Below are 1,153,433 nucleotides of genomic sequence, written 5' to 3' on the forward strand. Positions count from 1 at the left end.
ACATCATTCTTTCATACCAACTCTCATTGGCTTCGCTATAATGACCTTAGAGTCATTCTGAGCTCTATTCAAAACTCTAGAGCACATTTGGCTTCAACATATGCAATCAGTGCCTGCCATGGGAACTGGCTCCCTTTAAACTCAAAATTAATTATAGGCATTTCTATTTCCAATAACCAAAATGGGTAATCAGACCTGATTAACTGGTATTTAATCAATGCTTCTTTTTTTCCGCTCTTCCTTCCCTATGTACAGTGGTAAGTAAGTGAAGATAATTTTGAATCTGAGAAGATTAGAAACCCTTGGGAGTCTGGTGAGAACCATTCTGACATCATGCCTGGGGATTTGATCTGTGGTTTCTACTGCTGGTAATGATGCATGGTGGATATGTACCCATCACTCTCACTGTGCTCCAAACCCATTCCCGCCTGGCTTGGTGGTTTTCATGTATTCTATGCCAGAGGCTGTACTAAAACATGCAAATCCTTTTTCTCAAGTGGTTACGCACGGGATGAGTCTTGATTCTTGCTGTCTGCTTTGTTTAGGCTTCAGTTGAGTTGCATTTAGTTTAGTTTACACATTGTCTATGATTGGTTAAAAGATCCTTTCCATCTAAGCTGAATTTTCACCACTACTCGCTGGTAGGTAAAGTTTAGTTTGTTCAGTTGTGGTGATAGAAGGGGAAAAACAGGAGCTTATGCCATACCACCTCAAAAGCAATATCAAAATGTTGCTACGTTGGCCCCCAGGGATGGAGATGATCCTGTGAAGAAAGTTATTATATTGTAGCTGCCATCTAAAACGTTAGTTACAGTTTTCTTTATGAGGAGAGATATTAGTTTTCCTCTTATCCACCCCTGAGTCAATCTGGGTCCTCTAGCGTCTTCATGGTGTACCAGGTCTTCCCAATGTCCCCAAAGTAAACAGGACATAGGAGTAGCGTCTGTGCACAGATAGACCACTCTGTATCTCCAGTGGCTCCCAAGAGCCCATCTTTTTTCGCAATATCATGGAACTCCATGGAGTAGGAAACCTGATGGGGTTAAGGAATATATTGGTTACAGAAAACAGGTCACCTTTTTATGACTGGTAATAGTAGTGCTGCACATTCAAGGTACTTCTGGTCAAGTTTGAGGCACTCCTCAATGTGACAACATAATGTAGCATATTTTTAATCTGGCACTCTTTCTGTGATCATCCTGTCCCTCCTTTCATCACCTTGATAGAAGTCTTCAAGTGCTCGGAAGTTCTAAAGAAGTGTCCTTTTTTTTTTTGATAACTTATTTATTTATTTTTGGCTGCGTTGGGTCTTCATTGCTGCACGTGGGCTTTCTCTAGTTGCGGCGAGCGGGCCCTACTCTTTGTTGCGTGGGCTTCTCATTGCGGTGGCTTCTCGTTGCAGAGCACGGGCTCTAGGCATGTGGGCTTCAGTAGTTGTGGCACGTGGGCTCAGTAGTTGTGGCTCATGGGCTCTAGAGTGCAGGCTCAGTAGTTGTGGCGCACGGGCTTAGTTGCTCCGCGGCATGTGGGCTCTTCCGGGACCAGGGCTTGAACCAATGTCCCCTGCATTGGCAGGCGGATTCTTAACCACTGCGCCACCAGGGAAGCCCTAAAGAAGTGTCCTTTGTAAGAGCAGAGCTATCACTGAAATGATGCCACCAGGTTTGGTTATGATATTTCCTTTTTTAAAAAAATTAATTAATTATTGAGGTATAGTTGGTTTATAATATATTAATTACAGGTGTACAACATAGTGATTCAAGACTTTTATAACTGGAATATACGCCATTTATAGTTATTATAAAATATTGGCTATGTTCCCTGTGCTGTACAATATATCCTTGTAGCTTGTTATTTTATACACAGTAAATTTGTACCTCTTAGTCCTCTACTCCTATCCTGCCCCTTCCCCCTTCTCTCTCCTCACTGGTAACCACTAGTTTGTTCTCTATATGTGTGACTCTGTTTCTTTATTGCTATTTTCACTAGTTTGTTTTTTGTTTTTGTTTTTTTTTTGTGGTACGCGGGCCTCTCACTGTTGTGGCCTCTCCCGTTGCAGAGCACAGGCTCCGGACGTGCAGGCTCAGTGGCCGTGGCTCACGGGCCCAGCTGCTCCGTGGCATGTGGGATCTTCCCAGACCGGGGCACGAACCCATGTCCCCTGCATCAGCAGGCGGACTCTCAACCACTGCGCCACCAGGGAAGCCCTGTTTTGTTTTTTCAGATTCAACATGTGAGTGATAACATATAGTATTTGCCTTTCTCTGTCTGACTTATTTCAGTAAGTGTAATACCCTCCAAGTCCATCCATGTTACTGCAAAATTTCATTCTTTTTATGATATTTCTTATGCCATTGTTAGAGCCACTGCAGGTATGGTTTCTTATGTGGTTCAGGTTGAGTAAAGCTCTCCCCTAATATAAATTTCCCAATTTGTAGGGTTTCTGCAGTGAATATTAGAACCTAGTTTTTTCCTTCTCATACAGTATGCTTTTGAACCACTTTCTTGTACCATAGGTTTTGATTTAGAAAATGCAGGCAAAATTTTAATACTAGCACAAGTAAGATAGAAATGAAAAAGTGTATGTTTTTGCTACCAAATCCTCCAAAACATATTACTGCGATCCAAGCTTGTGAATCAAGGTACTGGTGCTTCTTGATGATATTTTATGGCATTTATATTGTATATGGTAACCCTGGCCACTGTACAACAGATGAAGTTGAAAATCTCAAGGGCTGAACACAACAGAAGTTTATTTCTTGGTCATATAATGTGTGTTTCTGATTAGTGGGTGGTACCCCTCCAGGCAATGATTTGGAAACTCAGCTTTCTTTCATCTTGTGGCTTTGCCGTTTCTGATACAAGGCTTCCAAGTTACCATGAATGGAGAAGGGGCATGAAGGATTGATGATGTTTAAGGACCATGGCACACATCACTGACTCACATTTCCTTGGGCAGAATTCAGTCACATGTGAGAAAACTGAGACTGGGGTCCAACTGTGTGCCCAGATGAAAGAGGACACAGCTGTGGTCCATGGCTAGCTCATTTCTGTCACAATTGTTTCCTCTTCTCCTTTACAGCCTTTCCATTCCTTTGCAATTTGCCTTTTTCACTTCTGCAATGTGAAATTTTGCGGTATAGCCCACGTGTTGGAAATTTATGAAAGCAGCTAAAAATACACAACCCTGTCAAATTTTATGAATTTTAAACTATGTGAATTTTTAAAGTGTGACTTAGTAAATATTAGCAGAATCTCATTTAATGTGTAAAATTTGAAAAAAGAAAATATACCAAATTTTAAAATCATCTGAATTATGTAATTTCAAAGCTGGCTGGCCAAGCAAATTATAAAGTATTTATGCCCTTGACAGTAGGAGGTTCCACCTTACCTGATACCAGAAATACCCACCATCCCTAGTAGGTATAACGTGAATCATAAAATTCCTTCTGTGCGTTAGAATCTCTGATGATGGTTTTAATGACTGATGTGCTGGCCTTAAACTTGGGTTATAGGCTCCTTGTTCTGGCTCCTGCACCTTGGGGAGTGTCACTCTGGCAAGAGGTCCTTAGGGCCCAGGGTACCTGCCAATCTGGAGCCCATGCCCCCTGTGCTCCAGGTCCTGGGGACCTTGGCATGCCTGCTCAGATGACCCCCAAGTTCACTTCCAAGGTCTGTGCACACCTGCACTGGCAGTTCCCTTGAGGGTTGGGAAGCCTGGTGGATGTAGGCATCCCTAAACCTGAGGTTGGCCCAAGGGGTGGCTGTTTGCAGAGGAGTGTGGTTGAGCTCTGACATCAGCCAGGGCTGTCCACAGCCTGCCCACCATACTGTTCATGGCCGGAACCCAGGAATAGAAGAAAAGGGGAGTGGGGGTACAGGCTGGGGGCCCGGAGTCTTCCTATGCTGCTGTTTCCCATGTGAGACTCTGAGTAGCCCAAGAATTTTAAATTCACCCCAAGCCTCCAAGTCTGTTACGCAGTTATGTTTGTTAAGATAGGAAGCTTGAGCATAGTTAACAGTTTATGAGCTTGATTTATTTATAAGTTTTTGTCTTCATGCATGTGGGCCTCCATTTCTATTCACGTCTGGGCCCCATAGGTGTGAAGGGTCGACGTCATGCAGCACATGGCGCTGATGAGATAGGTCACAGTCAAATGATGAAGATCTTGACACGTCATGCCAAGTAGCAACAGGGAGCTAACAGACATTTTCAAGAGGCACACGACGAGATGAGTTTTTATAAAAGACAACGCGGAGGGCAAGGTGAGGCATGAGCTGCGCCAGCCTTCAGGGTTAGGGTTAAGGACTGTTGCAGACAATTAGGTCACAGAACAAGGCAGTGAACGTACAGGTGGAATGATGAGGAGAATCTGGATTTTTATGAGGTGGAATCAGGGAGCTTTGCTGATTAATAGGCTAATGGGTAGAACGGCAGAACGGGAGATGGAGAGTTAGAAAAACTCAGAGGAGGAACTGAGAGAGACGTAACTCTGCTGTCTGGGAAACTGTAAGGATGGTGATGCCATTGATGGAGATTGGAAGGCAGAGAGCGTTTTGGGGGAGAGTCAAGTTCAGGTTCAGGTACCGTACGTTGCAGTGGTGGGTGTGCAGCAGGCAGTGGAGCCACACTGGGCAGAGAGGCCAGAGCTGCACCTAGACCTTTGTCCTTCACCCTCCAAGCCAGACATGTGTTATAGCGTGAGAGTTGATCAACATGTCATACAAAACGAATGACCATCCTGATGACCTAGAGGGGTGGGATAGGGAGGGTGGGAGGGAGACGCAAGTGGGAGGAGATATGGGGATGTATGTATATGTATGACTGATTCACTTTGTTATACGCAGAAGCTAACACACCATTGCAAAGCAATTATACTCCAATAAAGATATTAAAAAAAAAAGACCAACATTAATTCTCCCTTAAACGAAACAGACTAAATGTTCGGCTTAAGAATTTAAACTTAGTTTATGATACACTCAACATTTTAGGTCATTCTAGTACTTCATATCACATGGAACTTCAGGGTGATTAAATTACCTGTCTAGACATGTTGCATTAAAATGGGATAAATCTGCATTTTCTTCCTTTGATATGACTGATTTGTAGAGCAAGACCTTTTCATCACAGACTTTTCCCCAGTGGTCAGTGACTTCTCTCTGCATTTTATTTATTCTTAATTTAAACCATTTTGTGTTGTAACCCTGTGAACTTCTATAACTATAAACCGTAATTGTCCCTCAGACATAACAGATAATGTTATGAAAGTAACATTGAATCAAAATGACTTTCACTGAGTCAGGTAAAGAACTCTAATGATTTCTTTTAAAATTATAGGGCAGGTCATGTTCAGGAAAGAATCAAATATTAAGCAGAGGAATGACATTGGATCAGTGCCCAGATTCTTGAGAGACCATTGAAGCTGGTAACCTGGTTTCCCCTGAGCTTGAATAAACATCGTGTCTGCTTAATATAGCATCCCTCACAGTAAGCTTAGTTCTTCAGACGCCTCCCTAAAGGACATTGGCAACACTGTAGTTTATAACTTATTCTTTAGGGAATTTAGTCAGTGTTAACTATGTGAACCTTGGGGAACTATTGGGAAATATATATATATATATATATATATATATATATATATATATATATATATTTAAATTTTTTCATCTAGAAAAATATAGATGATGATACTCTTGTGCCTAACTTATTATTGCTTTATTCACACATTTATTTCATGCATTTATTCATAGTATTCTTCTATGTAAACCTCTTCTCCCAGGTTACAGTTGTTTACACCATAAGGGGCATTTTTTGCTATAGGTATTATTACCTGAGGTTAGTATCTCAGTGAAATATTTATTAATACTAATTAAAAATCTAAAGACATTATTTTAAGACATATAGACAAAATTACTGGAAAAAATACATTGGAATTACTAGTATGTGTACTGAATGGTGTGAATATGGATACTTTTTCTTTCTTTACACATATCCTGTATTTTCCAAAATTTCTTCAATGAACACATAATTCTTATATTTGGAACCAGGAAATATGTCTTGTTTTTTATAAGGAAAAAGATGCATGAGGGTCATATATGGCTGAGGAACAGAGTGATGAGGTCATAAGAGGCCATATGAAGGCTCACGTGTGTGCACACTCATACATTCAGTAAAAGGAAATAAGAAAGCCAAGAAAAAGGAAAAAAAGAGAGCAGCTGTCAATATCTTGCCATCCCTCTGAAATGGAAAGGAAGTTGGACTACGGAAAATACTTGCTTTCTGTCTCTCTCTTTAAAATGTCACTGTCTAGCAGTCTTAACTAAGGATGTATTTGTGGCAGGTAGAGGCATCCATTGCTGCATAAGATACATCTTTTCTTTATAACTGGAAGAGTTACCATTACCACTTCTTTTTAGTATCATTAACGATTTAAGCATAGAGAAAAATGAAATGGCCATGAGCCTACAGTCCAGCTTTGTCCAAACCTGGCATTTTGCTCGATCGCTTCAGATATTGTGTTGGTCTTGTCAAGTAGAATATTTACATCTTTATTGTGGGAAACGAGGGAAGACTTCAGGTGTGCCCTGATTGGAGGCTGTTGGCATGGGGACATTGTGGGCAGGCTAACCGGAAGTAGGGCCTCCTCTGATTGGTTAGGAGTGCATATTCGGCTTTCTTTGATTGATCCTAAGTTGAAAATGGGACAAAAATTAGGGAAACTGTCAATTATTAATCAAGTCCTGGCCATTTAGGGCTGATTGTTACAGAAGTTGTTGTGTGGCCTCCTGGATTGTCACTAAAGAAAGCTGTCCGGCTTCCTGCAAATCTGACTTAAAGCAGGCTGGCTTCCTGGGCTGTTTATTGGAGAGAAGGGGTTAGTTTCCTGGGCAGGTGGCTGTAGGTTGTGGGTAAGAGTTCTGTTTTTACATAAGGGCTGGCCATTGTCTGTTTGTATATTCAGTCTTTCATGATACTCGAACCTCAAATTTATTCATGTTTACCCGGTGAATGGTATTTCATTGTATAACTATGCAACAATTTACTTATCCATTCTTTGGCTGATAGACTTGGACCCAGCTTTTTACAACATCACGAACTGTGCTGCAATTAATATTCATGTCTGCTTGTAGAAGAAATACTTTTATTCAGTGCTTCATACCATGACTCTCCTGGTATTTATCTGCTTTCTGTTTGGGGGCCAGAAAGAAATGATGTTTTATAACTCGTGTCTTTCCCTTTGGTCAAATCTAATGTGCTGTATACTTTAAGAGCTGAATCAAGGATTGCTAGAATTAGTAAACTTTGTCCATGACTTCCAGGGCGTACAGAGGTAGGCCAGCAAATCACATTTGCCTGGTGTTTAAATGTTTATGATTGAAAAAAAAAATCACTTTTGCTCCTCTTCTTCCTCTCTCTCTCTCCTCTTCATCTGGAATTAGTCAGTGGCAACTTCACCTCTTCACCAGGATGGGAACCTCTTGAAGCTAGCCATTATAAATAGCCTCCGGTGTTGCGTATTCGGGACATTATATCACATAAAGCTCACTCACTGGGAATGTTTACGGTCAAGGCCAGGTGACTAATAGATACTTAACTAGAAGTGAAATTAACCCCAAGTTCTAAGATGAGCCCCTGCAGTTGAGTACTTGTCAGCGTTGTTATTTTGTGTTTACCTTCTCCTTTAAAAGCTCTACTGTGTATTGAATATTAATAGGACCTTTTACATGTATATGTTTTGTAGGATTTTTATAGCTTTTCTATTCACTCCAGGTGATCACTTAGTGGGCACTCATGTGAATAGTATTTATTTTAAAGAAATTGTAAAAAAAATTTTTTAAACATACCTGATAGAAAAAATATGACGTTTGATCCTTCCTTTTGTGATCAAGTTTTAAAAAGCCAATCTCTTAATTCACAAGCCTGTTCCCTTTGGTATATCCCACTGCCTCCCTTATTTTTTGCCTGGATTTAAAAACAAAAAGACACTTTCCAACAAGTCTTGCTGTCTCTGGGCTTACCCCCTTCAGTTTATTTTTCCAACTGTGATCAGAGTGATCTTTCTAAAATGAAAATTTAATTACCCCCTGTGTAAAATCCATTAAGGCTTCTTATCATCTGTAGGATAAAGTAACACCTGCTTAGTCTGATATGAAAGGCACTGAATGCATCCTCTCTAAGCCCCACACTGGCACTTTGCAGCACAGCTACACACCAGGCAGCCCTATTCTTCACCTACACCCTGAGGTTCCCAGAGTTGCTGCAGGGTCCTAGACCCTTTGCCAGGAATAGCCCTCCTTCCCCTATTTATCTGACTAACTCACCCTTTAGGACTCAGAGTGCCTTGCTCTATGAAGCTGCTCCCTTGCCCACAGAATCAGGTCCCCTCCCCTCTCTTTTGTAATTAAGAACATGTTTGCCTCTCCCATTAGACTGTGTGCTCTTTGAGGGCAGGTACTGTCTTGCAATGCTAATCTCTTTCACTTTTTCAGTTGTGAATTAAGATTAAAAAAATGTGTACACATATATACGTGCGTACACACATATATATGCAGACATATACCTCCTCTCTGCCACTTGCTTTCTGAACTTGGACATGTGACTGAACCTCAAGCCTTCAGGTTCCTCATGAGGAAGTTGAGCTTAGTTAGGTGTGGGGATTTTGGAAGAGTCATTAGAAATCTCAACCAAAGATTCACCAAGAAAAGACTATTTCTCTTAACTCCCTTTTCTATCATTAGCACACCCAAAATACCTAACTTGGTAACAGTTGAGTAACTGGAGGGAAGAAAGGAGTGAAAGAGGAAGAACAGTGGGCAGGGAGGGAGGAAGGAAGGAAAAAGGGTGAAGGGAGGCAGCATGTGATGATGTGAGATGTTTCTTGAGATCTGCATGGGCGAGGGGTTACCTAAACAATACGGAGTTCTATTGGAAAAGAGGGAAAAGGAGGAAACTCATACTGGGCAAGCAACTAATAGTATCCACACCAAAAATGTCTTGTGGGATACAAATGAATCCGATGTGCAACCTGCCTCCAAGGAGCTTTCTCTCTAGCAAGGGAAATTAAAACGTGTGTCTACACAAAATCACAGAGCAAGGGGCGAGCATTGTCTGGGGCAGTGGGCCTTCGGTAAAAGTCCATTGAGTGAACACATAAATGAACAAATAGGTGTATGGATAAAGTTCTTAGGGAGGATGGGGAGAGGAACATTCTAGGTAGAGTGACGAGTGAAGAGGAATGCACGGAAGCTGAGATTAATCCAGTTTGGCCAAACAATTCAGTTTTGATGACTCACAGTGAGGATGGCTATGCCTCTATCGTTCCAAATTTTAACAAATTTAGGTACACATTATTTACTCATCTTGGCTTTTCTACTGTTAATGGTAGCCATCGAATACTATTGCTACCTCTCTAAAAGCTTAAAAATATATTCAGAGGTAGCCAAAAGAACATTAGTGACAGATAAGTATTATAACTCCAGTCTTGCTACATGCAATGTTGGGGGTAGGAGGAGAGCTCCCTAGTGTGGTGGTGGCAGAGTTGTCATAGCCTCGTTCCCTAATTAGGAGTGCAAGTTCCTCGACCAAAATAAACCAAAGGCTAAAGGAGGTGCTGAGATCAGCAGGCACAGCGAACCCTGAAACGTGACTGTGCCTGGCCCTGTGTGGAACTGCACCTTCTGCTTGTGCTGCTTAGAAGTCTAAATTCCTGTGGAGAAGGAACATTTTGCAGTCCTCAAACCCTAATGTTTAATGGTCACGACAGCTATCTTTGTGTGCTGCTCACAGGTCCTCGACAGAGGAGATAGAGTATGGCAGTGAGAAAGGGAAAAAATGTTTTCTGTTTTATAGACATTTCAAAAATGTTAAAGTGTAATAGCATCTTTTTCTTTCTAGTAACATTTTAAAATTTAAAGTAGATCTGTGAATCATTTTTTTGTGTGTATTATAAGCAATCATATAAAAGATAGTAAAAGGGGAAGTTCAATATATTTTTTAAATAGTATAAAAAAAACAATTTCCTGATCTTTATGAATTATCTCCTATTTCCAAATGTTCACCATTCACGTGGATTCTCTGGGATAATTTAAATATAGAGTTTGATAAATGGAAAATACTCTTGTTAGACAATAGAATGAGAATCTATGAGATTCTAAGAGATTTATGTTGTCAGCTTTCAGTAACTACTGGTTACCTGCTGCTACATCCGGAATGAGGCTGTGTAATGGAGATAAAATAGTGCATAAACTTCCCTGACAGTGTCATTGGAGGGTCAGGAGAAGCAAGCAGGGTCTCACAGTTCTGGGCCATGTAGGTAAAGAGAGTGGTAAACACCCGTGTCTTCAGGATCTTGCAGGAGTGCACTTAACCCAGTCTTCAGGGTCAAGGAAGGACCCTAGAAGGCCATTGAGTTAGAGTAAATCAAAGGGAAGGGCTGGAGGTCATGTTCTGGGACAGAAGAAACAGCATATGTGGAGGGTCAGAGGTGAGAGAAAACAATATTGCAAGGGAGATGGCCAGGAGCTGTGAGAAAACGAAAGCAAACCAAACCAAAGTCCATCATGCACCCCACTTCCATATTCAATGTGCCAAACACACATGGAATTTCTGAAACAGAAATAGTCTTCCTTGACTGATATTTCTTTTCTAAACCCATTGGTGAAACAAATAATTTTATTTTTTTTGTTTTCATTTTTTACAATCGTGAACAGTGTTATGATGAGCAGCCCTGTATATATATCTCAGTACCTCTGTCCCATCATTTCTTCACAGTAAGTTCTTAGAAGCAGAATTACCAGGTGAAACGCAAGCACGTCATAAGACTTTTGACGAATTTTGCCGCACAGTTTTATTTATACTCCTGCTAATATGGCAGAGTGGGCCTTTATCTGGATTTGATTCTCAGGTGTTTACTGCAGCTCTGTCTGCTTACTCAAACACATACTTTTAAAAATGTTAACCCACTGGAATTCCTTTTGGAGTATATTCTTTAGGACAAATTTTTTTAATAGTTTAAAAAAATATTTTATTATTTTATTTATTTTTGGCCGCGTTGGGTCTTAGTTGCGGGGCGAGGGCTCATTGTTGCGGCTTCTCTCTAGTTGTGGCGTGTGGGTTTTCTCTTCTCTAGTTGTGGCGCGCAGGCTCCAGGGCGTGTGGGCTCTGTAGTTTGCGGCACACGGGCTCTCTAGTTGAGGCGTGTGAGCTCAGTAGTTGTGGCGCGCAGGCTTAGTTGCCCCACAGCATGTGGGATCTTAGTTCCCCCACCAGGGATCGAACCCGTGTCCCCTGCATTGCAAGGTGGATTCTTTACCACTGGACCCCCAGGGAAGTCCCTTGGTCAGAAATTTGTGAGAAGTGTGTTATCTCATGTTTGTGGTTTTGTCACTGGCAAATCTTTTTTAAAAATGTAATTGGTTATTGCAGAGTTAAGATCCCTTTCCATGCCATTTGTAGGTAGCCTGTTGGGAGAAGCATGGAATGTCTGTGCTGGAATTCCTCAGGGAATTCAAAAGCCTCGGTCCACCAAGGAGGCCACCTGGTTCATGATGGAGGAAGCCACCTTGCCCAGGGTCACTCAGCCTCCAGGGCAAGAGTGAATTCTGTCTACAGTTCAGGTTTCTAAATCTCCATTCTGTGCAGCTCCCCTAAACACCTGAAGTTTTGTCCTACATTTTCCAGCAAAGCCTTTGTAGGGATTTGCTAGTTCTTTTGTAAAGTGTCCACTGTGACATTATCCTTTGCTTTGCCCTCCCTCCTTCCCGTGTGGAGCTTTCAATTAATTAATGAAAGGTCAGGTGACAAATGATTCGCCTTCTGATGCGATTGTGCTGTGAGTTGTTGAGCGTGATTATGTGTGCACATTTTGGGGACAGCAGTTTCCTTACAGTGCTCATTTCCATGGCTAATTACTGCGTGTGGCACTTGTGAGGCAGCTCTGTCAGGTAGGGGCAGGACAGGAACAGGGAGATGCCACCAAGGACATAACACAAAACACCCAAATTAGGCTCTTTTATGACTAAACAATTAGAGGCTAATTTTAGATAAAGCCAAGTGACTTGTTATTACAATTCTCAAGGTCCTTTTGCTTGAAGCTTCCGATGGCCAGAGAACTCAGTGACATTAAAGAGATGAGCTGCGGGTCACAGGGGACGATTTTTGATAAATTTCTTTACAGTGTGAGGAAGTAAATGAACTCTCAATTACGAATAAAATGCAAAGCTCTTTTTTTCATCTAATTCTTAATGAGGCTGTTACTGAGACCAAAGGAGAAAACTTTTCTGTTTCCCTTCCTTTGATTGCCAAATAAGTGTATAAGAGAAAAGAGGAATAACTTCTATTTTATTGATATTTTTTTTGTATTTTTATTACACTGGACCTTGTTAAGTCATCAGTATTAGAAGCTTGTGATTCTTCTCAGTGTTGGTGATCTTTGTTTTTAATCTTGGTGATTCAACTTTTGTGTCTTGATTTCTGAAACAGACCACTGTGTGAGTAATCTGGGATTACACAAGTTCACTAGTCACCTGTAACCCAAAACAGCCATTTCTACGTTCTCCTTTTTCTGTAGTTCAGAACCTCCTTTGATGCAGGTTCTGGAATCAGACATTTTTGGGTTCTTATCCCAGCTTAGCCTCTTAGCATCTGAAAGACACTGGGTAAGTTAACATAAACCTTCTAAGACTTAGTTTTCTCACCTATACAATTGGACGACAGTAATGTCCACATCAAAACATAAGAAAGATTCCCTAGCATCTTTGCCAAGCTGTCATATGAACACTTGCATGTTGTTATATAGATACACGTATTTTAAATGAATCTTAGTACCTTTCTTCATGAAGAATGTATATATTTTTTTAAATGTTGGGCTTTTCTTTTTTAATTTGAGAGAACTACATTGTGCTTAATTGCTATTTAAATCACTGCAGCATAATATTGATGACAGAATTAGAGTTTGCTTTTTAATTAACTGTCAAAGAAATAAAATAGAACTTTGTTTTCTTCTTCGGATAAAAAACATGTCCACATCACAGGGTTTTGCTGAGGATTCAATGGGATAAAAAGGATAAAGCTCTTAGCAAGGTACCAAGCCTATCATAAGAGTTCAGTAAATACTATCAAAATATAATGTGACTGGTTATGTAAAATTTTTTAGATTTTCTGGATTGCATTTGCCATTTTAAACTTTTGTCCCTGTGCTTTGAGTTCCATTACTGAGAAGTGGCCAACTTCAGTCACTGAAGCATGTGTTTCTTTAACACTTACTAAGTTGTCGATGAGTGATCATACTGGTGATATTTGTAGTAAATGCCACGCAGAAATTTTCTTTGGTGAAAATAGCTCATTTTAAAAGAAAAATGGATGTCTCCTCATTGTACTATCAAGTAAAATGAGGGAGAAAGGACTATTTGTGAGATCTCAAATCTCTAGATGGGTAGCTTTCTTTCAAAGGTCCTTTAGTTTGGTGTATTGATGTAGATATTCTTAAGCTAATAGTAATATGACTTCTGGCAATAATAATAGTTGAATATTTGAATGCTGTTTTTAAGAACTTTGCATCATGAAAAATTTCAAACATGTACGAAAATAGAATAGTATAATAAGCCTCCAATGTGCATATCACCTAACTTCAACAATTAACAATACATAGCCAGTCCTTTTTAATGTTTTATTCTTCCTTTCCCAGATTTATTGAGATATAGTTAACATACAACATTGTAAGTTTAAGGTGAACAATGGCATGATTTGATCCATGTATATATTGTGAGTGATTACCAGAATAAGTTTAGTTATTCCTTTCTAATCTGGTTGCCCTTTATTTCTTTTTCTTGCCTAAGTGCTCTGTCTAGGACTTCCAGTACTGTGTTGAATAAAAGAGGCAAGAGTGAGCATTCTTGTCTTCTTCCTGATCTTAGAGGAAAACCTTTTCACTGCTAGGTATGATGTTAGCTAGGGGCTTGTAATATATGGCCTTTATTATGTTGAGGTTTGTTCCTTCTATACCTAATTTGTTAAGAGTTTTTATCATGAACAGATGTTGAATTTTGTCAAATGCTTTTCTGTTTCTATTGATACGATCAGATGATTTCTTCTTTCATTCTGTTAATGTGATGTGTTGCATTTATTGATTTGCACATGTTGAATCATCCTTGCATCCCAGAGATAAATCCCACTTGATCATGGTGAATAATCTTTAAAATTTGCTACTGAATTTGGTTTGCTAATATTTTAGTTTGCATCTCTATTCATCAGGGATATGTTTTCTTTCTTGTAGTGTCCTTATCTGGCTCTGGTATTGGAGTATTGCTGGCTGTAAAATGAGTTTGGGAGTGTTCCCTCTTTTCCATTTTTTTGGAAGAGTTGGAGAAGAATTGGTGTTAATTCTTCAAATGTTTGATAGGATTCACCCATGAAGCCAACTGGTCCTGAGGTTATCTTTGTTGAGAGGTTTTTGATTACTGATTCAGTCTCCTTACTCATTATTGTTCTGTTCAGATATTTTATTTCCTCATGATTCAGTATTTGTAGGTTGTATGTTTTTAGGAATTTATCCATTTTTCCTAGGTCATCCAATTTGTTGGCATCTGTTCATAGTAGTTCCTCTTTTTTTTAATATAAATTTATTTATATTTATTTTTGGCTGCATTGGGTCTTCATTGCTGCACACGGGCTTTCTCTAGTTGTGATGAGCGGGGGCTACTCCTCATTGCGGTGCACAGGCTTCTCATTGCAGTGGCTTCTCTTGTTGTGGAGCGTGGGCTCTAGGCACGTGGGCTTCAGTAGTTGTGGCACACAGGCTCAGTAGTTGTGGCTCATGGGCTCTAGAGTGCAGGCTCAGTAGTTGTGGCACACGGTCTTAGTTGCTCTGTGGCATGTGGGATCTTCCCGGACCAGGGCTCAAACCTGTGTGTCCTGCGTTGGCAGGCGGATTCTTAACCACTGTGCCACCAGGGAAGTCCCAGTGCATGGTGCACTCTTATGATCCTTTGTATTTCTGTGGTATCAGTTACAATGTCTCTTCTTTCATTTCCAATTTTATTTATTTGAGTCTTGTCTTTTTTGTTAGTCTAACTAAAGGTTTGTCAATTTTGTTTATTTTAAAAAGAAGAGCTTTTAGGTTCATTGATCTTTTTGATTGTTTTTCTGGTCTTTAATTCTTTTATTTTTTTCTAGGTCCTTAAGGTGTAAAGTTAGGCCGTTTATTTGAGATCTTTCTGTTTTTCTGATGCAGGCATTCATAACAATAAACTTTCCTTTTAGAACTACTTTTGCTGCATCCTGTTAAGTTTTGGTGTGATGTTTTCATTTTCATTTGTTTCAAGATATTTTTTGATTTCCCTTTTGATTTCTTCTTTGACCTATTGATTATTCATGACTGTGTTGTTCAATTTCCACATATTTGTGAAATTTCCAGTTTTCCTACTGTTATTGATTTCTAGTTTTATTCTTGGAAAATATACTTGGTATGATTTTTTATCTTTTTAAATTCTCTAAGACTTGTTTTGTGACCTAATGTATTATCTATCCTGAAGAAGTTCCTTGTGTGTTTGAGAAGAATGTGTATTCTGCTGCTGTTGGATGGAATGTTCTATAAATGTCTGTTAGGTCCATTTGGTGCAAAATTTCCAGTTGTATGTTCTGGAAGCCTATTGTAAACTTTTCCTTTGTTTTGCAATTTGAGCTCCTTCTGTACCACATTCTATCTGGAAAAATATTGGTGTCTATGGAAGGTTTCATGACCTTCATCCTTAAAAGCGATGAGTACCCTAGAAATGAGTTAAATAGAAACTCTCTCTTTTGGGTGATCGTTTTATGATACATTTTATCTTTGTAAACTAGGACACTAGAAGGCAAAGGAAACATTTAGTCTGTCCAGTAGGGTTAGCAAAAGGACAAGCCTTTTCACTTCTAGCTATTCTAAAATGGTTGCTGGTAAATCATATTGAATGCTTTCAGAACCCAGCAATGTTGTTGATGCCTATAGAAGCTGGGCTATTTAAGGAGAATTACAGAGAATCCTTTTGCAAGGTGAGGAATGCATTATTCTGAACCTTGAACAAACAGTATCAATTTAGTTCTCTTATCATAAGCTTTCATATATTAGCCTTTTTCAAATGGATCATGTTTGAATGTCACTACTATTAAAATATTATCCTATTCTTACTCTTTTTTTCTTAAAGTGAGAATGGATGTGGGTAAAAATTCTAAGCTTCTCTGGCCTTACAACTGCTCTGTTTTACAGAATTACATTTCCCTGAGACCCACTTACTTTCCTTCTCTGAGCCAGTGTTAGGTTGAAATGGAGCCAATGATATTCTTTATCCTTGTTTCATTGTCCCTTAGAGAGTGTTAGACCAGACCAGTGGGTTGAGTGATTATCCAGAAACTACCACCTCCCATGTGGGAGAAGGGGTGGCACTAAGTCTGCAAGGTCACTGAAGCTCTGGGTCATGTCATGGAAGAAATGAGTGAAGTTTTGTGCATAGTTCTCTTCTATTGATTAATCATTGTGGGCATTTTATTCTCATTACTCTGCATATTATACCATCAGGATGAGACCCCAACCTCTTCAGTTGTCCCACTGTGGTCACAAGCATGGTGACCCAGAGAACCCACTTCCACTCATGGAAAAACAGCTCACAGGGTGTCCTAATCAGGCATTGGCATCGCCTAGAACCCCTTCCTACGCCACTCCAGAGAGCATGTGTCCAATATCTGCTTGGTGCCTTGTTCACTTGGTTAACTTAGGTACTGACTCTCTGGCTAAGGATTAGATGTCTGTGTGAGGAAACCACATTCTCGTTCGTGCCTTCCTTCATCTTTCTCCCCTCTTCTTCCTACTGTAGTACTGTTTTCTTCCTGGACAGTTTGCACTGCATCCAGGAGAGTATTCCGTCATTCAGTGAATATTTAGCATTATTACATATACTTCTACTGAGCACATTCTTGGAAAGGGAACAAAATGCCTTGGCCGGTAATCCGTTGCCTAAAACACGCTGATAGTTCCTAACCATACACGCTTTTGCACATAAAGTGTGTAGTGTGGAAGCATCTGCTGTTTGGGCCTGGGCTCTTTGCTGTCCGTGGTGCTGGAGCTACGCCGCCTCCCTGTGCCCTAGGGCACAGGCTGGCTGCGGGCAAGTCCATTTGAGCTGTGAGCTCCAAGCCCACGGAGGTCATTTAGGCTTCTATCAGTAAAAGCACTTAAAACGAAAAGGAGATGATTTCATTTTGACCTTTTCTCCCCATGTTTCAAAAGGTGAACTTAACAGTCACTCATCAAAGGCATTTTGGCTATTATTATAAAAGCATCGCTTTTAAAAGTAAGCAAATGCTTATTAAGAGGAAATTATGGGCTTTCAGATAGTCTTCAATGTAAAAAACATCCTTAAACAATCATAGACTTTCTAGAGCTTTTTTTTTTAACATCTTTATTGGAGTATAATTGCTTTACAATGTTGTGTTAGTTTTTGCTGTGTAACAAAGTGAATCAGCTATACGTCTAGAGCTTCTTAAACTTTGCTTTCCAAGTTGCTTTCAAGTCATTTATTTATAGACCAAACTGCACAGAGGAATACATCATTCCTTCCCACCTGTTTGGGAAGTTGGTTTTTTAAGTGGATGCTTGTTCAATGTCCAGTCCTGCTGAGATGGTCGTTTCTCACTGATGTCCACTATCGCTGATCGGAAAGTGCTTAAATATTTTTGGGAATATTCTAACACGTATTAAATAAATGTTTGGGGGAATAAAAGTTTTCATACAATAAGTTGACTTGGGGGTAAGTTGAGTAGTAAGGAAGCCACCCCAGCTGGTTCTGCTTTGTACTTCCTTCTGATTATAAGGGACCAAGCAGAGCTCAACTTTTTGCTAAAAAAGAAACATTTTTTTCACCATGCTTTTGCTTACAAGAGCGGTAAAAGCTGTTGTTCCTGTTTTCATTTAGCTGATGAAATTGCAGCTGTTTTTCCCGTTGCGGAGCACAGGCTCCGGACGCACAGGCTCAGCGGCCATGGCTCATGGGCCCAGCCGCTCCGCGGCATGTGGGATCTTCCCGGACCGGGGCACGAACACGTGTCCCCTGCATCGGCAGGCGGACTCTCAACCACTGCGCCACCAGGGAAGCCCGCAGCTATCTGTTTTAAGGGAGTATTTGATTTTTGTTAACAACTGTGAGTCATTTCATATATAATACATGCTTTGGGTTGTATTCTGGCAAATTTCAGAACAAAATTTTGGATTTCTTGAAGTAAACATGGGATATATGCTTTACCCAATGTAGAATAAACCTGACCCATAAATTAATTTACACAACATAAACAAAACAAATGCATAATTAATAACCTTAACCTGGGAACCTGGGATCCCTAGAAGATCTGAAAATACCCTGAAAAATGTGGCTGATTTTTTTTAAACATCTTTATTAGAGTATAAATGCTTTACAATGGTGTGTTACTTTCTGCTTTATAGCAAAGTGAATCAGTTATACGTATACATATGTCCCCATATCTCTTCCCTCTTGCATCTCCCTCCCTCCCACCCTCCCTATCCCACCCCTCTAGGTGGTCACAAAGCACCAAGCTGATCTCCCTGTGCTATGCGGCTGCTTCCCACTAGCTATCTATTTTACGTTTGGTAGTGTATATATGTCCATGCCACTCTCTCACTTTGTCGCAGCTTATCTTTCCCCCTTCCCGTATCCTCAAGTCCATTCTTTAGTAAGTCTGTGTCTTTATTCCCGTCTTGCCCCTAGGTTCTTCTGGCCAGTTTTTTTTTCTTTTTTTTGGATTCCATATATATGTGTTAGCATATGGTATTTGTGTTTCTCTTTCTGACTTGCTTCACTCTGTAAGCCAGTCTCTGGGTCCATCCACCTCACTACAAATAATTCAGTTTCGTTCCTTTTTATGGCTGAGTAATATTCCATTGTATATATGTGCCAATGTGGCTGATTTTAATGTATATGTGCAAGTTTCTCTTTTTAAAAATTTTTTTTACTGGAGTATAGTTGATTTACAATGTTGTGTTACTCTCTGCTGTACAGCAAAGCGAATCTGTTATACATGTACACATATCCCCTCTTTTTATTTGGCCGTGCTGCGTGGCATGTGGGATCTTATTTCCCTGACCAGGGATTGGACCTGCACCTCCTGCATTGGAAGCGTGGAGTCTTAACCAGTGGACCACCAGGGAAGTCCCACAAATCTCTTTTGAGAAGAAAAATATAAAGATACATTCTTTTACCTGATTGTCAGAGATCACTTGTCAATCAAGTGGTTTTACCACTTGTAACACAAATGTCAGGAGGGTTTCCTCCTCTTTGAAGAGCTGCTTACCCTTGGCCTGACCAGTTTCCCAGCTCACGACACCTCAGTAGAGTCCTCTGTGGGAGGGGCTGGGAAGCTCTGGGGCTTCCTTCCTCAGGGGACCCTCAGCCTCGGTGCTTTCAGGTCTGTGCAGGTCTTCTGCTACACCCCAACCTGGCAGTCAAACACAGCCTCTTCTGTAGTCGGTTTTCACAAGAAAAGCCCCACTGGTAACATTTCCTGATTTGGGCAGCCTTTGTTGACAATCCTGGGGCAGTTGGGGAGGGCTCACTCAGGAAGTGGCCCTCCTCTGATATCTCACTCTCTCCTGACCCCTCCCACAATTCTTTACCCCTCTTCCCCTCACTAGTCCTGTTGGAGGTCTCACCTTCTACCCCTGGTGCTTCACTAGATATTTCCCAAAGGAAATCTGGCGTATAAAACGACCTCCATCTTGTTACATGCTGTGCAAAGATTTTAGCTTTGGTTCCCAAGAGGCACCACGTGTGTTAGGGAAGAGCGCCCGCCGGGAAAGCCGGGACACCTGCATTCCGCTAGGCCTGCCTCTTACTCTCTGTGTGACCTGGTCTAAATCACGTGGCCTCTCTGATCCTCAGTTTCCCCATTTGTACAATAGAGACAACAACCCGTGTCCCCTTCCTCAGAGGCTGCCACGTTTGTCTCCCACGTCCCCCTGACATCCTGGAGGGCTCAGCGGCTCCAGAGTCCCTGCCTTCAGCAAAACGCCCACGAGATTACAAATTGGGTGTTATGCACCCACGAGGGCCTCACACAAGAGACCTTCGGAGGAGCAGAGTACTTTGCGTGCAATGACTTACGCACTTTGTCAAATGCATATTTTGATGCAAATATTGGCCATGCTGTCATGTATGTCTGGAATATGCCAGCCACGTCACCCTTCCGCATGGGGGGCCTGAGTAGACATAAGGGTATTCTCAGGCCTGAAGACTTGCAAGGGGGGGAACCCTGGCCCCCTGGATGCTGGTAGGGGTGTCTTCATTGAACATTCTCATACCTGGTGCCACCGGCCCGTTATATAAACTCATTATCCCCTTTCTGCCTACAACCACCGTGAAGATAAGATATTTTTATCTCTAGTTCAGAAAGAAGGAAACTGAATTTCTGAGAGATCAAGCAACTTGCTCGAGGCCCCTGTTAGTAAGTGTGTCTGATTCCAAACTTATGAATGCCTGACTCCAAAACTCATTATTATATTATTATAAGCGAGGGTAGAGGTGGTTGTTCATCTTAGCAGATGAGCAGCATCTATGCTTTTTTGCTCCCACCTGTTCTCTTGGACCACAGCAGGAGGTGTAAACTTGGAGGAGTGATGTATTAGAAGACCTTTAGGGTCACTGCCAGCATTTTGAGAGGTTATGAATCCAGTTCTTCAGCCACAAGTTAAACTGAGTGCTCACGAAAGGAGTTTCTTTATTCCTTGCATTGCTTCTTCCTTTATTTAGAACAGCAGTCTCTGGAGTGTGACGTCCATGATCACACTCCATCAGGTGTGAGGATAAAATACTAGACAGGAAGATGACGTTGCCAGTGTCTTAAGGCCTGGTCTGGAAGCCAGCATTCTGGATTCTGTAGGTCGGGTGATCACAGCGTCCATCCAGACTCAAGAGGAGGACAGAGACCCCGCCTCTAATGGAAGCAGCGCCACAGAATGTCTGGAAGAGGACATTTATAGGAGCTACTTGCTGAGTTCCTTTCGCCACCACCTCCATCCATGAGCTGGAGGGACTGACCCTCTGAATACTGCATACGCTCCAGGGTGTTTAAAAAAAAATCCTAAATCGTTAGAGCTAAAGACATAGGCAATCACTTGAATTTAGCATTTTTCTTCTGCTACGAACCAAGCTGAAAACTTAATGGTAGAGTGAATGTAGGCTCCCTAGAGTTTGTTGTCTATCTCATGAAACTAGAGAGAAAGGGTAGATTATTATATCCCCACATATTCTGAAATGTGTAGGTGAGCCCTGCCGGGCAAGGTGTTCTACTTCTGTCAGTTAACATAACAATAGCTGGCAGCTTCTCTGCACACAGGGTCCTGACTAGGATGCTCAGTTTAGCTAAAGTGTAGAGTCTGTGGGAAGGAGGGATGGGAGGTGATGCCGGAGAGAAAAGAGGGCAGATCATGAAGAACCTTTGTATTGTTTGTTCGGGCTGCCCTAACAAAGTACCACAGTGGAGCAGCTTAAACAACAGAAATCTATTGTCTCACAGTTCTGGAGGCTAGAAGTCCAAGATCAAGGTGTCGGCAGGGTTGGTTCCTTCCGAGGACTCTGAGGTCAGCCTGTCCCCTGCCTCTCCCCTAGCTGCTGGTGGTCTGCTGGCAGTCTTTGGTGTTCCCTGACCTCTGCTCTCATCCTCATCTCAGCATTCTCCTTGTGTACATGTCTGTGTCCAGATTTCTTCTTTTTGTCAGGTCACCAGTCATACTGGATTAGAGCCCACCCTGATGACCTCATTTTAACTGGATTCCCTCTGTAAAGACCCTACCTCCAAATAAGGTCACATTGTGAGGTACTGGGGGTTAGGACTTCAGCATATGAATTTTGCGGGAAACAGTTCAACTTCTAACAGCCTTGTAAAGCAGCAAAGGAAAGTTGAGACTTTGTCAGAGTTTTTATTAAGATCATGTAAGATATGTTTATGAAAGCACTTCACAAACTGTGAAGTACAACACAGATGTGAGCTATTGCCGTTTTAATTGCTATGTATTTTACAGTTTTTCAGCCTATTTCTTCCCATTTTCCTCTGATGTTTGGACATTGCAGAGTAGGCTGTGTAGAAAGTATGAAGAAGGCAAAATGTTTCTGCTACCACAGGATTATGAAACGAGAGAGAATAATTCTTCTAAATCATTAGGATCTACTAATTAATATCTGGTTTTCTGAGGGAAGCCAAGAAACTTCCTCCAGAATATTTGTTGGACTTATCAAGACTACTGTACTCAAGGCCACTGGGCTTACTATGTATGAAATTGAAATGTTCTGTTACGGGAAACCTAGCAGCTTCCATTCTACACTTGAATGAAAAAGCCTGAGGACCACTCTCTTTGGAATGTCACCTTTAAAATATAAAAAAGGGTTTATATTCAGAGAGGCAGAAAACAGGGTAGAGTTCTATTAGACTAAGAATTAAGATTAGCCCTATAAGAAATGCCTTTTGGGCTTCCCTGTTGGCGCAGTGGTTGAGAGTCCGCCTGCCGATGCAGGGGACACAGGTTCATGCCCCGATCCGGGAAGATCTCACATGCCGCGGAGCGGCTGGGCCCGTGAGCCATGGCCACTGAGCCTGCGCGTCCGGAGCCTGTGCTCCGCAACGGGAGAGGCCACAACAGTGAGAGGCCCGCGTACTGCAAAAAAAAAAAAAAAAAAAAAAAAAAAGAAATGCCTTTCTAAGATGTAAACAAGATTAATTTTCAAGTGATTTCTTTTTTCTTTGCCTGTATGATATTTTTCGGGGAGCAATTTTGTTTGCTTTGAAAACTATCACCACCGGGTGTCTAAGAAATCCCTTGGTTGCTTTTTCATCTGGTTACAACCCACCCATCCCCCTTCCATCCCCAGCCTCTTATATTTTCACAACAATAAAAGGTCAAAATTCATTTAAACAGGATGGAAAACACCCATAAAACAGAGCAAATAACGTTATAGGAAACAAGCCACTCATCCATTCTGAATGGATTTGTTGCTCTGCCTAGGTATAGAATGACTTTATTCCTCAGTGGATTTGCTGTGGTTCATAAAACCACATAAATTACAATAGGATTAAGTAACAATAGAGGGAATGGGGGTCCAGGAGAGAACATGAGTGATAAAATTAGAAAACTAGAACTAGGGGTAGGTTTAATACAGTGAAACGCATATCACCTGGTCCCGTGTCCTTGTCGGAGGTGGACTTCAGATGGATGGTACCCATCTCCTCCGTGGCCAAGGCACTCATCACAGGTGTCTGGGCTCCCTAAGATTATACAGCTAACGATCTCCTTACCTGAGCAGCTTCCTCGAGTCTTTGTCTGCAGGGAGATTTACTCCTTGGAGCCTCATAAAGAGGATACTGGGATGACGGGCAGGGCTGGTAGATGAGCAGTGGGTACCAATGTGCTGGGCTTCTTGTGTCATCCCTCAGTGAGGCCAGTGGTATAACACTAAGAACTAATTTTTAAAAAGCCAAGTCCAAGAAACATGGTTCAAGTCAAACTTTCTGATGGTCTGACTCCATCTAAGGGTTTAACTGAGAATTACCAGAGCAGCATTTCTGAATCTTTTGGGGGTTATGGGCTCTTTTAGTAAGAAGAATACTGGAAGATATAAACTGAGCAGCTGCTGTGGACATGCATTGTTCAAAGTGCGTTACCCAGACACCTGAGATGATCTGGTTTACTCTGCACGGCAACACCTGGCATAGGTACTGTTATTATCCCCCTGTTACAGATAAGGAACTTGAGGCCCCCAAAGATAAGCAACTCACCTGAGGTCATACACTTATGGAAGTAGGTATGATTCAGGCAGTCTGAGTCCAGCCTGCCCTTAAACACCATTCAGAACTGCCCAGGGCAGCCCTTTGATAACCTGATTAAAGTCATTAAGCTGTCTCTCCAGAAAAATATTCACATGGGCATACACACAAAAATCAGCATATCATCTTCACGGTGTTCTGAGAGTTTCTGAGATTCTTCCAAATAGATTAAGAGCTCCTGCTTCTGAAGACTGAATGATGGAATATCATTCAGGACATTCTTGGAAATATTTCTCTCATCAGGACTTTGTGAGACTGGAGAGCAGAGAGCCGAGGGCCCCAGTCGATGGCAGCACCCGGGGTATAGACGGGCTAGGTTGCAGGTGAAGGACACGGGTCCATGAGCTTTCACAGTCAGGTAAGACGAGGGTAAGGTGAGAGTCCTCTCATGAAAGCTGTCCTTCTCATAAAGTCTAGAAGACGGTCACTGAATGGGTGGCTCCCTCCCTGCACAAGCAGAGAAGTTGGCCAGGGAATCCCTGCAGAAAACTGCTCAGGGATGTCCCAACACATGGATGAATGAGTGATTGAGGCTCCAGTGGTTTTGCCTACAATAACCATTTTAGCCAGGACGTAATTGTTCCAGTAACACCACGTTGGCCATACGAAAATTTCAGTAAAGCAGCTGCAGTGTACACTGTATCTTCCTTTTAAATGGTGTGGTTTACTGACAACCTCCCTAGATGAACTCTGCAAAATGTGCCCCCAGATATCTGATTGACTTGACCCGTTGCATAGAATTGGTGCATCCGAGCAACTAAAGGTTGGAGGATCTCTGAGATTGATGATGGGATTTTGATTTTAGAAGAGTTGACCTAACGCTATTCTTTTTGCTCTTCTCAATTGTCTATTGAAGTAATATCTCCTGACAATAAAACCAAGAACAGAAGAGAAACTTGCCTTTTTTCTTATCAATCACATGGAAGTCAACCAGAGGGTGAAGTCATTGGTCTACCACCTGAAAAGAGGGTCCTGACATTGACCCTTGAAGTGGTTTACGAAGCAGTTCTGAGTAAGCCTTAGTAACCATGGAGTGATATTGAGTTCATAGAGCTTTCCAAAAATAATAATGCTCGTTATAGCTGATGGTGTGACAGTACTCTTCTAAGACCTTTGCATGGGTAATTTAATTTATTCTCCACACCCCATGAGTTTATTACTATTATTACCATCCTTATTGTACAGGTAAAGGAACTGAAGCCCTTTCCACAAAGTGCGCAAGCATTTTATGCCAGTCAGATTTCTCTACAAGGTGATCGAAGGTACTTTTCCATGTGGAAAATCTGGACTACAGCTGACTCAAAGACCTAAAAAGACAGAATATCAGAATATTTTAAAATTATAAAGTTTAGAAGGGATCTCTGATAGAACAGTGGACTTATAATTTGGAGTAACAAGTAATAGCCGTCATTAAAAAAATGCTATGGACTGGGAATTCCCTGGTAGTTCAGTGGTTAGGACTCGGTGCTTTCACTGCAGTAGCCTGGGTTCAGTCCCTGTTTGGGGAACTAAGATCTCACAAGCTGCACAGCACGGCCACACACACAAAAAAGGTTATGGACTCACAAATGCCTTGCGGTGATGCTGAGGTGCACCACCCAGGCCCGGCTGCAGGCCAAAGGCTGCGTTTCCCCAGCTGCTGGGTGTGTCACTGCTGACGCCTCGCAGCTGAGCCCCTCTTACACCAGGGGCAGCCAACATCCTATGGCTGGTCAGGTCTGAGGTGTAAAGACCCAGCCCCCTGCCTCACCCTTGGATGTCTCTGAAAGGCCACCCCAGCTCCAGAGCTTCCTCCGGGATCAACTGAGGCTTCTTTGGTTCCTAAGGAGCAGTTCAGCTCCTGCCTCTCCTCTGTCCTGCTGCCCTCGCACCCTAGAACAGCACTCCTCCTAAGGGCACACTTTAATAAACATCGTGCAAGCACATTTTGATCTCAGAATCTGTTTCTTGGGGAACCTGACCTATGATTTCTATCTTCGTTTACGATTTTCCTTTCTTCAATTTTATTTTATTTTTTAATTTTTAAATTTTATTGAAGTATAGTTGATTTACAATGTGTCAATTTCTGCTGTACAGCAAAGTGATTCAGTTATACATGTAGATACACATTCTTTTTTAATATTCTTTTCCATTATGATTTATCATAAGATATTTAATATAGTTCTCTGTGCTATACAGTAGGACCTTTTTGTTTATCCATTCTATACATAAAAGTTTACATCTGCTGACCCCAACCTCTCACTCCATCCCTCCCCCAACCCCCTCCCCCTTCTCAGCCACCAGTCTGTTCTCTGTGTCCATGATTCTGTTTCTGTTTCATGTAGGTTTATTTGTGTCATATTTTAGATTCCACATATAAGTGATATCATATGGTTTTTGTCTTTCTGTTTTTGACTTACTTCACTTAGTATGACAATGTCTAGATCCATCCATGTTGCTGCAAATGGCATGATTTTGTTCTTTTTATGGCTGAGTAGTATTCCACTATATATATGTACCACATCTTCTTTATCCATTCATCTGTTGATAGACATTTAGGGTGTTTCCATGTCTTGCCTATTGTGAATAGTGCTGCTGTGAACATAGGGGTGCATGTATCTTTTTGAATTATAGTTTTGTCTGGATGTATGCCCAGGAATGGGATTGCTGGATCACACAGCAACTCTATTTTTAGTTTTCTGAGGAATCTCCATACTGTTTTCCACCATGGCTGCATCAGCTTACATTCCCACCAACAGTGTAAGAGGGTTCCCTTTTCTCCCCACCCTCTCCAGCATTTGTTATTGTAAACTTTTTAATGATGGCCATTCTGACCGGTGTGAGGTGTTACCTCTTTGTAGTTTTGATTTGCATTTCTCTAATAATTGGCGATGTTGAGCATCTTTTCATGTGCCTATCGGCCATCTGTATGTCTTCTTTGGAGAAATGTCTAGGTCTTCTGCCCATTTTTCGATTGGGTTGTTTATTTTTTTGTTGTTGAGTTGTATGAGCTGTTGGTATATTTTGGAAATTAATCCTTTGTTGGTCACATCGTTTGCAAATATTTTCTCCCATTCTGTAAGTTGTCTTTTTGTTTTGTTTATGGTTTCATTTGCTGTGCAAAAGCTTGTAAGTTTGATTAGGTCCCATTTGTTTATTTTTGTTTTTATTTTTATTACCTTGGGAGACTGACCTAAGAAAATTGGTTCGATTTGTGTCAGAGAATGTTTTGCCTATGATCTCTTCTAGGAGTTTTATGGTGTCATGTCTTAGGTTTAAGTCTTTAAGCCATTTTGAGTTCATTTTTGTGCATGGTGAGAGTGTGTGTTCTAACTTCATTGATTTACATGTGGCTGTCCACCTTTCTTCAATTTAAAATCAATGAAAGATTGCTTTCTCATTTCACACAAGATATCTATTAAATTAGTTTTTTATGAATAGATCTATTCTTCTTATATTCCACTGCTTTATGGAAGAAATACATCTGTAATTGCATCTTGATAAAACTACTATGAGAATGCCATGATTTTACTTTGTGGCTTTGTATGCACACAACACCACACACACACACACACACACACACACACACACACACACACTGACCAAGAAATTAATATATGTGCATTTATACAAAATTAAAATCATATGTAACTTCATAAAATATTGATATAAATTTGAACAAAAATATAGACATAAAGGTAAAAATGTTTTGCATGCATAAAATCATTCTGTGGAACTCTGTAGACATATAGACTAAATATAAACAAACTATAGACACACAGACAAGAACACAGCCGTGGGCATAGATATGCATTTTCGCTGTTGGATCGTGTTTTCAGAATAACACTTCTTTTTTCTGCACTGCGGGCACTTCACCTTTCTCAGGAGGATAGGTGAAGTGAAGCTGTTTACTTACGGCTGAAATCAGCTGCTGGGGTAGTTCAGGGAAGGTTATAACTATGTGCTGCAGATATGCTGCAGAATATTGCAGGGCGGTGAGTACATCTTTCTTTCTGAGTCTTTTGTCAAGGGCTTGCTTTCTGTAGAGGCGAGCATGCTACAGAGTTGGGTGAGAGGCCCCTTTGAACGTTCTGAATTTCTTCTCTTCGTCTGAGTGTGGGCCAGAAGAGCCACTCACTCAGATGCTTTGTATCTAACATGATACACAACCAGATTTTTTGAAACATATGAATAAATGTTGGTCTCTTCCTTGGGCAAACTTTTTTTTCCCATTTTTTAAAAAGAGACTATATGTGTGGGCAATATGAACATGAGTCTTGTCCTTGGTACTCCTATCAGTCTGTATCTTGCCCTGAGTTGCTTTTTCAGTGCAGCATTAGAGAGATCCGCACTCCCTTGCCAGTGGCTCTTACACCAGTGGTGTGTACTGATGAGAGAGCTGGCGGAATGAAAGTGTGTAGTCTGAGACAGCATTGTTCCTGTTAGTCCTGTAGTCAACTAAGCCAGTCTCATGTGTTGAATGAAACCTAATTTGAACTCAGGACCAGGACCCTGGAAGAGGACAGTGAAAGGTAAATTCTTTTAGTTAAGGTCTCTGATCATCTGATCAGATGGAATTCTCATCTTGGGAATTCCCATGACATTCAACCTAGAGATGCTTGACAGCTAATTGAGGGGTGTGTGAGTGTGTGTGTGTGTGTGTGTGTGTGTGTGTGTGTGTGTGTGTGTCTATGAGAGAAGAGTGAGAAGGCGTAGAATGGGAAAGGGGTGTTGAAAAGAATGTTGTCATTGATGAGTCATGTGACAATATCCCCCAGGTAAAAAGGATGCATATCTATGTGCAAATTAAAAGCGACGATAAAAAAGCCCAAATTGAAAAATAAACAAGAAATGAATGATAAATTGTGAATAATTTTTTTTACATTAAACTGGCTGTACTTTTGGATACTAGCATAAACTGGAGGCTCAGATGGTAATTTTCCATTTCTTCAGATCCTACCCTGATTACTAAAACTCTATTTACCTTGGTGATGACCTTCTAATTTTATATTCATCAGCCTTCCTAAGGATACCATTTTACATTCTCATGAATTATGCTGTGAGAAAAAAATTCTCAAAACAAACATCTGGGTGGGGTTTTTTTTTGGGTATTCACATTTCATATTCTATTACTTGCCTCTGTCATCTCTTCTAGGAATAATGATTTTTTGCTAACCTAGTTGAATCTTCTTAGGTTTGAACCAACTGCCTTTACTCTTTTGAATGAGTTTAATTTGCACTGCAACTTTTTCTTTTTGCCGACTCTTCGAAGATTGCAATCAACTCCTTTTTGGCCTTCACTGTACATTTTCAAGTTATTGATTCACTTGCTATGTGGTATATAAATGAAGCTTACAAATGCAGTTTCTTTGGTTCTTTGGGGATTTTTTTTTTCCCTTCAGCTCTCTGATGTCCCAGCAGTTCTAACTCTACATTCACAATATCTCGGCCCATTAGCAGCTAGGATTTGTTTGAGCACAGTGAACTATATTTCCTTGCTCTAATGAAGCACACAAAATATAACTGCTATCCCCACAGCAGGCTACCCTTTCTAAAGAGGGCAGAGCAAATGTGCTCTGAGAGCAGAGAATGCTCTTAATGAACTCAAAGGGTATGAAACTCAACAGTTCATGTTCACTGGGTCAGCTGCTCCTGTCTTCACAGAGCCCTACCGGCCTTTTGAATGGACACATTCACTCTCTTCTTTGAGTTTTGGTTAGTTTTGTGCATTGGTGACCTGGATAACACAGTCAGCTATGGTTTCAAACCCCATTTTCTGAGATGGAAGATTCAGAGATTTTGAAGAGTTCACAGCCTGAATGAAGGTCACAAAATATCGTGATTCGATACATACAATGGAATATTATTCAGCCATTAAAAAGAGTGAAATAATGCCATTTGCAGCAACATGGATGGACCTGGAGATTGTCATACTGAGTGAAGTAAGTCAGGCAGAGAAAGAGAAGTATCATATGATATAGCTTATATGCAGAAGCTAAAAAAAAATGGTACAAATAAACTTATTTACAAAACAGCAACAGATTCACAGAGAGCGAACTTATGGTTACCATCGGGGAAGGGTTGGGGAGAGGGATAGTTAGGGAGTTTGGGATTGACATGTACACACTACTGTGTTTAAAATGGATAACCAGGACTTCCCTGGTGGCGCAGTAGTTAAGAATCCGCCTGCCAATGCAGGGGACACGGGTTCGAGCCCTGGTCCAGGAAGATCCCACATGCCGTGAAGCAACTAAGCTCATGCACCACAGCTACTGAGCCCGAACACCACAGCTACTGAAGCCCGTGCGGCTAGAGCCCCTGCTCCGCAACCAGAGGAGCCACCATAATGAGAAGCCCGTGCACTGCAATGAAGAGTAGCCTCTGCTCACCACAACTAGAGAAAGCCCATGCACAGCAATGAAGACCCAATGCAGCCAAAAATAAACAAATAAATGAGTAAACAATTTTTAAAAAGGTGTCTTAAAAAAATAAAATGGATAACCAACGAGGACCTACTGTATAGCACAGGGAGCTCTGCTCAGTATTATGTAACAACCTAACTGGGAAAAGAATTTGAAAAAGAATAGATGTATATGTATAACTGAATCACTTTGTTTTACACCTGAAACTAACATAACATTGTTAATCAACTGTAGTCCAATATAAAATAAAAAGTTAAAAAAAAAAGAAAAATTGGATGTAGAAGCCACATCCAAGTGAAGTTTCTTAAAATAACGATGTGCTGTTACATGGAATGTTGGGGGACGAAGCCGGGGCTGTTATTGCCGGAGCATGGGGGAGGGGAATGGATTAGGGATATATTGCAGGTGAAGTCTGGGAGCCAGAATCCCACCTGGATGGGGCGTTTTAAAAATAGCCAGATAAGGAGATTGACATGATCCTTCAAGAAGATACGTGCCCATCAAAGGCAATGCGATCATATTTGTGTTTGGAAGTATCGGATGAATATGTCTGAGTTGATGTGAAAGAGCTTCATTGCCTTTCACTTCAACACACAGGAATGTCAGAAAATTATGAAAATGTAATATCTGGGCCAAGTTCAAAATCAAGAAATGGGACTCCTCAGCTGTCAAGAATAAAGAAGAACTCAAAGTCAGATCAGTGAGCAGGAACTGAAGCTTAAATGGACCATGAGAGAAAGCAAGAAGGATGCAGGCCTTAACTGCGGCAACTGAAGTTTTAAGTCCCGCTGGAGAGGGAGTTTAAGCCACAATCTCAGATCTGAGCTACATGCACCAAACCAGGAGTCACAGTGGGCTGCCTAGCTCATTAAAAACAGGACAAGAAAACTGTGCACTGGCTCAGAGACTTGGTGACAAAGCTCTAGGGCAATAGGGGAAAATCACCGAAGAGAAATGAGAACTCCAGGCTATTGTCACTGCAGAGTTATACTATCTAGCTGACAGGGAACTCAGTATTGAGAGATTAACTTGAAAAATGGTTCTGGAAGAGAAGGAAGTAGTAAACCTCTAGCAGAAGCATCTACAGCCATCACATTGATACTCATCCCAATAGGACTCTAATGGAAGACAACCCCACTGAAAATGAGGTCACCCTCAAAAAGTATAAACCATAAGGATAATGAAGTACCATTGAGAGAATTAGAAGATCCAACAAATGGTAGAAAGTAGGTTCCAAGAACTAGAAATGATAGAATAACCAGAAACATCAACATATGTATATTTAGAATGTTCAAAGAACTAAAGAAAATAAGAAACACCACAGGGCAAGTACAGAACTGTATAGAAGTAGGTGTATTTGAAAATAACCAACAGACTTTCTAAAATTAGAACTGTAGTCATTTAAATAAAAAAGGTAATTGGTGGAATAATAGACCAAACAGATACAAATGAATTGGAATATTAATCTGAGGAAATAATGGAGAATTTAGTGCAGAAAGGTAGAGATGGAAAATATGTAAGTGAAGTTAGGTTCTATCAAACTCTCAAAAGCCAGAGACAAAGAGAGAAAGACAAAGAGAGTATCACAAGGCATGTGTAAGAATATTTATGGCAGGATTATTCATCATAGTTCCAACTGGGGACAACCCAAATGTCCATTATGTAGTGTATACATACAATGGAGTACTATACAGCGATGAAAAAAATACCAACTACTAAATGCAACAACATGGATGAACCCCATAGATATAATGCTGAGTGCAAGAAGTCAGATACAAAAGAGATCTTTCTTTCTTTCTTTCTTTTCTTTCTTTCTTTCTTTCTCTCTCTCTCTCTTTCTCTCTCCCTCTCTCTCTCTTTCTCCCTCTCTCTCTCTCTCTCTCTCTCTCTTCAGCTAGCATTCAAACATAGGCAAAATTAATCTATGGTGATAGAGGTCAAAATGGTGATGGAGGGCAATGACTAGGAGGGGGCAGGTGCAAAGGAGGTTCTGACAATGCCTGTATCTTTTTTTTTTTTTTTTTTGGTGGTACGCGGGCCTCTCACTGTTGTGGCCTCTCCTGTTATGGAGCACAGGCTCCGGACTCGCAGGCTCAGAGGCCATGACTCACCAGCCCAGCTGCTCCGCAGCATGTGGGATCTTCCCACACCGGGGCACGAACCCATGTCCCCTGCATCGGCAGGCAGACTCTAAATCACTGCGCCACCAGGGAAGCCCTGACAATGCCTATATCTTGATCTAAGGGGTAGTGACACAAATGTGTTCAGTTTGTAAATATTTCATCAAGACATACCTTTAAGATAAGTGCCATTTATTGTATTTATCTTATACCTCAGTGATAAAGTTAGCAAGCAAACAAATAAATATAAAACACAAAGCAATACTATATATTGTTTATGGATACATAGTATATATACATATATCTGTAGTCGTGTGTGTGTGTGTGTGTGTGTGTATGTGTATTGACATATGCGTGTAGGTGTGTCTTAAAAGTATAGATACTGGAATTATACACCCAAATTCGTAAAATTGTCTTTGGGACAGGAGGGAAAGGAGTAGGGCTGGAAAGGGAACAAAGGTGAATTCAGTTTTGTCTGAAATGCTTCATTTCTTCTTAGAAGAAAATTATATTTACAGCAAAAGCTGCATTGTGTTAATTCTTTGTTTTTTTCTTACGTGATTTTCTGTATGAGTGTTTTAAACTTTTTAAAACACACAGTTAAAATGAGAGGAGAGTTCATCCTTACTGCGACATGGAGATGGGAATTGGAGGGCGAAGACTGGAATTAGAGGCGTGATTTAGGAAATGGTTGTACTATTGTACATGAAAGATGGTGAAGGCATGAACCAGGGCGATAGTAGAGGGGAGAGAGTAGAACATTAATCCCAGAGGCTTTTTTTTTTCTTTTTTTTTTTGGTTGAGTCACGTGGCATGCAGGATCTTAGTTCCCCAACCGGGGATCAGACCCGTGCCCCCTGCGGTGGAAGTGCAGAGTCTTAACCCCTGGACCACCAGGGAAGTCCCAATCCCAGAGATAATTAAGAGGTTGGACTATAAGACCTTTGCAGTGGCCTGAGTTGGGAGACAAGGCAGCGAGCAGACCACAGGAAATTCTGAGGTTTCTAACCTGCTTTCTGAGAGTACGCCGTGCATGTGCTATCTGAGAGGTGGTAACAGGAAGAGTGTGCATTTGGTAGAGCCACAGGGGGAGTGGTAGATTAATAGGAGTGGAGGATTAAAATACTGTTTGAAACTTAAGTTTGAGATGCTAACTGGACACCCAGGTGGATATTTACATAAGGCGATTGGAAATATAGATCTGATTTGGTAGATAAATATATATATAATATATATAATATAATATATAAATAATGACTACTTCGAGTCATTATTTTGACTCGAAGTATATATGACTACTTCGAGAAAGGCAGTGGAGGAATGTCAGTCCCTATTTCTTGTTCTTCGTAATGTTGTGAGAGAATATATTTATAATTTAGATAATTAGGTGTATGTACACGGTAACTATTACTAATAGCATATATTAGTGTCAGTTCATGTGAACTTGGAAACAAGGGGTTCCCTTTATTTGTGTCTTCCATTGTGCTTCACACAAGCGGTTGTAGGAGCTTAGTATAAGGTTGATGGATGAAATAATGAGAATAATTAATCTTGCTCCTTTGGTTTTTTAAAATCAGCTTCATTGGGATATAGTTCACATATCATACAATTCACTCAAAGTGCACAATTCAGTGGCTTTTAGTATATTCACGGAATTGTGCAACCATCACCACAGTCTTAGAACTTTATCCTTATCCCAGAAAGAAGCCCCATGCCTAGTAGCTGTCACCCCCTTCAACACCCCTCCCCCAATCCACTTCCCACCCTAGCCTTACTTAACTACCAATCTATTTCCTGTCTCTCTCTCTAGATTCGCCTATTCTGCATATTTCATATAACTGGAATCATGCAATATGTAGTTCTTTATGACTGACTGCTTTCCCTTTCAAGATTCATCCATGTTGCAACACAGATCAGCACTTTATTTCTTTTTATTGCTGAATAGTAGTCCATTATATGGGTATATCACATTTTATTTATCTATTTATTGGTTGATGGACAATTGGGTTGTTTTCACTTTGGCTATTATGAATAATACGGTTATGAACATTCATGTACAAATTTTTGTGTGGACATATGTTTTCATTTCTCTTGGGTATGTACCTAGGAGTGGAATAGCTGGGCCATATGGTAACTTACTGCTTAACCATTTGAGGAACCACTAGATTATTTCCAAAGTAGCTGCACCACCAGCAGTGTATGAGGGTTCCAGTTTCTCTGCATACTCTCCAGTACTTACTATTATTTGATGTTTTGACTATAGCCATCCTAGCGGGTGTGAAGTGGTATTTCACTGTGGTTTGGGTTTGCATTTCCTTGGTGGCTAATCACGTGACCATCTTTTCCTGTGTCTATTGGGCATCTGTATGTCTTCTCTGGACGACTGTATCAGTTCCTTTGACCATTTTTCAAAATGGGTTGTCTTTTTATTAATGCGTTGTAGTAGCTCTTTATATATCCTAGATGCAATTCCCTTAGAAGACAAAAATTTCTTCCTAATCTGTGAGTTGTCTTTTCACTTCCTTGATGGTAACCCTTGAAGCACAAAATGTTGATGATGTTCAGCTTATTTATTTGTTTGTTTGTTTGTTACTGGTGTGATTTGATGTCATATCTAAGAAACCATTGCCTAATCCAAGGCCACTCTCCCTTGGTTTTTAAAAAATAACTTCTATTACTGTTTGGTTACCTTGAGAAACTTTGTTTTGTTTCATGACAGCCCTTTTTTAATGTATATATACCTTGTACAGTCTTTGCTTCTCTTTCTCTCCGTAATTATCTATCTTTGAAGAAGATCCTCATGTATATAATGATTTGATCCTGTTTTTCTCACTTAACATTTTGTAGTGATATTTTCCAATATCATTCAAAATGTTTGGAAAAGATCACATAAAATGGCAGTAAATCCCACTGTGTAATTTATGTACCATAATGTATTTAGTCATTTCCGTACTCTTGCACATTTATAACTTGCTTTCAATATTGTGGTGTTACTGTTAAAGGCTAGTGAATATAAATATACCATGGTCCAACCGCCTAGTTCCTACCTAGGATAGATTCTAGTTAACAGGTGGAGTTACTGGACCAAAGGGCATGAACATCTTTCTAGACTAATGCAACTTGCTTTTCAGAAAGATGTGCCAATTCACGCTCTCCTAGTTAGTGCCTGTTTCATTGTATCCTTATCAGTGTGAATATTATTTTAAAAAGTCAGGTAGCAACTGTAGGACCCTTCTCTTCGATGCCCTAATCCACTCATTCACTTAAAGCTTGAGAATGTAGCTGCCAATTCCATTATGATGGAATAATGGAAGGAAGCCAGACATTCTACCAAACCTTTCACAGTAAATACTGTGACTTTTCAGTGACTTCACACTTCATTTAAAAAATGCACAGAACATTTACTAGCTCATTAGCAAGCATTTTTTTAAGGAGCTGGAGAAAACTCTCTCATAGAGATAATTTCTGAGCTATGTTGTCTTATTTTGGGGGGAGGGGGTGGGATAGGAATTATTGACACAAATGAACAATTTAGAGGCAAGCATCGATTTATGGGAAGAATTAGCAAATCATCTTGCTCACTAGATTTCCAGGACTCCGGCTTACACTTAAACTGAGAGGCACTTAACATCATAGCGTCCAGGCAGGCAGATCAGTGTTAGAACCCAGGTGCTACCACTTTCCCGCAGTGTAGCCTTAGGTTGGCTTTAACTGCACATGAAGCATTTAGCATAGCTAAGCACGTACTAGGTACTCAATAAATGTTAGCTATTTTCCATTCTTATTCATCTTTATATCCCCCAAAGGGCAGGAGGCACTGGGGAGAGCTGGTAACAAGTACTCAGTACAATTATTAAATGAGTATATAAATGAATTATGGAAAAACTAAAAGGGATGTATATGGAAGGAATCTCCCCGTTTTTCCTATTATCAACCTCTCATAACCCTCCATCTCACATTTGAAACTATGCTTCCTTGGTGAGATTTTACTCTGAAATAAACCATTATTTGTTGCCTGTCGTGTTTATACCTTTTCTTGCAGGGATATACATTGTGTTTTAGTTTTGCTATTTTAAATCATTTAGCAGATTAAAAAAAACAGGAAAAAAAATCTCTTAGAGTCTGATTTAATCAAGAGGCACAGGATGAAGGGTGAAAAATCCAGTGTTGTTCTGCCCCTTGGCTTTAGTGAAGGCTGCCAAAAGGTATAAATTAAGAGACCTTTCCTTTCAGGTAAGACCTTTCCTTACCTTTTATCAGATTTTATGGATCTGATAAATTTCCCAGGCTAAGCGGTGGTCAGAGAAAAACATGTGAGTGAGAATCTGAGGATCCTTTCTCCCCAACTGCATTTTTCCATTGAGTAGATGAGGTAATGGATTGAAAAGTGCCTCGAGAAAAGTTAAATTTTATAAATCTAAAGCATTATTATTATAATGTAGGGGATATAAGCGCAGCAAAAATATGAGAAAGTTAAAATTGAGCCGGTTTCTTTTTTTGTCATTTCATAAGGTCTTAACAGCCAGAGGGATTGTTAGAGGTTTTACGGTCTAAATATCTCACTTTTATATATGAAAGAAGAGTCAAGTGACTTTATCAAGATCACATTGTTTAAAACCAAAGTTCTTTTGCTCTCGATAAAAATAATGGATAGTAAAAATTAAAATTTAAAGTGTTCATGAAAGACTGTATTCTTTATCTTCACAATGCAAGAAAATATAAACTTATATAGTTCATTTCTAATGAGTTTGAATGCATTTTAAATGTCATTGTCCTAAGGTGAATTAAAAAATCTGAAATGAGAAATTTCAATTATGGAGGCTTCATTGGAATTGATCAGTTTAGTGTTTTGAAAATGTTTTTGCTGCATAAGCAGTGCAAAGTTTAAATTCCCAGTCTCCACACTTACTGTAAGTTAGCCAAACAGCCTTGTCCTTTGGAAAACTGCTTTGAAGATCGCAAGCAGGGTGTGATCTTCTCTGGAGGTTAATTTATGTTGAAATTAATAAAGGTTAATGAAGTCTTTTAGGAACGTCCTTTTTTTCCTGTGGGGCCCCATACTTACAGTTAAGCCCTTCCCTTAAGCAAAACCTTAAGAAAGTTGTTTCGTGGTAGCCAGCATTAATTTTACTTGGAGCTACAAAAGTTCTGCATGCAAGATAGTGAGTGACATTTTTGAATACACAAAAACAAACACTAGGTTGCAATTTTTTTTGCAAATATTACTTTGGGAGGTGTACTTTCCCACACCCACATTTGGATGATACTGTATTTAAAGTACAATTCTCCTTTATCCAACCCTATCTGGAAAGGCTGAAGAGTGGAGGAGTGAGAAACCTAAACCACTTTAGAGAGAAAATACTAAATTTTACATTACAACTTGAAGGGCAAATGGATGAGTGGTTGGAGAGTAAAGCTGTTGTATCGTTTATCACTAACTAGAGAGACCTAGTCAGGAGGTGAGCATCAGAAATTGTCACTATTCTTTATGCAATAGAGTAGGACACACAGAAATTCTGGAAAGCAAGCAAAGACAAGGAGAGGGAAATGGACAAGAAGATGACTCTGCTCTTCTCAGGCTACAGCATATACTGCTGTCCCTGCTGCTTTGAACTTGAAATTGCAATGAGCACTGCAGAATATGTGTTGCAGAAGTACTTGACCTCGGATAATCCTGCGGAGCTGGGAAGCAAGATGATCCTTTCCCCTTGCAAAAAGACAAAGTCCTAGTTCTTCCAAGAGCAGTGACTATTACATAACACTCATTTTTAATGATTTGAAATCGTTTTAATTGGTACTTACCTGGGAAGCTATATCACTTTTCATTTCGCCAACTCTCTCAAAAAGCCACAGTGTATTACCACTCATCGGCAGCTGTGAAAGTATGATAAGACGGGATGATGTATACAAACGATTTATTCTTCAGAAGAATTCATCCAGAAGAATTGTCAAATTATTTTTAAATGGCTGTAGTTCTTAATGAAACATTGCAGGAGACGTTTAAAGCTTCACTTGCATGAGGTGGCCTTGCTCTTCGGTAGTTCTATCATAGAATCGTGGGATGTATCTGAGCTGCGTCAGGCTTTAGGGACTGTCTTTTCAAAAGTGCTCCTTTTTCTAATGAGATAACAGAGATCCAGAGAGGTTAGTTAGCTTGAAGGCTATAAAGTAAATTTGAGGGTAAACGGAGCCTTCGGCAATCCAAAAGCTCACAGTCCCTCATATAATTACTTGAGGAGGAGGCTGAAGATGTCCAAAATTTCCTCAATATTGACAATAGGACATTGGAGATGGAGCAAAGAAGAGCAGGGAACAGGCTGCTAGGAGGAGTACTTCATTAACTTTGGCTACATGTTGGCATAGGACCAGTCTCATTTTGAGATAGTACTGACATTTCAGAAGAGCTTTTGGCTGATAGCCATGTAGGTTTTCTATGTGAAATATAGGGGCCAGGCGCTCATTCTGAACAGCTTTCTGGGAAGGGCTTAAAGGGACTGGAGAAATCCAAAGTGAAACTCTTGTGCATTTATTCAAAACCTCAATTTTGAGTCACTCATATTTTCCAGACCGCCTCATGGTAGTCTCTCCCACATGAGGAATAAGAAGGAAGAATCAGCAATCTTTTTTTTTTTTTGCGATACACGGGCGGTCTCAGTGTTGTGGCCTCTCCCGTTGCGGAGCACAGGCTCCGGACGCGCAGGCTCAGCGGCCATGGCTCACGGGCCCAGCCGCTCCGCGGCACGTGGGATCTTCCCGGACCGGGGCACGAACCCACGTCCCCTGCATCGGCAGGCAGACTCTCAACCACTGCGCCACCAGGGAAGCCCAAGAATCAGCAATCTTAATCTCTGTACTTGAGTCCAGAGACCACGACACAGGGCATTCTGTGACAGAGGCAAAAACCGAACCTCTGTCTGCTCTAGAGCATCTCTTGCTTTTTAGTGCTTGTCTGATCATGATACAGATGACCAGAATCAGTTGGAGAGAGTGAAGAGCCTTGGTTGCCTTGATGATGATTTGGCCTTTGGCAGGGTCTAAGAAAGTAGGAAAGAGGCAGGTGAGGTGGGTGGAAGGGGCTGGCCAGACTCTTGAAGAAATCACCCACTCTTGTGAGCTCTCTTGACAAATGTCATGACCTGGTGACTAATGTCTTGCCCTATGAGGGATTATCTGATAGCCCTAGGATTATTTCATTACTCTTAGTATCAATAAGGCAAAGATGTAAGCTTATAATAATTGCATTCTAATAAAATATTCCTTAGATACCAAATGGGTTTGAAATGATTGTCATTATTCATATTACTTTACCCATATAAATCATAGCATTCCATTTAATACCTCCATTTTAATATTATTTGCATAATATTAAAGTATTATTTGAATTTATTAAGAAAGAGATTGTTGAGCAGAAATTCTATGGAAAAGGATGCCAGTAGCCCCTCATATTTTTCCCTTCTTCTTGCCTGGTAGCAGAACCCTAATATTAGTGCAGCACATGCTACCATGATAAAAGACTTACATGGTCCAGGTCCCTTGCAGCCAGGTAGGGTCACATGACTAGGTTCTATTTAAGATGATGTAAACAGAATTATTGTTTGGGACCTTTCAAGAGGTCTTCTAAAAGAGAGGGGTGTGCCCTTTCTCTGCCCCTTCTCCTTCTTGTTGGCTGAATTTAGAGGAGATGGATGGAGCTCTAGGAGGACGTTGAACCTAAAAGTAATATGGGAAAGGTATGGAACAGCAGAGATATGGGCTCATAGCTGCCTTGAATCCCCTGCTGCTAGACTTCTTTAGGTGACCAAAAAATTAATGTCATTCTCATTTAAGGCACTACTATCTGGGGATCTCTGGATATATTCAGCCACATATAATCCTAAACAATACAAGTCTTAAAATATTATGAAAAATGTTTAGCCCATATAGAAAAATCGACAGGCAAAAAGTTTGCCAGTAGACACACAAAAATATGATGTCATTGCAAATGGTAGTTTGTCGTAGTAGTTGGAAACTTTTCACGTCATAATGTTGTGTTTTTGAACCAGATTTCCCCTTAAATGCTTTAAAGGGGGGATCTTGAGAGAGGAATGCTGGACCAATAGCTCAGAACACTCAGTTCTGTACCCCCTGAGTCACTTACTGGTGCTGTGCTCTTGAATAAGCCATCGTAACCTTGGTTTGCCTCTCTGTAAAATACAGATTCTGGGGCTTCCCTGGTGGAGCAGTGGTTGAGAGTCCACCTGCCGATGCAGGGGACGCGGGTTCGTGCCCCGGTCCGGGAAGATCCCACATGCCGCGGAGCGGCTGGGCCCGTGAGCCATGGCCGCTGAGCCTGCGTGTCCGGAGCCTGTGCTCTGCAACGGGAGAGGCCACAGCAGTGAGAGGCCCGCGTACCGCAAAAAAAAAAAAAAATTACAGATTCTGGACTAAGTTGTCTCCATAATTCTTCTAAGCTCTGTGGGCTATAAATTTATAAAAATCGCCTGTATCCTTTTAAAACCACTAGAACTGTTTCTGGCCCTAGTAAATACAGGTTAACAAAAATACTTATGGAGTGACTTGTGTATGTAGATGTCACCCAATTTTGCATTATAGGGGAAACCTGTGTGTTGGGGAGAAGAGGACACAGCAAGTCATAAGATTTTGAATGACCCATGTCTCCTGACTCCTAGTTGAATGCTATCTCTTCTATCCCATATCTGGGATATCTCTTCTATCTCTTCTGTTCCTTCTCTTACAGAGCTCCACATATTAAATTGACAGAGGTCTCCTGGCTATGTGGTCTATAGAGCTCTCATTAAATTCCAAAAATTTCATTTATTACCACAAACTACAATTCTACTCTATTATGACTCATCTAAGGCTAATCTGCTTGCTATGATAACAGTCATTCGACTTGCAATTAACATTAGCTCTGCTTTATCTCACTTATAAAGCTACATGTCAACGAGGGCAAAATAGCCTATTAGTAACTGAATGATCATGTGTCGAAAGAGTTGATGGAACAATTAAATCAGAAAGGACTTTCTGATAGAGACACAGACGTAGGGAACAAATGTATGGATACCAAGGGGGAAAGGGGGGAGATGGGATGAGTTTGGAGATTGGGATTGACATATATACACTGCTATGTATAAAATAGATAACTATGAGAACCTACTGTATAGCACAGGGAACTCTACTCAATGCTCTGTGGTGACCTCAATGGGAAGGAAATCCATAAAAAGGGGATATATGTATACGTACAGCTGATTCACTTTGCTGTACAGTAGAAAGTAACACAACATTGTAAAGCAACTATACTCTAATTTAAAAGAAAAAAGAAAAGACTTTCTGGAGGAGGTGAGCTTTCATCCGGAGTTCTAGGGAGGTGACAAATAGGGGTGGTCAGAGAAGTTGGGAAGTCGTGTTAATGGGGCGGGGGGTTAGTGAGTGGTGTTTGCAAAGGGGCTGAGTTGGGAATGATCAAGGGCATGTGACAGATGGCAGCCAGGCTGGCTGTGGGGAGTGGGACCTGAGACCTTTTCTTTCATTCTCTTTGGGCTCTGACTCTCTTACTAGCATGAAATATACCTTTCAAGCCCAGTGTTTGTTTTGAGTATGGAAGGAGCTCATGGAGAAGAGAGATGGGTGAGAAGCCGACTCTGGTGGAAGTCGTTTTAAAGATACAGAGCAAGGAACGGCAAAATCATCACTGCAAGAATGTGTCCCTTTGTGCAAAGATATTCCATTTGCATATTTAGGTTTAATGCTTCACTGTGTGCTTATGTGGTGGTGATGAGATAAAGTTGCAGAAGGAACTTCGAATTGCCTGACTTTTGAAAGTTAAGTCAGCTGTGACTTTCCAGTAATAAGGTATCTTCATGGGCTTAATTTTCTGGCAGCTGTGTGTGTGTGTGTGTGTGTGTGTGTGTGTGTGAGAGAGAGAGAGAGAGAGAGAGAGAGAGAGAGATTTAATGCAAAGGGAATAAGTAGGTAGCTGATTTATTGCAAGCAGTATATTTACCACAGTGTATCATCACTGAAATTATCATGGATATTAGAAGTGGAAAGATGTCCTGGTGTTTAGTGTTGGCTCCTGTCTCTTCCTTTTGCAGCACAAATCTGCCCGACAGAGTCATGATAGTTCCTAAGCACTGATTTGGACTTTGTCACAGGAATAAAGCACAAAGCCACATGTTCAGATAACACACTGAACAGCTGTCTGCAGCAAACTGGATTGGCCAACCCAAAAGGAATGCATGCACATTACAAACCAATGGGATACTGGTTTGTGTTTTCAGTCAGAGGCGTGGAAGCAGTTCTCCCTCCCGAGTCCTCTTCCAAGCTTCTCTGCCATCTTGCTTGTGCCTGGTAAACACTTGTGCACATCAACAAGCACCAATGACCAAAAAAACCTTGAGAAGAAGGGAGCAGGGCCCTTTTCACTTTCCTTCCTTTTTATAGCTAATTTCTTGGATTCCTTTCACCTACTTTCTCCATGTACCCATCCACACATACACATATAGCTGCATGAATTTGCTCCACAACAATTGTGTACAAAAACATCACATTGCTGTATGTTTCTATATCAGACTAAATCTCTGTTTTAGCCTCTGTTGACTAGTGTCGCCTGCTACCCAATATCACTCATTACTGGAGGCTTCTGTCCCTGATCGTGGTATTCTGTGGCTTAGAGGAATTGGGGAAGGACCTCCAACTCTGTAGGCCTTTGTGGTCACTGCTGAAATGTGTATTGTGGTCTTTTGCAAGGCAGGAGGCTCATTTCCCGCTCTGCCGGATGTGGGTGTGGGCATCACTCTTCACATCAACAAGGCTCCTTGTGTTCGGGCTCCAGCATCCCAGACCATCCCATCAGACATCCTGGACAGTCAGTAGAACGGGATGGGGGGGCAGGTTCTGCAGCACCTCTCCAGTCCCTTTTAATTTCCACTCCAATCTCTTAATTTTCAGGTCTTTTTTAAAAATAAATTTATTTTATTTATTTATTTTTGGCTGTGTTGGGTGTTCGTTTCTGTGCGCGGGCTTTCTCTAGTTGCGGCGAGTGGGGGCTACTCTTCCTTGTGGTGCGCGGGTTTCTCATTGCGGTGGTTTCTCTTGTTGCGGAGCACAGGCTCTAGGTGCACGGGCTTCAGTAGTTGTGGCACGTGGGCTTAGTAGTTGTGGCTCGCAGGCTCTAGAGCGCAGGTTCAGTACTTGTGGCGCATGGGCTTTGTTGCTCCGCAGCATGTGCGATCTTCCTGGACCAGGACTCGAACCTGTGTCCCCTGCACTGGCAGGCGGATTCTTAACCACTGTGCCACCAGGGAAGCTCTTCCAGATCATTTTAACCATCTAAGCTCAAAGCCACATCCATCTCTTTGTCTAGTAACAGACTCCAAAGCCTGGGTAGGGTTATTTTTTAAGTTTCTGGAAATTTCTGTTTTCAACTCCTAAACGTACTATTTCTGGGAGCCCTGAACTCGGAACTCAAGACTTTGTCTTATTTGGAAGAAAGGGGGCAAAATTTGCCTTACTTTTCCTGGATCCTATTGCAGTGTCAGGAACAAGAATATAAATTCATATCTTAATAGATTATCTTTCCACATACTTATTACAGGAATTTGTGGCAGGTGGGAAGAAAAACAGGATTTTTTGATCAGTGGAAAATTGGCAAAATTTTTCTTCGTTTTTATTATTGGTGTTGTTTGGTGTTATAAAGTGCAAGAGTTTTCTAAAGGTCAATGTGACTGATAAATTGAGTCACTAACCAGAATTCACTGCCTATTTATGCATCAAAGACCTACAAACTTGTTCCATTTATGAATCCAGGTTAATTATTCTTCCATTCCGGTGGTGTAGTGCAGGATCGTATGTCCCTTGAACGCTTCAAGAAGCAAAATGTTTTGCTTAAGCCTCTTACAAGGATGGAGAGGTATTTACAAAAAGCCAAATGAGGAAGTTTTTCCCAGAGAGGTTTGTGAGAATGTGAATGAGCTAAGTGTTGATAGTAATGATGTGTGCTTTGCGAATGAGTCCCTCTAGATTACTAAGTTTATCCTTTCATCTGAAGACATGACAGTGATTGAAAAATCAATTAGCACGTACACCATATGTCCAGACAGCCTAAAATAAAGACGAGGGAGGTGATTTTTAAATTTATTAGAAGCCTCCAACCCATGAACCGCTCCTTCCCAAATTAAGCAGGGTAAACTATAATATATGTATGCTGTATTCATTTTCTCTTGCTGCTGTAACAAACTGCTGCAAATTTAGTGGCTTAAAACACTCGTTTGTTATCTTGCAGTTCTGTAGATCAGGAATCCTGGTACAGCGTGCCTCAACTGGGTCCTCCACTTAAAGTCTCACGAGACAAAATCAGGGTGTTGGCAGGGCTGTGTTCCTTTCTAAAATATTTTATTTATTTGTTTGTTTGTTTGTTTATTTATTTATTTAGGCTGTATCGGGTCTTCATTTCTGCTTTCAAGCACGTTCTGTTGTTGATCAAATCCACTTCCTTGTGGTTGTAGGGCTGTGCTTCCTTGATGGCTGTCAGCTGGGGGCCATCCTTAGCTTCTAGAGGCTCTTTCTGGTCCTGGCACAAGGCCCCTTCCATCACGTGACCCTCTCCATCCCAGAGACAGTAAAAGCTTTGACCTCTTCTCACACTTAGAATCGCTTTGACTTGCTCTTTTGCTGTGTCTCTTGTCTCTAGCTGGAGAAAGTCCTTCACTTTTAAGGGCTCATGTAAGTGAATTGGACCTACCCAGGTAATCCACATAGTTTTTCTTATAACACATAGTTTAAGATGTAATCTTATGCTTTTTGGAAAGAGGAAAATGAAAACTCATTATATTTTAGATATTAAATCATAATATGCTTTCTAGTATTCTAGTTTTTCCACATTAAAATCTCAGCTTTTCCTTATCCTTTGGGTCCCCTTTAGTTTTAAGTTCTTAGAAGTCGTATTCATGTTTGCATGTTAATTAATCTGTATTGGTGAGAACACGTGTAAATAACATGTATAATAAAAGAGCAAGTGACTGACAGGAAAACTAACTCTGGCTTTAATGAGGCTGTATTTCAAGCTGCTTTTGGTTATTTAACCACATATAAAACTATTGCCTTAGTTATTACACTCAGCAGGACTGGTTATTTGATTATGAGATAGTATCAATATTGGTTTAAATAAAATTGATTTTCATGGACTACAGTTTAGTTCTGAACATCTATGTATTATTCTGGATTGTAATGCCTTTAGGAAGTAGTGGGTAAAGGAAATATCCAGTTTGCCATAGATTAAAATGGTGTGCATTGCTCAGATCTGGTAACATGACTGAGTGGTTTAAAAAAAAAAGAAAAGCAAACTTCAGAGTCAGGCAGACAGACCAAATGCTGGCTTCGTTGCTTAGCAGCTGTGTGACCCCAGGCAAGTTGCTTATCCTCTCTGATACTCAGTATCTGCATGTGCACAATGGGGATATCAATATCAACCTGTGGGAGGGGGGTGTTGATGAGGATTAAATGAGATTAATGGGAAATCCCTAGCAGCTTCTGGTACGCAGGCAGAGTTCAAAAATTACGATTTACCATTGCCTTGCCTCTCGGGGTCTCTAGTATGCTAATATGTGAACCTCATCCTCAATAGCCAACCTGAATCTGAACCCTAACTTTGTGATGGAAGAGTTGATCCATTTAGATTTAATATTCTTTTATATTTCTTATTATATTTGAAAAAAATTTTCAGTTACATCCTTAGGGTCTACTAAAATAAGTATTTTATGATCATTTTCTAAAGCAATAATAAAAAAGGCTTTCTAAAAAGGATTATAAATTTGAAGTTTCATAACAGGGCCAGAAACTATAGAATTTTATTATTTATTAGACATCAGATTTGTCATTTCAGTAGCACATGCTCCTAGTTGAAAGGTCTTACCATAAGAGCTTAAAGTTAGTCATTCTTCTCAAGAGCAGCTAAAATCTCCTTTGTGTTGCATGTTTTTTGGAATAAAAGAAAGTAGCTTTGATTGGTGATTTGGATGCAGGGTCACAGTCCCGCTGTGGTTTCTTTGGCGTCTCCTTTATAGCGCCTTCCAGATGCCGCTGTCCGTGGTGCTGACCGCCAGACAGGCCGTGCTCCAGTTTAAGTTATTGTATTTGATGGTTCAGGGTTTCTTCCATGCCAGGTACCTAAAGAGCTCCCTTTGGTTTGTAGCTGCTGTTCTTCTCTGTTGAGTCTGTGTCATTTTAAGCTCTTCTTAAACTTCCCCAGTGCTTAAAGGGCCACCTTGTTCCTGGTTACTATTTTTTAAATGCTCTTATCCTGTGTCTTGTTTCATGCTGCGGTTCAGAGTTTTTTGAAATGTTTCTTGGCCCAACTCACTCGTGGTTGCTGAGATTTCAGTCCACTCCAGTGGTATCCTCATTCCCTCATTCCACAAACTTTTTACTGCTCCCCTCCTTTTTAGAAAAATCTGAGTCTTCCTCCTGTGTTTCTCCTATACTCTCACACTGCAGCCACACTCACAACAATTCAGGGATCAACCACAGGTCGAGGTTGTCACCTGTGCTTCTGACCAATGGGCTGTAGATCCTGGGTTCCAACAATCTCCCTCCATGGATTCCATTAATTTTCTAGAGCGACTCACAGAGCTCAGAGAAACAGTGTACTTATGAGATTACTGGTTTCTAAGAAAAGGATATAACTCAGGAACAGCCAGATGGAGGAGTTATAATAGAGAAAGGTATGGGGAAAGGGCATGAAGCTTCCACGCACTCTCCCAGCACCTCCATGTTTTCACCAATCCAGAAGCTCTCCTAACCTTGCCCTTTGGGGATTTTATCCAGGCTTCCTTACATAGTCATGATTAATTGAATCACTGGCCATTGGTGATTGATTCAACCTCCAGCCTCTCTCCCCTCCCCAGAGGTTGGGGAGTTGGGACTCCAAGTGGTAGGGCCAGTGGTAGGGCCCCCTGGCAATCAGTCGCCAACCTTAGGTGACCTAGAGGCTTTCCAAAAGTCACCACATGAACATAACAAAAGATACCTTTATCACTCTCCTCACTTAGGAAATTCCAAGGGTTTCAGGAGTCTGTACTAGAAACAAGGCATGTTCCATACAAAGAACAGAGATGAAGACCAAATATATATATTTTTTATTATAAATCACAACACTACTCCTCCTAAGTGTAGACTCCTGTCATGAGCACTACAGGGAAATAAAAGGGGAAGATGACTTGCTACCTGACTTCAAGAAGCTTAGAATCTGGTGAGAGGTGAGGGGGGAGATCAGTAAACAGATTTGGGAAATCGAGGCAGGTATAAAGTAAGTATCGTAGGAGAGGTGCGAGTGGTGTGCTGTGTGAGCCCACAGCAGTGCCTCAAGCCTGGCCACAAAGAAGAATCACCTGTGAGGCTTTTAAACATCCTGGTGCACACGATCAACCCCAGATATATTCAGAAGCTCTGGGGACGGAGGTCAAGGTATCCGTATTTTGAAATCCCCAGGTGATTCCAGTGTGCAGATACAGTTGAGAACCACTGGCCTAAAGACAAGCCTGACAAATTCCAGTTCTAACTGGCTCTGTGGCAGGGTAATAGCAAAATCTTGGATACCTTTATTTCCGTTTGATTTCATGTACCTCATGCTCCATATTGGATTTAGACGACTACCCACTTTAGTGTTGGTAGAAACTTGTATAATTAGTATACACTCAGTAAACGCTTGTTTGTTGATAGGTGAATACCCACTTGTCTTAATGCCCCTGCCCCTTTAACAACATTTACTGAGCATCTACTATATTTGGGGATAGAGCAGTAAGTGCAACCATGTCTCTGCCTGGATGCTCTGTTTTCTTCTCCTCCATCAGATCCATCTGGGGAGCTTGTAACAGAGCAGCCTCTTCGATGCTTCCCCAGCCTATTATGGAGTCTCTGGGCATGAAGTCCAGGGATCTTCTTTGTTCACAAGCTGTCCAGATGATTTTGTGCACACGAGAGCCTGAAAGCCCTAACAAGGACTCAGTGCGGGACAGAGCAGGGTGAGGAGCCTTGTGGTGCCCCCTGCAGAGAGACTGCCTTTCAGGGCAGCCAGGAAAGGGTGCTGGGAAGAGGGTGGTGGCCTCTGAGCTGGGTCTTCAAGGATAATTATTGACTCACTTGGAGGAAATGGGAGGGAGAGCATTTCAGGCAAAAGGAAAACTCCTGGTCGAGTCGCAGAGACGAGAATGAACCCAGCACGTTGAGGAGACTGGAGGCCAGCCGTGAGGGGCCATTTGTAATTTTAAGTTAATTAACCTGTATTGATTTCCTGCAACGTTCTGAGCGCTGCGTACAAGGAGCGTAAAGCTGCTCAAGGAAAAGGGTGTTACTGGGTCTGGCTCTGAGCTTTTGTTTGGTCCGGCAGAGCGATGCCCTGTCACTGCCAAGCTCTGGAAGTCTGCCAAGAAGCCAGGTTCATGGGGTTGTAAAGCCACAGCTGGGGGTGGCAGTGTCTCTGTGGGAAAGGCACAGGGCTCTAGCTTGTGTCACCAGGATCACCTCTTTCTGATGCATCTCCAAACCTCTGAAGGCTCTGAAGGAGGAAGAGTCTGGTCTGGGAGGGTAGGCATGGAGGTTGGCTGGCAAGACGCTCGTGCAGGTGGCTGCTGGTGACCTGATGAGATGGGTGGCTTGCTTTATAGCACTGTGAATGCTGGGCTATAAACTTTCTGAGTAAAATAGACTTTGGAAGCCTAACCTGGAATTCTAACCACTGTTTATAACTTTTTATCTCGGGAAAGAGTAAACCATGGTCCAAAAACTAAATTGTTTTTGAGGAACGATAGCTATTTATTGCGTTACGCGCGCCTCCCACTGTTGTGGCCGCTCTCGTTGTGGAGCACAGGCTCCGGACGCGCAGGCTCAGGGGCCATGGCTCACGGGCCCAGCCGCTCCGCGGCATGTGGGATCTTCCCGGACCGGGGCACGAAACCGCGTCCCCTGCATCGGCAGGCGGACTCCCAGCCACTGCGCCACCAGGGAAGCCCGATAGCTATTTATTGATTACTTAGGAGGCACCAGGCCTCCAATGCTCTGAGCTTTACATTTTCATTTTATTACCAGTCGTCGACGTCTCTCCCCAGCCCTCTGAGAGATGTGGTATTGTTCCGTCTGCTTTACAGATGGTGGGGCTTGTGAGTGACAGAGCTGGGATTTGAATCCAGGTACATGTAGCTATTAGAAACTGAGTGCGTAACAACCGTGCCAGGCTGCTTCTGGAATGTGGATTTTTACTAAATTGGTGATTTCTTTTGCCTTCTTAGTTCACATACACATCCCACAGTGTCTGTGGAGGTCTTGGTGAGTAGTTAACCATAAAACAGATTGAAAATAAATAAAATGCCCCAGAATAAGTTGGAAGAAAAATACTGCTTTCTGTCTTTTATCCTTCTACATTACTCACATTTGTACACAAAGTCCTTCTTCCCAAGTACTTTCGCTTAGGAATGCCAGATAAAGGGGTAAGAAAATGTAACATTGTTCAATTTGGCAGGAATTGCAGCTAAAGTGGAATATCAGATCCCTCTGTTCCAAGGAGTGTTTTCAGATACAGTGGCTATAAGACGATTCTGATTCTGTAAAACAAAATTTATAAGGTTAGGATGAATTCAACTGAGTTGTGAAAACAAGTGCTGTGATTTGCTGAGTCTAAGACCTTGATCATCTGTTTTTTTTTCCCCCCTGATACTTAGATAATTGCCTGGGGCTTGAATCATGGTTTACGCTTGGCCATCTGATTGTTTGCAATACCTGAAGGGAAAGGTAAACTGTCAGTTTTGTCAATTCTATTTGTAGGTATCATCTCCATAGGTGAAACATAGAGGCTGCTTAGGTGAGAACTTGCAGCTGAAATATACAAAAGGGGAAAACTGCAGAAACAAAATTCCTTCACAGTGATCTGGCGTTTCAGTAATACTCAGTTATTAAATATTTGCTCTTTTTTACTCGAAAGTTTAATTATATGCACATTTACAATTTTCTGCTTGGCTGGACATTTAATCCAACTGTTTTATATTATTGCATAGTGTAAACATGGTCTCACTTTCTAAACTGTGACTGATCTTTAGAGTCATTTGATATGATTTAATTGTATCATATTATTGAAATAACACTCTCCTAAGTGCCTTCTATGTACCAAGTATTTGTAATGTTCTCGTCCATGTGGTAATTTCAGGTACCAAAGGGTTAACAAAAAGTATTGCACAGTTGTTAGACATTTCAAAATATTTATAGTGAAGATATGAATTTATATGACATCTCAGTAAAAAAGAAATTAATTGAGCTCATGCTGTGAAACTAAATAAATCAGTGGGAAGAAAAATGGTAGGGTTTACTAGCGGAAGTGATTAGATCAAAGGATTCTTCTGTATTGTGCTAAGTTGCCTCTGTTTGTTTCTGAATGTCTGCCTATGTTTAAATTTCTGAGCTGCCAGACTTTTACTATTTTGCCAACAACGTTTTCTCTATTTCAAGTGTTACTGGAAAACTAATCAGGTGCAGTAATTCATTTAACGACAGAATGATTCAATAGTTTCAGTCTTCCGTAAGATCTCCCTTATTCTTCATTCTTAAGGTAAATTATCAATTTATGGGTCTTCGTAGAAAGCATTTATTTCTCTTTGCTCCCTTAAAAAGGAGAGTTCTCTGCACTCAAATTTGTTTTGAGGTAAGATGTTCCACCTGCGGAGCCCTGTGCTGGGATATTACTAATACTTCTTTGACAACCAGCTCTAAGATGGTAGTCCAGCATGATAATTACATGGCTTTGTTTAAAATTGCATGTGATCAAAATAATGCAGTCTTGATAGAAGATGGCCTTGTCCAGGACTGACTGAGAAGAATTCAGTTGTAGAGGTTGTGTGCTTGCCTGTTGCTGTGATAAAGGGTCCAGGGTTTTGCTTTCTGGAACCTTCGCTCTGCCTCACCTACTCACCTAGATCCCAGTCTTCTGATGGGCAACATGCAGATTTGCCCTTACAGGCATGTGTAATATCCATTAAGTATATGTGTATAATCACATATATATGTATATATGCTTAATGACCAGAGGAAGTACTAACCACACATGAAAACTGTGGATTTCACGTCAAGGCTGGACAGCTCCTCCAATGCTCAGAGGTACTGAGTATGGCACAGGGCTTGTGGTTGAGGGGGTGGGATGGGGTGGGCAGGAGACACCACTCTGTAGATCCTTGAACCGAGTTGATCCCCTACTTCTAGAACTTGTCTTCTCTGCTGATTCTTGGATAATTGGCTACTTCCCTCCAAACAGCTGGGGACCCTCTCGATTTCTGCATGCCACCACTGTTGCCCAACTCTCTGCACAGCTGCTTTTCCAAATCCTCACTTGTATACCTAAGGAATTTTTATTATAAATGCAATGTGTGTATTGATAATAAAATTTGAATAGTACAGAGATGATCATATAGAAAATAAATATCTCCTTCCCTAACCAGATCCTCAGTCTCCAATTTTCCTTTTCGGTTCTTGTGGTTACCTCCATAATCATCCCAGATAATGTGCTGATGCTTCCATCTCTTGATTTATCATTAGGTACTATACTATTTAACTTTAAACAACGTATATTGATTCCCCGCCATGAAATATGAGAAATTTAGTATGCTTGTGCTTGTGCTGTTTCTTTTTTTTTTTTTTTTTTTTTTTGCGGTACGCGGGCCTCTCACTGTTGTGGCCTCTCCCTTTGCGGAGCACAGGCTCCAGACGCGCAGGCTCAGCAGCCATGGCTCACGGGCCCAGCCGCTCTGCGGCACATGGGATCTTCCCGGGCCGGGGCACGAACCTGTGTCCCCTGCATCGGCAGGCGGACTCTCAACCACTGCACCACCAGGGAAGCCCGCTTGTGCTATTTCTTAAAAGGTTTTACTCTTATTAATGATCCATTTATTAATTGCTTTTATAACTCTAAGTAATATATGTAAATCTTTTTCTTTTTTCTATACATTTTAAAAAATATTCTTCTCCATTACGGTTTATCACAGGATATTGAGTATAGTTCCCTGCACTTGTTGTTTATCCATTTTAAATGTAATAGTTTGCATCTAGCAACCCCAAGCTCCCAGTCCATCCCTCTCCCTCCCCCGCCTCCTCCTTGGCAACCACAAGTCTGTTCTCTGTGTCTATGAGTCTGTTTCTGTTTTGTAGATAGGTTCATTTGTGCCGTATTTTAGATTCCACATATAAGTGATATCATATGGTATTTGTCTTTCTGGCTTACTTCACTTAGTATAATAATCTCTAGTTGCAACCATGTTGCTGCAAATGGCATTATTTCATTCTTTTTAATGGCTGAGTAGTATTCCATTGTATATATGTACCACATCTTCTTTATCCATTCATCTGTCGATGGACATTTAGGTTGCTCCCGTGTCTTGGCTATTGTGAACAGTGCTGCTGTGAACATAGGGATGCATGTATCTTTTATAGTTTTGTCTGGGTGTATTTCCAGGAGTGGGATTGCTGGATCATATGGTAATTCTGTTTTTAGTTTCTCTGAGGAACCTACGTACTGTTTTCCATAGTGGCTGCACCAGTTTACATTCCCACCAACAGTGTAGGAGGGTTCCCTTTTCTCCACACCCTCTCCAGCATTGGTTATTTGTAGACTTTTTAATAATGGCAATTCTGACCGGTGTGAGGTGATACCTCATTGTAGTTTTGATCTGCATTTCTCTACATAAATTTTTTCTTAATACATCAACTTTAGGCACTGTACCTAGACTCCTCAATATATCTGTAAAATGGAGATAACCAAAACACCTACTTTATAAGGCTGTTACAAGAATTAAATGAAAGAATCCTTTTAAAGTGTTTAGCAAGGGTCTGGCACTTAGTGAACTCTCAGTATTCCATGTGGGCAGCCCCCAACCTGCAGGTCCTCACTACTCTCACTAAACATCCACCTCAGTCAGCTGGAGTGTGACTTGTACATAATCAGTATTTCCGTACATTCTCAGCTGCAGCTTTCAGCATTGACATAAAAGCAATTGCTTGTCTTCACCTGATGACTGGGGTCATCAGCTCTTTCATAGCCCAGTTTGTTACACTTGAAGACATTCTCTTGGGGCCATTTGCTTTTCTCTTCCAGTTTGGACCGATTACTTTCTGGACTGTGGCATAGTCCTCCTGGTTATGTTATATAAAATGATCAGGGAGGGACTTGCTGGAAAAGTGATACTCAAGCAAAGACCTGAACTAGGGAGAGGAGAATTCTCAGCAGAGGAAACAAGGGCAAAGGCCTTGAGGCAGAAGGACCTTTGCCTACTTGGGGCACAGCAAGGGAGCCAGCATGGCTTGAGTGAGTGGAGCGAACAATCTGGGTGGAAGTGATGGAGGTTATAAGTATTTTGAAGATTCAACTAAATGGATTAGATGTGGAATATGGTAGAGAGGAATTAAGAACCACTCCAATAATTGTGTTCTAATCAGTTGGGATGATTGGGTTGCTCTTCACTAAGATGGCGAAGAATTCGGGAAGAGCAGCTTTGGGCCATATGGGGTCGGGGTGGGGTGACAGGAAGCGGCATAGAGCAAGCGTTCAGTTTGGCAAGTGTTTATTTAGAATGCCTACAAGATATCCAAGTGGGGATGTGAAGTGGGAAGTTGGGAATATGCTCTGGGGTTTGGGGCAGACATCTAATCTGGGAGTTGAATATGTGGTCATTAGGCCATAAGATGAGTGAAGTAATGGAGGGAGAGGGTGTGAGCAGAGAAGAGAATAAATAGGGCCAAGGGTCACATTCTTGGTTATGCCCACGTTTGGGTGGGGGTGGGGGGGGAGATGAAGAAGAGACAATAAAGAAGATGAGAAAGAGACCATTGAAATATGAGAAGAAGGACGGAGTACATGAAGCCAGGTGAAGAAAGCGTTTCAAGAGGAAAGAGTAAAAGAATTGCAAAGAGGTTTAAGGAAAAAGTAGAAGAGAGTGATAAAAGACAGAATGTTAACAGTAGGAAAAAGAATATGAGGGTTGAGAGCTGACGTCTGGGTTTAGTAAAGTGCAGCTCATTGGTAAACTTCATAAAAGCGAAGTGATTTTATTTTAGCTTCTCTAAGGAGAGAAGAGGGGCCATCCCCAGTCCTTGAGGCATTTTTATCCCCAGAGATGGTGAACAGTCTACTGCCTGCTAGCATCTGCATTACCGCTCAGCAGGACTGTGCTTTAGCCATGAATGTTTCCGCTCTGCTCTGGTCCAAGGTGATATTTACTTCTTGAAAAGCCTGGCTATGTTATTTTTGTTTCTCTTTTTCTATTTGGTCTCACTGACATGTGTTTAGAGATGTGGGAGTGTGATAAAGTGTGAATCTGTTATACCATTTTGACTGAAATTTTTTTCTGCTAAATTTTTACCTTCTTTACTAAATGTTCCTTTTATCTTCCAGCCTCACCTGCCTCACCATTAAGGATGTAATTTTTGTGGTCACTTTCTCAAACGGAGAGCCTTTTTTTCCCCACTCCATATAGAATTGGGTTGGTAAAGTTGGTGTCTTAACTACATTACACTGCCACTAAAAGTCATTTCTCCCTCATTTATGCTCATCTCATTTGACATATCCCCCTCTGTTTCTTCTAGTTTTTGTTACTTATCGACCTCCTGGCCACTTCCTGTCATGGGCTGAATTGTGTCTCCCTCTCCAAATTCGTACCAAAGTCTTAAGCCCCCAGTACCTTAGAATGCAACTGTATTTGAAGATAAGGTCTTTACTTTTTAAAAGTTTTTATTGGAGTATATTTGATTTACAATGTTGTGTTAGTTTCTGCTATACAGCAGAGTGAATCAGTTATACATATATCTACTCTTTTTTAGATTCTTTTCCCATATAGTTCATTACAGTGTATTGAGTAGACTTCCCTGTGTTATACAGTAGGTCCTTATTAGTTATCTGTTTTATATATAGTAGTGTGTATGTGTCAATCCCAATCTTCCAGTTTATCCCTCCCTCCATTTTCCCTCTGGTAACCATAAGTTTGTTTTCTACATCTGTGACCCTATTTCTGTTTTGTAAATAAGTTCATTTGTACCATTTTTTAGATTCCACAATATAAGCGATATCATGATATTTGTCTTCCTCTGTCTGACTTACTTTACTTAGTATGATAATCTCTAGGTCCATCCATGTTGCTGCAGATGTCATTATTTCATTCTCCTTTATGGCTGAGTAATATTCCATTGTACATATGTACCACATCTTCTTTATCCATTCATCTGTCAATGGACGTTTAGGTTGCTTCCATGTCTTGGCTGTTGTAAACAGTGCTGCATTGAGCATTGGGATGCATGTGTTCTTTCGAATTATGGTTTTCTTTGGGTATATGCCCAGGAGTGGGATTGCTGGAACATATAGTAGTTCTGTTTTTTAAGGAAACTCCATACTGTTCTCCATAGTGGTTGTACCAATTTACATTCCCACCAACAGTGTAGGAGGGTTCCCTTTGGAGATAAGGTCTTTAAAGAGGTGACTAAGGTTAAATAAAGTCATTCAGATGGGCCTTGATCCAGTATGATTGGTGTCCCTATAAGAAAAGGAAATGAGGACACAGACATACAGAGGGAAGATCGTGTGAAGGCATAGGGAGAAACAGCCACCTGCCCTGCCAACACCTTGATCTTAAACTTCTAGGCTCCAGAATTGTGAGGAAATAAATTTCTCTTTTTTAAGCCACCCAGCATATGGTCCTTCATTATGGCACCCCTAGCAAACGAAGAGATACCCCCTCACTCACAGAAGATTCTGGCACTTAGTTCACAGACCTTCGTTCCACCCACTGCCCTGCCCTCCTCCCCACCAACTTCAATGTCAGTAGAAATGGTCCTTTCATCTCCGAGATCCTCTTTTACTCTGCTCAAGCCAAGCACTCCCAGGGCCGTTCATTCTCTGGTTTTCACTCAGAACAGTTTCACCTTTGAAATGACACGTCCCCCTTTCCAGCAATCTCATTCAATTATTTTTTAATATACTGGTTCTTTGGCTACTTTGTCACATAGGATGTTATCTTCTAGATTTCTCCCTGACTAGCAGGCAACTCTTCCTGGCTTCCTCTTCCCTCACCCAGCTTAGACCCCTTCCTTCAACCACACGCTACCAGCAGCCCAAGCCGTCTTGTTGTATTGCCTTCTTGTTACATCTGCTTGGCAAACCCCAAACTGGCATGGATCTTAATGCCTGTCTTCTCCATGTCTGCAACTGGGACACATTATAATTTGTTTAATGATGGCTGGACATATGGAGGTTGTTTCCTTTTTTACTATTAAATAAGACTGTGGTGAATCTCATTCATTGTACATACCTCTTTGTTTCTCTGTGGGTTACTTAAGCTAAATTCCTAGCAGTGTAGTTACAGGACCCAAAGGTTTAAGACTTTCAAAATACAACATCAGGTTGCCTGAATTTCAGTAAACCTGTAATGATTTTTCATCATTGATGTACGAGAATACATATTACACTACAAATTTCCTAGAGTTGGGAAAAATGAGTTCAAAATGTTTAAATCAACTAAACAAATGAAAAATGTCCTTTAAGATATTATTTTCTTTCATTGCTAGGAAGATAATAGATTTATATATTTATTGACAATTTGTTTTCTTGTTTTTTGTTTCATTCTATTTCAGCTGTTTGTTTTGTTTCTTTTTAATTGATTTTGTAAGAGATCTCTTTTTCTCATTAATTATTTGATATATTGTTGACTCAGAACTTTCTTAAACTCATAAATGTTCTACTCTATTATGAGTTTGATTATTGTTTTAATAATCTATTATTTGCTGTTATTGTGTCTCAGGGACAACCAGTTATACATACACAAGGGATTTTTTCCATTTAAAATTTGTCATGCTCTTTATCATTATGTTCATCTCTATCCTTTTCCTCTGTATTCTGGAAGATCATCTCAGTTATTTTCATATTTCTTTGATTTTTCTGTATTTTTGTTTAAGTTTTAAAATAATTTTGCAGGCAGATTTTTAATTCTGCCAGTACATTTGTAGTTTTCTTATAGTATCTTCTTATTTTATCTAGTTCCCTTTTCTTCTCTTCCTCTGTCTTAAGAACCTTCTTGTTAATTTCTTGCTGTCCTACTACTTTCTTTTCTTGTTTCAGAGCCTGCTTACATTTTGGAAACACAAAGCTATATTGCTGACAGTTTTGTGACTCTTGTAGTAGACCTTTTCTTAAGCAGGAAGTTCCTCTTCATTTTAAATATGACACTTTTCTTCTTTTTGGTTGCAGAATTTTTTGCATTTTATCTTTTTCCTCTTTGCCTATCTTTAATGAGAAGGTCACTCTTTGAGTCTGATTTTATCAAGGTATAGGATGAGTGAATTCTCTTTGGTGTCCCTCACTGTTCACGTAGTTGCAGTTAGAATTTCTCTCGCACATAATAATAGCCTGGATTATTTTATACAGAGCCTTTTCTAATCTCCTGAGCCTGGTGGTTATTTACATACAGTATGACTGTGCTGCTCACTCTACATGTCTGATACATCTCAATTTTCTCTTGCCTTTACCTCCCATATATATATTGAGTTCCTACCTGGAGGACAGTTGTTGTCCGCCTTGGAGAATTGCATGGTTCCATAGTATAGACTTTTTGTGAACAAGAAATACACCTTTGTTGTTGCAAGCTTTGAGATGCTGACGTTGTTTGTGGTCACCTCATAATTTAGCTCATCCTGACTAATACAATATATGTCAGTGTGTAGTTATGCATTCCTTTTAGTTATTTGTGTAATGTCATCCTTTAAATTGTTAGATTGAGGAGTGGAGAAATTGTGTCTCTTTTCTGTATCCTCAGAACCTGGTACAGTTCCAGCACATAGAAGGTACTTAACAGCAAGCATGTGTGGGACAAATGAATAAATAAAATGACAGTAGAAAGCTTCATATTATTGTTGATACAGTTCCTCAAGTAGCTTGCTGTAAGTGTTGTTAGAATGAACAAATAAAGGAGTTGAGTTTTGGCTATAATTTATGGCATTTTACCAATGGAAGCCTTGAAATATATAAATCTTCAGCTGAGAAATAGAAACTAATGCTGGAAGTAAGCTAGAAGCTGGCATTGAGTTGTCTTTTCTGGGAACCAGTTATCATTCACACAGGCAGTCACCATCCATCTAAATTCTGATGTATAGGGAGCTTCAATAGAAGTTAGTTCCTGTGCAAAGTTCTTTGCTTACCTTCTGCTCAGGGCAAGGATCCTGGATCTGTGTTGAAATAAGGGGAAGTGAGGCAGTTGCTCTAAAAAGACCTAGAGTAGCACTTGGTTAATAGAGTGATTAATAATAATTACTCCACTCATCCTTCCTTAGGAACGTTCTGAAAGTTCCTATCAGGATAGCGTTCTCCTCAATACAGTTGAGCTTCACACCTCGCTAACTGCTTGACAGTTGCTCTCACTCGATATTTTTTATCCTTCCAGCTCTCTGGCTAACTCAGCTCTTATTCCCTAGATTGGTCAGAAGACGTTTTGTCCAAACCCGTTCTCAGCTGTAATGGCCTAAGGCCTTCCAATGTGACAGTCTCTTGGTTGACCTTCTCTGTTCTCTCAGGAGTCCTCTGCCAACTTCCAGGCACTTATAAACATTCATCTATGCAGCAAACACGTCACAATCTTACCTGCTTTCTAATCTGAATAGCCTATAAATCCATCCTTCAGAGTCTGCTGTGAAGTTTTTATTGTGTGCTCAAACCGGGAGCCTATTTTTAAGCACAGTTTACAAATTGAACTTTGCAGAATGAGGTGGACCAAATTCTAGCATTTACCACAAGTAAATCCCTGAAAGTCCATCCCATTAAAGAGTTTTTAATGAAAAAGAACAACCCACAGGTGCCTCATTGTTCTAGCTTACTGGATCATTCAGCAGCATTTAGAAGAAACAGAGAGTTTACTCCCTGGTTAATGTCCTCTAGACAAAATTAACCCTAGCAAAGAGCTGGGCTGCCTATTAGAGGCTAAGGTAATTTTGTCTGAAGTGCTACCAGCTCCTTACTTTCATTTCTTTTAGTCTCCAAAAATACCAAAGAAAAGAGTAATCATGTGCTCAATTCTTTTATTTCCTCCCAACACCATTTTCATATGAATTTCAAAGAATGCCAGCTGACAATACCACAGTAGGGGAGAAGCCAGATGCAGAAGTGTAAATAGGGATAGGGTCATTTTCCTCTTCACTACTAAGCTGTGGTCTTCATGAAGGACGTTACAAAGAGTAGCACACCTTCATAGGCCTCGTTCCTGATAGAGCACCTCAAGTGTAGTAGCCTTTCAATGAATGTTTTTGAAAGAAATTCACATAAAGATTTTGCAGTGCTTTCAATTAATAAATTGTGATCTCAGAAGAAAAAAGTCCCAACACTTTGTTAATTTGTGATGGACTTCAGAGGTCAGTAGATTCTATTCCTCAGACTACAAGAGTTTCCTCTGTTGCCTCTAGTGAACATATATTGTCCAATAGAGTTGATCAGTTATTTATTAGAGCAAAAAGGACAGGACTGAATAGGAGGCCAGAGATAGAAAGGAGTGAGAATCAAAGGGTCAGTTAAAGAAAGAATTTGCTGGAAGCAAAGCTCTGTCATTCATAATGATGATCTTTAGCTGTAATTAAAACTACTTTGTAGATTTGTTCATGCCTGTGTCTTAGAGTAGATAGAGGTCCCTAAGCCTGTGTCTGCATCAGAATCACCTGGAGAGTGCTGGGTGCAGGTAAAAGGGGTTGAATCAAGAGCTATGGCTGGGACCCAGGAATCTGCATTTCATAAGTGGTTCATGTGTTTCTGATGCACAGCTAGTTAGGAAACCACACTACCTCTAGGAATATCCAATATGAGTGGAGTGCCATGCCTTCCCCTTTAGGGAAGAAGTGGGGAGTCTTTTCTCGGGAACTTCACATTGATGGATGAATGGATAAAGAAAATGTTACAAACACAATGGAATATTATTCAGCCATAAAAAGAAGGAAGGACTTCCCTAGTGGTGCAGTGGATAAGAATCTGCCTGCCAATGCAGGGGACACGGGTTCGAGCCCTGGTCTGGGAAGATCCCACATGCTGTGGAGCAGCTAAGCCCGTGCACCACAACTACTGAGCCTGCGCTCTAGAGCCCACGAGCCACAACTACTGAAGCCCGCATGCCTAGAGCCTGTGCTCCACAACAAAGAGAAGCCACCACAATGAGAAGCCTGCGCACCGCAATGAAGAGTAGCCCCTGCTCGCCGCAACTACAGAAAAGCCTGTGCACAGCAACGAAGACCCAATGCAGCCAAAAATTAATTAATTAATTTGGAAAAAAAGAAGGAAATCTTGTCATTTTTGACAACATGGATGGATCTTGACAGCATTATGCTAAGTGAAATAAGATAGACAAAGACAAATATTGCACATGATCTCACTTGTAGATGGAATCTTTAAAAAAAAAAAGTCCTGGCAATGTAATGTACAACATGGTGACTATAGTTAATAATAATGTACTGTGTATTTCAAAATTGCTAAGAGAGTAGATCTTAAAAGCTCATATCACAAGAAAAAAAATGTGTAAATGTTTGAGGTGATGAATGTTGACTTATTGGGATCATTTTGAAATGATACAGAACCATTATGTCATACCCCTGAAACGAATATAATGTCAATTATATCTGAATAGGATAAAAAGAAGAAATTTACAAAGAATCAGTTGTAATACATTGGAAGACAAAAGCAATTGATTGATGTACAGGGAAAGTCATAGATATGGTAAAAAGCCTTCTGATGTAAAAGTTAAGGACAGGGAAAATCAATTTCATTAAGTATATAGGAAAAAAAATTTTAAGCATTTCAGTCTGGTTCAAAGAAGGGTGTAGATGAAGAGACCTCAAGCAGGAGACAGCAGAGAGAAGGCAGACCCAGAGAACCAGGACAAACAAGCGTGTGCTGCTTGGTAATGTTCTCTCGGATGCAGCAGGAAGAAACCGTCAGAGAAGGATTGCCCTGCCCACTCAAGGAGGGGCAGCCAGTCCAGATCCCCTGATCCCTGGGCTCCTCCTGTGATACAGTGGACCAGCTGGGTTCTGTGACAGCTCAGACACCTTTGCCATGTCTAAAAGTCCTAGTTGTCCGATTGTATATCTTCCCAGACATACCAGACATGCTAGAAGCCTAGGAAAGTCCCTACCTCGTTGATTCTATTGCTCCCTCCAGTCTCCTGTACAATCTCAAAAGACTTTCATATCTTTTTCAGTATGGAAAACCTTCCTTCCTTTGACTTAAAGCTTCCATCTGTCTTCCCTGCTCTTAATTCATCCAAGGAGCTTAGGGTTTCAGAAAATAAAATCCAGGAAGAAATGCAAACTTGTGAGCCAGTGTTGCACAAAGAACTTGACTACTATCCTGGAAAGGAGAAGGGAACATAACTGATTTCAATATAGTTTAAAATGTAACAACTGTGTGCGGATGTGTTTGTGTGTGTGTGTGTGGGTGTGTGCGCGCGCTACATGTGAGGCTGGTGGCATTTATAGATTCATAGTTCCTTTGTTATGATAGCAGCCCGAAGCCCAGGAATTGGGGACCTCTGGATTAGAGGATCTCTAAAATTCTTTCCAGCTCTATTTAGTGCTTCCTGGATCTCTTTGCCCTTTGGTATTGACCTTGACTGATAGGGGCTGTAACCTACAGCTTCCAACAATAGGCACTAAACTCTCTTATGTGTCATGACATGAGTAACTTTGGATGGAATTGTCATTTTTGGTTGGTTGATTGGTTTTCTAACCTGAGGTGAAGTAAGAATATATTCAGAGTCATATTTGGAAAATTAATGCCACAACCTTCCACTTGAGCCCTTCCTTCCCTGGTTGCCCAAGGGAAAACCACTGCCTGCAACAGTCAGACTGTAGCTGTAGTGATATGTGGGGTTCTTCCACACAGAAGCAGCTGTTTTTCAGTATTTCACATTAAAATCTCAACTTTATTACTTTTGGCCATGGCATGTTGCAGAGCTTTCATTCCAAAAAACAAGTACAGCGTGTACTTCCGAAAAGGTTATGTGCTTTCAGAAGTACTTCTAAATATACAAATTTACAGCATTGTAGAGATGGGTTTATTAGCCTCATAAAAGCATTTCTGAGTTTAGACTGAATTGTCTAAAATGACTTTACTGTGATTTTTTTTTTGGCAGACAGTACAAAAACAATTACTCAGGGTCACAGACGTATAAGACTTTCGCTTCTGAATTAGAATATCGTGTAGACTTCTAAAGGCATACGTGCTCACTTCCATTTGCCTAATGGCATTTGCAGCTGTGGTGCTGAATGTCACTTGTCTAAGTATAAGAGGGGTGAGGATGGGCAGCTCTACCTCTTCCATCACTGACCTCCTAAGCCTCCTCTTCTGTCTGGGGAGCAGCTACAGGCCGGACTTCATAGCCCAGGGCAGGGCCCTTCTTGCTTCTTGCTCTGTTTTTTTCTGACTTTCTCTTCCTTCACACAGCTGAGGTAAATGCACAGGTATATATTTTTTACCTTGACACTAAACTCTAACTGACCTTAATGGTGAGATCTTTAAAAATTTATACCTCTGGTTTCCTAGGTGATAATTTAATATCATTCTTTCTTTGCTTCCAACCTACTTGGAAACTACTCCATTTCACTTTTCCATATTCTTTTTCGTGTGATTTGCACTATATAACCCACATCAAAGCTGACAGGATTCCCTTGCCACCTGTAAAAAGTATATCATTTAATGATGTTAATATTACACATAGTAATGGAATATCTATATACAGGACCAGCCATGTTTAAAAATAGATAGATTAAACAAAGAGTTTTGGAGTTAAGAATTGTTATTTTAAGTACTTCCTTTGTTCCTTTATTTATAAGCAATTTAAGCATACCATTTTTAAAAAACTGTTCAAATACATTACTGCTATAGTAATAATAAAGAAAGGAATTTTTAAAGTGCTAACCGTGCAGATCGTAACTATATTTATGGTTTGCTTTTAACTTGCTATGGGCAAAACAGAGGTCAAGAAACATTACATTTTAAAAAATGTTCTTTTGTATCTTTTTGGGGGGAGGGGGAAGGGCTCATTATTCTCTGTTATACAAGGAACCTGACTCTTCAAAGATTTTGTTAGAGGCTATAGACTGAAAGCTTGTGTTCCCCTAAAGTTCATATGTTGAAACCTAATCCCCACTGTGTTGGTATTAGGAAGTGGGGGATTGGGAGGTGATTATGTCATGAGGGTGGAGCCCTCATGAATGGGATTAGTGCTCTTGTAGCAGAGACTCCAGAGGACTTCCTTGTCCTTTTGGCCATGTAAGGACACAGGAAGCAGATGGTCATCTATGAACCAGGAGACGAGCTCTTACTAGACACTAAGTGTGCTGGCACCTTGATCTTGGATTTCCCAGCCTCCAGGAACATGAGAAATAAACATTTGTTGTTTATCCACCCAGTCGGTATTACGTTTGTTTATAGCAACTCCAGTAGACTGACAGTGGAATGTCTCTGGTCTAATAACAGGCATGAAAGCTGCATGAAGAAAGATAGACTTTGTGAAATTTCATGTTAACGTGGATTGAGTGATGAAATACACAGATACAGGGGGTTTATGGTAGCCATTTTATGAGCTGTAAGCAGTGAGGTAGGCAGAATGGACCCCAAAGACCTCCATGCTCTAATCCCTGGAAACTGAATTTGTCACATTACAAGGCAAAGTGGATTTTGCAGATAAAATTAAGGTTACAGACCTTAAAATAGGGATATTATCCTGGATTATCTGGGCGGGCCCAGTCAAATTTCATGAAGCTTTAAGAGCAGAGAACTTTCTCCAGCTAGAGTCAGAGAGATGTGGCAGAAGGGGAAGTTGGAGCGGTTCAGAGTTTGAGAGGACTTCACCTGCCACTGCTGGCTTTCTAAGGAAGTGGAATTTATGAAAGGGGAGGCCATGAGATATGGGACACAGGCTAGAATTGTAACAGATGTGTGATTGCCCCTTGTTTGTGGAAGAGCTCCATTCCAGCAATGTTGACCCCAAAGCACATTCATAAAGCATACGCTATACCCACCACTGTGCCTTACAAAACTGGAGGTGTGTTTCCATGGGGAAAACCTACTAGAACAAGTTGAAACACTGGTTAAAGTGGAGACCAACCACTCTTTTTCTTGGTTATCCTGGAATGCTACCAGCCAAGCCTTTGAAGGATTATATTCTGCACCTAGAAAGTGATGGTTCCTTGATAATATTTTCCAAAGCCATGGTAACTCCTTTGCTGTTGGCTGCTTTCCTCCTATCAGATGCCTGGCCCCTTGCTTCTATTAACGACGGATCTTCGAACATTTCTCCCGTTTTCTTCTATCTGATTATTTGTAATAGTGGCCAGTGGAGACACCAAAGGTAAAATCAAGATGCTTTAGTGAAGACCAGTAACGTACTGAAGAGAGAAAAAAACAGTGTAGACCAGAAAGAACATTAGTGCCTACTGACCTCAGAGTCACATAATTACTCCAGCACAAAAGAAATGGGCAGTCTGTATTTCTAGAACAATTTACCAAACATTTCCATATCCATTAAGGGAAAAAATTTTTGTAACAACATAATGTGTATTTATCCCATTTTATGGCAAGAAACTGAGAGGGTTCTGAGAGCGTAAGGGAATTGCCAAAAGCCACACAGCTAATAAGTGATAGGACTAGGGTCTTTGGACTCCAAGCCCAATGTTCTTTCCAATACCCTACTGTTGCTATAGACAGTCCCTCAAATTGCTACATGTTATAGACATGTCCTCAGATAACCATGAGCGTTTCAAGAAACAAATCTATTATCAACACATTTATTGATGCTTACATAGTAAGCTCTTTTTCTTTCCTCTAGGGAAGCTAACTCTGAAAAATACCTGATTTGTCCTTCCAAAAACAGCAGAATGTGGTAGAGGAGGATGGCGGGGGTGCGGGGGAGGCTTCTGTTAATAAAAGGCAGTATGAGGAGTCTGGTGGTAATGGAGCCGCTCAGTATCTTGAACGTGGTGGTGGATACATGTGTGATAAAATCGTATAGAACTTAATACACCCACAAATGAGTACAAGTAAAAGTGTGCAAGTCTGAGTAAAATCTATGGATTTTATCAATGTCAAAAAAAGTTGTCATTTTGAGCCCTCCAGAGAACGGATTATCTCCACATGACTTTCTCTTTCGTTCTTTCCTCACCCCCTGTCTTCAGATAAAACATTACTCATTCCTCACTTTTACTTCGCTTCTTATGAATCTAAGCTCCTTTCCTCTTCTCAGAATCTCATTTGAACCTCTTCACTTGTACAAACTGTTTTCTGGTTGACCTCAACCCACTGTCTATGCTATGAGGCTTGCGTGCTGTTTTTGCCCTACATTAACTTGTGCTCAATTGAATACTGTGTGTGTGCGTGAACATTATACACACACAATTAAATTATGGGCTTTGTAGGAAGAAGTACACTTCCTTCCAACTTTATTACTTAATTCCTTTAACAAAGCTTTATTGAGCTCCTATCATGTATCAACAACTGTTCTAGTTGCTGGAGGTATTCTAAGGAACAAAAAACCAAGTCCCTCTTCTCATGGAGCTCATTTTGTTGTTAGAAGGCAAACACTAAACAAGTAAATATATGGTGATGGTGATGAGGGTTATGAAGAAAACTAAAGAAAGAAGAGTGGCTGCAAGTGACAGGGGTGGAAGGAATGCTGTTTAGGGTAAGTTGATCAGGGAAGGCCTCTGACCAGAAGACATGATGGAAACCTAAACAAAGAGATGCACACACAGCAGGAGTAGTGGTCCAGGCTGAGGGCACAGTGAAGTGTGACGCCCACAGGCAGGAGAGTGTCTGTGCTGAGAATAGGAAGCAGGCAGGTGAGGCTAGAGCACAGTACGTAGGTCAGGGGGAGATTGGCAGGTGGTACAACCACAATGGTAGCTGGAGGCCAGATCGGATAGGACCTTGAAGGCAAACATAAGGATTTTATTTTATTCTGAGAAAGTGAAGGAGCCTTTGGAGGGTTTCAAGCAGAGATAAGTCATTCTAACCACCTTCCTGACCCCTGCTATTGGCTGTTGCATTTCTTGAAAATATAGTCAGTGTTTACCATTTTCTCTTTGGTATGCTCTTCACTTAAAGCTGTTGAGCTCAGACCCTGTCAAGGATAAGGTTGCCTGTCAATTGCCAAATCCAGTGTCTTTTTTCAGTATTTATCTTTCCAGACTCTTGGCAACCCTTAATGCCTTTGACCATGGCCTCCATTTTGAAATGCTCTTCATGGATTTGTAACCCAGTTCCAGCAATGGTTAGTTCTGTAATCTGGAGCAAGTTGATAAATATCTCTGTTCTTCAGTTTCCTAATCTGTGAAATGGGAAAAGTAATTGTAACAACTGCATAGGGTGTTGTGAGGGTCATAAGAGACAAGTACTCACTAAATGTTAACTACTGTTATGTCCCCAACCAAACTCCTTATCTTACACCCTTCTCCCAAGCCAACTCCTCCTGTTAGCAGCATCGTTATTTAATCCAGAAACTTTAGCCATCCTTGATATCAATAATATTATTAATTATTAATACTAATAACCTTGCAGGTTTTACCTCCAAGATCCCCCCCTCCTCTCATTCCTACTGCCACCACCTCTTCCCTGTAAGGGTGTCATGTACAAATACACACACACACCCCCCTTTCTTTATGTACTCTGGCTGTATTGAACTACCAACCATTGAACTACTCTTTGCACATTTTCCTTGGACTCTTTCAATGGTCTCCTACTTAGCTCTCTGCCTCTATCTCTAATAGTAAGAACAAAAACAACAGTGGGAATAAATGCTACTGTTTACTCTGGGCCAGCAGACAGCATATTCCATCACAATACATTTCTTTATAACTGGCTTTTTCTCACAAACAAAATACCATTGATATCCTCCCATGTCAATGGCTGTAGATCTAACTCATTTTTCTTAATAAGTATGTAACACTTCATATTTTATATATTTTTAGCAATATGATGTTGCATAATTTGTTTAGCCATTGGCAATTGATAGATATTCAGGTTATTTTCAGAGATTTCTTTGTGGGGAAAGGTCACTACAAATAATGCTACATTACAATTATTTTACTAGGTGTTACGGATTACTTCCTTAAACTTAGTACTCATGTTTCCACCAGCAGCATGTGAGAGGCATTTTTCCTTTGTCCTAACCAGCACTGGGGATTAGTGTTCTTTGTAGTTAATGGCAGTGTGATGGATGAAATATGACGCCTCATGGTACATTTAATTTGCGTCTTCCAGACTGTTGGTGAAGTTGAGCATCTTTTCATTTATTTACTTACTAACCATTTGGACTTTCTTCTGTGGATTGTATTTTGAGGTTTGAATCAGATTTCTTGTTCATTTTTGTACTGATTTCTATGCCTTTTCCTTATCAATTTATGTATTAATGAAATTTCACTCTCATTCTCTCATGTGATTGCAAATATTTTTTAGTCTGTTACTTATCTTTTGACATTGTGGTATCACTTATTATTTCAAATGTTTTTCTGGAATTTCTTTTTCTAATCAAAACTGGCCTTTTTATTTATAGTTTTGGAGATTCCTCTGTTGCTTAAGATCTCTAAATTTCATTTTGTTATTAAATTTTTAAACATCTAAACCTTTAATTCATCTAGGATTTATTTTTGTACTTGGCGTGGGATGAGGTCCAAAACTGCTTCCTCAAAATGGTTAGTGAACAATGCCTGCAAAATCTACCAAACCTTATTACATTTTAATTTAGTGGAGAAAGGACTAAATACGCCATCCTTTCTCTTCTAAATTAAATACCATTTTTTCACATGTCAATTTCCCATGGATCCTAGGATCTTTTTCTGGATTCTGTATTGATCTGTCTGTCTGCTCCTGTTGGTTTGATTAAAGAAACTTTAAAATAAGTTTTATAGCTGGTAAGGCAAATCAACGGCCTTCTCAGCCTCAAACACAACATGTTCTACTCGTCTTTCTCATAATTCAAAATGTTCTTGGAGACTAATTCTTTCATGTGAACATCAAATTACTTCACCCAGTTCCAAAAATAAAATACATTAAAATAACCCCTACTGTACCAAACCAACCACACAACCCTCTAGGATTCTACTTACACCTTCATTATATTATACGTTATTTCAGGGAGAAGCATTGCTGTCTTTATGATATTCAGTCTTCCCGTCTCAGTGAAAGTTGCTTATTTGCTGAACTGATATCATAGTGGTTGCTTCAAGTTGATCAAGTCTCTGGGAAAACTTCCCCATTGGGCCTGGATGGTTCTATTTTATTGATTAAAAAGCACTAAAATTGAAGTAGGTAAAATTTAGTAAAATAAATTTTATGTTTTAGCAAGTTTCTATCTTTGCTAGATAAGGACCTAATATTTCCTGTCGGTTTACTCACTCTTTATTATTCCAAAGAGCAAGAAATCCCCTACCTAATGGGAGCCCTGGTGGTCAAGGGGGTTGGTTTCATCTTGCTGATTTCCTAGTGGCTGCTGCCCTCTTAGCCCTAGGCATGTGTTCCTCTAGTGGGAGGGACCCACTCCCCAGGCTTAGGAGGGAGGGGACCATGAGAGCTTCCCTGCTGCTTCTCTCCCAGTTCACCTGGGCCTCCTGGCCTGGCCACTCTGTTTCCAGACCTTTGTGCTCTGTAGGCCGTGAGCCCTCAGGCCACAGTGCAGAGGCAGCATGGGCAAGCCTGGCAGGATGGAACCCTTGTCCTGCAGTCATGGTACGCCCTTCCCCGTGTTTCCTCGTGCCCCTCTGGTTCAGGCTGTTTGTTTTTCTGTTGCTTTTTACCCTTTCTCAACCCCCCAAATGCGTCTGGACCACTTGGCTTTCTTTGCCGCTGGGAGAGCAGTCCAGGTGGCCAGCTGCTCAGTTAATCCAGTCTTGGCATAAAGGATTCAAAGAAAGACCAGCAGACAGGCTGAGGAAAGCCTGGGTGGAAACTGCCCTGACATCAGGGCACGGGGACACTCAATGCACTGCTCAAGGTGTGCCTGGGGCTCTAGGAAGAACGGGCAAGTGTATTTGCCTACATCTCTGTGCTTGTCTGTATATCTCTTTGTATGATATAAAAAAAAAAAAAATTCATCCATCTGTCACCAAGCCGTGACTCTCTTAGCAGTCTGCTTCGGTCAAGATGCAGCGGTTGCTTCATTGTTCCTTCTGATGGTTGACATTTTCCAACATCTGCAGCCTAGATATTGAACAAATAAGTGGCCATCAACTCACTCAGGTGGGGAGGATCCTTCATTTCTCTTGTGACCTATGCCTAGGACACATGGCAGGGCCTGAGCTGTCTGTCCTCTTTATTAGCAACGTCCCATTTCTCAGGCCTGCTGCATGCTTAAGATGTTTGCAAAAACACTTCATTGGCTGTAGCTGCTAATACAAAGTTACTGCTTGATATCACAAGTTGGGGATACACTTCCATGCCTATTTTTGAATAATATTTGAAAAAGTGTCTTCCCTTTGGAAAAACTAGAATGTCTTTTATAAAAATAGACCTGTCCTAATGTCAGTTTTCCACCTGAATAAAAGTGAAGTAATATTAAACATTGCTGCAGGCTGCCTTGTCATTGGAGTTCAAGATTCTGTGCTGCAATAAATAATTCTGTAAAGACACAAAGTTTTGTCTAAACAGTGCTCAGCGCAGTTTTTGTAAATGCATTTTCGGTCCAGGGTACGTCTATTTGCACCTTAATGTGTGACCATGAAATGTCAGTTTTTAGAATAAGTAGCATATATTTTGAAAGAGCGGTATAGTCACCCACCTGGTAAGAGGTGGTCCAGTGGCTAAATGGGGAATAGATGATTTTCCTAGTGAGACAATAGTGTATATCTTGGAGGGAAAGTGAGTCACATCCAGCACTAGGGAACTGATGTGCACTTGAATTACACATTGGGCCTCAGCTGAAGGAAATGTGATGTGAATGAAATGTGATGTGTTGTGTAAAAAGAACATTGGCCTCAAATCAGCAGACTTGGTTTCCAGTGGGTGGCGGCTTTGCTACTTGATGACTGTGTGACCTCAAGCAATTTATTTATGCTTTCTGAGCATTGCTTTTATCAACTCCGAAAGGGAAGTATCAGCCTAGGTGGGAGTTCTAAGCCGTGTTATTTTACACACTGGTGTGTCTCAATCCATTCTGAGGTAAGTAACTTATTGCTGCTAGGAATAAAGTCCTGACATTTGCAAACAGTTTATAGTTGGAGTGCAGATAAGTTTAGCCCTGTGATGTCATTCTCTCCAACTCACCTTCTGAAGGGGTTTCTGAAGAGTGTGAGTTGTGGCCGCCATATTGGTAAGACCAGTGCCACTGCCACCAAGAACCTTTCAAATGACCAGTTTCATTATTGACGTGCCTATAAAACGTTTTCATGGATACCGCTCCCCCAGAGTTTCTGGATATCTGCCTTTCATAAAAATATTTTTTGTCAACATTTCGCCAACATTCTGTCAATATTTTGTCAACTGGGTAAAATATTGTCAGTCAAGATACTGTCTTCTGGGCACAGCCTGGAGAAGACAGTATCTCTTAAATACGGCCCACCTGGTGTGAACTGCTGGCTGGATTTCCCCTAGCATTCCTTCTGGCTAACTACCCTTTTTGCAAATGTAGTTACAGGTGAGGACACATGCGGAGTGGGGTGGCTGAGGGAACTGATGGTGATGCTTTTGACACCTGGGAGTGATTCTGGAGGCAGAAGTGTCTCTGGAATGTCTCCGCTGCTCTTTGATTCCGATTTTTGCTGCTGGCTCGTGGAGGGTGATTTCCTGGGGTTTCAGTACTTTGAGTGTCAAATTCCATATTTTCATATTCTGGAATTTTCTTTGCCCCAAGGCATCTTAACAAAAGTATATGCTGTGAGTCCAGCTATAATGAATAGCTCTCTCTTCCTCCCATTCCCCTCCCCCCCTCCCCGCTACTCCCACCAAACACAGACACTTAAAGAAACACCAGTAAATGGATAACGTCACACCAAGGAGTGGTGATAACAGCCAGGGTAGTGAGAACGCAACCCAACTCTGCCAGGGCTTTTTTATTGCTTACCCTGTAGTAGGCAGGGGCCAAGTTTTACATACATTAATTCTCATAACTCCATGAGGTAGGTAATATTAATATCTGCATTTTATAGGTACAAATGCTGAGGCACAGAGAGATTAAGTAACTCACCCACAGGTAGCAATTGGCTGAGACTCACACTCAGGCAGTTTGGCTCCAAAGTCAAGTCTCTTGCCCCCTCTTCCATGCCCTGTCATCAGTGCTCTAGGCTGACTGAGCTTCTATTAGCTACTTTCACATAACTCTCCTCTGAAGTAGCTCTTCTTATCCCAGTGTTAAATTTGAAGAAGCCAAGGATAAGTGAAGTGAAATAAAGTGGCTAAGTTTCCATGGCTGGAAATATCAATAGGCAGTGAAGGAAATGGGATTTTTTTAAATTGAGGTATAGTTGATGTGCAATATTACACAAGTTACAGGTGTACAGTATAGTGATTCACAGTTTGTAAAGGTTATATTCCATTTATAGTTATTATAAAATATTGGCTATATTTCCTGTGTTGTACAATATCCTTGTAGCTTATTTATTTTATACATAGTGTTTGTACTGTACCATCTTGCCTCTCCTTCCTCCCTCTCCCCACTCGTAACCACTAGTTTGTGCTCTATATCCGTATGTTTCTTTTTTTTGTTATATTCACAAGTTTGTTGTATTTTTTAGATTCCACATATAAGTGATATCATACAGTACTTGTCTTTCTCTGACTTATTGCACTTAGCATAATACCGTCTAAGTCCATCCATATTGCTGCAAATAGCAAAATTTCATTCTTTTTTATGGCTAATATTCCATTATATATATAAACCACATCTTTATGCATTCATCTGTTGATGGACACTTAGGTTGCTTCTATATCTTGGCAATTGTAAATAATGCTGCTGTGAACATTGAGGTGCGTGCATCTTTTCAACTTAGTGTTTTCATTTTTTTCAGACAAATACTCAGGAGTGGAATTGCTGAGTTATATGGTAGTTCTATTTTTAGTTTTTTGAGAAACCAAGGAGTTGGGATTTGAACGTAGGTCTCTTTGTCTATAAAGCCACAGCTTTGACTGTATTTCACATTGTTTTCTGAATAATAAAGTCATCTCATGGAAATGAACATGAAATACCCCCAGAATTTTTTCTGAAGACATTATCTGTCCTAACAGTTTGGAGTTTTCATCTGTAGTATAGCATCTTTTTCTAGTCACTGATTATTATTATTATTATTTTGCCAAGCACCAGGTTTTGAAGATCTGTGGAAGAGTCACTTTCACTACTGCTTGGGACATACATTCCAAATACATGGGACTGCCTATCGATCTCTACCTTCCAAAAGCCACACTCAGGTGCTGATAACATTTTCAGACTCAGCTCCTTCAGTCCTGAGCCAATCAGAACGGGGTTAATCCCTAAATCCCACCCTCTGGTGGGCAAGAAGAGCTAGTAAGCTGTCAGCTTCACAGCCAATCAGAACCAAGCCTGACAATGTACCAGATGTTCCACCTCACCAGCGCTGTTAGGATCTAGAGTTGGTTTTGCTTACCTAAGGCAGCTCTGTGAGCTGCTGCTTCCTTCTTAAATGTCTCAGGTGACCCACCAAAAGATGGATGCCGGGTCCTCATTCTTGACTTTTCAGTCAAGTTCTTTGATGGGAACTTTGACCACTGAAAAGCCATCAGCACAGTTCAGCTCCCCTGCTTTGAAAGTAGACTGTCACTTATCCTCAATCATTGGCTAGGATTAACCCAAGTATCTCCCCCTTCCATCCCCATCCCCCCCAATTGATCAATTACAAGTTTTCTAAGCCTTTCTAAGCATTTGAATTACGTGTCAGTTACCACTCCTTTAGTGGCAAGGTGTTTTCAAGCCTCCACCCTAACCTTGGGTTGTTGGGAGGATTCAATAACTGCCACGAAAACTCAGTAGCAGTCAATCACCATTTGCTAATAGCAGCAAGAGTGATAGTAAGCAGCAGCTCCAATATGTCATTTTCAGTTTCCCGTTCGAAATAACATGCGTAACGTGTTCCCACAGCAGGCACTGTGCTAGGCCCCAGGGATCAGTGACAGTGAGTCTGGATCAGGTCCACAAGCTCTTGCAGACTCATTTGTGCCAGCAGAGCTGCCTTCCACTCCAACTTTATTCTACTTTTCTGAGAAGGTCAAATGACCTGTTTTTTTCAAGATCTTTATTTGATTGCATTTGCCTATTTGGGGGGAAAATTTTTAAAAAACAGCTCCCCAAATTTAATTCAGAAGAGATACTGCAAGTATTTGTGGTCAGAAATTGTAGGAGCCCCAGCGTGAGGCCACGTGGTCTGGGAAACGCAAGAGGAGCATGGGAAAGTGATCAACGGTGCCTTCCAAAAGGTCAAGGCTTCACAGCGCCAGTAAAGGAGGAGGGCACTCCCAGAATGAACCTGGAAAGGATAAATGGATTTTCAAACACTGAGGAGAAATAGATAGAAAGTGAAAGAAGTTGAAACTTTACCTGCGAAGCCTCCTTCTCAAATTGGAGGAGAAAATGTTTGCTGTCAGTTTCTTGAGAGCAGAAGTTGCAAGACTGACTGTGCTGTCTGCCTCGCGGGGCCCGTTCCCCCAAAGACCACCTTGCACCAGCCTTGCCAAGATTGCAAAGAGCTTCATGTACCACCAGTGAAATATCTCCACCAGCTAGCGTTCACAGCTAGGGAAACAATTAGCAAGTTAATTATTTGGATTTTTTTCCCCTCGCTTTTCTATTTTCAAAGCTGCTTTGCCTTGATCAGTAGCCTAAACACTTTTACATGCTCACCGAGCTTGCTTCCATGGTTCTCAAGGCAAGTTTGCAAAAATAGAGCATTTCAGAAAAGCCAGCCAACTAAAGTGAGAGTTTAATTTCTGACTGTACTCAGCGGAAGCTCTTTATATGTTTATATACAATTAATTTTAGAATAGAAATAGATATGAAGATAGATTTCCAGTTGTTTTCCCAGAGTTTATCTTTGACTTTTAGTATTTTGAGGTCAGATTTTCAGCATTTTCATAATGAAACAAACCCAGAATAAGCAACCAAAGAGCCTTCACTTACTGGTAAGTGAAGTAGCAGGAAGTGACAAAAAGGCTATTCCAAAGCCCATGTGTCTTACTCAAGTAGAAACACAGAGGATCTCACTGGCTAAAAATGATGTAAAAAATAAAGAACCAAATGAGAAGCAGGATATTCTAATAGGGGAAATCGGGGTCAGAACAAAACAGTATAAGGACAATAATCTGGGGCCATTAAATGTAGGGAGAAGTAACCTGCCACTTCATAGAATCTTTTCAGAGCACCACAGCTCTTGCGATTCATACTCGCCACAAGAATAAAATCAAGATTATGTTTAGTATACACTGAAAAGAAAAAATGGCATCATGGTTAATGTTCTTTATAAATAATTCAATAAAAGTAAGAACATTTTTCTGAAAGATGCCTCTAAAAGGAATGTAATTTATCTAAAAAATGAATTTATGTGGAATACCTCTTCTGTGAAGATGCTAGATGATGCATTAGGTTATATCATTGATCATGTGGCATCCTCTCTTACTTGTAAGTTAGGTATTATTACTCCCAACTTGAAGAGTCATAGTAAGGTGAATGGAATTAAGCAATATTTGCATATTCCAGGTGTGATCCAAGACACCATCACTTCTTCTCTAGTTACTGACTTCATCCTATGCAGGTTTGGACTGGAAGGTTGGAGGGAAAACAAGCAGAGCCCCATTGCTGTTCTCTTTCCATCCTCCAACTAATCTCTCACTCTCTCTTTCTTTCTCATTGCTCAGAATTGAATTGAAAGTTAAAATATTCTTTGCCTTAGGTAAATGCAGATTACAAAATGCCAATCTTACACCATTGTAAGGCAAGAAAACTTGAGTACACATGCAATACACTAGTCGAACATTCCAGTTATATGAACTAGCACAGTCCATTTCATTTGGACCTTGCGTAGTGGCAGCAGTGGACGGAAACACCACCAGTCATTAAGTGAGCACTTACTATATGCCGAGCACTGCACTTTATATAAGAACATATGTAGTACGTGCTTTACTTACATGGTAATAACATATGCACTATTTATGGAATCATTTCTGTAATTCACCCAAACCTGTTTTCTGTTTGATATTAACCAAGTCCCATTTGGTTTTTACCCTGATTTTTACCCTTCATGGTTAGTTATCATAGCTTGAGCTCCCAGCTTCTCCTAGAAGTCGGCTGTGAGCCAACGTGATCCTTGTTGGTGTTATGACATTTACCTCTTTTTTTTTTAACTTTTAAATTTTATTTTATTTTTGGCTGTGTTGGGTCTTCGTTGCTGCGCACAGGCTTTCTCTAGCTGTGGCGAGTGGGGGCTACTCTTTGTCGTGGCGTGTGGGCTTCTCATTGCGGTGGCTTCTCTGGTTGTGGAGCACAGACTCTAGGCCCGCAGGCTCAGTAGTTGTGGCACACGGGCTTAGCTGCTCCGCGGCATGTGGGATCTTCCTGGACCAGGGATCGAACCCATGTCCCCTGCATTCATAGGCAGATTCTTATCCACTGAGCCACCAGGGAAGTCGCAGCATTTACCTCTTGATCACCATACATTTTGTATTTTCTGAGTAAAGCTGTCACTTCTTTTTATTTATATTCTAAATTCTCTCTTTCAGATGTCAGGAGATGTTCCTTCATTGTTTAGTCAGCTCATGAGTCACGTGGCCAGAGTTCTGGCTCTACCACTAGTTAGTTTTGAGATCCTGATTTATTCACTGAGCATCCCTTGACTTCAGATTCCTCACCACTATGACAAAGTGTGGTCCTTAAGTTTCTACTGTCCCTACACCTCTCAAATTCTGTTATTTTATGATCCAATTAATACCCTTTGTGATTTCATAATCTTTGCTCACATTCCTTTATGTGGAACAGTACTGTAGCAATATATACCATCATTTGGAGATCTTTTTAAAAATATTTGATGCCAGGTCCCCACTCCAGACCAGTTAAAACTGGGGGTGGAGGCCAACAATATATTTTCAATTATGTTTCCAGTTCATTCAAATCTGCAGCCAGAATCAAGAATTCCTAGTTTTCACTAAAGCATCCTGGTTTTATTTGTGGTGTCTCCATTGGTCAGTACTACAAATAATCAGATAGAAAGAAAAGGGAAAAATGTTCTCAGATCCCTCTTTATAGAAGCAAGGGGCCAGGCATCTGATAGGAGGAAAGTAGCCAATAGCAGAAGAGATATCATGATTTTGGAAGATATTATCAAGGAACCATTATTTTCTAGGTGCAGAATATAATCCTTCAAAGGCTTGGCTGGTGAAGTTCCAGGATAACCAAGAAAAAGAGGGATTGGTCTCCATTTTGACTTGTCTTAAAAAGTTTCCCCCATGGAAACACATCTCCAGTTTTATAAGGCACAGTGGTGGGTATAGAGTATGCTCTACGAATATGCTTTGGATGAATGTTGGAATGGAGCTCTTCCACAAACAAGGGGAATCATGCATCTGTTATAGTTCTGGCCTGTGTTCCATCTCTCATGGCCTCCCCTTTCATAAATTTCACTTCCTTGGAAAGCCATCTTGCAACAAGTGTTGCAGTTGAATTGGAATGTGTCATTCAATGCTTTTTTTCTTGGCTTTGAAACATTTACTTCTCTTCCAGTGGAAAAGAAATAGACTCAAAGCAGTATGTGCGCATGGGTTTATCTCTGGGCTTTCTATCCTGTTCCATTGATCTATATTTCTGTTTTTGTGCCAGTACCATACTGTCTTGATTACAGTAGCTTTGTAGTATAGTCTGAAGTCAGGGAGCCTGATTCCTCCAGCTCTGTTTTTCATTCTCAAGATTGCTTTGGCTATTCAGGGTCTTTTGTGTTTCCATATAAATTGTGAAATTTTTTGTTCTAGTTCTGTGAAGAATGCCAGTGGTAGTTTGATAGGGATTGCACTGAATCTGTAGATTGCTTTGGGTAGTTTAGTCATTTTCATAATGTTGATTCTTCCAATCCAAGAACATGGCATATCTCTCCATCTGTTGGTATCATCTTTAATTTCTTTCATCAGTCTTATAGTTTTCTGCATACAGGTCTTTTGTCTCCTTGGGTAGGTTTATTCCCAGGTATTTTATTCTTTTTGTTGCAATGGTAAATGGGAGTGTTTTCTTGATTTCACTTTCAGATTTTTCATCATTAGTGTACAGGAATGCAAGAGATTTCTGTACACTAATTTTGTATCCTGCTGCTCTACCAAATTCATTGATTAGCTCTAGCAGTTTTTTGGTAGCACCTTTAGGATTCTCTATGTACAGTGTCATGTCATCTGCAAACAGTGACAGTTTTACTTCTTCTTTTCCGATCTGGATTCCTTTTATTTCTTTTTCTTCTCTGATTGCTGTGGCTAAAACTTCCAAAATTATGTTGAATAATAGTGGTGAGAGTGGACAACCTTGTCTTGTTCCTGATCTTAGAGGAAATGGTTTCAGTTTTTCACCATTGAGGACGATGTTGGCTGTGAGTTTGTCATATATGGCCTTTATTGTGTTGAGGTAGGTTCCCTCTATGTCCACTTTCTGGAGAGTTTTTATCATAAATGGGTGATGAATTTTGTCAAAAGTTTTTCTGCATCTATTGAGATGATCATATGGTTTTTCTCCTTCAGTTTGTTAATATGGTGTATCACGTTGATTGATTTGCATATACTGAAGAATCCTTGCATTCCTGGGATAAACCCCACTTGATCATGGTGTATGATCCTTTTAATGTGCTGTTGGATTCTGTTTGCTAGTATTTTGTTGAGGATTTTTGCATCTATATTCATCAGTGATATTGGCCTGTAGTTTTCTTTTTTTGAGACATCTTTGTCTGGTTTTGGCATCAGGGTGATGGTGGCCTTGTAGAATGAGATTGGGAGTGTTCCTCCCTCTGCTATATTTTGGAAGAGTATGAGAAAGATAGGTGTTAGCTCTCCTCTAAATGTTTGATAGAATTCACCTGTGAAGCCACCTGGTCCTGGGCTATTGTTTGTGGGAAGATTTTTAATCACAGTTTCAATTTCAGTGCTTGTGATTGGTCTGTTTATATTTTCTATTTTTCCTGGTTCAGTCTCAGAAGGTTGTACTTCTCTAAGAACTTGTCCATTTCCTCCAGGTTGGATCACCTTGTCTGTGATAAAGTAGGCAAGAGTGTACAATGCAGAAAAGACAGCCTCTTCAATACGTGGTGCTGGGAAAACTGGACAGCTACATGTAAAAGAATGAAATTAGAACACTTCCTAACGCCATACACAAAAATAAACTCAAAATGGATTAAAGACCTAAACATAAGGCCAGACACTATAAAACTCTTAGAGGAAAACATAGGCAGAACACTCTATGACATAAATCCCAGCAAGATCCTTTTTGACCCACCTCCTAGAGAAATGGAAATAAAAACAAAAATAAACAAATGGCACCTAATGAAACTTAAAAGCTTTTGCACAGCAAAGGAAACCATAAACAAGACAAAAAGACAACCCTCAGAGTGGGAGAAAATATTTGCAAATGAATCAATGGACAAAGGATTAATCTCCAAAATATATAAGCAGGTCATGCAGCTCAATATCAAAAACACAAACAACCCAATCCAAAAATGGGCAGAAGACCTAAACAGACATTTCTCCAAAGAAGATGTACAGATTGCCAGCAAACACATGAAAGGATGCTCAACATCACTAATCATTAGAGAAATGCAAATCAAAACTACAGTGAGATGTCACCTCACACCGGTCAGAATGTGAGGAGATGAATGCTGGAGAAAAGGGAACCCTCTTGCACTGTTGGTGGGGATGTAAATTGATACAGCCACTATGGAGAACAATAGGGAGATTCCTTAAAAAACTACAAATAGAACTACCATATGACCCAGCAATCCTACTACTGGGCATATACCCTGAGAAAACCATAATTCAAAAAGAGTCATGTACCACAATGTTCATTGGAGCACTATTTACAATAGCCAGGACATGGAAGCAACCTGAGTGTCCATCGACAGATGAATGGATAAAGAAGATGTGGCACATATATACAATGGAATATTACTCAGCCATAAAAAGAAACGAAATTGAGTTATTGTAGTGAGGTGGATGGACCTAGAGTCTGTCATACAGAGTGAAGTAAGTCAGAAAGAGAAAAACCAATGCTGTATACTCAAACATATATATGGAATCTAAAAAAAATGGTTCTGATTAACCTAGGGGCAGGACAGGAATAAAGACACAGATGTAGAGAATGGACTTGAGGACATGGGGAGGGGGAAGGGGAAGCTGGGACAAGGTGAGAGAGTAGCATGGACATATATACACTACCAAATGTAAAATAGATAGCTAGTGGGAAGCGGCCGCATAGCACAGGGAGATCAGCTCGGTGCTTTGTGTCCACCTATAGGGGTGGGATAGAGAGGTGGGAGGGAGACGCAAGAGGGAGGAGATACCAGGATATATGTATATGCATAGCTGATTCACTTTGTTATACAGCAGAAACTAACACACCATTGTAAAGCAATTATACTCCAATAAAGATGTTAAAAAAAAAAAAGCAGTATGTGCTTATGGCGGAGACCACCATGAAATTCTACAACTATATTTGAGGACAACAACAGGGGTGAGTTAGGAAGGGTTGGATTTGGGGTGAGAGGCAGAGCAGTGCAGTACAGACTTTGGTTTATGTGTGCTTCAGCGTGGAAATTATACTAACTCTGCCTCTAAGTGATTTGATCCTGCCAACTTCTTTTTAGCTTTCAAAGCTCTCCATTTCCAAACGGGTAGAATGAAGGTGTATGACAAGATCAAATCTACGGTTCCTTTCAGCATACAGGTGCCATAGTTTGTTTATTTACTTATTTATTTATTTTTACATCTTTATTGGAGTATAATTGCTTTACAATGGTGTGTTAGTTTCTGCTTTATAACAAAGTGAATCAATTATACATATGCATATGTTCCCATATCTCTTCCCTCTTGCGTCTCCCTCCCTCCCTAATCATTAGAGAAATGCAAATCAAAACTACAATGAGATATCATCTCACACCAGTCAGAATGGCCATCATCAAAAAGTCTACAAGCAATAAATGCTGGAGAGGGTGTGGAGAAAAGGGAACCCTCTTGCACTGCTGGTGGGAATGTGAATTGGTACAGCCACTATGGAGAACAGTATGGAGGTTCCTTAAAAAACTACAAATAGAACTACCATATGACCCAGCAATCCCACTACTGGGCATATACCCTGAGAAAACCATAATTCAAAAAGAGTCATGTACCAAAATGTTCATTGCAGCTCTATTTACAATAGCCCGGAGATGGAAACAACCCAGGTCCCATAGTTTTAAGCTTATGTGTCACTAGCTGTACTTTCTTTGGCTGACGAATAGATCGTCTTGTCTAATTTTCCTCTTTAAGTGATACTGAAGTTTCTAAGACTTTTATAAGATGTGGTCACAGGTAAGGCAGAGAGCCCAGGGGCCATCTCCTCCATAGGAGGCATTAGACCAAAGGAGGTAGTAAATCTCAGCCATGTCACTACAGGCTGTTTGATTCTTCACTTTACTTTTATATAAGCTTTTATATCTGCGGGAGAAAGATTTTTTTTAATATGTCCTGATGTGTGAAATGATATTTATTATTTTTAACATTTCTAGGACAGTTCCCTTGCACCCTCAGTCTAATGTTTTCCATCCATGAGCAGAACTCTTTCTATAGCTAGAAATAATGAATACTGGAAAAGTGAGACAACTCCATATTTGACATGTTTGTATTAACAGTGTGTATGCTTTGGTATCTTGAGAAGTTAATATATTTTTGCCTAAAGTAATTACAGTTTTTCTAGGAGTATACAGATAGTTTTCAGTGAGCCATAGATCTTTTGCCCTGTTAGATATGCACAGTGGTCTTTAAAAATTAGGAAGCTAATTCTCTTTGATAGCTTCTGAATAAATGTTCACTATCAAAGGCTTTAACAATAGATATAAATTGACACTTGAATATCAAATAGGCTTTAAAAAATCTCTCTTCTTGCTGTGCTAGCATCCATTTTGTCATATGCCAGATAAACACAGGTGTATAAAAGATTCATATTGTGATGCAATGTTCCTGATAGAGAGGTTCATGGACACAGCGAAATCTTGATTTGCAGTGACATAAAGGCATTGGGTTTCCACTCTTTCTTGTCAAGCTCCTGCAGAGACACCGTGGGAGCCAGATTGCGGGGGGTCGGGGGCAGAAAAGTTACCGGTAACACAGATGCGGACTGTCTCAGCAAGGAGACGCAAGTGCCCTCTGCTCTTTTCCTGGCAGGAAAGCTTCAGAACAAGACCGACTAAGGAGACAGCTTGGCTCCAAGCAGCGCGAGACACTGAGTCAGATCACAGCAAGAAAAATCGCGTCGTGATTTATATTGAAATACGATACGCTTCACATTCAGCTCTTTGAGGAGGAGGCATACTCACATGCCAGAATGTTTTGCCTGTATCACCAAACCAGTGGATAGTGTCCAAAGCTGGTGTTCCAGCTGCTGTTTGGGTCAGCTCTTCCTTCTTGCTTAAAAGGATCGCACTCTTTTTCTCTTGATTCGGTTGTATACTTTTTTTTTTTTTCCCAGAGGAGTTTGTTTGCTACGATATAAAAGATTCAGGGCTTCCCTGGTGGCGCAGTGGTTGAGCGTCCGCCTGCCGATGCAGGGGACACGGGTTCATGCCCCGGTCCGCGAAGATCCCACATGCCCTGGAGCGGCTGGGCCCGTGAGTCATGGCGGCTGAGCCTGCGCGTCCGGAGCCTGTGCTCTGTAACGGGAGAGGCCACAACAGTGAGAGGCCCGCATACCGCAAAAAAAAAAAAAAAAAAAAAAAGATTCAGTCATTGATTCAACAAATATTTACATTCGTGTTTGAGGCTCCGTTTCAGATACTGGGCTCTCTTCAGCCTGTATGCCAAGGGAGAGACAGAATTAACAAATAGGTAAACGATGTGGTGTGCCAGATTGTGATAGGTGCAATGGAGTAAAATAAAGCAGCGAGTTCAGACAGGGCGTGCAGGGTGAGGAGAGGGTGCTGTTTTAAACAGTGTGATCGGGGAAGGCCTCCCTGAGTAGATGATATTTGGGCAGTGAAGTGGAAGGAAGTAGAGAGTAAGCCATGTGCCTGTCTGGGGAAGAGTGATGGGGCTGAGGGGTTACAGACATGAGGAGAGAGCAAAGTAGGAAATACACACAAGGAAAACGAGTAAGTCAGTGGACAAGGGACATGTAGAATTGATGGGCAGTTGAAGGATTACAGGTTTGGGGTAAGACCAGCAGCATGGTGATGTATGTGTTTTCCAGCCACATTCAGCTGCTTGCCTGGTACAGAGGACTTAGAGTGCTGGATTCATCCAGGGTGGAGTTTGCCAGGTGAACAAGGTGGAGGAAGAGGGGTCCACAGAGTTGAAGCTGTATGCAGTGGTGTGATGATAATGATGAACCCTACAAGGCATGCTTGGGGTGAATTGAGAACACCGGCTGGGGGGGTGAAGTATGTGAAAAGGTGGTAGGGTTAATGGATTGACGAGCTATATAAGGTCGTCAGTAATTACTAAAGACATGGTTCTAGTAGTTCATTATGGCATGAAACTATTGTCTATTTTGATGAAAGGTAAGCACATTCATCACTGAAGCTGATTTTACTTTGAATCTACTTAATTAAGTTTTCAGCCATTAAAATTAAATTTACGCAAAGCGGACTATGGCTTTGAACATGAGTATGCATTCTTTTACTTACATTATGAAATGAATATATTAGTGTATAATCTAAAAACAATTAGTGATTGCTGGAATACATTTCAGTAATCTGTCTCTTGTGAAGTAATAAATTGCCAAAGACAGAATTTAACTATCCTGAGAACTTTAGAAATATGTGTACTGCTTCTTTGGAACCCCAGTGGTTTGGGGAAATGATGACAAATGACATAATCTATCTCTCCTCCTATTTTGTAAATCACTTTAATTTTCCTAAATTGCTGAAGAGGGATTTACTGTGGTTAAGGAACACTTTTCAAAAATCTAATTGATAAAATTGTGTTCTATAAGACAGATGCCAGAGCTATAAAATGCTTGACCTTGATACGATTTTGTCCATTACACTTCAGAATTTCTATATGTGAATGGGGGTTTAGCCACGCTACAGTCTAACCCAATGACCTTTCCCTCCACTGACCCAAGGGGCCATCTTGGATACCTTGCTCCATGCCCACTTCCCTGATTGGATGAGAAGTACCATTTTCCTCTAGCATGAGGACCCGGCCTGGTGGGCCCAGGTGCAGCTGTTTCCTCTCACACAGCCTTGTAGCCAGGTCACTTTCCACTGATTCTGTTTTGACTGGTCATGGCTAATGTTCTGATGTCTGATGCTGGAGCCTGCTCACCCACTTACTAAGATGTAATCACAACACAGGTGTGAGGGACAGTATAAACCTGTATTTTTTTATCCCTTTATCTGGGATAAAATACAGACTCCAATTCCGGTAAATGAAGTTGCCTCTTTCTGGTCTCGAAAGTGTTATAACATTCATCAGCATAAAAGTTAGACTAAAATTTTGAATACATTTAAAAACAACCAAAACACATATCTAAAATCCTACAGTTTTGAGGTTACCGAATTCCTGGTTAGCATGAGATGACTCGATGTTTGCTTCTGTTTCTCAATTCGGGAAGCTTGTGGTCTCAGGTGTTTTCTCGCACTCAGTCTCTTGGTCCATACCAGTGACAAATGTTCGAGGCCAAGTTCAAAGTGTTCACTATTGTTCTCAAGATTCTCAAGACTAGATCCACTAGCCATTGTCTTGCCTTCGTATGAGATCTGTCTGGAGCCTGAGTGAACCTACTAAGGTGGCTCTGGGTTCACCTATATATCCAGTCCTCAACTGACTCTACTTAAACTTCTACCTTGAACTGCTATGCTTAGATACAGGTCTTTGACAAAAGTAGTATTATGGTCTCCATACAGCATATCATGCTATATGGGCTGGATGTTTAAAGCTTTTCTATTTGAATCATGACAGAAGAAAACTACAGCAGGTCCTCTATTTTCACATATAATGTGTTTCTGAAGGTGTCAAATGTGGGAAAATTGAAAAATAGACTTATATGTTTCAAGGGATTTCTATTTATATAGAGATTAAAAAAAATTAAGTCCCTAATTACATTTTACCTATAATCTTAAATGATATGGTTTTAATATTTGGGATATATTCTTAAATTTTGTTCTTTCTTCACAATTAAACAGACATCTTCTTAATTCTAATAAGCGTTCAGCTGAGGCTAGAGATATGCTATTTTGTTTAACAATCTGCGTTCCTTATCAGTAGTATCAGAGCTTTCATTGTGTCTTCTCTTCATTCCTGTAAGATAATCATGATAAAATGCAATATCGTATTCACATTCTCAAATAAACTTCACTGAACAGGTGAAGATAGCAATATCCCAAACCTGAGCCATTGTATATCAGACATTGCCATCATGCAATGACTTGGGAGGCTTATCCACCATTATATCAAAGAATGGCTGTTTAGAGGACCAATGATACATAATCAACGGTTTCATGAAAACCAGACTATCACTGCCAAGGAAGGCCTGCTTACTGTTTTCCAAAGCAGATGCCATGAATGAGGGAGAGAAAAGTGTTGAAGGGGAACTAGGACAGAGTGGCTAATGGGGGATGGAGGAAGAGGGTGCAAGGTGCCCCAAATTTGCCTTACCTGTCCATTGATGATGGTTGGGAAACATGATTCAACACTCCCTCACATTTAAAGTATGTTTTATTTTGTGTGGAATAGCATCTGGCAATAATTTTTCTTTTTTTAACATCTTTATTGCTTTACAATGGTGTGTTAATTTCTGCTGTATAACAAAGTGAATCAGTTATGCATTTACATATATCCTGATATCTCCTCCCTCTTGGGTCTCCCTCCCACCCTCTCTATCCCACCCCTATAGGTGGACACAAAGCACCGAGCTGATCTCCCTGTGCTATGCGGCTGCTTCCCACTAGCTATCTATTTTACATTTGGTAGTGTATATATATCAATGCTACTCTCTCACTTCGTCCCAGCTTCCCCTTCCCCCTGCCAAGTCCATTCTCTAGTCTGCATCTTTATTCCTGTCCTGCCCCTAGGTAAATCAGAACCATTTTTTTTTTAGATTCCATATATATGTGTTAGCATACAGTATTGTTTTTCTCTTTCTGACTTACTTCACTCTGTATCACAGTCTCTAGGTCCCTCCACTTTGCTACAAATAACTCAATATTGTTTGTTTTTATGGCTGAGTACTATTCTGTTGTATATATGTGCCACATCTTTTTTATCCATTCATCTGTCGATGGACACTTAGGTTGCTTCCATGTCTTGGCTATTGTAAATAGAGCTGCAGTGAACATTGGGGTACATGACTTTTTTTTTTTTTTTTTTTTGTGGTACGTAGGCCTCTCACTGTGTGGCCTCTCCCGTTGTGGAGCACAGGCTCCGGATGCACAGGCTTAGCGGCCATGGCTCACGGGCGCAGCCGCTTTGTGGCATGTGGGATCTTCCCGGACCGGGGCACGAACCCGTGTCCCCTGAATCGGCAGGCGGACTCTCAGCCACTGCGCCACCAGGGAAGCCCCATGACTCTTTTTGAATTATAGTTTTCTCACGGTATATGCCCAGTAGTGGGATTGCTTGGTCGTATAGTAGTGCTACTTTTAGTTTTTTGAGGAACCTCCATACTGGCTGTATCAACTTACATTCCCACCAACAGTGCAAGAGGGTTCCCGTTCCTCCATACCCTCTCCAGCATTTATTGTTTGTAGACTTTTTGATGATGGCCATTCTGACCGGTGTGAGGTGATACCTGATTGTAGTTTTGATTTGCATTTCTCTAATTGGTGATGTTGAGCATTCTTTCATGTGTTTGTTGGCAATCTGTATATCTTCTTTGGAGAAGTGTCTATTTAGGTCTTCTGCCCAGTTTTGGATTGGGTTGTTTGCTTTTTGATATTGAGCTGCATGAGCTGCTTATATATTTTGGAGATTAATCCTTTGTCAGTTGCTTCATTTGCAAATATTTTCTCCACTCTGCGGGTTGTCATTTCATCTTGTTTATGGTTCCCTTTGCTGTGCAAAAGCTTTTAAGTTTTGTTAGGTGCCATTTGTTTTTTTTTTGTTTTTATTTCCATTTCTCTAGGAGGTGGGTCAAAAAAGATCTTGCTCTGATTTATGTCATAGAGTGTTCTGCCGATGTTTTCCTCTAAATGTTTTATAGTGTCTGGCCTTACAATTAGGTCTTTAATCCATTTTGAGTTTATTTTTGTGTATGGCATTAGGAAGTGTTCTAATTTCATTCTTTTACATGTAGCTGTCCAGTTTTCCCAGTACCACTTATTGAAGAAGCTGTCTCTTCTCTATTGCATATTCTTGCCTCCTTTATCAAAGAAAAGGTGACCGTATATGCATTGCTTTATCTCTGGGCTTTCTATCCTGTTCCATTGATCTATATTTCAGTTTTTGTGCCAATACCATACTGTGTTGCTTACTGTAGCTTTGTAGTATAGTCTGAAGTCAGGGCGCCTGATTCCTCCAGTTCCTTCTTTCGTTCTCAAGATTGCTTTGGCTATTCGGGGTCTTTTGTGTTTCCATACAAATTGTGAAATTTTTTGTTCTAGTTCTGTGAAAAATGCCAGTGATAGTTTGATAGGAATTGCATTGAATCTGTAGATTGCTTTGGGTAGTATAGTCATTTTCACAATGTTGATTCTTCCAATCCAAGAATATGGTGTATCTCTCCACCTGTTTGTATCATCTTTCATCACTGTCTTATAGTTTTCTGCATACAAGTCTTTTGTCTCCTTAGGTAGGTTTATTCCTACGTATTTTATTCATTTTGTTGTAGTGGTAAATGGGAGTGTTTCCTTAATTTCTGTTTCATCATTAGTGTATAGGAATGCAAGAGATTTCTGTGCATTAATTTTGTATCCTGATACTCTACCAAATTCATTACCTCTAATAGTTTTATGGTAGCATCTTTAGTTTTCTCTATGTATAGTATCATGTTTTCTGCAAAGAGTGACAGTTTTACTTCTTCTTTTTCTATTTGGATTCCTTTTATTTCTTCTTCTTCTCTGATTGTTGTGGCCAAAACTTCCAAAACTCTGTTGAATAACAGTGGTGAGAGTGGGCAACCTTGTCTTGTTCCTGATGTTAGTGGAAATGGTTTCAATGTTTCACTGTTGAGAACGATGTTGGCTGTGGGTTTGTTGTATATGGTCTTAATTTTGTTGAGGTCAGATCCCTCTATGCCTACTTTCTGGAGGGTTTTTATCATAAATGGGTGCTGAATTTTGTCGAAAGCTTTTTCTGCATCTACTGAGATGATCATATGGTTTTTCCCATTCAGTTTGTTAATATGGTGTATCACATTGGTTGATTTGTGTATATTGAAGAATCCTTGTATTCCTGGGATAAACCCCACTTGATCATGGTGTATGATCCTTTTAATGTGCTGTTGGATTCTGTTTGTTAGTATTTTGTTGAGGATTTTTGCATCTATGTTCATCAGTGATATTGGCCTGTAGTTTTCTTTTTTCGTGGCAACTTTGTCTGGTTTTGGTATCAGGGTTTGGTGGCCTCGTAGAATGAGTTGGGGAGTGTCCTCCCTCTGCTATATTTTGGAAGAGTTTGAGAAGGATAGGTGTTAGCTCTTCTCTAATTGTTTGATAGCATTTGCCTGTGAAGCCATCTGGTCCTGCGCCATTGTTTGTTGGAAGATTTTTCATCACAGTCTCAATTTCAGTGCTTGTGATTGGTCTGTTTATATTTTCTATTTCTTCCTGGTTCAGGCTTGGAAGGTTGTACTTTTCTAAGAAATTGTCCATTTTATTGGCATATAGTTGCTTGTAGTAATCTCTCATGATCCTTTGTATTTCTGCAGTGTCAGTTGTTACTTCTCCTTTTTTATTTCTAATTCTGTTGATTTGAGTCTTCTCCCTTTTTTTCTTGATGAGTCTGGCTTACGGTTTATCAATTTTGTTTATCTTCTCAAAGAACCAGCTTTTAGTTTTATTCATCTTTGCTATCATTTCCTTCATTTTTTTTCTTTTAATTTTGATCTGATCTTTTTTTTTAATGATTCAAAAGAACATGACTTTTAATTTATTTCTCTTTCAGAAAGAGCACCAGCAAGGAAGTTTCCTTTGCATTCAAAGGTTGACATTAAGATTTATGTAGTAAGGGCTTCCCTGGTGGCGCAGTGGTTGAGAGTCTGCCTGCCAATGCAGGGGGCACCAGTTCGTACCCCAGTCCGGGAAGATCCCACATGCCGCGGAGCGGCTAGACCCATGAGCCATGGCCGCTGAGCCTGCGCATCTGGAGCCTGTGCTCCGCAACGGGAGAGACCACAACAGTGAGAGGCCTGCATACCACAAAAAAAAAAAAAAAAGATTTATGTAGTAAAATCCATATTTATATATTACTAATCGGTATGATTAATGTTTAAGTTCATTTTGGCTTATAGCTATTCAGTTAGTTAATGAAGATGCTACAATGACTAAAGTAAAATTGATCCGAATTATATTTTTAAGCTTCTGATTATCCTTTAAGAAGTTTTTCAAGTCCCACCAGCGCCATTTTCCTTGGCACCTCTAGCTTGAATAATCTCTCTCTTTACAGAACACTAAGGATTTACTGTCTCTACAACTTTTTTGTCAATGAATTGGGTGCTACACTGGGGCCCCTTTTTTTTTTTAAATTTTTGAATTTTATTTAATTTATTTTTTTTATACAGCAGGTTCTTATTAGTCATCCATTTTATACACATCAGTGTATACATATCAATCCAAATCTCCAAATTTATCACACAACCACCACCACTTCCCTTCCTTGGTGTCCATACGTTTGTTCTCTACATCTGTGTCTCAGTTTCTGCCCTGCAAAGTGGTTCATCTCTACCATTTTTCTAGATTCCACATATATGCGTTAATATACAATATTTGTTTTTCTCTTTCTGACTTATTTCACTCTGTATGACCGTCTCTAGATCCATCCATGTCTCTACAAATGGCTCAATTTCCTTCCTTTTTATGGCTGAGTAATATTCCATTGTATATATGTACCACATTTTCTTTATCCATTCATCTGTCGATGGGCATTTAGGTTGCTTCCATGACTTGGCTATTGTAACTAGTGCTGCAGTGAACATTGGGGTGCATGTGTCTTTTTGAATTATGGTTTTCTCTGGGTATATACCCAGTAGTGGGATTGCTGGGTCATATGGTAATTCTATTTTTAGGATTTTAAGGAACCTCCATACTGTTCTCCATAGTGGCTGTATCAATTTACATTCTCATCAACAGTGCAAGAGGGTTCCCTTTTCTCCACACCCTCTCCAGCATTTGTTGTTTGTAGATTTCTGAGGATGCCCATTCTAACTGTTATGAGGTAATACCTCATTGTAATTTTGATTTGCATTTCTCTAATAATTAGTGATGTTGAGCAGCTTTTCATGTGCTTCGTGGCCATCTGTATGTCTTCTTTGGAGAAATGTCTATTTAGGTTTTCTGCCCATTTTTAGATTGCGGTGTTTGTTTTTTTAATATTGAGCTGCATGAGCTGTTTATATATTTGTGAGATTACTCCTTTGTCAGTTGCTTCCTTTGCAAATATTTTCTCCCATTCTGAAGGTTGTCTTTTCGTCTTGTTTATGGTTTCCTTTGCTGTATGAAAACTTTTAAGTTTCATTAGGTCCCATTTGTTTATTTTTGTTTTTATTTCCATTACTTTAGCAAGTAGATCAAAAAGATCTTGCTCTGATTTATGTCAAAGAGTGTTCTTCCTATGTTTTCCTCTAAGAGTTTTATAGTGTCTGGTCTTACATTTAGGTCTCTAATCCATTTTGAGTTTATTTTTGCGTATGGTGTTAGGGAGTGTTCTAATTTCCTTCTTTTACATGTAGCTGTCCAGTTTTCCCAGCATCGCTTATTGAAGAGACTGTCTTTTCTCCATTGTATATCCTTGCCTCCTTTGTCATACATTAGTTGACTACAGGTGCGTGGGTTTATCTCTGGGATTTCTATCCTGTTCCATTGATCTATATTTCAGTTTTTGTGCCAGTACCATACTGTCTTGCTTACTGTAGCTTTGTAGTATAGTCTTAAGTAAGGGAGTCTGATTCTCCCATCTCCATGTTGTTCCCTCAAGACTGTTTTGGCTATTCGAGGTCTTTGGTGTGTCGCTACAAATTAGAAGATTTTTTGTTCCAGTTCCGTTAAAAATGCCATTGGTAATTTGATAGGGATTGGATTGAAACTGTAGATTGCTTTGGGTAGGATAGTCATTTTCACAATATTGATTCTTCCAATCCAGGAACATGGTATATCTCTCCATCTGTTGGTATCATCTTTAATTTCTTTCATTAGTGTCTTATAGTTTTCTGCATACAAGTCTTTTGTCTCCCTAGGTATGTTTATTCCTAGGTATTTTATTCTTTTCGTTGCAGTAGTAAATGGGAGTGTTTCCTTAATTTCTCTTTCAGATTTTTCATCATTACTGTATACGAATGCAAGAGATTTCTGTGCATTAATTTTTTATCCTGCCACTTTACCAAATTCATTGATTAATTCTAGTAGTTTTCTGGTGGCATCTTTAGGATTCTCTGTGTATACTATCATGTTTTCTGCAAACAGTGACAGTTTTACTTCTTCTTTTCCAATTTGTATTCCTTTTTTTTTTTCTTTTTCTTCTCTGATTGCCATGGCTAGGACTTGCAAAACTATGTTGAATAATAGTGATGAGAGTTGACATTCTTGTCTTATTCCTGATCTTGGAGGAAATGCTTTCAGTTTTTCACCATTGAGAATGATGTTTGCTGTGGGTTTGTTGTATATGGCCTGGATTATGTTGAGGCAGGTTCCCTCTATGCCCACTTTTTGGAGAGTTTTTATCATAAATGGCATTGAATTTTGTCAAAAGCTTTCCCTGCATCTTTTGAGATGATCATATGGTGTTTATTCTTCAATTTGTTAATATGGTGTATCACATTGATTAATTTGCGTATATTGAAGAATCCTTGCATTCCTGGGATAAACCCCACTTGATCATGGTGTATGATCCTTTATAGTGCTGTTGGATTCTGTTTGCTAGTATTTTGTTGAGGATTTTTGCATCTATATTCATCAGTGATATTGGTCTATAATTTTCTCTATTTTGTAGTATCTTTGTCTGATTTTGGTATCAGGGTGATGGTGGCCTCGTAGAATGAATTTGGGAGTGTTCCTTCCTCTGCAATTTTTTGGAAGAGTTTGAGAAGGATGTGTGTTAGCTCTTCTCTAAATGTTTGATAGAATTCACCTGTGAAGCCATCTGGTTCTGGACTTTTGTTTGCTGGAAGATTTTTAATCACAGTTTCAATTTCATTACTTGTGATTGGTCTCTTCATATTTTCTATTTTTTCCTGGTTCAGACTTGGAAGTTTATACCTTTCTAAGAATTTGTCCATTTCTTCCAGGTTGTCCATTTTATTGGCATAGAGTTGCTTGTAGTAGTCTCTTAGGATGTTTTGTATTTCTGTGGTGTCTGTTGTAACTTCTCTTTTTTTATTTCCAATTTTATTGATTTTAGTCCTCTCCCTGTGTTTCTTGATGAGTCTGGATAATGGCTTATCAATATTGTTTATCTTCTCAAAGAACCAGATTTTAGTTTTATTGATTCTTGCTATTTTCTTTGTTTCTATTTCATTTATTTCTGCTCTGAACTTGATGATTTCTTTCCTTCTGCTAACTTTGGCTTTTGTTCTTCTTTCTCTAGTTCCTTTAGGTGTAAAGTTAGATTGTTTATTTGAGATTTTTCTTGTTTCTTGAGGTAGGATTGTATTGCTATAAACTTCCTCTTAGAACTGGTTTTGCCGTATCCCATAGGTTTTAGATTGTTGTGTTTTCATTATCATTTGTCTCTAGGTATTTTTTGATTTCCTCTTTGATTTCTTCAGTGATCTCTTGGTTATTTAGTAATGTATTGTTTAACCTCCATGTGTTTGTGTTTTTTACGTTTTTTTCACTGTACTTGATTTCTTATCTCATAGCGTTGTGGCCCGAAAAGATGCTTGGTATGATTTCAGTTTTCTTAAATTTACTGAGGCTTGATTTGTGACCCAAGCTGTATCTATCCTGGAGATTGTTTCTTGCACACTTGAGAAGAAAGTATAATATGCTGTCTTTGGATGGAATGTCCTATAAATATCAATTAAATCTATCTGGTCTATTGTGTCATTTAAAGCTGTGTTTCCTTGTTAATTTTCTGTTTGGATGATCTGTCCATTGGTGTAAGTGAGGTGTTAAAGTCCCCCAGTATTATTGTGTTACTGTCGATTTCCTCTTTTATAGCTGTTAGCAGTTGCCTTATGTATTGCGGTGCTCTTATGTTTGGTGCATATATATTTATAATTGTTATATCTTCTTCTTGGTTTGATCCCTTGATTATTATAGTGTCCTTCCTTGTCTCTTGTAACGTTCTTTATTTTAAAGTCTATTTTATCTGATATAGTATAGCCACTCCAGTTTTCTTTTGATTTCGTTTTGCATGGAATATCTTTTTCCATCCCCTCAATTTCAGTCTGTATGTGTCCCTAGGTCTGAAATGCATCTCTTGTAGATAGCATATATGTGAGTCTTATTTTTGTATACATTCAGCCAGTCTGTGTCTTTCGGTGGGAGCATTTAATCCATTTACATTTAAGGTAATTATCTATATGTATGTTCCTATTACCATTCTTAATTTTGGGGGGTTTGTTTTTGTAGGTCCTTTTCTTCTCTTGTGTTTCCCACTTAGAGAAGTTCCTTTAGAATTTGTTTTGGAGCTGGTTTGGTGGTGCTGTATTCTCTTAGCTTTTGCTTGTCTGTAAAGGTTTTGATTTCTCCATCAAATCTGAATGAGATCCTTGCTGGGTAGAGTAATGTTGGTTGTAGTTTCTTCCCTTTCATCACTTTAAGTATATCATGCCACTCCCTTCTGGCTTGTAGAGTTGCTGCTGAGAAATCAGCTGTTAACCTTATGGGAGTTCCCTTTTATGTTGTTTGTCGTTTTTCCCTTGCTGCTTTGAATAATTTTTCTTTAATTGTTGCCAATTTGATTACTATGTGTCTCAGCATGTTTCTCCTTGGGTTTATCCTGTGTGGGACTCTCTGTGCTTCCTGGGCTTGGGTGGCTATTTCCTTTCCCATGTTAGGGAAGTTTTTGACTATAATCTCTTCAAATATTTTTTTGGGTCTTTTCTCTCTCCCTTCTCCTTCTGGGACCCCTACAATGGAAATGCTGTTGTGTTTAATGTCGTCCCAGAGGTCTCTTGGGCTGTCTTCATTTCTTTTCATTCTTTTTTCTTTATTCTGTTCTGCAGCAGTGAATTTCACCATTCTGTCTTCCAGGTTACTTATTCGTTCTTCTGCCTCAGTTATTCTGCTAGGATTCCTTCTAGTGTGTTTTTAATTTCAGTTATTGTATTGTTCATCTCTGTTTGTTCTTTAATTCTTCTATATCTTTGGTAAACATTTCTTCCATCTTCTCAATCTTTGCCCCCATTCTTTTTCTGAGGTCTTGGATCATCTTCACTATCATTATTCTGAATTCTTTTTCTGGAAAGTTGCCTATCTCCACTTAACTTAGTTGTTTTTCTGGGGTTTTATCTTGTTCCTTTATCTGGTACATAGCCCTCTGCCTTTTCATCTTGTCTATCTTTCTGTGAATGTGGTTTTTGTTCCACTGGCTGCAGCATTGTAGTTCTTGCTTTTGCTGTCTGCCCTCTGGTGGATGAGGCTATCTAAGAGGCTTGTGCAAGTTTCCTGGTGGGAGGGACTGGTGGTGGGTAAAGCTGGCTGTTGCTCTGGCGGGCAGAGTTCAGTAAAACGTTAATCTGCATTTCTGCTGATTGATAGGGCTGGGTCCCCTCCCTGTTGGTTGTTTGGCCAGAGGCGACCCAACACTGGAGCCTACCCGGGCTCTTTGATGGGGCTAGTGGCGGACTCTGGGAGGGTTCATGCCAAGGAGTACTACCCAGAACTTCTGCCAGTGTCCTTGTCCTCACGGTGATAGAGAGCCACCCGCCAACTCTGCAGGATACCCTCCAAAAATAGCAGATAGGTCTGGTTTTGTCTCTATTGGGTCACTGCTCCTTCGCCTGGGTCTCAAGGTGCACACCATTTTCTGTGTGCCCTCCAAGAGTGGAGTCTGTGTTTGCCCCAGTCCTGTCAAAGCCCTGCAATCAAATCCCACCTGCCCTTGAAGTCTGATTCTCTAGGGATTCCTCGTCCCGTTGCCAGACCCCTAGGCTCAGATGCCTGACGTGGGGCTCAGAACCTTCACTCCAGTGGGTGGACTTCTGTCGTATAAGTGTTCTCCAGTTTGTGAGTCACCCACCCAGCAGTTGTGGGATTTGATTTTACTTTGATTGCGCCCCTCCTACCATCTCATTGTGACTTCTCCTTTGTCTTTGGTTGTGGGGTATCTTTTTTGGTGAGTTCCAGTGTCTTCCTGTCAATGACTGTTCAGCAGTTGGTTGTGATTCCTGTGTTCTCGCAAGAGGGAGTGAGAGCACTACCTTCTATTCCACCATCTGGAGCCAGTCTCTCTGATCTGATCTTTATGATTTCTTTCCTTCTGCTAACTTTGGGGTTTTTTTGTTCTTCTTTCTCTCTTTGCTTGAGATGTAAGGTTAGGTTGTTTGAAATGTTTCTTGTTTCTTGAGGTAGGATTGTGTTGCTATAAACTTCCCTCTTAAAACTGCTTTTGCTGCATCCCATAGGTTTTGGGTTGTTGTGTTTTCATTGTCATTTGTTTCTATGTATTTTTTGATTTCCTCTTTGATTTCTTCAGTGATCTCTTGGTTATTAAGTAGTGTACTGTTTAGCTCCATGTGTTTGTATTTTTTTACAGATTTTTTCGTGTAATTGATATCTAGTCTCCAAGCGTTGTGGTCGGAAAAGATACTTGATACGATTTCAATTTTCTTAAATTTACCAAGGCTTTAGTTGTGACCCAAGATATGATCTATCCTGGAGAATGTTCCATGAGCACTTGAGAAGAAAGTGTATTCTGTTGTTTTTGGATGGAATGTCCTATAAATATCAATTAAGTCCATCTTGTTTAATGTATCATTTAAAGCTTGTGTTTCCTTATGTATTTTCATTTTGGATGATCTGTCCATTGGTGAAAATGGAGTGTTAAAGTCCCCTACTATGATTGTGTTACTGTCGATTTCTCCTTTTATGGCTGTTAGCATTTGCCTTATGTATTGAGGTGCTCCTATATTGGGTGCGTAAATATTTACAATTGTTATATCTCCTTCTTGGATTCGTCCCTTGACCGTTATGTAGTGTCCTTGTTTGTCTCTTGTAATAGTCTTTATTTCAAAGTCTGTTTTGTCGGTTATGAGAATTGCTACTCCAGCTTTCTTATGATTTCCATTTGCATGGAATATCTTTTTCCATCTCCTCACTTTCAGTCTGTATTTGTCCCTAGGTCTGAAGTGGGTCTGTTGTAGACAGTGTATGTGCGGGTCTTGTTTTTGCATCCCTTCAACCAGTCTATGCCTTTGGTTGGGGCATTTAATCCATTTACATTTAAGGTAGTTATCGATATGTATGTTCCTATTACCATTTTCTTAATTGTTTTGGGTTTGTTATTGTAAGTCTTTTCCTTCTCTTGTGTTTCCTGCCTAGAGAAGTTCCTTTAGCATTTGTTGTAGAGCTGGTTTGGTGGTGCTGAATTCTCTTAGCTGTAAAGCTTTTAATTTCTCTGTCGAATCTGAATGAGATCCTTCCTGGGTAGAGTCATCTTGGTTGTAGATTTTTCCCTTTCATCACTTTAAATATATCATGCCATGCCCTTCTGGCTTGCAGAGTTTCTGCTGAAAGATCAGCTGTTAACCTTATGGGTATTCCCTTGTATGTTATTTGTTGTTTTTCCCTTGCTGCTTTCAACATTTTTTCTTTGTACTTAATTTTTGATAGTTTTATTAATATGTGTCTTGGCGCGTTTCCCTTGGATTTTTCCTGTATGGGACTATCCATACTTCCTGGACTTCATTGACTATTTCCTTACCCATGTTAGGGAAGTTGTCAACTGTAATCTCTTCAAATATTTTCTCGGTCCCTCTTTTTTTTCTTTTCTTCTTCTGGGACCCCTAGCATTGGAATGTTGGTGCGTTTAATGTTGTCCCAGAGGCCCCTGAGATTGTCCTCAATTCTTTTCATTCTTTTTTCTTTATTCTGCTCTGTGGTAGTTATTTCCACCTTTTTTTTTTTTTTTTTTGCGGTACGCTGGCCTCTCACTATTGTGGCCTCTCCCGTTGTGGAGCACAGGCTCCAGACGCGCGGGCTCAGCGGCCATGGCTCATGGGCCCAGCCGCTCCGCGGCATGTGGGATCTTCCTGGACTGGGGCACGAACCTGTGTTCCCTGCATCGGCAGGCGGACTCTCAACCACTGCGCCACCAGGGAAGCCCTACATTGATTTTTTTAAGACATAATACAGTCACATACTTAAGAGACAGTATAGTGTAAACATAGCTTTTATGTGCACTGGGAAACCAAAAAATTCATGTGACCAGCTTTATTGTGATATTTGCTTTATTGCCGTGGTCTGGAACCGAACCAGCAATATCTCTGAGGTGTGCCTGTGTTCTGAACCTGAAAGTGTGTTCTGTGGACGCCCAGAGATGTCTGACCACTGGAAACATGCCAACATCAGGAAAAGGAGATGTGCTGTCAGTCTCGTGACTGACTACTTGTCCCTTCTTGGAGCAGCAAGTGGGCAAACCATAGCCTGAACTCTTGTCATCTTCACGTTTTACACCAATTCAGTCTGGTAATATGCTGTCAGTTCAATAGTCTCAGAAGCAAATTGATTTTTCAAGGTAGAGGGCCTCTTTTTCACCAGTAGCCAGACTGTAATCCAGGGAAAAGTAAAATTCAGCCACTATATTAGAGAATCTCTTGCTTTTCCAGTTGCCTCTAATTATCCTATCACAGGCACCAATACGTGGTGGAATTAGAGGAATTATTCCAGCAGATTTGCCCTTCGCTGCGGGCTTCAGGTTTGTTCCAAGGAACTCATATGTCTGCATCCTGTTCTTGGGAATAGCAGAGGGTCTGGCACCTGCTGGTTTCCCCCAGATGCTAATGCTCGTGGGGAGCCACAGTCACTAATTAACTCATTAGTCCTTAACTCACTGCCTGGAAATTCAACTGGAAAAAGAACTCTTTGGGATGGTTCACCCGCGCCACCCTTCCTTCTCTTCTCTCTCTCTTATCATCCCACACTATCATCTCCTATTTGCTTAAGTTGCTGTTTTTGGAAGGAAGCATTTCTACTTCCTTCAACCAAGGAAACTGGGTGTTCTTTGAGTTCTGTACTTCACATTGCACAGTTATAAAGCCCCTAATCTGAAATCGTTAGATGAAGATAGTGATGGAGAGTAGATTTGAAGATGAGGGACTTCACCAAGGGGGAGTCTCAGAAGCAATATAGGGGGCAAAGTAGAATGAGAACTGCTTCTCTCAGACTCCTCAGCTCGTTTATAGACTTGACCTCCATACATTCAGGAAAAGCGTCTTGTTCATCTTTGTATCTTCAGCACGTAGTCCTCTGTTTGGCACTTAGGAGATACTTGATGAACATTTGATGCACTGAACGGAACTCCGACACACAGCTGAGCCAGGAATGGTGGTCAATTAGTGACTGACTATGTCTGATGAAGGAGCAATGAGAGAAGGAAGGAAATGAACTTCTCACCCCTGGTTTTATCCCGGAATATCTCTCCACTGTATCCCTGTTTGAAGCTGTGTGCTTATGTAGCTCATTTGTGCAATCAGCTCAAAATGGAGCTGCCTTTCAAATCGCTGAAATATTAGCAGTTTTTATACCCCTGGGTAGTGGATTATTTGTGTAATTTGGGTGCCCAGACAAAATAGTTATTTCCCATAATCACTTCAACAAACGTGAAGCGTTGCCTGTTATTTGAAATGTAATGACTTGTATTTCTGATTCCATTCTGGATATGATAGCGTCGGTCATGCCTTTACTGCCAAGGGTAGTTGTAAAGTCTACAGCTGTTAGTAGATAAATCATTATCCTGAGGTTGGCCCCTGTTATCACCTGCCTAGTCTTTACAAAGAGTGGAAAAAAAGAAAAAAAAACATCTGACACTCCAGTGACACAGTAGTAAGCTTCCCTGATTTCCAGCAGCCTTGAGTACCCAGTGTCACTCTTATTGCTAACTTCGTGGGTGTCATCATGGGTGTCTTCGTATTTGGATCAGAAAACAAGATCTTCTAAAACACACTTCTTTGAAAATCTGATGTCTTATTCATTCATTCAAAAGGATTGTCACCAGTGGACACGTTTGCCTGACCCTACCAATCAGTTGCTTTTTCCTCAAAGCCCTTTCTGAAACACACCAGCTCTGTGTTCAGCACGCCTGGGGAGAGTGATTGTGGAAGCAGCCAGATCAGTCAGAGGCCAACATGTGCTTGCAGACTAGAGGGTCAGAAGGAGGTTATCTGCTGGGCTTTGATCCATTTGTTTCATTTATAACATGTTCACTAGAGGGCAGTAGTGAGAAGTTGTGTGTGTTCTCTGAGGTTGAAGCTATCAACCACTTGAAAACCAAACAGTGGACTTACACTGGGGACAGCTGAACCAACAGGAGAGACGCAGAGTTCAGATTCAGGTTCTTTTTACGTGTTTATTATCTGAAAAGACAGGTCTTCTGTTACTAATGTAGCCTCTTTGAGGCTGTGGGTGGTTAGGATCTTTATTATAATTTAAATGTTTTTCTTTTCCTTAAAAATGCGATTTAATAACAGATTAGTAATTATTAAGGTGCTAGGAGCTAGGAAACCTTTTAACTTAAAAAAAGTTTTTTAAAGGAATACCTAACATGTTACAAATTTTGAATTTTGGGCTCAAATTCATCAACTGCTCTACCAGTAGAGAACACATGCTCCCAGTCTTATCTTGTAAGTGTACCAGCAAGGTAAGGGATTTGAGGCCCTTCCTAATTTCATATTTACCATTAAAATATGTTGGGCTATATTTGATAGAGAAACAGATTGAGTCAGGAATCCTAGAGTTTAGACTTGGCATTGCCATTGTCTGGCTTTCTTACCCTGGGGATATCATTTAAACCCTCGGAGCCTCAGTTTCCCCAATTGTAAAAAATAAAAGGATAATAATATCTTACACCATTATTTGATAGTCATATCTAATAAAGTATGTCAGAGTATTTCTAAAAAATGTAAAGTATTATGTAAGTGTTTATGTTTGGACAAGATACGGTTGCAAAGAAAATGGACTGTTTATTTGCTGGGGGGGGTGGTTGTTTTTAATCTCAAAATCAGATTCCTTTGAAATTTTTCCATTAGTGATGTAAAAATCTTATAACAGAGTTGTAAAAAAAAGAAAAGTAAAGAAAGAAAGAAACACAGCTATAGGCAACCATTAGGATGAGCTAGAATCTGTGTCTAAAGAATGTGAATCTTTTCACATCTCTGTCCTGAGGGGTCAATATCTATGGTCACACAAGAGAAACAAAATTATATCTGTGAATACAAGCCAGCCCTGAAATCAGGCTATAACAGTACTCATTTTTAGTTATCTCTTTTATATCATATTTTCTTGGCTTCTTTTAAATAATAATCTGCCTTGTTGGGTTTCTATGAAGATCCAGATATGACTGGCCTATAAGAACCTGAAATATAAAAACAACTAAGAAATTTTCCAGTGACTCAGATTCCTTTGGCTTTGCGGAAACACGAAGTAAATAGTATCCAGTGAACATTTATTATATATCTCCCTTACGAAGTAGGGAGATGTGTAATGTTGTATAAGTCACATTAATTTTCGTAAATTTTTGGTACATTTTTTAGGATTTCTTCATAGGTAAGATTGTTCTCTGTAGATAGAGAAATACTTGCAATATCTTTAGCAGAATTTTACATCTTCAAAACAGAATACAATCAAGTTTGAAGCTGGTTTTGTGTAGCTTTCCAGACATTTCCACCTCTCACATAGGATGTTCAAGACACGTTTGGGAAACAGGTTACTAAACTATCTGTTATTCATTGTACCAGGCTACCACCTTTGGGTGTTAAACCTTGGGACCAAGTTGAAGAACTTGAACTAACACTAATTTGACCTCATTCAGTAACCATCAAAAGGATACCAAGACTGAAGTTAGGATAGACATTTGCCTGAACTGCTTTTTTTCCCTCTTATTCTCTCTCTCTCTCTCTCCCTCCCCCCACTCCCCGCCCCTCCCTCCCTATGTCTCTTTCTAGGCGGAAATAAGTGGGATGTTGAATAGATAGTTGTATATGTGATCAGGCATATGAAATCATCTGTCTGAATTATGGAAATTTGAGTGGTTTACAGTTTGGAACTATTATGCTTAAAGCTATTCTGAATTTTCAGCAGAGGCTATGGTGTTGACATGTGTTTTCATTTCTTTTGGGTGAATGTTCTTGGTCATAGAGTAAGTGCATATATAACTTTACAAAAAATTGCTTAATTGTTTCTAAAGTGATGGTACCATTTTATACTCCTATAATGTGTGAGAGTTCAGTTGCTCTGCATTCTTGTCAGTACTTGGTATTGTTGGGTTTTTTGATTATGGACATTCTAATGAGTATGTATTAGTATCTCGCGGTTTTTACGTCACATTTCCTGATTGACTAATGATGATAAGCACCTTTCATGGGTCGTTATCCATTTACATACCTTCTTTTGTGCAATGTCTGTTCTGATCTTCTACCCATTTATTAGATTGTCTTCAAGTGTTTGTGTCAGATTGATACTGCTTTTTTCTTAAGTGGTTGATGGAATCCACCAGGGGAATTATCTGGGCATAAAGTTTTCTTTGTGGAAAGCTTTTTGATTATAGATTCAAATTCTTTAATAGATGCAGAGTCATTCAGATTTTCTGTTTCCTCTTGAGGGAATTTTTTGGTAATTCTGATATCAGTAATTTATGTTTTCATTTTTCCATAATTAGTCTTGCTAGGAGTTTATCATTTTTAATAATCTTTTCAAAGACAAAAATGTTTGTTAATATTCTGTTTTCTATGTGTTGATCTGTGCTCTTATACTTATTATTTCCTTCTTTCTATTCACTTTGGGATTAATTTGATTCTCCTTTCCTCAATTCTTAAGGTAGACACTTAGATAACAGATTTAAAATCTTCCTCTTTTTAAAATTTAGTCATTTAGAGTTATAAACTTTCCTCTAAGCATTACACTTACCTTTTGCACATTCTGATGTGTTCTGTTTCATTATCATTTATTTTGAAATGTTTTCTGATTTATATTGACTCCTTTAATCCGTGGATTATTTAAAAGCATATTTGTTTAATTTTCAAACATTTGAGAATTTTTAAATATCTTAGTGTTGCTGATTTCTAATTTAACTCTTTTATCATCGGAACACACATTTTGTCAGTTGCCAAATTTTTGCAATTTATTGAACTTATTTTATGGTTAAGCATTATGGTCTTATCTCTATGTTCATGTGCTATCAAAACAAATATGTATAATACAGTTGAATAAAATGATCTGTAGCTGTCAGTTAGGTGAAGTTGGTGGGTAGTCTTCTTTCAGATCTTCTATATCCTTACTGATTTTTTGCCTACTTGATCTCTTTACTGATAGAGCAGTAATAAAAATCCCCAGCTTTGTCTGCTAATTCCAACATATAGTTGGCCCCAGGATCTATTTGTATTGACTATTTTTCCTCTTGATAACAGACTTTTTTTTTTTTTTTTTTTTCTGTTTCTTCACATGTACAGTAAGGTCTGACTGATATTGGAAATTGTAGGTGATATGCTGTAGAAACTGGATTCTGTTTTCTTCCTCTAAAATGTATGGATGTCTGGTCTTGTATGAAGTTCAGTTTCTGAATGATCATACGAAATTTGTATTAAGCTTTTCCATACTTTGTTAGATTGGATCTGTGGAAAGCCCAAGGTGTTTCCTAAGCTCTTCAAATTGACAAATCTTCAAACTCTGTCTCCCCTTTGGATGTTGACGAGGTGTAGTTTTACAGTTGGTAAAGACAGGTATAGTGGAAGTCGTACTTTATGTTATGGTCCTTTCTCCTAAGACACAGCCCTTCTGGTGTTTCAGCAGTGTCAATATTGGATGCTGGGATATTACCAAGGTCTCTCTCGTCTGTTTGAGCCAGAATTCAAAAATTACCTAACACTGCTTGATCTCAATATCTCTGGTTCTCAGCCTGGTCACAGTAGCCCTCTGGTAAGCCTTGCATATTGCTCTGTGCATGCACAGCCGAACCCTTAGCAAAGGGCTTGTGGGGAACACACACTGAGACTTCCAGGTCTGTTTCTCCCACACCGTGGCAGCTGTCTATGCTCTAGGACCCAGCCACTCAGGTTTCAGCAGCTTCAACTTTGATAGAATTTTGATAGAACTGGGGTGAAAATAAACCCGCAATGTAAAATAAGTAATGCCATCATCAACTAACCATGACTTGATGGTAAAAGAAATAGGTGTCTAATTCCTCCTGGCTGCTTTATGGTATAGAAAACACAACTTGGCATTAAAGTCTCTTTGGAAAGTAGAAGAATGACCAAAGGCAAATAGCTCCATATTTCCTTACTCTATTTACAGGATCATTTTTGTCCACTTTCCAATTTATTTTTCTTTGTTTTTGTTAATTCTGTCACCATTATCATGCCCAATTTACATTAGATGCATCTTTAGATTTTGCCAAGTAAAAAAATTCTTCTGAATGAAATTGTCACTCTTTATTAACACTCACTCCACATACTGCAAGGAGTTCTTGCTGTATATTTCTGTCCTCTTCCTCCCCTCACCCTAATCTCACCCCAAGGAAGTCATCACCTGATTATAATGTCTTTGATTCAGGCTGTGGATAGAGATCTTGCTGGTGACCTCTACAAAGCTATTGCACGCTTAGGTAAATCATGTCTGATTTCATTTTGGCCTCTTGAAATCTCTGGCCTTTCATACAGTTGGGTAATGTGTGATGAGGAGGACTTATGAAAAATAATTTTTTAAAAAAAACTCATGTCTCAGTAGGTTATCTTGGAGGTGGCATCCCAAAGATTGGGTTTATCTCTTACAGGAAGTCTTGAGCACCAGAACCTGGATGACACTTGCTTTCTCTGCAAAAACATCCTTAAACTTGAGATGTTTTCCATTATCAGATATATTTTTAAATTCTTGGTGTTTTATGAGACCTGCATTTATTTTGACAAAATTGAATCAAGTGAAAATAGTTTTTGTACATTGAAGCGTTGATTGAGGTGGGTGGTGACTCGTACGTTCTGAAGGTTAGAAGCTCTTAAGTGGACACTTAGGACTTTTGCTGCTTTAAGTTGTTGGCTGGCCTGTCTCCATTTTGATGGAAACAACTGTGGTCAGTCTAATACTATAAAGAGACATTCCTACATTTCCTTAATAACATTTTTTTTTGGAAATTAGTGGAGAATTTTTGAAAGATAGGACTGTGGACCTCCCTAGATGTTCATGTAGTTAAACTTGTTCATCAGGATCTATTTTAACCACCTCCATTGGTAGAAATAAAGTTCTGATGTAAGCAGTGCTACTCTGTATAAACAGATACCATAGATTGAGAATGACCCTTTCAGCTTACCAAATGAGGCATGTGGTCTGGGGGTCTTCATCAACTTCCTTATTCTCATTTTATTTATAAATCAAAATAAAATTTTTTTCTTGCTCCTTCATCTGCAACAGTGGCCCAAGTTGTCTGACATGATTAAATTGTCTCAACGGCACCCTCTTGGTTTGAATTTTCCCTTTGTGTATCCACTGCCGGTCATTCTGCTCTTGGCTTCAGTCTGAACCATCGCCATGCTTTGTAGCGCTCATTGACCTAAGAGGAACAATGGACTCAAGGCCTCAGCTGGTGAATTTCTCTGATGGTGGCCAGGGCTGTGGGTGGGAGCTGCAAACACCCATGGACTTCACCAGCTGTGGAGCCAGGGTGTAGGGGTGGATCACAGTCCTTCCCATGTTGAAGATTTTTCTAGTTAGCTCCTGGGAGGAAGGAACACTAACGGGCAGCTTGGAGCCCATCCATTATCTTCAACCTTCGCTGAACTCCGAATAATAATAGGACAACAATTTTTAGTTTTATTTGACATGAGGACAAATCACTGTTCCTTGTTGAACTAAAAAGGTCATTCTTTTCTTAAATATCCAAAAAAACTCTTTAAATTTCTGCAGTGTATTATACAAATTTAATATCTTGGTCTGACATGACATGATACTTTATTTAATGGTAAACGATTTTAAAATTGCTTTAAGTTCTCTCCTGTATCCTCAATATCCCTTCTCTTATAAGTAGAATTCTATTTTGGGTAAGGCTAATGGTGAAAGTTTAGAGAGACACTGCCAGAGCATCTGTGATGTGGCTGTGTTCTCCTATGCCAGTGCTTAGCTGTTGCTAAGGGGATATACGAAAACAGTGACTACTCATATTTTATTGAACAGGCTGCACCTAAATTCTGACTCTAACCAGATCGGTTGCTTTATTACAGCAGAATTATTTTCTAACCTGGAACTTGGTTTCATATACACTCCATCATGCTGATCTCAATTCTGACATTCAGAGCGCAACCTTTTGGCTTGGAAAAAAGAAGTTTATATATTTATAAGACATATGCATTATACATGTACAGCCATCAAACTGTATCCAAAGCCCAATTTAAGGGTTAGAACACAACTAGCATCATTGAGAACCCCTACGTGCTCTTTCCTATTTCATGGCATCACCTTACTCTCTGTAATAGCTTTACCATGAATGCTTGTATCTCTAAGAATTATATGGTAAGTTTGCAGGTGTTTGAGATCTATAAAAGTTGAATTATACTCTGTATTCTTCTGCAACTTTCTTTTTAAAAATTTTTAAAAGTTTTCATTGTGGTAAAATACACTTAAAACTTAGTATCCTGTCAAGTGTACAGATGAGTATTAATAAGTATATTTGTATTATTGAGTAACCAATCTCCAAAACATTATGTTGCAAAACTGAAACCCTATACCCATTAAACAACAGTTCCCCTTCTTCCTACCCCCAGCTCCTAGCAATGACCATTCTACTTTCTTTCTCTATGAATTTGACTATGTTGGATACCTCATGTAAGTGGAATCAAATATTATTTGCCTTTTTGAGACTGGCTTGTTTCACTTAGCATAATATCCTCAGGGTTCATCCATATTGTAGCATGTGTTAGAATTTCCTTCCTTTTTGTTTTTTTGCGTTACGCGGGCCTCTCTCTGTCGTGGCCTCTCCCATTGCGGAGCACAGGCTCCGAACGCGCAGGCTCAGCAGCCATGGCTCACGGGCCCAGCTGCTCCGCGGCATGTGGGATCTTCCCGGACCGGGGCATGAACCCGTGTCTCCTGCATCGGCAGGCGGACTCGCAACCACTGCGCCACCAGGGAAGTCCTAGAATTTCCATCCTTTTGAAGGCTTAATGCCACTTTCTCTTCATCCACTCAACGTTAAACTTGTGGGCTGAACCATGTTGATATACATAGCTATTGTTTGTTTAATTTCTACTGCGATATATTAGTCCATTATATAACCATTCCATAACTTATTTACCCATTCTTTTTTTTCTGGACTTCCGGTTGTTGCCAGGGTTGGTTTGCTTGTTTACTTTACAACCAATTTCTCTGGAGCAGTCTTGCCCACAGCATCTTACTCATGTTGTATGTACCTGTGCAAGCGTTTTTTTAGTGTATAAACCCAGGGAAGTGCTGAGTGATACAGTATACGCATGCTAACTTTACTCAATAAGGCCAAATTGATGCCTAAAATATTTATACTGATTTACATTTTTGCATGAGAGTTCTTGTTGCTTCATATCATTGCCAGTGATTGATATGGTCAGAATTTTTAATGTCTACCAATCTGGTGAGTGTGAAGGGATATCTTGTCGTGGTTTTATTTTGCATTTGCTAATGAAATTGGAGCATCTTTTTGTATGTATGACTTGCATTTTTACTTTTTGGACTAACAGAGAAGAAATATATGTCTAGGGAGAAAGAGAGTAAGTGCTCTGTATCTAAATCGTAACTCTGTAATTGACTATAACTCTGGCAGCTTTTTCCCCCGGTGGAGCAATTTAAATATATAAAACGAACACTGCCCTTAAATCCCCTATTGAATGACTTCTGTCCTTCTGATGCTGCTCATAACATTTGAATGAAAGAGGTCACATAGTCTACTAGCCAGGCCATGAGAAAGCTCATAGGACCAGAGTCTAGCTTTTTTGACCGAGAGACGCCTGTGAATATTTATGTGTGTGCATGTGTGTGTGTGAAGCACATTCTTTTTTACAAAAGAACAAATCCACACTTTTATTTACTTACTTTTCAATAAGTTTAAATCCTTAAGGGGTACAGCATCACACGGATTCTGTTTCCAGTGGCCTTAGCAGGAAGGTTGCTTCACAATTTTGGCAGAAACCATGCCATTGTTTCCATAAGCACGTGTTACCTTTCCCCAGATTACTCTGGTTTTGTTCGTTTTGCCACCAGGAGTTACTGTAAAACACACACATGCACCTGCACATAAAAATACCACATACCGCAGTAAAACAAAAATTAAATTTACTAGGTACACGATATAGTTTGATATTTTTACTCCAATTTGTTCTAGTCTCCTTTCTTCTTTCTTTCTCTCTTTTTCTTTCTTTCTTTCTTTTTTCTTTCTCTTTCTTTCTTTCTTTTCTTTTCTTTCTTTCTTTCTTTCTTTCTTTTTCTTCTCTTCTCTTTCCTTCCTTCCTTCCTTTGTTCCCTCCCTCCTTCCTGATTGGCACCAACTAAGTGGATTTCACGATATACAAATTGTGAGATTTGTGGTGGTTCTCAGTGGGGACAATATTGCTTCCAGGGAATATTTTGGATATTTGTGAGGGAGTTCATGGCATTTATTGGCTGGGAACCAAAGATGTACGTATGGCTTAGTCTCCAACAATGAAACATTATTCCCTGTATCTCAGAACTTTAGATATTGCTACAGGTGATCGTTGGCTATTCATGTAGGTTTACAAAAATTATTAACCTAAAAAGAACTTCCTTTCACCAAGTACATTTTGCATAGGCTGAGTCTACAATATGCACTTCTGTTATAAGACTAATGTCAGTCTGTCCTATAAAATAGTGGTCTGTCACCTGCTGGAATGGAAGATCCTTGAAGGCCCAAGTGGTGTAGCATTCATCAGGGTAACATCTACAGATGCTTGGCAAAGGGCCTTGTGCCTAGGAGGTTGGGAGGAAGTATAGTAAAGGAGTAAGTGCACAATCTTTAGTTAGGGAAACACTTGATTTAAATTCCAGCCATATCCTGTCTATTTGTTGTGGACAAGGGTAAATTATGAAGCTCCTCTAACCATCCATCAATCATCTGCAAAATGAATCAATAATACAAAAATCATAAAGTTTCTGTGGAGGTTAAGTAAAATAATGTTTGTAGAAGTGCATATAGTAGTTGCTCAAACTATCATAACTATTATGACTGGTAACAGTTACTTTCCTTTAATAAATGTTTGTTCCATTGACTTTGACCCATCTTGTTTGAGTATGTTTATTTAACCTTAATAATAAGCACTAACATTTATTGAATGCTTGCTTTGTGTCAGACATAAAAGCTTCACACGGCTGCTTTCCTTACAGTTGCTACAATCCTCCTGTAAGGTAAAATTTACAGAAAAAGAAGCTAGGTAACCTGTTTAGGATCTCACTGTAGGAAGGAAGGAAGACAGGGTTTGACCAAGGAAGTCTCATGTCATCATCTATGTCTTAACCATTTTTCTGTTGTTTGCTAATATAAAGAGCTTAAAAAAAAAATTTTCAGGGGCTTCCCTGGTGGCGCAGTGGTTGAGAGTCCGCCTGCCAATGCAGGGGACACGGGTTCGTGCCCTGGTCCAGGAAGATCCCACATGCCGCGGAGTGGCTGGGCCCGTGAGCCATGGCCACTGAGCCTGCGCATCTGGAGCCTGTGCTCCACAACGGGAGAGGCCACAACAGTGAGAGGCCCACGTACTGCAAAATAATAATAATAATAAAAATTCAAAATACAGTCTTCCACTTCAACTGGTTTCAAGTTCGACAACTCTTTGATACTATCCTTCAGAAAATAAAGTTTACTGATATAAAGCAGGACGTGAAGCCTGGGCCCAAGGATACAAACATGAGAAAGTGTGTAAAAATGTTGCAAAGTAACTTATGTTGGAAATCAAACATCTAGCTCCACAATTTAATTTATGACTTAGGACTGAATGTGTTATGGAATCTTGTTTCTCTAATCATGCCTTTTCATTACTTAACTAAGAACTGAAATATTAAAGAGCTAGCTTACTTGAGTGTGAATCCAGATGATGTGATAGACTCAACCAGGAAGGTAAACTTTCAGCAAATATAGGAACTTCTCTATTGAGTCCAACGTGAAGGACAGTGCTGGTCGACCCAGCATTTGTCTCAGTTCTCTGTGTGCTGGTCAACAGCCCTCTGACCCATGGCTGTGAAGGAGCTGTATTTTTAACCACAGCTAAGTATCAAATGCAACCCTCTAATCTCATGGAGATGGAGTGAGAAGTCTGGATGGATGGACGTGAACACGTCAACACTACTGGAAACACAGCTCAAAGTACCTTGCCGTCCTGAGGCGGGGTCAGGTGAAATGTTTTGTTTACCATATACTCTTTTTTTTTTTTTTTTTTGGTATGCGGGCCTCTCGCTGCCGTGGCCTCTCCCGTTGCGGAGCACAGGCTCCGGACGCGCAGGCTCAGCGGCCATGGCTCACGGGCCCAGCCGCTCCGCGGCATGTGGGATCCTCCTGGACCAGGACACAAACCCACGTTCCCTGCATCGGCAGGCGGACTCTCAACCATTGCGCCACCAGGGAAGCCCTACCATATACTCTTTATATATGATGAATCATGCAAGAGTGTGAGAAGGAGGGCACAGGAGCCATGCTGAGCTGCTGAATCAGTTCATAGCGGTACTTCAGAGGCAGCATCAGACGGCAGGCAAGGCCGTGCATGGCATGATCCCATATGAGTCAGATCACCAATCTCACAGAAGTGCTCATGACACTTTAGTTGTGCTGAGAATGACACGTGACGGGCTGATGAAGTGCAGTAAAGTTAAGACAGGAGAAACCCTCAGCAGAGCTGAGGTCTGGGTATAGCCGCCCGACTGCCGCATTGATTTGACAAAAGGGTCTTTGAGCTCAGTTCATCAGAAGGTTCAAGAGGTCCATAGATTGGAGGATATTGTGGAAGAAAAATAGTAGCAGAACGGCCAAGGGAAAGACTGAAGTGGTGCAAGAAATAGAAAACTTTGAGGGGTGGGGGGGCAGGGTGGAGATGTTAATGACAGGAAGGGTCCTAAAGGAAGGTGGAACAGTTGAGATGGTGCCAATTTCAAGGAAAGCTTTTCAGCTCGTTTGCACTGTTTTGAAAGAATATACAGTATCTCAGTATTATCCACAGAGAATATGTCCCAAGACCCCCAGTGGATGAAACCACTGATAGCACTGAACCCTATATATACTATGTTTTTTCCTACACATACATACCTATGATAAAGTTTAATTTGTAAATTAGACACAGTAAGAGATTAACAACAGTAACTAATAATAAAATAGTACAGTTATGACCATGTACTGTAATAAAAGTTATGTGAATGTGGTCTCTCTCTCAGAATATCTTACTGCATAGATTTAATGCCTTTTCCATCTTAACTAAGGTTAAGCACTTACCACGCACCATGGCCGTAACTTTTGCAGTTTGAGGTGCGACAGCAAATCTAGCACAAATTTCTTCACAAACAGAAGATTTCTTCTTACCGTAGATCTCAGCAGCCTCAGCATACTATCTTTTTCCTTTTCCTTATTAAGTGGAGAACTTTCACCTTCTCACCTAAAGGAAGCACTTTCCAGCTTCTCTTTGGCACAATCCAAATTGCCAGCATCACTGCTCTTGTGCTTTGGGGCCTTTATTAAGTGAAATGAGGGTCACTTAAACATAAGCACTGTGGTACCATGACAGTGGGGCTGATAACTGAAGTGGCTACTAAGTGCCTAATGGGCAGGATATACAGGACAAAGGGATGATTTGCATCCTGGGCTGGACGGAGCCGGATGGAGTGAGATTTCATCACCATATTCAGAAGAGTGTGTGGTTTAAAATTTATGAATTGTTTCTTTCTGGAACTTTTTATTTAATGTTTTTGGACGGTGGTTGACCTGGGTAACTGAAACCACAGAAAGCAAAACCATAGATGAGGGAGGAATACTATTTGTGGATAGGAAAATGAAGCCTTCCAGTTTCTTCCTGTAAGGTGATTTTTGTTACTAGTCCACACAAATATCAGAAATGGGGATGAAGATAAAGAAGTTGCTCTTTCATCCTATTAGTTTGTTATTGTTGTTAATTTATAAAATTGAGTGAATTAAATTTTTGGTATTTCCTTAAAACTTGCACGCAGTGAACTTAACTAGTTTCTGTCAGGTATGGGTGAGTCTTTGATGGATATTAGAAAAAAAAATCTGAAAAGTCTTTCTAGCCCTGGGGTTTGGGGACAGGTATATGGTTTCTTTCTTTTTGTTTTTTAAATGTTGGGGGTAGGAGTTTATTAATTAATTTATTTACTTTTGCTGTGTTGGGTCTTCGTTTCTCTGCGAGGGCTTTCTCTAGTTGTGGCAAGCGGGGGCCACTCTTCATCGCGGTACGCGGGCCTCTCACTGTCGCGGCCTCTCTTGTCGCAGAGCACAGGCTCCAGACGAGCAGGCTCAGTAGTTGTGGCTCACGGGCCTAGTTGCTCCACGGCCTGTGGGATCCTCCCAGACCAGGGCTCAAATCTGTGTCTCCTGCATTAGCAGGCAGATTCTTAACCACTGCGCCACCAGGGAAGCCCTGCCATGTAGCTTTTGGAGGAGAGGGTTTCTGTGTAGGGGAGCAAAGTTTGCCACCCTAAAATGTGTCTCTTTGGCATGATGATTAATTTAGATTGATTATTTTTAAGAAACAGGAGACTCAGGAAGTCTTTCTTGTTACCCACCTCCCCCCGTTAGCTGCCTAAAGAATTTAGATAAAGGGCCTGTTCCCAGAATGGAGCTCTCACCTGAGATATCTGTAAAGAACATGGGCTCAGTGTGCTGGGGGAAACTTGGCAGGGCCTAGAGGTCAGGGTGCACTGTGAGTCCCATAATCTGTGCAGGCCCAGCAAGCATTTGTTTACCAAACGTTTGCTTTTCCATCTCCGTGCACATTACCCTCCTCCCCTTTAACATCCCAAACTGCTCTGCCCGACATCCTCTTTTGTCTTTAGCTAAAGATGGCGTTTAAAGTGAGGGTTTTGGCCATTTGGGGGAGTTGTTCAGTTCTTTTGCATCTCTCCACGTTACTAAACTTGTGTTTGATTTTCTGCTGCTACCCTGTCTCATCTCAATTTAATTCTTAGACCAGTTAGAAGAACTTAGAAGGGTAGAAGAAAATTTCTTCCTCCCTGACACTGTATATACTTAAATATTTTTGTTCAGCTCCTCTCTACCCGTGACTAACAGTAAGCTAGAGAGTTCTACAAAGTGGAAGACTTACTTGTATGAGTCTCTGGTCTGATGATGAGTCATCATTATGTTTTCAAAGGGCACGCCAACTGTAAATGCAAGTGGTGTTTAAAAGATTTTAACATCACAAAGAAAATACTGCATGTGGATTGCCTGGAATGATATCAGAAACACAGTGGGTTCTCTTTAGACATTTGATGACGGCAGTGAAATGATAAGAACGGGTTACCTTAGCAGTAGATATATTATAATGCTACCATGTTAGGTATTAATCACATGATCTGAATAGATAGCTGAAATAACCATAATTAGTATTTATAGAGCCTGTTATATTTGGCAGAACTTTTCTTGTATGTATTTGTCAGGATAGGCTGAGTTTTGCCATCCTTCCAACAGTCTCCAAAGGTTCATGCCTCGTTCTTTCCAAGTCAGCTGCAGGGCGAAGTGGCCCTCCAGACTATGGGTCAGGACTGCTTTCGCTCGGGGCACTTGTACTACCAGAGTCATCACAGCAAGCAAAGGAAGCACATGGAAAATGATGTATCGGCTCTCGACTGCCTCCACCTGGAAGTGACACGTCCCTTCTGCTCAGATTTCACTGGTCTGAACAAGTCACGTGGCCATGTTCCACGGGCAGCTAGTGCTCAAAAGACCCAAACTCCCCCGTGGCTCTCAGGCAGGGGTTTTTAAAGGCAACGTTAGGGGTGAGGACTGCAGGGTGTGTGATCAGCCCATGGACGTTTTTCTGACTGGTTGGTGGTGAGGTAACAGGGTAGTGTTTCAGGCATCTTAAACATCAGCCTTCCGGTTCCAGCCAATCTGGGGTCTACGTGCTTGTGGTCAGCATGTTGTGACCATCCTCCACCTGCATGGGGGTCTTAGTTTCTGCAGAACAACTCAAAGATAGGCATCAGATTGTTATATGTATCCCTGGAGGAGGGACGAGGAGTCCTGTGACTCTGTTTTGTTACTGAACTTCTCGAATCATTAAGTGTTTGAATCTGCTCTTTGTAACTCAGGGAAGGCCAGGCAAGAAGCGGGGGACACAGAGGGGCTTGTACCAGGAGGGCCCTGCAGAGTCCTACTCAGTTTCAGGGCCCCCTTTTCTTTGATGCTTCTCAATCCTGAGGGGAACAGGTGCGGGACAAGAAAGGGAATAAAGTTTTGGATAGAGAGGTTAATCGTGAACTTGGCAGAGGAACTCGGTTTTAGGGGGACTCGGTTTCACTGTGACCAGAAGGAAATGAGGAAATGAAATATTGGTGAGCAGAGTAGAGTCACTATACCTACATTATCTTATTTATCATTGAGTCTGTCAAAGAGCTCGCTGAGGGTGCAAGTTCTAGTACTCTTGTTTGGCATGTGAAAGATAAAAGAGCCAGAAAGGTTAAAAAACTTGCCCCCAGTCACTCAGCTAGTACAAGATGGGCCAGGCTTTGACCCCGGCCCTGGAACTCCAAATGTCTTACTCCTTCCATCCATCACTGGGATGAGTCCATCGCTGAGAGTGTGTTTTTAGGAACAGACTTCACATCGACGTGGTTTATCTCGCAGAGAAGTCACTCTGTTGCCAAGCATGGACCTAAAGTACCAGTATGTGACCTGACCTCTGACTCTGATGTTGGGAAGGAGCTGCTTATTATGTTGCTGCCGGGAAAGTTCCCAGGTGGGTGGGGGAAATCCGCCCAGGACCCTGGAACACATGCGCTGTCTGCCGAGCGAGCCCAGAGGGTCTGAGCAGAATGAGTAATCAGAGCTTATCTCTTCGGGCCTCTCCACTTAGGGACCGGCCTTTTGTGTGTCCCATGCCGTGACCTGCCCTACCCACAGACACCAGCCTGGAGACGAAGGAGTTCAGCCATCAGCTGGTCTTCCTTTGGGCGCCTAAAGCGTGGTTTCTACTTTACAGAGGAGGACAGCAGGCCCTCAGAAAGGTTCAGTCACCTGCCCAAGGTCATGGAGATAAGGGGGTAGGGGAGGGGAAGCCCTGGACACCATGATCCTCAGGGAGACTCCTTTGATTATACCAGATGGCCTTAAAGTGGCCCCACAAAATGCTTTGCCTGGACTTCTGAGAGCAGATTCGAGGAGGGAGAGGGGGTGTCATTTGCACCCATCAGCTGGCAAGAGCCCATTCTTTAATAAAAAGGGAAAAGAGTTCATGACTATCTCATTCATCAGACAGTGTATCATTGTCATCCCCCCCAAAAATGGAAACCTTGAACAATGAATGTGAACCATTCCTCCCAAATCCAAGATTAAGGTTGTCATGGCAGAGAAGTGGGAACATAAATAGACACTGGCACACACACCCCAAACATACAACCAAGGCTTTTCTCATGAGCTTATGTTCCTAATCTCTTCATTACTCGCTACTTTCTTAGAATAACCAGTTGTAAAATGGAAAGTATTTAAGCAACAAATAAGAAGTGGAAAAAGAAATTATTTCTGTAGATGTTAGGGGTTTGGGGTTATGAGTGATTTTAGTTTTTTTTAAACTCTGGAGTAAAGCTATAATTAGGGTCAATTTTTATTTTGATTTATATAAAATAGTCTTAGTACCAAAAATATTTCACAAGCTCCCAATTTGCAATTTCTTGTAGAATTGTATCTGGGAAAATAGTTCTGGGTGGACTGCTTAAGAAAGTTGATCAGGGAATTCCCTGGTGGTGCGGTGGTTAGGACACTGTGCTCTCATTGCCGAGGGCCTGGGTTCAATCCCTGGTCAGGGAACTAAGGTCCCACAAGCTGCGTGATGCGGCAAGAAAAAAAGAAAGAAAGGGCTGGGGGGAGAGAGAGAGAGAAAGAGAGAAAAAGGAAGGAAGGGAGAGAGGAAGAAAGCTGATCATCTCCAGGACTAAGTTCCCAGCATGCAATAGGTTCATGATTGCTATGAGGTCGTCTGGAACGTATGAGAAACGTCCATAGGGTAAGACAAGCAAAGCTGTGGTTCTTGTTCCTGGAGCCCAGCAGGTGTGTGGACATCAGAAAACAGAGAAGTCTCGCTGTAGACCTGATGTAAAATCTACCCCCCCACCATCCTGGCTTAATTTCTTTGTAGTTAATGATCAGACAAGACCACTGCCACCCACCATGACTGAGTTCCTTTACATTTAATGAATGCCTTTTTTGAGAATGTGTGTAATTTAATGGGCTGAATGCCATCACAGGAAGAATGTTTATGAGAAAAGTAACTGCCTTCCCCAATGACTCAAATATTTATACACTGAGATACTAAGAACACCAGGGTATATGAAGTGGTCTGAGGCAGCTTAAAGGCCCTGATGAATTTCTGTACATAAATAATTGACATGAAAACTGAACACTTCTCCCATGTATGTTAAAGCAAACGGCCGAAGGACAAGTATTGGGCTGCTGCGTTGCTTGAGTTATTCAACAAGTAGGCTGTGTCTATTTTCTTTTCTCCCTCTTTTCTTCTCCCCTACTGCCTTCCTCCTTCCTTCTTTTCTTTTCTTCAACTAATAATTATTGAGGGGTAACTATGTGCCTGCCCCTTATCTAGGCTCTGGAGAAACAGCCGTGAACATGGCATAACTCTCTTCTCACAGAGTCGGCATTTGAGAGTAAAGGGGAAACCTGGCAGCAAATAGAGGAAGATCGTTTCAGGGAGGGATGGGTGCTGTGGGGTTAATGGGATGGACTTGGCATTGATGCGGGATTGGGTAATCAGGGAAGGAGTTTGCATTTGAAATGTCAGCAAATGACACATTTGGGAAAACGGTGGGGAGAGAATCCCAGGAGGAGGGAAGAGCTGAAGCAAACGCAGAAGGCAGGGGGCACGTTTGGTTCTGAGAGCTTTTCTGTGTGGCTGGAGCAGGTGATGATGACACGCACAGGATGAGAACGTGGGCAGGACCCAGACTGCGTACAGGTTGTCTGCTGCTGAGGAATTCAGATTTAAGATGCTACTGGTGTATTGCTTTGTTTCAAAGTTTTTTCGCAATTTGGATTTCATCTTCTGAGTTATACTTCCTCCAATTCCAAGGCTAATCCTTCCCCTTCAGAACCGGTGCCCCTACTGCCCCAGTGGTGGTGACAATGCTCTCTTCTCGTTTTCTTCCCACTTCTCTGACTGCTCTGTCTCTACCCCTCCACTAGCTCTTCCCTGGTAAACCCCTCAGCTGTTGCTGTGTCCAGATGTGACCCTCGACTGTCTTCTTTCTCTAGAAATCCTCTCTGGGTGACCTCTTTTGGACCATAGTTTCTGTTAGGACTAGTTCTCCAACCGGACCCTGACTTCTCAGCTGAACTTATGGACAAGCTGGATATCCAGTGGGAGATGTCCAGTCTTTTCAGTGTCAACCTTCCTAATGTCTCCGTTTCCCTGAAGGATGGGTGACCGTTATGCTCTGCCCCTACTCCATCTTCAACCCTATAATGGTATCTTCCTCCCAAGGCTGTGAGACACCAGTAGGGAGGTTGTAGGTTACTGTCATCACCCCCAACTCTTTCCCCAAGTGCACTTCACTGAAAAGCTTGTTCCATGTACCTCTGGCCACCGAATGGCTATCAAGTTATACCCTGGGGGCCCAGCACAGAAAGATGAACAGGACTGCCTAGATTCATAGGTGAGACAGGAGGTCAAAGATGAGGATGGTGGAGTTCAGGGCAACCAATAAGGACTCAGAGGACGTAACTGAAAGCGAAGAATGTGCTTACAATTTTTAAAGAGCCTGTCAATTTTTAAAAAGGAAATTGAGCCAAAGCATGATTTGGGGAAAAGGAAGAAGGGATAGAAAAATGGTTAGAAAATGGAAGTTATGTAGGAAAGAAAAGCTGAGGAAAAAGTGGACAAACTGTTTCTGAACCTTAGGTGAAAATGCCTTCTGAAGAAACAGGGAAGAGTGGGGATTTCTAGATAGGAAGAAGAGAATAGACAGACTCCCAGGGAAATCTCCACACTTCCGCAATTAGATCGTGGACAGTGGGTCCAGCTGCACCCCTGACTGCTGAAGCAGCCTTTGCAACCCTCCTCTTCCCTAAGCTAGGGGATACCTCCTATAGAGCCAGGCTCTAGTTTAAGTAAAAGGAAATGAAATACTCTGAAGAAGAAAATTAAATCCTGGGTAAAGAAACCTTAGGTGTGAAAGATGTCAAGGCAGATAAAGACAACCTGAAGCTGTTCAATTCAGTAGGACATTAGCTGTAAGCTGGTCTGTCCACACCACTGCCATGAATAGCCACAGGCCTGAGGGCTGGTCCATGGTGGTGATGTCTGGCTCTGAGCAGCATAAAGGGGGCTGGCCAAGACAGAAATCAAACCTCTGGTCCAGGCCTTATCAGCAAGATGCTCACACCTGTTGGGTCCAGCAGCATGGAATTGCAGATGGTGGACGTCAGGGCTCCTCCAAGGATCTACTGGTCTGTACTAGTCAGGATTGGAGTCAGTAATGTACACACTAAAGAAAACATTATTTGTGACACTTGTGAAAAATTGTAAAGAAAACTTTATTCAAGGGGGACAACTATAATGGGATTTTACAGTAGGGGAGAGACCAGCCTCAACTCCTAATACAATAAGGAGAAGTAGAGCAGGTTTAGGAGCAGGGTTAGGAGTTGGTGAATAGAAAATTACTTGTCATAGGTAACCTGTAATTTCAGAGATATGGATGACCAATCCTGGTCCCCAGCACAATTTAGATTCAACCAGCACTTAAAGAATATCTACAATGTACAAGTTGCTGTCAAGTGCTTATATATATATATTTTTTTCTTTTTTTTAATAGTACTGAAGTAAAAGAAGATTTTTCCCTCATGATAGGGAGAAGGTGGCAACAAATGCCTACACAAGGGTTTATCAGGGTTTGATAACCACAGCACGTAGAGTCGTTCCAACTTCCTTTCCCCATGTCTACTTTCTTGGTTAGGAGACGTTGGGGATGGAGGCTTCCCTGCCTGAGATGGAATCCCAGATTCCAATCCATTTATTATTCATTTCATCCATACCAGTATCCCTTGATGTAGGTATCAGTAACCCAATGTTAAAGGTGAGAATATTGAAAGTAGTGGAATTGACCCACCCAATGTCACATCTCTGATAATTGAAAAGCCAGGATTCAAGTCATCTGGCTCCAAGGTCAGAGGTATTTCCATAGCTATACAACTGTCTACAAGGTTCTAGACTGACCTTATTATCTGACTGCCTGTGGACCCTTAATCATTTGACTTAATCAAGAAGTCACCCCAAACAATCTCAGTTCTCCACACATGGCCTGTGTGTATTTCCAATTAGAATGGTTTTAATCATTGGCAGCTATAAAACTTCTACCATTGAAATGCAAACATGGGGGAGACCTTCAAGATGGTGGAGGAGTAAGACATGGAGATCACCATCCTCCCCATAAATATATCAGAAATACATCTACATCTGGAACAGCTCCTACAGAACACCTACTGAACGCTGGCAGAAGACCTCAGACTTCCCAAAAGGCAAGAAACTCCCCATGTACCTGGCTGTGTGGCAAACAGGGTCTTGGAGCTCTGGCCGGGTGTCAGGCCTGTGCCTCTGAGGTGGGAGAGCCGAGTTTAGGACATTGGTCCACCAGAGACCTCCCAGCTCCACATAATATCAAACAGCGAAAGCTCTCCCAGAGATCTCGATCTCAATGCTAAGACCCAGCTCCACTCAACCATCAGCAAGCTACACTGCTAGACACCCTATGCCAAGCAGCTAGCAAGACAGGAACACAACCCCACCCATTAGCAGAGGGGCTGCCTAAAATTATACTAAGGTCACAGACACCCCCAGAACACACCACCAGACGTGGTCCTGCCCACCAGAAAGACAAGATCCAGCTTCATCCAACAGAACAGAGGCACTAGTCCCCTCCACCAGGAAGCCTACACAACCCACTGAACCAACCTTAGCCATTGGGGGTGGACACTAAAAACGACGGGAACTACGAACCTGTAGCCTGTGAAAAGGAGACCCCAAACACAGTAAATGAAGCAAAATGAAAACACAGAGAAACGCACAGCAGATGAAGGAGCAAGGTAAAAACCCACCAGACAAAACAAACGAAGAAGTCCACCTGAAAAAGAATTCAGAGTAATGAAAGTAAAGATGATCCAAAATCTTGGAAATAGAATGGAGAAAATACAAGAAACGTTTAACAAGGACCTGGAAGAACTGAAGAGCAAAAAACCAATGACGAACAACACAATAAATGAAATTAAAAACTCTCTAGAAGGAATCAGTAGCAGAATAACTGAGGCAAAAGAACAGATAAGATGTAAAGTGGAAGATGAAATAGTGGAAATAACTACAGTAGAGCAGAATAAAGAAAAAAGAATGAAAGAATTGAGGACAGTATTAGAGACCTCTGGGACAACATTAAATGCACCAACATTCGAATTATAGGGGTCCCAGAAAAGAAGAGAAAAAGAAAGGGACTGAGAAAATATTTGAAGAGATTATAGTTGACAACTTCCCTAACATGGGAAAGAAAATAGTCAACTCCAGGATGCAAGGAGAGTCCCATACAGGATAAATCCAAGGAGAAACACGCCAAGACACATATTCATCAGACTGTCAAAAATTAAATACAAAGAAAAAATATAAAAGCAGCAAGGGGGATCAGGAAACTTCCACAAGCCTCTTAGATAGCCTCATCCACCAGAGGGCAGATAGCAGAAGCAAGAAGAACTACAATCCTTCAGCCTGTGGAACAAAAACCACATTCACAGAAAGATAGACAAGATGAAAAGGCAGAGGGCTATGTACCAGATGAAGGAACAAGATAAAACCCCAGAAAAACAACTAAATGAAACGGAGGTAGGCAATCTTCCAGAAAGACAATTCAGAATAATGATAGTGAAGATGATCCAGGACCTCGGAAAAAGAATGGAGGCAAAGATCGAGCAGATGCAAGAAACCTTTAACAAAGACCTAGAAGAATTTAAAGAACAAATAACAGAGATGAACGATACAATAACTGAAATGAAAAATACACTAGAAGGAATCAATGGCAGATTAACTGAGGCAGAAGAACCAATAAGTGACCTGGAAGACAGAATGGTGGAATTCACTGCTGTGGAACAGAATAAGAAAAAAGAATGAAAAGAAATGAAGACAGCCTAAGAGACCTCTAGGATAACATTAAACACAGCAACATTCACATTATAGGGGTCCCAGAAGGAGAAGAGAGAGAGAAAGGACCCGAGAAAATATTTGAATAGATTACAGTCAGAAACTTCCCTAACATGGGAAAGGAAATAGCCATGCAAGTCCAGGAAGCACAGAGAGTCCCATACAGGATAAACCCAAGGAGAAACACGCCGAGACACATAGTAATCAAATTGACAAAAATTAAAGACTAAGAAAAATTATTGAAAGCAGCAAGGGAAAAACGACAAACAACATAAAAGGGAACTCCCATAAGGTTAACAGCTGATTTCTCAGCAGAAACTCTACAAGCCAGAAGTGAGTGGCATGATATACTTAAAGTGATGAAAGGGAAGAACCTACAACCGAGATTACTCTACCCAGCAAGAATCTCATAAAGACTTGAAGGAGAAATCAAAAGCTTTACAGACAAGCAAAAGCTAAGAGAATTCAGCACCACCAAACCACCTCTACAACAAATGCTAAAGGAGCTTCTCTAAGTGGGAAACACAAGAGAAGAAAAGGACCTACAAAATAAAAACCCCAAACAATTAAGAAAATGGTCGTAGGAACATACATATCAATAATTACCTTAAACGTGAATGGATTAAATGCTCTAACCAAAAGACACAGGCTTGCTGAATGGATACAAAAACAAGACCCATATATATGCTGTCTACAAGAGACCCACTTCAGACCTAGGGACACATACAGACTGAAAGTGAGGGGATGGAAAAAGATACTCCATGCAAATGGAAATCCAAAGAAAGCTGGAGTAGCAATAGTCATATCAGATAATATACACTTTAAAATAAAGAATGTTACAGGAGACAAGGAAGGACACTACATAATGATCAAGGGATCAATCCAAGAAGAAGATATAACAATTGTAAATATTAATGCACCCAACAAAGGAGCACCTCAATACATAAGGCAAATGCTAACAGCCATAAAAGGGGAAGTCAACAGTAACACAATAATAGTAGGGAACTTCAACACTGCACTTTCACCAATGGACAAATCATCCAAAATGAAAATAAATACGGAAGCACTAGCTCTAAATGACACATTAAACAAGATGGACTTAATTGATATTTATAGGACATTCCATCCAAAAACAATAGAATACACTTTCTTCTCAAGTTCTCATGGAACATTCTCCAGGATAGATCATATCTTGGGTCACAGATCAAGCCTTGGTAAATTTAAGAAAATTGAACTTGTATCAAGTATCTTTTCCAACCACAATGCTATGAGACTAAATATCAATTACAGGGAAAAATCTGTAAAAAATACAAACACATAGACTAAACAATACACTGCTTAATAACCAAGAGATCACTGAAGAAATCAAAGAGGAAATTAAAAAATACCTAGAAACAAATGACAATATAAACACGGCAACCCAAAACCGATGGTATGCAGCAAAAGCAGTTCTAAGAGAGAAGTTTATAGCATTACAATCCTACCTCAAGAAACAAGAAACATCTCAAATAAACAACGTAACCTTACACCTAAAGCAATTAGAGAAAGAAGAACAAAAAAACCCCAAAGTTAGCAGAAGGAAAGAAATCATAAATTTCAGATAGAAATAAATGAAAAAGAAATGAAGGAAATGATAGCAAAGATGAATAAAACTAAAAGCTGGTTCTTTGAGCAGATAAACAAAATTGATAAACCATTAGCCAGACTCATCAAGAAAAAAAGGGAGATGACTCAAATCAGTAGAATTAGAAATGAAAAAGGAGAAGTAACAACTGACACTGCAGAAATACAAAGGATCATGAGAGATTACTACAAGCAACTCTATGCCAGTAAAATGGACAACCTGGAAGAAATGGACAAATTCTTATAAAAGCACAACCTTCCAGGACTGAACCAGGAAGAAATAGAAAATATGAACAGACCAATCCCAAGCACTGAAATTGAGACTGTGATTAAAAATCTTCCAACAAACAAAAACCCAGGACCAGATGGCTTCACAGGCTAATTCTGTCAAACATTTAGAGACGAGCTAATGCCTTTCCTTCTCAGGCTCTTCCAAAATATAGCAGACGGTGGAACACTCCCAGCTCATTCTACGGGGCCACCATCACCTTGATCCCAAAACCAGACAAAGATGTCACAAAGAGAGAAAACTGCAGACCAATATCACTGTTGAACATAGATGCAAAACTCCTGAACAAAATACCAGCAAAAAGAATCGAACAGCACATTAAAAGGATTATACACCATGATCAAGTGGGATTTATCCCAGGAATGCAAGGATTCTTCAGTTTACGCAAATCAATCAATGTGCTAAACCATGTTAACAAATGGAAGGAAAAAAAACATATGATAATCTCAATAAATGCAGCAAAAGCTTTCGACAAATTTGACACCCGTTTCTGATAAAAACCCTCCAGAATTTAGGCATAGACATATGCCTCAACATAATAAAGGCCATATATGACAGACTCACAGCCAACATCATTCCCAATTGTGAAAAACTGAAGCCATTTCCTTTAAGATCAGGAACAAGAAAAGATTGCCCACTCTCAGGATTATTATTCAGCATAGTTTGGGAAGTTTTAGCCACGGCAATCAGAGAAGAAAAAGAAATTAAAGGAATCCAAATTTGAAAAGAAGAAGTAAACTGTCCCTTGTTGCAGATGACATGATACTATATATAGAGAATCCTAATGATGCTACCAGAAAACTACTAGAGCTAATCAATGAACTTGGTAAAGTAGCAGGATACAAAATGAAAGCACAGAAATCTCTTGCATTCCTATACACTAATGTTGAAAAATCTGAAAGAGAAATTAAGGAAACACTCCCATTTACCACTGCAACAAAAAAGAATAAAGTACCTAGGATTAAACCTACTTAAGGAGACAAAAGACCTGTGTGCAGAAAACTATAAGACACTGATGAAAGAAATGAAAGATGGAACAAACAGCTGGAGAGATATACCATGTTCTTGGGTTGGAATAATCAATATTGTGGAAATGACTATACTACCCAAAGGAATATACAGATTCATTGGAATCCCTATTAAACTACCAATGGCATTTTTCACAGAACTAGAACAAAAAATTTCACAATTTGTATGGAAACACAAACGACCCCGAATAGCCAAAGCAATCTTGAGAAAGAAAAGCATAGCTGGAGGAATCAGGCTTCCTGATTTCAGACTGTACTACAAAGCTACAGTAATCAAGACAGTATGGTACTGGCACAAAAACAGAAATATAGATCAATGGAATAGGATAGAAAGCCCAGAGATAAACCCATGCATATATGGTCATCGTATCTTTGATAAAGGAGGCAAGAATATACAATGGAGAAAAGACAGCCTCTTCAATAAGTGGTGCTGGCAAAACTGGACAGCTACATGTAAAAGAATGAAATTAGAACACTCCCTAACACCGTACAAAAAAATAAACTCAAAATGGATTAAAGACCTAAATGTTAGGCCAGACACTGTAAAACTCTTAGAGGAAAACATAGGCAGAACACTCTATGACATAAATCACAGCAAGGTCCTTTTTGACCCACATCCTAGAGAAATGGAAATAAAAATAAACAAATGGGACCTAATGAAACCTAAAAGCTTTTGCACAGCAAGGGAAACTATAAACAAGAAGAAAAGACAACCCTCAGAATGGGAGAAAATATTTGCGAATGAAGCAACTGACAAAGGATTAATCTCCAAAATTTACAAGCAGCTCACGCAGCTCAATATCAAAAAAACAAACAACCCAATCCAAAAATGGGCAGAAAACCTAAATAGACATTTCTCCAAAGAAGATATACAGATTGCCAACAAACACATGAAAGGATGGTCAACATCATTAATCATTAGGGAAATGCAAATCCAAACTACAATGAGGTACCACGTCACACCAGTCAGAATGGCCATCATCAAAATATCTACAAACTGTAAATGCTGGAGAGGGTTTGGAGAAAAGGGAACACTCCTGTACTGTTGGTGGGAATGTAAACTGATACAGCCCCTGTGGAGAACAGTATGGAGGTTCATAACAAACTAAAAATAGAACTACCATACGACCCAGCAATCCCACTACTGGACATATACCCTGAGAAAACCATAATTCAAATAGAGTCATGTACCACAATGTTCAGTGCAGCTCTGTTTACAATAGCCAGGACATGGAAGCAACCTGAGTGTCCATCGACAGATGAATGGATAAAGAAGATGTGGCACATATATACAATGGAATATTACTCAGCCATAAAAAGAAAGGAAATTGAGTTATTTCTAATGAGGTGAATGGACCTAGAGACTGTGATACCGAGTGAAGTAAGTCAGAAAGAGAAAATGAATACCGTATGCTAACACATATGTATGGAATCTAAAAAAAAAAAAAGGTTCTGATGAACCTAGGGGCAGGACAGGAATAAAGACGCAGACATAGAGAATGGAGTTGAGGACATGGGGAGGGGGGAGGGTAAGCTGGGACGAAGTGAGAGAGCGGCATGGACATATATCCACTACCACATGTAAAATAAATAGCTAGTGGGAAGCAGCTGCATAGCACAGGGAGATCAGCTCGGTGCTTTGTGACCACCTAGAGGGGTGGGATAGGGAGGGTGGGAGGGAGGCTCAAGAGGGAGGAGATATGGGGATATATGTATATGTATAGCTGACTCACTTTGTTATAAAGCAGAAACTAACACACCATTGTAAAGCAATTATACTCCAATAAAGATGTTAAAAAAAAAAGAAATGCAAAGAAGTTCACCCTTTTCATTTTACCATCACACATAAGAACGGTTGCTATAAGAAGCAAAGTTTTTTTTTAAAATGTATTTGAGAGTGTGAGTGTGTGTGCGTTTAGTGTGTGTGTGCATTTAGGAGTTCTGTTTCTCTGACTAACCATTCTCTTCCCCACCCAAATTCCAAGTTAAAATACATAAATAATAGGTTTGAGAAGGAGATTGTATTTATTATGGGTGTGGCCAAATGGACCAGCATGACTCATTGTTTCAGTAAGGCATTTGATGTAGCTAGTTTTGTCTTCCGTGGTGAGGGTGACTGTCCAGTTAATGGTTATTCAGTTAAGACAGTGGAGGCTGTGCAGTTCCTTCAGCTCTTACTTCTAGGTAGAGCCACTCTTTGTAGTTGGTAGAAGCTGGGATGAGACTCCCTTGTCAATCATTACCTGGCTCTGTGTGGTTTTAAGTTGAGTTGTGACCGCATCGAGTGCTTTAGGTAATGAGGAACGAAAGGCAGGATGGGCACTCCTAACACCCTCCCCTCTGCCACTTCTTTGTCGCTAGGGGGCGTAGTTCCTCGACAGGCATCCCTTCCCTCCTCTCTCATTTACCCGCTCACTGATGCTGTGATTCTATTAGCAAGGAATAAAGCCCCCTCAGTTCTCAGTTTTAAGGGGAACTTTAAGTGCAAATTCCCTTGAGGGAGGTAGTGCACTGACTGAAATTGACATGGAGGTATTCGTTCCCAGTGGGTCAGGTCTTAGGTTGTGAGCCTTCGGCAGCTGTTGTCCACCTGTCTGCACTCAGATTTAAATTTAAGATAGTCTTTTAGAGAAGGTCTGGGAGCCCCAGGATGACCTGTTGAACTCTCGTGTAAAATTGAAGACATTACGTAATAAAATAAAGAAGTTGCCTGCCTTTTCATGTGATTGGAATAATGTAATAAAACGTTCCCCTGGAAAGAATTTGAGAAGCAGGGTCAGAGCAGCAGAAATACAGAGCAGGCATTTAGGCTCGGGTAGCAAGAGGAAGCGTGGATTGCTACTTGTCTTAGTGCCACTTCACTGTCCATAAATGCAGTGACTCAGCTGCTTCGGCCAATCTGTCAGTGGTGTTTTCCTTAGAATGTCATTCTGTCTCCTGAGTTGTCTGTACAGCACCCAACATAGCACGGCCAGCTATGGAGCAAACCAAAGCAATGTGATTGCCACCCATTTACCCTCAGGAGCAAAGATCACGCTTGGTAACTGTCCTTTCCTGAGATGGCCTTTGAGTTCACAGTGATTTGTGACAGCCAGCCAGAGTCTTAATGGAGACTTCCTTTTACTGGGAAGAACTCCCCCGTAGGCTCTGGATTCGCCTACTTCACTGCAGGGCAGATAAAGGAGCTGTCAGACCAAATCACGCCCGGAGAAGAGGCATCCTCCCAAGTGCATGAGTTTATACTGTCAAGGAAGACTAGCCGAACTCCGCCGTACTAGCTTTTTACCCAGTGCTTTTCTGTTCCTAAAAAAAGAAAAAGGGTTTTTGTTGCTCCTTTATTAGCCTTGCCACCACAGTATGCCTTACACATGTGCGTGGGGGGCTGGAGGTGCTTTTTGGATGGAAGCTGGGGGGTGAGGAGGGTGGGAAGATGATTTAATTAGAGGATCAAGGGCTGGATTGGAGAGATAAGTGAGGCGGGGGGGTGCCCAGGGGCCACTGCAAAGTCCTGGGATGGTGGAGTGTGAGGCAGGCTGCCAGGGAAATTCCTGCGTCCAAAATAGTGTTGGCATTCTTAGTTGGTGTACACTCCAAGAGAGAAGAAAATTCAGCCAGATTCTTTAAATAGACTAATAAAAATATTACTTCTGTTCCTTTTCTAATTCTGCCTTTATGCCCTGGAGAGGCGGATGGTCAAACGGAGAAGCATCTTCAGGAGGATGAGGGGGTGGAAGTAACTGCCTTGTGCTCGTTCCATCTGTGGTCCTCACGCATGTGAGGCAAGGCGGCCGATCTGTACTCACGCTTTCAACCCTTCATTCACCCAACCCACATTCACCACAGCCTCCTCGAAGCCGGCGCTTCCTAGATTCTGGAGAAGCAGCAGTTAACACCGACGACATTTCCTGCACAAGTGGAGGGCTAGACACAATGCTAAAGCAGGGGCGCAAAGTCAGAAGAGGGACCCAGACCAGTCTGAGGGCTCAAGTAAGACAACCCTATGAAGGGGACACTGGGGCCAAAGTTTGAAGGTTGGGTGGGCCTTGGCCAGGCTCCAGGTAGGAAGAGCCTTCCAGATGGAAGAAAACTTCTTCTTAGTGGCAGAATGCAACTTAACAAAGGGTCTTGCCTGAGATGTGTTGGGGACACATCTGAGGCCAGTCACGAGGGCACACACTTCCATCTTTTTCCTCCATTATGCCCAGGCCCGGTTCCATGGGCATAATTGGAGGCCACAGCAAGTCATCTTCCCTCACCCTGCATCACCCCAGCCCAGGCTTGGGGACAGCATGAATGCCTGTCAACCCTCGGTGTCTAGGTCCAGGACGATTCTCCTTTGCACTCAAACCCATTCAAAAAGAGAGGAAATAATTGGCGAGCTTCCTGTTTTGTGATGTTTGACAACCACTCTGTATCCAACCCAACTGAATCCACACTCCCAACCCAGTGCCCGGAAAGGGTGTGGCCAGTGCCTTCAAGATTGGGGCAGTGAGGCCTGGACCCAGGAATGGAGTAGGGAGGTGACACAGCAGAGCTGGGCTCCAGCTGCCTGGGGAGTTGGCTTGCAGGGGGGGGTGGGGACATTCGTAGTTATGTTCTGATCCTGTCATGCTCAAGCGAGATTTGGAGTGTAGATGTAAGTGTGAGTCATTTGATCTATTTATTAATTGAAGAATTGAGCAAGATATCTCAGCGAGAATGCCTTGAGTGAGAAGAAAAGAAATTATAGATCAGACCTGAAATAACCAACACTGGAGGGAGGGCAGAGAAAAGAGAAGGGACGGGGAGGGGAGGAGAGGAGGGAGGAAGAATGAGAAATAGCTGGAAGGAAGGATGGAAATTAGGAAAGCGAAATTGCACAGAAACTAGGGGCAGTGGTCAATGCAGCAGAGCAGTCATATAGCTAAGAAAAAACAAGTGGACTTGGAAACAGGTGGGTCATAAACAACCTGGGCACACACTGGTAGTGATTACAATGGATTGAGGTGCAAACAGTTTACTTGTGAGGAAGAAGAGAGAGAGAGGGCGGTAACCGTAGGAGGTCGTGGATTTGTGACAGATGCTTTTTGGTTTGGTTTTAATATTGTACAGACATGGGTATGTTAAAATGCTATTAGGAACAGAAAAAAAGGAGGTGAGGGGAAAATACATCCATGCTGGTCCTTAATTTTGTCACATGTACCATGGCAATTAATGTGAGATGCTAACATTAGGGAAAACTGGACGCAGGGTAGATGGGAACTTGCTGTACTAGTCTTATAACTTTTCTGGAAATCTAAAACTATTTCAAAACAAAGGGTTTATTTTAATATGAGCTATTGGGAAGATGCCTCTAAGGAGAGACCAGGGAGAGAGAAAGGAGCAAGTCTGGGAGGAAGACAGGGCCAGTGACCAGACCTAGGAGGGAGGTTTGGGCAGAGAGAAAAGTACATTTGTAGATGTGATGGTAGGAAGTCCAAGGCCTCCTGGAGGGGATATGTTTTCTATGTCAGAGAGAAGGGTCTATCGTTGGCTAATTTGAGGGGGGGAAGAAATAGAAGATTAAGGGCATGGAGATTCTTAAAAAGCCACAGTGTATAAATGGGACAGGAAGAGCGCGGAGGGCAATGTAGAATATCTAAGCTCTGTGGGCGTGTTGTAGGCACAGTACTGTATGCTGGTTTTCAGTGTTCTACTGTGTCATTTAATAATACTCAGCCTCTGGTTGCGTATACCACAGTCCAGGTTACTTCTTGCTGCATTCTAAGGAAAACATTCATCTAAAGGTAGCTTTACAGATTGACTGATTTAGTGTTCAGTGAGGGTGGCTGACACGGGATGCGTCTACTCAACTTATCAGCTGTGGGTCTGCAGGGCGGTAAATTAATGCCTCTTCATCCTTGGCCTCCCTCCTTGGCCCTGAGCAGTTCCAACCCAACCACGGTCCGACAGTCCTCCTCTAAACTCTCTAACATCCCTATTGCTGCGCGCCAACACCACTTCGTATATGCTTCAGCAGGAGGTAGCCTTATCTCATTGTACTGCAATCACTTATTTGTTCCTTTAATGCTCTGGAGCTAGATTAAAATAAGCACGTCGTATCTTTCAAATGCGCAATATGAAAGCATTTCCTTGTAAAGGTAATTAGAGAATTAGAGGTGGTGACCAGAGGGTTTCTTACCCATGTAACTTAGAAACATATCCTGACACCCTGGTAAACTGGAATTGGAAACTTCAGCTCATTGCTTCTTTTTTCTCTCTCCCTTCTTATAGAATAGAATATATGTACCCCAGGGGGGACCCACATTTTAATGTTGTAACATTTTAGGCCATGCTTCATAGTTCATTTTAGTGTGTTGACAACACCTTAGTGGCTATTATGCCCAAATTAAACAGGAAGTAGTGGAGGAAAACTCAGAGAAGGACAGCATTGCCCAGAGATGCTAAATTGATTCATTATGCAGAATGGAAGCCTTGCTGAATTTCAGTTTCCAAAACCACTCTTATTCACCAAAAAAAAAAAAACCCCTCTCTGATTTCAGTTGCCAGGGCAGTCGGGCTTCCTACTACAGGGGGACATGGGGCTACTTAGGATGAAATTCTCAGAGTGCCTGACCAGCAAGCCTGCAGTCTGATCAAAAGAGGTCAGTGGAAGAAAGAGGGGGAGATTCTGGACTGCCATGGGCAGCGGCAGGGAGCTTGTCTGTTACAGTCAATATGCAAGAAAGGTCAGTGAGAAGCGCCAGCGGGAGGGTTCCAAGGAGGTGACACAGGACTCTCCCCAGCTGTCCAAACAGCTGTCGCTGACAAATGACACCTGCTTCCCGTTCCCACTGCTCATTCTAAATATGATCATCAGGGGAGGATAGCGAGAGTGATTCTGTCACCTGGACCTGGGAGTGGCCTGTGTCTCCAGGTTGCCTTGGTGAGATTTGATCACCCGGCTCTGTTTTGAGGTTCACGCTATATATTATGTGTATCTGTACAGACACACGTGTGTATATAATGAGCTAGACTGGTTTTAGCTTAAAAGTTTTTAAATAGGATTCATTTTTTCAATTGAGAATCAACACATTTTTTTATCCCACTATTCTTAGAGGGGGAAAAAAACCCAAGAGGCTAAGGACAGATTGGCTTGTCTCATCCACCATGTGAAAAGCAAGTGGAAAAACAAGCAGTCACAAATGGCTCTTGTTATGATAATGTAGCATAACTGACCCTTGGCCAGTCCTTTCGGGCCACTGTTTTTAGCCAGGATAACCTTTGCATGAGGCCTGCTCCAAGTGCAGGGTCACGGCTGAGACCCCTTGGGAATGTCACCGTTCCCACAGATGCTTCAGTGGGAAGGCATCTGTGAGCCTTTGCGCCATGGCAGAGCTGCTGCCATCCGCAGGCTGCCACCAAGTCCTGTTCAGGGCAAAAACAGCCAAGTCCAGAGTGTTCCCAGCCTTGGATGGGATAGGAATGATTTTACATCCCATGTATCGTGGTAGTTTTGTGATCTTTAAGAATTTAAAGAAGAATGTATAGTCAGTGTCAATACACCAGCAAAAAAAAAACCTGCCCCCAGAGAGCAAACTTGCTGAGAGCAGATGTTGGGATGTTTGTCTTTGCACCAGTGGTGCTGCTACCAAGTGGGAGCTGGATGTCCCTGACGCATGCATGCCCTCAAGAAGCGCACGGTGGTTGAGAGCAGGTTTCTGAGGAATAAGGGGCAGGGCATGCGGCATCAGTAACTGAGGCAAAGGTCTCATTGTCAGTCTGTGATGTTGAGAGAAATAGAAATGACACGCCCCTCCATCAGTCAGTGTTTATTGTCTTTGGTTTGGGGTCATCTGGATGAAGGTTTATTGCATGGAAATAGTCATCTGGGAGTCCCTAACCAGAAAGGTGTCAAATGCGAAATGTTAGCTCTGTATGTTTGAAGCTAGTCACAGTCTTTGAATAATTTATTCACTTACCTTGGCTACAACCCCCCCCCAATAAATTGCTAATAAGCTATGACTATGCAGATTCATTCATTCATTCAACAAATATTTATTCATACTTATGAAGTGCTCAGACACTGTCTTAGGCTCTGGGAGCAAATGACAATGTTAATTACCCACGGCTTTGCTCTCAAAGCCCATTCTGCGAGTGCTGACCCAAGGAGAGCTGACGTGAATCTCGAGGGGTCTCTGTGACAAGACTTGGAAGACCCCAAAATTCTTCCCCAGGCCTTCTTTCTCCTCCACGGCCTAGTTCTTATGTGGCTTCTGCAGGGCAGAGCACTGTCTAGAGTTTACTGGCTTCTAGAACTAAGGAGTTTTACAGATACATCCAGAATGAAAGGGCTTCCAAGAAAGACCAATCCAAGGGGCAGTCCTCCAAGAGAAGACTCCAGATAGGGTGACATTAAAGAGGTCTTGCCCCATGAACAGGAAGGTCATTAACCCTGCACTCCACGCCCAGCAGGACTGCCACCAAAGGGGTGACTCTCAGCCTTTTTCTGCCCTGAAGCACTCTCGGGAGGACTCAGGTGGAGGCGAGAGGTCCTGGATGTCCTTTTCCAGGATCCTGTTTGGGGCCAGCCATGGGGATGCAGATTCAGAGGTGGCAGTTGGACAGTTTCTTTTTTAGTCCCTAATCATCCCATCCTGGCCTGTCCTCTCCTTTCCTTTGAGAAGGTCTCTGGATGTATTGATTAAAGTGTATTTGATTCTGGACTGATAAAATTTTGTTCTGAACGCACCTTGAGCTTTTCGGGTGGCCACAGAATTCCGTGGTCTCTCTGGGGTCTTTCAGGTTGATCCTTAAGACGAGTCATCAGAACACGTGAGACTTGGCCTCAGGATGATTAAACACCACATTTGCAAGCACCTTTGAGGACATTAAGGCTAATCCCCTCCTGTATCCCCTTTTGCCATTCAAATCAGTCTGCCACATTCTGACGGGTGATTTTCTGGCTTCGTTTTTAAGACAGCCAATGTCAGAACTTCTCTACCTCAAAGTAGTCCAGTCCACTGGTGGCTCTAATGGGCAGAAAGTTCTCCTGCTATGTGAACCTAGTTTCAGTTTATATGAAACTTGTTTCCATTTTAAAGACAAAGCGTTACTTTCATGTTTATATGGGACTATTTCAACAACTGACACATTGGTTTCTGGTGAAATGCACGTGTTGGGATTCCTGTACCCAACAGGGAATGAATGATTTCTCTACGAGATTGGGTCAGAGGGACAGAACTTCCCTTCCCTGCAGCTGGAGCCCAAAACAGACAACTGCAGGCTCCTTGCAGCCCTGTTTTCTGATCCAGTAAACAGGTTCCATTAGAAAGAGCCCTTTGGGCTCTCCTGGTTCCATATGATTGAAAGATTAGTTTGAGATTCAAGCATATGGTTGTCACTTCCTTCTCTTATGGTGTTATTGATTCGGGGGTCCCGCTGCTCGCCGCTTAACAAAAATCAATACTCGCAAATGTTGGTAGCAAAAGAAAGGCGCCTGTAATCAGAATGCTGGCAGTCTGGGGAGATGGTGGAGTCAACCTTCCCCAGAAACCACCTTTGAAGATTCTGCTCAACTGTGAAACTTTCAAAGGGAAGGAGCGAAGTAGTATCAGTTAGTCACTGAGATGGGGTACAGAGTCATTGCCGTCCCCTGCTGTGTACAGGCTCATCGACTCTTTGTGATCTTCCTCTAGACTTTATCTTGTTCACCCAGTTTGGTTACACAATGTGTTTGCGAGATTACTAAAGGGGACTTGAGGGAAGAGATCTGGTCATCTATTAATTACTTATTCTTCATTTCTACTTCTTCAATCTATGGATAGAACCGACAAGTTAGACAAGGTATGGTGTGATGAAAAGATTTGAAAGGTGTGCTTGGGCCTGAGATGAGCAGAGCATGGGGGTGCCTGGTTTAAAAGTTAGTTACAATATAGCTTTGCTAAAGTGACAGGAAAGGAGGCTTCCTGCTCAGGGTGGTTTCCTGCAAAGCACTGCGTACAGTGGTAGATATAGTACTGCCTATCTGCTCTTACACAGATATTTCAGGTGCAGTGCAAGGATTCTGCTTAAACTTTTCAGGGAAACACCTATCCTTCTCAAACTCTTCCAAAATATAGCAGAGGGAGGAACACTCCCAAACTCATTCTACGAGGCCACCATCACCTTGATACCGAAACCAGGCAAGGATGTCACAAAGAAAGAAAACTACAGACCAATATCACTGATGAACATAGATGCAAAAATCCTCAACAAAATACTAGCAAACAGAATCCAACAGCACATTAAAAGGATCATACACCATGATCAGGTGGGGTTTGTTCCAGGAATGCAAGGATTCTTCAATATACGCAAATCTATCAATGTGATAAACCATATTAACAAACTGAAGGAGAAAAACCATATGATCATCTCAATAGATGCAGAGAAAGCTTTTGACAAAATTCAACACCCATTTATGATAAAAACCCTGCAGAAAGTAGGCATAGAGGGAACTTTCCTCAACATAATAAAGGCCATATACGACAAGCCCACAGCAAACATCATCCTCAATGGTGAAAAACTGAAAGCATTTCCACTAAGATCAGGAACAAGACAAGGGTGCCCACTCTCACCACTCTTATTCAACATAGTTTTGGAAGTTTTAGCCACAGCAATCAGAGAAGAGAAGGAAATAAAAGGAATACAAATCGGAAAAGAAGAAGTAAAGCTGTCACTGTTTGCAGATGACATGATCCTATACATAGAGAAGCCTAAAGATGCTACCAGAAAACTACTAGAGCTAATCAATGAATTTGGTAAAGTAGCAGGATACAAAATTAATGCACAGAAATCTCTGGCATTCCTATATACTAATGATGAAAAATCTGAAAGTGAAATCAAGAAAACACTCCCATTTACCATTGCAACAAAAAGAATAAAATATCTAGGAATAAACCTACCTAAGGAGACAAAAGACCTGTATGCAGAAAACTATAAGACACTGATGAAAGAAATTAAAGATGATACAAATAGATGGAGACATATACCATGTTCTTGGATTGGAAGAATCAACATTGTGAAAATGACTCTACTACCCAAAGCAATCTATAGATTCAATGCAATCCCTATCAAACTACCACTGGCATTTTTCACAGAACTAGAACAAAAAATTTCGCAATTTGTATGGAAACACAAAAGACCCCGAATAGCCAAAGCAATCTTGAGAACAAAAAAAGGAACTGGAGGAATCAGGCTCCCTGACTTCAGACTATACTACAAAGCTACAGTTATCAAGACAGTATGGTACTGGCACAAAAACAGAAAGATAGATCAATGGAACAGGATAGAAAGCCCAGAGATAAACCCATGCACATATGGACACCTTATCTTTGATAAAGGTGGCAGGAATGTACAGTGGAAAAAGGACAGCCTCTTCAATAAATGGTGCTGGGAAAACTGGACAGGTACATGTAAAAGAATGAAATTAGAACACTCCCTAACACCATACACAAAAATAAGCTCAAAATGGATTAAAGACCTAAATATAAGGCCAGAAACTATCAAACTATTAGAGGAAAACATAGGCAGAACACTCTATGACATAAATCACAGCAAGATTCTTTCTGACCCACCCCCTAGAGTAATGGAAATAAAAACAAAAATAAACAAATGGGACCTAATGAAACTTCAAAGCTTTTGCACAGCAAAGGAAACCATAAACAAGACCAAAAGACAACCCTCAGAATGGGAGAAAATATTTGCAAATGAAGCAACTGACAAAGGATTAATCTCCAAAATTTACAAGCAGCTCATGCAGCTCAACAACAAAAAAACAAACAACCCAATCCAAAAATGGGCAGAAGACCTAAATAGACATTTCTCCAAAGAAGATATACAGACTGCCAACAAACACATGAAAGAATGCTCAACATCATTAATCATTAGAGAAATGCAAATCAAAACTACAATGAGATATCATCTCACACCAGTCAGAATGGCCATCATCAATAAATCTAGAAACAATAAATGCTGGAGAGGGTGTGGAGAAAAGGGAACCCTCTTGCACTGCTGGTGGGAATGTGAATTGGTTCAGCCACTATGGAGAACAGTATGGAGGTTCCTTAAAAAACTACAAATAGAACTACCATATGACCCAGCAATCCCACTACTGGGCATATACCCTGAGAAAACTGAAATTCAAAAAGAGTCATGTACCAAAATGTTCATCGCAGCTCTATTTACAATAGCCCGGAGATGGAAACAACCTAAGTGTCCATCATCAGATGAATGGATAAAGAAGATGTGGCACATATATACAATGGAATATTACTCAGCCATAAAAAGAAACGAAATTGAGCTATTTGTAATGAGGTGGATAGACCTAGAGTCTGTCATACACAGTGAAGTAAGTCAGAACGAAAAAGACAAATACAGTATGCTAACACATATATATGGAATTTAAGAAAAAAAAAAAAAATGTCATGAAGAACCTAGGGGTAAGGCAGGAATAAAGACGCAGACCTCCTAGAGAACGGACTTGAGGTTATGGGGAGGGGGAAGGGTGAGCTGTGACGGGGCGAGAGAGAGTCATGGACATATACACACTAACAAACGTAGTAAGGTAGATAGCTAGAGGGAAGCAGCCGCATGGCACGGGGATATTGGCTCGGTGCTCTGTGACAGCCTGGAGGGGTGGGATAGGGAGGGTGGGAGGGAGGGAGACGCAAGAGGGAAGAGATATGGGAACATATGTATATGTATAACTGATTCACTTTGTTATAAAGCAGAAACTAACACACCATTGTAAAGTAATTATACCCCAATAAAGATGTTAATTAAAAAAAAAAAAAAAAAAAAAAAAAAAAAATAAAAGACCCACTATTGCTCCAAAAAAAAAAAAAAAAAAAAAAAAAAAACTTTTCAGGGAAATCAGAACCCAGTCACCAGAAGGCTCCAACAGCCCCTACTCAAGGTGACTTCCCTGGTGGCACAGTGGTTAAGGATCCTCCTGCCAATGCTGGGGACACGGGTTCGAGCCCTGGTCCGGGAAGATCCCACATGCCGTGGAGCAACTAAGCTCGTGTGCCACAACTACTGAGCCCGAACACCATAACTACTGAAGCCCACGCGCCTAGAGCCCGTGCTCTGCAACAAGAGAAGCCACCGCAGTGAGAAGCCCATGCACCGCAACGAAGAGTAGCCCCCCGCTCACCACAACTAGAGAAAGTCCACGTGCAGCAAAAAAGACGCAATGCAGCCAAAAATTAAGTAATTAATTAATTAATTAAAAAATGTGTGGTGTTTTGAGATAGATGATCAGCATGGTCTTTGCAGAGTCTGGTGATTTTCTCCTGGGAGAGTGCTTGAGGGTGAGCAGATTCTCCCAGTTGGCTATTTGGTTGGAGATAATTGTCTGTTCCTTTGCAGAACAGGTGCGGATGTATTTGGTTCATAGCACTGCTCCTAGCATTATTAGCAAAACATTGTTGTTTGCCAGGTTGTGACTATGTGTATCCTTGACTCAAGGACTGAGAGCATCAGAGTTCAACAGATAATAAAGGCTGTGAGGGGGTTATCTTAATGACAGAAAATGTTGCTGAGGATTACATCAGCATGGGACAAAGTAAAGGAAAGCTTAGCCAGAACTGAGGGCATTGAAAAGAAGGTGTTGGGCTTCCCTGGTGGCGCAGTGGTTGGGAGTCCGCCTGCTGATGCAGGGGACACGGGTTCGTGCCCCGGTCCGGGAAGATCCCACATGCTGCGGAGTGGCTGGGCCCGTGAGCCATGGCCGCTGAGCCTGCGTGTCCGGAGCCTGTGCTCTGCAACGGGAGAGGCCACGGCAGTGAGAGGCCCGCGTACCGCAAAAAAAAATAAATAAAAAAAAAAATAATAAAAAGAAGGTTTCTTAGTCCATCTGGGCTGCTATAAGAAAAATATCATAAACTAGGTGTCTTATAAAGAGCAGGCATTTATTGCTCAGCGTTCTGAGACCCCTCTTCTGGTTGCTGACTTCTGGTTGTATCCTCACGTGGCGGAAGGGGCAGGGAAGCTTTCTCAGGCCTCTTCTGTAAGGGCACCAGTCCTATTTATGAAGGCTCTGCCCTCAAGACTTCGTCACAAAGGCTCCACCACCTAATACCATCACCTTGGGGGTTAGGATTCCAACATATGAATTTTAGGGGGACACAAAAACATTTAGACCATAGCAGAAGGGGTAACATTATAAAGAGTACAGTAAAAACTTAGTTTTGATGCAGTTTATAAGGTAAACCAAGTAGGACTTTTAAAAATAATATTCTGTGCTCAGAATGGTAAGAAAAGCATACTGTAGTAAGCTGAATGATGGCCCCTAAAGATGTCTACATCCTCATCCTGGAAGCTGTGAGTGTTACTTTTTATGGCAAAAGGGACTTTGCAGCTGTGTTTAAGTGAGGGATTTGAGATGGGGAGATTATCTCAACGTGTAACCTCAAGGGACCTATAGGTGGAAGGCAGAGGGAGACGGGTGTAACGATAGAGGTAGAGGTGGGGTGATATGCTTTGAAGCTGGACGAAGGGGTTAGAAGCCGAAGAATACAGGTGACCACTAAAAGCAAGAAAAGGCCAAGAAACAGTTTCTCCTCCCCAGAAGAACCAAGCCTGCTGACACCTCAACTTAAGCCCAGTGAAAGTGATCTCAGACTTCTGACCTCCCCAGCTGCAAGGGAATAATCTTGTGTCTTTGTAAGCCACTAAAGCTTGTGGTAGTTTGTTACAACAGCAGCAGGAAACCAGTACTCCTATCTGTATGTTCTTTCTGAAGTGATTAGAGGGAAGTCAAAAATCTCAGAGATGATGGAAGGAAACTATAATTACTGGCATGCCCCAAGAACAAGTGGAGAGTTCCAATCATGAACGTAAGGTGCACAAGTGAGTTGGGAAACTTCTGCATGAGAAGAAAATGTAAGGTTGTTTAATACCTGTGTATCGTCAGAGGAAGATGGAAAGGTTATACAAATTTTGTGACGAAAGGAGAACAGAGGACAGCAGTAGGATCAGAGTATTTTGGAAGGAAAGTGCCCTTAAAGGTCATCTTATCCATCCTCCCGTATTGTAGCTGAAGGAATTTGGACATGGAGAGCTTCGGGTAGTAGTCCAAAGTCACACAGCAGGGCCACAGCGAGCTGGGTCCATACCCTTTGCCTCTTGATTCCAAATTCCTCCAGGGATTTTTCTCCCACTCCATTATATTTAAAAGTTTGCAAATAATCTGTAATGAAAAAAAGAAGTGAAATGCTGTAGATAAAATCCAGCGCACAGGGCCTCAGTAATAGGTGTTAAGCTCATTCTTCATTATGACTTTATCATCGGGTTTGAAAGACGGAGTGGAAAACATTATTGCTGTTTGCAAATGCTAGTAAATCAGGGTATGGAGTTTACTGTTACTGGGGGAAAGAGAGATAACAAAGAATTTCAATGTAGACATTTGAAAATATAGATTAACTGAGAGAAAACATTTTTGTTAATCTGGTAGGCAGAATCGCATTCTTCTGAGAGACCCAGAAACTGACATGTTTTTCCCACTCTCCTGACCTGAAAATGTCTTTGAGGTGAAATACCTCTTTTTTTTTTTTTTGGTCCCCAAAGTCTTAAAATTGCCTAGAAATGTAGGAGAAGGAGAGGGAGAGGGAGGGGCAGACCAAGAAGAGGAGGAAAGAGAGGAGGAAGGAGAGGGGAAACAGCAGCAGTGGCAGCAGAAGTGGAAGGAAAAGAAGGGGAAGGAAAGAATCTATGAAGGATGGGGATTGCCCACTTCCCTTCTTCTCCTCCAGCACGCTTAGACCTGCAGCCATTCAACAAAGAGTTATGAAGCCAGAGCCAGGCCCTGGGAGGCATCCAGGAAGGAAACTGCTGGGGCTTCTCCCTAGTGGGGATACGTACAGTAACTTAGAGACCTGTTAAGAGAAGGACCATGCTAAGTACCTCTCTCCTGTCCCAACCACCTCCACGCTGCGTTGTGCCAGGGTCAGCATCTTCTGACTGTCTCTGGCCTTTCCCAGTTTGCTTAATAATTTCCTGAGTTTTTGAAAGAATTTCTTGACCTGAGTGAATTGTCACTGCACAGTCAGCTTTGATGCTGTTTCATGTTTCACTGGCACAAGCATCATTTTCTCATGAATCCTTAACGATCTTCCAGAATTTGCCACCTCTGATTGAGATGCTGCCCATTCATCGTCCTGGAGTGAAAAAAGTGGATGGAACCCTGGGCGAGTGTGGACAGGCTGGATTAATTTCTGATCCCTGTCTCTTTCTCGCTCTGTGACAAGTTACTGAACAAGTAAACTTGGGGTCTGGGATTCAAGGAGGCCCCCAATAAAAACAGCACTTCTCTTTTCTGCCTGCATTTTGGTCAGTTGAGAATTGAAACAAAGTAGTAAGGCAGATGGGTTTCAAAATGACACCTACATTCTGGACAGAGATGATGCCAGAGAATTTGGCTTATATCTGCGGGCCGGTAGACTTTCTCCCATTAAATCTCAGGTTGTGCATACTTACCCATCCTCCATCACCGCGATGCTGGGTCCAGGCAGACCTCCTCCCACTGGGGCAGAGAGTGTTCCTAAAGAACCGGGGTAAAAACTCTGCTTGGGCACATTGGTCCTCAGAAAAGAGAAGGAAGAGGGGCTGATTTAGACAGGCCTGGTATCTCCTCCCTGCTCCAGTTAGATTGAGTCACTTCCCCTCCTGAGGGGAAGGTGGGATAAGGGGGCTTAACAAACCAGGAGCGTACCCATTGGTGCTCCCTGCACATAAAAGGAAGCATCAGAAGTCAAATACTTGAGCTTCTCATCTTTAAAATGGGGTTAATACTCATTTCATGTTAATCTGATGACTATGATGAGGTGTATAGGGAAGACCCTGTATCCCAGTGCCTGGAAAATTGTGACCTGCCTGTCTCCCCCGCTCCCTCCCCTTTTCCTCCCTCTTGCCGACTTTCAATCCCTATCTCCCTCCCTCTCCGTTTAGAGGAAGTTATTTGAGAAACAAATCTACCCTATTTGTTTTAACTGCCTGAAAATGTTTCCCACAAGTGGATTTCTGCTCTGGCAACAGTACCATTTTCTCTCACCTGTCTTTCCCTAGCAAATAACAAGAAAGGGGTGTGTGTGTGTGTGTGTGTGTGTGTGTGTGTGTGTGTGTGTGTGTGTGTGTGTGTGTGTGTGTGTGTGTGTGTGTGTGTATGTATGTAGCCAGATGTTATCTGTAAGTTGAGGTTCTCTTGCAATACTACTGATAATTACTCTATTTAAAGTGTAACATGGAAGTGATACGAAAATTAGGGCTACATAAAACTTCCAATAAATTTAAGATGGTGCATTGAGGCATCAAAATCGTATTTTATTTTACTCTACAAGAAGGCTGGTATCCTACAGTGAGATGCTCATATATGATTCGCATGAGGATGTGTGTTCATGAAAGTAGAATCTTAAGGAAGATAAAATGGTTATGCATTCACCCTTTTGGGCATATATTTTGGAGATGGGATGTATCAACCCTCTGCCATTTACCAGAATAAATGCTTCTGAATGTTTTCTTGCTTTGTGTCCCCTGAATGTCACCTGTTTCTGGTGCCGTGGGTTCTGTAGCACAGGTGCAGGTATAAACAGATATGCTGTTCTGGCCTTCAGAGACGGTGAGTTTCTTTTCCAGGCTTAGTTGTGAAACTATTGTGCGATAAACCAAACGTCACATTGAACACAAGACAGGGAACTCACATATAAAAATAAGTATCACGGTAATCACTAATAAATTCACCAGAAACCTGCATCATCCAGTCACTGAGGACTACTGCTGCTAGATTTAAGGTCAGATGCAGCAGCTAGTGCCCAGGAAACCAGCCAACGTGAGTTCCTGAGATGATAGCTTGCTCGCTGTTTAAATGTGTAACTTCAAAGAAGAACCAGTGACACTCTACCTCTGTAAGCTTAGCTGGGTTTTGCATAATCATCAAACCATTCAGTCCCTCCCTGAGACACTGTGCTCTTACATTTCACAAGCAAGCCCCATCCTGGAAGCTCTTGCTGAGCAGCACAAGGTCCCTTGAGAGAAGGTTCGACTTGGTAGGGCTGTGATCTAGATCTACATGGTTTCTACCTCTTCATTTTCGAAGCAGATAGCACATTCTAGTTGAAAACGTTGCCTTTAACAGCTCCCCGAGAAAGTAGCTTCCCAGAAATTCCAGATGTCCATCAATTGATGAATGGATAAACAAAATGTGGTATATCCCTACAATGGAATAATATTTGGCCATAAAAAGGAATGAAGTAATGATACGTGCTACAACATGGATGAACTTCGAAAACCTTATGCTGAGTGGAAGAAGTCAGACACAAAAGGCCACACGTATAATTTCATTTTATATGAAATGTCCAGAATAGGCAAATTCACAGATGGAATGTATGGTTACCGGGGGACAGAGTGGCGGTAGGCGATGGGAAGTGACTGCTAAAGGGTGTCCTCTTGGGGTGATGAAAACGCTCTGGAATTAGACAGTGGTGATGGTTGCACAATTTTGTGAATATATTAAAATCACTGAATTACATACTCTAAAAATGAAAAAAAAATTGCGGTGTTAACATTTTCTTTTTTAGTACCATAATAGACCTTTCTCTTTGCTGATGATTATGTATTTAATGGTCGGTTTGTTCATTTTTTTATATAAGTGTCGTTATTTAGTAAGTAGTTATTGAGTGCCTATTGCGAGCCAGGTGTTATTCTGGGCCCCAGAGATAGAGGATTGAATAGGGCATTTTTCTCATAGAACTTGGAGCCTTCGGATGTGGAAAAGAGTAAATGAACCAGGAATTATATGCACATGTGCTTACATAGTGCTTGCTGTGTGTCGTGCTCCCAGCAATCCTATGAGGTAGATACTATGATCATCTGCATTTTACAGATGAGGAAATCGAGGTCCTTACAGCTCAGGGGTTCACAGAGGTCGTAAGGAACTTGAACACAGGTGGTATGGCTCCAGAGTGTATTTTCTTCACCTCCAGGTGGAAAATTAAAATACGGTGAAGCCAAAACCATGGAGTGGTTACTTTCAATAGAGAGGTATCAGCAGACTTCTCCACCTGAAGTCTGAATAACAAGGAAAAGTCAGCTGTGCAAAGACGGGAGCAAGGAACAGCATGTTCTAAGGCTCTGAGGCACAAGTAAGTTCGGCACTATAGAGCATCCACAGAAAGACCAGTGTGGCTGGCAAGTCAGAGGAAGAAAGTCCACGATGAGGTGGTGATGCAGAAGCCAGGTAGGGCTTTGTCAGCCGAGAAAAGGAGTGAGTGTGAACATTGATGATTTTGTAAAATATCGCAATGCCAAAACACATAAAATAAAATTTACAACACAAAACCTTTCATTTACTGTTGATTATTCATACAGTTTTTCTTCTTGGCTAACGACCATGAAGTCAGCACCAGTTAGAAAGAAAAGGAAATATGGACACGCCAAAATAAGGGATTTTAAAATCAACCCCTGGCTCGATACAGAAAAATGTCAGGCTTCAGTAATGTCTGCTTCTGTGTCATCTTACGTAGTTATTATCTAAACATTCAAACTAGAAAATGGTTGGAATTCCCAGGGAATGGCAGTAGGGCTTCAACAAGACCGATGTCCACATTTGTTCTATATCATCCACTTTTTTTTTCTTTTTTTTAGCATCTTTATTACAGTATAATTGCTTAACAATGGTGTGTCAGTTTCTGCTTTATAACAAAGTGAATCAGTTATACACATACATATGTTCCCATATCTCTTCCCTCTTGCATCTCCCTCCCTCCCACCCTCCCTATCCCACCCCTCTAGGTGGTCGCAAAGCACCGAGCTAATCTCCCCGTGCTATGCGGCTGCTTCCCGTCATCCACTTTTTGTTCTCAATTCTACAGCACACGTTTTCTCACATCTGGATGTTTTCAGAATTGGTTTGCATCTTACAATCAAAATGTGCATGTATATGCTACCAAAATAACTGGTAGGGTCTTTCAGAAGTTGCAATTTCTGCATCTTGCTGGAAAAGGACATTTTGGAAATTGAGCTATTTACCATTTCAACAAAAGCCAGAATCAGTGAAATAGAGCTTTCCAGTGTGTCTGTGACTCCTTGGGCAGAAGTTAGACATTTGAGGATGCTCTAGCTCCCTCTCACTCATGGAAGTTAACTCAGTGTGAAGATGGTGTTCCTGAAGTTAAGGCCTACAATACCATGCCTTCAAGTGTCACTTGACCTTGTATGTTTCACAACCATAGACAGCCCCTCGGTATTGGCCCTGCCCTTCCTCAGATGTGTCCCTCACATTGGTCTCCTGAAAGATCCGTCAATTATATGGAACTTCAGTTCAACTACCTCACTGTCTTTTTCAAAATTGAAAGATACATAACACGTCATTAAGTCTGGCGGCAGTATCATCATCAAATGGAATGTAGCAACAGAATATTATGTTAAATGCTTTTCTGTAGTTTTCTGCAGTCCCTATTTTTAGGCTGTGAACTAACTCAGCCTGTCTGTCTCTAGTAGGTGTCACTTACAGCAGCACTAACATTTGCTGAGCGCTTCCTGAGTCAAACACCATGTTAAATTCTTTACCTGGATGCCTTGAACAATTCCCATAACACCCCTGGATGGCAGGTATTGACGTTAGCCTCTCCAGTTTATAGATGAACAAACTGAGTCTCAGAGAGGATGAGTAACTTGTGCTCGGTCATGTAACCAGTAAATGGCAAAGCTAGGATTTGAGTCAACGATCCTACTCACTTGCCTATGCCCTTGTCTTTTACCCCTGTACCTAGATACTAAGAGAAAGGAGATTCACTGTGTCCGGGTCACTCCATCAACACTTAACCTAGACTAGACTATAAACTCCTGGAGGCACGAATTAATGTCTTTCAGTTCTCCTGTCCCCAGCCCAGTACCTGACACAGAATCTGCATGATAATTATTGGTGGATGGTTTATCCCTGTTCGAGTGTAGGAAACTGCATCAGACTGACCTGAAGGTATTAGCTCGCCAACAACAAATCAGTGCCCTTTTCCTTTCTCTTTCGTGGTATTAGATTTACCTTCTAATATTTTGTTTTAATAGATGGCAAATATGCAATTTCTTGGAACTCTTAAGTATGAGAGTCCTGGCAGGAAACAGATGATTCACTCAAGCAGAGTAATTGAAAAGTGTGGTAAAGAGGCTGTTTGCAGAGCAGTGGACAGGGTTTCAAGGAACACAGCAAAGGACAGTGCAGTCCTTCAAGGCTAGTGGCTTCAGGGGTGTCGTCACCCCTCCACTTGAAAAGGCAAGGCTTGGGGGACCATACTAAAGCTGCCCTAGCAGCCCAGCAGGAAGAAGCAAGAGAGTAGTAAACCTCGGCTTTTCCATTCTCCCACCTCTATCTCCTGCCCGTGCCGCCCTCTTGGCTGAAGGTAACCGGAAGCCAAGGTGCAAGGGAGCCCTAACTGCAGTCCTGACGTCAGTCTCCTGGGCACAGATAAAGTGCAGAAGGCTGAGAATGTGACTGGTGGAGCAGGCAGACGATATTCACCACAACTTGTGAGAAAAACCAAGAGCATAGTGATGGAAAAAGTTTTCACATATTGAGGTATGGGGAAGTCATTCTGGCTTACGCGTGATTTGGCTTGAACTTTGTGCTAACTAGAACAGCCTGTCTTACGGCCTCTCACACGTGCATTGTACATCTGCTTTAACCATTAATGAAAAGAATGCATTTGAAAATCAAAATGGAGTAACTGCAGTTCAGGCATTCGGATCGAGCCAGTGGCCATTGTGGACGTGGTTTCAGACAAGTTCCTGCATCGCAGAGAACTTGAATTCTCCGAACTGTATCGAACTCAAGGACACCACCAGTCATTCTCAAAACAGTGTCTGCTAGCAGTTGCCAGCTGCAATTTTATGGTCTTAAGGTCTCCCGTTGTAACTATGCAACCATTTCAGATCCCAACCAGTTCTTGCTTAATAAGCACCCTTTTATCTTGGCAGCTGCAATCCTAATTCTCAACAAACAACGTGTGTAATTTTGCGGGTTTTACCGTTACAGGCCTTTCCCATTTTGTAGTCCAGCAGAACACAATTCAAGTGCTTCTTGAATCTATGTCTCCCAGGCTATCATCCTCAGTTTGGATCGAGTAAAATTCTTTTCTATGCCTATTATAAATTGTTTATTGATTATTTGTACCAACAGTAGCCTGTATGGTTCAAAAGTATATTGATGACCTAGTTTAGCTCTCACTTGTTCCATACAGTATTCATTCATTCAACAACTAGTTGTTGATGGTCTCATACATGCTAGTCAAAGTAGATAAATTAAGCCAGATTCTTCCGGTCTTTAAAGTGCAACTTTAGAGAATCTAGAAAATGTTAACTCTTCAAAGACGCTTGAGCAATATAATAGATCATCAACTCCAGGAGCCTAATACACAACTATGAAGAAATTTATACATGGGGAGTGTGGAATAACTACATTTTTCACACACAGAATTTCCTCAGAGACTATTGAGCCTTGCCCTCATGGAGAATTTTCTTTATGGTTTTTTAGATAGTAATATTTAACATCATTTTTACTTCACGCTGTTGGTATAACATTTGTTTTTACACTAAAAAGTATGAGTTCTGAAGTCATTAGGTGTTATCTTTCTTCAAAGTAGCCAAATAGATGGTATTAACCATTACTGTCTGGTTTTCAGATTGCAAGAGAACTGGTTGCACACCAAACTTAATAATTATGATAATGAGGAAGCAAAAATAAATAAATGAATACATTTGCCTGGAAAAATGAGCAAATATTAAGCAAAATTAGGGCCATTTATAAGCAATGCCCTTCGTTCGTCGATGAGCTAGAACTCTAGGCAGTTTATAATGGAAGTGCTGTAGAGACGTTGTATTAGCCTTTCAACACTGCTTATGATAGCTGTTATTTTGCCCATTTTACTTCCTGTATAATAAAATCAGCATATTCTTTGCTGAACATTGTGGAGCTAGGGCATGTATTCCGTGTTTATATCTTCCCTACAAGCTGTTTAATGACACTGAAGGGAGGGCTGATGATAGAAGTTGATAGAACTTCAGACTAAAGATTATTGTTTGAAAAACCTCAAAGGGCAACACTCTTCACCGAAGGCTGAATTGGCTTCTGAGATGAACGTTCTGCTTTGGACTAGGGCTCCGGGGACCCAGGACATGCTCTTTGCTAGGCTACCAACCCTTGCGCCTGGAGCAAGGTCTTGCCTTTCTGAACCTTCATCTATTTAGTTGCGAAATCATTGTGCTAACTTTCAACAGTCACCAAGTCACTCTCCAGCTTTGAAGTTCCATAATTTTCTGCTAACCAGAAATATAAAGTGGTCTTAGAGCATATTTTTTAAGTTCTCTAAATAAAACATATTCAGAACAAATGCATTAATTTCTCTGGCCTCCAAAGATAAATACAATGAATATTGACCAGAGCATGGGATTGATGACTCTAAAATTCCACGGGCTATTCGTATTTTCCTTTGCTACATGGGTGGCCTTTCTCGTTGGGATAAGTAAGGTCTATGTCCTATAAGGAAACGAGTGACAGTGCAGAGAAGGTGGTGGCACCTCCTGTGTGTTGAATTCTTGGCCTGTTTCAAAGCTGCGGAAGCCAAAAAATGAATAGGAGGCGATTAAAGACCGTAGGTTGATTGTTAATTATTAAACTGACTTCAAGTCAATATAAATGGACATGATTATCCAAATATCAGACTTCTGTCAACCCCAGACCACTGAGGAAAAAACATCTGAACATTCACAGTAGTTGCCAGCAAATATCTGCATTAAAGCAACGCACTTTTGTCTGTCCTCACTCAGCAGTTATTGGCTCTAATTTAACCTGGAATTCTCAGTTTAACATGTAGTTTTACCTGAAATCCTACGGACTAGTTTATATGATTCTCAGACTAAGGTATAAATAAACTAGGAGCTAGGTAAAGGGAGACGCTTAGAAATACACATAGTAGGGACTTCCCTGGTGGTCCAGTGGATAAGACTCCGTGCTCCCAATGCAGGGGGCCCGGGTTCAATCCCTGGTCAGGGAGCTAGACCCCATATGCATGCCGCAACTTAGAGTCTGCATCCTGCAACTAAGAAGTCTGCATGCCGCAACAGAGATCCCACACGTGGCAGTGAAGATCCCAGGTGCCACAACTAAGACCCAGCACAGCTAAATAAATAAGTAAATATTAAAAATAAAAATTAAAAAATATTTAAAAGACATACACATAATAAAGGCAAGGGAAATGAAATTTCAGAGCCTAGATTTGAGGCATAGGTAAAGTAAATAAAAAGTAGACAGAAGAGGACTTCCCTGGTGGTCCAGTGGATAAGACTCTGTGCTCCCAGTGCAGGGGGCCTGGGTTCGATCCCTGGTCAGGGAACTAGATCCCACATGCAAGCCGCAACTAAGAGTTCACATGCCACAACTAAGGAGCCCACCTGCTGCAACTAAAGGAGCCTACGTGCTGCAACTAAGGCACCCACGAGCTGCAACTAAAGAGCCTGCCTGCCACAACAAAGACCCGGCACAACCAAATAAATAAATAAAATTTTAAAAACAGGCAGAAAATTGTATTATGGAAACTGTAACTAATATTCATAATAAAGTAATTGTATTATTAATGATATATTGAGTTATTTGCACCAGCATTCATTTAAGAAACAGTGTATAACCTTACCTCTAAAGATTTTCATCAAAATGGTTACTTTTTCTTTTAAGTTTCGGTGCTGAAAGAGGTGAGCTATATATATATATATATATATATATAATTTATTTAGAAGAACGGAAGCCCAGCTGATGGTCGATAAATGTCAGGCTCCCACTGGGAAACAGATGGCACACACAAATTAGGGTAATTCTAGATGGCTTGTTAATACAGGGACTGATTGCAAAGCAGACTGTAAGAGATATGCAAGAGCTAACAGAAGCCAAGCTATCCCCACCCCTTGTTTCAAAGAGCAAGAAGAAGAGTTTACTGGAACCAGGAATGAGATAAAGTCAAGTAGAGCAGGTGGCGTGGTGACCTTCTGTCAAGGGACACAGCAAGGCTGGGCTCACCTCACAGAGATGAACTAGGTAAATAAGTTCTCTGGCCCCACCCTTCTCAGTTCCTCCAGTCTCCTCCTGGGACTTCCCATCTGCTGAATCCAGCTGGAAGCCAGAGGTCATGGGAGTCCATTGATGTAGCCCATTTAGGTCAGCTTCCAGGGGCTGAGAGAATGGTAGAGAATGATAGAGTATAGGTTGAGGGCCAGAGGAAGATACCCGGCACTCTACATATGGTGGGTTAAATTGTGTCCCCCAAAAGATATGTTCAAGTTCTAAACCTGGCACCTATGAATGTGACCTCAATTGGAAATAGGGTCTTTGCAGGTGTAATCAGATTAGAATGAGGTCATATGAGATCAGGGTGGGCCTAACTTCAATGACTGGCATCTTTATTCGACAAAGCAGAGGGATATTTGGACACAGAGATACAGAGACTATACACAGGCTGTGTAACCATGGAGACAGAGATGGGAGTGATGCAGCTACAAGCTAAGGAACAACAAGGATTGCCAGCAACCCCCAGAAGCTAGGAAGAGGCAAGAAAGTATCGTCCCTAGAGCCTTCAATAGGAGCACAGCCCTCCTGACACCTGCATTTCAGCCTTCTGCGCTCCAGAGTATCAATTTCTGGTTTTTTTTAAGAAACCCAGTTAATGGTGATTGGTTATGGCATCCCTAGGAAACTAACATACATAAAGCAGTGTGTTGTGCAGTACCAGTGCAATACAAATACAGCTAAGTTCTCCTTCATCTGATTCTTTTAGTCAAGTGATCACAGCCCCAAAGCTAGGTAACATATGATGTAATCATAGGGATGGAAGTATTTGGGGATGAGGGAGGGGTGTACCTGCTAGGACTAGAAAATGGTGTTCTTAGACTCCTGGGTTGGGTAATAGTATGCTCGCACAAACAAATGCTCTCCTACCTGGCTACTCTGTGGCACATTGACCAGCCTTCCCTAGGTTTCCCTGGGACTCGTTCCTAGAACCTGGCCTCCTGGCTCCCTGAGGATGACCTGCTGGTACTTGTTTTCCTTCCAGACTCCACCCTCTTCACTGTACATGTCAGGCAGTGCTGCCTTAACTCTGTTCACCAGAATCTGTGCCTCTCGCAGCCCCACTAACCAAGATTTCATATGCTGCTTTCAAAAAAAAAAAAAAGCTGGGTTACAAAAGATAGCTGACAGGAAGATCCACAGACCAGAAAGTTAATCCCTTCTTTGCTTCCCTACAGCGTCTTGCTTAATTTGGCATCATCATAAATAAGTAGGAACTTGTGCTTCAGGCCAAATTGGAGTAACAGGTCCCTGGCTTTCTCTTCCTTGTTTCTTAAACAATTAATACACTGGGGGAAATATAAGAAACAGTGGTTTTCAGACATTAGCTGTAGGCAATGTAGGACAGTGATTCCTGAGAGAGAGGAAACAAATGAGATGAGCCTTATCATTGCCCCAGTTTATTTCCTGGAGTGAGTTTCCAGACTCCAGTACTGTGAAAGGAAACCCAGGCAAAGCCCAGAGAAATCCTGGAGTTGGGAGTTCAGGGCAGCCATGATGGCTAGTGTTCACAGGGCAGGGTATCGGAGAGAAGAGAGCTGTTCAGAGGGAGAGCGCTGGAGATCTGGAGAAGGTCCCTCTCAAGTCTTTTGCTGAGTATATTCAGCACATGTGTGTGAAGAAACTTCCTAAGGCTGGAGAGAAAACCACTCAAAAAGAGCGAACAAAAATTTCTTCCGAGCTCACCTAAGGCTTGGAATAGTTGGTGTTTCCACCAGCCAGAGTAAGAGGGTTTGGTAAACATGAAAAATAAATTTCTATTGAAACTTCAGAAGAGCCAAGCCTTAGGAGTCCAGTCTATATCCCAAGACTAAGGATTCATCCTAAGATTAGAGGTGAAAAGTGAAATAGACCTGTCCTAACAAAATGAAAAAGCAGTGCTTCACAATGTTAGAACAGTCAACCAGTAATTTAACTGCCTGCTAGAGCAAAGATCTACACTCTTCAGAGGAAGAAGACAAAATTCGATGCCTCTATAATATGTTATTGACAATGTTCAGTATATAATCAAAATATGTGAAGAAAAAAGAAAGTGTGACCAGAAAAAACAGAAGTAGTACTAAATAGAAGCAGTCACTGAGAAACCAAGGATTTGGGGATTAGCAAAAAGTGGTTTAAACAGCTTTTATAAATATGTTTAAAACATAGAAAAAAAGATGCTAACGATAGGTAGACAAATGAAGAATATCAGGTGAGAAATGGAAACTTTATTGGAGGAATGAGGAAGAGTAACTTTATTCTTTTTTTTTTATACAGCAGGTTTTTATTAGTTATCCATTTTATACATATTAGTGTATACATGTCAATCCCAATCTCCCAATTCACACGCCCCCCTCCCCAGTTTCCCACCTTGGTGTCCACATGTTTGTTCTCTACATTTCTGTCTCCATTTCTGCCTTGCAGACTGGTTCATCTGTACCATTTTTCTAGATTCCACATATATGTATTAATATATGATATTTGTTTTTCTCTTTCTGACTGACTTCAGTTTGTATGACAGTCTCTCGGTCCATCCATGTCTCTACAAATGACCCAATTTCATTCCTTTTTATGGCTGAGTAATATTCCATTGTATATGTATACCACATCTTCTTAATCCATTCGTCTGTCGATGGGCATTTAGGTTGCTTCCATGACCTGGCTATTGTAAATAGTGCTACAGTGAACATTGGGGTGCATGTGTCTTTTTGAATTATGGTTTTCTCGGGGTATATGCCCAGTAGTGGGATTGCTGGATCATATGGTAATTCTATTTTTAGTTTTTTAAGGAAGCTCCATACTGTTCTCCATAGTAGCTGTATCTACATTCCCACCAACAGTGCAAGAGGGTTCCATTTTCTCCACATCCTTTCCAGCATTTGTTGTTTATAGATTTTCTGATGATGGCCATTCTAACTGGTATGAGGTGATACCTCATTGTACTTCAGATTTGCATTTCTCTAATAATTAGTGATGTTGAGCAGCTTTTCATGTGCTTCTTGGCCCTCTGTATGTCTTCTTTGTGGAAATGTCTGTTTAGGTCGTCTGCCCATTTTTGGATTGGGTTGTTTGTTTCTTTAATATTGAGCTGCATGAGCTGTTTATATATCTTGGAGATTAATTCTTTGTCCGTTGACTCGTTTGCAAATATTTCCTCCCATTCTGAAGGTTGTCTTTTCATCTTGTTTACGGTTTCATTTGCTGTGCAAAAGCTTTTAAGTTTCATTAGGTGCCATTTGTTTATTTTTGGTTTTATTTCCATTACGCTAGGAGGTGAATCAAAAAAGATCTTGCTGTGATTTATGTCAAAGAGTGTTCTTCCTACGTCTTCCTCTAGGAGTTTTACAGAGTCCGGTCTTAAATTTAGGTCTCTAATCCATTTTGAGTTTATTTTTGTGTATGGTGTTAGGGAGTGTTCTAATTTCATTCTTTTACATGTAGCTGTCCAGTTTTCCTAGCATCACTTATTGAAGAGACTGTCTTTTCTCCATTGTATATCCTTGTCTCCTTTGCCATATATTAGTTGACCATAGGTGTGTGGGTTTATCTCTGGGCTTTCTATCTTGTTCCACTGATCTATATTTCTGTTTTTGTGCCAGTACCATTTTGTCTTGATTACTGTAGCTTTATAGTATAGTCTGAAGTCAGAGAGTCTGATTCCTCCAGCTCCGTTTTTTTCCCTCAAGACTACATTGGCTATTCGGGATCTTTTGTGTCTCCATACAAATTAAAAATTTTTTTGTTCTAGTTCCGTAAAAAATGCCATTGGTAATTTGATAGGGATTGCATTGAATCTGTAGATTGCCTTGAGTAGTATAGTCATTTTCACAATATTGATTCTTCCAATCCAAGAATATGGTATATCTCTCCATCTGTTGGTATCATCTTTAATTTCTTTCATCAGTGTCTTATAGTTTTCTGTATACAGATCTTTTGTCTGCTTAGGTAGGTTTATTCCTAGGTATTTTATTCTTTTTGTTGTAGTGGTTAATGGGATTGTCTCCTTAATTTCTCTTTCAGATTTTTCATCAGTAGTGTATAGGAATGACAGAGATTTCTGTGCATTAATTTTGTACCCTGTAACTTTGCCAAATTCATTGATTAGCTCTAGTAGTTTTCTGGTGGCATTTTTAGGATTCTCTATGTATGGTATCATGTCATCTGGAAACAGTGACAGTTTTACTTCTGCTTTTCCAATTTGTATTCCTCTTATTTCTTTAGCGTCTCTGATTGCCATGGCTAGTACTTCCAAAACTATGTTGAATAATAGTGGTGGGAGTGGATATCCTTGTCTTGTTCCTGATCTTAGAGGAAATGCTTTCAGTTTTTCACCATTGAGAAAGATGTTTCCTGTGGGTTTGTCATATATGGCCCTTATTTTGTTGAGGTAGGTTCCCTCTATGCCCACTTTCTGGAGAGTTTTTATCATAAATGGGTGTTGAATTTTGTCAAAAGCTTTTTCTGCATCTATTGAGATGATCATATGGTTTTTATTCTTCAACTTGTTAATAATGGTGTATCACATTGATTGATTTGCATATATTGAAAAATCCCTGCATCCCTGGGATAAAGCCCACTTGATCATGGTGTATGATCCTTTTAATGTGTTGTTAGATTCTGTTTGCTAGTATTTTGTTGAGGATTTTTGCATCTGTATTCATCACTGATATTGGCCTGTAATTTTCATTTTTGTAGTATCTTTGTCTGGTTTTGCTATCAGGGTGATGGTGGCCTCATAGAATGTGTTTGGGAGTGTTCCTCCCTCTGCAATTTTTTGGAAGAGTTTGAAAAGGATGGGTGTTAGCTCTTCTCTAAATGTTTGTTAGAATTCACCTGTGAAGCCATCTGGTCCTGGACTTCTGTTTGTTGGAAGATTTTTAATCACAGTTTCAATTTCATCACTTGTGATTGGTCTGTTCGTATTTTCTGTTTCTTCCTGGTTCCGTCTTGGAAGGTTATACCTTTCTAAGAATTTGTCCATTACTTCCAGGTTGTCCATTTTATTGGCATAGAGTTGCTTGTAGTAGTCTCTTAGGATGCTTTGTATTTCTGCAGTGTCTTTTATAACTTCTCCTTTTTTATTTCTAATTTTATTGATTTGAGTCCTCTCCGTCTTTTTCTTCATCAGTCTGGCTAATGGTTTATCAATTTTGTTTATCTTCTCAAAGAACCAGCTTTTAGTTTTATTGATCTTTGCTGTTGTTTTCTTTGTTTCTATTTCATTTATTTCTTCTCTGATCTTTATGATTTCTTTCCTTTTGCTAACTTTGGGTTTTGTTTGTTCTTCTTTCTCTAATTCCTTTAGGTGTAAGGCTAGATTGTTTATCTAGTATTTTTCTTGTTTCTTGAGGTAGGCTTGTATAGCTATAAACTTCCCTCTTAGAACTGCTTTTGCAGCATCCCATAGGTTTTGGATCGTCGTGTTTTCATTGTCATTTGTCTCTAGGTATTTTTTGGTTTCCTCTTTTCAGGGATCTCTTGGTTATTTAGTAACGTACTGTTTACCCTCCATGTGTTTGTGTTTTTTACGTTTTTTCCCCAAAAGTCATTTCTAATCTCATAGTGTTGTGGTCAGAAAAGATGCTTGTTATGATTTCAGTTTTCTTAAATTTACTGAGGCTTGATTTGTGACCAAAGATGTGATCTATCCTGGAGAACGTTCCATGCGCACTTGAGAAGAAAGTGTAATCTGCTGTTTTTGGATGGGATGTCCTATAAATATCAATTAAATCTATCTGGTCTATTGTGTCTTTTAAAGCTTCTGTTTCCTTATTTATTTTCATTTTGGGTGATCTGTCCATTGGTGTAAGTGAGGTATTAAATTCCTCCACTATTATTGTGTTACTGTCGATTTTCTCTTTTATAGCTGTTGGCAGTTGCCTTATGTATTGAGGTGCTCCTATGTTGGGTAAAATATATTTATAATTGTTATATCTTCTTCTTGGATTGATCCTTTTATCATTATGTAGTGTCCTTCATTGTCTCCTGTGACCTGCTTTATTTTAAAGTCTATTTTATCTGATATGAGTATTGCTACTTCAGATTTCTTTTGATTTCCATTTGCATGGAACATCTTTTTCCATCACTTCTCTTTCATTCTGTATGTGTCCCTAGGTCTGAAGTGGGTCTCTTGTAGACAGCATATATATGGGTCTTGTTTTTGTATCCATTCAGCAAGCCTCTGTCTTTTGTTGGAGCATTTAATCCATTCACGTTTAAAGTAGTTATCGATATGTATGTGCCTATGACCATTTCCTTAATTGTTTTGGGTTTGTTTCTGTACGTCCTTTTCTTCTCCTGTATTTCCCATTTAGAGAAGTTCCTTTATCATTTGTTGTAGAGCTGGTTTGGTGGTGCTGAATTCTCTTAGCTTTTGCTTGTCTGTAAAGCTTTTGATTTCTCCATTAAATCTGAATGAGATCCTTGCCAGGTAGAGTAATCTTAGTTGTAGGTTTTTCCCTTTCAACCCTTTAAGTATATCATGCCACTCCCTTCTGGCTTGTAGAGTGTCTGCTGAGAAATCAGCTGTTAACCTTATGGGAGTTCACTTTTATGTTATTTTTCGGTTTTCCCTTGCTGCTTTCACTAATTTTTCTTTGTCTTTAATTTTTGCCAATTTGATTACTATGTGTCTCAGTGTGTTTCTCCTTGGGTTTATCCTGTATGGGACTTGCTGCGCCTCCTGGGCTTGGGTGTCTATTTCCTTTCCCATGTTAGGGAAGTTTTCGACTATAATCTCTTCAAATATTTTTTGGGGTCCTTTCTGTCTCACTTCTCCTTCTGGGACCCCTATAAGCCAATGTTGTTGTGTTTAATGTTGTCCCAGAGGTCTCTTAGGCTGTCTTCATTTCTTTTCATTCTTTTTTCTTTATTCTGTTCCACAGCAGTGAATTCCACCATTCTGTCTTCCGGGTCACTTATTGGTTCTTCTGCCTCAGTTAATCTGCCCTTGATTCCTTCTAGTGTATTTTTCATTTCAGTTATTGTATCGTTCATCTCAGTTTTTTTGTTCTTTAATTCTTCTAGATCTTTCTTAAAGATTTCTTGCATCTTCTCGATCTTTGCCTCCATTCTTTTTCCAAGATCCTGGATCATCTTCACTATCATTATTCTGAATTCTCTTTCTGGAAGATTACCTATCTCTGTTTCATTTAGTTGTTTTTCTGGGGTTTTATCTTGTTCCTTCATCTGGTACATAGCCCTCTGCCTTTTCATCATGTTTATATTTCTGTGAAGGTGGTGTTTTTTCCACAGCCTGCAGTATTGTAGTTCTTCTTGCTTCTGCTGTCTGCCCTCTCAAGTGTTTTTTGAATTATGGTTTTCTCTGGGTATATGTCCAGTAGTGGGATTGCTGGGTTATATGGTAATTTTATTTTTAGTTTTTTAAGGAACCTCCATAGTGGCTGTATCAATTTACGTTCCCACCAACAGTGCAAGAGGGTTCCCTTTTCTCCACACCCTCTCCAGCATTTGTTGTTTGTAGATTTTCTGATGATGCCCATTCTAACTTGTGTGAGGTTGTACTCATTGTAGTTTTGATTTGCATTTCTCTAATCATTAGTGACGTTGAGCAGCTCTTCATGTCTTCTTGGAGAAATGTCTATTTAGGTCTTACGCCCATTTTTTATTTTTTTTCATATTGAGCTGCATGAGCTGTTTATATATTTTGGAGATTAATCCTTTGTCTGTTGATTCGTTTGCAAGTATTGTCTCCCATTCTAAGGGTTGTCTTTTCATCTTGTTTATAGTTTCCTTTGCTGTACAAAAGCTTTCAGGTTTCATTAGGTCCCATTTGTTTTGATTTTATTTCCATTACTCTAGGAGGTGGGTCAAAAAGAATCTTGCTCTGATTTATGTCATAGAGTGTTCTGCCTATGTTTTCCTCTAAGATTTTAATAGTGTCTGGGCTTACATTTAGGTCTTTAATTCATTTTGAGGGTATTTTTGTGTATGGTGGTAGGGAGTATTCTAATTTAATCTTTTACATGTAGCTGTCCAGTTTTCCCAGCACCACTTATTGAAGAGACTGTCTCTTCTCCTTGTATATCCTTGCCTCCTTTGTCATAGATTAGTTGACCATAGGTGCATGGGTTTATTTCTGGGCTTTCTATCCTTTTGCATTGATCTATAGTTCTGTTTTTATGCCAGTACCATATTGTCTTGATTACTGTAGCTTTGTAGTATAGTCTGAAGTCAGGGAATGTGATTCCTCCAGCTCTGTTTTTTTCCCTCAAGATTGCTTTGACTATCAGTGTCTTTTGTGTCTCCATACAAATTTTAAGATTTTTTGTTGCAGTTCTGTAAAAAATGCCATTGGTAATTTGATAGGGATTGGATTGAATCTTTAGATTGCTTTGAGTAGTATAGTTATTTTCACAATATTGATTCTTCCAATCCAAGAACATGGTATATCTCTCCACCTGTTTGTATCACCTTTAATTTCTTTCATCAGTGTCTTATAGTTTTCTGTATACAGGTCTTTTGTCTCCTTAGGTAGGTTTATTCTGAAGTATTTTATTCTTTTTTGCAATGCTAATGGGATTGTCTCCTTAATTTCTCTTTCTGATCTTTCATTGTTAGTATATAGGAATACAAGAGATTTCTGTGCAGTAATTTTGTATCCTGAAACTTTACCAAATTCACTGATTTGCTGTAGTGGTTTCTGGTGGCATCCTTAGGATTCTCTGTGTATAGTATCATGTCATCTGCAAACAGTGACAGTTTTCCTTCTTCTTTTCCAATTTGGATTCCTTTTATTTCTTTTTCTTCTCTGATTGCCTTGGCTAGGACTTCCAAAACTGTGTTGAATGATAGTGGCGGGATGGACATTCTTGTTTTGTTCCTGATCTTAGAGGAAATGCTTTCAGTTTTTCACCATTGAGATTGAGGTTTGCTGTGGGTTTGTCATATATGGCCTTAATTATGTTGAGGTAGGTTCCCTCTATGCCCACTTTCTGGAGAGTTTTTATCATAAATGGGTGTTGAATTTTGTCAAAAGCTTTTTCTGCGTCTAATGAGATGATCATATGGTTTTTATTCTTCAAATTGTTAATATGGGTATCACATTGATTGATTTGCATATATTGAAGAACGCTTGCATCCCTGGGATAATCCCACTTGATCATGGTGTGTGATCCTTTTAATGTGTTGTTGGATTCTGTTTGCTAGTATTTTGTTGAGGATTTTTGCATCTATATTCATCAGTGATATTCATCTGTAATTTTCTTTTTTTTGTAGTATCTTTGTCTGGTTTTGGTATTAGATTGATGGTGGCCGTGTAGAATAAGGTTGGGAGTGTTGCTTCCTCTGTAAGTGTTTGGAAGAGTTTGAGAAGGATAGGTGTTAGCTCTTCTCTAAATGTTTAGTAGAATTCACCTGTGAAGCCATCTGGTCCTGGACTTTTGTTTGTTGGAAGATTTTTAATCACAGTATCAATTTCATTACTTGTGATTGGTCTGTTCATATTTTCTATTTCTTCCTGGTTCAGTCTTAGAAGGTTATACCTTTCTAATAATTTGCTCATTTCTTCCAGGTTGTCCCTTTTATTGGCATGGATATCCTTGTATTAGTCTCTTATGATGCTTTGTAGAGAAATGGAGACTTTAAAAAAGAATCAAATGTAAATTCTAGAGCTGAAAAGTACAATAACATAAATGAAAAAAATCACTGGATAGGCTTAACTGCAGATTGGAGACAGGGTATATTCACTTGATTTCATAGCAACGAAAACTATACATCACAAAGAAGAGAGAGGAAAGAACAAACAAAAATTAAATGAGAGAAACAATGGAGCAGAAAAAGTATTTAATGAAATACGACCTTCTTTTGTAATCCCAGCATTGATTCTAAAACAAATAAAGCTATGTTTTCAAGGCATTAAAAAAAAAAGAAACAGTGGCCCAAAAAATCCCTAAATTTACAAATAATATGAATTTACAGATCAACATATCTCAAGAAAAGAATTTCTGATAAATCAAGACATACACTTAAGTGCATCATAGTAACCATGCTAAATAACAAATATAAAATTCTGAAATCAACTGAAGGTAGATGACACATTATAAACAGGGAAAAAGTATAGACAGGAATGCTTACTTTCACCACTTCTATTCATTGTACTGGAGACCTTGGCCAATGCAACATGCCAAGAATAAAAATATATATAAAAGTATACACACACAAATATATACACAACTGACCCTTGAGTAATGTGGAGGTTAGGGTGCCAGTCCTCTGTGCAGTTGATAATCCACGTATAAAATTTGACTCCCCCAAAACTTAACTACTACTGACATACACCGATAACATAAACAATTGGGAAACAAATATTTTTTATTTTATATGTATTATATACTGTTTTCCTACAATAAAGTAGGCTAGAGAAAGGGAAATGTTATTAAGAAAACCATTAGGAAGAGAAAGTACACTTACAGTGTAGTACTATATTTATCGATACCATAAGTTTACATTTATAAGATAAGTTGTCTGTCAGTACCTACGTCAATATTGTCTTATATGGTAAAAAAACAGTGTAGATGTTATATGTATTACTAACACTAGACATCAAAAATGAAAGATAATGTGAAAATAATTCATATTTACTTACAGATGTAACAATTCACTCATTGAAAATGAAGCAGCAGCAATATGATTGCTTTATGGTCGCCTGCTGTGATTGATACAATCACAGTAGCCTAGCCTATACACTAATGAATGAATCATTATAAAATTTTTATGGCATACAGTATTATGTATTCATAATGCAATATTGGAAACATGGTTACATTTTTAAAAACCAGTTACCTGTAATAATAGCTTCTCCAATTATGAGAGACGCATATTGTATGGGAATGTAATTCTTTGAAAGCAGAGTTATAAAACAGTGAAAAAACTAACACATTATTAATATTATATTAAATATCATTCACCATATGCCTATGTAACGATAGGCTAGCCACTTAAGTACAAGTCTTGCAAGAGATGTTCTACATGTATGTTTTTGTATATTTATTGAAAAAAATCTGTGTGTAAGTGGACCTGTACAGCTTAAACCCGTGTTGTTGAAGAGTCCACTGTATGTGTGTATGTATAAGGCATACGGCACTTCCACAAAATGGAAGTATAAGGAAAATAAGGAAAAAATAAGAGGTAAAAACTGTCTATATTTACAGATGCCATGATTTTTTTAGAAATTCTTGAGCTATCTACAAATTAACTACTACGACAAATAAATTTACCAAGATTTGAGAATTCAAAGAATTCAAAATCAATTGTGTATCCATCTAGTAGAAGCACACAATTGCAATGTGAAATTTATTAAATCAAAAAACATAAGCTAATTAGGAATAAATTAAACAAAAGTGGCGTAATACTTGTACACTGAAAACTATAAATATTGCCAAAATAATTTATAGAAGGTATAAATAAATGGAGAGATATACCACGCTCATAGGTTAAAAAGTCAATATTGTTAAGTTGTTGTTTCTCCCAAAACTCATCCACAGGTTCAGGGCAATTTTGATCAAAACCACAACAGGGGACTTCCCTGGTGGTGCAGTGGTTAAGAATCCACCTGTCAATGCAGGGGACACGGGTTCCATCCCTGGTCCGGGAAGATCCCACATGCTGCAGAGCACCTCAGCCCGTGCACCACAACTACTGAGCCTGTGCACTAGAGCCTGTGTGCCACAACTGCTGAGCTCATATGCCATAACTATTGAAGCCCACGTGCCTAGAGCCTGTGCTCTGTAACAAGAGAAGGGCCCGTTGGCCACAGCTAGAGAAAGCCTGTGTGCAGCAACGAAGACCCAACGCAGCCAAAAATAAATAAATAAATTTATAAACACACACACATACATACACACAGGCCTTTTCTGAGTAGAAATTGAGAAGTTGATTCTAAAATTTATATGGAAAAATGAAGGCCCTAAATTAGTTTAAAACATCTGGAAGAACAAAGTTGGAAGAAACACACTATCTGATTTCAAGACTTCTATAAAACCAAAATAATCAGCATAGTATGGTAGTATGGTAAGAATAGACAAATAGAGACGGAAAAGAATAGTCGAGAAAGAAATAGTCGAGAAAGTCGAAGAAACACACTATCTGATTTCAAGACTTCTATAAAGCCAAAATAATCAGCATAGTATGGTAGTATGGTAAGAATAGACAAATAGAGATGGAAAAGAATAGTCGAGAAATAGACCCATATATATATATATATATATATATGATCGATTTTTTTCTTTTTTACCAAGGCAACAAGGTAGTTCAATAGATAGTCTTTTTTTTTAAACATCTTTATTGGAGAATAATTGCTTTACAATGGTGTGTTAATTTCTGCTTTATAACAAAGTGAATCAGTTATACATATACATATGTTCCCATATCTCTTCCCCCTTGCGTCTCCCTCCCTCTCACCATCCCTATCCCACGCCTCTAGGTAGTCACAGACCACCGAGCTGATCTCCCTGTGCTATGTGGCTGCTTCCCACTAGCTATCTGTTTTACATTTGGGAGTGTATATATGTCCATGCCACTCTCTCACTTTGTCACAGCTTACCCTTCCCCTTCCCCATATCCTCAAGTCCATTCTCTAGTAGGTCTGCGTCTTTATTTCTGTCTTACCCCTAGGTTCTTCATGACCTTTTTGTTTGTTTGTTTTTCTTAGATTCCATATATATGTGTTAGCATACGGTATATGTTTTTCTCTTTCTGACTTACTTCACTCTGTATGACAGACTCTAGGTCCATCCACCTCACTACAAATAACTCAATTTCGTTTCTTTTTATGGCTGAGTAATATTCCATTGTATATATGTGCCACATCTTCTTTATCCATTCATCTGTCGATGGACATTTAGGTTGCTTCCATGACCTGGCTATTGTAAATAGAGCTGCAGTGAACATTGTGGTACATGACTCTTTTGGAATTATGGTTTTCTCAGGGTGTATGCCCAGTAGTGAGATTCCTGGGTCGTATGGTAGTTCTACTGTAGTTTTAAAGGACCTCCATACCGTTCTCCATAGTGGCTGTATCAATTTACATTCCCACCAAAAGTGCAAGAGTGTTCCCTTTTCTCCACACCCTCTCCAGCATTTATTGTTTCTAGATTTTTTGATGATGGCCATTCTGACCGGTGTGAGATGATATCTCATTGTAGTTTTTTTTTTTTTTTTTTTGGTGCGCTACGCGGGCCTCTCACTGTTGTGGCCTCTGCCGTTGCGGAGCACAGGCTCCGGACGCGCAGGCTCAGCAGCCAGGGCTCACAGGCCCAGCCACTCCGCGACATGTGGGATCTTCCCGGACCGGGGCATGAACCCGTGTCCCCTGCATCGGCAGGTGGACTCTCAACCACTGTGCCACCAGGGAAGCCCCTCATTGTAGTTTTGATTTGCATTTCTCTAATGATTAATGATGTTGAGCATTCTTTCATGTGTTTGTTGGCAATCTGTGTATCTTCTTTGGAGAAATGTCTATTTAGGTCTTCTGTCCATTTATGGATTGGTTTTTTGTATTTTTGTTACTGAGCTGTATGAGCTGCTTTTAAATTTAGGAGATTAATCCTTTGTCCGTTGCTTCATTTGCAAATATTTTCTCCTATTCTGAGGGTTGTCTTTTGGTCTTGTTTATGGCTTCCTTTGCTGTGCAAAAGCTTTTAAGTTTCATTAAATTCCATTTGTTTATTTTTGTTTTTATTTCCATTTCTCTAGGAGGTGGGTCAAAAAGGATCTTGCTGTGATTTATGTCATAGAGTGTTCTGTCTATGTTTTCCTCTAAGAGTTTGATAGTGTCTGGCCTTACATTTAGGTCTTTAATCCATTTTGAGTTTATTTTTGTGTATGGTGTTAGGGAGTGTTCCAATTTCATACTTTTACATGTAGCTGTCCAGTTTGCCCAGCACCAGTTATAGAAGAGGCTGTCTTTTCTCCACTGTATATTCTTGCCTCCTTTATCAAAGATAAGGTGACCATAGGTGCGTGGGTTTATCTCTGGGCTTTCTGTCCGGTTCCACTGATCTATATTTCTGTTTTTGTGCCAGTACCATACTGTCTTGATTACTGTAGCTTTGTATTATAGTCTGAAGTCAGGGAGCCTGATTCCTCCAGGTCCATTTTTCATTCTCAAGATTGCTTTGGCTGTTCGGGGTCTTTTGTGTTTCCATACCAATTGTGAAATTTTTTGTTCTAGTTCTGTGAAAAATGCCAGTGGTAGTTTGATAGGGATTGCAGTGAATCTGTAGATTGCTTTGGGTAGTATAGCCATTTTCACAATATTGATTTTTCCAGTGCAAGAATATGGTATATCTCTCCATCTGTTGGTATCATCTTGAATTTCTTTCATCAGTGTCTTATATAGTTTTCTGCATACAGGTCTTTTGTCTCCCTAGGTAGGTTTAATCCTAGGTATTTTATTCTTTTTGTTGCCATGGTAAATGGTCGTGTTTTCTTAATTTCACTTTCAGATTTTTCATCATTAGTGTATACGAATGCCAGAGATTTCTGTGCATTAATTTTGTGTCCTGCTACTTTACGAAATTCATTGATTAGCTCTAGTAGTTTTCTGGTGGCATTTTTAGGACTTGCTATGTACAGTATCATGTCATCTGCAAACAGTGACAGCTTTACTTCTTCTTTTCTGATGCGGATTCCTTTTATTTCTTTTTCTTCTCTGATTGCTGTGGCTAAAACTTCTAAAACTCTGTTGAATAATAGTGGTGAGAGTGGGCAACCTTGTCTTGTTCCTGATCTTAGTGGAAATGGTTTCAGTTTTTCACCATTGAGGATGATGTTGGCTGTGGGTTTGTCATATATGGCCTTTATTACGTTGAGGAAAGTTCCCTCTGTGCTACTTTCTGCAGGGTTTTTATCATAAATGAGTGTTGAATTTTGTCGAAAGTTTTCTATGCATCTATTGAGATGATCATATGGTTTTTCTCCTTCAATTTGTTAATATGGTGTATCACATTGATTGATTTGAGTATATTGAAGAACCCTTGCATTCCTGGAATAAACCCCACTTGATCATGGTGTATGATCCTTTTTATGTGCGGTTGGATTCTGTTTGCCAGTATTTCGTTGAGGTTTTTTGCATCTATGTTCATCTGTGATATTGGCCTGTAGTTTTCTTTCTTTGTGACATCTTTGTCTGGTTTCAGTATCAGGGTGATGGTGGCCTCGTAGAATGAGTTTCGGAGTGTTCATTCCTCTGCAATGTTTTGGAAGAGTTTGAGAAGGATGGGCGTTAGCTCTTCTCTAAATGTTTGATAGAATTCACCTGTGCAGCAATCTGGTCCTGGGCTTTTGTTTGTTGGAAGACTTTTAATCACAGTTTCAATTTCAGTGCTTGTGATTTGTCTGTTCATATTTTCTATTTCTTCCTGGTTCAGTCTCGGAAGGTTGTGCTTTTCAAAGAATTTGTCCATTTCTTCCAGGTTGTCCATTTTATTGGCATAGAGTTGCTTGTAGTAATCTCTCATGATCCTTTGTATTTCTGCAGTGTCAGTTACTTGTCCTTTTTCATTTCTAGTTCTATTGATTTGAGTCCTCTCCCTTTTTTTTTTTTGATGAGTCTGGCTAATGGTTTGTCAATTTTGTTTATCTTCTCATAGAACCAGCTTTTAGTTTTATTGATCTTTGCTATCGTTTCCTTCATTTTTTTTCATTTATTTCTGATCCGATCTTTATGATTTCTTTCCTTCTGCTAACTTTGGGGGTTTTTTGTTCTTCTTTCTCTAATTGCTTTAGGTGCAAGGTTAGGTTGTTTATTTGAGATGTTTCCTGTTTCTTAAGGTAGGATTATATTGCTATAAACTTCCCTCTTAGAACTGCTTTTGCTGCATCCCCTAGGTGTTGCGTCATTGTGTCTCCATTGTCATTTGTTTCTAGGTATTTTTTGAATTCCTCTTTGATTTCTCCAGTGATCACTTCGTTATTAAGTACTGTATTGTTTAGCCTCCATGTGTTTGTATTTTTTACAGATCTTTTCCTGTAATTGATATCTAGTCTCATAGCGTTGTGGTCGGAAATAATACTTGATACAATTTCAATTTTCTTAAATTTACCAAGGCTTGATTTGTGACCCACGATATGATCTATCCTGGAGAATGTTCCATGAGCACTTGAGAAAAATGTGTACTCTGTTGTTTTTGGATGGAATGTCGTATAAATATCAGTTAAGTCCATCTTGTTCAATGTATCATTTAAAGCTTTTGTTTCGTATTTGTTTTCATTTTGGATGATCTGTTCATTGGTGAAAGTGGGGTGTTAAAGTCCCCTACTATGATTGCGTTACTGTCAATTTCCCCTTTTATGGCTGTTAGTATTTGCTTTATGTATTGAGGTCCTCCTATGTTGGGTGCATAAATATTTACAATTGTTATATCTTCTTCTTGGATTGATCCCTTGATCATTATGTATTGTCCTTCTTTTTCTCTCGTAATAGTCTTTATTTTAAAGTCTATTTTGTCTGATATGAGAATTGCTACTCCAGCTTTCTTTTGATTTCCATTTGCATGGAACAACTTTTTCCATCGCCTCACTTTCAGTCTGTATGTGTCCCTAGGTCTGAACTGGGTCTCTTGTAGACAGCATATATATGGGTCTTGTTTTTGTATCCATTCAGCCAGTCTGTGTCTTTTAGTGGGAGCATTTAATCCATTCACATTTAAGGTAATTATCGATATGTATGTTCCTATTCCCATTTTCTTATTGTTTGGATTTGGTATTGTAGGTCTTTTCCTTTTCTTATGTTTCTTGCCTAGAGAGGATCCTTTAGCATTTGTTGTAAAGCTGGTTTGGTAATGCTGAACTCTCTCAGCTTTTGCTTGTCTGTAAAGGTTTTAATTTCTCCATCATATCTGAATGAGATCCTTGCTGGGTAGAGTAATCTTAGTTTTAGGTTTTTCTGATTCATCACTTTAAATATGTCCTGGCAGTCTCTCTGGCTTGCAGAGTTTCTGCTGAAAGATCAGCTCTTAACCTTATGGGGATTCCATTGTGTTTTATTTGTTGTTTTTCCCTTGCTGCTTTTAATATGTTTTCTTTGTATTTAATTTTTGATAGTTTGATTAATAAGTGTCTTGGTGTGTTTCTCCTTGGATTTATCCTGTATAGGACTCTCTGTGCTTCCCGGACTTATTAACTATTTCTTTCCCATATTAGGTAAGTTTTCAACTATAATCTGTTCAAATATTTTCTTAGTCCCTTTCTTTTTCTCTTCTTCTTCTGGGACCCCTATAGGTCGAATGTTGGTGCGTTTAATATTGTCCCAGAGTTCTCTGAGACTGTCCTCAGTTCTTTTCATTCTTTTTTCTTTATTCTGCTCTGCAGTAGTTATTTCCACTATTTTATCTTCCAGGTCACTTATCCGTTCTTCTGCCTCAGTTATTCTGCTATTGATCCCATCTAGAGTATTTTAAATTTCATTTATTGTGTTGTTTATCGTTGCTTGTTTCCTCTTTAGTTCTTCTAGTCCTTGTTAAATGTTTCTTGCATTTTCTGTATTCTGTTTCCAAGATTTTGGATCATCTTTACTATCATAATTCTGAATTCTTTTTCAGGTAGACTGCCTATTTCCTCTTCATTTGTTAGGTCTCGTGGGTTTTTACCTTGCTCTTTCATGTGCTGTGTGGTTTTCTGTCTTCTCATTTTGCTTCTCTTACTGTTTTTGCACAGCCTGCAGGTTCGTAGTTCCTGTTGTATTTGGTGTCTCTCCCCAGTGGCTAAATTTGGTTCAGTGGGTTGTTTAGGCTTCCTCGTGGAGGGGACTAGTGCCTGTGTTCTGGTGGATGAGGCTGGATCTTGTCTTTCTGGCGGGCAGGTCCACGTCTGGTGGTGTGTTTTGGGGTGTCTGTGGCCTTGTTATGATTTTAGGCAGCCTCTATACTAATGGGTGGTGTTGTGTTCCTGCCTTGCTAGTTGTTTGGCATAGGGTGTCCAGCACTGTAGCTTGCTGGTTGTTGAGTGAAGCTGGGTGCTTGGTTGAGATGGAGATCTCTGGGAGATTTTCGCCGTTTGATATTACATGGAGCTGGGAGGTCTCTTGTTGACCAGTGTCCTGAAGTTGGCTCTCCCACCTCAGAGGCACAGCACTGACTCCTGGCTGGAGCACCAAGAGCCTTTCATCCACATGGCTCAGAATAAAAGGGAGAAAAAATAGAAAGAAAGAGGATAAAATAAAATAAAGTTATTAAAATAAAAAATAATAATTATTAAGAAAAAAATTTAAAAAGAAAAAAAAAATGGAGAGACAGAACCTTAGGACAAATGGTGAAAGCAAAACTATACAAAGTCTTACACAGAAGCATACACATACACACTCACAAAAAGAGGAAAAGGGGAAAAAATAATATATGTTGCTCCCAAAGTCCACCTCCTCAATTTGGGATGATTCGTTGTCTATTCAGGTGTTCTGCACATGCAGGTACATCAAGTTGATTTTGGAGATTAAATCCGCTGCTCCTGAGGCTGCTGGGAGAGATTTCCCTTTCTCTTCTTTGTTCTCACAGCTCCCAGGACTCAGCTTTGGATTTGGCCCCGCCTCTGTGTGTAGGTTGCCAGAGGGCATCTCTTCTTCGCTCAGACAGGACGGGGTTAAAAGAGCAGCTGATTCGGGGACTCTGGCTCACTCAGGCTGGGGTGGGGGGGGGGGGCGGGGGGGAGGAGGGAGGGGCACGGAGTGCGGGGAGAGCCTGCAGCGGCAGAGACCAGCGTGACGTTGCACCAGCCTGAGGCGCGCCGTGCGTTCTCCCAGGGAAGTTGTCCGTAGATCACTGGACCCTGGCAGTGGCGGGCTGCACAGGCTCCGGGAGGGGAGGTGTGGATAGTGAACTGTGCTCGCACACAGGCTTCTTGGTGGCGGCAGCAGCAGCCTTAGCGTTTCATGCCCGTTTCTGGGGTTCGCACTGGTAGCCGTGGCTCAAGCGCGTCTCTGGAGCTCCTTTAAGCGGCACTCTTAATCCCCTCTCCTCATGCACCCCAAAACAATGGTCTCTTGCCTCTTAGGCAGCTCAACTTTTTCCCGGTCTCCCTCCCGGCTAGCTGTGGTGCAGTAGCCCCGTTTAGGCTGTGTTCACACCGCCAACCCCAGTCCTCTCCCTGCGCTCCGACCGAAGCCCAAGCCTCAGCTCCCAGCCCCGCCCGCCCCGGCGGGTGAGCAGACAAGCCTCTCGGGCTGGTGAGTGCCGGTCGGCACCGATCCCCTGTGCGGGAATCGCTCCACTTTGCCCTCTGCACCCCTGTTGCTGCGCTCTCCTCCGCGGCTCTGAAGCCTTCCCTCCTCCGCCACCCGCAGTCTCCGCCCGCGAAGGGGCTTCTAGTCTGTGGATACCTTTCCTCCTTCACAGCTCCCTCCCACTGGTGCAGGTCCCGTCCCTATTCTTTTGTCTCTGTTTTTTCTTTTTCTTTTGACCTACCCAGGTACGTGGGGAGTTTCTTGCCTTTTGGGAGTTCTGAGTTCTTCTGCCAGCGTTCAGTGGGTGTTCTGTAGGAGTTGTTCCACGTGTAGATGTATTTCTGGTGTATCTGTGGGGAGGAAGGTGATCTCCGTGTCTTACTCTTCTGCCATCTTCTCAAATCTATACTAGATAAAGTCTTATCCATCTTATCCACATATGATGTAGGGAAACTGGATACACAATGAAAAGCTGAACTTTGGCATCTACTTCATCCTGCACAGAGAAATTAATATTAGATGGATCTAATAATAAAAGCTAAAACTGTAAAGCATCTTAGAAGCCAACATAAGTCAATCTCTTCACTACCTTGTTTGGCAAAGATTTTTTTTCCAGAAAGGATACTAAAAACTCTAAATGTAAAAGAAAACATTGATACATTATACTTTATCAAAATGAAAAACTTCTGCTCATCAAAAGATGACAAGCATTTAGAAATGAAAAACTATATTCTCTGTACATAATAAACTCTACAAAATAATAATAAAAGACAGAAAGACAGTGAAAAAGTTGGAAAATGAGTTGAATACATACTTTATCAAAAAAAGGTATACAAATAACAAATAAACACATAGAGAAGTGGTCAGCAGCCTTGGTCGTCAAGGAAATGTTAAATAATTCCGCAATAAGATATCATTCCACGCTAACTAGAATGGCTGAACCTAAAAAGATAGATGACATCAACTGTTGATGAGAAGATGGAGAAAGTGGAAGAGTCATGTATTGCTGATAGAGATACACATTGGGAAAGTTTGGCAGTTCCTAATGAAGTTAAACATACATCTCCTTTATGATCCATTCAGTCCAGTTCTAAGTAATTAAACAAGAAAAATAAAATATACATCCACAGAAAACACTTCTACAAGAATGTTCATAACAGCTTGCTTCATTATATCCACAAATAATGCAATTTGCATCAGTAGGAGAATGGATAAACAAATTGTGATATGTTCATACAGTAGAACACAACTCAGCAACACAAAGGAATGAAATATTGATACCTACAACCACATGGATGATTTTCAAAACCATTAACGAAAGATGCTGGGGCTTCCCTGGTGGTGCAGTAGTTGAGAGTCCACCTGCCGATGCAGGGGACGCGGGTTCGTGCCCCAGTCCGGGAGGATCCCAAGTGCCGCGGAGCGGCTGGGCCCGTGAGCCATGGCCGCTGAGGCTGCGCATCCAGAGCCTGTGCTCAGCGACGGGAGAGGCCACAACAGTGAGAGGCCCGCATACCGCAAAAAAAAAAAAAAAAAAAAAGCTGGACACAAAAGACTGAATACTATATTAATCCATTAATATGAGGTTCAAAAGGAGCTCAGAACTAATTTGTGATGTAGAAATTTGAACAGTGGCTGCTTTTGGAGAGAGGTGGGGATCGATTGCTAAAGGAGATAAGGAAACTTTCTGCGGTGAGATGGAAATGTTTTGTATTTCAATTGAGAAGGTGGTTATAGACGTGTATATGGTCTTCCCTAGGTATCCATTGGGGGATTGGTTCCAGGGCCCAACCAAGATACCAAAATCTATGGTGCTCAATTCCCTTATATAAAATGGTGAGCATTTGTATCTGACCTACCCATATCCTTCTGTATACTTTAAATCACCTCTGAATTACTTATAGTATGTAATACAATGTAAATGCCATGTAAACAATTGTAAATACAATGTCAATGCTTTGTAAAGAGTTGCCAGCATGCTGCAAATTCAAGTTTAGTTTTTTGCAAATTTCTGCAATTTTTTTTCAAAATTTTGTTTGTATTTTTTACTGAAGTATAGTTGATTTACAGTGTTTCAGGTGTACAGCAAAGTGATTCAGTTATATATATATATATATATATACATATAAAACTGAATCACTATATATTCTTATATGTATATATATTAAAAACTGAATCACTATATATATATTCTTTTTAAGATTTTTTTCCATTATAGATTATTACAAGATATCAAATATAGTTCCCTGTGCTATACAGTAGGTCCTTGTTGGTTATCTGTTTTATATATAGTAGTCTGTATCTGTTAATTCCAAATTTATCCCTCCCCTTCTGTCGCCTTTGGTAACCATAAGTTTGTTTCCTACATCTGTGTGTCTGTTTCTGTTTTGTAAAAGAAGTTCACTTGTATCATTTTTTTAGATTCCACATATAAATAATATTCTATGATATTTGCCTTTTTTCTGTCTGACTTATTTCACTTAGTATGATAATCTCTAGGTCCATCCATGTTGCTGCAAATGGCATTATTTCATTCTTTTTCATGGCTGAGGAGTATTCATTGTCTATATATACCACATCTTCTTTATCCATTCATCTGTCAATGGACACTTAGGTTGCTTCCATGTCTTGGCTATTGTGAATAGTACTGCTGTGAACATTGGGGTGCATGTAAATATCTTTTCAAGTTAGAGTTTTCTCTGGGTATATGCCCAGAAGTGGGATTGCTGGATCATGTGTTAGCTCAATTTTAATTTTTTAAGGAACCTGCATACTGGTCTTCATAGTAGCTGTACCAATTTACATTCCCACCAGCAGTGTAGGAGGGTTCCCTCTTCTCCACACACTCTTCAAATATTTTTGATCCCTGCTTGGTTGGATCTGTGCATGCAGAACCCCCTGATAGGGAGGGCCAACTGCACATTTATCAAAACACAAAAAATTACATTGAAAATCTGTGCAAAGTAAATTTTATCTCAAAAAAAAAAAACCAACCAAAAAAATCCCCTCATCTCAGAACACTAAGGGGCTTTCAAAATTCTTTTATTATACCAGAGAGATTTTTAAAATCAAATATCTCTTCATTTAAAATAAGTGGTGCATTTGCTGGAACTTGTAAATGATTCTTCAGTATATTTAGTTTCTAATACTGGTAATACTTATTAGTTTAAGGGTCCATTTCTGTAGGATTCTGTGCATATGAAATTACAGGACTATTAGCAAGAAAGAAGTAGAAGGTCTGTTCTGATGTATAAAGGCTACCCACAGCTACAGAGGGCTTTTCAAGTCTCTGTACCTGTTTCAGCTCTTGCATAACTGTAAAGTCTGGTTTGTACACCCTGAGAATATTTGGCTGTGGAACTTAGTCTCATGATTAGTAAAGGTCTACATAGATAATAGTTATAAGCCACACAGAATTCTTTCCGGCCATACCCACTTCATGAAACACGGCTAACCCTTCTTCTGCACAGTTTCCCATCCTTCTCCACAGGTTTTTGCCTGAAGAAATGCACACAGGCTGTGTGCATCCAATGTCTGTTCTATTAAAAAGAAAAAAACAAAAAATAGTAAGGGAGCTACTTGGCAGGTAGAAGAAAAGATCATGTAGAAAAGCAACCTGACTAAAATCCCATTAAGGCTTCCTGATTTATTTCAGGGTCTCAGATTGTGTAACTGTTCTTTTAACTATGTATGTATTTATTTTAAATTGAAATTTTACCCATACACACAGCCATGGTTGAGTTTAAATTCACCCTGCCCATAACAACAAATTTTCAGGCCAATGCAATTGACATCTTCACCTTCCAGAGAAATTAAAAAAACTGTAACATAGAACAGCCCTGTGTAGAAATGATCACTGCTAAGTGTTGTTTTCATCTTTCTTTTCCTTTTTTATTATTCTAATACTTAACCTGGCAGGACTTTATGATCACATAACAGTCTACATATAGACTCTTCAAGAGTCCATAAAAACCCATCTTTCTAAGGGGTGAAAGGTTTGTATAATATTCTGGTTTGAAGGGATGGGGGAGGGGGAGGAGAGAGTTTGAAAAGACCACTTTATTTATTCCTAGTAGAATTCAAATGTAAAGATCAAATGTATATACATGTATAATAAAACATTTGAGACTTAAAAAAAATGTAGTTAAAAATATTTCAAAGGAGCCTTTGTTTTAGCTGCCCCAAATCTGTATTATGACTTTTAAGTGGTGAATATTGATCTCATTAGCTAATTCTCCATTTCTATGACTTGTAATTAGAGTAATCACATTATATGCAATCAGTAGATAAACATCCCAAAGTTTTCTTCTGGCCAATCCTATACATTTCATCCCATAACAAAGCTTTTCACCTAATTATTCAAAGCAGTAAAAGTAACATTTTTGCATTTCATAATCTTTCCTCTCCTTCTCTCTTTTTTTCAGCAAGCGATAGTAATAGGTGGTGACTGCAGTAGAGTTAAAATTGTAAAATTACCATTAAATTCCTTCATTCATTCAATAAGGTTTTATTGAGTGCCTTACCATGTGGCTGGCACTGTTCTTGGCAAGGAGATAAGCAGGAAACTAAATAGGTTTAAACTCTAGTATGGTGATACCAACAAAGGTAAGTATATAGGTGACATCATAGGTGGTGATGATTAATAAGGGGGAAAGTTAAGAAGAAACATCTAGATAAGGGGAAATGTACCTAATCCAATTTTGGATAATTGAGAAATTACTGCATTCCCATCAACTCCCAGCCCTAACAGAGAAGAGCATCTTTTTCCTTAAAGCATCAACTCGGATCCTTCCAACACTGGTCATTTACTCAGTTACCTTTCACCCACCGCCATATGGAACAGACAGAGGCTTTGCAACATGTCTGTGACCTAATCTGATAATCTTCTCCGAGTTCTTATATACAAAAATATTACACATTGTCCATTTGTTTGCCTTCATGAGGTTAGTTCATGAGTGTGTGCTGCTGGTACCAGTGGAAACCCAGTAGAAACATGGGAAGTTAGCCTGTCAGTAGATAAGGGCTCAGATTCTAGAGAAAACTGCCTTGGTTCAAATCCCATCTCTCACCAGCTGTGTGACCGCAGCAAGATACTGAATTTCTCAGTGTTTCAGTGTCTTCAGTTATAGAGCGAGGATGATAATACTTCATAGCATTATTGTGCTAATGTGTACACAAAGCACTTAGAACAGTGCCTGACACATTGTTTATTAAATAAAACAATACAGAGAAGACCACTTGGGGTATTTGTTCAGCAGGGTTTCAAATTTAGGTTGGGTTGAACGTTAAGTTCAATACCACAACCAAATGCTATTTTGTTAATACCTTGAAGTAATACTGGATTTAGTGAAGTTTTCTTCTAGACTTAAAGAGGTGAGAGATACTGTATCTCTTAGTTATGTTGTGGTTTTGAAAAGAAAGCTGAGTCCCTGTATATCAGAAAAGCTTTATTTGTTCTTTACTCTTTACTGTCATTTTCCTTCCTCTAAAAGGTAAGCTCCATGAGGGCAAGGATTTTATTTTTGTTCTGTTTCTGTTTTGTTGTTGTCTTGTTTTGTTTATAGATGTATCCCAAGTGTCTAGAATAGTGTTTGGCATGTAGGAGGCATTTAATACATTAAATAAATATATGAACAAAAGAATGAACGAATGATGAATGAATGAATGAGTGAATGAAGTACAATGTGAATAGAAGTCTGAGGAGCTGGGTTTAATTCTGGTTTAGTCACTGATCCTGATAGGGCTTTATTACTTATCTATCTGTAAAATTTACTCATTTTTAGAACTTTTTTGAATGCCAGTCTATACAAGTTAATCTGCTAGACTGTGAGCCCTCAACAGGCTCACAATTTGGGAGCATAGGTATGAAAGGGACATAAATAAGTAACACAAGGTAGAAAGAACTAGGTATTCTTAAAAGAAAAAAAAAAAAGAGAAGTGAATGTAATACAGTGGGAGAGACAAGTGGAGGGATCAGAGAAGATTCTTTACTGGTCTTTTATCTTTTAGGGATAGTTGGGCTGATTTATGTGATCTTCCCATGAAGTCTTCTTAAATAAATCTTTTGAAAATTAAGATATTTGTCAAGTTCACAAACCCTGTGAAAGCCTGACAGAAAATACATGGGGAGTTCTAGTAAAACAAAATACTCTCATGTGCAAAAGCAAATAAGCAGTGAGAGGACAGTTGTTTTCTAGGGGACTCTGATGAGATTTTGTAAGTCTGATTATTTTTCAGTTGGTTCATATATATTTACATCTCCAGTTGTTTCATTACTTCTCAGAGTTATTTATGTTATTTAATTTGTAGAAATACACAAGATTGTATGACATATGCAGAGTGAGAATGTGTTTCTCTGACAATGATTACTTATAATCGTACAGGATAACATTACAAATGCATTAAATCCAGATACCCCCGAAGAAACTGCAGCTATAATTTTCACTTAACAGAAAAGCAGACATCAACTTTCCTTTATTTTTTACTTTTCTTAGATTTAATCTTTATAATATCGAAGAAAAGATTGTCTAGTTTTTTTTTAAAAGCCCCTCTGTTGAAAGTCATTTATGATCTTGACAATGAAGAGGTCCTGTGAATGAAATTTTTATTTTAACCAGTTGAAAAGTGTTCGGTTTTGTGCAGATAAAGCAATTGAGAAATATCAAAATGAGAAAATTGTAACTTCTTTTTTTAAAAAAAGTACCTATCTGTCTATCTATCGGGCTGTGCCAGGTCCCAGCTGCAGCACGTGGGACCTTTGTTGCTGCAGGCGGGATCTTCATTGAGGCGTGAGGGGTCTTCAGTTGCAGTATGCGGGATCCTTTAGCTGCGGTATGCAGAATCTTTAGTCGCAGCATGTGGAATCTTTAGTTGCAGCATGCGAACTCAGTTGCAGCATGCATGCAGGATCTAGTTCCTCAACCAGGGATCAAACCCGGGCCCCCCGCATTGGGAGCATGGAGTCCCAACCACTGGACCACCAGGGAAGTCCCGTAACTTCTTGATAATTAAAATTCTCTGGTTTGTTTGCTAAGCCATCTTCAGTTGCACAGGAAGTGAATGCAGTGGGAGAGCATGACAATCTGGAATCAGAATAACAACAGCTAACATTTACTGAACACCTCTTATATGTCAGACCCTCTTTTAAGACTTTAAATTTTTTTTTTTCTTTTGCAGTACGCCGGCCTCTCACTGTTGTGGCCTCTCCTGTTGTGGAGCACAGGCTCCAGACGCGCAGGCTCAGCGGCCATGGCTCATGGGCCCAGCCGCTCTGCGGCATGTGGGATCTTCCCGGACCGGGGCACGAACCCGCGTCCCCTGCATCGGCAGGCAGACTCTCAACCACTGCCACCAGGGAAGCCCTAAGACTTTAAATTTTTAAACTCATTGGATTCCATGGGAGGCTGATAATTTTATTATCTCAGTCATATAGATTAATAAATCAAATGAGAGGCATTAAGGAAACTGCAGTCTTCCAGGGCCACTAAGTGGCAGAGCAGAAATATAAACCAAGATCGCACTCCCTTTAACTCTTTAATCCCTAAAGACTCTGTATCAAATGTGTTGACCCACCAGGCGAATAGCAGTCATGTAGTAGTTGTTATTATGGCAACTATCTAGGCTCTGTCTACAAAGTTTAGGACATTTTTCTCCATAAGATTATTAGGATGTTTGGGTCATTTTTACACTGAAGTGTTGTGAGAATTCTATGATTGCTTTATGAGAAGACAGCAGTTAAGATCAAGTTGAAGTGCTGAATGGTGGAGTATTTCAACATTATTTCTCGTATGTTTTCATAGTGTTAGCTTTACATTTCATCATTTCTGATCCACGGAAGTTTTAAAGACATAAATGACAAGACTCAGTCGCAGACAGGAGGATGGGGGGAAAGAAACATTTAATGAGCATGTAATTGCGCCAGGCTTGTGCCAGGGCCTTTACTGGTATTATCTCAGACAAAACACAAAAGAATTCTGTTACTCATTTAGTCACTAATTCATTCACTGGGGATGGTGATGGAAATGAATTTTAATTTGGAGAAGTACAGATGAAAGTGGGGTAGGGTTAGAGACTGGGATGGGGCTGCAGTTGGGTCCAAGAATACAGAAAAGGGTAGGATGGAGATGGTTTTGTGTTGGGAATGGGAAGAGGTTGGAGACAGCATATCACCATCCGGCATATTATATGTATTACTTATTTGTTTATTGTCTCTTTCCCCCTACTAGAATATGAGCTCCATGAGGGCTCAGATTATTTTTGTGTTTTCTCTACTGTTGCCTTTCTGTGGTCTAAAACAAGGCCTAAGCTATGGTAGGTGTAAATACTGAATGAATGAATGAATGAGTGAGTGAGTGAGTGAATGAATGAATGAACAATTTTGTAAATATTCATCTTGCTGTGCCAATACTGGAGTGTCCATGATAAAAGAAACTGCCTTGGCTCTTAATAAACTTGCAGTTGAGAGATGAACACAAACGGGATATTACCATTGATGTGAAAGGTATTACTGTGACAGGAGGAATTCAGGAGGCACCTCTGTGATTTCAAGATCAATTAATCTTGAAATACCCATGGGTTAACATACTGTAAGTGTATTGATCTTTTATGTGAACTCTGATGCAGGTCAAGAATGGTTCCCTTCCATCTCCAGTGTCTCAGGAATTCAGGCTCCTTCCAGCTTGAGACATTGCTGTCTCAACATGCAGCTTCCAAATTTGCCAAGAAAAGGGAAAAAGCCGGTATAAAATTGACACACACAGCTCTTGAATGCCTTGGCCTCTACGTGTCAGCCATCACTTCCATCCATGTTTCATTGGCTAGAAAAGTCTAATGGTTTTGCCTGACCACCAGATGTCTGGGTAGCATAGTCCTCCAGTGTTGCCAAGAAGTAGGGGAGAACCAACATGGAGAAGTATTAGGGGTCTCTACTGTACCCAGCTTTATCCCCTTCTTAGCCAAGTGAGTTTTGGCAAGTTAGGTTTCCTTATGTATAAAATAGAAGTAATGATAGTTTCTGCCTCATGTGGCTATCGCACTGATAGATCAGATGAGATAATGAATCTAAAACACTTAGCATAGTACCTGGCACAGAGTAAGTACATAATAAACGTTAGGTATTATTATTGTCATTATAGACGAACTGATTGACCTGAGTTCATTGCATCAGGAGCTGACTTCTGAATTACTTGGTGGAGAGCCTTCAGCACAAGAGTCAGTTTATTTCCAGGAGGCTTTGAGTTTTTTCCCAACAACGATTAAAACATTATGAGTTTCATAATTTCTAAATGAAACTCTTCTCTTGCTACGAAACCAATATTTTCCTGATTTAGGTCAGTTTGATCCAAAGGCCGGATGAAAATGCATTTGTGTGATAAGATGTCAGCTCTTTGAAGGGTTTGTCATTTTCTGCATCCGTTGAACAAGGCCGTGGTGTGGTTTTCTTTTCCGGTGGCTGTTTTGTTTTTATTTAAAACCATCTGGAGCTTTCTTCCTCTAGTAAGTCAAGTGCCAGAAAAATTAGAACAGGTATAATCAGCAGGTAGGAAAACTCTTATGCGTCCTGGCCACTGGTTCACTCCTCAGTGAAAAGGGAGGGAAAATGAACATACACTGATTACCTGCTCTGCACTGAGCACTTGAAGTGTCGTTTCAGTTAATCATCACAGCACATTTGTGAGGTAGGTACCATCCTTCAGTTTACAGATCAGAAAACTGGTTCTCAAGAGGGTCCAGTCACTGGTTCAAGGTCTCAAAGCTAGTAAATGGTGGGGCTTGGATTTGAGCCATGGTTTGAGGGAGGGGGAAGAATAATAGAAAGAATGAACACTTTGCAGTGAGGAAGAGCTGAGTTTGAACCCTGGCTTTGCATTTACCAACACTGTATCTAGACTAAGTTACTTAATCAAGTCTATCCATCTGTATATCATGAAGAGGATAATACTACCAACAGTAACAACCAACACATAGAGGGCTTCTTGGCAAGGATTTTTACATAGGGCTTACTATTCCAAGTCCTTTTCACGTGTATTAACCCACTTAGTCTACACAACTATCTCACTGAGATGGGCAGCATCATTATCCCTATTTTACAGAAGACAAAACTGAAACATTCAAGGATTAAGCAACTTGCCCAAGGTCACGTGGTTAGTAACTAGCAGAGTGTGAATTCAAACCCAAGCATCCTGGCTCCCCTCCGTGTGGGTTCTTAGCTCCTATAACTGTCCTCCACTCAAGGTAATAAAGTTGTGCAGTGCAAATGACAAATGAACAAATGAAGTGCAGTGCCCACCCACAGGAGGGCCTCAGCGAATGCACATCATTATCACCATCACCTTTCCACTCTGCAATTCTGAGATGATATTTCCAACAGATGATATTTCCTCTGAAAAGGGGCGATGTGGTCTGGGGACCACTGACCACTGGCCCAATGATGAATGACTCTTCACTCCCTTTATCCATCCAAAGGCCCCTCTCCTGCCCTTTATAGTGTCTTGGGTGCTGTCCTCCATGGACCAGACATTTACATCGCTCTCATCATAGGGAAATCATGTTTGGGATGTCACTGTCCAGCCTCCATTAGTCCGTATAGGGCAGGTTGTCTGCTCCATGGAAAGGCTGTGGGTGATGAAATGCAAGGAGATTAAGGAAGCAAATCTTGGCATTTGAGACCATCCATCAAATGGCAAGTTAGCTGGAGAGTATAATTGCTTGGAGATTTTATCATGTATTTGGTTTTTGGTAATGGAGAGCCTTAACTATAATACTCTTAAATTGATTCACCGTTACTTGTGTTGTTAGCCTGGTTGGTAAGAATGGTTCCTCATTTCCTTTCAGTCCATTTCATCACAGAAATCTACCAGACGAAGAGAAATTCTGTTTTCAGATGAGCAGTTGAGTGGACAGGAACAATAAGAGAAAATGTGGACGGCCTGAAATCTTTAGATTAGATACGGCATCTGATAAATTTGGAGGAAACACTGAAAGAGGGAACTACTTGCCAGCTGAACAAAAAGCTAATAAGCTATATTGACTACGGAGATCAGTCGTAGTAAGTTACTACGAAAATAGTTTCCAAACCTCCAGGCAAAAGCACAGACTCAGTGAAGACAAATAACTCTCAGAGTCGTTCTGTTAGGTGAATCCATAAGCGAGCTACAACTTATGAACAACTCTAATGGCCCCATTTTATCTTCTTTTCTAACACTGAATAAAAAAAGTAAAAGTTGGGGTTAAGTGAGAGTGTGGCCTTTCATGGTACTTTTGTGCTCCTAGATCTTTTGACATTTTTACCCCACATTTAAGACCTAAAAAATATACAGACACACACACACACACACACACATTAGTCTTAGCATTATTGTATATCCTATGAATGACTGTGTGTCCTTTGTAACTTAGGAGGAACATTACAGTAGTTCAATATACATCATTGCAGACATATTATGTTCAAGGCAGTAGGCTAATTACCTCACTGCATTAAGATGAGGTGTCTTTAGCAGTCACCTTTATGCACCTTCTAATCGGTTACCAAATCCTGTGGACTCTACTGGGAGGACCTTCCCCACCCCACCTCCTCCCTGCCTTCCCTTTACCCTCAGGTCCTGCTTCCCACCCACCTCCCCATGCCTCTTCCCTTCCTTTGATCAGGCATCTGTCCTTTAAAATGTGAATCTCATCATGCCCCTCCCCCACTGAGAACTATACGGTGGTACCCAACTGCCCTCAGCATCACGACCCTATTCACCTTGACCTTACAGGATCTGGTGTGTGCTGCCCTCACGTACCTGGCCAGCATCCGCATGTTCCCGGTCCAGCTGCACTGTTCTCCAGTCTCACTTGCTCTGCACTTGGTCATTTCCTCAAATGAGCCCTGTCCTCTCCTGCCACATCTGCTGCTTCTGCCTGCACAGATTTTCACCCTCACTTCACCTAGCTAGCTCCTATACGCCTTTCAAGCAGTCTGCACTGTCCTCTGTGTACTCTGTACTGTGACGATGTCGCCATCATCACAGTGTGTTTGCATACTTAATTGTATGATTAAGTTGCAAGTCCCACAAAAACAAACTCCCAGACCTTTGTGAGGAGGTGATTGATTGCTGTATCTGCAGCATCTAGCCCACCTCCCCACGCATAGAGATGCTAAATGTTTGTTGAACGAATAAATGAAATAACTTACTATTCTCGGAGAGAAAAAGAATATTTGCAGCTAACCTAACAGAAAGCTGAAAGAAAGCCACCTTGTGGAGTACAGATAAGACAGCCATTCATTCCCAGGGGTGGGACTGAGAAACTCTCCATAGATTAACAGGGACTTGTAAGGATGAGCAGAATTCAGATATGCCAAATAGAGGGAAAGTTCCTCCCATTCAGAGAAAAGCACGTGGCCAAAGGCAGGCAAGCACATGGTACTTTGAGGAATGACAAGTCTAGTAGAGCTCAGATGTAAGGGGCTATATAGTGGCAGGTTGCTGGAAGGGAAGGTGGCATGGGAGGTGGATGCCACACCAGAAAGTTGGGGCAAGTCTATAAATAAAAGGCAGCCTTTACTGTCCTTGTGAGGGAGAACAGCATGACCCCAGATGATTTTAGCAACACTTTCTAGGTGAAAAAAAAAAAAAAGAAAGCCTGAACTTGGCTAACGGTGAGAATAAAGCAGGGAACAGATGCAAGAGAGAGTGCAAAGACTGAGATTTCTTTTCACATTGAAATCAAATGCAAGTTTCACATAAGGATTTCTTGAGAACAACTGTGACTTTTCCCCAGTGAACAATTCATTCATTTGAAACGACTCTTTCTAACTTTTCTAGGAAATGAAAGAAAGAGAGAGATGGAGAAGATTGGTTGATTGTTTCGGTTGCAAGAGAGATGAACTTAACCTCACTAGTTTAGGCAAAATGGAGAATGTATTGGCAGCCTGTCGTGCTGTAGAAAGGCTAACTTGCTGCTGGAGACTCTTTTTACTTCTTGTCATTTTTCATCTTTGTTTTACTTTGGGTATCAGTTTTGCTCTCTCAGCTACTTTCTGAGCTTTTTCATGCAAAAGTCGTTACCACGCTTTCTTTCTTTCTTTCTTTCTTTCTTTCTTTCTTTCTTTTGGCCGTGCAGCTTGTGGGATTTTATAGTTCCCTGACCAGGGATCGAACCTGGGCCCTCGGCAGTGAAAGCGCAGAGTCCCAACCACTGGACCACCAGGGAATTCCCCACCATACTTTCTTTAGATGTTATTCGAAAATTCCTAGAGAAGGGCTCTCAGTGACCTAGCTGGGAGCTGTACATGCACTCCTGGGGCCTAGAAGAGGTGTTCTATGACAGCCCCTCTCTAGAACCATAAGCTTGACATTGTCTGGTGGAAAGGATCTCTAAACGAAGAGGAGTTCCATTAAGGAAAGAAGAAAAAGGTCTGGTGAGACAAAACAGTACATGTCTCCTACATACACTGTGGCATACAGCATCTGAAGTGCTGGATATTGTCACATATTAAGGTGCCAGAAATGAGCACAGCTATTCACATGTCTCTTCCTGGCATTCATTCACTTGTCTTATAATAATCCAAAATACCTTCTCCAGTGGGCCCTGCTTGCAATTTGAAGAAAACAGAAAAGCTTTTTTAATTTTCCCCTCTTACGGATCTTGGGTTTGGTTAACTGAAAGATTAGGCGCTTCTTTTAATGAAGTTGGAGAGCCCTCTTTTCATTCCAGAGATAAAAGAATATTTGTGAAGAAAAGGAAATAACTGAACATAATATTTCTGCTGCTTCTGATTCTACTTTGTTTCATAGTTGAATAATGTGCTAGAGGGCCAAGGGGAAATAAATCAATGGAACCAATATTTCACTTAAGAAATTTAAACAAAGCAAAACAAATACCCATGAAAGCTCCAGGAATCTAAGCCCGTTTGACCCATCCTAATGGGTTCATTAAGGCTTTATTCCCCTATCTGTGTTCAAAACAATTCATTTTACAAAGAACAGATGAATATGGGCTAATTGCTCAATAGCTCATCTTATATTTCATGTAATCACTCTTACATTATTTATTTTATAATAGCAAAATAAGATTTGACAGATGTGGATTTGAATAACTACATCTGAGGGCAGATAATTTAAAGCACGTTATACTTAAAAGAGATACCTTGATACTCCTAAGAAGCCCAAACCACTAAAATATGAAATTACAATACATTAAGAATGTTCAAATTATATTTTTATGGATTATAAATTGCAAGATTTTTTTTACAAAGCCTCCAGGGCATTTTAGAATTTGCATTGGAAGCCATTCTGTGGAATTCATAAAACACTTTAAAGATAGGAGTGTTCATGGGTCGCTAAGGGCTTCTGTAGGGCCCCATAAAAGTGCAGTTTCCATAATATATCATATTAATACATTTAAATTTATTTATCTTTGGGCCTTTCCTCCAGCAGTAACCTAACAATCATCCTATCTTTTACTTTTTATGTTATACTTCCTTATGCTTATATTCAGATATAAATCTCTACTTTCATTATATTTCATGTGGCCTTTTCCGGACCACGTTATCCAAAGATAATATTTGAAATGGCACTGAGAAACATTTTTGTGAAGCTCTCAGCCAGCAGTGCTGTGGGTCGGGAGCAGGTTGAAATGAAGACTTTTAAACATTTCCTAATAAGAATATTATACAGCAATAAATTTCATGACAGTTTCTATAATTAAAAAAAAAAATTCAGCAAGCATTGTGTTCAAAGTTGTTCCCTAGTCTCTCTGTGTGTACCATGGGTTGGCTGGTAAAAGGGCACTTTCTCATGTGTTCTCACACCTAGAAACTATCTTAAAAATAATTCCTGTGCTTTTTTTTTTTTTAATGTGGCAAATTGAATGAAACAGATCTAATGAAGTCTAGAAAAATTATTCTTTTTAGAAGCAGCTGAGCAAAGATGGTGTATGAGTTTGCTAAGGCTACTATAACAAAGCATCACTGACTTCCTAGCTTATACAGCAGAAATCTATTGACTCGCAGCTCTGGGGGCAGAAGTGCAAAATTACGGTGTCGACAGGGTTGGATCTTTCTGACGGCTGTGACTGAAGGATCTGTTTCAGGCCTCTCTCCTTGGCTTGCAGATGGCTTTTTTCCTGTGTCTCTTCACATTGTCCTTCCTCTATGACATTGTATTTCCTGACATTGTATTTCCTCTATGAGTATCTGTCTCTGTGTCCAAATTTCCCCTTCTTGTAATAACGTCAGTCATATTGAATTAAGGTCCACCCTAATGGCTTCATTTTAACTTGATTACCCCTGTAAAGACCTTTTCTCCAAAGGCAATCATATTCTAAGATCCTGGAGTTTTAGGACTTAAACAAATGAATTGGGGGGGGCACTCAGTTTAACTCGTAACAGGTCGGTTGGCCTGGCTGTCTGACCACGTTGGCCTGCACTGGCCAAGGAACTTCTTAGGTGTTATTCTTGTGGAGAGTGGTTGAGAGAGTAGGTCCTGGAGTTGGAGGACCTGGATTAGAATATCACTTCTGACACTTGTTATCTGTCTGACTAGGGACGAATACTTAACCTCTCAAGATCTCAGTTTCCACATCTGTAAAATAGGGGTAAAAAAGAACCTGCCTCATTGGTTGTTCTGAGGCTTAAATGACATACTCTACAAAAGTGCTTAGTAACTGGAATAAACTCAAATATGGTACCTCCTCTTATTATTTTTATCATCATTACATTTTCTGTCTAAAGTTACGGTTGCCCTCCGTTATTGGAATGTTTCAATAATAACACCTTTTATAATTATGTTAAAAAAAAAAGGAGGTCCCTTGGTCTATTTGTAGTTTGGATGTGCATCAAGGAACTTGAATGAAGCTACTATGTACCATGCCTGCAATCTGATTATATTTAGAAAACTAGTGGCAGACTGAATGGTCCCCTCCTTCCATTCCAGCGAGTACATATAAAAGTTCTGATTCCATCTGTGACTTACAAAAATTATTTGCACACATAGGACTGGAGTGGAAGTTAACTGGACTAGAATTTCTAGTCCAGATTCTGCTACAGTCTCTCTGTATTTGTTTCCTCTTCCGTACAAAAGAGGATCCCTGACCTGAGGGTAAGGTTTTGTCATTCAAACCTGAGCAGGAAGGGCTTCTCTTCAAACACAGCCACTAGCTGCCTATCATCAGACAGAGCACATGAGGAGGGGGTGCCCAGGCTCAGATCTTGCTTCATTTGTGTTGGGTATTTTACAGACAAAATCTTAAAAAAAATATTAAAAAATTGAAAATCTAGAAAGGAAAAAAAAAAGGGAAAAGATTTTCAGGTCCCAGGTAAGGATCTTCTTTATTTTATTTTATTTTATTTATTTATTTTTGGCTGCATTGGGTCTCCGTTGCTGCGTGTGGGCTTTCTCTAGTTGCGGTGAGTGGGGGCTACTATTCATTGCAGTGCGTGGGCTTCTCATTGCGGTGGCTTCTCTTCTTGCAGAGCACGGGCTCTAGGCACATGGGCTTCAGTAGTTGTGGCACGTGGGCTTCAGTAGTTGTGGCATGTGGGCTTCAGTAGTTGTGGCTCACAGGCTTAGTTGCTCCGCAGCATGTGGGATATTCCCGGACCAGGGCTCGAACCCGTGTCCCCTGCATTGGCAGGCGGATTCTTAACCACTGCACCACCAGGGAAGCCCCAGGTAATGATCTTCTTAACTCAAGTATTGGGTTGAACTACAGTGAAATGGACAATATTTGACCTTTTTTGACCTACAAAAGTAGCAGTTTCATATGGAATGGATGAATTCTCAGAGAAAGGAACCAAGCTGATAGGTATATGCTTAACAGGGAAGGCTCTCCAAGAGGTATGTGTTCTTTCTTTTCACTTCTTTACTCATGAGGTCTGGCTTTATGGAATTTCACTTCTGGAAAGCACCCAGCATGACCTTTTTTGTTGTGGTTTTTAATAGTTTTATTGAGATATAATTCACATACCATACAGTTCACTCATTTAAAGTGTACAGCTCAGCACAACGTACTAAAAAGTATATTCACAGAATTGTGCAATCATCACAATTGATTTTTGGCCCCTGAAAAGAAATTCTGTAGCTCTTAACAGTTAATCCTCATTACCAACCAATTTCCTAGTCCTACACACCACTAATCTACTTCCCATTCTATAGATTCACCTATCCTGGGCATTTTATGTAAATGGAATCATACAGTGTGTGGTCTTTTATGACTGACTTCTTTCACTTAGTATAATGTTTGCAAAATTCATCCATCTTGTAGCATGTGTCAGTACTTCATTCTTTTTGATTGCCAAATAATATTCCATTGCATATATACCACATTTGTGGTATATGTGCATATATTCCACATTATAAAATGTGGATATACCACATTTTATTTATCTATTTACCAGTTGATGAAGATTCGGATTGTTTCTACTTTTTGGTTGTTATGAATAATGACATTACAAATAACTGTGTACAGGCTTTTCTGTGGGTATATCCTTTCATTTCTCTTGGGTGCATATCTTAGAGTGGAATTTGGGGGTCACAAACTACGTTTAACATTTTGAGGAGCTGCCAAACCGTATCCTAAAGTGGCACCGTTTTACATTCCCGTCACAATGCACAAGTGTTCCAATTTCTTCACATCCTTCCCAACACTTAATGTCTAATCTTTATTATAGCCATCCTACTGTGTGTGAAGTGATACCTCATTGTGATTTTGATTTACATTTCCATACTGCAGGTTAAGCATCTTTTCATGTGCTTATAGGCTAATTTGAGATCTCAGTGTCTCATGAGAACCTTTGCCCATTTTTCAATTGGATTATTTATCTTTTTATTATTGAGTTGTAAGGATTATACATTTTTTTTTCTGGATACAAGTCTCTTATCAAATATATGATTTTCAAATATTTACTCCTATTTTTGTGGGTTGTCTTTTCACGTCCTTAATGGAATCATTTGCAGCACAAAAGTCTTTAATTTTGTTGAACTCCAAATTATCTGTTTTTTTTCTTTTGTCATTTTTCCTTTTGGTGTTGTATCAAAGAAGGTTTTATCCATGGTGACAAAGATTTACTGCTGTGTTTTCTTCTTAGAGTTTTATAGTTTTAGCTGTTATATTTAGGTCTATGATCCATTTTAAGTTAAATTTTACTTACGGTATAAGAAAGGGGTCCAACTTCCTTCTTTTGCATGTGAATATCCAGTTAATCCAACACCATTTGTTGAAAAAACTATTCTTTCCCTCATTGAATTGTCTTGCCAGCATCACCTTCTGAATATTCTAGAATCAAATGTTGATCAATGGTTGATGAATTTTTATGGTTATTTTGTTAAACAAGAATTTCCTTTCTTGTGAGAGAATTTACATAGAATTTACATTACACTTCATGGGAAAATTACCACATAACGTTTTTTGTTGCCCTCCAGTCTTCATACACATTTGTCAGTATTAAGATTCTGCTTGAATTGAAAAGCCTCAAGTTTGAAAGGCTCTATATATGTCTTTGAATTTTCTCTATCATTGTAAAATTGTGATACCACTTCGTCAGCTGATGCTGATGAGTTCAAAGTTTTTTATATCCTTGTTATTTAGGTGCAAAGAGAATTAAGTATAGGAGAAAACAACAGCTCTAGAGAAGGAAAAGGGAATTACTAAAGAATGTTATATCCTGATCGTCATAATCATAGCTACCATTTATTGAGCACTTACTCTGCACTATGCATATTGTCTGATTTAATCCTTGAAGCGGCCTATTTTACAGATTAGGATCTAAGACTAGGCAGATTAAGTGATGTCTCCAAAGTCATGCTATTTATAAATGGTAGAGCTGGGATTCAAAGCCAGGTCTGCGTGAATTTAAAGTTCAAAGACAGCTTACTGCCCATTTCTGAAATGGTTTTCAGCCTCACGGAGGCTCATGCTGAAATCCCAGAAAATGGCATCCTATATTAGGGCAACAAATTCATGTATTTGTCCGGATAAAAGACAGTTATTTTGCGCAGATTGAGAAATACCAGTTAGCAAATTCATAACCTGCTAAATATACTTCAAACAAGCACACTGCTCCCTCCTGCAAAAGTTCTTCTTTATCACAGGCAATCAGAGGTAATGCTGAGAAACCGGCTCTTGTTGTGGGTCTGTTTGCTTCTGTCAAGTCTTAGATTTCATACCAATCTTGATCAGCAGGTTTTTTTCCCATGGGATCAACTTCTGATCAAGACAGAAAGTATGACTAGAAGACAACAACAACAGCTCTTATTTCAGCTCAGGAAGGAAATGCGACCACGTTCAGAATGGGCTTGCATGTTCAACACTCTGGAACAATCCTAGAATCAGATGTTAACAAAGTAACCTCCAAATACGTAACCGAGTTTGCCAAAGTTGGAAGTGAAAAAGGATGTGACTGATAGGGAAGAAACTGAGGTTAATTCACTGACCGAAAGAAAGGAGCATTCACGTCGACTGTATATACCCCAGATTGCAAAACACAGCTTAGAAGGCTTAGCCCCTAGCTCTCTGGGGCTCATTATTAATAAGCCGCATAATGAAAGTTTTATACTGGGCAGAGGAGTAAAAGCCTGTGCTGTGAAGGACTGGGCTTGAAGTCTATGTCCAACAATTCCTAAGATGCTAACCTTGGAGAAATTACAGAGCCTCAAATTACAGTTTCCTTGTCCATAAAATGAGGCTGCTATGAACTGTTAAATACGTAGTCTGATATAGAGATCAGGGACCTGGGCTTTGTACTTATTTACACCAGGGTCCAAATCCTAGTTCCTCTTCTTATCAACTGTGTGATGTTGGGTAAATAACTAGCCTCTCTGAACCTCCGTTTTTGCTTCTACAGATGGTGTTATTAATACAGAGGGCTTGTGGAGATTAAGTAAGATAACATGGATAAAGCACATAAAATTGAACTTGGCTCATCTTACATGCTAAAAAATACACGTACCATCTGCTGTTTATTATCTGTTGTTTATTATCATCACTACTACTACTGTTTGTGCTACGTGAAACACCTAGTACAACGCCTACTGTGAAGAGGAACTCAGTATCTATTACTTCTCTCTCCCCACATTATAATTTGTAAGAATCTTCATAAGCTTAATGATTATCCTTCCCTCCTATGGATGGGTATTTCCTCCTTGGCCACCATGTAAACGCAGAAAACTTCTGGCTCCTTTTCATGAGTTCTGGGTGTAGCTGTGTTCTTTCTTTCTCCTTAGCAGTTAACTTGAGAGATTTCGTTTAATTACTCAAAGCGCCTTGCAGAAAGCATGGCTTTCCTGGGTCAGTGGTGCACACAGCTGATACACACAGAATGTGGTATGGGGTGATGGCTTGCGAGTGCCCTTTCTCCTTACATGGAAAATAGGCATTTTCAATTAAGAATCTCTGCGGAAGCCACTGGCTGCAGACGCAGAGACTATTTTTATCCGGAGAAGCTGGTCCCTGAAACTTTCTTTGCCAGCTGATGTTACGGTACCCTCACTCCTCTTGTCTGGCTCCCTGCATTCCTTTAGACTGGAAGTGAGATCGGGTTTCAGGGAAATGCTTGGCAGGCAAGCAGGACACATTTTATAAAAAGCAAGTAGCTGAAATGAAGATTTCAACCTGCTGTCCCCACAGCAGCGTCTTCCAGCTGTTCGTTTCTACTCTGAAACTAAATTAGAAATACCAAAATTCCTTTGAAAATAAAAGGTAAAAAACGAAGCACTTCCTTGGTTCTGATGAAAATGCACAGGCCGGTGCTTCCCTAACTTCCTTGTGTGAGTCACGTCACGAGGAACTTACAAAGAGGGACTCAGATCACTTACCAGGGTAGAAGCGACTCCCCATGGAAGATGCTGTTGGTGGGAGGAAATGTGAGGGTCAACTATTCCGAGCTGACTTTGAGGCCCCAGTGGTTATGCTCAGAGCCTCACAGGTACAAGGGTCCCACCCTGCCACCAAACAGCACATCTCCATGTTGGATTGAGTTCCTGGAGATTTCCGCTACTCTTGCTTCCCTTCACTTGTGAAAATGTCGCAGTGGATCCTTGTAATAGGAGTTATTCATCTGGAAATAGAGATGTTTCCACGTGGCTGTTACCGTCCCATGCCCAATTCCCTTTTTGACCCACTGCACCTATTTTCCAGACACCTTATCTGGGCTAGCCACGCAGATAATGAGGAACTCACCTGTCTGTGTAGGGACTGCTGCTAGTGCAGTTTGTGCCTCTCTCTCTCTTTTTTTTAATGTATTTTTTTAAGTCTTTATTGAATTTGTTACAATATTGCTTCTGTTTTATGTTTTGGTTTTTTGGTGACGAGGCATGGTGGGATCTTAACTCCCCGACCAGGGATCAAACCCTCACCCCGTGCATTGGAAGGTGAAGTGTTAACCACTGGACCGCCAGGGAACTCCCTGTGCCTCTCTTTTGATTCATCCTCCACAGATCCAGAATGAACTCAGAGACTCCCAGTTCAGTGTCAGAACTAACCAGATCAACCAATCACATCCACTCATTTTTAGATGAAGGATTGAATTGAGTCTTAGGGAGATAAAGCAATTAATCTACAACCACCCAAGCAGTTTGTGGCAAAACCGGAACTAGAAATCAAGATCTTTCTTCGTCATTCCAGACTGCCCCTTTTCCTGTTACCAACCAGTGGGGTAACAGGAGTTACCCCACTGAGTAACTGAGTAGCAGCTTAACTGGATGTATTCTTCCTCTACAAGGTTAGAAATGGTCTAGTCACAAATGAACTGCGACTGTTATATTGTTGATAACGACTTAGGCAATATTAAAATATGATAATTTGTGCCCAAAGACACAACTGCTATTTCTAGGCAGATGACACATACATCTCTGCCAGAACTCTCCCTCTTGACTCAGGCTCACATAATATTTTGTACACGAGAAAATTATTCCTTAAGACTCCATCAGCACAGATTTAATGAGTACCTCCAAGAGGTTCAGTACTCTTCTAGGTGCTCTAGAGATGAGAGGAAAAGACAAAATTGTCAATACAGATTTAGAAGGAGTTAACTGTGGAGGAAAGTTAGAAGGAAAATGTCCAAAGACTTTGATTCCCAAAGACATGCTGCATCTGGAAATGTCAACGGCTGCTCGTGGGCAAGTAGGGATCAGAGATTTTATATAAAGTCCCACTGAGGACAGTGTTGTATCGCACTGACCAGGTCAAGGGAAAACTCTTGATGTTTCAAGATGAAATATACTTTACTTTGCTTAAATCAAGACTCTGTGTGTGGGTTTAATTTGTTCTAAAGGGCTATAAGAGCAAAGTCAGTTGCAGCCAGAGAGCTAATAAAACCCCTTGAGACACCACTCTCTTTCTCAGCAGAATAATAGCTAAAAGTTAAAGATGATTGTGACTTTTAGTCTTCAAGCCTTTCTGCTGACACAGGTCTCTTTCCTTATATACGGAACGAGGGGTACCCTTGAAAAAATGTTGCCTCTAGAATTAGGTCCTTCTTGGTTCCATAAGGATGATTTGCAACCCAAGGTTTGAAAAGAATTTTGATTCAGTTGTGAGAAGAAAAGCATGTTTTGAAATGGTTTCAAACTCTGTCAAACTTCTTTTCTTTAACCAGTTATGTACCGTCTTTCAACCCTAGTTTTTAGAATGTTATAAATGTTTATAACTTTGAAGTTTATAAAACACTTTCATTTCCCTGCTTAGAGATGAGGGGAGAGCAAGGATTTTTTTCCCCCCTACTGATCAGTACTATTTATTGAGCATTTACTATGTGTCAGGCACGGGGTTTTGTTTTTAACATGTTTATTGGAGTATAATTGTTTTACAGTGGTGTGTTAGTTTCTGCTTTATAACAAAGTGAATCAGTTATACATATACATATATTCCCGTATCTCTTTCCTCTTGCATCTCCCTCCCTCCTACCCTCCCTATCCCACCCCTCTAGGTGGTCAGAAACCACCGAGCTGATCTCCCTGTGCTATGCGGCTGCTTCCCACTAGCTATCTGTTTTACATTTGGTAGTGTATATATGTCCATGCCACTCTCTCACTTTGTCACAGCTTACCCTTCCCTTTCCCCATATCCTCAAGTCCAATCTCTAGTAGGTCTGCATCTTTATTCCTGTCTTACCCCTAGGTTCTTCATGACCTTTTTTTTTTTTTTTTGATTCCATATATATGTGTTAGCATACAGTATTTGTTTTTCTCTTTCTGACTTACTTCACTCTGTATGACAGACTCTAGGTCCATCCACCTCACTAAAAATAACTCGATTTCGTTTCTTTTTATGGCTGAGTAATATTCCATTGTATATATATGCCACATCTTCTTTATCCACTCATCCGTTGATGGACACTTAGGTTGCTTCCATGTCCTGGCTATTGTAAATAGAGCTGCAATGAATATTTTGGTACATGACTCTTTCTGAATTATGGTTTTCTCAGGGTATATGCCCAGTAGTGGGATTGCTGGGTCGTATGGTAATTCTATTTTTAGTTTTTTAAGGAACCTCTATACTGTTCTCCATAGTGGCTGTATCAATTTGCATTCCCACCGACAGTGCAAGAGTGTTCCCTTTTCTCCACACCCTCTCCAGCACTTATTGTTCCTAGATTTTTTGATGATGGCCATTCTGACCGGTGTGAGATGATATCTCATTGTAGTTTTGACTTGCATTTCTCTAATGATTAATGATGTTGAGCATTCTTTCATGTGTTTGTTGGCAATCTGTATATCTTCTTTGGAGAAATGTCTATTTAATTCTTCTGCCCATTTTTGGATTGGGTTATTTGTTTTTTTGTTACTGAGCTACATGAGCTGCTTGTAAATTTTGGAGATTAATCCTTTGTCAGTTGCTTCATTTGTCAATATTTTCTCCCACTCTGAGGGTTGTCTTTTCATCTTGCTAATGGTTTCCTTTGCTGTGCAAAAGCTTTTAAGTTTCATTAGGTCCCATTTGTTTATTTTTGTTTTTAATTTCCATTTCTCTAGGAGGTGGATCAAAAAGCAACTTGCTGTGATGTATGTCATAGAGTGTTCTGCTTATGTTTTCCTCTAAGAGTTTGATAGTGTCTGGCCTTACATTTAGGTCTTTAATCCATTTTGAGTTTATTTTTGTGTATGGTGTTAGGGAGTGTTCTAATTTCATTCTTTTACATGTAGCTGTCCAGTTTTCCCCGCTCCACTTATTGAAGAGGCTGTCTTTTCTACATTGTATATTCTTTCCTCCTTTATCAAAACTAAGGTGACCATATGTGCATGGGTTTATCTCTGGGCTCCCTATCCTGTTCCATTGATCTATATTTCTGTTTTTATGCCAGTACAATACTGTGTTGCTTACTGTAGCTTTGTAGTATAGTCTGAAGTCAGGGAGCCTGATTCCTCCAGCTCCGTTTTTCTTTCTCAAGATTGCTTTGGCTATTCGGGGGCTTTTGTGTATCCATACGAATTGTGAAATTTTTGTTCTAGTTCTGTGAAAAATGCCTGTGGTAGTTTGATAGGGATTGCATTGAATCTGTAGATTGCTTTGGGTAGTAAAGTCATTTTCTCAATGTTGATTCTTCCAATGCAAGAACATGGTATATCTCTCCAGCTGTTTGTTTCATCTTTAATTTCTTTCATCAGTGTCTTATAGTTTTCTGCATACAGGTCTTTTGTCTCCTTAGGTAGGTTTATTCCTAGGTATTTTATTCTTTTTGTTGCAAAGGTAAATGGGAGTTTTTTCTTAGTTTCCTCTTTCAAATTTTCATCAGTAGTGTATAGGAATGCAAGAGATTTCTGGGCATTAATGTTGTATCCTGCTACTTTACCAGATTCATTGATTAGCTCTAGTAGATTTTTGGTAGCATCTTTAGGATTCTCTATGTATAGTATCATGTCATCTGCAAACAGTGACAGTTTTTCTTCTTCTTTTCTGATTTGCATTCCTTTTATTTCTTTTCTTCTCTGATTAATGTAGCTAAAACTTCCAAAACTATTTTGAATAATAGTGGTAGAGTGGGCAACCTTGTCTTGTTCCTGATCTTAGAGGAAATGGTTTCAGTTTTTCACCATTGAGAATGATATTGGCTGTGGGTTTGTCATATATGGCCTCTATTAAGTTGAGGTAAGTTCCCTCTATGCCTGCTTTCTGGAGGGTTTCTATCATAAGTGAGTGTTGAATTTTGTTGAAAGCTTTTTCTGCATCTGTTGAGATGATCATATGGTTTTTTTCTTCAATTAGTTAATATGGTGTATCACGTTGATTGATTTGCATATATTGAAGAATCCTTCCATTTCTGAGATAAACCCCACTTGATCACGGTGTATGATCCTCTTAATGTGCTGTTGGATTCTGTTTGCTAGTATTTTGTTGAGGATTTTTCCATCTATGTTCATCGGTGTTACTGGCCTGTAGTTTTCTTTTTTTGTGACATCTTTGTCTGTTTTTTGATATCAGGATGATGGTGGCCTCGTAGAATGAGCTTGAGAGTGTTCCTCCCTCTGCAATCTTTTGGAATAGTTTGAGAAGGACAGGTGTTAACTCTTCTCTGAATGTTTGATAGAATTTGCCTGTGAAGCCATCTGGTCCTGGGCTTTTTGTTTGTTGGAAGATTTTTAATCACAGTTTCAATTTCAATGCTTGTGATTGGTCTGTTTATATATTCTGCTTCTCCCTGGTTTAGTCTCAGAAGGCTGTGCTTTTCTAAGAATTTGTCCATTTCTTCCAGGTTGTTCATTTTATTGGCATAGAGTTGCTTGTAGTAATCTCTCATGATCCTTTGTATTTCTGCAGTGTCAGTTGTTACTTCTCCTTTTTCATTTCTAATTCTATTGATCTGAATCTTTTCCGAATTTTTCTTGATGAGTCTGGCTAATGGTTTATCAATTTTGTTTATCTGCTCAAAGAACAAGCTTTTGTTTTCTTGATCTTTGCTATTGTGTCCTTCATTTCTTTTTGATCTGATTTTTATTATTTATTTCCTTCTGCTAACTTTGTGGGGGGGGGTTGTTCTTCTTTCTCTAATTGCTTTAGGTTTAAGGTTAGGTTGTTTATTTGAGATGTTTCATGTTTCTTGAGGGAGGATTGTATTGCTATAAGCAGTTCCCTCTTAGAACTGCTTTTGCTGCATCCCATAATTTTTGGGTCATTGTGCTTTCATTGTCATTTTTTTCTAGGTGTGTTTTCATTTCTTCAGTGATCTCTTGGTTATTTAGTAGTGTGTTGTTTAGCCTCCATGTGTTTGTATTTTTTTTTAATTTCTTTCTTTCTTTGGCTGCATTGGGTCTTCATTGCTGTGTGCGGGCTTTCTCTAGTTGCAGCAAATGGAGGCTACTCTTCGTTGGGGTGCGCGGGCTTCTCACTGTGGTGGCTTCTTTTGTTACAGAGCACGGGTTCTAGGCACACAGGCTTCAGTAGTTGTGGCACACAGGCTCAGTAGTTATGGCTACTGGGCTCTAGAGCGCAGGGTCAGTAGCTGTGGTGCACGGGCTTAGCTGCTCCGTGGCATGTGGGTTCTTCCCAGACCAGGGCTCGAACCTGTGTCCCCTGCATTGGCAGGTGGATTCTTAACCACTGCACCACCAGTGAAGCCCCATGTGTTTGTATTTTTTACAGTTTTTTTTCCTGTAAGTGATATCTAGTGTCATAGTGTGGTGGTCGGAAAAGATACTTGATACAATTTCAATTTTCTTAAATTTACTAAGGCTTGATTTGTGACCCATGATATGATCTATCCTGGAGAATGTTCCATGAGCACTTGAGAAGAAAGTGTATTCTGTTGTTTTTGGATGGAATGTCCTGTAAATATCAATTAAGTCCATCTTGTTTAATGTATCATTTAAAGCTTGTGTTTCCTTATTTATTTTCATTTTGGATGATCTGTCCATTGGTGAAAGTGAGCTGTTAAAGTCCCCTGCTATGATTGTGTTACTGTCGATTTCCCCTTTCATGCCTGTTAGCATTTGCCTTATGTATTGAGGTGCTCCTATGTTGGGTGCATTAATATTTACAATTGTTATATCTTCCTCTTGGATTGATCCCTTCATCATTATACAGTGTCCTTCTTTGTCTCTTGTAATAGTCTTTATTTTAAAGTCTATTTTGTCTGATATGAGAATTGCTACTCCAGCTTTCTTTTGATTTCCATTTGCATGGATTATCTTTTTCCATCCCGGGCAAGCATTATTACCTTCATGTTACAGATGAAGAAACTAAGCTTCAGAGACGTTAGGACACTTGCGCAAGGTTATACAGCTAGTAAGTGTCAGAGTTAGATGAGGAGAGAGGTCTTTTCTGATTTCATCCAGTGTTCCTTCTGTCACACTCCAGTAGCTTAGTGTAGAAGGAAGGAAGGGAGGGAGGGAGGGAGGGAGGAAGGAAGGGAGGGAGGGAGGGAGGAAGGAAGGAAGGAAGTTAGTTGAAGAAAGGCAAGGGTTAGAACTGGTGGATACCTACTAAGGTAATCCAGCTTCCTGAAAAGCAAAACAGTTGGAAATGAAAATCCTCTCCATTTTTATATGTTTTAAAGCCCTCCCCAGTGTCATATAGAATGAAAAATTAATGAACACCTGTAAAAGATTTCATTGCCCAGCTCCCTGTGACCATGATTTAAAGGTAATGTTATTTTCTCTATTAATAGCTGTTCCCAATGATGTTTCCTTTTACATTAATGCAGATGCCAGGTAATTTGGAAGAGACCAAATAGACCAAGGAGCTGCTCAAATTGCTTACTCCGCAGCCCTCTAATTTGAAAAGAGAGCTTCAGGAGCAGTTACTACCACTGGGACCACGTCTGAGGTCATTAGATGCACACAAGCTACTCCTTAAGAATAACATCCCCTATTTCTTATCCTTGGGAAAAACTTGTGGACTCCTAGTAATTGTAGACTAGAATTCCATTATCACAATACTCCCACTGAGTTTCTCTGCCACTGCTCATTTCTCAAACATTTTCCTTAAACATGACTGCTTACCCCAGCACAGATAAGGGAGTAGGATGACACATTGTGCTCATAAAACGGCAATGATCATCATCATGGTGATTTCAGATGAAGAATGGAAACGTCCTGAGTCAGAGATCCAAGCTGAGTTGTCAGAGACATCCTCAAGATTTTGCGAACTCTTAAGCCGTGTCTTTATTCTGGAAGAGCTGAGGCTGCAGCACCTTCCTTTAACCTGCAGCCTGACCTCCCTCAAGGAAAGAGAAACTTCTGAATGTTCCCAGGTTCTTTGCTCCCCCTCTTCTGATCAGAAACGTATTTCTCTGCACAGAAAACAAAGGAAATGTATGGATGTCTTTTCTGACACTGGCTTGAAGTTGCTCTGATAAATTAACCTGAATTAGAGGAGAATTTCTCAAGTCTGGTGAATAGTTCACATTGAATTCATGTTGGAGGTTTGTATATGCCTTTGGCCTTTGAAGCACAATGCTGTGGAGAATTAAGGGACTAGCTGTAGAAATAACAGACTCCAGATATTTCCAGTAATAGATGTACCTCCATCTATGTAGAATGTGCACATGTTACTCTACAAGCATGTACTAATACACAAAATGCTTTTAAACACACACGTAGAAAATGCAGGCTGAAAGATGGCATAACTATAAATAGGAGTTGTATTTTTTTTCTTTACTTTTAAGAATCACCTTAAGTTCTTCCTTAACCAGAGTTTTAAAATCCTCTTATGAGGTCACGGGACTAACCATCATGTTCCACCCGCCATTTGCTCTCCAATTGTCCTGTGAGGATTTGGTAAGGAGAGCGATCTTCATGTACTTTACTTGATTTATTTCTACTTGCTTGTTACCTGGGTAGCAAAATGAGCACGGCACATGGATGGTGGCAGAGTTCCCAAATACCAGGAACATTAGGCAAAGAACAGTGGGGCAGAGACCCAGCTGCATCTTTCCCTCAAAGTCATGTCTCCAATGAATGACTATATGTCTTTTTTTTTTAATTAATTAATTAATTTATGGCTGCGTTGGGTCTTTGTTGCTGCACGTGGCCTTTCTCTAGTTGCGGCGAGCAGGGGCTACTCTTCATTGCGGCGTGCGGGCTTTTCATTGCGGTGGCCTCTCTTACTGCGGAGCACGGGCTCCAGGAACGCAGGCTTCAGTAGTTGTGGCACACGGGTTCAGTAGTTGTGGCTTGCAGCCTCCAGAGCACAGGCTCAGTAGTTGTGGCACATGGGCTTAGTTGCTCCGTGGCATGTGGGATCCTCCCAAACCAGGGATCGAATCCGCATCCCCTGCATTGGCAGGCGGACTCTCAACCACTGCGCCACCAAGGAAGTTCCTGGTTTTTTTTAAAAAACAATTTTTTTTTAGGTGGATCCTTTTTTAAAGTCTTTATTGAATTTGCTACAATATTGCTTCTGTTTTATGTTTTGGTTTTTTGGCCTTGAGGCATGTGGGATCTTAGCTCCCCGACCAGGGATCGAATCCACACCCCCTGCATTGGAAGGTGTAGTCTTAACCACTGGGCCACTGGGGAAGTCCCTATATGTCTTTTTTTTTTTTTTAATTTATTTTTGGATGCATTGGTTCTTCGTTTTTGTACATGGGCTTTCTCTAGTTGCGGTGAACGGGGGCTACTCTTCATTGCGGTGTGCAGGCTTCTCATTGCAGTGGCTTCTCTCGTTGCAGAACACAGGCTCTAGGCATGTGGACTTTAGTAGTTGTGGCACGCGGGCTCAGTAGTTGTGGCTCACAGGCTCTAGAGTGCAGGCTCAGTAGTTGTGGCGCATAGGCTTAGTTGCTCCACAGCATGTGGGATCTTCCTGGACCAGGGCTCGAACCCGTGTCCCCTGCATTGGCAGGAGGATTCTTAACTGCTGCGCCACCAGGTGAGGCCCTCCCTATATGTCTTGATTTAAATGCTCTTATATAAAATCACTTTGAACCACAGAAAATAGAAGAGAAAAAATCTTACTCTTCCCAACATTCACTAGATATATGGACTTGAGATTTCAGTGGAATCTTAGAAGTGATTTTGATGTTCTCACTGAGTTCCAGAGAAGTTGACTGATGTGCCCCAGTTTACGTAGCCAGTCCCAGTGGGTGGCAGGTCTAATGCTCAAATCCTTCTCTGCTCGTTCTCACTTTAGTAGAATTCATATTTTAAGGTGGAAGAGTGTTAATTCCCGGGGCATGTAAAATCCCACATTTTATGCTCCCTTAAAACCTTTTTCTCTTCATGCCTTTCCTAAGGGAAAATATATTGTAAGAAAGTCTCCTATGTGCCCTTCTTTTTTTTCTGATTTAAGATAATTTTTTCCATTTGATTGTAAAATAAAACATAGATACAGAAAACCACACAAAACCCATATTTTTTGTTTGTTTGTTTTCCTTGGGAGGATTTGAGAGCACGGTTGCCCGACCCTCAGCAGGTTAGCTGTGCTGCCTTTCCCAGCTGTGCCCCTCTCCCCACACAGCTGTCCTCTCCCATCCGGTGCTCTAGTGGGGAAGCCAACTTACAGCATCACAGTAAACCCCGCTCCCTCCAGGGCCCGCCCATCCTTGTGTCTCTGGATGGGCTGCTGCAAAGCCCTCAACCTGGGATATTCCTTTGCTGGTATCAACTGATTTTCTATTTTAAAATAGGACTTCCCTAGCTGCCCAGCGGTTAAGACTCCGCTCGTCCACTGCAGGGGGCATGGGTTCGATCCCTGGTTGGGGAAGTTCCGCGTGGTGTGGCCAAAAAGAAAAAAATAAATTATTTGTTTCTTAGTCTTCATCTCTTTGCCCTGCTTTCTGGGGGATTTATTTAACTTTATCTTCCAGCTTGATTATCAATGTTTAAGTTTTTAATGATTAACCTTTTAAAATGTTGGCTATTTTATTTTCCAAGAATTCTTTTTTTATTCACTGATTGTTTCTCTTTTATGGCCTCCTGGCTTTATTTTATGGAGACAATATTTTCTCTGTCTGATGATAGAGTTGAACATATTTCAAGTTTTCCTCTATTCTTTGCAGTTTCTCATTTTCTGACGTGATTTTTCTTCCTGGCGTTCGTCTTTGTCTCTTTCAGGAGGAGGCTTTGTTCAGGGTCTGATGACCTCGGCCGTCTGTCCTGTTTGAGGCGTGGGGGGTCTGAAAGCTAGATGGAGGGTTCATGTGGGGAGGGCTGGCTGTGCTGACAGGTGAGCATCTCAGGTGATCAGGGGACCATGCAAACAGATGACAGATGGTGTTATCTGGAGACTACCTCTCTGAGGTCTTAAGTGTCTGCAGAGCTGAATCATTCGATTAAGTGGCTGGCAGCATTCTGGAAGCAAGACCAGGGAAGGTGTCCAAAGATCCCACCATTCAACCTGTAGAGTTTCACCTCATCTTGTTTTGAGTGCTTCTCTCCCTGGCGGTCTTCACTCCACCTGGTGCTTTGAGTCCTGGGTTCATCCAGAAAGAGTGCGTCAGATTTCCTGTGGGCAGAGTGTGTTGGGTGGGTAGAGAAGGAAGGGGACAGCCATCTTGTAAGGCATTAGAGAAGCCCACTACTCTTTCAACCATCCCCCTACTTTGGCCTTCTTCCCCTTCTAAACCCCCCGCTTCCTGGTACCTGGTGTCTCCAAGAGCTCTGCTTTCATCACTTCTGGAGGGAGAATCGGCTGGCTACTTATTGGCCATAATTCTGCTCTGCACAATCTGTTATCATTCCTCTTTCATTTTCCTTTCCCTAATATTTGTTAAAACTTCTCATCTTTGCTGTTTACTCCATGTTTTCATGTCCATATGGTTAATGCCTTTTTAGGTTTTACAAAAGAGAGGAGATAAATGGATGTGGTTAATTTGCTATTTTAAAATCTGATATTGGGACTTCCCTGACAGTCCAGTGGTTGACTCCGCGCTTCTAGTGCAGGGGGCACGGGTTCGATCCCTAGTTGGGGAACTAAGATCCCGCATGCCACATAGTGTGGCCAAAAATAAAATAAAACAAGATAGAATATCTGATATCACTAGGCTTCATTTGCCTTCTCAATATTAGCCATTATCTCCATAAAGGAACTTCAGTTACATGGTCAATTGCTCAAGGTTACTTAAAAATTTTAAATAAAACTATACTTAGACCGAAGTATAAAATGTCATTTATGTGCCAGGCGATCCTTTAAGACAACAGAAAATTTATCGCCTGCTCACATGGCAGTGATTTTAAACTGGCGAAAACATTTATCGGTAGCGTCTATATGAGATTTGTTTGGGTACTTTTTGAAATTATAAGGAAATTTAGTTTAATTCAGATATTCATTTCAAATTATAGCATTTTAGATTGAGTCTTCATTTTAGAGAAATTTTCCTGAAATAATTTCTTTGAAATTTTAACAACTTCATCTTAAAATTATAACCATAGCTTTCCTCTTTAGAAAGCGTTTGCTAGATTTAGGCAGCCAAAACTTTATCTCATGCTCCTTGTTCAAGAGGAAGAGGTTTAATGCCAAACACATTTGACAGATCAAGAATGGGAGGCAAATAGCAGTCACTAAACACCTGTAATTCTGAAATCGCCCTGTGAAAATGTTGCTTTAGGTCATAAACAAGAGAGCGCTCCTTGATTGGTCCCAGTACCGCTCCCTGGGAGCAGCCCCCAGTACGTGGTTCTCAGTGGCTCTTGGCTCTACCTGCCAGGAGGTCCTTCCTTTTGGATCGTCTTTCGTGGCCACATCTGAAGAAGGTTGTATTGAATATATCCTTCCTGGTAGCTGAGCAGCTTTCTCTGCCACATCCCTGCCTAATTGTTGGCTGCCCTTAGGTCTTTTCACAGCCTAACAGTCATAGGTTCTTTTAACTAAAGCTGGCAGTAATTCTGCCAATATAATTATCTCAAAAGCTTTGCAGGTTTTCCATGTATTTGATTCTGGTCAATTCCTTGTGTTTAAGGCACACCCACCATTCTTTTCCTGAGGCAGGGTCTTACCAACTTCATCTTTGATTTGATAAGAAACAGTTTCATTTCCAACCCTACAAGTCCCCAAAACTTCTGGGCTCTCTATTCTGTTGGCAAACTGGCCTTTTCTGAATTCATCTCTTTCTTACAGTACTTTACCAAAGGAACCAAGTCATTCTGTCAACATTTTGCCTCAAAACTTTCTCACCCAACGCATTATTATGAATATTTTCTGTGCTCTGAATTATCACAGAGGACAGTCTTATCAGTTGGTTTGTCAATTCTATAACATAGGTCACAATTTTTCCGTTCTCCTATAATGATTTCCTTATTTCCTGGTCAGCTGATCTCATAGCCAATGCTGCAGTGATTTCTGTTGCTAGCACTCTACTTCTAGGTATCAATTTCTGTGTTAGTCAGCGTTTGCCATGTAACAACCAAAATCAAAATCTTAAGGGGCAAAACAGCAAGTATGTATTTGTCTTGCTCGTGGTTCTTCAGGTTTGCTTGGCATGGCTCCAGGCTTTAGGTTGGGTTCAGGTTGGCTCCCCAGGTCTCCTCATTCCCTTTGGACTAGTGACTACCTGAAACATGTTCTCATGGTGGATCACAAGAGGGGTGATCAGAGATGCATGATGCCTCGTAGAGTCTTGGGTCAGAAGAAAGTCACTGTCACTTCTGCCCCAGCTCTGTTGTCCAAAGCATGTCACATGGCTAAGCCCCAAATCAATGCCTACTTCACTCCTCTGCAAGTCATGTGGCAAAAAGAGGAAAAGAGTTGAGACAAACCATCAATTTATCTTATTTCATAATGTACCTTTGTTTTAATATAATTGCTTAAATATTTACCCTGAAGACTTTAAGTAAAAGTGATATTCCAGGATTATTCCATGGCTTTGAATACTTCTGACATTCTACCGAATGCCACACCCCCACCTCCCAGTACATTTCGTCCAATTTAGAAGGTGGAGCTTCAGAAAAATTGTGCCTCAAGCGTTGGGATGGACGATGATCTTTCAGGTCCCTTCTGATAAGTATATTCTGATTCTGTGACAGGGATAAGGGAGACACTGAACACTTCATCTAGTTCACAATTTTGCCTTAGGCTGGTTTGAATCAAATTATGTCACTTCTGAAATCTGGCCTCACATGCTCCCTTTTTTCCAGCAACAAAATTATGAGGAGTGAGAATGAATGCGGGAGAAAGTCTTCCTTTGAAAACACGTACAGATTGTTCAGCCTGTGAGCATTGCGAAAGGAGCAATGCAAGAATACAATGTCCTTTTACTCATTAATTCATTTATCAAATACCTTTTACACATCTGTCATGTGTCAGGTGATGATGTTAGTGGCTAAGGATGTGATTTTGCGGTGTTTAACAAGGTGGTCTAGGGATGCTGCGTGTCCCTGAGAAATTTCAGGTGGTCCTCAAAGGCCAAACTATTTCTATAACAATCCTAAAAAGTTATTTGCATTTTCACTCTTGTTCTTAATATCTTAATAGAAGATAGAGAAGCTATCATTTATTATACCAGATACTTAAAAGATTTCCAGAAATATAAAACAATGCCACTCTTCTCACTATTTTTTGTTTTATTTTGGAAAAATATAGCCATTTTTCATAAGGAGTATTATATGTATGTTACTATGTAAAGATTTCATTATTGTTATTTTAAATGAATTGGTAAATTAACACTGTTAAATATACGCAATTTAGTTTTCCATTATGGTAAATATTGGTAGATATAAGCCATATAAACAAATGCTCTTATGGATATCCTCAGGAAGTTTTAACAGTGTAAAGGATCCTGCGACCAAAAAGTTTATGAACTCTCTCAGTAGAGAGAGTACACGAAAGCAGGGTGGATCCTTCCCGTTTGGAGCTTGTATGGAATTATCTGTAGGCAGCCTGGAAACACTCCCTTCTATGTACCGCCCACTATCACGGGAGCTGGAGGCCTGAGAACTCATTTCCCAGAATCCCTTGCCAGGAGGGCTTCAGATTAGATTCTGCCAATGAGACACATTCTCACAAGATGTGGAAAATAGACCCAAGCCACAGCACTACTCCATGGGCGGGTGTCTGGGCTCTAGTAGATGTGAGATTTTCAGCAGCTCTTGGTATTGCTATAATTACTGGTTTTGGTGATTCAGGCAGCTATGATTATCACCAATCATTTCCTGTACTTCCGGAAAGTTCCTGACTCTCTTAAAGCTAGTGACAAACTTTACTTGTCCTCCTCCCGTCATTTCAACATTTTTGTAACCCTAGTTTCCTTATTTTTCTCTCTTTCTGCTTGTCATTACCTGGAGAAGTTTTCTTTTCCTGAACCAGCTTACTTTATAGCTGGAGAGTCAAAGACCAAATGAACAAATAAATTACAAAATGCATGCAGACTATAAGTACCACAAGAGAAATAAAACGAGTGCTGTAATATAGACTAAGAATGGACACTTTAGGTTAAAAAATGTGTACATGAGAACTATATAATCTGTTCAATGGTGCTGATTCTGTATCTGTTTTTTGTTTCCTAAGAAGGCATTCAGTTGTTTTTTTTAAAGTTTCAAAGCGTGAGGAAATAAAAGCATAAAATTATATCAGTAAAATGACATTGACTTTAAGAAATTAATACCAGTGTTCCTTGTCACAGTGATTTGTGAATGTGTTATAAAATTTTACAGATTCTTACCATATGGAAATGTTTTACATAGAAATTCTTGGGAACATAATTTAGAATCTTGTTACAGAATAGCTTGATATAAAACATTGATTTGGTGATGTGATTAATGAAAAGCAAAATTTCCATTAATTTTATTTTCATTTCTGAGAACATTTCTACTTCATTAACTCTTCTAGAAATATCAGCACAAGCTAAGTCCTGTGAAACATAACTTTCAGTAACTGGAGAGAAAACTTAGATTGTAGCAACGAAATATATCATACCTCAGCTTTGCAGAAATAAGTGATGTTCACCGTCAGTAATTTATTTAATTTAAATATTTTACCAAAGTTGGAAGGAAGACAGATGTTGCAATTATATTCATCAGAGAAAATGGATGCAGGGTGTTTGTGTGTGTGTGTGTGTGTGTGTGTGTGTGTGTGTGTGTGTGTGTGTGTGTGTAGTAGAACTAGATTTCCCTGAAATTTAGAGCTGTCTTCTTAGGTCTATAAGACAGAAAATAATGTGGCATGGAGGTACACACGTTTGTCATTATAAACAGTCTTAGAAGTCAAATAGCAAATCAGTTCATTTTCCAGATTTCAAAACCCAACAGGGCTAGTGACTGTTCCAAGGGGACACCCAGAATGCAGCCACTGCCTCGATTCTAGAGCAGTTAGTGGAGCCCAAGATCCACCAGCCACTGACAATTTTCAGAGCCAACTTTCTGGAATTTGTATTATGAAAACAATAGACCTTTAAACCTTTGTCTGAATATAAAATTTACTATAATATTTTAAATACTTTTGAATAACTCTGTCACCCTTCTCATTATGTCATGTATAATGAAGTTTAGAGATATTAAGGAGCTGAGTGTATTGCAAATATATTTATTGGGATTAATTCATTGATGATAAACGATACAAAGAGAAGGGCTCTTTGATTAAGATTATTGTCTCCTAACTTCAAAAGTGAATCATGGTACTTTGTTCCCAACTAAGCAGGTGCTATAAAAAGTCCCACCTGAGTCAAGGGATTGGATTTTCATAGTTTTATTTGTGAATTCTCCTTAAACCTTTCCCTTTTCTACTTCTTTTCATTAAAGCCTTTAAAAATCATTTTTATCTCGTTCCAGTAAATATCAGTATAACTCCATCACTATTGTTAATATCCTTTGAAAAGTGAGGTGGTTTTTTGGTTTATAATTAATTGCAAGAATCCACATTCTTTTCCTAATTTGGTTTCTATAGGTACCTTTCTCTTCTAATGATGAGTCATATCTGTGGGTGCTGAAAAGAAAGGAGGCTATCTAAAATATATTTAAGAAAAGCACACACTTTATTTTTTTTTCTGTGTTTTTTCCCCCAAAGGAGGCATATCTGTTTAAAGTACCACTAGCTTTGTGAAATCTAAATTACTACAGGAGGAATGACAGAACCATGATCAAATGAAAGCTGAGGAATTGTGTTTTAATTATTTTTAAATTGCTGCTCTACATCATTTATGCAAGAGGTCCTGATGAACAGACAAAATGATTTTTTAACCTGGTAGCAATGGGTGTTACAGGTAATAAATTGATGAATAAGGTGAAAGTCAGAGAGAGAAGAAGGGCTAAAGAGAAAAGAAGTAGGTTATAAGGGCGTAGGTGCTGGAGGTAGAAAGAACCTTGCAGAACAATTTAATATTCCAAATCCCTCATTTTATAAATGAGGAAGTTGCAGGCAAGTGAGATAAAGTGACAGTAAAACAGAGAACCTGCCCCTGGAGAATCAAGAGTTATCTGACTTCGTCTGTACATGAAAAGCAAAGTGAGAAATGGAGACGCTTCTCTCTGCTTAAATTACATTTAGAACCAGAATCATCAAGTTGTGCTAAGTTGATTGGGTCATCAAACTACTCGGGTATTTCCCCGATTTCTACTAACAGTTGTGCTTTGCAAACCCAGCCTCTGTCTGTACAGGAAAGGAAAGGTCGGATCCTGGGACCCTGAGGCTACCTGGACAGCATTTAACGTCACATACAGCTCAGCTTTGTGCTGAAAAACGACCTTCCCACAATCCTGTTTACATTGGCTTCTCGGCTATTTTCCATGTACTCCATCATCTTAGCACCCGAGATGGGCACAGCCCTGGGTTCAGTGCTTAATGAGAATATAAAAGTCCAAGGAGCTTGCAATCTAATTAGGGAAGAAATTGATGGGTGCAGAAGTGAAGTGACAGATCACGTGCCTCTGTGTGTGTGAGAGGTTCAGCAAAGGGAGTGACTACTGCACACTGCCCTGGATTTGAGCTGGACCAGGAAAAGTGGATAGGTTCTAGATGTATGAAGTTGATGGGAACTGCATTTGAGGGAAGGAACAACATGTGTACACACTTTACGTTGGTAATAAACACCATGTATATCAGGATCCAAAAGGAAAAGTATCTGTAGGGGGATCAGGGTTTCATAGTGAGGAATAGTTAGGCAGATACATTTTACAAGGACTGGAATACCAAGCTGAAATACTTTATCTAGTTAAATACAACAATCTTACTACCTCTTCATGGTGGAAAGTAGGAGAGAGAAATTGCCTTGCGATCCATTAAAATAATGACATGAAGCCAAGTTGCATGATTTCCCAAAAACCCATCATTTCATGAGCTACTCCTCGGGTAAAATTACTTTTCTGACTGTAACAATATAAAAGAATACTCTCCAAACCACAACATTGAAACAAGCTGGAGTGCTTTGGGTTGTGCTCCCCGGGCGGATTTATAAGTCTTTATTGCTTTTTCATTGTGGAAATTGTTTTGGCAAATATGAATTCAGAAGTGCATTCAAAAAGCAAAAGCTTACGAAGTGGAGAGACTAAAAATATAATGGATCTGACAAAGCAACAGAGAAATAGAAGTGATGGGGCTTGAAGTTCCGGTAAATGTATCAGTATTTTGTGTGACTGAACCAAAAGGAGATGAAACACCCTGCTTACCCCATAATGACCTCTTAAATGTGAAAATGAGACCTGAGAGAAACAGGAAAGTGGTGGGCAGATGGAGGGAGCCTCTAGAAGAAATCACTTGAATGTGCTCCTGGCATGATGTGAGGGTGAGGGTCCACCAGGATAAGGGATGGTCCCCATAAGATATGTTTATTTGGCAGATAACAAACGTCAAGGGAACCAAGTTCCATCATTTTTTCTTGGCTTCCCTCATGCTGGGATGTCTCAGCCAATGGTCTGGAGGGAAGCTTTGAGGTCAGGATATGAGCTGTCACGGGGTCCCCATTGTTCCCTGTCACTGTGAAGCTCAGCGTCCCTGTTGGTTCCTACAAATGGGCCAGAAGAGCCAGTTTGGGGGGTGTGGCTAGGTCACACAGCTTGTCCCACTCCACCGGGCTTGCAACTCCAGAAGGGACGTATATGAAGGGGGATGGCAGATAGGGTAGAGCAAGGGAGGGCAGACCCACTTAACCAGCCAGATCAGCTGAGTCAGCGCTTCAGGATAACAGAATCAGTGATGTCACAGCCAGCTTTCATTTCACCTTTCATTGTACAAACATGTCATTTAAGACACTTGCAGTCACTTCTTCCCATGGACTCTGATAGCTTTATTTTCATCCCCAGCTGCATACGTTGACTGAATAGCAAGCCTCGGGGCTCCTGCTGTGGTCTCCACTCCTTTCTTGTGCTGGGCTATTTGCTCAGCCCCTGATCCCAGCTGGAAGCAGTCAGAACCTTCAGGACCTCCTTGTGAAGCTCTGGTGAGCAGGTCACTGTCCAGTCATCTCAGATGTCTCAGAGTCAGGAGCTTGGCTAAAGACATGCTGGATGGAAGCAGGTCTTCTGAGTCTTCCTGGGGCTCAGCCCAGGCTCCTAGGCATTCAGGAGAACAAAGAAACGTTCCAGAGGTTAAAAGCCCTCCTGCTTCTCCTGGGTGGATGGGGTCCCACTCCAAGTTTAATGACTGCTTCAGCTCATGGTAGATCTGAGGATCCCTAGAGGAAAAGGGAGAGGTGTGAGTGACAGAGCCAGCTCTCTTTGAACTAACCTGGTAATGACTGTGTTGTATTCCTAACCCAGCCTAGCCTAGAGAAAGCCTCATGTGGAAAAGCCTTCCTTGGTTTCTAAACCACAAGTTCACGCTGCTGAAGCCAAACATGACCTCAGTGGTCCCTTAGCTGCCATATCCTATACCTGACTTGGGAGTGTGAGGGTGTGGGCATTTGAGGAACGGGGGGGTCAGGGATGCCGGCAATGCGAAACTTCCTTTAGGGCCTAGGACAGTCCCTCTGTGTAACACCATCTCACACGTGGGCAGTGTTGCTGGGTTCGTTGAAATCCTGAATCTCCTGCACAGGGCAGGCTTTGGATAAGTGGAGCAGAAGAGATGTATGAAAATTGAGGAGGGGCCTGAGACTAAATTTTTATAAGTCTAAACCCGAAGGCTTTCTTGAAGGGGTTGCTGTGGAAGCCAAAGATCTTATCTGGGGTTGACCCCCAATTTGAGGACGTTTCTGAGCATCGTTGAGCATGACACCACCAGGGGGCAGTAAGAAGCTGCGTCCGTTACTCATCATTTCAGTCTTGACCAAAGTCAAATCCAAACCACACAACCCTTTCTGTCCCTGTACAGGAGCTTCGAGAAAGCCCTCAGGTGGCATTTAAACTTTAAAGCTTTGGCAATGATTAGTAAATCTGACAGCATCATTAAGATTATGCTGGATCTTCCCCTTAAAACCAATACCAAATTTAGTTTTACTGGGAGTATGTCGCCGTTCATTTTCTCATCTAAAATGGCCATTTTTCGCTGGTTTCACTGTCTCAAATAAGAATGCAAATTTAAATAAGAATGCATTATGGAATGCTCCTGCCCGAAGTTGTAAAAAAGAAAATTTGCGGGCTTCCCTGGTGGCGCAGTGGTTGAGAGTCCGCCTGCCGATGCGGGGGACGCAGGTTCGTGCCCCGGTCTGGGAAGATCCCACATGCCGCGGAGCGGCTGGGCCCGTGAGCCATGGCCGCTGAGCCTGCGCGTCCGGAACCTGTGCTCCGCAACGGGAAAGGCCACAACAGTGAGAGGCCCGTGTACCGCAAAAAACAAAACAAAAAAACAAAAAGAAAATTTGCTTTCTTATGTAAAGCTTTGCTTCCAGTCCATGTTATTAAAATTTAAAAGTCTCCAAGGTCAGTACAGTATACCTGAGACGGATTCACCCTCAGATTAATGTTCTGTTCAGCTCTTGCCGTGTGTCAAGCATTGCCCTGGGAATGGCATGGAGAACTTATGGCCTCCCAGGGCATCAGACGAAATAAGAGAAGAGCCAGTTCCCTGGTACTCTGTTAGCTTTTAGGGAATAACTGGTCAATTTGGAAAATGAAAGAAGAAACAATAGAATAATTTCTGACACCATCACAGCTTAGGGAACCTGACATGTTCATAATCTCAGATTTTGGGGTAGTACTCCTCAAGTGAATTTTCTACTCTATCAATTCCATCCCAGCCAAATTAGGGTAAACAGCTTTCCCATTATTAAGAGAGCATTTCCCCTTTTCTTAAAGTTTTCATTATTTCCTCACTAGTATTAAGTACTTCCTTAGAGCAGTTTTGCAAATATATGATACTTGGGAATAAACACAGGTTGAGGGGGTGATCCAGGACTGTCTCCTTAAAGCTTTGAGAAGTTTGGAAGAACATTGAGTTTTTCAATTGAAACAGCAATGAAATAATGTCACTGTATTATGAACAGGTGCTGCCTTCTTGCCTAATGTGTCTTAATTCTAATTAGTTAAACAGCAAAACTGAGCCCTGATTTTTGGGCAATGTTATGCGTATGGTTGAGTGCGCTCGGCACAGGATAGCAATTTACAAACTCTGAATCCTGGTCCCAGGTCTATTATTGACTCTGGGAAAGTCATTTAACCTCTTGTTTCTTATTTATCTGGAGTGAAATGGAAGTAATAAAATGGGCCTGGGAGGCCGTGATTAATGTCACAAATGATGGAAATATCCTTTGCAAATTCAAATTGGTATTGCAGTGCTGATGTGAACCCCTAGCAAAGGGGCATGTGTCCTGTTTCATAGACAAGGAGACCCTTTTCCTCCTTCTTTTGCCCACCTCTATCCTCTATGTCCAGACACTCCCAGAACCTTACCCAGCCCTTCTTGCCTTTATGTGAAGCAAACATGCAATAATTTCGAAGACATTTAGAAAGCATCTTATCTTTACAGGAAGCAAGACTGTGAAAGTCAAGTTACTGTAGCTGTGCTTGCACCCTTTCTTGCTTCAGAGTGACGGGGAAGGGGTGGGGTTTGGGGAAGATAGGGACAAAGTGGCTTTATTACGTAGGAAGGAGACAATTTCTCTACCAGGGTATAGCATTGGACCAGTACCTCCTGCAGTGGATTTGCCCTCACTAGACAGTGAGCATACAAACTAGAACCAGGTGATTTTCCTTTTTATTGTGTACCCAGCAGCAGGTACTGTGCTTGACACAAAATAGCCACATGATAAATGTCTGTTGGAGGAAAGATGGGGGAAAAATCAGCTCATTCAGCTGCAGTGCTAATAGTCACACCAAAGTGCTCAGAAGCTGCATTTTCCGTGAAGATCTAAATAATGATATTCTCATGAAATAACGGGAAGTAATACCACTCAATTTTATTTCAATGTGTGCATAAAATAAAAATTTAATACATTCATAAATGAATTTTAACTTCCATCTTTGTCGGTTTTTTGGAGGTTTTTTTAGCTGTCAAAATTTTCTACAAGCCTGAGTGCCAAGAATGAAAAAAAAAAAAAATGAAGAGAGATGCTAGTTTAAACTTATATTGTGGAATTTCCAACTAAACCTAAGTCACTCACGTTGGAAAATGTAATTTCAGTCAGATGGATTTTATTCTTGTTTACTTCTAAGTATCCAAAATATTTTTAAAAGTACAGGTATAAAGAGGAGATGCAAATGCCTTCAAAACCACTGTTATTTCTCAGAAGCCCAGCCTTGCTTGAGAATTGAAAAGCAGCATAGCTTGGTGGTCTAATCTTTTTCAAAAGTCGACGTAATTCCCAGGTCTCACCTACAGATGATTTGTACTGGGACTTCAGCAGTTTGTTCTTTCAGTGTTCTCTTGAAAAGAAGCAGCCACATTTCAAGACTTTCTACCAACTTAGGGAAAGTTCTATCATGAAAGGAAAAGAGAACTAGGTATTATTTCGGGAGAAGAGTTATATTCTCTCAGATTACCGCATGTCCCCAAAAAGCTATTGTTGAAGGGAAAATAGATGACCGCTTGGGAGAAAAGGTAGGCTTAAAGCCATTTTCAAAAGAAATGCTTTATTTTTTTTTTAATGCCTTGGATCCATATTCAATAAAGAGCTTTGCTAATCATTTTTCCTAATTACTTTGGCTAATTCATATTTGATGAAAAAAGTATATTGTGAAGACTGCAGTAAAGTGTAAGTTGCTGTCCCATGTAATTAGTTTGTTCTGGGAGCTCATTTTTATTATGAAAATAATTTGCGGTAGGTAGTTATAAGGGAGGGGGCTCAGGCTGGAGGGCTTCGGGATAATATTTCCTGTATGAAACCTTCTCTACCATGACAGTTCATTTTATTCCCTGGAAGTCAAACATCTACTTTACATCTAATTTCAGATAAACAGGCTCAACAAGCTCAGGCCCTCGACTGTCTGACAGCATTTCTGTGGCATTCCAGTTGTGACGGGAATTAAAGGCTTCAGGCATCAGTGGCCGTGTATTTCCTTCCAGAGTACCTATTTCTGGGGTCCTGTTTCTCTTTCTAGCTTCCCTCTCCCTCCTGGTGCCAAATTGATTGCATGGAATATACAGGGACTGATGGAGGATGGAGGGAGGGGAAAGCCATGCCCATACCTGAGTGACTACCCTTTGGAGACATTGACCACTTTTGTTCATGGTACCCTGAAGCCAGGAGGAAAAGGGGAGGTGCTTTCATTTTCTTTTCTAAAACCAATCTCTCTGCCAGTGCCCCAGATCCTATCCATACCAGCCCCCAGGAACTTTCTCTCAACTATTTTTCTGTTTTATCCTCCACTTGGCTGTTTCTCCTTTGCCTTCAAACACGAGTAAGTTCATTTGTATTAAAAAGAAAAAAGAAAAAAAAGACTTAATCTTACCAGTCTTCAAACAAATGTTCTCTCCCTGGCGCTTCTTTGTGATTCACTTCCTGACTTTTATGTACTTGGCAGTTTTGGCCCTATCCTGAAATACCTTTATTTCTAACACGTTAACTTAATAAAATCAAACCTCAGTACAGAAAAGAACTCCAGGAGACTATCTGATCTCAATCCATAACTTCAGGCATCGGTGGCCATGCATTTTTTCCCCCAGAGAACCTATCTCTAGGACCTTATTTCTTTTTCCTACGTCCTTCTACCTCCCGGTGTCGATTTGACTACATGGGAGATGGGTGGAGAACGATGCTCTGCCTGTATCTGTAGTGATTCCCCATGTTTCAGATAAGGGACTGGGACCAACAGCCAGGGGAGGCTGTGTCTTTGGATAAATCTTAAGGTGGTGTCTCATGCTTTTCAATCTTTTAACTATGTTTGGTACAGTTGAAAGGCTGGTTGGGTTTCCAGGACATGGTGTTTTGAATTTAATTTTGAATAATAGGGGAGAATTGGTTAAGGACCTGGACACTTATAAAAAGTCACAATAATCCTGTGGATCAATAAAGAACTACCATAAACAGAGGGCCTTCTATGAGGAAAACTACCGGCATGATTCTAAAAGAGAAAGATTACTGACTTAAAAACGATTCAGAGCTGAGTCATTGTTTAAAATTAGGGTTCTTTACTTAGACTCTGGAAATATTTCCAAGACAAAAAGGAGGCACTGACTAAGTTACAGTATAAAAGACAGTATGTTTAGATATGTATTCAAATATGCACAATTGAATCTCTTTCACTGGGATAGTTTTATAGTCACCTTTCTGAGAACAGTTCTATCACTGAAATAGCCATATATAATTTTTTCCTTTTTTTTTTTTGACTTTTCTTCTGGCCACTAATATTAAACAGTTGGTAAGAAAACTCTGCATTGCATCTTAAAATGAAAAGATATAGAAGTTAGATTGCCTCGTTGTATGTGTATTTGGTGGTGTTTGTTTTGGTTGGTCTCTTGAGTGATTCAAACAGGAAAATTCAGAAGAACAAGATGAACGCTGTGTATTTGCTCTGGGGACAGTTCCTAATCACAGGAAATTGCAGGAAGCTGACCTGGCCTAGGAGATTGAGGGTTTGCGGACTCTGAGCTGCTAAGGCCCATCTTGGACCCTGGGCAGAGCCAGCTGGGCTCTGACAATCAAAGAGCAGGAGCAATGTGACAAAGGCAAGGCCACTGACATCCTTGCCACTACCATTACGTATAACCATCCCATTGTCTTTGAGTCATTCCCTTGGGGTTTAGAGAGGAGCTCAGGTCTCCTGCCTGGGCCCTGGCTGCCAGGACTGCTAAAAAGTGATGGGGGAAAGGGAAGGAAAAGATCTGAGAAAGATTACTCTTCCAGCTTCCTTAGACTGGAGGATGAGACAGATTCTCTCAACAAGTCTGTACAGTGGAGAGAATTTCTCTAGAAAAGAAAGGGGCCTTGGATTTTGGACAGCTCCGCCTGCTGCCCTCCCCCACCCTCAGTACTCATTATAGAGAGAAAATGTATTAGAAGACTCTGGCTAATAAAAATTCCATCTGCCCTCTGTTGATTTATTAAATTACTATAGAACTCATAACACTGTTCTAAGCGTGGTTAATATTGAATATATTGTAATAATTTCTAGCACTGTATACTTTTGTAATCCAACTCAGTTAAAAGTACATACCTTTACACAATTAGAATCAGGCATTGAGGAATATACCATGCATGTTTTAGGGGGCGACGTCATTTCTTCAGTTTCAGATATCACCCTTGTTTCACATTAAACCAGCAATATCTAGCAAAGAGTTTAAATGCTTTATTTAATAGGAACTAAATTAACAAGATCCTCTGACCTTTATACTCTTCAAATAATTTTTCTTTAACTCTGAATACCATCATTTCACATTTAGGAGAAATTTCATCTTACATTCTCACATTCTATCTAGTGCAACCAGTTTGGATTTCTCAAATGAGAAAATTTCATCGTTAGCCAGTGGACCAGAGGGAGAAATTCAGTTGCAAAGAAGGGCAAGTTTCACAATTGCTTTTCTCACAAAGATTATGCTGGTACAGGATAACCCTCTGATAATTAAAGTGTCACTCTGAATCGTAGAATGTTTTCCATAATTCTGCTACTAATAGTAATTTGTAGTATCAAACAATAACATTTCATTCATTCAGACTCAGTAGTTTCATATTCCTCTTATCTTGAAGTCTCTAAATTCTGAAATAATTTGGAATTCAGCTGGTTTGAAGTCAATATTTACTAAGCAAACTCTGTCTTCCAAAATCTTACAAACTGGGTAGCAATACTCAAAATATTCTAGGGGCCTCTTTATTTTATTCAAAGACAAGATTTTTGGGCAGTACCAAGCATTTTTATTTTTTTAACAACCAAATGATTGCAAATGGCTATTTTAGGGTCAACAATTAAAAATGTGTTTGTGACACATTTTAATTGTGTTCAATGAATTTTTTCATAGTTTCATTCATGATTTTCTTTCCACTTAGCAGTGTGTTTCTCTGGTTATTAAGAAGGATCGATGTAAACAGATTTCCATTTGGGGAAATGTTGGCCTAAAGGGTTGTACTATTTTGTGGACACTCAGTTCACTGACATCAACTAAACTACCAGAACTTCTGGCAGCATAGAAATCTGCTGACTATAGGGAAAGATGGCAAAGTCAAGTTCTATTTTAGAGGGTTCCTCAGTGATCGTGGGATCTTCCTCTGCAGACGAGGTGCCTCTTGATCTCATCCGTAATTTCAGTATCTTTATGTTGGGCAACTCATGTTCTTCGGTGGCCCAGCCTCCTGCTCCCGGTCCTGAATCCCGTGGTTATTTCCCATTTGGTACAGCTGATGGAATCCAGGCATCTCTGTGCAGCAGGCTCTTGAAATAATCCAGCCATCAGAGCTGCCCATCACTCCCAACAAAGGGAGCAGAGAGGCCCATCAGAGGCGACCCAGCTGTTCCTTCAGTCTCTCTGATTCTCAATTGGCCTTCCTGATTTCCTTCCGCCCCCCAACTACACAAGCCTGCCCTTATTTTCATGGTTGATCTAGTTTAATGTGTTTCCATTCTTTGGTAGTGTCTAACTTAGGTTTTGTGAAAAACTGGAAGTTAAAGCCTCTGACTTTGGGTAACTTGTACAAAGGCGTATGTGGGATTACGGGGCATTCTCTGCTACACGTCATACATGTATACATTGTATTCTTTGTTCTTCCTGTGTTTTTTTAATCAGCCTGAATCTCTAATTAGCAGTTGCTGGGTGGAACCATGACATTATTATTTGTACTTTTCAGATGGAGAGACTGAGGTCCTGAATTTGTACTGGTTGTCCTGTGTGCTGTGTGTCCAGAAGACGGAGCTGGAGTCCCAATCCAGAGCCCCTGGGTGTCGCCCCAAAAGACTGTGCTACTTATCGGTGGAGGACGCCGCCTCCTCATTTTCTTTCTAGGTAGGTCTATCTTTTTATTAAATCACAAAGCGAGCATTCATCATCTTGACAGTGAACGAATTATGAGCTAAAGGCCTGTCTCTGAATCTTGGCTTCTGTTAATTCCTCCCTAAGCCCCGAGGAACAAAATGTCTGAGTTGAACCGTTCACTCTTCCTCCAACGTGTATTTATTCTGATATGCAGCTGTTTTATTTTTTTTTATCCATTCTTTCTTTGAGCTTGCAGGCAGTGCCGTCGATATAGGTATTGCTTTTCAGGCTATGTTTTATGTTCACTTATATGCCTGTCTTTGTGTTCAGACTCTGGCTTGAAGCCATCATGATGACTAAAGAATAAGAGAATGTTCAAACATCATGAACTTTTCGCAAACAATTTGTGAACCTCTGTAGGTATCTGATGACTTTGTGTCTACGGAGTGAATAGGATGAATCAAAAATAAGAACCCTTTTAGTCCTACCCCATGATATGATTTTGATCAAATTCAGGGTCCCACAAAAGTAGCAAAATTAATTTGCCAGTTTCCTTGAGGTTCTTTTACTTTGCCCAGATCAGCCTATGGAGGTGGACTTGGGTGTCTGGAATGCTGGGATGACCGGATTGACCTCCAGCTTTAGCTGTACTCGTTTGGCCCAAATTCTGATCATAAATCCACCAGTTCAATAATTTATACGAATAAAAGCAATTTCCATTTCGAGTTTTCTCCCATTGCAGAGGTCCTCATAGAGCCCTTACCATTCCAACACAACGTTGTAAAATTGTGATATTCGATCCCGAGGAAGCTAGGAAAGAGAATAGATAGACACTGTCCCAGTACAGTCCTTAGCAACTTGGACCTGCTCTAGTGAGCAGTGTGAATCAGCACTCAGCCACACTGCTTGTTACCCAAGAACATCATGACTTGAGAGTCACTGGCAAGAAGTCATTGAACTTGGTTTCAGCAACCTCAGAATCGGTAATTCATGGCTTCCATGTTTGTACCAGCTCTGATGCAGGAAGTTCACCGAGTAATACAAGAGTCAGACTTACAGAACAGCTCCCGAATTCAGGGAACCAAAGAGGGCGTTTCCTCCCCTTCTGTAAAGGGACAGTGTTGGTGGAACACCATCAAATAAGAGAGAACCTGTGGATGCCGGACTGTGTACAGCTAGAGAGCTGGTTAGTAGGTCCTAGTGACTCTCAGCCAGAAGCTGAACCTCAGAAAGGGAGTTCAGGAGTCCTCTTAGCTCCCGGAGATTTACTCTGATTTCCCTTCGTAGGCATATGGAGTCAATTTTCTACTGTCTCTATAAATACTGTTGTGTCTGTCTCTCTGCCAAACCAGCTACCTTTCTCACCCCAGGGAGAAGCCAGAGATCAGACATTCCTACACTACAGCCCCATTAGACATCATAAGGGGAGGGAGGCGATTTGGCAGTCAAAATGATGTGTGTATTTGAATCTTGAAAGAGCCAGGCTAAACTTAGAGTCAGTGGGCTCCCATAAATAACCTGTGTTCCTCTCTCTTTGTGTGGTTTGGACTAGAATGCCTTTCTCTTTAGAGTTGTACAAGCAGCCAGGATCAAAGAGTCCCCCGTTTATGGACGCGTAGTTCGTCACCAAGTCATCATACCGTTCGTGCTCAGCGGGGGGGCTTGGGCCCCAGCACTCGTAATTTTCTCCTGTTACTATTTTGTTGCATGGATTGGGTCTGGAGGGCACTCAAAGAACTTGCAACTACTTTAAGTCACTTTTTTAAAAAAGAGTAGAGATGAAAATTCACTTTCAAAGGAGGGTTAAAACTTAACTGGCAACTTTCTGGGCTGTGGAATGTGGTAAGAGGGAAGAGGAAGTAAAGAAATTGACCCATTACCACATGGAATGTGGTTTAAAAAGAATAATAGAAGGCAGAACAGTATCCTGTGTAATTGACTTACCCTTGAGTCAACATTACGGAGAGCCTTTGATAAGCAGAGCAGAACATATACAGGGATTTTTTTGTTTTGTTTTTTTAAAGCCCAAACTAGATAATGTATTTGAAAAACAGACTTTGAACTAGTTTGCTAGAATGTAAAGAATAAACATGTTTCAAAGTATAGCATTGGTGATGTTAACAGTCCCCGGATTGTGGATAATCACAGCGATTCAAACTAATAACTACTATTTGTTCAATGTCTACTGTGTGCCTGTGCTGTGCGGTATACGTGGTATCTTTTAATCCTCCCAGCCACACACAGGGAGGTGTCTTCTCCCCACTTATACACAGGGAAACGAAACTCCACAAAGTTTAAGTGCGTTGCACAAGGTCACTCGGTCATTAAGTGGTGAGCCCAGAATCTCTGGAGTGAATCAGAAGTGACGGCCAGTTAGCCTGTGGGTAGTGTTTCTGAATCCTCACTCCTCCTCTGGCCTCTGTTGCAGGAGTTGTCGGAGCTCCTTTGCTTTCTGAGTTGGGGGGCTTTGCAGTCTTGTGCTTGCAGCCATTCAAGCCAGGGTCCATCATCTCCAAGTCCTGCTTCCCTGACTTACCCATTCCCTCACCCACACGTCCCGCTCTGGCTTCTAGAACTGCCACCGACCACACGCAGGCCTTCTGCAGGGAGCAATCCCTTGAAGGCATGATGAAGAAAGTGCTTAAAGAAAATACTTTGTCAGGTCTGTTGCCCTTGAAAAGGGCAATAAAGGATCCTTATTGGACTTCTTGTTTAATTTGTATACAGTATGTCAAATACTTTCTTTGAAAGGCAACTCAAGATAGTGAATGAGTCTGTGTGTTTGTCCACAGGCGGTCAGGCTTCATCCCTGCCCCTCGTGCATAGCTAAGGTCCTGGTGTTTTTGCGTGAATATCAGGGACTACGTATCTAGTAAAATAACTCCTATCACATGCTTGATCAGTTACAGTGATTGCCGAAGAACATTTCTTCAAACATATTCTTTTAACAGGAATCACGTTCTAGTTCCTTATACTTTGTTACTTAAATCTTAATCGAAGCTGAACTGTGTGAATCTAAAAAAAAAAAAAGTATGTGGTGTAGTGCAAAGAACTCAATGAATAGAGTCAATACAAAGTCTCAGTGGCTATGGAATCTTTGGGAGCCTTTGTCCTTGTCACAGGTAAAACCTGCATCACAGGAATGCCACAAGATCAAATAATTCAGATGATGGGAAAACTACAACCCTCTACAAATGTTACCTTCTTTCTGTTCCTTTCCTGTATTATTACCTTTTGTCCGTCCCATCTCTTTATACTGCTTTAAAAAATAGTTTAAAAGGGTCAGAAATAGAAGCAAAGAATCAATCGATTCTTTTTTTACCAATTTAATTGAAAAGCAATTGAGCGCATCACGCAAAATCCTGAGGCTCTTCCCCCCGCCAAGTTTTCTTGAAAGATTTCACACGTGCAGCGTAAGAAATTGTGAGTCAGCCTTCTCCGATCCTGACTTTAAGAGTTGCAGAAATCATCTGCCAGGCAGCACATATGTTCTTAGTTCCATGAGAGGAAGAAAACACATTTGCTGAAAAGAAATGGAAATTTTAAAACCAGTTGAGTTGTAATACAGACACTTCAAATTTTGCTAGCTTCTTTTTCCCTCTGGTGCCTGACTGCTTTCCTGGCCCTGACACTTTCTCCTGCTCATGAGGCATCTGTCACCCCAAACTCTCTCTCCCTGGGGCGTGGGCTCCAGTTGGCCGTGGAGGGAAGGCACAGGAAGTGCAGAATGACAGAAAGATGGAATGATGATGCAGAAATAATAAGTCGACAGTGACTACTTCTTGAATGCGAGGCACTCAAAGGCTGTAAATCCATTTTCTTATTGAGATCTTGTAACAATTCAATGTGATAATAACCTTTAGTAATAAACTGCACTCTGCAGTTCAGGGAACATGGCCTTAGCAGACGAAGTACTTGGCCAAGGTCACACAGCTAGTGAGCCAGGCAGAGGTGAATCATAACTCCCCCCAGTATAACATTACATACGGGACCTCCAGACGTGGGGGAGGTATTTTCTTATTTTCTCCTGGGCAGTTGTCTCCAAGGAAGCATACTCACGACCCCCTAACATCCTAAGGAACCGACTGCTGGCCAGTACTATTGCCTCTATGTTAACATTGCAGAAACCAGATGCCAACAAGTTGTGGGTTTCTTTTGAAGCAAAAGAAATCAATTGTAGGGGAAATGAAACTCTCAACTCAGTGCTCTACGTAAGAAATTTTAGGGCTTCCCTGGTGGCGCAGTGGTTACAACAGTGAGAGGCCCGCGTACAGCAAAGAAAGAAAGAAAAAAAAAAGAAATTTTAAACTCATTTTATGATGCTTTTCGCCCTTCCTCACATCTCACTGAAGCTGTTCTGTTCCTCGGTAATTGGTCCTTGGTGGTTCTCGTGGACTGTCGGTCAGCATGTTTTTATTCATTAAAATGTGTGAGTAAAAATCGATGCGATGGGAGAACCACGGCAGCCTCGGCCACAGAACAAAGGCTTTTCTAAACCAGCATTTCTCCCATCACATCTGGGTAGATGTTTCATGTGGGTTTTCTTTCCCCAAGTATCCAATGGCATGATTGCATGTTTAGACAGAATCGACAGTGACATTTTCTTCGACCAAATAAAAAAAAAAGTAAAGAAGAAAAAGGAAGAAATTTCTACATTTAACTAGAAAACCTAAAGGCAAGTTGGATAACACTCTGAAAATTTATTTCCATTTTGTGATCTAAAGCAGACCTCAGGTGTTTCTGCAGACAGGTGGTACAGTTGCAGGTCTGCTGTGAGTCCTTGGGTAAAGGATTGTGTTGACTTTCTGAGAATATTTCAGGATTCACCATCACAAAGGACTTTGAAACATGGTGTTAAACTCCCATTGAAACGGGTCACAGTGTAAATGTTAAAGAGGAAACCAAGCCAGGTAAACCCAGGATGTTGGCTCCTTGTCAAACCTCACCATTTGAAACCCCAGCTCAGGGACTTCCCTGGCGGTCCAGTGGTTAAGACTCTGCGCTTCAAATGCAGGGGGCTCAGGTTCCATCCCTGATCCCACGTGCCATGTGGTGTGGCCCAAAATAGTAGAAACCCCAGCTCAGCCTTCCAGAAGTCCTCCAAGGGAGCCTTCTCTAAGCCCATCCTTGTCACAGACACCAGCCCTGATGCTTCCTTGATCCCGCTAAAACTTAGCCAAGAAGCAAAAGCTCAGAGAGTGCCATTTTGCATAAAACTATCAGGCAGGAACTAGCACGACAAGGGAGAAATTCCTTAGTCACAGAAATCCGAGGGTTTCGATGTTAAGACAGCAGTCTCTGTCTTTCAGATGAGTGGGGAAAATTCTCCCTTGTGCCTTTGAATGAGGGATTTCCCTAAAGACAATACTGAACTCTGTGTTTAGTTGCTGAAATTCTGCAGCCCTGGGATTTTTTTTTTTTAAAGTCAGAGCTTTCAGAGGCATGTATAGCCCATTATAATGAACTGTAACTTAGGAGCACCCAGTAGATACAAGAGAATTGAAGGCTTTTTAAATACAGTCAACCAAAATATTTAAACTTTGGCTAGATCAAGCCGACACTGATTTCCACATGCCTCAGTCAGTAGAAAAATGTACCTTTTAAAACTAGAACTTTTTTTGGTCACTGATGGCATCTTAGCCCATAACGTTTTTTATGATTGAAATGCAGTTAATCTTCATTATTCACAGAGTCTGTATATGCAAATTCACCTGCTCACTAAAATATATTAAGTCAATACTTAGGTGCTTTCACAGTCATTCAGGGACAAGTTGCCGAAAACGCGCACACGTTCCTAGCTGAGGTGCGCCCTCTGCCTCCCTGTTTGGCTCGTACTGTAAGAAAGTGTCTTCTTCATGGCCTCAGTGTCACATTTTTCACAGTTTTGTGCTGTGCGTTGATGACATCACCATTTCAAATGGCCCCCAAGCGAAGTGCAGTCGTTCTCCCTAGCGACCCCGAGTACAGGAAGGCTGTGACGTGCCTTACAGAGAAAGCATGCGTTCGATATGCTTCGTTCAGGTGTGAGTTACAGTGCTGTTGGTGGTGAGTCCATGTTCAGGAGTCAACCAGATATGTTAACTAAGATGTCCTTTGACCGAAACACATAAAACGAGGTTATGGATTCATTGTTTGATGAAAAAGTTGTGACCAGAGGCTGTCATGAACCGTACCCTGTATTCTCCCCTAGGAGCAGTGGTTTAGTACCTGCTAACTCAGTATTCCATGGATACTACAGAGCATGAGTCCTGCAAATAATGAGAATTGGCCGTATGTGACTAAAAGCTCTGTACTGTCTGCTCACTTGAGTGGCTCTGTGGTGTGTAGAGAGTCTTCACTTACCATCTCAGGCGGGACTCAGAAATGTCCTGCTGTGTTTGGGACGGGGGTTATGGAGACTGGATGAGAATCCAGTGAATTTTATACATGAGGCAAAGAAAGGGAAGCTGGTACTGGAATGTGGAGAGAGAAGAGAAACGTGGCTATAGGTCATGGCCAGGATTGCCATAAAGGAAGGGAGGTGGAGGTGGAGGAAGAAACTGAAGAGAGAAATCTGAAAGTAGAAGAAAAAATGCATGTGTTCATAGTGAAACTCAGAATCGGTACCCAAGATAATGCCATTAACCATAGGATGTGTCATTGAAAGTGTTCAACATACTCCTCCCACTGGATTATAGAGCAGGAACATTAATATGCATAAGATGTCATCTGTTGTATTTTCTTGAGAAGCAGTAGGTGAGATACGGAGACATTCAGCAGAGCTTAATGACAACATTTTTACATAAACTGAGCTTTGTTTATTTGTTTCGTTTTGTTTTGGTTTTGCCTCGTGTAAGGTCATGACTCATTGTTTCACAGCTACCCAGAAGAGACAATTTTGATTTTGAATAAATAGCATCTGTAGAAATGTTTCTCTTAAGCCAGGGGCACTTGGATGCACTTAAGGTAATGGAATTTTATAACCTATTTAATTCGCGATGGCAAGAGAGAGATTTTTACTAGCTAACTTAGAGAAACGACGTGTTCTCATATTCATGCAAAAGGTAATTTGTTTTATAGGCAGAAAGTAGAGTTTACAGTTTGAAATAAATAAATCATTGCTTTAAACAGTGTAGGAGAAAGCAAACTACTTCAGAAACTATTACTTGTTTACAGGCATTTGCCTGTTGGAAACAAAAGACTGAAATGAGAGCCCCTGTATCATTAGTCTGCTATGTGAGAAATGAGAAAGTATATACAGGGACCCAGAGCAGGAGAGAGAATTTCCCATAATCCCATGTGGACATGATAAATTGTACCATTTGGCCACTTACTGGTATATTAGATCAATACAGCATCTAACTCATGAGCTTCAGTTAGAAATCTCAAGTCTGATGGAAAAGTATATTTTTGTATTTCAGGAAAGATTCTCAAAACTTTAGGAAAAATCAGTGCTGACGAAATATGGCCAAATTATATCTTCACATATGAAAAAGGTACTATTTTTTTCTAGGAGTTTGAAAGTCATTTTGAGCATTAAGATTTTTTTTAAGCAGTGTTAAAATCACATTGAGCTGCTGCTAATGAGTTATATCATACTCATATTTTTTGAAAATTAAACAAAATAAGGTACAAAATATACGAGACAAAAATTAATACAAATTTTTCAGTAACTATTAGCTATTATAATAATATTGTTTTTATAGTGGATGTTGACCCTACAATAGTATGTAATTATCCAAGTGTCCTAAACCGAGTATCATTCTCTTTTGATTATCATGCAAATGGCCTTGTCATTCTTGAAAACCCCTAGAACCAACGAAGTAAAAGATAGTAAATAACGAAGCAAAAGGGAATTTTGAGGCTACTAAAATACTTCGCTGAATCCTCCAAGACATTTCCTATAAAAGACTATGCATTGATTTTGCTGGTCTGCATTCATATCTGCTTTGTTAGGGTAACTAAAACTCACTGCTATAACAAGCAACTTCAAAATCTCAGTAGCTTAAAACACTAAAGATTTATTTATTGCTAATGTCACAGTTATGTAGACTCCAGTGACTCCTCTGGGACTTCTCCTTTAAATGGTTTCTTCCACCTTATAGCTTCCCCAGTCTCAGAGGAAGGGAAAGAGTTTGTACTGTGGTTAGGGAAGTTTAGGGCCAGGCCTGGACATAACAACATACTTCCCACTCACATTCTTTAGACCAGAATCTCATCCTAAGACCACAACATAACTTCAGATTATTCTGGGAAGTGCTGTCTTCCTGTTTGCATGGAGCAAAGAAACAGGATATGCTTTGCTGATTCTTCAGAGATACTAAAGGTTTAAACTTTCCAGTGTGCTCTATTTCTTAGCACGCCATTAAATAGGGTTAATAATTTATTATAAGGACACCATAATTTTTTTTTTTTTTTTTTTTTTGCGGTATGCGGGCCTCTCACTGTTGCGGCCTCTCCCGTTGCGGAGCACAGGCTCCGGACGTGCAGGCTCAGCGGCCATGGCTCACGGGCCCAGCCGCCCCATGGCATGTGGGATCTTCCTCCGGGGCACGAACCCGTGTCCCCTGCATCGGCAGACGGACTCTCAACCACTGCGCCACCAGGGAAGCCTGACACCGTAATTTTTGTGTCTCAGCATGCACAGTTGATGTTGGTCCAGGTCTTTGCTGAAGCTTCCCTGATCATCTCACCATGCCCTATAGTGATCCTCTGATCTATGCTGTTATAGTGACGTTTAGCAAATCATCTTCGTAGTCTTTATTCTTTCTACTTATTATACGTATTATCTTCCTATTAGACTCTAAGCTTCTTACATAGTCTAGTCTAGTCTAGTATGATATAGTACCATATCATATAGTATTGTATGGTAGTTAATGACATGGTCTCTGCAGTCAGACTGCAAAGGTTTGAATCCTGGTTTCATTACTTACTAGCTATTTACCTTACCTAATTATCTAACCTCTTTGTACCCTAGTTTCCTCATTTAAAAATAAGCATAGTCACTAAAGTGCACACCTCATATATTTTTTATGAAATTGCACATGATAAAGTATGTAAAGCACCGAGAATAGTAAGCATTTAAAAAACTCCTAGTGAGTCTTTGAGAAATGTCAAACGTAATTACTTATACAATACAGAACTATCACTTTTTATTCTTGAATCCGCTACTGCAGCTAGCATATACGCCTGCCCACAGGAGGTCACAAGAAATGTTTACTAAGAGAAACAATGAAGATTTTTGATTGATGAAGTAGAGAATCTTCTACTTCCGCATAAGAATCCTTCCTCAATATATTGCCTCCAGTTCCACACAGATACCAACATTAAGGTATAATGGTTTTTCTTTATAATTAGGAATATATAATTAGGAATTAACCTTAAAATGGCTTTTTTTTTCATGTAAACAATGCAACACACTAAACTTTTTTTTTTTTTTTTTTTTTGCGGTACGCGGGCCTCTCACTGCTGTGGCCTCTCCCGTTGCGGAGCACAGGCTCCGGACACGCAGGCTCAGCGGCCATGGCTCACGGGCCCAGTTGCTCCGTGGCATGTGGGATCTTCCCGGACCGGGGCACGAACCCGCGTCCCCTGCATCGGAAGGCAGACTCTCAACCACTGCGCCACCAGGGAAGCCCAACGCACTAAACTTTAAGTGAAACACTTCCTGATATAGCATGTCTAAAATTCGGGATCAAATAAAACATCTAATTAATTTTCATGTATACCTGAGCTGTTAACCATAAACATAAAGGAATACCTGCAAAGGCCACAGATTATACGAAAGTGCAGTTCCACAGAAGTACAGAAATTTATTCTGAGGTGTTTGCCTGTTCCTTGTGACCTGGAACCTGGGTTCCAATGGTTACACACAGCAGATAAGAAACAAAGCCTAGGACGAGAGCAGAGTAAGAAGATAGATCAGAGACATAGATAAAAAGCAAGAAGGGGGATTAGTATAAACAAATCCCACATCTCATAGAGAATTAATAGAGATAATTGCTTGCCTCAGCCTTCATTCACTCTGAGAGGAGCAGGAGAAAGAAAATAGCCATCTTCAAAATGCCTAACCTCAATCCTACCAGGTAACCATTGTAGCCACCAAAAAAGGGCAGAATTTGAGTTCAAAGTGGCATCAAGTTGATAATCTCCCAGGTACTTGACAGGAGAAATGCAAATCTTCTCTAAAAGAATGCATCTTAAACCTAAGCCTCACATTTAGGAAGAAAGTTTCCAAGGAACATGAACTCACACACACAAAAATTACCAAACACAAGGGAATAGAACACTATTAGCAAGAGCCAAGAGAAACAGCAAAGTGAAGAATTTCAAAATTGGAGTTTTTATACCAGGAATATGTAAGTTTTATATCTTTAATACTCTCAAGAAACTAAAAGCATATAGCAAGTGTCAAAGTTACATGACATTAAACTGTGGAATTTGGAAAAAATTAGCTTTCTGGAAATGAGAGATATAATAATTGAAATTAGAAACTGCTTTAAACATCAGGTTAGACTAATTGAAGAAAGAATGTGTAAACTAGAAGATAGATTAATAGTAATAATTAAGAATGCCATGTAGACAAAGAGGAGGTAAGCATGAAAGAGGAGTTTAAAGGTAAAGAAAATATAGAAGGGAAGGTAGAACACATGTCAAATTGGAGGTATAGGACAGGAGGGGGCAAATTGTTCCTGTAAAGGATCAGAGAGTAAGTAATTTAGGGTCAGTGGGCCACAAGGGCTCTATCAACCCTGCCATTGTAGTGCAAAATGACATTCTGAGAAATACTCAACTCTGTCATTGTAGTACAAAGCACCCACAGATAATAACATAAACAAATGCGCCTGGATGTTTACTTACAAGAAGACAACATACTTGATTTGGTGCATGGATCATAGTTCGTCAACTTCTAGCCTAAGAAATAATAGAAAATCAGGGCAGAACAAAATTTGAGAAGATAGTGGATTACATCTCAATCAAGATGCCCTCCCACCAAAAGTAAAACAATTAAATCTCGAAAAAAAAAGAAAAGGTACAATAATGGCTGGGAATTTTCTGGAAATAATAGAACACAACAATTCTCAGATTCATAAGACCAAAAACTCCAAAGCAGGGTAAAGTAAAAATAAATTCACAACTAGATAAATTATTGTGAAACTGCAGGACAAGAATGACAGAGAACGATTTTAAAAGTTGCCTTAAAAATTATTAACTTCAGTCCCCTAAAAAGATGTAGAAACTGGACAAAATTTTCAAAAATATATCAGGGCCCTGGAAATTGACCTAATACAAACAATAATTGTGAAGCATTTATTCATGAAAAACTGCTAGAACTTTGAGTGAGAATGGTAGAAATCTGTGATCTTCATACCTGGAGTTAGTCCAGACACCCCACTACCAGCAGCAGCTTGGCTGATGCTATCTATAGTTTCACATGAGTGGGGTTGGATGTGAAAACCAGAAGTTTAACTGTCAGAGAGGAATGACTTGGAATGAAAGGTGAAAACCCACACTCAAGAGTTTTGTCAGTAAAAGTAGCAAAGTTGATAGGAAATGAATTGGAAAAATCTGTTGCTCTTCACCTTAAACTTGAGGTCCCATTTGAGTGAGCAATGGACAAGCAAGAAATTTAATAATGAGATCTTGGAAGTGAGAAAATCCCAAAGAAATGACAAAAAAATTCTTGGAACTAATAAGCAATTATAGCAAGGTAGGAGGATGCAATATATAAATGTTAAATCATATTAATATAATTATATAAAAACGAATATATTAATATATTGTATAATAATGATATACAAATATTAATTGATGTGTTATTAATAATTAATATTAAATTGATGTTAATCTTGATAATTAGTTATGTGTTATGCATTAGTTACATCAATTAGTATTATTATAAATTAATTAATATTAAAAAGTCAGTTGCTTTCCTATATACCAGCAATGAACAATTGGAATTTGTAATTAAGAACACAGTACCAGTTACATTAGCACCAAAAAAGTGAAATACTTTAGGTATAAATCTAACAAACTATGTACAGGATCTATATGAGCAAAAAACTGTAAACTCTGATGGAAGAAGTCAAATATCTAAATAAATGAAGAGAGATTTCATATTCATGGGTAGGAAGATTCAATTTCCTAACTTGATCTATAGATCTGAAGATTTACATCCAAAATATACAAAGAACTCCTGAAACTCAACAGTGAGAGAATGAACAACCTGATTTTAAAATGAGTGAAGTCTCTGAACAGACACCTCACCAAACATGATACACAGATGACAGATAAGCATATGAAATGATTCTCAACATTATTTGCCACTAGAGAATTGCAAATGAGAGCAATAATAAGATACTATTAAACACCTATTAGAATAGCTAAAATCCAAAAATCCAAAACACTGACAACAGCAAATGCTGACAAGGATGTGGACCAACAGGAACTCTCATTCATTGCCAGAAGAAGTACAAAATGGTATACTCACTTTTCAAGATAATTGGCAATTCGTTACAAAGCTATGCGTGGGCTTACTATAAGATCAGCAAATGCATGCCTAGGTATTTGCCTAATGAGTAGAAAAAATTATGTTTACACAAAAACCTTCACATGAATGTTTATAGCAGCTGTTTTCATAATTGTCAAAAACTGGAAGGAACCAAGTTGTCCTTCAATAAGTGAATGGAGCAACAAATTGTGGTACATCCATACAACAGAATATTACTTGGCAATAAAAAGAAATCAGCTGTCAAGCCATGGAAAGACATGGAGGACACAAAGGCATATTACTAAATGAATTAAGAGTTTGTAAAGGCTACATACTGTATGATTCCAGCTGTACAATATTCTGTACAATGCAAAACTGTAGACATTAAAAAAATCAGTAGTTGCCTGTTAGGAGAAGGAAAAGGGAGGAGAATAGGGATGAATAGGTGGAACATTAGGAAATTTTTAAGGCTGGGAAATTATTCTGTATGATACTCTAAAAATGGACACATGACATTATGCTTTTGGCAAAATCCATAGCATTGCATAACACAAATTGTGAACCATGATCTAAACCATGGACTTTAATCATTTTATACCAGAATTGGTTTATCAATTTTAAATGTACCACATTAATGCAAGATGTTAGTAATAGAGAAAATTTTGTGCAGGGGGATAGAGGGTATATGAGAAGTGTCTGTACTTTCTATGTACTCTCTCTATAGACCTAAAATTGATTTTAAAAAAGAAAGTCTCTTAGATTGTTTTTAAAGGAATCAAATGAAAATTCTAGATTTGAAAAGTAAAATAATCAAAATGTAAAATACTTTGGATGGTTTCAACAGCAGTTTGAGATGCTAGAAAAAATAATCAGTGAACCTGAAAACAGATCAATAGAAATTATCCAATATGAATATTATAGAGAAAAAATATTGTAGAAAAATGAACAAAAGCTCAGAGACCTTTTGGACAACATCAAATATACCAATATGCATACAGTAGAAGTCCCAGGAAGAGAGGAGAGAGTCAAACAGGCAGAAAATTAATGGCCCAATACTTTCCAAATTTGATGAAACCTATTCATATACAGACCCAAGAAGTTCAGTGAACCCCAAGTAGGATAAAGAGAGAATCTAGACACATCACAGTTATTACTCTGCTGAAAAAGCAAAAGGTCAAGAGAAAACCTTGAAAGTAACAAGAGAAAATTAACTTATTATGCACAGAGAATGACAAAATAATTAATATATGACATCTCATGAGAAACAATTGAGACCAGAAGGTCGTGGAATGACATTCATTCAATGTACTGGAATAAAAAATTCTCAACCAGGAATTCTCTATCCAACAAAACTGTCCTTCAAAACTTTGGGGAAATAAAGACATTCCCAGATGATCAAAGACAGAAGAGTCATTACTCACAAATCTACCTTACAAGAAACATTAAAAAAAAAAAAAAAGTCAGTATGAAAGAAATGACACCAGACAGTAATTTAAATTCAAAGGAAGAAATAAAGAGATTAAACACAGTAAACATGTACGTAAATATAAAGACAACTAAATTTTTTTTCTGTTAATTTTTGTAAAAATCATAAAATTATATGAAGCCGTAAATTAACACTGTATTATTGGGCTTATAACAGATACACATGCAATATATATGACAATATTAGCGCAAGGGTGGGGGATAAAGCTATATTGGAGAAAAATTGCTGTATTTTACTAGAATTTAGTCAGTATTAACTTGAAGTAGATCATGATAAATTGGTATGAATCCCTAGAGCAGCCCCTAAGAAAATAAACTAAAAAATAAAGCCTAAAAATAATAAAGGGGGCTTCCCTGGTGGTCCAGCAGTTAAGGATCCATGCTTCCAATGCTGATGACGTGGGTTCGATCCCTGGTTGGGGAACTAATATCCCACATGCTGCATGGCATGGCCAACAAACTAAAAACTAAAAAAAAATTTTTAAATAATAAAAAAATAAAGAAATTAATAATAGTACACTAATATTTCTTAAACACAAAAGGCAGTAAAGGAGGAAAATAGGAAGAAAAAAAGACATGAAACATTTAGAAAACAAATAATGACAAATAATGTATAGGCATCTAACACCAAAATCCCAAAATACATGAAGCGAAAATTGGAAGATTAATAGGAAAAATAGATAATTCAACAATTATAATGACAAATTTCAGAAAGAAATATAGTGGCAGATTTCACAGAGAAAAGATAAATCATCCAAAGGAACAACAATTTGACTATATCTGATATCTCAATAACAATGGGGGGCCATACACAGTAGAAGTATCTATAAGGATATGAGGAAAAATAACTGTCATGCTAGAATTTTATACCTAGCAAATTATCTTTCAAGGATGAGAGTAAAAGGAAGACATATTTTTCAAAATAATAAATAAAAACTGGAGCATATTTTACCAATAGGACCTCACTAAAGAGATGTACTGGGGCTTCCTTGGTGGCGCAGTGGTTGAGAGTCTGTCTGCCGATGCAGGGGACATGGGTTTGTGCCCCGGTCCGGGAAGATCCCACATGCCACGGAGGGGCTGGGCCCGTGGGCCATGGCTGCTGAACCTGCACGTCTGGAGCCTCTGCTCCACAACGGGAGAGGCCACAGCAGTGAGAGACCCACGTACCACTAAAAAAAAAAAAAAGAAAGAAAAAAGAAAAAAAAGAGATGTACTGTACACATCAGGATGATAATTTGAGATACGAGTATTAAGATTTGCCTCTTTTAGTATGTGTAGCATACTTCAGTAATTTTTAAAGTCATTTATGTTTCCATATAACAGGAACAAATAAAAAATAAAACTTGAAAATGATATCATTTTCAATAGTGCAATCAATATAGGCTATCTAGGAATACATGTATCAAAAGGTGCATTATTCATAGGCTATTATAAAAATGATTAAAAGACTTCAACTCTTAAATAAACATGGGAATCAATCTAAACAAGCAACTATAAAACTGTTAAAAAACTGACAATTTTACTGATGATGATGTTTAATTTATACTTTAAAAAAATCAAGGGACAATTAATCTTAGACTCCACTAGCATATAAATAAGGAGGGGGTGATTGAAATAATATTTTCTGGGGCATTGTGATTGTTCTGAAGAATGGGGAAGGGAAAATATTCATTATTTTTAGAGTTATTAAAGATAAATATTTAAACACATAAGGTAAACATTAAAAATAGCATGTATCTTTCAAAACTTATAGAAGAAAAGGTTACAAGAAAGAAGAAGAAAAAGTCTAAACAAAGAAAAAGGATCAAAGAAAAATCAAACTAAATAAAAAGGGCAAAGTATGAGAATACAAATAAATCTAAATGTATCAGAAATCACAATCAATATAAATGAACTATTAATGTAAATCATTACATTAACAGTTTAAAGGAGCAAAACTATGATTATTCCAAAAGATTCAAAATGAAAAATAAATGAAAGTGCATGATAAAATTCAGCAATCATTCATGGTCAAAATTTATAGCAACTAAAAACTAAAGGAAATATATTTAAACTAAAAAAAAGGTCTACAAAAATCCTACAGCAAATCCGACCATATTGAAGTATTAAAATAATTATCTTTATATTCAACAATAAGACCCAAATGCTCACTGTGACCATTTCATTTCAAAATTGTACTAGTCAGCTTAGCCATCACAATAAGAATAGAAAAAGGAAAAAAAGGTGTAAGCATTAGAGATGAAGAAACAAAAATGTAGTTTTTTGCTGATTACCTACCTAGAAAATCCAACTGAATTCATATATTATTAAACTTAATAAAGCAGTTGGTAAAATTGCTATATGTAAGATCAAGCTAAGTTAACTTTGTACTTGAGCATATGAAGAAACTGGAATTCTCCTTCTTTGCTGAGTAAAGAGTAAAATTTTACAACCATTCTGACAAACTATTTCTCTTCATCTACCAAGCTAAATACATATAAACTCTGTAACCCAGTAGTTTCCCTTCAACACATACAGGTATAATTAAGGTACAATTAAGGGAAATAAGTGCTTATGTTCCTCAAAAGATATACTAGAATGTTTTTAGCTGCTTTATTCATAATATAAAAAACTGAAGGAGAGGAACCAAGATGGCGGAATAGAAGGACGTGCTCTCACTCCCTCTTGTGAGAACACCAGAATCACAACTAGCTGCTGGACAGTCATCGACAGGAAGACACTGGAACTCACCAAAGATACCCCACATCCAAAGACAAAGGAGAAGCCACAATGAGGCGGTAGGAGGGGTGCAATCACAGTAAAATCACATCCCATAACTGCTGAGTGGGTGACTCACAGACTGGAGAACACTTATACCACAGAAGTCCACCCACTGGAGTGAGGGTTCTGAGCCCCATGTCAGGCTTCCCAACCTGGGGGTACAGAAACGGGTGGAGGAATTCCTAGAGAATCAGACTTTGAAGCCTAGTGGGATTTCATTGCAAGACTTCGACAGGACTGGGGGAAACAGAGACTCCACTCTTGGAGGGCATACACAGAGTAGTGTGTGCATCGGGGCCCAGGGGAAGGAGCAATGACCCCAGGGGAGACTGAAACAGACCTACCTGCTAGTGTTGGAGGGTCCCCTGCAGAGGCAGGGGGTGGCTGTATCTCACCGTGAGGACAAGGACACTGGCAGCAGAAGTTCTGGGATGTACTCCTTGGCATGAGCCCTCCCAGAGTCTGTCATTAGCCCCACCAAAGAGCCCAGGTAGGCTCCAGGGTTGCGTTGCCTCAGGCCAAACAACCAACAAGGAGGGAACCCAGGCCCACCCATCAACAGTCAAGAGGATTAAAGTTTTACTGAGCTCTGCCCACCAGAGCAACAGTCAGCTCTACGCACCACCAGTCCCTCCCATCAGGCAACTTACACAAGCCTCTTAGGTAGCCTCATCCACAAGAGGGCAGACAGCAGAAGCAAGAACTACAGTCCTGCAGCCTGTGGAACAAAAACCACATTCACAAAAGATAGAAAAGATGAAAAGGCAGAGGGCTATGTACCAGATGAAGGAACAAGATAAAAGCCCAGAAAAACAACTAAGTGAAGTGGAGATGGGCAACCTTCCAGAAAAAGAATTCAAAATAATGATAGTGAAGATGATCCAGGACCTTAGAAAAAGAATGGAGGTAAAGATTGAGAAGATGCAAGATATGTTTAACAAAGACCTAGAAGAACTAAAGAACAAACAAACAGAGATGAACAATACAATAACTGAAATGAAAACTACACTAGAAGGAATCAATAGAATAACTGAGGCAGAAGAACGGATAAGTGACCGGGAAGACAGAATGGTGGAATTCACTGCTGTGGAACAGAATAAAGAAAAAAGAATGAGAAGAAATGAAGACAGCCTAAGAGACCTCTGGGACAACATTAAACACAACAACATTTGCATTATAGGGGTCCCAGAAGGAGAAGAGAGAGAGAAAGGACCCGAGAAAATATTTGAAGAGATTACAGTCAAAAACTTCCATAGGGCTTCCCTGGTGGCGCAGTGCTTGAGAGTCCGCCTGCCGATGCAGGAGACACGGGTTCGTGCCCCAATCTGGGAAGATCCCACATGCCGTGGAGCGGCTGGGCCCGTGAGCCATGGTTGCTGAGCCTACGCATCCGGAGCCTGTACTCCACAACGGGAGAGGCCACAACAGTGAGAGGCCCGTGTACTGCAAAAAAAAAAAAAAAAAAAACTTCCCTAACGTGGGAAAGGAAATAGCCACCCAAGTCCAGGAAGTGCAGCGAGTCCCATACAGGATAAACCCAAAGAGAAACACACCGAGACCCATAGTAATCAAATTGGCAAAAATTAAAGACAAAGAAAAATTAGTGAAAGCAGCAAGGGAAAACCGAAAAATAACACAAAAGGGAACTCCCATAAGGTTAACAGCTGATTTCTCAGCAGAAACTCTACAAGCCAGAAGGGAGTGGAATGATATACTTAAAGTGATGAAAAGGAAGAACCTACAACAAAGATTACTCTACCTGGCAAGGATCTCATTCAGATTCGATGGAGAAATCAAAAGCTTTACGGACAAGCAAAAGCTAAGAGAATTCAGCACCACCAAACCAGCTCTACAACAAGTGCTAAAGGAACTTCTCTAAGTGGGAAACACAAGAGAAGAAAAGGACCTACAAAAAAAAAAAAAAACAATTAAGAAAATGGTCATAGGAACATACATATCGATAACTACTTTAAACGTGAATGGATTAAATGCTCCAACCAAAAGACAGTGGCTTGCTGAATGGATACAAAAACAAGACCCATATACATGCTGTCTACAAAAGACCCACTTCAGACCTAGGGACACATACAGACTGAAAGTGAGGGGATGGAAAAAGATATTCCATGCAAATGGAAATCAAATGAAAGCTGGAGTAGCAATACTCATTATCAGATAAAATAGACTTTAAAATAAAGAATGTTACAAGAGACAAGGAAGGACAGTACATAATGATCAAGGGATCAATCCAAGTAGAAGACATAACAATTATAAGTATTTATGCACCCAACATAGGAGCACCTCAATCCATAAGGCAAATGCTAACAGCTATAAAAGAGAAAATGGACAGTAACACAATAGTAGTGCGGGAGGTTAACACCTCACTTACACCAATGGACAGATCATCCAAAATGAAAATAAATAAGGAAACAGAAGCTTTAAATGACACAGTACACCAGGTAGATTTAATTGATATTTATAGGACATTCCATCCAAAAACAGCAGATTACACTTTCTTCTCAAGTCTGCATGGAACATTCTCCAGGATAGATCACATCTTGGGTCACAAATCAAGCCTCAGTAAATTTAAGAAAATTGAAATCATATCAAGCATCTTTTCTGACAACAGCGCTATGAGATTAGAAATGAATTACAGGGAAAAAAACGTAACAAAACACAAACACATGGAGGCTAAACAATACGTTACTAAATAACCAAGAGATCACTGAAGAAATCAAAGAGGAAATCAAAAAATATCTAGAGACAAATGACAATGAAAACACGACGGTCCAAAACCTATGGGATGCAGCAAAAGCAGTTCTAAGAGGGATGTTTATAGCTATACGAGCCTACCTCAAGAAACAAGAAAAATCTCAAATAAACAATCTAAACTTACACCTAAAGGAATTAGAGAAAGAAGAACAAACAAAACCCAGAGTTAGCAGAAGGAAGGAAATCATAAAGATCAGAGCAAAAATGAATGAAATAGAAACAAGGAAAACAATAGCAAAGATCAATAAAACTAATAGCTGGTTCTTTGGGAATATAAACAAAATTGATAAACCATTAGCCAGACTCATCAAGAAAAAGAGGGAGAGGACTCAAACCAATAAATTTAGAAATGAAAAAGGAGAAGATAAAACAGACACCGCAGAAATACAAAGCATCCTAAGAGACTACTAAAAGGAACTCTATGCCAACAAAATGGACAACCTGGAAGAAATGGATAAATTCTTAGAAAGGTATAACCTTCCAAGACTGAACCAGGAAGAAATAGAAAATATGAACAGACCAATCACAAGGAATGAAATTGAAACTGTGATTAAAAATCTTCCAACAAACAAAAGTCCAGGACCAGATGGCTTCACAGGTGAATTCTATCAAACATTTAGAGAAGAGCTAACACCCATCCTTCTCAAACTCTTCCAAAAAATTGCAAAGGAAGGAACACTCACTTTTCATGTGTTTATTTGCAATTTATAAATCTTGTCCGGTGAATTAAGTGTTCAAATATTTTACTCATTTCTAATGAATTTGTCTTTTTATTATTGATTTGTAAGAGGTCTTTATATATTGTGGATGCAAGTTCCATTATCAGATATATGTTTTGAAAATATTTCTCAATCTTTGGATTACCTATGTAAGTGTCACTTTTAAGGAGGAATTTTTAAAAATTTTGATAAAGTGCAGTTTAAGAGTTTCCTCTTTTGTGGTTCATAGTTTTTGCATCTTACCTAAGAAATCTTAGTCTAACATAAAGTCAGGTTTTCTCCTAGAAGTTTTAAACTTTTCCATTAACATCTGTGATGCATTTTGAGTGGATATTTGTGTTTGGTGTGAGATTTGAGTCTTGTGTTTTGCCTGTGATACCCAGCTACTCTAGTGTGACTTATTGAAAAGACTATCCTTTTCCCCATTAAATTGCCTCAATGCCTTTTCCAAAAATCAATTAACCCGATATTTATGGGTCGATATCTGGAATTTCTATTGTGTTCCATCGATGTGTATGTCTATTCTTATTCTAAACACATTCTTGACAAATGTAGCTGTGTAATAAAGTCTGACACTATGGAGAATAGGTCCTCCACTTTTGCTCTTCCTCTTTGAAATTGTGTTGGCTATCCTAGTTTGTTTGTTTGTTTGTGTGGTACGCGGGCCTCTTACTCTTGTGGCCTCTCCCATCGCAGAGCACAGGCTCTGGACGCACAGGCTCAGCGGCCATGGCTCACGGGCTTACCCGCTCTGTGGCATGTGGGATCTTCCCGGACCAGGGCACGAACCCATGTCCCCTGCATCGGCAGGCAGACTCTCAACCACTGCACCACCAGGGAAGCCCACTTTTTTTTTTTTTTTTTACATTTCTATATATTTTAGAATCATTCTCCAATTTCTACAAAAAAGCTGCCTAGGATTTTGAATGGGGTTGCAATGAATCTACAGATAACTCAAAGCAGAGCAATAGCTGGCCTTGAATCCATGAATATGGTATGTATCTCTATTGATTTATGTCTTCCTTAATATTTCTGAGCAAAATTTTGTAGTCTCTGGCATACAAGTCTTGCACATATCTCGTTAAATTTATCTTGAAGTATTTCACATTTTTGATGCTATTATAAATGGTACTTAAATTTTTTAATTTCCAATAACTCTTTTGCTAAAATACAGACATTCAGTTAATTGTAAATTTTTAATTTTCTTGTTTTTATGTACCTTCACTTATTCCTTTTTTTTTTTTTACATCTTTATTGGAGTATAATTGCTTTAAAATGGTGTGTTAGTTTCTGCTTTATAACAAAGTGAATCAGTTATACATATACATATGTTCCCATATCTCTTCCCTCTTGCGTCTCCCTCCCTGCCACCCTCCCTATCCCATCCCTCTAGGTGGTGACAAAGCACGGAGCTGATATCCCTGTGCTATGCGGCTGCTTCCCTCTAGCTATCTGTTTTACATTTGGTAGTGTATATATGTCCATGCCACTCTCTCGCTTTGTCACAGCTTACCCTTCCCCCTCCCCATACCCTCAAGTCCGTTCTCTAGTAGGTCTGTGTCTTTATTTCTGTCTTACCCCTAGGTTCTTCATGACATTTTTTTTCTTAAATTCCATATATATGTGTTAGCATACGGTATTTGTTTTTCTCTTTCTGACTTACTTCACTCTGTATCACAGACTCTAGGTCCATCAGCCTCATTACAAATAGCTCAATTTCATTTCTTTTTGTGGCTGAGTAATATTCCATGGTATATATGTGCCACATCTTCTTTATCCATTCATCCATCTCCAGGCTATTGTAAATAGAGCTGCAGTGAACATTTTGGTACATGACTCTTTTTGATTTATGGTTTTCTCAGGGTATATGCCCAGTAGTGGGATTGCTGGGTCATATGGTAGTTCTATTTGTAGTTTTTTAAGGAACCTCCATACTGTTCTCCATAGTGGCTGTACCAATTCACATTACCACCAGCAGTGCAAGAGTGTTCCCTTTTCTCCACACCCTCTCCAGCATTTATTGTTTTGAGATTTTTTGATGATGGCCATTCTGACTGGTGTGAGATGATGTCTCATTGTAGTTTTGATTTGCATTTCTCTAATGATTAATGATGTTGAGCATTTTTTCACATGTTTCTGGCAGTCTGTATATCTTCTTGGAGAAATGTCTATTTAGGTCTTCTGCACATTTTTGGATTGGGTTGTTTGTTTTTTTGTAATTGAGCTGCATGAGCTGCTTATAAATTTTATAGATTAGTCCTCTGTCAGTTGCTTCATTTGCAAATATTTTCTCCCATCCTGAGGGTTTTCTTTTGGTCCTGTTTATGGTTTCCTTTGCTGTGCAAAAGCTTTGAAGTTTCATTAGATCCCATTTATTTATTTTTGTTTTTATTTCCATTTCTCTAGGAGGTGGGTCAAAAAGGATCTTGTGATTTATGTCGTAGAGGGTTCTGCCTATGTTCTCCTCTAAGAGTTTGATAGTTTCTGGCCTTACACATAGGTCTTTAATCCATTTTGAGCTTATTTTTGTATATGGTGTTAGTGAGTGATCTAATCTCATACTTTTACATGTAGCTGTCCGGTTTTCCCAGCACCACTTATTGAAGAGGCTGTCCTTTCTCCACTGTACATTCCTGCCTCCCTTGTCAAAGATAACTTGACCAATGTGCGTGGGTTTATCTCTGGGCCTTCTCTCCTGTTCCATTGATCTATCTTTCTGTTTTTGTGCCAGTACCATACTGTCTTGATTACTGTAGCTTTGTAGTATAGTCTGAAGTTAGGGAGCCTGATTCCTCCAGCTCTGTTTTTCGTTCTCAAGATTGCTTTGGCTATTTGGGGTCTTTGGTGTTTCCGTATAAATTGTGAATTTTATTGTTCTAGTTCTGTGAGAAATGCCAGTGGTAGTTTGATAGGAATTGCATTGAATCTGTAGATTGCTTTGGGTAGTAGAGTCATTTTCACAATGTTGATTCTTCCAATCCAAGAACATGGTATATCTCTCCACCTGTTTGTATCATCTTTAGTTTCTTTCATCAGTGTCATAATTTTCTGCATACAGGTCTTTTGTCTCCTTAGGTAGGTTTATTCCTAGATATTTTATTCTTTTTGTTACAATGGTAAATGGGAGTGTTTTCTTGATTTCACTTTCAGATTTTTCATCATTAGTGTATAGGAATGCCAGAAATTTCTGTGCATTAATTTTGTATCCTGCTACTTTACGAAATTCATTGATTAGCTCTAGTAGTTTTCTGGTAGCATCTTTAGGGTTCTCTATGTATAGGATCATGTCATCTGCAAACAGTGACAGCTTTACTTCTTCTTTTCTGATCTGGATTCCTTTTATTTCTTTTTCTTCTTTGATTGCTGTGGCTAAAACTTCCAAAACTATGTTGAATAAGAGTGGTGAGAGTGGACAACTTTGTCTTGTTCCTGATCTTAGTAGAAATACTTTCTGTTTTTCACCACTGAGGACAGTGTTGGCTGTGGGTTTGTCATGTATGGCCTTTATTATGTTGAGGAAAGTTCCCTCTATGCCTACTTTCTGCAGGGTTTTTATCATAAATTGGTGTTGAATTTTGTCGAAAGCTTTCTCTGCATCTATTGAGATGATCATATGGTTTTTCTCCTTCAATTTGTTAATATGGTGTATCACATTGATTGATTTGCGTATATTGAAGAACCCTTGCATTCCTGGAATAAACCCCACTTGATCATGGTGTATGATGCTTTTAATGTGCTGTTGGTTTCTGTTTGCTAGTATTTTGTTGAGGATTTTTGCATCTATGTTCATCAGTGATATGGGCCTGTAGTTTTCTTTCTTTGTGACATCCTTGTCTGGTTTTAGTATCAGAGTGATGGTGGCCTCGTAGGATGAGTTTGGGATTGTCCTCCCTCTGCTATATTTTGGGAGAGTTTGAGAAGCATAGGTGTTAGCTCTTCTCTAAATGTTTGATAGAATACCCCTGTGAAACAGTCTGGTCCTGGGCTTTTGTTTGTTGGAAGATTTTTAATCACAGTTTCAATTTCAGTGTTTGTGATTGGTCTGTTCATATTTTCTATTTCTTCCTGATTCAGTCTTGGCTGGTTGTGCATTTCTAAGAATTTGTCCATTTCTTCCAGGTTTTCCATTTTATTGGCATAAAGTTGCTTGTATTAATCTCTCATGTTCTTTTGTATTTCTGCAGTGTCAGTTGTTACTTCTCCTTTTTCATTTCTAATTCTATTGATTTGAGTCTTCTCCCCTTTTTCTTTGATGAGTCTGGCTAATGGTTTATTAATTTTGTTTATCTTCACAAAGAACCAGTTTTTAGTTTTATTGATCTTTGCTATCGTTTCCTTCATTTCTTTTTCATTTATTTCTGATCTGATTTTTATGATTTCTTTCCTTCTGCTATCTTTGGGGTTTTTTTGTTCTTCTTTCTCTAATTTCTTTAGGTGCAACGTTAGGTTGTTTATTCGAGATGTTTCTTGTTTCTTAAGGTAGGATTGTATTGCTATAAACTTCCCTCTTAGACCTGCTTTTGTTGTATACCATAGGTTTTGGGTCGTCGTGTCTCCACTGTCATTTGTTTCTAGGTATTTTTTGATTTCCTCTTAGATTTTTTCAGTGATCGCTTCGTTATTTAGTGTATTGTTTAGCCTCCATGTGTTTGTATTTTTTACAGATCTTTTCCTGTAATTGATATCTAGTCTCATAGCGTTGTGGTCGGAAAAGATACTTGATACAATTTCAATTTTCTAAAATTTACCAAGACTTGATTTGTGACCCAAGATATGATCTATCCTGGAGAATGTACCATGAGCACTTGAGAAAAATGTGTATTCTGTTGTTTTTGGATGGAATGTCCTATAAATATCAATTAAGTCCATCTTTTTTAATGTATCATTTAAAGCTTGTGTTTCCTTATTTATTTGCATTTTGGATGATCTGTCCATTGGTGAAAGTGGGGTGTTAAAGTCCCCTAGTATGATTGCGTTACTGTCAATTTCCCCTTTTATGGCTGTTAGTATTTGCCTTATGTATTGAGGTGCTCCTATGTTGGGTGCATAAATATTTACAATTGTTATATCTTCTTCTTGGATCGATCCCTTGATCATTATGTAGTGTCCTTCTTTGTCTGTTCTAATAGTCTTTATTTTAAAGTCTATTTTGTCTGATATGAGAAATGCCACTCCAGCTTTCTTTTGGTTTCCATTTGCATGGAATGTCTTTTTCCATCCCCTTACTTTCAGTCTGTATGTGTCTCTAGGTCTGAAGATGGTCTGTTGTCGACAGCATATATATGGGTCTTGCTTTTGTATCCATTCAGCTAATCTGTGTCTTTTGTTGGGAGCATTTAGTCCATTTACATTTAAGGTAATTATCGATATATATGTTCCTATTCCCATTTTCTTAATGGTTTTGGGTTCGTTATTGTAGGTCTTTTCCTTCTCTTGTGTTTGTTGCCTAGAGAATTTCCTTTAGCAGTTGTTGTAAAGCTGGTTTGGTGGTGCTGAACTCTCTCAGCTTTTGCTTGTCTGTAAAGATTTTAACTCCTCCATCAAATCTAAATGAGTTCCTTGCTGGGTAGAGTAATCTTGGTTGCAGGTTTTTCTCCTTCATCACTTTAAATATGTCCTGCCAGTCCCTTCTGGCTTGCAGTTTCTGCTGAAAGATCAGCTGTTAACCTTATGGGGATTCCCTTGTGTGTTATGTGTTGTTTTTCCCTTGCTGCTTTTAATATGTTTTCTTTGTATTTAATTTTTGACAGTTTGATTAATATGTGTCTTCGTGTATTTCTCCTTGGATTTATCCTGTATGGGACTCTCTGTGCTTCCTGGACTTGATTAACTATTTCCTTTCCCATATTAGGGAAGTTTTCAACTATAATCTCTTCAAATATTTTCTCAGTCCCTTTCTTTTTCTCTTCTTCTTCTGGAACCCCTATAATTCAAATGTTGGTGTGTTTAATGTTGTCCAAGAGGTCTCTGAGACTGTCCTCAGTTCTTTTCATTCTTTTTTCTTTATTCTGCTCTGCAGTAGTTATTTCCACTATTTTATCTTCCAGGTCACTTATCCGTTCTTCTGCCTCAGTTATTCTGCTATTGATCCCATCTAGAGTACTGTTAATTTCATTTATTGTGTTGTTCATCATTGCTTGTTTCATCTTTAGTTCTTGTAGGTCCTTGTTAAATATTTCTTGTATTTTGTCTATTCTATTTCCAAGATTTTGGATCATATTTACTATCATAATTCTGAATTCTTTGTCAAGTAGACTGCCTATTTCCTTTCAGTTGTTAGGTCTGGTGGGCTTTTATCTGGCTCCTTCATCTCCTGTGTGTTTTTCTGTCTTCTCATTTTGCTTATCTTACTGTGTTTGGGGTCTCCTTTTTGCAGGCTGCAGGTTTGTAGTTCCCGTTGTTTTCTGTGTCTACCCCCAGTGGCTAACGTTGGTTCAGTGGGTTGTGTAGGCTTCCTGGTGGAGGTGACTAGTGCCTATGTTCTGGTGGATGAGGCTGGATCTTGTCTTTCTGGTGGGCAGGTCCACGTCTGGTGGTGTGTTTTGGGGTGTCTGTGGACTTATTATGATTTTAGGCAGCCTCTCTGCTAATGGGTGGGGTTGTGTTCCTGTCTTGCTAGTTGTCTGGCATAGGGTGTCCAGCACTGTAGCTTGCTGGTTGTTGAGTGAAGCTGGGTGCTGGTGTTGAGATGGAGATCTCTGGGAGATTTTCGCCGTTTGATATTATGTGGAGCTGGGAGGTCTCTTGTGGACCAGTGTCCTGAAGTTGGCTCTCCCACCTCAGAGGCACAGCACTGACTGCTGGCTGCAGCACCAAGATCCTTTCATCCACGTGGCTCAGAATAAAAGGGAGAAAAAGTAGAAAGGAGGAAAGAAAGAAAGAAAGGAAGGAAGGAAGGAAGGAAGGAAGGAAGAAAGAAAGGAGGGAGGCAGGGAGGAAGGAGGGAAGGAAGGAAAGAAAGAAGATAAAATAAAGTTATTAAAATAAAAAATAATTATTAAGAAAAAAATTTCTTTTTAAATGAAAAAACAAAACAAAACAAAACAAAACGGACGGATAAGACCCTATGACAAGTGGTGGAAGCAAAGCTATACAGACAAAGTCTCACACAGAAGCATACACAAACACACTCACAAAAAGAGGAAAAGGGGAAAAAATAATAAATCTTGCTCTCAAAGTCCACCTGCGCAGTTTGGGATGATTCGTTGTCTATTCGTGTATTCCACAGATGCAGGGTACATCAAGTTGATTGTGGAGCTTTAATCCACTGCTTCTGAGGCTGCTGGGAGAGATTTCCCTTTCTCTTCTTTGTTCTCACAGCTCCCAGGGGCTCAGCTTTGGATTTGGCCCCGCCTCTGCGTGTAGGTCGTCGGAGGGTGTCTGTTCTTCACTCAGACAGGATGGGGTTAAACGAGCAGCTGCTTCGGGCACTCCGGCTCACTCAGGCCCGGGGGAGGGAGGGGTACGGATGCGGGGCGAGCCTGCAGTGGCAGAGGCCTGCGGGACGTTGTACCAGCCTGAGGCGCGCCATGCGTTCTCCCCAGGGAAGTTGTCCCTGGATCCCGGGACCCTGGCAGTGGCGGGCTGCACAGGCTCCCCGGAAGGGGGGTGTGGAGAGTGACCTGTGCTCGCACACAGGCTTCTTGGTGGCGGCAGCAGCACCCTTAGCATCTCCTGACCATCTCTGGGGTCTGTGCTTTTTAGCCGCGTCTCGCACCCGTCTCTGGAGCTCCTTTAAGCAGCACTCTTAATCCCCTCTTCTCGCGCACCAGGAAACAAAGAGGGAAGAAAAAGTCTCTTGCCTCTTTGGCAGCTCCAGACTTTTCCTTGGACTCCCTCTCGGCTAGCCGTGGTGCATTAACCCCCTGCAGGCTGTGTTCACGCCGCCAACCCCAGTCCTCTCCCTGGGCTCCGATGGAAGCCCGAGCCTCAGCTCGCAGCCCCGCCCGCCCCAGTGGGTGAGCGGACAAGCCTCTCGGGCTGGTGAGTGCCGGTCGGCCCTGATCCTCTGTGCGGGAATCTCCCCGCTTTGCCCTCCGCACCCCTGTTGCTGTGCTCTCCTCCGCGGCTTCGAAGCTTCCCCCCTCCGCCACCCGCAGTCTCCGTCCGCGAAGGGGCTTCCTAGTGTGTGGAAACCTTTCGTCCTTCACAGCTCCCTCCCACTGGTGCAGGTCCCGTCCCTATTCTTTTGTCTCTGTTTATGCCTTTTTATTTTGCCTTACCCAGGTAGGTGGGGACTTTCTTGCCTTTTGGGAGGTCTGACGTGTTTTCCCAGCGTTCAGTAGGTGTCCTGTAGGAGTTGTTCCACGTGTAGATGTATTTCTGGTGTATCTGTGGAGAGGAAGATGATCTCTGTGTCTTACTCTTCTGCCATCTTCCCTTTTCTTCTCCTTATTCCTTCTTTGATATTCTTCCTTTCCTTATTAAGATTTGAGTTTCTGACCTGTATTATTTTCCTTATCTCTAAAGAACTTCCTTTAACAGTTCTTACAAGACTGGTCTACAGGGAACAAATTCCCTCCATTTTTGTTTGAGAAATTTTTTTTTTTTTTTTTGGCTGATGCCTCACGGCATGCAGATTAACTCCCCAACCAGGAATTGAACCCACGCCCCCTGCAGTGGAAGCACAGAGTCTTAACCACTGGACCACCAGGGAAGTCCTAACATTCAGTTAATTTTATGTATAGATCTTGTCTCCTGTGACCTCGCTAAACTTATTCGTTCCAGTAGCTTTATTGTAGCTTCTTTTGTATTTTCTACATAGAAATCATGTCATCTATAAAGACAGTGTTACTTTTTTCTTTCTAATCTGAATGTATTTTTTTTTTTCTTGTGTTGCTGTACTGGCAAAAATACCTCAGTAAATTGCTGAAAAGAAATAAGAGCAAACATCTAGTCAGAGAGAAAGCAGTCATTCTTTCAGCATTGAAATGTTAGCTGTTAGTGTGGTTTTTTTGTTTTTAATCATTGCCTTTTATCAGATTAACGGTGTTCTCTTTTATTCTTAGTTTGCTAAAAGTTTTTACTGTGAATGAGTGTTGACTTTGTTCAAATGCTTTTTCTGGTTCTACTGAGATGATCATATTTTTTTTCTTTTTTTAATCTGTTAAAATGGTGAATTACATTGATTTTCAAAAGCTAGAGTAACTTTGCATTTCTGGGTTATATCTTTCTTAGCATAATATATTATCCTTTTTATATAGTGCTAGATTCAAATTGCTAAATTTTTCTTAGAGACTGTTACATATATTTTCATAATAAATTTTGGTCAGTAGTGTTCTATCTATTCTGATAATGTCATCTAGTTTTGGTATCATGTTAACTTGGCCTGATAGAATGAGTTAGAAAATATTCCCTTTGCTTCTATTTTTCTGGGAAATTGTGGGTAGAATTTGTGCTGTATTTCCTTAAATTTTTTTTTTTAGAATTAAACGATGAAGTCGTCTCAGTCTGGAGTTTTCATCATGGAAAGGTTTTTAATCACCAGTTCAATTTTCTTTATAGATATAGGAATATTACCTAAATCTTCTTGAGTGAGTTCTGATCGTTTCTATCTTTAAAGCAATTTGTACATTTCGTCTAGGTTGTTAAATTTATTGGTAAAAAGTTACTCATAACAATTTCTGTAGTGATGCCCTCGCCTCCATTCCTGATATTGATAATCTGTGTAATTCTTTTTTCTCAATTAGGCTGTCTTGAGTCTCATAAGTTTTATTGATCTTCTCATAGAATTACCATTTGGTTGCATTGATTTTTCTATTACTTTTCTGTTATCTTTTTCATTGATTTTTGTTCTTCATTGCTTTTTCCTTTTTATTCTTACTTTAGATTTAATTTTTTTCAAGGTTGAAGCTTAAATCATTGTTTGAGACCTTTCTTATTTTCTGGCAAAAATACCCATAATATAAGGCTATATATAATGCCATAACCTTCCTTTTAAGCATGTTTAGCAACGTCATTCAAGTTTTTTATGTCATGTTTTCATTTTCATTCAATTTAAAATATTGTATAATTTTCCTTGCTATTTCTCCTTTAACTCATGGATTATTTAATATTTGGAGGTTTTTAAAATAGCTTTCTGCTACTGATTTCTATTTTAATTCTGTTATGATCAGAGAAAATACTCCATGCATTTCCATATCTCTGTGCAGCACCCTCCTGTGATATGTTGCCCTAAAAAGTGTGCCTTTGCTTCCCTGAACTTTGAACTCTGTCTCCTCAACTCAGAGAGATAGCTGGCCTCAGTTTGAGTGTCCCTTCCCTTCACTGTGGTCTGGAAACTCTCCCAGACAGTAACCACAGACATTTGTTGGGCACACCTCATTTGTTTTTACTCTCTCAGCAATCACTTTCCTGTGTTGTGCATTGTAGAATGTCTGAAAACCATTGTTTCATATATTTTGTCTATTTTCCCAGTTGTTTTAAGAGGAAGGGTAAATCTGGTCTCTTTTATTCTATCATTACCAGAAGCAAGGCATAAACTGTTTAAAGTCAATTGTGTTTCCTCAAAACAGCAACAAACAGAAAATGTAACTTTAAAATGATACCTTTTTCAGTAGCAGAGATAAGGTACCCAGAATATATTTAACAAAAGATGTGCAATTTGTAGAATATTATTAACTATGCTAAAAATAAATTATTTAATACCTAAAAAAATGGATAGAAATATAATGTTAATGGATAGGAAGACTCAATCACATAAATTTATCTGTAGATCAATGTAATACCAATGAAAAAAATTTTCAGCTTTATTGAGGTATGATTGACATATAACGTGTAAGTTTAAGGTGTACAATATGTGCATTTGATATATTGAAAAATGATTACCATGATAGCATTTCCTTTGCTGTGCAGATGCTTTTTAGTTCTGTGTAGTCCCACTTGTTTTTTTGCTTTTGTTGCCTTTGCTTTTGGTTTCAAATCCAAGACCCATGTCAAGGAGCTTACCCTCTTTTCTTCTAGGAGTTTTATGGTTGTAGGTTTTTCATTCAAGCCTTTAATGCATTTGACTTGATCCCTGTGTATGGTGTAAGATAGGGGTCCAGTTTCGTTCTTTTGCATGTGGCTGTCCAGTTTTCCCACCACCATTTATTGAAGAGTTTATCCTTTCCCCATTGTATATTCTTGGCTCCTCTGTCATGAATTAGTTGACATATATGCATGGGTTTATGTCTGGGCTCTCTATTCTGTTTAATTGATCTATGTGTCTGTTTTAATGCCAATACCATTCTCTTTTGATTACTGTAGCTTTGTAATATAGTGTGAAATCAAGAAGTGTGATGCCTTCAGCTTTGTTCTTCTTTCTCAAGATTGCTTTTGCTGTGCAGGGTCTTTTGTGGTTCCATACAAACTTTAGGATTCTATTTCTGTGAAAAATGCTATTGGAATTTTGATAGAGGTTGCATTGGATCTGTAGATGGCTTTGGGGAGTATAGGCATCTTAGCAATTTTAATTCTTCCAATCCATGAGCACAGAATATCTCTCCATTTATTTGTGTCTTCTTCAATTTCTTTTATCAATGTCTTACAGTTTTCTCTTTCTGATAGTTTGTTGTTAGTGTGTAGAAATATAACTGATTTTTATATATTGATTTTGTATACTGCAACTTTACTGAATTTTCAAATTTGTTCTAACCATTTTTTGGTGGAATCTTCAGAGTTTTCTGTATATAATATCATATCATATAAAATAGAGGTAGTTTTACTTCTTTCTTTCCAATTTGGCTGCCTTTTATTTTTCTTGTGTAATTGCTCTGACTAGGACTTCCAATACTATGTTGAATAAAAGTGGGGAGAGTGGGCATCCTTATCTTGTTTTTGATTTCAGAGGAAAAGCTTTGAGCTTTTTACCATTGAGTATGATGATAGTTGTGGGTTTGTCATATATGGCCTTTATTATATTGAGGTATATTCTCTCTATATCCAGTTTGTTGAGTATTTTTATCATGCAAGGATGTTGAATTTTGTCAGATGGTTTTTCTGCATTTATTGAGATGATCATATGATTTTTATTCTTTATTTTGCTAAAGTGATGTATCACAATAATTGATTTGTAGGTGTTGAATCATTCGTACATCTCTAGAATAAATCCCACTTGGTCATGATGTGTGTTCCTTAAAGTACTGCTGAATTCAATTTGCTAATACTTTGTTCAGGATTTTTGCATCTGTGTTCATCAGGGATATTGGCCTGTAATTTTCTCTTCTTGTAGTGCCCTCATCTGGTTTTGGTATCAAGATAATTTTGGCCTTGCAAGATGAGCTTGGGAATGTTCTTTCCTTTTATATTTTTTTGGAAGAGTTTGAGAAGGGTTGGTATTAATTCTTCTTTAAGTGTTTGGTACAACTTACCAGTGAAGCCATCTGGTCCTGGACCTTTCCTTGTTAGAACCAGTGAAATATATGATAGCTTTTGTTTTGTGTGGAACTTAGCAAGATGTTTATAAAATTGCATGAAAGAGCAAAAGACTAGGAATACCCAAGACACTCCTTAAGAAGAACCCTTGCCCAACCAGATATCATGATTTATATGAGTCAGATTTGCACAATCTGTTTAGATAGATTGGGTTTCTAATCCTGCCTAGATACCATTTATTTCTCTGAGCCTCAGTTTCCTCATCCATATAACAACAGTGCCCACTTCACAGGGTAATGATGAGGAATAAATAAGTTACCATGTAAAAAGTACTTGGAACAGTATCTGACATATCATACATGTCAACATGTATTAGCTATTTTATTATTATTTAGTTCTAATCATTAAGACAGCAAAGACAAAAGGATATTTGTCTATTAAGGGATAGACAAAGAGATAAACAAAACATATTCAAGAATTCAGAAAAGACTCACACAAAAATGGAAATGAATAAATGACAGAGCTGACATTGCAGATCCATGGGAAAGGATGTATTGTGGTGTGGTGTAATTGATTGCTTGATTATCTACGTGGAAAAAAATAAAAACGGATCCTTTCCTCACGCTAAAAACAAAAACCAAATGCTCATCAACTGCAGAATGTAATATGCTCCAGTCATGGGCCACTATATAAAGTGAAAATGGATGAATTACAGTTTGTCGTGTACATACATATAGGAATCTCAAGAAACATAGTGCTGAGCTAAAAGTAAATCACAGAAGCACAAATATTATTTGAGGTCATTTATATAAAGTAAAAAAAAAAAAGAAGCAAAGCCAAACAATATAATGTTTATAGATATATGCACATTTGCAAAACTATGAAAAAAAACAAGAGAATCATTAAAACTTAATCCAGCAAAGCTGTCACATCAGGGTCCAAGGGGCATGTGACAATTGGAAGCACTTAGAGGATTTCACGTTCTCCAAAGGTAGTATTTTATATCTAAAGCTTGGCAATAGGTGTGTGGGTGTCCTTGTATTTTCTTTTAATCTTTACATTTTAGTATAGATCCTTTTTATATTTGCTGTATCTCAAAATTTTTAAAAATTATCTGAGTAGTATCTAAAAATCTAAATACCATTTATGTGATATATCAGTAGTTTCCCGCTTCCATAAATAAGTGTTATATTTGGTATTTTAAAATTTTAATACTGTGTAATAAACTCTTCGCCATAACCTAAAAAAAAAACCTCTGTGTTGTAAATATCCCACGAAGAGTTTTTCCAAACAGCAGATTTTCCAGGGGTTAGAATTAGGGGTCTCCTGAGGACATAAACAAAGACGTCAAGGAAACAGAAGTGAAGGAAGCCAAGGGCTGTGAAATGACGTTAAAATATAATGGAAAATGAACTTGTATTTCACAGTTTTCTTAACTGCCCATAAGTGGGTACATTTTTCGTCTATGATATTTTTTTTTAGGGAGGAAAACAATTATCTGAATAATCCTACCTTGGATTGGAGTTGCAAAACAATCCAAAAAGAGACCTTTAGAACTTCATCTGGTTTTGGAAATTAGAAGTGTCTAAAAACTGAGAAACACCAAACCTCTCTTTAAGATACATGCCGCTCTGTTTCTCTGCATAAATACCTACATTGCCTTGTTTGTGAACACGGGGTCTGCAGAGATATGAGGGTTATATGAGGGTTCTTGCACAGCATGGCATAAATTCTTTCTTTCATCCACTCTAAAGAGTATTCAGTGACTGGGCTGAGCTTCTTTTGCTTCATAAAGCAAATGCAGACTGATCAGTGGATCTTTTTTCACTCAGAAAAAAAGTGGGACACTCTGGTATAGGAGCTTCTATAATATAATTCAGGGCAGATTTTGGAAAGTTGAGGCCAAAGCGTTTGCTAGCAAGGATTCTAAAGCCGTGAGGGGAACCTCTCCCTCACTCCGAGGAGGGTGTGCTCTTCCTTTCAAGAAAAAGAGATGCTCTCTAAGGAAAAGAAAGGACAGTGGCAGGGAAGCAGAGATAGGAGACAAGTTGGGAAAGGGTGGTTTTAGAGTCTTTCTGAGGCAAATCCGTCTCTACTTGCTCTTTACCGTTAGAGCAGTCATTTACATTTGTCTTTGTTAAAGTAAGGAAGAGAGAAGGGAATTAAATTCCAATTCCAAGGGCTTTGCATCCTCTGTTTGCAGTGTGGCTGTGTGACAGTGCAAGGGGACTTGTTGGGTCTGCTGGCAGCCATGGTTTGGCCAAACAGAAAAAAATCACATCTCTTTTCTGGTAGCAGAATGACTCTGCACATCTCCTTAGATCCATCTTGCAAAAACAGAATTTGCATCTAGGCATTGCCCAGAGGCTACAGAAAAATGGAGAGAGGGAGAAGGTGGACCATTGTCTAGCCCTAGTTTCACAAGGAGAAATTACGGTGCCAACCGTGTACGAATCTGAATATGAATAATTTTTATTGTGATAAAATATACCACGTTGACCATTTTTAAGTGTCCAGTTCTGTGGTAGTAAGTGCATTCACATTGCTGTGCAGCTGTCACCACCATCCACCTCCAGAACTTTTTTATCTTTCTTAATTGAAACTCTACCCGTTCAACACTATTCCCCATTCAACCCCCTCCACAGCCCGTGGTAGCCAGTGTGCTACTCTCTTTCCCTATGATGTATTTGACACCCTAGGTGCCTTATAAGTGGGATCATACAATATTTGTGCTTTTATGACTGGCTTATTTCATTTAGCCTAATGTTTTCAAGGGTCATTCATGTTACAGCACATGTCAGAATTCCCTTCCTTTTTAAAGCTAATACTCCATTGTACGCATACACCACATTTTGTTCACCTATTCATCTGTCGATGGACAATTAGGTTACTTCCATCTTTTGACTACTGTGAATAATGCTGCTATGAACATGGGTGACAATTATCTGTTCACGTTCCTGCTGTCATTTATTTTGGGTATATATCCAGAAAGAAAATCACTGGAGCATATGGTAATTCTACATTTAATTCTTTGAGGAACCACCAATACCATTTTACACAGTTGGCTGCATCATTTCACATTCCCACCAAAAGTGCACAAAGGTTCCAATTTTTCCACATCCTTCCCAGTCCCTGTTATTTTCTGACTTGGGGGGATTTTTGTTTGTTTATTTGTAACATTCATCCGAATGGGCATGAGGTGATTTCTCACTGTGGTGTGTTTTTTTGTCTGCGTCGGGTCTTCCTTGCTGCACGTGGGCTTTCTCTAGCTGCGGTGCGCGGGCTTCTCATTGCGGTGGCTTCTCTTGTTGCGGCTCTAGGCACGCGGGCTCAGTAGTTGTGGCTCACAGACTCTAGAGCACAGGCTCAGTAGTTGTGGCTCACGGGCTTAGTTGCTCTGCGGCATGTGGGATCTTCCCGGACTAGGGCTCGAACCCGTGTCCCCTGCATTGGCAGACAGATTCTTAACCACCGCGCCACCAAGGGAAGTCCCCTCATTGTGGTTTTGATTTGCGTTTCCCTAATGATTAATGATGTTGAGCATCTTTTCATGTGCCTGCTGGCCTTGAATAAGTTTTAAAGGTGTGCAATCTTATATTCAAAGAGCCGGGTTTTAATTTCACTGTGTCTTGGTGGCTGGTTTCTTTATTACTTTTGTGTAAAATTTACTGTGGTTTGACTAAAGAGAAAAGAGAATTGTAATCGTTAAACATTTAAAAACAACATTTGTGTTGTCTTTGGTGGTGGAGCACATTTCAAAATGTTTCATGGATGCACTTTCTCATCATCTTGCATCAAAAGTTAATTGAATATATAGCACATTGTTAATTCATTCAGTTTTCTTATTCACATCATGATTTCTTGAACCCCTTACCACCATTAAATCAGAGCATTTTAAAGCCTATGGAAACCAGAAAGGATTTCTCTGGTATTTCAGAAAAAACAGCAGGTATCTGTTGAACTAAAGGTCATTCTATATTTCCACAAGTGCCTGGAAGTTCTGAAATAACCTCTTCTTACTTTTTCCTTTTTTAAGATTTGGCTTTTACTAACCTGGAATATTCAACATGTTGGATGTTTTATAATAACTAAGAACATGAGCAAGATAATTTGAAATTATACACATGGAGCCCCATCACCTTTTTAAGTTACTGCAAGAATTAATAAGCTCATGCGCTTGCCAAATAATCATTGTGTGTTGCTTGCCTCCTTCAAGTCTTCATTGGATTTATCTGGGTTTTTTTTGCTTCTCAGAACTATATAGATCTAGTTAGGATTCTTTAAAAGGAAGGTGGGCGGTGTCCTTCATCACCATTGCCTCATGTGCATTTTAGAGTAAAAGGTACTGCCTCTTTGAATTACAAGTATTTTAAAACCTCACAGATGAATCTGAATACACTATTATTACCAGTAAGTCATAAGAATAACTTTTAGGTTACTCAGTGTTTTCAAGCTGTTATATTTTAAGTTATACTTTCAATAATATCACTGAAATCCAGCCTATTAAGAAATAGCTTGTCTTTACTTTAGGATTCTACTGTTAAATATAAAATTTTAACTTGCACTTAGAGCAGATATGATTCTTAAAATGGCACATGGGAAACCAACCGTCTGTAACTACTGAATTCCAGCCTCTATCACAACCTGGCCGTCTAACACATTTTTGGACAACTTTTTCAGACTGCTTCCAAATCTACGCTTGGTTCCGATAAGTTGTTCTGCCTCCTCTGTATGGGAATGTTTTGCAGTAAAAACCAAAAGTTCTTCTTGGCACTGACAATTTTATAACATACCGAAGCATGTCCTAAATAACTTTAAGGTTCTTTTACAATATAGAAGTGCAGATGGGTGACATCATGGTGTAAAGCAACTTTTATTGAGCTCATAAAAAATTGTTTTTTAAAGGATTCTTAGAAATTAGAGCTGTTAAATCAAGAAATCTCTCTGTCACGTTTAACTAGGAAATTGAAGAATCTGAACATACAAGCCTTTTTCTGGAATCTTAAGCATGAAAAATTTTACAAGGTACGTTCAGACCACAGACTCAGTTATTCAGGCATTCAAACTATTCCTCTGTACATCTAGCAACCTATATAAATTAACTATAGGTACAAAATGGCAAAGCATGGTAGAATCCAGCCGACCAAAGTGGTGGGTGTTACTCCTGGTCCTGCTGTGTTTTGTCACTGTTAGAATCAATATTGGCTGTTCATGGAGATCATCATGAGACTTACCTTGAGTCCCTGAATGTGATGTAAGGTCTAACTAGAGGGAGGTAATCTGAGAAATTGTTCACATCTAGATTTGGAACCAGAGCACAGTGTGCTCAGTCAGACGTAGAATGAGACAAGGAATCCATAAAGCAGGTTTTAGTCAAGGAGATAGGAATCAGAACGATATTGTCATTCACAGACGGTTAATTGGCGGCTATAGAACAGAGATCAGCAAATAACAGGTGACTCTGTCACACCTGTTTTTATAAATAAAGTTTTATTGGAACACAGCCTTGCCCAATCACTCACGTTTGGTCAGTGACTGCTTTCACACTCCGATAGCGAAGTTGAATAGTTCCAGCAAGGATCATATGGCTCTCAAAGCTGAACATGTTTACCGTCTGGCCCCTTACAGAAAAAGTTTGCTGACCTGCTGCTATATAAAAGACCCTGCTGGGATACCTAACTAGTCTTCAGGAAGGACAAATAGGAAAATTCGTCATTTACATCCACAAAAATTATTACCTTTAATTCATGTGTTATTTTACAATTGTCAAAGTGCTTTCGTATTCATTATCTTACTTGATCGTTGCAACAACCCTGTGATAGAAACAGAACAGATACTAGGACACCTTTTTCAAGGTGATTTGGCTGTGAGAGGGGAAGTGACTTCTCTGTGGCGACATAGCAGATGGGGGTGTTTCTATAGGCAGGGTGAGCTCCGAAGGCAGACCCATCTTACCAAGTTGTTTTGCTTGACGTGTGGCCAGAGAACAAGAGCAGGAGGCAGGGACAGGAAAGGGCAAGACGCCTGGGAGGTGCTGAGAGCGCGGCCGCCCCCTCAAGTTCCTTCTCCCCCAACCTTCTCCACGGGCTTGTGGGCTCCACCCCAGAAGCTCCTCACTCACACCTTCCAGGCGGCCGCTCTCCCACCTGCTCCCCAGTGCAGGATCTGTGCTTCCAGCCTGGAACTGCTTGACCCCCACGATTCCAGACTCGGGCGCACATTCTCTGCAGGAACCTCTTGCAGCTACGGGCTTGCTGCATTCAGGGGGTTGGCACGACATCTGAGAGGACAGAGGCACTTTTCCCAGGTCACCGCTGTGACTAACAAGCACTGAATGTTCACACTCACTGTGCAGTGTGAATTACAGTCAGACTTTTTTGGTGTCTAGAGCTGAGGGCAGACTCTCAGGCCAGACTGCATTCAAATCTCAGCTTCGGTACCTTCACTCTGTGAGATTTGAGGTGAGTTCCTAGGACTCTGAGTGCCATAGTTTACTCATCTGTACAATGGGGATGAGAGCACACACCAAATCGGCCATAAACACGGTGGTCCAGAGACCAGGGATGTTCATGTTTGTCCGACGAAAGTGTTGCTCAGGAAACCCTAACATCTGTCATCAGTTTTCTTCATGTTCTTCCTCTTAGGGTGACTGTGAGGGATAAATAACTTAGAACAGTGTTGTGTATATAAAAAATGCACAATAAGTATTAACAATCACTATTAATGATCATTACTCTCTCAAAGAGAGCCAGGGTCCTGTAGCAGCCTGTCGTATTTTCCTCTTGGGAGGCATCTCTGTTGTCTTGGGGGACCTGTTGCCTTTAGCCTCTGAAGTGGACATGCATTGTCATCTACAATTTCTCACCTGCCCAAGGGACATCCTGCAGGTTGGGATAACTCAGTCCCTGTCTGCAACTCCAACAACTCCAAGGTGCACTGGGAAGACACTGATCATTCCAACTTCTGAGGCAGTGTGGCTGCCTGGGAAGGTGGCCAGGGCCAATGCAAGTCTCCAGGTCAAGGGGAAAACCCCAGTTAGACAGGACACAGAACTCTCATCACGTGAGACTTCTCTTACGGATCATGAAGCAATGAGGGAGCGTATTCCCTTGTGGATGATCTCAATTTCCATGTCAAAACAAAAGGAAGTTTGTTCAAAACCTATAGGAGGGATTTGGGTGGTTACAAAATCAGAATTCAGGAGCTATAGCACAGGGTCAGAGCCAGGAGGAAGAGAGTTCCTGGGAAGAGCTGGGCGGTTTACCCAAGCCCCGTTCTCCAAACATCATAATGTTGTCTCTTTCGTGAGGAATTATGTCAGCAGAATGTGGATTTTTAGGGGAGTGGGTGGAGCTAGAGGCATCCAGATGTGAAGCTAAATAAAGATATATGTGGGGAGGGGGTCTGGGAAGAGCAAAAGTACAATGAACACTAGTGAGGAACTTTTAGTGATAATACTAAAAATGGGTCAGTAAGATGTTCTAATACTGAAAGAGTGGCTAGTTTAAAATAGGGAATGTTAGAGAAGGAAGAAAATGTCTTTCTGAAGAGGATTATCAGTCAATTCCAGAGGTGCTGACAGTGAGATTGTGAGACTCAGGGAGAAAATCTAGAGTGCCTGGGGGGTCAAGGTCATTATCAGTACATGTAAGAAGTTTGTTACAAAGAGTCTTAAGTAGAAAGCTAACATCAAGGTCCAGAGTGTTGACCAATGCTGTAATTAGGTCATTGTGGAAAACAAGTGGGAATAAAGCCCAAGAATTCAAAGTAAGCCTGAGTCCAAAAACTCAGCTAGGGAATGATCTTAGTCTGGAAGTGTTGTTAGGATCTGGAGTAGATGGACAAGTTGCCTGTTGATCACAGGAGAGGTATTGTCTGAAATTGTCTACCGTAGATTAAAGGAGCTTTCTTGGAACAAGCTGATAGATGTGTACTCTTTCCCAGAGAAAGGGAGGGTTTATTCTGTATGGGCTGGTCTCTACCCTGAGCTCACTCACAATTCAAACAAGAATCCTTGTGATCCAATGGCAGCTTCCTAACTTTGGAATCAAATGATGATAAAGTAACATAGACCACAAATTTTCCTCTTTCCCTTTTCCCTTTTGTGCTGGGAATCTCGGAGCCAAATTTGCTATCTGACTGAAGTGTGGAAATATATTTCCATGTTCTGACTTTTCTTTCTTCTGACTTTTCTGACTTTTCTTCCAGCCTCTATTATTATTTATTTCTTATTTTAACTTCACATTAAGTTCCGTCTAGTAGTGTATATTTTGTAAGTCAACTAAGATCCTTTTCTGAAATGAGGCAAAGAGAGAAAAAAATTCGTAAAACCTCTGCTCTTAATTTCCATCTTCCATTTCTGTAAGGGTTTTGTTGGGCTGGTTTGGGGTTGCAATGGGCAAGCAAACGCTTCCGTGTCAGCTTTCACTTATTTTCTTGGTTTAAAGTAAACATATACCACCATTGTTAACCAGACTTTATGATGGCCTGAGCGTTTGATATACACGAAGTGACAAAGCATCTCAGGATACTTCCAGTGAGTAGAGAGGAAAGATATTGAACCATGTGGTATTCTTCAATGTGCTTTAAAATATTGATCTTGTGGATGAACTAATGTTGTTGATTTTTTAAAATAAATTTATTTATTTTTGGCTGCGTTGGGTCTTCATTGCTGCGTGCGAGCTTTCTCTAGTTGCGGTGAGCAGGGGCTACTCTTTGTTGCCGTACGCAGGCTTCTCATTGCAGTGGCTTTTCTTGTTGCAGAGCACAGGCTCTAGGCACATGGGCTTCAGTAGTTGTGGCACATGGGCTTAGTTGCTCCGCAGCGTGTGTGATCTTCACAGACCAGGGCTTGAATCTGTGTCCCCAGCATTAGCGGTGGATTCTTAACCACTGTGCCACCAGGGAGGCCCCCTAATGCTATTTAAATGGATGCATTTTTCCTGCAGACGTGTAAAGTCTATTGTCTGAGTGACAAGGTAAGACAAGTATTACAGCTGAAACCAAGTATATTTACTGAAACTCTGATTACTTGACAAGTGAAATAGGTTTGGTGTTCTCAGACAGTTTCCCTGGAACCCCCATAAGGGGCCCAACAGGTAACCTGCTCATGACAGGTGGTCTCTAAAACTGGAAGGAGCAAACAGCCCTGTAGGTGGCCCTCCCCCCTTAGGTGCAGCAGCACCTGGAGGGCAGCCAAGAAAAGCCTGGTCTGGGCACAGGGAAGGGAGATGCCCTGGCACGGCTCCAAAGCCTGCGGAGCATCAGAGTCACTTGAGAATCACTTTTTAAAATTTTTTGGAACCCCTCCTGGGTGTTCTCCACCATTTGAATCCACTGGGCCTGAGATGGAGGGAGCCTCAGGGATGTACTTGTATATATATATATATATGTGTGTGTGTGTGTGTGTGTGTGTGTGAGTGTGTGTGAGTGTGTATGAGTGTGTGTGTGTGTATATATATACATATATATATACACACACACATACATATATATTTTTTCTCAGGGGTCTCCAGAGAAACAGAACCAATAGAAAAAGATAGATAAAAAATATATACATAAATAAGATGTTTGTTATATATATACACATATACATACATATATGTGTGTGTATATTTAACAGGATAGATGTAAATATATATATGAATAGGATGTATGTTTTATATATATATATACACACACACATACATACATATGTGTGTGTATATGTTTAACAGGATAGTTAGATACAAATATACATACAAATAGGATGTATGTTATGAATATACAGGTATACATACATATATATGTGTGTGCATATATGTTTAACCAGATAGATGGATAGATAGATCTAAATATATATATAAATAGGATGTATATTTTTTATATATATACACACACATATACGTATGTTTGTGTGTATGTGTAATATGTTTAAAGGATAGATAGATAGATAGATAGATAGATAGATAGATAGATAGATAGATAGATGGGTCCTATTGGTTCTGTTTCTCAGGAGAACCTGACTAATGCAGTCCCTGCCTGTACAAGCAGCCTGCTCCGTAGTCGACCTTGTGTTTTCCCTCTGCTTCATAAAATGTGTCTAATTATACTGGGCTCTCCCAGAGAATGAAAGTGCACTGCAATGAGCCGTAATTCCATTCCTCAGAAATGCTTGTATCCCCGTTACACAGGTAAACCACCTGCTTCCAATGGCGTTAGGATGACGTTACGCTTCTTTCCTCATCCCTATCCTTCCAGCCAGCTGCCCAGGCTACAGTCACTGCCATGCGCCGTAGGTCTTCAGCAGCCATGTGCTTTGCACACCTCGGGGTCCAAGATATGTCGTTGTTGGTCATGGTTCTGAGGCATGATTTAAAATGTGAGCCTGGCCTTGAGAGCGGACACTTGGCTGGTGAGTGAACTTTTCTGACTGCCAGATGCTACGTCTCAACTCCGACGTTCCCCGCTCGACTGTCTGTGATGTGGTCAGAGTCAGTTTCTTTATGAAATCTGTTCTTGAAAAAAGAGCTGACTGCTAGTGCTGATGAAGAAGATGAAGAAACCCACAGAGGCCTAAGAAAGCAGTGGTTCTCAGGCAGAAGTAGAAAATAATGTGGATAAAGTAGAGCGTGGAACTATCCTATTTGGACAGAATTACAAAGAGTAAAGGGGTCACTTAAGTTTGTAGTTATACTTTCTGGTATTTAAAGAGTTGGATTTTGTGACAGCACAGTATTTGCAAATGTCGTGAGTAGTTCATTTTGTTGGCAGGACGCATTTCTCATGTTATCAGGGGTCTTCTCTCACATTGCTTTCTCCCAGATCTACGGGTTGGAAATCAGGAATGTCATCTTACAGTGGTCTCTCTGGTCTGGGTCAAGGATTTGATTTTGTAGCTCTCATATTTTATAAGGCTGTACTAGACCTGTTGGGAATCATTAAAACTGTCAACCTTTAGAAGGACACAACAAGGAAATTCACATTTATTGGGTGCTATCATGTGCCAGACAGACAAGGTGCAGATTTGTCACTTTGGTTAAATTACTATTACACAATTTTATTGATGAAAAAAAAAAAAACTCGCCCAGGGCCAGGCCCACATTTAGAATTTAGAGGTAACTTTAGGTGCAATTGATTCCAAAATTTATACTCTTTCCAGCTCATAATTCTCTCTCTGAAAAGTGCTAAGTAGCTGAGCATTAATCAACGGTACACGGGGAATAGCATGGTATTTACACAGGGAGTGAAGTAGTGTGATCACATATTCCCAGAATCTTTTTATAGTTCATAGAGTTTGTGTAGACTCTCCCTAAGGGAAAACAGAATAATTGAGCTTGGAAACAGCTTAACCCCAGTCATAAAAATCGCTGACATGGGAAACTAAGAGGAAAATGGTTGCCCTTAGTGGGGAAAGGGTTGTGTGCCCCTGATACAGGCTGTGTGTTCAGTTGGTGGAAGGAATGTTTTCAGCCTCAGAAAATATGACCTCTTGAACACACTTTGTTTTTATATCACTACTATTGGTCTTTCAGAAAACATGGTAATTACAAGTATTCATTTGTTCATTAGAATGAAGTCTAAACTCTTTAAAAGGTGAAATCATTTATATCTTTTCCTCAGACGCCCCCCCACCTCGCACATACACACACACACGCACACACACGCACACCACACCACATCTCACTGACACACAGCTCCCCTTTTCATGAATTAGTAGGTATCCCATGGCAGCCAAACAGGTATGGAAATTACATTCTTCTGTTTTCTCTCTATTCCACGGTTCTACACGAGTTCTGTAAACAGCAGAAGTAATTTGTAGGTGGGCATTCATTATATGGTCAGCCCTTGGATTATAATATAGAAATGTGCTAAAGTAAGGAAATATTTGCTTAAACTAATGCCTGGAAACTGAATGTGCTATGCACTTCATCGTAATATAAACTGCATATCTATGGGGATATACGTATGCGTATAGCTGATTCACTTTGTTATAAAGCAGAAACTAACACACCATTGTAAAGCAATTATACTGCAATAAAGATGTTAAAAAAAAAAAAGAAAAAAACCCTGCACATCTGGCTTATTTTCATATATTGTACCTGAGTGGGTGGGGTGATATTTACATTCTTTTTCCACTTTTGAGCTGTCTGGTGTCATCCAGTCTGTGCATTCTAGGAAGTTTTGTGTGTGTGTGTGTGTGTGTGTGTGTGTGTGTGTGTGTGTGTGTGTGTGTGTGTCTATTTTACATTCCCTCTTCCAGCATCTGCCGTTGACTCTGAGTTGGAGCACGTACCATTGCAAAACTGTCACCGGCATCTTCGAAACACACATGTACATTCCACAGGTCAAGTAACTGGGCTATGTGACTGCATGATGGCTTTTTGTTTAAAAGAAATCCAAGTGGCAAGCCCAGCACTTTCTATCCAGCAGCACTTTATACTGTTAACTGTGGCAGCTGAAAAGTGAAGCTCAAAGGATTTTTTAGAAGCTGCTGCCCCAGCAGGTAGCATTCTGGGGTTGGTTCTTTTTATTGTTGTTTGTTTTTTTTTTTCCTTCTGCTGTTTAAAATGTCCAAACCCTCTCGCTTGGCTAGACCTTTCTTTGCTAATGCAGCTTCTAAGCTGCCAACATCTAGAAGGGATGATTTAAACAGCAAACAGAAAAAAAACAGCTTAGGGGAGAAGATTTTGAAAACTGGAAGAGAAGGAAATTTGGTCAAACAGCAGCAGGTGCAAACGGCAGCCACTCCTGCCCAGCGGAAGACTTCGCCACACAAAGGTAATGTTTTAAATCAGCTGCTTTTGTCAGTTTAGGCTTAGAAACTTCTCTCTTAATAATACTGCCACGTAACTTGAATAAGACTCTTTATGGTTTCAAAAACTTATCCGTGTGAGCGTGACATTTCTAAAATCCTAGAGTGCCTTGCTAAAATAACCAATAATTAGGAAGATGGAGGTATTAGAACTTTCTTTCGTGAATTAAGGAATGATGAAAGAAAAACTGATTGCTTTCCCTTCTCTTCGAGAATGAGAGATGTTACTCTTGGTTGTGTTTCACAGTCTTTCTTAATCCAGTTATATACACATATTAAGTTATTAATCCAGTTAATAACACATACTAAGTTTCTTTTTTTATTGCTTATCTATATGAAAAGAAACAAAAAAAGAAATAATATGTTCTAAAAACACATCATTAACTAGCAAAAGAATTTTTGCATGCTTAGTTTTTTGCAGTCTCTTTGAAAAATGAATTTGTGTCTGAAATGATAATCTAACGATATGGTTCCTGGCCAAGCATGACAAAAATCTCTGCTAACGTTGTTACCTGAAGCATTTAAATGAGTCTTCTCAGGTGATTATTAGAATGTTTCACTGAACAAGAATACTGTTGAGTTTTTGACATGGAATTGAGAAATGGAACAACCAAATAAAGCCGTCTATTGTTTTTGTGTATATAATCACAGAGGGCAATGAAATCATAGCTTAAAATATCATCATAATTTCCTTCATTATACCAAGACCCACATATTCAATCACTAAACATTTATAATAGTTATTTTAATACATTTTGAACTCTCTATCAAAAATGTAATATTTTTAGCCCTGTGATTTTGTACTAAAATAAAAAATTGTTTTAATATACTCATTCTTATAAATAGAAGTTTTTATTTTGTAGAAAAAAATAAGTTCATTGTATAATTTTAGTCCTGACCTCTTCTCTATTAAAAACTGTTACCAATGAATATGCAGTTATACCTTTTTGTGCCAGGTGCTATTTTAAGGATGCAAATTTCTGTCTGGAAATTTAAAATTTTTCCCTTAATGTGGCTTATTATTGATTTATCCCCTGTGATCAATGAAGTGTTTGTACAAAAACTATTTCATTAACCAAACTGCTTTATAAAAGACACATACAGTGAGCACTGAAGGACTTTAAAATGCTTAATAGGCTGAGTTTCAGCTGCCTAAAAGGAAAGTTCTCTTTGATGTTATAATAGTCTAAAAAATTCTTCTAAAATGGAATGTCAATCACCTCAATCTGAAGAGTGTCCAAACACTTATATGGTGTGTGTATATATATATATATATATATATATATATCTGTGTCTGTGTCGGGTATACTGGGGAGGGAGTTTTTAAACAAACAATCTAAGGCTAAATGCTTATCCCGAAGATTACTCAAAATACTGACCTTCTTTCAGCAACCTATGGGGTTTGAATGGACTTAGTGCGTGAAAATAGTTTTTCTTTAATAACAAATTTGGTTTGGGGGTTAGTTAAAAGTTATTTGAAACCAAGAATGATTATCAAGGTACAAGGTCCCTATAGATAATGCACGTTTTTGTAAAAAATAAACTGGGGGCAGATTAAAATATGGTGGTATTTCCTTTGCGTCTCCCTGAGAGGAGGATCCAGGCTGTCCAAAAGGAAAACTTCAAGAATTTTGAAATTGGCAGCAGGACTGGATTATTTGGAACGACAATACTCATCAGAATGTATATTTGTTTTTCTTTTTAATCAGAATCCTTTTTTCATGGCCACACGTCATATCATACAGAACCAATAGGAACCTTTAATTGCTGGAGAACAGGGCTAAGGCTCTCTTTATAGGATAGTCATGTTGTATTAGGCTTTTACTTAAAGTGGTTATTATAAGATCAAGAAATCCAAATAATAGTCATGCTATCTTAGATTGCGTTGAGTTGGTATATGCGTTCCTACCCATGGCAATAGGATCTTAGTGTTCGCTCTTTAGAATGTTTATTTCATGTGATCCACAAGGTTTAGTTTAGTCTCTTTATGTAAGTTCTCGTGGACCCGACTTCCTTTTTTCCCTTGTGTAATTTGTTTGGTAATGTATGTGTATTCTGGTACCTTTTTAACTTAAAAAAAAAAGTTAGCCTCTCATTTAGTTTATTCCTTAAATTAGTGCAGTGAGCTTTCCCTTTGCTTCTTTTCTATGCCCCCCTCTCTACCTCTTAAATTTTATCTTCTGTACTTTTGTTTTCTTATTAAAAAGGTTGATAACAGTTATTTTTTCGTTATCATAATTCATGGTTTATCTGTAGGCTAATTCTAAAAGTTGAAAATCAATAAAGTATATAAGTAATAAGAGTTCATAAATATTTTCATTGCTAAGCCAAAAAGTGTGCTGTCATCATTTTGTCTTACAGCCTTAAAACTCTTTTTATTCTTCTCTCCTCAGCATTTCCAATTCTCCCAAGGACAAATGGCTCTGATCCTGTTTATAAAAACTCATTTTCAGATACTTCTCTCTGTATCCCTCAGTCCTTCAAGGCTTTTCTCCATAACCTTTCAGGATCAAGAAGTGTTGACGAGAAGTCCCATGTCGTTCACACATTCCTTTGTAGGTGATTTTTTTCTCTCTCTCTTGAAGCTTTGAGGATATCCTCTTTATCCTTGATGTTCTGAAACTTCTCTGAAGTATTTAAAAGTGTGGGGTTCTTCCCGTTCACTTTTACTGGATATTTGATGAGCCCTTTCAATTTAAAGAGTAATAGTCTTCAGTTCTGGGAATTCTTTTTTATTATTACTTTGATAATGTCTTCCTCTGTATTTGCTCTAATTTTCTCTTTATGGATCTCCTATGAGTTGGCTGTTAACTCCACTGTATCAATTTTCTCATACTTATCTTTCCCTTATATTTTTTATCTCTGTCTTTTTATGTTTCTAGATTGTTTTCGACCTTACCTTTCAACTCCTCTAACTTTGATCATCATCATATTTTTAATTTCTAAGAAGCTTTTCTTCGATTATTTTGAGACCTAAATACATGGGGGTTATTTTCTATATATAAGCAGTAGATCTGTGTTCTTTATTTACCTGATGTAGTTATCTTTGTCTGTTCCAGCTTGAAGGTACAGTTCATCCAAGTTTAATGATGTGAGTAACCACATCACTGTGATGTTGGTGTGCTTTTCATTCTGAGCCAATAGTCCATATTGGCCCCTAGAACAGAAAAGCTTGGCAATCAACAAACTTTAGGACAACAGCATTAATATCTAATTTTCACCATGAAGAACTTTCTTCATGATGAAAACTGTCCACATGGAAGATGAATGTTGAAGTGTATATTGAGATGTACCAACAATTTTATTCAGAATCAGGGTACGAGTCAACATCTGAGAATGTGACATTTCTTCCCAAGTTTTCTGTACTCCCCTGAATTCTGTTTAGGTATATTCCCTCAAATTGTCTTGTCCTGATTTTATTCATTTATGTAGCCTCTTAACTCTTCTAAATAAAGGAAAGCATTTTTTTCAGAAGTGGCAGGAGCGCTGACCACTGTCTTGGTTTGAAAAAATATCTTCTGTCTCCTGTACATGTGTAATGATGATGATGATAGACTTCAACCTTTATTGGGGTCATCCTATGTGGCCAGCACAGTTCTAAGCACATTATCAATATATTATCTCAGATAATCTTTAAAACAATCCTCTGACATCCCTAGTTTGTAGATGATAAAACTGAGACAAAGAGTTTCAGTTATTTTCCCAAGATCGTAAGGTAGACAGAAAAAGGTAGAACCAGAATTCTGCTTCTCGCGCTTTTGACTCATGAACCTACACACTTCGCCACTCTGCTAAAGCACCTTTTTAGACAGAAAAACAATTCTTTCATCAAAGAAGTTATTAAAAATTAATCAAAACCTTGAGATTGGATGGACTGGTCCCTGAAAATAACTGTCTGGTGACACTTTGTAGTTCAGAATATGCTCTTCTGTTTTCAGCCTTTTGATTTGTTGCCCAGGGTTGCTGTTTCTCAGATAAAACGAAGAAATGAAGAGGGAAGAAAACAAATTTCAGAGTTAATAAATATATTACAATACTGTAAATGTTTTTTGAATATTGAGGCATGAAAGGTTGCGTTGAATATAGGACCTTGCAATCCCAACATGTACACTCTTGCCTACAGACTTGAGAACGTATGGGTGTGCGCGCACACACACAGAAACACAAATACTCTGCGTACAATTCTGGGAAGGCTCTTCCATCTCATGTGACCTGGTGGTCCAAGTACAAGCCTGTAGGACACAAATCACTCAAGTCTAATTCTTTTCTAACACAGGCTACCTACGTGGCCTTGAGCAAGGCAATTATCTCTCCTGACTGAGTTTCGTCAACCATTAAAGAATAATCATATGTGGTTTATGGGGTGAAGTCGTGGTGAGGATTAATGACTTAGTTAATGTGTGTCCAGAGCTTTCAAGAGCACATGTGCTGCGTGAATACTCTAAGTCAAGCACAGTGGGGTCTCTGTTTACCTTCAGTTGCTGTGGAACTGTATTTTTTCACAGATATCACACATGTACTCCCACCAGGAAATCTCCATGATCAACCCCTGATTGCATGCCTTACGCTCTTCTGTTTGCACATGGGGTAACCCCACGTGCATCTTATTTGCCAAAGCACATATCGACTGAGACTGTCTCTGGATACCTGGTGTCCAGTATTGTCCACCTCTGTAAGTCAAAAAGATTAATAACCAGAGCACAAGTGTGTTTTCTCTCTAGTAGCCTTCAAATTCATTCTCGATACTGCTGATGACTACAGTGACATTAAGCCCTTGTACATTAGACTTTCCCACAGGGAAGTAATGTGGAAGGTAATCATGTCTATAGGTAGGCAGTGTTGCTAAAGGTGTCCTCAATGGACTGCTTTTACGTGTAACAAGCTGATAATACCAGTGAACAGTCATCAACCACTGGTAGGGCCTGCACTTTGTCTAGTACTTTCCAAAAGCAGCAGTGGTTTTGTACTGATCGTGTATGTCCTTTATCTGGTTGCCTTTGTGACCAACACCTCTCACTTTAGAGGAGAGCTGAGGTCAAGTACACAGTAATTCTTCAACAAGGCAGTGGTAACATGCTCACACAGTTACGGAAATCATACTTTTGGCTCTTTATTGATACCATTCAGTCCAGAGTCATGCATTACACATCTGTATAGCTCTGTATAGCTCTGTCATGCATTACACATCTGTATAGCTCTTACACATCTGTATAGCTCAATAATAGGTTATTATTGAAACTCACGTGGCCTACCTTGGACAGTTGTTTTACAAATAAAATCTAAACATACTTAATGCTGCTTACCAGTATTTAATGGCATTTTTTTCTTCAACTAGAGGCAGTGTGCACTATGACTGTGTGAATATTGAAAATGAACAGTTTCTTCCCGAGTTCGCCTTACTTTCCTTGATTAATCTTATCTATATTTATCTTCTTCTACCTAGTAAGATGAGAAGAAATATAACATGTATTCCCATATTTCGTTTGCTTACTTGATGCTGTTAAAATGTAATATGTCATAGAAGGAGTATGAGACCACCTCTTAAAATTAATCTGGGGTTTTCTTTGAGTACATCTGTGTGTTATTAGTTACTTTGACATAGTCAATTTATTCTAGAGGGGTCAGTAACTCACAAGTCTGATCAAAAATGAAATGCCGAGCTTCCCTGGTGGCTCAGTGGTTAAGAATCTGCCTGCTAATGCAGGGGACACGGGTTCAAGCCCTGGTCTGGGAAGATCCCACATGCCGCGGAGCAACTACGCCCGTGAGCCACAACTGCTGAGCCTGCGCATCTGGAGTCTGTGCTCCGCAACAAGAGAGGCCGCGATAGTGAGAGGCCCGCGTACCACGATGAAGAGTGGCCCCTGCTTGCCACAACTAGAGAAAGCCCTCACACAGAAACAAAGACCCAACACAGCAAAAATAAATAAATTAATTAATAAACTCCTACCCCCAACATCAAAAAAAAAATGAAATGCCCCCGTACCAAAGAAGCATAGGCTACTGAGGAAAAAAAGAATTAACAGTCTCAGAACTTTAGAGTGGGATAAAAACGTTAAAATCATCTAATTTATCTCTCTCTTTTGGTACATATGGAAAAAGCCTAGAGTTGCTTCTTTTGATCAAGACTGAAGGTGCACTCTTTGAGCCAGTGTCTTCCAACTCAGTGCTTTTTTCCCTTTCCTTTAGCCTACACGGAAAAGGCAAAAACTACTAGAACATCATGAAGCTTCCCTTCAAATGTTTGCTTCCTTGACATGGACTCCTTTTGACCTCTGATATGTAACATCTCTTGTGCTATGCAACCTACACTCCTAGTTCTCTGTTACTTGCTTCTTCCAAGTTTAAGATTACTGGGCAACGAATGGCCAATGGTTGTGCTAATTCTTTGTTGGATATTATATACGTAATTAAATTATAATCAGAGCTCATTTAATACTGAAAAGTTGTGAGCACTATCTCTTATTATGTTTATGTTTGGTTGCTTATCTCTAATGAACCTGATAAAGAAATATATTCCTTACCTTGATAAAGGTAGAAAATCATCAAATGATTTTCTGTCTCTCCTTTAGCTAGAGTTGAAACCTAAAGTAACAAACTATTTTTACAAATCTGTTTCTAAAATCTGTATTATTCAGTACCTTCCAAAATTTAGATCTGTGTCCCAGTGAAGTTTTCCTTCTATAAAAAGCTTAAGAGATTGTATACAATCACAAATGAGAAATTTGCCAACCTCAATAGAATATTTTACTACCTGGGCTACTTTTTCACTTTCATTCCCTATACTCAGCTTTTTACTTTGTTGTGTATATTGCTTCTAACTTTGAGTTGTCAGGTCTAATGAGCCAGATTCTCTTCAAAATCCTTCTATTCCATTGGGTTTATTTAAGCAATCAGAATTTGACCATTTGAAAAAAAAATCAGAATTAATATAGATGAAAGAGTTTGTGGTTACCTTGCTATTTGGGGATATAGTTATAAAAATTCTTCCAAGCTAATAAATCATCTCTTTGTATCATTATATGCCACATATGTTCTTAAGAATAGTTTCATTGATTGTGGCCATTTAGGAGCAAACTACCATGAATCTCTACTTGTCTGTCTGCCTACAAGGCACTTATCTCTTCTATAATCACATAATACCAAACATCTTAGCTCATGTCCAGATATGGGTAGGATGACTGTCTGGGAATTTGAGAACCTACACAGAAGAAAGGCCTTCTTGGTGATGCTGCTATACCTGGTTAACTATTATGGCTTCTTGAGTTAATCATCTCTAGGGTCTTAAATTAAGTCAAAAACTCTACCTCTGTGTTTTTTTCCCGCCTTTTTGCAACAGGAAAAAAATCTCAGGTGGGTTCAGGTTCATTTTATTTTCCATGTTTCCAAAGTGTACATTTACATTGCCAAAATAAACTAGAGAAAACCACAAACAAGTAAAGAATCCTTTCTTATAGAAGAAATTTCAGTTGAATGTTATCTGTCAAGAATAGAATTTTTGTTGTATTTTGTACTTCTTGATAGTTCATCTTTACAAATACACAAGTTAGGCTTTAAAGGAAATTAATTTTTTAAACATAAGTATTTATTCAGACCGTGAAATATTATCCTTATATTTGACATGCTTATCATATTATGCTTATATCTACATATGCTTATCATATGCATTATGAATATGTATAATATGCTGGTATATTATATGTATTCATTACTTTGAAATTAATAAACTTAGGAAGTTCCAGTTGAATATGTGTTAGATAGATAGACTTTTTTGAGCCAGTATTTTAATACTTGATCTTGGTAATTAGGTTGTTTTCTGATAATATAATTGCTACAATCCCCTACTCACCTAAAAAAATAACTCACTGACTATCTACTGTATGTCCGACATTGTGCTAAATACTAGAAAATTTAAAAACAAACAAAACAAAACCTAAAACATGGTTATTGACTTTGAGGAAGATCATATTGAGATATCCAGGTTATCTGATCTAAATAGAATTCTCTGAATAGGTTTATATACAACATTGAAATGAGTGCATGGAAAAAGCAGAGCAGGCTACTTCCCCCAGGTAATAGTTTATACCAGGTAGGGAAGAAAGGATTATAAAAGACCACATTGCATTTATAAAATGGCAAAGTAGACCAGTGTTGACAGAGTAAAACAGAACTGGGGGAAAAAGAGATGGAGGGAGGGAGAGGGCTATTTAGAATGATTTCAGAAGAGAAAAAGATGTTCATATTTCCATTCCTTCAGTAAACAATTATTGGGCCCCTACTATTTGTCAGGTGTTCTTCTACGCTCTAACCAACTCGAAGGCCATGACAGATGAAGGCTGTGGTTCCACAGGGCTTACTTTATAAAGTGGGTTCTGTGATAAACAGTAAACAAGGCAAAGTCACAGAGTAATGGGAAGCAAGGCAAGGAACTGAGAAAGTCAGAAGTTCTGTTTGTGATATGAATGTGGACTGGCTAGTCAGTATTCAAGAGACAATGCCAGAAAGGAAATTAGAAATGTGGATCTAGAGATCAAAACAGGGCAGGGGCTGCTGATACAGAAAAGTGGATCACTGATATATAAATATTATTTAAAGCCATGGGACTGGATGAAATCACCTACGGAGGATGTAGAAAAGAGACTGTAGCCCATGTCTGAGAAGAGAAGGTGGCCCAGGACTCCAGAGCACCCCAACGTTCAAGGGTCAACACAGGGACAGGGGTAGGACCAAAATCTTAAGGCTTGTGTACACCAACTTGAGAACGTTCTTTTAAAACTCCAGGCCAGAGTATTCTAAACAATCTCTCTCAACAAAACAAATGCATTCATGCCCCCATCTGTGGATACAAACAAATACCCCAAGTAGGAATTTTCTTTGAAATGTTTTATATTTAAAATTATGCAAGCCTGAACTCTAGACCATGATATATTTTTTTGACGATTTTTTTTTTGATGTGGACCATTTTTAAAGTCTTTATTGAATTTGTTACAGTATTGCTTCTGTTTTATGTTTTGGTTTTTTGGCCACGAGGCATGTGGGATTTTAGCTCCCCGACCAGGGATCGAACCTGCAACCCCTGCATTGGAAGGCAAAGTCGTAACAACTGGACCACCAGGGAATTCCCCCATGTTATATTTGATATAACATCACATTTAACTGAATTACCATCAGAATTAAAATGTTTTTGACTGTGTTTAACTTATACCTTTAGGTATCCACAAAAGCCTATTACATATCATAGGGGTGCCCCTGTTACACTTTAAGAAGAAAGATTCAGCAATGGGGAGCCATTAAGAGACTTTCAACATCATTTCATTCTTATTTACAATTTCATATTTATATCACAGAATTATTTTATATGGCTTATTACTATTTGGCTGGCTATTCTTCACATATCCCTGAGAGTAGTGTTTTCTGTTTTCTGATTATGAACTTCTTTCTCAGAAGGTGAGGGTTCATTTGCTACTTCAATTTCTAGCACAACATAATGTGAATTTTTTTATGGTGAAACGTCTATTTTCATTCTTCGAGATTTTTGAAGACGCATCTTGAATATTTAAAGATAATACACTAGGAAGACTTCAAATCTGTTCTATTTGCACCCTATCTATTAATTTCACAAAGATTTTTAAATAGCTGTAACTAGAAGAATCAACAAAAAATAATAATGGAAATAGTACATAACAGATGTTCAGAGAATGCCCTCCCAGGAGAACAAAGCTAAAAACACCGGATTTTTAAAAAATACCATATATATCTTTTGTAGTGCCTGGTTAATCTGACAGGAAAACAAATGAGTTTCTCAGAGGCCAAAAAACAAGAAAGCTTCAATGCAAAGGAATAACTGAAAGCCAGACCCATCATTTGCTGTAATGGTGTCTGTCCATCGCTTGTGGCCCAGGAGATTTTAACAGACACCTCCAATGGAGAAGAAGGTGTCTTGGAAAGAAGATGCTCTATATCCAGGTATCTAAGAATTCCCACAGGTAAAAGTCCAAAAACATGAGCCCCCAATAAAAATTCACAAAATATGTAGAGGAACAAGTGACCATAAATAAGAGAAAGGGAAAAGAATTGCAGAATTTCAAAATCTACATAAATTGCCAATATTAGAATTATCAGATATAGACTATGAAGTAAGTGTATTATATATATTGAAAGAATAGATTCTAACAATATTGACCTGTAACATTTGAACAATAGATTTTCTAGGAATGAAAAATGTAATAACTAAAGAAAAAACTCAGTGGACTTGTTAAATGGTTCACTAGCTTGATAGACTTTCAAAATTCCTAATAATACAGCACTGAGAGACAAAATGATGGAAAATATGAAATAAGGGTTAAAAACACAAACAATAGAGTGAGGAGGTCCAACGTAAGTCTAATTGGATGTCCAGAAGAAGACCATATGGAGACTAAGAGAGACGCATTACTTGAAAAGATAATGGCTGAGAATATTCCAGAGCTGATCAAAAGTCATTAATATCTGAAGTCAAGAAACCCAACAGTTCTTAAGAAAGGTGCGTTAAGAAGAAAACACTACCACACCTAGACAGAAAAATTATGATAAATAATTATTTAATTTTTATATCTATGGAGGGTTATGATCAAACAGCAGTTGATAGATCGGTATACAGCAGTTCCTTAATTTTAATAAAATGTGTCCTCTGTAGATATGTCTATGGATAATACATTAATATGTCAGTTACTCGTTACTAGTTCTTGTTATAATTGGGCCAAATACATTTGAGAGGTGTGTGTTTTCTGGCCACATCTTGCTTTTTGACCCAAGCAGAAACACAATAGTTAAAACTCAACGTAAAGTGTAAGAGCTACCACCTGTTTTCCCATGGGGGCAGGGGAAGGAACATCAGTGCTAATTTGTTCAAGTTTTGCTGAAAGTGTTTTCAACTCATTTCCATTTGCATACTATCAGATGAGAGAAAGGTTGAAAAAGGGGGAAACTATATAGACAACACTATGCAAATGGGCATTAGAAATTGGAATTCTAGAATGAATATAAATTGTTTTATACTCAGGGCATGTATATGCGTCACTGAAAGCATGTCTCTATGGAATTCAACAAGTAGTCATGTTGCTTGGATGACATTGTAGTCTTGTAAATATTTGTAAGGATATTGCTATAATCATCATGTCTTGAGTATTCGAGAAAGTAGATACTATATCTACTAAATAAATCACTATATGTTTTAGCATACCTATTGAAACCGATTAAAGGGAACACTGTACCGTCACTGAGGGAATTAGAACTTCCCTTAATGTATAATCCCCAATTACTGAGATATTGTTTCTTTTCCAGTTATCCATCTAAACAGCTAGAAATTCTAAAAACTGTGCAGATAATTATGTAATCCTCTTCTCTATTAGTGAATCAGGGGTGCACAAAATATTGCAAGTTTTGTTTGTAAAACCTTCATTGGGTTTGGTTTGATAAGTGCATTTATACTCACTGGTTTATTTATACATATAAAACTCTACCAAGGGACTTCCCTGGTGGCACAGTGGTTAAGAATCCGCCTGCCAGTGCAGGAGACACAGGTTCAATCCGTGGCCTGGGAAGATCCCACATGCCACGGAGCAGCTAAGCCCATGTGCCACAACTACTGAGCCTGTGCTCTAGAGCCTTCGAGCCACAGCTACTGAAGCCTGCGTGCCTAGAGCCCGCGCACCAAGAGAAGATACCACAATGAGAAGCGCGCGCAGCGCAACGAAGTGTGGCCCCTGCTCTCCACAACTGGAGAAAGCCCGCGTGCAGCAACGAAGACCCAATGCAGCGTCAAATAAATAAATTTATTTAAAAAAACAAAAACAAAAAAACTCTACCCAGCTGAACTTCATGCACTAAACATTGGTCGTCCTAAGGCTAACTTTCCTCTTTCCACTTGTACTCAGGTAATCTCAGTGTTTCTCCAGATCTGACCCTTAATTGCTTAGTGAAATCAGCAAAAATAGAGAAGAGGGGGTGTTTTTAAATCTTTCTTTATAACTTAATATTTCGTTAAATAGACACCCTGCTTAATGATTTCTGATTTTGAAGCACATGTTTTGGGAAGTCACGTTTCTGCTTTGTTGATCTTCTAATGCCAAAAAGTGAGTAAAAGATCAAGTATTATACATACAGCCTGGTGTGGATTTACACAAGATGAAGAGCATATCTACACCATGCTGAATGGTTAACTAAATGCCTTCATTTATCAGATGACCAAACGTGAACCATGACTGCTGCAATGACCCTGAAAAGGCATTATTCCCCATCATCGTCAGAATGTAGGGGGGAAATGTGGTGAGCATTGAGGAAGGAATGGGGGAGTATGGCACAGAAGGAGAGAGAGAAGTGAGATAAGGAAAATATATTTGGAAAATGACAAAAATAATAGAATATTATTTTGATTATTATTTCACCATCTTTTAACTCAGCAGACAGAATCCTTGATTCAGAAGTACTTCCTCAGCATTACTTTTTTTTTTTTTTTTTTGCGGCACGCGGGCCTCTCACTGTCGTGGCCTCTCCCGTTGCAGAGCACAGGCTCCGGATGCACAGGCTCAGCGGCCATGGCTCACGGGCCCAGCCGCTCCGCGGCATGTGGGATCTTCCCGGACCGGGACACGAACCCGTGTCCCCTGCATCGGCAGGCGGACTCTCAACCACTGCGCCACCACGGAAGCCCCTTCAGCATTACTTTTTACGAATGTTACTGAAAAGCAAAAAGGGAAAATGTCTACTCTGTTTTAATAATAAAATCCAATTCCAGAGGAGAGATATCTTAGAAGCACTAATTTAGTACAGACATCCTAAGTGGAAGATTGGTCAATTCATCAGGAAAGAAGAAATAAACATTGTTCTTTCCTAAATGTATAAGGTAAACATAAATCATAATAACACGATCATTTGTGTGCTGCTATTGAGATGTTTAATCTGAGTTCTCAGTAACATGTTACGTTTGTAAGATTCATTGAGGGGCAGTGTGTGCTTCCTGACAAATGTGGTCAAATAGCTTCAAGGATCATTAGGTCATTCAAAGGTCAAATGACAAGTGTCATTATTAAGTAGTCACCACCACAGAAGCCTTAGCTGTGCTTCAAACACTGATAATTCAGCAGGACCTGGAAGACTGGTGAGAAGGGGGTGAGTGACATCAAATTTATGATATCAAGGTAACTTTGGAAGCAGTTTGGAGGATTGGGAGTTGGAGATTAAGAACATGGACAGAACTAAAAATAGAATTACTAGATAATCCAGCAATCCCGCTCCTGGGCATATATCCAGACAAAACTATAATTCAGAAAGGTACATGCACCTCTATGTTCATAGCAGCACTATTCACCATAGCTAAGAAATGGAAACAACCTAAATGTCCATCAATAGATGAATGGGTAAAGAAGATGTGGTACATATATACAATGGAATACTACTCAACCATAAAAAAGAACAAAATAATGCCATTTGCAGCAACATGGATGCAACTAGAGATTATCATACTAAGAGAAGTAAGTCAGAAAGAGAAAGACAAATACCATATGATATCACTTATATGTTGAATCTAAAATATGACACAAATGAACTTATCTGTGAAACGGAAACAGACTCACTGACATAGAGAACAGACTGGTGGTTGCCAAGGGGGAGGGGTCTGCGGGAGGGATGGAGTGGGAGGTTGGGATTAGCAGATGTAAACTTATATATATAGAATGGATAAACAACAAGGTCCTACTGTATAAAACAGAGAATTGTATTCAGTATCCTCTGATAAACCATAATAGAAAAGAATATTAAAAAAAAAAAAAAAAGAATGGATAAAGAACACAGACGGAGAGTAAGTAAACCCAACAGAGAGGGACAGGATCCGGGGCAGGTGAATCTTTTCTTTCACTCTCTTGGGGAACTTCTCCTGCCTCTAGGAATCACATTCGCTTTCAAGTGTACAGAGCAGCTCTTTCAACTTCCCTAACAGTCCCCCTTTACAGTGAGGAAACTGAAGCTTAGAAAAGTTAAGTGCCTTAATGAGAGGTCTCAAAAGTTGGAGAGTTGCAACCCAAACTCAGGGTCCTCTCTCCCCTGCTCTCTCCTGTCCTAACCAATAACATACAATAAAAGCCTGTTCTCCTTATTATGCTAAGAGAATACTAGAAAAGAGATAGAGAGACTTGAAATCTCATGAGTTCAGAAATTTTTAAAAGAATGCTATTATACTCTCAGATATAATAAGTTGAAACTACTATTTAAAGGATATTCAGATGTAACGGACTATTTTGGATGTAAAGGAGGGTCAAGGGAAGAAGCATTATTTAGAAAAAATTTGGCCCAAGGAATTGAACTGGGCCTTGGGGTTTGGAGACTGGCCACTATTACAGAGAGGAAGCCCAGATGGAGTGGTCCTCTGGGAACCCTGAGAAGTCATGCCACCTGCAGAAGGGACGTTTTCTTTTTTTTTGGCCGTGCCATGCAGCTTGTGTGATTTTAGTTCCCCAACCAGGGATAGAACCCAGACCACCAGGGAATTCCCTATGCAGCTTTAACATATTAGACTGGCAACTTTCTAGGATTCTCCCCAGCAAAAGCCAAATCTATTTACTTTGAATGAACTACTTTTCTCTCCTGTGAGAATCTTCACATTGGACATTCACCAGCAATGCCAATGTGTGGGCAAGTTCCTGAGCTCTAACATTGGTGTTTCCTGCGACTAGCTGAGTGACCCTCTCTGAACCCCAGTTTTCTCGAGTAGGATGCAGGGCACAGTAGATCGTTGGTTTCTAAGTTTCCTTCCATGGCTCTCTTATTCCATGAGAGTGTGGTCAGTGCCATGGCACTTGGGGTCCTCTTGCCTGTGGAACACACTGGAGGGCTATGTTAACCCCCTTCATCCCTCCTTTGATGGACTGATTCAGGAAAGGATTTGTCATGTCCATTATGTGCAGGGATTGTGGGAAAAGACACCTATGAAAGAGACATGAGTAAAGAAAACAAATACTGAAAGGCAGAGAAGAGGAGATGTCCTGGGATGTGTAACTGTGAGGTTTGGAATAGAGACAGAGTGTAGGGGCAATGGGAGAGCAGCAGTCACTTACACCCCCAAGGAGGGCATTTGAATTTATCGTAGGTCCATGAGGCAACTCTGAGCACCAGAGCTGGGTTTGGGCACTTCCTGTCCACACCATTAAGCTCTCCTGATCCGCTGTTTATCAAATGACCACCTCTTTTAATTTTCTCTCTGTATGAGGAGGGTAACCCTCTCCTTTTCCCATAGAAAATAAATGGCATAATACCATTTTCCCCTTCGTGGCATCATATTGTCATTAAAAGGAAATAAGGTAAGCCTATTGAAATACAAATAAGGTATCTGATTATTCCTATTCCTTTGAAATACTCAAACAGGCTTCCTGTAAAAGATCTGTGGTTGCTCTTGGATAAGAGATGACCCGTTCCTTGATAGAACATTTTCTTGCACCCAGATTGATCTTTTGCAAAGGGGAGTGCCGCTCCTGACGCTGTTCATAGATAACTTCTGGGACGGTGGCACAGCTCACATCTACATCCTTAGCACCCACAGACGTGGCCCCGACGTCTATAGTAATATTCGCATCCCCAATGCCAGACTATAGGTGACACTACTGAAATGAAACACTGATATAACAGATAATCTCTTTTGAAAATTTAGAATTGGATCTGAGAGATGATAGGAAGTTTCTGTTGGTACTTAGACCAAAATACCCTGGCACATCCAAGTTTGGCCCAGTGCATAGAGAATCAGAGAAAAACAGTTTACAGGGAGAAAAAAATAAAGAGACGTGCAGAGAGACAGATGAGAGAGGCAGAGACAGATGAGACTGCTGAGTCCAGACTCTCCTGAGGTCCTTCTGTGCATCTCTGTGTCTTCTATGAAATGTTGCCGCATCCTTTAAATCTTTTCGCTTAAGCTAGCGTCAGTGGGTTTCTGTTGCGTACAACCAAAGGATCCCTAATTAAGTATCCGGATTTCCAAGGCCTTTTCTACCTTTCTTATTTTTGTTTAAGGTTTCTTGTAGGTGTGTCAGTTCTGGCTAGCAGGGTGAGAGATGAAAACAGGCTCATTGTACTGGTATTGGCTGTTGGCTGTGCAGGCTTTTTCAAACTCTGACGATAGTCTAAGCTGTTTGGTTGTTTATCCAGTGCTCCTGGGTCAGTGTTTGTCCTTGGTTTTATTAAAAAGGATGGAGGAATAAGCAGGGATACTCTGTCCTTGGCATGACTAGCATTGCTCAGTGGCACATCTGTTTTCCTAAGTCATTAATGGGTCCTTCCGGAAGCAGCCAATCCTTCCTCAAGCATTAGGTCAGCAATCCTGATTAGAATCGCATCAACCACCCATGAAACTAGAAGCTTCCCTGTGATTTATTGTTACAATAAAACCTCACTAATTAATCATAATTAGGAGGAAAAGCCCATCTCAATTTTAAGGTTCTGAAAGAAACAACATTTTAATTTCTTCCAACTTTACATAGTGATTTAAATTAGGTTAACCAAGCATATTTGACTTAACGTATAAATAAAAATTATTTCTAGATAGCACATCGACTTTATATGTGCATTTTTGGTATGTAAGTGGTCTTTAAGGAACAGATTGTTTTTCCAGGCAATTTAAATATTCTACTTACATTTTTAGAGTATTAATAGTTCAGCAAGTGCTTTTTCCCATTGAGAGCACAATGGCTAACTTAATCTTAGCACGACATGCAGAGAGACAGATGAGAGAGAGACAGATTATTTTTAAAATAATCTGTCAAAATTATTTTTAAACAAGTAGGTCCTGAACTGTAGAGATTATTGTTATTTTTGGATCAATATGACAATGGTTAGGGTAACAAATGGGTTGAGTTCGTGTCATGAAAGCCTGTTTGAAAGCTTTCCTATATTTTTCACCGGGCTTTACATCACAGTCACAAATAAAGCTGATTTATTTAAGTCTAGTGGGATGATTGTGTTGTGGATGTGCTGAAAATTGTTTCTCCTGCCCATTTGATAACTCTTTGATCTTCACACTATGGTTCCAATTTACAGAGGGACAAGGGTACATGCAAATAAGCCTGGGACAGAATGTTTGGCGCCCCGTGTCATTTCCCCTGATTGTTTATTTCCTTTTCTGAAGTCTAAAGAAAATGAGCTAGGAAGCCAAAACTGATGCTGCGAATAGAGCTATCTTAAAAGCTATGCTGATTTCAAGCATGCAGGAATGTCTCCATAGGACACCTGATGTGTGCTGCACTGGGCTGTCATGGCCCAGAGTTTTTATTTTCTGTTTGGGAGACAGATAAAAGCTGGCACGAGGGAGCTGGACACAGCATTTGGATTGACCCTGGGACCACATTTGCTGCGGAGTCCAGAGGACCTGACTTGTGCTGGTTGTTCGCCTCCTGCCGGTGCCCCCCCTCCCCCGCTCCCCCCTCCCCCGCTCCCCCCCTCCTCTTCCTTCCTGTTACATTGGACACTGTCAACTTCCTGCCTCACTTTTCACCCGAGCCCATACAATTATCTGCACAGTCTAGTAGGTTGATGCATGCTTGAAAACTAAGGCAGGGTTTTAGAACTCCTTGGAAACTGCCTACATGCTGGCGTTCCTTCCCCTAGGACGAGAAGCTGCAGCCTAGCCCCGTTGGGCCCAAGAAGAGCATCTTCCGACTTCACAGGGTCCGGTCTGCTAGAGGTGTACCCCCTTGGCAGATCTCCCAGGCAGGTAAAGACAGGGCTAAACACGGCATTAACGTTGCCAGAATTAGTACAGGAAGATGAAAAGAAGCTTTCTGTCATTGAAAGCCATGGGGCTTTGTCCCCACTTGCCTCTGGACAGCAATGACTGAGGAGAGCGGATAACTTATCCTCCAAGGAATTTACTATGCTCGCCCAGGGTGCCAGCTTCCGTCCCAGTTTTGGGGGGCTTCAACATTTTTGAGTATGTCTGTTATTTGTTTGCCACCTTTACTTCCTTTTTACAACTTTTTACTTTATAAAAATAAAGCATGTGTGAGATGCCACGATCGAATTTTCCTAAAGAGGGACAGGAGGGAAGCAGGGCCTATGGCGTGAGCACAGCCTTCCTTCCAGGGCCACACTGCGGTCTCTCTCCCTGCTTTCCTCCAGTCGTGGTTTCCTGATCACAGCGGGCACCTGGCCTAGAGGACGTTGCTGGTACAGAGCACCTGAGCATCACCCTGGCTGGGCTCTAATCCAGACCCTACTATTTGCTATTTGCATAACCTCTGGCAGACTCCTTAGACTCTCCAGGACTTGGTTTTATGAAAAATACAACTGAATGATATAAGAGGATGTGCTCAATGATCGCTAGTTAGCTTCATGACGTAAGAGTTAGGGTAATAGATGGGCCTTCCTATATCCTGGGGGAGCATTGGTCTCCACATCTTCCCAAGCACCTCGACGCAGTAGAGGAATAGCACTTTACGTTTCCGAGTACTTGGACAGACATCTCAATATTTTGTTCATCGACTATTAATTAAATTATGTTTGCTTAATTGGTGAGGTGATAAAGCAAATTTAAAGCCAAATGTAAATCTAAAATTACGTCATTAAGAAATTGCAACTAGTTCCATAGAGGGGAAGGGGGAGGAGGGAGCTGAGGCTGCCCTGGGTTTCAGCCTCAAGTGGTGAGTGATGACAGCTCTGTTCACCGAGGCAGGGATCGCAGGGTGGGGGGTGGGGCCACAAACAGGTTGTTGATCATCAGTCTATCTGAAGACCTGTTGGGTTTCAGGTGCCCCGGGAACATCTAGGGGAGATGTCCAGTTAGAGGCTGGACCTCGGGAGAGAAACCTAAGAGCTAACACGTTATAGTTACTAATGGTTTAGTCTTTGCATCTGCCTTCTTCCTGTCCGGAACACTCTCTTCGGGGAATCGCCACAGTTGGCTTTCTGTCTCCTTCAGATCTTTGCTGAACACATCGTCCTTGCAGTCCGACCCTTCCGGGCACCCAGTTTTAATGGGCAAGTGTTTTCCACCCAAGCACTCCCTGTCCGCCTTCTCTGCATCATACTTCCCCCATAATATGTAGCATTATCTAAACTACTATACATTTTCCTTATCTTTACCTAATTATCTCGCTTACGATATTCTATTTATTAGAATGTAAGCTCCATGCAGGCAGGGATTTTTGTCTGCTTTGCTTGCTTCTGTATCTGCAGCAGCTAGCAGGGGGCCTGGGACATATAAGCCGTCAATAGATAGTTGAGTAAGAGAACGAGCCCTTCCTGTGTGCCTACCAGTAAGTGCTTCGTATGTACTCTCTCCGTCTCGGGGAGAGAAGTTTAGGAGCTACAGCTTAGGGTTAGTAATGAGCGCCATGAAAATGAATGAGATCTGCAGAGAGAAGAGGACCTGGAACAGAAAAATAAAGAACGTCATCCTTTCAGAGACAGGCCAATGTGGAAGTGGACTACACACAGGAACCCAAGAAAAGTCACTCAGAGAGCAGGAGACAAACCAAGCTGCTGTTTTGCTGTCAGACCAACTGGGGGACCATTTCAAGAGGGAGGAAGCACCTGCAGGTGTTGGATGCTGCGGAGAGGTCGGCTTAGATAAGGCACAAGAAGTGATTAAGAGAGGTGAACCTATAGAGCGTCCCCAGCTTGTCCGCTGCATCTGATTCAGATTCCTACTGACAAACCTCTTACCAAAATGGGTGGAGTTGTTTTTACTATCTCCTCTGACAAAGCATACTGCAAGGATATAAATGGCAGAGTTTACTTTTAAGCAAAATGTAAGTAATGATATATAGTTCAGTGGTTCCTAGACTGTGGAATATCAAGAGCTACAAATATTTGAGGAAAAAAAAATGGGTCACTGAAATGTTAGATTGCCTTGCCAGTCATCTCGTTATTCTGCTCAATGCATATCGGGCAGCCTGACCACAGGGAAGGAATAAATTCAGAATCATTTAGGAGACATGACACCCAGACACCAAGATCATCTCTGTTGGCTTGGCTTCTGGTCCTCAGTGTAAGTCAGAAATGCTTTTGGGAAAAGGGTATGACTTCCGGTCCTTTGCCACCAACAACTCACCCTATTGCGGGCGCTCTCATTTGCTCTGCTGCTTCCTTTGCCTTTGCCTTAACTCACATCTGTGAAATTCTGGATTGAATCAGAGAAAACAGTGGTTCCTAGAGGTGCCAAGGAGTAGCCTGCGAAGTCTTTAGCACCTTTGACGAGTAATCTCCATCAGTCTCCCCACCCCAAAAATAAATACATAGCCATGTAATCTCAGTTTTTAAGTGTATTCATTATGTCACTTGAAGGCTAGCCCCCTGGCTGCCCTCAGTGTCCCCCTACACACACACACACACACACACACACACACACTCTCTCTCTCTCTCTCTCTCTCTCTCTCTCTCTCTGTCACACACATACACACATACACACACACACACACACACACCCCTAGCACTGGGCAGGTGAGATTCTATGTGATGTGGTGGTCTGGTGCTGGTTGTTAATAGAGTGAGGCTTTATAAGGAGGAGAATACTGAAAACAGGGTGGAAGTAACTACAAAAAAGAGCCTTGACAGAGGAGGCTTTTTTCCAGAGGCTTTTGGCAGTTGAGCAAATTAGTCATTCCTTTTGCTTCTGACAGTATTTCAAACCAGTATAGCCTCCCTCATTTTTGGAGAGTACACATACTCTTTCATTATCAGATTGACATTAGCCAGAATATTTTAATGTCAACAAAGACACGTGAATGATTGTTCCCCTAATTATTTCTTACTTCCCCTTTGGAAGTTTCCATGTGTACAAGATTTTAAATAAGGAGTATGTCCAGATTAATTTTTTTTTTTTTTTTTTTTTTTGGTTCTTGTAAGAATCCTGAATTTTATCAAGGATGCAGTTTAAGTGAACTTGGAATAAAGCTTTAGTTTCATATTTTCTGGCTAATGTTCCATAAATGTCGTAACTTTGCTGTTTAATGGGGAATGTGTTTTTTTATATAATATGCACCAAACATTAATGGACGGAAGAGAGGGAATGACTGAGAAATGCCATCTCAAGCTCAAGAACATCAAAATTAGCAATAAAAATAGAAGGTTCTTATCACCAGGAATGGGAGGAAAACAGTCACAGACATTGAAACAGATACAGCCCAGTCCATGCTCCCAGTTTCCCATGAGTCCCTCATGGGGTGACCTTGACCCAGCAGTTCAACTATCTCATGCCTGTATTTCCTTCATCTGTTCATCGAGGACTAATTGCCTAAAAGACACGGAGGTTTCCAGCTGGTGCAGGGGGGTTGTTACAGTGCTTCCGTGACATGGACCTAGGTCACCGCACTGTCCTCTAAGGCCCTGGCTAGGGGCACTCATCTAATCTGGAGATTCACGCATGATATCTGTGGTCTCCAAGCTCAGCAAATCCATTAATCCTTAACTGAAAGCCACTCTGCAGGAAAAGGTTTAATACCAACCATGAGTAAGGGCAGCAGAAAAAACGGTCTGATTTATTTGGAAGTATGAATCCTAGAAAAGCTTTAAGAAATGTAGTTTTATTACTCTGACAGATTGATAGTAACTAGGATCAGGTTAAATCTGGCCTAATGGCCATTCTTTAACAAACACTGAGACAAATTTTTAAGAGTCGTCTGTTTTTAATGTGTTTTCTTTGTGTGCTTCTAAAGGCACCTCTAAAGTGGGGGTCCTTGAAAATTACGGTCCTACATAATTTGCGCATTCTTCTGTGACTATATTTATGTTACTCTTTGGCTTAGTAAGTATTTATTTCAGTGTTAAATTTTACATACTTTCCAAATGAGTCTCAAATTGTTAACTAAAGGGGTCCAAATATATGAAGTTTTATTATTGTGATAGTTATGTTTTAGCCCAGATTTTCTCTGCTCGTGCAGTGCTTGGCAAACATAATAAATGTTTGAATAAATGAATTAGTGAATAAATGAATGAATGGCAAAAGGCCATAGATTTAACCCTTATACCCCTTAGTTGGTTTCACGTTATTCCATTCTGCAGAGACAGAATCCTAATTCTGACCATCTATTTAGTGCCATCTGCAAAGTCCATTTGTACAATCTAGGCTTAGTTCAGGCTGCTATAAGAAAGTACCCTATATTGGGTGGCTGATAAACACAGAAATTTATTTATCACAGCCGTGAAGGGTGGAAGTTCAAGATCAGAGTGCAGCATGGTCAGGTTCTCATGAGAGCCTGCTTTCTGGTTCACAGATGGCCATCTTCTCACTCCGTCCTCACATGGAGAAGGGTCAAGGGACTTCTCTGGGGTCCCTTTTATAAGGGCACTAATCCCATTCATGGGGGCTCCACCCTCATGACCTAATAACCTCTCAAAGGCCCCAACCTCCTACAGTCATCACATTCAGGATTAGTGTTTCAACCTATGAATTTGGGGGTGACCCGAACGTTCAGTCTGTAACAGCCACGAAGGAGAGCATATTACAGCCGTGTGACATGGGGTTTGTTCCATCACAGCAGAGTCTTCTCGCTCATGGTGACAGATCTCAGCACGCTTCACATTTACACATTTAAGAGTAGGAGGGATTAATAGGGGTATGCACTTCCTGGATGCACAGGAGTTAGAAAGAGCACATTGTGAGTCATTCCCTCTGTACACCAGACCAAGCTGCATCAGGTTACCCGGGGCTTCCCGGATGGGATGTGAAGGAGCAGGGCATCTGCTGGTTTCCCAAACCATGTGAGTGGACTGTCCGCTATTGACGAGGTAGCCCAAATGTCCCTGCTCTGGACTCCCTGGTCCATTCCCATTCCACATCTCCCAGTGGCCCCAAAACTGTGTTGGCATAGGACAAACTTCAAGGATTAGGATGAGAATGGCTTTTCCCTGGAGAACAGGTTTATGGCTTTGGGACACATGGCTTTGCTTCAGCCAGGCTCAAGGAGTCCTTTCCAAACTCACATTCTCCAAGTCTCTGTATTCTTTTTTTTTTTTTTAAATTGAAGTATAGTTGATTTACAGTGTTGTGTTAATTACTGCTGTACAGCAAAGTGATTCACTTATACATATATATATATATATATATACATTTTTTAATATTCCTTTCCATTATGGTTTATCATAGGATATTGAATATAGTTCTCTGTGCTATAGAGTAGGACCTTGTTGTTTATCCATTCTGTATATAATAGCTTACATCTGCTCACCCCAACCTCCCACTCCACCCCTCCCCCAAACCCCTCCCCCTTGGCAACCACTGGTCTGTTCTCTATGTCCGTGATTCTGTTTCATAGGTTCATTTGTGTCATATTTTAGATAATTCAAAAGATACATGCACCCCTATGTTCATAGCAGCATTATGAACATAGCAGCACATAGCAGAAGCACAATAGCCAGGACATGGAAACAACCTAAATGTCCATCGACAGATGAATGGATAAAGAAGACGTGGTACATATACACAATGGAATATTACTCAGCCATAAAAAAGAATGAAATAATGCCATTTGCAGCAACATGGATGGACCTAGGGGTTATCACACTAAGTGAAGGAAGTCAAATAGAGAAAGACAAATACCATACGATATCGCTCACATGTGGAAAAGTCTCTGTGGTCTAACGCCTCTTGGCCACTCTGCCTTGCTCTCTGCCTTCTCCGCTGGGGACACCTCGACCACTCACTGAGATTCAGTCACTGTAGACATTTTCTTAAACACGTCTTCTCTAGACTTTCCAAACAGAGCTAAGCTTCCCTTTCCTGTGCTCCACAATGACACAAATCACATTGGATTCTAGTCTCTGCTTTCCAAAGGCATTTGTGACAGGGGTGGGGGAGCGGTGGAGAAGTAGGAAGAGGGGCTGTGAGCGTTTTGAGGGGAGGGTCTCTCTCTGTAACCCACACCAGATCCCCAGCCCCCAGCATAGAGTGGCTGCTCTCGAGATTCTGGAGTGATTCAAAATCAAGCGACAACTTCCTAATCACAGAGCTACTTCCTGACATTCTCAGCCCTGCTTTAATGGTGCTAAGTATTTTGGAAGGAATTTCTCAAAGGTATACACAAATGTATTTATAGTATGGCAGGCTTGCAGTATATAACAGCGTAGCTGAGAAAATCAAAACAATAACCAAAAGTCATTAAAGCACTAGTCACCTGTGTAGATTATTTTGGGATTCACAGCCCAAGTTGCCATCTGCAGAAGTCTTCCCTGGTTATATTAGACTTATGACTGTCTTCAAGCCTTTTCCAAAAATAAGAGGTTATGTTTCCTGATGTTAAACCTCTCGTTTTTTCAGGTACATTAAAATGAGATTACTGCAGCAGGTTCTTTTGTACAGAACTATTCCACAAAACGTTTATCGGTCCCTATGAGTTCTGAAGGCATTAAATCGGATATCCAGCAACTGTGTTATTATCAGTCCTGGCTTACAAATTGCTCTGCACCATATCACAGTGAGGCTTTATGGAATCTGAGTGATTGGCTGGAGTCATTCAAATATCCCCTGAAGGTCTTAAATCCATCACTTCATCCACAATCTACCCAACAACGTGCATCATTATCGTTCTGGGGGATAGAATGCTCTTTTTCTGAATGGGTCATTCTTGTTACACTATTTTCTTTTTAAGGGTAGAAATAGATGAGGAAAAAATATAGCCTGCTTTACTCATTAATGAGTCAGAGGAAAAGTCACCATGGCTTCGAATTATCAAGGGTCAATGTCAGGGTCCGTAACAAGGAAACATGTTTATTTTATCAAGAAGCCTGGCTAAGATGCCAGACTGTACAAGGTTAGGGGAATTTCCATGATCATGTCACCTGCCCCCAAGTCCTGTACACACCCAAGTCCTGTGACCTGGGGACTATTTGGTGACTTGGTGGTTATTTGTGACATTGAGATCAAATTTTGAATATCAGAAGAGTATTTTTATAGAAAATGAGGCAAAAACATACCTCTGGGGGTGAATCTGTAGCTTTTCTTCTTTTCCTGGCACCTGCTTCATCACTGCTGGACAAGCAAATGTGACAGACGTCCTCCTCCAGAGATGGTGATTGGCTCTTAGAGAAGAGGGGGAGCATGATGTAATCATGAGACAGTCCGGTTGGGGTCAAGGGTTTACGTGGTTGGGTCATCTGAAAGGTCTGACCTTGTCCTCTACTGTCCCCTGTGAGGTCACTTTAAGGTCAGAGTAGGGCTTTGAAAGGCTTGTGGCTTTCCTGCTCTCCCAGTAAGACGGAGTGGGTACCTTCTTCAAATCAAAACCCAGTCCCTCCCAGCCTCTCAGCAATCCGTGTCAGTTAGAATTCTCCAGAGCCTTGCTTTCACTTACTGTGTCCCCCTCCTCTCTCCTCTTCTACGTCTTAACCCTCTCCAATCCTGTTGTGACCTTACCACCTCCGCAAAACTGCAGAGTCTTTACAGTACTTATGATCATCAAGTTAAACATAGCGGCTTTACCGTAAAACTCAGCAATCACACGCCCAAGAGAAATAAAAACTTATGTTCAGGCAAAACCTGCATGCGAATGTTTACAACAGCTCTACTTGTAGTCAACAAAAACTGAAAATGGCCAGCGTATCCTTCAACCTATGAATGGCTGGACAATTTGTGGTATGTGTATCGCAAGATGGAACCCTACTCAGCAATGAAAAGGAATGAGCTACTGATTCATGTAATAACATGAATGATTCTTAAATATATGTTGCTACATGAAAGAGGCCAGGTCCCAAAGGCTACATATGTATGATGCCATGTGACATTTTGGAAAAAACAAAACTCTAGGAGTGGAAAATAAATCGGTGGTTGCCAGGAGTGGGAAGAAAGGTTGAACTACAAAGGGATAGTGTGAGGAAATCTGGGGGCGAGGGAACTGTTCTGTCTCATGACTGTGGTGCTGGATACATGGTTCTTTGCATTTGTCAAAACCCAGAGAACTCTATAGCACAGTAAATTTTACTGTATATTAATTTTTTTAATATCAACTAGGATATAGGGGACCAACCCAAATGGAATTCAAACTAACAAATGAAAAAACAAAATAACACTAAGGACCCCCGGGGCCCCATGGTGCATCCGGCACCTTGACAGACTTTCTGCCCTTAGCTTTCTGGCATTGCGCCCTCTTACTTTCCAGCTGCGTAATCGGCTTCTCTTTCTGAACCTCCTTTGCAAGCTCTTTCTTCTCTCCTCAGCCTTTCCATGTGGCCGTTTCTTGAGCCTCAGGCCTAGGCTACTCTTTTCTCACTGTACAAGGTCTCCCTAAACAACTTCATCCACCCCCATGGTCTCAATCACCAGATACACCCATGAATTTCCAATTTCTGTCTCACACTGGGACCTCTCTTCTGAGCTCCAGACCGATGTATGCTACTGCCTGCTAGAAGTATCCACTTTGGACTAAACTGTCCCAAGCTCAGCTTCGCACCTAAGGCTCCCCCACACTCATACCTGCTTCTTCTCCCGGGCCCCCAACTCATTAAAGACTAAGAACTTGGACTTCCTGCTTAACTTCCCTCCCCATCTCTTCCTTCTCCTCACTGCTGATCCCGGCATCTCGTTCTCTCTTGAATCCACATGTTTTGTCTGTTTCCACTGACGACCGTGGTACCACCCTGGTCCAACCCACCCCATCTGTTGCCTCCAGTCCCACCCCCCACCCCCATTTGGTCACCCAGCAGCGTCTTCTTCAAACCTTCTCCACTGTGTAGCTGGAGTGATCTTTTTAAAACACAATAAATTGTTACATTTCTCTGCTTGAAACCTGTCTGTGGTTTCCCATTGCTTTTATAATAAAGCCCCAATTCCTCAATGCATCCTCCCAGGAGTTGTGCGGTCTGCCCCCTGGTGACCTTTGGCCTTTCTTCCCCCATCTCTCTGCCCCCTTCCCTCTTCCCACAGATGCATCAGACTCTCTACCCCATCAGGCCCTTTGCGTACACGGTCCCCTTCACCTGCACCTCACTAATTAATCATCATTCCCCCTTCAGGCTTCAGCTTAAATGTCGTTCTAGGGAGGCTTTCCACGACCCAAGAGACCAGCTTTGCTTCCCTCGTTACGTGCTTTCACAGTTTCTCTTTCTGAGCATTTATCTGAAATATCAACCCCCTTCTCTAAAAGGCAAGAAAGAAACGGGTCTGCCTATTCATTTCCCTAGAGCTAAGGATGATGTAGAAGACTCCGCAGGTATGGAACAAATATCTGTTGGAAGGAAATAAATGAGTTTAGTAGTGCACAGCACAGTGCGTTGCATACAGGTAGTGGTGCGCCACTGAATGCGTCGGTGCGTGCGAAGAAAAGAGGAGAATGTGTCCAATGGTATTAATTTGGTAGTCGTGGGCAGGGGCGACGGGGGAAACCTAAAAGCCAGAGATGACCATATGATAGGCAGAGTATGGGGTAGTAAGATTCTGGGTTAGAATGGTGACAGTACGAATGGAGAGGAAAAAAGACATTATAGGATTTGATGACTCATTGTATTTGGAAGTGAGAAGGGAAAACAGAGAATCAGAAATTAGGGTCTGGCGATTTTTAAAAAATAATAAGACATTAAGAAAAGAGAACTAGGTTTCAGAGGAAGCTGATGATGTCAGGTTAGTAAACTGTCCTGGGGACGGTGAGGTTTGCAGAGAAGAATTCCAAGTGGCCTAAAAAAGAGAAGTCAGATTCCAAAGACTGTCTGCGTGCCTTCTCCAAATCAGGACCATCTGCAGGGAACGCTGGAGTGAAATTGTTGTTTATGCAGATCATTTTCTCCGCAAGTGGTCCCCTTCTCTTAGGCCTGGGGGGCGGGGGTTGTGTGAGGCCAGGGCCACAGCAGCGCGGGAGGTACCTGCATTCTCTTCCAGGGAAGCTGCCTGGAACTGGAAGCCGCAGTCTCCTTCCTCTTGCCTTCCCACAAGGTGCCAGCGGCCTTTGGCACAGGGTGACGCAGAGGAAAGGCCACAGAGCTCGACAATAACGCAGTGACCTGTGGGTGTGTGGGTTGTGGACCTGGTGCACTCTGGCTTTCTGAGATAGAGGAAGAGGAGTAGCCATCACTAAGACACGTGGGTTCTACGGAGGCAGCGAGGCTGAGGGGGCCCTGGGCAGGGGGGAACTGGAGGAGAGGTTGCAGAGACCTGTCTCAGTGTAGGGGCCGAGAACTCACCCAAGTGCGGACGGGATGGAACTCTTTTGCCTAACTTAGAGTGAGGGGAGAGGATAGAGAGTGGTTTTAGGCTACACGGGCTAGAGAAAGGAGATGTCTGAATATGGAACTGAAGTTTGCAGAAACCCAGTAGGGAGGGAGCCAGGACTGCTCAGCTGAGCTCTGCAGGGGTGGCTTCTGGCCTGGGAGGGTTTTGCCCAGCTATGTCCTCAGAGACCAGAGGCCCAGGTTAAGGGCTCAGACACTCTAGTGGAGCAAGATCCATGCCAGTCACTCTCCGGCAGCTCTGGAACCAGGGGAAGTTCTCTGAGCTCTGCGGGGAGATGGGAAGTGGGTTTAACTTGGGCTCCATAGTGTCGTTCTTTGTTCAGACTCCAGATGATTTGACTATCTGATGAGAGCAGTTTGTAGTTCTCATCTGTCTGAGTGAGAGAGGGAGAATGTGTGTGTGTGTGTGTGGCTGTGAGATAGAGAGAAAACACTTCTGTCTGAATGTGCCAGTGTCCGTCTTGGCAGGGATTCAAGACCAGACCACACCCACTTGAGTCCACCCATGGCTGAAAAAGCAACAGCAAGAAAAGCTTCAAGGCTCCCTCTCTGATCCCGCTCACGAATCCTACTCTTGTGTCGGCAAATCATTTCCCAGCTCATACGAGGAAGCCTTTTATCAATATTATCCACTGCAGGGGTCAAGTTTCCTAGTTCTGCCCCTGGGGAGATTATTCCCACCTGCAACACAGCCAAGCTTCACCTTCCTGAAAAGGAAGACTTAATTTTATTTACTTGTGTTTTGTTTGGTGGCCAATAACATCCTACCTGGTAGAAGGGTGATGGTAGCTATTGCATCATTAGGACAATCCATTTCTTTATTTGGCCTCCTTTTCTCTCTGGTCCTCACTCTAGCAATCACCCTGCAAGATCTGTGGGTCTTATTGCAGTGGTCTTCAGATCTTTGAGGGTTTTTTCATCACTCCACCAGGAAACAAGGGTATGAGACTGCTGTTAGGAGAGTTATGTTGGTAATGAGCCCAAGTTGTTACTCTACTTGGCCAGTAACTTCTAAGGACACCAGGGTGCACGTCTGTTTCAGGGTCTGAGAATAAAAGGTGTCTCTGCAGATGGCAGCCTTGTGGGTGTATGTTCTAAAGGTCCCCAGAGAGAACTCTCTGTAACTCCTGGTACTGAGTCAGGGGAGCAGCAGTAGTAATCTGGAGAGATTTATCCTCCCCCAAATACTGTATATTCCATACTTTGGGCCCCAAAATTATCAAAAAAAGAATGACAACAAAATAAACATAACTAAAAGTTGCCAGATTATAACATACACTTTCTCGAGTCTATCTACCTATCCTCAGCTTTTACCGTAACTAGGATGCATTTTCACTCTTATATAAGGCTAGCACTCAATACATAAAGTGAATATTGCTTTTAGCAAGACTGTCATTTAGTTTGTGTCCTGGCCCAGTTTAAAGAGTTGCCTTAAAGGCAAGAAATATTATTAACTCTTCTCTTTCCAAACAATTCTAAAAGGATATCAGTTTTTACATTAGAGGATATATTTCTAGTAGAGTGCAATTTGTATTATAAATAATCTAAATTATCCCAGATAGTTTGCTTCTCCATTTTCTTCCTTTTAGTATCAGTTTTAGGGAAATTGTTTGTTGACATGTTTCTTGTAAGATGGGCTACGAAAAAAAAACCTTAGCTATGCAAGCCTGTTATTAACTGCTCTAAGAAAACACATGCAAAGAATATATCCAGGGGACCTAGAGCGGGTATTCAGTAATAGGAACTTCCTGGCCATTTTGCTGGGAATTTTAGCTCTGCTAACAAGCATTTTTTAAGGTTTTATGATTTTTTTCTTTTTCTTAAAAAAAAAAAAAAAAAGTTCCACGTGTTACTATTGTCCAAAAGAACTAAAACAACAAACTGCAATTTGCTCACTCAAATCACAATAACAGTCAAGGTCAAAATATAGTCACAGCTTGGAGAAAGCGGCAACCTGTGTTAATAGCAGACACTCCTGCAAGAACCCAGCTGATGGGACATCGCAGGAGGAGATGCTAGCAGAGGGCACACGGGATTGGCACGAGTTCCATGTTTTTTTTCTCAAATGGGTGTTAATGGAGCTTTGTAATATGTTTATAGATTATTCATGAAATCCCCTAACAAGTTTAAATGCTGTAAAAAAAGATTTCTTTTCATTAACACTAGTTTTAAGTAGTTAAGTCATAGTTAATGGCAACCGCCCAGGGCATCCATTCTTATGGAGATGGCTAGACTGGGGGATGCTTAAATCCAGGATTTGAATGTGATTTGAAAACGTTTGCAGAGTTTTCATGGATTCATGTTTTGGTTACATAATATTATTCCTATGCCTGGGAGCTGATTTTCAGTTAAATTGAAGGGCTAGAGTCATTAAGATTTTCTGAAACAATTCAGTGATCCAGATATCCCGATGTAAATATTAGATCGAGCCGTATGAAATTGCCACCGTTAGGTCATTTTGCCTACAAAAATGACAGTTGCATAGCGTTTAGCCTCGTATTTTTCACTTGGAAATCAGTCGTATTGTGCTTTTTTCCCTTCCAGTTTTATTGGAGGTATAACTGACATACAGCACTGTGTAAGTTGAAGGCGTACAACATAAGGATTTGATTTACGTACCTCGTGAGATGATGATCACAGTACATTTAGTGAGCACCCAGCATCTCACATCAAAATACAAAAGAAAAGAAAAAGAAAACCCACTTTTCCCTTGTGATGAGAACTCTTAGGATTTCCTCTCTTGACGACTTTCATTTATCACACACAGCGGTGTTCATTATATTCATCATATTATACATTACAGCCCTAACACTTGTTTATCTTATAACTGGAAGTTTGTACCTTTTGACCACCTTCATCCAGTTCCCCCTCCCCCCGCCTCTGGTAACCACAAATCTGATCTCTTTTTCTGAGTGTGTTTTTTGAAGTGTAATTGACCTACAACACTATGTTAGTTCCTGGTGCACAACATAGTGATTCGATATTCTATGCATTTCAAAAGGTTCACCACGATAAGTCTAGTTACCATCTGTTACCGTACAAAGATATTATTGACTGTATTCCCCGCGCTGTGCATTTGATCGCCATGACTCATTTATTTTGTGACTGGAAGGTTGTACCTCTTAATTTCCCTCATCTATTTCACTCACCACCCCCCAACCCTCTCCTCTGGCAACCAGCCGTTTGTTCTCTGTATCTACGATTCTGTTTCTGTTTAGTTTTGTTTGTGCATTTGTTTTTTAGATTCAACATATAAGTGAAATCTTATGATGTTTGTCTTTTCTGTCTGACTTATTTCACTTAGCATAATACCTCCCAGGTCCATCCATGTTGCTGTAAGGCAAGAGCTCATTCTTTTTATGGCTGAGTAATGTTCCATTTTATTCATATGAATATATAATTTTATACATATAATTATATATATATCACATCTTCTTTATCCATTCATCTATCAATGAGCTTCATATTTTGGTTATTACGAATAATGCTGCAATGAACATAGGGATGCATATACATTTTCTTTTTAAAAAATTTTATTTATTTATTTATTTTTGACTGTGTTGGGTTTTCGTTGCTATGCACAGGCTTTCTCTAGTTGCGGCGAGCGGGGGCTACTCTTCGTTGCGGTGCATGGGCTTCTTGTCGCGGTGGCTTCCCTTGTTGCGAGCACAGGCTCTAGACACGTGGGCTTCAGTAGTTGTGGTACATGGGCTTAGTAGTTGTGGCTCTTTATATGACAGAATAAAACCCCTGTGTGTTTACGCTTCAGTCATGGGGGTGGGGAAACTCACTTACCTTCAGCTGAATAATAAGCCAGGAAAAAGGTTCTCATTGAATATCTCAGCTTGTCTCGCCTTTCTGTTATCAAGAGTCTATGCCAGATGAACAACAGAATACATCCCAATCTGCTCTGATCGGTTCACATATTTTTCTGCCTAAATGCACAGGATAGAACCAACTCCTCTTGCAAAATCCCCATCAGCTATTTCATAACCCATATAAATATATATAGTATATCTTGGAATGTCTTGGTACACCAAATCTCCTAGCAATCAGAATTTTTTTCCTGATAAAAGGCCCTTGCCCTCACAGAAGGGATGAAGAATATTGCTTAGTGTTGCGAAGGGGAAGAATAGTTCTGGCAAGGTGCTGGCTGTGATATCATTGATAAGTTACTTCCTGTTAGTTGTGGAACTGATAAAGTGGAAGAGAAAAAAATAAATGAAAAATTCGTGGTTTGATCACATTACTCTATGACATGGTTGGTGACTCAGTGGAGTTGCTTGCACAAAAGCAGATCTGGGGGTGAACCTAGGAGAGGGTTCAGAGCACCCAGCAAGAATCCTGTGTCAAGGCAGGGAAGAGGGGGTAGAGAAAGATGCTGTGGGAATTAGCAGCCAGGAAGGTTCTGGAAGCCTCCAGATGTCACATTTGACCTCTTACCCTAAGGCAGGCTATTTTACTTTATCCACTAGTTGTGAGCAACTGTGTAACCATAGGGATCGTTTATAACAGAAGGAAACCACACATCTTCATAAAAATACTAACCTTGATTGAGGCAGGGACAGAAATGCTGGGATTACCTCAGAGCCAAAATTATTTAGGTGGCAAAAATCAGATAAAGCCACCTGATAATCATGTTATTAACTAGAATTCAATGACTGAAGGGCTCTTGAGCTTAAAAAGACATCGTAGGCTGGATAGTAAATAAGAGCTAGAGGGAGTCGAAAAAACGTGGCACTTTAAGTTTTAAAAGATGTTAGCAAAATACATCTTAGAATTTACTACCCTGAAAGCCTAGCTTAAATCTGTTGTGAAACAGTTGAACAAATATTAAGAGAAAAGAAACCTTTAAGCCAACTAAAGGTTAGAAAAACCTGGAGTTAGAAATCATGTTTTTTACTCACTCGATTGCTTTTTCATGGAATGATAAAATTAATGGATAAGGAGAATGCAATAGACATAATATACCTGAACTTCCAAAAAAGCAGTTATTGTGGGCTTCCCTGGTGGCGCAGTGGTTAAGAATTCGCCTGCCAATTCAGGGGACACGGGTTCGAGCCCTGTTCCAGAAAGATCCCACGTGCTGCGGAGCAACTAAGTGTGTGCGCCACAACTACTGAGCCTGCGCTCTAGAGCCTGCGAGCCACAACTACTGAAGCCCACGTGCCACAACTACTGAAGCCTGAGCTCTAGAGCCCGTGAGTCACAACTACTGAGCCCATGAGCCACAACTGCTGAAGCCTGTGCGCCTAGAGCCCGTGCTCTGCAACAAGAGAAGCCACCGCAGTGAGAAGCCCGCACACACAACGGAGAGTAGCCCCCGCTTGCCGCAACTAGAGAAAGCCCATGCACAGCAACAAAGACCCAACACAGCCAGAAGTAAATAAATAAAATAAATAAATAAATATTTTTTAAAAAGCAGTTATTGCCATGTCACTGAATTTTCCTGGATAAGTCAACTCAGACTTGCCAAGATCTAAATATGTCCCCTGGATTAAAAAGTAGATAGAAATCTTGGTAACATCGAATGATGATGATGGGGGCGGGGGGGGGTGGGGTTGAAAAAGCAAAGAGCTCCCCAAACTGGCTGTAGCTTGCCTTTTACTTTATTCATCACTCTTTTCCTTAAAGATCAGAGAAATGGGATCAACACTATGAATTAAAAAAAAAAAAAATGCCACCATGGATGTTTAATTTATTTAATGTCACAAATGGAAAGAAACATAGTAACTCTTTTGTCTACCTTCCCAGTGGCCTTTTTAATTTTTCATTGTGATAATTACCTTGCTTTATGTAGCTAGTTGAGTTCATTAACTTTTCAGTTGAATTGTGGTCTTTTTTTTTTTTTTTGTAACACTGTAGAGTTCACTGGTATATTACTGGGCAGTATTTACATTGATCCACAGCTTTATGGTCTCTGGATGCTTCCCACTTTCTGTCGATAATTCTCTGTGTGCCCGAGAAAACCAGCCAAAAGGAGACTAGGTGGAAATTGGGTGATGGAGTGGAAAGTAAGCTAAAGGGGATCTGAAATGAACAGAAATCCAGATGGACATTCAGGGGGAAATGAAGAATGTTGAAAAGGAGAGAAAGTACGCTTAACAGTTAAAGGATGAATGGAATGCTGGATCCAGAAATAAATATAAAAAGAAACAGAATAAAAAGAAAAAGAATAAAAAGAAAATGATGGAAGATGAAGCTATGATAGAGGGTTTAGAGCAATAGAGGATTTGGTTTGAGAACACTTTGGAATTGGGGGTTATTGAAATAAAAATTCAATTTGATTGTAGCTGACAATTCCTATGTTTTTTTTTTCATTCATCATGTTTTTACATACCCGTCAAGTGCATAATGGCTCTGGTATAACTGTGGTTGAAAACCGGACTTTGGGACAGTCTTACAGACTTGAGTTTGTACAAGAGGATTGTAGTTCATAATTTTCCTTCTCAATATTGGTAAATCAGTTAATCTCTGTCTTCATATGAAGATGGACTAGTTGTATATTTGTATCCATCGTGAAAAAGTGAAGTATCAGCACAGATGTTCCGAGCTCTCCTTTCTCCGTATGTAAAGTAGGACGATCTGTGATTTTATTCATTGGCCTCAGGGAGCAAAAGGAAAACAAAAGCATAAAAACATGAAGATTCATTTTCCAAAAGAGTTTGTGTTCACTATTAGTGATTGCCATGATTGGGCAATAAAAACGTACAAATTTCAGGTTGGCATCCCTTTAACAGTGAAATGAAAGTATGTAATTATGCGTCTGGAGAAGAGAAATACATGTAGATTGGGGCATATGTATGCAAAGTCCTGACCAATAGCTTTTTTCCTGTCTTCCTGTGGCTCCACCTGAAGCAAATACATTACAAACCTTTGTTGCAAAGTGTTACGGGAAATAATTCATTAATAAATGTTAAATGTTCCCAAATGGCACCGGTTTTAAGTGCCTATTATGCCGGTAATGTCTCTGCATTGTAAATTTGAATTTTAAATTATCAGGGGACAAATAGTTCGGTTAGAACAATGCAGGTTTTAGTTTCCTCAAAGTGCACATTAAAGGTCAGGGAATTTGACAGCCATTCACCAAAACCTATTTTCAAATTATGTTTTTCAGACATGACATACTTTTAATACTTTTTTCTTTATGCATTCTATTAGCTTAACTATTCAGACTTTTAATAGCTACGATGGGCATTGTATTGACATTTTTAGTGACACATTAATGTATGCCAAGAATGATTGTGCTATGCGGTTTGTTTTACCAGTAGTTATTTTTGATGTTAGCTGTTTGGTGCAAAATACAATTCTTACGTGTTATGGGAGCATAAACTTTATTGCTGTCTCATTACCATGCAGAGGCCGAATATGAGCAAAAGAATAACATCCTATATTAATCTTCCAAAGGTTGGTTATGGGTAACCCAAGTGATGGTATTATAGTTTAATTAGTGGAATAGGAGGGAATGAATAGGTTCAGTGCTGCCTGATAAATGTAATTCTCTCATGGAAAGATTTGTACAGTGAAAACCAGTAAAGGAGTGCTGAAGGAATGGCTTTTTGTCTAGTTCAGTAATGCAATCATCTCTTCTATGCCCATTAAAAAAAAAAAATCTCCATCCTAAGGCTATATTTTGTAGTGTCATTTTAGGTATTCATTTTGGGGGAAAATAGTTGCTTCTTCAACTTTAAAGAATTAGATCCCATTGAACTAGAAAAAAAAGCATCTAAAATAGCTTAAATTGTTTTTTTTTTTGGAAATGCAAAAAGTCATCACACTGTACATGAGTGAAGTGGTGTTAGTTTCAATGACTGTGTCTGACATTTTTGTGCTCTGCGCAAACACTTGTCCTTTGCTGATGGTCCTGTGGAAATTTCCCCTGGGCAGAACAAAATCAGAGGGGTGCATTCACGGCAGAAAAAATTTAGATGAGGGGGTTGGTAGTTTTGAGGGTTTATTTGGGGTCAATTATGGGCATTTCCCTGTAACTTTAAGATTTTCTGACCACAAATGCATTGGAAGAAAGCCAGGCATTACTATGTATACAGAGTGGTAGGTACCTATACGCATACGATGAGTGTTAGGTTGTGTCTGAAGGTAAAACAAACTGCAGTGTCTTTCTCTTCCTTCCACACCAGTATGCTTACCTGTAAGTCCTTCTAACCTCATGTGTCTGTAGCTGTTTGGTTCAGCTGGCCGGGAACCAATAGCCATGAGGCCAAGATATTTGACTTCTCTGTAGGCCAGATAGCCTTATTTTGTTCCATAGGCTGCAATCTGTACCTTGGTGGAGTGGGTTGAATAGTGTCCCCACAAAATACATCTCCCAGATCCTCAGAATGTGACCTTGCTTGGAAATAGGGTCTTTGCCGAGGTTATTAAGTGACAATGAGGTCATAGTGGATTAGGGTTGGACCTGAATCCAATGACTAGTATAATTATAAGAAGACATGAGAACACAAAGATTAGAGAGGAGAAAGCCATGTGCAGACCCAGGAGGCACAGGTTAGAATAAAGAATGCCAAGGAATGCCAAGGCTTGCCAGCAAGCACCAGCAGCTAGCAGCGAGGCATAGAACAGATCCTCCCTCAGAGCCCCCGGAAGGAACTGATTCAGCCTCACCTGGATCTGGGACTTGTGGACTCCAGAACTGTGAGAGAATAAAGTCCTCTTGTATTAAGGCACCGGGTTTGTGTTATCTTGTTGTGGCAGCCACAGGTCACCGAGACACCTGGACGGACAGCCTGTTCACATTCTACCTGTCACAATGGCATCCCAGTGAGACTGTAGACAGGTATACTTCTAGGTCCACCAGTGGGAGTCAACAGTCTACCAGTCAGGAAAAGAATGCATCTTCACAATGAAAGGGTGTAACTAATGTGCCCTCGTCCATCCCTGCCAAACAGCAGCTCAGGTTCTCTGCCTCAGAAACACCACGTCCAGAACAGGGAATCTCAGTATGACCGCTAAATTCTAACATCTCTCCAGTACAAAGTCTGATGATAAAACACTGAGAAAGCTCTTTCAGAAGCCAGGCTTTTCCTCCAGGTGTGTCCTTAATGAGGGATTCGTCTGGTTGAAGATAATGGAATCCGCTCTATTTTAAACAAAAAGGAAATTTTGCTCAAAAAATTGTTGGAGGGCTTCCCTGGTGGCGCAGTGGTTGAGAGTCCGCCTGCCGATGCAGGGGACATGGGTTCGTGCCCCGGTCCGGGAAGATCCCACATGCCGCGGAGCGGCTGGGCCCGTGAGCCAGTGGCCGCTGAGCCTGCACGTCCGGAGCCTGTGCTCCGCAACAGGAGAGGCCACAACAGTGAGAGGCCCACGGACCGCAAAAAAAAAAAATAATAAAGAATCGAGACAGCAACAAAAAGCATTAAACCAAGTGTGGGCCCCTCTAGACGTGGGCCCTGTGTGACTGCTCTGGTCACAGCCCAGGATGCTGGCCGCGACTCTCGCCATATTGGCCTGCTCATCACACCTGCAAAACAGATGCTTCCTGCACCGTTGCTCCTCCCCACCTACATCAGGACCAAATCCACGTCTGTGAGAGCGCAGAAGCCTGCAGAACCCCGGCTGCAAGGGCATCTGAGAAAAACATCCTTTCCGGCAGTGCAGGCTCTTCCCCAATGGAAGCACTCTAGGAGGAGCTGGGAAAGACGCTGGGCTGCTCTGCTTATCTACCCAAATGCACAGACGCCAGAAGCAAAGATGCCTTTTGCGGAGCGATGTCTTCTCCCTCTGTTGTTTCGAGACCCATCCTGCTCTGTTGTGGCTTTTCACTCACGACACCTGACGCACAGCGGACCGAATGCCATGCGTGCCTTCTCTGTGGGAGGCATGTGTTGGGTGCTGGAGATGCCATGGTGATGAAAGAAGATGAGGTCCCTGCTCACTGGAGTTTCCCTCAAGTGGGTGGAAATGAAACATTAACGCCTGAACAACCAAGTGGGATGATGTCAGGTGACCATTTCTGGGGGGCAGAGTTGCTATATTCCAAAATACATCTCAAAGCCATTCTCTCCCCTTGAGCATCAATGGTACCATTTTATCCCAGCCAACACCATCTCTTAGCTGATCTCCTCATTTTCACTCTTACCTCCCTCCAATCCATCCACCACGGCACGGCTAGGCAAATCCTTTTGAAAACCTAAATCAGATCATGGACATTCCGTTGCTTAAATCCTCCCCCTAGTTTTGGCCTGTCCTTGGAAAAAGTCCATACGTCCTCATGAGTCCTACAAAACCACATGCCAGCTGGTCCCTGTCTGTCTCTAACCATCCCCCACTCGCCCACTATGCCGCACCAGTGTCCTTTCTGCTTCTGGGGACACGCCAAGTTCCTCCTGACCTCTGTCTTTGAACTTAGATCTTATAGTTCACGGGACACGGCAGTCCTTCTCAGCTTGCGGCATTCAGCTGACGGGTCACCTTCTCAGAAAGGTTATCTCTGGCCACCTACCTAGGGCAGAATCTTCACACCACCCCACAGTTACGCTACAGCATGTGTTTCTCCCCAAGCATATCAGAGTCTGAAATTATCCTGTTTATCTGTTTCTGGGTTTCCCCTTCCTCTCTATGAGGTCAGAGACCCTACCTTTGTGATTCAATCCTTCACCCCAAGCTCAGCACAGTGCCTGACACATAGTAGCAGCTCTAGAAATATTTGTTAATGGGCTGACTTTCTGACAGATGGATGAGTGGAAACACAGCTACGCTCACGGGGCTTAGAAAGTTGGATCAGCGTTCCTTATTTAAGGAGAAGGAATTCAACTTAAAACCTGAGCAAGATTTGGGGTGGCTGGAGAGTTTGGGAAAGTTGAAGCAGAGATTTCAAAGTGACAGGCCGTAATCAAATCATGCAAGTCAGCTATTCTGGAAAAAATGCAGGCTGGCTTCGGGGTGAAAAGGCCAGGCCAACAACTGTCCAGTAGGACGGATGATCTCACACTTGTTCAGGGGTTGTTCTGAGGTTATTCTCTTCCTGTTCACGTGGTGCGCGTTGTCACAGTGAAATCGCTGGAACCAGATGGCCTGTTCTTCTCCGGGGGCTCCCCTGGCCCCTGTAGCACTGGAGCGGCTCCCTGCTTCTTATACGAGCCCCCTAAGGACAGAGGGACTAAGTGCTGGAAAGGCCCAGCTACCATGCTTGAGGGTTTTCTTTTCAGGTTGATTTCCCAGCTTTCTGCCCAGCCCCAGATTAAGGCAGACAACTGTCCAGATTCCTTGGGGCTGAGGAGGTCCCCGGATGGCAGGACCTTCAATTTTAAAGCTAGGAAAGTCCAGATTGGGACAACGGAGTCACCCTTCCACCAGGCCACCGAAGGAAGGTGTCCAGCATCCTTATTTTTTTCCTCAAGGTCTTAGTCCTGGCAGCTTGCTGTAGCCGCTTCCCACCCCACATCCTGACTTGTGATTAATGTTCATTGTTTTTCCCTCCACCTGTGGCTTTACGTACTTCTCCCTCTCAGCCCTGCTTCTTTGGCTTCCCTCCTTGATGGTGTCCGGATTCTGCCTCCAAGTGTGTCATCCTACACCACCCTTATATGGTCTGATCCATTTTGTATCCCGGGAGCTCAGGGTTTCACCTCCTCCTTGTAACCCCAAGAAGCCCTCCTGCCATGTCTACTCTGGGAGGAGTAGGAGAACGTTTAGGGACATTCCTTAAATACAATTATAATGATACCTCTGACGATACAACTCAGGGGAAAATAATGCCTAAGTATTCATAGTAGTGACCCTCTGTCATATTGAAGATGGGTCTGCAAGCTTTTTCTCTAAAGCTTGCAGTAATCTTTTCGGCTAGACGGTAATCTTTTAGGTTGTGTGGACCATACAGTCTCTCATAACTACCGAGCTTTGCCACTGTAGCATGAAAGCAGCCAAAACAGTATGTGAACAAATGGGCCTGGCTGTTCCAATAAAACTTTATTTACAAATACTGGCAGTGAGCCTGATTCAGCCCCTGGGCCATAGTTTGTGGATCTCTTATGTAGAGCATGCTTCCAGATAATTAAAACATTTCTTTTCTTAAGTCCACAGAAGCTTTCTTTGTCCCCACCACACAGATAGGCCATAGCTCCACGTACACCTTACACACCTTCTTCTGTATTCCTGTCTTTACCTCCTTTAATCATTCATGCCATCACTCAGCTGGGCTTATGGAAACATCTGCCCCACAAAGTGAATTCTTGCACAACGACATTGACATGGAAAGAAAGATCACGTGGAACTTACTTTTAGAGGATGTTTAATGCCAGTTTGTAATATAAAAGCTGGACATGGAGTCTGAGCCAATAACTAGGATAATTGAGATGAATACCTAGTTGATGCTTTGTCAATGGGATTGCTAGATTAATAGGGTAAAACTCCTCTGATGAGGAGGATCACCGTCACCCCAAATAGTGGCTTTAAAGGGAGGTTTTGAGATGTTCGCTGTTTCTGGTTTTGTTTTTCAAACTAAAGAGTATTAATCTGTGGGATCGGGGGCAGGCCTCTGTAGGCGTGAGTGGCTTACTAGAGCGCTGCTTTCATCCTATGTGCAATTTAATATTCCTGAGCCAACCAGCATCTTCGTAGCATATTTTGAGTTGTGCTGTCCTTAGAAGTATACTTTGTTTTCATGTGCCCCTTGGCCATCTGTATGTCTTCTTTGGAGAAATGTCTGTTTAGGTCTTCCACCCATTTGTTGATTGGGTTGTCTGTTTCTTTGATATTGAGCTGCATGAGCTGTTTGTATATTTTGGAGATTAATCCTTTGTCAGTTGCTTCGTTTGCAAATATTTTCTCCTATTCTGAGGGTTGTCTTTTCATCTTGTTTCATCACGAATTATTAGAGAAACGCAAATCAAAACCACAATGAGGTATCACCTCACACCAGTCAGAATGGCCATCATCAAAAAGTCTACAAACAGTAAATGCTAGAGAGGGTGTGGAGAAAAGGGAACCCTCCTGCACTGTTGGTGGGAATGTAAACTGATACAGCCACTATGGAGAACAGTATGGACATTCATTAAAAATAGACCTACCATATGACCCAGCAAGCCCACTACTGGGCATATACCCTGAGAAAACCATAATTCAAAAAGACACATGTACCCCAATGTTCATTGTAGCACTATTTACAATAGCCAGTATATGGAAACAACCTAAATGTCCATTGACAGAGGAATGGATAAAGAAGATGCGGTACATGTATACAACGGAATATTACTCAGCCATAAAAAGGAACGAAATTGGGTCATTTGTAGAGATGTGGATGGAACTAGATTCTGTCATACAGAGTGAAATAAGTCAGAAAGAGAAAAACAAATATCATATATTAACGCATATATGTGGAATCTAGAAAAATGGTACAGATGAACCTATTTGCAGGGTAGGAATAGAGACGCAGATGTAGAGAACGGACATGTGGATGGGGTGGGGAGGAAGGGGATGGTGGGACGAATTGGGAGGTTAAGATTGACATATATATACACTACCGTGTGTAAAGTGGATAACTAGTAGGAACCTGCTGTATAGCACAGGGAGTTCAGCTCGGTGCTCTGTGGTGACCCAGATGGGTGGGATCAGGGGTGGGAGGGTGGGAGGGAGGTCCAAGAGGGAGGGGATATATGTATACACATAGCTGATTCACTTTGCTGTACAGCAGAAACTAACACAACACTGTAAAGCAACTATACTCCAATAAAACAGAAAAAGCGTGACAAAAAAAGTATACTTTTTAAAATTGAAGTATAGTTGAATTACAATGTTGTGTTAATTACTGCTGTACAGCAAAGTGACTCAGTTATACATGCATATATCTATATACACATTTTTTTCATATTCTTTTCCATTATGGTTTATCACAAGATATTGAATATAGTTCCCTGTGCTATAAGAAGCATACTTTCAAATGGAGAAGGGGTAGAAGGGGAAAGAAAACACTGGTAACATTTTAAATTAATTTTCAGAATACGATCCATCAATCGTGCACGTACATGGAAACTGTTTATCTCAGGTGAGAAGTCAGGAGGTGAATGTGAAGAGACAGGGAGAAAAAAAAGGGGGAAAGAAGCTTGTATTTCAGCAGAACGGGCTTATGTGCATTTACCTGGCCCAGAGGTTGGATGTGATTGGAACAGGGACGATGACGAACAGGGCACTAACATTCTGTTGACCCTCTTCCTCCAAGTCCTCTCGGCTGGTGGGGTTATTGCAGAAGAAGAGAGTTCTCTGCAGAGCAGCAGCAGCCCATGTGGGCTCATTGCTGAGCAGATACTGCTGAGTCTAGAAAACGGAGAGCCTTAACAAGTAAATTCCACACCCCCTCGAATTTGTGCCTCGGTAGGGAAGCCTCAGCAGGAAATCCTCCATATGTTTTCCTTTACTACAAGGAACTTCAGAGAATGAGTTCATTCTCTTCAAACATCCTCTCACTGCTGTAAAACGGCACTGGCTGGATGATGAGAAATGTCACCAGGAACACGAGAGGACGCCTACAAACGGAGATAGGGGAGCAGTTACTCTTCTGAATCAGATATTAGTTTGGGAGAAGTTTTATTTTTCCTTTGCTGCTTACATTCTGGACTTCGTGGGCTTTTTTCATTTTGGTTTTCTTTTTTTAAGGACAGTCTTTTGTTTTTGACTGCTTCCTAGTAGAGCTTGGATACTTGGAGAAATAAATATCAAAAGAAGATTTCTCAAAGATTTGTCCTATGGAGGAATGGAGCTCATACCCTGAGTACCAAAGAATTATAGCTCAGATTAGCCTTTGCTCTTAAACAAAAAAGCCAAATTTAAATTCAGGATTACTGGAAAAATATCACTGCAAGTAAGTACTTTGTCTTTATTGTTTTCTTTCTTCCTTTTTAATCTCCTAATAAGCATCTTTTTGGCCTATTGTAATCTCAGTGAAGTTAACAGTTGGATTCTAAATATAAGTAAAATGATTTTGCTAGCTCGTAAATTAATTGCAAGATGAGATATGAAGTGTTCTGCTCTTAACAGTTTAGCAGGTAATATTTATAGAAATGTTTATGTTATCATGCCAAGAATCACTTAATTTCATTAATGTCTCAAGGGAATATCTTTTGCCTCATTTCCTCCAGTAATATAAACTCTATTTTAGATTGGAAAATAAGCCAGTAAAAATGTCTTCTGAAAAGAGCATGGCTGCCCTAGCAAGCAATCAACTTTTGTTGACTTCTCTGGAATATTAAGGGAGATTTGCTGAAGGACCTGTAAATCTACAAAGTAAAATTTGCTACAACGCTGACTCTTGTGAACCCCTTTTGAAAATATGATGAAATCAATGTAGCAAATGTGAAAAAAATCTTAGTAGCAAAAGGGCATTGAAACATCAAAATATTTCAGCTGCTATTACCTTTTCTTAATTACACTATTAAACTGAGCTCCAGCTGTGCATACGTTGTTACCTGCTCAGGACTCCAGGAGTCAAGAGCTGTCAAGCTGATCTAGCAGGATGTGGTAGACGGTGCACAAGTCATCAGGGAGGAAACTAGAAGTGGCCAAGATGTCTTGTTTCCCTCCAGATTCCTAATTTCCACCACCCGTCCCTCTGCCCTCCCTTCCTGATGTGGTAACTGCATCAATTTGTTAGGAGGCGTCCTGCTCCCTCCCTGGCAATCGTAAATAAAGAACTGGCTGCTTTCAAAGTCAAGCCACGTCTGATTGATCTTTGGACAAGAATGAACATAGGAATGATCTGTGCTTTCTCTGCACTCCAGTTCCCCCACTGTACCGCTAGAGCCATCCTCCGGGACCCAGCTTTCCGTACACCAGCTGGTCTGAAACGATGTATTCCAAAGAAAGATAATGGTGAAAGTCCCTTCCATGAATGGAGCGTGTTGCACTCCTTCCTCCCTCCAATTTCCCCTAGTCTGTAGAGACTGTCTGCCTTGTCCTCTAAGAAACATGATTCCTGTTCATCACTGGTTGCAAAGCCAAATTCTCCCAGCACTGGCCTCATGACTGTGCAGCCTGTCAGTTAAAGATCATTATCTGCCAAGCCATCTGTTATTCTCCCTTAGGAGAGGGTGTTATTTCAGTTCTATAGGTATCCTTTAAATGTTCCCTACATGTTGTATAGCAGTTAAATGTAGTCTGAGGGTTAAGTCCTGTTGATAGCAATGGGAGTCTGTGTCCCACTTTTGAAAGTGTTAGTGGTAATGGTGTAATCTTGGATGGCCCAAAAGAGAGAGGTGAGCTGGGGACTGTGAAAAATGCAGCCAGATGAGAGGCTGGTCTTTGCCATCCTGGAAGGTTGTTGCTTTCATTTTATTTATTTATTTATTTATTAGAAAATTAGCTATAGGTAGAATTGTTTGTTTGTTTGTTTGTTTATTTATGGCTGCGTTGGGCCTTCGTTGCTGCCTGCGGACTTTCTCTAGTTGTGGCGAGCTGGGGCTACTCTTCGTTGTGGTGCCTGGACTTTTCATTGCGGTGGCTTCTCTTGTTGCGGAGCGTGGGCTCTAGGTGCATGGGCTTCAGTAGTTGTGGCACACGGGCTCAGCAGTTGTGGCTCACGGGCTCTAGAGCGCAGGCTCAGTAGTTGTGGCGCACGGGCTTAGTTGCTCCGCAGCATGTGGGATCTTCCCAGACCAGGGCTTGAACCCATGTCCCCTGCATTGACAGGCGGATTCTTAATCACTGCGCCACCAGGGAAGTCCCAGTTGTTGCTTTTAGAGGAATAACTTGCTTCCTGATTTAGTTGTGCCTAAGGGCTTGTGCTTCTTTTATGGGGCATCGTGTTGTCCTAACAGCCCCTGTTACGGATGCTGGCTACCCATCAGCGATGGCAGTTTGGAGGCTTGACCCTTACAAAGGAGACCCATGAAGAATGTGAGCTTTCCTACTTGTCACACTCCTCCTTCACTAGTTAGGAAAAAGATTTTGCCTTCTTTAAGTGGTCTATGCTCTATCTGCTAAGTGAGAGTGGACCTCTATAACTTCTCGCCCTCAGTAATGGAACTTACATTGCTGAATTTCAAAAGCCATCAGGTCATCTCTGCAACCTTGGAGAACTTTCCTTTTGTAAAGAGAATGTTTCCTTTGCTTTGAGCAGCTCTTTTATAAACTTATGTCCTGGACAAATCTGAACTACCCTGTCCTGTGGTACTAGCAGGTGATGACGATGACGATGATGATAATGACATCTAACGAGTATTGACTGCCATCTTTTGCCAGGTGTGATACTAAATATCTATGACACTTATGACATTAAATCTTCCCTGCCTTACCTGTAATGCAGATAATGTAGACAGCCTCCTTCACACATTTCAATGGAGGAGGAACAAAAGAGATATAAGAACGTTCCTATCAACTGGCATCCTGTCTTCTTTTTGTTTGTTGTCTTTGTATCTTTCATTCAGCTGTCTAATGACCAAGGTTATGGATTGTCCAGGTTCCTTTCTGTATGACTTTAATTCATGGATAACATTCCTGGCGGAACCTAGGCAGTGGGCTGGGGTGGAGTGGCAGGTGAAATTGGAACTTCAGCAGTGAGCTTTAGGGCATGTATTGGAAATGGATTTCATTTCTTTCTGCTCTGCATTAGACTCTATGTAGAGTGTGGCTTCACCCCACATCATGCTTCTCTATGGTTCACTTTCTTCAGGGTTATGGGGATAATTAAACTTTGTTGGCTTAAAAGCATCAAAATCCTGGGGAGAAAACAGCACATTCGTGAGCAAACGTGTTTTAACTGTTCATGTTGGGCCAGGTTCTCATTGGGAGCAAATAATACACTTAGAAGATAGAACAAAGTCTTTCAAATTACCAGAAGGTGGGTAATATGGAGGGAGAGGGTTCAGATTTTTTTTTGCAATCATAAAACGTATATTTTAAGTAAGGTTTACTATTAATATCTACTGTTATTAAGATTTTATTAACATATGACAAATTGGGATAAGCTGGTTTGTAGATGATGATTCAGGACAAATGACATATGAAATAATGAGTAAATGAATAAAGAAATAATACATTTATTAATTGGGAGATGGAAGTCATTGGGGATTTAATAACACTTTTTTTGCTTTTTGATATTGTTTCTAATCTGGGTCATGGAAACATTTTAAGATAATTTGCTGCCTTGATTATATCTTTGATTCAATGATTATTTATTGAGTATCATTTAGGGCATCACTCTCTGGAATAATCCATGATTACATTTGGGAACAAATGTAGGGCTCTAGGGTGAGTGAGTATATTAGATGAGGAGAGAGAACAATTGAATTCAGAAATACTAACCTCTCACAACTTCAGATTCACAGAAATTTGAAACTAGGATAGATTTTGGATCATCTTATCCAACTCCTTTACATTATATAAGAGGAAACCGAAGTCAAAAACTGATTTACACATCACTAATTAGCTACAGAACTAGGATGAGAATTCTAGCCTCTGGCCTGCAAATCCAATAGCTTTTTGTTTACTTTTCAGTTCTATGTTTTTAATATATTATTTTTTTAATCATTCAAAAATAAAGATGTGCTCCATGATCATGCCAATTGCATTGCTTTCGCCTTTTAAATATCTTAATGTAAAATATCTCAAACACACAAAAATAGTATCATGATTATCTGCAAACACACCACCAAGATTAAATATGTTATTTTGCTATCTTTAGTTCAGATAATGTGTAAAATAAAAGGAAGCACATTACAAATACAGTCAAAGCACTATCCCCACCTTTCTCCCCTCTTCCCTCCCAAGAGATAGTCATCCTTAAATTGCTATATATGACTCCTATGTACTATACTTTAGTACTTTTACTGTGTGTGGGGGTTTGTATATGTGTGAGGGGGTGGTGGGTTTTTAGGTCCAGACGTGGATGTATCTATGTGAGGTTATGTCTAACATCTATTTGTGGTTATACTATTGCTTTGTGTTCAAATTTTAAGATATATAAAGCATTGTCTTTATATATTTATATATTCTCTAACTTTTTTATTCAAAGTTGTTTTGGAGATGTATCCATGTTGATACATAGGTATCTAGTTGATTTTGTTATAACTGCGGGATAGTATCACATTGCATAAATCATCGAAGGTTGATTTATCCGTTTTCTTACTGAGGGAAATTTGCATCGTCTCTGCAGTTTTGCTGTCTGAACAGTACAGCAATGGTCTTTGTATATATCTTCTTACACTTGTGCTAGGATTTCTCAAGAAGAGTTCAACCTAGAAGTTGAACTGTCAGGTCATAAGGGTACACATTTTCCCTAGAGATTGTTAAGCTCTTCTGCAAACTCTACTGGTTTATTTGACCACCAACAATGTTGAGCAGTAGTTCTAAACTCTGCCTGCAGAAAGAATCAGCTAAGGAGCACTTTAAAATGACCAATGCCTAAGTCCCACCCCAGACCAATTAAACCAGAATCTCTGGGGATGGGAGCCAAGACAGTTTTCAAGTTCCCTGGGTGATTCTAATGTACAACTAGGGTTAAGAACCACTGATTTAGCATTTTTCTGTTTCCCCACATGTTTTCCAACATTTGGTATTATCAGACATTCTGTTCTGCTAATCTCTGGGTGCAAGGACTTTGTAATTACTGGTGAAGCTGAGTATATTTGTACAGTGTTACTGAGCATTCCAATGACTTCCATTGAGAATTACGTGTGGCATATTTCACCCATTTTTTCCTCTTTAATTGTCTTTTATTATTGATTTGTAGGCACTTTCTTTACATTCTGGACAGTAATTGTGAAAGGGGGGCATATAATTGCCAAATATCTACCCTAGTCAATAACTTATCTTTTCACTTATTTGTGCTACCTATCATATATAGAAGTTTAAAAATTTTTAATATACTTAAATCTGTCAATATTTTCCTTTATGCTTTGTATGATGAGAAATCTTACATATTTTCTATATGATTTTGTAAATCGATGTTTCTGTCTTTTCTTCAAAAAGTTTTACAGTTATACTTTTTCCCAATGAAGTTTTTAATCTGTCTAGAATTTATATTTCTGTATGGTGTAATGTATTGATCAAATTTTATCTTTGCTTTTTTTTCTTCTTTTTTTTGGTTCTAGTACAGTTTTCTAACTAGTCCATCTTTTCCCAGTGACATTTAGTGCTATTGAGACCTCATATGTCTTTTTTCCATTCCATCCTTGTACCAATACCATGTTTTAATTATTACAATCTTATAATAAATGAACCATTTTAAACTATTTTTCCAAAAGTGTGCATTGCCTATTCTTGAATATTTACTATACCATATGAATGTATGTGTAACACCGTTTCAGGTTACGTGAAAGACAGTGCTGTGAGTTGGCTTACAGTTGCTTTGAATTTAGAGATTATTGGGGGGTGATTTCTCTATATAAATTCGAGTCTCCCCATTCAAGGGCATAATTTAGCTCTCCATTTATTTAAGCTTACTTTCATGTCTTTCAATATATTTTATAATTTTCCCTACAAATATTTTCCAGATTTTTGTTAGATTCATGATTGTTGTTGAAGTGAATTATTTTTATTGTAAATTTTATTTTTTCCTGAAATGTTCTAACTACTGGCTGACGGTTCATAGAAACATACTAGATTTTTGTTTAACTCTTGTTTCCAACCATGTTGAACTCATTTGTTTTAAAAGTTTATCAATTACTTAGATTTTCTAAATAATCATATATACAAATAATAACAATCCTGTTCATTCTTGTAACATTGATGCGTTTTATTTTAATTTAACTGAGTATAAAGATTTAATTAATTGATTAATTAATTTATATTCTCTATATATTTTTTTCTACTTGCTATCATGATTAGGCACTCCTGCACAAGGTTAAATAGAAGCATTGACAGCAAGCATCCTGTCTTGTCCTGAGTTTTATATAAAATCCCTTTGACTTTTTCACCATTAAGTATATTTTCTTGAGTTTTTACTGGATATTTTTTATCAGGTTAAGAAAAAGTTTCCTTCTAATTCTTCTTTGCTGAAATGTTTTATTAGGAAAGTATTTTGAGTTTCAAATATTTTCTGCATCTGTAGAGATGAATTTATGGTGTTCCCCTTTTAATATGTTAACTGGTAAATTATATTAATAAGTTTTCTAAAATTGAACCAACCCTGTATTCTGGGATAACGCCTTGATCATAATTTTTAAAATATTCATTCTAAGTTTGGTTTGCTAATATTCTGCCTAGGATTTTTATATTTATAGATGAAACTGGCCTGTAATTTTTCTTACTCGTTTGACATCAGTTTATCTTCTTATGGGTTAAAAAATGATTATCAGCTTATTCTATTCTATGGAAACATTTAAATAAGATTAGGATTACTTTTAATTTGAAACTTGATAGAACGTATCTGAAAAAATCCTAAGTCTGTGTGTGTGTGTGTGTGTGTGTGTGTGTATACAGACTTTAGTGATTCCATTTCTCTTAATATTGGTCAATTAAGGTTTTCACTTCCTTCCTGAGTAATTGTTAGTTACATTTATAGTGAATTTACCATTTTGGCTAGATTTTCAAATGCATTGACATAAAATTGTTCCTGATATTCTCTTTTTTAACAATTTCTACCTTATCTGTAGTTGTTCCTTTTTTTCATACTAATATAGTCATTTGTGTTGTCCCTTTCTCTCTTTTTAAATCAGTATTGCAAGAATGTTATCAGTTTATTAGTTTTTTTCAACTAATAAACAATTTTTGGTTTTCTAGGATATCTCTGTCATTAATTGGCAAATACCTTTGGCGGTCAAACCATAATTTAGTTGGGTATATTATTCTAGATCAGCAGGTATTTTCTCTAATTCATTTTATTGGGTTGGCCAAAAAGTTCATTCAGGATTTTCCGTAACAACTTACAGAAGAACTCAAATGAACTTTTTGGCCAACCCAATAAAATATTCTATTGATTTCTGTTACTTATCTTTGGTTTTGGAAGTCTACTGTGCCTATTGTTATCCCTTGGTGCAACTTATCTTTTCTCTCTGGATACTTTTAAAATCTCTTTTAAGATCTCTTTGTAGTTCTGCTGTTTCACTACAATGTATCTCATTGTGGATTTGTCCTTTATTTATCTTGATTACTTCTTAACTCATAGGAATCATATATTTAATCTATTCTGGGACATATACAGGCCTATATCTTTGAATATTGATGCTTTGATAATTCTGTTCACTCTCTGAAATTAATATTAGACATGAATGTTTTGTTCATTTCATGCTCTCTGTCTCTTAATTTTATATTTATCCCTTTATCTCACTGTGCTGCATTCTGAGTTGTTTCCTTAAACCTGTCTTTCAGACCACTGATTATATCTTCAGCTGTGTCTATTCAGCTGTTTCACCTCTCCATTGAATTTCTCATTCCATAGCTATAGTTTTCATTTCTAGATAGTCTACCTACCATTATTTTAATACCGTGTTTTTCTTTTCATATGGCTTGTATTCCTTTTAGTGTTAGTCATTTAAAATTTATGTGAAATAATCTCTTATTTTGTTCATTTATCCAAAGTCCTTAGGGTTCAGAGTCTTCTATTTGTTGTGTCTGGTGGTATGATTCTTCTGATGGATTGTTTCTTCGTGTGATGAGTAATTTAGGACAATGGGCTCATCCTCAGTAGGGAATACTGTATAAAAACATGCAACCAGTGTCCCCTTCAGACATTTTGCATTTGTTTTTGCTTTTTGTGTCCTAGGATGAATCCTTAGGCTAATTTCTTGACTCACAAATTCCTGGACCACACAAACAATCCTGATTATAAATTCTGGCACTATCTTTTCCCTTCACTTGGTATCTAGATAGAGACAGACAGGCATCTTTACCGTGTCCATTTGCTGGGACTCTATCACCTGTCCGTACCCTTACATTGGAATTTAAACCCAACCTTCTGGGTTACTGAGACATGTAAGTTTCCCTGATGCAGACCACAATCTGTTTGTGCCCTTACCATACTGCTTTTTAGATCCACATATCTTACCCCTGGCCTTCTCTCTTGCATGCTCTTTCTCTCACTCTTGCTTTCTTTTTTTGCAAACGTAGTAATGCATTTAAAAGAATAGCATCTTGGGCTTCCCAGGTGGCGCAGTGGTTGAGAGTCTGCCTGCCGATGCAGGGGACACGGGTTTGTGCCTCGGTCCAGGAAGATCCCACATGCCGCGGAGCAGCTGGGCTTGTGAGCCACGGCCGCTGAGGCTGCGTGTCCGGAGCCTGTGCTCTGCAACGGGAGAGGCCACAACAGTGAGAGGCCTGCGTACCGCAAAAAAAAAAAAAAAAAAAAAAGCATAGTGTCTTTTTATCTGTTTTTTCTAAGTGGGAAAGTTTTCAAATTTTCTTGAGAAAAAAATTCAGAACAAGAAGTCCTAGTTTGGCCTTTTGGACAATAAAAAAGAAGCCTAAGAATTTCACAAATCATATTCTCCATGCAAACTTTTCTTGCTAGTTTCTGTAGAAATGTAGTTTATCCAAAAATCAGCGTGAAAATTATTAATGTAACTCTGAATGTTTTGCTGTGTAACTGCTGACGAATTGCATTCCTTTGAACTTCTACGATAAACTCAGCCACAGCCTGGTGTGTTGAGAATAACGGGGTGAGGAGGGGCTATATCCTACTTTGAGAAATTTTTCAGGGAGTGTTCTGTAGAGGAACAAATACTGTTTTCTGAAAAAGTGCAAGCATCATTTGCTTTTTCTTAGTGAGAGACCAGAAGGATATATATTTTTAAAGGTTATAATGAAACCCCAAAGCCCTTTCTGGCTCTATAATTCTGTGATTTTTTTACTATCTTGAGAAAATTTCCCAAAAAATCTTATAGCCTGTGTGCAGCTTTGTAACCAAATCCTAGGAATCAAAGTTCCTTAATCTTCCTAAGATGCTCTCCTTTTCTCTCTGTCATTCACCCTAGCGTCTTAGCAAGTCCATAGATATGAAAGGGACTGTATTCAACCTTTTTTTGCCGTTAATATTTTTTGATCTGATTTTTCCACGGGATGTCAAAGAATACATTGCCAAACAAAACAATTATTTGACTAAAGAGAACGTTAATGATTGAATACTATCTAAACATGACATATTTCAAAGTATACACTGTTGGAAGTTTTCAAAACTTCCGCTGAACATGCTATAATTTTGAGATATTTTGCCCCAAAATTCTCTTTGGAAGCAACAACTTAATAATAAGACACAGTTGAAATAAAAACAAAGGATTCTTTTAAAAAAATATCAAATGTTCTTTCAACACTTGATACCCAAAGTTATTTCTGAGGCCTCACCGTATTATTTTAGATTAAATATCTAAAACAAATTATTACAAAAATAAACCCATCCCTTCGCTGGATTTCATTCTGTGTTTGGATTGGGGTGGAGTCAGTTGTTAGGTGCATGACCAGAGCACAGGCGCTGAGTCTTTTTATTTTCTTAATTATGAATTATCGTTTCAAGCCCTCATTGGCGGTTTACCATGGCAGTAATCCCTACCAAAACAGTTGTTCGTCTAGATCCTAAGTGGTTTGCTAGAACATTAACCTTGACTTGACCCCTGATGGTCACAGGGTCAATAATTACAACTTCTAGAAAAACTATCAGTAGGGACTGTACCCTGAATTATGTTACTTGCCTTTAAAAATAATTATAGTATGTTTGTCATTCAGAAGGACTAGATCAGCAAGGCTAATGAAAATGTTTAAATCCTTATCAGTTGGAATGAAAAGGGCTGGCTCCAGAAAGTGCTGACCTTGGAATTTTTGTGCCGCTTGTGTTGATCCTGTTTGCTGATGCACATGACCTACTGATGTGTGGCTTGGCAAGCCATAGAGGCTTATTCACCCATGCTGGATGGGAAAGGGGCTTCCGGGCCGCTCCCTGGGCTGTGGCATTCCTCTGGTTCTCTAACAAAGCTTTCAACTGGCGTCTGGGACTAATGAGCATACAGTCCCAGGAGCAATGGAGCACAGTTTTCCGTCACCCATTAAGACGAGCTCTAAGCCCCAAGCTTATCAAGCCTGAACCAGGAGAAGCTAGGGCCAAAGGCCGAAGATAAAACAGTCACTAATAGTTTCATAAACTGCGTGAATAATTCCACGTTAACAATAAATACTGCATGTTTAGTGATATTACCTAAGCCCTAATAGCCAAGGTGCTCACTGACCCTGGCCATTAAAGGCAACATAGCTCTTTTCAGGAGAATCTGAATTAAGCCTACTTTACATAAAGTTTAGTCTGAGGACATTTCTCCAAGTAATCTTCCCCCTCTTTGTGTAGACAAGCGACCTCATTCTGCTAGGGTCACAAGGGATGAAGTAAGTGCTAGAGGTGGGCCATCCTGAGCTGGTGGGAGATGTACAGAAAATCCTGGTGCAGATGATTCTGCCTTAGGATGTCGGTTATTTTTGCATTTTAATTTAAGCTTTCAATTATGTGCCTTGCTGCAGTATAATCGGGGAATAAATAGATTAGAGGAAAACAGGGCGAAAAACTACTCATAGTCGTTACATATTATTTATTCTATTTTGTCAAGGATGTCAGAAATATAAGGTCATTAAAAATCAGTAAGTTGCTGGAAATGGGGATGATGGGAAGGGGGAGTCATACCCCTTCCCTGAGACCTTAGCATTGATGTTTGAAAGGACACTTGAAGATCCTATTCGGCCACTGGTATATTGTAGACTTCATACATGTAAGTGGCATAAGTGAATATGGAGACCTACTCAGTAAAAATATTTTAAAAGTCTTTAAAGTACATAATCATTAATTTGTAATTCTAAAGCTGTTATATTCTTCCCCACTCGCATTGGTGATCTTGATTTTACACAGCCATCCCTGTACTATATGGCTCTACTATTTTTTGTCCTATATATTTGCATCCTACCATTTCTACTTCTCTGTCTCGTTTATTTCACAATGCTGTTTGAGAATCCCTGGAGACCTGGCTTAAACTTCCTTTCATCCTGTCCAGATTGGCCATCTCATTCCAGTTTTTCATTGAGCTCTTCTTTCTTTCCTCTATCGTGGCATTCCATCGTTGCTCTTAATCAGGTCTGATTCACGGTCACAGGTCTCATGGGTCTCTGCCCATGTACACTGTTCCACGTTACCTTTGATGCCCCTTGCCTCCTTCTTCCTTTCTAATAGGACCTGCATCCTTAACATCTACAGACTAGTTGAGAAACTTGTTGATCATTCTCTCATGCCATCTCTCACACAAAATGTTTCTTTGCACATCCCCTCTGCCCTCAGTATATAAATTAGAACTCAACCTTTCAATGTAAACTTACTTGATTTGGGACTATTGGGTATTTGAAGTATAACTTGAGCAACACTCCTTTCCTATGTTAAAATATGTGTGATTGACATGCATTGGGAAGGCCGGATATGACTGGATACCAGATTATAGGCAATTGTAAGGCAGTTACTAGGTTTCATGTTCTGTGGCATCTCGTGTGAATCCATGAACTCTTAATTTGCAGAATCAGTATCACAGAAGCTGATGGTGGTGGTATCGAACCCCCTAAATGAACTTCTAGCAAATATATAGAGTTGGCAGAGTGCCGTGGAGTTCTAGCATTATTTAAATTATTCTAAAAAAATATCCAGGAACCACCCCAAACAGATAAATCATCCATATGCTTATAAACATCAGAACAGTATCCATTGGAATTACCTTTTCATGCACCTAGCGACTGGCATATACAGGTTCTCAAGAAGTATTAAATCTATCATCATTGGAATATGTTTTCAATACCGTATGATTGATCACCATCATCAACTCTTCCAGCAATTTTTCTGTAAAATCCGTAGCTAGTTTATGGTTACGTCAAGAGTCCCAAAGCCACTGTGAAATCAGTGCAGCAGTTGGTGGTCACAGCTCCTTAAACTGAAGTTCTTTAACCTAAGGGTACAAGCTTCCATCTTCCCTTGGTATGCCTAAAAGATAAAAAGTTAACATTTTTCAAGATTGATGAAACAGTGATAACAGTTCTTCCTCATGGAAGAATGAAAATATACATCTTTAGATTACTACATGAATGATTTAATTCACACATAAAGAATTATCACAGTTCAGTATTATTAAATATTGAAGCAGAAGTAGAAGATATACGATCACCTTTCTTATATTTTATTAAAAGTAGGGTAACACATTGAGATCCAAGGTGGATTTGGAGACTAATTTAAGCTCTGCAGCCCTTGGATTTTATACTTATCAATAATGGTTCCCCTGTTCTTTGATTACATGTGTTTCTTTCGAGGTGTTTTTAACTTTAGAACGCTGAAGCAAAGATATTCAAATTCAACCTTGGAATTTAATACATCATCTCTTTCGCCAGAGACATTTCACTGATCCTGTGTTATTTAAAGGCCAAATGGAACTGTTATGGTGAAAATCTGAAAAGAATGTCAGAACTAACACAGTATGGAGATCACATTTTCACAGAAATAATGATTCCAAGTCTTGTCATTTAATTTGCATGGTTGAATGAACTTGTCTTTCTCCTACTCCAGAAATACAGCCTACCACGTCCCGAACTGCAGCCCTTTCGAAAAGAGGTCAAGTCCCTAGGTTAGCATTCCACGATCGTGCCCACTCCACAACTTCAAACCCAGTAACAATTTTTTAATTAAAAATGAATTCTAAGCCTACAAGCTTATCCTTTCTGAGAAAATGATGGGAGGAGGATGGAATTGCTCTATATTTCTTTTAACTAAAAATGAAGTCACTTAACCTAGAAATTTGTATCTCAGGTGGGGGCATGTGAACTATCACAGAAAGGAATAGATCGTGTTACCCAGAACCCAAGGACCACTGATGGTACCTTCTCAGGACAGCTGACAAAATTCTTCCTAGGAGAATTTCCCTGGGTCACTTTCATGAGTATATTATTAGCATCCTCTGTGTTAGTGGGCATAGTTCTATAATAAACAATGTCCACATTTCAGTGGCTCATCACTAAAATGTGTGTTTATTACTCACAACATAGTCCATTGGTGTGAGGATGAACAAAGCGTGAGGGTTCTGCTCTAAGCAGTCACTCAGGGACCCAAGCTACTTCAACATGTGACTTTGCTATTTCTAGGACCCCTGCCTTCTCTGCATTCAGCCCACCAGAGGGAGCCAATCACAGAGGACTTCCTGGGAGGTTACCTGGGGCCAGATCTGAAAGTAGTGTATGGCCCTTCTGTCCTCATCCCATTGGCTGGAACTCAATCATACAACCCCATTTAACTGCAAGGGAGACTGAAAAATGAAGCCTAAACGGGTGCCAAGAGGGAAAAAAAATAGGATCTGATGAACACTGAGCAATGTCTGTCGCACCTTTAGTAGTTTTGAGTTGGGGTTGATTAACAGGGTATGTGAAGATAGCCCCATGGTTGGTCTTGAACACTAGTAGCTATAAGAAAATATTGGACCAAGGGTGCCCATCCCAGGAAGCTGTAACTATATGTTCCCTACTGGGGAGGGTGCTCAATTTTAATGTTGTGAGAAATATAAGATGAATCAGATATTGTTTCTGCCCTCAGGCAGTACATAGTCTCCTAAAGGAGTAGGCTCTCTATATAACTAGCTATGTTCTAGCTCATATAACAGGCTATTAAATTGGAAGTTTTTACTGAGACTCCTAGATCTAATAGACAGGAAATGCCAAAGTTAAATACCAGATCAAGGTTCAGATTTTCAAAGGGCTACCAAAAATGTGTTCCATAACCTAAAATTTTCTTAGCTACAAAGGGGATATAAATATAAAAGGTCTCTGAGACTGAAAGTTGAGAGAGGATATCCTGAGGAGGATTTCTGCTTAAAAAATAAATTAAAAAAAAAATTTTAAACATGCTATGTTTTCATCCACATCCCTGAGGATGAGGGCTGGGGGCTGTCTGCCACCCCACCTCAACTCTAGTAAGACTGACTTCTACAGAACCATCTAGAGAAGTTGACCTCTACCTCCTGAGGTTGGGAGAGGGGACACAGTAGACTGATGTCTCCCTCAATTCTGAGAAAGCTGTAGGGGGATACACCATGACTGGTTAGCTGTTCTGATGGCAGGAGCAAAGGGAAGTTGTTGCTGGGTTGAAATCAACCTGCATAGTGGCATCTTAGATTCTGTCCAATATGGCGGCCCAGGGGTGATGAGACCTCAACAGAGAAATGCTGGAGGTGGACCGCTAGATGCCCAGGGGCTAAGAAAGGAGCAGCAGGCTGGACTAGAGCTGCAGTGATTGAGTCAGCAAGTCAGGAGAAGACCTTAGAGTGGGAGAGTGAAGAACCCACAAAAGTGATCTTAGAGAAAAAGAGTCAGCTTTCAATATTGGCCACACTCTCTTATGATCCTGTCAGTCAAAGAGATCTTTCCTGTCCCTCTTATCTATCTTCCATACTTCAACTGTGGGGATGGAGGTTGGTCACAAAAAGTAATTAGCGGATGAAGAAAGATGGAAATGAGGGACTTCCCTGGTGGCGCAGTGGTTAAGAATCCACCTGCCAATGCAGGGACACGAGTTGATCCCTGGTCTGGGAAGATTCCACATGCTGCAGAACAACTAAGCCCGTGCGCCACAACTACTGAGCCTGCGCTCTAGAGCCTGCGAGCCACAGCTGCTGAAGCCTGAGCACCTAGAGCCCGTGCTCCACAACGAGAGAAGCCACCGCAATGAGAAGCCTGCGCACCACAACGAAGAGTAGCCCCTGCTCACCGCAACTAGAGAGAAAGCCCGTGTATGGTAATGAAGACCCAGTGCAGCCAATAGATAAATAAATAAATAAAATTTAAAAAAAAAAGAAAGAAAGATGGAAATGAGACAGATGGAGGAAACCAAATGCACTCTTTATGTTGAAGACACCAGTTTGCCTGCAGGCAGCCTTGGATGGGAGATGATGATGGTTCAGCTTTGAGTGATGGTTCAGGGCTGATGAATCCCGAGCTGGGCATTCTCATTTCTGAATTGAGACTGTGTTTTGTAACCGGCAGAGAACGTAGAACTTTTCCTTAACTAGGGATGAAAAGTCATAGCTCTGCAGGAATTTTCATCAGGGACAGTGAAAGAGCTAACTTCTTTGATTAGGCTTAAAGGGACAGTGACAGGCGAAAACAATGCTCTTTTTAAAAAAATTTATTTATTTTATTTTTGGCTGCGTTGGGTCGTTGTTGCTGCGCACAGGCTTTCTCCAGTTGCGGCGAGCGGGGGCTACTCTTCATTGTGGTGCGTGGGCTTCTCATCATGGTGGCTTCTCTTGTTGTGGCTCGAGGGCTCTAGAGCGCAGGCTCAGTAGCTGTGGCCCACGGACTTAGTTGCTCCATTGCATGTGGAATCTTCCCAGACCAGGGCTCGAACCCGTGTACCCTGCATTGGCAGGTGGATTCTTAACCACTGCGCCACCAGGGAAGCCCAACAGTGGTCTTTTATGACTACAGCTGGCATAGCTGATTTGTTCATTGTGCCATTCATGTTTGAATTCTGGTGAAGTGCCCTAGGAGAAGTACAAGTAGAGTGCTCTGGGAGGCCGTATAGACAGTGCTTGCTTCTAGCTGGAGTGGAAGTGTGCCTAAGGTAGGGATGCGTGGAGAAGAAGGCACATGCAGCAGACCTGAAAGGTAGATTTAAATGTGCAGAGATTTGGGATGGGCTAGGGAGGGTAGGTGGCTGTTGGAGCTTTGTTACAGGCATTTCTAGCAGAGCAAACAATAGAAAAAGCAAAGGATGTGTCAGTGTACATTCATCCTTGGGGAAAAAACAAAACAAAACAGAAAATTGCCATTCTCATGAGGGATATTGGTAACGGAGAAGGCTATGCATGGGTGGCACAGAGGTAGATGGGAAATCTCCTTACCTCTCCCTCAATTTATTGTAAACCTAAAATGCTCTTTTAAAACTGTCTTTTTTAAAACAGGTAGGGAGACAGAAAAACATAACAGATGCCTATAGAATAGCAATTAGTTCCATCTGGCTGAAGCCAAGCATGGGGCAATAATGGAAAATAAGGTGGAAAGTGTTGGCCTACAGTTTAGGTAAAAAGCATTAGGCAAGCTTGAAACCTCAGCAAGGAGTCTGCAGAAAAGGCAAGGAATCAAGGACGAGGCAGGCTACCAGGGCAAAAAGAGAAGCCTTGTAGTCGGGCTGACCTTCATGGCAGGCGGCCAGACGTCTACCTCACAGTGTCCAGCAAGGTACAGGGCATTAGTTTCTATCTAGATAGACCAGGTTGATGTCCAAGGGGGGATAATGTGGTAAGTAGGGTGTGAAAACAAGAACCTGTAGGCAATGAAGATGATAAATTCAGTAAGTTGTACCTGAAGGTAGGAATTTCACCTTGGATTAGGTTTGGGAGTCAAATCTATACAGATAGGAAAGGCTTCTTTTCAGAAAGGCAGCTCCACCACACCAGTTCTATGACCTCTGACCAGTAATCTAACTCCTCTAAGCCTCAGTTTCCTCATCTATGAAGTGGTAATAATAATAATATATGATAATTCAGGGCTTCCCTGGTGGCGCAGTGGTTGAGAGTCCACCTGCCGATGCAGGGGACACGGGTTCGTGCCCCGGTCCGGGAAGATCCCACATGCCGCGGAGTGGCTGGGCCCGTGAGCCATGGCCACTGAGCCTGCGCGTCCGGAGCCTGTGCTCCGCAACGGGAGAGGCCACAACAGTGAGAGGCCCGCGTACTGCAAAAACAAAAAAAAAATAAATAATAATAATAATATATGATAATTCAGTCCACACACAGATTACCCAGCATGGTGCCTGGCACATTTTTGGTGACCAGGAAAAGCCTCTTCTCTCTCCTTCAAGAGGAGGAGGCTGGAGATTCCTAATAAGCAGACTGCAAATCAGGTTATGGTCCCTGTCTTGGTGAGGGAACTAGAGAAAAAACTCTGTAAGCCACAGCAGATGCTCTGTTTCATGGACCAAGCCAGTGGGGGGCGGGGGTAGGGGTGGGAGGGGGCTTGAGAACAGTGGGTCTCTAGATGCCCTTCATACTGAAGTTAGAGCAAAGAGCACCCACCTTGTGGCAGTTCTCAGCCTGCTGGCCTTGCCTGGGATTGGCTGAGGGACTGGGTAGGGCTGAGTTTGCAAGTCTCAAGCTCTCAGTGTTTTAAGCCTGTCTGGGAGGCAGGAGAAGAATGGAGAGTGGAGAGCAGGTGGGCAGGCCAGGAAGTTTGAACATGATTCCAGTGCGATCTCCAGCTTTCAAGGAGGGCAGAGCTGGAAGAGGGGAAAGACCTGAGACTTCACGTGTCCATGCAGCCGGGGAGATGGCAGGGTGAGCTGGTGGGGCAGCCCCAAGAGTGAAAACAGCATGGACCGTGGCCTGGAGGCAGAAAGAACAGTAAGAGTCCAGGGATGGGCTCTAGTCATTGTTCTGCCGCTAAGCTTTCTGAGCCTCGGTTTCTCCAGCCATCAAATGCGCTTACGGTGACACTTTCCTTACCCATAGGCTGTGATCTGAAACTTCATCTATGCAGAACTTAGCCAAAACAGAAAAGTAAATTAAGATGGTCTTTGGGCAGTCAGTGTAGGCGTGATTACAACCTTCATGCTGAAAGCATGAGACAGTCCTCCTCTCCAGTTTATTCATCAAGGACTATGTACTTAATTTGGACACAATTTTAATATGCTTGACATCCTAGTTACTCTTCCCAGGAAACTGAAGATGCAAACAGAGAGGGGGCGTGAGAGTAGGAGACGAGCAGAGGAACAAGCAGGGCCGGAGAGCCCACTGCAAACAGGAGATAAAAGGAAGTAAAGGAATTATTTTAGAAATAGCAACGTGGATCCACTCAGTACAGGGACAGAAAACGTGTGTATCTCCGTGGGCTCTGGGGACTATGCAGATTTGTGCTCTAGTTTCTGGAATCTGCAAAAAACATGACTAGTCTATGTTTGATAATTGAGTCCTCAAAAAATGGATAAATTATAGAAGAGACAGAGCAGGGAAGTAGAATATATTTTTAAAGTACTATTGAAAAGTATAGAATTTAAAAAATGTGGGCCTTCCAAGGCCCAAGTCTTCATTATATGGACATATTCATTTATCCAATATTTGTCTCTTATAGATCACAGTATTCTTATACAGACCCACTGTGACTATAAGATGTTCAGACTGCTTAAAAAAAAAAAAAAGAGGAAACAGGTATACCAGAACATAGTTAAACGAATGGTCATATCGGAAGGCTATAAACTTATATTGATAATCCTACCATTAGGTAGGATTTTTTGTGTGTCATTTGTATTTATTGAGTATATATAGCCTTTTTAATAAGTTTATAATAATATAAGGCAACATCTTCCTTACTTTAGAATCTCAAGTTATTATTTACAAAGAAAACCACCAATGACAACATATTTTAAGCCTGGTTCTTCTAGAAAACACTGGCTGAGCACTTTATTCCATAAGGACACACTGGCTGGCCCTTGAAATTAGCTCAGAGTGAGGCTGAATTATTCGTATTGTTCACTTTTTGATGACTTTCAAGACATTAGGCCTACCGTAAAGGTCAAAACCCTGGCACCACTGAAAAGATTAGTTTAAAGGTACCATAAACCCTGGGGTCAGGATCCAAAGTGGAGTGTCAAAGATGGTTTGAATGATGGTGGCATCATTAAAATAAGGTGACTCCTTTGAAGGGGACAGTGGTCATTTAGTGTGTAAGTTCTGGCATATATGTTTTAAAAATGCATCCCATGGAATCCCATTGGAGAAGGCATTGATCATTATTAGTACCTTTACAAAAGTAAAAAGATTGTTGCCATAGTGGATGCTACCTTGGAGCCTGCAGGTTGCAGAGGCTCAAGTTCACCCTCACTGCTGCCGGCAGGATTAGAGTTCTCTGTCGGCCCCCGGCAGCTGGGCAGGTTGATGACTGAATCCTGCCAAGACCCAATGACTACAGATGCCCGGGCTTGTAGCAAAGCATCCCTGGGCCCTCAGGAAAGTGCTTTTCCAGTGGTGATTGAGAACAGAGACCGACACCTGGCAAAGAGCCTGGTGCTCCACCCACACCTGCTTTGAAAGGCCACACCGCATTTGAACGAACCTGCTTTTCCTGAAATGTCTAGCACCAGGAAGGTGGGCCGAGAGCCAGCACTTTTTGCTGGCTTGTTTCAAACTGTTTCTTTCAAACTGTTATGAACTGAGTTCATTTTTTAAGCATGTCGTTTTAAAACATAGAGGAAGATCATATTATTACGTAAAGTATCGTAAGCCATTTATAACTCTACCAGGATGTGCCAAGCCTGAACCTGAAAACTGTGAAGATGGTATGTTGTATTTGGAAGGTTTTAGCATAAAAAAATACCTTGTTCACCCTAATGACTAGGAAGCATTAAGGTTTAATTATCTATGTATTCTCTGATTAAACTGATGTCATGACATCTTATTAAAAACACTTCTTGGGACTTCCCTGGTGGTGCAGTGGTTAAGAATCCACCTGCCAATGCAGGGGACATGGGTTTGAGCCCTGGTCCAGGGAGATCCCACATGCTGCGGAGCAACTAAGCCCATGTGCCACAACTACTGAGCTCACGTGCCACGCTCTAGAGCCTGCGAGCCACAATTACTGAAGCCCTCGTGCCTAGAGTCCATGCTCCACAACAAGAGAAGCAACCGCGATGAGAAGCCTGCGCACTGCAACGAAGAGTAGCCCCTGCTCACCACAACTAGAGAGAGCCCGTGCACAGCAACGAAGACCCAATGCAACCAAAAATAAATAAATAAAAATAAAATTTAAAAAAGAAACACTTCTTTTCTACTCATGGTCTTAAAAAGCCAGGTTTAAGTAGCCATGTCAGTTCATATTTAGCAATTCTTTCAAAAGCACAAATGAATTCTGCTGGGATTTTTTTTAATTGCAAAGGGCATTTGTTTTGCTTTAAATAACATAACTTAAAATATAAAACTAATATATTCTTAATGTAGATTTGAAAAATAGAAATTTAAAAAATCTGTAGATAATGACTATTAAAAATTGGACTTGATCAAAAATTAAAACTTACTTTGCAAAAGACACTGTTGAATGAATAAAAAGGCAAACTATGGACTGGGAGAAAACATCTGAAAATCAGACAGTTGACAGAAGACTTGAATAATGAACAGAAGACAAGAATAATGAACACTTAAAACTCAACAGTTAGAAAACAACCCAATTAAAAAGCAGCTTGTGACCACCTAGAGGGGTATTGTGACCACCTAGAGGGGTGGGAGGGAGATGCAAGAGGGAGGGGATACCGGGGATATATGTATATGTATAGCTGATTCACTTTGTTATAAAGCGGAAACTAACACACCATTGTAAAACAATTATACTCCATTAAAGATGTTTAAAAGAAAAAAAGCAGCAAATGACTTGAACAAACACTTAACCATAAAGAAACATTTATGGCTGGAACATAAGCACATGAAAAGGTGTTCAACTTCATTAGTCATTAGGAAAAGGCAAGTTAAACCATGATAAGATGCTACTATTAACCTATTAGAATAGATAAAATGTAAAAGATTGACAATGCCGCATGTTGGTGAGAACTTTCACATACTGCTGGTGGGAATGCAAAATGCTGAAAAACAGCTCGGCGGTTTCTTGTAAGGTGAAACACACTCTTACAATATGATCCAGCAATCCCACTTCTAGGTATTTCCCCTAGAGAAATGAAAACTTGTGTTCACACAAAAACTACACAAATATTTATAGAAGCTTTATTTATAATCTCCAAAAACTGGTAACAACCCAAATCTTCTTCAGAGGATGAGTGGGTTAAACATACTGTGATAAATACTGCTGACCTGAAACAAATAGACTGCCAAGTGTTTCTCCAGCAAAGATGGGTTTATTTGGGATCAGCAGAGAACTGCAATCTTGAGTCTGCAAGGCAAGTGCAAGTCCTGGAAGGGCAAGGCTTTTACAGAGGGGAAAAGGAAGTCGGGAGGACTGCAGTAAACAGAGTCCACGGCTTGTCATTGGCTGAACCTTGCCAGGTCTTTCTTCTTCCTGTTGGGCTATGGACACAGGGTATGAGAGCTCCCCCTTCTGGTCTCCCTATTTATTTAATTGAGGTTTCTGTTTATAAATTGTTTTGCAATACATATAGGGGAATAGTCCTCAACAATAAAATGGAATGAAATTTCTTTTTTTTTTTTTTGCGGTACGCGGGCCTCTCACTGTTGTGGCCTCTCCCGCCGCGGAACACAGGCTCCAGACGTGCAGGCTCAGCGGCCATGGCCCACGGGCCCAGCCGCTCCGCGACATGTGGGATCCTCCCAGACCCGGGCACGAACCCACGTGCCCTGCATCGGCAGGCGGACTCTCAACCACTGCGCCACCAGGGAAGCCCATGGAATGAAATTTTGACACGTGTAAATCAAACAACTTGTATAAATCATAAAATAGTTATGCTGATTGAAAGAAGCCAGACAAAAAAGTTTACCTAATATATGATTCCATTTGTATGACATTCTCAAAAACCGAAAGTATAGTAACAGAAGATCAGTGGTTAGGTATTAGGGGATTGTGACTGCAACTGGATTATAAGAGGGAATTTTGATGGGTCATAGAACTTTTAGGTATCCTGATGGTGGTAGCAGTTACATGAAACTATATATGTGTTTAAATTCATAGAACTGTTAAATTCATAGAACACACATGCACAAAAGTCAATTTTATTGTATATCAATTAAAAAGTAAAATAAAATAGGGTTTCCCTGCTGGTGCAGGGGTTGAGAGTCCGCCTGCCAATGCAGGGGACGCGGGTTCGTGCCCCGGTCTGGGAAGATCCCACATGCTGCGGAGCGGCTGGGACTGTGAGCCATGGCCGCTGAGCCTGCGCGTCCGGAGCCTGTGCTCCGCAACAGGAGAGGCCACAATGGTGAGAGGCCCGCGTACCGCAAAAAAAAAAAATAAATAATAAAATAAAATAAATAGTATCATGAGTAGGCATAGGTACTAGGATTCCTGTGAGAAAAATTAATTTTACTATTAAATTATCACAGCATAAATAATTTTAAAGTAGTTCCAGAATTTTAGTTCTCTTCATACTATAGGCTACAGCATATTTGAGAGCAACAGCCACAATTTTGCAGAGAAAACTGTCCTCCCCCGCTTTTCCAACTTCGAAATCTTTATTTCGTAACGTTCAGGAGATCACAGAATTTTTCCAGCCATCCAGACTAATCTTTTCCGTGCAGTCACTGAGCAGTGCTGGCGTGTTAAATTTGATAATGGAAAGAGTTACTTGATTAAGAAATTGAATCGTTCTTCAAGGGTCTCCTGAGGGTTTACTCAGTGATGGGAACAAAACGGTCCAATGCACAAACAGGTAGAATACTTGCCTTCCCAGACTGTAAGTGGACAGGAGAGAGTGTGGAAGAAGTAAAAGACAGCCCCTTGGAAACAGGAGGAATGATTTCTGGGTCAAAGAATATCCTCTTCAAGGTCCAGAGAGTTCCATTGTATTGAAGAATAATCCTGCCTGCTTGGTACAAAATTGCACAAAAGGAAGTGGGGTTGTTTTTGGTGGGGGGATGGGGGGTGGCAGGGAGGACTGCCAGCTCAGGACTTAGTGAAATGCGAATTCTTAAATTGAAATGAGATCGTTTTCCTGCCCTGACTGTGGATTCAAGCCCCCAGGTGTTCAGTGGGAGAAGGTGTTGTAATCTCTGCCGGTGTGTTCTAGCTGGAAGACTTGCTTGGAGGAGGCATCTGGGCTCCTTTCAGTCGTGGCTCTGGCACAGGTGACTCCACGCTCACACCTCTGTGATCTGTGTTGAGGCTCTTGGGGTTTTGTGACTTCATGGCAGCCACTCTGAGAAATAAGAACTGGGTGATTTCCTTAAGGGGATGTTGAACCTTTGGGTATGTGATTTTCGCAACACTTTAAAACAACAGATATCTCCATGAGAAATAACCTTTAGGTGTATTGTGGACAAGAATGAAAAGGACTCTTCCTTCCAGAACAAATGGGTGGAGGAAAAAGAATGGGGAGAGTTAGTGTTGATCTTGCAACAGCATTTAAATATTTGGGTTGGTTGGGTAAAGAATTTATGAGCAATATTCTTCACCCTCAGATGGTTATTAGCACTGTAAATTAGCTTTGTTCTTAACCCTCAGATGATTCCATTGGAGAGGGTCAGATCATGACTCCAGAGAATTTCCTCCGAATTCTGAGTCCAGTCACTGGATTGAACAGCTGTGGTCTAGTGATATTCAGCCACTGTTCTCTAACAAATACATATCTGGGGCCCGTCGAACCTCTGATGCCAAAAAGACATAGATGATAAAAGCAAATTGAATCTGATCTCTACTTTTGATCATTCAGAATGAGCCAAGATCAACATATACATATAGTACAAGCTTACGGAGCTGTTATATTTATTTTTTAAATGTTATTTTAATTGACTTATTAAAACTTAGAACCAAGTAACCCATAACAACGATGTTAATATAAATAATGATTCGATTCTTAGGCTATCCTTTGAGGATCTATTTAATCTATGACAGAGATGGACCATGGAAACTTGTCACACACAACCTTCCTTCTCTTGGAAAATGAATTCCAATTTGAGACACAAAATAGACGGTGCACATTGTTCCATCCAGGCAGCTAGAGAAGGACCCCTTTACCCTCTCAGTGGATTCTCTGGTGGGCACACTACACATTTTCTTAGGGTAGAAACAAAGCAGAAACACTAAACCCCTTGCTATGGGGTGAATATCTGTGTCCCCCCCAAATTCACATGTTGAAATCCTAATTCCCCAAGGTGATGGGACCTTTGGGAGGTACATAGGTCATGAGGGCAGAGCCCTAATGATTGAGATTAGTGCCCTTCTGAAAGTACTGTTCTCAATACTAAAAAAACAGCATATATACAGGAAGAGAAAAAGAATTTATTACTAACGTCAAAGACCAAAACTACCATAATTCCACAGCAGGAGAAAGACATGAATCTACACCATACTGAAACTGTTTTCTTACACCGTTAAGAAGTAGGACACAGAGGAGAAATAGTAAGGAGCAGTTCTCTGGTTGTTTCAGGTAGATTCTTTAGGGTTGCAAAGGGCACAGTGATATGCACTTTACCTTAGTTGAAGAACATTTAAAGTTAAATAAAGAAATAAGGAGGGAAGTGTCTCCATAGCTGCGTGGAAACCTGGTGGAACAGGAAAGCGGTGCAGGATGCAGCTGGAGTCTTGCTGCCCTCTGGTCACAGCAGCTGTAACGACCCGGTTATCTTGTCAGCTTGTAAACCTGTGCCCCACCGTGTTAGGGGCTCACTTACCTTCTGTTTCTACTTCTACTTATTTTGCTGCTGTAACCTACTAGTGAACCTTCCCTCTGTGCCCCATACTCAGTCTCACTAAGAACCAGGGTTTGAATGGTTCAGCCAGTCAGCACTGAGATGTGCGGCCTTCTTCACACCCTGGCCTCCTATGTGAGCAGGGAGCCTTTGGATGAGTAAAAAGTAATGCACATGTTGGCTCTCTGCATCATTAGACTTGAACCTACACAATCTAGACAGAGAAGTGAAAAAACAAAGGATCCAGAAATAAATAGGAAACTATAATAGAATTTTTAAAACTAAAAATAGAGTTATCATATGATCCAGCAATCCCACTCTTGGGCATATATCTGGAAAAGACAAAAACTCTAATTTGAAAAGATCCATGCACCCCAATGTTCATAGCAGCACTGTTTACAATAGCCAGGACATGGAAGCAACCTAAGGGTCCATCAACAGAGGAATGGACAAAGAAGATGTGACATATATATATATATGTATATATATGTATATGTATATATATATAATAGAATATTACTCAGCCATCAAAAACAATGAAATAATGTCATTTGTAGCAACATAGTTGGACCTAGAAATTATCATGCTAAGTGAAGTAAGTCAGACAAAGACAAATATTATATGATATCACTTATATGTGGAATCTGAAATAGTACAAATGAACTTATTTACAAAACAGAAACAGACCCACAGACATAGAAAACAAACCTATGGATACCAAAGGGGAAGGGTGGGGAGAGATAAATTAGGAATATGGGATTAACACATATAAACTATGACATATAAAATATTCAATAGATAAACAACAAGGATATACTATATAGCACAGGGAACTATATTCAATATCTTGTAATAACCTATAGTGGAAATAGTCTGATACATATATATGTGTGTGTGTGTGTGTGTGTGTGTGTGTATACATAAAACTGAATCACTTTGCTGTACACCTGAAACTAACACAATTATAAAGCAGCTATACTTGTTTTTTAAAAATCTAAAATTTAAAGGATCAGAAAAATTGTATTAAATAAAGAATTTTATTTTTATTCATGCATACACTCAAACTCTGAAGTATGGTACTTTTCAGTCTTCAGTAAGGGACTACATTTTCAAAGTATGTATCTCACTTTATCAGTCATCTATGACATATTGGTAATTCAGAAGCCTTTCATTGATTAATGTTAGGAAAACCGAACAAAAGAATATTTATGTAGCATCTCTTGTAAAGCAAAGGCAAAAGGAAATAAAAGGAAAGATACGAAGCAAAAATAAATGTAGAGTGAGCCCTGGTAAGAGTAGGAGGGGTGCAGATTTTAAAACGTGTTTGGAAGCCTCGCATCTGCTCCACCCTCGTGCTTCCAAGGTTGGTTACAAGGATGAGAGGGGAAAATGTTATTGACTCAGTTTTGTGATTCATGTAAATTCACAAAGAGAAAGCAATGTAAATGAGACTGACTTTTTAAAGTAAGAAATTCAGAAATCCGGGCGTTAAGGGCCACCAGTACAAAACAGGATACGTAATCAGTATCTTTACTGAATAGATAGGAAGGAGGTGATGTATTTTTAAAAGACGTCTTTTTATAGGTCCAAACTGAAATGGCAGGATTTGAGTACAATGGCAGATCGAATTCCCCTGGGACGATTTCCTACAGTTCTGCTATATTTAGATGTTTTGTGCTTACTTCTTCCTTAGGTCCTACCGTAGCCTGTCTCCAAGTTAGTGTCCTCCAAGTTACTCGTGCATCTGCTTTTCCCTCTTAACCCCACCTCTCACATCCTTTATAATTTATATATCCTGCTTCTCTGTGAGTTTTCCAATCCTGGACAAAGAGTTATTTACAACTGCCAAGTGGGCACAATGGTTTTGTAAACAGGGAACTCATTTGAGTTAATGATTATCATCTTATTTGGGTTTTCGCTGCAGGTCAAAGAACACTTTGGAACTTGCTTTAGTATGAGATTGAACATTGTAGAGGGTCTCTTTTGGAGTTGCACAGAGAGAACACAAGCAAAAGTCTCCCTCCACGTGAACTGTCTGGTGTTCACAAAACCTACCTCTGCAGTTCCTATTAATTTGATCTCTGCCCCATCAGCAGCAGCTACATAAACAGGTCTTGAATTGTTAGAAAATCGGGATAACAACCTTAAATGATTGGGTCAAGGTTAACTCTGTCCTATTCTTCCTTGTCTGTTTCACTGGAGTTCCGGGCCTTGCCCACAAACACATCCGGTGTTGATAATCTGAGATTACTCAAGAGCTTAAATTATAATTATTTTACACACCTATACAGGTGGACAGGTAGCTCTTTTATAAGAGGTAAAAGGTAGCTCTTTTATAAGAGCTATTCTGGCCATTAATTCTTATAAAAGAATCATATAAACAAGACTTCAAGAAAAGCAAAGCCAGAAAATAATCGTTGACTGAGTAACCAGCATATGTTTATGCTTTTTTTTTTTTCTTTTTTTTTTTGCCTTTGTAAGAAATTCAAGGTACTTCCCTGGCAGTCCAGTGGTTGGGACTCTGCGCCTCCACTGCGGGGGCGTGGGGCGTGGCTTCAATCGCTGGTTGGGGAACTAGGATTCCGCATTCCAAGCAGCTCGGCCAAAAAAAAAAGAAAGAAATTGAAAGGAGACAAGCATCTACCTGTGATAAGAATCAACCACTAAGTTTTGCATTTGTAACATTTGGTCAGGAAAGATACAATGATTGAGCTCCCCCTGCACATTTTTCTGTTTTTTCAGCACATCTTTAAAAGTATTTGGTGTGAATACCCTTCGACGTTTGAAGAAAATTCCAAAGTTGCCTGTTATCATTTATAGACTAAGTTTCTAAGTTGTATAAGGTTTATAGAGAAATACTCTCTGTTTAGAAATTATCTCAAAGAGAATCTAGGCACTGTTGCAGGAACTGTCAACTTGATGTATAGAGGACCTGGGTCACTAATTTCACACAATCTGATCACTATCAAGAATATATTTATTACCTGATTGAAATATCAAACAAGGTGAATACATCCTTTGCCTGCTAAGCTCTGATGGGAGAAGATAGGCCAGGACGACCCACCTTTCTACCTCCCAAATATGGAGGAAGAAAGGTGCTTCTTTAGGGATCTGAGGTTGCTCTGTCTTCAACATCCTATGCTTTGGCTTACAAACTTCAGTGCACCTAAGAATCACTTACGCATCTTGTTTAAAAAAAAAAAAATTCGTGGAGATTCTGACTCCAATACAAAAAGATTCGGTGAGGTCCCAGGATCTGCAGTTTTAATTAGCCTTTCTCAGCAGTTCTGGAAGAGTCTGGGTAATAGCTTCTGCTGGTTGACAAATGTAGGACATCTTGTTCTGTTCTACCACTGTTTTCATTGCAGAGATCAAATAAGCACCCTGTTTCCTTTTGAAAGTTTGCAAACTTAGTTTTTTATTTTTGTAATTCAGTGAGGCTAGGGTGAGAGTGAAGAGAAGATAATCTTTATTTCTCTAAATACATTTTGTTTTCTAGGAAAAGAAAAACGTTTCAAAGTGATCTATATTGTCAGTTCTTAGAGAGCCTCCCTAAACCTTGAAAGCACCACTTTGGGAATTCTTGGAGGGGTCCAGTTAATATGAGAGTTTTAGAGAGTAAGTTGTCCAGCAGATGTGCTGGGTCTAAACAGGGGTAAAATCATCGTAATGTCAGAGATGTACATTGAACAAAGTCATTTAGTCATCTGCAAAATGAACTTTCTACTCTGTGACTAGATTCACTTTGCAATGACGTATTTTAGAAAATACAAAATAAAAGCTATTAAACTTAATGTATGTGTTATTGAAACACTGGTTTTTAAGAATATAAGGTTAGGGGGCTTCCCTGGTGGTGCAGTGGTTGAGAGTCCGCCTGCCGATGCAGGGTACACGGGGCGAGGATCCCACGTGCCGCAGAGCGGCTGGGCCCGTGAGCCATGGCCGCTGAGCCTGCGCGTCCGGAGCCTGTGCTCCGCAACGGGAGAGGCCACAGCAGTGAGAGGCCCGCATACAGCAAAAAATAAATAAATAAAATAAAATAATAAAAATATAAGGTTAAAATATTGTCTTAAATATAAATAGTCACTTTTGAGCATATAAGTCCAAAAGAGCTAAGGAGTTGTGTTTTTTTTTCTCCAGCTTCCTAAAAATAAGTTGCCTTTGAATAAAAACCATATATGGAATATTTATCCCTAAAGGAGATTTTTTTTTCTTTGTTTTAAATGACTAAAACTATTTTGCATTCTTAACTACAGCATTCATTCCTATGAATAGATTTGAATTTTTTCTTGCACACATTTGAACTGAGCTTTCTAGAACACTATGTAGTGTTATGTGGAAGAACTGCTACTTCTGATGCTAATCTTTTACATCTAAATAGAAAGACACCGGTTTCTAAAGCTAAAAATAAAGTTAAACTAAGTATTTTTCCTACTTACTGATATTTAATTGTACTAAGAAAAGATGTATACTTTTAAAATCTGAATATATATTTTCATTTCTATAAACTGTTTATTCCTGACCCTCAGACCTTAATCTCTTTTGTGTGTCAAAAAAATAATATGAAAACTGCAGTGAGTTCTTATTGTTGTTGACACAGATAACCTCATTCTGTCCTAAAGTGAGAACCTTTGGGTTTTGTAAAGCCCCTGCTTACTGCCTGGCATTGGGTTTCCCTATGACATCGTTCTTAAGGCCTCCTGGATTTTATAGATGCCCGATGTGAATGATTTGATAGAACTGACCGTTTATAAAAGGGTATAATATCAGCAACAAATATTTGCTCCTCAAGAATAGTTGTGTGTGTGTGTGTGTTTTCATGTAAGAAAATAGAGGTGGTTTGTTTATAAACGGGTACTGGATTTCATGTGCGAGCTTGCAGTGTCTGGAGGTAAGAAGAAAAAAATAAAGACAGATTTTCTTTTTCAGTAGGACTGCAAGAAATTCTGTATTTTTCTTAAGCATATCTTTAGAAGGCAGGAAGACCTTGTTCACCAATGTGTACCTAATTGGGAGAAGAGAGCCAACACTGAGAATTTGTTTAAGAGGATGGGCAGGTCTTGCTTCCATATCTTCAGGGACTGGTCTGATTCTGCGTCCACTGGAGAGTGTGGGCCCGACTGGGGAAGATCTATGGGAACGGAAGGGCTTGTTTAGAAGCAATCCTGGAGGTTCCACTGATTTTCAGGTCTACGTTTCCCTCCCTCCTTCTACTCTTTCATGCATTCTTTCAGTTGTCTGGGTGGAGTTCAGCTATCAGATCTCTCTCACTTGCCATGAGCAGAAATCAGCATAAATTGGCCTGGGGGTGGTATGAGGTAAAGATAATAATCAATTGATTACGCAACAAAATGATGCGGATATGTCAGCATCAGGCATGTCTGCCTCCAAGGTCACTGTCATGGGGAATCTCTTCCCCTCCCTCCTTCTCTAGGCTCTTCGTGTCTTCCCGGTGACTTATTCTCAATAAGTGGATGATCTCACAGAGCTGACATCTTAAAAAAGGGCATCATTTTCCCATGAGGATTTCAGTAGTTGGAACTGGAGAGTGTTATCCCTCCTGGGAGACACAGAGGCAAGACTGGCCTGGTCAGCAGCCTTGAGAATTCTGGATTCCAGCTCACACCTGAAATGGACAAGCATGTTATCCGTAGGGGCCAGGAGTAAGATGAGCCAGGGGATGAGGCTTGGAAGACCGGAGAAGCTGAGATCAGACCTCCAGATCCTGGAGATGAAGCCAGATATTCAGAAGCCCATTGTGCCCGGAGCTGAACAGAGAGAGGTGATAAGTCAGAAGGAGGGAGGCACACTTGAGGCAATTGCTAGAACTAAGTCCTAGAGAAATGTCCCAGTTCTTGTATTTGTGAGAGCTTTGTAAAGACAGACATCACATACTTTGCAATTCCACAGTAGTTTGTGCTGCTCAGATCACATTGGGCTTATTTTACCTGGTTGAATAAAAACCTCATGTTAAGAGTCAGGAGACGGAAGCTTTGAGAGACTAAGAAAGTGACTTGCCCAAGGTCACTCTCCCCAGGCAGGGCTAGAATCTGGCCAGAGGAGGGATCTTCCTGGAGTTCATTCATTGAGCATGTAGCATGTGCCAGGCATGCTTTGAGATTCCATGCTACAAGCTGGAAGAGAGGTGTCCCAACAATTCAATGCTGTGACATGTTTAAGAGAGGGATGGACCCAGTGCTGTAGGGAGTGGTGTCATCTGGGTGTGAGTGCTTCATGAGGACGTAAAAGCTCCCTGGAGAGAGAACGCTGTCTTATCCCAGGAAAGAATACATCTGTCTTCCTCTCTACTTAATTTCCTCCCTAAATTTTGCTGAATGTCCCGTTGAGGGTCCTTTGCTAGATGCACTATTAGCTTTTTATGTGGCTTTACCAGAGAACCATGGGACTTCCCTGGCAGTCCAGTGGTTAAGACTCCAAGCTTCCAATGCAGGGGTTGAGGGTTCGACCCCTGGTTGGGGAACTAAGATCCCACATGCCGCACGGCCAAAAAATAAATAAATAAAAATAATGCTATATAGACCCAAGGGAAGGATTTAATCCAGTCCCCTCATTTTACAGGCTCAGGAACTGAGGGCCAGAAGGGATGGGTGGATCACTTGAGGTCACACAATGGGTTAGTGGCAGTGCTAAGACGTGAATCCAATTCCAAATTTGGTGTTTTTGGTGTTTTTTCCATACTAACCCCAATCATGTAAGTTTTCAGATAAAAGTTAAGTCCCTTGCTGTTAACCAAAGTAGTGAAGTTTTGTGACCATAGGCCAGACCTGACATTTTAGGTTAGAACAGGCTTTCTCTCTTGTTCTGCCTCCTTCTTTCCTCGCTCTTACTTCTTAACTTCCACTGTCGCAAGAACGCTTTGGTTCTTGGCTACAGATAATAAACTCTCTCTGTCTCTCCCTCTCTCAGCACTGAATATATCATGCAATGAGTGTATGATTTTCTTCTGATGTGCTTTTATGTATTTTAAACTCTGGTTTGACTAGTGTGCCTTTGCTGTAAATGCCCAGATTGCAAATGGTAGCGGGGCGCTGTAAAAACAAAACGCTATTATTCTGGTAGATATCTACAGCTAGAGACAGAGCACCCGTTCCCATTTCCTTTCCTTCTCATTTACTGGATAAGTACTTAGCCTTTTCAAAACCCTTCCTGTTGAATAAGTATGTAAAATATTTGCTGTATGTGTCAAAACTGGAAGTTAATGAATTACAAAAAAATTCTTATTTTGTGAAATAGCATTTTCTAGCTCTTTCAGCATGAAGGATACAGAAATAGGCAGTGGCTTTCAGTGTAATGATGGTCTTTACAAAGGGGAGATTATGTTACTTCTGTGAGACTTCACAGTCCCCCTCAACATCCAGTAAATCTCCTTTTGGACTAAATAAGGCAGAACATATTATGCCTTTTTCATTTATTGTCTAACACTTAAAACAAACAAACAAACTTTACCTTGTACTTCCTATTAAAAAGTACAAGTTCTCTTTGTCAGGAAAGATTGTATTGCTTTATTTTAAAAGCAATGCCAAATGTTTTAGCAAGAAGGGAAGACTCCAAGTTTGGATTTTTTTTTTTTTCTCATTAAAAACAATCTCTTCCTAGAAACTGTGGCATGCTCTCAAGGTTCTTTATTAATGAATAAATAAGTTTCATAAGACCCGTAGAGAAAAGGAAAGAAATTCATGCATGCTGGAGTTAAGAATAAACCTAAGAACAGTTTTGTTTGAAAAAACAATAAATTCTTGAATGTCAACAAAGCTGACTTACTCAATAGGGTGCCTGCTGGGTGCAAATCCAGTGTTCTTGGGCCTTAGGGCCTATTGTCACCTTCATGAACTGTTACCCCAAAGTCAGTAGGCCCATCACAGGCAGGCCCTTTATCCTTTCCACCATGAGGTCTGGCTGTGGGACTGTCTGGTTCACTCTGGGGTTGATTGACTACAGCTGGTCTTGGAAGCAAATGTTCCTTCATGTAACATTAAGGATTGCAATCCTGCACCCTAGGATCCACCAACAGCTGAAGCAGCAGCCGGGAAAGGGTTCGTTTACACTTTTGAGGGTAAGGACACCACTTGTGGTTATGTCTGTCTGGAATCTTATTCTGTGTTTTCTAGAGACATTTCACTCTAAACATGGGAAGTAATAAAAACATAGACAGTGGTTACACGACATTATGCTTGTTTCAGGAAGAGCTTGGAGCTTTACACATTTTCTCTAACTCATTTTTGTTTCACCTTGGTTTTAGGAATAAACCTAAGTAATAGAAATAAACACACACACACATAATTGATAGAGATACGGAGACTGAGCCACTAAGGTCTCAGAGGCCTATTGTAGTCTAATCAGGACTGGCAGTAATTCCACTGACCTATATACTGTTTTCCGTCTTCTGTCCCCACTTTGCTAGATCACTGCCTTTTCACTGACTGTGTTATTATCTGATTACAGTAATGGAAGGATTAGGACTTTGGAACTAGCTGACCTATGTTTCAATCCTGGCTCACTGATGTGGTAGTTGTGTGATATAGAGCTCCCCACTCAAAGTCTTAGTTTGTTCACCATTTTTTAAAAAAAGGATGAGTTCTACTTTTTGGAAGGATTAAAGGAGATAATATAAGAGCACTTGGTACTGTATGATTCGACTTATATGAGGCACCAAGATAGTCAGATCTATAGAGACAGAAAGTAGAATGGTGGTTTGCCGGAGACTCGGGGGAGGAGAATTCGGAGTTATTGTTTAACGGGTTCAGAGTCTAAGTTTTGCAAGATGAAAGGAGTTCTGGGGGTGGATGGTGGTGACGGTTGCCTGACAATGTGAATGCACGTAGTGCCACTGATCTGCACACCTAACATTGGTTTAGGTGGTATATTTCACGTGAAATGTGTTTTCCACATATAATACTCCGTGCGTTGCCAGGCCACTTTTGTTAAGCTGCCACTCCTGCACCCTTTCCTTGTCTTCCTTTTTGCCCCTGGCAGATGGCTGACCTCACTGGACATCTGATCAGGGGTTATCTGGAACTCTCTCAGCAGGGCAACTTGGGCAGATCCACGTAACCCTAAGTCGCAATGCTGAGTCCACTGCTCAGAAGCTCAGAATCACAGATTGTCCGAGATGACAAACTCAGAGAATATCTAAGTCCCACGTTAAACACAAGAAAACTGAGGTGCATAGAAACGGAGTTTTTTGCCTAAAATGACATGGAAAATCAGTGGTGGAGCTGGATCTAAAACCCAAGCGTATAAATTCCTAGTCCAGTCTTGGGAATCCTTTGCTTCCCAAGAGATCATGGATCTGTGGACATATCTAGACATCATTTGGGCCCCTCTGGTACCTCAAGTCAGGGTAAGGGTCTTCTGTACTCTGATAAGATAACCTCAGAGACTAGGATGTAAAACATTACCTTGAAAGGCAGTTGTTCTAAATAGCTTTATGGAGGTATCAATGAGCTACAGAACTATACACATTTAAATTGCACTATTTGAGGACATATGGAATATTCAACTCTTTATAAAGCCAAACCCATCTATCTTTTCCTTAGTGATATGTTCTCCCACTTTGAAATTCAGAAAGTCTTTGTCTACTGGAGTTTATTAAAGATTCATTTCATCTTCAAAAAATACTAAATTGTATGATCTGATAAGACTTGTTGTATGTATATACCGTGAAGCCATCACCACCATCAAGATAATGGCATGTCCATCGCCGCCACAGTTTTCTTGTTCCCATTTTTTTTTTTTTTTTTTGCGGTACGCGGGCCTCTCACTGTTGTGGCCTCTTCCGTTGCGGAGCACAGGCTCCGGACGCGCAGGCTCAGCGGCCATGGCTCACGGGCCCAGCCGCTCCGCGGCATGTGGGATCTTCCCGGACCGGGGCAGGAACCCGTGTCCCCTGCATCGGCAGGCGGACTCTCAACCACCGCGCCACCAGGGAAGCCCCTCTTATTCCCATTTTTAATGTTGCTCCCTATCCTACCTTGTCACCAGACAACCACTGATCTGTGTTCTGTCACCATAAATTGGTTGGCGTTTTCTAGAATGAATGGAATCATACATACTCTGTTTTTCCTCCGTCTTTTACCCAGCATAATTATTTTGAGATTCATCTATGCTGTTGCATTTATCAGTAGTTTATTCCTTTTGTTGCTGAGTAGTAGTCCATTGTTTGGATATACCACAATCTGTTTATCCATCTAGCTGTTAACACGTATTTAGGTTGTTTTCAGTTTGAGGCTATTACATATAAAGCTGATATGGACATTCACGTACAGTCTTTGCATGGACGTCTGATTTCTGTATTAACCATGTGTTTCTGATGTGACGACATCTGGTGATCTTGGAGAGGCTGCCCCCCAGTCAAGTGTGCATTTCATGTGCAAGCTTACTCCCCAGTGCCTCTTTTTTGGTGCTCTTACAATCTGGGCCACTATCCCCCTGCACTAACTACCCCCAGGCCAGGTATCAGACAACAGCTAGGAGCAACCTCCACACTTTGGAGACTGTTGAAATCATTCATACTAGCCAGTCCGCCTTACCCTGACTCGCTCATTCCTTCTCGAAAACACCACAGTAAAAGCTCTTGCCTTTATCTTCGCCTCGCTCCTTTTGCCTCCTGATTGAGCCAAGTGCTTCCTGGTGCGGTACCCCTGCATGGTGTGCCATGCCTCCAGTTTCTAGGCAACTGTGAGTAAACCATCTTCCTTCCTGACAGTCATTTCTACATCTGCATGTCTTACCAGACCTGATTAAAACAAATCCCAGTTGCATTTTTAAACACTTTCATTGCTCTTGAGCAAATCCTAGGAGTGGAATGGCTGGATCACATGGCAGGTATATGTTTAAGTTCTTAAGAAACTATCAAACTGCTTTCCACATTGCTTGTACCATTTTACATTCTCAACAGCAGTGTAGGAGAGCTCTAGCACCTCCATTTCCTCACCAGCCCATGGTATTATCAGTCTTTTTAATTTTAACCATTCTAAAAGCTGTGTATCTCATTGTGGTTTTAATCTGCATACCCTTAATGAATAATTCTGTTGAATATTTTTGTGTGCTAATTTGCCATCCTTATATCTTCTTTGGAGATGTATCTGTTCAAATCCTTTGTTCACTTTTTTATTGTTTTTTTTTTATGGTTGAGTTTTGAGAGTTCTTTATATATTCTAGATACAAATTCTTTGTCAGATACATGATTTGCAAAGATCTTCCCCCAGCCCCTGACTTATCTTTTTGTTCTATTAGCAGTGTCTTTTGAAGAGCAGACGTTTTCAATTTTAATGAGTCCATTTTGTCAATTTGTTTTTTTATGGATTTTGGTTTTGGTGTCAGATCTAAGGAATCTTTGCCTGACCCAAGATCACAAAGATTTTTCTCTTCTGTTTTCTTTTAGAGGTTTTATAGTTTTAGGTTTCACAGTTAGGTCTATCATTTACATAGTACTACTTTTTTATCTGGTGCAAGATACCAATTGAAGTTTTTGTTTGCTTTTTTTGCATATAGATATCCAATTGTTACAGCACCATTTGTTGAAAAGTCTGTTCTTTCCCATAGACCTGCCTTTGTATCTTTTTCAAAAATCGGTTGTGCATATACATGTAGGTCTGTTTCTCAATTCTCTACTCTGAGATCTGTCAGTCTTTCTGCTAATTCCACACTGTCTTGATTACTATAATTTTACAATAAGTCATGAAATCAGATAGTATTAGTCCTCCAACTTTGTTCTTCTTTTTCAAAGTTGTTTTGGTGACTCTAGGTCCTCTCCGTTGGATATACACGTAGAATCATTTTGTCAATTTCTACACAAAAACCTTCTGGGATGTCAATCAGAATACATCAATTTGGGGAAAACTGACATCTTAACAACATTAAATCTTCCAACCCACGAACACAATATATGTCTCTCCATTTACGTAGGTCTTTTTAACCTTTCGAGCAATATTTTGTTGTTTTCAGTGTACATGTATTGCACATCTTTTGTGAAATTTATCTTTAAGTATTTCACATTTTTGATGCTATGTGAATGGTATTCTTAATTTCAACTTCCAATTAGAAAAAAACTTATGTCAAACTTGAATGCTCTCTTTCCATAGAGAAAAGTAAAACAATGGTTTCCCTGTTCTATTTTGGCCCCTATCTCTCTTCGTTCTATTTTGGCCCCTATGTCTCTCAAGAAGTTCTACAAATGGATTTTCCTCTCTGCCTTTCAAACTAAATGCCATGAGTCCTATCGTGGGGCTGAAAATGTAGCCATGTTGCCCAGAAGGAGCTAACTGTGCTGTCCTCTTTTGCCAAAGGAGCTCAGCAAACTGAGTATATCAGAAACACAAATTTCTAGGGCTTGTAAGAATTCTGTGAAGAGTGCGTAATAAGGATAAATTACTCTTGCCGTGAGAACTTCCACTTTTGCACTTCCTGGCTTTACTATGGTTAAAATTGAAATACCAACATGGTAGTACCCAAAGTGCTTGAACTTAATACCATTAATTCCCAAGTCCCCACAAGTCTATAAATTCTTATTCTAAAATTCAACTTTTCTATTTGTAATTCCTAAGAGTGCTTAACTTTCAGTTCCTTACCTGTAAACTTTACAAAAAGTAAACAACCTCGCATCTGATATCAGGTCTTTATAAGAAATGAGTGAGCAATTCTGTCTCCCCAGCAAAGCAGTTGCCCTCACAAGCTATCTCTTGGTCAAAGTTTGGCTGACTCTTACCTCTTTCTTTTCCATAAAAGTCTTACTGTTCAGTAAACCTGTTCAGCATAAAATATTAAGAACAGAGAGCTGGTTAATACTTCTAAGAGTATCTGCATTTCAAAAGACTATCACTGTAATGCAGACAGGTATTGTAATCGTGGATTTCAGGCATTGTGGGAGGGAAGGCTACAGAGGGGCAAGAAAGCTTCCAAGATTCCCTCATATCTCACTGTTGTCCTACCTTTGCGTAGTTCTGACCCAGCCTTCACCTCTGACTGTGTGACGGTTGGGTTTTAACTCTTGAAAGACGTTACTGATGCACACAAGACTTTTGTGTCCCTATGTCCCCATCTATGTAACTAGTAGATCATGGATCTTCCTTCCTTCCCTCCCTTCCTCCTTCCCTCCTTCCCTCTTTCCTTTTCCCTTTCTTCCTCCTTTCCTTCCTTCCTTCTTTTCTTCCTTCCTTTCTTCCTTCCTTCCCTCCTTCCTTTTCTCTCTCTCTCTCTCTTTCCCTCACAGGAAAGTTGAGAGGTAGCACACGATATTCAAAGGCACCCTAAAGAAAGTTCAGACCCAAGTTGAATTGCCATGATTACCATGATTCAACTCCTTCCCTACATGCCAGCCTCTCAGGCACTGGCACTATTTGGTGACATTTATTAAGCCCCCACTGTTCAAAGTCTTGAATGTCCTTCAATTCAGAGAATTAATGTGGGGAGCTGGAAAAGACACCCCCAGAGACAAACAGGATGTTGAACCAAGCTCAGATCTACTCAAGCGTGAGGACTAGTGATAAGAAGGAGAAGGGTAAGAAATGATACTAACTAGATAGCATCTCTTTAGAAAAACTTTATGAATCTAGTGCACTCCAACTGATATCTGAAGAAAGAAAGAGACATAGTCTAGCAGAGGAACAAGGGTAGGGCGACTCAGGTGCCAGGTGCTGCCTTTAAGACCCAAGGCACACCAGCATAAGTATATTCCATGCCCTAAATTGCAATTTTTAAGAAAGTATCCACATACCTGGAACAGGTTAAGAAGGTATGAAATTTGAGTTCATTGACATCTTCAAAAATCTTTTCCACCAAATCCAGGGCAGGGAAAGAGCAGCCTCTGGGAATTTGCAGTTCTCTGAAAGTGTGAAAATAGCAGCAGGACTGTTCGTGTTTAAAGGAAGTCTGCCTAAAGCCATGCTTTATATTCACGCTTCTCTGTGAACATCAAACTACTGCCAGGCCTTTGTTCCAGGTTTTCCAAGGAAAGTTGAACACAGGCTGCCACCTGCCATGAGTTGTCCTTAAGGAGGTGATGTTGGTGTTCGGCAGGACCCCACTCTCCCCTCTACATCCCAGTTGGCAGAGACTGAGCTGAGGCAGGTCCTTGAACAGAGCAAGTGTGTCTGTCTCTGTCCTGTGTGAGGAGGGCCAAGAAGATGGAGTTATCCCTGAGTAACACAGCCCATCACATGGTACTGAGGAGGATTTAGAAGAATTGAAGCACTCTGCCTGTATCTGTTACCTTTAGTGGCACAAAAAGTGACCCCTCAAGATGTCAGCCTAAAGAGCAAATATTTATTATCTCACAGGTTTTTGCGTGTTTTTTGTGTTAGGAATCTGGGAGCACTTCAGCTGGGTGGTTCAGGCTCAGGATTTCCTATGAGGTTGCAGTCAACCTGTTGGCCGGGACTGTAGTCACATGAGGCTGGAGGACGTGCTTCCAAGCTCATTCATGTGTTGCTGGCTATTGGTTGAGTATCTCGCTTACTCACCATGTGGGTCTTTCCATAGGCTGTCTCAGCATCCTCACACCATGGCAGCTGGTACTCCCCAGAGTAAGTGAACCGAGAGAGAGACCAAGATGGCAGCCACAGTCTTTTATAACCAATCTTGAAAGTGGCATACCATCACTTCTGCCATATTCTGTTGGTCATCTAGACCAACCTTGGTATAATATAGGAGGGGATTCTAGAAGGGTGTGAATATTAGGAGGTGGGAATCATTGGGGGCCATCTTGAAGGCTGCCTCCACCATAGTCTAACTGTGCTGAGAACACAGTTGGTCCTGGTGTTTGATATAGTGTATATCACGTAACATGTCTTAGCTTAGAGGTCCTGCAGTGTAGTGGCAAGACTAGTGGACTTGGAGTAGAGGAGTTGGAATTCAAGTTCAACTCTGGCAATTATGAATGCTATGTGAATTTGGAATGCTGCTTAACCTTTCTGAATATCTGTTATCTCATCCGACATCTCAGGGTTTTCCTTAATAAGGTCAAAGATATCTTTCAGCTTCAAAATTCCATGCCGCTAAGAAATAGGCTATTTGGGGCATGAATGTTATGAAGGCAATTTTAACAAAATGGGCAATTCTAGTGAGAGTTCTCTTACTTCAGAGTAATAAACCAACTGGAGAATTGGCACCTCAGAGCTTCCTTGGACCTTATTTCTTTTTCATTCATGATCCATATTTTATTCTAGTAAGGACGCCTCACAATCGCATATTTTTATTTGATAATGCTTTAAGATGTAACGTACACATTTTACCGTGCAAGTAAACTCATCTGTAAGCCCCATTAGGAAGATGTTAGGCATGGGAAGTCTTACAGCTCTGGTTTTCTGGTTCCTGGTGGCTGATGTCTACATGGGTGACAGTTTGGCCAGAGCTACTGATAAGGATGCTTCCTGGCACGTGACCCAAATAAGTGGATGGAATGCTCATTTATGAAGAAAAGTAGAATTTCGAAGTCTAAAGAGACAGCTGTTAACGGCCTCACGTGTACAGGTGCACTAAGACGAGATGAACAGTGGAGTTCTTTATCTCATGTACTAGCCTGGAGCGAGCAGAGGGCGGGGAGAAGCATCCTGGGATGTGTAAGTCTAAGATGAGACTGGGAAGACCACCACTTGCTTATCTTAAATTCCTTCAACGTGCCAAACAAACTCTCCTTTCAGGGCCTTTGCGTTTGCCCCGCTCTGGAATCCTTTAGGTCCAGTTCGGTGATCTCCCCTTCAGAGAAGCCTTCTCCGGCCACCAATCTTCAATGGCACCCTTCTCCTGGTAACCATTCTACCCGCATTTTACTATCGCAGAGTGCTTAGCGCTATCTGAAGTCATCTCGTGGGCATACCTGTCTAAGGTGTTCACCTCCAGTAGACTGTAAGCTGAGAGAGGTCACCCGTCCATCCCGCTGCTGCCGTATCCCTGGTGCTTTCAACAGTTCCCAGAGCAGGGTAGGCACTCGAGATATTTGTTAAATGGGTGAATGAACTGGGCAGTCTGGAAAGGTTTGTGGTTTGATGGAGGTCAGTTTCAGGAGATGTCTGGATGGGGATATGAGAGAATATTAACTGGGCCTTTTTCCTCTTCCCTTGGAATCCATAACTAGGGACTGAATCTGAGAACACAGGCTTCAAGCATCCCACACACCAAAGATAACCCCCAACAAGTGGAAGCAGACACCTTCCCCAAGGCTTCAGGAAGAACAGGCCCAGCTACTAGAAGCAACAACTGTGTTCCAGGAAGGGGAGAAGAGGAGAGAAGGGTTTCCTGTAGTATCAGGGACTATGCCATGAATGCATTGTGACAGGGCAGCCTCTCCCCTGGAGACAGGAGGGATGCTTTTCCCTTCTTAAAAGCCAAGGGAAGATTGACTTTGAAGAGAAGGGTACTGGCAAGAGGGGAAGACTGGCACCCCTCTCGCTTGCCACCTCTGCTTAGGTGACGGGCCAGCCAATCAGCTTCTGTGCCTGGTTGACCTGGGGAGAGGGAACAGGAGAAAGATGGCAGAGCAAAGCAGAGAAAAGAACTGGCCATGAAGCCAGCGGTCCTTGCAGTGTGTGGGTGGCAAGGATGGGTGAGTTTCTTGCGTGGACCATGGGGGAGGGCAGGCTGGGGCCATCTTGAAAGTTCTCCACCAGCAGACAAGGCTCCCAAGTTTCTAAGAGGATGCACGTGTGGGGCTGGGGGTGGGGACGGGGACAGAGGCAGGGGAACGCTGCTGGTAGTGGGAGCTGGGGGTGGGTGGGTGGAAGAGGCTGAACAAGGGCCTGTTCTCCCATCTCCAGAAACTGTGTAGACCCTGCAAAATTAGCCAGAAGATTCAGTCAGGTGTTCGAGAGTCACATTTACACAGTAGATGCTAAGAGCTTGCCCGTGTGAGCCCAAGAAGCAAAGAACGCTACCCAGAGCGATTTCATCTGATCCCTTCTCACTGCCCCGCACCCACTGAGGAGTCAGATTTTGGAGGAGGGTGGGGTAGAGGGGCCCAGAGGCAGACCGTGTCCCGTCCCCATGGGGTGTCCTTAGAGCCACAGCCCAGCCTGTGCTGGGGGACAGAAGACATGAGATTTTGATTGGATACGAGATTGGCGTTTTAAACCAACCTGGATTTTTTATAGGGGAAAGCGACCAGCAGTCTATAGCATCTAGCAGAGTTGTCATTAAGGGACAGGCGAAAGGTATCTGACAGAGCATGGTGGAAGGCAGGAGAAGAGGAAAAAAGTAATATTGAATATTAAATTAAATATTAAATTTTCAACACTGAGTTCAAACTATCCAGTCGCCTAGTTACAGCAGGAAAAGGCAGTTCGAGGGACCTTTATTAAGCGAGTTTCTCAAGCCTTTGCTTTTTCTTTGTGTGAACTATTGCTGCTTTTTGTCAGAGGCTAAGGTGACAAGCCAGTTTATAAAATCCATGATTCCAGACACACCCTTTAGTACTGCAAATTCAGTTACCTTTCCTTCTTGCACGCACCCTCCCCAGCAGAAGACTAAATGCTAATTTTGTGAAAATCATTTTCCTACAGCTTCAAAAGATTTGTTTTAGATCTTTGGGAAAATCATTTTTAAAATTTCAAAGATACTTTTTACTAAAATGGAGTGGCTAGGTTGAGAGAAAAGCACCTCCCTCGTTCCCTCCTTGCTTGATAAATAAATCACCAGGAAAACCCATCAGACTATTCCCAAAAGGGGGGATGTCCTGGGAAGGCATTTCCTGTTGCTGGTGAAAGCTAGTTCAAGGGAGGACCTACTGAAATCCATGTTCGGAACATCCTGGGTCAGAGGCAGCAGTTTGGTTGTTGTCAGCTGAAAGAGAAAGTTTTCTGGAAAGGAATGATAGTTGAAGAAGTTAAAAGTTAACTGTATAGCTTTGGGTTTTACATAATCTGTTTTCAAAAGGAAAATACATTTCTTGAATGGTAAAAAAAAAAAAAAAATCAGAAAACACACTTACTTTTATCTGATGACAGTAAACTGGTAAAACTGTCTTGCGTGGACCTCTCTAATCTCTGCTGCCAAGAACCCCTTTCATCTTCCTGATAAAAAGCACTGAATAACGCCTACACCTACGAGAGACATTGGAAAGGTTGTGTGTGTGTGTGTGTGTGTGTGTGTGTGTGTGTGTGTGTTACTTTAGATGTAACAAAAATGTAAAGCAAAGCAATGCCGTGTGTGTGTCCTTTTCAGAATTTTGTGGAATTCGAAGACTTTGTCATGGTATTTGTGCAGTCGTTCATTGGTTAACAGCCAAAAGTCAAGGTGTCTTTATTTTTCCTGCAGTTTATACACGAAAAACCCAGCTTGCGATGGAGAGGTCCCTCTCTGCCGGGCATGGGATGGTGATCTGGTAAGGGGCCAGGTACCCTGGCCCTCCCGCCTCCGAGAGCCCGGAGCTCTTTCCACTCTGCCCAACGCTGAAAGCTGTGAACTACTCATTGGCCTTCCATTATATGATTATATCCATCAATAAACCCCTCTCCTCACTGACCCTACTCCCCTCCCTCACACAAAACCAATATTTTCTTTTTTTTAAGTGTTTTACTTCTTTTTATTTTTATTTTAATTTTATATTGAAGCATAGTTGACTAAGAATGTTGTGTTAGTTTCAGGTGTACAGCAAAGTGATTCAGTTATACATATACATGTACCTATTCTTTTTTCATATTCTTTTCCCATTTAGGTCATTACAGAATATTGAGCAGTGTTCCCTGTGCTATACAGTAGGTCCTTGTTGGTTATCTATTTTAAATATAGTAGTGTGCACATGTCAATCCCAAACTCCCTAACTGTCCTTCCCCCCAACCCTTCCCCCCTGGTGACCATAAATTTGTTCTCTAAGTCTCTGAGTCTGTTTCTGTTTTATAAATAAGTTCACTTGTATCATTTTTTTTTTAGATTCTGCATGTAAGTGACATCATAGATATTTGTCTTTCTCTGTGTGACATACTTCACTTAGTACGATAACCTCCAGGTCCATCCACGTTGCTGCAAACGGCATTATTTCATTCTTTTTCATGGCTGAGTAATATTCCATTGTATATATGTACCACATCTTCTTTATTCGTTCATCTGCTGATGGACATTTAGGTTGCTTCCATATCTTGGCTATTATAAACAGCACTGCAGTGAACATTGGGGTGCATGTATTCTTTTGAACCATGTTTTTCTCCAGATGTATACCCAGAAGTAAAACCAATATTTTCTAGTCGTCATTTAGACCCAGGATAGGAATTAGGTTTTATCTCCTTTGATGGTTGCCATCTGTTGTTAGAGGATGCTGCGGGTACTGAGCTGAGAAGGATTCTGAGCAGATTCTGGACAGGACTCTGTGGTAAAGAAAAATGTGATGGATGGAAGAAGTCCTGGAGCAGAGGGTGGTAACAGGTTTATGAAACATTTGTCTTCCCTCATCTAGGCGTTGTGTCTTCCCTTAAAACCTCAGGCTTTGCTAATGGAGAGACCATTAGGATCCTGATTCTGGAAGACTTTTCTTTCTCAGACTGCTGCTGAAATCGAACCCTGGGAGTCTCTAGGGACATGTACCATAGGGACCTCAAAATTATAAGATTTGAACTGTTATTAGTAATAATAATAAACATGTTAGATTATTATTAATAATAGTAATAAAATGAATTCTTATTAATAGTAATAAAAATTATGCCCATCAAGAATTAATTTTCTACTAGACGCTAGGTAATATGTAGATACGGATGTAGGTAAGGCTGCAGGTATATAACTTCCAGTCCCTAAAGCCTACATATAAGGAGGGAATTATTATTTTTACAGATGAAGAGACCGAGGCTTGCAGAAAGTATGTAATTTGCCCAAGGACACACGCGAGTAGGTAGATAAGCAGGAATTCAGTGCTGAGTTTTTCTGACTAGAGCGCGGCCTCCTTCCAAAGAAAACTTTTCAGCAGGAGCTGAAGTACTGCAGGCCGTTTCATCTGGGCTGTGGAGACCTTTTGTGGAGGGGTGGACATGTCGAGAAGTCTCTCCCTCTATGGGATCCCTGCATTTTCTTTTTTAAGAGAAACATGGCAGAGTGAAGAGCTGATTACTAAAGAATGAGGTTCCTTTCTGAATGATAAAGGGAGGTGGGAAGAAGGAACCGGCTAGCCCAATATATCAGGGTTTCCTGACTCCCCCGCAGAAGCAGAGGGGGCTGCCCCCATTCAGCCCGTTCACTAGGCCAGTCTCGGGCTCTCCCTGGCCGCTGCCTGACACTATCAGCGTTCACATGTGTTGGCATCCAAGGACACCCTGCATTCCAGAGCATCCCACCTCTCAGTTGCTGGAGAAATCATTCTTCTTTTAAGCAAAGAAAAACCCCACAGTCTAAAGAGGCCGTTTTTCATCTGGACCATCAAACAGCAGCTCTGAAGGTATATATAAGTCCTCTCTTGGCTGTGCTTGCGAAGCTCGCGATCCAGGGGCTGAAGGGGCATAATTCACGGGATTCCGGCCGCCAGCAGGGCCTGGAACCCGGCAGGAAGGTTGGCCGCTCTAATGAGCTTAGTTAACTCTTCAGAAGCCTGAGGTACAGCAACACTTCCAAAGATCCTCCGCATATTGAAGTTTTGTGCTGTGGCCGCTTTTATTTTTAGGTACCTTTAAATTAGCAAGGGCATTAAAACTCAGAGCTTTGGGGCAAGAAGGCTCTTGATGAATACACTACCACTTCTCATCAGCGCTCGGCACGAAATTAACGAGACCCTTCCGGTTTGGGCGGGGCTGGACCTTCCTGACCGCGTTCTACCACTCTCCTCTCTATTCTGTCTTTTCTGGTCACTCCTACAGAGTTCCATGGTGCTCTCTGTGTTTATCAGATATGCTTTGCCTCCAGACGTTTGAGTGTGTTTGCTCTTCCTTCTACCTGGAACGTTTTTCCTCTAGGTGCCAGCATGGCTCCTTCTGCCACCTCATTTAGGTCCCCAGAGCATCAGTGTTACCTCATCAGAGACATCTTCCCTAATCTCCAGCCCCTGCCCCCCAAGGCCCACTGCCATCACTCTTTACCCTTTATCCTGCCTTGTTTTGCTTTGCTGCATTTATCAGTCCTTGTTTACTGTTGTCTGCGTGACCAGAAGGCTAACTCCATGAGGACAGGGAATTTATTTTGTTCCCTACTATGTCCCAAAGCCTAGCCATTATTTAATAAATTTAAAAAAAAATCATGGTAAATGGGGGCTTCCCTGGTGGCGCAGTGGTTGAGAGTCCGCCTGCCGATGCAGGGGACACGGGTTCGTGCCCCGGTCCGGGAAGATCCCACATGCCGCGGAGCGGCTGGGCCCATGAGCCACGGCCGCTGAGCCTGCGCGTCCAGAGCCTGTGCTCCGCAACGGGAGAGGCCACAACGGTGAGAGGCCCGTGTACCTCAAAAAAAAATCATGGTACATGAAGGAACGAAATACTGATCTGGAAAAGATGTTGGTACACAATCAGTCAGCAAGTCAGTCAAATTTTACTGAGGACTTAACCTACCCTGGGTTCACTGGGCCAGGGTCAGGCATCCTAGATTGCCAGGACTCTTCCAAGGGAGAGGGTGCTTCTCTTAGAAAAATGGGATTAAGTTTCTGTTCTCATTTTGGTTGCCATCTTATTTTCGTGGCAGCCTGTACGTGGCGCTTCTAACGCTGAGCCATTTATAGGCAATAAAGCACCCAACGCTCGTAAAACAGGGAAAAATCCAAGCTCACTGCATTACTATTTTGCAAGGTAATTTACTAATATTCAAAAGGCTTTAAGGGATTTTATTCCCCAGAAACAAGCTATACTTAATAGCAATAGTTGAATATATTATGCCAGTTCATCTCTGCTAACCATGGAAAATGTACAGATTTTGTCCTACTATAGAGGCTATTGGGTCTGGTTATCTGCACGTGTTCATGCATTATACAAAATCCCAAACTAAATTTAGAATAACATTTTCCAGTGCTAGTTTGTTTTTGTCCTAAATACAGCAGCGTTGGAAAGACTTTATTTCATTTGCTGCCCTTTGCCTGGCGGCAAGTTGAGACTTCAGAACAGAGAAATGGAGTTGCTTCCGAAAGCAGAGAGGAAGGTGGGAGTCCCACGGGGAACTGGCCTCTGTGTTTGGATGAGCAAGTCTTTTTCAGGTATCTCTGTTCTTTGGGGGTTTTTTTTGTTTTTTTGTTTTTTTTGCGGTACACGGGCCTCTCACCGTTGTGGCCTCTCCCGTTGCGGAGCACAGGCTCCGGACACACAGGCTCAGCGGCCATGGCTCATGGGCCCAGCCGCTCCACGGCATGTGGGATCTTCCCGGACCAGGGCACGAACCCGTGTCCCCCGCATCGGCAGGCGGACTCTCAACCACTGCGCCACCAGGGAAGCCCCTGTTCTTTGGTTTTTAAAGGAAACAGAGACACTCTCCCATCTGTCCCCAAGTCCATTGTGTGAAATTTGCCTCGTTTGGGGACTCCGTTATTTTCCTGGCTGTGAAATGGAGAGTCCCTGGGATTTGCAGGAATGTGCTGTCTGGAGACGTTCCCAGGGGAGATTCTTTTTGGCAGCCTTCCTCATACTACAGTCTGGGGACGAGCGCTCAGTAAATAAGCCCAAATTCCATGGCAGAGAGAGGACAAAGGCAATGGTGAATGGTTACAACGGTCAAAAGACACTCTCCACTTCAGACTTTTTGTTCATATTCTTGCCACCTCTACTGCTATAGGTAACAAGAGGTTGAAGTTGTCACCATCCATTTCTATTCTGACTTGACTAAAGTTGTGTTCATCTAAAAGGCACCATAAAAACTTGAAGAAAAGTCTGCAAGGTTTGAAAGTTAGAAAAATTTTTTAAAATAGTATGGTTTATAGTTTCATGTCCTCTGGTTGCTCTGACTATAAAACTGCCTTGAAGGGGGGGGTCCCCGATGGACCTGCTTTTTTCAGGGTAATATCCTTGGAAAAGCGAAGTTCCATTGTTTTCTGAACATCCTCTTTTCTCTCACCTGCATCAGCAAAACTGAGCCTTACCAGCCCATTTAGGAGAGCTAGAAGCTTAGATTGACGGGACCAATTTGCCAAACAAGGCGTAATGCAGTTCATTCACTCAGAGACTTCTCTTCGTACCATTGGAATTTCAGAATTATCCTCAGCTGAATTAGGTACCGTTGCAGTGTGAGAACTCAGAGAGAAAAGGCTTGTTACTGTCATCCTCATCACCATCATCATCACCTTCATCATCATTTTGTAGTGAACTTGTAACACCAAAATATACCGCCCTGACGAGAAAAGTTCCAAGACACATTTTTGTTGAAAAGATCTCATGAGTAGGGGGTATAGTGTGCCTGGAAGGGACTTTGCTAGGCTAGGTATTTACAAAAAGCTCAGAAATTCTTTTTAAATAAACAATCTTATTAAAATTTTTAATAAAAAGCATTTGAACTATTTAAAATAAAATACTGTTTTCCCTTCAGTAATGATGATCAACATCATAGTCCAAATCATAGCAAATAGCTAAGAGTTATTGAAATCTTCCTACCTACCAGGAGCTGTGGGGAGCAGTTTACATGCATTGTTTTAATTTAATCCTCACAACATCCTCTGAGGTTGGTGCTATTTTTATCCCTATTTTACCAAAGAGAAAACTGAGGCTTAGAGAGGGCAAGTGACTTGACAGAAGTCCTATTGTTGGTTTGTGATGGAATCAAAATTTAAACCCAGAAGTGTTGGCTACTGTACTGAGTGTGTAATTCACACAGGCTGGTACAGAAAAGAATTGAATAAATTTGACATTCTGGGTTTTTATTGAGAGAGCAGCCATTTGAATGCGATATAAAGGTTTGTTGTGACTTGCCGTGAAGTGGTGAACAAGGAGAAAAGTTTTAAAGGAAAAGCTGTCCAATAATTTGTCTTTCCTAGAGGAGCTGTTTTCCTACTACTGCTATACCAAGAAGGTATTCTTTCATGTCCAGATTCACAGAGACAGGATAAATAGCCCACTCCAGGATTCTGGAAGGCAACAGCTCAGTCACGATTCTGAGAAGCCTGTGTAGTTCTTAGAAGAGCACAAACCCTGGAGCCAAACTCTCTGGGTTCAGGTTCTGGACCCAATATGTACTGGCTGTGTGACTTCGGGAAAGTTAGTCAGTCTTTCTGGGCCTCCATTTTCTCATCTGTAGAACTGAGACAATAACAGCACCTATTTCAATGAGCTTTTGAGAGGATTTAATGAGTCAACATTTGTCCAGTGGTTAGAGCATACAAGGCACATAGTAAGTACTTAATAAAGGTTGGCTATTACTAGTGCCTCCACGAGAATAACCCTTGTTTAAGGCCCGACAGTTGACCAAAGATTTCAGTGCTGTGCATGATTCCCTATCTGTCCACAAGTTCAAACTCAGAATCTCTGTGCATCTTGTTCTTCAAGGTGTTTAGGGTCTATTTATTTGCTACTATTTTCTCCCTTTGACATGATGCTTCAGACCTGCTTTCACCTTCCTGGCTCATTCTTAAATGAACGTGGACTTTTCCTTTGTTCTGCCCCCAAATTAATGTGTCAATGAAGTTAATTAACAAGATCATTCACAGAAGCATAAGACTCAGAAGTTACCGAGACTACTTGGATGCCATCATAGGAGTTACAGAGACTAAGGATTCCACGTCTAAACTGATCTGGTTTAATCCTCTATCTAAATGGGTGGTTCAACTTTGTCACATTAAAAGGTTCTGTAAGAGGTTAACCTCAAAGGAAGCAGGAGACAATTTTGGGTGGTTGAGACTGTTTCGCATATTGATTTTGGTGTTGAACTGTATACATGTATCCAAACTGTCACTAATGAACACCCTAACATAAATTTTACTTTATAGAAATTGCCTTTAAAAAATAAAGGAGAGGGCTTCCCTGGTGGCTCAGTGGTTGGGAGTCCGCCTGCTGATGCGGGGGACACGGGTTCGTGCCCCGGTCCGGGAGGGTCCCGCATGCCGCGGAGCGGCTGGGCCCGTGAGCCATGGCCGCTGAGCCTGCGCGTCCGTAGCCTGTGCTCCGCAGCGGGAGAGGCCGCAACGGTGAGAGGCCCGTGTACCGAAAAAAAAAAAGTCCCCAGACCCACGCGTTTCCAGGTCTGCTAGCTCCAGGCTTGCTGCCGTGTGACCTGGCTAGATCTACGCTCATCACAGGGTGTGCGCCAGGCATCTCCATGTCTCAGAGTGCACACCAAACCACCACCAGAGCCTAGGAGAGAGGAGGACACCCCCATTCCCCCCAGCACCCCTCCATCACACGCCTGCAGCCTCATGCACGCCCACACACCCGATTTCCTGTCACAGAAAATGATTCTTCCAGAAGATTGAAGAGCAAGGATTCCACTTCCTACTTAGTAAAACCACATCCTCCTAAGAAGAGGGTGTTCTTGCCTCCCCCAAGCAAATAATTTACATCAGAACATACTGTTTCAAACTAGTACATTTGGGTTACAGCTCTGCTAAAATATTTAAGTTGCGCAATCAGACCACTTAATATTCACCCTGAAATATCTGCATTTGGGCACTTCTTTAGTACTACTTTTCTGTCTTTCCCTTGCTTACATTTCATTGGTTAAAAAGCCCATTGTCTGTCCCAAGGTTAAATTCAAGTCTCTAAGACTCTATAAACTGCTTATAACTTGAATTGATCAAATCGATTTTAAAGCTTAGAGTACAATCTCAGGGAATCCCTTGAGAAGGGACAAATAGGTACGTACCCACCCACAAACGCACATACGCATGCAGAATAATTAAAAGCAGGGAGAGAATATTGAGGATTTGATGTGCTGTCCCTTAAAAGGAGTCACTACAAGCTTCTTCACAGGGCGATGGGTTAGCGGGCTCTTCCAACAGTTTATTTGGGAGGAGATGGTGACTTTGACAAGGTGGGAGCAGTGGAGGAGGGGGAAGGGGTCACATTTCGGATATATGTTCAAGATAGTGTTAAAAGACGTTACTGTGTAAATTGGATATGGGATGTTAGGAGGTGAAAAGTGATTTTGATTTTGTGGAATATTATTCAGCTATAAAAAAGAAGGAAATTCGGCAACAGTAACAGTATTGGGAGAAAAGGCTCACACGTGCCTTATAGGATCATCTCATAAGATCAGATCTGTTTGGAACTGTTATGGAAGATGTCGAGTTATGTGCCACAAGCCAAGATGGGCTTGGGGCTACCAGAAGCTGGAAGAGGTAAGGAAAGATTCTTCCTTAGAAGCTTTGGAGAGATCACGGCCTTGCCGACAACTTGATTTCAGACTTCTAGCCTCCAGAATTGGAAAAAACAAATTTATCTTGTTCTAAGCCACCCAGTTCGCTATAATTTGTTACAGCAGCCCTAGGAAACTAATACAGGAGCTATAGACATTTTTGACATATTACACATATATGTGTAAATCTGTGTAATAAAGGTATTCTACTACTTTTACAAATATCTCAAAGGATGGCATTTAAAAACATCTCAACTCAGGGCTTCCCTGGTGGCGCAGTGGTTGAGAGTCCGCCTGCCGATGCAGGGGACATGGGTTCGTGCCCCGGTCCGGGAGGATCCCACGTGCCGCGGAGCGGCTGGGCCCATGAGCCATGGCCGCTGAGCCTGCGCATCCGGAGCCTGTGCTCCGCAATGGGAGAGGCCACAACAGTGAGATGCAATCTCAACTCAGAAAAAAAAATGCACAAAATCCAAATCAATGCCCATATTTATTTTTTTCCCCAAGTAATTAAATTTAAGGTGGTGGCAGAGGCTAGCTTCCCTTGACTTCCAGTGAATAGTGTTGATGAGTCAGGACCATTATCTCTCAGAAAATGCTCTGTAAAGCAAAATCTGAGTGTTGTGTTTACTGAAGTGATAGCATATGTCAGCTGATTAACAAGTTGTCAGAATATTAGAAATTCTTGTCTGATTGCAAGAAGGAGCATCTGTTTGCTAAATCTTTTATCTAATATGTGTACAGATAAGTACAGGTTTGGCACTTTTCCTAAATATCAGATATAAATTTTTGCAGTGTTTAGCCTTCAGAGAGTGACACTGATGTACTGCTGGGGTTTAAGATATTTATTCTCAGGAAAGCAAATGGAGTAAGGCCAGTGAGACAAAGTGTACACTTAAGAGTATTATGAGTCATTCATAATTGTGTCACCATTTTATCTCACATCATCTCCTACAACTAATGTTTCCTTGAGTGTCACTTGCATAGTAATTAAGGAAAAAATAAAGATTACATCTCCTTTAGAACTATTTATTGCTTTATGTATTGATAGAATTTAATAATGCCTTCTATTTACAAAGCAACTTACAGTTTACAAATGCTTCGGGAAGGTTGCTCCCAACCCTGTAAGGATGACAATTAATCGTATCCGCATTTCACAGATAAAGAATCTGCAGTTGAAATGAGGTAAATCAAGCCATCTGGCTTGGAAGTGATAGAACCAGGACATGCAGCCTGGTCTTTTGAGCTCCACCTCTGCACCACCTGCAAATTCCATATGTAGAAGTTCAGGAGCAGGTTGTGGGTACAATAACAGGATCTAGTTAGGGTGAAATTCTGGGGTTTTCCTTTGCACCTTTTTACACGCCCTCCCCCCTTGATTCAATCAGCCACCATATAATAGATTGTTCCATTCTAATTCTAGCAAGTAGATTCTGTTGAGGAGGAAAAAAAGACTTTTCCTCTACCCTCTTAGGTTCAGTGTTTGGGGTATGCAAATTTAATTGACAGAAAAAAGACAGATTAAGAGGAAAAAGGAATATAAATTTTATTAATATTTTACATGCATGAGATTTCTCAGAAAAGAAGTGAAATTCAAAGAAGTGGTGAGACTCAGGGACTTATATACCATTTTAACAAACGCTCTCTTTCCTTTGTTTGGGCTTCGAGGGTTGATAAATTGTGGGAAAGTGACTAGAAAATACATGGGGGAAACTAATGGAAGATAAGGGTTATTTTAGTAAGGTTTGTTTATGCAGACTCACCTCAGTGCTGACTGTCTCCAGTGATGAGAGTTGCTCTCCTCTTCCTGGTACAGGAATGGGGGACCCCTTCACAAAGGGAAGTTTATGCCCTGCTTTTAGGTCGAAAGGGGGAGGGCGGAGAGTTCCTCCTGCAGCTATTTCTCAATTGCCTTCAACTCAAAATAGTCCTTACGGCAAAGTGGCATATTTGGAGGTGGCATGTTCTGACTCCCTTCGTGAACTTCAAGGACCTCTACAGTCGGGCCCTTCCCTATATTTCCAGTCATATCCCCAACCACTCAATTTCTGAACCTTCTTTTCAGCAAAGTGCTTCACTTCTTGCCCTAGACTTCCCTTCCTCTGAACTCGTGCTCCTCCTTGTGTATCTGTCTACAATGCCATTTTCCCTCCTCCCCTTCTTTCCAACATTACCCATCCTTCAGCACAAGATCAAAGTAATTTTCCTATTTTAATACCTCCTCTGACCTCCAGCCACGTCAGGTAGCTGCCTCTTCGAACCATTTTGGGCTCTCGTTGTCTGAGGAATACATCTGACAGTCTGTCATTTAGTCCTTCAGATTTTCCGTGGTTGTTTGAACAGTTACATAAATCATCTCTTGTTATTTAACTTCTCACACTTTGCTCCCTTTTGTCTCTTTAACCTCAATTCTGGTTCTCTCCCCTTGCTCTCTGTATCCTGGAGTATTGCTTTGCAAAGTGTGAGCCAGAAACAGTCTGCATCAAAATCTCCGGAGTTCTTGTTGAAAGGTAGATTCTGGGACTGATCATAGATCTGCCAGTTCACTTCCCAGGTGATTCTTCTGCACGGTGAAGTTTATGAATCACTGATTGAGAGAGCACGTCATTCATTAATGCATTCATTCAACAACTATTTGAGCACAAAGTAGATGGTAGGTACCTGGGATGCAACAGTGGTTGAGGCAGACAGGGTCTTTGTTATCTTGGAATTTGTAACCTAGTTTGGGAAACAGACAACGAACAAGGACATAAAAGTATGATGTGGGTTACAAAGGAGAGCTGTAAAGACCTGTGAGACTATCTAAGAGGGGACTTGCAGGGGCAAGGGTCAGGGACTACTTACCTGAGGATGTGGAGTTGATATCTGAAGGAAGAGGAGGATCTGGCTAGAAGAAGAAAGAGAGGGAGAAAGGAAGAGGCAGAAGGAATAGCACGTATGAAGCTCTGAGATGCGTAAGAGTGTGGCCTCCTCTTTGGAGGGACGGGGAGTGTCATGACTTGAGTTCTCGAGCACAAGGGGGGAGTGACAGGAGAGACAGCCCGAGAGGTACCAAGTGGCCAGATCATGCAGGACCTTAAGACTAAGGAGTTTGGAACTTATCCTAAGGGCAGAAGGAAGCCATCAGAGATAAGTTTTGTCTTTCAGATCGTTTTGGTTCTAGAATGGAGCAAGCGTGTACCTGCAGAGGCTGATGGGGAGGCTTCTGCAAATGTCTAAGACAGAGAAGATGATGCGTTTGTCCAGGGTGGTAGCGGTAGGGTGGATTCAAATGGTACTTAGGAGATGGATAAAGTAGAATTTAGTTATTAATAGTATACTGGGGTGAAAGAAAGGGAAATGTAAGGGATGTCCTTCATTTTTGTTTTGGTAACAGTTGTCGAAGCCTTGTATCACTAGAGAGGACCAGGGCATGAGGATAAAATTACAAGTTCAATTCCAGGTATACAGATTTTGAAATACTAGTGAAATATTCAGGTGGTCCCAGTCATGTACTTTTTCATATTTCTCATGGAAGAGGTGGAATTTAAGTGGGCTTTGAGAGAATCATGGAAATAATTAGTACCAATGGGGATCCAGTTAGAAGACCACAAATATGTTTTTCCATCAAAGGGGTTTCTTTGGGCTTCCCTGGTGGCACAGTGGTTGAGAGTCCGCCTGCCGATGCAGGGGACACGGGTTCGTGCCCTGGTCCGGGAAGATCCCACATGCCGCGGAGCGGCTGGGCCCGTGAGCCATGGCCGCTGAGCCTGCACGTCCGGAGCCTGTGCTCCGCAACGGGAGAAGCCACAACAGTGAGAGGCCCGCGTACCGCAAAAAAAAAAAAAGGGGGGGGGGGTTCTTTGTGTCTTTTTTCTTACTTGGTATTTGGTGTTGAGCTGAGTTCTATATTTTTTCAGTTCGTCTTCAGAAGTGACTCATTTCTCCAAGGAGATTATGATGGCTTTGTTTATTTAATTTTGTTTTGTTTAGGAAGTGGTTTGGCTCTTTGCATGTATTTGTTGGTTCCTTTGGTTGAGGACAAGCTTAATAAAGATGTGCATGTTCTCTAAAGTTAATCTGTAAATACAGCCTGTATTTTTCTTAAGGTAGCATATTAACTAGTTACAGATGAGCTCAAATATACTGGAAGATCTGAGAGAACTTCCGTGAAGAGAACAAATGAAAACAAGGGGTCTGTCATTTTGTACCAACATTGTAGTGCTGCTGGTGAAAATTCAGGTCCTGTGAGAGATTTTAGGAGACTGTTTGTAAGAGAGAGCTGGTCTTTGATGTACTTCAGTTGTGCAATGCTTTAAATTTGATATGATTATTCAAATATAGCCTAATTTCCAAGAAAGAGAGGATAATGGAAGGCTGTGGATTCTCCTTCTACCCTCTAATCTTCCTCCCCTTTTTCTGTTCATCATTGGCTTCTCATTTATCTTCACAAAGAGAATAAGGAATAAAGAAGCAATGGGGCTAAATTACTCTCTTTGTCTTAAAAATAATAACCCCCAAATCATTATTCTCTGAGTTTCAAAAATTACACAAAAGGCTTTAAACTAAGCATGCATGTAAAAATAGGTCATTTGGTTGGTCCTGCATTCCAGGATGAGAAATCTCTACCCACAATTCCTGAGCAATGCTCATCTGGCCTCTATTTGGTTATTCTTAGTGGCAGGGAGCTCCCCCTCTATTTTAGGAATCAACAAACTTTGTTACTAAATCCAATTAGACAGAGGATCTTTCCTAGAATGAATCAAAATGAGCCCACTTGCTGACACTGGTTCTGCACCCCACAGCAACACAGAGTAAATCTATTCTGTGTTTCGCGTGACAGCCTTTCAACGTGTTAACACAACTGCCGTGTCTCCACAAGCCTTCTCTTCCGCAAACAAAATAGCTCCAATTCTCTCAAATACATTTCTTGCAAGGCTCAGTTTCTACATCATTCACATTCTTTATAACAATGTCTCTCCTCTGGGCCCTCTCCAAGGGCATTCACCCCCTTCTAAGTGAGAGCCACACTGACCAGGGAGGGACATGTCTGGCAGGACGGCTGCCACTTACTTGTTCTTGTGCTTATGTTCAATGACAGACACTTCCGTTTTAAACAGAGGACAATTAGTAGAGACCCAGGGCTGCGTGGGATGCATGTTGTTTTTAGAACTCTGAGGCATTCCACAGGTAGGTGGAATATTTATGTTTGGTTTATAACAGAGTGGTTTTTCACTTGTGGGACTTGAAATGTGCTGATGAATTCCAGTGGAATGACTCGGTAATAAATGGGAGGGATTTTAAATTCTGTCAGAGTAAAATGGGAAGATATTTGCCTTTTTCACTTTTTATGTAGCAGTTGTACCTTAATCTGCTTTTAGGCACAGCTGTTATGACAGATGTTCGTTTTAGATGCTATCTTTTTTTTTTTTCTTAGTATACCTAGCAAAATCCTTTTCATGAAGAGATGTTTCTGAAAGCCCAGATCTTTTTTCTAATGCAAATAAGCTTCCATTTGTATAGCATATTCAGTCTGTCACCCACACTGACTAAGCACCCTCCAACCTTCCAATGACACAGTCTGCTACTCCAAGTCATGGAGGCCTCACATGGAACCAGCGCTTCTTCCTGGCTTCAGGAAACTTGCAATGTCCTGACTGCTGTCCGCGCAGGCTTCCAGCTGATGGGGACGTCACTGGCCAAAAGAGTAGATTTGATGGGAACAGGAAAGTTGGTCCCATAGCTGGGAGTATTAGGCTCAGAGCCAGGAGCGGCATAACATTGTTCTTTTTCCTAATTAGACTCATTTTTAGATTTGGGGCCCTAGCCCCACAGATAGTCATTAAAACAAGAAGTAAATCACAGATGTGCTGGTACAGCCTTCTCTTGGTTGGTGGAGGGACAAAAACTATATTACCTCAGAGAAAAAAGTATTTCTCTCATTACCTACTGTATATAATATAGATACATGTACCATTTATAAAACAGGCGTTTCTATATGCAAAAAGAGAAAGAGACACGTGCTGTATAGTATTTTTCAAATCACTGACCTAAAATGAAACAGGAGACCCTCAAGAAGAGGTTTCCCTTCCAACCTCTGGTCTCCATTTATTTATGATCTAAAAGGGGACATTCTTGGCTCAAGAGTAGGCTCCTGGGATCACCATTTACCCAACTGTCACTAATGTGAAAGTCTTCACACTTGCACTGTGCGCCCATAAAACCACAGGTAAGATCCCAATTTTGAGTAATATCGATGCCCCCAGAAGATATGCCATGTGTTAACCCTACAGTATAAGGAATTCCAGTTGAAGTAACTTACAAGTGCATATGCCAGGACACTACTCAGTTCTGCTCTTTGGTTGGTAAAATTTTAGTTAGAATCCCCTCCAGGACATTCTCTCTTTAGCATTCTCCTTGGAAGTCCTGAAGCTCTTCCTTGTAACTGTTATTTTATTATTTTTTATTTATCTTAAGAAGGAACCTGTAGTAATGTTATTCAGCCATGATAAAGAAAGAAATCCTGCCTCTTGCAACTACATGTATGGATCGTGAGGGCTTTATGCTAAGTGGAATAAGCTAAACAGAGAAAGGCAAATACTGTATGATCTCACTTATATGTGGAACCTAAGAAAGCCACACTCAAAGGAACAGAGAGTAGAATGGTGGTTACCAGGCACTGGGATGAGGGAAATGAGGAGGTGGTGTTAAAGGTACAAACTTACGACTAGAAGATGAGTAAGTCCTGGAGATCTAATGCACAGCACAGTGATTACAGTCAACAATACCGTATCATAAACTGCCAAGTTGCTAAGAGACTAGATCCTTAAATGTTCTCACCACAAAAAAAGTAGTGATAATTATGTGAGGGTAGTGCAATGGTGGTAATCATATTGCAATATATAAATATTATCAACTCAGCATGGTGTACACCTTATATCTTACACAATGTTATATGTCAATTACATCTCAATTAAAAAATTAAAGAAAAAACCTGTACACATGATTTTAAAAAATCAGAATACTAATCTGTACATCTATTACCTGATTTACTAGCTTTAAGGAATGCCTTTTGACCCTCGATGTGAAAAACAAAGAAATCAACATATGTGCTCTAACTTCTATTCTCTCTCCCCTCCGCTTTCCAATACATGTTAGCAATATTGTTAAATTCAGTGGCCGTTGTTCATAAATTTATGTTCTGAAATTGTAATTTTTAGTACCAGATGGACTCTGTCCTCAAGGCAGCTGTTTGACTCCAGTTCTTTCAATCTTCTCTTAGATGACTGGGGTTTGCTCTTCCAATATTTCTGCAAAAGGGCTTACAGAAGTTATTTACCTGAATTCTTAAAATTGAAAATCCTTTGCCTTTCTACTTGAATGACAGTGCTGAGTGTAAAATTCTCGAGTCACACTTGACATTTCTGAATCCTTTGTGCTATCACCCTCTGCCTTCCAGAGTTGACTTCCTCTCATGATTTATTTGATATGCATCCATTTTTTCCTTACTCTACCTTTCAATCTGTACATACAAGTCTTATTTCAGAAAAGCTTCTTGAATGATGTCTGGATAGAATTATACCTTTTTCCCTTCCTTGGTCTTCTCCAGAGATACCTATTATTTACAAGTTGGATCTCTTTGGTTTTCCTCAGCTACGATTTTTTTGTCTAATCACTTTTACCCTTTTTTCCCCAGTTCATTTTACTCTGTTTTCTCAACTCTACACTATGACTCAGATTGTGTTTCCAGCATCATAACCTCCTCCTCTTTTCTTCTTCCAGCGTTGTCTCAGTTCTAGGATAGCTTTATTTATGTGCCTTTGAAACTTTCCTCACAACCCTGACCTCTGCCCACTGTCTTTAGGATCTGTTCCTAAACAGTTTCTGTTTTCTTTTTTAAAGAATAAGAAGTGGATTTTATTTTATTTTTTTAATATTTATTCATTTATTTGGTTGCACCGGGTCTTAGTTGCAGCAGGCAGCCTCCTTAGTTGTGTCTCGCCAGCTCCTTAGTTGCAGCACGTGGGCTCTTTAATTGTGGCATGGGTGTGGGATCTAGTTCCCTGACCAGGGATCGAACCCAGGCCCCCTGCATTGGGAGCACAGAGTCCTATCCACTGAGCCACCAGGGAAGTCCCCATAAACAGTTTCTGAAAACTTGATTATGGATCCAATTTTTCACTCAGTTTTTCCTAACCTGAGCTTCCTCCATAGTCACAGCATTGTGTGTTCACTAAGCCTCTTTCTCTCATTCTTTTCTCTTTTATATTTGCTCACGCAACTTTTGTAGCTGACTGAGCTAGTCAAAATTAACCTCTTCACAGTTTTTCCCGCACCCCAAACCTCACCTCCCAGGTCATCTATTTCCAGCTTCTAGAAGATATCACTGTCTCTATGTGTCTGTCTCCTTTCACTAATTAATACATTCTTTGCCTTTTAGCTGTCCCTTCCCTAATTAATACATTCTGTACTTTTTAACTGTTTCCACCCAGTTATGAAGGAAACCCTATCAGAGAGAAAAGAGAAGTACCACCCTTGGGAACTCAAGGGTGTAACCCTGAGGGAGGTGACCTCATGAATGCAGTTTCTTTGAAGTCCAGCGTTTTATCTTAAAAATAAGGCAATATTTTTATTCAACTCCATAATATCTGCGTTTGTTTTCAATGTTTGTTTGAAGTGTTGTAAATTACTTTGCTATTAAATTACTTAATTCCCCTACCCCACCTCTAATCTGAGTAAAATTGAAGCCTCAAAGAGACAAGCCATAATGATAATAATGAGGTTTCAAGAACTTTCTAGGATGCCACTGCGGGATCCCCAGGAGTATGAGGATCACAGCCATGAATAAATAACATGTTTAAAAGGATCCCTCATTTGCATCTTTCAGTCCCCGGCCTCTGGCACAGTACCAGGTGCAGATTTGGCAGTCAGTAATCGTTTGTGGAATTGACTGGCATTGAAGTTGCAAGATTTCTTCACTCCATTCGGTAGCTGCTGCCTGTGCTGGCTGGTTCTTGGTGCTTTTCTAACTAAAATGCAATCCTCCTTCGTCCTGAAGGAAAGATGGAGGTGGGGCCTTAAAGAATCAATTGTAACATGTGTTTATACTTTGATTATCAGGCGTCAGCTATTGAAGTAGGTGTTTTCTGGTGGCTCCTTCCGGCCTCAAGGAGACCAGACACTGTCTTGAGTACAGTGTCTTGAGGGCTTGAAGGAGTACAGTGGACCGTTTGGGAGCCTGGGCTCTGCAGTCAAACTGCCTGATTGCGAACCCTGGCATTACCCTGGTATCTGTGGGTTTCCTAGTTGACCTGTCAAGGCTTCATTTTCCTCATGTGTAGTACGGGGCTGATAATGAGACCTACCTCATCAGGTTGTTGAAAGGGATAAATGATGCCACCTATGAAAACGTTCAACATAAATCCTGAGACAAAGTCTGCACTCATTAAAAGGCAGATGTTCTTACTACTAGTTGACTGAAGGGGTAGAGAAATCACAGGATGAGCCCAAAACAGTTCATCTAAAAATACTTTGAAAATGTGACCCAGAGACTAGGAAGCAGCTCTGGACAATAATCAATTGCCTTGGTGTAAAATTCCAAAATTCCCACGATGAATATAATAATTTAAAGTATTTTGGCACTCTCCACCCGTCTGCCATACACACATGCACATACACTCTTAACCAGCAATAGTAAAATAGTAGGGGAAGGTTTTGCCTAATAGAGAAAGGTCTTACGCTGCAGCCATTTTTCATCCTTTTCTTCTAAAGCCAGAACTTCCCAGAACAGCTTGGTGTGCATGGGATGCTGAACCACCTAGCTCATGGTAGAGTGGTGAGCAGCCTTGGACTCCCGCCGAGCTTTAGAAGTTAGCTTTAGAGCTTTCCTGCAGCAGGATTGCCCTGGCTGACAGACATAAGGAGCCCCAAAGTTTCTTCTACCCACAGATTTCCCCATTCCCCCATATGTCCTGGGAAAGCCCAGCGCTATCTAGGAATTCCAGAATTAGAATGCGCTACTGAAGGTGTCATATTTAAGGGTAGGAAGGCTGCTGACTAGTTATTTTTTTTAACATCTTCCCATCCTTTGGCATCTACTCCAGGAAACGCCAGCCAGAACTCTCTGATTAGGTACCATATGGATAGAATTCTATAAGAAAACACTGTATAATCTGTATCATTTAAGTGCTGTGGTGAACAGGTGATTTCATGGTAAGGGAAGGATCACAAGCACATTGGTTTGGCCTGCTGTCTTATTAAAAAGTTATCAGGCAACCTTGAACCACTATTTTTTTCCTAGCACAGTTTTATTCTGTTGAATGTGATTTAAAGACCTGCATTTTTACCTGATTGATTTGGTCAGGAGTAAGAAACATTTAGTGCACAGAATAGAAAAGTTTTTCATTCAAGAGAGGTATTTATGGTTTTGAAATTCCTGCAAAAGAAATCCAGATGGTGATCAAAGACCAAAGCAGTGAGATAGTCATTGTGACCTCATTTTCCAAAGACATCTCCACAAGGTGAAGTGCTTCACATTCCCCTGTTCATGGCCCAGGCTTCTAAGAGAAGCATATTGGAGACAGGTGACATGAGGCCATGCTAGGGTCCTCCCACCAGAGCTAAAGGTCACACCCAGATGAGGATTAGCAAGATCCCTAAAGGCCTGGAGAAAACCACAGGGTCTAATGAATTCATTCTGTGTTTGTGACCAGAAGTGATGTAACAATGGCTCGGGTAGTGCCTTCCTCAAGACTTTGGGAAGCTTACCCTGATAATGGCTAAAAAGCTCTAGCTGCAAAAATCCCTCAGGTAACTTTCCCTTAGTCTCAAACAAAGCTTACAGCTCTGGTTTTATTGAAATCCTGTGGATTTACCTTGTTACCAAATCAGACTTAGGTCTGCTCATCCACCATGCAGTAAAGCCAATTTACTGACACCACATTGTGGTGAAAGTACAGCATTTATTGCAGGGCCAGCAAGGAGTCTGGGCAGCTCATGCTCAAAAGACCTAAACTCCCCAATGGTTTTCAGGGAGGCATTTTTAAAGGCAATATTTGGGGTGAGGGCTGCAGGGTGCCTTCTGATTGGTTGGTGGTGAAGTAACAGGGTGATGTTTCAGGAATGTTAATCATCAGCCTTCTGGTGTCAGCAGTCTGGGGTGTAAGTGCTTGTGCTCAGCTTGTAGTCAGCATCCTCTACCTGGAGTGGGCCGGGAGGTGTCTTTGGTTCCTACAGAACAACTCAAAGATATCCTTCAGATTGTTATGTGTATCCCTTGAGGAGGAACTAGGACTTTTTTTTTTTTTTTGCGGTACGCGGGCCTCTCACTGTTGTGGCCTCTCCCGTTGTGGAGCACAGGCTCCTGACGCGCAGGCTCAGCGGCCACGGCTCACAGGCCCAGCCGCTCCGCGGCATGCGGGATCCTCCCAGACCGGGGCACAAACCCGCGTCCCCTGTATCGGCAGGCAGACTCTCAACCACTGCGCCACCAGGGAAGCCCTAGGACTCTCTTTTATTGCTGAAGTGTTGTTATTACTTTTCTTGTTTAAACTGATTTTCCTTTGTTTCTGCATTCCCTCACTTCCCTAATTAGTTACTGACTGTGCCTGCTCTTTGGAACTCAGGAAGGGCCTAGGAGACTAAAGCCTTTTTCTACAAACAAGAAATGGGGATATATTGCAGGAAGGTAGACCCCTTCCAGGGCCTGAGAGTGGGCTCTTGTCTAATACTCGGAAATGAATTGTCAGAGGAGACACACGTGCTGGCCAAGCAAGAGACTTTATTGGGAAGAGGCGCCCAAGTGGAGAGCAGCAGGGTGAGGGAACCCAGGAGGACTGCTCTGCCACATGGCTCGCAGTCTCGGGTTTTATGGTGATGGGGTTAGTTTCCGGGTTGCCTCTGGCCAGTCATGTTGCTTGGCACATGGTCTGACTCAGGGTCCTTCCTGGTGGTACGTGCGTCGCTCAGCCAAGATGGATTCCAGCAAGGATTCTGGGAGGTTGGACATATGGACTGGCACCTTCTCTCTCCTTTTGACCTTTCCCAAATTCTTCCAGTGGGTGGTAGCTTGTGAGTTCCGCATTACTTACCAGGACCTCCTGTTGTAAGATAACTCATGCAAGTGGTTACTATCGGGCCTGGCCAGGGCCAGCAGTTTTGGTCAGTGGTCCCCCTAAAAGATAAGGATGGACTTTTGTACCCGGAGGGCCCTGCGGGGTCCTGCTTGTTTTCCATCTGGAGAGAGTATTGGCTATGAAGCAGTAGAGGTCTGTTACAAGATTTTGTGCCAGTGACCAGTTTAAACAGCCCCTTGGCAGTGTCCCTCCAGGATCTAAATGCTGAGCCCTATGTAGACAGGAGGGTCTTGGCTGTCGTAAGGATCGCCTTCTGTCCTGCTGGGTTATAAATACAGCATGAGAAACTCCTTCCTCATCTTCTCCACCATCAGGTCACATAATATTTGTCTTCCTTTAGCTACAGGGGAGGATTCTCTAAATCGTTGCCATATAACCTGAACAAGAACGATGGTTTAAGTTGTCTCTCCTTGAGGAAATAAGTATGCTGCTAGCTGCCCTAATCCAAAGAGCTCTGTCTGCGTCAACAGTAGATGAGAAAAAATGTTCTGTCCTTAACATTGGAAGGGTGAGAGCAGATCTCAGCTCGCAAGAAAGGGCATTTCTTTTGTCTTGGTGGTTTCTCCCTCTTCTGTGTTTTCTTCACGAAAAGAATAGTCACATATGTGCACTTTGGTTTGTTGATGTAAAGAGAATTTTTACACTTGGTTAGAAAAAAAATGAGAGGCTTATACCACAAAAGAAATTCGAGCAGAGGCAGCGTCGCCTGGAAGTAGTTTTGGGGCTCTACAGGTGGAAGTGAGCTTGAACGCCAGCTCCTCCTCTTCCTAAGGATGGGAGGTTGGTCGAGCTAATGAATATCTTGTTTCCTCATTTGCAAAATAATAATAATAGTAATACCTTCTTCCTAGGACTGTAGGGAGGATTAAATATGAAAGCACATTTAAAGAGTTTACAACAATGACTAACACATGCTAAGGGATAGTTTGTGATTTTAAAAAGGCCCCACTTGGGGCTTCCCTGGTGGCGCAGTGGTTGAGAGTCCGCCTGCCGATGTGGGGGACATGGGTTCATGCCCCAGCATGCCGCGGAGCGGCTGGGCCCGTGAGCCATGGCCACTGAGCCTGCGCATCTGGAGACTGTGCTCCGCAATGGGAGAGGCCACGTCAGTGAGAGGCCCGTGTACCGCAAAAAAAAAAAAAAAAAAAAAAAGGCCCCACTTTCCTTACCCAAGTTCTGAACAAATTAAGCGTAAGCCCCACTTTCCTTACCCAAGTTCTGAACAAATTAAGCGTAAGACAAAAGGAGACGAAAATACTGGGAACTTCCCCGGTGGTGCAGTTGTTAAGAATCCTCCTGCCAATACAGGGGACAACAGTTCCATCTCTGGTCTGGGAAGATCCCACATGCTGCGGAGCAACTAAGCCCATGCACCACAACTACTGAGCACTCATTCTGCAACTGCTGAAGCCCGCGTGCCTAGAGCCCATGCTCCGCAACAAGAGACGCCACCGCAATGAGAAGCCCGCGCACCGCAACGAAGAGTAGCCTCCGGCTCGCCGCAACTAGAGAAAGCCCGCGTGCAGCAACGAAGACCCAGTGCAGCCAAAAATAAATAAAAATTAAAAAAAGAAAGGAGACTAAAATATTAACTTGGTTCCTTGATAAAGTCAATGATGAAATATAGCTGAGGGTTAGGGCAGCAGTGGGCTGTACCCCAGAATGAGGCTAACATCCTCACCAGTTCCATTCTCACCAGACACATGTGGACCATCTCAAGCCTTCCCACATGGGGGCCCAGAGAGAGACTGGGAGACACAGTGTTAGACTAGAGAAGCCCCATTGCTTTTGGGAGAGAGGGAGGAGCGGGGAGAGGGCTTGGGGGAAAATCACACTTTCTGGAACGTCAGGGAGTGGAAGAAGCGCCTCCCTGCCAATGTGGCCATTGTGAGCCGTTATAATGGCTGTGTCGTGTCTTTTGCTGTTTGTTTTTATTAAAAATCTCCAAGGAGACTATAAATAATTTGCCATCCCTTCTAGGAGACCTTCCCCACCAATCCTGGCCTTTATTTTCACCCTCTTCTCAATTTCCAACCCAGGAGTCTGTAGAGCTCGCTTGGGCCTTAGCACAGGTGAGCTGTATTTGCATCGATTTCGTATACCTGTTCTCTCTCTCCACCCACCTCATCCCTCCATGTTCCTCAGCGCCCTGGGCATTATGGGTGTTGCACCATTTCCCCAGATTTCATGACATTTCCCGCTCCACGCAGAGGCCAGAGGGAGACCCTGGACATGTATCAGAGGAGACCAGAGCAGAAGCGAGGGCTGATCCATGGACCTTTCTGGACCACAGGGTCTCTACTCTTCACACTGTTTCTACCCCCAAATTGGTGAATTTGCTCTTTAATTTAATTCAACAACCACTTAATAAAAACTGGTGGTCAAGGAGAATGAGACGGGCCCTCCCCTCCCCCCCCGCCCCCTTCAGGGTCACATTCTGGGGAGACCACACTCAACCAGGCAGCCCCTGTGGAGCTTTCTCTCTCCAGGCTGCACGACGTGCTCCCTCCTCTTGCCTTTTCAGGCCTAGAGAAGGTAAGCATCCCCGTGCTGACTGCAGCATCCCTTGTGGGCGTGTGTCGGACCCTTCCCACCCCTATGGAAACACTGAGGTCCCTTTACTAAGCTCTCCTCAGTTACCAGTTCCGGGTGCTATCTATTCTCACTCCAGACCCTGCCTGAACAAGACATTAGGCAGATGGCCCAGGAGCACGTGTCCTTGTTTAAACTGAAACCCGAGTCGTCCTTGGATGGTGGCTCTGAGCCTGCCCGCTGCCCGCTGCCGGGGACACGGCGCCAGGAGCAGCAGACTCTCGGGCAGGAGGTGGCTGTATGCCTCTGCCCCGTCCTGAAGGCTCTCTGGGTGTCAGTTGTTGGTAAAGGGTCTTTTCCAGGGTATCCACCCACAGAAAGGCGGGTAAAAACAGAGGGGAGGGAGGGATCAGGGGGCAGCAGAGCCAGTAAGGTGATGTGTGAAAGTGTTCCCGGGAAGGTAAGGATGTTGGGAAGTCTGATGATTCCAAGGTGGGTGAGGAAGTGGCAGAGTGGGGAGAACAAATGAGGAGGAGAGGCGGCTAAGAGATAAAATGGGCCCAAAAGGGAGCCGTGGGAGATATCTATCTATCTATCTATCTATCTATCTATCTATCTATCTATCTATATAAAGAACTAGGGCTTTGCTATTATATTATTTTAAGAATATGTAACTGTGTTGAGTTTCTGCGAGGAGCTGGTCTCTGTGCTAGACACAGAGGACACAAAGATGAGCTTCGGACATGATAGAGGCCTTGCCTCCAGAGGGCTGGGAAGCCCATGCAGTGGTTTCCAACCTTGCTTTTGCTTCCATATATAGGAACTTCCATACATTTATCCCCTCCCTTCTGGCCCCCACTGAGAATCACTGATGCCCTGGCGCACACACACACCTACCTGAAATGCTAGGCAGGCGCGATAAGCTACACCGCGTAGGTAAGCGTCACCCTAACAGCACTGAAGAGGAAGCAAGAGGTAACATCCAAGCCGGCCCTTGAGTAAGGAGTGTGATACGGGTGGTGAAGCGAGCAGAGCATCCCACACGGGGGAGGTGGTGTGAGCAGCGGCAGAAGAGTGAAGTACCCAGTAGGTCCAGGAAGAGCAGGCATCCTTGCGCCCCACGCAGGAAGGGTTGCTGGATTCAGTAAATGAAAACGGCAGATTGTCCCCCCATTAGGGCAGATTGATATTTTAAAAGTATTCATTGTTTATCTGAAACTCCAATTTGACTGGGCATCCTGTATTTTACCTGTTGGCATCCCTACCTGACCCATAGGGCCTCTGGGCACACCTCCTGGCCAGTCTGAGGAGCATGTCCGGCCCCAGGGCTTCCGGGCAGTTTGCACGGGAAGCCGCTCAAAGCAGTGGCCTTACTGAGACTTGCTTGGTCAGCGGTGGAAAATGTTCCTGACTGTGTTCTGGTTTCGTCTTTAAATTATGATTAGCACAAGAGGAAAGCATTGCCAAAGGTGGCTATTTCAAATATCTCGGCGGTGAAATCATACGACTGTTCCTGCTGTACCAAGTATTGGGGGCTATCAGTGAAAAGAAATGCTGCGTGGGAAGCATGGACGTTTCCACCCTGCAAAGGGCAACAACGCTGACACCCAGACGCAGGCTTTTGACTCTCTTGCCCTCTGGTGGCCGAATATCTACACAGGAATTTGAGTTCCTGCTCCTCTCGTGCCCTTGGACTAACTGCTCTATCTCTGCAGTAAGTGACATAATTAAGGAAGATGCAAACAGCTGCAGGTCCAGGCAGATCCTAAGCCCCAAAGCCAGCCCGAGAGGTGCTTGGATCCAGGGAAGAGGCGTAGAAGGCTATGTTTCTCTTCTGTAGCCTCTTTGTACTTCATGAAGCTCCTGGGCCAGGTTTCAGGCCCTGGGGATTGAATCTGCCCACCGCTGCCTTTACTTTCATTCATTCATCTGACAGGTATTTCCAGAGTCCCTGTGATGAGCCAGGCACTGTGCTGGGTGCTGGACGTAACATCTGGCGTATTTCATTTTGATGTGGAGTTAAACCAGAGGGTTGGCACACAGCTCTAGAAATCACACTCAAGGCAAATTGAACAAATCACTAGGCACAGGAATTTTAAAATTGTGAAAGCACCTACATGACTAATACATTTTTCGTTGACTCCAATTTTCCTGCCACATCCTTCCTTTATAACTCATACCTACAGCGTCTTTTTGATAAACGGTCCTGAGACTTCTTGGTAACCGTTCATAATTTGGCACACAGTAATCAATCAGATTGCACATAATGCAAAATTAATGCCATGTGACGTGCCCAGAGCTATTCCTAACTTTATGAAAAAAGAGGGTCTTGGCAGAATGTTGGATTTTTCCTCCTTTCATAGAACATGCGATGCTGAGTTGCTGACAGTGAAAGAATGTACCAACAGAAAGCTATTAGAACGGTGAAGTTGTTTTGGAAAGAGTTGGGTCTGTTTGTGGTCGTACTGACCCAAATATATCAGTGTAAAATCGTAGGTGGGATGTTGCTATGTCACCTGAGTTTGTTCAGCTCTACAGGGTCACTTTCCCAACTTCTGCCACCCCACATGCAGTTCATCTTTACACCATGCCTATTTCACTTCCTAGGTAGTTCTCAAACCTACCTGCTCTTGATGCAGATTAGTATATATAGGCTGGATAAACAACAAGGTCCTACTGTCTAGCACGGGGAACTATATTCAATATCTTGTGATAAACCATAATGGAAAAGAATATGAAAAAGAATGTATATACACGTGTGTGTATATATCTGAATCACTTTGCTTTATGCCAGAAATTAACACAGCATTGTAAATCAACTATACTTCAACTAAAAAAAAGTTTTTTTAATGAAAATTTGCCTTCAGCTTTCCCTTGAAATTTAAAGCACTCATGTTTCAAATCAATAAATACTTTCTTAAATGATCAAAAAAAAATCTACTTGCTCTTTTAATCCTTACTTCCTCCTTAGGTCAGATTCTTGCATCTTTTCCCCTGAACTGTTATAACAGACACTTTAGTGTGGTCCCTTTTTCTGCTTCTCTGAAATACATTCTCCACACACATTGGTCTAAAACACAGATCATGTCTCTGCAGCACTTACAGGATAAAGCAGACTCCTTGTGCATGGAACGCATGGGACCACCACCTGTCCAGCCGCATCTAACATCACTCCCGTGTCCTTCCCATTACGTCCCTGCTTGTAGCTGCTCTGAAGTGGTTTGTGGACCTGTTAAATGAATATCCAAACATAGATACTACTTCTGTGCTATATTGCTTAAGGGTTTTCTCCCTTATATAACCAGATAGCCCTGAGGTGACCAAATCCCATTCTAACCATACTATGAATCCCTGACTGTGTTTTCAGAGTGCTGTCATCCATGAGTACTGTGTTTATCAGATTCCAGGCTTCCTGCCTCCCCCGCCACCCGCCCCCAGCTGTGTAGGATTCTCTGGCTAATTCTCTTTGCGTCCCCAGGGTTGCGTGAAATGGATTTTGACCTCAACATGGAGTAAAAATGCTTCGGTTATAAAGGCCTACAACCTTTTTTTTGGAAAGGTTACTGGTGGGGCAAGGGTGGGGACTCCCAGTCTCTCTAACTGGGGAACAAGTTTGTTCCTGGCAGGTGCTTCCTACACTAAATTTCAACGTGTTCTCATTTTCCCAATCAGTCTTGCAAACGTAATGTCACTGGGCGTGCCTCATCCGAATCTATTCTTGTTATTTCCATTATGTTTAGATTACTGAGGTCACTGCATTTTATTTTTGTTGAGAGCTCTACAGACTTTGAAGAAAAATGCCAAAATAAATTCCCTGAATTTAGTAGAGGGGGAATAGCTATGCGTATCACCGTGTGGGAATGACCTGATGAATACCAACGGATCTCGGGGTTCTGCCCAGCAACGTCACTTTCTACTTTGACCCACCAGACTTAGTCACCTGTCTGGCTCTCTTAGGGATCATGACCCACATGGGGATGATAAAGGATGGTTTATCATGTTATCACTGAGATTGATAGCACTGCCTATCAGGTTCTATTTATTCATTGACCACACTAAAATGGCACTTACGAGGGGCCGGGTACCGTCCTTCTTTTATCCTCATAACAACCCTATGAGGTAGGTACTACTATTATGTCCATCTTATTGGTAGGAAAACTGAAGTCACTTGCCCATGTTGGCATAGCAAGTAAGGGATGGAGCAGAGACTCACGCTTGGACTCAGAGTCTCCATGCTGACACTCCTGGAGAAATATGAGCAGCTCAAGGTGACGAAAGCCACGTGCTTCTCCTCACCTTAGAGCTCAGTGTGTGCCCCGCTCAGCCTCTGTGTAAAGACGAGGCCTCAAGAGCTAGGCTGTAGCTTGTATGTGCAGACAGCATTGGTACTCAAGGTAGAACGCTGGGAATAAAGCATAAGCAACTCTCTGCTCCCTCCCGTTAGTACAGCTGGGGCCCCGGATGGAAGAACTGCTTAAGAACAAAGACGCTCCAGCCTGAGTTGTTATCCTTCCTCCTGACATGAGCCTGGGTTGTCTGCAAAAGCTGTACTAGAAGAACTGAGATATTAGGTTATCATGGCGAGGGGTCTCAGAATTTATCCAGCCTAAAGCCTTCATTCTACAGGTGAGAAACCCCAGGGCCCAGAGAGGTTAAATAACCACTCATCCAGGCTTCCCTGGTGGCTCAGTGGTTAAGAATCCACCTGACAATGCAGGGGACACGGGTTCGAGCCCTGGTCCGGGAAGATCCCACATGCTGCGGAGCAACTAGGCCCATGTGCCACAACTGCTGAGCCTCTGCTCCACAACAAGAGAAGCCAAAACAATGAGAAGCCAGCACATCGCGACGAAGAGCAGCCCCCACTCGCCGCAACTGGAGGAAGCCCATGCACAGCAACGAAGACCCAATGCAGCCAAAAACCAAAACAAAGCAAAAGAAAAACAAATAAATAAATTTAGGCAAAACAATTATTTAAAAGAGGCAAATCAGCTTTATTAAAAACAAACAAAACCACTCCTCCAAGATCACACAGCTCAAGAGTGAGCAGGAATTTGCTTCTGTGTAAACTGAGAACCTGAATGAAACAGCACTTTGTTAATTACTAGTTTACTGCCTCTGTTTTGTTATCTTTGGATTTTTTGTTCACCAGGCCACACTTATTGTTGTTGATTTTTTTTTTCTTATTGGATAAACATAGATGCTGGTCTACGTAACTTCTGTGTCATAGTGACTCAGACTGGTGTGAAATCGATGAGCTTTTCCTTGGGAGAATATTTAAACCAGAGTGGGCAGATCGCAGAGCATGTGCTCTTGTGAACAAATACGCAGAGAAGGCGGGAAGGGGTAACAGAGAGACATTGCCCATGACCCCAGCAGATACACCGTGAAACGGTTCGTTTATTATAGCTCCAAACTAACTGCCCTGCTGCTCATCTGCCCCCTCCCCGCCACTCCATGCAATAAAGCCCCCACTGTGCGAACAGAATCACTTTCTAAAGCACGGATTTGGTCCATTCACCCCTCATGGCCTACAGATGACAAGTTAAACTTCTCCTTTGAAATGCAAGAACCCTCGAAATGGCCCTTACTTGTTTTAACAATCTGCCAATCCCCATCCCCATCATCAATTTTTTATTTTTTTTTTAAAAATTAGAAAATAATTGAACTAGAGTTGATTTACAATGTTATATTAGTTTCAGGTGTACAACATAATGATTGGATATTTTTATAGATTATACTCCATTTAAAATTATTATAAAATATTGACTATATTCCCTGTGCTGTAGATTACATCCTGTGCTGTGTCTTATTTATTTTATACCTAGCAGTTTGTACCCCTTAATCCCCTTCTGCTATCTTGCCCCTCCCCCTTCCTCCCCATGGGTAACCACTAGTTTATTCTCTGTATCTGTGAATCTGTGAATCTGCTTCTGTTTTGTTATATTCATTCGTTTGTTTTATTTTTTAGATTCCACATATAAGTGAAAATGTACAGTATTTGTCTTTCTCTGTCTGACTTACTTGACTAAGAGTAATACCCTCCAGGTCCATCCATGTTGCTGCAAATGGCATTATTTCATTCTTTTTTATAGCTGAGTAACATTCCATTGTGTATATACCACATCTTCTTTATCCCTACATGTAATGATGGACACTTTGGTTGCTTCCATGTCTTGGCTATTATAAATAATGCTGCTATGAACATCGGGGTGCATATATCTTTTCGAATTACTGTTTTCGTCTTCTTCGGATATATACCCAGGAGTGGAATTGCTGGATCACATGGTGGTTCTATATTTAGTTTCTTGAGGAACAGCCATGCTGTTTTCCACAGTGGCTGCACCAATTTATATTCCCAGCAACAGTGCACAGGGGTTCCTTCCTCACCAACGTTTATTATTTGTTGTCTTTTTGATGATAGCCATTCTGACAGGTGTGAGAGATCTCATTGTGATTTTGGTTTGCATTTCCCTGATGATTAGTGATGCTGAGCATCTTTTCATGTACCTGTTGGCCATCTTTATATCTTCTTTGAAAAAAATGTCTATTCGGGTCTTCTGCCCACCATTAATTTTTAAAAATGTCTTCATTTTCGGCCATTATTTGTCACCATCCCCTACTCCCCACACTCCCCAACACATACCCCACAACTCATGCTCTCAAGGCATTGGCTATTGCACTCGGGTTCCCTGAGTTGAAATGCTCGTTCCCCAGAGATTCGCCTGGTGACACTCTATTTATTCTTTGAGACCACATGGCACCCTCGCTCCCGTCTTTCCTGTTCTTGATAAATATGGTTGCTCCTCCTTCCATGCCCCTGCTTTATACCTTTACTAGAAATCTTCTCATCATTCTCTAATTAAGTCAACATAGATATTATCTTCTTAGTCTACATGGTACCATCATTCCTTCATTGATCCCACCATGCAAAACATTTTCTCAGTGTCTCAGTGGGCCAAGGGCTGTGGTACGAGCTGGGGATTCAAAAATGATCTAAAGCTATTCTCACTCCTTTGAGACCTTACAATCTCATGACAGAGGCTCACATATGAGCAAATAAATACTGTGCAGTATGATAAACATTCACAAATCTATGGCTTGTCTCATCACTTCCTCCATCCTTAACATCCGCCAATGGCAAGGGAGTGCTCGATAACTTCTTGAACAAGTGATGGTAGGAATGAATGATGCCATGGTTGGATGGGTCACCTTTAACCTAAACCAGTACTCCACACGGCAGTGTCTTATGAGGCACTTTTAAGAGTTACACCAACAAAACATTTTACTTTTAAAAACCAGTTATGTGTCTACTCTACTATATGTAAGAAAATATATAATTATCAAACCCATACTTTTAACAATATTATAGATGAGAAAAAGCTTAATCTTTTTAAGTGAGTCAATATAAAGTCCATACTAATATAATATGAAAATTTGGTTGCAGAATATAAATGGCTGAACTTTTAGAAATACTGCCTTAAACAAGGTAACTTTCAGTTTCCTTTCCTTTTTCTTTTTTTCATAAATTTATTTATTTATCTCTGGCTGCGTTGGGTCTTTGTTGCTGCGTGTGGGCTTTCTCTAGTTGTGGAGAGCGGGGGCTACTCTTCGTTGCAGTGCGTGGGCTTCTCACTGCGGTGGCTTCTCTTGTTGCAGAGCACGGGCTCTAAGTGCGTGGGCCTCAGTAGTTGCAGCATGCGGGCTCAGGAGTTGTGGCTTGTGGGCTCTAGGCGTGTGGGCTTCAGTAGTTGTGGTACACGAGCTTAGTTGCTCCGCAGCATGTGGGATCTTCCTGGACCAGAGCTTGAACCCGTGTCCCCTGCATTGTCAGGCAGATTCTTAACCACTGCACCACCAGGGAAGTGCCCACCATTTGCTTTTCGTAGGTTTTGTTCTTTTCCTCAATCCAGCCTGTATAAATTTACCTGTAGAATTTGGGGAACCTCTTGAAATAAATCTTTTAGTGTAAAAACTTGCAGCCAAGGGCAATTTAAATCTTTAAAAAGATAGGACAAAGAAAGTGTGTGTTGAAGATGTACCAAACCATATTTATATTATTTTATTTCAGAAGTGATTCTGTAAACTCTTCACTTGGATGTCCTGATTTTCACAGGTGAGACCTGTTCAGGTGACAGGGGATAGAACTGCACATAGGCTGGGTTGAGGAGGGAGGAAGATTAGGGAATGGCTTTGCCAGGCATCCTGAGCAGTTGGACATGGTTCTTTGACATTTATTAGGTACAGCAGTAGCTACATGAGGACGGGGATGACAGCAACTCTGGGAAACCAACAGGGATCTGTCCTTGTCCTCGTACAGCTGTTTCGTGCCTACCTGGTCTTTTTTTCCTGTGGCTGCCGCTTACTCTTTTTTTTTTTGGCTGCGTGGCATGCGGGATCTTAGTTCCCTGACCAGGAATCAAACCCGCTCCTCCTGCAATGGAAGCGCAGAGTCTTAACCACTGGACCACCAGGGGAGTCCCTGCTTACTCTTTATTTCTCCCTTCTCTCTTCTCTATCTCTCTCTCTCTCTCTCTCTCTCTCTCTCCCATGGCTTTTGCCTGCTAACGTCTCTGTTTGTGGGTCTCAGCTTTTTGCCCACCATATGCTTGCATCTGGGGTGACTAACCCAACCCAAGTTCCCTGGGACTTCCCAGGTTTTAAGCCCAGAATTTCCACATCCTGGGAACACCCAAAGTCCTGGGCAAACCATCTCTTTTCTATATGGCTCGTATGCAAATGCTGTAAGAAAGAAGAGGGAAGACCTGACTGGGTCTCTTAACCCCTCCCCAGCCCAGAGCATCAGAGCTCTCCCACCAGGCTCTCCCATCAGGGTGCTAATCCCTAGTGGCTGGACCAAGGTCAGGCTTGGGGGTGGCATAGAGAAGCTTCCCCAGTGCCTTCCTCAGAAGGTGCTTGTGAGCTGGGCAAGCCTGGAATTTGCTTTGCTGGTCCCCTTTTCACTGTACACACCAGTTTGTCGTTTATCAGGGTCCTGGGGTTCTTATGCATATTGGCTGTGGGTGTGTTGAATGGCGGATGTATATATGTGAGGGACCAGGTAGAAACTACCTGTTATCATTTCATTCCTTTCATTTTTATGAAATCAATCATGGTACACAGATTAGACTCCTAATATAGTGTTATGGAAACCCTGGCCCAGCTTCTAATTATGATCCCAACCTTGTCCACTCCAGAGAACATGAAGTTTGCAAAAAGCTATGTTTCAATAGCAAAACAGCATAACCTGGGAAACGTCGAATTTTAAGCACATGGGGATGAACACAAAATTCCCTCCCACCCCCCTCCGGCTGGAAGGCAGAGAAGCTGAGCTGCAGAGTGGTTGGTAAAGGCCGGAGGTCTTCATCTCCCTCCCCAAGTTCAGCACCCCACCCACCCACTTGGCCCCAGAAATTAGGTCCTTCATTATTAAAACTGTTTCTCCCATCTGCAAGAAACAGAAATTCTCCCCACCTCTTAAATTCTAGGGGCCGGGTTGGGGGAGAGAAAAATGAAATCGCTGTAAAAATACTTAAGTTCTGAAGCACATGATTGGTTTTCAGGAATTGACCGTAAAACTAGAGGGTGAAGAAGCTGGAGGGCTGAGGCTCGGGGCGGGGCTGCTGCAGCATCCCGTACCCCACTGCACTCCCGGGGCACCCCGCGTCCTAGGAGCATCGGCAGCGCCGTACTCCACGTGCGGGGTGAACTCGGCCAGCTCCGCGCCATCCCGCTGTCACTGCGTACCCCTGTTGCCCCCCACCCCCTCCCCTCCCTCCCCCTCCCCTCCCCCACCCCTCCCCTCTCCCCCCACCTCGCGGGAACCGAAGGGCCGTGTATTTGCACTGACCTTTCCATTCTCTGCTGTCGGTGGCTCTCTTACAAATAAAGTTTGTCGCTGTTACTCACCAAAGCTAAGAACTGCTGAGAAAACTGAAAAAACAAGTCTAGATGCATTATTGAAACGAAGTCTAGTTCAGCGTTTACTTGGCACTGAAGCATAGGGAGACCATCAGTCCAGTTTGAAATGGGTTCCCCTGCCCTGGTAGGAAAGGTGAGGAGCTCTGAGTTCTAGAGGTAGGGGGGGAGGAGAGCAGAGGCTCAGGGGAGGGAGCAGTAAGGACCATCCCCTCCCCTTAGGGCCCCAAGACGCACGTCTGTAGACCTGGTTTCTGCTGAATCAAGGTCACCTCCAGGGCAGGCTCTCAGGGCCCCACACCCCACCCCTGTACTGTACAGGTGTGCCTTCCCGGCCACGCCTCCCCCAGCTCATCTCACGGGCTCTTTCCCCTACTGACCATGTCCAGGCTCCTCTCCAGCATCTCTGATGGCTGGTCCCAGCCTCACCTCCTCAGGGAAGTCCTGCCCACCTGGGATGGTCCATGGTGGTACAGAACCAGCACACACCAGGTCTCAGTGAGCAGAGAGGGTGCTATGCCTGGTGCCTCGTGGCTTGTACAGCAGTGCTCCCCGAATAATACCAGACCCAATTCTATAGTCGAGGGGAGAGGGATTTTAGAAGCTGGGTATAACCTCCTCCTTTACCAACCCTGACTTGATTCTTCATTTCAGTAGAGCAAAAGGAATTAGAATAATTGAGAGACCCCCTAAGGTGGTCGTGAGAAAAGAGGATAAAAGATCCTAAGTAGGGGGGAGGGATTAATTGGGAGATTGGGATTGACATGTACACACTACTATGTATAGAGTAGATGACTAATAAGGACCTACTGTCTAGCACAGGGAACTCTACTCAATACTCTGTAATGCCCTGTGTGGGAAAAGAACCTAAAAAAGAGTGGATATATGTATAACTGACTCACTTCACTGTACACCTGAAACTAACACAACGATGTAAATCAACTATACTCCAATAAAAATTAAAACAAACAAAAAAAAGTTCCTAAGTATTCAGCAAGTTTAACAGGGTGAAGGCTGACCAGGATACAGGAGGGACAGGACCCTGACTGGCATTAACGCTCCGGGCCTCAGTTTGCTCATCTGCAGAATGGAGGAGGCCAGTGGGGAGAAGGGAACCACAGGATCCCAGTCTTCTGGCTCTGTGATTGGCTCCCCTTAGTTCTTGTTCCCCCACGACCCCCGATGGCTCACCGCAGCTTTTGAGGGAGGCCATGTGGAGAAGCCCCAAAGCAGAAATAGGCCAGCGAAGTCCCTTTCCAGTGAGGCCTCACCAAATACTCCATACTGAAAGGGTTCATAATGGTATCACTGGGAAAGGCGAGGAAGCCAGCAGGGCACTAACGTCTGTGGAAGTTCTCACATTGCCGTGGATTCCATCCTGGGCCTTTAGGAATTCTGTGGACTATGTCATGGTTTAGTTCACTCTGGGAGAAAAGGCATGAGCATATACAAGTTGCAGTTTTCACTTAAAAGCTGCCACCTGGGATCCAGACCGGCTCTGCGGTGACCCCGCATGAGCTCCACCCTGACGTACTGCACACATGGCAGCTTAGCTGCAGTGTGTTGCAGAGGAGGTCTGTGCTCTCCTGTATCTAGCAACTTAAAAGAGATAAAAAGAAACCCCAATAAAAACTAACATCAATGGATTCTTTTGAAAAGAAAGCAAATCTGCTTAAAGCATTAACACATTGGATCTAAGTGTGGCTCATGAGGAATTTGTTATGACGTCGGGGAGGAAAGTTCCAGGACATCGGAATAGAGAGACTTGAGTGGAGCGGGGGGCTCTTGGCCACCTCCCTTCTCCTTGGCCAGCAGGGTCTCTTTGGAGCAATGGGGATTTTAAGAACTGTGAGGAAGATTGGTTATTCTGTGGAGAGATGCTGGAGCTATAAATGCTTACCTGGTCCCATCTGTGAGATCTTCGCCCTAAACACAGAAAGGAAAATTCTGTTTTGGTGGATGAATCATACAGAATATCATATTGTAGAATTTGTGTTTCTTGATGTGAAATTGGTGGGGCTTGTAATACAGAGATGAGGTTCACACCTTTAACTAATGCTTAAGTTTCTCTTTTGAGGTCTGTGTTGGGAAACTCAAGCAGCATTATTATGTTCATTTTGCATTTGGAAACCAGAGGAGTACGTAGGGCTTATCTTGGACTACACGTAAGTGACCATCTGTGCTGGTTTGCCAGGGACAGTCATACTTTCTGCATCTTGTCCTGTTGTCATTATTAATGGTGTCCCCTTTCCCTATCACAAGTGCTCTGGTTTATATTTAAGTATACAGTCGCCCTACCCAGCTGACACACAGCTGGCAACAGTAGGATTGAAGATCCTGCATTTCATTCACCAGATCACCCATTTAAGCAAATGTTTTCCCAGTTGTCAAAAGTCCTTTATTTCTGACTTACAGAGTGACACACAACAGTGTGTCCTTTAGAAAAGGAGGTGGGTGACACGTCAGACATGAGGTCTCTGATTGAAACATTGTTGCTCGTTTTTCACTTCGTTTTGTTTGACTTTCACAGTTATCAAGGTCTTGGAAAATTATATTTTATGACTTGGCCCAGCAATAATTATTTCTTTTGTGTCCCAATGTCATACCATTTTAAGCTCTCGTGTTCTTAATAGGGTTTAAAGTTAAAAAAAAAAGGAAAGAAAAGAAAACAAAAATTGAAACATAGCAGCACAATTCCACAAATGCTTGATTCCAGCCATGATTTCTCTCTTGAAAAACTTACACAAAGGCAGTTGACATGCTTTCCTCAGCCCTGTAATTAAATAGGCCTGCCGAGAAGTCATACACAACAGTTTATGATTTTTGTGATTAATGCCCAGCATGGCGATGCCTGTTGAAGTTCTATTATCACAACCAGTAATGGCCCAGTCCAGTCATAGGTTTGCTCTGAGTGCAAAATCACCATTTGCCCTTACATCACTCTTTTATCTCATCAGTTGTCTTTCCTTTTATTTATTTTTACATTGTCTTTATTCAGATGATATGTTTTTCTTTTTTTTTTTTTTTTTGGCCACACCACGCTGTATGTGGGATCTTACTTCCCCAACCAGGGATCGAACCCACATCCCCTGCGTTGGAAGCGTGGAGCCTTAAACACTAGACTGCCAGGGAAGTCCCGTCTTTCCTTCTAAATGACACGTCTCTGTGTCTTAGCTCACTTTGAGTCACAAATTGCCAACATATGGAGCCATTAACCAAGAAATCGTCTTGCACCCTTGCTGGTTAACTGAAATGGAGTTGAAAATGTAGCCTGCTGGTAACCTCTTGTAGTTCTCTGTGTGACTGTGGGAGAATCACATGTCAAGTTCTTCCCGCTTTCCTTACGCCTTTCACAGCAAATTTCAAAGTCTGGCAGTAGGCAGATTGGTTTGTCCTAGCAATTTTTTAATCCAGAAATTAAATTAAACTGAAAAGCCTTGTATACATCCAGTTCAAATAGTGTTTCTTCCAGAAGGAACATCTCCACAGTAACGGCAATGACAATAATAGTGTGTTTCATGAAGATATGAGTTACTAAGCTAATGTAGATTGTAGAATACAGTTACTGTTTTCCAGAGACCCCTTTCAGAGAAACTGACAATCAGCGAAAAGTTCTTAGTAAAGGGCTGTGTGTTTTGGGGAGAGATGTATAGAATAGTGCCATGGCATTAACACAGAGCCTCTCAAAGTGTTGCCAGTTCCTGTGCTCAAGGAGGAGGAACAAAGGGCCAGTAATGAGTAGAGAAGAAGCTTTCCCCCATATTGTGGTCAGAAAGTTTGACTTCAGGAGAACATGTTTTACTGTAAATATGTCTAAATTTCATGGTCCTTAACGATTTATGTTAATGATCTTCACTGCTAATGCCTTTTTCTTTTGTGCATTCCCCAGAGAATTCTGCTTCGAGGAATGTCTACAGAGGCAGCAGTCTGCTTTGCTTTGGGGGAGGGGAGGGTTCGATCAGCTAAGACACGTGGTCCCCCAAGGGGGTTCCTTGGGCTGCCAGGAAACTAAGCAGAGTTCAGGATGCTTGGAGAGCTGCCCCCATCTTGCTTACCCGGGCGTCATAAAGAGGAGCTCTTCTGCTCTCACACTTTCCAAACAGCCCCAGGCAGGCAAAATCTGCATCTCAAAATGGACCTTTTCTTCCTGGATTGAGCTAGTCTGGAAGGGCCCAGGTAGGGCGGGGTGCTGTTGCTTGTTGAGGACTGCCCTTGGAGGTGCCTTGCTACCTCCTTCATCCTGGGACCCTGCACTCTCCTGGGCCTCTGTACTGTGTCAGGTGACAGGTGGAAACTGCCAGAAGCAGGCTCTTCACACACCACATCGAGTCAGGTTGGTGTCAGAGCCCAAAGCCCAGGGACATCTGGTTTAGGCTGATGACCTGGTGCTGCAGGGTTGCTCTCTCTCTCCGTCTGCCCTGCCCCCATCCTTTCTGGCATGAATCATCTGAAGACAAATACACAACATCTATACAAGGATCCGGATAATCTGGACCTGGGGGCCTGAACACAGATCCCTCCTTCATAAGCACTTTGTACCCAAGGAAATAGTCAGGTTGAAAGGAGATTCGGCTGGCTTTTGCCGCAGGCTACCAGTACAGAAACTGTGTAAAATTAGCTCCTCCTTAAAGCAAGATTACCAGGTCCTTCTGTTGCAAAGTCACGGAGTCCTTGAGTTACCTGCGCCTTCAAACCCAACTGCCTGCCTTCCTGCTACCAGGCTTGGCTTTAACTTTCTAGATGATCTACCACTTCTTGGGTTTCAAGAAAAATTCTTTTAGGAGTTGAGGGGTCTCTTCTTCCCTTCCTGATGTGAGTTGAGCTCACCTCCTGGCAGGATGACTTTTCTTTGTCCTTTACAGCCTTCCGAATCTTTCTTCTCCTAAGTGGCCAAAATATGTCCCCCAGGCGGCCAAAGCACACAGGTGACTCAAGGTCAGAATCAGGAGCATAGGCCAGCCATTGTTCTGCACACGTTCTTCATCTAAATTAATCTAAAACCTTGCCTGAATGACCTGTAAACTGGCTCAAGTTATGCGCAGCGGCCTAACCTCTGTGTTCCCCACCCCCCAAAATGATGGGGCTCCTACAGATTAAAATATCACGCTGTCCCTACCAGGGAGCGTGTTACTTGTCTGTATCTGAAACAGCAGCACCCACGTTGCTCAGATTAGTTTCCCGTTTTGTTGTTGTTGTTTTTTTTTTGTGGACACTGTGCCTCCTCTTTTCACTTTCTGGGAAATTTGCCAGTGTTTCAAGGACTGGGTAAAGAACAAAATAAATATTTGTAGGTAGTTTAAAGGGAGAATGAGTAAGTTGGATGTAACCCTGTCCCTTCCAAAGAAAAGCATTGAATCCATTCAAATATTTTAAAGTCATTAACTGGAGAGATTCAAAAGGTTGATTTTACTAGTTTGCTTTTCAGATTTGTGATCAACGTGTGTGTGTGTGTGTGTGTGTGTGTGTGTGTGTGTGTGTGTGTGTGTGTGTGTGTGTGTGTGTGTGTGTGTGTATGTTGGGGAGAGGAAGAAGAGTCGAGAAAGTGTAGGGAAAGGAGTACAGACTTTTTAAGTCCAGCTGAAGAGATTGAAGTTGATTGCGTGAAAAGTCAGCTGCCTCTTTGTGTCTGTTAATCAAGTTCTAAACAGTTGGTGCCGGGAAGTGTTTACTCAAGAACCTTCAGCATATACCCTGTCTTTCTCACTGTCCTTTTAAAATGGGATTTCACTGAAATTTGGGACGTTCCGCAGTCGGCTGTTTATTTCTCTGGATATCAGCCTATTGGGAAGGCTGATTCTGTGTCTGAGATTAAAGAGACGGGAGAAGCGGCTTCCAGCAAAGGCTCCTGCCGGCGATCCTGGGAAATGTTTTCCTTCCTAGGCTGCGGAGTCGCCGCAGTTGGTGGCAGGGGCCACAGGCCGTGCGGGTCCCGGGCAGGAGAGCGCATCACCTGTTGGGGCCTACGGGAGCGCGCGGCGCGGGACTGGCCTGGGCACAGCCCGCGTTCCTCGGGGGCCCGGCCCGCGGGCGGGCGGACAGACGGACGGACGCGGGGACGCGCGCGCGGGGGGACGCGGGAGGCCCGGCGCTGGAATGCAGTTTTCCCCGGCGAGAGAGACTTTGTACCGGAGTGGAGAGTAGTTTGGGGTGGGGTTTCGCACCGTTCCCTCCTCCCCACCCCCGGGCCCCCTTCCAGGCGCTTTCTGGGAGCTTTTTCAGAACTGCGCTCTGAAGTTTAAAGACCAGCGAAGGGCCTGGGCCGTAGGCAGGGACAATGGAAGAAAATGAAAGCCAGAAATGTGAGCCGTGCCTTCCTTACTCAGCAGACAGCAGACAGATGCAGGGTAAGTAACAGGCTCATTCAAAGATGGAGTTACGGTTCCGCGTGTCCCTCGCCGCTGGAGGCTGCTTTTTAGAACTGCAGACCGGGCGCCTGGCACAGAAAAGGCGTATTTCTTGGGGTGGTGCGTTTCCCAAACTGAGTGGAGAGCTGTGAGCTGGACTTTATCTCTGGAAGGATTTGCTTAGTTAGTAAAAGAAGTGGCGGGGTGATGTCACGTTTGTAGCCCCGTAAGCCGTCAGTACGTGCTAGATCTCTAGGCAATGACAAATATATCGCTAAAAGCAGCTTTTCATACTCACGGCTCCAGCCGTGGGAGAGAGGAGCTCTTTCTGGAAAGCTCTTTCTGGGACGGCAACACTTCCATTCATTGGTTGGGGGATTCCATGAGGCAAAGGCACGTTGGATGCAAGTTTTGTCGTATTTGAGAGTTAAATCGCAGAGTTTGGGCTGTTTTCTTTTCCAGATCGGAACAGCAGGGGAGCACTTGTCCAAGTGGGGGAGAGATGGAAAACTCGGTGAATTTTCTGTATGCTTTCATTCAAAAGTTGGGAGCTGTTAGATAATTTTCTCCGAGCAGTTTCCCTTTGTGTTTATAATAGACTTGTCTTTTCTGTAGGGAATTTCCAGAAGCCTATGTTGTTCCAAAGAAATTTTGCAGTGGGGTTGGGTTGCAGTGGAGAAAGGACTCCTTTGCTGTGCAGTGTCTGACGTCTGTGATTCCAGAGCCTACCCTGCAGTATCATACAGGCAGCATGTTCAGACACCAAACAATTGAGAAGCCCCCAGCCCCCAGCCTATCCCAGGTTCATCCGGGGGCCAGTTAGTAACGGTGTTTGCCGGGCTGCTGTGATGTGCGTGGGAGAAGCAACTGCACAGGGGGAAAGGTGTGTGTTTTTTAAAAAGGCAAAAGGGAAGTAACGAATGACTCATCCGCACCGAAAATGCAAAACTAAGCCAGACAGAAGAAAATGCAATTAGAAGAGATAGACGCACACACACTCCCACCCACCCACCAGTGAAATGCAGGAAACCTTAAGACCAGTAAATCCTGGAGAATCCCAGTCGCATAGCCATCAACTAGCCAGCTGTGTTTGTGCTTCCAAAGCACCACGCTCTCCTCAGTGGGGCTCCCTCACCTCCCTTTCTCTCCCCATGTTGATAGACAGGATCCTCCAGCAGGAATTCAACCTCTGGGCTTCTGTTGAAATAAAAATACTCAGAATCTAGAGGGGCAACAAGAGTGGGACCGATTTAAGAAACGACTTTCAAACAACCGTAGCAATTCGAAGATACTTCACAGGCTGGAGACCGTCAGACTGAGTGTGATCACTTTCTTTCTTCATTCATTCAACGAATATTGAGCATCTGTTACTTGGGAGTTACTGTTTTAGCTGCTGGGGATCCAGCAATGACCAAAATAGACTAAAAACACTTGCCTTCATTGAATTTTTATTCTGAGGGCCAAGTTTGGGGGGAAGGGGAGTGGTGGAGCTAGACAATGAACAAATAAGGAAAAGAGATGGCATATTAGGTGGCAGGGTTACCAGATTTGGCAAAGAAAAATACAGAATGCTTAGTTAAATTTGAATTTCAGATAAACGGCAAATAATTTTTTAGTATAAGTATATCCCATGCAATATTCAGGACATACTTATGCTAAAAATTATTCGTTATTTATCTGAAATTCAAATTTAACTGGGCATCTTTTATTTTAGCTAGTAACTCTGTTAGGTGGAAATAAGGCCGTGGGGAAAAATAAGGCAGGGAAAGGGAGGATTGAGTGTGGGGAGGGGGCAGGGGGTGAACCCGTAGTAAGGTCATTAGGGAGAACGTCACTGCTGTGATATTTGAACAAACATCCGAAAGAAGGAAGAGCATTTTCAAAGAACAGAGTGGGGAAAGGACGGGAAGAAAAGAGGTTAAGAGATAATTCTAGGCCATATCGGGTAGGGCCTGTGAGAGTGTAGTAAGGACTTGGGCATCTGTTTCAAGGGAGGTGGGAGCTGCTGGCAGGTCTGAGTGGTCTCATAAAGGGTGGATCCTGGGTGCTGTACTGAGAATCACCCCAGTGGGAGTGGGGGAGGGCAGGGAGCCCAGTTGGGAGGCTTCCACAGTAAACCAGGCCCTCGCTTGGGCCAGCGGGTAGGGTAGTAGAGTATTGAGGATGAAGCCAGATTTGCCAAGGTATTGGATATGGGGGTGTACGAGAGACAGAGGAGTCAGAGATGAGTTCAAAAATTTTGGTCTGCGCCTTTGGGGAGTTGCCATTTACCTGAATGGGAAAGTGTTTGAGAGGAGTAGCTGAGAGGGTGTTTAATGGCTTGGAAGTGGGTGGAGAGCAGAAAATCTTTTGCATATGGTGGGATCGAGAGGCTTATCAGGCGTCCAAGTGGAGATGATGTTGATTGCGATTTGGATATTCATGGCTGGAATTGAGGAGAGGGGGACCGGGGATTGTGAACGATGGGCTAGGATTGGGTCCATGTGCAGAAGAAAAGGTCCCAGAGATGCGCCCCGGGGCACACCAGCATTTAGAGGTCAGGGAGGCTGGAGAGACTGTGAAAGGGAGCTAAGAATCCCAGTTAGATTTCTAAGATCCGGTTGAGTCCTGGGTGAAAATGGTGCTGTGAAGGAGTGTGGCCTCCTCTCCAGTTCTTTGATGCGCGAGAGGCCCACGCAGGGAGGCCAGGCCTCTGATACCGGCATCACCCGAGATGCCACACGCCCACTCCTATCCTTGCACACTCGATCGCATTTGGCATTGTAATGCCGGTGGCAGTGTGGTGTTCGGGGGCAGAGAACATACCTTCTTTGTCTTCACATCCCCAGCACCTAACTGAGCACCAGGCATGAGACAGCGATCAAGAAATTCGCGCTGAACAGAAGGCTAATTATACCACCCCAGGGCTTTGAGTTTATCAATCTACAATAGATAAGGATCCCTTGGGTGATCATGTAACTTGTTCAAACCGAGACAGTTTTGAGAGTGAAAGGGGGGAATGCTATAAATAATTTCGCTGGGACGACAGTTGTAACCCAGAACTGTTTGGCAAACTGGGCGCATATGGTCACCTCGAGAATAGCTCTTATAAATGAGGCTCCCAGGGCTAAATCGTCAGCTAGTGAGTAATAACAGTGTGAAAGGGTACTCGCAAGTGCACAGAGGTGCTTAGTAATTAGCGGTTGAATTTGAATCTAACCATATCACGCTTCTTTTGAAGGCCCTGGACTCCTCAGAGGGGTCCTGGGGGTTCCTGGGGATGCCTGTCCACCCACAGCAGCCCTGAGGCGACTGCTTTTGCTCTGGCCCCAAAGGTCTTGAAACCCCTGTGCAAGTGAAGTGCAGTCAGCCACCTGCTTACCTCTGCCACCCCTGATTCTCCCGTGTCTTAAGATACTAGTATTTACTGTGGTGGTAATCATTTCACAATATATAAGTGTATCAATTCAATACATTGTACACCTCAAACTCAGACAAGGTTACATGTCAATTATATCTCAATGAAGCTGGAAAAAAGAATAGTATTGGCAGCCCCACAGAATGCAAGCTCGGGGAGTCCCAGACATTTTGGTCTCTGCTCCCGGTCTCCTCTAAAATTGCCCCATCGGTTTCTGTCTCTTATCCTGCTTTACTCTTCAGAGCACTGATCACTGTGTGACATTTATATGCACATTATCTGTTCGTTGTCTGTCCCCCTAATTATAATGTGGATCCTCTTTGAGGGAAGGGAATTAAGTCTATCTAGATCGCCATTCCACTACACTTCCTAACTCCTTTCAGTGTTTGGAGCAGTCACTCAATAAATATTTGCAAAAAAATGAATCAATCAATTAATCAGCAAACCAACCTTTGAGACAACAATGCTCTCCTGGGTAGGGGAGGGGCTGTTGCTATTTTGTCTAAAATCTCTTCCAGAAACCTCTTTTTTTAAATTTTGTAAGGTTTTTAGAGCATTGTACATAATGATCTGGTTTCAGCTGTAATTTCTGTGCCCGTTTGTCTCTGGTGGTGATCTTTATGATATTAACAAGAGGGCTGGCAAACTGAGGAACCCTGTGGGCCCCCAACAGAATGTGTGATAGATACGTAGGAGTCAGATAACCTGATCGCCGTAATGTCTGTGGCTTAGCATAATCAAGGTTCATTCTTTTGAATGCACTGGAATGTGGACATTCTTGGCCGAGTGGAACTGCTGGGTGGTTTACCTCCAGACCACCCCGGGGCCTAGGTTCCTTCTGTCTAGTTATGACGCCATTCCCCAGGCTCTGGGAGGCTTCTGCTGGAGCTTTTGCATTTAACCGGCCAAAGGGGAAAGGGAAAGGGCACGGAAGATTATTCAGGAGGTCAGGGGCCAGGACTACAGGTGGCCCACATCACTTCTGCCCACATGGCATTGCCCGGGATTAGAACAAGACCCCAGCTAGATGAAGGGGACTGGAAAATGCACTTGTCTTTTGTGTGCACAGGAGGATGTTATGGTTTGAATACACAGACAGACAAAATGTGGCTGCTGCCGTGGTAGATCCAGGTAGATTGTACAGCGAGTCAAAGCTGCAACTCCCCGCGATGTTCCGATGCAAGAGAGCATCCCGGCACAATTGAAAAAGCGACACCTTAGAGACAGCTGACCAGCAGCCACTAGGAAGCAGTGGGGGACTCCTTCCCTAGGAGGCCAGGGCCTGCCTAATCTGACCCAGGAATACAATGTCAGAAAAGCCATCAGCCCTGTTCCTGGCTCTCGGGTAGCAGGCAGGCGTGGGATGCCTAAATGATGCCAGGTCCGGATCCCATTCTGCAGGTCAGCCGACCCAGCCCAGGCAACCCGAGAGGGGGCCAAGAAGCCAGTCTCGGCAGCTCCCGCGGCTCCCGCCTGCAGGATGATTTGCTGTGTGGGTGTCTACCTTTGGATGACCCATCTTCCATAATCCTCTGCCTCCCCGGCATACCTGGTACATACCTGCCCCTCCCCATGTCCCCACTTTCTACTTTTCCTTTCCAGAAGCCTCCATCCCAGCCAGGAGGCCCTTTGAAACTCAGAAGAGTCTCTCCCTGGCACTTCTGCTCTCTTGATCCCCACCCACTCCTGCTTGGGAAGGGTTGGAGGGGCCATTCTCCCCTGGAAGCTCCCAGCTGGAAACGAGCTGCCGGAGGGATGGCTCTGGGCTGGGGAGGGGTAGGGAGGGAAAACTGGAAGCCTTGTCTCCAGGCTCCAGCTTCATTATTTGTTTGACCCCGATTCCCAGAATAGCAAACAGCTCGACACACCCAGACTTAAATGTTAGCACCAAAGTGCCCTCCAGGCAAGGGTTAGCACTGTGTTTCTGTTTGCACGCCTGGGACAGCATGTCCATGTGGATGGTGAGGAATTGGTGGGACTTGAGATCTCTGACTCCGCGCTGTGGAATTGTGACTACGCGTCCTCTGCTGCTCCCCTTTGTTTGTTTCCTCCTCGGCTGAAAGATCCCATTCTCCCCAGATGACCGGAATGGGAGAGCAGTCTCCTCTCCCTCGGGCATGGGAGTCGGTGGCTTCCAAGAACTGAGTCTCATGGTGGGAGAGGCTCCAGTGACCGGGAGGCTTCGTGTGGGAACAGTTGGGTTGTTATGGGTGCCGTGAAAGTGGAGCAGGGGCCTGGTGGGGACCCGTGAGCAGATGGGGCCCAGAGCTGAGTGAGGGGCAGGCAGGTGAGGCCGGGGAGGGAGTGGGCGCCCAGGGCAGTTAGGTGTCTGCCAGGGGCAGTGCACTGGTGCCATTCGCTGCTGCCCTCCACCTCGCCTTAAACCTCCGTAAGCACCTGGAGACATTTTAGAAGAATCCACACGACAGAAAAAATGGAGAAGTAACCTAAGATTGACGTGACCTTCTTAGTGGGCAGTGTTAGGAAGGGTGGGGCTCGGAGGGTCGCAGAGTTGGGGGCTGCTCAAAAGTGGATGTTGACAGATGGACTCTGAACTCCCAGCTCTGCCCCTCCCCGCTCCTTTCCCAATTTATCTCAAAGAACGTGCAAAACTCTTTTCAGTCTCCAAGGGATTGCTGTTCTGGCGGTTTTGACCCCTTCTGAGGATCCTGAGATGAAACAGAATGGTTCTTGTGAGTCTGTGTGGCAAAGCAAGGCCGAATGGAACTTTCTGCCCTTGTTGGTAGTTGAAGAACAGGAGTGTTTATCCTTATGGGTGTATGTGGATGCTTGTGTTATGTCCAGGTGAAGAAATCACCTTCCCAGCGATTCCATCCTGCTAATTAATCTAGCTATCCTGGATGACTTTTCAAATATATTATTTTCATGATGTCAGAAGTAATCAAGGGCATTTCCTGGCGGTCCAGTGGTTAGGACTCCGTGCTTCCAATGCAGGGGGCACAGGTTCAATCCCTGGTTGGGGAACTAAGATCCCACAAGCCGTGCGGTATGGTCAAAAAAAAAAAGAAAAAAAAGTAATCGTAAAAATCCACTTGGAAGTCAGCTGTGTTATATCACATATATAACAAATTTGGCTAATACAAAACTCACATGCACACACTCACTCAAGAAGATAAGGCTGAACCTCTTCAGATTGCCCACATATTTACCAACCTGAGATACGGCATTTTCTGTACCTGGCTTTATCCCGTAGATCCTATTACCTCTGTGTCGTTAGAGAAGAAACCACAAATAAGGTAGCCATCGCGTGAGCCCATATAACGAGAAGGTAAACTAAGTGAATGGAATTATAGTTAATCTCCCAATATCTTTTTTTTTTTTCCAACCCAAAGGTCTTTATTGGATGCTTACTAATGATTAGCACGGGCTGAGTGCTAAGGGAAATTCCAAAGAAACACGTGCATGAAAGCTCATAATACACAGTCGCGTTCTCTTCTCACAATTTTCTTATTGATCCTGCAGTATCGATAGCACAGGTAATGTTATCGCACTCTCCACTTTGTAGGTAGGAAATCAAGACAGACACACCAGACGGCTTGGCTAAAACCACATGTAGAGTTGGCAGTGGAGCAGGGCCTAGTGCTCAGGGCTTCTGTGTGATTCCTACCGCCATCCCCTTCCCTGTTGAAAAAATACTTCACTCAATAATTGCGTAACATGAGGTGCTCCCATGTTCAAGGTGATTTTCAGTGGAAGACTCTTCTTCTCATCATTTGAAGAAAAAGGGAACCATTTCCACCCATTCTTCCAGATTTCAATTCCGTTATTTCAGGAGTGATTTGAGCCTCCCTGGTTTCATACTGAGTCCCAGAGCCTTTTTATTTATTTGTTTTTTTCAATGTCTTTTAATCCAATAGTTCTGTCTTCTCCTCCTTCTACACGTACTGCTGAAACTAATGAAAAGGAGAATGAACTAATTGGGCTCTTTTTTTTCCCTTCCCTTTCCTCATCAGTATCTGATGGAGAAGCTGTAATTAGCCATGTAATGAGAAGTGAAGGGTAAACGAGAAGAATTATTACCAGAACACACACCTAGGGGTGAAAAACTGGAGCAGGACAAAGAGCCAGAGATTACAGTATTTTCTGTGCCTAAGCAAGGCTGTTGTACCTACAGTTCTAGACACGAGCATTTCTAGGTAAAGAAGAGGGAAACTGTATTGGTGTCATTGCCTCTGGAGGAGCTAGTTTACGTGTAAACTCTGGACACGTGTTGGTTTATATCACTGGTGTCAAGATTTAGTTCTCTGAGACTCTATCCTAAAACTCTTAAATATTGGGTGTATTTTCTGTACTTAATTTTTTAAGATAATTAGCAAATACACTCTTAAATTGGAAACTTATTTTTTTTAAAATAATTTAGAGTATATTTATAATAAAAAATTTTTAAAAATTAAAAAAATGGGACTTCCTTGGCAGTCCGGTGGTTAAGACCCCGTGCTTCAAAGGCAGGGGGCGCGAGTTCAGTCCCTGGTCGGGGACCTGGGATCCCACATGCTGCGTGGCACAGCACAGCCAAAAAATAATTAAAAAATTAACAAATAGAGAGTATTTAAAAGATTTAAATTTGCATATCTAATAGCAGTTCAACCATGCTTATTTTATTAATGAAGACAGTGAGGCTGAGAGGGGTCCCATCGTTTGTCCTGAGTCTAGGATTAAAGGCAGGACTCCTGAGACCCAGCCCTGTGCTTTTCCAGGGAATGCAGTGGACGAGGATACCTTACTCTGCCTGCGTCTGCGTTACTGTATATGAGCTGCTCTCCATGAAGAGAACTTGCAAGCTTCTCAAGTACTTCAGAATGCTTATTACTTTCTCTTCCTATTCTGTTTTTTGTTCTGTTTTGTTTTGGTGTTTTTTTTTTAAGAAGTAACTCCTGGGACTTCCCTGGTGGCGCAGTGGTTAAGAATCCGCCTGCCATTGTAGGGAACATGGGTTCGAGCCCTGGTCCAGGAAGATCCCACATGCCGTGGAGCAACTAGGCCTGTGCGCCACAACTACTGAGCCTGTGCTCTAGAGCCTGTGAGCCACAGCTACTGAGCCTGTGTGCCACAACTACTGAAGCCCACATGCCTAGAGCCTGTGCTCCGCAACAAGAGAAGCCACCGCAATGAAAAGCCTGCGCACTGCAACGAAGAGTAGCCCCCACTCGCCGCAACTACAGAAAGCCCGCATGCAGCAACGAAGACCCAACGCAGCCAAAAATAAATAAATTCATTTTTAAAAAAAAGGAAGTAACTCCTCTTTCTCAGTTAACTGGAATAGTCAAACCTGACACTCCATTTGCCACCCATTGAGAATGAGTGGGGATTCGCTATGCGTGGTCGTTGCCAGCCTCAGTTGCTCAGTTCTAAGTAGGAATCACTTGTTCCTACCTGGCCAGCTCAGAGGCCAGGTGTCTGGGTCAGGACCTTCAAAATGCACCATCTCTCTTCCCTTTTCATTGAGTATTTCAGATAAAGTCTGTTTCAAGTAAAACATGTCTAAGCCTTTACATCCCCTCGATTATTACCTGTAATAATATTCTTCGGCTTGCTTGGTTTGTGATAATACGGAGAAATTGAATTTTCAAGTGGTTCACGTGTCCATGATTATAACGGCTATTTTTGGTCTTGGAGATAAAACAGATGTTTCAGAAACCACCTTCAGATTATAAAAATATACAAAATCCTGTTACCAGGATGAAACTGTGTTTAAAAATAAAGAAATAATCAGAATCACGGAAGTTAACTTTTCTGTAATTACAGATGAAGGTGAAGGGTAACCCAAATTGCCTGCAAACTAGTCCGACCAGGGGTTCTTGTTTTGAATAACCTCAGGGAAGGAGTCAGAAATGGTAGAGTTTTTGCCTCAACATCTTGATTTCTAAAGTGCAGTTTTGCATATTTCTTCGATTGTTGATTTGCTCCCCTTCTTGCCACACACACACACACACACACACACGCACAAATGTGCTAAGTTGCATTCATGTTTTAACAGCTGCTCCAAATGCTCTTGGTGCCCTGTAGATGAGATTTCTAGTGTGAAATCATTAATTGTGAGCTGTATCTTTTTTGTTTTTCAGAGCAAGGAAAGAGCAATTTGCAGGTAGCATCCTTAGAAGATGCAGAATGTCGCAGAACCAAGGAACGCCTTTCTAATGGAAACAGTCGCGTTTCAGCTTCCAAATCTTCCCGAAACATCCCAAGGAGACACACTCTAGGTGGACCTCGAAGTTCCAAAGAAATACTGGGAATGCAAACATCAGAGATGGATCGTAAGAGAGAAGCTTTCCTAGAACATCTGAAGCAGAAATACCCCCATCATGCCACAGCCATCATGGGCCACCAAGAGAGGCTGAGAGACCAGGTACAGATATATGCTGCCGTTTCACTCTGCGGAGCTCATTCTTTTTTTTGTTTGTTTCTTCTTCTTCTTCCACTTTTATTGAGATATAATTGGTCTGTGGCACTGTACATTTCAAGTATACAGCATAATGATTTGACTTACATTCATCACGAAATGATTATCACAGAAAATTGAGTGAACATCTATCATCTCATTTAGATACAAAATGAAAGAAATAGAAAAACAATTTTCTTCCTTGTGATGAGAGCTCTTAGGGTTACTCTCTAAACAGCTTTCATATATAACCTACGACAGTATTATTACATTTATCATGTTTACTTTACATCCCGAGTACTTATTTATTTTATGACTGGAAGTGTGTACCTTTTGACCACCTTCATCCGATTCCCCCTCCCCGTGCAAAGCTCATTCTTCAATGAACATGAGGGAAAGTAAAGACCTTCAGTTTAAAGGGGAAACAAATAGTTGAGTGGGTTGTGCCCACTGTTGCATTGTCCCAGATCTCTTTGGGGGGTTATGGGAAGGAGGCAGATTGGTTTGACCTGACGGCTTAGCCCTTTTTATCAGCAACAGTCAGAGAACCGGAGGTGAGAGAAGAGAGACCCGGAGAATATGCAGTTCCCCTAAAAGAGCATCCCACCTTCAGCCACAAATACATGTAAAGTGCAGGCAACGCACGGGTATCACTTGACTGAGTAAAGCACGGGACCAACTAATGTGAACCCCGATAGCACTGAGTGCTGGGCACAGTGAATGAATGAATACATGCATACGTACGTACATAGATTTTTCAGGCTAAAACAGAGCATGCAAAGGGGTAGACTTGTGATGAACCCCTTTTCCTTAAAAAGCTGACATTAGGGTTTTGTTTTCTGCTCTTTTCTCTTTTCTAATCGGAGATGTTTTCCTTTTGCGCTCTTGGCTTTCTGCTGTCATCAGCTACCTGTTTTCTCAGGTTATCTTGACAACCATACAGATACCACCACCCGACTGTGGCTCGGGATGCTTTTGTTTCTTGGCTGTGTGTATAGTTACTTGTTAGCAGACAGCGTGGGTTTGGGGTTACAGGAGTTGGGGGGGCCACCCTCCTCTGTACCCCTCACAGATAGGCGTCTCCATCTGCGGATGGAGACCATGGTAACGGAAGCAGAGCACACTTAGCCATAGGACTGGTCGGGACAAGGGCAGGCTGTTATTGATTTCGACACTAATCGAAATTAGTAGAGAGACAGGTAGAGAGACAAGCTCTGTGTCTTAAGTCTGCTCTCTCGCCAGTTAGTTACAAAAGCGATGTCTAACTCGCCTTTTGATCGTCCGTGGAAGCGGAGATTGGCACCAGCCTGAGTAATTTAAATCTATACTTTATCCGCAGTCTCCTGTGCCCCTTTAAATGGAAGCTTCTCTTCTATGAATCTTCATCAGAGTGCCTAAAAATGTGAAATATGCCTCATGAACTGTATGTTGAAAAGTTCACATTCCCAAGAGGCAGTAGGCCCAGAAGAAGAGAAACAAGAGAAGAATCCGGGTTGATGTAGTAGAGATGAGCAGATTAATTCTTCAGTAAATAAGAAAAGGATGGCCATCTTCACTTCAAGCATATATAGAAAATACCCCTATTTGCTTTTATTTCTATTTATTTATTTTTTAAATTTATCTCCCCATCCCAGTTTGATTGAGATATAGTTGACATATAACAAAAATACCTCTATTTTCTATTGATAGTTGGACACTATCCATTTAATTAATGGAGTTTGTGCCTCTCTCTGTGTCATAATATATGAGGCATCATACTTTATCCAGTGCTCTTCAGATCGAGGAAACTCAGGACAGTTACGATTATACAATTTGGTAAAGAAAAGTTGGAATTTGAATCCAGTTAAATCTAAATCCTTGTTTATTCCACTGTTCTATTAGTTGAAAATCATTGCGTATAGAGTAGATAGTATGGTCTGTGTATGAGGGATAAGGGACATGGTGTGTGTGTGTGTGTGTGTGTGTGTGAGAGAGAGAGAGAGAGAGAGAGAGAGAGAAAGAGAGAGAGAGAAAGAGGCTATAGGGACAGCGATCTGGGTGAAGGAGGCTAGAGAGTTGATTTGTGTTGAGTGAGGAAGGCAAATGTATATTTTTGAAGTTAAAATGTATTATTTTGCAGAGAAATATAGAAATTAGTCTGTCAAAAATGTTAACTTTTCCATTTAAAAATTTTTTCAATTGCTGTAACTGTTATTATTTGTGATGTCATAATTGTTGCTACTACCATGATGATGATGGCTTTGGATAAAGTTATTATATGGGGAGCCTAAAAATAACCAGAAGGTTGTAAAGGGCGATGGTGTCAAAAGACAGAGAGTAATGAATGTGGCTGAGTGGCCTCAAGCTCCAATCTCCTGTCACTTGCATCTCCGCCATAATGTAGTCTGGCCACGGCTGGTCAGCTGCCCCTTCGTTGGGTAATTTGAGATGAATTCTTGTGTATTTCAAGCTGACTATCCAAAAGGGGAAAGGTTGTGATGCGTGGATCTGTGTGTACGTTTTTCCTTCTGCTGCTGTGTTGCAAAGGAACCTTAATCAGCACTGTAAACATGAGAGATAAGCTTAGGTGAGGACTTAGGAAATTCCTATAGACAGCACTTCACCTTCTGTCTTTTTCATTCTTTTTCTCCTACCGCCCATTTCATCTTTCCTGTCCTCTTCTCCACAACACGCTTTGCTCCTCCCTGACCTTCTGACAATGGATGACTCCAGGCTTCCTTTACAGGAAGATCACGTGACCCGCCGTAAGGAGGAATGCACATATCACAGGTCTGATGCACTTTCCAGATAGGGAGTTTCTAAACACCGCAGACTCTTCTGGTGGCTGTTTTCTTGGTTGCTTCCCAGAAAAGTGGCCTTAGTGAGAAGAGCGCCAGTGAGAGAAGTCAAGGATAACGTGACAAAAATGCTGTATCCAGTTACTATACATGAAATATCTTGGTGCTGAGGGAATCCAGGTTCTAATTCCTTGGTATCAAACATCAGGAGAATCAGAGCACGCCTTATGTTTTGAAATATGAATTCAAACACTTGGAAGATTCCTGGTTGAAAACTTATACTGGAGACTTTGAAAATAAGTCAGTCAAGAATTTTCTTCTGTCTAAATTATTGAAAAGCACAAAGGTTTCCTTTACTCTCTTCTACTATCTTTAAAAAATGCAGGTGACAGTATTGCGGAATAGGGCTTATCTGCATAATAGTAGACGGGATCTTTATTGACTCCCCAGCAGACTCCTGTGAGGCAGGCGGGCTGTGAAGCTGCATCATCTGGCAGCGGAAAGGCTTGGCTCTGGGGTCAGGCAGGACTGGGTTGGAATCCAGTCTCCACCATATGCTCGTTGCATGATTTGGAGCTAATGACTTAATCTTTCTGTTTCAGTTACCTCATTTGTCAAGGGAAGATAATACCTATATCACAGAGTATTGAGAAAGAGAATGATGGATTCTCTTCCTGTTTCAGTGGCAGCTCTTAGCATGACAGTATTCTGATTTGTGATGTCCAAAAGGAGAGCCTCGGAGGCTCTTATTTTCAAATTAGTGTTTAAAGTCATTTCACTTTTTTATCAACACATATTTGGGTACCTGAAGGAGTTAATTTTTACCATTATCAGAGCACAATTTTGTTATAGTTCTGAAATTCGCTTGTATTTTTCCTTCATTAAAAGCTTCCAGTTTGGATTTCTTTCACTTATTCATCCCATATATATTTATTTGGCACCTACCATGGAAAACGCACTGTGAGAAATACAGACAAAGAGACATGGCCCCTGCCTTCAAGTCAGTAAAAGAAATGAGGCATTCACATGCAGAGACTAATCTTTCCAGATCCAGCCTAAATGTCACACCTGCTGAGCTGGTCATAGCATCTTGCAGTACCTGTATCGTAGCATCTAATCGTGCCTTTATTGTGCTTTTACTTATGTTTCTTCTCTCATCTAAAATATGCTTTTGGAGCAAGAACTTTGTCTGAATCACCTTTGTAAAGTCAGCATTTATGGGAGCACACAACCGAAATTAGGCATGATTAATTTTTGTTGAATGAATAAATGAATGAGTGAATATTTCTAATACAATTAGAATGTGACAGGTACCATTTGTTTGGTCCAGATAGCGGTGGGGAATCCAGGGGTAAAGAGATTGATGACAGTTTGGTCAGTCAGAAGGGACTGAGGCTAAGAAGCTAAGGAAGGCTAAACAATTTCCCTCAAGTCAAGAAACCAGCAGGTCAGCCAGGGTCTGAATTTCCCAAGTCTGTGGTCTCTCCATTTGTTTTTGACCTTGGTGTTTGCTTCCTCTGCCTTTCATTTTTATAAAGTTTTGATAACAAATTATGTAGCTCACAGTGGGTCAGGCAATAGAGACATTCATTCCATTGCCATTTCTTTAAAAAGAGAAATCTTATTCAATTCCCGAGCATATGAGATAACCATAGAAAATAGATTCCAGTATATATTTTGCCTTGACAGAAAGTTACTTTTTTGAAATAGCTCTGAGTTCAGAAAGGTCTGTAGTTCAGCCATCTCTCTCGGTCATCGTCACTGTGTCACTCTACAGTTTGGAAGTGCTCTTCTTTCATGTCTTTTCTAGTGAAGAAACAGATGTCCAACTGGCCTCTCTCCTACAGAAGCCAGCTGTCCACTCCTAGTCTCAATAATTTTTCAGTCCTGATTCAGTCCTTATTCCTAGTTACACACAGAATTTCTATTTAACTAACTAGGTATATAGTATTCTACAGAGTATTAGTTTATGTGTATTCTTGTATCTAACGTGGTCAAATCTTTGGAGGAAAGAGGAACACAGTCGGACCTCCGTATCTGCGGGTTTCACATGCTTGGATTCAACCAACCACAGATAGAAAATATTGGGAAAGAAAAATTCCAGAAAGTTCCAAAAAGCAAAACTTGAATTTGCTGAGCTCTGGCAACTACTTCTATAGCCTTTGCATTATACTTAGAACTATTTATATAACATTCTACTGTATTAGGTATTATGTGACCTAGATGAGTCATAGTATATGGGAGGGTGTACATAGGTTATATGCTAACACTATGTCATTTTGTGAAAGGGACTTGAGCATCTTTGGATTTTGTTATCCGAAGTGGGTACTGGATCCAATCCCCCGTGGCTCCCAGGGACCACTGTACATTTTAACTTAAAAGTCTAATGTGTTCTTCCATTTAGTACAAAGAGTGAGAGAGCTATAAAGGTTATTTTCCTTTAACGTGAACATTGTGGAGGGTTAAAATAAGGAGATAAGCACATGAACAATGACAGTATCTGAAATGGGGTCCATAAGTCCAGGAGGCATTTTGTCCGACCTGTTGCTGTCTCTGAGGGCCCCTCAGGTCTCCCTAGCGTCTCTCTTGTGTGTCCATGTGGAAATGACACTAGAGCTGTTTTCTCAGTGCCTGGTGAGTTGGGCACCACTTCCGCTGTCTACTGTATGTAGTCCAGCATATCTGGAGCCTGCATGTAATTATGCTGCCAACTGTGGAAGTGAAGAGAAGGAAGATATCTATCAGTCTGTTTAGTCAGAACCATCTCAAGTTCTAGTTCATGCTAGTCTTTTAAACAGCCTCTAAAGAACTTTATCCATTAGTGAAGAGCTGTACTATGGAACTTGGAACTAGAGTTTCAAGTTCAAGCTCAACATTATCCCTTCCTCCAGTATGGAAGACAGTATGGAGTTTCCTTAAAAAACTGAAAATAGAGCTACCATATGATCTAGCAATCCCACTCCTGGGCATACATAGGAAAAGACAAAAACTCTAATGTGAAAAGATAAATGCACCCCAATGTTCATAGCAGCACTATTTACAATAGCTAAGGCATGGAAACAACCAGAGTGGCCATCAACAGTCAGTTGGTTTAAGATGTGGTATATATATGCAATGGAATATTACTCAGCCATAAAGAAGAATGAAATAATGCCATCTGCAGCAATATGGATGGACCTAGAGATTATCATACTAAGTGAAGTAAGTCAGAGAGAGAAAGGCAAATATCATGTGATATCACTTATATGTGGAATCTAAAAAATAATACAAATGAATCTGTATACAAAACAGAAACAGACTTACAGACATAGAAAACAAACTTTTGTTTACCAGAGGAGAAAGGGAGGAGAGGAGGGATAAGTTAGGAGTATGGGATTAGCAGATACAAGCTACTGTACGTAAAATAGATAAGCAACAAGGATTTACTGGATAGCACAGGGAACTATATTCAATATCTTGTAATAACCTATAATGGAAAATAATCTGAAAAAACATATATATATAACTGAATCACTTTGCTGTACACCGGATACTAACACAATATTGTAAATCAACTCTACATCAGTTAAAAAATAAACATCCATTCCTTTGACTGACATCTCCTTTTCGGATGGTATATAACTGATTTTGTCAAGAATCATGAAAATCACACAGTTAAAGACAGAAGACAAGAGAAGTCTTAACTGCATTTGAATCAGAAGAGCAGGTATTAAGAAATGAGCACTGTTGGGGCTTCCCTGGTGGCACAGTGGTTGAGAGTCCGCCTGCCGATGCAGGGGACACGGGTTCGTGCCCCGGTCCGGGAAGATCCCACATGCCGCGGAGCGTCTGGGCCCGTGAGCCATGGTGGCTGAGCCTGCGCGTCCAGAGCCTGTGCTCCACAATGGGAGAGGCCACAACGGTGAGAAGCCCGTGTACCGCAGGAAAAAAAAAAAAAAAGTGAGCACCATTTCCAGGTGGTAGAATGAAGGCATTCTTACTCCTGTTCCTTAGTAACTCACTGAGAACAATCAAGAGTATCAACAATGGAAAGAAAGAGGGGGTAAAAAAAAACCCCAAAAAACCTCCGTCTTGCAAAAAACAAGGAAATTATAAGGATCTATGGAATGTTTCTGTGAAGTATACACAGAATGTAGAAAGTGAAATAGTTTTTAAAAAGGAAAGTGTTCTCCCAACAATTTATATGATCTTGACCTTACCTTCAGTAGAGGAAGCTTTCTGGATGAAAAGCCAAGTTCATAGATGAGAGGAGGCAGTGTTACCAGATCAAAATACTGCCAGTCGCAGAGAGCCTGTGATTTCAAGGGCTGTGCTGTGTGCCTCCCAGACGAAGAATGAGGGTAACACGATTTTAGGGCAAAGCAAGTAACATATTATTGTGGGGAAGGCGTTTGATGTCACAAATCACAGACGATGGTGCAGGTTACCTCTGCTGACTTCTCTCCCTTGCATGCTAGCTTTCGGTAGCTGGCTGGCCCCATTCAAATGGGAGTTAGAAAGAGAAAGGAGCCAAGAGGAGAGGTATATCTTACAACTGACGTGTTAATCAGGATGGTCTTGATTATGCTGCATAACAAGTAAACCCGGTAGGTTTTTTGTGGTATGACACAAGGACGTTTTATTTCTCATGCACACAAAGTCAGTTATTTGCACACCTCTCCAGAGAAGCTGTCCTTGCAGTGACTTTGTGATTCAGGCTATATCCATGGTGTGGTGATGCCATCTTAACACATGGATTCCAAGTCACCGTGACAGGGAAAGAGGGAGCCAGTGGTTCCGCACAGACTCTTAAATATGTTGGCCCAGAAGTGGCACCTGTCACTTCCCTTCACCACAGCATCTTGGTTCTGGCACCTACAGGGATATTCGGTTTATGCAGATTTTGGCCGTGGAATTTAGTTTAAGAAAGAAATCCTCCCCCACCCCCATTTCCTTACATTAGCTTTCCCAAATGTAATGAATGGTTTTATCTACTTTGTTGTACATAACACTTGATGCCTATCTGTACGCTAGCATCAATCACATTTATATGTAATATAAATATATTAACATAGATTTACATCTGCATGTAATGGCACCTTTTTCATTCAAGTATAGTTGATGTACTATATATATATATATATATATATATATATATATATATATATTTGTTTTTTGGTTTTTTTTAATACATTTATTTATTTTATTTATTTATTTTTGGCTGCATTGGGTCTTCGTTGCTGCACACGGGCTTTCTCTAGTTGCAGCGAGTGGGGGCTAACTCTTCATTGCAGTGCATGGGCTTCTCATTGTGGTGGCTTCTCTTGTTGCGGAGCACAGGCTCTAGGCGCGTGGGCTTCAGTAGTTGTGGCACGTGGGCTCTAGAGTGCAGGCTCAGTAGTTGTGGCGCACGGGCCCAGTTGCTCTGCGGCATGTGGGATCTTCCCACACCAGGGATTGAACCCGTGTCCCCTGCATTGGCAGGTGGATTCTTAACCACTGCGCCACTGGGGAAGTCCCCTATATATATATTTTTGGCCACACTGCATGGCTTTCGGAATCTTAGTTCCCTGACCCAGGGATCCAACCTGTGCCCCCTGCAGTGGAAGCATGGAGTCCTAACCACTGGACTGCCAGGGAAGTCCCGATGTACAGTATTATATGTTACAGGTGTACAAGATAGTGAGTCACAATTTTTAAAGGCTATACTCCATTTATAGTTATTATAAAATATTATATTCCCTGTGTTGTACAGTATATCCTCGTAGCTTTTTTTATCCATAATGGTTTGTCTCTCTTAATCCCCATGTAATGACATCTTTAGACTTATTTTTGATGGATTTAATTATGTGATAGCAGAACTTCCATCACAGTGGATCACGCCTCATGCCATGGATTTCAGACTCTCAGTTTATACCTTGGGGATAGATGTAGTCCCTCTGTCATGTATGAAAAGCTCCAAATTAATCACATTTTTGTCTATCCCGTTTGTCTTAACCCTGATCAACCCAGATATGTGAAGTGTTCAAAATTCACAAATATGCACTGATATTCATGGATCAATGTATCAGCAAAGCCTGGAAAGGAAGGCTAATGGGAACTAAAGATACACTAAGACCGTAGATGTAGTGGAGGGCTTGGGATCTGGTAAAAGGCTAACATTGTAGGGGGATAGGTTTTATACAATTATACATATTTTGTAAATAAATTAATAAACAACTGAAAAGCTTATAAGTTATAGTAAAGGAGATAGACCCCCAGCTAAGAATTTCCTCTTTAGAGCTATTACTTTATCCTAATCCAAAGTGGAAGATGACGGTAGAATAACATATTTAGCTCATATTTAGCTGTTTAAACTAATGACTGAATTGGGGTTTACAGACCAATTTCTTGCCTAAATCTTAAGCGAAAAGGAAACAGCTTCTTGGCAGTTAAGAAATCTAATACAGTGTATGCAGAGCAAATAATAATACCAAGTCACAACAGGAAGAGGGAAGAAGCACCCTTACACAGACTGCCGTGCACACAGAGTATCTTAGTTCAACGTTCAGGTTTTCTTTAGCACTGTTTTCTCAGCTGTTATTTATCGTGGTGGAAAAGTGGAGAAGACCTACAAGGACTACATATTATCGGCAGCCGCCAAAACTGTGACACTGTTGCTCTTTACACATATAAGTATAGTCCATCCTCCCCCAAACCCAGTGGGGTAGACACTATTTATTATGAACTTTACTTAACAGAATGGCACAGAGCAGTTAGATCTTGCCCAAAGTGACACAGCAGGTAGGTAGCAGCACCAGGACTTAGTCTTATTACCTGGGTTTGGGAGCCTTGCTCTTACCCTCCAGATTATCCCATCTTTCTGATCAGTGACAGAATCCAAAAATACTCCAAAACATTGAAGAAATAAGGAAGGACTGGAATGGGAGAGCAGTTTGCCCAGCATCAATATGTAAGAAATTTAGTGGTGATCCCAGAATGGCTGAAGTACCAGCCTCCTGATTAGCTCAGCCTTTAATCAGTTTGGGGATGAAAAGGAATTTGGCACAAGAGAAGCAATGGCATCAATCGTGGTGTGTATCTGAGAAAGGCAAAAATTGAGAAAATGTTTCTACTGCCAGAGCAGTGCCTCCAGAGGAAAGGAGCACATGTCATAACGGGATGACACAGTGTATTTGGAGAATGTATATTAGTGTATGTGTGAGTATGTATTTAATGAACTACCAAAGGCTTGTGAATAAAGAATATGATAGGACTGAAAGAATCAGTATAAAAAAATTTCTTGTTCTCAGAAATTTCAAATACTATTAGATATGTCAAAGGGAAACAATAGTCATCTAAAGTTGGATGTGATGAAAAACAACAGTAAAAAAAAACAAGCAGAAAGAGCATTATGATACTTAACAGATGATGCTACTCAAGGAATCAGATGAAAGAGCTGCCCTGGAGATATTTCCCAGAAGACTGATAGTTTGCACTGTGGCTTAGAGGGTGGGGGAGGTGTATTTCAGCAGATTTGGAATATTACGTAGTACGATGTGTGGTGGGGACTCAGTTAAAAAAAAGACTAAATTCAAGGGGGGGTAGTTTTTACTTGTAAACTTGACATCGAGTTTACATTACTCATACAGGATACAGAAAAAGAGAGAAAGAATACTGAATGGGGATCATTCATAGCGCATGGCTTTTGATCCATGTTTAATTGGGTACCACCAACCCCCGCGTTAGCTTTCATTTTAATTAGTGTTGAGGAAGAGCAGGAGAACACATTCTGAGAGCAGTGCTATATTAAGAAGGGCTCTGCAAAAAAAAAAAAAAAAAAAAAAAGAATCAAAATAAGATTCGACTGGAAAATCTGCTGAAGGGTGCCTGGGAGTAGGTGGGAAAGTTGGGGGAAGTCAAAAACCCAAGTAGAGCTGCGCCGTGGCAGGAGACACCTGGAAAGTGATCATCAGTAAAACCTAGAGAAAATTGCCACCGAATTAGATGGAAATTTTGGTATTGAGGAATCCAGAAAAGACCGGCAGGATGCAGTCCACACATTGATGCAGAAGTTATATTGCAAACGTCTGAATTGTCCTAACTCTCCTCACTCATCAAGCTCACTTCTTCGCCATTGTTCATCCTTCCCCCTGCAGTGTTTTCTTGGATTAATTCAGTCAAATGGTTACTTATCATGGTCCTACACTATGACCTTGGCATTGGGCAGTATATAGAAAATACAAAACACAATACCTGCCCTGCCAAGTGTACATCGCTTTAGCGGAAAGAGTACCAACTTTTGGATCCAGTATGAGTGAGTTGATATATGCTGAGATACTCAGCCGTGTGATTGCAGGCCAGTCAGACCATTTCCCTGAGGCTTTTTCTTAACCATAGAAATGAGATAATAGCGTTGGGGTGCTGATTACATGAGATAATATATCTCTACTGTAACAGGTGTTGAATGCATGTCAAAACTCTTCTCATCAAGGAGAGCATTCTCCTGGGGAAGTCAAGGCCAGTGCCATTAGGGCAGCACGAAACAGTGTACGTTCTCAATGGCAATGATCGAGACCAGCATTTTGTAAAAGTACGTTCTACAGAATCCTAGATCCCTGGGCTGTTAATAGCAGTTTCGGGAATGGGGAGAAAGTTTCTAATTTGGGGACATTCTTGGTTAACCAAAGTTAAATGAATTTCTACATTGCAGGGCTGGTCAGATCTTTTAATGAGCCAGAAGGCATTGTGAATCCCAGGTGGGAGATTTGGGAGCGGGTGGGTGAGGAATGAAATAGGTAGTGTTTCCCAAACCTATTTGCTGAAGAATTATTGTTGGGTACTCTTGTTTTATGGGACACGTTAGAAAGTGGTGGAATGTTATGAGAAAGCTTGTATTCAGAGCAGTGGGAGATTTCAGAGAGGGAAGATTTCATACAGGAGATCAGAAGTCGAATGGAGTCTCATGGAATGATTGAGGGTCTTGGTGACAGGAGACTGTCCTAATTATCTATTTCGTCAACGCCCAGTATATAGTAGGTATTCAGCAAATATCTATGGCAAGGTTATTGACAGATTATGGTCTGAATGATATGATGAAGGTGTGGAGACATTATGACGGAGAGGAGTGGCCAGGAGAGGCAGTGATGTGACAAGAATGGAGGTGGCTCCCTGGTGAGTCAATGAGTAGGCCAGTCTGAGGGAGGTGGGAGTGCCATTTGGACAAGTCGGGGGAGGTCAGTGGAGTTAAGTAAAGGGAAGTCAGATTGTACTGGACCTTGAATGTCCGGCAGAAAGCTCAGAATGGCAGACACAGGGTACCGCTATAGCCTTGAACCCGGAACTGGAATAAAAGCCAAGTTTGAAGGTTAGCTTTCCAGTGCTACGCAGGAGGGACCATGTGAAAAGCCTGGGTGCTGGCTGGAAGCGGATGGAGTGTCCAGGTGGCTGTGATAAGGTCCAAGGTAGTGGCAGTAGGCATGGTGCTCAGCCGGAATAGAAGGATGATGACACATCAGATATTCGAATGAAAAAATGAGAATGGGGACTTCCCTGGTGGCGTGGTGATTAAGAATCTGCCTGCCAATTCAAGGGACATGGGTTTGAGCCCTGGTCTGGGAGGATCCCACATGCCATGGAGCAACTGAGCCTGTGCACAACTACTGAGCCTGCACTCTAGAGCCACAACTTCTGAGCCTGTGTGCTGCAGTTACTGAAGCCCTTGTGCCTAGAGCCCACGCTCTGCAATGAGAGAAGCCACCGCAATGAGAAGCCCGTGGACCACAACGAAGTGTAACCCCCGCTCGCCACAACTAGAGAAAGTCCACGTGCAGCAACAAAGACCCAACGCAGCCAAAAATAAATAAATTTTTAAAAAAAAGAAAAGAAAAAATGAGAATGACTTGGCGACTCATTAGAGAAGGATGAAGGTACGAAGAGCTGCAGCGGTGTAGCAGAAAGGCAGGAACACCCAGGGAGGCCCCCCAAAACCTGGTTTCTTGTTCCCACTCTTCTCCCACCTGTGCCATCTCCTTGTGCAAGTCACTAAGCTGTCTGCATCCATCCATATTGTGTGACCCACTGAAGATCTAGAGGAGTACCATTGAAGTTTACAGCCACTATCACAAGAGGAATGGGGAGAAAAGGACACCAGTGTTAACACTTGGGATCTGATGTTGGAGGTGGAATATGGGGGGAAGATCTGGTCTGAAGCTCAGTGGAATTTTCGACACAATTCTATAGTGTCTTCCTTTTGAAAGGCTCTCAGATTTGCCCTCGCAGGGCCCTGCTTTGCGCCAGCCTCATTTTGCATTCCCATCTCGGCATCTTTGTCGTGTCTGGCCTTTTCTTTCTCCTTCCCTTGCCCTAATCTGAGGTTTTCAGACCCTGCGCAGGTGTGAAGGTGAATCGTGAAGAGTGAGTTAATGTTATGGGCTGTCAGATGGAGCTTAGAACCGAGGTGTTGATTTTGACAAAGTGTGGAGGGAGGTGCAACTTACTGCACTTAAGTAAGAGGCTTCGCTCCATCTCCTGCTTGCACCTAAGAGGTACTTAGGGGTTAATGAATGTGTGAGGACTTTGTTTCATGAGTACTTACTGAGACCACCACTGGGCCAGTCAACAGTTCTACTCGGACAGCACCAAGATGCTGAGGGGAGAGCAGGTGGTTGGTGTAATACTTTAGGTAGCGATGTACCTGAGAAAGGAACAGGTGTATGCACTGTAATTATTGCGGGTGGATTCCATCTTTTGGGTCCTTCTGCCTCCCTCTATCCCTCCTTTCCCCTTCCTTTTTTCCTTCTTTCTTTCCTTTTAGCTTTTAAACATTTAAGTTAGACCGGAACATTCTCATATACGAAAGAGTGCTGAATATTAAAAGTGTGAGAAACGTCACTCTTCCAAGTCAGCCGTGTACTTGTCCCATCTCTGTGATTCTTTCTCCAGCTGCTCTGTACAACATCTGTTTTACTTCTGGTTAAGTACCAGGCAGCTTAGTGCCCATACAGGCTTCTAGAGAACAAATGTCATTTGTGTACTCTAGGGTTTACCTGCTTTATTTGTTATTTCAAAGAATCAGTTTGGGCCACAACAGTGAGAGGCCCACATACCGGAAAAAAAAAAAGAATCAGTTTGCATTTATTTTTCTTTTCCATATTATTGTTTGCTATCTTGTTACTCTCAGCTTTTATTATAGTTTAGTCGCCTTTTCCTAGTTTTTTAAGTTATCATTGTCTTTTATACTGTCTTAGAATGTGTATTGAGTTCACTTATTTTTAGTATTTCTTATTTAATAATGAAGACATTTAAGGGCAAATATTTCCTGACGCCAGCTTGGGCCATGTCCCGCAGGGGGGTATTTTTGGTTTTGTTTTTCTTTTTGTTTTTGGCTGTGCCGTGCAGCTTTCAGGATCTTAGTTCTCTGACCAGGAATTGAATCCTGGCCCTGGCAGTCAGAGTGTGGAGTCCTACCCGCTGGACCACTCCTGGCCCTGGCAGTCAGAGTGTGGAGTCCTACCCGCTGGACTACCCGCTGAATTCCCTGTCCCACAGTTTTATATGAAATATTTTCTGTTTCATTGTTTAAAGAAAGGTGAAAATTACAGTTTTGATTTTTCTCTTTTATTTAAGGATTGCCCAGGAATATTTCATTTCCAAGTAGTTGAGGTTATCATTATTTATTTATAATTTCACTGGATGTGATCAGAGAATGCAGTCTGTAAAGTTCCTACCTTTAAATTTGTTTAAGGATTTGTTAAAAAAACATTTTTTTGAAAAGTCAAATATGCAGTCAATGTAAGTGTGCCATAAATATTCACGGAAAATTACCTATTTTGTGTTTTTTATATATGCCCATGCATGCACATATATATGTCAGGTTTCTTGTTGTTGTTTTGTTTGTTTGTTTGTTTTTTAGGTTTGTTGTTTTTATCACTCATTGCTTCTCAGTCCTTATTTTGTTATTCTACTGCTATTCAGTTTTAAACAAAGTATAATAAAACCACTCACTATACTTGTATTTTTATCCTGTTTTTGCATTCTTAAGAATTTTTGCTTTATAATTTTTTAGTTGTTTTATTTGTTGCAAACGAATTTGCGATGATTAGTCCTTCTTCCTAAATTATGTCTTTTTACATTCTGTTTAGTGTGTGGTTAACTTTTCTTAATATTAACATTGTCACTCTTGCTTTAAACTTGTTTGCATTTGTCTGGTATGTTTTACCCATCTATTTTCAAATTTTATTAATGAGTATGTATTAGAAATGACATATAACTTGGCTTGCTTTTTTAGCCTAATGTATCAGTCTTTGTCTTTAATAGGAAAATTCAGTCCTTTGATATCTAGTGTAATAACCAATGGACTTGATTATATTCCTTCATCTTAATTTGATAGCAAATATGTTTATTCTTTATTAAATACCATTCACACTCGCTAATACTAAACAGTTACTCGAGTTTTAGTCTTGGGACTTCTCTGGTGGCGCAGTGGTTAAGAATCCGCCTGCCAATGCAGGGAACACGGGTTCGAGCCCTGGTCCGGGAAGATCCCACATGCTGCGGAGCAACTAAGCCCATGCACCACAACTACTGAGCCTGCACTCTAGAGCCCACGAGCCACAACTACTGAGCTTGCGTGCCACAACTACTGAAGCCCATGCGCCTCTAGGCGCATGTGCTCCACAACAAGAGAAGCCACCGCAATGAGAAGCCCACGCACCACAATGAAGAGTCACTCCCGCTCACCACAACTAGAGAAAGCCCGCATGCAGCAATGAAGACCCAACGCAGCCAAAAATAAATTAAAAAAAAAGAAGTTTTAGTCTCGACAAACCTCACTTGACATGACGGTAGGAGCTCCAAGTGAAAATGACTGTTACACAGTCAGAGATAGAAGAGGACCAGGACCTGAGCCAGGAAACAAGACTGGACAGAAGCGTATTGGCAGTATCTGCTCTATTACGGTTCTCCAGAGAAACAGAACCATAGGTTAGAGATAGAACAAGAGTGAGCATGAGAGAAAGTGACTGATTCAGTTTAAGGACTTGGCTGCCACAGTCGCAGGGAGTGATAAGTTTGAAATCTGTAGAGCAAGCTGGGAGGTTGGAAATTCAGGTACGAGTTGATGTTGCTGCCTTGAGTCCAAGATTGGCAGGCCGGAAACTCAGGCAGGGTATCTGTGTTACAGTGTTGAGGCAGAATTCCTTTTTTGGAAACTCTAAGTCTTTGCTCTTAAGGCAAAGGCTTTGATTGGATGAGGCCCACCCACACTATGGAGGGCAATCTGCTTGACTCAAAAGTGTGCTGACTTAAATGTTAATCACATCTAAAAATACCATCACAGCAGCATCTAGACAGTTGTGTGACCGAACAACTGAGCACCATAGTCTAGCCAAGTTGGCACATAAAATTAATCATCACCTCAGTACCGTAGAAAAAGCTGACTAAATGTGAATGGGTAATTTCTAAAGCAAATGACATCTAAAAACAAAAACAGAGCCACAGATCAAGGACTTAGCATTAGGGAAGTACCACAGCTGGTTTCCATTGTTTCATTAAAAAATCCAAGTGTTCTTATGCTTTTGGTGATGCTCTGTAGTGTGCTCTTGATTTACAAAATGTATCGTTGTTTTATTCTTTTGAATGTTGGTCAGTTTTTCTTTACACCAGAACTTCAGGTTGAAGGTGCTTTTTGAGAGCCTGCTGTTTTGTTAACCGTATCTGTTTCGTAGTGGTTCTGTGTGTCCCAGGGTTATGAGCTGTAACATGTTAATCCTGTTCCATGAAGCCCTTGCAGGCCTCCACACAGCCCAAAGCTGAACAAATGCCACCGCTCCGCCGATGCTGCTGTGCTGGTGGAACATCTCGGTCTGGACTGTTCCAGCCCCCATACCAGCTGCTGACTTGGTATATATGAGAGTCTGTGTTGCCCTTTACAATCCAGTATAGTCAACATTCCTTATCTGCGGGTGTTGCATCCATGGATACGGAGGGCTGACTGTACTGCACCACTTTGAATAAGGCACTTGAGCATCTGCAGATTTTGGTACCTGCGGAGGTCCTGGAACCAGTCACTGGTGGATAACAAGGGACGGCTGTATATATTTTCAGATTAGTCTGCTAAATAAATCTTTTCAGCATAGCTTAGTTTAGTTACTATTTAGTATCTCCAATTATAAGCAAATTATTTTATTGGAGCATAGTTGATTTACAATATTGTGTTAGTTTCAGGTGTACAGCAAAGGGATTCAGTTATAAATATGTGTATATATATTTTTCAGACTCTTTTTTTTCAGACTCTTACATTATAGGTTATTATAAGATAATGAATATAGTTCCCTGGGCTATACAGTAGGGCCTTGTTGTTTATTTTATATATAGTAGAGTGTATCTGTTAATCTCATACTCCTAATTTATCCCTCTCCGCTTCCTCTTTGGGAGCCATAAGTTTGTTTTCTATGTCTGTGAGTCTGTTTCTGTTTTGTAAATAAGTTCATTTGTGTTACTTTTTAGATTCCACATTTAAGTGATATCATATATTTGTCTTTCTCTGTCTGACTGACTTAGTATGATAATCTCAAGGTCAATCCATGCTATTGCAGATGGCAAAATTTTCATTCTTTTTCACAGCTGAGTAATATTCCATTGTGTGTATGTCTGTGTGTGTGTGTGCCACATCTTCTTTATCCTTCATCTGTTGATGGACATTTATGTGGCTTCCATGTTTTGACTATTGTAAATAGAGCTGTTTATGAACACTGGGGTGCATGGATCTTTTCAAATTAGAGTTTTCACATTTTCCAGATATATGCCCAGGAGTGGGATTGCTGGATCATAAGGCAGCTCTCTTTTTAGTTTTTTAAGGAACCTCCACTGTTTTCCACAGTGACTGTACCAATTTACATTCCCACCAACAGTGTAGGAGGGTTGCCTTTTCTCCACACCCTCTGCAGCATTTATTGTTTATAGACTTCTTAATGATGGCCATTCTGACCAGTGTGAGGTGACGTCTCATTGTAGTTTTGATTTGCATTTCTCGAATAATTAGCGATGTTGAGCATCTTTTCATGTGCCTGTTGGCCATCCGTATGTCTTCTTTGGAGAAATGTCTGTTTTGGTCTTCTGCCCATTTTTTGATTGGATTATTTGGGTTTTTTGACATTGAGTTGTATGAGCTGTTTGTATATTTTGGAAATTAAACCCTTGATGGTCACATCATTTACAAATATTTTCTCCACATCTGTAGGTTGTCTTTTTGTTTTGTTTATGGTTTCCTTTGCTATGCAAAAGCTTATAAGTTTGACTGGATCCCATTTGTTTATTTTTGCTTTTACTTATTTTGCCTTGGGAGACTGATCTGAGAAAATATTGCTACAATTTTTGCCAGAATGTTTTGCCTGTCTTCTCTTCTAGAAGTTTTATGATGTCATGTCAATTACAAGGAATTTTATTAAACTAGGGATAGCAGTGCCTGGTGGTTAAGCACATGCGTTTTGGTGGGGTTTTTTTATTTTATTTTATTTTATTTTTTTGTCTGTGCCACACAGCCTGTGGGATCTTAGTTCCCCGACCAGGGATCAAGCCCGTGTCCCCTGCCTTGGAAGCGTGGATTCGTAACCACTGGACCGCCAGGCCATTACCAAGCACATGAGTTTTGGATTCAAATCTTGGATCTGCCTGGATTCAAACCGAGATTCCAACCCTTAGTAGCCATCACTCAAATTACCTAACCTCTCTTAGGCTCACTTTCCCTTTCTCAACATGGGGATATCCATCATTCTTGCATCATACTACTGTTATGAGGCTTAAATGACATAAAGATTGGTTATTTTCATTATGAAAGTACTGTTTTTTTTCTACTCAAAGTGGTATTCCTTTTCTACGTGACACTTGTAACTCATGTTTTTAAGAAACAAAACTTCAGGCCATCAGTGGTGAAAGCCAGTGTCTTTCCCCAGTTATTTGTGTTCCTATCTTTCCATGGACTTTTTCAGTGAGCAGCTTTCTATGTCTGTTATAAAATAGGTTTGATGAAACAAATTCAAGAGAAAGAATGTATATGCCACCCAAGTCCATCATGGCTACCTAAAATGTTGCTAAATTTAGAAACAAAACAGCCCAGGAGTATGCGTATATTGAGCTTTGACTGGGTTACCGTGGTGCTAAGTTGCTGTTAGGCAAATCGCAATGCTGCAGCGCTGTTAAAGCTTCATCCTACTGGATGGTTTCCTCATTTGGGGGATGGTAGGAAAAATCAGAAATGGACTGGTCACCTTTCAGCAAATCTTGGCCTTCTGCACAGCCCTCACATGTGTTGTCCTTACTGCCGAGATTACTGCTCAAAACTTTCCCCACTCTAAATAGTTCAAGATTGTCACGTATCATAATGATGTCATTGTTTTGGTTACAGAGTCTTCGGTCAGTGATGCATGAATGGGTTAATCTAAAGTGGCTTTCACATCTGAGTTATTTGTGGGACTGTCTCCACTTGCCTGACTCTCAGATTCTGACTCTTCTCCCTCTCTTTTCCAAGCTTGAATTCAGCAAGTAAAAGCTGAGATATTGTCATTTCCTAAATAACCCAAAGGGAAGATCTGGCATAATTTATAAGCACTCTGATGGTTGCATCAACTCTCCCACGCTCCTCTCCCTAATGGAACTTTGAGGAATAACCCTAAAATTGAATAGAGCCTCCACTCCATCTTTTATTTTCATTCATTTATTTATTTTTGCGGTACGCGGGCCTCTCACTGTTGTGGCCTCTTCCGTTGCGGAGCACAGGCTCCGGACGCGCAGGCTCAGCGGCCATGGCTCACGGGCCCAGCCGCTCCGCGGCATGTGGGATCTTCCCAGACCGGGGCACGAACCCGTGTCCCCTGCATCGGCAGGCGGACTCTCAACCACTGCGCCACCAGGGAAGCCCTCCACTCCATCTTTGAATTTCACCTAACAAAGCCTAGATCTGGTTATTGCTTGTTTTTGTTTGTTTCACACTGTCTGTGCCCCACTGGGTAAAGCACGAGCATGGCCTTCATCTGGATGTGTTTCCATCTCACAGAAGCAGTAATTGAATCTCTGACGTAGCCTTGTCTCCGAGGAGTGTTCCAACTCAGGCTGCTATCTTAAACCCGTGTAGTTCTCGGTTCCCTTAGAAGGTAATGTCCCATCTGTGGACTGTGAAGGATGGTGATGCAAAACTCTCAGAAGCGTCAAGGTTGGGGATCCAAACCATCTACTGTTGCTTCCATGCAAAGAGCCATCCTGAGTTTGTGAACATGGTGCTTTTACCTATGACCCTCTCTGCAAATACCTAGGCAGCTTCAGCGCGGGGCCCGGTAGTGGGGGGGTTAGTATCTGCTCTCTGACCTTTGAGGACAGAGCTGTTGAGCCTGTCGCAGTTTGCAGCAGGAGCTATGGCAAATGAGATCAGGCTGCACCCTCAGCCCCTGCTGCTCCCAGAATCCTGCAATGTTATAGTAGATGCTACTGGAAGCTGCCTTCAGGTGCTCCCCAGCTCCCTGCTCAGCCCCACTGAAGAATTTTCCATGATGGCATTTGACAACCATTTGACAATATTATTATAAATTCTCACAGATTTGGAGGAAGTCCCATTCAAACCTTTCTGGCACCTCGACATCATGGATCTTGGACTTGGGGGGTATGCGGTGTGTCTGGGGTGAATTTAGAGGTGAGAAGAAAAGGTGCTGAGCCCAGTGTCACCAAGAGGGATTGGGCACAAATCTGGGGACTCCATAAAATTTGGGATAGTGAAAAGTGAATGAATGAAAGAAGGATTGAATATCTTACAGCCTATTGACCCTTCCCAAGAAAAGTCAAGAACATGGATTTCAGTGCTATTGTGGTAACATATATAAACTAGGACAAACGTACAAAAGATGTGAGTACGTTAGGAAAGAGTTAAAAAAATTCTCAGCACCTTCTCCTACCACCTCTGCAAACACAGAGGCCAAGAGAAAATGCACACCACACACACACACACACACACACACACTCTCTCTCTCTCTCTCTCTCTCTCTCTCTCTCTCTCTCTCTCTCTCTCTCTCTCTCTCTCTCTCTCTCTCTCACATTCCAGCAAAGAACCCGTTTTGCAAGTTTTGCTGGTAAAAAGCAGGAAGGGGGTTGCTGGAGAGTGGAGTAGAAAAGCCTTAGAAGTATTCATAGAAGGTTTTTCAAAACCCAAGTTTTCAACGTAACTTTATCCTGCAGAGAGAGGCACATGGCCCACTGTAGGTTTTTCTTCAACCGATTAAGCGCATTGTTGGACAGGGAGGGGCAGATTAACGAATGCCTATAATTTTGATCATTGTTTTCTGCAAAACAGCTCAGGCTTTGAAAATGAAACCATCGTTCTTGGCAGAGTTTCTGCCAACAGCACAAATTATACTGTACAGAGATCCAAAGCCCCTAAAAAGGTTTCATTAATGAACAGTTTCAGATGATTGTTTAAGTCTTCGCCCGACAGGTAACGTTGGCATGTAAGCAGGTGGGGTTAGGGTTTCCGTGGAGATTTATGATGTCATGCTTGAAAGAGCATGTCAAGACAGCCAATTTAACAAGTAGCTACTCAAAAAGTCCTATAGGCTGGAAGTAGCTTTTATGCAAATGACAAAAGAGTTTCACTGGGAAAAACTGCAAAAGAAAACAGTAGAGACATGGAGGGGGGTTTACCTGACAGCTCGGAAGGATGACCCCGGAGTCCATTAGAGACAAAAACTTCCAGGAGCCGAATTAGATTTTTCTGCTTCAACGGCCGCTTCACCTGTGGAGCTCCAGGTATGGGTAAATATGGTTTTTTTTTTTCTTCTGAGTTATTGCCAGAAATTATTTGGAAACATGGAGGTCTCTTTCTCTGCATTGTTCTCTTGGCAGGAAGCATTGAATCAATAAGCATGGCTTTCCCACACTGAATATTCGAGCGCTCACGCTTCAGGGCTGTTTTTTCAGGGCTTTTTTTTATTGAATGAACTGAGATTTTTGAATAGAGTTGAAAAACAAGTGATGCATTATGCGTTCTGCTGATTCTGCCCTGTGAATAATGCTGTAATAATGCGTAGGTAAGGATTAGAAGGATGACCTGAGAATTGAGATACTATATGTATTTGTGGATTATTCCCAGATGTTGGTTTCTTTCTCTCTTTTTAATTTTTTTCTTTAAACTCTTCGAACAGAACTGAAATTGGGACTATGTGTATTGCTGTATTTTCAAGTTGCAAACTACAACCCGTGGAATATTACAGAAACAGGTTTATGAACATTGCACTTATTTTTTAAGTGTGTCTGTATTTTTTTTCTCACAGAGGCATTTTATAAGACTAGAAAAATATCCTGTTTGAGATATCAGAGTTTCTGGACTTGAGGGAAGCAGGAATTGTAAATCCTAAGACAGATAAAGGCTTCTAGGGTGGGGGAATGCTTGATAAAAGTAGTTTTTAAAGCGCGCTTTCAGAAGGAAACCTTACTTTGGTGGTACGAGGTTTTCTGTTTGCATCAGTTACTAGCAAGACTGCGTAAACAGTCTTGCCTGCGGTATGGATGTGATAACAATCGCCGAAGGTAGCTGTGTGTCTGCAAAGTTGACTTAAAGGGGTTAGTTTGGGGACATCAGGGTGCGATATGAGTAGTTAGGTCCACCAAGCTTAAAAGGCAATGAAAATCACATTTTTTTTTTTCTCTTTCATACACTGCATAAGGTGAAAGCACAGAGTTAAGAATAAAGATAACCTGTGCAATGGGAATTTGGGCTTTTGAAAGCAAAACTATTTAGGAGCACGTGGACAGGATTTAAACTATTTTAAAAACTGACTAATGTCTGAGAATGAGAGCCTCCTGAAATTTGGCCATCAGCTAATGTAGGTTAGCGTCTGCATTGATATTCATGTTAAATGGTTGGGTTACCACAGTTATTGCAGAAAATTCGAGGGGCAGAGAATTCTGCCCCTAACATCAGAATGCCTGGGTGTTGAATCCACCTCCTACCTGTGCAACCTTAGCAAAGTAAATTCACGTCCTTAAGCCTCAGTGTTCTCCTCCGTAGGATGGGAGTGATAATTGTGGCGTGGTGAGGATTAAATGACAAAATATATATTGCACAGTTCTCAGAATACAGGCTCCACGTGTTGACGATTGTTTTTGTTTACTACGTTTGTGGTCCTGGACCGTTTGTAAAGTGTTTTCATCTTTTCCTTCATCTTATCATTGTAACAGCCCAGTGGGATTAGCAGAATCTTTTCATTCCCACTTTACAGATCAAGAAACCCTGGTTCAGAGAGATACTGAAATATACAACACGATAAGCCATCCTTCTACATTTCCTGCTATTTTTTCCTCCTTTTAGGGGTCTCTAAAAAAAATTAATGTGTTCCTGAAATAACTCCCAGTGGCAACTATTATTTCTATAAAGTAATTAAAATACAAAATGCTAAGTGTGTCAAAGGAGCTAGGGTATTCACGTTTTTACATTAATTATATGCGACATTTTTTTCTTGACGGGCCAGAGAAGTGATATTAATTTACTTTTTACTGGCACCTACTGATAGGAGCTTATCACTGCAGAGGCTTATGTGGTTAACTCTTACCTGCCTGCGATTTTTCTGGGCCCTGCAAGAAGAGTCAGGTTTTGCTGTTACCTGAGCAGGAAACCAAGTCACCAGGAGGCCGTGGGAATGGCCACAGAGAGCTCGGGGTCGGACACACTGTCTTTTCTCCTTTGTCTTCTAGACCTTGGCAACTCCCTCCCTTGTCTACCTCCCAGACCAAAACAGCCCATAATTGTATTCTACATCCATTGTGTGTCAGAGACAAATATGTTTTTCTTTGTGTTATTTTTAACAGCAGGGTTTCCAGCCAGAGAAAACACTCTGTTAGTTCCAGGGTTTTCCTAATGACTTGTCCGATGTTACCAAGTTGTCCACATCAGACTGTTCAGAATTGTTCGGGTTCCCCACTCCTAGAAGAAGGCTCTTAGCAGGAGTGGTGGGTAGATTCATCGAGTGGAATCCTGAAGGCGTTCTGATCTCTGAGCTGCTGAGGGCGAACTCATTCTGTCCCAGGTAATTCATTAAATGTGGTCATCTGAACGGCAGCAGGCTGTATGGTACCGAGTGCTGTTTGGGGACCCTGGGAAAAGCTCTGATTATCTCAAGGGCAGATCTCTGAGTCTGAAAGCAAAGGTTGATTTCATTCAGAGTTTCAGTTCCAAATATGAACCACCACGCTGCAAGTTGAAAGTAGAAACCAGTCATGAAATCAAACAGCCACAGGGTGCTGAATTCCACATTGGTTCGGAGTCACTCATGTATATTCTTATAATTTTTTTCCCCACAGACTCTGTTTTAGAAGTCCATTAAGCTTTTTATTACACTTAATTGTTGTATTGCTCAGAGATTATCTGCTGACTCATAAGCAGTGATTGCATCTAGAAGCAGGTTTTGCACCCGGTGGGGTTGAATAAAGATTTATTGAATCACAGGGACTGTGCACACAAGGGTTCAAAAGCCTCTTAGCACAGGGATTAGTGATCTTTAAATACAGTTGACCCTTGAACAATGCGAGTATAAAATCCACGTATAACTTTTGACTCTCCCCAAATTTAACCACTGATAATAGCCTACGGCTGACCGGAAGCCGTACCGATAGCATGAACAGCCGGTTAACACCTATTTTGTATGTTATATGTATAATATACTGTATTCTCACAATAAAATAAACCGGAGAAAAGCAAAAGTTAAAAAACCGTAAGGAGGAGAAAATACATTTACAGTATACATACGTATTTATTGAAAAAAGTGGACTGACCTAGTTCAAACCCATGTTGTTCAAAGGTCAACTGTATTATACTTTTCTCTTTTAAAAACGTTTTGGAGATTTCTTCTTCAGAAAGAAAGGCACTGAAATCTCACAGTTCAGGAAGTGGAACCAGGACTTGCTCTGGGGGATGTGTGCGTAAAGCTCTTCCGAGTGGGGGTGAGGCTAGAAGCTGCTTAAGGCTCAGGCCCTTGTCCTTGCTATTCATCAATTTAACTTTGTCAGAAACACTGCGATATGGATGTGATAACAATTGCCGAAGGTAGCTGTGTGTCTGCAAAGTTGACTTAAAGGGGTTAGTTTAAGTTAAATTTAAATTTGTCAGAAACACTCCTGTTTAGAAGCTGATGGGGAGTTGTTTCCAAAAATCTATTTATTAAAAAAAAAACACGTCATCCTGGAAAATGGTGGCATCCCAGTTGATGTTGCTTTTCTCTTCAGTGTGAAGCCCTGAAGGGACCAGCAGGTGGACTGAGAAGGGCCTTCCCTCCTCCTGTCGGTTTTCTTTCCTTAACTTTTTCTTAAGCAGGAGAAACATAATTCACTGGAAGCAAAAATTCCTCAGGGACCTGAGTTTGGGATTTGTTTCTATGATGAATTGTGAAACACCATGGCCAGGCTCTGAGTATGAATTTTGGCCACTGCGTATTTCAGGGTGAAATTTTCTTTTTTTTTTTTTTACATCTTTATTGGAGTATAATTGCTTTACAATGGTGTGTTAGTTTCTGCTTTATAACAAAGTGAATCAGTTATACGTATACATATGTTCCCATATCTCTTCCCTCTTGCGATTCCCTCCCTCCCACCCTCCCTATCCCATTCAGGGTGAAATTTCCTCAGAAATCATTCCGATATGGATTGCTTTCTTGTAAACTTCCCGTCCTGTGCATTGAACTTGTAACCTGATGAGAGAAAATATGGGAGAGAAGCCTTTTTTTGTTGTTTTCTGGAAGCATAGTATCAAGGTAGACAGGGTTCTGATGTTACCAAATCTGCTCTCTCCTGTGCAACCAAAACAAGTCCTCCTTGGCTTGTGCAGACGGTTGTGTAACATCTGTGCACCTGGAGGTCTTGGGGCCCGTGGGTTGTGGTGGAAAGGATGGAATTCCGGGCAACCTTAGGGAGGGAGGGACCAGAGGGGGGCAAAGGTTGGAGACTGGGGTGAGCTTTATACCAATGACAGGAAGTTCAGCTGCTTTTGTGTCCAGACTTACAGGCAGCGGGAAGAATTTTGAACTACTCCTTTGTACGAATGGCAAGAGTGAATGTAAAGTATTACGCGTTTGGAGAAATCCCTTCTCTAGAGATCTTCCAGAGAGGAGCGTACAACTGATTTTATGTGATGACCTGAGGACAGTCAGTCCAAGGTAAAGGCAGGTGATAGCTTTTCTGGCCTCTTACAGCCCTAGGATTCTAGCCGGTGGTCTCCCCTCACACATGGTTCACTTCACTTCCACCCCTGCCTGTTTGCTCAAGACTAAGCAACAGAAGTGATGGTGGGTTTCCCATCAGCATTTTCACCAGGGTTCACCAATGCAGGTGGTCACATCAGTCCCCGTAAACCCGACAGTGGCACCGTCCTCCAAGCTGTTTGGATGGCACAAGGCAGAAAGCAAAGACCCCATCGGGGGTGTTTTTGATCGATCCCTAGTGCGCACTGTGAACTTTTCGGAAGGGACGTTCTTGGGCCTTACGACTTGCCACTCAGAAGGAAAGCAGTCTGCTGCCACACACGCTTTTCGGAATAGCTGACAAAACAGATTCGGATGGACCCTTGGTCATTTTCAGTCTTTGACATTAAGAATGTTTGTAAACACCCCTGAGAATGTCACATGGATGTCAAGTCACAATAGGCATTAGTCGGGTACATGTGTCACCATCACGCAGCCTCCTGGTGCAGAGGGACAATTTTTAAAAATCGTCCTGTTTGCATTTTGCACCAGGAAAGGTTGCATGGGTCCCCTTCAACTTCAACTCTACCTCTATTCGAATCCTTTTTCAGGGTAAATTTTAAGACTGCAGAAGAGGGCAGCTCCAGCCCATTGACTCATAAAGGACCATTTTCAGTCTCTTCTTTGGGGAGTGTGTGCGTGTGCTTCTGTGTGTAACTGTGTGTGTTTACAATGGTGAGAAGAGCCCGAACTGATTTAGAGCTATTCTGTCTTCAGAGCAATGAAAGTAGTACCCTATCATCTATTAACTTGACCCTTCTTAATTGCTGTTTCGATTGCTTCTTTTTTCTCCCCCTGTTATGAACAGCACTGCGGTGACCTTCTATGTGGCTGTGCACATGTCAGTAAATCCGAAGCACAAGTTCCTAGACGTCAGATTACTAGGTTTTTACTGTTCATTTACAGGGCTTACTCACATTGAAAGGTATTGCCCAGTTTTCTCTCAAAAAGACTTACCAGTTTATTCTGTCAGTATGAGTGCTTGAGAATCAGTTATGGTATGTTCAGATAATACAGCTCTGATAATACAGTCATGACAGTAGACGACGTAGACTGGTTGTGCAGGTGTGGACATGTAACCAAGCTATATTAAATAAGCAGTATTATTCATGGAGCAATGTAGGTAGTGGGATCCCATTTATTTTTAAAAGGCTGGGTCCTGTGTGTATGGAAAAACATATCTATTTTCTGGGTACTTATTTTTCCGTTAAACATTTCTAGAATGACGCCTAGAAATCAGAAAGAGGGACCAGTGGGCTGGTGAGGACGGAAGCTTTTTTTTTAACTTCTAGACTTCTCTACTATTTCTATTTTTATCTTGTGCATAATACTTCCCTGGAGGCCGGCCGTTTCCAGGTGGACTGAGAGAGTGACTTTCTCATGCACCAGCCCATGAGCAGATTTGTGCTTTGATGTAGTTGTCCCTTGAAGAAGGAGGTGATTCTCTTTTTTTTCCTTCTTCTTGGGAGCAGTTGCTTCTGATGGCACTAGTAACCTTATTCCCAGCAGAATTTTCCCTAAACCATTTTATTCCGGTCACGACCCCATTTATTTATTTATTTCTAAATAAATGCTCTTTGGGGTTCTGAGCCTTAGGTGTGTGTGGATTCAATATGTTTAAGCTGCCTGAGCTTGTCAACAAAAGCACTAACTTCACCTTCCCTTGGTCAAGTCATCCTCTGACCAATGGTATAAAACATTCACTTCACGTCCACATGAAAATACTTTACAACCAAACTTCACCCCTTGCCCGTTAGTGGGGATCCGTTTGGGATAAAGGGTACTTAGGCTTTTATGTTAAGTCTGTAACTATATAACTATGATTCGGTTTCCTCGGTGAAAAAAGAAAAAGCCCTGTTTTAACATACAGAATATCTAGATTTGAAAAGACTTTTCTTTTACAAGTCAAGAATAGAAAGCATCATGTCAGAGGCTACCTTTTAAAAGAAAAGAAACATTTTTTTTATGCTCCCAAATCAGTGAAGAAAGCTTTAGACGTTATTTTAAACTCCAGCTCCTTTTTAATTCAGGTGCCCGGAATTCATTAAAACTGCAAGTGATGTCTACGTTCCCTTCACACAAATCAGTACAGATCTCCACTGTAATTAGACTTTTCTTCCTTTCTCCTTCTCCAAAGCTACTTCTGAAACTTCACATTCTTTCCCGGATATCTATTTTTTTGCTTCATAAAATATCACAGTTCTTCTGCTAAACGCAAATATTTGCAAAAGAGAACCAATATAAAATAAATGCCTCTTAATGTGGTAGTTTGTGAATAAGTGTATGCCTGGCATTAGTTGGTTAACCAAAGAAATAATGAGGAATAACTATGCTTAGAGAGAAAAGGGTAGGATAGTGGCTGTGATGTGCAAAACGAGGAGAGCTATAATTTAAGCAATTCCATTAAAGAGAATATAATTACTGTAGCCCCAGGGTGGTGGCAGGTCACTCTTAAGCCTACCTGAACTTTTTCTGTATCATTAGAAAAATGGACCAAACTTCGGTATCATGGGGTAAATACAATATTTTCTTCCTCCAGGTTTTAGATACCACTGGCTTTTTAAGACATATACATCCAAATCTCAAATGCCTTTATGCATGCCAAGATAATACATTAAAAAATTTCCCTGTATGTGTTCAAACCACTGCAAATAAATACATTCTAATGCCCATAATTATTACTATATGCTAAGACTTTCACACAAGTTATCTCATAAGCCTCTAAATGTAAATTAGGAAACCAAGGCTTAGAAAAATCTAGAGAGTTGATTCTTTTTTTTTAATTTAATTTTATATTGGAGTATAGTTGATTTACAGTGTTGTGTTCGTTTCAGGTGTACAGCATAGTGATTCAGTTATACATATACATATAGCCATTCTTTTTCAGATTCTTTTCCCATGGAGGTTATTACAGAATATTGAGTAGAGTTCCTGTGCTAGACACTAGGTCCCTGCTGGTTATCTGTTTTAGATATAGTAGTGTGTGTATGTCAGTCCCAAACTCCTAGTTGATTCTTTAGGCGACCGAGCTGGGATATGAACCCAGCAGTTCTGCTGCAAACCTACAGCATCTTCCTGGGACCCTGGAGGTTATGAAAAGCATTGTTGCTTTCACGAGGGTGGATTTCCAAACAGGGAACGATAATCACGCAGGGGATGGTTTACCTCTTGCCTCTGTAGTCTCACATTCTTTTGCACCTCCTACCTTTTTTGCCATTTCAGCATTACTCCAAAGGGTGGTCTTGGAGAATCTGAGGGCTTGGAACAGCAGTTCATTTTGTTACTTGTTAGCAGGTTTTCTGAAGTCAAGCCTGGAGCTGGCGCGTCAGGAATGCACTCACGAAGCAACCTTCCTCTTGGCGTTAGAGGAAGAAGGCCTCCTGCATGCATCAAATCCCTTCCTTTAGAAACCTGCACTCTGTGTACAGACCTTTAGAATTCACTCTAGAGGAAGAATAGTACCTGGTGGTTCTTAGAAAATGAAAATTTACAAAATGGCGTGGCTCACACCCTTTGCATAATAACCTGCAAACACTCTCTCTCCCATTGCCAATATTTTTACGAGAGATTGCAAAAGTTCTTACTGGAATTGAAGGGACAAATTGGGCAACTTTCATAGGTAAATTCCTGGTGCAGGCCAGAATAAGTATGGGTCCCAGGCACCAGGCCTGGGGCCAGGTTCTCCAGACAGGCCTGGGCAAGGGCTTCTACAAATTTTTTTTTTTTTTTTTTTTTTTGCGGTACACGGGCCTCTCACTGTTGTGGCCTCTCCCGTTGTGGAGCACAGGCTCCGGATGCACAGACTCAGCGGCCATGGCTCACGGGCCCAGCCGCTCCGCGGCATGTGGGATCTTCCCAGGCCGGGGCACGAACCCGTGTCCCCTGCATCGGCAGGCGGACTCTCAACCACTGCGCCACCAGGGAAGCCCGAGAATCAGGAGTTTTTACATGCAAATCAAATTTCTTACATTAGGAGGGGAAAAAGAAATCAGACGATCAGTAAACACTGGGCTCAAATTCCTTTGTTAAAATTTCTAGAACTACGTTGCAGCTGTCCTGTTAAGATGGGGGGGGAGGGTAACAGATCCTTGGGGTCATCACAGCCCCGTACTTTCTATTTATTTTTTTTAATTTTTATTTTTAATGTTTGTTTATTTGGCTGTACTGGATCTTAGTTGCAGCACACGGGATCTTTAGTTGCGGCACGCAGGATCTTTAGTTGTAGCATGCATGTGGGATCTGGTTCCCTCACCAGGGATCGAACCTGGGTCCCTTGCATTGGGAGTGTGGAGTCTTAGCCACTGGACCACCAGGGAAGTCCCAGCAGCCCCCTACTTTCCATCCCACACCTGTCTCCCTTACCTGCCTGACTCACATCGCACCGTTTTTGTTCTATGTAGGCTTGCTCCATGGGGCACTGTTGGTGGGAGGAATCTGGCCTTTGTTGTTGGACAGAGTTAGGTTTGGGAACTGGTTCTGCCAGTTATTCTTTGTGTGGTCTTGGGCAAGTCCCTTAATCTAAGGAAGCTTCCATTGCTGCATCTGCAAAAAAAAAAAGGCTAAGACCTCCTACCCAGCCAGGTGGTTTGCAGATCAGAGACAGTGTGAGAAGTACTTACCCCCGTCCCTGGCATGTAGTAGATGCTCAATTCACAGAAACAACATAATGGAAACATCTCATAAAGCATTTTATAAGAGAGGATCAGTGTCTACCCATCCAAGTCTTAAATACTCATAGGTTGTTCAAGGTGGGAGGGAGCACAGAGATGCCTCACAACACATCCTGGCTTTATGGAGAAGGACTCAAAGCTGGGAGTGGACTTGTCCCAGATTACTCTGTTACTTCAAGGCAAACAGGTGCAGAGCCAGTGACTTGCCACTGACCCACACAGAGGCCTTAGAGAGTGGCTTTGAGGATTAGGAATGTGAACGTGCTTCTTGAATTATTGAGTGTGAGAAGAATAAGGTAGTTTTGATTAGCATGGAGATGCACAGTGACTCAGGACTGTCGGATTTAGGAAGAATGGACTGTCACCCTGTCGTTCATTCATTCATTCATTCATCAGCATGGATTGAGTCTCTCGGTTGGACTGGTGCTCTGATTACAGCAAGCCTGACAAGGCCATTGCCTTCAGAGAGCTTTGACTCTAAAGAGCGGGTGGGAGGGGGAGGCAGAGGAGAAAACAGATACAGGGATGACTTCAGATTGAGAAAAAATGTGAAGGAAACGAGGAGGACTGTGTAAGGAGGAGCCCGTCATGCAAACAGTGGGGTAAGGCCCCAAGGAGGAGCCGTGAGCACAGGGGCCCCGAGGCAGGAAGCCCTGTGTGTCTGAAGAACCAGGTGACCTGGGAGAGGCAGCTGGAGTCCTAGTTCAGAGTTTGGGCTTTATTCTTACTACAGTGCAAAGGGTTGTAATCAGAAGAATACAGAATAATTTTAGCTTTTGTTCAGATGCTGTTTTAGGCAGAAGTCCCTTTGGGGGGACAGAACTTTGAACTAAGCCAGTCTCCCCTCACTCCGTCTCTGGGACTGTCTCCAAATGGGCTTTTTGGCTCTCCAGAGCCCCTCATCCCCTCACAACACATGGTAGAGTCCCCAGTGCAGGCAGGTTACAGAATCCTGAGGGTCTGTGACTTGCCCACCCAGGAGCCCTTGCCTGGTGTCCAGAAACAGGATTCAGTGTTCAGTTCTTGTCATTAACCCAAAGGCTGAAGGCTGGTGCTTCTGTTCTTTTTCTTGTTTGAATTTTTCGTAATTCTCAGCACTTCTGTCAGTCTCACTCTTAGGTCACTAAAATGTTTCCCCCTTGACCACAAAAAAGGCATTAAGTCGATGAAGGACTGCCTGAAACAGGATACGTGAGTCACGCGTCCCTGAGTTTGGGTTTTTCCAGTGACATTGTGATACATCAAACTTTTGCCTTTTCATCTGCTTTCAACTACAAAAAAGAAATCATTAATTTGTATTTCAGTCCAAGTCAGCTTTTTTGTTTTGTGATAGTTGATGTGAGGTCAGACAGACATTATCAACAGCAGAAGCCACCGGCTTCCCCACGGAGCCCACCAGACGGCGCCCAGGGAAGGCTGGCTGATCCGTGCGGTGTAGACAGAGCGAATCCCACTGGCACCTGTAATACTGGCCGTTGTTCACTTTGTTTGTAAAAATTATGGAAATGCCGGAAAGGTGAGTAGATAGCATTCAACGCCCTCATTTTACAAGTAAAGAAATACTTAGAAAAGTGATGTGAATCGGGTTAACCTCACGCTTTGTGGGATCCAGGCTTCTGATGCCGAGTGACCCCTGCACACCGGCTCATGTGCTTTGGAGACCACATTCTCAGAATGGTCAGGTGGGGTGGAGGGCCTAGCACAGGTCCTGCCATCAGGAAATCGGGGGCGTGTCCTTTGGGTGGTTCTCAACCCGTGGGCATCATAGCCTCCCCACCTCTTGGTTCTGTCCTGGAAGTTCCAGCCTGGTGGGGTTTGAGGCAGATATGGCCAAAGATGAAGCATATTCACCATGACTGCACTGCCTCTGAGGATGAAGCAATTTGATCAGACGCTGCTGTGGAGGCAGTTGGCAGTTTGAGATCTGGCTCATGAAGCTATAAATACGTTTCCATGGGAACTGAGATCTGCAACTGCATCTGAACTTGCACTGCCCAATTGTGCTCATGAACTTGATTTATTTTGAAGTGGATCATCTTTTTTTTTTTTTTTTTAAGTCTTTATTGAATTTGTTACAGTATTGCTTCTGTTTTATGTTTGGGTTTTTTGACTGCAAGGCATGTGGGATCTTAGCTCCCCTACCAGGGATCGAACCCACACCTGCTGCATTGGAAGGTGGTCCACTGCCTTAACCACTGGTCCACCAGGGAAGTCCCATGTGCTGATGAACTTGAGATGCTGCCTTCCCACTCCGTTCGACTCGAATCTTTTTTAATGAGCGGTGGGCAGGCCGAGCCCATTTGGCCAAGTGAAATTTATGGAAAAGAGGCCCATCTTGCCTTACTTTTTGGCATCCACATCCAGATTTATCTAAACCCCACCCAGGTTGCATTTGCGTAGCTATGAAAAACCGGTATTTTCTATCCGTGAATCACACTCCAAATCCTCTGTCTGTCAGGCCTCTGTCTGACAGAGGTGCGGCAGCCCAGCTTCCGGGAAGGGGGGGCACGGCCGAAGGTGAGCGGAGTGTGGAGCGGGCAGGTCCCGCTGCCCGGGGATCGGGCAGGTAACTGCTGATTTCTGCTTTCGGATCTGGACATGGAGCCGTCCGTGTGCCCTCCTGTAAAAAGGCCAAGCAAGGAAGGAGGCGTCCTGAGTTTCTGCTGCCAGGGGCCCTGCAGTGCAGTGGACAAGAGCGAGGTACAGAAGTGGCCTGATTCTGGGGGTTGCCACCCCTCCCGGGGTCTCTTCTCTGCTGTGTAATGCATTCCTGACCACCTGGGCATCTCACCTGGGACTGAGCTCTTCCTGGCCACTTAGTGCTGGGAGAGAGCCAGAGAGGGTCATGGGTCACTGTGGTTTCTTTTAAGTTAAATTACGCTTCGGTGCCGAGGATGATTGCCCACAGCAGTTAAACCTTATTTCGTGGTAATTAAATTTCTTTTCTTTACTCTGAAAAATCTCTTCATTTTCTGTACAAAGGCAGGAAGCGTTTTTCTTTGATTATTACAGAACGTCTCCAGGTCAGGTGTAATCCATCTTACCACACTGGACTCTGAAAATACTGAGTCTGTGGAATCCTGATTTGGAAATGCCACAAAGAATAGAACCCTGAGTGCTTCCGGTTAAGAATTTTCTCAGAAACCAGAAACGCTGCTTTTTCCTCCTTCCTCCTCCCCTTTTGGTTCAGAGTTGTTAGGAGACTCTCAAAACATGCACGGCTGCTTCTAAGCCGGTCTGGATCACCTTTTCGAAGCACAGGGGAGTTTTGGCGTGTGTCATCTCGTTCCCTCCTGACTTAACCCCTACGCACAGGCAGTGCTGAGCTACTGGGGGAACCTGCACAGCGTGGACAGTAGAAACTTCACCTCTTCCCACTGCTCCAGAGGTTGACCAGCTCTCTTCCCAGGAGGAAAACGCTTTCAGGCCGCAGGGGCAGCAAAGAGACTTTGGCTGAAGCCCACATTTAAAAAAAGAAAAGACAAAGAAAAATGTCAAGAATGAAAAGCCCTAAAACAGGAATTCATTGGATGAGTTCTATCATTTCATGTGCCTGGCTTCCCACTGCCAGAATCAAGGTGTTCTGAAAAGAAGCTTTAGGAAATGGGTCACGGTTACCAAGTTTGACGGAGGGAAAAACTGACTTTTCATGAAGGAACTGAACCAGCTGTACTCTCAGAAACCCGAGTTTTAAGTTTTATTGGAAACGTTTGGCAGTATGAGGATTTGGGGGCCGTGCGTGTGTGTTGCCTTGTGTTTGAGCACGGGAACACTTCGGTTCAGACTCATGTCGCCCTCTCAGTCTTGGAGGTTGGTTCCCTGGCCCAGTGTGCCTTGTTCAGACGTTTTGAGCTGCTGGCAGCAGAAGAGCTGGGGATCGAGGTATGGGATGTCGGGCCTGCAGGGAATAATTACAGAATAAGACGCACAAGGTCATGGGCAGGAGAAAGAAGATGCTAGTCGTTGATGTGGAGAAGAAAGAAAGGCCCAGGGACCAAGGACTGTACAATTTGGACCGGGCAGAGCAAAGGAGTTTGAGTACATATAAATGTATTTAACCTAGATGGTCAGAAAAATCTTTTTTCAAAGAGGGTACGAGTGGAGTGAGGTCAGGGAATTCACAGTCATGTATTGGTGGAATGATAAGGAAAGGTGATGACTTGAGTTCTGCCCTCTTCCAGAACAGAGGATTCAGAGCCTCCCGTTCTAGAGAGGACGCTTCTATTTCTACCTGGTTTTCTTTTGGCTGCACCTCGCGCAGCTTGTGGGATCTTGGTTCCCCGACCATGGATCGAAGCGGCGCTCTCGGCAGTGAAAGCGCTGAGTCCTAACCACTGGACCGCCAGGGAAGTCCCCTACCTGGTTTTCTAATGGCTTTTAAAACTTGGGCCTATGAGGAAATGCAGAGGAAGCTATCATTAGAATTGGTTGGCCAGAAGTGCCAAGCATATTACTGAGGGAGGATGGAGTGGCCTTCGGGGGGCGGGCTTGGAACCACACTCCAAATTCCCCAAGACCGATCAGAACCTGGATCCAGCTGGACCCCTGATTCCCTCACACAGCTCCAAGACCCTTTTCTTTTCTAAAACTAACTCAGAGCAGGGCTTTCCTGGTGGCGCAGTGGTTGAAAGTCCACCTGCCGATGCAGGGAACGCGGGTTCGTGCCCCGGTCCGGGAAGATCCCACATGCCGCGGAGCGGCTGGGCCCGTGAGCCATGGCCGCTGAGCCTGTGCGTCCGGAGCCTGTGCTCCGCAACGGGAGAGGCCACAACAGTGAGAGGCCCGCGTACCGCAAAAAAAAAAACCCCAAAAAACCTAACTCAGAGCAAACTCTAACTCAGAGAATCAGAGAACACAGGAGCAGGAAGTTGTATCCAGCCATTCCCCAAGTGACAGATGAGGTCACAGGAGCCAGAAAGCTTAGGTGACTTGTTCAGGCTAACAGCTCAGCCTTCCTGAGAGTCCTGTGAGAATTTTACCCAGCTTATGACCCTTCTTGAGGAAGGACAGACGGATATGGAGAAGGCAGGATAACGTAGGAGTCCCAGGTGGCTTGGGCACACGCCCTGCTGGCTCCCCTGTGCCCCAGCGTCCTGCCTTCCGATGCTCCTTGGCCTGATTCAGGCCGTGCCTCCTGACTCTGCTTCTGGCTCTTCCTTCAGTGGACCACACAGGGTACCACAAGAAGCTGAATGCTGGTCCCGCCCAGGCAGCGCCTGTCCCTGGGCTCATGCCTCTCTCTGTGAAACACTCTGGTGACGAGCACTGTCTGTGACATGTGTTATATGCCACACAGTTTCTGGATGGGGAAAGGAGAGTGATTGTAGGTAAAAGGGGAAACTATCACATAGTTACTTTTTTTATGGTGTTATCCAGACCTCAGATGCAGACGTGCACGCACACACACGTAATGGGATGGGATGTTTGAAATGCTGACTGGCTTTGAAAGCCTGAGGCTAACAGTTGTAGTAAGTGAAAGGTGACTGTAAAAAGGCACATTTGCAAGGACCTCTCAGTTTAGTCCTAAACAGGTTTTTCCTCCAATTGTCCCTCTACTTGTGCTACTCAGTGTGTAAAGGTATATAGTTATACCAGCCCCTCGATTTCCTCTAATTGTTTCATCTGTTGTGCAGTGTTTAATACATTACACCCTTATTAAAGCTGTCTGCCCATTTATCTTTATTTCAGAAGTCCGAACGTAGGGCCAGCATACACTTATGTTCAGTGTTGGTGAAATGTAAATGTAAGTAAAATAAAAATAGTATACCCATGTTAAACAAACAAGGGGCAAATCTGTGAAAGATCCAGGCTGAGAATGGGGACCTGTGACTCGGCCTACAGTCTTGTTATTGAAGATGAGCATTATGGTGACTAAAACCAGAGCCAGCCAGGTGCAAACAGCGCTCAGAAAATTCCTGTCATCCGGGGGCTTACGGTTTAATGAGCCTGCAGATACCTATCAGCATTGTGTCATCACAAAGGTGATAGCTTTTTCCAGCAAGCGATTTTTCCCTCAAAGCCCAGGGCTCAGGGGCAGCTCTTCAAAGATAAAGCCCTGTCTGATTCTAACAGACGCATGTGGGCAGAAGTTAAGCTGCTTCTGCCCTGTTCAACTGTGATGAGATTCCAGCTCAAGTCAGTCATCAGGGGATTGTGTTTGCAGAGGACTCTGCTATTTTTTTAAAAAAATAGAGGTATCTATCTGTGTGTCTGTGTTTGTGAGCGTTTCTTTTCTTTTCTTTTTTGTTTTTGACCGCACCGCATCTTAGTTCCCCAACCAGGCATCGAACCTGTGCCCCTGCAGTGGAAGCACAGAGTCTTAACCACGGGACCGCCAGGGAAGTCCCAGCGTTTCTTTCAGTAGGAAAATGCAAGCACAGATTTTTCACAAATTAAGTTGGGAGATTTCTCATAGTCTTTCCTAACTAAACGCATGCTTGCCAGATCACTTGGAATTACCCTAATAAGAACTTTGTCAAAATACTTGGCGCTAAAAATGAGCCCTATTTGGGGGTCCCTTCCGGCAAGTCCTGAAATCTGTAAGTGAGCCCTGTGTTTCCCCTCCTCACCCCTTCCAAGAGTCCAAGCACCCCTGAAGATGCCATACTCACAGGGTAACCTGGGGATGGCTCCCTTGCTCGGGTCCCACCTCCACCTGCCCTGCAGAGGGGTCACCCCCAGGCGTGATGGAAAATGTCCTGTCTCAGTGCTTCCCACCCGCCTCATTCTTTCTCCCCTAGATAGAGGAAGGGGGATGTGAGAGGAAACGCAACAGACTTCTGTTTCCTTCCCTGCACCCAGGCCCAACCCCCAACACACACACCACACACCACACACACACACACACACACACACACACACACACACACACACACACACACACACACACACACACACACACACACACACACACACACACACACACACACACACACACACACACACACACACACACACACACACACACACACACACACACACACACACACACACCCTCTCCCAGGGTTGAGATTCTTTCTCCTGTGTGACTGCATTGTGACGGGCCAGACCATTCCATCTGGGTTTTGGCTCAGTTGCTCAAACGAGCTCCGGTCTCTGAATCCAGAATTTTTCCATGGTTTTAAAATTTGGTCCTGCAGATCTGTCCCCACCACGGAAAACCGAGGGGCCTTCCTTGGATTTGTTTTTCTCACCCTGTAAAGAAAACAGAAAGCTTTAGACCTCGTTGGAAGAGCCTAAGTAGGAAGGAAAGATCGTTTGAATCAAAGCAGTCTCATTGTAGAGTCATAAACCTGGATTTCGTGTGTGTGCGGTGCTAGCCGGAGGAAGGAACACAGGGGTCGGACCTCTTGGATGGATTAGAAAGGGGATGCAACAAATGAGCAGTTACGCTTCAGGCAGCGTGTTTTCACACATATGCCTTAGAAGGGCTCTCTCCAGGTGGATGGGGAACCTCTGACTAGGGAGATACCAGGAAAACCAAAACAAAGTGTTTGCCACAGTCAACATCTGAATTGCAAAAGGCACAAGCATATGTAAAAAGACAATTTTGAGATGTAAAACAGTCCACTCTCAGCTTTATTTAGACTACCCCCTCTTCTCTAGACTTGATAGAAATTGTTAAATACTGGGATGTGACACTCTCTCGCCTCACCTGTTCTGTCAGTGAACAGAGGTGTCTGTTTGTTACCTTAGTCTGCCGGACTTCCGTGAGGAAAAGTGAAGTCACAATAGATTCACAGTATTGGAGGTGGAGGCTCAAAATGCCTCTTCATAGAAGAGACCTCGTTACCGAGCTGTATGACGAAGTCACCGTTCAGTGTGTCAGTTATGGGTAGTGGTTCTCGATGCCACAGAAACAATGTACCAAGACCTCTCTGCCCTTATACTGTACGTATGTCATTCCCCATAGGACTGTTTATGGCTATAAGAGTGTATCTTCTGAGCTGGTTGTACGGTACCCGCCTTTCACATAGTGCTATAGAAGTGCTTTTAGTCTACAGGTTAGCTGATCTCCAGTGCTCTGGGTTTTCTGTTGTTTCTGTGGGAAGTGGGTCCTGAGTTCTAATTCTGTACTGGGACTAGTAAGTGCTGCTTTCCCTGGCTGGGAGGTGGAGGGTGGGCGATGGAGGGGTGGGTATGTGAGATGGGAGCCGTTCCCCTGTGCTGGGGGTCGAGGGGCTGTGTTATGGTGGTTGTTTTTTTTCTATGACTGATTTTTTTTTATTGGAGTATAGTTGCTTTACAATACTGTGTTAATTTATACTGTACAGCAAAGTGAATCAGCTATACGTATACATATATCCCCTCTTTTTTGGATTTCCTTCCCATTTAGGTCACCACAGAGCACTGAGTAGAGGTCCCTGTGCTCTACAGTAGGGTCTCATTAGTTATCTATTTTATACATAGTATCAATAGTGTATATATGTCAGTCCCAATCTCCCAATTCATCCTATCCCCCTCCCTTCCCCTTGGTGTCCATACATTTGTCCTCTACGTCTGTGTCTCTGTTTCTGCTTTGTAAATAAGATCATCTATACGAAATTTTTCAGTTTCCACATACGTGCGTTAATATACGATATTTGTTTTTCTTTCTGACTTACTTCACTCTGTGTGACAGTCTCTAGGTCCATCCGTGTCTCCATGAATGACCCAATTTCGTTCCTTTTTATGGCTGAGTAATATTCCATTGTATACATGTACCACATCTTCTTTATCCAATCTGAGGGGCTGTGTTGTTGGTGAGGGCCTTCCTGGGTTGTATGCCAGGCTGGGAAGACGAAGCTTCTGCAGTGGTTCTGTCTCAGGAGGGATATGGGAGGGGGAGCGGACTCCACCTGTGAAGAGGGATGGGTGGGGCTGCTGGAGGTTGGGGCACAGTGTAAGCTTGGTTACCTGGAGCCAGGGCCCTGAGGAGAGACTGGGGCCAGCTGACGGCCAGAGAGAGTTACAGGGCCTGCTGCCATTCACGGTGCATGGAAAGGACATTTGTCTGAGCTAAGCCATGGGAAAGATCTAAATTTAGAGACCTTAGTTCTTTCCAGCAACTGAGCCAAGACACAGTAGACAAAATGATTTGGCCTTTGAAAATCTAGTTTTTGACCTACAAGGATCCAATTTCATAGGAGAGTGAAGCTCCTCAATGCTGTGTGCATATGGAAAAAGCAGACATGCAAAGATCATCGCAATGTATGGGGTCCACATCACAGTGCTCAGCCCATTTGAGTTATCACAGAGGAGTCAGGGAGGGAAGGGTGACAAAGGGATGGGGCTGTTTTTGAAGAGAAGGCTGCCAGTGATGTGTTTGTTGTCTGGGAGCATCAGAGGGACTGCTCTGGAGAGGATTCAGACATCATTTCAAACGTCCAGAGAGTGCCGCACAAGGAGGAAAAGACTTTAAGGCCAAATGTTCGTTGACCCAGTTGGACAAGTTGCCGTGACAAAACATTGGCCTCTGTTACCAATTAGGTAGGTGGGCTGTTGCTGTTTCAGAGGCTGGATGACTGTCTTTTTTTTTTTTTTTTTTTTTAATTTTCTTGGAGTATAGTTGGTTTACAATGTTGTGTTAGTTTCAGGTGTACAGCAAAGTGATTCAGTGACACATATACATATATCCGTTCTTTTTCAGATTTTTTTCCCATAGAAGTTATTACAGAGTATTGAGTAGAGTTCCCTGTGCTCTACACTAGGTCCTTGTTGGTTATCTATCTTATATAGAGTAGTGTGTGTATGTTCATCCCAACCTCCTGATTTATCCCTCCCGCCCCGCCCTCACCTTTCCCCCCTGGTAACCATAAGTTTGTTTTCGATATCTGTGTGTCTGTTTCTGTTTTGTAAATAAGTTCATTTGTATCATTTTTTAAAATTAGATTCCACATATGAGTGGTATCATATGATATTTGTCTTTCTCTGTCTGACTTTCTTCACTCAGGATGACAATCTCTAGGTCCATCCATGTTGCTGCAAATGGCATGATTTCGTTCTTTTTTATGGCTGAATAATATTCCATTCTGTATATGTGCCACATCTTCTTTATGCATTCGCCTGTCAATGGGCATTTAGGTTGCTTCCATGACCTGGCTATTGTAAATAGTGCTGCTATGAATAGGGGGGTGCCTGTGTCTTTTTGAATTATGGTTCTCTCCGGATCCATCTTAAAGAGTAAATATTCATGGGAGTCTCAATGTAAGGGGCTAGGGAAAACGGGAGTTCTTCCTGGGGTACCTTCTAAAGCACTCGTAACTTTATCATGGAGGGGGGTCAAGGTCCACCTGTGAAGTGGCCCCACGAGGAAGGCTCCTCTCTCTGTGCCTCAGCACCTCCTTGAGCTGAAGTCACATCAGTCTTCCTGCTTCTCCATCTCAGACACTTGTGATACGTGAGTGTGTGCCTGTGTGTGCTGGGGCCTCACCCAGAGCCTGGCACGCTCACTCGCTCTCTCCCTCTCCCTCTTTCCCACTCCATCCTTCCTCTTCTCCCCTCTCTCTCTGTCTGTGTAAACGTCCATAGAAGATTAGCATCTATTTATACATTTTCCAACTGTAGAGATTCACTGCTACTCCTGTTCGTTGGTGGCTGGGAGGCAGGTGTCTGTCTGCATGAAGGTGGCTTCGAACTGAAAAGGTGCAAAATGTTAGGCCAATTTGGGGAAGGAAAAAAGGCTTGAGAAGAAAGGCTTGGGTCCTTCGGCTGTGCTGAGCTTTTGTGGGGAAGCCTTGCCACGCTGCTGCGTTGTCCCCGCCTGGGTTTCAGCCCATGTGAACGGTGTCTTTAATGTCTTACGGAAGGGACTTGGGCTCTTCAAGGCCAAAACGGGCTTCCCCTTCCACCGCTTCTGCCACTACTGACTCCTCTTGACTCGCAAAAGACATCAGAACCTCTGAATATCTTGTTTTCCAGCCAGAGATGAGTTAGCTGTCTCCCCTGTGCGTCTGGAAGACTGACCACTAAGCATGAAGTTTTTTAGGTTTGAGGAGCTGTTTCTTTCTTGGACGCATTGTTCTTGGCTGGCCTTAGTACCCAATTGAGTGGAGTTATGTTTACAATTCTGTGGAGAGCCTCTAACATTTTTTATTTTAAAACTAATTTTTTAATCTATTGAAGAGTAGGTTTGGGAGGAGTATTTAAGGTTGTGTAGGGTAATCATAGATTTCGTGGCAGATATACCCTGTCCATCATACACACACCTGAAATCCATAGAGGTGCAGGGTGATTTTTCTTTCTCTGCTCTGAGGCTAGCAGGCTGAGTAAAACATATATAATAAAGGTCAGAGCTGTGTCAGGCTACTCGAAATTCAGTCTTTCCCTGTTTTTGTCATATTTTCCAGGCATAGAGAGGGAGAGGATAAAGATGCCTTATCAAAGGGTCTGCTAGTGAACATATAACCAAATGGTAATTTGGGAAAGGGGTGGGCAAAATGAAACAAAAGCATACAGGTTCTGATTTTATCAGGTTGACACAGTTATGTAAGGAGATGGAAGATAACGTTTGTGATAATGTGTTGAGCTAGTTATACCAGGTTTAGAGTTAAAAAAAGAAGAAGAAAAAGGAAAGCACAGACAGGACATTCCACGAAATCACTGAACTGTGGGTGATAACATGCTTCCTTCTTTTCCTTCAAAGACTTGTTTCAGAGGTTAGCTGGGGTAAGGACCAGTACTGTAAAAACAACACAGGGGATCTGTAAAGAACAGGGGAAGGAACTGTCTGACACAACATTGATTACCAGCAAAGTTTTAAAAAATTGAATCTGAATTTCGTACAGCATTGGTCTTGATATCTCAAAGACATTGGCCATGCCTTCCTAATTTTCTGGACCTGAAGACTTGCTTGTCTTCAACCACAAGTAATGCTTCAATTGGCCCCACCCATGGTCTCAGATCCACCAGTGTTTCATTCAGGTCAAATAACAATCATCTTGGTAATGCCAGTGTGGATGAACGTGGTCCTTTAGAAAATATTAAAACGTGAATTCCCTGGTGGTCCAGTGGTTAGGACTCCGCCCTGCCACTGCAAGGAACACAGGGTCCATCCCTGGTCAGGGAACTAAGATCCCGCATGCCGTGCCGTGTGGCCAGAAGAAAAGAAAAGAAAAGATTAAAACATCTTTTGTAACTGACAACACTTTCGCCCTCATGTTAGTTCACACTCCTTAATCCCACGACAGCATGCACCGTCCTGTATTCAGCCTTCCTCTTAGCTTTCTTTCCTAAGCTCATTTTCATCCTGAGACAGTGTCTGAACAAAGACTCTTCTTTCCTGAAGCAGCTCAGAGTGGGAAGAGTAGAGGGTGAAGAGACACTGGCCATCCCACCATCGCTGTCTTAATGTCATTGTCTTGCAGCCGTCTTCCTGTGAAAGTTCTCCTTTCCCTTTCCTCCCTTTTATCCTCCATTCACTGAATAAAGAGATTGGGTATCTGTTTTGTATTGGGCACTGTGCTAGGCAGTGGTCATAACTCAGTGAGCAAGATGAACAAAATTTCCATCTTCATAGCAGGGATTAAAGTATTAAGTAATTACAAGGATGGTGAGTGTTTAAAAATAAGATAAGAAATGTCGAATGAGGGACTGACATAGTCTGTGGGTAGGATTGAGGAGTCAGGGAAGTGTGAATAGGTAGAACCAGAGAGGAAATCAAAGACCTCTAAAATTTATCTTTCGAGGAGAGGAAGGAGAAAGCAATAGAATTCCAAAAGAAAAGGGCCAAAGATGCTTTTTTTTTTTTTTTTTTTTTGGCCTCGCCGCACAGCTCATGGGATTTTAGTTCCCCCATCAGGGATCGAACCTGGCCCTCGGCAGTGGGAGCACAGAGTCCTAACCATGGGACCGCTAGGGAATTCCCCAAAGATGCTTTTTTTATACAGAACATTGGAGGCGACATTACATTCAATTCCAAGTCTGTGCAACTGTGAAGACTGATCATTTTTTATTGGTTTTCCAGATACTTCATCTTTTCTCTTTCTCAGCTAACAGTACTTTTGACCATTATGCTACTCAACAAACAGTGTCCTCTGTGACTAGATGACAGGAATCCCCCCGCCCCCCCCCAAATCTGCCAGTGTGCTACTGTGATCATGTGAGTAGCTGTCATTGGAGGTAAAAAGTTTGGAGTAGAAATTTGTCAGCCTTGATTACAGAGAGACTGAGTTATTTATTTATTTATAATTTTTAAAAAAATTATTTTTGTTTGTTTTTATTTTTGGCTGCATTGGGTCTTCATTGCTGCACGTGTTTCTTCTGGTTGCAGCGAGTGGAAGCTGTTCTTCGTTGCAGAACACGGACTCAATAGTTGTGGCACGCGGGCTCAGTAGTTGTGGCTCGCGGGCTCTAGAGCGCAGACTCAGTAGTTATGGTGCACAGGCTTAATCGCTCCATGGCATGTGGGACCTTCCCGGACCAAGGCTTGAACCCGTGTCTCCTGCATTGGCAGGCAGATTCGTAACCACTGTGTCACCAGGGAAGCCCGAGACTGAGTTATTTATAACTTTTTGTTTTTCCTCTTCTCCATAAATATAACAAAATAAATTTTCATCAAGCATCCACCAAGAGCGAAGAATTCATGTAGCTGGTGGGAACATAAAGATTAATAAAGATAATTTGTGTCCTCAAGGACCTTCAGTCTGGTGGCAGAGACTCATATCTATAGAACTGACAGAATAAATCTTCTGCAGGGAATATGAATAAGGCATTATAGGGACCCAGAGGAGGAAAGAGTTCTCCCCAAGTACGGGAACCTGGAAGGACTTCAGAGAGAAGGAGGTGCTTGAATTGGTCTTAAAAGAATGATAGCCTGCTAATACAGCTAGCCAGGCTTTTTTAAACAGTCAAATTATTTTTGTAGTTCAGGCTTAATATGAGTAATAATGCGAGTAGTAATGCTATAAAGGGAGAAAAAGCACCAGTTGAAGCAGATCTGTTTTCTTTTCATCTAGGTGTCACACTTGGCATATGTTGGTCTAGAAACAACGTGATGTTTTGCTCACTGCCACAGGGTTTGCCTGTCGTTGCACAGTAAATGGAGTCTTGAAATCTGGGTGTCGGTTGAACTTTCATAAATCAAAGCGCATTTCCCATTATCTTACGTTTAATTAAAGAGGTGATGTGCTTTCTGATTACCCTGTAATTGGCTGGTAGTTGTCTCTTTAACTCTATTTTCCTGCCCTAAAGCTCTCTTCGCCAGCAGTTAAACATCACTGCCCTTAGACTAAGAGCAGGTTACTAGGGGTGATGCTGTTAAAAAAAAAAAAAAACAACTGTCAGTGATTCTGGTGCAAATCATCTGCTCCCTAGTTCTTTTGGGTAGAAAGGTCAGTTTTCTTATACTGGATTTTCATAAAACTGAGCAAACTAACAGTCCCCTATATCCAATATGTCAACAACATGTTATATTTGAAATTACTCTTTAAAATGAGATGTAAAACTGCACTACACTTTCTCCCTGTCCGTTAATTGACTTGCTAACCTCCTGCCAAGATTTGTCCATTTTAAACATAGCTTTAAACATTCATCAGAAAAAGCGTAGAGCAAATTATACTCTGGCAGAAACACGAAGGCTAATATTTGCATCCGACCAGCCACTCACTCAGGGTTTACAACACTGAAGGCAGAACGAGTGGGGTCGGTTTTCTCTTGAAGGAATGTTGCTTTGGGACAGAGAGTTGTTGGTCTTTGTTCTGTGCAGTCCGCCACCATAGAATAGGTTTGGTTCTGTGATATGTTCAAACAATGCAGATATTATCAAGGGGCACTTTCAAAAATAGCAGAGTATCAAATGGTCCCCCTCAGCTAAAGACTGGGGCCCCGTGCTGTATAAAACCCGAAATAAACCTCAATTCTGTGGTTGTAAGAGACCGGGAGAGGGCCCCTCATCTCTTTCCAACATGTCACCACCTGCCGTAGGCTCAGGCCTAAATCAGCACAGGTAGGGAGGGGTCTCCCCCACCGTGGGAGAGAGCAGTGGGTGATGGAACCAGAACCCAAGTCAGATTGCTGAGTTCTGGGGTCAACCCAAGTCACTGATCTGGTCTGTTTCCCTAACTTGCCTAGGTGTTGGCAATGGAAAATGCTCAATACTTTCTTTGATTTCCAAAAGAGAACAATCAGTTTTCATCATCTCTCTTAGTAACTCTTTCATGTTTACGATGATCCTGGACTGATACCCAAGATTGTTGTTGATGTAGAGTAAGTTTGGGGGCTTCCCTGGTGGCGCAGTGGTTGAGAGTCCGCCTGCCGATGCAGGGGACACGGGTTCGTGCCCCGGTCTGGGAGGATCCCACATGCCGCGGAGAGGCTGGGCCCGTGAGCCATGGCCGCTGAGCCTGCGTGTCCGGAGCCTGTGCTCCGCAACGGGAGAGGCCGCAGCAGTGAGAGGCCCGCGTACCGCAAAAAAAAAAAAAGAGTAAGTTTGGTCACTGAGCACTGTTCCTTCCAGCTCTGTGACACTCACATGCATTCTGTCCTGGGCGGCTCACGCTCATCCCCTTATCAGGCTCTGATGACTTTTTTGTTACAAGCAGGATGTTAGATGAAATACTTACAAACCATCCCTCCATCGTTATAAAGGCAGTTCATGTGCACACACTCCGATGAAGTACAGCACACTGTCATTAAATTACATGAAGTGTGACATCTTTGTTCTTTTCATCTTTTTGCCAATTAGCAAGCATGAAAAATAAAGGTGATGGGTTAAGCTACTACGTGGTAGAGAAGTGTAGTTTAGGTTTCTTCTTTTTGATGATACACAAGAGTAATCCTGGCATGTGCCCCCCTTCCCATTTGCATTGTAGAGTAATATTTCCTTGAACTAAAACCCACAACATATAGTTCTCTATTTATTCTGCTGAAGGGAAATGGGTGAGATTGCCAGATTTCTCTGAGAATTATAGGGTTTTCAAATCATTGTGAAGAAAATTACTGAGGTTCAGTGTCAATGGAAAAAGCATATTCTTAATTTGCCTGTAATTTTTCTTTTAATTGGTACTTTTGTTCCACTTTCAAAGCACTTTTGAAGCTTTCTTTTCCAATTTGGCAGCAACATTATTTTTTAAAACACCATTTCACTTCAGGATTATTTTGTGTTTTGATTGACATAGAATATATCATTCTGAAGGGAAAAATATTAACGCATTTTGGGGTAAGGAACTCAGATAAATTGAGGTTTGTAATCACTTTCCTAGGAATGCAGTTTCGTGGTTATAGATATTGGAAAAACCTCACAATATAACCAACAAGCTGTTGGAATCTTGGTTGAGATTCCAGACCATAAGTGCTCATTTCCATTCTAAAAATAAACATTTCACTAGTGAACACTGGCCTTTTACTAAGAGAGTAAAGAATAGGGATAATGAAATTGTACACACACAGGCCTTTTAACAAACTTTTCCCTTGTGCATAGCTCATTCTAAATATATATATATTTCTTGCCCCACCTCCCCGCCTCTTCACATGAAAATCGTTTCATTCAAAAATATGACCTGGCCCCATACAAGATAAAGTAGCACTCATTGTCAGGTGCGTGCAGAACTCACCTCTGTTTTAGGCTGGTCACGAGAAGCACAGAGGGAGCAAGACCAGTGGAGATGCTCAGAAGATTGAGAAATAGGGGCCGGAGCTCTGGGCTGGGGAGGCAACCTGGCATTGCTCTACCCTCTGTCGTATGTCTACTAGCAATGGCATTAGAAGGTCCCTCAGGCCTCTCTCTCCCTTCTCTCCACACGATCAGGGTCCCATTCCTGTAACAGATGGCAATGTGTTTAGGCAGTAAAATTAGATAAGAGGGAACCATCAGGAGAATCACTATTCACTTAGGGACGGCAGTGATGCTCTCACTACAGACCCCAGTTAGTGATGGAGCCGCAACCAGGAGGGCTCCGATCCAGCCTTGTCCTATTTCGAACGCACTGTGTGACATCGGTCACTTAATTTCTTAGGCCTCGGTAATCTCATCTATTGGAAAAAGTGTTCAAATTGCGTAGGTGATGAAATGATGTCTGAGGCTTCTTTCAACTCTAGAAGTCTTCAGGGAGAGACCACTGAAAAGAGTGTAAATTCCTGACGTCACACTCTCGGGAGCCCTACCTTCACCAAGCCACTCTGTCATTTTTGAGAATAAAATGCGGAGGTTGCCTGTCAAATTCTAGTCAAATTGAATGTACATACACAAATTTTAGCCACCTTCTGGTGAAATTGAGATAGCTGTTAAAATAGTAACAGATTTATTTAATAACTGTCTTTGAAATTTCTCACTTATTTCTTTCAAGGTAACCATTAACAGCCATCCTGGAATTTTAGCAGAGATCTGTTTTCACATACTCTTTAATGATCCCTGTGAAATAAATCATATTGAAGGGTTTTTTTCTCCTTATGAGTTATTTGCCTGGAGGAAAAATTCTTAACTTTCTTTTTCATTTAAATGCATGCTAGAATAAAGTATCCTTTGAAAAGTCTTAATGAAAAGGGCAAACATGGGAATATCTTCCACCCCAGTTCTTTCTGTGGACTCTGGGCTCTGAGAATGAGGTCTCTGACTGCAGGAGGAATGTCAGGGGACTTCCACTATGTAAAAGTCCACACCCTTCTGCCCCTTAGACAGCTGGCCTGTTGACTACTTATGGAGAGCAGCCTTTGGGAAGAAAAAATATTAAAAATTGGTTCATTTTCTATGAGTTATTTTAGCCACACTAAATATATAAGAGAGAGAAGCTGGCATTTTCTATGTGAGATGCCTCTCCTCTTTGCCCAGCTCAGGGGAGAGAGTAAGAATTATGTTTAGAGACTGATAAAGTTTCCCGTGGTTACTATCAAGAGATCAGAGTCTTATTAACTTTTGCCAAATGGGAACAGGGAAAAACATTTGAAAAATAAACATTAAGTTATTACTCTCTCCTTCGTCCCCCTTTCTCTAGAGATATTCTTAGGGAGTCCATGCTATGCATTAACAGTCTTCTTTGAAGCAAAATATACCCTTGCTACTTTCATGTTATGTTTTTTTTTTTTTTTACCAGTTCCCCCTTTGGCAGAATCTCTCACGTGCAGCTCACTATCCCAACCCAGTGAGGATCCCACAGAAAGGCCTTTTGCTTTCTTCTGTGTACAACTGTCCCACACCACACGCTTAATTAGAACCCCAGGTTATCTTTGAGAGGGTCATGGTGCGTCCCTTCCCTATGTCGATTTGAGAACATGGATAGTACTCCCAAACTTAAACATTGAAGATCTGGAGCCTGACTAGAGCAGACATTTAGTGCCGCAAATTTTCCAGTACAGTACCAATGAGTTAGAACTACATACGTTAAACAAGCAAACAAAAAACAACTGAAATCTCATAAATAATAAGACAATGGTTTCCGTTCCACATCCTGCCAGAGTCGCTCTAACAGCACACATATATATGAACTGATTTTATGCAAATTACTAGAAACATTTGTGTCAGGGGAAGACCTGAGGTGACTGATACTTATTTTCAGGTTGGTTCAAGGGTAGTGGATAACTTGGGGGGAATATCGTATGTGTTCTAGGATTTGGTGGTAAGGAAATTCAACTATTGCTTACTTTAAAAAATTTGGTCATAGATTTAACAGTGTGATACCCAAGTCAGATGACAGTGGTTAGTTAAAACTGAGGTAAATAACTTTTACTTTGTCTCTGTTAAGAGGATTTTCTGTTTTTATTCTAAGAATCACGCTGTTGAAGCTGAGCTTTCCATAAAAACTAGGTCTTGGAGAGCAGTGGCGATGTGATGTAGGCTGCATAAGCACTCCGTTCCTGAGTGGAAGCAGTGGCCTAACATTTCATATTGCTTTTGTTAAAGATCACCTTTGCAGAGTGAGCACATATTAGTCTTAGTTTGCAGAATAGGTTAAGATTAGACTTGAGGTCCTGAAGTCTTAACTCTCCAATGAATATGAATCATACACCTGTGAAATCCTCATTTCGAGGAAGCCCATTTTGCAGGTGGTTAAGAAGTGTAACCTTCTCTTTTTTAAGCTGAAAAATATACATTATGTTGAGCAGTTAATCATAATAATTATGATTAATTGCTAATAAAACTTCACAATTTATAGAGGACAACGTAAGTAGTAGCTGGCTATGTTCTCCCAACGCAAGCCAGTGATCAGAAATTGACAAATTCTTAAAGCTGCAAAAAGTAAAAAAGGACCTACTACAGATGAATACCCTTTGCTTTTTTCCTCCAAGTCGTGTTTTATGTACTTATGGCATTTTTGCTGTAATTTGAAAACACAGTTGATTCTTGTTATTCGCAGTAGTTACGTTCTATAAAGTTGCTACAGACACTGAATTAGTAAAAACTGAATTCATGAATATTGAATTTTCTAGGGGAAATTCAGGTTAGGTTCCTGTGAGCCTCTGGTCTCAGCATTTTTTTTTTTTGCGGTACGCGGGCCTCTCACTGTTGTGGCCTCTCGCGTTGCAGAGCACAGGCTCCGGACGCGCAGGCTCAGCGGCCATGGCTCACGGGCCCAGCCGCTCTGCGGCATGTGGGATCTTCGCAGACCAGGGCATGAGCCTGTGTCCCCTGCATCGGCAGACGGACTCTCAACCACTGCGCCACCAGGGAAGCCCTCAACATTTTTTGTCAACTCGTCGACACAAAGCCTTGTGTGTGTGTTTCTGTCTAAAAACACCTCATGTAGGATATATTGTTGATTCACTAACATTGAACCCATGGCCACTGGCACTATAGTTCATGCCTGAAGGAAGCTTATCTAAGACACATCATTTTGTCCATAAAGCATGTCATAGCCTTCTTGCACTCAGGACGCCAGACACTTCAGCAGACATGGGGGCCTTTTTTTTTTGGCCGCACTGCTTGTGGGTCTTAGTTCCCCGACCAGGGATCGAACCTGGGCCCTGGCAGTGAAAGCACTGAGTCCCAACCCCTGGACCGCCAGGGAATTCCCTCGGGGGCCATTTTAAATAGTGCAATCACACACCAAAAAAAGGCAAAAAAAAGCGCAGAAATTGTGGCCCTACATAGCCTGCAGAAAAGGACACTTTTTTACAGTATGAGCTGGAACAAGAAAGCAGAGTGTAGCCTTGTTAGCCTCCAGCTGGGACCATGCTCTACCTGCAACTCAAACTGTTCCCTGCTCTGTGAATGTTGGCAAATGACAGCAAAAGTGCTGGGAGTATTATTGGGGGTTGCAAATAAATTTGAGCAGGTAGGTGAGTTTGTAAATATAGAATCTGAGAATAATGAGGATTGATTGTATAATAATACAGTGGTTTCTAGTATCTTTTTTTTCCCATTAAGCTTCTGCTTGAGATGCAGGTGAATGAAGTACACTTTAAATATCTTACAATTTTATTGGTCCGTTATACCTCAGTGAAAAAAAATTTTTTGACCAGAAAAAAACACTGCAGGTGAAATTGATGCTACTGGCTTGGTTAACTTTAGCACCAGTGTAACTGGCTCCTGATAGAATTTTCCAAAGTTGAGTTTACTCGCTATTATGGCAGCGGGAGTCCCAGCCATCACTTCTACTTTCTTGGCTTCTTTGATAGATATTCTTTTCTAACCTGTCCTTTTCAACTCCACCCTCCAGTGAACTTGGCAGTGTTGTCCTAAACGATGCAGGAGAGGCAGCCTGCCGCCCCAGTCCCGACCGTTTCTCTTTGTGCCCAGACCTGCTCAGAATGTGGAAGAGAAGTTGAGTTTAATTGATAAATTCAACAGCTTGAGTACTGTTGCTTTTGCTCTTATGTAGTGAAACTGTCAGTGAATTGGGCCTCAAGGTCATTGGAATCAGTGCTGTTTCATTTCAGATCATTTTACATGTTATTATTCTAATAATAGTGCAAACGGCGTTCAGTGCCATTTGCTGATCCTCCGTCTTTTTTTTTTTTTAAAGAAGATGTTGGGGGTAGGAGTTGATTAATTAATTAATTTATTTTTGCTGTGTTGGGTCTTCGTTTCTGTGCGAGGGCTTTCTCTAGTTGCGGCGAGTGGGGGCCACTCTTCATCGCGGTACGCAGGCCTCTCGCTATCGCAGCCTCTCTTGTTGCGGAGCACAGGCTCCAGACGCGCAGGCTCAGTAGTTGTGGCTCATGGGCCTAGTTGCTCCGCGGCATGTGGGATCCTCCCAGACCAGGGCTCGAACCCGTGTCCCCTGCATTAGCAGGTAGATTCTCAACCACTGTGCCACCAGGGGAGCCCCTCCATCCTCTTGATGTCATTAGGCAGAACCCAGAAACACAAAGGGCATTTCAGCTTTGATGTCCTTTGAATAAGGAAGATCTTTTCAGAAATGTCCAATTCCATCTAGTTCTGCCTAGCTTGTGAGCCTCCTTTCCTATTCCTGAGATACCTACTAAATCCTGTGGAAACCTGGGTGTGAGTTTTTCAAAAACTTTCCAATCTGTAGTCAAATGTTTTGACTCTACAGTCCCATCCCTAGTTATGTAGATTGGAGATTCTCACTTTGTTCAAACCAAGTCTTAACTCTAACCTGATTAAAAGGTGGCAACTTTTCAAGTACAGGCTGTGTCAGTTACTCAGCCTGGATTTATTACTTCTAGAGCGTGGCTTTTTCAGAATTGCTGAATTTCCTTCCAATAATTCAGATGTTTCTGAGGCAGGCCCTGGAGGGGCTCTCACACGCAGCAGTGCCGGAAGGTCTGTGGCAGGTCGTCCTTCTAGAGGGAAGCCTCGGAGGTGAAGTGGGGGAGATGCTGCCCTGGGTGGCCTTTGAAGAAGAGGACGGGAGGCTGTACTAGACTAGAGCCAGCAGGCAGGCCTGGAGGCCAGTGGCCCTCGTGGTAAAGCAGTGTGTGCTGGCTTTGCCTGTGATCCTTGTGGAGGGCAGCTGTATGATTTGTGCCTGTTGTCCTGCGGAGGCCTGGTCTTGGCACTTCGAGGGGGGTGTCATGGGTGGGATGCTTTAAAGCGTGGTGACACCGTCTCTTAGGCTCTGCGTGAAAACAGCGAGGAGAAGCAAGCCTTGAGGAGCCACCTGGGAGAGGGCCACAGGTGCCGTGGAGAAGCGCGCTCCAGCCACAGTGAGGGTACCAGGGGTCAACTCAGCCACTAGCTTCTGGCAAGTCTTCATCTTTGAAGGACTGTCCAGTGGAAGATTGATTAGAGTTACCCTGAGAGGCCGATGCCTAGACCTCTGGTCATCGTGCTCCGGCTACCGGGAAAGGCAGTGTTCGCAAGGAGATGAGGACGTTTTGAAGTTACACAGACCTGGTTTTCAGTGCACATGCGAGCTGTGTGACCTAGAGAAAGCTGTTTAATGCCCCTGACCTTCATCTGTAAAATGTCCAAAAATAATACAGAGCTTGCCGAGTTGTGTGGATAAGAGATAATCGAGTCCAAGCATCTGGCAGGTTGCAACCTGTAGTGGGCGTTGGTCAGTGGCAGCCTCCTTATACTGGGTCTCATTTGTTCATTCTCTCAGGGTTTGCATGCTGACTCGGGTCTGGGTGTTCTCTTCAGCACTGGAGAGACAAAAGGGGTAAGAGAGGCAGGGGAACCAGGTGTTCACGGGCCAGCGGGGACAGCCAACAAACAGGAGGTTAAAATAGACTCTGAGAAGTGCTGTGATAACAGAAGTTGGTGACATGAGAGCACAGAGGAGGGGCTCCTAACCCCATACTTGTGGGGCTAGGAAACTTTTCCATGAGGATGAAGCGTCTCCACTGAGCTACAGAAAAGGAGTTGAGTTAGCTGGCCAAGCAGAGAGAGGGCTGGGCTTCCGCAGACCAGCATCTGCAGAGACCTGGCGGGAAAAGAGAGCATCAGTCTGTAGTGGAACTGAATTAAGGTCAAAGCACATGAGCGCAGGTATAACGGGGGGGTTGGAAACGGTAGAGAGAGAATGAACAGAGCCAGGAGGCCGTGTCCAAGAGGCCGTGTCTAGATTTTATGTTGAGGGCAATAGACAGCCATTGAAGATTTGCTTTCAGAAAGGCCACTGACTGCAGGGTGGAGATGGGATGGGAGTCCAGGGCTGTTGGAAGACAGCAGGCTGGTGTAGAAGGCCATACGGGAGAGGAGAGTGCCTGATTCAGGGTCGACTGAGTGGCAGGGAGGATGGAGAGAAACGGATGGATTCAGGGTGTATGAGGGAGCTGCAGTCAGCAGGACTTGGTGAATGGCGGAGAGGGCAGGGGAACGAGAGGGGGGAAGGGCGACTCTTCAGTTTCTAGTGTGGACATCAGGGTGGATGATGGTGTGTTTCTCAAGATGAGGGAGCAGTCTGAGAGCTTGAGGACTTCGGTGCTGGGTGCTGTGTTTGGGATTATAGAGTACATTCAAGGGGAGATACCCATTAGGCAGTTCAATAGCACAGGTGGAAGCCCAGGAGAGATGTGTGAGCTAGAGGGACCGATTTGTGGCTCATTGACATATATCTGTATGTATGGCACATATCCATAGGTCATTTGAAGCCAAGGGAGTGGATGGGATGGCCAAGGGGGGTGGGCAGAGAGAGATGAGGGCAGAGGACCACCCTGCATGCAGTGGTGCCCAACCGGAAAAGTGGCGTGCTCTGCCAGAGACTTCCTTGCATTTTGCCCAATTTGATTGGCTGTAACCATCATCTCATAAGGGTGAACAGAAAGGTTTTAGGGAATGTTCTACACCTTTTGTTGGCCGATGACAGCAAAAACAAAACTATATTTTAATAAAGCACATTTTGAGAAGTTTAGGAAAGTAGTGAGGGGGACTTAATAGAGACAAAATAGTCTAAGAAAGAAAGGGAAATTATTACATAGATCAGGGCCCAGCAGTAGCAAAACTGATGTTGAAATGCTGAAGGGCTTTGCAATTAAATGTTGTTCTTTGTTTTTGTTTTTGTTTTTTTGCGGTACGCGGACCTCTCACTGCTGTGGCCTCTCCCATTGCGGAGCACAGGCTCCGGACGCGCAGGCTCAGCGGCCATGGCTCACGGGCCCAGCCGCTCCGCGGCATGTGGGATCTTCCCGGACCGGGGCACGAACCCGCGTCCCCCGCATCGGCAGGCGGACTCTCAACCACTGCGCCACCAGGGAAGCCCTTAAATGTTGTTCTTTAGGGGATTGTGAATTTTCTCCCTCAGGGTGTAGGATTCAAGCCCTCCTAACCATGCCTCACTTTCACCTCTTACTTTGCAAATAAAATAGAACAAAAAGAGTTCAATTCTGCAGGGAAATACAGTTGTTTATGTTCCCTTCAGTAACACGGAGGATATTGCAACTGAAATTCCCGAAGTTCTCCAGGTTTGCAGAAAGGGTGCTCAATCAAAATGGATGTTTCAGATGCTTGGCATTTATGTTCTGCTTTCAGTCTTGCGAAGATTTCCTGTATAATTCGTAGTGAGGATAAGTTCTCTGTGTGCCAAGAAAGAAGACTCCTTAGCCTTCACTGGTGTCCAGCTTCACCTTCTTAAAAGTCCGTGCTGTGGTCCAGATCAGGAAAGGCTTTACAAATACCATCCAAAATGCATATTGGGAAAAACGATGTTATGTCTTTGAAAAACTTAACTCTGATCTTATTATCTCTAAATTGCATTCCTGTTTGAAGCACTTAAAGTAGTTTCTGCAGAGGAAATGGGCACAGAGTTAATGATCTAGATCTTACAGAAAGTAAGAATATAGAATGAATACATGTCCAACACACACTTTAATTTCTTAGTAAGGTAACTCAGATTACAACGGGCCGCCAGCAATCCCCTCCTGTGCCTCAGGTTACAAGTTAACAGCACCATAACATCAAGGGCTTTAACATCTCAGCTGGTTTACAGTGAGTGTGTTGGTTCTATAATTAGAGGTTAATAAACAGCTTGGAGATGAGGTGGTGTCACACACCCCATTTATGTGTGAGGTTCTGGTGACTAAGAAGAGGCCATGCAAACTCTTTCTTGAGCCTTAGGGAACTTCAGGTTCCCTGCCATGGGATCCTAAGTTGTTTCAGGCAGCTTCTTGGTCATCTCTAAAGAAATTATAGGTGGGAGCAGTTCCCAAATTATGTCTGTTTGGGCAAAATATTGAAATACTATGAACGTTGCTGAAAACTTCTCCAGAAAGCTTTTTTCTTGAAAGTCTTTCCCAGCAACTGCCTGTCAGGTGAACTCAAGTTTTGCATTTCGACCTTCTCCACACTCTCTGTACCTTTTCATGACACATCCTTTCTGTCCCGGCCCATTCCTCCCACCCAATATAATATGCGTTTCAGAGGGAATGATTCTAAACCCCAGATTCAGTTTTGTTAGGAAAGTCATCATAAGTTTTTTTTGGGGGGGTGGCATCAATGCTTGTTAAATTTTTTATTTTATTCGGGGTAAAAATGTTGGAAAAATATGAAAAATACTCCCTCGTAAATCTACCCCCAAGAAGTAATCCCTGTTCACATTTTTGTTGATAATTTTCAATATTTTATTGATGCAAAGATATTTTTAGACAAAAGTAGCATCTTTTGGTACACTCGAATCCTTTAAATTTGTCAACATTTCATAAGCATATTCTCAAGTTGTCAAAATACAGGATATAAAATAGCTTCGCTCACATCCTCTTAAAACTGAAAATTCATCCTATTTCAGCTCTCCGATCCCTGTTCGGCACACCCCATCTTAGAGGCTGTCTTTAAGCAGTAAATGTAAAATTACCTTGTGGCAACACCCTTAGAAATAATTATAATTCTTCTACCTTACTTATACCAAGATGTCAGGTTAACTATGTGAAGGGCAAGTAGAATCCCTTCAGTTGTAGAAAATCATTGCATTCCATCGTAGAAAATCCCAGCCGGATGTGTAGCATGTCATAATTGTTACCCTCTCCATCAGAAAGCATGAATTGATCACGTAATTTACAAAGTATCCCAGGATCAGTAGGAAACTACACTGCATCACCGCAACCTTTAAGGACTTACTACTGTAGGCAAATGAGCTCCCGGTTTCCTTCCCTCACACATGGCTTTGGCATAACAAGGGCCATTATTGCTCCTGGCTCCGTCACACACAGGTTGGCTACTGTAAATCACCGATGCCAGCTCAAGGCACAAGGTATGTTCCAGAAAATCAGAATTGTACCAAAGCACAATGGTTTTTGAGTCCACTAATTCCAACAGCCTGATACTCCTTGCAGAATGAATTGGGGGTTACCACCCCCATGCTTTACAACATGATGCTAGATAGAAATTTGCCTCCATCAAGTGCACTCATCTCTTTGTTTTCAAATAAAAAAGAGATTGAAGTAGAAGTAGAAGAGGTGAGACAGTTGAGTCTGCTGGGGTTGAACTCAAATTAATGGGCATGATTCGGGATAGGGCAGCGTGGGTATAAGGATGTGTGCTTTCTTTCTTTTTTCTTTAAAACAAAGTATGGTTTATTTTGATGCACAAATGCAAAGTGGAAACTCAACAAAATTGAACTTAGTACCATTTAAGCAGATTGCTCTGTAGGGACATATGCTTTTTCTTCTTCTGGTCCTTTATATCTGTGTTTTGTAGGTGTGTCCAAAGAAGAAAAAGATTTCCAGGGTCCATCATATACCACAGTAGCATCCTTGATTTCAAAGTCCTCTAGCATTAATGGCATTTGACTCAGACATAATTGTCTTTAATACATCACTGTAAAATCTACCATATTACACAAGGGAGGTGCTACCGTTTAACTGGGAGATGCTACTGATTAATGATTATATGGAAAATTTATCTAGAAAATGGAGTCTTTGTGAAAAGGAATAACGGATGTTTGCAAAAGAGTGTATGAGAAAGATATTATAAATCAAAGGTTTATGAATTCTGCATATTAAATATAAATAGCTATTAAAATATTTACTGTATTACAATTAAAAAGAGTAATTAAATTAGAGCCTATCATGAAGGATTTGGAATTTATGTGAAAACTTACAAAACTTAAATGTAATAAATCCAAAACAGAAAAAAATTTCACCAACTGACTCCAGTTAAAAAAGTTTCCTGCTTCTTCTTTTTGCAGTACCAGAGGGGAAGAATTATGTGATAAACATGTTATTATGGGAAAAAAGTGAAAATAATATTACCAGTGGACAGAAGAAAGTGAGAGGTAGTGAAAGGGCTCAATTTCATCTGAAGGTTGCAGCTCTGATGTTCTAAGGAAGATCTTGGTCATTTGATTTTCCAGGTTTAATGTGTGACTTTTTGAAAACTAATTTGAAATTTCACTGTGTACAGGGCTCAGGGAACTCCTCTTGTTGAAGAAATGACTCACTAAAATAAATGAACGTGTGGGCCCTTGACCATTTTTAACGCCATGGAGGATAGGTTTGAAGAGGTCAATGTTCATCCTTTGTGCTCAGATTATTGGTGACGCTTCTCTAGAAAAGGAAGGTTGAAGTCTTTCACATGGAACCACAAGAAATTGACACTTAGATATGTCAAAAATAGGCGAATATCTGCAGTTTCATGTAGTTCATGCTAACAAGTTCTAAATGGGACTAAGACCATGACTTGACTGAGTTGAAAAGGAAGGAGGTACATGTTTTAAGGACAAAATAACATTTGCAAAAATGTAATAGAAAATGGAAAGAAGTAAAACAGTTTTGCTTTGCTGGAATTTCTGGAATAATCTGGGGCACTAATGGTGGACTTCGGGTGATTACCATGTGTCAGTGTATGTTCATCAATTGTCACAAACGTACCACTCTTGTGGGGTATTATAAAGTGATAACCTGCTGTCAGGTCAAATGGGAGGGTGCTGAACTTCACCGTTAATTTGAAATTTGCCTAGATTATAAATTGAAAATGACCTTTCCCCATCTGTAAACAAATTATTTCCATTTTTTAAAAATTTATTTATTTAAAAAATTTTTTTTCAAATTATTTCAATTAAAAACCCTAATTTAATTATAATTCTTCAACTTAGGAGAGATCTTTTTTTTTTTTTAAGATTTTTTAAAATTTTTGATGTGGACCATTTTTAGTCTTTATTGAATATCTTACAATATTGCTTCTGTTTTATGTTTTGGTTTTTTGGCCACAAGGCATGTGGGATCTTAGCTCCCTGACCAGGGATCGAACCCGCACCCCCTGCATTGGAAGGTGAAGTCTTAACCACTGGACCGCCAGGGAAGTCCCACGATAATTTTCTATTTAAGAAAACATTAGTTTTTTTTGTTATATGAGATACACGAGAAAAATTTGTTTATTCTTAAATAGTGTGATCTCAACACATGTGAAGGTCAGTGTTCCTTAGATTGGTGTGTTGATAGCTTATTTCAAATCAATATTTTTTATTTATTAAAACTAGACTTCTGGGAATTCCCTGGCAGGTCCAGTGGTTAGGACTTGGCAGTGAAAGCACAAAAAAAAAAAAAAAAGCCTAGACTGCCAAGGCACTATTCGGCAGAAAATAATGTGATTTTCAAAACTTCACTTACATATTTAAAATAAACTTTTTAATTTTCGACCAATTTTAATATCATAAAGATCATTTAAAAGTTCCCATTTACCCCACACACAGTTTCTTCAATTATTAACATCTTAAATGGTACATTTGTCACAATTCATGAACCAGTATTGCTAGATATTATTATTATCTGCAGTCCATAGTTTATTCAGTTTTCCATAGTTTTTACCAAATGTCCTATTTCTATTCCAGGATCCCACAGTACATTGAATTGTCGTGTCTTCTTAGGATTCTCTTGGCTAACAGTTCCTCAAATTTTCCTTGTTTATAATGACCTTGACAATTTGGAGGAGTACTGGTCAGATATTTTGTGGACTTCCCCTCAGATGAGCCTTGTTTGATGTATTTTTAAAATATGTTTTTTATTAAGACAATAGTTTTAGAGCAGTTTTAGGTTCATGACAAAATGAGGGGGAAGTACAGAGATTTCCTATCTACCCCCCGCCCCGCAACAGACTGGTACATATGCTACAACTGACGAACCTATGCTGACACATCGTAATCACCTGAAGTCCATAGTTTACCTTATGGTTTAGTCTTTTTGTTTTTTTGTTTTGTGTGTGTGTGTGTGTGGTACATGGGCCTCTCACTGTTGTGGCCTCTCCCGTTGTGGAGCACAGGCTCCGGACGCGCAGGCTCAGCGGCCATGGCTCACGGGCCCAGCCGCTCTGCGGCATGTGGGATCTTCCCGGACCGGGGCACGAACCCGTGTCCCCTGCATCGGCAGGCAGACTCTCAACCACTGCGCCACCAGGGAAGCCCTACCTCTTTTTTTTTTAGTTGGGTTGTTTGTTTTCTTATGGTTGAGTTTTGAGAGCTCTCTGTATAATTTCACTTACTTTTCACAACCGAAATACTCTACGTATTTTAAGACACCTTAAGTGCTATCATCAACTTTCAATTGTACAGGATTTCTTATTAATTTAGAATAAGGTTTACGCTTCCTCTATTAATACAGGTTAGAAGGTTTATTTATTTAGTTTCAACAGATACATATTTGTACGCATCAAATGAGCCAAGCAAGGACCCTACATTTAGAAGTTTACAATTCAGGAAGAGAGAATCAAAGGGAGGTATTGTTATAGATTTAGTTTGATGGGAAAAGAGGCAGAAAGTTTCAAGGACAATTAGCCCCTTAAGTCTTCCTTATCCTTGTCTGATTCTGGCTTTAGAGACTTCAGAAGTCTTCCCCAGACAGTTCTGTATTCTCTGAAGGAATGTTAAAAATCCTAATTCTGGGTACCTTTGTTTTACTCCAGACTCTTGAGTGCTAAGGTTAGTTTCTCAAGCAAAGCATTCTGTCCCCTCCAGGAATGGAAGCCTGGATGAACAGAAAACATCCACCCTCTCTTGATTCTTCTACTCAGCAGTATTGGAATAACGCCCTGGTCAGCTTTAAATCGTAACGGGGGGGATGTGTAATTATGTTTGATTCAAGCAAATAATTCCAAATTCCCCAGTCCATGCCTGTGAATTTGGTTTTAATAGCATCCTGTACTTTACCTCTCAGAAGCTTTTCTAACTTGTCTTCAATTAGAATGTTAGGTCAGTGAGAACTTGGGTGAGTTAAAAAGGACCACATTGATATTTGAGAAGACCTAGGCTGACAAATCAAGTTTTTAATTACAGGAAATGATCAGAAACTACTGTAGATGCAATTAAAGGCCTTTTTCTTTGGGGGAAGCTTGTTTGTCTTTTATTTTTTTTTTCCTAATCTCAATATAAAAAATACTATACTCTTTCATGCTTACAGCCTGAACTCTATAACTTCCTGCTGTGAATATGGAAATGAATTTTGTCGAAATCAAAGAAATTAGTTAATAGGATTTTTTAAAGCCTGTTAGTAGAAGCGGTTTAACATTTTTTAAGAAAATGTTTGCTTTGTTCATGATTAAACTGAACTAGACATCTGACCTCTGATAATCTCTCAAATCCCATACCTCTCTTTCTGTAACCAATGAATTGCTTTAAATTTTACGAGTTGAGAATTGATTAAATAAAACCATAATTTGATTCTCCAAACTGGTTAAAATTCAAATGTATAAAGTATAGCTCACTTAATAACATGAGAGTTTTTTTGGTTTTCTTTTTTTTAATAACTTTTTTTAAAAGTGAATTTCCTCCCGTGTACTTGCTGTGGTTTTTTTTTAACATTTTATTTTATTTATTTATTTATTTTGCGGTACGCGGGCCTCTCACTGTTGTGGCCTCTCCCGTTGCGGAGCACAGGCTCCGGACGCACAGGCTCAGCGGCCATGGCTCACGGGCCTAGCCGCTCTGTGGCGTGTGGGATCTTCGCGGACCGGGGCACGAACCCGTGTCCCTTGCATCGGCAGGCGGACTCTCAACCACTGCGCCACCAGGGAAGCCCAACATTTTATATTTATTTATTTATGTATGTATTATTTATTTTGGCTGTGCCTGGTCTTAGTTGCGCCACAGGGGATCTTCGTTGTGGCATATGGGCTTCTTAGTTGTGGCATGCAGACTGTTAGTTGTGGCATGCATGTGTGTTCTAGTTCCCGGGCCAGGGATCGAACCTGGGCCCCCTGCATTGGTAGCCTGGAGTCTTACCCACTGGGCCACCAGAGAAGTCCCTTGGTTTTCTTTTTAAATGGTCACTTTGGCATTTGGTAGCTACCAGAGAAACACATGGGTTTAGAAGGGCATCTTAGGTCAATTCAAAAGCCTGGAGAAGAACTGAGTTGGCAGAATATAATATTGCCAGCTGAAGTTCAACCAGCCTTTGAAATTTATTCTCATCTGAAAAGTGCTACAGGATTTCAAAATAATGCAGCAGACATGCTGCTTGGAAGCCCACGTCCTAATATTCCTCTAATTACGCAGTTGCCAACCCAGCTTGTTTATTTGAAAGACATTGGGATGGAGGTTGCACGAAATATATTAGGATTACTTTTCTTCCCGTGTATTATTTTAATTTGAAAATGTTAAAGTATATTACAGAGTATTTTCCTATTTCACAGATTTGTAAAACTAAGATTTTGACGGGCTTATGCTCCCAGGGCTAGATCTTCCTTTAGCTTTTTCTTCTATTATTCATTGCAATCCATACAAGGCAGCCGCCCTGTGAGCATTTTCCCTGCATCCTCCTTGTGTTTACATTCCTACTGCATTTATGTACAGGCGTACTGTACTCCATGTGGGTTTGGTTCCAGACCACTGCAATAAAGCAAACATCGCGGTACAGTGAGTCACACGGATTCTTTGGTTTCCCAGTGCGTATAAAGTTATATTTACACTACACTGTACTCTGTTAAGTGTGCAATAGCATTATGCCTTAAAACAAACAATGTATATACCTTAATTTAAAAATACTTAGTTGCTAAAAATGCTAACCATCATCTGAGCCCCCAGCGGGTTGTAATCTTTTTGCGGTAGTCACATCACAGATCACTGGTCACCCTGACACATATAATAATAATGAAAAAGTTTGAGATATCGTGAGGATTACCAAAATGTGATACAGAGACATGAAAGGAGCAAATGCTGTTGGAAAAATGACCCTGATGCACTTGCTCGACACAGGGTTGCCACAAACCTTCAATTTGTAAAAACAATGCAATAAGGTGAAGCACGATAAAACAAGGTCTGCCTGCATTGGACAGCAAACACGTGGCAGACAGTGGAGCTGCACGTGTGGACAGTGCTCATCTCTTGCCCTCAAGTCTCTTGGTGGAGGTGGCACAGGGTTGCTCTATAGGATGTAGGTGCTGACTCGAGGGACAGAGCATGCAGTGGGACCTGAGCGGGGGACACCTCCCAAGGAGATGAGAGGCGACCAGGGAAGGTTGCCCAGAGACGCTGACCCTGAAGCTGATTCTTAAAGAATGAGTCAGAGTTTGCCAGACACAAAAGAGTCAAGGGGAAACAAAGAGTCACAATGTGTCCAAGAAATGGGCTATAAGTAGTTTAATGAGCCTGCAACTCAGCGTGTATGTGGAGACTCCTGGGAAGTGAGGGAGCTGGGGCCGGATTCATGAAGTGCTTGGACTTGGTCAAAAAGTCTGGATTTCATCCTGTGCACAATGGGAAGCAAGTGAAAGATCATCCTTAGGGAAGCGATGTGATCCAATGTGCATTTTAGGCAAGTCCAATGAGAAGGGTTTGAGTTTCATCTTATAAAAAGCAGCTTCTAGATGCCCTTCACACTTACATAGCTGCCATGTATTAATCCCCTACTGTGTGCCTAGGCATGCCCAAATATCTTTTTTTTCCCCCCCATACTCTTTATCCCTTTCTCTCTACTGGCTTTTGTCTGCCTCATCCCATTCCAAGTTTATAAACATGACTAAGTCCAATGTTATAAATAAAATAATGGTACTAAGGCATTACGGGGAGGGTATTGACATCGCTGTTGGATTCAGCAACGGTGAAGCCAGGCGACCTTGGAAAGAGCCGTTTCAGTTGAGGGATAGGAGCAGTGGGTCAGGAATTGATTGGCAGGTCAGGAAGGTGAAGTGGGGAATAGAGATGCTCTTTCTGGGAAACTTACCATGAAAGGAAGGAGTTAAGCATAGAAGATTGTAAGAAGTGTGTGGTACCCAACAGAGCCTGGAAGGGGAGAGCCCAAAGGCATGAGAAAGTTGGTGGGTGGATTTGTTTCAAGAGGGGAAAGAGGAGGCAGAGGAGGGATGGGAAGTTCTTTTCCATTGTCAGTGGAAGATGACTGGAGGTTGAATGTAGATTGTCTGTGGTGTGTTGGAAGTTGGGGAAGTCTTACCAACTGCCTTCGAGTTTTCCGATGAAGATCTTCTGCTGAGAATGGAGAAGAGGCTGGTGAGAAAAGAATCTGAAGGGAATGGGCAAGGTTTGAGGGAGTGTTTGTGTGAGAAGGAGAGGGACATGTCGAGAAGGATGATCACCAGTGCCCTGTGGGAGCCCAGCGAGGTTGGGGACCAAAGGCAGGATGGGGCACCACACAGCGAGGCTGTGGGGAACTTCCTTCAGCCTCATCAGCAGACCGGTGTGGGAACAGAGAAGGTGTGAGTGGAGGGTGAGGTTTGGTTGTGTGGGTCAGAGGAGATGAAGGGTTTAAGAAAAGTGTGGAGACGTGATAGATAACAGCATCCAGTCCATTTAGGAAGAGATGCTCAACAGGGAGGAGACTGTAAGAAGACAAGACATAGTCAGAGGAGGCAATTGTGAGAACTGAAAGGTTGTGATCAGAAGTGAGGATAAAAGAAAGCTGAACATTTCAGACCCAGAGTAGCAGTTGTGGGCTCAGCTCCAAGCGATGGCCGTTAATGTGGGTGGAGAGCTGGCAAGGATCCTCTAAAGTAGAGACCCAAGGGACTTCCCTGATTGTCCACTGGTTAGGACTCTGTGCTTCCACTACAGCGGGCACGGGTTTGATCCCTGGCCAGGGAACTAAGATCCCGCAAGCTGGGCTGCACGGCCAAAAGAAAAAGAGAGAGAGACCCAAGATCCTGGAGGCAAAGGTGTGCAAGGATGGTCCTCAGGGCACTGGAGCACCCAGGGTGGTGGCGGAAATTAGAGTGAAGACAGGGAGGGGAGGAGAGTTCCAAGCATCGGTGAGCAGTGGAGTCATTATCTGAAGTCATTACATCGGTGAGCAGTGGAGTCATTATCTGAAGTCATTACATATAAGGATTCATGTAACATGGGGTGTGTTCCTCTGTAGAAGAAGGCTTCTTCCTTGCATTCAAAAAAATTAAATATAACTCTTAAAATCGGATTTTCATCACAATTTCTCACAATGGAAACATGACCCAAAGTTAGCATCTATTGGAATTCTGAAAGTATCCTGAAAACCATGCCTGTAAACATCCCCTGTCATTCATCTCTCAGGTGAGGTTTTATAGGTTCCAGAAAAAGAGAGAGAGAAGGGGTAGTTCTCGCTCCTTTGCTGAGTTTCATCTTACTGGCATAATACAACAGGAAGAAGGCTTTTCAAAGCATGATATGAACAGACATTTCTCTTAAGACCTTTTATTTTGAGAGGATTAAAATCTGTCTAGTAGGGATAGCCAACTGTCCTCTCTTTTCAAAGCTTGGTTTCCATCCATCACCTGTATCGGTTGTTCTGTTTTATATTAAGTTGTTCAGTGCCACCACCTCCACCTCGACTGCAGTTGGTGTTGGGATAGGAAGTATAGCCCCTGAGATGGTCAAGGACAAGGGGACCCAGGCTGCCTTTTCTTGCCACATACCCACTGGCAGCCCCAGAGCCCGATCCCCAGTGGGAGGGAAGTTCCTACCAGCTTTTATCTTAAAAACCCTTGACCAACCATCCCACTTCTTCTGTTCCTCCCATTCCTCCTTGGCGCATGGGGACACATATTATTATTATTATTTTTTTAGTTTTTTTTATTTTTGGCTGCGTTGGGTCTTCATTGCTGCATGTGGGTTTTCTCTGGTTGTGGCGAGCGGAGGCTACTCTTCGTTGCAGTGCGTGGGCTTCTCATTGCGGTGGCTTCTCTTGTTGCGGAGCACGGGCTCTAGGCACGCAGACTTCAGTAGTTGTAGCACGTGGGCTCAGTAGTTGTGGCGCATGGGCTCAGTAGTTGTGGCACATGGGCTCAGTAGTTGTGGCACACGGGCTTACTTGCTCCTCAGCATGTGGGATCTTCCTGGACCAGGGATCGAACCTGTGTCCCCTGCGTTGGCAGGAGGATTCTTAGCCACTGGACCACCAGGGAAGTCCCTGCATGGGGACACTTCTAAGGCAGACTTTGCGGACAGTGCATTTATGTTCCTGTCTACTCATGAACTTTTCTCAGAAGTATGTTTTTGGTCAAACTGCAATGTTTATTTCTATGTACTACCACAGAGTTAGTATTAACCCATTTCATCTTGCTTTACTACCCCCATTTGAACAGAATCCTGCAAAGGATCATATATCCCTTGCAGATTTTTAAAATCAGGAGCTACTGTTAAAATGCAAGGGATCCCCAGAGTCTAAGACTGAAGGCTTTAGTTTCATCTACTACATGTGAAATTCTCCCGTATATATACACAGGGCTTTAGGTAAATCATAGTTAATGTGTGTCCCTACTTCTCTGGCAGCATTAGAGGGTTTTTATTTAGTGGCTTAAACATTCAATAATATTTGAAACACTTTGTCCAGGTCTCTAACGGAGATGCTTTGATGAGTCCTCCAGCTCTTGTCTAATCAGGAAAGACTCACGGGAGAATTAAGGAGAGCATGCGTGAGAAAATAAAACAGTCAAAACAATGCATTATTCTGGGTATGAAGTGGATTATTATGATGGTATTAAAAAAAAAAAGGACCCCAAAGGATTACGTTGATGCAGTTTGCAGTGAGGACTAAATTGTCACCACAGTTTGCTGTGGGCATTGGTTAACTGATGGAAAACTCCAGAAGATGGGTCCAAGGGGCACTGAACTGGACCCATGTGGACCAATAACCTGGAGCTCAGTCGCAGACTCTGCCCCTCCAAGTATGCCTTCCTCTGCCCTGGCAGCTTGGGCTGGGCCAGCACACTTTCCCCAAGCCCCTCGTGGTTCTGGTGCTGGAGGGGGCCTGCTTGCCTCCCTGGTCAGAAGGCAAAGGGTTTGTTCCATGAACTGCGACCAGGCTAGAGGGAAGGGTGGGAAGGCTGTGTGTGTCCCGACGGTTCATCTGGAGTTAAACGTACGCCATTAACTTCTTAACAGCCTGGCGGGACTTGCCCCAGACTATCCCTGGTGCGCTGCTTATCTGCAGCGGAATTACATGTGTAGTTAATGTACTGGCTCCAAAAATTGGGAAAAGCGTTGCACTGCTCTGTCTCCCTGATAAGGAAAAACTCCCAGGTCGTGGTTGAGGTGGACCGTCTGAAGAGATCAAAGCCTGAGTCAAGTTAAAATTCAGGACGTTAGCTCCCGAGTGGCAGACACTGCCTATTGCGATGGGGAGGGGATTCAGAGCACATCCTTGAGTTTAAGAAGAAACAAACAAACAAGCAAAAAAGCTGGTTTAAAATATTCTTATGTAAGTAATCTCTAGAAATATACAGACATCTAGGACTTTAGTTGCGGCAGCCTGTGAACCAGAAATCTGACTCCTGCTTGCTGCAAGTTGCACCTCAAAATGCATCTAACTGTAAGCTCGGAAAGTCTTCTTCAACGGCAGTAACTAAATGAACTCTGTCTTGCCCTTTCCGCCTCTGCACTCACCGCCCCGCTCCCTGCCTTCTCCTCTCTTCCCTCCCACTAATCAGAGGAAAGCACCTGGCATTTTGCATCTTTCATTGTACCCCCGGGAAATGACACAAATGCTCAGGGACTTTTCTTCTGCCTTGTCATCAGGTGTGTTTGTTGGGCTTGGCAGCCGTCAGGATTAGAGGAACTCAACTTCAAAGCTTCCAATGTGGATCTCCACCCCCAGCATGTGCGTGGGGCTTAGAGGTCCAGGATGTCTTGTGTGTGGGCTTCAGCCTCTGAAGCCCCCTGTTGTCTGCTCTTCATCAACTGCATCATCAACAGTGTCTTCAATTAATGGCTTCTCTCTACCAGTGGTCACCTTGGTGCCCATGGATGAAGCTAACACGTGGGACAGAGAAGACCATGCAGGGTCTGTTTTATGAGCATTGCTGGCAGCACCTGTCGTGAGAGTCCCCACAGCAGTCCTTGTCATAGTCTGCTTCCCCCAAGGGGAGGTGGGTGGAACAGGCCACCTTGGGGCTTCATCTCTGCCAGGTTGGTCCAGACAGTTTCCTCCTATTTCATGTCCATTTCACTCTTTCCCTCTGCTAGTTTGCATCCATTCAAGTTCTTAATGCAACTGTCTACTCAGATAAATATTTCTTTTAAGAGTCAGTCAGTTAAAGACTCCCATTTTTTCTTTTTGAATTTTATTTTATGTATTTATTTTTTATACAGCAGGTTCTTATTAATCCATTTGATACATATTAGTGTATATATGTCAACCCCAGTCTCCCAATTCATCCCACCACCCCCTTTCCCCCTTGGTGTCCATACGTTTGTTCTCTACATCTGTGTCTCTATTTCTGCCCTGCAAACCACTTCATCTGTACCATTTTTCTAGATTCCATATACATGCATTAATATACGATATTTGTTTTTCTCTTTCTGACTCACTTCACTCTGTATGACAGTCTCTAGGTCCATCCACGTCTCTGCAAATGACCCACTTTCGTTTCTTTTTATGGCTGAGTAATATTGCACTGTATATATGTACCACATCTCCTTTATCTATTCATCCGTCGTTGGGCATTTAGGTTGCTTCCATGGCCTGGCAAGACTCCAATTTTTTTATGTCAATGAGGTGGAGACAGAACACTGACATGAGACATTTTCCGTTCCTCGAGGGGCGTGCCGTTTGCTGCTTCCGTTAGGCAAATTCATGGCTGCTACACACGCTCACACCGAGGAGAAAAGACACTCCTGAATATGTATTTCATAAACAGAAATGCAGTCGGTGTATCTGTTTCCTTAATGTTAGAACATGGTCCTGCTGCCCTGTACAATTCCACAAACTGCTTCAGGGCGAAATTATTCCGTAGAAGAATTTTCACCTAATTGAGATTTGGAAAGGAACATGGATACTTTGCGATCTCCATTCGCTTCGCTGCACATTTCAGCGGCTTCTGCTGTCTCTTGCTGAGAGGGGAAAAGAGTCAGTGTTCTGAAACTTTAAGATCCAAAAGGTAGACACAGTTTGGAAATTGTCCACATTACCGTGGTGTCAAATCACAAGATATCAAGCCTGACAATGCGGAAATTGGGGGATTTAAAGTTATAATAATTTCTGCCTTGGAACACCTTGCATCCTCCCACCCTGTGAACTAATGTTTTGGAGGCAGCCTCTTACTCTTTTTCAAAGCCAGACCCTTTTCTCTGGAAATACATCTCTTTCTAAGGTGACCTAAAACTAACAGAGTGCCCGGCATGGGAGTCAAGGAGAATGTGCTTAATGACACTGAGACCAGCTCTTCTGAGAATGAAAAATGACGGAGTATTTTGTGTTAGATGGGACATGATTCATTCATAACCAACTTAAATTTTAAGTCTCTAGAAAACAAAATGACAGCATTTCTTAGTTATTTCTGATATAGCCCAGGAATGCGTGCTCCATGACCACTATAACTTTTAATTCATGTACTTATCTGTTTTTCCCAGACCTTTTAAGAAATGCTTATAGCTTTGCTTGTCAAATCAGGAGAAGGTAGATCATTATTCAAAGGAAAGCCCAATATAGGAAATTCAGATATAAATGGTTCAGCATTTTTTTTCTTGTCAAAGATTTATGACCGTCTCTATTTCAGACCTTCCTTAGCACTCTCTGGACTATTTCAGTAGCCTCTTCATTGGTCTGGAGCCTCTGTTTCTCATCCTTCATCCCTCTGTCTGTCTCTCCCGCTGCTCTGTGGGTAGTTGTCATGAGCTCGGATCTAGATTTCCTGACTGGGTGTCCTGGGTGCTTCTCAATCTTCTTTCAGCCTGACTTTCCAACGCCGTCTTCCACCATTTTATTCACACCTCTGGTAGTCATTACCTCCCCATGGGGAAGAGACCCCTCCTTCCTCACCTGAGTACACCACACTTTTTGATGCTGTCCCTTGTCAGCCTTGGTCCCTCTGCCAGCCCTAGCCTCTCTGTGGCCACGTGCCCAAGCCGACATCCACTAAGGGGCCAGCCTAAATCCCACCTTCTTCACCATCTCTCCCCAGACACCCAACCACCCCCAAGTCAGGAGTCATTCTTTGACCTTGAATAGTGCCTTATGTGTTGTGTCGCTCTTAGAGCAGGTAGCTCTTCTGTTTACTTGGAAGGTATATATATATCTCCTGACCTAAACCATGAGTTCTTAGAAGGCAGGGTCTGTGTTTGTTTATTTGCTTCCCTGAAGCTCCTTGTTACTCAAAACATGGTCTGCTGACCAGCAGGGTCAACATTACCTGGGAGCTTGTTAGAAATCCAGAATCTTAGTCCCCATCCCTAATCTGACGAATCAGAACCCACGTGTTAGCAAACCCCCTGGGTGATTAGAACACACATGAAATTTCAAGAAGCTCTGCTTTGTTACGTTGCATGGACCCTGGTGTGAAGCAGGTACCCCCTGGATGCTTGTTAATGACTGGGTGGCATTGAAAGCTGAGGTTGTTCTCATTGACTTATGGGAAGATTATCTCATAATCAGACGTCGAAAATATAACTCAGCATACATCATTTTTCTGTGACCACTTTTAGTCTTAAATCATGGAGACTCTTTTCTCCTTTTAAAATCTTTGATTTGTTACTTTCAGGTCACCTCAGTCGTTGTTTGGGTTTTTTTTTTGGGGGGGGGCGGGTTGGGTTTTGTTTTATGTTTTTTTTTTTGTTGTTTTTCATTAAAAAAAAAAAAATCCCCTCACAGGGCAGTACTGTATTGGCCTTAGGTGAATGAGTATAGAAAGAAAGCTTGCTAATTGGGTCTAAATATAGATTATGTGCAAAAAATAATAGCTAACGTCTGAAAATAAGCATTCACATGGCGTGTATTGTGTTGTCATCTTGGTAGCTGTTTCTTTAGTCAGGGACAACTAAAGGCTAAGGGAATGCTCTCTGTCACTGTGTCAAAGGCCGAGTGATCCATTTCACACATGTTTACTAATAACCACGGAAGAAGATAAATGACAATATGATATGCCGAGATTTTTAAAGTGCTGAAGAATTTGATATTAAAGTATCCTTTGCTGCCTGGGAATAAAAGGAGAACTGAGAGAAACTTGTAAAGTAAGGAGGAGTATTGCTACAGCTTAGAGCAGCGGAAAGTACCACCCATTGCAAGGCCATCTCTGCTTATCACAACAGCTAGGGCGGTAGCATTTGCATGGGCGCCACCCAGGGATGCTAGATGCCCTGCAATGCATAGGGTTGTCTCACGCCGTGAAGAATGGTCCCCTGTGAGGCCATGACTTCAGAACACACTGGCCAGATGTTTCGGGGAGGGGGTGTGAAAAAGTGTTTATATCACTAAAATCTAAACCTATTTTGTATATTTTTTGTATTTTTATTTACTTATATTTCATATAAATAAATGTTTTGATGTAAAATGTTTATATACATGTACATATATATATTTGTATATATATATGTACATATTATATATTTGTATACATATGTATACAAAAAGCATTTTAAATACATGCTGAATTTTCCAGGAACGCGACCACCATATTAATTGAGAGGATATTATTTCTTGTTTTATTTAGAACTTTTCTATATGTTTATTTCAGAAAGATCATGTCGCGGCTCCTGTCGGTCTGCATGGGTAGCTGTTAAATTCATACTGGTCTCACGTAGAGGTACCAGCGTCCTCCTATTTTTTCTTTCTTTCTTTCTTATTTTTGGCTGTGCCACGTGGCACGTGGGATCCTAGTTCAGGATTTCCAGTCCAGCAAATTTGTGACTTTCCCGTGGCAGCTTAAGTGCCATTGACACACGTTAGCTGTTGTTGCTGCCGTCGTTTTTGAGAGTCACTACAATTTTATGAAGGAAGAGGAGATGAGAAAAGGTATTTCCTCAGGCACTCTTTTCCTCCAGGTATTCCTCAATCATCCCAGAACCCACTTGATGCTGAGTTCTATCCTGCAGCCACAGGGCTTTTCTCTCTAGATTCCACCTGTCACCTCCTTAGGAGACTTAACTAGAATTAAGTCTCCCTCCCACTCCAACTTCCCTGCCTCCCCCGCCAAGCCATTCCTGGTTTCCTTCTCTTTGAGCCTCCAGAGCCTAGGCAAGCTTGGATCCAGCAACAACTCTGCCTATAGATTTTTTCCTAATTGGTTTAATTTCAGATATAAAAAGGGTGGACTTCCCAAGCGTTCCAGATCTTTCTAAGAGTGGCTTCACTTTTACCTTGGGGAGGCTAAGGCTGTGCCAATAGTGATGCTTTGCTGCCTCTTCCCCTCCCTGCTGGGGGCGTCTGGAGTTGGGGTGGGGATTACTGGAGAAAATGTGAGTTTCTAAGACAATGTGAGTTACTATTTTGCATTAAAATTCCTTTTAAATGATACTAACGAAATGAATCCCCTGCTTTGTAGAGAAAAGAGATGGCTGCTTAGGTCACTTTGGGAAGAATTATTTCAGATTTCTTTTGAAAGTTAAATGCTTATCCTTAGACGTGACACCATGGCCCCTTGAGTCTATTCTGACCTTTCTGTCCGTGTTTTTTTTTCTTCTCCACCTCTTTGTTCACTTGTCACAATGTGTTCACAGGTTCCTTCTGTTCATGTCTTTGGCAAGATTGTCTTCGGTTAAGTGTGGTATAAATATATCCCTCTCCGGTCCCATTACCAAGGCTGCTCTTAGTATTTCAACTCTCGTCTGCGTTTTGCGTGGCATCTACCTTCTTAATGCTGCGTCAAGGCTTTGGCGTCTCAGCCAGTAAAATCCAGCGCATCTGGGGCAGATAACGCCCTCTGCTCTGATATTCTCTTTGGTCTTGGTGTGTTAAAGTTAGACCCAGGTCATTATTTTTGTAACAATGACATTTTCATAATGCACTAAATAATGAAGTGTTAAGAACACCCAGCAAAAGCCTTAAAGATGCCTAGAACATCTCCTGAAGCATTTACTATTAAGGCTATTAACTTTTTACATCTCTTTTTTAATATAAATTGATCATAAAGCATATTGAAAGTGACTTTACACCAAGGTATTCAGTATCAGGAAAAGTGACATTTAATTGCAGTCTGCCCCAGATCATTGCAGTCCCATGCCCAGCTCCGGCCTCCGTGCTCCAAGCACCTTCCACTTCGAATCCCAAATAGTCCTAGGTCTTCTCTCTACCTCTCCCCAAAGCCCAGCCCTCTCCACCTGCTGAAAACCCAGCCAGGTCCACGATCACCCTAGCTGGAAAGTGGTTTGCCCTTTTCCGAATTCCACGAGTCTTTTGCTTGCAAAACTGGCAACAAAGTTTCCACATTCAGTGTTTTATAGTCACACTCTATCTTCCTGAATATAATACAGTGGAGACTCCATGAGGGCAGGCGATGACCAGTTGCTGTTTCACTCTACTGTGTCTAATACTCAGCTTGTCAGTCACTACAGTGTGTTTTGAATGAGGAGTCAAATAGACATCTCCTCTGCACTAGCTATAGAGTAGCATGTGAATTGACTTTTTTAAACGGAATCCTTCAGAGAGAGAAGCTCATTGTTTAAAAGAAACTTTCAGAGAAGGCAAATGATTCTTTCTTTTAGCATAATGAGTCCCTGTCTAAATGAACTACCTTTGATCTGGCATTTCAACTATTATATACGTCTTGCTTCTCTTATACCCTTTAATTTATTCAGCATGTATTTAATAAAAGCATATCACATACCACTGTGCAGGTGTGGGAACACAGTAGTGAACAGGACAAAGGACCCGCCCTCTCGGCACTAACTTCTCAGAGAAGAGGGGCAGGCAATACACAAATCTAAGAAATGCCATGTGGTATAAAGGCTGTGTAGAAAAATAAGGTGGGATAAGGGAAATGGAGAGGCAGGGGATGCTTTTTATAGAGGAGGAATTTCAAATGAAGGGATAGTCTGAGCAGAGACCAGGGAGGACGGAGGGTGGGAGGCCCCCAGGTGGGTGTCCGTCAGAGGAAGAGCCCAGGCTGCAGAGGAAACAGCAAAGGCCGGGGCTGGGCAGTGGGCGTCTGGGGAACAGGGTGCAGGGAGGCCATGTGGCTGATGTGGCTGAGGGACCGGTGTGGGGTGGGTCTTGAGACAGAGCTGGGCAAGGTCAGTAGAGCTAAGGGACCGTGGTAAAGACTTGAGTTTTTAGTTAAGAGAGGCTGTCATTGGACGTCTGGAGGACCTACATACTGCTGTGAAGAGTAGTCTGTAGAAGCAGGAAGACCCACAGGAGCCTCCTGAATAGGAGACAACAGGGACCATGACTAGGGTGGTGACTTGAGGGGTAAGAAGCCATCAGACCCTGGTTCTTAGAGGTGATGGGATTTGCTGCTGGCCAGACTGTGGACCTTCTTCCCATGAGAGGAAGAGGGAAGTCAAGAGTCATCACAAACAAGGTTTGGTTTTAGCAGCTGGAAGATTCCTGTTTTCATTGACTGACGCGGGGCAGATCTGAGGAGGACTGAGTTTGAAGGACACACTCAAGTTGGGTGTTAGACGGATTGTCGAACATCCCAGACTGTTAGCTGTGAGTCTTTCTTCCAAAACTGTGAGTCCTTGAATTCAAGGTCATGTCTTGGTCATCTTTGTGTTCTCCTGTTAATTTGCAGAAGTTCTCACTCACAGGACCCCTAACACTTGCATTTGGGTTCATGCAATTTAGATTTGCATACGTGGGAGTTTCTGAAAGTGGCCTGTGGTTTCACTTGCATTTTCGTATTCCTTTTCATCATAATCTGTAAAAGCAGAGAAGAGAGAGTTGGAAAAAAATGCTGTATGAAACTTGCTGGAAACGGGTAGAACCAGAAATGATGCTGACAAGAGGTTTAGAAGTACAAAATAGATAGTACTCAGACCAAATATAAGTAAATTAGCATAAATCATCAATCTCTGATTTCCATGCCTGTCTTCTCCAAGTTGGCTGACTCAACAGCTGCTTCTGTGACTACAGCTGTGTAATTCCTCCACATTTCCTTTTTGCATGGAAAAAGTATTCCAGTTTGTCATTGCTTCAACATTTGCAATTTTATATTAGGTTCTCGTTTTTTATTTTTTGGGCCTGACCATGTGCTTAAGAAAGTCATGCAACTGTCATCCATTCTGAACTGTTTTGTTTTCACTTGGGGTTTGGTTTTAGGTCCACTTGGGGTTTTATTATTTGCCCTTGGGGTTCTCTAGGCTTGGAAATGCTTCTCTCAGTAAACTTCCCGATCCCTGGTTGAAACTTGCAGGACAGTGGGGATTCCAGGTAGAGAAAGCCCTCACAGTCAGAGGGAAAAGCAAGGTGAGGGCAGGTGCCTAGTTTGTTGTGGTTGCAACATAAGCTTCATAGGGAGTGTGAAGAGAGTGAAGAACACGTGATGAGAAGGTAATAAAGGTCATTACGGGGACTTCCTTAGTGACGCAGTGGTTAAGAGTCGCCTGCCAACGCAGGGGACACAGGTTCGATCCTTGGTCCGGGAAGATCCCACATGCCACGGAGCATGTAAGCCCATGCGCCACAACTACTGAGCCTGCGCTCTAGAGCCCGCGAGCCACAACTACTGAACCCGTGTGCTGCAACTACTGAAGCCCGCGCACCTAGAGCCCTTGCTCCACAACAAGAGAAGCCACCACAATGAGAAACCCGCACACCGCAACAAAGAGTAGACCCCGCTCGCCGCAACTAGAGAAAGCCCGCGTGCAGCAATGAAGACCCAATGTAGCCAAAAATAAATAAATAAACAAATACATTTTTTTTTTAAAAAAAGGTCATTATGGGCTATGCTAAGGAGTATAGAAAACGAGGAGCTTCAGGCACTTAGAGTCTGGAAGTACTGTGATGAGATTTGTATTGTAGGCAAAACTGCTTTGACTGCCATAGGAAGAGCAGACGGGTGGGGGAGACAGGTAAGAGGTTCTGGTGATGAAGGCAAAAGATGGTGAAGGTCTTGTAAAGTTCTTATAGACCAGTGACTGGCACGCATTCAATAATATATCAGTCTTTATAAAATAAAATTAAACAAATGAAAGTAGAACTGCTTGTGATGGGGAGAACACCACATTAGAGAGACATCTTACAGGTAGGATGATTACAGCATCTACTTGGGTGAGTGGTGACATCATTCCAGGGCAAGGAGCAGGTGGGGTCACGGGGAGGTTGACCAGATGCCCTAGTTCTGCCTGGACATGCGTTCTCCTTGTGGAGCCCATGGGGCATCCATTAGACAGCTGGCAGTATAGCTCTGGGACTCAGCTGAGACTTTGGCTTGGACGGACGTGTTTGGGGCATGTTTAGAAGTCTTCAACATCTAGATAGGAAAGAAAGAGATCACTCCAAAAAAGGAAATAAAGCAAGGAGAGTCTCTTATCATAGCAATGAAGTTAAAAATAGTTATCTCCAAATTCTGGTTGATATAACCTCTTATTAAGATCTTCTGGCTAACCTACTGGTACCTGTTCCAGGAAAATAGTACCTTATTATTATTATTTTTTTTTAAAGAATAGAAGCTACTTATTTGATCACCCTTCAGGCAGGGCTAGGTGGTGTCACTGTCAGCAGCTTAATAATGTGCCCTTTCTACTCTGAAGACCCACCACAACTGACCTGGAAGTTCAGTCTCCGTAGAGGATCAATGCTTGAGCCAGCTTCCCCGGAGCACCGGTAAGCTACAGCTTTGGGCATGGCTGTTCCATTTTTGATATTGTACAACCCTCAGTGGTACGTGAGCCTTCTGGCATCTTAAGGAGTTGAAGTAGAGGATCATTTTGCTCCCAACCTAAGTGCCACAATAGATAACCAAACAGCCTCCTCTTAACAGCAGTGTAGATTCCCGAAAGATGTGATGGAAGAAGAATAAGTGCGTATGTACGTGAATTCTCTCCAAAACTCCATGGCATGGTATTTAAAGCTGCCTCTCTGGGCACTGGCGTGTCTTAGTGACTTGCAGGTAGAGTCGGCCTTTAGCAGGAGCGATTCTCTGAAGCCGTAGCGTGCATCAGGGCAGCCTGGACGCATATCACATGCGTGCCTGGGAAGCATTGCATTCAGCAGCAGCATCTTCCAAGTGATAAAAATAACTTTGCTTTGGTCAGTAGCCCTGGAGCCAGGTGTCTCCTTTCACTTCCTGTTCTCTGTTGGGTCCTGCAAAGGGACATCTCGTCTTCCACAGTTTGGAATGTGACATTTCTGGTCTCGCCACTTTAACTGTCTAATATCTAGCTGTCTCGTCTCCTCTTGTTGTGTATTTTGAGGGTCCTCTCCTCTTGAACCTTTGCATTTTACATCCTCATGTCTACTGCTCATTCCTGCAGGGGGAGATTGACAGCTCCCCCCTGCCAGACACTCGATAACCTAGATGTTTATACTTTGATTTCTGTCATGTCCCCACTTTTTAAAGCCTAATCTGTATAATTATGGGGCAACAACTTTCCTGTCCGTGATTCTCTTAAAAGTCTTACTTTATCTTATTCCCCCGTCACAGAAGCTTCTTTCTGGTCCTCTGTTCTGATAATAGATGTATTTCCTGCACAATATCGGATCATCTTTTAGATTCTGAAGTTCTTCACAGTCTCCTTTTTGAAACTGTTGTTGACCCATGAGTCTAATTTCTTCTTTTCCACGAGCTCCAGGTCAGACTCCTTCTCGAGAGTTCTTACGTTCTAAAGCCTTTGTGAGCTCGGAGGGATGGATGGTGGGTGTGATTAATCCCTGAGAGATGTGGCTGCTGGTGGGGTTATTTCTGTGTCAAGCTTCCCACTGTCAGACTTGGAAGAGAGCTGACGCTCTGGGGGGCCGCCTTCGTGTAGACACTGCCCGACCCCATGCTCTCTCTCTCTCCTTCCTTCCCGTTGAGATAGAATCGTGTCCGTCTGCACCCAGCACGCCAGAGCAGGAAGGCTGTCTCACTCCCCGTGGAGAAAAACCTCCCATGGACCTGCTAAAGTAACTGCTGAGTGGTTTTTTATTGCGGGAAACAAAGGATGGTTAAGTCTCCTGAGTCCTAGGTTGCTAGTCTATAGGTTTCTCTGGTGTGAGCCCTAGAAAATTCCTCTTGATTTCAGCAGCCATATTTAACTGACCGTTGACATTTAAAATTGTAAAAGAAAACTATAGCCCTAGATAATTGGATTCAAGAAACCAATTTATCTTATCTGGGAGGACATGTCACAACTGTGGTTTGGGGACTATGTCCTTTATTGCTAGGCAATGTATGGAGCCTTCCTTGTGAACCCCTGGCTCTTCTTCCCCATCTTTTCCTCAGCCGTGTCCCTTCTCAGCCTCCTGTGCTAACTGATAGCACATGTGTTTCAGAATGGAACCTGGAAAAGGAATGTATAGGGCCTCGTATGGAAATGCCATTCCAGATTCCATACGCCAATCGATAATACACTGGCTAGACTGTCGAGAGTCACCCCAGAAAGGAGGAATTTGGATTGGAAGGGAATCAAAGGAATTGTGGACCTAGCATAATTGATTGCAGTGAAGCAGTAACGGGGTGGTCTGGACAACTGGACGCAGGCCAAGTTCAAAATCACAAGCAATTCCCCCTACCCTCTGAGAATGAGGTGAGGTCTACTGAATGGAGAACAGGGCGAGTCATCAACCTTCTTATGGTTTAATTCAAACCTGGGCCCTGAGCTTTGTCTGTTGTTTTTTGAAAGGGACGAAGGTGTTGAATCCAGCCAGAAAAACCTGTGCTTATCCGTCCAGTTACTTCTTTTATCCCCGCTGCCCTTCTCTCTCAGAAACAGGATTCTAAAGTAAGTTCTTGCTTGTGTCTGATAAATGTCAGCTGATATCCAGGGCTCATTTATTTTCTTTGTCCCAGGCATAATGTCTAGCATAACATACTTTATAAATGAATGAATAGCAATCGTGTGAAAAAACAGGGAAAATGTTAGTGGGTGGAAGAAAGAGTGAAAACAAATCCTGGTGTTAAGAAGAAAGAGTTGGCCCTTGATGCCATGGTGGAAGCAAGATGGTATGACTGTGGGGTTACCAAACTCTATTCCATGGAACAGTAGAGCATCTCACACGCACACGCACAGAGGCTTCCATGATGTGACAAATATTGCACACTATATCACACTGTGGGATCCACAGTATAGGTTTGCATGCTGAAGTCTCTGAAAAGACCTGCAATGAAGACAACCTGATTAACCTTTATTTAACTCAGCCTTTCTCCCAACATATTTGGCTGTGGAATTCTCTGCCTTACATCTCCTTACATCCAGACCCACTGAACACACTTTGGCCAACACTGGTAGAAATATACAAAATTGTCATAGACTTGAGTCCAGCTGACCTGGGTTTGAATCATGGCTACCATTTTCTGTGTGATCCTAAGTTGAATTAAGTAAGCTCTAGTCTCCTGTTTCCTCATCTGCAAGATCAGGATAATATCCACTTCCTGAAATAAGAGAATTAAAGCAGGTGATGGAGATAAACCATCTTCTGGGCACCTAGCACAGGCTGACTCCTTTGTGGCTACTTATTCCCACACTGACGCACTGCATTTCTCTGTACCACACTGGTACCCACATACAGGGGCTTCTTAGGATGCAGCCTATTCTCCTCGATCCTTACAACCAGTGGCAGACAAATTGTTGTTTGCGCTTGTAAAATGTGAATAATTAGTCTTTTTTAAGAAACTGCTTTCCCAAAGGAAAACTATGGTAGAGAGCACATAGTTACTTTTACATTTGTTGGTGCCACTGGCTCCTAAGTTCTGCCATCATTATTGCCCAGTTTTTTTCTTGGCTCTCCAGGTTCTTCTAAATTGGATATTAGAAAGGAAAAGTCTTTCTGGAAATGTCTTATTAACCCACCAAATAAATGGCTGTTCAAAAACTATACGTAACAAGAATACCAGCCATGAGCATTTGTTTCGCTTCTACCATGTACCAGGCACTGCTCAGAACTCTTTATGTGTATAACTCATTTAATCCTTACAGCAACCCAGTGAGTATGCACTGTTAATCTGCATTTTGCAGATGAGGAAACTGAAGCTTTCAGAGTAATATGTCCAAGGCCACCAGGTAATAAAAGATGATGATGACTCTGAGTGACTCTAGTCGTGCAGGTTAGCACAGACAAGGACAAGCTGAAGATTGGAAAGCCAACTCGTGGTCAACCTTGAGGTTGTTATTTTCTTGCCTAGTCTAGGTGAAAACTTTTCCTTTTTTTTAGGAAATAAAAGTTATCTATCCTATATTAGGGTTCTCTAGAGGAATGAACCAACAGGAGATATATATATATATATATATATATATATATACACACACACATACATATACACACACACACACATATATATATAAAGAAATTTATTGTAAGGAATTGGCTCACTCAGTTACGGGGGCTAAGATTTCCCAAGATCTAGAGTTAGTAAGCTGGAGACTCAGGAGTGACAATGAGAGAAGTTCCAGTCTGAAAAGGGCAGGTGTAAGGCCCAGGAAGGGCTGATGTTTCAGCTCAGGCAGGAAAAACTGCTGTCCCAGCTTAGGCAGAAATGTAGGAAGAGTTCCCACTTATTCTTGTGAGTGAGAGGTCAACCTTTTTGTTCTCTTCAGGTCTTCAGCTGATTGGTTGAGGCCCACCCACACTAGGGAGGACAGTCTGCTTTACTCAGTCTACCCATTCAAATGTTAATCTCACCCAGAAAACACCCTCGCAGACACACCCAGAATAATATTTAACCAAATATCCAGGCCCCTTGTGGCCCAGTCATACTGACACATAAAATTAACCGTCACACATCCCATGGTTTGAAATCACAAATTAGACATCCTCCTCTCTTGTTTCTGTTTTCAAGCAGACCAGTTGAACCCAGTGGGGTTCTACTGAGTTCAGAGACCTCATTCCAAAGGTTCCTCCAAAACTTTCATAAGACATGCATAATTGAATAATGTCAAATATTCAAATGTAAATTACTAGTAATTTAAATACATAAAGTTTGAGCAGGGGGTCTCCTTAAGTCAAAAGCTACTGTTTCCCATAATGCCAGCAATCATAATAGGGGAGCCCAGGCTCTCTGGGGGGATCCACAGTGACCCCAAATTCAGAGCTTTGTGCTCTGCATGTGTAATGCAGCCCCAGGATCAGATATGCGTTAGGTCATAGCCTGTGCCCCGTGACCATTGGGAGGATGAGTGAGACTGAGTTATGTTGGCAGAGGTGAGGAAGGAAGCTTTCTTTCGCCAGCTGCTCTGCTGTTGTCTACGCATCTTGAAGGCAGTGAACTGACCTTAGTTGGACACGTGTCTGAGCTTCACACCTGGCCTTGTACACAGGAGTCAAGTAGTAAATATTGGCTGAAGGTATCAGTAATTTTGTAGGTATCCACTGTAATCTTCTTTGATATTTGCTTGGGAGACGGTGATGAGAAAAAAAGCCCGCGGGACCAGTACAGAGCTGTTTTCTGAGCGAATCAGTGACGCCAATTATGTTACATTTCTTAGCCCATGGTTGCAGCTGTATGTAACTATTTCTACCTGATTACCTGAAAGAATCACCTTCAAACCCTGATAACTGTTTCCGTACAGGGCAGTACTGCAGCAGGGGCCTCTCAGTTTGAGTTAGGGTTCCTTATATCTCACTAAGAGACACATATTCTTCTGGAGTCAGGGTGTTAAAAATCATTTGTCTCTTTTCTGTCATCTGGGAAAAACAAGGCTCTTCCAGAAAATAAAAATGTCTCCTTTTTTACTTCCTAAAGGTGAAAAAGAAATGCAGTTGGAATGGGTAGGGGCTTTTTTTTTTTTTTTTTTTTTTTTTTTTTTTTTTTTTTGCGGTACGCGGGGCCTCTCACTGTTGTGGCCTCTCCCGTTGCGGAGCACAGGCTCCGGACGCGCAGGCTCAGCGGCCATGGCTCACAGGCCTAGCCGCTCCGCGGCATGTGGGATCTTCCCGGACCGGGGCACGAACCCGTGTCCCCTGCATCGGCAGGCGGACTCTCAACCACCGCGCCACCAGGGAAGCCCAGACAGGGGCTTTTTATAGACAAGAAAAGTGACGGATTCGACAGATGACTCCTGAACTTTGTTCAGCGTCAGAGACAGGGGGAAGAGGGCAGAAACACAGCAACTTTTTTAGACTCACTGACCCTGTGGCCCACTGATAAGAAGCTCTGTGCCCTGCAAGGTGGACTCTTCTTGCAGTGGAATTTTACGTTCCTCCCTGGGCCGGTGTTGGATTCTCTGGATACCTAAGGTGACACAAGGAGGGGCAGATGATGTCAACAGTTTATTTGTGGAACCTGGGCCTCCTCTTCAGGGCCAAAGCTTTTCCTCCAAAGGAGGGAGACTTATGCCCAGGATGTCTGCTCCCACATGGAGGCTTTGGGCACAAAAGCAAGAAGAAGATTCCAGCTAATGGGGGCCAATCCACAAGTCATTTCAGGAAAAATGGATATAAATAGAAGCGCCTGGAAGGCTGAATATGTTTTCTGCTGTGGGAAGGTTAAAGTGGAACTCTAAGTCATAGATTTTCTGCAAACCAACATTTAAGAATATGCCAGGTGTGGAAACTGGTAGGAGAGACTTGGTTTAATAACATGTGAAGGGAAATTTAGCACCACCAGTGTTCTCCTTCCCTCCATCATCTCCTCCGATGAACCTCTTGATGAAGATCAACAGGAAACTGGGACATATTTTGCAGTTAATTTTTTTTAATTAATTAATTTATTTATTTAATTTTGGCTGTGTTGGGTCTTCGTTTCTGTGCGAGGGCTTTCTCTAGTTGCGGCAAGCAGGGGCCACTCTTCATTGCGGTACGCATGCCTCTCACTGTCGCAGCCTCTCTTGTTGCGGAGCACAGGCTCCAGACGCACAGGCTCAGTAGTTGTGGCTCACGGGTCTAGTTGCTCCGTGGCATGTGGCATCTTCCCAGACCAGGGCTCGAACCCATGTCCCCTGCATTGGCAGGCAGATTCTCAACCACTGTGCCACCAGGGAAGCCCTGCAGTTAATTTGCAGGGAACTTGGGAGGGTAGACTTATACATGTTTCTCTGAGGACAGTGCCAGGCGCCCTGGTTGTCAGTAGAGCTGAGAGTGAAGCTGTCGTCCCGTCTGCTGGCAAGCACTGATATTAGCGCAGGATGGAGTGCTCTCGTTGGCAGACGTGGGAAGAGTAGCCTGGTGATTAAATGCTCTTATTACAGAGTGAGCGGTGTGACTGTGTTCAGAAGAGCCCATGAATGTTGAGTGTGAGGCTCATCAACTGTCCAATTAAGAGGAAAGGAAGTGGAAATATCTGTGGGTTGTGTTGCTAAAGCTGCCTGGGTTTAGAGCCAAATGGAACTTTTCAGTATGAAGTCGATACGAATCTCTGGTGTGTTTTCATGTCAGGTGCCCTTCTACAGAGGGGGGTAAGTTTTAGAGAATGATTGTTTTGCTTCTTTGGATACCACCTGCAGAAATGTGTTTATTTTGACTAGTTTGTGGAAACCTGGTGAAGCAGCCTCGTGAGAGGATTCTTTGGATGGGGGTTTTCTCATCAGTTGACAACGCCCAGCTTGGAATTGCCATCGGGCTAAAGGTTATAGGCCATGATATAGGAGCTGAGTGTTGGTTTACAGAACTGCTGTAATGGTTTTGGTGGGCGTCCTTGGGAACGATGGGACCAACCTTATTCGCATCTGAAAGACAATCCTCAGCAAGGGAGCTTCAACAACACCTATTATTCCATACTTTCATTCAGAAAATAAATCCTTATTGCCTTGTTCAGCCTTATGCAACTCCTCCTCTAGTTCTGTTTACATGTTATAAAATGAAGGGAACCCACTGCATGGCTCTGCAGAGGACTAGCCCCATTAATCTGTGCTAACATTTCTGCCTGAAATGTAAGCATCTTGATAACAGGGTGAAGACTCCTGGGGCGGGGCAGTTAAGCAGCAGCTCAGGACCATTTTACAGAGGAATAACCCCTTAGCTCGGCAAAGTTGTGTCATCTGTCCAGAGAGGCAGGTTCACAGGTGCTGCAGGCACAGTTTGTGTGTGGAAGGAGCCCTGCTGCAGTTCCACTTAGCTCCCTTGGTTGTTGACGGAGGTTCAGATGTGTTATTTGATCACGTCTGCTATCTACAAAACAAGCCCATTGTTTACCCAGGAACCCATGTGGGTCTTTTGGGTGGCTCTTCATCTAGCCTTAATGTTGACCATCTCCAGCACTGAGGGTCTTCCGTGGGACCCAGCCATACCCAGAACCATCTCTGAAAGGCTAATGCAGAGAAAGGAATGGGTTAAAGGTGCGGGGAGGGATGCAATGTACAGGAACCTTACAAAGAGGAGAAGGTGGTACAGAGCAGTCAGGAGCAGTTGCCTCAGCTACTGATGTTAAAGATAACTGCAGGGCTTCCCTGGTGGCGCAGTGGTTGAGAGTCCGCCTGCCGATGCAGGGGACGCGGGTTCGTGCCCCGGTCCGGGAAGATCCCACATGCCGCGGAGCGGCTGGACCCGTGAGCCATGGCCGCTGAGCCTGCGCGTCCGGAGCCTGTGCTCCGCAACGGGAGAGGCCACAACAGTGAGAGGCCCCGTGTACCGCAAAAAAAAAAAAAAAAAAAAAAAAAAAAGATAACTGCAGAAAATCAGTGCTGCTATCTTAAAGAAAGGGAGAACCAAATTTGAGGCAGAGAGTGGGTGTTTTTCAAAGGTGAAAACGAGCCCAAGAGTTTCACAGGATTACCAGGGCAAACAGGAATTCTTCTCTGTCTTTGTCAGATCTTCTGCTTCAAAAGAGGAGATCCTGTAGTTAGAGGAGATAGAACACAGGGCAAACTACATGCTTTTCCACCTCGTTTCTAGAGAGTGATCCTGGGTGTTGGAGACTGTTTGAAAGGAAGAGGTGAAGCTGTGGTGAATCCTGAAAGCAGCACTTCTCTGTTTTCACAGGGGGCAGATTTATTCGCATCCTGCCTCGACTCAGCACATCAGCTGGATCTCCTGGCCCTGCGCTCTGAGTCTTAGTGTGTTTTCAACTGAGAGATCCACTGATGGAAACAATTGTCATTTTGTCTGTTGCCAGAATGGGAGTTAAGTATTTTAAAAACATGAACAGTGAAACAGTATCAGGTTATACTAAACACATTTTGTTATTTGCGATGATTTTGACTTTTGATCATTTAAACGGTAACTGCAAAGTTTATCGTGATATTATCTAATAGTGGATAAAAGGAGTTGAGCTAAAAGAGATCTGATGTAATGAGGACAGTAAAGAAGACAGTTATCTACTAAACTGAAAATGCTTTCTTTAAACACTTTGGGTATCCCTTTCTACCTAAAGATGAGGTGGAGTCCAGTCTAGAACATCTTCAGCCAGTGCTTTTCATATGTTCAGTACACATCCTGATGATGTAGGAAATTCCAGGTTTCCTTCATGTGCTTTGGGTAATGCGTCTACTCCAACAGGTAGCCCTCAATCTGGGCTCTTCATCGGTTGCTGGATGGCTGTGGTTGGAGACGCTTCAAAGTGAGGTCAGCTGCCAGCAGGGGCGATTCTATAGTATTATGTGGAGGGTAGAGTATCTAACTGCCCTGTCCCCCTTTGCCAGCAGAGAGGGGGTTCCCGGGACATGGGACTTCCAGTTTTCATACTGGGGAAGTCCTGGGCAAACCAGGATGAGTTGTCACCCTGTGTGAGGTAATGGATTTGACCATAAACTTCAACATTACACTTCAAAATACTAAGCGGTTGGAATTCTGAGTGTTCTTGAACTTACTTTACGGTACAGAGTGGACTTGCTCCCCAAATACCCTGTGTCCATGCCTAGCTGACCCCATCAACTCTTGACGCTCTCCTTCTAGAAAAGACCACCAAAATGGCTTCAGAATGCATCCCATTTCCCTTCAATGACTCTTTGTTCTTACAGACTGGGGCGGAGAGCAGCCTGAGAAGACAGGGAAGCCCCTGACCCCACCCCCTTCTTCAACCAAAATGTCATCGCTTTTACCTACCAAGAGGAAAGCTTCCCAGCTCAGATTTTTAAAAAATAGTACATTTTCAGCAACATGAATGGACCTAGAGATTATCATACTAAGTGAAGTAAATCAGAGAAAGACAAATATCATATGATATCACTTGTGTGTGGAATCTAAAAAAATGGTACAATGATAGATCTGTGAGTCTGTTTCTGTTTTGTAAGACTCATAGGTGTTGAAAACAAACTTACAGTTACCAAAGAGGGAAGGAGGGGGGTGATAAATTAGGAGTTTGGGATTAACATAGACACACTACTATATATAAAATAGATAAACAACAAGGACCTACTATATAGCACAGGGAACTATATTCAATATCTTGTAATAACCTATAATGGAAAAGAATCTGAAATATATATATATATGTATGTATACATATGTATAACTGAATCACTTTGCTGTACACCTGAAACTAACACAACATTGTAAATTTTTTAAAAATAATATATTTCCAAGCCAGTGGCTAGATGCCCGCATATATCCCTTCTCGCACCAGTATTTTGTGGTCTTACATGGAGAATTGCTAATTTTCCAAAGGCTTTGACTGAAATGAATTTAAAGAAAACTGCCTGTTCCAATGGTTCTTCTGCGAGAGATACTGACTGTGTGGTCCTTTTATTTTTAGCAATAGTGTTGGAAAAATCAGGTTATGTTTACTCTGTCTGGGGGGCTGGTGAGATTGTGTAGTCTAGAAAATGCTGCAATTATAAATTATTATAAATGTCGACTGAGTGGAGAAATTCGTATATGAAAAAATATTGTAATATGCAAGTCAGCCTATAGGTTTTCCCCTAGTTCATTGTCCAAAAATGTATACATTGGCCAAGGAGGATAAACCAAGAAAGTACTTTCACAGAGAAACATAAATACGTTTCACTGTGCTGTTCTTTTGTCAGATGCGTTTTTACATCATATTTGTTGCTCATCCCCAAAGCCCCAGGTTTGAGTTTATTTATTTCTTGCTGCCTTCATTGTAAATCTCATAGTGCGAACTTGTTTTGCTATTCGATAAATACATTCAGACTGTCATACTTCCTGGTTTTTAGCATTAATCAAATATTTTATGGACTTAGTCTCTGAGTTATCGTTTATTTTTAGCCTTTTGATGTTTGTTTTCACTAGAATACTGAATTTTTTACAGGGCTGCCTACTTCTCTAGGTATCTTGAGGGCTGGTGATAGCAGCATTCACTCAGCTGGGGCCAGAAGCTCCATTTGAACGGGTTGGCTTCTTTCAGTTTATTTATTTATTTTTAAAAGTTTTTATTGGAGTGTAGCTGACTTACAGTGTTGTGTTAGTCTCAAGTGTACAGCAAAATGAATCAGGTATACATATACATATAGCCACGCTTTTTTAGACTCTTTTCCCATATAGGTCATTACAGAGTACTGTGCTACACAGTAGGTCCTTATTAGTTACCTATTTTATATATAGTAGTGTGTATATGTCAATCCCAATCTCCCAGTTAATCCCTCCCCCCGCCCCCTTACCCCTTGGTAACCGTAAGTTTGTTTTCTACATCTGTAACTCTATTTCTGTTTTACAGATAAGTCCATTTGTACCCTTCTTTTAGATTCCACATATAAGGGTTATCATATGATATTTATCTTTCTCTGTCTGACTTAACTTCACTCAGGATGATAATCTCTAGGTCCATCCATATTGCTGCAAATGGTATGGGCTGGCTTCTTTTAAACGGCAAACCTACTGCCCTCAATGAATAACAAGTTCCCCTCCTTGAGAGGGAAAAATCACATTGCCTTGGTATCTCAGGAGTGCAGCTCCGTAAATGTTATTATGCCTCACGGAACACATCTTTATTCAATAGAGCAGATATTGCCAACAAAAATGAAATAATAGAGGAAATAACTTCTAGTGGTTTCCAGCTTTAATTATGAGAAATAAGTGAAAAAGAGAGTTTTCAATCAAAGTTTTTCGTACAGTGATGGTTTACTATCTTTCGCTCAAAGATACTTATGCTCTCGGGGGAAAACAGATAAAATGAATGTTTTGGGTTTGTTTTTTTCAGCATTTTCTGCCTTTGGTTTTTGCTTTATAAGGTCAAATGTTACACTTGTCTTTTAAGCCACCCACAGACTCAGCTCTTTGGGTGGGGCTGGGCTCATCACTAGAACAGAGGGAGGGCGAGGGCGGGGGGTCAGTAGGGGAGTGCTCAAGTTCGTGAGTGTGGGATGGCCTCATCACATCAAGACTCGCTTTCATGAAATGTCTGCCTTCAGAATGTTTCACTAGAGGCAATATTTTAGAGTGTTGTTATTCTCTAAATCAAGGAGAATTTCCCTTAAAAAGAATCCTTATTTATCACCAGGCCGGGTACTGTCTCTAAGCTATCTTGACTGCTTTTTCTAAATACGAAGACATGGAAGAAGTGAAAAATAAACATTATCCACTAAAAAATTATAAGCCCATAATTTGTGACATAGGTAAAAATCATTGTATTATACTGCTTCAAGAGAGTGCCATGATGCGGGTGGACTGGATAGTTAATGGGGAGGAAGAGTGGTGAGGATTAAAAAATACTTTGTTGGGGGCTTCCCTGGTGGCGCAGTGGTTGAGAGTCCACCTGCCGACGCAGGGACACGGGTTCGTGCCCCGGTCCGGGAAGATCCCACATGCCGCGGAGCAGCTGGGCCCGTGAGCCATGGCCGCTGAGCCTGCGCGTCCGGAGCCTGTGCTCCGCAACGGGAGAGGCCGCAACAGTGAGAGGCCCGTGTACTGCAAAAAAAAAAAAAAAAAACTTTGTTGGGAGTCAGACTGACAGATTTCGTGGAGGAAATAAGAAATTGAGTTTAGGAACATTTGAGGTGAGGTAACTGTGGAAATTCTCCTCCTTGGAATATACATGTATATTGACATGAATTTAGAACCTACATGTATGTATATATATATTTTTTAAATTAATTAATTTGTTTTTGGCTGCGTTGTGTCTTCATTGCTGTGCGTGGGCTTTCACTAGTTGCGGCGAGCAGGGGCTACTCTTCGTTCAGGTGCACGGGCTTCTCATTGCGGTGGCTTCTTGTTGCGGAGCACGGGCTCTAGGTGAGCGGGTTTCAGTAGTTGTGGCAGGCAGGCTCAGTAGTTGTGGCTTGCGGGCTCTAGAGTGCAGGCTCAGTAGTTGTGGTGCATGGGCATAGTTGCTCCGCAGCATGTGGGATCTTCCCGGACCAGGGCTCGAACCCGTGTTCCCTGTGCTGGCAGGCAGATTCTTAACCACTGCGCCACCAGGGAAGTCCCTAGAATCTACCTGTATATTGAAGTGCACTTAGGACACATGTATATCCACAAACATAGAATATGTATGTCAGGATTTGGGGAATACAGGCTGGACTGCAGCCATCAGTGTATAGGTGCGTTGTTTTTTTTTTAAACATCTTTATTGGAGTATAATTGCTTTACAATGGTGTGTTAGTTTCTGCTTTATAACAAAGTGAATCAGCTATACATATACATATATCCCCATATGTCCTCCCTCTTGCATCTCCCTCCCACCCTTCCTATCCCACCCCTCTAGGTGGTCACAAAGCCTATAGGCGCGTTCTTAAGCTTTTTCTGGTCGCGATATTCTCCGTGCCCCTGGGCCAAAAGAAATACCTGACAGCTCTGTTCATTTAGGCAGTGGAGTCCATACAACTTAATTAGAATTTATGTCCTAACAATTTAGTGGCCGATTGAAAATATAATTGTACACACTGAAAGGAAGTACATATATCTTTTTCATTCTTAAGTGATGGTTAATTTCATGTGCCAACTTGGCTTGGCCTAGTATCCATGTATTTATTTGGTCAAGCACCAGTCTGGATGCCGCTGCGAAGGTAATTTTTATATGAGATGAACGTTTGAATCGGTAGACCTTCAGAAAAGCAAGTTACTCTTCATAATGTGGGTGGGCCTCACCCAATCTTCCTGAGGCCTTAAGAGAACAGCCAGGCTCTCTGGAGGAGGAGGGAATTCTGCATCACCAGCTCTTCACGACGTCCCAGCCTGCTGGCCTGCCTTGCAGACTTGGGACTTGCTTGCCCCTACAATGGCATGAACCAATTCCTAAAATCAATCTCTTTCTCTCTGTACACACATACATACACACATGCGTGCACGCACGCGCACTCACACACACACACACACACACTCTCCTGTTTCCGTTTCTCCGGAGAAAACTTAGCAACGGGATGTGTGTACCATTGGATACTGCACAGCTTCTCAAGCATTGGACACAGATGGGACACCATTTCTTGTTCCACCTTGATTTTTGTACAGATCTTGCTTTTTATCACAACTACTTCTCAGGAGCCCACTTTGCAAAGATGACATCATCCAAGGGAATGTGAGTGATCTCATGTTGAAACCGGGAACTACCTCAAGCTTGTATTTTGCACAGTGTTCAACAAGTGTTGAATATGGCTGTGTTTCCCTCCGAAATTTATGCATCCCACAGCGCATCTGTGCACTGGCTGTGACGTCAGGGCAGCTGCGCACGTGGTTTGGGAACTGCAGGTACCAGTGTGGCAGCAGTCATAGGGATGAGATTAGCTCACACAGAGAGCAGAGATGAGCCCCAGAAAACACCTGCAAGGAGGAGGCAGTAGCAGAGGAGCTTTTGAGAGGAGAGTCTAAAGAGAGACTCGAGACGCAAGAAAAACTTCATACGCTCTCTGAACAGAGCAGGGGAAGTATGATACCAGCTAAGAAATGAATCCAGGCGTAGGACGGCAGGCAGGAGGAAATATTCTCTGACTCTTACACAGTTGGGGAGTTAGGGTGATGGGGCTGTGGTAGTGTTTTCACCTTTTTCTCTCTTTTCCAACATTTTTTCACGTCTGTGTCTTCATTGTATAATGAAAAAAGAGATGTTTACAACCATAAAAAAAGTGCTCTCTAGCTTTCCTATTACTCAACATACCCAGTCTTTTTTCCTTTTTTTCTGTCCAGTTCCAGCATTCAGCTGCGTGTGTGTGTGTGTGTGTGTGTGTGTTTGTGTTCAGGGTGAGGAGGTGGGCAGGAATGAGGAGATAGTAAAATAAGGATGTAACAGAAAAAAACTTCGAGGTTTGCTTTCCTTCATGAAACATTCAGTAGAGTTGGGGAGGTAAGATGTGAAGCAGGTTCACAGAAGTCCATACAAGGAAGCCACAGATAGAAGCCAAGGCCGCGTGCACTAGAGCAGGAGGTGGAAGGTGGGCAGGGCTGGAGCAGGCCCTGGGGAGGGCGTGAGAATCGTGCAGGTGAGTAGAGCTGGGAGGAACCCCCCGGGGGAGCCTTAGCACTGCGCTTGGGCAAGACCCCAGCAAGGGGCCTGAACGGGTGGTCTGGGGCCCTGCTTTAATTCAGAGCCGTCGTTTTCCCAAGCCAGCATAAAAGCCGTCAGTCTTTGCCAAAGCACTTTAAGTTTCTTGGCATTTATTGAAATTAATTCACCTGCAAGAAAATTCATATATCTAGCTTTGTGAAGTATACATTCAGGGAAGTGTTTCTTTGCATTAGCTAAAGCCCGTATTACTGATACAATAATGTGATGTGACACAACAGAAAGGCGATATAATCTAAGCATATAAAACTCCAGATTGTTTTGGAATTACTATCATCTTGACACTGGTTGTTTCCTCAGGTAAAAGTAGTGATTCCAAGAGTTATGTGGCTGGAACCAGTGGGCTTATTTTGCATATAATATGAAACTCTATTTGGTATCTATTTTTATTTTGAGGAAAGAATAAAGGACAAGAAAGCATCCTGTTCCAAGTCTCCAAGAAGGTTGTGATTTTAATTACACACCACAGAAAAGGCAAAGAAATTTGTAATTACACTTCATGCATAGAGCTCTGTAGAGGAAAAATAAATGGGTACCCATCTACCCCAAATCCATAAATCAGACATAGAATGGCTAATCACAGACATAAATTGTATAAATTGTATGCTTGGCGCTGATTACCTTCCCCTCAGTCTGTGTGGACAATAAAGGATTTAGATCTTAGGCTGGCTGTGCTGTTTCTGAAGTGTGACTCAAAAGCAAAAGTTCGTTTTAAATTCTCTTAATCCTGGTTTACACTTTTTTTTTTTTTTTTTTGGTTTACACTTTTCATTCCTTTTCGGTTGAAGTATTATCTTCAGGGGGCCCGTATTAATCTGTAAGTACCAACTTGGGCTGTTTTCAGAGTTAATAGAATGGAAATGGTTCTAACAGGCCCAGCACTGGTTTTCCACGTTCTCATTCTCATCACAGACATCCCGGAACATCTTAAAAGCTACAGAATAAATGATGCAGCTGCTAGGAAAACAGTGTGGTCGTTCCTCAAAAAAAAAGTTACAAACAGAATTACCATATGACCCAACAATTCAGCTTCATGGTGTGTACTCAATAGAATTGAAAGCTGGGACGCAAAGAGATTTTTGTACACCCGTGTTCGTGGGAGGATTATTCATGACAGCCAAGAGGTAGAAGCAACCCAGGTGTTTACCAGTGGAAGAATGGATACACAAAAGGTGGTCTGCACATACAATGGAATATTATTCAGCCTTAAAAAGTAAGGAAATCCTGTTACATGCTTCAACATGGATGAACCTTCAGGACACTATGCTAAGTGAACTAACTCAGTCATGAAAGGACAAATAGGATTCCACTTTTATGAGCTACCTAGAGTAGTGAAATGCTTAGAGGCAGAACGTAGAATGATGAGTGATTATTAAATGGGTACAGAGTTTCAGTTTTGCAACATGGAAGGAGCTCTGGAGACGGGTGGTGGTGATGGTTGCACAGCAACGTGAATGTCCTTAATGCCACTGAACATACACTTAAAAATGGTTAAGACGGTAATTTTATATTATGTTTATTTTACCATCATTGAAAAACCAAAACCAAAAACGACAGAGGAGTGGGCTCCACCACAGAAATTCAGTTTCGGTTAGTCTGCAGCAGGGGCCAAGGTGCAGTGATTCTGGTCGAAGGCGTTGCTGGTGTCTGGAGTGGTGAGGCCTGAGTGGTACAGCCAGCAGTGGGAAGCCCGCGCTGCCCTATGATGGGAGGGGACACCAGGCACCGGAAGGAGGGAATGGCAGCGCACAGGGCAGGGAGACCCCTGCAAAGAAGACCCTGCGTTGGCCAAGGAGTTAGTCCATTGAGCAGAATTTCAGGCATTTTGGAATAATTTGTGCACATGAGCCAGAAGGGTCTTTCAGTCACATCTGAGCTACTGTCCTTCAAAGCACGCAGAGTGGGTGGGTGGATGGCTGTCACGCCTCCAAGAAGCATCAGCTCCGCCCTGGGTCTGGCCTCACTGGCTGCTCAGGTGAGAATCTGGAAAATAGTGTACACGCATCTGCTCAGAGTGAAGCAAGGTAGAAGGGAGGCTCGGAATGAACAGACCACGCTACGGACCAGCGATTCGTGACTGAATAAAACAACTTTTTTAGATGCTTCAGAGAGAGACGAGGTGATGTGTCTTACAAGTGATCCTTCCCTCTTTCATTTGTGAGGACATGAACCTGGGTTCAGACCTTTGTTTCCTCATGAGCCTGGCCTTCTCCTGGCGCAGAAGCACTTTACTGAGCATCTGATTAATGGAGTGACATGTGCATCCATTCGATTAATACACGTGCACAGGGAGCTTCACGCGTGCTGCAGTGGCGCACCAAATAAGACGCACCAGAGTTCAACTGAGTCAGTCCTTCCACGCCAGGAGAAATCTCTGACAAGGCTGCATTTCTCCTTTGCCAGAGAATTTTATGGCAATCAATAATAGCTAGCCCTGGTGTCCCTACCGAAGCTCTTTATTGAATGCAATTCATTTTAAGTGACCTTTGCTTTTCTGGAGCAGTTCTTTATTTGTGAAGTGCAGATTGCAAACAGCCTAATCAGCCCTCTGCCTTTTGGTTCTTAGCATTCCATCTGCTTTATAATGCCATTTAAAAACCAGCTGTGCTAGGGAAGAAAAAAGTATTCACTGAATCTTTTTCTCTGGAAGAAAACTTCGTGTGACATTAAGATTGCCAAATGGCAATGTCTTCTTTTGGGGTGTGTGTGTGTGTGTGTGTGTGTGTGTGTGTGTGTGTGTGTGTGTGTATGAGTGACTTAAGGTGTTTGTCATATTTCTTCTTAAAGGACCAGCGTTCATGTGCCCTAGTTAATGTTAGAATTATGAACAAAAATGTTTCTAGAAACCAAAGGAGGAATAATAATTTAAATAATGAAATGTTGTAAGTAATTTTGTTATAAATGATACCATGTTACAAAGTTAAGTATTAGATCTTGGGCTGAGGAGCTGATGTAAACATGGAGAAGAAAATACGGATGAACGGTTGAACGCAGGGTGGGAGTATTATGAAGAATTCTTGGATTTTTCGTCCCAAGGTGTGGCTCATTAGTTGTTTATTTTGTAGTTCTGCTTCTTCGGTACTCTTCGTGTCTTAGACCGTACATTTTTAAAAGGTGATGTTGATACTTGTTTCTATGCTGGTCTTGTCAAGTCTTGCAGACTTGTACTGCTGCTGTGCTAATTGCTTGGATAGAAGCCTAAAATCATCATGTGTGTTCATAATGACGCTTATACCTGCTTTTATTCAGAGACTGCTTGAAAGAGCCTTGCCTTCCTGGATTGATCATGGCTTGACCCTCCCCCCCCCCCCCCGCCCCCGCCCCAGGTACTTGAGTTGGGGAAGGTATAAGCCGGTGGTCATCAAGGTGCTGGTTGGGTACCACCATCTCAACTTGAAATAATCCTAGAAATTCTCATTTCTGTTTATCAAGGAACAATGCCAAGGTCACCTGGAAATAGCAGTAAATTGAGGCTCAGTTTTCTGACTGGTCTTCATTCTCTCAACATTCCCTCATTACAGACGTGTGGGACCCTGATTTGCAAGTTCTCTGAAGGTAGAATCTTGTCTTTGGGATTTTCTTTTCCTTTCCAGGTTTGGAGCTTAGCTCTTTGATTTCAGGGAGGAAAACTCGGACAGGCTATGGCAGTTCAGCTCTGTCCACTGGCATCAGTTCCTGGAGTTATGGATAAATTGGGAATTATTAGGGGGGGAATATGGAAGTGAGATGAGATGAGAAAGAAAGGTGTGTTTGGTCCCTGGGTGAGCATCTAAGAATGAGAGCGGGAGGGTCATCCTGGACTCAGCCCTTCAACTTACAGATGAGACCCCGGAGAGAACACAGGGTTCTCGACCAAGCTCCCAGGTAGTTAATGGCAACTCAGCCACCATGCCCCTTACTGACTACATTTTACACCACAGTGTGGATGGATCCTCTTATACCTCTCAGACAAGACTAATTACAAGCAGCCGGTTGATCCTATAAGGTACCGATTTGTCTGGTCTGGCTCTAAGATGAGAGAAAGTGATGCTCTTGATGCAGAGTGAGGAAAGCAATGACGTAATGGGGCAGCAGTTTTGGTCTGCACGTGGATCTGAGTGGACGCATATGGGCATGTGTGTGCACTTTGGCGTGGTGTTGAAGAAAGTGCAGAAATCTGTTAATTTGCTAGTTTCTCTCCTAAATGCGATTTCAGTATTTTGTAGTCTTTCTATGCCGTGCTGTTTTCTTGTATGGGTTTGTGTTCTTTCAGTTATGTTTTCTGGGACTGGATTTGGGGTCCTTGTTCTTCAAATCCAGGGTTCTAGAATTATTTGAGCTTACAGGTGGGAAGGTATGCACTGGTTAAGTCACTCGTCCACTCTAGTTTGTTGCATTGATGGTTTACCGTTGTGGGTCTGTCGGAGACAAGGGTGGGTTACTGCCACCTCCCTCCTCAATACACTGTTTTAGGTTACTCATGGGTCCATTGCATAACTTGTTAGACAAAGTGTGCATGTTATTGAAGAATTGGCTCAAAATTCTTGTCATCCTTTTGATAACAAAAAGAGTTTATCCTGAACATTATTCCCTACGTTGGAATTCAGAGGAGATGGCATAAGGCTGATTCTAGGATATGCCTTTCTCCCCCTTGCCCCTTGACTGCTGTACCGGTCTTCTGCCTCCTTCTTTCGTAAGTTGTGCGCTGTAGCCTCTAGTCTCCTTTTCATACACACTATGTATGTCAGCATCTTTCAGGATTGTCTCTCTACCAGGCATCCCCCGGAGGGCAGGCAGGTCCAGATCCCAGGCCTGCTCAGAAGGTTTCTAAGAGAACACCACATGGTTGCTTTTTCCTAGACCCATCACCCCAGAATGAACAGAGGGTACCATTCCCAGCCACCTCAGGGACTTATCCTGCCTTCTTCTCAGAGGTTTTACCCACCATGGCGTCCATGCATTTGAGAGAGAAGCCAGTCTCTCTGAATGACCCCTCCGATGAATTTGTAAGGAAAAACCTCCTTTGGGAATGCCAAGGAATTACACTCAGATTTTTGTTTTAAATTTTGTTCATACTGTATGTAGTCTTGTTCCGTTTATGTGTTACATTGTCAATGAAATAGCATATTCTCCAGCTAAGTAATTTCCAGAAAATTGCTAGGTGTTCATGTACTTAGAGCTACTCGGCTAAAGGACAGGTCATCTTCGTAAGAGCTAAAATGTTTTGGTTTCACTTCATCAAATATATATATATAACTATTGAGAATAGTTAGGTTGAACCTGTATTGATTTCCAGGCTGGTGCAGTGGCAGAAGAGAGGGTCAAGGCAGATGAAGATTACTGGCAAGGAACTGATCATAAAGTTGGACCACAGAATCTAAACCGGGTGTGGTGAAGTGGACAGTGGATTGGGATTGAAGGATAAGATCCCTGTGGGTCAAGGAATCGTTGGAAAGTGTTTTCGCTGGTTTAATCATTATGCCTTCAATTTGTTATGACTGTGCATTGTTGAAACTATGCCCTGTGTGGCCAGCTGTCCTGAAGTTGCTTGCTGGGGTAGCTGGTGGGGAGGATGGATGTCCATAGGTCCAATAGCCAAACTCTCATATCAGGAGAAAACTAGGGAGCATGGTTTTTATTTAAACGACTATGTTAGCAATTTGAGAAATGATAAAAGTGGGGGTTTTTTTGTTTATCAGCCTTTATTCAGTTTGAGGTTAGTAATTTTTTTAAAGCTCAGCTATTTTTTAATAGATTTTAAAAAATAGCTGTCCCTTTTTATTTTAATTAATTAATTTATTTATTTATTTATTTTTAGCTGCTTTGGGTCTTTGTTTCTGCACACGGGCTTTCTCTAATTGCGGCGAGCGGGGGTTACTCTTCGTTGCCGTGCGCGGGCTTCTCATTGCAGTGTCTTCTCTTGTGGAGCACGGGCTCTAGGCGCACGGCCCTCAGTAGTTGTGGCACACGGGCTCAGTAGTTGTGGCTCGCGGGCTCTAGGGCGCAGGCTCAGTACTTGTGGTGCACGGGCTTAGTTGCTCCGCGGCATGTGGGATCTTCCCGGACCAGAGCTCGAACCCGTGTCCCGTTCCCTGCATTGGCAGGCAGATTGTTAACCACTGCGCCACCAGGGGAGCCCCTGCCCCTTTTTAAAATTTCATTTTTACTTATTTGAAGAGTAAATCACAAGTAAAGGTGAGAATTAATATTTAGTCCTCTGGAAATAATTTTTTTTTTTTTTTTTTTTTTTTTTTGCGGTACTGGGGGCTCTCACTGTTGCGGCCTCTCCCGTTGCGGAGCACAGGCTCTGGACGCACAGGCTCAGCAGCCATGGCTCACGGGCCCAGCCGCTCCGCGGCATGTGGGATCTTCCCGGACCGGGGCACGAACCCGTGTCCCCTGCATCGGCAGGCGGACTCTCAACCACTGCGCCACCAGGGAAGCCCGGAAATAATTTTTTTTTAAGTAAATCACATCCATTATGGAAATTCAAAAAGTTCAAAAAGCATTTTAAAAAATCCTGTCCTACAGATAGACAGAAATGTCTTTCTATCTTTTTGGCATATTTTTAAAATAGTAGTTATTATTACCTAATGTCTTGTCATTTTATTTTTAATGGCTGTAAGATATTTGTGTTAATTTTTAAAATATATGAAATTATTATTGTTATTAGACATTGAAATCTTTTCACATACATGTATATGATGAATAACTCATCATTGAGCCCCAGAAAGGGACTATCTTAAGTTGTAAATATACAAGTTAAAGGGTCTACGACCTTCCCTGCTAAGGCCTTGCTGGGAGCAGTGTTTCTGTTTCAGCAAGTTCTAGGACTGTCTGGAAGAAAGTACCACTATGAAGACTTTGGATACCTGCGAAAGTAAAGGGACCTCACTTTATACCCAGTTTTCACTTCTTTATCTTTTCCATCAGGCTCTTTCATCACTAGAGTACCTGTTGGTTGATGCTTTTAGATGTTATAAGTTGTAAAGTTTCCTTCCTGTAGGCTGTTGTCTTACATATCTCCAGGATCTTGAAATTAACATCTTATAGGAGAAAACCTTAAATCACAAAAATTCTACTTGTTTCCTCTACCCCGTCCCCCACTCAGAATTAAAAAGAGTGCTATTTTTAAAATTTTGATGGCAGAATACTTTGGTCTAGCTCATGCAATGCAAATATTTGTGATAGCCTAGTTTGAGAAAAACAGATAAAAGCTCTTTATAACACAGGCATTGTACTTATCGAATTCATTTTTTCCAGCGTGCTCTAACATTTCTCAGATGTAAAGGTGTGAAGGGCATGGTTACCCAAAACAAATAGATGTGAACGGTGCTGTGTTATTAAATGTCACGCTTCTTGATTTGTCGGTCTTGTATTATCTCAAACAAAAATGGATTTTCCTACTCACACTTTTGCACTTTCTCAGCTGGGCTATCCACGAACTGGTTTGTGGCATCCTTATTTTGCAATGAGGAATGAAAATATAAATTGCTTTGGTTCCTTTCCCAATTATATGAATTAATAGTGGTTCTCAAAATTCTTATATATAAGAAAGGTACAGTTGAAGTGGAAGGGTGTTTTGTTGGTAACGAGGGAAGAGAGTGGTGGAACAGCTGATGGTTTGTCAATGATGCTAATAATTTAAGCAGAGTAAGGTGGTAAATTCTTGTCCACATAGGAGATGTTTTGTGCATATACCACTCTTAGATTTCCTTTCACTGGATTATACTGGTTTCTTGGCATTTTCAAAAGAGAGCATAAATGTTTGGTTTTTGTTTTCTGGAAGATGAAAAGTGCAAAGTCATTGCATTTATATTAGAAAGGGCGCAAACCAGTAGTAATCTTCTAAATTGGTTTCGCTTCTCCTTTGGTAAGAACTAGACTGAGTATTGTCAGCGTTTTAGAAAACCTTTCCATGGGTGTTGCCTTCACACGGCAAAGTAAGATGCCAGATAACAGATGTTTCAGAAATGTTAGTTCAACAGGCTAGCATCACTGTGGTACCCAATTTTGACGTATCAAGAAAGTGAGATGTTCAGCAGTCTTTCCCAAAATGTGACTACCTCTGTGATTTTTAGTGTATTTCTGCTCTTTTTTTAACTGGTATAAAATCCCCTTTCAGTATAAATTTAAGGGAATTGCTCATTGAGTCCTCCATACTTTCCACATTATTATGTATTGATACCTCTCAAATACCCTTTGTTATTTTTTTTGTTTTTTGTTTTTTGCGGTACGCGGGCCTCTCACTGTTGTGGCCTCTCCCGTTGCGGAGCACAGGCTCCGGACGCGCAGGCTCAGCGGCCATGGCTCACGGGCCCAGCCGCTCCGCGGCATGTGGGATCTTCCCGGACCGGGACACGAACCCGTGTCCCCTGCATCGGCAGGTGGACTCTCAACCACTGCACCACCAGGGAAGCCCCACCCTTTGTTTTTATTCCCATTTCACTGATGAAGAAATAGAGGCAAAGAGGATATATGTAACTTGTCCGGGATCACAGCTAACAAATGGCGGAGCCAGGATTGAAATTCTGCTTGTAGAGAGTGTAATCTTAAATCTATGTATTGTATTTTTCTCAGTTCCAGGATTCTGGGACCTAATGTGCTCTGTCTACTACATGCTATCATGATACACTCTGTTCTGGAATGTTAGTCATCTTTGTGGGTGACCTTGTGACTCTGATTGGGATCCAAACTCGGCCACTGAGCAGTCAAACAGCTCTATTAACAGAGATGTCAATGTCCTTATTTTTTATTTACTAGGAATAAATTAGTAATTGACATGTTGTTTTCAAATTTCCATGACTGTATCCCTCTTCTCTTCTTTATATGTACAAAATGCCCTAGGAACACCATAAATAATATATAGCTTTATCTCTTTATTTTTGAGACCCACACTTATATCTCTATTCATAGCTTGTCTTAGGATCCATGCAATTCTATGCACTGAACTGGTCACCATAGATATCACCGTGTGAGCTGCGATCCCAGTTTTATTAACTGAATTTGCAACATGGGATATGAAATCACTGTCCTTCTGTATGTATCTTTCCAAGTTTCAAAACTAATGGCATTTTTTGATAGGGTTCACTAGTAGCATTGTTATGATTTATACGATATTACATTTATACTGTATTATACGATCTATCCCTTTGTGCCTGTTACTCAGAGGAAAATAAGAATTCTTTTACACTTAAGTAATGAAAAAAATCTCTTTTGTGGGTAAGACCCCAGAGAGTATTCCCCTTGCTCCAGAGCCAAAGGAGAAAGGTAAATTGTCTTACGGTGTAAGTACATCTCTCGTCCTTTTACTGACCTGAGGGGGTAGCGATACAATGTCCCCTCTGATGGAACACAGCAGTGAGAAGTTGAGTGTGAACCCTCCTGTATTTAATAAACCAGGTGTTATTTAACTCCTCTGAGGCTTCATCTTCTCACCTGTTAACTAGGATCAAGAATACTTACCTTGGGACTTCCCTGGCTGTCCAATGGTTAAGACTCCATGCTCCCGATGCAGGGACATGCGTTCGGCCTGTGGTCAGGGAACTAAGATCCATGCTGCATGGTACGGCCAAATAAGAAGAAAAAAAGAATGCTTATCTTACTGGCTTTATTGACATTTAAGTATTTCATATAATGTGCTTAGTACTGTGCCTCTCTCCTAATGTAGACATTTAGTAAGGGGTAGTTACTTGATTTTTAAAAAATATTTATTCATTTATTATTTATTTTGTGGCTGCGCTGGGTGTTAGTCGCGGCACGAAGGATCTTAGTTGCGGCATGCCGACTCTTAGTTGCAGCATGCGTGCAGGATCTAGTTCCCTGACCAGGGATCGAACCCAGGCTCCCTGCATTGGGAGCTCAGAGTCCTACCCACTGGACCACCAGGGAAGTCCCGTTACTTGATTATTGATTATTAGTAGGCTACCAAAAGGAACTAGAGCAGGTTTGGAGAATCAGTCATTAGCAAAGAAATCATAATGGAAAATGCACTTAGGCAAATGCACTAAGCCAGTAAGTAGTGTTTCATGGGTTTGCCTAAAACATAGGAAATATAAAAAATAAGGAAAAATAGGGATAAAGGAATCTCTCCTGTTGACTTAAGGCCTTGTTTGACTTGTCTCATGTGTAATTTATGTGAGACTCCAAAGTGTGGACTGTTTAAGAATAGGTAGGAACTTGAAAAGTAAGACTGTGTTACCCTTTGCACAATTCTTTGGCTGACTTAAGAGGGCATAAAATGAGGTCATCAGACAGAAAGGTTGTAGTTTCCAAAGAAACACTTTAGAAAAAGTAAAGGGAACCCTTTCAAGGAATTTTGATGCCGATCTCTCATTTAAGAGAAGAGGTGGACAGGCTTTCTGAACCTCTGAACAAGTCATAGATCTGGACGGTGTCAGGGATCTCCTTGCCCTCTTCTGCCTTATAGAGCCAAATCAACCCCTAGAGAAACAGGGTGGTCATTCTGGAGAAGAAAGAAGAAAAATCAAACAGGATGACTGGCCTGTTTGAAATTAACTATTACAAATGTAGCAATTAGATGAGCGTCTAATTGTGAAAGATGTTAGTATTTCTTAGGATCTTCAATGGCTAAATGTCAGCAGTATTAGTAAAGTTGAATTTGTGAAAGAGGATTTCAGGTATTTACGAGGAAACTCTCACTTACAGAGATTGAATAGAAAAAGACAGGAGAATCCCAGTGGTCCTGAAGGTGCTTTAATGAAACTCGGTTACAGGAAACAATGAGAGGCCAGTCTAAGGAAGGTAGGGATGGTAGGAGGAAACCCAACAGGGTGAACAAAGAACTGCTTGAATAGCTGAGACTTGATCAGGAATGCTGCCACAAAGCAGGGGGCTGGCTGGCAAAGGGCCAAGGAGGAGTACAAAGAAACAGCAGCAGAGTGAAGCAGGCAAAACTCTAGCAGGAAGTGAGAAGCAACTTTCAGAACACATCAAGGGAAGCCTTCTTTAAGTACATCAGAAGCAGCAAGACAGGGAAATGTCATTTCTCTGTTCGGTGGAGGGAGTTGATTTTAAATGACAGCAATAGGTCAAGTTGTCTACCTTCCCTCCCGCCCCGCCCCCCCCCCCAAAATACCCCAAAACTTCGTTTTAAAAGAGTCCGATAGTATTGACTGGGGGCGGGGGGCAACATTATTAGAAGAGCTGACGGAAGGCTGTTTTAGCAGACTGCTTATATTAAAATCTGTAGGCACCAATGGGTACTGGAATAATTGTTTAGAATGATTGCCTCAGAGAACACCAGTTGTAGAGAGAATATGGAGAAAAAATGCCCCTGAAATAACAAAGCCGGAAGCTTATATGACTTGGAAGAAAAGGGGATCAGGGTTGGGGGACGGAGACGTAGCAGGTATCATCACAACATTGATTTGGAAACACCCTGCAGACTGAAAGGTAGCAGGGGTACTAGTGTGATTTGAAAGAGACCAAGTTCTGTCAGCCTAACGCAGTCTCTCTCTGTGACGCAGTGGCAGCCCGGTAGCTTGAGGGAGAGTGGAAGTGATCCAGTCTGATTTTAGGAAAGCAGATGGTGCCCCTCCACTGGTCACACTTCACGGGACCTCAAAGAAATGATTATTTTTCACTACATCACTTTTGGGCTGAGTGGCCACCACGTTGGAGCATACTGAAAGTGTGTTTAAATACGAACTGATGTTCATGGCGAAATAGGTCAAAGGGTCATAGCAAGACATGTTCTAAAGTGATCAGTACCAGATCCAGTGCTTATTCAAAATGTTCTACAACCTGTAGGATGTGCAAGAAACACAGAAAATGACCAGGCTGTTGGTGGGGATGGGAGGTGGGAGGGATTTAGGTCAGGAGGGTCTTGGCCATTTGGGACGCATGGTTGAAAATGAAGTAGTGGAAGGTGATGTCAGGGCAGAAGGGTAATACTTACATTTTCATATGTAAGGGTCATGATGATCATGATTTTTTTTTTTCTTTTGCGGTACGCGGGCCTCTCACTGTTGTGGCCTCTCCCGTTGCGGAGCACAGGCTCCGGACGTGCAGGCTCAGTGGCCATGGCTCACGGGCCCAGCCGCTCCGTGGCGTGTGGGATCTTCCCAGACAGGGGCACGAACTCGTGTCCCCTGCATCGGCAGGTGTACTCTCAACCACTGTGCCACTAGGGAAGCCCGATGATCATGATTTGAATTCACGCTCAGAAGACATATATTTTGAGGTTATCTGATGGTTTGTTTTTTCCCCAAAGCAGTGTTCAGTTGGTTTCTTTCTGAGCCCTGTAAGTTGTTTTTTTTCTGGGCCAACTACCCTCTAAGAATAGTTCAAGAGAAGGTCTTGTGGGTGTAAAGTTCAAAATCAATAGGCCAACCTTCAAGGTCAGGTAACACAGTACCTTCTACTAAGTTCAGGTCTTAGCCTTGTGTAAGCAAGGATCTAGTCTTAGCTCTACAAGAAAAGGAGTGGTTGAAGACGTTGAAAAGAGTCACAAGGATGGTTAACAAACGTGAATATATTTTAAAAACATTGTGCTGGTCACAGAGGACCACCTATTATATGATTCCATTTATGTGAAAGGTCCAAACTAGGCAAATCCACAGAGATAAAAAGTAAACTGGTGGCTGCCTAGGGCTGAGGCAGTTTGGGGGAGATGGGAAGTGACTGCTAGTGGGCGTGGGGTTTTATCGTAGGATGATGAAAGTGTTCTGAAACTACGTGCCATGGTGGTTGTACAGCCCTGTGAATATACTAAAAACCATTCAATTGTACACCTTTTTTTTTTTTTTGCAATTTTTAAAACTATTTTGAAGTATAGTTGATTTACAATATGATATTTGTTTCAGGTGTACAAGATAGTAATTCAATATTTTTACAGATTATACTCCTTTTAAAGTTATTGTAAAATATTGGCTACATTCCCTGTGCTAAACTGTACCCTTTAAATGGGTGTATTCCTGGGACACCAGGCACCCTGGTAATAGGCCTCTAGCAAGAAAAAGAGCATGAAGAACATATTCAGACAGCACAACATTCCATTTTTTTCTACTGTCCAGTTTTGCCTTTGGCTAAGGGTATTTAAGAATTATGTTTGGCAAACATCTCTTCTACAAAACAAGCATTGTAGAGCATTGCTGTCTTCCCTTAGAATATGTGCAGGCCTCCTAATCTTGCCCTTAGCACAAAAGATCTAACGTGTGGGTTTCTGTGTCCGTCTCACCCTTCACAACATGGACATGGGTATGTGATCCCATCCTGTTCAGCACTCTGTCCTTGTTGGTTTACCCAGGACCTGGCTCAGGGTAGGAGGACCACATCGTTGCATAAATATTAAATATAAAGGCCTGTGTAGATTTTGCCTTAAGATATGGTACAGAGTCTGTTATGAGCTTGAGCTGCTTACTTAGAAAATGCTTTTTAAAAAATTATTATTTAAATGATTTTCAATAAGCATACCAAGACTGTCCAATGAGGAAAGGACAGTCTTTCAACAGATGATGCTGTGAAAACTGAATATCCAAAACTTGGAGCCTTACCTCACACCATATACAAAAATTTACTCAAAGTGGATCAAAGACCTAAATATAAGAGCTAAAGGGCTTCCCTGGTGGCACAGTGGTTCAGAGTCCGCCCGCTGATGCAGGGGACACGGGTTCGTGCCCCGGTCTGGGAAGATCCCACATGCCGCGGAGCGGCTGGGCCCGTGAGCCATGGCCGCAGAGCCTGCATGTCCGGAGCCTGTGCTCCGCAACGCGAGAGGCCACAACAGTGAGAGGCCCAAAAAAGAGCTAAAACTATAAAACTCTTGGAAGAAAACATAAGGGAAAAATTTAATGACATTGAATTTGACAGTGATTTCTTGGATATGACACCAAAAACACAGACCACAAAAGAAAAAATAGATTAAATTGGATTCAAAATTTAAACATTTGTGCAACAAAGGACACTATCAGTAGACTGAAAGGCAAGCCATGGAATGGGAGAAAATATTTGCAAATCATTTATCTCAGAAGGGATTGCTCTCCAGTTTATATAAAGAACTCCTACAACTAAACAGTAACAGCATTTTTTTAAAACCCAGTTCGAAAATGGGCAAAAGACTTGTAAAAGGAAAAACTCTTCCTTCTCAATACTTCACTTCCGACACTAGATATGTGGGTTTTTCCACATCAAACAATTCTCCAATTCTCAGCAGACACCAGTTTCTTATCCTACAATTTAACTCCCCAGAGTTAGTACAGACCCCACAGCTTAAGGGCTCAGTTCCACAAGTCTGCCTCCCATCCTGCTTCAGACTCTAGTCACAAGTAGTGGGTTCCAGGTGACCCGCAACTTCTGCCTGGCCTGGCTACCAGTCGGAGGTTCATCTTCCTCCCTCCTCGGGTTTGATAATTTGCTAGAATGGCTCACAGAATAGAAGGAAACAGCTGAATTACTGTTACCAATTTATTACAAAGGATGTATTACAGGATACAAATGGACAGCCAGGAGAAGGGGTGCGTAGGGTGAGGTCTGGAAGGGTCCTCGGCTTGGGAGCTTCTGTCCCTGTGAAGTCTCGCATGTGCCACCCTTCCAGAACATGAATGCATTCTTGTTCACAGGCCCAGAAGCTCTCCAGATTTCTTTGGTTAGGGTTTTTATGGCGGCTTCTTTGTGTAGCCGTGATTGATTAAATCACTGGCCACTGGCGAGAAATTCAGTCTTCCTTCCCTGAAGGTTGGGGGGTGGGGCTAAAAGTTCCAACTTTCTAATTACAGGGTCGGTGCTCCTGGCACCCAGCACCCTCATCCCACGGGCTTTCCAGAAGTCACCTCATTAACAACTCCAACGTGCTTGAAAGGGGCTTGTTGTTAATAACAAAAGATGCTCCCTTCACCTTTATCATTCTGGAGCTGTTGCAGGAGCTGGGGACAGAACCCAAATATTATAACAAAAGATGCTCCTATGGCTCATATCACTTAGGAAATTACAAGGGTTTTAGGAGCTCTAGCCTGGAGCAGGGAGCAGGGACCACTTTATGTTTCTTATTAGAAGTTGAATAAACATTTCTCCAAAGAAGATATGTGAATGGCCAGTAAGTACATGAAAAGATGGTCAAGTCATTAGAGAAATGCAAATCAAAACCACAATGAAATAATACTTCACACTGTTAGGATGGCTGTTGGAAGGAAGGAAGGGAGAGGGAGGGAGGGAGGGAGGAAGGAAGGAAGGAAGGAAGGAGAGGAGAGACAGGAAAAGAGAGAGAAAGAGACAGTGTTGGTGAAGATGTGGAGACATTGGAACCCTTGTGCATTGCTGATGGACTGAAATGCTGCAGCTGCTCTGGAAAACACGATGACAGTACCTCAAAATAGTAAACATACAATTACCATCGGATCTAGCAAATCTACTTCTGTATGAATACCCAAAATAAGTAAAAGCATGGACTCAAACAGAAATCTGTGCACCCATGTTCATAGCAGCATTATTCCCAAGAGCTAAAAGGTGGAAGCAATCCACCCAGTGTTCCTCATTGGGTGAATGGATAAACTAAGTGTGGTACCTACGTACAATGGAGTGTTATTCAGCCTTAAAAAGGAGGGAAAATTCTGACACAGGCTACAACGCGAAAAACCTTGAAAACATTATGCTAAGTGAAATAAACCAGTCACAAAAAGACAAATATTGCATCATCCCACTCATGTGAGATTTCTAGAATGGTCAGATTCATAGAGACAAGAGTAGCATGGTAGATGCCGGGGACTAGGGGGAGTTACTGATGAATGGGTACAGAGTCTCATTTGGGAAAGCTGCAAAGGATGATGGTGGTGCTTGCACAGCAATGTGTATGTACTTAATGCCAGAACCGCACCCTTCAAAAGGGTTAAATTGGTAAATTCTATGTCATATATTTTACCACAATAAAAAATATTATTTTCAAATGAGGGCCTTTACTTATACAGACAGAAGTCTACCATAAAAGTCCCATGTTGGGCTTCCCTGGTGGCGCAGTGGTTGAGAGTCCACCTGCCGATGCAGGGGACACGGGTTTGTGCCCCGGTCCAGGAAGATCCCACATGCCGCGGAGCGGCTGGGCCCGTGAGCCATGGCCACTGAGCCTGCGCGTCCGGAGCCTGTGCTCCACAACGGGAGAGGCCACAGCAGTGAGAGGCTCACGTACCGCAAAAAAAAAAAAGTCCCATGTCACCTGTCCCAGCATAAGTATCCTCAGTTGCTTCTTCTAGAACATAGCAAGCACAGTAAACATTGCCTCACCCAGATTCTTTCACAGCTTTTACTACAAAATTACCGAGTTAGGGACTTCCCTGGTGGTCCAGTGTTTAAGACTTCACCTTCCAACACAAGGGGTGCAGGTTTGATCCCTGGTCGGGGAGCTAAGATCCCACATGCTTCATGGCCAAAAAGCCAAAAGACAAGCAATATTGTAACAAATTCAATAAAGACTTTAAAAGATCCACATCAAAAAAAAAAAATCTTAAAAAAAAAGAGAAAACAAAATTACTCAGTGAACCAACCAGTAATTGACAACATTTTTAACAGTGCTTCAGAGACTATTGTAAACCCTGGGATTCGTTAGTCATCACCTGGAGCAAACTCTATGAGATTCCATAATGTTGTTTTGTGTTTGTTATAATTTTTCATACTAATTTATTCAATTCAGTAATTTAAAAATATATTTATAAGTAATGCATTTTTGAAAGATATACTGCATCTCATAAGCTATTTCTTACTAGAAACCAAAGACTTCCTGATAATGATGGAATGCAATTTTGAAGCTTGGAAAGGGGTCTGGAAAATGGATGCTGTGCACACATTATTTCTTCCATGACCTATGGCTTATCATCTTGGGCTGGGCTGTTCATGCATACCTCGCCTTGTGGGAGCAGGACGCATAGCAGTTTGTTAATCTGCAGACTTAACATTTTTGCGTTTGCCTTTTTCCTAGACTTTTTGCCAAGTTTCAGCAATGAATTGGACATTGTAATCTCTCAACGTGTTTTCTAAATTTAACTTAAGTGAGTTTGACGTCTAGAAGGCAACCAAGAAATGCTGAATCCGGCATAAGAGTCAGCGGAAGTGAGGAGTAGTCTCTGTCCCACTGTGGGTTATTTTCTAGGTTCTTCTGTCAAAGATTCCTTCAGGAACCTTCCCAGGTGATTCTGGTATCTGAAGTTCAAGGCCTTTGGCTGTACCCTTCAGAATACCTACCATCCCATTATGGAACTTCAGCAACCTTCTTAGCCCGCATCCCCCAGTCCTGGGGGGTCTCACCTAAGTGGCACTGAAACAAATGACTTGAATGGCCCCTTCCTTCTGGAGGACAGACAGACTCTTCAAGTCCTGTAGGATGTGCACATTCTGGAAACAAGCTCATGAACTTATTGCCTTCAAGCTCTGCTGAATTTAATCCTTCAGAGACAGGCAGCTATCACGTTTTTAAGATGTTGAACATATTTATTTTATAATTTTGACCTGGCTGCTCAAGATATTGAGTCTAACCTCAAACTGGTTTGAAATGGCTTTTCTTTTCACATAATATAAATTATATATTTTACATGTTCCTTTTAAACGATTGTCCATTTTTAAGACATTTTATTTCCTTGGTTCTTTTCTTGTGGCTTTGAAATTTAGACAGAATTGATTCTTACAATACACATGACTCTTAAGGAATTGTCATTTCATCTTAACAGAATCATGTGGAAACTCTTTTAGAGCAACATCTAGAAAAATGTAAACTAATGTTTCTAGAATACATTTTATTTTCATGGAGAAGGAAAACTTTGAGTCCAAGTGACACATTTAGATCCAGGTTTATGCCTGAACCAGCTTTTTAAAGCAAGTTTTCAAGCTTGGTTTCCTTATCTATAAATTGAAGAAACATGTTTTTCTCAGGTTTGCGTGAACTGAGTAAAATACTATATGTGAAAGACCCTGATAGGAATCAGGTACACAGAGTAGCTTCTCAAATAATCATTTCTCCTCCCATACCTTCTCCATCTCTTCTTAACTTCTTTTTCTTACATATATTATCCCTTTTTAGACATCTCTTTATTAGCACAGAAAATATGTTTTTTTCTGGGTTGTGACACTGCAATTCAGTCATTGAATATATTCTTCCCCTTTTGGGTATTGCCACCCAATTTTTGGCCTCTCAAAAAAATCTTCAAATATAGTTCATTAGTTATTACCTGAATCTAAAATTCCAACTTAAAGAAAATCAGTCTTCTAAGTGTAAAGAAATCCCGTGCCATCCTTTGTAAAAGATTTGCTTTCTCACTGTCAAAGCAAAGTGTGTTTGGGGCTGGGCCTCAACCTTCCATGGACCTGTTGAATTACTAGGTCCGGAAGCTAGTAAACTCACAGGTAAGCGGATAATCAGGAATTTTGGCACTACTTGTACCAATCACCAGGAACTAGGTCACGTGCGTTATATGTGTTTCAATTCTAATCTCCCCAGCTCTCCAATGGGTATTATTATCACTATTTTATGGAAGAGGAAAGGAAGATCCTTAGAGGTCGGTCAACTCCCTCGGGATGGCACAGTGAGAAAGTTCTAGACCAAGACTGCACCGGGTCTGCCTGAGACTTTTAGTATTTTCCACAATTTGATTACATTTAGGGGGTGTAATTATGGGAGACATAGCCTAGCTTGCAGAACAGCAGTGTCCCATCAAAGCCAGTGTTTGTCTCACAGGACAGAGTCTTTCCTGTCCTCTGACGCCGTCTTCTCTCTGCTGTCCCTTGCTTGCCAGGATAACAGGGTCATGGTTGAGAGTGTGTTCATCAGTCTCGCTAATTCCAAGGATTGATAGTATCATGATGTCCTACTGCAGGCTGTGCAGTTCTACACAGAATGAAAGGAGAATCTAATCAGGACTTGATCTCTAGGCCATTTGGGATCAGGTAGGAAGGAGGACTACCTGGTCTGTTCACTATCCCGGAGGAGCATGAATTCAACCACAATTGCTGTGCTAATTCTCTCCCAACTCGCATCTCTCCCCTCCCATCCCCACGGTGCCCATCATGGGGCCGAAGCCAGGCAAGGCTCCCCGACCCAAACAGACTGATTCATGGTGAAGTCTACTCCTGGGAGCCTTCTTTGGCCTTAAACTGCCATCCAAAGAACTCTCCAGACGGCTTCCTTCTGTCACTGAGTTGACTATCTCACGTTTAGTTGAATGTTCTTTTCTGTGATAGCCACCTCACAAGGAATCATAGGATTTGCTTGGACATTATTTTCAAGTTATTTTCAAGTAAGCAGAAGTAACTCAGCATTCAATCCAGCTTTTTAATGGTGGAAATATTCTCTGTGTGTGTGTGAAAATGTGTCTGGCACATGTTATGTGGAGATAGTTCTCTGTCACATAATCCTCAAAATACACATCCTGTTCTCTGACTGCTTTGCTCTTTCTTTCCTTGTAGATAATTGTGTTATGTTCACTAGGATGCCACGTCCATGCGGATTAGAGCTGCTTGTTATCGTTCTCCTACTCCTGTCAAAATAAGCAGCCATCATTGTGCAAAAGGAAGACCAAGAAATGCATTCTTCCTGGGCTACCGTGGGACTCAGGGTCCCAGCTTGCCAATGAACTTATTCTTTCTTTCTAGAAGCATTCTGTCATCGTATGTAATAGGATTCCCTTTTTCATGTCTTCTGCACATAGGCAAAATCTTTATTAAACCCCTGTTGAGGTGACGGTCAGGAGGTCACTTGGAAGATTGTCATGCCAAGGTGATTCCTACTCCTCTCTTCCTGAAAAGGAGACTTCGCAAAGTTGTTTTTATTTAAATTGTATTTAAGTCACTATGCGGAATTGAGTTCTCCTTTTGCTTTCCTTTTCAGTGGAGACTTGATGTTTATCTCATTACTTCCACTTCTAGATAAGTATAGATTCTCCCTTATCTGAACCCAACACTCCTGGGAAAACTGTAGGAAATTGAATCAGGAAAACAAAGTATATTTCCTTTCATGCTCTATGTCATATCCTGTGGCTCTTTTTTTTTTTTTTTTTTTTTTTTTTTAACCGTGTGCAGGCCTCTCACTGTTGTGGCCTCTCCCGTTGCGGAGCGCAGGCTCAGCGGCCATGGCTCACGGGCCCAGCCACTCCGCAGCATGTGGGATCTTCCCGGACTGGGGCACGAACCTGTGTCCCCTGCATCGGCAGGCGGACTCCCAACCACTGCGCCACGAGGGAAGCCCTCCTGTGGCTCTTTTAATATTTATTTTTATGAACTGAGGCTGTAGTTCAGATTTCCTCAATATGGTTTTTAGAGCAAAAAAGCACAAAACTGGCATTCGGGAGATCAAGGATTTCCCACTGGCTCTGCCAGTTGCTAACTGGTGACTTCAGACGAGGCATTTAACTTTGGTTCCAGTCTCTTCAACGTGTGCGTTGAACTGGATGGCCTCGAAAATTCCTTTTAGTGTCAACATTCTGGGACTCTGAACTAAAGATAGTTGCATGGAGTAAAAATATTCTTCTTTGTTCCTAGAAGATTGCCCTTTATAATAATTAATGTTGCTTGAAAGGAGTGCCGATATACAGATCTTGGACAAATAATTAAAATTTAAGGAAGTCTACCAGACTGTTATTACGAGCATGAAATTATGCCTCAGGGCATAGCCCTGTGGCCTTTGCAGGAAGTCAGCTTGTTTTTGAGAAACACCATCCGCTGTAGACCTGAGGGTAGCCGCTGAGCTCTGTGTTCAGATGTGTACAGGGTCACCAGCGCAGAGAACAGCAGCCACAAACATCTGGAATATAGCCATAAATTCAGATGTGGAGAAAATGATTGTCCCTACACCTAAACATTTCAATTAGAGAGACAGCCACCTACCTTATATACTTGCCCAATTTCGTAGAAGACTATGACAGCAGAAAGAAGGCTAATTTTTTAAATTAAATGTAACATAAGTACATGGTAAAATCTTCAAATCATACCTGAAGCCCATGCATACACCCACAGATTAAAAGCTTCTACCCTCAATTCTCAGTCCCTCTATCCAAAAGTAACCATTGTTAACAATTTCTTGTTGGATCTTTTCTAAAGATGGTACATGTATGTCCCAGTAGATACATGCATAGCTTCTTTTTACATTTATATAAATTATATACAGTTGTTCTATACTTTGCTTCTTAATGGTGCATCTTCGAGATACGACCACATACGACGATCTTCTGTATGACCACATAAGGTTATACAGAATCAACTTATTCTTTAATGTCTAGATTGTTTACTACTGTATAGATTCTCATAATATTAAATCAGTATCCTGTATAGAGTATCGTAATTTTAAATCAATGATCATTTCTCTGTTTCAACCTCTCTCAACCTGCAACACCTGCGTTTTGGTCACTGTTCTCATTCTGTTCATGTATCTAAGTCTTTTCCCCCAGCTGTTCTATAGGGTAAGTTTCTAAAAGTGGAATTGATCAAAACATGTATAGATTTTACCAGAAAGTTTGAACCAACTTAAATATCCCTGCAACATATAAGGGTGCTGCTTTCCCTATTGTTGCCATCCTGGGTATCCAATTTTTTAAAATTCTTCAAATCTAATAAGGGAAAAAAAAAGACACTCGTTTTGATTTAGCTTTTTAAAATAAATGGTTGATTTTCCTATTAATTAGTTGATTTGTGTGTGTGTATAAGGTTTCAGTTTGTGGTTTTGCTCATTTTTAATTGGATGATGACTCTACATTGATTTGCAAGACGGAGTCATAAACTAAGGAATTAACTTTCTATCATACTTGTTGCAAATAGTTTTCCAGTCTGTCTTTGGATTTTGTTGGCGGAAATTTTTTTCCCTAGAAATTTAAAAATTGCGTGTAATCAAATTTAGAGATCTTTTCCTTCCTACGTCTGCCTTTAGAGTTGTGTTTTTAGAAAGGGCACCCCTGTTGAAATATTACATATTAAAAATTGTTTGTGTTTTATTCTAGTACTTCTCTTTAGAGTTTAACTTTCCTAGGTTGTAATATTTGACCCTTCTGAAGTTTGTTTTTGAGGTAAGGAGTTTGATGGGCATCCAGCCTAATTTCTTTTTCCAAGTGGCTAATCAGTGACGCCACTACCACTGGCTGTATAATTAATCTTTTCCCCGCTGATTCGAAATACCACCTTGTGAGAGCCAGATTCTGCTTGTTTCTGAGTCTGTTCCTGAGCTCGGTTTGGTTCCATTGAACTACTTTTTTTTTTCCTTCTCCAATGCCAGTATGTTTGAGTTGCAGTAGTTTCAGATATGAGTCAAGCAAGGGGAAGGTTAGCCACTGTTCTGCTCCACTCATAGGCACCCCGTTTTGAGGCTACTTAATGAAGGGACCTCTGTTTTCAATTGTCTCTAGTAACATCAGAACTAACGTTCATGCCGACATCGTATCATTCAAAAAAGAATTAACTTTTGCCATGATACAAAGCTTGGAAAGACTGGGTGTATGCCAAATTAAAAAAGGTGATTTAAAAAAAAAATAGCATCTAAAAAGATATTTTAAGAATCTTATCTGGAAATCTCACTTCTGTGGCAATGTTCCGTAAATAAGACATTACTGTATCTATTTGCACATTTGTAGATCAGCCAGGAAAGTATTCGTGTTTCTGTGCCATGTCTTTTAGTATGTGGCATATCAAATAGAGTTATGGGTTTCCTTGATCTGATTGATTTCATTTAAAGGTCTTTTTTGGCAACGTTTGGGACCTCTTCACTCTCCGAGGTAAATCTTGCAGAGCAGGAAGTTGAGGTTTTGGGGTAGATTCCAAGAGTCAGTTCTGATCTTATGGTTGGGGAATGTGGAAACCTAACGCTTTCCTTTACTTAATAATGTGAGTAGTGAAGGATCTTTTTCCCCCTGAGCTAATTAAGTATTTTCTAAAAGAGGATGAACTTTTAATAGTAGGAATATAATTTTTCACTTTTTATTTTACACAGATCTGTGCTTAAACGTGGTCAGAGAACAGTCCCTGCTTTAAAATCTCCTTATTTGTACATGTTACAGTTCAAAGGAGAGACCTTACCATTTATGTGGAGAGAAAATAAATGAGATTTCTTTCTATCTGCCTTCCATATGTTTAATGGTAGGATTTGTGTCTTGGATCCTACTTTGAGTTAAAACAGACGGTGGATTCAAAGAGTTGCTACAATAAAGAACTGTTCTTATCTCAGAATCAGCCCTGCAGACGATCTCCGAGAATCCCATATCAACTGTCCAGGCGGTAGATCCATCTTAATCTGAACAGGCAGTTTGATTGCTTCTTTTCGATTAAACAAACATGGGGCCTTATTAGCCCCAGACCCCAGTCAGAGAAGCAGTGTGGGCGAGACACCAAGCATAGTGATTTCTTCACCGACAATTTGCACTGAAAATGAACACCTGTGTCTTCCTTCGGTACATAAGAAGGGTCAGTGAAAAGCTATGGCAGATGGTACTTGAGAGACAGTTGTAGCGCTTGGCTTGAGTTCCCCTCAACCCAGCATGGAACTGCCCACTTGGTACCAATACAACAGTATTTGCCTGCACATCACACTCACCTTGAATAAGAAGGGCCGCATAGACTGAGCACGGTCTTACCTCAGCGAGCCTATCCAAAGGGCATCCGTACATAGTCCAGCATTTGGGGTAAGAGCATGGTTAAATATCTCAAGGAATCAAAAGATTGGGGAAATACCAAAGGGACCATCAGGCCAAATGAAATGTAGCCAAGATCTTCATTCGAACTTGATGGGGTCCAGAGCCATGTCCCTCTGGAGCGAGCCCTTAAGGTAAGACTTAGCTTTCGCTATACGCAGGCAAGGACTTGCTCCCGCATCACAAATGACGTGCTAGGGATAATTTACCATTTCAGCCCTCCTTATATATCTAGATACTTTGTAGAGAACCCTGGCTAGAGGTTACTCTTCCTTGTTCACTTTTTTTCTCTCTCTCATTTTATTTGTTTTGACAGTTGACAGGATTTTATTATTTGTTAAATAGTTAATTGTGGTAAAATACACATAACGCAAAATTTTTACCATCTTAACCGTTTTTAAGTGTACAGTTCAGTAGTGTTAAGTATATTTACAGTGTTATACAGCTAATCTCTGAAACCTTTTCATCTTGTAAAACTGAAACACTATACCTTTTAAACAACAGCTTCCCAGACCCCTTCCCCAGCCCCTGGCAACCACCATTCTACTTTCTTTCTTTCTTTTTTTTTTTTTTTATTGGAGTATAGTTGATCTACACTGTTGCGTTAGTTTCTGCTGTACAGCAAAGTGAATCAGTTATACATATACATATATCTACTCTTTTTTAGATTCTTTTCCCATATAGGCCATTACAGAGTATTGAGTAGAGTTCCCTGTGCTAGACAGTAGGTCCTTATTAGTTATCTACCTTATATATAGTAGTGTGTATATGTCAATCCCAATCTCCCAATTTATCCCCCCCTTCTTCCCCCCCAGTAACCATAAGTTTGTTTTTTACATCTGTGACTATTTCTGTTTTGTAAATAAGTTCATTTGTACCATTTTTTTGGATTCCACATATAAGTGATATCATATATTTGTCTTTGTCTGACTTACGTCACTCAGTATGACAGTCTATAGATCCATCCATTGTTGCTGCAAATGGCATTATTTCATTCCTCTTTATGGCTGAGTAATATTCCACTGTATATATGTACCACACCTTCTTTATCCATTCATTCCTCTGTCGATGGGCATTTAGGTTGCTTCCATGTCCTGGCTATTGTAAATAGTGCTGCAGTGAACATGCAAGTGCATGTATCTTTTCAAATTATGCTTTTCTCCAGATATATGCCCAGGAGTGGGATTGCTGGATCATAAGGTAGCTCTGTTTTTAGGTTTTTAAGGAACCTCCATACTGTTCTCCGTAATGGTTGTACCAATTTACATTCCCACCAACAGTGTAAGAGGGTTCCCTTTCTCCACACCCTCTCCAGCATTTATTATTTGTAGATTGTTTTTAACATCTTTATTGGAGTATAATTGCTTTTCAATGGTGTGTTAGTTTCTGTTGTCTTGTAGATTTTTTGATGATGGCCATTCTGGCTGGTGAGATGATACCTTCATTGTAGTTTTGATTTGCATTTCTCTAATGATTAGCGTTGTTGAGCATCTTTTCAGGTGCCTCTTGGCCATCCATTCTACTTTCTGTCTCTGTGAACTGACTACTCTAAGTACCTTACATAAGTGGAATCATAGAGTGTTTGTCTTTTTTTACTGGCTTTTATTTCACTTGGCATAATGTCCTCAAGGTTCGTCTATATTGTAGCAAGTTTCGGCATTTCCTTCTTTCTAAGGCCGAATAATATTCCATTCTATGTATAGACCACATTTTGTCCATTTATGTGTCAATGGGCATTCAGGTTTTTTTCATTTTTAATTAGTAAAATATACCCACACTACTATTACCCATGTGCATATGTCTGAATTGAAAAGTTTTAGAATCTGAAGGGACTTCCCGGTTAGACTTTTACTGTTGCCAGTAAGTGTGAGATGGCTTAGTAAGTGCTCAGGCACAGAACAGGAGTCCAGATGATTGCTTTAAAAATAAATTACAGCAGGGCTTCCCTGGTGGCGCAGTGGTTGAGAGTCCGCCTGCCGATGCAGGGGACGCGGGTTCGTGTCCGGGTCCGGGAGGATCCCACGTGCCGTGGAGAGGCTGAGCCCGTGAGCCATGGCCGCTGAGCCTGCGCGTCCGGAGCCTGTGCTCCGCAACGGGAGAGGCCACAGCAGTGAGAGGCCCACGTACCGCAAAAAAAAATAATAATAAATAAATAAATAAATTACAGCAATCGCTCACTGGTCTCGAAACTTCAAGTCTCCCCCATTTCAAGTTCAGGCAGCCGCGGGATCCACAAGAGAAGTCGAAGGACAGAAGTGGCAGCCACTTGGTGAGAGATGTTTACTTTCTTAAATTGATTTCCCTCTACCTGGCATCCAGAAAGGTGTGTTTTCCGTGGGCATTTTCAGACCTCGAAGCTTGAGATGTGGAGTCATTTCCTCAAAGACACAGTACGTGGTCTTTCTCACCAGACTCTCTTGAAGGCCCCACCAGATAAACACTCAGAGGTCTGGAAAATGGGAGGAAGGGGAGCCGGTTAGCTTATTTCACATCCTCTGCCCTGGAGTACTTGTCTCACTCAACTCTTTCCTTACATTTCTCAGAGGAAGAAAGACTTGGAAACTTGGTACATTTATTTTTTACATACGTGCCAGCTTTGACCACTCTTGGCACTGGGTGAGCGAGAGATCAATGATCCAGGTTATGCCGTGGAAAAAGCCATAAACTTTTACATCACGATTTTTGTTTTTAAGACATTTTGTTTTCATAGCTGGGTATTCCTCTATTAGCATGGGGGGAGGGAGAATGAAAAAAATGTAATAGGCTAAAAGAGAAAGTACTAATTTTAAAAAAAAGAAACAAAACCCAAAGTACAAAGCACGCACATACGCAAAAAGATACTCAATTTCCTTGTCGGTTTTGTGAAGAAATGCTGAGTTTTGAGGTGAATAAACAGGATAGGATCCCTGTGTATATGCCGTTCACAGATCATTCCTTGACCTGGGGAACACTGCTATACCACTAAGAGGTAATTACTCACCCAGTGAACTTAAGGTATGATTATTCTTATCCTGAAAGGATTACCAATAAAGTTACTTCTAGAAGAGAAGTTACTCTAGTTCATTTCAATATTGACCTACTAGACTCAAGTTATTTTGCAGCCGTATGCTAAATGGTGAAAATTTAACTGATGATAAATTACAAATGAAAATAAAAGCGTTGGTATAGTCCTAATAATTAACTAGTTAAGAAATGAAAACTATAATTCCATTAATATTTGTTTGACTTTTATGCAACTTTGGGGGAACTTCCTGCTATATAACTTGATATACACAAGTAGCTAGAAATGTGTAAGTGCGTGTGCATTGTTATTGCTCGTGGATACAGTGGCTTTAGAATAGTGTAGCAAGTGGACATATATGTTGACCTTGAGTATATGCTCACAACAGATAGCTCTTTGCTTTATATTCTATTTATAAGAGTATAAATACTCATTTATATGAGTATATATTTATTTATATATCTTATTATATGTAAATATATAAGTATTTCTATTTATTTATCTAAGTGTATCTTATTTATATGAGATCTATCTATCTATATATATATACACACACACATATATATGATTTATATAAGGGCATAAGGGACCTTTTAAAATTATTTTGTATTTATTTTTGGTAAAAACTACCTAAGGATAAAGGGAAGTGATTACATTTTTTAAAAAATTAAATATTAGTGAGAGCTTAAGAATTAGATCTTTGGGAAAAAAGAAATATCGTATATGGTCAGGAAAGCCACCTCTTGCACGTTCTGTAGGATCTTGTAGATAAGGAAACCAGAAGATCTAAGTTAAGAGTAGATCTCAAGGGCTTCCCTGGTGGCGCAGTGGTTGAGAGTCCGCCTGCCGATGCAGGGGACACGGGTTCACGCCCCGGTCCGGGAAGATCCCACATGCCGCGGAGAGGCTGGGTCCGTGAGCCATGGCCTCTGAGCCTGCGCGTCCGGAGCCTGTGCTCCGCAACGGGAGAGGCCACAACAGTGAGAGGCCCGCGTACTGCAAAAAATAAAAATTAAAAAAAAAAAAAGAGTAGATCTCAAGAATAAGCAGACCAAAGTCTCATACCCATTCCTTGGGCTGTGGGTTCATGAAAACCAATGACTTTGGGGAGAAACCTGGGGCCCCAGCAAGGGTACATGGTGCTCTGGGCAAGTTCCAGCTCCCGTGGTATAGGCCCAAGCATGCAGAGGAAGCTGGGCTCCAGTATTTCTATAGGTTTACGCTGATTATCAACAGATACATATTCACTTAGAGATTTTGTGAAGAACGTGTAACCTTGGTCATTTGAAAGGAAAAATGACTGCCAGAATGTGTACTATTGAAATGAAAACCACCCCCACAGCCTGGGGATCCCCTAAGATCTGTGTGTATTCTAGCAGGATTGTTTGGAATGAGCAAAGCAAAAGTATTTGTTGCCCATGGAGCATGTGCCAGGCACAGAAGTGATTCCATTTACTCCTCACTGAAACTCTGGATAAGCTACGTGGTGGTTTCCCATTTTGCAGACAAGAAGACTGACGCTCAGTCAAGCTTACTTATTCGGTAGGCAGTGTATATATCCCGGACAGTCTGATTCTAAGCCTGTGCCCTTTCTTAAACACCCTCCTGCGCCACCTGGCCAGCTGGTTCCACCAGACGCACTGACATGGCACCTTCCTCGTATAACCTGAGGCTGTGTCACCTCCTCTGCTTGGAGTAATGGAATTGTAAACGTTGGAAGGGGCATGCCAGTATCTGAAAGCCATTAAGGGAAAATGAGTCACTTGCTGGATGCATTGAACGTCTTTCGATTATGAGAGTTTCATGGTGAAAGAAAGCACCCAATGATTTTTCTTAAAAAGGATTGAATCTCTCTGCTGAACAGAGATCGTTGGCAAGTCCATGTGCAATCATGGTCAGCAGAAAAGAACTTTAAGCAGTAATGAAAAGCTTGTGGGCCCAGACGCCTTTACCTCCTCCCTCCCCCAAAGAGCGCTAAAGAACAGGCCTTTGGGGGGACTGACGTTGAAAAGAATTCTGATCCTGGAGGAAAAAACAAGTAACACAAAATAAGAAGATTAAAAGCAGTCATGATAGGTAGTTACTCATCACCCCTGGGTTATGTGGTGTACATCGCTTTGTCTCACCCCCTATCCTCCAAATATTTTTGTTGTTGTTGTTAAAGAAAGAGAAGAAAATATTTTTGAGGTAACTCATTACCTTTTGGCTTTAGGCCTAGAAGCTTCAGAAGTTGAAAGTAATTTTATATGCTGCAGATGCTTCCTGGTTTTAAAAACTATGACCTGGCCTCTAAACAATGATGACATCAACTCAGAAGGATAATAATCTTCCATATCGTGTAACTCCAGTAGCAGCTGTGGGGTAGTCTTTATGAAATGAGAAGGAGGGGAGGCAGTCTGATTTAGATCATGAAATAACCGAAGCAAAGTTGGTGTGGCTTCTCTTGTATGTAAAGATAATTTTTTACTGCATTTTCGTTCTGAGACAGTTATTTGATAAACCTGTCTTGCCTGTACTTTTAAAAAGTCTTTTTATGGACTACATACTTTCGATGTGTTTTCACGATCCGTTCAGACTACCCAAGACGACCATAAAACACCAGTAATTAAGAAAAACTCTCCTTCAGAGAAGAATCAAGGAAACTCTGTTTCCATTATTTAATTTTTGACGTCTCTGGAGGGACACAGTAAATTTTTTTTTTAACCCATTAAGAGTTGACCTTGAATCAGGATGTGGATTTCCTCTGTAGTGCATTAGTGAGCCTCGGTTATAGCCTTGTTAGCATGAGGTTAATTAAGTGTTAGAACCAAAAGAAATTTCATAAAACAGCTGGTTTCCAAATCCCATCCTCCTACATTCATGGGAGCTAGCTATCAGTAGATATGTGATGTTTATGGTTGATGAGACCTTAATGGGCCATATATTTCAACTGCTGTTTTTTGGAAGAGTGAATATATGGTTTGTAAATAGATTTTTGGAATCTAACCCTTCGAAGGTTTCTAGCTGGCTTCCTTCCTTCCCGTCTAAGCGTCCTCATTTCTTCCCTGCCCTGGGCTGCATTGTTTTCTGGAGCTCCTGCCGGTGTCTGTAACTCTGCCCTTCACAGCACAGTCTGAGGTCAGCATCATTCATGTCTTCGTTTGGTCATTCACCATATGGGGGGTTGAAGCTGTGCTCTGCCACTGCGGGCAGGAGAGGGATACTAACAGTCTCAACCACCGTCTGACCCTGTTGCCCAGTATAAGATGGGGAGAGTCATCCTGTAGGAGACGGGGAGATGGAGAGCCCGTGAGAATAGTGGACTTTTTCCCACCTTGGGTCTAGGCTCGTGAACTCATGACAAACAAACAAGAAAGGAATAGTTGCCTTTGCACACGTGATTTCATTTCTGGATCCCGTTTCCTGCTCCTTACCAAAATCTCCTCTCAAGAAAGGCTCTCCTGAATTACTGATACGAATTCTAACTATCTGATGAGGCTGCTGTCGTTTCTCTCCCAGCAGTATCTTGTGCTTTTAGTGATGGAGTCCAAAGCCCCTGCTTAGCTGTGCTAGGGATCTGCAGGGTTCTGCCGGCAGGTTGGTGGGGCATTCCTGGAACAAGATGATGGTTCCTTAGTGCCCACGAAATCACCCTCCTCCTCTCGCAACCCATCCGCAAGCTACTATCCTGCCTGCTCGTAGGGCAGACCCTACCCTTGTGGTTGATGGACAGGACAAGGGTCCATATACACTGGTGGATGGTGGCACAACGGGGAAGAGCTGTGTTCTCCTGCCTGGGGGTGTAATGCAGCTCTGTGTCAGGAATGACCCTTCCAGACACCCTTGCGATGGCTCACTTGCCCAGCGGGGCTGTTTTCCCTTGTTCCTGGGTGGCAAGGGCTGCCTATCAGCATGACAGCTCTGTATGCCCAATGGAAGCCTGCCTTCCCCCTCTGAGCCAGCTGGAGTAGGGAAGAAGTGAGCAGACAAATCTGCAACAGGGCTGAACATCGGATTCCACTTCATCATAAATCTTTTCGGCTGATCAAAGATCTGCATGATGAATGGGGAGGAGGGTGGCTCACCAAGAGGATCTTTTTTTTTTTTTTTTTTGCGCTACGCGGGCCTCTCACTGTTGTGGCGTCTCCCGTTGTGGAGCACAGGCTCCGGACGCGCAGGCTCAGCGGCCATGGCTCACGGGCCCAGCCACTCCGCGGCATGTGGGATCTTCCCGGACCGGGGCACGAACCCGTGTCCCCTGCATCGGCAGGCGGACTCTCAACCACTGCGCCACCAGGGAAGCCCGAGGATCTTTTTTTTTTAAATAAATTTACTTATTTATTTATTTTTGGCTGCGTTGGGTCTTCGTCGCCGCACGTGGGCTCTCTCCAGTTGCGGCAAGCAGGGGCTACTCTTCGTTGTGGTGCACAGGCTTCTCATTGCTGTGGCTTCTCTTGTTGTGGAGCCTGGGCTTCAGTAGTCGTGGCACACGGGCTCAGTAGTTGTAGCTCACGGGTTTAGTTGCTCCGCGGCACGTGGGATCTTCCCCGACCAGGGCTCAAACCCGTGTCCCATGCGTTGGCAGGCGGATTCTTAACCACTGCGCCACCAGGGAAGTCCCAAGATAATCTTTAAAGAGTGATTGAGTCCATAGAAAGTCTCCCTTCTTTCCAGTGTTCCACATGGAACAATCATGGGTCACATAATAGTTCTGCACTACATGCAATTAATTGCAAGGTGTGGTGTATATTTTAAGTAAAACTTAAGCTTTACGCTTCTCATAAATGGACACTGATCTGCCTCTTGTAGATTATGGTGGCCAGAGCCCCACCATTCCCTTAAAAATATAATCTTCTTTTTTTAAATTGCCAACGAATCAAATGCTTTATCTGCTTAAACTCTGTCCTGTGCTCTGGAGTTTAAAGCTCTTCAGTCGCATTTCGGAATCAGCTCTATGTTGAGAAGGTCAGTGTCAATCGAAGTAAATGGAGAGTCGAGGTTATTCTTGCTCTGCAGTCTTGCCTTCAAAGAGTGAGTAGCTGTACCCAGAGGCAAAGGAACTGCTACCGTGCTTCAGTTGATGCTATGCAAGTGGGATTTATTAACTTCGTGAAGGAAGTAGAAGGCCATCGTGATACTTGGTAAATTATGAGAGAGGCCAGGGGGTCAAAAAGAGGGGGATTCCATGCCAGACATCTTGGGCTAAGAATTGAAATACCATGGAGCAAATAGTCTGAAAATTGTGAGTGACCTTCTCAACTTTATCCTAAGCCAGGATCCTGCCTGGGGGTGCAAACCCATGGAGGGAGTGCAACTTGGCAGGGACTTGGGGGAGGGGAGGATGGTGGCTGGCCAATTTCTTGGGATTCTCCAGGGAGTGCTGGAGGGTGAAAATGATGTTGCGGCCTCCCCGTGAGCCCTAGAATGACCGTGTGTGCCTACACGGTAGCCTAAGACCCACGGCAGCCTCGTGGGTCTTCCTGGCAGAAGAGGAGAGACATTTGCACACAGGAGGTATTCAGACCAGTGAGGAGTACTCATCTCAGTGATGGGGTTTCCTCTTTGCTCCCCGACTGCAGTTCCCCTATCCCCTTTACTGCACCTCAGAGCTGCCAAACCGGACCTCCTTCAGAGGAGGGAAGAGAAGGCCACTTCACCCTGTGGTGTTAACATTCTAGCGTTGCACCTGCCCAGTGTTCTCAAGGACAGGAGGTGGGGCAACCCAAGCAGATGGTCCGCATGGAAATGCCTGTGACCCATTTGGAGCTTATTGATGGTGAAAACCACCTTTACAGTAGCTCTGTAGTTTGTTTGTAAGTCGCAATTTCTGTTTTTCTTTCTCTTAGAACACATTCCTCATTGGGTTTGTTCCAACATATATTTTCAACGTGTTTCTGTGAAGTTTGGATGGGAGGAGGGTCAGAAGAGTTCTGCATGAAGGTTTTTGTGCCCTAGTTCTAGAAGGGTAGCTGGTAATCTTCTTAAATGAGTTTTTTGAAAGCTTTTTAATGGCACTACCCAGTGTCCTGCTGTGAACTGTGGCTCATAAAATTCCATATTTACAATGATAAATAGGAGTTCTACGACTCTTAGTTTTGCTGACAGGCCCTGTCCTCTCTTCTGAGGACAGTCTGTCGGTTTTTCGGTGTAAGGCTGCAGGCTGTTTGTGCACTTAGAGCCTGTTTTCAACTTTTTACTTCTGCTATTTCCAAGCGGTTAGGAAAGCCTGTTTAGAGTTGAATTGTTATGTGCACACATTCTATTTTAATTCATTGTAATTAGAGGAGCGCGTATTAAACTTCCTCAAGAAGAACTGCTAGGATCCAACCTTCTGTTTCAAAAGATTATTTTATGAGAAAAAATTTGACTGGATATTTAAAATGACAGCCAGTAGTATTCATCCACCTAGAAGAATGTGTGAGCTCTACGCCTGTAACCTCAAAATCGTACTAGAGAGCTACAGCTGGGGGTTTTGTTGGTGGTGATGGTGGTGGTGTTTTTGTTTCTCCATGGGTTATTTACCTTAATTGCAATGTTAAAAATACTAATTTGTGGGCTCCCCTGGTGCAGTGGTTGAGAGTCCGCTTGCTGATGCAGGGGACGTGGGTTCGTGACCCGGTCTGGGAAGATCCCACGTGCCGCGGAGCGGCTGGGCCCGTGAGCCATGGCCGCTGAGCCTGCGCGTCCGGAGCCTGTGCTCCGCAACGGGAGAGGCCACAACAGTGAGAGGCCCGCGTACCGCAAAAAAAAAAAAATAACTAATTTGTAATTATGGCCTCGATCATGTCGTATTTACTATAATGAAGACGTTTGATCACACAAACCAGCTATTGATCATAGCCTGTGTTCCTTGTCTATTTAAGTAACAGTAATCCACTTTTGAATTTACGAAATGGCATCACTCTCTTATTCGTTTGCTCTTAGCAGTGAAATGGAACTGTCAAGAAGAGTATTTGTAGAAGAAGGGATTTTTCTCCCAGTAAAGCTTATTTGTTTTCACAATAATTTTCAGCCCCTAAAATGTATTGGGGCTGTTTCTGGAGAATAATAGGCCAGAAGCTGGGAAATGAGGCCGGAGGCCAGCACTGAGCTCTCAGTAATGTGGGCTGGGTTAGGAGCCCCTTCCACAGGGCTCCACACACCCGCGGCAGCAGAGAACAGGAGATCCAGCCAGGAGTTAGGTTGGGGTCGGGAAGGGTTGCAGCTCCACGGGAAGATGGGTCTCGGGACCTCAGGACAGCAAGCCTCACGTCGCGGCCCAGGCCCCCAGCTGGGGATGGGAGTGCTGACATCCGCCGCCTTGAGTTTCATCTGCTCGTGAATTGAAGCTGTGCGTTGAAGGCCTCGTGTCCCTGCTGCAGAGCCAGCTGGGATGGGCATAGGCATAGCTGACCTCGTGCTTGAGCAGCAAAACATTTTAGCAGCCCTTTTCTGTGTGCCTGCCTCAAGCCCCTTCTCTTTAACCGTAACACCGCCGCTTTATTACTTTTAGAGCTTTACAGTTCGCAGTGCTTTTGTCTGCTCTACCTCACTCTTCTTGGTGACCTTGTGAGGTCTGCAGCATGGCTGTTGCCGTTTTGCAGATGTGGAAAGGGAGACTCGGTTGGTTTAATGGGCGCCATACAAAACCTAACGTCGGGTTAAATCACTCCTTCAAAGTAAAAGAGTTAATGAGGGCAGAACCTTGGTCTTGAACCCAGGACCTTCTGACTCCAGGTTCTTCCCACCTGCATGTGGAGCCTTGGAGTTGAGCACTTGCAGCTCTGGCCCAACTTGCCAATAAGCCTTCCTTGGGAATGACTTGTGAGGGGCTCTCTGGTGTGACAAGGGTGTTGCGGGGCAGTTGCGTCTAGAGCTAAGATCTGCCGTAGAGGTTGACTCTGTGCTTTACACGTAAGGCCGTCGAGGACCAGGCTGATGCTACCTTACGTTGCGTGGGCGTCTCCTACCCTCCGCCCAGTGCTTTCTGGACCACTGAGTCATGCCCCCGCCTCACACAGTGTGCAGGACCCCCCTGGGTAGTTCTGCCAGCCATCCTGGAATCTTCCAGAGTAGATGTGTGTGGAAAGGCCAGCCTCTGCTCGCTATAGGTCAAGGAAGACAAGAGCCTCAGGGCGGTGTGGATGCCAGCGCCTGGGGAGGTGTGAATCAGCACACTTCTGACGCTGGTTTGGGGATCTGAGAGATTCCAGACTCTGTGTCTGTTTTCTGTGGGAGAAAAAGTGGAATTAGAATTGCATTCCCAACTGGCCTCAGTAAATGACCCGTTTCTTAACCCACCTCCCCCATTAAAATTAAATTCTCTTACCTCTCCGCCCTGTGAAAATTCTTTTTTTTTAAATTTCAATAAGGTTTTAAAATTTTTTTAATTTTTAAATTTGTCTTGGAGTGTAGTTGATTTACAATGTTGTGTCAGTTTCAGGTGTACAGCAAAGTGATTCAGTTATACATACACATATATTCATTCTTTTTTAGATTCTTTTCTCATATAGGTTATCACAGAGTATGGAGTAGAGTTCCCTGTGCTAGACGGCAGGTCCTCGTTGGTTATCTACCTTAAATAGAGTAGTGTGTGTATGTTCATCCCAAGCTTCTGATTTATCCCTCCCCCCAGCCCCGAAAGTTCTTACCTTCTGTCAGGTCTCGAGCCCGAGAAGGCTACTCCCAAGGCACGGTCCAGTCAGATCAAGTGAGGCAAGTGTTAACTGCCACCTGCCATTCGGGCACAAAGCACAAAGCTGCGGCTTCTGCAGCACTTTCCCGGACTGGCCCCCATTAAAGCAAGGGTGGAATGGATTGCAAAGCCTTTGTATAATGAGGGAGAAATGGAAACTTCCGGTTTGGAAGGCCTTTTTCTTCTTGAGGGGTTTGGAGTATTTTTTGATTAACTTGAGTTTCGTGTTCCAGGGGAAGAGGGTTTTGGTGAAAATGGAAGAGAAACCCTGCCTAACAGAAATTCCGTATCAGATGGAGATTTTCCTCTGTTCGAGAAGGTTGTGAGAGCGACCGAGGAGCACAAGAGCACGGGGTGGCGGGGGGGGGGGGGGTCGGGGTGACGGGCTGGAATGCTCTGGGGGGGCACGAATGCTCTGGTGGGGCACGAAGCAGCGGTGGCTGGAGAGACTGGCGTGAGTACGGCCGAGCTCGCCCACCTGCCGGCTGTAGGCACGGCCCCTCGGGCACGTATCTGAACTCACACCCAGTGAGGTCATTGGGTCCAGGGGGAAGCCCTCAAGTCAGGAGGCTGCAGGAAGCCCAGGCTCCCAGAGGCCACCGCCTCCTCTCCTCCAGCCTTCCATCCATTCATTCTAGAAGGGAAGTCTGAGCCCTGGAGACACCCTGCCTTCGTGGTGGTTACACTCGTGTGTGGGGCAGGGGAGGCACCGGGGAGACAGACAAGAAACCACCAAGTAAGTAAAATATCTCGTGTATCCGGTGGCATTCATGCTGCGGAGGAAAAGTCAGCAGGGTTCTTGAGGAGCCGGTCATCCTGGTGGCCGTAGGCTGCCCCCAGTGGGGGGACACCTCTCACCCTTGTGGAGGTGACCCGGGTTAACTCTTCCCAAACGCTCTGCACCTGGCAGGCATATTTCCAAGTCAGCTGACTTCCGTTTCCCTGTTTGTCATGTGGGAACGTGGAGGGTCAGGAAGGGACCCGGAGATCTGTTCACGAGACACCAGTCAGCTTTATAAATAGCTCCCTGCAGCGTTTGTTATCCTACGGACACCTTTCATTTCCACGGGACTCGACTCTTTCAAATCCCTCATAGATCTATTGCGTCACTTAAGGCTCCTGTTCTAGGAGGTGGGAAGGGTGGAGATTGAGACACCAAACGGAAGATGTACGACCAGGGTTAGTCTTAGGATGACTGAGAGTCGCTGTGGCACAGGCTGTCCTATGGGAGAAGTGACCGTAAACCACGGTGGTAGCTGATTCACTTTGTTATGCAGCAGAAACTAACACACCATTGTAAAGCAATTAGACTCCAATAAAGATGTTAAAAAACAAAAACATGGTGGTGCAGCTCCAGGGAGAACTGGCTGAATGTCTGCCCTGCAGGTGGCAGGTTTGCTTGCTTCCTTCACAGTCTGTTTCTGCAGACAATGGCAAGGTCATAGAAAAAATTGTGCGACCCTGCAAACCCACTACTCTGAAGACTCCATTGTATGCATAAGAATACTAAGTTTATTGGGGTTTTGTTTTTCTTTAAAGCAGACTCCTTCCCACCATTTGACTCATGAGAACACGCGCACAGAGGGGTTGAGACACTTCCCCGGGCCACATACTGGGTAAGAGCCGTGGCAATCCAATTATTTATCAGGCTCTTATTAAGTCAGGTGCTGCCTTATTGTATGCTAGGCCCTGGGGTTAGCATTTTTCATAAGTTATCTTATTTCATACAATAAACTGTAATTTAAGTCTTATTATTAATATTTCTATTATCTCATGGACGAGGAAGCTACACATGACCGCGGAAGGTAGCATTTCCAGGGTACATGGCCCAGAGTCTCACAGATATTAAGTGTCGAAACAGAGGCTCCAGCCCAGTTTTCTTTCCAAAAGAAAATAAAAGTTGCATTCCCAATCACTGTCCAAAATTCACTACAGAATTACTTAGGATTTTTAGTTAATTAGAAATTCTTCAGATTTCTTAAGATTCTTAGTTAATTAGAAATTCTTCAGATTTCTACCCTGAACTCTTTCTGTGACATGCTGCAGCCTTTTTTATTTGTGTGTTTATCCTTCAGAATCCTCAGGCTTCATCCTACATTTTAAGCTTACGGTTGACCCAGGTACAGCATGGGTTTGAACTGCGTGGGTCCACTTATACATGGATTTTTTTCAATAAATAAATTGGAAAAATTTTTTGAGATTTGCAACAGTTTGAAAAAAACTTGCAAATGAACCGCATAGCCTAGCAATATCCCCCCAAATTAAGAAAGAGGTATGTCATGAAGGCATAAAATATATGTAGATAATATATAAGACACACACAGTATGTGTTAATCAACTGTTTATGTTAACAGTGAGGCTTCCTGTCAGCAGTAGGCTATTAGTAGTTAAGTTCTGGGGAGTCAAAAGTTGTACACGGATTTTCAACTATGCAGCGGGTGGGAGGTGGAGTGCCGGTAACTCCCCAAGTTGTTCAAGGGTCAACTGCATTCTTATATCAATTATAAATCTTAGCATGACTTAGAAAGCCTCCCACGTCCACCTAATTTGATTCCATCTCTAATATTTTAAACATTTTTAGAAGAAGAATTATATTACACTTGGGTTTCTCAGTTGAGTAACTTTCTTTTTTCTTTTTACCCCAAATAACCTGAAATTGCTTTGGTCTCCAAGTTACTTATAGAACTCTGTGTCTTTAGGATAGAATTATTTCTAAGACTGTTTCCCCAACATTAGCTTTTGTTGGGCTCTTTAGTTTTGTGTCACAGTGGCTACTAATGTTAAATCAGCTCTCTTTCCCTTCTGTCATTGGTAGCAGTGACACAAGCTGTCAGCCCACTGTGGTTTCTTTCAAAGATTGGTTACGTACCTCCAAAGTGAGTTTGTACAGGGAACTCTGTGAGGTATACTGAACAGGGTGAAGACTGACGAAAAGCAGTCAGTGTGGAGTGCGTCTCGTTTCCTCCTAAGCTTGGGACGTCAGCTGCTTCCTTCCATCATGCTGGCGACTGTATTATCGTACTTGCTAAGTTCAAGGCGCTCCCTTGTGGTGAGACTGATACTAATCAACATGAGAAAGCAAAATGGCGAGATTACAAGTGATATAGAGGCAATGCCTTTGGATATAATCTTATTGCTCTCCTCATTTTTAAGGCTCTCAAAGGAATAAAATATTTTTTCTCCTTTTGTTTTAAATTCATCTGTAGCTCTTCAACTCATATTCAATGCTAAGTGTTTTGGAGGTAGAAGCGAATCAGAAAAGCAAGCGCAAATAATTTGATGCCAAATCCCAGGTGACTTTTAAAAATAATTTCGTATTTTTTATTACAAAAGTAATACTTGTAAATCCTAGAAATGTTAGAAAGAACAGATAAAGAGTAAAAGAATCATTTACCCTCTCACAACCCACGTGGATTAACATTTTGTTATGTATCTTTTTTTTTTTTTTTAGGCATATAGACTCAAAAGAAAACCAAACATGCCATTTTTCAAACATGATTATATGTGTGGACTTCATTCCGTGTTGTTAGAGTCGGCTACTTCATCATTCTTAGTGTTGCTCGATTTGGTCGGTTCCATTGTGTGCACACCTTATGATACACAAACACAACACCATGTGGGGCTTTCTTGTGGGTTATTGTAGATTTCCTTATGATTAATTGCTCGAAATGGAATGGCTGAACCAAAACGGTGTACAAAATTTTAAGACATTTGACATTTATTGCCTGGTTATTTGTTTAAGTAAGGCATCTTTTTGACAACGCAATATTTTTTTTTAAAGTCTCAAATTCCTAGCATTTGCCTTCTTAGTCTGTGCCAAGAATTGTGCACTGTGTTTTACATGCCTCAATCTCAGTTGATCCTCACAACAACCATGAGACTTAAATACTATTAATGTCCCCACTTACAGATAAGGAAGGTCAGGCTTAAGGAAAATAAATCGCTGTCACGTGACTTCAAAAGCAGGAAGACAGTAGTAGGCTTTCAGAAAGGTGATTAAAAATAGCACTTTGCATCCCTCGAATATTGAACTCAGTGGAAACTAAGAGTGATAATTTTCTATTTGTAAAATAAAGACGGTAAGAGAGGAGGAAGAGGAAATGTGCTTCCATAAATTTAGAAACATGAATAAGCATCTAAGTTGATGCTCTGGTAATTAGATCTTCATGTTAGAAGATATGGTGGACAACTCAGTGATTACCGTGGAATTACAAACTCTAGGGAGCTCCTAATATAGACATGTTTTCACTAGATCTTTTCATTTTGTTCCTGAATGCATTTTCTTTAACCACAGTTCATCTTCAGACTGGTTAAACCACTCCCAAGTAGTCAAAAGTTGACTGAAGGGAAAGTGGTATCAGAAAAATCTCCAATTTCTGAATAAAACCAGAACTTTTTTGTGAGTACAAAGAATTTGGCAGTCTCCAACTTTTTTGCAGTTTTTCTCTCATTGTTGCTCGCTAGAGACCTACATTTCACTTTTGTCACCTTTGTCCGTACTCTTTGATTTTTCTATTATTATATAACTCTTTATTATAGAAAACTCAGGCACAGCAAAACAAAGAAAATAAATATCCCCCATCAGTGTTATAAATACTGTGTTTATTGTTCATCTTTGGTTCTCTCTGCCACATCTGGGTATTAGGCATTTACCCAATATTTGCTCTTCCTGATCAGCTCTTCTTGGGCTCATCAGCATTGTTTTTATTCTTAAGGAAAAAAAAAAAAAAACTGTTGAACCTGTTTTCCTTCCAGCTACACTTAGCCTTTCAAAGACATTCCAAGTACCATTCAGTATAAGAGCAACATCTGTAGTTTCTCTGCCATTTTCCTTTTCGGAGAGCCATTGGATTTATTGGAAGTCTTTGAGGTAATTAAAGTGTCCTTCTGTTTCATTTTTACAGCGTTATTATTTTTGCCGCTCCAGCTGTTTCCTTGTGGCGGTGAGCTGTCGCTTTCTTCCAGTTACATTTCCCTCAATCTTGATGCAACGTCACTATATTGATAAAGTACTCGATTATCACTGTAATTCTCTGAAGTGACTTGCAGACGTTCAACTCCTTTCCCACCCAGTCTTTTTTTTTTTTCTTTAAGAACAATTTTCTGGTTTATAGTCAAATCCATAAATCAGGCTTCTGAGTTCTACCCACCTGATTTAATGGGGGTATGTGAGTGGCCTAATAAAATCCAGTTTTCTTTCTCTGCTTTCTTACTGTCGGGCTCAAAACCTGTAGGGCTCAAAATATTTTCCACGCAGATGGAGCCTGGCAAGAAGTGAGAAAGTTTCCCTTGAGTTTCATTTTGTAATCCTGAGAAAATTTCTATCAGTGTAGAGATTAATGTTCCTGTGGCCTCAAGTCCCTTTCTCTGTAGGAGGCATTGCATCTTCTGAGATGGACTCCCCCACCCCAGCACCCCTGGGTCCTTCCTGCTCTGACCCAGGGACACTCTTCCAGCTTCTGCATTTCCTCGACCTTAGTCAACGAAGGCAAGAAAGATGCAGCCACGGTCGGGTTTGCTCCGAGCGTGGAGCGTTTGACCATTTATGTGATTCTCTTGCCCTTTCTTCCTTGGATTTCAGGTGCTCTTCACCTAAGGCAGCTGCTGTAGTGACTTTTTTTGTCCCCTCGTGTCCAGCTTTTCTAAGCTTGGTGCAGGTTCCTCTGCTGAGAGTCGCCTTGCAGAGAGAGGTTGGGGGTCTCCGCCCCTCCTGGCAGCCTCACGGTTGGGGCGCTGGTCTCCTCCAGCCCCTTCCGTTCTCTGTCGCCTGTGTGCAGGGCTGTGTCCCCCCCAGGTCCTCCACCCTCAGCCCATTTTATTCCCCATCTCCTTGAGATGGAAACTGTGATTTTCTGTACCTCTTTCCCCCTTGTCTGTCCACAACAGCTCTTCAAATCTATCATCCTGTTTGCATCTTGCACTTTTATTTATCATGTACCTACAGGGTGTTATTATTTGTGGTCTTCATTGGGGTATTTCTTTCATAGTTGAGGAAACCTATAAACTTGGGAGCAGGAGAATCAGAGGCCCTACAGCAACCCTCACCTTTCAAAGGAGAATATATTCACCTCGAAAAGAGCTTTTATGAGGTCAGTCTAGCTAATAGTTCTTCTAATGGTGTCACTCCCCTATCCTCTTAAAAGTCTCTTTTCCTTTTTTTTTTAACCCCCGAGTGCATTCTGGGTATAATATTTGAGTACTGTTCTTGTCTGGAGACCTGGCTTCTGGCTTTTGGCTTTTGGAGATCGCTCTCTGAACTCAAGTGTGCTTTTTCTTGTGGAGATTTGCGTCTGATATGTGTGAGACTAGGTTCTAAATAATACAGAATTATTCAGAAGTAAAGGAAATACACGCATAGTACATATCTATATCTAAGTCTGTCATGGTGTATGAATCATGGCTATTGTATAATCCAGTTATGATGGTATTTAGGGGCTCTGTGTGTGCTGGTTATCCATGTGGATATATCTGTATGCACACGCCGTAACTTGTGAAGTGAGCTGCCAAACCGTGACACCTCATTGGCTGATTTTTTTCTCTTTTTTACCTTTTTCTTTTGAATTGTGGAAAAATATACATGACTTACAATTTAGCACCTTAACCATTTTTAAGTGTACAGTTCAGTAGCGTTAAGTACGTTCACGTCGTTGTGCTGCCAACCTCCAGAACTCTTTTCGTTTTGCTAAATTGAAACTCTGCATGCATTGAACAGCTCTTCCCCAATCCCCCTTCCCCAGCCCCTGCTGACCACTGTCCTGCTTTCTATTTCTACAAATTGACTACTGTACGTACCTCACGTAAGTGAACTCATGCAGTATGTGTCTTTTTGTGACCGGCTTCTTCCACTTTGTATTATGTTCTAAAGTTTAATCAATGTGGTAGCATGTAACAGAATTCCTCTTTAAGGCTGAATGCCTTTCAGTATGTATAGACCACATTTTGTTTATCTGTTCATCTGTTGATGGACATTTGGGCCGCTTCCACCTTTTGGCTATTGTAAATAATGCCACCATGAACGTGGTGGTAGAGATATCTCTTTGAGACCCTGCCTTTCCTTCTCATGGCTGATTTTGGATGCAAGAGTAAGTCATTCTTCTTGCATGAGGATTATGAAGTTTTCATTTTTTAAAACACAAAACCATCTTTCCATCATGGTTTTTTTTAAAAATTAAGTTATCCGAAAATCAGTGGATCAATAAGAATTGAAATGTTTAAATACTGGTACAGTAAGCATAGTAAGTGGAAGACATCCTCCAGGGTCAGCCAGGTTCAGATGTCAGAATTTGTTCCCTGAACTATAATTCTGATCTGCTGTTCCCGTAAGTATTCACCTGGGATCTTCTCGTGAAGAAGTCTTGTCATCTGGTGTGGCGCAGCCCAGGCACAAAAAGTCCTGCACTCTTGTCTTCACAGAGCAGCCCAGTGGCCAGTGGCCCAGTGGCCAGTGCCAGTCAAGATGGCAGGCTGGGGCTCACCACCAGACTGCATTCTGACTGAGGAAGGTATTTCATTCTGGCTCTGGTCACCGGCCTGCAACCTTGAGACACCCTCAAGGACAACAAGCCAGTGTGACATATTCTCAAATGACCAGGTGAATTTAGAAGGGCCCCGCTGTGAGACATGTCGGGGAAAACTCACTGCTGGTCAGGGCTGGCTTTCACCATATCTCTCTAAATCCTAAGGATGGGACTACCACCTTTCTGTCTTTCTTTGTCAGGGGAGAGGGCTTCACGGTGCTGCACTGTCATCATGAACAAATAGATGATTCCTTTGGGTCAACTGTTCTTTTTCTGTTCGTGTTTTCACCCTTTTTCTTTTCTATTTTTTTTTTCTCTCTTTTTCTCCTGATACACAGGCTTTGCAGCACATGCTGATCTCTCTTCAGGCAGAACTTGACATTCAAAGGTACTTGATGAAAATTGAATCATCTCAGCGAGTTAGTACTTTACCTTTTCTTCTCTGCATTGAGTCTTACCTCGCCGCATGCCTTTTCACTCAGCTGCGTGTGGCATTCTAATCAGTGTCAGCCTGTTCCTGTCCCCGTCTACCCTGAGCCTGGGTTTAAACCTCTCCGAGCCAAATGCTTGCAGCATTCCCAAACTTGTGCATTTTTTTTAAAATCTTGAGAGTGAATATTAAAAATGAACACTAATCGCATGCTTGCTTCGAAATCTGTCATCAACTTTTCCACAGTTGGAGTTGTGGGATCGGCAGTAACGCGACGGCAATTCAGAGATCTCTGCACAGTCCTCTGAAAAGTGGGGCTCTGGCCCCAGCAGCTTTCTCAAGGCAGAAAGGTTCTGGAGCTGAAACAGAAACCTATCCTTCTAACAGCCTCAGAGCTCTGGGACTCTTCTTTCGCTTGGCTCCCAAACACCCAGTATGGGGTCCAGACCATTTCACTGGCATACATCTTAATAATAAACATGATAGGAACAGACATATTTATATAAAGTTTACTAGGCACCAAGCACTGTTCCAAGTGCTTTACAAGCGTTAACCTCTCACGCCAGCCCCATGGGGTAGGCATCCTATGGTCCCCATTTTATAAATGAAGAAACTGAGGCACAGGGAAGTTCAATACCTTGCCCAGGGCCACATAACAGGTAAGTTAGAGTTGGGACTCCAGGCAGTCAGGCCCCAGAGTCAGTTTCAATATATTATTTATTTCCCCATAACCCTCAATGTCCCCTATTTCATAATAGGTCAGTTTAGAATGTTACACCTGGAAGGGGGTGGAGAGTGTCCAGTACTTGGACACCTGGCTTGGCATTGGATACGTGTACCAACTGACCCATTGGCACATGGCCACCCATATCCTTTTTGTCCCCCAGACGTGGCCTGTTTCTTTATTGTGTCCGGAGCTTGCCCAGATGAGAACCATTTGGTCTTTACTGTGAGGCCCAAAACACACTGTGCTCAGGAAGCATCCGGCGGTCTGGCTTTAGTGCATCTGTGACTTCCTGGCCATTCGGTCGGTCTTCAATGACCTCTTCACCTTCCTTTTCTTATAATCATTCTCTTTGATCTTGTCTAAAGTCACAAGCTCAAATTAGAAAGTTCCTGCCCAAACGAATAGACATAGAAGGAAAAGTTGGGGGACACATACGACAGAGACCCATGGTCCTACTCTACACCAGCTCAGTTCTGATGAGGTGTTTACCGTTCATTTTTTCCACGAGTTCTTCATTGTTTTCACAGCTCTGTAATTCATGCAAAATAGAGCTGTCTTTATGATTTCCTTGCGCACATATTGTGCACCAAATAGAAATGCAGAAAAGGAAGCATGGAGAGCTCTTCCCCACAACTTTACATGCTGCCATTAGCTACTCCTTTCTACTTTCAGAACAGAGACTTGACATTGTGATGTAGGGTTTTCTACAGAATTTGGGGTCCCTCTCACTGTTCTTTTTTTCTTAAAGCCTGAAACAAATTCTCATTGCTAACTTCTATTTTTTGACATATCAGCAAATAATGGAATATGTGAGAATTTTTCAAGAGCTTTTTTTTTTTAAGGTTTTAAACACAAGTTACAGTGACAATGGTGTTTTTTGGAGAAGGAGTGGGATGAAAGTTAAGGTGGGAAATTGAAGATTTTCTTTCTTCTCTTTGATAAAGAGTGACTCCCAGAGCCTCTAAGGAGGTCACAATCTCTATCTTGAAGTTGGAAGTAATCATTTACCGACTTCAGGCAAGGTGGTGGCAGTAAGAGGTTGGGTGTATCCTCTCCTCTCACACAGGACCCCACAAACCATGGGACCTTCCGAGCACAGCAGGGAGCCAAGCCATGTAGAACCATCCCTACGAGAATGTACTACCTAGAGCAGCTGAATGCTTCCCATCATTTATTGTTGACAAATTCCTGTGCATTTTTTCCTTAGTGACTCCTCACCACAATCATATCAAGCAGATACTCAGATTTTTTTTTTTTTTTTTTTTTTTTTTTGCGGTACGCGGGCCTCTCACTGTTGCAGCCTCTCCCGTTGCGGAGCACAGGCTCCGGATGCGCGGGCTCAGCGGCCACAGCCCATGGGTCCAGCCGCTCCACGGCATGTGGGATCCTCCCAGACCGGGGCACGAACCCGTGTCCCCTGCATCGGCAGGCGGACTCTCAACCACTGCGCCACCAGGGAAGCCCAGATCTTTTTTTTAATAAAAGTGAGAACTAAGGTTCAAAGAGCTTCCCTATGGGGTCGCACTGCCAGTGCATGGCAGGATTGGAGCCTGTGTTCTGCAAGAACAGCGTGATAAAAAGATTAAAGTCCTCTCATTCTAAATCTTGTTCTCTTTCCATCTCTCCAGACTCTGGTATTCTTTCTTATAGCAGAACTAGAGGGAAAAAGAACCTTTGACCTGAAAAGCTCGTCGGAATTTTCACAAGGTTTTTCTCATTTGAAAATCAATGCAGGGAAATTGGGAGGGCAGTTGGTGGTGGTAATGGGCTGTGTGTGTTTGGAAACGAGAGTTTGAAAACCAGCAGCAGCTTCTACCCAAGAAGTCCGCATAGGGTCTGGCCTCAAGCACTGAAGCTTGGTGACCTCGGGCACCACAGTATCCCCGCTGACACTGAAGGCCAGCTCCTTCTTCACTGTGAGGATGCACATCCTCAAATCTCCCAGGACAGGCTGAGGAAGGGGGGCCTCTGCTATCGGGGAAACCTCTCTGGTTTCACAACAGTGTAGTTAAGCTCTAGGGGCATCACCCCTGGGCCTGGCGTCCCACATCCTCTCCAAACTGAAGTCTGGGCTGCAGAGATGAGCTGAATGATGGCTTTTGAGGAGGCCTTCTAAGGGGCATACTTAGCACTAAGTGTGATGCTGGTGTATTTCACTTGAAATTTCAAAGCCTGCAAGCAGGCCCCTTTCCTTTCATCTCTGTAATAACACATCCTCACGTGGACACCTATTATCCCGAAGCCTTTTAAGTGCATTCCAGGCACTCTGAGTTGCAAAGGCACCTGCTACCTTGCTCAAGCCCCTCCCAATGCAGACGGTAGGAGCCAAAGCCTCGGAAACTGTTTGTTTGTTTATAATGCACACCGTCTTAGTTCACGAGTAAAAGGAAAGAGAAAGAAACGGATTGATTGACTTAAGGCAGCTCACAATAAAGAGACATCTGCCTTCAGGTGGCTAAACTAAAAATCGAAAGGGAAAACCGCATAAGAGGAGGAGACCAAGTTATGAATATGGCCAACTCTGATTAGCTTGAACATTAAATTTAGCTTCGACTTTTCTGATACATGCGGTATTTTATATATATTTGATATACTTCTCATTATAGGACAAAGCAATACTTATGACTCCTTCACAAGGCAGAATTATTTTCTTTGTTTTAAATTCTAAAAGAAACATTGTTTGCTCATGCCTTCAGAAAAGGGACATCCGTCAACGTAACAGACAGGATCAACAGGAAAACAGCAGTATTCTTCATCTGGCCTTTCATTTTACATCAACTCCTTCAAGATGAAGCACAACACTAAATAATAATTGTAGGAACGTGCGTCTGAAGGGGGTGGGGGGGCTGAGTTAATGAGATCCAGTTTTGGAACTTGCTGATGGTGTAAGTTTCTAACTTGATGGAAGGATGCTGAAGAGAGATGATGGCGAGCCAGGACCTCATCATCTTTAAATAGGATTTGTCTCTTTCTGTCTTTGAAGGGAAGTCAGAGAGCAGCCGATTCAAGGTGTTATATCAGAAGCGAGTCTGTGTCACATCCCAGGTAGACCACCAGGCAGGCGGGTGGCAGGTTGACATCCAGACATCCTGGAGGTGGGAGAGGCCACACCTTACCTGTGGGTCAACCCACTTTGGCCTCTTCTCCAGGCACAGCTAAACCTCTTAAAGGAAAAAAGAAGAAGAATCGCATCATCTACACATTATGAAGGGGTTGAAAAGTAGAAAATATCCAGGAGATGGTAGAAAATCGCTGAAGTTCCAAATTTACCTGGAGTCAAATTGTAAAAGCCTTAAAATGCAGTTACTGTCAGGGTGTCAGGGTGTCAGAGCTCTGGATGGGAGAGTCTGTCTCCTTAAAAGGTGAAGTGCGTGATCTGCATGTCCAAAAAATTGCATTGATGGCTTTGGGCTCTTCTTTCTTAATCATTTCTTTCTTGAAAGTGGAAGTCTACGCAGTTTCGGATTCCTGCAAATTTTTGCATGGCATGAACATGGAAATGTGTCTTTGTTCCCGTGTTTTCCCCATGAATTAGTGTCCTCAATTCAGGGGCCATCTGTGAGGACAAACCTTCTACCTGGAATCTAATTGTGGGAAGTAACACATGAGAGGCCCAGGTGGGCATGGGTATCTTCAGGTCACCATAGACAAGAATCCTTCTGGATTCTAAATGTTTTGCGAGAAGGTCTTCCCTTCCCCTGATTCACTCTTTAAAAAGATCATGCTTACGCAGTAAATCTCTGATTTGCAAAAGCAATATTATCCTCGTTTTGGAGAAATAAAGACGAAGGTATATTACTCATAATACTACTGTGTAAAAGAAACCAAGGCTAGTATTTGGGTATATTCCTTCTATTTCTTAGATTATGAAAAAAAAGTTCTTAAAAGCACCTTGATTATGACTGCATAGTGTTCCATAGTGTGGCTCCATTGTGACTTGTTAACCAGCCTTCTAAGTTTCTAGCTTTATGTATTCTATTAAAGATGTAACATGTACAGATTTGTTCCCTGACCCTCAACTATAGTAAGTAACACTCTTCTCCATGTTTGTATATCAAATTAATCTGGCTTGGCTTCAGCAGTTATTGAGAAATGTATTCTCGTCACTCGGGGTCATAAAGAAATCCCAGGGATGGCATCTAGTCTGATAGAACCGGGTAAGGTTCCTGGGTCTCCTGGGACTCAGCAGATGGCCTCCCAGTGGTCTGTTTGCAGGTGGGCTCACGGGGCTGTCTGCCAGGCTAAGCCCTTCAGCCGCTCTGAGCACACCACACACACCTCCTCCACCCGGGGCCACTCCTTGTGAATGGAATCCAGGCCTCCAGAGTCTGAAGAACATCCTCACCATCACCACCACCAACAACAAAGCCAGCATCCTCTTCCCGGCCCTGCAAAGTCACTCAGCACCCCTCTTCCTGCCCAATTAGCAACCTTTCTCCTCTCACACTGGGGGGGCCGGGGGTGGGCAACCCCAGACTCATCTTCCAAACGCCTTTACCCCCTGAGCCCAATCTAGGGAGGGAGTCTTTGGGGTGACCTCTGTAGCACTGAGACACTGATCACAGCCCTTGCACCTGGGAAGACCTTGGAACACAGAGGCTTGGCCGTTTCCCCAGGAACTTGGGGATGGGGGTAGATGTCCCATCATGTTTGTTGCTGACAGCTGTGAGGACAAGATACGTTGATGATACCTCAGAAGAGTCATCTGACGCACAGATACCTCGAGAGAGTGTCTGTGTCATGCGATGCTTCTTGAAATAACGAGGAAGCATCCTTGTCTGAACAGAGGTGTCCTTGTCATGCGTCTCTTGGCATCTGCGGGAGGGGGCTTCGCATGGTGAGAGCGCGTCGGCAGAGGGATCCTGCTCGTCTCGCTCGGCTCTGTGCAGCGCCTGCCTCGCCGCAGGGATGCCTGTGGCCGGCTCTGGCCGGGGAGGCGAGGGGAGCTGACTCCCCAGCCTCACGGCCTTTTCATCTTTCTGATCTGTTAATGAACTAATAGGCACAGTGAAGGAAAAATGGGGACGCAAAAGACACAGCTGTACTTTGCTCAACTGCTGAATCGTCTGATTTGAGTCCAGACCAAACATCTTTTCTGTTTTCACAGGTGAAAATCATGAAAAATGTCTGGGTACCCTTTTGGGGGAAAGAGGGAGGAAGGGGTTGAAATATTACCCTTGAAGAAACAGGGTATAAACTGAGTTTATCAAGGATAATTCATCGAAATAAATCCTAGAGAAAAATGTATCCCCTTTGTCCAAGCTGGGGAAGGGAAATACTGATTTGCAGGGCTAAACCTCAGTCCGTCTTTATGAGAATCTCAGATATGCACAGTTGGAAGTTGGTATTAGAATGGGAGGTGTGTGTGCATGTCCGTCCTTCTTGTGTTAAGACCCAGAAGTACCTGGTTACCGGTGAGCCTGGCACGTGTCCACAAACTACTCCCAAGAAGCACCCAGGTACACATTCAACACTGTATCGTGTGTGTGTGTGTGTGTGTGTGTGTGTGTGTGCGCGCGTTACCAGCAGGACCCTTTTGTGCTTGCACCCAAGCTTTCTATTGAAAACAAAAGCTGATTTCTTGTCCTCTGAGTCATTAGCACCAGGCCCCCCCCCAAAATTACCCATTTGTTACAAAACTAAGTACAGTTCTCGCCTACACTTGTGTTCCAGTTCTCACATCGATCTGTCATGCTCTAGAACCGGGATGTCCTCGGTCTGTTCCCCAGATCGGCCATCAGGCTAAGACCGGCCCCGAGGAGATGTTGGCTCAGGTTTCATCACTGTGGCCATCGGCCACGGAAGTTGTGAGAAGTAGCCAAAGAGCTGTGGGGAGACCCGGTCCCGCTGCTTTAGAAGCACCCCAGGGTGTGGGTCCCTGCATGCACCTGAGAATGGCAGGTCCTCAGCTGCTGCGGCCACCTGGACGGGTTTATGTAAGGGGAAGCCCCTATGGGAGCTCTTGGTCTTCACATCCCCAGACCCAAACCCAGCAGAGGCCGTAGACTTTGGAAACAAGGAGGGCTGGAGAAGGGCGCGGAAGCACTGCGCTGTGGTTCTAAAAAGGACTCTGAGCACATTTCAAAGCTTAAACCTTCCATAGCGGCGATTTGTCCGTTCTCCTGAGGTTAGAGGAGCGCAAAGCAGGGATGGGAAAGAAGACTAACGTCTGGGGATCTTCCAGTGTTCGTGAACTTCAAATATTTTGCTCCTTTTATCTTTCATAAGAGTACATAACACCTAGAAAAATCTCTTCAGTTGACGTCACAATTTTGACTGGATTTTGAGTTGAAAGCTTCCCAAGCGCAAGAAATGGGGTGAAAGTGTCTGAATGTCATGATTAAATTAACCATGTCAATTAGTGAGTATTAGGATAATGAGTCATTCTGAATACATTTGCATTTGCATGTGGGAAGCTTTACTCTATTTCTGAACTCTCTGTGGAAATTGGGCATTCATTAAAATGAAGTAAAATTCCAGTAAGGCAACTTTGGGTTTTCTTTTTAAAATAGCACATAATCTGACGCGAAGTGTGCGCCCTGGCTAATCAGACACCCCACTGTTGCCAACAGTTAGCATCTTACCTAAAGGTACATGTGCAGGCTTTATTTTCTGGACCTTGGCATTTCAAATTAGAGTTTACAGGGTCTGAAAAATGGGAATGACGAAACATCATCAATGCCTCCAGCCCTAATTTTCTTTTCTCTTTGCTTTTAGTCCCCAAATACAACACTGCATATAATAAGAACAATTTGATCTCCTAGCAGAGCATACTCCTCATGGTGAACACTTCAGCCAATATTTGTTCATGACCTTAAAATGCATGTATGGCAGCCTTTTAAAAATTAATGCTCTGCAACTGTGTTGCGTGCGCTTGAGGACATAAATGCAGGAACCTGGATCTTGGTGCTAGCTAGCTACATATTTCTGTAGAGCAGATGCAATAGGGGAAATCATTTGGGGAAAACCATTTGAAGGAATCTCAGTAAGCTGAAGTTTTCTGGGTGACATGATTTTTCTTCTTCTTTGTGGTGTGTATCTTAGAGTGATGAAATTTTAGTCCTGAAAGGACTAGCTACCAACCAGTCAACCTCTGGTCTTACAGAAGAGGAAACTATGACTTAGTGAGATTGTACGTTGCCCAGTTTTGGTGCAAGCTGGCCGACAGACTCCTGGTTAAATGACTTTACCCCTGTCAGCTCTGGAATCCTGCAGACTTGGTCCCAGTTCCTCCACTAGCTAGAATTTTTGGGTAAGTTGCTTCCACGATTTGTCTCCTCAGTGTAGCCAGTATTATGAAGTGGCAGTGAGGGTTCAATGAGATGACCCCACAGTCAATCACAGTGCAGCAGGCACTGAATTTGTGAGTTCCTTTCTCTCTCCCCACGCGCCTTCACTAGGAAGACAGTCTTCCTAGAGAACCGGTCTGCACTTGTTACGGGTGATGCAGAGGAGGGATCTGCCTGAAGCCTCCTACCCCAGCATCCCTTGGTGATTGAAAGCCCTTTTTGAAGAAGTAAAGACAAGAAAGGATCAGTGGGGTTCAGGTGGCCTGGTTACACAGACTGCCCCTTCCTGCATGACCCCAGAGGACTTCCTATTTGAGTGGTAGGTTTGGGATCACCTGATGATTTAGGGAAACATCTAGAAGGTTGTGATGGAAACAGAGGGAGGTGGTCATGGGTGTCCATGAAGCGCTGAAATCCAGCTTTCCAGGCCCTGGAGTCCTGCCCAGGTGGCTCAGGGAGCGTTTCCACCATTCTCTGCTTCCTGAGTCTTCCCAGTTAGGGGCAGCTCTCCTCCCAGAAGCTTGGGGCAGGGGCTCCAAACACCATGCTAGAGATGATGCATGACCAAGAAAAGGCTTCTCCTGAGCCAGAATGAGAACAGTAACTCCCAACAGAAAGACTTTTTTCTTGAGCCAAATCTGAATTGTGTGAGTATCTTGCCTCCCATTTTTTGGTATTAAAATATCTTTCCTTTCTCGTGGCAACATGGTGCCGTACAGAGGGAAAATTTCAAGCAAGAGGGCATGTTTGGATGCCCCTTACTTTGCAAAATAAAATCCTAGTAACCCTGCGTTGTGCCCTCCCCCATAATTTTTAAAAGAATGTTTAATTTGTGAAATACAAAATGAGAACAAATGCTCCAGAGAGTTTAACTTTCTCCACAGTTATTACCAATGTTATAAACCTGTCAGCCTCATAGCTGCCTGGGCAGGGGAGCTGTTAGAATTGGTCTTTGTGATGGTTTGCTTGGAAGACACAGAGTCACCTCAAACTGGTTTAAGTATAAGAATGGAATTAGTTGGAAGGAATAATTTGGAAAGACCTCACAGTGTACTGGACTCAGGAGCTGGCATGCCTAGGGGCCCAGAGAGCTGTTCTGTCTTTTAGGGTCTCCATTGGAGTCATGGGGGTCTCTTGTCTCCCTTTTTCTATACAGATCTGCTTCATCCTTTCTCTGTACTCTTCTCTCTCTGTTTCACATTCCCTTGTGCGTGTCAGCCACAGCTTCAAATGACCTCACATTTTAAGTTCTCAGTGGATACAGACTAAAGAGCTTCATTGTCCCAGGGCTCCATTTCCAGGAAGAGCATGTGATTGGTCCAGCCAGGATCAGGTGGCTACTGCTCGGTCCAGTCAGCTGCGACTGGGCTGGGAGTGGGTGACCATACACTGCATCACTCAAACCAGGATACCTTTGAGAGTGGAAGGGAATTACTACTAATATTTACACTGGGACAACAGATGCAAAGCAGAACGGTCCAAGGATGCTACAATCTGTATTTACCCTGGATGTGGGACATTGGACATCAGGAACTTATCCATATGGGCAGGGAGGAATTCCGCAGAGAGGGGGGCATTGTTTGAGGGCCAGAACCCTTTCGAAGATGGGTAAGTGTCAAGTCAAATAACAAAAGGGGAACTTTGTCATGTATTCACTGTTACTGGAGAGGGGGTTGCCTGTACGAAAAGACGACTTGGTACTCAGCTGCTTCTGGACGGTGCATGTGTTAGCTCCTTTGAGAGAGCAGAGAAGGACCTCAGAGTGTGCACAGGGGGGACAACTCCTTTAGAGGCCGCCAGCTGTCCCACTCCCTCCTCCCATGTGCCCCCGAGTGCACACAGACCTGAGAACCTCAGTGGGTGACTTCGCTCAGACCATCCCTAGCACCTCTCACTTCTGCTCTCCGTCCTCTCCCAACCCATCCTTTAATGTCAGCACTTATCCCCCAAACCCCGTTCTGCCCTGTGCTGTCACAGTGACACATCTCTTAGTGCCTCTTGTCCAACTGTTACACGTATATTATCCTTGGCCCCAAAATATACCTTAAATGCGTTATGAGCTTAAGAACCACACAGCACTTTTAACCTCCCGAGACTCGCACCCGGCTGAGTACCAAGTCCCTGTTTCAAATGCTTTTTGACTTTTTTTTTTTTAATATGTCAAATCATAGGGTATCTGACACCAGTGTCAGCAATTTTCATTGTCTTTTCTCTTCCCTAAATGATGTCTCAGCATCGAGCTGGCATCTGAGGGGAGAGCACGGTGTGAGAAGATTGCTAATATGCAGTGATAGTTTGCAATGAGAAAGTGAATGACATAATAACGAGAGCAGGCGTTTATATTTGGAACTGAATAGCTGTGTTTAGGAAGCTTAAAAAAAAAAAAAAAGGATTGAGCCCTTATATCTTTATTTTTATACATACTTACTCCAACCACGATGACCCTGAACAAGAAATAGAAATTTGATTTTGATTTTCTTCAAGGATTATTGCCTTTTGCAATGGAAAATGACAACTCATCAAATGCATTGTGTCTTCCATGGGCTGCAAAGATGACCAAACACCAGAGGTTGTCATTGTAGCCATGTTGCTTCAAGTAATATTATTTCTTGGCTACTTTGCTAAGCTGAATGTATTTTCTTTCTTTTTTTTTTTAAGTCAGGGATGAGGACATTTGAGTTTGATATTCTGCTGAGAATAGTAACCAGCTATCTACCTCACTGAAGACCATATGAATTTACATAACTCTTGGTGAGCTGGGCAGTGATTTAGGGTTGGTTTTTTTTTTTTTTTTAAGTCTAGCAATACTCTTAAAGAGTGCCAAAGCCAGATCCCAATCTTTGTAATACAAGCAGACTTTATGAAAAATAAACCACTTCGGGGCCTTGCACAGAAACATTAACCCAAAGCAAAGAGACAAGTTAACTGTTCATGGGTGTCCTTTCTGGCTACGATGTGGGCATGTCATCTGAGCGGAGAGTTTCCTGTGGAACACCGAGGCTGGCCACCTCGATGAAGGGGGTACAGGGGGCTATGTTCTGACCTTACTCCTGTTTCCTTCTGTGGAAATGTCCTAAGAGGTGTAGCAGGGGTGGGTGTCTAGATAATACAGTAGTGCGCCTGCCAAGAGGGGTCTCCTGGTACTTTTAGCAAGAAAAGGGAAAGGAACTGACCATCGCATCCTCAAAAGGCTCCCCTAGAACATCAGGCACACCTGGAGCATCCCTGAAAGAGTTCTGTAGCTGAAGCCTTGCGGCAGGACCGGCTATATATAATTCTTAGTGTATCTTGTTCCAAAAAATTATTAAGCGTTTCAAGACAGCCACAGCAGAGCATGAAACCAAGCCCAGAGCACTTTTAAATGCTGGGTCGCTTGTACACCCACAAAGCTGGTCCTACCTTGACAGTTAAGTGCTTTGGTGTTTTTAACTTCAAAATGCATCCTTAGGAAGACTTAAGAGGACGTTAAGGAATGCAAACCCCCCCCCAAAAAAAACCTGGCTCCTGGGGACTGCCTGTGTCCCACGACCAGCCCGTCAGCACCTTCGGCATCTTAGTAAGAGAAAACTCACCTGCTGATTAATTAAGATCAGTTTGCCTGGAATTGTAATGAAAGCAGGGCAGGCTTTGGGAGGGGGAAAGCTGAGATCGTGCATTCATTCATCCTAAGCCCCCCAGTTTCACTGACTCCCTTTCTTTGACCTTCTACACGTATAATCTCCAGCCTCCACACAATAGCCCAAATGATCTTATGAAAAATGTGTCTGATCCTGGCCACCTCCCCCTTCTCCCTGCCTCGAATACCTCAGTGGCATTCTGGTATCTTAGAGTCACATTGAAAATTCTCCCCTTGACACTAAGGCTCCATGAGATCTGGGCTCTTCTGCTCTCCAGTCCCACCCTGTCTCCAGTACTTGCCACTTCTTTCTGCCTCGGGGACTTTGCACATGCTGTCCCTTCCACCTGGAATGCCTTTTACTTTTCACCCCACCCGCTGGCTTTCCCCCCCTCCCAACTTCGCACGTCCTTGAGGTCACAGTTTACTTGCTTTTCCAACTTTCCACCCACATACACCCCCTCCCCAGCCTGGGTTACACACTGTCAATGTCTTCAGTGTCTGTCCCCTGACTCGACTGTAAGCACCATGAGGGCAGGATCATGTCTCTTTTGTCTGTTGTTCTGTTCCCAGTACCTAGCATGTGCTAGCGTGTACCTAGCAGGTGCCTGGAACACAGTAGGCACTCAACAGGTGTCTGTTGAAAGGATGAATGGACGTACCACACAGTTCTTGGTTTAAACTTACTTACACATTATCTTGTGTTATTTGTTGTCCTTCATTCATTTCACCAATTAGTTTTGAAACTCATTCACATCAGGCAACATGACGTCTGTCTGTCTCTGAATCGCCCGCAGTGCTCAGTATATGTTCAAGGAATGTTATTGACCAACATAGATTATGAGTGTTTTACACATTCAGTCCCTTGCCATTACAGTATAGATAACCAAGAGAGAAATTAAATTTTGTATTATGTGTGTTTAAGTTATTATAGATACCGTCTGTTGATTGGCGAGGTAAGTAATAACCAAAACTAGACATAATCCAAATTATGGGATTTCTGCCTCAAAAGAAAAAAATCAACTGTGATAGAAATATCTCCCTCACAATCATATTTTACTGATTTTGGAAACAGTCTTAATAGAAGAGTTTAAAGAACTGGGTGTGTTCAGTTTACTCTGGTGCGGGTGCGTCATCCGTGTTAGGTGATAAAAACGTGCACGGTCCCCTCTGCTGTGATCGTAACAACCACTAGAATTTGTCTGGCCAAAGGAATTGACTTGCCATCGTTCTTTCCTGTGATGCGGCTTGTCCTCCATGCCTTGCTTGAAACGGCATAGGCACAGTAGATGTCCAGTGATAAAAATCTTAATGGAATACTCAGGGACTCTTTTCTCTCACTAACGTTCACAACTGCTACTTTGAACCACTCTGTCTTTATTTTTGTATCTAGTCCTTCCGATGGACTTTTTCTCGTTGCCATGTTGTTTTTCCAGATTCGTAGACCTTGATGGCATTAAAAATATTTTCAGCATAATTAATAATAGGCTCTTTTCCACTTTCTTTCAAATGCCTTTTGCAGACAAGAAGCCCCAAACTGTCTCACAGTCCTCAGCCTCCCAACGTGGGTGACCCGGCAGAGCGTTTATCAGAGGCGTCTGGAGAGTCTCTGGAAGCCATGTCTGAGGGAGAAGCTCCAAGTCCTTTCTCCAGAGGCAGCCGGACTCGAGCGAGCCTTCCGGTGGTGAGGTCGGCCAACCAGACGAAGGAAAGATCTCTGGGTAAGCTTCGAAAGGCAGATTCTAACGTTTATTACTGCATGTGTGTATGTTTATACTTCTGGACACATACCCCTGCATCTGGATGTTAATTTGATCTTGATTTGTAAACACACAAACTACTCAGAAACTCTGTTGATGTAACATCAAGCCTTGAGGAGTTACCTGCTGAAGAAGCAGCAAGTCCGACCGGTCTTTGGGGCTGGGCACATTCAGAACGGGCTGGGGTTAGTCACTCAAGCAAGAGACTAGCAGTGCCTGTGGGTATTCCTGGTATAAGGAATAGCAAGGGCCGGATTACAGAATGAGCCTCATTTCTTAGGGAACCTCCTCCACGGTTTCAGAATTGTGGGCGGATGGGGTGTGAGCCCCACTCCACTGTCTGGCAGTCCAGGGGAAGATATGAATGGCTGCAGGAAGAAGAGGTACAAGGTGGCCAACACCACCGTGACTGGTAAGGAAAGCCAGAAACACAGGGCTGTTTCCTCTACCACCACATGAAAGGGTGGAGGGGTTTGGCAAGAGTTTGGCATAGGCTTGTCTTTCAATAAGCTTTTAGGAAAAGCAGGATCCTCTCCTTCCGCCTTCACTTATCATTCGCTGTTTCATATTGGATATTCACTTTCTATCTTGCTGTGCCTTTTTTCTTCCTCCTAGCCCCTTAACAAAAGGTACAGGCCATAAAGATTCAGACCTTTTTGCAAATTGTGCTGGTGTTTCATATGCTTAACCTGCCATCTCAAGGTTCTGAGTCGGTACCTGTGTTTTTCAGACGTTTGTGGTCAGGAAAAACAGGGGACAGAAACAGGGTCAACCCACAGAAGGCTTCAGGGTCTGGCCTCTGCAGAAGACAGCTGAATTCTGCCTCCTATAACTGAGCAGATGCCTTGCTTGAAGAAGAAAAGAGAGGGATGTGGGGAGGTATACTGATTTTATTTCCTCCGTTGCAGATGATAACCAGAGCAGATTGGGTTCAGACATGGTCCTAGCTCTTCTGAACAAAAACAAAAACAAACAAACAAACAAAAAACCCTGTTATTTACTTGTATTACTCATATCAATTTTTAACGTTAGACTTTGTATACTTCATCTTAGTTTAATAATCCAGGGTCGTCATTTTACAAATGAAAGATGAAAGGCCCAGAAAATCTGGTTTTTGTTCTTTGAGGTTGCATAGTTAATTAAATGGCAGAAGTGGGAAGCCCCTGCAGTTCCTATTAACTCCACTTACCAGTGAAGGCATGGGACTTGCAGGGGTGTGGTGCACTCAGGGAGCACACAGGGCTGGAGCAGTGTCAAGATGACACAGGCTGGGGCTTTCCATCAGGACTACAGAGCTTAGTGTTCTCTTAACCCCACTCATGCTTGAGGCAGGGGCACAGGAGCCTGCCAGGAGTGGAATTTCTCCTCTGTGCCTTGCAGGAAATGAATGAGGTTCAGGTCTCTGTAAAGATAGCCTGTGCTTTGCAAAGTAGAATGAAAGATAAAAACAAACGCCTGTGCGCTTCCCCATACCTGGGGGACAGCGAGCCTGTGGAATAATGGACCCTCTGTCTTGCAGGCAGGAATTTGCCCCACAGCCAAGGGTAGTTGGCAATGCAGGTAGATACCGGCTGCCTTCAGGAAGCAGGTCTCTGGGTGCAGGGGTTGCAGGAGCTGATGGCAGCCTTGCCCTAGGAACTGCTGAGCGTGGCTGCTGTTTTCTCATGGGGTGGCTGCACTTTGGCGAAACGCTGCTTTACGCTGAGCACGCCTTGCTGTGAAGTTCTGGCGAGTCACAGCAGATTCAAAACGCACAGGAGGTACTTATTCTTCCAGCTCCAGGAGAATGTTTTTGGCCAGTGATTTCCACGACTCGTGGATAGAAACAAAGGAACACAGGGAGAGGAGAGGAATGAGAAGTGTGCCCCAGCGAGGGGAGCCCTGGGGTCAGAAAATGAGGCTGCCCCTGGGCCGGCGGCTTGGTGCTGCCCTTCACCGCCGCTCTGTGGCCAATTTGCGAATGTCCTTGCGGCCGCACCTGGCTTTCACAGCATAATTCAGTTGAGCGGGGATGGGAAATAAACAGGAAAGTGTGAGTCAGGGGGAGTCTAAACACAATCTCCTGCCAGGGGCCTTGCTAGCCTTGTGTTCGGGAAAATTCCCATGTGCCTGGCTGTATTTAATGCACAGACGTGGGCTCCTGGAAAGATCAGGCTCCCCAGAGAGCCCCGGACCGGGAGCAGCGGGATCCCCCAGCATCTTGGTGGCGAAGCGCAGCCAGGACCCCAGGCCTCAGAGGCTGCAGATGGAGGCTGAGCTGGGACCTCCTGCAGATCCACTCTTCGTGCCACCTGGAAGGCCAGCGTTTCCTTTGGGATCTGTACAATGTCATTTTATCTTTTATTTAAATTTTAATTTTTTTATACAGCTGTTTCTTATTAGTTATCTACTTTATACATATTAGTGTATATATGTCAATCCCAATCTCCCAATTCATCCCACCACCATCACTCCCCACCCCCCCGCCCCACCACTTTCCCCCCTTAGTGTTTGTTCTCTACATCTGTATCTCTATTTCTGCCTTGAAAACCATTTCATCTGTACCATTTTTCTAGATTCCACATATATGCGTTAATGTACGATATTTGTTTTTCTATTTCTGACTCAGTTCACTCTGTACGACAGTCTCTAGGTCCATCCACGTCTCTACAAATGACCCGATTTCGTTCCTTTTTATGGCTGAGTAATATTCCATTGTATATATGCACCACATCTTCTTTATCCATTCGTCTGTCAATGGGCATTTAGGTTGCTTCCATGACCTGGCTATTGTAAATAGAGCTGCAGTGAACATTGGGGTACATGTGTCCTTTTGAATTATGGTTTTCTCAGGGTATATGCCCAGTAGTGGGATTGCTGGATCACATGGTAATTCTTTTTTTAGTTTTTTAAGGGATCTCCATACTGTTCTCCATAATGGCTATATCACTTTACATTCCCACCAACAGTGCAAGAGGGTTCCCTTTTCTCCACACCCTCTCCAGCATTTGTTTGTAGAATTTCTGATGATGCCCATTCTAACTGGTGTGAGGTGATACCTCATTGTAGTTTTGATTTGCATTTCTCTAATGATTAGTGATGTTGAACAGCTTTTCATGTGCCTCTTGGCCATCTGTATGTCTTCTTTGGAGAAATGTTTATTTAGGTCTTCTGCCCAATTTTTGACTGGGTTTGTTTTGTTAATATCGAGCTGCATGAGCTGTTTAAATATTTTGGAGATTAATCCTTTGTCTGTTGATTCATTTGCAAATATTTTCTCCCATTCTGAGGGTTGTCTTTTCATCTTGTTTATAGTTTGTTTGCTGTGCAAAAGCTTTTAAGTTTCATTAGGACCCATTTGTTTATTTTTACTTTCATTACTCTAGGAGGTGGGTCAAAAAAGATCTTGCTGTGATATATGTCAAAGAGTGTTCTTCCTCTGTTTTCCTCTAAGAGTTTTATAGTGTCTGGTCTTACATTTAGGTCTTTAATCCATTTTGAGTTTATTTTTGTATATGGTATTAGGGAGTGTTCTAATTTCATTCTTTTACATGTAGCTGTCCGTGTAGTTTTCCCAGAACCACTTATTGAAGAGACTGTCTTTTCTCCATTGTATATCCTTGCCTCCTTTGTCACAGATTAGTTGACCATAGGTGCATGGGTTTATCTGGGCTTTCTGTCCTGTTCCATTGATCTGTATTTCTGTTTTTGTGCCAGTACCATATTGTCTTAATTACTGTAGCTTTGTAGTATAGTCTGAAGTCAGGGAGTCTGATTCCTCCAGCTCCGTTGTTTTTTTTTTTTTTTTTTTGCGGTACGCGGGCCTCTCACTCTTGTGGCCTCTCCCGTTGCGGAGCACAGGCTCTGGACGTGCAGGCTCAGCGGCCATGGCTCATGAGCCCAGCCGCTCCGCGGCATGTGGGATCTTCCCAGACTGGGGCACGAACCCGTGTCCCCTGCATCGGCAGGTGGACTCCCAACCACTGCGCCACCAGGGAAGCCCCAGCTCTCTTTTTTTCTCTCAAGATTGCTTTGGCTATTCAGGGTCTTTTGTGTCTCCATACAGATTTTAAGATTTTTTGCTCTAGTTCTGTAAAAAATGCCATTGGTAATTTGATAGGGATTGCACTGAATCTGTAGATTGCTTTGGGTAGTAGAGTCATTTTCATAATATTGATTCTTCCAATCCAAGAACATGGTATATCTCTCCATCTGTTTGTGTCATCTTTGATTTCTTTCCTCAGTGTCTTATAATTTTCTGAGTACAGGTCTTTTACCTCCTTAGGTAGGTTTATTACTAAGCATTTTATTCTTTTTGTTTCAATGGTGAATGGGATTGTTCCTTAATTTCTCTTTCTGATCTTTCATTGTTAGTGTATAGGAATGCAAGAGACTTCTGTGCATTAATTTTGTATCCTGCAACTTTACCAAATTCATTGATTAGCTCTAGTAGTTTTCTGCTGGCATCTTTAGGATTCTCTATATATAATATCATGTCATCTGCAAACAGTGACAGCTTTACTTCTTCTTTTCCGATTTGGATTCCTTTTATTTCTCTTTCTTCTCTGATTGCCATGGCTAGGACTTCCAAAACTATGTTTAATAATAGTGGCGAGAGTGGACATCCTTGTGTTGTTCATGATCTTAGAGGAAATGCTTTCGGTTTTTAACCATTGAGAATGATGTTGGCTATGGGTTTGTCATATATGGCCTTTATTATATTGAGGTAGGTTCCCTCTATGCCCACTTCCTGGAAAATTTTTATCAAGAGTTATCAAGAGTTTTTATCATAATTTGACAAAATTCAGAAGCTTTTTCTGCTTCTATTGAGATGATCATATGGTTTTTATTCTTCAGTTTGTTAGTATGGTGTATCACATTCATTGATTTGCGTATATTGAAGAATCCTTGCATCCCTGGGATAAATCCCACTTAATCATGGTGTATGATCCTTTTCATGTGTTGTTGGATTCTGTTTGCTAGTATTTTTTGAGGATTTTTGCATCTATATTCATCAGTGATATTGAATTTTCTCTTTTTGTAGTAGCTTCGCCTGGTTTTGGTATCAGGGTGATGGTGGCCTCGTAGAATGAGTTTGGGAGTGTTCATTCCTCTGCAATATTTTTCCCTTTTTTTTTTTTTTTTTTTTTTTTTTTGCGGTACGTGGGCCTCTCACTGTTGTGGCCTCTCCCGTTGCGGAGCACAGGCTCCGGACGCGCAGGCTCAGTGTCTATGGCTCACAGGCCCAGCCGCTCCACGACATGTGGGATCTTCCCGGACCGGGGCACGAACCCGTGTCCCCTGCATCAGCAGGCGGACTCTCAACCACTGCGCCACCAGAGAAGCCCCATTCCTTTGCAATTTTTTGGAAGAGTTTGAGAAGGATGGGTGTTAGCTCTTCTCTAAATGTTTGATAGAATTCACCTGTGAAGCCATCTGATCCTGGACTTTTGTTTGTTGGAAGATTTTTAATCACAGTATCAATTTCATTATTTGTGACTGGTCTGTTCATATTTTCTATTCCTCCTGGTTCAGTCTTGGAAGGTTATTCCTTTCTAAGAATTTTTCCATTTCTTCCAAGTTGTCCATTTTATTGGCACAGAGTTAATTGTAGTAGTCTCTTATGATGCTTTGTATTTCTGCAGTGTCCATTGTAACTTCTCCTTTTTCATTTCTAATTTTACTGATTTGAGTCCTCTCTTTTTCTTGAGGAGTCTGGCTAAAGGTTTATCAATTTTGTTTATCTTCTCAAAGAACCAGCTTTTAGTTTTATTGATCTTTGCTATTATTTTCTTTGTTTCTATTTTGCTTATTTCTGCTCTGATCTTTATGATTTCGTTTCTTCTACTAACTGGGTTTTTTGTTTGTTTGTTATTCATTCTCTAGTTCCTTTAGGTGTAAGGTTAGATCGTTTATTTGAGATTTTTCTTGTTTCTTGAGGTACGATTGTACTGATATAAAGTCCCCCACTATTATTGTGTTACTGTCGATTTCCTCTTTTATAGCTGTTAGCATTTGTCTTATGTATTGAGGTGCTCCTATGTTGGGTGCATATATATTTATAATTGTTTTATCTTCTTCTTGGATTGATCCCTTGATCATTATGTAGTGTCCTTCCTTGTCTCCTGTAACATTCTTTATTTTAAAGTCTTTTTATCTGGTATGAGTATAGCTACTCGAGCTTTCTTTTGATTTTCATTTGCATGGAATATCTTTTTCCATCCCCTCACTTTCAGTCTGTATGTGTCCCTAGGTCTGAAGTGAGTCTCTTGTAGGCAGCATATATATGGGTCTTATTTTTGTATCCATTCAGTGAGCCTGTGTCTTTTGGTTGGAGCATTTAATCTATTTACATTTAAGGTAGTTATCAATATGTATATTTCTATTACCATTTTCTTAATTGTTTTGGGTTTGTTATTGTAAGTCCTTTGCTTCTCTTGTGTTTCCTAAATAGAAAAGTTCCTTTAGTATTTGTTGTAGAACTGGTTTGTTGGTGCTAAATTCTCTTAGCTTTTGCTCATCTGTGAAGCTTTTGATTTCTCCATTGAATCTGAATGAGATCCTTGCCAGGTAGAGTAATCTTGGTTGTAGGTTCTTCCCTTTCATCACTTTAAATATATCATGCCACTCCCTTCTGGCTTGTAGAGTTTCTGCTGAGAAATCAGCTGTTAACCGTATGGGAGTTCCCTTGTATGTGATTTGTCATTTTTCCCTTGTTGCTGTTAATAATTTTTCTTTGTCTTTAATTTTTGTCAGTTTGATTACTATGTGTCTCAGCATGTTTCTCCTTGGGTTTATCCTGCCTGGGACTCTGCGCTTCCTGGACTTGGGTGGCTATTTCCTTTCCCATGTTAGGGAAGTTTTCGACTATAATCTCTTCAAACATTTTCTCAGGTCCCTTCTAGCCCTCTTCTCCTTCTGGGACCCCTATAATGCAAATCTTGGTGTGTTTAATGTTGTCCCAGGGGTCTCCTAGGCTGTCTTCATTTCTTTTCACTCTTCTTTCTTTATTCTGTTCTGCGGCAGTGAATTCCACCATTCTGTCTTCCAGATCACTTATCCATTCTTCTCCCTCAGTTATTCTGCTACTGATTCCTTCTAGTGCATTCTTCCCTTCAGTTATTGTATTGTTCTTCTCTGTTTGTTTGTTCTTCAATTCTTCTAGGTGTTTGTTAAACATTTCTTGTGTCTTCTTGATCTTTGCCTCCATCCTTTTGCCAAGGTCCTGGATCATGTTCACTATCATTATTCTGAATTCTTTTTCTGGAAGGTTGCCTATCTCCAGTTCATTTAGTTGTTTTTCTGGGGTTTTATCTTGTTCCTACATCTGGTACCTAGTCCTCTGCCTTTTCATTTTGTGTATCTTTCTGTGAATGTGGTTTTCATTCCATAGGCTGCAGAATTGTAATTCTTCTTGCTTCTGCTGTCTGCCCTCTTTTCTTTTGTCTTAATCCACAGAATTTTAGGATCTCCCTCCCAAGTCCTGTTGATTTTGTGTTTAGTTAAAATGGTCATAGTTGGTTCATCATGGGTTATTGCATTAATTTTGATTTTTAAAATTGTCTCATTAAAATATTATTTTATCTTGATTATTGAGTTCGGTGGGGAGGAGCCTTCAATTTTGCACCCGAGGAGAGTACCTCACTCTCCTCACCCCAGTAGCTGCCTGTGTGTCACCCCAGGGACTTCACATCTCATGGGGTGACCTCCAGCCACAGAGCCCAGAAGAGGCAGAGTTGGGAAAGCCCAGCTCCCAGGCTTCACTTCTGCACATACGCAGTGTGTCACTGGAGCCGTTCCCCAGCTCTGGGAGTCACGTCTGGACCAATCCTCCAACCACTCCTGCTCCCTGGAGGGGATGCAACCTTGCTCTCACTCTAGGCAGCCTGTGCCTGGAGATAAACCTGCCAGCTTAATCATTTTTCCACTTGGATAATCCCTCCTTTCTACTACTTTGGCATAGTAGAAAGCGAGGAGCCGGGGGAGGCTGGGCTTGGTGCATTGCACAGAGGCTTTTAGAAGCCATGCAAGAGAGAGAAGGTTTAGCCCTAAGCTGCTGTTTAGGACAGAGAAGTTAGACATTGCTGGTGTCTATACAATATTCTTTCTCCGTTGCTGTCCTGGATGCAAGATGTGAGCTTCTCATTCTGGCACTTCAGGCAGGACCAAATGACAGCAAAACCCAGAAATCTTTTCTGATGCTGAGGACCAACTAGTCACTCTTGGAGACTGACAAAGCAGAAAGGTAAAGAAAGAATTTGATCAGCAGCTCTGATTTATAACGTGACCGGGTTCCAAAAACCTATCACCTCTAAATCTTCACTTGTACAGAGTGATGGGGTCCCCATGCCCTCCACCCATCCAGAGACCAAATGAAATTCTTCTCAGTGGAATTTATGCCATTTCTGCTTACCTCTCTCTCTCCAGTGAAAAGAGAGACCATTAGGAGAAAGGAAGTCTACAAAAGAAAGTAAAATCAGTTTTGCAGTAGATTTGAGTTTTAGAAATAATTTCCGTGAAGAATTGTCCCGCTGATATTAGGTCTGGGTCTTAATGATGGAGTCGTTTCCTTTTAATCATTGCTGTCTTATAAATGTCTGTCTGGAATGCAACCACGGGCAGGGGCTGCTGTCTGGCTTCTTCGTGGTCGGCCTCGGGGGAAAGGGTAGCCACAAGATGTTCCCACCCTTCTGTGTACCCTCAGGAATTTGAAAATAAAACTCATGTGAAAACAAGAACAGCAACTTCCTTCTCCCTGCAGCCACATGCCTTGGTTGACCGTATCCTGAATGGTTAGCTTTGGAAAAGGCACCTCCCTTACCAGCCCAGCAGCCAGAGATGCTGCCATGTCTGTAACAAATTACCTGTTAAACACTCAGACCCAACACGCAAGAATGATTTGAAAAGGCTCGGGAGGATTTTAGACTAGTTGAGGGAGAACTTTCCCAACGTGTGTCCCTTCTCCGTGGCTGTTCTTTTATTTCAAGGTGGTTACAGTGATGGTGACCATTTGCTAGTGGGGGTATTTAAGGAACAGAAGGTTCTCTGTTGTCACAATCGCCCCTCCTGTGCAGAAGAGTGGGTAGGAGGTTAGAGAAAAAGATGGAAGAAACGTCCGTCTGTAAAGCGGAAAACCAAGAAGGTTTATAGGCAAAGACTGTGAGCCTCGTATTAGATTGAGAGTGAAGAGGTATCCGTAGGATAGTTTAAAAAAGAAATGAGTTTCAGACAAATGGAAAGATATGTATTGCTCTATAGAGTAAGTGAAGCACTTCTGGAATTTGTTTTCCTAAGTGCCAGTAGTGATTGACATGTAATAGTATAAAAACTAAAATTTACAGAAGAGAGTATGATTGCAGGTCAGTAGCTTTGGGGCACATTCCTGACCTTTTTAAAGTGCAATCAAAGAAAAGGTCAGAGGATCGTCTCTAGCTTGGGAACTCAGTGGACAGGGTGGGAGGATTTGGTGACCGGCCGGCGTGGTCCACTCCAGTCTCCTTCTGGCGTGCCTCCCTTTACTTTGGAGCCTGGAAGGCAGACCCATTCTGGAATAGAAGATGCGCTGGGTTCTGGAAGTAGGGACCAAGGCATCTGTGGAGGCTTTGGGTTTTCTTTAGCATCGTTTGCTGAGAGGTCTCTAGGCAGTCACTCGCTGGATAGGGTTGAAAGTCAGGGTACCAGGCATCCATTTTTCTCCTTCTGAGGGCACGGGTGTGGTCTGGTTTTCAGCAGGACCAGCTGCTTCCTGACTTCCAAAGTGGAGTCACAGTGGTCCAGGGCTGTGACCGTGGACCGGAAGCTTCCTCCCCATCAAACGGGTTCTGCAACGTCCCAGTTCTCCAGTGAACATTCAGCTCAGTGATTCCACAAGCCATTTAATAAATCTGTCTGGGTTTTTTTTGTTTGTTTGTTTGTTTGCTTAAAGCCGGAGTTGGTTCAGTTCTCTGCAACTGAACTCTGACAGATACGTGGGGTCTGATTTGCTGTTTTTGTGGAAGTTGTAGTGCCTGCCCCTTCTTCACGTTCTAGAAAATATGGCAAGTAGTGGTAGATCCAGACTGATGACTTTCAGAGACTTGGCAGTGAACTGGAGAATGGACTGGAGGTGTGGTTTCCCAACTGTGTTCCTCAGAGCTCTGGAGTTTTGTGGAGTTTTCTCTACTCTAAATGTTGTACTTTCATAAAAGATTTCATTTGGCAAATGAGCTATGCTGAACTGCTAACACCCACACAGTAAAAAACATTAAGTAGACCAAGGGGCGTTGGAGAATAAGGAAAGAGAGAAGTTATGAAGAAATTTCCTTTCGATAACAGCAGTCCTCGAGTACTTCTATTTGGCTATATCGGGTGAGTCAAAAAGATTGTCTCTTAGGTTTTTTGCACTTGATATCATGAATGTGCTGAAAGGTAATTTTTTAAAAAAGTGAATCAATCTTTAAGCTAAGGGAGAAAAAATGGATTTGGGACAGGGAATTAACCACTGAAAGGAATATTTCAAGAATTCCTCTGGTATAGCAAAACATGTTTTTGTGATAGAAGTAATCACCCCCCAATTTTCCTTTACAAGCTTGGATTTTCATATATGAGGTTTTCTGAAAGAAGGGAGAACTCATCCAAGTTTACCCACTTGGCTCTTAAATTCACCCATATGAAAGAATGTTCTTGCAAAAGATTGTGTAGAGTCATGATTTGTTTGTACTTACTTTAAAAAATAAAGTTAGTCAGATGTCTTTCGAAATCCCTTGCTATTAACATTCCTGGGTTGAAACTTTAGAACAGATTACTCAGACTTTGAGGAAATGATGTAGTTAATGCGGAACCTACAGAGTTCCGTGCCCTTTACCGACATCTCAAGGATTGCTTTGCAGGCAGGGTGCAGGTAGGGAAAGCATCAATGAAGGTGAATAGAAGGTTTGGTGGAATCTAAGGGTCGGAGCCCTCCCCAAGGCACCATTAATTTACAGGGTCTGCCGTCTGTTGGCTGAGTACCAGTGAAAAGACTTGCAGAAGACTTGGGGTGTACTGTGTCTGTTCCCTCCTTTACAACCGGGGTGTTGCTAAACCTGGACCACAGGTCACCTTTTTGTAAACTTAACAGCAAACATGTCTAAACTGCAGGTGGAGCTATAGGGCTAAATAGCTGGAAAGGTGACTTCGGTTTCCTAAGCTATTTCAGAAAATCAGTCTGCCTATAAGCCAGTGTGAAATATTTCTCTCTCTCTGTCACAGCCATGAAACCCCATTCAAACCCAGAGACCTAGATAATGTTTATGCTTTTTTTTCTGATGTTAAAATACCCTTATTCAAAAAAGAACTCTTCATCGAGTTTCATAAGACAACAGAAGAAAGCAAGGCAAGTTTTATCTGTGTAAGGTATAAATATACTTCTCTACATCCAAAATAGATTTGATTTGGCGTAAAACAGTAATGGTATATAAGAACCATTAAAACAAGAATTAATACAAGTAGCAGTTGGGCATCATATGTGTGCCAGGAAAATTAGGATAAGAATAATTGCTGTAATTGCAACCGAGACAAAAAAAGAAGATGAAAGGATTAACGTGTAATGAGCTCCATGAATTTCATGATTTAAGAAGAGGTTTAATGCAGGGGACACGGGTTTGTGCCCCGGTCCGGGAGGATCCCACGTGCCACGGGGCGGCTGGGCCCGTGAGCCATGGCCGCTGAGCCTGCGCGTCCGGAGCCCGTGCTCCGCAACGGGAGAGGCCCCAACAGTGAGAGGCCCGCGTACCGCAAAAAAAAAAAAAAAAAAAAAAAAAGAAGAGGTTTATAGCAGCCCATTTAGAACATTATAGTCCAAGAACCCCTGTATCTTAATGCTGTTGACATCATATTATGTAATAGACAGTTATATTTAACAGTTGTTTTATGGAAAGCTTCTTTGTCTAAAACTTCAAAATCCAAGGACATAGTATGAAACCATCTTTTTAGAGGTTATGTCTTTTGGACTCTGTAGGTTTCTAGTGATCTAATCTGATACATGGAAAGAGTTCATACCGTCTTGATAATTCACCTGGCCCCCAGGTGGTTGGCCCTTGGCAATTAATCATCTCATCAGGGTGGGTAACTTCAGATAGAGAGGAATATTTGAGAAGCATGTCATGGCTGAAGGCTTGAAAGGAAAAAGAGAGTTGAAGAAGAAATCTCTCCCGGAATTCCAAATTCCTAATAATACCAACTGTTACTCTGTACTCTCTCCAGGGATGAGGTTGAAAGTATCTGGATTGAGATGATGTAGTCTGATATACTCCGCTACAGTTTGGTTGGAACAAGAGATGAGACATTGAACTACTTTTGGGGGAAAAAATTTCATTTACCAGTTGCTGTTGTTTTCTTTTGCCTCAAAAACTCTACCTAAAATCTGTTGACTGTGCCTTGCTATTTTTTCTGGTAAGTGCAAAATTCATTGCACCCTTAAGGGTTTCTTGCCAAGTTAGTTTGTTTTTTAAAAGCTGACTTTAAAACATAATCCTTTACATGCATCTAATTCTATAAGAGTTCGCACACATTTTTTGCACCTGCTTTTTAAAGATGATTCTATGGACTGCTAAAAATAATATTAAGATGCAAGCCAGCTTTGTGTCATATACCCAAGTAAAATTCCATCCATGGTGCCCTCATGCTAAACGTGGCCTCCAGAGAGCTGCCTGCTGACATCTGGAAACTGAGATTTGTGGCAGCTTCTTCTATTTCAGGCAGAGTGTAAGAACAGAGGGAACTTCACATCTGTGTTGTTAGAGGGTAGATGTATATCTTCTTAGGCAAAGAAATTGGTGATTTTCCATCGAATTTCTCAAGTAAGCTCTGTGACAGGGGATTGCAGCTAAGTGGCTTCGGGTCTGGAGATGAGGTCCTGTCCACCTCACCTATCTACATGAGGCCCAGTCTCCATTCCAGAAGCTGCTTTTGAGCACGACAGTAGGTGAGTGCCAAGGCGCCACCACAATGCTCTTTAGTTTCTTATCAGTTTGAGCCGCTCTCTGAGGGGCTGTTATTGGCCAAACTGTATCTTCCCCTATTTCCCCCACCTCCAAGTTTGTATGTTGAAGTCCTAACCCCTAGTACCTCAAAATGTGACTGTCTTAGGAGAAAGACCTTTAAAAAGGTAATTAAGTTAGAATGAGGTCACAAGGGTGGGCCCTCATCCGATAGGACTGGTGTCCTTATAAGAAGAGAAGGTTAGGACACAGGCATGTGCAGAGGGAAGGCCATGTGAGGACACAGGGGGAAGACTGCCATCTATGAACCAAGGAGAGAAGCCTCCGAAGAAACCAATCCGGCCGACACCTTGGTCTCAGACTTCTAGCCTTCAGAACAGTGAGAGAACAGATTTCTGTTGTGAAGCCCCCCAGTCTGTGGAGCCTTGTTATGGCGGCCCCAGCACACTAACACAGAGACTCAGGACACTCTTTTCCTCCTACTTCCTTTGTCATATGAGAGGACAGCCAGGTTTATGGCAGTTGTCACAAACTTAAGGTATTTCTTTCTTCAAGACAGTAAAATTCGATTCGTCAAGGTTTCTGTTTATTTTAAGTTGAGTTTTATTCTATCCTCTTCCACCTTTGCTCAGTGCATCAACTTGGTTTCTTCGCATTGCAAGGGGAAATCTTAAACTCCCGGGACAGATTCATCTTCCATGACTGCTTTTCTGTCTGACGTCTCCCCAGCCCCATCTTCAGATTTAGCAAATGAAAGTTGCTTCACATCTAAGTGACTTCACCGGATTCCATCAAGAAAAGCTCCGAATGTCATCATGCTGAGTTTGAGGTCTCAGGAGTTTGGTGATGTCATTAAAAATGATACTCCCACCAACTTTCCACTTTCAGAATTTTTCTAGGGTGTTAATTGGCTTTCAGACGTCTCTGGCTAAATGTCTCCCGGTAATATTAAAACTAAACATGATAAAAATAAATCCTTCATTTTTTTTTTTTTGCTCCACAAGTTTTGCCCATTTCTCAATTTTTTTTCTCCATTCATGTATTTATGCATTTATTAAGAATCTGTTCAGTTCCTGGCACTGTTAAAGGTGTCATGGTGAGTTATTTAAAAAATATATGAAATCTGGTTCTTGTATTCAAGGAATTTTCAGTAAACTAAAGACACATGGTAACCATGTAAGGTCTTTAAAATGTACATAAATCAAAGAGTACACAGATGAAGCTGTGCGTACACCCAGCCATACTGGCCTCTTGGCTGTGCCGCATCAGGAATAGACCCGTGCTGCTCTCTCTGTCTGGATTCAGCCCCCATTCACAGGCCCCCATGTCTGCATGGCCCCTGCTCACTTCATTCAGAGCTAAGCTCAAATGGCCTCATCAGAGAGCCCTCCCCTGAGTAAGATGGGACCCACCCTGCCAATCCTTTTTGCATCCTTTCTCATGACACATCATTTGGGACAGTGGTTCTCAAATTTTAGCCGAGATATTATTAAAACACAGACGTCTGGCTCTGCTTATCGCATTTATGGTTCAGTGGACCTGGGATGAGACCCAAGAATTTGCAGCTCTAGCTAGTTCCTAGGTGATGCTGGCGCTTCTGGTCAGGGGATCGCTGATTCAGGGTAATATTGTGCCCTAGGAAAGATGTTAACGTGTCATTACAATGTAGCACCACATGAGGGCGCTTTCATCGGTTCACAGTAGGGGATGGAAAGTAGTCCTCCTACTTTGGCAGGAAAACGTGGAGGCCTTAAATGTCTGGCCTGGTCCACGTCCTTGAACTAGAGTATTTAATTCCAGCCCACGTGACTGGCAGGACTGTCACAAGAAGTATGGGGGTACACAGCCTCCTGCAGCAAGCCGTGGAGCCAACCTGCTAAGCTAGGACTGTCTTGTCTTCTGCTCTGTGCAGTTCCTGTTTCTGATCCCTACTTGGTCGCTGAACTACCTTTATCTTGCACCTCATCACCCAGCTTGACACACTTGGAAATGTCGGTAGAGCCAACAGTGGAAAGGTAGCTGGACTCTTCACAGGACTTCATGCCTCTCTCTACCATGTCCCAGTTTCCTCAATTCAGGTGTTCCCCCCACCAGCGTCCTGCCCTTGTCTGCCCCAGGGGAACCCTGGCCCCAGTCATGGTCAGTTAACACCCAGGTATTGGTACTGCTTGTTGTACTGACAAGGCAGAGGCAGATGGACGAGGCCAGGGCTGAAGACTTTCCTGGAGGAGAGAGTTCCCTTGGATTTGCATGATTCTAGAGTAGCGTTCTTTCATATGCTTTCATTTGCCTTCATAAAAAGAGTCAAGTAATATAGGAACCTTTTTAAGAGGAAAAGAGTTCAATTTAACATATTAATTGAGTACATTTTAAATACCTGCAATACACATGGTGCTGTATTAGGTAGGAAGAAAGGAAATCATTCTTTTGACAAACACTGACTGAGTTCCTACTAAGACAGCCCTGGGTGCAGTCAACAAGAGTCACAACCCTCTAGAGCTTCTATTCTGTTGGGAGAGGCGGAGGATAAACAAATAAAATAGGGAATAGATGGTATAGATACTAAGGAGAAAAATAAAATAGGGGCAGGGGTATAGGGAGTGCTGAAGAGATGAAGGTGTTAGAGTTGTCATTCTGAAAAGGATGGACAGGGAGAACATCACTGAGAAAGTGGCACGTGAGCCATGATCCAGAGCGCGTGAAGATGTGAGCCGCACAGATGTCTGGGGGAGGAGAATTCCAGGCAGAGGGATCAGCCAGTGCAAAGACTTTGCGCAAGGGCACACCAAGAGCATTCAAGGAACAGCAAGGAGACCACTGTGATTGGAGTCACTCTGTAACAGAGGAGTAGGGAATGAGGTTGGAGAAGCCCCGGGAGCCGAACAGTATAGGGCTTTGACAACGGCAAAGGCTTGGGCTGCACTGTCCTCATCGTGATGGGAATGGCTATATTGCAGAATTATGAGCAGTGGCATCGCTCCCATTTTAAAGATTGTATTGTGGCTGCTGGGTGTGGAATAGACTAAAGGGGGCCTGGGCACATGTTGCGAAGACCAGTTAGGAGTCTTGGCATAATGTGGGGAGATGAGAAGGTTAGCAGTGGAAGCGGTGAGAAGAATTTGGATTCTGTAGGTGTTTTGAAATTAGAGTAAGAAGGATCCCTGCCATACAGGGGGTCTAATGAAGGAGGCTTACATATAAGAAATCACCACAGCAGCTAATACTTACTGAGCGCTGACTCTATGCCAGATATGCGAATCTAACACACGGTACAGCAAAGCCAGGATCTGAACCCTGGCAGTCTGTCTGCAGAGCCCACATGCTAAACCACTATACTGAAAAGAGAAAGCAAGAAGAAGGCAGAAAACAGTGGAATAATATCTTCAAAAGCCTGGGGAAAATATCACTTTGAATGAATATTTCTTTAACTGGCAAAATTATTACTTAAGGGTGAGGGCAAAAAGAAGACATTTTCAGGTAAATGGATTAAGAGTATTTAGCATTCACAGGCTCTGGCTGAAAGAACTAGTAGCATATGTATTTCACACAAAAATCCTCAACAAAATATTAGCAAATCAGATCCAAAAATGTATTAAAAAAATACGTCACCACTGAGTGGGATTTATTCCAGGTATGCAAGGCTGGTTCAGTGTTTGAAATACAATCAGTGTAATCTACCATATCAACAGGCTAAAGAAGAAAAAATCATATGATTATATCAATTGGCACATAAAAAGCATTTGAAAGAAACCGATACCCATACATGATTTTTAAAAACTCCTAACAAACTAGGAATGGAGGGGAACTTTCTCACATCATAAAGGGCATCTACAAAAAAAAACCTACTGCTCACATCATACTTAATAACGAGAGACTGAAAGCTTTCTCTCGAAGTTTGGGAACATGGCAGGAATGTCCAACCTCACCACTCTTATTCAACATAATTCGAGAAGTTCTAGCCAGTTCAGCAGACAAGAAAAAGGAATAAAAAGCATGCCGTTTGGAAAAGAAAATATAAAACTCACTGTTTCCAAGTGATGTTATCTACATAGAAAATCCCAAAGAATGTACCAAAACAACAATAATGACAACAACCCTCTTGGAGAATAAGTGAGTTCAGCAAGGTCACAGGATCCTGGGTTAACATACAAACTCAACTGCATTTCTGTATGCTAACAGCAAACACCTGGAAGCTAAAACAAAAGGCATAATAGCATTCACAGTTGCTCTGAAGAAAATTAAATATTAAGTATAAATCTAACAAAACATGGATAGGATCTGTATGCTGAAAATTACAATATGCTGAGGAAAGTAATCAAAGACCTAATAAGTGAAGAAACACGGTTTTCATCAATTGGAAGCCTCAGCAAAGTAAAGATGTCTGTTTTCCCCAAATTGATCTATAGGATTAAAACAATTCCTGTTAAAATCACAGCAAGATTTTTTTTTGAAACATACACAAGCTTATTCTGAAATTTATATAAAAAGGCAAAGGAGCCTTTTATAGAATATTTAGAATAGCTAAGACAATTTTGAGAAAGAATAGAACGTGAGAACTCAATCTACCTGATTTCAAGCCTTACCACAGAGCTATAGAAATCAAGACTGTACCATATTAGCAGGGGGGTAGACACATAGATCAAGGAAACAGAATAGAGAACCCAGAAATACACCCATAAAATTATGCTGATCTGATTTTTGACAAAATTGCAAAAGCAATTCAATGAAAGAGAGACGGCTTTTTCAACAAGTCATACTGGATCGATTGGACATCCACAGGCAGAAAAGAGAACTTTAACCTAATTCTCACACTAGTACAAAAATTAACTCAAAATAGATCATGGACTTTATTTATTTATTTATTTTTGCGCTACGCGGGCCTCTCACTGTTGTGGCCTCTCCCGTTGCGGAGCACAGGCTCCAGACCCGCAGGCTCAGCGGCCATGGCTCACGGGCCCAGCCGCTCCGCGGCACGTGGGATCTTCCAGGACCGGGGCACGAACCCATGTCCCCTGCAGGCGGACTCTCAACCACTGTGCCACCAGGGAATCCCTAGATCATGGACTTTAATGTAAAATGTAAAACTATAAAAACCTTTAGAAAAAGATAAGAGATGTTATTCTGGACTTGGAGCTTTGTGAAGAGTTCTTAGACAGGACACTGAAAGCACAATCCATAAAAAGAAAAACTAGACCACCTCCAAAAAGTGTCCAAAAACATGGACCTTTTTAAGATGAAAATATAAGCTACAATCTGGGAGAAAAATATTTGTAGTCATGTAACTGACAAAGGACTAATATTTAAAATATACAAAGAACTCAAACTCAACAGTAAAAAATCAAACAATCCAATTAGAAAAATACGGTAAGAGACGTAAGAGACATTTCAACTGGAAAGGATGTACGGATAGTAAATAAGGACATGGAAATATGTTCATCATTAGCTTTTTGGGAAGTGCAGATTTAAATATAGTGCAGAGACATCACTACACATATGTCAGAGTGGTTGAAATTTAAAATAATGATAACAGCAAGTGTTAACAAGGATGCAGATAAACTGGGTCACTCATACATTGCTGGTGGGAATGTAAAATGGTACAGTCACTCTGGAAAACAGTTTTACAGTTTCTTTTAAAACTAAAAATGGGGGCTTCCCTGGTGGCGCAGTGGTTGAGAGTCTGCCTGCCGATGTAGGGGACGTGGGTTCGTGCCCCGGTCCGGGAAGATCCCACATGCCGCGGAGCGGCTGGGCCCGTGAGCCATGGCCGCTGAGCCTGCGCGTCTGGAGCCTGTGCTCCGCAACGGGAGAGGCCACAACGGTGAGAGGCCCGCGTACCGCAAAAACAAACAAAAAAAAAAAAAAAAAAACACTAAAAATGGCTTATAGTATGACCCAGCATTTACAGTATTTGGCTTTTATCTCAGGAAAATGAACACTTATATTCACCAAGAAACTCGTACATGGATGTTAACAGCAGCTTTGTTTGTAATACCAACAGCTGGAAACTATGCACATGTCCTTCAGTGGGCGAATAGTAAGTAAAGTGCAGTACCTCCATACCTTGGAATACTGCTGCCATAAAAAGGGACAAACTGTTGATTCTTGCAATACCTTGGATGTACCTGAAGGGGATTATTCAGTGTCTGTGGGGGGGTGGGGGAAAGCACCAATTTCTAAAGGTACTATTCCATTTACTTAAAACACTATTTAAATAAAATTATACAAATGGGGAACAAATTAGTAGTTGCCAGGGGTTAAGGGGTTTCTACACAGGGGTAGCATGAGGGGGACTTGTTATGATGATACAATTATGTATTGTGATTGGGGTAGTAGTCACACAGGTAAATTTCATAGAATTACACACACATTTAAATCTGAGTAAGCTCTGTGGGTGGTTCCAATGCCAACGGCCTGGTTTTGTTATTATACAAGAGGTCGTCATTGGTGGAAGCAGGGGAAGGGTGCGTGGGACCTCCCTGTATATTTCTTTCCAACTTTCTGTGAATCTGTAATTATTTCAAAATAAAAAAATGAAAAAAAGTTCACTAAGAAGTATAATAAACCTAGGAGGAAGAAGCAGAGTATGTGAAGTGATGGTGAGAAAAATAAATTGGTAGTCGTGTTTTCCAGAAAACTGAAAATAAGTGTCAATCCCAATGAATTCTTTAAGGGAGTTAAAAGCAGAATAAAAGAAAAATACCAGAGAGAAACAAGGTCAGACCAGAGAGCGTGATCAGAGTAAACGCATTCTGAAAGCTTCTTATTACCTAAGAGGACAGAAAACCAAATATTTGAAGTGTCTTTATGATGAAAAGGTAGGACAGCATCTAAACCAACAATGCTATTTTAATTCATACTAAAATCACTTACTGAGTATCTGCTGTATGTCTGGAAACCTACTAACGTCACTAATTCTTATCATAATTTTGAGAGAAGGTCGTTTTATCCCCTTTTCATTGATGAAGCAGAGCCTAAATGGGGGTGAATGACATATACGGAAGGTCATAGCAGGAAGTGGCAAAGCCAGGATTTGAACCCTGGGCTCTCTGATGCGTAAGCCTTTGTTCTTATAACTCCACTATGCCCTCCTGGGCATGATGAATATTGAAATAAGTTAATTTTCTAAAGAGAATGCTTGCAGCGTTTTGAAGGTGAAATATTTTGACTTCTTATGGAATGAAATATGAATCATCTCTAAATTATGGGAAAAACAGAAAGCTTTCAAACTATGGGCAAAAACTTACTGCAAAATGGAAAGCTTTCAGGACTTCCCTGGTGGCACAGTGGTTAAGAATCCGCCTGCCAATGCAGGGGACATAGGTTCAACCCCTGGTCCGGGAAGATCCCACATGCCACGGAGCAACTAAGCCCGTGTGCCACAACTACTGAGCCCACGTGCCACAGCTACTGAAGCCCGTGTGCCTAAAGCCCGTGCTCCGCAACAAGAGAAACCACCGCAATGGGAAGCCCACTCACCGCAACAAAGAGTAGCCCCCGCTCGCCACAACTAGAGAAAGCCCGCGTGTAGCAACGAAGACCCAACACAGCCGGAAGGAAGGAAGGAAGGGAGGGAGGGAGGGAGGGAGGAAGGAAGGAAGGAAGGAAGGAAGGAAGGAAGGAAGGAAGGAAGGAAGGAAAGAAAGAAATGTATTAAAAAAATATTTCTCCCTCCCAAAAAATATAGAAAACTTTCATGTCTTCCCTTCTCCTTTGTCAGTGCTAAACAGTCCTTGTGAAGCTGGGTATCTCAGGAGCCCATACTTCAACTAGTTGTGTTACCTGGAAGAATAAAGAGCATCAATTAACATTCGAATTTAATGTTTTCTCAGTAAAGCTATGAGCATAGAAATATAATTTTTAAATCTTATCCTGTGTGGATGAGATAAAGGTGATTTTTAAAATTTAATTTAATTTTTAATTGAAATATAGTTGATTTACAATGTTGTGTTAATGCTGTACAGCAAAGTGACTCAGTTTTACATATATATACCTTAGTTTTCATATTCTTTTCCATTATGGTTTATCAGAGGATATTGAATATAGTTCCCTGTGCTGTACAGTAGGACCTTGCTGCTTATTCATTCTATATATACCAATTTTCATCTGTTAATCCCAAACTCCCACTCCATCCCTCTCCCTCCCCACTCCCTCTTGACAAGCCCCAGTCTCTTCTCTATGTCCATTCTGTTTCTGTTTCATAGATAGGTTCATTTGTGTCATATTTTAGGTTCCATAAGTGATATCATATGGTATTTGTCTTTCTCTTTCTGACTTAACTTCACTTAGTATGATAGTTTGTAGGTCCATCCATGTTGCTGCACATGGCATTATTTCATTCTTTTTTATGGCTGAGTAATATTCCATTGTATATATGTACCACATCTTCTTTATCCATTCATCTGTTGCTGGGCATTTAGGTTGTTTCCACGTCTTGGCTATTGTGAATAGTGCTGCTATGAACATAGCAGTGTATGTATCTTTTTGAATTATGGTTTTGTCTGGATATATGCCCAGGAGTGGGATTGCTGGATCATATGGCAATTCTAATTTTAGTTTCCTGAGGAACCTCAATACTGTTTTCCATAGTGGCTGTACTAACTTACATTCCTACCAACAGTGTAGGAGTGTTCCCTTTTCTAGGAGGTGGTATTTTGAAGATCAAACAAAACCACACGTCTATCGAACTCTTGGTTAATTTCCCAATTGTAAATCTTATTTCTGTTTCTCCGGATGCTAACATGATCTTGAAGCCCAAGTATTCTAAGATACATTTTCACACACACACATATTCACAGAGCATGTGGTGAGAACACACACACATGCACGAGCACACATACAGACACACACACAGGTTGATAATGGATCCTTAGGAAAGAGGTGTTAGGGCTTAGTTTCTCCTGTTTGTTGACAGGTGTGAATAAAAGAAACCTGAAGATTCATCTTTGATCTGGCAAACTTTTTCTCCTTCTTTTAGTCTGGAGTAAATGGCTAAATAAAGCTCTCCATTTTATAGGACTGAAGAGAAGGAGTACTTTGATCTTACTTGAAACATTGTTCAGCAGAAGCTTCTATTTACTGGCTCATAAAAGATTTTATGCCTCATCTGTCGTACTTCGGATGACTCTAGCAAATGTACTGGGAGAAGATTTGAAATGTGTTGCTTCCTGAAGTTAGAATTATAATCAGGTGTATTATTGAACCATCCAGCTTTCCTTAATGTGTACAGCTTTCTGCGCTGGCAGGAAGTCTTGAAGTTAAACTCAAAGAGAACATTAAGCAAAATGTAGCCTTAGACTCTGAAAACATGGTGATCACCCACCTCTTTGTGCACAGACTTCAGAACGTGTGTGCCCAGCTCTTCCACAACAGTTTTATCTGATGAAATAACAGAAACACCTGTCAAGGGCTGAGCTCACCGCCATCTATGAAAACATCAGGAACATTCTGATCCCGGCTCTGTTATGGAACAACTCAGAGACCTTGGCCAAATCTTGCCTCCTTGTTAGGCTTCAATTTCCTCATCTGCAAAATCTTGACCCACTTCCCAGGAGATCTCAGAAAAAGATTGGCACTAGAGAGATGGTTATGAAAAGCATAAAAATTTCCAGAAATTCTTATTGATAATTTAAAAAAGGGACCATTGGTTTATGTTCTGCCCTTGATACAGGGCACTCTTTCAACAAGGCAAAAACAAAAGGAAAGTACCAGAAAGAATTCCCCAAAAGACAGGCAGCCATGGCCCTAGTGCTCTGATTCTTCATGTCCAGCCCCGTTTTAGAGTCAGTGCTTTTCCAAAGGGTCACCTTCAGTGCAGTCTTAACAGCACTCACCATTCACATGGCCATGGTCATGAAGAGTGACCAGGGAGCTCTGCCTTACCCAAGTGGACCTATGAAAAGTGGCTCCACTGACAATTGGTTTATCTTTTTTTTCTTTCAATTGTTTTTCTTTAGATCTTTATTATTTATTTTTGGCTGCGTTGGGTCTTTGTTGCTGAGTGCGGGCTTTCTCTAGTCATCGTGAGCAGGGCCTACTCTTCATTGCGGTGCACAGGCTTCTCATTGTGGTGGCTTCTCTTGTTGCGGAGCACGGGCTCTAGGACTTCAGTAGTTGTGTCATGCGGGCTTAGTTGCTCGGCAGCATGTGAGATCTTCCCGGACCAGGGCTCGAACCCGTGTCCCCTGCATTGGCAGGTGGATTCTTAACCACTACACCACCAGGGAAGTCCCTGTTTATCTTTTTCTTAACAAAAGATAAAAAGATATTTCTGAAATTTTTGTTTGAGACTCTTAATTTTTTAATAACTGGCCATTAAAATATTTTTTCTCAATTTTTTTATTCAATAAGGTTCACCTGGTCAACATAGTTATTAATTCTCTTATACATTAACCTTGAGAAGTCAGATAGCATATACTAAAAGCACAGACTCTGAAGCCAGATTGCTCGGGTTCACAACCCAGCTCCATCATCTACCACTATGTGATGCTGGTCAAATTACATCACTACACTTTGCCTCAACTTCCTCATCTATAAATGGGAATAGAAGTAAAACCTACTTCACAGTGTTGCTGTAAGGAGCAAATGAGTTTATGTCAATTGCTCAGTGTGATGCCTGAACCATAGTAAGTACTACATAGTTGGGAACATTATTAAGTATCAATATTTCTTAAAACCACTGTGGGCAGGGCTTCCCTGGTGGCGCAGTGGTTGAGAGTCCGCCTGCCGATGCAGGGGACGCGGGTTCATGCCCCGGTCCGGGAAGATCCCACATGCCGCGGAGCGGCTGGGCCCGTGAGCCATGGCCGCTGAGCCTGCGTGTCCAGAGCCTGTGCTCCTCAGCGGGAGAGGCCACAGCAGTGAGAGGCCCGCGTACCGCAAAAAAAACAAAAAAACAAACAAAAAAAAAAACCACTGTGGGCAGATAAATCGTGAGCTATCAGCTCACCTTCAAAATGTACCTGGAACCTGACGACTTTGTACCCCCTCTGCCCCTAGTCCACCACCACTTCTTGCTGGGCCTGTTGCAGTAGCCTCCTAACTGGTTCTCCTGCTTTCATTCTTGCCACCAACAATCTCCATAGAGCAACCTGAGTAGTCATCCCAACCCCTGAGTCACATCACATCACTCCTCTGCTCCATGTGCTTCATGACCCATCATCTGTTCAAAGTACTGGCCATCCACCATCTGGATGAGTTCAGGTTTCTCCACCATCTGGCATCATCTTACGCTACCCTGTTCTCATCCCTCTGCTACAACTACTGACATCTTGGTAGTTCCTTTCTTTGTTTTTTTTTTAAACATCTTTATTGGAGTATAATTGCTTTACAATGGTGTATTAGTTTCTGCTTCATAACAAAGTGAATCAGCTCTATGTATACATATATCCCCATATCTCCTCCCTCTTGCATCTGCCTCCCACCCTCCCTATCCCACCCCTCTAGGTGGTCACAAAGCACTAAGCTGATCTCGCTGTGCTATGCGGCTGCTTCCAACTAGCTATTTTATGTTTCGTAGTATATATAAGTCCATACCACTCTCTCACTTCGTCCCAGCTTACCCTTCCCCCTCCCCATGTCCTCAAGTCCAGTCTCTACGTCTGTGTCTTTATTCCTGTCCTGCCCCTAGGTTCTTCATAACCCCTTTTTTTGTTTTTTTTTTTTAGATTCCTTATATATGTGTTAGCATATGGTATTTGTTTTTCTTTTTCTGACTTACTTCACTCTGTCTGACAGACTCTAGGTCCATCCACCTCACTACAAATAACTCAGTTTTGTTTCTCTTTATGGCTAATATTCCATTGTATATATGTGCCACATCTTCTTTATTCGTTCGTCTGTCGATAGGCACTTGGATTGCTTCCATGTCCTGGCTATTGTAAATAGAGCTGCAATGAACATTGTGGTACATGACTTTTTGAATTATGGTTTTCTCAGGGTATATGCCCAGTAGTGGGATAGCTGGGTCATGTGGTAGTTCTATTTTTAGTTTTTTAAGGAACCTCCTTACTGTTCGCCATAGTGGCTGTATCAATTTACATTCCCACCAACAGTGCAGGAGGGTTCCCTTTTCTCCACACCCTCTCCAGCATTTATTGTTTGTAGATTTTTTGATGATGGCCATACTGACCAGTGTGAGGTGATACCTCATTGTAGTTTTGATTTGCATTTCTCTAATGACTAGTGATGTTGAGCAACCTTTCATGTGTTTGTGGCAATCTGTATGTCTTCTTTGGAGAAATGTCGATTTAGGTCTTCTGCCCATTTTTGGATTGGATTGTTTGTTTTTATGATATTGAGCTGCATGAGCTGCTTGTAAATTTTGGAGATTACTCCTTTGTCAGTTGCTTCATTTGCAAATATTTTCTCCCATTCTGAGGGTTGTCTTTTCATCTTGTTTATGGTCTCCTTTGCTGTGCAAAAGCTTTTAAGTTTCATTAAGTCCCATTTGTTTATTTTGGTTTTTATTTCCATTTCTCTAGGAGGTGGGTCAAAAAGGATCTCGCTGTGATTTATGTCATAGAGTGTTCTGCCTATGTTTTCCTCTGAGAGTTTTATGGTGTCTGACCTTACATTTATGTTTTTAATCCACTTTAAGTTTATTTGTGTGTATGGTGTTAGGGAGTGTTCTAATTTAATTCTTTTACATGTAGCTGTCCAGTTTTCCCAGCACCACTTATTGAAGAGGCTGTCTTTTCTCCATTGTATATTCTTGCCTCCTTTATCAAAAATAAGGTGGCCATATGAGCGTGGGCTTATCTCTGGGCTTTCTATCCTGTTCCAGTGATCTGTATTTCTGTTTTTGTGCCAGTACCATACTGTCTTGATTACTGTAGCTTTGTAGTATAGTCTGAAGTCAGGGAGTCTGATTCCTCCAGCTCTGTTTTTCTTTGTCAAGATTGCTTTGGCTATTCGGAGTCATTTGTGTTTCCATACAAATTGTGAATTTTTTTGTTCTAATTCTGTGAAAAATGCCACTGGCAGTTTGATAGGGATTGCGTTGAATCTGTACATTGCTTTGGGTAGTATAGTCATTTTCACAATGTTGATTCTTCCAATCCAAGAACATGATATATCTCTCCATCTGTTTCTATCATCTTTAATTTCTTTCATCAGTGTCTTATACTTTTCTGCCTACACATCTTTTGTCTCGTTAGGTAGGTTTATTCCTAGATATCTTTTTCTTTTTGTTGCAGTGGTAAATGGGAGTGTATCCTTAATTTCTCTTTCAGATTTTCCATCATTAGTATATAGGAATGCAAGAGATTTCTGTGCATTAATTTTGTATGCTGCTACTTTACCAAATTCATTGATTAGCTCCAGTAGTTTTCTGGTAGAGTATTTAGGATTCTTTATGTGTAGTACCATGTCATCTGCAAACAGTGACAGCTTTACTTCTTCTTTTCTGATTTGGATTCCTTTTATTTCTTTTTCTTCTCTGATTGCTGTGGCTGCAACTTCCAAAACTATGGTGAGTAATAGTGGTGAGAGTAGGCAACCTTGTCTTGTTCCTGATCTTAGTGGAAATGGTTTCAGTTTTTCACCATTGAGAACGATGTTGGCTGTGGGTTTGTCATATACGGCCTTTATTATGTTGAGGTAAGTTCCCTCTATGCCTACTTTCAGGAGGGTTTTTATCATAAATCGGTGTTGAATTTTGTCAAAAGCTTTTTCTGCATCTATTGAGTTGATCATATGGTTTTTCTCCTTCAATTTGTTAATATGGTGTATCACATTCATTGATTTGCATATATTGAAGAATCCTTGCATTCCTGGGATAAACCCCACTTGATCATGGTGTATGATCCTTTTAATGTGCTGTTGCATTCTGTTTGCTAGTATTTTGTTGAGGATTTTTGTATCTATATTCATCAGTGATATTGGCCTGTAGTTTTCTTTCTTTGTGACATCTTTGTCTGGTTTTGGTATCAGGGTGATGCTGGTCTCATAGAATTAGTTTGAGAGTGTTCCTCCCTCTGCTATATCTTGGAAGAGTTTGAGAAGGATAGGTGTTAGCCCTTCTCTAAATGTTTGATAGAATTGGCCTGCAAAGCCATCTGGTCCTAAGCTTTTGTTTGTTGGAAGATTTTTTATCACAGTCTCAATTTCAGTGCTTGTGATTTGTCTGTTTGTATTTTCTATTTCTTCCTGGTTCAGTCTCACAAGGTTGTGCTTTTCTATGAATTTGTCCATTTCTTCCAGGTTGTCCATTTTATTGGCACATAGTTGCTTGTAGTAATCTCTCATGATCCTTTGTATTTCTGCAGTGTCAGTTGTTACTTCTCCTTTTTCATTTCTAATTCTATTGATTTGAGTCTTCTCCCTTTTTTTCTTGGTGACTCTGGCTAATGGTTTATCAATTTTGTTTATCTTCTCAAAGGACCAGCTTTTGCTTTTATTAATCTTTGTTATAGTTTCCTTCATTTCTTTTTCATTTATTTCTGATCTGATCTTTATGATTTCTTTCCTTCTGCTAACTTTGGGGGTTTTTTGGTTCTTCTTTCTCTAATTGCTTTAGGTGTAAGGTTACATTGTTTATTTGAGATGTTTCTTGTTTCTTGAGGTAGGATTGTATTGCTATAATCTTCCCTCTTAAAACTGCTTTTGCTGCATCCCATAGGTTTTTGGGTCATCATGTTTTCATTGTCATTTTTTTCTAGGTGTTTTTTATTTCCTCTTTGATTTCTTCAGTGATCTCTTGGTTATTAAGTAGTGTATTGTTTAGCTTCCATGTGTTTGTATTTTTTACAGATTTTTTTCCTGTAATTGATATCTAGTCTCATAGTGTTGTGGTCAAAAAGGATACTCGATATGATCTCAGTTTTCTTAGATTTACCAAGGCTTGATTTGTGACCCAACATGTGATCTATCCTGGAGAATGTTCCATGAGCACTTGAGAAGAAAGTGTATTCTGTTGTTTTTGGATGGAATGTCCTATAAATATCAATGAAGTCCATCTTTTTTAATGTATCATTTAAAGCTTGTGTTTCCTTATTTATTTTCATTTTGGATGATCTGTCCATTGGTGAAAGTGGGTTGTTAAAGTCCCCTACTATGATTGTGTTACTGTCGATTTCCCCTTTTATGGCTGTTAGCATTTGCCTTATGTATTGAGGTGCTCCTATGTTGGGTCCATAAATATTTACAGTTGTTATATCTTCTTCTTGGATTGATCCCTTGATCATTATGTAGTGTCCTTCTTTGTCTCTTGTAACGCTCTTTATTTTAAAGGCTATTTTGTCTGATATGAGAATTGCTACTCCAGCTTTCTTTTGATTTCCATTTGCATGGAATATCTTTTTCCATCTCCTCACTTTCAGTCTGTATGTGTCCCTAGGTCTGAAGTGGGTCTCTTGTAGATAGCATATATACGGGTCTTGTTTTTGTATCCATTCAGCCAGTCTGTGTCTTTTGGTGGGAGCATTTAATCCATTTACATTTAAGGTAATTATCGATGTATGTTCCTATTACCATTTTCTTAATTGTTTTGGGTTTGTTATTGTAGATCTTTCCCCTCTCTTGTGTTTCCTGCCTAGAGAATTTCATGTAGCGTTTGTTGTAAAGCTGGTTTTGTGGTGCTGAATGCTCTTAGCTTTTGCTTGTCTGTAAGTTTTTTAATATCTCTGTCGAATCTGAATGAGATCCTTGCTGGGTAGAGTAATGTTGGTTGTAGATTTTCCCCTTTCATCACTTTAAATATGTCATGCCACTCCCTTCTGGCTTGCAGAGTTTCTGCTGAAAGATCAGCTGTTAACCTTATGGGGATCCCCTTGTATGTTATTTGTTGTTTTTCCCTTGCTGCTTTTAATATTTTTTCTTTGTGTTTAATTTTTGATAGTTTGATTAATACGTGTCTTGGTATGTTTCTCCTTAGATTTATCCTGTATGGGACTCTCTGCGCTTCCTGGATTTGATTATGTATTTCCTTTCCCATATTAGGGAAGTTTTCAACTATAATCTCTTCAAATATTTTCTCAGTCCCTTTTTATTTCTCTTCTTCTTCTGGGACCCATATAAATCGAATGTTGGTGAGTTTAATGTTGTCCCAGAGGTCTCTGAGACTGTGCTCAATTCTTTTCATTCTTTTTTCTTTATTCTGTTCTGCAGTGGTTATTTCCACTATTTTATCTTTCAGGTCACTTCTCCGTTCTTCTGCCTCAGTTATTCTGCTATTGATTACTTCTAGAGAATTTTTCTTTTCATTTATTGTGTTGTTCATCATTGTTTGTTTGTTCTTTAGTTTTTCTTCATCCTTGTTTAACGGTTCTTATATTTTCTCCATTTCTACTTCTAGGATTTTGGATCATCTTTACTATCATTACTCTGAATTCTTTTTCAGGTAGACTGCCTATTTCCTCTTCATTTGTTTGGTCCAGTGGGTTTTTACCTTGCTCCTTCATCTACTGTGTGTTTCTCTGTCTTACTTTGCTTAACTTACTCTGTTTGGGGTCTCCTTTTCACAGGCTGCAGGTTCATAGTTCCTGTTGTTTTTGGTGTCTGCCCCCAGTGACTAAGGTTTTGGTAGTTCCTTTAACAGCCTAGCTTATTGCTACCCAAGGCTTTATATTTTCTGAAATGTTCTTCGACTAGACATCTGTGACAAGGGTGGCTTCTTCATTCAATCTTTATTTACATGTCATCCTATCTGAAGTGTGTTCTTGGCCACAGTTTCTGAAATACCATTTCCTTTGCTCTTAGGTTTACCCTTACCTGCTTTATTTTCCTTTAGTGAACTACAGATCTTCCCTGGTTTATGATGGGCTTATATCCTGAGAAACCCATAATAACTGCAGAATACCATAAGTTGAGAATGGGTTTAATACACCTAGCCTACCAAACACTGTAGCTTAGCCTAGCTTACGTTACACGTACTCAAAACACTTACATTAGCCTACAGGTGGGCAAAATCATCTAACACCAAGCCTATTTTATAATACAGTGTTGAATAACTCATGTAATTTATTGGATACTGTACTGAAAGTGAAAAACAGAATGGGTGTCTGGTACTGAACGGTTGTAAGTGTCTTGGTCGTTCACCCTGGTGATCACATGGCAGACAGGCAGCTGCAGCTCTGCATCTGTACAGCATCACGAGGGACTATCTACCGCATATCAGTAGCCCAGGAAAAGGTCAGAATTCAAAATCTGACGTATGGTTTCTACTGAATGCATATTACTTTCACACCACCATAAAGTCAAAACATCGTAAGTCAAACCATTTTAATTTGGGGACCATTTGTAATTACCGCCTGACATGGTATATGCTCGTGTGTGTAGTAGCACATCCCTGACTCTCCCCAACTCGCATAAAGGATCCAAGAGAGCAAATGTCTTGTTTCGTTTGCTGCTCTTTTACAAGCTCCTAATATGGCGCCTACGTATAGTTAGATGCTCAGTAAGTACGTGTTGAATGAATTAACGAACTGGCGTAGATAATGTAGTTGTTTATATTTGAAAACACTTTTACGTACACTATTTTATTTGATTCCCCAAAGTTGGAGTCAACAGGGGGGCAAATTTCTTTTCTTGCACGTTACACCTATATACAGTGGGTCCGATCCCAGAATGATTTCCATAGTGACAGAAAGCAGATCAGTGGTTGCTCAGGTGATGACGAGGATCACAAAGGGGACGAGGGAATATTTGGGAGCCATCAGGTATTCATTATCCTCGTTGTGGTGATAGTTTCATTGGTATATGCGTATATCAGAACTTTCCAAGTTTGTACATCTTAAATACGTACAATTTATTGTATGTTATTTTCCCTCAATAAAGCTGTTTTGCAAAAAAACACATTAGATAACTTTCAAGATCATGCAACATTTTAATGGCAAAGTTTGGAGCCACATCGGCAGTGTCCTTGGGTCTTTATTAACAGTAACAGTTTACAATTTTCTTTACATATTCCTCCACGTTGAAAAGGGGACTTTGATTTTAAAGTTTGGAGATGTTCTCCATCACTTACGCTTCATCCCTTAAATTAAGTGAAAATCAAAGAGCCAAAAGTAATTGGATAGTATTTGAAGAATTGCAAGTTTATAGAATTTTCAGATGAGCAAGTTAGAGAATTAAATGATTGGACCGAGGTCACCTAGAACAGCAGGTTGGCACAGGAATTAGAAACTGGATAACCCCGAATTTTGTTTCTCAGCATAAAAGCCACATTTCTCTTCCTTCCATTCTTTATTGACAAATTGTAATTTTTTTCCCCCAAAGTACTGAAAATATCTGTTTCTCAAAGTCCTTTGAGTGTGTTTTCTTTTCCTCTTTGTGAATGAGGCGTTCTAAATGCCTTCTGGCATGTACAAGACTCACTGCGAAGCTCTTTTTTTTTTAATTTACTATTTAAGAGAGGGACCCTCTATTGAAAAAAAAATACCAATAGAACTGGGGTCAGTGAAGATATCAGCAAGATATATGTGTCAGGTCAAGTTAAGGCTGAAATCCCATCTAATGTAGTCAAAGAGCCACCCTTTAATTAATAAATCTGTTCCTGAGAAAGCAATTCTTCTCAAATTGATCAATATTTTTCTATTTAAATGGACCCATTTTTTAAATTTTCTGCTGTATGCTACTGAGTACTTACTGAATGCGGAATATACAGAGGGATACAAAGAGGTCAGCCTAACTCTCAAGGAGATGGAATAGAACAAATGACAGGTATTTTGGAATGCAAGGAGCATACGTTTTTGAGATTCTTAAGACCATTTTGTTTTGTTTTGTTTTGAATTGTTACTGAATCTTTACCTTTTAGCTTTAAATTGATTGGTTTATCCCCTTTATTTCACTAACATTCCCAAGACCCTTGGTCAAATAATTTATAATTGTGATTTTAAGCACATTTGAGTACTAATAACTACTTAAAAGCTATGCTTGGTGAATTCTTTCATAATATTAATAATTACTCCTTGATTACTTATTATGAGAAATTGTGTGTATGCATGTATATGTGCATATGCACATATGTGATTTTCTTAAATTGGGACAAGCTTTTCCATTATATTTGCAAGCATCACTCAGTAATCTTAGGCAACCCTATTTGGGCAGAGAGAAAGAAAACAATGGAAAATTAAAACTCCAATGTGATTATTTTTCCATTTGCATCACATCTCACATCTAAACAGACACTAGGATGTTTCCGTGTGTCTAGCTGTGAACATTGAATATTTTTAGTTTCTCTTTAGAATTGGAGACTAGACATACCAGTAGGAAGTTTCTAATGGAAATTGATGCTTTTGCTTCTGGCCAAGCATACCACAGAGATCATGGAGGTAACATCCAACTCATGCACAGAACATGCCTTATAAACAAGAGAAGTCATCGCCCAGGATCGATTAGTATATCTGTGTAGAAACAAGCTCTAGCTGGATTGCCAGATACCACTGTGACTAAAAGTTGTTTGTGTCTGCAGAATTCTAAAAGAAAGGTCCCTTGCAATTTTTTACATTTGTTATAATTTTCCATTAAGGTTGTAACAATACCACAAAAATGTTTGGTCAAAAAAAAAAAAAAGAAATCCGAATCTTCTAAAAATATTTCTCGTATTACTGATGGCATTTGAGCAGTGTCTCATATGACTTGCTTTGCCAGTCGTCTGCAATCCTTTGGGACTATTTTGAGACTGGATTACCCAATGCTTTAGCTTAAGTTCTCCATATTTTACAAAATCCCCTTCCAGCTATGTGACAGAATGACTAGAAAGTTCTCTATAAGCACTGTCTCCAATTCCCCTCCTGTGGTTTCTCTTGAACCCGTCCATTCAGAACTTTAGTCCCACCACTCCATACAAACAGCTGTAGTCAAGGTCACCAGTGACCGCCCCATGTAAATCAGCCCTCTTTTCATCTGACTTCTGAGCACTCGACATGCTAGGACTTCCTGTCCTTAAGGCATGAACTTCTCCTGGTTTCCTGGACGCCTCTCACTCTCAGCCATCTTCTGACCTCACCACCCGCTCCTCTTAGATCTTCTTTGTTGACTCCTTTTCAATTTCTCACCCTTAAACACTGGCCTCAGCCCCCAGACCACTTCTGTTCTCAGCTATGCTAGTGCCCTCAGTGGTCTGATCAAGCCTCCTGCTGCCAAATGTCACCTATATGATTGTCTTGGTCAGCTCAGGCTGTCATGACAAAATACCATAAGCTTAGTGGCTTAAACAATGGAAATGTATTTCCTCACAGTTTGGAGGCTTGGAAGTCCAAGATCAGGGGCCAGCATGGTCAGGTTCTGGTGAGGCCTCTCTTCCCGGCTTGCAGATGGCCACCTTCTCAGTGTGCCCATCCATGGCCTTTCCTTGGTGCCTATGCATGGAGAGAGAAAGAAGGTAAGCTCTCTGGTGTATTATTTTATAAGGGCACTAATCCCTTCATGAGAGCCCCACCCTCATGCCCTTATCCAGACCTAATCACCTCCCAAAGGCCCCACCTCCAAAAACTGTCACATTAAGGTTTGGGGCTTCAACATATGAATTTGGGGGGGGACACAAACATTCAGTGCATAACAATGATAATGACCCCTCTGGCCCAGACCTCTCCCCTGAAGTTCCCAGATACATATTTCACATCACCTGCTTGACATCTCACCCTTAACAGGTCTAAAAATGAACTTCTAATTCCCCCAACAAAACCTACTTCGCCAACATCAGTCCATTGCAGCCCTCCCCTGCCAGCTGCTCACACCAAAACCCTGTCATTTTCCTTGACTCTTTTTTTTTTTTTTTAATCTCATTTCACATCCAATCTGTCGGGAAATCCTGTTCACTCTCCTTTCGTACTATATCCAGAAATCTGACCACTTTTTACCACCTCTAATACTCTGCCCAGGTCCAAACCACCATAATTCCTGTGGTCTCCTGATGTTAACCCTTGTCCTATTTAGTCAGTTCTTAACAAAGCAGCCCTGGTAAATAAATCACACCTTTACCTTGTCTCACCTCCGCTCATAACCCTCTGTTGTTTTCCTAGCTTATCGAGAGTTAAGGGTCTACACCATCTGACCACTTGCTTCCTTCCTAATCTCATCTCATCCATTCACTACCTCTCACACTGTCCTCCAAACACACTAGTCCTTTACTGTTCCTGGGACGCACCAGGCACACTCCTGCCCTAAGAAAACTTGCTCCTCTCTCTGTCTGGATTGTTCTTCGCCCAGATATCTGCAAGCCTTGCTCCCACCCTTCTTTCAAATATCTTATCAGCAGGACATCCAACTACTGGGAATAAAATAGCAATGCCCCACTCCCGCCCCACTTCTCTCTGCCCCCCACACTCTGTTTTATTTTACTCCCTGTTATTTGACACATTCTCCACTGTCTCATCTATGAGCTTATTGTCTACTGTACATCAGTACAGGGCTTCCCTAGTGGCACAGTGTTTAAAAATCTGCCTGCCAATACAGGGGACCTGGGTTCAAGCCCTGGTCCGGGAAGATCCCACATGCCGTAGAGCAACTAAGCCCGTGCGCCATAACTACTGAGCCTACGCTCTAGAGCCTGTGAGCCACAACTACTGAGCCCACGTGCCACAACTACTGAAGCCCGCACACCCAGAGCCCATGTTCCGCAACAAAGAGAAGCACCACAATGAGAAGCCGGTGCACCGCAACGAAGAGTAACCCCCACTCACCGCAAGTAGAGAAAGCCCGCGCGCAGCAACGAAGACCCAACACAGCCAAAAAAAAGACTGTTAGGAAACTTTTGTACATCAGTAGAAACTCAGATCTCTGAGCTTACCGTTCTACAGCTCACCTGTATTACACCCAGGTACTCAATAAGTATTTCTAGAAGGACCGAAATCTGTCTTTCATGCTAATTCTGCTTAAGTGAATGCAGTGCCGCTGCTCTAAATCTGAAACAGCCCCAAGTTTCACCAACGTTTCTCCCTTCCTAAAGTTTTCATTGTGGGATCAAAATAACGATTCAGTCTCCTTTTGCTCTCAGTTGTTTTAAACGGCACAAACACACTGTGTAGGTTGAAGTACTTGTCCCATGGAAAGGGTACAGAGTCTATGATTCTGCCTTCTGTTATGCTTGTTTTAAAGCATAATGTTTATGTATCAGTTGAACTGCTATTATAGAAGATAAAGCTGGGAGAATGCATAGATGCCCGGATGTGATAGTAATTTGGGTTGGGTCTTGTGTCTCCAGGTTACTTCCAGCCTAGGGGAGGGACTCCACTTGTCCAGTGCCTGTTGTGATGGGGCAGCCCAAGAGGATTGCTTGATAAATTCTTTAGCCTTTAAAGCAAGTAGAGATATTATGGGCTTATCACTTCTTTCCCAGGGCTTTCAGTAGGAATACCAACAATTTTGATCTTGAGGCATTTAGGGGTGGGGTGGGGGGGACTCACCTCTGAAAGCAGGGAGAAAGGTTATTGATGGTAAGTCTGGAAGCAGGGCTTGTACTTTGCTGGCAGTGATGGGAAGACCTGGGGACATGGATCTGGGCAGGACCGCTTTGTCATCACGGTCCCTTCCCGCCCACCACTCCCAGAGCTGCTTTTGCCACCCTCAGGCCATCTGTTCTTTATTGTGATCGTGTGGTGGAGAACAGAAGCTACTTTCAAAAGGCAGCACTGAAACTTCAAAGGGAAATGGGGAGGAAGAGGAAGCAGCCATGTGTCATGTCTCTTAAATGCCTCTTCAGCAAGTACCAGAGGAAACAGAAGGTAAAGGTACGATAAAGTCTCTTGGGGTCTTGTGAGGGCAGACTGGAAAGCTCAGATTGTCAAGCCCAGCCCTGGAAATTCATGTCACGGGAACCAGTGCCCAGAGCCAGCCACTGCGGGCTGGAGGTGGGGCCTTTGGGGGGAGGGACTGTGGCTTCATCTTGTCACCCTCTTGCACCTAGAATTCCACTGGCAGCAACTCTCTCTTTCCACTTGCTTATAAAGCAAGAACTGGCGTACAAGGATACCTCTGTCAGAGATTAGATAAACCTTACAAAAGCTTTGTAAAGCCCCCTTCCAACCAGGACAAGGGCCACCAAGTGACCTAGGTTGGCACACTTGACCGGCAGGTCCATCTCAACCCCATTCTCTCTTCTCTGTGGCTCACACCCTTGAACACACGACTGTGATCCTGAGCGCCCATCCGGGCCTTAGAGAATGCCATGTCTCTTGGGACCCCCTTTAATCCTCTGGCCAGGGCTGAGAGAAGGACATTCCAGATCTCCCCAGAGGGGCAGGGTGTGGAGAGGGCTGAAGACAGGTGACACAGAAGAGGCTTCCAGAAGAGCCACACCCTCTGGCCTGGGCCCAAGGACACAGGAGGAGCGGCAGGAAAGACACAGGGAGAGGGGAGCAGGCAGGCGGCCAGGGACAGGCCTTGGAAGGGCCTCACCCACCTCTCGCTCCGTCACTGCCCGCTCCAGGCTGGAGTCCGGCTAGATTTGTCTGGGAGGGTCCACAGGGCAGCTGTGGCCCGTTGTGGCGGAGGGGAACATGTATTACAGCCTGGGAAAGCCTATTGAAAGGCTCAGAAGAACCCAGTGGTGAACAAACAACAGAATAATTAGCACATAATCATCATGGTAGAAATGTGAAGCTTAGATAGTCACCGAAGCAGTTCATCAGTGTAAACACCGTGGAGACACTAAAAGCAGCTCAGCGTGACTCGGCTTTGCTGCCAACATCCAACCAAAAATAAAGTGAGCGAATCTCTGCAGAGGTAGAGGACACGCAAGTACCCGGGTGCACGAGGACTGCTCAAAACATAAACGTAAATCACCTGTCGCTGGAAGATGCTATTCCTAGCGCTGAGGCTGATGTTCAGGAAACTTTCCTCATCCTTCTGTGTCACAGAGCCTGCCTGGGGCACGATCACAGAGGCTCCCATACTGTGTGTCTGAATATCTTTAAAGCTGTAGATCAAGCCGACAAGCTATTAGATAGAATATGTTCTAGCCTTTCGTGCTTTGACCAGTACACCTTCGTAACAACGTAGAAAGGCACTTTTGCTTTTAGCGTTTTTGAAATTCTCAGAGTCCTCTACTGGATCATGAAGCAAAGGGGGGTCCCCCTCACCCCCTACCTGCAGCAGTGCCCCTTCGTCCTGACTCTCCCTCCGGCTCTTTTCTCATTTCACTCGTGAGTGATGCCCGACTGCAAACAGAAGCTCCCTCAACGCGCCCCGCAGGTGCCCAAGCCTTGATTCCCACCCCCTCAGCACTTGGGGTGCACATGCTGATGTTGGGGTGAGGGGGTGCTCCAAAGTGTAGCCCCCGAGACAGGGCCCCTCTGCCACCTACTCATCCAGCACGTAATTCAATCCTCGTTCCATCAGGACTTAAACACATAAGCCCTGCCCTTCCATCAGATATAGAAGTGTGTAACCGAATCCCTTTGCTGTACAGCAGAAATTAACGCAGCACTGCAAATCAACTATGCTTCAACTAAAAGCAGTCAGATCACAGGCACTGAGGGAAGCTGATCATTCCTATGAGAGCTGGCACCGGATGGGTTAGTTCCTTTATGTTTCTCATGTGACGGAGCAAGTCTCTTGTTTAAGAGCTTTGAAATGAAGGCGGGTGAGATGTGAATTCCCCTAATGGCCCACGCCCTCTTTCTCACCACTCTCCTCCACAGACCTGGGAGCAGAAGAGCAAAGAGTGAGATGTGAGTGTTCTGGAATATTCGTCAGTGGCTACCTATGCTCGGAGTATCACCCTTCGACCAAGGCCCTCCCGGCTTTCCGGCTCCATTACCTGCGTGGGTGCTGCCCCCCACCCAGGCCTGAGGGTGGCAAAGGCCAGCTGCTTGCAGACAGATGGGTTTTATCCCCCAAATATTTCACTGAGGCGCTGGGGAACGGATGAGTCCCATGAGAGTCACAGATGGACAGAGAGTAGAATTACTGGAGCCAAGAGCCCCGGCGGAAGGCTGGGCCTCCAGAGGAGACCAGGATGTGGAGTCCAGGAATGAGAGTGAGGATGGGAAGGATGCAGGAAGAGGTAGCACCAAAGGCTCTTTGGGGTCCAAGCATCCCACAGTTACTGCTTCTAAAACATGAATTTGAAAAAGTGGGGAGTCTGTCTAATGAAATGGAATCCACAGATATCGATCTACTGGAATTTGTTTACAACATTTGTCATCAAAGGATGATTTTTATTTTTTGTCATTTGCGTGACTTAGGGCATAAAAGTATAAGGAAGCAGCACGGTTCCCAGTTACCCTGAAAGTTTCCTCTGGAAATTGTTGACGATCCTGAGGTTTGCTTACCAGAGGAGAAAAGAAGTTTGTCCTATCAACACCTCCCAATGTCTTTCTCCCCCAGTTCAGGGACCGGACAGGTTGTCTCTTTTCAAGTAGAATAATTTTCATATAATAATAGAAAATAAAAGAAATTATGAACAATAAAATTCATAACACTATATATGGGTGGGTATTTTTAAATCTACATGTAATTTATATAAAAACCAGCATTTCATACTGAAAAGTTTTCTAAAGATATATTCATTCATCCATAATAATTACTGGTTATTATTATGTAAGACACTAATAATTTAGTATAGAAGAAAATAAATTTCCGATTAACTCAGATGGTTTCTCACTAATGTCCATAATCTCTGGGCTTAAATCTGCTAATCAGTATGATTGAAGACCATGCACGATGTATAAATCTCCTAGTGGGATGGGTATATATACATTTTGATTTATAGTCAAAGTCTTTCTGATACTTGGAAAACATTCATTGGAAATTCTGTGAAAGTTGCACTTTTCATATCCATAAAAGGCCAATTAATTTTTTTCTGGGACCATGATAATTGTACTTTTATACTTGTGTTCTTCAAGAAAATCTGCTTCCTTCTGTGGCCTTTACTCTTTGGGTCTGTATTATAGAATTTCAACACCCACTTTTTTATCAAAAGCCGAGGAAAACTTGCAAATTTCTATAACTACATCCAGGTTTAAACTCCTAGGTCAGATCTGGGTGCTCTGTGGAAGCAATACTATTTAGATAGTATTATTTTAACATTTAAAAAAATGATTTATTCTTTAATTTTTTTGGTTGGAAAAAGTACAGAAAACCTAACAATATAATAACATAGTAGACATTACCGAAATTAAACAGATACTCGCATCCGTTTAACACCTAAGAGGCAGAGTGGCACAGTGGTTAAGATCATTAGCTGGGTGAGTCATACAGGTTACTTCTCTTTGCCTCAGTGTTCCTCATCTGTAAAATGGGGATAATTACAATAGCAACCTCATAAAGAAGATTAAATGAGTTAATCTGTTTGGAGAAGGTTTAGATCAGTGCCTGGCACACAGCAAATGCTATGTAAGTTGTCAAATTTTATTTTTTTTATTCCCCCCCCGCAAAGCTTATCAAAATATAGTTAGGCTGACCTCTGGTAGCCCTCAAATTTTAAAAAGAAAGGTAATATTTCTATAATAGCTTCAGGCTTCATATGTTTTTAAAGAAGTAAAATGTAAAACCCCATCTTCTCTCCTCCCTCCTTCTTCTTTCCCAGAGCTAACCGACCCCTGCAGTTGGAGAGCATAGCTGCCACGCAAGTTCTGGTGCTTGTGCTGTATTTGGTACACGCATAAACAATATGTATTACTATTTTGTGTTATAAAACTTTACATACATGGGATCGTACTGCATGTATCCTTTTGTAACTTTCTGTGTTCACTCAACTTTACCTTTTGGAGATTCATCCATGTTGGTAGATGTGGTTCTACTTCATTCATTATAACTGTTGTTGGCAGTTCCATTATATGAATGAACCACTGAGAACAGATCAATGAGAAATAGTGCCACAGTGAGCACCATGGGGCCGGTGACCACACATGAGATTTTTATCTGTGATGGATAATTTACAGGAAATAGCGAGCTTACAGGATGCACATCTGACATTTCACCAGGTGTCCTAAAATGATTGTGCAAGTTTTCACTTTCACCAGCAGTGAACAACAGACCCCATTTTCCCATGACTTCACCAGTAATTGAGGTTATTGGATTTACTGACTTTTGCCTATCTGGTGGGTATAAAATAGTACATCATTGTTTCCATTTTTATTTCCATAATTACTAGTGAGATTGAGCATTTTTATATTTATTGGCTGCTGGGGTTTCTTCTGCCATGCGTTGCGTATTTATATCCATTTTTGCATATCCACTATTGCCCATTTTCTATATTCTTATTGATTTATGAGGGTTCTTTAATTATTCGGACTACTAATCCCTGGTAGAGCATGTGAGTTATAAATATCTTCTTTCAGACTCTGGTTTGTCTTCTTTACTTTGTTTTCAGTGTTTTTTGTAGTCCAGAATATTCATTTTAATTAAGCAATACTTTCTGGGAGTTACCTGACTGTCCAGTGGTTAGGACTCTGCACTTTCACTGCCGAAGGCCCAGGTTCAGTCCCTGGTCGGGAAACTAAGACCCAGAAAGCCATGTGGTACAACCGGAAAAAAAAAAAAAAAGGCAATACTTTTCTCTGTGGTTTATAGTTTTTATTTCTTTTAAAAGTCTTTTCCTCTACCAGTATGCAAGGATACAACACCATGTTTCATTTTGTTTCATAGTTTAGCTTCTCACACATAGGTCTTTAGTCCATTAGGAATTTATTTTACTTATGTTGTAAGGAAAGGATCTATTTTTTACTTTTTCCGTATGGTGCACCAAGTTTCCTGACACTGTGTATTGGATAGTTGTTTCTCCATGGACTTGTACCACAACCTCAGTCATACCAAGCTTTCATAAAGCCTGTGTCTTCTTCTAGGCAATCTATTTTGTTCCGTAGTCCTGTTTGTTCTATCCCTGTGCCAAAACCACACTGTCCTAATAGTGTTGATATCTGGTGGGAAAATACTGCCTCTTACTGTTGTTCCTCAAAATTGACATTGTTATAAGTGGTATGTTTTTATCAAACTGTATTCTCTGATTTTTTTCTAGTATTTGGGGTGGCTTTCGAGTCTCTATATTGATCTTATATTATTCGGTCATATTCTAACACTGTGTCTGCAGGTTTCCTTGGATTCTCTGTTATATCATCTAAGAATAATCACAATTTTGGTGATCCCTTCCAATCCATATGCTTTGTATTTCTTTTTCTTGTATTGACTGGAACTTTAGCTGCAAAGATAGCAAAAATTCTGAATTTGAAGAGAATGCCTCTAAGATTTCATCATCGATTGCTATGCTTGTCGGAGGTTTTTGGTGGATGCCTTTCACCACATTAAGAAAGTTCTCTTTAATTCTTTTTTTTATTTTATTATTTTTTAATTTATTTATTTTAATTTATTTTTGGCTGCGTTGGGTCTTTGTTGCTGCACGTGGGCTTTCTCTAGCTGCAGTGAGCTGGGGTTACTCTTCGTTGCAGTGCGAGGGCTTCTCATTGCAGTGGCTTCTCTTGTTGTGGAGCACGGGCTCTAGGTGCACGGGCTTCAATAGTTGTGGCACGCGGGCTCAGTAGTTGTGTCTCATGGGCTCTAGAGCACAGGCTCAGTAGTTGTGGCGCATGGGCTTAGTTGTTCCGCAGCATGTGGGATCTTGCCGGACCAGGGCTCGAAGCCCTGTCCCCTGCATTGGCAGGTGGATTCTTAACCACTGCGCCACCAGGGAAGCCCTTTAATTCTTAAGTTATTGTATTTTTTTTTAAATTATAGATGTGTTTTGGATTTTTCTTAACATTTTTCTGACACTATCAAGATTACTATAGAGTTTCTCTTTACTTATTTATTATTGCAGAACATATTAGTACTAGATTTTCTAGTGTTAAACCATCTTTACACTCCTGAGATAAACTCTTCTTGGTCATGATGTACTTTTTTCATACATTGCTACAGTTGCTTTGCTATTATTTAATCTAGGGGATTGCATTTAAATTTGAAGTCTTTCCTTTTATTACTTTCCTAATATCCAGGTGAATACTAGCCTTATAAAATGAGTTGATATGGCAATGTTTAATTTAACCAGCAGTTCACCCTAAGTGTAAGAAAGAATCCAATTACAGTTGTAGTATACGCACAATCAGTTATGTTTCTCACAGCATTTTCTTATAATATATATATTTTTTATAATTTCTGTTGCTCTTTTTCTTCTAACTTTATTATTTTTTTTGGCTGCATTGGGTCTTCATTGCTGCATGCAGGCTTTTTCTAGTTGTGCCGAGTGGGCTCTTCTCTTGTTGCGGAGCACAGGCTTGTCATTGCAGTGGCTTCTCTTGTTGCAGAGCATAGGCTCTAGGCACATGAGCTTCAGTAGTTGTGGCACACAGGCTCAGTAGTTGTGGCTCGCGGGCTCTAGAGCGCAGGCTCAGTAGTTGTGGCGCACGGGCTTAGTTGCTCCGCAGCATGTGGGATCTTCCCGGACCAGGGCTTGAACCCATGTCCCCTGCATTGGCAGGTGGATTCTCAACCACTGCGCCACCAGGGAAGTCCTTATAATATGTTTTGCCTTAATTGTTGAGTAAGCTTTAAGATTAAATTATTGACCCGGCTGCTGTTTCTCTGAGTGACTTTGCACTGTAACCTCTTCATAGTCAAGTGTCTAACTCTCCATGTAAGAGGGCAGTAAGACCCACTGGGAAGGACTGGCTCATGGCACCAGAAATCAGCATCTTAGATATGCACATCTTTAACACAGCCTGAATTCCAAAAGTTACCAACAGATATCAGTGTTTTTTAGAGAAATGCTTTGGGATGCTCACTTCAACAGTATTATCATTTCACTTGAGTCCCAACTGTACTAATTTGTCTGGAACAAAACCAAGTTAAGTGATTAAGCACTAACGGTGCCATTACTAAGACTCTATGTCAAGAATGAGTACCTCCCAGAAAGATCTCTGTCCACTGACTGCTGTCAGTCAGGTTGTTGGGTGGGCAAGACTCTATCATATTTAACTTTTATACAAACTTATTTTTTAACACACCCTGTCATGATTCTAACACGTCTTGCTCCACAATCATGACTCTTTAAAGCACGTTCTAAATTAGCATTTCGCTTAAAATTGCTGCTGCAATTTTTCAGTCCCTCATGAAGACTTTCCATAGGGTCTTCATCGTTCTCCAGTTATAAGTCATAGAAGATAAATTAGTTAAAAGACTTAACAAAGTCTTGCCTTGTCTTTAAATATCACATGTCTGAAAGAAATAAGAAAATATCTGATTGATATAATCCATTTCAGTTACTGCAGCAAAGATTTGGTATTTACCTAAATCAAAGACACTAAAAGCTGAGAGTAAAGTTATTCCCCACCCCTCCCCCCCCAGAATAAAAGAGCATCCAGACTTCCTGTGGAGAACACATTTTCTATTATCTTTTTCTTCCGTGCAAGGCAACGCTCAACATCTTGCTTTGTCACCTACTTGAAAAGCTATTCCGTAGGAAGGGGCGTGGCAACGTGAGTCCCCTCCCGGATGTGAAATGTTTCCGACATCAGAGGGCATGGTAGCACTTTTCAAGGAACACATGTGGCCAGGTCTTCAAATTGCTGCTGTGTCTGAAACAAAATGTCAGCTGGTGTTGGACCTGAATTGTTAACGTCTACATAACAGTGTCATTTATGGAACCACTGTGTAGGTTAGAACACAGGGTGTGACCCTTGGTTTACCACTGTACCTCCCATTCCTGGCACAGTATAGAGGCTGGTCTCTTGAATGAATAAAGCCATCTCTACAAGTCCGTCCAAGGTACATTTCAGTGCATTACACTTCTTTTTTAAATCATAAGACTCTTAAATTCAGTCTCTTAAGGATAACACCACGACATTAACTATACTAGAATCCTTCGCTTGTATTAAATACCAATGTCTTCCCCATTTCAGATGCCAGTTTACATTCTACCAGCTCCACTCATAGTTTAATATGTTCCCCTCCCTTGGCCCATCACTTCTGGCTTAAAAAATGACCCAATTAACTGAATAGAAGCCCTAATTGGCCAGTCTCTTTAGATCTGTGAGGGTCATCTTTGAAGACGATCGAATCAAAGCATGCTAATTTGAGAAAATATAAAAAATATAGAAAATCATGAAGAAAAGAGCATCGCCCAGGAACTTACCACCCAGAGACAACCTCTCTGGACATTCATCAAATAGGAAGACTAAACCATGAACCTGATGAGACCAAGGTTCAGGCCCCTATAAATGATTTACTTTCATAATGAATTTTATGTTTCTAACTTGGTATTCTTATTCTGAAGGAGGTCCCTCAAAATTGTAATAAGCTTCAGGACCCACAAAACTTGGATCCATCACTGCCATTAAGGTGATTGATTGATTTTTTAATGTCTAATTCCTTTCTGTTTTATAACATACTTTGCCACTTGACAAATTTTTTTCTCATTGCCATTTTCTTTTAGAATCCCTTTTAATAACAGTGTAGTGTTCCAGTGAATGGATTTATTATGTGAACTGATTTATTAAATGAATCCTCTAATTAAATGAATCCTCTAATTAAATGAATCCTCTAGAGAGGAATCCACTCTTCCACCCCCCCACCCCCGCCGCTTATTCTTATAAACGATGATTTATTGAGCATCCTGGTAAGTATATCTTTGTGCATAAATGTGTAGAAGTTGAATTACTGGCTCAAACCATATGTGTATTTTGGGGGCTTTCGACGCATATTGACAAGTAGCTCTTTGGAGAAGTGGGATCAACTTTCTTTCCCAACAGTGGTTTGTGAGGGAACTCATTTTCCCAGCTCCTGTCAGTACTGTTTATTTTATTGTAAAAACTTTTGCTAATTTCATGGGTATAAAAAGCTATCTTATTATTTTTATATTTATGTTTTTCTTATTAAGGTGAAAGTTGTCAGTTTTCCATCAGAAAGTACTCTGAGAGCTCTTTGTATTTTTAGGGCATTAGCCATTTGCCAGTTACAATGTGTATTGATTCGCCTAGTCTTAAACTGGATTTGGAGAAACGGAGGCATTTAGGTCATTTGGAATTGTCACCATCATCTGCCTGCAGAAAATGCCGTTTAGGGGAAATTGTAGAAGGCATTCCAGAAGGCAAGCCTACGTCTGATTAAGTCGTGGCCACGTTACCGGGAGAATTGATTTCAGCTAAAAGATATCTGAGCATCTATTATGTGCCTAACACTTTACTATCTATTACCCTTTGATGAACACAGCTAATTGGGATGCAGAATTTCACAGAAATGCAAAAGTCATGCTTGCAATTTCAATAAGACATATTTGAGAAAAGTTCCTCAATTCTTAATGGAAAAGTGTTGGCGGAAGATGGCTCAGAGATAGAGCACGTGCTAAGCAGAAGTGGTGGGAAAGTCCCCCAAGTGGGTGGCACAGCGTGGAGAGTGAGCGTGCTTCATAAGGTCACAGAGCAGCGCAATGTCCGGTACAACTATGATGTCCTAGGAATGTGGCGTGATTTGGGGTAATAAGGCAGCAATGGGAGGCTGAGGTCTGTTTTAGTTGGTTTGGGCGGCTGTGACAAATTACTGAAGACAGGGTGTCTTAGACAACAATGTATTTCCCACAGTTGCAGAGGCTAGGAAGTCCAAGGTCAAAGTGGCTGGGTAGGACCCACTTCCTGGTTTGCAGTTAGCCATCATCTCATTGTATCCCCACAAGCCAGAGAGCAGAGATAGAAAAGAAACTCTGCCATGTCTGTTCTTATGAGAGTGCTAATCCCATTGGGGAAGGGGCTCCACCCTCATGACCTAATTACCTCCCAGAGGCCCCACCTCCAAATGCCATCACAGTGGGGATTAGGAGTTTAACATGAATTTTGGAGGAACATGAATATTCAGTTCTTAGCAAGGTCACACAGTGAAAATCCTTGCATGCCATATGAAAATAAAGAACATTTTAGAAGATGTCCCGCATTCTGGAATGGATTCTGAGATTCAGAAAATTATGAGGATGTGTAACACGATGTGACCTGCCAAGTGCACTTAATTTTTTGCAGAATGTCACCAAGAGTTCTTGGTGACAAACACACATTCCATTTGCAGAGCCATTGAGATGGAAGAACCCAAGTGTTCAGGCTTCTCAGAAGGTCTGCAAGTGCTATGAGTTTCCTTTCAACACTCTTGCTTTCAGGGCTCTGCGCCTTCCCCTACTCCCCCAGCACGTGCATTATTTCTAACCACGTGTCATCATTTACTTCAGTTGACTTCAAGACAGGAATAGTTTTTCCAAGCTGCCCCCATCATGCTTCCACATCTTCAAGCAGATGGTCAGGCTAAAAGTGTGAGGACAGCTAAGATGGTCCAGAGAGGCCAGCTAGAGGAAATGGATGTGGCTAAATGCAAAATTTTAGAGGCTGTGTGCTTCCAGGGAGAGATTGTGGCTTCTGCGGATTGACAAAGTGGGATATATAAGTTAGTTAAGCCATTTTACCACCTGTAACTTGTGGCAAGTTACTTGGACCTCCTGAGCTACCTTCTCCCTATCTGTGAAATGGGGCCATAACACCGACCTCATCAGAGATGCTGATTCAGTGAAATTACACGCGTACCGTTCCTGACACACAGCAGACATACTATAAATGCATTTCGCATGTCCTCTTCCCTTCTTCACAAAAAGGGAGTTTATCATCTAAAGTCCTTCAGCCTTCCTCTGAATCTGGAACAGCCAGCACTAACTCAGCGCGAGGGAAGAATGCCAGAGCATGCTGAATCTCATCGCCGTGCCAACAACACGCCATCGTAGATTCAGAAAATTCCTTCTGAGTTTAAGCATTTCTAAATACCTTTCCTGAACTGAGAAGGCAGACCGAACCAAGTGTAAAAAGACTCTTCTCCTCTGTTTGTAAAGGCATCTTTTCCGTCTTCTGTGGATTTTCACGATCTGTAACTGGACTTGTGTACCCAGCTGGCAGCTGCGCCACCCAGACCCCGAGGTAACTGTAGTTTAGCCCCAATTGTTTTTTTCACTCAGAGCAGCCTACAAATTCTATTTCAAGCACACACACGTACAGAATGCAGATGTGGGAATGAAAACCAGGCCCTTTTGGGGAATGAGGCCGTGATATTTGACTGTAGTGAGGCCACTAGTGGCCCATGTACAGGGGCCCCACCCAGGCATAGTTGGGGCTCAGACCTCAAGAGTGGTTTTGGCCTTTGGATATGACATTAGCAATCACATGGACAGTCACCACATCTCCCGTTCGGGGCAAAGACGTTGCACAATCTATGATCAGACAGGCTTGCAAGGCTTTTTCTGTATACTGAAAAACGTGTAACAGCATGGAAATTCTAGAAAACTAACTCTCTGAAGGTCTACTCCAATCAAGGAAATGGCCACTTCAGAACGTGCTTCTCATGTGTATCCAAACCAGGAACAAGATTCCTAGGCTGTTCACATCATGCAGCAAAAGCTCTTACAGCTCAGATGGATCCCCAAATGAACATTCCTTTTGGATGACTAATAAATCATTCATTCATTCATTCATTCAACAAATATTTATTAAGAACCTACTATATCATTGGTAGTATCACAGGTACTAAGGATGCCCTGGTGAACATCAACAACAAGAAACATTTTTAAAGAAATCCCTGGCCGAATTCCCTGGCGGTCCAGTGGTTGGGACTCTGCTCTTCCGCTGCCGAGGATGCGGATTCAGTCCCTGGCGGGGAACTAAGATTCCGCCAGCCGTGAGGTGCAGCCAATAAATAAATACATACATCATAAAAAATTAAAAGGAGACAAGAGGAATTGGATGTATTTTTTAAAATCCCTGGCCTCATGAAGCTTCCATTTCGGCAGGAGAGACTGACAATAAACAGTAGTAATAATGAAAATATGAGTTACAGTGTCTAGTGAAAAACACTCAGGAAGAAAATGAAGCAGGGCTGGGGTATGAAATATGAGACAGAGTGGGTGCTGAAATTTTGGAGAAGGTGGTGAGGGGAGGCCTCGCTGGGAAGCTGACTTTAATGAAAGACTTGATGAATGGTTTGGATAAATATAGACTTAGATCAAAAATATTTCCTCCCGGGTTTTCGAGGCTGTGTCTCCATTGTCTTTGGTTTCTGGGCTGCTGTTAAGAAAGCGAATGCCCTTCTGACTTCTCCTTCCTCTGTGACTTTTCTCCACACCCGCTGGGAACTTGTAGGAACCTCTGTGTTTCCCCTGCCATCTGGAACGTCTGAGGGACAAGCCTGAGTGTGTTGAGCATTTCATGAACACTTTCAGTCTCCAAGCTCATGTCCTTCAGTTTGGGGAGAAAAAAAAAAATCTTGTAATACTTTTGGAAAACTGCTCTGCTTTTCCTGACCTCCTTACCCAAATCCCCATTATTAGGAATTGAGAGGCTCTGAAGTCATTCTCTATTGTTCTTACTGGTTCTCACCTTTTCCCCTCTCGTAGTCGTTTTGCTGCCCTTTTTGAGATTTCATCAACTTTTTCTTCTCCACTGAATTTGTCATTTCTGTTCTCATGGTCCCCAGAGCTCGCTCTTGCCCTCCAAATTTCCCCTTTTCTTGGACTGTCTCATCTCTTCTGAGTTTCTGTTTTCTGTTTACTTCTCACATGAAAGAGGCTTTATGAAATGTCTGTTAACCCTTGCTAGTCTGTTCATGCATAAGCGAGGCACGGTTGTACTCACTGGAAGCTTTTATATATGGCCCAGGGTGCTTCACGATGGAGTGACCGGACAGAATCGAAACCTTACCCTCAAAAATCTGTTGGTCTGTTCTTGGAGGACAGTCAGCTTCCCTCCAGTTTCCTGACCAAGACGTCAGCCCTTTGCCAGAATTTTGTCAGAGGGCACCTCATGCACCTTCCCCTGTGCTTCGTGACCCAGAATCCAGTCCGTGGGTTCAACCTCTTCAGTGGTTCTGCTGTGGCTTTGGGGAATCGCCTGGCTGAATGGCGTAGACAGGGGGATGGAGGAAGCGTGTTGCACCATTACAAAGATTCAGCCAGCCCTCATGCGTTCCACTCACTCTGCGTTCTTAGCTTCAGAAGGATCTGGTGCCTCTTTTCCTGAACTTCCCTGGCCCTGCAGTTATGCAGAGTTCTGTGCTTGAAGACCTAGGTGTCAGCTTTCTCTCGTCTGCTGTTGTCTCCTCTCTCCTCCCCTTAATTCTTTGATGTACACTTTTTTAATTCTTCATTGTCATCTGAATGGAATTTCAGAAGGAGATGGACATAAATTGGTTACATCAACTGCCATATTTAAGCACAAGTCACATTCTGTTCTATTTCGAGTCTCTCCTGCCAACAATTACTCTGTTGGTCCTGGTAGAGTGCCTCAGGAGATTCTCACAAGAAGTAGGAGTCAAAACGAAATGTCAGGATCTTCCGTCCCGACGCAGTTATCTATCTCTGAACAACAAGTGACCCTAAACATAGTGACCTAAAGCAACCACAATTGTTTATTTGCTCATGATTCTGCCATTTGGGCAGTGTGTGGAGGGGGCATCTCATTTCTGTTCCACGGGACATCGGCTGGGACAGCTCTCCTGGGACTGAGGGTTCCCCTCTCAAGATGGTGCACCCACATGACTGGCCAGTGGTCCTGGCTGGAGAATGGGTGCTCAGCGGGGGCCGTCAGTCAGGGCTTCCGTTCTTCTTCATGTGGCCTCGGTTGGGCTCCATGGACGCTTGGTTCCGTGAGGGAGCGTCCAAGACCACACTCACCAAGAAGGCAAGCTCTCTTGTGCAAACTCGTATTGAGCTTCCGTTTTGCGTCACACTTGCTAGTGTCCCATTGGCCAAAGCAGGTCACGTGGCCAAGCCCAGACCCCACGTGGGAAGGGACACTCCACAGGGCCGTGACGGCTGGGAGGCATGGTTCATGGGGAACCACATGCCCCCTGGAAGTTTAAAATGCTATGATCCTGTGCTTGTGTTGTTCTTTGTGTAACTGATTTGTTCCATTTTCTTTCTGACACATTGGGGCACCAGGCTCTTGTAGATATTTTCATTTGATATAAACATTCAATATGTCTTAGAGCCACAGAAATGCATTTCCACTTAAAACATTTCTGAATGGACATAAAGACATAACCTATGTCGTTCACCTATGGCTATAATGATTGTGTTCCTGGTCAGTGAAAGATGTGGGAAAAAATTCACCCTATGGGGTCAAATTCCTAAATATACCTTTCAAGGGAATTGAGTATTGTTGTCTTTTGCCTTAGGTTACCAAAGGTTAGCTTCTTGTCCTTTTGGTTTTAAAATAGTTGAAAATGAGCCTCTTTAACACCTGCCCAGACTCCAAAGAATAAAAGTGGGTATTTACATCATAACCAGAGAGTGCATTTCTTGGAAATTCCAAACACATGTCTCTTGTGACGTGCTTTGCAAGCGTGTCCGGAACATTCCTGCCTGTGGTAGGGCAGAAATGGCTTAGCTTGTGCTGTGTGTCGTTGAGTCGTGGTCTGTGACTGATAACTGTGTCCATCTTGTGCGCAGGGGTTCTTTATCTCCAGTATGGAGATGAAACCAAGCAGCTCAGGATGCCGAATGAAATTACAAGTGCAGACACAATCCGTGCTCTCTTCGTAAGTGCCTTTCCACAGCAGCTCACCATGAAAATGCTGGAGTCGCCCAGTGTCGCCATTTACATCAAAGATGAAAGCAGAAATGTCTATTATGAGTTAAATGATGTCAGGTAAGCAGTTACATCATTTGATCGTGTGTGTGTGTCCACCATCTTGCGTTGACGGTTGGTTCCGACTCCTTATCTCTTTGTGTTCCAGTGAAGAAAGCACACCTGTTGCCCTGATGGGCAGGTTTATTTTACCCAGGTGTGAAACCACTATCTGGTTTTCTAGAACTTATTGACAAGGTTTGGTTTACAAAGGTGAGGACAGACTTCTCCCACACAGATCTTTGCATGTTACTTGTGAAAGGAATGGAAGAAATGAGCCAGTCTGCTGTTTATCTAAGAATTAGGGGAACTAAGGCCCAGAAGGATCATATGAGTTGAAGGTTATACTTACAGGTGGAACTTAACCAACTCCTTCTCAAGGGTTCTTGTCATCATAGACAGAGCCTGTAGACATGTTAGGTAATGATCTCACTGGCCTATTCTTTATATGAACAAGTTAGAATAAAAGCAGTGGACTCTATGCTATTGTCCACAAGAAAGGAGGCTAAGAAGCGTTCTCCTTTTCCATTTGTTTCTTAAATAGTTGGCCTTTACTAAAGGATCCCACTTTCTCAGTGAGCTTTCTCCTGGGCTTCTAGTAAAATGTACTCTAAAACGAGGCTAAATGGAGTCATGCTGTGGCAGGTGGCATGGAAAGAGAAACGTCTTTATCAACCGCAGGGGTGTTGTGCATAGAACAGAAGGGACCATCTGAGCTCTTCCAGCCAAACAAGCCTGAGAAACAGGACTTAAATCAACGCAAGTAAGCAGTCGCTAGTATAGCCGCTGAACATTCTAGAGCGGAAAAAAATGATTGAGCGACTCATCCAGCCCTTTCATTTGATGGGACCAGAACCTCAGATGCATAAATGTTAAGACTTACTCAAGATCATGTAGCCGATTAATTTCTAAACCCAGACCCAAACCTGACTGTCCATATTCTGGGCCAAGAATTTTTTATTCCCTCAGAATGTTCTCCCCTCAACTCATCTGGGCCCCAACTTGGACTTGTGGATTCCTTCCCTGTGGGGATAGCAGACTTTCCTGTTTCTTCATCATGGAATTAATAGGAACTACTTTTTTAAAATATGCCTTTAGTGCATAATAAATGTAAACTGATAAATATCTAACAGTGATCTGAAATGACATATTTAGGCATGTACCAAGGCATATGAGTAATTTAGAGCTTTCAAGGTTTGACACATGCCCTCAGGTATAGGTGCTATATCTGTTACCCAACCTTCCTGCTTTTTAAAAACATGTTTCAATATTCATGGGTTTCAGAAAATTCACATTTGTTTTTTGAAATAAATTATGAATCAAGCTGTCACCAAAAAAATCCTGAATTTACAAAGCATAAACTTAAACATGAAGTAATCACGTGACATTTAGAGAGTATGTTCACAGTAATATAATCCCATGTAGTGGTTTAACATGGACAACCATCTTCTTGAATTTCTGCGTTTTGCAGTTAGAGAACTTGAGGGATATGGTAATAATAAATACACATGAAACTACACAAAGCCACTTTTGATTGTGGAGCTCAAGGCTGATGAGATTATTGTAAGCAGTTGGACCCCACTGTCTTGCAGCCCGTACAAGAATTTTTGTATTACAATGAGTCATGATTTTCTAGAGGCTTTCCCAAGCCTCAGAGTATGACTACTAAGACTTTCTGCACACATTCTTTGGGAATGTGTGACGTAGTCACAAAAGGAGAAATGGGAGGGCCGACAAAGAGGAAAAGGTACCCAAAACTTCCAAACTGAGATGATCTTTCTTGATGCAAATTCAGTTGATAAAATATTGGATTGGCCAAAAAGTTCGTTCTGGTTTTTCCATAAGATGTTATGGAAAACCTGAATGAACTTTTTGGCCAACCCAATAAATGAAAGCAGAGCTTGAGAGAAGTGATCACTTTAAACAATAATAATTTTCAGTTAGTTTGTTTCTATTTGCGGAAGTGATGGTCTCCTTGATTCTTAGGCTGCGGTACTGATAGCCTGACTTTTTTTAAATCTCATTTAAAATGTTTAAGTGGAAAGTCCTTGGTTTATAAATTTGTCTATAATTTTACTTTTCAGTGTTTTGATTTACATATAAAAAGTAGATCTCAAAATATTTAAGTGGATAAAATGTGTTTATGTGGTGATGAGTATAATATTTATGTGAGATGATCACATCTATGTCCTTTCCAAAGAATTATTATTCTTTGCTTTTATGCATAAAATGCCCCAAGTATATTTTATTTTATTTTATTTCACCATCAGCATTAAATAGAACCTCGCTCCTTGCAAGAAAAAAAAAAATGTAACGTGTAGATTTTACCTGAAGACACTGGCTTTAGTCTTCTAAACCCAGAGACAAATTTCATTTCACATCCAATATTTTTGAAGTGACGGTATATTTGTTAAACATTTGGTTCTTTCATCATGGTGTTGGGTTCTCCATCTTTTCCTTAGGGAAATGCTACAGAGAGTTTAGGCTGAAATTCTGTGTTGTAAATGTCGCCATGGTAAACGCAAGCTGGGCCTTTACTGTTGGTTCATCTTGGATGAACATGTTTCTAAATTAATAAATCAACCTCCTGTGTTTTAAATACCTTCAGACCCACACTAGTTTTTTTCATGGCTCAAGTAAGGTTTTCAGTTTCTTTACATCGTCCCTTGGGACTTTGCCCCCTCCTCCTCCCAGCCACAGGGTGAGTTCCTGCAGTGAATCCCCACATCCTTTTCTTCCGCAACCTCTTTACCTCCTAGTAACTTAGTCCCTTCTAATAACGAGGACCGCACGCCTCCCCTTGAGCAGACTTCTAATGAGCTGCTTGAAATTTGGCGCAACCGTGCAAGCTGGGGCTAGTCACTGCTTTAAAGCAACCACTGATGGGTATTTGTTGGAGGGAAGCAAGCCTCGTCCAAGGATGCTCCGCTTCGTTGAAAACAGAAGCACAACCCAATAATCCCAATGATTGCGATCAGCCCACAAAACATGTGGCTGCAGCTGGAGGAAAGGAACATGTCTTCCTGCACAGGGTTCCCTGAGCTCACCACGCTGGCACTGGCAGGAATCGCAGTGTAGACGGGGCTAAACGTTCCTGGTGGTGTCCCTTCTGCTGATGAAAGCCTCAGGTGGAGGGCGAAGGACTTTGTAGACATTCCTAAGCTCTTAAATAATTTTGAGGTAGGCTCTTAGCGAATTGTGGTTCTGTCCTTTGCAGCAGTACGAGTGACTCCAGGGTTCTAAGTGTTTTCAGAGGGAGAGACAGACCAGCGGAAGAATTTATCCGCTGCTTTTCCTGTAATTCAGCTTGTATGTAGAACAGTATTTTTAAAAATCCACTATGGAGAGAAGAATCTAGTAAAATTTTTAAATGCCTTCGAAAAAAAAAATCCACTATGGAAGAAAAAAAAGGCATCGTAAAGATACTAGTTTTGATCTTTGTGGTACTTTTTTTTTTCTGGACTGCAAATACATTTTCTTTCCCTTGCTTAAGGTGTTTGAAGGGAAAAAAAGCATTTTTCCTTTGCATGTATTCGTGAGATAAGCAGAAAACCAGGTGTCTGGGCAAAGTAAACAATTAAATATTTAAATATTAACCAAATCCCTTTGAATGTATTGTAAATATGGGAGCTTTATTGTTTCTTAAAGTGTTAGCTTTCATTACCCAGAATCTTGAAAGAAGGTTTATGCTACCCGATGTTTATGGGTGGAGAACTACAGGGAAAGAATAATACTTTGCTGAGGAACCAAAATAAAAAGGAAAGGAAAGGAAAGCTGAAGTCATTTTTCTCCTTTGCCTTATTTATTTTTGCCTATTTTTATGGTAAAAGAACGTTTTGCCTGGTTGATCGCACACAACGGCTAGATTGTCTGTGGATGTCTTTTACCTGATTCTTACGGGCAGACGGAGGAAATGGCCAAAATAAGGCTCCTTTCATCTGCCATAGTTATTGATGTTTCCGATTCCAGGAACATTCAGGACAGATCCCTTCTCAAAGTGTACAACAAGGATCCTGCCCACGCATTCAACCACACGCCGAAAACTGTGAACGGAGACGTGAGGGTAAGTGTCCCTGTTCTATTTTTACTTGAATTCTGTGGGTTGAACCATCCCTCCTTCTGGCATTGGTTCCCTGTGTAATCACACCCAAACACCAGATCTGGGGGGTTCTTACTGCTCTCCTTGTCTGATAACTCATTATTTGTTCATTGGTAGAGAAATCAGATTGCCTGATCATTTGGAGTAAAGGGATTGAAACAGGGCTTCACACATCCTAATTCACCTCTAAGCGTGGAGTTCAGTTATAGCCTTACTCCAGGGGGGTCCTGAAAATCTGTACATGAAAGGGTTCTTGGTCTATAATATATTAACTTACTCAGAGGATCTCTTGCTGTTTTTTCTCCAGTTAAAAACAAGGCTAACATACCAACAACAACAAAGCCCATGCATTGTAGAATCTATTAATATCCTTATATCTGCTGTTCCAAGTCCTAGCAGCCTAATTAAGTTATTCCCCTCCTAATTCAGGACTGTTTGCTGTTATAACAGCAAATAGTGTTAAATATTATCCGATGTCACCTGAATTGTGTTGAGGGCAAAGTACAAAAATCCGCATGCTTTGTGAGCTAAAATTCTCTAGATTTAGATCATCGTAGAAGATTATCCAGACATTCAAAGCACACAGGGATATTTTGAAGAATAAAGAACAGGGAAACTGAAAAGACAGATTGCAAAATCACACTAATGCAAGTCCATTAGACAGGGATTGAGTTTCTAACAGTAGCGCTACATTCCTCTGCAGTAAAAATGAGAAGAAAAAAAGATTAACTTCTCCAGATGTACCTTCCCCCTACCCCAACCCATTGCCCCACACAAATTTAGAAGGTGCCTCGCCATTTTATATCATCCTTTCTGAGGATTAGCACTGGATGCTGAAAAGAGTTTTACTAGAAGGAAAGTAAATGAGGAGGTCCTGTTGCCAAAGAAACCCAGGCACTGTCTGTCCTAGAGTTTCAGTAGTGTTCTTCAAGGTCTGTGCTTCCTGACAGTGGGTATTAGTTTTTGTACTGCTGCTGTAACAAATGATCACGTATTTAGTGGCTTACAATGACACAGATTTACTACCTTACAGTTCTAGAGGTCAGAAGTCCAACATAACTCCAGTGGACTCAAATCAAGAGGTCACTGGCATTCCTTTCCAGAAGCTTGGAGACAATATGTTTCCTTTTTTTTCTCCAGCTTCTAGAAGCCACCCCCATTCTTCATCTTGTAGCCCTTTTCCTCCATCTCTAAACCCAGCCAAATAGCATCTTTCTGACCCTGCTTCCCTCATCACACCTCCAGCCCTCCCTCTTCCTCTGTTAAGGACACTTGTCATAACATTGGGCCCAAGACTCCAGAATGATCTCCCTGTATTAGGGTCAGCTGATTGGCCACCTTCATCCCCTTTTCCGTGTAGTCACAGGTTCTGGGGACTAGGACGAAGACATCGTTGTTCTGCCTACCACACAGGGTCTGTGAGTTTAGGACCAAGAGGCCAGGAGGTAAGATAGAAAGTGCTGGGAGAATTTCCATGTCATTCTGGACTGGAAGATGAGTGATGACATTGTGGGATCAGAGCCTACACATTTTTGGAGGAAGAGGCCTCTTACATTCTCCACGGCTGCTTTTTTATGTCAGAAATAATCTGTGATTTGAAGTGGAGGCTGTGCTGCTACTTGAGGAAAGCTAGGAGTTGGAAGTTTGCTTTTAGGCCTTACAGTTTCAGTATAAACCAGCTCCACGTGAAGGCTGATGGAATCACGCTACTCACAAAGCCTGCGCCGGATTTTATGGTACACTTTGCTTTTCATGACCCCATTCTTCTCTTTCTCAGTGACATTCTTAAGAGTCCTTGCTCCCTTGGAGATCCTTACTTTTTGAGACATCTAGCCTTCAAAGTTTCATGAGTTTCAGAGTTCTGTTTTTGCTACATGCAGTCCGCACAGGGGCCTCAGAATCGCCTCTGAAAATCTTGTTTATGGCTGGAGAGGACACCTGTTTTTAACTCTTGAGCAGATGTGGTACCTCCATAAGGAGCAGCAGTGAGCACGGAGAAAATCAAGTATTAACCATCTGGACAGAGTCTATGAGGATTCAGTACTTTGGCTCTGGGTTTCAGTAGAGTTGTTCAGTTTTTACTTTTAAATGAGACCCTTGTGGGTCACTTTCCGAGTGGCCCACGGCCTGCTTTAGACAGCAGTGTTCTCTGGGGGAAAGTCAGACTGTTCGCCCCAGAGGAGGGGAAACGAATGTTCACCATCCAACCCGCAGAAAAACTTTCAGGTTTCAGTGAAGACGACTTAGAAATGAGAAATAGAACGCAGTTTTAAAACCAACTCAGTGTGATCGTGCCTGCAGTTTGCCACTTGGCCCCTGTTGATGGATTCCAGAAGCTAAAAGACCTGGAATTCCTTCTGCCTCACCTTTTGGCTCTGGGGGTTGGAATTCTGTCTCCTTCTTGATGAAGGTGGCTGCCTTGCTATTAAAGGAAAGGAAGCTTTGTTGAGTCCTGCCAGGGACGCAGCTGCATAAGCCCACTGCTCATGGTAACAGAAATAGAGAACAAGGATCAACTGCCATAGACTAAACCAAGCTGCATGGTGGGTGGAGAGCTCCGTCTTCTCGTGTGTTCGCAATGCTCACGTGGCCGGGAAGGAATTTGATGATAACTGCTCACCTGAAGCAGTTGTGCAGCCCTGCGCCTCATGTCGCTGGTCTTCATCCACCAGCCTCCAGAGGCAGCCTGGGCCAGACCTCCCAGCTGCCCACTCGTTACCAATACACATGCGTGTCTCGGAAAACATGGGTGGGACCAGGCAGAGGTACGACAGCGGCAATGCCAGCACTTTGTGGTGGCCTCGGGGACTTTCCTTAGACAATGAATTTAATATCTTGCCTGTGAGAGAGGAGAAAATGTGAGACTCCGGATCCAAAACGGTCAGTTATCCAGAGCAGTGATGGTAGTGGTGTTAGTCGTGAAGCATGGAAAGCTACAGTATTAACGCCGAGGTTTTGGGCCTTAGGGTGTGCGTGGAATAGATGTTTGGCGGGGAAAACACGTGTCGAGTTTTCATTGAGCATCTAGCTGAGCATTTTTTAAATTGATTTATTTCTTTAATTGAAGTATAGTTGATATACAATATTGTGTTAGTTTCAGGTGTACAGCAAAGGGATTCAGTTATTTTTTTCAGATTATATTCTATTTTAGGCTATTACAAGATATTGAATATAGTTCCCTGTGCTATCCAGTAAATCCTTATTGCTTATCTATCTTATGTATAATAGTTTGTGTCTATTAATCCCATACTCCTAATTTGTCCCTCCCTTCTTCCCTCCCTCTCCCGTTCGGTAAACATGTGTTTGTTTTCTTTGTCTGTGAGTCTGTTTCTGTTTTGTATATAGATTCATTTGTAATATTTTTAGGTTCCACATATAAGTGATATCATATAGTATTTGTCTGTCTGACTTCACTAAGTATAATATTCTCTAGGTCAATCTATGTTGGTGCAAATGACAATATTTCATTCTTTTTATGGAAGAGTAATATTTCATTGTGTGTGTATATACACACATACATACACACACACCCCTCATCTTCTTAAGCCAGTCATCAGTTAATGGGCACTTGGGTTGTTTCGATGTCTTGGCTATTGTAAATAGTGCTGCTGTGAACAATGGGGTGCATGTATCTTTTCAGTTTAGCGTTTTCGTTCCTTCCCGAGCTGAGCATTTTTGAAGCTAGTCTATCCAATGAGACTTGTGGTTCTCTGCTGGGACTGAGCATCCCCTGACTCTTTACCTGTGGGTGCAAATCACCCAGATCTCAATGAATCGCCTGGCTTTTGTTTCATCACATTAGATAGTAGCTTTGATAATTAAGTTCCCAAGGGGCTGAGCTCACCACATGGAACGGGCCCTTTTGCCAAAATTACATATGTACTCATGGGTTTGTAATTCACACATGTACAACTCAGAAGATGAGCTATTCCATTCTGTGGCTCTCAGAGGGTACCAGGGACTTCCAGTTCACCAAACCTAGTGGCTCTTACACAGTTTTCAGGCTTTTCCACAGTTTTCAGGCTTTTCCACCTTCTTGTGTGCTTTGAGATTACTTCCCAAGGTTCTTTGCTCCAGTCCGTCAGTTCTCTCCTTCCTGTATGTCTTAATTTTTACTTGCATGTAAGATAGCTTCCACATTTGCATAGAGAATGCATTCCCCAGAATTGCCCTGCATCTTAAATTACTTCCTAATGGCCAACTCACTGCCCCCCAGACCTCTTCTATCTGACCTCTGCATTTCACTATGACGGGTGGTCTCCTTAGAGACCTTGGTTCCCATTACACTGTCATCTCTAAATCCCTTGCCTACATGCAAACACACCCCAGCCTCCTTCATTTACTGACTCTTCTTCTTTCTCTTTCCTTCTACCTGGTCTTCAGTGCCTTCAGGCAGGCTTCACCTGTGTGTGTGTGTGTGTGTGTGTGTGTGTGTGTGTGTGTGTGTGTGTTTTAATTTGCTTTTTTTCTTTCATCTGCACCTTTTCATTTGTCATTTTTGTCTTACTACTGATTTAACCATTAGGTCAATGTAGGTGACCCTTAAAACTGTCCCTAACTCTGCCATTTCTCTAGAGTTCAAGACCAATGTTCAACTTTCAAGTGGTTGTCTCCACATGGATATTCTTCCAGTGCTTCCAGTGTTTCCAGTGTATCCTGTAGAAGAAAAAAAAATCCTAATCTCTTTTTTTAGCCCCAAGCCTTTTCCTCCTTGTTTTTCTGTCTTTGTGAATGAGTGCATGACTGCACATGGTGTGGATGTGTGTGCATGTGCCTGTGTGTTTTGAAGGGTGAGAGAGAAGAGATTTAAGAAGTCGAGTTATCAGAGAGTCTTCAGCGGCCTAACTCCTGTTTCTCACCGCATCCCACCAGTCCCCAGAGCCCGTCCATTTCACTCTGCAAGGACTCTTACACACCTCCTGCCGCCCTGGCCTGCACCATTACTCTCACGATAGCTAACTTTTTTGTGCATTGATGAAGCACGTTGACGGGTAATTTCATGTAAATCCTTAAGGCGCCATTTTGAGGCAGGTATTGCTACAAGCCCTCGTATTTATAGCTCAGAAAACAGTAGCTTAGGTCTGTTGAAGACACCTGCCCAAGGCCACACAGCAAGAGAGTGCAGAGCTGAGACCTGAATCCAGGCAGCTTGGCTGCAGATCCCAGGCTCTTAGCAGCACCGCTCTGATGCTGTAGTTCTGGCGTTCTTTATTTTTCTATCAGTCGGTTATGCAAGAGCCTTTAACCAGTCTCCCCAGCTCTTTTTACTCCAGTCAATCAGCTATTTGCCAAGTCAGGTCCCTGAGCGCAACTTGCCATTGTGCAAAGAATAGCACAGGCTGATGGTCGATATCATCTCCATCCCAACAGCCAGCCTGAGCCCCCTCAGGTCTTGCTCCGAGTCTCTGAAATGCACTGTCCTTCCCCACATACAGTGAATCCCCTATATACAAATGAGTTCCGTTCTGAGAGCGAGTTCGTTAAGTGCAGTTTGTTCGTTAAGTCCAACTGAGTGAGCCTAAGTACCCAACTAACACAATCAGCTGTGTAGTACTGTACCAGCTACATCGCCACTGCTCTTATGCTTGCTTCCGGACATCCTGGGCTTGAAATAAAGATACTGATTACCGTACTCTATACAGTAGTGCACAGTAAAGTACACAAAAGCACAGCCATTTGTAGGAGATGCACACACCTGACAACGTATGCCAGACACATGAACTAACTTACGTGATTGGACATGCAAACGCACGTTCATATCTTTGAGTTTGCAACTTGAAGGTTCGTATGTAGGGGACTTACTGTCTATACCTTCCGAAATTCCATGCATCAGACATACTCCAAGACAATTGCTCAATTATGTCGACAAGCTGCTGGCATGAAAAAAGGGTGGGAGGGGACACTGTTCTATTTCTCAGGTCTCTTCTACCCCCTAACAGCCAAAGGCCACGTGTGCACCATGGTTGGATCCTGATTGGAACAAACCAACTGTAAAAGACATCTTTGAAGCCATTTGGGAAATTTGAACATGTGTTAGGAATCAGATGATATTAAGGGATAATCAGTGATTCTGTTGGGTAGAATAATGGCTGGGTGGTTATGTTTTTAAAAATGAGACACACTAAGGTATTTACAGGCTAAAACGGCATGACTGCTGGGGGTTGCTCTAAAAGGCTCCGGCAAAACAAGCCCAAGAAGTGGCATTTGATGAAACAAAATTGGTAAAATGTTGAAAAATGTCAGAGCTGAATGATGGGAGTTCATTATATTATTTTCTCTACTTATTTTATGGTGGAAGTGCCCATAATAAAATGCAAAAAAGTAAAAACTTGCTTTTAGAGGCCAAATAAAAGACCGCCTACTCTATGAAGCCTTCCCTGTCAGATTTCATCTTTCCTTTTGGGGGAGGCATGTCGTACATTCTCCTGGTGTTCTAATCCTTTAGGCGCCTGCTAATCTTATCGCACAAGATTGTAAGCTCTCCGAGGGCACACGCCAGCTCATGTTCATTTCCGAAAGCCAGTCCTGGTGCCTCATCCGTGGCGAGTGTAAATGCTTGTTAAGCAGATGCTTTGAGCGCTAGAATCATGGTGCTACGACTGGTTGTTTTATTCATTTTCTGTCATTAATGAGAACCCACTGTAAAAATATCTCTCTGTTCTCATCACCAGAAATAGTTGTGCTCCTCCTGGTTTATTTTTATCATAGGGACACTTTGAATCTTGTAAGTGATCATTTTCCCTCTTTGTGTTGCTACTCTAAAGCTTAGAATTAAATTCATGGCTCACCCACAGCTAGCGTACAGGCATTTACAGCGTGAGTGTTGGTGGTGTGCTGGCTTCGTGCCTGGACTCTATTTTTACTTTTTCCTACTTTCATCTTCTTTCTGTCATACATTCCAATTTGACTTTTTCGGGGGGTGCAAAATTGTAATGATTTCTGTGAACTCTATTAATTTCTTTGTGGAATCAGTCAGGTTACGAGTAGTATTCAGTTGGGACTTCCCTGGCGGTCCAATGGTTAGGACTCGGCGCTTTCATTGCTGAGGGCGCGGGTTCGATCCGTGGTTGGGGAACTAAGATCCTGCAAGCCACGTGGTGCAGGCAAAAATAAATTAATTAATTTAATTTAATTTTCTTTTAAAGAGTAGTATTCATTCTATACCATTGTGTTTCTAGATATGGTAATAGACCTTTTTGTGTCCACGTAGAAGGCAATGTGTTAAATACTTCACATGTTATTTAAATTAGTCAACAACTCTACAAAGCATGTAAACTGACTCAGTTGTTACAGATGATAAAATTGAGGCCAGTGACGTCTTTTCCAGGCCCGAATAGCTGGTATATGTCAGACATGGGATTTGAACCCAGTTCCTTCTGACTCTTTGTACTCAGCCCACAGCCTCCCTTCCTTGACATTCCATTCAGGTTTTGCAAGTTTTGAAATGATGCTCTTAACAAGATTTTAGAACATGTAACATATCCTGTTTAAATATTTGTCTCACTTCTGAATTCTGTTATGTGTCTGTTTCCTGGCATCTTTTTATATTGAACATGCTTCATTCTATTCTATTCTGACTGGGCTGAAAGGATATCCCACCAAAAACAAAAACAAAAAAACGGAGAAAGAATAGAAGAAGGAGAAAGAAGAAGTATGTACCGTTTAGTATGTATGTCTGAAATGGCCCTTCCACAGAGCTCAGAGCCCTCTTTTCTACAGGGCAGTGCTCTGGTTGAGAAGAAGTGTTTGGGATTTGGGGAAGGATAAAGTAATCCTACAGAAATGGAAGACAGGAGAATCCCTTAGAAACAGAAGTTTCAGAAACCACTCCTAACTAATTTTCTTTCATTCACTCAAGGTCCTCCTTGACCCGGCCACCCTGGTGTCCCCTTCACTCACACAATGGCAGTGATATTAATAACTAACAGTCATGAAACACACTGTGCCCAGTACTGTGCTGAGTATTGTGCTCATAATCACTCTCATTTGTTCAAAACAACCCAGTGTGAGAGGAACTCTCATGACCGCCTGTTTCAGATGTGGAAACTGCGGATCAGAGAGGTTAGGGAGCTTGCTCAAAGCCACACAGCTCATCAGAGGTAGAGCTAGATTCGGAGCCAGACAGGCCAGCTCCAGAACTGACCTTCTTACCACTACAGTCACTAATGTCATTCCCCACGCTACTGTCTTCATCATCAATGTCCACGGGCCACCCATTTTTTAACTATGTAAGTTTCAGGTGGGCGGCATCTGTATAGACTCCAGAGCAACCACCACTGCACATCTAGTTTCCATCCATTATCATACAGTTGATCCTCTTCACCCATTTCACCCTTCCCCCAACGTCCTTTCCCCCTAATAACCACCAATCTGTTCTCTGTATCTGTGAGTTTGTTTTTGTTTTATCTTGTTTATTCACTGATTTTGGTGTTTTTGTTTTTGTTTAGATTCCACATATGAGTGAAATCATATGGTATTGGTCTTTCTCTGTCTGACTTATTTCGCTTAGTGTAATACCCTCCTGGTCCATTCATGTTGTTGCAAACGGCAGGATTTCACTCTTTTTTATGGCTGAGTAGTATTCCATTGTATGCATGTATGTGTGTATGTTTATGCATGTGTACATTTCACAGCTTCATCCATTCATCCACTGATGGACACTTAGGTTGTTTCCATATCTTGGCTATTGTAAATAGTGCTGCAGTGAACATGAGGGTGCAGATATCTTTTCAAATTAGTGTTCTTTGTATAAATACCCGTAAGTAGACTAGCTGGGTCATATGGCAGTTCTATTCTTATTTTTTTGAGGAATCTGCGTACTGTCTTCCATAGTGGCTGCACTAATTTACAATCCCACCAGCAGTGTGCGAGGGTTCCCTTTTCTCCACGTCATGTGCTGCCCGTTTCTGAAGACCTAACTCAACAGCCACTGTCTTCTTCAAGCCTTTCCTTACTCCTCTCGTCTCCAAGCCTCACTCGCTACTGTCCCTTCTCTGATTCCGTAGAGCCTCACCTGTCCCCCCGCCTCTGATCACCCTCACCTTTTCCTGTCTGCATTGTAGTTATAGATGTGCACATCTTAAGTTCTGTTCTAAACTCCAGGCTTCAGGGGGCAAAGCCCCTATTCCATTCATCTTCACACTCTCTGTTTCCCTGAGAAAATGTCCTGCTTTGAGGAAATTCTCATTAAACGTCTGGTTGGAAAAGGGGCTCATGTCAGCACTTTTCGTATCACAAACTTTTAGTTAATACCTTCTCTGCTAAGACCAGTACAGTGATTTGCACGTGTAAACATTTGAGATTTACAGCACATCCCCTTGTTTATCCCAGGAATAATTCCTGACCAAAATGAGAACTAAGAATGTCTATTCTAACAAAATTACCCATCCTATAAATATAATTTTATCACAGTTAATTACCCTATAATTTAAGATGAGAGTAACAGATTTGTCAGATTAAACTAAGTGATTGCCAGAAATGCACACATACCTGCATTTTATCTTCAAGAGTTAAATTCACCCGTGGTAGAAAGTAAGCAAATCTCTGGATAACGATTAAATAAGACAGATCTTGGTTTACTGTATTTATAACTCAGCAGGACAGATCTTGCTTTTAGACTGAATGGGAATCAGTATTTCAAATACCTCCAAACTTATCAAGTAGGGGTGATGATTCTGGAACAGTTAACCTACTTCCGTTATCGTGAAGTTTTGCTAATCTACTCACCCAACCATTATGCACTGAGTCCCTCTGGTGGTTCAGGCTCTTGTACAAGTTCCGAAGATATGACAGTGACCAAGTATGGTAACTGCCCTCACAGATCTTCCAATCTAGTAGAAGATCAGAAAGTCAATAATCAGTAATGATACAGACATCTGTAGTTGTCACATCCATTACAGGCTATGTGCCACCTTGCCTTTGCTGGAGTTAACACTATGGAACTGGCATTCGAGGGATGCACCTCATTGTGTCCCTTTTATGACGTGTCTTTCTGACAGGCGAAAAGATGTTTCTGTGGCAGTTGGTAAGGAATTACTCTTACTAAAATGATTAACTGGGCAAACACATTTTAATACAGTGGCTATCCAGAGCAAGGTATTTTCTTCCTTCCTCCCTGCTTCCAGCTATATTTTTTAAGACGCAAGAAAGAGTAATATATGCATATCTGATAGGCAGCTTCCAAGTGTTACAAATCTCATCTTTCCTGCTGTGTGGCTGCTTGCTTTTCCTTGCACTTTTTTTTTTGGTCGTTGAGAGGTTATGACAACATGAGCCATATTGTATTTATAAACATCACGTGTTCCCTTGATATGGCTTGCCGTTTCTGCCAGACGGAACACATGGAAGAAACATTTCTTGTTAACTCAGCATTGGTTTTTAGTTATGCTGATTTCCGGGACGGGAAAAATGCCTTCCTACTCAGATTTAACTTTCACAGAGGAGAAACAAAACCTCTGAATGTCCGTGAAATAGTTTTAACAAGGGTGGATACAGCTCCTTTAAACCACATATTTTGACTAAAACTTCCCTCGGTAAAAAACCCCAGCCTTGCATTTAGTTACCATCAAGACAGGCAGAGCTGGAAGCATTTGAGAGATGGGTGGTTTCAGGGTCTCTGCACGTCTAGAAAGTTTCTTCTAGAAGAGGACGGTTCGTGGAAGATGTAAGGTAAGAACTGTGCCTTTATAACAAAATAGGATTTTCAGAATTTTTTGGTCCTGCTGTAGCACACTTACCTCAATTTGAGTTAACGTTTCTGTAGTCAAGTTCAATGCAATGTGGAATTTAAATGCTAGGTTTTTATTTTAACTTCTTGCACGCTGCTTAGAAGGAAACTTCTTTGTTATTGGCATTAGTCTGTTTTTGAAAATGCACTTAAGTTACATTGGCTGTCTCCAATCTATAATCTCATGATCTAGTTTCTGTTTAACCTTATAATTTAGAAAAGGATTTCAAGTGTCAACCTTGTTTGCTAGTACAGATCTCATTGATGTATGTGTTTTGTGATAATTTTCAGTGTTTTCACAAAGGTATTTGACTTGCCTTTGGTTTCCGAGACAAATGAAAATTTGAAGGCGTGGTACAAATTGGGGGGAGCAGAGGGGGATTAGTGTGCTTCTTTCAACATTCAAGGAAAACATTATTTGTTGTATTTTCCTTGTGAACATCACTTTACATTTTAAAATATAAAGTGTGGGCTTCCCTGGTGGCGCAGTGGTTGAGAGTCCGCCTGCCGATGCAGGGGACACGGGTTCGAGCCCCGGTCCGGGAAGATCCCACATGCCGCGGAGCGGCTGGGCCCGTGAGCCATGGCCTCTGAGCCTGCGCGTCCAGACCCTGTGCTCCACAGCAGGGAGAGGCCCACGTACCGCAAAAAAAAATAATAATAAAATATAAAGTGCTTTTTTATCTGGGTTTTAAAAAATTCTTTAAAAAATATCAATTTAAGCTTTATGTATAACATTAAAAATGTCTGCAATTTTTATATAACAGATATAAGCCTGTTATTATCAGGTTTAATGGAAAAACCTGGAAAAAAACCTTTGGCAGAAATTATATTGACTTGAGATAACTATTCTGTCTTATTCTTGTAATAGTTCAGTCACAATGTTTTGTATTTATTTCTTTTAAAGACATTTAATAAGAGCAATGTCCTTTTAAGGCAGTCTGTTTCCTTTTAAAGGTACATGTGTGCATGGATCTGTTTATCTTTATCTCAATTTATAGATGAGTTAGTATGGATGAGAAGTTGTTAACCAATATGGTCTCAATTAATATATATTATTTCATATAGTCATCATTATAACCCTAAGGCATAGGTACTTTTATACCCATTTTAAGGTTGGAAAACTGAGGCTGAGAGAGATTAAGTGACAAATGACACACTAGCAAGGAGCAAAGCTGGGATTCAGCCCCAGGCTGACTGTGTCTATAGTCCCTGTTTTTAAATCCCACACTGCACACCCTTCCTTACCAGTAGCTAAGAACTCCCAGTCTGTCGTCAGATTCAGATAACTTATCTTGAAAATAACAATTATCAAAGAGCAATGCTTATTCGGCTTCAAGAGAAATTATTTTGTACAGTTTGGGGACTTTTTGGTTCAATCTGTAGCATCCAAAAGCCTAGGATCAGACTGGTTGCTCCTCCGGGGACTTGGTTGCAACTGACTTGGAGTAAGAAGAACACAGTGAAAGTCAGATCGCATGGGGATTGCAAAAAGCACTGTGGATGAACTACCCTCTCCTCCTTCCTGCTTCCTTCTTTGCTTCATGTGCTGCGTCACTCATAAAAACCGTCTTCCCGGGATAGGGCAGGGAGCTGATTCATGAGCCTGATTTGGAAGTGAGAAAGTGTCTTGGAATGGAGATTTGCCTACATGTGCCTGCCTACTGCCCTTTCAGGCTTCTGGCAGAGCTGTTAGGAGAAGGACAGCAAGAAAGTTACAGAACATCAGAGGTGGAGGGCTCTGGAGTCAGGGCAGCTAGCCAAGCCACCCCAGAGGCAGGGACTGTTGCTCTCCTGAACACACCTACCCCCCCCCACTGCCCAGAGATTGAGACATCCACTCGGCTGCAAAAACATCCTGGTGCTTTGCGATGAGAAGTAATTACTGCCAGCAGCATCAACGGGGACGCAGCTGCTCATCACAGCCCTGAACTTGGGCTGCAGGATCAAGGCAACTTGCTTCCAGCTCCATGGCTGCATAAAACCCAGGGCTGGCCAACAACCAGCCAATTGGATCAGAACAGGACTTCCCTCTTCCTTCAGCACGGGCTGGGTTGTTAGCCATTGCTGGGGAGATCCGGAGGGGTTTCGGCCACACCCCTTGCCCTTTGATATCCAAACCGCATCTCCTGGCTTGGCTTTTGTAAATACAGATGTTAGCAGAAATTGCCTCTGACGGGGAGTTTATTGTCCTGGTATTTTCAGGTTGTATTCTTTGCACCCACGTGTTGCTTTCTTCCTGGGGTTTTGTTTTTCTGTCTTCTCCGTGGGTCCCCATCAGGGAAGCCCAGACTATAGGAGATTGCATCCGGCCACCCTCAGCACAGGTTCCCTTGGTCCAAGATCCTAATTTGTAGAGAGCTTCCAGGGGACCATTCTTCTTTTATTTCTTTTTTTAAATTGAAGTATAGTTGATATACAATATTGTGTTAGTTTTGGGTGTACAGCAAAGTGATTCAGTTACATATATTTTTTTTTTCAGGTTCTTTTCCCTTATAGGTTATCATAGGTATTGAATATAGTTCCCTGTTCTATACAGCAAATTCTTGTTGCTTATCTAATTTATGTATAGTAGTGTGTATCTGGGGGCCATTCTTTTCTTTACACTTTTTCTTAAATTTCTCAGCATTTTATATAAATGCTTTTATATAAATCGTGTTACTTTTATATATGTATATATCTCTATTTGTAGGGGGAAAAGCACATGTTGATTTTTCTTAAGAGGGAAGAAAAAGTTTTTAAGCTATAAATCAGCTGGTGCTAAGCCATTTCCTTTCTGTCCTGCTTTTTGCCCATGGGGTCTGCATGTAATTTGCAGGAGCGATCCGTCTGCTCCTGAGACACTTGAACTGCTCCTCCAGACTGGTGGCTGAGGAAATACACCTGATCTGTGTCATTGAACTTACCTCAAGAAACAGGCCTGGCTGACTTGGAATCATAGAGTTTCAGAGGTAGAAATAAGGTCTTACACATCATGTTTTATAACCCTTCACCTGTCAGTTGAGACTCTGCAGGCCTGGCGTGGATGGAGTGACTAGGTCCAGATCACAAAATTAGGAAGTGACAAAAACCTCAGACCAGCTCTTTCTCCATCTCTAGTGCCCCCCTGCTTTAGTTCTCACCCCACTGGGTCCCCCAAGGTGTGTTTTCTTGGTTGATTTAGGAAAAGACTCTACGTCTGACTTCCCTGAGCCGTCCGTGTTGCAGTTAAGTGTAGCCAGGTCCCCGCTTCCTGTTCAGATAGCAGCCCAGCCCTGCAGTGGGACCAGAGCTCATTAATTGGAAATGCATGGGCCTGGCCCAAAAATTAAACGGATTTTGAGCTAACCAGATTTAGATTATCCAATATTTTTATTGAAAGAGAATAGGCCATCAAGTCAACTGAAGAAACAGCAGCTGCTTCAAATTATGAGATGCTTTGAATGAAGCAATCTTGGCTTAAAAGAGTTGGGAAGTATTATAGCATTATTTGCAAAAGTCAGCCTCTTTGCTGAAGCAATGGCTCCTATGATAACCCTGTTGGAAACTCCCGCATATCCCTACTCAGAGTACTTTGAAAGCTGTTCTTCACTTGGAACCAGTGATTTTTGACAGCACATAGAAAAACAGATTCCTACATTTTAATGATTATATAATGTTGTTGTATGGAGTATTGGAAAGATAAGTAGCACAAAGAACCTGAGAGTTGATGAATGTGATCGTTCATCACAACTAGGTAAGAAAGAAAAGGTCAATTTAACACTGACATCAAGAAAAGCATTAAAGGGCTTCCCTGGTGGTGCAGTGGCTGAGAGTCCGCCTGCCGATGCAGGGGACACGGGTTCGTGCCCCGGTCCGGGAGGATCCCACATGCCGCGGAGCGGCTGAGCCCGTGAGCCATGGCCGCTGAACCTGCGCGTCTGGAGCCTGTGCTCCGCAGCGGGAGAGGCCACAACAGTGAGAGGCCCGCGTACCGCAAAAAAATAAAATTAAATTAAAAAAAAAAAGCGTTAAAGAGTAAATAATACAGCTGGTGTGAGGATGTGGGCGAAATGGTGATAGTCTCTTGTAACTGAGCAAAGTGTAGAAACCAAGGCTTTAAGGTAAAGCCCAAATTACGGAGGGGACAGAGCAAAACGTCATTAAAGATTATACAGTTGACAGCCATGAACCGTTCTGATGTCAGAATAAAATCTAATTCGTGTTTAAGCGTCCTCAGGACCTCCGGTGTCTTGTTACTTGGCCCGAAAGAAAAGCTGTTCAGTACATCACTTTTGTGCAGATTTATTTATCTAAGACCTGTCCAGATAAAAGGTGTGAACGCCGAGTGCATCGTTCCAGCTGGAGGGACACTGGTCCTTGCTCAGGCTGCGCTAACTCACCCCATATTCCTGAAATACGAAGACTGTTTCCCTCAGTTGGTTGATCGCCACACGTACTTGATTTCTTTCTTTTTATTTATTTTTTTCTCTCCCTGTGAAATCAAAGGTCATGCTTTTCCCTAGTTCTGATTGAACTCTTTGAACCTGTTCCTTTTCGCTTGCCCTTGGTATGGTATCAAGAGCTGCGAGAGGAAAACCGAAACAAGAAATGGTAATGATGTCAATGATGAGGTAGTTCAGACATAGTGGGGACCTGATCTACAAGGCACTTAAACTTCAAAGCAAACGCCTCTAAAGCGTTGGGTGTCACTGTCAGGGTCTGAAGGCTTCATACAGATGAGCGACTAGGGCTGCTCCTTGTATCCCCTTCCAAGGAGAAGGCAACTGAATGGAACATTCCGTAGGTGGGTCCCTACTCCCTTGCCAGAGGGACTGAGGGAACATTCTGGTTACATATCCACAAAGTGGGTATCATTTTTGCTTGCCTTGAAAAGCAAATCTAAAAATATATTTCCCAGCAGCTGTGTAACTGCAGAACAAAACAAAAAAAATCGGCTCTACTGCAGCGCAAATTACTCACTAGATATCTCCAGGGTTCAGATGTTAATGCTTCAGAAATTTGCCGCAGATTTTACTGTATATATTTAGACCAAGGAACCTATTAGCTTGCGATCCACTAGAACCTCTACATTCTCATGAAAATAAGAAATGTGCCACTGTTGGCAACTTAAGGCTATAATTATGTTAATCTGACCATTCTAAGACTGAAATACGTTGTTTTAAAATGTTTCTGTATTTTTTATTATTCGTAACGATGATCTGAAGAAACTTGGTGAAATGCTAATAAGTTTCTATTCAGTATCACTTTGTGACTAGAGCATAAAAATGAGTCAAACGTGGTATTTGGATATTTTTAATTTGGGCAGAGAATTTTTATCTACAGATATGTACTCATATACACAGTGCATCTTAATAATATGAAAACTACCCAAATGTACTTTTATATTTTAAACGTAGAGACAGTGCATATACATGCAAGGCCGTCTCCACGTATATGCCCAATAACAAAAGTTTCAGCGTTTGCATTGAATCACCACACTTTGCTATACCAAAAAAAAGAAAGGTCAAAAATCATTGTTTGAGCAATACCACAAGGTAAATGTTTTTCTATCAAGAAGTATTCTAAAGCACATGGGTCCCTGTTTTTAATGTGGGACCAGACTAAAGTGGACTGTGTAGGTGAAATTCTGAGCACATTCGAAAGCTTGCCTTTAGCGACTTGGTCCAGCTTCCTCCTCACCAACCAAAACTTTTATTCCAGCCACAGTCAAGTGATGACATAGATTCTCTTTTCATTCCCAAAGAGAGGTTCTCCCGGCTGATAAGATAGGAAGGGAAGGGCTTCCCTGGTGGCGCAGTGGTTGAGAGTCCGCCTGCCGATGCAGGGAACGCGGGTTCGTGCCCCGGTCCGGGAGAATCCCACGTGCCGCGGAGCGGCTGGGCCCGTGAGCCATGGCCGCTGAGCCTGCGCGTCCGGAGCCTGTGCTCCGCAACGGGAGAGGCCACAGCAGTGAGAGGCCCGCGTACCGCAAAAAAAAAAAAAAAAAAAAAAAAAAAAAGGATAGGAAGGGAAGAAGAAGGATCCAAAACAAAGATGTGGGTCATCACCCATCTCACAATTTTTATAAATAATTAATACTTGAATCTGCTAGTTGAACCAGGATCAAGTGGATGGAGAGTCTTATGTCTCCTGATCTGGGGTCAGGATCACCAATTCATGTGGGAATGGGAATGAGGAAAAGCGCCTCCTTGAAACGTTATTTGATTGCATATGAATGGACTTTTTTTCCTCAAGGATGAGATCTTTGGAATATAATACAGCCTGGTGTTCTTGTGTCGGCTGCTTTCAGAATCTTCTTTCTTTCGTGAGCTCTTGTATCTCGAGAAGAGAGTGTATCATTCTCTTTACCCTCCTGTGCATGTGTTAAAGTGGGGATTAGCCATTCTATTCGTGTTGCTGTCACAGTTCATGGGGTGAGCCCGTGAATGTTCATCATACTGTGTGTGGACCGTGCTCTTCTGCGTGCAAAGTCACATAAGGGTAATTCAGCTCATTTGATGTTCACAGCACCAGCAGGGTGAGTACAGAGGGTGTTCCCCAGCTCACTTAGCAGCAGAACCAGTGGCAGGACCACAGTCACCGCCGTGAGACCACAGCCCAGGGAGATCTTCGGGAACAGAAACCAAGTCTCTTCATTCATAATCCAGCACTCTCTCCACCACACCCTGCTGTCCTCCTTCTGTATCATGGTGAAGAAGGGTACTGATCAAAGAGCGAAGATGATTAAATCTTTTTTTAAAAAAAAACATTGGAAACTACTTTGTGGGCTTCAGCACATTGAACAAGTTGAGAGTTGAGGGTCTCTGGAATCCAGACAACGTCTTCTGATTTTAAGAAACTCCCTTTGTCTGTTTATCGACCCATATCTTCCTGTCCTCTTTTGGAGAAATTTTGCCCCAATGTTGCTTTTCAGAGAAAGGAAGAAAAGTGAGAGAAAGGATAATACAAAGAAGAAAAAGAAAGCTGGAGGTTGGCTTGGGCAGTGGGGGAGGATGAGGTGCTTTGGGGTCAGCCTGGAGCCTGTTTCCCTTTGAAGGGAGTTGCAAGCTCTCCCTGATAATCATGAACTTTGGAAGGCATCCCGTAGGTGACAACGCATTTTTGTCACCTGCCTCATCTCCTGTGTGATCGGATTCTTTCCTTTCAGGGGGCAGTGTTTGGAGGTGGGGGGAACACAACTAGATCGGGGCTGCCCTTTTGCCTGATGTGGGCATTTTGTCACATGGCACGCGACTTCCTTACATACTGGGCCGGTAGCTGTCCATTTGGTTCCTCGTGGTTACTACGAGTCAGGAATGCAGGGCGTCACTCGAGGGTAGGAATGCTCAAAGGCTCAGCAGTGTGTCCCTGGATGCAGGGAAGCAGATCTTGTGTCTGGCAGGGAGGCTCCTGGCCTGGTCAGAACCTGGCGGGGAGCAGGGACTGTCAGTGCAGGGTGAGGCCTGGCGGGGCATGGACAGAGAGGCACGCCAAGCCCAGCCTCAGGGTGTGCTCGACTCCCAAACTGGTTGTCTTTGAGCATGTTATTTATCCAAATAAGGAGAGGCAGTGCTTTTGCTGACCATCTCAGATTCCAAGCCTTGTGCACCGGCTGGCTGGTTGGCTGACTTGATATTTGAACTGAAAACACAAAGGTATTCCTTTGAAATGGAGCATTCTCGTGGGGCTCCTGGGTGCCCTGGAGTCAATGTTTGGAAGGCAGTTATCTACCCACATTTGTAGATAACAGTAATATGGTCTGATCTATGTTACTCTCCTCTCATGCCTCTTGCAACATTCAATCCAGATGACTTCGTTCAGGTATTTCTGGACCTGATTTTAGACGGGAATAATACTGACCTTAGTGATTCTTGAACCACTGCCCCCCTTTGAACCTTGAACCATTCAGAGAAAGTCAGGTCTCTATACCGATTTCTTAACCCTAGAGTTTGAGATTGTTCTGGTCCTGGTATTTGACTTTGTTCCTTCATCTGTCAAATGGGGATTATACTGTTTATCTGATGGGAGTGTGCTAGGAATTAAATGGAAATGCATTTGATAAGTAAGAAGTCTCCAAAAATATTAGTTTCCCTTCCCTATCTCCATCTTCTCCTGGCAGATTTAATTGCCAATATTTACAGATGGAGAAACTCTAGGTAATTATGATTATCACCCAAAGTTGAGTAAGGTCAGCTTTCTGAATTAGGATTTAACCAAGCCCACAATAGAATGGAGATTTGGATGTGAGCTTGCCTCTCCCCTTTACTCCCTAGAGCAGTTTTTGTCAAAGAGTGGTCCCTGGACCAGCAGGTCAGCATCATCTGGGAACTTGTTAAAAAGGCAAATTCTCAGGCCCCACCCGAGTCCTATTAAATGGGAAGTGGGACGCGTTAATCTGGGTTTCAGCAAGGCCCCTGTGGGATTCTAATGTTGTTGAATTACGTTGAATTTGGAGAACCACTGCCCTAGAATAATTTGCTGGTCGGATCAGAGGTCTAGTCATTCCCCAGGACACTCGACACTTCCCTACCTCTGGTCTATGACCATGCCTTTCTTCCTGCCTGGAATTCCTAAGAAAGGAAACTCTTTCTTCTCTACTGAAATTCTGCTCATAATTTGTGGACTCACTTAAATCTCACCTCTTCAGAGAAGTGTTCCTCAACTATCCCAGCCAGAAAAATCTTATTCTTCTAGAGATTCCAGAGGGTTTGTCTGTCGCACCTATTTGACACTTGCCACAGTTATTCTTGCTTTTTGTCTTATTTTTATTACTCATGTCCATGCTTCATCTTCTCTACTCTTAAAAGGTAGGAACTGTGGCGTAAAGATTCTTTTGCCATCCTCAGCCTTAACCTTGGGCTTTGCATAGCTTTGCATACATAGTGACTACTCACATATTTCACAGACCCACAAAATGTCGCCTTTGGAATGGGCCTGAGAGACAACAAGAGATCAGACTTCTTGCTTACAGGTAAAGAACCGGATCTTAACACCTGAATCAGAAGTCAGGTTCCGGGGCTTCCCTGGTGGCGCAGTGGTTGGGAGTCCGCCTGCCAATGCAGGGGACACAGGTTCGTGCCCCGGTCCAGGAAGATCCCACATGCCGCGGAGCGGCTGGGCCCGTGAGCCATGGCCTCTGAGCCTGCGCGTCCGGAGCCTGTGCTCCGCAACGGGAGAGGCCACAACAGTGAGAGGCCCGCACACTGCAAAAAAAAAAAAAAGAAGTCAAGTTCCATGATACCCAGTTTGGTGTTCTTCCTTCTCCACGTACTGCATTGACTGGTGAGAGACACCTGACTGGGACACGCGGGGCCACTGGCCTGGTCCAGACTAGCAGATGTCCTTGGTTTGCTGCCACAGACTCCAGCTAAACCCAAGGAAAACAGATGGGTTTTCAAAAGTATATTCATGTAATTTATAAACCTGGAACCTTTTCAGTTCTTCCATAACTAATGAGAACTGGGAAAGTTCACAAGCCTATATAATTATATAACAAATGGCATCTATTCCCAGTCATACGTGAGACAATGTTGCCAGTTCACATACTCAGTATACCTGGGACACCCGTGGAACTTCTTTTAGTTTCAAGAGTTGCTGTTAAGAGTAGAAAGAAAGTGGCTCTTCTGAGCCCAGGAAAAATACGCACAAGGGCTGTTTTGATCGGGATCCGCCATCATTGTTTTTTCATGTTTATTTTGAGGGAAAAATTGAACTTGGTGGATTTATTGAATTATTGTCCCTCAGTGTTATCCTCTGGGGCTCTTTGCTCACACAACCCTTTCTTCTTTTGACACTGGCTAATATTGTGCAGCCGAGGATCAAAAATAATGGCACGGGGCTTCCCTGGTGGTGCAGCGGTAGGGAGTCCGCCTGCCGATGCAGGGGACGCGAGTTCGTGCCCCGGTCCAGGAAGATCCCACATGCCGCGGAGCGGCTGGGCCCGTGAGCCATGGCCGCTGAGCCTGCGCGTCCGGAGCCTGTGCTCCGCAACGGGAGAGGCCACAACAGTGAGAGGCCCGCGTACCGGAAAAAAAAATAATAATAATAATAATAATGGCACGACTAAAACACCTTTCATCAGAAGCCATCCATAAAATTCCCTTTAAAATTGGCTCTGCTGACATAGCTCACCTTATATTGTGTTGTTTGTTCTATCACTTGGTAACAGAACCAGCACATATCCTACCCCGATCAGTATGAAAACAGAGCAGAATGCAGGCAACGGGATGATTCCAATAGAAGGGCCACAGTTATAACCCAGGTACACAGAGTTGATTCCAGAAAAGTTGTGAGGAAAGAAGGGGGAGAGGGGCAGGGGGACAGGAGGCAGGCCTGAAGGGGTTAAATCTACCAGGGAACGCTTGGTGTTAAGAAGCCCTGAGAAAGGGGCTGATGGCGATTTGAGTACTACATTGTGAGAGGGCAGTGGCAGACCGAGAATAAAAGACCATTTGTTTTCCAACTTGGCATCATCCATTCATCAGTTTGTTTACCAGCATTGTCTCCAGTGGTCTCTGAAGAATATCTGTCCGTTAATCTGTAGCTATAGAGCGTAAAATTCTAGGTAGATCGTTGTCAGTTTGCTGTTTAGGTTTGGATATGGGGAGGATATGTTGTATCATCAAACTAAACTTTTTTTTAAAATTCTTACATTGTTGTGAGCATCCTAAAGCTATATAATGTTGTGTCAGCTTTCTTTCACTTACAACATAATCACCTAGATCCATTTCCTGAATGAAAGGTAAGTGGGACGTAGGGCACAGTGACAGAGGTGGAACGCATCTGAGAGATGTGGTCCCAGGAATGTCACCCAGTAGCGGAATCGGGGTCCTAATGGTAAAGAATGTTAATCAGATGAGGCCCAGATATTTTATCCCATAAGCAATCTGGTGTCTGTGACTAATGAAGACATATGTATGTGTGTATACATATACGTATATGTGTATATACACGTATTTACACGTATGTAACTGGTAATGTAATGATACCCATATAGTGATAATCAACTAGTGCTATATATGAGGATATGTAAGTATATATAAGCATAATGTATACTAATATGTATATTAGTTAAGTACAATGTATAATTAATTATATAACTAATTTTGAGGCAGGAAGACAAAAATTAATAGGAAGTCAAGAGAGTACCTGTATCATTATATCCTAAAGCCACTGAGATGTCCTGTTACTCTTTTCCTTTGCCCTGAAAATCTGGACCTGAAAGGCGAGCAAATGAGGTACTTCTCGAGTGGAATTCACCAGACTGCCCACTCATGGTCAAAACTCAAGTGCATTAACCCTCAGTAATTCTGTAGGGAAGACCTTGGGAGCATGAGTCCTCGCAGAGCTGCTCAGCGACCTGAAGGACATGAGATCTCACACTTAAACAGAGAAGGAAGTAGTGACAGTGTTGAGGCTGAAGATGGGGATTCTTGCTGCCTTGCTTCTTAGTCCTGTGTGAAGTTGGACAAGGTTCTCATCTCCTCACACTTCCACTTTCTCACCATTCACATGTGGAGAGAGACACCGGACCTCCTGACCCGTGCATTTCACTTCGTGCTGTGGCTCGTGAAATAAAATCACCACTGAAAGCACTGTCTAAACTGCAAACTGCTGGATGATGACGATGACGATGGTGTGTGTGTGTGTGTAGCCATCTTCCATCGTACCTTCACCCCATGGAGTTATCTAGATTTTTCTTGGCTGTCATCCCAAGATAAGAGAAGTGGAGGAGAGGGGAATTCCCTGGCAGTTAGGACTCCGTGCTTCCACTGCAGGGGGCAGGCGTTCAATCCCTGGTCGGGGAACTAAGATCCCACATGCCTCGTGGTGTGGCCAAAAAAAGGGGAAAAGAAGTAAAATCCTTCGTAGAATAAAAAACATTATAAATAAATAAAACAGTATATTATATATTGTAGGATGTTATGTTGACCAGTGAAATAGGAGTTTAGAGACTTGTCCTAAAAAGAAAAACAAAATCTAAGGCACTGAACGTTTGTATTTGGGTGACGGAGATGACTTATCTCGGAGCACCAAAAGGGGGTTGTGTATAAAAGTAATTGTCTGTGCAGGAAATGGGTGGACGTGCAGAGATGAGATAAATAATGAGGAGTTCTTTGTACCATCCGTTGCAAGTGGTAGCAAGAAAATATCGTTTTACAAACTGTAACTATTTTAGATATAAAAGGAGGTTGTCCTTGCCTGAGTGTCCCAACAGAAGATTGAGTGTCGGTATGAGGACATTGTTCTTTTATCTGTGCTGCAGCTCTGCACAGTTACTGATTGTGGCTTGGAAGTTACATGATTTATTTCATGTTACTTGTTGTGCGTTTCCATCCTGAGATCTTGAGTCACCACTGGGCACAGTATTAAGTCAGCCAGCGGGTCTGGTGCAGGAGGGCTCAGCAGAGTTGGCTGTGTCAAAATATTTGTGGGAATAACACTCATCTTAAATATAGCCAGAAGCTCACCGTGTCTTTCCTGAGAATTAAATAATTTTGGCAACAGTCTGTCTGTCTCGTGTCTGGGAAACATTCCATTTATGACCAAATGAAACATGAATAGACCTTCCAAATGACCATCTCTCCAATTTTAACAGTGTAAGAAAGATGAATTTGAAAGTTTTCCAGCATCAAAATCACTCCCCTTCACAATAACATCTTTGTGTTTATAAGAGTGGTTTAGATTTTCTTTTAGCATATGTACTTTTTTAAAAAGCCAATAAAGCAGCGAATGCGAAAGGGGAAATAGGAATAAATTTCACAAGACCGTTAGCCTTACCAGAGCATAAAAAGTATTTCCTGTTGAGGTAATGCTGACTATTTATTAGCATGTCTTTTCTTAATACTCACTAGAAATAAATTGCTTCCACTTTGCCTATAGTGCCAGTCAGTGAAAGGAACAGGGAGAATGAATAGCAGGACACTTAACACACTGCTGGGAAGCGCAGGTTCACGGAGGCTGTAGCATCCGAGCTAGGCAGCTGAGAACTTGGCCAAGTAACAGAACCAGAGCGGGGGATGTTGGTGATTGGGTCCACCCAGAATGAGCCAAACTTTGCAGTAGGTTGTCCTGTAAGAGCCATTCTCTGGAGGGCATAGGCCACCCAGGTGAAGCTGAGTTCTGTGGCAGCAGAATCCTGCTTAGGAAATTACCTTGCCTGGTCCCCCAGCTGGCACTGGGTTACTGAACTGCCCTCTCTCTTGGGTGAGCTGGGCGCTGAATCCTTACTAGAGAGCATTTAACTCATCCCGATTCACCACGGGATTGGGCCAGCTCTCACGCTCCTGACGGTGGATTACTGCTCTAGTCCTGACCAAGCCATGCCTCTCCTGCCCAGACGGTGCCCTGAAGCATTTTGAGTGTAAAAGAAAATTGCCCTGAACATGGCAGGAAGGAAGGGATGGGAGAGGTGACCAGGACCATGTCTCACCGTGCACCCACCGACTCCCAAGGTAGCAGGGCCCACAGAAGCCACCTGCCACTAAGGCGGCGGACGTGGACTCCCATGCTGAGCTTGGCGGGGTTCACGTGGCCAACGGCAGTGACAGCTCAGTGCTTCTGGGCCGGGGGGCGGGGCCAGCAGAACCCAGACACTCCCGCATTCGTTCACCTCCCTAACGGTCCTACACATACGAAGAGCCAGGTCCATTCGTACCAGAATGCTGCTGGTTAGGACATCTTATGCCCTACAACTGGGGCTTTGGAGAAGCAGTCGGGGTGGGCCCACAGCTTCACCTCCATCCCCCTTCCTGGAAAGCACGCGTTTGACTAAGGGACCAAGACCTGCCAAATGGATACCAGATGTGTCAGGGGCCAAGACTGTGTGCTTCCCATACTCTGGTGAGAGATAACAAACTCTCGCCAATTAGATTAAAAATCAAAACAAGGCTTTTCACGTTCCATCTACTCTTCTCCGACCTCTCAGGTGGCATCTGTTACAACCACTTCATCCAAATATTGTTTCGAATGAGACATCTTAGGAGGAAAGCAATGTCATGGGCTCCGTGTTCTCCTTCCTTTAATCAGAGCTTTTTGATAGCAGTAAACAGTTTTTTTAGAGAGAGAGAGCCTGCGACACTGACTGGATTTGAATTTAAGAAACATCATGGAATTCTTTTGGTCAGCAAGAACGACCTCTAAAGGCCTTAAATGTTTGAAAAATGCACGTGGTCGTGGGGTGTGGCATAAGGCCAGCAGGGCCTCCATCCCAGCCTTCGGAGCTGTTTGTCCCTGGGTTCCCACTGGAATGGCTTTCTGCCCCATTCAGTCCCCGAGGGCTCAGAAAGCACGATGGTGATTACACAGAGCCTACCTGGGAGCTAAGGAAATGCTTCCTCGCTCTCACCTTTTGTTGGTAATATGCTAATACCTGTCTCTTCTGAGGGCTGCACAAGCCACTTCTTGTTGGGAACACAGCCCTCCTAGTGCCTGTTCCCCTGGAAGAAAAGAGCTGTGTTGACAGTGATTGCCCACGGGCGTCTCCGGAGACTGCCCCGGCCTTCCCCTCCTCTGTCTTGTCGAGGGTAAGGCAGAAGGACTCGGGCTCCCTTTCCCAAACACCCTCTTTGCTTAGCCTTGGCTGGTCCTCTGTCTCTTTCCCGCCCCTTTCAGGCATGTTTTCTAGAATGATTGCGCTTGCCTGGTGCTGCCTAGGTCTGATTCATGGCTGCTACTCAAAGTTCAGCTTGGTAAAACCTGGTTAATTAATAGACAGCCTCCTCTGTCACCCTCGTGTTTACCCTCCGGCGTTATAAACCAGGGGGAAAGGCTCCCATTTCTTTCGGCTGTCAGCCCACGGACTTCAGAAGTCTGGCAGCAGAATGGGCATTGGGTGCTGGCCCATCTGGGTTTTCTCAGGAGCCCCCCGTCTCCAGCAGAACACTGAGAGGTGGACCTGGGGAAAATGAGCATGTTGGGTTTTCTGATGATTTTGTTTGTTGGTGGCTGGTCGTTTGCTTGTGTTCGTGACCCTCTTCGCCTTAGTAAGATCTGTCTTGTGATATTTCCTTCGTTGTTACCCCATTTACCTAGGCCTCTCTGAGTTCATTTGTTGGTGTGTGTTTTCCGTGTGAGCCGTTGTTAGAGGACTGAGTCACCCGTGCGGTAGCCTGTGGTTGGATGTGGGCTGAGGTTATTCAGTGACTAATATCCAAGGGGAGGAGAAATTGGCTTATCATGGGGAGGACGTCTTTTTATCCATGCCTGGAGCAGCTTCGCTCAGAAGACCGGGGTAAAACAGAATGGTCTTTCCTGGTCGTGAACACCAGGGAACATTTTAGGATCTGTGTTTGTGTGTGTGTGATTTCCTCTCTGAAAAGAAAGCTGTCTAAAATGTCCACGTGTGGAACCGAGGATTGAGATGAAGCCAGCAAACAAAGGAATCGCGTGATTGAGAGCTCAGCCAATGTGCTTTCTCCCGGCGTTAGCTGCACAGGTGATTTCCTTAAGAGAAAGTAAGTGGCTTTAATTCTTTGAGGATGAAAGAGTCTCCTAAGACCCATTTTCAGTTTTGTCTGGTGACTTCATTGTATGGTCTGATTGAGTGGTGTGTTTACAAATCCTAGACTTGGAAGGGTGGGGTTTGAAATACAATAAACTGTACATGATACTCCCTTCCGCAAAGAATATATATATATATATATTTTTTTTAATGCTCCATAAAGAGACATGATTACAATGAGACAGTTTCCCAAATCATTTGAAAGAAACATTTTTCATCCTGGATTTTTTTTTTCCCAGAAGCCATTGTAAGTTTTTTCTCCTCCTCTTTTATATTCAAGAAACTTGTAAATGAGTAATATTGGATTTAACTTACGGTGTTTGGGGGGAAACGAAATATAGGTATGTTAGGATTCCTACCTCAGACTTCAGGTGATTAATCTGAAACTGCCCCAGATTCATTCTGGTCTTTGAGGAGGGTGAGCCTAGCAGCGTATTGAGCCGGGTGCTATGAGCAGGGCAGCGGCCTCTCAGCTGGGGGCCACGGTGCAGAGGCTCTGGAAGAAACTATGCTGTTTACAAGAATTGGAGGGACTCACTCAACCAAGAGCTGGCCGTAGTTTGGGCAGTAATGGAAGGAGGGAGACAATGCCCAACAAACCGATGAACAATGAGGAACAGCCTCATTCATGCGTTGCCAATTTATCTAGCGCAAATAAATGACTTTTTTCTTTGTCTGGGCCAAGGTGCAGGGAAATAAATATCCATGTTGTGTCCTGGGGAGGTGTTAAAAGAATCTTTACTTTTGTATTTAGGGCATCTCTTTCTTGCTGCAAAATTAAATGCTTTAAAGCTCACATAAGGACGTTAGGGTTGAAATTTTCTGGGCTAAAAGTGTCAGTGAGATAACATGTCAGATATTTTCAACTTTCTAAGAGCGATGAAATGATACAGAAGATTAGTGACCATCAGAAGAACTGGTGGGAGAATAAAGGATTCAGGTATTTTAAGGTGAATAGCAACTGTGGGCATGTGTGTGTATGTTTTGCTTATTTATTTTACATTTAAAGTTGAATATAAGTTTCTCCTAAAAGGTCTGACTGAGTAATAGTACAGGAAAAACCTAGCATGTATTTAAGGTCATTTCTTTACTCGTTAGCCAAAACACAGTTAAAATACAAAACAAAACAAGACCATGCAAGTGCCTGGTTCTAGGAAGATACCTCCATAGAAAGAACACTAATACAAAGGGCTGGGATTATTTTTAAACTATGAATTATAGAATCTTAACTGTCATCCTGGTTCAGTCAGTCAGGCAATGGGTATCTCCTATATATAAAGTCCACTTTTTTTTTTTTTTTTTTTTTGCGGTACGCGGGCCTCTCACTGTTGTGGCCTCTCCCATTGCGGAGCACAGGCTCCAGACGCGCAGGCACAGCGGCCACGGCTCACGGGCCCAGCCACTCCGCGGCATGTGGGATCTTCCCGGACCGGGGCACGAACCGTGTCCCCTGCATCGGCAGGCGGACTCTCAACCACTGCGCCACCAGGGAAGCCCCTAAAGTCCACTTCTTATTGGAATAGCAAGTGGACTCTGGGAGATCACACTGAAAACTTCTTCATCACCGTCTGCCTCATCCTAAGAGTGATTTCCCTTTGGTTGCTCTGTATCCTTTAGTGTACGAACCCAAGTTACCTAATTTTAAGGGTTTATTCAAGCGGTAGGTTTAAAACATTTCCCTACTATATCATGGGAAGATGATGTCATTCTCTACTTGGGCTCCATGTAGAGCCAAGGATGAAATTATCAAGGTTCTTCTCAAAACTCAGTCTTGGAAAGTCAGTCCTGGGTTGGCAAACCAAGAGAAGAATTTTGCCAAAGGCTTCCAACCTCTAGGTCACCCCTATTGATGGAGACATTCAACCTTAGATGACCTGTTTTGGCCTAGCAGAACGCTTGTATTCCCCTCCACTGTGGATAACTCAGGTGGACAGCAATTCATTCAGTGACCCTGTTGGATAATGGCAGGATTATTTTGAAGTGGACAAGGCAGGGCTGACATACAGCATTACCATCAGGTACGTAGTGTTCATTGCTTATGGCTACGATCCAGCCTCGTTGGCTGAGGTCCCATTCTGGCTGGTTGGTACTCATGAGATACAGGCTGTTGGATGTTAAATATTTTTACTATCACCTGCATTTCCCATATGAATGCACAGTGTATCTGAATTATTGGTAATTAATTGTTACATTTCTTTCTGAATTCATCTGCACAAGGCGTCCAGAAAGTCTAATGAGATTTTTCTAATAAGTTTTTTGCATGTGTTTTATTTTAAATTTTACATAACTTCATTTCACTTAGTTATATAATGTGCCTCCTAGCCATTTCTTTTCACATCACCAAACATGTTTTTAAAAGACCTACGCAGGCATCTCTGTTGTTTTAAAAGAAATTTACTCAAATTTTTATTAATTAAACTTAACTTTACATTTTTCTTTCATTAATACTCTTTATTCTTCTAGACAGTTCTGTACTCCTAGGAATGTTGATGTCTCATTTTGCTCTCTTACCAGAAAAGGGGGGGTTCTCTATGTGTTCATTTGGTTCAGGATCCCCCAAATCCAGATGAAGCCGGTTGAGGAGGAAAGAGAGAACAGGGAGTAGTGACTAACCCCGTTAGGATTATTGTTCATCCTAAGTGGGTTCTAGACATTTGAAACCCTATTTTGGGGGGAATGGGGATGAATAACGATAATGACAACAGTACCTACTATTTGTTGCACCTGGTTGACCTTGAGCACCATGTGATGCTTTACACACAGTGGCATGTCTGAATATATCTTTACGTGTGTTTGGGTTGATTATTGCATTGTGTGGTCTGACTGGGTGGGGAATTTGGCCAACTATGCACCGCCGGCTGAGCCAGTCCCTCTTGTATTTTATCACCTGTGAAGCCCTGCCATGCTTACCACTGAGCCTGACCTTTCTTTTCATTGAGCCCTGCATTGAGGAAGACAGGGGGGGAGAGGTATTTATAGAGGATCCGTGTTGATCTACTACAAAACTTTGGTTATATGGTTGCTCCAGCCATTCTGGAATGGGAATCAGGTATATTACCGCACAGTGACCTTGGGAATGCCCTCCTGGTCTATGGCCGTGAGCCCCTGAGCCTTGAGAGTGTGTGGGCTGGAGCATCGGGACTGGGCCGTGTGGTGGAGCGGACACAACTGGAGGCTGACCTTGACCTCACCCTAGGTGTGACTCCCCAGGGGCTAGGAACTGGGGTGAGGGTCCCAGGGGTGAGGACAGCCTGAGGATATCCCAAGTCCGGTTTAGAGGGGGAGAACAGACTAGTCTACTGTGGCGCGTGTGCGTGTGGCGTGTGTGCGTGTGGCGTGCGTGTGGTGTGCGTGCGTGTGTGTGGTGCGTGTGGTGTATGGTGTGTCTGTGTGGTGTGTGTGTGTGTTGGGGAGGCAGGGGTAGTGGAGATAAAATTGTACCGTCGAGTGAGGAGCCTGCATACTCTGGGATCCCCTAGGGGGTCAGGAGCCAGTTCAGTAGTGCTTGGATAATGTACCCCTCAAAGGGCTCCTTTTGGTTGCTAATACTTGCATTTTGCCTGCATTTTTTTGTCAGTCATTTCTATTATGAAATCCACCATAATGTGTAAAACTCCCCGGGTCAGGGACTCTGCATTGCTGGGTCCTTCCAGTGACAAGATGAGGAAGCCTGTGGGAGACCAGCCAGGTCATCCCCTGCATCCTCGTGACCAGGTGTAGGTAAGAATGTATCCTCTCAAGAGCAGGACGTTCCCCTCCAGGGCAGGAACTTACGGGCTTGTTTAGAGCTGTGTCCTAGAATCATGCTTGGTTCTTAGCAAGTGCTTGGTAAATATTGTTTACTAAGTGAATGAATTTATAAGGTAAGGAATCAACATGTCTTCAGGGCATTGGGCTCTGTTTCCTTTTCAGCCTTCTTCTTGTTGCCTCTTCTATGTCTTCTCTCACCCACACTACGGGTCTCTCAGCTGCTTATCTTGATTTTCGTCCATTTGAGCCCATCTCCTCTCTCCTCACGCCCCTACCTCACCCACCCTCCAATCATTTATACCCTCCTTGTCTGTCACATCTCTGAGAAGTCCAAATGGAAATGTGGCTTCTGTGATAGCACAAATCAAACTAGAAGACAGAGCTTGGGAGGTGCCACTGGCTGTCCGTCCCCTCCCTTGTAGCTGTTTGGAGAATCTCAGTGAGCATGACCCTCCTGGGCTTTGATCAAAACAAAAAGTACCACCTATTCACATCCTGAATTCATTTGTATTTTTGATTCTGCCCCTTGCTAAATAAAATAGTGCACTTGCAAATTAGTTTCCTCTTTTGCCATTAACTTGCTTCCTTTTTTTAAAATTAAGATCTAATTGACATATAACATTATATTAGTTTCAGAGGTACAACATAATGGTTCAATAGATGCATATATTGCGAAAAAATGACCACACTAAGTCTAGTTGACATCCATCACCACACAGTTAACGATTGTTTTCTTGTGATGAGAACTTTTAAAATCTACTCTCTTCACTTTCAAATACAATACAGTATTATTAACTATAGTCACCATGCTGGACCGTACATCCGCAGGACTTAAATGTATTTTATAACTGCAAGTTTGTATATTTTGACCATCTTCACCCATTTCACACACATACCCCCAGCCCCCCGGGCACCCACCTCCTGCGTCTGGCAGCCACCGATCTGTTTTCTGTATCTGTGGTTCTTGAGTTATTGATTCTTTAGTCATTGTTTCTTCTAAAGGAGAGCTAGTGGGAGAGTCCTAACTCTCCTGAACTGGGTGGTAATGAAACAGCCCAGAAATCACTGCTGCCTGGGCAAGTACTGCGGGGCTTATGACGACCTCTCCCAGCATGCTCACCATCATCACGTGGCAGCCCCAGAGCGGGTACTGTTAGCATTCTTCCTCCCCGCCATGCCTGGGGTTCCCTTCCCTCTTCTATCTCTTGCCATCCCTACTATGCATTTGCCTCCAATTGCACTCATCTCCTGAATCATTATTTCCTCCTGACCTTTCTCATAGTAAGGCATCAGCAAATGAGTAAAACTTCCCTCCAAACTTTTCCCATGCATCTCCTTTCTCTCTCTGGCCATGTCCCTATATTGTATCAGCTTGAAAAGATGGGAAAGATGCTTACTATCTACTTTCCAGGGCCTCCACTCGAAAAATGTGCCCAAGATGAGCTTTAGGAGACAGTTTAGCCCTTTTGGTACATTAGACCCACATAGTTTCTTAGTGTCTCTAAGAAGCTATGACCTCAGTATTTAAACCACTGCACTGTTTTTTCCCTCAGACCCCACAATGTTGAGCTCTACATCAGGTATATTCATTTCCAGTGATTGCTCTGACAAACTACCACAAACTTAGTAGCTTAAGACACCACAAATTTGTTATTTCCCAGTTGTGGAGATCAGAAATACAGAATGGTTTCACCGGCCAATGCCAAGGTGTTGGCAGTGCCACACTGCCTCCGAAGACTCTATGGGAGAATCCCGTTCTTTGCCTTTTCCAGCTGCTGGGGGCTGCTGCATTCCTTGGCTCATGGCTCTGCTTCATCTTCAGAGTCAGCAGTGTAGCCTTGTAATAGGGAAGAACCTTTTGTGTTCTATTACAAGCTAGCTAATCACTAAAGGAATGTTGCCTATAAGCTTAAATTACACATAATGGCCCATCTCTGGGAACCCTGACTCCCAGGTAATAAGCATTAAGTTAAAATAATTTTTTTTTAGCTCACAAGAAACGTCTTGACCAGACCCACCTGTGAATGACTGCAGGGAGAAAGAAATTAACACCTCCCCTCTGGAGGCTGACCGGAAACAGGAAGTGTTTGACTTTACGCCCTCCCCTTTTAGTATAAAAGGAGCCTGAGTTCTGACTCAGGCAAGATGGTTGTTTGGTGGGTGTGGGTACGTTGTCTTCTCGGGCTGCTGGCTTTCCGAATAAAGTCGCCAGTCCTCGCCCCGACACCTCATCTCTTGATTAATTGGCCTGGCGTGGGGCGAGCAGTATGAGCTTGGATTCAGTAACAAATTTGGGGGAGCCATCCAGCAGCCTTGCTGCTCCTGGCCAGCCGGCCCCGGTTGGGGAATTTTCCGGTAAGGCCCTAGCAGCTGCCGGGCCCACTTGTCCTGAGGGTCTTCCCTTCAGAGTTCCTCGAAGCAGCACCGGCTGCCCCAGCACTTGGCAGTTGGAGCAAGGAATGGACATCTGGGAGCCGACAGTTTGCTTGCAGTAGGGTAAGTCGCTCCGGTGTGTACAGCCGAGAACTGTGCTTCCTCTCTTCGTTTGGGGCGTTTTCTCCGGAATAAGCCAATTTGTTCTGTATTTGAGTGGGATACCCTGTTGGAGAGAGGAAGGAGTTGTTGGGCTTCTACCCTATGTGTCAACTGGTTTGTTTCTTTGGACGCTAGCATGTGTGTGGTGCCGTTTGTGTTTTGTTTGTCTTGAATTTCTATCTTTAAAAATGGGAGGCTTCCCTGGTGGCGCAGTGGTTGAGAGTCCGCCCACGGATGCAGGGGACGCGGGTTCGTGTCCCGGTCTGGGAGGATCCCACGTGCCGCGGAGCGGCTACGCCCGTGAGCCATGGCCGCTGAGCCTGCGCGTCCGGAGCCTGTGCTCTGCAACGGGAGAGGCCACAGCAGTGGGAGGCCCGCGTAGCGCAAAAGAAAAAAAAAAAAAATGGGGAATGTTTCAACTATTCCTGAAGAAAGTTCTCTAAGGTGCATTTATGGGTAAGGGATCTGATTACAGCTCAGAAGCCATGTGTCAGAGGAAGATGATACTTTGTTACAATAGTGCGTAGCCGCAGTACCTGTTAGGATCTCTACAGGGGGGTTAGGCAGGGTTATCTTGGGGCCCTGTGCACCATGTACTGGTACGCTTGCTGTGTTAATTATGTCATTTATGGTCTCCTGTGTCGTTGGTATATGTAAAAACCCAAGACCAAACTTGAGGGTTTATTTAGGATTTTCTGTGTGTTCTTTGGGTTTTGGGTTTCATTTTGTTTGGTACCGTTTACAGCCAAATCAGTTTTGTGATACTTCAAACTTTTACTGATGTCAGATGGAGAAAAGGAACAGGGAAAAAAAACCCTGTCTGCTCTTGTCCAAGAGTGGGACATTCCGAGGAAGAGAACGTTTCCACTTGGTTCTTAAAATCACCAAAAGCTACAAATAGAAATAAGTCTTTTCCATAAATATTACTAAAAAGGGTTTAGCCATCTGTACAGGTGACCTTGATTTGCCCCATCTGCCAGAAACCCCGTCTGCATCCAATCTTTTGTAACTGATGCGTTTTACATTGTTGTACTTGATTCATGGCTAAAATTTTGGAATGGGAACTACGACATCCCTGTGTGTGTTTGTACGTGTGATAGATGTGTGGCATGGCCAGAAATTTGTAAAAGAGCTCTATTTAATTGGCTTAAAGGAAATTAAGTGCTTAAGTGAATACTCAAATATAAAAGAAACTCTCCAGAATGAGTTTCAGGCTCTCGTCATCTAGGAAATTCAGTATTGAATTAATATCTGGTGTTAAAGTTAGCTTAAGCTTGTTGGTTTGATACAGGTATGTCATTAGAGTCATCAACATTAGGTATAATACTTTCATTGTACCTGGATTTACTAGAAATCAAATAAGACCTTATTATTCCTGTTAAAAAGTTTGTCAGCAAGAAAAATAATGTGACAAAGCTTTTAAGTAAATAAAATAAAGGTAAATGAAGTAAAGAGTTTTGGTTAAACTCTATGGGAATAATGTTCTGGAAACGTCTGTCTGGAATAGTCTCTCCAGATTTTCGTACCTTGAAACTAAACTTAGTTCTAAGATAAGATTGAACTTAATTAAGAAAATAAATCTTGGGGCTTCCCTGGTGACGCAGTGGTTGAGAGTCCGCCTGCCGATGCAGGGGATGCGGGTTCGTGCCCCGGTCCGGGAAGATCCCACATGCCGTGGAGCGGCTGGGCTCGTGAGCCATGGCCGCTGAGCCTGCGCGTCCGGAGCCTCTGCTCTGCAACGGGAGAGGCCACAACAGTGACAGGCCCGCGTACCGCTAAATAAATAAATAAATAAATCTTGAAGGTAAAGTGGTACAAAATCTGAATTTGGTTCTCTAAGAGGACAAAGTTCTCTTAAAATATTGAACTCCTGTTGGTAATAGATCATGAGTTTTTGTTTAAGTGACCTGTATTTGCCATTGGGATCGCTTATCTCTGGTTAAAACTTTCGATATTTTTGACAGATGTCCCAAAAATCAAGTTCTAAGTGGGATTCATTTGACCTCTGGCTAACGTTGGGGTTTTCTGGAGAGTCTCTGGAACACCTCAAATTACTTGTTTTCTCTCCATCTCAGAGAGAGGAATATTAAACTAATTGGGCTTATTTGGTGTGAGGAATTGCGTGGGAGGCATTGTCAGATGGGTGGTGATACAACTTCTTAGGTTGTACTGTATGGGTAAATGTTATTAACATATATATTCCAGAAATTATATGGAACTCCTAAAATTCTGGCACATCCTGGTAAATGATATCAGTCATAACTTTAGTAATTACCGTATTGTCATAGCCACAGCAGTAGTCAATTTTCTATTCAGTTGCACTGTAATCCCAGCTGGCTGATGCCAGGGCAAAAAGGCATCCTTTGAACGGCTAGATGATCACTTGCTGTCTATAGTTTTACAGTGGCTTTTGAATGACACTCCAGCTGTTTTGTGAAGAAACAGGCCAGAATAATGAACTCCTTTATGTGCAAGCATTTGTACTATTCCCAGGGAAAATAGGGAAGGGAATGAGAGGACATGTTGCCTCAGACCTTAACTCCTCTGGCTGAGCTGGCTGTCCCAGCCGCTCCGGCCGTTACGCCGGTATATCCAACCCTTACACCACCTTCCATTCCTATCCAGGCCCAGTTCCTGACACTGGGGCCCAGGACTTCCCTCCTTATAGGATCAGTTAGAAAATGCTGGGAATTCCCTGGCGGTCCAGTGGTTAAGGACTCAGCACGTTCACTGCGGTAGCCCGGGTTCAATCCTTGGTCGGGGAACTAAGATCCCACAAGCTGTGCAGCGCGGCCAAAAGAACAAAACAAGAAAATCCTGTGCTAGTTTCTGGGGCACAGGGACTTGGTCTGGAATCGCCATCTAAGACCCAACGGGGCAGCAGATTTGGGCCTGGAGCCACTTCTGGGACGGGTATTTTCCTTACGCCATTATCTCATGGGGGGCCTAAATGGAAATGACCAGTGGCTGGGTTTCTCAAACTTGTTTAGTTGGAAAGATTGCAGCCCTCCTTATAGAGAGGATGCTCTACACCTGAAGCCCACTTGCCAGCACCCACAGCTGAACCAAATGGGGACCCTGGTGAGGGAAGAAGGCCCTTAGGAGAGCACTGCTCATTAGTGCATCTTAGCAGGACCTTGAAAGGGGAAACCAAGGCAAAAGGGTTGGAACGAAATTCAAGAAATTCAGCAAAACAAATGAAGACCTCTCTGAACTTTTGGAAGGGATTTATCAGGCCTACACACATCGTACTAATGCAGATCCCGAGGCCCCTGCAAATATTAGAATGGTAAATTTGACCTTTTGGGGCAAAGTGCCTTGGATTTCAGGAGAACACTGCAAAAATTAGATGGTACATTTGGAATGAACCCATCTCAGTTGGTAGATGTTGCTTTGAAAGTGTTGAGGGAACAACAACAGAAGAAAGATACAAAACGAAATGCCACTTTTTTGGCAGTGGCCTTGGCTTCCTGGAAGGCAGGTAACCCGGAGAGGTAGGCCACGACTGGGGAAGGAACAATACGCTTATTGTGAGGAGTAGCATCGCTGGAAAACAGATTGCCCTCTGCTGAAACAGAACAGTAGAAGCTGAGAGCCTCTCATGGGAGAGAGGATGCTCTGAATGAAGAGACCCAGGGACTCCCTTGGCCTTGAGGTACCCAACTCCCCACAGGAGCCAGGGGTGAAATTGACAGTGGGGGGGTGACCTGATTGACTTTCTGAAAGACAGGCCTCACCCTGAAGTTTTTCAGCACAATAGGGTGACATCTGAGTCCCACCAGAACATGCTTTAAGCCATCCCAGAAAAGGAGACCAAGCCCTTACCCCCAGAGTCTTAAAAATAACCCAGAGACTGCTGTCAGACCTCCCAGGTAGGGACTCAACACAGAGGAACCTGCCCCACCAAGGACTGACAAATATTTACTCAAAGGCCTTGAGCCTCAGGAAATCTCAGATACCTGCTAGTGTTTGTGTGGACACCTTTTCAGGATCGGTGGAAGCATATCCCACCTGGACAGAAACTCTCTGAAGCGGTTAAAGCCCTCCTTAGCGAAATTATCCCCTGACTTGGATGAAGGCATTAAAACTGCATTCATCCTAGAGACGGCAATCAACAGGAAAAACCAAGAAAATGAATCATATATCAGAAAGGAGCGTTGCTAAAACGTCAGGAGACATTTAACTTGGGATAACCTTGCTAGTTGCCATGCTGTGGATCAGTGGCTCCCAGAAGCAGGCTTAAGTTAAACACCTTTAAAATATTGTATGGTACTCCATTCCAGGTGTGTGCCCAGGCAGGAGAATGTATAAACGCTAAAAGACCTAGCGGTTGCCAATTACATTAAAACTTTGGGCTCTATACTGACCTCTGCTCCTGAGTTTGACTCCAACAGGTCTGCCCATCCAACTGAAGTAGATGGGAATTCCATTGCAGCTGGAGAAGGGGCAACCAATTTCTTTAATTGTGTCCAAATAAATAGCACAGGAATTTATATGTATTAGGAACTGGAACCAAAACCCCAAGTTCAATTATGAATTAGACAACAAAGTGCTAATAGGTTTCATCGGGTTCAAATAGTTGTAGATAAACAAAGGCTGACAAAAGATTCTAAGGAATATTCGTCACCTCCGTTCAACAGGAAGTAACCAGCCAGAGTGGTCTTCCTCCCTTTTCCCACAAGATTGTGGAATGGACATTGACAATGGGGAATTATTATAGGGAAGCACCTTTTGTGTTCTATTACAAGTTAGTCACTAAAGGGATATTGCCTATAAGCTTAAAATATACATAATGGCCCATCTCTGGGAACCCTGACTCCCAGGTAGTGAGCATTAAGCGAAAATACCTTTGTTTAGCTCACAGGAAACATCCTGACCAGGCCCACCTGTGATTCCTTTCTGCAGGGAGAAAGAAGTTAACACCTTCCCTCTGGAGGCTGACCGGAAGCAGGAAATGTTTGAGTTCACTCCCTCCCCTTTTAGTATAAAAGAAGCCTGAATTCTAACTCAGGCAGGATGATTCTTTGGGGAATGAGTCCACCGTCTTCTCGGTCTGCTGGCTTTCCAAATAAAGTCACTCTTCGTGCCCCAACACCTCACGCCTCGATTTATTGGCCTGTTGTGGGACGAGCAGTATGAGCTTGGACTCCGTAACAGCATCTTCCCATTCTCTCTCTCTGATTCTGCTTCTGTCATCACATCTCCTTCCATGACGCTGACCCTCCGGCCTCTTTCACATATAAGTGAATGCATTGCATTACTTTCACATGATTGTGATTGCATTGGGTCCACCTGGATAATCTCCCCAACTCAACATCCTTAACAGGGGGTATCTACAAAGGCCCTTTTGCCCTGTAAGGGGACATGGTTACAGGTTCCAGGGATTAAGGTGTGGACATCTTGCAGGGGCCACTCTTCAGCCTGCTTCATCAGGGAAACCACACTGAGATGTCTCTAAAAACATGAATATCAAAGTAGATTTTCTAATTTCTTGCTTTCTTTTCAGATGCAGAGAGAAATCGTTTATGCAAGAGGAGATGGCCCTGGTGCCTCTCGACCTGGACCCGCAGCTCTTCTACCCCACGCCATTCCAAATTCTCCACCGTCCACTCCTGTGCCACATTCCATGCCTCCCTCTCCATCCAGAATCCCTTACGGAGGCACCCGGCCGATGGTCGTTCCTGGTAACGCCACCATCCCCAGGGACAGACTCTCCAGCCTGCCGGTCTCCAGATCCATCTCTCCCAGCCCCAGCGCCATCTTGGAAAGAAGAGACGTGAAGCCAGATGAAGACATGAGCTCCAAGAGCCTCGCGATGTACCGCAACGAGGGTTTCTACGCCGATCCTTATCTCTATCACGAGGGGAGGATGAGCATAGCCTCTTCGCACGGCGGGCACCCCCTGGATCTCCCCGATCACATCATCGGGTATCACCGCGCCGCAGTTCGTTCAGCCAGTGCTTACTGCAACCCTTCTTTGCAAGCGGAAATGCACATGGAGCAGTCACTGTACAGACAGAAGTCAAGGAAGTATCCAGAGAGCCTCTTGCCTACTCTGGGCTCCAAAACGCCCCCGGCCTCTCCTCACCGAGTCAGTGACCTGAGGATGGTGGAGATGCACGGTCTCCATAACGCCCACGGGCCCTCCCACACCATGCAGTCAGACCGGGTCTCACCCAGCCGCCAGGCCTTCAAAAAGGAGCCCGGCACCTTGGTGTACATTGAGAAGCCACGGACGACTCCAGGATTAGCCGGCATTGTGGACCTCGGCCCTCCTCTAGTTGAGAAGCAAGTGTTTGCTTATAGCACGGCTACGATACCCAAAGACAGAGAGACCAGGTAAGGCGGTGAGGGTGGCCAAGGGTGGGCCACGCCCACGTGCTGGTTTTGAGGGCTGCTTTACGGAAGTCGAACCAAGAGAACAGTGGTCAGCTGAGCGCCGGCCTTGAGCACTGTGCCCTGTGGGTACTGGCCGCTGCGGGGTAGGGGAGGAAGAATAGGACCAGAGGGCTGTTGTCAGCAAAGAGTTTCTAAATCCGGTGGTCGAGTGAGGCTGGGCAGTAGCCAGGCTAAAGGCAGGCAGGCACCCCAACAAGAGAGGTCAGAACGGGCCTCCCGAGTGTGGATCTAACGGCAGCATCGTTAATGTAAGTCTGAATACTTGAGAAGAAAATTATGATTTCAGAAACCATTCAGACAAATCATCAAAAGCTGATCATAACTGATCTCCCACGGAAAGTGAGTGAGCGGTTCGAGTGTTAACTGTTTGAAATGGCGGTTTTTGTTCTTCCTTGTGAAGTGCAATTTTGTTTACTCATCTGGTTATGAGAAATGAGAAGGGTGTGTCATCCAGGGTGATAAAAACATGAATTTGCATAAAAATAGGATGGTGTCGATGTAATACTCATTCAGGAGTGGTACAGAGATCAGCAAAACTTTTCTAGTGGATGTGACACTCCAGGAATTTAAATTTCTTTTTAAGTTTACATGTGTTTATAATTTACCAGCCCAGAACCTTCATACTACATCTTGAAAACCCTCAAGTCTGTAGAGTAATAGAAAAGCTAATCTTTTTTTTTTTTAATTTATTTTTGGCCGCGTTGGGTCTTCGTTGCTGCGCGGGCTTTCTCTAGTTGCAGCGAGCGGGGGCTTCTCCGTTGTGGTGCACGGGCTTCTCACTGTGGTGGTTTCTCTTGTTGCGGAGCACGGGCTCTAGGCACGCGGGCTCAGTAGTTGCAGCAAGTGGGCTCTAGAGCGCAGGCTCAGTAGTTGTGGCGCACGGGCTTAGTTGCTCCGCGGCATGTGGGATCTTCCCGGGCCAGGGATCGAACCCATGTCCCCTGCATTGGCAGGCAGATTCTTAACCACTGCACCACCTGGGAAGCCCCAGAAAAGCTACTCTTGATAGAGGGGATTTCTCTACCCTGAACTGGCTGACAGAAGGCAACATAATAATTATAATCATAAAAATCTAGTCAAAGAAACTGAGTCCGAAGGAGGTTAAGCATTTGACCTGTTGTCATATGGGAATTCAGAAGGGGCATGAGAAATAAAATTCAGATATTCAGCCACTCAGTACCTCACTGGAACCACTGTTCCATCCTCCTTACCAAAACCGGTCATGTCACTTTCTACTACATGACCTTGTAAAAAGAAGGCCAAAATTGTGACTGGAATGTGATGGTATATCACTATCTTAATCACACAAATTGGAACGCTCTGTCCTCACTGGCAGAATTTTATCATGAAAGGGCCATCTCTTATCTGGTTCCAGAAGAAAGATTCCAGGAAGATGGAAAGAGCATAAACCTGGAAGTTGGGGGATCATCAATGTACCAAAAAGCTCTAACCCTCTCTACACAGTTTAAAAAAAAAAACACAGCAACAGTGGGCTTCCCTGGTGGCGCAGTGGTTGAGAGTCCATCTGCCGACGCAGGGGACACGGGTTCGTGCCCCGGTCCGGGAAGATCCCACATGCCGCGGAGCGGCTGGGCCTGTGAGCCGTGGCCGCTGAGCCTGCGCGTCCGGGCTCAGCCTGTGCTCCACAACGGGAGAGGCCACAGCAGTGAGAGGCCCACGTATGGTTAAAACAAACAAACAAACAAACAAAAAAACAGCAACAGTGACTGGCTTGAACTAGAGTGAAGTGGTTTATAGACAAGAGCTACCAAATATTCAAGGAACAAGAGGTTACAAATTGTCTTTGCTCCGCTGCTGTAGTACTGGTTGTGAGGGCTACAGGTAACTTGGCTCTTTAGTTAACTGCTTGCAAGGTCAGCAGGAGCCACATCTGATACCGATGGGGCAGACTGCACGTTTCCCAGAGATCCTGTACGTGGCGCTGGATTCCGTGACAGAATGAGACTTTGCATTGTTTCCCTTGTGGAGGGAGGGTATACATTCTTTGTGTGGAAAGAAGGATGAAACAGGTATTTGCTGAGAGAAGAATAGATGATGGCAGAGACAAGGCTATGTGGTTACCAAACCGTATTTTCTTTTCCTCTGGGGCACAAAACTATCTGCATCTCCGAGCCTCCTTTGCAGTTAAGTGTGGCCATGTGAGTGGGTTCTGGCCAATGGCAAGTGGGTAGAGTTGATGTAAACTGTCTCCAAGAATAGTTCCTATTAAAAAATCTGCATGGGAAACAAGACAAAACGATGACAGGCTTGATCATGCAGGACTAAGAAAAATGAAGACTCGGAAAAAGGTATTTATTCTCTCCTTGCCAAAGTCCTTAGGAAGTTAAATTCTAAGAAGCAAAGAAAGGGATGCCTCCCACGACCATAGAAAGCTGAGGGGTGTGGGATAAATACTGAGGCTCTTTGAACAGACCAGTGTCACAACCAGAGGGAAGTCTACCAAGACGTGCCTTAAGGCTGTAGGGAGCTTGCACCCTGTGCTTCTAAGAAAGGGTAACACATCTGCCCCGGTGGGCTGTGAGGCACTGGTTGGGAAATGTGTGTCACTGACAGGAAGGGACTTGGAGTCATAAGAATTTAGTCCAGGAAAAAATAAGAACTGTCCATCTCCAGGGCCAGAATCCGTCCTCCCCCACCACCCTGCTGACCCACCTCGTGGGAATGAGATGATCGTGAGCTTGATTCCACTGTTTATCACATCCAGCCACATGCACCCTGCTGAGCGCCAGGCACGCTCTGGCCAACGATGGCGTCTGGCTTCTCGCTCAGCACCTAGTTCATCGTCACGCATGTGGTTACCACGTGCATATAACTGAACATCACTGAACCCAGTTCCCAGGATTGGGTTATGGGTGGGACCAAAATGAAGGGCCCTCTGCTATGTGGAGTTGCCTCTGTACTGCTCCCTGATCAGAGTCTTGAAGAATTTTAGCCTTCGGTAGCATCGGTATATTTTCAGGGCCTCTGCTTCCTCAGGTTTCTGTTTTTTAAGAAAGCTCAGAAAACGCTATGGGTTTCTGTCTTATGTGTTAGCAACTCCTTTTAGAAAATCCAAGTTCTTATTTCTAGAAAAACAAGGATTAGGAAAGTTGACTAAAGATTAATGTTCACCTAAAATACACTGTCATGATCACTGCCGTATTCTGACATATGGTTGTAATTCAGAATATGATTTCACATTTTTGAATTCATTCCTGTAAATGTGAAATAGCAGAGAAGAAGTTTTATCTCACATCTTGTCTAGGTGATTTCTCACCACAGGCTAGATTCCCTTCTCCTGTAGCCCTACACACGTGCACGCGTGTGCGCACGCACACACACACACACACACACACACATCGTCTACGTTTAGAGTTGGTATTACTGAAACACCTAAACATTCCCACTGACTCAACCCAGGCACATGACAAAAGCATGTAAAGAACGATTCTCGAGCAAACACTTGAGTCTGGACACTGTGCTGCTAACACTGCTGCCCACCCCCCACTGTTACCTGGACAGGTCGGAATGCGCCATACTTCCTCTTTTTCAGCTGCAATTGTAAACTCTTGGAAAGCTGGATGTCTAGGCTGAAATGTAGTCCTGCTGGGTAATATAAGAACACTGATGATAGCTATCATTTATTGAGAGTCTTTTATGGACCAAGCGTGATGTTAAGTAGTTTCCATACATCATCCGATGTAATCGTCATGACGATCCAGTGCGGTATGTACTATCATCATCCCTATTTTACAGATGCAGAAACAGAGCTCAGAGAGGTTAAGTAACTTGCCCAAGGTCACAAAGCCAGTAAGTGGCATAGAATGTCCAGGTACATTAAGGAATCCATACTTTTTACCGCTGTGCAGTATTCTGCCTGCTGGGTGAGAACTGTGAGCCCCACCTTCACCCAGCAGAGAAGTGAATTTGGGAGTGAATTCGAAGCATTTCAACCAGGACAAAATGCTAAGTAGCTGGACTTCCCTGGTGGCGCAGTGGTTGAGAGTCCGCCTGCCGATGCAGGGGATGCGGGTTCGTGCCCCGGTCCGGGAGGATCCCACATGCCGCGGAGCGGGTGGGCCCGTGAGCCGTGGCCTCTGAGCCTGCGCGTCCGAAGCCTGTGCTCTGCAACGGGAGAGGCCACAGCAGTGAGAGGCCCACGTACCGCGAGAAAAAAAAAAAAATGCTAAGTAGCTGCTCTGAAAGGATATTTACAATCATCAACATGGTAGAATTTGCATAATTATGCTGCTAAATATATACATGTCATTTAAAATATAACTGTCCCAGCTAGTATATTAGCAGAATTATGCAGAGATAGGGGAAGAAAGAAGAGAACACTCTTGGTAGATTTTATTTTGAAAAAAATGAATGTGAGTACCATGTCAAAGAAAATTTTAAAAACAAGAACACCAGAAACAATTACTGAAGCACACAATTATAATCCATTGTTACACCTATACAGTGGTGCTATTTTAGGTATATTTAGTCTGTGCAAGTAAATATTTGTAAAGAAGCTTCAACCCCTAAAAGTAACTTCATGAGTACAGGGTCCTATAACGTGTCAAACCAATTTCTGTTGCAATTTCATAATATTAAAAAGCAAATCTGAGTGTTTTTTATATGAAACTCTCAAGTGAAATTTTACTTCTAAGATGTGAAGCTACAAAAACACAGGAGGGAGACTGAGAAATCTGTAGAGATACTTTCTTTTGGGCACTGCTGGATTCATATACTCTTCAGAAGAGCACTTCTATGAAATAGCCCATTAACTGCAGAGTGTTTGAAATTAGAGAAAAATTTTCTTTCTCATCTGTACTCAGGAAACTTCCAACGGTAGCTTTTTTTTTCTTTTGAAGCAATTTTGTAATAGCTCTATTGACTTGAAAATGAGTTAAAGACAAAGTAATTTCCCCTTGATCTTGTACGTAGCTCATGTGCTTTGATTTAATGAATTTGGCATCTCTTATAAAGATGCTTCCACAAAGCATCTAGCGGTGACAAATTATATATAGGAGATCTGGAAAAAATAGTGTAGAACATATATGATGGTAGCATCTTCCTCCCAAGACGGCCATGGACTTTGGGGTAGGAAAGCGGATTACAACTGCTTTGACCTTCAGAATAGTATGGTTGTCTCTCAGTATCTATGGGGATTGGTTCCGGGAGCCCGTGGATACCCAAATCCGCAGATGCTCAAGTCCCTTATTTAAAAGGGCATAGTTCAGTCAGCCCTCCATATCCGTGGTTCCACATCCACGGATTTAACCAATCTGCAAAATTCTTTCTGCGGTTGGTTGAAACTGAGGTCGCAAAGCCTGCGAATATGGAGGGCTGACTGTAATTCTCAAGTCTGAGCTTCTAGAAGGAAAATGACCTTGAGTGCTGAGGTGGTTTTACCCAGATGATTTCCTTTCAGCAAGGCCTCCAGGAAGAGAGTGGGTCCATGTGACTAAGAGGCCCTGTGCAAGGGAGACAGTGTGTGACAGGTGACTGTGGGCGTGAGGCTGTGTCTTGCCAAGGTTATAAAATTACTTCATTAAACAGCATCATCATCCCTATCCATGGCACATAAAACAGCCCTTAAGAACTGTAAAATGCTAGGACATTTATGTTTTGCTATTTTGTATTTATAGCCCGGCTCATATAATGTGAAATATCTCTATCGAAATAACACTCAAAATTCAAGGGTGCTCACTGCAAAGTGACTAATAGCTCTCCTTCCAAATGTATAACAGATTCCTCCTAATAAAGTATTTTTCAAGACATGGTAAACTTGAACTGAGATCATACTTTTTACACTGTTCTGCACCTACAGTAGCTAAATTCAACGGACTAGTCAAGAATTCACTTGGGAGCAGATTCTTGCCTGTCTGGGCACTTGTATGTGGAGGAAAAGAAGCCACATGACAGCTGCTGTGATTTCTAAGGCATCGCAGATTTAGAGAAGTAGAATCCCGTGCCTTAGAATGAAAGGGAAGGAAAATTTCTATGTACAGGAGGAAGCCTGCATGCTAACTGGTAGCTTGGGTCTGTTCTTAATCATTTAACATCACTTTCTCATTTTATGAGCATGAAGTATTATTGTGTTGGTAGCTTTGAGGAATAGGATACATCCTCGGTTTACCAGTTAATTGAAAGTCTGAATTCCTATTTGTGTCATTTAAAATGTTCACAGTGCCTGGCATACCTTTGAAGATTTTCTAAACTATGTTAGATATCCTGCTAGAGAGGTGATTCTGAAAAAGAATGCTTAATTTGTTTCTTTCTCCTGATTGTATAGTCAAAAGGGAGCTATATCAGACGTCTTGTAAGTAGTTAGACTTGGGACCTTCCCAGAGCAAGGTTTCTTAACTTCTGCACGCTTGGTATTTGGGGCCTGTCCTGTGCATTATACGATGTTTAGCAGCATCTCCAGCCTCCCCGCATCCCACTAGATGCCAGTAGCAAACTCCCCTGAAATGCTGCCCCAGTCGCAACAACCGAAGATGTATGTCTCCAGACATTGTGAAATGCTGTCAAATCCAAAACGTGGATCTTGGTGATGATTAGCTCAGTTCTACCCTTTCCCTCGTGGTAAAGCAGCTTCATTATTGTTAGAACTTGCTGTTATCTTTGGTTCAACCAACCTGTGATCAGTCATTCATCGAGAGGCAGTCACGTGCCATGTTTATGAACATGGTCTCCAAAGCCAGATAGCCTGGGTTCAAGTGCCTGTGCTAACACTTGTTAGCAGTTGTAAACTTTGACAGATCACTGAGTCTTGCTCTGCCTCAGCTTGCTCATCTGTAAAGTAGAGATAATAATAGCACCTACCTCATAGGATGGAGCAACTCATTACAGTTAAGTGCCTTGTGCCATGCCTGGCGTAGCATAAGTGCCGAGTTCCTACTTTGAACAAAGCACTCCACTAAATGCTACTAAGCCCAGAGGTGAATACACAGAAATGGTAGGACAAGGACTGTGCCAGAGGAAGCAGGGAGACAAATTGTTAACTATAATGCTAGGAAGAATATAAAGCAGGTGGGCGGGGGATACAGGAGAGAGTAAAAGTAAGTGCGCACAGAGAATGGAATTAGGTGGGATGAAAGATCCAGTTGAGAATGTTTAGGCTCTCAAAGCCACTTTTCAGTCCCTATCAGGAGAATAGTGGGGGTCGTACGTTGTCTTGGGACCAGGTGGCAAGAGACAAGCCAGGATTACAGCATCTTCTTAAAATTGCACCTGAGCTGTATGACGGATGCCAAACCGGGTAGCACTGAAATGATTAGGTTATCTGATGCCTGTTTTGATGCCTAACAGTGCCTGACCGATTCAGTTATTGCCTGAATTGCTTTCCTGGGTAGCTCTAATTAGGGATCAATACATGGTTATTGAGCTCTTTGTGTGCTTAGCTGAGGACTGATTGCTTTGCAGGGTACAAAGAAACTTAGATGTGTCCCCACCTGCAAGGAATATGAACTGGGGAAGACAGTCACAAAACATTAAAAGCATAATACGAACGTGTAAGCTATGCCACGGTTAAGCGCAGGAAGCTTCTGAGCTACGAATGCTTATTAAATAACTGGTTTTTAAGAACAATCCCAACAATAGGATTTCATTCGTAGGTGTTGCCCAGGGATGATCTCGTCACCCTAAGAGCGGCAGTGTCTCCTGGTGAAGTGGAGAGAAGAGAGGAGGCTGTACAAGTCACTAAGGGGGACGGTGTCTTTCCCTGAGGCTGGAGGTGCAGGGGGAGATCTGTTCCCAGCATCTCCCAAGTTCAGCTGGAAAGTCAGGACACGTTTTCCTTGAAAACAATGAGGAACAATGAAAGGACTAATAATACATTGTAGGTTAAAGAGGCTTCCATGGGCCAGCTGGAAGTCCAACCACCATTTTATTCCAAGTTCTAAACAATGAAAGTAGACGAAAACTTTGCAGTTACAAGCCTACCATAATTTGGGGACGGCTTGTACATAATTAATTCCAAAGAAGTGATACAGAGAGTGATTGCTGTGAGTTCAGAAATGGGAGCATTTTCCTGAACTTAGGCTGGGCTGGAAGCCTTCATGAGAATGCCAAGATGGACTCGCATTTAAGGAATTTACATAATGGAATGAAAAGATACCATTTGGAAAGACAGATTGGTCTCTATTCAAAATTTGCTGTATTTCTTCCATTATGCTTCCTATAAAAATGACATCTAGATATGCTGTTTTGGCAGTCTCAGAGCGCATAGGTGCTGATAAATTGAATTATGATTTCATTCACAGGAATATAACTTTATGGTTAAGTCATATTTGCTAGTCATTCCTTAGGCTGCTGAGTTCATTCAAGAGCTGTCTGACAAACGTGATATTCAACCAACTGACAAATGTCTGAAGCTAGCCCTACTCTTATCCAAGGGGTATTCTATCAAAAATACCGGTGGAATGACTGCCACAAGCTCTGTGTTACTTTAAACAAATCAGTTTCTCAAAAGGGAAAGCCATCCTCTGTCACTAATTAGGTGACATTAAAATGCACCCCTGTATCTCCTCTGAATATTCACGAGGTGCTGTCCATCAGACACCTTAGGTCTGAAACCAGAAACTAAGTCAGAGCAACCTAGATTCTGTGAGATTCAGATAAGCCCCTTTCCTTGCCAACTAAAACGTCTTTCTTCAAAGAGAAGAGGAATAAATGTTTAGGTACAGGTTCAGCCTGGCAAGATCAACTCACTGCAGAATTGGTGTGACTATGACCCAACCTGAAGATGGGGCTCATCTAAAAATAGCCTGACGGCCCAGCAGCTGAATAATCCAGGGCTGCCATGATGTCCCAGCCATTTAACCCCTCTTGTGATTAGTTGTCCTGCTCTCTGGTGGAGTTTACAGAGATTACACTTGTCCTTATTTGAGTTTTGGACTTGATTTTTCATGAATGAAGTGATTCAAAAATATAGCCAGGTCTAAGCATTAATTTGAATTTCCAAAAATTTGGGTCTTAAAAAGTCTTTATTGACTCTTACAGGACCATCACGTATTGCCAGTGATACCTACTCTTTCTCCCTGTCCATCTTCAGAGCTGAAGGGATGCAATCTCTTTTTTTTAAGTTTATTTTCTTGAAGTATAGTTATTTACAATGTTGTGTTAATTTCTGCTCTACAGCAAAGTGATTCATATTCTTTTCCATTATGGTTTAATCACAGGATATCGAATATAGTTAGTTCCCTTGTTGTTTATCCATCCTATATATAATAGTTTGCCTCTGCTAATCCCGAACTCCCAATCCATCCTTCCCCCAACCCCCTTTCCCCTTGGCAACCACAAGTCTGTTCTCCGTGAGTCTATTTCTGTTTCATAGATAAATTCATTTGTGTCATATTTTAGATTCCATATGTAAGTGATATCATATGGTATTTGTCTTTGTCTGACTTACTTCACTTAGTGTGATAATCTCTAGGTCCATCCATGTTGCTGCAGATGGCATTTTTTCATTCTTTTTTGTGGCTGAGTAGTATTCCATTGTCTGTATGTAACACATCATCTTTATCCATTCATGTGTCAGTGGACGTTTAGGTTGCTTCCATGTCTTGGCTATTGTGACTAGTACTGCTGTGAACATTGGGGTGCATGTATCTTTTTGAATTAGACTTTTCATCTTTTCTGGATATATGCCCAGGAGTGGGATTGCTGGATCATATGGCAACTCTATTTTTAGTTTTTTAACTGTTTTTCAAAGTGGCTGCACCAATTTACATTCCCACCAACAATGTAGGATAAAGGGGTTCGATCTCTTAATTGCAGACTTTTAGAAGGAGAAACAGGACACTTCCCAAAGGACCAATGATTGCTGCTTCTCTGGTCAAATGATGTTTTCACTGTCATGCAGCCTCAGGTTTTTTGTCTTTGTAATAAAGGCAGTGTGTCCCTACTCCTGCAACAAGCACAGGGATCTAAGAAGACCAAAAAAAAAAAAAAGAGAGAAAGAGAAAGAAAAACCCATGAGAGAGACCAAGTATAGGAAATGCCTTCCTTCTTTTCCCTAGGAATCATTATCTTATCTCTTTGGAGTCCACCCTGAGAATCTGTGGATCAAAAGCAGGTGGGAAGGGCTTCCCTGGTGGCACAGTGGTTAAGAATCCGCCTGCCAATGCAGGGGACATGAGTTCGAGCCCTGGTCCAGGAAGATCCCACATGCTGCAGAGCAACTAAGCCCTTGTGCCACAATTACTGAGCCTGTGCTCTAGAGCCTGTGAGCCACAACTACTGAGCCCATGTGCCACAACTACTGAGCCTGTGCTCTAGAGCCCGCAAGCCACAACCACTGAGCCCGCACGCCTTGAGCCCGTGCTCCGCAACAAAGAGAAGCCACCATAATGAGAAGCCTGCGTGCCGCAACTAGAGGAAGCCCGTGTGCAGCAACGAAGACCCAATGCAGCCAAAAATAAATAAATAAATTTATTATTAAAAAAAAACAGGTGGGAGTGGGGAGCTTCCTTCTGCAGCCCCCGTAGGATCACTCAAGAGACCATAACCCCGTATCCTCTGATACCTTCACTCATTGGAAGGTCAAATACAGGTCTGTATTCAAGTAGCCAGAACGTGAACAAACAGCTACTCATACTGGTTTGTACCTGTACAAAAAAAAAAAAACTGCTCTGTCACTTCCAGAGCAGGAATATTAAAAATTGCCCTCAGGGAAGAGGAAGAAAACGCAAAGCACATGATATCATAAGGCAGGGTGTAGGCTTGCCCTGGGGAGTGAAGGCACTTGTCAACTGGGAAGTGGAGCCTCACCCCAGATGGTGGGTGAGTCACAGGAGGTGGCCCAGAGCCCTGCTGGGAGCCCTGGATGGGGGAGGGGGTACACGTGACCAGCTGTGTTTCCTTAGACCCTGCCTTGCCAGTAAGCCTCGGTGTCCTTGTTGTGACCAGGGGATGGCAACGAGGACCTCCTACGGGTTCTGTTGAAATGGAAACGGGTGTAAAATTGCTTTGTGAACTGGAAAGTTCTCCATAAATAAGAGACTTTATGACATACACCGTGAAGCCATAGCCCCTTTGCCTAAAGGAGCAGTAGCGCACGGGCCGTTTGGAGACTGTGTGTCTGAGGCACTGTGTGTCCAGAGGCTGGCTTAGGTCCGTATTCTGGTCTCAGCCAGAACAGCCCGCCCAGACAGTAGGTTGTGAAATAGATTAAAGGCGACCTGGAGTTTTTCCAGGTGCAGTTGCTATGCTGCGCAGAAGCCTCCCCTCACGGAAGTCAGCCATTGTGCCTGTCAGGAGCGCAGGCCCGGGCGTGGCTGAGCTTTGCCCAGCCTGCTGGGCCTGCCACACTTTTTTTTTTTTTTTTTTGCTTCAGTCAAGATCACCAGACCAGAATGGAAAGAAAACCAGGGGCGTCTAAAATAAGTTCCTTCTAACTAGACAATTGTGTGAGTCTAGAATTCTGCATCTGGCAGGATGCGGTTCTCCTTGGGTTATGGGGGTGAAGAGAAGGGGCGCCTCTATTTAACAAGGGGTGGGAGCCCCTTGGGGGAAGGCGGGCCGTGTTTCCTCTGTGTGCCAAGTTCATTCAGCTGCTTACGTTTCCTGCCGTGACCTCGTTCACTGGCTTCCTGTGTTTGAACTTCCTGGGACTTTTCTTGCCTCTGGCATTTTGCATTTACTCTTCCTTTGCCTTGTGCTTCCTTCCACCTTCATCTACCTGGATGGCTCCTCCCTGATGTCAGGACTTCACCCGAAGGCCATGAGCTCAGCAAGGCACACCTACACACGTACCTGTGCACATACACATAACCGTATGATTAGTATATCGATATTACAAATAATATATTACATTATAAACAAGTAATATCTGTATATATATATATATGTACATACATATATATATAGGCTTGGCTAAAAAGTTCATTCAGGTTTTTCTGTGATATTGTATGGAAAAACCCGAAGGAACTTTTCGGCCAGCGATATATATCTATATATCTATATATATATATCTATATATATATATATATTTTTTTTTTTTTTTTTTTTTTTTTACTATGTTGTACCATTACTTTCAACCCCTAGAATGTAAATTCCACCAGGGTAAGCCCTTTGTTTTATTTATTTATTTTTATTTATTTATTTTATTGGAGTATAATTGCTTTACAGTGTTGTGTTAGTTTCTGCTGTACAATGAAGTGAATCAGCTCTATGTATATATATATCCCCTCCTTCCCACCTCCCCCACCTCCCACCCATCTAGGTCATCACAGTGCACCAAGCTGAGCTTCCTGTGCTTTATAGCATGTTCCCACTTGCTAGCTGTTTTACACATGGTAGTGTATATATGTCAATGCTAATCTCCCAATTCGTCCCACCCTCCCCTTCCCCCCGTGGGTCCACATGTCCCTTCTGTATGCCTGTGTCTCTATATCTGCCCTGCAAATAGGTTCCTCTGTACCATTTTTCTAAATTGCACATAAATGCGTTAATATACAATATTTGTTTTTCTGGCTTCACTCAATATGACAGGCTCCAGGTCCATCCACATCTCTACAAATGACCCAATTTTGTTCCTTTTTATGGCTGAGTAATATTCCATTGTATATATGTACCACATCTTCTTTATCCATTTGTCTGGCAGTGAGCATTTAGGTTGCTTCCATGACCTGGCTACTGTAAATAGTGCTGCAGTGAACATTGGGGTGCATGTGTCCTTTTGAATTATGGTTTTTTCAGGGTATATGCTCAGTAGTGGGATTGCTGGGTCGTATGATAGTTCAATTTTTAGTTTAAGGACCCCCCATATTGTCCTCCGTAGTGGCTGTATCACTTTACATTCCCACCAGCAGTGCAAGAGTGTTCCCTTTTCTCCACACCCTCTCCAGCATTAGTTGTTTGTAGATTTTTTGATGATGGCCATTCTGACCGGTGTGAGGTGATACCTCATTGTAGTTTTGATTTGCATTTCTCTAATAATTAGTGATGTTGAGCATCTTTTCATGTTCCTCTTGGCCATCTGTATGTCTTCTTCGGTGAAACGTCTATTTAGGTTTTCTGCCCATTTTTTAATTGGGTGGTTTGTTTTTTTGATATTGAGCTCCATGAGCTGTTTATATTTTGGCGTTTAATCCTTTGCTGCTTTGCTTGCAAATATTTTCTCCCATTCTGAGGGTTGTCTTTTCGTCTTGTTTATGGTTTCCTTTGCAGTGCAGAAGGTTTTAAGTTTAATTAGGTTCTATTTATTTATTTTTGTTTTATTTTCATTACTCTAGGAGGTGGGTCAAAAAGATCTTGCTGTGGTTTATGTCAAAAAGTGTTTTTCCTGTTTTCCTCTAAGAGTTTTACACTGTTCGGTCTTACAGTTAGGTCTTTAATCCGTTTTAAGTGTATTTTTGCGTATGGTGTTAGGGAGTGTTCTAATTTTCATTCTTTCACATATAGCTGCCCAGTTTTCCCAGCACCACTTACTGAAGAGGCTGTCTTTTCTCCATTGTATGTTCTTGGCTCCTTTGTCATAAATTAAGTGACCATATGTACGTGGGTTTATCTCTGGGCTTTCTAGCCTGTTCCATTGTTCTATATTTCTGTTTTTGTGCCATTACCATATTGTCTTGATTACTGTAGCTTTATAGTATAGTTTGAAGTCGGGGAGCCTGATTCCCCCAGCTCTGTTTTTCTTAAGATTGTTTTGTCTATTTAGGGTCTTTTGTGTTTCCGTACAAATTGTAAAATATTTTGTTCTAATTATGTGAAGAATGCTATTGGTAATTTGATAGGGATTGCATTGAACATGTAGGTTGCTTTGGGTAGTATAGTCATTTTCACAATATTGATTCTTCCAATCCAAGAACATGGTGTATCTCTCCCTCTGTTGGTGTCATCTTTGATTTCTTTCATCAGTGTTTTATAGTTTCTGAGTACAGGTCTTTTGCCTCCTTAGGTAGGTTTATTCCTTGGTATTTTATTCTTTTTGTTGCAGTGGTAAATGGGATTGTTTCCTTAATTTCTCTTGCTGATTTTTCATCATTAGTGTATAGGAATGCCAGAGATTTCTGTGCATTAATTTTGTATCCTGTACCTTACCAAATTCATTGATCAGCTCTAATAGTTTTCTGGTGGCATCTTTAGGATTTTCTATGTATAGTATCATGTCACCTGCGAACAGTGAGAGTTTTGCTTCTTCTTTTCTAATTTGGATTCCTTTTCTTTTTCTTCTCTGATTGTCATGGTTAGGACTTCCGAAACTGTGTTGAATAAGAGTGGCGAGAGGGGACATCCTTGTCTTGTTCCTGATCTTAGTGGAAACACTTTCAGTTTTTCACCATTGAGAATAACGTTTGCTGTGGGTTTGTCATATATGGCCTTTATGTTGAGGTAGGTTTCCTCTATGCCCATTTTCTGGAGAGTTTTTATCATAAATTGGTGTTGAATTTTGTCAAAAGCTTTTTCTCCATCTGTTGAGATGATCATATGGTTTTTATTCCTTAATGGTGTATCACATTGATTGATTTGCGTATATTGAAGAATCCTTGCATTCCTGGGATAAATTCCACTTGATCGTGGTGTATGATCCTTTTAATGTGTTGTTGGATTCTGTTTGCTAGTATTTTGTTGAGGATTTTTGCATCTATGTTCATCAGTGACATTGATCTGTAATTTTTTGGTGTCTTATAATGTCTAGTTTGGTATCAGGGTCATGGTGGCCTCGTTGAACAAATTTGGGAGTGTTCCTCCCTCTGCAATTTTTTGGAAGAGTTTGAGAAGGATAGGTGTTAGCTCTTCTCTAAATGTTTGCTAGAATTTGCCTATGAAGCCATCTGGTCCTAGACTTTTGTTTGTTAAAAAAGATTTTTAATTTCAGTTTCAATTTCATTACTTGTGATAGGTCTGTTTATATTTTCTAATTCTTCCTGGTTCAGTCTTGGAAAATTGTACCTTTCCAAGAATTTCTCCCATTTCTTCCAGGTTGTCCATTTTATTGACATATAGTTGTTTGTAGTAGTCTCTGATAATCCTTTGTATTTCTGCAGTGTCAGTTGTGATTGCTATTTTCATTTCTAATTTTATTGATTTGCATCCTCTTCCTTTTTTTCTTGATGAGTCTGTCTAAAGGTTAATCAATTTTGTTTCTCTTCTCAAAGAACCAACTTTTAGTTTCATTGATCTTTGCTATTGTTTTCTTCATTTCTATTTCATTTATTTCTGCTCTGATCTTTATGATTTCTTTCCTTCTACTGACTTTGGGTTTTCTTTGTTCTTTTTTTCTATAGTTGCTTTAGGTGTAAGGTTAGATTGTTTGTTTGAGATTTTTCTTGTTTCTTTGGTGAGATTGAATTGCTATAAACTTCCCTCTTAGAACTGTTTTTTTTGCATCCCACAGGTTTTGGGTCATCGTGTTTTCATTGTCATATGTGTCTATGTATGTTTTTATTTCCTCTTTGATTTCTTCAGTGATCTCTTGGTTATTTAGTAGTTCACTGTTTAGCCTCCATGTATTCGTGTTTTTTACAGTTTTTTCCCTGTAATTGATTTCTAATCTCACAGCATTATGGTTGGAAAAGATGCTTGATATGTTTTCAGTTTTCTTAAATTTTCCAACGCTTGCTTTGTGACCCAAGATGTGATCTATCCTGGAGAATGTTCTGTGTGCACTTGAGAGGAAAGTGTATTATGCCACTTTCAGGTGGAATGTCCTATAAATATCAATTAAGTCTATCTGGTCTATTGTGTCATTTAAATCTTGTGTTTCCTTATTAATTTTCTGTCTGGATGATCTGTCCATTGGTGTAAGTGGGGTGTTAAAGTCCCCCACTATTATTGTGTTACTGTCAGTTTCCCCTTTTATAGCTGTTAGCATTTGCCTTATGTATTGAGGTGCTCCTATATTGGGTGCATATATATTTATAATTGTTATAGCTTCTTCTTGGATTGATCCCTTGATCATTATGTAGTGTCCTTCCTTGTCTCTTGTTAACATTCTTTATTTTAAAGTCTGTTTTATCTGATATGAGTATTGCTATTCCCGCTTTCTTTTGATTTCCATTTGCATGGAGTATCTTTTTCCATCCCCTCACTTTCAGTCTGTATGTGTCCCTAGGTCTGAAGTGGACTTCTTGTAGACAGCATACATATGGGTCTTGTTTTTATATCCATTCAGCCAGTCTGTGTCTTTTGGTTGGAGCATTTAATCCATTTACAGTCAAGGTAGTTTTCGATATGTATGTTCCTATTACCATTTTCTTAATTGTTTTGGGTTTGTTTTTGTGGGTCCTTTTCTTCTCTTGTGTTCCTGCCTAGGGAAGTTCCTTTAGCATTTGTTGTAAAGCTGGTTTGGTGGTGCTGAATTCTTTTTGCTGAACTTTTGCTTGTATGTAAAGCTTTTGATTTCTCCATCTGAATGAGATCTTTGCCAGGTAGAGTAATCTTGGTTGTAGGTTTTTCTCTTTCATCACTTTAAGTATATCCTGCCACTCCCTTCTGGCCTGCAGAGTTTCTGCTGAAAAATCAGCTGATAACCTTATGGGGAGTCCCATGTATGTTATTTGTTGCTTTTCCCTTGCTGCTTTTAATATTTTTTCTTTGAATTTAACTTTTGTTAGTTTGATTAACATGTGTCTTGGCGTATTTCTCCTTGGTTTTATCCTGTATGGGACTCTCTATGCTCCCTGGACTTGGTTGGGTATTCCCTTTCCCACTTAAGGAAGTTTTTGACTATAATCTCTTCAAATATTTTCTCAGACCCTTTCTTTTTCTCTTCTTCTTCTGGGACCCCTATAATTCAAATGTTGGTACGTTTAATGTTGCCCTAGAGGTCTCTGAGACTGTCCTCAATTCTTTTTTCTTTATTCTGCTCCTTGGCAGTTATTTCCACCTTACTGTCTTCCAGCTCATTATTCGTTCGTCTACCCCAGTTATTCTGTTATTGATTCCTTCTAGTGTATTTTTTAGTTCAGTTATTGTATTGTTCATCTCTGTTTGTTCTTTAATTCTTCTAGATCTTTGTCAAACATTTCTTGTATTTTCTCGATCCGTGCCTCTATCTTTTTCCAAGATTCTGGATCATCTTTACTATCATTACTTTGAATTCTTTTTCAGGTAGGTTGCCTATTTCCCCTTCATTTATTTGGTCTTGTAGGTTTTCACCTTGCTCCTTCATTTGTAACATATTTTTTTGTCATCTCAATTTTTTTTTTTTTAATGGGTGGGATTGTGTTTCTGTCTTCCTGGTTGTTTGGCCTGAGGCTTCCCGCACTGGAGTTTGTAGGCTGTTGGGTAGAGCCGGGTCTTGGTGCTGAGATGAGGACCTATGGGAGATCTCACTCTGATGAATATTCCCTGGGGTCTGAGGTTCTTTGTTAGTCCAGTGGTCCTGACTCAGAGCTCCCACCACAGGAGCTCAGGCCCGACCCCTGGCTTGTGAACCAAGATCCTGCAAGCTGCATGGGGTGGCAAAAAAAAAAAAAAAGGAGCAGAACAATAACAAAGAGTAAAAAATAAAATAAGATGAGAAAACTAACAGCTATGTTAGAAAAAATAAAAATATAGATGAAACAACAGCCAGAAGGTAAAACAGAACCACAGTAGCATACACACAAAAAACAAACAGCTGGAAAAGGCCTTGGCTGTGGGAGGCGGGGCTTTGGTGGGGGCGGGGTTTAGGCTGGGGCGGGGTCTAGGTTTAGAACCCGCATGATTGGGAAAGGCCCTGGGGTGGGGGGCTTAGGGTCAGCACGGCTGGAGGGGCCCAGGAACGCCTCTGGCCTCGAAGGCCAGAGGAGCAGGCCCAGGACCCCAGCAGGCTTTCTGGGCCCGAGTGGGCGGGGGAAACACTAGGTGCATTCCCCCCAGCCTCTGATTCCGGAGGCTCCTTCCCTGTTCGTCTCTCCTCTTCTCACTGTCCGCCCCACCCGCCCCATGACCCGTGCAGCTGGAGGGGGCCCTGAAAGGCAGGGGACCAGGCCTGGAAGCCCAGCAGGGCCCAGGTGGGTGGGGGAAACTAGCCGCATTTCCCCTGATCCTCCGATCCTGGAGGGCCCCTCCCTGTCTGCCCCTCCTCCTCTTCTCCCCCTCCCTACGCCCCTAGGACCAGCATGGCTGGAGAGGGCCCCAGAAGGCAGAGAACCCAGCCTGGGACCCAGCAGGCCTCCCGGGGCCTGATTGGGCAGGGGAAATGCTAGCTGCACTCTCCCCTGATCCTCCGAGCCCCCAAGGGTCCCTCCAGGTGTGGGAACCCCTCCCCTTTCCCAGCCACCCCTCAGGGGCACCGGTCCCATCCGGCCTCCACTTTTCCTCCTACCCAGTCGCTCGGGGGATCCTCCTGTCTCCTTGAGTGTCGAGGTCCCCCACCAGCATCTGGCAGGTGCCCTAGTTGTGGGGAGACGTGAACTCCGTGTCCTCCTACTCCACCACCTTGACTCCACCAAGCCCTTTGTTTTATTCACCACTAATGCCCCAGCAGTTAGAACTGTGTCTGGCATAGTTGATGCCAGAAAAATCGTTGCTGAATGAATGAACTTGAAGGGATAAAAGGAAGCCTTACGTATCCATCAGGTTTTGCCTGTTATAATGTGCTTGTGCATGTATTTTCTCCTTTGCCCTCCTTCCCCATGTCACTGTGGGAGGACAGCCCTGTGGGACAGCTAAGGCAGTTGTTCTCCTAGTTTGATGGTTGAGGAAACTGAGACTCAGAGACGTGAGTGATTTATGAGCACTGATTTGTATCTCCCCTTGAGTGTCTGTTGGCCAACTCAGCATGTCCAAAAACGAACTCCTCTCTTCCCATCTCGGGTATGACTACTTCTTTCATCCATTACTGGGGCCAAAAGCCTTGGTGTCTTATTGATGCTGTCTCTCACATTCCACACGGGACAGCAGAGGATGCTCTCGGAGCTGTATCCCAGATGCCCAGACTCCAGCCCTTGCTCTCGACCTCACTGCCACCACGCCAGTCAGTTTCTTCTCATCTGTTCTGCTCCTCAGTCATTCAGGGGCAAAGTCATACCAGCAGAGGGACAGCAAGGCTGAGAGAGAGGTCAGGACAGTGGAGAGTATGTGAGGGGGTCTCCCAGGTAAGGAGCAGGAAAATTAAAAGGAATTCCCACACAGTATTGATGGCTGGCAGTGAAGGAGGTAAGGCCAGCCTTCAGGCAAAGAGCTGGTTTGTGTGAATGGGAACAGAAGACAACCGAAGATTGCTGTTCTTAAAGGGGATTTTGGAGTTTCAGATCTAGAACGTAAAACTGTATCAAGTAAGAATTTAAGGTCAGAGAATGTCTGAAGAAGACCTTGGGGATCTTAGTGCCAAATTTCTGAAAGGGTTATTGGTGCAAATGTTGAAGCTCTCAAAGGTCATGGCCTGGGGTGTGGCAGCCAGGAGGCCAACTTCCTGTGCTGAGGTCATCCAGGGATGTGTGGGAATTTCCTGGATGCTGGTAGGGAACTTCAGGATGAGTAATTCAGAACCCAGAAACAGGGGAGATGTTGAGGGTTTGGACAGATGACGGATTGAAGTGGCAATGGGAAGATAGAACAGCCCTGGTCTCCTTTCTCCATGAGCAGAGGGCAAGGGGAGAGATAGCAGCCTTCAAGATCAGGGTTTTAGATGATATTTCTTCATGAGCCTCTGTGTGCCCCGTCCTCCTCTAAGGACTGAGGATGCAAGAAAAGGTGCGAGATGTGGTTGTTATCCCCAGGGAGCATGCAGTGGTACCCAGGCAGTACTGTTGCCTATGAAATATTTAGAGGTACGTGTCATTGTAGCCCCGTTGCAATTACCACTAACTCTGTTAATATCTCCTCAATAAATCTAGGTGTTTCCATGAGAAGTTAAATTTATTGGGCATTTTTAGAAGAATGTCCTTAATTATCAGCTCTTTCACCAATAGGTCACCTTTGGGCAGAAATAGAAAGCTCATGGCTCAGAGTCCTCCTTAAAGCTTTACCACAAATTCAGATCATTTGAATTCCAGTACTCTGTTGAATTCATCTAAAAACAGTGTCTTCAATTACTCTGGATTTTTTTCCCTCATAGCAGAGAATCGGGGCATGAACAAACAAGGGCATGGCCTAGCTTTCAACCTGTTCACTATTCAAGTTCTGGGAAAAACGCCTTTGGCACTGCCAAGACGAAAGGGTTTTAAGTCACTTAGATTGCTCCTAGAAAAAAAAATTGACTTTGTGAAAGGCAGGCATTGCTTAAGAATGATGATACTTGCCACGTCCACAGCAGCTCACATGGTACCTAGCACATATTAAGTGCTCAGAAATGTTTGTTGATGACTCATTGACCATTTATCACTTTCTGAAGGGGAGAGAGTTGACAGGGAATGAGCAGGAACCAGAAAAATAATTACAAAATATTAGAACTAGAAGGGAATGATGGACCACCTAGCAAGTACTCTCAGAAAGCCAGCCCTGGTTACTATAGTGGTTGCTGACTATCCTGTACCACTGCGTTCCAAAGTTAGTAACTGGTTACAAAGGTGAATGCGGACTTGGGACCTATCACATCAGCTTGGTTGGCTGGTGTCAGCCAGCTCCCCGCACTTTGGGATATTTAAAAACATTTCCTTAGGGGTTTATTATAGGGGAATTCCATTCTCATACTACTTGTTTTTTAATAGCCATTAATTTACCTAGATACACAATGATAAAGACTTAATTCAGGCTTAAGGAGGCCTCAGTCAGTCCAAAGACAAGTCCGCAGTCAAAAAACATTGAAAGTGAAAACTTAAATCAAAGTCATATGAATGGACTCAACTGGCTAAAAATATCTCCCCAAATGCAGATTTTTTTTTTTTTCCTTCGCTGGACTCTGCAGACAGAGAGCAGACCACGAGCAGACTGGGTTTTGCTTCATCTTCACAGGCAGACGTGGGGCTCGCAGGAAAGCTGGTTGTAGCAACAGGAATTTAATACCGGGATCAGCACGTTCTCTGGATTGGATTTGAATTTTTTATTAATATTATGCTTGGACCCCGAGAAAATTCATTCAGCCAGCCCGACTTATGACACTAAATGACTAGTTAACCATACGTACTAATCACATAAATATGGTTTATGGAATGATATAAAATGGTTTCTGAAATCACTTTTAAACCATCTTTTCAACAGTAATTATACCTGCCCTGGAATACCTTAAACCAAGCGATACTGGCAACAATTAACTTAAGCATCTTTAGTCTTCTGATGATTATCGTACAAAATTGCCACTGCAATAAAATGACAGGGTTGTTTTAATTTCTCTTCTTCCACTGCATTTCTCTTTTTTCCCCTTTCCCATTAAAACATACTTCATAACATTTCATCATGGGAGAAGTCTGCCTAAGTTTCCAGTTGCTGAAATTTAGTTAAACCATAAAATTGTTTCCAGATTACCAACCATGAAATGGAAAGGCAATCTTATTTATGAATTTATAAATCAGATAATCTCCCTCAAATGAATCCTGAAACCAGAAACACTTTGATGATTAAACAGGAGGGGGAAAGTTTTCTCATTACCATGTGTCAAAAGAATTGTATTTCTGTGAAGTGGATTTGGCCAAGACGGTGGAACACGCATGTGCAATCCGTGTGCACAGCGCCTGGGGCATGCACTGTTTCCTGAGCAGGGGGAGAGAATCGCTCTCCCTTGACCGTCAAGCTCAAGTGTACTGAACTCTCAAGGTTCTGACAGATCATGTCTCCTTCCTGGTGACCCCACTGGTGACAGAGCCTGGAGGAGGCCACCCAAGGAGCATCCTGTCCTGTCCTCACAGATACAAAAAGGAGAACAAGCGTGTGGATATCTGGACTAAACGCAGGGCTGTTGCTCTGCAGCATCCAGACCCTCATCCTATGTCAACGTCATCCCTGGGTAGTCAGGAGACTGGGGCGCCGTTTGGGGGTTTTCTTTCTCTGCATCCTAAAACCGTTGTCTAGGGGAAGATGGGAGAGAAGCCAAGTACCTGCTGAGCCAAGGCGGATGCCAAAGGCGTGTACAAAGCCCTGTGGACACCCCTCTGAGAGGACCCACCTGTGCTGAACCATTCGGCAGTTCTCACCGTGGTGATGAATCTGTTGACGGTCAACGTCTTGAATCTGGAATGATTCTAGTGCTTTGTTTCAGTTTTTAATGCTGCTGCCCTCCTTTGTTAGACCAGTTAATGAAAGCTGGTGACCAGAGAGGGACCAGAGAGTACACTGATTTAGCCCTAATCAGGACCGTGCCTAGGCCAGCACTGGAATCCGTCTGCCGTTTCTCTCCCACCAGACTCTTGCTTATTCTCTGCATCTGTGGACTTACCTACTGTTTACATCTCTTAATGTGATTGTCTCTTGAGTGTAGTCAGTCTCCGCACCTTCGTATCCTGCACTACAGCTTCACAGAACCCGTTAAGCCTCTTCCTAACCAAAGCTGTCTAGACCCTAAGAATGTCCTGCCATTTTAAAAGAAATGAAATCCTTTGCATTTGCCTAGGATTGAGTAAGAGCGTTAAACTCGTACATCTCGGGGTAGCTCTCCGCCACTCTTAGGGTCTTGAGTTTGGCTTCCAGCCTTACTGTGGGAAGAATGGGGGTTCTGGACAACTTCTACCTGGAACTCAGCAGGTCCTCCCAGCAGTGGTCCATTTCCCAAGAGCTCATTTGTGTGAGTCTGTACCCCCGACACACGGAGACCAGCCACCACCCCATCGCTTCCGAGCTGCCATGCAACTTGGGTCTGATAAACTTGGGATCTCCCATGGGTATTTACTAACCTGCTTTCGTGAGTGGAATTTCTTACTTATTTTCCTCTTTGGCAATGCACTGCTTAATGGCAGACAGGCCACCAAGAATACACGTATAACTGAAAATGCTCTGCAGCTCAGAGGTTTAGCGTTCTCAGCTGTGCCTGAAAACACTGGGAAAGTCATTCCGGGTGGATGCATATCTCTTCTCACTGTTTGAGATTTCTTCTTTCCACACTATTAGAACAAAGAGATCATGCTATTAATGCTTAATTTTTCCCCCCATTGGTTTGACAACCATTAACTCTCCAGACTGCACGACTTACATCCAAGAAACCCAGTATTGTGACACAACCGTCCATTTTAAACTAAAGAAAACGCATGGAATTCTGAAGTCAGAAGCTTGCGATTGTGAAATGACTCTCAATGGGTTTTTTTACGGCACTAAGAGTTATATTCCAAAGGCAAAACGCAAGACCAAAAAGTTGTGTATGAACAAAATTACCCTTGAAAGTCCTCTTGATTGCCATGAAGTTCAGGATACAGATACAGCATCTCTCGTGAAGTCCAGCATATCAGTTATTTTGTTCTAGTGAAAGAACAGACCGCCATGACTTTTTCTGTTGGGTACCAGGTAAAGTAGTGGGCTTGTACTTAAAAGCCACAGTGTCTGAAAGTGCTGTTTGTAGCCCAGGAATCATCACCATTGCTCATACTACAAGAGGCCCATGGGACTGAGACCCCCCATGAAGAATGGGGTCCCTTTTCTGTCTCAGGCTGGGACTAGACACCTGCTGATGGCAGTCCAGGTGTCCACACTGTTCTAACTCTTCTCCCTTCTCTCTTTTATTGTCTTGAACTACCAAGTAGGTATAACTGAATTCACATGCCAGTGCGTGTGTGATGGCCGTGCTTAGCAGAGGTCACTCTGTGGTGGTGATTTGATAATGTGTTGGGAATACTGGGAATAGTTCCTTGGCACTGCCATTGTCTGACGTACAGAAATGGGAGCCAGTTTCAAACGCTACGTGAATTGTGTGTAGCCCCGGAGAGCCCTGAACAGAGAGGTGTAGTGTCTGTGCATAATATCAAAATTGGGAAGAGTTTTTATTTAGGTCTTGAGATAACCGAGTTGTTAGGGGTATTTGTTTTCCTGCTTGATCCTGTAAAAGCCCCCAGGTTCCTATGACATTGAGTTGAGGAGCCTCTACCCTCAAGGAAGACACTGATGTCAAGCACACTTTTCCGTGTTCGTAAGAGACATTCGCTTTGTGTTGCTCTTGGGCTTTACAACAAGTTTTACTCCAGACACACAACGAACATCTCCATCGTTTACACCAAAGTCAGCCAGCAGCCTCCCAGCTGCGGGGAGGAACACAGCTCAGAAGTGGCCTAGGGTCCCCCTGGTGCAGAGGTCAAATAGTAAAAGAAGGGCAGAAAGGCTCAAACACACGAAGATGCACAAAGAGAATTATTTCCAAGCTTTTCCATTTTCCATGAGGCCTCTGCTGGTCTGTCCAGTGTCTTTTCAGTAAGGTCATCGGGTTAATACTAAACTCTGTCCATCAAATCTTGAGCTCAGTGGGAATTTGCAGGCTCAGTAGCTTCCCCAAGCCAGGTTGGGGTGAACTTTGGAGGCCTGCTAAGTGGAACTTTTATAACCCTCAGATGATCATTCACCTAGACAAACCAGTCTGAAAGTCAACATAAGCTTTAACAAACAATTCTCTTGTTTTACAGAGAGAGGATGCAAGCCATGGAGAAACAGATTGCCAGTTTAACTGGCCTTGTTCAGTCTGCGCTTTTTAAAGGGCCCCTTACAAGTAATAGCAAAGATGCATCTAGGTAAAAAAAAAAAAAAACAAAAAAAAAAACCAATTCAAAGTAATTCAATCTGTTTCTCTTTAATGATTAAGATCATTCATTCATTCCAATCGTTTTCTTGTAATCATTTCAAGGCTGAAAATACCCGCATCTCTATGAATCATGGTTTGTTTGCTTGTCTATTTCTGGTAATTCTTTGGCCCAAGAAGGGTAAATGGGCTTCCCAGTGCATGTGGCTTCATGGACCACTGTGCAGTGCCTGCCGCCACCATCCACATGTATCCACATCCTCCGTCATCTGAGGGCCATGAGCGTGCCTCAGCTGCACACCTGGGAAGCCTTTTCCATCCCGGCCAGTAGTGGTGCTGACGCTGAAATACCTTCATTGCTTAATACCCTCACTAGCTGCTGCTGATTGCTTAGAATAGTGAATGGAAGGGGGGTGGGGAAACACATTTGGGAAACCGGATCGCTGACTCTCTTTTTCTTTCCTTCAGCGAGAAAATGATGAAAACCACAGCCAGTAAGAACCACACAGATGGTGCAGGTGAGTGTCCTCCAGACCTGCAGGAGGCCTGGACGGTGCCTTTGATGAGCCTGGTTTGCTTCCAGACGTATTAACCTCTCCCCAAGTCACCTATCTGATGCAACGTCAGAGGCTCTGGGGTAACTCCCTGCACCACCCCTTCCCTGCTTAATGCTGAAATTCCGGATGAGTCATTAATTTGCAGGGGGCGGTCTTTAGTCCTCCCCCTTCAGTCTTCATTCATTTATTCACTTCCTCATTCATTTATTCATTTATGAGGCCATATATCCAACAAATGCTTATATGCCTGATACTGGACCAGGGCGGTGGACATCACTAGGACAAGGCTCCCTGCTCCCTAATCCGATGCAGAAAGTGGATCTGGGACAGGTCATTATATGTGTGCTGAGTGTTAAGGAAAAGTGCAGGATAAATGTTTACCCAACAGAGCTGGCCTCAAGCAAGGCCGCTTCCCTGAGGAAGTAAAACAAACTGAGGCCGAAAGGATGAGGACAGAAGGAAAGAGCCATTCAAGTAGAGAGCAAAGCATGTACAGATGTTGTGGTGAGGAATTTAGACACTATTCTAAGTGCAGAGGGAAGGCAGTGGAAGGTTCTACAGCGGGGAAGGGCCTCAGCCCAGCTGCAGGATGTGACCGGATGAGAAAGGGGCACGAGCTGATAGGGTGCCCCCATGGGTCAGGGCAGGAGAAAGAGGCGTGCTTGGACCAGGGCCTGCTTTCAAATGCCAGCATCCCCTCAAAGAGGCCCCAGTTATAGCCCCTGTGCCCTTTACTAGTATCCAGGTATATTTGATGTCCATCTTATCCTGCAGACTCAAGGTGGGCCTCTCTCAAGAATATGAAGTCTTCCCTTCCCTTGGGTTAGAAATAGAAATCGTCACCAGGGACATGCTTGGCTACTGAATTACTCAGAAAGCATGTGGCAAGTTGGGTGAAACCCCTGATTTGGAGGAAGCCCCACAGAGTGTAGTGCCACACGGTAGAATGGACAGAACTGGGGACTTCAGTTGAGACGTCTATTGGTCCTGGTTCCGCTCCAGCCAAGTTCAGGCCCTTCAGCCGTAAAGCCAGCAGGGCTGCTCTTCCAGCATTCCAAGTCCTCATGGGATTGGTTGGTTTACTTAGAAATCAGTCAGTGACCTTGGTGGCAGCCAGAGAATCGTTTCATGGAAATTGCTGAGCTTGTCTTCATAGCAACTGCCAGGTTGCTTTGGAGATATTTATTCATCTATTTTCTGATCTATTATGAACCTACAGAAAAAAAGGCACTTACTGAACTCGTAGAAACAGCAGAAGGGTGGTTGCCAGGGGTGGGGGTCATGGGAGATGTTGGTCAAAAAGTACCAATTTCCAGTTAGAAGATGAATAAGTTCTAAGGTACAGCATGGTGATTGTAGATAACAGTGTTGAACTATATACTCGAAAGTTGCCAGGAGAATAGGTCTTAAATGTTCTCACCCCAAGAAAGCCATGGTAATTACGTGACAGGATGGGCGAGTTAGATGATAATCATGTGGCAATGTGTAAGTGTATCCAATCAACACATTGTACACCTTAAAGTTGTACAGTGTTACATGTCAGTTATAACTAATAAAGTTGGGGGGTTGGGAGGGGGCAGCTACCAAACACTAAAACATTTCACTCCTCTGGATTCTATTCTAGAAATTACTCATATCCAATACCATTGTTCTAATCGATATGTACGTGCTGTTTTGTATTCTTCTTTATTCCTTTTCCCTTTTGGTAAAATAATAATTAATAGTAATAATAGGAAGCATTTAGTGAAGTTTCCTATGTACTGGGCACTGTTGTAAGTGCTTTTCTAAGCTGAACTTGTTACCCCCTGACGCAGCCTCGTGGGACAGGTACACTCATGATTCCCATGTTCCAGATGACGACACTGAACACACATCCACACACACATGACACACATCAGCGCGCTCCACCAAGCATGACGTGCTATCTCATGACATCACGATACCTCATCCTTTTGTGTTAAGGTGCCCCAGTCCCTTTAAAGAAATGTAGGTTGCTTCGTTTCTTCGTTTTGAAAGAGTTTGCAAATGTCTTTTTTGAAGCATGGGGGAAGGAGCAGGTGTCATTTCTTTGGGATGCATTTCCCGGAGTGGAGTTAATAAAGCCAAAGGGACAAACAGCTCAGTGGCCCTGGTGGCACATGCCAGTGCTCTCTTCTGAAAGGCTGGGCCAATTTTCGATGCCGCTGGCAACACGCACGTGGGTTTGCTGCCCTGCGTCTCTGCTGAGGTTGGTCTTTCTCATTCTCATCTGTCGGCTACATGTGGTCCACAGGGCTTTCGTTGCCATAGCAGCCTTGTACGGCGTGCAAAATACGTCCTTCCAGAATCCTACGAAGTTAGCGACGAGGAGTATTATCCCTGTTCTGTAGACAAGTACACGGAATTATGTAGTAAGTCAAGGAAGCTCATTTGGCCAAGGGTACATGAAAAAGGGAAACCCAGACTTGCTGTTACTTTAGGAATATTTGGTTGACCGTGGGTATAAGAGAACAGAAGGAACTTCCCATTTCACAGTCATAGCCTGTGTTTTATAGTGTATTATATCATTTAAACACATAACCCTGTAAAGAAGATGTTAACTGTGGAGCTAGTAAGATTCACAGCCAGTCTGGCCAACCCAAACCCATTAAATTCCCATCAAATGTGTACTTAATAAGATTTATATTAAGATATACCTGACTGAAGTAAGTTACCTAAGAGCGGACTTGGTAGGAGGAAGAAGAGGCTGTTGCCTGGAGAGGGTGAGGTGCAGGGAAGGGAGGTTCTGAGGATAAACTGCCTGACTCTCCTCCCTAGACTAGAATGTGACCACCCCACATGTGGGTTCGGAGAGTGGGTCCCAGGTCCCGTGACTAGTCTGAAGCAGAACTCATTTACCACTCGGGGTCCGCACCCACCAGATCAGCTCCATCCATAGATTTTGGGGCACCTGCCTATAGCTCTCAGCCTGTCACCACTGCCACCTGCTGCCACTCCAGGTGGGGCTCCTCCCCCTCACTCTGCTTAGAGAAATAATCACAGCCAGGGCTTCCCTGGTGGCACAGGGCTAAGAATCCGCCTGCCAGTGCAGGGGACCCCGGGTTCGAGCCCTGGTCCAGGAAGATCCCACATGCCGCAGAGCAGCTAAGCCCGTGCACCACAACTACTGAGCCTGTGCCCTAGAGCCCGCGAGCCACAACTACTGAGCCTGCGTGCCACAACTACTGAGGCCCACGTGCCTAGAGACCATGCCCCGCAACAAGAGAAGCCACTGCAGTGAGAAGCCCGTACACCGCAACGAAGAGTAGCCTCCACTCACCGCAACTAGAGAAAGCCCACGTGCAGCAACGAAGACCCAACACAGCCAAAAATAAACTAAATTTTTTAAAATATTAAAAAAAAATAATCACAGCCAATCACAGTGGGGTCCTTCTGTGCCAGACACCAGGCGGAGCAGTTTATGTGTTAATTCCATCATCCTGCACAATCACCCTTACAACCATTTTACAGATGAGGAAACTGAGGGAGAGAGAGAGAGGTTAAGTCAGTTGCCCAAGGTCACACAACTAGGAAGTGGATGCTGAGAATGACTTCCAGGTTTCTGGTTTAAATACTTGAGTGAATAATAGTGCCATTGGCTAAAATGAGTTCAAAAGAGATTTGGGGGAAATAAGTAGAAATAATAAATTCAACCTGCTTGTGGAAAAGTCCTGTAGCAGCATGAAGGTATGGGGACGGGGCTGTAAAGAGAATCGTGTGCTGGAGGCAAAGGTGTGGAGGACGTTGGCGGGTGGCATTGTGGAAGTGACCTCCCCTGAAGTCATGTCCAGTGAGAGAAGAAGCAGGCCAGGATTCAGAAGGTTGGCCGAGGAAGAAATTAGGAAAGAGGCTGGCCAAGATGGGCTGTGGAGAGGGAAGAAGACGAGGGAAAGGAAAGTTTCAGTTACTGAGAAGGAAGGGACTGACTGACGAAGCCCAGCATCACATCAGGGTGCCATGATGGCAACGCAGCGTCTGTTGGATTGACAGCTGACCACTGGCCACCTTCTAAAGGGCCAGTGCAGTGAATGATGGAGTTGGAAACCGGACTCAGTGGATTAAGAGGTTGTAGATGAGGAAATTTTATACATGAGCATAGGTTCCATAAAGAAACTCGGTTGTGAAAGACATATTTTAAACCCGTTATCGGTACTCAATTCTCGCAGATGGTGCGTAAACTTGAGCCCCTCCTCCGTGGAGGATGTCGGCAAGGTGCGACGGTGACCTCAGAATACACGAGGAGAAGCACGATCGTTGAAGGAATATGTGCCTTCATTTGGCTGAGGAATTAGCAGGACGGTTCTCATTCCCGAACAGGAGTAGCTGGTAGCGCAGTGTCATTTTTGTTGGAGAAACACCTTGAGGGTGTCATCGTTTGTACAGATGAAGTTGTGTGGTGAGGGTAGGTGGGTGTGCGTGCACGCGTGCGTGCGTGCACACACGCACCTGTGCCTGAGAATGTGGAGTGATGATAAAGTAACCTGAGTCTTAAAGGAAGACTTCCAGTTCATTGTCATCCCCTCAGAATACTTGTTCTGGAAGGTGCTGTGTTAACTCGGACAGGCTGCTGTTACTGGCAATGTTACTGGATGTTCTTGCACTGAGGACCTTCACAGTTAGGGAACCCTCTTTGGAATAACTACAGAGATGGCAAATCCTGCTCTTTCGAGGGTGACGTTGAACTGGGGGATGGTCAGAAGTCGGTCAGAGTCATGACTGGTGATGACGCAAGTGGCCAGTTGGGCTCATAAAGATAACAAAAAGCTCACCGTCTGGTCTGCTGGGTCTCCTTTGTAAATCCTTCAAATGCTTTCCCATGTGTTCCCCCGACTCTCCAAGGGGGCCACGAGAGCTGGGAGACCAGTTCTGTTGGGACGGGCGCCCAGGGGTGAGGAATTTGGTGCTCCGTCAGCTCTCCGTTGGCACTGCTGAGGCCACGCAAGTCAGAGGACGGTTTCGAGGCACTTCCTTGCTCACTGGCGCACCGTCCGTAGCCGTGGCAGCAGCTTGCGGGGCTGTGCAACCTGGGGAAGGACAGGTTTCCACGGCTGTTGAGCCTAGATGGAAAGAGAGGCTGCTGTGCTCTAAGCTCTCCAGGTCCACAGAGCAGCGAGAGGTTCTGCCGTGCAAGGCCGGCCTGAACTAAGCAAACCTTCCACTTTGTCCCTTACAGGAAAGAGAGCTGAACAGCCCCTTCAGGCGTGAGTGAGTTGTGTGTGTCTGTGTGTTGTGAATTCCTTGTCTTCTCTCTACTTGAAGCTCTTCTACAGTAATTGCATTGTCCTAAAAAGGAACTAGCCTCTCCTTTTGATTCCCACACCTCGCCGATCCTGTGAGCGCTACCTGGGATCCTTTGGGGGACATTTTTAAAACAGACTTGGTGAAATCAGGCGCTTCCCAGATGGACTTAGGAACTACATGAGGATGATTTAAGTTGCACTCGGGGAGCAGAGGTTTATGGCAGCAACAAAACTGTTGAGGAAGAGTTTCTCTCTGCTGCCTTTTTTTTTGATTCTTCTCCTCAAGAATATTCGCGTCATGCCTGATTTTCTCACTAAAGGAGGTGTACGCAGAGGTCCTGCTTCCTTGGGGCTGGAAACCCGAAGGGAGTACCCAGTTCCTATTAGTTTCCCCTTGGTGATCGGCCAGATCTCTGCCCAGAACTAAGTGGGTGTTCTTGGGATACATCTGCCTATAGGGAATAGTCACAGGAAGCAGCCTGTGTTAGGGCCCAGAGTTTTAAGTTATTTTTTCTATTATAAAATTATAGGGAATTCCCTGGTGGTCTAGTGGTTAAGACTCCGTGCTACCGCTGCAGGCGGCATGGGTTTGATCCCTGGTCTGGGAAATAAGATCCCACAAGCCATGCGGTGCAGCCCCCCGCCAAAAAAGTTATAGATACTCGCTATGCAAATTTTAAAATACAAAAAGTGGTGATATCAAAAATAGAAAACTCACAGAATACCACCAGCTAAAGTTACTGTTAACACTTTGTTATATGTACATCTGTCTTTTTTCTGTGCAAACCCGTGTGTTTAAAGAAGACACATGGATAGACAGACAGACAGCTAGGTTCCTTAACATGGCATCATGTTGTACATACCGCTCTGTGATCTCCCTTCCTATAGCACCAAACTTCTAGAACATGACTTCTACAGACTACACCCTATAACATTGCATGCACGTTCCTTAATTTATTTAAATTCGATTCCCTCTTTTTGCCCTTTAGAGAACCAGTGTCATTTTTTACGATTCTTTTCATCATGAAGGAAATGGGCATTTGCAGAGTTCCCGGTAGTCTGTTGGGATGGGACTTGAAGCTTAGACTTTCCTTCCTGGCATTCTCAGGGACTCTGCTGCTCTTTTCTCCTAGGAACTCCCCAGGTTTCCGGCGGGAAGCCTCTTGGCGCCCTGGAGTCCTCGGGGCCACCCAGCCAGCTCCCGCCTGCTGCCACCTCCGCCGCCCACATGAGCCTGCTCGACATGAAGAGGAGTGTGGCCGAACTCAGGCTCCAGCTGCAGCAGATGCGACAGCTCCAGGTACAGACCATGTTCCCTGTGGATGGTGTCCGCTGACTGAATGGCCCACAGTCAGCTTCCTCCTCCTCCCATCGGCCTCCTTCCACATCCCTGGCCCCACGGCACCTTCTCGGGGTTCTTTCCACCATCCTTTCTAGGGATGACTGAGGACCAGGTGCAGGCGCCGTTCCGCAGTGGTCTCCTCTCCCACGCACATAATCTTGGTCTAGAACCTTCCACTGCAGTGGTGGTCTGTAGCCTCTTCTCTAAGCTGGGTATGCTTCTACACACGAAAAAAGCATTAAGCCTGTGCTTTTTGGAGGAGAGCTGAAAGCAGAAGAGCCCGTGGAGCGTTCTAAAGCCAGTTACGACTTCCTGCTTCACAGTGTTTAGCTCTTCCCCACTGAGCATGTGCAAAGGTGCTGCGGGCAGCTCAGGTGTTTTGCAAGGAGCTATGATGTGTTTAGAAATAGGAGTTCAGACCGGAGGGTGAATTCCTAAGGAAGAGGAGCCATCATGGATGGCTTGAGAAGAACATGTGCATTTTATTTGGGTAGGTGTGTGCGCCGCGATATTCTCCTGACTCGCTCCCATTGTTAGGAATCTATGCACTACACAGGAAGCAAAGGGCAGGGGGAAATGACCCTTCGTGTCACGGGTCTTGGTGAACAAATCCCATAAGTCTGACGAGGCAGGGCGGTGAGGACCTGGGAGGAGGGTGTACCTTTGTGAGATCATCTGTCTGCGCCACGGATGAGTCTCCCGTCTCTCTGCCCTTGGTGGCAGGTTGATGAATGTGCACGTGGTGCTGGCTTAGGCTATACCCAGGCATCCTCCTGGACTCCGAGAAGCTCCCAGTGCAAACGTTAGTACAAGGCACCCGTAGCCAGGAGCAGCCACACAGCCGTGGTGCCCTCCGTGGGTTGCAGGCTCCTGTGCTGGTGCGTCCGGGAAGGAAAGGGCTTCAGAGCACAGCTGCTCTCTCCCTTCAGCTCGCCGATGCACGAGTCCTGCATTTTCCACAGCCTGAGTAAAGCTTAGAAGATGATTTCCCCTTGCCCTCTACCTACTGGAGAACAAACAGGAGGGGAAGGTAGCTTGAGAGCCTGCCTTGAGGTCCCATCACCGAGCAGGCTGCTCATGCTTAGGTCTCCAAAGGCTACTCTGCCTCTCAGGCAACGTCCAGACTCTTGGACAGCCCATGCAAATTCACTTAAATCCTCTTCTGAATCGTGTCACCGGGGAAGTTCCCCATCCTTTACGTTCGCTTCTCCTTGCTTTGTGATTTTAAAGACACTTTGCAGTGAAATGAAGTGTACAGGTTGGGCTGAGGGTGTGTGCAGGGTGCCAAAATCCAGTGCCCACCGTGTCTGGCGTTAACTTGAGTGGACGAGGGACAGTGACAAGTTGGCCTCTCTAAAGGACAGTTGCCACTCAGCTCCAGGCAGCTCTTGACCTGGTAGAATGAGAGTCCATTGTTTCTAGATGTTTCAGTATTTCAAGGGAATCTGGAGGTTTTATATAAAATACCTGTACTCATTCTAAAAATGTTGGAAGGTAATTTAAAAATCAGTTCTTTCCTACTCTGCAGGCCAGAGAGGGTCTGTGGGCTCCCAGGTTCTTACCTGGAGGTTGTGGAGGTTAAGCCCCCATCTTGCGCTGCATCTGCCTTTTAGTGCCACCTGCTGGTCATTTGGAAATTGTGCACTCCTGGTTGGACCTTCACAAGAAAAAAACTCCTAAATGTGTCGTGTGTATGGTAGTTCCTACTGCTTTCAAAGGTGAGCATCTGCTGGTTTGGGGCACAGGGGGAATTGCCCTGAGGTGTGGCGAATTTGATACCTAGGCCGTGATGTGTGAGGCTGCAGCATCACCCTGCTGGTGGCCGGCAGTGTTTGGTCCTCTGGCCAGGAGGGAGGGCTCTCCCACTTGCCGCTCCTTGTAACCCATGAACTGGGGAGGCTCAGTTGCAAAATCACAGCTTCTCAAACAAAGAGGTTCTCTAGTCAAGTCCGGGACACTGTCTTAACCACGCAGTTTTCTTTATTGCCCCAGAGCTGCTCAGCTTTCCTGGTTTCTGGGTAAAGGACACCGAGCAGGTGTGCTCTTGAGCTGAGACGTTGGTACAGTTCTAAAGCACAGGCACGTGGGGGAAGAGAAGCACTCTGTTTCCTAACCTGGATGCTCCTATTTCTACCTCGGTCTTGGCATCCTCCGTGCCCCCATCAGCTTTAAGGGGAGTCTATTTGAGACAAAACCAGTTTAGAATAATTAAGCTATCTCAGCGCCAGTCCCCCCTCTGCACATGTATTATACACCAAAAGTAAAGTGCAACCCCCCAAAATGATTATAAGCCCAATAATGGAGCTATGATTAGAGAGCTCCGAAACTCCAGAACAGTCTCAAAAGAACAAAAATTGAATTAGAAATTCAAATGTTCTTTGAACTGTGTTATAAAATAGTGAAAATGAATGAAATCTGTTTGTGCTTGGCAGCCGGCTCCAGTAATTAGATAATTAAATCAATGGGGAAATCCTAGACTGTCAAGCATAGTCTATTTGAGCATTTCATTTGCAGAACTGATGGATTATTCTCCAAAGCAGAAATTTGATGCAGGCATTGTGGGGCGTATAGATTTAAATAGGGCAAAGAGAATGTTGAGGGAGGTGAAGGAGCCTGAGAAAATGATGCAAAAAAACGTGAAAACTTCGCTCCTGTCTTCCTGCTCACCAGTCTCGCGTGAGTTACCAGTCTCAGAGAACGGTTCTTAATCCTGGCTACACATTAGAATCACCTGAGGCCTTTCACAGAAATATTGATAACCCAAACACCCCTGCCAGAGTCTGACTTCATTGGTATGGGTCAAAGGCCAAGCACTGGTGGTTCTAGAACGTTCCAGGGTGAGAACTACTGCTCTCAGATAGTATGAGCTCTCAGTCCATTGAGATGCCTTTTGGAAATTGAGATCTCAGCCAGCTATCACAAGGGGTGAGGCAGAAACACCCTGTAAGCATGAAAAACACACCCAGTGGCTTCAAAGCCCCGATTCTAAACAATGCGCCTCATTCCCAGTGGCTAATCAGACGTATTCTCTGCTCAGTCATAAACGATAAGAGCTATATGGAACTTTTACATTGTGATGGTCCCACTCCCAGGTAGGGGCTGCACCTGCAGTTAGCTGGCAACAACGGAAAAAGAGACAGGGGAAGGTCTGGCACCTAATAAATGTGCCCTTCAAAAGATGATTGTCTACTACCTTTTCTGGTATGATGTAGAAAGAAAACAAAAGTGATGAGCTGCATCTTTTTTCCAAAATGCCACCATACTTGGGTTTTACTAAGGTCGTCCAGTATCCACAGAAGTGGCTGCAGTTCTGCCCCCCTTTGTGCGCTTGAGGGGAGAGAGAAATTTCTGGAAGAGCGGGTTCAAGTTCCTCGGGGGGGGGCAGATGAGACTTGGCCTCCTTCTCCAGTTCCCACAATTTTTTTCTTTGTCCCTTATCTCTTCCTTGTGCTTCCCGATAAACTGAAAATTAGATTATTCTGAACTTGGTGTTCCATTTTTAAGACTACTGAGAATTTACTGTGTGTTCCCAAGAGAGGGAAGAGGTAAGACATCAACATAAAAAAGAAACATAGCAGGACACAGAGGCATTGTACTTGAAATGATATAATTCAGCAGTTATCTTAAGGTGTCTTTTCATAAGATAGCGACTCATAAAAATGTGCCAGAGTCTCATTTATCTTCTGACATTGAAAATAACGGTCATGGGAATGTGTGTCCCTGAGAAAAGCACTCGAGAGGTTGGCCCGTGCTGAGCAGGCCTGTTTCTCCCCACCAGGCAGAAATAATCAATGGGACTAGCACAGGAGTTGACAATCAGGCTGCCATACAATGTATCAAGCCCTAGATAGACCTGCACACAGAGGCTGTCTAAGACGGGGCAACATCTCCCAGATAACACGTGCTTGTGAAAAGGCATCCGATACCTGGTTCCCTACAGCCTGGGGAGCTAAGCTGGGTGGTCAGGAGTCATTCTGGGGTCTGGCTGTTAGGAAGCTTCCTGACCTGTTGTACAGCCACTGTTTACTGTCACTGCTGGACAGCAAAATCAGTTCAATTAAACGACACTGTTGGCAAGACCGACGGCCTTAAATTTTACCTGAGAAATCAAATGAGTATGTGAGGTACGTGTCCATTTTGAGGTGGGTGGAATTAGGTTTAGGCAGTTTCCTAGCTTCTCAGTGAAGCTGATATGGATAACTTGTTTGGGCCACTTAAATTTTTAATAGCGAAGAGCGTTACTTCCGTCTGAGTATTTTTGTAAAAACGTCAAGGCACAGAATAAACTGCAGTTTCCAGAGATGAAGGGATAACTACAGCTGTGCTTGCCTTCCTACTGTTGACATCTAGAACACTGAAAAATAAGTAGATGTGTGAAACGACTCTATTCAGACATTGGACAACAGACAACACAGGAGTGTGATCCTTAGGAGAACGGAAGGAAAGGAGGTGAAACCTGTAACTTCCTCAGCTTTCTGTCTGGGGACACTTTTTAGATTGTGACGCAGGGAGGGATAACCCAAACAGAGCACTGACCATCCAGCTGAGCTGAGGGTGAAGAGCTGAAGCAGCTAGAAGTTGTGGAGCGAAGTACCAAATAAAAGGAAGGTCTGTGGGAAAGAATTACGTACATCTGTGGATCTGTTGTCTACTAGTAATCCGAGCATGTGTATTGTGAAAGACCACTAAGCCAGACACAAAGTGGGAGGCTGTACGCCAGAAATTTCCCAGAGCTCACACAGGGAGATGTTTATGTCTTAACCAGCAGGCACAAAGAGGTTTTATTAATCACCTGGGGCATTCAGTAGCAATCAGAGAAAGGCCATGCTTCGGTCTTAAGACTAAACTAGCCCTAGAGTCAAGGCTGCCCTAGATTCACCCTGACAAAGCTTAAACACAAGCTTCTAAAGAACAAAAATGGTCCACAAGGAGCTAAACTGTCTGCCAAAGGAAGTCTAACATCTGTAAAGGAAAACAGCAAAACCCAGAACTCCATGTCCAGCATTCAATCAAAAGTTACTAGACAGGTGATGATGCTGAGAGATGTGACCCATAAGCTTAAGAAAAATCAGTCAGTGGAAACCAATCAGAAATGACAGGGATAACGAGGTCATCAGCAAGGACTTTAAAACAGCTGTGATAATCATTCTCAAGGATTCAAAGAAAAACATGGACACAATGAGACCAAAAAAATGGAAGATATTTTAAAACTCTAAGTAAAACTTTCAAGAGCTGAAAAACACAATATCTCAACAGACTTAATAGAAGATTAGTCACTGCTGAAACGAAATATCAGTCAGCTTGAAAAGATAGCAATGGACATGTCCAAACTGAAGGATAGAGAAGAAAAAGTCTGAAGAAAATGAACTGAAACTTAATGGTTCTTGGGACAATATTAAGTGGTCAGGGGGAAGAGAAAATTACTAGAAGAAACAATGGCTGAAATTTTTCCAAATTTGATGAAAGCTGTAAATCTACAGACAAAAAAACTTAATAAGCTCCTAAAAGGATAAGCACAAATGTAACCACACCAAAAGCAATTGCTAAAAACCAAGAATAAAGAGAGAAATCTTAAAAGCAGCCGGGGGAGGTGGAGGACACATTACATACAGGGAAACGTAAATAAGAACACTGACTTCTCAGAGACAAAAGTCAAGTCAAAAAACAATGGCATCAACATCCTTAAAGTACTGAAAGTAAAAAACTCCTCCAGAAAATAGAGGACGCTTCCCAACTCATTTTACGAAGGCAGAATTACACTAAGAGCAAAACCAGTCAAAGATGTTGTAAGAAAAGAAAACCACAGACCAATATGCCTCATGGAAATATATGTAACAAATCCTTAACAAAGTAGGGCCAAGTGAATCCAGCAATATATAAAAAGGGTAATATATTATCCTGGATTTTACCCCAGGAGTCCAAGGTGTTTTAATATGAAAAGAATGAGTCAATGTAGTTGACCTTTTTAGCAGAATAAAGAAGACAATCATATCATTTCAGTAAGTGCAGGAAACAACGTGACAAAATTCAATACCGATGATAAAAGCACTCAGCGCTCTTGGGGTAGAAGGAAACTTTCTTAACCTGATAAAGGATGTCTGAAAATCCTACAGAAAACATTATAGTTAGTGGTGAAACACTATCACATTCTCCATAAAATCGGGACCAAGGCCAAAGAAGCCTCCTCTCACTTCTGTTTAACTCTGTACTGAATATCCTAGCAAGTGCAGTAGGGCTGGAAAAAGAAAAAATAGGCACGTGGATGGGAAAGTTAAAACTATAATTGGCATTACTCGCAAATCACAATCATGATTGTGTAATATCAAATCAAAAAAGAGGGCTTCCCTGTTGGCGCAGTGGTTGAGAGTCCACCTGCCAATGCAGGGGACGCGGGTTCATGCCCCGGTCCGGGAAGGTCCCACATGCCGTGGAGCGTCTAGGCCCGTGAGCCATGGCCGCTGAGCCTGCGTGTCTGGAGCCTGTGCTCCGCAACGGGAGAGGCCACAGCAGTGAGAGGCCTGCGTACCACAAAAAAAAAAAAACCTTCCAGGGCCTTCTCTGGTGGTGCAGTGGTTAAGAATCCGCCTGCCAATGCAGGGGACACGGGTTCGAGCCCTGGTCCGGGAAGATCCCACATGCTGCAGAACAACCAAGCCCGTGCACCACAATTACTGAGCCTGTGCTCTAGAGCCTGTGAGCCACAACTACTGAGCCCATGTGCCACAACTACTGAAGCCCGCACGCCTAGAGCCCGTGCTCCACAACAAGAAAAGCCACCACAATGAGAAGCCCACACTGCACAGCAATGAAGAGTAGCCCCTACTCGCCGTAACTAGAGAAAGCCCACGTGCAGCAATGAAGACCCAACACAGCCAAAAATAAATTTTAAAAAAAGATGCTTCCAGAAATAAGTGAATATAAACAAGATCACCAGAATCAAGTCAATATGTAAAAACATTAAAATGTTAGTACATGCAACCTACTAAACGCATACAATAGAATGCCACTCAGCATGAAAAATAACTACTAAAACTCTCAACAGCATGGCTGGATCTCAAGAACAATATCCTGAGGGAAAGAAGCCAGACACAAAACATTTCATAGTGTGCAATTCCATTTGTATGACATTCTAGAACAGGAAAAACTAAGCTAGAGGGACAAAACGCATATCGGTGGTTTCCTTGAGCTGGGGGTTAGGAGATTGCGTGCAGAGTGTCATGAAGGAATTTCCTAGGGTGAGAACAAATGTCTCCCTTTTTAGTGGTGCTTCCATCAGTGTATACATTTGTCAAAACTCATTGACCTGTGCACTTAAAATGGGTATATTTTCTAGTTTGTAAACTATACCTTAAATAGAGTTTTATTAACTGGAATTTAGAATCCCTGCTAAGCAAAACTAATTGTCATGTTTTTTTGTTTGTTTGTTTATTTACATTTTTGCGGTACACGGGCCTCTCACTGCTGTGGCCTCTCCCGTTGTGGAGCACAGGCTCCAGACGCGCAGGCTCAGCGGCCATGGCTCACGGGCCCAGCCGCTCCCTCCACGACGCGTGGGATCTTCCCGGACCGGGGCACGAACCCGCGTCCCCTGCATCGGCAGGCGGACTCTCAACCACTGTGCCACCAGGGAAGCCCTAAATGTCATGTTTTAAAGTGCTGGTGACTAGTTTATCCGAAGCATTTAGTGAGAGATGTTGGCACACTTCAGCACTGCGTTTTACACATGCTGGAAGTCCTAGAGACAGTGGTAAGGACTCCAGGCAGGGAGGGCAGGGGACCAGGGGACAGTGGCAAGAGAACCTGTGTACGTCTTTATTCCTTCATGATTAATTCGTTGTTGCCCATGTGCCAGCCAGTGTGCTATGGGAATTCCCTGTTTAGTCTCTCTCTAGCTGGCTCCAGGAAGCCCCTCTTTCTGGGAAGGAAAATCATACAGCCTGGAACTCGAGGCGAGCCTCTCCTTGCCTCCGCTTTGAGTGGAATAATGTGAGTGTGATCTGACCCTGTTACCAGTTGAATAATTTGAATATTACATGCAGGTGTGTTCTTCTGATATGGCTGTAGACATCTCAGAAATGTTATACATCTGATCCGCAGTTGATTGGACCTGCGGATGCAGAAGCGTGACTATGGAGGGTGGGCTATAAAGTTACACCCGGATTGTTGATTGCGTGGAGGGTAGGCACCCCACGCCTGCGTTGTTCAAGGGTCAACTGTATTGTCGTTCATACCTCAGATATGTGTTGGGTACCTACTGTGTGCCAGAAACTGCTTGTGGCTGGGAAGAAAGCAGACATTGCTATGTCGTACTGTGTCCAGCAGATGGCGATTGGAAAATTACTGGGTCGAATTTGAAAGACCCTTTACTATTACTATCCCTTTTTCTGTTTTGGAGAGACACAGGGAGATTAATACATACGAACGCATTTCGTTCCAAGAGTGCGTTCATAAGTCTCATGCTGATTCTGCCCCCCCCACAACTGCTGAGTGACTCTTAACAAGCATCCTAACTTCTCAGGGCCTCACTTCTCCCATCTTTCAAATTTTAAGAATTTGAAATATTCTAGCAATAATTTCTGGCTTCATAGCCACTGTCAGTATCCACTGCTGATTAGACCATAACTTCATTGGAGCTTGTCTGTGAGACTTGGGCAGGAGGGTTAGGTGCAGAGGGCCGTGCCACACAGCGCATGGCACAGTGACATCATCTGTCCATTCCTGAGCCCTTTTCTTAGACCACAGTGCTCACCCTTAGTGGCACATCAGAATCATCTAAGGGCTTTAAAAAATTCTCAGTGCCAAGGCTGCACCTCAGACCAGTTAGAATCTTTCAGGGATGGACCTCGGCATCAGTCCTTTTTGGACACATTTAATTGTCTTCTTATTTGTACCTTACGTATCCATTACCATTCACCCTCAACCCCCAAAGGAAATAGGTCTGTGGGACCTGACACATGGCATTGAACTTGAGTGTACCATTTTGATAACAGCTGATGTTACTGTGTGTGTTTAACAACTGCAGTCAGAGCAAGCCAGGGCATGCGCACTGAGCTCGAGGCATAGCTGAGCCCATGGGTTTCTACCATCCGGGAAGGAACTTTGGATACTCCATTGTCTGTTATTACCAACATTATTGCTTAACTCAGTTCATGCGTTCAACAAATATTTATCGAATGCCGGCCACGTGCCAGGCACGTGTGTCCTGGAGACTCCGTGGAGAGCAGAAATTAGCCAGGTAGAGGGAGTAGCACATGCGCAGTCCCCGTGGCAGAAAGGAGGTTGGGCAGTCAGAAGAACTGAAAGGATGGTCCTGTGGCTAGAGCAGACAAAGTGCCGGCTGCACACAGTGCAAGGAGGCTGGCGACGCAGGAAAGTGCCCGCCTGCCCGACGCCTTGTGGGCAGAGCTGTAGCTGCAGAGAGCGTGGGGGGAAGCCGCCGTCTGTGCATCGTCTCCAAACGTGTTGCCTTTCAGCAGTAGACTGACTGTTTTTAAGACCTTAATAAAAAGATATTCTTGGCAAGAACAGTGTGAGACCACGGTCGTGAGTCATACAGAGGAGGCAACCCAAGGGCAGCACATTTTAATTTGCTTCCCTCCCAGACAGACCAGCAGGTCCCGCCCCCAGGGTGATGCCCCCTGATAACAACGGGTCATCTGCACCGAGAGCTCGGTTCGTGCCGGGCATGACTGCAAGCACTTTATTGCCTCTCGAAGCTCCATTACCAGTCTGTGAGATAGGAACTATTACTATCCCTTTTTCTGTTTTGGAGAGACACAGGGAGACTGATACATACGAACGCATTTCGTTCCAAGAGTGCGTTCATAAGTCCAATTTGTTTGTAAGTCCAAGAAAGTTAGCCTAGGTACCCAACTAACACAATCGGCTATATAATACTGTACTATAATAGGTTTATAATACATTTCACACAAATAATACATAAAAAACACAAAAAAAATTACTTTTTTTTTTTTTTTTTTTTTTGCGGTACGTGGGCCTCTCACTGTTGTGGCCTCTCCCGTTGCGGAGCACAGGCTCCGGACGCGCAGGCTCAGCGGCCATGGCTCACGGGCCCAGCCGCTCCGCGGCATGTGGGATCTTCCCGGACAGGGGCACGAACCCGTGTCCCCTGCATCGGCAGGTGGACGCTCAACCACTGCTCCACCAGGGAAGCCCAAAGAAAACATTTTTTTTTTTTCAAAGAAAACATTTTTAATCTTACAGTACAGTACCCTGAAAAGTACAGTAGTCCAGTACAACAGTTGGCATACAGGGGCACGTCCGCATCTTTGAAAGTTCACAACTTGAAGATTTGTGTGTAGGGGACTTACCGTAACATAATCACACTGATTTCCCACTAAGTGGGAAAACTCGGAAGTGAACCCAGGCAGCCTCTCTGGATGGCCACTTACCGTGGTGCCATGTTGATGTTCGAACATGAGGTGGTTTCGCTTGAGTGGTTCGCGTTGAAACGTTTTATTTTATTCAGAGAAAATGGAAGCCATGATGAGGTTTCAAGTGGGTAGTAGGTAACACGGTCAGATGGTATTTCCGCTCTGTTTGCACAGATGATGGACAGTTGACAGAGGCATCATTATCCCTACGAGGTGATACACAGTGCATGAAACCAGAAAATGAAGAAAACAATAACAGCTAATTGAAATTTCAGGGGAACTTTAGATAATAGAATAGGTATAATATAATTACTGGTTTTGAGGCTGATTGAATGAACTCACTTGATGCATGTACTGTAGAAAATTGTCCTGCCCCAGGAAAGCACTTAACGCCTTGTTGGAAACAGGACTCAAGTGTTTGGCTAGATTGTTGTGAAGCGTGGATTCAAACTCACACATCCTATAGTCTGGGGTGAGAAACAAGAGTGCTCTGGAAACTACATGGAAAATTATATGGAAATTGTGGTCTTATGTATGCAAGCAAGCTACGTATAATCCAGGGAAATTAGTTAATTGCCAAGAGCCTTGGGCTCGTCTGGAAATTATCATTGCCACCGTCAACATCAAGTTCTGTGTTTTGGGAGTTTTTAATTTTTTTTTTTTATTGAAGTATAGTTGATTTAAAGTGTTGTGCCCATCTCTGCTGTACAGCAAAGCGACTCAGTTATACACACACACATTCTTTTTTTAATATATTCTTTTCCATTATGATTTATCACAGGATATTGAATATAGTTCCCTGTGCTATACAGTAGGACCTTGTTGTTTATCCATCCTCTATATAATATTGAATAGTTTACATCTACTAATCCCAAACCCCCAGTCCTTCCCTCTGCCACATCCTCAAGTACTGTGTTTTGATGGTCTGTGATTACAGGGCATTTGGTCCATGGACCCATTAACAAGAGGGACACAGATTCTCTTTTAACTGATACGCTGAAGTAGTCCACGCTCTAATCAACTTTCGTTGAGTACCTTTCTGTACCAAACAGTATCTCATTTAATTTTCAGAATAGCCCTGGCAAAGGAAGTGAATCCCCATCCTTAGAGATAAGGAATGTGCCCAAAGTCTCTCAGTGCATCCGGGAGAGGGTGTAGGGTTTGATCCAAAGTCAGCTTGGCTCCACAGCTGGTACTCTTGGCTCTCGCTAGGAAAACATGTCAGTGAGACTTTACACCCATTACCAGGATGCACTACCAGCGTACAGAAAGGACCCTGTTTTTTTTTTTGGCAGACAGGGACGTGGAAGTCTGGTTGTCAGTTGACTGCTAAAACTTGGACGTTGGCTGAAGCCGCAAGATTATATACGGTCTGTGCTCCCTTCCCTCTCTCACTGAAATAAAGAGAGATTCAGCTGTGGGGCTCTTTATCCAAACCCGCGCCTGGAGCGTGTCAGGCACCCCCGGCACCCCCGTGGCAGCCCTCAGAGCCAACGGAGGGTGGTTTCTTTTGTCCAACAGCTGCAGAACCAGGAGCTGCTGAGGGCGATGATGAGGAAGGCTGAGCAGGAAATCAACAGCAAAGTGATTGAAACATTGAAGAGACTGGAGGACCCTGTGCAGCGACAGCGGGTCCTGGTGGAACAGGAGAGGCAGAAGTACCTGCACGAGGAGGAAAAGGTTGTCCGGAAGTTGTGGTGAGTGCAGTCCCTTGTTGCGTGCTTAGCTGCTCAACCTGGAAGGCAAGCCTGTCTTTGCCAAGGAGGAGGCCCTTCCTAGACGGTGTTCTGAGCCTCTTTCTTTATTGAGCACCTACTGTGTACAGTTAGAGTTCTGCTGGTTCTGGGTATCCATGGACACTTAGCTAGTGCCCCTCCATCCAGGCCCAGGAAATTCAACAATCCTTGGGAGTCTGAGCTAGTCTCTTTATTTTTCTTTTTAATTATATATATTTTTTGCAGTATGCGGGCCTTTCACTGTTGTGGCCTCTCCCGTTGCGGAGCACAGGCTCCGGACGCGCAGGCTCAGCAGCCATGGCTCACGGGCCCAGCCGCTCTGCGGCATGTGGGATCCTCCCAGACCGGGGCACGAACCCGCGTCCCCTGCATCGGCAGGCAGACTTTCAACCACTGCGCCACCAGGGAAGCCCTGAGCTAGTCTCTTTGAAGCCGGAGCATCACACTGTTCTATAGGGCTTGGCAACGCCTAAAATTAAGAGGAGCCAGTTGCACAATCCAATGATAAATGGGAAGTCTGCATTTAATCTCAATAAATTAAAACTAATAGCCAAAATAACACAGCGCCAAAGTTATCCTCCTATTATTCAACGGTAGTTAAAATCACAAAAGAAGAATTTAAATGTAAAGTATGTCTGATCCAGAATGAAAGATGCTTCCTTGAATGTTACCCATCTTCTGTGAGGTTCTTATTGAAAGCATCTATCAAGTCCCACTATTGAAATGAGCAGAGTTTTATTACGCCCCAGTCACTGGGGCAGGCCCATCTTTTATGTTAATGTATGTTTTGTTATGCAATGAAGATTTATCATAGAATAATTTCACCTTTTAGTATAATGAATAATCATTTGCGTGGGTTCTTCTAGTGTTGGTATTTTTTTTTTTGTTTCATAAAGGCTTTTTTTAAAATTATTTTTTAAATGTTTTATACAGTTTTTAAAGGTTATACTCCATTTATAGTTATTACAAAATATTGGCTTTATTCCCCATGTCGTGCAGTACATCCTTGTACCCTATCTTTCACCCACTAGTTTGTACCTCTGACTCCCCGACCCTTACATTCCCCCCTCCCCGCCTCACTGGTAACCACTAGTTTGTTCTCTGTACCTGTGAGTCTGTTTCTTTTCTGTTATATCCACTAGTTAGTTGTATTTTTTAGATTCCACCTATAAGTGATATCATACAGTACTTGTCTTTCTCTGACTTGTTTCACTTAGCATAATGCCCTCCAAGTCCATCCATGTTGCTGCAAATGGCAAAATTTTCACTCTTTTTTATGGCTGAGTAGTATTCCATTGTATATAGGTAATTCTCTCGTTTCTTGGAAAGCTTAAACCTCCCAAAATGGGACTGTAGGGGAGCAGCTTCCAAATTCTTTTCATGACCAGAATCACCAGAAGCCTACAACACGATGGAGAGTGCTGTGCTCTGTCACCTATTTGATATTTGAGGTGTAGCTTATGTCACCTCATATGCCAACCCAATGTGCCTGATTAGAATTAGAATACCCCTCTCAGTAGCAGTCTAGAGGAAGAAATCACTTTGAGTTATTATTTTCCTGAAGAAGAGAATTTGACGACCATGCATCATCTCAAGAGTAGCCTCTGGGGCTTCCCTGGTGGCACAGTGGTTGAGAGTCCGCCTGCCGATGCAGGGGACATGGGTTCGTGCCCCGGTCTGGGAAGATCCCACATGCCACGGAGTGGCTGGGCCCGTGAGCCATGGCCGCTGGGCCTGCGCGTCTGGACCTGTGCTCCACAACGGGAGAGGCCACAACAGTGAGAGGCCCACGTACCGCAAAAAAAAGAGCAGCCTCTAAATTTTTATTTAGTTCATGCCTTTATAGACAGACAGTTAATCACCCACCATGAGGTAAAAAGGCTATTATTTGTCTGAAACATTTCTGCGACAGCCCGATTGTCTACAACTACATGTCAAGGTTCTTCTTGAAAAGTTCTTTTAAAAAAACATAGCCTTTTAATATTTTTATAGAATTGCCAATTATTTTTCCTTCCAGCTTAATTGAGATGTAATTGTCATACATCACTGTAAGAGTTTAAGTACAGCGTAATGATTTGACTTACACACATCTTGCAACTATGGCCACAGTAAGTTTAGTGAACATCCATCATCTCATAAAGATACAAAATTAAAGAAATAGAAAAAAACATTTTTTCCTTCTGATAAGAACTCAGGATTTCCTCTCTTAACAGCTTTCATATATAACCTACAGCAGTGCTAATTATATTTATCGTGTTGTACATTACACCCCCGAGTACTTATTTATATTATAACTGGAAGTTTGTACTTTTCTCAACCTGCTGCCTACCCGAGCACACTCAAGGCTCTGGCAGTGGACTAGATGTTCGCTTACTGCCACCTAGTGGTTCTTCAAATCAAAGCTCTTTTCCTGTTTCTTTTTCTGTTGTTGGATTTACAGGCAAACTGCAAGGATGCACCCCATCTAGGGCCGAGGCGACAGGATGTTATTATTGGTGTGTTTGTTGAAGTAGGAGACCTTAATTTAGTTCTATTGGAACTGGCAGTACCCTAAGAGGTGTGTGTAAGTGTGTGCACACACCCCCCAGAAATCAGATCTGTGATCATTTCTTCTCTTTGTAGCCTGGAGAGGACACTCAATCCTTATTGACAGGACAATTGGTATAAACCAGAGGTTCTCGGTCAGGGGCAAGTTCGTTCCCCTCCCCTAAGGACATTTAACAGTGCCTGCCGACATTCTTGTTTGTCACAAGTAGGGGAGGTCGCTGCTGGCATCTATCATCAATGGGTGTTGAATTTTGTCAAAAGCTTTTTCTGCATGTATTGAGATGATCATATGTTTTTATTCTTCAATTTGTTCATGTGGTGTATCGCACTGATTGATGTGTGGATATTAAAGAATCCTTGCATCCCTGGGATACTTGATCATGGTGTATGATCCTTTTAATGTGCTGTTGGATTCGGTTGGCTAGTATTTTGTTGAGGATTTTTGCGTCTATGTTCATCAGTGATATTGGCCTGTAATTTTCTTTTTTGTGGTATCTTTGCCTGGATTTGGTAGCAGGGTAATGGTGGCCTCATAGAATGAGTCTGGGAGTGTTCCTTCCTCTGCAATTTTTGGAAATAGTTTCAGGAGGATAGGTGTTAACTCTTCTCTAAATGTTTGATAGAATTCACCTGTGAAGCCATCTGGTCCTGGACTTTTGTTTGTTGGAAGATTTTTAATCACAGATTCAATTTCAGTGCTTGTGACTGGTCTGTTCATATTTTCTGTTTCTTCCTGGTTCAGTCTTGGAAGGTTGTACCTTTGTAAGAATTTGTCCCTCTTCTAGGTTGTCCAATTTGTCGGCATGTAGTTGCTGCTCCCGGCATCTAGTGTGTTGAGGCCAGGGGCGCTGCTAAACATCCTACAGTGCATAGGACAGGCCCCCCACACACAGAAAAGAGTTACCTGAGCCCAAAGGCCAAGTGCCAAGGTTGAGAAGCGGACCTAAAGCCGTCCGGGCTCCTCCTTCTGCCCCCTCCGTCCCTCTTTCTCCTCTGTCACATCGCAGAGTGCACACACCCTCCCTTAGTTGGCATCAGCAACACTGAAAACGAAGAGTGGGTCCTTGGTCAGACAGGTGGCCAACCTGGGCCCCCCCGTGGACAGCCCCGGGAAGACGGCCTCGCACCTGCCTCATACCACAGCAGAGTATCTTAAGCCAAACCAAGCTACTCCTGTACCAGCTGCTTCCGTCGCCTCCGTGGGCGTGGAGGGAGCGGCCAGGACGCGGTGCAGGAGGGGAGGCCAGGCGGTGAGGCTCAGGGGTCCCTCTGCTCCTGCACTGTCCTTATTGAAGGCCCCAGCATTCACTCCATCTGTGGTTTGTGCTCCCCACAGTGACCTGGAAGACTTCGTTGAAGATTTAAAGAAGGACTCTGCCTTGGCCAGCCGCGTGGTTACTCTAAAAGACGTGGAAGACGGGGCTTTCCTCCTGCACCAGGTGGGAGAGGCAGTAGCTTCCCTGAAAGGTGAGTGTCCTCCTTGCGGCGGGGAGGAGTCTGAAGCCTGTTTCCTGGGGTGTTTGAAAACCCATCAGACGGTGAAGGATTCATTCATGCACATGGGCAGGTACTCATCCAACACCTCCGTGTGCCAGGCACTGTTCTGGGCACTTGGGATACATCACTGCCTGTCTTCTGGGAGCTGATACTTTAGTGGTGGCTGTAATATTTAGGACTGAATGACTCTTAAGACTCTTAAGTACGGTGCACCAGGCACCTGTACCAAATTCATTAAACACAACCCAAGGGCCTCCTGAGCTTATCCCAGATATACAGGCAGGAAATGAGGCCTGGGGCTCTGCCTTGGCCCAGGTCACGCTGGGCCCAGCTCGGCCTCAAGGCACGTGAGCTGCCCTGTGGTGGGTGAACCCCGTGCTTCTCAGCCCTGTCCAGAGTTGGGGCTCGGCACAGGGGGCTTGCTGCTCTGGCTTTTTCATACAGCTCACCAGCTGCTCTTGGCCCGCAGGAGAATTTCCAACCTTACAAAACAAGATGCGAGCCATCCTGCGCATAGAAGTGGAGGCCGTGCGGTTTCTGAAGGAGGAGCCGCACAGGCTGGACAGTCTCCTGCAGAGAGTGCGAGGCATGACCGACGCCCTGACCATGCTGCGCAGGTGACCGCAGCTTCCTGGGCTGCGGGTGGGGGCGGCGGGGCTGGGGTGAGAACTGATAGTTTGATGCCAGACTTCTTGTTGGTTCTGATCTCACAGCCAGGCAGTCAGCCGTATTTGGACATTGTCTGCTCCAGCCCTGGTGGTGGTAGGTGTCAAGAATATAATAATAAACAGGACCCCTGCCCTTATAAAACTTCCTTTCCCACGTGGGAAACAGACACGACTACCACACATGAACCACTTCCCAGTCTTCCCAGTAGTGGCAGTCCTGAATTTTCCTTTTTTTTTTTTAAGTAGAACTTGGAAATTACAAAGATGTTACCCCTTAGATCTTGGACCAGATTTGAGAGCAGGTCACAAGCAGAATATAAATTCTTGGGAGAATTTTAATCACTAATAATCTTTAATCACTATAATCTTTTGATCAGGTTTGTAGGAGAAATATGTGAAATGTGCAGTTGACTTTTAGATGAATTATTAACTATATTCTTGTAACAGTGACGTCAAAAAGAACCTCTTTTGAGATGCTAAGACTACAGAGCGCACTATAATCACCTGTGTAAGTTCCAGGATGCCAAAAATAATCTGAATTAGAACAACAAGAGGCCTCTTCCTGCAGAGACCTCGTCTGCCTGGGCACAGGAAGAAGTTGTACCCGAATTGCACTTTCTCACAGGTTCCCTCATTTAAAATTGCCAGAGTGAACTTTTCCTTCCCATAGGATAAAAATATGTTCAAAGAATTCTTAACTAAGCTCTTACCTAAATGTGGTAACCCACCCACAAAGCCTAAAGCAAACCATCCTTATTAAGTGTTTAAAGAGGGAGCAGGCTGGCTGGTAACGTTGCCCACCCTCCCTTCTCTTCCCTGAAAAACAATTTTTAAAAAATTTTAGAGCCAGCACAGATGAAGCTCAGTATTTGTCTTATCTCCATCTAGAAACAGATGGGATTGTGTGTCTTGAATGTTATAGGACTTTGTGTCCCGTAAATGCTCAGTGGTGGGAATGATAGATAAAGCCAGTTAAGTAACTTTAACAATGAAATATTAGCTGCTCATCACAGGCCTTTATACTATTGATCTTTCCTTGGTATCTTCCCGGTGTAACATGCTGTACGCAGCACTGTGGAAGACACAAGAAGGAAGGTAGGAATATGCACGACCCCAAGGACAGGCACATGTCCTCCTGGTGCCTGATAGAGAAGACAGAGCGGGTGACAGTCACAGTTCAGAGCAACTTAGCGGCTTGGGAAGATGCTGAAGGGATTTGGTACATGCTGAATTTGAGGTGCTGGAAGGATAGCAAAACAGAGCTGCCCATGAGGCACTTAGAGTTAAGGGAGTCCCTGCCTAACTCGGAGGGAGGAGAGGTTTAGAGTTGGAAGTCGCCTTCATGAAGGTGATTACTGAAAATGGAAGCGATGCCTATGATAGAATGAGAAGGAAAGGAGGAAAGAGACCCTTAGGGATTTGGGATTGAAGGGACGGGGTAGGTAAAGAGCAAAAGAAACAAGTGAGTAGAAGAGGAGAGTCGTAGAAAGCAATGTCTTCTTTCCAATCAAAAAAAAAAGCATTTTGCTAAGAAGGGAATGAGGGACTAATTAAAAATTATGGGTCGGTGCCATGTGTGACAAAGTCTTACATGTAACTACATTGATCGTAGCACCGAGCCCTGAGGAAGACATTGAACAGCACTGTCACCGTCACTATTATAATCTCCAGAAAAGTATCTGAGGCTCACAGAGGTGAAGTTCCCGGCCTTGCAGAGCTAGAACAGGGCAGAACCGATACTCAAACACAAGCCTGTCTGTCCCCGAAGGTCATGTCTTTGCCGCTGGACCATGGGTGGAGGTGGACAGACAGAATCAATGACCCCGCCCCCCAAGCAGAGGAGGACTAACCCGGCGGTTAGATTCGAAGTCACTCGTGATGTTGCAGAAAGGCTGCCCAAGTCCGGGTGGGGCAGCCAGATGGCACCAGGCTGAGCTGTAGGAAGAGCAAAGCAAAGGGAACTGGCATATAAACCACCTCCCAAGACGTGGAGCAGTGAAAGGAGGAGAGAATGGAGGGTTTAGGAAGCTTTGGGTTAGAACCGAGCATCTAGGAGAGCTGCCCAGGCCTGGATCGGGTGCAGGAGTTACTGTTAGAATCGTGTGTCCACTTGATGTCACCACCCCCCAGTCTGGACACGACAGTGCACGTGGAAAGGGAAAGACAGACCATGTCCTGAGGGAAAAAGTAGGCAAGCAGCTGCCGGAGATAACGAGGAGGCAGTTAGGTTGCTATGGGAACCCTCAACTCTAAGCTGCTACTCCCGGTTTTAGAATCTTAATTTTGCAACACAATCGTGTCTGGCTTTGGGATGACACAGCACTCGAGCATACCATGCGACTAAAATGCACGTTACCTGGTTCACCAGTTCATGCTGCTGTGCGTGGTTTCTCCCAGGCATGTCACTGATGGGCTCTTGAAAGGCACAGATGCAGCCCAGGCCGCACAGTATGTCGTGATGGAAAAGGCCACGGCCGCAGAAGTCCTGAAGGCCCAGGAGGAGGCTCCCCGCGCCTCGGGCCAGCCCCTCCCCGGTGCGGGCGTCCCTGGCGACGTGAAGTCGGAAGTGGTGCCCTTGACGGTTCACCACGCTCAGAGCTCTCCTGTGGTCATCCAGCCGTCCCAGCTCTCCTCCGCGCTGCTGAACCCTGCCCAGCACTTGCCAGGGGGGCCCGGGCCTCACCCGGCCAGCCCTCCCGCTGTCACACAGGAGGTGACCTCAGCTCTGCAGTCCCCGCAGATGCCCGGGAATGGTTCCTCCGTGCAGAACCTGTTCATGGACGAAATCCACAGTGTGAGTGCCAAGAACAGGGCAGTGTCTATCGAGGTAGAGTCCTATTTCCATTTTTCGTAATTCCATAAAGGAGGAAAGGATGTGGTCCTTTCCTTCCAAGAGTGTGTACAGTCTGGTTGTGGAGATAATGCATATATGTATCAAAGATACATTTTTATCAAAAATATATATAACTATTTTATATACATATCGGTTTTTTTAAACTGTGAATGGGTTTCAATGGCCAGGTTGAGAGAGAGGCCATCAGATTTCAGACAAGGCTCAGGCGCCCGACCTGTAGGAAGGTGAGGCAGTAGTGTGCTGCTAAGTGTGGAACAACCGGCATTCTGATGGGAGAAGCCTCATTTGTAGTGTCTGCCAGTTTCTGTGGTGCAAAGGCTCCCACCATTGCTGACATCAGTGACCATGCCGGTGGGAAGAAGGGTGACACTCAGCCCTCCCGAGCCAGTATGAGCTGGGGAGGGTTTGCCAGTGACCTTGAAAATGAAGTAGAATCTGGGTAAGCAGAGGGTGGGAAGAACATTCTAGGATAGCGGGATCCTGGGGCAAAGGCTGGACCTTGGATAAACCAGTTTAAGTGGAACAAGAAGGAGGAGATAAGGCTGGCAGAACAGGCTGGAAGCTGGTTTGGGGCAGCTGACTCACCATTCCCATGGAGCCAAGGTTCATTTCATGGGTATCAGAGAAATGCTGTAGCTTGGACCAGTGATTAAAAAAATGGCATCTTCAGAAAATTAATCTGGAAACAATAGGCAGAATAGATTAAGGTAGTGGGTCTCGAATTAAGGGTGCAGGATAGGAAGTTGTTACAGAAGTCTCAGAAGGAAGGAGAAAGAAGGTCTCAAGGTCACATAATATAGAGAGGAAACTTGCTGTGTTCTTAAATATTCTTTTCAAGAGCTGGTGTAGGTGCTCAGGCAGCACATTGCGTTTCCCTGGCTCTCTCCTTCCTCTTCCCTAAAATGTTTCCTCCACTCATCACTGTGTCCTTAGCCACCTGGTCCTAAGCATTCCTGCCTCTCTTGCAAGTCAGCAGCAGATAACTCTGGTTTCAGGAGGAGATGGACCTCTTAAAACCACTAAGGCCACAGTCACGGCCACTGGGCCTCTGAACACTAGGTAGCTCCCCTCTGCTCCAGAGTCAGTGGCTGTGCCCCCTAATCCAAGTTAGCTGCTTACAAAGTGCATAAGATGGGGTGGAGTGTGATTGGCTGATGATGATTCTGCCTATCAGAGTCAGGGAGAGGACCAAAAACATATTTCCTCCTGAAAATTAGTGGATTTACCACTTCAAACATCTCTACGTTTAAAGGATGTCAGTAGGATGATTCTTCTATTGAAAAAATGTCTATTGAGAACCCACTAGGCATAGTTACCATTGTTACGTGTATATTTTAAGTAAGTTTTGATGGCACACTTACAAGTCATCTCTGAAATGCTCTGATGCACGATAAGGAGGCCTGAGTCTTCCTGACAGCTCTGCTATGGCGCTTCATCCACTCCAAAGATGTTACTGAGTCCTAGTATGTGCCAGGCCTTCATAGGCTCTGGGGTTGGCAGTGAACAGAAGGGACCAAGGCCAGGCTCTGGTGATAATAAGTGCTACGAAGGAAAACTAGAGGAGGATAAGGATGGTGACAGTGGTGGCTGTTACTCATAGAGAATGAATCTCGGGCAGATCCTTCGTCTCACTGGGCCCCAGTGTTCTCGCGTGTAAAATAGATTGATTCCGTGATCTCCTAGGTCTTCTCCGACCCTGACATTATGGGGTTCCACTAATCCTGGTGCTCATTTCCACTCTGTCCTCCTGCAATGATTAATGTGGCATCTCAAAATCACAGGAAAATGCTCTTTAAAAAAATGTACGGGTATTTAAAAAGGCATTTTATATATTTCTCCCTCCTGTAGAACCTGATGGAGCTTAGAGATATCTCAATAGCCCCTCATTTTGTAAACAGGAGAATGTGACCTAGAAGATCATATAGCAATTCTTTGACAGCAGTGGAACTAAGACATAGGATTAGTGAGTGTTTTGGTGTTTGTTTCTGTTTCTTTGAACATCTCCTCAGTGTAGAAAAACAAAACCTTAGTTATGGGATACATGCCTTTGAATGCATATATCCCTGTGTCCCTGCCGTGAGTGCTGGCGAGTATGTAGTAAGTGCTCAGTAATAAGTGAATGAATGAATGGTTGGGTTTCTGAGCGCGCTTCTCTGTGAGCGAATACTACTTGGGCTTCAGTGGCAGCCTGTTTAAAACATGTAGCAGACAGCACAAGGGTCAGGTTTGTCTGATGTGCGGAAGTGTCCCTGGACACAGAAACCAGAGCTTCACTTTACCAACACTTCAACTGTGTTATACTTCCTCCCACCCCGACATGCAATCTCAAAACTTTCTTTACTTGCTGTTGTCCTTCAGAAAGCAGAAAGGAAATGGGAAGAGAAAAGGCAAAATCTGGACCACTATAACGGAAAAGAGTTTGAGAAGCTCCTAGAAGAAGCCCAGGCCAATATTATGAAGTCAATTCCAAACCTGGAGATGCCGCCAGCCTCGGGCCCACAGCCAAAGGGCGATGCTCCAGTGGACAAGCTAGAACCTTCAGGTAAGGCGCTACCAGAGCTTTGTGGGCTGCTCACCCTCGGGTCAGTGCGGTGCCGCCCACATAGGCACAACCTCTCACTTCCTAAAAACCTCATCAATTAAAAGAAGAAAAGTAATTGGAGAAGCAAGCCCCAGGGGTCCCTAGAGCCTCCCTACTAGTTTTTGTTGTTTTATTGACTACTACTTTTTAGTTATAAACATAGTAGGGAAACTGTTCTGCGTTAGGAATCTACAACAATGCTCACTAAGGAAAAATGTAGCTCCCCAGTTTCTGCCTTTCCTACGAATTTATGACCCTTCACAGCACCAGCTGGGAGAATATGAGACCTGCATTTAAATTGAGAGGTTTTCTTAGAAAACGTCAGCTTTTATAGGGATATTAGATCACAAGGAGAAATCGCATTTTTTAAATCAAAATTATTAGATGGTATATTTAACCAACCGAAACTATGGAAATTAAGCATCAGTGTGTCAGTAATAATACAAAAAAGCTGTTAAAAAACTTAACCTGCTAAATCTTCAACCAATTACAAACCGTGTGCCTTATTCTCATCTTAAAATTACGGACAGTGTATCTCAAGTTGGTCAAAGAGGGAGCCTTTGTCATTACACATGAGAGGGAGACCAGAGCCCACCTCCAGAGCCCATTAGCCTGTGCCCGTCCCCAGAGGCAGCCATCCCGAGGCCAAGCTGCTGGCCTAGGACAAGACACATGTCCCAGTGGTGCTGGTGCCCTGTAACCTGGCACCCTCTACATAAGACAGGGACCGCCCACTACAAACAATCACTGGCTTGTCACCCTGATGACTTAGCCAAAGCTTCGTTACAACTTTCAGCAGGAAGTCCTCAAGCACCTCCTCTAAACAGCTCTGTTTCAGTTGCTCAGAAAAGACACACACACTCCTGGGAGGCCAGGCAGGCCTGTGTGTCCCCAGAGTTGGGACAGAGGCCAGCTGGAAGCTCTGTTCCCGAATTTCTTGTTTGACCACTTTTGTGAGCTCTTAGATAGAGTGTTGGTAAAAGGCTGAAGTGAAGAATGTTGGTAAAGGGCAGGAGTGAAGCTCTTTCCGTTTTGAGAGAGAAATGCCTTTTGGGGGGCATTTTTCTGGGGAAAGCTCAGCAGACAGCTTCATCTCCCAACCTTTGGTGTCAATACTGATTTGTAATTCTCTCATTTCTGCATTTGCTGCCTCCTTTTCTTAGCAGAGAACCTTTTCTAACCACATAACCGTGACCAAAACGATCCACTTTCTCCCTGACTTGTCCACTGACACCTTCTGCCTCTGGCTCTTCCTGGGCCAGATTCTACTCTAACCTCCTCTCCATGAATCCTTCCTGCCAACACTGCTTTCCAGACTCAGGGATGAAGGCTCTGCAAGCCATGCAGGGAGCTCTGACCCTTCATCTCTCCAAGTAACACTCAACTTTTTGGGGTAACAAGAGATTTGTTTAATAATAATAGGTAATACTTGCATAGCATTTACTATAAGCCAAGCACTCTTCTAAATGCTTTATGTATATCAAGCCCATTTGATCTTCACAACACCCTGGTGGAGATGATATTATTAGAATACGCGTTTAACAGATGGGAAAACTGAGGCAGAGAGAGGTTAATTAACTTGTGCAGGGCCTTTCTGCTTCAGGGCCTGTATTTTCAGTTATTGCACTATGAAGAGAATAGAGAAATTTTTCAGTCAGATTGCATCAAGTTTCTAGAAACACATTGGACTTTCTGGATGTTATCTCGAAAGATGATTTTGCAATGACACACTGTTTTCCAGAAGACCCTCCAAATTCAGAACAGGACTTGGACAAGCTGGGGGCTAAGTCCCCGCCTCGTCCTCCCCCACCTCCACGGAGGAGCTACCTGCCAGGATCGGGGCTCACCACCACGAGGTCCGGCGATGTGGTCTACACCAGCAGGAAGGAGAGTGCCACCACAAAGGTCTGATGGGTGAAGCCCTGGTAAACTGTCTCTGGGTTCAGATGCTGCCCGTAGACAAAGTCTTCTCTGCTCTCATTTAGAACATAAAAAGTAGTGAGGCAGAGAAGAGAAGTGGAGAATAAACTAGGTCTCCAAGGAAGTGCCATTGGACTAGGCGGCACTGTGTTCCGAGGTGGCACTGAACTAGGCTCTCAGGCACCTTTAAGACATGTGTAAGGAATGACCATTGCACGAAATTGCACAGATGGGAAAATGTCAGCCAGTGCTATAGGACTAGACTGAGCAACAGGAGTTTTATCCTTACTTGACTTTTAACTGTATGTGAAATGCAAATCACCAGCTACTTCCCCAGCAAAGCACACTAAGGTTGAAAACAGGGGCCTGAGGGGCAAGCCAAAGGAAGATCATCTTACAGAGGTAACTGAGATTAGCTAACATAGCTGTGGGAGTCTTCAGAAAGAGATTCAGAGAGCTTTAACTTCCACTTAACCTGGCAAGTTTTGTCATGTATGTTCAATGTAAAATACAATTTCCAAGGAGGGCCTTTCTTAAAGGCACTGAAGTTACAGTCTTATTATAATTCTTCAATCCGTTTGCCAAAATGACACCTTGGGCAAAGAAAAACCCAAACTAAATGCAAGTAGACAAAGCAGCCTTTCAGCTTGATTTGAAGAGCTAGGAAGCCAGTGCACCAGGCAGTGAGAGAACGTGTATTCTTTTGCAATCTGTCCCTCTTTTGCCAGCACCTGGGGGTGTTAAGCCAGTATCTGTGGTTTGACTCTTTCTCAGGCAAGCAGTGAAGATGCTGGACCAAGCCTGCAGGCTAGAGCCACAAAGTGTCCAGCAGAGGAGCCTGCTTCAGCCTGGGCCCCGTCACCACCACCTGTCACTACTTCCTCCTTAAAGGATGAGGAGGAAGAAGAAGGAGACAAAATCATGGCAGAACTCCAGGTATGTGGATGCGGTAACTGACGTGGCCGCCTGCCCTTCCCATCTGGGATTCTGGTTGTGTCTGACACCAGTTCATTAGCTAGAGAGGGCTGGGGAAGAGCCCCATGCCCCTGGGCCATGTAAGCTGCATCTCTGGCCTTGGCCTCCACTTTTCCAAGGTGGCACTGAACTAGGCTCTCAGGCACCTTTAAGACATGTGTAAGGAACGGCCATTGCACAAAACAACTCAGAAAGTTTATACCAAAAAATCAATCCCAAGCTTTCCTAGCGCTGGCTGCTAGGATTGCCTTTCCTTTCCTTTCCTTTCTTTCAGTGTGAAAATAGTCCCTGCTTCATTTTAAAAGCACTTAAGATGGGGATTAGAAATACCAACCATTGTCCTGTCTTCCCAAGGACTGAGTAAAGCCCCCTTCAAGTGGTGTCCCCTTCTTTGGCTTTAATTCTTAGAATGACAGGCCTGGAATCATGTGGCCCGTCTGTCCTCCATACCAAGTTTCCAGTCAGTGTCAATGTCATCTTTTCAGGGATTCCAAAAAGCTTAATAATTTTGTTTCCCATCTTCTTTGTTCTATTTGAGAAATGATACTTTACTTTTAGACTTTTATGTGTTAACTAATTGCCACAGTCTACTCCTAGGACTAAGGAGGGGGTACAGGGCTACACCCGAAGCTCATCCCGCATTCAGATCATGGTGTGAATCTGCCCTAGGTGTACATTCTAAGAACTCGTCTAATCAGTCATAAAACACAATTCCTGGACGACAGTCTGTTCATAAAGTATTTCATTTTGATCCATGAATTAACGTAGGATATTTTGCCGATTTGATGGTCAGGTCACGACCTCCTTCGGGCTCCAGCACATGTTCACTAAGGTACCGATGATTTTGTGCAGGCCCAGGGATCTGCCTTCTTCATTTGGAGGAGGGAGAACATTCTGACCATGTCACTTCCACCTCAACTCTTCTGCTCTGCTTCCCATGGAAGTAATTGCCAACATTAAGCACCTTGGGTTTTCCAGGGAAAACAGGGCTGCTGGTTTACTTGTCACATGCGTGAGCCCTGTCCAGCCCCATTAAAACTCAGACTGGCCTGAGACATCCCCTCCATCACAGTTTGCTTACAGGCTTTTAGATTGGTCAGAGAATTTCATTCATAGGAACCATAGATTTATAAAGTTACTGACTCATGGAACAGTTGAGAGCGTGGAGGCCTCCATCAGTTATCCACTGAGGGCCCTCTGACTAAGACACTGGTATGTCAGGGCTACATGTTGCTGGGCATTGGTGCTTCTCCTAAGATGTGTAGGCAGATGCTGGGGCCATTCATTGTAGCATTTGCCCCTAAATTATGGTATAAGTAACAAATATGGAGGGAGAAAGAACAAGATAGTGGAGTAGAAGGACGTTAGCTCACTTCTCACAAAAACACCAAAGTCACGACTGACTGCTGAACAACCATCAACAAAAAAGACTGGAACCTACCAAAAAAAGATATAGTACATCCAAAAATAAAGAAGAAGCCACAACGAGACGATAGGAGGGACACAATCACAACAAAGTCAAATCCCATACCCACTCAGTGGGCGACACACAAACTGGAAAATAATTATAGTGCAGAGGGTCTCCCACAAAAGTGAGAGTTCTGAGTCCCACATCAGGCTCCCCAGCCTGGGGGTCTAGAATTGGGAGGAGGAGACCCCAGAGCATTTGGCTTTGAAGGCCAGTGGGGCTTGGTCGCAGGAACTCCACAGGACTGGGGGAAATGGAAACTTCATTCTTGGAGGGCGCACACAAGGTCTTGTGCCCTCTGGAACCCAGGGAGAAAGCAGTGACTTCATAGGAGCCTGGGCCAGACCTACCTGCTAGTCTTGGAGGGTCTCCTGGAGAGGTTGGGGGGTGGCTGTGGCTCACTGTGGGGTCAAAGACACTGGTGGGGGCATACTGGGAAGTACTCATTGGTGTGAGCTCCCTGGGAGGCTTCCATTTTTACCTGCCCCACCTGACAGCCTGTAGACTCCAGTGCTGGGACACCTCACGCCAAACAAACAACCAACAGGGTGGGAACACAGCCCTAGCCCAAAGCCACCTCTAAACACACCCCTTCACACGGCCCTGCCCACCAGAGAGACAAGATGCAGCTCCACCTACCAGTGGGCAGGAAGCAGCCCCTCCCACCAGGAAGCCTGCACAAGCCTCTGAGGCCTCATCCACCAGGGGGCAGAGACCAGAAGCAATGGGAAGTACAGCCCTGCAGCCTGTGGAACAGAAACCACAATCACAGAAAGTTAGACAAAATGAGACAGCAGAGGAATATGTTCCAGGCAAAGGAACAAGATAAAACCCCAGAAAAACAACTAAGTGAGGGGAAGATAGGCAATCTACCCAAAAAAGAATTTGGAGTATTGATAGTAAAGATGATCCAAGATCTTGGAAAAAGAATGGAGGTACAGACTGAGAAGATGCAAGAAATGGTTAACAAAGAGCTAGAAGATACAAAGAAGAAACAGAGATGAACAATACAATAACTGAAATGAAAAATACACTAGAAAGAATCAACAACAGAATAAATGAGACAGAAGAATGGATAAGTGAGCTGGAAGACAGAATGGTGGAAATCAGTGCTGCAGAATAGAATAAAGAATGAAATGAGGACAGTTTCAGAGACCTCTGGGACTACATTAGGTGCACCAACATTTGCATCATAGGGGGCCCTGAAGGAGAAGAGAGAGAAAGGGCCCGAGAAAATATTTGAAGAGATAATAGCTAAAAACCTCCCTAACATGGGAAAGGAAACAGTCACCCAAGTCCAGGAAGCACAGAGTCCCAGGCAGGATAAACCCAAGGAGGAGCACACCAAGACACATATTAATCAAACTGACAAAAAGACAAAGAGAAAATACTAAAAGCAACAAGTAACATACAATGGAATCCCCATAAGGTCATAAACTGATTTTTCAGCAGAAACTTAGCAGGCTATAAAGAGGTGGCATGATATATCAATATTTAAAGTGATGAAAGGGAAAAACCTACAACCAAGATTACTCTACCCAGCAAGGCTCTCACTCAGATTTGACAGAGAAATCAAAAACTTTACAGACAAGCAAAAGCTAAGAGAATTCAGCACCACTAGACCAGCTTTGTAACAAATGCTAAATGAACTTCTCTAGGTGAAAAAGAAAAGGCCACAACTAGAAACAAGAAAATTACAAATGGGAAAGCTCACCAGTAAAGGCAGGAAATCATTCACACACAAATGTGATATCAAAACCAGCAGTCGTGAGAAGAGGAGAGTACAAGTGCAGGATACTAGAAATACATTTGAAATTAAAAAACAACTTAAAAACACTCATATATATTATACAGACTGCTACATCAAAACCTCATAGTAACCGCAAACTGAAAATCTACAATACACACAAAAAAGAAAAAGGAATCTAAACACAACACTAAAGTTAGTCATCAAATCACAAGAGAACAAAAGGAAGGGAAGAAAAGAGACCTACAAAAACAAATCCAAAACAATTAACAAAATGACAGTAAGAATATACATATCTATAATGACCTTACATGTAAACAAATTAAATGCTCCAAACAAAAGATACAGACTGGCTGAATGGATACAAAAACAAGACCTTTATATATGTTGTCTGCAAGAGACCCACTTCAGATCTAGGGACACATACAGACTGAGACTGAGGGGATGGAAAAAGGTATTCCATGGAAATGGAAATCAAAAGAAAGCTGGAGTAGCAATTCTCATATCAGACAAAATAGACTTTAAAGGACTGTTATAAGAGACAAAGAAGGACACTACATAATGATCAAGGGATCAATCCAAGAAAATATAACAATTGTAAATATATATGCACCCAACATAGGAGCATCTCAATAGATAAGGCAAATGCTAACAGCCATAAAAGGAGAATTCAGCAGTAACACAATAATAGTGGGGGACTTTAACACCCTACTTACAGCAATGGACAGATCATCAGACAGAAAATCAATAAGGACACACAAGCCTTAAATGACACATTAGAGCAGATGGACTTAATTGGTATTTATAGAGCATTCCATTCAAAAGCAGCAGAATACACATTCTTTTCAAGTGCATGCAGAACATTTTCCAGGATCACACACTGGACCACAAAGCGAGCCTCGGTAAATTTAAGCAAATTGAAATTGTATCAAGCATCTTTTCTGACCACAGTGCTATGAGATTAGAAATCAACTACAAGGAAAAGAAAAAAAAACACAAACATGCGGAGGCCAAACAATATGCTACTAAACAACCAATGGATCACTGAAGAAATCGGAGGAAATCAAAAAATACCTAGAAAAAACAGCCCAATCCAAAAATGGGCAGAAGACCTAAATAGACATTTCTCTGAAGAAGATATACAGACTGCCAACAGACACATGAAAGAATGCTCAACATCATTAATCATTAGAGAAATGCAAATCAAAACTACAATGAGATATCATCTCACACCAGTCAGAATGGCCATCATCAAAAAATCTAGAAACAGTAAATGCTGGAGAGGGTGTGAAGAAAAGGGAACCCTCTTGCACTGTTGGTGGGAATGTAAATTGATACCACCACTATGGAGAACAGTATGGAGATTCCTTAAAAAGCTGAAAATAGAATTACCAACAACCCAGCAATCCCACTACTGGGCATATACCCTGAGAAAACCATAATTCAAAAAGAGTCACATACCACAGTGTTCATTGCAGCTCTATTTACAGTAGCCAGGACATGGAAGCAACCTAAGTGTCCATCGACAGATGACTGGATAAAGATGTGGCACATATATACAATGGAATATTAACTCAGTTATAAAAAGAAACAAAATTGTTATTTGTAGTGAGATTGGTGGACCTAGAGTCTGTCATACAGAGTGTAGTAAGTCATAAAGAGAAAGACAAATACTGTATGCTAACACATACATATGGAATCTAGAAAAAAAAAGGCATGAAGAACCTAGGGGTAGGACAGGAATAAAGACACAGACCTACTAGAGAATGGACTTGAGGACACGGGGAGGGGGAAGGGTAAGCTGGGACAAAGTGAGAGAGTTTCATGGGCATATATACACTACCAAATGTAAAACCTATAGCTAGTGGGAAGCAGCCGCATAGCACAGGGAGATCAGCTAGGTGCTTTGTAACCACCTAGAGGGGTGGGATAGGGAGGGTGAGAGGGAGGGAGATGCAAGAGGGAAGAGATAAGGGGATATATGTATAGCTGATTCACTTTATTATAAAGCAGAAACTAACACCATTGTAAAGCAATTACACTCCAATAAAGATGTTTTAAAAAAAATACCTAGAGACATGAAAATGAAAACAGGACAATGCAAAACCTATGAGACATAGCAAAAGCAGTTCAGAGGGGAAGTATATAGCAATATAATCTTACCTCAGGAAACAAAACTCTCAGACAACATAATCTTACACCTAAAACAACTAGAGAAAGAACAGACAAAACCCAAAGTTAGTAGAAGGAAAAAAATCATAAAGATCAGAGCAGAAATAAATGAAATAGAGACAAAGAAAGCAATAGAAAAGATCAATGAAACTAAAAGTTGGTTCTCTGAAAAGATAAAATTGATAAACCTTTAGCCAGACTCATCAAGAAAAAAAGGGAGAGGGCTCAAACCAACAAAATTAGAAGTGAAAAGGAGAAGTTACAACAGAAACCACAGAAATACAAAGGATAATAAGAGATTACTACAAGCAACTATATGCCAATAAAATGGACAACCTAGAAGAAATGAACAAATTCTTAGAAAGGTACAATCTCCCAAGACTGAACCAGGAAGAAATAGAAAATATGAACAGACCAGTCACAAGTACTGAAATTGAAACTGTGATTTAAAAACTCCCAACACACAAAAATCCAGGACCAGATGGCTTCACAGGCAGATTCTATCAAACATTTAGAGAAGAGTTAACACCTGTCCTTCTCAAACTATTCCAAAAGATTGCAGAGGAAGGAATGTTCCCGAACTCGTTCTTTGTGGCCACTATCACCCTGATACCAAAACCAGACAAAGATATCACAAAAAGAGAAAATTACAGGCCAATATCACTGATGAACATAGACGCAAAAATCCTCAACAGAATACTAGCAGACCAAATACGACAATGCATTAAAAGGATCATACACCATGATCAAGTGGGATTTATCCCAGGGATGCAAGAATTTTTCAATATCTGCAAATCAATCAGTGTGATACACCACATTAACAAATTGAAGAATAAAAACCATGTGATCTCAATAGATGCAGAAAAAGCTTTCAACAAAATTCAACACCGATTTATGATAAAAACTCTCCAGAAAGTGGACATAGAGGGAACCTATCTCAGCATAATAAAGGCCATATATGACAAACCCACAGCTAACATCAACAGTGAAAAGCTGAAAGCATTTCCTCTAAGATCAGGAACAAGACACGGATGTTCACTCTCGCCACTTTTATTCAACGTAGTCTTTGAAGTCCTAGCCATGGCAATCAGAGAAGAAAAAGAAATGAAAGGAATCCAAATTGGAAAAGAAGAAGTAATACTGTCACTGTCTGTAGATGACATGACACTATACACTGAAAATCCTAAAGATGCTGCCTGAAAACTATCGGAGCTCATCGATGAATTCAGTAAAGTTGCAGGACATAAAATTAATACACAGAAATCTGTTGCATTCCTATACACTAACAATGAAAGATCAGAAAAAGAAATGAAGGAAACAATCCCATTTACCATCGCATCAAGAAGAATTAAATACCTAGAAATAAACCTACCCAAGGAGGCAAAAGACCTGTACTCTGAAAACTGTAAGACACTGATGAAAGAAATCGAAGATGATGCAAACAGATGGAAGGATATACCATGTTCTTGGATTGGAAGAATCAGTATTCTCAAAATGACTATACTACCCAAGCCAATCTCCAGATTCAATGCAATCCCTATCCAACTACCAATGGCATTTTTCACAGAACAAAAAAAATTTTTTTAATTTATATGGAAACACAAAAGACCCTGAATAGTCAATGCAAGCTTGAGAAAGAAAAATGGAGCTGGAGGCATCAGGCTCCCTGACTTCAGACAGTACTACAGAGCTACAGTAATCAAAACAGTATGGTGCTGGCACAAAACGAGAAATATATTCAATAGATCAATGGAACAGGATAGAAAGCCCAGAAATAAACCCATGCACCTATGGTCAGTTAATCTTCGACCAAGGAGGCAAGAATATACAATGGAGAAAAGAAAGCCTCTTCAATAAGTGGTGCTGGGAAAACTAGACAGCTACATGTAAGAAAATGAAATTAGAACATTCTCTTACACCACACACAAAAATAAATTTAAAATGGATTAAAGACCTAAATGTAACACTGGATACTATAAAACCCTTAGAGGAGAACATAGGCAGAACACTCTGACACAAATTGTAGCAATATCTTTTTGGATTCACCTCCTAGAGTAATGAAAATAAAAACAAGAATAAACAAATGGGACCTAATTAAACTTAAAAGCTTTTGCACAGCAAAGGAAACCATAAACAAAATGAAAAGACAACCTACAGAATGAGAGAAAATAGTTGCAAACGAAGCAACCAACAAGGGATTAATCTCCAAAATATATAAACAGCTCATGCAGCTCACTATCAAAAAAAAAAAAAGCTCAATCAAAAAATGGGCAGAAACATTAAAAAGAATGAAATAATGCCTTTTGCAGCAACATGGATGGACATAGAGATTATCATATTAAGTGAAGTAAATCAGACAGAGAAAGACAAATATCCTGATATCACACACACACACACAAAAAATTCCAAAATCCCACCAGGGTATTTACTGTTGCTTTCTTTCTCCAACAAGTAGTTATTTTCTTTAATTGATTAATTATTAGTGATGTCTTAATAAAGATTAATGAACACATAATAGTATTTATTGTAAACTCTACATTTATTTAAAAAAAAAAAAAAAAACAATGGGCAGAAGATCTAAATAGACATTTCTCCAAAGAAGACATATAGATGGCCAAAAGCACATGAAAAGATGCTCAACATTCCTAATTATTAGAGAAATGCAAATCAGAATTACAATAAGGTATCACCTCATACCAGTCAGAATGGCCATCATCAAAAAGTCTACAAAACAATAAGTGCTGGAGATGGTGTGGAGAAAAGGGAACCCTCCTACACTGTTGGGGGGAATGTAAATTAGTACAGCCACTATGGAGAACAGTATGGAGGTCCATAAAAAACTAAAAATAGAACTACCATACTACCCAGCAGTCCCACTACTGGGCATATATCTGGAGAAAACCATAATTCAAAAAGATACATGCATCCCAATGTTCATAGCAACACTATTTACAATAGCCAAGTCATGGAAGCAACCTAAATGTCCATGGACATATGAATGGATAAAGAAGATGTGGTACCTATATACAATGGAATATTACTCAGCCATAAAAAAGAATGAAATAATGCCACTTGCAGAACATGAATGGACCTAGAGATTATCATACTAAGTGAAGTAACTCAGACAAAGACAAATACCATATGATACCACTTATATGTGGAATCAAAAAAATAAATGATACAAATGAACTTACTTACAAAACAGCAACAGACTCACAGACTAAGAAAATAAATTTACGGCTGCCAAAGGGAAAAGGTGGCGGCAGGGGAGGGATTAATTAGGAGTTTTGGGTTAACGTATACACACTACTATATATAAAATACACACTACTATATATAAAATACACACTACTATATATAAAATAATCAACAAGGACCTACTGTATAGCATAGGGAACTCTACTCAATATTCTGTAATAACTTAAATGGGAAAAGAATTTGAAAAACAGGTATACGTGTAACTGAGTCACTTTGCTGTACACCTGAAACTAACACAACATTGCAAATCAATTATACTCCAATATTAAAGTGTGGTATAAATAATAAATAAATCATGGTATAAATAAATCATGACCTGGTTTGTTTCAAATGGATGACTAAGCACTAGATAACTTCTCATTTGTGAAGGGTGAGCAACAAGCACTAATGATCAAAGAAGTGAGGCGTTTAAGCTTGTGAATAATCTTGCACTAGCCCCCGAGAGAAGTAACTTTCCTTCTAGCCACTTAGAGCCCATCACTTGAGGATATTTCCCTCCACTGAAAGCTAAATATCTTTGATGCTTCCTTTGACTGAAAGCGTTACAAAGGCAGAGTATCTGGCTTCTTGTTATATTATTGGTGGTCAGGTAACAGTGGTGAGTGAAGTGCTCTGACCCTAAGGCAACCAAACCTCATTAGCCAGCCTGCTGCATCGAAGAGTCGGCCAGCGGCCATGCTGGAGCCTTTGCAGGCTCTCGAGTTAGACGCCTCCCCCACCCGCCAGCCCCTCTGAGGCAGGAAGGAGCAGCTGCAGCACCGCCCCCCCCACCCCGCCCGCCCCGAGTGTAATCGTAGCACAGCTTTCCTGCTCTGCGTCACCAGGCATCAGAAGAAACCACAAGCTCCCGAGTTCAGGGTCTAACAGCCCAACGGAAATGCCGAGTGGCCTTAGCAGGCAGAGCCCCGGGCACCTCCAGGGCCCGCGAGGACCGGGTGGGTGTCTAAGGAGGGAACTGGGAGCCAGCGGAGCGAGGGAAGGTCCCGGGCATCCGCTCCGCTAGTATTTTAAAACCTGTGCTGGAATGTTCACCTGGGGAAGGCGTGAGGTATTCTTTGTGCCTGCAGTTATTTCCAAATGACACTATTTGACATTAAGGAAATACGAGGCGATCAGTTGAAATTATTCACTTCAACAACTGCTCTTTAATCCTGCCTGCGCATTAGAATAATTTGAGTTAAAAAAAAAAATCCTACAGCCCAGAGAGTCTGACTTAATTATGCTCTGGGTGAGGCCTGGGTAACAGTATTTTTTTTCAACTGGGTGTCATGTAGCCTGATTGAGAATCACCGATTTCAGGACATTTCGCTGCTTGGGTTACCGTCTCTCCTGCTCTCGCGATCATATATATTGTCACTTCTTTTCTGCCCTATAGACACAGCAGATGCTTTCTCTCTGAGAACCGACCTCCCTCACTCAGTGTTCACAGGAGTGGCCCTGGGCTCCTATAACTACGATCCATCATTAGTTTTCAGAGACAAGTCTTTGGGGGTCAGGCAGCTCCCAGGCCGCTCAGAATCACTTGCGTGCTAAAGGGGTTGCTTTATTCTACGTGAGTCAGAACTACCCAGGGCACAGGAGTATGTTGCTACTGCAGACAACGAATTGTTAAGGATTACTTTCCTTTTAAGGTTTAATGGTTTGCCATATCTTGTGCCCTTTTATAATGAAGAGGAAGAAAGATAGATAGCTTCTTAATTCATTTACATATTCAGCATTTTTTAAAGGTCAAAGCCCTTTAAAAGAAGCCCTACTAAATGCAAATCAGGTTCACCCGGACAGGAAGAAGGGGCGTTCTTTTCAAAGGCTCTATCCATTTAATCTTAGCCTGGACCAGAAAATAAGGAAGCCTTTGGCCCGGGCTTTGCTGACCTGAGGTCAGATGGGGAGCCGGTTTTCAGGGCGCTGACGCCCTGGCATGACCCGCATGTAGGACCCGGCCGGGGTCTCGACCGGGAGATCCTCTGGATTCCCTGCCTGTTCCCTCTGACCTCCTTGCTGCACTCGGATCCCTATTAACTCAGTGTTTTAATTCCTTAGGCATTCCAGAAGTGTTCCTTTATGGATGTAAATTCAAACAGTCACGCTGAGCAGTCCCGGGCTGACAGTCACGTTAAAGACACTAGGCCGGGGGCCACAGCCCTACCCAAGGAGAAGAAGGTAACGTGGCAATTACACGTTGGCCACCCGGTGGGCCGCCCTTCTTTCCTTGCTCTGACACTAATACCGCTCTGTGCTTGAGCTTCTGTGCCTTCTCTTTTTTCCTCACCCTTCTTTTTTTTAAACTAATGGAGACACAGCTTGGGGTTTCACCAGCGATCTCTGGCTCAGGTTTCCTGAGCGGACGCTGTGTTCCTGTGCACAGCACACAACAGTATATGCAGAATTCAGGCATTATCTTCCCAAACCAAAGATACACATACACCTTCCAAGATTTTCCAGAACAATGCTGGTGGAACAAATGGAAACATCAACCAAGTAGGTAGCAGTTTTTCTAATTTGTATCATGTCTTCTGGACCAAAGACATCTACGTTAAAAGTAGGTGAAAGCTTTAGGGGCTTCCCTGGTGGCGCAGTGGTTGAGAGTCCGCCTGCCGATGCAGGGGACGCGGGTTCGTGCCCCAGTCCGGGAAGATCTCACATGCCGAGGAGCGGCTGGGCCCGTGAGCCATGGCCGCTGAGCCTGCGCGTCCGGAGCCTGTGCTCCGCAACGGGAGAGACCACAACAGTGAGAGGCCCGCGTACCGCAAAAAAAAAAAAAAAAAAAAAGTAGGTGAAAGCTTTAGATTCCAGGAAGAGAATGCATAGCAGAGCTGTCTATCCGCCATCCACAGGCGTATCCATGGAAACATACACACATGTATTTGCACACATGTTCGAGGATGCCAAGCAGAGTTTTTGTTACTCTTAGAAATTCTCAAAGTGTACCTGCCAAGGTAGTAAGTTCAGTATCGTTTTAGTGCTACTAAACTTTGTGGCATTCTCATGGCTTCCAAACAGACATCCAGGCTCTGAAACAGAGGTCACTATCATGACATAGAACTTTAAGGAGAGGAGATTAACCTGCATATTTGAACTTCAACTTTGTAAGTTGAATCTAGAGCTTTTGTGATTTTTGGAAATAGCGCCATCTTATTTAAATGAAGCCTCTGTCTAAACTTCAGGGTAAAAAGCTTATCATGACCAACTCAAGTCTTAACATTTTTTGCCAGGAACTTGTATCTTAGAATTCAAAGGTTCTAGCGTCCTTTAAATAAAGTCAAACAAATCAGCCATAATAGATAGCCCAGTAGTCACTCCGCATAGGTGCCTCAGTGCAGGAATAAGTAAGCTCAGTGAAAGAGATACAGGATCACACAGTCGGAGGGCTATTCTAGCAGAGTCCTTCAAGAGATGCAGTCCTGGGGCTCACAGCTCTCAGCCGTGCAGCCCCCCGCAGAGGCTGACCTGGTCCCCCCCGGCTCCCAGCTTTCCCAGAGCCCTCGTGTAAACTCCGCCAGCCACGGATCTGGCAAGTGGAGCTGTTAACCAGGCGATGGGGATGGGGGCTCTCTAGGCACGGGGGAGATTAGGAGACTATCTGGATAAATCCTTCTTGTGAGGGAAACCTCCTGTTAATGGGAATTGAACCCATAATTATCACACTGGAAATACGTTGCTGCTTCAGTCTGTGGGCTTTCCTTCTGTGGCCTTATTAAAGCCAAGTCACAGAAGGTCCTGGCGGGTCCTGAGTTATGTGCTGTACTTGGGCCAGTGTGACCGTTTCTTTCAAACACTGACCCGGAGCTTCTCGAAGATCCCTCTGGAGACAATCATCATCTCATTGTAGAATTTTGCTAATTTGCTAAAAAGCTGCATGGGGTTTCTTGCCCTGCAATTAGAAATCCATATTCCATTGATCACACTGATCTCAATCAAGGTCCATCAGATACTAAGCAGGTCTGTACTGAATGCCCAACACCAGGGCATTAAACACTAGGTTTAGTTACAGATGCTTTTTCTGGATAATTATACTCAGTAGACTGATGTACTTCACAATAACCGTGACTATCAGACCTGTCCCCAAAGTATTGTCCTTATTAACCTCTTCCTGGGCTATTCATCTACCCTTCTATAACTCAAATGTTTCTTAAAGTTTTTTTCCTCTTATTATGAAGTGCTAGTCTAGTACTTACTTTTATGCAATTTTTCTATAACTTAATGTTTCTAATTTTGGTTTCTTGCCCAAATGCATATGGTCCCTGCTTCACCAGTTGTCTGAACAACCCAAACCTCGGGGCCCCAAAACAGATATTAATGAGGCTTAACTAGCTTTCCTGCAGAGTCCTGACTATCTAAGACTACCTAAGATATCGTTGTGAGATTACATGACGACCGTGAACAAGTTACCCTGGACAAAGCTGAGGCACTTCCTTTGATCCAGGCCTTCATTTTTCTAGCCCACTTCCAAAACTGCTGGGTCATGTGAAACCTACACTTGACATCTTTATCTTACTGACTTTCCATTGGAGGATTCCTGCTAGTAGATCTGTTTTAAAATACGTATATTGCCGGGTGGCATTTGAAATATTTAACAGTGGGTATGACACGGGCCCTGACCAATCAGAACAGATGCCAGCCCTAACCCCCCAATCAATGAGGCCAGCAGAACAGCAGCCCTGCAGATTCCAATTCCTCCTGTGACTCAAGGGTAAAGTCGCACTCAGGTCCTGGCATGATACGCTGACTCCCTGTTTGGAGCTGAAACCTCATTTGTTTTTCTTCTTGCAACGTTTACTTGATGCATTAGTTGTTGATTCTAAATTTAAAATCCCACCAAAGAGATGATATTGTTCCACCGTAGCAGCTGAATCTCGTTGCTCTTGTTTGGGGCCTGATGCGGCCGAGGGGAAGTTGAACAGGAGGTGTTTGGTGGCTCGTGCACCTTGGATCCTGTGCCGTATTTCCATGTGATTAATACTGACTTTGTTGTCTCTGTGCGTGATTGCTTGAATGTGTACGGACATTCTTTCTGGTTTTAACCAGGCAGCAGGATCGCTCTAGGCTGTCATCGGTGGGAGCCTGGGTTCTTGCGCTTCGTTATGTTGTCACTGCTTTAACCCAACAGGCTTCTTGGGATCGTGTCCCATCCTGTTCTAATCACCTCTTCCTCTTGGGCTTCTACAGCCAGAAGAAAGGACAGCAGTGCCTTGGAAGTGACAAGGCACGGCTAGTGGTAGCATGGCGGCAGGGCCCGAGGCTACCGATACACCCGTGCCTGGTGGAGCATTCTCCATACCCGGTTCTCACTGCTGGGCTCTTACCTTCTGAATCTCTTGGCGAGAACCTCAGAAGTGCAGCTTTCCTCGGCATCAGAGCACACAGAGAACCAAAGCTGAATCATGTAGTTAAAATATTGTACCTGATGACCTATTTGGTATAAATACCCAGAAATGAGAATTGAAATTTCTAGGTCAAACAGAAACCATTTTAAAGGGTTTTGATTTGTTTGTACCACCAGAGGGCCAAGCAGAAAAACTGTAGAGTACCCAGATCTTCATGGATGAAAGCCGGAGTCTTTGTTAATGGGTATTATATTAAAAATTCTTGTCTCTTCAAGGAAAAGCTGAGTCATGTTGTCACGGTCACCACTTGAGCCTCAAATATCTGTTTTGTAAATGTTGAGATGACATCTTGGTAGCACTGTCACTCTGAACTGGGATTTGAGCATCTTGGCTACGATTAGTTTGAAGGTTATTTTGACACTTTACTTGGCAAGTTTAAGTACAAACTGCAAGTATGTTTTCAAATCTGTGATTTGACCAGGGAAAACTGGGTTTTTTTCATCTCAAAGTACCATACCCAAGCAATGCAGAGTCGTTATAGGACAATCCCCAAACAAGAAGCAGAGATGAGACTGAAATATGAAATAACTAGTTGGCAGAGACGTGAAAACTTTCCTGGTCTAGTTCCTTGGTTTATAAGCAAGAAAACTGAGGCCCAAGGAAGTGAAATGACTTGCCTAAAATAACACAGTTAAGTGGCAGATCTGGGTTAGAGTCACAATCTGCCTGCTCGTGTATTGTGCTTTCTACGATGCCATGCCACTCTTCTGGTTTTAGAGTCGGCTAAGCTCACAGTCAGATGTTGAAAAGAGGAGGTGTTGGTCCAGAACTGGTCCCTTTATTCTCTTAACTGCTCCTCCCACCAAAATTTGAAATCCTTGTAATATTTTGCTAATTGAGATTTTCATCTTGTGCAAACACAGGGCATTTTTGGAAGTTGGAGAACCAAGCCACCCAAGGTAAACAGAGCTGTAGGCTTTGGACTGGTGTGTGACGAATGTGCTTGGCCCGCATGTTTTGAAGTGTAATTAAAGAAACAATCTAGTTGTAGCCCACTTTGGGGGGGTGTGGTTTTGTGGAGTAACATGTCCTACACTGTTCTACCAGAATTTGGAATTTTTCCACGAAGACGTACGGAAATGTGATGTTGAATATGAAAATGGCCCCCAAATGGAATCCTGGAAGGTGAGTCCACCAGATCTGTGTTCCAACTGATACCATGCAGATTAATTCCCTTCCTTTGCAGATCCATTTCTGATCACTGTGTGTGGTTTCCCTCCTCCACTCTCCCTCCCAGGTTACCGCAGGGGCTTCCATACCTAGTGACCATCCTAAGTGGGAAAGAGGAATGGAGAATAGTATTTCTGGTGCAGCAAGAACATCAGAATACAAAACTGACATCTTAATGAAGGAAAGTTCCATATCCACTAAGAGTTTACTTAGAGACGGTAGAAACTATTCCCAGAAAAATGTGTCCAGGGTCAATTCTAGTTTCTCTGGCGTTAGTTCCTTAGAAGATGAAATCAACAAAGGACCTAAAATCTCAGGGCAGCCGTACCCTGTGTGTGACACTGAGAATCAGAAGATGAATTATGGGAAGACAAAGGGGGTGATCCAGCAAGGACAAGAAAATACAGATAAGTGTCACCTTCCCTCTCCCACTAGATCAACCGAATCGACTATTCGTGATGTCAAAACTCAAGACCAAGAGGTTCCCTTGACAGAGTTTGGCCAAGTTGTCCTGAGACCGAAGGGAGCCAGGCCTGCTAACCTGACGCCTGATGAGGATGGGGAGTCCACAGCAGGCTCTCCCACCGAGGAGAGTGCAACCACCGACAGCATTGCCTTCATGATCACCAAAACCGCGGTCCAAGTTCTCTCCAGCGGGGAGGTCCGCGACATAGTGAGCAAACAGGGGCAAGATGTACAGACGGTCAACATTGACGCCAAAAAAGAGACAACTTCCCAGCAAGAAGGCACTGACAGTGAAGAGCCGGTCGTGTGCCTGGACAAGAAACCCGTGATCATCATTTTTGATGAACCCATGGACATCCGGTCCGCATACAAGAGACTTTCAACCATATTTGAGGAATGCGACGAGGAATTGGAGAGAATGATGACAGAGGAGAAGATAGAGGAAGAGGAGGAGAATGGAGATACTGTGGTCCAGAGTAACACCTCCCAAAAGTTTCCTAAGGAGGGGGCCTCGGGCAACCTCGGAGCAGGGCGGGAGGCTGAGAGTAAATTCCAGCCGCACTTCCTTTCAGCGGAGACCAGGATGTCAGGAGGACAGGACGTGACTAAAACCGAGCAGAGCAAGTTCAACCCAGCCGATTCTCCAAGTTCAGAAAGCCAGGGCGACACGACCGATGACCAGTTTGAAAGCCCCAAGAAAAAGTTCAAATTCAAATTCCCAAAAAAGCAGCTCGCCGCTCTCACGCAAGCCATTCGCACGGGAACCAAGACGGGGAAGAAGACGTTGCAGGTGGTGGTCTATGAAGAGGAGGAAGAGGACGGCACTTTGAAGCAGCACAGAGAAGCCAAGCGCTTCGAGATCAGCGGGTCTCGATCCGAAGACACCCTGAAAAGTATGCTCAGGAGACTAGAGCAGCCCAGTCTGGAGAGCACAGCTCCGATCTCGAGAACTGATGAAATCAGAAAAAATACCTACAGAACGTTGGACAGCCTGGAGCAGACCATCAAACAGCTGGAAAATACGATCAGTGAGATGAGTCCCAAAGCCCTAGTTGAGACCTCGGGTTCCTCCAACAGAGAGTCTGTTGCAAGCTCATCCCACGTGGCCCAGGAGGCCTGTCCCCAGTCCTTGCTAGTCCTGGATGAAGCTCCCACTGCCCTAGAGCCCCCCTCGTCTGTACCTTCGGCTTCACGTAAGGTATCTTGGTCTGACGGAAAATGAAAAGAGCCAGCTGCTTTCTTAAACCTGTCATAATCACCATTAGCGAAAGTGTCTTGTGATTTACTTGCTTCCTTTCAGGTGGCTCGTTTCGTTTGGTTTCGTTGTCTGTTCGCAATGATCCTTTCTCTCACACTTTCTCCCTCGCCTTCAGAACAACAACAACTAGGTGTCTAACAGCTAATCGATTCTGTTTTTACCTCTGTTGCTGACTGGTGTTGGGAAAACCGCAAAGGATGCTGGGTCAGCCATTTGCCGTTGGAGTGATTGCTCTGATACTCACATTAAAATCCGTTTGATCAGTAGTGGAGCAGTGTTATTCTGTTTGATTCTTCAAATTAACCCCAGTAGTGTCTCCTGATGTCCGTCTCCTAGATCTGTCCTGCATGTAGGGCTGTGGCTTCTCACGTTGAGCTTCTCTGCGCACAGTGGGGCAGCCTCGGGGGTAAGCCGCTCACACGCGTCCTCTCTCTCCCCCACTTGCTGCTTCTCCCCACAGGGCTCCACGGGAACCCCTCAGACGAGCAGGATGCCGATCCCCATGAGTTCCAAGAACAGACCCGGAAGCCTGGACAAACCTGGCAAGCAGTCCAAACTGCAGGATCCCCGCCAATATCGTCAGGTAGTTTTACCTTAAACCCAATATTGGATGGACACTCTTGCGCTTAAGAAGCAAGTCACTGACTTAGTTTATACCAAATATTGCATTTTTCTTTGTAAGATACCGTTTACGTACACGTCCTGGATCTGGGGGCATGAAGAGAGTCTCAAAGCCTCTGTTGAATTTCTCACCACTCTTTTGCATGCTCGCAATAAAACAGCTTTTACTTTGTGACTCCAAAGTTGACCTGTTAACATAAGGTGGCGGGCCAGGTGGCTTTCCTTGGGGGAGTGTAGTGGTTCATCAGAACACCTTGGGAAACCGAGACAGACAAAGCCGCCCTGAAAGTCTCCAGCACTAACGTGTACGTGGACGGCATCGCACTAGAGGCCCATTAACACTCCGTCACAATGCCTCAGCCCCGCCCCAGTAACAGCCCTCACGCAACCCTCACGTCTCCACCCAGCACCCGGAGACGGTAGTAGAATGATGTGCCTGTTCTCACAAACACTCTTCTTCCTTCTTCCCTGTTCTGTACACCCTCTGCTCTGCACTTTGGGGGTTTCTCCCAGGTCCAGTACAGCACGACAAGACTTAGCTCAGGCCTTGAACTGGTTTGGTGTGGTGTCTTTGATTTAATGACTCTCAGAAGGGCTGTGTTGCCAGGCCCTGTGGATTGATGGTGTTACCAGCTTTCTGACAAACTGTCTCCTGCCGTCTTTATTTGCAGGCTAATGGAAGTGCTAAGAAAGCTGGTGGGGACTGTAAGCCTACTTTCCCCTCCTTACCTGCTTCTAAGATTCCAGCCCTTTCTCCCAGCTCTGGGAAAAGCAGTTCTCTGCCTTCTTCTAGTGGTGACAGCTCTAACTTCCCTAATCCACCTGCTACTAAACCATCGGTTCCTTCTAACCCTCTCAGCCCCCAAACAGGACGATCTGCTCCCTCTGCCTCCCTCATCCCCTCTGTCTCTAATGGCTCCTTGAAGTTTCAGAGCCCCGCTCACACAGGTAAAGGTCACCATCTCTCATTCTCACTGCAGACTCAGAATGGCCGAGCAGCCCCTCCTTCCTTCTCCTCCTCCCTGCCCCCCCCTGCCTCCCCAGCTTCACTGAATCAAGGTGCCAAGAGCATCAGGACCATCCATACTCCTAGCCTCACCAGCTACAAGGCACAGAGCGGAAGTTCAAGCAAAGCCACCCAGTCCACAGCAAAGGAAACCTCTTAAAGGCCAAATCCTATTAGGCACGAGTCGGAGTTGCATTTAAGAAAAAAAAAATTTTTAACAGTCTTCGACAAGTGTTTTCACAAGAGAATGTAACATATCGCTGTACTGTTTGAGGTTTACTGCTAAGTATGTGCTAAATACTGGATTAATAGATTTCAGTAAAGCTTGTTTGTTTTTTTACTTTGTCGCTGTTCTAATTACATAGTGTTTACTGTCTCTATTCAATACCTGTTAAATGAAGTAAGCATGTGTTACCAGAAGAGAGTATGGCAGGAGAGAAGGGTGTGGTGAGACAAGAAAAAAAATGTATGAAGCATGTAAAACATGTACGATTCCAAAATTTTAGTATGTTTTGTATAAAAATATTTTTCATTACGGAGACTAGACGTGAACAGAGAAATACACAGGTGTGACTATACAAATTGTAAAACAGATACTATAATATTTCCTTTTATTTTAGTGTTATTTAGCTTTATTACAGATTTCTATTTTTGTCAAAACTTCATGGTTCCTTTCGAGATCTTTTTTGCCAAAACATTTTGATACTGTAGCCTTGTACATTTGAAAGTAGCATGCTAGACAATAAGCCAATGAACTTCTGCACAAGCCAACACAGAGGCACATGTGGAAGGCAATGATCAACCCTACTGCACTGCCATGAAAATTATGTATAATAATTTGCCGGCCCAAGCAAGCTAGTTCTGTTCTGTTTCTTTTTTCTCTTTTCTAACATATTGGGATTCGCTAGTTGTTTTCTTTGCAGTATCTAAATCCTTCCTTTGTTTTCTGAGACCTGGTAACCCACACTCTTGCATTGTGGATTTTAGAATGTACACTTCTGTACGGTTCTGTAAACTGATCAATTTTTGTAAATATATAAATAGACACCAAAAATACTGTATGTGACAGCACATAGAGTAGTTTTCCCACACCAAAGTTAATTTTTATGCATGCTTTAAAAATATATCTTGGGATGGGCAGAAATGGAACTTCCTGGACATTTTTAAAAAGCAACAAGTTTGCACAGCTAGAGTGTTTTTGTAAATAAATGTATTTGTATAACACAGTTATGTAATATACAGAACTATAAGCAGAGACTTTGCAAAACTAAATAAAGGGCTGCATGCTTATTATTTTTTGTACCTTGTCCCTATAACTACCTCCTAGTCAAAGAACGCAACCGTTACCAAGTTAAAAGGTTTTGGCTTTGAGGGCATGGTAAGTAAACATGTAACCAGATGCAAACTGCTTTTCTGAAAGTTGTGCTTTTCTTTTTTTCTTTTTAACATCTCTGTTGGAGTATAATTGCTTTACAGTGGTGTGTTAGTTTCTGCTTTATAACAAAGTGAATCAGTTATACATATACATACGTCCCCATATCTCTTCCCTCTTGTGTCTCCCTCCCTCCCACCCTCCCTATCCCACCCCTCTAGATGGTCACAAAGCACCAAGCTGATCTCCCTGTGCTATGCGGCTGCTTCCCACTAGCTAGCTATTTTACGTTTGGTAGTGTATATATGTCCATGCCACTCTCTCACTTTGTCCCAGCTCACCCTTCCCCCTCCCCGTATCCTCAAGTCCATTCTCTAGTAGGTCTGCATCTTTATTCCTGTCCTTCCCCTAGGTTCTTCATGACCATTTTTTCTTTTTTAGATTCAATATATATATATGTGTGTTGGCATATGGTATTTGTTTTTCTCTTTCTGACTTACTTCACTCTGTATGACAGTCTCTAGGTCCATCCACCTCACTACCAATAACTCAGTTTCATTCCTTTTTATGGCTGAGTAATATTCCATTGTATATATGTGCCACATCTTCTTTATCCATTCATCTGTTGATGGAAACCCATGCACATATGGTCACCTTATCTTTGATAAAGGAGGCAAGAATATACAGTGGAGAAAAGACAGCCTCTTCAGTAAGTGGTGCTGGGAAAACTGGACAGCTACATGTAAAAGAATGAAATTAGAAAACTCCCTAACACCATACACAAAAATAAACTCAAAATGGATTAAAGACCTAAATGTAAGGCCAGATACCATCAAACTCTTAGAGGAAAACATAGGCAGAATACTCTATGACATAAATCACAGCAAGATCCTTTTTGACCCACCTCCTAGAGAAATGGAAATAAAAACAAAAATAAACAAATGGGACCTAATGAAACTTAAAAGCTTTTGCACAGCAAGGGAAACCATAAACAAGACAAAAAGACAACCCTCAGAATGGGAGAAAATATTTGCAAACGAAGCAACTGACAAAGGATTAATCTCCAAAATTTACAAGCAGCTCATGCAGCTCAATATCAATAAAACAAACAACCCAATCCAAAAATGGGCAGAAAACCTAAATAGACATTTCTCCAAAGAAGATATGCAGATTGCCAACAAACACATGAAAGAATGCTCACATCATTAATCATTAGAGAAATGTAAATCAAAACTACAGTGAGGTATCACTCACACCGGTCAGAATGGCCATCATCAAAAAATCTACAAACAATAAATGCTGGAGAGGGTGTGGAGAAAAGGGAACCCTCCTGCACTGTTGGTGGGAATGTAAATTGATACAGCCACTGTGGAGAATAGTATGGAGGTTCCTTAAAAAACTAAATGCAGGGGCTTCCCTGGTGGCACAGTGGTTGAGAATCTGCCTGCCAATGCAGGGGACACAGGTTCGAGCCCTGGTCTGGGAACATCCCACGTGCCACGGAGCAACTGGGCCCGTGAGCCACAACTACTGAGCCTGCGCGTCTGGAGCCTGTGCTCCCAACAAGAGAGGGCGCGATAGTGAGAGGCCCACGCACCGCGATGAAGAGTGGCCCCCGCTTGCCACAACTAGAGAAAGCCCTTACACAGAAACAAAGACCCAACACAGCCAAAAATTAATTAATTAAAAAAAAAACTAAATATAGAACTACCATACGACCCAGCAGTCCCACTACTGGGCATATACCCTGAGAAAACCATAATTCAAAAAGAGTCATGTACCAAAATGTTCATTGCAGCTCTATTTACAATCGCCAGGACATGGAAGCAACCTAAGCTCTGCTTTTCTGAAAGCTCTGGGATGATGCCTGGTGAGTTCCTGATAAATTCATTGCAAGTATGGTGCCTTCCCATGTAACCTGCTGACCCTCTTCTCCATGGCTGACAGCAAGCAAACCAGATACAGTTTCCACCACCCTCATTTACCAGACAGGGTCTTATTACTTTCTTTTTTAAATTTCCAGTATTAGTAAATAGAAATAAAATGCCTTTATCACTAGGTTTTCTTGTTTTTTTGAGTTCTCAATTTTAAAAAATATTGTTGGTCTAGAGGGAAATATGCTCGCTAACATTACACCATATGTATTCATTTTAAAAATCAGGAGAAAAGCTAGTGAAAATAATATCAAGATTATGAACTGACTGTAAGAAATGTCAGGAACCTGCTTATCATGATTTTTTGCCCCCTCCCAATATTTAACTTGACTTCATGTAAAGTACAAATATTACTATTACTTTAGCACCTGATTTTTTTAATTTATTTAGTTTATTTTTTGGCTGCATTGGGTCTTTGTTGCTGCAATGTGGGCTTTCTCTAGTTGTGGCGAGCAGGGGCTACTCTTCATTGCGGTGCATGGACTTTTCATTGCGGTGGCTTCTCTTTGTTTCAGAGCATGGGCTCTAGGCACTCAGGCTCAGTAGTTGTGGCACATGGGCTTTAGAGCGCAGGCTCAGTAGTTGTGGTGCACGGGCTTAGTTGCTCCATGGCATGTGGGATCTTCCCGGACCAGGGCTTGAACCCTTGTCCCCTGCACTGGCAGGCGGATTCTCAACCACTGCGCCACCAGGGAAGCCCAGCACCTGATTGTTAATGTTCTCAAACTTCAGGTTTACTGAGCTGGGATGCCTTCACTAGTAATATGTTAGTATGTCTCTACTCATTATATTAATTGTAATCACATATTTCAGGGCACACTCAGGAAAGTCATTATCTTTTTTGCCCCCCTTTTTGTCCAGTTTTATTGGATATAATTGACATATAGTGCTGTATAAGTTTAAGGTGTACAGTGTAACGATCTGACTTACATACATCATGAAATGATGAGAACAACAAGTTTAGTGTCCAAAAAAGACATACAGATGGCCAATAGGCACATGAAAAGATGCTCAACGTCACTAAAAGAGAAACGCAAATCGAAACTACAATGATGTACCACCTCACACCAGTCAGAATGGCCATCATGAAAAAGTCTACAAGTAACAAATGCTGGAGGGGGTGTGGAAAAAAGGGAACTCTTTTACACTGTTGTTGGGAATGTAAATTGGTGCAGCCACTATGGAAAACAGTATGGAGGTTCCTCAAAAAACTAAAAAGAGAGTTGCCATATGATCCAGCAATCCCACTCCTGGGCATATACCCAGACAACACTATAATCTGAAAAGATACGTGCACCCCTACATTCATAGCAACACTATTTACAATAGCCAAGACATCGAAACAACCTAAATGTCCATCGACAGATGAATGATAAAGAAAATGTGGTACATACATACCATGGAGTATTACTCAGCCATCAGAAAAGGATGAAATGATGCCATTTGCAGCAACATGGATAGGCCTAGAGATCATCATACTAAGTGAAGTAAGTCAGAAAGAGAAAAACAAATACCTTATGATATCACTTATATGTGTCATCTAAATATGACACAAACCAACGTATCTATGAAACAAAAACAGACTCACAGACATAGAGAACAGATTTGTGGTTGCCAAGGGGGAGGAGGGCAGGATTGGGAGTTTGGGATTAGTAGAGGCCAACTATTATATGTAGTATGGATAAACAACAAGGTCCTACTGTATAGCACAGGGAACTATATTCAATATCCTATGACAAACCATAATGGAAAAGAATATATATATGTATGTATAACTGAGTCACTTTGCTGTACAGAAGAAATTAACACAATATTGTAAATCAACTATACTTCAATAAAATTTTTTAAAAATTCAAAAAATCAGTTTAGTGAAAATCCACCGTCTCATATAGATACAGAATTAAAGCAATAGGAAGCCATTATTTTATACTTTTTAGGTATAAAAGGTTCCAACATTTCAATCATGTCCCATAATATCAACTATATTATATAAATTATAATGTATATATTACAATGTATACATAAAATATAATATAGCTAAAATATATACACAAGCTAGCTGTTCATGTCAGTTTATTTGCTCCTGTGTGTGGACAAGCTGAGAATCCTTTGTGAGCAGCTATACAAAGTTTTCAGTTGACCTTCAGACTTACCAGAGCTCTGGCCAGGATGATGGTCAGTTTCAGCCAGTGTAATAAAGACTGGAGCATGTTCGCCAGGTAAGGAAAAGCTCAGCATGTCTCCAGCATTACCTTGCCCAAGACCCAGCCAAGCGCTGCCTGCCTCCAACACCATACACAAAAGTAAACTCCAAATGGATTAGAGACCTAAGTGTAAGACCGGACGCTATAAAACCCTTAGAGGAAAACATAGGCAGAACACTCTAGGACATAAATCACAGCAAGATCCTTATTGACCCACCTCCTAGAGTAATGAAAATAAAAACAAAAATAAATAAATGAGACCTAATGAAACTTAAAAGCTTTTGCACAGCAAGGGAAACCATAAACAAGACAAAAAGACAACCCTCAGAATGGGAGAAAATATTTGCAAATGAAGCAACTGACAAAGGATTAATCTCCAAAATATACAAACAGCTCATGCAGCTCAATATCAAAAAAACAACCCAATCAAAAAATGGGTGGAAGACCTACATAGACATTTCTCCAAAGAAGACATACAGATGACTAACAAACACATGAAAGGATATTCAACATCACTAATCATTAGAGAAATGCAAATCAAAACTACAATGAGGTGTCACCTCACACCAGTCAGAGTGGCCATCACCAAAAAATCTACAAACGATAAATGCTGGAGAGGGTGTGGAGAAAAGGGAACCCTCTTGTACTGTTGGTGGGAATGTAAATTGATATAGTCACTATGGAGAACAGTATGGAGGTTCCTTAAAAAACTAAAAATAGAACTACCGTGAGACCCAGCAATCCCACTACTGGGCATATACCCTGAGAAAACCATAATTCAAAAAGACCGCAATGTTCATTGCAGCTCTATTTACAATAGTCAGGACGTGGAAGTAACCTAAATGTCCATCAACAGAGGAATGGATAAAGAAGATGTGGTACGTATATACAATGGACTATTACTCAGCCATAAAAAGGAACGAAATTGGGTCATTTGTAGAGACGTGGATGGACCTAGAGACTCATACAGAGTTAAGTGAGTCCGAAAGAGAAAAATAAATATTAATGCATATATGTGGAATCTAAGAAAAATGGTATAGATGATCTTATTTGCAAAGCAGAAAAAGAGACACAGATGTAGAGAACAAACGTATGGCTACCAAGGGGGAAGGGTGGGGTGGATGAACTGGGAGATGGGGACTGATATATATACACTATTGATACTATGTATAAAATAGATAACTAATGAGAACCTACTGTATAGCACAGGGAACTCTACTCAATGCTCTCTGGTGACCTAAACGGGAAGGAAATCCAAAAACGAGGGGATATATGTATAGGTATAGCTGGTTCACTTTGCTGTACAGTAGAAACTAATACAACATTGTAAAGCAACTATACTGCAATAAACATTTAAAAAATAAAGTGGGTGATGTTAGATCGGGTGAGCTCCTGGATTTTCAGATTTTATTCAACCACCATTAATGGACTCTTGCTACATATTATTTTAAGCTCGTCATTCAACCAACAGATGGTTGCACCTGAAAAAAGATTCTTAGAAATAAACCATGGGGCTTCTCAGATTCATTCACCAATCAATCCATCAACCAGTGCCCCTACTGGCTGTGCAACCTTGGACTTGTCTTGGTTTCCTCATCTATTAATAGAAAATAGTATTGGAGCCTCCCTCACAGGATTGTTGAGAAGATTCAATGTGACGTAGTACAGAAAACTCTTAAGACAGAACCTGACACCTAGCATACTCAATAAAGGTTAGTTAGGGTGGTTGCTGTCACTGCTGCAATTATGACTGGACACTGTCCCTGCCCTTAAAAGGCTTCTGGTCTGCCAGAGGAGGGGGTGGCACAAACACGGACACCCAGGGAGTAAGACAAGTCGAACTGTGGCCGGAGGAGTCCAGGAGAGCGATCATGTCATTGGCAGTGAGGGCATTTGGCCCTCGCAGGTACAATACAGAACTTTTAATAGTGTCACAGCCCTAAAGAGGCTGCTTTTATTTTAATGCTGCTTGGGACTGAATTCTTTCCAACGTAAACAAATATGTACACAGACTAGGAGTCAAGCCAAGCCCCTGGAATTGTGCTTACAGAAAAGGGGTCCTTTGGTGAGATCTGTCTTCCATTTTCAGGCATGGGAGAAGGTGCCCTCAAATCCCCCCACCCAGATGCCATGGGTGGTGAGAGGTGCCGGTGGCCATCCCTGAGCTAAGTCCCATGAGAACAAGTGGACACATACACTGAGGACCGAGAGCAGGTCTGGCCATACCCCTCCTCCAGCCAGATTCATGGCAAACCCAGACCACCTCCACCAGCCGCCTTGTGATTAAAACTAACTTCCCTCTCCGTGGTTCTGTAAATGCAAACGCATTTGAGAGCAACCAGGAAGCTTTTTGGGAGGGAGTCAAGGAATCAAAACGGCTTCAACTCCAAATTCAAAAGTTAATTTTGCACAAGTAACCAGGTGACATCATCCAGGGAAACACACCACTGACCACAGGCAACCACGCACTCTGACCTCTGCTCCTGACAGGAGGCTGTCCAAAAGCAAGAAAGTGATCACAAGAGCGCTTCTGAGGAGAGAATCCCAGACTCTCCCAGGGCTCCTGGCCCTCCAGCTCCAGAGCCAAGCTCACCCTGGAGGCAGGAAGTTCAACTTATACTCCGCACACCCCACCAAGAAGGCGGGGGAGCTTACAGGGCAGACCTTAGATTCACACAAAATGCTTTATTTGTTTAATGGCCATGTCTGTGGACACATCAACAATAACGGCCATCTGTCGCCTATCACCATGGGCCGCGTTGTGGGCTAAAGTGTTCTGCATATATTGCCTTTTAATCCTCACGAAAGCCCTGTGAGAAAGTTCCCGCCGTTATCCTCCGCATCGCGCTGCGGAACACACGGGCTGGGTAAAAGATGTAAAGTGCAGGACGGCCGTCTGGGATGAAGCTTGACCATTTTGCTCAGAGTGGACGGAATGAACCAAACGAATGAGCTTCATTCAGAAAGTCGTCCGTTTAGGGATTATTGGATGGCAAATTGTGGCTGCCTCACCTTCAAAAGAAGGGGTAGGCAGGAAGGCGCCCGGCTCAGGGGACTAATAGTCCCATCCTGCATCCTTGGAGGCAGGTGAAGCTGTGTCGGTAACTCAGATGGTGACTCCTTTCTCCCTGAGCCCCAGGAAGGGCAAGGGGCAAGCGCAGAAATCCAGCCCCCTGACACGAAAGGCCCCGCCCTTCCCGACCAGGCCACGCCCCCTGTTTCCCACGCTCTGCCCAACCCCTGCGGCTGCTCCCTCTAGGCCACGCCTCTCCCGCGGCCCTCGATCCTCCTGGTACCTGGTTGAACTGCCCCTTCTCCAGCCCTGAGGGTAAGAGGCTCCCAAGTGGCCCCTAAAAGACGTTTCTCAGGGATTTGTTTCCTGAGGCTTCCCAGGCACAGATGTGAGTGGGCAGTTCAGTCCCTCAGTGAGAGTCTTTGAAATGCGAGGACGAGGGTCTCAATCCTATCAGATCCTAAGCTTGCTTTTAAATTACAGATGTTTTGCACGAGATAAAATGCTTGATGGCATATCCTACCTACTCTCCTACTGTCCAAAGCAAAACGTAATATAATGCCCTAACGGTAATATAAGGAAGCCGTCACACTCCCGCACGGATAAGCAGAATTCAGCAACAAATGTTTTGCTGCATTTGGAGACAAACCCCGTGTTTGCTGATATGACTTTTCCAAAATAGTGAACGACTCTGTTTAAAGTTTCAAAGAAAGCAAAGTACGATTCTTCCTCATATTACACATTCCTGGAAATGTTACTGCCTATTTGAAGAATGCAAAAAAAAAAAAAAAAAGCTGCTTATTTGTAAAACAGAACTGACCTCTAGACTCAGATCATTATAAACAGGTTTTTTGCTACGTAAATGTCCAGTGGGACATCACACGGTCCTGCTGGAGGGGACAGTTCTTCCTCAGCAGCTCACTGTAGGACATCAAGCATCCCTGGCCTGCCTCCATGAAATGCCGGTTTTGCCTCCATCACTGTGACAAGTGGGGAAAAAAAAAAAAACAACCTCTCACAAATACCCCAGATTTCCTCTAAAGGGCGCTGCTGCTTTGGCTGAGAACCACTGGCACAGAATAAGGAACAGACTCCGCTACTGAAAAAGGCAGGGCAAACCCCAAAGGCACAAGCATCCAGCAGTGAGGCTCCAGCCCGACACACCTCCCCCACAAAGTAACAGCATTTAGGGGCCACGCGCAGAGCTCGGGTCCACTTGAATGTCCTTCTGCCTTTTCTGGACCTTTCCCATGATGCTTCTACCCATATTAGCATTTATGCTCTTTCATTCATGCCTGGAAGAGCAAGTGATTAACAACAAAAGAAACCCAGCCTGAAAGCAACCGTAAGGAGGAGAGGGATAGGAAATCTCGGGAAGGTGGGTGGGAACGGATTTTTCTTTTCTAAGTGCTGAGCCTCTGGGTTTCGCAATGGGCTCTGTCATTTAGAATGAGGGCCCTACCCTGCTACAGATACTATCTCCTCTCTGATTTAATGTGAAAAGATGGGGAACCAGGTGGTGGCCCGTGGACTACACCCCAGCAGCCCAGTCTTGCATTTAGGATAACTCTGACTCATGTTCCAGGTTCTCAAACATGGCTGCAACCTGGGATCACATGGAAGACTTTAATACCGAGGCCAGGACTTCCCTGGTGGCGCAGTGGTTAGGAGTCCGCCTGCCAATGTGGGGGACACGGGTTCGAGCCCTGGTCCGGGAAGATCCCACATGCCGCGGAGCAACTAAGCCTGTGAGCCACAACTACTGAGCCTGCGCTCTAGAGCCCACGAGCCACAACTACTGAGCCCACGTGCCTAGAGCCCATGCTGCGCAACAAAGAGAAGCCACCTCAATGAGAAGGCCACACACCACAGCAAAGAGTAGCCCCTGCTCGCCTCAGCTAGAGAAAGCCCATGCGCAGCAACAAAGACCCAACGCAGCCAAAAAATTAATTATTTATTTATCTTAAAAAATGCTGAGGCCTGGGTCCTACCTGCAAAGATTCTAAATCAGGGATCTGAGGTGTTGCCTGTGCATGGGGATTGTCAAACCTTTCCAGGTGATTCTAAGGGAAAGCCAGGGCTGAGAATCACAGTCTTACACTAGGAAAGAAGCAGCCCCAGGAGTATTGAGAAGATGCTGTCTCTTAAAAATAAAAGGTGACTATTGGGCTTCCCTGGTGGCGCAGTGGTTGAGAGTCCGCCTGCCGATGCAAGGGACACGGGTTCGTGCCCCGGTCCAGGAAGATCCCACATGCCGCAGAGCGGCTGGGCCAGTGAGCCATGGCCGCTGAGCCTGCGCGTCCGGAGCCTGTGCTCCGCAACGGGAGAGGCCACAACAGTGAGAGGCCCACGTACCACAAAAAAGAAAATGTGTAAAAGTGACTATTACCACATGACAGCAGATTCACCCCTGGAAAGTATGATTTTTTTCAAGCTTTCCAACTGTTTAAAAAACAATAACAATTTGAATTTATAGACTTTTTTTCCCCCCACTTCCAGCAGATATTGGCTTCCCCCCACTTCCAGCAGATAGTTTTTCTTAAGTTTTGATGCTTCCAGTGCAGTCAGGGTCTGTCAACACTGGCTGAACTTACAGCTTGTTTGGTTCGCAGGTAGCTGACATGTACAGTATTCAAGTGCCTTTGGAGCTGGAGCCATTTAAGGATCCGACTTCAAGAAAATCCAGATGTAGCTCCCCCGCTTAGCTTCTGGAGATCCTGGAAGTCCCCAAAATTGTTCCCAGGGTTTGGTTAAATGGGACATTTCAAGTGCATTTGTTACAGAGGCCCCACTTGATGGTGGATATCTTTCTAGTGATTATTTCAATTGTTGCATCTGGGTCTCTGTTTGACATATTATGAATGTAGAAAGCCGAAAAGCAGAAGTGGGGAGCTTCTCCTGGGGAGGGGGCCAGTGGGAGAGTGGCTCATGAGGACATGAAAACGATTCAGGTGACGTGGAGTCTGGGGACAGGACGGGGGAGTTCAGAAACAAAGACGTGCACAGCAAGCAGAGGAAGACTGGGCGGGAGAAAGCCTCTCTCCAACCTCACCCTTGCAGGGTAAGAAGGTGGGGGGGTGGGATGGAGGCTCTTCCAAGAGCCCCTCATCCTCCCCTTAGTCCTCAGAGGATTAGCTCTTCCAGCTGGCCCCTGCCCTCGCTCCCACAACACTGCGCCCTGGAATGGATCCCTCCAGTGGTACCCAAGCCTCCATATTGCCACGCCCAGTGCACATCCTTCAGTCCCCATCTGTGGCTTTATTTAAAGGTTTTACCTACTAATACTCCATATTAAACAAAGAGATGAAGTCCCTTTTCTATGATGAAGGGCAGCAGGAACCAATGTGCACCTTTACCAACCCATATAGGGCAGTAGGAACACAGACTAAAAACAGAGCTACCATATGATCCAGCAATCCCACTCCTGGGCATATATCCGGAGGAAACCATAATTTGAAAAGATACATGCACCCTAATGTTCATTGCAGCACTATTTACAATAGCCAAGACATGGAAACAACCTAAATGCCCACTGATAGATGAATGGATAAAGAAGATGTGGGATATATGTATACAATGGAATACTACTCAGCCATAAAAAAGAATAAAAATAATGCCAGTTGCAGCAACATGGATGGACCTAGAGATTATCATACTAAGTCAGAGAAAGACAAATACCATATGATACCACTTGTATGTGGAATCTAAAAATACGATGCAAATGAACTTATTTACAAAACAGAAATGGACTCACAGACTTCAAAAACAAACTTATGGTTACCAAAGGGGAAGGGTGAGGGAGAGGGATAAATTAGGAGTCTGGGATCAACATATACCCACTACTACTATATATGACATATACATACACATACGTACAATATAACACATACATACTATATATGACATATACATATACTATGTATAACATATACATACTACTACTATATATAAAATATAGTCAACAAGGACCTACTGTCTAGCACAGGGAACTGTACTCAATATTCTGTAATAACCTGTGGGAAAGAATCTGAAAAAGAATGGCTATATGTATATGTATGACTGAGTCACTTTGCTGTACACTTGAAACTAACACAACATTGTAAATCAACGACACTCCAATATAAAATACAAATTAAAAAAAAAATGTTGGCCAACACAGTCCTGCATTAGTTAAGTGCTTCTCCACAGCAGTTACTTAATCATATTCTGTTTGAGCCAGTTCTTAAAGTGGTTTTCAGTGCTGCCTCTTAAGGCAGATTAGATCTAAGATTATACACAGATTAGAGGGCTAAGCTTCCTTAGATCTGTAAGGAAGATGAAGTCTGTCTTTGAGCTGTTCAGTCTCCTTGCTTGAGTGTCTTTCCCCCCCTTTTTTTTTTTGCGGTACGCGGGCCTCTCACTGTTGCGGCCTCTCCCGTTGCGGAGCACAGGCTCCAGACGTGCAGGCTCAGCGGCCATGGCTCACGGGCCCAGCCGCTCCGCGGCATGTGGGATCTTCCCGGACCGGGGCACGAACCCGCGTCCCCTGCATCGGCAGGCAGACTCTCAACCACTGCACCACCAGAGAAGCCCTTTCCCCCTTTCTGATTTTGCAACCACTGGACCACACACACCACTGCCAGTGTCTGGGGCCTCGGTGCCGCTCGCCTCCACACCCCTGGCCTCCTCCAAGCCAGAAAAGAGCCGTATGGGCCTGCTCTTTCTGAAACAGAGGGCCCTGAACACCTCCTGTATCTCGAGAAGGGCTTTTTTTTTTTTTTTTACCCCTGCCACCAGCTCGGGTAAACCAAGCCAAGAGAAAATATTTTGCACACGAGAAAGAGCTCACCCCCCTGAAGATGGAGTCAGGGGGTGAGACTTTCAGGAATAAATAGGTCATCGTATGGTGTTTGCAATCAGACAGTCTTCATTTCCGCAAATGAATAGAATCACACAGCGGAAGGGGTCTGGCCAGGTCTGACACACCTTCCAGGTCCCAGAGAAAGAATGTCCTTTCATTGAGTGACCCCAGAGAAAGGGGCTATGCCCTCCTTCTGCCCCGTCTGTCCAAAATTCCTCAAGAGACACTCCCAGGACATTCCTGCCCTAGGGGATCTGGCTGTTACCTGCCCTTCATCTCAGCTCAGAGTATCTGCCACATCACTCCCTCTGCTCCAGCTGCCCTGCCGTAGGTTCTGTCCATCAGACAAGCCTGAGCCACGAGCTGCTCTCTCTGCCTGGAATATTCTCTCCAGGAAGCCTGGGTCAGGACCCCTGCTATGAGCACCCTCTCCTGCATAATCCTTGGGAGAGCTGACAATCCCCCAAGTGGTATGAAGTAGTCGGTAAAAATTTAAGAGGTACAGGGATTAAGGTCCATCCATACACACAGAGACGCCCATAGCAGTGAGGCAGGAGATAGATGGGCCCCAAGCTAAACAAATAAAAGACAGAGACCACATATTTCTCATTCTTGAAGTCAAGGAGACCTTCCTGACTATACATGCACAGAAAAGCTCCTTGGAGGTCAAAAGGGGAGTGATATCAACCTACCCATAGGCCTCTTCGCTGGAGTCCATCTTGGCTAAGAAATGCACGCACACACGGGAGGGTCCTGAGATATACCACGTACAGATCCAGGCAAAGCAAGATGACTGGCCAAGGAAACCTGAAAGAAATGCCCCATATAAGTGATGTGAACGACCACGAGGACACGACTCTGAGTCCGCCCGTGTGTCTATCCTCCTAATAATTTACTTGTTTCACTACTTTCTGTCTTTGTGCGAATTCATTTCTGCAAAGCTGAAGGGCCAGGGCCTTGTCACTGGTCATTAGTCTAGTGGCTAGGATTCACCGCTCTCACCATTATGGCCTGACCTCAGTCTCTGGCCGGGAACCAAAATCCTGCTTCAAACCACTGCAGGCCAAGGCCACCCAAGATCAGCAGGACCCGCTAAAAACCATGAAGGACGATGCTCTTCTGTGAGAACCTGGTGGAAGGGGGCTGGGAGGCTCATATCGTTTCCCCCCTCCATGCCATCCAGAGCTTAAAGACTCCCTCCCAGTTCAGCAGCGTTGCTGCCACCTGGTGGTCATTTCTGGAACTTCCTCCAAGAGACTTGCAAGCCCTGCTCCTCACTAAATCCAACTTCCTTCATCTCAGTTTTGGCAACGGGTGTACAGACGTACAACCCATCAGTGGTACGCAGCCACGGCCTTGGATGAATGTGTGAGGCAGGTGGCATTTGTATTCATTTCAGGGCCTCCCTTTCAGAACTACTCAGTACCTCTCATCATTCCTATTTGGGGGAAAGTGATAAACTAAAGCACTGGAAAACTAATGTTTCCCTCTTATCACCTTAGAGCTATAGGAAGACGGCAATGTTTAATCAAAGGGTCGAGCATCCAGTGGTGGAATTCCAAGTTTCAGAGGCCAGAACTGTTATGGACTGAATATTGGTGTCCCTCCTGAGTCCACGTGTTGAAGCCCAAATGCCTAACATGATGGTATGCGGTGGGGGGAGGGCGCCTTTGGAAGGTAATGAAGGTTAAATGAGGTCATGAGGGTGAGGCCCTCCTGTTAGGATTAATGCCCTTCTAAGAAAAGACACCTGACTCTGAGAAAATATTTGAAGAGATTATAGTTGAAAACTTCCCTAACATGGGAAAGGAAATAGGCAATCAAGTCCAGGAAGCATAGAGAATCCCACACAGGATAAACCCAAGGAGAAACATGCTGAGACACATATTAATCAAACTATCAAAAATTAAATACAGGGACTTCCCTGGTGGCGCAGTGGTTAAGAATCCGCCTGCCAGTGCAGGGGACACGGGTTCAAGCCCTGGTCCGGGAAGATCCCACATGCCGCAGAGCAACTAAGCCCATGCGCCACAACTACCGAGCCCGCACCCTAGAGCCCATGAGCCACAACTACTGCAGCCCGCATGCCACAACTACTGAAGGCTGCGCACCTAGAGCCTGTGCTCCGCAACAAAGAGAAGCCACCACAATGAGAAGCCCACACACTGCAACAAAGAGTAGACCCCACTTGCCACAAGTAGAGAAAGCCCGCATGCAGCAACTAAGACCCAACACAGCCAAAAAATAAATAAATAAATTTATTTTTAAAAATTAAATACAAAGAAAAATTATTAAAAATCAGCAAGGGAAAAGCAACAAATAACATATAAGGGAATCCCCATAATGTTATCAGCTGATTTTTTCAGCAGAAACTCTGCAGGCCAGAAGGGAATGGCAGGATATATTTAAAGTGATGAAAGGGAAAAACCTACAACCAAGATTACTCTACCCAGCAAGGATCTCATTCATATTCAACAGAGAAATCAAAAGCTTTACAGACAAGCAAAAGCTAAGAGAATTCAACACCACCAAACCAGCTCCACAACAAATACTAAAGGAACTTCTCTAAGTGGGAAACACAAAAGAAGAAAAAGACCTACAAAAACAAACCCAAAACAATTAAGAAAATGGTAATAGGAACACACATATCCATAATTACCCTAAATGTGAATGGATTAAATGCTCCAACCAAAAGACACACACTGGCTGAATGTATACAAAAACAAGACCCATATATACACTGTCTACAAGAGACCCACTTCAGACCTAGGGACACATACAGACTAAAAGTGAGGGGATGGAAAAAGACATTCCATGCAAATGGAAATCAAAAGAAAGCTGGAGTAGCAATATTCATATCAGACAAAATAGACTTTAAAATAAAGACTATCATAAGAGACAAAGAAGGACACCACATAATGATCAATGGATCAATCCAAGAAGATATAACAATTATAAATATATATGCACCCAACATAGGAGCACCTCAATACATAAGGCAAATGCTAACAACTGTAAAAGAGGAAATTGACAGTAACACGGTAATACTGGGGGACTTTAACACCCCACTACACCAATGGACAGATCATCCAGACAGAAAATTAATAAGGAAAAACAAGATTTAAATGATACAATAGACCAGATAGATTTAATTGATATTTATAGAACAGTCCAACCGAAAACAGCAGAATACACTTTCTTCTCAAGTGCACATGGAACATTCTTCAGGATAGATCACACCTTGGGTCACAAAGCAAGCCTTGGAAAATTTAAGAAAACTGAAATCGTATCAAGCATCTTTTCTGACCACAACACTGTGAGATTAGAAATCAATTACAGGAAAAAAATGTAAAAAAACACAAACAAATGGAGGCTAAACAGTGTGCTACTAAATAACCAACAGATCACTGAAGAAATCAAAAAATACCTACAGACAAATGACAACAAAAACACCACGACCCAGAACCTATGGGATGCAGCAAAAGCAGTTCTAAGATGGAAGTTTATAGCAATACAATCCTACCTCAAGAAACAAGAAAAATCTCAAATAAACTATCTAACCTTATACCTAAAGGAACTAGAGAAAGCATAACAAACAAAAAAACCCAGTTAGTAGAAGGAAAGAAATCATAAAGATCAGAGCAGAAATAAATGAAATAGAAACAAAGAAAATAATAGCAAATATCAATAAAACTAAAAGCTGGTTCTTTGAGAAGATAAACAAAATTGATAAACTTTTAGCCAGACTCATCAAGAGTGAGAGGACTCAAATCAATAAAATTAGAAATGAAAAAGGAAAAGTTACAACAGACACCGCAGAAATACAAAGCATCATAAGAGACAAGCAACTCTACGCCAATAAAATGGACAACTTGGAAGAGATGGACAAATTCTTAGAAAGGTACAATCTCCCAAGACTGAACCAGGAAGAAATAGAAAATATGAACAGACCAATCACAAGTAATGAAATTGAAACCATGATTAAAAATCTTCCAACAAACAAAAGGCCAGGACCAGAGGGCTTCACAGGTGAATTCTATCAAACATTTAGAGAAGCGCTAACACCCATCCTTCTCAAACTCTTCCAAAAAATTGCAGAGGAAGGAGGCTTCCCTGGTGGTGCAGTGGTTGAGAATCTGTCTGCCAATGCAGGAGATATGGGTTTGAGCCCTGGTCTGGGAAGATACCACATGCCGCGGAGCAACTAAGCCTGTGTGCCACAACTACTGAGCCCACGTGCCACAACTACTGAAGCCGTGCACTGCAATGAAGAGTAGCCCCCGTTCGCCACAACTAGAGAAAAGTCTGCGTGCAGCAATGAAGACCCAATGCAGCCAAAAATTAATTAATTAATTAATTTTTAAAAATTGCAGAGGAAAGATCACTCCCAAACTCATTCCATGAGACCACAATCACCCTGACACCAAAACCAGACAAAGATATCACAAAAAAAGAAAATTACAAACCAATGTCACTGATGAACATAGACACAAAAATCCTCAACAGAATACTAGCAAACCAAATACAACAATGCATTAAAAGGATCATATACCACGATCAAGTGGAATTTGTCCCACTTGACAGAGGAATTCAGGGATGCAAGAATTTTTCAGTGTCCGCAAATCAAATCTCAACAGATTCAGAAAAAGCTTTTGACAAAATTCAATACCCATTTATGATAAAAACTCTCCAAAAAGTGGACACAGAGGCAACCTACCTCAACATAATAAAGGCCATATATGACAAACCCACAGCAAACATCATTGTCAATGGTGAAAAACTGAAAGCATTTCCTCTAATATCAGGAGGAAGACAAGGATGTCCACTCTTGCCACTCTTATTCAACATAGTTTTGGAAGTCCTAGCCACAGTAATCAGAGAAGAAATCTGATTTATAAAAGGAATACAAATTGGAAAAGAAGAAGTAAAATTGTCACTGTTTGCAGATGACATGAAACTGTACATAGAAAATCCTAAATGTGCCACCAGAAAACTACTAGAGCTAATCAATGAATTTGGTATATTTGCAGGATAAAAAATTAATATACAGAAATCTCTCGCATTCCTATAAACTAACAACAAAAGATCAGAAAGAGAAATTAAGGAAACAATCACATTCACCATGCAACAAAAAGAATAAAATACCTAGGAATAAACCTACCCAAGGAGGTAAAAGACCTGTACTCAGAAAACTATAAGACACTGATGAAAGAAATCAAAGATGACAGAAACAGATGGAGAGATATACCATGTTCTTGGATTGGAAGAATCCATATTCTTAAAATGACTATACTATCCAAGCCAATCTACAGATTCAATGGAATCCCTATCAAACTACCAGTGGCATTTTTCACAGAACTAGAAAAAAAAGTCACAATTTTTATGGAAATACAAAAGACCCTGAATAGCCAAAGCAATTGTGAGGGGAAAAAAATGGAGCTGGAGGAATCAGGCTCCCTGACCTCAGACTATACTATAAAGCTACAGTAATCAAGACAGTATGGTACTGGCACAAAAACAGAAATATAGAACAATGGAATCGGATAGAAAGCCCAGAGATAAACTCGTACACCTACGGACATCTCATCTATGACAAAGGAGGCAAGAACACACAATGGAGTAAAGACAGTCTCTTCAATAAGTGGTGCTGGGAAAACTGGACAGCTACATGTAAAAGAATTGAAATTAGAGGGGCTTCCCTGGTGGCGCAGTGGTTGAGAGTCCACCTGCCGATGCAGGGGACACGGGTTCGTGCCCCGGTCCGGGAAGATCCTACATGCCGCGGAGTGGTTAGGCCCGTGAGCCATGGCCACTGAGCCTGTGCGTCCGGAGCCTGTGCTCCGCAATGGGAGAGGCCACAGCAGTGAGAGGCCTGCGTACCGCAAAAAAAAAAAAAAAATTGAAATTAGAATACTCCCTAACACCATACACAAAAATAAACTCAAAATGGATTAAAGACCTAAATGTAAGACCGGACACTATAAAACTCTTAGAGGACACTCTTTGACATAAATCACACCAAGATCTTTTTTGACCCACCTTCTAGAGTAATAGAAATAAAAATAAACAAATGGGACCTAATGACACTTAAAAGCTTTTGCACAGCAAAGGAAACCATAAACAAGATGAAAAGACAACCCTCAGAATGGGAGAAAATATTTGCAAACGAATCAACGGACAAAGGATTAATCTCCAAAATATACAAACAGCTCATGCAGCTCAATATCACAAAAACAAAACAACCCAATCAAAAAATGGGTGGAAGACCTACATAGACATTTCTCCAAAGAAGACATACAGATGGCCAAGAGGCACATGAAAAGATGCTCAACGTCACTAATTATTAGAGAAATGCAAATCAAAACTACAATGAGGTATATCACCTCACACCAGTCAGAATGGCCAGCATCACAAAATCTACAAACAATAAATGCTGGAGAGGGTGTGGAGAAAAGGGAACCCTCCTCCACTGTTGGTGGGAATGTAAATTGTTACAGCCACTATGGAGAACAGTATGGAGGTTCCTTAAAAAACTACAAATAGAACTACCATATGACCCAGCAATCCCACTACTGGGCATATACCCTGAGAAAACCGTAAGACACATGCACCCCAATGTTCATTGCAGCACTATTTACGATAGCCAGGTCATGGAAGCAACCTAAATGCCCATCAACAGACGAAAGGATAAAGAAGATGTGGTACATATATACAATGGAATATTACTCAGCCATAAAAAGCAATGAAACTGGGTCATTTGTAGAGACGTGGATGGACCTAGAGCCTGTCATAGAGAGTGAAGTCAGAAACAGAAAAACAAATATCGTATATTAACGCATATAGGTGGAATCTAGATAAGTGGTACAGATGAACCTGTTTGCAAGGCAGAAATAGAGACACAGGTGTAGAGAACAAACGTATGGACACCAAGAGGGAAAAGGGGGTGGGGTGGGATGAATGGGGAGATTGGGATTGACATATATACACTAATATGTATAAAATAGATAACTGAGAACCTGCTGTATAGCACAGGGAACTCTATCTACTTCACTTCGCTGTACAGTAGAAACCAACACAACACTTTAAAACAACTATATCCCAATTAAAAAAAGACACCTGGGCTTCCCTGGTGGCGCAGTGGTTGAGAGTCCGCCTGCCAATGCAGGGGACACGGGTTCGTGCCCCGGTCCGGGAAGATCCCACATGCCGCGGAGCGGCTGGGCCCGTGAGCCAATGGCCGCTGAGCCTGCGCGTCCGGAGCCTGTGCTCCGCAACGGGAGAGGCCACAGCAGTGAGAGGCCCGCAAAAAAAAAAAAAAAAAAAAAAAAAAAAAAAAAAAAAGACACCTGAGAAGATGGCCATCTGCAAGCCAGGAGGAGAGCCTTCACCAGAACCCAACCACCCTGATCTCCAACTTCCAGCCTCTAGAACTGTGAGGAAATAAATGTCTGCTGTGTAAGCCACCCCGTCTGTAGCATTTGTTGGTTACCAGAACTAAGAACCGAGGTATGGAATCCCCTGGGAACTCAAATCCCACCAGCGGGGCTGTGAATCTGTGCAAGGCAGCCCTGTCTCCCACCTCTGCTCACCATGAACTTGCTGCCCTTTCATTTTTAGTTGTGGGGCTTCTGGAAGCAGTTGTGCTGCGCACAGCAGGGATGAAGGAGCCAGAAGCTGGAGACGCGTGGGTGAGGAAGGAAGCCGGGGAAACCGAGGGCCTGACTCAGGTGTGCTCACCAGAACAGTGGTTTGACCCAGAAAAGGTAGTCAGCGAGCAGGTGACGCGTATTTTAATTGAAATCTGAACAAAAGGCTCCAGGCAGAGCCTAGCGAGAGGGTTCCCGCTCTTAGCCTGAAGATCTGGTTTCTATTCGAGCTCCCCAGGACTGCATTAGATCCTGAGCAACAGGACCTCACAGTTCATTCTCGGGTGTCAGCAGAAGACAAACGTGTGCAAATGCCAAGCCACGCAGCCCCGTTCTAGATTGTGCAATTGATACTTTGTACTCAAGGACGAATTTACATGTATCCCTGTTGCATTTCCACCTGTTACAGTCAACAGATCATTCCAGGTGCATTAAATAAAACACAAACCCTTTACGGGGGCCACGGGGCTCTGCTATGCAGCTCCTACCAACATCTCCAACCTGCTCTGCAGACGCTTGTGCTTGAATGCAAGGAATGCAAAGATATTACCTCTGTCTTTCAGTAGCTCTTAGCTGGTGGGAAACCCTTACTGTGCCCCAGAGCCCTATCAGGATGGCGGGGGAGGTGTGTGGAATTTTCATCTGCAACAAAAGGCCACGTGCTACCAAAAAAGGAGAGATTCTGCCCTGGCGTCTTTTTGAAGTGCCGCTGCCAGCACCTCCCTCGTCCAGGCTCTCGGGTGTCAGCGCACCTGGAGGCCTCATCACTCGGAGTCGGGGTGGGGCTGGGGGAGGCGTTCTCACTGCGCATGCGCTGAGTCCCCGCTCCCTCCGTTGACTCCCCTCCCCCAGTCCCTACCCCCGCCAGCAGAGAGGATCCCCCATCTCCCGGCGACCAATAACTCTGTCTCCCGGGTTCCCAACTAGAGGGGATTTGCCCCCAGGAGACAGCTGGGAATGTCTGGAGACAATTTGGGGGTCTCACCACTGTGGGTCTTGGGGGGTGCCACTGGCGTCTAGTGGGTGGGCGCCAGGGTGCTGCCGACCACCCTACAACCCACAGGGCAGGCCCCCAGAATCAACAGTGACAAGGCTTGTCAACACTCACCTGGGACGGCCTTCCAGTCTCTTCACAGCGGAGGGCCCAGGGAGCATGGCGTCTCGCTTGGACAGATCCGGTTCTCGGCTGTCGGAAGATGCCAGGGAGGGAGTGGGCTGTATCCCACTTTCCAGCCCCAAACCACTCCTTTTCGGGGCAGCCCCTTCACGGGCAGCTGACCGTGCCATTGTGGCCCCCACTGGGGAAGAAGGAAGAGGGCCTCCGGTTCCCCGAGGCACCAGGCCTCCTTCCTCTGGCCTTCACACTCGCCGCTCCCTCTTCTTCGCCACCACCATTTAGCCTTTTCTAACTTTGGCCCCTCCGTGCTGGTTTTAAGCTACGTCGGCGTCACACGCAGGGCGTGGGAGGGAGGAGCCGGGGGGCGTCCCAGGCTGCAGAGCCCGCTCTCCGCAGCCCAGCCCGAGTGGGCGCAGCTGGGCGCGCTGAGCCGTTAACTGCGGGGCGTGGAAAGCCCAGCGGCTGGGAATTTGCTGGAGAAGAGGATCAGCTGGAAGCTCAGCGAGGAGGAAAGGGCTGAGGACCTGGGGGCAGCTCCACGGAGCTGGAGAGGCAGGACCCACCCGGGGAAGCCGGGCCCGGACACCCGCTGTTCGGCTGGCCTGGTGCCTGAGGGAAGGAGCAGAGGCGATGTAGTAAATGTAGGTTGCAGCCAAAATCAGAAAGGCCTTGCACGCAAAGCCACAAAGGCAGTGCTTTTCCTAGTGGGCGAAAGGGAAGAATGAGTGGATTTTAAGCAGAAAAGGGACGCGATTTGCATCCGGAAGAGATGTGGAGAGAGACGAGAGGGAAGCAGAGGCTCAGAGGTGGGAAGGGCCCGTGAGCGTGCGTGGTGCCCGCGCAGAAGCTAAGGGGGCAGATCACGAAGGTGTGACTCCATCTTGTCCTAACTGGAGGCGTGGGTGTGTGTGTTTCCACTCGGCCCAGAGCCTCACTTCTCTTGCCCTTCCATCCACCTCTGCCTTCTGCAAAACTAAAGCATACTGCTCGCCCACGGAGGACATTCACAAGACGGAAATCTGAAGTCCATCAACATTAGCCATTGCTTATGCGGCCAAGCGCGCGCGGCCTGCATTCTGTTGCCATAGCAATACCAGATGCTTCTGGGAAGATGGCGGTACTGAGAAGAACTGACTTTTTTTTTTTTTTAACTGGAGACCAAAGTTTTGAAAAATTAGCTCAATTACTGTGTCAGGTTCAGTCACACCAAAGCCTAAGGAAGGACAGACGTCCCGGCAAGTATCGTGACACTTCCCCAGCTTTTTCAAGGAACCAGTATGATGGGGGCAGCCACACAGTCCACCTACCACCCTGGGCTCTAACCACCCGCTTCTCGGTCAGGGCACAACGGTCCTGCCCTAGCTGCTTCCAAAGAGGACGCCACCCACTTCTGGTTGCCCCTGCAGTGTGAAAGCTGCCAGTTCTGGGAAGAAGAGCACAGTCCCTTCAAGTGAAGACCCGTGTGGCCTGAAGCCTGGCTGACAGCCATGCCCACAGGCGACACAGGTCAGCTCCAGGCCCCCCTGGAGCTCAGGCTGCCCTCCCATAACGAGGGCGCCAGTCGCTGGACCAGGGCATGGAAGTGGCTTTCTGCCACACTGTCTTCCTGCCTCGGAATGAGAAAAGACAGGGTGTTGCTTTGAGTAAGTGACCCCATCCGCTTACCTCTCCCAAGACCTTTCCTCACATCTTTCCCAATGGGAACCAGGGCTGGAAAATGGCACCTGAGGGGAGATGGCCTATTCCAGGGATAAGGGGGAGGAGGGAGGTGACTGAGGGGACAGGCACTCTGGGGTGATGTGATGGGGGTGATTGTGTCTCTGAAGTCAGGAAGAGTGGCACTGATGTCAGTAGGCAGCTTCCAAAAGTTGAGAAGCACCAAAGAGACAAGAGAGGTTAGTCAGGGAAGATTGCAGGTGACGTCTGCAGAGCCAGAGGGTTTGCTGTCCATGAGAAAATAAGAGGAGCTGCCCTAGAATGTGGCGACGGAACGCACGCCCAGGGCTCAGTTCCAGGCCGTACAGAGCTGGTATGTTCTGTCTGTTTCGTTTTTGAGAAAAGAAATTGCATGTACCAAGCTATTGTTTGGATTTCAAATGGGAATTGAGGTTGGTGGTATGGCTCGGTTTGAAAATTTGAAAATATATATTTTATCTAAGAAATGATTTTTGTTCCCAGAAAATAAAAATATTTAAACAAATCAAAGCTTTTTTCTTGAGGGAGTTTTGTTTCTCAGAACTTGACTTTCCTACGGGAAACTGAGATTGCTTATAGAAATGGCCCAGAGTTAGTAACTAAAAGCAAGTTTAAGTTATATATGTAAGAGATATTAAAAGTGCTTAAACCATCGAAAGTCGTGTTCTGATGTCCTCTATTTCTTCCGGATACACCTCCCGAAGTAAATTCTCTCATTTTAGAAAAACCTCTGATCAGTCTAAAATCCTCAAGTGACTAGTAGGTTTTATTCAGATACATAATACTAACCCTATGTTTTTACTTTTGTGTTCTTAGCATATTATAAAGAGAGAGAAATCTCTAAGTTCTAAAATCCTGCCTTACTAAAACAAAAACTGGAACCACTGGAGTCAATTTAATGAATCCTAATGCCACTGCTAGGTATGGGACCACACATGGTACACCTGACCTGGGTGGAAAACCATTTGGCATTCTTAGCTGCAAAATCTTGGTCCAGTGGCTGAAACTCTGCCTCTGTTTCCTCATCTGGAAGAGAGGGATATCATAGGATATTATACTTCTGGAACATCTAGGGCTAGGTTCAGCTACACATGACAGAAAACCCCAAATAATAATGGCCTAAACCAGAGAGAAGTCTATCCCTCTGTCATGCCCAGGCCACCTAGCGGTGGGGTCCACAGCTAGTGTGGCAGGCAGTCCACGGGGTCAGATGTGTAGGCTCCCCCTCGAGGCTCTCTCCTGTTCCCGGTTACCTCATGGTTCAAAAGGGCTGCTGATGCTCCAGGATCCATTGGTGAAAAGAGGAAAGCAGGGAGAACCACATGCCCCTCCCTTTAAGGACACTTGCGGGAAGTTGCATAAACCACTCCTTTTAGCTGGTGGGCACATGGCCACACCTGGCTGGGAGAGAGGCTGAGAAGTGTGATCTTTACACTGGTGAAGAAGCAGGACTCTGCACCACATCTGTTGCACGGTCCATCTGTGCAGTCAGTGTCGTTGCCTAGAAAACACTTAGAACACTGGGTGCCCGGCAGTCGCCGCACCTCGTGTGAGCCGCGGTCATCACACATGCAGTGGTGGAGGCGCTGAGGAAACATCCCTGTCAAGGAATTCCCTTCTCGGCTGTCCTTTTCTGTTCTTTCTTACTCCTGATTTTAGACACTGGGATTGGGGCTGGCGAGAGGCCACAGTTGTACTTTCTTTCATCAAGGACGGCTTATCCACTCTAGGCATCAGGGTGGTAATTTAGGGCTTAAAGCAGAGACTGCAGTGCTCTGTGCAGTGGCCCCAGGCTGGTGGAGGCAGGGGTGGGGGGCCTGGGGGAGCCAGAAAGCTGTAAGGAGTGGCAGCTACCCAGTTTCTGTGGGAATGTGGGTCTAGAGGAACCAGAGCTGCCGGATCTTCCAGTTTTAAGAGAATCTGGATTCTTACGTGACATCTCTTTTTGTTCACTGTGAACACTTTTCTTATTATGGCCACAGGCAAGCAATCCATCCACTAAGACCGCATGAGATGAAAATAATTAGGTAAGGGGCAGGCTGGACGAAGCGATCAGGAGCCACAGCTGGAGGGCGCGCTTGTGAAAAGCACATGTGGAGAGACATGGGGGGAGGTGGGCCCGAGGTCCTTGAGTCCACGGCCCCTTCTTAGCAGGATGAGGAACCCAAGGAAGGAAGTTTGAATGCTTAAGCTATAATTTTATGATTTAAGAGCTTCGTTTGCATGATGTCTATTCCAAGGGGCTGGAGGAACGGGAAGATTACTGTTTCCTAATGTTTAAAATGGTATCAGGGCTTCCCTGGTGGCGCAGTGGTTAAGAATCCGCCTGCCAATGCAGGAGACATGGATTCCAGCCCCGGTCTGGGAAGATCCCACATGCCACGGAGCAACTAAGCCACAACTACTGAGTCTGCGCTCTAGAGCCCGTGAGCCACAACTACTGAGCCCGCGCGCCCTAGAGCCCGTGCTCCACAAGAGAAGCCACTGCAGTGAGAAGCCCCCGCTCGCCACAACTAGAGAAAGCCTGTGCACAGCAACGAAGACCCAATGCAGCCAAAAATAATAAATAATCAAAATAGAATAAACTGTCCATTTTGTAGTTTTAAAATGGTATCTATCCTAGAAATATAATACAGTGGTCACTTAATAAAGAACAAAGTCATATTTCTGCTTTTGTGTTTGATTCATTAGGAAGCTAGAGACATTATTCTCTGAATCTTAAGGGCTCCTCTAAGAAAACTCTCCAGAGGTTCTTGTGTGACCCTATGAGCTACGAGGAATTTTACGTTGACTTTCAAAGCCACAGAGGAGGTGGCATGAAGATGCTTGATTCTTCCTCTCACTTTCTCTTCAAAAAGCAACCTTCCGGTATTCTCAAAAATAGAAAAAGGGAAAATTATCATTTGGGTACATTGAACTATGTACACTGCGACCAAGGTATACTTTTTTGGCACAAAGATGATAATGATAAAATTATAAATCTCTTATTCTGACTTGTATGAGTCAACACTATAAATATATGAGAAAACAGAATCACCATAGGCGCAGATTAAAGAATTAGAGGTTAAAGATGAAAGAAACAGACCTGATAAAACTGAAGCTATGGCAAGCATCAGATCTAAAATGTAATAATAACAGCAAACACATATAACAGTAACTATGAGACTTCTCTGTGCCTTTTCTTCATTCCACGCGTGAGGAAAGGCACAGAGAAGTTACGTAGCTATCAAACTCATCCAGTTTGTAAACGGCAGAGCCTAGATTTGAAGTCAGGCAGTCTGGTTCTAGAATTCATGCTAACATCAATGGGTTTAATATTTTATAGACATAAAAGAAAGCTTAAAATGTGATGCACACAAAAGGGATCTCAAAATTGACTACGCTGTTTTGAAACAACTAAACAGAACGTTTAGAAATGAGACATGTGAAATTTATTTAAAACTGGACAGATTTTTAAAATTTAACAATCTTTAAGTCCCCATTATTTCTAAGAGTATCTTTGATATACATTTTGCAAGTAATGTGTGGCAGGCACTATATTTGGAAGAGTATCTCATTTAAATCTAATAACCCTTATAGCAGATATTATTATCGTCATCGTTTATACAAAGGGAATAAATTCAGAGACGTTAAATAATTTGTCCAAGTTTATGTATCTAGGAAGTATAGAGTTGGTTTGACTTCCAAATGCATGTTCTTTTCACTCATAATCTCCAGAAAAAGGTAAACAGCATATATGACTTCAGCTAGAAAAGTTAAATATTATCTGTGTATACGAGTGAAGTTAGGCCAATGGAAACATTTACAAGAGATCCCTGCCAGACACGGCCAAAAAGAGAGGGGTAATATATAGAGTAGGTAAATTTTTTTTTGGCGGTACGCGGGCCTCTCACTGTTGTGGCCTCTCCCGTTGCGGAGCACAGGCTCCGGACGCGCAGGCTCAGCGGCCATGGCTCACGGGCCCAGCCGCTCTGCGGCATGTGGGATCCTCCCGGACCGGGGCGCGAACCCGTGTCCCCTGCATCGGCAGGCGGACTCTCAACCACCGCGCCACCAGGGAAGCCCTAGAGTAGGTAAATTTTTAGAAGTCAGAACCAGGGACTTCCCCGGCCGTCCAGTGGTTAGGACTCCGCGCTTCCACCGCAGGGGGCACAGGTTCGATCCCTGGTCAGGGAACTAAGATCCTGCGTGCCGCACGGCAGCAAAAAATTAAATAAGTAAATAAATAAATAAATGTCAGAACCAATTAAGCCAGTTATAAATGGATGGCATTTAAATATATATATTAGAATAAGTTTCAAGCCATGCAAAGTTCACCAAAACAATTTTTATTTCCAGTGTTTAATTGGGTATGCACACAGGCATGACACAGGTTTGGATCCATTAAGTCCTCATGCAGAATTATATTCTTCTCCATAAAGAAGCCAGTTCCAGCCAGGTCACTATCTACACACCTATGTTACAACATTTATATCAAATCTGGTATCTGAAGAAAAGATACACATATAATATGTTCATTTAAGTTACGTATTTTACAGAAAGATTAAAAATTCAAGTCACACAAAACTCAAAAACTGTATTAAAAGTTTGAATAGAAAACTCAGAGATCCACCTGGAATGACTAGAGAATGGAAGTTCTGTATCTACCTGTGTTAAAACTGGTAAATGTGATGAAATTTGTTACCAATAAAACGCATTTGTTTACTCAGTGTAAGTTATCTAATTTTAACAACATGGCACCCTAAAAACCAAATGTATTTTTATGATGAGGCACTTTTGTTAGTGATGAAACCAAAAGAACACATTGGCTGCATACTAATGCCAGCTATTTTCTTCAGTAATGTTGGGTGTATGCACTATGGGGTGAGTCGCAACAAATAACCTTGCTCATTTGTATACAACTATCCAATATATTTTTAAATATATATATATGTTCTTCTGGCTGTAGTAATGCACTGTAAAGCTATTTCACAGTGCAAAGTGATGAAACCAGCCCAAATGAAGGCTGCATAATAACAATTCTGGTACAAGAAAATATTTACAGAGTTATGGAACGTGTAACAGTAGCTTTTATTCGCTGGAGTGGACGTGCCCCCAGTTTAAAGACAGGGATGGAACTGTGCTTTGTTGCCTGGGGTTTCGGACAGTTGATGAGGTTGGGCCGTCGCTGCAGAACTGGCGTTTTGGCTCGTGTTCTGGAAGCTTTCTCCATTGATTTGGTCAGGTGGCTGTGGTGGTGTGGAAAGAGGGGGCCTGTTAGTTGAAGCCAGGGTGCTGGGAGAACTGTCTGCATCGGACTGAGAAGACAGGGCTGGGTCCGTGGTGGGTATTTCTAATGTGCTCAGGCTCTGGGGCTGGGGGTCCCCCGCGTCCCCTCTGCTCAGGTCAGCCGTACTGGTGCGTAGCCGCTCCCTGGCCAGCCAGTCTGAGATGGACAGGTCCTGGGCTGAGCATTTGGGCTTCAACCGTGTCACAGCTGAAAGTTCGGATTCTCTGTCCCCACTCTGCTCCTGCGCTTTCCAGAAATTCAAAACACTGATTTCAGTAGCATCCCTGTGCCCTCCCAGCGTGTGTCTGCGCTTGATGTTTTTCCTTTTGGCAGGATCGGCGTTGGTTTTTTGATTTCCTACTCCAAACATGTCATCTGCCGGTGCTCTGGGCCTCAGTTTTAACCGATCAGCTATTTTCGTTTTCCAGGTGGGCTCCTGTTTCTCGGATTCGCTTCTGGCTGGTGGTGTCAGTAAACTCCCCGTCGATTTTCCTTTTTTCATCACCTCGAACACTTTCGTGATGGAAGGGGCTTCTTTCTCATTCTTGGCATCTCCTAGAGCCGCGCTGTCTGACTTGAATCTGGCGGATTTTTTCCTGGACAGAGTGTCACACTCAATCAGCTTATGGGAACTGAAGAGCTGTCTCCGGCTCTCTAAACTCGGTGTTAAACTCCCCTCCGTACAGCTGACTTCACTGCCTTCGGAGTCCCGCCGGCTCGTCTTCGTGGCCTCGTGCAGTTTTCCACGGAGGAGCCTCTCGGAGGCCAGCGCGGCGGGGAAGACGGGGAAGTCGCTCTCGCTGTCCGTCTCCACCGGCCGCCCCTCGCTGACCAGCTCGCTCCTCTCGTCGTCGGCGTCGTCGCCCCTGCTCTCGGCCACCGACTGCACTTCGGGGCTCAGCCGGCTGGAGTCGAGGCCGGTCACGGAGGGGGCGGGCGACGTCGCCGAGCAGTCGGCGGTGATGGTGCCGACACTGACCAGAAACTCGCCGACTCTGGGTTCGGGGCTGGTGGATTTCTTGGTGGAAAACCTCGCCAGAGCGCCGGAATCGGGCCCCGTCTCGTCCGGGTGGGAGGCCTTCTGGGCCGCGAGGGCTCTGGGGCCCTCTTTCAGGATGGCCAGGCGACAGCTCGGGGTGGGCGACCTGCTCTGCTTGGCGCCCTGGGGGGCCGGGGGCTCTGCGCCCTCCCCCCGCAGGGCTCGCTGATCAGCTCTGGCCGCGCTGCCGTCCTTCTTCGCGTGATTTTCTTTGCAAGCCACGGTCCTTTGTTTCCTGCCCGGTGTCTCGCTCTCTTTTTTGGACTCTTCTTTAATATCGTTGTGACCCTGCTCTGCATTTTCTTTCTTAAAAAACACATTGTCCAGTTCGTCTTCCGAGCTGCTGGGCTGTGCTTTTTCTTTTGGTTTCTTCCTCTTGCGACTGGCGGCCGCGAAGATGGACGACACAAGCAGGTCCCTGCTATACTGATCTTTTCCGGATCCCCAAGAACCCTGGGGAGCAGAGACACGAGACTTTGAACATAAGAACGTTATTGAGTTCACTTTCTGAAAAGGTCCCCCCCACCCCGCACCAATATTTCTTTTGCTTTTTGTGTGTGTGATTTCCATTGCTTTGGTGATTATTTTTTATTTCATTTTTTAACTGAAATATAGTTGATTTACAATGTGCCCATCTGTGCTGTACAGCAAAGTGACTCGGTTATGCACATATAGACACTCTTTTTTTTCACATTCTTTTCCATGATGGTTTAGCACAGGAGATTGAATATAGTTCCCTGTGCTGTACAGCAGGACCTTGTTGTTTATCCATCCTCTATATAACATTGAATCGTTTGCATCTGCTCATCCCAAACTCCCACTCCTTCCCTCCCCCTCCCCCAAGTATTTCTTAACCACTAAAGCTAAGTAATAACAGGGTGTAGTTTTTATGCCCCCTTTTAACTTGTACCTAAGATAACTTCTTATTTTTATTTAATCTGTCCCATTTCTTGCCTGGTGGTATTTATCTGCCATGTCACAGCTGACATACACCTGTCTTTCAGGGACACCTTCTGTGCTTGGGGCCCTCTCGCACTCCTATTCTTCTTGACTTCCCTCCATCTACAGACCGTCCCTGCTTCTGCTACCCTCAGAGGGTCCTCAGGTTCCTTCCTCTGGAACACGGGTCTCATAAAGAGTCAATATTCTGACTGAGTAGAATATAATATTCTGACATTGGTTAAAATTTTATGACTAACTTCAATCTTCCAATTACAGCTATCACATGATACAGATACTGTATCAGATAAGCTGATTAAGATAAGGGAGCTCCTGGGTTCTCGTTACTTCAGGCAGGCTCGATCTGCAGAGACTGGCCTTAGGTAAATCAAGTTGGCACTGTCTTCACTGATCTCAAGTAACAACCAAATCATGAAGTTCAAAACACATAAGGTCAATTAAAGACCTGAAATCCTTACCATAGAAACACTGCAGTGCCCTGTATTGAGAAAGTGGCAGTGCGGCCAATTGGCTTTGTCAGCTACGCCTAATAGGTTCTTGATGATGACTGTTTAAGTGTTGGTAATGTACCTACAGGCTAAGTAAATTCGGGTCGGGGAGGGGGCGGTGTCGATAAACACTAGCTGGTGTAACACACACCATTTAAGTCAAGCAGGCAGGCAGGAAGTATGCAGAGTAACAGAAACTGAGTGATAGTTTCTCTGTTGTCATAAAAATCTTAGACAAGCTAGAACTACTATACTGAAGTCTTGAAAATTACAGTAAAAATTCAGGCTTTTGTATTAGAAAGGATTCACCAAAATGAAATCACAGATTGATGGAACTTTGTTTTTATAAGTTATAAAGGATTTTATAATTATACAGGACCTTTCTAAGGGTTATTCACATTTAACACATTCTGTTGAAGACCGTAGGGGATGATGGCTGTGACTGAGCTCTGAATTAGAAGACCTGGTGTTCCTTCCCTAGCTTGCTGGGTATGACACTGAGCAAGTGATTCACTTTTAAACACCTCAACTTCATTGTTGATTTAAGTGAGAAGAAATTCGATTATACTATCTTTAAGATTCCCAACGGTTCCTTTTAAAATTCGATGTTTCTGTGATCACTATGTGTTGGAGCAAATGACTATATTATTTTACAACTGAAAAAAACTGTTACGAAGGATTATATCATTTGGACATCCATTATATTATAGGTGTAATACAAACACCACCATAATTTACTTAAGATGAAGAGACTGCTATAACCACAGGCTAAGAAATATGCATCTAGTAAGAGGAAAGGAGGGAATTGCAAACAGGTATGAAATCTAAAACCTAAAAATCTAAATCTAAAATCTCATATTCTGGCAAAAAGAGGTGGGAAACTGTTCCAAAGTAAAGAAGTCTAAGGAGACATGACAACATAACGCAAGGGGCGATCCTTGAGTGCATCCTATATACAGGAAAAGAAAAAACAACACACATTATTGGGACAACTGGCGAAATTTGTGTAAAAACTGTACGTTAGAAATAATGATGCATTGTACTCATGTGAACTACCAGAATACAATAATTATGCTGGCATTACATAGAAGAATCCCCTTGTTCTCCAGAGATGCACACTGAAGCATTTAGGGGCAACGTGTTACCATGTCTATAAGTTAACTCTCAAAGGACTCAGAAAAAAAAAATTACATATATATCAAGATTTACCAACTGATAAATCTAGGGCAAAAGGTTTGGGTGCTATTTTACACTTTTTCAAAATGAAAAGTTGGGGTAAAAAGATGGTAAAAATCACAATATAAGTGATAGCAAATGACAGATCATTCAATATTTTATGATATTTTCTGCAAGAAATTCAATTCTAATTTAGTCATATGTGATCCCATTATGTTTAGAAATGATATGTAATGATACGTATGTCTCATTTCCAAATAGAACATCTGAACAAATTTATTGACAATTCTACTTGCTACAGTCTCAGAGGAGCAAAGCTGGCACAAACTGAATTAATGAAGGACTTTCGAACTGAATGTCTTAAAAACTACTAAAAAGTGTACTCTGGTGGTGGTGTCAACAGAACACAAATTATGTAAACAAAAATTGATTATAAAAACAAAGTTAGGGACTTCCCCGGTAGTGCGGTGGTTAAGAATCCGCCTGCCAATGCAGGGGAACACGGGTTTGAGCCCTGGTCCAGGAAGATCCCACATGCCGCAGTGCAACTAAGCCCGTGCGCCACAACTACTGAGCCTGCGCTCTAGAGCCCGCGAGCCACAACTACTGAGGCCCGTGTGCCTAGAGGCCGTGCTCTGCAATGAGAAGCCACCACAATGAGAAGCCCGCGCACCGCAACGAAGAGTAGCCCCCGCTCGCAGCAACTAGAGAAAGCCCGCAAGCAGCAACGAAGACCCAGTGCAGCCATAAATAAATAAATAAATTTATTAAAAACAAAACAAAACAAAAAAAACAAAATGAATGATCTTGTTGAAAAGAAGGCAAGAATATATATTTTCATAAAAAATATATAATAATAATAAAGTCTATATTACTACTGAAATGTTTACAGAATGAAATAAAATGTTTGGGATTTGCTTCCAAACAGTCCCGAGGGACTTCCCTAGTGGTCCAGTAGTTAAGACTCTGAGCTTCTACTGTAGGGGACACGGGTCCCATCCCTGGTAGGGGAACTAAGATCCCACCTGCTGCGAGGCCAAAAAAAAGACCAAAAAAACCAAAAGTCACGAAGAGGAGGAAAGTGGGCGGGCGCATATGAGACAAACTTGGTCATGTGTTAATTGTTGAGCGTGGATAATAAGGGCTCATTATATTATTCTCTCTGCTTTTGCATATGTTAGAAAATTTTCACATTAAGAATGAGGGGGTAAATGCCTACTTCTTTGAATTATGCTAAACTACACTGAGATAAATCCAACACCCCACCTCACCATCCAGTATTCCTCTATCATATTCTATTTTAAGCATTCATTTTTCCCTTTATAAGACTCTGCTGGTCTGTCATCAGACACAGACACGGGTGCATCTGCATACCAAGCCACAAAGCAATTCCCCTCTGAAATATTCCAAACTGTACAAAACAATTTACCTTAGATTTTGTTGAGTCACTAGTAGCTGAATCTGTGAGAAGTTAAAGAAAACATGGTCAGTATTGGTCAGATTCTTTACTGCTTTCAACAAACAATGCAAAACTTATGGAAAAGACAGGCACAGAACAAAATGTGAAAGCAAAACTCAAAAACAAGAGAACACAGTGGATAGTCAGAGCTCACAAAGATGCAGGCTGCACCACAGAAAGCCACCGCCATGAAAGGATGCTGTGAATTGTAGGCAGAATCAGCTCAATGATAGGGATGGCAAAGGAGCCCTGTACTAAACGAAACAGAAACACTAGTGTTTATTAAATGTGCTAAGCGTTCAATCTAGCAATAAAGCAGCTTGAAGACCTTTGGAAGAACTGCACTATGTACCACATCCTGTATCTGAAACTGATACACAATGTAGAACGTTTAGGATTGTTGGCTGCCCTCGCTACAAATTGAGATGCTCAGACTCAGTGTATTTATGTTGATTTTTGTCAGACTGTCAATGTTAAATTTTAGAAGCATATACTGTGTGCGTAAGGATGCATTAGGATAACCCTGCTTCTAGGTCACTTTGACGTTACGTTAAATCATGCTGATCTCTGTACTTTGGACCCCGGTTTCACATCTGTGCAGTCAGGGATCCTTTAGACTAGTTAAATTGCTACCAGTTTTCCAATTATTTATTAACAAATGCTATTATGGAAATGGAAAAATGGAGAGCATCATTTTACTGTCTGGCAAAAAACTCAGATTATACAAGTATAAAGAGGGTAGGAAGGGGCTAGCACTCTTCAGGACAACACCAATTTGGAAATTTTCTCTTTCAACTTCAGGGAAATGGATTTTCAGAATTAATGAGCTGAGCCCCATGCCACGCCCCTTTCAACACATGGCTCAATGCTTTATGACTTTAAGAACTGGTAGACCATACCATGCTATTTCTCCTCACGGTCTGCTTCAGAAATAACAAGAAACAGCAGAAAAACCTTTAAGAAAGTAGTAGTGATCTGTTTACAATAATCGTAAGCGAAAATGTACACCACAGATCAACTCGGTTTGCATTTACAGGAATCGGGGGTTTCTGCAGACAAGGCAGCTACAGTGTGGACAGCAGTCCTCCTTCTTCCTACAGTTCCAGCTGTCCATCAGGGACACCACGGAATCCACTAGCGACATGACCGTGTGATAGACTCCTCCCATCTCGCCTGTGCAACATCAGTATAGATTTGCCTGTGTCAGTAAGTGCTGGAAAGAAAACCCTTTAGGACTAAAACAAGAACTAGAGACAAAGGGAGAACATGGTGTAAAACATGCTAGGTTAGTGCAACAGTTTGGCAGGAGAAAATTTGCATCGAAAGAGCCTATTAGAACTGATACTTCACCGAACATGAGGGTGGCAATAGAAGACAGAAGAAAATGTCAAAGAAATTGACTTTTACGGTGACCTCTGTAGTGACAAGATAATATACTGCATTTATGGGAATGGTGCCCATGAGCATTTTACGTATTTAATTGGCTGCCTTTTCAACAGAACGTCCAGCTCAAGAGTAAGAACTACTCATACAGTCTAGACCATACTTTCTGCCATCACAGCAACCACATACTCAGTAGCGTGTATCTGTTTTACCTTGTGATGACTATTACATGGAAACTGTGAATTAAAAAAAAAAGAACAAAACAGTGGTTTGCATGCTCATTTTCCCTCGTATTTCCTTTCTGACAAGCATTACAACTCCATGCACTGCCAATGGCATTACAGTCACTGGAAGATAATTCAGATCAATCAGAAGAGGAAGATTACATTATTTTTATTAGTGGAAAGGGAAAAAAAGAAGAGGAAAAGGAAAAAAAATCATAGTGAATTGTTACTTATGATTGATTTGCTCTTTCATGTTATAAGAATTTAGCTTTTAACCTAGAGATCAATACTGCCCAGGCAAGAGTTACCTGATACATCTCCAGGGGAGACGCCTGTCCTTCCAATGTTGGTGAGTAAATGATCTATGTTTGGCACTGGCTGGGAGTCTACTGTGTTTTCCTCCTGCACTGTTGTCTATGGTTAATAAACAAAGATCTCTTCATCATCTCTTCAAAGATACTTTCTTTAAAATTCAAACAACATTTAGTAAAAGACACATTACTGAGTGGAGGACATATGCTTAATTTTTTACATTATTTGCATATAATTAATTACCAAATAAGTATCATACTTGGATTTTCATTAGATCAGAAACTGAGGCGCTATAGACCTGCTTTCGGGGTGCAAAGCAGACAATAGCATACAAAGCAGGAAGGTGACACAGTTGTAGGATCAGGATCTTGTGTGTCCCAAATGAGAAGAACAGAGTACAAACGCTGACGGACAATACTTACAAGAGGTTCTTCAGCACCTTCTTCTGTGAAAAACCAGTCATGCTAAAATTTAAAATAAAAAAGGTGAAAAAGAGAAATTAAATAACCCCCTACAGAGATCTATATTTTGGAGGATAGCACAGAAAAAAAGGTAATTCTCTTAGGAAAAAAAAAAAAAAAGTATAACCAAATTCTGCCCTACCAACTATCAGCTGCTCATGAAAAAGAATGTTCTCGATGAGCCGAAGCCTGGACTTACGTGCTGGATAAGCGTCTCTACGATCTTGTACTGGTCTGGCATGTGAGTGACCATGTGCGTCATGTTATCTTCAGAGGTCCTCACAAGAGTTGGACCAAACACTATGGCTAGGTTTCTGGGTTCCATCTGCAACAGAGGATGATATTAGAAAATATCACAACTTTTCTTAAGAAAGTAGGCTTAAATTCCCATTGCATGTTTGGCATTTTACTTCTGAAAGACTCTTTTGATGAAAAATAATTCAAAGAATGGTTGACTGATGTGTGTAAAAAAAAAATAATGCTTTTTCTTGCTTTAATGACAACATACAATACTTAATTGGCATTTGTTTTTTCCAGGAAGTCTTTGATTGAAAACAATTGATCTGGTTCAAAACTAGTATTACGGGAATTCCCTGGCAGTCCAGTGGTTAGGGCTCCACACTTCCACGGCAGGGGGTACAGGTTCCATCCCTGGTCAGGGAACTAAGATCCCACAAGCCGTGCACCTCAGCCAAAAATAAGTATTAATAAAGCTGGATCAACTGACAAAAATATTAAAATCAAAGGGAATAAAACTTGCAAAAGAATAGGGAAAACCTCTCCCCTCAAAAACTAAACAAATGGAAAGAGATACATAAAAATTTCCAAATTTGCCTGAGTAGTACATTAAGATCATGAATATGTAAAAACTAATGTCTGAAAATATTCTTTTGATAAAAATTTTACTTCAACCAAGACTTCCAAAGCTTGTTGCTTATCCTTGTACCAATGAACACCTCAGTATTACATGCCTATATGTTTTTATGTTTCCTTCCATGATAGTTTGTACTCCTGTTTAAGTACCTGATTGTCAAAGGTGCGAACCTTTTGTTTTTCTTTGTTATATCTTATAAGTATCTGGTGTAATTTTTTGACCTTAGGATTTGATTAGAATATTAAATAACCAATCCCAAAAACATACTAGAGGGTAAAAAACCATTGTGGAACTCAAAAAAAAAAAAAAAAAAATCAAACTGGTCTTGGGATCCACACCAAAAATTTAGTTTCCATCCATCACCAGACAGTTGATCCCCCTTACCCTTTCACCCTCCCCTGCACCCCTGCCCCTTCCCCTCTGGCAACCACTACTCTGTTCTCTGTATCTATGTGTTGTTTTTGTTTGGTTTGTTCATTTATTTTGTGTGTGTGTGTTTTTTTTTTACTCCATGTGAGTAAAATCATACAATATTCATCCAAAAGATATTTCTTTAAACCAATCAGGAAAAGCTACACGTGAACAGACTACTAGATAATACGATGGAATAATAAATTTTGTTGTGTTTGATAAAGGTAATATGGTGGTATGAAAACAAAACCAAAACAATTTATCTGCTAAATCTAAATGAAACAAAACAAAAAAAGAAAATGTCTGTTGTTTTTCACTGTATACCATTTGATACATTTTTACTGTTGTTTGTGCAAATATTGCCCATTCAAAATATTAATATACAGCTGAAAAATAAAAGAAGTAAAATTTCTGACTTTTTCATTTTTCTTGCTGGATAAACATGAAAGAAAATGTCTTGAAAAAACAACAATTCATATTTTGGGGATCTTTTGCTTTTAAGAGTGATCTTTAGCGGGACGTGGTCACCAGTATGATGTATTTTAGAGCTTCTGTTTAATTATAACCTATTTTTGACTATTTCGCATGAAGCAGTGAAGTACATCTTTTCAACTAAAGCCACTGAAAGTACATCTCTTCAATAAACAGTTTACACACCTTATTTTTTTCTGAATTTTCTGCCACTGTCTTCAGATGAGCCGAAAGAAACTTGAGTGTTTCATAATGATGTTCGGGCAAATCATGAATCTGAAACATATTATTTTCATGATGGATTTAAATGCTGAACTTTTGTTGTACCTCCAAAAATATAAAATAATACCTACTAGTCTTTTTAATGTTTTCAGACGATCTAGAGGATCTTCCTTACGATTGGCTTCAATAAAGTCGGCATATTTATCTGACAACAGTAAGAACAAAAAAAAAACAAATTCATCTTAAATTGTTTAGGTGAGCTGTAATCTAGTTTCCCTTTAAGGTTCAATTTCAAACCACAATTAAAAAGAAAAAAATAGTAGGGAAGACCCCAAATAGCCTTTGAAATGTTGTCCTAAAACTACTATAGGGGCTTCCCTGGTGGCACAGTGGTTAAGAATCCACCTGCCAATGCAGGGGACACGGGTTCGAGCCCTGGTCCAGGAAGATCCCACAGGCCACGGAGCAACCAAGCCCGTGGGCCACAGCTACTGAGTCTGCGCTCTAGAGCCCATGAACCACAACTACTAAGCCCGTGTGCCACAACTACTGAAGCCCGCGTGCCTAGAGCCCGTGCTCTGCAACAAGAGAAGCCACCACAATGAGAAGCCCGCGCACCGCAACGAAGAGTAGCCCCTGCTCGCTGCAACTAGAGAAAGCCTGCGCAGCAATGAAGACCCAACGCAGCCAAAAATAAATTTATAAAAAATAAAATAAAATAAAACTACTATAGTTTTTAATGATTCCTCTAGGCCTTATCAAACAAAGGAAATTCCCTAAAATGTGAGTTCTCTGAGGGTACAGCCTGTATTTACACAGTCTGTCCACTTTCTCTCCCCGCACTGCAACATCTACTACAAGGTCTTATCTAAGTCAAATAGTTGGCTTGGCTGAAAAAATGCTTTTCTACTAATTGTACCTTATTATGCCTGAAGGCTTTTCACTGAGAACAATAATAACATATTTTCAACTCAGCTGTAAACGTGAATGAGCAGGATAATATATATTTTTATTGAACTTTAACAACGTTTTATAAACTGTTTTTCACTGAAATGTATCAGGAGGAAAAAAAAAATCCAAATGACAAAGAATAGGACATGATTGTGCTTTGTATACAAGTAAGAACTAAACAAAACCTCCTGTTTCTTTTGACAAAAATATTTTCCCCTGGTTCCATTTAATATGCTGTGGTTTCCCAACAATGTAATGTTCAACTGTTGCATCAGTGTCTTTGGTGGGGTTAACTCACCATTTGTGAAAAGTGGTTCAGGGAGTTTTCTGAAGAAGGATTTTAGTAAACTGCTTATCACATTCAAATCTCGCCATTTCTAGGTATGCAAAATAAAAATACCGTATTTTTGTAGTCAATACCACAAAGGAAAAAAACACAGACCAGTTATTCAAATAGAAATACACAAACTTACATCGTCTTGTATATCAATATCAGACATTCCCTTGTTGAGTTCCTCTTGCATACTTGAGATGGCTGCATTGTTTCCAGGAACTCTATAAATACCTGTATATTCAAGACCTCTTTCTTCAACTAATTTGCAACATATGTCAACTATTAATGGAATATACTGCAAAACAAGAAATAAACATTTTATTTAACACAGCATGAATGTTTATCTTCAGTTAGTAGATACATATCGTAGCTACAAGGCCCTTTTCATCCAAAAGGAAACAGTATATAAATTGTTGTTATTTGATACAGAGAAAATAAAGAATAGAAACACTGGAGAACTGGGAAGAGACAAAACCAGCAAGAGATAGTTGAGTCAGTGGAAAGAGAATGAATAGGTCAAGACTGAAAGAGGAGGCCCCACAGGGAGATAACAGTGTAAAGAAGAAACAAGAGCTAGTAGGGAGAATGTGGCAACAGTTCAGTTGAATAAAAGAAGGGGGACGGGGAAGAGGAGGGGGAAAGAATAACATCCATCCACTCATGATATGAATCCTAACGTGGGCATTGTAAACACACACACACACGCGCACGCACACACACGCACACGCACACACACGCACACGCGCACACACGCACACGCGCACACACACACGCACACGCACGCACACGCACACGCACATTTACATTTATCACACTTTCTTAATCAGATTCTTGTTCCCATCCTTCTTTTAAAATGCTGAAAACAGAAACACACACGACTTGAAAATGACTTCTTACCGATAGTTTCAGATACATTCTGAGCCGTTGAATAATTATTCTATTTCAGAGTCAACACATTAGAAAAAAGCATTATAGATAAAATTACTCCATACACCCGTACAGGTCAGACATGCTTAGAGAAACTAAGGTCTGTTAAGAAGAGGAAAATACTCAACAGATGGACAGATACCCCCTGTGACCTGCACGGCTGTGTACTCGGGTCCTGTTATGACGACGGCTGAATTAATGGCTTTAGGAAATCTGGCGGGCTGGTGTCTTACCCGATTAGTATGAGCTGGTGGGCAGTCATCCAGTCTGACCCCGAACGTTCCTGTAGCAGTAGGCTTTTTTTCAAATGTCTTTCTCATAATACTTGGAATGCCTTTTCTCCATGTGCCTTTGTCTTTTGGGGGACTAGTGTCATCTTTTGATCGTTATTCAAAAGAAAATGACATGAAAAGAAAATAGAAACAAGAGTGTTTAAATCATGACTTTAAAGATCCTTTATCAATATTTATATAAATCAGAGCCCTGTACTATAAATAACATATCCTTTATGTATCAAACATATTCTATTCTATTCTATTCTCTTCCTGATATAGCACTCCTTTCAACCCTCCATATAATTTAGTACAAATCAATTCTGCTTCTTCACCCTTTGACAATCTGTACCATGATTTTCTTTAAAACAGTCAAGACAATAGAATTAATGTGACATCTTTACAGTGAGATTTTAGCAAAAGGAAACATAATGGTTTTATTTCAAAACGAAAGCATCTGGAGCCTCTGCATTTATCAAATTGGTACTTTTTGACATAGATGTATGTGTTGTATTTTCCTTCACTTGATCTTTATTATAAGAACTGGTGTGTTGGGCTTCCCTGGTGGCGCAGTGGTTGAGAGTCCACCTGCCGCTGCAGGGGACACGGGTTCGTGCCCTGGTCCGGCAAGATCCCACATGCCGTGGAGCAGCTGGGCCCGTGAGCCATGGCCGCTGAGCCTGCGCGTCCGGAGCCTGTGCTCCGCGACTGGAGAGGCCGCAACAGTGAGAGGTCCGCGTACCGCAAAAAAAAAAAAAGAACTGGTGTCTTGGACCCCAGCTTAAGGGAAAGGCCCCACCAGCCTGGACCAGGCCCCCAGTGATCTCTGGGTTAGCTCACCCTGAGCTGAGGTCCGCAGAAAAGGCACAGAAAAACATGAAAACACCTTTAAAATCTCAATTTTATTTAAAAAAAAAAAAAAATTTTTTTTTTTTTTACTTAAGTATAGTTGATTTACTACAAACCCAATTTTAAATCCTAAATTTATCTAGGAATGCGGATATCAGTACCTTTACTGAGAAGCTTCCTTTCTGACTCCTCCTTGGGGGAGTGTGGACTCTGAGTCCGGGGCTCCGCTTTAGCACCAAGCAGGGTCTGCCGGATGCTGAGACTCTGGCGAGGGGTCTTTGGCAACTGCTCTGCCTTGCTGCTGAAAGAAAGGAACGTTTCTGACCAAGCACGGATTTTACGTCCCAGTTAACCTGCAGGCATGGTGGGATTCTCACCTCATCAGACTGTTGTATTCTTTTATTCTTCGACTAATCAGATCCCTGTTAGTAACTCCAGTGTCCTACAGAATAAATAGAAGGTAAAATTAGAAAGTCAATTCTAAACTCCCTAAATAAGGATCCTACTCTTTCTGGGGGGCAGGGGGGAGCTCTATACTGTACTACTTTGCTTATTCGATACAGACTCCATGGAGTTGTTTTAAAAGCTCTATTCAAATCATGACCTAACTTCACTAAGTGACAAACGTTCAAGGGCCTCTGCCACCGCCAAGAGTTTTCTGTTTACTTTCTGTACCCCAGCAACACCTGGACTGGTACCAGCAAGTAGCCAGTGTTCAAACTTACTGAACTGATCTGGCGTTTTTAATAAATGACTGGGAAGCAGTGAGCCAGTTTTTTCTCTCACTAATACCAGAAAGAATGATCAGCGTTTCAAAATAATACAGTTGGATAAAAGATGGAATACTGCCAAAATGTGTTAATGATTAATTGATAGGAACAGTGAGACTGAGGGTCAATTAGTATCAGAAGTGACAGTTATATTATCAGAAGAAAAAAGCTCAAACCTGGTTTTATTAACCTCAACAGGTTAACCTCAATAATATGCTACATGGAAAACTCAGAGTTGACCACAAGGAGATGATTTTTTTTTCCCCTATTGGTTCCAATTATAAATTGACATGTGTTCGCAAGTATTTTTTTTACTTGTCTCGTTTTGGTCATAGTGAACGTTACAATTTACAAAGAATACAGACTTTATAAATTCTCGAATTCAAATAGATTCTTCTCATTTACCAACTGAAAGAGGATATGGTTAAGATCTAGAATAAGACTGCTTGACAATTCTGAGCTATGTGACCCTGGGGAAATTACTTAACTTCTCTTTGCCACAAAGTTCCCTTGTTTGAAACATGGTGATGATAATAAGAAGACACATTCATATGGCTGCTGAAATTAACTGACATAAAATGCTTAAAAGAGTGACTGCCATATGGTATATGCTCGGTGAATTATTACTTTCTTAGCTCTAAAACTTGGTGAAAACACCCGTGTCTCAGAATCAGATGGTAGTGATGATGCTATAATGGCTGACACGAAGTACATGTTCATGACCTACCAGGCACTGGGGTGCGTTCTTCATCAGCATCACTTCATTCAATTTCTAAAAAAGCCCTATGTCTCAAAGATGAAGTCATCTACTGCCCAGCAGGACACCTGGCATAGAGCAGGGGCTGATCAAACAGGAACTCCTTTGAACTGCTACTTAAAGCTGAAATCTACACCCAAGTTGTGATTCTCCCTGTTTACTTTGCCAAAACTCAGGTCTGATGTCTCTTTATAGCGGTGGTTGTAGAAAAAGGGCTGTATTGATATGGATCTGGTATTCGTTGTTCACAACAAACAAGGTAGAGTGTAAACTGTCAGACGAGAAAAAGTACAGGCGTTTTCCTATGTTCTAAGTTTTCATGACTTGAATTGGATATAATGGAAATGACAGAATTCGAGAACATAATTTGCATAACTTCATGGTTAATGTAGGTGTCCCTGCATACTGTATGGGAAAGTAGGGGGAAAGAACCTTGTGGGTTTTTTTTTTGTCAAAACAACGGGCACGCAAATGAGAATAACGTCTAAGAAAAACTGCTGATGATATGAAAAAGGCACCCTTGAGCAAAATCTAGACTTAATCATTGCTGAATCTGCTCTGTAAAGTTTACAGTTATGTACACTTAAAAAAAAAATCTTGGGCTTCCCTGGTGGCGTGGTGGTTGAGAGTCCACCTGCTGATGCTGGGGACACGGGTTCATGCCCTGGTCCGGGAAGATACCACATGCTGCGGAGCGGCTGGGCCCGTGAGCCATGGCCGCTGAGCCTGCGCGTCCGGAGCCTGTGCTCTGCAACGGGAGAGGCCACGACAGTGAGAGGCCCGTGTACCGCAAAAAAAAAAAAACAAAAAAAAAACTTCACTTAAAAAAAAAATCTTCACTACTGAAAGTTCTGCTGTAAAAAATAACTTGATGGTTGTGAGTCAGAAACTCTCTTTATTAAAAAGAAAAAGTGGCTTATAACATGATTTCTGATACTACAAGTTCTCTTAGAAACCAATTACTGTATTACAGTAGGCTATATTATATTCTTGCCTGCATAATTTCATTAACAAGAATCATGCTATCAGGGTCTCTGCATTTACACAGCAATTTGTTTGGAGATGCATTTTCGCTGTAACTTAAGCCCACAACAACCCTGGTTTTGACACAAAGAAACAGATCTGGAATTATTCAGTCACAAAGGTAATGACCAGGACTAGGAACCTAGGTCTCTGCTCAGTGCTTCACTGCTTCTGAGAAGGTATGCAGAATGTATGAATAATCTGCTTTTCTAGGTCAGTAATGGTGATTTTCCCAGTAAGTGAAAATAATATAATATAGGTACACTTGAGTTTTCCTTTTTTTTGGCAGCACCGTGTGGATGGTAGAATCTTAGTTCCTCAAACAGGGATCGAACCTGTGCCCTTGGCAGTGGAAGCACAGAGTCCTAACCACTGAACTGCCAGGGAAGTCCCTGAATTTTCCTTCTGATCAACTATTTTTTTCTTTAATTAATTTATTTCATTTATTTATTTTTGGCTGAGTTGCGTCTTCATTGCTGCGTGCGGGCTTTCTCTACTTGCTGCGAACGTGGGCTACTCTTCGTTGTGGTGCAGAACCTTCTCGCTACGGTGGCTTCTCTTGCTGTGGAGCACAGGCTCTAGGCACACGGGTTCAGTAGTTGTGGCTCGCGGGCTCTAGAGCGCAGACTCAGTAGCTGTGGTGCACGGGCCTGAGTTGCTCCGCGGCATGTGGGATCTTCCCGGACCAGGGCTCGAACCCGTGTCCCCTGCATTGGCAGGCGGATTCTTAACCACTGAGCCACCAGGGAAGCCCTGATCAACTATTTTTAAGTGAAGATAGCACGTTATGATTTTTTTTTAAATGATGTATCAGATTCTTTCGGTCTCCTTTAAAAAGAAAATGTTGCGACAGCGTCGGTTTTATCAATGTCGTTTTGGACACTAACCTCCTCATTTAAGTTGCTGCTCTCCTGGATGCTCTTGATCCAGGCTAGCATGTCGTCCCTGTCTTCAGCCTGAAACAGGCACTCGCAGTCGGACGTGGTGAGTCGAAAGACATTTTTCCTCTTGGTCTCGCTGTAAGAGATGTCTATTAAGCAAGCGTTAACACTGATGGGCTGCTCCTCTTCAGACGGAGTCGTCTGTTCTCGTTTATCTTTGTACAGGTACAGCGAATGGCCCCGAAGTACAACATACATCTGCTTCCATGGTCGAATACTTCCACCAACTCGCTGGAGAACATGAGACAGATCAGGCATACTCAACACTTGGCTAAATCTTAGTGACAGGACAGATGCATCTAGCAACACTGTTAACACGCTTAAATGTATACCCAATGTGGCAGGTGCCTGCTTTACGTCAATATGTATTTGTTAGGGCAGGAAAGACAAAAAGCGTGGAACGTAAACCAAGTTGGGTAATGTATTCCTATCACAATCAAGGGCAATGAAATCTCAATTTTAATTGGGTTGAGAAAATAAAATGAATAAAGTTAATTAGGATAAAGCGAGTGTAGCAAAATATATAAAAAATGCTAAGGGAATAGAAAATAAGGAAAAAGGTCAGTCAGAAAAATCCTCTGAGTGAAAGCAAGGCTTAAGACAAGTCTTAGATCATGCAAATGACAAACACTGAAAAAACTAATCCCCAAAGGATATGCAGACGTAATGAATTTAGTTAACAAAACTGATCAACTTTATATGGTCAAGCAACAACATGCAAGATGGGTTTTCTAAAAGAAATTTGATACTCTTTTGATAGTATTAAAGTTTTCTTATAAATTAAGCTACACAAATATTGTACAAAATTTTCTGGTGAAGTTTTTCTTATATTGTTATCTACTTAATGAAGCATATATTGATATTGATATTCATTTAAATACCTCTATATTTATAAAATAAGGGGAAACAATAAAATTATTATAAAGGCAACTTGAAACTCTGCAAGCCAGAAGGAAGTGGCAGGACATGTTTAAAGTGATGAAAGGGAAAAACCTACAACCAAGATTACTCTACTCAGCAAGGATCTCATTCAGATTTGATGGAAAAATTAAAACCTTTACAGACAAGCAGAAGTTAAGAGAATTCGGCACCACCAAACCATCTCTACAACAAATGCTAAAGGAACTTCTCTAGGCAGGAAACACAAGAGAAGGCAAAGACTTACAATAACAAACCCAAAACAATTAAGAAAATGGTAATAGGAACATACATATCGATAACTACCTTAAATGTAAATGGATTAAATGCTCCAACTAAAAGACATAGACTGGCTGAATGAATACAAAAACAATATCCGTATATATGTTGTGTACAAGAGACCCACTTCAGACCTAGGTACACATACAGACTGAAAGTGAGGGGGTGGAAAAAGATATTCCATGCAAATAGAAATCAAAAGAAAGCTGGAGTAGCAACTCTCATATCAGACAAAATACACTTTAAAATAAAGAGTATTACAAGAAACAAAGAAGGATACTACATGCTGATCAGGGGATCTATCCAAGAATACTATATAACAATTATAAATATTTATGCACGCAACATAGGAGCACCTATATACGTAAGGCAAATGCTAACAGCCATAAAAGGGGAAATTGACAGTAACGCAATCATAGTAGGGGACTTTAACACCCCACTTTCACCAATGGACAGATCATTCAAAATGAAAAAAATTAAGGAAACAAAAGCTTTAAATGATACATTAAACAAGATGGACTTAATTGGTATTTACAGGACATTCCATCCAAAAACAGCAGATTATACTTTTTTCTCCAGTGCTCATGGAACATTCTTGGGTCACAAATTAAGCCTTGGTAAATTTAAGAAAATTGAAATCGTACCAAGAATCTGTTCCAACCACAACGCTATGAGACTAGATATCAATTACAGGAAAAAATCTGTAAAAAATACAAACACACAGAGGCTAAAAAATACACTACTAAATAACCAAGAGATCACTGAAGAAATCAAAGAGGAAATCAAAAAATACCTAAAAACAAATGAAAATGAAAACACGAGGACCCAAAACCTATGGGACGCAGCAAAAGCAGTCCTAAGAGTGAAGTTTATAGCAATACAATCTTACCTCAAGAAACAAGAAACATCTCAAATAAAAAACCTAACCTTACACCTAAAGGAATGAGAGAAAGAAGAACAAAAAAACTGCATAGTTAGCAGAAGAAAAGAAATCATAAAGATCAGATCAGAAATAAATGAAAAAGAAATGAAGGAAATGATAGCAAATATCAGTAAAACTAAAAGCTGGTTCTTTGAGAAGATAAACAAAACTGATAAACCATTAGCCAGACTCATCAAGAAAAACAGAGAGAAGACTCAAATCAACAGAATTAGAAATGATAAAGCAGAATTAACAACTGACACTGCAGAAATACAAAGGATCATGAGAGATTACTACAAACAACTATATGCCAATAAAATGGACAACCTGGAAGAAACGGACAACTTCTTAAAAAAGCACAACCATCCGAGACTGAACCAGGAAAAAGTAGAAAATATGAACAGACAAATCACAAGCACTGAAATTGAACTGTGATTAAAAATCTTCCAACAAACAAAAGCCCAGGACCAGATGGCTTCACAGGCAAATTCTATCAAAGATTTAGAGAAGAGCTAACACCTATCCTTCTCAGACTATTCCAAAATATAGCAGAGGGAGGAACACTGCTGAACTCATTCTACGAGGCCACCATCACCCTGATACCAAAACCAAAGATGTCACAAAAAAGAAAACTACAGGCCAATATCACCGATGAACATAGATGCAAAAATCCTCAGGAAAATACTAGCAAACAGAATCCAACAGCACATTAAAAGGATCATACACCACAATCAAACAGAGTTTATCCCAGGGATGCAAGGATTCTTCAATATATGCAAATCAATCAATGTGATAAACAATATTAACAGATTGAAGGAGAAAAACCATATGATCATCTCAATAGATGCAGAAAACACTTCTGACAAAATTCAACATCCATTTATGATAAAAAAAAAACCCTCCAGAAAGCAGGCATAGAGGGAACTTACCTCAACATAATAAAGGCTATATATGACAAATCCACAGCCAACATCGTTCTCGATGTTGAAACACCAAAACCATTTCCACTAAGATCAGGAACAAGACAAGGTTGCCCACTCTCACCACTGTTATTCAACATAGTTTTGGAAGTTTTAGCCACAGCAATAAGAGAAGAAAAAGAAATAAAAGGAATCCAAATCGGAAAAGAAGAAGTAAAGCTGTCACTGTTTGCAGATGACATGATACTATACATAGAGAATCCTAAAGACTCTACCAGAAAACTACTAGAGCTAATCAATGAATTTGGTAAAGTTGCAGGATACAAGATTAATGCACAGAAATCTCTTGCATTCCTATACACCAATGATGAAAAATCTGAAAGAGATATCAAGGAAACACTCCCATTTACCATTGAAAAAAAATAATAAAATACCTAGGAATAAACTTACCTAAGGAGACAAAAGACCTGTATGTAGAAAACTGTAAGACACTGATGAAAGAAATTAAAGATGATACAAACAGATGGAGAGATATACCATATTCTTGGATTGGAAGAATCAACATTGTGAAAATGACTACAGTACCCAAAGCAATCTACAGATTCAATGCAATCCCTATCAAACTACCAAAGGCATTTTCCCCAGAACTAGAACAAAAAATTCCACAATTTGTATGGAAACACGAAAGATACCGAATAGCCAAAGCAATTTTGTGAAGGAAAAACGGAGCTGGAGGAATCAGGCTCCCTGACTTCAGACTATACTACAAAGCTACAGTAATCAAGACAGTATGGTACTGGCACAAAAACAGAAATATAGATCAATGGAACAGGATAGAAAGCCCAGAGATAAACCCACGCCCATATGGTCACTTTATCTTTGATAAAGGATGCAAGAATACACAATGGGGAAAAGACAGCCTCTTCAATAAGTGGTGCTGGGAAAACTGGACAGCTACATGAAAAGAATGAAATTAAAACACTCCCTAACACCATACACAAAAATAAACTCAAAATGGATTAAAGACCTAAATGTAAGGCCAGACACTATAAAATTCTTAGAGGAAAACATAGGCAGAACACTCCATGACATAAATCACAGCAAGATCCTTTTTGATCCACCTCCTAGAGAAATGGAAATAAAAACAAAAATAAACAAATGGGACCTAATGAAACTTAAGCGCTTTTGCACAGCAAAGGGAACCATAAACAAGATGAAAAGAGAATCCTCAGAATGGGAGAAAATATTTACAAACGAAGCCACTGACAACAGATTCATCTCCAAAATATACAAGCACTCAATATCAAAACACACAAACAACCCAGTCCAAAAATGGGCAGAAGACCTAAATAGACATTTCTCCAGAGAAGATATACAGATTGTCAACAAACACATGAAAGGATGCTCAATATCACTAATCATTAGAGAAATGCAAATCAAAACTACAATGAGGTTTCACCTCACACCAGTCAGAATGGTCATCAAAAAATCTAGAAACAATAAATGCTGGAGAGGGTGTGGAGAAAAGGGAACCCTCTTGCACTGTTGGTGGGAATGTAAATTGATACAGCCACTGTGGAGAACACCATGGAGGTTCCTTAAAAAATCTAAAAATAGAACTACCATATGACCCAGCAATCCCACTACTGGGCATATACCCTGAGGAGACCATAATTCAAAAAGAGTCATGTACCACAATGTTCACTGCAGCTCTATTTACAATAGCCAGGACATGGAAGTAACCTAAGTGTCCACTGACAGATGAATGGATGAAGAAGATGTGGCACATATATACAGTGGAATATTATTCAGCCATAAAAAGAAATGAAACTGAGTTATTTGTAGTGAGGTGGACGTACCTAGAGACTGTCATACAGAGTGAAGCAAGTCTTGAAGAGAAAAACAAATACCGTATGCTAACACATATATCTGGAATCTTAAAAAAAAAAAAAAAGTGGTTCTGATGAATGGACTTGAGGACATGAGGAGGGGGAAGGGTAAGCTGGGACAAAGTGCGAGAGTGGAATGGACACAGATACACTACCAAATGTAAAATAGATAGCTAGTGGGAAGCAGCCGCATAGCACAGGGAAATCAGCTCGGTGCTTTGTGACCACCTAGAGGGGGGGATAGGGAGCGTGGGAGGGAGATGCAAGAGGGAGGAGATATGGGGATATATGTACATGTATAACTGATTTACTTTGTTATACAGCAGAAACTAACACACCATTGTAAAGGAATTATACTCCAATAAAGATGTTAAAAAAAAAACAACTCAAAAAAAATAAATAAATAAAGGCAACTTGAGTAAACTGGGAGATACTGAATAAAAATTTTTAAATTATTAATATGGAGAACTGCTGGTCCCTAAAGTACTACTCTGTAATAATCCATGGGTAATAAACTACTTAATAAGAAAATCAGAGTTCCTTCTTAAATACTCCCATGTCTCTTTTACACTGATAAGACGCAAAACAACATATTCCATATGTAATTGATATAAAGGATGAAAAAGGTATAAAATTAAATCTCTGATTAGAATTTGTAAAAATAACTTTTCCTTTATGTAGAGAAAGATGCTTATAAACGTTTTCCACTCTTTATTCTGGCTATTTTACCGTTTTATGTATAGAGACTTAATGCTTTACTTTTCAGGGCCTGCATTTCACACGCTCACAGTAGCTGAGAAAACACACTACCTTGCCCCTATCAGTGACAAGTGGCCTGAAATGAAGCCACCCTTCCTTGGCAGCATCGCTGAAAACCTCTGAGGAAGAATCTTTCCGGGATCCAGAATCTTCTGATGACTTTTGGCTGTCTGTGATCTATAGAAAAGGCCAAAGAAAACATAGCAAATGTCAGCTTTTTTCTTTATAAGTATTTGCATGTTGAAATTGTTTTGCTGAAAAAGACTTTTACTAAATCTTCGAAATGAAAGGCTATTTTTGAAAAACCCTAACTTTATCAATTACATTAGAAAAATTTCTGGTTTTGCTTTTTAAAAAAATGGGTATCCATCATTTTTAAAGTCCCCTGGAGGAATTTTTTTAACCACTAAAAAATAATAGAAATAGTATAATTTACCTACTCTCAAGAGCTCACATTTTAGTGGGAAAAGGCAAAGAAGAAAGAAAAATAAAACAAGAAAATGATCAGATTGTGATTAGTGCCATTCGGAGAATGAAACAGGGAGATGCAATAAGGAACAACAGAGCAGCAGCTATTAACTGGTGGTGCTGAGGTGAGACCTCTCTGCAGAAAGAACATGTGAGATGAAATTTGGAGAAAACATTTTAAAAAGAGGCAACCACGAAAGATCAGGGGAAAGAAAAATTCAGGGAGAATATATAGCTACTGAATGTACGTTCATTGTTATCATTTTTTTTTTGGCCACATCAAGGCATGTGGGATCTTAGCTCCCCAACCAGGGATTGAACCCGTGACCCCTGCAATGGAAGCGCAGAGTCCTAACCAATGGACCCTGAGGGCATTCCCTCACTGTTATCATTTTAAATGTTCACTTTTCCACGGAAGTAAGAGAAACAGCTAGTTATAGATTGTTCAGGGTACTTCAGGCTGTGGCAGGAGTGTGTGGGAGGCCATGAAGTGATGAATCAGAGGAGTAACATCATCTGATCATACAGCTGAAAGGTTGCTCTGCTTGCTACCTGGAGAACGGATTTGAAAGGGACAACCATGAAAGGAGGTGGTACTGTGGGAATCCAGGTGAGGGACGGTGGCAGCTGGGACTAAAGTAGCGAAAGTGAAGACAGAGAGGAAGGTATAGGTTCAGGGTATGTTCTGGAGGTAGAGCGGACGGTACTTGAAAGGGAAAAGAAAAAACAAGCTTCATTCCTAGACCTGGTGCTTGAACAAGTGGGTAAATTGAAACGGACTTAGACAGATGAGGGAAAAGGAGGGATACACATGTCTGGGGGGGTCGGTCCCTGAGGTCTACTTAGTCATGGAAACCTTGAACTGCTTGTTAAACGTCCAAATGGTGATGGTGCAGGGCAAGAGCCCACATGAGCCTCAGTTTGGGGAAGAGGTCAAGGCTGGCAATATACACTCGGGGAGATCTCTGGGTAGGAGCACCAAGGAAATGACGGTAGGTGGAGAGGAAAGGGGAGTCAGAACCAGCTCTAGACTTTCCAACATTTTAAATATTACACAGAGGCAGAAATGGAAACCAGCAGAAGAAGGTGTTTCAGGAAGTAAGTGGGAAATTACGCTGGATACTCCTGAAAGGTCAAGTAAGTGAAAAACCCAAGCAGCCAGTTGTTCTGGAACCTGAGTGTCACTGGTAACCTTGGCCTGAACAGTGTCATTCTGATGCGTGTGGGGTGAGAAAGACGTGATGTGGGAAAGTAGAAACTACCAACAATTTTTTTCCCAAAGAATTTTGCTATGAAAAATGGAAGAGTAAATCGGAGCAGTAAACAGAGGGGGACGTGGATTCGAGGAAGGTTTTTCTTTTAAATACAGGAAATCACAGAACATGCTTCTATGTGATGGTGACTGAGCCAATGGAAAGAGTGATTATGCAGAAGAGACAGGGGTCTTGAGAAAGTGAAAAGTGATGGAATCCAAAGCAGAAACCTGGGTGTTTGTGCTTAATAGGATAATGTGCCACGTAAAAAGATACTTATTAAGATAAGAGTAAGGAAGGCAGAAAGTGTGGGTATAAATGAAGGTCCTGGTATTTTTGGAGAAGGTAAAATAAGGAAATTCCTGTCTAACAGCTTTTATTGTTTCACTGAGGGAAAGGCATGAGGGAAGGATAGACAAGAGAGGACAGGGCGGATCGTATTGGGGGGAATTGGGGGGAGGCAGGAAATAATAATGTTGAGGATAGAAAAAAAAAAAACATACTGCTGGGCAGTTAAATATTTGTCCGTAAACTTACAAAATAAGAAAAATCAGCACAATGTGTGTAAACTGCTGTATATTTGATGAATATGTTTAGAAATCACAACTTAGAGTGATATTTTCCAAATGCACTTGAAAGTTATAGAATAGGAGGTTATGATATTTAAATATGAAATACCTAACGGATAAAAGAAATAATTCTCTATGAAGAGCTAAAGTAAATTCAGGTAAATAGAAACATTTATCATTTACCGATATTTTAAAAATACTGAATACCTACCTTGATTCCCTTCAGGCTAGATACATGCTTAAAGGACCTGTTGGAAAAGAAGTCTATCAATATTTGCAGTAAATGCATAAAAATACCTTAAAGATGTAAAAGTAGTTTGACTATTACAACTACCCTTTCATTAATAAGCTGACATTTCATCGTTACCATGTTAAATGATCAGAGTTTGATGCAAATGAGGAAAAACAGCTAGTTTTATAAGTACCTAAACTTTATAAGTACTTAAACTTTCTATTCCATGATAGAAGTTTTCTTAAACTGTAAGTTAAGACCATCTCTGAATAAAAGGTGAGATTTTCTTATCCTTTTTTTTTTTGTATCAAGGAAAAAGCTACTCAGACTAAACATTGGCCGTTATGTTATTATTTACCCACAGGTGTGATGCTCTATTAAGGATTTCCACACTGTCAATAATGACTGGTCAGTGGTCACCATCAGCGGTCAGATAGAGACAGGCACTTCCACACTTGTCCAGCTTGTGGACACGGCGGCAGCAAGTGCATTGTCAGGGCTGGTCATGGCCGCCACTCTTCCCTCTGACCATATTCTGGATGTTTCAGTACAGAGAACAGCAGCTGACACTGAATAAGCTTAGGGCTTCAGAGGACAGGTCCACATTAATTATTCAAAAACAATTTAACCTTATGGGACGAAGTTGTTTTCTTGTTGTTTTAATTCAAAGTTCATTAAGGAACTTAGGATTTTAAGGTGTGATCGAAGATGGCGCTGTCCTCTCCTCTCAGAGCCCCCCACCCCCCAACAAGGCAACCAGAAATAGATACGCAAACTCATCTTCGACAACATCAGGAGACGCCTGTAATCTGAACTACAGCATATGAAGAAGTGGGGTTAAATGCAGTGAAGTAAAAAGTGGATACGGGGAGAGAGGGCGCCAGTGCTTACACGTCTCCAACAAAACTGCAGAGCACTGTTTTCTGAGAGATCAAAACCAAGCTTTCCTTGTTGGAACAACAGGAAAGGGGGTACCAGTGACAGGAGCCTCACTGATCACCATGGGGCATCAGGGGAGGTGAGGATGAAGGAGGAAACACACGGTCCTGCCATCTTTGCAGGAAGCACTGTGTAGCTGGGGTAAGGTGAAGGCGACTCTGAAATGTGGCTGTTTACTGATACCTTTTAATGAGGGAGAGTAAAGGCTAAAACGGCTCACACATCCCACTCTGCATCATTAGAAAAATCCCTGCTAGCCACTGCCACTGCCCTTGGCCACACCTCACACAGACTCCCCTCAGGCAGCTGGTTCAGGAGGAATAAATTGGAAAGCAACTGACAATAGATATTAAAGTAAAAAATACACATACCCTTTGATGTAACAATCCTTTTTCCAACTGTACTCACATATAAGCTAAATGAACTATGTACAAATATAGGCACCGAAGGATTATTTGTTGTAGCATAAGATTTGATCAACCTAAACGTCTGTTAGAATACAGAACACCAGTTAAATATATTATGGTATAACTACTCAGTGGAAAATTAAACAATCATGAAAAAGAATAAGCCAGGCATACATGCACTGAATGCTCTCCAAGACCAGTGTGTAGCGCACCTATCATCTGTTTATACAAACAATCAGCACACAGACGTATACAAGCGTACGTAAACGCGTGTATGACTTTATGCACAGAATAGCTCTGGAATTATATAAAAGAAAATGATGGCACAGTTATGTCTGAGAGTAGAACTGGGTGACTGAAGGCCTAAAGCAGAAGTAATTATTTAATATATATATTTTTATATGTATTTTTGTATTATGTTTGTGTATTACTGATTTTTAAACATTAATTTTTTTAAAAATTCAATTGAATGTATTATCATGTCACAACTTTGATTTTTTTTTTTTTCGGTACACAGGCCTCTCACTGTTGTGGCCTCTCCCATTGTGGAGCACAGGCTCCGGACGCGCAGGCTCAGCGGCCATGGCTCACGGGCCCAGCCGCTCCACGGCATGTGGGATCTTCCCAGACCGGGGCACGAACCCATGTCCCCTGCGTTGGCAGACGGACTCTCAACCACTGCGCCACCAGGAAAGCCCGCAACTTTGATTTTTTATTTGCATTTCTAATGTCATAAAGTTAGAAAATATAAAAGACATCAGTAAATTCAGTATTTACATGTCAAGGCCATACTGAGCAGCCACTAACAAGTATTTAAGATAACACGCTTGAGACTTACAGTTTTGCATCTTCTCTGTAATCATCCAGGCCCTCATCGTATGATTTTGATCGTTCTGTCTTTGAGCTGGGCTGGGCATCCAGGCTGGGAGGTCCAACAGATTCTGCAATCAAAACCCAACATTTACACATGTGCACGTGGTTTCCAGATTCTTTTTAAATGGCGAGGAGATCAGGGGGTGTCACAGTATTTTAAATGGAAAACTGAGAACATAAGACAGTTCACATAACCGCTCCTTGAAACGTACCCTGGTCATGAGAGAGCTGACGTCGAATTAAAGGAGCTGACGTTGTGAGGCTGGGAGGGGCCGCTGCTATGGAGGGTACCTGGGAGGTGGAAGCAGAGATGACCGCAGAGGCGGGGATGTGTGGGATATCGTGATCGATGCTGGGGCTAGTAGGCTCATCTGTAAGGTGAGAGGAAATAGGTATCGTCAGTAATGATAAAATAATACAACAGTGATCAGTATTCATTATTGAAAGAACCACCGGGAATGTGTCACAGTTACTTGGCTGCATGTCTACAGGTTCATGGGTCAGACAAGTTAACCAGAGGTTGCAAGATTTCATGGCTTTGTGTGTATGTGAGAGGCGCATGTGTATGAAAGATGACCCAGCTTGCCAGCTGACAAATGCTGGAAGTACTAATTTCAAGGAATCCAACATTTACCTTAAAAGAAATTAATAACTATTAGGCACCGATGTCATAAATCCATCTTCGGACGATTTATTTTAGCACACAGAATAAGCCAGCTGTTAGGAATGGGAAGACCGAGCAGGGGAGGGGGCCAAGGACTTGTCTTGCTGGACTTCGTGGAAGCCACTTAATTCCTCAGGGTATTAAATTCATTCCCTATAAAGAAATTGGACTAGGATTATCAGGGTCACTTCTAGCTCAAGGGGACTACAACAATAAATCCACAAAAGGGATAAAAGTATCTGTTTAATTTATGTAAGAATATGAAATACTCTGGGGCTTTCATAAGCCAAGGAATTTTTAGGGGGCTTTTGAGGTTTGCATTTATTTTAAAAACTGACAGATCTGGCTGACAGTGTAGTTACTATTGGATCTCTTTTCAACACTAAAGGAACTAGCTGAAAATCCAGAAAGTCTGCTTTAGGGATACAATTCTATAATTTTTATAAGTGTGAAGTTTAAAAAATTTTTATTTCTCTAAGGAAATAAGCATAGTATTCTATAAGGTGTGCTACAGATCAATTTGAAATATTTTGGGATAAAAGCCAACTACCAAAAGGAAGATAAATGAACATCTAAAATTATTCTGTGGTGAGCAGTTTCGTTAAACTTGGAACACAGAAATTTATCTAGTAAGAAGATGCCAATTCAAACTTGGGGAATCTGAGCTAAGAAGAGGGAATATTAAATGCAGAATTATTATTTAGTCACCCAATCACCCAGTCCCAGCCCTTTTGGGTAAATTTCAGATAGCTAAACTTACCTACAGAGACACTGTAATCAAGCTATATCCTACAAAACTTCTAAATTGGTTTAAAATGCCAGGGCCAGCATGGCTGCACCAATCGAATTCAATTTTAGTTAGGCTAATCCTAATTAAGTACACACATACTGGCCAACTTTAGGGTGAGAAGACCAAGAAGTAGTAAAAGTACGGCAAAAAAGAGGGGAGAAGGAATTTGAGAGGAACTCGATGCGGGTAATACAGCTGGTTTCTTTATATTAATAGTTATGAGTAGTAAAAAGAAAGATAGAAAATCAGGATTGGAGAATACACCTTAATACCTGCTGCTATAGAACAAATTACTTAGGAACTCATTACTCGTTTTGTGTTTACTTGTGAAAGATGTTGAAATTTATTTTCAGGACTTACTATGAAGCTTTACAAGAGCATGTATGTGTGGGAGTGGCCATAAACAAATTACTGCTAATGACCGATATTCCTAATTTTAAAAAAAAGTCGTTTATTTTCTTCATTTTTCTAAGTCTTTGTGACCCCAAAGGAATATTAGATATTAAATGTGTAACGAAATGTTGGAAAATTTTCCTTCTGCAAGACGTTTCGTTAGCTCTGTATTACACAGATAACTAAGTAAATAAATTGGCTCCATTCTGTGATATTTTGGGAATAAAGCCAAGGCACCTATTTACTTACTTACTTATTTATTTTGCATTGGTTATAATGTTTTCAAGTAACAAAAATAACTATTAAATTCACAGACTATTAAAGACCCTGTAGTGTGACGATACAACAGCAAGCCTTAATTCTTTGCTTTTCTTCCTTTTAATTTAAATGTTCCATAAAATAGCATAGAGTATAGACCAACATTCTCCAAAGTGTGTTTTATGGTATACTAAACTGAAATACTCTAAATGAAAGAAAGGATTCATGGTCAAATACTTCTAAGACAAATTGTACTACATCCTGTCTAGAAAATTCACGACATATAGGAGCATGTTAATGATGCTGAGAGTTCTATGGTGAAGACAGACAAAACTTGTTTAACTTTCAAAACCCAGCATTTCTCAATTTATTTGACCACTGATCTTTGTTTTTCCCCCTTTATCAAATGGAATTAGTGTTCCTAGAAAATACTTTGAGAAACATTGCAAATAGTCTCTTTTAGTCCATTTCAATGCTGAAGTCACCCCAGTAAAACACATATTTTTAAAAATAGCTAGATTGGGGCTTCCCTGGTGGCGCAGTGGTTGAGAGTCCGCCTGCCGATGCAGGGGACACGGGTTCGTGCCCCGGTCCGGGAGGATCCCACATGCTGCGGAGTGGCTGGGCCCGTGAGCCATGGCCGCTGAGCCTGTGCTCCGCAACGGGAGAGGCCGTAACAGTGAGAGACCCGCGTACCGCAAAAAAAAAAAAACTAGATTGGAAAGACAAATACCCATTGGTCAGATAAAACTCTGAAGCTCAATAATAAAAGGATTTCAATATTAAATTTTGGAACTTAAGAACACTTACATCCATAGACAGCATTTACATCTGAACAGTAAAATCAATACTGTGTTCATATCTCCGTTCTGTATTCTACCCTATTCCGCTGGTACTGTTCAAATGACATACCAGAGTAACCATATGCAATATATTAAAGTCCTGGGAGGCATACAGGAAATAAATGGATTATAAGGACACTTCTATGCTGGGGGACTTTTAAGTCATGATTCATAAAACAGAAGATGTCATCCAGTAGGAACTAAGGCGACTCTAATAAGTACTTAAAGTAGAATGTGATCAGAACAAATTAGTATTTTTATTTTTAATAAACAAACAAAATGGTCTATTTTAATAATTATTCTAAATCTTTATGTATATAGAATAGATTTTTGTTTTATATTTTAGCCAAACTTCTCTTTAAAAGCATAATTCACCTTTTGATTTATTCCTGTACCTAGAAATATTAACAGATATAACTAGCAAACTTATTATTACTCCAATATAATTTCATTATATTATTCTTACTAAGTAGGAAGAAAGTATAATGCCATTATTCTGGTAACACCTCACAGGCCTGGGAAATACAGCCATGGGTTGTAGGGCTTTGTATGTTTAAAAAAAAAATCATAAAATCATAATTTCTATAAAATATCTATCGTTTCCATCTACAATGGAAATCTACTACTCTTTGAGGCCGGCCTTAAGGGTACAGATACAAATATGAGCACAATTTAGGTTGAGAGTCCCTGCAATGTTTACAACTTGAATACGCCACATTTATAAAATATAAGTTATGTGGGACTGTTTTAAAAAACTGATTCTGACAGTGTCACCTGACAGTCCAAGAGCTCAATGGCTTTAAAAAGTTTCTCTAGAAGAGAAAAAGTCTGAAACAGTACTGACAGAGAATACAATATATTACAAAATTATGGCAAACTCTTCCTGAACCTATGGGGTAACAGGTTGAGTGAGAGTATGGCCTTGGCCTCAAAGCAAGCCTTGCATCACACACCTCCAGAGGGCGCTGTTCACAACGCATTCTGTATAAATGGTGCCCTCTGGAGTTGTGCTCTGCAATGAGGCTGAATCAGGGAAGTCTCTATTGCATACTGACTGTGTGACTTTGGGGAAGTTATTTAACCTCTCAATAGCTTAAATTTCTCATTTATTAAATGAAGAGAATACGAAGGACATATATGATGATCCTGTTAGCATATGATATCTTAGAGCTGCATAGTAATTATGATGAAAATTTGTTTTGTTTTGCTACACATTTAACCATCAAATCAAAATTATCATTCACCTATTATTTCGACAAATATTGAGTGCCTTCTCTATGCCAGGCATGAAGGACACAGAAGTGAACAAAAGATCTAAAATCCTGGCTCTCACGTAGTTCATGTTTTAGCTCTGCAGAGAAACATGTAATAAACAAAAAATACAAATGCCAAGTGGAAACAAGTGGTATAAAGATAAATAAAGTAGCTTAAGGAGATAGAGAATGTCAGGTTCTGTGTGTATTTTAGATAGGCTGGTCTGGAAAGGCTGCTTTGATAAGGTAGTATCTGAGCAGAGGCCCAAATGTACTGAGAGCGCGCGAGTCTTGTGAATATCTCTGGAATGCACTCCAAGGCTTGGAACTGGTGCCAGGGCGCTGAAGCAGGGTGTGCTTGGCGCGTTTCAGGACTGCTAGGAGGCTGGCGTGTGTGAAGACAGCGTGCACAGGAAGACGGGAGGTAGGGGTGAGAGGTGGAGTAGGGTTGTGACCCAGATCACAGAGGGCCTTGTCCACCTCAGTCGGGTTCTGGGTTCTATTCTGAGTAACACGGGAAGTAAAAAAGGGTTCTGATCAGGAGTGAAATGATCCTATTTATATTTTTAAAAACACACTGGCTGCTTTGTGGATAATATACCTGGGGCATGTGAGCAGACTAAAGCCTCAGTCAACATGATAGGTGTTCTGGATCAGGGCACATGCTTGTAATTTAAGTAATTTCCCCCCATGTAGTCCAGGATTGATTCTAAGACAAAGTAATGTGACAACAAAGAGGTCTTTTCAGTTGGCCCACAAGTTAAAATTTACAAAGAAATAAGCTTTAGAAAGTAAAAAGCACTGTTTAAATGAAAGGTTGATTACTAGCGGTCAAAGCGGTTCCACTTGGCTTTTGTTTCAGCTGAATCAACAACTAAGCACAAACTGGTTTGCTGATGGGTCTCCTGACCCCACCCCAGGCGGTGGGGATTTGTCTCATTAAAATCTAAATGAAAGGGCTTCCCTGGTGCCGCAGTGGTTGAGAGTCCGCCTGCCGATGCAGGGGACGCGGGTTCGTGCCACGGAGTGGCTGGGCCTGTGAGCCATGGCCGCTGAGCCTGCGCGTCCGGAGCCTGTGCTCCGCAACGGGGGAGGCCGCAACAGTGAGAGGCCCGCGTACCGCAAAAAAAAAAAATTAAAAATGAGTACTGAGTATGTAAACTTTAAAAACAAAACAGGAAAATGGATACTAGAAATAATTTTTGAGAGTAAAAGCTTATGGCTCTGGTTTTAAAAGAGTGTAGAAAATGTGGAACAAGTGTTTTAAGATCACAGTGTAAAACTCCTGTACCTGTTGAACTAGAAATACTTTGCTGAAAAGATGTGTTAATTATGTGACGTACTAGCCAATGACCATTAAGTGAGCTCACCTATAAATGGGATGGAAGCCAAGGAATCACCGGGTGGACTGGTACTTGAGGCCTTCCTCTCCTCCATTCTTTTTATATGGACCTCGCGGCGAGCATCATTAGGTAGCCAGCAAGTGGTGTCTGAACCGGGCTCTTGGTCATTCACTGCCAAGATGTAAGACTGATGCCTTAAAGGCTGCGGCGTTTGGCGACCAGATGGAGGTTTTTCTCTTAGGATGACAGTTTCTTTATTATCTACAGCATTTGATTGCTGAATTTCAGCCTCTTGTAAATTTAAATCTTGATTCCTTTGAGTGACGGATAATTCCAAATCTGGGGTGCCAGCGTTCTCACTCATCGGAGGGGCGGGCTTAACAGAAGCTCCGGATAGAGAGGGGGGCTTCCCAGTGTCCACTTGGTGATCGCGGGCACTTTCAGTCCTTAACCATGTCTGCTGATTCAAGAGACTGTTTTGATGCAAGTGATTTACTGGTCTTTGGTCTTTGATGGAAACAAACGAGTTCTGGCTGGAGGGTGGTTTTGTGACGTGCGCAGGTGCTTTCAGAGAATTATTTCGGACTTTCACAAGAGGCGACCTGTCTTGTGAAATACCTCGAGGCTGGGACATTCCGCAGGTAGTTTGAAAATTTCTGTTGGGCTGCAGTGGTTTCAGATCTGCTGGAATTCTTTTAAACTGAGACACCAATTCCACCCCTCTGCCACTCACTCGCCTGTTGTCAGAATTCACAACACTCGGAGCCACTGTAAAATTGGAACCTCGGAAAGATTTGTGAATTTCTTGCTGCCTATGCCTTTCATAAATACCTCGCCGATCATCCTGCTCGGTAAATCCACTCCACTTGTAAGTCTGCTTTCGTTCTCCCTTTACATCGGGTGGTGGGCATTCAGAATGGACGTTTTCTAAGGTTTCACCCTGTCCCTGGATAAAATCCCACGAGCGAGTTCTATGGTTACTAAAACTAATAGAAGGAGATGTCAGCGCTCCTTGAGATGCACTCCTTGGACAGTACTTCATTAACACAGAGTCCTCCAGCCTCTCCTGAGACACGCTGCGTTGCCGGATCTGAACGGACTGGGGCACTCGGTCCTGAGAGGTGCTCCGACGTCGTATCTGCAAGGCAGCGCGGTTCAGTACCACCTGGTTATAATCTGTTGTGCTCTGCGAGGCTGCTCTTAAACTATCTAACCTTTCTTGAATTGTCCGACAACCCATGTGCAACCGTCGGTTATCAATATACTCTTTGTAAGTTTTATAGTTTTTCCAGTCTATGTGCTGATGGGAGTTTGGAGAATAGTGATTGACAGATACGGGAGGAGAATCCACAGCTGGAGACCTGCTGCTTGCCAGTCCTTCTGAGTGTCCACTGTAATGGCCTGATTTAAGTAAAATGCCAGAAGGTTCCAACGACCTGGAGCCGGTCTGATGGATTAGATGGGACGTGGGAATCGAGGATGGTGGCGATGTGGTTCTTGATGCTGTTTTGAAAGAGGTCTGCTCGTTCCTGCCGTACCTCACTTCCTCAGTTCTGTGGGAGGGAACCGTGTGGTTGCTTCTACTAGGTAACAAATCTATAACCTTCTCAGAAGGTACAATGACGGTCCTTACGCTTTCACTGCAGACACACACTGCCGTGTTTGACTTGGCCACCTCTGGTGGTGACGGAGGCACTTGTATTTCCATCCTGTAGGCCCTGCCGGGCTGCGTCAATACTGGGGGACTGGTCTGCGGTTTGCTCGTGGAGGAGTCTGGAGGAGCTGTTTCAGGGGGCGGCACCGGGGCGGGAGGGGCGGGTGGCAGCCAGGGGTAGCAGACTGGTGGAGGTTCAGGTATGTTGCGGGCATTGCCGCTGTAGGCTTCGTTGCCCTTCAGGTAGGCATCTTGAGAATACGCCTACATGAAGATGAGAGAAAGGGGTCACTTCAGAGTCATCAAAGGAACACCTGTTTCCATTCTTGCGATGCACTATGTTATTTTACGGTGCCCTGCTCTTGGGTGGCATTCACTAAAGCATGCAGGCAAACACAGTGCAAGGGTACTCCACAAATTCAGAAAAGGGCTAGTCTCTCAGAAATCAAATAAATTGTAGAATTTGCAAAAAATATAAATTACAACTGCTTATTTTCTCAATAGACCTGAAACGCAGCAAACTCCGCCCTGCCCTCGCCACCATTAATTAGATACGGACGTCTTGCTTCTAAAAATGTCCCCTTTCGAGTTTTATGATTTTTTTCCCCAGCAGTTGGCAGGTTAAATGGCTGCCTAATAAATCTCAGCAAAACAAGACTCTGATCTTTTGCCAGGGTGAAGGTGAAAATATTTAAAATCTTCACCAAATACATCTTCACTTTAGGCACTGCTGCTATCATAAATATTACATTGAACACTGTCTTGCCAATTAATGATTACTGAGTCGCTAAAAATAATCCATTTTGATAAATTAAATCCTCCAACAGCCAGGAGAAATAGAGAATATGCACACTTAAGAAATTAAGTACATATTAAAGGCGTAAAATATGAAAAAAGGTAATTCATCTTCCTGGTATATAATTTATATTTTTTTATTTTACGGTAATGCAAAATTGTATCGTACAAATTTATTTGGTCTCTTTTACCTGTTATAAGGAGACATTTCTCTATTACTAACAGGCAGGCATGCAGCTCCAATTATTTTTTATCAATTATTCACGAAATTATCTAGGAATGTTTTTTACAACTTAAAAATAACAAATTAAGTAACAAGACTCTATAAAACAGAGCTAACCGATATAATTCAGGACTGTGTCCAACAGCTGAGACAGTTAGGTGTGGTGTCATGTTACACACCCTCCCCTAATCCAAACAAGCTTAATTCAAGACTACCATCACATCCTCTCTTTGCATTAGACAGCTTGCAAAGCTCAGGTGCAGCCACAAACATAACATAACGGCAAAGTACTAGGAGAAGAGAGAGTGTGAGATAATTAAAAAAATACAGATGCAGATAGATGTTATGTTTTAACACCAATTATGCACAGGATACGAAAGAAAACCAAACATAAAAAGAAAGAAAGAAAGAAAATAATATATCACAAACACATTCTGCAAATTAGTAAGATTAACACCACGGAGAGATTCCTCTAAGCAAACTTACAGTTTTAATAGATTGGCTTATTACAAATCTCTACAAAACATGATTTATAAAGCAAGGAAATGGCTTCTGTGCAGTTCTTACCAGAGCTGTGACATCCTTTGTAAATTGTAGCTAGCAGAAAATAGGAAAACATAGTAGAAGCTGCTTACTGATATAAAGACAGAATCATGTTGTCATATTGATGCTGGAGAACAGCAACCTAAAAATACATCTATACTGATTCCTCTGGAAGGTACCAAGAGAAGTAAAGGGCAGTGAGGCATAAAGAGTAACTTCAGTATCCTTCTGAGCATCTTTTTCTCACGCTTTTATCTGGTTCTTATTTGATCTGTCTACCATTCTCGAAAACAAAATACATCTGGTGACATGCATTCCTAACAGATATTTTCTTCAATATGCACTGCTGTCTGATAATGTGCCACAAAGCTTCCCTTCCACAACAGCAACATTGATGCCTCTCATTTCCCCTGAGTTTCTTCCATCTCTGCTTCCAGATGACAAAACGAATGCTCTATTATGCATTTAAAATAGTACAACCTCCTCCTTCCCCTGTAAATCAGAGCATAACCACAAGCTGTCAGCTGACTGCAGCTGCCTGTACACTAGGATTTGGAACGAAAGAATGGCTGTTTTATCAAATGGGTTTCCCTCAAAAATTAAGATCTTCCAATGCTGTACCTTTTGGCCTATTTTATTAAGCTTATGAAAATAGCTACTGGATGGACATAAAGAATATTACTTCCAGAGTAATTCTTTTTAACTTCTAAAGAATATTATAGAACCTAAACCAGGATGCAGTGAGAAACGAAAGCCCAGTAGCTAAAAAAAACATGCATGCCATAATATTTCTAAGGTATGAACACAGTCAGTCAAAATACACATTTTGGCTATGTGCCACTGACGTAACAAGCTTATCTTTTTAATGCTGATTGTAGTAGCGCCAGCACTGTTCCGTGCAGGAAACCTGTGTGTGGATGAGTGGACTCGCTGGTACAGTATTGTTAGAGCGTGTTTGTGCAATTTTATTAAGCATCACCTGAAAGGGGTGGTGTATTCCTTATGCCTGATGATGTAGGGGAAGTTTGGCTGGTGGGCTTCATGACTTCTCAAGACCTCTACTACGTTAATGTACGCTGTAAAACTTGACGTGAAATTACAAACTTATTTGGCCACGGAACCCATTTTTTTCCCGGGGTTTTAACACAATTAGAACTTCTGCTGGGAAATGCTGTTCTAGAACTAATAATTTAAAGATACCTCCTTTATTCAAATTTGGGGAGGAATATTATCTTTTAGTAATAAAAGTATATGACCAGAGCTATTAAATACTTGAAAAGGTATTTGACATACTTTAGATATTGCTAAGATTCCTAAATAGTCTATATTCATGGGTCCCCACTTCTGGGTAAAATCATGGCAAAGGGGTCCTTAAATATACACACGTGGACCACGCGTTAACAGTGGACGGACTAAACAGAATACCTTACACATACAGTACTACTGTCTAATGCAAGCAGATATGGTTGAGATAAAGTATGAATTCATTCAGTAGTAGTACTGAATTTCCTCACATATCCTCTCAGTTCAAGGACACTAAAAGAGCTTGTTTGTTTATCTATCTATTTAAAAGTTTCTCATTCTCATAAAGTTTGAGAACCAATACCATTCAATTAACATCCATGGGGAAATCAGCAGTGCTCCAAAGGCCACTGTCGCTTGGTATGTGTTCCAGGTAAGTCATGGGAATAAACTTCTACGGCTATGCTGAGAGGTGCGGTGCAGACACAAATTATCTCCAGAATAAGCGTAGGCATGTAAATTAGGAATAGATGATATGACAATTTTAAGGAGTCCCCTTCTCCCAGGATGCCTTTAAGTGTTCCTCTAGAAAACAAACTGCCTACAGAGGAAAGCCTTAGACGGGGCTCGCGCAAACACTGGGGTGGATTACAATATTCAACTCTTTGAGAAGAACGTGGAACCCATTAATGAGGTTTTACACTCTGAAAACGGAATTTTAAACTCCATAAGTTGCTCATAGCTGTGACTGTGGCGTGCTTTCTCTTGAGTCAGAAAGTACTCAGTCTTTCACTGAGACACCATGGTCAGACATTTCAATGGTTTAATTACCCCCTGGGAATCTCTGAATTGTCAATAGGCACCAATTAAACAATACAAAATATCACTTAAGGTAATTTTTATATAATGATGTCAATTTATATTCTTTTATAATGACATCGAAATCATCCTGTATCAATAAGTTTGCCTGAAATGGCGTGGCCCAGAAATTTTTGAAACCAATGTCATAAGAATTGCATATTTGGCTCATAATAATTTTTATTTTTACGTTTAAGTCCAAATGGATACTTCAGAGTATCGAGTTGGCCAAAAAGTTCATTTGGTTAATGAATACGCTGTTGAATAAAGTTCTTGGTGAAAATGAAAAATGTGTCATTTTTACTTAAAACTGAACGAACTTTTTAGCCAACCCAATATATATCCGGAAGTTTTGATGGAATTAGACAACACTCAGATTTTTCCCGACTGATTAGCACTTGGGAATTCAGTAGGATATGACAAAAAAATCCTTAGCCAATTTTTTTTTTCATTAGGCCTTTTATATATCACTCTACATTTTTTCTTGAATTTCCTTTACCCTGTATTAAAGTTTTATATCTTATAGTAGCTTAGTAGTTTAAAAATTAATATTTTAAAATTCAAGCCACACCTAATGAAAACGAAATAGTAGCAGCCCCGTCATGCCTACAGATCCAAAATGTTCTTTAAACGGGGGGGGGGGGGGGGGCGGGGAGGAGAGGGGAGTAAGGAAAGATGCCTCACGGAAGTCTTCATTTGGAATTAGAATTGTAAAGAGCATTTAAATAAAATGTAATGTTAACAGTCTGGATCTTGACTATATGTATTAGTGCCTAACAGTAGCTAAATAGTCCAAAAATAATATTTCAGTTCAGTTTTAGTAGACTTGCATCAAAATCACTATTACCATACCTATTACTATTGCGATAGTATTACTATTACTGTACCATATTTACTGTCTAGTAAACAGGAAAAACAAACAAAAAAGTGCAGAATAAATAAGCTAGTAAGATTAAAATTCCTGCCTACCAGTTTGCGTTCACAGGCTGACCTGTTAATTTTATACCATTACTTATGATAAAAGCAAAAGTAACTACATATCTGTTTGGATAATTTTAAAACACACGTCAGACATGCCACAGTGGGACGTGGGAGAAGCGGATGTTGTGGATACTTTATACCTTTCTAAATTATTTGAAACTTTTCTAACAAGCAAGTACTATTCTTATAATTATTTAAAATACTTTTTTAAAAAAATAGAAGTAACTGCTTCAAACTTGCAAAATATGAAAGAACCCTCCAGAATTCCTGTTCTCGCTTCCCTACTCTAAAGCAAGATTACCTTGATCCACACATGACAAATGGATACCTAATTGTAAATAGAATAGTATACTGATTGTGGAACATAATAAATAATTATTTTGAAAGTAATTCTAATAAATCTAAAGAAAAATTGGGGTTAAATTACATTTTTCAATTTATATCGCACATTCATGGAGTGGTAACTAGGGCAATGGACACAGATCTCAGAGATGAGTTTGCCTAGCAGCTCTGACCGTGACCGGCAGTGTGAAAGTAACAGCCACTGACACTCTTCATCTGGACCCAACGACAGTATGGGACTGTGGTTTAGTTTCAAGTACAGGCTACATACAGTCTCAGGCCTAACTGGGTTCAAGTCCTAGTGCCATCACTTTCTTCCCTGTTACACGAGAAAAGCTGTTTAACCTGGCTGTTAAAACACAAAGTAGGGGCTTCCCTGGTGGCGCAGTGGTTGAGAGTCCCCCTGCCGATGCAGGGCACACGGGTTCGTGCCCCGGTCCGGGAAGATCCCACATGCCGCGGAGCGGCTGGGCCCCGTGAGCCATGGCCGCTGAGCCTGCGCGTTCGGAGCCTGTGCTCCGCAACGGGAGAGGCCACAACAGTGAGAGGCCTGCGTACCGCAAAAAAAAAAAAAAGAAGGCTCCAAATACCCTCGTCAAACATCAGACACACCCGAGGATCTCCACAGCCATCAGAACTGATCTACTTAAAACTGAATTTTGAGTCCACGGATCTAAAGGCTTAACGAAGTACCTTGAAGTCTGCACAGAAAAGAACACCCAGCTCTAGCGCTGAGAGCTACCATGGGTCCATTGAGGACATATTTTTTTCAGTCAGCATCACTGTTTAGGTGACTTGACAGGTGGTGGCTATTTCATTCACTCTCAGTGTCTGAGAGGGCAACAAAATCGTTTTGTCTTTTTACAAATGCAACAGGAAGTGCTTTTTATCTTGTAGTATCACCTTAAAAATATGAACTTGTCTATGATCATGGTCTGAAATATAAGACCACCAAATGACTCAAATGAATACAATACTATTCTATTGTTAGTTTAAAATGTATGTCACTGTACATACATTTTACAATGTATGAAAATGTATGTTAGTTCAAAAAATGAGGTTGCCAAGTACAGGAGTACTATTACCAGCACTAGTTTAATAACATAATAAATAATTCTTAATTTTACTTCATGTTTTTCAACCTCATGTCACTGTCTTCTGTGAATTATGAGATTTATTATTATATACCTGTCCTTACATGACGTAAGTTTTGAACCAAATTAAATTTTCTATGCCACCTCTCAAAGATGAGCTGAATACCTCTAGAACAACTTGATCTATACATCACTTGAGGAGCAAACGCTCATGGACACCCAATCCTGCCGTGACCCAGGCAAATATATAAAAACTGAGACAGGCTTTCTCTTGGGTAAATGATGTTTATAGTAGCTGTAAAAATGTTCATGTTTATGTTTTCTTTACAATGAATATTCAACCTCACAGGGACAAATACATCTTTAAAAGCATATATTTTAAGTAACAGATTTAAGACCAACATAAATACTTCTGAAGGCCCCTTATAGAACATTTTCATTCTAGAATCTGTTAGAGAGAAGTATTTCCACATATGGTTTTTTAAATCCCAGATTCTCTTTGGGTTTTACAATAGATTTTTAAAATGCCACTTGTAGATATCCCAGCTAAAAGCATTGATGTGGAAAAGAAGTCACTGCATTTCAGTGTCCTTCAGGGAACAACGGAGAGTCTGCATTAACTATATATACTCCTTCAATTTCCTAACGCAAATGTGAATGAAGACTGGGTTTAAAAGTGAGGTTTTCTTTTATCATCAAGGATATGGGCTTTTAATTTCTTATGATTAAAATAACTCAACAAGTTTTAAAGATGAATTTTCTGTTACAATATATCAGGACCCTGAGGAACCTTGAAGACCTGTGTGCTCAGGTCACCCCAGTGAACCAACTTCTCCCTGTGTTACAACACTTTGTATTTTCCCTTTATCTTAAATAAAACACAAGGAAATTAATTAACCTAATTTCCCATTGATCACATCCTTAGAACATGATTCCTTGCCCTCTTGCTCCCCTGCATCACCCACACAGCAGGCTAGGATGGCAATTCTGTGCCTCATTCCTGGGAATTTATACAACGTTTCACTGTTCTCAATGTTTATAGAACGTTTCACTGTTCTCAACAGTGTCCAACCGGTGCCTTCACCTTGGCAAGCAAAGAGACTACTGAAGATGAGATGTCAGTTCTGTTTTGGAAATGCTCTCTGTCTCTGAGTCAGGAGAATGCAAGGGTTCAAGGTAAAGTTCGTCCTACCGTGTGGGCATCACCTCCTGGTCCTTTGCATAAGTGGAGCCCTACAGGAGGACCCCCCTATTTATTTTCAGTCTAGTGACTTCACTGCCTTCCATGGTTGTCTGTTGTTCTCTCACTGTGCTGAATGATCAGGGGAGGACTCTACAACTAGTGCTGCTTGACTGAGAAAACCACCACAGATGGTTGCAACTTCCTTGCTGAGACACTCAACCCCAACAGAACTGCGCATTTAAGAAGGGTAATAACCTGTTGTCGGTAAACATGCCATTTTGAAATAAAATCAGTATGCCTTGAAAACACAAGGCTGATCTCCATGGATTTTGGTTAATTATATTTTATGTGTAAGTGAATAAACTGAATCACTAGGATTGGCTTTAGTGATTTTTTTGTAAAAAAAAAAATGTTTACAGAAGATTATTTAGGACTTTTGTTGAGCTAAGTTCAAATGAACGCCTTACAAGTGAAAAACATTCCGATTTCCATTCCTACCACAAGGATTCCATCAGTTCTGAGTAATAAAACAACAGCAACAACAGCTATTCACTAAAAGGAATTAAAAAAACAACAACAACAACAATCTTCAGCAGCCACTGCTATTTCCTAGCTCTAACTGTTTTATTCTGCTGAACTACAAAATCAATTGAGGAAAAGTATTATTTTCCTGAATGAAATTTATTTTATCATCTTTTTACCCTCAGCAATATCTAAGCTTAATAAAGGAGTTAAGTACTCCAGTTAATTTGTTTTCTTTCTCAAGAGGAGAAAGATATTTTAAGATAAATGCTAAAGATTTTCAACTATATAGTTTCACTCCCTCTCTAAGATGCTAACCTATTTTTCCCTTAAGGTGCAGACTCTATTCATTGTGAACATTACTTCTAATGGAATGAATGGATACTGTTAAGAAAACTGCTCGGTAAGTTAATTTACAGACAGTAACGCTTATTGGAAAATTAATAAATGGCTTTCATAAAATTTCTGACCTCATAGTTTAAAAAAAAAAAAAATCTAATTCCTGGGGATATGTACTTGCACCCTGAGGCTTGGCTTTTGGTTGAAGGAGTATCTAGAATGCAACATTTGGGCAAACAAACTCTTTAGGAATCTCATTCCAAATGACAACAATAAGAGTTTACTGCGGAATCAATAAAATATTCTCATGTTGCTTAATTGTAAAAAACGGACAATAGTCTCTCTCTCCCTTTGTTTTGGTTTTTTGGTAAAATGTAGAGAAAAACAGAGCGTTTGAGTTTTTTTTCCCTAGAGTCTTTTAAAAAATGTTTAATCCACCTCCATCTTTAAAGAATTTTTATTAACATTCATGACTATAAAACAATCCACATATTTGAATAAATAAAACTCACCACTTGGAGAATGTCTTCATCTTTTGGCATAACACTAAGTTCCAATGTGGTATCGCTGAAATTGAATAGACACATACTATTTTAGGGGAGGCAGAAGTATACAAGAAAGACATAAAGGAAAAAGAGTTAACTCACAAGTATTTTTTAAATTGCTTATGAGTTTAATATGGGGGCTTTAAAAATCTTTACATTTCAAATCCGAATCATTAAAATGAAAAGAAGTCATTTATATATATAGGCTAATTATGTACAAAAGAGGGCACCCTGCCGTATGTTTGAGCTATTCATAATCAGTCATGTGTTCTTTATAACATGTTTCTAATTTAAAAACATGAAGTATATTACTTATATTGAATACTCCTGGAACAAAACTCATCAATATATAATTGTGTTTTATTTTCTTTCAGGTCACAGAACAAATTACAAATTTTTACCACCAATTCTCTGTTTATCAAGTTAAAAATACATTAACATAAAAATAATCAGAGAACCCTCAAATTTAACATTTTAGGCAATATTAAACATCCTAATTTTGAAATAATCCCTCTTGGCCTCAAATGGGAAGGAAATCAGAGTTCACCATCACAACCATCAAAATGACTCATTTTTTAAAAACCATATAGCATCTCAACAATTTACTTTCTTCTCCGTGATTTAATTTTAGAGCCTTTACAGGAATAGCTCAAAGTCTCATTTTATTTTGGTACTGTAAGTGTTCTGTTAAAAATAACAGAGAAGTTTCTCTAGGTTTAAAACAGTTCAAAGGGATAAATTATACCGAGTCCTGTGATCTGGAATTAACACTTAGATACGGCAAGAACACTGCTATCCCCAGCAAGTGCTTCAGTATCTACCCTAACAATATCAGATAGATTTTCCCCCAATACAATCAAGAGATTAAGAAACAAACAACAACAAAAACAAAAAACCCCAAATCTAATCATTTACTGGTGTCTCTATTCGAACCCTTATTTTTAGGTTCATAAATGCTGAGAGAAGAGTAAAACAATTAGAACCACAGGTTCAAATAAATTCTACGAAGAAAATATGTAGGTACTTGTATTTCAACATTTAGAGTTGGTAGAAAATACATACTGATGCTTAGATAAATTCTTCTGCAAGGATACATTTTTACATTAATACACTGCAGAATCTCAATGGCTTTGTGCTGCATTAATCCATTTGCTACCAACTGCAGACAAAAGGAACACAATTTTTTAAAAGAAAAATAAGATCATGAAAAAACAGTATTTATTTTTCAAATTGCTTTATTGGTTGAAAAATTAAGACTGTCATTCCAAAGTGTTATTATTATTCTGAAAGATGAACTGCACCAGTAACAAAAAAAACAAACAAACAAAAAATTAATGTGGATTTTGAGGAAAACAAAGATTAAGTTATGGTTGTTTGGAAAAATAGTACTTTTAAAGAAGACATGTTAACAAATACACTAAAAAACCCTTAAATTACAGGCTGACAAAACATACTGGTATATTTATCATGATCTAAATTATTTGCAGTAAAAGAAAATTTGGGTGGATCTCCCCACTGCCTCCAGGGAGGCTTTCAATTCTTCACCAGTGCCCAGGTCTCCTCAATATTTAAGATCAAATAGGGCTCACTGTCAGGAACACCTAGAATCCAACAGTAAGGAGAATACTCTGAGATCAATAAATCATGATCACATCACTAACTGTAAAAGTGACAACATATTAGGGCATTCGTGTACGTAAGTTAGATTATAGCATGAACAGCTTTAGACGTGGTTAGAGGAGCTTGATAGAATTCTTCAGAAAATAATGAACCTCAATTTAATTACAGACAGGTGAGTATGGCTAATATACAGCAACAGATCATCCAAAAGTTACTGTATTTGAATCTGGGAAGAACCCCTTGTGGTGATGAGCTGGAAATCAGATCCCAGAGTCATGGCTTATGCTTGACAGAAATTTAATACAGCAACCTCTTTGGCTTTCGATTTCCTTATTTGTAATTAAAAAAAAAAATTCTAGGTGTGTGATAGAGAGAAAGAGTAGGACTAAATTATTTTTGCAATCAGTCGCTCTATAAATATTTATTTACCTTTAGAACTCAAAATCCTATTCTGTAGAATGTAGGCAAACGGATTAAAGGACAATTTCTTGCTGTCTTTGTTAAAACAAATGAATCTGAGCCAAGAATATCATTCAGTAAAAGGTATTTAAGATAAGTTATCCTTAGTGGTTTTAAAATAAATTATATATGCATTTATATATATATTTATTATAAACAAATTAGAAATTTGATTATCACTTCAAATAAAAGTAGGAAACTTAATGGTAAATCTAAAACGTATGCCTCTCAGGCTCTAAAGGATTTTAATTACAAATCTGATAAACTTGCCAAAACAAAGCCACCAAATACGCCATCCTCAGATAGTTTGTTCTTGGCAACTTTCAAATGCATTTTCCACTTTAAGGGAAAGTTTCAGATTTCCACAGCACATCAATTTCTTATAGGAATACAATATTGCATTAAACCTACTAGTTTCAGTGATTTATAAAACCCATCTTTGGCCAAAATTAATCCTATTTCAAGACTCTTACCTGTTCTGGATTAAAGCGATTACTTGGGAATAGGTCTTTCCAATAACACTTTCTCCATTGACTTTTATAATTCGATCACCTTCAAAGAGAAATTAAATAACACATGAGGAATTCCTTTAAAAAGTCACTTGTGAGTACTTTTGAAATACTGCTTGAGTAATATACTTATTTTTAATATATCCTTGCTCGTTTTTTAAAGTGTCTTTTTACAAAAATGAACCTAAATTTTAATATATCTAGCTACTTATGAAATATAACTATATTTTAAATAAGAGTCCAGCCATCGATGAATTTAGAAACCTCAAGAAGTATAATCACCAAGTGACCACAATTATACTATTTATGCCCCTATCATTTGTTTTCTGAGTTGTAAAACTACTATTTATTCCTCCATTTACCCTGTCCTTTCTAATAGAGAAACACTGTTTAACAGCCTTAGACAATTATTTTTGTTATCTCAGTGGTCTCTAATTTTAGTCCAACTGATTTTCTTTGTTGTATTCTCTCAGTCTATTTAGTTTATTGATTAGTGCTACACTGCAGAACTTAAACATGGGTATGGACATGGTTTTGACTTTATATCTATTAACTTTTTCTTCATTTTAATGGGGAAAAGGATGTTTCGTTACTCAGAAAAATCAGTAGAGCAGAAAGGAAAATAATGAGAGAAAGGACAGAGGAAAACAGGAAAAAACGTATTTTTTGTGGGCTTTGCACAGTCCCTCAACTTCATCTTCCCAACCCTGGAAAGCTTAGAATATGAGAGATGATACATTCTAGCTAATAGAATGTTATGTGTTCACTGATGTACATTTTATATATACTAATGATATTGAAATTAGGCTTACTTTAACTATGACAAAAAAGATAATTAACAAGTTAACAATGCATTCTAATAAATCTTACCAGCGACACCCACTATTTACATGTGTAGCTGCAAAGATAACATTTTATTCAAAAGGCAGTAAAAGATAGTTTTTCACTAATTCCCTTTTTAAATTATTTCATGTTTAGAAACAAGAGAAAAGGGTAACTATTTTAGTGTGTGCATTAATCTAAACTAAATCCTACTTAGTTTTTTTAATTAAAGTCACAAAATATTTCAGAACAGCTACCAGACCACATCCACTGACAGCTGCAGATGAAGCTGGGCTTGCATTGCACTGGAGACTTAAACTACTCTTTGTGGTGGATGAATTCATTCACCTCTAGCAGGTCAGGCTCTTCCAGAACTTGGAGCTCCAAGATGATTTCATTTACTTCAATGAATATCTCCTTCATTTGCTATTTTATTAACCTTTGTCAAAATTAAATGTACGCAAAACAGGTTAAGAGGGCCTCTGAGGGTCCATTATCTGAGTGGTAACTAAAAGTGTCCACAATATATCAATTATGGTATTTCTGCCCACCCATCCATTTGGGTATCAAAAAACATATAACTAACTAGGTCTCAAAAACAGTAATAACTGATAGGAAGAAAAAGGAAGAAACATACAGTAGGAGACAGAAGGAAAAACATGGAAAATGAAATGTGGTAAAAATGAAGTAGAAAAGAAATGAAAAGGTAGGTTTAAGTAAGACTATCAAGCACCTGTGCACAATCCAGCTTCAAAAGCAGGTCCTCCCTCCTTAACCTGTTTGACGAAGATGGTATCCATGGGCTCCAAGCGGTTTCTTTGTTTTCCTGTGCGGAAGAAAAGAGCCAAGGCATAATTTTACCTCACGATATTTTCTTAAAATAGCAAAATAAAAAATGATATTTAATTGAGACAGTGAAGCAAAGATTTTTTAAATGAAATGTTAGACACATATCTTAAATCTGGATGCTAAAGTCATCATTAAGAGGGTTCCAAGAACTCCAACATTTATTTTTCTTCTTCCATAACACAACCACCACAATAGCAACGATTTCCATTTACTGGGAGCATTCTGTATGTAAATCATCACACTAAATATTACACATACCTGAGAGCTAATTTCCATAACAAGTAAGTATTTCTACCACCATCGGATAAAAGAGGACACCGAGGCTCAGAGAGACTAAGTAAATTCTCTTAAGGTCACACAGCGAGATTACACAGGCGGTATTCAACTCCACTGCTTTTTAACACTGCATCGTGTTAAGCACTAAGTCACAATCCTAAATAAGACAGTTCTTTCCCTTCAGGGACTCTGGAGGGAGAAAGACATATGAACAAAGAATGGTACTACAGGGGCTTCCCTGGTGGCGCAGTGGTTGAGAGTCCGTCTGCCGATGCAGGGGACACGGGTTCGTGCCCCGGTCTGGGAAGATCCCACATGCCGCGGAGCGGCTGGGCCCGTGAGCCATGGCCGCTGAGCCTGCGCCTCCGGAGCCTGAGCTCCGCAGCGGGAGAGGCCACAACAGTGAGAGGCCTGCGTACCGCAAAAAAAAAAAAAACAGAGACAGATACAACATACAGTCATGGCAATGAGGAGCTCGTGATCAAATCTGAAAGCCAGCACTTCACAAACTGCTATCCATGGATCGTCTGCATTAACAGCTCAGGGGTTTGAAAAAAATCAGTGTTTCGGGGTCCAATCAGAAATCTGCTTTGTCAAGAAGTTTCCCAGATGATCCTTCTACACACTAACATTGGAGAACAACTGACAGTTTCAATACATAGAAGTCAAAGGAAGAGTCACAGGTGAGAGGACATTTAAACTAAGCGACAAGCACCAAGGTAAGTACTGAGAGGGGACAAACAGGTAGACAGTGGTTCTCGGAGTGTGATCACCAGACCAGCAGCATTAACACAACCAGGGAATGTGCTGGAAATGCAAATTCACGGACCCCCCACCCCAGATCTACTGAATCAGAAACCCTCATGTGGCCGTGATGCATACTCAAGATGGAAAATCAATGAACCAGAAGACGCAGCCCTGACCCTTAAAGAAGAATATAACTGAGAAAATAAGGCGTATATATGTATGGAGTTCTTTCATCATACTTGTTAGACTGTGGCGCTGGGCAGAATATGACTGTCAAATATAAAGAATCCATAATTATTGTCATATAAAACCAAATTTTTATCCAGGTATATCACAAAGGTGGCTCAAAAGAAGTAGAAACCAATAAAGGAACGTCTATCAGCAACTCCCCTTACATATTTAGCTGTTTACTCTGAAAGACATCCTCTAAAAGTAGTGAATGGCTAACTCTGCTTAAAATGCAACAGGGCACAGAGGAAAACTGCTCATGTTTTAGACACTAGGAGACAGGGATCCAAATCCTTGCTGTGCCACTGGATAGGCCAGGTGCAGGTAAATAAACGTTTTTACTTAAAAGAAATGATTGCTTGCTCTTTTACAGTACAGAGACATGTTTTTGCATTCTTGAAGGGTTTCTATGAAGACTCAATAAGATAACATGCAAAAGCGCTCAGCATAGCTTGTGATTGGAGCAATTCCTTGGTAGATGTGTATTTCCACTCTCCATGGTGCTTAGATGAAGACTAGTCTCATATTCTTACGTTTTCAAGCATGAAAAATTTGCAAGGTTGTAAAAATATACCTGCAAAGTATCTATCATCCAATTTTCAAAAATATATATCAGCTCTCTTCCCAAGGAAACTCTATACAGCTCTCTAAGTTCAGAAGACGTGAAAATATTATAAATCCTTTGGTCACTTCTGATTGGCTATGACAGACAGCCCTGACTGCTTTCTCCATGAGGTTTTGGAGGAAACAGAGAACTAATGCTAGTTAAATCCCTACTGTAAGGAAGAATGTCCTCATTCTTAAGAGATGTTTGCCGAAATACTTAGGGACTGATTGTAATCTTATATTATCATATTTTATTATTATATTATTACATTTCCAGTATTATGATAATGATATCTGCAACTTAATTTTCAAATGGCTTGAGAGAAAAAAATAAGCCAAGATATCCAAACACCCAGACACATGTATGGATGGACAGATAAAGCAAATATATACTCAACATTAAGTTAATTGTTGAATCCAGATGGATAAGGTATTTGCTGTACTTTGAAAATCATAATACAAAATTTGGGAAAACTTTCTGTATGTGCCAGGCTTTATTTTTCTTCGCAGAACTTGTCATCCGCTACTTAAAGTTACATGTTTATTTGCTTTCATGCTGGTTGGTTGTCTCTTCCACTAAAATGAAGAGCAGGGGTTTTTGCCACGTTCACGGATGCTCACAGCACGCAGAACAATGTGTGGCACAGAACAGGCATTCGATAAAGCATTATGCAATAAATGAACACACTTATTATTCAATTCTTACATCAAGCTGTCAAGAAAGTCGTTATGATTTTAATACTGTCACTATACTGAGGAGGAAACAGACGAAGTAACTTACGAAGAGGGAGAGTAGGGATTTGAATCCAGATCCAAATCTAAACATGGTGTGTTCCCTCCTGCTTCAAATGTAACCCAACTACTTATTCAGTTGTCAAGCTTTACCAAATACAAGGAGACAGTCCACTTACAACTAGTTTGAAAGGGAAAAGAAGGTTTCTTTCAATGTAAGTCACTTAAAATGCAAATACTTAATGCCAATCCAGCTGGTAATCAGGCTAGGTCCTTATGCAGCCAACTCAACATTTACAACAGTTGGTATTTAAGGAAAACCATCTATGTTTTCTAGGCTAGAGATCTGAAGGTTTAATAAGTTTTGCTGTGCCAAGTCACTGCTTTCATGGAAAGATTTATATAATTAAAGAGAGGACGAATTTTTTTTTTTTAATTCGGTACGCGGGCCTCTCACTGCTGTGGCCTCTCCCGCTGCGGAGCACAGGCTCCGGACGCGCAGGCTTAGCGGCCATGGCTCAAGAGCGCAGCCGCTCCGCGGCATGTGCAATCTTCCCGGACCGGGGCACGAACCCGCGTGCCCTGCATCGGCAGGCGGACTCTCAACCACTGCGCCACCAGGGAAGCCCCGAGGACGCTTTTTTTTTTTTTTAAATTAATGTCTTCTAGTCCACTATGTCCCAAACGTGATTATACCGTACTTATATTTAAAAATACAAAATGTAAATGAGCATTAATGAATTCTACAAAATAATAAAAAGCTGGCGGGGTAGCAACGTAATGACTTCTGAAAGCTCTGATAGGCACTTTCACTCACACAGAATAAATTGTAGTCCAAAATAATTTGGTTTTGATTTCTATAAAGGAAATACTAACTTTGCAATGACTACCATTATAAAATCAGAGAGACTTTGCCACAAATTGACAAATCCTTCAATACACTATGCCTGAAAATACATGAAGATGGAATAGACTAAAAGAAGGGCCAGTCTTACAGCAAGCACTACCACATCTGCTGAGAGCTGTACTTTGATTCTTCTTGTTCACTTTCCTTTCTGGACTGTCTCCAAAATTCTGACTTGCTATTACTACTGTGGATTTTAACCAATTCCTTCTGGACAACAGAAAAATGTCCCATAGGCGTCCTTTAATTACAGGCAGGTTTAACTAAGAAATATCCCTCTCTTCAATTTCTATATTCCTTGACTCTAAGTCTTGTGTTAAACACGTGGTTCAGTAATTTTAAGAGTGTCATCTCTTTAATATATGCTCTCTGTAATTCCACCGGAACTGGAAATCACAAGCATCAAATTTAAAGTGTGTGTTATTCAATCTCTTACGTCTTTAGTTTTTTACAGTCGGTTTCTAGATATGCAGAACAAAGAGTCCGATCCCGAATTGTAATTAATCAGGAACAAGTATTCCCTGCTTCCCTGTAGGACCATTTGGCAGAGCCAGGTGGCTTCCCTGGCAATTCTTAGTAAAAAGCCTCTTTCAATTCTACATGCGTATTTTATAATTTCTCAACTTTTTGAGAACACATAGGATGTGTTTCAAAGAACTGCTAAAGACCTTATTCAAGTATTATTCCCTTGACCTTATCAAAAGAAAAGGGAAATGTGTCTTTCTAGCACACACATGTAATTAAATCGTTCTGTATTTGAGAAAAGGAAGAAGACAATGACCTTACATGAATGAGAATGGCTAAAATTAGCAGGTACTGAAAAGGTCCCACTTTATGCTATTTAGCATACAATTAGTAAAGACTTAAATAAGAAGCTATAAGAAGCATACATGAATTTGCCTGAAGTTGAATGTTACACTTTGAAATCAGAGAGAATGTACATACTTTTACATTATAGTAAACATAATCAGCTGAGGAAAAATAACTCAACTAAAAGAAATAATAATATATAGGTAGTAGCTGCCATCCAAACACTGGATGAACATCCAGGTGGATATGCTTTTTATTCTCCATTCCTAGTATAAGGCAGTGGTTAACAGCTTGAGCCCTACGACCAGATTACCTGGTTTAAAATCCCAGCTCTACCACTTACTTTCCAAGTAGGGTTACTGGATTTTGCAAAAATGACTGTCTATGAGAAATTCAAATTTAATTGGGCACCCTGTAGTTTATCTGGCAACCCTACCCCCAAGTGATGTTAGACAAATGATTTATTTGTACCCCAGTTAACTCAGCTGAAAAATGAGGATGATGACAATTTATTTTTACCTGGCAGGGCTATTGTGAGGATTAGAAGAGAGAATCCACTGAAATACTTATATTATGCCTAATACAAGTAGGTATTTAATCAATGTTGTTACTATGCTAATCTGATGATAAAGCTTTAGAAAGTTTACATAGAGATCAGGGATGAATGAGGCCACACTGCTTGTGCTTGATTAAATACTGGTCCAAAGAGTAACAATACAGACTCAACTGGCATATTGGGGGGAGTTGAAGAGTACAAACCGAAGAACACCAAAGAACAGAAGGAAGAAGTAAGAGACTATACTAACAAATTTCCAGTAACTGACACAAACTACTCATCTGTCTTCAAAGAGACTGGCGTCTAAAAGCCAGAGTGCTCTAATGACCCTCTTCTTGGGAGAATGCTAAAATCCAAATCACTTGCAACATTTAAATTGTTTCAAAATTTGAAATACGAAGTATACAAAGCAAGCAGCCTAAAGCAAATAGATTATTTTCAGAAGTAATATTCTTAGAACTATAACAGTTAGAAACGAGACACAGAGAATGAAGATACACAGAGAAATCACAGGTATAGATCAGGGAATCCTATAGTTAGTTCTAGGGACAAGAGAAATGTATTTATCAGAGTTAAAAAAAAAATTATACTTTAAACAAAGAAATACCATCTTACGTTTTCACCAAAAGCAAAGCAGCAGAAAATAATGGCTATCACTCAGATTGAGATTTTTAAAAATTTTTCCTTCTCTCTCACAGTTCTCATAGATGCTACCGAACAACTTTTTTAATGGAACCAAATCTCTGTTTTTATAATGACAGTTTTTTTAAGTATTCTTTTCACTGATTTCTTTGTTGTAAAAAAAAGAAAGAAGACAAAAACAAAGAAACCCTCTATCTATCTCTACACTAGAAAAGGCTGTTGAAATTAAACTGTGCTTCATATGAAAGTTAAAGTTAGATAAGCCTCGGAAGACGTGTGCTCTCCACAAAGGCGGAAAGCTATAGAGGTCACATAATGGAGTTTTTTTTTTTTTTTGCAGTACGCGGGACTCTCACTGTTGTGGCCTCTCCTGTTGCGGAGCACAGGCTCCGGACGCGCAGGCTCAGCGGCCATGGCTCATGGGCCTAGCCGCTCCTGGGCATGTGGGATCTTCCCGGACTGGGGCACGAACCCGTGTCCCCTGCATCGGCAGGCAGACTCTCAACCTCTGCGCCACCAGGGAAGCCCCATAATGGAGTATTAAAGCTCCAGGCATTCATTATTTAAAGAAAATCAATTAAATAGCTTATTGAAATTAATATCTATTTTTCAGACCCAAAATAATTGAAACCACAATGTAGATTGAGACAGACAGATATCAAAGTTAAATCTGAATAATAAAAAATGATCTTTGTTTCTCTTTGCTGGGTCACAGATTGACACAGAAAAAACAGGGCATGGAGAAGCATTTATTGAGCAAAAGTTAGGAATTATGGATCTATTAAGGCAAAAAACAAACAGAGGGAGTGATAAATAGCAAATTCAGGCTAGTAGTTACCTCTGGGGGAAGAGAATAGAAAAGGAGTGGTATGGAAGGGCCTTAACCATATTTATAATCATTCATGTCTTAGTGAGAGAGAAATGGAGGAGGGGGGTGTTAAAATGCTAAGATGACAAGGACAGGTGGCCAGCATTTGGAAGTCACATTTCTTCCCTTTATTTTCTGTTTGCCTGAAATATTTCATAGCTGTTTTTTTTTTCATTGTTGAAAACAGGCTTCTAAAAAAAGAAAGAAAAGAAAAGAAAACAGGCTTCTAATTTTTATTTTAGGGGTTTGGTTTGCTAACGGCATACAAAACTATCTTAAGAGCCTAAGAGAGGCATTGTCAAAAACCCGTATGTATTATATGAAAAATACTGATACATCCTATATGAAAATTAAGTACAATCCAATTTAAGAAGACTGCCATGGCAGATTATTGGGTCCCTTTCCCCTTCGGTAAGGGCAGAAGCACTAAGGAAAAAAAAAATGCATTCCAGCTTTTTAAACCTAGGTGGTCCCAAATTTCCACTTACGATGCTCTCATTTCCAGAGTGATGGCTAGTACTTTGAAACTATACTCCCAAGCCTCCAATCTGTAGCTCCAACAATTCTTATGAGCTCCAAACCCCAAACTCCAATAGTCTCTAGACAACGTCAGCAGAATGTCACCTGTCAGGTCTCAATCACATTTCATCCATTATAAGCAAACACACACTCACTACTCAACCTCATCTTTAAGTAACATCAAATGGAACAAAGTGAAGTTAAGAAAATCTGCTAAATATTAAAAAGCAGATCATGTTCTAACTTAATCATGACAAACTTTCTTTCAGCCCACACCTGTCTAATTTTTTTGGTTTACTTTTTAGTGTGGTAAATGCCTGGCATATACAAAAATAGAGAAAAAAAGTAGAATAACCCCCCCCGAACATAATGTAAATAATTATTAAAAATCTGTCATCTTGTTTCATTTACACTCACATTTTTTTCCTAAAGTATTTTAGTGTAAATCCCAGGTATCATGTCAATTCATTTACAAATACTTCAAATAGTTCAGTATGCATCACTAACAAATCAGAACTTTACTTCTTCTTAAAGGAAAGAAAACAAAATCTGTTCACAGTTCTCCATATTATGCAGTATTTTGCACAATCTGGATCATATAAACTGACAACAAACCCAAGCCTTCCTTCTACTTTCTTCTATCTTCCTAAAAGCCTACTTAACATTAATGAAAAGCAGTATTTCATGACACAGGAACGGTAGCACCAAAAGCTATGAAATAAATTTAGAAAAGGTCTCACGTGTAAAACCACAATAGAATCCTAAAATTAAGTTCTGGAACAACTTTCCCACTCCTAATGGAATGCTCTGCCTATCTATTCAAATTCAGTGAGGTCACCTATGCAAGAGAACATCACTACATGAAAATCTCTGGCACACAGAACAGTGTCTGGCATATAGTGGATGCTCTAGAAATATTACTGCTGATTGATTCAAATTAAAGTCCTAGTAAATGCCAACAGCAAGACTGCCCAAAACCAACTTGGAGACATGTTTCAGGAACAAAGCTATTATTGTACTGCAACTGATCTATAGGATTTCCCTGAAATAGAAGGAAAATGTTGCCACTTAATAGTAATTTGAGTACAATACCACTAGGTGTCAGACGTGAACCAAAATTTTCTGGCATTATGAACCACCTAGGCAAGAAAGACTCTGGAGGATGTTATTCATTCAACAAATATTTAGTGAGCTTGGACAACGTGCCAGGAGCCTATCACTCTACAACGAACAAAACAGTCCTGGGATCTGTCTTCTGGAGTATTTGAAGTTCATGCAGCATCGTCTTTTTCTCTCTCTGAAAGTTTCAGGAATTTCACAAAGTATGTATCACGTGTAGATTCAGAGCCGTTATTCCAGTTGTTCTAGATTTTAAGTTCTCTGCAAAGCCGGAAAAATGTGTTGCAGTGTGCTAACCACGGGCAACTATCTTTCCATGTCTGACCTTACCACTGCCCGACCCCATAACTGATTAAACCTGCCCCTCATCTTTCTCCAAACCCTTTAGTCCTCTCTGGTCTTCAAGACTATCAGTCTCCCTCAGAAAACACTTTCTTATAAGTTTACCCACAGATCAATATTACAACCAAATTCACCAGTAACCTCCACTTCCTTTCCCCCTTGACCTTTCAAAGCATTCCACTTGCCAATGTCCAGCTATGGACAATTCCAACCAGACCCTCCCTCCGCTCTTGTTCTTGGCCTGCAATGTCAAATGAGTAAAACTGCGTGACCCACTGATTTAGAGTTTCCAAGTTCAGCTAAGTGCTTGACATTACTCACTAAAGTCTGTTGCTTGTATTTTAATCTCTGTTCCCTCAAGGCTGCAGTTTCAAACTTGTAACACCCTTCTTGGACTTGTTCTGCCATCTGGATTTGTTCACACTATTTAGATAACCTTCTTTCTTACTTTACTGTCTTTCAACTGCTGAATCCTCATCTTTTTCTTTTTTAAATCTTTGTCTGTCCTTACTTTCCTTTGCTCTTTCTCAGTTGAGGATTTAGTTACCAGCCTTCTTCAGGACCTTGTTCCCCAAATGGTCTCTTCTCAAGTGTAAAACCAATCTCTCTTCTTCTCTCCAGATCTCACAACACACAAAAGCTTCCCAAACTTAAGAGAACAACAAAACTTCTCCCTACCCTGCCACATAGCTTTCACCTCTCATTCCCCATCCTTTCATTTTCATACTTCTTGAAGAATAATCTATACTCACCTACTCTCATTTCTTTACTTCTAATTCAGGGTTTCTCAGACATTGACAAGTATCCTCTGGGGGACAGCATGCATTCCCCCCCCTCCCCACTGTTCCCTGTTCTAATTTATGTCACAGCCCACTGACGCACCGGATCCACTCTGCCCACCACACTGAAACTATTCTTGGTAACTTTACCAATTTGCTACTTGTCAGGGCAGGTCCAACAGTATCTTATTTTTTCTTTTTTCAATATTTATTTATTTGGCCGCGCCGGGTCTTAGTTGTAGCATGCGGGATCTAGTTCCCAGAGGAGGGATCGAATCCAGGACCCCTGCATTGGGAGCACAGGGTCTTAACCACTGGACCACCAGGGATCTCCCCCAACAGTATCGTTTTAGTCTCCACCCTAATGAATTCTCTAGGGCAAATGCAAGTTATCCACCCTCCCCTAAAAATGATCGCCTCTTAATTAGCAAGCCACCAACTCCTCCTGGCTGTCCTTATACCTTCCAAACTTATTTTCAGATTTCCTTTCTGATTCTCCTTTCTCTGACAAGCTCTTAGATGTTGTCTTTCCTAGAGTTCTATCTTTATGCTGTGTGTCTTCATGCTCTCCGTGTATGATTTTATTGATGCCTAGGGCTTAGTTATAGCATATATAATGATGACTTCCAAGTTTATTTTCAACCCTACCTCTCCCTAAGAGCTCCATACCCAAATTTTCAACTAGGTACTGAACATTCTACCAGCATCAGAAACATAACTTATCCCAGACTGAAACCATTTCCCCGGGGGAATGAGGTGGGTGTGTTTCACTTCCGTATCCCTCAGTCAATGATACTTCCATCCATCCACTCATTCATGCCAGGAAAGCCAAGCATAATCCTCCACAAGACATCTTTAACTGGTGACATACAATCTACCCCACGTCCTACTACCAAATCTGGGCAAAAAACAACTTCTAAATACCTCCGAAATCTGTTCTCGAAGGCTGTTTTTTCCTTTGTCCTGATAAAATCCTATTCAGCACAAAGTACACCCCATCTGAGAAACCCTTCCCTGGTGGTCAGATGACTTGCCATGCTGTGATCCTGCCACAGTTGTGCAGACCTCTGTTTCTGCACTTATGTAATTATTTTACACCTTCATCTTCCACCATCCTATATAAAGATTCATCAAATGCATATAGGCCAGGAATTGTTCTGGGTTTAAAGAAAAAAAAGTAATAAAATAAAGTTGGGAATTTCCTGGTGGTCCAGGGGTTAGGGCTCCGCGCTCCCACTGCAGGGGGCATGGGTTCAATCCCTGGTCGGGGACTAAGATCCCGCACGCCGCGTGGCCATAAATATATACATACAAATCATTTTTAAAATTACAAAAAAATAAAAATAAGGTTCCTGCTCGACAATCCACCTGAGGCAGAAAAATGTTCAATGAGAAAAAAGCAGCATGAGAGATGGTGAAAAGTGTGACAGACAATAAAAAGCGGAGTGCGAAGGGAAGGGAGAGGGAGAGGCAGGGATGTGATACCATTTTTAGGAAATGGTCAGGGAAGTCCTCTCTAGCAGGTGACATCTGAATCACTATCTAAAGGAAATGAGATTACAGGCTATATTGCTCCCTTCCCAACAATTAGTTTAGTGACTGACTCTTGGAAGTGACTCAACAAATGTCTGCTAAGAGAATGAATAAACAACAGGAAATATATTTCTAGACTTAACGCATCTAGCATTCATACGCAAATACTTCTATTGCAGCTCTACACCAGAGATGAAAAATTATCTGTTAAATTTTGAAAGCAGGGACCATCACAATTAAATTCACTTTTTATTAACTGGATCTATGAATCATGTATTTTGAGTATAGACTAACTGGAGAGCAACCAGGAAGAAAATGAGCCTATTCAGCTAAGTGGTGTCTGTGATCAAGGTCTTAAGTTACGGAGCAGCTAAGAAAAGACAGCTCAAAATCACGTAATTACAGGTCATCTCTGGAGCAACAGTTTCTATAGAGAAGTGATTTCTAGGGCAGTCTAGAACATTAATACTCCAACCAGGTACTTTCCTGGACTTTCACCTTTATAGCCCTATTGTTCAGTATCCCAATTAGTTCTCTAAAATCCTAGATCGCCTATTTCCTAAAGGTTTTAGAACCATTAAAGAGATTTTTTAATCGCCTTTACCCTCTTGACTGCCAAACTACCTTCATGCAATGTCTCACAAAGCCTGAAAATCTACTCCAAAAATTGGATTTCTGACAATACCTACTTTAATGCAATCAAATTCCCTTCATTTTAGATTTCTGTAAGTATGATTTCCTGGGACCTTTAGAGTGAAGTTAGATTTTTTTTTTAAATCTCTCATCTAACTTTACCAGTGTCCCAGTTTATTTTACAAATTCCTACTAAGGTCCAGGATTACCGTGTTTTTGTTATTAGTGTTCCAGCTTACACACTTAGCAACTGTGTGAAATAAGATTTCTAAATTTAAAAAGTGTCACCAAGACTTTGTGTTCAAGGGGGACTGATGGGAGCAAGGTGAAAGAAAAATAGGAAGGAAGTAGAGAGACAATAATTCCTCAACAGCTGAGGTCAGATACTAACATGCTGACTTTTGCAGCTTCGGGAACAGTCATTTGGGAATAGCACCAAGTGAAGGTGGTACTAGGGCGGTACCCCCCTTTACTCAATACATTTACTCAACAAACATTTGTGCTCCTACTATGTACCATGAACTTAGCAGGCACTGAAAATTCAACAATGAAAGACAGTGTCCACCCTTAGTGATCTTTGTTCTTAAAGTAACACATAAAAACATTTTTTAATAAACATAATGACTAGTTTGGGTATGTAGGAAAATTTTACTTCGAACATTCTAATGCCCAACTCTTGATAAAAGACAGAATCCCCCTTCTTATTTTTCTATTTTCTGTTATCAGATCTGTATTACTATCATCACCTCCCAGGAACAGGTATATTAGGAAGTAGGAAGTTTTCACTTGTTTACTACAATCACTCAGATTAACTGTGTCCAAAATATGAGTAGGGATTTCCCAGGAGAAAATCAGGGAAAGAGCCTACCTGCATCTTTCACTAGTTGTGAAACAGCACTCTACTCCATCTTGTACAAAACATCCTTTCAAACGTTTGGAAACTACTGAACATACTGAAAGCTATCACTTTCTCCCCCGTGTGTATATATATCTATATATCTGTATCTATATCTATATATGTCCTTGTCATCACTGTCCTTTACATCTGGCACTCCACAGTGTTTTGCTTTGTCCTATTTACTCAGAAGACCCTGAAGCCCTCCTTTCCCGTGTTTCCTACCTGTCAAATGAAGAGAAACAAAATAAATATATTGAGTTAACCTGTTGCTAGCAACATATAACATAAAAATCACTTATTATCTTTGTGTGTGTACACGTGTATGCAAGTTTATACATGTGTGTATATATTTTTACAGTAGGAAACATTGCCCATAATAGCAGACTACAAATAACTTGGTAATTTTATTATAACTATGTTGATAGAATAAAGTTATTTTAATAAGACAAATACATGGGCAGCAAACCATTCACTGAAGTATCCATATATTAGCAAAGTGAGTGAGTACAGGGAATACATCACTTATACTTGCGCCACAGTGTATACGCATACGAAGTCCAGCTACTAGAAAACTACCTCCCAGGACTTCCCTGGCTGTCCAGTGGTTAAGACTCCATGCTTCCACTGCAGGGGGTGCAGGTTCAATCCCCGGTAGGGGAACTAAGACCCCACATGCCACACGGTGTGGCCAAAAAAACAACAAAGAACAAAAAAAGAAAATTACCTCCCAAAATTACTACTAATATGATAATATATTTCCAGGTTAGAACTTCCATCTTAAGGGCTTCTGCACTCAGCAGGCAGAGGAAAAAGCCCAAGTCTTGTCCAGTTAGGAATCTGTCAGGAGACTTTCCCCACACTGAAGAGTAAGGGTTAACTGGAAAGAATGTTCCCACCAGCCCAGAGGCTACCTCAGTTTTAACTAAGCAGAGCAGGGGGTAAGGGAAGGGAAACCGATCTCTAAGAAGTAGCTAGAGGCCGAACTTCACATAGATTTATAGGCTAAATCAAGTAATAGCCTGGATCTGGATAAAACAAACAACAATCTTTTATCCTAGATCTCAAAAAATCTTCAGTAATGATATTTGAAGGTCAATAAACACAAAATAGTCAAACATCCACAAAAAACACAAAATACTCAAGCATCCACAAATAATAATAATAACAGCAACAACAACAACAAAAAACTCCAAAAACACAACACCCTCTGAGCTAGAACCACCAGGAAAAAAAAGAGAGAAAGAGATCCACAAAGGCTTCTGATAATGGAATCACCAGACAGAGATTACAAAACAACTTTGCTTATCATGTCTGAAGAAGTTTTTAAAATAAGCCTAAAAATGGTAAAGAGGAAACTATAGGAAGTGATCAAGCATATTTGGTGCACTACCCTAAAGAATTTCTAATAATTAAAATGTAAAATGCAAACAGCTAAAAAGAAAATTATTGAATATACATAGGGAGAAATTACCTGGAATGCAGACACACACATGCACACACACAGAGAAGAAACAGAAAATTCAGGAGCCATGGGGGGTAGAGTAAGAAAATCTAACATATGTTTGATTGGAGCCCCAGAAGAAGAGAGCATTGGGTTACAGGAGGACACAGGTAATATGTGATGAGATGCTGGCTGAAAATTTCCTAGACTGATGATAGACATCCATCTACAGACACAAGAAGCTCAATGAATCCCAAACAAGAAAAATAAAAATATATCCTCACCTAGACTCATCATTACAAAATGGCTAAACATCAAAGATATAGAGAAAAATCTTATTTATTTATTTATTTAGGCTGCACTGGGTCTTAGTTGTGGCACATGGGATCTTTGTTGTGGCATATTTAGTTGTGGCAATGCGGGATCTTTAGTTGTGGCATGCTGATTCTTCGTTGTGGCATGCATGTGGGAACTTAGTTCCCCGACCAGGGATTAAACCTGGGCCCCCTGCATTGGGAGCGTGGATTCTTACCCACTGGACCACCAGTGAAGCCCCTATAGAGAAAATCTTAAAAGCAGACATAAAAAAAATTTGCGTTCAAAAAATCAATAAACCAAAATAGGAGAATGAAGTCCAGGGAGCCCCATGTTTTGCACTGCTTTTCGCCTTGAGGCAAATTCTGCTTCCAAAGTAAAGGCTGAGACTCAGAAGCTGTTCACGGCCTCCCTCAGTCTCCAAGGGTCAGGGACACAAACATGGACGTTGGGGTCCAGCAAGGAAGAGGGCCCTGGAAAACACTATATGCTTTCAATTGGGCCTCCCAAGGAGTACAACATGTGAGTAGGGCTGCAAAGGTAGAAGCCCAGCCCTGTTCTGCCAAAGAGAACACAGACGACTGCCAGCCCCAGCCTGGACCCACCATCACGTTCACACTTGCCACTCCCCCGCCCTCCGAAGCAGGACTCCTCTAAGGGACAGTGTTGGTTTGGGGACTCCTCTCTGGCCCAGCACCTTCTGAGAACTGTGCTGCAGTCAGGGCCTTCCTACCAAATCCTCTTTTCCTCTCTTCTTTCACAGGCGTCAGACCTGTATCACAGTCTTAAGTCTTCCCCGTCCTTTCCTGCTCCTTTCTGCAGGCATTTCCCCCAATAAATCTCTGCCATGTCTAATCCTGTCTTGCCACCATTTCTGTCTTTGTGTCTGCTTCTCAGGGAACCCAAACTGATACTCCAAATATCAAAAGGACCAAAGTCCACCTTTATGTGAAGCAATCCTTGAACAGAGATGCAAAAATTCTAAATAACAGAAAGCCAAAACTGGTAATATATAAAAAGTACATACATTAGGAACAATCTTGGTTTAGTTCTGTAATGCAAAGTTGGTTTAACATTCAAAAAATAAATCAATATAATTCACTATATTGAGACTAAAGGGGAAAAAAATCAAATGTTTATTCCAAAAGATGCAGAAAAATTCAAAACTCATTCATGGGAGAGATACACCACATTCGCAGATTGAAAGATTCAATACCTCAAATATTTTCAAATATTCAACACTGTAAATAATATAAAACCAATCAAAATTCCAGAAGAATTTGTTTGTGTGTGTGTGTGTGTGTGTGTGTTACTGTAAATGGACAAGAAAAGCCAATCCAATCTTGAAAACAAAATTGGAAGACTTACTCTACCTAATAGCAACACATTATATAACTACAGTAATTAAGATCACAGTTTTGCAGCAAAGAAAGTGACCAATGGAATAGAACGGAGTTCAGCAAACTTTTCTGTAAAGGGCCAGATGGTAAATATTTTAGCCTTTGCAGGACTCATACAGTCTCTGTCGCATATTCTTTTTTTTTTAAACAACCCTTTAAAAATATAGAACTATTCTTAGTTTGGAAGCTGTACAAAAATGAGCCACATGAGCCACATGCCGACCCCTGGAATAGAATATGGTCCAGAAACAGACCAAAACATATATAAACACTGTATGATCAAGGTGGTATTACAGAGCAGCAGAAAAAATAGACTTTCCACTAAATAGTGCCAGGCCAAATGCATATCAGTATGGGGAAAAATTAACCTTGATCCCATACCACATATAAAAATAATCAATTACAAGTGAATTGTAGATTTAATTGTGAATGACAAAACAGTACAGCATCTCGGAAGATAACACAGGAGAATATCTTCGTGACCGTGGAGTAGAAAAAAATTTCTTCAATAGCACTCAAAGTTTTAACCATAAAAGAAAAGACTGATAATTTGGACTACATTAAAATTAGGAACTTCCCTTTATGAAAATTACTAATAAGAAATTGAAAGGCAAGTCACAGCTGAATATCTGCTAAATATATAACTAATAAAATCTTCATCGAAAATATTTAGACTCCTACATATGAATTATTTTAAAAAGCACTGATAGCTAATAATCAAACAAAAGGTAATCAACTTCATCAGTGTCAAGAAAGTTTAAATTAACCCACTCCACTACACACTCACTAGAACGGATAAAATTAAAAAGACTGACAGGGCTTCCCTGGTGGCGCAGTGGTTGAGAGTCCGCCTGCCGATGCAGGGGACACGGGTTCGTGCCCCGGTCCGGGAAGATCCCACATGCCACGGAGCGGCTGGGCCCACGAGCCATGGCCACTGAGCCTGCGCGTCAGGAGCCTGTGCTCTGCAACGGGAGAGGCCACAACAGTGAGAGGCCCGCGTACCGCAAAAAAAAAAAAAAAAAGACTGACAAATGCCAAGTGTTAGTGATGATATGGAGCAAGTGGAATTCTCATACCCTGTTGGTGGCTGTGTAAATCGGTATAATCACTTTGGAAAACTTTTTAGCAGTATCTACTAAATGTGATTGTATGCATACCTATGAGTCAGTAATGCCATCCCTAGATATATATACCCACCAGAAATGAGGACATTTGTGTACAAAGTACGTGTAGTAAGATGGCTCACAGTTGCACTGTTTGAAATAGGTAAACACTGGAAAAAATCTAAATGTCCATCAACAGTAGACTGAATAAACTGCATATGTTCTTTTTGTTTTAAATCAACTTTATTATAATTTACCTAAGATAAAATGTACCCATTTAAGTACACAGTTCCTAAGTTTGGACAAATGTACACCCCCATGCAACCACCACCACAATCAAGATATAGAAGATTTCCATCAAGCCCAAAACTTCCCTTGTGCCTCTTCCTAGTCAATTCAGGCAACCACAGATTTGTTTAGATTTGTCTTTCCTGGAGTTTCACATAAATGGAATCAGACAGTATGTACTCTTTTTGCACTTGGCTTCTTCACTAATCAAAATGAGTTTGACAGGAAAAGCGTGAGCAATAAACATAGATAAATTAGATTTCATCAAAAGTTAAAATTTTGTGCATCAAAGGACATTATCAAGAAAATAAAAAGACAACCTACAGAATGAGAGAAGATCTATGCAAATCATGTATCTGATAAGGGCCTAGTATCTAGAATATATAAAGAATACTTCCAACTCAAAAACAAAAAGACAAACAGCCCAATTAAAAAAATGGGCAATAGATTTGAACAGACATCTCTCCAAAGAAGATATAAAAATGGCCAACAAGCCCATGAAAATGCTCATCATTAGTTATTAAGGCAATGCAAAGCAAACCAAAATGAAACACCACTTCATACTCGATAGGTTGGTTATAATAACAAAAATGGAAAATAACACGTGTTGGTGAGGATGTAGAGGAACTGGGGTCCTCATATATTGCTGATGGGAATGTAAAAATCGTGCAGGTACTACGGAAAACCGTTTAGCGGTTCCCCAAAATGTTAAACATAGAATCACCATATGACCCAGCAATTCCACTCCTAGATATATACCACAAAGAATTTAAAATAGGAATGCAAACAAACACTTGCACATGCATGTTCATAGCAGCACTAATCACAACGGTCAAAAGGTGGAAACAGCCCAAATGTCCATCAGTGGATGAATGGATAAACAAACTGTGGTATATACCTACAATGTAATATTATTCAGCCATAAAGAGGAATGGAGTACTGATATATGTGACACACAGACAAACCTCAAAAACATTACACTAAGTGGAAGAAGCCATATGAAAAAGGTTGCATATTGTATGATTCCATTTATATGAAATATCTAGAATAGGTTAAATCCATGGGGACAGAAAACAGATTAGTGGTTGCCAGGGACCTGGGGGAGGGGAGAACAGTGAATGACTGCTTACTGGACATGGGTTTTCTTTTGGGGTGACGGAATGTTTTGGAACTAGATAGAGGTGGCAGATGCACACTGCATACATGTTCTTTAATTCTCTACTAAATGTCACTGAATTGGTCACTTTAAAAGGGTGAATTTTGGGGCTTCCCTGGTGGCACAGTGGTTGAGAGTCCGCCTGCCGATGCAGGGGACACGGGTTTGTGCCCCGGTCCGGGAAGATCCCACATGCCGCGGAGCGGCTGGGCCCGTGAGCCATGGCCGCTGAGCCTGCGCGTCCGGAGCCAGTGCTCCGCAACGGGAGAGGCCACAGCAGTGAGAGGCCCGCGTACCGCAAAAAAAAAAAAAAAAAAAAAAAAAAAAAGGGTGAATTTTATGTTAGGTGAATTCCACCTCAAGAAAATAAATGCTTTTGAGACTGATCCAAGATGCCCTGTGTAGTCCATTATATGGATATACCACAATTTGGTCATCAATTCATATGTTGATTAATATTTAGGTCGACTCAATCCAGTGCTTATTTAATATGAATAATTTGAACATTTCTGTACAAATATTCTTGCAGGCATGTTTCATTTATCTTGGGTAAATACCTATAAGTGCTCTTATCATTTCACAAAAATAAGTAAAAAAAACCAAAACAAAACAAAAACAAAAAAAGTGTTATCAGTCATAATACAACTGAATCAAAGATGAAAACCAACTGCAGACATTAAAGCAACGATGCTTTATCCTTAAGCCCAGCAGATTTAAGCCAACAGTACATATTCAATTATGAAGATAAAGAAGAAAAGTAAAGAATAAGTATGATATGCTAATTCTATGTTAACAAAATTATACCTGAATTTTGAATCAGTGATTTTTTTACTTTTCTGTTTTTTTTTTTTTTTTTTTTTGGCTGCATTGCGTCTTCATTGTTGTGCACGGGCTTTCTCTAGTTGCAGCGAGAGGGGGCTACTCTTCGTTGTGGTGCACAGGCTTCTCATTGCGGTGGCTTCTCTTGTTGTGGAGCACGGGCTCTAGGTGCACGGGCTTCAGTAGTTGTGGCTCGCGGGCTCTAGAGCACAGGCTCAGTAGTTGCGGCGCACGGGCTTAGTTGCTCTGTGGTATGTGGGATCTTCCTGGACCAGGGCTCGAATCCATGTCCCCTGCATTGGCAAGCGGATTCTTAACCACTGCACCACCAGGGAAGTCCCTCAGTGATTTTTTTAATACTGCTTGACTTTCAAGGGAACAGAACCCTCTTTCTTTCACATTTTCAAGAATGAATTATGTGAGAGTAAAGTTCTTTCTGAGAAGCTGGGGTGGGAATTGAGAGAAAACTCTAGAATCAAACTGTTCAACTCTACCACTTGCTAGTTAGACACTTTGTGCCTCAATTTCCTCATCTTAAAAGTGGAGATGAGGGCTTCCCTGGTGGCACAGTGGTTGAGAGCCCGCCTGACAATGCAGGGGACACGGGTTCGTGCCCGGGTCCCGGAAGATCCCACATGCCACGGAGCGGCTGGGCCCGTGAGCCATGGCCGCTGAGACTGCGCGTCCAGAGCCTGTGCTCCGCCACGAGAGAGGCAACAACAGTGAGAGGCCCGCGTACCGCAAAAAAAAAAAAAAAAAAAAAAGGAGATGATAATAATATCCACCCCAGAAAGTTGTTGTGATGATTAAATGAGTTAATCCATGCAGAGTCTTAGAACAGCACCTGGCACATTGTAAGTTAGCTGCTTCCGCCACCCGGTCACTACCACCATCATCACCATCACCACCATCATCGTCCTCATCACCACAATCACAGCCATCATCACCATCACCATCATCACCCCATCACCATCATCATCACCCCATCACCATCACCCCCATCACCAGCATCATCTTCATCATCATCATCACCATCAGCATCTCCCCATCACCAGCATCACCACCACCATCATCATCTTCATCATCATCATCATCATCATCACCACCACCATCATCATTTCTACTTTGTAAAATATCTTCAAGACAGTTTAAGACACCTGTGGTTGTTCAACTGAACAGCACTAGAAGTTAATAAAAATATGCAGCTAATTAGTATATTTACCTAACTACCAGAGAAACTCAAAGCTCAAATAATTTACCTGTCAATACAGTTAAAAATGGATCCTAAGGGGTTCAGTTAATGTGCCTTCCCAAAGACATCATGAGATCTGTGAAGCCCACTCGGTTAGTATTGCTACATTTCAAAAGTAACATGAACACAATTCTGACACCCTACCACCACACCACAGACCACAGACCACAGACCTACCCATAATAAGAATTTCTTCTTCCAACCAATTTTCAGGTCCATAATTTAGCGTTATATTATCCTGAGGGAATAGGTTTTCAATCTATTAATGGAAATCAATGGCATAAAATATACTCAATTTTCTCAGCTCTACAGAATTTAGATCTTCATTAAACTGAAGAACATTTGATCTCTAAACATAGTGAGTGCTGTTCATTAAACGATGAACTAGGCCAATTACATTTCTCTCTTAGGGAATTTGGAATTATTATGATGAGAGAGGAAGGAAGGAAGAAGATACAGTTAGGGTTGTTCCTTCTACAGAGGTCAGCATATGAGACAATCATGTATAATCAAAATTATCTGTGAACATCATTTAAACCATCCTGTAAGTAGCAGAGTTCAGGCCCTTGGAGGATCATATGCCAAGATTTTGTTGCTGTTGTCTGTGTTGTTACTCTGCATTTAGTTACTTTCCAGGTCCTAATTCTGGTGTCTGGGGCACCCTGGGTATCCTACAGCACTTGACTTTGAATTTGGAGATGTCTTATTTGTTTCTTAGAATTAACACATCTTTCCTAAGGTGGCCTGGCAGGGGCGGGGGGTTCTATGTCTTGCCACTAAACTATCCTTCATTAGAAAACTCTAACACGGACTACAGAGCCGTTTGTCAGAAGTGACCGCAACCACAAAATACAAATTTTTACTACTGAGAAAGTATATAGAATTCCCAGATACTTTTTTTTCCTACTATTAACATGCTTGAATATAAAGTTTAATGCCAAAGTAGAAATCCACCAGTTATTGAGCATCTAACAAAATGACATACACATTTTAGAATACTGGAAGTGTCCCTACAACTAAGCTGAGGTAGACTTTTTCTCATAGAATAAGTAAAGGAGAAATAATGGTAATTACAAACCTTCTATTATTCTTATTTTGATTATTTATGAATTTATGATTTAAGGGACAACAGGACGTCAGCAAGATGGCAATTATCCGCCAGCATTATTATCACCAAGAAGTATTTTTCTACCTTGATGGCCTTTCTCTTGTAAACAGTATTTGCATTATAGCGCAGAAAACTAACCAACAAGAAAGAAAAATAACTTCTAAAACACAAGAGAGGACACATATATACAAGATATGAGAAATAATATATAACAGAATGGAAAAGCTGGGTAAAGAGCATAATCGGAAAAGTGACTGGCAAGAGACTCCACTGAGGTACCAAAGGAAAGAACACCAAACAAGACCTTTCAACCGTTCCACAGAATTCTGGCAACACAGCAGGATCTCTTAGGAGCTTGAATAAAATTCTGGGAATTCTTTTCTCTCCAGTGATTCTAGGCTCTGACTCGGATCATTATACCGGAGGTTGGGATTCTATTTCATTAAACAAAATTCATATAAAAGGATCTCGTAATCTCAGTACTCTTGAAAATAAGTCTGAAAAGGAAATGAGACTATAAAATAAATATCGAAACATTCAGGGTGAGTCAAAATAACAGATTATGTGTCATCTGTCTCTAAATAGGTTGTATTTTTTAAACAGATCTATAAATAATTGTTCACAAGTCAGAACATATTTTTCACATAGAATATGTTCTGACGGATGATCTGATCAGTTTATCTGAAATGGTATTATGAGTACTAAACGTAAGCTAAGTAGGCCTCTGTAGACCAGCCTGTGACTCCCACTGCCAACGGGGATGACGAAAGCAAGCCTGGCCCAGGGAGGCAAAAGGACACAGAGAACTAGGAACTCTTTAAACTCATTTAACTTTCCAGGTCCACTGCCAGCCAGCTATTCAGAGTCCAGTAACAAGTGGTGGGTGCTCCTATAAGATGTCTGGGGCCTCTGAACTTGGTGTTTCCCTGACTTTGTTGTGAATTCTTTGTCTTTAAGTGTTCACAAATATGGAACAGGCTTCCTTGTTTTTCGGGTTTTTTTTCGTTTTTTGGCCGCGCCATGCAGCATGTGGGATCTTAGTTCCCCGACCAGGGATCGAACCTGCACTCCCTGCATTGGGAGTCCTAACCACTGGGCCGCTAGGGAAGTCCCCCATGTTTCCTTGTTTTTAACTTTCTCAATGCGGAGACATTTCACAGAGTTAATTTCCTAGCATAGTAAATATACCCTATATTTATCTACTAATTCTTGACCCTATGTAAGTCAAAGTATTTTTTTAAGTCCACAGATATAAAATCGCACAGTTTAAAGAAGATGGGCTTCAGAGTTATACATGCCTGATTTGGAAGTCCAGCTCTGTCACTTAGCTGTGTGATCTTGGGCAAGTTACTTTACGTCTTTTTCAGCCTCAGTTTCCTCGTCTACAAAATGGGAATACTGTCTCACACCTCACAGCATTACAGTGAGGATTAAACAGCATAATAACATATATTATGATTCCTACTATAGATTAAGTCCTCAATCAGATATTAATTTCTACCACCCTCAAAAAATTAAAAGTCAAGTAGTTCTCCTTTCAGGTATATTACAAACATATCATAAAATTATTTCTTTAGGTATTCTCATATCTTTTTATAGTGTTCTTCTTAGGAAGAAAACCATACAGATGTTCTGAACTTTATAAATAATCTTACTTCGATGGACCTGCTTCGTAAGAGGTAAGGTGCTTGAATTTGTATTTTTCTTATTTTAAAACCTTAGTTATGTTGTGCTTATTTTAATTCTTCTATTGGCCTTTTAAATTAAATTGTTAAACTAGCTTATAATTATTTTCTCCCTCAATCTGTTGGATTCTTTTTTTTTTTTTTTTTTGCGGTGCGCGGTTCTTTCACTGTTGTGGCCTCTCCCGTTGCCGGAGCACAGGCTCCGGATGCACAGGCTCAGCGGCCATGGCTCACGGGCCCAGCCGCTCCGCGGCATGTGGGATCCTCCTGGACCGGGGCACAAACCCGCATCCCCTGCATCGGCAGGCGGACCCTCAACCACTGCGCCACCAGGGAAGCCCAATCTGTTGGATTCTTGATGATAAGATTATTACATTTCAATTATTTACATTCTTTGATTTTTTTTCTTTTAGCTAGTTTATCTTCTAGTTGTTAACATACTGATTGACTCTATATTTTCTTAAACTAACATTTTTCTTACTCATGATTACTCCTTCATTGACAACATGCAATGCCAGTAGAATGGCCAGATAATTTAACCTCAAACTATAGCGGTAACTCAATTCAGATCAAAATTCAGTTGTGAGGTATAATAATCATGAAAGACCACTGGATATGTAGTCCTTAATATCCATTCTTCTAAATGGTCTGAGTATTGTCACCAGATCAAGCCAGACTCTTGGGGACCTGTACAGTCGGGCCATTGTTTTGGTATCCATCACTATAACCCAAGGTTTCTCAACACTGGCACTATTAACATTTGGGCCGGATAATTCTTTGGGGTGGCGGGGGTGGGAAGGGGGGTGTCCTGTGCATTGTAGGATTCTTACCAGCATCTCTGGCCTCTCCCTGCTAGATGCCAGCAGCACACCCTCCCCCCACCCTAACTGCGACAACCAACACTGCCATGTGTTCCCTGGGGAGCAAATCTGTCCCCAGTTGAGAAGTTCTTTACACTAAATTGGACCGTGGGGTTTTGAAACAGCTTACGTTGAGAAATCTCTTTAAAAACAGTCATATAAAGGGATGGTACTGAGGATGTTACCTACTATATTATTCTTTGTTTCCATTAGGAGGAACCATAGGAGAAATGTGTCTCAGACCTCAGGGCAAACCAGGTGTTGTTTTCTTATGGATAATGTGAATCCTTGGCTAATCCTTAAATAATAATCCATCCTTCCTTCCTTCCTTCCTCCTTCCCTCCCTTCCTCCCTCCCCCTCCCCCTCCCTTCCTTCCTTCTCTCCTTCTTTCTTTCTCTCGCTCTCTCTCTTTTTCTTTTTTTCTTGCCATTGGAAAAGCTCAGAAGCAAATTTATAGCCCATTTTTGATAACAGTGTAGGATCTGCAGCACGCATTTATGTGGACTAAACCTCTCAAATGTCAGTTTAATTCATTTTTCCCCCATGAACATTTTAATCTTATTTTTATCTTACTATAATACATGCATGTGTACACAAACACTTTTTTGAATGAGATTAAGTATAAATTAATAAATAAAATGGTATTTAAACTGTAATTTTTCCCAGCAGATGACACCCTTTAGTCTCACTTTATCATGCCTCTCCAAATCTCCTTCTGTTAGATCTAGATTTTCCAAGTTCTCCCTTACAAATGTTTAAGTCTATTATCTCCAGTCAAAGCATATAATGAAATGTCACTTCAGTGAATGGATATGTCAGAAATATAATCATCTGCAGAATAAAGTTTTATAACTAAGTCCCTCTACATTTATTAGCAGTATATCTCTCCCAGTAGAAACTAGAACATGACAGGCATGAAATTCTAGGCGCTGTGTGTCTGGGAGGTAGTCCAGGCATCAGTACATCACTCTGTAGGATGATGGGGAGACAGAGGACCCACGTCTTCTTTTCTCTTGCCTATCGTGGTTTTGTCAGTCTTCCCTTTCCCCACTAAGGCCAAGTAACATTTGGAATCCATCCTGAGCCCTGGTGCACGACAGATGGTGACCTTGTGCAAGGAGTGGCCCATCTTGCACAACGGCGACAACTATGAAGGGTTCTACCTCACCCTACACACTCATTACTTTTGATAGTGCTGAAAGAAACCATTTTCCTCTCAGTTTAACCCTTAACATAACCATTCCAAGACCTCAAATCAGAGATGGGTATTATAAAGGTTCATCAACAGGTGAGTGGATAAACAATTTATGGTCTATGCAAGCAAGGGAAAAACCACTCAGCAAAATAAGTAGTACTATTAGTACCTACACTTACAAAGTGGTGAATCTCAAAACTACTACGCCAAAGAAGACGGGCTGAGAAGACGTATCTTTGAAAGATACAAAGAGTACACATTGTATTATTCCATTTATAAGCAATTCTAGAGGAGGCAAAACTCATCTATAGTGACAGAAAGCAGCTCAGCGATTGTCTAGGGCCAGCAGAGTGTTGACAGCAAAGCCATACAAGGGAACATTATGGAATGACTCAAAGGTTCTTTTTGATATCACATCTTGATTGGAATGGTGGTTTCCCATTACATATTTATCACAACAAAACCTTAAGTATAACAGTACACTTAAATTACGTGCAAATGGGTACTCTTGCTAAAAATGCATCACTTCAAACTAATAATAAGAAAACATCAAGACAAAACCAAACTGAAAGACATTCAAAATAACTGATCAGTGCTACTCAAAATTATCAAGCCCGTGAATTACAAGGAAAGACTGAGGCACTGTCACAGACTAGAAGAACCAAGGGGGTGTGACAAATGAATGCAATGTGAACTCCGGGAACAGAAAAGGGGAAAAATCCAAATAAATCCTGCAGTTTAGATAGGAGTGCCTTAATTTTGTTAACTGTACCATAGTTACGTTTTTAACACTAGGGGAAGTTGAATGAAAGATATATGGAAACTTTTCACTATTTTTACAACTTTTTAAACATCTAAAATTATATAGAAATGTTTTCTAGATGGGTGCTTTTTATTGTGTATAAATTTTAATTCATTGAAGTTCATACAAGATTGAAACAAAAATAAATGGCAGTTTTTAAGAAATAACCCCATCCCCAGCCTTTAAGTTCATTAAATATGTTTAAATCAAGAGTAAGACTAACTACAAGAACCAAAATACTCTACTTCTCAATATTTGAACCAATAAATCTAGCAGATGAAACACACACTAAAAGAATCACTAAATTTAAAAGATTACTAATTGAATAAAAAATCTCAGAATTACTTCCCTCAGAATCATGATACGTTCCCCCACATAATCACTAATATATAAATGACAATAAAATCGTCACACAAATTATGGTGACACAGTGGAATCCATAAAATTTTGAAGTCTACGGTAAAAACGTTTAATTTCTATGACTCTCACATCTAAGGACTGTTGTTATATATTTGGACTCCAAAAACTATATCATCTCATCGAATATTACTTAAAGACTGGAAGGGCATGGGTAAAAAAACATTCAGAGAAAAATTAAACCTTTTATAACATACCTCCTCTGTTGCCATTTTCTTCATCCTACAAAATAAAAATATATATATTCATATATGAATAATGTTTGTAACTGGTAAAATCACAGTGAGGCTCAATTCAAGTCAAACTGCCCTCCCCAAAATGTGCCAATTACAGTCTCACAAACAGTGCCTCTTGCCAGAAGGAGGAAGCTGTCACACACAGAGATGCGAAGGCTGTAGGTAAAGCCAATTTATGAGGACAACAGAAGCTTCTGACATACTGAGTGTAAGATGTCTAAAACGGACATCCGCGGAGAGCTGTCAGAAGTAAACAGCTGTACAGAGAGGGCCAGGCTGGTCATCACTTATGTACTATACATCGAAAAATGGGCCTTTAAAGGCTATTACAGGACCCAGAACTGTCTTTGGATACATTGGCTCCAAATTGGTATATATTTAAAACCTTGAGCTTTATCTATTTGGTTGCTTTCATTGCTACCAGGCTGTCTTGCTGCCATGTTATCTACCTCTAGCTGGGAAATTAGAAAAGCAACTTTGAAAAACTAGCATAAAAATACATTTATTCAAATATTTGTTGAGCCTCTACCATACAAAAACTACAATGTACTGCAGAAAGAAAAACAGAGATTTAGTGAAGGGCTGATAATTTGTTATATAATTTTTGACCTTTATTTTGGCTGCCCAAATACATGGTTTTTTCCTGGTTATATGCTCTGTTCTGAGACTGCCAAGGTTGCCAGATACATAATAAAGACGTTGTATTAACTGCACATTTTCTGAAAGCTCTCCAATATTAATTTTTATATACTCCTTTGAAGTGAATGATCAAATTTTTATAACTGAAAAGATTTCAATAAATATTATCCATGTAAAAGGTACAAGACAGACCTATTTGCAAGAACATCTGTGTTAAATAACAGCATTAATAGCTGAGGTTTAATGAGCAATTATTGTCTGCCAATTCCTGTACTAACTGTTTTATATGTATTATATCACTTAACACAGCCACAGTGAGAAAAGTGCTGTCACTGTCTATTAGGAGACTAACCCAAGGTCACAAAGCTAACAAGGGCAGAGATGGGACTCAAACCCAGGCCCTTTTGACTCCAAAGATTGTGTTAGCAGCTACACTGTGCCTCTAAAATTTCTAGAAATATTTTCCAATTATAACAATAATAATAATGCATTTGAAATCCGTGTTCAGTAAAATCATCTTATAAAAACTGTACTATCTATATCATCATGATCCAAAGCTCTTCTTCAAAACAAAACCAAAAGACAAAAAATAAAATTCAGTCTTAATATGTAATTAACGCAAGGGACTTAAATTTTCAACTACTCTCACATGTGACCTAATACCTAAGTTTTACTATTTAAGACATTTAAATATAAAGGAGATTCTTAGGGAATCCAGTTCAACTGTTTTATACATTTCAGGAACACCAAACTGGTCAATTTTAATTCTAAAGATAGCAATTATTCAATTCTTAAAAACTCTTTAGTACTTTTAAAAGCTTATCTTATAAGACATTTTCCTAGATAGAAATATTTAAGAAAGATATAATAAAAAAAAGTGTGGCCTCCAGAAGCAATTTGACACTATGTTTTACAAGACAGCCCAAGATTCACAGATATTTAGAATTAGAAAGGACTTTCTAATCTTCTAGTACAATCCCCTCGAATTAGAATGGAAATCTAGAAGCCAAAAGAAGTTAAGTGGCTTGGCCAAAGTCTTCGAAGTCTTCTGAATGCCATTATTTGCATTACACTGTTGAACAACAGTTAAGCATCAGGCATTCACGTTGGCCAAGTTCAAATCCTAGGTCCACCACTTACTCATTATATGACTCAGACCAGTTTCCATATCTATTATATGAGGTTAATAATAAACTGATATAATGCTCATAAAGAATACAGAACAAGTACTCAGGATGTCAGCTGCCATTATAATGATTCCATCCGCTGCTTATTAGACCATGTTCCTATATGTTGAAGCATATTAGTGTAATGCACTCTAGTGAGAAGCTGTGTTTTTAAATTCTGACTTGCCATCATATTACCTATCTGAAAGTTAAGTATCAGTCTAATTCTAATAATTTTTTATAACTGTCCAAATATTTTAACGAACTATAATATTTCCTCTGCATGCTCAGCCTAGAAAGCTCAACCACCTTTCTAGATATTAGAAAAACAGCTACACATTAGAAAAAGTAGAGTGAAGTTTAGAATTAGAAGTTCTAGTAAAAAAGATTTGGAGTTCATAATCAGTATGACCTTTCAGAGGAGATTAAAGTGTTTGTTCTAGAAGGTAAAAAATATCTAAAAGATGGAAAAGAATATAATAAAAATGCAGATATGACACGATTCTTTTAAGATAGAAAGAAGGCAGGATGAGAGGAAGACAAGAAGGAGACAGGATTTGCCTTGTGTTCTACTTTAATTACTTCTCTTACCTTATATGAAAATTGAATTGCAGACTCTGGGGGATAAACAATAAAATGCCTTAATGTAAAACCAAAGCCTTGGGATGTTCTTTTCAACATAACTGTTTTGGGACCTGGCCAGGAGAATGTTTCATCTTCGGATGGTGATACAGTTTCACTTTGTTCTTTTCCATCTTTACTTTTTGATACCTAAAATGAAAAGATGTTTAAAAGTTAACTATGTAACACAATATACTTCATCATTTGGGGAAAAATTTATGTGTAAAAATGTAATACCTGAGTGCAGAAAGGAACTTACTGGAGAACAAGAACCATATTCTGATGCATGAACTATACATGGTACAACAAATCATGCGGATTACCAAAAACTCAATTTTTTTCCTCCAGTGGGATCCTATGAAAAGTTAATCAGAAGCAAGAAAGAACTCTGGGAAATGAGAAATATAATGGCTAAAATTTTAAATGCAATAGATGGAATGAAAGACAACACAAAATCTCACAGAGCACTAAGGACTAAGAAACAGAAACTATGAAAGAAGAGACATGAAACTGTTGCAAGTAAGAACACTAAACATGTTATCAGTCCAATGGCAGCAAAGGATATTAGAAAATAAGAGCTAAGGCTTCAGGTTCTGAGCGTAAATTCGGTACCCACATAGATAATCCTTCCAATATCCTGGCTTTCCAGTTCTCTGCTATCTCTCTCCAACTCCTGGCTTTTATCTGCTCATGAGTAAAAACCCTCTGCAATATCAGATCAAGGAGCCCACCCTGCATCCCGCTCACATGCCAACCCTTACGATTCTTCCATCTGAAGCTGACCCTACACCCGTCCCTCACTGCCCCACGTCCTCAGCTCTCTCTTAAACCAGCTTCAGTTCACTCCTTTGCCTTTCCCTCACTTCCTCAAAGTCACCTGAGAAGACCTCACCCTGGATAAATCAACATGACCTACTCTGGACCTGCATGCACGCACGTGGCCAAACATGGGTGGAGAAAAACAGAAAATTAAGCCGACGGCTTTCCCTCTAAGTTCATTACCGCTAACCTCAAGCGAGCCTTCAGTGTTGTCTGTCCATTTCTCTCCAGTCCATTCATCCAAGACGACCATTTCATCCCTTCTCCCCCGCCCTCACTTGGGGCTGATGACCTTGCTTTCATTACACCGAAAACACACAAGCAACACAGTGAGAGCTTAGTCGCTGGCCACATCTCCCCGCCTACCTGCAACTGTGCCACGTTCCCGTTTCCCTCCTGTGACAACGGCTGCACTGCCCATTGTTCTAAGGCCCCAGCACTTATGGACTAGATCCTATTCTCTCTTCCTAGACAAAGACATGGTCCCAGCGATTCTCCCCTCGCTCTTTTACATCATGTTTTCTCTTCACGACATCATTCCCATTGGTGCATGTGTACATTTTCTAAGTTCTTTAATCTTAAAACAACAACACAAATCCTCTCTTGACCACAGCCCTCGCCAGCTTCCACTTTGTCTTTCTGCCTATCTTTACAGGAAAACCTCTTGAAAGTTGTCTACTCTGCTATATCTCCAATTATTTTTCTCCCATTTGTCTCTTAAATCCCCTTAAATCAGGCTGTTGCCTCCCTAATTCCCAGAAACTGCTCTTGTCAAGGTCCCCAAAAACTTCTACGTCTCTGAATTGAATGATCAATTCTCAGCCCTCGTCTTCTGTGACCACTCCTGCCTGAAAAACTTCCCCACGTGACTTCCCACACCAAATCTCCTCCTAACTGCCGGGATTCTGCTCAGTCTTCTTCGCTACCTCATCAACTGCTCCACTTATGAATTTTGGAATACCTAGGACTCAGCCATGGACCCTTCTACCTCTGCTCTGGCTTTCGGTGATTTCCCCAATTTTTATCTCTAGCCCAGACATCTCCCCAATCTAACAGGCATCTCAAACTTAACATGTCTACCTTGCTGCTAAGATTTTGTATGAAATTACAATTCCAAGTTCATCTCAGCAGTTTTGAAATGTCACCTTTATCAAACGACAAATACTTGAATGTGCTTGATTCCATTACATTTTTTATTATGCTCCTCTAGTGAATCTTATCTATTCTTCCACAATGATTTGCTTAACATGAAGGTATTTAAACTTAAAAATGCTCCTGGAAGCAATTTTTCAAGAGACTTCTAAATCCTGAACATTTTCATCATTAGTCAATATTTGGGTTGTTACTAGTTAGCTATTTTATCAATTTCATGTTCTTTTCCATTTGGGAAGACACTAGATAGTAACATTTCCCAGCCAAACCTGCAATAGGGGAGGCTGTGATCAAGTGCTATCCAACAGAATGGAAGTATTATAAATATACAAAAATGAACAGTATTTCTACACACTGACAATAGGCACTTGGAAACTGAGATGTTTAAAATATACCATTTAAAATGTGAAAAACTAGGACCTCCCTGGTGGTCCAGTGGTAAAGAACCTGCCTTATAATGCAGGGGACGCGGGTTCGATCCCTGATCAGGGAACTAAGATTCCACATGCCGCAGGGCAACTAAGCCCACATGCCACAACTACTGAGCCCACATGCTCTGGACCCCACGTGCCACAACTAGAGAGAGAAAACCCAGATGCCACAACTAGAGAGAAACCTGGGCACCGCAACAAAGAGCCCACGTGCTACAACTAAAGACCCGATGCAGCCAAAAATAAATTAAATAAATAAATAATATTTTTAAAAAAAAAATAAATAAAATGTGAAATACTTAGGTATAAATATGACAAAAAATTTGCCAGACCTGTACATTATAACTCCAAAACACTGCTGAGAGATTTAAAGAAAATCTAAATAAATGGAGAGATACACCATGTTCATGGTTCAGAAGACTCAGTATTGTTACAATATCAACCCTCCCCAAATTGATCTATAGATTCAATGAAATCCCAGTCAAAATCCCAGGAGATTTTTGTGTAGAGTTGATAAGCTGTTTCTAAAATTCACTTTGAAATGAAAAGGACCTAAACAACCAAAACAACTTTGAAAAAGCAGAATAAAATTGGAGGACTTACAAGACTTCATATAAAGCTACAGTAATCAAGACTCTGAGCCACCGATGGAGACGCTGTACATTTGAAGCTCATTTATCATAAACGCATTTGAGTTTATTCCCCCTTCTAAAACTTGGAGATTTTAAGGGGGAGGGGGAGTAACACCAAACATCAACATGGCGGACTCAAGCCGAGTCTCAAATAACTGCAAAAGCAATCACATACTCAGGTAGAATTTGTAGCATGAAAGTTGCTATTCTAGGCTTAACTATCCAAGTAGTTTAGCCTAAGCTTTAGGCAGTGACTGGATCCTCCTTTTGAGATCCAAATGAGAGAATTATTTTATATATGCACGCAAGTTCATTCCCTCCGTGTGTGTGTGTGTGTGTGTGTGTGTGTGTGTGTGTGTGTGTCTAAGTTTCTCTGCATCCTCGAGGGCATTTGGTATTGTCATTATTTTTTCTCTTAGCCACTGTGATAGATGTGTGGTGATATCTTGTTGTGGTAATATTTGCATTTCCCTACTGGCCAATGATGAACATCTTTTCCTGTGCTCAGTTGCCATCTCCTTGTGTAATTTTAAAGCACAAAAGAATCTAAGCTATGAGCAATATAAGTGAACCTTTTCCTGTTACATATGAGGAAACTGAGGCCTGGATTATTTAAGTGATTTGTCTAAGATTATTGTTGGCTAGTATCAGGGCAAGAATTAAAATCATGGTTAAATTAAGATCATGGTTTCCTGAATCCGAGGCTAGAATATTTCCCCTGTGTCACATTACTTTTCGTCATCTCTTCTACTGTGCAGTCTGCATAGACTTTTCCCTCCAATAGGTCTTTGATCTAATCTATTATTTTTAAATTTTATTTTTCTGCAGGACTCTAATTTTACTTTACAAACACTTTACATGTATTAAATTTATTTCTAATGTATTATTATGACTTGGCCTCACAGCTCCCAAACATATTCAACTTTTCTTTCCTTTTCCTTTGAACCATATAGATAAGGCTCTTGGATCCCGGTGTCATGCTTCAAGTTTCTGTGTTGAGCCTGTTCTGTCTTGTTCTACTGAGTTCTTTACAAAAATGGAGAAAATGGGATGAAGAGTAAGCAATTTCTTTTTCGCTCCCTGCAAACTAAGATTTCTTGAGGCAACAAAGCTTCGTTGTCTCAATTATTTCAGCCTCCCAAGAACATCACATTGAATCCTCTTTAGTTTCCTTACCTTTTCCCTACAGGAAAGAAGGGTTACAATTCTTTCTACATAAAAAGAGAAGATGAAAAGAAATTCACATATGTGCCTTTCTCCCTCCTTCTCTTCCTTACCCACAGAGGCTTTTGATCTGTTGGATTTTATAACAAGGGCAAACTGCAGGCACACAGTGAAGGACACAGCAGTCAGATTTCTCCACTTGAGAAGACCCTTAAAACGTTATCTCTACACGTGTCTCACCTTCCCACCATGAGCACCAATTCATGTACCAACAGCCTCAGCGTGCAAGAAGCCAGGAAGTGGCTGGAACCATAGCAGTCACATTCCTGTGCACTAAGAACTGACATCTGATTCCCTGAAAAGACTTCATAACAAGGTCACCTGCTTGAATAATAACTGAAGGTTAAAAGAAACCGAAATAAAGATAAAAACTAGATATAACAACCAGGCAAAGCAAAGAGGACAAAAGTATAGGGGAAAATGCTAATCATATAACAATAAAGGTAATTAAAACCTCACAGAAGGGAATGCACACTGGCACGACAGAGCCCTTTGGGATAATGGAAATGTTCTAAAAGTGGATTGTAATGAAAGTTTCACTACTGTATAAATTTACTACAAGCCACTGAAATGTCACTTAACAACAGGTGACTTTTATGGTTTGTAAATTACACTTCAACAAAAATGCTTTAAAAAAAAAAAAGTGGCGCAGGTAAAAAGTACAAAGTCTAAATATTTGCCAGAGGTGAAAGACGCAGGGCTGTCATGAAAGCAAACACAAGAGAGTTAAGAAACAATCCCTGTATACACAGTAACTATATAACCCCTAAGCTATCTTTTGTAATTATTTGTACCTTAAGTAGAATGGGATGGCTTCCTAGTATATTCCAGGAATCATTCACGATAAAGCATAAGAAAGTATTATGTTCATCCTAGAAGATCCTAACATTGACTCCATCATATTTCTAAGTTTATAAGCCCTACTCCTATGGGTTACTTGAAAATGTTTTGCTATTTTTTTTTAAATCTTACCACTTATAATATTAGTAGTACCAGTTGCTTAAAGTAAGATTTTTCTGCCTTATTTTAGGGCCATTCTTTCTCGCGGTGATGATTTGAATATGTGAGTCCTTTTCCTTTTTTATAGTTGAATTACTGAACTCTTCTAGTTATGACTGTTATCTGGGCTTGATGTTTTTTCTTTCATTACATGGGGAGATGGCACACACAGAGGGGAAGAGCATGGACTCTGAGCCAGAGTCCCTGGGCCTGGGTCCTTGATTTCTCACCAGCTGTGTGCCTTGGGCATTTGGACCTCGGTTATTCATCTTCCATACGAGGGTGGTAATAATAGTGCCTACCTCATAAGCTTCTCATGAAGATTAAATGAGTTACAGTTTGTAAAGTGTTTAAAACAGTACATCACACATAGCAAGTACTCTTTTAACTGTTTTTCTAAAACCACAGGGGTCACCAATACATAAAGGCTTATCTCAAAAGTGTATTACACAATAACACTTTTCACATACTCAGGAGAATACTGTGTAAAACATAGTTTTGTCTGAAGGGGAAAACAAAATCTTGAATAGCCACAAAACTTCCTAGATTTTTATGTACCACAAGAAGTCGGATGGAGATATGGGTTCACTGTGGTTGAGTAACTTGTCAAAACAGCTAGTAAGTGATAGAGCCAACCTACTCTTTCCATTCTATGCCATGAGTGGAGAGGAAATACCATGTGGTTTACATATTTGGACACTGTCTATCTTTAAGCTTCTGTCTCCACAGTCCTAACACCACAGAGAGTTAATCTCACAGCAAATTATTCCTCACATACTGACTTTCTGTCATGAGACAGAAAGTCTCTACAAATGTTCAACATGAGGAGATCTTGTGTGTTTAATTAAATAGCTTGTTTGTTTAATTCCAATTGAGTTAAAAGAATCTTGAATAAAGCTCTTTATATGCTACATATACCTGGCAACTCTTGACTTGGAGCTTCTGTTGACGGGGAGTCTCTTTCTTAAAAAGTAAAAAAAAAAAACAAATTTTTTTTTTTTTTTTGCCAATCCAGGTTGATAACAATTGAAACTACTTTGATGTTGAATATCTAGATGTGTCTAGGTGTACTTTTCTAAGAATTAATTCTAGTTCTCAGTAGATATTTTAATATTTAAGAGATGAAAGATGATGGCCAAAGAAATTCTAACACTTTCATGACTTGAAGTTAAAAGATCTAGATGACGTTGGTCCAAAATATTTCAATTAAATGCTTGGGCTTAATTTTTAAACATATAACTCTTAAGTTTTAAGTGTACTATTTCCTTAGGCATTCATTTATACTATCTTTCATGTAAGTTGATTGGTCATATGGGTCCTTTCTGCTGCTGTTACCTCTGTAGGTTTCATTTATGGATTGTTTTGAAACAGCTGGTATTTTCCTATGTGATTTCCTTCCCTATTCAAGGTTCTGGTTTCTAATGGAATTTTTATCTAGACAGTACTGTTCTCTCTTCTCTCTCTCTCTCTGATTTACTTTCAGATCCCACCATGTCAAAGACATGAGGTCTTAATTCCACAATTTTAGAACTTCACTCTCATAGAAGATAGGTATTTTAAAATCTGAAGTAAATGAAAAAAATTGGAAAGAATGGTGTAAACTTTCTAGAAATGTTTTATAAATAGCTTAGTTTTGACTACTACTATGACTTTGGAAAGTTATCTCTAATTTTCTTCTGACTATAATCTGTCAATATTATCAGTCTCACAAAATGGTAAAAATCAGAACGTACTTCTCTTCATAAATTATCCATTCAGACCCATTTTCTGGGCATATTCTTGCAGTTGTCTCACTAGTAGTGATGATGGGATTAGATTATACTTACTTCTGTCCCTTGGACCTCCTGTGACTAACAATAAATGTCTTCATGATATTAGAGGAAAGTCTGAGCTTGTTTCCTAAAATAGAGAAATCACTTTCAAGATGACACATTAATGACAATCCTCACTTGTCATTTCTATAACTTTCCATATAATTTGAAAGAATTCATCTTTATTACTGATTCCAGAAGTAAATATGACTGAATCTCACTGGCATATTGTCTGCATTCATTCTTTCATCTTTAATAGCTTCTGACATTACTTCCTAATTCTGTTATCAAAAATATTCACCAGGGCTTCCCTGGTGGCACAGTGGTTGAGAGTCCGCCTGCCGATGCAGGGGACACGGGTTCGTGCCCCGGTCCGGGAAGATCCCACAGGCTGCGGAGCGGCTGGGCCCGTGAGCCATGGCCGCTGGGCCTGTGTCCGGAGCCTGTGCTCCGCAACGGGAGAGGCCACAACAGTGAGAGGCCCGCGTACCGCAAAAAAAAAAAAAAAAAAATCACTAAAGTAAGGGAATCTGGGAATGTGATTAGCTGTTTACCAGAAAGAGGAGGAAAAGGGTTGATGAACAGCTAGCCAATCTCTGCTGTGGTTCATTGATGTTCACTGGTGTATAAAATTTCATTGTGAATATACCACATTTTATCTATTACATTATCCTCTAAAAGGAAATAGGGGTTTTCCCAGTTATTCTGCTATTACAGAAAAAAAAAAAAATGTTGCTAAGAGCATCTCCTGTTTATAAAGACATCCTTCACACCATAGTTTCTTAAGGTATTTACACAGTAGTCACATGGTTTCTTTATGGTATTTACATATGTTTACATATCATTTAGATGGTTTCTTTAAGGTGTTTACCTGGTACAGGATAGATGTTTATAGTATAATAACAGACGGTGGCTTAACATAGTTAAGTGTCAAACGTCTAATTCAGAAACTTGACCTGCACCATCACCACAAGCGGCCACTACGCATCATCTATCCCATCATCCTTCTCCATCAAAAGGGGCACATGGTTAGGAGACCACCCGCCTTCTCACGTGCAGAGACTGTCAATGTCCCACTCTCGAAGTTTCACGGGTACTCCCCTAGTGCTATCCTTGGGGATAACAAAAAAGAATCTTTCATTTTTTTTAAATGGTTTATACATTGCAGGGTTGTTTCCTAAAGGAGAGGGAGCCTACATTCTACTTTATGTAAGGGGAATATTTCCACTTCAAAATACATCGCTATACCAAAACCTCTCTAATTATTAACCATAATTAAATATGAGGATAAAAGTTCAGCTAGCATCCAGCGAGCGTCTACTGAGTATGACCCACGTGTTCCATCAGAATTGCCGTATTGAACTATTGTGACATCTCTGATAGGCATCTATTTACATTTTTTTTTAAATGAGGCTCAAAAAAGTGAAGTGACTTTCCCATAGTCATAAAACATACAGCTCCAATTCTAGAGATCTTTTATCTAAAAAACAGCTCTTTACCCAAAAATGTACAGGAACTCAGTCTGATTCTTAGATATTCCAATGAAATTTTTACTTACTTTTCTGGGACTATGTTTTTCAGAAAAAGAATGTTTTCTAAGCCTTTTAATACTAATGACTTCTAAACAATATTTTGTTTTTTAAACAGTGTTCATCAGTCCATTTATTATTAGCAAATAAAACTAAGTACACATGAAACTTACTCAAGTATTTATTTCAATAAAGTACTCTTAACATTATGTGGCAGACTCAACTCCACACAGAAGAATCTGTACGGAAGAATGATCTGCTGTATATCTCAAGCATTTTTTTAAATGAAGTCTCAAATAACTTAGATTTCGCAGAAACAACAATTCCAAACTAAATTCCTATGGAAAAACAAAACTCCCAGAAGTTTATCAGTTTGTTGAACATCTGAGCCTATTAGAGATGGGTCTGTAACAAATAATGACTGATATCTGGATGGCTAAAACTATTTAAATCTGCTTTACATAAACTTTTATTTACCGTTTTTCTTTCCTTTTTTCCTTTTTTTTTTTTTTTTTTGTAAAGGAGCATAGAATAGAATGACTAAATGAAATACACATCTAAAATGAAAAAACAAAATTTTTTAATGTAACTTTAGCCATTCAAGTACTTCCCCAACAAACCATGTAGCAGCACTATATTAATGAGTTTTAACATTTCTGCTTAATTGCTTTTTTCTTGCCTATATTTTAATAAATATGAAACTTCCTACAGGCAGGAAGAGAGCCAAATAATAGAAAGAAAGAAATAAGCTATTAAATACACATTTAAGAGTACAGTGGTGGCCAACCCCATTCAGCACACACCCAAAGCAACAATTGAGCATTACATCACTATAGATACTTGCAGCCTAACACGATTTATACTAGCACAAGCATCTTGTCCCTACGCTCAAAGCCTAACTGGCTATACTGAGCATTTATAACCTATTTCTAAGCATGTCTACTAGAATCAGGGAACACAGTCTTAGTTACTTTCCTCATTCGCTGCTAACGAGCCAGAAAGTATCTGCTAATCACAAAAATGCAGTGATAGAATGACCATGTAGTGCAACAACAACAAAACTTCTTCTAAAAACTTAATACTATACTGATAGAATAGTCTTCTTAAATATAAAGTTCCTAAAATCTCATTCCATGCCAAAGATTCTCAAGTTATAAAGATATTAAATTTCCAAAATATTTTTCTGCAAAGGATTTCTGAAGAAATTACTTTACTAACCTAAAGTTTAGTTAAGTCTCTCATTAACAAATATTCTCTACTAGCAGAGAAGGACACTGAAGAAAAGATATTATTCTAAAATCAATCAGGAAAACCCGTGAGAATTCTCATACCCTCTACTGGGAGTACAATCTTTCTGTAAACGCTCTTGGTAACATTTATCAGTTTATCAATTTTATACCTTTTAACCTAGTAACTAATGAAATAATAAGAGACATGGTGAAGATTCATTTTACAACATGTTCATTCCAAGGTATAATAAACTCAACTTGGAAACTATATCAAAGTCCAACAAGAGCAACAAAAAGGAAGAGTTAAGTAGATTATGATACAGCTGAAATATGAAAAAATTTTAATGACATGGGGAAATGCCCAAAATATAATATTGAGGGAAAAAATAAGATTAAAATATCACAGTGTGACTAAAGTTATTTTAAACACACACACACACACACACACACACACACACACACACACACACACACACACACACACAGAGTTTGGAATAAGGGGCCAGGTTTTTTTTCCTAAACAAGTCATTGATTTTCTGTAAGGAACATGCATGGATGCTAACTTTTCACATCAGCCGGCAATGCTGTGCAGCCCATCCCTTGCTGACAAGTTGTGCTTTGAAAACTTCATCTGTGCTAACGGAATAATCCACTCCTTTCTTGGTGCCAAAGTGCCTTATGGCAGAAGTCCCCAACCAGTGCACTGCAATACTCAGAGGCAGTCTCCAAGGACCTGCAGCTCACAGAGCACCTTTCGTGTAGGGCGTACCCTACCACATTGCAATTACTTGTTTATACATCTATCTTTTCAATGTTAGAGCAGCTTCCTGGGGAGAGAGGAGAATAATGGCTTATTTCAGTGCCCACCACAAATCCTGACAGAAAGTAGGGCACATAAAAGAAATTAAATTTAAATGAATTAAACGAGGAAAGTTTACATAAAACAAGGATAACAGAAAACAAAACGATGACTTTAAAACTTTGTTGGGGAATTACTCCTGTTTACCTACTTCCCCATTTTTCTCATTTGAGACAGTAAGTACATATAGGTCTAACAGACATAAACTCAAATACAGATGTCTATTTTTACACATATTTTCTTGTAAAGAGGCTCTATGACCAGATAATAGAGCTGTTTTCAGAAGCTACTTATTTTCTGATATGAACAAAATTTTGTTTACTCTGAATCAGAGAACAGATTGTATTTTTAGGTTAAAAACAATCACCTCCCTATCCTTTGAGCAGACAGGAATCTCCAAATTAAGAGGCAAGCTTAAATTTCAGTTCATCCTAGCTACCAGTGAAATAATGCAGTCCCCTCTGAGCAGACACAGCGATACTGAGCATGCCTGGAGGCTAGAGGAGATATGGGTACAGAAGGTCAGACCCACATCATGTGGTTTCACTATTTTGTTTGAAGCACTGTAATGACCTAGAGTATCATCTTGCTAAATGTACATACAAATAAGTTTTCTGAATCTATGTTGATTTTAGATGATCAAAGACACTACACTGGCAACCAATGTTAATAGTTGCCTCAAGTTCACTAGACTGAACTATGGGAAAATTTCACACAATTTTATATAGCTAAGATGGAAACGTGCAGATAATGTCATCCATCTTAATCATTCACCATTTTATAGAACACTGAGTCTCCAAGAGGTTAAGTAACTTGCCAAAAGTTACTGGCAATCCAAACTATTCATTAGGGTCCAATTGAAGGACAGAGCAGGCAGAGAGTACTACTCCAATGGATCGGGAGCAAATGGGAAAATAATTCATAAAAGATGCTGAAATGGTTTTTGAAAGGTGTAAAAAATAGGTCTCTCTATGTCAGCTGGGGTGAAGGCACCCCATACCACATGAATTATTCATTTACCCACAAGCTCTCGATGAATGTAGAGAGCTAGGGAGTGAATGAATCACAGTCTGATATTTCCAGGAGAGCAGGGGCATCCTGGTACATAAGGCCAGCTCTGTCCTACTGGAAACTTGCCCTAGTGAACAGGAAGAAGGTGGGAAGCTAAAAGGGAGTCACATAGACCGTACTTAGAATTACTACATCTCGGAAATAGGATATTCTCCCCCCACCTTTTCCTTACCTTTTGCTGAAAGATAGCTTAAAACAGAAACTCAATATACAGAATATCAAATATACAGAGTTGCTCTGTCTGGGGAGGGGCAGGAGAGTTTGTACAGAAACCTGCTCCATTTTGCTAGCTTCCCAGAAGCCCTAACAGTCTGTTAAGGAGTTTAAAAATCAGAGATGTAGTTCAACCAACTCACTTTACAAATACAAAAAACGGAGGTCCAGAGAGACTCGCTGATGGTCTCATAGCTAATTAGTGACACAGCTTAGGCTAGAACCTAAGTTTCCAATCTCCTGATCCTGGAGCTTTCCCACTATACTACACCACGACCAGATTGTTTCAGCAATTTCAGGATCATAGCTTCTGGGTCATGTACCCTTAGTTTTTTCCTTTATAATTGATATTTATCAGATACATATTTTCATTAAAGACAAATTAGAAAATAAAGCTAAGCAAAAAAAACCAATAATAATTTAACTTACCTACCATTACCCCTCTAAAGAAAAGTGATGCCAATATTTTGGTGTATATATATCTTTTCAGACTTTTCCATATGTGAATATATACAAATACACACTTTAGAAAAATGCTCTTCTAATCTATTTATTTTTATTTAATACATTATGAAAGTCTTTCCATGTTAATATAATATATATCTACACGTTATTTTTAAAGACTGCATGGTATTTCACCATACGAATAAATCAAATTTTATTTATTCATTTTTGTCTGTGTCATTTAGGAATGCACACTGTTTTTTAAGATTTTTTTATACTACTACTACTACTGTTATTATTGTTGTTATTGTTACTACTATTACTACAACTACCTGTAGACCAATCTCCATGAAAAACCATGAATAGGTCATTAGGATAAATTCCTAAGAATGGAGTTGCTGGATCAAATCATCATGTTCTGTTTCTTTGTCTTATAGTTTTATATACAAAGTGTCAAAGGGCCATCTATAAAATGGGGAACCAAGTCACAGACCTACGGACAGCACAGCAGACTACTTAACTATGGATATATATTCTAGCCAACACTGGGTAGTTATTTTTTAATCTTTTCCAATATGCTAAGATGAAAATGGTTCTTCTTATTTTTTTGTTTCTTTCATTAATAATGAAGCTAAACATCTTTGCATGTAACATCCAATTCTTAAAGACCTATAATATAAATAATATAGAAAAGAATATACAGATATTCAGCTTAGTCTCCAGCTTAAGAATGATAGTCTCCAGCTGAAGAGTGAACTACAAAAGAACATGTCACTGGAGTTCAGAACACAGTTCTCGTACAAAATGAGGGTTGACAGCAATGCCTTGAAACACAGTAGTAGAAACCAAAGCAAAATCCCTGGGAACTCGAAACGGAGCTTAAAATACACAGGAACCCAGGGGTGATGACCCAGGGAAGCAGACCCCAGATCTCAGAGAGGAGAGAAGCTCCCCAAGGAAGGAGGGTCAAACTAGCTCATGTTCAGATTATTCTGAGCACTGAGATGCACCCTAACTGCAGGACACCAGGCACCAGAGCAGGTCCAACTTTGAATTGCCAGGTCCAGCCAAGGCAGATGACATGAAGTGAGCTAACTGCATCCACGGTTCTTGGGGGGAAGACTGGGCTTGGAAATGGAGCGACTTGGCTGCCATCCAACTTCTAATGTGGTAATGTACCGCCTTGTGCCCTTTCAGGTGCATCGCCGTTTCTAGGTCGAACTCAATTGTGTCTTCTTTATTTCAAAAACCCTGCTAAGTAAAAATTTCCAAATGCAGGAGGTACTTGTTTCATAATTTGTTCATGAAAAGTCATGATTAAATATCAAGAAGTATCTTGTACACATTTTACAGGCACTGGTGGAGCTTACTATTTAAAAGAACGCTGGGATAAGGCCTTTTGGAAGGCTTTAAGTTGTTTAAATTGGAAGCAAGTGTTTAAATTGGAAGCAATAAATTGTTTTAATCACTCTGTAATTTATGTCCCATAAATACAATTGCCTTTCAATGGAACGTTTTTCTGGAAACTATATTATAAAATGAATCATTTGAATAGATAATACTTTTACATAGAAAAAATGCTTTAATTGGCTAAAACACAGAAATGATTTAACAATACATCAGAAAAGCAAAGATATAACAATTAGAAACCTCTAAAATCATTTACAAATGCAAACTGTCACAATTTTTAAATAAGCATAATTATACCAGCTGGATATTATATAAGGAGGAGCTTAAAGTATTATAAAGTACATACAGCACTCATAAAAATACAAATCCAATATACCGTAAATTTTACTAAAAGTTTATAAGGCAGAAATAAGAACCATTAATCATTCAGATCAGCCTGAACAGCCCAAAGGGAATTCTATATTAAAAGAAGGGCTTTCTACACTGCTTTACATTCTTCTGCTTTGGCTACAGTGCAAGTAGTTTATGGTTGAGTTGGATGCCACGGGGCATTTCTTTAAATACTAGCTGGCTGGACCATCTCCCAAATCAATTTCCAGATTTTTGTTAGTGATGCTGATATTATTGTTATTGTTGAATTAATTCAAATTTGATTAAATAATTATAATTTCCATAGGAAGAAACAAGAGTCTGTCTTCCTATAAAATTATCTTATTTTTGGAAAATTTCTTTCCCTATATCCATTTTAGCTAGGCTAAAATGGTAATGCCACTCACTCCCTGGACCTTACATCTTTAAAAATCTTTATATTCAAGTAGATATTGTCATTGCAGAAAGTATTTAGTAAGTAGCTCTTAAGGACATGTGGAAGATGAAGTTGCATGAAGGACACTAACTTGCTTTGGTCACTCAAATAGACGATTCAAAGAAACTGAAAATTAGATGACATTATTCCTCTTCTAATGTATTGCTAACACTGTACTCAAAGAAATTAGGTAACTTATCCAAGTTCTTACAACTAGTGATGATGGGCAAAAGATCTGAACACTTTACAAAAGAAGAAATCCAAGTGGCCAATAAGTTTAAGAACAGATGCTCAAACTCATTACTCGTGAGGCAAATGCAAACCAAAACCATAATAAGATACTACGACACATACGCCAAAATGGCTAAAAGAAATATTTTTTAACTGGCAAACAATGACTGGCAAGGATGTAGAGTAACAAGAGTTCTCAAATACTGCTGATGAGAATATAAATTGGTATAACCACTTTGAAAAGCTGCTTGGTAGCGTCTGTCAAAGTTGGGCCATAAAACGTACACATCCCTTGTCCCAGTAACTCCACTCCTAGTTAAACACTCAGCAGAAATCCATACATATAAAGCCATGTGCAAAAATGTCCATAGCAGCATTATGTGCAGTGGCCGAAATTGGAAAGACAAATGCCATCAAAAGTAGAATGGATAAACTATGTTATATGCATATAGTGAACTGTTACAAATAAATTTTTTTAAGTTTACAGCTAATGCAACCACATGGACGAATTTGAAAGCTAATCCTAAGTGAAAAAAAGTCAAACATAAAAGGTACTTACAGGGCAATCATATTCATAAAATTTTTTTGTTTGTTTTGTTTTGCGGTACGCGGGCCTCTCACTGTTGTGGCCTCTCCCGCTGCGGAGCACAGGCTCCGGACGCGCAGGCTCAGCGGCCATGGCTCACGGGCCCAGCCGCTCCGCGGCATGTGGGATCCTCCCGGACCGGGGCACGAACCCGCGTCCCCTGCATCGGCAGGCGGACTCTCAACCACTGCGCCACCAGGGAAGCCCCATAATAAAATTTAAAACAGGCAAACCAATACATAGTGATGGACGCCTAGATAGGTATCATCCTTGGAGGAGGGGAGAATACTGCAAAGGGCGTAACAGAGGCTGAGGGGCTGTTAATGCTCTGTAGTTTTATCAGAGTAATGATTCCACAGGTGCATTCACTTTGTAAAATTCATCAAGCTATGTATTTATGATTTAAAGATATTTTAGGTATTGCTATATTTCTAGTTACAGTTTACATGTTTGTTAAAATGTGTTCATGTCTAATTAAACATGAATCCGGCTGTCACTGTCATGCTAAACACCCTACAACAGGCTTCCCATCACCCTGGGAAGACACTCCAAAACCCTCCTCTTACAGACCCTCCTAGGACCTGGTCCTGGATATGCCTGATTCCCTTAGTCCTCTCCCTCCGTTCACGATTCCTGCCACACCAGTCTCCCGGTTGCCTCAAACACACCAAGCTCCTTCCAATCTCGGGGACCTTACCTGTGCAATCCCTCTCCTGGAGGGCTGATACTTGCATGGCTTTAGGATTCTGCTGACACATCATCGACTCAGAGAAGTGACCTCAGAGGGACTTTTCGTGACCACCTTTATCTAAACTAGTCTCCCCATCGCTCCATGCTACTTTATTTTTCCTCATAGCACTTGTCACAATCTTGTCACAAATATACAATACTGTATATTTGATTATTGATTGTGCCCCTCCCCTCCCCCATTAAAATGTAAGGTCCATAAGAGCAGGGACTGTGTTTTGTTCACACCAGAACAGCAGCACAAAGCAGGGGCATAAAATATTGTAGCGAATGAATAGAAATTGAGTACCTTCTCCTGTAAGGGAAAGTTTGCACTTGTAACTACATATTTATTTCTGTGCATTTGTTTCCTATCTGTCTCTCCCACTCCGTTAACAGTCACCATCTAACAGACAAGGCCTAGCAGAGCAGCCATACGCACTGAATCAGCATGTCTGGAAGCAAAAGATATAGTACATTAATGCACCACTGAAACTTCATTTTTCTCTAAGCTCACTACAAATATGCATTGTAACAGCCCAGTCAGGATCTAAACACTGTGATTACTGCCTGAGTTAGCTCCTTTAATCTCCAGGCCCTAAAAAGCACCATTTCCCCCTCCCCACCAAGCGTAGGTCCAGAATCATCAACGTAACAGAATATTTTGACTGATTGCCATTATTTATGGTAAACCTAACCTGTTCCCTCCCGTGCAGAAAAGAGTTACCACAGCAGGCCTGAGATTGCTATCCTCAGAAAGGCCTGCTTATGAGGTTGGCCCTTGGTTAGAATCTGGACTTCAGGAGGGCTCCCCCCATTCTCTAACAGAGAAGACTGGCCCACTGGGCCTCCACTGTTAGTACAAACAATGTGGTTTCTGCTGACCGCCTGCCTTCCTTCTGGGAGTCTGGAATTTTGGCATATGCTAGTCACATGACCAGCCCCCAGTGAAAACCTTGTCTCGAACGAGCATCCCTCATAGACAACATTTTACACGTGTTGTCTCAGTTTGCTGCTGAAGGAATTAAGTGCATCTCGTGTGACTCCACTGGGAAAGGATCCCTGGAAGCTTGTGCATGGTTTTCTCTGAGCTTTATCTCATTTTGCTAGTTCTGCTTCGTATCCTTTTGCTGTAATGAATCATAGTTCTGAGTACCACTGTGTCGTGAATTCTGTAAGTCACTGAACCAGGAGGTGATCTGGGGGATTCCACCCCACATCTCCCAGTTCTGAAACGGATGATGATCAGTCACAACTGTAGAAAAACAGAGGGGCTTCCCTGGTGGCAGAGTGGTTAAGAATCTGCCTGCCAATGCAGGGGACACAGGTTCGAGCCCTGGTGCAGGAAGATCCCACGTGCCACAGAGCAACTAAGCCCGTGCGCCACAACTACTGAGCCCACATGCCGCAACTGCTGAAGCCTAGAGCCTGTGCTCTGCAACAAGAGAAGCCACCGCAATAAGAAGCCCACGCACTGCAACCAAGAGTAGCCCAACTCGCCTCAACTAGAGAAGGCCCACGTGCAGCAACGAAGACCCAACACAGCCAAAAATAAAATAAATAAACTAAAAAAAAAAAAAGAAGAGAATAGTGACCCCCGCCTTCTAGCATTCCTGCCTCTGTGCAGTCCCCTCCCCTTGAGTGTGGGCTGGACCCAATGATTTGCTTCTAATGAATGGAATTCGGCAAATGTGATGGGTGTCACTTCCAAGATCAGATTACAAAAGACTGCAACCTCGGCCTTGCCCACACTCTCTCTCTCTCTCTCTCTGGCTCTCCTCCTTTGCTTCTTATGATGTAAGAATTACTTTTTGTTACGACTGGAAGAAGGAAGCCCTGAAAATCCTCTAATCAGATTATAGATAAGAACACTAAAATCCAGAGAATTGACAGAATTGTTCAGAATCACACAACCAAGAGGTGGCAGAGCAGACAAATATGCAGGAGTCTCTACTCATAGTGCAGGGCTTTCTTTCCACCAGACCATCCGACTTGCCAAGCAGTTTTCCCCAAAGGTGGGGAGGAGGGAACATCAAAAGCTAATGTCTGTAAGTGCTTTTCTCTTTGCGATCAAGTCCAACTAGCATCAAGACAGACGAATCTGCCATTCCATTCATCCACAGACCATTTGGTCTGTCCTTCTAGAATCTGCCTTTTCCTTCAGAAATTTCCATTTTGTCTTTCTCACTCATTTAAACCTGATTTCACCCATCAAAAGCTACCAGGCAGTATACCTAGGCCAAGACAGAGTCAGCCTCTGGGCCCTCTAAGTAACAGATCCAGAGGCAGCCGGCTTGACGTTCACCATCAATATAATCTAGATATTTAAACTAATAGGTCACTATTCTAACTTAACCACTTTGCAGCTCAAGAGCAATTATGAATATCGCTAAAGGACATTAACAACACTACTTTTTAAAACTTTATTTCAACATTAAACTCTGCTCACATAGACTGTGTTTATCATGAATTGCTTATATTTACCAACGCATAATGTATTTATGTTTATATTTACATGTATTAATAATGCTAAAGTTTCAGTATCAGAAGGGCTAAGAAATGGTTATCAACTAAGCATCATTACAAAAGGCACCTAAACCTCACAGCTACCACTATTTAAGGCAAAACCAAATTCTCCCTTTTTGTTTCCTTATCTTTCTTTTAACCTTTTATCTCTTCTTCAATCCTGTGTATCCATCATTCCAGACATTCCTATCCCTTTTTCCCCCTTCTCTTCTCCTTTTTTTTTTTTTTTTTGAGGTCAAGTAGCCTTTTTTCTGGGTGGCCAAAGGTCTGATTCCCTTCTCCTTTTTCATTGTTTTTCTCTATTGCGCCCTATATTGGTCATCAGTTGGAAATATATATATATATATTTATATTCCAACATACATACACAAATTCTTTATCATTTACTCTGCATTTTTTTTTTTTTTTTTTTTTTTTTTGCAGTACGCAAGCCTCTCACTGTTGTGGTCTCTCCTGTTGCAGAGCACAGACTCTGGACGCGCAGGCCCAGCGGCCACGGCTCATGGGCCCAGCCACTCCGCGGCACATGGGATCCTCCTGGACCGGGGCACGAACCTGCGTCCCCTTCATCGGCAGGTGGACTCTCAAGCACTGCGCCACCAGGGAAGCCCAGCCCACTACATTCTTAATACAGCTTTAGAATTACTAGTTTTAAAAAAGCTGATGAGTTGCTATTATCAGTATATCAACTCCTTCAGTGCAGAGTGAGAGGTAAGGGCAGGGACTCCAGAGCTTGACCCCCACCCCACCCACCCCCCACCCCTCACCCCCCACCCCTCCACCCCCACCCCCTGCCCCGAGGTTTACATCCCATCCTGCTCTGCAGCTTCTAGGCTGTGTGGCCCTGGGCAAGTAACTTAAGCCCTGTTTCATCTGTTTCCTCACTTGTAAAATGAGAATATGAAAATAATATCATCTCTGTAGCGTTGTTAGAAGAATTAAAGGAGGTCAACTACGTAAAGTGTCTGACATACATACTAAGTGCTCGCTAAACGTTACCTATTTTTACCTCTCACAAGATATTGAACTAAAAGCTCCTTGTGACCTTTTTTCAGCATTTTAGAGCCTTGGTATTATAAGGCTAGTCACAGGGGCACGGGGATGGTTTTTATCTCTCCTGTCTTAGACCAGTAATTCTGAGAGTTACAATTTTAGGTGAATGGTTCTCAAATACTACTGGTGAAATGTAGAAATGATCTATCTGCTTGGATTTCTCCTTAACAATGATTAAGAGGCCTCTCTCCTTGAATCCTCAGCCCCCCTGGTTTCACGTGCAAGCTCTACCTGTGGAAAATTAGCCATCTGTGTGTCTTGGCAATGTCAGTGGTATCCCGGAAAGCGTGTTTCTGCTAATCCCATATTCACCCCGCCCAGCAGCAAGCTTCTTCCGGCTGGTCTCACCTACACATCTCCAGGCCCAGGCCACGCACGTGGAAGTGGCCAGTGCACATAAGTGAGAGAGAAGAGGACAGAAACAGCACACCGCAGGCCACACAGATGGTTGAACGGGAAGTCGAGCCAAGAGAAAAGGCCATTTACACTATTCTGCCTCGCAAGGCAAAACCCTCAGGGTCCTTAACCTGAAGTCCTCCTTTTCAGGCTCCCTGAATTAAAATAATAAAAGTTAAAGGTGGTTCCAGTTTTTCCCATCTATGTCAATAATGAAGCATAAAACAAGAACAGTTGAGTTCTTGTTCTTTAGGTTCAGGTATTCTGGATTAACTGGTCTCTTATCCAGTGATTAAAAAAGAAGCACTTAACCCCTTAGAATTTTTTTTTGCCTTAATTTTTAAAGGAAGATACAATGTGAAGTAATATTCAAAGAAAAACAGTTCAATTAAGCATCTCTTAAAAAAACAAGCAAACAAAAACCAGCTTTAACTCTTTCCAGGAGCTTTAAAGTGCAGAAGAATCACCGGAGGATCTTGTTAAAATGCTAATTCTTAAGTCTGGGCTGGGACCTCAAAGTCTGCATTTCTTACAAACTTGCTGGGAGCACAGACACTACTGGTCTGTGGACCACAGAGTAGCGAGAACTTAAGATACCTTAAGTGTCAAAAGGCCTATTCCCAATTCCCTAGGTTATCAAGTGAAAGCCTCCTTCCACTGGTGTGAGAAGCAACTGCTTGTCCTAACAGCTCTAAGGAACAGAGTGAGCCCTAGGCTACCAACTGCTTCTTAATAAAGGAGAGGAGCTTCAAGGGGGAGGGGGAAGCAATTTAAAAAAAAAGTTCTCCACCGAGGAAGAGAGGAAGAATTTAAGCCTGGGTCCTCAGTGTGGCTCTCTCTTGGTTTCCCATTCAAGAAAACAATCCAGCATTCCTCTCTGGCTCTCCTTCCCTGAAATGGACTTATATATAGAATGACTATTTCTGGGAAATAATAAAGTTGCTAATCATTTTTATAATCTCCTTTCAGAGAAAACAAATGGATCTTCTTTAAGGGTATGATTATTTTTCCCTTCGTAACATTTTATAACAAATTTGAATAGAACACTTCATTGGGAAGGGGACGAGTGAGTAAGAACCTAAAGTGACACGGTGAGCCATGCGGAGATCTGCGAGAAGAGCACTTCAGGAAGAGGGAACAGACAGCAAGAGCAAAGGCCCTGGGGTTGAACAGCAAGGAAACCAGTGTGGTTAGAGAAGAGTGAACAGGGAAAGATCTAAGTGGAAACAAGGTCATGGTGATGATGAAGGGAGGGGGACAAATCACATAAGGCCTTGGGCTTTTATGCTGAGTGAGCCGGGCAGTCTTTGGGGGCTTTGAGTAGAGTAACTACGTTCTGACGTTGATCAGGATCAGACTGGCTGCTGAGCTAAAAACAGACTGTAGGCTCTATACAAACACAAAGAAAGAATGACAATGCCAGGACCTCCCTTGCTTGGTGCTTCTCAGTTTTCCTTCTGAGTTGTACAGTATCAGTTGCACTGGATTTGTGGGAAAACCAAGAACTGGATGATGGGCTCTGTCATCGACATGAAGCTTTAACGCCCAACTCCTTGGATCTGACTCTGCTGCCCGCAAACAGTCAGCCCCTAGTTCTAAATGTTGATTAGAACATTTGAAATTTCTCACATACCAACAGGGAAAACATGGAAAACACAGGGTTCTTCTCTTCCTAATGCTGTTGTGGGAATTAACAATATTACTTACTATCTATAAAATTTAAAACTTCACTCATCTCTCACAAAGTCCAAGAATACTCTCTTCTCAAAGATTGTCTTAATTAATATAAGATGTATTTTGTTAAAGTTATGCATCACTGACCCAGTAATTTCGCTTCTGAGATTGTATCCAATGAAAATAATCCTAAACAGGAAAACAATTTTAATCACAGACATATTCACCATACTTTATTTCTAATAGCAAAAATCTAGAAGCAATTTAAATGTTCAACAACAGTTAATTATATTGATAATATACATAAAATATTAAATATGTTATATATGCATGTGTATATCCTCTAGCTAGAATATTATGCAGCCGTTAAAAATGATGTCACAACATGGCAAAATGTGCATAATACGATTACAACTCATAAAATACACTCTCCCTCCCACCACACACACACACACACACAGAGGGAAAAAACACTGTGCACAGGAAAAAGAAACCTGGCAGTATACGTATCAAAATATTAGCAGGAGTTGTAGTGAACTAGGTAAATCAACTTTATATTTTCCAATTTTTACATGTGACCATACATTTTATTTACAGGGGTTTTTTTCTTTTTTTTTTTTTACAACTTTAGAAATTAAATTAATGGAACCACTTTACTCCCATCTTTTTATTTCCAATATAAATGTCACAGAGCATCGCCTCTATGTCTACTGTATTAACCTAATACATAAATAACAGCAAGCATGTACTAAGCACGTATCATGCCAGCCACTGTGTGAAACGCTGTATCCAGTTGGTCTCTTTTAATCGTCACAACACTGCAGGACGCAGGTACTGTCAGAAGCGAGGAAGCAGAGGTGAGTAATGCTAGGGTCGTCACAGAGCCAGCTCCTTCCTCATCCTGCCTTTTCATCTGCTCCTTTTCTTTCTTTCCCATGCTCCCCTACCAATACCATAAGCCTTCCGAAGGTGCCCAGCAACAGCCCTGGGCACTGCTTAGCTTCAATAATAAAACTCAAATAAATCCAGCTGCTGCCCTAAGTCTTTCTATAAATCAGAAGTTACACACGGGAAGCTGAGAGCCACATCTGGCCACAGATGTGTTTTGCTTACATCTCAGTATTTTGAAAAACTTGAATTAGTCATCTCCTGAAGCTGAATCCCCAGTTAGCCACAGTCTTCACCAGCCCCTGTTGTCCTACACTTGACTCTCCCCAGCTCCCTTTACACTTTTATGGGACCTGCCTAGTCCCAAAAGCATTGAGTCGGTGACTTCCACCAAATACTTTAAGTGGTGACAAAAAGGCCACAGGACACGTGGTCACTTGCCATTTTTACTTCATGCTAAGTTCTGCAAACTCTTCTTCTGAGAGATGCTAGCAACTAAATGGCCTACTGTCAGATCTAAACCACAGGGTAAGTAGCAACAGCAATCTTGCAAAACCCCAGGCCAAGGCATGTGCAAAAGCACTTTCTATTGCTGGCTAACTGGATCAACTCATCCCCAGATTCTGTTGCAACCACAAAATTCCTTTGGGATTAGCTAGAATGAAGAAGTCTTGAGAAGGTCCCGGATCTTAAAGTAGAAAGTTTTCTGATGACATCAATAAGTTTAGTAATAGGGTCAAACTAAACACTATTTTTTTTTACATGCTAAGATAACTGTAGTATCTATCTTCTTTTATTCTCTAAGTAGCCATTCGAAATCCATATTTTTATGGTAATGTAAATCCATTAGGGAAAGAACTAGAAAGTGCATTGAGGGATCAATCTCTTGCTGGAAAAAATATAGATGAAATGACCTTCTCCATCTCTAATTTCTCTGATAAATTAGTCTATTGTGCCCAACAGAAACTATGAAAACACCTTGTCACCATTCCAGAATAAAGAGAATATGGCATAAAGAAAGGTATTATGGACCCAAAAGTCCCACTTGGAACTAAGTTCATATCTCATAACGTTCTGTTCATGCCATGGCTATGGGGGAACCGAGAAACAGCAGGGTGTGTGTGTGTGTGCGTGTGTGTGTACGTTGGGTGGGGTACATTTCACTTATCATTCACTGCTTTCAATATTTTAAATTTAGTTTTTCTTCTAAATTTCAAACAATACTAAAGAACTTTTTAAAATAATGATGACAGAAATCCACAAAGTGATTAATAACCCTACAAGGTAAATAATTCATAAGATTCACTGATAACTGGAACAAAAGATATCAATCAGGTTTCTTTCTATTTTCTAACAGAAGCTATTATGCTAAATATGTACAATATTATTTATGAATTACAAAAGCAGACTGTACTTGATAATAACAATGCTGATTGAAGGTTGAAGGGAGAAATAAGAGTTTTTGCTTCTTAGGGGAGAAAACTCAAAAGCATATAATAACTGTCATTAAAAAAAAAAATACCCAGCAAAGTTTCTCTATCGCAAAATAACTATTTTTCTCAAAAGGCTGTCTAGTAGTCGAATATCAGATTCTAAACAAGAACTTACATTTAATACCATAGTGAAAGAAATCAAGAACTATATTTCGTTAAAAATGAAAAACTAGTTAAAAAGCAGCTCATTCCAAATCTTGCCTACCTTCTTATAAATATAATGTTAAATGTCTCTAAAAATGTATAACATTTGCCGAGTCTCAATTTATTGCTTTAATTTTTCCTAGTTTTATTTTTTAAGTGATTTGTTCTAACTTCCCCCCACCACCACCACCACCACTTAAAGCTCTACAAATAAAGTCTCATCTGGGCAACTTCAGAGTTAAGTCTTTTAGAGGAATTCAGATGATGAGACTTGAGATGCGCCATGCTACACAAGTATTTCAATAAACAGCCACAGTCTAAAGATTACTTTTCACTGTTATCGGAAGACAGTGACTTCATAGCCAGCATTTTCACCGATGTTTTTTTTTTTTTTGCTTTATACATTACAGTAGTTTTGAATTAAAAAGCAAATATATATATTTATCCAACAAACCTGACCACTCCACGCACAATACAGGTTGCACAATAAACTCCAACTGCGGTTGATCATGCAGTCTAAGATCCTGAACTGGGCCATGAGTGCCTAGAGCGCAGCCTGCGCATCTTCTCTGACTCAGCCCTCGTCAGCACCGAGGGCTGTTACGGGAGCTCTGCAGTGACGCGATTGGCAAACAGGATCTTCCCCTCCTTTTCCTGTCCAAGCAGCAATAGCTCACTGGCAGAACAACATCATCTTTCTAAACGCTGGTACGTTCACACTGTTACATCGTGAAGGAAAGTCTTTTCCTAAGTCTTATTCTATATTTATGATTATTTGCTTTTTAAAAAGATGATTGCTTTTTCCTTCTTTCTGGGTATCACAGGCTAGCCTTTATACATTCAATGAGATCACAGCTTAGGGAGGTGGTATAATAAATCAACCATGCCGACCGCATCCCACAAGCCAGCTCCCGACGACTCGAGGCTGAGGCAGCATCAGTGACCCTGACGCTGTGCTCAATCCAGAGGGTACCTCTTGGTCCTCTCTTCATCTCTCAGGACGTCTTACACTGTCACAACCCCATAGATGTCTCTCATCCTGGGTACCGTATTACCACTCTTGGTTTTCTTCCTATTTATTCTCTAACCATTCCTTCCTTGTAAGAAAGCAGATTTCAACTGCCACCTACAAATGTATGACCAGGTGCCAATGGCTTCACTTTTGAGCCTCAACTCATTCAGTTGTAAAATGGAGACAATTTTAACACCCGCTCTCATGGAGTTTTTAGTATGAAATAAAATAACATCTGTAACGTACTTGAAACAGTATCTAACAGACACCTAATAAATAATTATTACTATTCTTAAGAGGGGCTTCCTTCCTGTCTAAATTAGAATTCTACCTCATGTCTCACACTATCCCTAGATGATGTCATCCTCCAGTCCCATGATTTTAATTATGAATTACTTCCAAACCTCTCTTCAGCTCCACCCTTTCCCCCAAGCTCCAAATCTGCATGTCTGAATTCTCGCTAAGCACATGCATCTAGAAACCTTAGACCACATGTCCAAAATGGAATGGGTCTTCCCTTTCACAACCTGCCCCAGCTCCGTACCATCTCATTGGCATAATGGCAGCACCGTTCGTCCCCTTGGTCAGGCAAACAGAAACCAGAGCCCTCCAGACTCCCTCTTCCTTACCTCTCACATCCGGTTACCAACTCCTGGCACTGCAACTAAAATCTGTGGTAAATCTGTCCCTTTGCCATTCCCACTGTCACTGCCGATACGGAGACCCCCATCAGCTTGCTCCTGTACTCTAGCTGGTCTCCCACACATTCTGCCTCACTGCTTCTGCGACCTTGCCCACAGAGGGCCACCTAAAGGATCTTTGAGAAACACTGCGATGGCAAATACGTTCAAAAAGATGTTCAAAAAGACCGCTCAGAGTCTAAGCACAAAGGTCAGGTTCAAAGGCCTCAAAATCTAAAAAGCGAGCCTCCTGGAAAGCTTGTTTTTAACCAGATCTTCTTAAAAACCTTTAGCTGGTTTGTCTGCCTCTCTCTCTCCTTAATTGGTGGTGGTCCCTAACGTCTTACCCTCGGCCCTCTTCTCTCTCCTCATCCGTCTCAACGAGCTCATCTCATTCCCCGAACTGTAAGCATAGTCGGTGTTGGTTTAATTGACCTCTGCCTAACATACCTGCCAGACAAACCAGGATTCTCAGGTCCCGCCGTATGAACGAATGCTGGTTGGTCCCACGGCAAGCTCACCTCTTATGTTTGCGAAGATTTTCTCTAGCCACTTATTTCTCCTCCCGCCAAGTGAGACTCATTGTTCCCGCCAGGTGAGACTCGCTGCTCCCACCAAATGAGACTCACGCTTAACACAGTTTATTTCTGCACAAATCTCTTTATGTCAGTTTTACTTCTGGTATTGCTATTATGTAGCTTATATGAAATGGAAACTGATAAAATATGAGTAAAAATGAGAGCCGCTATTTCTATGAAAACTTGAATGCTTTGAAAAGACCCAGTAAAGGGTAGTGTTCACTTCTACATTTTTCTCTTCCTTGGTCTTGTACACATCTCTCCAGTGAGATGTTAGAACTTCTCCCTAGCTGGAGCCATGGGGCATATTCAGAAACTAAGGCTGTTCCCAGAACATTCTTCTCTTCTTTCTGCGTAGCTAACTCCTACCTGACTTAGCGCAAACACAATCTCCCCAGGAAGATTTTCCCTGATCCCTACACTAGGGGAGCTCTGCCTGCTGTGTATATTCATAGCTCCCTGCTCTTCTCCACTCACTGCACTCTATTATAATTGCTTGGTTCAACTGTTCCCACTTCCCACCATCCAAGTACATCCACGAATGCAGGGACCAGATCGCGTCTGTAATTTTTTCACTGCTGTATCCCCAGTGCCTGGTACTTAGAAGGTGCTCACTAATATTTGTTGAATGAGTTAATAAATATGGAAGGACAGTTCTAAGTATAATGCGAATCTTTGGCACTAGAAGCAGCAAACTCGAATCACTTTAAGATAGAATAATTTTTATCTTGGGGTCTAGGGGAGTCATTAACACCACTTGAGGGCAAAACACAAATTGCATCTCTCCTCAAATGATCTCACTAAGCTCTTGGAGTGGATGGGATTCTAGCAAAATCCCTAAATACCTACACTGACACCGTATATTCTATCCCCACCTTGAGATTCTGAAAAATTCTAGAAGATGGGGAAAAGGGGGTTTCAGGCACCTGATTTTCAGAAGTTCTCAGGGGATTCTGACACACCTTAATAGTTAAGAACCACTAAACAAAAGTTCGGACCCACAAAAAGGACTTGGAGACGAAACACACTGCTACGATCAAGCTTTTACAAATCATTCCTAAACACAGTGTGTGATTTAATAATAACGGTGCAGCAGTACCAGTTTCCCCATTTTGATTATTGTACTGTGGTTATTGAAGATGTTTACAGTAGGGAAATCTGGATGAAGGATATAAAGGAACTCTCTGTACTATTTTGCAACTTTTCTGTGGGTCTAACATTATTTCCAAATAAAATGTTAGTACGAAAAGGACCATGCACAGTGCAATCCAGCAGCAATGAACATCTCTAACTTCCAGACATGATCTTGGATATCATCTACCACTAAAGAAAAGCAGGGCTCTTTGGAGGAATGGCTGATTCCAGGTCTTGAGCAGGAAATACACATAAAAGATATGCTGGAAAATCACACTGGACAGTAAGAAAGCTACCAAAAACAATTAGGTTCATGTGTAAAGGACCCAGGAGAAAGCTTGAAGAGGCTACCACTATTCAAAACTGGGAGAACTGGAGCTACAATAAGAAATGAAACGTCTACCAGTTAATACTAGATAGACGCATACATACATACACATATGTACACATATAGTACACACATAGGTCACCTTTGAAAGCTGATCAGGGTACTGATTCATTTCTATAAGTAAAGAGAAAGAACGAAAAAAAAATCATAGTATCATATTTTCCCAATACATAGTTTATACTTCTAAAAAATTAGGTAATACATATCTATAATCTTATATTGACACTGCTGAAATTCAAACAGCTCTGAAAGTCAAAACGTTTTTGTAACTCATCAATAGCGAAACCTGCCCTGCCCTGACCTGACACAATGTTCTTTCTAAGCCTTTAAGTGTTAGTATGAATATTCGTACATTTTACAGCAGAAATTACTACTCTGATAGCTGCGGGCTATCCCACAATCTGCATCATCTTACATTTCTAAAACCTGAAAACTTCTGATTTCTGAAAAACCCAAGGATTTTGGATAGTGGGTTATCTGCACAAACAGCACTGGAAATAAGGGTAACTGGACAGCAGGAGTCCAGAAGAAACAGACAACAAGGGAAGAAGATTACAGAGAGCAACCATCTCCCCCAGGACTGGGAACACCTTCTCCACCCACAATCACTGCGGTCAGAGGGAGCTTTCTAAGCAGGTAAAATGGGAGCCAGGCTCTGAAGCAAGTCTGGGATTTACATAAATGACAAGACATGGGAAAAGCACTTCAGGCAAAATGAACATGAACAAACATGAGAATACTTCAGACTTCACGTACATTCAGGGGACAATGGACCTGCCATTTGCTCTGAACCAATGTTTCATGTGGGACAGTAAGACATCATGTGGAGAAGCACCTGTACCTTCAATCCTGTTACAGCCTCTCGACTTTAAATGAGCTGCAGGCTCTCTTCAGAAAAACATATTTATATATGACCAACTTACCACTCTAGAGAAAGGATAAGCAGAAACTTAAGACACCTCTAGAAAATTTGCCTCTAAACCTTAGTCTTAAAAGACCATCCCTGAGACTCAATAAATTCGGCACATGGCTTTAGCTCAGTAATTTAAACCCTGAAGCAACAGAAGATGCCAGTCATCTGTGTACCATAAGTTGACACTTTAAAGATATCAAGTCATCAAGTTCCCTGGTTGCCAAGAGACAAAAAAGAGGGTTGACAAAATTTTCAAGCTGTCTATTAATCTGCCACTGAACTGTTTACCACTTAGCTAAATGAACACAAACTATTTCCATCTAGGTGAAACTAGTAAATCTGGATCAAAGTAGAGACTTTCTCCCTGAAATTTTTTTCTTCCTTCTACTAAAGCTGCTATGGTCATGTTAACACTCTATCCATTAAATTTCCGTCTTCCCCTTCTGGCTGTGTAACCTTGGTTAAGTTAATTAAGCTCTCTGTACCTCAGTTTCCACATCTTTAAAATGAATATAATAATAGTACACACCTCATGGAGTTGTCTTGAGGATTAAACAAGGTAAATAATCAGTGTTACGGTACTTAGTAAGGGTTCAGTGTTCTCTCTGAAAACCCTAAAAAATTATCTAAAGTCTACTTTGCTTCACTGTATGTTTCCAGGAAACAGATATTACAGCCTAGAACTTACAAACGGTATATTAAGATTAAACAGGGACTTTCCTGGTGGTGCAGTGGTTAAGAATCCGCCTGCCAATGCAGGGGACACGGGTTCAAGCCCTAGTCCAGAAGATCCCACATGCCGCAGAGCAACTAAGCCTGAGAGCCACAACTACTGAGCCCACGTGCCACAACTACCGAAGCCCGTGCGCCTAGAGCCCGTGCTCCGCAACAAGAGAAGCCACCGCAATGAGAAGCCCGCGCACCACAACGACGAGTAGGCCCCGCTCACCGCAACTAGAGAAAGCCCGCGTGCAGCAAAGATGACCCAATGCAGCCAAAAATAAATTTTAAAAAAAAAGATTAAATAAATATTAAGGCTAGTAAATGTCAAGAGCATAAATACATAAATTATAACAGGAATAAAAAATATTAAAAGGGTGTGACACTCAAAACTGAAGACAAATAGATACATATTCTATGCCAGAAATCAAATGATTACTAACTTTTTATCCTAATTTACATATCTTAGGCAAAATAAAGTATAAACTATACAACCTCATCACCCTTTGCAAAGCCTTAATGACTCTTTTATATCCAGCTATTGGGAATCTATTCTGATGGCCTGTATTTTCAGTCTAAGACCAAAAATACCTAACTAGCCTCTTTCCCTACGAGGAGTCTGAGACCATCCTGGCAGCCAAATTGAAATATATGTAGTTAATCTAACAAAAACAAATTCTCTTTTCCTGACCTTGCCTGTTCGGATTATCTATGGAAAAGCAAAACCGGACTTCCCTGGTGGCGCAGTGGTTGAGAATCTGCCTGCCAATGCAGGGGACACAGGTTTGAGCCCTGGGAAGATCCCACATGACAGGAGTAACTAAGCCCGTGCGTCACAACTATTGAGCCTGCGCTCTACAGCCCATGAGCCACAACTACTGAAGCCTGTGCACTGCAACAAAGAGTAGCCCGCTGCAACTAGAGAAAGCCCACACGCGGCAACGAAGACCCAACAACGAAGACCCAATGCAGCCATAAATAAATAAATAAATAAATTTTAAAAAAAGAAATGAAAAGCAAAACCACACCATAAGACCCCAGAAGTTTCACAGATTATAAAATAGTAGAGGAAGGAAATTAGCAGAAGCAAAGATTAAATAAATGAAGGAAGCTACAAAACCAGAATACATTAAGATATTTAAAAAGGAGAAGAACTATCTGATTTAACTCTTTAAAAAGGAAAACTTGGGCTTCCCTGGTGGCGCAGTGGTTAAGAATCCACCTGCCAATGCAGGGGACACGGGTTCGAGCCCTGGTCTGGGAAGATCCCACATGCTGTGGAGCAACTAAGCCCGTGCACCATAACTACTGAGCCTGCACTCTAGAGCCCGCGAGTCACAACTACTGAGCCCACGTGCCACAACTACTGAAGCCCGGGCGCCTAGAGCCCATGCTCCACAACAAGAGAAGCCACCGCAATGAGACACCGGCACACCACAATGAAGAGTAGCCCCTGTTCGCCACAACTAGCGAAAGCCCGTGCACAGCAACAAAGACCTAATGCAGCCAAAAATAAATAATAAAATTTTAAAATTAAATTTAAAAAATAAAAGGGAAAGCTTAAAAAAATACTATCACCAATATCACTGTTTCTCAGGGTCCTCAGGCCAATCTGCCTGTGAGAATTAACAGATTATACAGGTTGCGTTTGTAAAAAATTACTCGCTTACAGCTAGCTACATCTAGCTTTTATAAAAAATCAGATTCTTGTCACAAAATATACTAGCGGTACCCCATGTAGAACTTTAATCTATCAAAAACAGTTTGAACCAGAAAGAAAAGCAGCAAAAATAAGTTCCGGACTCCAAGCTGTGTGTTTTACTCATACTATATATACTCCTTACTCAGAGGCAATGGCAGAGAAAAGTCTTATATGGAAATTGGTGTACAGACTACCAAATGTTTATTTTAATATGACTTATTCTTCCTTAATTTTTTGGTGGATTTCCTCCTTAATCATTCTCTCACACTTTGCCTTTGCCATACTGTTCTCTCTGCCTGTAACATTCTGCCACCACCTGCTTCAGAAATTTCTACATGTCCTTTAAGACTCCACTCAAGGGCCACCATCTTCCCTCTCCTCTTCCAGGCTGTTAGACCCTCCTGTCTCATGCTCACATGGCCACACGTGTATCCTTAGTTGTCGCACAATACCCTAACTGAAGCTTTCTAATCTGTCTCTTCCCCCTTAACAGTGAGCTCCATAAGGGCAGAAGCTACTGTTTTTTTCTATCTCTGTTCCCCTAGGGGGAACTCCCTGGCGGTCCAGTGATTAGGACTCCGCGCTTCCACTGCGGAGGGCCTGGGTTCGATTCCTAGTCGGGGAACTAAAATCCCACAAGCCACGCAGCAAGGCCAAAGAAAAATTAAAAGTTCCCCTAGGAACTTCCTGGCATAGTCATAAACCTTCAATAACTTTTTGTTGAATAAATGAATGGATGCAAATGAGGCAGCAAAACAGAACAGAATGAACAGTTCAATGAATTCTAACCAATGTAGACATCCATAAAATCACCACCACACAATCAAGGTACAGAACATTTCTATCACCCCAAGTCCCTTGATGCTTCTTTGCGATCGATCAAAGCCCTGCCCAGGCCCAGGCAACCGCTGATGTGCTCTCTATCACTATAGGTTAGTTTACTCAGTTCTGGAATTTTAAAAAAGTAGAGTCATACATTACGTACTCTGCCAAGTCTGGATTCTTTTCCTCAACGTTCTGAGATTCACTCATGTTGCTGAGTACATCAATAATTCATTCTTTTTAAATGTGAGTAGTATTCCATTACATGGACATACCATAATCTGTTTTCCATTCATCTCTTAATGGGTATTTGGGCTGTTGCAAATTTGGGGATATTATGAATAGAGCTGTTATGAACATTCACATACAAGTCTTTTTGTGGACACTGTTTTCATGTCCTTTGGGTAAACACCTAGGAGTGGGTCACACGATAAACGTATGTTTAACTTTCTGAAAACAGCCAACATGTTTTCTTAAGTGGCTGTGTCATTTTACATCCCTATCAGCAGAATGTGAGTAAGAGGTCATTCGCGCCCATATTCAACAACGCTTAGCATTTTTTATCTTCTTAATTTTAGCCATTCCAATGGGAGCATAGCAGTAGCTCATTGTATCGATAGTTTTAATTTGCATTTTTTCCCCTGATGATTGGTACTAGTGAATATCCTTTCATGTGCTTATGTAATTCATATATCTTCTTTATGGAGTTCACTTCTGCCCATAGTTAAAGTTAGGTTGTCTTATTATTATTGAGCTTGAAAACTTCTTTATAATATATTCTGGAAGCAAGTCCTTGATCAGATACATATTTTGCAAATATTTTCTCACCATCTGTGGTTTAACTTTTCATTTTCTTAATGGTATTTTACAAAGAGCAGAAGTTTTTAATTTGGATGAAGTCCGACATAATTCTTTTTCCTTCTCCGGTTAGTGATTTTTGTGTCCTGTCTCAGAAATATTTGTTTACCCCTCAAAGCCATGTATATTTTGTTCTTGGCTAGAAGTTTTATTGTCTTAGCATTTACATTTATATCAGTGATCTATTTGGGGTTAACTTTTCCGTGTGATGTAAAGATGGTGGTTCATTTTTGTTCCAGCACCACTTGAACTCACCCCACTGAACTCAAATGATCATATAGATATGGGTCTCCGAACTCTCCATTCTTTCATTGTTCTATATATCTATCATTACACCACTCTGTTCTGTCTTGATTTTTGTCGCTTTGAGTCAGTATTATAAAATAGTACTGTAAGTCCTCCAAACTTTGTTCTTTTTCATTATTGTTTTGGCTACTCTTTGTCTTTTGCATTTCCATATAAATTTTAGAAGTAGCTTGTCTATTTCTAACAAAAAAAATTTTTTTAACTGCTAGAATTTTAAATGGGATCGAATTGGATTCACACAGCAATTTGTGGTGAAGTCCCATCTTAATAATATTGAGTCTTCCAATCCATAAATACAGCATATCTCTCAATTTATTCAGGTTGTCTTTAAAATATTAAAATCATAATGCTATTATTTTCTATTTCATTTCCCAACTGTTTGTTGTTAGTATACAGAAATACACTGATTTTGTATATTAACCTTGTATTCTCGTCTGTAGTCTTCTAACCCACAACCTTGCAAAATTTACTTATTAGTTCTAGGATGTTTTCTTGGTAGATTCCTTACAATTTTCTGTGTGCACAATCATGTTGTCTGCAAATAAAGAGTTTTATTTCTTCCTTCTCTTTTTCTTTTTTTTAGGTAATTTTATTTTATTTTTTTAAATTAATTTATTTTATTTATTTATTTTTGGCTGCACTGGGTTTTTGTTGCTGAGCGCGGGCTTTCTCTAGTTGTGGCGGGCGGGGGCAACTCTTCGTTGTGGTGCACGGGCTTCTCATTGCGGTGGCTTCTCTTGTTGCAGAGCACGGGCTCTAGGCACGCGGGCTTCAGTAGTTGTGGCACGTGGGCTCAGTAGTTGTGGCTCGCGGGCTCTAGAGCGCAGGCTCAGTAGTTGTGGCACACGGGCTTAGCTGCTCCGCGGCATGTGGGATCTTACTGGACCAGGGCTCGAATCCGTGTACCCTGCATTGGCAGGCAGACTCTCAACCACTGCGCCACCAGGGAAGCCCTTCCTTCTCTTCTTCCTTCCTCCTTTTATTTCTTTTCTTGACTTACCACACTTGTTAGGGCCTCCACTATGAGGCTGAATAGTGGTGAGAGCAGACACCCTTACCCTGTTCCTGCTCTTAGTAGTGAAGTGCTCAGTGTTTCAACAAGCGTGAGAGCTGTAGGCTTTTTCGTAGGTCCCCTTGATCAAACTGGGTTAAGTTTCCTTATATTCCCACTTTTCTGAGAGTCTTTATGATGAACGTTATAAAGTTTATCAAATGCTTTTTCTGCATCTATTGAGATGATCATACAAATTTTCTCCTTTATTCCATTAATATATTAAATGGTTAATATGTTGTTGATATGTTAAAATGATAAACTAATCTTTCATTCCTGGGATAACTCCAACTTAATCATGATGTATTATCTTTTTCATATTTCTAGATTTGATTTGTTGACGTTCTGTTAAGGATTTTTACATCTACAACCATGAGGGTTATTGGTCTGAATTCCTGTTCTTATACTGGTTTTGCCTGGTTGTTACTAGGCTTATGCTGGCGTCATAAAAAGAAGATGGGAAGTGTTCCCTCCACCGCTATTTTCTGAGCCTGTAGAGAACTGGTATGATTTCTTCCTTAAGCATGTGATAGAATATGTCAATGCAGCCATCTGGATCTGAAGTCTTCTTGGTGGGGGGGTTTTTAATTCTAAATTCAATTTCTTTAACACATATGGCAGGGTTTTTTTGCTTTTTGTTTTTGTTTTGCGGTACGTGGGCCTCTCACTGTTGTGGCCTCTCCCGTTGCGCTCGGAGCACAGGCTCCGGACGCGCAGGCTCAGCGGCCATGGCTCACGGGCCCAGCCGCTCCGCGGCATGTGGGATCTTCCCGGACCGGGGCACGAACCCGCGTCCCCTGCATCGGCAGGCGGACTCTCAACCACTGCGCCACCAGGGAAGTCCCAGATTTTTTTTTTACATCTCTCCTTGTGGCAGTTTTGGTAATTTGTATCTTTCAAGGTGTGATAATGTGATTTATAATAAGAAATACATATTTGGGCTTCATTCCCATTTCTGGCACAGAGCCCCTAAAACCCTTGGAATTTCCTAAGTGAGGAGAGCAACCAGTGGTGTCTTTTGTTATGATAATAAGGTGACATCAGGAACACACCTGAGGACAGGGGCTGATTGCCAGGAGAACCAACCAACCAAGTGATGAGAGGGTCAGAACACTGAATCCCATCCCAACCTCAGTGGAGGAGAGAGAGGCTGGAGGTTGATTCCACCTCCAATGGCCAATGATTTAATCAATCATGCTGATGTAATGAAGCCTCCATAAAAACTGAAAAGGATGAGGTTCGAAAACCTTCCAGGTTGGTGGACACATGGGGATTTGGGAAGAGTGGAGCACCTGGAGAGGTTGTGGAAGCTCCACACCTTTTCCCCACACCCCGCCCTACGCATCCCTCCTATCCGGCTGTTCCTGTGTTATACTCTTTATTATAAAACCCGTGATCTAGTTAAGTAATGTTTCTCTGAGTTCTGTGAACCACTCTAGCAAATTAGTTGAACCCAAGGAAGGGGTCGTTGGAACCTCCAATCTACAGTCAGTAGGTTAGAAGCTCACGTGACAACCTAAACTTGCAACTGGACGCTGAAGTTGCGGGTGGTAGGGGGCGAGGGCGGGGGGGGGAGGGCAGTCTTGTGGGATTGAGCCCTTAACCTGTGGGATCTGACTCTATATTCGGGTGGACAGCATCAGAATGAAGTGGAACTGTAGGACACCCAGCTGCTATCGGAGAATTGCCTGGCGAGGGAAACCCCACCACCACCGCCCCTACCTAACATATGCACACACAACTCTGAATTGGTACTAGAATCCTTACGCAGAATTTGCCCATTTTGCCTAAGTTGTCAAATTTACTGGCATATAGTTATTCAGATATTCCTTTTTTTTTTTTTTTTTTTTTTTGCGGTACGCGGGCCTCTCAACTGTAGTGGCCCCTCCTGTCGCGGAGCACAGGCTCCGGACGCGCAGGATCAGCGGCTATGGCTCACGGGCCCAGCCGCTCTGCGGCGTGTGGGATCTTCCCGGACCGGGGCACGAACCCGTGTCCCCTGCATCGGCAGGCGGACTTTCAACCACTGCGCCACCAGGGAAGCCCCAGATATTCCCTTTTTATCTTGTTAATGTCTGTAGGCTCTGAATGGTGCCCCCTCTTTTACTCCTGATATGGGCATTTTATGTCTTCCCTCTTCATTAATCCTACAGACTGATTTCTGATGTTCAAAATCCTTTTCATAGACTACCAAAAGATCCCTGTCTTGTCTGCTGTCAATTCAAAGCCAACTGGAAAAGACATACATTTTTCCTGTCAAATATATGCTAAACACTTCACCGTAGTTTGTAGAAATCAAGCAGTATTCACTTTCTAAGCCATGCGTTTTGGGGTATCCTTATGCTTCCTGAATATATGTATATTTTAGGCCTTATATATCTGCCTTTTTCCTAAAGATCCCACTTGATCCAGAAACAATGTTTCAGTAACTTATTTGAAAGTGATAGTTAGATAAAAAGATTATGGTGGTCAAATAAAAGGACAGCCAAGAATGGCAGCAGTATCCAAGGATGAAACAGGGAAAAGTGATTCTTCTTCCAAGGTCCTCTCCTAAACTGAAGAGAATTTGCATTCGCCCTTGGTCTAGAGCAGATGCAGTTCTAGTAGCCATAAACTACGAAGCTCTGTCAATATCCTAAGGTAGGGATTGTAGTGTGGCTCATACACCCCCAAGAAAGATGTCAGCGGTACCTAGTCTCTCCCACTAAGTCTACAGTGTAACTGTTCCTACTAAGATGATTTTTAATCAATTGCCCATTTTGCTAAGGCATCATCGTGCTTTTAGGTAGCAAAGGCTAGTGAGACTCAGAAATCAACACAGCTAAACAAACAAACAACCCAATTTAAAAATGGGCAAAAGACGGGAACAGGCATTTCTACAAAGACTTACGAATGGTCAATAGGTATATGAAAAGGTGCTCAACCTCACTAATCAACAGAAAAATGCAAACCAAAACCACAAAGAGATTGCCTCACCGTCTTAGAATGGCTACTGTTAATACAAAAGATAACAAGCGTTAGTGAGGGTGTGGAGAAAGGAAACCCCCTGTACACACTGTGGGTGGGAATGTAAACTGGTGCAGCCATTATATGGAGGTTCCTCAAAAACTATCATACGATCCTGCTATCCCACTTTTGGGTGCTTATCCAAAGGAATTCAAATCAGGATCTTGAAGAGAACATTATTCAGCCTTAAAAAAAAAAAGAAGAAAATCCCACCATTTGCAACAACATGGATGGATCTTGAGGGCATTATGCTAAGTGAAATAAGCCAGATACAGAAAGACAAATACTGAATGATCTCACTTATATGTGGAATCTAAAATAGTCAAACTCATAGAAGCAGAGAGTACATTGCCAGGGGTTGGGAAGTGGGGGAAATGGAGAGGTGATGGTCAAAGGGTACAAAGTTTCAGTTACGCAAGATAAATAAATTCTGGAAATTTACACTACAGCACAGTGCCTGTAGCTAACAATACTATGTAGTGTACACAAAATCTGCTAAGGGGGCAGATTAGGTTAAGTAGGTTTTATGTACGTTACAATAATAATAACAACAACAACAATAATAAAGAGGGTGGGAGGAAATTTGGGGAGGTAATGAATCTGTTTATGGCCTGTTTATGGTGAAGATAGTTTCATGGGTGTATACTTATCCACAAATTCACTGAGTTGTATATGTTAAATATATACAGCTTTTTACATGTCCATTGTACCTCAATATAGAAATTTAAAAAAAAAAGAAATGGGGCTTCCCTGGTGGCACAGTGGTTAAGCATCTGCCTGCCAGTGCAGGGGACACGGATTCGTGCCCTGGTCTGGGAAGATGCCACATGCCACGGAGCAACTAAGCCCGTGAGCCACAACTACTAAGCCTGCGCGTCTGGAGCCTGTGCTCCGCAATGGAAGAGGCCGCGACAGTGAGAGGCCCACACACCGCGATGAAGAGTGGCCCCCGCTCACCACAACTAGAGAAAGCCCTGGCACAGCAACGAAGACCCAACACAGCCAAAAATTAATTAATTAATTAATTTTAAAAAAAGAAATGAAGGCATCTAAAATATTCAAACTCTCAAGTATCTTTGCATCTAAGAACTATTACAACAGCAGTGCCTTTCAAGACACTACTCCTTGACCTCTGTTTTAACAGCTTTATTTCTAAGTCAATTAGAGAAGCTAGGATTTTCTACTCACTCTCAGCCGCACTGTCTCTACTAAGAAAAAGAAAACACAAGAGAAATCTGTTCACTGCTGCTATTCCTTCTAGATCTACACCCACTTTTTAAGGTCTCCTGGCAAACAGCTTAAGGCATGGGGTCCAAACTAAACATCACTTCCTAGAAGAAAATGTCACTTCCCCATACTTGCAATTGCCCTCAAGGACATCAGTTTTCTCAAAAGCTTCTCTTAATCCCTAGAATTCAAATCATTCCCTTTTGAGACACCTATCAACTTTGATGCTTTCTGCATCTGTTCACTGGTCTCACTCAGCTCTTTGTCAGTGACTTTGCTCCTTCTGCAACATCACTTTAAGAAACGCTGCTTCTTTTGCAGAATTGGCAGTTGGACACTGTAATTAGTTTACATTGTCTTTGCAGCACAGTATCCAATGCATCTCACGATCAGTGAGATTAAAAGATAAGATGGATTCAGTGAACAGATAGAGTAGCTGTTGCTGTTAAATGAAGAAAGGTGTGTAAAGTGAAATTATTTTGTTAATGATTAGTTTATTATTATTTATGTTAGAATGATTTTTGAAATCCTTCACAATGTATACTTAGGTAAAGATAGAATATATCTTTTTCTTTCACTGTAACTTTTCCTATTCTTGATAAAAGAGTTGGTATGAACAAATGATTACAAGATGCAAAAGAAACCATCCTAACAGTTATTTGCTTAAAGAAAATATGCCCTTCTAGAAATGACATGAAACAAATTACTTTTATAATAAATCTTAAAAGTAACAATAGCTTTGATATAACCAAGGTCAGAGTTCTATCACTTTAAAATATGTAACTTTTGATTAAAGTATAACATACATACAAAAAAGTGTAACACCTATTACTGTAGAATTTTAAAGTGCTCTTTCGACACAACATTTACTTTATTTGAAAAGAATATTATTTTGTTATATTAATGACATGTAGAGGGACTTCCCTGGTGGCACACTGGTTAAGAATCTGCCTGCCAATGCAGGGGACACGGGTTCAAGCCCTGGTCCAGGAAGATCCCATATGCCACGGAGCAACTAAGCCCGCGTGCCACAACTACTGAAGCCCGTGTGCCACAACTACTGAAGCCCGCGTGCCCCAACTACTGAAGCCGCACACCTCGAGCCTGTGATCCACAACAAGAGAAGCCACCGCAATGAGAAGCCCGCACACCACAACAAAGAGTAGCCCCCGCTCGCCGCAACAGAGAAAGCCCGAGGGCAGCAAAGAAGACCCAATGCAGCCAAAAATTAATTAATTAATTTTTAAAAAAGAAATACATTTAATTACAATTAGAAGAAAATAATTATAATTTTAAGCTTGAAAATTTCACTGATTTACAGTCATTTAAATTTTTTCCCCATATTTTTGCTTTTTCTTTACATTGATTTCAGTTTGGTCAGAATAATTCTAAAACCAGGCTGCCATAGGAACCTAGACCTTGAATATCATTTTATTCTGCTGTTCTCAAATTCAGATCACCAGGGGACTTTTTTAAAAGCTAAGGTTTTGGGGTCTCATCCCCAAGGATTCTGATTGGTTAACTTAATGGTGGGGACACGAATCTGTAGTTTGAAAGGCTGTCCAAGTGATTCTTAATGATCGTCCAGATTTGCCTGGTTTAAATTTCTACCAGGGCTTCCCTGGTCGCACAATGATTAAGAATCCACCTGCCAAAAAAAAAAAAAAAAAAAGAATCCACCTGCCAATGCAGGGGACACGGTTTTGAGCCCTGGTCCAGGAAGATCCCACATGCCCACATGCCGCAGAGCAACTAAGCCCATGTGCCACAACTACTGAGCCTGCGCTCTAGAGCCCGCAAGCCACAACTACTGAGCCCACGCGCCTAGAGCCTGTGCTCTGCAACAAGAGAGGCCACCGCAATGAGGAGCCCGTGAACCACAACGAAGAGTAGCCCCCGCTCGCCACAACCAGAGAAAGCCTGCATGCAGCAACGAAGACCCAACACAGCCAAAAATAAATTAATTTTAAAAATAAAATAAAATAATAAATTCCTACCAAAGCAGGAATCCTCTCTGGAGTCCCCTAACTGAAGGTCATCCCACCTGTGCAAAGAACACATTCTATTCCGATTAACTTCTAATTTAACAAAAAATTTTCCTCTGAATTCTGGAAATTGGCCCATCTGTCTATCTGCTGATCCTAGTTCTGCCTTTTACAGCCACACAAAATAAATCTAATCTCTCTTCCATATTACAATCCCTGAAGATATCTTTGCATAATGCTTTTTAAGAGTTTCTTTTCCTCCATTTATAAAATTGACATATATATGTGTGTGTGTGTGTGTGTGTGTATATACACACATATATATATCTCCCTTATGACCAGAGAATGGTGTCTATAAAACAGTATTAAATGAAAAATAAGCAAACTGAAATGTTTTCAGTTTCCTAAAAGCATTATAATAAAGATCTGATTTAAACTGGGTGCCCAGAGTACTTCCTCCCCCTCACATTCACTAGGTATGTAATGTTTCCAGAAGCCAATATGTAGAACCCAAAGGAGAAAGTAGGTCTCACTGATCTAGCTGACACAAATTCTCTTAAATACAGAATCTGTGTTTATTAGGAAAATACTGGGGATTAAAGATATCTAGATATCTTAAGGTTAAGAAAAAAAAAAAAAAGATGCCTGTTAATCCCCAAGATCACAGTAGCTAAGACATATCCAGAAGAAATGTCATCATAAATCCAGCTTTCTAGCTTCTGATATTTAAGGATATTCTCCATTCTAAGGAGGGAGAAAAATCAAAAGGTTCTCAAGAAAATAAGTCTTGTTAAGATCTATTAAAGATGAATGCAGTGAACCACAGTTCAAGTCGAGAGGCTACGTCTTCATTAGGTTATAAGAAGGAAAAAGAACTTGTGGGATTATAAACAGACTACTGCTCATAACTATGCCCGGTGTCTATTCAGAACACAGATAAGCAACAAGGGGAAAAGGCAATAAGTAACCAAGTCTGAATCAAGAACACACCCAGTATCCAACAGAAGGAAGGTTCAACAGGAGCTGGTCTAAGGAAAAATAAATAAATTCTTTAACTCGCCATTTGTTGATAACAGTTTTTCTGGTCTGCCTAAAAATTTCCCTAAGATAGATGAATATTTCAGAAATATCAAATTTGGGTTTTAAATCTATTCCCTTATTCACAAATCTACATGGTGGAATTTTTTCCATATTAATAAATAACTAGAAAGTAGAGGACTTATAAAAAACAATTTCCATCACACTAAGTTTCTTAAACCTATAGTACAGTATATCCATTTGTCTTCAGATTATCTTCGAGGCACAAAAGGCCATCTTCCAGATTTTGTTGTGAAATAAGCTATCTGCACAATACTCCGTTTTTTAAAAAATACGACAACTTAAACTAAAAAACTATTTTGGTAGAAGCAATCCAAAACTGAGCTTTTGAGTGAAGACATCTTCCTACTTCAAACCAACAGAATACATCGACGGCTCGTAATATTTTTAACATACTTAATTCCTTATGGTCAATTAAAATTAAATAAATACTAGGACAATCTAAGTCCAATAACCTTTCATTTTACTAATCTAATCACATCAACCAGAAAGAAAAACAAGTGCCTACCATATGGTCTTTCTGTAATAGAAAATAGCTGCATTCGATAACAGCATCTGTGCATCTACATTCAGCACTGCCCATACTTAAATCATCGTGTTAAATATAATAAGATGACGGGTCCCTTCACAAAGCAAAGAACAAAAGAAACTGAGTATCACGTTTGTACCTGATTATGTGATCTGGTAATAGCTAAAGAAATGAGGAAGGAATTAGAGATTCTGTAAGCAAGGCACAAGGACTTCATAAAATGTTTCATTTGGAAGAAATGAATGCTACAAAACACTAACAGTGCGTGGAGAACTCTTCTTAGACCTGGGTACTCATTTTGTTGATGGCTCTTATCTTGAGATGGGTTCCACTCAATATCTCCAAATCCAGAGTTCTGCTGCCGCTGCTCTTCATTCCAACAGGCTATACTTTTAACCCTAATTTGCAGGGTAAAGCTTTTGACATACAATGGTATTCTGCCATTTAGATTCAAGTATATGAAGGAACACACGTTTCAAATTAAATAACAGTGTTATGTTATACTGTACTATCGCTAGCCTGCAATGAATCCTCCACTGAAGAAAACATGTTTTTTAAAAACTGTTTAAGTACTGTTTTGAGTAACGTGTATCCTTTTCAAAAAGCGTCTAAGTATTATTTTAAGCAGCGTAGGTAGGTTTGCTAGAAACCTGATTTTCACAAGACTGGTAACATATTACCTATTTTTTAAACCTGTAAATGCTGTCTTTTTATTGTAACTTTGGAATTAAACAAAAAAAGAGAAAATACAAAAATAATATAATTCTGGTATTCTCCCCATCCAGAATTAACAACTGTTAACATTTTGCCATAGTCAATGTTGTGATCATTTTTTAACTTACAGTGAAATATTCATGACATTAAAAAAATTAAAAACGTAAGGAAGATTCCTATACTGGCCAATTGTTTTAAGAAAGAAAACATCAGACATACAGTTGGCCCACTGTACCTAAAGGTACTGCACCTGTGCATTCAACCAATGAAGGATCAAAAAATTTGGAAAAAATTTTTCCAGAAAGTTCCAAAAAGCAAAACTTGAATTTGCTGCACACTAGCAACTATTTACATACCACTTACATTGTATCAGGTGTTATAAGTAATCAAGAGATGATTTGAAGTATAAGGGAGGATGTGTAAGGGTATATGCAAATACCACCCCATTTTATATAAGGGACTTGAGCATCTGAGGATTCTGGCATCCATTGGGTGGGAGTTCCTGGAACCAATCCCCTGTGGATCCTGAGGGATGACCCTATTACCTTTTCATAGTTTCACCACCAGTTTGATTCCCCTCCCTTAGTCTGTTCATTACCATTATCTCACCTTAGCACAAAGTATTTCATACATTTGTACTACACACTGCCTTGGTTACTGTTACTTGGTTACCAGCTTCCCAAAAGGTAAGAAAGATGCAAAGTAAACTGTGAACAGCCATCCCAATGGAAATGGAGGTCTAAAGAAGAACCTACAATTCACACTACACATCGTTATATAATCTAAACTACCTAGATGCAAACTCAAGAACATTTTGGAATGGAAATTTTCCTTAGGTCTTCCTTCCTTCATTCATTCATTCGAAAAAAATATCTGAGGGCCTAACACGTGCTAGACTCCCTTCCAGACACAAGAAATACCAGGTGAACAAAACAAACTGTACTCTTAACACTTACGTACATCATCTGTCCAAATCAATAAGCAAAATCAAATGGACGAGCACGTCAGATGGAGAATAAGTGACAGGGAAAAAAATGAAGTGAGGAAGGAGGGCAGGGTGTGTCCTGGGGAGCAGGGGAGGGAAGATCCTCCCAGAAGGTGACTTCTAAGCAAATCTGGAGGAGACAAGGAAGCGGGCCCTGCAGACACCTGGGGGACAGTGTCCCAAGGAGATGGAACACAGCGGGAAGGCTCTGGGGCATGCTGGGCTCGTGTGTCCGCAGAAGCGGGGAGCGCCCAGGAGGTGAGCTCAGGGAGGAGACGGGAGGCTGTCCAGGGGTCTGCGGGCACTCCGAGAACTTCAGCCTTTCATCCTGAAGGAGAGGAGAAGCCAGTAGAGGCGCCGAAGCAAAGCAGTGCCAGGACCTGACTTCTAAAGGGTCCACCGGGATGACTGTGGGGACAGACTGCAGGCTGGCAAGGGCTGAGCTGAGAGGCCGGTGGCCAGATTTGCAGGTGATGCACGAGAGAGAAAAAGAGGGATCAAAGATCACTCCCAAGACTCCACCTGGGAGGGTGGGAATGCTCTTGCTTAAGACGAGGGAGACTGTCGAAGGAGCAAACAGGGAAGCTGGGCGGGCGGGGGGAGGGGCTGTAGAGAAGGAGGAACTTGGTTCGGGACGTGGCTTCTTCACAGGCGAATGGAGGTTCTGAGTGGGCAGGTCAGCTAGATGTGGGCATCTGAATTCAAGGGAGAGGTCAGGGTGGAGAGACACACACGCACGCAAATACATGTGTACATATGCATATATGTGAATGATCAGTTTACACCTGATATTTAAAACCATGAAACTGAGTCTGGAGAGGAGAAAAGAGGGTCAAATGGAGCCCTGAGGTATAGGAAGACTTAGTAGGTCAAGAGGCTGAGGAAACTTCCAAGGCTGAGAAGGAGGGGACAGCGAGGCAGGAGGACCATCAAGAGGGTACAGTGTGCTGGGATCTAAATGAACAGTTAGTAGAAAACTAAAGCCTTTCCCGCTATGTTTATTGGCTATTTTGGCATATATTTATTGAGCACCTACTATGCGCCACTCACTGTAGAGACAAACATGGTGCCTGTTTTCATGGGACTTGCAATCCAGGGGAATACAGATAAATAAACTAGTAAGTGCTCTTCCTGATAAAGTACAGGGAGGGTGTTTGAGGAGAAGGCAGCAGGGCCAATTAATCCAGTCTTGGAAGGTCAAGGAAAGCTTTCCTGAGTGATGTTGAAGAAAAGACCAGAATGATAGTAAAAATCAGCCAGGGAGGGGTGGAAGTGGAGGAGGGGAGAATGGAAGGAAGGCTGGGAGAAAACAGGATTTATAAGGACCTGAAGTAAAGAGAGAGACATTGTGATGCCCTTGGGGGGGGGCTGGTACTGACAATACAGGAAGTACAGAGAGAGGTCACAGATACGATAGGAGAAGGGCGGGTCAGAAGTCCTCTCAGACTTCTCTCAGGAGTTTGAGCCTTATTCCAAAGGCAATGGGAAGCCAGAAAACTGTTTTAGGCCAGGGAATGCAATGATCAGCTTTCTATTTCAGGAGGAGCGCTCTGGTTACGGCAGATCGGAGAGCTGGAAGGGGGCAAGGCTGGGAGCCTGGGACGCGAGTTAGGAAGCCTGGTCCATGATTCATCGCTGAGATGCAGCTAATCTGAACTCAGGGAGTGGCAGTGGGATTCAGAATGTAGGACTTTGACAGGAGGAAGAAGGAGAGAGAGGGGTCAAGGACTGTAGCCTGGTTTTTAACTTGGACAGATAGGTACCTAGCAGTGCTACTCACTAAAAGAAGGAAGTCAGGGAGAGGGCAGGTTGGTGGTCAGGGCAGAGAATCTGTTGAGTTTGAAGAGCCTGTACACTATCCAAAAAAACTGTATGGTAAATAGGCAATTGGCTATCTAGGTCTAGAGAGCAGCCATAAAATCTGAGATACAGTTGTAAATTAGGAATCACGGGCATGTAGATTAAAGCCCTGGGAGGATGTAAAATGAAACCTAGGGAGTGAGAAAAGAGTAGAGGAATGGAAAGGCCTGGCTCCTGTAAAAACCAACAAGAAAGAGGCAGCAGAGGAATAAGAAGCCTAAAGAGAGAGAGAGAAAGAGAGACAGATGGAGGGAGAGAGAGCCTGAGAAGGAACAAGGAAGTCTGGGATAAAAGCAAAGTGTACAGTATTCCAGAAAGAAGAGCAAAAGTATGAATTTTTACGTGAATGAATTCGCGCACAGAAAATGCCTTTATTATTTACACTGTTCCAAAATCAACAAACAAATAGTTTTCATCAGCTTATAATACGTTTTAGTCACAGGATCATTTTAGCCTCGGTGAAGAAGCAAAACATAAAATGAACTAAGTTAATTAGCATGAGTAAATAGGTTTGTTCTAATAGTAGACAGTGAAAGTGCTAAACACGTGTACAATCCTGTGGACTAGAGATTAAAAATGAAATAAATGTTAGAAGTGGGAAGAATAATGTGGATTAGAAAGCTTTGAAAAGAGAGAGAGAGAGAGAGAGAGCAAGTCGAACCATAAAGAAGAAACACTATATGGTGTGAAAAGGGGTGAAAATACCACAGAGGATTCAGAGTCTATACAAAGTGATTTTGTGATCAAAGTTATGCAAGGCTAGGTGTCATAGATCAGCCTGTACACATGCGTGCACAACACACACACACACACACACAAAAAACACTTACCTGGCTCAGTGAGTGAAACCAATTTCCAAAAATACATATTTAGATGTGAAAGGGATATCATTTTGTGTGAACACAACTATGCTATCCTTACTGTATAATGTCAAAATATATTTTACTGAAGTGTCACAATTCTTTATTTGAAGAGGACTGTTTGTTATTTGTTTGTTTTTGGCCCTTCCAATATAGTCTTGGGAGGTGGTGCCTACACTTACTCATATAGCAACACAATTAGATTCTAACAGTTAATATAAACAAGAAATTCCTGATGGTTTTTCATCAAAACAATAGACCTTATTCACAGCAGGTGGAATTAGCCAATTAGATAAGGCGTAAAACAGGGACTCCTTTAATTCACTACATTGATTTCTTCTGTGCTACAAAGTTAGTTTCGGCTAATACCATTAATATTAAGATATATACCATCGTTTCTTGGGTAGGAAAAGCACACACAAATTTATTATTCAAATACCCATTTAGGAACATAGCAATCGGTTTTTTGTTTGTTAGTTTTTTAGCTATTGGTTTTTAAAATTTTGAAAAGAATGTCAGTGCTACTCTAGAATGTAATTCTTCTAATAAAATTAAGCACAAAAATTAAGTGCAGTATTCAAAGACTTAAATATCTGTCAACCCAAAACTGATACCCGAAGTATTCCAGTGGCAACTCTTTTTATTACTAATAAATACTCCCAAGATTTAATGTGCCTCAGAAGCATCAATAAGAGACAACTAAACAGAGCCAGTAAATACAAGTTACCCTCACTCCTCACCCTGAGATTTTAAAATGTTTTCTGACAGCATACAGCCCCTTTATTTCTATTTCCACACAGAATCTAAGCAAACTATCTGTCTATTCTTTAAAAAGCCAAGCAACACCACAGTTTATTACCGAACCCAACTACTGTATATAGTCTCTAAATGAGCAAAATACAGACAATACAGTGTTTTCTTGGATCCCAAACTAGAAATACTACGGCTATGCCAGCAGTAAGGTCCAAATGAAAGCAAATCTCACAGCCCTTAAAAAAAATACATAATTGTCATTGTTAATAAAAGCCAAGTTTGCAACTGGAAACACTGCCTTCTAGCCAAGGACAAGATGTGTCTATTATAAATTCTTGGTTTCCGGGATATCCCTTAAATGATCCAAAAAAAAAAAAGTCAAATAACACTAGTTCTTGCAAATACAGTGCAAATAGCATGCTAATTAAGGTACTCACAAGTCAATGACAAATAAGGCTTTAAGACCACAGTACCTATCATTATGGAACTACAATACACATTAAGCAATCACTAAGCTGTAGGTAGGCCTTCCAAAAGGAGTTATTATGGTTCACCATGATCAGAGAATTGTGGTGTTATACTTAATCACGTTTTTACCTGCAAGCAGGTGTTTACAGGTGTCAAAAAGTAAAACACTGTTTCTAACTGTAAACCTATAGTTCTAATAAACTGTACGGTAACGGCACACTGTACCTACCTCACTGATTTCTGCATAAACTTTCTAGTGCAGTATGAAGTAAGCTGCGTGAAGCAAGTTCCTCTGCCTGCTTTATGAACAAAAACTTAACTTCTGACTCATTTTTATTAAGATGCCAAAAATCACACACTGAGAACTAGACCCCGTTTCAATGACCATGAAGTTAAAATGTAACACAAGCACAAAATAAACAATGAGAGTGACGGCTCATTGGGGGATGTCACTGTTATCTAAAGTAATCTTCAACCTTTCCTTAAAAATATAGGCAGCTCAAAAGCAAAATCTAAAGGAAAACAGTATTCAGTATGTTTAGCAAAAGCAAATTACAGAAACCATCAATAACAAAGTAAACACAAAGGAGCCATTATAGAATTAAACTCCAAACATAAGGAGGAAAAAAGATAGAGGCAACAGGGCATAGGGGTGCCACAGATCAATGGATTTTCTATTTCTCTCCTGCTTTGCTCAAAAAATTTCCAAAAGCCTGGTGTAAAATCTTCTGAGCCCTCCCAAAGATGTTGGTCTGAAGGCAGAGTCAACCCACCTGACAGCTCAGGCTGACACTCACAGGACTTTTGAGCAGTGAAAGGAAGGGAATAAATAAAAGAACAGGAAAGGCAAGACATTTTTAAGGGAGTTGGAATTACAGCTCCATCAAGCAGTCTTCCAAGGCTGTGCCTAAACTAAACTGTCCACGGGGAAAAGACTTGTTTCTCTACCCAAAGCAGATATCCACAGCAACAGCATCAGTGTCGGAGAGAGATGGTGGTCCAGGAGCAACAAGCGTTCCAGACAGATGCCCTCTCTCCACCTCCAGAGCAAACCTTGGATACACACTCGACAGGTACAAAGCACCCCCTAACCAGCCCAGCTGGAGAAAATACTGGAGAATGGGAACTGTAGGAAAACAGAAGCTTGTAGTATTCCCAGCCACCTAAAAAGGGAGAATTCCGTGCCCTGAGATGACCAAGATGGGGACATTTCAAAGTAAGTAAGGAAAACGTCCTTGCAGAAGAATCACTGGAAGCTCCTCGAAACAAAAATGGCCAAGGCTTCATCTCCCTACCGGTCAAGCTGGGGCACTCCCACCATTCAGTCCAAAGCCCCAAAAACCTCTTCTTAGGCCCGGTGGCAACTGACCGCCCACAGGCAGGACACCTCACAGACACAGGCCACTGCGGGCTACACCGGGATGCTGCCGCTGCGCTTACCTCACAGGCGGGGGACCCGCAGGTCTTGAGCTTGTTGTCACCATCTCCCTCCGGCAGACCAGTCCGACGTGTGGCCATCATTTCATTTCAAATTACAAAGAAGGGACCAACCCATGGGAGTCCACATTGGGGGGGAAATGCCACACCAGGCTCCTAGAAGGTGCAGTGCCGGTGAGACAATTAGAGCGCCAGGGAATGAAGGTTTTGATGAAGCGCCTTCGAAATGCCCTGATGATTATTTCTTCGGACTTCAACTGATTTCACCGTCTTCGTCCATTTCTCCAGACATAAAAAACAAAGAAGAGAGGTCTCCTCGGCGGCTAGAAAACGGTCCCCTTCTTCCTAGCGCTCCTCCCAAGTCCAAGAGCAAGGCGAGCGCGTCGTGAAGACTCTCCCAAAGAGATCTTTCCTAGAAGAGGGAAAAGTTAAAGGGCATGAACTTTCTCCATACACTGACCTTAGGCTTGCTCACATGCCCACCCCAAGCTCGCCTTTCCAACACATGGAAAGATAATTCGGTCCATGCTGATGAAGTATGAAAGATGAAAGAATCTTCCCATACAAAAAGAGATAGAAAAAGGGGGAAAAATCCTATAAACCAGGGGGGAAAAAAAAAGCGAAACATCAGAACTGCACGGTGGTTGCCTCAAACATGCCCGGCCGTTGTGCAGCCGTCAAGAAAAACCGTTCTCTTTTCAAGTGCATTTTAATTCATGTATTTTCTGGGCAGAGGAGAGGGAGTCTATGTTCTTCTGCATCACCCGGATAAGCAGACTTAAGGGAAGTTTGCTCCCCGCGGGACTAAAATGGGATAATCCTTTCTCAAAAGCCCTCCTTGCTCCCCGCCATCTCCCCAGCTCCCCAAAATAAAAACAAAAAGTCCTGCTCGGACGCGACCGGCGGCTCTGCCGGCGTCTCCAGGCGGCCTGGGGTACCCGGGGCGCCCGCCCTCCGCCCTCCGCCCCGGCCCGCCGGTGTCCCCGAGGAGGCGGCTGTTTTCCTTGGCCCGCGGCGGGGCTGGGCGGCGACGGCGCGGGGCCGGGTGGGGAGGTGCGCGCGGCGGCAGGAGGGACTCCCTCTCCGGGGCATTATTCCGGAGCTACAGAAATGAAGCCGCAGCCCCGGCCACTTTTAGTTGCCGCGCCCCAAACTACGCCTCGACACGGTCTTCCCCGTTCCCCGTGGCCACCTAGGGAGAAAAAAAAATAGGAAAAAGAAAACCACCACCCACCGACCACTATTTCCTCCGCCCCTTCCAGAGGCGGGTCGGGGATCTCGATCTCCCGGGAAGGGCGGCCCAAATATGTACTTTCCAAAACGAACGGGGACACCCGGGGGAAAGGCCCAAAGCGAGGGGGCTCACCCTGCGCGCCCCGCCTGGCCCGGCTTCCGAAGCGCGGCGCGAGCGGCGGCGGGGACGCGGGCCGGGCGCCGGGCCCAGCCGGTACGCGCTAGGCCGCAGGCTCGGTTAATATTCATGAGCGGACGGGAGCCGCCCCTCCTCCACGGCCGGCCGGCGGGACCCCGGCGCCCGCCGCCGGCCTTTGTGCCCTTCCCTCCTCCCGCCGGCCTTCCCTCGCTCCGCACACGCGGGCGCGGCCCCTCCGCCCCCGCCGGGCGCCCGCCGCCGCTCCCTCCGGCCCCGCGCCAGCGCCGGGGCGGGCTGGCCCGGGGTGGCGGGAAGGGAGGGAGCCAGCGGCGAGCCCGGCTCTCCCTCTCCACCCGCCCGCCGGCCCTGCGCCCCGTCGGCCGAGGCGGAAAATAAAGCAGACACGCACCGGAGAAAGCGCGGCGAGTAGATCCGCACCGAGCCGGCCGGCCACCGGACGGCGCGCCCCTCACGCCCGGCGCGCACTGGACCGAGCGGGAGGACGAGCCAGCGCTGTCCTCCGCCGCCGCCGCGCTCCGAGGCCGCCGCCGCCCCCGGCCGGCCGCTCCCAGGCACCGCCGCGACCTGCCCCGGCCGGCCCCGGGCTCTCGGCCGCCGCGGGAGGGCGTGGGGCGGGGCGGCGGCCGCCGGACTCTCCCCTCGCCTCGCCGGGCCGGGCCGGGGCCGCGCTCGGGCGCCCGCGACCGCCAAGTGACAGAAGTGCCTCGTTCCGCTGCCGCGCCGAGCTGTTTCCCGGGGGCGGATTTCTCGCTTCTTCCTCCCTGGATCCACCTCCTCCCACTCCACCTCCTTCCCCTCCCCTCCCCAGGGGAGGCTCTGGGGTTGAATGTTTTCTGTCTTGAATAATATGGTCCCGGGAACCGACGCTGGAGAAGGGGGATTAGCCGGGGGCGGGGGCGGGGACGGGGGGTGCTCGCCAACCCCCCCAATGTGTGTCGGGACCTACAAACCCTCACCACCACCCCGAACACCTCCCCAAAAACCAGACACACAAAATCCTCCCCGCCTTCTCCAGTCTCCCGAGCGCAGAGCGGGAGCGGCCAGGAACCCGGGCTTCCACTGGGGAAGGGACTAGGTACTTGGCGTCAGGGCCGGGGAGGGGGTCGATCATACGGCTAGACTCGCAGAATTGGGTCCCAGACTGCGGGGGACACGCCCAGGTGAGTTTTTGACCCTTTTTGCAGTGGGAGGGGTGCGATGTGGGACTTCAAGGTAAGGGAGTGTCCTCTCACGCCCGACAGTAAGACAGCTTCTCATTTGGGGTGGGGGGGGTTGGGGAGAGGTCGCAGCCAAGCGCTGTTCATTCAATTCTTTGCCCTTTTTACATCTTCAGGGCAGCTGAACAATTCGGCGCAGCTAGCGGAACTGAGGAAAGGTGGCTGCGCTTCTCCACACAGCAGGTCGCAGCAGCGCGGGGTCCTGGGCCCAACCGCCGCCCCTCCCCGCCCGATTCCGGGGCTTCGCCCCAGACCCCCGGCGGCTCGCTCCGCCCCGCCGCGCCTCACAACATCTCCCGCTGCAAATGGCCCAATCGGAAGACGCGACGAGAGAACTCCAGCCAATCAGGGGCAGCTGACTCAGGCGTCCCTCCACCCTTTGCCCGCCCCCAGTAGGAAAGCCACCGCCCCTCGGGCTCCCCTTCCCACCCCGCCCCCCTCCGGGGAGGTGTCTCACAGCTCCTGTCCTCGCCGGGCTGGAGTGGAGGACCCCGCCGCGGTGGCGGGGTTTGTCACCTAGTCACCCTCATCCTCGCCTCCTCCCAGACACACCCCTCCTCCCTTTCCCAGTCCTCCTGCTGGTGCTGTTGAGGGTCATTTTTATCTTCGTGCCGGCGGGGGACTGCCAGCTATTGTGTCTGATCAGCTGCCACCGCCCTCCTAAGGGGAAAAATAAAAGAACAAACCCGAGAAGCTTTGGGGTCTGCGTACCTTTTCCTTCCTTTCTTACCGCACTCTCCCCAGAAGATTTAGAGACACCTCCCCGCTCCACCCACCCCGGCCTCCACACCCAGCTCTCCGTCCGCTGCCTCGGGTCCTGTTTTTCGGTTGTTGGTGAGAAAAAAAACTAAAAACCACTCCCTGGGGCCTGAATACCTGTGCTGTAGTTTTTAGATCTGCCTAAGAGTGGAAGGTGCCGAACATTAGAATATACAACTAAATCCTCCGCCTCGATTAGGGGAACGACTCTGACTAGATCATTTTTATGTGGCCACGAAATTTGCATGTTCTTGACAGCCCCTGACAAAACTAGTCAGCCAATAACAAAGGAAAAAAAAAAAAAGAATAAAACAGAAGGAATTCCTGCCAGTCAGTCGGTAATTTACTGAATAGCCCACTGGGCTATCCAGTTCTGGATGCGATAGGGTAAATGAACTAGAAGTGAATAGAAATGCAGGGTTCAAGTAGTGTACCTCTAGTGGGCTTATAGAATATGTCCAGAAAGGAAAAACAATTTTAAGCACAAAACAGCTCCTTACAAATGCAAATGCACGTGCATGGCATAAACTGAGTACCTCACAGCTGAGGACGTCTAGGGTTAAGGTTTTTGTCATGGAAATTTTTATAAATGTTGATTTTGAAAAAGGCTTTCAGTTTGGTAAAGGAGACTACATGTTGGCCATGGAAGGAGATATGAAAAGGAGGTAAAACACATTTTAGGAATTGTGGGAAACTAATGTAACCTAGAAAGACATTTCTGTAAGAGGTAAAAGCAGAAGGACCAGGATTACAGTCTAGCTTCAACATTTACCGGGTGACCTAGGGTAAATTTTTACTTCTGTGTATAAGTACTAGAGCTATCAAGAAATAGTAGTGACTACAGTCTATAATAGCACTGCCTGCCTGCTGAGTATTCCAGAGCTTTACACACAATTTAATGAGACAGGTACACTGCACAGCCAGGATTCAAGCCCAGGGGGTAGGGTCCAGAGTCCATGCTTCTCTCCACACCACTATCCTACCTCTAACACAGTTTTTAATAACAACAACAGAAGCTAACATTTACTTAGCTTTTCCTCTACTGATCATTGTGCTTTGTGGGTAACTGATTTAATCCTACCTCTGGGATCGGTAAGATTACGGTGTTCGAAAACTTAGGATTGTTTTTAAGAACCATTATAACTTGCTACCATATGTATCTTATGTGTATTAGGCTATCTGGATGCAGAAGAGCAAAAGCACATAACTGAGATTTGGGAAACCTGAACCCTAGTACTCTCCTGGGACCTCCAAGTATGACAGACCCTTCCCTCTCTTGCTGGGATGTTGAGAGCATCAAATAAGACAATAGATGTAAATATTATTCCTATTAAAGTATTATGATGAAGGAGGGGTTTGTCCTGTTTTTCCAACAGGAGCCCTATGCTTTTATAACATTTCATTGGTATTTATTAGGAACATATTAACCCAGTGTAAAAAATTAGCTCTATTCCTATCTAAGGCATGAGCAGTAACAATACTTTAATAGCTGCTTGAGCTCTCATTTAGATGCATTCTGAGTAGACCCAAGTGGATGCCCTCTAGGCATCTGGGAAGTGGCAGCCATCCCTCCTCATTCTCCGTTCCAAAGGCTGACGGTATAATTGGTGGAGGATGCAAATCAAAGCCTTGGCGTTGTCTTCAGCTGCCCGTCTTGGGTGTTTCACTCATTAACACCTCCACCAGAGGGAGGGCAGAAGAAAGGAAAACCAGCCAAACCTAACTCCTGTGGCTACTTGTTAACCATTCCAGGGAGAGATCTGGTGAAACAGTAGGTTTGGGGATCATTGTAAATGAAGAGATATGGAATTAACCGTGGGTTTCGCAGTTGATATCTTGGTAGTATTCTTTATCCCAAGTATCGTGGATAAGCAAGAGCTCACAGTAATTCTAGCTTTGTTTACTTTGAAAGGCTGATATTTTCCTCTTTTGAGCATAGCTAATAAATGTATGGATTTCTTAGAATCTAACTTCTGAGAGATTTCCTTGAAACAGTCTCAGAAATTACTACAGCTATATTAGTAACAACTATAAGACAACCTTGCACACTATAATTCTTGCAATGTAGGCAAGACGTTCTTAAAGGTGGGAACTATAACCTTAAAATGTTCAGTTTTGACTTTGTTAATGACACAGTAATATTGTTTTGGTGAACCATCATCAAGGAAACATGTCAAAGCCAGAAATAGAACCGAAATGCCCTAGCCCCTGGTCTAATGTCATTCTGTAATAATCTATGGATGATTTCTACTCTCAATATAGAAGTTGGCAATTCTAAGAGGCACAAGTGTTTGCCAGCGAATTCCACAGATGAAATGTGTAATTTGCGATGGAGCGTTTGCCAAACTATATGTCTGAGGCAGTTAAGACCAATGGCCCTCAGAGGAGTAAGGCTTTTCTTGGTTTTAGGACTATACTGTAGATTTCATTTCTTATTCATACAATAGTAAAAAGACACATTATCTACTAATATTTCTTTGAAAAAGACTTTCTTGTTGAATAACTACAGAAAACTCATCTCTCTGGCAAGGCATTAAACTATTGTAATCAAGGGAAGGGAGTGATTTTCTACAATAAATAATTTCTAGGGAATTCCCTGGTGGTCCAGTGGTTAGGATTTGGCGCTTTCACTGTCAGGGGCCCAGATTCAATCCCTGGTCCAGGAACTAAGATCCTGCAAGATGCGCCATGGCCAATAATAATAATTTCTAAGATTCTTCTTCCTTCATCACCTCTTTTTTTTTTTTTTTTGCGGTACGCGGGCCTCTCACTGTTGTGGCCTCTCCCGCTGCGGAGCACAGGCTCCGGACGCGCAGGCTCAGCGGCCATGGCTCACGGGCCCAGCCGCTCCGCGGCATGTGGGATCTTCCCGGACCGCGACACAAACCCGTGTTCCCTGCATCGGCAGACGGACTCTCAACCACTGCGCCACCAGGGAAGCCCCATCACCTCTTTTTAATTAATAATGTAAACGATTTACTAATCTAATTCTCTGCATCTGCCAAATATATGATTTAATATTTCTGTCCACATGATTACTATCTTCGATTATTAATTTCTAATCTACAGGGTATGGATGCTGTTTTATTCCAAGTCTATAGTGCCTAGCAAGCACCACACACAATAGGTACACTTGAATAATTTCTCTGCCCTCCACTTAACCTGGTCTTTCCTTTCTCTGGACTAGTACTCTGCTTGAATGTTTCTTTTTAGTTTGTTTGTTTGTTGCTATTAATTGGTTACCTGATCAGAAACAATTTTATATTATTATTTACCTGATTATTATCTCCTTTTCTATCTAAATTAGAAACTTCTCCAGGGCAGATTCCCAGGGCATTTAGTTCTTTTCCAGACCTCCATAGTACCTACCACAGCCTTCACACATTTCACTGGAAAATTATTCAAGAAAAGAATGATGATTATATCACTATTAGTGAAAAATATTTATACCTCAAGAAATTCCCGGCTGTCCGACAGCTCTCTGGGTTGCTGGAAGATCTATGTATATGTCCGTGTGCATATGCCTAAAAGGGAAAGTGTAAATTACAAGAGGTGTCCACACAGAGGACACTTGATGTGGGCCTCAATTTCCAGAAATGCCACATTTTATCTCTTTACCTACCTCCACCTCTGGTGACTGAGCTGTTTTTTGGCCACGCTACCATGCCAAAAACATAGCACTTGCATTTTGGCAATAATTACAAAGCTCATAGTTTAACCACGATTGTGGAGCAAACATTTTCTTCTGGGTTCAAATTGTTTTTCAGCACCAGCACCTCCATAATTAAAATTGAGTGGTACGGTGTTCATATGCATCAGCGTTATTAAGAGTTTACTTATATATTTTGAGAAAAAGAAAGAATAAAAATGTACACAGTTTTCTTTTATCCTAAGAATCGTGACTTCCATTTATAAGCATTCCAATTTTCCTTAAAAATATGAGGCCAGTTTTTTAAAGGTTTCCACCCACCCAACTAAATATGGGCTGGAACATCCTGTGAAAATACTGTGCAATCTGGGTAGAAACCCAGATTCAAACTGGAGAACTGAAATGTCCTCATCATCTTGGAATAGAACACTAAATTCCAACCATTCCAACTAGGAAATTGTGCTAGCAATTGATTTTGATATTACAGGCCTAAGCCAGAGCAACCAAATCTTTTTCATCAGAATGAAAAAAATATCTTAGCCTTCCCTTTCACCTTTACAAGGCAGAAGTAGGAGAGACATCAAAAGACCCCTCCACTCCTTGATTCATTGCCTGCATTCTCTTCTTTTTTTATTTATTTATTTTTTTGGCTGCGTCAGGTCTTAGTTGCAGCATGCGGGATCTTTCATTGCAGCGCGCGGGCTTCTCTCTAGTTGTGCCCTGAGGGTTTTCTCTCTCTAGTTGTGGCACGTAGTTTGTGGCATGTGGGCTCCCTCGTTGAGGCACACAGGCTTAGTTGCCCTGCGGCATGTGGGATGCGGGATCTTAGTTCCCCGACCAGGGATCGAACCCACGTCCCCTGCGTTAGAAGGCGGATTCTTTACCACTGGACCACCAGGGAAATCCCGACTGCATTCTCTTCTAATCCAAAAGTCAACTAACCAAGGGTTCTACCTTCAGATAGGAAAGGTTTGCAGGATAATATGTGGCAGTTCACATCTGGGCTTCAGTAGGATAGATGCAGGCTTGCATAACTTTTATCCCAAAAGATTTTTTCAATTACGTTTTAACTTTTAAAAATTGCAACACAGAAAGAAAAAAGTAGATATTGCAACTAGGAGAGAGCCCAATCTTGTGTCACATCCTATGAACCCACCCTCTCGCCCTCTTCCAGCCTCCTACTGTGGCTCTTCATTGGCTGGATCCACTCAAAGATAATTCATTAGCTGTGTCTTTATATACATAGAAAAATCTAGATAGCAAATCTGATCACAGATGGATGGAAAGAAAATAAAAGGATTGATGTAAACGTTTTAATTTGGAGAGGAAAAGGGGAAGATGAAATAAAGAAGCATATTATTCTAAAGTGAAAGAAAAGATGTATTATAGAAGACAACTCACCACAGTAAACAGAAGAAAACTAGAGACAAATGTTTTCCACCCAGTAAACAAGAAAAATAGAGACAAATGTTTTCCACCCTGAAGGAAATCAAATATGTCAAAAGTGAAATGACAAGATGGGACGTCCCTGGTGGCGCAGTGATTAAGAACCCACCTGCCAATGCAGGAGACACGGGTTCGATCCCTGGTCCGGGAAGATCCCACATGCTGCGGAGCAACTAAGCCCATGCACCACAACTACTCAGCCTGCGTGCCACAGCTACTGAAACCCATGTGCCTAGAGCCCGTGCTCCACAACAAGAGAAGCCGTCATGATGAGAAGTCCACGCAGCGCAACGAAGAGTAGCCCCCACTCACCACAACTAGAGAAAGGCCATGTGCAGCAACAAAGACCCAATGCAGCCAAAAATAAATAAATAAATACATTTATTAAAAAAAAGTGAAATGACATGACAATGAATGAGATCTAAAAGGAGACGGAAGAGCTAAGGGAAGATACTGAGAGGGAAAAAAAAATCATACCATTGCAGAAGTAATAACTGAATTATAAGTAATAAGGAATAAGAAGAAACATCTGGCAGAAAATAGTGGGGTAGATTACAGGCTTTTAAAAAGCATTTCAAATACAAAGGAAAAGGACAAAGAGGTTAAAGTGATTAGACAGGAGATGAAAAATATGGAGGACAAGTAACCAAAATCCAGTTTAGAGAAATTGATGCCTCTGACATAGAGTTTAGAACAAATGAAACTAGAAAAATTATTAAAAGATGTAAAATGTCCTCCTATATCTGTTCTCTCCTTCCATAAAAATAGTGTTTGAGCTGGCCACATGGTGAATAAGCTAGACTTGATTTCACAGCCTTTCTTCTAACTAGGTGTGGCCCTAATACTAAATTTTAGGCAATGAAATGTGAGCAGGAATGGGTGTCTGCCACGCTGGAGGCCTTCCTTAAAAGACTGAACCTGTGCCTTCCTAACCCTTTTCCCCCTTCATGATGGCTGGAAAAAAGGATTCCCAGATTTAGCAAATAAAAATAAAGAATGCCCAGTTCAGTTTGAATGTCAGATAAACGAAGAACACATTTTCAGTATATCTCAATTATTGTGTGAGATATACTTGTCCTAAAAAATTATTCATTGTTTATCTACAATTCAAATTGAACTGGGTGTCCTATATTTTATCTGGGAATCTTCCTTTAGATACTGAGAATGGGAGCATCTCCTTTGACCCAGAGATGGAAGTCACCTGTGGAAGATGCTAGAGACATTGCCACAGGCCTGAATTGCCTACTTCTGGCTTGTTACCAGAAACAGACATAACCTTCCATGTAACCACTTCTATACATAAAAACCACTGTATTTTTAAGATCTTTTTGGTATAGGAGTTTAGCTTTTGTCTAAACTATATGTGAACACTATTTTGCAATGCCAAAGATTAAAAAGACTTACCATGTTTCAGGAATTATTAAAAGAGAATAATTACTTGGGGGAAGTTGTTAAACTCTGATTATTCAAAAAAAAAAAAAAAAAAAGGAATCCTAAAAGTAAACCAAAGTGAATCATTTAAAGCAGGGGATGACAAACTATGGCCCACAGACCAAATCCAGTCTGCTGCCTGTTTTTGTAAACTAAGTTTTATGGGGATACAACCATGGTTATCTGTTTACTTGTCTACGGCTGCTTCAGCACTGTAATAGCAGAGGCAGGACACTGCAACAGAGACCATACTGCCTGCAAAGCCTAAAATATTTCCTATCTGGCTCTCTCCAGTAAAAGTGTACTGACCTGTGGCCCAAAGGAAAAACATTATTAACCGCAGAACTCTTCTCAGTATGAATTGATATAAAAGAGTTTTGAAGAAAAAAATGTGCCTTAAAGATGACACACCCACACTTAAAAGCCGCAGAAAGACACTCTCAACTATGTAGATATTTGGGAAATGTATCACCTTTCCTCAAAACAATTATACGATATGACCCTATAATCCACTAAAACAGGTTCAGAGTAAATATAAAAGGACTGAAACAACTGATTATATAGAATGTACACATTATACATCTTGAAAGAAAGGTCCTACAATGAAAAGTAATAATGCTGTCAGTATAATATATGAGAATCAAAATGAGGGTACAAAAACTTGAGAGGTGGAAGGACAAAGAAAGGTGAAAAAGTGTTAATTGCAGTAATTTCCTCAGTGGTTTTAGGGAGTTAGTATTCCCTAATAGTATTCTTCTGGTATCTAAGGCAGAAGTGTTGAGTGACTAAATAATTAGAAATAATGTGAAAAGACAAGCCACAGACTAGCAGAAGATATATGTCACTGATATAACCCACCAAGGATTTATATCGACAGTTTATAAAGAGCCCCTATAAACCAATAAATACAATAGAAAAGATAAATACGCAATTCACAAAAGAGGAGACACAGGTGGCCACTGACCATAATAAAAGATGCTTGATATCAATGGAATCAGCATAATGCAAATTAAAATGATAATGAGACCATTTCAAACCCATCAGCCTGGCAAAAAATAAGTCTGATGACATCAAGGGCTGAAGTGTTGATGAAAACAGAAGCTCTTACACACTGCAGGTGGGAAATATAAATTCATCAAACCAGTAAATGGCAACTCTACTTGCTCAGTCTCCAACCCCTGGATTGTCTGCAAAAGTTGTAATGACTATTACCTCCACCTTGATACTCAAAAGGGGTCTCAAGTGTAAAATGCCTTAATCTGCTTTTCCCATATTAACCGGCAACGCTGTTTATTCTGTTGCTTCAGACCAAAAACTTTGAGGCAGCCTTGACTTTGCTTTCTCTCACATCCCCCATCTCACCACCAGTAAGCTTTGTTAGCTCTAATATTAAATCGTATCCAGAATCTGATCACCTCCACAGCTATCACTCACGTCTAAGCCAAGTCATCTGTCACCTGGATGGTGATGACAGTCTTTAACCAATCTTGGAGTTTCTGCCCACAACTTTGCTAGTGCCAGCTCTCAACACTGGACCCAGTGTCACCCTTTTAGTATCTAAGTCAGGTCGGGTCAATTCTCTGCTTAGAACCTTCTACTGGCTTCCCATTTCCCTCAGATAAAAATCCCAAATTCTTACAATAGTTTCCCTTGGTTCTATTTTGAGCCACCTCCTGTCTACTGGTTCCAGTGCAGCCACACCTATACCCTTGCTGTTCTTCAAACACACACACACACACACACACACACACACACACACACACACACACACACACTCACCTCCTGCAGCTCACCTTCTGTTTGCACCTGCTGTTTCCCCAGCCTAGACTACACTTTTCCCCAGATATCCACTTGGGTTCCTCTCCCTCATTTTATTCAGTCTTTCGCTCAAACATCACTTTACTAGACAGGTCTTCCCTGAGTCCCCAGCCCGACTTAAAACGGTACCATATCTGCCCACCCCACCCCAAGCCAACTGCTCTCTCCCCACTGCTTACACTTCATTTAATTTTTCAAAGCACTAACCCTAACCCTAATTGCCACCTGGTGTTTAATATTGTTATTTATTGCCTCTCTTCCCAGATTAGAATGTAAACCTCAGAAGAACAGGAAATAAGTCTCTTGTTTATTGCTAAATCCCTGTGCCTAGAACAGGCCTGGCATATACTAGACACCCAATAAAATATGTGCTGAAGAGTAAATGAAAACCACTTTTCAAGCACATTTTAAAATATAATAGCGAGGAAAATTGAGGATGTACATACTCTATTCTAGACGAAATCTACTTCTGGATATCTACCCAGAGAAACTGTCCCTTTTAAATCCAAGCAGAAAGTATAAAGTAACCCTTTCTAGAAAAGCTGAAATAATACGCTCTTCAGTAGGTAAACAAAAATCAGTTTTGTTTAAGTGATCCAAATCTATTTAGCAGGTAAAATGAACATATCAACAAATATCAATTTATATCAAAAGAATTACGTTGAGTGAAAAGGGAAATTGTGATAAGATGAGCAGTTTGATGATGTAAATATTATATACATATGTATCCATATATGTAACATATATTGTTTATAATATACACGTGAATGAAAAGTATAAAAATCATGGAATGATACACATCAACTTCAGGAGGGAAGGAGGAAGGAAAGAAAAGAGGGATGGGGAAAGGGTTTAGCTGCAACATTTTGGGTCTTTAAAATAAAAAGCTCTGAAGACATATCATAAACATACTTTATCCCACACACCTATGGTCACCTAATCTATGACAAAGGAGGCAAGAATATACAATGGAGAAAAGGCAGCCTCTTCAATAAGTGGGGCTGGGAAAACTGGACAGGTACATGTAAAAGAATGAAATTAGAACATTTCCTAACACCATACACACAAATAAACTCAAAATGGATTAGAGACCTAAATGTAAGGCCAGACACTATCAAACTCTTAGAGGAAAACATAGGAAGAACACTCTGACATAAATCACAGAAAGATCTTTTTTGACCCACCTCCTAGAATAATAAAAATAAAACCAAAAATAGACAAATGGGACCTAATGAAACTTAAAAGCTTTTGCACAGCAAAGGAAACCATAAACAAGATGAAAAGACAACCCTCAGAATGGGAGAAAATATTTGCAAATGAAGCAATTGACAAAGGATTAATCTCCAAAATATATAAACGGTTCATGCAGCTCAATATCAAAAAAACAAACAACCCAATCAAAAAATGGGTGGAAGACCTAAATAGACATTTCTCCAAAGAAGACATATAGATGGCCAAGAGGCACATGAAAAGATGATCAACATCACTAATTATTAGAGAAATGCAAATCAAAACTACAATGAGGTATCACCATACACTGGCCATCATCAAAAAATCTGCAAACAATAAATGCTGGAGAGGGTGTGGTGAAAAGGGAACCCTCTTGCACTGTTGGTGGGAATGTAAACTGATACAGCCACTATGGAGAACAGTATGGAGGTTCCTTAAAAAACTAAAAATAGAACTACCATACGACCCAGCAATCCCACTACTGGGAATATACCCAGAGAAAACCATAAGATACATGCACCCCAATGTTTATTTCAGCACTATTTACAATAGCCAGGACATGGAAACAACCTAAATGTCCATCAACAGATGAATGGATAAAGAAGATGTGGCATATATATTCAATGGAATGTAACTCAGCCATAAAGAGGAACAAAATTGAATCATTTGTAGAGATGTGGATGGACCTGGAGTCTGTCATACAGAGTGATGCAAGTCAGAAAGAGAAAAACAAATATCGTATATTAATGCATATATGTGGAATCTAGAAAAATGGTACAGATGAACCTATTTGCAGGGCAGGAATAGAGACACAGACATAGAGAACAGACATGTGGATACGGGGAGGGATGGGGAGGGCGGGATGAACTGGGAGATTAGAATTGACAAATATACACTACCATGTGTAAAATAGATAGCTAGTGGGAACATGCTGTATAGCACGGGGCACTCAGCTTGGTGCTCTGTGATGACCTAGATGGTTGGGATGGGGGGATGGGAGGGAGGTCCAAGAGGGAGGGGATATATGTATACATATAGTTAATTCACTTCATTGTACAGCACAAACTAACACAACATTGTAAAGCAACTATACTCCAATAAAAAAAAATAAAGTTAAAAAAATAACATATATATTTAGACATAATATAGTATGTAATACAATCTATCTATTTCCACAACATATATCGAAACCAGAAAATCTGAACAGCATTTGTCTTTGGGGTGAGGAACTGAGAATGGCGAAGGAGAGGAAAAAGCACCTTGATCACCATTTGGAATTTTTTTCCTAAAATTATTTATGAGAAAGCATTACTTCCATTTTTTAAATGACAAATTTAAAATGCCTTTCTTCAGTCCTTGTTGGGGCAAACAGATAGGAAAATAAAAACACTGAGGACCTGAATAACATAATTAACAAGCTTGAAATTATAAGTATCTATCAAACTCTCTCTCTAAAAATAAAAGACTACCTTCTCTCAAGGCTCCCATGAAACCACGATAAGAATTGACTATATGTCAAGCCATAGAAGAGATTTTGGTACATTCTACAAGGCAGAAATAGCATAAAATAGTTTTACCACATACAACTCGAAATTGGGTTTTTTTTAAGTGGAGGCAAAGCCTTCAACCCTTGGGAATTATTCATGTGCTCCCCTAGACAACTCTTGTATTAATTACACAGGTGACCAAAATCCAAATGTCAGAGTACCAACAAAAGAAGGAAAATGAGAACAGTAGTTGTCAAAGTCTGAGGAATGTGAGCAAAGGTGTACTTATAAGAACATTCATAACCTCATATATTTTCACTACCAAAAAAGAAACAATGAAAATGATTTTTAGAAATCAAGAAATTAGAAGAAAAGTTAAACCTAAGGAAAGTAGAATGAGAGAATTAATAAAAGTAAAACACTGCATCAAATAACTGAAAAGCAAAAAGCAGTGCAAATTACAAATAAAACTTGTAATAAAAGCAACAACACAAATAAATCATTTGATTATTTAATAAGAAAAAAAGAGAAGAAAACATGAATACCTGGAAATAAGAATAAGAAAATAACCACAGAAATGGAGGAAATGTAAGAGAAGTAAAAGCAAGAGCTTGATAATATATCTGAAAACAGGGAAAATATAAAATTCCAAAAGTTGACTGAAGACAAAGCCTACGTGGACTTCCCTCATGGCACAGTGGTTAAGAATCCGCCTGCAAATGCAAGGGACACGGGTTCGAGCACTGGTCCTAGAAGATCCCACATGCCGTGAGGCAACTAAGCCCCTGTGCCACAACTACTGAGCCCGCATACAACAACTACTGAAGCCCGCGTGCCTAGAGCCTATGCTCTGCAACAAGAGAAGCTACCACAATGAGAAGGCCGTGCACCGCAACGAAGAGTAGCCCCCGCTCACCACAATTAGAGAAAGCCCGCGCGCAACAACAAAGACCCAACGCAGCCAAAAAAAACAAAAACAAAAACAAAACAGCAAAAAAGTGCCATAAATAAAATGCTTTCTGGATACAGAAATTTCTTGTACAGCTCTTTAAGGAACAGATAATGCCTATGCAATTTAAATGGCTCTAGGGCATAAATAAAGAAGCAAAAAAATTTAAACAATTTTCTAAAGCCTGAATGATGAATATATGCCGGAAGAAGAAAGCCATGAGACAATTTCAGATGTGAATAGTGATTTCTAAGATTTTTTCTTAAAATACTGGTATTAACTTTAAGCAAAATATTAAATAATATCCCATGATGGGAGGCAGGGGGGAGAGGTTCATTGAAAAAATCGAAATATTGTTAAAAATTAGGACATCTGGGCTTCCCTGGTGGCACAGTGGTTGAGAGTCCACCTGCCGATGCAGGGAACACGGGTTCGTTTCCCGGTCTAGGAAGATCCCACATGCCGCAGAGCGGCTGGGCCCGTGAGCCATGGCCGCTGAGCCTGCGCGTCCGGAGCCTGTGCTCCGCAACGGGAGAGGCCGCAACAGTGAGAGGCCCGTGCACAGCAAAAAATAATAATAATAATTAGGACATCTCCCCATTTTAATACATCAGGGTAGTTACAGTTGAACCATTCCGTACTTACTCGATAAAATTCCTTAGACTTCAGTTTCCAGGAAGATGGAGTAGACATACTTTTCCCTATTCCTCTTACTAAGAATAGTTAAAAACCTAGACATCTTATACCTCAAAGGTTTTTTTTTCTTTGCTCACTTCACATATCCATTATGAATCAGTTGTACATCATTTTCTCTACATCTTTTTTTTTTTTTTTTTTTTTTTGCGGTACGCGGGCCTCTCACTGTTGTGGCCTCTCCCGTTGCGGAGCACAGTTTCCGGACGCGCAGGCCCAGCGGCCATGGCTCACGGGCCCAGCCACTGCGCGGCATGTGGGATCTTCCCGGACCGGGGCGCGAACCCGTGTCCCCTGCATCAGCAGGCGGACTCCCAACCACTGTGCCACCAGGGAAGCCCTCTCTACATCTTCTTAACTCGAGAACACAGTTTGATGGAACAGCCTTTACCTAAAATTTTCTGGTCTCACGGAAGAGGATAAAGCAAAATAAATTAGAGTGTTGGGAAGAATATTCACTATAAACTTTGATATATTTTCTTTTGGTGGTGTGGGTAGGATTAAAGGACAACATGGCTACTATTTTCTGCTTTTCATTTTTTTGTAACATTACAGGATTTTGCAACAAATATGTATTAATTTTAAACTAATATTTGAGTTAAAAAGTGAAAAAATCTGATTTCAATCTCTCTGCCTTAATTGAAACACATGCTTTTTCCCCCCAGTCACTAGTGGACATGGAAAATAATGTGTGATCATTCATGTAACAATGCTTGAAAACATTTACTAAATAAATTTATAGTTTTTAAAAACTAATCTTGCTTGAATCAAACACACCATTGAGTGAGACGTTCTGTATATACTGCATCAAGCTATAAGAAAATTCAAAGCCTAGTCAGAAAAAAAAGTACCCATGCATCAAACAACTTCAGAGCATGACCATATATGTGATGCACTGCAGAATTTTATTAACCAGAACTGAAAACACAGAGACAGAAAAATGGTATTTCCTAGGGGATTTTATGACTTTTCCTCTATGTGAAGAAAGCGAAAAGAGCCGGGGTGGTGGGCATAGAGCCGCCAGTTCTTCTGGCCATCGTAGAGTGGCTTGGTTCTGCCATCGGCCAAGAGTAAAATCCCAGTGGACCATTTTCAGTTTGGAGGATGTATGCTATGGGGCAGTGGAAGAGAGTGAAGTGATAGGAAAAACAGAGTGGTGATGAGGATGTGTATGGCTGAGAAAGAAGAGATACTTTTAGCATATTTCCGTAAAAGTGAAGGAGGACTGTCTAAAGAGGACAGTGGTGTTCCTTCTGTGTGGTGTTCTGGGTAAGACCCCATACTGTCCCCATGAAGAAAGTCTTCTAGAAAGAGTTACAGGTGCTTGTCCCAGAGATAAGGATCCTCCCTACTCCCATGTGATATCAATGCAGCAAGCCCTTGGCATCTTCAAGAGACGCCTACTAATAGGTTAGCCAACCCCCAAATTCTCAGGAGTAACTCAAGGAACCACATGCACACACTGCTCTGACCTCTAGGGACTGACCGCAGATGGAGATAAGGGTAGGAGAATACATTTTTCTACAGCTCCTCTTTCCTGAGACACTTAGAGGGAGCTTGTATGTAGTTTAAAACAAAAACGAAAACAAAAAACGGTAATTTCAAAATCCAGGCAGTTGTCCTTTTAGCCATGGGGTTGAGGACTGTATTGTTTGGAAAGACATCGTGAGGGACCTCATTTCCTACTGGCATGGCTGGGAGGGAGAGAAAGAAAATAAGAATATTGAACTTGCCCTGCGATATAACGTAGAATATGCTCTCTACTGTAAACAGGGCAGCTGTGCGGATTTTGTTGCTTCTAGGAAACTCTTTCTTTCCTTTAATGTGGACGTAGACAAGTCTGTCCCTGAGAATTGCTTGTTCTCGGGAGAAGAAAGTGTGAATGTGTGTGAGGGGGCGGAAGTGGGTGTACCTATGTAGGAGTGTGTTTGAGTCTGTTTCCTCACAGTTACTCACAAAGACTGGTAGCCTCAGAAGGAATGGGGACTTTCATCTCATTTTGATGCAAAGATCTCAAACACCAGGAGCCCTGGACTGCCACAACCCCAACCTTGGACAGTTCACCTGTCAGAACTCACCTGGATGATTCTGCTGAGGCCTCCAAGTAGCCTCTTATGTGAGGGATTGTCTAAAGCAGGGGTTGGCAAGCTAGGCCCCAGGGGCCAGGTCTGGCCCACTGCCTGTTTGTGTAAATAAAGTTTTATTGGAACAGCCCCACCCATTTGTCTACATATTGTCTACGGCTGCTTTTACATTATAGCAGCAGGGTTGAGTAATAGTGACAGAGACCACACAGCCCACAAAGCCTAACGTACTGACTACATAAACTTTTGCAGAAAAAGTTTGCTGACCCCTGGTCAAATGTCAACACTTCCAAAGGGAAAATTCTATATAAACATTATCCTTGAAAATCCTTTAGGAAGTGAAGACAGACACATTGTCACCCAGTAAGTCCCAACCAGTGTTTCCTCCAGCAACAGAGGACGTCATTGTTGCTTCAACTGGATGCCTAATTAAGTGGTTGGCATATGTTTAGGGACTGTGTTGTGTGAAAAATGCATGTACCTAATATCAGAATCTCACTTAGCACAGCAAAATGAGAAGCTCAGAGAAATGCTACCAACAGAGGGCACGCAGACTCGTGGCTCCCAACTCATTTTCGCTTTTGGCCAAAAGCTTTTTAAGAAGAAGGTGGGCAGAGTCATCTGCACTCTACAAATTGTCACTGCTCACTTTTTTTAATATATAAATTTATTTATCATATTTATTTATTGTTGGCTGTGTAGTGTCTTTGTTACTGCGTGTGGGCTTCTCATTGAGGTGGCTTCTCTTATTGCGGAGCACGGGCTCTAGGCGCGCGGGCTTCAGTAGTTGTGGCTCACGGGCTCTAGAGCACAGGCTCAGTAATTGTGGTGCACAGGCTTAGTTGCTCCACGGCATGTGAGATCTTCCCGGACCAGGGATCGAACCCATGTCCCCTGCGTTGGCAGGCAGATTCTTAACCACTGCACCACCAGGGAAGTCCCTGATCACTGTTTTTAAGGAGGATTGTAGAGTCGATTTTAAGTGAGTGGACGCATCTGCAACCTTCTTTTGGGAAATGGACTGAGAGTTGTGGATGCTACGGATTGCCCTGGTTACGGAGGCGTTATTTCAGAGGGAGGGAAGGATTTTTCCAGTACTGTAAAGAACTGGAGAAGGGCCTTTCTACAGAGAGAGAGAGGGACAGAGTCAGCGAGGAAAGTATATCTTGAAACAGGGAAGACTGGCTAAGCACTGCAATGTGCCAGGACAGGGCCCTGTAAGGAGTGTTGTTTCTTTTCCTTTTGTCTTAGACTGAGAACAGCTATATTTTGCCTCCTGTTTAAAGTTCCTTTGCCTACATTGTCATCTCTCCAGTGAGTTGCAAACTTTCAGTAAATCTTCTCACGGACTCAGTGTCATGGTATCATGGTACTAGGGGAAGCAAAGGATGGGGCGGAAGACGGCATCTGCCCTTCCCCGCATCACCCCTCCGCCTAGCATGGCACGACAGCGTTTTATTAAGGAAGGCTGGGAGTGCCAAGGTTTGGGGCAGCAACCAGCCCCACATTGGACAGAGGCTCAACACAAAAGCTGGAAGCCTTGGGAGGGAACAGAGGGGAGCGGAGGTGCAGCTACATGGTTACATGATTGCGGGACAAACAGGAGATAAACGTGCTCCTCCTTTCCCGGCAAATATACTATCGAAACATGAGTGGCTCTTGAAAATGATGGAAAATATGACTGTGTGTGTCAGGGGGTTGGGGGTAGGGGGAGAGGAAGGTAAATACATGAATTACAGAAACATGGGAACGTTTCACAATGGAATGTTTCTGATGGATATCTTCACACCAAAAGTGAACTGCTCTTTTCACTTTCACCAGCATCTTCCTTCTCACCTATAGGCCATTTTTAAAGGTGCACATAAAGATGTTATACAGTGAGCCCAGCCATGACAAGGGGAAAACTGCAAGACTGAATTGAGAGGTACCTGCCCTTGCTCTCCAGCCTGCAGCGCATCTCATTCAAATCTGTGCTGCAGCCCAGTTACAACCTGCTACATGTCAGAGACCTCCAGTTTGTTCATGAACACCCAAACTGCAAAATCTAACTTACTAGTTTTTTTTACTAGTAAAATTTAGGAGCATTTAAAAAAATTTTATTGAGGAATAATTGACAAATAGAGCTGGATGTATTTAAAGGGTACAACGTGATGATTTTAAACACATAGACATGGAATGATTACCAAGATCAAGGTAACTAATGTACTAATTTAAAATTGAGCTAACGGGCTTCCCTGGTGGTGCAGTGGCTAAGAATCCGCCTGCCAATGCAGGGGACACGGGTTCGAGCCCTGGTCCAGGAAGATACCACATGCCGCGGAGCAACTAAGCCCGTGAGCCACAACTACTGGGCCTGCACTCTAGAGCCCACAAGCCACAACTACTGAGCCTGCGCTCTAGAGCCCGTGAGTCACAACTACTGAGCCCGCGCACCACAACTACTGAGCCCGCGCGCCTAGAGCCCGTGCTCCACAACAAAGAGAAGTCACCGCAATGAGAAGCCCGCGCACCACAACGAAGAGTAGCCCCCTCTCGCCACAACTAGAGAAAGCCCGCACACAGCAACAAAGACCCAACGCAGCCAAAAATAAATAAATAAAACGAATAAATTTATTTTAAAAAAGGAAAAAAAAATAAAATAAAATAAAATTGAGCTAATTACTGAAGAGGGAACTTAAATCCTTGATGGAAAGTCTGATTTAGAATTCCAGTTACATTTTTGAAAAATGCAGCTTCATCAGGCTAGGAATTGAGCTGATAAAAACAGCAAATTAAATGGCACCTGGATTTGATCAAACACATAAAGATTTGATCAACCCGGGCTGTATATTCGAAATTTCTGGGAGCTCTAAAAACTCCTGAGACTCAGGCCACACTGGAAACCTATCAATTCAGCTCTCTGGGGGTGGGGCCCGGGCACCAGTGTTTTTGAAAACTCCTCAGGTGATCCCATCCTGCATTCAAGACTGGACATTGCTCTGAATGCAAGTAGAGAAAAAGGGAATGGTTACATCACAGAAGCCTGCAGAGGCCTGACACTTCAAGAAGTGCGTAAAGCTTTGCATCTCTGCTTTCTTTTATTCTAGAGCAGAAGGCGTTTTAGGAGTTCTGATTGAGCCCAGAAATGTGAACTGTTCTATTTAGACTTCATGAAAGCACATGTGGGCGATGTTGCCATGAAATCACTCTAACCATCTGGCAATGCAACAGGAAGTTATTCTGGTATCGAATAAAGTGAAACAAGTAGGGTGAGGCAGCAATTCAAACTTATCAAAATAGCTTTGATTTTCTGAGTGGTAGAGAAGAGTATTCATCCTTTCCAAAGGGATTTTTTTCCTTCTTCCTTATTTCCATAGAAAAGATTTCTTAAGCTAAGATTTAATTTGGGTCTATTATTTTAAGAAATAAAATAAACCCTAATACTTCAAAGGCTTTAATAAAAACATAAAGCTCTACTTCTTAGTCTCATGGAGGAGAATGTATAAATCCAATTAACGGGCATTTGAAGTGAATATTGGAGCCCCATTAAAACTGAAACAGCTTTAAAATGTATGAAAGACTTGACAGGTACAGGGCCAAGTTGGGAACAGGAAGCATTATTGTAGGTAGGGGGGTGAGGGGAAAACGGTCTCTATATTATGCGTTTACCATCACTTAGGGGGTGAGGCATCTCGAGGTAATCACCATAACATCAACTGTTCTGTCTTGACACTGTTTTATTTTATTGGTCACGCTGTGTCTTTTCATAGACTTTTCATGTGCTCTCATGAGTTCTATTTTCTTAACCTCTCCATTTGAAGACTTTCTCTAAGCCCTGACATCACCCTACCCCGCCCTACCATGCCACCCCCTCAGCCATAAACGATGTTAGAGTGGTAAGTCTGAGTGTGCCTTTTTGCTGCCTTTGAACATAGAAATATGGTTTTCCAGATTTAGGAACATTATCCATTTCTTAATTAAACTTTTTATTTTGGGGAAATTGTGGCTTCACATGCCATTGTGAGAATTGATGCAAAGAGAGACTGTGTTCCCATTACCTCGTTTCTCCCAATGGTAACATCTTGCAGAACTATAGTAGAGGGACTTCTCTGGTGGCGCAGTGGTTAAGAATCTGCCTGCCAATTCAGGGAACATGGGTTCGAGCCCTGGTCTGGGAAGATCCCACATGCCACAGAGCAACTAAGCCCATGAACCACAACTACTGAGCCTGCACTCTAGGGCCCGTGAGTCACAACTACTGAGCCCACGTGCCTAGAGTCCATGCTCTGCAACAAGAGAAGCCACCGCAATGAGAAGCCCAGGCACCGCAACGAAGAGTAGCCCCCGCTCACCACAACTAGAGAAAGCCTGCAGCGACAAAGACCCAACACAGTCAAAAATAAATAAATTAAATAAATAAATTTAAGAAAACAAAAACAAAAACAAACTATAGTAGAACTTGGTACATATATACAATGGAATATTACTCAGCCATAAAAAAGAGTGAAATAATGCCATGTGCAGCAGCATGGATGGACCTAGAGATGATCATACTAAGTGAAGTAAGTCACACAGAGAAAGATTAATATCATATGAGATCACTTGTATGTGGAATCTAAAAAAACGATACAAATGAACTTATTTACAAAACAGAAACAGACTCACAGACTTCAAAAACAAACTTATGGTTACCAAAGAGGAAAGGTGCGGGGAGGGATAAATTAGGAGTTTGGGATTAACATATACACAGTACTACATAGAAAGCAGATAATCAACAAAGACCTACTGTATAGCACAGGGAACTCTACTCAATATTCTGTAATAACCTAAATGGGAAACGAATTTGAAAAAGAATAGATACCTGTATAGGTATAACTAAATCACTTTGCTGTACATCTGAAACTAACACAACATTGTAAATCAACTATACTCCAATATAAAATAAAAACATTTTTTAAAATGACTTAGGAAAAAAGATTGTGAATCACTATATTGTACACCAGTAACATATAATATTGTACAGCAACTATACTTCAATTAAAATAAATTAACTTAAAAAAACTATAGTAGGGCTTCCCTGGTGGCACAGTGGTTGGGAGTCCGCCTGCCGATGCAGGGGACACGGGTTCGTGCCCCGGTCTGGGAGGATCCCACATGCTGTGGAGCGGCTGGGCCCGTGAGCCATGGCTGCTGAGCCTGCGCGTCTGGAGCCAGTGCTCCGCAACGGGAGAGGCCACAACAGTGAGAGGCCCACATACCGCAAAAAAAACCCCAACAAAACAAACCAACAAAAAACTATAGTAGAACCAGGATATTGACATTGGTACAGCCAAGATCAAGGACACTTCACAGACGCAACCAAGAATCCCCCAGGTTGCCCCTTTCTGTGACTCACACGTCTCTCCCACTCCACACCCCTTCTTAACTCTTGGCAACTATAGTGTCCTCCATTTCTATAATTTTATCATTTCAAGAATGTTATATAAATGGAATCATACAGTCTGCCACCTACCGGGATCACCTTTTTTCACTCAACGTCATTCTCTGGTGATTCATCCAGGTTGTCGTGTGTATCGATAGTTTGCTCCTTTTGATGATTACGTAGTCCTCCACAATGTGGCCATCTCACAGTTTGTTTTACTATGCACCCGAGGAAGGACATCTGGGTTCTTTCCAGTTTGGGGCTGTTATGAATCAAGTGGCAATAAAAATATTTGTGTACAGGTTTTTGCATGAACATAAGTTTTCATTTCTCTGGGATAAATACCCAGGACTGCAATTGTTGGGTCATATGCTAATTACAGGTTTTTTAAGAAACTGCCGAAGTGTTTTCCAGGGTGACTCTACCTCTTTACAGTCCCTCCAGCAATGTGCGAGGGATCGAGTTTCTCCACACCCTTGCCAGCATTTGGTGTTATTATTTTTTATTGTAGCCATTCTGATAAGTGTGTAGTGATAGCTCATTGTGGTTTTAATTTACATTTCCCTAATGGCTATTGACATAGAACACCTTTTCATGTACTCTTCTTATGTTTGTTTTATATATACTGTCCAGGTTTTCAGCTGTATTTAGCAGCAACGAGAAGGGAAGTACCACATTATCTTCTATGGTGAGTTAAAATAGAACAGCAGTTATAAGGGGGCAGGTTCTGCTCTCACATGGCCAAGGTCCAAATCTTAGCTTAATCAAATCCTGGCTTTGCAAACTTGGTCAACCACTCTTTCCTCGGTTTTCCACTCTGCAAAACTGGAAGAACACCTATCTTGTTTTGAGGATTTAATGAACTACTGCAAAACACTTCAAGTAATATGTTCAATCGTTTCTAGTTATTATATAGAATTCATATGCCTTGTATAAAATTGATTATATGATTTGACAAAATTTTAATATTTGCTTCACACTCATCTAGTTTTTAATATTACAGAAAACTATTTTGATGCCAACCTACTTTTCCTTTTTTAAGTGACCTTTTCTGGGTGTGTCAAGACTGCCTGACATGAAGACCAAGGGATAGTGAAATCTTTGTTGAATCACCTTCATAAATATCTGTTTATCTCCTCATTTATACTAATGGAATGAAATGGCTGAATGAGGTTTCTTTCTGTTCATTCTGAAAACTCAAGAAATGAAAAAATAAGAGAGTTAAGGTTGAAAACATAAAGACTGATACTGTATAATAAAAACATTTCTGGAAAACCACACAACGAAGTTCTCTAATCAAATTCCATTCGTAGTTTAAAGTTCTATTTCTAGTCTTTTTTAATGGATAGCTCAGTATATGTCAGTGTCCTCTAACTAAATATTTGCTAAGCTTTCAGTTATTTGGATCAATTGTATGCATGTCTATTAATTAATGAGTTCAACATATAAAATGATCACTTACTCTTTGTCGGGCACCGTGATGGAAGCTATGAACACCCACAGGTGAATAAGCAAAGTCCCGTAGGGAATTTATATTCTGGTAGAATAGGCTAAAATTTGTCTAGAAATGATCATGCTTTGAGGTAGAACATGAGGTACCAAAGGACCCACAGAGGAAAACCTCTAGGTATAGGGATCAGTTAGAGGTGAAATGAGGTTAAAAGGTGGAGTAGACTTGGGATATGCAGAATTGGAGGAAAGGGCATTCTAGAGTTAGTAAAGTCAAATCACGTAAGTAGCAAAGTGGGATGCATCCCTAGGGCCCAGTGAGCAGCTCAGGCTGACTGGACCATAGTTTGCAGAAAGGAGTTTAATGAGAGAGAAAGCGGAGAAGACAGGTAGGTACTAAAAAGTGCAGGACCTGGGCTTCCCTGGTGGTGCAGTGGTTAAGAATCCACCTGCCAATGAAGGGGACACGGGTTCGATCCCTGGTCTGAGAAGATCCCACATGCCGCAGAGTAACTAAGTCTCTGCACCACAACTACTGACACTGCGCTCTAGAGCCTGTGCACCACAACTGTGGAGCCCGCACGCCACAACTACTGGAGCCCACGCACCTAGAGCCCGTGCTCCTCAACAAGACAAGCCACTACAATGAGAAGCCTGCGCGCCGCAATGAAGAGTAGCCCCTGTTCACCATAACTAAAGCCCACGTGCAGCGACAAAGACCCAATGCAGCCAAAAATAAAGTAAATAAATAAATTTATTTTTTAAAAGTGCAGGACCTTTTAACAATATAATCTAACAAGCTTAGAGTCTATTTAGTAGGCAATGGGGGGGGGTCACTAAAAGTTTTGAGGCATGTGACTGACACGACCAGGGTCCCTTCACGGTGGTTAGTCAAGTAGTAGTATGGTTGGCAGAGGGACTGCTGGATGGAGCCCACGTATAGAGAAGAGAATACAGTCAGAAATCTGAGCAAGGACCATGGCAACAGCTTAGGGATAGGGAAGTAAGAGCCTGATTAGGAGAGTTGTAATGGAAATAGAAGTATTGGGCAGTTTGAATCCATCTGACGTGTGATTTAATTGATTTTATGAGAGCTATTTTGGGCGTGTTGACTTCAAAGTTCTGGCTGGACTTCATGTCCACCAGCAGGTGGAAAGCTGAGTCTGGATGTCAGAACAAGATCAGAGCTGAAAATACATTTTTTACCTTGTATCCGTCATGAGTGATAATCTAGTAAAGCAAGCCTCCGTCTTTAGTAACATTTTTCTAATTTGATCTTTGGTTATTCTTGTTCGATGAGTCATCTCAAAAAATCTCATTAAGATTTTATTCAAATAGTATTAAATGGATAAATTAACTTGGAAAGAATTAACTTTCATTATATGAGAATAGAATATTGTGCTGTCCTATTAATGAACATAGATTTTTCTCTTCAGTTATTTGTCTTCTTTTATCACCCTTGGTGAAGTTTTATAATTTTTACAATGTCATTCCTACCTATTTCTTTTTTTCTTTTTTTAATAAATTTATTTATTTTTGGCTGTACTGGGTCTTCATTGCTTCGCATGGACTTTCTCTAGTTGCAGCAAGCAGGGCTACTCTTAGTTGCGGTGTGTGGGCTTCTCTTTGCAGTGGCTTCTCTTGTTGTGGAGCACAGGTTCTAGGTGCGCAGGCTTCAGTAGTTGTGGCACACAGGCTCAGTAGTTGTGGCTCACAGGCTCTAGAGCGCAGGCTCAGTAGTTGTGGCTCACGGGCTTAGTTGCTCCGTGGCATGTGGGATCTTCCCAGACCAGGGCTCAAACCTGTGTCCCCAGCTTTGGCAGGCAGATTCTTAACCACTGTGCCACCAGGGAAGTCCCTCTACCTATTTCTTATTGCACTTATTCTTAGGTATTTTATACTTTATAATGATTTGTGATTATATATTTTCAAACCATTTACTGGCATACAGAAAAATAATCAATTTTGCATATTTATTTTATAATCAACCAACTTACTGAACTCTCTCCTCAATTCTAAGAGCTTCTGTTTCCTCTTCTTTCTGACATTTGTATCTATTTATTTTTCTTATTTTATCAATACTTGGTGACTAGAACAATCAGAGCAATTGTGGAAAATAGCAATTACTAAGTGAAGAACTTCTAGATATTTCCTTAGCCCTTGCATATTCAGAAAAGTCCCTATGTCTTCTTCATAAATGAAAAAATGACTTTATTTTACCTGTGTTATTTGTTTTTCCTTTTTAAAGTTCTCATTTTGCTTTTTAAATCTTGCTTTGCCTTTTTATTCCATCCTGTCATCTTTTTGGGTTTTTTCTTCCTTCTTTGTCTTTCTGCTTTAATTCATTGAGACAGCATCTTCCTGCGCTTTGTGGAGGAAGGCAAAGAGATTCCGGAAATTCTTCAAAACTTTGTGGAGATTATTCTTTTCCTCTAGTCTTATACCACATTTTATAGACCCTTACTTTTCTTCTGTTTCTCATTCTTCAATCAGTTGAGATCTGGTCATACTTTTTTATCAACAGATAGAAGCGTGGACTGTCCTGACCCCACTCTGCAGATTTGTGGGAAGATGGAGGTCCTTTCCTGAATCTACTGTTTGAGAGCAGGTTAAAGTACTACTTGGCCACTTGCTGGTTTTTAGGGTAATTTTTTTTTTTTTTTTGTGGTACGTGGGCCTCTCACTGTTGTGGCCTCTCCTGTTACGGAGCACAGGCTCCGGACGTGCAGGTTCAGCGGCCATGGCTCACGGGCCCAGCTGCTCTGCGGCATGTGGGATCTTCCCGGACCGGGGCACGAACCCATGTCCCCTGCATCGGCAGGCGGACTCTCAACCACTGCGCCACCAGGGAAGCCCTAGGGTATTTTTAATTGTTGTGATTCTCCTCATGACATCTTATCTCACCCCTTGCACTTTGAAACTATGGAATAGTTGAAAAATTAATATCCTCACTAGGTACCTGTAATGGTTAATTTTTGTGTCAACTTGACTGGGCCATGGGGTGCCCAGATGTTTGATCAAACATTATTCTGGGTGTGTCTTTGAGGGTGTTTCTGGATGAGATTAATATTCGAATGAGTAGACTGAGTAAAGCAGATTACCTGCCCCACTGTGGGTGGGCCTCATCCAATCAGTCGAAGGCCTGAATAGAAGAAAAGGGCTGAGGGAGAAGGAACTCCTTTTGCCTGACTGCCTTCCAGCTGGGGCATTGTTGTTTGTTTTTTGTTTTCTGTGCCTCTGAACTGAATCTGAAACACTGGCTCTTGGCACCTGCCAGCTTTTAGACTTGAACTACATGAGCAGTCCTCCTGAGTCTTCAGCTTGCCAACTGCAGCTCTTGGGACTTCTCAGACTTCAACATTGGGTGAGTCAGCTCCTTATAAAAAAAAATCTCTTTCTGTATACATTCTATTGGTTCTGTTTCTCTGGAGAGCCCTGACTAATATAGTACTCCTACCGGCATTCTCTGATCTTGGCCCTCTCTGCCTTTGGAGCATGACACATAGAGTCTACACCGGCCATATACTGATACTGCCACCAGTTTTCCTGAGCCCTACTTCTGTGCCATCACTCTCTTGAATCAGAATCACCTCTGAATTAGAAAAATAAAAATGATAATGTAAATGTCTAACATTAATGGGAACTTACTAGGACTCAAGGGTTATGCTAAGAACTGTATACCTATTTTCCAGCTAATGCAAAAATACAGCAAGATGTGGGGCAAGGAGGAGTGGAGAGTGAGATGAGCAAGAAGAAAGTATCAGTGCTCTGGCTGCCAGATAAGGGTCTACAGACTAAGTACCACCTGCCCAATATTCCAGCTGGTACACGTACAGGGCCTCTGAGCGCAAGAATCACTGGAATGGTAAAAGTCATACTCCTGCCTCCTTCCAGGTGGTTTAGGTAAACTGTGAAGCAGTGTCTGGGAGATTATAGCAAGCTGAGCTAGACGGTGAACTCTGTGAGGCTGATTACAATTGTATTTATTGACAATATATTCCCAGTACCTTGCACTGTGGCTGGCATCAGATAAGTGCTTAGTATTTCCCATTAATGTTTGTCAAATCTACTTTTCCATTGGTCAAGATTCACCCCAAATTCTAATAAGTTATATAACTGTCTTAATTTTCCTTGGGATAACTTTTCTTCTTTATTCTGTAGTTTCCTAGCTATCTTAATGGGCAGTTGGGAGAAATTTTATGTTTTTTTAAACCAGAAGTCACCTTAATGAATTGTAAATGATATTGTATCAAAGCTGAGGAATGGCTTTACTACAGATCAATAGACTATACAGGTCACAAATGGAATTAGTTGGTTAATGCATACAAGTCAGAAATATGAAGGGGGGGGGCTCCCCTGGTGGCGCAGTGGTTAAGAATCCACCTGCCAATGCAGGGGACATGGGTTCGAGCCCTGGTCCAGGAAGATCCCACATGCTGCGGAGCAACTAAGCCTGTGCGCCACAACTACTGAGCCTGTGCTCTAGAGCCCACAAGCCACAACTACTGAGCCTGCGTGCCAAAACTACTGAAGCTGGTGCGCCTAGAGCCTGTGCTCCGCAACAAGAGAAGCCACCGCAGTGAGAAGCCCACGCACCGTAATGAAGAGCAGCCCCCACTGGCCGCAGCTAGAGAAAGCCCGCACACAGCAACAAAGACCCAATGCAGCCAAAAATAAATAAATTTTAAAAAAAGAAAAAGAAATATGAAGGAGGAACGTGGTTTTGTGACTGAGTAAATACCTCCATTGGTCAGAGTCCATTTCTCATCTGTGCAATGAACAAAATTACAGCCACCCCCTTGGTGGGTGGGTGTGTGTGTGTGTGTGTGTGTGTGTGTGTGTGTGTGTGTGTTGGGGGAAGAGGGGCTACAATATGTCTATCGCATGGCTACAAAACTGCTTTGCAAACTGCCTATCCTGTATATATGTTAGATGTTTTGCCTGCTATCACTATGATCATTTTCTGTCTCGTGTGCTAATCTACGGACAACATCTTTCTGTGACCAAGATTCCAACCACATATTTTATCCTGTCGTTCCCAGAAGCAACAGTACAGTATTATACTCAATTTCTCTACCAGATTCAAGGGTCATGATCCCTTTGACAGGGAGAGAGTTACTGTCAGGAATATCCTGTTGGATCCAGGACAAACCATTAAAAAGTTGCGTAAGTCTTTGTCAGCTCTGAGTTGTTATCCTGCAGGTGTTTTGCTATGTTGACACAGCTCATGTTTGCCCTGCTTTATTTATTGCTCTTTCTTTTGGAGGAAATCATAGAGAAAACAGGACTCATCCCACGGATGGAAACAGTTTCTCTATTTAGCTGCTGAACTCCTCGGGAAAGAGGGAAGACATCAGTAAGAGATGCACGAATGAATAAAAAATATTCACCTTCAAAACACACTAAAAGAGCAATGAAGGATCCAGATTAGAAGAACCTGTGCCTAGTGGGAAGCAGCCGCACAGCATAGGGAGATCAGCTCAGTGCTTTGTGACCACCTAGAGGGGTGGGATAGGGAGGGTGGGAGGGAGACGCAAGAGGGAGGAGTTGTGGGGATGTATGTATACGTATAGCTGGTTCACTTTGTTGTACAGCAGAAACTAACACAACATTGTAAAGCAATTATACTCCAATAAAGATATTAAAAAAAAAAAAAAGGAGAAGAACTTGTTCCAGAGGGACTCTTGAGCACCTGGAAATGCAGAGGAAAAAGTAAAAGCCAATTTGATTAATTTTAATTGAGTAAGTAATGCTTAATCACCAGTCATGTTCAAGGCTCTGACAGAGATACATAAAGGAAGTAAGATGCAGTTCCTGCCCTCATGTTGTTTATAGCTGAACAGAGACAATGAAGTGAGCAAACGATTCTAATATAAAGCAAACCACGAGAAAGTGGCTGTCGCCAACGTGACACTCCCATTCTAGTAGGTCTTTATTAATTATATGAACATGTTTCTCAAATTATGTATTTTCTTGAAAATCATGTTAAAACCTTGTTCTCAAATACAGCACTTAATGAGTCCACTGAATAAACTTTCAGAGAATAAGATATGTGTTTGGGAAGAAATAAAGGTTTTAGAAAACCTAAGTAGCTTCTGTCCAGATGTCTGTCCCTGTGCTTGTTGATGGCCACTGGAAACGCCGAGCATATAGGAAATAGTCTTCTTTCTAATATGAAAGGCATATTTGTGTCCCGTGGAATGAGAGGTATGTGTGGTATGAGAACAGGACCCAAGGTCACGGCAGGGCTCCCAGTTCTAACGCATATTTCCTGACTTAGGTCCCTCTGCATGGATCATGGCTTGTTGGGTATTCACACTCACAACTTCTACTGCATTCGTCCTAGGATGCTTAATTATTCTTGTAACTTTTAATTGTTCTCCCCTTTCTTCACAGTTCTCTGTCTTTGTTATGGTGGAGTTTCATTTCAGCCTTGAAACCCTTTCCATCTCATCTCCATTTCAGTAGCATGTTTTACAACAAAAATTGGTTCAGCAATTTTTTATTTCTTGAAACTTTTAACTCTTTGATGAAGTAAAGGCTCAGCATTTTTATACAATTCTTATAAACAGATGCATTTTAAGTCTGAAGAGATGTCATGTATTTAATGTCTTAATGAAGTAGAAATTTAAAGCCTACTTAAAAAATTAAATATTCAGAAACACAAGCTTTATAAACTGTCACTCATCATCTGTTACAAGATTAATATTTGTCTCATTTTTAAAGAACACGTAGGTAAGAATAAAATGCAGAAATCTAAAGCATACATCTTGATCAAGTTTGATAAATGTATAATAAACCCATGAAACCACCACCCCAGTCAAGACAACAAACATTTCCATCACTCCAGAAAGTTCTCTCATGTCTCTGCCAGTTAATCCTCAACACCCAGGGGCAACCACTGATCTGAATCCTATCACCATGGATCCATTTTGCCTGTTCTTTCACTTCCTGTATGGAAAGAGACAGTTTTTACGCTTTTGTGACTGCCTTCTTTCCACATTCTGTTTTTGAGATTGGTCAACATGGTTGAGTATGAATATACTGCACTATATGAATATACCACAAACTGTCCATTCAACTGCTGATGGATATTTGGGTTAGTTCTAGTTTTCGACTATTACTAATAAACATTTACAACTAACCCAAGTCCACTTTCAAGTAGTTTCCTCACATACATCCACTGATCAATTCTCTGCAGCATACCTGAGGCGGACCTTTCTCTTTTTGTGCATAACTCTCCTCATTACTCTGTCCTGAATACTCCAGCTCCCACAGTCTCTCTGGACTCTGAGTGCCACCTCCTCAATTCAAGAAGTCACTGGGTTTTGCCTGGTTTTCTCTCTCTGTGCTGAAACCTAGAAGCTCCCAAACTCTCTCAAGCTCATAAGCTTAGGCAATCATAGCGCTCCCCTTTCTTACCTTCTGTTTCTCAGGGATCACTGTCCTTCATTGCCTGATACTGTGTCTTCAAAGTCATTGTTTCATATATTTTGTGTGGGTTGATTTACTGATTTATTTATCGATTTTTGGTTGTTGCTTGGTTGTTGCAGGTGGGAGAGTAAAACTGAGCTGGAAGCAGAGGTTCGTATTTCATAATTTTATTTTTTTATAAATTTATTTATTTATTTTTGGCTGTGTTGGGTCTTTGTTGCTGTGCGCGGGCTTTCTCTAGTTGCAGCGAGCTGGGGCTACTCTTTGTTGTGGTGTGCGGGCTTCTCATCGCGGTGGCTTCTCTTGCTGCAGAGCACAGGTTCTAGGCGCATGGGCTTCAGTAGTTGTGGCACGGGGGCTCAGTAGTTGTGGCTCACAGGCTCTACAGTGCAGGCTCAGTAGTTGTGGGGCACGGGCTTAGTTGCTCTGCGGCATGTGGGATCTTCCCAGACCAGGGCTCGTACCCATCTCCCCTGCAATGGCAGGTGGATTCTCAACCACTGCACCACCGGGGAAGCCCTTCATAATTTTTGATGCTATTTCAAATGGATTGTTATTTTCTTTTTTTCTTTTTTTTTTTTTTTTGTGGTATGCGGGCCTCTCACTGTTGTGGCCTCTCCCATTGCGGAGCACAGGCTCCAGACGCACAGGTTCAGCGGCCATGGCTCATGGGCCCAGCCGCTCCGCGGCATGTGGGATCTTCCCGGACCGGGGCACGAACCTGCGTCCCCTGCATCGGCAGGCGGACTCTCAACCACTGCACCACCAGGGAAGCCCTGTTAACTATTCTTTTTCCATTTGCTTGTTTCTAATACTTAGAAATACAACTGATTTTTTTTTCCATCTTAACCTCCAAACAAGTATGGTTTTAACAAGATCATTGGATCCCTGGACCACTGGATTAGGGAGGAAGAACTCACAGCTGAATGGAGAAATTACTAACAAGGCTACATGGAGGAGGTGGGACTTGAAAGATATGTAGAATATAGCATAGATAAAAGCTTCAGCATGAACAAAGCACAGAAGAAGGCATAACCAAGGATTCCAAGTTGTTCCATTTGAATGAAAGATCGATTGTGAGTAGAGGATTTGAGAAAAGGGAAGTCTCTACATGTATGATATACAAACATAAAACTTCTGTGGGAAAGCCTTCTCTGAGCCTCCAGATCAGGGGACGTTATTTGAAATAACCTTAACTTCTCATTCATAAAGTGCTGACAATTCGAATTAACTTTTTGTTTGCCCATTCATGCAATATTTGTCTGCCATACGAGACTGAAAATTCAGTGAGGGCCTGAATCAGGCCTGTTTTTCTCATCACTGTATTTCCAGCACTTAACAATGAATATTCATCGAAGGAATGAATAAATGGAACCAGGATAAGAAGTCTGAATTTGATTTCATATGCAATCAGAGTCTTTAAACGTATGTGCTGTAGGAGAATGATTTGTCCAGAGTTGTGTGTTAGGAAGATTTTTCTGGCAGCATGTAGTGAATGAATTAGAGGGAAGCGAGGATGAAGAGAGGCTACGGGAATAGTTTCGACAGGAGGCAAGGTAAGCCTGAGCCATGGCGGTGTCATAGAAATTGGAAGGAAACAGATAAAAAGGATTCTGTGGAGGGCAAACCCACAAAATATGAAAATTGTGGAGGAGAAGGAACAGAGAAGTCACATATACCTGACATTTTGAGAGTGGGGAATTAGGAGGAAAATGGTGCCGTTTATAGAAATAGCAGTCTATTAGGAAGAGCTGGTTTTGGGGAGGGAGCTGTCAATCTTGAGTGTTAATCACCTATGGGCTTTCTAAGTGGCAACTGGAAACAGTGTGGATCTCGAAACAGAGCTGTGGATTAGGAACGTAGACATGAGAATCGTCCAGCTAAAGGGGATACTTAGCCAGGTGAGATTGGTGAGAGACACAGAGAGAGAGGGAGAGGGAAAGGAGAAGGAGAAACCCAAAGACACAATTTCAGGGGTATTAACTTTAGGAGGCAGGAGAAAGTCTACAAAAGATAGGAATGAAGAAACTTTTCTAAAGTAGGAAACAGAACCCATAGAGTGTTACATTGTGAAAGGAGAGCGTTTGAGGCTACTTAACTAAATATATAGAAAGCTTGAGTAACACAAAGACAGAAAGGGCCATTGGCTCTGATCATTAGATTATGGACAAACTTCAAGATAATAACACATGTATTCTAAGAATCACTTGGCTCTTAAAATAATCCATTAAGGCAAAGGGCGGGGGGCATTATTACCCCCACTATGTAGATGAAGCAGCAGAATCTCAGAGAGTTCAAGTGGCTTCCTCAAGGCCACACAGACATGAAGCGTCAGAGCTGGATTGTACCCCAGTGCCATCCTTGATATCGTCCTCTAATACCACACTGCATCCGATTCTTTCTAAGATTCTTCAGAAAAATGTGTTTGTTCTCAGATCTATACTCTGTTTTAATTCACCTCATTATTGTCTATTTCCCTAGGAAGCTTATAAAAGCACTTGGATCCTGCTAATATAAAGATTGATATCAGTAGCTACTGTCAATAACTTAGAAGGAGTAAAGGCTCAGAATCCTTGTTTACCATCAGAGGGTGTTGTTTCTTGAAATAACACAGGTAAATAAATATTAGGGGATTTCTTTTTCTGTTACAGCAGCGAACACCAACTAAGGAGAAGGTCAAGTTTTCCTCATCAATTCTATAAGTTCCCTTAGGTTCAAACTTGATTAAGGACTCAGGTATTCACTTACTTCATCTAATTAGTGACTTACAGTTATTATCCTAAAGTCATATAAGAACATCAGTAGCATTTTAAATATCAGTAACACTTTATTATAGTACTATAAGGCCCAGAACAACAGGCTGGTTGTCCCAATGTTATCAAATATTCATCCTGAAAGGCACAGGTGTGTGGTGAGGGGTGGAGAAAAGGCTCAGAGGATTCTGGTTTACTAATTTACTATTTTTTTTAAATACAGATTTGTTATTTATTTATTATTATTGTTATTTGGCTGAGTCAGGTCTTAGTTGGGGCATGCGGGATCTTTATTGTGGTACGCGGGCTTCTCTCTAGTTGTGGTGTGTGTGTTTTCTCTCTCTAGTTGTGGCGCGCAGGCACCAGGGCACGTGGGCTCTGTAGTTTGCGGCACGCAGTCTCTCTAGCTGAGGCGCAAGGGCTCAGTAGTTGTGGCTCGCGGGCTTAGTCGCCCCGCAGCATGTGGGATCTTACTTCCCTGACTAGGGATCGAACTCACATCCCCTGCATTAGAAGGCGGATTCTTTACCACTGGACCACCAGGGAAGTCCCCTACTTTTTTTCTTTTTTTTCTTTTTTTTTTTATCTTAAGAAAGAAGAAAGACATCAGAGAGAATTAAGCTGATAGGCTTGGTCACTGTCTTAAATAAGAAGCTAATATGAGATGATAATATGAACAATATGTGCTGTTGTCATCTTCCAAAACTTCTATAACAAATAAACAAGAAAATAACTGTTCTACCTGTAGAATCTGTTGTTAGAATCTGTGAGTAGAGTCTTGGGGCTGCTGATTTCTGTGATGGGCATTTACATGTAGGAAGAATTGACCCCATAGCAATCAGTGGTCATTAAAATGCTTCCTATGAGTCCAAAGAGGCTGGTTCATTTAGTTCAGAGAAGAGTTGCAGTTACTGTCCTGAAAGGCTTCATGTCAAGGCCTCACAGAAGGAGGGCAGCCCCTCTGAGCAAGAGAGAGCTCTTTATCATGAGCAAATAAAGGTGTGAGCATGCTCTGAAAGGTATGCATAGCTGTCTCACTAGTGCCTCAGAACGTAAAGCTCACACCGCAGTTTTGGGTAGTTTGTTCTTTCTTTGAGGGTCTCCATTTGGTGGGTATGCTGACCCCTTTGACTAGGACTACAATTTCTTTATGAATTGGTATGATTTTTCAGAAGAAAATGAGGACAATTTTAAGAGCATCTCCATGGATATTCACTTTCCCCTTTTCCAAAAAGTAATGAGACAAGCCTACAGGCTTGGTTCCATTTTGGTCAAATTGCAAATATGTGACATTTTAGGAATCTTGGGCTGTTTTATTCTTCACACCCATTTAACCACAGTTTGGTGACTGGGGTATGATGGAATAAAGCAGTTCTGTAGAATCAGTGCAGTTCTGTTTCTGGGATTTTGTAGCAACTATGGTTTCAGGAGAGAATGGAAAAAATAAACACACTTAGCAACTCAAAGGCCAGCTGCTTTAAAACTGGCTTGGACATTCTGGACTCATCACCATGACGGTTTCTTTTTTGTTGCTGTTGTTCTAAATTGTAAACAGACTTGTGTGGATTCTTCTTTTGTATATTTATATTTGGGGAAGGAGCAGATGGGGGCATTCCTCTTTTCTACATTTATATAAACTTCAGAAATCTAAAAACGTTAAGGCCCAGATTTCATATTTTTTGAAAACTAAGAGAAAAGACTTGAAAGAAATGTAATTGATGACTACTGGTACCATTTCCTTCCACTTTAAGGGAAACTGGATAATAGTATCCTCCCCCTAAGTAACACTCTCTAGCCTAGAGTGTCAAAGAGCTTTAGAAAACATTAATTTAGACTCAGAGACCTCAACTGTACTGACTTGCATTATAAGGAATGCAAGAGAAATGTGATATAGAAGCTTAATTAGTAGAGGTTAACTGAATTACCCAAGTTTATACAGTAGCATACCTGGAGGTTACCCATTCACTGAGTATCCCCTCTTTAGGTCTGGGTAAAGCTCTTGAAATTGAATTCCCATTACTATGGTGCATCCAATAATTTTGTACCTTCTATGATACCCAAAGATATGGATCTTTTATATATACATCATGATGGGGCACCCTCACAATATGGTAGAAAGTGTGCTGCCTGGAAATACAGAACCTAAGCCCAGCTACACCATTGCCTGAGTTCTGCGACCTCCAGTATGGCATTTTCACAGAACCCTAGACATCATTTTGGAGAAACCGTAAAAATAAAGGGTATAGTAGATATTTGGGAGGTAACTCACCAAAATTTATTCTTTTCTTCTGCTTAAAGTACTCTGAGGTTTTTTTGGATTTTTTTGCAGGGCGGGGGGGGATCTCTTTATGAATCTATTGTATATTAGTCATGAAATTATAGTAATTACAGTGGGATTGACCCAGGCATGGGCCTGATTGGCTTAAACCCAGAACGTTCTATCTCTCTCGCCACAGGATTACTGAGAGATAAACATCATTAAATTTGGGTCAGTGAGACATGTCCATACAGAGGGTAAGACTTCTGAGAAGTTATTTCCCTCACTCTTCTAAGTACTCCCCCCACCCCACCCACCCAAGTTCTTCTTCCTCTGATGGGAAGGTCTGGAACTACTAGCTATTGTCACCATGAATGGATCTGACCTTAAGACAAGCTGAGGCACTGGGGGGAGGGGAGGAAGTGAGGGGAGGGTAGACATGAGAGATAAACAGGAGGAGGAACCCACATGGCTTTAAGAACCCTGAGTAAGTCCTGGATTATCCAACTATGTGAACCAAAAAATTCCCCACTCTTCCATTCTTTGGTTAAGTCATTTGGGGCCAGGTTTTCTTCTACCTGCAACCAAAAGCATCCTTATTGCTACAAAGGGGTTGAATTAGAATGCAGTCACTACAACCACACTGGCCAATAGAAATTTCTGTGATGGTGAAAATATTCTGTAAAGGCACTGACCAACATGGTAGCTACACGTGTCTGTTGAGTTGTAGCTGGTGAATGAGAAAAGCAGTTTTTGATCGAATTAGTTAAAATTTCAATAGTCACATACAGCTAGTGGCTACTATTCTGGACAGCACATCACTGGATAGACTTTAAGATCTCTGATAGTTCTAACATTGTTTGATTTTATGAGTGTACTCAGTGCCCGTAACACCCACGAATAGATCCAAATGTGACTGAAAGTAAAATCTTTTGCCAACACACACAAGACATCTGATTTCCAGTAAGAAGGGAGACATGAGGTTTATGTTTTCAATTAAAGCTGCTATGGCAGCTAATTTATGAGCAGATGATAATAAGATCAATATGCACTACTTCTTTCCACATTAGGCATTTTATAGCTGGGAGGACTTGGACAAACTACATGAAATCTCTAATGATATTTTGAGGATTAACTGGGATAATGCATGTAAAGGATTCAGCACAGAATCTTGCCCAGAATAAACTTCAGTGAATGGCAGTTGTGCCTGCCGCCACTACTGTTACTCAAGACAGACATTGATGACCAAATGCCACCACCCCTTAGTATCTAGAAACGCCTCTATCTGACTGAGTAGACCAGTGATAGATCACTGACATACTGAAGTTGGAAAAGGCTTAGAGAGCAAGTAATCCAATGAGATATAGTTGCAGAGGGTTAAACTAAGTCTCAGTCATCCAAGTGACCAGGAAGTTAGTACAGGAGAGAAATTAAAACCAAGCCCTCCTGGTTCAAAATTCAGGGCCCTGGGTATTTTCTTTTACTGTACTTTATTTTGCTTCACATTTCCCCAGATTTTTCACACTTCCTGGCATTTTCTATTCAACTTAGCAAACAAGTTAATACTGGTGACTTATAGAAAACTCCATTTGCATTCTAGGCAGTTTTACAATAAGATAATCTTTTCAAGATCACTTAACCTCATGGTTAACTCTACCTTCACTCTTCAAGAAGTGATGGGGGGGCTTCCCTGGTGGCGCAGTGGTTGAGAGTCCGCCTGCCGATGCAGGGGACACGGGTTCATGCCCCAGTGCGGGAAGATCCCACATGCTGCGGAGAGGCTGGGCCCGTGAGCCATGGCCGCTGAGCCTGCGTGTCCGGAGCCTGTGCTCCACAACGGGAGAGGCCACAACAGTGAGAGGCCTGCATACCGCAAAAGAAAAAAAAAAAAAGAAGTGATGGGAAGGCTTTGGTTGTCAATGTTATTCAATGTCTGGAGCATAGCTGTTTAAAAGATTTCAAAAATTCAACACTGTTTGGATCTCTTTCTCTATTTCCTTTTTTTTTTTTTCTTAGCAGAGACAAAAATCTTTTTCTTGAGTTTCTAGTATTGTATTATTATGGTCAAAGGTGGAATCGTGGTATAAATTCCTTACCGGATCACAGATTTTCCTCTTTACTTCCTTCTCTTGTTCATGGGCTGCCATTTTGTCGCTTTCAAAATGGAGCAAACAAGGCTTAAAAACAAAATCCCTGCTGATTCAACACTGAGTTAGTTCATCCATGGGTCAAGGTGACAGGACATAGCTCACTAACAATTTATCACTAAATAAGCAGATACGGTTTGTCCCGCACCTCCAAGTTCAGAAGTTTCAAAGTCATCTCAATTCTGCCCATGGCACTAGAGGGATGAACTGGTTAGAGTGTGAATTTTGCAGCTGCACTACCTCATTAAAAAGTTATTATTAGGGCTTCCCTGGTGGCGCAGTGGTTGAGAGTCCGCCTGCCAATGCAGGCGACGCGGGTTCGTGCCCCGGTCCGAGAGGATCCCGCATGCCGCGGAGCGGCTGGGCCCGTGAGCCATGGCCGCTGAGCCTGCACGTCCGAAGCCTGTGCTCCGCAACGGGAGAGGCCACAGCAGTGAGAGGCCCGCGTACCGCAAAAAAAAAAAAAAAAAAGTTATTATTAGATTGATATTCTTATTAGTGATCAACACATTACGGCAGAAAGTCAGAATGAAAAGGTGAGACCCCATATGAGTTAATTTTGCATTACATTGCTTCTACATGGACCTATACCTTTTAAGCTATTGTATGAAATTAACTACAAGTATTTTGAAGGAAAGATACGATTTACAGAGACTTTTTTTGTCTTGCCATCCATCTCAGGCCATACCAGATGTTCTAAGAGGATCACCTCAACTACCTGAAAAGGGAGAAAGAGTCCTATTCTTCCATACTCTTAAAAAAAAAATTATATGTATATATATATATATATACACATATATATATATATATATAATATCAGTAGACCGTTCTTTCCATGGCTGTAAGAAAGAGAAAAAAGGTGTTCCTAGGGCTGCTACACCTTTTTCCTTTCTCATAAGGAAGTTTAGGGGAACAAACATTTTCTCCAAATAAATGTGTGCCTTTTTTGATGCCAAAGAATTGGTTTTCCCAAACATTGTTACATATTAGTCTTCTAAGATGACACACACAGACTATATATATATATAGTCTTCTAAGATGATACACACAGACTATATATATAGTCTTCTAAGATGATACACACAGACTATATATATATAGTCTTCTAAGATGATACACACAGACTATATATATATATATATATATATTTCAACTACTTTAGGGTTTAAATTGGCTTTGGGTAGCTAGGGTGGAAACTAATCATGGATTTCAAAATTATTTCTAGGAAATATCACCCAAGCTCCAAAAAGGAGACTACAAATTTTCAGAACAAACTCCACTGGAGAAGCTGGGAACTTGCTATATTTCAATCAGGTTTAAAATCTGAATGATATTAGCTCAAACATTTTTTAACAATATAATTAAATTTATGAGCAACAGTACAAAATAAAATAACAAATTCTAAAAATATAATAATGAAGGTTATATGAAAAACTTTAAAATGTAAAGCATTAATGCACACGAAAGGCTACAGGCCTCTTCAGGAAGGCATTTGAACACTGGTAACCAAAAAAATGTCCTACTGGAAAAATAAATGTTATGGTTGATATACACATACAAAAGATGCGATAGGTCAATGTTAATCATATCATCCATTGCAGTTTCTTCACTTTGAAAGCACTGAGAGATCCAGTAGTGAGTCATAACTGTTATTTCCAAACTAGATCAATTCTGAAGGAAACCTATTCCTGAGACTAACTGATAAATGTCATTTGTAATGGGAAACATTTGCTTTCTGGCTAGTTAAGTGCATTTAGGTAGACAGTAATGAGTTGCAGCTGAAGGGTGGAGCTCCTCTAAAAGGAAGTATACTTTTTCTTTGCCAAATATAATGAAAAAAGTATGACTTCCAACTGGCCCACTATTGATATTCATTCAAGAAAGATTCTTGCAATATGACTCTTTCACAGGAAAAAAAAAACACTGGAAAATCAGAAGAGTGGATTATTACAGTTCAATAAACAGTGAGGAGATGTAAGAAGAAGAATCCCGATTTATCACTATAGAAACGAAGACACAGATGAAAACAAAAAATAGACACGGCTTAAAGTACAGGAAAATAAGTGTATGATAAACCACATATTAGAATGGGCTAATTTTTGTTTTAGTTACAAATAAATCCAAAATCTCAGGTGCTCAAGACAATAACGGTTTATTTTTCACTCTGCTCCACGTCTGGCATGGGTTTGCAAGGGGGGGGTTTGCTCATCCTTAAAAACACTGACTTGAGGGAAGTTTCTAGTTGGTATGCCGCAGGGATCTAGTCTGTTAAACATTTCTCCTGGTGATCTGATTTAGGACACTGACTGAACTCCAATTATGTTTGCAGACAAACGATGGCAGACTGGAAGATGTAGCTAATATGGCCTTAATAGGCTGTAACAATGAGTCCAAGAAAACAAGTTGAGGTTTCAAAGAGTTAAAAGTATAACCCTACACTTGAGTCTAAACGATGTAAACCATATATCCCAAAGAGGGGACATATTAAAAAAAATTTTTTTTTTCTTGTAGGAGGTATGGTTTAGAAATAGAACGTACGGGAAAGATTTCAGGATTTCAATTTACTGTAAGCACGATCTGAGTCATCAGGGTTAAGTGATTGTGAAAATAACCAGGTGAAACTGAGTTGAAAAGCAATCACACGAAGAGTCCCTGAAAGTCTTTCTTGAGGCCAGAGTTTACCAGGGGATTTGCATTTACTTCTCAGGACCATATTTTAATCAGGGGACAATGACAAATGAGAACAGGGTCACTCAGGATGGCGGGGAAGAATCACATCACATGAAGGATAGTTGAAGGATCTAAGGGTGTGGAACCTGAAAATATAAGACTAAAGAAAAGGTGGTCTTCAAGTATCAGAAAATCTGGTATGAAATCCCATGAAAGAAAGATGACACTTGCTCCCTCTTCTCCCAGAGGGCAGAATCATTCATTCATTCATTCATCATTCAACAAACATGTATTGAGCACCTATTACTTTTTACTAAGCAAGATTTTAGAGGTACAGGAATAAAAGCAACCCCAAAAGCACAGTCTAATGCAGACGAAGGACAAGTTCCAGCTTTCTGAAACTTGCATTCATGTCTCTCATGGCAGCACTGTTCCTTGGGCTGGCACAGCCCCCGGGCAATGTGCTGTCTTCTGTGTGGGACTGGTTTATTGTTCAGACTCATGGTCTGTATGGTGTACCTGACCCTGTCACCACCCAGCAAAAATCTTTCAAAAGCTCCCAGTTACCTTTACAATAAAATCTAAAATCCCAAGGGCACCCAAGGCTGTCTTCAAAATCTCTGTTTTCATCAATATCTCCTGCCACCCCTAACGCCAGCTATTTTACTTTTTTTTTTTTTTTTTTTTGCGGTACACGGGCCTCTCACTGTTGTGGCCTCTCCGAGCGTTGCGGAGCACAGGCTCCGGACGCGCAGGCTCAGCGGCCATGGCTCACGGGCCAGCCGCTCCGCGGCATGTGGGATCCTCCCGGACCGGGGCACGAACCCGTGTCCCCTGCGTCGGCAGATGGACTCTCAACCACTGTGCCACCAGGGAAGCCCTCCAGCTATTTTAAATTAATTTCAGTTCCCTAAGTGTGCCGTGCTTTCTCGCTGCCTTCACAACGCTGTGTGCCCTTCCTCACTGCCAGCCCCCCAGCTGACTTCTGTTTTTCCAACATGACAACTCAGTCACTGCCTACATCGGGGAGCCTCCATGACTCCCACTGGCGGTGTTCCATGACCCTTCCTCCGGGCTCCGTGGCACACAGTGCCCCTTCGTTACTTATCCCAGTGAACGGTCAGTTGCCTAGAAACTCCCTGAAGACAGGCGTGTTTCCTCTTGGCACCTCAGCACCAGCTGCAGTGGGTGGCACAGAGCTGGTCCTCAGAAGTGCCTGTGAAACGTATCAACGAATGAAGGGTTCCGACTGAGGCAACAGGTAAGTATTCCCTGTAACAACTTTCAACGGAGTATAATCTATAAAAACATTGAATCACGATGATGTACACCTGAATCTAATACTGTAAATCAACTATACTTCAGTTAAAAATAAACAGATCAGTATTCCCAAAGACTGAGCCGTTCACTGACTTTCAACTTTTGAAAATGAATCTAAATAAAGGAAATGTGAGAGAGATCTTTAGAAACTCACTTCTAAGGTCAAGACCACCGTTGACTTCCAGGCAACAGGCATCCTAAATCAGCCAGGTAACAGGAAGCACTCCCCACAACGTGCTTCACAGGGACGCAGGGAGAGGATGAGGATGGATTATTGACAGTCATCATCAAAAGGTGATATCCATTCGCTGCTTTGTAAGTTGTGCTGGCGTCGCAGGGGGCATCCAGCATTTCTCTCCCGTGTGAAGGCTGGCACCAGGCAGTCCATGCGTCGGGGCAGTAAAACAATCTCGCATGAAGGGCAGCACGTTGTCCGTGGGCAGTGCCAGCCCAAGGAAACAGTGCTGCCTTTGAGAGACACAAAGAGCCACTGTCCTTGCCTCTTTTTTTCTTCTTCGAAAACTGTAAGAGTCCAAAACTCGCTGTGGAGATAACAAAGGCTCCTCGCAGGCTGAGCAGAAGGCTGTAGTCAGTTCACCTGTAGAGCCCCAGCCAAAACGAGCCCACGGGCCACAGCCCACAAGATTAAGGTAGTCAAGCATCCTTTTCACCTGGACTGTAATCTGAAAGAAAAATAAGCTTTGCAGAAAAAAAAAAGAATGTCCCTTTTTTTCTCTGCCTCTATCGGTTCTGGACTGCCCTGTTCTCAACAACAGAGAGAACTGGCTCCCACAAGCCAGGATGTCTTCTTGGTAATGTTTACCGCACATGCTGGTATCTTCCACGATGCTTCCATTATATTCACTTACTATAAAAAGACTTAGCAGTTATTTCAGCAAAGACTGAGGGACCATCCATAGAGCAGGTCCTGCACTAAATGGGAGGTTGGACTGACTGACCACTGAGATCCCTTCCTGGTTCTGTAATTAGAAGGCTGGGAGAGGGAACTTGTAATTCATTCAAACCTGTGGTCACCCGGTAGTCACATTAATAGCCAAATGGCTCAACTGTGGAGAGTGCCGCCAAGGATTCAAGTGCAGAGGGCAAGAGAGGTTAGGAGAGAACAGAGGGAAGAGGAGGGCTAAGAGGGCTGAAGCAAAGAAGAAAACTGACTTCAGTCTACACTGGGCACTCGCTATGTTTCACGCAGGAGCTCGCAACACAGAGATGAAATCCACATTGCTTTGAGGCAAGGAGTGAACAGAGACCTGTACCCAGGCCACTCCGACGCAATGGAATGGGTGCCACGGTACTTCTGTGCCGTGCAGGTAGCACAGAGTGTCTGCAGGCAGCGTAAGACAAGACTTCAATGAGGTGACGAGTGAGCTTAAGCTTAAGAATGAAAAACAGCTGATTTAACTTGGAAGGAGGGCGTGGGAAGATAGCCTACATAGAAAGGATTGCAAAGGCAAAGCAGTGAAGCATGAGAGAACGTGGCAGGCGTGAAGAGCTGCAGGTGGTTCCTTGGCATGGTTGGTGTAGAGGACACCTGTGAAAAGATGGCAGCAGTATTGGGAAATAGGTGGCTACCAGACTGTGAAGCTCTTTCTTGCTCTGTGTAGCAGTGGGGAACTCACTGTCAGTGTTGAGAAGATATGGGTCCCAGATCCACGGGGAAGAAGAATTGCTTCCTGGCAGTGACCTGGGGAGCAAGTGGGCAAGACTTCAGACAGGGAAAGAGACTACAGGCACTGGACTTCTCAGCCTGAGACAGGAGGGAAGGGGGCAGGGCACAACCTTTAAGAGAATGACAAAGCCGTTAAGGATGCAGCAAAAACTGGGTAGAGGCTTCCCTGGTGGCGCAGTGGTTGAGAGTCCGCCTGCCGACGCAGGGGACACGGGTTCGTGCCCCGGTCCGGGAGGATCCCACATGCCGCGGAGTGGCTGGGCCCGTGAGACATGGACGCTGAGCCTGCGCGTCCGGAGCCTGTGCTCCGCAACGGGAGAGGCCACAACAGTGAGAGGCCCGCGTACCGCAAAAGCAAACAAACAAAACTGGTTAGAACTGACGAGGTCTAAGATGGCGGAACATTCAACTTCCAGCGTACCTGGAGCCTCATTATTCACTCACTGTAATACATTCGCAGATGCTAAATGACACACCCACAGGCGCCACTACAGTTCCAAGCCCGACCATAAAAGGCCAAAAAGTGGGCTGTGGCCCAATTCCTAGAAATCCCCACCCCTTCTCCAAAAGAGCTGGAATAATCCTCCCATTCATGAGCCTGTGAAATTACCCAGGGACTTCCCTGGTGGCGCAGTGGTTAAGAATCCACCTGCCAACGCAGGGGACACGGTTCGAGCCCTGGTCCGGGAAGATCCCACATGCTGTGGAGCAACTGGGCCCGTGAGCCACAACTACTGAGCCGGTGCTCTAGAGCCCACGCTCTGCAACAAGAGAAGCCATTGCAGTGAGGAGCCCATGCACCGCAACGAAGAGTAGCCCCCGCTCACTGCAACTAGAGAAAGCCTGTGCACAGCAACGAAGACCCAACGCAGCCAAAAATAAATAAATAAATAAATCTTATAAAACAGAAAGAAAGAAAGAAAAGAGCAATTACCCAGCCGGTAAAAACTAACCAGTCCATATTTCAGGGCCTCTTGCCTTCTGAGATGGCCCACACTCTGTGGAGTGTGCTTCTCCCAGGGCCGTTCTTGCCTTTTGAGAGGAACCTCGTGCTCTCTATGGACGTGTATCTCTCTAAATAAATCCACTTCTTACCTATCACTTTGTCTCTCACTGAATTCTCTCTGCGCTGAGACATAAAGAACCTGAGCTTCATTTAAGTCCTGAGACCAGGTGTGTGATTTCAATTAAAAGACAGTGGGTTCAAGTCCCATTCTGGGTTTTGGCTGGGTCCGAGTCCAGGCCCATGGGTTCAGAATAGTCCCAACCTGAGGTGTGCGGCTGCATACTCACAGATGCTCTTATCTCAAATGTGGACGAAGAATGTCATCTTGCCGTATCAGCAAACAAAGCCCACTGCAGCCTCTCCAGCTGTGCACTCTGAGGGGATTCAGGATGGGGAAACATAGGTGGCTGGCCCTAGACAGCTAAGGTGCCTATCAAAGGCATGATTTCAATGAGCCCAGATTCTTGCATCTTCCCAGAGCGTAAAATTCATTAACTTGAGCTGTCAGGGTTTTCTTTAATTAACAGTAATCCTGTGATGTTTCCACTACTGGTTTTTGTTGCAGAAACTCCTATATCTCCTGGCTTCTCCATTTTCTCTTTGGAACAGTCCCTCAGAGCGATCTGAGAGGCTGTCTCCCGGGCTTTCGTCCTTAGTCATTCTGCCAAATAAAACATAATTCTCAACTCTTAAGTTGTGCATTTTTTTTTTCAGTCCATAGAAGCATGGCAGGAGAGTGACTGAAAGGCCCATGTGGGCAAGGGCAATAGACACCTCAAAGATAGACTAGAATCCCTCACCCACAACTATATCCTGGTGCTGGGTAAGGCCCTGGAGCTCTGTCTGGGGATGTGGGGAGAAAGACCCAAGAAGATCTGAAGTTAAATTTCTAGTAACCCAGAGGCCTAGGGCTCGGACAGCATGTGATTTTTAGAAAGTTGTATATGTGGTTCTTTTACATCAGAATTTGTGGATTGAGGTTTACACCTCCTACTTGTGTTTTCTCATTTAAGCCCCACAATAACCTATATGTGAGGTATTATTCTCCCAAGTTTACAGTAATTAAACCTGGAGGCTACATAAAGAATGAGAACATAAAAAGAAAATATTCTCATTCAAGCACCTCACTTTACAACTGAGGTTTTGGAAAAGCTAAATGGGTCTTCAAGTTCAAAGACCAAACCTGGAGGAAATGCCGGTTATACCAATGTGCATTTTTTAGAACTTGAACACTGCCATTGTTGCTTCTCCGTTTGTAAGGCAGGCATGTTTGAAAGACAAATTTCCTGGAGATTTTCTACTTTTGAAACATTAATTGCAGCCTAGGATAATAGGAGCATGCTGTAAGGCGGCGCTGGGTCACACTGGGTTAACCTCTTCCCAAAATTCCTCCCATCCCAAGTTTCCAAGAGAGAGGCAGCAAGTATAGTGAAGGAGAGAGAGGGAAACTTCTGGAAGGGCTCCTGCTGCTGGAGCAGGTAGGGAGCCCATGGGTGTCCAGCCTATAGAGCAAAACCGGCAAGGCCAGTCGGCCGCCAGGGTCAGTGGAGCTTGCCCAGGGGTCCAGGGCATCCTGCTTGGAGGCAGAAGTTCCCTTTCTGCAGTCAATGTGCTGTTGGCTTAAGGAAGAAAATGCTATTTCTAAGAGTCTACTGTGTGCCAGGAACTCTTCCCTGTGTTACCTGACTTTATAATTGTCGTGAGGTTACTGTCAGAAAGGAATTATTTCCATTTAGAAGGAGAGGAAGATCAAAGAGTTGAGGGATCTTGCCAAAATCAGAGCGCTAGAAATCAGAATGGTGAGATTCAAAACCAGACCTTTCCCATCCCCCAAACCATTTGCTTCTGTTTTTGTTCCTCTACCCCAACCTCTCATTATTTTCTATATCACCCTCCCTTACTGGTTTTTTTTCCCCATTTATAAGAAGAACCTAGGAAAGGGCTAGTAAAATATCCCTCTCCTTCATTAAAATTGAGAGAACAAATGAGAAAGTATTTGTAATGAATAATATGCAAAATATATTTAAAGGATACTTGCAGTAAAAAGAAACGTGGCTTCCATTACCAGGGAGCCTCAGCTTAAGTCCTGACACTTAGCATCAACATACAAAATCATTGTGAGTCCATTAATGGTACAGGAGGGGCAGGGAGAGGGGGAAACACTGTATTTCCACGTGACTGTTTTTGGGAAAAAAAAAAAAGCTTTGGTGAGCTAATCTTGAACTTGAGGCACTGTTCCTTTGTTGTCCAGCTGCTGCCTTCGAATCCTGTGTTTGTGTTACCGACAATTGCCACGGAAGCGTTTCATTTCATTTATTTATTATTCATATCCCTCCAACCTCCAAAGATAAATGCAAAGCAGGGAAGGGAAGCTTTTTCATTCTCGTACACCAGGTTCACATCTCAGCTGCCTTGTTTTGCTGATATGTCAGCGTAAAACTTACGGCGCTCCTACAACCACCAGTTCAGAGGGCTAGGCGACACTGGTTACTCTAAAATTCAAATATTTGGATTCGATGCAGAGGTCCAATGCCAAGGACACGCTGATCTGCGATTGAAGAGCTAAAACATGAAAGTCCCAATCTCACTCTCCCCTGACTGTGTCGGAGGGATGCACTTTGGGTTTAATCTCTTTAATCTGCCTTGCTGCTTCCAAAGCCACAATTATTCTGAAATCAGGCAAGGGCCAGCAGTGGTGCCGGCCCGCCCCTGAATGCAGGGCGAGGCTGGGACCACAGATCCCCACGGACTCTTTGTTCCATAGCAGAGGATTCTCTCGGTGACCAGCTGAAGGCCTTTTCTTTGTGTCGTGATTGACAGACATGAATTAAATATCACCCCACTGGGCTTTCTGATTGGTGAATAGCCATGGCTTACAAGAATGTCTTGGGAAAATGGCGTTTCACGATAGGGAGACAAGACCAGAAAGGCAGGGCTTTTCCAGCTAATCCTGAACTTGACAACAGCAGAGACCTTGATTCTGGGCTCTGCTGCTTTTCTTCTCTTTTTTTTTTTTTTAAGCTTGATTATGTCTTGTTCAGGTCTGGGAATGATGGAGCCAAGAATGGTCAAAGAGAACAGGATGAAGCCAAAGGAAGTAAAAAATCGGGGGAAGAGAAAAAAGACTGTTTTCTTTAAAAGACTGAAGTTTCTGGAGATGTGCTTTAAGGAATCTATCCTTCAATGGGTCTGGCATTGTCCCTGAGGCATTTCTTATTTCTCAGTTTATCAGCATGACAATTAGTGTTCCTTAGGGCCACAGGGCTGCAGCATCCACGCTATTCCCAGCATACAGTGCACAGCCTTGGGCATAAACAGATCTGCACACACAAGCCTCTGGTTTTGAATTAGCAGAAATGGTGCAATCAGAAAGCACTAAAGTGCGGGGGAAATGGAGAAGCAGAGAAAAGCATCCCAGAATTCTAGGTGGCACAGTACGTACGTGGCCAACTGGAAGAGGAAGGAGGAAATGGGAACAAAAAGGACAAAATGACAGAAGCAAACCTATCATCTAGTCTAAGAGCTGGTGAGGGGTTTAGACGAGTGTTGATTTCAAAGAAAGGAGGTTACGCTGTTTCGACTGATGACCCTCAGAAACAGAAAGGGGTGATTCCCAACAGAGGTTGGGGGCAGCATTCTTTTTTTTTTTTTTTTTTTAATATTACTCAGCCATAAAAAGGAACGAAACTGGGTCAGTTGCAGAGACATGGACCTAGACCTAGAGACTGTAAGGCAGAGCGAAGTAAGTCAGATGGAGAAAAACAAATATCATATATTAACGCATGTATGTGGAATCTGAAAAAAATTGGTATAGACAATCTTACTTGCAAAGCAGAAATAGAGACACAGACGTAGAGAACAAACGTATGGATACCGAGGAGGAAAAGGGGGAGGGTGGGATGAATTGGGAGATTGGGATTGATATATATACACTGCTGATACTATGTATAAAACAGATAACTAATGAGAACCTACTGTATAGGCCAGGGAACTGTACTCAATGCTCTGTGGTGACCTAAATGGGAAGGAAATCCAAAAAACAGGGCATATATGTATACGTGTAGCTGATTCACTTTGCTGTACAGTAGTAGAAACTAACACAACATTGTAAAGCAACTATTCTTCAATAAAAATTAAAAAACAGAAGAAGAGGAGTTCTGGACACAGACACACACAGAGGGAAGACCACACAGGACACAGGGAGAAGATGGCCGTCCACAAGCCAAGGAGAGAGGCCTGCAGATCCTTCCCTCCCGGCCCACAGAAGGGCCCTGCCAACATCCAGATCTCACCCTGATCTAGTCCTCAGAATGGTGAGAAAATAAATTTCGATACTTCAGTCAAAAACAACAAAAAAGGGAGCAGCATTCTTAGTCTTAGTTTGTATTTTGTGAATGATGTTTTCTGATGCCTCTAACATACATTCCAATGTGAGAGTATGCTGGATTCTTAGGTCTGCTATCAGTAATACTGTGGGAAGGCAGCATTAGGGAAGAATCTTTTGCCCGGCTTTCAATAAATATCAAAGCTGTTTTGCCATTGAGTTGAGCACAAAGATTCCTTCTACAGGGACTTCCCTGGTGGTCCAGTGGTTAAGAATCCGCCTGCCAATGCAGGGGACATGGATTCGAGCCCTGGTCTGGGAAGATCCCACATGCCGCGGAGCAACTAAGCCCATGCGGCACAACTACTGAGCCTGCGCTCTAGAGCCCACGAGCCACAACTATTGAAACCCGCTGCCTAGAGCCTGTGCTGCGCAACAAGAGAAGCTACCAAAATGAGAAGCCCGCACACCACAACAAGGAGTAGCCCCCGCTCACCACAACTAGAGGAAGCCCGCGCGCAGCAACGAAGACCCAACACAGCCAAAAAACAAAACAAAACAAGAATCCACCTTCCAATGCAGGGGACGCGGGTTTGATACCTGGTCGGGGAACTAAGATCCCCCATACCGCAGGGCAGCTAAGCCTGCACGCTGCTACTACTGAGCACACGGGCCACAACTAGAGAGAAGCCCATGAACCGCAAGGGGAGCCCACATGCCGCAGCGGAGGATCCAGCCTGCCGCAACAAAGATTCCACATGCCGAAACTAAGACCCGATGCAGCCAAAAAAAAAAAGATTCCTTATACAAGATGAGAAGGGAGAAGCATTTAAATGTTGGCCAGATTTGGGGCAGTTAAATAGCTTTAAAAAAAAGGGGGGGGGGCAAAGAGTTTGTTTAGCCTGGGGAGGTCTTACTAGGTCTAGAAAGGTAGTCAGTATTAACCAGGGCACCAGTGACAGGCTTGTAACCCTCCAATAGGAAAACTCATGGGCACCTTCCAGGTGAGCAGATGAGAATTGGAAGCTAATATCCAAGTGTCAGGAGAGCAGCCATGGGCATACCCGGAGTGGAGGGGCGGTTATAGGTGCACACAGGGCATAGGGCTCAAGAAATTAGGGAAAAGCTGAGAAAACAGTTCCAAATCCTGGCAAATTTGGGCGATAGGTAGAGTCCATAGCACCAGAATCATGCCTGAGCCGGAGAATCCTGCTCTAGGCAGCTCAGCCTGGAGGCTGTGACGTTCCCCAAAGAAGCAAAAGCGAATCTTGGCATGGCCAGGCCGAGTGGGCGGTACGGCCATATGGCTCCTCCCGTGGGGCGTGTTGGATGCGGTTGTGAACGAGAAGAAATATAAGGCAGACGTTATAGGAGTGCAAAACTCAGGAGCTACCCACCTACGTTCTCTGGCTGCTGGAAATGGCATCCTTCTTTTGGGACGAAAGTTTAGGCGTTTTCATGTTCATGTAGATCCTAATTAAAGTGAGGTCCTTATTTAGAGGACACTGTCCTTATTTAGATTGTTCACGGCACAATCTCAGTGAGTTGCTTGCAACAGGGGCGAACAGATGCCTGGCTGTTCAGCTTGTAGTGCAGCAATGCCAGCTCCGGGAAGCCTTCTTAAGCTGGAAGAGTCCTGCTCTGGGAGGAAATGTGAGTAATAACAAATCTGCTTTTTCAGTAGATCCACAGCTTGCTGGGCTGTAATGTGGTACATCCCCACCCCTTCCACCATGTTGTTTTCTTCCTCAGGCACACGGTGTTGCTAGGAAGATGTATGAGCTGTGTGTTCCTTCGGCTCCTTCATGCATCCAAGCAGTCCCATCCTAGTGTCTTGGATATGATGTCACTGAAGGGAATGGGATTATCAAGGCACCAGAGAAGTGGACTGGGCAATGATAGAGTGTATCACTGCTAGGGCTGCCATAACAACATACACAGACTGGGTGGCTTAAGCAACAGACATTTAATTCTTCATAATTCTGGAGGCTAGAAGTCTAAGTGAGGGCAGGGTTGGTTTCTCTGGAGGCCTCTCTCCTTGGCTTGTAGATGGCCGTCTTCTCTCTGTATCCTTACATGGTCTTTCCTCTGTGCGTCTGCGTCCTAATCTCATAAGGACACTAGCCATGTTGGATTAAACCCATCTTAATGACCACACCTGAAGTTAATTATCTCCTTAAAGACCTTATCTCTAAATATATTCTGAGGGAGTGGGGGTAAGGATTCCAGTATATGAATTTGAGGGGAGGGGACACAATGCAGCCCATAAGATGCCACTAATTGCCCCCTGAATACCTTGGAGATACAATTGCTTTGGGGTCTTTAAGACTGTGGTGAAGTAGTCTTCATATAAAAGCAGAATGTTTATGGACCTATAACCAGTGGATTTTCACTTAATCAGACTCATTTATTATCATAACCCTTTTATTACCACACACCATGTAACTATCCTACCAATATCAATAAATATTTATTGAATTAATGAATAATTCTTCTTTCTTGAAAAGACTCACCCTTCCTAGTAAGAAGGATTTGACAGTTGAGAGGTAAGCCAAGGTCTCAGGTTATTCTGCCGATGGCCTCCTATTGCGTGAATTGTGGGCAGTCTCTAGCGAACCGTAAACCATCGTAAATAATTCAAATTAAACAGCCCTTGTCAAAATGCATTAATAGGCTGCTCTTTATGACACCATCACTTCAGTTTCTGCAAGTCTGTTGGCTCGTTCACCCACTTGAAAACTCTGAGGGTGAGGTCCTCTCCTGGGAACGGAGGATGGAATGCTGGGCAAATAGCCTCTTTCAAAATGAGTTTCTCTAAAAATGTCAGATTGGCAGGAATGGGGACAGGGGCCGTTCACTTCAGGCTCAGTCCAGACTACAGCCAAACATGCTATTGGTTAACTGATGGGCCTGTGCCCTGCAGGTTTATGGGCAGATGAGACCACGAGTGGCATGTGAGTCTCGCCCTAGAAGATTCTAGCATTAGTTAGTTGGCTGTGGTCCCTGAAGACAAGTCTCTGCTCTGGGAACACACTGGTTAACGTTTGTCACTGTCACAGCAGCCCTGAGACAGCCCTGTGTCAGGAGTATCTCTAAGTCAAAACAGGCCTTAAAAGGAAGGGCAAAATTGTAGATCAGAGCCAGGAAAAGGGGTGAAGAATTGAATGCTGTACTATCTAAGGGCCGAGGATAAGCTGATGCTTTTTTTATTGTAGTACAAGACACGTAACATAAAACTTATCATTTTAATCTTTTTTTTTTTTTTGCAGTACGAGGACCTCTCACTGCTGTGGCCTCTCCCATTGCAGATCACAGGCTCCAGACACACAGGCTCAGCGGCCATGGCTCATGGGCCCAGCCGCTCCGCGGCATGTGGGATCTTCCCGGACCGGGGCACGAACCCGTGTCCCCTGCATCGGCAGGCGGACTCTCAACCACTGCACCACCAGGGAAGCCCAGGGCTGATTCTTAAAGCCAGGCGTCTCAGGCTATTTTCAAGCTCAGGAGGGAATGATAAGGACAAACAGGGACCCATACCGAGCAGTGGAACTGAGTTGGTACCTGGAAGAGACTGCTGGGCAAGTCTGGTCAAGGAACCTGGACAGTAAGAGCTCTGCCCTCAGCCTCTTAAGATAGCGTTTATTGGGAAGGATTTCTGTTTTTAGCTTATGCATCTCCTTTGGATCCCCTAGCTCCATATCTGTCCTATTCCATCATCTCTTACACTTTCTACGTTGGAGGTTATTTATACGTGTATCTTAAGTTTCCTACTAAACTGTAAGCTCCTGAGGGCAGCAACTATGCGGCTTTCATTCTCGAAGCCCCAGTAGCATCCGGTATAGTCTCTGGAGCACAACTTGTGGTTATTAAATATTTACTAGAGAGATGAACCTAATAGTAAACATTAGACAAACAGACCTACTTACTCATTTCCTGGAATTCTTCAAGGAAAGCACCATACTCATGTCAGCTTAGATGTTATTAATAGCAGTTGAGTAACCAGAGGAAGTAATAATATTGCTGTGGGAAAATTAGGCCACATCTGAAATCTCATGTGCAATTTCAGGCTTGATTTAAGTAGCCTCTATCCTAGGTATTAAGAATCATCAAGAAAGAGCAGAAGAATAAAGAGTCTGGAAGCTGTCAGATAAAAACAATTGAGTGAATTGACTGTTTAGCTTGGAGACAAGAAGACTAAAGAGAGAGACATCATAAATGCTTGCAAATACTTGAAAGGCTTTCTTGTAGAAGAGGAAGCCAACTTAGTTTTGCTTCAGCGGAAGGCCCAGGACCAATGGGCTTGAGAGCAAAGAGACAAGATTCGATTTAAGAGAGGACTGTTCAACTTTTAAATTCGTGCTCGCCTACAATGGAATAGACTGCTTGACAAGATAGTTCCCTGTCCATGCAGAGACAGTCAGGAAAGCAGTAGAAAGGGAAATACAGACTCGATCCTGCAGATTCTTGTTTTGACCATCATAGTTTTTATGTCCAAGCTTCTACTAATTTTCTTTAAAAAAAAAAAAAAAGGGCCGTCAGTTTCAGGGATGCTATATCCCCTGTAATCTCTCACAAGGTTACCCTAGGTCCTCAGAAGAAATACTTCCACTTATTGGGTTTGGTACCACTATTCAGGATACTGTTGGGTTTTTTTCCCAAATGACTGACGATCCTTAGCTGGGAGCTCATCATTGTAGCTGGAATCTCCTTGGAGCCTGCCTATGAATGCTTTCTCTGCTTCCTAGTATTCTCAAGCAGGAATGAGACTTACTGTCAGGAGGGGTGTGCCAGTAGTTAGTGTTCTGGGTATAGGGATTCCCCATTCTTTCTGGATCTTTCCAAAGCATTCTTCCAAAGCTCTCATTCATTTCTCCTGCCTGAAGGCAGAAATCTCTCTTTGGCAAGGAGGGGTCAGAGCTTGTCCCATCTGACTGCTCCTACTGTATTTCTGTAACGGTCACGCCTACGTTAGCCTCTGGGCTCCCCTCTTGCTTCTCATAACTGCCATCTCCAAGCTTGGGGTTGGAGGCTTGGAGCATTCCAGAACAACCTCTTCCTTCTATAACAGCCTTTTGCTTTTTGAAAAACATCTTCCTCTATTATCCCAATCCTGCTTTCCTTCTCTCATTCAGGAATTCCTTCTTATTTCTAGTCCACCAAGACTATCTCTTCTAGCTTTTCCAGTTATATTGTGGGTTTGTTATTTTATTTTATTTTTTAATTTTTAAAATATTTATTTATTTATTTGGTTGCTCCAGGTCTTAGTTGAGGCAGGTGGGCTCCTTAGTTGCAGCTTGCAGGCTCCTTAGTTGAAGCACATGGCCTGCTTTGAGGCAGGTGGGCTCTTTAGTTGTGGCACATGAACTCTTAGTTGTGGCATGCAAACTCTTAGTTGTGGCATGCATGTGGGATCTAGTTCCCTGACCAGGGATTGAACCTGAGCCCCCTGCATTGGGAGTGCGGAGTCTTATCCACTGTGCCACCAGGGAAGTCCCCATGAGTTTTTAATCTTAAACACGTCATCTCTTTTCTGTCATTTTTAGGTATCTGTGCTCAGGTCACCATTTTAATCTCCTGTCCCTCCCAATTCTAAAAACTTATAATTTTATAAAAGCAAAAGGGAGAGTAAACAGAAAACACAGTTTTTATAAAAAGAACTCATTTTAAAACTGTGTTTTTTCTAACTATAACAATAATATCTCATAGATGAAATTCAAGATCATTCACAATACCAGTATCGGCTTCCGGGAAGACGGCGGAAGAGTAAGACGCAGAGATCACCTTCCTCCACACAGATACACCAGAAATACATCTACACGAGGAACAATTTCTACAGAACACCTACTGAACGCTGGCAGAAGACCTCAGACCTCCCAAAAGGCAAGAAACTCCCCACGTACCTGGAGAGGGGATTAAGAGCGCTGCTTAAAGGAGCTCCAGAGACGGGCGCGAGCCGCGGCTAAAAGCCCAGACCCCAGGGACGGGCATGAGACGCTAAGGCTGCTGCGGCCGCCACCAAGAAGCCTGTGTGCGAGCACAGGTCACTGTCCACACCCCTCTTCCGGGGAGCCTGTGCAGCCCGCCACTGCCAGGGTCCCGGGATCCAGGGACAACTTACCCGGGAGAACGCACGGCGCGCCTCAGGCTGGTGCAACGTCATGGCGGCCTCTGCCACCACAGGCCCGCCCCGCACTCCGTGCCCCTCCCTCCTCCCCCCCCCGCCCCGCCCCCGGCCTGAGTGAGCCGAGCCCCCAATCAGCGGCTCCTTTAACCCTGTCCTGTCTGAGGGAAGAACAGACGCCCTCCAGCGACCTACACGCAGAGGCGGGGCCAAATCCAAAGCTGAGCCCCGGGAGCTGTGCAAACAACGAAGAGAAAGGGAAATCTCTCCCAGCAGCCTCAGAAGCAGCGGATTAAAGCTCCACAATCAACTTGATGTACCTGCATCTGTGGAATACATGAACAGAAAACGAATCATCCCAAATTGAGGAGGTGGACTTTGAGAGCAAGATTTATGATTTTTTCCCCTTTTCCTCTTTTTGTGAGTGTGTACGTGTATGCTTCTGTGTGAGACTTTGTCTGTATAGCTTTGCTTCCACCATTTGTCCTAGGGTTCTATCCGTCCATTTTTTTAAAAAAATTTTTTTCTCTTAATAATAATTTTTTGTTTGAATTACTTTATTTTATTTTACTTTATCTTCTTCCTTTCTTTTTTTTCCTTCCTTCCCTCCTTCCTTCCTTCCTCCCTCCCTTCTTTCTTTCTCTCTTTCTTTCTACTTCTACCAATTCTTTCTTTCTACTTTTTCTCCCTTTTATTCTGAGCCGTGTGGATGAAAGGCTCTTGGTGCTGCAGCCAGGAGTCAGTGCTGTGCCACTGAGGTGGGAGAGCCAACTTCAGGACACTGGTCCACAAGAGACCTCCCAGCTCCACATAATACCAAATGGCGAAAATCTCCCAGAGATCTCCATCTCAACACCAGCACCCAGCTTCACTCAACGACCAGCAAGCTACAGTGCTGGATATCCTATGGCAAACAACTAGCAAGACAGGAACACAATCCAACCCATTAGCAGAGAGGCTGCCTAAAATCATAATAAGTCCACAGACACCCCAAAACACACCACCAGACATGGACCTGCCAACCAAAAGACAAGATCCAGCCTCATCCACCAGAACACAGGCACTAGTCCCCTCCACAAGGAAGCCTACACAGCCCACTGAACCAACCTTAGCCACTGGGGACAGACACAAAAAACAACGGGAACTATGAACCTGCAGCCTGCTAAAAGGAGACCCCAAACACAGTAAGATAAGCAAAATGAGAAGACAGAAAAACATACAGCTGATGAAGGAGCAAGATAAAAACCCACCAGACCGAACAAATGAAGAGGAAATAGGCAGTCTACCTGAAAAAGAATTCAGAATAATGATAGTAAAGATGATCCAAAATCTTGGAAATAGAATAGACAAAATGCAAGAAACATTTAACAAGGACCTAGAAGAACTAAAGATGAAACAAACAACGATGGACAACACAATAAATGAAGTGAAAAATACTCTAGATGGGATCAATAGCAGAAAAACTGAGGCAGAAAAACGGATAAGTGACCTGGAAGATAAAATAGTGGAAATAACTACTGCAGAGCATAATAAAGAAAAAAGAATGAAAAGAACTGAGGACAGTCTCAGAGACCTCTGGGACAACATTAAATGCACCAACATTCGAATTATAGGGGTTCCAGAAGAAGAAGAGAAAAAGAAAGGGACTGAGAAAATATTTGAAGAGATTATAGTTGAAAACTTCCCTAATATGAGAAAGGAAATAGTTAATCAAGTCCAGGAAGCACAGAGAGTACCATAAAGGACAAATCCAAGGAGAAATACGCCAAGACACATATTAATCAAACTGTCAAAAATTAAATACAAAGAAAACATATTAAAAGCAGCAAGGGAAAAATAACACACAAGGGAATCCCCATAAGGTTAACAGCTGATCTTTCAGCAGAAACTCTGCAAGCCAGAAGGGACTGGCAGGACATATTTAAAGTGATGAAGGAGAAAAACCTGCAACCAAGATTACTCTACCCAGCAAGGATCTCATTCAGATTTGATGGAAAAATTAAAACCTTTACAGATAAGCAAAAGCTGAGAGAGTTCAGCACCACCAAACCAGCTTTACAACAACTGCTAAAGGAACTTCTCTAGACAAGAAACACAACAGTAGGAAAAGACCTAAAATAACAAACCCAAAACAATTAAGAAAATGGGAATAGGAACATACATATCGATAATTACCTTAAATGTAAATGGACTAAATGCTCCCACAAAAAGACACAGATTGGCTGAATGGATACAAAAACAAGACCCATATATTTGCTGTCTACAAGAGACCCACTTCAGATCTAGAGACACATACAGACTGAAAGTAAGGGGATGGAAAAAGACATTTCATGCAAATGGAAACCAAAAGAAAGCTGGAGTAGCAATTCTCATATCAGACAAATAGACTTTAAAATAAAGACTATTAGAAGAGACAAAGAAGGACACTACATAATGATCAAGGGATCGATCCAAGAAGAAGATATAACAATTATAAATATTTATGCACCCAACATAGGAGCACCTCAATACATAAGGCAAATACTAACAGCCATAAAAGGGGAAATCGACAGTAACACAGTCATAGTAGGGGACTTTAACACCCCACTTTCTCCAACGGACAGATCATCCAAAATGAAAATAAATAAGGAAACACAAGCTGTAAATGATACATTAAACAAGATGGACTTAATTGATATTTATAGGACACTCCATCCAAAAACAACAGAATACACATTTTTCTCAAGTGCTCATGGAACATTCTCCAGGATAGATCATATTTTGGGGCACAAATCAAGCCTTGGTAAATTTAAGAAAATTGAAATTGTATCAAGTATCTTTTCTGACCACAACGCTATGAGACTAGATATCAATTACAGGAAAAGATCTGTAAAAAATACAAACACATGGAGGCTAAACTATATACTACTTAATAACGAAGTGATCACTGAAGAAATCAAAGAGGAAATAAAAAAAATACCTAGAAACAAATGACAATGGAGACACAACGGCCCAAAGTCTATGGGATGCAGCAAAAGCATTTCTAAGAGGGAAGTTTATAGCAATACAATCCTACCTTAAGAAACAGGAAACATCTCGAATAAACAAACTAACCTTGCACCTAAAGCAATTAGAGAAAGAAGAACAAAAAAACCCCAAAGTTAGCAGAAGGAAAGAAATCATAAAGATCAGATCAGAAATAAATGAAAAAGAAATGAAGGAAACGATAGCAAAGATCAATAAAACTAAAAGCTGTTTCTTTGAGAAGATAAACAAAATTGATAAACCATTAGCCAGCCTCATCAAGAAAAACCGGGAGAAGACTCAAATCAATAGAATTAGAAATGAAAAAGGAGAAGTAACAACTGACACTGCAGAAATACAAAAGATCATGAGAGATTACAAGCAACTATACGCCAATAAAATGGACAACCTGGAAGAAATGGACAAATTCTAAGAAATGCACAACCTGTCAAGACTGAATCAGGAAGAAATAGAAAATATGAACAGACCAATCACAAGCACTGAAATTGAAACTGTGATTAAAAATCTTCCAACAACAAAAGCCCAGGACCAGATGGCTTCACAGGTGAATTCTATCAAACAATTAGAGAAGAGCTAACACCTATCCTTCTCAAACTCTTCCAAAATTTAGCAGAGGGCAGAACACTCCCAAACTCATTCTACGAGGCCACCATCATCCTGATACCAAAACCAGACAAGGATGTCACAAAGAAAGAAAACTACAGGCCAATATCACTGATGAACATAGATGCAAAAATCCTCAACAAAATACTAGCAAACAGAATCCAACAGCACATTAAACGGATCATACACCATGCTCAAGTGGCGTTTATTCCAGGAATGCAAGGATTCTTCAATATATGCAAATCAATCAACGTGATACACCATATTAACAAACTGAAGGAGAAAAACCATATGATCATCTCAATAGATGCAGAGGAAGCTTTTTGACAAAATTCAACACCCATTTATGATAAAAACCCTGCAGAAAGTAGGCATAGAGGAAACTTTCCTCAACATAATAAAGGCCATATATGACAACATCGTCCACAATGGTGAAAAACTGAAAGCATTTCCACTAAGATCAGGAACAAGACAAGGCTGCCCACTCTCACCACTCTTATTCAACATAGTTTTGGAAGTTTTAGCCACAGCAATCAGAGAAGAAAAGGAAATAAAAGGAATCCAAATCGGAAACGAAGAAGTAAAGCTGTCACTGTTTGCAGATGACATGATACTATACATAGAGAATCCTAAAGATGCTACCAGAAGACTACTAGAGCTAATCAATGAATTTGGTAAAGTAGCAGGATACAAAATTAATGCACAGAAATCTCTGGCATTCCTATACACTAATGATGAAAAATCTGAAGGTGAAATCAAGAAAACACTCCCATTTACCATTGCAACAAAAAGAATAAAATATCTAGGAATAAACCTACCTAAGGAGACAAAAGACCTGTATGCAGAAAATTATAAGACACTGATGAAAGAAATTAAAGATGATACAAATAGATGGAGAGATATACCATGTTCTTGGATTGGAAGAATCAACATTGTGAAAATGACTCTACTACCCAAAGCAATCTACAGATCCAATGCAATCCCTATCAAACTACCACTGGCATTTTTCACAGAACTAGAACAAAAAATTTCACAATTTGTATGGAAACACAAAAGACCCCGAATAGCCAAAGCAATCTTGAGAATGAAAAACGGAGCTGGAAGAATCAGGCTCCCTGACTTCAGACTATACTACAAAGCTACAGTAATCAAGACAGTATGGCACAAAAACAGCAAGATAGATCAATGGAACAGGATAAAAAGCCCAGAGATAAACCCACACACATATGGTCACCTTATCTTTGATAAAGGAGGCAGGAATGTACAGTGGAGAAAGGACAGCCTCTTCAATAAGTGGTGCTGGGAAAACTGGACACGTACATGTAAAAGTATGAGATTAGACCACTCCCTAACACCATATACAGAAATAAGCTCAAAATGGATTAAAGACCTAAATATAAGGCCAGAAACTATCAAACTCTTAGAGGAAAACATAGGCAGAACACTCTATGACATAAATCACAGCAGGATCCTTTTTGACCCACCTCCTAGAGAAATGGAAATAAAAACAAAAATAAACAAATGGGACCTAATGAAACTTCAAAGCTTTTGCACAGCAAAGGAAACCATAAACAAGACCAAAAGACAACCCTCAGAATGGGAGAAAATATTTGCAAATGAAGCAACTGACAAAGGATTAATCTCAAAAATTTATAAGCAGCTCATGCAGCTCAATAACAAAAAAACAAATAACTCAATCCAAAAATGGGCAGAAGACCTAAATAGACATTTCTCCAAAGAAGATATACAGACTGCCAACAAATACATGAAAGAATGCTCAACATCATTAATCATTAGAGAAATGCAAATCAAAAGTACAATGAGATATCATCTCACACCAGTCAGAATGGCCATCATGAAAAAATCTAGAAACAATAAATGCTGGAGAGGGTGTGGAGAAAAGGGAACCCTCTTGCACTGTTGGTGGGAATGTAAATTGATACAGCCACTGTGGAGAACGGTATGGAGGTTCCTTCAAAAACTACAAATAGAACTACCATATGACCCAGCAATCCCACTACTGGGCATATACCCTGAGAAAACCATAATTCAAAAAGAGTCATGTACCAAAATGTTCATTGCAGCTCTATTTACAATAGCCCAGAGATGGAAACAACCTAAGTGTCCATCATCGGATGAATGGATAAAGAAGATGTGGCACATATATACAATGGAATATTACTCAGCCATAAAAAGAAACGAAATTGAGCTATTTGTAATGAGGTGGATAGACCTAGAGTCTGTCATACAGAGTGAAGTAAGTCAGAAAGAGAGAGACAAATACCGTATGCTAACACATATATATGGAATTTAAGAAAAAAAAATGTCATGAAGAACCTAGGGCTAAGACAGGAATAAAGACACAGACCTTCTAGAGAATGGAGTTGAGGATATGGGGAGGGGGAAGGGTAAGCTGTGACAAAGCGCGAGAGAGGCATGGACATATGTACACTACCAAACGTAAAGTAGATAGCTAGTGGGAAGCAGCCGCATAGCACAGGGAGATCAGCTCGGTGCTTTGTGACCGCCTGGAGGGATGGGATAGGGAGGGTGGGAGGGAGGGAGACGCAAGAGGGAAAGAAAAACAAAAACAAAAACAAAAAAACAATACCAGTATCAACACCATAATACCCATCACTGCTAACATTTTGGAATATATGTAGAATATACATATATACACACATATATGTAACTTACTATAAATATATATGCATATATATACATATATAATATGTTATTTTTATATACATAGATATATTTATATGGAATGAGAATAAACTCTCCCAGTTACCTTAACTATCTCTTGAAATCCCTCGTAAACTGTTATGTGATTATTTCAGTAATTAAGACAAGTATAAACTGCTGGTTACCTTTCCTCTTCTTCCAACTTTTTGTTTTTTCTCATTTTTGCGCGTTTTGTCTTATCATTGTTAGTCTTTCACTTTGTTCATTTCCCTCAGTGTAGCAAACTCTGCAAGGCTTAACAAACACAGAAACATGGCATCTGCCATCTTAGATGCCTGGAATGGCACATTCACAGCGCCTTTTTTTTTTTGGCTGTGGTAGGTAATCTGCCTGGCTATACAGAGAAAATGAGAGCAGCCGCACTGTGTACACAGTCTTTCATCCTCATTTTCAGTTCCATGCCTCACCAACCTTCCATGTTACTTGATGACTTCAAGACCAGCCTTTCTAGGGCTCCAGGGAGCAAACTGATGCTCTGTTCTTTGTTGTTTGCTCTTGCAGGGGTTTAGGTGGCTGAGTCTCCATTCTGCATCATATCTTACCCATTCTTTTTTTTTTTTTTTAATCTAAAGAGATGTTATATCATTCATTTGGTCTTTTGGACTATTGACATTTATTCCTGACATTCTAGTACTGACATTTTATTACATGTATTAGGCTTGTGTTAAACCCATCATATCTCGCCAGAAATCTAAAGAGCTTCTGGAGTGAGTCTTTGAAGCAAAAATGGCCATAGTTTGCTGTGAAAGCGGTTATTGGGGAGATGTTTCTGAACAGAACAAAGAATTAGGAATATCCTGTTTCTCCTGCAGCAAGTGATATAAATGACGACAATCAATTCCAGCCTTTCCCTCTTACCTGAAGTCTTATCTATTGCTGTCTTCACCAGTCCCTGCTTGGTTGCTGACAATGAAAGGATCTACTGTTTTACACACTTGGACTGATCAAGGGCCAGGAGTCACTCTGAGTGCCAGTCTACAAATCTGACCTAAATACAGAGATTATTAGAGTAGTTAACCTTAGGGACCAGATGTTACTTCATCTTAAGGGCACTAGACTCTGAATTCCTTCCTTTTTTTTTTTTTTTTTTTTAACAGTTTCAGCAAAGGCAAGAAGAAAGATGCGACACAATGATGCCACCACAGCTGTGTTGTATTTCTGATGATGCATTTGATATTCTTTCTATAATATCCTTCTAACTCAGAGAACTATTGACCCTCCCAGGTTCTGTATCTGTGGATTCAACCAAACGCAGATCAAAAATATTCAGGGGCTTCCCTGGTGGCGCAGTGGTTGGGAGTCCGCCTGCCGATGCAGGGGACGTGGGTTCGTGCCCCAGTCCGGGAGGATCCCACATGCCGCGGAGCGGCTGGGCCCGTGAGCCATGGCTGCTGAGCCTGCGCTTCCGGAGCCTGTGCCTCGCAACGGGAGAGGCCACAACAGTGAGAGGCCCGCGTACTGCAAAAAAAAAAAAAAAAAAAAAAATTCATAAAAGGGCTTCCCTGGTGGCGCAGTGGTTGAGAGTCCGCCTGCCGATGCAGGGGACACGGGTTCGTGCCCCGGTCCGGGAAGATCCCACATGCCACGGAGCAGCTGGGCCCGTGAGCCATGGCCGCTGAGCCTGCGCGTCCGGGGCCTGTGCTCCGCAACGGAAGAGGCCACAACAGTGAGAGGCCCGCGGACCGCAAAAAAAAAAAAAAAAAAAAATTCGGAAAAAAAATTCAAAAAAGCAAATGTTTGCCACACTGGCAACTATTTACATACCATTTGCATTGTATTTACAACTATTTACATTGTATTAGGTATTGCGAGTATATGTGAGGATGTGTGTAGGTTATATGCAAATACTAAGCCATTTTATATAAGGGACTTGAGCATCCACAAATTTTGCTATCTGAAGGGGAGGAGGGGAGGGGAGTGGGGGGATGGGTGTGTCCTGGAACCAATCCCCGTGCACACTGAGGGACGACTGTAGTATGTCTCTCCTAGACCTGTTAGGTGCACACACTGGAGTCAAATTGCCTAGGTTTGAATCCTGGCTCTACCACTTATTTGTCCTGTGACTATGGGCAAGATACTCATGCCTCAGTTTCCTCATCTATGAAATGGGGATACAATAGTAGCCAGCTCATAGGGTAACTGTGAGAATAAAATCAAAACAATGCCTCCTGCATTGCAAGTACTGTATAATTGTCAGCTATGATTATGGCTGTTGTTATTTCAAACGGCAGGATGTCGGGATTGTTACTTTGGTTTTAAAGAAACTCACTGGAGGAAAAACAAAACTGAATGGTCTGGAGTCGCAGCTGTTGATCAAATACAAGATTTGGAGCTGATTCCTTAGCAACCACGCCTCAAATGACATACTCCTTTTTGAAGACCCACCTTGTTCCTTTTCTATATTAATTGTTTTCAATATTCCCAAGGTGAAAGTTCAAGTTTGCCTGATGAAGCCAGTATTGCACATGTGAACAGAGTGAGTCCAGGGGACATCCCTAGATTTCCTTTTTCCTTCTCTTCAGGAAATCCCCTTCCTTATCAGATTCTTTTTCTATAAATAGATGCAATATGTTTGGAAGGCCATGACTAGCTCCAGACTAGCGAAGCTTTTGTGAGAAATGAGAGTCTTTGCCGGGGCTTTTCTGCTGCACTGAACCGTTGCCCAAGGCTGAGGGAAGGCGAGGGGCTGGCAGGTAGGGGGACCTGTATGCAGGACCAGAGGCCAGGGCACGGAGCAGGACTGAAGATGCCCTCCCCTTGACTCCTCTCCCTAAGGAGGATTGTGCTGCGCCGGAGAGAGCCCAGGATCCAGAGTCTTTCAGATCCAAGTTCCAATTTTACTCCGGTTCAATTCCTCACGGCTTTATAAACTTTGGTTTCTTCCTCTGTAAAATCAACACTGCTCAGTGTTGTAATGCAGAGCAGATGAGTAAGTTAGCATAAACAAAATTATTTTGCAGATCACAGAACCTCCCGTTCTTCTCTCCTTTTTCTGCTACACACGATTATCAGTCCAAAAGCACATCTCCCAGATTCCCCATGCCAGGCACGCTCTGTCCAGGCAACACCAGGATGCACGAGGCCCTGGTGATTATCCTGTAGGACGTTCACTTAAAGGATGTGCAGAGGTCAGGTTTTCAGGGCTAACCTAAACGACCTCCAGCAGTGGAATCACGTGTACCTAATCAATTTAACTATTCACTAAGACCTGTCCTGTGCCCTCGGTGCTGCAGAGGACATAACGAAGAAAAGAGCTTATAATTTAGCAGAAGAAACCCAACAACTGGATAAGTAATCTAGAACTAACCCAAGAAACGGACTGTGGACAAAAGTCTGCAGGACTTGTTGAAGGTCAAAGTGGGAGAGATTTAGCTTTGATGTATATTTGCTGCTCCCATACCAGAGTCAAGCATCACCTCATCCCGGCTAAGTGGGGTTTAGGGAGTTACATGCCAATGCGGGTCAGGGTCTGGGGCTTCTCGGCACGTGTACACGTGCTGACTTGTCTTCAGGAGCCAGAATGTTTTCCCAGCCCAGAGCTGTTACAGTCCAAGGATTTCTCAGCTTCTTGGGAAAAAACCAAAGGGAGCCTGCGAGTGGATACAGCAAGTTCTTTTCAGAACATGTTTTGGCCAGGCTCAGCTGCCTACTGATTTTGAATTTTTGGTGATTTGCTAGAAGCAGGGCCTCAGTCTTCGAGCGTGAAGTCTTTCCCAGAGCACGGATCCTCTTCCTGCCCACCTCCCCTCCCTCTATTTTGTGCAGAGAGGATGGAGACTTGTCCTGGGCATCAGTAAAATACTCGGCACACCTATATGACTTCTCATTCAGAGGACATCAGACGCTCTGAAAATACAACTGAACTCAGCTCAGTGTCCTTCAGTTAAGGTCAGGCTATTTTCTAGGCAGGAACTCTCTAGTTCTAGTTGACTAGCGGCAAATGCTCCTTTATTTCTCCTCTTGTGTGAGAACTGGAAGGGACGCCTTGACAGGCTAACCTCTGCTTTTCTTTACTACTTCGTACTGATCTGACCTTCACTAATATCATTTCTCCTTAATTAAGTTGGGTCACCTCCCCCATTGGAAAATGCCCAGTTTGTGTCTTACAGAATAAGTAAAGGCAAACCAACCCTCAGAGCTCGGAGGGCCCTTTGGGTTAAACTCAGATGCCAGCCTGACACCCTGAGGCTCAGACCCTTCTATTTCCTGGCTGCGGCTTACCTCACAATGATGGACTGGCCTGTTGGAAGTCTTGGAGAGATGCTGTCAGACCTCAAGCTTGCCCAGGCCATTAACACCAGGGCTGCGTTGAGTGCAAAGCAGTACTTCCTGCTTCTGGCTTCCCTCTGCTATTGCAGTACCTCTGGAACTCTTGAGAAGTTCATACCAATGTTTTTGATGGGGGCCCAGTTGGTATTTCACATGGGTTTGCAAATAAGTCTTCCCCGTGTTGGCCATTGGGCTCCTTCAGGGGGATGCTGCCCTGGAAGTTGCAGCAAAGCCCCTCAGGCGAGCAGAAGACCTGATACTTGGTTGCTCTCATTAGCTGCCACTGAAGCCATGGCCACCACCCAAGGCACTGCTGCGCTGGGGGCGCTGTGCCTGATGGCGGGGTGTGTCTGCCCAGCCGGGGCCATCATCGTGGGCCTGCCCATGGGGCTGCTGCCCACAGCAGCTGTTGCCCTAATGCTGGTTCGGGGCTGGGTTCTCCCACCCACCATGGGGCAGCCACCACCAGAATCAGGCTACAAAGGCTGATGTGCACGCTGCTTCCCAGGGCTACAGTCTCGCTGTGTCCATGACGTCCAGAAATGGCCTCACTGAAGTAGGGACAGACCTTTTCTCCCACTTTCAGGCCAAAGTAGTGCTGCTTTATGTTCCCAAAGTCTTACAGAGTTTCGCACGATAACGGCACTTGCAGTTCTTACTGACCTCCTCCTCTCACCCCCTGAGACCTCACAGCTTATTCACTGGGGAAGAACCAGAGGAAACATCTAGGTCCCGGCACCATGTTATTTGCTCCTCCCTTGAGCATGACCTCGAACCCAGCTGGTGAGCGCTTTCCTAGGGGTGCTTCACTCTCCTGGACCATAAATCTATCTCCAACCCTCCTTCCAAATTCCAGCCAGAAGCATAGTTTGTAAACCTATTTTGTTGCAGAGAAGCCTAACAGCGTGATTATTTTTGTTATAAAAATAAAGGACATAGCATTTCCAGATATTAAATAAGAGTTTTCACGTATTTTTTTTTTTAGGGGATGAAAGTGAGTATCAAATTGTCTAGATGTTTAGATTCCTGCAGACACATTTCAAAGTGATGTGTGTCCTTTTTGTTTGAAACAACATTTACAATATGCTGGGAGTTACGCCCTTGGCAACCACTGAAACTTACATTGAAAAAGTTTGAAAGTTATCTTTAAAACAGGAGAGAAGTGCAGAGTTTTTCAAAATTCTTTCTTTGGAGGGGCAGGTGAGCTGTGAGCAAAACTGTTTGAAGACCTCCACTTTAGAGCGTTTTGCAAAGATGCTCTCGACGAGTGACTGACGCCTATGAATTTTATTTCACAGATTGCTTTTACATTGAAGTATTTTATGTTGTGTTTGTTTAAATTTGTTTTTCACTGGAAACCCTAAAGAACAGCAATTGTGTTAGAGAATTAACGTTCGTTTGGGGCATTCTCCATCCTAAGGGGCTCTCCATCTACTGCTATGAGGTACTGGACTTAAGCAAGTAGACCTCAGGTTGCCAATCACTAGATGAAGGAACACACCTTGCATGGAACCACGATAACACTTCTATTTTAAAGCCTCATCTGTTTCCATTCTCTGCTGCCTTCTCCTCCTTCCGCTTTTTTTTTTTTTTTTTTTTTTGCGGTACGCGGGCCTCTCACTGTTGTGGCCCTTCCCGTTGCGGAGCACAGACTCCGGATGCGCAGGCTCAGCGGCCATGGCTCACGGGTCCAGCCGCTCCGCGGCATGTGGGATCTTCCCGGACCGGGGCACGAACCCGCGTCCCCTGCATCGGCAGGCGGACTCTCAACCACTGTGCCACCAGGGAAGCCCCTCCTTCTGCTTTTTAATGTGTAAAAAAAAAAAAAGTTGGCGAAACTCGAGATTGGCAAGAAGGATGAGTGGGAAGGAAACATAATTAGTGAGTAATCCTTAGTCTTCTCTGTGAAGTTATTTTTATTGCTCTTCCAACCTTCAAATAACAGTGGGGAGGGAAGAGTTGGGAAGAAATGGGTAACTTGATTATCAAGAGAACCTTTTCCTGATTGGAAAAATAACCGTCCCAGGAAAAACTGGCTCCCAGGGATGCACTTTCCTTGAACATCTTTACACGCTTTTCTGTTGGTTACAGGAGAGGCAGTATTCAGAGGCTGGAAGTGGGAAAGTTCGTTTCCTCCTTGGTGCTGGGAATGAACAGCAGGGTCACATTGAACAGTGAAAACTGGAAATGTAGCCAGAGAGGAACTGAGCTGCTATCTATGTATTTGTATCTATTTAACTCACGTTCTAAACTACATCCACTCAGATTTGTTGGCAAACATTGAGAAATCGTGTTTGTTAGAGATTTATGCTGATAAGTCTGTACACACAGTTTTACATCCGCATCTACACACTTGCATTTTATGGGAATGTTTACCTTTTGGCTCCTTCTGTTAGATGTTCTGATGATCAGCACTGCAGTCCCAAGAACAGCCCAGATGGTTGTTCCACATTATACAACCAAGCCTTCAAGCACCATCGTTTATCAACCAAAATCGTAGGCACTGTGCCTCAGAGGAAATGATCAAGGTCTCCAGGGCTGCCCTTGTTGACCCCAGGCTCAAGGTGAGGGCAAGTGCGCCGTCACTCTAAACACACAGAGGGGGTGCCTGCAATGGCTGAGCCTTGAGTAAACGTCTGTCTGCGAGCTCACTGCCCCGGTCTTCCCGGACGCCCATGTCTAGCCTGGGAGCCAGTATTTCTCGTTCCGATGACCCAGATGTGTGTCCTCTGGTAGGTGGGCCAAAGGAAACCTGAAATAACCACGGAGTTTTCATCGAGTCACACGGCGCGCTCATCTCACAGCTATCGTGGTGCAAATGAGCAGGCTGACACCCCTCCACCGCTGACGCGGAGCTTCATAGTGATTAGACCGTCGCCTTGGGGGAAAGGAACATCCGGCAACCGGGCATCACTGTTCCTGCCCTGGGTCAGAAAGTTGTGAATGGAGATTCCACATGGAGACTGGAACTTATTACCCAAAAGCCCCACCTCTGAAGAGCCCAGAGGTACGTTCATCAAAGCAGGCCTCTAACTGCTTGTTGTTCTTGGCCAAGTGGGAGGAGGAATGTGGGAGAGCCCAGGACGTTCCCATAGAGAAGCAGGGCCCTGACTCGGTGCATTGTTCGCAATTGCTTTCTGAGCTAATTCCGCGGCAGCTCTGCTGGCGTGGGCACAAGCGTTCACAGCTGCGCGAAGAGTGTTGCAGGGGACATAATGGCTGCTGTGTGTGCTGCAGTACAAACTGTCCCACACAGGCCCGGGCCGGAGAAACAATGCGGCAACAAACAGCCTTCAAAACAATGCATTCATTTCCTGTCTTAACACTGGGCTGAATGAGGCCCAGTAGGCTGGTTCCACCTCACCAAGAGACCTCCACTGACGCCATCATTTCAGAAGCCTGCTGTTCATCAGGAACGAAAGACACACATGCAGAGAAAAGAGACGGCAAGCATTTGGGTTTTTTTCCCTTCAGAGCAAGATGTAATTAAAACTTTTTTTTTTTTAATGTCCTTATCTGGGCATAAAAAATACAGTGTGGTAAAAATACTGGAGAGGTGTTGGAAGCTATTTCAGTTTTAAGTCTTTCTGATGTTAAATGCTTGTGATTCACTATCTCTGCTAAAAATACTGGCATGAGGCTCCCTGGGCTTCTCTGCTTCTCAGCAAGCCAACTGGCTCTGCCATGAGCTCACCTCCCCACCCTACCTGCGCTTCCATCCTCCTGCAGGGGAAAGTCCTACTGAGAGTTGGTTTATGCCAATACTAATGATAATGGTAATAATAATAACAGCCAACAGCTACTAAGCACCTACTAAGTAGCAGACCCAGTTCTAATTCCCTGAATCCTCACTAGAACCCTATGAGGCAGGTTCCATCATTAGTCCCATTTTATAGATGACGAAACTGAGGCATGGAGAGGTTGAGCAACTTGCCCAAGCTCGTAACTTGTAAGTCTTTCCAAATACATACCCAGAGTCTCCCGTGAACCCACCTGTGCAGGTGATTGCCTCACTCCATGTTCGTGATGGAATGCACCCATAGCTCTTGCATGAGACAGGCACATCTTGAGGGGGCACTGAGAGGGCTTCTAGGGTAGGAAGTGTTCTGAGGAGACACGAGAGAGGAATGGGAACAAAGCCTTGTGAGTCTGAGAAGGGAATGCATTTGGAGTGGCAACCCCAACAAGGATGCTTACTTCCACGGCTGCCAATTATTCAAACACGAGGAGACCCTCCGTGGACCTGTTCAGAAAGCCATGACCCACGCACAGAGCGCTCCTGACTGTTGAGGCTGGCTGGGCTGAACTTGTGCATCAAATATGCCTCAAGACTGTTCATGGTGTTGGGAGGGTCTCAGAGGGGTCAAATAATGGCAGCGGGAAAGGACAGGGCAGGCTGGGGAACATCACTAAGACAGAAATATACACATGGGACTTAGGAACTGGAAGAGCCTTTAGAGATGGTCCAGGCACCTCCTCATTTTATAATCGAGGGGCCGAGGGGCAGGAGGGTGAAGCCCCAGTGGATACCACTCAGGTGGTTCAAGGCAGAGCCAGGAGTAAAACCAAGGTCTGCTCTCTCTACCTGCAGAAAAGAACAAACCTGTTAGGGAAACGTTGACCGAAACCACCTGCCTTGGCCAGGTACAATAATAACACCTTGCATGAGTTGTCTCACAACAGGAGGTCCCACTAAGGAACATGGTGCGGCCGCTGAAAACTAACCGGGAGAATTCGGGAGGGGCCACAAGGAGGGAGGAGACACCAGCCTGTAATATCGACGTTATGGAAAAACCCGAACAAACTTTTTGGCCAGCCCAATATAGCCTACCAACCTCCCAGAATCCTTTGTGCTGGAATCTGTCTTGGCTGAGCGATGCGTGTACCATCAGGAAGGGCCCTGAGGCAGACGACGGGTTAAGCAAGATGATTGGCCAGAGACAACTGGGAAACTAACCCCATCACCATAAAACCCGAGACTGCGAGCCACGTGGCAGAGCAGTGCTCCTGGGTTCCCTCACCCTCCTGCTTTCCGCCCGGGCGCCCCTTCCCAGCAAGGTCTCTTGCTTTGTCAGCACGTGTGTCTCCTCGGACAATTCATTTCCGAGTGTTAGACAAAAGCCCACTCTCGGGCCCTGGAAGGGGTCCCCCCTCCTGCAACAAATCCAGTTAGAACCATCTGTTACTTACTGAAGACCAAAGGCTGTGCTAGTTAACTTCTTGGCAGAGATGTGATAGGAAAGAGATAGAAGATGAGATTCCTCCTCTCCCGAGGCTTACAGTGTCTCTGGGGATACACATGATACATAAAAGCGAGCACTGGTGGGCTGACCTCGCCTCTTCCCTCGTGAATCCAGCCACAGGTAAGAACAGAGAAGACACGAGTTCAAGGGAGAATCAGGTTAGGGCAGTAGAACCCGGGAAGGGGTCCTAGAAGCGCACCCTGTTCCATACTGAGGTAGACAAAAGGGGTGTCAATTGGTAGAGAGAAAGTAAAAAACATGCAACGTGGAAATGAATACCTCTTATGCCAAAGGACAAAGGAGCAATGAGTGAGAACCATCCACACGGGCTGCAAACGGGCTCGTCTGACGGGCATGGAGAGCGTGTGTCCACAAGTGGTGAGAAGTGATGCCATGAAGTGACACGGGCATTAAAAACGTTCCTGTCACACCATAAGCAGCTGGCCGTCTGAGGAATCTGCCCTGGTTTGACGGCTAAGGAACAAACCAGTTGTACGCAACACCACGAGATGAGTACATGCGACGTTTCCCAGCACATCGTCACCTTGACAACCAGGAAGCTACCTAACGGTGTCATGAATGATGATGGGGTTTCTCACTGTCATCTAGGTGTGACGCTGGGCTCAGATGATAAGTTGAGCAAGAGAGACTCAGCCCTGATTGGGCTTTTCACAGGTGCGTTGGGTCACAAGCGTTCCAGCAGAAAGTCAGCACTTTTTCGTCATTCAAAAGTAAGGAGGCCTAGCAATTCTCAGAAGCAGTAAACAATCAATATATTTCACGGATGTCTAAATGACTGAATAAAATCCTGGGCTTATTCTGCCCTGACACCGACTCAAGTGGAGAAACAGGCATCCATGCATCCCTCTTCCTGCTCTGCTGGCTGGGAGCCGGGGCACCATGTGGCTGCTTTCCTACGTGGTACCCCCCATTTCTAGGTGTGCTGCCTCCCTGTAGAGACTGTGGAAGAAAAATGTCTCCTGCCACATGGCACTGGTATACCGGAGGTGTATTAGTTTCTGGTCGCCGCTGTGACAGACTGTTACACATTCAGTGATGTAAAACAATACAAATGTATTATTTTGAAGTTCTGGAAGCCAGAAGTCCAAAACAACTTTCACCAGAGGCTAAGTCAAGGTGTCCCTTTTAGAAGCTCTCGGGGAGAACCCATTTCCTTGCCTGTTCGAGTTTCTAGAGACCTCCTGCGTAACTTGGCTCATGGCCTCTTCCGCCATCTTCAGAGCCAGCAGTGGAGCGTCTCCAAATTTCTGTCTCCGACCCCTTCTTCTGCCATCACATCCTTCTCTGAGTCTGACTCCCCTGTTCCTCTCTTATGAAGACCCTTATGATTACAATGACCCCACCTGGACAATCCAGGATAAGTTCCCGTCTTGACATCCTTCATTTGACCAGCTGCAAAGTCCCTTTTGCCATGTATGGCAACGTACTCACACACTGTGGGCATGAAGGCGTGGATATCTTTGGGGAACCATCGTTCGGTTGACTGCGGTAGGAGTGAATGAACAGCACGTCGCATGCACATCAGCACTTCCTTCTAGAGCCTCTGCTCACCATGTGACCTTGCCCAGTTTGTCTCATGCTGAACAACTTTGCCCTGGACCTTCTATACATTCAAGGACATTTGACTTCACAAGGGGACTTTCTAGAAGCAAGCTGTTTAGCAGCCTGGCCTCAGAGAGAAGGGCAGTGTCTGATGGAGGTAAACAGCACAGGGTATCTCTTTTTCCCAAGCTAATTGTAAGCATCTTAACATTTGCTATTGCCAATAGGCTTACTTGTCTTTTATTAACGAACTTTTCCTCATAGCTACACAATGAGGAGGCCTGTCTGTCTCTCCTGGGCTTATAGATGAGGAAAAGCAAGGCCTGGAGAGGACCAGCTGGGGCCTGGAACTAGAGCTTAGTGTTGCAAAGTCACAGTTACTTGGGTTCTGAGTTTTGGCTTCAGCATTTCACGTCTTTGTCTCTAACTGGAAGAGTGGAACCTCTTGGGTCTTACTTGTTTAAGCTACAGCTTAGAGTTATGACGAGGTCAAAATTCTCTTTCTTCCTCTCTCTGTTGGCACACTTTCTTTTTTTCAGTGCCTGACTTGAAGGTTGCTGTAAGAGGAACCTTGATGAACTTGTGACACTAAACTAGCAGGGACATAGCACCTCTCGGGTGATTTCTCCCCAGCGTGGAAATGATTTACCAAGTCCTTCTGGCTTCCTGATTCAAAACTGGAACTTATTTTCAAAGTTTTAATGACAGCCAGTTCAAAGTTTGTTGCCAAAATAATTTGTACTTAAAAAACAAAAACAAGCCATCTGTTCAAGTTAGAGCAGCACCACAATTATTTTAACCATTGTTTTGATTAGGATAAGTTCAAAAACTAAGATTTTGTACCCTTGTAACAAAATCAAGGTTCAGACAACTATTACTTGGCCATAGAAATGTGGAGTAATTATTTAAAATATGTTGTAAAGTACAGGACTGAGATGAAGTGGAAGGGACTGCATGGAGATGAAGGACAAGAAAAATGCCAGCATTAAGTATCTACAGATGATCATATGTTCGTATATTGCATATGATTCTTGATTAATGCTAAGTGTGAAGAACTGTACATATGTTATCTTATTTAAGCCTTACAACAATACTAGGAGATAAGCATCATTTCCAGCCAACAGTCATGGAATCTGGAGGATGGGTACAGCCTGGAAGAAAGGATCCATTAGAAGATTAACAAAACTAAAGTGGTTTCTTTGGTGGAGAAAAAATAAAAGGTATTAGAAGCAAATAAAATAAGGAACAAAAAGAAGAAATGACTACATACACAGTGAAATTTTTTAAAGTAGTACAAATGTCAACATACGGAGAATCCCTATCTTATACAAGTTGTTCCAGAAAACAGAAAAAAAGGAAAGGCTGATGTCTTTTTTTTTTTTTTTTTGGCCACGCTGCGAGGCATGCAGGATCTCAGTTCCCCAACCAGGGGTCGAACCTATGCCCCCTACAGTGGAAGCATGGAGTCCTAACCACTGGACTGTCAGGGAATTCCCTGATGTCATTTTTTAAAAAAAATAAATTTATTTATTTATTTATGGCTGCATTGGGTCTTTGTTGCTGCACCCGGGCTTTCTCTAGTTGTGGAGAGTGGGGGTCACTCTTCATTGCGGTGCCCGCTCTTCGTTGCGGTGCCCATGCTCTAGGCACACGGGCTTCAGTAGTTGTGGCTCAGGCTCTAGAGCACAGGCTCAGTAGTTGCAGCGCATGGGCTTAGTTGCTCCACCGTATGTGGGATCTTCCTGGACTAGGGATCGAACCCGTGTCCCCTGCATTGGTAGGCAGATTCTTTTTTTTTTAAATCAATTAATTATTTATTTTTGGCTGTGTTGGGTCTTCGTTTCTGTGCGAGGGCTTTCTCTAGTTGTGGCAAGTGGGGGCCACTCTTCATCGTGGTGTGCAGGCCTCTCACTGTCGCGGCCTCTCTTGTTGCGGAGTACAGGCTCCAGACGCACAGGCTCAGTAGTTGTGGCTCACGGGACCAGTTGCTCCGCGGCATGTGGGATCCTCCCAGACCAGGGCATGAACGCGTGTCCCCTGCATTGGCAGGCAGATTCTCAACCACTGCGTTACCAGGGAAGCCCACAGGCGGATTCTTAACCACTGCACCACCAGGGAAATCCCACCTGATGTCATTTTTGAGGCTAGAATAATCCTGATTCCAAAACCAAATAAGGATAACAGAAGAAAAGAAAATTATAGGACCATTTCTTCTTTGAATGTATTGTAGATGCACAAAAATAGTAGCTAATGAAATGCAGTTGTCTGATTACCCAGAGGTCAGTGGTCAGAGCTGAAAATTCCAACCCTCTGATCACTGTTCTTTGAGGCCATCTAGGGTTCCCACTCCAAGTCACCTCATTAACATAAAGCCAGGTGTGATCAAGAGGCTTGTTATGAATAACAAAAGACACTCCTATCACTTTGGAAATTCCAAGGGTTTTAGGAGCTCTGAGCCAGGGACCAGTGGGAAAAACCAAATAGATTTCCTATACCACACCATCCTTTCTTATACTCATCTAATTTAATTGTAAACCATAAGTCTGCAGACACACTTTCTAGTGTCCATGAACTTAGTCCTGCCTATTGAGTACTGACTCAGGAGTCCAATAGCACTGCTTCAATTTTTGGCTTTGAACAAAGCTGTGTGACCCCGGGTGAGTGATTTCATCTCTCTGATCCTCACTTCCTTATCTCTAAAATGGAGATGCCAATTCCTACCCCTGAGTTTTGTGCTAAATGTTACATTGAGTTATCCTCAAGTGTTGGCCTAGTGCGTGAATCACTGTAGCTTCAGCCAAATCTTTCATGAAATGTCAACACACCCAACGCCTGGGCTTGAATCTTCCACAAGATGCTTTGTGATGCTTATGACACGTCTCTTTTGAATACAACTGTACAGATTTGTGCAATTACCCAGTAGCTGTGTAGTGTAAGTCATTTTCTCAGGCTACTGATGAATATTCTCCTTACTAAAGAGGAGACAAATTACGTTGATTTCTTTTTCCAGTCAACCAATTCTGTCGTTCAATATTAGATGAGATAAATCAGAGCAGTTTTCATTGTAAAATCCTGTAGGTTAGTACTGAGTAATCTGTTGTTTTTAAAATTGACTTGATGAGTATCGTTTCTGGTATAATGTATGTAACATATATATGTAATTGTTCACCTAGTTACATTCATTGTGTTTTAAGGGCCCTTATCCTGAATCACTTTCTTGGCCAAATGGTGATGAAACTTTTTTTATATAAAAATGGAACTACCAAAATTTCAGTATGAATTTACATCTATAGGGCATTTGACAAGCAAAAACCATTCTACTGTTTTTTATATTTCAAACTTAAGCACCTTAATAGAAATAAAGCTGCTCTTTCAAAGTCTTCTAATTTATTCCAAATACTCTCAGTGGGAAGACGTGTATCTTTGTAATCAAGATGTGCTACTGCACATCTCATATTTTCCCACGTGGCTAGGTGGTATTCTGTAATCTTTAAAAATCTGTGGAAGCAGGCTTGTTTTCAATTATGCGTTATAACCAGTGGATAATCAACTCCTTCACTAACCTAATTAGTAGGGAAATGTGCAGGGCACATCGCTTTTCTGTGGCAGATTTCATCTGCAGGTTTCTGAAGATGGCCACAGCAATATATATGCCATTCCGCTCGACCATCTTACAATATGATGATTATGCTAATCTACCACTGAGCGGTGGCAGTCTATGTTCCTTCCCCTTGAACTCAGACAAATCCCTGTATCTGCTTTGACTCACAGAACATGGCGGAAGTGAGGCTGTCAGATAAGAGGCAATGTGGCTTCCACCTGCTTCTCTCTGTCTCTGCCTGCACTTGCCTTGGGAACCCAGTGGCCATGTTGTGAGGAAGCCCAAACCACATGGAGAAAGCACACAGAAGAATTTCAGCCTCAGCTAAGGTTCAGGCTAACAGCCAACATCATCCGCTAGACAGGCCTTCAGATCAGAGCTACCCATAGAACGTTCTGCAATTATGGAAATCTTCTGTTTGTGCTAATATGGTAACTTACTACCACATGAGGCTACTGAGCAATTGTAATGTAGCTAGTGTGAATGAAAAAGTGAATTTTAAATTTCATTTAACTTTATTTCATTTAAATTTAAATAACTGCATGTGGCTAATGGCTGCCACACTAGACAGTTTAGCCCTCAGCCTCTGAATCTTCCTGCAGAAGCAACAAACATCACGGAGCTGAAACAAGCCATCCCCACCGTGCTTTCTCCATATTCCTAACTCTTGGAAGCAGGCGAGATAATAAAAGAATTATTGTTGGTTTAGGCCACTCAGTATTGGGGTGATTTGTTACACGGCGGTCAACAATGAATACATTCTACTATTCTGTTTGATTTTTTTTGTTCTCTGCAGCGAATAAAGAAGCACAAGCCTCTTCCATCTTTTAAAAGGCCTCTAGCTATGGTTTTGTGTCTCTTCTCTTCACAGCCAGGTTTCTTGAACAAATCATCTAAACTTTACCATCCTCACACACAGCTTATTCACTAGTCAACACCCACTAGGATCTGGATACGGATGAGGTCACAGTAACATTAGTTCAGGCTTATTCCTATCACTTGGAGATTGCAGGACTTCAGAACCCACACCCTGTCTCCGTGTTCTCCCCTACCTATTTCTGAGCAAAGCTCACCCTAGCAGAAAAAGCCACCCTTTTGTGGATGAGAAATTGCGAAAACATAACCTTTTCTGGTGGCCTAGAAAAAGAAACCCCTTTAAGAAAAGGACACGCCTACCTGAAGGCTGATGCAGTCCATGGCTTGACAAGTGGCATGTGGGCTGGATTTCAGCTCCTCCTTGCTCCCCTCGGCCAGGCATCCTTTCCTAGGGTACCAGCAGCGTGGACGGTACGACCCATGCAGTAGTTGTGTGTCCGGGATGCTCAGAGTTTTCTCACATGTGGCCATCAACATTCCTGCCATGGGCTGCTCTGGTCCCCTGTGGAAGCCTGTGGCCTGTGAAGTCTCTGGAGGGGGCATCTTGTGAAGCGCCCTGAATGTGCACACCCTTCCCAGCCCAAGAACTCCCCTAACTGCAGAATCCTTGGGCTCCTCCAACGGAGCTGCTTTCCCAGGACTTCTCCCACTCTAAAGCTGCACCAGGATCCCCGGTGAGATGTGGAGACCAGCCTGGTGGCTCCATGGTGTGACATGATGGCTACTAGGAAAACAGCTCCTTCTGCGGACATCTTTGCCTATTTCTCTCCACAGGGTTCAGAACCACTCATGGGGTACGGCTGGGGCCATGGAGCCTCACGGCCCTCTCCACATGCATCCGCTTTTCTTACTCCGCACACTTCCCAGCATCAAATCCCAGATGTCCCTCCGTGATCCTCTTTTCCCTTTGTGAAACTCGCCAGCCCAGTGGTCCTCAGACGTCATCAGGGCACCCAAAGGAACTTTACGATGGTAAACTAAGTAAAACACCCAAATGCTGTTTTTTGCCCAAATTAGCCAGACATCTGGGTTGAGAGTGTGGTTTAGGGTTTCAGTTTCCTAGAACACAGTAACTCTGTTACAGAAGTGGGGAAATGTTTCCACGACAGCAGGTCTTTAGAAGTGGGATGGGTTACCTTCTGTCTCCATTGGAAAAATCCAAGTTCACCGCACAGGAGGCTGAGGAAGTGGCCGCTTGTGCTCTGCAAGGCTGTTTTCAGTCTCCGGAGGCCTGAGACATGGCAAAACAAGTGACATCCAAAGACATCCAAAGGTTAAACAAGGCACATCAGGATCTGACCTTCACGCAGCTCACCCTGGGGGTAGTACGTGGTTCAATATGGGATCTATTCCAGTCCAATAAGAAAGGGCCAGTTTGTACTGAGGGATTCTGATTTGTTTGAAAGATCCCAAAGTATTACTGAGTATGTTGATTATAACTGAATCCAAATTTTTCCAGGGACACATGCCACACTTTTTTTCCCCCCTATTAATCAGCTTTGGAACACTAAATTAATAAATGTACTGGTTGTTAACCAGATGATAAGCTTTTACATTTTTGGTCTAGGTTGAATAAACTCAGTGATACTAAAAAGATTAGAGTGTTCAAGAGAAAAGGAAATACTATTCTTCCCAAGATGATATTCTTGGATATCACTGTCAAAATATGGTCTGACAGGAAAACATTTCAGGAATGATTAAACTTCTTGTGTGTTTAATGAATTTTTCTTTTTCAGCATTAACTCTCACAAATCCTTCTCAAAATCTTGTGAAGTAGATCAATTTCCTTTCTAATTTGAATAAACCTACAGTCCTCAAAAATGATACTGATGTTTACTAAGATTCAACATTTAAAAGAAAAGCTTTCAATAATACATACTTTATGGCTAATTTTATATTGAAAATCAAATGTCCTTGGATGTTTCTAGGTCCTCTGATATAAATGTGGCATAGTGGAAAATTATATTTAGAAGATTACTTTTGATAGTTCAAGAAACTGGCCAGTTAGACCAAATTATCAACCTATAACTTGGATACAGATTTGTCTGTGGAACAAAGCCAGAAGGAATTCCCTTTGCTGGTTTGCCCCTTGGGATAGCTGGGTGTGGTTTATTTTCTTCTCTGACTGGAACAAAGATATGCAGGAAAATCTTCTTTTACAACTAAAATTCCTTGTTTTTACAAACAAGCTTAAGGAGAAAAAAAAAAAAAAAAAGCAGCAGATCAAGCCTGGCTTAATTGTTTGCTTATACTGGTGCATATACTGGATTTTTTCCAGATTAACAAAACTAAAGCCACAGGGAAGATGTATGCAGTCGTATATTTAAGCTACTGGCTCACACACAGTATAATGGCTGAAAGTATATAAAAAATATGAAGGCGGAAGAAAAACAGTAAGCAGTTATGAGACATAACAAGTTTTCTTATTCTTTATTAGTTTAAAGGAAGCTGGAACCCGATAACAATACACCACATACGGTTCAGAACCAAACAAAGGCTGCTTAGTTATTTATTTTGCATTTGCTCCTTTTAGGAAGTGAGAAAAAACAGCTCTATTGGCACTCAAGTTTATTTTCTATTAAAATCCCCATAAATCAGAAAACCTCTCATAAACCAGTGGAAATGGAAAAAAAATGTTTTTCAGAAAAAACTGGAAGTATCCTAGTTTTCTATAGCGCGCTGGGTCATGTGATCAGTCTCATAAGGCCACTTAAAAACATAATTCAACCTCTGTATTCTTCTTTAGGATAATACATAATAGTGTCTTGCCCTCTGATGGAAATACATGAAAAATTTATACTTGCTCAGTTTTGAGCACTGAAAACACTTCTCCCTCCACCCCCGATTTGCTGTTTCTCATGTCCTGCATGAATAAAAGGATGCCGCTTAGAAACGAGGGCCTTGCTGCTATTGTATTTTTTCTAATTAAAATTCAGAGTATTAAACACAGTTGAGTACATCCAAGCATACATGACATACCGTTATCACATACCGGAAGCTCCAATCAAGAGCCCTGGGCGAAGCCCATTTCATAACATCATTAAGATTCATTGTACGCTGCTGTTCAGAAAGACTTTGTCAAAGCAGATAATAATGGCCTGTCAGAAGTGCGCAAACAGAAATTTATATTAAATTGTCCTTTCCCTCCTTTATTAGGATGGGAATCTACTTGCAGTTCCAGTACATGGGCTCAGAGGTTCAATAAAAAGGCTTCCAGGTTTTAAGATTGCAAAATATTACCAAAGTAAAGTATTTAAAAAAAAAAAAAGTTAAGTGAAAAATATTTGAGTAACTAGGTGGCGGTATAGTAATCAAGCATAACGACTTTATCAGAACAAAAGAAGGTGTATCTCAGGGGTGTGAAGGCAGTTTGAGTCGCAAGGCAGAGTGTTTAATTTGGAACAAGTCGAATAAAAGAATTGCTTTCTTTTCCTTGAGAACCTTTGGGACTCTTCATGTTATGTTATAATCTCAGAAAAGAAAGCTCGCTCATTAAATTTTTTTTTTCCTTTTAAATCCTGCTGAGTGAACATGCCTGGGAGACAAACTTTACATGCTGGCTTCCTGAGTGTAGTCGTCAGTAGGATGTTATCTGTAGATTCGATGGTGAAAATTACTTCTTTAGACTCGATACTTTTCTTTGCCGTGTTCATTGATCACACATATGTGCTGAAACAATAAAGGATTTAAATGCATCAGCCTCTTAACAAAATACAATAAGTCCCCTACATATGAACGAGTTCCATTCCGAGTGCGTTCGTAAGTCCAATTTGTCCATAAGTCCAACGAAGTTAGCCTAGGTACCCAACTAACACAATCGGCTATATAGTACTGTACTGTGATAGGTTTATAATATGTTTGCATCTTGACTCTCCTTTGACCCTTTTTGGGTAGCAAGTATTGATTCTCCTTTGACCCTTTTTGGGTAGCAAGAAATGTGTCAGGAATATTTTGATGGCAAGCAACAGAAATGGTGTTGGGTGAACGTAAGCAAAAGGGGGGGTGTTATCAGTAGGGTACTGGGGTAGCTCGCAAAGGTAGAGGAAGAGCAGAGCAATGAAGCAACTGGAAGGCAGGAACTGGGGTAGCTCCAGACCTCAGCCCACGGCTTAAGTCCAAAATCCCTTGGTCTCTGTGGCGTTTGGTTTAGGTTTCTAAATCCTAGGAGAGAGACACGGACTGGTCCATTTTGGGTAAGATGTTTACCTCCAGATCATTCAGCAACGATAGGGTCATACACTTGGGGGTCCATGTCTACAAGTTAAAATGATTTCTCCCAAAGGGGGAATATTATGAGCTACATGCTGCTGTAAATGGAAACTTCTAGATTTCAAGCACTGACACTAAACAGTTTATTGAATACTGCCTGTTAGTATGGTTGAGAGGAGACACAGTCGATGACGATGGAGAAAAATCAGTAACAAGCTATCTTTCCGCTTTTAACTTCCTTCTTTCCTTCATACAAAATAGAGACAATCATAATTGCTTCCAACAACCTAATACCTACCTTGCTGGGCAGTGGTGGAAATTCACTGGGATTACGAATGCCAAGTGCCCAGAATATTCCTGACACAGAAGACACTCATTAAATGGCAGCCATCATTACGGCTATCTCAAAAATTTGTTAAACTGATGTCATTGTTAAGTTCTTGTGAGAAGGGGGCTAGGGATTTGCATGCAAGACTTACGTTCAGATCTCTGAAGTATTCATTGTAATCTAAGGCATAACCCACCACAAATAAGTCTGGGATCTCAAATCCAGCATCTGAGCAGAGAGAGGGAGGAAAAAATAAAAGGAACACAATTTAAATAACATAAGTATAAAGCCACCATATGCTACTGTTGGCACTTAACCTATGACGACCTTCCATTAGGCAGAAGTAAGTGAGAAAAGTGACAGACAATGCATAGGATGAGCCCAGTAGGACCTGGACCAGAGTGACTCTACTCAGGGAGACAGGACGACCAGCAAACAGACAGTGAAAAATGACTGCACTTCCGGTAGACAGAGCTGAGCAAGGGCTCAGGCAGCCCCGTGGATATCAAGAAGTGTGCACGCGTCAGGCATGCAGCCCTGCTGTTCCAAAGCAAGCAGCATCCAATGATATCATGTCAAAGCATGAAGTGCAGTTCAAAGGTATTGGAAGGTATTCCAATGCTGTAATACATGAATAGGGGCACAGGCTGTTGCAATAGGAAGCCATCCTCCCACGGCACTCAGTGGCCTCGGCTGGATAAAGGGCTGGAAAGCAAAATCCGGGAGACAAGATGAGAGGAAAAGGGACTGTTCAGCCTGAGGAAGACAATGCTAAGGGTTACTCTAATGCTAGTCTTTGAGTCCATAATGCACATGATAGTAATTAGCTTTCTGTCTCCACTGAGGGCAGGATGGGAGTAAATGGATTTAAATGCAGTAGGAGATACTTAGGTTAAACAAAGGATGAATATATTGAAAGAAAGATGATTTTTATTGAAAAGAATTCTTAAGGAACATACAGTAGCTCTTCTTCTTTAGGTCTTGAAACTATAGCCCAATGATTTTTCAAATTCTTTCCAGTATTGGGGAATCTTATGTTTATTACGGTATTGCAAACGAGAGATGTACTTGCTTACTTCTGTGAAACAGTACTTTGGCATAGCCAGTGGACTTACAGCCCAGAGAAATGTATCTCCATCATTGACCATTCACCATCATTCTGGTCCTTCTGACCAAGGATGCTTCCACATGGAGAAACCAACTGGTTCTTGCTCACAGAAAGTGCTAGAGGTGAGGGACTTGTTTTTCTAAGGATTCCATTATGTGTCACTGTTAGGAAGCCTATCTGATCCCTCCAAACTGTAGGTTTCTTGAGAAAAAATAATCAAAGAGAAGAAGCAGAGCAGAAGAAAAGATGTCAGAGGATATAAAAGGTGCCATTGAGCATAAAGGAAAAAGTCAATTACGAGAAAGGACCAAAAAGTACAAAGCCTCAGAAATCTGGGAAGAAAGAGAGCACAGAGATTCTGAGCTAGCTAAAAGCATATTAGCAAATCCCAGGAACCCCTGGTTGTAAGGATGATGATGACTTTACAGCGTGCAATGCAATCCTTAAAACAGGCGTGGCAACTCAGACGGGGAAAAGTCAATTCAGAAGGCCAAATCTTCTGAGTAAAAGAACGTTGCGGCTTCCCTGGTGGCTCAGTGGTTAAGAATCCGCCTGCCAATGCAGGGGACACGGGTTCAAGCCCTGGTCCAGGAAGATCCCACGTGCCGCGGAGCAACTAAGCCCATGTGCCACAACTACTGAGCCTGCGCTCTAGAGCCCACGAGCCACAACTACTGAGCCCACATGCTGCAACTACTGAAGCCTGCGTGCCTAGAGCCTGTGCTCCACAACAAGAGAAGCCACCGTGATGAGAAGCCTGCACACAGCAATGAAGAGTAGACCCCGCTCACCGCAACTAGAGAAAGCCGGCACAGCAATGAAGACCCAACGCAGCCATAAAGAAAAAAAAAGAACTTTGGATCAGGGACTTCCCTGGTGGCCCAGTCGTTAAGAATCTGCCTGCCAATGCAGGGGACACGGGTTCGAGCCCTGGTCCGGGAAGATCCCACATGCCACAGAGCAACTAAGCCCGTGCGCCACAACTACTGAGCCTGTGCTCTAGAGCCCACAAGCCACAACTACTGAAGCCCGTGCCCCTAGAGCCCATGCTCCACAACAAGAGAAGCCACCACAGTGAGAAGCCCACACACTGCAATGAAGACTAGCCCCCGCTCACTGCAACTAGAGAAACCCCATGTGCAGCAACGAAGACCCAACACAGCCAAAAATAAATAAATAAAAATTAATTAAAAAAAAAAAAGAAAAGAAGAACACTGGATCAGTAGGACAGGAGAACAGCCAGGAATCAGAGTGACCTACCTCTAGCTGGTAAATGGCTGCAGTTCCTACCCTTATATTTGCAGGGCAAGAGTAAAAGCCATGATTGCAACCAGACTGCCTGGGTTCAATACTGACTCTACACTTACAGCTTTGTGACCTTGGCAAACTCTTTAACCTGGTTGTGTTCAATTTCCTCATCTGTAAAATGGGCACAGCAATAGCACTTACTTTAGAGGAATGTTGCAAGGATTAAATGTGTTAATCTCTGTGTAGCCTTTAGAACAGAGTCAGACACATCATAATCTCTTGCTATGTCTGTGAGAATCTTTGTTTTGTAAATAAATTCATTTGCATCTTTTTTTTTTTTTAGATTCCACATATAAGCGATGTCATATGGTATTTGTCTTTGTCTGGCTTACTTCACTCAGTATGATGATCTCTAGGTCCATCATGTTGCTGCAAATGGCATGGTTTCATTCTTTTTTATGGCTGAGTAATATTCCATTGTATGTATGTACCACATCTTCTTTATCCATTCATCTGTCGATGGACATTTAGGTTGCTTCCATGTCTTGGCTATTGTAAATAGTGCTGCATGTACATTTTCAAATTATTGGAATATTTCAAATATTTTGAAATTATTTCAAAATATTTTCAAATTATAGTTTTCTCTGGATGTATGCCCGAGAGCGGGATTGCAGGATCATATGGTAACTCAAACTCACAGACATAGAAAACAAACTTATGGTTACCAAAAGGGAAAGGGGAGGGGAGAGATGAATTAGGAGGTTGGGATTAACAGATACACACTACTATATATAAAAGAGAGACCCAACAAGGACCTACTGTATAGCACAGGGAACTATACTCAATACTTCATAATAACCCCTATAAGGAAAAAGAATCTAAAAAAGAATATATATATATATATACACACACACACACATATATATGTATAACTGAATCACTGTGCTGTACACCTGAAACTAAGACATTGTAAATCAACTATACTTCAATTTTTTAAAAATTTTAAAAATTAAAAAAATAAATCTCTTACTACTGTTAGCTGCTGTTATTTTATTAGTGCTGTTGCTGTGACTGACACAAGACATTTGTAACTAGTTGGATATGTCCGAAGTGCATGTCTTTCAACTTCAGTTGAAATCTTCTCTATACAGTATCTTACGTTATTTCCTTAGAAGATTTCTGTTTATTAACCTTGTTGGACCTTAACTATATCCAGATTACATTCCCCAAGCCAATATCTGGACAGGGACATGCTCTTGGGTCTATCTGGCCAGAACTGACATTGTCTAGATTTAATACACCCCGCCTAGGAATGAAACTTGTTTTTAGAATAAAGAATCGCTGGTTCAGTGTCACTGGCACATCACCCATCCATAGTGTGCTTCTCGTGCTTATGTTTGTTCAGCTTGCTGATGAGAACTGCAGCCAAATTATCCCAGAGGCTTGAGTGCAAATGTAAGTCATAAAACTCAAGCTGAAGTCTGCCTATGCAAGTGAAAAAAATATCGCCTCTAGTGTTAGAATAATAAATAATCAAGCAGCTTGTTTATCCTCTCTGGCATCAGAACTATTCGTATCCTGGGGAGGAGGGAGGAAAGTGCCTTAGATGAGCAAAGTCCTTCAGAACATGTGTCTGAACTCAAGTGTGAAGATGGTGTCTAGAGATATTTGCTCTGTTAAGTCTCTGTGTTATTATACTTGTGTTTGCAGGTGGTGGAGCGGTGTCTCCTATTTCCCCTTCTGCGCTAAAATTCAGGCTTGCTGAAGGTCAGCGCTGTACGTTGTCTGCTCACAGCTCCTGGAGACAGCAGAACACCTCTCAACCTTCCCAGTGCCTCTCTGTGTCCAACTGGTGGGGACAGAGGCCAAGGCAGGAATCCTGTGCATCCAAGGCAGCCCAGGAGGGGGTCATGTCTCCCTCTACCCCCTGAAACCAATTTAGCTGAGTTCTTAGGAGTGAAGGTACTATGGAAAACCTAAAAATAAAAACTGTGTACACAACACAGTTCCTGGGAAAGATGCAAATTAGAAAATGAAAACCTCCGGTTGTAGAGGGTTCTATTGCTGGGGAGACCACAGACCATTTATGGGACCATCAAATCTTTATAGCTTCCGTTTCACAACAATGCCAACGAGGAAACCAAAGATTCTGAAATACAAAACACCACCACCAGCCAACAAAAACCCAAAAAACACTTACAGTCAGGTCTAAAGCCATCACTTCTAGGTGTTCTCTTCACCAACAAACTACCATTAAAAGAAAAAAATAAAAAAGCTTTAGTGATCCAGATGAAATGTTTGTGAATTGCAAATAGAATTGAACATCATTAAAATATATACTTGAAACGTGCACTTTTTTCCCTCGGGCACATGGGGCATTAGCACAGCCCTCAAATTCCCTCCTGCGGCACCTCATCAGTGAGATTCTGGATAAAAGGAAGGGAGAGGGGCGCAGGCACTGGGGCTCTGCCAGCTGCTCCTGGAAACAACTAACAGAGGCATCGGAAAGAGGGGCTCAGACACACAGCAAAGCATGTCCTCTTCCCTTTCCTCTCTCTCAGGCTAGCGGTCAAATGGGCTGTTTGTTCAGTATGGTCAAACCACAACACTCCAGGGCAAAGGGTCAGTGGTTTGGAATTGACTGCACTCATTGGAAACAGCTTCCTGTGTTAGCATCCCTCTCGTGCTGGCCTGGAAAGACAGAAACAGCGATGATGTGAACGTGGCACTCACCTGGCTACCTTAATCCTGTTGGGCTTGTATTTCTCTATGCTACCGAGCAATGCCTTCATGGTCCTCCCGGTTCCGACAACATCCTTTGCAAAGAGGATAGACAAATTCAACCAAATGCCTTTGGGCTGCATTAAAAGGCATTTCATCCAGACAGATGATTCTAGTCCTTATTAATAATGCATCATAATTAGGACTGCCATCAAATTAGAGTAAAAGTAGGAGGCAGAGCCGGTTATATGTTTTAGACAGGTGCTTCTTTCTGGAAGCTGGGTTTGGGGGGGATATATTGGTGACTATTTCCTCCTAGAATCCTTGAGCTGTGTTGAAAGGCTAAGTTCAGCCTCTGGAAAGCACGTGGGGCTCTTTATTGAGTGCATTTGGATTCGTGCGCGCGCATTCAAGGACTAAATTTGGCCCTGAGGTTATGTAACACAACACAGGATGCATGAATTTTCATGGACTTGGGATGTACATCTGAATACGCTGAATGGATAAATGCCTCCCCCCTTGCTCTCCTCACTTAATAGGAGATTCTATGGCTGGGAAGTGAGATGTGTCTGGACAGCAGCTGGTGACAGCCTGTGAGTTCTGAGGGTGCGAGGCTGCCGTGAGCTGAGGCTCATCCCCGCTGATGAGCTGCTGCATAATTAGAGTAGAATGGGCAGCCGCAATGGATTGTCCGTGGGACAGAAATCAGCTGTCAGGAGCTGATTATCAAAACAACGGGTCTGAGTTTAGCCAGGGTTGGGCAATGCATTTGGCTAGAGGCTCTCCTTCATGGGTTATGTCTGAGGCAGAACTGCAGATACGTGTGGCACACTCAGGCAACTGTAACCAAAGCTTGAAAACAGCTTCCCTGAATTTTTGCCAGCTGATAAGACAGGCCTGCTGGGCTCCAGGACCCGTCCTTTCTTTCTTCTTTTTATTTTTTAAACAGAAAAACAAATTAAATTAAATTATAGAGTTCCCCTGGATAGCAAATTTTTAGATTAATTCTATTTATGATTTGGATGCCAAAGGGAGAATTATTCCAAGTCATCAGAGGACATTAGCAAGAACACTGAATTAAGGGTGAAGAGAATTCTAACCTTGGTTTTACTATTAAAAATTTTTGGTTCTGTGGGCTAGCTTTCTCTTCTGTGAAAATATCTGATTCACAAATAGGTATAAGAACCAATTTAGACATGGGTAGCATTAGATATAAAACTGGATAAAGTACCATGCAACTATTATTGCAAAGCTTCCATTCTCAGTTATTTCAAGCCAGTGATTCCAGTTGACTCCTATTCTGTAAATTTGAAGAGCCCTAAACACAGTGGGAATTCAATAAATCCTTGGCCAGTTTGACAACAGGTTCTATATTTCGAAACTCACCATTGGATTCTTTCAGCTTCCAAGTATGGATAAAGAAAAGTCAGCTTACCTCGACAATGAGGACATTCTGAAATAAAAAAACAAGGCAAAACAAAAAACACAACTATTTAGAATATGAGGCAAATCTGGCTCATAAGATAAACACACAGTTTGCTGAGAGTTAGAATTTCACAATCAGCTTAGCTGGTCCTCCGCCGTCCATCTAACCCAAATGTTTGGAGGTAATCTAGGCTTCCAGATTCATTTTAACAGCCTTTCTGGAATTACTGAGTGCTGCAATATTGGTGTCTGTACAGGTACAGTCTTTTTATTCATTAAATCCATTAAAGAATCTTAATTTTATCATTAAAATATAAGATTATTTTGTCGTTTCTAAAATAGGTCATGCCCACGGTATCCCCCGTAGATCACACTGACAGAGGAGTCCCCTTGGTATCCTGAACACATTTGCTGTATTCTTAACCATCAACCCATCACAACTAGTTAGGGTGTGCATTTTTAGTTTGATTGAGGCTTATCAACCATGCCTATTAACCAACCAGAATACTGGGAGAATACTTGGTTAATTTAATGTCCTAGTTCACAATCTCTTTTTGTTTCAATCTTATAATAAAAACGCTGTTTAAACTCTTAGTCTGCATTCTTGCCTAATTAAATAAAGTGCACTGCACGTAATTAAATCTGTTTTTTTGAAAGCTCAGAGCCTTGCAAAACAAGAGTCATCCTTGAAGTGATTAGTTTCAACTACAAGATATAGTGGTGGCTGGGAAGTGGGATGTGTATAGGCACAAATCCAGAGATACAGTGTCAAAATTAATTAAATACAATTAAAAAATCAAGGTAATGCATACACATGATGAAAATCAAATAGAAAAGTCTAAAGATTTTCTAGATGTTGATGCGTTTCTAACTGTTAACAGTATTTAAAAATGCTTATGTATTTTATATTAAAGTTATCATGACATTGCACATTTCGCATAGCCTAAGTATTAGCACCTCTAAAAAAATGGCAGTAATTTATTTCTTTTTTCATTTTTTCCATTTGATCGAGATATAATTGACATACTCCACTATGTTAGTTTAAGGTGTACAGCACGGTGGTTTGACTTAGATATACTGTGAAATGATTACTGCAATAAATTTTGTCAGCAGCCGTCCTCTCACGTAGATACGATACAAACAAAAAGCAAAAGAAGCAAAACCATCTTTTCTTTGTGATGAGGAGTCTTAGGGTTTATTCTTTTAATAACTTTTACATATATCGCTCAGTAGTGTTAACTAGAGCTACCATGCTGTATGCTACATCTCTAGACTTATCTGACTTACAGCTGGAAGTTCGTGCTTTTTGACCGGCTTCCCCGGGCCCACACCCTGCCTCTGGTAACCACAGATCTGACCTTTCTTCCTGTGAGTTTGGCTTTTGTTTTGTTTTATTTTGTTTTAGATTCCACATATAGGTAAGATGACACAGTATTTGTTTTTCTCTGTCCAACCTATTTCACTTAGCGTAACGTCTTCAAGGTCCATCCACGTTGTTGAAAATGGCAGGATTTCCTTCGTTTTTTTTTAAGGGCTTAGTAACATTCCACTGTGTATGTATACCACACTTCTTTATTCGACAATAATTTCTTTTTTAAAAATCAATTATTTATTATTTTAAAATTATTTATTTTTGGCTGCATTGGGTCTTCGTTGCTGCGCGCGGGCTTTCTCTAGTTGCGGCGAGCAGGGTCTACTCTTCATTGCCGTGCGCGGGCCTCTCATCGCGGTGGCTTCTCTTGTTGCGGAGCACGTGCTCTAGGCGCACGGGCTTCAGTAGTTGTGGCACGTGGACTCAGTAGTTGTGGTTCGTGGGCTCTAGAGCGCACGCTCAGTAGTTGTGGCGCATGGGCTTAGTTGCTCCGCGGCATGTGGGACCTTCCCGGACTAGGGCTCGAACCCGTGTCCCCTGCATTGGCAGGCGGATTCTTAACCACTGCACCACCAGGGAAGCCCCTCAACAATAATTTCTTAATATCATATAAACCTAGTACATATTTAAATTTTCCCAGTTGTCCTTCAGATGGCTTTTGTTGTAGTCGGTTTGTCTAATCTAAGACCGTGCACTGGATCTTTAATCTCTTTTAATTTAGAATAGTCTGTAACAACACAAAGGACTTTCTGAGTTCTGCAGAGTACTAAAAAAGTAAAATTATTTAGCAGGCTCCTAAATGATGGGCATGGGAATACGAGTATAGAAAAACCACCTGCTCTTGAAAGGGAACTATGCAGAAAACTGGAGTTCTTTAGTGAGTTCTACAGAGCAGTCATTGCATATATATTTATTTTCCTTTAGAGAACATCAACAGTGTTTTCAAACTCTTTCATTAGTGGTATATGGATTGACTCCTGGATTTTTAGTGGCCTGCCTGTTGTGTGAAAAGCTCACCTCCAAATACAGCAATGCTTTTAGTACCTTTGGAAGATTGGCTCTGCCTTGCAAAACCCTCCTTGAGTAGAGAGAAAGTGACTACCCCAACTTTGGAAGCATTTTCAGTATTGTCCAAGAGAACTAATCTCTTTATACTTTAATGGACCAAGATTAGCTCCACAAGCTAAGAGACAACGACTAACTCATCTTTATATGATCAGCATGTAACATGGAGACTGGTATGTAGTCGGGGCTCAGAAAACTGCCCGTGGAACAAATCAACAATTCCGACCTTCTTTCTTTCTCTAGTTCATTATACTTTTGACACATCCCCTCCATTTTTCTCCTTAAAGATGTATAATCCCTCCTTAACTGAGCTATTATTAATGTCTATTGCTTTTAATTTTCCTTTAAGAAATCTTCTAAAATCCCTATTTTCTTGACTGGGCAACCTTGGGAATTTTCCAGAACATACTGTGCCTCCCTTAAACACTTCCAATCTGCTAACTCCAATCACTGAATCTGAGATGTTCACCAGCCCCCATCTTAGTCATCTCATCACACCGAGCTCACTTCCTCCCAGAAAGCCAGTAAAATCTGTAGCTTGGGAACCGCAGGCAAAAATCCTATGGGGACTCTCCAGAGTGTGTCCTTTCTTTGCTATTGCATGATCCTGATCGAAGCTAATCCCGTCGGGTTTCCTAAAGAAAAAGAAAGGAAGGAAAAAGGGAAGAAGAAAAGAAAGAAGGAAAGAGTTATGCAAATCTAAATGGTTTTCTTCAATAGGTTATTCCTTTCAGTCTTTCAAAATGCAAAATGATCAGCACCCCACGGTCTAATCCGCAGCAATGTATTTTTGCGGCTGTGGTCACACCCAGCAGAGGGATGATGGCAGGAGTGATGGTGAGCTGAGCGTGGATGCTGAGTGTGCGCAGGAGTGTGAATATAAACCCCATGGAGAAAGGCATGCAGTCCAGCGTTTCGCTTTATGTGATAATTCACAGAATTGCCAGAATCATCAATTGGTGGGCATTTCCGTTATTGTTCTCAGCCTAGTCAGATGCAATTTAAAGGGAATGATTTAAACAGTTAAGGCAGCCAAGGAGGAAACGTTGGCAGGTTCCGATGCTTCACTCTGGCATTTGGTTAGGAACTTATTCGGGGTGGGGTGGCGCGTCTCCTGAAATCTTGCACTTAACCTACACATCTGTGTTTTTCCATTGCTGGATTTGCGCCTGTTTCCATGCGTTTGGTTTTATTCCACCCTTTCAGAGATTTCTCTTGAACATGAATAAAATCGTCTTGCTTTGATGGATACACACATTTTATGAAGTGCCAGGATTAAATCAACTTTGAAAAAAATCAGCCAGAGAGCGCATTGTGCAGACAGCTTAAACACACCAAGTGAAATGCTTTTAATGCTGTGAGCTGAAGGGGCCACTGAACTGAATCATTGAGGGCTCCCTGTATTCAACTGCCGTGACCTACTTAGAACCATGACGCAGCCAGCCTTTCTTGGGAGTTTTCTTCCTTTTGCTTTAAAAAAAAGAAAGGAGGAAGGGAGGGAGGGAGGGAGGAGGGAAGGAGGGAGGGAGGGAGGAGGGAGAGAGAAGGAAGGGAGGGAGGAAGGGAGGGAGGGAAGGAGGGAGGGAGGAAAGAAGGAAGGAAGGAAGGAAGGAAGGAAGAAAGGAAGGAAGGAAGGAGAGAGAAAGGAAGGAAGGAAGGAGAGAGAAAGGGAGAGAGGGAGGAAGGAAGGGACGGAGGGAGGAAGGAAGGGAGGGAGGGAGGGAGGAGGGAAGGAGGGAGGGAGGGAGGAGGGAGAGAGAAGGAAGGGAGGGAGGGAAGGAGGGAGGGAGGAAAGAAGGAAGGAAGGAAGGAAGAAAGGAAGGAAGGAAGGAGAGAGAAAGGAAGGAAGGGACGGAGGGAGGGAGGGAGGGAGGGAGGGAGGAAGGAAGGAAGGGATGGAGGGAGGGAGGGAGGGAGGGAGGAAGGAAGGAAGAAGAGGTAATAAAAGAAGCCAAGAAACAGAAAGGAGCACAGGGGCTGTCTATAATCTCCCTTTCCTAAACATTTTTTTTTTTTTTCTTTTTTGCGGTACGCGGGCCTCTCACTGTTGTGGCCTCTCCCGTTGCGGAGCACAGGCTCCGGACGCGCAGGCTCAGCAGCCATGGCTCGCGGGCCCAGCTGCTCCACGGCATGTGGGATCCTCCCGGACCGGGGCACGAACCCATGTCCCCTGCATCGGCAGATGGACTCTCAACCACTGAGCCACCAGGGAAGCCCTCCCTTTCCTAAACATTTTAACTTGCACATCTATAGAGGACTTAAGAAGTTACATAGTACAGTTACGGGGTTTACAATGCATGGAAAATTATACAGGTGATTTTTCCATGTTTTTAAAAGTCCTTCTATAAACAAATTTGATTTTAAAAAATCCTTTCTAACCCTCCCTCTTTCAGGAATCACTGAGCTCCTTCCTGCGCCTTTGGAGAGGGCTGTTCCTTCTGTTTCACTCCCTACTTCGTTCCTGTAGTTCAAGTGCTCCAATCAGTCAATCAATCAAGTGAACAATCAAGTGGTCTCCTAACTGGTTTCTCTACCTGGAGTCTCTCCCTTCTTTCAGTTAATTCCACCCTCCCGTCAGGTGCATTTTCCCCGAAACACAGCTTCATGATGTCACCACGGCTCAGCAACTTTTGTTGCTCTTTGCTTTTCCGAGCAAGTTACACTAGTTATTCAACATATTCTATAAACCAAATTCAGTTGACATTTTCAGTTTTTCAAATTATCGTTTTCCTATTTTTGACTAATTTCCTTCAGTCACACTGGGCCACTCCTGTCCTCTGGCTCCGCTATTCCCTCCCCTTCCTCCCCCTTTCCACATGCTAATGTCTCTCCCTCTTCGGTGCTATTCCCAGACGTTCTGGTCCCAAGTAAAACCTCACCCTCTTCTCTCTAAGACGATCACAGGATCACAGTCCTTCTTTGGATTTCTTTAAGCTCAAGGAAACAGTCTTGTGTGGAAAGAACCCCTAAAGTTCTTCTCTGGGTACCGAGCATTAAAAAAAAGAAGGCCTGAAGAAGTTCATGGCAGAGTAATAATATGATAAGTATAACTTCAGTGTAAATTTGTTGATTGAGAAATTGTGATTACTCTATGAGAAGGGATAAGTTAGCTGATGGCTTGTAACAACACTTGCAACGCAGATATTCACCCAAAGCATCTTCCATCCCAGGCAGATACTTATTGCAGTTTCAGACTTTCTTCTACCACCATTAATAAAAGGACCCACTCACTGTTGGGTGCCTTTTCCTTTTAAGTTTTTTTCCCAGCTGGTGTACATTCTGCATGATGGAAACACTCTGAAGGGCCTCTGAATTTTTTTTTTTCTTTTTCTTTTTCTTTTTTCAGCCACTCTGCCTGGCCTGCGGGATCTTAGTTCCCCGACCAGGGATCCAACCCGTGCCCCCTGCATGGGAAGCACGGAGTCTTAACCATTGGACCACCAGGGAAATCCCTGAAATTTATTTTTAAAGTTCTCTCAAACTCTTAATGGATAGCCTTTTCTGAAAGGCTGAAGGGATGAGCAGAGCAGCCCATATGAATGCCTTTATCCTTTTAAGGAAAAGGAAATTCCAAAGGTTAAGTGAAATTTTTTTCATCCTCCACTCTCAGGTGTAGCACTCACCAACTCCATCTAGCCTGGACTCCCGTGGAACACTGAAGCCCTTCTGCTTCTACAGAGAGAATGTCCCCTCACTCGACATCACTCATCCAGTTCCCAACCAAACCAGCTGGTTCATCGTCCTTCCGTGTGACCAGGTGGGCTTCTATTTACCCTTTCCTTCTGCCATGTCCGCCCGTTCCCAAACTTAACTGAAGAGGTCTTTCTGATTTCTATCTAAGAGAAAGAGGAGCCTGCACTCACTCGATCACCAAATACTTATTCTGACCTGTTGCAGACTAGGTACCATGCACAATGCTGGGATAGAATGGTCCCTGCCGCCATCACACTGACATCCTGGTGGGGGAAATAGGCAAATAAAATAAATAAGCCCCAAATAAACACCGGAAATTATGGAAAAGGCTTCAGTGGAAACAGGGTGGGTATAGAGACTTAATGGAGAATGTGGGGCGGGGGGGACGGCTAGAGGGGAAGAGCATGTGCTCATTTCAGACCGAGAGTTGGGGAAGGCCTCCCTTACACGGGAGCCTTTAGGCTGAAATCTGACGGAGAGGAGGAAAGTGGATTCCAGGTGGAGGCCACGGCTTGTCCGAGGTCTTGGCAGGAAGGAGCTTAGCCAGCGTGCTTACTGCACTGCGAGGTGGAGGTGAACGCTGTACCGTGATGCTGGGAGGGAGACAGGGCCAGATCACGCGGGTCTTTGAGGCTGTGATAAGGAGGTCGGACTGTAATCTCAGAGCACTGGGTTGCCAGGTAAAATACAGAACATCCAGATACATCTGAATTTCAGATAAAGAACAACTTTTTAGTTTACGTGTGTTCCAAATATTGCATGGGACATACTTATGCTGAAAATTTATTCATTGCTTATTTGAAATTCAAATTTAACTTGGCATCCTGTTTTTTGCTTTGTTTTTTGTTTTTTTTTGTTTTTTTTACTAAGTCTGACAACCCTAATTGACAGGCTGCTGAAAGGTTTTCAGTAGGCAAGTGATGTGATCCAATTTGTATTTTAAGAAGATCCCTTTGACTGCTTCTTGGAGAATGGTTTGCAGGGTGGCATAGTTAAGTGAAGGTAAGTTCAGGGAGACTGGTTAGGTTTTCACAGCAGCTCAAAAGAGGGACAGAGCTAGTCTCGCCCTAGAGACTAGTCTTCTCAAACTTTAATGTGGATAGGAATCATGTCCGGGATCTTGTTAAAATGAAGATTTAATTCAGTAGATCTGGGGTGGGATCTGAGAGACTACATTTCTAATAAGCCTCCAGGTGGCGCTGACCTTGCTGGTTTCTAGACCAAGGGTCAGCAAACTATGGCCCATTGGCCAAATCTGGCCTGCCGCCTGTTTTTGTAAATAAAGTTTTATTGAAACACAGCCATGTCCATTGGTTTCCACTTCATCTATGGCAGCTTTCTGCTTTCATGCTATGATGGCAGAGTGAAGTCGATGAACAGAATACTATATGGGCCACAAAACCGAAAAATATTTACTATTTGGCCCTTACCTGGAAAGTTTATCTGATGCCTGCCCTAGACCACACTTTGAGTAGCAAGGTCTACATTTGGATGGTTACCGTGGAGATGGAGAGACATAGGCAGATTCAAGATATATTTGAAAGCACAGAGTGTGGTCTACGTTGGTTCATTAAACATTCCCTTCTGACATGAGCCTAGGGACCCTGAGCTGCATGTCGAGACAGCTGAGAACCTGGTTATCAATGGTGATTCATCTTGAAGACATTTACCCAAGAAGCCCAAGGTGTTCTACTCGGCACACCTCTGAATGTATATAGAAATGCGTCTGTGCACACACGGAGAGTGGAAAGACACCACATAACAGCACCTGGTAACCTGGACGAATCAATTGTCATGCTAGCAAAAAACTGAAGCCCACTCTGTTCGGACTTACTGCTGGCTGGTTTCCACTTTTCCTACCTCAACTTCCATGATCTCTACTTTCTCATGATGAGGGTGGTCTTTGCAGTAACTGTAGGTGAGGAAACTGAGGCACAGCCTTGTTACCTCCTCTGCTCACTCCACCCCCAGTAAGAAATGACCCTTTCCTCAATCTCCTCTCTCTCTCTTTTAAAAAAATGATAACCTTTATCCTATGTCTTAAAGGAAGGGAATATCCAGTGCTCACTTAAGAGGGAAAATCACTTTAAAACAAAATAGAAGATGATTTTAGAAGGCAGGAGAGAAAGACTACACTTCTTCTGTACACATTTTTTCTTGGCATTCCTTTGGGATTCTTAGAGTTGCCACATTGACATCTTCCATGGTAAATGCACAAGGTACGATAATTCTCTTGTGTAATAAACTTACAAGGCAGTGTCATACAACAAAGTACTAAAATGACTTATCATTTAAAGACCACTCCAGGGTTGTTACAAGTTATGAATTTCTGGAAATTGCTTTGAGTATTTTATCTTTCTAGGATAAAATACTCAAATATCAAATAATATTTTATGCACTGATGTAGTAACATCAAATGGTGGCCATGCGATACATACATTAACACCAACAAGTTAATTCCAATTTCTGCGGGGCACGATTTCCTACTAGATAGCAGTTTAACACTCAGATGCTATGCTATCTTCCGAGGAGAGGGAAGTAAGCGGTTCTGTAGTTTGTCCTTGTGGCTCTGCAGTGTTCCTAGTGTCTTTATACCTTTCTTTAAAATTCAATGTGGCTGCTCTTTCTTTCCCCATGTGGGCATTGCAAAACAATAACGACCGCAAATATGAGAGATTAAGCTTGTATAATAGACTGATCCGTTTTACTTAGAAAGCTGAAGTTGCTCAGGGATAATGAATACAAGATACGTCAGCGGAGGTGAACAAAACCAAATTCTGTGTCGCTTTCGTTCACGGCAAAACTTGCATTTCAGATCACATTTGCACAAAGACCATCTGCTTGGTGAAACAACTCTTCCTTCCCAAATGCGTGGATTTATGTCAGAATCCAAACAGTTTTTCACTTTATCATTAAGCACTGGCAGGTTTGGAACTCCAAATTAGCATCGGAGGTGTCTGCCTCATAAACTCCTGGGCTACGTTCTTTTTAATGGGGGGAAGAAAGGCAAAGTGCTGAAAAATGAAAAAAATCTCCAGATATCCTTTTTTTATTCCCTGCCTAAATTTTAAACATTTCCACAAACCTGTTTTAATGTCTTACTGAAGTGCTTAGGTGCTGAGGCACAGATGAGAGGAGAAAAGCGGGCAAATAAAGGAAAAGTCTTCCCTTTCAGAAGGTACCTGAAAGGGTGAGTAGGAAAAGAAAGGGAAAGAGAAGGAATGCTAAGGGGTTTTGTAATGTGAGGTTGTCTGAAACAAAATGCAAGGAAGCTTGGAGAGGAAAGATTCGGTTCGCATCAGGTCTTGGAAGCATGACAGAAGGAGTGTTTTATAAAAGAAGAGATCATTAAAAGGATTCACACATCCATTTGCATGAATTAGCAAACCTGGGAGAGTGCCTAAAATGGACTACAGTGCTGACCTGAAATGAAGGTCACTGATTTCCCCGCAACCTCAATGCCTCAGTGTACACAGAGCATAGTTACATGAACGAACCTTTCCAGCCAGTGTTGAGAGATCATCACCTCCAATTATCTGCATCTCGCCCATGGACTGGTCATTCTAAAAGAAAAAGGGGAGACAACATTTTACTGTACAAGAAAACCTTTAAAGCACGTTTCCCTGTCTACCCGGCCAGTGGCGAGACTGCGCCTTACAAATATAGCACAAATAGCTGGTACAGATTCGTGGTTGCCTATGGTTACCAAGAGCCACTCTCCTGCCACTGTGCTTGAGACAAAGCACTCTAATGGCTGGCGGGCGAGGCTGTGTGGAGAGGGCATGGAAGGAGTAGAGAGAGGACAAGCAAACCTAATTTTGGGACCAAAAAACCATGGAAGGTGCCTGCAGCTATTCTGAGACAGATGGAACTGGAGGAGACAGTCATGCTCCTGGACTTCCCTGGGGTGAGGGGGTGGCTACGGGAGCCCCAGGAGGGGCCTAGCATTTGTCAGCTGTGCCAACGGGCCTCAGTTACAGCCCTGCAGTGGGGAACAATTAGACTGGCTCCCAGAGAGGTTAGAGACCCCCTCTACTCCCTACCAGCGCTGGTCTAATCCCTCATCTGGTGTTGAGGGCAGTTCTAACAGGCCAAGGCTCAAGAACTATTACAGTCAGACCTTCAGACGTGGATGATGAAGCCTTAGGAACTTACTGCAGTTCCAGGAATATAAGACCCAGAACCCCATTCAGAAGACGTTATCACAGTACCTTGTAATAACATATAATGGAAAAGAATCTGAAAAAGAATATATATATCTGAATCACTGCCGTACACCAGAAACTAACACAACATTGTAAATCAACTATACTACAATTAAAAAAAAGACTTTTCACTCAAATCTTATTAGGGGTTATGAGCATTCCTTTTCACAATATTTACATACAGGACATTATCCTGTCCCAATCAAACCTCACACACACCACACACACACACACACACACACACACACACAATGAACAAAATATGGATTGTTCCTTAGTATAAATATCACAATAGAATAACATGGGGGCAGAATGGGAAAGAGAGAGCAGGCAGCTTGTTTTCTGGCCTCCTTGCAAAGAGGCATTAAAGGAACCGAAGCAGATATCCTACAGGCAACTGGTTTCATGACCAAGCAAGACTGCTGCGATGTTGCAGTCCCTTCATCCAAACAATAACCTAAGTGAGAAGACACCAATAGAGGGACCAGACGTACACTGTGCTGAACCAGGAAACATCTCCAGTTACTGCTGCGGACAGCTGTTCCTTTGGCTAGTTCACTGCTTTTCTCCCTTATTCTGGCAAGAAGGTCCTGCTTCTTTCCCGGGAGAGTTCATTCCATTTGGTTCAGGTGGAGCCAGGCCTTACCTCTATAAATCAGCTATGCCCGAAGCTATAACCAACCTTGAACTTTCCAGCTACTTAAGCCAATTCATTCCCTTAAAGAAATTTTCCCTTGGGTTGGTTTGAATTGGATTCTGTCACTTGCAACTGAGAGTCTGGACCTAGAGTTACTTTGTCATAGCACTGGTCATCCGGAAAGGGAAACAAAAAAAAGCCAACCAACCAATATAACAGTTTTACCAATGAAGCAGCCTTTTATTTTTTTACCTTACTGCTCAAGAGAAAAAAAAAAAAAGACCTTAAAACGTTCTTACTTCCACTTTGAAAGCATTCATTCCTTACTGCAAAGGAGTGGAGACAATGGTTGAAGTGGCCCATAAGTTAGATAAAACCAATAATTTTCTTCTTATGGGAACTGATCTTAAAAGGAGAAAATCAAAGGCTAACCAGAATTCGCTGATCTTTCCTGTTTTTGTACAGGCGTTATGTAATCATATATTCACACGCAGTCATGTCAGCAGGTTGAGAACTTGTCAAAAATGTCAAAGGAGAAAATTTTCTTGTCACTTCTAGAGGTGATGAGATAAGAGGAGTTAATATAGGGAGAATTTCTGTGTATTACACTCACACATGGTAATAGCAGCAAGAAAAGTAAAATTTCAGTGTCTCCAGAGGACTGAGGTATGCAGAATTGGATGGAACAACTAAACCACAACGTTTGATGTAAAAAAATGAGACTTATACTCTGCTAGATCAGAGTAAATTTCACAATAATTCTACTATTATCATCTCTATTCAGAAACAAAAACACAACACATCAGAAAGCTGAATACAATGCTCTAAGTCACACATTTAGTGTGTTTTCAAGCAAGTCTTATTTCAGAAGGCCTCACTTAGTCCAAGCTTATAACATATTTTTAATATTAGATTTACCCTTAATTCATCTGGAATTTATATCTTCCAAGTGTGTATATGGTCAATTGTCCTAATACCATTTATTGAATTGTTTATGTTTTTCCCTACTGGTTTGAAATGTCATTTTTATCATATCCTTCATTCTAATATGCAAGGATCAATTTCTATATACTTCTGTTTCATTAACCAAAAATGTCTATTTCAGCATCAAAACCATACTGTTAAATTATTATAGCTTTTTAGTATGTTTTAGTGTCTGGGAGAGCAAGTCCCAATTTTTTGTTCTTCTAAAAAATTGTCTTGGCTACTTTTGCACATTTATTCTCCTATCTGGTGGGTTGTTAAGAAGATCAAATGAATTAATACACACAGAACATTTAGAACAGAGCCTGGCATACGGTAAGCACTGAGTAGATGCTAGCTGTGACTGATTTCTTCCCTTTCCTCCCTCCCGCCCTCCCTTTCTTTCTTCCTTCCCTCCCTCCCTGGAAACAATCACCCCTCAATCCTCCCTAGTACACTGGAGTCTGGAGCTCCCTGGTTTAATGACTCTGGAAAATATGTCTGGGATGGAGAAGGGCAATTAGAGGTCCAACTTCTCCATTCATATGCTTCCCATTGCCTTGCTGCATCCAGACCATTCCTCACTCTACCTTCTAAGAACCTGGTGACAAACTAGTAAGCCTTTCAGGAATCCTGTGGCCTGATGACTCCTCTCTACTCTTTGAAATCAGCCTCCATAGACATTTAGATTTTCAGTTTCTCTATTTTGCTAAGTCAATGCCCTTCCTTAATCAGTTTTATCACCTAAAAAACAACACTGACATCTCTTGCCCACTGAGGTCTTCTCCCTTTCCTCTCGTCCTTGTGGATATATATATATCTTGTTTATTTCTTTACTGTCGTTTCGCTGGGGTTTCAGGAAAAAAAGGAGTTAACTGAATGCATTCAATTCACTGTGTTTAACCATAACATTTTTCTAGTGGTTCAAAAACATCCTTATATTCCTAGGATTGATTTTTTTTTTTTTTTTAACACCACTGGTTTTGATTTGAAACTATTTTCTTTGGGGTTGTTCATCTGATCTTCGTAAGTAAGAATGACCTACAATTTTCCTTTCTTTTGCTACCTTTGTGGATTTTTAAACCCAGTTATACAAGCCTCATATGAGTTGGGTGACTCTTTGTCTTTTTTTCTATATGCTAGAAAGGTCTGTATATGGGTGAATGTATCTATTTTGCTAAGGTTCAGTAGAGCTCAGAATAGGTATTATTTAATCCCCAATTTACAAACAAGGAACTGGACGCAGCAAGAGTCTGAGTAACTTGCCCAAAGAGGTACTACTAGTAAGTGAAGGAATCCAGTTCAATTCTAGAATTGCCTGAATTGACATTATTCTTGTGTTAATCACCCCCGTCCTCCACAATATTCCTAGAAGGTAGAAGTAATAGTACATCTCTGAGAGTAACATGGAGAAGAAATTGGGTCCTGGTTATACTAATGTAGTAAAATATATAAGCTGAAATGGCTAGGAGAAATCTACATCTTGAAAGAAATATTGGTAGCTGTTGTGTGGATTTATTTAAACAGCAAAGGAAGTCTCTGACGTATAGTTCAGGCATCCTCAGAAAGAAATATATTGGAAATTTCTAGTTTAGGTGACCTGATCTCCAGGTACAAAAAAGAGCTCAGCAGGTATGGTGACTACTCAAACAAGAGAATGTGGACTGTTTAGATAATGTTTAGGAAAAAACATAACCGAGGAAGAATAAATATCCTGAATTCCTTTTGAGGAACCGGAAGGGGAAAAGTAAAGAAAACAAATAAACAAAAGAACCACTCTCTCAGTCATTCATTTCCAAAGTCAGAGCAACTTGCTTCATTCAGAATCTATACACGCAAAGGCTTTCTCAACATGCTCCGCCCTCACAGATGCCTTAACTTCGCTTTTTCCCTCTTCTTTTCAGCCTCATCCTCCCTCTCAGCTCTTCTCCTGTGCTCAGTAAGGTCGTCAGTACTATATCAAATGGATAGAGAGGCAAACCCCAAACCAAAACAGTTCATTATAAGAAGCTTTAATGATGAAACCGGAGAGCTTCTAATGAAAATGTTGCAAACTGTTGAAAAATTTTTCAAAAACTCTAACATTGATACCAAGTCAGATAACAGGACAGGTGAATCAGTTCCAGTGTTTTCTTTTTAACCAGCTGTTGATGTAGGGTGTGGGTCCCCGAGTCCTTTAAGCAGCCTGGGGTCAAAGTAGAGGTCACAGGGCAGTCAGAGCTGGTGGCTTGTGTGCCTGTCCCTTGCTTCACCCAGAGCAGCTCCTCTTATCTCTGTTATATTAACTGGGTTCAAGGTAAGATGATGGCGGCCAAAAAGTTTGAAAACCCTCATGTCAATATTTTCTTCCTTTGAAATGGACTTGCCTTCTTTTCAGTTCTTGTTCATTTAAATATCCATTTGTTTCTGGGATCATTTTTGTTTAGAAACTCATTCTTACAACCTATGTGGGTGAATTGTGAGAAAGGAACATGGTGACTGGTGAACAGGCAGCCGGTGTCCCCAGGTCCCCTGGGGACCAGACTTCCTGGGTTCCAGTCCCACCTTCTCTTAGTTGTATGACCTTGAGGAAGCTACTTAACCTCTCAGTGCTCCACTGTCCCTGTCTATAAAAAGAGTATGTCAATAGTTCCCACCTCCTAGGATTACTGGGAGGAGTACATGAATTAATACGAATTCAGCACTTAGAAAAGTGCCTGGCGTGTAATAAGCAGCTCCTAAAGTAAGCCTTGTCTTCTCATCATCTACTTTTAGTCTAAGAAACTTGCACATCTACCTGAGTTTCCTAACATTGACTTTGTGACGATTCTTCGTTCAGTTCACTGAGCACATGACTGCTGTGTGAATGCCTCGTGCTCTGAGGTTAGGGTTTCTGAGGCTGACAGCCACCCATGAGGCATGTGGTTAAGAAGGACTCATGGCCTTCTGTTGCCACTTTGCATCATGGCTACAGTCTTGATTAAAAACAAGCTCAGTTGTATGGTCCTTTGGGGTTTCTCAGTGACCTCTCCCCAGTTCCCAAGCTGTGATGTCTGAATCTTTAAAGTAGACCATTTCATGGGTATAATAAGCATCATTCCACTCTGCTGTTTTCATCTTTCTCCTCAACAGACAGAAGCCACCTGGAGATGATGCTCAGATCCACTTTTGTCCTTGTCAGCTCTTGTCTGTACTCTGTTGGAGCCGTTTATAGTCAGTAAAGAGTTAACCTTGAAATTGCTTTACAAGATGGCAGCAGAAGATCTGTAGTAGAACATGAGAATGGGGCTTCCCTGGTGGCGCAGATGTTGAGAGTCCGCCTGCCGATGCAGGGGACGCGGGTTCGTGCCCCGGTCCGGGAAGATCCCACATGCCGCGGAGCGGCTGGGCCCGTGAGCCATGGCCGCTGAGCCTGCGTGTCCGGAGCCTGTGCTCCGCAACGGTAGAGGCCACAACAGTGAGAGGCCCGCGTACCGCAAAAAAAAAAAAAAAAAAGAGAGAATGGATGGCTGGTTTCCTGAAAATTTTCCCGGGCCTGGCTCCATTTTTGCCTTGGGGATCATGAGATACCCCAATTCTTTCCTTTAATCCACCACCTCAGCTTAAGGTAATTTAAAATAGATTTACACTACTTGTCAATAACAGAACCTTGACTAAGGTTTCACACCAACTTACAGGAGAAGTCAATATTTGCAAATTATGATAAATATTATTAGGGACAACTTAGTGGTGACACATCATCACTCATCACTGAGGGACACATCACTGTGCTGCATGAGACCCTAGACTTCCCGGCACACAAGGTACTGCTTCCTCCTCCATGTCTTAGCTCGTGGTTGCTCCTGTCACACCTCCCCATCCTTCTTCACAGGACTAATTCCTACTCTTCCTTCAAGACTCAGTTCAGGCGTCATCTCTTCTAGGAAGCTTTCCAGGAGTCCCCTGGACGTGATGTGTCCCTATAACGCTCTATGCATATCTGCATGTCAACAGACCACGTCCAACGGGAATTTTCTGTGAATGCAGCAATTGCCAATGGCATGAGGACTTCAGCACAAACAGCTTTATTTGCATCCTAACTGCACCCCCAGTGGCTGGCACATTGTGGCATCCAGTGTTTGCTGAGCTACACTGAAGCATCTGCGTACATGTGTTTGCTATAGTTTTAATACTTCTTCCTCTACCCATGGGAGACACTAAGTGTTCTCAGGCAGCACTTGGTTTCTCTTGCTTTAAGTTCTTTCTGCAGCTGTCCAGGAGACGGAAGGAGCTTACTGCCCAATAGAGACAGAGAAAAAATAAAAACTATAAACAAACACATATGAGAAAATATCTGTAAAGCTCAACTGAAAGGGGCACAAATGAAACTGACTTGAGTAACTTGCAAGATGGGAAGACTGAAAGAATACAGAACCTCCTCTGTGATGTCTGAATGATTCCCACCCAAACTATGTTTCTTTCTTCTTATTACTAGTGTTTTATTATCTCAGTTATCAAAGAGGCTTCTCGGTACATTGAAAAATCTAAATGTGAAAATCCATGTGAATTCTGAACATGAAAATTATGAAAATATGAATTAGTAAGGTATGTTAATATCAGTCTTTCATTTCATGATTAGTAAAGGATACATTTTAAAGCCAAACTAGCATTTTAACCCAGAAAAAAATATGTATATGTTAGCATGTACAATTTAGGTCATTTGAAAGAACACATACGTTTTTTATTTCCCGAATTTGGTGTGTAACTTTGCAAGCAGGATGAGACTTTATTCAAGGACAAAATGGCCTTCTGTGTAATGACAATGATTTATTGCTCTATTGTGATTGGTATTCCACACCACCCAGTCTCTAAGAGGAGTACTGGTTAGCTCAGAGTAATCCCCACCCAACAGAGAAAAGCTCTTTTCTTTATGAGAAATAAAGCAATCTTGGGTCAGAAGAAGCGACCACAATGATGAGAAGCTATAGGCTGGTAGGAATAATAAAGGGTCACCAAGAAAAAGGAAAAAGGGAGTAGAAGGAAGAAAATGGACCTTTACTTCAATTTATTTATAAAAGACCCCAGGAAAGAGGAAACTCAGTTTAAAAACAGATTCGGTGACTTTGCTTTACATGGACTCTGAAACCTTGAAGCAGGATATCCTTCTGTTTTAAACATCGGTATGGATTTGTTGTTTTGGTTTAAATTATGTTTTTAAATTATGAGTCAGAAAGAAAAACAAGTTGAACCCTTGACACAACTCAATGACCCCAAAGGACTTCAGTAAAATCTATGTTTTCAAATGTGGATGACCATATCCCAGTGGTGACTATTTCTTTTTTTTTTTTGCGGTACGTGGGCCTCTCACTGTTGTGGCCTCTCCCGTTGCGGAGCACAGGCTCCGGATGCGCAGGCTCAGTGGCCATGGCTCACGGGCCCAGCCGCTCCGCGGCATGTGGGATCTTCCCGGACCGGGGCACGAACCTGCGTGCCCTGCATCGGCAGGCGGATTCCCAACCACTGCGCCACCAGGGAAGCCCGGTGACTATTTCTTGAAAGGTCATTTTCTCCACACAATTTTTTTTTCCCTAGATAACCCAGGGGAGATTCATAATTATAACTTTTAAAAAAAGAACCAAATGGAAATTATTTTTCAACAGTAAAGAAATCTTAAGCCAGCTCTCACAGACCTGTTTTAAGATTGCCAGGGGATGGGACGGTGGACAGGAAGGGCCAAGGGAGAGGACTGGTGGCACATCCTGCGCCAGGGAGACCTCCAACACACACATTGCTTTCTGGCATTAGACTGGATCTGCCTTTGCTCCCACCCAATTGTACTCTGGGTCCAAAGGGTTCTGCTTCCTCGTGTGACTTCTCAGCTCAAAATATTTCTGCAATTGCCCATGCCTGCAGAATGAAGTCTCATTTTGTCATCGCAATGGGCCAGGCCAGCCTTAGAGCCAGGCAACAGAGGTCTTGCACATCACAAATACCAAAACACAAAGACATTTGCTTTTTTCTTTTTGGTCTTAAAAAGAAGCTTTGGGGGAGAATTCTGGAATAGTTTGAGCTAATGAGAATTATGCAATAGGGACATGTGTGCTGAACTGGACTTTTCCTCCCACCCCTGACCCTCACAGGGCCAAATCTGTGGTGGGGCAGGTGGTGGTGGCCTCCCTTGGGAAGCCAGACAAAGAGGCACTGGTCTATTTTCCAGGTGGCCCTAAATCACCCAAAGCAGGTGCCTCAGAGGCTGGGCTCCCCAGATAACTGTTCCCTCCCGCCTCTCTGCTCAGGAAGTAGGGTCTCCGAGGCATCTGAGTTGGAAAAGAGAGGCATGAAGAATCTCGCTTCCCCAACTCCCTGGAAAGTTTAACCCGGCCAGTCCCATGAGGGGTTCAGGCAGACTCGGTCACCATCCAGGAGCTGGTCCTGGGCCCAACTGGCCCACCCTGCCTAGCAGGTACACGGCTCTGCTCGGGCTTGTAGGCTGCAGGGGTGAGCGCCGCTCCTGCAGCCTCCAGCTCAGGTGATCTGGCTAGAAACGTGAGCCTGGCCACGGACAAGGCTGTAAAGTTTCAGAACCTTACCTATTTAGGTATATGCTATGGGAATCTCCATTTGTTCGCTTGCCCTGGGCCTCATACACAGTAGGGGCAAGACGAACTCTGAGAACCATTCACTGAGTGCCAGGTGCTACGCTAGGGCCATTGCTTACACGAATCCTAACGACGTCCTATGAGGTGTGATCCAGCCATTGCGCTACTTGGTACTTACCTGCGGAATCGAACACTTCAGGGCATGCAAAAACCTGCACGCTGGCCACTGTGGAAAACAGTATGGAGGTTCCTCAGAAAACTAAAAACAGAATCAACATATGATCCAGCAATCCCACTCCTGGGCATATATCCAGAGGAAACTATAATTCAAAAAGATACATGCACCCCTATGTTCATAGCAGCACTATTCACAGTAGCCAAGACATAGAAACAACCTAAATGTCCATTGACAGAGGAATGGATAAAGAAGATCTACAAACACACACACACACACACACACACACACACACACACACACACACACTGGAATACTACTCAGCCATAAAAAAGAGTGAAATAATGCCATTTGCAGCAACATGGATGCAACTAGAGATTATGATATTAAGTGAAGTAAGTTAGAGAAAGACAAATATTATATGATATCACTTACATGCAGAATCTAAAATACAACACAAATGAACCTATCTATGAAACAGAAACAGAATCACGGACAGAGAATAGACTGGTGGTTGCCAAGGGGTTGGGGGAGGGATGGAGTGGGAGAATGGGGTTCGCAGATGTAAGCCTTTATATATGGAATGGATAAACAACAAGGACCTACTGTACAGCACAGAGAACTACAGTCAGTATCCTATGATAAACCATAATGGAAGAGAATATTTTTAAAAAGAATGTATATATATATGTATAACTGAATCACTTTGCTGTACAGCAGAAATTAATGTGACATGGTAAATCAACTATACTTCAATAAAAAATATTAAAACTGAAAAAAAAAGAATTAAGGAAAAACTTGCACCTGGATGTTTAGAGCAGTTTTATTCACAACTGCCAAACATGGAAGCAACTGAGATATCCTTCAGTGGGTGAAGAGACAAACAGACTGTGATACATCCAGACAATGGAATATTATTCAGCACTAAAAAGAAATGAGCTGTCAAGCCATGAAAAGAAGCTTAAATGCATATTACTAAGTGAAAGAAGCCAATCTGACAAGGGTATATATTGTTTGATTCCAACTAAACGACTTTCTGAAAAAGGTGAAACTACGGAGACAGTAAAAAGATTGGTAGCTGCCAGGGATTCAGGGGGAGGAAGAGATGAAAAGGCAGAGCACATTTTTTAGGTGATTTTTAGGGTCATGAAAATACTCTATGATACCATAGTGATGGATACATATTATTACACATTTATCTAAACCCATTAGAATGTACAACACCAAGAGTGAACCCAGTGAGAGCTGCCATTTCTTCTCCTCCGGGTCCGTTTTTGAGTGACATCCTTTCACAAGTGTGGTCCTTGTCATCAAGGTGGTAAAGACCAGTGCCCATCACTGATCCGGTAGTAGTTTCAACAGGTGGAGAAATCAGCCTGGCTGGTGTCATACGCGGTCTTCACCATGGTCTTCACCACGTGCCAAGCTTGCGGAATCTTGGTTCCCAGGCTGGAGGTTGGGCCCGAGCTCCTGTGGTGGAAGCTCTGAGTCCAAACTGCTGGACTAACAGAGAACGTCAGACCCCAGGGAATATCAATCGGAGTGAGGCCTCCTGGAGGTCCGCATGTCAGCACCAGGACCCAGCTCTATTCAACTGCCTGCAAACTCCAGTGCTGCACGTCTCAGGCCAAACAACCAGTAAGACAAGACTACAACACCACCCATTAAAAAAAAAAAAAGAAACGACAAAAAAATATGTTACAGATGAAGGAGCAAGGTAAAAACCTACAAGACCAAATAAATGAAGACAAAATAGGCAACCTACCTGAAAAAGAATTCAGAATAATGATAGTAAAGATGATATAAAATCTCAGAAACAGAATGAAGAAAATACAAGAAACATTTAACAAGGATCTAGAAGAACTAAAGAGCAAACATACAGTGATGATCAACACAATTAGTGAAATTAAAACTACTCTAGAAGGAATCAATAACAGAATAACTGAGGCAAAAGAATGCGTAAGTGAGCTGGAAGATAAAATGATGGAAATAACTACCACGGAGCAGAATAAAGAAAAAAGAATGAAAAGAATTGAGGACAGTCTCAGAGACCTCTGGGGCAACATTAAATGCACCAACACTGGAATTATAGGGGTGCCAGAAGAAGAGAAAAAGAAAGGGTCTCAGAAAATATTTGAAGAGATTATAGTCAAAAACTTCCCTCATATGGGAAAGGAAATAGTCAAACAAGTCTAGGAATCACAGAGAGTACCATACAGGATAAACCCAAAGAGAAACATGCTGAGACACGTATTAATCAAACTATCAAAAATTAAATACAAAGAAAAAATATTAAAAGCAGAAAGGGAAAAGCAACAAATAACATACAAGGGAATCCCCACAAGGTTAACAGCTGATTTTTCAGCAGAAACTCTGCAAGCCAGAAGGGAGTTATTTAAAATGATGAAAGGGAAAAACCTACAACCAAGATTACTCTACCCAGCAAGGATCTCATTCAGACTCGATGGAGAAATTAAAACCTTTACAGATAAGCAAAAGTTAAGAGAATTCGGCACCACCAAGCCAGCTCTACAACAAATGCTAAAGGAACTTCTCTAGGCAGGATACACAAGAGAGGGAAAAGACCTACAAAAACAAACCCAAAACAATTAAGAAAATGGTAATAGGAACATACATAGTGATAATTACCTTAAATGTAAATGGACTAAATGCTCTAACCAAGAGACATAGACTGGCTGAATGGATACAAAAACAAGACCCATACATATGCTGCTTACAAGAGACCCACTTCAGACCTAGGGACACATACAGACTGAAAGTGAGGGGATGGAAAAAGATATTCAATGCAAATGGAAATCAGAAAAAAGCTGGAGTAGCAATTCTCGTATCAGACAAAATAGACTTTAAAATAAAGACTATTACAAGAGACAAAGAAGGACACTACATAATGATCAACGGGATCAATCCAAGAAGACATAACAATTGTAAATATTTATGCACCCAACATAGGAGCACCTCAATACATAAGGCAAATGCTAACAGCCATAAAAGGGGAAATCGACAGTAACACAGTCATCGTAGGGGACCCCATTTTCACCAATGGACTGATCATCCACAATGAAAATAAATAAGGAAAAACAAGCTTTAAATTACACATTAAGCAAGATGAACTTAATTGATATTTATAGGACATTCCATCCTAAAACAACAGAATACACTTTCTTCTCAAGTGCTCATGGAACATTCTCCAGGACAGACCATGTCTTAGGTCACAGATAAAGCCTTGGTAAATTTAAGAATATTGAAATTGTATCAAGAATCTTTTCTGACCACAATCTTATGAGACTAGATATTAATTACAGGAAAAAAAACTGTAAAAAATACAAACACGTGGAGGCTAAACAATATGCAACTAAATAACCAAGAGATCACTGAATAAGTCAAAGAGGAAATGAAAGAATACCTAGAAACAAATGACAATGAAAACACGATGACCCAAAACCTATGGGATGCAGCAAAAGCAGTTCTATGAGGGAAGTTTATAGCAATACAATCCTACCTCAAAAAACAAGAAACATCACAAATAAACAACGTAACCTTACACCTAAAGCAATTAGAGAAAGAAGAACAAAAAAACCCCAAAGTTAGCAGAAGGAAAGAAATCATAAAGATCAGATCAGAAATAAATGAAAAAGAAATGAAGGAAATGATAGCAAAGATCAATAAAATTAAAAGCTGGTTCTTTGAGAAGATAAACAAAATTGAAACACCATTAGCCAGACTCATGAAGAAAATAACGGAGAAGACTCAAATTAACAGAATTAGAAATGGAAAAGGAGAAGTAACAACTGACACTGCAGAAATACAAAGGATCATGAGAGATTACTACAAGCAACTATACGCCAATAAAATGGACAACCTGGAAAAAATGGAAAAATTCTTAGAAAAGCACAACCTTCCGAGACTGAACCAGGAAGAAATAGAAAATATAAACAGACCAATCACAAGCACTGAAATTGATACTGTGATTAAAAATCTTCCAACAACAAAAGCCCAGGACCAGATGGTTTCACAGGCAAATTCTTTCAAACATTTAGAGAAGAGCTAACACCTATCCTTCTCAAACTCTTTCAAAATGTAGCAGAGGGAGGAACACTCCCAAACTCATTCTACGAGGCCACTATCACCCTGACACCAAAACCAAAGATGTCACAAAGAAAGAAAACTACAGGCCAATATCTCTGATGAACGTAGATGCAAAAATCCTCAACAAAATACTAGCAAACAAAATCCAACAGCACATTAAGAGGATCATACACCATGATCAAGTGGGGTTTATTCCAGGAATGCAAGGATTCTTCAATATATGCAAATCAATCAATGTGATACACCATATTAACAAACTGAAGGATAAAAACCATGTGATAATCTCAATAGATATAGAAAAAGCTTTCAACAAAACTCAACACCCATTTATGATAAAAACTCTCCAGAAAGTGGACATAGAGGGAACCTACCTCAACACAATAAAGGCCATATATGACAAACCCACAGCCAACATCATTCTCAATGGTGAAAAACTGAAACCATTTCCTCTAAGATCAGGAACAAGACAAGGTTGCCCACTCTTGCCACTAATTGCTCAGCATAGTTTCAGAAGTTTTAGCCACAGCAATCAGAGAAGAAAAGGAAATAAAAGGAATCCAAATCAGAAAAGAAGTAAAACTGTCACTGTTTGCAGATGACATGATACTATACATAGAGAATCCTAAAAATGCTACCAGAAAACTGCTAGAGCTAATCAATGAATTTGGTAGAGTAGCAGGATACAAAATTAATGCACAGAAATCCCTTGAATTCCTATACACTAACGATAAAAAATCTGAAAGAGAAATTAAGGAAACACTCCCATATATCATTGCAACAAAAAGAATAAAATACCTAGGAATAAATCTACCTAAGGAGACAAATGACCTGTATGCAGAAAACTATAAGACACTGATGAAAGAAATTAAAGATGATACAAACAGATGGAGAGATAAACTATGTTCTTGGATTGGAAGAATCAACATTGTGAAAATGATTGTACTACCCAGAGCAATGTACAGATTCAGTGCAATCCCTATCGAACTACTAATGGCATTTTTCACAGAACTAGAACAAAAAATTTCACAATTTTTATGGAAATACAAAAGACCCTGAATAGCCAAAGCAATCTTGAGAAAGAAAAACGGAGCTGGAAGTATCAGGCTCCCTGACTTCAGACTATACTACAAAGCTACAGTAATCAACACAGCATGGTACTGGCACAAAGACAGAAATATAGATCAATGGAACAGGATAGAAAGCCCAGAGATAAACCCATGCACATATGGTCACCTTATCTTTGATAAAGGAGGCAAGAATATACAATGGAGAAAAGACAGCCTCTTCAATAAGTGGTGCTGGGAAAATTGGACAGCTACATGTAAAAGAATGAAATTAGAACACTCCCTAACACCATACACAAAAATAAACTCAAAATGGATAAAAGACCTAGATGTAAGGCCAGACACTATAAAACTCTAAGAGGAAAATATAGGCAGAACACACTATGACATAAATCACAATAAGATACTTTTTGACACACCTCCTAGAGAAATGGAAATAAAAACAAAAATAAACAAATGGGACCTAATGAAACTTAAAAACTTTTGCACAGCAAAGGAAACCGTAAACAAGATGAAAAGACAACCCTCAGAATGGGAGAAAATATTTGTAAATAAAGCAACTGACAAAGGATTAATCTCCAATATTTACAAGTAGCTCATGCAGCTCAGTATCAAAAAAACAAACAACCCAATCCGAAAATGGGCAGAAGACCTAAATAGACATTTCTCCAAAGAAGGTATACAGATTCCTAACAAACACATGAAAGGATGCTCAACATCACTAATCATTAGAGAAATGCAAATCAAAACTACAATGAGCTATCACCTCATACCAGTCAGAATGGCCATCATCAAAAAAATCTACAAACAATAAATGCTGGAGAAGTGTGGAGAAAAGGGAACCTTCTTGCACTGTTGGTGGGAATGTAAACTGATACAACCACTATACAGAACAGTATGGAGTTTCCTCAAAAACTAAAAATATAACTAGCATACGACACAGCAATCCCACTACTGGACATATACCCTGAGAAAACCATAATTCAAAAAGAGTCATGTACCAAAATGTTCATTGCAGCTCTATTTACAATAGCCAGGACATGGAAGCAACCTAAGTGTCCACCGACAGATGAATGGATAAAGAAGATGTGGTACATATATACAATGGAATATTACTCAACCATAAAAAGAAAGGAAATTGAGTTATTTGTAGTGAGGTGGATGGACCTCGAGTCTGTCATACAGAGTGAAGTTAAGTCAGAAAGAGAAAAACAAATACTGTATGCTAACACATATATAGAGAGAGAGAATGTAAAAAAAAAAAAATGGTTCTCATGAACCTAGGGGCAGGACAAGAATAAAGACACAGACTTAGAGAATGGCCTTGAGGACATGGGGAGGGGGAAGGGTAAGCTGGGACGAAGTGAGAGAGTGGCATGGACATATATACACTACCAAATGTAAAACAGATAGCTAGTGGGAAGCAGCTGCACGACATAGGGAGATCAGTTCGGTGCTTTTTGACCACCTAGAGGGGTGGGATAAGGAGGGTTGGAGGGAGATGCAAGAGGGAGGGGATATGGGGATATACGTATGCATATGGCTGATTTACTTTGTTATATAGCAGAAACTAACACAACACTGTAAAGCAATTATACTCCAATAAAGATGTTTAAAAAAAAATTGAAAGGCAAATCATTATGATACAGAGTGAAGGAAGCACTTCTTAAATAAAACACCATAAAGAAAAAGAAAAAAAAGAGTGAACCCTACTGTGAACTATGGACTTTGAGTGATGATGATGAATCAATGTAGGTTCATCAGCTGTAACCCAGGTGCCACTCTGGTCAGGGATGTTGAAAACGGGAGAGGTAAGTGTGTGTGGAGGTGGTGGGTATACAGGAACTCTCTGTCCTTTCCCCTGGATTTTGCTGTGAACCTGAAACTGCTCTAAAATATAAAAAAATCTTAAAAATCTTATGAGGCAACAGGTAACTTAAATAAAGTGTAAGTAATTTTGCCAAAGGTCCCACAGCTGGAAAGTGATGGAGCTGAAGACAGAGCAGAGATTGACCCTCTGTCTTGCTCCAAGGCCTCCATCTATCCAATACGTCCTACAGAAGCGACCTTTCTGTGTGACTTGCCCCTTTACTCCTTCTGCACATGAATCACCTGGGCAGGTTGTGATCCCGTCTGGGGTGGGGCCTGACAGCCTGCATTTCTAACGAGCTCCCTGGCAACAGGGATGGGGCAGGTCCAGAGGGGACACTCTGAGTTGCCAGGGTCTGTGTTCCACCCACACCAACCTGCTGCCTGAGTCCAGTGCACACCCTGCGTTTTATCATCACCGGTGTCTTACTGATGCTCCCTCCACCAAGAGTGTCTTTCTGCCACACCTCTGCTTGTCAAAGATCATAATCTCCCTTAGATATACAAATTGAAGTCTACTCTCATGATCAATCATCACCTGACCCTTGCCCACCCCCGCCAACAGCCAGAGTCACTTTCTCCCTCTGATGTGCTTCCCTCATCTTCAGCGCCATTTCACACAGCGCTTGCTTCTTCCTTGTTAACTGGCGTCTCCCTGCTCGTTGGCTGTGCATCTGTTCACTTCTGCTGTTTTGAAAGCATCTTGAGGAGAGGGACTCTCTTTCATCTTTATAGGTTCCTTAACACTGAGCAGGGCTTTGTATGCAGAAGGGAACATGACCCTCCCTTGCCCCCTTCCTTATCTTCCTGATATTGGCCCTCTCTTCTATCAAATAGGACAGTAACACCCACACATTTGGACTGTTGTGAGGTTTAAATTCAATGTGATACGTAAAATGCCTCACCCACAGTAAGCTCCTGATAAGTATTTATTGAACTGGATTTTCCTCTTTTATTATCTGAATAAGGAAAGGACGTGGGCGTGGAGGGGAGTTAATGACAGAGCCAGGCCTGGTACCAGGTATCTTAACCTTTATTCTAGTCTAGTCATTTTTCCACTGTATCAAGCTCTATTTTGGTTATGTGAGTAACTCCCAGTCATTCGTGTGACTAAAATTTATCGCTATTTACAGAAGAAACCTAGAATATTGTTTCCTGGTTCACATTTTCTGTACGATTTCACTGGCTGAAGTTCAGGAAGAGCTTACAAATAAAAGACACTGATGTATCCTCACATCTTGGTAAACGATAAAGTAACGTCATATATTTAATATCCATCTATAATGTAATGGTGTGTCTATGTAACTCAAAACAACCAAATTTAAAAATAGGAAATGGTTGCAGATTAAACATGATCATACAAGAGAAAATGAAAGATTATGATCAACCAGAGTGATTACCCTCACCAATTACTCACTGGGACACCTTGGCAAACTCACTTGATTTCTCATTTACTTCATCTGGAAAACGCACACACTACCAACCGCCTTACTCGCTTCTCGGCGTTCATGTGATGAGCAAAAAATTGCCAATTTATGCAAATGCTATGAAAAATATAGCAAACTTTCTATGTGCAAAAAATCATTCACAGTATCTTCGGGCATAATCCTGAGCTGAGGGGAAAGGCAACATATAGAAAGTGGAAGACTTGGGGAGGACCAATTATTAAGTATTTCGTCTACTATCAGTACTTTTTAGATTGATGGTCTTTGCTCCACGTATCTAAATGAGACAGACGTGAGTCATATGTGAGGAGGCTGGAGAGCAGAATGCTTCTAGGGCCACCTTCCCTTTTTCAGAATAAGAAAAGATGGTTTATTTGATGTAGGCATGTTGATTGGCAGTGCAGGCTTGCAAATTCCTTCGGTATTGAGTCATGTCTTCAAAACTGGGTGGGGTGCTGAGTTATGAAGTTTTTTTCTTTTCCTCTGGAAGCCAGGGCTTGGAAGTAGCTGAAGAGGTCATGTGAACTAAATTGGGTGGTCTCGGGAAAATTCCGTATAAACAGCATTGCTCATCTAAAAGTAGCCCAAAACGCTGCACATCTGTCTGTCCATATAAAACAAACAGAACCTGGACTCCATTAATGTGCCTGAGGAATAAATTATTCTCTAATAAATGTTCTTATAATCACAGTGGAGAGGAAGGTCGAGGACACCAAAGGAAATGAGACTCCGCTGCACCGATCTGTTGGGGAAGCCTGGAGGAGGAGTGAGAGGAGGAAGAAGTCCACAGCTGTGTCTGATGGAAGAGAGGCCGTGCCTTCTCTAAAGATGGGGTGCGTAGAGGCTCCGGGAGGGTACCTTATTCTAGACTGCCAAGGAGAATGCCAAATCACCCTGGGAGGGGGCTTTTGCTCTTAGCTTTTGCCGGATGATCCAAGGACAACTCAATGAGACATTCAACTGAGCTCTAGACCCAATGACCTCTGTGCCCTGAAGGTCACAATGTCCCCATGACATGGGCTACTGAGCTCCAGCAACTATGGAACAGGGCACTTGGGCTGTCGGGTTTTTGCATCCAGATATTGCAAATGCACGAAATACCTACTTTTCTCTACCTTTGCGCTGTCGAATATTTGCTGTCATTGGCTGATGAGCACAAGGGCCCTTGTTTTTTTTTTTTTTTTTTTTTTTTGCCGTACGCGGGCCTCTCACTGTCCTGGCCTCTCCCGTTGCGGAGCACAGGCTCCGGATGCGCAGGCTCAGCGGCCATGGCTCACGGGCCCAGCCGCTCCGCGGCATGTGGGATCCTCCCAGACCGGGGCACGAACCCGTGTCCCCTGCATCGGCAGGCGGACTCTCAGCCACTGCGCCACCAGGGAAGCCCAGGGCCCTTGTTTTGTAAGGGGAGAAAGAGAAGTCTGATTGACTCAGAGGTGGTGGGGAAGAAAGAAGAGGAGGCTGGTGGGTGATGTGGCCTCTGTTCCCTATCTGGCTCCCTGGACTGCATTTGAGCCCTGCTGCTGAAGGACTGAACTGCTTTCATTATAGACTGTAAGATTCTTGCAGGGGTGAGAGGTCTGAGGCACGGTAGGCTCAGAATTGTCTGGGGCGCCCTGCCTCTGTGAGAAACCTGGCCCGGCCCTGGGACCCAGAGGGTTGGCACTCTCACAATAGGGCCCATTAGCGAAGGCTTCACTAACGATGCTAGAAGAGGCTTCTCGGGCACAGACTGAGTCGGGGCTGACCGAGGAGGCGGCAGATGCGTTGTGGTAAGTGCAGCTGACAGACTGATTTGTGTACCCATGTGAGGACCCATTTGGGGACCCTCAGAAATCATGAAGATGACATTCTTCATTGGGCAGATGGGAAACGTTCAACCCCAATTCAATGAACTTTCAGCGTACTCATATGTGGATCCAATTTTGTATTTACCGACTGGTAATGCCAAAGGTCAAAGCGACATAGAAAATGACATTTGGGTTTTGGAAATTTCAGGTACTTATTTGGCATTTATATAATCTTCCTCTGGCTATGCCACATTCATTTGCTGTAAAAGTCACGATGTCTTTAACACAATGGAGTTCGTGAAGCTATTTCCTAATACACCTTGCTTTCCTAATTTTAAAAAATGTTAAGGCAATGATTTTTATTACTGTTGTAGCTTCAAAATTTCATTATACTTTGGATAAGGCTCTGTGACTTCTATTTCTTGTCAAGACAGAATAAAAAAGACAAGATTTACTCTCTTGCAAGTCACACAAAGTTTTTGGTTTCCAAGTGCATATACAAACTATGTTTACGCTATATTGTACTCTATTAAGTGTGCAATAGCATTATGTCTAAAAAAATTTAAAAATGCTTTATTAAATACTTTATTAAAAGTATTACTTTATTTATAAAAGTAATACTTTATTAAAATTTTAAAATACCTTAATTTAAAAATACGTTGTTCCTAAAAACTGTTAACCTTCAGTGAGCTGTAATATTTTTGCTGGTGGAGGGTCTTATTTCAACATTAATGGCGGCTGACCTATCAGGGTGACGGTGGCTGAAGGTTGGAGAGGCTGTGGCAACTTCTTAAAATGAGACCACAGTGACATCTGCCGCATCGATTGACTGTTCCTTTCAAGCACAATTTCTCTGGAGCACGCAATGCTGATTGATAGCATCTTACCCACAGTAGAACTTCTTTCTAAACTGGTGACAATCCTCTCAAACCTTGCTGCTGCTTTATCAACTAACTTTATGTAATATTCTAAATCCTGCGCTATCATTTCAACAATTAAGTTTGCCATCTTATACGGGTGCAGTTCACGGTGCTTCAAAATAATTCAATAGTAACATCAAAGATCACTGATCACAGATCACCATAACAAGTATAATGATATGAAAAAGTTTGAAGAATTATGAGACTTAGCAAAATGTGACACAGAGACACAAAGGGAGCAAATGCTGTTGGAAAAATGGTGCCAACAGGCTTACTTGACACAGGGTTGCCACAAACTTCAATTTGTAAAAAGTGTACTATCTGCAAAACTAAATAAAGTGAAACAATAAAACGAGCTTATGCCTGTATGTTGTTTTAAGCTGTTAAATCTGTAGTAATTTGTCATGCAGCAATAGAGAAGCCATACAACTGAATAGGATTAATGGCAGTTGGGACATTGCAGAAGAAATGATTAGTGAACTTGATGACAACAACAGAGTATCCAAAATGGAACAGAGAAAAAAGAATTTAAAAAAAAAATAAAAGGATCATCAAAGAGATGTGGAACAATTTTAGGATATGGCTTAATAGACATGTAATTAGAGTCCCTGAAAACGAGGAGTGGGGAAAAAACAATTAGAAGAAATAATGGCTGAATAACTTCCATGTTTGATGAAAAGTATAAGTCCACAGATCTAAGAAGCTCAATGAAATCCAAGTACAAGCAACATGAAGAAAACTACACCAAAGCATAAAAATAATAATGACAATAATTTTCTGATTAGAAACAAATCAAGTGAGGAAATAATGGAAAAACACATTTAAAGTACTGAAAAAGGACTCTCAACCTAGAACTCTATACCCCCCAAAATTATCATTCAAAAACTGAGGGTGGAATAAAGATGGTTTCAGACAAACAAAAGCTGAAATAATTCATCACCAGCAGAGCTGTACTACGAAAACTGTTAAAGGAAGAACTTCGGACAGGAGGAAAATGATTATGAGAAGGGAATGTGGATCTGCACAAAGAAATGAAAAGCACTGGAAATGGTAACTACATGAGTAAATATAAAAGATTTTTTTCTCTTAGTATTTAAGTCTTTTTAAAAACAAAAACTTTTAATTTTGGAATAACTTCAGACTTACAGAAAACTTGCAAAGTTAGTAGAAGATATTTGGATATATGCTGCCTTCAGAACCAACTTCACATATTAAGAAACAAAGTGGTTAAAAGCAAAAGGAAAGAGAAACATATAACATCAGTATTCATTAAAGAAATACAAACTAAAAAAAAAAAAAAAAAGAAATACAAACTAAAATACAATGAGATACCTTTATTCCTTTGAATGGCTAAAATGAAAAACCATACCTAATGTTGGTGAGAATGTAGAGCAACTGGAAGTCTCACACACTGCTGAAGGGGACATAAAACGGTGCAGCCGCTTTGAAAAACAGTTGAGCAGTTTTTAAGAAAGTTAAATATGTGTCTGCTGTAAAGTCCAGGCATTCACCACTAGGTATTTACCCAGGAGAAAAGAAAGCTCGTGTCCACACAAGGGCTGTTACAGACGTTCATAGCAGCTGTATCTGTAACAGCCCCACCAAAGTGAAAACTGCCGCCATGTCCAACAATGGGTGCCAAGGAGGCGGGCTCAAAGGGGGTGCTGTGCACTAGGAAACGGAAATGCCTCACACTGTCAAGTGGATGTGCAAACAGTATCCTGTGTTAAGTGTGCTGTGCCCATGTGTGCCTGTAACACTGCTTGCTGACTGGCCATTTTCAAAGAGGACTTCACATCTGGTTGAAGTATTAGAAAATGTAAAAAAAACAAAAACAAAACAAAAAACCAAAATGAAAAACTCAGTTTAAAAAAATCAATCAGGGACTTCCCTGATGGCGCAGTGGTTAAGCATCCGCCTGCCAATGCAGGGGACACGGGTTCGAGCCCTGGGCCGGGAAGATCCCACGTGCCGCGGAGCAACTAAGCCCGTGCGCCACAACTACTGAGCCTGTGCTCTAGAGCCTGCAAGCCACAGCTACTGAGCCTACATGCCACAACTACTGAAGCCCGTGCACCTAAAGCCCGTGCTCCACAACAAGAGAAGCCACTGCAATGAGAAGCCCGTGCACCGCCACAAAGAGTAGCCCCCGCTCGCCGCAACTAGAGAAAGCCTGCACACAGCAATGAAGACCCAACACAGCCAAAAATAAATAAATTAAAAAAAAAAATAAAAGTCAATCAACAGTTTTGATTAATGTTACATAATTTACACCCTACTGTGGCCAAAAGTTCTAGGAAGCTGCTCCAAGTGCTCTAACTCCGCTTCCACCATACAGACCAACAAGGCCAACTTCTTTCAGATGTGCTTTTAAATCCCATTCAAGTCGCCAGGGTTCTGATTGAGTCACACGTTTTATGTAAAACTTCTGGCCTCCTTCTCTTTACTCACCACCATCTGTTTCTTCTGCATGTTCACCCCTGATTCTCATCTGCTCAGATTGGCTGTGCACTATGGTTTTTACCCCTACAGTCAAAATAAATTCTCTTCTCCTCCCATTTATCTAATGATTAATGCCGCCGGGGCCAATTAGGTAGTGTAGCTGTGGTTCTGTGCTCACAGGCCCTTCCAGCACACCTAACTCAACAGCTGAAATTTAATAACAAATTGTGGGTGTTATAAATACACTGGTCCACAGTGGAAAGGGACTGAGGTATTTCAGGAGGCAAGAGGCAATGAAAGCAATATTCTTCTTCACTAGAAAACTAACATTTCAGATTCTATTACAGCGCTTGTTATTTCTGGAGCATTAAAGACCTAAAAGCAGATTTTGCTACCACTGGCAGACATGGCTAGATATTAAGGATGCATTAATGATTCCCAAACCTGCCACATAGGCTGTTCAATTCTTATAACTCTGGTTTTTATTTGGCTAAGAAGAACGGGAGGAAGGAGTTTCCAAAGTCTCTTAAAACCCTGGGATTTAGCTTATCAATAGATAATAAAATCCACCCAAACTCTGATCATATAACATCCCTCTTCATAATGGCACTGCTGACTGCAGTGCCACGAAATGGAAGTAGCACATCCTATATTACATAATGAGAGAAAACTCACTTAACATTCAAATGTAACTTTCAAATATACAATACTCTTACTAGTATTATTATTAACTATAGTCAACAGGCTGTACGTTATATCATGCTAAGAGAGTACATCTTAGAAGTTCTCATAAGAAGAAAAAAAATTTGTAACTGTGTGGCAATGGATATTAACTGGACTTACTGTGGAGATCATTAAAAAAAAAATGCAAATGCAATTCAGGAGGAAAGTATCCAAACTAGAAAAAAGAAAAAAAGTTTTCATGGGTCCATCTCTTAATTAAATAACCATATATATTAATAGAGTTTTTGGATTCTTCTTATTTTCTTATAACTAGAAACATGTTTTGTTAACTTACAATATTATTAATAGCCACCCTTTATTGTGATAGATGCTGTGCTGTGTTTTACTTGCTTTATGTCGTTTTCTAGATGAGAAAATGGCATCTTAGTTAAATAGCTGGTCCAAGCTCACTTACTTATTGGCAGGGCCAGAATGGGAACCCAGACCTGCCCATGGCAGAGTTCTCACACTTGACCATTACGGTGAACTTCATGAAAATGATACAAATTTGGGAATTCCCTGGTGGTCCAGTGATTAGGGCTCAGCACTTCCACTCCGGGGCCCAGGTTTGATCCCTGGTTGGGGAACTAAGATCCTGCAAGACATGCGTCGTGGCCAAAAGTAAAAATTAAAAAAAGATACAAATTAACACTAATGAAGTTGGCAATGCTAGTGGCAGCAGTGCTCCAAAATGAAGGCCTGAGGGCTCCTTCCTTATCATGTCCACTGGAAATGTGAGCGGGTCAAGGCAGAGGAAGCGCAGACGCTGCTTGTCTCCTGATAACATTTCTGATAACATTTCTGCGGCCCTCAAAGGAAGCATCAAAATACGGCAGCTCTGATGGCCCTTTGGCTGTTGGCACTGCTGCTTACGCTGTGAGTCATGCTCTTGGGCCTCTGCCTCTGTGGACCCCGACTGCTTGCTCTTCACCCAGAGTCTCTGAGGAGGAGGGAAGGTGAGTTTTGCTCCATCACGGTCGCGTGTAGTCACGGGAATACAGTGGTTTCTTTTCCCACCTCCTGCAGCTCAGGGCTCTGTGAAAGCACCGTGGTGCCAACCTAAGCTTGGAGATGAGGCAAAGCTGCTGAAACGAGGGTTCCCACTTACCCAGAGCAGCTCCACTGTTGAGGTTTTAGGGAAGATATCACTTAAAAAGTTTCAGTGCTGAAAAACAAGTTTGAGAACCACCAGGCTGCTGGCAGACGGCACAGTTCAGTGGTTGAGATCATGGCTTTGTAGCTTGATAACATGGGTTCAAGTCCAGGTTCAACCGGAACTCCTGGTCCACGTGCCCCACGGAGCAAGTTAATCCACTCTCCGAACCTCAAACCTGTTCTGGCTCCAGAATAGGAATCAGTGGTTGTTGTTAACACTACCGTCTGGCCCTATTAGTAGGTGAAGAACTACAGGGAACTGGGTTAAAATTCAGGAGAAGGGGAAATAGTTTCTGGTTTGTGAAAGATTTGGGGCCTGGCTCCCCAGACAGGTCCGAAGTTAAAAGTCTACCTGTGTTATGTCTTCTAATGATAAAACTCTCCTGTTATAATTATAAAATCTGAGGTCTAGAGAAGTTGTGACTTATACCAAGATTAAATTAGAAACGTATATTCTATAAACTATTCTGTTTCTGTGGCCATGTACTTTTTTCCTTTCTTCTGGAAATCTCTAAACTTTCTTATTCAAATAGATAAAGTAGTTTTCTACATATGAGGGGACCTGATGTAAGCTTAGGGGAAAGCTGTAGTTCTGGAACACAAGTGAAAGAAGGCCTCAAAGTCTATGAGGGATAGAGTTGAAGCTGGCCAAAATATATATATACACATATATATTTAAATATAGAAATACGTATTTAATACTTAATATATAGATATATATTACTTATAATAGACTGGTTAAAAATGAAAATCAACATGGCTTAATGCAATCTTTTTAACCCATTACATTAATAATAATGATATAATAGTACAGACTTTATTAAAAAAATTTTTCATACAGTAATTCTCAGACCAATGGAAGCTAGGAGAACACACACTTAATCTAAAAATAAAATGAAAATAGTGCCTCCCCCTTCTCTCTTATTCTGTGCTGTCATGGTGAAAAATCTCAAGCATCAGCTCTCTTTGGCCACATCACACTCACACTGCAATATGCAGAGAAGGGGCTGGACAAAAAGGCACAGAAGCCAATGGCACATGCCGTGAAGGATGCTTCCTGAAGCCTTTAATTGTGAGACCTGGCCTTTCTTCACTCGAGCCCCTTCATGAGAATCCCAGAGTTCACTAAGTTCAACTTCTGACAATGTAATGCTAGATTTAGTCTGTTCCTAATGGAAGGGAGGGAAAAACGTAAGAGCAAACGCACCCTATTTGGAACCGCGACAGAGGAAGGACAGAACGTGAGTCATTCCACCTGCAAGGAGGGGCACTGTGCCTCTGTGAAATCCAAGGTCATTCCAACTCCATACCAGGAGAAACTACTGTGAACGCGTTAAAAAATCAAGAGCAGTCTGGGTCTAAAGAAAGTCTCCTTAGGGTCGGTTTCCCTGCCAGAGAAAGGGCTTTCCCATCTGCCCTTCAGTCACCACGTCTAAACTTAACAAATCCGGACAAATGAAAGCAGAAATGCTCCTGCTACCTTCTATGTTTGCTTGATGCTTTTTCTCTTCTCCTCCTCTCAGAACGAAGAGGGTTGCTGGCATTTTGGATCAAAATTAGGCAAGTGATGTTCTGTCAGAACCCTCTGACAGCAGGAAACTCTGTTAGCATTTTGATAGCGTGAGTCAGTCAGCCACGGAGGCCCAGTGGAGTGATAACAGTGCCACCAGCATGAGGCTCTACAACGTGAGGGAAATTCAGGACTTCTTTGTAAGAATGACCTGTTTTTCCCAAGAAGTACAAACTGAAAAAACAATGAGTTGGCACTTTTTGCCTATGAAATTGAGAAACATATTAAATAGAATGAGAATATCCCGAGGTGGTGACACTGTGAAAACAACAGACACTTTCATGAACCGCCGCTGGGAATACACATTAAATGCAACTGTTTGACAGGGAAATCGAGCGATAAGGTATCAAAAGCTTTCAAAGGGCACACGGTTTCAGTAGCTAGCCGACTGAAAGGATCAGAGATGCGCACAACATTTTGTGAATAAGGATGTGTGTCACAGCCTTAGTTACCATGCAGGAGCACTTTAAGCCAGGGGTCCCCAACCCCCGGGCCGCGGACCAGTACCGGGCTGCACAGCAGGGGGCGCGCAGCGGGCAGGTGAGCGAAGGTGCCGCTCCGCATTGCTCACGTCACCGCCTGAACCATCCTCCGCCCGCACCACCCTCCGTGGAAACACTGTCTTCCCCAGAACCGGTCCCCGCTGCCAGAAATGTTGGGGACCGCTGCTTTAAGGGATCTAAATGTCTAATAATAGTGGGCTACCTGAAAAATCTGTAAATATACACATATGATGGGATGCTTACCAGCCACTGAAAGTGGTATCATAAATTACTCTTCTAAAAAAATATTTTATTATTTTTATTTTTTCTTCCCTTCTTATTGAGATGTAATTGACATACAGCACTGGCGCACCGCATACCAGGCGCACGCGTAATGGTTTGACTCCCACATAACATCATGAAGGGATGATCACAGTAAGTTTAATGAACATCCAGCATCTCATAGACACAACATTAAAGAAATAGGAAAAACATATTTTTCTTGTGACGAGAACTCTTAGGATTTCCTCTCTTAACAGCTTTCCCATATAACAGAAAGCAGCGTCAATTATATTCATCATGTGGTTCATTACTAGTACTTTTTTTTATCTTGTAACTGGAAGTTTGTACCTTTTCACCACCTTCATCCAGTTCCCCCTCCCCCTCCCCCCCACCTCCCAATCCCTGCCTCTGGGAACCACAAATCTGACCTCTTTTTCTGAGAGCTTGAAATTATTCTTTTCTTTAAATTTTTTATTTATTTATTTATTTTTGGCTGTGTTGGGTCTTCGTTGCTGCGCGTGGGCTTTCTCTAGTTGCAGTGACCAGGGGCTACTCTTCCTTGCGGTGCACGGGCTTCTCATCGCGGTGGCTTCTCTTGTTGCGGAGCATGGACCCTAGGCACGTGGGCCTCAGTAGTTGTGGCACACGGGCTCAGTAGTTGTGGCTCGCAGGCTCTACAGCGCAGGCTCAGTAGTTGTGGCACACGGGCTTAGTTGCTCCGCGGCATGTGGGATCTTCCCAGACCAGGGCTCGAACCCATATCCCCTGCATTGGCAGGCGGCTTCTTAACCAGTGCGCCACCAGGGAAGTCCGAAATGTTTCTTTTTGATACGTGTGCAACTCAGGCTTTTCTCAAGTGCAGGTGATAGGAACCTCATTTGAATTAATTTAAACAGAAAGGCAATTGATTAAAGGAAGAGTTGAATGACTAAGCTTATAGGAAGGCAGGATGGATACAGGGCATCTTGAACCAGGGACTCAGATAGGCTCAGGACCTCTCTTTCTCATGTGTCTGCTTCCACTCCATCTCTGGGCTCAATCTAACAACCTCATCACCCAAGAGAAAACAATGTCCCCCTGTAATAAATTCCAAGGAAGACCTGATTGGTTTGGATGGATCACATGTTTATTCCAATCATTGTATACATGACCTGGAAGGATTAGCCTGCCTTTTCTCAGATAACCGCTCTGAAATCGACCACTGTGATTGAGGGGGCGATTTGGAGCCCCCGGGAGAGGCGTGGAGAGGATGGGACAGCGCAGTCAGGGCCACCTGGCCAGCTGCTAGGACCTGGGGCGCCACTCCCATGTGTGTCTCCCATGAGTTCAGTTGGTGATATTATTTGTCAGTGCTTCCTCTCCACAACAGCAGGGCCTAGGCTTTTTACGAGGTTAGAGAGGAACTTTGTCTTCCTTTATTTCATGTAAAGGGATTCCTCTGGTGGTTGGGAAGTGCTCTGGGATAAAGGGCACTGGATAGGGGTCACCCTGTGCATGACTCCCCCGGCCACATTGCTTGAATGGGACTAGACAGATGAACTGATGAAAGGCTTCATATCTTCCACAAAACACAGTGGGTAAGAGCTGGTTATGGGAAACGGAAACTTATCTACTACATTGAAATCCAGCATTTCTAAAACATACTGATTTCTAACTAACCAGCAAGTGGACTCTATCATGCTATCATTAGAGATGCTGTGTTTGAACCACATACTTTAGAGAGAAAAGGAGAGAGAAATCCGACATGAGTCTTTAAAAAAACCAAGATTTCAAGACAGTAGAGACAAATCACGTGACAAATGATGGTCATTTAAACATGTTACCACAACAGTGAAATGCTCTAATTCCATTAGAGAACAGCCCACGATGTTGCAGGAAGTATTCCAAATTAAATAATATTGCTGCTTTTACAGATTTTCTTTATTCTTCAGACGTGGATATCTGTGTACTCTTACCTACTAAAATTGGGGGATTTAGGAAGTAGGTTGAAGATGAATTGGAAATGAATGCACAGATTTTATTTATGAAGAGAACGCATCTGTAGAGATTGCTAGCTGGTGAAGGTTTGAAAATCAATTAAAAAAAAAAAACAACTTTAGTCATTGCTTACTGCCCATCAGTAGGCAGAATTCCACAGCTCACCTAATTACCTGATGCAACCTAATTCTCTCTTTTGAAAAACACGCCATTTATTTCTTATGTTGCTAAGTTGAGAGAACTTAAATATTTGCCTCTTCAGAGTTTCTTTCCAAATACGAATTCTTGCGAAAACCTAAACCAATATCAAGGGGACATGAGAAAAAGACCATGGCAGTAGTGTTGGTCCAAATGGAAACCAAAAATATCAGAAACTCCGAAATTGCTTCTCTGCAGCTGACTTTTTATATAACCTTAGGTAACAGTATTTTTGCATCTGAATTTTTCCCATTAACTTCTGCAGCTCCTGAGAAGTTGCCCTCTTACTCTGGCTAATTAACAGACAGGCAATACCTCAGACCCTTCTAGAATCTTGAGTGGATGTAAAGAAAGAAGAATGTGCTAATCTGGTGACCAAAAAAATGGTCTTTGGGATACATAGCTCTTTATTTTAAATTGTCTCCTCAAATTCATTCATTGAATTTTTTTTTAAAAATCAGTCATTTCTCCTACAAACCAAATCAACAGATCTATATAACATTGCTTGCAAGCCCAGTGAGTTTGGATTTTAGTTGCTAAATTTTGTACATGCTTATTTTCAGAATTATAAAAAACCAAAATAACTGGGCTGAGTGCTATTTACAAAGACTTGGGATGCACATTTTATACAAATAAAATCTATGCATAAAGGCTGCATTTAAAAAGGAAGAACCTTGCTTCCTGTACATGTCCTTAAGAAAGGAAATTACCTCATGGCCACCTGTCATGAATTGGTGCTTGAAATGAGAATCTGAAATTTCTAGTCTGAAAGTTGAACCTCAAACTATCATAGTACAAAGTAATTAAAACCTGGAAATCATAATTTATCATCAGAAATGTGTCTAGTCTTCTAAAATTCTTCAGAATCATATGCCTCAAACATCATCACACAAGTTAATAGGAAACTGTATCTTGGTTCCTTTACGTATGTGTAGTGGATTGCAAGCCACAGTTAAAATCTCTCAATTGTCAGGCTCCTGTTTCTTGAATGGCCGAGCAGGGTAACATCAAGTCACTATGAAAAAAGAAACCTGCAACTGTGTGAGAAAGAAACCATCTTTTCTGGCAGAATGTCAGCAATTAGAAGAGGAAGGAAACTGGCAAGGGCGAGAGCGTGTGCATGCTGTCACAGTAAGACAAAAACAGAAGGTACCGATGGAAGAGAGATGACTACCACCGCCTAACCTCACTAATACACACTAAAGTGTGTTTGAAAAAAGGCTGAAACAGAACATTTCTTATCTTCCCCATGCCGTGGTGCCATGGTTCTAGTCACACCCAGAACGTCTTACTGTATTAGATCACTGCACTTGCAGTGAATTTCTCTTCCTGAGCATCTATGAATATCCAATTCCCCCAAATGAGATGGTCTAAGGGCATGACAACTTGTCACAGGAGGTATCCATCCACAAGGTCCAAAGCCCCAGAGTCCCCACCACGGACATCACTGCATTTCCTGCACCATTAATCTGAGGGGAGCCTACACAGTCGGAGTTGCTTTTGGCAGTGAAAATTCGGCACCAGCAAATCCGGATGGAAGAAGAAGGCTGATGGCTTGGAGCAATCGATGGATTACTCATCAAAGCTGCCCATTTAGCTGGATGGTAGAGGGATGTGATTGCCCAGGATTTCTTTTTTTTCCCCCTTAATCTTCAAATTGCTCTTTTGCAAAGCGACAACTCACATTCTAGTCAGGCATGAATGTCTGCCTGGTTAGTAGTATTGGCCAACTCACAGAGCCGTGGACCCATGCCAACGGTTTTCTACAGTGGGGCCCAGGTCATTTTTATCTGCTCTATGGCCACAGGCTGCACCCTGAGCTACAGCCAGTCATTGCGAAAGAGTGGGTGTTGGAATCTTAGAGCAGGAGTAATTTCTAGCAATTGTCTACTTCTGTCCTTTAACAGATGAGAGACCCAGTCAACTTCTGTCCAAGACCTTGTGATTCACAAGGTCACATCAGAACCAGGGCTAGAATCTAGTCCTCGTAAATCCAATCCAGTGCAAACAGCCTCTCTGGCTCTTTCTAGAAGCCCTAGAAGAAGTTGCCTTTCACATTTTTCTTCATACTTGGAACCAAAGAGAGTGACAATAAAGCTTAGAGAGCTTTCTCCTCTCACCACCCAGTGATATGGTCTTAGGAATAGGAGCTACGAGAGAAAGTAAGCAAATGTCATCTAACAAGATTATAGTTAGATTGTTTCCTCCCTCATTTTCTTGGTGCTCCACCATAATTGCTGGCTTGGGTAGTCATTCATTTAGTCTTTCAACAAATATCTACTGATTCCCCTAAGACCATAAAAGACTGAGTAGATTATTTGGCACGGGTTTCCCACTATGAATGGAATAACACGGTATAGAGACGTCTGTGAGAAATGACTGGGTCATCTTCACAGACTAGGTAAATTGTTATTTATTGAGCATCTCTTGAAAGTTGAAAACCAAAACAACAAGGACCTACTGTATAGCACGGGGAACTATATTCAATATCTTGTAATAATCTGTAATGGAAAAGAATCTGAAAAAGAATATCTAGCTGTATCTATCTATCTAGAAATCAACTATACTCTAATAAAAAAGTTGAAAACTAATAAAGAAGCCATTGGTAATGTTCTGTTTGTAGGTAACTGGTAATGATTACACAAGTGTATTTATATTCACTTGGTGAAAAATTCAGTGAGCTGTACACTCACAATTTGAGCACTTTTCTCAATGTAATTACACTTTGATAAAAGATTTTAATTAAATTCAAAATTTTTTTCCATTTTTAAATTGTGGTATAGTTGATTTATAATATTATATAAATTTCAGATGTACAACACAGTGATGCAAAATTTTTAAAGGTTATACTCCATTTATAGTTATTACAAAATCTTGGCTATATTCCTTGTGTTGTACACTACACCCTTGTAGCTTATGTATTTTATACACAGTAGTCTATATAGTTTGTACCTCTTAATCCCCTACCCTTATCTTGCCCTCTCCCCTCCTTCTTCCCACTGGTAACCACTAGTTTGTTCTCTGTATCTATGAGTTTGTTTCTTTTTGTTATATTCACTAGCTTTTGTTTTTTAGACTCCACATATAAGTGATATCACACAGTATTTGTCTTTCTCTGCCCAACTTAGTTCACTACACATAACACTCATCCTCTAGGCCCAGAGCATCAGGGCTGACTCCTCAGAGGCTGACCAGGCCCATCTTTGCAGGCCTGTTTCCTATCACACCCCATGTGCCCGGTCCTCCATCCAGCCCAGATCAGGCTTCCTCCTGTCCCTGTGCAGTGGCAGATGCTGCTTTCTCAGCCTAACTGCTGTCTCCTCTTGTCTGCAAAGAGAACCCTACTCTGCCTTCATAACTCAGCTGAGGAAGCCTCCCCAACCTTCTCTCTGCTCCCCATGCTTTGTGTATATGCCCATGACAGCGTGGCTGCCAGGTCCTCTCCGAAGTTAAGGGAGGCCTGGGTCACCCATCACATGAGGATTCTTATATGTTGGATATGAAGAAATACTAAGAATTACAAAAACGTGGTATAATTTGGATGCCAACAGAACAGCAGCATGCGTGCGTGCACGTGTGTGTGTGCGTGCGCGCACACACACACAACACACACACACACACACACACACACACTAGCAAACTCCTAGACGCAGATGGGCCTCGCTGATACCTGGAACTGATGACTCGGATGAGTGAATGAATGAGTTTGTCTTACCATGTGAAACAAACAGAATAATATCTCCCTTGGTAAATGGCCAGAATATAGACCACACAGAAGGAACACAAAAGGCTCTCTTTAATTCTTTGATATCCTTGGCATTTCTGCTAAGATGCCAGTGAACTGGAACATTTTTATTTATCAAGGAAATAAAAGTGAGATTGCTACAAGACCTCATTTCATGGGAGCCACACATATAAGAGCCTTGCCTCAGCTGCTCCTCAGAGCTGTCCTGAGGGCCCCTGGCTGCATGCTCCCATTTAAGCATCACAGGCCCTGGTTCTGAAAGGCATGGGGTCAGAGGAATAGAGAAATGGACAAGATGCCAGGCGATCTTGGCACTTTTCCTGGTTTTGCTGCTAGCTTATCTTTCCTTAAATGGATTTCTTTGGAATATGGGCATATAGTTATGTCATAGTTATATCCACTCAGCATATAAAGCAGCTTATGTCTTACTTTCTTGAATATAAAAGTCACATGAACACATTACGGAAAAATGGGATAGGGTAGATAAGTATAAAAATGGAAAATGACCCAAGAAATGGAGACAGAGAGATAGTGAGTTTATGAGTTAGAATTCCCACAGGATAAAAGTATCTGACTTGAATCACTTCAAGGCAAATTCTTCAGGAAAAAAAAACCATTTCTATGAAAATAGCAACATAATCATTTTTAGAGCTATTACACTTTCACTTGAGCTCTGAAAATCCATAAAACCACTGAAGAAGTTATAGTCTTTCAAATGTAATATCTAACATTAAAAAAAAATATTTGGAATGATTGTTTTCTTTCTTTCTCTTTCTGTCCTTTTTCGTTTTAAAACTGCATCCAAACACATTTCAAAGTGAAGTATTCTAACCCAGTATCAGTAGAGAACACAGAATAAAAGACTATTTCATTCTGCAGCCAGGCAACAAAATGTCATGACCTTTGCCCTCAGAGTTTGATTTTCAGTAAAATTTCTTTACAGAGTTTTCTAGCAACCAAGTGTTTTGAGCATTAAATGTGGGAAAATTTTACTTGAGGGTAACACTGCTTTCTAGGATATGGTCCAAGACATTTAACATGAATGTTGAATAGGGCCTTTTAGAATAAAGTTTCACTGACTGTGGCTCCATCTGTAACAAAGTCCCCCAAGGCCCAAGGCTACGTCACATGCTTGCATGCCCACCCCCGTGGTACAGAAGACCCTCAATACATTTTTGATGAACTGCATTTAATTGAACATGCCTTCTATCCTTTATCGAATAAAGGACTGGAAGACTCCATGCTGTATTTCAAGGCAATATTTTTAATGCCTAAACAGTGTTTCTTTACATATTTTGATATTTTTCACAGTCTCAGGCAGGAAGAAATATACCAAGTGACAAAGTGTCCAGTTTTTCCCCTAAGGAATGACGGCACAGCCAGGGCTGGAAGGGGCTGGGAAGGGCTGAGTGCTAGAACTTTCCACGTGCAACCGTGCCCTTCACTGGATCTGAGACCTATTTCGACTCGGGAGGCAACAGATGAACGTTAGGAGTTACCCCCTTTCCAAACAGCCCTTCAAATCCAGCTACACCGGAGGAAAACAGACTTCTGGCTGGAGTGAGGATGCAGGAGAGAGGGCATCCGTTTGAAACACCAGCTCCCACCCTGGGGCGATCAACCTTAAACAGGGTGTCTAACCTTCCTGAGCCTCGGTCACCTCGTAAGTTAAGTAGCGATCAGAACATCTACCTCAAAGATTAGAGAGAGATTGCAGGACTTTTAATAAGTAGCTGGGAATCATATATCCATTACCTGTGATCTCACTGTTCAGCATTCATCGTTGGCACTGTCTCCCTTACTAGGCTGTGGGTCCCTTTAAGGACAGGGATTGTGTAGGGCTTGTGTTTTCGCAGGATCTAGCAGAATCACTGATGCACAGACTTACAGCAAATGTCAGTCAAATGGATGAATTTTTAAATATTGTGTATATTTCTTCTTAATTTTTACAGCTTTGTGAAGCGGGGGGGGGGCGGTACGTCCCTTTCTTCCAATAGTGAAAGTCTAGTGTGCTCTTCCTGGCACTAAATTTAGGTTTCAAAGGTTCTTATTCCACATTTACCCCCTATATTGAAAAATGACACTTTGTTTCATCTTGCCTCCTACTGAAAGTCCAGGAAACACACTTCAATGAAATTAGGCAGGGGGCTAATTTAGCTGTGCAAGGACCTTTCTCAATGCTACGGCCAGATTCTATCAACATTGCTGGGTTCCCACGCAGATTCAGTCCAACAAAATGAAAAAAAAAATCTGTCTAATGAGCTGAACCATGGCAGAAGATGGGGTCTCAGCAAATTAAGAACCATTATTAGAGTGACAACTTACATATATTTTAAGGACTAGGGGAAGAATACACCTTTGGTTGAGGAAAGGGCATAAAGCCTAAAAAACTAAGACTTAATTCTGGTTTTACCAATCACAAGCTGGGTGACCACGAGCAAGTCATCTAACAACTCATATATTTTTATCTCGTTATGTATATGATGGGGACGATGACAGCCGTCTCAAAGGCTGTGGAAGATTAAGATAATGTATGTGAAAATGCAGTGTATGATCACAGTCAATCTCGTAATCTATGTTAGCTCTGTGAGAGTCAACTAAAAACCTAGAATTTCCGGTTGTTTGTATGACAGCAAAAGACTTTTTCTCCCCTCAGGAATATCTGATTATAGATCTATTCAGCCTCAATAAAATAGAGTACTCAAAAATGCAAGTCTACAAAATAATTCAAGCCCACTTACTTCACTGCAAAAGGATAACAACCCTATGAATCACTACTGGATTCCATTAAATAAAAACTGAACTTGAGACAATTAAAATTCAAAACCATTTACAAAAATAGTTATTATATTGGGCTTCCCTGGTGGCGCAGTGGTTGAGAGTCTGCCTGCTGATGCAGGGGACACGGGTTTGTGCCCCCGTCCGGGAAGATCCCACATGCCGCGGAGCGGCTGGGCCCGTGAGCCATGGCCGCTGAGCCTGCGTGTCCAGAGCCTGTGCTCCGCAACGGGAGAGGCCACAACAGTGAGAGGCCCGCGTACCGCAAAAAAATAAATAAATAAATAAAATAAAAAATACTTAAAAAAAAAAAAAAGTTATTATACACGACTTTCCAGATTAAAAAAACCCCACTAAATCAGGAACAATGGTCTTCATTTTACAGGTAAGGAGACAGATGGCCGGAGAGTTTAGTAGCTTTTTTTTGTGTGTGTGTGTGGTACGCGGCCCTCTCACTGTTGTGGCCTCTCTGGTTCCGGAGCACAGGCTCCGGACGCACAGGCTCAGCGGCCATGGCTCACGGGCCCAGCCGCTCCGCGGCATGTGGGATCTTCCCGGACCGGGGCATGAACCCGTGTCCCCTGCATCGGCAGGTGGACTCTCAACCACTGCGCCACCAGGGAAGCCCTTTAGTAGCTTTTTTCAAGATTGCTTATGCACTATACACCTGTGCATATATTTATTGAATCTCAAACAACTAAAATATACTAACCTCAAAAATAAAGACAGTGATATTTAAAGCTACTTTTTAAAAAATTTGCTCTTTTAAGGTTTCAGTTACATATACCAATTTTGAGCATATAATTCAATGAGTTTTGACAAATGTATGCAGCTATGTCTCCATCATGACAATCATGATATAGGATACTTCTATCACCCTGAGAGCTCCCTGTGCCCCCTTTTTTCCCCTCCCCTCTACCTGCAGCCTTTGGCAAACCTTGTTCTGCTTGCTGTTATGATAGTTTTGGGTATTTGTAGAATTTCACTGAAATGGAATCACGCAGTATGCAACTTTTCTAGTCTGGCTCTTTTACTTAGCATAATGCATTTGAGATTCATCCATGTTGCTGTGTGTATTATTCTTTGCACGTAGTTCATTCTTTCTAATTGCTGAGTAGTATTCTATTCATGGAAGTACCACAGTTTATCCCTTCTCTGGTTCATCGACACTTGGATTATTTCTAGTTTTAGCTATTATAAATAGAGTTGCTATGACTATTTGTGTACAAGTCTCTGTGTAAAACATGTTTTTATTTCACTTGGATAAGTGCTTAGGAGCAGAATTGTTGTGTCATATGGCAAGTGTACATAAGAAACTACCAGAGTTTTTAAAAGCGGTTATACCATTTTACATTCCTACCAGCAGTGTATGAGGTTCCAATTTCTCGACATCATCTTCTGACTCGTTGATTATAGGTATCCTAGTGGGTGTGAAGTGGTATCTCGTGGTTTTGATGTGCATTTCTCTGACGGCTAATGATGCTGGGAATCTTCCTGGGTTCTCATTTGCCACTCATTTATCCTTTTTGGTGGACGGCCTATTCAATCCTTTTGCCTATTTTTTAAAATTGGGTTATGTGTCCTCTTATTAATGAGTTATAAGAATTCTTCATATGTTTGCATACGAGACCTTTATCAGATATGCTTTGCAAATATTTTCCTCCAACAGGTGCCTAAGTCCCAAACCTTAGAGTCAGCCTTGACACCTGTCAGCCTCTTTCCTTTCACAATGCAATCCTCCTGGCTCTATCTTAAAATGTATCTAGGATCTGACACTGCTCACCACCTCCACTGCTCCCGCTCTGCTCCACCATCTCTCACTGGGATTACTGCAGTAACCTCTTAAGTGGTCTCCCTTGCCCCTTCATTCTATTCTAAGCATAGCATCCTGAGTGATCCTTTTTTTTAAAATTTTATTAATTTTATTAATTTTATTTTTGGCTGCGTTGGGTCTTCATTGCTGCACATGGGTTTTTCTCTAGTTGTGGCGAGTGGGGGCTACTCTTCGTTGCGGTGTGCGGGCTTCTCATTGCGGTGGCTTCTCTTGTTGCAGAGCACGGGCTCTAGGCGTGCGGGCTTCAGTAGTTGTGGCACACAAACTCAGTAGTTGTGGCTCGCAGGCTCTAGAGCGCAGGCTCAGTAGTTGTGGCGCATGGGCTTAGTTACTCTGCAGCACGTGGGATCTTCCCGGACCAGGGCTCGAACCCATGTCCGCTGCATTGGCAGGCGGATTCTTAAGCACTGCGCCACCAGGGAAGCCCCTGAGTGACCCTTTTAAACCAAAAGTCAGATCCTGTCACTTTCCACTCAAAACCCTCCAAAGTCTTCCCTTTACTAAGTCAAAAACTACAGTTGTAAAAACAGAGAAAATGTTTACATTTTCATTTCAAAAAATATTACCCATTTACTTTTTTAAAAATTAGGCTTGACAATACAGTATAATAAAATCTTTTCACTAAATCAAATAGGGGGCTTCCCTGGTGGCGCAGTGGTTGAGAGTGCACCTGCCGATGCAGGGGACACGGGTTCGTGCCCCGGTCTGGAACGATCCCACATGCCGCAGAGCGGCTGGGCCCGTGAGCCATGGCCGCTGGGCCTGTGCGTCCGGAGCCTGTGCTCCGCAACGGGAGAGGCCACAACAGCGAGAGGCCCGTGTACCGCAAAAAAAAAAAAGGAAGGATTTCAAATATGGCCTCTTGAATGGTTCTAATACGATTTGCCATTGAAATTTCAGCTACTTTATGGAGAAAACACTATCTTTTCTAGGGCTGCCCAGTTTCCAAGGCAGAGTCACCCAGTAGAGGAACGCTATGCTGAAAAAGAGATAACCTTGTAATTGTCTTCCTCTCGTTAGTTCAGTTAGGTTAGCAAAGAGAGGGGAGTATAAAGCTGTCAGGCAATAACATCAAGCAATCTTAAAGTTCTTTTAAGCCTGACCCATTAAATAACTTCATGTGTATGTTAGGTTTGTGAGATGCTTAATGCAATTTTTAATTATAATAAACTTGTGTCATTTCAGCCAGAAATGACCCTTTTGAGCTAACTTAAATGATTTCCAATGCCCCTATTAGAACGTATTTTCATTCAGATTATAGTCAATGCTCCTAAGGGTAAAGGTCACTCGGGCAGTGATTTTAAAGAGATTTTTAGAATCTATTTGCCTCTCATATAGGGACTAGAATGCATGTAAGTGAAGGTCAGGAAACATACAAAGCAGCTGTGCATTCAAGATGCACAAACAAATCTTTCTTTGGGTCACATGTGAAGAAGTAGGATTTCCATGGTTATTACTGAAGAGAGTTAGAAGGTTTTAAACTTTAGGAATTAATGGCACTTTATTTTCCCTCTGGGGAAATTACTTGACTTCTGGGAATATCCGTTTGTTTGAATTTTTTTATGTTGATAAATTAAATGACCATGAGCTGTAATACAAAAACAGAATCCAAGACCAACACAGCCCTACGAACCTCTTGGCTCAAGTGTTTCAAAGCCATAAAGTTTCAGAGTCAAGTCAGTTAGAAACAACAAATCGTAGAGCCAGGGCTCAGAATTACATATTTAAATAAGAAAATGAAGTCAATAATAGCTACAAGTAAACATTGTTTTAGGACATAGAACCCATCTGCTAAATTTCTAAATATTTTACTCAAGTGTGAGGAATGTGACACTTTCTACTATAAAGATTCCAGTTTGGTCTGAGTTACTGTGAAAATAGAAAGCAAGTCATAATGTACTTCCACAGAATTATTTCTTAGGCATTTGCTATCTGCTTTCTATTTTGTGAACCAGTGAGAACAGAACCAACACCCATGTGTACACAGTGCTCTAAAGTAAAAATGCATAAGGGTGAGAGGAAAACATAGAAAGAAGGTTTACAGCCATCGAGTGCTTCACGAAGATGTACTTCTTGGCCTGGCAACATCCTTAGGCAGCAAGGTGTTCTCTCCTGCTCAAGGTTTCTTCCCTCAGCATCCCAGGGGTGTGGTATTATCTTAACCTCAACACATGCTATGATCTGGTTTAAAGAGGAGAGTTTAAGAGAAGTCAGTGAAATTTGTTTTGGAATGTATCGAGAAAATATGGCCTTCAGCCCTGCTCTGCTTCTTACAAGGTCTGGGCCATAAGAAATGCCTTTCAAAGAATTTTATTGAAACTGCAGGCACAGCCAACTCCTTCTCTAACTAGGTCCATGTCAACAAATGCTTCATCTTCTCCACATCAAAGCAAGTGGCCTCTACCTCAGACCCTAACTAGGATATAATAATAATAATAATAAATCATAGTTGTTATTTATTGATCATCAATTTGCATGAATCTGTACTAGGGGTCTTCTACAGGCTATCTAATTTATTGCTCATAAAGTCCTCTCATGAGATAGGCATGAACAGCCTGAGATGAGAATACTCAGATTCAGAAAGGTTTGGTAACTTTGATACTGGAATTTGCATCAGATGCATCTTTATTCTAAAGTTTATGCTTATGGTTTCCACATTCTTCTTTATTACGCTTGCCTTTTTCAAAGACCTCTGACATCTGGACAGGGAAATGGGTCTTCTAGCTTCCTAAGCCATGCTTCCAAATAAATAAGAGCTTCGGAGAGAATTACTACTCAACTCAAAGGTAAAACCATTACTATTTACCATTATTTCCCTCTTAATGACCCCGTCCAACATTTGGCTTCTATTTCCCCGAAGGCAATGTTAGAATTGCACACATCTCCTAGGCAAGGAGTCATTTCCAATGTTGTACCCCACTTCTGATGACTGGTTGTCTAGGTTAGCTGCTATTGCTGACAGCATCATTTGCTGAACCTGTCCTTCTCTCTTTGTTCCTTAAGACACTTGGGCTCTTGTCAAGGCCAATAACAAGTTCCATCTTGCTAAATCTGGAGGTGAATTTTCAATCTTTTTACTCATCGATCAGCTGCATTTTTGATCAGCCCCACCTCCACTCGGCTTCCAGGACATGACTCCCTGGCTGCTTCTCCTCCAAATCCTGTGCTAGTTTCTTCTTGCCCTCCTAGTTTCTAAATATTAGGATGTCCCGGGGCTCAGTCCTTGGATCTCTTCTCCACCTACTCCCTGGGTGACCTCATCCTTTATCATGGCTTTAAATTCCTCCTATACATTGACCTCTTCATCCTCAACCTTTTCTCTGAACTCCAGACTGGCATATCCAGCTGCTGTTCGTCTCAAATGAGCATGAAGAAAAATAGCTTGAAACCAAACTCCTGGTTTCCTTTGCAAACCTCCTCTTTTCATACTCTTCCTCATTTTAGGCAAATGGCAGCTCAGTCCTTACTGTTGCTCAGGCCCAAAACCTGGGAGTCGCTCTTGAAACGCAACATCAAATCCATCACAGCAGCAAATTTGGCCGATGGTTTTGGCTTTACTCTAAGACGTATACAGAATCCAAACACTTCTCCCCCCGTTTTCTGAAACCAGCCTGATTCAAGCTATTATTATCTTTCAAATTACTGTAATGGCCTTCCAAATGTCTCCCTGCTTCAACCTTTGCCCCATTCTTTCTATTCTCAACACAACAGACAGACTTAACCTTTAAAATATAAGTCAGATCGTGTGATTCTAGTTCTGTTACTTCTTTGACTTCATGTCCTGTCAATCTCCCCTCACTTACGCTTCTCTGGCCCCCTTTGCTTTTCTCCAAAGGTGCCAAGCATATTCTCACCTAAGAGTTATTACACTTGCTGCTCCTTTGCTGGGGGCTTACCGCCCTTATCCATATGGTTTGTTCTCTGTTTTTTTCCAGTCTCTGCTTCAAATGACCCTCAATTAAAGTCCACCTTCCCTGACTACTCCTCCCATGACCCTCTTTAGCTCACCCTATCTCTCTGATTCAGCTTTATTTTCCCCTATTTTTCACTACTTGACACATTTCATATTTTCTTGTTTTTGTCTTATTTTAAATTTCCTGTCTGTTTTACCTAGAATGTTAGCTGCAGAATGGCAAGAAATTTGTTTTGTTCACACCTGTCTCCCTAGTACCTAGAACAGGGCTTGACCCATAGTATAATTATTTGTTGAATGACTAGCCTATGGCAATCTTGTGCTCAAAGAACCCCCAAAAGCATCATCTCCCACTTCCTGACAAGGCTGTCTCCTCCACCTAAACTTTAGACCTTCCCTCTTATGGCCCAATTGCCGTATCGTCCTGTCTTTCCATTGCCCTAGAGATCAGAGTTAGCTCCTTGGCTCAGTGGCGCCATTGAGGACGCAGGCCCTCTCCCTCTTTCCTTCCCGCCATCCTCAGTAATTAGATGAGTCCTTACACTTCTTGTGGTCCTGAGAAGACCGCTACAGTTCCACGAGTCACTCGGTGACAAAATCCCACCTTGCTAAAGAGAGAGAGTTTCCTCCCACGGTTTGCCTTTCATTAGGGAAACAAACTATTCCCTCTGAGAAGACTCACAGTGGGCTTCCTTTTACTGTGTCAAATGCCCACTTCTTAAGTGCAAGGGAGGCTAGGAAAGAGAGATGCCGGCATCAGCAGCCTCTGCAGCGGGAGGTGGAGAAGTTATGGTCAGGGTAGGAATGGTTTCTCAACAGGCAAACAAGAGTATCTGCTACCGTGCAAATAGTTTTGACTTCCAAGAATTTTTCTTCCCCTTTTATTTGTCTTCTCTTTTTCTGTTCCAGAGTCTTGTTCTTGCTTTGGAGATACAATATCTCATTTTTGACCTATGTTCAATATTATTAAACATAATATTTTGAAATTTTCTTCTATTCCCTGCTTTACTTCTATTTTCTTGGAGTTCCCTTTATATATTTTTTGCTTTTGTTTCACGTTGTGTAGTCTTTCTCTTTCATGTTAGAGACCGCTTTGCTTGTTTGTTTTTAAAAGTGTATTTAAAAGTGAGACACACGAAAAGTCCTTTGTAAGGAGTTATGCGTCCATTGGGGGCAGAGAGGGACGACAGATGGATTTACTAGATGGGGGTGGGAGTAGTAATACGCCTGACTGCCAAGGAAGGGAGTGATGGTCCCAAAATCTCATATAGAAATTTTAGCTGAATTCCCCCAGGCCTCTGCTTTACTTGATGTCCACACTTTTGACACCTTTTGGTTCATTTTTTCTGAAAATTTAATCCTCAATTTTCTGCAACAGTGGAAGAGGCAGATGAGGGTGGGTTGGAAGGGGAAGAGAGCAGTCACATGACTTCAGACTATGGAGTTGGGGTAGTGCAACCAGGAAGTCCAAATGGTCTGTTCAGATATGAGCCCACTGTCTGCTGCACTGATACCTTTGGAGCCCTAAGTCTCTCTAGGCTCTCCGTGTCATTCCTGCAGGCATTTGGGGCCTGTTCACCCCGTGCCATTAGGTCCATTATCCCTGGCACTATTATCTTGTCTCCTGTTCAGTGTGCCACATGAGGTTTTATATACAGTGTATATAAAATATATTACTGTCATTTCAGGGGAGAATGTAAATCGAATACGTGTGGTCAATCTGTCATTTTAATGCAGACATCCCAGGATTTTAAAGATTCTATAAATTCAAATCTGTCAGGAACCCTACCGATCTCGAAAGCTGACCTTGTCATTTTACAAAAGAAGACAGGAAAGCTCAGAGAAATGAGGTCCTTGCCACAGTGATCTGTAGTGACGGGGTCCTTCTGGGAGCAGCAAGAGACATGGTCCAGCCTCCATGCTGTTGAGCAGGCTGCCTAGCTTTGCATCTCAGCCCTGTTCTCTACCAGCTCCGTGATCTTGGGACAGTTTCTCAAACTCTCTGTGACACGTGTTCTTCAAATGTAAAATGGGGATAATTATACCTAACTCAGCAGGCAGTGGTTGGCATTAATGCATTAATATTTGTAAAGCACTTAAAATAGTACTTTTACACTGTAGTCAATTATTCAATATTATTAGTTTGGATAAATCTAACTCAACTTTCAAAAAAACCCAGGCATAGTGCTATTACAGTACTATTATAGTAGAAAGAGATCTTAATTTAAGAATTTGTACAACTAATATTAGGGATAATTTATTCTAGTATATGTGTTCTGTATGGAGAGATTAGCTTAACAGTACTGCTGACAGAAAAACCATTATCTCCGAAAAAGTTTGCATTAACCCATCCTTTTGAAATGTTTAACTTTATCCAATAAAAGAAACAAACTGAATTACATATTAAAACATACTCATTAATCATCCAAAATGACTAACAATTCTAATTCTTACAAGAACACTACCTTTAAAACATCAGAAAAAATTATCCTTTTTTGCTGGTCCAAACTGATCTGCATTAAAAGTGAGTGGATTTTGCTTCAAATAAAGAAATAAAGCCAGGCTATGTTTCTTCCATAGTTAATTATTTCTCTGCCTACAATTCAACAACAGTTAGAGGTGATTTAAAGAACTGAACAATAGAGGCATAATTAATATCTTCCTGAGTGACTTGGGCTCAGAAAGCAGTGGAATAAGGGGAAAATTCTATTTTCATCTTTAAGAAATTATCTTCAGGAGGAGGGGCAATATAGGGGTAGGAGACGTAGAGGTACAAACTACTAGGTATAAAATAAGCTACAAGGATAGGACTTCCCTGGTGGTGCAGTGGGTAAGAATTTGCCTGCCAATGCAGGGGACACGGGTTCGAGCTCTGGTCCGGGAAGATCCCACACGCCGCGGAGCAACTAAGCCCGTGCACCACAACTACTGAGCCTGCGCTCTAAAGCCAGCGAGCCACAACTACTAAGCCCGTGTAACACAACTACTGAAGCCCACGCGCCTAGAGCCCGTTCTCTGCAACAAGAGAAGCCACCGCGATGAGAATCCCGCGCACCACAACAAAAAGTAGCCCCCGATCGCCGCAACTAGAGAAAAGCCCGTGCGCAGCAAGGAAGACCCAATGCAGCCAAAAACAAATAAATTTTTTTAAAAAGCTATAAGGATATATTGTACGATACAGGAAATACAGCTAATATTTTATAGTAACTATAAATGGAGTATAACCTTTAAAAATTGTGAAACTATATTGTACACCTGTAACGTATAATATTGCACAGCAACTATACTTCAATTAAGATAATTTTTTAAAATAAATTATCTTCATAGGAAGAGGGCTACCACTGTACACTTTCACTTCTCAGATTTCTTAAACACAGGCCAAGATGAACTTCAGACGTGCACCCTTACCAGAATTCTAATTGGGGCAGCTTCTGGAAGCCATCTCTTCCAGCTGCCTTTCCTAATTAGAAGAGGCTCTACAACCAAAACAACCCCCAGAGGTTAGTAGGGCACTAAGCCCACGCCGGCACTTCTGCAGGGGCTCATGAGAAAGGAAGGAGTAATTCCTGGCTTCCAAGTGTCACATGCCCACCCATACTTCCCACTACTGTATTAGATTAGCATTTGTAGCAAAAGCATTGCTGATTCATCACGACTACTGCTCTAGAGTGACTGCTGAGTCTCTTCCGGAGGCATTTCTGACCAGTCATTTCTGTCTCTGGCGTGAGTTTCAGGGCCCTTGACGTACTGCTGTGCCCTTTCCTTCCCTGAGAGTCATCCTGTTTTCATGGAAGACTCTCATTTGTCAATGTCTGTTTGAATTCCATTTCTATTCTCCAGGAGAAAATAATGCTAGGCAAACAAAAAAAGAAGTATTTTCAAAACTATCCTCTAAATGAATGCCAAATTAACAAAAAGAAAGTGAAATCATTCTTGTCCTTGAAAGCTATGAATCTCAAGAATTTTAATGTGTTGAAACTACCTAAGTCGTTAATCATCTTGTGTTTAATAATGGCAAACTCATTCCATAAAGTAACCCAAATTATAACCTAAAATGGAATCAAAACATTAAATTCAAACTATGTTATAGCACAATGACCATCATAAAGAATTTTTTTAAAAATAAATTTATTTATTTTACTTATTTTATTTTTGGCTGCGTTGGGTCTTCGTTGCTGCGTGAGGTCTTTCTCTAGTTGCGGCGAGTGGGGGCTACTCTTCGTTGTGGTGCGCGGGCTTCTCATTGCGGTGGCTTCTCTTGTTGTGGAGCACGGGCTCTAGGCATGCGGGCTTCAGCAGTTGTGGCACATGGGCTCAGCAGTTGTGGCACATGGGCTCAGTAGTTGTGGCGCACAGGCTTAGTTGCTCTGCGGCATGTGGGATCTTCCCGGACCAGGGCTCGAACCCATGTCCCCTGCATTGGCAGGTGGATTCTTAACCACTGTGGCACCAGGGAAGCCCCAAGGTTTTATGGTCTTGATGCTAGGTTTCATATTCTATATCAGTAACAAAATGTTGATTAACATAACGTAACTTAAAAATAAGGGCAAGGATTTTTGCTGCCAGCAATTATTTTTGTGCCAAAAATTAGACACTGTCTGGACATAATTAATAAAACACCACGTTGTATCTTTTTGGGAAAAGGTCAGGTACAAAAGGATTTAAATGATTTTTAGCATTCTTACTGTATATAGGCAGGACACCCGAGTTTCATGGGTCCAGCATGCCTGTGACTGATATATGGGGCAAGGCAGGGACATGAACTATAACTGGAACCCTGGGGCATGTGATGCCATCAATACTCCTAGTACATACGCCTTCTGGTGGGCCAGGCCCTGCCCTGTTGGCAGGTGCTGCAGCCTTCTCTTCTAATAGCTAAGTCACTTGGCTCCCACCCACACCTCACCTACTGGCTCAACCTCATCAAATCTCTAGGAACAAACCCAACCTCAGACGGGGACTGAAACTCTTTGGAACTGCTGAGCAGGCATCTGGGACCTCATGCCCCATGACTCAGTAGTACGTTTCTCCTGCTGGCTCTGGCATTCTGCCTTGTTCTCAAGATTCAACACCCACTGTACTCTGGATCTGTGGCTTGTCCTGTTTGAAACTTGCCCAGCACTCTTAAGGAATTGGGGGTGCTCCCTTCTCCTACCTGTCTACCTCCTAGGCCCTGGGGTCCTTTGCCTCCTCCACAGCCCCAAAGGCAGCCGTGGTACCCTAGTTCAGGAGTCTGACAGACCTCCACTTCCTGGCCATGTGTCCTTGGGGTTCCAACTAACCTCTCTGGCCTCAGTGTCCTTTCTTGTGAAAAAGGGGTATTAGGAGCACCCACTTCATAGGGGTCTTGTGAGGGTTTAAAGAGTTCATACATATAAAGCACTGAGAACAATAGTTTGCCATAATAGATAAGTACTCAGCAAATACCCAGCTTTATTAATAGTAGAACCAATAGTAGGACATGAGCTGGCGGATACTACCAGCCTCGTGCTTGGAGCTCTAAAGGCTGTGGTCCTTCAGCCCATCCTTCTACTACCTGTTACACCTGCGGCACTGGACTTCACCTTGCACTGGCAGGAAAGTCCGCTCCCCAGCACGCCCCGCTCCAGGCTGGGTCTGATTTCTTGTCCCGGATCCAACCCCAGCCTGAGGCAGATACAGAGTTAAGCCCAGCTCTGTCCCCAGTGTTCTCTGAAAGCTCGGTTGTCTCTACAATTTAATCATTGCTTCTGCATTACTCTCTTATTTGCCCTCTCAGTTTTCGCTCTTCCTAAGACAAATCCTAATAAGCATCTCTATAGAAAATTAAATTTGAATACAAAGAATGTACACTAAGAAAATGCATAGATATGTACAAAATAAAGACTAGGAATTATAACTAAAAATGTTGCTATAATCCCTACCATTTTATTACACAGTTTGGTTTCACTTATATATATATATATATATATTTTTTTTTTTTTTTTTTTTTTTTTTTTGCGGTACGCGGGCCTCTCACTGCCGTGGCCTCTCCCGTTGCGGAGCACAGGCTCCGGACGCGCAGGCTCAGCGGCCATGGCTCACGGGCCCAGCCGCTCCGCGGCATGTGGGATCTTCCCGGACGGGGGCATGAACCCGTGTCCCCTACATCGGCAGGCGGACTCTCAACCACTGCGCTACCAGGGAAGCACTTTTTTAATATATTTTACTTGATAGAATTAGAAATCTCAAAGTAAACTTCCCTAGAGCAACAGTAGATGATCTCTTTTAAGATCAAACTAGATATTTGCTTCATGCCAAGTTCCTTCATCCATGCATCCTGAAAGCCAGCAGTAAATATATCTTAAGAACCAAAGGTCAAAGACAAAACAAGTAATGTCAACGCTCTTTGTTTCAGTAAACATATAAACATGACAGATGTTTCAGCATCTCTATCCCGAGGTCACAGAGAAATTATGTTCTGGTTTTCATACGTGATTTTGATGACGCGTAACGATTTATGTGGATTGAATCAAACCACCCAGGCCTTCCCCAGTTTATTCTTTACTACATAACTCTCCCTTTGAAGTCTGCATAAATGTTTTGAGGATATTAAAAATATTTTAGATACTAAGGTGGAAAAAATCTGTAGTCTCAAAGAAATATCCTACCATTTGCAAAAGAATATTGGAATAATATTATGGGACCTGAGATTTAAGAATAACTAAAGGGTAAGGACAATGTTTTCTGCCACATGTCAGCGATTGAAACACTTGGTACTGCCCAAAAGGGGGGAACTACCAATTCATCAATTCCAAGTTGTACATTTTCCTTAAATTTTAATATACCCAAAATCAAGATGCATCTTACAATCATGTCACGTCATGGCTTAATTTATAGCATTCTTTTTCTTTCTTAGTAGTACATAAAGTAACGGTGTTCTTTACCATCAATGATGTCTCAGATTTAACAAAATGTAACTTTTGGAGTTTCTTTTCTCTTACCTTCCCTCTTTCATTCCTTTATTTTCTTCTGCTTTTCTATTCCTTTAGTTTTCCTCCCTTTCTAGCTTAAAAAGGCATGTGTACATATATGTGCATAATATATACACATATATATATATAATGTACATACATATATACAAATTACATATACAAACATACTGTAGATACACACACACATACACACACATATAATCCTCTCTGTAGACCCATCCAGCACCCCCAAGAACTGAGGACCTCTTTTCTCCACATGTCCCTCTCTACAGAATCGAACTGGGGTCCTTTTCTTCACCCCAAGCCTGATATGGGACTCTGCTAAAGATGGACTGCCTGTCTCCAAAAGAAAAGGGGAATTCACCAGTGAAGCTGTCTAATCTTGGACTTTTGTTTTTTGGGAGGATTTTGATTACTGATTCAATCTTCTTAATAGTAACTGGTCTGTTCATGTTTTCTATTTCAAATAACAAGTGTTGGTGAGGGTGTGGAGAAGAGGTAACCCTTGTGCACTGTTGGTGGGAATGTAAATTGATGAAGCCACTACGGAAAACAGTATGGAGGTTCCCCAACAAATTAAAAATAGAACTACCCTATGATTCAGCAATTCTACTTCTGGGCATTTATCTGAAGAAAATGAAAACACCAATTTGAAAAGATTTCTGCACCCCCATGTTTACTGCAGCATTATTCACAATAGTCAATATGGAAACAACCTAAGTGTGCATTTATAAATAAATGGATAAAGAAGATATAGTATACACACACACACAGTGGAATATTATTCAGCCATAAAAAAGAATGAAATCTTGCCATTTGCGACAACGTGGATGGACCTTGAGGGCATTATGCTAAGTGAAATAAGTCAGACAGAGAAAGACAAATACTACATGATCACTTACGTGTGGAATCTAAAAAAAAAAACTCATTGATACAAAGAACAGACAGGTGGTTATTAGAGGCAGCGGGGCTAGGGTGGTGAGAGGTAGAAGAAATGGTGAACAGTTCTTGTTTTTGTTTTTGTTTAAATAAACTGAAAAAAAAAACAAAAGAAAGGGGCATTCAACACGAGGCCCCCTTACTATGTGGAAAACTTTCAGTGAAAGGCTGTTGCAGGGTGAAGTGAAAAGTACTCACTAACACTCAGGATGCTGGATCTGGTTTATCTAACGGGTCCCCATTCCTCACTAGCATGGATGATAAAGGACTGACTTAAAGCCTTTGTTCTGAACTCTGGGAATGAGAGAGAAGAAATGTAGTTTAGCTTTCCCCTTCCTTCATGGGAATAGGTCTGTGGCCAACTCTTTGCTCTAATGAGCCTCTTTAATAAAGGTTCCAGCTTCCCCAGGGGCCCACATGCCCTGCATGGCAAATGTTTCAGTCCCACTGCAGCCACACTCTGGATTCCATTTTATCTCCAGAAAGCTTTCCCTTGGCGCTGCCAACACACAGGAATTATTAATGAATACAAGCAGGGCATGTGCAAGCAGCATGGGGGAGGGATCCAGGACAACAACAACTTGCCTAAAGTCTCAGTTTGTAAAGACTTGAAGTTTGATGAAGACTTTACTTTGCTCGCAGGTTAGTTAACCAAATTGGTGGAAAACAAAGAAATCAGAGTATAGCTCCCTGAAATACACTTTATCCTCATGTGGGCTTGTACATAAATTAACGAAGCTTTAAATCAAGGCAACGTTTTCAGAGGGAATAAAGGAAAAACACTTGGCAAACAATACATCCATGTACAAAAAAGCTGGCTGAGAAGTAACTTGCTGACACCTACTAATACTCCATCCCACTCCTCTCAAACCCTCTCGTTTCTCTATTCCCAAGCCCCTTAGAACAGATATTCCAAAAGTCTTCCCACCCCTACCCTTACAGAGCTTTCTCAGAACACACTAAACTGGGGAGCTCAACTGGTAGTTGAATGATGCCTGTTTCTTTTTGCTTCAAGTCTCTATACCCTCCAGAGTTGGTAGGGAGCTTGGTGCTCAAGATTCCTTTGAAATTCTGCTGGATCTGGCTTCCCAAGAGCAGCAGCTCTAAGTGAATCCAGAGAGAAAGCAGGTGTAGGGAATGTTCTTATCTTTTGGAAAATCTCCATAGTGTAGGGGGCAAAGAGGAAAAGAAAATCATAGCTTCCCATCATTCACAAGAAAACCAGCTGTGAATACTTATTATTCACTTTTTTGGAGGGTATGTCTTCATAGTTTATTAATATCAAATATAAGACATTTCAGAAAAATAAGCAGTTAATTGTCTGTTTATGGATGCTGTCATTCTTCTAGCAATTACAGGAGCTGGCTTAACCTAGTAAGGTAAATATTAAAATAAACCTCGGGAAAAAATTATGCTGATATGTTTGGTGAAATTTCCCTCCTTTTAACCTAATACATCTCAACCCATCAACACATCTCTAGATTGAGGGTATGTTTTAGTGGTCACAATCTTGGGCTCTGGAGTTGAACTTGGGTTTGAATATTAGTCCTCCACTTACAAGCTGTTTGACCTTGGACATATTACTTAACAGCTCAGGTCTCAGTTTCCTCATCTGTAAAATGGGTATAACAATATTACCTAATTGTTTCTCGTTTTCTGTCTACTATTGAATCAATCAAGTTTGGAGTTTTCTTTATTCTTTCTTGTCCTTTCTATTTGCTGGAAAGTTATACATAATATACATAGTATTCTTATTCTTTCAGTGTTACACTTAAATTTTTAACAGGCATGCCTAACTGAAATTTTGTAAATCATCAACCTCTTGATGCTTCTCCTAAACCATACACAACCTTACAATGCTATTATTCTGGTCTTTTTAAATTCCACTTTGTTTTACCCCCAAAATGGGTTATAGTGTTATTGTTTCATCAATTATTTGAACCAATCAAAAGTTTGTTGATTTACCTACATGCTTGCCAATCTCTTTGCATCACATTTATTCATTTGGGTTCAACTTCCTTTTTACTAAAATATACCCTAAATATACTAAAATAAATTAGGAGATGTTTTCAGTCAGCATCTGTTATCAGGAAACTCTTCTAGAACATGACTACTGAAGTCTTTATCTGGCACTCACGCTTGACTTCAAGATCAGCTGGGAATGAAAATCTAACAGTTATTTTCTCTCAAAATGATACTACTACTCCACATCTTCTGATTTCTGCTGTTGCCTTTGAGAAGTCTGTTGACAGGATAGTGGTAATTCCTTTAAAGGCAATCTTCCTTTTCTCCCCAGTTACTTTTACAATCCCTTCTTTGACTCTGGGGTTTTGCCTTTCAGTTTCACCAGGATGTGTCTACCTGTGGTGTCACTGTGCTTCCTGAATCTGAATATTCACGTCTCCTATCAGCTCTAGAATGTGATTCGCATTATCTTATCAAAAATTGCCTCTCCTCAATTCTCTCTAGTCTTTCCATATGGAATTCCTAGGTGACACATTTTTGAGCTTCTCACTCAATTTTTCGTGTCTCCCATCCTCTCTTTCTTATATTCCATCTCTATCCATGCTACCTTCTAGATAGTTTTTCAGATCTATCTTCCAGTTCAAAATTCATACCCATAACAACATTCAATCTGTTTATCATTCAAGTTACTTTCTTATCCATTCAATTAGTACCTTTTTCCTTGCTAGACATTCTATAATTTCCCTTCCCAAAGGTCTCATTTATTTTTTCTTCTCGTGTTGTCTTATCTTTCCTTTAAATCCTTTAATTTATGTCTTTAGTCATGTTAAGCATAATTATGTTATATTCTCTTTCACATCGCTTGTTTACCTATTTTTGGTATTTACTTTGCCAGCCAATCTGGCCTATGGTAGTTTGTTTCTATGCATCTGTTGTGCTTTGGGTGTGTGAGCTCAGGTTAAGGGAGGCTTACCCGTGGAATCCTGCCTAGGTTGAGATATTCCCTCCAGAGAGGTTTTCCACTTGCTTCTACCAGGGAATTTGGGAGTAGTGTGGTCTGAGACCAATTTTCATATTAAATTCTCTGGTTGGAATTTCCCAGAGGATGCAGGTAAAGTAAACGAAAACCTCAAACTCACATGAGGTACAGACTCCTGTTTAAAAGTTCCCACAGGATATTTCACTTTCCCACTCCAGCCCAGGCCAAGAAGGACAAGCTAGTTTGCTAGGGTCTTCCATTACTAAAGGATGGATTTTTTTTCAGCAAGGGCATATACCTTTGAAGGCACTGGCTTTGCATGAGGGTCTCATCTAACTTCCCATTTCATATGGGTCCAAGCCTTTACCATCTGCCTCTCCATGGGGGTTAAAGTCAGATTACTGAGACAACAGCTCCCAACCCTGCCTCTTGGGAGCCCCCAGTTCACACTTATGCGCTGATTCTCAGATCTTCATTCCTGCCCCCTGGATATTCCCTACCTTCTTGTGAGCTCCAATAAGCATTTAAAAGGCTTTTTAAAAGTTATTACATTCACCTAGCATTTTTAGATGTCTGTAGCAAGAGGATTTTCAAGTTGTTTATTCCATAAAACTACCACAATCAATTTCTTTGTTTGGGTTGTTAACCTACTTGAATGTATTACTTTGAGAAAAAGAAAATATTTTTTAAATGTGTAACATAATGGTGTAACACAAATAGGTGCTCATGTAATGTAGTGTTATCTTTGGATTATTAGATCAGCTGAAAAATTAGGCCCCGTAGACAAAAACATTTTTATGAGAAATAATTGATATTTGATTCTTTGTTAAATAAAATAAACACTGAATACTTTCACTAGTTTTGTTGATCTCATAAGACAAGCTACAAAGTATAGCCATTTGTGGGCATATGGGGTTTAATACATGTAATAAGTTCTTTCTTCATGCAACTTCCAGATTTTCTCAAGTAAGGTCACCGTTTCTTAAAGGCAAATTATTGCATAATGATGATAATTGTATATATGAACTTTATATTTGTCTTACATATATTTTAGGGAAAAAACCAACTCCTTTATTAGTAACTCGTGAAACAGTAAAATTTTGTGGAAAACCTTAGAAAAAACTGTGGGAAATGTGATATGTTGCAAAGGGCACAGGCTTGAGAGACAGATGGGTCTGGGCTCTGGTGCCATCTCTACTATTTATTGGCTGTGTGACCTTAGGTGAGTTAATTAACCTCTTTAAGCCTCTTTTTCTTCATCAATAAAAGAAGAGATGAGTGATACCTGGCAGAGTTACACTCAGGATTAACTGAGATAATGAATTCATCTGGCAAATGCTAAATGAACACTAGTGAAAAGACAGAAAGAAGGATGGAAGGAAAAAAGAACGGAGGGAAGGAGGAAGGAAAACTTGAAATGTTCAGGAATTCAGGCAGCCAGTGCCTCTCAATTCATTTAAAGAACAGGAGTATGTGAGGCCATGTTCTCCAATGAATTAGCCTAATGCTAATTTCTAAGTAATCTTCGTCTAGATGGTTATCACTCATGCAAATTCACTTCATGTCTTACGGGAAGTTTAATACAAAACAAAGACAAGTCAAATTGCCTAGAGCCTTGAGATATCTGGACCATCCATCCCTCAGGAAGGTCCCTTAGTAAACAGTGGAGGGCTCAAACAACTGGGACCCCTCCTGGGAAAAGAGCCCCTAAAGAGAACTATGAATGCTGATGGCTGTGACCAGGAGACACACTGCCTCTCAGTAAACTGAACTTCCAACTTTTTTCCTCAAAAAAAAAAAAAAAAAAAAAAATTAAAAAGAATCACAGAGTAGAAGGATAGGAGGGAGTAAAACTACTTGATGCTTCTGACCAGCACTCACAACAGCCCAGAGTCCTGACTGCCCTCCAGAAACTTCTAAAGGAATGAAGAGAACACCTTGGTGGCCATTGTTTCTGCTAAGATGTTTTCCAGATGTCTGCTCCCGATGAGTTGGTCTGGAGGTATGAGGGAGCACCAGACACCCTCAGAGGAAAATGAGCTATAGCCCTGTTCCCCTTGTTTGGTGGTGTCTTAATAGGTCTCTGTCCTCGGGAATGTTGAAGGAGCTCAAGTGTGTAAAGGGATGGTCAGCTCAAGACTAAACTGAGGGCAATGAATTCACCTCTGGATGAGGACAGCTTATGCTCTATGAGCAGAGAGCTAGGCTGTTCACCTCATAGCCTGGTCTATGAATATGGTTTTCCACCCATTTCTGAGGAATTTAATCAGTGGAAAAGCTGGCTCTGAGTGAGCAGATAGGCTTTTACGTGAGGTCATCTCTCAGGAGATGATCTGCGTCACCTTGGTGATGGACAAGAGGAAGGACATTTTGTAAGAAGGGAAGAGAAGAGACACCACAATTATCCTTGGCTCCTACAGGATTTAAGGGTGGGACAAAAACTAAAATGCGCTGTGTGTGAGAATGGACGCTAGTGGTAAAGATTGAAAGTCTAGGGCTTCCCTGGTGGCGCAGTGGTTAAGAATCCGCCTGCCAATGCAGAGGACAAGGGTTCGAGCCCTGGTCCGGGAAGAGCCCACATGCCGCGGAGCAACCAAGCCCGTGCGCCACAACTACTGAGCCTGCACTCTAGAGACCGTGAACCACAACTACTGAGCCCGTGTGCCACAACTACTGAGGCCGTGAGCCACAACTACTGAGTCTGTGTGCCACAACTACTGAGCCTGTGCTCTAGAGCCCGTGCTCCACAACAAGAGAAACCACTGCAATGAGAAGCCCGTGCACCGCAACGAAGAGTAGCTCCCGCTTGCCGCAACTAGAGAAAGACCGCGCACAGCAAGGAAGACCCAACGCGGCCAAAAATAAATAATAAATAAAGTCTACTATTGCCTTCCTCCTTCATCAGAACCCTGGGCAGGCGCCCCCATAGCCCTATCCCCAGGGAAAAAAATACGGTGACTTGAAAATATCTGTCGAGATGCAGCAAAAATGATCACAATAGTCTTGGAGCTATACAAATGCAAACGCTTGTTCAGAACTAGTATCACATAAACATGAGATAATAAGTGTTAGAATGTGTGCCTCTAGGTTAAAACATTGGTGAAATAGAGGATGTTTAGAGAAATGGACAGTGAGAGTTAGCAACATTGTTTAACCTCACATGGATCCTAATGCTTTTAGTTTCAGCAAGATTGACAGTATTCTGGACCATAAAACAAGACTCAAAAACTTTAAAAGAATTGAAATCATACAAAGTATCCTTTCTGCAACAGAATTAAACTAGAAATCATATAGAACTATCTCTGGAAAATCCCCAAATATTTGGAAATTAAACAACAAAAAATAATCCATGAGTGAAAGAGGAAGTCACAAAGGAAATCTGAAAATAGTCTGAGTTGAATGAAAATGAAAACAATACATCAAAAATTTGAGGATGCAACAGTTAATATCATACTGACTGAGAGCAAGGCAAGAATGCTTTCTTTCACTATTTCTATTCAGAATTGTACAGGAAGTTCAAGCCAGTGCAATAAAGCAATAAAAAGAAATACACAAATTAGAAAGAAAGAAGTAAAACCATCTCTATTCACAGAAGAAATGATTGTGTTCATAGAAAAATCCAAAAGCATCTACAAAACAGCTATTCAAACTAATAAGAGAGTTTTGAAAAGTCATAATATTTGATACACAAAATCAGTAGTATTTCTATATACTGGCAATAGGCAACTGGAAATTGAAATTCAAAGAAAAACTTACCGTATATAATAGTGAAACCAAGGGCAGTCATCAGTTAGATCCCTTAAACTATAACTTGCTTAATAAATAACATCCTGTAACTTGCCTTCACTGACGAAGCTTGCTTTGTTTTCAAAAACCGCATACCCTCCAAGCTTCACGTAGCTTAGACAATATATCACAAGACGCCTTTCATCACCCCCTATAGATAACACCTCTGACATATGGATTGCTATAGTACAGTTGTTTTTTCAGGAACACGGAGTTAGTCTTGCCCAGGTCAAATCAGTCAAGACCCCCAACCATTAAACTGGTCCTGTGCAAATCTGATGGATGACCATTTGACATCGTAGGACCAAAAATTCCACCCTCAGATCATCCTAACGCCGTCATTTTCTGAACATGCGTCCCAGGAAGAAGCATGTAACTCAGATACACCTGTGCAGAACACAGGTTATGCTGTAGGAATCAACAACATGATTTTTAAACTTATGTGGAAAGACAAACAACTAGAATAGCTAAAACAGTTATGAAGAAGAACAAAGTTGGAGGACACATACTACCTGATTTCCAGACTTCTATACAGATACAGTAATCAAAACAGTGTGGTATTGACCAAAGAATAAGCACGTAGATGAACAGAACTGAACAGAGTGCTCAGAAATAGACCCATGCACATACAGTCAATTGATTTCCAGTCAAAGATCAAAGGCAATTCAATGGAAAAGAACAGTCTTTTCATCAAACGATCTTGGAACAAGTGGACACTCACTTGCCAAAAAAAAAAAAAAAGCCTTGATCTGTACCATATTAACAAGTTAACACAACACGGATCACACACCTAGATCTAAATTTAAAACTAGGAAACTTTGTGAAGAAAATAGAGGATAAAATCTTCATGACCTTGAATTAAGCAACGATTACTCAATGAAAGGATGCTCAACATCATTATTCACCGGGGAAATCCAAATTAAAACCACAGTGAGATACCATCAGCTAGCTGAATGGGTCAAAAAACAAAGAAAATAAAGAAATCCTGACAATACCTAGTGTTGCCAAAAATGTGAAGCAACTGGAACTCTCATGCACGTTGGTGGGGAAGCAAAATTATTCAATCACTTTGGAAAACAGCTTGGCAATTTCTTAGGTCTACTCCCCGTATGACCTAGGAATCTCAAGACAAATTTACTCAAGAGAAACAAAGACATAAGTACATACAGAAACATGCAGGTGAATATTTAGAGCCGCCTGATTCATAATCACCCCAAAAAGGGAACAAACCAAACACCCTTCAGCTGATGAATGATTTTAAAACTGGTGCATCCAGATAATGAAATCCTACTTGACAACAAGAAATGAACCACTGGGACACACAACAATAGGGATGAATTTCAAATGAATGATGCTAAGCTTTACAGATTTACTAAGGCCACATGATACTTGATTACATTATACGACATTCTGCAAAGAGCAAAACTCCAGGGACAGAAAATAGATCAGTGGTTGCCAGAGCCTGGGGCCTGGGGAAAGGATTAACTACCAAGGGACACAAGGGCATTTTTTGTGGTAAGGGCTGTGCTATGCCTTGATTGTGGCGACTTACATGACCGTATGCATCTGTCAAAATTCATAGAACTGCAAACTAAAAGAGGGAAATTCTACTGCATGTAAATTATGCTTCAATAAACCTCACTTTAACTTTTTTAAGATTTTAACAGATTTTTTTAAAAAGCTGTTTGCTGGGGAAAAATACAGTAAGAATCAGAGTCAAGTAAAAAAGAAAGAAAAGTCTTCTAAGAAGGAAGCACAGGGCTTCCCCGGTGGCGCAGAGGTTGAGAGTCTGCCTGCCGATGCAGGGGACAAGGGTTCGTGCCCCGGTCCGGGAAGATCCCACATGCCGTGGAGCGGCTGGGCCCGTGAGCCATGGCCGTTGAGCCTGCGCGTCTGGACCCTGTGCTCCACAGGGGGAGAGGCCACAACAGTGAGAGGCCACAACAGTGAGAGGCCTGTGTACCGCAAAAAAAAAAAAAAAAAAAGAAGGAAGCACAGCTACTTAAATCAAGATAAAAGACACCTCAAGAGAGAAAAGATTTTTAAGAGAAGATGAAACCAATAAATTAGGTTTAAGATGTCTGCAAAAACAAACAAACAAAAACAAAAAAACCCCAGCTTCATCCTGCCCTGAGAGGTCATCAGGAAAATAGAGTATCTTAAGAAATAAGAACTAATTTGCCAGATACTCAAAAGCTGAGGCAATTGAGTCAAAGAAAGAGAATGGTAGGCAGAATTCTAAGATGCCCTCCCATCCCTATCCCCCGTGTACACACCCTTTGTGTATAATCTCCTCCACTTACATGCGGGTGTGACTTGTAAATATAATAGGAATTCACTCCCATGATTAGGTGATTAGTCAATCGACTCTGAGTTCATCAAAAAGAGCTTATCTGGGTCCCCTGGTGGCGCAGTGGTTAAGAATCCGCCTGCTGATGCAGGGGACACAGGTTCGAGCCCTGGTCGGGAAGATTCCACATGCCGCAGAGCAACTTAGCCCGTGCGCCACAATTACTAAGATGGCGTGCCTTAGAGCCTGTGCTCTGCAACGTGAAGCCACTGCAGTGAGAAGCCCGCGTGCCGCAACGAAGAGTAGCCGCCACTCGCCACAACTAGAGAAAGCCTGTGCGCAGCAACGAGGAACCAGTGCAGCCATAAATAAATAAATAAATAAATATTTTTTAAAAAAGCATCACAAAAGGCAACAGCATAGAGAAAAGAGGGGAAGGCTAAGGGCAGACGTCCTTGGAGAATAATCTCTCTCAATTCCATCCAGTGGTGGCCAAGAAAACCCAGCACAGACTGGTGGAAGTTCCTCGTTGCTCTTGATAACTCACTGTCCCTACAGGTTTTACTTCTCTACCTCCAGGCCCTGACCACAGTCACCCAAGTACTAACACTCCTCTCTGGGGGGGACACCCTCCCACAGGTCTCCAGGGCCAACAGTGACATCCAGAGCAGAAACACGTCTGTATTCACTGGACTTCCTTAATACTCATTCTCAACATGGCCGTTGGTGAGACTAGGCACCAGGAAATAACCACTCAACTTTATAACCATAAAAAAAGCATGAATCGTTTCTGAATCATCTTTCCCTACATGGGAAATATAATAGGAGGGTTCCCCCTGCCCAAAGAATATTATCTGAATTACAGGTTGTAGTATCTTGCAAATTAAAATAAAATACATCCTTCATCTTCATAATATTATTAGTTCTTTGATTTATAGCACTGTTCATTCTGAACATCATATAATGAAAATGGAGTAAATCATAACTTACCCTGTAACTTTTTAGTCTGATGAAATCAACCTTCATAGAGACAAATCTATCGGAATTTCGACTGATGTTCTTAAGGTGTTCTACCAGATCTGCACAGAACTTGTAGCCTCCTTTAAGTACACACAGGACCATAATGTCACAGTATCCTATGTCTTTCATAATATCCTTAGCCAGCCGTTCAATTCTGAAAGAAGGGATTAAAAGATATATTAAAGCATGACTACTTCTGAGCATTTTTGTTCCTTTCCCAAAAAATGCATGATGTACTCTACATATTAGATTATGCAGGAGAATGTGGAGAAGGGCTTGGGAGACAGAATGTTACAGATAAAGAAGCTCTGTTAAAGTTGGATAAAGAGAAAGTGTTCAAAACATATTTCTAATAACCACATCATCAATCATACATTTTTGCTCCTCTGCATCACAAAAAATGATTAAGGTGTAAAATATGATGTCAAAGATCACGAAGGCTATTATTTGATCACTACAGAGCCTCACTGTTAGCTTTAACGAGGCTATGATGGTATGTGGTGATATTACGTTCCCTTTAAAGCAGAGAAGAAGGAAATGGAGGATGACTCACCCTCCTGACCACGTTAGACGAGACTGGAGGAAAAGTCAAGACCACAAGAACTATCGAAAGAATAATATTTGACTTATATTTGATGAAGATAACACGTTACCTCTATGAGAGGTGCTCTGGGCAATCTCAGTGGACACCATCTCCACAGATCACAGTTTGAATGGTGTCTCCTGAAGTTCTACCACGATGCAGCCTTGGGCTGGCATCCAACACCTAATGTGGAACCGTCATTGTATTTTTTCTCATTGTTTCATATGTATAAGTCCATTGCCCATACACCCATACAACACTAAAACCTTGAATGAAGGTAGGATCGAAGGCGCACACTTTCTAAAATATTCCCACTGGCACCTCAAACTGAATTAGATTTAAAACAGATGAAGTGAATGATGTGAAAAAATAAAATATTATATCACCTATGTTTTAAATATGTAATATATACACTTTATATATTTTTATAGTTTTTTTATTTGTGTGTGTATATGTGCATGCATATACATACAAAATGACAACCAGGGGTTCGTGTAATGTGTCTCAAAATATGATCAACGAAACGTACATCAGCATACCAAATATTCCTTTTATATATATATATATTTTTTTTTTTTTTTGCGGTACGCAGGCCTCTCACTGTTGTGGCCTCTCCTGTTGCGGAGCACAGGCTCCGGACGCGCAGGCTCAGCGGCCATGGCTCGCGGGCCCAGCCGCTCCGCAGCATGTGGGATCTTCCCGGACCGGGACACGAACCTGTGTCCCCTGCATCGGCAGGCGGACTCTCAACCACTGCGCCACCAGGGAAGCCCCAAATATTCCTTTTTTAAAGAATTTTTTTGATGTGGACCATTTTTAAAGCCTTTATTGAATTTGTTACAATACTGCTTCTGTTTTATGTTTTGGTTTTTTTGGCCATGAGGCATGTGGAACCTTAGCTCCCCAACCAGGGATCGAACCTGAATCCCCTGCATTGGAAGGCAAAGTCTTAACCACTGGACCGCCAGGAAAGTCCCCAGCATGCCAGATATTCTATAAAAAGGGACACTTGTTTCCAGCATGATGCAGTGAGGAGGTCAACACATCCTCTTCACAAAGAGAAAGTAGAAAGTCGGACAAAACTGTCAAAAGCAACTATTTCAGCGCTCTGGAAATCAACCAAAGGCGTGCACCAAACTGAGAATCATTTATTCATGAAAACACTGAACACTGGGTAGAAACAGCACAGATCTGTGGTATTCTTGCCTGAGAATGGTCCCCTCTCCCTGGCCCCCAATCTGCTCTACTGTTCAACCGGGTAGTCAAGCAGGGTGGGGCACTGCTCACCCGATGGGGAACACCATCAGTTAACACGGCCATCTTGGTAGCATGCGAACAGGGAGGGCCAGGGGCCCCATTATCCTGAAATTGCAGTCCTGTTTGAGCAACTACCTAGCAGACTAGTCACAGATTTAATAGAGAGTTCCAGGAGGTTACAGTCATGGGAGAGGGGCACATAATAAACTCTCCACATACCCCAAGTCAACCAGAAGCTGTGCATATGCACTGCAGAGACTAGTGTGGGCCCAGGCCACCACATATCCCTGAATGGTGGAGCCCGTAAACCCACGCGGCAGAGACACGGGAAAGCTCAGTGGAAAGTAAAAGCCAGGGAAGGCTTGAAAAAGGCTGGAAATTTGAATGTGCTTGCCAGGCTCCCACACACATTCATCAGCAAAGAGTGGAGGCCTCCCTGGCTCAAGGTGTCTGAGTACAATCTCTACCCAATCTTAGGCTGAAGATTAAGCTATTCAGACACAAGCATGAACTCTGGTGAGCAAAACTTATAAGGAAAAACAAGAAAAATAAACTGCACATCATCAGAGGCTACACATTGTGGGGGAGACAGTTTTCACAGACTGACAGACAAAAAAAGAAACAAAGAACAAGGGCAGGGGCTTCCCTGGTGGAGCAGCGGTTAAGAATCTGCCTGCTAATGCAGGGTACACGGGTTCGAGCCCTGGTCTGGGAAGATCCCACATGCCGTGGAGCAACTAAGCCCGTGCTCCACAACTACTGAGACTGTGAGCCACAACTATTGAGCCCACGTGCCACAACTACTGAAGCCCACATGCCTAGAGCCCGTGCTCCGCAACAAGAGAAGCCACCGCAATGAGAAGCCTGCGCACCGGAACAAAGAGTAGCCCCTGCTCGCCGCAAGGAGAGAAACCCCGTGCACAGCAATGAAGACCCAACGCAGCCAAAAATAAATAAATATATAAATAAATTTATTTTAAAAAAAGAAGGGCAATGAATAGGAAATAGTTACAAATATGGTAGAGATTAAACCAAGTATATCAATCATCATCACTTTAAATGTGAATTGTCAAAATACACCAATTAAAGGCAGAGACTGTCAGAGTGTATCAAAAAAACACCTAATATATGTTGTCCACAAGAAATCCATTTTAAATATAAAGACACAGATAGATTAAAGGGGTTGAGAAAGATGTACCATGTTAACATCATCAAAAGAAAGCTGGAGTAGTTGTATCAATTACAGACAAAGCAGACCTCAGAGCAAAGAAACTGTCAGGAATAAAGACTGACATTAGTGTATTAAAAAGAGGTCAATTCTCCAGGAAGACCTAACAGTCCTTCATGCGTCTGCACCCAACAACAGAGTACCAAAAAACTTATTGAACTGTAATAAGTAGATGAATCCACTATTGCAGTTAGAGACTTCAACACCCCTCTCTCAGTACTTGACAGATCCAACAAGGCAGAAAACCAGTAAGGATACAGTTGAAAGAAACAGTACCATATACCAACTGGACCTGGCTGACATTTGTAGAATACTTCACCCAACATTCTCCTTAAAAGATATCAATAATAAAATGAAAAGACAAGCCACATACTAGTGGGAAATATTTGCAAATCATATGTCTGATAAAGGACTTGTGTCCAGAATATATAAAGAACTCTTACAACTCAATAAGAAGAGAAACAACCCAACTGCAAAATTAGCAAAAGACTTAAATAGGCATCTGTCCAAAGAAGATGTATGAATAGCTAACAAGCACACTAATCATTAGGAAAATGCAAATTTAAACCACAACGAAATACCTTTATATATCCACTAGAATGGCTATAATTAAAAGGACAAACAATACTAGATGTTGGCAAGTATGTGGAGAAACTGGAACCCTCAAACACTGCTGGTGGGAATGTAAAATGGTGCAGCCACTTTGGAAAATAATTGGCGGTTTCTTAAACTTACCATGAAACTCAGAATTCCTCTCCAAGAGAAATGAAAAGATATGCCTACACAAAGACTTGTACGTGAATGTTCATGGAAGCATTATTCACAATAGCCAAAAACTAGAAATCTAAACGTCCATCAACTGATGAATCAATAATCAGATATTGCATGATTTAATTTATATGAAGTGCTCAGAAAAGACAAATTTATAGAGAAAGAAATCAGATTAGTGATTGCCTGATGGTGGGGGTAGGAGCAGAGACTGACAACAAACTTTCGGTGATGAGAGAAATATTGTAAAACGATGGTGGTGATGGTTGCCTCACCATAAAAATGTACCAAAAATCATTGAGTCATTTACCTACAATGGGTGAGTTTTGTAGTATGTAAATTATATCTTAATAAATTCATTTTAAAGGTGGGAAAGGGCATTCTTGGGACGCCACTCCAGACCACTGAATCAGAATTTCTAGACAAAAAGCTTAAGATTATGCATTTTTACAAGTTCACTGGGTAAGTCTCCTGTAGAGGGAACTGGTAACCTTACCAGGATTCAATTGTGTACTAAATCAGGATGCAATTAACTTAAGTCATAAATTAATTTTCAGATGAGAAAAGCAGGAATTTGTTTAAACCAGGGGTTCCCAAACTCGTGTGAAGAGAAAACGCTTCTGAGAGTTATTAAGAAGTGAATTGAGTACAAAGACACCCACTACACAGAAAAGGTGCTTTAACTGCTGAAGTCAAGCAGATTCCTTCCCTACCCCTCCCCTTTCTTTGCAGGAATCTGTATCTTTAATATGAATTGCCAACATGGAGGTCTAGCAAGTTGGGAGATGCCAAATTTCTTACATTTATTTCATCACAGAACCTGTTTTCCCTTCAAGGATTAAAACTTGTATACCATGGAAGGCCACCTGAGGCTGTGAGAAACCACAAACTAGACCTTATTTTAATAATATACTATAGTTTGAGAGGATGCACAAGGTGCAGATCTTATCCAGTGGAAACTCTTAGAATGTGAGCGAGAGAATGACATTTCCTTTTGCTTACAGACGGGCACTGATGGAAAGATAATATCCTGGGAATAGTGACCATCCAGTGCTTTTCAAACTTTCCTTTGGCTGAGGATCTATTTTACAAGTTAAATGTTAACTCAGAAGAATATAACAGCTTAAAAAAACAGAGGCAGAAATACAACGGCTTAAGGAAAAGGGTAGAGCGGGGAGCCCGAAGTTTCAGTTTCTCCTGCTTCTTAGAGCCTCTCCCGCCCCAATTTCTGAGTCTGAAATCCATGAAGCTTGCTTTTCATATAAATGTGAAGGCTTAAGTACTTGATCTTTGTACGAGAAATTAGAGGTCCATGGAAAGGCAAGAGTCGGGGCGTTAAGGAAGCCTTGTTAAAGGGATAGGACCTATCAGTCCTGAAGGCTGTGGTGGGCTGAACTGGAGGGGGCTCTCTGAAAGCCAAAAAACTAGTGAGGGTGACTTAGGGGCTGAGAACAGGAGAGAAAATGTTGGCTTTCGAAAAGCCAATCAGCTAGGAAGGAGCCAGAGGATATCTATGTCGACGGGTCCAAAAGAACTAGAAACACTACTTGCGAAACAGTTCTGTGCTGTTATTTTTAAGTTGCAAATATTCCTATTTCTAAAACATCACCACTGAAAACCTAATTGTGCACAGACTGGCCGACCTGTGAGAAAAGACTTATTTGAGATAAATACAAGTTGCAGGAAAATCCTTCAGGGGTGTGGCCTGTGAAAGCAAAGGTCACCTCTTAACTGTCCCTGGTTAAGAGTCTATGAAAAACGTGAGACAAACGCTCTTCCAACCCTCATTTTCATTGGTTTGTACAGGACATTGTTATTTTGAGGCTGTTACTTGTGATGTAACACCTTCCGTATGTATAGCCTTCTCACCATTTCCCCTGAACAAATATCCCAGGAACTAGTTCATGTAAAGCACAGATTTATTTTATTACAAATTCTCTGTAGTATAAAAGTTCTGTGTACCGTTGTATAGAAGAGACACCAGAATAGGGTCCCCAGGTGTACCGTTTGATTCACACAGGAGAGGGCTAGACAAAACTTACACAGCAAAAAGCACTCACCTGTCCACAACGATGCCATGAGGGATGAGGACATAGTCCAAATCTCCGTAATAGTGCTGTGGGTACGTGAACAAATTCAAGTCGTAGCCTGGCCAGTCGTCCATAATCTGTAAATCAAATTATCTTGGTTACAATATTTTTCATTGGAAATTTATTTTAAGAAACATAAACAAACAAGAGCATCCTTTGAAAAAAAGAATAATATTGAAAACAGACTAGGTCTGATAATCCATATGGCATTAAATTATATTCCACAGGACTTCCCTGGTGGTCCAGCAGTTAAGACTCCGTGCTCCCAACGCAGGGGACCTGGCTTCGATCCCGGGCCAGGGAACTAGTTCCCGCAAGCTGCAACTAAGACCTGGTACAGCCAAATAAGTTTTTTTAAAAATTATGTTCCGTCAACCTATGAGAAGCCAGGTGGGTTTCACGTAACCAGACGAAGGACCTACTGAAGTGAACAGGGAACTCCATTCCTGACGTTTGGCATCACAAGATAAAATACCAACTTAATGCCTTACAGCTAACCTGACAGCATTGTTTGTAAGAGTGCACATATGTAAATATACAATTTACTTATACAATTTATAAGTAAAATTATGTTTGTAATTACAGGCACACCTTTTATTGCGCTTTGCAGATAGTATGCTTTTTACAAATTGAAGGTTTATGGCACCCTTGTGTCGTCAGATGATGCTCTCAGCATTTTTTAGGAATAAAGTTTTTTTTTTGTTTTTTTTTTTTGCGGTACACGGGCCTCTCACTGCTGTGGCCTCTCCCGTTGCGGAGCACAGGCTCCGGACGCGCAGGCTCAGCGGCCATGGCTCACGGGCCCAGCCGCTCCGCGGCATGTGGGATCTTCCCAGACCGGGGCACGAACCCGTGTTCCCCGCATCGGCAGGCGGACTCTCAACCACTGCGCCACCAGGGAAGCCCCCATCTGCGTATTTGAAGAGCATCACATCTGCTCTGCCTTGACCAGCAAATCAGCTGGTGGCAACTGTTGAATCTGCCCAGAGTAACTCTGGCTTCTACCCTGAGAACTCCTGGGGTCTGCTGCCACCATCAACACCACAACGGCTGGTCAGAGCCTGAACCGCCAGCTGAACATGAGGAGATTCCAGAAGATGCACTGGCAGACCACGACACAGACCAGACGAGAAGCCTGACCAGCGCCAGGCCCCAGGGAGCTCACCCAAGGGCACAGCACTTTCTGGCTCCCCTGCCAGACGACACACACTACCCACCGTACCTCTTGCAGCCCTCCCAGAGGCAGCGGCATGAACCAGTGGCCACTCTTCCCACCACGGAAACCCTGCAGTACCCCCTGCCTGGCTGAATCTCAGAGACTCTCTAGCCCATGTTCTAGGGCTCAGCTCTGACACTTACTATGATGTTAGGAAAATTACACCTGAGCCTCATTTCCCCCTCCTTTAAATAAAACACAATAAAACCCACGGACAGGGTTGTTTCGAGGATAAAAAGACAGAGCAGATAACATACTTAGAGTTCCTAGCACATCTCCAGGTATATAATAAATGCTTAATAAATGATGCCCCCAGAAAGAAAAGAATGATAAAATGACAACACAAACCTACATATAACAACTGTACTGGTTATCTGTAGCTCAGAGGCAGCATGGAGTAATGATTAAGAGCATGGCTTAGAAGTCTAACACACCCGGGGGTGAATTTACTAGCTGTTAGACCTTGGGCATTTTAACCTCTCTGGGTCACAGTGTTTTCATCTATAAAATGGAGCCGATGCCTACCTCATATGGCTATTTCAAGGATTAAATAAGATAGATAATGGACATAAAACTCTTACATCAGTATCTGGTCTACAGAACGCTGCAGTAAATGTTAACCAGTTAGATGTACTGAAACATCAATAGTTTACTTACAAATTACATGTGTTCATTAATTTAAAGAAGTGCTTTACACCTACCTGCCAAAGTTTTATTACCCTAGCTAAAGCTGTAAATTTCAAAGTAGAAGCAACGTGTTTCTCTAAAACTATCCTATCAGCCAAACCAGCCTATTTCCCAATGAGTCTGAAATAGTGAGTTTTCACTGTAGAGATAAAAGACAATTAGAAATGAGGGAACCATGGGTTTATCCTTAATAGTGCATACAAATTGCATTGTAAATGCGTCCTAGACCTGAAGGAATGGAGGCTGCTAGGAACTGCTGATAATTATGTTATTCATCTGCTTTTTGAAAAATCAAAACAAGAAGTCTTTAAATAGTTTCAGTCTCACAGATAATATGCTCTAAGTTTATTCAGAACAATGCCTTCTCTGTTCAAAGACGCAAAATATGGCCAAGCTGGGGAAGTGACAAACACACTGAGCCGCTTTACACCACATCCAAACCCCGGAACTCCTTCGGACTCTCTTTTCCCCATTGGAAGATATACTGAAGACCTTCTTTCTAAGTCATCAGAAATAAATTGTTTTGCTTAGAATATGTCTTGCCTTATTTTTCAAGTTGTATCCCCTAGGGAGAAAAATAGTTTGGAAACACATACAAAAAGCTAATCTTGGGGGACTTCCCTGGTGGCGCAGCGGTTAAGAATCCGCCTGCCAAGGCAGGGAACATGGGTTCGAGCCCGGGTCCGGGGAGATCTTACGTGCCGCGGGGCAACTAACCCCGTGCGCCACAACTACTGAGCCTACACTCTAGAGCTCGCCAGCCACAACCACTGAGCCCACGCGCCACAACTACTGAAGCTTGCACGCCTAGATCCCGTGCTCCGCAACAAGGGAACCCACTGCAATGAGAAGCCCGCACACCCCAACAAAGAGTAGCCCCCGCTCGCCACAACTAGAGAAAGCCCACGTGCAGCAACGAAGACCCAAAGCAACCAAAAAAATTTTTTTAATTTTTTAAAATGTATTTGCATCAACATCTTTAAAAAAAAAAAAAAAAAAAAGCTAACCTTGGCTCCTCTCTGCTGCTAAGCCCCAAAGCCTGGGCCCTACTCTCTCCTTCAGGCAGTGACCACGGCGGCCGCCAATTTCAGGTTCACATTCACCCGTCCACTGTTAGAGAGGAAGGGAGTCTCGTCCCACAGTTCTGCTTCTGGGAATCCCAGACAAGAACGTCAACTGGCCCAGCTGGGGTTACTGGTCCAGCCCCAGAGCCAGGGAAGGGGGTGCACTGTGAGGGATGCCTCAGAGCCACACGTTGAGAAACTGAGTCGCAGCTGTGTCCTCAAAGAAGGGTCCCAGGTTCTGCTACCAGGGGAATGAAGGGGGGCTCCACAGACCAAATAACATCCTGTATCCTGCATGCCTTCCTCTTCTGTGGGGGGTTCTGTACCCGGAAGGGGAAACTCATCACATCTAGTAAAGTCGTTTCCGTGGGGGGAGGGGGAGGGAGATGCCATAACAGAAGCACAATCATTTCAGATTTTCTCTTCTCCTTACTCCTACCAAACTCACATGTGTAGGGCACTAACTACGCTTCTTTGCTAATGGTTCTGTAAAAGTAAACCATATCTAATAACTTGATCCCCAAAGACCAGAGAGGTAGAGAAATCTTTTCTCTCCCTGAGAAGCAACAAAGATATACCAACTGAGGTGTGTGTGTGCGGGTGGTAGGGGGGACACTGGCAGCCAGTCTATCCTGAGCAAAGTTTCCGAACTCAGGGTCTACATCTCCGATTTGGTAATTAGCACTTGCTCCCATTTACTGTTAATAATCTACTAATGTCCTACCTCCCCGAGTAAACTGAAAGCCATTTGTAGGCGAGAGCCATCTTCAGTCTCTTCATTTTCCCTTCTCTTGCACGAACTGTATTTCTCATTTTAGGCTCAAGTCATCTGGCTCTATGTCCCTTGCCATCTTTAACACCAAGTTTCTACCAACTCAGACTTCTCTTCTCCACCTCATTTCTGGACACTCCAATACACACCTTGATGATCCTTCTAGCTACTCCATCTTGTAGTAACTTCACCTACCTTAGCTCAAACGACTTCGCCTCTAGTCCACCTTAGCCACATCCCGTCCGTCCCAGCAGCCTCCCCTTTGACATTCTTCTCCAGAAGCACAGCTTCCCATGTAGCACAGTGCTGGAAAGCTGGCTTCAACTTCTGCCATCTGCTAATCATGTGACCTTGGCGATTGCTTATCATTGCCTCAGTTTCCTCCTCTGTAAAATGGGGATTATAATATCCCTACCTCAAAGATTTGTGAGGATTAAATGAATCATACAGGAAAACCACATAGTAAGTGCTCAATAAATACTTGCCATTACTACCTGCCCCCTTACCCACCGGTACTAAAATTTCCCTTTGATTTTTTCCAACCCATCCTTGAGCGCTCTCTGCTTTCCCAGTATACCTACCCTCCTAAGCTTTCCTCTTCCTCTCGACCCTTCCATCAGCACCTTGAATTCATTCTGAATTTGCCTTGCCTGCCCATATCCAACTTGATATTAATGTAATTATCCCAAGTTCTACTGGAGAGAATGACATAAATGCAGGGATGATCTCCATTATACCTTGATTATTTCCAACCTTGGTGGACCCTCTCACTACCTTCCTGCATCTTTCACCAAATTACCTTGCTTGTGAGAAAGCTTCTTTTAGCAGTGATAGATCGGGCTACTTACTGTTCCATCATTTGCTTTTTAGACTTTAACCATCTACCATTCCTATTAGTCATATCGACTGACCTCATTCATTTTTAAGACTATCTATTATTGGATACTAGTACTATATTTTAACCATTCTACTGATGGAATAGTTGTTTAAAAGATTCTCACTTCTGATGGCTTCGTCTTTTCCATCTTGATGCCACTTCTTCTTCCTGAGGCATCTGTCCCTCCTGCTGACCTCTTATCCTCACCTCCACAAAACTCTGTTCCCTAGGCACCTACCACCCCGTCTGCTCTCTCCTACTTTGCTACTCCTTCTTGGTCTCCTTATCTGGCTTCTCCCAGACACTCGGCCTGTTACATTTGGGGCTTTCTACCCTTAACAATAGTTTCACATTTCTTCTCCATGTTCACTGGGCATCCCTGTCCACTGCCAGGCATCAGATATTTTTCTATTTGCTGACAATTTCCGAATCTAACCAATCACCCTCCTGAATTCCAAACAGGAGTTTCAAATTGCCTCCTGTGCATCCTGACCCATAGGCTTTACAGGCACTAGAGACTCAACTTGTCCAGAATTTTCATCCCCCTCCAACTCAGCCGAAATCTAGGCCTGACCATCCTCTCCATGGCAACTGGAATGACCTTTTTTTTTTTAAAGCATAAACTGGATGTCACGATTCCTTCTCAGAATGTAATGATTTCTTTGCCCTTGGCAGGCGCTGTCTTGAAGACCCTTCTTCAGAGTCTTCACGTGGCTACCTCCTGCTTAGCCTTCAGGTCTTGGCTCAGATGTCACGGAGGGGCTGCTCTGCCTGAGCTAAAGCAGCATCCCCAGGCCTCCGCCAACCACTCTCTGTCTCATTGCTCTTGTCTTTTCACTGCACATATCACTCTCTGAAAGTATCTTCTTCGTGTATTTGCTTTCTTACTGCTTGCCTGTGTTCCCCTCTAGAATGTAAGCTCCACCAACACAGGGCTTTTTGTTTCCCCAGAGCCTAGAACACGGTCTGGAACACAGCAGGACAGTCAACATGAGTGGAATGAATAAGTAAATGAACTCCTCCTTTAAGAAGGAAAGGCCCGGCTTTGAAATTAATACTGGGCAACACGGTTCAACCTGAACAGATCGGTTAGGCTGTGAGATGTTTCCTAGCAGAACGTTACTACTCCTGTAGTCCCTTCCCGGTCACACACAGATTATCTGTGCATTACAGGCTGATCCCTGAACAAAGACTCTTAATGTAGCAAGTTAGCCCACACCGCACCCACAGATCACTTTAAACCTGACACGTTAAAACTACCACCTTTCATAGAGACCATTCTAAACCAAGCCGAAGCCAGCGGCCATAGGCCAAGACCAGATTTGATTCCAGGACACCGAGCGATGGGTACCCACCGAGCGATGGGTACCCACCGGGCGCTGGCTGACTTCGAGGGATCCCCAGGGATAAAGAGGCTCTGGCCTGGGACCCCATCCTCCCCTACCTTCTCTTTCGGACGCACTACTAGCTACTCTGTACACACCCTCTCTAGTTGGCTCAGCGGGCCCAGCGCGCTGCTTCCCTTCTGACGAACCAGAGGCTCGCTCGACGGCGCTAGCGTGTCCTGAGCTCGCGCAGAGGCCCCACAGAAAGAGCCCTCGCCCGGGTTTCCAAGCTCAAGCTCCGTCCACTAGAGATCCTTTACTTCCTGGCTGCCCCGGAGCGCCCTCAGTACCCTTTCTGAAAACAGCACGTGAAGCCCGCGCTGAAGGAGTCAGGAGGGAGCGCGAGAGGAAGGAAGCCCACAAGAGCGGCCCGCGGGGGTCCTCGCAGGCCCGCCCGGCGCCCGGGGGTGACTCCCGGTGGCCGGCGAGAGTGGGGAGCCGGCGCCACCCGGCCTTCACGCGGGAGTAGCGGATTCCTGGCGCGGGGGGGCGGGGGGGACACTGAGGACACGGGGTGAAGGGATGTTAAGCGGGGGGTCAGGCTGGGGGAGGGGGAGGATGGAAGCGATCCCGTCGGGAGGGAAGAACAAAGCCGTGGCCCGCTCTCTCCCGAATGCATTTCGGGCGTTTAATCTAAAAGGGGGGGTGCCAACAAGGGAGGGGCGGGGAGCGCGCGACTCGGCCCCGAAACCGGAGTTGCATTTACCACGACGCCTCGCCCGTAGTCTGGCGCCTCCTCACGGCTCCCGGCCATGTTTCTCCGGGGAAAGCGGGAAGGAAAGAAGCGCGCGGGAAGAAGCCGGGATGGTGACGGGCCGGGAAGGGGTGGGGGGAGGGGGGGAGGGCGTGGGAGGGGGCCCGCCCCGCCCCGGGCCGCCGGGCGACCAAGCCGCGGCGCGCCGACGACCCCACGCCTGGCGCGGCTCCAGCGCCTCGGCCCGCGCCCCCAACCCGGGCGGCTGCTCGGGCGCTGGGCGCTGGGCGCTGGGCGGGGAGGCGGGGCCCGGGGCGGGGGCGCGGGGCGCAGCTGCGGAGCGGCGTCCTCTCCACCTCAGCGCCGTCCCCCGGGCGCCCGCGCGTGTTCCCCTGCGGCCACCGCCCGTCTACGAGCCCCCAGCCCGAGCCCCGCGGGGACCCGCGAGACCCAGGCTGCCCGCGGCTCGGTTTTTACAGGAACAGAAAGCGTGCCCAGGTCCCCCGCCTCCCTGGGTCTGTCGTCCCAGCTTTCGGGCTGACAAGGTCCTTGAGTCCTTCCTGCTGACTTTCAGGCGCTGTTTATCCCAAGTAAATCCGCGAAAGAGCCTGCAGTAGAGGATGTTCTCGAAGTACGGCTGTGGGCGAAGCTATGATGTGTTTTTAAAATCCTCGAACTGCCCAGCCAGGAGGAGCTTGAAAGAGCCGTGCGGTGGCTTGTCCCTGAACCATGCCCGCGGTTACAGGATGTAGACTGGGAAATAGGGCCTTTCCTTTACCCCTTTCAGGGCGAAAAAAAGAGAGAAGTTTTGACACATCATCTACTTTGCCACTTTTGTAAGAACGTATGGTCAGATTTTAACTGTTTCAGGTTGCAGCTTAATGCCATCGCTGTTCCCAGATTCAGAAGACTTCTTTCATGAATCTTTTGTTAATTCAACCCCTGATCCCAGCCTTCCCCGGAATGAGGGTCCCGGTTCTTTGTCTGTTCCTCAAGGGCCCTGCCCTCCCTTTATATGCATTCATTGCCCTGGTCTTTTCCCTCCCGCCTCATCCTTTGCAGCCCCGCTCAGGTTTGAAGCCCCCGAGCTGAACTCGGGCCCCTCCGAAAGACTATTTTGTTCATCTTCGGGTCCGGCACAAGGGAGGGAGAGGAATGCTGATTTTGCTTGGTTTGAGGGGAAAATAGTTATCAATCAGTAATGTCACTCTGGGTTGGAAAAATGTTAGTCATTCCGACATGGCCACGCTCAGCCCTGTTTGTCCTCTCCTATGTGCCAGCACGTGGAAGGAAGGCAGCCTCGTGGATTGCTGAAATTAGGTGCTGTGCTTGTGGGCTGGCTCTCATAAACTGGGAGACAGTGTTTCCTGCACAGGTAAACATTTTCTCTCGATAAGTGTCAGACGTCCGTGTTTCGGGCCATTTTTATAGTCTGACCTCTTTTCTCAAAGGTGAGGGACCATCTTCTATTTTCATTGTCAAAGACCAGGCCCAGGAAGCATCTTCACAACCAAAGTCATTAAAACTTCCAGAAACTGAAAAGTGGTGATCCAACTTTAGAGTTCAGAAAACTCTTTTGGGGAGGCAGCCACCCGCCTACTCGGTAGGTTATGGTGGAGAAGCTCTGTGTTCAGACTCAGACATCTGCACCAAGACACTCAGGTGAATGTGATGCAATGGTTCACCAACCATGCCTTAAGGAATCCCACTGTCTTACTGCTGCAAAATCAAATTTACCCATAGGATGCTCAGTGTTGGTACATGGGCCTTAGGGACAAGAAACTTCAAAATAGGTTACAGATGTAGCTGCTCTACTGAAATCAGAAAGCTACTACTGGGCTTCCCTGGTGTCACAGTGGTTGAGAGTCTGCCTGCCGATGCAGGGGACATGGATTCGTGCCCCGGTCCAGAAGGATGCCACATGCCGCGGAGCGGCTGGGCCCGTGAGCCATGGCTGCTGAGCCTGCGTGTCCAGAGCCTGTGCTCTGCAACAGGAGAGGCCACAACAGTGAGAGGCCCGCGTACCACACACACACACACAAAAGCTACTACTGTGTGCCCAGCCCAGGCACTGTGGAAGATGTAAAGGATATGGTAGATAAATCTTTCCTTAGAAAGGCCATTAATTAAATGTAAAATCCAATAGGTTCACAAGAAAAAAAAAAAAAGTCACTTACTTGAATGACAACAGGAATCTTAAGAATGCACACTCAAGAACATCCCGTAGAGACCCATAGGACATCCTATGAAGGATACAGAATGATGCACAAATCATTTTTTTAAATTCATTTTATTTATTATCTTTTTATATTTTGATAACATTTTGTGTGATCTACTTATACTTCTATACTTCGGACAGCATTAATGTAATACAATATACATTTGATATCACAAATAGCATTTGCAAGAACCGATGATACCCAAGAATAACAAATCATTTGTCCAGACTTTACTCTTAATCTTGCATATGAGGACTCAGAGGCAAAAATTCTTTTTAAATATCAAATTTCTGTTATGTGTCTAGTGCAATGGCTTCAGACCAGGATTCTGATTTTTCTAGCAATAATCCATATGACGTGAGCCACTGAGGCTAAGCCAATTACATCCATCAATATGCCTCAATTTTCTCATCGGTGAGAGAGGCAATACATTTCTGCTCTACTGCATATGAAGATGAGATTAACATGAGCTAACATGCAAGAGGATCCTTTGAAGAGTGCTATAAAACTGTTATTAATTAATTAATAACTGTGTTATTAATTGGAGATGCTGTGACAATGTGTGACCAAATGTTTATAAAGTTATTTGATGGGAAAATGAGAGGGTAATTGCATTTTTAAGATGGGTGTAGGGTGACCAACCACAGACAGTTATAATCTAGGGACAAGATGGGACTGGTATGAGAATGGATACAGTAGAAAGAGAAAATTATTAAAATAATGGAATTTTCCATAAAAAAGGATATTTTAGCTCAGATTGTCCATTTTCTGATACTCCCTTGAAGAAGCTGTAAGGATAAAGACGTAGATCTTTACAAAGTTAATAACCAGTAAATATACTTGCATTTTTTTGTCCTTCTCTTAATCCCCTTTTAGTTGGAGGTTCCTGCATTTTCAATTCTGAAACTGTCTAGTACCATTACCATGGTGTAAACACAAATATTTATGTTTACCTGAATTCTCCACCAGGCTAAAGACTTTGTCCTAAAAGTATATACTAACCTTTTGCCAGTTTGGTTAGTTCTTGACCTTTTGCCAATGTTAATCTGTTGTTGAAGGAGTGATTCAGTCTATGTGCTGAGTTGTTCAGAGCCAGTCACTCAGTGACACCACATTCGAAATCCGGAAGGGCATTTAGTTTTTTGAGTCCTGAAACATGAAAATAAACAAAAAAACGCTCAGCCTGGGAATTGTGTTGAAATCCATAAACATGTGAAACTTAGTGACTCAGATTGTTAGTCACAGAGTAACTGATTAGAGTCTGGATGAAATCCATTGTGAACAAAGGCCAGTAATAATGATGATGATATTTTGCTTTTTCTTAGTGCAGAACAAAACCCTTTACAAATGTTACAAGTACAAAAAAAACAAAAAAAGTGGAAAGATACTTTCTTCCAGATATTCAGGCTAAGTAAGAATCTTGCTACCTTTCAGGTATTTTTTTTTCCCCTCAACATAAATATAGAAAAAAATATAGTTGCAAATAATTGTAACACACAACAATTTAAGCAAAAGCCTAATTAGTATTCAATTAGCATAGCAAGCCCTCTTTCCTGGCTTCTTGTTTGAAGCAGACTGGATCCAATGCGTAGTCTTAGAGTAAAAAGAAATAATGTCTCCATAACGGTTCTTACAAAGAAACCCAGGAGCTACATTCAGAATTACGTTTTGCATTATTACACTTTCACTGGTAATTAACCTTCCACTGAAGAACGCGGAGGATAAATTTGCCTGTTCTTTTGCAGTAATATCAGGCATGAGTAGTATCATCAACAGTAAGTGCTGGGCTGCTTCAGAGATATCCTCCCACTATCTCCCCATCTGACCGGAACAGGAATTGGATAGCTTCAGAGTAGAGGAATAATGTGTCCATGTGTTCCTCCAGATCTCAGAGTCCTGGCAGGCGACCTCAACTCTCTTGGCCACCATAAAGCAGTCATTGAAAGGACACAGCTGCAGGAACTAGAGGCTAAGGACTAAATAAATCCATAGTGCTGGAGGCACAAGTCATGTACGTGACCCTAACACAATGCCTTGTGGCTACGAATGAACGGATTAGCCTCTAATGGTGCAGTGGCAACTTATGCAAAATTAATTGGTGCCTCAGCCAGTGCCAAGTTTCTAATGGAAAGATGTCCACTTCACACACACACACACGCACACGCACACACACACACAAAACAAGGAGACCTTAGCTGATGAAAACTTTTGCTGGTGTGGGGAGACTAAGGACCAAGTGGAATATGGGAACTGAACGTTCTCTTGGCTGGACATGGATTCTCTTCAGATCAGAGTTGATATACGAAACCCACCAGCAATATCCCAGGAACTGATCCAGTTCTTCCCAGGTTCTGGGTGGTAGTTTAGGGTCGAGGTGGGGGGAGCTTGAGAAAGAGGCTGGGGAGAAGTAGTTTGAGGTCTGATGTTGCCTCACATGGGAAAAGAGACTGAGAAAGATAAAGAGATTTGGACACGGACATACCAACTAGAGAAACACTTACCAAAGTGTGTTTCGATTCATTTTTTTTTAAATAAATTTATTTATTTATTTTTGGCTGGCCTTTCAGAGGTTGAGAAAGGCCTTAGCCATGTCCATTTAAGTTCTTTTTGCATTTTTTTTTTTTTTTTTTTTTTTTTTGCTGTACGCGGGCCTCTCACCGTCGTGGCCTCTCCCGTCGCGGAGCACAGGCTCCGGACACGCAGGCTCAGCGGCCATGGCTCACGGGCCCAAACGCTCCGCGGCACGTGGGATCCTCCCAGACCGGGGCACGAACCCGCGTCCCCTGCATCGGCAGACGGACTCCCAACCACTGCGCCACCAGGGATGCCCCAAGATAGTATTATTAACTGTAGTCACTGTGCTGTATATTAGATGGCCAGAACTTATTTGTCTTATAAATGAAAGTTGGTACATTTTGATCATTTCCTAATTTCCACCTCCACACCTTCAGTCCTTAGAAACTACCACTCTATTCTCTGCTTCTGTGAGTTTACTTTTTTAGATTTTATATGTAAGTGAGAGTATACAGTATTTGTCTTGTCTGTCATTTCATTTAGCATACTGTCCTCCGGATGCATCCATGTTGTCAGAAAAAGGAGGATTTCCTTCTCTTTTATGGCTGAATAATATTCTACTATATGTATATAGTGGAATATTATACATATATATGAAATGATATAATTTATATATAAAACAGGATATATTGTATATTATAATGGAATACATAACATAAATATAATCGATAACATATAATATTACATTATATTCCATTAGATATATGTAAAGGTATTTCACATTTTGATGAAGATTGCATTGAGTCTACAGATTGCCTTGGGTAGAATGGACATTTTAACAATATTAATTCTTCCACTCCATGAACAAGGGATATCTTTCCATTTATTTGTGTCTTCTTCAATTTCTTTCATCAATGTCTTATAGTTTTCAGTGTACCTATTCCGTTCACCTCTTTGGTTAAATTTATTCCTAAGTATTTTATTCTTTTTGATGTTATTGTAAGTGGGATTGTTTTCTTCATTTCTTTTTCACATAGTCCATTGCTGGTGCAGAGAAACACAACCGATTTTTGTATGTTGATTTTGTATCCTGCAATTTTACTGAATCTGTTTATTAGCTCTTAACAGTTTCTTGGTGGAATCTTTAGGGTTTCCTATATTTAAGATCATGTCATCTGCAAAGAGAGACAGTTTTACTTCTTTCTTTCTGAGTTAGGTGCCTGCTATTTCTTTTTCTTGCCTACTCTGGTTAAGATGTCCAGTACTATCTTGAATAGAAGTGGTGAGAGTGGGAACGTTTTTCTTGTTCTTGATCTTGGAGGAAAAGCTTTCCGTTTTTCACCACTGAGTATGCTGTTAGCTGTTGGCTTATCATATATGGTCTTTATTATGTTGAACTACATTCGTTCTATACTTAATTTGTTGAGAGTTTTTATCAGGAAAGGATGTTGAATTTTGTCAAACGCTTTTTCTCCAACTATTGAGATGATCATATTATTTTTATCCTTTACCTTGCTAATGTGGTATATCATATTTATTGATTTGTGTATGTTGAACCATCCTTGCAACTCAGGCGTAGAATTCACTTGACCATGGTGTATGATACTTTTCGGGTGCTGTTGAATTTTATTTGCTAGTATCTTGTTGAAGATTTTTGCATCTATGTTCATCAGGGATATTGGTTTGTAATTTTCTTTTCTTGTACTGTCCTTATCTAGCTTTGGTGTGAGAGTAACGCTAGTCTCATAACCAGAGTTTGGAAGTGTTTCCATCTCTTTAATCTTTTAGAAGAGTCTGAAAAGGATTAGCATTGATTCTTCAGTAAAAGTTTGGTAGAATTCACTAGTGAAACCATCTGGTTGTGGGCTTTTCTTTGTTCGGAGATTTTTGATTACTGCTTCAATCTCTTTACTCATTACTGGACTCTTCAGATTTTCTATTTCTTTATGATCCAGTCTTGAGAGGTGTATGTTTCTAGGGACTTATCCATTTCTTCTGTGTTATCTAATTTGTTGGCATATAATTATTCATAGTAGTCTCCTATGATCCTTTATATTTCTGTGGTATCAGTTATGTTTCCTCTTCCATTTATAATTTTATTTATAATTTTGTTAAATTATTTTATTATAAAATTATTATTTTATTTATATTATGTATTTATTCTTTTTTCTTGGTTAGTCTCACCAAAGGTTTGCCAATTTTGTTCACCTTTTCAAAAAGCCAACTCTTAGTTTTATAGATCTGCTCTAAAGTTTTTCTGGTCTCTGTTGTATTTATTTATGCTCTTCCTTGCTATTTCCTTTCTTGTGCTAACTGACGGCTTAGTTTGTTCTTCTTTTTCTAGCTCCCATAGGTGTAAATTTGAGATCTTTCTTTTTTCTTAATGTAGGTATTTATCACTGAAAAATTCCCTCTTAGAACTGCTTTTGCTGCATCTCATAAGCTTTGGTATGTGTTTCCATTTTCATTTCCATTTCATTTGTCTCAAGATCTGTTTGATTTCTTCTTTGATCCATTGGTTGTTCAGGGGTGTAGGTCCACAGTGGTGTTTCATGATGTTGGTGGGTCTATTACCAGGGGCTCAGGTGGGCGTGGATCCTGTTTGGTCTCTGGGTGGATGGCTCCAGGACCTTGGTCAGTAGGGCTGGTGCTGGGACAAGTGTCCACTTCAGGGTCTGCAATTGGGTCTGCAGATATCCGGCCTGTTGTCACATACACAGGTGTGTCTCCCACCACGTTCCTGGGAGAGATCCTGCTGGGTCACTGGTCAGATCCCTGCACATGCAGGACTGCCCTAGACCATGGCTGAGAGGGACTGAGCTGAGGTGAGAGGCTGCTTTATGCTCCACAGCTGGAATTGAGGTCTGCAGGACTACTTCCAGGGGTGTGGGGAGGCATGTCTCCTGCTGGGTTCTTGGGTGAGCTGAACTGCCTCTGGACCATGGCTAAGTAGGGCTGGAGCAAGGTCACAGGGCTGCTTCAGGATATGTAAACAAAGCAAGGTCAGCAGGCCCACCATCAGGAATGTGAAGGACCACGTCTCCCATCATGTCCCTGGGCTGTCAAGACTACTGTCAGACCACGGTTGAGAAGGGCTAGAGCCAAGCTGTAGGGCCACTTAAGGCTCCACCATCAGACCAAGGTTGGTGGGCCTTCCTCCAGGGTCACTGACGGGCATGGGTCCTACTTCTGGATTGTGGCCCAGAGGGACTGGAGCTGGGTCACAGGCCACTTCAGGGCCCACAACTGGGACTGAGGTTGGCAGGCCCAGTTATCCTCCTGAGTCCCTTGGGGAATGGTGCTGTTGGCAGGCCCAAGGCCAAATGGGGCTGTAGCAAGTCCACAGGGAGAAGAGGCTGTTTCTGGGCCCGTCATTGGGACCGCGGTCAGTGCGCCTGCCGCCTGGGTGTGGGCGTGCCTTCTAAAAACGGCCCTCGACGATCTTGGGCTCCATCAGGCTTTCACAACCTCTTACCTGGATCCAAAGCTCCCACAAAGGCACTTTTGTCTGAGGATGACCAAAGTACTGTTGCCGTGGGGGACACAAGCAGGGGAGCTCTCATTCTGCCATCTTACTGGCCTATAACTTTTTTAAAAAAAATTAAAATGTGTTTTTTCATTTGAAAATTAGTATGTGCAAATTGTTTTAAACTGGAAAATATAGAAAAATAAGAGTACAATATAAAGGCATTTTAAACATGTTTGGTATCTTCTAATTTTGCGATTCTGGGAAGTTTATCTTACATGGTTGTGACTAACTGCTTACTCTATAATGCCCTGCTTCTCTGCTTCACACACTAACTAAAATAAACATATAACTCAAGTGTTTTTCCATGGTATAGTAAGCTCTTTATAAATATCACTTGAAATGGCAATGCCATCATTTATTTAACCATTCCTCAATATATTTTTATTACTTCCAAATTTTGATTTTATAAAAACATATAAATAACTATGTTTGTAATAAAATATTTATATGTATTTTAACTATTTCTGGAGGATAAGTTCTCTAGAAATTGAATTCCTAAGTTATAGGATGTAAATATTTTAAGGCTCTTGATATATGGTTCTAAACTTAGCTTGCAATATTAATGTCTTTCTTCAATGGAAAATTATAGTAAATCTCATGGGATTTTTAACTGAACATGAATAAAATTTTATTGCAAAAACATTTTGAGGTTTGAGGGAAGAGTATTAGCTAACATATGTTAAAAGCTTAGTAATTGGAACTAATAAGAAAAGTCTGTTTGAATTTGTGATTAATTCTTAACTATAGACTACTATAAAAACAATGTGCTTTTATTGTTGTCGTCCATAAAGTAATACCGAGACTAATGAAAAGTTTATGGTACTGTGTTTTAGGCTTTTGGCTCCAAGTCAGGCAGACTCAGCTTTAAGATCAGACTCCACCACCTACCACCTGACCTTGGGCAAGTTTCTTAACTTCTTTGCCTTATTTTCTGCACCTGTTCAATGAAGATAATGTTAGTTCCTGCTTCTTAGGGTTATTGTGAGTCTTAAATAAAATAATGTATTCAGAGTACCAAATACTTGAGGAGTGCACAATACATTTTATCTATTATTAAAAAAGAATAATTTTAAATGGAATTCCTAGTCAGAATTTCCGCATTAATAAACAGACCAGTTGAAAAGTTTTAAATAAAAAAACCTATACTCTATATCATTTACAGTTTCTTTATGTAAATGAGCTAATATTTTCCATGAAATTATAATTCTTGTGTTATCAACTTTATATATATATATGTAATCTATATATATATGTCATCTATGTAAAACAAAAGTAAGCTACAAGAAAAGCCTCTATGATTAGCACAAATAGTAATGGAATCTGAATTAAGAGGTCTATTTTTTAATTTATTGCTTTATTATTTTTTATTTTATATTAGAAAGAAAAAAATTAGCTTGACTTAATGCTCTTCATGTTTGGAATATGAAGGACAACAATAAAAGTTAACTTCAAAATTAATGAATATACTTCAGATAAGCTTCCATCAAACATAAATACATTGATAATCTCAATATTTATAACTTACACCTAAGGAACAAATATAAATGGATCAAATTTTAAAATCACTTAACATTTTTCTAATTTTCTCTGTAAGGAGCAATTGGGGAAAGTCTTTTCGTGGAAAGTTGTCCCTCAATGCAGGACTGGGCATTGCATTAGTATTTGGGTAAAGCCATGCTCTGTTTCTACAGGCCATTTTTAGATGCTATTTGGTTGCTGTGGTCAGTGGTTTTCTTGCTTTAGCACTCACTTTACCTCAAGTTCTCCACTATTTCTGAGCTCAGCAAAACTATCATGATCCTTTTGAACTCAAAGCTCAGGCCAACTTTGTCATTATCTGAGTTTGTCTCTTGGCTTGAGAAATAACTTTCAGATTCTTGTTGGTTCATACCAAACCCACACATAGCAACAACCCTAAAAGTCGCACAGGTGAGATATTTTCAACACATCTTTAAGACCATTTAAAGAAACAGGCGGCCAGAAAAATCTAGTTTGTATGATAAGACCAAATGCGTAACCAGGAAATAATTTCTTTCTCACTTTACAACTGATGTCAATGGCTTTTTATTCTCAGATTTTCAGCATGTTCAGCACAATCAGTCACAGAATATACACCCAGGTCACCTTTTTAACAGAGAATAAAGGAATGAGGGATGACTCAGTCTTCTCTATGAGTCTGGGGATGTTGCCAAAGCTTAAGTGATATAGACAGACTGTCTCAAAAATCATAAATGTCATACCTGGACTTTGTACTCATTACCTTTTCACCTTGATAGTCAAGTTCTATCACCTTTTGTATAACGTTTTCTTTTTTTCTTACCTGTGAACTCTCTGCCTTCTTCATCAACATTTCTTTTTTAAGTTTTAAAACTAGTTTGTGTTTCTGAGTTCTTGCTTTCAGCATACTTCTTGGATTCAGGCCAGTTGTCTAATCAGATTGAATTTTTTAAAATAGCAGACTTTTAAAAATTATAAATACTGAAAAATGGTTACTGAAATTGTCATCTGCGTAGTTGTTCAGAAACCATTTTGTGTTAATTCAGAAAACTTGGACCATAAATTTCCAATGATTGTTCTTATTCTTAGATCAGACATTAAAATTTTTTTTTCCAAATCTTCTTCCACATTTTCTTCCCTTTGTAAAAATAATAAAATTAACACAAAGGAAAAATCTGGCCTAAAAATCAAACCATGAAAAATGATGTAAAATAAGAGACAAGCAAAAATTCTCAAAATCCGGTATGCCTTTGCATAATGAGAAAAAATAGAGAAAGAAGACAGTGGAAATAATTATCTAAGCCCAGTTTATGAACTTGTGAAAATTAATGGAGAATACAGGGAAAATGTTCTCTTCCCACAAAGCTCTAGGCAATTCCACTGTGCTGAGATTCCCTAGGTTTGGAGGCCTAGAAGATTTTGCCAGGGGCGTGCCCAGGTACGCAAACTCCCAAGCATTTTACCAGGTCTTAGACCAGGGTTTCTCAACCTTAGCAATATTGACATTTGGGGCCAAATAAGTCTCTGTTGGTGGGCTGTTCAGTGCATTGTAGGATGTTTAGCAGCATCCTTGACTTTTACCTACTAGAAGCCAGTACCACTCCCAGTTGTGGTAATAAAAATATCTCTAGAAAGTGTCAAATGTCCTCCTGGAGGGGAGGAAAGGACAAAATCATTTCTGGTTAGGAATCACTGTCTTAGAGTAACAGATCTTATGCTGATCTCAACTGTTTCTACTCTATTTTGAAGAGATAAAGGAAAAGGTTTGTCTGATAGCCAGTAGACCCATAGCTAATTAGTCTGTAGCCCTCTCTCAATGGAATAATGTGAGAAAAGTTTGTGGGAGGGTTTTCTTTCTCTCATGCCTTCTGGAGTAGAGAAACACAACCAAACACAAAGAAAACGTTGATTATGTTTCAGACATAGAGAAATATAAATCAAAGCTTGGGTCAAAAAGCAAAATCAAAACTTGGTTTCTACACTTTCTCTGTATTATGGACTCAATCATTTTCCATTTTCTCTTAGTCCTTCAAAATGGAAATTTGAGTTTATGATATTAATAGACTTAGGGAGCTCCCTGGCAGTCCAGTGGTTAGGACTTGGCACTTTCACTGCCGTGGCCCGGGTTCAATCCCTGGTCGGGGAACTAAGATCCCACAAAGCACATGGCATGGCAAAAAAAATTAATACTTATAGGGTTCATTAATATTATTTCTGTCTCATATAAAGAAAGGTGAGTTTCAGGTAAGGCTGAGCAACATAAAGTCTTCCCTAAGTACTGATATTTTAAATTCATGAGGCTTGTGGCAGGATTCGGAAATAAGCTTCTCTTCTTAGACCTGTCTTTTTTAAAAAAAAATATTTATTTATTTATTTATTTATTTATCTGGCTGCCCTGGGTCTTAGTTGTAGCACATGCGATCTTCGTTGCCATGTAGTTGTAGCACATGGGATCTTCGTTGCCATGTGTGGGATCTTTTAGTTGTGGCATGCGGGATCTAGTTCCCTGACCAGGGATCAAACCCAGCCCCCCTGCACTGAGAGTGCAGAGTCTTAACCACTTGACCACCAGGGAAGTCCCAGGCCTGTGTTTAATACAGAGCCACCCATGCTAGGCTGAGCAAAGCTACTGCACAGGTGAGTCACAGCACTGCAGTGTGTGCCCTGCCTCTGCCACTTACCGCACGGCCTTGGGACTCACGACCTTGAGATTCAGTTCCTCCATGTGAAAAGTGAGAACAGCCATGATTCTCTGATGTGACTGCTGTAATGATTACATTCGTATTAGGATCACTATCACTTGTATTATTCCTCTTTTCCTCCATCCCCTTCCTTCCTCTCCGCTGTATCTATTCCTTGCACTCAGGCCCTCAGGGACCACAGCCCTCACATACTTGCTCAGCCCCGATTCTGAGCCCCAGCATTGCAGAGGGCTTGCTAACTTATCCAGGGTATTTAGAAAACTAAGACTGCATGCTTCATAAAATTAACTGAGAGCTCTGTCTTTCAATTTCTTACTACTTAAAATGGTTTCATTATATTTCCAAATGCTTAGATGTCTATGAACATAAAAAATCAAGTTCTCTGTGAAAATAATCACCAAAGTCTTAGCACTGGGGCAGGAGGAATATTAGAAGTCATCTGGTCCAGTGGGGATTCCTGGCCTATGGTCAGGATGCTTTTACTGATGGCTACTCAGCCCTTTGCAGGCACCCCATCTCATTTCTGAGAAGTTTTAATTACTGGAAAGTTCTGATCTTGCCTGAACCTGTCTCTTTTGGGTTTTCTTCTGGAAAAACACTGAGTGCATCTCCTTCTTTATCCACTAATGAGCTACACAGCCCTCAGCAAGTCATACGTTTGCTACATTTAAAGACTTGATATGTGAATTTATCAAATACAAAGCAATGAAACATTCTATAGGTGCACAACCACCTTTGTAATTAGAGAAGAAAAATGAAACATGCAAAATCCTTAATACTTAACTGGCTAATAAAGGAGAGACCCCATTGCGTGTGGTATATGCAACTTTCTCATTAATTTTGAAAGCAGTGCCGACTTTCTCGTAGGCAGTAATGCCCTCCAGTTTCCTTCCTTTTCTCTCCCAGTGCCTTGGGGCTTTCTCTGGACAATTTCTTCTGAGACACTTTCCAGCCTCCACTGAGCTGCCTATGCTGCCAGCCCGGTTCCTGGGTGCCGTCTCCATATGGTTCAATCTCGCTCTGTTAGAATGTGCCACTTCACTTACATAGGCATTCAAGTGGACGGACTATGGTTCAAGAAAGATGCTGGAGCTGAAGTGAAATCTTGGCGAGGTGCACGTCATGTACCCTTCAGGTGCCTGAGGGTATGCCTCTATTAATGGGCATCCACACTCTCCCCTGTCAACACTTCCACTGCCAATCAGTAATGGTGCATTCTTGGACAATTACCTAACCTCTCTGTGCCTCAGTTTTCCAATTACTAGAAGAGGCGGAAAATCATACTTAACCATAATCGTAAGGTTATTATGAGCATTAAGTGAATTTATTTAAGCACTTAAAACAATACAGACCCTAGTAACTGCTATATATGTTTGCTATCATTATTTTAGAGAAGCAATACCTGTTTCTCATTTTACTGGCTATTCATGGCTTTGAAAAGTCATGTAATAATTTAGCTTTTTGGGGGGCTAATTTAGTAAACAAATTTACTCTTTACTGTGAGCAAGACCTGCGGCTTTGCCCACCATAACAGACCCAGAAGGTTTAAGATTCCTTGGGTACTGGGTTCAATTCCTGCCTCCACAAATTCATTCAGAGTCTTCTTTTTCTGCTCTGTGTGTGTGCGCACGTGTGCACGCTTGAAAAAGTGGCAGAAATGGGTCCAGTTGGTCTGAACTGCCCATTCCTGTCATTACTCTACACAATGAAATCGTGTGATTTCTTTCATCATGTGCAGCTGGTACCACCTTGTCTGCCTCTGAGGTATGCCATGCCCAGAAATGATGAAAGGCTTTGGCTCTTACAAAGGAGAATAAACCCCCATATGAACTGAATACTTATCATGGAGGTAGGGCATGAAAGATCATGAATTCTGTCTTTTCTTTCAGTTAAGGCCTAGTATTTCTCATTGCATTACTCTTTGCTTAATTCTACATTTAGATCCTTGAACAAAAATTTTACAAGAGACTTTTCAGCAGTCTATGATCCTGACCCTCCTTTATGCCCTATAGTAATGACATCTGCATACCTTTGCGTAAATATCTATATATGTATATATGTGTGTGTCATATATCTCAGCTGACCGAATAATTACGGCTTCACACACCCAAGACTGAAAGAAATCAGCTGCAGCCTAAAAACATAAGAAAATGTAGTAAAGTAATATATAGTCTTCTAAAAAAGATTTTAACCAGAGATCAGGCTTCTGGTATTTCTGGCCATCAGCTACATCATCACTGGGACACTGAAAGAGTGGAAAATATTGGTGGAAAATGTTACCTGGTAGATTTTTAAACCCATATGCTGTTAAGATCCTGGGCTCCCATTCCTTCTTCCTTCTTATCTGGATATAGGGAGCAGGGTGTTCCCAGGCCCAAGAGGAAGAAGAACTCCGTTTTCTTTCTCTCTGACAACAATCCTTTTCCGGGGCTGATGAACAAGGAAAGCAAAGCATAAGCTGAGCCGTTCTGAGGTGATCCTGCCCGTGAGGTCTGAGACCGCACAAAACTGAGGTCTTGCAGAGCCAACGCGGCAAACTTAGAAAGCAGGAAATGCCTTCTATGTCTTCCGCCAACCTCTTTACACAGATGCTGACATGCTGTCACTCATCAAGCAGCTAATATCCTCTTCCATCCGAGCTTCCCCTGGACCTGCCCTACGTGGTATAACTGCGCACCCGCGCTGTTTTTCAGTCCCCTATGCTGCCCTACTCTCTTACGTGCCTCTGACTCCTTCTATTGGGGCCCTTCTCCCTGTTTGGATAATCCAATTCAGAAGTACCCGATAACATGATGGTGGAATTTCAGACACTGTCACATGTTGATGAGAGGGCAGGATGTCTGGAAACCCATAATATCACCTAGGAATCCTGTACCTTCCGCAGGGTTGACCTGTACTCAGGGACTGCTACCTTCATCATTACTGTCTGTAAGTCATGTTTGCTGAGGATGGGGTTATGTGCTTAAGATATTATGAACATTTTTCCTAATTCCTCTTCTATCACAGAACTATAGAATCCACAGATCTCTAAGTAAGCTCTGGAGAAAAATTCACACACACAAAAAGAAAGATAAAACAAAAAGGAGACCATAATGCAAACTTTTCTAGTGAATACTAAAAATGGTAGCTCTGATGTATTTGTTTCTTTGCTTTAATAAGATTGTAGCATATAATTTTTTAAATAAACTATTTTTGGCTGCGTTGGGTCTTCGTTGCTGTATGTGGGCTTTCTCTAGTTGCGGTGAGCGGGAGCTACTCCTCATTGCGGTGGCTTCTCTTGTTGTGGAGCACGGGCTCTACGTGTGCGGGCTTCAGTAGTTGTGGAGTTGTGGCTCGTGGGCTCTAGAGCACAGCCTCAGTAGTTCTGGTGCACGGGCTTAGTTGCTCCGTGGCATGTGGGATCTTCCCAGACCAGGGCTCGAACCCACGTCCCTTGCACTGGCAGGCCGATTCCTAACCACTGCACCATCAGGGAAGTCCCTGTAGCATATAATTTTTAAAGGGAAAAAACTCATAGAGGGTAATTAATTTGAAGAAAAAAGATGGAGAAAGTCTCGTTTGCAAAAATACAAATAAGAACTGTGGTTTAAGTGATATCAATACTTACAAAAACCCTAGAACTGATTAATTTTCTCATGTGGAATGACATTTTAGGCCATTATTGACATTTATCCTTTCTTATCATGAGCATTCTTAAATCATTCCCCAAGGAATGCTAAAATTTTTCTGAGAAACTTTTGCATCATCCTAAACTTGCATTTGCTAAGCTTGATTGCCTTAGGAAAAAACCCCACTCTTTTATATCATTTTTGCATAGCAACATCCCAAACACAGCAAACATTATGAGACATGGAAAACAGAAAGAGTCTGGGAGGAATACAACCATAGAGGGATTGGACATGTATTCCCAGAAATCACTTGAGGACTGTGTTGCTCTCCCATGACAGCTGCAGGGGTGAGACCCATCCATGGTTCTCATTTCCTAAAGCTCTTCCTTAGCAATTCTTACAAAGTTTTATTTTATTCTGAAATCAGGTGAAAATGGGGGAAAATATCAATCTTTATTGAAGGGAGAAAATTCTTTCAAGATGATGTGTATTCCCACAAGGTTGGGCTGCATATTTTAGAAGTATAGTAAGTATGCACTGTTCTACAACAGTTACCATAGGAACAAAACTTTTCCCCCCATTAGATGGTAGAGTAATCATGGTAGTAAATTTTCACAGAAATATCTAAGCTACACAAATTAAGCATCGGTTAGGAGTCAAATCCAACAGATTATGGATTTAATAGGCAGGTGTTACAGAGGGAGGATAAGAGCTCTAAATATAAGGGGAAATGTTTGCACATCGAATGATCAAACTATAAGTTTGCTAAACTAACCATCAAAGTGGGCACTTTGATGCCCACTGCTTTTTATTCTGCTCTAATTTCCCAGGAGGGCATCACCCCAGCTGTCAGCTGAAAGCCATGCTAAGCAATATCAAAGAGGATTCTTACAGCCTGTTCCTAAGAATTATTCTGAAAAAGAGAGCAAATGTGACATACCACTGCGTAAGTGGATACTCGGGGTTCTGTGAGCAATGTGATGTGTTGAGTGGTGTAATAATCGTGGACACTTCCACAAACAGCTGGATTTGAGCTGGGTTTTAAAAGAAAGGTAACATCTAGGAGGTGGTGTGATGTTTTAGTAGAAGGGCTACTACTATATTACATCTACTTTAAGATGCATATTTTTCACATCAGAACATCTCTGAAATGAGGCTGCCTTAGAATTCATGGTATCTCATAGTCACTATCGACTAGGTGCAGTTGTGATGTTTCATTATACACACATGAGCAAACTGAGTCATTGTCACTTCAGCTGAGTTTTGTCCATTGTTGGCTCTCTATATATGTTGAGTTTAACTGACATTTATAAATTATACTACTATTTGTCCTGGAAATGAAAAGTTTTTGTGTCTACAGAAAAGCATGGAAACAAAGCAGAGATATGGGCATGAGAAGGATGAATAAGCAAGATATGATCTTAATTATGCAATAGAAAAGTTCAATGTGTAAGGTAGAAGGGGGGGTAAAAAAAATCACGCTACGTAAGACCCGCATAAGAATACTGGATAGCAAGTATAATAATTTTAGAATTAGTTTTCTCTTAAACATTTGAATAAAATATCTTGAACACATGAATTCTGATGTGACTTTTAAAAGAAGCTAACCATTTAAAATAGTTTTTTAAAAATCTAATTATTTTAAGATAATTAGCCTCAATGTGTGTATTAAAGGGATTGTAATAGTAAAATATCAATCTGAACACTCACTATAATTAAGTTCCATTTACATGAAAAATACCTGAGTCCTAAAACAATACCCAAAGTGCCACACGATGAATCAATGTCAGGTAACTGCTTAAAATATACTTAAACTTATGAGATATTACTGGAAACACAAGACTAAATGATGCTAGAATAATGCGTTTTTTACGAAGGGGATTATTCTCTTTAAGGCCTATGGCTTACATTTTTACTTTATGAAAAGTTTCCATTTTATTTAATTTTCAAAAAGTGTATGGGTCAATTGTCATTAACTTGTTTGGCTAATTCTGAAATAACTAGAAATTTTGAAAACTTGGAACCTGGCACATTATTTTTTACGTTATAAAATACACTTAGAAGAAATAGAGTCTTTTAAGCTTTACTACTGTATTTTAAATCCCCAAAGGGTGTGTCACAGTGATTTTTGGAAAAGCTACGGGTGCACTGAAAAAGAATTACAGCAGTTTAATGATATAGCAAGATGGTGTTCCAAATTCTAAGATAATTTTATAATTTGAAGCCTAACTCACCAGTCTCACTGTCTACCACCCCCACCCACATACCATAAGGCCTTCGTGTTAGTGCTGGACACCATCTTACCACGTGGGTGGCAGCTGCCTGTCATCTCAATAATTCTGAAGAAAAGCCAGGGAATTTGTTTTAAAGTGTTTGTCCAGATGGAACCACATGTGACCTCCAGGGTGCTGGGCCTGAATCCTAGCCTGCTGGCTGTGCACAGCCATAGAGCTTACCCAGGAGAAAACTTCACTGTCTCCTCAAAGCCAATGAAGATAAAAGAAACCTGTATTAGTCCAAAAAGCGCAGCTCATACATGTGGGAATTGCACAAGATTAAGGTTTGTCCTTTGTGTTGTGCTCAAAAAGGCCAGGAGATAGAAAGGAAAGCAGACAGCTGCTGGGTCCCTCTGTTTTGTTGCTTTCCTTGCTTAAAAGAAACTTTGAATCCTATTGGTGAACGGGGGGGCCTTGAGCGTGTAATAGCAAACTCTGGTTATTATGTCCACTTAGGTGATACAAGAACCACATCATTGGAACAGGATCCTATGAAAGGTAAGACTTGACAGACTTCTGAGCCATGAAGGGTCCAATTCCTTTTAATAGTCATGAACAGGGTGGCATAGGCATGATAGGAAAGATTCTTGGGCAGGCTGGGAAGCTGTTGACCCTTGTTATTCCACAGCAAAATATTTGGTAATATTGTCTCTTGTACTGTCGGAAGAGAAACCACATGACTTAGCTACACTCTCAAGGGGGACTGTTTGTAAAAACTTAGGATATTGTGGTGGGTCGACTGCTCCTTGTTTTTAACAAGATACTAAGGAAGAGAAGAACTCAGGCCAGTTTGCACATAAAGATGGGAGTGAATAGAGTTAAGGGAGGTTCTCTGAATGTGGCCTGCAATCTAAAGTTAATAAATGTATAGGCTTCCAGTGTTTCTAAGAAAGAGAAGAACACCAAACACAGGAATCAGTAGACTCAATGCACACCCCACCACTAGGAAGATGAAAGCAGATCTCAGATGGTTGCAATGAACCTAGATTGGAAATTCAACATGGTGTGGCCAAGGACAGGGCAAGGTCCCATATCCATGGCCTCTCTTCCATCCAGAAGGACACACAGCCACAGTGAAAGTCAATAAAACCTCTACTTTCTTGATGGAATCTACAGACAATGGCTGATAATGAATGGTGGGACGATCAAAAAGCTATTCCTTGCCTGAGTGCTTACACTGACTATATGATACCTCTCTTGGCAAGAGTCTTCTGATCTCCACCGACACAACAGAAGAAAACCACGTATCTGTTGAATTGGAGTAATTCTCCTATAGACACATATATCATTACTTTTATCTTACACACATATGCCTAGAGTATTATTGGGAAAGTACACAGAGGCTGGTCACGGTGGCTGCTTCTGGGCAGGGGGATTCAGTGGCTACAGGAAAGAAGCATGAGGGAGACTTACTTCTCCTTACTCACCTTTGGGTAGTTATGAATTTTGAATTTTTGACCATGTATATATACATCACCTATTCACTCTCTCTCTCTCTCTCTCACACACACACACACACACACACACACACACACACACACACACTCTCACAGCAAAATTTAAAAGAGTTTCTAATAAAATTACATATGTACATATCTTTTGACCTAGTTATTTTACTCCTGGGAATGATTTTCTACAAATATAGCCAAATGTGTCAAATGAGGTAGGTTCAAGGTCAGTTACTTCAGCATTGCTTTTAATAGGAAATACTCAAAAAACTTAAATGAAATAACTTAAATGTCCATCACTAGGGTGCTGGTAAAATATATTATATACACCCACACAACTTAACACCATACACCTACAAAAAGGAATGAAGAACATTATGTATTGATAAAAAACGAGCTTACCAACTGAAAAGGCAAGTGTTATTGTGTGCTCTTAGTTGAGTTTTTAAAAAGTGAGAGATGTATGTATATATAATTAGGTGTATTTCATGATATATATGTATATATCCATCCATGTATATATGTACATATATCATATATATACACACACATATAGGTATATATACATTTATATATCCATATATAACTATACGTACATATATTCATTTGCTTTTATTTTTTAATTTGATTTTCTTTTTGACAACGCTGCGAGGCTTGCAGGATCTATATCTATATAATATAAATTTATTTACTTATTTTTGACTGTGTTGGGTCTTGTTGCTGCGCGCAGGCATTCTCTGGTTGCAGCGAGCGGGGGCTACTCTTCGTTGTGTGCGCGGGCTTCTCACTGCGGTGGGTTCTCTTGTTGTGGAGCATGGGCTCTAGGCTCGTGGGCTTCGGTAGTTGCAGCACGTGGGCTCAGTAGTTGTGGCTCGCGGGCTCTAGAGCGCAGGCTCAGTAGTCGTGGTGCACAGGCTTAGTTGCTCTGTGGCATGTGGGATCTTCCCGGACCAGGACTCGAACCCATGTCCCCTGCATTGGCAGGCAGATTCTTAACCACTGTGCCACCAGGGAAGTCCATTCATTTGCTTTTATATTTCTGATAAGGTACATAAAAAACTGAAGCATTCCTGTCTCAGGAAAGGAGAACTTGGTGGTAGAGGTTCAGGGGTGGGAGGAATGCTTTTTATTCCAAAAGAATTTCACAGATTTTTTCCACATCAGCAGTATCATTTAGGTAAGTGTACACCGTAACTTCACAGACAACACTCATCTGAGTGCCTAAGTGAAGGCAGGTAAACAAGCACCCGTCCAGTCTCATTTCCTGTAGAGGCAGCATCTTTTAGAATAAAAAGTCTGTATCTAAAGGCCATATCTGCGTGTGCAGTTTAAACAAATTATTATGTGCATGGTGTTTTTATACCAATCCTGTGAAACATTAGTTTTCAGGGATAATTAGCATTAACTTAGTCTGTCGCTAATTTCAGTTCTTTCTCATCAAGCACATTATGTGTGAGGAAAAAAATGACCTCATTCAGTATTTTTTTATTATGAAGACAAGTTTTTTGGTTTTTGTTTTGTTTTGTCACAGATACCGTCTAAAAGCATAGAGGCTCTGGCACGGTCAGAGAGAATGTTCTTCTGTAACTGGAACCACTCTTTCTAGCTAAAGGGATATTTTCTCATTTCTTTTTAAACTCTTCTCCTCCCCTCCCTCTCCCTGTCCCTTTCCCTCTCTCCTGTTCTCCCTTCCTTCCTTTTTCCTTTCAGCATTAGTTTTCTAGAGAGACCATCTACTTAAAATCCTTAGAGTGAAGGACACCCTGTGACTGAAAACCTCAAATGACTATTATTAAGAAAATTTTCATCTAAAAAGATCGGAAAACAAGTGATGGTTTTCACTTTACTTAACATTTTTTCCAGTTTGTCAAATGGTGGGTTGAGCTGATGAGGGCTGGTGAAAATCATTGGCTCTGGATCCTCTAACGATTTTCTGCATTCTTATCAGTCTAAAGACCAAACTTCTGCTTAAGCGAGGTTGAAAATAGTCATATAGTTTTATCGTGATAGACCATTAGAACTAGAAGGAGGGTGAGACAGAATCTAGTTCAGTCTGCTTTATAGATGGAACTAAGGTTGAGGAACACTAAGTGATTGCCCAAAAGGTCACATAACTTACTGTCAGAGTCAGACCTGCTGATTTTTTTCACCATAGCACATCAGAGCAGGAAGAAAGAAATGCTCCAAAAAACTACCTTGCTCTTTCTGTCCCTTATAAATGTTTGTCTCCAACTTGGAGTAATCAGTATTTATGAATAGACCACCTTCTGTGAAATTAGATTGTCCTCTTAAGAGTTAATTATGATATTAAGCAGCATTGGCTTCCTTAACTGCTGAAAAATGTCCCTTGAGCTGCTGAAAAGTTTCCTTCACTTTGGTAGTCCAATTGTGTTCACGTGGGCTGTATTAATGGGCACCTTAAGTCACATGCTAATCTGGACACATCGATCAATGAGATTAACATACCTAGAGAGATAAAAGGATTTCAACATAAGAGTTTGGATTGCAAATATAAAACAGGAGCAGAGGACCCCCTATAGAAGGTGACCTGTATCCTGCTCAGAGCAGGGAAGAGGAAGGCGTGGCCAGGTGTTGAGAATTTCATTCCCATTGTCGAAGTTCTACCTTAGGAAAAGAGTACTGCTTTCTTGAATTTTCTTGGCTTCCTGGTTTTCTTCTGACCTCTTGGGTCACTCAATCTTTCATCTCCTTGCTCCTTCCTGCTCTCCCATATGACTTCTAAACACAAGAGTTGATGGGAACTCATTCACTGTCTCCTCACTCAATTCTTTGTCTCAAGGTGATCTCATTCACGCTGCTGAATTTCAAAATGTATCATTCTACCCCAGATCTCTTTTCTGACTCAAATATCTACCTACCTATCTAAATTTCCAACTAGATGTCACAAGATTATCATAAATACAACATGTCAAAAATCGTATTCTTGGGACTTCCCTGGCCCAGTGGTTAAGACTCCATGCTCCCAATACAGGGGACACGGGTTCGATCCCTGGTTGGGGAACTAAGATCCTGCATGCCGCATGATGTGGCCAAAAAATAAAGAAAGAAAGAACACTAGCTTAAAAAAAAATTGTATTTTTCATTCTTCACCATAACCTCCTCCAATCCGCTCCTCCTTTAGATTGTTCCACCTCAGAAAATGGCGCCCTCACTGCCCAGTTGCTCAAATCAGAAATGTAGCTGTCATCCTTGAAACCACTCTCTTCTTCTCCTTTCAATCCATCACCAAGTTACATTTTTATTTCTTAAATATTTCTGGAAGCCAACAGCTACTCTTTGCCTTCACTACCACAGCCTTGGTCTATGCCACTATCTTCTTTACCTGGAGGTCTATGATGGTCTCCTAATTAGTCTCCCCATATTCATTCATTCTTCCATTTTAATCCATATAGCAAGTGATCATTTAAAAATACTCTTCGGGACTTCCCTGGTGGTCCAGCAGTTAAGACTCCGCGGTCCCAACGCAGGGGGCCCAGGTTCGATCCCTGGTCAGGGACTTAGATCCTGCATGCTGCAACTAAAGATCCCCCATGTGGCAACGAAGAGCCCGCGTGCTGCAACTAAGACCTGGTGCAGCCAAATACATATTTAAAAAATTAAAAAATAAAAATATTTCTCGCATCGTGCCACCTCGCTGCTTAAAACACACCAATGGCCCCTGCTTCCCTCTTCATCTTCACCTTGCACCTTTCTCCCTTCTCTAAGGACCATCCAGCCCTAAAGGCTGCCTTCCTCCTATGGGTTCAGGGTTTCCTACCCCAGATCCTTTACACATTTTATTCTCTCTGCTTGGATTCTTTTTCCCTCCACAATATTTCTCTTCCCCATCTCTCCTAACTTTTACTCATTCTTTAGTCTATTTTTAAATGTCAGATCCTCAGAAATACATCCCCTTAACTATAAAATCTGATTTAGGACTCACTTTATATTCCCTTGCAAAATAGCCTCCTATTTTTTTTTTCCTTACCAATCATTACTTTCAATTTCTAATTACAGATGCATTTGTTTGATTACTTCTGTCTTCCAACACAGTTATTTTGTTCACTTTTCTACCCAGCAATCAGAACAGTTCCTGGCGCATTACAGACAGTTAGTATTTGTTGAATGACAATGAATGAGCTTTGTTAGCTGAAGAGATTTTTATAATCTAAACTACTTTTTTTTACTCTGTTCTAGGCAAGATACCCTTTTGATTATGATTTTTCTTCCCATATAGCTTGATAACTATAGGAGAAAACGCACTGATCATTTAAGAGATAGCTCTTAGTTTAAAAAGTGACGTTCGCAACACCCTTTCATGATAAAAACACGAAAAAACAACAACAACTAGGAATAAAAGGAACTTATCTCAACATAATAAAAGCTATATACTAAAAACCTACAGTGAACATCATGGTGAAAGACTGAAAGCTTTTCCTTTAAGATCAGCAACAAGGCAGGGATGCTTGCTTTCACCACTTCTATTCAACGTAGTACTGGAAGTTCTAGTCAGAGCAACTGGCAAGAGAAAGACATAAAGGCATCCAAGTTGGAAAGGAAAAAGTAAAATTATCTGTAGATTATTTGATATTCCATGTAGAAATCTCTAAAGATTTCATACACAAAAAAAAACCTGTTAGAATTAATGACTGAGCTCAGCAAAGTAGCAAGGTATAAGGTCAACACACAAAAGTCAGTTGTATTTCTATAAACAATGAATGATCTAAAAAGGAAATTACAAAAACAATTCCATTCACAATAGCATCAAATATACTTAAGAATGAACTTAACCAAGGAGGTGAAAGACTTGTATAATGAAAATTGTAATACGTTGCTGAAAGAAATTAAAGAAGACAAAAATAGATGGAAACACATCCCATGTTCATGGATTGGAAGACTTAATATAGTTAAAATGTCAGTACTACTCAAAACAATCTACAGATTCAATGCAATCACTAGCAAAATCCCAATGATCTTTTTTTGCAGAAATAGAAGAACCTATCCTAAATTCATGTGGAATCTCAAGGGACTCCGAATAGCCAAAACGATCTTGAAGAAGAAGAACAAGACTGGAGGATTCAACACTTTCTGATTTTAAAACTTCCTAAGATCATGTATAAACATTAGCTCAAAATGGATCAAAGACCTAAATTTAAGACCTAAAACAATAAAACTCTTGCAAGAAAAAACAGGATAAAACCTTTACAACATTGGATTTGGCAGTGATTTCTTGGATATGACACCAAAGGCACAGGTAACAAAAGAAAAAATAGACACACTGGACACTTCATGACAATTGAAAAATTTTATATATCAAAAGGCACTATCGGGCTTCCCTGGTGGTGCAGTGGTTGAGAGTCCGCCTGCCGATGCGGGGGACACGGGCTCGTGGCCTGGTCCGGGAAGATCCCACATGCCGCGGAGCGGCTGGGCCCGTGAGCCATGGCCGCTGAGCCTGCGCGTCCTTGCCTGTGCTCCGCAACGGGAGAGGCCACAACAGTGAGAGGCCCGCGTACCGCAAAAACAAAAACAAAAACAAAAGGCACTCTCAATAAAGTAAAAAGGCAACCCATAGAAGAAAATATTTGTGAATCCTATATCTGATATGGGATTAATATCCAGAATATATAGGAAATTCCTAAAACTCAACAACAAAATCAAACAATCCAATTAAAAAAATGGGCAAAGGGCATTTCTCCACAGAAGATGTACAAATGGCTAATAAGCACAAGAAAAGATACTTAACATCACTAATCAGTAGGGAAATGCAAACCAAACTAAAATGAGGTGCCACTTCACACCTATTAGTATGACTACTACCAAAAAACAGAAAACAACAAGTGTTGGCAAGGATGCAGAGAAATCGGGACACTTGTACAGCATTGGTGGGAATGTAAAATAGTATAGCTGCTGTGGAAAAGAGTATGACATTTCCTCAAAAACTTAAAAACAGAATTACCATATGATTCAGCAAATCTACTTTTGGATATATACCCAAAAGAATTGAAAGCAGGGTCTCGAAGAGATATTTGTATACCTATGTTCACAGCAGCCTTATTCACAACAGCTAAAATGCGGAAGCAACCCAAGCGTCCCATCAACAGAAGAAAGGATAAGCAAAATGTGGTATATACAGACAGTGGAGTATTATTCAGCCTTAAAAAGGAAGGAAATTCTGCATAAATGAGAATTTATCATAATACAGTTGACCCTTGAACAACATGGGTTTGAAATATGTGGGTGTACTTACACGTGGATTCTTTTCAATAATAAACACTGTGGTACTACACGATCTGTGGTTGGTTGACTCTGAGGATATGGAACCATGGATATGGAGGAACCAAACAGACAGAGGACTAACGATAAGGTATATGCAGATTTTCAACTGTGTGGAGGATCAGCGTCCCTAGCCCCTTCATGGTTCAAGGGTCAACTGTACTATTCTTTATTTTATATCTGTCCTAAGGTAATAAGGAATAAAGAAATGACGCCTATACAGATATGTGAAAAAAAGTTTAAAGTGAGTTTTCAAAAATATCTGTATATAAAATTCAAAAATTTTTCTTTAATGAAAGTTAGCTTTTCTACAATGCTCCCAAATTCCGTGTTTGTGAAAAAGCTTGAAAAAATTATCATTTTTTTCTGTGTTGCCAACAGGATAAAAATCAGTGTAAGCAGTAAAATTGATATTGCTCTGATATTTTATAGTTTCATATATTTTACCAAATTTCTCTAATTTAAAATTTCATAAAAGAATCTTCTTCTTCTTGGACATTTATAGGCTCATTTATTTTGAGTTGAAGACAGCTCTACTTACATAAACTTATTGCTTAATAAATTATGTAACCTTACAAATAGAAACATTAGAATTCACAAAATAGAGAAAGCCAAAAAGAAAAAGTAATATCCACTTTAGTGAAACACACATAGTAAATTATGGAATAAAGCACATAGAACAGCAGTTTTTAAAAGCTGGATGTCAGGAAGAAGGCTCTTCTCTTCAACAATCCTTAGTGACACAATTTATAAGTTGTCTCCTTGATTTTATGTTATCTTCTTAATTTTTCTTCCTCCAAATGTAAACCTCTCAGCCTATATATAACATTATGGATATTGAAAATATTTATAGCTGTGAATAGCTGCATATGACATAGGCTACCAGAAAATATATGTAATTTTTGGATCTCTGGAATAATATGTAGAAAATACTTCAGAGTACTAAAAAGGCTTACACCACTATTTCCAATTCAAAATACTTTACAGTTTTTAACCTTGTATTCCTTGTATTACGCAGTGTAGAAAAAAATGTGAAGTTCTGAGTGTTGACTTTATTTTTCAGGGCCCAGAAATGAATGTTTATCTGAAACTAGTACATAATAATAATGAATTATGCTATCAAACTGGAAAACCTAACATCAAATTTTAATCAGGTTATACATGGAAACCCTGACGCTGGTGGAAAAAATTTTTTTTTTCTCTATGTAAGTAAATAATACAATTATTCTTTAAACATTGCCTAAGCGTTTTGGTAAAGACTATTTTTATACTCTTCATAGTATTTTACTCTTTGAAAAAAACTTATGATTTAATTTCTATGTTTTCCGTGGTTTTTTTTCTATGTTAAAATGACTATATTTTTTAAAATCCACCATTACTTATTAGCAATATAAATAATTTTGTGCTTTTCGAGGACACCAATGTCATGTTCCAGCTGCTTCATCTCTTCTTCCAGCTTCTGCTTGCGAATCTTCTTTGGTATGGAGTCGATGAAGACCGAGAGGGACTGAAACTTCTTATGTACTTCTTCCCAGTTCTTTTTCAGCCCCTGCAAATGGTAAAGAAAACTGTACATAGCAAAGTAAACTGCAGAAGCAGAGTAAATCGCAAAGAAAATTGCACTGGGAAGGAAAAATGTAAACAGGTAAAGAAAGCCGACAAAAATAACTAAAAAATGATATGTGTTTATCAAGTTCTTGGCCACAGTAACAAAAAATACTGTACAGAGGCCAAACCCTGTCCTTGATTGTGTGCTCAATTCCCACTGGGAGTATTTATTTTCTTTGTTTTTAATGTTACTGTACTTGTTTTTACCATCAAATACGTGTATGCAGAGTTATGAGTAGTATGAAACTAAGCTCATAGCAAATGCTTTGGTAAAAACAACTTAGAGTTGATGTCCCAAGCAAAAGAACAATTTTGAACAGGAAATTATTTCTTATAAAAATTTTCATTTTTTTTTCTTTAGAAAAAAAGTATCCTCATTCTTCAACAGAGAAATCACATCAAAACACTTGATTCTGACTTACATGGCCATGTTTTCTTATATCTGACTAAATGGAATTGTATAAAATGCCAAAATTCAATTTTTTATTTTACTTATTTTGCGTTACGCGGGCCTCTCACTGTTGTGGCCTCTCCCATTGCGGAGCACAGGCTCCAGACACGCAGGCTCAGCGGCCATGGCTCACGGGCCCAGCCGCTCTGCGGCATGTGGGATCCTCCCAGACCGGGGCATGAACCCGCGTCCACTGCATCGGCAGGTGGACTCTCAACCACTGCGCCACCAGGGAAGCCCCAAAATTCAATTTAACAAGAGATGATCTTTTATGTGTTTTCAGTATTAGAAAGAATTCTTCCTCCATATAGTTAATGGATCTATACTTCCCATTAATTTATTCTAGAAATGACTGAAATATCATTACATGTAACACATATGCTAATTCAATAATGTAAGTTAACGTTTTATGTTCTCAGAAACCAACAAATTCAAAATTAGGAATCTCTTAGGAGCAATAAAGGTTATTTCCATCTCTGCACAGTTATCATTTCTTATCACAATGCACTAGCGGCTCCATTGACAAAATGGTCTTAAACTAATTGAACTCATGCAATGAAATTGTATAAATTGACACTTTCTGTTATTCACTATGGGTGCACAAATCATTTTATTTACACAAAAATGAAAAGTAAAACTGAAAGTAACATTTAAAATATTGCCTGGAAATTATGATCACTGACACACAGATGGAAAAACATATCCCATGCAAATGAAGACCAAAAGAAAGCTGGGGTAACTATACTTATGACAGAAAAACTGACTTTGAAACAAAGACTGTAATAAGGGACAAAGGGCATGACATAATGATAAAGTGGTTGATACAACAAGAGGATATAACATTTATAAATATTTATGTACCCAACATAGGAGCATCAAAATATGAATGCAAATATTAACAAATTGAAAGAAAAAACCAGACAGCAATACTATAATAGTAGGGGACTTTAATATTCCACTTACATCAATGGATAGATCATCCAGACAGAAAATCAGTAAGGAAACATCAACTTTAAATGACAGGTTAGATCAGATGGACCTCACAGATACGTATAAAACTTTCCATCCAAAAGCAACAAATACACATTCTTCTCAAGTGTACACAGAACATTCTCCAGCACAGATCATATGTTAGGCTACAAATCAAGTCTTAATAAATTTAAGAGGACTGAAATCATATCAAACATATTTTCTGACCACAATGGTATGAAACTAGAAATAGACCATAGTCTATTAAGTATGCAATAGCATTATGTTTAAAAAAACAAATACCTTAGTAATAAAAATACTTTACTGCTAAAAAATGCTAACCATCATCTGGCAGTGCAGGGTTTCCACAAATCTTCAATTTGTAAAAATCTCAGTATCTGTGAAGCACAGTAAAATGAAGTGCAATAAAACAAGGTATGCCTGTACCCTAATCAAGTGGGATTTATTCCAGGGAGGCAAGGCTGGTTCAATATTCGCAAATCAGTCAATGTGATACACTACATTAATAAAATAAAGGATAAAAATCATATGATCACCTCAACTGATGCAAAAAAGCATGATAAAATTCAACCTCCATTTATGATTAAAAAAAAAAACTTTCAACAAAATGCATACAGAGGGAACATACCTCAACATAATAAAGGCCAAATACGACAAGCCCACAGCTAACATCATACTCTTTCTTTCTTTTTTTTTTTTTTTAACATCTTTATTGGGGTATAATTGCTTTACAATGGTGTGTTAGTTTCTGCTTTATAACAAAAGTGAATCAGTTATACATATACATATGTTCCCATATCTCTTCCCTCTTGTGTCTCCCTCCCTCCCACCCTCCCTATCCCACCCCTAACATCATACTCAATGGTGAAAAGCTAAAAGCTTTTCCTCTAAGATCAGGAACAAGACAAAGATGCCCACCTTTGCCACTTTTATTCAACATAGTATTGGAAGTCCTAGACAGAGCTCAGAAGTAGCATAATTTAAAATTATTGATTAAAAAAAAAAAAAAAGAAAGAAAATATGGTCCTTGAAAATCATGGCCATACATTTAGATTTATGAGAGAATTAAAAGTGTCTTATATAACAATACCTTCATAATAAGCCCTCACAGTACAAATTTAATCTTGTAAACTTTTCGGGGAGAAAACGGTTTACTTCCAGGCTCAGGTAAAAATGACTACAAGTTTGGACACACTTTATAGAAAAGATCTGTTGAGAAAAAAGGCCACAAATGTTGAGCATTTCTTGAGTGAGATTACATCAAGGATTTGGGAAAGGGAAAAGGTAGAAGTGTCTTCTACATTTTAAAAAGAGAGGGATGGGCTAACACAGTTCTTAATAGTGTATGAGAAGTATTCCAATAAGAAGTCCTCAAAAGAATTCTGTTTTTCTATAGGCTTTCATTATGAAACAGGAAATATGTTTCCACAGTGCTCCACAGGGTTGCCTATTGCAGAGAAGAAATCTATGTATTTATACACTTTGAAATATCAAAGGTTTTTCATAGCTCCTTGGGTGATCTTTCCCTATTCCTTGTGGTCACAGCAGCTACACGTTTTGCAGTATTTCTTTTTAAAGGATAGTTTTCTTTATCTTCCAGTGTGTACAATAACATTTGGATCAAAGTCCACCTCTAGGGATGGGAACTAAATGTGATTGATATTTCATATTATACCAAAATAGCCTCTTAACGGTTTTGTGGTTATTTCATCTAAAAAAAATCTTTTATCCACTGCAGCGATACTGATTTTCCCTTATCTTTATTTCTTCATTTTTCTCTCTTCTAGTTTAATACTGAAATAATATTGTTAATTTTGGAAAAGTTTTCACATAGGGAGAAGCAGTCATAAAATAATAGGAAGTGTGTTCAGGTCCATGCTCCTCTGCTGCCACCCCCATCCATTCTCCACCTCTGGCTCTGCGCTGTGACTAGGGGCTGGGCGGTGGTGGGGCTGAGGTATTTATTCCTATGGGCTGCTCCTCCCCCAGCGCTGTTCCCTCCAACCTCTGCCTGAATTTAGCTAAGGAAGACACCGGTGGGAGGAGAGCAAGGTTGGGGCATTTCTTCCCCCACCCCGGACATCACCTGGACATGACTGGCCCTTGCATCTGTGACTACAGTGCCTGTCGGAGCCCCTCTTCCAGGCTCCAGCTCCCACCTGGCTCTGGTAATGCTGTTTCCTGCCCCTGCCCTTCCAGCCCAGGGTGGTGGTGATTCCTGCTGTCCGTAGTCCTGGGTGCCTCAGTGTTCCTTGTTGGTTCCCTTAGCCCTGCTTCACCTCTGTAAATAGTTCCTTTGTAGATTCTCTTCAGAATCCCAGCCTAGTATGCCTTCCATCCCCTGCTGGATCCCGGGCGGGAAGAGCCTCCCTCTGTTACCTCTTATGCACGTGCTTATCACGTGGTAGGAAAACACAGGCCTGGGAACTGGTCAATGTGAGTTTTAGTCCCTCGTCAGCTACTTGATAATGTTGTGACCAGGGGCAAATGTAAACCAACCTCCAAGTTCACTGACAGTAAGGACCACGTTTGTTTTGCTCACAACAGTATATCCCCCAGGCTGGGTACAGCGAGTGGAACATGGTAGATCAGATGTTCAGTAGATGAACGGAGGGATGAATGAACAAATGTGCCCACTTAATACTGATATATTTGCATTTTATATCCTCATCTGTGAAATGAGAAGTTTGGAATAATTAGACCAGATGAGCCCTTCCTGGATAATGAGACTGTCATTTTATGAAGAATGAGCAGAATGTGCCCTACTCAGGGACATATGACCATACTGCCATAGAACTACATGCAACTCTTAACCAGGGAAGGGAGCAGCGTTCAGGGCTTGTCAGGAACAGAGCTCGTGGCTTTGTTACCATGGCAGCTACACTACCCAGCTAATAAGGCATCCAAGGGAGGGTCAGCTATTGTCTATCAAAGTGTCTACAAAGAAACTCTGTAGTGACCACATCAGGAAGCTGAGGGCTGCTGACCCACTAAGGAGGTGCCGAGGGAAGAGCCTTTTCCTTCCCAGGGAAGTTCTTCCTTTCTTTTCCTATTTTTCTTAGATGTAAAAACCTGGCTTTCACAAAAACATGTATGTTTTAAGAATGGCAGAATCTGATGGAGGGAGGGAAGGAGGGAGGGAGAGAGGGAGGGAGGGAACCAAAGAACAGTGCTCTTCCTGAAAATGACGGGCCGAGTCCCACTTCCACGTGTGCCAGCCTTCTTGCCTGCCTGTCTCCCTTCCTCCTCTCCAGCGCACCATTATTAATCACCTGTGTTTACACTGGGCACTAGGTTAGGCATTGCAGAGATTGCTGGCAACAAAGAGACAGGGTCACTGCCCTCGGGCCACTCCTGCTGTCTGGGATATCCTCTTACTCTGCAGTTTAAGGCGCAGCTAAAGATCTACCTACGTCCTGCACTGGATGCTCGTGCCTGCGAACCTTATAAAACATATGATCTGTACACACACACATCTTTCTATATGTACATAGATACACAGCACCTCTTATCAATTAAATTACAACATTATCCAGAGCAGAAATTTTATTTTATGCCCCTTGGGGCTTAGCATGATACTCTATGCAGAACAGACATTTAATAAATGTTTATTGATGATTGGGATGACACTGATAAAATGCTAAGATTTTATAACAGCATATGAATCCATTTTTCAATAGAAATTAATGTTGTAAAAAGTTTTTTTTTCTCCGTTTTGAAAAGGTCACTAGAAATGACTTTGTAGAAAGCTTTCAAAGTAACAAAACAAAGAATAAAGTACTATTTTTACCTCTATAAGAGAGCACAACTATAGAACAGTGTCAGTAGGTGCTTAACAAATACTCTCTAAAGATGATGGAGCAACGGTGCTCACACCCCCCAATATTTTAAATGCTTCAGATAGAAGTCTTGCATTAAAAACTCCAGTGTAAGTGTCTTTAGGTCTGTTTTATTCCAAATAAAGAAAACATATGTAAAGCCTAAAACCTGGTTATTTTAAAATCTGGACACTTGCTTATAAGAAAGAAAAAAAAAGTTGGTCTAGGGACAGTTTCAATTATTCTAGAGCTCCACCTAGTGAAAAGTATCTACCATAAGGATATCATTTTTGAAAAATTCAGGGGCATGGGAATGAAAATCAAAATGCTTTTTTACTTTATTTATGCACATTCATTGAAGGAAAAGCTTAGCTTGCTTATGACACTACTTCAGGAAGAAACAGAAGCTCACCTAGTTGGAAACAAATTATTATTCAACAGTCCCTATATCACAACTTTTTGCTTTCCCCAAAGAGCCAGCTTTGTTGCACGCAGTTGTCACTATAATCAAAAGAGAGTGTTCTGATTTCAAAATCAAAGTGCGGGCCTTAATAATCACTGACGGTGGACCTTTCTTTCAGAGATGTTTTAAAGAGTTACACATGAATGTAAACTAAAGACGCTTACCTGCAGAACTGCCTCCCTTTCTTCATCAGATAGCCTTTTCATAGCTGCTTCCCTGAGGTTTTCCTGGATATAGTTATCATATTCTTCCTGGGCTTTCTTCACTTCTTCATTTCGCTTACGTATGTAATCAGGCGTGACACCATAACCCTTGTAAGGATTTTTCAGGAAAAAAAAAAAAATCAAAATCCTGAAAGTAATCTTATATATGTGTACATACCAACCAATGATTAGGAGCAAAAGAAACGTTACAGACTTAAAGCCTTTGCTCAAAACACTGCAAGTTAACAAAAGTCAGTGATTTTTTTTCTTTTTCCTATTTGGAACTAGTTGAATCTGGTCATTTAAAACCATCTGTGCTGTTATCATGGCTGTTTGTTTTCCCTCTTTTGAATGTTCCCAGTGCCTGTTCTTGGCTGATGGCTTGGCCCTTACTTTACCCTGAAGAACTGGATTTTCTTTAGTTCTTTTAGGTGCTTCAGATTTTACTTTGAAATATCTCAAATATCTTAAGGTCTCTTGTGCATTATCTCGTAAAAAGAAAAAAAAAAAAGGAAGATAAATGCTTCCAATGCATTGTAAGAACAAACTCTTAAAGATGCTAGGCACATCTGCTTTAAGAAAAAATTGACGTGGGCCCCTTAGGTTGTTTTTGGAACAACAAAATACAATCTTAGGCTCCTGGGCTGCTTACAAGGACTGACAGTGAAGCAATCAGCTATGATTCTTTCAAGTTAGTGAATGTGTCGATACCACTGTGTAGAGAAACAGAACTACTCCCTGTTCATTCTTCAAAGCATTATTTGAGGATGTACTTGGTGCTAGCTACACTAGTGAATAAGAAAGGAAAAGTTTCTGTCCTCATGGAATGTGCATTCTGTAGTGAGAGAAACTCACCAAAAATAAAGTATGAAATAATATATATAAGTGCGCCACAGTAAAATACAGTAAGAAAAAAGAAAGTCATGAGAGCTATTTGAGATAAATAAAGATGTCAGAGAAGACCAGAGGGCAGACAGCAGAAGCAAGAAGAACTACAATCCTGCAGTCTGTAGAACAAAAACCACATTCACAGAGAGAGACAAGATGAAAAGGCAGAGAGCTATGTACCAGATGAAGTAACAAGATAAAACCCCAGAAAAACAACTAAATGAAGTGGAGATAGGCAACCTTCCAGAAAAAGAATTCAGAATAATGAGAGTGAAGATGATCCAGGACCTCGGACAAAGAATGGAGGCAAAGATCAAGAAGATGCAATAAATGTTTAACAAAGACCTAGAAGAATTAAAGAACAAACACCCAGAAGAATTAAAGAAGAAAAAAGAGATGAACAATACAATAACTGAAATGAAAAATACACTAGAAGGAATCAATAGCAGAATAACTGAGGCAGAAGAACGGATAAGTGACATGGAAGACAGAATGATGTAATTCACTGCCATGGAACAGAATAAAGAAAAAAGAATGAAAATAAATGAAGACAGCCTAAGAGACCTCTGGGACAACATTAAATGCAACAACATTTGAATTATAGGGGTCCCAGAAGGAGAAGAGGTAGAGAAAGGACCCGAGAAAATACTGGAAGAGATTATAGTCAAAAACTTCCCTAACATGGGAAAGGAAATAGCCACCCAAGCCTAGGAAGTGCAGAGAGTCCCAGGCAGGATAAACCCAAGGAGAAACACACTGAGACACACAGTAATCAAATTGACAAAAATTAAAGACAAAGAAAAATTATTGAAAGCAGCAAGGGAAAAATGACAAATAATATACAAAGGAACTCCCATCAGGTTAACAGTTGATTTCTCAGCAGAAACTCTATAAGCGAGAAGGGAGTGGCATGATATATTTAAAGTGATGAAGGGAAGAACCTATAACCAGTATTAGTCTACCCGGCAAGTATCTCATTCAGATTTGATGGAGAAATCAAAAGCTTTACAGACAAGCAAAAGCTAAGAGAATTCAGCACCACCAAACCAGTCCTAAAACAAATGCTAAAGGAACTTCTCTAAGTGGGAAACACAAGAAAAGAAAACGACCTACAAAAACAAATGCATCACAGTTAAGAAAATGGTAATAGGAACATACATATGGATAATTACCTTAAACATGAATGGATTAAATCCTCCAACCAAAAGATACAGGCTTGCTGAATGGATACAAACACAAGACCCATATATATGCTGTCTACAAGAGACCCACATCAGACCTAAGGACACATAAAGATTGAAAATGAGGGGATGGAAAAAGATATTCCATGCAAATGTAAATCAAAAGAAAGCTGGAGTAACAATACTCATATAAGATAAAACAGACTTTAAAATAAAGAATGTTACAAGAAACAAGGAAGGACACTAAATAATGATCAAGGGATCATTCCAAGAAAAAGATATAACAAATATAAATATATATGCACCCAACATAGGAGCACCTCAATATATAAGGCAACCGCTAACAGCTATAAAAGAGGAAATCGACAGTAACACAGTAATAGTGGGAGACTTTAACACCTGACTTACACCAATGGACAGATCATCCAAAGAGAAAATTAATAAGGAAACACAAGCTTTAAATGACACAATAAACCAGATAGAATTAATTGATATTTATAGGACATTCCATCCAAAAATAGAAGATTACACTTTCTTCTCAAGTACACATGGAACATTCTCCAGGATAGATCACATCTTGGGTCACAAATCAAGCCTCAAAAGTTAAGAACATTGAAATCATATCAAGCATCTTTTCTGACCACAACGCTATGAGATTAGAAACCAATTACAGGGAATAAAACCATAAAAAACACAAACACATGGAGGCTAAACAATACATTACTAAATAACCAAGAAATCAAAGAGGAAATCAAAAAATACGTAGAAACAAATGACAATGAAAACACGACGATACAAAACCTATGGGATACAGCAAAAGCAGTTCTAAGAGGGAAGTTTACAGCAATACAAGCTTACCTCAAGAAACAAGAAAAATCTCAAATAAACAATCTAAGCTTACACCTAAAGGAAATAGAGAAAGAAGAACAAACAAAACTCAAAGTTAGTAGAAGGAAAGAAATCATAAAGAGCAGAAATAAAAGAAATAGAAACAAAGAAAACAATAGCAAAGATCAATAAAAATAAAAGCTGGTTCTTTGAGAAGATAAACAAAATTGATAAACCATTGGACAGACTCATCAAGAAAAAGAGGGAAAGGACTCAAATCAATAAAATTAGAAATGAAAAAGGAGAATTTACAACAGACACCGCAGAAATACAAAGCATCCTAAGAGACTACTACAAGCAACTCTATGCCAATAAAATGGACAACCTGGAAGAAATGGACAAAGTCTTAGAAAGGTATAACCTTCCAAGACTGAACCAGGAAGAAATAGAAAATATGAACAGACCAATCACAAGTAATGAAATTGAAACTGTGATTAAAAATCTTCCAATAAACAAAAGTCCAGGACCAGACGGCTTCACAGGTGAATTCTATCAAATATTTAGAGAAGAGCTAACACCCATTCTTCTCAAACTCTTCCAAAAAATTGAAGAGGAAGGAACACCCTCAAACTCATTCTATGAGGCCACCATCACCCTGATACCAAAACCAGACAAAGATACTACAAAAAAAGAAAACTACAGACCAATATCACTGATGAATATAGTCAACAAAATACTAGCAAACAAAATCCAACAATACATTAAAAAGATCATACACCATGATCAAATAGGGTTTATCCAGGGATGCAAGGATTCTTCAATATATGCAAATCAATCAATGTGATACACCATATTAACAAACTGAAGAATAAAAACCATATGATCTTCTCAATAGATGCAGAAAAAGCTTTTGACAAATTCAACACCCATTTATGACAAAAACTCTCCAGAAAGTGGGCATAGAGGGAACCTACCTCAACATAATAAAGGCCATATAAGACAAACCCACAGCAAATATCAGTCTCAATGGTAAAAAACTGAAAGCATTTCCTCTAAGATCATGAACAAGACAAGGATGTCCACTCTCGCCACTATCATTCAACACAGTTTTGGAATTCCTAGCCACGGCAATCAGAGAAGAAAAATAAAAGGAATACAAATTGGAAAAGAAGAAGTAAAACTGTCACTGTTTGCAGATGTCATGACACTATACATAGAGAATCCTAAAGATGCCACCAGAAAACTACTAGAGCTAATCAATGAATTTGGTAAGGTTGTAAATAATTACATAATTAACGCACAGAAATCTCTTGCATTCTTATACACTAATGATGAAAAATCTGAAAGAGAAATTAAGGAAACACTCCCATTTACCACTGCAACAAAAAGAATAAAATACCTAGGAATAAACCTACCAAGGGAGACAATAGACCTGTATGCAGAAAACTATAAGACACTGATGAAAGAAATTAAAGATGATACAAACAGATGGAGAGATATACCATGTTCTTGGATTGGAAGAATCACTATTGTGAAAATGACTATACTACCCAAAGCAATCTACAGATTCAATGCAATCCCTATCAAATTACCAATGGCATTTTTTACAGAACTAGAACAAAAAAATCTTAAAATTTGTATGGAGACACAAAAGACCCCGAATAGCCAAAGCAGTCATGAGGGAAAAAAACGGAGCTGGAGGAATCAGACTCCTTGACTTCAGACTATACTACAGAGCTACAGTAATCAAGACAATATGGTACTGGCACAAAAACAGAAATATAGATCAATGCAACAGGATAGCAAGCCCAGAGATTAAACCCATGCACATATGGTCACCTTATCTTTGATAAAGGAGGCAAGAATATACAATGGAGAAAAGACAGCCTCTTCAATAAGTGGTGCTGGGAAAACTGGACAGCTACATGTAAAAGAATGAAATTAGAACACTCCCTAACACCATACACAAAAATAAACTCAAAATGGATTAGAGACCTAAATGTAAGACTGGACACTATAAAACTCTTAGAGGAAAACATAGGAAGAACACTCTTTGACATAAATCACAGCAAGATCTTTTTTGATCCACCTCCTAGAGTAATGGAAATAAAAACAAAAATACACAAATGGGACCTAATGAAACTGAAAAGCTTTTGCACATCAAAGGAAACCATAAACAAGATGAAAAGACAACCCTCAGAATGGGAGAAAATATTTGCAAACGAATCAATGGACAAAGGATTAATCTCCAAAATATATAAACAGCTCGTGCAGCTCAATATTAATGAAACAAACAACCCAATCAAAAAATGGGTAGAAGACCTAAATAGACATTTCTCCAAAGAAGACATACAGATGGCCAAGAAGCACATTAAAAAACTGCTCAACATCACTAATTATTAGAGAAATGCAAATCAAAATTACAATGAGGTATCACCTCACACCAGTTAGAATGGGCATCATCAGAAAATCTGCAAACAACAAGTGCTGGAGAGGGTGTGGAGAAAAGGGAACCCTCTTGCACTGTTGGTGGGAATGTAAATTGATACAGCCACTATGGAGAACAGTATGGAGGTTCCTTAAAAATCTAAAAATAGAATTACCATATGACCCAGCAATCCAACTACTGGCATATACCCAGAGAAAACCATAATTCAAAAGGACCAATGCACCCCAATGTTCATTGCAGCACTATTTACAATAGCCAGGACATGGAAGCAACCTAAATGCCCATCGACAGACGAATGGATAAAGAAGATGTGGTACATATATGCAATGGAATATTACTCAGCCATAAAAAGGAACAATATTAGGTCATTTGTAGAGACGTGGTTGGATGTAGAGACTGTCCCACAGAGTGAAGTAAGTCAGAAAGAGAAAAACAAATATCGTATATTAACGCATATAGGTGGAACCTAGAAAAATGGTACAGATGAACCAGTTTACAGGACAGAAACAGAGACAGAGATGTAGAGAACGAACATATGGACACCAAGGGGGGAAAGTGGAGGGGCGTGGTGGTGGTGGGATGAATTGGGAGATTGAGATTGACATGTATACACTAATATGTATAAAATGGATAACTAATAAAAACCTGATGTATAAAAAAATAAATTTAAGTTAAAAAAAAAGATGTCAGGGAAGACCTCTCTGAGGAAGTAGCTGTTGTGAGGTATGAGTCATTAAAACTATTCACAAATATTCTGGTTCTTCTCCTTCTAGGCACTTGGTATGACAATATTTTCCTGCTCCCCTTCAAGTAAGATGCAGCCTGTGACCTGAATTTCCCCGTGTGAGTAGAAGTAATGTCCTTTTTGGGTAGAAGGCTCATGAATTAATGGTTGACTTGTCATGTTCTTTTTCTCTCTGGTATGGTGATGGGTGATGTTTTGGTTTGCCTGGGTCCTGGAGTCAGGACAAGAAGCAGAGCTCCCAACAATCCCCATGCACAGGTAGCACAAGCAACCAATAAAACCGAGTTGCTTTTAGTTACTGCAACTTGGGGGTTGTTAACCACAGCACAACCTAACCTAATCCTGACAATAAGGGATAGAAATCCTAGCTACAAATGTGTTCTGGAAAGTTGCAAAGCACTATACAAATAGACTAAGAGCTCAGTATTCTGGTAAGTTAGTTTCATGGTAACCAGTTCAATCCATTTCAGGAAACACTGAGGGCAACACCTCATTTCAGCTTAGTACAATCACTGAGGTTCCCAATGATGATTGTGTCATCACAAGTGATTAAATTATATTTGGCACACTCTGTGTAGGAAAAGGAACTACGTCACAAATGGGTAAAAGCTGCAGTGATCTGAAATATTCCCATGTGCTGGATCATTGAGGGTAATGCATAGTATTAATATTAATAATTGCATATATTATAATATCCGCTCTTTACTGAACTTCTGTTAGGTACCAGGTATTGTGTCAAGTGCTGAATATATTTTATATCATTCAGTCCACACCATGCTGTGATAAATCTAATAGCTTGTTAAAAATCAGAGTTAAGTAAGTGGCAGAGTTAGAATTTGAAACGCTTGTCTTCCTATTATTGCTATGTAACTCAGGCAAACATCCATGCTTCAGTTTGCTTACACAAAATATTCTCATGGCACAAATGGGCATGTAATACTTTATTTGGAACTAAAACGTGAGGTTCATTCACTTTTAAAAAATGGCCTTGCCTTTAAAAGGACTTACTATCTCACTTACCAATAACAGATTTTTTTAGCTTAACTCAGGTAAGTAGAAAGTAAGTCGAGTTAGTCCTTCGTAAGCCCTGACTGGTTAGCCATCGAGAGTACACCAGGTGCAGAGAATTTGCGTGGCTTCGTAGACAAGCACAGGTAGACTAACCTCGTATTCTTCTGTCTCTGTGATGGAGACTCTCAGTTTCCTGTTCAAGGCAGAAGATGTATTGAAGTGGACAGCTTAGGCGGAAGGCAGCCAGTGTGGCGGTTTGTGGCATGACCATCAAAGGAGAAGGGTTTTTACGTGACGGTGGAGAAAGGATGGATTGGAAATGGCTTTAAAGAGCTAGGAGAATGAAGTTTCTGCTTTTCCACACCCTGTGGGACAAGGACCCTGAAGAGCCTCCAGGGGCCATATTAGGAGGACGTATCCAGAGAAACTTGAAATCTTTGTAAGCATGAGCTGCCAACTCCCAGATCCCTACTAAGGTCTTCCAAAGGTGTCTCAGCCAGCCGAGTGACAAGGGTTTCTCAGGGAATAAGTAGTGTTCTCTGACAACAGCCTTGAGGTTCCTGTTTTGATGGTGAACAGTCATTGGATTCACCACGGTAGATCACTGGATGACCTCAGTACAAGCCCCTCTTACATGTTACAAATTCCTCTTTTTCTCTTCTTCCTTATTTCCTTTCTTTCTTTTTTGCCCAAGTTATTATTATGCATTATTACTCTTTAGGATCTTGTACTCATATACTATGTGTGTTTCCAGCACTTTTGTGCTCTGTAAGTATGCAAAGTAAAATAGGTCTTATAGAAGATATTTTTCATAAGCTTTTTAAATTTCTATATTTAAACTGCTAAACCCAAGCTTCTATAATTTTCAACAATGAAATTATATGCCTATCTGATAAGCAGCTTTTCAGATAGAAATGAAGGTCCTGAAAAGACTAACTATTGTACAGTACTCTTAAGGTCTGCTTTACTCTAAACCAAACACAAATGAGTATATTCAAACTGAAATAGTACTGTGAAATATTTACAGTACACTGATAGGATGGATGGTTCTAAAGTTGTTTTCCTCTTCATTTCTCTCATTCTGTTAACAAGATAATGTAAACTAATGACTAAATCTTAGGATCTTCTGAAAGGTTATTCCTTCTAGATCTATAGTAACAACTGTGCTTCTAGTGACAATTCCACCTCACTGAAAATGAGTACCTTTTAGAGAATGTTTGCTATAAATGTTAAATATATTAATAATTGAAATTATGAAAAACAATTATAGTTTCCCTCTACTGAACTATATGTTGTTGTTCATTCCAAATTCTCTGTAATTTCATCACACTAGATTTGGACCAAACATGGACTTCAGAGGAATGAGAACTGGCAATCTAGATAATTTGTCCAGTGAGAGCACTATTTTTTTTAATTGAAGTACAGTTGATTTACAATATTATATTAGTTTTAGGTGTACAATGTAGTGGTTCAAAATTTTTATAGATATAAACTCCATTTAAAGTTATTATAAAATGTTAGCTATATTTCCCTTGTATCTTATTTATTTTATCCGTAGTAATCCGTACCTCTTAATCCCCTACCCCTTTCCAACCCCTTCCCCTTTCCCTCTCCCCACTGGTAGTCATTAGTTTGTCAGTGAGGGCACTATTAGTGATAATACAGACAAACATTATGAATACCATATTTAAATTATCTATCAGGTCTTATTAATATATCACAAGGCTACCTTTTTATTGATGTACTTTGGAACTAGTCCTGAAGTTTCAAGGTCATGCTTGTCTCCAGTTCTTTTGTCAACATAAATTGGCTTAGGTTTTTTAGCCACTCCCATAATGACATCGGCTGCATTTGTATTTATAAATTTTTTTTCACTCTGTATTCCCATGACTGGATGGTCCGTCCTCAATGGCACAGGAGGCTTTCTGGGCTCATTCCATTCAAACTTTTTTTCTGTTAAACACAACATTTCCTTGTTAATATTAAACTATAAATGTGGCTACTCAGTACTATTTATAGCATCCAGATATTTTACCACTAGTATATTAGAGTTTTATTAATAATATATTCAAATATTTAAGGTAAAAATCAGTAATCATAAATGCAAAAGATTAAATGTGACATAATCAATTAATATGTTGGAGAACAATATAAAAATCTAAGGGAAGAAAATAAACACCCCAAATCATATGCTAGCTAAAACATTTTTATTAGCTATTATAAAAATATTTTCTTATAAAGATTTCAATAACAAATGTTCAGTATGCCCATTGAAAAAAGCCCAAAGAAACATTAAAACTTTTTTCTGAGTACCTTCAATATTATGAATAATTGCCTCTTCAGAGGAAAGTTACTGTAAAATCACCAAGTAAATAAATCAAACTTGATGTATCTGATGTATCCAAGAATCTGGATGTTTTTCACTAAAACTATTATTATTATAAGGTATAAAAATCATGTAATAGCTATGTACCTAACATGCAGCTTAAGAAATGATAAATGACCAATACTGCTGAGGCTTCCTATTCACTCCTCCCTGATTACAGCTCACCTCCTAAAATAACTGCTATCCAAAGTTACTTCTCTCTCTCTACCACATTCTCTTCATTAGCAGCAGATGAAACTGGCCATTTTTACACAGTCTCTTTGACTTGACCATTCCAACTTATCTATTTTGATACAGCCACATCAAAGTGGTTTGTCAAAATGCTAAAATGTAAAATAATTACACTTTACTTCCAAGAACCGAAGGCAACAACTATCTTGACAAAACCTTACTCAAAGGCTTCCCTGGTGGTGCAGTGGTTAAGAATCTGCCTACCAGTGCAGGGGACAAGAGTTCCAGCCCTGGTCCTGGAAGATCCCACATGCCGCGGAGCAACTAAGCCCGTGAGCCACAACTACTGAGCCTGTGCTCTAGAGCCTACGAGCCACAACTATTGAGCCCATGCACCACAAGGACTGAAGCCCGCCTGCCTAGAGCCCGCCTGCCTAGAGTCCGTGCTCCGCAACGAGAAGCCACCGCAATGAGAAGCCCACGCACCACAACAAAGAGTAAGCCCCCATTCGCCGCAACTAGAGAAAGCCTGCGCGCAGCAACAAAGACCCAATGCAGCCAAAAACAAGTAAATTAAATAAATTTTAAAAAACAACAAAAAAACCCACCTTACTCAAATCTTAACCTCATCACAACTACTATGGACTTTTACTTTATTCATTTCTGTACTGTTTGAACTTTTAAATCATTTTATATAACTTTTATTATCAGAAAAAAACAATACTTATTATTTAAAGTTTATGAACTGGATTAATCTCTTGTTATAGGCTGAATTGTGTCCCTCCCCCATATTCATACATTGAAGCTCTAAATGCCAGTACCTCAGAATGGAACTGTAGTTGGACATGCTTTTAAAGAGGGACTTAAGTTACAATGAGGTCATTAGGGTGAACGCTAATCCAATATGACTGATGTCCTTGTAAAAGGAGGAAATTTGGACACAAACACACACAGAAGGAAGCCATGTGAAGACACAGGGAGAAGACAGCGATCTATAAGTCAAGGAGAGAGGTCTCAGAAGAAATGAACCCTGGAAACATCCTGATCTTGTTTTTTTGTTTGTTTGTTTCATTTTGTTATTGGTTTTGTTTTGCGTTTTTTTTGGCCATTCCGTGTGGCATGTGGGATCTTAGTTCCCCAACCAGGGATTGAACCCATAACCCCTGCAGTGGAAACTCAGGGACCACCAGGGAGTTCCCAGTAACACCCTGATTTTGGACTCTAGCTCTCAGAATTGTCACAAAATAAATTTCTGTTTAAGCTACCCCATACTTATTACGGTAGCAGCCCCAGCAAACCAATATACCCCTGATAATTCTACATGCCCCCAGGAAACATTATAAAGGAGGTTTTGAATGTTCACTTATTCATTAATTCATGCAATATATTTTTGTTGAGCAATTACTATGTCCCCAGGTAATGCTCTAGGAACTGCGGGTACAGGAGTGAACAGAAGATACAAAGTCCCCTTTCTGATGGAGTTTATATTATAGTGGGGGATGAAAAAATAAAATATAATATGTAGACTATAATGTATATATTAGCTTGAACTATATGTAAAATTGTTTACTGTTTTTGACCTACAAAAATGGTTATCTTCTTCCTATTTAACATACTACTGAGATGTTGTGGACATTGTCAGAAATTGAATTAGGGAGTTCTTCCAAAGCCCGGAGCAGAGGATAAGCCTGTTACAACCCAAAGAGCTCCCTTCTACCAGATACACCCATGTCAGGTTGGGTATATCAAGTAAGGTTGGCATAATCAGTTTGCCTAAAAAAACAGAGGCATACATCTTATAGATGATCACGTGGGAAACATTTAGAAGCCGGATTTAATTATGAGTTGAAAGCGCATGCAAAGGACTCCCATAACGATAGCTTTAGAAATGCAATTAAGAGGCAAAACTGAATTCTCAGAAAATGGGGAAACAGTTTGGAAAGACTGATAATTCATTCTTAGTTGAGTAAGTATATTATAAATCTTGGTTGTTTGTGGTTATGCACTGGATGGAGCCTAAAGCCCACCCCCATCTTACCCTTATATCTATCAATATCTAAACATCATATTCTTTTCATCCGAGGCGTAGGGGTTGGCAATGTGGGGTGGCTCGGAAAATGGGGCAAGGATGTCTCTTTACAAATTATTCGGTGGTAATGTTAATAAGTCTGAAGACCAAATGACTGGGTTTCTTTTTAGGCTATAATAAAATGGCAATATTAACATGGTCTCGTGGTCATGCAGATGTTCTACTACTTACATTTAGAGAAATCTTCTTGTACCTGTTAGGTAGTTTTCAGTGTGTCTAGCAAATTGTTGTGTTCAGAATGGCAGAATATTCACCAAGAGACTGGCGGTAGCCTTGGCCTATATTACCTTTAACTTTGTCTCACTGGACGGGGCTTTTAACGCTCTTGCAATGCCCTGAATTTCTTAATTATTCCTAAGGCCAATGAAATTTTGTGTTTGTTTTGCCTTATAATGTTTATAAGAGAAGAGACAGACTTCTTCCCTTTCTCCTTATTTGAAACTTAGGATTTATACAGTTAGGTTATGTACTATGCTTAACCTTGGAGAGGATTCATGAGGACCCAAGTCATATCATTGGTTCTAAGGCACTTAAAGTATTAAATTCCATTTTAAGACTTTCCAGTGTTCTCAAGTGCTTGTGGGTCACAAAATAACAAGACTCCACTTAAGGGAGCTACAAGAGAGGCTTCTGAAGACATGAATTTCAGCATGAATGGTGTATTTTCAGACTGGCTTCTTCCACCTTTCCCAATAATGCCCTCATCCTCTGTCCCGGTATGAGGGTTATGAGAGAGGATTGTGGGACACATAATATTGCCATAGGGAGAAGTAGTTTCATTTTTGGCAAAAGGCACACCCTAGTTGGGCTTGAGATATTGCATTATTTCCTCGATGCCAGAAGAAGGGAAGAGGCTTTTTTTGGGCTGTGTTGGGTCTTCATTGCTGTGCGCGCACTTTCTCTAGGTGCGGCGAGTGGGGGCTACTCTTTGTTGCAGTGCGCGGACTTCTCATTGCGGTGGCTTCTCTCGTTGTGGAGCTCGGGCTCTAGGCGTGCGGGCTTCAGTAGTTGTGGCATGTGGGCTCAGTAGTTGTGGCTCGCGGGCTCTAGACCACAGGCTCAGTAGTTGTGGCTCATGGGCTTAGTTGCTCCGCGGCATGTGGGATCTTCCCCAACCAGGGCTCAAACCCGTGTCCCTGCATTGGCAGGCGGATTCTCAACCACTGCGCCACCAGGGAAGTCACCGAGGCTAACTTTTTAAAATAGATAGATTCATTGCCCTCTTCTCTTTATTATCTGAAAACATCAGGGAAGACATACCCAAGATGGGAAGAAGTTGCTTCCATGAATACCAATAACAATTCCTTTTTCATCCACTCTCCACTTTCCTGATGGACTTTTCCCCGGATACACATATTCTCTATGACCACAATTGACTACATAATTTGTGAGGCCCAGTACAAAATGAAAACGTGGGGCTCCTTGATAAAAAATTATTAGGCATTTCAAGACGGCAGAAGCAGAGCATTAAACCAAGTGTGGGATCCTCTGAAGCAGGGGGCCCTTTGTGACTGTACAGGTAGCACGCCCAAGAAACTGGCTCTCATTCATGAAGGCTCCTCCATTACATCTAACTCCTTCATTGTCCTAATGGTCTTAGAGATCGGAGAGAGTTAAAGCCCATACTCAAGGCTAAAGTGAGCCTGATAGTTGCTTCGACAACTGATAGTAATGGTTGTAGTTTTCATCTCTTGCAGAGAAGACCAGACAGGGTTTAGATGGTGAGCTATCTTGCCCACTGAGGTTTAGAACTCTTCTTATGATCATTGTTATTGAAGTCATATAGCTAGTTATGAAGATGGTGGGGCATGTGGTGCTGGAGGTGGGGTTTTATCAGATAGTCCAAGATGTAGTTCAAGATGCTTGCACCATCAAAGGAAAGTCTATTTGGGGGGCAGCTGGCATTCTCCACTCTCTTTTTCTACTACATCGTGGGTTTTTTTAAGAACTTTTATTTAAAATATTTTTTCACTGAAGTATAGTTGATGTATAATACTGATACTATATAAGTTACAGGTGTACAATATAGTGATTTTTAAAGGTCATACTCCATTTATAGTTATTATAAAATATTGGCTATATCCCCTGTGTTGTACGATATATCCTTGTATCTTATTTTGTACATAATATTGTACCTCTTAACCCCCTGCTTCTGTTTTGCTCCCTCCCTCTTCCCTCTCATCACTGATAACCACTGGTTTGTTCTGTGAGTCTGCTTCTTTTCTGTTATATTCACAAGTTTGTCGTATTTTTTAGATTCCACACATATGTGATGTCACACATTTCCCTGTCTGACTTATTTCACTTAGCATAATACCCTCCAAGTCCACCCACGTTGCTGCAAATGGCAGCATTTCATTCTTCGTTATGGTTGAGTAGTATTCCATTGTATACATATACCACATCTTCTTTATCTATTAATCTGCTGATGGGCACTTAGGTTGCTTCCATGTCTTGGCAACTGTAAATAATGCTGCTATGAACACTGGGGTGCATCTACTATGTTCTTGACGTCTGCTTTCTCCTAGCCTCTCAAATTCTGTTTAATATGAGGTAAAGTTGCTATCACTGTAAACATTTAATATTCAGACAAAATAATTTTAAATTATCTGCTAACACTTTTAATATTAAAAAGAGTGATAAAACCTACTGGGTGGTAGAGTTTTTTCCTTTGAATGTTTCTTCAGGAAATCCTTTGGAGAAGGTACTTCAAGTTTTGCTGGTCCCATAGTTTTCATTGCAGTTTTAAATTTTTGCTTCTCATCTTTTACAGCTGCCTTAAAAACGGATACATACCTAAAATTAAAAGAAAAAGTTGTAGCATTTACATTTCTAGTAAAAATTGTTTAAAGTTTATAAAAAGGATATACATTTCTAATTTATATATATCTATATTCATTTGGAGATAGCCATAAAGCATAATTATCTGAATTATCTGAGTCCATCAGGCTTAGGCAAGCTAGATGGAACCTTTGCCCTAAGAAAAACGTGCCAGGATAAAGATGGTCATAGTATTTCCTTATTATCCTTTGAATATCTGTAGCATCTATAGTGATGTCACCTCTCCCATTCCTGATATTGGTAATTTATGTCTTCTCTCTCTCTCTTTTTTTTTTTTCTGATAAGTCTAGCTAAGGGCTTATTAATTTTATTGATTTCTTAAAAAACCAGCTTTTCATTGATTTTCTTTAATGTTCACGTTTTCCATTTCAATGATTTCTGCACTGATCTTTACTATTTCTTATTTGGAGTTTAATTTGCTTTTCTTTTACAATTTTTTTTTTTTTTTTAGTTTCTTAAGGTACAAGTTTAGATATTTGACTTTAAACCTTTATACTTATCTAATAGAAGCTATAAAATTAAAAAATACCTTTTTAATTCCCTTCTGATATCTTCTTTGGCTTAGGAGTTTGTTTAGATGTGTTTTGCTTAATCTCCAAATATTTGGGGATTTTCCAGATACCTCTTTGATTTCTAATTAATTTTTACTGTGGTTAAAGAATATAATTGTAAAATTTCAATCCTTTAAGATTTTCTGACACTCGTTTTATGGCACAAAGCATAGTCTCTCTTGGTAGATGGTCTACATACACTGGAAAAGAAAGTGCACACTGCTGCTGTTGGCTGGAGTGTTCTATAAATGACAATTAGGTCAAACTGGTTGGAAGTATTTTCAAGTGTTCTAATAATCATTGAAAGAGAGATGCGGAAATCTCTGACTATAATTGTGGATTTGTCTATTTCTTCTTTTAGTTCTATCGGGTTTTGCTTCATGTATTTTGAAGCTCTATTAGTAGGTGCATAGCATTTAGAATACCTTCTTGAAATACTAATCACTTCAATATTATGAAATAATATTCTATATCCCTTTTAAAATTCTGTGCTCTAAAAATCGACTCTGTCTGATATTAATATAACCAGTCCACATTCCTTTGATTTATGGTAACAGCATTTTTCCATTCTTTGACTTTTTACTTACTTGTGTCTGTACTTTTAAGGGAATTTTCTTATGGAAAGCATAGAAGTTTTATCCTTCCAAAGGGTTTCATTTCTTTGGTGTATTTAGACCATTCACATTTAATGTGATTTAAAAAATATGTTTGTGTTTAAATTTTCCATCTTGCTATTTGTTTTCTACATACCCCATTGCTGGTTCTTCCTTATTTTATTCTGCCTTATTTTTTGTTTTTGTTATTTTGTGGAAGTTCTAAGGTTTACAATATACATGTTTAACTGATCACAGCCTACCTTCAAGTATTATTATGTCACTTCACATAGGACATAAGAACCTTACAAAAGAATACTTGCATTTACCCCTCCCCCACCTTTATCCTAATGTTATATGTGTGTTATGAAACCCGTAATTCATTGTGATTACTTTCCCTTTAAAAAGCCAAATAAGTTATAAAGCAGAAACTAACACACCATTGTAAAGCAATTATACCCCAATAAAGATGTTAAAAAAAAATTTTAAAATTTTAAAAAAGCCAAATAAATTAAAAAGAAATTCAGAAATAAATTTAAAAAGAAGAAACTTTAATATTTACCCATATATTTACCATTTTATGTGTTCTTGATTTCATTGTGTAAATCCAAATTTGCAACTCATACCCTTTTCTTATGCATTATGGACTTTTAAACTTCTGGCTTCCACTGTTTCTATCTGCTGACCTTCTTTCTTCCTCTGTATGTAATGTTTCTTTTTTCCTTGGCTGTTTTTAGGATATTTCTCTTTATTACTGGTTTTAAGAAATTTTATGTTAATGGCCCTTGGTATGGTTTCCTCCCCCTCCTCCTTCTCCTTTTCCTGCTTGGGGCTCATTATGATTCTTGGATTTGTGGATTTAGAGATTTCATTAATTTTGTCCAAATTTTGACCATTATTCAAATCTTTGTTCTGTATCTCTCTACTCTCCTTCTGGGACTCTAATTACACTTGTGTTAGGTTGCTTCATGTTGTCCATAGCTCACAGATTCTGTTTTCCTTTTCAGTTTTTTTTCTCTCATTTTCATTTTGTATTGTTCTAGTATTACTATGTCTTCAAATTCAACAATATTTTCTTCTTCAGTGTCTCAGCTGCTGTTATTCCCATTAAGTATACTATTTTCATTTTAGACATGGTATTACTTATGTCTTCAAGTTAGATTTGGGGTTTTATTTACCCTTCTCTTTCTCTCCATACCTTGCTCATGTTTTCTTCTGCCTTTTTGAACACATGGAGAATATTTAAAATAGTGGTTTTAATCTCCTTGTCTACTAATTCTCTCACTCATGTCATTTCTTTGTCTGTTTGTATTGACTGATTTTTCTCTTGGCTATACATTGTATTTCTGGGTCCAGGAGCTTTTAGTCTATTTCTGATTTGGCCCTACCACTGAGGCAATATATTCCTGAGGGTACTACTCAATCCCTTGCATCTTAGGAGGAGTTTCCACTCTGGTTGGCGGGAATATAAACTTTATCTGGCTCTGCTGCCTACTGTTGGCTATTTCCCTGGCCTTGGTAGTTTCAACATACAAAAGTACTGTCAGCCAAAGACTTCAGGGAAATTCTCCTGCATACTTCTATCGTTCTCCATATATGTGGTTCTTTCCTCTCTGGTACTCTTGTGCTGTGAACTCTACATGCCTTGACCACCTCAAACTCTGAACTCTGTTTCTTTAACTCAGAGAAACTGCTGGATTTTGTTTTAATTTCTCTTTCCTGGACTTTTGTCTGGAGATTCTCTCCAGAGACTATGTTGGGACAATTGTAGGGCTTGTTTCCCTTCTCTTAGGGATGACTGCTCTGTGTTGCTTGTCCAGTGCCTGAAAAACCATTGTTTTACATACATTTTTCTGGCGTTTTAGTTGTTTAAGGTGAGAGGGTAAATTCCACTCTTGATTGGAAGCAGAAGTTCAGCTATACCACTTTTAATACTTTGTATTCTCATCTTACTATGTAGGTAAGTTTGTGTGGAGAAACATTCAATTGTTTCTTGCTTTTAGAAGACTTTCCTTAATCATGAACTAAATGTCTGGGAATTAACTATGGTCCAAACTGAATGAGCTCACTAGATACCATCAGGAAATAATGTTCAATCCAAATCTGTGCCTTGAAATTCCCACGGAAGTTGGAATTGGCGGATATGATCCCTTAATAAAATACCTTCCGCTGCAGTAAAAAGGAGTGCGTACACTCTCACCTTTTTAAAATTTGCAATCTTGTGATTCATTACACTATCCATTGTGAGTTGAAAGCTTACCATCTGTTATAGAAAACAAGATATTCTATTCTATATGAATAATAATTTTTTAATTTTTCCAAATTACAAAAATTTTTTTAAATGATGAAACTAATGTAATGGTATATGTCCATTATATCTCAACAACAGCAAAAAGGAATAAAGATCTAGGTTCCCTCCATCTCCTCCATTCATTTTCCAGAAAAAATTATGTTTTCTGTATCTCTATTTATGTATGAATTGTAACTTGATTTTTAAAACTTAATATAGGGGCTTCCCTGGTGGCTCAGTGGTTAAAAATCCGCCTGCCAATGCAGGGGACACGGGTTCAAGCCCTGGTCTGGGAAGATCCCACATGCCACGGAGCAACTAAGCCCGTGTGCCACAACTACTGAGCCTGTGCTCTAGAGCCCACGAGCCACAACTACTGAGCCCATGTGCCACAACTACTGAAGCCCGCGCACCACAACGAAGAGTAGTCCCTGCCCACTACAACTAGAGAAAGCCTGCACACAGCAACGAAGACCCAACACAGCCAAAAATAAATAAATAAAATAAACTTATTTTTTAAAAAACTTAATATAATGTGATACCTTTCCATGTTAGTACACATAAAGCTTACTTTCTTTTCTTTTTCTTTTGCATGAAAGAGTCTTTAAATTCTATAGCACTTTACAATTTTCAAAAGTTTCACCCACATCGTTTCATATAATCCCATAATAATCCTTTTTTCCCCCACCCCCTCTATTACCCTTCCCCCCTTCCCTCTCCCCACTGGTAACCACTAGTTTGTTCTATCTGTGAGTCTGCTTCTTTTTTGTTTTATCCACTAATTTGTTGTATTTTTTAGACTCCACATATAAGTGATATCATACAGTATTTGTCCTTCTCTGTCAGACTTATTACACTTAGTATAATGCCCTCCAAGTCCATGCATGTTGTTGCAAATGGAAAAATTTTCATTCTTTTTTTTATGGTGGAGTAGTATTCCATTGTATATATATACCACATCTTCATTATCCATCCATTTATTGAGGGACACTTAGCTTGCTTCCATTATACTTTCTTTTCAATAGCTGCATTTTATTCCATTTTCTGGTTTTATTATAAAGATACAGAGGGTGACTTTATTAGACAACTGGCCTTACTTTCTACTTTTTATTAGATGTGGGCTATAGATGAATTATTCTAAAACTAAAGTTATCTTCAATAGACGTATCATACTTGCACTTATTTTCTTGCCAATAGTCACCACATAGTCATATTCAATCTGTAGATACACAGTTCTAAAGCAGTTTATCTTAAAGAGCACACAGAGAACTACAGACCAAGAGTTGGTACAGTTTGATAATGCTTGTTTGAGATTTTTTTTATCCTAATGGGTTAGATGAACATCTGGTTAACTACTGTTCTTTGTTTTGTTTTAAATGTCAGGCCAATATTATTATTGCAGCACTGGTCAATTGTGTAGAATTTTGGGACCTAGACTGCTCATAGCTCACTGTTCAACTGGAAGAGGGTGCCCTTCATCCCACTTTGATTACATATATCCATTTTCTAAATTCTCATTTAGCATCTGCATCTCTCATTAGGGTTTTCAATAATACATGGTTTTACTGTTAACCAACATTTTAATGTTTATCTTCCAGTTCCCCAAGGAGCCTGTAACCTCTGAGGTAAGGGAGATCACAGTGCTGTCAACTGTTGGTTTCCCCAAGGAATCCACCTCTTTGTGAAAGCTGGACGATCATCTTGCCAGTCTTGCAAAGAGCTGCAGTGAGCTTTACTGAAGCTGGGTTTATAACTCAGTGATGCAAACAAGGCTCGCAGCTTAATATATTTCTTTCTTAGCATGAATTTGTACTGCAGTAAGGGGATTGGGTAAGGGCAAGTTTGTGTTACTGTGGTGAGAAAGAATTGGTTAAATGTTTTATTATGCTCTGTTTTTTATAAATTAGTGTTTTGCATGCATGACATCTTGTCAAATGAAAAACTCATGGCTGTGCTGACAGTGTAGCCTAACTTCACGCTAATGCAATGAGTTCTTTGCCATCACATTTGGATGCCTTCTATTCCTTTCACTGTAGGTTAGTTTTTTCTCCTTACTCCTTCAGAGTAAACCAAGTTTGTGCTGTCACTCCAACATTGCCCAAGGGCAATGTTATACACTAACAGGGTTCAGTAAGTGCTTGCCAAATGAATAAAGATTTTTCCTATAAAATTTCTTGAAAAAGTCACCTAGATGCAGTAAAGCTTTTAAATTTACCAAAAAACAAAACGCCTATTTAATAAACTATCTTAACATTCAAATACAGTATACTATGGAAAATATAATCAGCCAGTGAGTTATACAGAGAAACTTTATCTTGTACAATATACAGGAATTTTCGCCCAAAAGTCCATTCAACAATAGTTAATTTGAACACTTCTCATAAACTCTGCAACTGTACCATATCTTACTTTGAATTCCTATTTCTAATTTCTACTAGATTTTGAGAAGCTAATGAAAAACAAAATAGGTATTGGTTTGGTTAAAAACAGATACTCAAGCTTAAAAGTGGAAGGATCTGCCTTCTTGTTGAAGATGTTATGCACCCCAAGCAATTACTAGTAAAGATAATTGATAATTAGATGTGAAAGACTCAAAGGATTATCTAGTTCATTTAGTTTGTTTTACAGATCAGAAAACAAATGAAAATGTATTCATGATCACAAAACCAATTAGTTGCAGAGCCTGTTTTTTTGTTTTTAGCCCACTGCTCTTGCAGTGCGGTTTTGCCTTGGATCAGGAAAAAGAGAAAGGTAAAAGCTGCAAAAATCCTAGGAGGAATGAGATTTTCTCTATCAGTTACCTTCTTTTCTCCCCATAGATTTAACTAAGTGCTAAGTCCCAGAAGACTAACTGGGATGTTTACTGTGTGGTTTCCTTTGCGAAATTTGGGGAATTAAAGGGGGTCCTAACACCTACATGAAAATCTTAACTCAATGACGTATTTTTGGGTCTCTATCAATCCACTCTTCCTTCCATCAACTATCAGATCAAGAAAAGACCTTAGAGGGACTTCCCTGGTGGCACAGTGGTTAAGAATCCACCTGCCAATGCAGGGGACACAGGTTCGAGCCCTGGTCCAGGAAGATTCCACACGCTGTGGAGCAACTAAGCGCGTGCGCCACAACTACTAAGTCTGCGCTCTAGGGCCTGCGAGCCACTACTACTGAAGCCCGTCTGCTACAACTACTGAAGCCCACGCGCCTAGAGCCTGTGCTCCGCAACAAGAGAAGCCACCTCAGTGAGAAGCCCACGCACAGCAACAAAGAGTGGCCCCCGCTCGCCGCAACCAGAGAAACCCTGCATGCAGTAATGAAGACCCAATGCAGCCAAAAATAATAAAATAAATTTATTTTTTAAAAAAGAAGGAGGGCTTCCCCGGTGGCGCAGTGCTTGAGAGTCCGCCTGCCGATGCAGGGGACGCGGGTTCGTGACCCGGTCCAGGAGGATCCCACGTGCCGCGGAGCGAGCGGTGGGCCCGTGAGCCATGGCCACTGGGCCTGCGCGGCCGGAGCCTGTGCTCCGCAACGGGAGAGGCCACAGCAGTGAGAGGCCCACGTACCGCAAAAAAAAAAAAGAAAGAAAGAAAATGACAACTTGGTTTAAAAAAAAAAAAAAGACCTTAGAAACTACCTCATCCATTTATTTTGTTTCACCAATCAAAAAACTGAGGCTCAGAAACAAATAGGAATTTATACTTGACAATACTTTTGGGGAAAAAAATAAGTATTATCCCTTTATACAGGGAGCAGTAGTGTAGTTAGAAACAAAACAATTAACTCCTGAAACCAAGTTTCAAGTATCCTAACACAGAATAATAAAATTGTGATTTTCTCTTTTCAACAATAAGAAATTTCAGGCTATGTTGTATGCCACATCACACATGCACAATTAAATTACAAACAATCACACACGTATTAAAAGGAGGCTAACATAAGAAAACGGCCCTCTCACAGCACCAGGCTGCCCTGTGAATTGTGAGATGCTAAATACTTATATTTTGCAAACTTTTATTTAAGAAGTTGTCATCCAAGGCTATTTCATTGAGACAAAAATACACGTTCTCTCGTTTTGAAAGTGATATGATGCTTATTTAATCCTGAAATGGAACAGTAATTCCCCATTTTTGTTTCAAGTGGTAATCTTTGCTTACGTACCTAGGAGGCGGGGGATGTTCCTTCCAGTCACTGGGTATGAGGTTATAAATGCTCTCAGAAGAGCACGTTGGATCCATGGCCACCAAATGAGTCCTTAAAACTACTCAGCTTTTTTCCTCATTATAACAATATCTCCATCCCTTTCTTCATCGCTTCCCCTTTCCTCTCCTACTCTCTTGCCTTCTCAAGGAACTAAGGCTTCTCTCTTTCACACAATTCCCCTTTGACGTCTTCTTAGCTGTCCTCTCTTGGGAAGAAAATAAAATCTCTCTTCTATTACTCTTGGGATCACTTAGCGTTGTTGACGGCGCGACTGCCCTGGAAACAGTTACTAGGCAACGGGGAAGTGGAAGGTGGCCCTGCAAACTACCTTTCCTCTCTTCCCTCTCTCGGCAGCTCCTTTTCTCTCAGAGAACTTCAACCTGAAAACCACTGTTTATATGTACCTTTGGGAGTAAAGGGGTGAAGACTGGCGTCCTCTTAAAAATGTTGCTCTTTCCTGTTTCTGTGTATTTGGAGAAAAAGATAAAACTCTAGCAGAGACACGCGCAGCACCGAACCTGGCGTGCCGGCGTCTCACAATAACATTCTTGTGCGCAGGTGCCTACCCGGTGGGGGCGGGGCGAGCGGCTGAGGCCACGCAGACGCACGTCCGACGTCGGGAGCAGGACGAGAGAGGGAGGAGCCCGAGGAGCGGAGCCGGCTCGGGTGGGTGGGGCGCGGGACGAGTCACTTACCCGGTGCTGGGCGGCTCCGGCCGTGGGCGTGGCACGAGGACGTGGAAGCCGACCTCGGCGCAGGCGCAAAGGCCGCTGTGCGGAAGCCGGGTGGGACAAGCGAGGCCTGGGCTCAAGGCTGTGGGCCGTCCTGGGCGGGGGCCCGAGGTGTCGGGTTGCAGCCCGAGGTGGCACTGGCGGCTCCCGGACGCTCCTTCCCATTTCCTTTCTTTTCCCCCGTCTTCTCAGTGTGATTTTCTTGGTGAGTTATTTGAGGAGAAAGGGAAACTGTAGAAACCAGTCTGTTCCCATCGCATGCCTTTCCCGCTCCGTGCCTTCCCCTTTGCGCTGCTCGGCGGTGATCCCAGCGCTCTGTCCGCGCCCGCCTTCTCGGCTGCTTACGTCCCGGGCTCAGCCCTGCCGCCACCTGTGCGGGCGCGCCGGCGCCCCGCCGTCCTCCCGGTTCGCCTGTCGCGGCCCGTCCTCCCCTGGGCCACCTGCCTCGCTTTATCCTGCACCTCGCCCCTTCTCCGCCAGTTTACCTCTTGATCGGGCCCCTCCTCTTAGGTCTTTGTTTTTTAAACGAGAAGCCTAAACCTGAAGGAGAAGCCTTTTGAACGGGCCCTTGAGTTGTTGCCCTTTTTTTTTTTTTTGGTGTCCTTTTTTGAAAACGATCTTAGAAGAGGTTTTATTCCGTTTGAACCATTTGGTCTTCCGTGAACCTACTTATTCGCATATGACTGCTGAAGGAAGCTCACCATCCCGAGGCTTTGAAAGGCATTTTGGCAGTATGGTTCTGAACCAACATTATAGAGGCCACTCTGCCCGAAGGGGACTAAGGATGCTCCAAGATAAGAGAAGGCCAGTTTTGGTCATCTCACTGCCAGGGTGCTCGGTGGAGGGATTAAAACAGCCTGGTGGCTTGGTTAATTTAAAAGGGTTTGCTGAATGTGTGGGTCCTTATCATCTTGGGCTCTTAGTGAATTTCATTAGACAAGAATAAATTTAGTTTTTTCTTATCCAGTTGGTCAGGTTTGTATTTTTTATCCCAGGCGTTTAACAAACATTTTATTTCAGATGATTGGCACCTTGTGGGTGATGTTCCTGTTCTTCACATCGGATTTTCTGTTTTGAAACAAAACAGTTTATATGTATATGCCACTTTGCCCTTTTCCTTTCCACTTTGAGCATTTTACGTTTTGGGGTTTTTTGCTTAGCATGTATAGAGAAGAATAATGTTCTCTATATATGCTAAGATTTGAACTAAGGACTCAGAATGATAATACCGTTAAGCCAAGTGGACAGTCATTGGCCAAAGTTTATAAACTTTCTAATTAGAAGGAACGCTTTAGGACTGTTCATGTGAATCAGTTCCTAAAAGAGCCAATAAAGGCAGAGCATGATTTCTGCAGTTAGTAAGCACCCACTGGCTTTAGCTAGTCTTGACTTTCTGCTCTTACTGAATACCAGTAATTTCACTGATGTCAGTATGTTTATTATGGTTTTAAAAACACTAAACAGAATTTAAGGTCTCAGTGTAGTGTATTCAGTGCACCGTCTTAATGAAGTTGTTAAATCATTTGGAAAGGAACTTTTTTCCTTTAGATACTTGGTCTGTAATTCTTCTTGCCTTTTGAAAGTATGTTTACAAAGAATGCATTTCTAATTTTTATAATTCCCTCAAAATGGCAGTCCTATTCAAGGAAATGCCTATGTTCAGTATGTCCACAGAGAATTAGTATTGGTGTACCATCAGAGGTGGTGAACTTTTTCTGTAAAGGGCTAGATAATAAATGTTTTAGGCCTTTGCAGCCCAGATGGATCCTTTCGAAACTACTCAGCTCTACCATTATAGCTCAAAAGCAGCCAAAGACAATATTTAACAAATGAAAAAAATGAATGAGCAAAGTTTTGTTCCCATGAAACTTAATTTACAAAAATAGGGGTGGGCCAGATTTGGCCTGTGGGTTGTAGTTTGCACAGACCCCTTATATGAATGAATGGTTGTACATACAAATTAGGTTTTTTCGCTAAGTATTATTTTAATCTACTTAAATGAATAAAATGGGCAGAGGTGGGACTATAAATAGGACAACTGGGAGGAAAATAAACCCTTTCTAAAGACATATTCTTTACAATATTTTTCTAAGTTATAGAATTGCAAAGGGTACTTAAAGAGGCTTTTGACTTAGATACGCAAGACCTTAAAGATATCTAACAGCGTAAGACTACCAACAGGAAAGGCTTAGGCAGCTTGATTCTAAGATAAAGGCAAAGATGAGTGGTGAACTTGGAAAATGCTTTGATTGTAAGACCCCTGTGATTACCACATGGCACTGAAGTGTGGTCCTTCCTCCTCGCAGTTTCAGTCAGCTGACTGACTGAAGGCTTGTTAAGAGGAGTTTTCCTTAGTAGTCAGAAGCAGCAAAGCTTCTAACCTTCTGCGGGTTAGTTTATATCCTAATATATTTGCATTTTTTCCGTATTACTTATGGGAAAACAATTTATTGTAAAAATGCAGTAATTTTTTAAGAATTTTAAAAAAACCTTAGAATGTCTGTCTTCATAACATAGTGGACTAGATTTAGTCATCCTTAGAAATTATTAATAGAGATTGTATTAAAACAGGATGACAAGTATAATCATGGCATAAATATTTTCAAAAGTTCATTGAACTGTAGCCAGTTCTCATCATGAAATAATTTTTGGGGTGCTATGCCTTAATTTGGGAGAGTAATAACCAATATTTTAAATGGGTAACAAATGCTAAATCATTTTCACTAAATAGATTTTGACAATTTCCCAGAAGTATTCTAGGTAATTTTATAATGGAATTGAAAATTTCTGGACTATTTTGGAAGTAAAAATTGATAATGGGTTTAATATGATTTGGGCTGATTATCAATCATCTAGTGGTAAATGTAGGAAAATATCACTGTAAATAGTTTCCTGAAAATTAATATGTATTTCTGTTTTAAAAGTGTATAACTTTGTTATCATTCTTAGGAAATAATTTAAAAACCTTTTAAAAAGTGGTTTCTGTACTTTTTTTCCTGGAATTCTTCAGTTTTGATCAGCTTGCCACAGTAAAATTGTTAAGTTTCATACTTCGAGGTCACACAGTACTTAAATTAATATGTACATGTGGACATTCTGTTTTTTAAAGTTCTTGCTGTGATACTGACACATCACTGCCTTTCCATTTATCTGTTTGAATGGCAAGTGTCTTTCATGTCAAAAAAGTGTCCATTGGAACTAGTGGATCAAAAAACTCCACTGTAAGTGATAAGAAAACCTATTTAAAAAGTATTAATGTATAATGGAGTGGTATATACTATCCCCTGAGAAATTAGTTTACTAAAATATTTTTTGTGTAGAACTTGGCTCTACAAAAAATATTTCAGAACATCAATGATTCAGTAAAACCTGAGTACTTAATGATCAAGAGATTTAGTCTTTAAGTACTGTTTTTGTTTCTTGACTCTTATGTGATTGACTTGCATTTAATTTGAAATAGTTTTGTTCTTTGGCTGAAGAAAAATTGCCTATTCATAACCCCTGTATTGAAAAACGTATTAAAATATAAGTAAATGGAAAAGTCTAATAGCATGGCTTTGAATCATAAAGGAAAATGATATGCAGTTGGTCCTCACTTTTCACAAGTTCTATATTTGTGAATTCTACTCGCTAAAATTTATTTATAACCCAAAATTAATACTTGTAGCACTTTTGCAATCATTCATGGTCACGTGAACAGTGGTGAAAAATTTGAGTCAGGAGATATGCATTCCAAGCTGGAGTTAAACAAGGTGATGCTCTGCCTTCTTGTTTCAGCTCCTACTATAAACAAGTGTCTTTTGAATTCTATTTAAGTGCCACATTTTTTGCATTTTTGTGCTTCTAGCTGGTGATTTTGCTGGTTAAAATGGCCCCCAAGCAGAGCGCTGAAGTGCTACTCATGTTCCTAAGACACTAAGGCCACGATGTCCCTTACAGAGAAAATGTGTGTGTTAGATAAGTTTCCTTCAGGTGTGTGTTAAAGGCTGAGTTCAATGGTAATGAATCACTATGTATATATATTAAATAAGATGTCTTTAAGCAGAAACACACATAAAACATTACGTATTGATTGGTTGCCAAAAATGTTGTGACCAGAGGCTCACAGGAACCTAACCCTGTATTTCCCCTAGGAGCAATGGTTCAATATTCATTAATTCATATTCATGGTGACATGATAGAACATAACTACCATGAATAATGAAAATTGACTATATTACCTCTTAAGTAAAAATGCAGTTTCCAGATAAAAGTTACATGCTGTGGGCATTATTCCATCTTCTCTTGTCTTTTGGTTGGCTTACAGTGAATGTTGAAACCCTAAAATGAGTTTGTGGCTAAATGTTACAAAATTTAGTATGTAGCTTCTTTAATTTTCTTTAAAAATGATAATGTTAGAGCAATTAATACCTGCCTTCTGCTAGTTTCAGGAAGATTTTTATGGTGAAGTAATACTGATACAGAATTAATAAGTTGAACTGTCACAATTTTCTACTTTGAATTCATATAAAACAAAGGAAGAATAAGGTTATAAAAGATAAGGTGAAGTTAACTTGCATAATGTTTGTGTTACAGTCTTCTGCTTTTAATGGAGTTGATGTTAAGCATTGTAGCAACCAACATAAAGTGGAAAAGATCAGATAAAAGATTTAATGCCCATAAAAACAAACCAGCTACTCAGGTAATACACAATTATTACCAATATAGACCTCAGAAAGTTATGCATTGGGAACTAACAAAGAAGACACTCTGTGATGTTATAAGCAAAAGCCACCTGAATAGGAAGTTAATCAGGCTGTTTTATACAGTGTCCTCAAAATAATGTGGTAACGAAGAGTTCCAGAATAAAAGTAGTTTAATAAAAGAAATTGCTGATAGGGTTCAAGTGTACAGTTCTCTGATCCTTGGTTTGTTTCAGGGAAAGGATTAGACTGTGCTTGACAAAACAGTTCTTGATTCACGGATGAGTACCCCTGTTTTCTCTGAAGGTTTATAAACAAACCAAACCATAAAAAAATATGCCTAGCTTTGTGCCTAGATATTCTGATTCAATTTATATGTTTTTAGTCTATTGTCATTGAGTGACGGTGGTTAATATTACTATATAAATGGTCTTATGTGCCAACCACCATGCTATGTGCTTTGAATTTATTATAAAATCATTTAAATAGCCAAGAGGTACCCATGTGTGGCAGACACTGTGCTTTTTACAGGAGATATTATTGCATCTAAATCATGTAGTGATTCAGATGGATAAAACAACCTAAAAGAGTAATTCGGATACTCATTTCATAGCCTCAGTCCACTGATCACTAAACATACAGTTAAATCATTGAAAGTTTTAGGTGTCGTGTGAAAGATTTATATTTATCATTTGGTTATGTTGTCTTGTATATCGCTTTGTGGCAGAAATTCGGTACTGTCTAGTAAAACTTTTTTTTTTTTTTTTAGTAAAATTTGACCTGTCTTGCATACATTTGTGTTTTAATGGTGAGTATATTTCCAAAGACAGGGATTTGACCAGTATGGGGAATTACAGAGCTTCTCCGGATGCCAGAATAAGTTTGTCCTCTTATAATTGGAAACATTCCTGAGTTTTTTTGCTATCACTCTGGAGTCTGGAATTTGAGTTAAGTCTCTCCAATGATGATGTTTATAGGACAGAAATTAAAGTGATGGTCCCATGCACAGAAGGTTATAGATATGTAGCCTTTGACTTTGCTGCTGATTATCAATTTTTCTTAAGTATTTGCATAATGTTATATCTTTCATTAGCTTTTTTTAAGGCCTTCAACATGAAAAATATGTAAGAATGATTCTTAACAGTGTGCATGTAAAAGGCATGTAAGAAAGAAAATGTCATACCTTTGCCCTATAGTTTGGAAAATTATTTAAGCATCTCATTTATTTATTTTTATAAGCAAATATTTTATTCTGGTTTCTTGTGAATTCTTTGACTAAGAAATTTATGAGTAACATGATAATCTATCAACATTTTCATATAACTAAAGAGAAATTAAATATAAAGAGTATTGTTCAGCTTTTTGTTCAGCAAGTAAAAAGCATTCCAACTCCAAATCATCCTTATTTACATGGGTTATAAACCATGAGACAATTTTCATTATAGGAAAATAAATACTAATTTGATTTAGTATCTTTTTGAAAAAGCATCTATGATACGGCATTTTCTGAATAAAGTGTTGCTCATAGTTACAAATTGTTAAAGTTTTGATTACTCAATATCTTGAGACTTGAAAAGATTGTTAAAAGGATAATATGAAATAAATGAGAATTTGGGTTCAAATACTTTTTTAAATATCCCATAAATTTGGAAGAATGTTAAACAGTGTATGTACTGTGGGCGTGGTTATACTTAATCCTATTGGGATAGTCTTTTGAAATTAGTAACCAAATGTCTTTTTTGTTTGTTTTTATGTTTGAAAGAGCCAAAGCCAGTTTTTAGGTTGGCTTGCGCAGAAAAGTGAAAAGAGAATGCTCCACTTTAACCGATGTCAGCACCTGAAACAAATAGCTCAGAAATGCTTTTCTAGTACACATGTGAAAACGGATAAACGTGCACAGCTATTTCTTTCAAGAACCTTTGCACTTGCAGAATTAAGGAAGTCATGGCACTCAATCTACTCTCTTGTTGGAGACAAAAATATTATCCTGATGGGACCACCCGGTGCTGGGAAAACAACAGTAGCCAGAATAATAGGTCAGAAACTAGGTTGTTGTGTCATAGATGTGGACGATGATATCCTTGAAAAAACCTGGAATATGAGTGTGTCTGAAAAATTGCAGGATGTTGGTAATGAGCAATTTTTAGAAGAGGAAGGAAAAGCTGTGTTAAACTTCTCTGCATCTGGAAGTGTGATTTCCCTTACTGGGTCCAATCCAATGCATGATGCTAGCATGCGGCATCTGAAGAAAAATGGAATAATTGTTTATCTGGATGTACCTCCAATAGATATAGTTAGTCGTCTAAAATTAATGAAAATAGATAGGATTGTAGGTCAGAATTCTGGAACATCTATGAAAGACTTACTTAAGTTTAGAAGACAGTATTATAAGAAGTGGTACGATACTCGTGTTTTATGTGAAAATGGGGCTTCCCCGGAGGAGGTAGCTGACAAAGTGCTGAATGCAGTTAAAAGATACCAAGATGTGGACTCAGAAACATTCATTTCCACAAGACACATTTGGCCTAAAGACTGTGAACAGAAGGTCCCAACAAAATTCTTCAGTGAAGCTGTGACTGAGGGGTTAGCTCCTGACGGTGGACTTTTTGTTCCTGAGAAGGAGTTTCCAAAATTAAACTTTGGGGAGTGGAAAAGCCTCGTAGGAGCAACGTACGTAGAAAGAGCACAAATACTCTTGGAAAAATGTATACATCCTGCTGACATACCTGCTTCCAGGTTGGGAGAAATGATTGAAACTGCTTATGGGGAAAACTTTGCCTGCTCAAAAATTGCCCCTGTCAGGCACCTGTCCGGCAACCAGTTCATCCTGGAGTTGTTCCATGGACCAACGGGATCATTTAAAGATTTGTCTTTACAGCTCATGCCCCATCTTTTTGCACACTGTATTCCACCAAGTTGTAATTACATGATACTTGTAGCCACCTCAGGAGACACCGGGAGTGCAGTCTTAAATGGCTTTAGTCATCTTAGTAAGAAGGACAAGCAAAGAATAGCTGTGGCCACATTTTTTCCTGAGGATGGAGTAAGTGATTTTCAAAAAGCACAAATAATTGGCAGTCAGAACGAAAATGGATGGGCAGTAGGTGTCAAGTCAGATTTTGATTTTTGCCAGACATCTATAAAAAGGATTTTTCAGGATTCTGATTTTACTGGCTTTCTTACTGTGGAATATGGAACAGTGTTAAGTTCAGCTAATTCCATAAACTGGGGCCGACTGCTTCCCCAAGTAGTTTATCATGCTTCTGCATACCTTGATCTCGTCAGCCAAGGATTTATTTCTTTTGGAAGCCCAGTCGATGTGTGTATTCCCACAGGAAACTTTGGTAACATTTTAGCAGCAGTGTATGCCAAAACCATGGGAATCCCTATTCGAAAATTTATTTGTGCTTCTAATCAGAACCATGTTTTGACTGATTTTATAAAAACAGGACATTATGATCTAAGGGAAAGAAAATTAGCACAAACCTTTTCACCAGCAATTGATATTCTCAAATCTTCAAACCTGGAGCGACATTTACACTTGATGGCTAATAAAGATGGACAATTAATGACAAGATTATTTAATCAATTAGAAGAGCAGCATCACTTCCAGATAGAAAAGATTCTAGTTGAGAAAATTCAGCAGGATTTTGTAGCTGACTGGTGCTCTGAGGGAGAGTGCCTAGCAGCTATTCACTCTACCTACAATACTTCCGGGTATATTTTGGATCCACACACTGCTGTTGCAAAAGTAGTTGCAGACAGAATGCAAGATAAAACCTGCCCAGTGATCGTCTCATCTACAGCTCATTACTCAAAGTTTGCACCTGCTATCATGCAGGCTTTAAAGATCAAAGAAATCAGTCAGACTTCGTCAAGTCAGGTTTATTTACTGAGTTCATACAATGCATTACCTCCACCTCATGAGGCTTTATTGGAGAGAACAAAACAGCAAGAGAAGATGGGGTGCCAGGTCTGTGCAGCTGATGTGAATGTCCTGAAGAGTCACGTGGAAAAACTAGCACAAAATCACTTCATATAGAAGTTTTCTGAGTTAAAAAAAAATGTTCTGGTGATAAGCATGCAATAATTGATCACAAACGTAGATTTGGAATACAAATAACATTTTGGTTTTTATGTAAATATGTATGTCTATATGTAGATCTGTTATCTTTCGGAATTTCAATAGCCTAATCTCTAGATCTGAACATTATACCTACACATGCTCCTCGGATCCTTAATCTGGAAGTGACAGAAAGGTAGCATAGTACACAGACCCTTGTGCTGTGCTTTGCACTCATGAGACATATATCAGTTTCTACTCCCTCACCCCCACTTTTAAGCAGACCAAAATGTCTGGCATTCAATCTGGCAATTAAAATATTTAAGCATAGTTGTTCCGTAGTACATCTGTAACCATTACCAGTTCTCTATTGAATAGGAAGATAATTTACCACTCTAATGGTTAACTTCTGTGGAGGAAGTAGTAAGCTCATCTATTAAGAAAGGGCTAGTAGTGTTTTTGACTCTCCATTTCGGACTTGTAATTAATTATGTGTATTCTACGCCACCCAGATTAGATAAGTGCTCTGGCCTTCACTCCCCTTTAGATATGTAGAGTTAAGGTGATGTAGTTTGAAAACCAAGACACAAGATTTAAATCCACAATGTAATAATCCACCGAACTACTTAGTAGTGGATACGGAAATAAAATTATGTATCTATTTCAAGAGAAAAGCTTTCCAAAATTCAGAGTATTTGAATAGTCTTCATGGAAGTATGTTCCTAGTTCTACCAGTTTTCCTGTATTATTTGGACTCCATTCCTATATAGTTTGTCTATGGTCTCTCTTTTCAATGAACATTGTCTTTTTTGGTAACTAAAATCACATACAGTTGATGCACATATATAGTTTTTCCTTCTTTGTAGTAACAATACATTATAAACGTGATTTACATTTGTGAATTTCCTGGATGTTTTATTTCTGAATTAAAGATTATCAGTGAAAGGACCTGTTAGTGTAATGGACTACTCTCAACCACAAGATGGCATTCCTAACATAATTTGTCTTTGCTGATAACATTCTACTTCCTTTTCTGGGAAAACTACCTCCATAAACATATTACAAGTTGTCAAGAAAAAATTGTAATCGTTCCATGAGCTGAAGCAATCTGTTTAAAAAATTTAAAAATTAAACTAATTATGTTAACTTTGGATCTATGGCTTCTAAAATGTACATTTTAAAACCAAAACTTGAAAACTAAGAGCCGTTACAAGAAAATAATGGAAGATTCAAAGTTTACTTATTCACGTAGGTCTTAGTTATTTTATCATTTGCTTATAAGGATATTTGTTTCAGTAAATGATATGTTTAGAAAACGCATGTAAATTTTCCTGTGTGTATGAGAATGCACTATTTTTCTGAAAGTGGGAGGGACAGTGTTTAAAAAAAATGACATGGGGCTTCCCTGGTGGCGCAGTGGTTAAGAATCCACCTGCCAATGCAGGGGACACGGGTTCGAGCCCTGTTCCGGGAAGATCCCACATGCTGCGAAGCAACTAAGCCCGTACGCCACACTACTGAGCCTGCGTTCTAGAGCCCGCGAGCCAAAACTACTGAGCCCGCGAGCCACAACTGCTGAAGCCCGTGCGCCTAGAACCCGTGCTCCACAAGAGAAGCCACTGCAATGAAAAGCCCGTGCACCGCAACGAAGAGTAGCCTCCACTCGCCACAACTAGAGAAAGCCCACGCAACAAAGACCTAACGCAGCCAAAAATAAATAAATAAAATAAATTTATTTTAAGAAAAAAAGACATGATTTTTGCCCACAAGAACTGTAATTAAGGAGGCAACATGTAAAATTAAATCATGTATTGATACAACACAGAAGAGTTACTGCCAGTTAGGTCATGAGTAAGTGAAAAATGATACAGTCAAGAGCTGTAGGATTACCATGGACCAGTCAGAAAAGGCTTCACAGAGGACATAGAAATAGAAGTAAGTCCTGAAGGATGGCAAGATTTTCTAGGTGAAAAGGAAGGGGAAATACATTTTAGGCAGACAAAGGAAATAGGTATGGTGAGTTGTTCAAGAGGGTACCTGCCTTTATCTGTGGTTGGTTTGTTCTCTATCCAAAACTTATTTCATGCCTTCACTTTTTCTTAAAACCAACTCTAGCCCTTCCCTCTCAGCTAAAAACCTTGCCTCAGTCAAGAGGAACAAGCCAGCAGTGAAGACATGGTTTCCCACCACCAAATGTCTGAATCTGCTGTACCTGTTTCTCTCCTTGCCTGCCTCCCGCTGGGTTGAATTGGGTGGTATTCCTTCGGGTGTGTCTTGGCTTCTGTTCCGGTCAGGGCACCCACATCACTTGCTTCATCAGTTCTCTCCTCTGCTGTTTCTTCAACCTCTCCCCTTTCTTTCTATGCCATTCAGATGCTCTGTTTTCATATCTTATAAAGCATAAGAGCAAACCAAAACTCTAAACATCCACATTTCCCCCCATCTACTCTTTTATTTCTTTACGTTCCATTCAAGACCAAACCTCTTCAAAAAGAGTTGTCTGCATATATGGTCTCCACTTTCTTACCTCTCATTTTCTCCAGAGTATGTAAAGTACACTTACAGTTTAAGGAGGAATAATAAGCAACCATGTGCCCCACACCTTGCTTCATGAACAGACCATTCCTCATCTGTGACACCCACTGTGGCTCCTCTGATTACATTTACTTCTCTCCCTCAGAGGTAACCACTATTCTAAATTTTCTCTTCATCATTCCCTTGTTTGTATTACAATTTTGCACTGTTTAGTTTTGCCTCTTTTTAAATTTATGTAAATGGAATCATACTATATATATTCTTCCATGACCTTTTATTTAAAAACTTTAAAATTCATCCATGCAGATGAGTGAAACCATAGTTCATTAATTTTTATTACTGTATAATATCCTATAGTATGAATACCATAATCTATCTATTTGCCAGTTAGTAGACATTTAGATTGTCTAATATTTATATGTTCTTATATCCAATAGGTATACTGTTTTGTAAAATTGTGTTGAAGCCTAGTGAAAATGGACTTCCAAACATTTGTGATTCTTTCTAATGTTGTAAAAATAGATTTCATATCTTGGCTGTATTAAAATAAAAATGTATGGTCTGTTTATGACATGAAAAATTATTATCAGTTCTTAGGCTATGGTTATAATTTCTACCTTATCTTTGAAATTATTTTACCACGTCAAAAAATATAGTGAACTTGTAAGATTTTTGGGAAAAAAGAAAGGAGATTTTTAAATTACATGTTAATGAAAATTGTAAAATATTTTTTCATCAAAATCGAGTTTAGAAGGTAATAAATTGTTCTCTTTGAAGTTTTTATTAGATTTTAATAGCAACTCACTTTCAAAAACAATCACGGCAAATACTGTTTCTCTCAATCCATTAAAAGTTGCCATTTTTCAAAATGGAAACTTTAAAATAGATATTCCAGAGCTCATAAGAAATGCTAAAATAAGAAAAAAATGCTAGGAATCATTTTGAACAGAAGTTAAAAACATTTTTAAACAACAACAAAAACTCTTTTTGGCACTCTTTAAGGCACAAATATCAATGCACGTTGATGTTTAAATCACTCAACTTTATTTCAGATTAAACTAGGCTTGCTTGTATTCATGGCAACATTAAACTTTAATTTATAACTATATGCCTAGCAATAGGTTTTCTTTTGAAGCCACGTAAAAAAATACTGTTTGGGGTATACTTGACAGCACACGTCCCAGATTTGCAATCCATGTTGTAGTATATCATTTTCTTTAAAATTAGAGAACTTCTAGGTTTTCAATATTTTTTAAAAATATTTATTTATTTATTTAGGCTGTGCCAGCTCTTAGTTGCGGCACGTGGGACCTAGTTCCCCGACCAGGTATCCAACCCAGGCCCCCTGCACTGGGAGCGCGAAGTCTCACCCGTTGGCGTGCCAGGGAAGTCCCTCAATATGTTTTGTTTGCAGCACTTACTATCTCATGTTCTCATTGAGTCATTCACTTGCTTTCTGTGCTGCTGCTGGTCTTTTCATCTGACATTTTTGTCCATTTATGACTTACTTTTTTAATGACTTTACTGCCACTTTAGTGGTCCCCAAAAGCAATTCAATGATGTGACCTGGGTATTGTTTCTGGTGCCAACCTCTAAAGTTGATTCTCTGGTTTTCTGGAGATTCTTTGGTCCATTTATTATCTTTTAATAAATTTATTTTAATTTAAGCTTAAACTTGTTCAGAGTAACTTCTGTTATTTGCAATTAACAACCCTGCTTAATACAGTTCTAAGTGATGATTACAAGTAAAATTAGTGAGATTGGCACCAAGTGATATAGAGGAAACATTTTGAGCTGGGCAAAAATAAGTTAAAGCATTCAGTGGAAATTGACTGGTTATATACAGTTACAGGAAATAGTATTGTATATTTTATTATTATTTGTAATTTTGTGTTCTACATTGTTTAATCAGTAAAAGTCTTAATAAACTTATGTATACACACACACATTTTTCAGAGAGCCAATTATTACTACCACACTGAATATATGGCAAACACATGACTTCACCTTTCTAAAATCTTAAAATTTTGGAATTGCAAAACATTTAACCCATGGGTTTTGCATAATGGATTGTTAACTTGTTCATTTCAGCACAACACAGTTTCCTAATCTAACAGAAAAGATATGCAAGAAAATAGCATTTCTACTGGATCAAGTGGCCTGGTTAAAATGATTTGACATCCTGGTTTGACAAGATTGGAGATTATTCATATTTGTCTTGAATTTTACAAGGTTCAAATCAAATAGCAGAAGTTTTCAGAAAATAATTTTACTTGCCCTCAATATTACCTTTTTTTTTCTGGGACTATCTCTCCAATCTGTTTGAGATTTTAAATATAATTGGCTGACATAATATTTAAACAACTGCCAAATCAACATGGGTCATTACCAGAAAAAACATCATTTCTTGTAAATTCCACATCTGTTTAGGGTTCTTCTCTATTAAAGTAATGTAACTTAATCCTAAAAGATCTGAAAAGCTTATTTATTCACAGTATTCTGTATACTTTCCAGAAAAAGAGTCAAGTCAAAAGGTACCCCCTTTTCCCTTCAGTGTTGTAGCCTACTATGAAGAAACAGAACATCTTTCTCTTGAGAAAAGTTGAGTGTAATAATATTTTACTGGCAAAAGAAAGAAGGAAAATATTAGTTTAAATTGGGTCAAGAGCATAAAATTTCTACTGGCCGAAAGTCATACCGAAATGAAATGAAATTTTAAGGAGAAAACAATCAAAGCTAAAATATCCTTTGAAATATGCAGGTCATTCTTATCAAAGAGGAAAAAAATACATGTAGGAGCTATATAACTTTGAAAATGATTACACATAAATTATTTGATTTTCCCAAGACCTCAGAAAGGGACATTATGCAATCTTCCACTAATCACACTTATAGAAGAATTAACATAAACTAAAATGTACATTTATTGATTTATAATGGTTGATATATCTTTCCAGTGACCACATATTTGGTCTTCTCCACCTAAGACTCCCCATCCCTTTTAAGAAGATACCCTGGAAATAGTAGTTTATTTGGTAAATATGAAGTCAAACCAAAGAGAGAAGGATAGTTTTCAGGGATGTTTCACTCACAATTAACTGTAGTTATCCCACAATATAGAATACCTCTTGAGTGAACAGAATATTCTTACCTGTTTGACTCAAGGTCGTTCTTCTCTGGACAGTGTTAAATATACACTGCTAACTCTTGATCTTTGTATCATCATCCTTCCAGATCACACACTTTGAGTCAACATGTACCTTTTTCAGATTTGTAACAAAACAAAAAATCATAGTTTCAGTCCTTGGGAAGCTTATGGAGAACTTAGGCAAGTAATTCAACTTATTACAAGATCATATGATATATATTATGATCAGAACCAGCCAGAAACATGGTGGACCCTGAGAAAGCTAGTTAGATATTTGGTTCCCCTTCAAACTGATGTTCTTTAAGCATTTGTTCCACTTTCCTTTTGGGGAGAGACCACAGTTTTTGCACAGACCCCCCACCACAAGCACAATGCAGGGAAGGACAGAGAAGGACACCTATTGGCAGAGGTTCCCTCTCCTGTGTTGTCCTAAGCAGCTCAGCTTGGACTCCTAACTTGCATCCTTACTAGCAAAACAAAAACATGGAAACTAACCAAACTCACCCTCTTTGAAAGGCAGTTTAGAAATCCTTTATTCAAGCATATTCTTGGGTCTTCTGACCTCTGATTCCTAGAACCTTGTTGAAGTAGTCCTTCTAAGCACCAGTGGTACTGATAAACATTATATTCTCTCTGCAATGTTCCCAACGACGTGTAAATCTTTTTGAAGGCTGGTGCCCTGGACAACGCCTGGATGGCTCTTGCCTAGTCTGCTTCAGGCCATGATCATGTTTTAGACCTGGGGCTATGGATGGGAGAGAGTCATAGATATCAGACTGAGGGATTAAAGAAGGCATTCTAGAAGAGATGATTACGTGGGAGTCAAAGTTTAAAAGTCAAGTGACAGTTATGTAGGTGAATTGGTGAGCAGAGGAAACAACATGGCGGCGAGTAGGGACGTATCACTCAGCTTGCCTGGAACAAAACATGTATGTATGGGGTTGTGAAGATGAAGCTAGAAAATCAGGCAGGATCCATGAGTTTACACGTTTCTGAAAGCTATGAGATATCACTGAGGAATTTTAAGTAGAATACCATAATTAACTCTTTATTTTAGAAAGATCATGCTAGCAACTGGGTGGGGTGGGGGGATGAGACTCACAGACCTGAGACCCATTAACAGGCCGGAGTATACGCTGCAGTCGTGGAACCAGAAGGAGTATTTTCAAGAAATACTTAGGACGTAGCTTTATAGGATTTGATGACAGATTAAATGAGAAGGGCATGGAGAAAGATTCAAGTTTGTAAACTAGATGGATGGTTTCACCATTCACAGAAATCAAGAATATAGTAGGATGAGCAGACTTGGTGATGAGTAGAATGGGGAGGAAATGCTGATGGTTTTGCATGCCTAACTCACTAGACACTTAATTTTCACTCTAATTTTCCATCACATCTTGAAATAAATAGTCTCCAAACCCTCTTCAAAGAAGAGAAAGTAAAGCGACTCACTTACTAATGAAAGCATGTGGGGATTTGGAGAACTTTCACCTCCAAACAAATGCATCTCTGTTTCTCCCCTAACACACACCCAAACCTGTCTTGCTCTTCTTTCCTCCTGTCTTTCCTTATCATGTTCTACTAAAAATGCTTCCTAAATCCTGCCCATCTATCTGTCAACATTTTCAAGTTGCAAATCAGAATTCACTTCATTTAAATTATTCCCTGAGCAACCACCATTCCTGTTCATTTTAGCTTTAGCATTTATATGCTCTTCTGTAGTTAACTTGCTAAAATCCTGGCTTTCTTTCTAATAAATAAGTATCATTTAAAAAATTGATTATAAAATTCTTTACAAGTTCAAATTCTTTGACATCAGCCAAAGTACCAGTGTATTATTGTCTAAAGGATAAAGTCTTAGTTAATTGACTTCTTGGTATACTTCATTCTGATAACTGACAATAGAACAGATAACACAATAAATTGTTGAATTTTAAGCTTGTTGGGCAGCCTTCTTTATGTAATGGGACATTTTGACATGCAGTCACTTTCTAAGGTACAGAGTATTATAGGATATTTCAGATTATTTGTGGGTACCTTTTTTTTTTTTTTTTAATCTCTAATTTTTTTTTTTTGGCTGTACCTCTCAGCATGTGGGATCTTAGTTCCCCAACCAGGGATCAACCTGTGCCCCCTGCAGTGGAAACGCGGAGTCTTAACCATCGGACAGCCAGGGAAGTCCCTGTGGGTACCATTGTTGTTCAATATCTACTCACAATTTTTTGGTTTGTTTTCTAGGATAAGGTGTCACAGGAAATGGTTTCCCTTTAAAAGGAGTTGTTTTACTTTTTTGGTTATCAGGAAAGATGATAGAAGTCTGAGAGTTGTCTGAAGGATTCCCGTGAAATTTACACTTTAAACAGACATGGAACGGTGCTGTGTCCCCACCTCCCCATGTTATAGTGCTGCCCAGCACATGTTGTGATCTCCACTTTTAATAGTAAGTGAATTAGGCATTAGACATTTAACTCTTAAGGAACTTAGGTTTACACTTAAAAGATACTCTTATTACAGTATCAGTGAGTACCTTTCTCATCTGTACAGGCCTCTATTTTTTAATCTGTTTCTTAATCTTAATCTCTTAATCTTAAAATTGGTATATACTTGTTACGGGGATCTGGTAAATTGATGTATGTGAGAAGATTTTTAAGGAATACATCTTATTATTCTTAGGGTGCCGTAAAAAAAAAAAAAAAAAAGGACATCGAAAAACAGGGACTTCCCTGATGGTCCAGTGATTAGGGCTCCGCACTTTCACTGCCATGGGCCTGGGTTCAACCCCTTGTCGGGGAATGAAGATTCCACAAGCCACGTAGTGTGGCAAAAAAAAAAAAAAAAGATATTCTTAGGGTGCCATTATGAATACTGCCTTAAATTTTGTTTGTTTGTTTTTGCGGTACGCGGGCCTCTCACTGTTGTGGCCTCTCCCGTTGCGCAGCACAGGCTCCAGACGCGCAGGCTCAGCGGCCATGGCTCACGCGCCCAGCCGCTCTGCGGCATGTGGGATCTTCCCGGACCAGGGCACGAACCCGTGTCCCCCGCATCGGCAGGCGGACTCTCAACCACTGCGCCACCAGGGAAGCCCCTGCCTTAAATTTTGAGAGAACTGAGAAGCACGTTGATTTTTTTTTTTTTTTTAAGTAGTAGTTTTCTTTTCTGAGAATGATTTAATGTATTCAAGAAAAATCCCTGCAATCCTATTAGGTTGATTTCTGAAATGAATGCCAGTTTTTGACACTGGAATAGAATGGAACAATATGATCTTAAATGCACACTTTTGTTTCAAACTATGGTTTTTTTTTCTTTCAGTAGTTCATGAATGCTATCTGTTTCTCATAATGTCAGTGATGTGGAATGACCTGGACATTATTTCCAGAAACTGTTTAAATCAGTCTTTGGTTTGATTTAGCACTGATTAAAGCCTTGCTCATCTTCTCAGCATCCTTTTTTGTCAAGAGTAAAAGGATTAAAAAAAAAAAAAACTGCAAGAGGATGTGGAGCAGTGCTTAACCAATGCTGTGGAGGGGGGTTTATTAATTATTATGATTCAATCTGGCTGTTTCCTTTTCTTCACAGAGGAAATGAGAAATCTCCTGGTGGTACAATCAGAATGCTACTAGAAGCCATATCTTTGCAAAGCCAAAATGATCTATTTAAAACTTAGATACATTGTATCAAGTACAGAATTAATCTCACTGACACAAAAGAGGAATTCACGATCAATAGTATCATGGGCTTTTTTTTTATATATATATCTTCATTGGAGTATAATTGCTTCACAATACTGTGTTAGTTCCTGTTGCAAAACAAAGCGAAACAGCCATATGCATACACACGTCCCCATATCCCCTCCCTCTTGAGCCTCCCTCCCACCCTCCCTATCCCACCCTTGTAGGTCATCGCAAAGCACCGAGCTGATCTCCCTGTGCTATGCAGCTGCTTCCCACCAGCCAACTAGTTTACATTTGGTAGTGTATGTATATATCATGGACTTTTGATGAGAGCGTTATTTCAATCATTAGAACTATCACCTCCATTTTCTTGTGTGGGTGGTAAGCTCTAATTCCATAATTTAAAGGTTTTCTTGCATTTTACCACCTTTATAATATCCCAGAGGTGAAAAACTTTTCCTGTATGCTTTATAGAGGCAGTTCTGAAGCTGGATCACCTGTATCCAGGCCCTGGTTCCAAAACCAGCTTTAAGACCCTGGGAAAGTTACTAAATCTTCCTGTGCCTCGGCTGCTCATCTAGAACATATGGATAAAAATACCTGCCTGCTCGGGTTGTGAGAACAACAGGAGATAGTACCTATGAAGCACCACAACCCTTTGCTTTCTCCAAAAACATGACCCTTCCAAAGGCTAAGCCTAAAATAATTTTGTTCTGTAAAATACTGAAATCTCACTATACCGTTCCTTAAACAAACTTTTTTTTTAAACCAAACTGCTGTGTTGTATTCCAGCCAAAACATTTATTTACTGAAGTGCCCAAAGGTCTTTAAATTAAGTCATATATGTTAGTTTCAACATCCTAGAAATTCACAATGTTTCAGTAGAAGGTATTTTATTTAGGTGGAGAAAAAATGACATTTTGTCATTTTCAAGTTGCGGCCAAATCAGTAGACTCTCACTTTGCCTTCCGCCAACTAAAATTAGTTTTTGGCAACAAGATTCAGGGTTATTAACTCTGAAGCTGCTGGCAGTTTAAGTTTTTATCTATCTAAATTCTTATAGCTCAGGGAACAGAAAAACCCAATTTTTCCTCTTATAAATTTAATCCAATGTGAACACAAATTTTCAAGTTTCACTCAGGGATGCCAATTCTTTTCGTGTTCAGTTTTTCCACGATGAAGCTCTTTTGGACGCTAGTGAGCAGGATGAAACCTCAGGAGCAAGTGAGGCCACCTGAAAGTGCCTCATTGTCTTGTAGTCTTTCTGGGTCACTCAGTATTTGATTATCCAGACTAATTGTGGGCAAGGAAAGCATGAATAATCAAATTGTACAGACAAGCTCTTGTATCTTATTTTGGCTGACGGCTTCATCCTTCTTCTCAAACCTTTTTTCCAGAAGAGCTAACAAGGAAAGTAGAAGCTTTGTTTCCTGTCTTTGCTTGACTTCCTCTGTCCTTTCAAAAAAGTATTTACAAATGACATGATGTCTTCCTCCCAAGTGTCCCCTTCCCAGCCATAAAGAAGTGGCATCAACAATATGCCTAGGTAGTAATTCCCTGAAAAGGTGGACTTGCATGTTCTAGAACTTTCTGGTATAAAAAGGAAGACAGAACTTAAGCCTGAACTTGGCTTCTGGCTTTTTCTTTTCTTGATCATTTTCCAACAGTGTTAAAGGCTATTTTCTTCTTTCTTCCCATTACAGGATTTTTGGCACCTCAGACGTAATAATGGAAATAAACATTTAACAGATGGTCCCAGCAGTTTCCCTGACATACACGCATAGTACAAAAGGAAAGCATGTATAATGGAGTTGATTAGATCTTATTTTATTTCTCACAGAATATTTTCCTGGTCACATTTTTCATTTTTTTGTTTATGCTTTTTATTTCCGTGGTCCCTGACACACAGTTTCTGAATCATTTCTCAAGGTCAAGACCCTGTTCCTCCCTTTGCCCCCTCTCTGCACCACACAGAAAGTGTATCATAGTAACAGCACAAATGGCTTCACCACAGCAGCTCTGCAGAGGTTCTGCGGGGAAACTTAGGGAGTGTTCCCACATCTGCATCTGGTTCTCTCGTGAAACCAGAGGTCATAGGGTGGACGTAAGCCAAGGAAATATTAGCAACAGGGGGAAGAAAGGAAAGAATTGAAAGAATATATTAAGGGGCTTTCACTGATTAGCAGGGAAAAAAGATCCTAGTGTAAAAATGTCAGCCTCAGGTAAGAGGGACAACAAATACTCCTGGGTGAAGCAGTCTGTGTGTTCATATTCCCACAGAACTCTGTTGGGTCCCTTCCTGAAAGTTTGAGAAAGATCACTAAGCTGCTGAAGCGAACAGGGCAGAAGCAGGGGTCTTGAGGGGCTGAGGACAAATCCAGCTCACCTTTCTGCATTAAGACCTATCCCGGTGATCCTCTGAAATGAGACTGTAATGCGCCATTGTGACACCTAGTGGCTGGCAGCTGTATCTGCATCCGCAAGGTACACATTTATAAAATAATGTTATTTTTGATTTATAAAAATGGAAAAAACTTACCTTAAGCTGCAAGATCACAGTGTAATCACCCGAGAACAGAGCAGAAAGCCAGTTGTCTTTAGTCACTGATTTGAAAGCTACATTTCTTAGGATTCTTAGATAGAATGTGCAGAAGCAGGTGGACGGAAATGTCAAATCCTTGGCAAGGTCCGTTACTATTTAATATCTGTCGTAGAGGCTAATGAAATAAGTGAGAAAATGTTCCCTTAGTTTAACAACTTGATAAGAGGAAGAAGACAAAAAGTCAACCTCAATCAAGCCTTCTCACCTGGAAAGTAAAGAGGCAAGTATGTTAATAAAGGCTAACTGTTGTAGGTCCTGATAGTAGGCGGCCTCGCTTGGGCCTTTCAGATTTTTCCTTCTTCATATCTCCTTGTTTAAGTATTTAATATTCTTATATTTGTGGGATGATGCACAGTACTGACTGAACATTTCTAAATCCTTAGGAATACTCACCTAGGTGGATACATTTAGACCGATAATGGGCTTAATAAAGTACTGGAGAAAATGAAGTCGGAGGAATCAAATTTTCAATTAGGTGCCAATTTTCTGTCATCCTCCACTCTCAATGGTAGAGGCAGTGGCTAGCTCAGTGAAACGAGGTGACTTAAGGTTCATAGGACAATCATAATAATATTAACAATATTATCTTCCTTTTTTTTTTACTGTGCCAAAATTTATTTAACCAATTTTCTATTGTTGGACAGTTTAAAATATTTTGATTGTTGCAAATTAATAAGCATCCTTGCACATAATGCTCTGTACCCAGCACTGATACTTTGTTTTAAAAATTATAATGAAATATTTAAAACACATACAATACAGAAATCATTAAAACAATACTTGCGTACCCAGGACTCTACTCAAGAATTTTTCTAAAACTCTAATGGCTTTTTTAAAAAAAACTTATTTATTTAATTAATTTATTTTCCTTATATTTTTTGGCTGCGTCAGATCTTAGTTGCGGCACACGAGATCTTTTTCATTTCGGCCCGCGGTCTACTCGGGCTTCTCTCCAGTTGTGGTATGCCGGTTTCCTCTCTCTAGTTGTGGCGTACGGGCTCCAGAGTAAGTGGGCTCTGTAGTTTGTGGCACACAGGCTCTCTAGTTGACGCATGTTAAGCTCAATAGTTGTGGCATGCGGGCCTAGTTGCCCCGTGGCACATGGGATCTTAGTTCCCGGACCAGGGATTGAACCCACATCCCCTGCATTGGAAGGCGTATTCTTTACCTTTGGACCACCAGGGGAGTCCCTACTTAAGAATTTGACCTTTACCAATACAGTTGGAGGCTTCACGCATTCTTCTCCATCCCATCTCCTTTCTTATCCCAATGGTAACCTTCTCCTGAAGTCAGTGTGTAACATTCTCCCACATTCCTTTATACTTTCACTACATGGTGTGTATCTCTAAGCCACACACATATTAACTCGTTAACGTAACTTTCTTGATTGCAAATGTAATGCATGCTCACTGTGGAAAGGTTGGCAAGATAATGAGGTACAAACAGAAGTATAAATAAAAATACAAACAAAATTGTTGCCCCAAACACAACATTATGAAATAGTAACCATTGTTAGTATTTTGATCTATTTTGCTCCTTTTATTACACACTTTACAAAATCAATTGGGTTTAAAACGATTACTTTAAAATGAATGGGGCTGGGACTTCACTGGTGGCGCAGTGGTTAAGAATCCGCCTGCCAAAGCAGGGGACACGGGTTCAATCCCTCGTCGGGGAAGGTCCCACATGCCGCGGAGCAACTAAGCCCGTGCACCACAACTACTGAGCCTGCACTCTAGAGTCTGTGAGCCACAACTACTGAGCCCACGTGCCACAACTACTGAAGCCAACGCGCCTAGAGCCCATGCTTTGCAACAAGAGAAGCCACCGCAATGAGAAGCCTGCGCACCGCAACAAAGAGTAGTCCCTGCTCGCCTCATCTAGAGAAAGCGCGCACAGCAACAAAGACCCAACACAGCCAAAAATAAATAAGTAAATTTTTAAAAAAAATGAATGGGGCTGTTGCATTTACAAGGTGCTTTTGTTTCCTATCTCACTCAGTTCCCCCGCATCCCTGTGAAGTCGGTGATGTACTTTTATCTCCACTTTAGAGATGAGGAACAGAGGTCCTGAGAGATGAGTCCGTATCTGAAGTTCTCTCAGCTCTCTCAGTGAAGGAACCAGAACTCACATCTGGATCTTTGGATTCGGAGTCCGGTGATTTTTCTGTTAAAATATCCTAGTGTCACCACCATTCTCCCTCACTGAGGTCCCTAAGAATCAATGATGGTCCTTCCTTCTCACTCTGTCTCCCTGCCCTCTCGTGACCTCTTTTTAGTTTAAGTGCCATCTATTTTAAATCAATTTTGCCTGTGTTCAAAAGTTGAGTGGGGAGAAGAAATACAGTGTGATTTACCTCAGAGGCCGCATCTCAAAGAAATGGTCCTGGTTTTCAACTGCTACTGCTGCTGTTACCCAGCTTTCTTCCCAGCGTGCATTCCAAGTAGAGGCACAGCTTTTACACGACGTTATCAGAAAGGTCCGCACTTCCAAAATATGCTTCAATTACTCCTATGTAGTAGAATCTCTCTCCGTGGACATGAGCTCCAGGGAGCAAATAAATTGGCAAGAAAAAGTGGGGGGGATTTCCATTAAGATGGCTCTAGATTTGGTCTAAGTTGGAATGTTAACAAACAGAAGATTCCACAGAAATACTGATGATCAAAAAGTTATCTTTTTTTTTTTTGCAGGGGGATTTTATTATATTCCTTTTTGCGTGGTTGATAAAAGGACACAGTGAAGCTCTTTTATGTCTCTTTTCAGCTGCTCTTTTTTTACTGTCACTGAAGACATCTCCAAACATTATGATTCATCCGTCTACTCCTGCAGCACTGCCAACCTTCTTTTCTATTAGAGAAATTCCAGCCACCAACTAAAGCATCTCTAGCACGGCAGGTGTGAGAGAGACTCTGGAAATGCTTACGGAATAGTTGTTTTCCGGTGGCCTCAGTTTTATTATGTTGCTCATACACAGAAGTTGAGGATGTTACATCTTTATCCACCATCATCATTATAACACGTGTCAGACAGTACAGCATAACCACCACATTCCTGGTACTGTCTTTAGACTCCTTTGAGGTAATCGTTATCTCCATTTTTCAGTGGAGGAAACTGAGGCTCAGGGTGGTTAATCAACTAATCTGAGTTCACCTTGTTAGTAACAGAGTCAGAATTTGAATGCAGGTCTGTCTGCAAAGAGTGGTCCATTTGTGAAGCGCTTCTGTCACGTGCCATGTACTATAAGCTATACAGAGGTGACAACACCTGCCTGTTACCCCAGGAGTTCCCAGTTCAATGGGAAGAAAAAGACACACAGAGAAACAATTGCAGTGCAGACCCAGTGTGGGAATTGTTATTAAGAAGGACTAGAAACATGTCGTGTGAGCCTAGGGGAAGATTAACTCATATTTGGGGGAGGGTTAATCTGGGGAAAATTAGGGATTGGAGGAGGGCCTTGAAAAGATCAGACTTCATCAGGTATCACTATGGAGTAGCTCCCATAAAGAGAACATTATACATGTAAGTCTGGAGTTGGGAGAGTACGTCGTTGTTGTTTAGGTAATCGTAAGCGGCTATACCGCCAGCCCCTCTGCCTGTCCTCTATCATTCAAGTTTTTAAAAATTTATCTTCTAAATTAATTTTTATTGGAGTATAGCTGCTTTACAACGTTGCATTAGTTTCTGCTGTACAGCAAAGTGAATCAGCTGTATGTATACATATATCCCCTCTTTTTTGGATTTCCTTCCCATTTAGGTCACCACAGAGCACTGAGTAGAGTTCCCTGTGCTATACAGTAGGGTCTCATTAGTTATCTATTTTATACATAGTAGTGTATATATCTATCATTCAGTTTTAAATAGAGCAGGGATTGGTTCTCACCTTTGACCTAATCCCACCCTGATTAGAAATGACAGAGCCGACCAATGACATGAAAGGCAGGCGGCAGGGAAGAAAGCTGTGGCCGGCAGACTGGGGGAGGGGGGGCACGTGGCAGTGGTCACTAAGGCTCAGAGACCAACCAGCTGCTCTGAGAAGCCCCTGCCCACTCCCTCCCCACGGCCCAGGCTTCCATTGCCAGTTTCCCCTTTGTAACTTATTTTTCTATTTAAGAGGACACTTGATTGATGTTCCTTTTGTCCTTGGGTCTGTACAAAGTATAAAGAAAAATGTATATAGCAAATATCATGGCAGCTTTCAACCCCTCCATGAGGGAGGAGCCTTGTCTGTTCTGTTCACTGCCACGCCTCCAGGGCCTAGACCAGAGCCTGGCACACACTGCTTGGCCAAATAAATGTGAACACGCACTTACCGTATGAAGCTCTGTCTGGTGGGAATGGAAGGATATGCTGGCTAGTGTTGACATAAGGAGAGATGGGAGAAAAGTCCTGGATGAACTGGACATGTTTCACCATTTTGCCTAGGGCAGCCCGGTGCGAGTTTTGTAGGGCTGGAGGTGATAAAACACTGTTACCAAAACCTGGCTGTCCCAGGTGAGTGGGCATCTAATATATGCAACCCTTTCATCTGCCCAGGCCTCTCTGCTTCCTGAAAGGAGAAGCCAAGGTACTAGAACGCTGCTGAGTTTAATGCAAAGTGATACCAAGAAGAGAACGTAAGGTGACTCGGAGTCTAAAACTGTACTGTGCAAACAGACGGGGTGCCAGTCTCCCGGGTAAGAAAGACTCCAGATGAGGAATGCTGGTCTCTGCTCTCAACATGCTCTCCAGCAAAAGGCCAAAGTAAACCTCCACCCGAATTCAGTCCAGGCTGCTCTGATTTCTCAAATAGATCAGCAGCAGAAACACTGCTCATTGCTCAGCAGGTGAGGTCCACTGAGGAAAAAAACACTTGAAAGCCTCTTAGTACTGAATGAACTGAAGAAGCCACTAGCCCCTTCCCACGTGCTCCCCAAGTACACAGACTCACCACGCCAAAGCCACGGTGCCCTTTTCCCAGGAGGAACGTCTCCAACTTTTGTGGTCTTAAGTCACAAAGCTTGAGTGGTGGTTGAACTTGAACCAAATGGTAGGCAGTTCACTGTGTTGGCAAAGTAGACAGCACCCCAGGGGTGTGAGGATGTAATGCAATGATTCTGTCAACCTTTCATGTTTCTTTCAATGAGACAAGAGGTCTCTCAGGTCCCCTAATGGGCTGGCTGCCCAGATGCAAGATCTTCGGGCACAAGAATGTCAGTCTTTGCTGGGGAGTCACCTCCAGGCACCTGCTCTGTCTTCATGCTCCACGGCAACTGAGCGCCACGGGAAGCTCCCAGGCGCCTGGCCTGTTTGCGGCTGCCAGACGCGCCCAGCTGGCGAAGAGAAACCTCATCCCAGGCGCGGCGCTGAGAGCGACGTCAGGGCGCCCCACCCTCCAGCCACCTTCCCTGCTGGGGGCGGCCCCCTCTCTGTACCCGGGCTCTGGGAGGAGAAGGAACAGGGCAGCAGGCGGCAAGGCAGACCCTCCCAGCAGGAGCGAGCGCTCTGTTCCTCCTTCTGTTCCCGTCAGGCTAGTCTCGTGTTCCCCACGCATTTCCAGTTTCACCGAGAAGAGGAAAAAGCCTCAGTGAGCTACGAGCTTTGGGCGAGCTCTCCTTCGGCCTTTTTGCTCTTTCCTCACATTCCTGCTGAGGGTCCTGCTGAGGGAACAGGAGAGGTAACTAAGCCTGTTTTCTTCATAGCTGTTCTGGAACGTTTGAGGAAAACCTTGGGGGCTTTGCACAGCCGCTCCCTGTCTGGGAAGTCTCTTGCAGTTTTTTTCCTTCTGTTTTTCCTCTTTGTGTCGTTCCCCCCCCCCCCGCCCCCCGCAGTATGCTGTCCCGTTTCCTGAGGCAGGAATCTGTCTGCAGGCAAGGTCAGGGAGTTGATCGCACCTCTGCCAGCTGATGACACAGCGGGCCTGGCCTCATCTGTTAGTCATTGTTGGCACTTGGTCCAGAGGAATGCGTTAGGAATAGTGCTCACCTCCATCAGGTAGCTCTCAGGCCTGGTCAGAGAAGACAGGCCGTGACTCACATCACGGCGGGAGAGACCCAGCCACCTGGGCTGCAGGGAAACGACGTGAAAGGAAAGGCCTGAAGAGGAGGGCGTCTCTCTCCGCATCCCCCCGCCTTCTGCCCCACCCCAGTCTATTCCATAGCCCGCGTCCTGCCAGGCACTGTGTGCTGAAGCCAGGCCCCTACTCCGGTCCTCATAGGCTCCGCCCATGGGGGGATGTGTCTTCCTCTATACGCACCTCGCTCCTCACGCCTCTGCTTTTGCACGGATTCCCTCTGCCTCCAGTGCTCTTCCTTCAAGTCTACATTGGTTTGCTCTTGTGCTTCAAAACCCAATTCAAAAGTTTTCTCTCTTTGGAAGCTTTCCTCTGTTCCCCTTTGCAACTGGGAAGCCCTCTGGGCAAATCCACGTTCTGTAAGGCAATTATTAGATCGTCACAGCTTTTGTATCACAATTTCAGCAGATTTGGATTACCTGAGGGCAGGGACTGCCCCTGGTTCATCTTCGGATCCACTTTACCAACCAGGGGCTGGCACACAGCAGACACTCACTAAGTGTCCATGGGCTGATTGTGGATCGAAGCAGACATACTGTGCCAGGGACACAGGACGCTGGCTTAATAGGTGGATGATTTAAGTCCAAAGTCTGCAATTCGAAAGAGTTTGCCATCCTCAGGCCCCTATAAATCTCTTCACTCTTCCCAGAAAGATCCTCACCACATATCTGGTGGTAGGAGGGGTCCTCTCACAGGTCTCCAGGTGCAGGGACTGCCGGTTGCAGGGTACAGCATTAGCGGATTTCCTTGGCCGTCATGTCTGCACCGTGTTAATAAGAATTTATAAACTATCTACTCAGTGCTCAACTTTACAATAAATGAAGTGGAGGATCCAAAAGAGGTAAAAGATATATAATCTCTACTCCTGTTGACCATAAGGACAGTGTGGCTGCAATGAGAACACATCAGTCAACATTGGCCCACCCATGGTTGCTCGGGAGAATCACTAAATGTTTTTAAATAAAGAAAATCCTCCTTCTAATTGCCCTGGATCTTCCCATATTACTCACGTTAGAAACAGCTGGACTGAACATCAGCGCTGGCATTTACGAGCACCTGCTCTTGAATTTCTGCTCAATGTGTTGATTCACCAGGCAAGGTGGAATCACAGGACGGAAACTCTGTTTTTGGCAGGAGGGAGGGATGAAATGGAGTCAGAGAACCATCAAGAGATTCTTGGAGTCGTTCCCGCAGGAGATCACAGAGGCTAGAGGAGGCTACCACGAAGAGAATAAAATAGAAGTGGGGGACAACACGGCTTTTGTCAACCTCTCCTAAGACTACACACAGCTCTTGAAGGAGAAGGGAGGCTGGAATTGTGCCAGGATAAAGAGAGGGTAGCACAGAGATGGAACCCCAAGCACAACAGGGATTCTTCTATCGCTGAAGGCTGACGTTACGCTTTAAAGTATATGTGCTCAGGCTGTGTTTAGACTCTGTTTGGCAATATTCAGTTTGTTGGACGCCAATTTGCTTTGATGTATTGCCTGTGCTTCCTGGCTTTGTTGATTAGCTCCAGGCATCCAAAGAAACCGAGAGCCACTATTTCCCAGGATTACTTCATCATTAATATTAATTAGTATTAATTAGTTCATATTTATTATCATTAATTTAATTATTATCATGTCTGGTCTTGAGTTATCCTACCGGGCCTGCATCCAACAACAACGATGGGTTGTATTTCTAAATAAGAACTTGCATTTTAAAATATTGTTATTGGGACATCCCTGGTGGCGCGGTGGTTAAGAATCTGCCTGCCAAGGCAGGGGACACGGGTTCGAGCCCTGGTCCAGGAAGATCCCACATGCTGCGGAGCAACTAAGCCAGGGCACCACAACTACTGAGCCTGCGCTCTAGAGCCTGTGAGCCACAACTACTGAGCCTGCGTGCTGCAACTACTGAAGCCCGTGTGCCTAGAGCCCGTGCTCCACAAGAGAAGCCACCGCAATGAGAAGCCCGCGCACCGCAAGGAAGAGCAGCCCCCTCTCGCCACAACTAGAGAAAGCCCATGCGCAGCAACAATGACCCAATGCAGCCAAAAATAAAGTTTTTTTTTTAAAAAAGTACATTAAAAAAATATTGGGGCTTCCCTGGTGGCGCAGTGGTTGAGAGTCCACCTGCCAATGCAGGGGACACGGGTTCGTGCCCCGGTCTGGGAAGATCCCACATGCCGCAGAGTGGCTGGGCCCGTGAGCCATGGCCCCTGAGCCTGCGCGTCCGGAGCCTGTGCTCCACAACGGGAGAGGCCACAACAGTGAGAGGCCCGCATACCGCAAAAAAAAAAAAAAAAAAAAAAAAAAAAATATATATATATATATATATATATGTAGTTATTGCTTAAAAAAAATAAATCGTTGCAGAAAACACAGCCAATCCATATAAAGATATGTATAAATACATGTACCAAAATTACTTATAACCTCATAACCCCAAAGTAATTAACATTTTATTGTCCCCTTTTGGTATTGTCTTAATGTTTGTGTGTATGTTTTACTTATTTATTCTTGGCATATGCATTCTTTTTTTCTTCAAATAAGAATCTTTCTACCCTCTCTTTTTGCCTGGGACTGAGAGTATATGTAGGAGGGGGTGAGGAGGAAACAAATTCCACCAGAAAACTGAACGTTGACTCCCTAGGACTAGACCTCTAGCCCTCAAGTACTCCTAGTTGCTCATCTCTGTCTTCTTAGTTCTGGAGGAAGTTTGATTCCTAGGCTTGCTTTTCCTGCCCCCCGGTTCCATCCCCCAGTCCTCACTCTGTGGGCCTAAGGGAGTTGGGAGTGAGTAGACTTGGTAGGTAGGGGATACTGACCTCATGGATGTTAGAACTGATCCTGATGGAGACCTAAACCTCAGATGACCTTTGACCTGCCCGTGGGGAGATGAATTCTCCATGACTCCTGAAGATCCTTCAGCATCTCCTTCCTTGGGGTCATATGGGTGTGTTGAAGCTCAGGGCGGACCAACCCAAAACATGCCACAAAGGCATATTGACTATCTTGAAATGAAGTCGCTTGAGAAGCAGCTGATGCAAGAAGGAAAACTGACCTTCCTCTGTCCCTCTGAAAGCAGGATATCAATCTCTCACGTGAAAGGTGCCCTCGCTGCATCTGGAAGTAGAAGGACACCCTTCCTGTGGGAGACAGGGAAAATCAGCGGAGAAGCCGATACAGACAAACGTGGTTACTTTTTAAATTGACTACCCCAAGCCCAAACTCTGTTTAGATTTTTCACTAATCGGGCAGCCAAAACCTGAGTTTCTTTGTCCTGTGAATTCCTCACAAATTTATTGTTCCTTTGTCTAAAAAGTATAAAAACTGTCTGCTTTGGCCACTTCTTAGGTCCTGTTTCTATGAGACAGCCATGTACATGAATTAACATTTGTTTCTTTTTCCCTGTTAGTCTGTCTTTGATGTGTCAATTTCATTATTAGTCCAGACACAAGAACCCAAGAGGAGTACAGGGGGAACTTCCTCCTCCCCAACAGATAGTTCAAATGGAAGCTCATAGACTCTTAAGGTTTGAAAGGCCTATGTGTAAGGCGTCTTGCCCAATCTGCCATCCAGTATAGGAATCCCCTCTCTAGCATCCTTGCCAGGAAGCACCCAACCTTGGCCAAACATTACCAAGAATAAGGAAGTCAGGGTTGTTTATGCCACCACCGGACACTCCAAAGGCCAGACAATTGTTTTTATTTTGAGCTAAATTTGATTTGAAATGAGATGAAATTATAGAAAAGGTATTTACTTTATTGTGATTTTTTTTTTTTTTTGGCTGTGCCACGTGGCACGTGGGATCTTAGTTCCCCGACCAGGGATTGAACCCGTGCCCCCTGCAGTGGAAGCACAGAGTCTTAACTACTGGATCTCCAGGGAAGTCCCTTTACTGTGACATTTTTGCCGTCCCAAGATATTTCTATTTTAGGTTGCACTGAAAGATACATAGTTTTTTAGGGAAGGGGAAGGTCCATGTTCCTCCTGAAATTATATACAAAACCATGTATGTGCCTATGTGGTCTTTCATTGTTTTTCTGGGAATGGGGGCCAGAGCTTTCATGGGATTCTCTCAGCCCAAGGGTCCCACAGGGCTCTGTGGCATCTCTGAAGGGCTGTGTTAAGTTGATTTTGTCACATGTAAAAGGAAGACAGACGGGATCTTGCTCAGATCTCGCTCAGAGGAAGACATACTGACACCCCTGCCTGGCCTGCTTGTTGCAGGGGTGCCAGAGCTTCGTCTGTTTTTAGCCCAGAATAAGCTCTCCTTCCCCAAGCAGAGCCCAGAGACCGTGCCTCTCTCTCAAGGCCAGCCACGTGGAGACATGATGCCAGTCGGAGCCTTGGTTTCAGATCCTGCTCTCAATTCTCAGATGTGTGAGCCTGTCTGCCTTGACTTCACGTCCGTACTTTGGAGCTATGGGGAAGGCGTGAGGGATAATGGTCATGTCTGTAGAGCCCAAGTGTGTCACGAGGGTTTTCAGACAAAGGGGTACAGAGGCTCACGCGTTCCTAAGTCATCCGCACACCCGGTCAGGAAAAGGAAATGACTAGGCCACATCACTCAGAGCATGTCTCTGCTCGTCCTCCAACACACACACACACAAAGGGACACTTTTCTCTTCTGTATTTAGTAGCAAGCCCTATCTGAGGGCTATGTCGTCTCTACCTCGATTTAGTTTGAAATATTTTGGTATAATCTACATCCCGCAAGCAGTGAGGAAGCATCTGAAGTGTCTGCATCAGGCACCGACATTCCAAAGGTGGTTAGTTAGCATCTGAAATGCCCTAATTAGGGATCGACACTTCAGAGGGGGGTGACTTAGCACTTCAAATATTATTACTGAAATCTACACCACAAAGGGTACATTCATAAGCATAATGGATGTTAGGAGTAAACTTTTCATTGGTGGAATGGATGGTACTCAAGTCATGCAAACTGGCAGCACCCGGTCTCAAATAAAATAAAGGTAAACAAACTAAAGCCTCCCTATGTAAATACACTCTTTTTTTTCCTGTCCCGAGTGGGATCCTTCAAGAGGTTTCATAGCTACGGGATTAAATCCAAAATACTTAACTTAGCAACTCTGCAAGGCTTGGCTACAGCCCGTCTATGCATGTCAGCAACCCTCACTTCTGCACATACTGGTTTTGCTTCAGATGCACAGTCCCAACTGTGTGGCTCACACGGGCAGTCTATTTCCCTTCGTAAGACCTTCTCATATGCTGTTTTCTTGGCGGGAGGCTCTCTCCTAGATAGAGCTCTGCTACTTGCTGTGTGAACTTGCTTAAGGCACTGACATTCCTAAGCCTCCACTTTCTCATCTATAAAATGGGAGGGGAGGAAATCACTCTCTACAGTATTGCTAAGGATTAATGAGATTATGTCTATAACGGGTTTAGCTCAGTGCCTGGCGTATGTTAAATGGGGTCATTATGGTTTTTTATTAATCACCTATATAACTCCAACTTGATCATCAAAACTCATCTCAAGTGTCTTTTTTTCTAGGGGGTTTCTCTAGTCACCCACCCCCAAACCAAGATAATGTGTCCCTGCTCTAGGCTTTCACAAAGTCTGGCCAACCTCTGTGGAAGTACATACCATACGGTATAGTAAATTTATTTTTATGTGTTTATCTCCACCTAAAACCATTAGTTCTATAAGAGCAGGAAGTGTGTCTCCCTCCCCCTTTTTTTTAACGTCCCCAGTGCCTAGTATAAAATAGATACTCAATAAATATTTAATCAGTGAATGAACAAGTGCATGAATAAACTAATTAGAGATGTGTGGCTCTCTGCAGAGACACCTGGGAGGGGCTTTGAGCATTACCGTCCAATGGTGGAATCCGCGTCATGCAGAAGAGGAGTAAACCAAGTTTGATTTGGAAACTGTAGGTAGAATTTAGCTCAATACATGGAAGCCCTTCTGTGACTTGAAAAAATGGAAGGAGCCCCCTCAGTGGTATTTCTTTCTCCAAAGTTATTTCAACAGAGGTTAATAACAAGGCAAACTGGATTTACCCACAGGATAACGTTATCTGACATTATTCTATGAAAATTCCACTCGAGAAATAAAGTTTTGTGAAACATTTTCAAATGACTATTTAGGCTTTATTGCATATTGATTCTATATCTTAATATCCTTAACTCTTCTCCTAAGTATATGTTTTAGTTTTCAAATGATGTGTATCTCTTTTTGATCAGTTCTATTACTTATCCTATATGGAGCTAATATCAAAGCCAGTCTTATTGATAGGATGATACATTCTGTGAGACTTTTGCTTGGCTTTTGGGAAATGGAGGTAGAGTTGTAAATTATTTGCATCATACTGTTGGGTTTTAGGTCCATTTACTGAAAGCATAGGGATGGCAGAGGAGGCCATTTTGGCTTTAAGATCAGAAGGACTTTAAACCAACAAGGGCTTTAAAACCAAAAATCAAGTATCTTGAGCTGAACTAAACCTCTAAATTCAGTGTTATTGAATGTTGAAAAAAATGTTAAATTTCCAGAGAATAGCCAAACCTCAAATAAATCCAAAGCCAGAGATACTTTTTCCAATTTGCAGTAGCCATATTAATCATTGAATGGGGAATATTTTCAAGCTATAGCTTGTGTACAAACTTCATGTAACCAGGAAATTCCCATGTTCTCTCTGGGGCAAGTCTTGCTTTCTTTAGGGGCTTTCCACTAAGTAGACAATTTGTGAATAGGTAAAAAAAAAATAGATCTAATCTACTCATCAAGAATGATCTTGTCTTTTTATTGGCGACACTGGATTAAACATTTAGCAATTTTTCCCGAGGCGTTTTTGGAAAAGCGGAGAGACTCATACTACCTTATGAAAGAACCAGATCACTGCAAGTATTTATATCTTACAAGCATTTTTCTTCATTACTTTATACATTTTTCTCTGCATCCATTGGGCAAGTGTCTAGAATAGGATAAAAGCTATGCCTTAAGACTAAGGTGGCTCTTTTCAGCACCAAGTAGAATGAAGACCAAAATAAGCAGCTGAAATGTGATGCTTTCTGTAGAATAGGTTTGAATAGATTTGAGAATTATTTGGCTCCCTATTTTGGTCAGATAAACAGAACATTGGCTGTATCTTGACTCCACTTGTGGCCATGTAGGTCGGGTTTATTGATGTTCATTCCTAAGAATTTTCCTCGGCTTTAACAAAATATAAGTATGCTATTGTTCTTATGATGTATGTGACAACTGGTCACACCTTGTAGATTGCATTAGGAAGACCAAAATTCCTGTCAAAAACCCACGAATTACTAAGAGGCATCACAGCCACAGACAAAAATAAGTCATTTTAAGTTTTCTGTAGGTGTTTCATTATCTGAAAATAGGTACCATACGGTGCTTAGGACAGGCTCATGATAAAGTTTACTAAATTTCTTAAAAGATTTCATGTTGCATAAAGTTGATAAGAGAGTAACAGTCTCAATCTCATTATACCAAGATTCCATTTTTCTTTTCTTTTCTAATTTTCCATGTCAAAAATAGAGTGAATAAAATGATAGCAAGCATCTCAACAGCTGGATAGTGAAATTAATCTTATAAGGGTGCCTCACTCACACCTATATGTCACTATGATTGTTTAATGGAATAATTTTAAGGAATACCAAGGGAATATCAGGCTCACAGTATTTTTAACCAGGGAAATAGCATGGACTTTAAAACAATTCTCACAACTGTAGTTTACAAATTCTCACCTTTTTTGGCCTTGGATACACTTAGAATTTCATTCCTTGTTTAAAAGATTCCTCACTTATAAAGCAGGAGGAGGAGGAGAATGTCAATAGTCAAAGTCTGGCTGAAAATTAACCTTAAAATCCTATAAGTCTATAGGAGGAATAATGTCATGTCTCTGAATTTATAACAAGTGCCCTAGAGGTAGTGCTTAAGAGGCTAGAATTTTCTTAGATTAAGCAATCCTGTGAGAATTCTAAGATACTGGCAGATGTGAGAAAGTCAAGTATCTGAATTACTTACCACTTCTCTTAAATACTGAAGTCAAAACAGTCTTGAGCTTTAAGAAGATATTCGGAAACCATGACCCATAGGATTAACAGAGGCTGGTGACTAGCAGAAATTCCTGAGCCTGTTTTACAGAACAGATAAAGCAACAGCTTGTTAAAAACCCCTCTACTTGTAAACTGCCTTCACTGATTAAGCCCCCTTTAGTTCTTTCTTTCTTTTCTTTTTTCCTCTCTTTAATTGCATACCCTCCAAGCTTCACATAGCCTATGGAATGTATCACAAGACTCCTTAACCACCTGTAGAGATAACCCCTCTGACATATGGGTTGCTACAACAAGACTTACGTTGTTTTTTAGGAACTTGGAGTCAGCTTTGTACAGGTCAGGCTAGCTAAGACTAGTTGGGACCACCAACCCTAAAACTGGGTCTTCAACAAATGACCTTCTGACATCAGAGGGCCAAAAACTCCACTGTCGGGTCATGTTAAGTGCCTCCATTTTCAAATATGCATCCCATGAAGAAGCACGTAACCCAGATACACCTGCGTAGAACACCGATTACCTCACTGTTTCCCTACCTCCAACGACCTTTCCCCATGCCTAAGACCACCTTGCTTCTTTATCCCATAAACACCTCCAGCACCTCACCTTCAGGGAGGCAGATCTGAGACTTGCTCTCTCATCTCCTTGTTTGGTTGCCTTGTAAATAAACTCCTTCTCTGCTGCAAACCTCAGTATGTCAGCGCCTGGCTTGCTGTGTGTCTGGCAGACAAACCTGGTTCGGTAACAATTCTGCATAATGCAATGTTCGGGGAAAAAATACATCAGTGTATCAGTGTATCTCTAAGCAGATACATATGCAAAATGAATCAGCCCAGGCACCGTTCTATAGGGTATGAATTAAATACTCTGCCCATTCAGGACACTATGAGGGTGACCACACATGCCATCAAGGTCCTCCCCATTTATTTCCTGTTTCTCAAAAATATCTTAAGTTGAATACTAAATAAGCGACCTCACCCCACTACTGAGAAGCACTTTACCCTGTGGTGGTTCTTTGTGTCCTTCTACCATGTCCCCTACGGCTATGGCAGTATTCCCTTTACATTTCATTGTTCCTTAAATATGTTTATTTATCTTGATGTAGTGCCATAATATTTAAAGTAGAAACTTCAGTAATTTCCTTCCCTGGAATGATTTTCCCCGTAAAACCAGAAACAATTTTCAAGCTAAGGAAGGTACAAACTAAATAGTCTCTGTAAATGTAGACAACCATAATGACTGCTTAAGTTACTCGCGCAGCTGTACGCTTTAAATAGGGCTGGGAAGACGGAGGTTGGAATGGGGAATCTTTGAAAACAGCATGGCAACCCCCACTGATTTGGGGGCCTCTGGGCATATACCCAAGCAAGCTACTGTTCCATATGTGCCACAATACATAGAAAGTTAGCTTAGAATGGCAACATTCAGTGCAATCTATTGTATTTTTTGGCCCCAGAGAGCTGAGATCTCTTACCCCGTTTTGCTGGGTAAGAAAGCAAAAAGAATAAGGGGGAAAACTGCTCTAGGCTCTTGGCTACAAAACAGTGGCTGAGGTGAGGTTAAAGTGTGTGTGTGTGTATAATCAGATTTTTAATAACCCTTTCTTTAATTACAATGGTACTCACAGTGATACGTACAAGGTAATTTTTTCCATTTTAATGAAAGAACTGGGGATATTTACTTTGAAAAAAAATGGAGGACTGAAGGATGGTAAGGATGGTGTAGAAGGGACCAGATGGATGTGTTCAAGAGGAAAGATCTGTCCCATGGCAGAGGGATTTGACTCACCTTCAAGGATATAGGGATGCTAAGGGCAGAGTGAGAACCAATGAGTAGATGTCATCATAGTGGAGAATATTTTAGCTCAAAATATGGACAAACTTTCTACCAAGTCAAGCTGTCTGAAGCTGACTGACTGAATGGTTACTTTTCAAGGACTATGTAAGGAGAATTTACGCATCAGGTGGAAACGGCCTCTAAGATTTTTTCCAACAATGATATTGGAGGAACGTATTATTCTAAATCTAAATGATACTTGCTCTCTGCTGAATTTCCCTCTGAACTAATTTCTTTCAAAACCTGGGACAGAGATCAATTACATGGCTCTTAGAAGAGTGGCTTCCTAGAAGACTTACTTTTTCTTCAGCACATCCTAAAGCCTTGAGTGTGCTACTCAGTTGACTAGAGTAATCCAGACTAAGTATGACTTAGCCAGAAGCTTCTCTGAATGTCTCAAGGGAGACAAGATGTACCTTTGGCCCAGGAAGGTCAATGACATTCATTACATTAACATATTCAAAAGGGAAAATTAAAGATGAGGAAGAAATATGTGTGAACTCAACATCTTATATTGTTTCATCCACCAGCAGAACTCAGGCAAGTGGCAGATGAGCACATAATGTAATAAGAACTAAAGTTTGTTCTAATAATCTCTAATATTGCTGGAATGTCTATCATTTCACAGTATTGTTTCATTTTATCTTCAAAAAACTTTTATGAAATACGTAGCTATTAGGCTCAGTTCTTAAGCACAGAGATGTTAATTATTACTCAAGCATGAACAACCAGTAAAGGGCATAGCCGCGATCCAAACTCAGGTGTGCCTCCACTCCGACCGTCTTAACTACTATCTCAGAGGAGACTGGGGCCTCCCAAATATCTTGGATGCCTGCAGCCCAGGTATCCCTGAATCAGGTTCTCTGCGAAACATCTTCAACCAAGACCTTGAAAGGACAGCACCAATCCTGGATCACACAATCCCAGAACTATTTTGAACTTTGGAAACAATTGGTACCACCTATGTATAAATAATCATGTAGAAGGAGGAATTGAAGAAATTAGTAATCTGTGATTATTTGAATTGCATGGGAGAAATTTGAAGGAGTAGACCAGTATCACACATAGGCGAAGGAGTACTATTGAATTGTATTCAGTAATATAATGTTCTTTATTTTTTCTGAGGACAACATAAGAGACAATTTTGTGAGAAATGGTCTAGATCCAATACGAAGAATTAAATTCCCGGAAGAGAAAAATTGTAAAATTTAGGAATAGATTACCAAGGAAAGTTGCAACTTAAAAAATTATTCACCTCTATGGACTAATTTGTACTTTGACTACTGGAATGACTACGTGACACTCAAAAACATTCAGTAGGGGGAAAAAGTCAGCTAAGTTGTTGTTTACTATCATGTAGTCTTAAAAATCAAAAATATATATAATTTTTTTCTTTTGAACTAGGTATTGAAGGGAAAACTAGGACCCATCTCACTTTTCCCAAATGACTGTGCTGTGCCATCAATGGCACACTGCAGAGCAATGCGTGTTCACATTTTTGGTCTCTGCACTTTGGCTGGCCAATTTCTGAGTTGGAAGATTAAGTAGAGGCTGTTTGGGTTGAGCCTCCTGCTGCCTCTTGCTGCTTCCGGATTATGGATCCTAGTGCTCAGATAGAAGGTATGATTCTCTCCAGTCCGTGTGCTAAGCCTGTGTGAGTGAGGGACAGCAACACGCCCGGCTCTGCCAGCAACACAGATAAATCAACCCTTAAACCTTTGGGAAGCCATTGAATACATAATGTTCCCTTGTTGATTCAATGATTCTTTCATTCCAGGACGGATAAAATACTAAGGAGTACTTTCCAACATGAAATTTGGATGTCACCCAACCCCTTGGAAAAGCTGACAAACCTGCCCCCTGGGAGTTGGTAAAACTTCACCAACACAAAGAAAGCGAGCTCTACGGGGGGCCTCCAGCTTGGGGCAGGGCGTCCAGAGGCCTTTCCTGACATGCTCTCTGAGTTGAGTCTTTGTTTCTCGTCCTGTAAAACAGGGTCCATGAGACCTCACGTACGAAAGCACTTGGTCACCAGCCAAGTCCAAGAGACATGTTATGTTAGGTATTGGTACAATTATTGGATTTCCCATTGATGGGGCATCATTCTACAATTCTGATCAGATAGACACTGTGGAAAAACTACCTTCCAAATTAATAATAATCCCCAATTATCCAGCCTTTACTATGTGCCAGGTACTGGGCTAAGCTCATTAAGATACAAGATCTTGTTTAATAAAGATCTTGTTTAATACTTATCCTGTAGCCAAGGTAGTATTATTATCTCTAATAATAAATGTATTTATATTTATTATTAATTTATAAATGAGAAAACTGAGGTTTGGAGAAAGTGAATAATTTTCTCCATGTTATAAAGCTTGAAAGAGTTAGTAGGCATCTGGTCCACATTTGTCTGATTCGTTATGTGAGAGTTCTACTATTGATTTAACTTTATCTCCTGCACTTCCAAACAGGAAGGACTTTCATTCTGGTGAGTAGGAATGGATTTGAGTGAATGTCCATAGTAGCTTCCTATCATGTTCAGCCACTGCTCTGCCCAGCATCTCCCCTACTCTGTGCATCAGGTCATGGCCTGATACTCGCTTGGTACAGTGGATGCCATGGGCGGCCCCTCTAGACCCTCTTTCCCAGCCAGTGCACCCATCCTGTAGCCGCTGTGACCCACAGCCGCCCCCATGCTGGGGGCCGCTCCACGCCTTGTGCTCCAGCCAACGCGGCGCCCTTGTGTAACCACCCCCTCCCCCCGACACACACAACAGACCTTGGCAGCAGATGGTGGATGGGCACAGGCCAGCCCCCTCACTAAAGACGGGACCTAATTCAGGTGCGACCTGTGCTCCACAGTGTCCCAGTGGCAGCCATACTGAAGCTGGCCTCCAGCTAAGACTAGATTCTTGCTTAGCTTCCCCCTCCACCCCCAGACGAACTCTTTCCCCTTCTTCCCCTGTCCTGAGAACAGGAGCCAAGAAGTCACTGGAGCAAGAATCCCCATTTTAGGCTCTGCTTCTAGGAAACCTGAACTAAGACAGTGGGGCATTGTTGAGTTTTTCTATGCCTTGTTCCTTACCTCTTATTCAAAGAATTCCATGCCTTTAAAGCCTTCATCTAAATGCATTTTCTCCCTGAGCTTATTTAGGTTATTTTTGTTGTTGTTTGGAACTAATCCTGGTTTCCTTGTTTTCATCTGGGGGGGCGGAAACAAACCATCTTACAGTGAGTGAAGGTGTGATATCGCGAACACTTGTGATGAAGGAGTTGCTGGGATGCAGTTGTTTCTGGGATCTAATTAGTGACATAAGAAATGGCTTAATACCATTTATTCGCATCCCTGATTCTTGTCATATGTTTACAAACTTGTTGAGATTCCTTCTCAGACAACTTATCAGATAGTTCCTATTTGGTGTACGTGATCACTATAGCACTAAGTCCTTGGGATTGCCAGGCATAGAAAGGACAGTTGTCTTTTTCCTTCTCACAGTGTTTGAAATGACTTTTTCTTCCCTCGGAGAAAGCATCTTCACCTTCTCATGGCTTTCTCTCTTCCTTCCCTGCATGCTCGTTCCTCAGGCTCCAAGGGAGGCTGTGGTGACTGCACTGAGGCATGATGACGGGGCTCTTATGTGTTACCCTGAAGCAACAACACAGCACTTCTTTGAGCTGAAGAAATAAATAAAATAAAAATGCACTTTCCAAAGGGACCAATCTTACAATTTTAAGGAAAAGTTTCTCTGATGAACAGGCACAGTCTTGGCTGTGGAGGGAAAGTATCTGCGGAAACTGCCGAAAGGATTAGGCATTTCGTTTCTCCCAGTTAATCATTCACACTTGTAAGCCCAGGCAGATCAGTAAGATCCACCACAGAGAGATAAGAAAGTTGGAAAGCAGCAGAGGAACACTTACAAGTTCAAAGTCTCGAGGTTAGTCTCTGCGGCCAATGCAGTCATTTCATGGTTCTGGTTCCCACCCCCCAACCCCATTTTGGGCTACGGGTTGAAGGCAGGGTGACGACGACAGGGAAGATGATTTCAGGTTCACAATGGATGGCGCCAAGTTCTTAACCATGTTGCCGTGCCTTCTGACACTTAGGACAGAACTCTTTGTCTTCCACAACTTTCCCTGTGTTTTTAAAATAAATTTATTTATTTATTTATTTTTTGGCTGCATTTGGTCTTCGTTGCTGCGCGCGGGCTTTCTCTAGTTGCGGTGAGCGGCGGCTACTCTTCGTTGCAGTGCGAGGACTTCTCATTGTGGTGGCTTCTCTTGTTGCAGGGCACGGGCTCTAGGCGTGGGGCTTCAGTAGTTGTGGCACGTGGGCTCAGTAGTTGTGGCGCATGGGCTCTAGAGCGCAGGCTCAGTAGTTGTGGTGCACAGACTTAGTTGCTCCCTGGCATGTGGAATCTTCCCAGACCAGGGTTCAAACGTGTGTCCCCTGCATTGACAGGTGGATTCTTAACCACTGCGCCACCAGGGAAGTCCCACAATTGTTGTTTAGATTCCCATAGATAAATAGAAAAATCCTAGGTACTTATTCACATGTTTACAGATATACTAGTCAGCCATTCTAGTTTTCTCACCTCTTTCTTCCCATTTTCCTTCGATACGCTGTCTCTCTGGGTTGCCCATAGTCTAGCAAAAATCTTGGAAGGAAATTAGCTCTAAGAGAGACTCTCTGTACCTGGAAGAGATACCTCTAAGCTTTCTTTCAAATTGTAACACATGCTTGAAACACCCCCTCATCCAGGTGGTAATTTCCTGCTAACGTCACTTTACCAAGTAAAGGTCCCTTTCTTCCATGATAAATATATTCGCTCCATGGTGTATAATGCAAATGTCTTTCTATATATAAAACACCCAATCATAAACACCTGCAAATGACCAAATGAGTTCTATGAAGGACAGAAAGCCATTTGGAGCTTATTACACATTATTTGGGCCATTCATAATCAATGTGAATTGAGCTGAGCAGAGTAAAAATAAAACTTTAAATGGTAACTAATTTTTCTGTTCTCTCTGCCTTGCAAAGCCATCAAAGCAAAGATCTCAAAGTCCGTATATTAATCTGTCTCTTATTGAAAGTGCTTGTTTTCATCAGGCAAGGTCTTCAATAATGGCATTCTTTTTTTCTTGATTTTTGACCCCGGAGAACAGTGACTGGCTGGGCCCAATGCTGCCCTGAGACCAGGGAGGGCGGTGAAGCAAGGCCTTACTGTGACAAGGTAGTAGCAGGAAAAACATTGTTTCTCAATCTTTCCTTCTCGTCCCCCTACGCACTCCCACCCCCTCCCTGCAGGCCTGCTCCTCAGTTCTCCTGTCAACCATCCCTAGCTCTTGGTTAGCTGTTAAATCTCCCTTTTTCTTTTGATAATCCCAAAAAGTTAGCTATCACTTTTCCCTGGACTAATAGTATACAAAAAATTCTTTCTGATTATAAAACTAATAAATATTCATTTTAACAGGTTTTCGGGGAAACTACAAGAATTAGACAAAATGTAAGTCCATCTGTAACTCTACCTTTTAGAGATATTGATCTCAGGATTTTGGTGCCTTTGCTTTTTTCTTTAATTAAAAAATCGAGATCATTTTTTATATCAGAACTCCAATATGTTGTTTTTCACTTAACACTATTTGGTAATCATTTCTCATGTCATTAAAATTATATTAAAGCATGATTTTAAAGTTGTCATCATATCACATCCTGTGGCTTCATCATAGTTTATTCTGCTGTTCCCTTGGTATGGAGCCTCTGGTCTCTTTCCAGTTTTCCTATTGTAAATTATACTGTAGCATACTCTACCCCCACATATCGGTGGTGTTTTTTTTTAAAAATTAATTTATTTTATTTATTTATTTTTGGCTGCGTTGGGTCTACATTGCTGTGCACAGGCTTTCTCTAGCTGCAGTGAGCATGGGCTACTGTTGCAGTGTGTGGGCTTCTCATTGTGGTAGCTTCTTTTGTTGCTGAGCACGGCCTCTAGGTGCGTGGGCTTCAGTAGTTGTGGCTCGCGGGCTCTAGAGCTCAGGCTCAGTAGTTGTGGTGCACGGGCCTAGTTGCTCTGTGGCATGTGGGATCTTCCTGGACCAGGGCTCGAACCCATGTCCCCTGCACTGGCAGGCAGATTCTTAACCACTGCACCACCGGGGAAGTCCTAGGTGGTGTTTTAATAGGGGATTCTTGAAGACTCCAAGGAATGTCTCTTTAACACAAAACTGCAGAAAATGGTTACAGGAAGGAGTTATAATTTTGAAGGGAAAAGAAACTCTTCATTTTCTTGCTAAAAAGGTTAACTACCTTTGTATGTGGCTGAAGTCGGAGACAGATGAAGCAACTGCTGGTTTTCACTTAGGTAGGATGAAAGTGGGGTGAAAGTTGACCAGTTTTCAACTAGTAAATCGAGATCACAGGCTTCCTAGCTTCTACTTTCCATACATCGTTCGAAAATGGAAGTGAGGCTGGCCCTTCCGTGTGTGTTGATGTCCACTGTTCCCATTGACGATTTTAGACACACATGACATAGCCCTTCAGTGGCTGTTTGTGGAAGGAAGAGCTAAATCCATGAATTAAGTGTTCTTCAAAGAGAGGTGTGTCCGAGGCAGAAGTGACACCTTCGTCCTCTCCCAGCTTCCATAGTTCTGTTTCTATTTCAGATGACTGCAGTTTCGGAAGTTCTTCCCTGTAGAAATCCACAGAAGGACCCTGACTCCCCCTAGTGGATGTCAGCACTAAGCAAACAGGCTGATTCTCCCCTGCGAGGTCCAGAAGCCAAGAATCTGTGTCCTTAGATGCCCTTCTGACATAATGGCAGCTGTGTTTCTGAAGGAGACTCTTCCCACTCCATGGAAGTTTTTGTCTTTAACAGGCCATCTGTGTCAACTGCCGCCACAAGACAAGACATCGGGGGATGTTTTTTTCCTTCAGGGCAGTATCCTGGCCTCTTTTTTCTTTTAATTAATTCAGCAGTCTACTACTGGGTTGTGCTTCTTTTTCACCAGTGTTAGAAACTTGTTATGTCCAGATTCACTTTCTGCTGTGTCATGAGCTAGAGGCATTGCAAATATGAACAGAGCCCAGAATAAAGCAGCTGGGAACGTGAGAAGATTCAGATAAACTATTGTAAAATGTCATAAAATCACTTTCTTCTGCTTTCCTTTAAATGTAAAATTTTAGGAACGTTGAGAAAAACAGAAGAGAATATTACAAGAGTTACTGGCAAATCACTTATTGAGGGCCATGTCTAAGGCCTCCATGGTATTATTTTTCAGAATTTAGCCAATCACCTCTGATAGCCATGTTGCTATTTTAAGAATGAACTGAGAAGCTTTCACACATGAATTGTCTAAATCCTATATTGATCTCTTCATGAGCTTAAAAAGAAGTCGAGCTATAGCCTGATGAGGTGAGGTGGTACCTGGTAAAGAACCTACCTACCTACTTGCGGCCTCCGTCCTTCCTTGCATCCTACCTACCTACCTATCGCCTTCCTTTCTGCCTGCTTACCTACCTACCTACAGCAAACTGCTTGAAAGCTCTGAGTCTAGATTTTATTTGCAAAATTAGAGGACTGAATTAGATGAGATGTAAGCAGCTCTTCCAGTTATAATCGGCATGAAAAAAACAGCACTTAGCTTCTTCTTAGAGAGCAATCTACGAGAAAGTTCCTTTCCTCTGACCACCATTATTATTGTTTGCTTGTGATCTAAGGCAAGTTTGAACAGCAAAGCAGGAACTATTTCCTTTTTCTAATTCCCGGCCCAAGTGTCCCCTGAATAGTTCATTGCTGTTCCGCCCAGGGCGTCTGAGCATCTCAGTCTGCGCCCTGACAAGCAGGCAGCCTCTAGCATTCCATGTGTAGTTGCAGTGGGTTAAGAAAACCGTCCCCCATGTCATGGGAATCTCGAGACCGAGACTGCTGTACTCAAATTCTTTGCCTTTTATTTAAACTGAGATCAGAGCGAACACTATAGCTCTGACCTGTGCAAATACAATAAGCACTCAGCCCAGAAACAGTTTTACCTCTTTTATTAAATTGGGCTTTCAGTTTGTGTTTGAAGAGGAGCTATTTATGGGCTTGCAAACAAAGTGCTGGAGGAAAGGAATTTAAAGGATGTCCTTGAGCAAATTCAGGGGGTTTTATTTCAAGAGGCTAAGCTTCATATTAACCCTTCATCTCCTGGTGCACATTAACTCCCTGCTGCTTCCCTGAATGCCTGGGAGAGATGAGTGGTCCCGCAGCCTTGAGAAAGTCACTTCCTCAGTGTGCTGGCTCCTACCCTGGAAAATGAGAGGGCTGATGGTGACCTCCTGACCACAGGGAAGGAAGAGAAGTTCAAGATGTGCAGGTCTGCTGTGGGGGAGATGGCGCCCGGTGACGGTGACTTGGTTATTTGGCTCATTTGTGACTTGCTGTTTCTAGACCTTAGTCACGGCTATCTCATTGAAAGAATGCATGAACTTAAAAAATAATGATAATAAAGTAGCCTACTACTGCTTCGGTGTGCCCGATGTAAAAGTAAGGCTAGAGTTGCAGATTTTATAAATCAAGCTGTTGGACAAAAGTGCAATTAGCCAGGGTGGAGTTAATTTGATCACCTGCAGACGACTCCTCTGGCTCTTTAGGTGTAGACAATGGGCACTGTGATTTCACCATGTCATTTTGTTTTTAGTCTTTTCTTCTGCGATCCACAGCTTAGTCATTTGACATCTCTAGGTTAGGGAAAGTAAGAAAATAAATCTTTTATTTGATCACTTGGTTACCTTTTTAAAAGTCGGATGGGGGAGGCAGTTGAATCTCCCATTAGAACAGGGCAGTACCGTAATTCCCCAAATTCTTGCACGTGATGTTAATAGAGGAGACTCCAGAAAAAGGGTTTGTGCTCAAATGAACTGAGTTAGTATTTCTCAGTGTGAACAAAGTAATACCTGTTCTCACCGGAGCCTCGGTTGACCCTGCTGCTGTGTCATCCCCTGACTGGTGATAGAAGGAAGGAGAGCATCCTCGTGCCCCCTGGCACTTGGACTTGATTGGAGTAAAGTGGCAGGTCAGTTGCTAGGGAGTATGTGTCTCCTGATCAAATGACTGGACTCTAGTGCTGAAAAAATGGCTGCATTCAGAGTTGCAGGCACCCCATTAGGCATTATCTCCTGCAATCTCTCAGGCTGCCTGGTATACCTTCTGCCACTGCCAAGTAGCCCTGGACAAGACAGCCCTGTCCTGGGCCCCATGTTTAAGAAGACCCTGTTCTGGCTCTCTTCCAAAGGGCCCGCCCAGAGCCTATCTTCTTTCTAGACCTATGGCTCTCAGAACACGGTCTCCAGAACAGCAGCATCACATCATCTAGGAACTTGTTAGAAATGCAGATTCTTGGACCCCAATCAGAACTACTCAATCAGAAACTCTGAAGGACGGGGCCAGCAATCAGTGTATTAACAGCCCTCTTGGTGATTCTGTCTGCTCCAATTTGAGAACTGCTGTGCTAATCTGGATCAGGCTCTGGGGTCTAATACCCAGAGATTCCCCTCTCAGGTGGTTCTGGGCCCCCTCCAGGGCTTGCACAGGCCTCTTCCCCTGGTCTGAGGACAGATGTGCCTCCAGAGGCCAAAAGCAGATCTTGGAGGAAGAGTGGGAGAGTTTGAATGTGGTGGGCTGGGTTGTTCACAGTCATACCCCAAGTACCTAAGTCATTATGCAAGCACATGTTTCAAAGTATGAGGATAAAACATACTTTATTTTACTAACATACAGTCTGTTAGTTTGACATATCTTTTAAATATTTAGATATATAGTAGGCAGGCCTCCATTTTTGACTCTTATCCTAGACTCTGCAAATGTTAGGGTTAGTCCTGCTGCTAAAAGTCTATTCTTTCATTTACCAGTTCATTCATTCATATATTAACTTATTTCTTCATTGATGTTCTTTCTCTGATGTGATGTTATCATCATACCTTTCTTTAATCATAGTTTCCTTTCCTTCACTGAACAGATTTATTACGGCCGCTTTGAAGTCTTTTTTTTGTTAATTCTACCATCTGTTTGCTCTCACAGGCTGTTTCTGTTGCCTGCCCAGGATCTGGGTCATACTTTCCTGTTTCTTTGCATGTCTTGTAATTTTTTGTTGGAAACTGGACATATTGTAGCAACTCTGGTACTTTCCTGGCTCCCTGCCAGGGGCTTGTTATTGTTATTTGCCAGTCTCGTTTTTTAATGATTGGCTAGATTGTTTTAGTGAAGTTTCCTTCCACCCCCCCCCCACCCCCCCCCCCCCCCCCCGCCGCCCTCCCACACACAGTGTTAAGTCTCTGATACAGCTCCTAAGGAAGCACAGCTTTGGGGGTGCCCAGTCACCCTGGGATGGGATGGGCAGAGCTTTAGTCTTCTCTTTCCCTGACCACACCCAGCTGTTAGGCTCCACTACTGCTGGCTGATTAATCCTTCTATTATCTTCGACAATACCCTAGAGGCATAAATTGCTCTAGAGACAAATTCAGTCACATTCAGGTTCTCTTGAAGAAGTTCCCAAGGTCACTGGTATTTGTTCTGACCCCAGAGGGGTCCACCAGCCACCTGCATCCTCAACTCCCTTCTGAGAATTAGCCAACCTCCTCCCAGTTACCCCTACCACAACATCCACTGGCCTTGAGAGCTCTTAGGTTTGAATTTCTCTATACTGTGGGGCAAAAATAAGTCAATTCCTCTGGAAACAGGTGAGGATTTATCAGTTTTAGGATCTGTTTCTCCCTCCAGGCAAAATTTCTGAGCCAGGGCTCTGGAGCTGGGAGCAGGGACAATGCACCCCTTCTTCAGCATAACACCCCCATTTTAGCTGTTGACCACTTGCTACTCCTAGCGTGAACCACTGCCTTACAAGCTGGACCCGGAGTGCTGGGGGCCCCAGGATTCAGCAGTACTGCACCCAGGGTAAAGCCTACCTTCCATCAGTGGGGGCTTGAGGGAGGCCCCACCTCTCCATGGCACTTGCCCACAACTTAGCCTCAGCAATAGGAAGTTGAGGCTGGATGAGAATGCTGATGTCCTGCTCCTAGGAAGACAGGCCGCCAACCGGGAGCTGGTGGGGAGGAAGCCCTGCCATCTTGGCTCCACCAGCTAGAGGGGAGTCTCCTCCTCACTGAACCCAGAGGGCCAGCAAGGGAATGGCTCAAATACCAGTGACTCCTTTTGCTTAATGAATTCATAGATTTTCTTGGATAGATGTTTTTTTCCTTTACTGTGTATGCCCTTCAAACCATTTCTAGGGGGTTTACTTATTTATTTATCTATTTAAATTATTTATTTATTTTTTGGCTGCGTCAGGTCTTAGTTGTGGCCCGCGGCATCTTTCGCTCTTCCTTGTGGGGTGTGGGCTCCACAGTGCATAGGCTCAGCAGTTGTGGCGGGCGGGCCCAGACACCCTGCAGCATGTGGGATCTTAGTTCCTCGACCACGGACCGAACCGACGACCCCTGCATTGCAAGACGGATTCTCGACCACTGGACCACCGGGGAAGTCTCTCTAGGGGTTTTAAATGGCTATTTAAAAAAATAATTTTCACCAATTTCACTGGGAAACAAGTCTGCAGAGGTCCTCATGCTGTCATGGTGGAAACTGATCTTTGTCTAAATTTATTGGGACATTTCATATTTAAAGCATTTTGGAGCACCTTTTTGAGATTGTTTTTGAGTCACATTTATGAATGATAAAATAATTACCTCATTGTCAGACTTCATATATAATGGAAGTGTAGTTGAAATCATACCCTTTAGTCAAAACAGCACTCTCGTATATTAGTGTGGTAATGTTGGCCTGCGTATCAGTTTGAATGAAGAAAATATCAAACACCAAAAAAGAAAAAGGAAAAATATTTCATTTCATATACTGAATTAATTTCCCCATCAAATAAAAAAAAATTTATTTGGACATTCTACTGAGCACCTACTATGTGCCGGGTACTATATTTAGTGTTGGGAGTACAGCAATGAACCAAAGGGACACAGTCTTTTAATTTGTGATCTAATCAAATGCTTGGCATATGGAGGGATGTCAATAAATATTTGTCAAATAAATGTATGGCTGACAAAAGTGTTTTTCTTTGATTTCGGTGCGTTTGTTTGTCATTTACAGGAGGTCTGGGAAATTCCTGGAACATCTTGCTAGCTGAGTTTCTGGACATTTAGAGGCACTAGGCGTGTTATGAGGACAATAGCCTTGTTCTATCACGGAGTTCACACAATCTTCTTCTAACCCCAACTTTATGAAAGAAGCACAGCTGGCAGTTGCCATCATTATTCTCTGTTATTTTTTTCCTTTGTCTTTGGAGACCTTCACTAAGGGTTAAATGTGTGCCCTTATTACACAGCCACAGGCTTGGTGACTACAAGGGCATCTTCTTGGCATGGTCCTGGCCAGGAAAAGCCCTATTTGGGGTTGTGCAGTCTCAGAAGATCAGCCTGTACTCATTTCCTTGGAATCCTCTAATTCACATTTTCTTCCAGCATCTGATTATGTCCTTTCCAATGACCCACGATGCTACATCTTCCTAATTCTTAAAGTTCTCTTAGGGAAACACATCAGAAATGCTGGGGCTGAACTGCGGTAAGAGGAAAAGTGCAGTGTCCAGTCCCAGAAAACCCTTGCTGCCACGCTCTGACCCTTGCATTCCATGAGTGGAGGGGACTCTGATCAGTTGTCCAGGTGGGTTTTGTTTAGCAGGATGAGGCTGAGGACATATTAGAGTAACTGGGGAGCTTTACCAAAATATCTGCAGGTTCTGTGTAGGTTGACAAAGCTCTCCCTAGAAACACAGATTTAACTTCAGGGAATTAACTGATGTCTCTAGAAGCTTGCAGATCAAGATTGATTTCAGTAAATTCCCAAACAAGCATGTCCTGTCTCCAGCTCACTGTGTCTCTATTTCTGCTCTGAACTGAGGTGCAACTAGATTCAGTGATAAGTAAGTTATTTCAGTGCCATGAGAAGTGCTCAATAAGCAACCCCGGAGAATAATGTCCTCCATGCACAAATGAGGGCCATGAGTCCCTTCCTGGGACTTGAGAAAGGCTAGGAGTGGTTAAACTGGCCCTTGGGCAAACTTTTCCCAGAGTGACCAGGGTGATCACGTGTTCATATGACTTTGTTTTTACATAAAAGCAGTTCTTCAAATGTTTTGACTTTTCTAAGAATATATACTTAAGTCAAAAAAGCTACTTTGTCATTCAGATACTCACTTAATTCATTCAACAAGCACTCATTAAGGGTCAACTATGTGCCAGACACTGTCTAAGCACCAAGTAAACGAATAAGATCCAGTCTCTGATTTCAGGAATTCCTGGCTAATAAGGTTCATGGAACCATATGCATGTAATTACTATTTGAGAACATACAAGGAATGACAGAGGAGTCTCAGGGAATATAGAAGGGATGGACCTAATTCTGACTGAGTGAAGTGCTTCCAATGAGGCTTCCTGGAGGAGGTGACTCTTAAATTGAGTCTTTAAAGGTGAGTAGGAATCAACCAGAGAATGGAGGGTTGGGTAAGGGATTGGGGTATAAGGTCAACCTATACACAGACACAGAGGTGAGAAGCCTCATAGGGTGTTCAGAGAACTACAAGAGCTGGGTTTGTTAGCTCATTAAGAGCAAGAAGAGGGACTAGAAATAGATGTGCTGTCCTGGAGAGCCTACTTATGGCTCATTAAGGAGCCTGAACCTTTCTTTCTAGGCAAAGAGGAGCTATAGGAGCATTTTATACAGCGAGGGTCATGGTCTGACTACTGGCCTTGGGAAGGATGGGTGGTGGGACTGAGGACAATATTGAAGGCAGGGAAACTGGAAGGCTGTTGATTAACAAATGGATAGGAAGGGTTAGATTTGAGAAACAGTTTGGAGTTACAGTCTGAAAGAATTGGAGACTGATTGCATGTGGGGATGTGGGAGGGAGTAATCAGTGCTGGTCAAATCCAGGGTCCTACTGTCAGCCTCACCTTAGGAGCGTGGTGATGAGCTACCTGTGTTCCCTCCTACTGCCCCAATAACTTGGATTGCAAACCACAGAACTTGGAAACCTACCTTTTTATGTCTTCATGTCTTGAAATTCATTTTTCCCCCCCTGAAAACCCCAAAATAAAATGTAAAGGGACTTCCCTGGTGTTCCAGTGGTTAAGAATCCGCCTTCCAATGCAGGAGGCGCAGGTTCAATCCCTGGTCCGTGAACTAAGATCCCACATGCCTCGGGGCGACTAAGCCCGGGGGCCGCAACTACCAAGCCTGCACACTCTGGAGCCTGCATGCTACAGCTAGAGAGAAGCCAGCGCACCGCAACGAAGATCCTGCGTGCTGCAACTAAGACCCGACACAGCCAAATAAATAAATAAATACTTTTTAAAAAGTAAAAAATGAGTAAGAAGCAAATACCTTTAAACCTATTAATGTGGTAGCTGAAAAAAAATTGTTCAAGTTGATAAACTGAGATCTTTATAATTATGATTGGATTACATAAGAGTATAGTTTGGGGACATTTTTCTTCCTCTGGGGACTTTTCACATCTGAACCTTTTAAAAGATTTTTTTGGTATTTTTTTTGAGGGGAGTAGATGAAGATGGAAAAGAAAAGGTATGTTGCCCTTAGCAACGTGACTTGAGCTAGCATAGCACCACTGAGCAAAAAGAGCGACTTAATTAAAGGATACGGACCTGCAGTTCAAAGTCCACCCACTCTGGCTTCAAGGACCATCCAGAGGTCAGCATTTCAAGACTGGAATAGAAATTTGCCTTAGGTTTAGGTTGTCTAATTAATTAATCCAATAAATGTTCTTTAAGCACCTTCTACATACAGTACACAGACAAATACAGTCTCTGTTCTCCTGGGGTCATATTCTAGTTGGAGGCCTGAGAGAGAGAGAGGGAGAGAGAGAGAAAGGAGAAGGAGGAAGAGGAAGAGGAGGATGGAAGAATTTCAGACAGTGCAAAACGCTGTGAGGAAAGGAAGCAAGATTAGTGAGTGGAGAAGGACTAGTGAGTGAGTGGCAGGGGCAGAGCTGGTCTGCAGTGGGTACAGTGCTTACACAGTATGATTTTAGTGCCCTAGATTTCCCCATGGCATTACTGACTTGACATCTGAAGTGGATCACGTTTTTAACAACCACCTCCTCTATGCAACAAAACTATTTTCAGTAATAATCGTAAAATTAAAAGAATAATAATAACGTCCAGAAAAGAAACATAGTGGAATTTCTCTTTCCTTGTTATTAATACTCAACAATAAACTGCAGCAATTGCTTACAACTTAGACCAGCTAAAGATTTTTTTTGGGGGGGAAGAGGTATATTATCAATGACATTAAAATTGCTGGCTAAGGTTATAATAAAAGTAAACCAATCTTGGTCAGATTTCTTATTGTTTTTAAATTCTCTACCGACAAGGTGCCGCCTTATTGCCTGTATCCTGGGCTCGAAGGGCTCTCTGATTGGCCACTGGATTTTCCCCAAACTCTTCTCCCTCCCAATGACCTGGTGTTTAAAATTCTCCAATTCCTTTCAGGTTGGTGAAAGGCTTTCAGGATGCAAATATTCTGGAGTAGTACCGCTTGGTCCTCATGGTAATTTTCACTTTAATCTGAGTTTATCAGAGCCTATCCTGGGAGTTTAGTCAGTCATTCATTTATGACATGTTTAATCATCCCACAATATGGACCAGTGACACGGCTGGGCCGTGTCCTCAGGGAGCGCAAGGCCTTGTGGGCAGACGCGTGAAGCAGCAATTGACATTCAGCGTGATCATGGCTGGGTGTCTGCCTGGCTCTGCACAGAGAAGCCACAGCTCTGCGAGGGGCTGATGGAGGGGGTGCTAACAGAGGAGAAACACCCCCGGGGAAGCGGGGAGCCCAGGCTGCCAAGCAGCATCCTTAGAGCCTGCGTTTGCAGCCAAAGGCACTGTGACTGCCAGCTGGGCCTCGCTGCAGAGGTGGGTTCTGCAGGCGCTGAATATCCCGAAAAGACTCATTTCCGCTGCTGTTGGGAGACAATGGAGAGGAAAGTGCCTCATTAGCATGGGGAGGAGGGACAGAGACTTTGTGCAAGGCTCTGGAGGAAAGGCAGGACCACAGCTTCCTTCACGAACACCCCCTACCTGCCCAACACTGCGACGCTCTTCAGACTCTGGCTTCCTGAGGGGGGCTTTGCTCTGATACGTGGCCCGAACCTCCTTCACACGAATTTCCCATTCATTAACATGTTAACTTCCTCTGCATAGACAGCTGGCGAGAGAGCTCCCATGATCCAAGGTAACTGAACTGCCACACTGCCCATCTTGTGTCTGCTTTGCATAACGTGCCTCGTCTGAGGGTGGACTTGGGTAAAGAAACGGCTTCTGGGACACCCTCCCCCAGGAGCTGATTTTCTAAGATGTGGTACATGAATGGTTGATGTCAGGGAGCCCTACAGGGTGAGGCCCAGAGCTGGAGTGAGGCCAGCTTGCCTTGTTTTATGAATCCTGGAGCTGTTTTCTTTGGGGCAGTTGGGGGAGATGCAGAGGAAGTGGTTTAAATCAGAAAAGCCTAGAGAAGTCCTGAGACCAGTCATTTGAGGTCAGCGCCGGACTGGACTCTGTGACCAGGAGCGTGGCCAGGAGGGAGTGGAAAGCAGGGGCGGGGACCTCGGCAGCAGCCAGGCTCCCCACAGCTCCAGAGCCTGGAGAAAGAAGCAGAGAAAGACAAACTGTCAGGCCTGCTCCCTCCTCCTCACCACCATGAAGCAAAAGGGAGCTGCCTACTTGATGACGGCCGAGCGGGCCAGCAGAGGGCGATGATGTGGGTGATACAGACAGGGGACATTTTCTGGGCCTCGGTTTCCTCCTCTGAAATATGGGTTGCTCTTCTGGTTTCCTAAGGTCTCTCCTCCCGTGCTGAGAATCAGCCTTACAGTTCAGTTCTGCCCCAGGGTGGAGGGGAGAAGGGGCTCGTGGGCTAGCTCAAGTCCAGAGCGATCTCATGTCCTTCAGCTCCGACGCGCAGAGAAGCACTGAGGGGACTTGACTGTCATTTTGTTCATGAAGGGCTTATTCTTGCATGGAGATGATTGCATATTAGGGCTTTAAAAACAACAATGCGTTAGCCCTGGCTCTCAAGGAGTTCTAACTGTGAAAACAAGACATATACCTGTGACAAATGGAAAACCACTCAAGACTGCAAAGCAGCCTCTGCGTCCTCATAGGGTAGCGTCAAGTGCCAGCTGAGTGTTCAGAGGCACAGCCTCTCAGAGTTCACAGAGGGACTGATTACAGCCTGATGATTCACGGCTCAGGTAACGTTAACAGAGCTCTTCGGGGGAAAACAGAAGTGGCAGAAGCTGGAAACTAAACAAATGAGGTCAAGGTCACGGAAGCCATGTCTTCTAACAAGGATTCAAAACGTGTTCCTCAGCCACATGCTGGGCCCGCTGTGTCGGGCCCGAGGCAGGGTGAGAGAGGGTAGGGGGCCCATTGGGACTGGCTCTTCTGATGAATGGAATGAAACTGCAAGGGCTGTTAGAACAGTGCCAACCTCCTGACCCTACAGGCCTGCTCACAGGACCAGCCTCCCACCCGCTGCAGCGCTGTCTGCACTGGCTCCTTAAGGGGCCCCAGACTCACTCAGTCCAGCCCACGTCAAAGGACCCTACGGTGGGAAGTACAGCCAGGTTCCATTGGGGCTGAACAAGTCAGGACCTGAAGGTGTTCTCCCATCTCTGCAGGACACTCGGACAATCTCTTATCTCCTCTTCCTTCTGGGTATCTGATTCTTTCTGCCCTTTTTCCATAGCGACACATTCTCCGTCAAGGTGCATCTGGCTGGGAACCAGCTCTCTTGGTCTCTCAGCTACACCACCTGGGATGACCGTCTCTGGGTTACGATTCTAATCCTCAAGGCAAAGCACCTCTTAGCTCATCTTGGGTCCCCTATCTAGTTCCGATTCCATCAGCTGTGGTCAGAGGACACCCTGTCCCTTCACCAGGGCCTGTGGGGAACAGCCAATTTCCAGAGAAGGGAGTGTGGACGGAGCCTTTTCTCCAAGAAGCAAGATCAGAGCCGGTCTCATCTTCTTAATTACCCACAGGCAGAACAGTCTCCTCTCTGGCTAAGCGCTCATAGCTGAATTTCTGAGGCCAAAAATCCCATCTGAGAGTCTTTTCTGAAGCCCCAGGGCCTAGGACCAGGCCTGAAACTCAAAATATGGAACATTTTCAATATTCTATAAACTTTGTAAACGGCGGCAGCGAATGACCGGTCACTCAGGGTCACAGGGCTAATGAAGACGGCAAGAAGTCAGCACAGAGGGTGATGCGTGTTTGGGCTTTTTTCCTAATGCCATGTCCCCCACCCAGCCCTGGAGAAGATCAAGGTCCTCTGGCTTTAGAGCCGAGTGGCATTTGCTGTGATATTTATTTCCTTCACACACATCTCCTATTAATTAACACAGTTCTTCCTCAGCACAGAGGTTGGCAGGGACCTGCAGGGTCAGAGCACTTTGAAAGACACCAAACTGCATCTTGTGCCTCGTTGATGGTCTGCAGGTGAGGGCCGGCCATCCAGCCCGGATGCCAAAGAAGTGACACTTGGCTTCTGCTTTGACGGGAATCTCTCTACCTTGCTGTTCTTTCCCCAACACTAAGTTTACTCTTGGCCCTTCCCAAAGTTCAGGACCAGTTTGCACTCATGAATAAGCTTGTCGTACAGGGAAGGAGTTATCTTTCGGAGCAGGGTCCTGTCACATTCAGCCCCTGCTTTGGGCGGGTCGGGGCAAGTGTTAACCACTGACCATTTGAGAGCAACTCCATTTTCTGTTGATTTCTGTTTCTAGTACACGCCCCCCCCCCCCCCCCCGAATTTACTGAGTCTCCATTTACAGAAGGCCGTCTGGTCCTCGTCATGGAGTAGACACTGGGGCCCAACCTCGGACTAGCCTGAGAACCTAGAGGCCTCCTCATCCTTTTGGGGAGCTGTGCTCCCCAACTTCACAGATCTGTTTTGCTCTGAGTGAAAACTCACTGTCTTAGGCATACTGCCGTAGTTCACATGATTAAAGTTTGGATTACTTGTAGGGGGAGGGTGGTGACTGGGTAGATTGCAAACTCTTCCAAAAAATCAAAGAAGTCCAAACTTAAAGACATTGTCCTTATTCCTATTCCTTTCAAAATGAGGCGTGTCGAGAAGGGTTTATACAGGACGCTCAGTTCACCCTTCTGGAGAATGTTCTGACTTGGAGCATCTGAGCGAGGTGAGGTCACGATCAGGTGCAGAGATCGCAGGGGCTGCAAGGGGAGGCGTCTGGTGACTTCTGAGTGTATTTGGCTCCGACTGCAAGTGCATTTTAAAAATCTCCTTTTAAAAAACACAACTTTTCATACTTATAATCCATCACAAAATACAAGATAGTGCTTTTTTGGATGTGTCGTGGATGTTTTAAAATTGTCAGAGTTCTCATAATTGTCGGCTGTAAAAATCTGCATGGACATGTGTTTTTTATTAAGACATAACCTCACACATCATCCATTCATAACACATTACTGACTCTGCTCCCTCTATTAGCAGCTGGGAAAAGAAATGGAAAGTTGAATTGGAAACAAATTTATATGCTCATTTAGCTTGGTTAATTACCTGCTGAAATAATGTCCCCAGTTCTTAACGGGTGCTCCCCTTGATAGATAAGGCAGCTGCCCGAGAGGAGGTGACGGCTCAAAAAGGCACCTGGCTTATGATAATGTTTGTCAAAAACATGACAGGATAAACCAGGTTGGAATGTTCTATCTGCCAACACACTAGATGCCGCCAAGTCTGGAAAGAGCTGACTGACAGCCTGTTAAAACTGAGACTGCTTACATAATAATAGGACCATTTTGTATTCTTCATAACGCTAATGTAGGCAAAGTTACCAGTAATACATTCCCTTAGAATGCCCTGGACGTGAGGGCGGACTGTGAATACCAGTGAAGCTGAGAGCCTTGCAATGGATGGAATCTGAAGCTCTCTGAGGGACTGGGCAGGATGCTTACATGTGATTTTTCAAAATTTTAAATTATCCATGTTGTGCTTTCAGTTCTATTAATTGACACTACCACTGTCAAATTTCTGAGGCCACCTTTAGTTTGCACTCGTCTTTTTTTTTTTTTCTTTTTAAAAATATTTATTCCTTTGGCTGCATTGGGTCCTAGTTGCAGCACTCGGGATCTTTAGTTGCGGCATGCGGGATCTAGTTCCCTGACCAGGGATCGAACCTGGGCCTCCGGCATTGGGAGCACAGAGTCTTAACCACTGGACCACCAGGGAAATACCCCCACCCCTTTTTTTCTAATGCAGATCTCATCTAAATGGTATAGTATACTTTTCTGGTTTTTAAAAGTCTGCCCGACGTTGATTCAGAGTGTCTCCATTTTCTTTTCCTCAAGCACTCCAAAGTTCCTAAAGTTCATTTTACTAAGTTTAAATCACTTACATTCCCAAGATTGCTGGGAAGTATGTTGAAGGTAGACAGTGTCCTTCCTTATTTTGGAGAGGGGATGGATCTTGGGGTACAGAGAACTTGTTACTTCCACCCCGTTGGTATTGGAGCAACAGGTAGAATCTGCTTCTCTGATTTATAGTCAACGCACTTTTCATATTCCCCTCACTAGGTCAATACTCAGTGACGCCTAATTAGACCAGATGAACTCGGGGCACAGAGATGGAGTCATCGGTTGGAGCCAGAGGACGGATGCAGACGTCTGTTTCAGATGAGGTCAGGGAAGGGCTGCGCTCAGCTCCACTACGCCTCGCAGTGCTGTCCGCTACCTTTTCTTCGAGTTCTTTCTTTTCCTCAGTCGCCAGACAACAGTATTCACTAAGCTCCTGATGAGAGTTCGATCTTACCCCGCCAGTTGCTGCTCTTCGAATACAATAGAATGTTAGAGTTGACAGCTACCTTAAAGAAGAGGCAGCTCTAAACTTTTCAACTTATGGAAATGTTACGAGGAATTGGACCCAGAGGGTTTAAGCAACCTGCCTGGAGGGGCTGCAGTTCTCATATCTAGTTAGTAGCAGTGCCTAGGCTGCTACAGGTGTTGAGTTTTCACCTCTTTTTGTTTCCTAGTGGTAGTTACTATTACTGCTAGCTTTGGTTGAGCACGTACTATATGACAAGCACTACACATGCTTTTAGTCCCCACCACGATCCTCAAAACAGGCCACATTATCCTCAGGACAGTGTAGTCCAAAAAGGAATTCAAAACTACTTGTCCACATCAGGATTTTTATAAATTATTGTAAAAGAGAGCAGACAAATAATAATAGTAATTTATATGCCTAACACAAAACAGCAAGAACAATAGTAATAGCTAACACACAGCACTTATAATGTGTCAGGTTCTATTCTAAGGACTTTATACATGTTAACTCCTTTAGTCCCCTGGGTAACCGTATTAGGTAGATGCTATTATTCCTGATTTACAGATTAGAAAACAAAAGCACAGAGAGGTGAAGTAATTTTCCCAAGGTCACAGAGCTGGTAACTGATAAAAATAGGGTTTCATTCTGGGCTGTCTGGCACCAGAGCCCATACTCCCTCAAGTGATCTTTATATGTTAATTACTATTAAGTGTAAATAATGAGTAACATCTCTGACTCAGTCTTAGCTGGAAATCAAGGGCTGGTGCGTCAATCCGCAGGGAAGCCTGCAGGGTCAGCCCTAGAGTCAGAGCCGGCTCTGCAGCTTGACCTCCAGTCCCCTTACCAGCATGCCGACCAGGAGAAGGGAAGGAAGGCTCCTTCAGTCTTCAGAGAGGTTCCAGTTTGTTTCCGGATAAACAGGCAAGAAATTGAAAGCTCAGTGTCCACAGAGGTTGTACCTATTAGCCTGCCCCAGAAACTACTTAGGGAGAAGGTTTGATAAGGGATAATAAGTTTTCTTGAAAATTCAGTGTGGTTTCTGCCTGCCAAGCATCTCATCCTTCCCACATACTGTCTGGCAGAGGTGAGGCACGTGGTCTCTGGTACAGCCAGTATGGCACACCCATTCATACCGGGGAGGGGAGAAAGCACATTTCTAAATAGTCTTCCCATCACCTTTCAGGATCCTGCCTGCCTTCCAGGTGGTGAGGGTTCTCTGCAGCCATGGCACAAACCTTTACCACTAGGGGGCGCCTAGACAACTCAGCGCGCTCCCTGGAAAGGGGCCCTTACGGGACGTGAGCAGGGTTCTCTGACAGAATGGATTCCTGGTTACGAGCTGTAGGTTATGGTTACAGCTATGCTAAGCATAAACATGGGGAAATGCTTCTATAGGGTTAAATGAGGGCAGCTTGAGTCATTCCAAGAGACTCAGCAAGTCTGGTAGCCAACTCATGCGCTCTCCCTGCCACCAACCTAGCAGGCCCTCCCAACCCGCAGCCCCAGACTCCCGCTTACACGCGCAGCTCTCTAAGCACGGGGCGGGGTGGGTGAGGTTGGGGGTCCTGATACAGCACCCCTCACCCCTCACCCCCCCTCCAGTGTTGACTGGATTACTGGTGGAAGCAGCCATGTTGGAGGCAGGCGTCACCCTTGGGATCACTCACTGCAGGTGGCTTTACAGATGTTTGGTGACTAATTAGTTGGCTAACTTTTCTTTATTTCTCTCACATACTTGTCCGTGTCCTTTCCTGTTCCAGCACAAACGCTGACAATAAACCCAAGGAACCAGCCCTGGGAGGAAACCAGCAGGAATGCCGAGCAGGGCTGGAACTAGGGTGAGGCAAGTGAGGCATTCCGGCAGCCCTTTCATTGCCTGAGCCTGAGAGCAATGCCGCTTTTTGCATTGTGCCCCAGGCAACTCTCTAGCCTCCCCCCTAGTCCCAGTCCAGAATTGCCATCGTGAGAGGTACCCAGCAGCATTGAAAAACAGCGAGCTATTTGTTTTCGTTTCTTTATTTTTTCTTTAAATTTTATTTATTTTTGGCTGCGTTGGGTTTTGGCTTCGTTGCTGCGTGCGGGGGTTACTCTTCGTTGCGGTGCGCGGGCTTCTCACTGCCGCGGCTTCTCTTGCAGCGGAGCACGGGCTCTAGGGAACGGGCTTCAGTATTTGTGGCGCACGGGCTTAGTTGCTCTGCGGCATGTGGGATCTTCCCCGACCAGGGATTGAACCCGTGTCCCCTGTACTGGCAGGAGGATTCTTTTTTTTTTTTTTTTTTTTTTTGCGGCGGACGCACAGGCTCAGCGGCCATGGCTCACGGGCCCAGCCGCTCCGCGGCACGTGGGATCCTCCCGGACCGGGACACGAACCCCTGTCCCCTGCATCGGCAGGCGGACTCTCAACCACTGCGCCACCAGGGAAGCCTGCTACTCTTTTAACCCCGCTTCTCTTCACCTCCAGCCTCCTAAACCTATAGCTCTTCTTGCTCTTTCCTGTTTGGGTGTCGGTTGATAAGGATTAGTGAGAACTTCCTAGTCAGGGGCCTCTACAGTAGAAGTTGCTAACATTTATTCAGTGCTAACTATGTGCCAGAAATGCTTCTAAATGCTTTCCAAGTGTTGGGTCACTTAATTCTCTCAACAATATTGTGATGAAGGTATCCATTTTACAGATAAGGTAACTGAGGCACTGAGAGCGGAAGACGCTTACTCAAGGACACAGTTAGCAGATAGTGGAGCCATAGTTTGAATCCAGGGAGTCTTTACTCCAGAGCCTGCACTCAGACATTACGACTTGCTCAAGATACTGAAAACCTTCAGCGAGGCTAAACAGTGGATTATGAGTTTCCAGGGGACTAAGCGGGGTTGTGATTTGATGTTTTTAACAGAGAATCCCTAAAATCACAAGTGATGTCTATTTGGCAGACTGGCCAGGCCTTAGAGCTTACTGCCTTTGGCTTACATTTGAACAGACTGCTGTTCTTCTGAACAAACAGTTTGGCATTTTTAAGGTTGGTTTATTACATCTCTAAAGACTGGATTCACTTATATCTTTCTTATTCCTGTTCTGATCTGGTTCCCAATAGATGGCTGTGAACTTGAGAAGGGAGGAGTGTCTTCTTATTCATCTTTGTGTTTCCACAGTCTCCAGCCCTTGGGCTTAGTAGGTGCTCACTAAATGTTGGTCCATTGGAATTAAACCCCTTTAGTCTGTATCAGCCACCTTGAATTATGGGCCATGGTAAAGGTGCCCCTCTGGGACCACCAGGTAACCCTGTTCTGCTTGCCATTGACCTTTTTTTCTTTTTCCCTGCACACAAAAGCAGCATTTTTTTCTTTATTCTGATTTAATGTGTGTGCGGGGGTTGGTTCTCTCTGATAACTACAACAGAGAACATATCATGCATTTTTGATTACTCTACATCTTTTGAATGTATGAGTAGAAAGGACTAGAAAATTTACCCTTCATTGCTAATTGCTTGCCTTCAATTTAAAGAGTAAACTAAATCCTGTTATTCTAGCTCAATCTATTTTATCTATTCTTTCAGATGCTTTCCTCTGTCATATCTTTCCTTTTTCTCCCTGTATCATTTTTCTTTTTTTTTAAGTTCTCAGCACAACCTCCAGGCTTGACCAGCAT

The 1,153,433-nt window shown here is 41.8% G+C and overlaps 5 protein-coding genes and 3 long non-coding RNA genes across 38 annotated transcripts; 3 read left to right on the plus strand and 5 right to left on the minus strand.

Annotated features, from left to right (window-relative positions):
* Positions 1 to 214,365: 214,365 nt before the first annotated feature.
* KIAA1217 lies at positions 214,366 to 711,768 on the plus strand. 16 transcript variants are annotated; one of them, XM_079912072.1, is made up of 22 exons: positions 383,728 to 384,310; positions 393,791 to 394,074; positions 541,403 to 541,601; positions 591,912 to 592,110; positions 596,059 to 596,152; positions 634,169 to 635,001; positions 659,466 to 659,570; positions 660,047 to 660,096; positions 666,527 to 666,693; positions 678,651 to 678,826; positions 682,749 to 682,879; positions 683,379 to 683,526; positions 685,975 to 686,404; positions 688,790 to 688,973; positions 690,754 to 690,917; positions 691,707 to 691,868; positions 702,593 to 702,712; positions 706,800 to 706,835; positions 706,984 to 707,061; positions 707,174 to 708,769; positions 709,290 to 709,412; positions 710,122 to 711,768. In XM_079912072.1, exons 1-22 carry the CDS (start codon positions 384,241 to 384,243, stop codon positions 710,614 to 710,616), a joined length of 5,844 nt encoding a protein of 1,947 aa, XP_079768198.1. In that variant the 5' UTR covers positions 383,728 to 384,240; the 3' UTR covers positions 710,617 to 711,768. The 16 variants fall into 16 exon arrangements, with proteins under 16 accessions (XP_079768205.1, XP_079768203.1, XP_079768198.1 ...); XM_079912079.1 differs by lacking the exons at positions 383,728 to 384,310; positions 706,800 to 706,835 and adding an exon at positions 214,366 to 214,503; XM_079912077.1 differs by lacking the exons at positions 383,728 to 384,310; positions 706,800 to 706,835 and adding an exon at positions 347,458 to 347,593.
* A 26,828-nt stretch (positions 711,769 to 738,596) lies between these two features.
* ARHGAP21 (Rho GTPase activating protein 21) lies at positions 738,597 to 908,982 on the minus strand. 12 transcript variants are annotated; one of them, XM_079913776.1, is made up of 27 exons: positions 908,273 to 908,982; positions 888,179 to 888,350; positions 864,535 to 864,943; positions 815,071 to 815,250; positions 812,636 to 812,660; positions 786,286 to 786,378; positions 784,695 to 784,773; positions 782,110 to 782,164; positions 775,061 to 775,090; positions 771,849 to 773,739; positions 766,491 to 766,649; positions 766,244 to 766,346; positions 764,039 to 764,075; positions 761,589 to 761,714; positions 755,797 to 756,081; positions 752,737 to 752,801; positions 752,521 to 752,660; positions 751,472 to 751,614; positions 750,451 to 750,606; positions 750,276 to 750,354; positions 749,158 to 749,231; positions 748,991 to 749,080; positions 747,248 to 747,373; positions 747,010 to 747,051; positions 746,584 to 746,689; positions 744,639 to 744,670; positions 738,597 to 741,038 (listed from the first exon to the last, which is right to left on the minus strand). In XM_079913776.1, the coding sequence occupies exons 3-27, from the start codon at positions 864,613 to 864,615 to the stop codon at positions 739,377 to 739,379; spliced, it is 5,859 nt and encodes a 1,952-aa protein (XP_079769902.1). In that variant the 5' UTR covers positions 864,616 to 864,943; positions 888,179 to 888,350; positions 908,273 to 908,982; the 3' UTR covers positions 738,597 to 739,376. The 12 variants fall into 12 exon arrangements, with proteins under 12 accessions (XP_079769902.1, XP_079769903.1, XP_079769904.1 ...); XM_079913777.1 differs by lacking the exon at positions 908,273 to 908,982 and adding an exon at positions 889,116 to 889,139; XM_079913778.1 differs by lacking the exon at positions 888,179 to 888,350.
* Positions 774,422 to 792,388, plus strand: LOC307182465. Its single transcript, XR_013827181.1, has 3 exons — positions 774,422 to 780,983; positions 781,593 to 781,661; positions 792,243 to 792,388. It is a non-coding gene; the product is annotated as an uncharacterized lncRNA (long non-coding RNA).
* Positions 908,983 to 945,049: 36,067 nt separating the features above from the next.
* Positions 945,050 to 1,083,867, minus strand: PRTFDC1 (phosphoribosyl transferase domain containing 1). Of its 4 annotated transcripts, XM_079910619.1 has the most exons (16): positions 1,083,731 to 1,083,867; positions 1,069,294 to 1,069,440; positions 1,050,472 to 1,050,621; positions 1,048,171 to 1,048,253; positions 1,038,952 to 1,039,098; positions 1,037,908 to 1,037,973; positions 1,035,743 to 1,036,510; positions 1,029,006 to 1,029,112; positions 1,023,080 to 1,023,263; positions 963,847 to 963,912; positions 954,230 to 954,247; positions 952,807 to 952,889; positions 952,274 to 952,320; positions 947,869 to 947,945; positions 947,688 to 947,746; positions 945,050 to 946,849 (listed from the first exon to the last, which is right to left on the minus strand). In XM_079910619.1, the coding sequence occupies exons 7-16, from the start codon at positions 1,035,788 to 1,035,790 to the stop codon at positions 946,837 to 946,839; spliced, it is 702 nt and encodes a 233-aa protein (XP_079766745.1). In that variant the 5' UTR covers positions 1,035,791 to 1,036,510; positions 1,037,908 to 1,037,973; positions 1,038,952 to 1,039,098; positions 1,048,171 to 1,048,253; positions 1,050,472 to 1,050,621; positions 1,069,294 to 1,069,440; positions 1,083,731 to 1,083,867; the 3' UTR covers positions 945,050 to 946,836. The 4 variants fall into 4 exon arrangements, with proteins under 4 accessions (XP_079766745.1, XP_079766747.1, XP_079766746.1 ...); XM_079910621.1 differs by lacking the exon at positions 947,688 to 947,746; XM_079910620.1 differs by lacking the exons at positions 1,069,294 to 1,069,440; positions 1,083,731 to 1,083,867 and having other exon boundaries at positions 1,050,472 to 1,051,055.
* Positions 1,061,826 to 1,092,075, minus strand: ENKUR (enkurin, TRPC channel interacting protein). Its single transcript, XM_079910610.1, has 5 exons — positions 1,091,511 to 1,092,075; positions 1,083,731 to 1,083,876; positions 1,078,164 to 1,078,387; positions 1,069,294 to 1,069,440; positions 1,061,826 to 1,063,348 (listed from the first exon to the last, which is right to left on the minus strand). The coding sequence occupies exons 1-5, from the start codon at positions 1,091,585 to 1,091,587 to the stop codon at positions 1,063,175 to 1,063,177; spliced, it is 768 nt and encodes a 255-aa protein (XP_079766736.1). The 5' UTR covers positions 1,091,588 to 1,092,075; the 3' UTR covers positions 1,061,826 to 1,063,174.
* Positions 1,092,076 to 1,092,468: 393 nt separating this feature from the next.
* Positions 1,092,469 to 1,101,849, plus strand: THNSL1 (threonine synthase like 1). Of its 2 annotated transcripts, none has more exons than XM_079914234.1 (2): positions 1,092,469 to 1,092,488; positions 1,098,728 to 1,101,849. In XM_079914234.1, the coding sequence occupies exon 2, from the start codon at positions 1,098,776 to 1,098,778 to the stop codon at positions 1,101,005 to 1,101,007; it is 2,232 nt and encodes a 743-aa protein (XP_079770360.1). In that variant the 5' UTR covers positions 1,092,469 to 1,092,488; positions 1,098,728 to 1,098,775; the 3' UTR covers positions 1,101,008 to 1,101,849. The 2 variants fall into 2 exon arrangements, with proteins under 2 accessions (XP_079770360.1, XP_079770359.1); XM_079914233.1 differs by lacking the exon at positions 1,092,469 to 1,092,488 and adding an exon at positions 1,097,742 to 1,097,773.
* Positions 1,101,850 to 1,119,226: 17,377 nt separating this feature from the next.
* LOC307182695 lies at positions 1,119,227 to 1,121,944 on the minus strand. The gene is made up of 3 exons (XR_013827243.1): positions 1,121,846 to 1,121,944; positions 1,120,044 to 1,120,154; positions 1,119,227 to 1,119,390 (listed from the first exon to the last, which is right to left on the minus strand). It is a non-coding gene; the product is annotated as an uncharacterized lncRNA (long non-coding RNA).
* Positions 1,121,945 to 1,122,081: 137 nt separating this feature from the next.
* Positions 1,122,082 to 1,127,770, minus strand: LOC307181747. The gene is made up of 3 exons (XR_013827021.1): positions 1,127,664 to 1,127,770; positions 1,127,029 to 1,127,137; positions 1,122,082 to 1,122,166 (listed from the first exon to the last, which is right to left on the minus strand). It is a non-coding gene; the product is annotated as an uncharacterized lncRNA (long non-coding RNA).
* Between the last annotated feature and the right edge of the window lie 25,663 nt (positions 1,127,771 to 1,153,433).

Source organism: Stenella coeruleoalba (assembly GCF_951394435.1).
Source record: "Stenella coeruleoalba genome assembly, chromosome: 2".
Classification (NCBI taxonomy): Eukaryota; Metazoa; Chordata; class Mammalia; order Artiodactyla; family Delphinidae; genus Stenella; species Stenella coeruleoalba.

Coding starts and splice junctions, on each gene's coding strand:
- KIAA1217 (XM_079912072.1), top strand. CDS start 384,241: ATGGAAGAAAATGAAAGCCAGAAATGTGAGCCGTGCCTTCCTTACTCA. Junction 384,311..393,790: donor AGACAGCAGACAGATGCAGG/GTAAGTAACAGG, acceptor TTTGTTTTTCAG/AGCAAGGAAAGAGCAATTTG. Junction 686,405..688,789: donor ACAGGGCAGTGTCTATCGAG/GTAGAGTCCTAT, acceptor GTTGTCCTTCAG/AAAGCAGAAAGGAAATGGGA.
- ARHGAP21 (XM_079913778.1), bottom strand. CDS start 864,615: ATGATGGCCACACGTCGGACTGGTCTGCCGGAGGGAGATGGTGACAAC. Junction 751,615..752,520: donor AAGGAAGCTTCTCAGTAAAG/GTACTGATATCC, acceptor AACGATCAAAAG/ATGACACTAGTCCCCCAAAA. Junction 749,081..749,157: donor TGAAAACATTAAAAAGACTA/GTAGGTATTATT, acceptor AATATGTTTCAG/ATTCATGATTTGCCCGAACA.
- PRTFDC1 (XM_079910619.1), bottom strand. CDS start 1,035,790: ATGGCCGGGAGCCGTGAGGAGGCGCCAGACTACGGGCGAGGCGTCGTG. Junction 1,023,264..1,029,005: donor CATGGCATCGTTGTGGACAG/GTGAGTGCTTTT, acceptor CCCTTCTTTCAG/AATTGAACGGCTGGCTAAGG. Junction 947,946..952,273: donor TGATGGCTTTAGACCTGACT/GTAAGTGTTTTT, acceptor CTCTCTGCTCAG/ATGCTGGATTTGAGATCCCA.
- ENKUR (XM_079910610.1), bottom strand. CDS start 1,091,587: ATGGATCCAACGTGCTCTTCTGAGAGCATTTATAACCTCATACCCAGT. Junction 1,083,877..1,091,510: donor GAACATCCCCCGCCTCCTAG/GTACGTAAGCAA, acceptor TTTTAATTTTAG/GTATGTATCCGTTTTTAAGG. Junction 1,063,349..1,069,293: donor AAAGGGAGGCAGTTCTGCAG/GTAAGCGTCTTT, acceptor TACCATTTGCAG/GGGCTGAAAAAGAACTGGGA.